General features: G+C 40.5%; 1 protein-coding gene across 1 annotated transcript; it reads left to right on the top strand.

The window, feature by feature from the left end:
- The first annotated feature begins 87,597 nt into the window (after positions 1 to 87,597).
- Positions 87,598 to 579,513, top strand: LOC136877715 (uncharacterized). The gene is made up of 7 exons (XM_068228715.1): positions 87,598 to 87,694; positions 91,260 to 91,468; positions 96,925 to 97,057; positions 454,521 to 454,654; positions 518,415 to 518,480; positions 546,034 to 546,274; positions 578,498 to 579,513. The coding sequence occupies exons 1-7, from the start codon at positions 87,598 to 87,600 to the stop codon at positions 578,560 to 578,562; spliced, it is 945 nt and encodes a 314-aa protein (XP_068084816.1). The 3' UTR covers positions 578,563 to 579,513.
- Positions 579,514 to 1,153,433: the final 573,920 nt, after the last annotated feature.

The following is a 1,153,433-nucleotide window of genomic DNA, read 5'->3' on the forward strand; positions in this document are numbered from 1 at the left end:
CGATAGATCTACAACACAGATTTCTAGTTGTCCTGCTGCGTTGGTACCTTTCAAAGAGATTTATTAAATACCCTTTGAATTGGAACTTCAGTTGAACATAGACAGAACATAACGGTACAGAAAGCTTCTCAGACGATGTGGCATAAAAGAAATTTCCACAGTCCACACGACGTAATCACCTTGTCACTAAGCAACAGAACAGCGCTATGTGGAGTAAGTCTGCTTTGATGACGGACGGCGATTTAAAAAAAAACTTTTGATAAAGAACGTTATATACCACTCACCGTACTAATTACAAGTATTAGTGATATAAATAAGTCATACTCCTTGGTCATGGAACAACTTGTTATTTAGCAAGGGAAAGGCAAATTTCTTGAACATTACACGAAAGTAAAAATAATTATAGATGTTATTGCTTTTACGCCCCAGTAACTACTTTTTCCGTTTTCAGAGGCGCTGAGGTGACAAAATTTTCTCCTGCAGATGTTATTTTATGTTACAGTAAATCTAGCAACATGCATATGTCGTATTTGAGCACCTTCAGAGACCACCAGACTGAGTCAGGATCGAACCTGCCAAGATGAGCTCAGAAAGCCAGAAGACCTTCTGAGCTACTCATCCCGGCAAAAAATGTGACCAGTATCAGGCTGGTAAGGTGAACTGTGAGGCGAAATGACTCTACGAATCTTGTTTGGCTTACCTCTCTGGCAGCTATTATATACCCATTTTATTTTATATTTTTAACATTATTTTTAAAATTGTCTTCAAGACGCACAGACACAGATAGTTCTTATGGTAACGATGGGATAGGAAAGGGCTAGGAGCAGGAAGAAAACGGCGTGACCTTCATTAAGGTACAGCCCCGGCATTTGCTTGATTTGAAAATGAGAAACCACGGGAAACCATCTTCAGCGGGGTTACCGACGGTGGGGTTCGAAACCACTATCTCCCGAATACAAGCTCACAGTTCCACGCCTCTAACCGCACGGCCAACTCACTCGGTTTACATTGAGCGAGGTGGAGGTCACTGTATGACCATGGACTGCGACCAATTAGACAATTTGTGCTTTCCCATAGGAAAATTGTGAAACTCAGTGTAGGTACATAACAGCATGAGGTCTGCTAAAGGCTGAACATTCCCATCCGTAGGACGAATTATCATTAACAACGTCATATGACCTCATTCCATGTAAGCAATGTGGAGTGGTTCGAAAATGAATCCAAGATTCTGGCAAGCAACATATTTTTTTATTGAAAAGGTGGATAATATAAGTCTTTTGTATTTATAAAGTGACAACCCTCAATACGGAATAACCTAGTAATTATCACTAGGGCCCGGAATTTTATATAATATCAAAATACGAATTATATGTACAAAAAGCAAAGGAAAGTCATCTCCGCACAGGCCATGAAGGCCCTTGGTGGGGCGGAGTGTAAAGGCTTCCACTATCCGTAATCTCGGCACTTGATGGAGTAGATTGGTTAGCTCTACTCCCGGCCGCCTTTGCTCACAGGAATTAACCTTCTACTCATTTTTGGTGTAGGCTGAATGAACCTCGGGGTCATGTGCACCTCCGGAAGTGAAAATCTCGTTTCTTAAATTTGTTACGGGGAATTGAACCCACGTCCTTCCGTGTGACCCGAGCACGCCTTTACCACCTCGGCCAGGCAGCCGTGAATTATAAATATATAAATTTAGTAAATATTAGTTTATATATTTCTTCTTCTCCTTATCCTTCTTTCCTTGCTGCGTTTTGCCACACCTGTGGGATAGCGAGTGGGAACTGCGTCATACATGTGGATTTGGCTCTGTTTTGCGGCCGAATGCCCTTCCTGACGTCAACCCTCTATGGAGGGATGTAATCACTATTCCGTGTTTGGGTGGTGATTTGTAGTGTGGTATGTTGTCTGAATATGATGAGGAGAGTGTTGGGACGGACATATACACCGAGTTCCCGAGCCAGAAGAATTTATCAGAAGAGACTAAAATCTCCAACTCGGCCCGGAATCGAACCCAGCACTCTCTGAACCGAAGGCCATTACGGTGACCTTTCAGCCCACGAGTCGGGCTAGTTAAATATATATAAGTAAATATATAATATTAATAAAATATATAATAGTAAATAATAAATTTACAAAAATGTTCATGTTCATACATTCATTTTATTATGACTTATGGATATGATATAAGACAAAATAATTATTCCGAATACCTCCATACTTCATGACAAAGCCATCATTGTTGCCTTAGAAATTTATATGGTCTACTGTTTTCTAATTATGCACTATTAAATAATCGATTTAAGGGCATAATCAAAATACTTCAAATATTTAAAAATATTGTTATGCAGTGTAAATCACTGAGATCATTACACGGCGTATTGTTGTAGTCTGCCGGGCTGAGTGGTTCAGGCGGTTAAGGCGCTGGCCTTCTAACCCCAACTTGGCAGGTTCGATCCTGGCTCAGTCCGGCGGTATTTGAAGGTGCTCAAATACGGCAGCCCCGTGTCGGTAGATTTACTGGCACGTAAAAGAACTCCTGCGGTACTAAATTCCGGTACCTCGGCATCTCCGAAGACCGTAACAAGTAGTTAGTGGGACGTAAAGCAAATAGTATTATTATTATTACATTGTTGTAGCTACGGTAACTTACTCTTGCCCTCATGCCCTGAAAATAAAACAAATATTTCTAAATAAAGTTAATATAGTACCTGTCTTTAAACCCCAATTAAGTAACATAAAAATACGGTAACTTTCTTTTATCGTGATTCGCAGTGTGTCACCAAGTACGTCTCCATGTTTTCCACAGTGATGTTTTAACGCTTATCCAAAAAAATATCTTGTAGGCTGTGGAGAACCGTTCAAAATCGCAGGAAGGCAGATGAAATTTCCCAATTAATTTAATACACTCTGAATATTAAACGAGCTGAAACAATGATTAACTTTTTGAATAATTACCTAAATATGTAAAACAATGTTACATTGTTCACATAACATACAAAAGCCGGGCGAATTGGCCATCCGGTTAGGGGCGCGCAGCTGTGAGCTCGCATCCGGGAAATAGTAGGTTCGAATCCCACTGTCGGCAGCTCTGAAGATGGTTTACCGTGGTTTCCCATTCTCACAGCAGGCAAATGCTGGGGCTGTACCATAATCAAGGCCACGGCAGCATTCTTACGATTCCTAGGCCTTTCTATCCCATCGTCGCCATAAGATCTATCTGTGTCGGTGCGACGTAAAGCAAATAGCAAATAATATCCATATAATATATATATAAGTTTATACAAAAATATGTAATATTACCACAAATAAGTAAAAACACTTGAAATGAAACACAGGTGTAACCATATCGCCGACATTTTTCATTTTCAGCTGTCTACAAGGAAAGGAACGGAATATGTAATTACGAACGTATCCGGGCCCTGATTATTACATACCTTTAGGTACAGTCCACGATCTGAAGTACACTGAGGTTCAAAAGTTAGTGGGGAATGAAGGAGAACTGTTTCCCATGCTGTTGTAGTTTGTTTTCTGTTTGAGCTAATCCCACGTGGATAAGAACAAAACAAACTCTTCTAATTGGCTGAATTGAAACGTATAATGTGCTGTATTGTTTGACACCTGACCGACTACCTCGTGTCCTTTATAAATCAACACCACGATCGATATTAACATGCGAACTCTTGACCTGTTTACAACCCGAGGAACGTCATTCAACCAACAGAGCAGATAATAATAATTTCGTCTGGCTATTACTAGCCGATTGCAGCCCTTGTAAGGCAGACCCTCCGATGAGGGTGAGCGGCATCTTCCATGTATAGGTAACTGCGTGTTAGTGTGGTGGAGGATAGTGTTATGCGTGGTGTGTGAGTTACAGGGATGTTGGGGACATCACAAACACCCAGCTCCCGGGCCATTAGAATTAACCAATGAAGGTTAAAATTCCCGACCCGGCCGCGAATCGAACCCGGGACCCTCTGAACCTCGGACAACAGAGCAGATTATAGCGGGTGAATCAGTTGCTCCTTTTTTCCTGAACATATGCAACCTGCCACGAATTAAATGTCTCTTCGTTGCATCTTGCGCGATAACTCACGGAAATTCTTGTGTACAATGCAAAAATTGTATAGGAGACAGTAAGTGAGGTCTATCTTAAAGCCACTGTACTGTTTTATGTAGAGCAGAGACCACTTCTCAAATTATATTTATGAAATGTACTGTACAATCTACACTACACAGCCTGGTCAGAAATATCCGGACACCTATCTGAAATTGTACTGAGACTTTACTTTTCCACGTTCACTATTATTAGACGTTGATATGGGGTGGATCACCTTTATGACGGCTTTAGCATTGGTGGGGACACTTTCAATGAGGCGTTTGAATGTCTGTGAAGCAATGGAAACCCATTCCTCCTCAAACGCCGGTGCCAGAGAAGGTAGTGATGTTGAACGCTGTGGTCTGGAGCGAAGTCGACGTTCCAACTCATCCCAAAAGAATTCCATTGGGTTCAGGTTGGGACTCTGTGCCGGCCAGTCCATTTCAGGAATGCTATTGTCCACAAACCACCGCCTTACAGATGCAGCTTTATGACAAAATGCATCGTTATTCTGATACAAATATTCATCGTCTCCGAAGTGATCATATACTGCACGCTGTACACAATGGTTTAAAACAGCGGTGCCGAAACGCTGCACAGTTACCGCACACTGACTTCGCACGCGTGTAAGAGCTTGGTAGGCGTGTCCGTTCTCGGGGAGAGAGACACGTAATGTGGTGGGGAACACTGACCATAGAGTTGGCCAGGTGTACTGTCTGATTTTGAGAGCTAGGGAACATAGCATACACTGTTCAGGACGGCAGTTCGTTTGAAGTGCTGTTGCAAACGCGCTATATTATGGAAAGCACATCAAAAAAATTGCAATTCTTTAAAATGGCCTAGAATTGCAGTTCTCTTTCACGCCAGACGGTAACAATTCTAAATGCTTATTATGCCATTTTACTATCGGCAGACATCGGAAATTTACCTTCGAGCGTCACTGTAACGCTGTCCACGAAGAAGAATATGACACCTTAGTAGGCGAAGAACGTCAAATATGGCTCAGGGATCTAAAAATAGGTGATCATAGTCAGCAGGCATATTCTGGCGTACGTTAAACATTTGAAAACATATTTTAAAATCCAATCTTCTGTGGCTCACAATCGCTGTGCGTTCAATAGTGTCCTTCTCTCCTACTTTCAGGAAGATGATCTCGATATGCCGGCATTAAAAGCTGGTACAACATAGCGCTGAAAATAATGAGATTGAAAAAGCCATTTGCGGATGGCGAAATGATGAAAGAGTGCTTGGTTAACACAGCAAAACTTCTCTGCCCTACAGAAGCCAGGAAGTTTGAAAATGACAGTTCTTTCCGTCAAACAGTGACTTGTCGCATCTGTGATTTCGTTTCTTTAGCCAATTTTCCAGATATTTGTCCGTTTTAGGTAATCTCAAGACTATATCAGTAGCTTTTAATTTACGTGTATGTTTGTCTGTTCCACCATCACTGGGAAACGGCCCAATAGATGTCGACCAAATTTCATTTCTCGAGTATTCTCATTCCATGGAAGGATTTAATATGAATATTATTTAAAAAATCTCTGAATATGATAACCAGAACAGTTTTCTTCCATTTTTCATATGCTATTGATTTTCTTTTTCTTTATTTGCTAGTGGCTTTACGTCGCACCGACACAGATAGGTCTTATGGCGACGATGGGATAGGAAAGGCCTAGGAGTTCCAAGGAAGCGGCTGTGGCCTTAATTAAGGTACGCCCCAGCATTTGCCTGGTGTGAAAATGGGAATCGACAGAAAACCATCTTCAGGGCTGCTGATAGTGGGGTTTGAACCCACTATCTCCCGAATACTGGATACTGGCCGGACTTAAGCGACTGCAGCTATCGAGATCGGTACTGATTCTCTATAAAATCCGTGCATTATATGTGAAATGTCCCTTTATTACATACAAATTTTGTTATGTACATAATTTCGCTTACTCTTCAATTGACGGAGAAAATTATTGTTTTCTGTGGGTCTCATGCTCTGCATGGAGCGACCGACAGATCAACAACGAACCTAGAGGTTACCATGGCAACGTCCCTGACTGCTTGCAAACAGGAAAATACTATTGCCATTTTACCATCATTCCTGTAAATTCGTGGTTGTTCTTTGGGTAGAAAGCGAGAGAGACGGCCATTCTGCGGGATATTGACAGAATACCGTTGGAGGTTACAATCGTCCTCGAATAGCACTAAGGGGTGCTGTTAATATTTGAACAGTACCGCAGAGTTTAGCCCATTATTTCACACCGGAAGGTGTTTTCTGGCATTTGCTATCATTTTTACTGTATTTATGTTCTACTTCTGTTTTCCGCATTAATTTCTTGCCTCTTTAGGCTTAAAAATAACACCATAATTCATATTGTTATCTGTTTACCTAAGAATCCTCGCTCCTAAATTTCTCCTCTGTTACCGCCTTTCTATATATCGGTAACACATACCATCACAATTTATTGAGGGACATTTTACTTTCCAATACATCCACTTGGTATTTACATATTTGTCCTATACGGTTGTCCTCATTTATAATCCTATTTTCTATTATTTTCAACTTCCTTAACTGTATTATTTTCTTCCTTGATTACTTCGTATGTATGCGAGTGCTAACTCCGAAACGTGGACACACTTTTCTTTGAGGAATAATTCCAAGCTCTTCAAATTATAACTTTTGGCCCCGAAAAATATAGAAATGTTGATGCATTTTAATGGCGGTGCAGACCTTCGTTTCGAGGTAGTTGGTGGCTAAACGGTAAGTCGTATTACAAAACAGGTAGCACAATCGCCGTTCAATTTGGAGAGATCTATAACTTTGGTCCTATGGCATATTGTCGTGCATCGATTGTTGTTACGTTGGCTAGCGCTGTTTCTCTCGATTACACTCAAATCTCTCCAGTTCGATTGTGAGTGGCATTAGGAAATGGGGCTGTCTTTATAAGGAAAACTCTCCGTCTCTACAGTGTATGGTAGTTTCCAAGTAAGCCTGCCGTTACATAAGAAAGTCCGAAACTCGATTGTGATGGGCAGTAGGATGTGTGGCCTGCCACTATATACAAAACGTCCCCAATGCCTACCTTACATCGGAAACAACATATGGTGTCCTCCCTGTTTTGTTTCTCGGTTAGCGTTAAGAGACATGCAAGTTAATATAATCTTACTCACTGCCTTTATAATAATTTACGGAGACATCCGTATACAGTGTAGAATACCGTAGCGAAGCACGGGTACATTTGCTAGTTTGAAAGTAAAGGGCCTCTCTCAAAGAAAACCTGTGAATATCTAAAGATACCGCGTAATATCTTTCATGTTTCACAGGATGCTTTATATTAGATACGGATCATTGATTCCTCGACTGAATAGTCAGCGTACCCGTTTTCGGTTTAATGGGCCGCGGATTCGATTTCCAACCATGCCGGAGATTTTAGCTGCCTACATTTATTTCCTCTGGCTCCGGGATGGGTGTTTGTGTTCGTCTGTGTTCTCCACATTCTTCTACAGTGCATACATACATACATACATACATACATACATACATACATACATACATACATACATACATACATACTGTACCAGTAAAAGAGCCCGACTTTACGATTTATTTTTAACGCAAGCATGGAATAGTTCTCAGGTCTAAACTGGATGAATAATAGCTAGGGCTTGGTACAGGAGGCAGGGTCCTATCTACAAGAAAAAATTGAATCTGATTTGATAAGAGTTCATTCATGTAACGCATGATAAATTGCACATCACCTCATGGTAGATAGGGGTTGTCTTCCACATTGTCCTTTAAATGGCCCGGGTCTCCATCTCACCAGGCCGCACCGGCTGGAACACGTCCCAGAAAATGCCCAAGTACTCCATCAAAATGTGGACGGACCATCCAGGTTGGTTGCATGGAATACGCCTCAAGTTCCCGATGCTCGTGATGACCTCCGCTGGTTCCTGACGATGTTGAGGGTGATTACATTACCCAAGTACAATGAGGTTGGTAGAATCAATGCAAACTCCGTAAATGTGCTCTTCGTCACTCGCAGAATAAATCAGAGTTCATGAAAACCTTGAGTAATGAGTTTTCTCACCACTAGTAAAATCACGAGACAAAGTTCATAAAGACTTTCAAGAATCCACTCTTTAACACTCATGGAAATGACGAGTCGGTGGTCATGAAGACTTTCAATAATGTTATAGTTCATCAATGAAAAATAATTACAAGTCTTTAAGTGATCACTGGCAAAGATCACAAGTCTATGCTCATGGAACCTTCGAATAAATTTAGAGTTCATCACTCGTGAATATTACAAGTCTTTGAATAATCACTGGCGAAAAGTTAGAATCCATCACTGGTAAAGATTACAAGTCTTTAAATAATCACTGGCGAAAAGTTAAAGTCCAACACGGGTAAATATTACAAGTCTTTGTGTAATCACATGGCGAAAAGTTAAAGTCCAACACTGGTAAATATTACAAGTCTTTGGGTAATCAATGGCGAAAAGTTAAAGTCCATCACTGGTAAAGATTACATGTCTTTGAATAATCACTGGCGAAGAGTTAAAGTCCCACACTGGTACATATTACAAGTCTTATTTATAAAAAATTCAGAGTTCCTCAACGATACCATAACCACACGAAGATAGCTTCCGACGATAATGGCAGCGAGTAGGGCCACGTTGACTACTCGACTGTCACTGAATGACTGAGATATCAGGCTATATTGAGCCCTCCTTATATTTGGTTTGGGGACATTACGTCACATATGCCGTGAAGCTGGTTATCTCCTGAATCCCTCGACGGATTTTCTTGAAATTCAAGCATTGCGACGTTTATGTAATTCCCTTTAAGATGACATGTTGATCAAGTCGCTACCCCAATTATTATGGGAGTTGTATTTTTTTTTCTCCTTCGAATGTTCCGGAAGGTGTGACGCTTGAATCTGGAACATACGAGTTCAGGCTAGCTGCAAGTGGCATGACAGGCGGGTGATCTAACTGGCCCCTACGGCTACGTCACACATACAGCTCTTCTCAGCTTGCTCGCTCGTCCCGCTGAATGTAAACAAACCAGGCTTGCACGGAGTAATACGCGTGGTGATAAAATACGATCAACTCTAAAAAAAATATGCATGTACAGGGCGTAACCGGTACAATACATACATGTATACATACATACATACATACATACATGTATACATACATACAACTGTTTCTAACGCTTAAGATAAGACACACGCCCAACCCCCGAGCCATCGGAATTAATCTATTAAGGTGAATGTCCACGAACATGCCGGGAATCGAATCCGGGACCGCTTGAACCGAATTCCATCATGCTAACCATTTAGACATGAAGCCGGGCTAGAAAAGTCAATAATAACTATACATGAATAACAATAAGTGTACTACAGAAAAACCCAGCTTGAGTACATACGACATGAACATATTATTATTATTATTATTATTATTATTATTATTATTATTATTATTATTATTATTATTATTATTATTATTATTATTATTATTATTATTATTATTATTGAAATCTAGTTGGACATTGAGAATACTTTTCTAAGAAGAAAGAAAAAATAATGTCGTAATATGACACTGCTGGGAGCCTTTACAAAAGAAGAACAAGCGAGGCCATCGTAGCTCAGTGGTAAAGCAGAGGACTGGAAGTCCTAAGATTGTGGGTTATTTGTATTCCGTATTTAGCATATCATTGAAATATGATGTATCTTGTAACAACTTAAATGTAACATAAAAGCTTCTCAGTGCGTCTAACACACAAGTTAAATATAAACATTACACTATATCAGGGATGGCAAACCTTTTCCTACCAGTGTATCAATTAAGGTCATGTCTACTATTTTCCATTGTGTAGTGTGCCATCGGTTGTCTTGATTTTAAAATAATCAAAAAACCTCCTTTGACATCTTTTAGGTAATAGACGACACTAAATAATCTATTGGAGTGAAGGTTTCATGATATTATTTTGCAAACATCGTTGACAATTTATTTTAAGAATAAAATATATTTTTGCTTTAACTTACAGAAAATGAACATCCAGATCCTGTTTGCCGAAGCTTGTCGCACACCTCTGGGTCAGTGATTAATGACTGACAGATGAAACGAACTGATATTGGAGAGTTCTGCTGGAATGAAAGATGACAGGGAAAACCAGAGTACCAGCAGGAAAACTATCTTGCCTCCGCTTTGTGCAACACCAATTTCACGTGGAGTGCTCGGGATTTGAATCAAGGCACTCAGTTGTGAGAGACCGGCGTGCAGCCGCCTGAGTCACAGAGGCTACGCTTTAACCTAACAAAAGTATTTTCGTAGAATTAATTGTAATTTTCTTCTTTATAAAAACGCAATGTTAAAATATGTTAGCATGTTATGTGGTGTGCCACACAAATCGTGTTTTTGCCGGGTTGGGTGGCTCAGACGGTTAAGGCGCTGGCTTTCTGACCCCAGCTTGGCTGGTTCGATCCTGATTCAGTCTGGTGGTATCTGAAGGTGCTGAAATACGTCAGTCTCGTAGATTTACTGGTACATAAAGGAACTACTTCTGGACAAAATCCGACACCTTGGCGTCTCCGAAATGCGTCAAAAGTCATTAGTGGGCCGTGGAAGAAACAGTAACATGATTAAATCATGTTTGCTTGTCACCTAACGGCACGCGAGTCATAGGATCGCCATCCCTGCACTATAACATACCTGTTAAAATAACACATCATTTAACAAGGAACACAAATATACACTATTAAACCAAAAATGACGTTTCGTTCTTCAAATAAATTAACAAATTAATAAATTAATTAATAAATTAAGTATTTAGAATATTTATGTTTGTTTCTGTATAACACTTAGGAAATTGAATTCTGAAAAAAAAGTGCTGTATCAACTCGACATTAACTAATAAAAAGGAAGTTAGTTTCAATTAATGGTACCTGTCGATTTTATTCATAAAATAAAAAATCCACTTCACTAATTGAATCTGATTTATTTATTTATTTATTTATTTATTTATTTATTTATTTATTTATTTATTTATTTATTTATTTATTTATTTATTTATTTTTACACGAATTTAAGATAATTTTATACAACTGGAAGATAATCTAGTTGAGTATTCTCTAGTAACCACATTTATCCAATTCTTTTGCTATGATAATCAGAGCCAGACGTTGTATGTGATTACACTTTGCATATTTATAGAAATAAGAATTACATTGATGTTGTTACAGCAGGCATTGCGGCTGAATATCGTCACGTCCACACGCTAACAACTGCCGAGCTTTTTATGCTCGGCCAATGAAAACATTTCCCCTGAGAATCTCCGATAAACATAGGCTAGTACAGCGTCGGGCATGAATAATGGGAACTGCGGCAGTGGTAGGTATTGCCTAACGCTCTGAATACTGCAGCATGTCCATGTCGTCTAAATTAATGGTACGTGAGTGTATTCCCTGCTCTTTCGTATTCTGCTTCTAGCGCGATGAGTGACCAGTAAGGTTTGATTTCGTAATACATGATGATTCTCGTCACCACATTTTTTGGAAAGCACTATATATCGTCTCTTCGTTTCTACACATCGTAAGTTATGCAGGAAAAAAGAAGTTATATTTTACATCACCATATTACACGTCAGTATAATGGCTGTACTGACAAACCCACCATATTCGTCCAGTTAAACCAACATAGGTATTTTTTGTTTGTTTTAGAACGGAGCCTCTAAGGACTGCGTGTTAACAACCAATCTCGTTTTCATTACCTGTGACCGAGCTCGATAGCTGCAGTCGCTTAAGTGCGGCCAGTATCCAGTATTCGCGAGATAGTAGGTTCGAATCCCACTGTCGGCAGCCCTGAAAATGGTTTTCCGTGGTTTCCCATTTTCACACCAGGCAAATGTTGGGGCTGTACCTTAATTAAGGCCACGGCCGCATCCTTCCTACTCCGAGCCCTTTCCTGTTCAATCGTCGTCATAAGACCTATCTGTGTCGGTGTGACGTAAAGCAACTAGCAACCTGTGTCTTGTTCGTCTGCCGGCTTTGACTTCCTGCCAGTATCTCTCGAGCCCATCGATCAGCACCTTCTTCCGCTCCTCTGATACAGGGCCCTTCTGTGTTCTGTCTCCACCACAAAAATCACCCTTCTGAAACTAACCCTGCCATTGATTTTATCGGCCGTAATGCCCACCTCTCCCAGATCTTTCTCACACTATAACAACACTGTCAATCAGGAAATACTCAGCAGGACACAGATGGCATCAAACTTTTACGATCAAGTCATAAGTTTACTCAGGGATTGTAAAATACTACCAAAAACAGAAACAACCCAGTACCGCACCTTCTTCGTACCGATTCTCACATATGGTTTGAAGGCATGTATTCTACACAAACAATAACTAGAGCAGAATTCGGCAACAGGAATGATATTCATTAAAACTATGAATCAAACTATTCGAAAGGAAAAAAGTCAGGAATAAAGTAAACAGGAAGGTAGCTGGCATTGGGTTCCCTGTTTGCATTGTGATAAAGAAGCATAGACTTCAGTGGTATGGGTACGTTATGAAAATGAAAAGCCAAAGACCTGCCAGAAAATACTTCTAACTTACTAAAAGACCAGGGTAAGGTCAAGGAAACGCTGGATGGACACAGCGAAATTAGATGTGGAGGAGAGAAGTCTCAAATGGGAAAATGTCCTGGAACAGATGTATGCAGACAGGAAGTGATGCAAGCGTGTGCACTTTATGCCCGGGAAACTGGAGTTGAAAAATGATAATGATAATGATGATGACTGCGAGTTATTTACACTGCTACTACTGCTACTACTGCTGCTACTACTACTACTACTACAAATAATAATAATAATAATAATAATAATAATAATAATAATAATAATAATAATAATAATAATAATAATAATAATAATAATAATAATAGCATCCTATGTAAATCAGTGGTAGAATTTTGGACCCCTCATCACAAGGTCATATATTCAAACCCTGAAGAGGAAGTTGAATTTTTGAACTGCAGGAGAAAGTACAAGTGTTCAATTGGCACATTGGATATATTTCTTTAAACAAATATTTATAGATGGGACACCCAGCAGAATTTTTATTTGTCTGACTTCTGGTAGGGTGAAACGTTAAACGAAATTCTGTGGGACACTGTAAACCGTAAAATATTGTGCGGGACCTAATGATAATAAGTTTAGTAATATTAAAAACACGCATCAGAACATCTACAACGCGCATACAGATAACCGTACAAACTTCACACACAAAAATAATGCGAATTATTGCTCGAAATTTTCGAAATACCTACCTAAACCAGCGAAGATAATAACAACAAAGGCCTTATTAATACACGAATGGTACCATTAACCAACTTATTTCTCTGAAAGACCAACACCCTGGATTTGACGATAATATTACTTGACTATACCTACGACTGAAGAATTACAGTAGCTACTATTTTCAACTAATGTTGTGGCTCCATTTAGTTCTATACCTCTTATCTTTAAATCTTTAAGAACTGAGTCTGACCATCGTCGCCTTGGTCTCCCTCTACTTCTCCTGCCCTCCATAACAGAGTCCATTATACTCCTAGGTAACCTATCCTCCTCCATTCGCCTCATATGATCCCATCACCGAAGCCGGTTTATGCGTACAGCTTCATCCATCATATTAATTCCTAATTTATCTCTTATCTCCTCATTTCGAGTAACCTCCTGCCATTGTTCCCACCTTTTGGTACCATTAATCATTTTCGCTACTTTCATGTCTGTTACTTCTAACTTCTGAATAAGATACCGCGAGTCCACCCAGCTTTCGGTCCCGTAAAGCAAAGTTGGTCTGGAAACAGACCGATGTAAATAGAGTTTCGTCTGGGAGCTGACTTCCTTCTTACAGAATACTGGTGATCGCAACTGCGAGCTCACTGCATTAGCATTACTGCACCTGGATTCAATCTCACTTACTACATTACCATCCTGCGAGAATACACATCCTAAATACTTGAAATTATCTACCTGTTCCAGGTTTGTATCGTCAATCTATCATTCAGGTGTGTTGAATTTCTTACCTACTGACATCAATTTAGTCTACAAAAGGCTAATTTTCATACCATACTCATTACAGCTATTTTCAAGTTCCAAGATATTAGACTGCAGGTTTTCGGCACAATATGCCATTAATAGCAAGTCGTCAGCATCGGCCAAACCACTTACTACATTTCCACCAAACTGACCCCTTCCTGCCATTTTATATCTTTCAGCAGATGATCCATATAAACTACGAACAACAAAGGTGAAAGATATACAGCCTTGTCTAACCGCTGTAAGTACCCTGAAACTATAACACATTTTTCCATCACTTCTCACTGCAGCCCATTTGTCAACATAAATACCTTTCACTGATTTTAACCCTTTCAGACCTGAAAGAAAACTGGAGGCGTGAATTTTTGTTTGTATGTCAAAAACTGACTAAAATGCTCCTCAATACACGTATTGATAGTTTATTTTACAAAATAAAAGCTAACATCCGAAAAAAAGGACCCACACAATTGTGCGTATCAAAATTCAAAACCTCGTTGTATCACATACGATGATGTATCTTCAAAATTTACATTCACTAAGCAATGTACACACTTCATTGAATATATTCCAGTATTCAGTAAAGCTTCTAGATTAATATAAACACAATAAATAAATACTTACTTTTGGCACTACTGCTTCTCGCCATCTCGCCGATCAACTGTGCTTTTTAAACTCTTCTTCCTTCACCCTGGCGGTCAAGCGCATACTAAAAACAATTGAAATAGACGCCACGTATCCCGCACAATCACTGCAGTCCGGTCTAGCGCCGAAAAAACATCAAATACGGTCAGGGATAAACAAAATACGAACCCGCACAATTGTGCGTACTCGGTCTGAAAGGGTTAATAATGAACCCTTAATTCCATAGCCCCCAGTATGGTGAACATATTTTCCCTCGGTACCCTGTCATATGCTTTCCCTAGATCTGCGAAACATAAACATAACTGTCTATTCCTCTTGTAGTATTTTAAAATTACCTGGAGCATACTGAAATCTGATCCTGACAGCCCCTCTGTGGTCTGAAACCACAATGAATTTCATCCAAATTCCTCTCAACCACTGATCGCACCCACCCTTCCAAGATGCCAGTGAATACTGTGAATGGTATACTAATCAATGAGATACCTCGATAGTTGTTGCAGTCCTTCCTGTGCCCTTGCTATTGTCAAATCTCAAGGTACCTTACCAACACACCACGCTAATCATATTACTCTATGAAGCCTTTTCATTCCTGCCTTCTCGCTATACTTCACTATTTCAGGTCTAGTTTCATCTATTCCTGCTGCTTTATTTTAATGGAGTTAATTTAACATCATTTCCACTTCCTCAGACGTAATTTCACCAACATCATTTTCCTCCTACCAATGAGCTCGGTTGTTCGCGACACCACTAGGAAGATTTCCTTTTACGTTGAGAAATTGAAAATATTCCCTCCACCCTGCTCAGTGATTCCCTGGGATCTATTATGAGTTCACTTGAATTAGCCTACCTGAAACACTGTTCATTTCCTTTTTCCCTCCCTTGCTTTCTTAATTAATGTCCTGCTACTTGACCCAGATTTTCCAGGTTATTACCAGAATCTTACCACTACTTCTTTCTAGATTCAACAACTGTTTGTTTCACTCTGTTTCTTTCATCTACGTACAATTCCCTGTCTGCATCAACCCTTGTTTTGAGCCATTTCTGACAAGCATTCTTTGTACGTTTACAAGCTGCTCTCTCTTCATAACTCCACCAAGATGTTCGGTTTTGAGACATGTGTAGAATCTATTGGAGGTGGAAAGTGTTTTATTTATAAATCTTTTAAGTAATGCTTTCTGTATGATCTGGTTTGTTGTGTTGGAATATTTGATTCGTAATCCATTTAGCTAAATAACCTGTACAATGTAAAATATTATGTAGCATAATTTATTTGTAACTACTGGATTATTGTTCTATATTTACTGGAACAGTCCAGAAAGATTGTGACGCGAACTTTTAGAACAGGGTGTGTCGGCCTTTGTGAGTTATGTTTCTAGAAATATGTCCCTTCTATTCTGGAAAATAGAAGGTTCGCGATTGGTGACTGTATATGTGTTCGGCAATGTTGGTTAAATATAGCGAACGGAGAAAGAGTTGTGATTGGTAAGTGAATCAAACCATCAATTATGCGTGTACAAAGTGAAAATTTTAGGTAAATCCAGAAAAAGAGACAAATTTAACATAAGGGATAGAGATACGACAAAAAGTCATAGGACCAAAGTTGTAGATCACTCCAAATTGAACCGAGATTGTGCCATTCGTTTTGTGATACGACTTACCGTTTAGCTAACAAATACCTCGAAGGGAAGGTCTGCACCGTCATTAAAATTGCCTACATATTTCGATATTTTTCGGGGATAAACAATACATTTTTTAAACATCTCGTATTCCATCGGTTACAGGCAAAAAGCTATAATTTTGCCAAATTTCTATTTTCTAACTCGTCTGGGAGATTGTGCTGCCATCTTGATATGGGGGAGGGGGTTAAAAATTAGGATGTTCAGGAAACATTTAAGCCCATGAAACCTATACGTTATCGTTCAGGATAAATATCACCGACTGTGTTCTTTTGCAGATTTGAAACACCCAACGTGTCCCTCTCAGAGAATTTTGAGAATTTTATATTTTTCTAGGGATCCTGAAGTCATCAGGTTGTCTGGTACTACCAAGTTTGAAGTTTCTAGGATGCCTAGAATGGTCTCATTAATTCACGCCTGTTTTCTTTTTTATGCCTTAATTTATATATGTATAGTACAGTATATATAGATCGCGCCAATCTGACTTCTATTTATTAATATGGATTATATATTTCACCCGCTTCCGAAGTGGTTCTAGGAGCGTCTTACTCCCACAGTATGTTTTCCAGATAGTAAGTCATACTTGAAAGTCATACTGGAACATACACACGGCTACTACCTTGGGCATTCTTGACAATTTATTTTTTCACCCTTTCTCACCCTCTATACCAAAGGGGGGGGGCATTTTTGACAAGTTATTTTTCACCCTTTCTCACCCTCTATGCCAAAGGGGGCTGAGGCTGGACTTTCAAAATTCATCTCAGCGACCCGGAAAACTATGGATTAGGCAGTATATTCGATTATTATTATATCTCACTCCCCCTCCCCCCTAAAGGGGGTTAAACTATGAGTTTTAAAAAATCGGGAGTGTTACTATTCATCTCAGCGACCCCGAAAACTATGGCTTCGACACTATTTTCGATTATTTTTAAATCTGAATCCCCCTCACCCCCCCACCAGAAAGGGGGATGAACTTGAACTTATAAAATATCCGGAGACTCGCTATTCACCTCAGCGACCCCGACAACTATGGATTCTACATTCTTTTCGATTATTTTCATATATCACTCTCCCATCGCCCCCTACCACGAAGGGGGCTGAATTTGGACTTAAAAATATTCCGGAGTGTGACTTCATCTCAGCGACCACGAAAAGTGTGGATTCAACACTACTTTTGATGATTTTTGTATCTGATCCCCCTTGCCCCCCTGCCCCTAAGGTTTCTTAGGGTGTATTACCCCACGTGGTTTGTCTCCTGATACTAAAAATCCGGAGTGTCACTATTCATCCCAGCGACCCCCAAAAGTATGGATTCGACACTATCTTCGTTAACTTGTATATCTGACCCCCTTTCCCCCCGTCCCTAAGGTTTCCTGGGCTGTCTTACCCCCACGTTGTTTGTCTCCTGATACTAAAAATCCGGAGTGTACAATTCACCTCGACGACCCCGAAAACTATGTATTCGACGCTATTTTCGTTTAATTTTATATATCAGCCCCCCTTGCCCCCCACCTAAATGGGAGCCTAAATTTGAGTTTTAAAAAATCGGGAGTGTCACTATTCACCTCAGCGACCCCAAAAACTATGGATTCGACACTATTTTTGATTATTCTTTTACCTAACACCCATAAGGGGGATAGAGGTGGCTTACCCCCACAGTGCTCGTCTCCAGATAACAAAGAATAAGTTTCAAAATTTGACTGAAATTGCTCCAGTTGTTTAGGAGGAGATGTGTCATTTACACACATACATCCATCATTAGTCCCCCTCTCGTCCCCCACCCAAATGGGAGCATAAAATTGACTTTTAAAAATTGGAGAGTGTGTCTATTCACCTCAGCGACCCCAAAAACTATGGATTCGACACTATTTTTGATTATGTTTTTACCTGAACCACCTAACCCCCACCCCCAAAGGGGCTAGTGGTGGCTTACCCCCCACAATGCTCGTCTTCAGATAGCAAATAACATGTGTTCAAAATTTGATTGAAATTGCTCCATTGGTTTAGGAGGAGATGTGTCATTTACACACATACATCCATCATCAGTCCCCTTCGCCCCCCACCCAAATGGAAGCAGAAATTTGACTTTTAAAAAATTGGGAGTGTCACTATTTACCTCAGCGACCCCAATAACTACGCATTCGACACTATTTTCGATTATTTTTTCACCTGAACCCCCTAACACCCCACTCCTAAGGGGGCTAGAGGTGGCTTACCACCACAGTGCTCGTCTCCGGATAGCAAATAATAAGTGTTCAAAATTTGATTGAAATTGCCCCAGTGGTTTAGGAGGAGATGTGTTATTTACATACATATATCCATTTTTATATATAGAAAGATAAGATAAGATAAGAAGTAAGATAAGATAACTCGTAAACATAGCTTTGACGTATCCTGAGTCCGTGGTCATTACTGGAAAACAGTGATCTCATCTTGTTAAACTTCGGCAATGAATTTCACGTTCATGATCCAAGTTTTCCGAAAGAAAGCATTCCAGGTACCGTGTAACTTTTTGATGACTACTGATAAATAAAAATAAATAAAATCATGAATAAAAATATATATAAATAAAATTATAATAAATAAAATTACTCAAAAACTTAATAAAATTAATAAGCATAATTAACCAAAATGTCCGTAGTATGGGCGCCAGAGTTCACCAGAATGGATCCCTCGAATTTAGATAAGAGCATGATAAACTTTATATCCCAGGGCGTGTACATAATGCTGCGTACTGGTACACCTGCTGCAGGCCTTACCTAACCTCCTGAAAACGACTAATTAGGTAGGAACTGCACCTAGGTTCATCAATAACACTGATTCTAAAATAGCTAACTATATTCTGAACAAATTCCGTGCATGAGCACCTCATCAACATACAACATTATACATATAATACACACATAAAATATTGCTGGAAGACTCCATATTTACAACAACAACAACAACAACAACAATAATAATAAAAATCGTGGGGAAAACGAAAGCGAGAACTAAGCTACCATTTGTAGATGGTCCGATGAACAATGTACATGTATGAAGATAAACACCCTTCACTGTCTCTATATTAATTCGATTTACCGATTCTCATAATCGGCAGTTATCACATCACACAGATACTGTACCTTGTACTACTGTGTTCACATATTTTAACACTTGTTGTGAAGATATATACACACGTCTGTCTATCCTCAACATATAAATTTATGGAAAGTCTGAGATAGCTTTCACCAACATATAATACTAGGCCGCCACAAGTGCTACAATACTTAATGCGCAAGCACTCTCCACAATCAGCCACTTTCTACAAACATAACTAGACTACGCTCCACGAACGTTTGCTGCCGTGTCACTCCAGTACCGTGTATCAGCACCACTTCTTTCCCGTACAGTGCCTCAGTTGTAGTTGTAGTTGTAGTTATCTTCCTTCTCGTTCCTTTACAATCACCTCTACAATCACCCTTACAATGTTCCATACAATGTCTCCTTACAATTTTCCATACAATGTCTCCTTACAATCTTCCATACAATCTCTCCTTACAATCTTCCATACAATCTCCCGGTTGCCGCCGTATCATCAACCTTTATAGACATCAACATCCCCCTCCTCTCAGATGAGACGTCTGGATTGGTGCTTGCCAGCCAATCATGAGTAAACCTCTTCTTTCTCCCAAGTGATAAACAAACACTCGGGAGTTTTACATGAATCACCAAATTTTCCCTGGTACAACAACAAGCTTATCTCATCAGGCTGGGATATATACATGAGTAATGGAATTTCCTGACACAAGTACATCACAACAGACACTGGGGCAGCCATATGACTCATTCAAATTACCAGAGTTATTAAAGCAATGTTTTCCCACTCGTGCAAAACAAATTACTCATACCTACATGTGTGGATATCTTCCAGCTTACCAATATAAATGGCAAAGTATACACATGAAATAATAATAATAATTAAATTAGAATACAGACAATAATATCTCTAACTTCTACATATAATTCTGGGGTGTGATATATGTACTATCACAACCGTACTTAAAATTATTATTTCAATATACTGATACTTACGTGTGCTAATACCTCTCAATGTGATCCACTGCTCATGACTACGAAATTTGTTTTTTCTTTGGGCCTGAGGTATAGACGGCAGTATAACAACGATACGCGACACGGTCGCTGGGATCAACGCATATATGTCTCACAATATATACAACCTACCGCTAAGTGATATTATATGCTATCGTACGTATGTACGTGATAACATGATGATGATGATATCACAGCGTAACAAAGAGAACCAAATGGTGATGACTCTAGTGGTTTAAAGTATCTGGCTATAAATTCGGGTATAGTGGAGGTATTTCTGTGATCAAGGTGCCATTTGAAATGAAATAAGGCGTTATTTACGAATTAGTGTACAATGATATTTGCAGCAAGCGAATGGTGCACTTATAAATTGAAACTCGGTGACAGAATTTAAAAATGTCTAAGTTACTTGTTCAGAAAGTCAATATGATATACGAGAGTTGGAACTTCAATAGTAACAACCAGTTAATGACAGCTGTTACCAAATAGATATAGGTTACCAAGTTCTATTGTCGTTCAGAGTAGTCATCGACATAGTGTACAACCCGTTGCGAGCGATGTGGAAGTCGTAGGTTACCTTTAGCAGCGCCTGTTGTGTTGATGGTTCCAATGGAACAGTCAATTGCCTGACGATTCTCTAGAACAGTTCTGAAGAGAATGACACCAAGTGGTTCCTTCACCTTAGGAATCAAGTCAAAGTCCGGAGTGTATGGTGGATGGTACAGCAATTCTCATCTCCATCGACCAAATAAATCAGCCACAGCTTGCTCTGTATGCAGCAAAATGACGGGTGGGTTCTGCAGAAAGGGTCGCCGCTTCTTTCTCAAAGCGGATGGCAGGCTGTGTTCCTAAAATGAACATTGACGGTTTGCTGTGGAGGAACGTAATGCGTTCAGATAACACCATCACAGTCCTACACGAGAATAATCACAACTTTCACATTGCTGAGGTTCTGGCGAATTTTCGATCCTCGTGGTGACGCGTAATAACTACATTTGTTCGGTTGACATTTCAGTTGAGTCTCATACATTTTGGACCATATCTCATCCAGCATGATGATAAGACCTAGGAAAGCCTCTCTTTCGCTCTCATAGCCCTCCAAATGGGTACGAGCAGTGTCGTATCGTAACCATCCTTGGGCAAATTCAATCTTTATCCAACTCCGTTGTTTCTGTTTCGAAAACATTGTGACAGCACTACCTTAGACCGCCAGGTAACAGGAGGTATGCGCGTGATATGGGAAGAGACAGTCCATGTGCTCTGAGGTATGTAGTTAACGTGTGATATCAGGGACATTATGCCCGACTCGTTGGCTGAATGGTCAGCGTACTGGCCTTCGGTTCACAGGGTCCCGGGTTCGATTCCCGGCCGGGTCGGGGATTTTAACCTCCATTGGTTAATTCCAACGGCCCGAGGGCTGGGTGTTTGTTCTGTCTCCAACATCCCTGCAACTCACACACCACACATAACACTATCCTCCACCACAATAACACGCAGTTCCCTACACATGGCAGATGCCGCCCACCCTCATCGGAGGGTCTGCCTTACAAGGGCTGCACTCGGCTAGAAATAGCCACACGAAATTATTAATTAGGGACATTATTAGGTTCCGTTGCATGGTGTCTCTACAGCAGTGTTGCCATTATATAGTTTCGTCCTTCGTAGATAAACGGGAATCATGTTGATAGAGGAGTTGTTGTAAATCGATTGGTGTATCTAAAGGCAAAGTTCAGCGTTATAGGGAACAGAGGGTGCGTCTTGATGCCGAGCCTCAGAACGGACAAGACGTGCATGGCTCTGCGTCGCTTTTGAAACGGATATAGACATTAACGTGTATCATAAAATAGAAGAGCAGCTAATGATTCATTCGTGTGCCTAAACTTAAGAACTTTGGTGAGAGTATAAGGCACATTTAAAAGTTAAGCGTCAGAGTGAGGGTGACACTACACTCAGAGTCAACGAGAGCGCTACAGCACTGGTGGATATCGCTGAAGTGTTTCTTGAAAATAAAATGTGCCACGCATGTTCAGTGAATGATCATTTGTGGTTCGAGCCTGATTTGGGGAGTATAACAAAGCAACAATTCCATACATTACAAAATAAGTGCGCTGTTCTTCGAACGATATCTGAGAGTGGCATGAGAAGTTCCGATGGTGTAGACCAGGGCCTCTCAAACGCCCAAAATCTCACGCGTGCAGATAGAGGCGCAAGAGCTCCGTGCACTGTGCATCGCTGCCGCTCGGCATGGCTCGGATCAACGCTTCGTCTCTGGGCTACTCGGCTAAGCTCGGCTGTACTCGCCTATGCTCGGCTCAAGTCAGCTTGGATTTGGAGCGCTACGGCGCAAGTGGGGCAGAGGGAGACAGGCGGAGCGAGCGGGACAGGCGTGAGGAAAGAGAGAGTAAGCGCTATTGCTCCAAATCGAGGAGTGGGGGGTCTGGACTCTGGTCAACCAAGCCAAGTCGTCTCTTGCACCGTGCACAGTGCATGCACCACGCGAGGCCCTGGTGTAGACTTTCCATTAGAATTCGTCGCAAACTGTTGCAAACAATGGAACGAGTCTTTTGTCCTCCCATGCCAGATTTACTGCCATCGGATGCTGTGATCGAGCGATTAATTTCGCTGTGACTGCCTTTAATATATATTCGACGATGGAGACATTTTGTGTGGTACTAATTATTAATTAATGAATTGATTGATTGATTGATTGATTGATTGATTGATTGATTGATTGATTGATTGATTGATTGATTGATTGATTGATTTATTTATTTATTTATTTATTTATTTATTTATTTATTTATTTATTTATTTATTTATTTATTTATTTATTTATTTATTTATTTATTTATTTATTTATTTATTTATTTATTTATTTATTTATTTATTTATTTATTTATTTATTTATTTATTTATTTTGACTTTAGCAGAGGCGATGTTAGCGCTGGTGGCCCTCTCTTACACTTATCCACCTCAATTACATGATAATATACATTTAGAAAAAATATACAAATCGTCGCTGCCGGGACAAAACCTCCTATGCGAAATATGTTAGCTTAGAACTTTGGCCGGTAAGGTTCAGTTATCTAAGGTGCAATATTGTGTGAATATTGTCAAAGCATTCTCGCTCTTCATGATGTATGTGCTGCGGGTCAGTATATCTCCAAAAATATTATCATATTCTGTCATAAAACGACTAAATAACAGATTCGGAGAACAAAGCTCAACATTAAATGGAAAGAAATCCGGAGTATAAAAGTAAAAAGAAAGAGGAAATGAAGAACAAACTGAAAAATATAAGCCAATGCGTAGACAGAACACAATACAGATTAAAGTAACGGTAGAGTCCGTCAACGGATTAAACTTCCTATTGAATGTCAGATTGTTTCTGACACAGGTACTCCTCCTATGTGCAGTTGAGTTGACTGACTACGAGGACAGATTCGACTCCAATATGCCTCTCATTTTCAGTCGGGATTTAAATTTGGATTTCTGAAAAACCAAAAGATTTGGTCATATTGGTGAAGAATTGTTTCATTTTACATTCGGCGGTCTTGTGCGCGAGCATTTAAGAAGTTCTTTGTCTCATTCTTCCATTTGTGTATAACATACTGTGCAAACATTGATGCATGTTCCATATTTCCCATTTCATATGCTTATCCTTTATAATCTTTGTAACTAGTGTTATGCCGTCGTAGCATTGTATTTAATCAGAACACTTAGACGTTTTCACGCCTAAAACGCTTGTGGTTGTATCCAAAACAGCCTGACCTCGATTTGTTGTGTATTAACGTCGATCCCTTATTAATACCGATGAGCTTGATCTTCTTTAGCGGGATTTGATCGTTTCATCTGCGTAGCCTGTCTGAACGAGATGATGTAAAAATGTATGTATTTGTCTAGTGGTACGCTTTAAAATTAATACCTTTAAGAGGATTATCACTTCTCACAGTTTTCATGGATGTCTCATTTTATTTGTCAAATTAAGGAAGCACTTGAATCCATCGACTGAAATCTTCTTTTCCTACCGCTTTTCTCACATCTGTGGGGTTGCGGATGCAAACTGTGCAGCACATGTAGTTTTGGCCCTGTTTTACGACCGGGTGCCCTTCCTGACGCCATCCCTATATGGAGGGATGTAATCACTATTGCGTATTTTTGTGTTGGTTGATAGTGTGTTGTCTGAATATGAGGAGTGAAGTGTTAGGACAAACACAAGCACCCAGTCACCGAGTCAGAAGAATTAATCAGCCACGATTAAAATTTACGACCCCGTCGGGAATGGAACTCGCGACCCCCTGAACCGAAGGCCTCAAAGTTGACCATTCAGCCAATGAGTCGGACCAGCCATCGACTGAAATATTCACATATTCTATCAGAATAGAACATAAACTCAGATTTCTGAGAGCATATTTGAATTCTGCCCGCAATAGTGCATTAAGCGAAAGAAAAAGGCAAAACAACGAAGCCCGTCATGGTGATTAATCTCATTTCTAAATACTGCTCCCTTGTAGTAACATTTAAGTATAAACGTACATGAATTTATTTTTCCGCAATTTATGGCATAGATACACTCCAGTAAAGAAATCGTTAACACTTATGAGGGTAATAAAGAGTTCTCCATGGAGAACAACTATTCATCTTACTCTTATCGTAAATATTACAGTTTCTTCCTATATTCTTATCTGTAATGATGATAATATATCTTATATTAACAACCAGATGTAAGCATAAAACTCAACTAGAGGAAGTAATTATATTCCTAGCGAATGGTAAGCTGTCTAATTAGAATGCATATGGAAGATGTGTTTCCATGTAAGACATCATTGTACAGTTGATAGGAATGGGGAGAAACTTTCAGATTTTATTCTACACGGGAAATAATCTGGTATACTACAGTATAGTACTGTCATTAAGGAATGATTTTACTTAAAAATGTCAGCTATGATGTTTGCCAATATTAATAATAATAATAATAATAATGATTGTTACGGAGTTTTCGTGGATCACAGAGATGAAAGAAGGTGTGGGCAGGAAGGGGTTTATCTACTACAATCAAAAGATTAATTAAAAACTTTAAAAATCAAAGTTATACTTCTTTCCTCCACTTTTTTCTTTTCTCAACCGCAAAACAATTAAGAAACAAGTCGCTCAGCGACGGAACAAGATTTCAGATACGGTAGTTTAAATACAAGATAGGATAAATCAACAAAATTTGTCGATTAATTCAGTGAGCTTGAGGCTCCCCGTTTTTCAAAATGTTACTTGAGCACCATTGCTCCATACAGTGAAGGAGACAGGTCTCCCGCTTTCATTTACAGAGTTTGCTAACCCTTCTACATAATTAAAAGAGCGTCCATGCTCTATGAACATCTAGGAGACCATGTTTCCAAAACTTTTACCTCTACTGCCTTTTCACGACAAACTGCCCTTCGGACCATCAGAGCATTTTTTCTCACTAAAATTTACGCTTTCAGGCCTCTCGAGGCACGACCTGCATTTTAATACAAGCAGAATTCACTGTCGTAAACTCTCAATTGTCTAACCACTTAACATAAAGAATTTCTACAGAAGTATCGAATACTCATTCTGCCTGGCCTTGTTAGGAGAAAGAAAAACACAGGTTAAAGTTACTGGGCCAAGAATCTAAATGCTGGGGAAGCACACATTTGCACCCCTTGAAATTAGCACACAAGATAAAGACCCTATTTGGGCTCCTGGCCCGAGGTTACAGGGGCTAATCCAATGCTACAGAGTTGACTAGATGGGGAGAATTTAAGTTACAAGACCGAAAAGAAAACGGTTACAAAAAATTCACCTCAAATACAAGCTGATGGGGAACTTGAGAGGGTGTCACACACTCTATTCCCGAATTTTGTCTAAGATTCTAGCCTTGTTCTGAGAATTACATTTGAAGAAGAAGTTTACATTTCTGGAAATAAAGGTTACTTAATTAAAGACAGGAAACCTTCCCCTCGGGTTAGCTTTCAGAGTCTATCACCTAGTTAGAACATGGCTGCCATTACCTTACTGCGCTTGGCTGCTCGATAAAGGGCGAAACGCTCCCGCCTCCACTATCAGCACACACTCAGTACACTCGACGATAAAGAAGACAAGGTAGCTTGAACAATTACCAGTTTTTATATCCGAGAGGAAGGTTCGGGAGAGATCTGGACTAATGCCCGACACACCCCTAATTCTTATTGGCTAATTAAATACGTACAAGAAAACCCTGATTGGTTGAAAATTAAATACCCAGATTTTCTGATTGGTTAATTTTGAAGTTGGCGGAAAAGGATTGAAGTGTTGACAACAGTAGTACCCCAAAAACAGAAACACATCAACTCAGTTTAGGAAACCTTAAAATAACAAATTACATCGTCACTGTAGTAGCGACATCTGTTGACCAAAGTCCAAACCTCTTGCACTAGTTTTTCAAGTTTCAAGAGTAAGACGTCAGTTCACAAGGCGCTTGATTTGAATACACGGGACGGGTGTACCCTCGTGGTACAATAATAATAATAAGGAGAAGAAGAAGAAACCCTTTATGCAGCAGGAACACTGTCTATGACTACATATGGTCCAATGGAAAAGTCAAAGAAAGGAAAATACTACGAAAAATTCTAGGCCAGAAATTCCATAATAACGAAATTGCGCACATCAGCAATGAAACACTGTATAGGAAAACAGAAAAGATTGCCGACACGACACAATAAGGAAAAGGAGAATTGACTTCTATATCCACATCCTATGAATGGACCCGAAATGGATAACTAAAAGAATCTTCGACTATTTCCGCAATAAGAAAACCCACCCGAACTGGTTTAAGGAAACTGAGAAGGACCTACGAGAGTGCAAAATTACCGAAGATATGCTTGCAGATAGATCCGTGACAAAAATAACTAAAGATGAAATAAAGAGGTTTCAGGACAGGGTGAAGCTCAAACTACTACACAGAATTGCTGAAGAAGAGAGAATGGCAAGATCTGAAAGAATGTACAATTACTGGAAGGACAGGAAAACACGAGTCACTAACCATTGATTGATCTATCGTACCCCAGAGTGGGTGAAAGGGAAATTAATAATAATAATAATAATAATAATAATAATAATAATAATAATAAACTAATTACTTTTCTTATGGTTTTTGGAGAAGCTGAGGTGTCGTAATTTGGTCCTTCAATATTCTTCTTTATATTTCATCGGTACCTGTATTTTCCTGATGCAGTTTTCCGACTAGTCTCATCCTACTTTATTTCACTCCACCCTTCCAATTAATCTGCATAGTAACCTTCCCATTACACATCATCCAGCCCTCCGGATTCAATCTGCGAGTCTCGGAGCGAACCAGATCAACTCTCCAGTAAAGAAATAGTTAACACTTATAAGTGTAACAAAGAGTTCTCAATAGAGAACAACTATTCATCTTCCTCTTGTATAGCTTTTTCCTATATTCTTATCTACCCAGGGTATAATAATAATAATTTATCTTTTATTAACAACCAGATGCCAGAATAAAACTCAGCTAGAGGAAGTAATTATGTGCTGAAGGATCACCTCGCCACGGCTATGGTAGACGGCCGTTCGAATACGTATAAAAAATAAGCGGATTAATTTTATTGCTGATCAATGCTCCCATGGTTGTATTTGATGTTGGCAAGTACTGGATAGGCGTGACCTTAAGTGACACGCCATGCGCATCACGTGCCTGAAGCTGTTCAGTTGGAGGGAAAACAGTCAATGCGGCAGAAAACTTAACTGTATTTAGCATGGACCTTATGTTGCAGCAGCACGTGTCATCATCATCATCATCATCATCAGCATCACCATCATCATCGGTTCTCTGCCTAACAGCAAGTTTTCATATGCATTTTCCAAGCCGATCTATCTCCTTCCATCTTTTTAGTCTTCCAGTATCTTCCATTAATTTTCACACTGTCCATCATTTGGTACCTCATTCTTCCTCTTAACCATGAAAAGAATCAAAACAGGACATGACCGGTGCATATCCGCTCTCCATAGGTGGAAAGAGCTACCTAATACAGACTGTGACTGCAGAGCTCCGCACCAGACTATTCATCACATCGTCAGGAAAAGCAAGATTCGAGCCTATCACGGTGACGAAACTGACTTCCTGCTGGTAAGCCCAGATGCTGCACGCTGGATTAATGAACTACATATTCAATTGTGAAGCACAAATTATTTTCTTTCTCATCTGTATATATACTAGCTGATGTACCCGTGCTTCACTACGGGATTCTCAGAAAGACTGACTTTGTGGTTTTACTAACTGAAGTCAACATAGGTCATTACAAAAACGTCAGTAGGAATGTAGCGATTAAAAGCAATGCTATCATATAAAATACTCCATCAAATGAAAAACCGCACGTTTTATCACTTTTAACGAACAGAACTGCGGTGCCAATGTAATAGTCCCAAGTTCCAGAGCTGGAATGACCAGGCCGCAGATTGCCATGAACACTCATCTGCCATTATTCCGTTAAATATGCACACTGCTCATTCCAATCAGTGCCTCAGAGTAGGATTGAATAGCTCGAATGCTATGATGATCCAGTGTGTAACGTACCAGAAGTATCAGAAAATTTATGAACCAGGGGAATGGCATGCTAAAGAAGAAAGTTATCTAACTCCCCAGCCACTTCGCATCAATATTCAGGCAGGCTGTTACACTCTGTACGACTGGGCGAGTTAGCCATGTGGTTAGCGGTGCGCAGCTGCGAGCTTTCATCCGGGAGATAGTGGATTCGAACCCCACTGTCGGCAGCGCTGAAGATGATATTCCGTGATTTCTCACTTTCACACCAGTCAAATGCTGGGGTTGATAGATAGATAGATAAGAAATGGGTGAGCCCTGTTTTCGCAGAGCTCCACACGTAGGTCTATGAAGACCCTTTGTGCCCCTTGAACGGGTTTGCCTAGTCCAGACCTAGTGCTCCTATAAAGGATACCAGTGTCCGGATTTTGGCGTTCCTGATGTCCTCCAGGCTCACAAAATGTGAGCCCAGGTATCGATGTCTAGTGCCTGCAAAAGCCTCGCACTGACATAACACATGCGCGGAGGTCTCCTCCTCCTTACCGCATCTTCTACACATCGGATCCTGGGTGATTTTCATGATGTGTAGGTGTCTCTGTAAGGTATTGTGGCCTGTTAACAGTCCAACTACCATTCTCATTCTGGTCCTATTCAAATTCATTAGGACCTTTTTATAGCTTTGACTAGGCCCTTTGATAAGTTCACGTGCCAGTCTTGCTATGGTTAACCTCTTCCAAATATCTAGGTGAGACTGGTTTATCCATTGGGATATTGCCAGTCTCACACTTCGGAGTGACACTCCCAGGAAGGGCTCTGGTCCTGTGAAGGAACCCATTGAGCCCTGTTTCGCTAGTTTGTCAGCTTCTTCATTTCCACTGATTCCTGTGTGCCCAGGAACCCATAATAAGGTAACTGAGCTAAGCTCACACAGCTGATCTAACATCCTTTGGCATTCCCAAACCAGTTTTGATGTTGTTTTAACTGCACATAGTGCTTTTAACGCTGCCTGGCTATCACTACATATAGTGATGTGTCTTCTGTGTCCAGGCATTTTCCATATATTTAAAGCACAGGCTAGTATTGCGTATACTTCAGCCTGGAAAACAGTAGCATATTTACCCATAGGAAGGGAGAGCCTTGTCTTAGGCCCCCAGACCCCGGCGCCTGTGCCCGCCTCCGTCCGCGAGCCATCTGTGTACCATGTACAGCCCCCAGACTTAAGACGGGCCCCAGCGTCCGCGGCCCACTCCTCCCTTGTGGGTATCACCACTGTGAATTTATAATTCAAATTAAAGCTAGGCTTCATCAGATCCCCGATCATCATTGTCATAGGGCAAGTCTGGTGAAGCCTTGTAAGAATAGAGGCATGACCTCTATTCGGGTTTTTGAAGGACCATCCTCCGAGTGACCAAAGGCGATAGGCACTCATTCCCGCTATTACCTTAACATATAAATGTAAGGGGGGAAAACCTAGGATGGCCTCCATTGCACATAATGGTGTAGTATCCAGTGCCCCTGTTATTCCTAGACACGCAAGTCTTTGGACACTGTTTAACTTGGTGCTCACAGTTTTACTCTCTGAGCCTGGCCACCAGACTATAGATGCATAGGTGATCGTGGGCCGTACAATGGAGATATAGAGCCACTGGACCACCCTAGGTCTTAGGCCCCAAGTCTTCCCGACGGCCCTGCGACAGGCCCACATAATCTTGCGAGCCTTATCCACCTTATGATCTATACGTTTCTTCCAACTCTGTCTTGCCTCAAGGATTACCCCTAGGTACTTAACCGAGGTTGTCTTAACTAATTTTTTTCCGAATAGGAAAGGCTCTGACAGTCCGTCTAGCCTCCTCCTCCTGGTAAATACCACGAGCTCCGTCTTATCGGGATTAACCGACAAGTCTGTCTCGTGACACCATCTTTCCACCCTACGTAGAGAGCTCTGTACGAGTTCGGAAACCGTACTGGGGAAATTTCCTACCGCCATCAGGCTTATGTCGTCTGCATAGCCTTGGGCGTATATTCCTCCAACATTTAACCTGGTAAGTAGTTCATCCACTACCAGACACCATAATGTTGGTGATAATACTCCTCCCTGTGGACACCCCCTGTCTATATTAGCTCTCAACATTACAGCGTTGAGAGTAAACAGAACTTGACGGCCCTGCAGTGAGGCCATAATCCATTTTATGAGCATACTGCTCACTCCTCTTCTCTCTAGACTACGTTCTATGGAGCCCAAAGATGTATAGTTAAAGGCCCCTTCTATATCTAGGAATACAACCATAGCAAGTTGTTGCTGATCCAAGGCACTCTCCAGCCTAGAAACCAGCTGGTGTAGTGCCGTCTCAACCGACTTCCCTGGTTGATATGCATGTTGATGAGAATGCAGGGGAAAGTCTCTTAATACTTTCTCCCTGATATGTCTATCCACCAGTCTTTCCAAGGTCTTAAGTAGAAAAGACGTTAGACTAATGGGTCTATAATCCTTAGGTCTAGTATATGAAGACCTTCCGGGTTTAGGTATAAATACCACCTTCGCCTGACGCCACAAGGAGTACACGTACCCCATAGTGAGACAGGCTCTAAAGATTCTGACCAGGTATGGTATAAGGACCCCCCCCCGCCTCCTGAAGAAGCGCCGGGAAGATCCCATCCACACCTGGGCTTTTGTAAGGGGCAAAGGATTCTAATGCCCACTTAACCCTTCTTGGGGTAACAATCTCTGCGGCTTCCCTCCAGCCACTTTTATCGGGTCTGAAGGATCCGCTCGATTCTACCTCACTATTCGTGATTACCGAACCTGGAAAGTGGGCATCAAGCAGTAAGCTCAGGGTCTCCCCCTCTGTGGATGTGTATCCACCAGAAGGAGTCTCCAATGAGCCCAGCCTTGCCCTTCTATCCAAGGTTAAAATTTTATGAAGCCTTGCCGCTTCATGTTGACTTTCAATGGAGTCACAAAATTGTCTCCAAGATTTCCTAGAAGCCTTCTTGACTTCTGACTTGTACCTTCTTTGAGATTCTTTGTAAGAATCTAGGCTTTCTTGATCCTGAAGTTCCCTGTATTTATTCCAGAGCCTTCGTGTATTTCTCCTCAGGTGTTCAAGATAACTATTCCACTTGAAGCTTCCTGTTACTCTTTTTGCCTTAACAATAGGGCAGTTTAATTCATAAGAGGTAACCAGTGTCCGTGTGAGGAAACTCACACTGAGCTCCAGCTCCTCTTTGTTTTTAATTATATTTGAGGGTCCTCCCTCCAGTCCCCTCCTCACGTCCTCCCTAAAAGATATCCAATCGGTTCGTCTAGGGTTTCTGTAAGACGGGATCTCGATGGAGCCCTCTATATAAAACACAATGTGTCTATGATCTGACAAGGAAGGCTCCAGAGAGACCTTCCAGTCTTTAAATTCCTGCATGATTCCCATGGAACCCAGGGTAAGATCTATGATCCCTTCGCTCCTATTATTAATGAAGGTAGGGGTATCACCAATATTCATGATCTCAAGATCAGTTGTACATAGAAATTCTATGAGGTGCTCTCCCCTTCGGTTTGTATTTTTACTTCCCCAAATGCTATGATGAGCATTGGCATCACATCCTACTACGAGGTTTAATCCTTGTTTCCTACAGTATATCACCAGTCTCTTGAACTCCTCCGGCGGGGGTGGAGATTCAGAGTCTCCTGGGAAATATGCAGAACAGACAACCAAGTCTCTTGGCTGTCCGCCCTCTTCATATCTCATTAGGACTGCTACTAGGTCTCTAGTAATGAAACCCGGTATAGCCCAAGCGTTATGATCCTTAACTAGTATACATGCTCTAGGCTTCTCCTCTGCTATTCCACTGAATAGAGTGAAACCTGCACAATTTAGTCCCATGATATGTCCCTGTCTAAGCCAGGATTCTTGTATCAGGGCGACCGAAAACCCGCCTTTCTGGATACTTCTATTAAGTACCCTAGAGGCCGCTATACAATGTTGTATATTTGCTTGTATGAAAGTAATCATTCTTTACTTTCATAGAATACTTTACCTTATGCGGTCTCCGGAACTTGCAGCTCCGTCTCCCGCGATGGATCCTGGGGTTTGGCTGGCCCCGGTTCCTGTCCGGGCTCCAGCTCTTCGCCCCTGCTGGTCTCGGTTTTATCTGTGGTGGGGTTGGTCCTCTGCTTGTCACGCTTGCCCTCCACTAATGTGAAGGTAGCCACATGCACCCCGCAGAAGATCTTCTTCCCCACCACTTTCTCCACATCCCTGGAGTCCATGCTGACCACAAGGCGGACGCCTCTCTTCTCCTCCTTGCGGTCGTAGACCCTCCAGCTGGCGGGATTTAAGCCATGGTTCTGGCGTGCCATTCTTCCCAAAAGGACGTTATTGTCCTTTGGTTGTCCTGGTATCCAGACCATGACTCTCTTGTAGGAAAGGAGTTTGTCCATGCCCACAATTGTGAGCCTGGCTCCTTCCCACGGTTGTATATCTGTAACAAGGCTAGAAAGCCATGCTACAGTTTCATTGTTCTCCGCTATGATGACGGCCGCACCCCTTGACAGATAGCAGTCCAGGAACTGAGGCTTAATGGGCCCCTGCTCCGGAAGCTCGTCTATCAGATTGGTGATAGCCTCTTCCACAGCTTCCACCTGTTTCTCGGATAGCTGCTGGTCAGGATATCCCACAGGTACTATGGCCATCCTGATCCCAGCTTTAGCTATCCTGGCGTACTCCACTTTGGGTCTCTTGCGGGTCTGCCGATCTTCTTCTGGGGTTGCCCCCGACAGAAGTCGTTTCCCCGCTGGCATCTTAGTGGGTGGGGTCCTCTGTGCCCTAGAAGCAGAGCCCTTTTCAGGGTCCCGCCTCTTGTGCCCATTGGATCCCTCCACTGTTGTCGCTGTTGTGGTAGTAGAAGTCCCCTCAGCCCCAGGAGTTAGGCCTTCTTTGGCCTGCTCCCGGGCCTTTAAGGCCTTCTTGTACCTCCTCTTTTCAGCGCCAGAGCGCTGTTTCTTCTTCTTCTTCACCTGCAGATTGCCCACCTCTTGAGTGAGCCCTCTAACTGTTGAAGTCGTACTGTCCGAGGGTATCTCCGAAGAGTCCCCTTCGGTTGTTGTTGTGCTGGTATTTCTCTCGGAGGCCCCAGAAGAGCTCTCCGGTTTATGGGTGGCTACGGAACTCATGTAGGTCCCACGAGTAGCTAGGGAAATATATGTCCGCCCAGGCAGAGCCCCGCATACCTGGGTAAGGCTACTTACTTCGAGAGGTCGCCAAGTATCTCGAAGGCTCCGTTCAAGACACATCTCCCATGTGCCATGCACCCCATCGGCACGGGTCGCGTTACACCTTAGGGTTGGGCGGTGCTTTAGCTTCCTCCTCCTTGTATGCCGAATGGTTACCCAATAGGGCTCCATTCGGCATCGCAAGAAAGGAGCTACTAGTCCCCCTCACCGCGAAGAGGATCTTCAATTGAAGAGGGTAACCAAGGTTAGCCCCCTACAATTGTAGAAGCACACACGAGGGGGCATGCTGGGGTTGTACCTTAATTAAGGCCTAAGGCACTCCTAGCCCTTTCCTATCCCATCGTCGCCATAAGACCTATCTGTGTCGGTGCAGCGTAAAGCAAATAAAAATACTCTGTACGCAGCAGTAATCCTATCTACCGGAGATGAAGGGTAACAGAAAACACAAAGCACATAACAACAAACAATGGTCAATGCAATGTTATTCTTGGTCAATATTATGAGCTTTCTATATTGTAGGCCTTCACATTTAATTTTCTTTCGACTTTGTGATTTGTAAAATATTTTACACCGTAAACTGTAGTTCCTTATTCTCCGACTTTACATACCGATTTTCATTAAATACTTTTTGCCCATTGTCTTGTTACTCGGCGCTGATATGGACTTAGTAACAAAAATCCAAATTCTTGAATATCTTTGTGATCACAGCCGGTACGATAACAATGTATAAGACATGAATGATAGGAAATTTAATACTATATAACCTTAATTATGTAGTATTTATCGATTACACCTCTAATAAGAAATATTTGAGAATTACATTTTAGGCCTTCCCCCAAACTACCACTTTTCTCAGCGTGAATACAATTATTGATAGCCCAAATTGTAGCAACTTATTCCCTGACTTTGCATACCGAATTTCTTTAAAATACGACCACGAATAACAAAAATACTTGAGAATTCAATTTTAGGCCTTCCCCTAAACTACCATTTTACTTAGCGTGAGTAAAATGATTTATAGCCTAGATTGTAGTGGCCCATCCCTTGAATTCACATACCGAGTTTCATTAAAATTCCCTTCAGCCGTTTTCTCGTGATGCGTGTACATACATACGTACAGACAGACAGACAGACAGACAGACGGACAGACAGACATGACGGAAAAGTAAAAGGTGCATTTTCTTGTTACTATGGACATGACCGTTACAGAAATACCATTCTTTTCAAATTCTGAGCAATGTACAGACAAAACTCTTATTTTATATATATATATATATATTACCGATATTGTCTGTATAATCCTTACGCTAAATAATCCTTTCAACATTCTTCCTGCAACTTTCCTTCCAATTCCTGCCTTAATAAACATTTCCTTCGTAAACAGTGACCTAACCAATTCTTTTTTGTCTTTTGAATGGTTTCCCGTATTGTCGTCCTTTCTTCACCTACTCTTTCCAATAATGCTTCATTCCTTAATTTGTGTTGCCAGTTGATCTTCCCCATTTTTCTCGATACAGACATTTCGAAAGATTTCAATATTCTTTCTTCCTCCCTTCTCAAATTTCGAGTCTCAGGCCCATGAAGAGCAACTCTTCACACAATGCACTTCACTAACCTCTTCTTAAAGTCCATGTTCAGTGGACCACTCATCAGTATCCCTTGCTTCATGTACGCTTCATTGGCTATTGCGATCCTGCACTTCACCTCATCCAAACAATATAGATCACTTCTGATTGTGCTTCGTCTATATCCAAGTGCAGATACTTGTTCTATTTCTTCATCTCAGAGAACCATCTTGGCTGTTACCTCCTTCTTCTTACTCATGATCATTGCTTGAGTCAATTATATTTTGCGTTCCTCTTGATAAAACTCCATCACAAACGGTGGAAGTTGTGCAGCAAGACCACGAAGAGCGATCCATTGGAAAAACTGACGTCATTGAGAGAAAAAACCAGTTTAGGGAGGGTAAAACTGACCTTGAAGATGCCGCACACCTCGGGCGTCACTCAACTTGGAAGACCGACGTCAATATCAAAACGCTTTATATCATTGTGCGAGAGGACAGTTGTGTATCGATTACAAAGGTAGAAGTACTTCTGAATATCTCTTATGCATCAACTGAAGATATCGTACGCAATGGTCTCGACTATAGCAAAGTTCCAGAGAAGTGACTGCCTCGTGTGAAGGACGACAAACGGAATACTCACCTGATGATGCCATGTCAAGAATGGAATGGTAGGCTTCAGCAAGAAGTCATCACATGCGATGAAACCATTACTATCCAGGGACAAACCAGGGGAGTGGCCATTGGTAACATCCTTCAAGTCCAAGTCCCAAGAAGGACAAGGTTGAAGCAACTGCAAGAGAGGTCATGCAGCTCGGGCTTTTGATCAGCAAGACATCGTATTCGATCACGTGGTGAAGAAGCAACGCACTGTTAGTGCTGATTGTTATTGTGCAATACTGAAGAGTCCACTCCACACTTTCTCAGACGGAATCCTTCATCACGCCAATGAACCCGCTCATCGCGCCATCAAGACTTAAGAAACAATCACCGCCTTGCACACGGAGGTGATGCCACACCCACGTTATTCGCCGGAAGTTGCCCTGTGTTATTTTTACCTATTTCCTTCAATGAGGAAGAAAATTCGTGGTCGTCATTTTCATAGTGATCAAGATTTTAAAAAGGCAGTTTCGGGAATACTCAACAGAATATCCAAAAAGGGTTTTCAAGAGTGTTCTGAACAGTGGACTGAAGGCTGGAACCGTTGTATTGTGTCCGCGGGAGAATATTCGAAGATCAATAAGGGAATGTGTATAAAGACAGCTGATTAAGAAGAAGCCACAGAAAATTCACTATAACACGTGATACAGTAAGCAGTAGTCGTCATTACCTCTTTTATAAAATGGCCATCGAACATACTGGAAAATCAGATAGTGTGCGTGTTACAAGCGAGATAATTATATCACGGCGTCGTGTTCCAGCAGAGTATCACCACCCAGAAAAATTTGAACGGGATCCTATGGACGGAATGCAGCGGAGATGAAGCAAATATCTAATCAATGGCAATAGAATAAGCACTGTGATACTTCGATACCAGTCTGAAGGGTTAATTGAATCATCAACAAGAATTATTTACGAGAATATTTCAGAACATAATCTCTTTTGATCTTCTTAATTCATTGCCTGAATATTGGAGCTAGCAATATTTTTAATGTCTTTTCTTCGTTGTCAGCGGGGACTGTAATGTCCGGGTCTACCGTTGCATTAAATCCGTATATGCAATATACAGGAGGAGATAATTTCGAAGGAAGGTACGAAAAATTGCTGCCAGGCGAGTCTGCGATATCAGTGTGACCCTTTCCCGTTCCAAGCTGTCCAGCAAACAATTATTGCAATTATAATCGGTTCCTCGGAACTGGAGACATACAGAGAAAATTCAGGAAATAATATAATATAGGTGCATGGAATACTGAGTTTATTTTCACATCGGAATTTTGTTTGGGGATGTGATAGCCGAGTGGTAAAATCACTGGATCCTCACCAAAGCTTTCACGGTAAAAATCCTTGCCAAATTATTCGACATTTCGAAATAAAAATTCACGTATATGTGTTTTGGGTTTCATTAAAACTAGATCTTACCACGAATCCATCAATCAAGTAAGAGTCCACACTTATGTCATGCTTTTAAATCTTTTTTATAAAGATAAGTAGTCATAAATCGGATCCTAATGTTTAAATATAATTGTTACCCTTCACTTTTTGCAATGGCTAGAAATTCGTAGGAATTCTCAGTCAATTCAATTTTCAATTGCTGTAAACACTCGAAGATCATCGATTATGAAGTCCGTGTAGTGACTTCATCTCAGCCCTTGACTTGTTACAAAGTTATTACGGGACATACGGGCGCCTGTTTAACGTCTCCACCCAGCGAGCTTTCTGCGTGGCAGCGTGGTGTAGTTGAAAGCTTGCACTCAGCATATGGTGGGTTCTAACACAAATATTGGCAGATCTGAAGATCATATACTGTGGTTTCACATGTTCATACATCAACACGGCCACTTCCATTTGACATTCCTTTCCTAATTCATTGTTGCCGGAAATATGTCTGAGTTTGTGCTTTTAGAAAATGTATTTCTTTACTGGACATGCTGTATGACATCACGTGCACTAACAGCAATATGCAGAAGCTTATGACTGACGGTACGTGATTAAATATTCTGGATTTAAACCGGTCTGGGGACACTACAGGAAGAAGCCAGAGCCAGGTCGCGATAAACAAGCTTGTGACGGCATGATTAAAAGATAACAAATGAATGAAAGGCAAACAATATAATCAAACAATGCAATAGAGGCCATGGATCGACTGTAACAAAAGGGTTGAATCAAGCAACAAGAACATAACATTAAACCATTAAGGCCCGATTTCACAGTATACGCTTAAGCCTCGGATTGGGCTTAAGCGGTAGCTTAAACTCTGGACGAGTTTCACAGTGGGGAGTGCAAGTGGTAAGCCGAGCTTATCTGTGACTGGCTTAAGCTGTATGCAACTGAGGTTTAAGCTAAGGATTCAGTTCAGATGGTAGAGCGCTGGCCTTCTTAGCCCAACTTGGCAGGCTCGATCCTGTCTCAGTCCTGTGGTGAAGGTGCTCAAATTCATAGTTAGTGGGACGTAAAACCAATAACATTAAATAACTTATATTTCTGAATATATTTCGAGGCTCTTGAAATAATACAGTTCCCCTGTTCCGATATACAGTAAAAGAGACAAAAATGTCGGTCGGTCACTTGCATTCTTGGCTTACGCTGCGTGAACCATCAACGATAGACCCCAAGTGTAAGCGTACGAATTGTAGAGCATAGAAACCTCTACAAAAAAGTCCGCGATGGTATATACCTATTTCCAACCGTTTGCCCTCTAGAAGCGATTTTATTCTATACTCAGCGGGAAAAATATATAACTCCTTAACATTAAATAAATATTTCGATATTATCCTCGAAATCCTCATCGAAATAAATTATTTGACCTCCTCCAGTATTTTATAAGGATTACAATAACCTTATCAGGACATTATTTGCATGAATGGTTCAGAAGTTATGGCCGTTTTAGACTGTAGTGGTAATACCTTTTTTAAACTTTATTTTTGTTACTATTATTGGAATCACATTTTCCGTTCATTTTTCTCAATTATCTTGGCTGATAAACGATGTATAACCTACAAGTCAATCAATCATAGGCTACGGATGTTCAGCTTAGTAAAGTTGCACATGGTCCCCCTACTGTGAAACTCGTAGTGTTTAAGCCAAAGCGTAAGCCTTGCTTAAGCGGCGTGCGTGGCTTACTAAAGCTTCGGCCTAAACTCAAACTGTGAAACCGGGCCTAAATATAAATGAAGTAAGGAAGACAATGTGACTCATAAAAGAAGTGTGAGAATAGAATAACCACCATAAATACACTTGTGTTACGAAGAAAATCTCTCATTAATATTAATCGGACCACCACAAGGTTCAGTTTTAGCTGTACTCCTCTTTCATCTTTATATTCACGACTTGCGGTCAACTAAAACCACCAAATTCTTCTATGTTGACAAAATCGCGTCGGTGTCGCAAAGCAATCTGAAAGGCGAATAGAAAATCATTCTAGTAGACTTGGTGAATATGTTTTCTTAAAGTCTTGTAGACTGCTCCAGAGCAGCACTATGATCTGATTCTCCTGCTTCTACCTCACTAATAGACTAGCAAAATATGAACCAACTGCTTTATTTGGAGGACTAAGGGTCCGATATAACCCGTTACCTAAATTATCGAAGTCTTCCTTGACAGAATCCTGAGCTACAAAGAACACCTCAGTAAGGTCTATCTGAGAGTTGCTGCACGTAATGACATTTTGCATAACGTAAAATCCACGAAATTTCTCGAGGATCCTCTGCTGACTCCACCGCAAAATGTTGTGATCCTATGTGGTTTGAAGAATGTACATCTGCAGATGCCAAGTTCTCCAAAGAGAAGTAAAGATGACCTGGATAACATCCTCACTTCATCTTCACCAGAGATTTTGCCACCACCGAACGAGTGGCCACGTTTTTTGGGACGCGTAGCTGTCAGCTTGCATTCAGGAGATAGTGGGTTCGAATCCCACTGTCGGCAGTCCTGAAGATGGTTTCCTTTGTTTTCACACCAGGCAAATGCTCGGAATGTATCTTAATTAAGGCTACGGCCACTTCCTTCCTGCTCTTAGCCCTTTCTCATGACATCATGGTCAAAAGACCTATTTGCGTCGGTGCGACATAAAGAAAATCCTAAGAAAAAATCGCCCATCACATCAACAGCTTAGTTCTCGGAGACCAGCCTGAATTAATGCTGTCAGAGTCGTGGTGAAGTGCGCTGACATTAACCAATCGAGGAAGGAGTGGTCAATGCAGATTTCTGGAAGATCCGACGAGAAATCTGAAGGGGAGTGACCTCTCACGAAAACAGTGGTGCAATGTTAACAGGTAGTGAACCAAGCACGGCTATTTACCTACCTTTGTCATAAGTGACGACGGAGGGACTCTGCAGCGTGCGACTATATTGGGGAAGAACGGACAATTGAACATAATATTCATTAATGCCCTACTAATTCCAATACTGGAAGCCCTAATACCATATGTGATCTTAATCCTGAAGTAGTTAACCGCAAATAAAATTTTAAAGTTGATATGTAAATTTATTTTAATTTACTTTGCACTACTATAATATTACACATGATTATATGGTGTATGAACTGGATGTGGTTTATTTGTTAACTATATCAGGAACAAATAATTCAGTCACCAAAATATACAAAAATAATCTTAGTTACTTCGTTAATTAAAATGGACCAGTTCATAATTTCATTAGTTCTCTTAGAGCACTTCTCGAACGGTGATTATTTTACGATATTATATTTTAGTTGATCTCTAATAACATCCAAGAAAATATGTAAAGATCATGTGCCATTTACAAAATTAAAACTCATCACTGGTAGTACTGCATCCTGACATACACGCATGTCGCCTACAGGTGTCAGTTCGAAAGACCTGCAGCAGGCTTCTCCGGAGGCCATTAATTAATATAAAAACCAGTAGATAGCATGGAGGGATGATATTTCAGGTACTTGGTGAACTCGTCAAACTTATTTGTCATAGGTACAGAATTACACTAATATCTATGTTTCATATATGAAAACCGCTCCACCTGAACTTACCACTGGTACGAATAAAGTTGCAGGAGTAAAGGAATGTAAGTGCTTAGGTGAAATGGTCACTGGAAATGGCAATGAAAATAAATCAGTAGCTTCAAGAAATCAGAAAATGGAAATTACTTTTCAACATACACAGAATGTGTATAACAAAAAGTGCTTGTCCTGGAACAGTAAAACTCGTTATTATTATTATTATTATTATTATTATTATTATTGCTATTTTGCTTAACGTCGCACCGACACAGATATGTCTTATGGCGACGATGGGATAGGAAAGGTCTAGGAAGTGGAAGGAAGCCGCCGTGGCCTTAATCAAGGTACAGCCCCGGCATTTGCCTGGTGTGAAAATGGGAAACCACGGAAAACCATCTTCAGGGCTGCCGACAGTGGGGCTCGAACCCACTATCTCGCGATTACTGGATACTGGCCGCACTTAAGCGTCATTATTTAACAGTGATCAAATCTGAAGCTCTTTATGCTTCAGGAACGCTCAATTTTCACCAGGAAGATATAAAGAAACAATTAGAGATAAAAGAAAGGAAAATCACGAGAAAAATCTTAGGGACAAGAACAAAAAATGGAATACATTACCAAAAATCAACTCGGAAATATATTTCAAAATATCTAACTTACTGATACAATGATACTGCGACGAATTTAATTTTTAAGCTATATGGAAAGAATAAATAACATCCGACTTATCGAATACACAAACTTTCGCAAACTGGGCGAGTTGGCCGTGCGGTAAGGAGCGCGCAGCTATGAGCTTGCATCCGGGAGATAGTGGGTTCGAACTCCACTGTTGGTAGCCCTGAAGATGGTTTTCCGTGGTTTTCCATTTTCACACCAGGCAAATTCTGGGGCTGTACCTTAATTAAGGCCACGGCCGCTTCCTTCCCGTTCCTAGGCCTTTCCTATCCCATCGTCGCCATAAAATCTATCTGTGTCGGTGCGACATAAAGCAAATAGGAAAAAAAGTTTGCAAATCAAACGTACGAGAACAGAATGGTATAAGCAAGTAGTGAAATACTTCACTGAATTGGAATAACCAAATCCGCAGCCTAGAAATATAATCAGAAAAAATGTTCACACAAGGGGATTTGAGAAAGACGAGATGAAACCAACACGATGCACTAGGAACATAAATCACAACAATCGATGAAAAGGGAGAACTATTGGGCAAGGAGGAAAGCTAAACAAATATTTATTCCGCGTGGTTCTAAGTGACCCATTCATGCAGAAGGAAGAAGAGGAGGAAGAGGAGAAGGAGGAGGAGGAGGAGGAGGAGGAGGAGGAGGAGGAGGAAAATAAGTAGGAAACGAAGAAAAAATCAATTCTTATCAATTACGATTCGTCACAATATTGCAGTTTGTTACGTTTATAAGAGTACAATCAACGATATGACAACTTTACCAAAGTCGTTGTTCAGTGGATGCGTTTTGACAAAGGTCTGACCACCGATCATACACCCGCAACCAATTGACGATAACCGGGGATGGAAAGTGTAGTGGAACTGGATAAAGCTTAGCAAGGACATCCAAATTGAGATGAGGAAAATAGTTATTCTAAAATCCTGCAGACTTACGAGGAAAATGCTGATTAGGGATTCGGAGGATCCGCAAATGAAGATATTCAGATTAATAGTGTTTTACTTGGCTTGGATAAAATCCCCCCTAAGGTAAGCGAACAGCGCGGAAACGTGAGAAAACCTATTAATGTAAAGGGGGCGTGATTAGAACAGTGGCTCCACTGCTGGCTTCCCATCCAGAAGGCTAAAGTTCAAATCCTGGACGATCCTGGGTTGAAACTGTCATCTCAAAATTCACGTGGCTTCAGGAAGGGCGTCCAGCATTAAACCCTCGACCAAAACAAAAATTTGAGCGTGGATAGCTTCAGTGGCCCCAGAGGTAACGGGAATAAGGTGAGGAAGTTTATCGAGCGGAGTGACTGCGCGTTTCAACACACTGCAGCAATGAAGCCGAGCTCTGCATTCGCAAGACGCGCGGTTCGAACCCCACCGTGGGTTGTCCTAAGAATGGCTTTCTGTGGTTTCCCATTTTCACTTCCAAGCAATTCTGTTCATACGCCACAGTCGATTCCTTCCACCCAGTTTCGTTCACCATCATTAGCTGCTCAACTGAGGTTGGAGTCAAGAAGGGCACCCGGTTGTAACGGGACAAATGGATGGGCATAAAGTACTTTTCACAGTGATATTACAGAATTCATAATTGGAATTCATATTGATTCACTTCAGTAATGGATACAATACCTGTAGGGAAACTGATTTCTTATGCTTCTCCTTATATCAGTTTTTCTCACTGGTATGGTCACGGTTTTGAACTTTTTAGGGTAGGAGGATCTGGTCTGATTTGCGGGCAGATGCCCTTACTGGCGTGAACCATATGCAGAGGAATGTATCCAATACTTCTTGTTTGTTTGGAAGTTAGCAGTGTGATGTGTTAGTCAAACACAGACACCTAGCCCATAAAGTATAGGACTTAACCATAAATATTTAACATTTCCATCCTGGCCGGGAAATGAACCAGGAATCCTCTGAACCGAAGGAAAGTTCACTGACCATTTGTCCAAGAAGCCGGACAGTAGGAAACCTGGTTAATCGACAATAAATTAGTTTTATTTTATTTTTTTAAATTCATTCACATCGCACCGCACAGATAGGTCTTATGGTGGCGATGGGATAGGAAAGGCCTAAGAGTGGGAAGGAAGCGTGGTGGTCTTCATCAAAGTACAGACTCAGTGTGTTCTTGATGCGAAAATGGGAAACCAAGGAAACCCATTTTCAGGGCTGCCGACAGTGGGGCTCGAACCCACTATCTCCCGGATGCCACCTCACAGCTACGCGGCCCTAACCGTATGGCCAACTCACCCGCTCACAATAAGTTTAATATCTCATGTCTCGGTGTTATTTAACAGGCGTATGTTAATGCATGGAGGTTGATGAGGTCTCACTGACGTGAGGTGTATCTGCACACAACAGCGTGTAACATCTCTAACGAGTGTAAATTGTTATGTTGTGTGATGATCGTTTGATATTTTTGTAGTCCAACCTGGAAATGAAAGCAGTTATCTGAAAATGCTATTAATTATGGCCAAAATATACAGGAATGTTTCTCGTAACTTGTAACAGTTGTTATTTATGACAGGGTTGGTCTTATGATACATATGAGTGATATTTCATGATCGTCATTTATCGCAACTGCTGAAGATAATCACACATTAAAACACATTTCTATTGTCGTATCCAATGCTGTTTTTTTTTTTCAGGGTGGCGTTTATTATTCCAAATAATGGATGACAAAACCCCAGATTTTAATGCAGTAATAGATCAGAATGCAAAACTTAATGAAGCGAGTAACAAGCACATTCTAATTTTCACAACGGTTATGGAATGATGTTTGCATAAAAATTAGGGTTTCGGCCCATCAGCACCCTTAGAATTTATGTTACTCTCACTGCATTACGAAAGAGCGGCCCAGACCACACATCCTAATATCCAAAGTACTTTGAACCTATTACTGCTTTAAAAATTTGGGGTCTACTACTGACCTTTTATCAACTTTTACAAACCATCTGGGGTTGGATTTAATGTGGATTAGGCCCAGTTACGCCACATGCCCTTGCTGATGTCAACACCATACGGAAGGAAGTATCCACTATTGCTTGAAAGTGGTGATGTGTTGTATGTAGAGAAAGATGCTTATTGAGACGTAACAAATATCCGGTCCCTGAAACAGAGGAATTAAAACCTGACGGAGTTAAAATACTCGACCCGGCCGGGAATATGAGGAGAGGCCCTCCGAACTGAAGACAAGTACACTGGCAAGAAGTGAGCTGTTGTTATAATTATTAACAGTTATAATTTTTCATTATAATTGTTATTATTAAAGATATATTTATCATCTTTATATTATTACTTTGTCCAACTTAAGAAATCCTGTTTAATTCCACCCAGTGAAACCTAAATTCAACACTACGCAGCGGACAGGAAATCAGTGAGATAATCAATTCACTGAAAACTATCGAATCATCCGGAGGAAGAGCAACTTATCACAGAACGATGTGAAAATTAAGGGAAGAAATATCAGTCCGCCTCTGTGGTGTAGTGGTTAGTGTGATAATCTGCCACCCCCAGAGGTCCGGGTTCGATTCCCGGCTCTGCCACGTAATTTCAAAGGTGGGACTAGGGCTGGAACGGGTTACACTCAGCCTCGACAGATCAACTGAGTGGAGGTGGTTTCGATTCCCACCTCAGCCATCCTGGAAGTGGTTTTCCGTGGTTTCCCACTTCTCTCCCAGGCAAATGCCCGCATGGTAACTAACTTAAGGCCAAGACCACTTCCTTCCCTCTTCTCTATCTATCCCTTCCAATATTCATATCCCCCAGAGAGGCCCCTGTTCAGCATAGCAGGTGAGGCCGCCTGGGCGAGGTACTGGTCATCCTACTGCACCCGCCCCCTCTCTATATGGCACCGGCATGGAATCTACAGGGTCGCACACGGGTCAAGAAGTATGAAATAAATAGGCGCTGAATTAAAGTAAGCTTAGGGGCGTACAAGAGAGGAGAAGCGGGGCATATAACTAAAATGAGAACACATTCGAATTAAAATATATAACTCACAAACCAGTTTATTGAACCTTAATGATGATGGGAAATGACGCACAAAATAACACTAATGAATTACATTAAAATTTACAAATGTTTGTTGTAGTTTGTTTAACGAATATCTGTCCGTTATACGTGATAGAAACGAGTACGTTTACCGCGAAGCAATGTATCGTGACATATAGCGAATGGTAATTTTATCATAATACTGAGGCTATATTATCGCTAACACATAAAACTAACATGCGTCCGACAACACGTCTGAGCAATCCCTATATTCTAATAAAGACCTAGATTTCCCAATGAAATGACGTAAAAATAAAATACACACATATGATACAACACCCGGGTTCGAAACCGACCCTCGCTATCTTGGACATCGCCAAGCTGATGGACAGAACCACCACTGATCTTATGTACAACCACACATGACATAACAAACACATAAATGGTACATGATATGCAAGAAAAATACATAAAAGGCACTTGATCTTTCTTCTGACGCTGTAGGCCTCCATTGCCTACGTTGAGCATCGAACTGACAACCTCTTGCGATGAAGGCAGGGTCCTGTAATCCCTATCTAATTATACTCGTACAATTAACAACGATTCATTGGCAAACATTACCATTATCGGCCGGGTCGCTTGTTAATTATCACACTGCTCTGCCGTGTTAGGTAAATCACATTATTTCTGCCGTTGAAAGAAACCAACTTCCCTTTAACAGCCATGTCCCTCCTTCCTCCGCTTACGGGACATTCAAACAAAAAAAAGAAACACACTGGGCCAAGGCCAGACGGCGGTTCACTACCCTAGGGGTCCACACCCACATACAGGCGTAACATTTCCTTTCAAAAGGAAACAGTAACATATCATTCGGAGGTACATCTCCAATAAGCTCCGGTCTTAGAAGACTCGCGCAAATCACTTTGAATTAAACACATATCTACCCAACAGTATCATGTCATTTTTACAACGCGACTCCCGTATCATAATGGTAATCTTTGCCCGATTGTTATTATTATTATTATTATTATTATTATTATTATTATTATTATTATTATTATTATTATTATTCTTGCCGTCCTACTTATACATGGTCATCGTGCGGAATCTATGCAGCAATTACAACACAATTAAGCACTCGCGCGCCAATTAACATCTGATTACTGATTGCTAATTAATCGATGGTCGGCACATGGATACTTTATCGTCACACGGCAATACATTCATTAATTAATTAATATTCACACGAATCGATATTTGACACACGTATTATGATCACTTCCTGGTAAATTTAATCACATAATCAATTTAATCTTATCAGTCCCTATCTAAGTATTTCAAAGGGTGGAGTTTTTGTTGTGGCTGTCAGTTCGGCCGCTGAGTCTCGTAGCTGCGTGCCTTACGTACTGTAGTACTTACCGTTTTACATACCATACACTTATCAAATTAATGAATACTCTAATAAGTACCCTCACTGCACTCCCATAAACTAATTATTCCTTGTCTTCTGACGCAAATAAACAAACAGAATCTCCCAAGAAAGAAATAATCGTATGAATCTCTATCCCATTCAAAGCTAGAGTATTATATCCCTAAATTATTTACACTCAATTACTCAGACCTGTTGTCGGTTTCCTAAACTAAGAATTAATAACTACGCGCCCATTCCGGCGCTCTACTTCAACAGGACTGCATCTTTAATCTCTCATAGCGTCAGTTTACAATAAATATTCCCATCCCTTCTATGCATGCCAGATATTAGAACTTTGTACTCATCTCTATCACATGATGATGACACCTTCGTCAACTCGGGCGGTCCATCCTGGGCTTACTCCTCCTGCATGGGCACCGCGGTGATCACTTCATTTTCCATTTCATCTTGGAGTTGAAGATCCATTGTTCGATGCTGGTGGAGCCCTTGGCAGCTAATCCTGTATACACACAACGTCACTGTTTAATTCACACTTCGGTTAACAGCGTTCACTGTGAACGTCCGGTCACGATCTCGTAAGCTATTCTATCTCTCGGTTTTCCTATTCAGTCTGCTGCTACGTCAAATTATTATACTATCGTAATGATAATAATATTACTTTACATATCACGGTTTTCTAAAAAGTTAACACAGCCGTCACAGAGATCAAAACTATACACTGTTTATGCGAACCATATTATTTCACTTAAAATAGGAGTTAACTTCACTTGAACAAAGAACTAACGGGGCTTAACCGAGCATAGCTTCGCCGTCGATAAGCCACTAACCCCGACTGACGCTTGTCCCTTACTGCAGTAGTTTTTACAAGGGAGCAATACCCCTTCCACTAATTTGCGTAGCGTCTATTCCCGGCGTACTCGAGGTAAAATAGTACGGGTAATCGGTGACCAGTATCTAGTTGGTGCGATTGAGACATAACCACTCAATTATCCTTCGGTGAATCTCTTTAAATTAATTAAAATCTGTTCTGCTTCCCCCACCATGCGTGGTAAACTCCCTTTCTCGAGGAGGTGTCGTGAGAATAAACAGATGGCCCAGTACTTTTCCACGCAGAAACCACACAGTATTCTTTCTTCTTCTGAAAGTTATCCCGGAAGAGGACATTAAACACTCTAAATAAATGTCCCAGTGACGTTTATCAATTTTAAATCGGGAGATGACCCCCTAATTCGAGTTTCATTAATTTTCTAGATCGTAGGTAATTAAGTTGGCCAGTCCGAGTCCAAGATGGCTCCTATATTTCGTTTCGAAAAAGTTAGTTTCCCCTCATTCTGTGAGTCTCGAGGAGGGATGTCTTCTCTCGAGTGATGTCACAGGGAATCCCCATTCATAACCCCTCCCGGGTCTAAGTTGGCTTGGCTTCATCTGCGGGGCCCCCGCTACACAAAGGATAATACTGCGCAATAAGTCGCAGGCAAAGAAATCTCGTAGAATAAATTTAAAAGACACAATTTATCTATCTCAATGGTATGAATATTAATTAGTTTCGGTACGACCTCTACTAATGATATGAATATTAATCATTTTCAGCATTCTTTCCCTTTAATAGCATTGCGTGCGTAATTACGGAGATCGATATCAACCAAAGGTCCTTGGATCATGCCCCTGTCGGGTTCATATTCCCCTCTCCCCGAGAAGAAATGGGTACAGGTACTGGACACATTTCGTCGCTAAACATTCAGTTGACAATATCGATTCACAACTGTTTCCAAACCTTCGCTTTCTGGCGAAGTTCCTGGTTCTCTCTTTCCAAATAATATGCTATCTGACGCAATGCTTCTCTGTAGTTCTCCAGGTACTGACATTCTGGACATTCTTCATCCCCGAGATCTCTCTGTGAAAACAAATTCTCCAAATAAGTGACTTCTTCGGCTTCCTCATTTGGTCCCGACACTTCATCCGACACGTCACGTCGATCTTCTTCTCCGTCTTCCTCATCGTCTTCTTCTTCCGTTGCCCCAAGTTCTTCAGCGTTGTCCACGTCTTCTAAGTTGCCTCCGGACGTATGGTACAACTTCAGATTTTCTGCGTTGTAGATGGTCTCGGTCGCGCCGTCCATGCTTTGCACCTTGTACGCGTTGTTGTCGAGGTTTTGGATGACTCGGTAAGGACCGATGTACAGTTCAGCGAACTTGTGGTAGAACTTGTTAGGTGGATCGGAAACTGTTGGTCGTTTAACGAGAACAAGTTCCCCTACGCGTAGTGGTCGATGGTACCTTTTGTTACGGAGACGACGTAATCTTCGTTCTGCTTGGGCCTTCAAATGTTTTGCTGTCTCCTGTATACATAGATCAACCGATGGCTTAGGATCCTGCGGACATTTTTAAGACCTCGTGCCATGGCCTCTTCGGAAAACTGTCGAAATGAATCACTGACGGAATTTGGCCGGTGGGTTCATGGATAGTGCCGTTCATACTTTCTGTGATAACAGGAATCACGTCCACCCAACGCCAATGTTGTCTAGGACAGTAGATACGGCAAAATTTTGCGATTTCTCGCATTATCCGTTCTGCGGGATTCGACTCTGGATGCCTAATTGAACTCAGATGATGTTTGATGTTCACGTTGTCGATGTCTCGCTTGAATTTTCCCGATTTGAACTGCGACCCATGATCAGTGAGGACACATTCGGGCTTGCCCATACGTGGTATGATCTTAGTCTTCAACTGATTTATGACGGCTCTAGTGTTTGCCTTCTGGATTGGACAGAGATTGACGAATTTTGAAAACACATCCACGCATACCAAAATGTATTGAAGCCCTATCTTTCCCTTGGGAAGTGGTCCGTAAAAATCTAAAGCGAACAGTTCCCGAGGTTTACTTGGCAACAACGGCTTCGGCCTTTGCTTAAGTAGGTATGGATTGGGTTTTACCCGTTGGAAAATGTCGCAAGTAAGGAGTACCTGCTGAACAGTTTTCCTCAAATTTTTCCAGATAAAAGTTTCCCGAAGTGTAGCAATCACTTTATCTCTCCCTGCGTGACCTGTAACGTGATGAGCGAGCCAAACTAAATCAACTTGCAACGTCGTTGGAACCACGATCCTGAATTACGTGTGGTCCTCGTCCACGAATTTATGCAACATGCCATTAAAAAATTGGAACTTCTCGGACCTTTTCTGAAGTTCACGGTATTCATCCGTCCCTGGCTGTATTCTACGTTGGAGGAAATCGATCAACTTCTTCATTTCCGGGCATTTCTGTTGTTCTTCACCAATAGTCCGCAGCCTTTCTATGATTTCGTGGTCCCCTTGTTCTATCAACTGTATTTGGTTAAGCACGATAGGTTCCGGATCTGGATTTCTATTGAGGGCGTGTGCAATTACATTTGCCTTTCCGGCGCAGTGCTCAACTGTAATGTCGAATTGCTGCACAAACAAGCACCACCGGCTGACTCTCTCGCTTGTTAATGCAGATTTCATCATGAACGTCAGAGCTTTATGATCCGTTCTCAACACAATTGGGTACCCATAAATGTATTTCTTCCAATGGTTAAGCGCGGTCACGATCGCGAGCATCTCCAGTTCGGTCACGGTGTATTTCAACTCATGCGACCTTAATTTGCGACTCATGAAAACCAAATAGGTGATCCTCTGTTCGGGTTCGGGCGTCTCTTGATATAGTACTGCCCCAACTCCTATAATCGACGCATCAGTTTGCACAATAAACCTTTGTGTATAGTACGGATATCCTAATTTTACACTATGGGCTAACAGATCCTTTGCTTTAGCAAATGCTTCGTCGCAGGCGAGGTCCCATTTCCACCTATTGTTTTTCTTGAGGAGATCTTGTAATGGTGCAGCTATACTGGTGTAGTTCGGACAATGTTCCGCGAAAAAGTTACAAATTCCTAAAAGTTGCCTGACATGTTTCACCTTCGTCGGCTTTGCAAAATTTTGAATTGCCTTTAATTTAACCGGATTGGGCACAATTCCCTCTGAGTCAATCACATGACCTAGGAACAGGATACTCCTTTGGCAGAAATTAGACTTGGGTAGGTTCACCTTGAAATTGTTCCTTTCTAAATCAGCTAATAGTTTATCAAGTTTCTCCAGGCGCTCTGGCAAAGTTTCTGATGCAATAAGGATGTCATCCACGCACCTCACCGTAAACTGTTTAACTTCGTCACTAAGGTTACGATCTAGTGCCCTAATGAGCGCTGACCCTGCTGTTTTCAACCCGAAAGGTAACCGTTTAAAAACGTAGGTTTGACCATCAAACAGAAACCAGGTCAAAATTTTGGTGGCTGGTTCGAATTCAACGTGATGAAATGATGATGTCAGATCAACTCCACTAAATAGTTTCATGCCCCGGAACTTCTTAAGGACCTCTTTTATGCACGGGGCCTGGTCATACCCGGGGATTAATCGCTGGTTTATTGCTCGCGCGTCGAGGCAAACCCGCAACGAACCGTTGCCCTTCTCCACCACGACCAACGGTTCAAAAATGGTGTTGGTGATTTTGATATAATTCCGTTATCTTACATCTCCTGTATAATTTTCTGAACTCCAGCGTGAAACTTTTCAGGTATTGGATATGGTCGTTGCCGGAATGGTTCCCAATTGTTGACGACTAAGGAATATTTGAAATTTGGAATTTTTCCTGGACGTGAACCAAATATATTTTCCTGTCTCTCTATGACTTTCTGTAATGTGCCTTTGTCTTCCTCCCCTATCTTCGCTTCGTCGATCTTTTCTCGGACTACCTCCGCCAATGATGGTCCTTCATTCTCCGCTTCTAACTTGAAAATCATCTCCTCAAACTCCTTGATCATCTCGTCCCGATAGGCATCCCAGTTTGGGAAGCAATCTCGTCCTTCTTCTTTCAATTGTTCTACCTCCATAGTCCAAATTTTCTCCTCCCCGTGTTGTCCCTCGAAGTCGTTCAACGTTACATCTTCCTGAATTGAATCGTTCCTGAATCTAATTTCATTCTTGTCCATGTCAATGACCGCTTTGAATTCCCGGAGGAAATCAGCTCCAATGATGATATTATATTCCATTCTAGTCAGAATTATAAATGGATGTGATATGAGGTTGTTCCCAATTTCCAAATCTAGATATGCCTGGCTATTGCATGTAGTTGTGCGGTCCGGAATTATCCCTCTTACTTTAATATTCGAAATCGGAATGATTGGGACACGTTGCTTCGATTCCAGTTCTTTAACTAATACTTTAGATACCACGCTGACGCTCGCGCCTGTGTCTACGAGGCAACGAACCAGCAACTGGTTGACACGGACATAAATAACGGGTAACGCTCTAATTGGTTTTGGACATGCCTGAGCGGGATCTTCAACGAGATCATTGGGCTGGACTATCCAAGATGGGATGGTCACGGACGTCCACGGTTCCCCCTTTGCGTCGGTAGTCCTCGAAAATCCGACTATCTCCTCCCTCGGTTTCCTAATTTTTTTAGCTGACCTCCGCCTCCACTTGGATATGGTGGTGCGCGGGGATCAAGATTACTGGCACGATTCGCAGCATTATGTGCCTGTAGTTCGAGGCTCTCTGCCCCTCGACATTCATCCGACTTAACAAACTGCTGCATCGAATCTTTCCACATATAGTTTCCGGCCTGGGTATCTCGCAAATCTCTGACGTAACGGCGTGACTCATTTCTCCTGTCATTTAGGTCGCCCCGATAGTATTCTCGCGGTTTGTTGTTCTGTCGACCACGGTTACCCCAGTATGAATTGGGTGTTCTCTCGTAAGGTCGTCGCCCTCGTGCGCCGATCTGTCCATGGTTGCATCTCCCTGACTGATACCATTGACTCCTACCCTGGTCATTTCGATACTTCCATTGGTGGTTTTCCCACTTCGGAGATCGCCAATCCCTATTATTCCTGTTCTGGTTGCCTGTCTGAGCGTCAGTCTGAGTACGTTTCACCTGAGTACTCCGGTTTACCGACTGATCTCCCTCTCGAACATTTAACGTGTTGATGGCTTCTACGTTTCTAGCTCTACCGTGCCCGACGTGAGATGTCTGATCCAACTGTCTTAACACATGCTCGGCTTCCACTGCCGTACGAATATTTGCCGCGATCAACATGCGCTGGACGTCAGCAGGAAATTGCTTTGTGATGGCGGTTATTAATTCATTTTCAGTCGGGGGACTGTCCAGTTCGCGCATCTTCACCAACTGGGACGTGAAATAATCGCAGAACCTTGTGGGTCCTCCCGAAGCGTACCTCCTCGAGTAAAGCTCTAACCTAAGCCCTTGCTGCGTGTCCAAACCCCAGTATTTTTCCAAAAATAGCTTCTTAATGCCTTCATAGCTATCAAAACAGTAGCGGAAAGCTCTAAACCACTAAAGAGCCTGGTCTTCCAAAAATTTTTCAACTACTCATAACTTCCTATCCGCTGATACCCGATGATCCGCCATGTAATCATCTACCTCGCGGAGGAAACTTTTGGGTGTGGTCCTGGTGCCTGGTTTGAATTTATTTGGCTTACCATCCGCCGAACGTAAGAGGCTATACATAGGTATTGAATTTTGGCCAAGCAAGGTCGACGTCCTCTCGTCCATCGCCGGTAATTTATACTCTTCATTGCCAGGTAGTTGCTCCTTGAACAGACTGTAGCCCAACTGATGTGATCCGCTGCCTAATTCCATTTTCTTCAGCCGTTTCCATTTTGAAATGTGGTTCATCCTGAATGTCTAATTTCTTCATTCCCTCTATTTCTTCGCGAAGTGCGTTAATTTGTTCTTCGTGGATCTCCAATTTCACCATCATTTTCGAGCCTTTCTCTTCGCTCCATTCGTGGGTCTGTTTAGCCGTCTCTCCTACTGTTTGTCCTGACACCTCCTTCCGTATCCTGGCAAAAGTTAGTTTCGTATCGGACTGCGCTGCTTGCAATACTGACGTAATTTTTTCGTCCAGGACCTCGATTACCGCCAATGCTTTCTCCGTCCTTTCTTCAACGATCCGGATATTTGTCTGATTGTCCTCGACCTGCTCCCTCACCTCTTCGATCTTCGTGTCGCGGTCATTCGCTTTTGACCTGAACTGTTCCATTGCACCATTCAGCTGATCGATTTCCCCTTTAACATCCACGATTTCGCCATTCACGCGAGTTATATCTCTTTCGATACTGGTCTCAACCTGATCAAGCCGCTCAACTATTCCCTCGACTTTTATTTCAACAACGGCATTGAGCTGAGAAACCGCGTCTATTTTATCGCTTAGTTCCTTAGCCCCCTTTTCGCATTGTTGTTGAACCTCCTGAATTTTGTTCATTAAACTACTGCATTTCTCCTCGATCATCTTACTGGTCTCTGTTCGGTTTTCTTCCAGTTTAACTTCAAAATGCGTTAATTTGCCTTCAAAGTTCGCTAATTGTTCTCTGACCTCTGCGCGCCCCTGCTTGTATTCATTCTCAAGCGTCATAATATCGTCCTTCACGCTGTCCCTAATCTGCGCAATGTTCTCTTCCATCCTATTTTCAAGTGTCTTAATATCGTCCTTCATTTCCTCCCGATTCGCCTTTAAATCGTCCTTCATTTCCTCCCGATTTGCCTTTAAATCGTCCTTCACGCTATCCCTAATCTGCGCACAATTCTCTTCCATCGCCTTCCTGTTCTCCCTAATCTGCGCACTGTTCTCTTCCATCCTATTTTCAAGTGCACTCCACGCCTCCTCACTACTTCTCTTTAAATCGTCCTTCACGCCGACCATAATCTCCTCCATCAAAGCCCGCATGGCTTCACTATCCATATCGCTATCCTTTGAGATGACAGGACCCCCCTCGCTAACGTCGGTGTCAACAATCCACAACAATATGTTATTATTATTTATTTTACAAGAAAAGATTCCTCTATCCAAACTTTACGTTCCTTCAGCTTCACAAATTTTTACTTTAATCATTATTGCAAATTAAGCCTCAAAACGGCTATAATTGAAGCTGCCTAACCGCCTAACATCATTAAGGTTCATGAAATTTATATAAAACGGCAACGGGAAATTTCCGAAAAATGATCATAATAGTAGCCCTAAAATTCAGTTAATAAAATTGCCGGTTGACCTGTAATTCTAAAATTGGGCTCGATTTTAAATACCAACAAATGTGGTATAGTGTCAGTAAATCAACCCATGCCTTCAGCCTTGAGGACCTTCAAACACACAAAGTCATCAGAATCTCAAACTGAACCCATGAAATCAACCTACTGCCACTCGAAGAAGAAAAGTAGGCGTGAGGTTACCTCTTCTCATCCACGGTTATACTAACGTAAAATATATTTCCTAATAGCAGGTGGTTTGGTGACGAAACACGCACCGCTGGCTACTATCCGTGAATAGATATGCACTAAGAAAGAGCCACTATTCACTTCGAACCTCACTTATGGGAAATTCATTTCATTGTTTCATTGTTTCCCGGGATTCGAACTAATCCCCTTGAATTTTGGATACGCCCCTGCTTGCGCGAATGTCATGGCTCTGCCCATATCATTGGACCATGACTGTGTTCTCATTCATCAAACGATTTCAGATTGACATCAGGGTGTCACTAATTCAGTCAGAAGTATGCACGGGTTACCAAATAATCGTGCCCACTCTTGGAAGCCGCACAAGTATGCCTTGCCTATTAAACAACACAACACGCCCCTATCTTCAAATTAATGGTATGCAATAGGTGGGATAATTATGCGCCTATTAAACACTAAAATACGCCTATTAAACCGTAAAACATGTCCCACCTGGCGCGTCACTTGTATGGCGGGTAAGGTAAATATGCGCGCCTATTTAACAGTAAAACACGTCCCACCTGGGCCGACATTTTATATAGCCACACATGGGATGTGCCATTTTATATGGCGCTAAATTTCCTAAATCTGGGTGGCCCTTATTTACGGACATATCGAGCCCCACAGTTCACTTACGCCCTTTTATCTAGCACCACGATGGACGCGCCATCTTATATGCACCCGCCCCCTCTCTATATGGCACCGGCATGGAATCTACAGGGTCGCACACTGGTCAAGAAGTATGAAATAAATAGGCGCTTACTAAAGTAAGGTTAGGGGCGTACAAGGGAGGAGAAGCGGGGCATATAACTAAAATGAGAACACATTCGAATTAAAATATATAACTCACAAACCGGTTTATTGAACCTTAATGATGATGGGAAATGACGCACAAAATAACACTAATGAATTTCATTAAAATTTACAAATGTTTGTTGTAGTTTGTTTAACGAATATCTGTCCGTTATACGTGATAGAAACGAGTACGTTTACCGCGAAGCGATGTATCGTGACATATAGCGAATGGTAATTTTATCATAATACTGAGGCTATATTATCGCTAACACATAAAACTAACATGCGTCCGACAACACGTCTGAGCAATCCCTATATTCTAATAAAGACCTAGATTTCCCAATGAAATGACGTAAAAATAAAATACACACATATGATACAACACCCGGGTTCGAAACCGACCCTCGATATCCTGGACATCGCCAAGCTGATGGACAGAACCACCACTGATCTTATGTACAACCACACATGACATAACAAACACATAAATGGTACATGATATGCAAGAAAAATACATAAAAGGCACTTGATCTTTCTTCTGACGCTGTAGGCCTCCATTGCCTACGTTGAGCATCGAACTGACAACCTCTTGCGATGAAGGCAGGGTCCCGTAATCCCTATCTAATTATACTCGTACAATTAACAACGATTCATTGGCAAACATTACCATTATCGGCCGGGTCGCTTGTTAATTATCACACTGCTCTGCCGTGTTAGGTAAATCACATTATTTCTGCCGTTGAAAGAAACCAACTTCCCTTTAACAGCCATGTCCCTTCTTCCTCCGCTTACGGGACATTCAAACAAAAAAAAGAAACACACTGGGCCAAGGCCAGACGGCGGTTCACTACCCTAGGGGTCCACACCCACATACAGGCGTAACATTTCCTTTCAAAAGGAAACAGTAACATATCATTCGGAGGTACATCTCCAATAAGCTCCGGTCTTAGAAGACTCGCGCAAATCACTTTGAATTTAACACATATCTACCCAACAGTATCATGTCATTTTTACAACGCGACTCCCGTATCATAATGGTAATCTTTGCCCGATTGTTATTATTATTATTATTATTATTATTATTATTATTATTATTATTATTATTATTCTTGCCGTCCTACTTATACATGGTCATCGTGCGGAATCTATGCAGCAATTACAACACAAATAAGCATTCGCGCGCCAATTAACATCTGATTACTGATTGCTAATTAATCGATGGTCGGCACATGGATACTTTATCGTAACACGGCAATACATTCATTAATTAATTAATATTCACACGAATCGATATTTGACACACGTATTATGATCACTTCCTGGTAAATTTAATCACATAATCAATTTAATCTTATCACTCCCTATCTAAGTATTTCAAAGGGTGGAGTTTTTGTTGTGGCTGTCATTTCGGCCGCTGAGTCTCGCAGCTGCGTGCCTTACGTACTGTAGTACTTACCGTTTTACATACCATACACTTATCAAATTAATGAATACTCTAATAAGTACCCTCACTGCACTCCCATAAACTAATTATTCCTTGTCTTCTGACGCAAATAAACAAACAGAATCTCCCAAGAAAGAAATAATCGTATGAATCTCTATCCCATGCAAAGCTAGAGTATTATATCCCTAAATTATTTACACTCAATTACTCAGACCTGTTGTCGGTTTCCTAAACTAAGAATTAATAACTACCTGCCCATTCCGGCGCTCTATTTCAACAGGACTGCATCTTTAAACTCTTATAGCGTCAGTTTATAATAAATATTCCCATCCCTTCTATGCATGCCAGATATTAGAACTTTGTACTCATCTCTATCACATGATGATGACACCTTCGTCAACTCGGGCGGTCCATCCTGGGCTTACTCCTCCTCCATGGGCACCTTGGTGATCACTTTATTTTCCATTTCATCTTGGAGTTGAAGATCCATTGTTCGATGCTGGTGGAGCCCTTGGCAGCTAATCCTGTATACACACAACGTCACTGTTTAATTCACACTTCGGTTAACAGCGTTCACTGTGAACGTCCGGTCACGATCTTGTAAGCTATTCTATCTCTCGGTTTTCCTATTCAGTCTGCTGCTACGTCAAATTATAATACTATCGTAATGATAATATTACTTTACATATCACGGTTTTCTAAAAAGTTAACACAGCCGTCACAGAGATCAAAACTATACACTGTTTATGCGAACCATATTATTTCACTTAAAATAGGAGTTAACTTCACTTGAACAAAGAACTAACGGGGCTTAACCGAGCATAGCTTCGCCGTCGATAAGCCACTAACCCCGACTGACGCTTGTCCCTTACTGCAGTAGTTTTTACAAGGGAGCAATACCCCTTCCACTAATTTGCGTAGCGCTTATTCCCGGCGTACTCGAGGTAAAATAGTACGGGTAATCGGTGACCAGTATCTAGTTGGTGCGTTTGAGACATAACCACTCAATTATCCTTCGGTGAATCTCTTTAAAAATTAAAATCTGTTCTGCTTCCCCCTCCATGCGTGGTAAACTCCCTTTCTCGAGGAGGTGTCGTGAGAATAAACAGATGGCCCAGTACTTTTCCACGCAGAAACCACACAGTATTCTTTCTTCTTCTGAAAGTTATCCCGGAAGAGGACATTAAACAATCTAAATAAATGTCCCAGTGACATTTATCCCTTTTAAATCGGGAGATGACCCCCTAATTCGAGTTTCATTAATTTTCTAGGTCGTAGGTAATTAAGTTGGCCAGTCCGAGTCCAAGATGGCTCCTATATTTCGTTTCGAAAAAGTTAGTTTCCCCTCATTCTGTGAGTCTCGAGGAGGGATGTCTTCTCTCGAGTGATGTCACAGGGAATCCCCATTCATAACCCCTCCCGGGTCTAAGTTGGCTTGGCTTCATCTGCGGGGCCCCCGCTACACAAAGGATAATACTGCGCAATAAGTCGCAGACAAAGAAATCTCGTAGAATAAATTTAAAAGACACAATTTATCTATCTCAATGGTATGAATATTAATTAGTTTCGGTATGACCTCTATTAATGATATGAATATTAATCATTTTCAGCATTCTTTCCCTTTAATAGCATTGCGTGCGTAATTACGGAGATCGATATCAACCAAAGGTCCTTGGATCATGCCCCTGTCGGGTTCACTACCCAGTTGTATTCCCTGTCCCAATGCCTCACGCTCCAAGACACTGCCTGTGTGTAGGTGGGATCCCTCGCTGAGTCCGAGGGAAAGATCAACCCTGGAGGGTAAACAGATTAAGAAGAAGGAGAAGAAGAAAAGAAGAAATATCTTGAAAATGCAAAGAAATAACAGATGATATTGAACAAACCGAAAATATCCCCGAAGTTAGGAAGAAGGCTATCATACATCCATTACGCAAACAAGGAAGCAAGATGGACCAAAAAATCCCTCGGGTAATCTCACATGTTGCAGTCATATACACTGACTGACAGAGCAAATGCAACACCAAGAAGGAGTGGTTAGAACTTTATGCCAATTGCAGGGTAGACTGAAGTCACTGCGGTATGCTCATGATGTGAAATGCGCCGCTGTGCTGCGCACGTAGCGAACGATAAATGGGACACGGCGTTGGCGAATGGCCCACTTCGTACCGTGATTTCTCAGCCGACAGTCATTGTAGAACGTGTTGTCGTGTGCCACAGGACACGTGTATAGCTAAGAATGCCAGGCCGCCGTCAACGGAGGCATTTCCAGCAGACAGACGACTTTACGAGGGGTATGGTGATCGGGCTGAGAAGGGCAGGTTGGTCGCTTCGTCAAATCGCAGCCGATACCCATAGGGATGTGTCCACGGTGCAGCGCCTGTGGCGAAGATGGTTGGCGCAGGGACATGTGGCACGTGCGAGGGGTCCAGGCGCAGCCCGAGTGACGTCAGCACGCGAGGATCGGCGCATCCGCCGCCAAGCGGTGGCAGCCCCGCACGCCACGACAACCGCCATTCTTCAGCATGTGCAAGACACCCTGGCTGTTCCAATATCGACCAGAACAATTTCCCGTCGATTGGTTGAAGGAGGCCTGCACTCCCGGCGTCCGCTCAGAAGACTACCATTGACTCCACAGCATAGACGTGCACGCCTGGCATGGTGCCGGGCTAGAGCGACTTGGATGAGGGAATGGCGGAACGTCGTGTTCTCCGATGAGTCACGCTTCTGTTCTATCAGTGATAGTCACCGCAGACGAGTGTGGCGTCGGCGTGGAGAAAGGTCCAATCCGGCAGTAACTGTCGAGCGCCCTACCGATAGACAACGCGGCATCATGGTTTGGGGAGCTATTGCGTATGATTCCACGTCACCTCTAGTGCGTATTCAAGGCACGTTAAATGCCCACCGCTACGTGCAGCATGTGCTGCGGCCGGTGGCACTCCCGTACCTTCAGGGGCTGCCCAATGTTCTGTTTCAGCAGGATAATGCCCGCCCACACACTGCTCGCATCTCCCAACAGGCTCTACGAGGTGTACAGATGCTTCCGTGGCCAGCGTACTCTCCGGATCTCTCACCAATCGAACACGTGTGGGATCTCATTGGACGCCGTTTGCAAACTCTGCCCCAGCCTCGTACGGACGACCAACTGTGGCAAATGGTTGACAGAGAATGGAGAACCATCCCTCAGGACACCATCCGCACTCTTATTGACTCTGTACCTCGACGTGTTGCTGCGTGCATCGCCGCTCGCGGTGGTCCTACATCCTACTGAGTCGATGCCGTGCGCATTGTGTAACCTGCATATCGGTTTGAAATAAACATCAATTATTCACCCGTGCCGTCTCTGTTTTTCCCCGAACTTTCATCCCTTTCGAACCCCTCCTCTTTGGTGTTGCATTTGCTTTGTCAGTCAGTGTAAATTATCTTCATCTAACTCTCATCACAACCGTGCAAAACCTCAATTGGATCCATAGCTTGAAAGAATTACACATGAAAAATCGATTTAAAATATTTCGCAACACCTAAACCAAAACGTATATAATTACTGTATATATGTTGACTTAAATATAAACCCCTTTCTATATACCAGAAAAATTTGGACGAAATCCAAAGACAACGAGCATCAACAAGGAAATACTCATGGATGAATAAGGATTTAAAATAGATACAGAGTGCTACAAGGGCACGGACTATCTCGTTTACACTTCAATGGCTCTCTTAAATAATCGCAAGAGAATGAAAAAAAAAACAGGTTCACCAACACACCAACTAACACGAAAGCTCAAATGTGTAGTCCACGTTTATAACATGGCACTAATCAACGAAACGATCCCAGGTGCACAAAAGCAACCTAAGATTTCTCTACAGTACACGCCGAAATTCAGACTACAAATTTCGTTGGAATAAACCACATCAAATCACACCGAATTAATTCAAAATCGGAAAGAACAAGGTCTTCCGCGTGAGACACGTCAAAAATACCTCTCTCACTGTATCGGGGAAAATTATAATGAAAATAAGGTGATATAATCGAGACTGGAGTTGGAAGTAGGCCTAACAGGCATGAAAGAAGAGAGAATGAATGCTGGAACATACAGTTGGAAACAATGGCAGGGGGATTGTTAGAAAATGGGAACTGCATGAAAAGACTAATTTTGAGACAGTATATCGCGGTAACATTTATACAAGGGTAATATCATTTGGACATTCTCTCTCAGTAACAAAAAAAAAAAAAAAAAATCATGCCTCCTGGAACTGCAAAATCCGGCACTGTACAATAGTAATCAAACCAGAAGCAGTCTACTCATGAGATTCGTTCAATCTCAAACAAAAACACTAAAGAACCAATCAGAAGTTAAAGAAAGAAAAAATAGGAGAAAATATATGACCAAGAACCTAAGACGGTGTATGTTTCCTTTTTCTTGTTTTTTTTTTTTTTGCTAGTTGCTTTACGTCGCACCGACACAGATAGGTCTTATGGCGACGATGGGATAGGAAAGGCCTAGGAGTTGGAAGGAAGCGGCCGTGGTCTTAATTGAGGTACAGCCCCAGCATTTGCCTGGTGTGAAAATGGGAAACCCGGGAAAACCATCTTCAGGGCTGTCGATAGTGGGATTCGAACCTACTATCTCCCGGATGCAAGCTCACAGCCGCACGCCTCTACGCGCACGGCCAACTTGCCCGGTACGGTGTATGTTACCCTACACGCAGTGGTGTTTGGAAAACGCTTTAGGTAGCCAATGGGACATGTAAAAATAAATTTTATTATTATTATTATTATTATTATTATTATTATTATTATTATTATTATTATTATCTGTCTGGCCTATGCAGTTCTTGGACGAAACTTTCTTTACATAGGGTTGTTACCAGACCAACTTATTCTGCACAGGAATGAAAGCTGGGGCGACTCAGAATATTTTATTCCTAAGTTGGAAGTAGGCCTAACAGGCATGAAAGAAGAGAGAATGAATGCTGGAACATACAGTTGGAAACAATGGCAGGGGGTTGTTAGAAATGTGGAGAAGAAGGCTAGGTTAGGGATAATCTCGATGGCTGAAGCTGTGCGCATAACCGGTTTGGTCGTGGCACCACCTGAGGCGAATGGAGGAGAGCAAATTATTTACGAGAATAATGAAATCGGCTGGAGACGAATATGACGATGCCTTGACTCATTTCATAACGATTTCATGGTGATAAGAGTTGTGGAACTATAGGAGACCTTAGAAGTAGTTGCAGATAGAGGATTATTCAGGCATTTACTTATTTGACAGTGGTTTGCAGACCAAGCACTGAAAAGACATACCTGTCTGCAATGGAAGTGGATCGATGGATGGTAAATTCAAGCATACTGTTCTTGCTATTTCGGGGATAAACAGCAAATACTAAATCAAAATTTTAAGAATTATCAGGGTCTATTGAAAGCCACGACCGCAGATCTCTACGGCGTAGGTGTTGTAAGGGCGTAAGAGGTAACTGAAATGCGCAGAGTTGAAGTTCAGAGGGATTTCAATTTTTCTAAATTTGCCCTCCTGTTACGAATGAATTGAATCTCCATCAACTCGATGGCATCTTCATGGTGTCTTCGAATTCAACACAGACTGGACGGGAACAGTAAATTAACAACTACTCGGATGTTTTTCATGTGCTCGGCGACCTCGTCTTTTTTACCTTGTTCATGAGTTTTCTTACTCCCAGCCTCGGACATATTGTGCTTATTCTATTATCTTTGACTCATTCTTTCTATTTGTTTCCCTTTGCAGTAGACTTGCGCCTTCTTCAAATTAAGATATCAAAACATCGGACATTTTCAAAAAATTCTCACCTATTCTAGTTGTCTCTCAAATATTATTACACATATCGCAAAGACAAACTGAACAGTACGTCAAGTTTGCGAGTTATACTAATTTTATAGCACGTTTGGTGCTCTGATTTCACCACAAAATGGCGGATGCGCGTACCACTCACTTTTGCGCCATCTGTCCTTGAAAGCTATTTGAGTAGACGCTTCTTTAACTTCTTTTTCCAAGACTGTTATCATATCTTTACGAAGTATTGTACTTTTTAAACTCAAAGGAAATCTGATATATTATTTCCTCTGACACGGGCATTTTTACCGAGAGGCCAACCTGAAACGAAATGAGATATATTTTATGTAAAAAAATATAAATATTATTACTGAGGAAGTCACAAAGGTATCTGAGATGAAGTGTTTGAAAATTTTTTGCATGCTGTGAAACATTTGACTTCTTTCCACAGTCTAAAGTTTACACTTCAGTAGCTACTTTCAGTACATGCTTATTTAAAGAGTGTCTCTGATTGGTTAAACGCTGGTTCACTTAGTAATTACAAATACACACTCGTTCACACACACATATGAACACTACTGTCATATAAGAACTTCTCTGAATGGTTCAAAACATTAAGTTTGCATTCCGATGATAGCGGGTTCGAACCACACTGTCGGAGAAACTTAAAAAAATTTTCGTGGTTTCCCATTTTCACACCAGGCAAATGCTGGGACTGTACATTAATTAAGGTCACAGCCACTTCCTTCCCACTCTTATCCCTTTCCTATCCCAACGACGCCATAAGACCTATCTGTGTCGGAGCGACGTAAAGCAAATTAAAATAAAACTAAAAACGATTGGTTCACATTTATAAACTTCCTATAATGTTTCTCATTTGGCCGCTTTATATTTATCATTTATTTGTTCACGCACTGTTGTATCGACTGTGTTTGTGACGGCTACATTGACCATCCATGATTTTGGTGGCGGTGTATTAAAATTATTTAAGCTAAGCTAAGTGATCTCCATACAGGTCATGATGGCCCTGGGAGGCGTAGAAGGTAAAGGATTTCACTATCGATAACCACAGCACTAAATGAAGTAGAGTGGTTAGCTCAACGCCCGACCACCTTTACCCCCAGAAATTAACCTGGTACTCATTTTTAGTGCAGGCTGAGTGAATCTCAGGGCTATGCGCGTCACCGGAAGTAGAAACCTCGTTTATTAAATTTGCCGATTTCGTGATGGGGAATGGAGCCCCCGTCTTTCCGGGTAAACCGATCACGTCTTTACTGCCCCTGCTAGGCAGCCCCTATCAAAATTATTTATAACACAATATTTGGGATTCTCCGTAGTACGGAATAAAATACTGTAGCAACAGCAACTAAAATTATAAATTAGCCTTACTAATTTCTAATCATCTCATTTGTAAGGTAAAATATCACGTACCGTGACTGTTGCATAAATATCGAAAATGAAAACCTACAACCTGCTTTCCAGTCATTGATCGGGTTAGGAGTGGAATGAATGAAGCCCCCAATCTTTCGGCGAATTGTGCCGGCTGCCGAGGCCTGTCGCACTCCTCTGGGGCAATGATTAATGACTGACATTGAAATGAAATGATAATGGAGAGTGTTGCTGGAAAGAAAGATGACAGGGAAAACCGGAGTACCCGGAGAAAAACCTGTCCCGCCTTCACTCTGCCCAGCACAAACCTCACATGGAGTGACCGGGATTTGAACCACGGATCCCAGCGGCGAGAGGCCGACGCGCTGCCGCGTGAGCCACGGAGACTCTTGTTGCATAAATATTACTCCAGTACAATGTATTTGTTGGATTCTGTTGGCTTTGCCTTGTATTCTTCACTTGTTCTCTTGTTAGTTGCTGTACGTCACACCGACATTGATAGGTCTTATGGCGACGACGGGATAGGAAAGGCCTGAGAGTGGGAAGGAAGCGGCTGTGGCCTTAATACAGGTGAAGCCCCAGCATTTGCCTGGTGTGAAAATGGGAAACCACGGAAAACCATCTTCAGGGCTGCCGACAGCGGGATTCGAACACACTATCTCCTAGATAAAAGCTCACAGCCGCGCACCCCTAACCGAACGGCCGACTCGCCCGGTTTGACATTTTTAATGTTGAAAAAGTGTCATAGCAAATGAAGTAGGGGTCCACATACTAGTGAAATCGTAAAATTAAGCAATTTCCTCAGTTGTGATGAAAGATGAAGGGCTAAAGGGCACGAAATTGTTTAAATTTTTGAGTCTTGGTTACATCTTTTAAACCAAAAACAAATTTTTAAAATCACTTCCGGCATAAATGCAGTTCCGGAGAAAAGCCTAAAATCGCTTGTTCCTTTACTCGTCTTTTTAAAATTCAAATCCAAGCTAAATTAACTTATTTGCATAATTATTTCTTTAATGTGTTCGTTGGATCAATAACCTCAGCCGTTTACTTTTCTCTTTCTTTCTTAATCTGTTTATCCTCCAGGGTTGGTTTTTCCCTCGGACTCAGCGAGAGATCCCACCTCTACCGCCTCAAGGGCAGTGTCCTGGAGCTTGAGACTTTTAGGACGTTGGATACAACTGGGAAGAGTGACCAGTACCTCACCCAGGCGGGCTCACCTACTGTGCTGAACAGGGGCCTTGTGGGGGGATGGGAAGATTGGAAGGGATAGACAAGGAAGAGGGAAGGAAGCGGCCGTGGCCTTAAGTTACGTACCATCCCGGCATTTTCCTGGAGGAAAAGTGGGAAACCACGGTAAACTACTCCAGGATGGCTGAGATGGGAATCGAACCCACCTCTACTCAGTTGACCTCCCGAAGCTGAGTTGACCCCGTTCCAGCCCTCGTGCCACTTTTAAAATTTTATACCAGAGCCGGGAATCGAATCCGGGCCTCCGGGTGTGGCAGCTAATCACGCTAACCAGGCGGACCGTTTGCTTTTTTTGTTTTTTTGAAAAAATGTCCACACCGAATTTAGTTATAAGGGCTTAAGTGAGGCTCTGCATTGACCCACATGAGCGATCGTAGTGATAGAAAAAGGCTGGAAAGGAAAGGATGGCAATTTCATGAATAAATATATAATATATTCCAATAGCTTATTTATATTATTTACCTAAAATTCGTATCTCATATCCCTGGGATGTTTTCATCATTGAGTTAGTTTCCTAAAGGGTTGGAAATTTGCCTTGACGTCTTTAGTAGTTCAAGGTTGAAATGTCGGTGAAAGCTGATAGTCGTATTACTTCATTGCTACAGAAGCTATCAATAAAGTTTAGAAAGTTTGGAAATCGTGGTTCACAAGAGAAATAAGTAAGAGAGAGACCGAGAGGGAGAATACCCCAAGGTGAGCTACTCTAGCAAATAGAATATAGAAGACTTGAAGAGAAACAGGATGTAGACAAGTTTAATTAAGTTGCGAGTCGTGGAGAGGCTAAGTTTTGGCACCTTCAGTACGTGTCGGACTGGGGATAGCCACTGGACGAGAAGTAATCTAACGAGGTGGAAGGGAGAAGTTGGGGGAGCGATATAAATGTCGGGGCTGGTCGCGCTCACAGGAAATTGAGAGAGGCTCTGTGATTCACACTAAGGAGAGGAATGGCTACATCACTCCTCCAACAGTTAATGAGGAAGTGCTTAAAGCAAGACAATATACTACCATAATATAGGAGGTATTTAATGAAACAAGTAAGTTACCAAGGTTATTCTGCTACTAATGATAGTCCGACTCACTGGCTGAATGGTCAGAATTGAGGCCTTAGGTTCAGAAGGTCCCGGTTTCTATTTCCGGCCGGTCAGGTATTTTAATCGCGTGTGATTAATTCTTCTGGTTCGGGGACTGGGTGTTTGTGTTTTTCCCTACACTTTCATCTTCATATCCAGACAACACACTACACTACCAACCACCCTAGAAACACGCAATGGTGATTACATCCCTCCATATACGATTTGCATCAGGAAGGGCATCCGGCCGTAAAAATGGCCAAATCCACATCTGCGACTAAGTTTGCACCCGCGACCCCACAGATGTGGGAAAAGGGTAGAAAAAGAAGAAAGAAGTTTCTGCTACTAATGATACTCCTTTTTATTCCGTCTTCTCGTAGAAGGTTGGAGTAAGTTTTCCAATAATAATAATAATAATAATAATAATAATAATAATAATAATAATAATAATAATAATAATAATAATAATAATAATGTTATTTTGTTTTACGTCCCACTAACTACTTTTACGGTCTTCGGTGACGCCGAGGTGCCGGAATTTAGTCTCGCAGGAGTTCTTTTAGGTGCCAGTAAATCTACCGACACGAGACTGTCGTATTTGAGCACCTTCAAATACCACCGGACTGAGCCAGGATCGAACCTGCCAAGTTGGGGTCAGAAGGCCAGCGCCTTAACCGTCTGAGCCACTCACCGCGGCATGTAAGTTTTCCAAGGGTAGCTGTACGATGGATATTGAGCTACTTTCAGAGGTTCCTCATCCAGTGTGATCTTCTCCGCGCAGGTTCCCTTCCATTTTGCCTTCTGTGACCAGGTTGCATTAGTCATTTTTGAAGATGTGAGAGAAGTAGGACGCTTTCTGTTGTTTTACGAGAGTTAAGAACTCACGTGATATTCAAGTTCGACGGCTTACTCCATCTTCATCATCATTCATATCATCATCATCTATCACTCATCTGCATTTAGGGCTGTCTCCCAGGTGACATATTACCTATCAGATGTTTACCTAGTCGTCTTTTGAATGATTTCAGAAATTTATCGAGCGTCTCTCTAGGTAACTTATTTTAGTTTCTAATTCCCCTTCCTTCCTTCCTTCCTTCCTCCCTTCCTTCCTTCCTTCCTTCCTTCCTTCGTCTTGAATGCCAGCTTTATCTTCATATTAGCTTCTTATGTGGATCAGTTGCATGGTAGAGTGTCGGCCTACGGATTCGAAGATAGCGGGTTCAAACCCGGCAGACGAAGTCGGATATTTGAAGAGCGCTCAATAAAAGTCTATTGGACACTCCATGTCGTACGTTATCAGCGTATAGAAGATCTCTGGTAACACAATTGGGGCTTATCCGACAAAATTAATTAAAAATCAGCCATATGCGTCGCCCAAGAGAGATTCAGTTTACTCTGCAATCTGGTGGTCCTACAGTAAATGGCAACGTCGTAATTGACGAGCAAGCATCCAGATAGCGTGAAATTAGAATACTGGCACACAGCATCTGAGGCCATGCGATTATTATCTTCATATTATTATATTTTGTTCATATTTATACAAACTCCACTCGAGCTTATTCTTGTACTAATGTCACTCTATGCCTTCTCTCCACTGACAGCTGGGAACGTCTTGCTTAGTCGAGCAGCCTGTATCCTTACTCCTAATCCTTCTCAGCCCAAAGCTTGCAATATTTTCGTAACATCACTCGTTTGTTGGAAATCATCCAAAACAAATCGTACTGATTTCCTTTGAATCTTCTCCAGTTGCTATCAACAAGAATGAGAAGGACCACCTATTCAATACTGCATATAATATTTTAACATTATTTATTGCACCACAGATACTTGAAATCTGACTCCATTTCAATGGGGTTAACGTTCAGGATGATGACATCGTTCAAGATGTTTTGTTTGCTGGTTACCCTTCAAGGCCGAACTCTTTGTTTCCTTCTCTGCTGCTGTTCAAAGTCTTCTAAACAGGCAGCAAAGTATCACAGAATCATCTGTATAGTGTCCGATTCGTTGGCTGAACGGTCAGCGTACTGGCCTTCGGTTCAGAAGGTCCCGGGTTCGATTCCCGGCCGGGTCGGAGATTTTAACCTTAATTGGTTAATTCCTCCGGCACGGGGGCTGGATGTATGTGTTGTCTTCATCCTCATTTCATCCTCATCACGACGCGCAGGTCGCCTACGGGAGTCAAATAGGAAGACCTGCACCTGGCGAGCCGAACCCGTCCTGGGATATCCCGGCACTAAAAGCCATACGACGTTTCATTTCATCTGTATAGTGTTTATTTGCTTTTCGGTTATCCTGATTCAATACTGCTATTGGTTTATGTCCCACTAACTAGTCTTACAGCTTTCAGACAATAAGATGCTGACACGAATTCCTTTACGCGTCAGGAAATCTACTGACACGAGGATGGCGTATTTGTGTACCTTCAAATACCACTGGAATGAGCCGAGTTAGAACGCGTCAAGCTCTTCAGCCACATATTAGAAATTTATTATAATCTAATACAATATATAATGTGTCTAGTCCAAGTGTGGTGCAATTTCTAGAAAGGTGATCCTCCGACTAGCAGCGGATTGTAGCTAAAAGAACTCAATCATCGAGCTATTATTTATTTAATCGTATGGTGATTATTACAACAAATTCTTAAGTCCAGGTCCAAGTTTTTTCAGCCACTCTGAAACAGATGAAACAGATCGCTGGGTCTCCCAGAATAGGCATGAAGAGGGCAGCGCAAGATGACATAGTGCATGGTCTGCTTTTCTCCACTGCATTCACACATTGGAGAATCCATACAACCCCTCTTATGGCGTAAGAAATTGCGGCGTCTATGCCCAGTTTTCAATCTGTTGAGGCGACACTATAGTTTTCTTGGGAGGTCGAATATCTTCATTTTCGGAGTTGGATTTAGCTCATGAGAATTAGTTCCAGATGTTGAATTTGACCATTCATCCCACCAGCTCTGGTTTAGGTTAAAATCCCTCAAGATTCGGCCGGCTAGTTATACTTACTGTTCTCCTAGACCGAAGTCGATATGGCGATGGGTAACAAAATTCCTGGAGAACCGGTAATGAGGGAGATGACCAGATAGTCTTTCCTTCTCTCAGCAGAGCTTCCTTTCTTCTCAGGTGGGGTGGAGGGATATGACTAAGTACGGGTAACCAGTGGCGGGGTGTTAACTTTACAGTACCAGTTATGCAGCGCATCGTATATTTCAGCTTAGTATCCACTTTATGCACATATGCACTTTCCAGCCATACCGGGGCACAGTATTCCGCTGCATAGTAGACAATACTGATATACGTTAATCGTGAGCAGTCAGCCGAGGCTCCACACGAACTGCCACAAACTTATGCAGGATGTTATTCCTTGTAGCGATTTTATGAAAGAGCTTGGTTAGATGTTCTTTGTAGCTCAGAGTTCTGTCCAGGGCGACTCCTATATTTTTCGGGAACGGGTTGTACTTTAGTTTTTTTTAACAATGAATAAAACAGTTGGCTCGTAGTTTACGAGTCGATTACTGAGATGAAACAGTATGAAACCTCGGTCTTAGAAGCACTTCGGATCAATCGCCAAGACATGAAGAATGTTGCCATTTTGTCCAAGTCAGCTGAAAGAAAGCCTTCTCAATCTTCAACTGCTTTGAGCTACCAGTGCAATGTCGCCTGCATGGATGAATTTAGTAGCTGTGGTTGATGGTAAGTCTTAGATCTAGAGGTTGAAAAGAACTGGCACCAATACTGATTCTTGTGGCAGACCGTTATTTCATTTTCTTTTACAACTTTTAAAATCACTTAGGAATACTAAAAAGTCTCTCTCACAGAGCATGTTGGAAATTAGTTTTGCAGTTACCTAGCAGCGAATTACTTCAAGCAATTTAAGAATTAGTCCATGTCGCCAGACAGTATCATATGCACTTGTCAGGTCACTAAAGACAACTGTTGACTTTAACTCCTTTTGGGAGCCTGCCTCGATTTAAGTGGTAAGAGCCAAAACTTGATTAGTACAGCTACGATTTATTCTGAAACCAGCTTGTTCTGCAGGGATTACAGCTTCAATGAGTGGTGCAATCCTAGTGAGGAGGACTCGTTCGAAGAGTTTATAAATGCAACTAAGAAGTGCTATTGGACGGTAGTTTTCAGGTCTCTACTCCGATTTTCCAGCTTGAAGAAGAACGATAACTTATGAGCGTTTAAACTGCTTTCGCAGATTGTTAGTCTGAAGGATGTAAGTAAAATGAGAAATGATCGACTTTATGCTATGTGGACCCATATTTCGAAGGAATTCGTTGTAGATATTATCAGGACCAGTAGCCTTACCGGTTTTCAGCATTTTAATAGCAGCTTCAACTTCCTTAATAGAGACTGGCCTGGAGAGTTCCTCATTCTTCATTGTCCCATATTTGAGCTCAGTGAGCTTACGTTTCACAGCTTTCATATGGCATTTATCTTTCTTGGGTCGGGTGACTTCAACCATTCTATTTTCAATGGCATCTGGGCTCAAGTTAGTGCACTGCTTATGAGAATCATGCTTTCCAGTAGGTCGATTTAAGACTCTCAAAGCTCTTCTGCTCGAGTTTACAAAAGTCCATGTCTTTCAATGTTGCGTCCCACTTTACTCTCATTTTCTTGTCTAATAACCGTAGAAGCTGTGAACGTAGTTCATATTCATTGATATTCATACACACCCTCTTTCTGGATTCCAAACGGGAACATAATAATTTCTGAAACTTCACGGCATGTTCGATTTGGCAACTGAAATGACTAAGCTGACGAAGTCATCATAGTTACTGGCAGTTGGTTCTAGATTTATATCAGACAGCTTCTGTTCAAAATCTGTAGAGAATTTATCCCAGTCCGAAGGATTAAAATTCCACCTGGGTAAAGGTATTGAGGTCACCAATAGTATATTCATACCTGGTTCCAATAGGACTTCTGTTTGGCAAATTCGACAATGTTGTACGTGTAATACTGAGAGGTTGATCAAAGCAATCCTTGGACACAAATGTTAGGTAGGGGTTGTAGTCTCTTCTCCAGCGAGAGGAATGGAAAATACCCTTGTCTTTTGCATCAAAACTAGGTACAGACTGGATAGTTCAGCCCACTGAATGTAATTACTCACCATCGTCAACTGTGTCATATCGCCAGTTAGTATGATGGCTGTTCAAATTTCCAGGGTAAATGCAGGGATGGCTGAAGTTTGGTAAAATGCTAGACCACCTGATGCCAGGAGGGTTATACACGTTACCAACTGTTAGGTTATAAACTTGTATTGTTATAGAGAAAATGAGATCCTTGACACTTGACTCAACAACTTGAACTCCTGTAAGACTAGATTTGGAATAGGTGGCAATCCCATACTGCTGATGGTGAATAGAGTCGAATAGTGTATAGCCCAGTATTCGTCTTCTTCTATCAAAGTCCTGTTCGTCCGTGGTGTGCGTCTCCTGAATGTTGACGTTATCAATGCCGAGGTTGTTCAGCTGTTTTTCAATATACTCACGCTTGGCACGACTTGAGGCTTCAATATTTAGTTGGAAAATACGGACTGAAGGTCCAATGTCTGTTGTTGATTGGTTCTGAAAAAAACCGTTATTTCCAAAATTTTGAGATATTATGTCGTTCAAATGTATCACCTTATGTCGCTATTGCTCGCTTAGCACCACCCGGGCGACACGTGCAGGGCAATCAATAGGTAAAATCCTGCGGACTTGGGCAACGGTCATCATCACGAAAAATATCCTACAGTCAGGTCGGGAAACGAACCAGTTACCCCGAGGTCCGAAGGGCAAGACGTTGACCAGTCAGTCTGGACAAATAATAATAATAATAATAATAATAATAATAATAATAATAATAATAATAATAATGAAATGACTAATTCAGCTGTAGGCTTGTTTCCGAAGATGCTAGGCTACGCTACGTTTCATATTCACTTATTTTGACATTCTAATGATATCAAGGAGTATATATGTGTTAAAATTAATATTTGGAAAAGTTTCTCAGAAATGTTGCATATCATCTCATGCGTTCAGAATAATTACCTTCCCTCACTGCTTCTGGTTCTCTCTCTTGTAGAACGAGAAGCGCCCACGCAAAACAAATCTGCTGCCCACGTACGCAGTTCTGATATATATATATAACAATCTACATCGTGGTGTACGAATCGGGTCCACATTATGTGAATGTGTAATATTCAGTCGCTGGAGAGTATTATTTTTACTGTGATTCATTGAAGCAGAACGTTCTTACTATATACACTAATAATGTTCATTTAATTCCTTCGTATGTTTCACGGAAAACGAAAACTTTAGCCCTTTATACAAAGCAACATGATGTGTGAGTCAAATGTGTCTTTAACTTTATATTTCCCGAGTGACATAATTGTCGGAGAATGCATTATAATACAAATTCACGAATATTCTGATCAGAAACATGTGTATTAATTACGTGTTTACATGAAAAGCATTGAAATTAAAAATTGAAGTACTAAGAGGGTGATGTGATTAAACACCTATGGAGCTGTGTGAATTTAGGCTCGGACTAATCTGTTTAAATCAGGATCAGAATATGAGTGGTATCAAATGTCTTTGTCAAGATCAACTCTATTCTAAAGGGTCAGCATTTGAACGTTTAGACTTAATTTGGATTGAGGAAATTCTATGTCTTTATATTCTTGTTATACGGTGTAAAAACATGGACAAGGCTTGCAACCACTAACAAGAATTAAGAGTCTGAAATGTGCGTTAACACGTGCATATTAATAATTTCCTATATAACTCACATAAAAATCATGAAGTATTACGCAGACTCAGAAAGGACGTAGAAATTATTTGAACAGTTAAAAATGTAATACCTGGGACACATAATGACCTCAAACTGCAGTCAACAAGAGTAATATTGCCATGTGCACCACCAGCATCCGGTGACACATCACTACACTAAGAATAATACAAACTATTGACGTTTTTATCGGGTGAAAGGTTGTAATGTCGTTATTTTCTTTTATTCCTTTGTGTTATATTTGTACCAACGAGTGAACAATCGTTTGCAAAATACGGAAGACACTAGCACGTGCTACACAAATTAAAATGGTCAAAACTGATTTGATTAATTAAGATTAATGGCAGTTTAAAAAGGTTGAATAGGTGAATGTATTGAGTATTATCATGATAAATATAACAATGCCGTTGATAAGCGATTTGTAGTTTGAATGATAAGTCTGGCTCCATGGCTAAATGTTTAGCGTGCTGGCCTTAATCACAGGGGTCCCGGGTTCGATTCCCGGTAGGGTCGGGAAATTTAACCATCATTGGTTAAATTCCCTGGTACGTGAGCTGGGTGTATGTGTTATCTTCATCATCATTTCATCCTCATCACGAGGTGCAGGTCGCCTACGCGAGTCACATCAAAAGATTGCACCTGGCGCGCAGAACCCGTCCTGGGATCTCCCGGCACTAAAAGCCATATCATTTTGATATGATATAGTATTATTTATTGTTTATTTATTTCAGCAGTTTTGAGCTTTTATTTTGCCATTTTGAGTTAAGTTTCCAGCCAGGTACAATTGTTATTGCCTCAAAAGTTAAGTTCAGTTAAAGAGTTATTAAAAGGAAGCAAAGTTGCAGTTTTACATGATTTTTGATATTGTTATCATAGCCATGGGATCTCCAATTTTATGTGGAATCTAAACCACAGAGAGGTAAATTTTAATTACAACAATCGTACATGCACTGCCAGGATTTGAACCACAGGCACCTTGGTGAGCAGCTGGTGACAACGTAAAATATTCGGTTTTTCCCTCGAACTCAGCGAGGGATCCCACCTCTGCCGCCTCAAGGAGCTTCAGACACTGGGTCGCGGAATACAACTGGGGAGGATGACCAGTACCTCGCTCATGCGGCCTCACCTGCTATGATGAACAAGGTCCTTGTGGGGGATGGCAATATTGGAAAGGATAGACACGAAAGAGGGAAGAAAGCGTCCGTGGCCTTAAGTTAGGGACTATCCCGGCATTTGTCTGGAGGAGAACTGGGAAACCACGGAAAACCACTTCCAGGATGACTGAGCTGGGAGTCGAACCCACCTCTACTCAGTTGACCTCGCGAGGTTGAGTGGACTCCGTTCCAGCCCTCGTACCAATTTTCAAATTTTGTGGCAGAGCTGGGAATCCAACCCGGGCCTCCGGGGGTGGCAGATTATCGCACTAACGACTACACCACAGAGGTGGACATTCTCCACATTGCTGTAAGGTCACCAGCGAAACAGGGTAATTACGCATCGAGAATAAAGATACACGTACGAGAAGATTTTTGCAAGGCCTGGTGAAGATGTTACAGCGTCTGCAGCCCTAAAAGTACGCCAGAAATACAAATTTAGAAAATCCTAAAAATCAGCTCCAAGAACTAGTAGAAGTCTTAAAGAAAGTTCGAAAAGATGTGGGGGCTATTTTCAGTTATCACCAAGGGGTCGAGGTCGCAGGAAGTTCTCCGAATAAATCCGGGAAGTTTGAGAATATCGTGCAAATTAATGTTTTAGAGAGAACTGCCGTAAGGAAATGATTCCAAAACGGCCTAAAAGGAAAATTACCCAGAAAAAAGATATTTCTCGATGAAAAACAACGTTACAAGGGAGTGAATATCAAAAAAATCATCAAATTACAACTTGATGAATACTGCATGCATTTTTACAGTTATAGGTTAAAGAATTGCTTTGCTTAAAATAAGATGAACTTATTTCGATGAAGAATGAATTCCTTTGAATGTCTTTGGTTCAATTTGGAACTGTTAAATCCAGCTCCATGACTGAACGGTTAGCATGCTGGCCTTTGGTCACAGGGGTTCCGGGTTCGATTCCCGGCAGGGTCGGGAATTTTAAGCATAATTCGTTAATTTCGCTGGCACGGGGGCTGGGTGTGTGTGTGCCATTAGCATCATCATTTAATCCTAATCACGACGTGCTGGTCGCCTACGGGCGTCAAATCGATTGACCTGCATTTGTCGAGTCGAACTTGTCCTCGGACACTCCCGGCACTAAAATTCATACGCTGTTTCATTTTTTTAATTGTTAAAATTAAATTCAATGCTTCAAAAATGGGAAATGACCTATATCGTACTCAGTTTCTAGAATTGTGGTTACCAGTGTAAATACGTATCTTCATCCCGACCTGTTGCAGATTATATGAGGCAAATTCTTAATGGATGTAAACTGTATGCACAATTTTACGCACATACGAGCTTTCCTGATAATTTTACATTTCTGACACTGCCGTAAATCGAGCCCCGGGCGCTGAGGACGGCAGCTAATAGCACTGATCGTTATGGTATGAAGACAAACATTATCTTAAGTAACGTGAAATAATAATAATAATAATAATAATAATAATAATAATAATAATAATAAATAGGCTTCAGTCTACGCGTGAGGTCATTATGATTACGTCATTTCGACGGTTTACTCTCGTACGTGGTGAAGAAACCACGACTCTGTTCAACTCAACTACGGTTGGGTTTTAATCCTTTAAGCTCGTATGTCTTGTATGGTTTGGTCTTATTGCGGTTGTGCAATATGCTGGAATTATTCCGACATATGTTTATGCTGAGACCAGCACACGTGAGCGACATTACATAAGCTTTCAGTAATTTGGGCATTATCACCTAGTGGTAGTGGTGGTGATGATTATTGATTAACGAGGAAATACAACTCGTCAACTATCATCTCTTAACACTTATCAGAGGAGAATAGCAGATACTTCCAACACTTCAAAGAATGATAAATCAGAAAAAAGGCTATGTAATGCAAATACTTCGAAGGCTTCGCAAACATAATACATTCGGAGTTGGAAGGGAACAATTATTGGCGTAAGATGCCAGTGGGATGACAGTGAGGAGCTTGGTACACGTACGGTAAGTGAAATCAGTGCCGTTCTCAGCTAGGGACCTGTGGTTGACCTGAAAAGCTCCCAAGATGAGAACACTTGACAATTACCCTTACCTCTTATGACAGGCAAGGGGTACAATGGGTATGTTCAGGGGGAAATATCACGTAAGTTTCGTGGTCTTTAGATTTTTCCTGTAGATAGGAACCCGAACGAAAAAATACATGATGATGATGATGATGATGATGATGATGATGCTTGTTGTTTAAAGGGTCCTAACATCTAAGTCCTCGACCCGGAAAACTACATTTCATGAAGCTACACTCTCAAAAGTTTACAACGGACTGCGCTAAGTGTGGTAACAGAACAAGGCAGAAGAGAAATTCAGTACTTCTCTATAATATTCCCAATGAAACTACATTGTTATACAAACACCTGAAGTGTCCACGGACCCCAGGTCGACAATCTATGATAGTAATTATTTGCATATGTCTTTATGTCAAAAATCAGGCCGAAGAAAATGAAAGAAAACCGTTAAGTTTCGTTCATCATTACAAATAAATACAGCTCTTGTTAAGTATCTTCTTCATTGTTATCCCAAAACATCTCCAGTTCCTCATCCGTCTGATTCTGTTTTTTAATTGTCAACTTAATTTATAGTATTGGGACATAGCCCTACGTTCCTTTTAGATTAACATGTTAGCGTTTAGATGGTTATCACATTTATTTTATATGAAATACAGTCTTCTTGTTCTTCCTGACTTATTCATAATTACCTGAGCTCGGTATTTTGTATAGAATTGGCCACCTTTCCAGCCGGTTGGCCTTCCTCACGCCAACTCTATATGGAGGGATGTATTCACGCTTATGTGTTTCTGTGATGGTTGGAGAGAACATGTACATAAGTGAACGTCACATAAAATACTGTATACACAAAATTGTCATTACGAATTGTATTATTTACAATAATGTTCGGAACTGAATAGCAATCTTTTTCCATCTAGTAGAAGAACGAATTTACTGTCAATGAGATCAGAACCAAGCATGTCAATTTATGCAGTTAAGTTAATTCTTACTGAGGCCTCGAATTGTACTCGAATAATCAATATTATAAATGACCACTACCTTGACAAAATTCTGCATACGCCACCGTATGTCGCACAACCATGTCTTCTTTTATTGTGTTCTAATTTAATTCGCGCAATTGTAACTGTGACTGGTCATTCCTGCTTCCAACAAATCGAAGCGTCCTTCTCATTGAATTACAACCTAGTTTCGTGATGCGACGGCCAGAGAAATATTGTCTGCATGTGTCCAGCGTACTCTCTGACCCGGCAGTGATCAGTCTGCCTCACTGCGCTAGAGTTAGTACATAGAACACGTTACTGTCGATTGTCCAGTGACATTCATCTTGAGTAGTGACTGGTAAAGTGCTACTGAAATAACGAACTACGCAATTCCTAATCAGATTTTACTTGTGGAGCGTGACATGGCTTCATAACTTCCACATCGACCTCAGGATTGCTGGTAAACACCCTGACCAGGCCCATGTTCGTAACAAATAGCGACCTAGATCTGAAGTAGCGGAGACTGCCTCGGAGAAGGATAAACGCTAAAAACGAAGCGGACTGCACCAAATATGCTTCCTACTTTGATCTGCAAAACACCCACCAAATGTAATATGAAGCAATGTTATTTATTTTAACTTACCTGTGAGAAGTGTGAGAGTAATACCGAGAAAGAATCTTAGTTCTTATTTCTTATATGACATTGTACTTTTACATTGTTTTTTTTGCTAGGGGCTTTACGTCGCACCGACACTGATAGGTCTTATAGCGACGATAGGATAGGAAAGGCCTAGGAGTTGGAAGGAAGCGGCCGTGGCCTTAATTAAGGTACAGCCCCAGCATTTGCCTGGTGTGAAAATGGGAAACCACGGAAAACCATCTTCAGGGCTGCCGATAGTGGGATTCGAACCTACTATCTCCCGGATGCAAGCTTACAGCCGCGCGCCTCTACACGCACGGCCAACTCGCCCGGTTTACATTGTTTTAATTGCATTGTTTAAGTTACTGTGTAGCGAATTTTCTATATTTCAACAGTTGCTCGTGAAACTAAATCTGCTTTATATTTTTCTTGTTTGAATTGCTTATTATGTTTTTATTTTTCTGTTTCTAGTTCAGTAATGAATTAAGCATACTTCCATATCTACCAAATAAGTGCCTTTTTCATTTACCTAACTTTCGCCGTAATAAAATGTTTCAACGCGGAAAAAATGCCAACTTTTCTTGTGCGGTCCAACTGCCGTAGCGCGAGTAATTTCATGACTTTTATAGCCGCGAATGCCTGGAGGTTAAAGAACTTAAATAACATTTTTATTTTAATAAATGTTAAATTAGCCTACTACTATTGTTATTATTATTGAGTGATTATAGTAAATTTAATTCCAATATTTTGTCCTGGTTTGACTATACGGAAAGTTAATTGTTCTCTTAAAAAGTACATTTACCGGGCGAGTTGGCCGTGCGCGTAGAGCCGCGCGGCTGTGAGCTTGCATCCGGGAGATAGTAGGTTCGAATCCCACTATCGGCAGCCCTGAAGATGGTTTTCCGTGGTTTCCCATTTTCATACCAGGATAATGCTGGGGCTGTACCTTAATTAAGGCCACGGCCGCTTCCTTCCAACTCCTAGGCCTTTTCTATTCCATCGTCGCCATAAGACCTATCTGTGTCGGTGCGACGTAAAGCCCCTAGAAAAACAAGTACATTGGGTTCTCCTCCATTGGATGTGTGCCCAGTAAGAACGAGACCATCCAGGAATACAAGGAAACTCATTTACGTTACATAAAATTCATACGATTTAAAAAACTCTGATCGTGTATAAAATCAACAACACACACCAATTTCATATTATGGTTACACTGTGGTAATGGAAGGATGTCATAAAAAGACAAGTATTTTGCGTCAGAAATGGCTTTAAAGGGAGCAAGGAAATATTTTAACAAGTCATCATACTGAGCGAAACAAAATCAAGCGGCTCACAGAACGTAAAATTAGACTGGAGAGTTTTGTCCAGGGTACCATTTTCCTTGTTGTTTCGCGATTCTGGAATGATGCCCTGCTATCCCGAAGAAGAGAAAAGCCTTTTTCAAATTTCTCCTTAAGCAATCGAGGCGATTCTATTTATGTGACGAACGAGGTTAAGGAAGCGGTCGTTCTCACGATACAAATAGGAATTGTCTTACCTTAGGATCACCAAAGATAGAAGGCCATCATAACTCTAAGACTTCAGATTGAGACAGGAATCAAAAGTGTAAAAGCAATGTTGTACGTTACAATATTCATAACCTAAAATGTAATGGAATAATCACATTCAATGATACTTTTTTAACATGATTCAGGGGAATACGAAAGGCAAATTTGGTGTAAAACTACACTTTGTATATTTGTATCACAATAATATTTGGAGTTTTCTCCTTAATATGGTGTACTATTCACGAAAATCGGCCGACTCTATTTTTAAAACATATTAGTTTTGTTACTATAAGAGCAATGCTTTTTTATGCTGAAAGAGTACACTAGTCCAGTGAAGAATGCAGTAACGCAGGAAATCTTTGTTCTAGAACAGGCGTGCTCAACGTGCAGACCGCGGGATGAACTACGGCTCGTGGAGGCATTTTATGTGGCCCCCCTGGATGAGGTTTTATAATGTGCTTGAGTTTCCGTTCTTTTTTCGTAGGTACCGAAAACCTAGTTTATAAGGACGTTCTCGTAATTTACGAAGAATGGAGGTAAAACCAAAAGAAAATTTTTGAAATATTCGTAGTTTTCTTCCTTTGAAGTGATGTTTCTTTTACTTGGCGGTAGGAAAGATGCGTAACTATTCCCACCTTAAAAGCAGGTAAGGGTTAGACGTTCTCCATTCGTTTCATGGAATTACAGCTGCAGACTTCCCCTGGAGAGCGAAAGACATGCTGCATTTCACGGCGAATTATACAGGTACTGTTATGTTAGGTCATCCATAGGAAATTGCTAGTTTCCACCCATGAAGTACTTTGGAGGGTAATTGTGGTTTACTACTTTACTGTAAACTAACGTTATTACGAAATAATTATATTTGAAGTCGTTTTAATATTTTTTGTGCAAGAAAATATCCCTTTCTAAAGGTAGAAAAGTGCACAGTGATTGTCATGTCATTAAAGAAACATGGACTGACGACTCTATTAATGAATGTTCTCACCATTCAAATTTTCACATAACTAATCGAGGCAAACATAGCTGTAGTCCGCACCAGTTATAGAGTAGCACATTTTTTATCCGCGCAAGGGAAACCATTTTCTAATGAGGAGATTGTGAGGAACTGTATACTTTCTGCAATAGAAGAAATGTGTACAGAAAATAAACAACTGACAAATTCAGTCAGCTTATCGTGGAACACAATTACAAGGAGAACAGAAGAAATCTGGGCTAATGTGTTCTCACAACTGGGCAAAAAAATTAAAATCATTCTAATCCTTTGCGTTGGCTTTGAATGAAATTAATGACGTCCGTGATACAGCACAATTGTCACTCGTGGCATTTACAAAGTGTGTGAAATAATTGAGGAGTTGACATCTTTAACACGTTTACTACCGCCTTAATGAAGCCTATAAATATCCTCCCCCCCCCCCAGGACCAGGCAATTTTTCTTTTCTTTCTATTAGTTAGAAGGTAGTAGACGGTACAAGTGAGTTGTTTACAAATACACATGAAAAATCATCTATGACGCACATGTGTGTCATCGGCGGTGAAGAAAAGTATAGCATCCTAGGTTCCGGAGTTATATTCCTTGCCCACAGTTTCCGAGACGCTAAGTTCTGTTCCCTCAAAACCGCTCAAGGAAACCAGATATCAGTTCTCAGATTGTAAATAGCTATTTAAAGTTATCATGTTTCCAAGTCACAAGGAGGCTGGCGCCAACTAATATGTTTATGGGGTTTCCTTGAGGCAATTTGACAATTTATCTGTTATATTATGTAAGTCATACTGGAGCCGGCGCTGCTAGGACCCTAAACTACGAGTAATATCCTGTTCATGTGAGTCAAATATGTTTTCTCATACTCATTATTCATTCCTTAATGAAAATTAAGTGTTATTTGTTAATGTAAAAGTGAGCTCCGCATATCTGTCGGCGCTCACAACCTAGATTAAGTCTTAGTTCTAAGACCAGCATGCCGTTTCTTCTTGAGAATAGTACATTGTTAAAACTTGAAGATTCTTTCTATTCTTATTAACGACGCAGCCACGATCGGACCTGAGAGGACCGTACAGTTTTTCGAAACTACAAAATGTTTTTTCCGGTAGACCTACATGTGCGTCACTGACATGTGTGTTATTCACACAGCATATTTTCATTGCATTGTAACGAATGATGATGCATTTTTGTATAATAATCGTTCACACCAATAATAACATTGAGAAACTGCTTCTTTTTTTTCTATATGCAGTAGTGAATGCTCCTGTAGTCATTCGCATCATGTATGGCAAATCCTAAAGCGAGGGTCTTCGCAATGTGCACTATTTTCAGGGAACTGAGCACAGTAATACGTGTTGTAAGTTATTTTTCCCTTTCCGTGGGGCAATATACATCGCTTTCTCATTGATTTGCCTTTTTATGTTGGAATTTGGCCAGTGGAATTGTCATTGCCACTTTCATCCATTATTACACCACGTTGGAAAGGGGTGCCGGTAGACGTACATCGATGTGTGTGTGTGTTATTAATACAACATACTCACATTGCGCCGTAACAAATGATGTTGATACCAAGAATCCGAACTCTTCACTCGAACCTCAATCTGATTGCCATTACATACGAACAAAGCCCAAGCACAGTGCCATTCAGTAAAGACAAGCAAAACCGGATCATATACAATGACGTACATGCACGTCAATATCATGTAGTGCGGGAGGGACATGACGCACATGACGGCAGCCAACGTGTTAAGAAGCATCCATGGAAAACAACAGGTGAGGATTTATTTCTCCAACTGAGTGAAACATCGGAGGATCTCTATTTAGGATTCGATGGATTGGCAACTATAACAACAGATAGAGCAAGGAATGTTTGTGGCTCAAAACCTGGATTAATTGGAAGGATAAAGAACTAATTTACGAACAGAAATACTGATATGCCTCTTGAATTACAGTCCATATTCATCAACAAGTGCTATGTTGAAAAGAATTAAATTTACAACATGTGCTGAACACTGTGACATCAACAATTAGTTATATTCTATCACAAGGACTCAACATCGGCAATTCCAGTCATTTCTCGCTGAAATTCATTGTGATTATGGCGATGTAATTTATCATAGCGAGGTACACTGGTTTAGTCGTGGCAATATTTTGAAACGCTTCTCTCACCTTCGTGAAGGAATAAGGACGTTTATGACCATAAAACAGAAAGAAATGGCAGAATTTGAGGAGAAAAACTTTATGTGGGATTTAGCAATATTCACAAATTTAACGCCACACTTTATTTTGAATGAGGGATCAAACGGGAAAGGCGTGCTTTTAAATAAAGTGTATATTTACTTGTTAGCGTTCCAAAAAAAATTGAAATTATTTGGACAACAAGAAGAGGAGGGCGTTTTCCAACACATTTCCTGTTCTTCTGAGCTTCAAAGAAGTGAACACAAACAGTTTAATGCCATACGATCGGTTAATTAGGTTGATTGATGTATCGAAGGAAGAGTTTGAAAACTAATTCAAGGAACTTTAAGTGAGTGCGAAGAAAATTCGTTTGTTCGAAAATCCACTTCCTGCTGACCTCGGTGCTGCACCTGTGCAGCTACAGGTCGAATTACTTGAACTTCAATGTTGTTCTCAAATAAGGGACTATTTCGCGGAGGGAAATCTCATTAATTTTCACAAGGCGCTTAGCAATGACATTTGTGAGAAAACACTTGTGTATCTGTGCAAGTACTTAACATACATTCTTTTTGCTATTTGCTTTACTTCGCACCGACACAGATAGGTCTTCTGACGACGATGGGATAGGAAAGGCCTAGGAATTGGAATGAAGCGCCCGTGGTATTAATTAAGGTACAGCCCCAGCATTTGCCTGGTGTGAAAATGGGAAACCACGGAAGACCATATTCAGGGCTGCCGACAGTGGGGCTCGAACCCACTATCTCCCGATTACTGGGTACTGGCCGCACTTAAGCGACTGCAGCTAACGAGCTCGGTAGTACTTACATTTGGGAACAAACATTTTCGAAAATGAAGTTTATAAAAAGCTAATTATGTTCCCGGATCAGTGATGAACACCTACATTCCATTCTCAGGGTGGGTGTGTCAAGTCTATCTCCAGACAAGTCAACACTGTTAATTCAAAGGAAGGTTCATACCTCCTATTAATTGGTAAATTTATCCAAATTTACAGAGTATTGTTTACGTTTCTCAATTTGTACTTTATTGTGTGTCAGGTTGTTTCTATAGTCGAGTAGCCATTTGAGAGGTTGGTTGGTTAATTGGTATGTGATTGAAGAAGGGGACACCTAGGTGTGTGGATGTAGTTGTGTGCTAGGGAAGGAATGGAAGGTGGTATGGAGAGAATAATGTGGCCCGCGCTTCGATTAGGAATCTGCAATTCAGTCCGCCCACAAATTAAGTTGAGCACACCTACTGTAGAAGGTGTGGTTCGTCCTGAATTTATAACAGAAATAATTTTTTATAGGTTGGCTGTATTGTTGCTACGACGTTACCTCCTCTTTGTTATTCCACGTTATAACAATGCAAGGAAGCACTTGTATACTATTGATGCGGATCCACAACAACTGCCTTTTCTTCCAAGAGATTCCCATCTTCTCAGAAACTGTTTCAGATAAATCTTTGACATTTTTTTCCACTTATTCACAATATTATTCTGATAATCTAGATCTACATTGGTAGAGATATGACAAACAATGAAGAACAACATTGTCGAGTTCATGTAACAGCCAGTGAGATAACATCTGGTGGTATGAATCCCTTGTCGTAGACCCATCGAAGGAATACGCCTCGTTGATGAGTTCGCTAGTAACACCGGTCCATAGCATAACATGAAGAGGGCGTTGCTTAATTTCTCATAATAATGAAAGTTGCCTTTCGCCAAGATATAAACATTTCGAGACCGGAATCTAAGATACACAACACATTCATCTGTCATAGTAACCTTACGGCGTGTCGCTAATGTTGGAAAAGCTGCAAGTAACTGTTCCCACGAATCACGTCACATATTCATATCGTGATCACTTAATTCACTGATGCTGCCGGGTTGAAAAGAAGGTAACATTCCATTGAACTCGATACCTTCAGTCGCTTAAGTGGGGCCAGTTTCCAGTATTCGGGAGATAGTAGGGTTCGAACACCACTCTCGGCGGTCCTGAAGATGGTTTTCCGTGGTTTCCCATTTTCACACTAGGCAAATGCTAGGGCTGTACCTTATTTAGAGCCACGGCTGATTCCTTCCCACTCCTATCCCTTTCCTGTCCCATCTTCGCCATAAGACCTATCTGTGTCGGTGCGACGTAAAGCAACTTGTAAATAAAAACCTTCATTCTTCGTCCAACGACGCATGGAGGTTCTGGGTGTGCCCATATCCCCTTATCGCTTCCTTGTCGATTTTGCTGGTGAATGAAGCAATTTTGCATTTAAGCGTTCGATGGCTTTCATTATCGTTGTCATATTTCTTGAGTCTTCCACTGCATGGTGCATCTAACACAGACCCAGTTGCAAAGGTCTTTCTTTCCATTTTACGAAGATTAGCTTCCGCTGGGGCTTCTTTATTGAAGCGGTTAAATATGTCTTCCCTAAATTCATTTTATGTCTCACCCGCTCCTTCCTTTTCATGCACCCATACCCTAAGACAAAGACGTTCCTAAATTGTGAATCATCTTGTATACGCCATTGTAACATAAATGTTTACAGCAGTATCACCTTAGTGGCAGTCGCCAGAACCACAAGCAAAACAGAACACGACCACACGCTGTATTTTCATGGAGTGACACATAGCAATTATCGCCTGCATTGTTGTAATTTGAGAGACCCCTACCAGAAGGTAGACGTACTAAGCCAGGGATGAACATTACTCTCAACCTCGAATACATTTCCAGGAGCGAGATAGAAACCCTTTCTCATGTCCCTACGGTGAAACCCTGCAACTTACTAGACACAATGGGATACGAAGCTCCATCACTCAGTGATTGCGAGACGCTGGTTACGCAGTGCACGAAGAGATCCATGGATTGTCGGAGAACGGCAGTACCCGCAGGGTTCGTACGATAGCCTTCAAAAATAACAACAATGGATATACGTATTATTGATTCTACGGTTCGGTTTGAATCGCACGCTAACCAGACCAGTGAAGTACACGAGGAAAAGAAAAGCATCTACGAATCAACTATCCCCTTCTACCGACATGAATACGGACTGGATAACATCGAGGTTATAGGCCTCATGATCGGTGCAAGAGGAAAAATTCCTAAGTTCTTCGAAGAATTTCACTCAAGATTCAAACTATCAGAGTTTTTGACGAAAAATGTGGTCCTCAAAGCCTTGAAAGGTTCATTATCCATACTGAAAAATCATGTATACAGTCATAAACGTATGTAGTATACTTCGTCATCCTGGGCAACCTGCGTAGTGGAAGTGTTTAGTTTCTCAATAAATGTAGTGTATATACTTGAAATACATTCCGATCCTGACTTATGGCCCACCGTGTGCATGCTATACAATTTTCATCATATTACCTTGACTGGTTCCAGAGAAAATAGGAAAGAATTTTAAAAATTTAATATTGGCGATATAGTGTTTTATGCTCCCCTTAATCGCACGTTAATGGTTTAATAAAGGCTTTGCAACCGATTTGAATTTCAAACAATAAACACAATATGAGTATGTCTGAAACGTTTCCGATCAGATGAGGTATCCTGACTTCGAAATGAACTGATTTATAATTTTCAATAGCAAATTAAAAATTCGGTAAGGATATTATGTTGTATGAGAAGGTGGAGTGGTTCTATCGTGCAGGAGAAGCATCAGGTGCAACGGCTGTGAAGGCTGTGTATGTATTAGTCCTGTCGTTCATCGGTAATTAATGAGCGTCCGTACAGGAGAGAGAGATTATTAAAATCCTGTTTACATCACGTCAATAACGTTAGGAGCTTTAATTAACCGCGGCCATTTAAAAAGCTGTCCATCACTCACCCGAGTCCCGCTCTTAAACACTTTATTATCACAGACAGATTGATAGCACATGCCGGTACTTCACCATTTTGACTGTCATATCTTTTATTGTACTCGACAACTTCAGTTCGCAGCAATTGAAATAGACGGGCTATGTCGTAAAAATAATTGAATTAGTCATTGTTAAAAGGGGGAGGTGTTAAGAAATCAATATTTTGAGAGACGAAAAACCTTTTTACTTGTATCTTAGTTAACTGAATACATAAAGGAAACATATTTGTAAATAACTGTAACTTCAGCGAAAGCATATATGTATATACCAATCTCAGTTAAACAAAAACACAATGGTCTCTTTTAACAATGACTTGCACATCACTTTCTCCTTTTTGGTATTAAATGTTTAATGTTAAACCCCCCCCCCCCAAAATTAAAAGAATACACAAAATATGAGAACACTTGACAAGATTTATCAGCATAATGAATATTGATTTATACAGATAATCTGAAACGAATGAATGTCACTCAGTTTGGTTCAAATTCATATTAATACAACATTGCCTCACAGTAATAAAACTACATTTTAGGAAGTATGTTTTACAAAGATCTGACGTTCTTAATGACTTTAATCTTATTCTTTACCATATCCATCGTCAATGCCTAGAATTTGTACCCGGATGTCTTTCGTATCTGATCTTGCCCAACGTTGCAATTTGGAGTAGGATTTGTAAACAACAACGTAAGTGGTAAGGGTTCCATTATTATATTTCATTCGTCCTGGTGGATACATTTTCATAGATGTCAAAGGTGGATCTACAATTATAATGTAGCAAGTCGCGCGTATGGACGTATCATCGTTGCGCCTGGAAAAACAGGTATGTTATAACGTTGTGACAGAAATACTGACCCGCAGCACACATACATCAAGTGCGAGAATTCTTTGAATATATTCGAACAATATTCAACCATAAATTACAGAATCTTACCGGCCAAAGTTCTAACATGAAATATTTCACATATCGGTTTTTAAAGGCGCAACGATGATTTCTAAAAAGAAGGGAGTTATTATATCGTAGAAGTAGGCTAGTGAATAAAGATGAAAGCGTACTCAATGAGTAAATATTATTTTGATGTATAAAAGGTCTATATCGGCCTTATGTCACTATCTTAGCGTGTGTATCTGTTTGTGCGTGCATATATTTGTTTTAGTATCTGGATGACTGCCATAAGTTCTCTACAACTTCCTTTGAAAAATATTGTACCTGACACACGGAACCTGTAGAGAAACTTTTACCTATTCCTAAAGCTATATTAGGATTAGGGTGCTGCCCTTAACAAGACCCGGGAATATCGTAAAGTTTTGGAATGTCTATAAAATATTACAACTCTAATGCTATAAATACCGCTATGATTTCCTGCTAATACCACCATTTCTTCATCACAGTTAAGCTAGCCTGCTACAATAACTTATACTAGTGCACTGTTTCAGGAACTTCGCAGTCATTTGTAACAAAGGCTGGTCTCCCTTCGAGAATAAATGCGAAAAATATATAGAAAATGTATATAAAATTTATTTACCTACATGAGGAGTACTTAAAGATAAAATGGCACTTTTATTCCCTTTATTATTCCCTCGTCGTACAATTATTTCCACATTCCGGGAAAGGATTTTAACTTGTTATTTCCATTTAGAGAAAGTAAATCTTACAATAGCTAAACCAAATGTGTTTCGGAGAAACTTTACGTTTCAGACTTAAAAAGCAATTTAGTGAACAAATGAACCAATATATACGTATATGAATATTTCTTTATGAAATAATGTTGAATAGTAATGTAACATATATGAAATGTTTTATAACAATCCATTCATTATGCAATAAAATATAATCTATCTGAACTAACTAGGGCTCGTTGCAGTCTGGATAACTAACTATTAAGATTGATTAAAATAACAGTGATACATGACATAAGGTACATTGAAACCGTGTGCCTGTTATGGAAGCTTTTTATGTTTTTGTATTGGTTTTATGTCGCGCCGACACAAACGTACCTTATGGCGACGATATGATAGGAAAGGGATAGTATTGGAAAGAAATCGACAGCCATATAATTTGCGCGATGTGAAAGTGGAAAATCATGAGAACCCATCTTCTGAGCTGCCGATGGTGGGGATCGGACCCACCATCCTCGTGAACGCAAACTTACACCTACGTAACCCAGATGGCATAGCGAACTCACTGGATAGGAAGAAAGCACGTTTATATTTATATTAATACAAATGTTATATAAAAAATAGAAAATAAATAATCTTACAGAATGTAATTTGGAGGAGGATAGAAAATAATGGTTTCGGCGATGGAGGTTGAAAGGAGGAGTTAGAGACCAACATAACAATGCTCGGGGTCAGTTTTACCGGGCTGAGTGGCTCGGACGGTAGAGGCGCTGGCCTTCTGTCCCCAACTTCGCAGGTTCGATCCTTACTCATTCCGGTGGTATTTGAAGGTGCTCATATACGACAGCGTTGTGTCGGTAGCTTTACTGGCACGTACTGCAGGATCAAATTTCAACACATTGTCGTCTCCGAAAACTGTAAAAGTAGTGGGATTTATAACCAAATACATTATTATTATTATTATTATTATTATTATTATTATTATTATTATTAATCTTATTCGTTTTACGTTCCACGAACTGCTTTTTAAGGTCTTCGGAGACGCCGAGGTGCCGGAATTTAGTCCCGCAGGAGTTCTTTTACGTGCCAGTAAATCTACCGACACGGGGCTGTCGTATTTGAGCACCTTCAAATACCACCGGACTGAACCAGGATCGAACCTGCCAAGTTGGGGTTAGAAAGCCAGCGCCTAAACCGTCTGAGCCACTCATCCCGGCAAATTATTATTATTATTATTATTATTATTATTATTATTATTATTATTATTATTATTATTATTATTATTATTATTATTAGACTCACTTTTTATTGCTATAAAAATGAGAGGAGTAGGAAAAAGTGGGATGACGGTGCCAGTGGGAAGTAGAGGATTATGGAGTTGCTTGTTTAATTCGCAGACTTGCATACTGAACGCTGTAAGGTAAAACATTCTATAATGAAGATATGACCGGCTCCGTGGCTAAATGGTTAGCGTGCTGGCCTTTGGTCACAGTGGTCCCGGGTTCAATTCCCGGCAGGGAGGGAAATTCAAACAGCATTGGTTAATTTCCCTGGCACGGGGGCTTGGTGTATGTGTCGTCTTCATCATCATTTCATCCTGATCACGAAGCGCCGGTCACTTACGGGAGTCAAATTGAAAGGCCTGCACCTGGAGAGCCGAACATGTCTTCGGACAGTCCCGGCACTAAAAGCCATATGCCATTTCAATGAAGATGTGTGTGTATTTGTATGTGTAATAATGCAGACTTATATATTATTGAGATTGATCAGTGATGTGTGTCCTCTCTGTTCCTGTTTCAGTGGCACGGAAGCTGGTAATGCGCGAGCTGGTCGTTCCGCGGCAAGTGGATATTCGAGACGACGTCATTTTGAGCTGTCGGTTCGATCTGGGCGGAGAGCGCCTCTATTCTGTAAAGTGGTACAAGGACGAGTTCGAGTTCTACAGATACATGCCAGACAACTTCCCTCCCTGTCAGTCGTTACCTGTACGTGGCGTTACTCTTCTCAATGTAAGTGTGGAATTTCCAATATTTATACGACTATGAATTACTTACCAATCCCGTATAACAGTGTGAAGAACTTCAGCCAATCACAGCACCCAGAGTTTTTTCGTTTCATTTTATTGCAGCTTCATGCACTGCTTTAATATATTGATTTCATCAGAGCAGTGCACTGAAACATCCTTCAAGCACACATCTTAACAGAAAACGCAGTGCATGAGCTGAAAAAACTAGTATAATTGTTCCACGTAGTCAATATATTCAAATTAATTCACAATTTAAGATTGAAAAAAAAGATTAAAATAATAGTACACCGGGTGAGTTGGCCGTGCGGTTAAGGGCACGCAGCTGCGACGTCGCATTCGGGAGATAGTGGGTTTGAATCACACTGTCGGCAGCCCTGAATATGATTTTTCTTGGTTTCCCATTTTCACACCAAGCAAATGCTGGGGCTGTACCTTAATTAAGTCCACGGCCGCTTCCTTCCCATTCCTAGGCCTATCCTAGCCCATCGTCGCCATAAGACCTATCTGTGTCGGTGCGACGTAAAGCAAAATAGGAACAAAAATAAATAAATAATAGTACATATTTCACCCGCATTGGTCCATACTTAGCAGTATAGAAATTACATTAGCTTAGAATTAATATATTAAAAATTGCAAAATTAGAGTAAAATTTACATTCCTACGGTATTATACTGAGTGACCAACAGTCATGGGAAGATACTGAATGTGATGTTAATATCGAGTCGCTCCTCCACGATCCGTCAAAGTAGCAGCAATACGGCGAGGCATCGACTCTACAAGGTGTTGGAATCGTTCTGGAGGAATCCGGCCCCACGTATCTTGCACTGCTACCCACAATTGGTCTTGTGTAGTTGGTGAGGGGTTCATGGAGCGTACATCAACATCGACTGCATCCCATAAATGCTCGATTGGATTAAGATCGGGGGATCTAGAAGGCCAATCCATGGACGTAACTTCACTGAAGTGCTCCTCCAAACACCTGCGTGCTACACACAGCGGAGACATGGCGCATTGTCCTGTTCAAATATGGCATCTCCATCAGGGTACTCTAGGGCTAGAAAGGTATGCAGATGGTCTGAATGAATGTCCACATAACGTTCACCTGTCAGCGCTCCCTACAGCCGGACAATGGAACCTAATTGCGACCATGAGAACGTCGCCCAGACCAGAACTTATCCACCTCCCGCCTGGGCCCAACCTTGTTGACACGAAGGATCCATAGCTGCATGGGCATACACCACACACTCACGCGCCCATCAGCTCGATACAATTAGAACCAGGATTCATCGGACGATAGCACATGCCGGCACTGTTCCATGGTCCATTGTCAATGTTCGCAGGCCCATGCACGTCGTTGAGCTCTATGTCGAGGTGTCAGCAATGTGACACGAGTTGGTCGTCAGCTGGTGAAGCCTATGCTCTGCAGTGGCCTCCTTATAGTCCTGGTAGAAATGGGTTCTTGACTCCCAGCATTCAACTGGGCGGTGCTCTGACTCGTAGTAGCCGGTCGAGTGCCCAGTATGGTTCTGCGGAGATGACGTGATGCCCGTTCGTTAAACACATGTGATCTTCCCGTGTGTCGGTTTACGCGGGTGGTAACATTCTCTATGCGACATTGAAGATCGACCCTCGACACTATTGACCTCGAAAACCCGACTTCGCCTGTAATCTCCGCAATGATATGACCCATGCGCCGTGCGCGGATGATCATCCCACGTTCAAAGTCGGTTAACTCGTGACGTGTTGCCATCTTCACGACACTGGTGTCTGTAACAGACTGCTCAGCTACGCCCCAGCCAGCTGCAACGCTCAGGGGTCATACACGGCACGTTATCTAATGGGATAACCCCTCCCGTAAATTTTGGCCACTCAGTGTACTTTAAAATAAAATAGATGCGTGATAAAACATCATTAGATGAGAGAGTCGCTTAATTTAGTGTGATGAAGTCTGAAAGGATCTGACAATGAACAGTTTAAAGTGATGTATGACAATGATATTTTACAATTTAAACGTATTTTGCACCTAAAATTTTGTTTGAGGTAAAATATTAACAGCTAGAAAGTAATTAATTAGAAATGAAAAAATCAAACATTCTAGATCTTAAAGAATACCATATGAATGTAAATTTTACTTTCATTTTGTAATTTTCAATGAATTAATTCTAAGCTGATGCTATCTCTATGCAGCTGAAGATGGTCTAACAAGGCCGAAATATATAATGTTATTTTTACTCTGATGTTTCTTTAATATTGAATTGTGAATAAATTTGAATGTCATGACTAGCTGGAGCAGTTATACTAGTTTTGTTTTAACTTAAATAACATAATCGACAATACGGAATCATAATGCAATTCATTTCATGACGGAACATACTATCACCAAGATGTACAGTAACTGTTACCGAGCGAGTTGGTCCTGTGGTTTCGGTCAGTAGTTGTGAGCTTGCATTCGGACGATGGTGGATTCGAAATCCACCGTCAGCAGCCCTGAGGATGGTTTTTCGTGGTTCCCTATTTGCACAACAGGCAAATACTGTGACTATACCTGAATTAAATTCACGGTCGCTACCTTTCCAATCCCAGTCATTTCCCATCCTCGCGTCGCCGAAATCCTTTGATGTTATTTTTGGCGTTAAATCACTAGCAAAAGAGAAGGAAAAATAAATCGTAACTGTTATTAAGATGAAGTCGACAATCGGCATATTGGGAGGCTGAGACCTAATGAGTAAAGTTATATATTTGCGTGATATTTTTTCTATTTTTTGCGATGTTTTAGATAAAGTCGTCGTAGAAACGCCGTACCCGAGAGTGGGATAGGATGGGACTACGAATTGGAAGGAAGCGACCAGGTCTAACCCAACATTTACATGGTGTGAAAATGGGAAACCATGGGAAACCATCATCAGGGCTGCCAACAATGGGGTTTGAACCCACTGTCTTCAAAATACTGCTGAGTTAATCAAACCGTGTAGCCAACTTGCTCGGTACTGAACGTTTTGTTGTTCCTATAGGTTACAGACAAACCATGGCATAACCAAATAAAATACGTATGTACTGTCTTTAAAATTTGTTTTATATTTATTCACTTTTATTTTCATAACATTTTTCATTCCTTTTAGTTATCCATTGGATACTAAAAGTCATTAGAACTCGAGCATCAGGAACTATCATGATACATGCTAGTGCTCACATTATGTTACTACAGATGAAGACTGAGGCACTTTCTTATAAAATATTAACCAAATCCATTATACGATCATTACGATCAGAACTTGCCCTCCTGTCTGCAGCTGCCTAAACACATGTTTATGCGTTCTAAAAACAATTTTATTAATAATATAGATCATCATGAGATGTTGTTTATGACGATGATAGTTGTTTCATGCAGTCATCGGCCCGAAGGTTATGATCATTTTTTTTCGAAATTGGTTGTACAGTAGTAAGAACTCTGTAGGTTAGTACATACACTTATGTGATGTTTAAATGCATATTTTATTATTTTAAATTGAACACCTACTTTCTACTTTTTCGTCCAGAACTCACTCATCCATATACAGACTTTTTAAAATATTAACCCTTTATAGGTTGCTGGTAAATATATTTACCACTTGGGTTTCCATAGAAACTGTTCAGATGGTAACACCCTAAGTGGCCGTAACTGTATGCTTTCTAGTCTAGTAACGCTCTCTGGTAAGAATAGTTACCACTTTTTCCGAAACTCGCGCTTCACGGCTATTTGAGTCGTTCCAATTCGGGAAGTGGTACATATGTTTACCAGACAGCGCCACTTGAACACTCGGATAGCATTGTGTTGACCGTAAAATACAGCTCATTTTAAGCGAGACACTGGACTTCCCTGATTTATATAAGGCAACAATATATATTTTTTAATATTTTGATTATTTTGTGAACATAGGTTGCATATTTTGTGGTTAACTTTGAAAGATTTTATCCAAATTATCATTGACCTACACATAAAGTACCAAGAAAAGCGAAATAGTGTGCTCGTTTTGCATATTGATAACGTACTTATTTTCAATGCAATTGGTAATACAAGTATCAGAAAATAAACTTCAGTGCTTCTAGTGTTTTACATATTCCCTTTCCTACAATATTCTGGCCAACATGTTATATTCACTAATATGAAAACATGCAGCAAGAATGTAACGTAAAGGATGTACGTTTTATCAGTCACAAGATGCATTAGCTTCCAAAATTATGAAAAATGTATTTATATCCAAACAACACTTCAAGTGTATTTCGGAAAAACATAAATTAAGTCCATCTGTATGGTATTCAGTTCCTATGAGTTCAGGGGCGTGTATAGATAATAATAATAATAATAATAATAATAATAATAATAATAATAATAATAAATACATTTTCACGGTAATTATGGATGTAAGAATAGACTGCCTTATGTACTGGCTGACTTCAGGGCTTCCCACAGGGGATGAATTGACAAATCAGACATATATTGGGGGGATATATCACAAAATCCCCCTCGCTCCCCTAGGCATTTGCCTGCCTGAATGCATATTTATGCTATTTTGTAATATATTCTTATACGATCTTAGAAATTAATTTTAGACGATGGCTTGTTTTGAATCGTATGGTTTGTAAGGAGAACTATTTGCCTTAGTTCTATATCTGTGTTATTGTTCCAGTAATGTCTTTTACGAACAAAGGCCTCTCAGAAGAGGCTATCCTCAATTTCATCACAGACCCCATGACCCCATGTTTCTAGTGCAATTTTCAGAGCCAGCGTGACATTTATAATTATATGTACTAATTGTTCCATGCTTTCCATCTGCATTTTGCACCTATTATTTGAAAAACACAATGGAAAGTAGTCATGTAAGCAAAGTGGTAAATACATTTACCAGTGCACACTCAGAGGGAAAAATAAATCCAAAATGCTCTCTGGTAAAAATATTTACCGCCCCATATCGCATAATCAAACAATGTATTGACTCAGAGTTTGGTCAAAACCTAAACAGTAGACCCCAGTGACATGGTATTTAATTAAGTAACTAATATATTTTGTTCCCCAGGGTTTTGCCCTATAAAGGGTTAAATATGGTCATTTCAGTTAAGCATCCTGAATAGTAAGGTGTTTGAAGTTGTTTTGCAAAATTTAAAGTGAATCTTGCTACATCTTGATGTATTATATTTTTTACAGAAAATTTAAATTTCGGTAAAAATGCTATTAAAATTTCCTTCTCGATCCAGATATACTTTCAAACACTCATCGTTAGGCCCTCGCTATAAACATGATTCTTTTCCTTCTGTGACGCCCAGATTCTCTGGTGGTATGAAAATTATTTTCCTTCCTTTCCTTCAAAGTTTCGTAGTTATTTCATTTCCTTCTTTGTTTCTTTATTTCCGTTGTCATGATTATTCGTCTTCATTTATTATTATTGTGCTCTTTTACAGGAGGCTCGCTGCAATATGGAAAATGTCACACTGACCAAGCTGACGTTCAATAGTAGTGGTATGTATCGCTGTGAAGTGTCCACCGAGGCACCTAACTTCCAGACTGTCTACATGAACAGAAATATGACTGTCATAGGTAAGTTGTACTTTTACGAGTAGTATGGCTTCCTCTGATTTATAACGGCATGTAAGTCTCTGAACAGAATTTTCAATATCTGAAGTCTCCACCTAGGAGCTTTTCAGAATCTATCGATTCGATGTATTCCATAGAGCTATATAAACAAATTATGTGTGTGTGTGTTTCTAATGAGTTCTGAAGGTTCTTTTGTAGTACATGGTATCCAGTGCTCGTTCCTAGATTGAAATAGTATGATAGATTTTTAGGCTAGCTACAGTACAGTTAACAATTTATTCAGGCAATTGTTCAATTCTAACAACGGAAAACAACAAGTTTTATATATAGTGCTTGAAATGAATTCAGTTTACCTTAAATAGGGGATAAGCAAATAAAGAAAGAATGTCAGAGATACACTCAATGACACAAAAAATAAGGACCTAGGAGAGAAAGACATTAAGTTACCGGGGAACGTTAAAAGGAAGACTTAATTATATTTTCAGTTATTTACACCATCACCTGTGTTGTACTGTGCATTCTAACAAATTTACAGCAAACGATGTAATTCATTATGCAACACTGGACGTGATTCATATACGTATTGTGCATTTGTACTAATTCCTGCTCAGCTAACCAAAACTGAAAATATTCCCCTACAAAATGAAATCGTTGAATTCTCAGGTTGCAGTTTTTCGCATTATTTTTGACAACCTTAATATTGCATAGAAAGAACCAATGTTCATAAAATCAACGACAAATATTGACCTACCAACCACAAGATCATCAAGTTATACTGGCTTCCTTATTATATAATTATTGTCTTACTTTCATTCTTCGAAAGGAATTCTAGATTATGAAAAAACTTTAATAGCATTTTCAACACAAAATTTCCTGCTGAAAATCTACATACGTTTTGTAGATTATGCAATCTATCCATGAACAAGCATAGCAGGAATTTTCCAAGAGGATCATGTCTGGAAAATAGGCTGGTCACCCCATTGAAGTGATAACATGATGAAGGAAGGTGTTAACGATAACTGTGGGATTTCGTGCGGGTTGTTTCCCATTAGGATAAAGTCTTCTAAAAACACCAACAACTGGTTGGAGAATGCGTTTAAGAACCTTTGGTGTCCTGAACAATCACGAAAGAGAAACAAGGAAGCAAGCAATCTTGTAGTTTTGCGTGCCTCTTGATATTTGACGGCTAGCTTTATACGAAACATGAAGCATAGAGACAAGAACTTCCATTTCAAAACCCCGCATTCATTGGCTTGGATTCTAGCCACGAATACCCTGGTTACAAGTCAGTGACGTTGCAAATCGACTCTCACGTCCCTGAAATGTAAATAATAGCCCCCGTGCAATGTCATCCTATAACAAAGCTCCCTCTATGTATCAGTGGAAGAGTTTCAGACTCTGGATGTGAACATCAGGGGTCGAACACTGGCGGAGGTATTTGGATTTTTGAAGGGCAGAACGAAGTCCATTTGTCATCCCAATTCGAATGTCGTCGGCATGTAAAAGATCCCTTATGACACGTTTGATTTTTACCAGACAATACTAATTAAACCTCACCCACGGATCTCCAAAAAGTGGTACAATTTCTCTGCCATCTCGTAGAGTAATATGAGTCGTCGAAATTGACACACTGGCAATCTGTTTTTCGCGGTATTTCTCTTATCACTGAGGATCTTGATCTCCCTTGATATATTTTGTTAAGGATTCTGCACACGTTGTTCTCTCCTGGGTCTTTGTGCATGCTGTGACAAATATAGAACCAAAACTACTTTTGATTTTCTGAGGCCATCGTAGTGGCTTTCTCCCACGTGGTTTTCTACAACGTAGCTGGCCGAATACCACCACCACAGACTATCCCCCTCCACATGAAACATTGCCAATGAAATGTAGTTTCTCGTTGTAGAAATAAAGATAACAACATATTCTCAGTTTTCAATTCATTTTAATCTGAGTTCTGAAGAAGCATTACTCTCCAACACCCCAGCACAAAATCATCTATTTTCTTGCTATCTGATGCGCTAGCAGTCCACTTAACCGCACCGCAAAGGAAGATAGAGGAGATGAGTGTGCGAATTAGTCGTACCTACACTGAGAAAGTGAACGGCCTTACCAAATGAGATTGAGTTGCGACACTGCCTTCTTCGCCACTGCGGTTATGCTGTTGTTTTAGAGGCAGACTATACAGAGTTAAATTAGAATGCCTAGACACGTTAATCAAAGACCATAGGATGTTTTATTATGCCGACACAGTCACATGTCGATATTGTCCTTATTGCCATCTATCACTCAAACTATTCATGATACACAATAATTTGAAGGCTTCGTTAAAAGATCGACTGAAATCATACGAACTAGGGCTACATACAATTGTGGTTATGTTTAAGAAACCACTTATCAGTCCACTGTCCACTTTCCGTTTTACAAATGAACTTCCAAGATATTAATACTTTGACAATAATTCCAGGAGTAATACAAAGCACAGTAGCTACATGTGTATGAAAGCCTATAACCTTCAATCAACGTTATATATTTTAATGTACAGCGTAATTCTACTAGTGACATGCTTCTAACATGAAGTTTCATGGATTTATACCTCTTGAAAATGGGGATAGCCTATGTTGGACACATTCATTATTCAGCGAGGAAACTGTCAATCACCACATAATATGATGTTATATTATTCTGGTGTCATTTAGAGAACGCTGGCGATCATTTATTTAGCAGCCACCACTCTGAGCAGTTCGAAGTGAATTTTTCCTTGTCAGTCCTTCAGATTATTTAGCCACGAGATAAGTCTTCATTTAAGACTTCACTTGCATTCTGTCTTGCCGTACATGTTGGGCTGCAAGACACTGCATTTGTCTGGGCGTGACATTACATAGGTACAATATTTAAAATTCTGATTCTTGTAGTTTCCACATTTTACGTTAAAATACTCAAGTACTTCCGCAGTAATTTTTTCAGTCCATTGTATGCACAATATGCGCCTATTAGCTTACATTTTAAACTATTTAAATAGTTTTTGTGTGCTTCAGTTAGGGACCAACTCTCTACTACACTAAACAGGATGGAGAAGGAATTACATCTCACAAGCCTGAGGTTTAATTTTTGACTTCAGGAAATTTTGAGAAGAACAGTCTTCAGCCTATTTGGCTAGGGCTTTCCTTAATAAAACCTTGGTGCAACAGCTCCTTGAGCGTCCTGGTCTGCCAAGGTGAGTGCTGCAGATAATGGAGTGTCACGTGACTAGCCGTATTACTTCGATTTTGTGACCGACTCTGCAGTTTATCAAATGTAGTCACAAGGCTGAGTAAATCCTGATCTAGCTACCAGTTAAGAATTAAAATCCATGTATTGGTTGGGAATTGAACTCTGAAACCGCGTAAATGGTACGCATGCTACCACTACAACATGCATCTTGCTAATATTTTTCTATCCTTAAATTTATTTCCATATTCATGACGCGGTTTCTTTGATATTACAGCCAATGTAATGTTATTTTCCTAACTTTCTATAATGAGTTCTTTTTATGTTTTCAGTGATAACGTGTATACTGAACCGATTGATTAAATGGAAAACAAATTACAGAATACTTTAGAACATAGGTTCTTCTGGTATATCATTTGTTGGTAGAAATGAATTGAAGGATGTGAAATGAAAGTAATCCTTCTTTAAACCATTGATGTCAGTGGTACCAATCTTTCAGTGAGTTTAATCAAATTACCGGGCGAGTTGGCCGTGCGCATTGAGGCGCGCGGCTGTGAGCTTGCATCCGGGAGATAGGGGGTTCGAATCCCACTGTCGGCAGCCCTGAAGATGGTTTTCCGTGGTTTCCCATTTTCACACCAGGCAAATACTGGGGCTGTACCTTAATTAAGGCCACGGCCGCTTCCTTCCAACTCCTAGGCCATTCCTATCCCATTGTCGCCATAAGACCTATCTGTGTCGGTGCGACGTAAAGCCCCTAGCAAAAAAGAAAAAAGTTTAATCAAATTGTAGTTTAGAAAGTGCACTTTCGGAATGTTAACTTGGTGATTTTTTTGTATAACATTGGTATATTTGTACGTTTCCTTCGAAATATGTACCGTGACATGCCATTCCTACTTACTGTGAATAACTCCTTAAATAATTCTTTAAAATATAAACCTGAATCGATTTACTCATAAAATGCATAATCTTCAAACACACCCTTATGTAGAAAAATATAATTTGGCATACGTTCTATTGAGCTACAGCAGTAATAATTTCAGTCTACGGAACTGCCACCGGCATGTCGACATGTGAAACATCTCTGATGACACATATGCTGAGGAAGTGGCTGTGCGGCTTGATAGTGGGTTCGAATCCTACTGTCGGCATCCATGAATATAGTTTTCCGTTGTTTCGCATTTTCACACTACGCAAATGTTGGGGCCTATCTTAATTAAGGCCTCGGCCGCCTCCTTCCCATTCTTATTCCTTTCCTCTTTCATCGTCGCCAAAATACCTGTCTGTGTCAGTGTGTCGTAAAGCAAATGGTAAAAAGTATATATGATGAGACATTCGGTGTTAATAATGTAACTAAAACCCTACAATAGATCGCCCAGTATAGTTCCGCAACGTGTACAATCTGATGAGTAAAACATGTCAAATTTCACACACAGAATTCTAATGATGTCTGCAAAATGATAGATGAGACCAAGTATTAAACCTTTGGTTTCTGGATTATATACCGTTGTTGCGTCTGCGAAAACCGCTTTGTGAATTATTTCTGCTTAGAATTTTGACCGGTAAGGTTTAGTCATTTCAAGTTCAATAATGTGCAAATAATGTCAAAGAATTTTGTCGCTCTCACGATACATGTACCGCGGGCCAGTATTTCTCAAACAATATTATCACATAGCGGTTTTCGCAGGCGTAACGACGACATGTAGGCCTACACTAAGCCAGGAAAATTATAGAAACAAGTTCACATTTAATGGATCAATGGCACTATCATACTATTATACACGTCTTTGACGGCTATTCGTAGTGTTTACAGTGCACTATATCTTCTAGTACGGGAGAGAACAAATATGCTATTTTCGGTGATCTGCCTCAGTCTAATCCTTGGCTTCGACAGCGCATAGGTTGATACTATTTCATTAAAGCCATTTGTTAAAAGGCTAGTCCCTACTATGAATATTTTAAAATGTTGCTTATCGGGTCGATTGGTGTGGGCATTTTAGTTGTCTTGCCAACCTTATTTCTAATAGGGACTTCTGGTTCGGTGAGGAAAGCATCATTTTCCCAGTACCCCTATTCAGTGATGCCTAGGCCCTCTATGGCAGCTGATGGCAGAGCTCTTGATGTTCTAACCAGTCTTTGGGTTGACTAAGTATTCAGCATTTATAACATTTATTTTTCAGTCATAGCAATATTGAAGACAGGATATCTGGAATGTTCTTACTGTATCCATAAAGCAGAATGCATCAAAAAATATAACTGTGAAAATTTACCTATTTCAAAATATTTGTCATAATACGGTAACAGGCGTATTTTAAAAATATTGAAAATAGGTTATTACAAGTGAACCGATGAATAACTTCAGCATTCTATCAAGTTCACTTCTCGAAAGGTTTCTCGGAAGATAAATAACACTCAACTAAAGCAAGCGAATAGTGTATCATTGAAAGGAAGTATCGCCACAGGTTTCGAAAGGTTTCTAGGAAAATAAATAACACTCAACTAAAGCAAGTGAATAGTGTATCGTTGAGAGGAAGTTGTGCCAGTATTCTTTCAAGTACAGTTTTCGAGAGGTTTCTCAGAAAGTAAATAACGTTCAACTAAAGCAAGGGAATAGTGTGTTCATGAGAGTAAGTAGGGAAAGATGGAGTATTGATGGCTTTGGCGCGTTTGAGAGGCATGTAATGTGATTGTCTAATTGAAATTCATTTTTATTATTTATGGCATGTCATCTGTAAGTTTTTACTACAAGATAACTACAGAAGTCTTTTCCGTCGTAGTCTCTCTCGATGTGAACACGCTGAAGTTCAGTAGGCCTAATGAGGGTAAGAGGAATTCACTAAATGGACCACAGGAACAGTGAAGGTAATTTATTACGGAGTTGGCTGTGCATCGATATTCAGTGCAAGAACAATGTTCCATTGAGTATCAGAGAAGGTTTAAAAGTTATTTCTGCTGACGCAAGAATACCAATTAGTGATTTTCAAAGTATAATTTGTTAGTAATTATAATAGAAATCTGATGGAATACAACTTGTTTATTATCTCATTCAGTGCAGAAGACATGTATTCTAATATTGAAAACATTTATTAGCAGATAAAGTAGGGGATCCCACATTACTAAAAACAGAAAATTAAGCAATTTCCCCAATTGTGCTGAAAGCTGAATGGCTAAGTAAGATGGGAGGGGGTTCAAATTGTAAGTCCTGGATAGCTCTATCAAACTAAGAACATATTTGGAAAATCACGTGTGGCCTAAATGCAGTTCCGGAGAAACAGTCTATAATCACTTGTTCCTTTACTCGTTTTCTTTCTTTATTTAAATCCTGATCAATTTCACTTATTTGCATAATTCGTTCTGTAATGTGTTCCTTGATACAATGCCCTCAGGACTTTCGTAATTTTTTTTTGAAAATCATCCACACACAATGTACTTATAATGGTTTAAGTGAAACTCTGCATTGACTCACATTATCACTAGTAGTTGTGATTAATTTAAATAATGCATTGAATCACGGGATTGCAATTTTAAGGAATAAATATTGATGATATTCTCATACCTTATTAGAATTTATTTGCCTAAAATTCCTAGGTCATATCCCTAGGTTGTCTTCAACACTGAGTTGGTTGCCTGAAGGATTTTTTATCAGAGTGACTAGAAAGTCAAAAATGAGTAAGTATACATAAGTAGTTCTAACTTACATTATCACTGTTCGTGTTGAAAAGTAAAAAACAACAGTAGTGAACCCTAAATAATTCCCCAATAAAGAACCATATGATTTACGTGATTTTGTTTCATAATAGATACACAAATTTCTCTGATAATACACTGACTTAGCAAATGTCATGGGATAGTCACCTAATAGCGTGTGGGGTCTGGCCCTGCGAACTGCATTGAGACGCCGTGGAAGTCAGTCGACAAGTCCCTGGTGGTCCTCTGGACGCAGTTGACATCAAATCGTTTTGCAGAGCGGCCGCCAATGCTGGTCTGTTCGTGGCTGCAGGATCCAAGGCACGGAGCCTGCGTTCCAGGACATCCCAGATATGCTCGATAGGGTTCATATTGGGGCTCCTGGGTAGCCATAGCAGTTGTTGGACCTCCACTGCATGTTCCTGGAACCATTCCCGGGCGACGTGGGAGCGATGTGGCGGCGCGTTATCATGTTGAAACACCGCAGAACCGTCTGGGCGCTGGAAGGCCAAAAATGGGTGGAGATGGTCTCCGAGCAGCTCAACATACCGCTTACCATTCAAAGTCTCTTCCGGGACAACTAGAGGGCCCATTCCATACCAGGAAAGTGCACCCCAGACCATAACAGAGACACCAGCGCCCTGGTCCACACCTTCGAAACAGGCGGGATCCATCGCTTCATGTGGTCTGCGCCAAACATGGTGCCTCCCATCGGCATGGTGCAGTTGAAATCGTGATTCGTCCGACCATATCACGTTACGCCATTGTTCCAGTGTCCATCCCTGGTGACTGGCGACAAATGCGCGTCGTTGTGCCCGATGACGTTGGGTTAACAGTGGCACCCGTGTGCGGCGCCGACTCCCATACCCCATAGAACCCATGTTCCTACGGATTGTCCACTGGGAGACGTGTCTAGCACGGCCTGTGTTGAACTGAGCCGTGAGTTATCGCACGGTTGCCCGTCTGTCACTACTGACAACCCGTCTCAGATGTCGCCGGTCACGGTCATCGAGGGTGGCTGGACGGCCGGTCGTTCGTCTGTTGTGCACGGCGACACCCGCATTCAACCATTCACGATACATCCTGGACACGGTTAATCGTGTGAAGCCGAATTCCCGCACCACTTCCGAAATCGTACTTCCCATCCGTCGGGCACCGACCACCCTACACCTTTCAAACGGTGTCAGCTCACGACGACGTTCCATGTTACACCTGTCACATGCACAGCCACTCCTCACAAGGTCTCCTATACAACTGCCACTGGCACACGGGGCGTATGGTGCGCAGACAACACACCTGCGCGTCAGTGCTCCGCTAACCCATGACATTTCCTCAGTCAGTGTATTTATTCATAGAAAAATTGTCTAATTGAAGTCTAGGCACTTAATTAAAGTTATTTACTAATGCGCAAACAAATTAATGAGAATGCGGAATGCGGCGAGGAACATTAATGGACATGTTATTTTACCTGAGTCAGATTCATATTTTTGTACAACTTGCACACATTTGACGTGGTGATATAACATAATCCAGCTAGGAGTTACGAAAGTTTATTTAGTGATCGAGAAAAAGGAAGAGGTATGTTGTGCCTTATTAACTTAAAAACATGGGCCAATACATTTCCATAAAAATGTCACAGATTAACTGTTCGATATCACACTGTACATTTCATTACAAAATGTGGCACATCGTGCATGTGAGGTGTTTGCACAGAACACGTTGAATGGTCGGAGCATCAAACATCGGTTTGCACAATCCTGAAGTGTCGACATATTACTCGAAGGAAGATAGGTTGGTAAAAGGCAAATGACCACCAATAATGAGAGTTTGAGTGGATAAGTAGCAAACGTGTCAACAGTTAGTGATGGTTTTCAGTGTGAATTGTAAAACCGTCTGCACGAATGTCCACGTCGCTGGTAAATCGTATCATACGAGTAAGAGATTTCTCCATGGACATGAATGTGCAACATCCTGTGTTTTTTATCTCTCACAACATAATGGTAGATGTAGTTATTCATTTTAGGGTAAGTACAACTGAGTAAGCATGCTCTGTTAACACGCAAAATGAAAGGGGCCCGACACTTCGAAGAACGAAGGCGTCAGACAAATGCTTGATGGGTAAGAAAGTGACCTGCAAGAGAAGAGGGTAATGTATATCAATGCCAAGTGCCACTGCTATTGATTAAATTTACTTGACCCTTCACTCTACCTCGTCGCCATACTAATTCACTCTCTTTCTCTCTCTAGCATTTATTCTAAATGGTGGAGGGATCGGATTTTCTGATACTTATCCACTTCGCCGTATCAACGACGTATCCCTGCTGAGATTTAATTGCCGCACGTCCTTGTTAGCTACAAAAACTACCTGGTTAGGGTGGCCTTTGTATCTCCGAGGAGGTACGACATATCTAGTGCCTTATTCCCGAATAGCAAGATACCCGTGCTTCGCCACGGTATTATAATGAAATTTATAATTGAATGCTTAACTTTTTATATATTATCCGCAGAAATTCGCGATTTAACTCGTTTTCTGAGAGAATCCGCCAAAATTCGTGATCTGACTCGTTTTCTAAGAGATTATGACAAAGTTCCTCCCAATTTTTAAATATTTCTTTCCAGCAATCTATTTCGCACTTCCCGGGCTAAGTTCAAGTTTTTCATCCGGTCAGTTGGGTTCCTAAATCTTTGCAATTTTTCCCTATAAGCGTTTTTTAATATGGATCAAATCCTTGAGGAGATTTGGCGTTGTGTACAGTAGTCTTGGGTGCCTTGGCGGTACGGAACCCGCGGCCAGACTGCAATCGTAGTCATTACCCGGCCAGAACCCGTTTCCAGAGCGGTCCGCACATTTTGACGACGGTCCAGAACATTATTATTATTATTATTATTATTATTATTATTATTATTATTATTATTATTATTATTGATGTTCTGGACCCCACAGCAAGATGCAAGACCGCAACTTGGTGGTAAATTACATCTGCTGCCATTGTGTTTGCTTACAATTTGACCAGCACCATTGTCGCGCGTAGGCATGTGCGCGGAATTTCTGGCGGTACGAATGATATACTTCAGTGAATTATTGACCTTATTATAGAGGTGAACAATTGCACGGTCATTATCATTCCTATCGTTTATTTCAAATGTGTTTAAATTTTTATTTATGTGCCAGGGGAATCTACTGTAATCTAACTGTATGTTCTCCAAAGGAAGAGATGGTTCTTGAAAACGAACCCAGGAAAGATTAAAAATGATCACTGCCTAGTACGCCTCATTTTGGTGTTGCCTTTGGTTTTTAGGTTTCCTTATAACCGCATAACCTTTGGTGGTGCTATTTGAGGATCGAACCAGCCTCTGGGCTGATGACCTAACAGACATGATCAGAATAAGTACATTATGAACAGTAAAATCGATTGGGCTCAACTCCTTTTTTCACCCCACCGCCGTTAAGTTGATTTACACCCCCCCCCCCTAAAAAGGAAGGCGTGTTTCCTTATGTTTAAAGGAGATTCTGAATACTAATGTTCACGTCTGTTACTTTCATTTCTGAGATATAAGTATCCCCATAAAAAGAATTCACTCTATTTTCACTTCCTTTCACACTCCCTCCCCTCTTGAGTGAATTTATCGTTAAAAAATACTTGTTTATTTAATAGTAAAGGATCTTCTAAATACCAATTATCACGACTCTAACATCTTCAGTTTTTGAGATATGAGTTTTCATAAAAGGATTCCTTTTCACCCCCGCCCCCAAGGTGACTTCCCCCAAAACGATTTTATCTTTGTTTTTAAAGGAGACCTAAATACCAATTTTCACGTCTGTAACATCTTTAGTTTTCATTAGATGTAAGTATCCTCATACAATTAATTCAATTAATTTTTCAATTTCCCTCCCCCCTTTAGGTGGATTTCCGAAAACAAAAAATATAAGTATTCCTTTATTTTAAAGGAGATTCCAAATACCAAATTTCACGTCTGTAACATCTTCATCTTTTGGGATATCAATTACAAGAATTCAACCCCATTTTCAGTCACTTTTGCCCCTCCACCCAAGTGATTTTTTCAAAAATTAATGTTTCTTTATTTTTAATGGAGATAAAACTATTTTTCACGTGTTTCTTATTTTGAAAGGAGATCCCAAATACTAATATTCAGGTCTGTAATATCTTCTGTTTGTGGTATATAAGTTTCCTCATTAAAAGCATTCAAACCATTTTTCACCCTTTTTCACCCTTCCCATTGGGATTTTCCGTAAACAAACAATTCCTGTTTCTGTAGTTTTAAAAGAGATTCTTAATACCAACTTTTATATCTGTAAACTTTCAAAGTCTTGAGATATAGATACACTCATTTTAAAAATTCATCCCCCTTTTCACCCTCCCATTAATTGGATTTTCCAAAAACTAAAAATACATGTTTATTTTTTTTAAGGAGATCCCAAATACCAATTTTCAGGGCTGTAATATCTTCAGTTTCTGAAATCTAAGTATCCTCATTAAAGGTATTCAACCCCTTTTTAACCCTTTTTCACCCCTCCTATTGGAATTTTCCGAAGACAAAAAATAAGTGTTTCCTTAGTTTTAAAGTTCTAAATACCAATTTTTAAATACGTAAACTTTTAAAGTTTTGAGATATAGATACACTCATTTTAAAATGTCAGCACCTTTTCACCCCCTTAGCGACGGAATATCCAAAAATCCTGTCTTAGCGAGCACCTACATGTTAATATGAATGTATCCCCAAAATTTTATTTCTTTATGTCCAGCAGTTTTGGCCCGGCAATGATGATTCTTTCAGTCAGGACAAATTATATAGATAAATAGATAGGTAGATAGATAGATAGATAGACAGATAGACAGATAGATAGATAGATAGATAGATAGACGTGATCCGAGGGTCCCCTTCGTACATAACTAAATCACTCTCTTGAAGGCTATCGCCAACGTCGTGTATACCTGGGCTGCCTCGTGCGTACTCATTACACACTGTACTCTGTCATCCCTAGTAATGCCCCATATCTTCACTTCGGTCGGCTGAATTGTTGAACTTGAACTCTGCGTCTTGGCCCAGATCTCGTTATCATAGGTGAAGGCTGGTCTCATGGCATCCACCATCTATTTTCAGTCTGACAGGCATTATTTGTACCATATGCACTGTATAACACGAGCTCCTTCCCACCATTTGAAACAGGCACCTGCAATTTAGCGTTTAAAGTTGTACTCGAGTTTCCCCGAGCTGCGAACTATGTTGTCAAAGTCTTTGTGTCGTTCGCATTTCACTGCAGGACACTCGCAGATCCTGTCATACCACCAGATCTCTTGCCTACCTGTCTCTGCCATTGGACAACCAGCTCTGCAATGGAACATTTGATGAAGACAGCCGTGGTCATATGGGATGAATAATGTCCTATCTCGTCTAAGTTCAACTAAGCTTCCTCTATGGACCAGTAGTAGAGTGTCGTCCTCCGGATCCCAAAATCATGGGTACACCCGGCAGAGGTAGTTGGATTTTTGAAGGCGAAAGTAGTTTCAATTCAACATTCCAAATCGTACGATATCGGCATGTACTATAAACGATCTCTGATGATACATTTGATGTTAACCCAACGAAATCAATTAAAACTCAGCCTTAGGTTCCCCACGTGGTGTAGGGGTAGCGTGCCTGCCTCTTACTCGGAGGCCCCGGGTTCGATTCCCGGCCAGGTCAGGGATTTTTACCTGGATCTGAGGGCTGGTTCGAGGTGCACTCAGCTTACGTGATTAGAATTGAGGAGCTATCTGACTGTGAGATAGCGGCCCCGGTCTAGAAAGCCAAGACCAACGGCCGAGAGGAATCGTCGTGCTGAACATACGACACCTCGTAATCTGTAGGCCTTCGGGCTTGGTTGGCCAAGGCCCTTCAAGGGCTGTAGTGCCATGGGGGGGGGGCGCTTAGGTTGCCCGGCAGAGATTCGGTTTACTCTGCCATCTGGTAGAGTAAAATGGAACGTCGAAATTGACACCCAGGTTACTAGATGCCGTCACATGAAATGTCTGTACTCGATAGCTGAGGACATACTTAAAGATAAAAGTACCAAATTTATGTCATTGTATAGAACCAGAATGAAATTATATTTCTGACTTGAATCTTATAGTTCATTTAATTTTAATTCAAATGGCTTTTTGAAAAGGAAAAGTAATGCTTAAGAGCGCCTAATTACGGTAATGACAAAATTATTGCTACCATTTTGATTGGGTGGTCACTTTTCGTAGTTTTAAAGCCTTGGGATAATAAAAATGTTTCAATTTTGTGTACTCATATAATGAAACACTGAATTACAAACCACGTATCTCATTGTAGACAGATATTTTTTTTTTGGTAATACTAACAACGTAGGGAATTAAGCTGTTTCTACAAATTAGTAGAAACAACAACTTTCTATTTCGTTCCTTCTTGTTTCTTCGAAATTCAGAGATTTCAAGAGAAGCACGTGAAAATGGAGTCCGTTTAACTATGACCTAGTAAGCATAAAGACCTTTTTTGATGTGTTATTGTAATCAATTATGCCCCAGTTTAAACAGAAACTTGTAAACTTTCCTGTGCGTGAAATAAAAATAAAATAAAATAAAATAAAATAAAATAAAATAAAATAAAATAAAATAAAATAAAATAAAAATTCGATTTCATTGTTGTAGCTCCCTTTAATTAAGGTAGAAGTCAAGACCCAACATTTGCCGTGTATAAGAAGGTATCTAGAAGATTGCCGTCATTGTGGCTCAAACCAACAACCTCCTGCGCGCAAGTTGACAGTTTTACAAATATTACCGCGTAGCCAATTCACTCAGTTTAACTAAAGTAGAACTGATCTATTCCATTCCTTAAAACTTAGCTATTTGGAGAGTATATTGCACTGAACTTTGCATACCATAGGAGTGATTTTTTATTTCTGTGAAAGTTTCCAGGCTAACATCATCTCGTATAAGAGAAAGTTCGGTGTTTTCACTATTTATCTTCCATTTTATGTTGAGGGATTAGAAGTAAAGAAAAATGTACGAGAATAATGGAGCTTAATACTGAACCCGTGTGCATACAATGAATAGAAAAATCACGACGTTGAAGCTTCATGCAAAATGCTAGCAATAATATCAACATTTATTTAGAAACTAATGTAGATCATCCTCTTTTGACACTGCTTCCTCTATGTGAATTGAGTTAATAACATTTATATACAGGGTGTTTCAGAAAGAATATACGTATTTCGAATGCATATATTTATTAAACTGTAAGACATACGAATATGAAACATTACACACATTTTTACGAACCTTTCAAGTTCAGATTACAGATGTTCAATATATCCTCCATCAGCGACACGAACAATATCACATCGATACTCAAATTTCTCCCATACTCGGGCAAGCATGTCCTTCGCCACTGATGTTATGGCAGTATGGATGCGCTTCTTCAACTCTTCCAGGTTCTGTGTGAGTGGTGGTACATAAATGTTGTCTTTAACGAAACCCCACAGGAAGAAGCCACAGGGTGTCAAATCCGGTGACCGTGGAGCCCAGCTGAGACATGCTAAGTCGCCATCTCCTTGACGACCAATCCAGCGGTTCGGTAGAGTTTCATTCAAGCACTTGGCGACTCCAGTGAGGGGGTGCTCCGTCTTGTTGAAAAATTAAATAGTTTTCGAGCAGTCTCGGAAACAACCAGTTTTGTAACATAGCGAGATACTGCTGACCGTTAACTGTGTTTCCATCAAAGAATGGGCCGTAAACAGATGATCGGAATATCACACAAAACATCGGGCGAATTTCGTACATGTTTAATGACTGCATGTGGGTTCTGTAGGCCCCAAATTCAAACATCATCATCATTGTCAATAGCGTCAGGAATCTCTTTAAAAATGTCAGACGTTTGAGTTTTTCATCAGGACGCAGAGCTTGTAACAGCTGCAACTTGTACGGTTTCATAACCAACCGACATCTCAAAACACGCCAAATTGTTGTTGTAGGCAATTGTAACTCCTGACTGGCACGCCGAGTTGATTTTGAAGGACTACGTTGGAAAGAAGTTTCAATTCGTACAACATTTTCTTCAGGAACACGAGGGTGGCCGGGACTCTTTCCTTTATATACACATCCTGTATCTACAAACTGTCGATACCATCTGCGAATGTTCCACCCGATCGGAGGGTCAATTTGGTACCTCAACCTGAAATGTCTTTACACTGTAATCACGGAATTGCACTTCGCAAACTCGAGAACACAAAATGAATTCTGCTGCGGAGTAGCCATTTTAAACATATGACGGTTAACAAGCAAAACAGAGGACAACTGACATCTAGCGGCTATTAATATAAACTAGACTACGTATTCGTTTCTCCAGTAGCCGAGCTGAGGCGCAGCGGTTGATAGTTTGGACAAAATAATACTTTGTAATACGTATATCTTTTTTGGAACACTCTGTATAATCTTCCGAGAAGAGAATTATGATTTCAAGTGCTGTAAGTTCTACACTCGAGGGGCTGCTACAATGATCAATTACCTTCTGCCGTCGTTATATACTGCAAGTAATGTTCATATCAAATTCTCCATTACAATTGCCTGCATTTACGATAGCATAAATGGAAGGCTAAAACTCTTGCCTGGTAGTTCTAGAATATGCTGAGTGTTAATGTTCGACTAAACTACGCCGTAAGTGCCAAGATACCGAGATATTGGAGAGCGACGCCTACTTATCTGATAATTACCTCTCGGTATGCATTTCTCATGAAATTTACTTGCTATTACAAGGATTGCTGTAGAACATTTCTCAAATATTATACAGTGTGCTGTTGTTTACAAATGCTGTAGATTCGCCTCCTACTATGGTTGAGGTTATCAAGGATTTCGTGCAGCTGCAACCATGTAGTCAATCTGCGCACTGTCTATTAATTCCTACTGCTCGTTGAAAAGGATCATATATATGCATATCGAGTTAGTTGACCGCGCGGTTACGGTCACGTAGATTTGAGATCGTATTCGGAAAATGGTGGGTTCGTATCCCACCTCCGACAGACCTGAAGATGGTATTCCATAGTTCCCTATTTTCATACAGGTAAAACTTTAGGGCTGTACCATAGCCGGTAACATTCCAATCCTAGCCCTTTCCCATCCTTGTGCCGCCGAAAACATTCGATATGTCAGTCTGTCGTTGAGGCACTGACAATATATATAGGCCTATACATACCATATCGACCAACAAAACAAAAAATGTCTCAGCACAAAAACTGGGAGGAATTAAAGTACGTACTGTATGGTGATGGTGAAAATTGTTCATCACTAGGCCCGCCAACCCTACTGCATCTCCCGGGACAGTCTCAGTATTAACTGCTATGTCCCGTGTTCCTAAGTAATGTCCCGAATTAGTGGCCTGGGTTACATGCTTGTCTTGCATCGCAGTTGGTTTTCTACATTATCACTAATATAACTCCACGACTGGTGTGGGAATTTTTCTCCCTAACTCTTACAGAGAGTAGGGTTCCACTGCCCTTTGGAATGTACCCGCTGAAGCCAGAGGATCGATGGCCTCGATCCACTATACGGTGACGTGTTAGTTTTTCACTTGTGTTGTTGACAACTTTGTGTGTACAGTTGAGGGGGTAGTGTAATCCCAACACCCTGTGGGTGGGAACACAGAAGAAGAATACACTTCACCCACGGTAACCTCACCTGTCGTAAGAGGCAAATAAAAGGGGCGACTAAGGGATGATTTTATTAGGACCATACAACTACTTTGATTAGTACCATAATGCGGGGAACACCATGGGTCGCCTTTACTTGCTAGTAGTACCACTATGTTAGGTACACAATAGGTTTGTAATTAGTAGCAGCAGAGAGCGGTTCACTGTGGATTTACAGTACCTGTGATTATTACCACTATACGCGGAACGCCACGGGCCTACGTTGCCTGTGATTAGTACCATTATGTGAGAAACACCACGGGTCTGGGGGTTGCCTGCGGTTAGTACCACTGTATGAGCGACACCGTGGGTCTGCGTTGCCTGTGATTAATACACTGTGTGAGGAACACTACGGTAAGACCGGCGGCCGTGGTTGGTACAAATAGGTGGGGAAAATCATGGGTTTGCGTTGCCTATTAGTGGCACCAGTATGTGACCATAGGTCTGCGTTACCTGTGCGACGTACATTACTTGTGAGTAGTAGGCCCACAATTATCTGTGGAACACCGTGAGTCTACGCTACTTTTGATTAGTACCGTAACATGACAAATACCATGGTTCTTCTTTACTGGCGATAAGTGCAATTCTCAGGGGTCACCGTTGACCTGGGGTTTGAGCCCCTTTAGGCAACAAACATAATCCATTCAGGATTGTACTTTATAAGCAGTCTCTTGGTCAATAATACGAGTACTATTGTTGTAAGATAGTTTCTGAGAAGGTGAAGCATTGCGCGTCGGATCCACTGATTGTTTTAAATTCATATTCATCCATTCATTCTTCATCATCACGTTTTTAAATCTGGTCAGTGGATGAATTTCGTCTCATTTCGTACCATTCGGGGCCGATGACCTAGATGTTAGGCCCCTTTAAACAACAAGCATCATCATCATCATCATCATCATCATCGTCAGTGTAATCCCATCTGGCGGCAAGATGATTAAAGAATTCTGATATTAAACCCAGAAAATATACTTATGATTTTCAGATGAGTGGCTCAAGTTTTTATGTGTATAAAACTATCAGGAAAGAATTAAGAAACGAATGAACACACAAAGCAAACATTCTTCAAGAAATATTTATGTTTAGTTTCTTGTGCTATAGTAGTAAATGTGCAAACGTATTCATATTGATTATTTGTATTTAAAAGGTAAATTTTGTCTAGAGTGATTGTCATGCCCTTAATTCTTTCGTATGAAAGTGTGTAAGCCTGTTTATCACGTAAATAACCGACAATGGAAAAAGGAGTGTTTTTCCATTAGTGTTTGTGTAATATCCACTCAAATAATTACTGCGGCTAATATTATTGTACGGGCTTCCTTTCTGGCACCCCTCTACAGTAGAGAACATGGCGAAACTAGCTGGAGTTCAAATCTGAACAGAACGGCTAATTGCTCTACACAGTCGTTTAAATACAGCCAGATCACTCCTTCCACGTCCCCCCCCCCCTCATAACAGCTCTCTGTAAACAAATAGATATTTCTTTCCCAAGAAATTCCCTCGCAGGTAATATTCACATCAACCCTTTCAACCGCTTAGCGCTGAACTACCGTTCCGCTCAAAGAGGTGTGTCCCTTTCCCCTCCACTTGCAAGAACACCATCTTATCAAAATGGATTCTTTATTCACTCTGCTCGACTGTCGAATGAACTCACATAAAAAAAGGAAAAAAGGAACTTCCTACAGAGACATTTTGTAAAGAGGTAAGAAGAATACGTATTTACCGAAACCTTCTGCACATCGTGTTTCTATATAATAATAATAAAATTATTTGCTTTACGTCCCGCTAACTACTTTTACGGTCTTCGGAGACGCCGAGGTGCCGGAATTTAGTCCCACAGGAGTTCTTTTACGTGCCAGTAAATCCACCGACACGAGGCTGTCGTATTTGAGCACCTTCAAATACCACCGGACTGAGCCAGGATCGAACCTGCCAAGTTGGGGTTAGAAGGCCAGCGCCTTAACCGTCTGAGCCACTAGGCCCGGCCATAATGTTTCTACTTGTATGAATATTCAGTATGCATGGGTGGGAGGATAAATGTTTATGTGATCCTGAGTGTGTGAGACTGTACGTGGATATCTATAAGTCGGAGTTTATGCGGGCATTCACGTGTGTGTTAACAGAATTAATTGATAATATATGACGGATCCTTGATAATTAACTTCACCGATAAAAGGATAGCCACAATACACAACCCAAAAATCCGAACCTCATGGCACTACAGCTCCTGAAGTGCCTTGGTTTACCAAGCGACCACTGCTTAGCCCAAAGACCTGAGGTGTCGTGTGTTCAGCAGAACGAATCCCCTCGGCCGTTTTCTTGGCTTTCTAGACAGGAGCCGCTATTTCACCATGAAATAGCTCCTCAATTCTAATCATTTAGGCTGACAAAAATTAAGAGCACTACACAATTCAAAATAACTTAAATTCTTAACACCAACTGACGGTATTGATATCGGCCTCTTCGTCTCAAAGCGAAGTCAGTAATTCTTCGTAAGTGCGTACAGACCTTTCGAGCATTCGTCTCAACAATTCGTCTCAACCAGACGTTCCATCCATCCTCCCCATCAACTCGCAGTAGGGGGATTGAACTTCAACTCTATTTCTTAAGCAGTTTATTTCCAGATAACGGTTCCGAAATTCATCAGCAATACTCTAAGGTAATGGCGAGACCTACTTCTGTTTGACCTTCTTAATTTCGTTTTCTACACAGCCTGCCTTCTGCAACAACAGCTAGAATGGTAGAAGTGCTGGAATGAGAAATTTAATGATTTAAAAAATCGTATGTATTAAGGAAAGTAGGTTTCTCTTCGTCCAGACTTCTGGGAGAGCTAAAAATTCTGTATTAAATTCAACACTCAGTGTGTCCGATCTTCTCTTTCAGTGTAGTCCGAGAACATTTGTGATGTATCCCTTCTCAATTCTACTGTCCTCCAACGGTGTGACTCCTTCTGTTGAATATTCCCAGTTCCTAACTTCCATTTTTCATAATTCAGCAGTTTAGCGCTCTCAGTTAGAAACGCATCACATTCTTGCTTCGAAGATATCGATGTCACACAGTTGTCGACACGCATCGACTCCATCAATTTATGTGCTGTTGACTTGTCTTCCTTACGGACGATGGTAATATAGTGTTCTGTTACAGCACCTACGATTAACGGACTGCAGGTAGCTCAAAACACCACTCGTGCGTGTCTGTAAAATTTAACTTTCTTTATGTCCTTACTCTCCCACCATAGGGAACGCAGGAAATTACGATTTTCCTTCACAACCTCAGTCATTTGGAAGGCTTTTCGGAATTCTGAAGTAACTACAATAATACATTCTCTCGAAATCTGAGGAGTATGTCTAGAATTACCTGGACATGATTGTGCCCCATCTCTAGACATTCATTCAGTGAAACACCTTCATCTGTCTTGCAGGAAGCGTCGAAGGCTGTACGAAAAGGAGTCGTCAAGCTTGATAATTGAATTACTGGCCGATGAGAAAGATAATTGCAGTGCCTTTTAAATTCTTCATTCGGTACCTCTTCTACGAATCCTTCCTTCTTCCAATCAGCGAAAATATGATAGTAACTAGTGGATAGGTTTGCCTTCATCAGCTTGTCAGTTCTAGCATCACTCTCTACTCTGCAATTTTATTGCAATTAATCTCGGGGCGATCTTTTCTCCACGGGAGGTTTCTTTTTATAGCGACCATTGTCATCTCTTTTCGAAGTTCTAAGGAGATTCTATTTGACTTCTTCAGTCGTTTTGTCTTCTACCTGATCACATAAACCAATAGTTTCCAGGATCCAAAGATCAGATATGGTTCGCATATCGCCACAAGCCATTGAGATGGTGAGGTTATTCAGACTAACATTAAGACTAGTCTTGCATCTCACCAGCCAAAGTCCATCCAAGTTTTTGTTTCCACGGCTTGGAGTCCATTCTTCAACTGAACTGCCTTTCCTGTGAGAATCTTGGCGTATACATCCATTCCTATGAGGAGCTCAACCTTGGGGAAATCATCACGGAGATCACTGATCGATATCCTATCCATTTTCAAGTCTTGGAGCTAATCTGAAGATCCTGACACTCATGGAATCGATTTACAAATTCTAGGATGATCCCGAATTGTTGTTTCCTTAAAATGTTGTATTTAATGCTAAAAGTTTGTTCTCCACTAAACAAAACACAGGTTTCTATCCTCAGCTCTTTGACTGTACTCGGAAGGAGGCAACTCTGCTGTGAACCGCAGTCCAAGAATGCTCGAATTGGTTTATGTTTACCATTCCCTTGTAACGTGACCATCAGTGTTTGTAGCACAACTTGATTGATATAAGGCTGGTTAGCTAGCTCGGATGTAACTTGTGTTTGCTGTGTTTCCTTCTCAATCTTAGATTCACTCTTCTTAGCTCGTGATAAATCAGGACACATAACTGCAATGTGCTTATTTCCGAAAAGTAAGCAGTGAGCGGAAGACATTCAGTTCTTAACAACGACCCTTTTCTTTCACTTTTGATCTACGTTCTTCTATAGTAATATTCCTGCTAAAGAACATTTATCACTTTCATGAGTTTTGCCACAGGAAATGCATGACACTGAAGGACTGTTGTTGTAAAGTTCTTTATTGTGATTCTTTTCCGTTTTGGAAGAGCCTGACCTCTTCTCATTCTTACTTTTCACATACAAATTACTAAATCTTGTTTGATCCAATAAAATCCGTTGCTCGTTTTGGACTCCAGTACGTAGAAATTCCATGAGGCACTCAAGTCGCGACCCAATTTGTACTTCTTTCTTGCTCCGAACACCGACTCCTTTGCCGGCTCGTAATGTCCCTTCTGGGAGGGTAGATTCGGCTAATGGAAGGACCAATGTATTTGGGTCTCCATATGCTAGATTCAGACTACCGAGTGATCGAAGGTGAGACTCTAGCTTCATTAACACGGTGGGTAATGGAAGCGTATCCTCTTGTGTCCCATTTGAAATCACGAACTTCAATAATTCCCTTACATACACTTTTAATAGAAGATCCGCTCTTCAAAACCGTTCTTTTAGAGTTTGAAAATGACCTTCAGATAATTTTTTGACATCTGTGGATAACTAAGCACAATTTCCTTAGGTCAATTTCCTGTTTCCACAACTTTCAAAAAGAACTGAAATTTGTATCTACGAAGCAAGCTATCACCTACGCGAATCTTACAAAATTGCGAAAAAAAACTGAACCAGTCCAGAAAATCACCTTTAGGTTTCTTTCCTTTTTTCTATTGGCTTTACGTCGCACCGACACAGATAGGTCTTATAGCGACGATGGGACAGGAAAGGGCTAGGACTGGGAAGGAAGTGGCCGTGGCCTTAATTAAGGTACAGCCCCAGCATTTGCCTGGTGTGAAAATGGGAAACCACGGAAAACCATCTTCAGGTCTGCCGACAGTGGGGTTCGAACCACCTATCTCCCGAATACTGGATACTGGCCGGACTTAAGCGACTGTAGCTATCGAGCTCGGTCTTTAGGTGTTTTAATTTCAGTATTAGCAAGTTGAGTGGCACGTCAATGTTGAACTGTATGTTGAACACGTGAACATCATGTGATCCTGTAGATAACGTTTAGAGATAACATGTGAACTGAGTATTCAGTCCTCATAAGAGACACCCAACAGGTTTAGCAGCTAAACTGATATCGAGGAAAGGTAGTGGTGGTGACGATATTATTGTTTTAAGAAGAATTGTATTTCTCAGGAATCATCGTCTCTTAACACTAATCAGAAAACTACAGGAAGACGTATGAGCCTGCAAAGAATGAAAGTATCGGTTAAAGGTATACAAGGGCCACAAAGAACGTGAAAATAAAGCACTCCTAATGCCTCTCAAGTATAACACATCAGAATCGAAAGACAACAAGAGCTGACCAAGGAAGGTCAGCTAGGGAATATAGGCCCAAATAAGTGGAAAAATTGTCAGACTCAGTTAAGTGCACCGTGACCACTAGCCTACGCTCCCAGGTTGAGAGCCCTTGCAGTACCCTTTTTAAAGGGATCATATGACAGGCAGGAGATATCCTGGACCCAGTTTGAGAGCCCTTGCAGTACCCTTTTTAAAGGGATCATATGACAGGCAGGAGATATCCTGCACCCAGTTTGAGACCCCTTGCAGTACCCTTTTTAAAGGGATCATATGACAGGCAGGAGATATCCCGGACCCAGTTTGAGAGCCCTTGCAGTACCCTTTTTGAAGGGATCATATGACAGGCAGGAGATATCTTGGACCCAGTTTGAGAGCCCTTGCAGTAACCTTTTTAAAGGGATCATATGACAGGCAGGAGATATCCTGCACCCAGTTTGAGTGCCCTTGCAGTACCCTTTTTAAAGGGATCATATGACAGGCAGGAGATATCCTGCACCCAGTTTGAGTGCCCTTGCAGTACCCTTTTTAAAGGGATCATATGACAGGCAGGAGATATCCTGGACCCAGTTTGAGAGCCCTTGCAGTGCCCTTTTTAAAGGGATCATATGACAGGCAGGAGATATCGTGGATATATTGATGGTGATTACTATTTAAATGGGCCTAACATCTAGGCAATTGGCCTCCAGTGGATATATTCTACAGGCCCCCATCAACAGGGGGATGGTCAAGGAATTTTACCACATGGAATCTACAGCTTCCGTCCTAGTCCACTCTACAGCAAAGTATTATTTCCCTGTGTGGTAAATAGCTGCCGCATGACACTGATCGGTGTCCAGCTATAACAAACTATACGCTTTGTATTAGGCTCAGTGAAAACCACTCCAACTCTAGCTGCCTGCTCCCAGCCATATCACTTCACTTCACCTGCCACTTCACCAGTGTTCTAGTCTGCAAATGTAAGAAGATAACTGCCAACACTAATCTGCTTATCGATGAGAATATTTCAGATACTGAAATAAACAGTCATCCTCCTACCAGGATATGTAAGGACCTCGTAGATGCTAATTCTGTCATCCGGTGTGGACGAAAATGGATCAACAAATCTGCACTGCAAAAAAGTTCTCTTAGATACAGTGTTAGAAATGATACTTTGAATTTGTTACATCAATATTATTATTATTATTATTATTATTATTATTATTATTATTATTATTAGGTTCATGACTTGTTCAGTACGTCTTCTTTCTTCCCAATACCTCTTCATTCTCTCACTCCTCCTCTTTCTCTCGGCTTCCGTGATCTGAATCTGGATCCTGGTGTCTGTCCACCTGTGACCTCCCACGAGCTTTTTGTATTTCGATCTATCCTGTACTGTCATCAGTGGATATTTTTCCTTTATGCCAATAGTCTCCCAATCTTCTCTGACTTCCTTCATCCACTTATTTTCAGTTAAGCAGGTTGCATTCCATATTTTCTTCGTCAGCCTACTGTAATCCATCCTCATGAGATGTCCAACAAATCCTAACCTTCTCTTTCTTATCACACTCGAGATTGGTTCTATACTCGCATATAGTTCCTGCCTTGATCTGTGTACCCAGATTTCACCTTGCTTTCTGGTGCCCCATATATGTCTCAAGATTCTTCTTTCCTCCTTCTCCAATTGTATGCATGCTCTCTTGCCCAATGTCAGCGTTTCAGTTGCATATAATGCAGCATTCCTGGTGGTTATCATGTAGTGTCGAAGTTTGGCGTTCCTCGATAGGTTATTCTTTCCATATTATTATTATTATTATTATTATTATTATTATTATTATTATTATTATTATTATTATTATTATTATTGATGTTATTATTAATTATTTATTATTACTTATAATGGGCTGCATGTTAATGTGTTAAATAATAGTCTTATCGGTGAAAATTAGAACTGCTGGTCACGGTAAAGAGAATGATATTTTCAGCAGTAAATTTCTTAATATTCTCAGGAAGAAACATTCTATTAGTCCCTTTAATTTGCGATAACATTACAGGAAAGGAAACCAATATTTCAAGTACAAGTCGCGCGTTTTCTTCTCACTTTGAAAGTGTTTCCTTCAGGAAGGGAATACAATGGAGACTCGGAGGGATCGATGAATTGGGGCGGGCGTGCAGGTCGACTGGAAGAGCAAACAGCGATAAAGAAGGAGACGCGCGCCACATCTGGGAAACCTAGAGCGGACTGAGCTGCCAAGACTCTTCTCTCACCAGATGGGACTATCTCCACACTCGATTTATTGTCTCTTCCCCATACAAGGCGCTGCGCTTTGCCTACATTAGCCGTGTCCAGCCCTTCCTTGGCGACACAAAGGAGCCTTCGCACGACAGAGAGGACATCAGTCATGAGAAATGTTTGACTGGCAGTTATTGATAATATGAGGAAAAAGAGAAGAGGGTCGTATCTGCAGCTTTTCTAAGGATGAATTGGAAACTGGTACATTTTATAGAAGAAAATTTGGGGAAAAGCACAATCTATATATACCGGGTGGTTCACCAGCTCCTTATTTTTCCGAGATAGGCAACCCAAATAATGCGTATAACCCGGGGATCCTTATAATTTACTTTTATGAACGCCAAATACTTGAAATTTCTCATTATGGTCGATAAGTCACTCCACTACCTCAGTGTCCAATCACTGTAAAAAAGTGATCCATGGATCTAGCAAAGGAGAAACTACTTTGCGCAATTCCGCGCCAAATACTAATTATAATAATAATAATGTTATTTTTTTACGTCCCACTAACTACTTTTAAGGTTTACAGAGACGCCGTGGTGCCGGTATTTTGTCCCTCAGGAGTTCTTTTACATGCCAGTAAACCTACCGATACGAGGCTGACGTATTTGAGCACCTTCAAATACCAGCGAACTGAGCCAGGATCAAACCTGCCAAGTTGGGGTCTATGGCCGATGGCCTCGATGTTAGGCCCCTTTAAACAACAAGCATCATCATCATCATCATCATCATCAAGTTGGGGTCTGAAGGCCAGCGCCTCAACCGACTGAGCCACTCAGCCCGGCGCGCCAAATACTAAGGAACATTCTGCAAACATGTGATGTATTACGCCTTGAAATAAAAATGGGTCGGGCTCTGTGGTGTAGTGGTTAGTGCGATTAGCTGCCACCCCGGAGGCCCGGGTTCGATTCCCGACGCTGCCACGAAATTTTAAAAGTGCTACGAGGGCTGGAACGGGGTCCACTCAACCTTGGGAGGTCAACTGATTAGAGGTGGGTTCGATTCCTACCTAAGTCATGCTGGAAGTGGATTTCCGTGGCTTCACACTTCTCCTCCAGGCAAATGTCGGAATGGTATCTAACTTAAGGCCTTGGCCCTTTCCTTCATTCTTCCTTGTCTATCCCTTCCAATCTTCCCATCCCCTCGCAAGGCCCCTGTTCAGCATAGCAGGTGAGGCCACCTGGGCGCGGTACTGGTCATCCTCCCCAGTTGTACCGCCGACCCAGATTATGAAGTCCCTGGACACTGCCCTTGAGGCGTTAGAGGTGGGATCCCTCGCTGGGTCCGAGGGAAAAATCGACCTTAGAGGGTAAACAGATAAAGAATAATAATAATAATAATAATAATAATAATAATAAAACTGGTACCGATGATAGATCGAATAAATAGGTTATGCCACGAGTTCTGTAATGTAAAGAAATTAAATCAACACTATAAAATGTCGACTTCGACACGCATAATACGTTTCGAGGCGGAAACCCCTAGCATGTAGGTACCATGTGTGTTGACTTCGCGGCTGAATCGGTTAAACGCTGGAGCACAAGGTCTGTCTTTGTGTATCGGCAGCGTAGTGGTTCGAATGCAGCGTAAGGAAAATTTGTTGAACGACAAGGTTTATCCGTTTTAGCGGATATACAGTAATAATGATTTTTTTCCTATTGATTTCAAGGGATCCTCTGTGGTGTAGTGGTCAGTGTGATTAGGTGCCACCCCCAGAGGCCCGGGTTCGATTTTCGGCTATGCCGCGAAATTTAAAAAGTGGTACGAGGGCTGGAACGGAGTCCACTCAGCCTCGGGAGGTCAACTGAGTAGAGGTGGGTTCGATTCCCACCTCAGCCATCCTGGAAGTGGTTTTCCGTGGTTTCTCTTTTCTCCTCCAGGCAAATGCCAGGATGGTACCTAACTTAAGGCCACGGCCCCTTCCTTCCCTCTTCCTTGTCTATCCCTTCCAATCTTCCCATCCCCCGCAAGGCCCTTGTTCAGCATAGCAGGTGAGGCCGCCTGGGCGCGGCACTGGTCATCCTCCCCAGTTTTATCCCCCGACCTGGAGTCTGAAGCTCTAGAACACTGCCCTTGAGGCGGTAAAGGTAGGATCCCACGCTGATTCCGAGGTAAAAACCGACCCTGGAAGAAGATTTTAAGGGATACACTCTAATTTGGTGTCTTTCGCTTAATGATGACTGGAAGGAAATTGGCCTTGGTCTTTTACTAAGATACCGTCCCTGAATTTGCTTGGTGGTGAAAATGGAAAACCGAGGGAAACCATTTTCAGGACCGCCAGTATGGGATTCTAATCCACAACCTCCCGAGTCCAATGCGCACACATCATAATCCACACATACGATATCAGATCACAGCACTTCTTCATTTCCTCACGATGTATTCCTATGAAGAGTACGTTGAATTGTTGCTAATTTATGGAGAAAGTACGGTCAAATTGATATGTATGCCACGTACTCCGTAATGGTAAAAAGTTAAATGAACGCAGTAAAACATTATTGAACATTTTGACACGGATATTAACTTTCGATATCCAACCACCATACTTAAGTAATAATCCTTTAGCGAGCGTTTTGTATGTTGTATTTGTGGCTGAGTTGGTTAAGGGCCGGTGACACAAGATGTCTGAGTATTGGTAATGCAGAGGTTCGATTCCAACCTTATGCATGTAACTTTTTTTAACTTTTGACTGATAGAACGTGCCCCATTTTTGACGGACTCAATGGTGATGCACAATTACCAGGTCACATCAGAGCACGTATTCATTCACTCACGATGTATTCCAATGATGAGTATGTTGATATGTTGTTCATTTAAGGGGAAACAAGGCATAACGCTGTCCAGTCGCAATGGCTCTATCACGAGCGTTTTCCTGACAGAAGACTACCGGCTACCAATATGTTCCTAAACCTCGACCGAAGAATGCTATCAACTGGGACTCTTGGAAAGGTAACTTCCGTTAGAGATACTCCTATAACATCTGATCCAAATGAATATGCTCTTTTTGGACACTACCCATAATAACCCTCATAATAGTACTCGGACACTTGCACGACAGGGCAACATCAGCCGGTCATCAGACATGTGTTTACTGCATAATAATAAATTTCACACATACTATCTGCAGTTACACCAGTAGCTCCACGGACGTAATTTTGATGCTAGAGTAACATTTTGCCATTGAGCCTTACGCAGGGTGCCCAATAATGCAGCCTTTTTGTCCAGAGTCCTGTTTTCAGACGAATCGCGATTTCACAACAATGCCGTCGTGAATCGGCACAATATGCACTACAGGGGCACGGGGAATCCCCGCTGGGTAAGAGAGGGTTCATTTTAAGTGGAGAGGGGAGTAAATATCTGGTGTGGTATATTCAGTGACTATCTTATTTTTTTTTTTTTTTTGCTAGGGGCTTTACGTCGCACCGACACAGATAGGTCTAATGGCGTCGATGGGATAGGAGAGGCCTAGGAGTTGGAAGGAAGCGGCCGTGGCCTTAATTAAGGTACAGCCCCAGCATTTTCCTGGTGTGAAAATGGGAAACCACGGAAAACCATTTTCAGGGCTGCCGATAGTGGGATTCGAACCTACTATCTCCCGGATGCAAGCTTACAGCCGCGCGCACGGCCAACTCGCCCGGTAGTGACTATCTTATCGGACCATGTTTCTTCATTGGACATTAACGGGAGCGTGTTACCTTAATTTTCTTCAAAATTAACTCCGCAGTTGCCGGAGACCGTGCCACAGCACGAGCGATTATGAATGTGGTTTCAACAGGACGGCGCTCAGCAGTCGTCCGGAACCATATTCAAGCTTCTTATCCAAATAAATGGATAGGAAACTGTGGACCCGTTCAATGCTCGGCTAGATTACAAGATCTAACGCCGCCCGACTTGTTCCTGTGGGGTCATTCAAAGCTGATAGTGTCTACACACGCCCCTGAAGATCCCGGTCACCTTTGGCAAGTGATCACAGAGGCATGCCAAGCTGTTACACCCGACACGTTACTACGTGCAAGAATGTCTTTAAAATGTCGTGCTAAAATCTGCATAAAACAAGGTGGTCAACATTTCGAACACGTGTTACACTGAATATGCAAGCCATCGTGTCGTAGTCCAACCTGGCTACGTAACATCGAATAAAAACTTTCCTTTTCAGAACCGATTAAAAATTCACTCTTCGGAACAGGATTACGTGTTGCCATATACAGTCACTGTAAACGGCGTTAGTAAAAAAGTGTACCAGCCTGTAAATCGAACCAGCTATCAGACAGCTTGGCTGATATAACAGCAGAAAAGTGTGATTAAGCCACCTTAGCTACTGCGAGCCGAGATGCATAGCTAGCACGTTGTAGTCCTTACGGACACTTCCTGTCCAAACGTAAGATAGTGTTTTTCGCAGCTGTGATCGTTTTACTCATTCACTATCATATAAATAATAGAAATAAAACTGCCGCTAATGATTTCTAACATATTCACGAACATTGTATAAAAGGTTTAGTTATCTAAGGCCATTTTTTTCGGATGACTAGGATATACGCGTTAGTTAGGTTACCTACCTCCGTAGAAATAAGGGGCTGCTGAACCACCCGGTATATATAATGTTAACGTGTAACGCAGTATTGTGAGAAAACCGCAATATCAACACCTACGCATTGTGCATCAAAAGAAACGTCTTCATCTCAGTACTACTAGAAAAGAATAATTTCCTTAAGTCCTTTATTTCCATAAAATTGTCATTTATTCGAAATACAATGCTAAGGTTATTGCAGTTAACTGTATTTGCCGGTAGATGTCTCTATGGAAGTATTCTTCACTTAACGGTAGTCCGATAGAGGGCTGTGTGAAAGATGTCTATGAAGATCTTTCTATGTTAGTTCGATACATGTCTCTGTGAATCAAATTATGACCACAACGTTAGCTGTTGGTCCATGCTGGTTCTATTAAGCGGGAAACAGAAAGATATCCATCTCAGGATACGTTATATTTCAAAACGTCCTTCATTATGATACGAATATTGAATTATTTAGTACACGGTTATTAAATTAAATCTGTATGCACTGCCAAGCACGATATATCGTTGCGGAAATGGTAAATGGATATTTTTATTTGCGTAGCCAAGATGTTTGGGAATATTTTCCACAACCTCAAATAAACGACGTTCCTAAAGGTATGATGCTACATGATAATCATTTCATAAACCATGTAATGCAGTATAATGTTCATTGCATCCTCCTCAGGTAACCATAACCATATTCCAGCATTAGGTCCTTATAATTTTAAGATACATGTGATTATTCATAGGCACATTTCAGATTTATTGCCTACTGAAAATTGACCAGCATTATACGGCCATCTTTATGTGATAGATTCAAGTCTTGCCATCAAAATTCGTTGTGAAAATACTATTAATTACTAAGGATCAAAAATTCCATACGTATGTTCACAGCGGCAGTGTACCGTTGTATGAATAAAGGCAAGTAAATGATCTACTGGAGTTCAGTATGTTTTCCGTAACTTTTCTCTTTATTCCTGTATTATCAGTTTCACTTTTAGTCTTTGTTCGCAGCTATTGTTGCGACAGGCCACTAGTTTCGTTTATTCTCAAATATCCAAGCCCAGATAAAACAAGGATCCGTATTGTCCGATACTAATCTGCAAATCACTTTGAAGCATAATACGAAATTGCAGTGATTAAGGTGGGGTTCTGCAAGGCAGTATTATTAGACTTTCACTTTTCCTTATGATTATGTTGGGAAATAACTGGAATCTCAGATACGGATTTTTCAGATTATGTTATGCTGTAAGGAGTAATAACTCAGTTATGGGATAGTGAGCAAACGCATGAAGATCTTGACAAAGATTGGATATGGACAGCAGATAATAGTATGTTGGTCCAAGGGGTGAAAAGACAAGAAGGAAGCTTCACCGTGAGTAGTGATGAGCAGTCTGAGACGAGGTCTCGGGATTTCTCATGATTTCTCGAGACTAGCGCAAAACTATTTCTCGCGAGAAATTTCGAGAGATCTCGAGAGCGTTGCTCCGCAGTGAGTGGCAAACAGCGTGTCGTAGGCCAACAGGTAGCCGGAGCTGAATGCTGTTTGTGCCGAGTATGCGAATAGCAAACCACGTACCTTCCCCATTCCGTAAATACGTGTCAACAAGCGATTAGGACGTTAATTGCTTTCATTTCTACCGAGGTCCATTTTGACGCACTATAATATAATGATAAAGGATACACATTCTGGCATGTATGCACGGTAAGTACACGAATATGTAGGCTAAGTACAGAAACTGACGGCTACTGTATGTACACTGACCTGGATACTAGAGGCGTATATTATTCGAACTCGAGACGAGGCAAAATGCGCCTTGCTGTACATTCAACCATCATTACGCGTGGGTGGAATGTGTAATCTAAAATGCTTGCGTTTGCTCCAATTCTTTCGACAGGTAGGTGTACATCGTTATCAGGCCGCACATTGAATATCACATGACTAATGTTTATGTTTACCGATATTTAGGTGACGAAGGGAATCATTTCTAACAATGTTATAGGGTATTCGCGCCATAATTAGGTACTTATGTATATGACGGTGTAATGTGTAATTGTGTCTAGTTGTTCGCGATAGCTTGAAAACAATGTCTGATATGCAACGTAAGTCGTGGATGTCGGTTATTTAGAAGAGATGCCACATAGCCCATCCCGCTGTGCTTTTTGTTCAGAAGAAGTAAAATACACCGACATAAATATTTCTGGGATAATCCGGCACTTAAAAACCCATAATATCAATGAAGAGGAATCGTCACAGAGCACCTCCGGCCCGGTGTGCATTACAAGAAGCTATCGTGTCGACAACAATTGCGAGGTATCCAGGTAGGTGTACATCCTATCTACAGTTATTAACAAAAGATGTCCACCTCAAATAAATCATGAACAGTTTAAGATACTGACATTATGTTTTCACTTTCGTTAATGGTATTAAGGAGCTCATAGTTCAACATGCAGTACTTTCCTAGTCTTTTAATAAAATTTATCGGCACACACGTTTTTATATGAGATCTGTTGATGATATACTATCAAGCTTACACAAGTAATTGCTGGGACGTCGCACATCTCGCAGCACACGAAAATCGGTCTCGAGAGCTTTGCCCATTACCTCTTTCGTAAGAAATGGAGCGAAATCGGACATTTTAGATTACACTTTCCACTCATGTGTAATTGTGGTTGCATATGCAGCAAAGCACTAATTTCCCCGCCTCAAGTTCGAATAACGCACGCCTCTAGTATCCGAGCTAGGTATACATCCCATCTACAGTTATTCCTAAATTATGGTGTGTTATTCGGCTATGATGCCAACCCCGAATAAGTCGTGAAAAGTTTATGGTACTGAAATTCTGTTTTCACTTCCGTTAATGGAATTAACAGGTTCATATTTGAGCATGCAGTACTTTTCCAGGCTTTCGACAACATTTATTGGCTCACAGATTTCCATATAATAACTTTAGTTCACGAAATAAATACTGATGATATACTATAAAGAGATTCTCGCGAGAGTCTCGAGATCGGTGACGTCAGTCTTGAGAGTCTCGAGTGAGAGCGGTGTCAATCACTAACCGTGAGGTTAAGTCTTTTCAGTTCTATTTACTGTTCATGTTTCCTTTGCATCCTTCTCTGGTAATCGTAGCCACATTCCAGGATTAGGTTCTCACTGTTTTAAGATTCATGCAATTGATTATTCATAGGTACATTCAGATTAACCGCCAACTGAAAATTTCTGAGCACTATATGGTCATTATATCTAAGTACTAGCAAATATATCCATGCTTCGCTACGGTATTCTACATTAAATACGGATTTCTCCGTAAATTACTGTAAAGACAGTGAGTAAGATTGTATTGAATTGCATGTCTCTTAGCACTATCCGAAAAACAAAACAGGGAGGACGCCATACATTGTTTCCGATGTAGAGTAGGCATTGGGGAAGTTTTGACAATAATGGAAGGCCACATTCCCTACTGCCATCATAATCGAGTTCGACAGTTTCTACTATAACGGCAGGCTCACTTCGCAACCGCCATCCAAAGTAGAGGTAGAGTTTTCATCATAAAGACAGGCCCCTTTTCCTAATGCCAGTCACAGTCGAGTTGGAGATATTTGATTATAATCGAGAAATGCAGCGTTATCTAACGTATCAACAATCGAAACACGACAGTAAATCACAGTACCATACCTGTAGATCTCTTCAAATTGATCTTCAATTGTGCCATCTGTTTTGTAATACGACTTACCATTTAGAAAAGAAAAACTACCCCGAAACGGAGGTATGAATCGTCAAATTAAAATTTTTCGGGGCCAAAAGTTATACACTTGAACAGCTTGGAATTTTCCTCAAAGAACAGTGTGTCCAGTTTTGGGATTAAAAATTGCATACATACGGATAAAGTAAGGAAGAAACTAATACAGTTAGGAAAGTTGAAATTAATAGGAAATGGGAATATAACTGAGGATAAATAACAAGCGGTGGATTCCGAGCTGTCAGTAGAGAGATGATGCGGAATTATATTAGTGGACGAAAGAGAAATCGAGTTTTCAAAAGTAGGAAAGGTCAAAATTTCAAGTTAAATTTGGAATTCAAGAGGGCAGTGAAATAATGAAGATAACTGTCGATATTAGAAGGAAAACTTGAAGAAATGATCACTGAAGAATGAAGGAAAGAGAAGTCATCGCAGTGGTGGAGGGGGATTGAATGTCCTGTGATTTCCGAGCCGAAAGGAAACAAGATGTGATGGGCCACCACGCTGACTATAGTTGTTAGATGAGATGTGTTCTGCCTCTTCTGCTGCCGTTCATCTCGGCTAGATGGCATTACCACTGCAATTACAAATACTAACTCATGTTAAAGACATGTTCATAACAGATTGTTTTCATAATTGCGTGGCCATGTGGAAAAGAGGTATAGCCACAAAACCACAAGTTTACAAATGAGAATTTGTGCAAGCCCATATTTTATAGAATTGGGATATGTCATTACTGAAAATAAGAACAATGAATCTGTGGAATGTGCCTATTACACTCTGTACTATTGTACACTATACTGTTCATTGTATCAAAAAAGAAAATATTTCGAGAATGCAATACCATTTTAAATAAGATAGTGGATACTGGAAAAGAAAATATTGCTTTATTTACGACTTTATTGATGAACTGACGCTTATATCATTACATAAAACACAAACGTATGATCAATGATCGGTCTGTCAGGAGAATAGAACATATCCAAATCCTATCTCTGTTTTCAAGTGCAAGATTTCTTACGCTGTAATCACACCTCAGTAACTAATTAATGGAAGCATATTTTAATGGTAAAAACCGCAGTAGACTCAGCAAATCCCTAAACTCATCATTCTTTGTTTCTCGATTATTAGGTCACTTCACAGATTTACAGATCTTGCACTATGATGTGAGAATTTCTGTTGTATATACAGCGTTCTCCTCCGCCTAATTCTCATTATCACTGCTCTATAGGATATCAGAAGACTCATTAACCTTCATTTTGGAAATTACGTAAACAGTTTGAGCAACTCGTTCTGACTTGCTTAATTCAATCATATTGGGCAGTGTTAAGTGCCGTCTGACTCGTTGGCTGAATGATCAGCGTACTGGCCTTCGGTTCAGAGGGTTCCGGGTTCGATTCCCGGCAGGGTCGGGAATTTTAACCATCATTGGTTAATTTCTCTGGCACAGGGGCTGGGTGTATGTGCTGTCTTCATCATCATTCCATCCTCATCACGACGCGCAGGTCGCCTACGGGAGTCAAATCAAAAGACCTGCACCTGGCGTGCCGAACATGTAAACGGACACTCCCGGCACTAAAAGCCATACGCCATTTCATTTCAGTGGTAAGTGTTAATTCATAAAGTTACCTACATAAGTGCCAGGGGTCTCTCTTTCACTATAGATAACTGAATATTGTAAAGAATACATTGAATGCGTACTCGCTACATAATTGTAGTTCGTAACTTTAACAGATGATGGTACAGACTACAATATCATTCAAACATCTCAAAAACATCAGCCATATGGCATGTGCCACACTTTCACTATGCCTCTCAATGTCGTATAATATATCTACAATGAAGTAGAATTAAATTAATTTGGAAGGGAAATACTGTTCTTAATGGTGTAGGAGGATCAGGGGCTTCACGGCATCCGTTACAACGAAAATGGATTGGGTGAGGGAGCATTTTAAAATTTCATTATCGGCTCGCTGGAGGCACCCAACCACACACTGATCGAAGCTAACATACGGGCTAAATCTCTGATAATGAGCGTACTATTCCCGACCATTGCTTCAGCAAATGCACTGTGCTGGTTAATGGCGTGTGTGGTATAAGGCCGGGATATTGGCTCTTCATGCACACATGATACCGCAGGCAGGTTAGCGCCAAGCATCAATCATAGGATTACCAGGAGAACATCCCTATAAAGTGTGATTCAATCTTAATTTATAACGGATTTAATCAAGCTCTCAATACTGGTGAACTATTAGGTAATTTGCAAAATGTGCTTACGTATGTGGTAGCTCGTACTGTTACAAGTGGTCGTGCAGAGAGGTAACCCGCTAATTTAATAAACCTAACTGGTTCTAAATGTGTTTAGGAATCTTTTATCTCGTTTGCAATACATTTATTTATTTATTTATTTTTATTTATTTATTTATTTATTTATTTATTTATTTATTTATTTATTTATTTATTTATTCTTGTTTCGTTTCGGCCTACTAAGGACCACGTCATTTCAACTGTTTCCCTTGAGCTTTAATATTGGTCCAGTATTCCTTCATTCGTATACGGTGTTGCTCCTTTCGCTTTTTCTTAAGTGGGACACGCTCCTGGATATCTTCAAATGAGATCCCAATCTCCTGCAGATCTTTCTGTACCTCACTGAACCATGCCCCCTTTGCCTTTTTCTCTTGGAGGAAAGTGAAAATGCGGTTGGTTAACCGTGTTGAATTCATTCGGGCCATGTCTCCATAAAAAGTAATCCTCCTTTTTCGCATCACATCGCTTATTTTCTCCACATGCAAGTACAACTCCTGGTTGTGCCGTCTCCTAATCTCGCTGTTGTCTTTGACTGGACATTAGATTTTTCTCAAAATATTTCTTTCCTTGGCCTCCAATTTCTCCATTATGCCTTTTTTGTTCATGGCGAGACATTCCGCTGCATATAGAGCCTCTGGTCGGATGACAGTGCAATAGTGTTTGATTTTTGCATTCAGAGATGTAGATCTTTTGTTATAGACATTTTTAGTCAGATGGTAAGCCATTTCCATTTAATTCATGCGTGAAGAAAAGGCTTATTTTTCGGACAAGTTAGATTCTATCCATTCACCATGATACTTAAATTTTTCAACTCGCTTGACTTTTTTGTGAGTCCCTTCTAGCGTACTTGGCGCCAGGTTGATGTTTGAAATGAATTTCGTTTTCTCAAAGGAGATTTGGAGGCCCGCCTGTGCAGCTTGTGTTTGAAGCTGGTTGATCTGCTTCGTGGCCACATCCAAGGAATAGGCGAAAACCACGAGATCGTCTGCAAATGCTAGACAGTCAATTGAAAGGTTCTTGTTCTTGTGGCCTAATCTGACTCCGCTTTCGACTCCTTCATAACTCATTTCTCTGCGTGATTCACGGATCACTTTCCCAAGAACGCAGTTAAACAACAGAGGTGAGAGACCATCTCCTTGCCTAACTCCTGTCCGTATTTCAAAGGCCGATGAAATCTCTCGTCTAAACTTCACTTTTGAGATGCTGTTGGTGAGAGTCTGTTGGATGATCACTCTTGATTTACCATCCAAGCCAAATTCCTTTAAGATCTGAAGTAGGGTATTTCTATCAATTGAATCATAGGCCTTCTTAAAGTCGATGAACTACAAAAGGCTTGCTCCTTAGTTTAAGATATGAAAGGACAGATTTCAGATTCATAATCTGCTCCACACATGACCGTCCTTTCCAAAAACCTCCTTTTTAATCACCCAGCTCTGGATCTAGCTGTTCTTCTGCCCTGATTTCAAGACCTTTCGAGAGAATTTTGTAGGTTATAAGTAGGAGGGAGATGTCGCGATAGTTGTTAACATCCGACTTGTAGCCTTTCTTATGAAGTGGGTGGATTAGGGCAGATGTCCAGTCTCTTGGAAGTCTTTCAGTATTCCAGATTTATTTATTTATTTATTGAATTTATTTATTTACTTATTTATTTATTTATTTACTGCGTCTGGGACAGACCTGTTAGTTACATTTGTCGCATACCTCTACGTACTCCACAAAACTGTAAAATCATGACTAAATATATTAGAAAACTATTTCGTGTAACACATTTCCAACAATAGTTTGAAGTGTGATCGCACTGTTGTGGAGTTATGTTCTGTTGACACGGGAAAAATGGAAATACCTGATTTGAAAAGACTATTGAGTAGTCGTGGGACCGAAGTAATCAAGATGCGCCGTAATGTAATCCCTGGCATAACTGTCCCTTATAGTAGACCTGTCACTTTCCGTTGCAGAAGGTGTGACGTGCGAGAAGTCCTCACTCATGTACCAGGTTCCTGTCGAAAGGGAGAATTGTTGAGATTAGATTGCCACAATGCGGTACGCTCGGTAATATCAGATGTCCTCCGTCATATCTGAGCGTAGGAAGTATATGAGAACGTCAACTTCTCTTCACAAATAGCTCTACTGCGTGCTTGTATATTCTGCTTAATCGAAAGAAAACACTGCGCAGTTAGTTTTGAGATTAATGAACAATATCAAAAAACGTTGACAGGGAGCAGGGAGGTATTTTTGAGCAATGTTACTAACATTCGAGATTTAAATGTAACAATCAGCCAGATAGGGGGTATTAAGTTTGCAGCTTGAGGAACCACACGCAAAGGAACTTTGAAATATGTGAACTAACTTTGAACAAGATCACAATCTTCACTGTAAATATTAAACCACGATTTTTATTCCCTACTTTGAACTGAAATTTTTACTCACTCGACAGCCGTATCCCACGTCAATCGGAATAACATTTATATTCTTTTCAAGAAAAAAATACTAATTTTATTATATTCTACTTTAGGAAAAATATTTTTCAAAAATAAAAATCCGATTATTTTACGGATATATTAGTGCGCCAATCTTTCGGGAACATCTGGTTGGTGTGAATCTATAATCAGCTAACCCTCAATTAGAGCATAACATAATAATATGATAACTTACGTGAAAGAACTTAGTAGATAAAGGCATAAAATACGGAGACAGTATATAAATATCAGAAATAAAGAAGATATAAACCGGTAAAATTCAAGTGAAAATGTACGTGATACAAGGCTAATTTTTATGACTAGACCGAGCTTGATAGCTGCAGTCGCTTAAGTGGGGCCAGTACCCAGTATTCCAGAGATAGTGAGTTCGAACACCGCTGTCGGCATCCCTGAAGATAGTTTTCAGTCATTTCCCATTTTCACACCAGGAAAACAGTGGGGTTGTACCTTAATCAAGGCCACGATCGCTTCCTTCCTACACCTAGCCCTTTTCTGTACCATCGTCTCCATGAGACGTGTCTGTGTTGGGATAATACTTCGCGACGTAAAGCTACTCGTAAAAAATGCTGTTTCTAGTATCTATACGCCTCTAGAGGTCCAATGCTTGTCATTGTGCTTAGTTGCAAGTTAATAGTATATGGTCAACGTTTGTTGAAGTTACGGCTATCCAGTAGGTGTTTGTGACTCTTCAATTGACCACATTCGCAGGTTTCGTCAACAGAAATGTAGTTCCAGGCCTTCTGGTGTCACGTCTACGCAGTTTATCAACCGGTTGAGAGTCTCACATACTCCGTGAGACAGGTAGTGTGATTTTGCATTTTTTCAATAAGACTCTGCCACTGTTCACAGTGCGATCAATTCCGCGAGATAAATTCACAAAGATCTATTAGTAGGAAGTTTTGATCCCCTCCGACTTATCCGCCTGTAAATATTGTCTCTGGTGTGAATTAAGAAATTCTGTGTGCAAAACTAATCTGCATACTGTACAAGAACTGAAATATAATATTCATCAGAAAATTTCCTATTGCTCAACATGAACTCCAGAGAGTGAGAAGAAATTCCTAACAATTTGACAACCGAGCTCGATAGCTGCAGTCGCTTAAGTACGGCCAGTATCCAGTATTCGGGAGATAGTAGGTTCGAATCCCACCGTCGGGAGCCCTGAAAATGGTTTTCCGTGATTTCCCATAATCACACCAGGCAAATGCTGGGGCTGTACCTTAATTAAGGTCACGGCCGCTTCCTTCCCACTCCTAGCCCTTCCCTATCCCACCGTCGCCATAAGACCTACCTGTGTCAGTGCGACGTAAAGCAACTAGCAAAAAAAAAAGCAATTTGACAAAAATATGTGAATAATGAAGGCGTGCAGTTTCAGCATCTTATTTCATAATTAAGTAGGTAATGAACTTCTTTAAGTTATTTGTGTTACTGTTGTACATTTCAGCTTCCCACAACTTACCTCGACCCACAAGCGGCAAACGAGCGCAAGCTCGTCCATAAGCAAACACACCGCGCGCCGGTGCAAAGCATATATGATCATTCTGTACATTCAGCTACAGAAACCTCCAGCATTATAAGAAAAATTCTGAATGAGAATTTTAAGGAGCCGTCTATGAAGATAATGAGAAGATCAATAGTGTTTCAATAGGCTTGGATAGTAATCCCTTAATTGTAACCCAATAACATGGAAACCCGACGGAAAACAGAGTCGTATAGTCTAAGATGCCGAAATGCAAGTCTCTTCAGCGGATGTCAGCTCCATGACTTATATGTTAATTTCGGCGTTCCGGTCTACTAAACAGGTCGCGCCACTTTAGTCAAGAAGAATAAGTCCTCCCATCTGCGAAATCGAAACTCTGCCAACGCGGATTAGAATGCTGAGAGAATTTAGCCGAATGACTGTGCTCACCTGGGTTCGTTTACATGCCGACATGTATAACATGGTGAGCTATAGATTTTCCAGCCCTCAATAATGATGTACCGAACTCGACGGGGATGAACCTGCAATTTGGAGCGCAGGAAGTGCCAATCGTTTAGTGTTAGTACCTTACTTCATTTAATGAAAACCTGTGTAACCGATGCGGTGAAGTCTTCCTCTGTTCACCTGGAAATGTGCGTGTTCGATTCCCTGTCAGAAAGTCAATAAATTTGGAAACTGATTTTGCATTTCCGGGAAAAATCTTCAGGCTTACTAGCAAAAAGGTAAAAATTAGTTCTGGGTTAATTCCTGCGGACTCAGCGCTAACCACTATATCGCACTTGTCACAAAACCGAGATCCAGTTAACTCTGCTGTCTGGTGCAATAAAAAGGGATGTCAAAATTGACGCGCAGGCAGATTACATAGCGTAAAGTTAAAATGCCTGCACAAGGTCGTTGGGGCCATACGACTATTATTATTATTATTATTATTATTATTATTATTATTATTATTATTATTATTATTACAGATCATGGAATCCTTTATATTCTTTCTTTCTTAATCTGTTTACCCTCCAGGGTTGGCTTTTCTCTGGGACTCAGAGTGGGATCCCACCTCTACCGCCTCAAGGGCAGTGTCCTGGAGCTTCAGACTCTGGGTCTGGGGATACAACTGGTGAGGATGAGCAGTACCTCACCCAGGCGGCCTCACCTGCTATGCTGAACGGGGTCCCTGCGGGGGATTGAAAGATAGGAAGGGATAGACAAGGAAGAAGGAAGGAAGCGGCCGTGTCCTCAAGTTAGGTACCATCCCGGCATTTGCCTGAAGGAGAAGTGGGAAACCAAGGAAAACCACTTCCAGGATGGCTTAATTGGGAATCGAACCCACCTCTACTCAGTTGACCTCCCGAGGCTGAGTGGACCCCGTTCCAGCCCTCGTACCACTTTTCAAATTTCGTGGCAGAGCAGGGAATCGAACCCGGGCCTCCAGGGGTGGCAGCAAAATCACACTAACCAATGCACCACAGAGGCGGACCTTCATATTCTACTCCTCCAAGAGCCTCTATGAAGAAGGATTTGCTTGTTTGTCTTTACGTCCCTTCTGCTGCGAAACATTAAGGTGCGTATTCTGCCCGAAGGCAGGTCCGAACCTCCGTTGAGGTGTGCCTGAGCCGGAGTTTACGCAAATCGAAGGAAATAAATACCGGTTAATAAATAAGTAAATAACACAAACAAACGACTATGGCTAGCCAGCTTCGTTAGTGAATTCGGCTGATTAAGTAAGTACATAAATGTAACTACGCACAGTTTCATTGAAAGTACGGCACCTTGATTGAAAGGTCAGCCTAGTGATATTTCGTTCAGAGGGATCCGGATTCAATTCCTGAACGCGTCGGAGATATTAACCTTAATTGGCTTAGGGACAGGAGTGTGTGCCATTTTTTTTCCTTTGCTTTGCGTCGCACCGACACAGATAACTGTTTTAGCGACGATGGGAGAGGAAAGGCCTAGGAATTGTAAGGAAGCGGCCGTGGCCTTAATTAAGGTACAGCCCCAGCATTTGCCTGGTGTGAAAATGGGAAACCACGCAAAACCATCTTCAGGGCTATCGACAGTGGAGCTCGAACTCACTATCTCCCGATTACTGGATACTGGCCGCACTTATGTGTGCCATCTTCAACATTAAAATTCATCATGTGTAAGACCCTACTCGCGTGGACGCGCAGGTCGCTTAGGCTATCACGCAACAGAATTGCACCAGGCTTCTCACTACGCAATTATTACATCACTGTATGACTAAAATTGCTTAATATGCACAATTTCATCCAACATGTTCATTACGTGTATTTACTCTTTATTTCCGTTTTTATAACATCCTTAGCTATTATTTCCACTTGTTTGTACCAGTCATCATTCTCACCATGTTCTTGGAAAACATATTCGAGTTTAGCCATCTATCTCACCTGTATAGCAAATATAATTTAAGGATAATTTAGCTTTTGAAATTAGGCCTTTCTTAAGAAGTTGAATAATCTATAATTATCCTGTCGTACAAATGAACTAGTAGAATTCAGACAAAAAGGATATCATGACTGCAGTAAATATCTGAAATTACAAACCTCTACAAAACTAAAATCTACTTCTCGATTTTTGAGATTATTTATAATATTTACTCATAACTTTATCGTCCAATTAGGCATAAAATTACTGCCGTCTCGTAGCACCAGGAATAAAATCTGTATGTCCCATACCGTACTACTTCTTCAATTGTTTAACTTTCATTAGTCTAATGTATAAATTCAAGTTAATGAATTATTAACTTACTAGTGCCGTACGCACTTTGGTTTTAAATAGAACACCAGAGAGTTTGGTCCGACTCATTGGCTGAATGGACACCGTTGAGGCGCTCGGTTTAGAGGGTCACGGTTTCGATTCCCGGCCGGGTCGGGGATTTTAATCGCCTTTGATTAGTTTTTCTGGCCCGGGAGTGGGTGTTTGTGTTTGTTCCAACACTTTCCCCTTAATATTCAGACAACACACTACACTACAACCACCAGAGAAATATGCAATAGTGATTAGATCCCTCCATATAGGGTTAGCGTCAGGAAGGGCATCTGGCAGTACCACAGGGCCAAATACACGTGTGCACCGCAGTTCGCACCCCCGACTCCACAGGTGTGGGAAAATAAGATATAAGAAATAAGAAAATAAGAAATAGAAAAATAAGAAAAACTCCATTGAGTTTGGTCAGGGCAAAAGGCCTCAACGTGACCCTATGAAAAGTTACTAATACCATCTTAAAAAAACGATCAATACTAGCAACATAAATGCTAATACCTGGGCATCAACTGTACAATACCGTGTTCTTTGGGGCAAAGTTACTATAGAAGGTGTCTTACTGTTTGAGCAGGTACGTCTCAGGCAAACTGAAACCCATGAAAAGCGGAAACCAAGTCCCATCCAGCCGCGTCCTCCATTCACCTTTAGATGTGACCTGTGTGGCCACATGTTTCTTGCGAAGGTCTGATTGATCAGTCACCAGCGACATCTCCACCCGAGCCATCAGACTTTAAGAAGAATTACAGGAGGAAAACGTATCCTAAGAAACGAGTAGCGGGCGACGATTAGGACGAATAAATAGAACAAGTTTGTCAACTAAAATGCCCAATTTCGGTCTGATCTTTAACTTACTTGACTTACTTAGTCCCGTTCGTTAAGTAGAGCATGAGAACTCCATAAATATTGTCCATCTACTGTAGATCGGGATTTTTGTTTACTGATCTCGCTTCTTGTCTATGTGATCGGTGGGTTAACCTTTGGCTGTGATATTATAGACGTGACTGAAATATGAGGAACAACAGTAATGAAATGGAAATGGCGTATGGCTTTTAGTGCCGGGAGTGTCCGAGGACAAGTTCGGCTCGCCAGATGCAGGTCTTTTGATATGACGCTCGCAGCCGACCTGCGCGTCGTGATGAGGATGAAATGGTGATGAAGAAAACATGTACACCCAGCCCCCGCGCCAGCGAAATTAACCAATTATGGTTAAAACTCCCGACCCTGCAGGGAATCGAACCCGGGACCCCTATGACCAAAGGCCAGCACTCTAACCATTTAACCATGGAGCCAGACACAGTAATTACATTCCTTATGCAGCCAGTCCCAGTTATGAATAATGTGAAAATATCTCTTGTTTGGTCTTTAGTAGTAAATTTCAGTGAGCTTACTTCATTTCTCTAGTGACGCGTAATATGTCTATGAAAGATGAAGGTACTATTGTTGGGGACTCAGTCTGGATTTGGGTTTGAAGACTCAATATTTAAGAAGATAAACACAAGTGTTATTAACATTTATATATGCAAATCTTATGGTTTACATTCTGAATGCACGCAGGAACATAATCTTCTGAAGTACTCTGCAGGCTCATAGATATACACGTGGAAGCACTCAACAGGTAATTACAGCGAAATATTTCATGTGTTCACTCTCAACACATACCAGTCATTCCAAACATTGTTGGGCGCACTGAGAGTGTACAGTGGTTTCCAGCTGAATGGTCCGGAAATCCGCAGCTTCAGGCAACAGTGTGGCATTTACACCTGCTTATCGAAGTGATGGTAATTTGATAATTTGGGGAAATTATGTTCAATGAGCTAGGAGATATTTCGAAATATGGATATACCTTAAACGATCACAGCTTTTATTTAGCGCATGGCTCTCAGTGCCGGCAGAGTCCAAGGACATGTTAGGCTCGCCAGTTCAGTGGCTGCTCTTCCCGGATTACATATTCCGCTGTATTTTTCTGCTGTTGGCTTTACGTCGCACCAACACACATAGGTCTTATGGCGACGATGGGACAGGAAAGGGCTAGGACAGGGAAGGAAGCGGCCGTGGCCTTAATTAGGGTATAGCCTCAGCATTTGCCTGGTGAAAACGGGAAACCATGGAAAACCATCTTCATGGCTGTCGACAGTGGGGTTCGAACCCACTATCTCCCGAATACTGGATACTGGCCGCACTTAAGCGACTGCAGCTATCGAGCTCGGTATTCCCCTGTATTGTCTGTGGATGTAAGTGTTTTTTTTACGGACTAGGAATGGGGAGTAAGCGCTCGTTGCCTTGAGACCGGTACCAAACCAGCATTCGCTTTGAGTTAAAATGAGGAACCACGGAAAACTATTTCGAAGATGGCCGATGGGGGATTTCAATCCACCTGTCTCCCCAGTACGGAGCTAGCAACCTTACCTGGCCGTCCTGCAACTCACTGAGCTGGTTAACACATTGTAACGTAGGCTATATGGCATGGACACATTAAAAAGTAGTTTGGAGAAATCCTGTCACGATCTGAGATAAACTGCAATAATTCAAAACGTTTGTGACGCTGTCAGAGTATTATAAAGTATTGTAAAGCAGTGTCAAATTTCTTTTTCGAATGGTGTGAAGATGGGAAACCACGGAAAACCATCTTAAGGGCTGCCAACAGTGGGACTCAAGTACGTCAGCTTCGTGTCGGTAGATTTACTGGCAAGTAAAACAATGTTGTTTAAGAATCTTTTCTCGTGGACAGACGAGATTTCTTCCGGGGACGCAGAGCACATTTCCCTGCGAAATGTAAAAAATTCACTTTATTTTCTTGACACGGCATCAGCCCAAAAGCCCATACACTATTATTATTATTATTATTATTATTATTATTATTATTATTATTATTATTATTATTATTATTATTATTCAGGTCTACGTGATATTGTCGGCAGGGTATGATTTTTATAGGAATCGGCATTAATGTTACAATCGTATTAACTTCGGTGATTGGCTAATAATGGCAGTACAATATTCAAAGGAGAAAGGAGGACTTTTTTTGCTAGTAGTTTTATGTCGCACCGTGACAGATAGGACTTATGGCGACGATGAGATAGGAAAAGCCTAGGAGTTGGAAGGAAGCGACCGTGGCCTTAATTTAAGGTACAGCCCCAGCATTTGTCCGGTGAAAATGGGAAACCACGGAAAACCATCTTCAGGACTGCCGAAAGTAGGATTCGCGTTCACTCTCTCCCGGATGCAAGCTGATAACCGCGCGCCTCTAACCGCACGGCCAACTTGCCCGGTGCAAGGAGGACTAACAGAAATGTTGAGTTTGTTTCTTGCTGATATAAGAAATAGCCAGATATATTTAGAAATATTGCAAACAAAATTTTCCTTAGTGTAAATTTCGACCGAGTATGCGGCGGGATTTTGGTTACTTAGCGATCAGCTTCCATTCGGGAGATAGTGGGTTCGAAGTCCACTGTCGGCAGTCATCAATATGGTTTTCGTTGGTTTCCCAGTTTCACACCAGGCAAATGCCGGAGCTGTAACGTAATTAAGGGCACGGTCACTTCCTTTCCATTTCTAGTTATTTCCTACACCATAAGACCTACCTCTGTCTGTGCGACGTAAAGCAAATTGGAAAAAGAATCGAACGCTCTATGTCAAGAAAATTGTGGGCATCCCTGACGAGTGTAATTGATGATAGGCTTGGAAATTTTGCTCCTGTTGGTTTTGAACCTCTGATCTTCGAACCCAGACACCAAAACTCTACCTCTAGTCTTCTAATTCTCTAAAGAAGCCCCTGGGGCTAATCATAAATAATAACACCTTCAATAGATGGCGATACTGCTGTAGTTGTTTAAGAACTAACCCGTTAAGATGGGTACAGCAGCTGGTTTTCATTACAGTGTGCAACATTTTCAATTGGAGTGTTACTTGCTTGTTTATTTTTTTCTAACAAGAATTTAACATAACGAACACGTATTTGTAGATTGATTTCTGATATTCAGGCGTCAGCGAGACGTCGATAAACTGTCTCTTCAACGTCTTGATGTATAGTGACAGGACGTCGGACACGTATTTGATGTCTGTTTTCCTTTCAACTCACCCTACATGCATGAACGAAGTGGAAAGAAACCATTTTGTGAATAAGATATTGTGTTATACTGTATAGTGACAATATTAATCTAATAACTTCTTTGATCTATTGAATCGAATTTTCAGAGCCATAACAAATCTCATCACTTATGCATTAAATATGACAATATCTCAGTATTCATTGGATAAAACACTCATGCTACCGGTACTTTAATGAAATATATTATTCAGGTGTAAAAAGAGTTACACCCGAGTTAAATTTCAGTTTAAGTTCTGTTTACATAATTGATTCCGATTCAACTTGCCCATCAGTGTATCATAACGGCTGCAGTAAAAATCTAGTTCAAAGTTTTCACAAGAGATGAATAATAAAAATTAATTGCAAGTCAAACGATACATGTTTATAACTTGAACATAGTGGATGCACGTGCTTCCAATCGAAGATTAGCAATGATAAATTTGAAATACTGTGGAGACATGCCATAAAGATGGGTGCAATATGAGCACGGACATTGTTTTGTTGAAACGCCCCATCTGCAACTTCCGTAATTACTCTGCGCCAAGAGTTTTGAGATGCCAAAGGGGTTACTTCAAGTATCACAACTATGCACAGCAGACTGCATAATGAGGAAATGTATTCAAGAAGACAACACAAGACTCTTCTCACTTCGAGGATATCAGAGGTTGGCTCGCTTTGGATGAGATCGAGTACACCAAATTTCGATACAAGATTAAAAATCGACCAAAATATTCACTGATGAAGTGAGAATTGGTTTACACATTGGCGGTAAATCTATGCATATATGGAGATATGGAGGGGTCCTTTACAATGAATCATTATCTTTGAAAGTTAGTAACAGCGTTCATCAGTATTCTGCTCAGGTATCATATTCGGCCACTGAACACCACTGGTTCGCATTCAGGGTAATATGGCAGCCGCACTGTACTACAGATCATTCTCCGACATCTAGTAGATAGTTTTTAAGAGACTTTACAAAATGGGTTTGGTCTGTAAGACGGTAACGCTCGTCGTCCATATCGTACAACAGCTGTGAATGGATACCTGGAGGGACGTCGGAATAGACTGGCCAGCGTCTTCCCCGGACATGAATAAATTGCACAGAGCACTTCCACGTGCGAGGCTTGACATGCAGCGCTCTGTTTCCAGCCTATACAGGACCTTATCCTGGTCTGTGTGTGAACCTCTCTTTGTAAGGTACGTGTTCTTCTAATCTGTGCCCGCTTTACGTGTTAATTGGAGGTAACCATAATGAGTTAATAATGGCGCTCACGATTCCTTCCGTCTTCTAGCCCGTAAACACACATCCCGTTATATAACAGCAGTTTTGGGAGTGGGATTGATGTATTTCAGAATTGTTATTAAACGATGGGATGCATAAAACTATACTGCAATGGGCTGGTGAACCACCCAGTATCATGACTTTCACCTGAGATACAAATTATTATTTCTCACGCTATCGAACTGTTGCAATGCGACTTGATTCAATGTGTTATGTCTTTTCGCTCGTATGTCGGATCAGTTCCTAAATCACGATTTTGCACTTACATTTTGGTACTCTTCCAGTATATATTTAAGAATAGCGTGAGTTTTCGTCATAATTTAAGCTTTTACCAATTCTTCGGCAATATGACGTATATGAAGTGGCAGTTCATGCTCATTCCAATAGACTTTTCTTATCAAGAAGAGGAATAACTGAACAGGAAACTACACTTTTATTTCAACTACGCGCACACTCAGTTGATTACGATGGACTTCTTTTTCTCTTTCTTTCTTTCTTTCTTTCTTTCCGTATCCGCTTCAAGCTTGAAGTATCCAAAATGGCGTCTCTGAAGACCTTAAAAAGTAGTTAGTGGGACGTTAAACAACATTATTATTATTATTATTATTATTATTATTATTATTATTGTACCGGGCGGTACACCTCCACACCGCTAATTTAAAATTTTGCGCCTGTTGAAACTCCTCTGCTGGAGAAAGTCTGAACTTTATTTAAGGTGTTAATTTTCAAGTTTCTCAGAAGATGTCACTTCTTAGAAATTTTGAAGTTTCTGAACTGGGTCGTTTTCGATGTATTTTTGTTTTACCTGTAGTAAGAAGTGTGAACTTTCTCTTCTAGAGGACACTACCGAAGAACTACAATGGTGCACCGTAGTGTGAAGTGAAAGAACTATGCTTTTGGAGAAATTTTGAATTCATAAGTTTGTTCTTTGTTAAATTTCTTTTAGTCATTGTTTAAGTTGGCAATATTAACCCTTTCTTCCCCCTTGTTTTGAATTTAGCCAATCCCGAATTACTTGAATTAATTTTCCACCAATTATGTGTTTCTTCTTCATATTGTGTAGGGGTTTTCTTGGTTAGCCAATAAAGTTTTGTGGGAGGGTGTTCTCATTCCCCAAACGCCTCGAACTTTCCGCGAGAGTATATAAACTGCTGATTTTAGGGTCTCCGGGCCACTTCTGTACCATCTTTCAGTGTGTAAAGTACATAGCAGGGGGCGGGTAGCGCCTCTTTCTTCGGGCAGCAGTTCAACAACAGGTAATGGCCGTATAATAACTTCTTTTCTTGCTAGCTCAAGCAGTTTAACTCTCGGGGCGGGTCCGAAGCGTTTCCACCATGTAACTTGCCCTAAAATGTAAAGACACCTTGTATTTATTCTATCTTTTAAACTACATATTCGGATAGAGAGTGCTTAACCCTCTCGAGCTCCCACTCATATTGTTTTGAGGTGAACTTATTTTTCACAACCTATTCTTCCTTAATGTAATGTAAATTGTTCTTTTCTAAAGTCACCTCTGTAGTATGGGATTAGCCCTTGCATTAGCGGCCTAGAGCCTGATTACTTTTTAAACAAGTGTATTAGGAGTGCAGATCGCCTCCTCTCAAGTGGTTATTTTAGAGGCCGTGTAATTAACCTTTTCTCACTTAATAGGCCTCAGTAGGTTGGGTATTGTACCCCTGTGTTTATGTCCTTGGAGGACAGCTTGAAAGTAGAATTTGGAGTGGCCTATGGTAGGCTTGGATTTTAAGAGCGGGTTGCTCTTTCTTAAAAATTTGTTTTTGCGTGCCTCGAGGAGGCTTTACTGTGTGAAGGGGAGCAAGTGCTCCTGGGCATGATTGGGGTTTTCTGCCCCTCTGTTGAAACTTGTTTTGGGGTAAATCTGGGCTAATTGCTCAAGAATTGTGAATTTGGGGCTCGAAGCCCAAATCCTGTAAATACTGTAATTGTACCTTATTGCCTTGCTACTCTGTACCTGCCATTCTTGTTATTTCGTGATTTTGCAAAGAAAATATAACCTTGTTAAATTTTACATTAACTTTAATTTCGTAGTTTGAGACCCGTTCACGCCCGCACCTTCTTTCTCCTCTAACTACCACGGAAATCTCCGTAACAATTATTATTATTATTATTATTATTATTATTATTATTATTATTTATTGAAGTATCCAATAGCAAGCGACTGATACCGCCTTGTCATTTTCGTGGAGAAAATCCGCCATGGAACAGGAAAAATCAAGGCGAGAGCATACTAATAAATGACTTGGATCTTGAGCTGCACCACATGCGCACAAGATATCTGCAACACGTGGCAGGAGAACCCTTCCCTCATGCTCACCTTGCACCTTGATATAGGCGATCGAAAATTCTCCATACCAGATAAGAGAGCTCTCTACTGGGGTTCAATTCGTTTCTAGCTTTCAGGAAAGTATTGAAATCTCTCTATTAAATATAAATATAAATAATAATGACTAATGGAATTTGGGAGCCATAAATATACAAATAAATAATTCTTAAACTTTGCCGGCTGTTGAAACTCATCTTCAGGGTCGTTGCCTTGTGACAAGGAGATCTGAATCACTTGATACCTAAAAAAAATTAATATTGGAAAAGGAATCCATCTGGTAATTTCCCCCACCCATAGAAATTAAACAGAATATATATTAATCTCATACAATATACTTAGTCAATTAAACCTGTATTTACCTAGAAATCCGAGCAGAGCTCGTCGTGATACACCCTTGAACATATATAACAAAATAAAGAGAATATTGATATAAATAATAAATGTCTTAATTTATGAAATAACTCTCTCTCAATAACTGGTACTCAGTTTATTCCGCAACGCAAAATATTCACACGCAGTCATGACTCATTTTTCAAGAATGGACTCCACTTTGCTGATGGCGTTGGTATAGTTTGAAAAGGCCCAACACGTTACCTTACGTAGACTCTCCGTAGAATTATATATGGCTAACATTCATAACCATAGAATGTTGTTACACTCCAGCATCTTTCTCCCTGGTTCCTTCAACAGCAGATCTCGAACTCCCAACATGGCATGGGACATCTTCCTCACAACTCGTACAAAACACCTCTCAGATTACCACCAGTATCACCTCTGCACACTGCAAGCTGCAACTTCCAACTCTCCTCGCGTGCTTGCACCACACTAGCCCAAGCCAACACAACAGCATCTTAAAATAGCCCAGTTCCTGGAATTTTCCACCTCAGCTCCGTCAACACGTAAACCCCCGCTCGGAGACTCGTCACGTACACAACCGGGAGATAAACCGAGTGATCGAAACACACTAGTCCCAAATAAAATATAGAGAGTATCCATAATAACGAGAGTTCCAAAAAGAGTTACTAAACCGCGACGGCTAAATACACACATAAATGAAATATACACATGAATAAATAATAATAATAATAATAATAATAATAATAATAATAATAATAATAATGACAATAATAATAATAATAATAATAATATCTGACCGGGGTTTGTCAGGTTACAATACTCCCCCTTTGTTTTCCAACAGATGCAAATGTTGGCAAAACAACACAAATCAGGTGGCTGATGGCCCAAGGACAGCTCCTCAAATTACCCATCAAATATACAATATACAACATTAGGGATCCCGATGGTATCTCCTCAAATTGAACACATTATAAGTTCCAATACATTTCCTATTAGCATCAATTAAGGAATATGCACAACTCCCTATCCTTCTCGCAACAATAAAAGGACCCTTAAACAATTGAAAAAACTTAGACATGGTCTTATCCTCAGCGTTAGATGGGTGAGGCACTCGCAACAATACTTCATCTCCTACCTCTAAACTATCAGAGCACCTATTCTGAACTATCCTAGCACGTTTCTGACCAGACTTAACCAGCTTCTCCCTAGCAAGCTGTACAAATAGATCCTGAGGAACCTCCTCCACGCTCTCCAACCTCAATATCTTGGCCAACTCAAAATCAGGCTTTCTCCCAAAGTGCACCTCAATGGGTGTAAGACCAGTACTCTCATGTCTTGTGACATTGAGCCAATTTTCCATCCTACTTAAATGTTCATACCAAGAGCTATGATTATGACTTACATAGGTCCTAAACATCCGTCCAAGTTCCCTCATGACTCTCTCAGACATGTTTCCACAAGGAAACCTTATAGACGAATATGTTACCTGAATACCTCTGTCCTGTAGAGTCTTCTTCCAGATGTTCGAAGTGAACTGTGAGCCGTGATCGGATAGGATCCTCCTAGAGTTACCGAATTCCTCGCAATACTTACTCACTGCATTGGCACATCCTCTAGCAGAAGCCTTCCGAAGTGGGTATAATTTAACAAATTTAGAGAACGAGTCAAGTATTACAAATATATATCGGTAGCCATACCTAGACTTAACCAACGGTCCATAGATGTCCACACACAGTAACTCACCTATATCCTCGGTTATCACAGCCTGCCTCGGCCCGTGCATATACCTATTTGGGTGTTTACACTTCTGACACACATCGCAAGTAGCCAAAGTCTGACGGACTTGTCTACCCATATTGCGCCACACAAAGTGATACTGAATTGCACATAATACCTTCTCCGCACCAAAGTGACCTAATTCCTTATGGAAATACCAAATCATGTCTTTCCGCAAGGCTTGAGGCACTACAACCCTCCATACATCCTTATGACATATGCGAGCTACTAAACCACTCAGAAGTTTATACCTCATATTCCCTTTTTCCACAATAGTGTCAGGCTCAGCAGCCTCTAACTCAAATAAAATATCACACAACTCCTCATCCTGTCCCTGTTCCAATTTCATCTTCGAGAGTTTCCTTCTCTCCTCTCTACATTCGTCATACTTATCAGCACATACCAAGATATTCTCACTAAAATCAGTGCTGACCTCATCAGCTGTCACAGAAATATTCCGACTCAAATAGTCAGCTAACACATTATCAGTACCCTTAACATGAACAATTTTAGGGTCATACTCCTGTATCGCCAGAGCATGAGCATGAGGAATCGGATATCTAGGACTATTAAAACTAGACCTATCTAAAATATCAAATGAGTGTTCGTACACAGTAGTACACCCTAATTCACCAGAGAACACCTCCTTGTTCTCCATCAAAACATTCAAAAGTTCTCTCTTCTGCTGCTCCTCCAGGCATGCCTGTCGCACCGCTTTCTCCACCTCACTGACCAAATCCTGACTTTCCGATACCATACTGTCATTAATTCTGATACTTGCATTATTAACTTTAACATCGACTTCATCCTCAACAATTTCCTCAATAACCTGAATATGACTACAATGAAGCACAAAACTACTCCTATCCACCTGATAATTAAGCTTAATCGGTTTACGTTCTTCACCAACAAGAAATTTCAAAACAGCAGTATCATAGTCAATCACACACTTGGTTTCAGATAGCCAGTCATTCCCCAGTATAACGGAATATACCAGATTAGGCACAACAAGACAACATTGCAACATGGTCTGACCACCAACCTCAATAGGAACAATAACCTGACTACGAATACGATTACTCTTAGCACCAGCTGCTGTGATAATAAATGTGTTCCTCACAGGAATCTCCTCAATAATCTCACCTCTGCGACGAGCTTCCTCACAAAATTTAAAATTTACACAAGACTTATGACTCCCCGAGTCTACAAGCAATTTCTCCTTCACACCCCATATGGTAGCCTCCATAGCTGGGTTGATCAATAATTCAGACGAACCACCTTCCTTAGCACTATCCTGGTCACACAACAAATCCTTACCAACATCAATCTCAAAAGCCTCCCTGATAACATGGATTTGCACATCAAGTGGGGATCTCCTAACGGACCTATTTAGGACATCCCGTTGGAGTTTAAATTCTGATTCTGCTGATTACCACTATTATTACCTCTCTCATCCCTTCTCCCCCTATCATTCAAATCCCTAGACTGATTACTAGAATTAAAATTCCTACTATCTTGATTCCTGAAATTAATCCTGGTTTCTTCCTGCCTATTCCCATTACCCTGATCCCTTCTGCTATAGTCATTCCCATTCCTACGATTACTTTCAAATGCTACTCCTGTCCTGTGATTATTTTCCCCCACACTCCTATGTCCTACCTGCCTACCCAAAGAATCGAAACGTTGCAACAGCCCTTCCATTCCCTTAATGGTCTTAACCTGCTGGATGCACATGGCCAACTGAATATCTTCATTAAAATGTCTAGCCATCCTCCTAACAATATCCTGCTCTGGCAAACTCTCTTCTAAGTTCTGACTAATAGCCACGTGCACAAGAAAATACTCCGTACGAGAAATACCCTCATTACCCTTATACTTCCCAGCCATAATCCTATCTCTTTCCCTACCCTGAATCTCCTCATCCCAAAACTTATCCATAAACAACTCCCTGAATCCCCTTAAACCCTTAATATGACCTCTATAAACATCATACCAACTCCTAGCTTCACCCGTAAACGCACTTGCTAACATATCATCTACCAAGTCCCACTCTAACACACCTTCTTCCAAGCTCCTAGTAAAACGTTTCTCCACTACCTTGAGAAATTCCAGAGGGTTAAACTGCTTACCATTAAACTTAGGCAGCTCAATTTCCTTAATAATATGCCTTTGTATGCTAGAACTCTGAACATCACCTGAGGACCTGACTGATTGAATCTTTTCGTCAACCCTCTGTAATACATCTGCCTTCCATACATCAATATGACTAGCGTTCTCTCTGACATGATGTTCAATTACACCTTGTTTACTTATCACATTGTGAATACTGTTAAAGTTATCTAAAATTTTATCCTGACATTTAGAATTATTTTCAACAAGTTTAGCTTCAAGATTATTAGCAACGTTACAAATTACTCGGTTAAATTCACTTTTATTTGATTCAGATATACCCCTAATTTCTTAAATTTGCCTATCATGCTCAGCCAATTTACCATTAATTTCTACACATTGATAGTTTAATTCCTTCCTCATCTCCATAATACCTGAATCGACTTTCTCACTTAACCTCTTTACTTGATTATCCATCCTATCACTAATTTCCTGAACTTGTTTTTCAATTTTAGCAACATTAATTTCCATTTTCTGATTATTATCCTCAAGTTTACTTTCAAGTTTCTGTGTTAACTCATCATTCTGCTCTCTAAGTTTACTTTCAAGTTTATTAGTAAATTCACTCAAAATATGAACTAATTGGTCTAGCTGCTGGTCACTATTATCGCTACTCTGCTCCGATAGAGATTATGAAGCAATGTCCCCGGTTACCATCGAATCTAACACAACATTTAAATTATTATCGCCCATTGTGGCTTCACTCTCTGAATTAATCATGTCAACGGTATAGTTTGCTCCCCCTGTACTACAATTAATATGCACTTTCCTTTCCACACTCCTATTTCTTAATTTTAACAGATTAATATTTTCTCTCGTCCAACTCATCACCTTGAGTTTCCCACATACGCAAAATTTCCACAAGACATATTATACACTCCACAGCGAACAAGAAATCTCCACAACAACTGTACATATCATGAAATTTGAGAGCAACTATACCATTTCTGTGTGCATACCCTATCGTGACTCAGATCAGTCTTGCCCCACGTTGCTAGCGACATTGAAATCTCTCTATTAAATATAAATATAAATAATAATGACTAATGGAATTTGGGAGCCATAAATATACAAATAAATAATTCTTAAACTTTGCCGGCTGTTGAAACTCATCTTCAGGGTCGTTGCCTTGTGACAAGGAGATCTGAATCACTTGATACCTAAAAAAAATTAATATTGGAAAAGGAATCCATCTGGTAATTTCCCCCACCCATAGAAATTAAACAGAATATACATTAATCTCATACAATATACTTAGTCAATTAAACCTGTATTTACCTAGAAATCCGAGCAGAGCTCGTCGTGATACACCCTTGAACATATATAACAAAATAAAGAGAATATTGATATAAATAATAAATGTCTTAATTTATGAAATAACTCTCTCTCAATAACTGGTACTCAGTTTATTCCGCAACGCAAAATATTCACACGCAGTCATGACTCATTTTTCAAGAATGGACTCCACTTTGCTGATGGCGTTGGTATAGTTTGAAAAGGCCCAACACGTTACCTTACGTAGACTCTCCGTAGAATTATATATGGCTAACATTCATAACCATAGAATGTTGTTACACTCCAGCATCTTTCTCCCTGGTTCCTTCAACAGCAGATCTCGAACTCCCAACATGGCATGGGACATCTTCCTCACAACTCGTACAAAACACCTCTCAGATTACCACCAGTATCACCTCTGCACACTGCAAGCTGCAACTTCCAACTCTCCTCGCGTGCTTGCACCACACTAGCCCAAGCCAACACAACAGCATCTTAAAATAGCCCAGTTCCTGGAATTTTCCACCTCAGCTCCGTCAACACGTAAACCCCCGCTCGGAGACTCGTCACGTACACAACCGGGAGATAAACCGAGTGATCGAAACACACTAGTCCCAAATAAAATATAGAGAGTATCCATAATAACGAGAGTTCCAAAAAGAGTTACTAAACCGCGACGGCTAAATACACACATAAATGAAATATACACATGAATAAATAATAATAATAATAATAATAATAATAATAATAATAATAATAATAATAATGACAATAATAATAATAATAATAATAATATCTGACCGGGGTTTGTCAGGTTACAGTATCTTCCATCTTACGAGGCGGACTTCCTCTTGCGTTCCATTCAGTATTTTGATTCTTGAGAGGAAGTTATTCCTTGATGTGAGTCGTCGTCGTTTGGGTGGCCGATTACCGAATAGGGGATGACGGAAATCGGCAAGAATTATGACAATAAGTGGATATGTCTTCAGGACAGTTGTTGATTTTAGGTAACTATTTATGATAGAGCCATATCATTTACCGAAATGTCAATTTGCTTGGCGTGTCCAGAGGCGTTCTAAAATGGTGGTGCATTTTCTGAAACAGAGATGCACAGGACAAGAGCTGAAATCTTTAAGGATCTTTTTGGATTTGCACCCCAAGTCTTGCCCATCATCTCGTGAATGTGAGGTACTCACTTTCCCCTCTGGTGTTGATATCATTGTTTAAACGTTGGGGTATGATCGAGGTCTACTTCCAAGCACTTAGGTGCTGTGCGGAAGATAGTAACGAATAAACAAGAAACGCAAAGATAAAACCTCTTCTTCTCCAAACTTTTTAGATGAAACTAGGTGTTCATGGAGACGTTGGATTTATGACGTGCTATATGGAGAATAAAAGCGAACAAGGAAAAGTTATTAAAATTCTGTATTTACAGCATGTCATGTGAAGGGCTTTATTTCGGTTTGAGATTAGTATGGAATGGAAGGAAATCACCTATACTTTTCCATAATATTAAAGAGTATAATTAGCTGTGGAACCAGCCAAACTTATTAAACTGTAAACCTTTTCAGTTCTACGTGCCGTAATTGCGGCGTTGACGGTTACCAGCAGCCAGTGTTAAGTGTTGCTATTGTGGATTCCGCTGCATGACTTCTTATGTTATTGTACTATTTCTATGCAAAGTGCAGAAGTAATATTTCCAGAGTTTGAGGAAACACTTGAAATTTTTCCAAATTCTTTTGTTTAAAGAAAGAAGGAAAGAAAGGAATATGACTTCATTAGTTATCATATTCCGCCAATAAAATCCATTACTGAAACTGCCAAGCAGAACGATCAGGAATTCGGGAAAAATAAACCAGATAAACTTCGAGATGATCTTATTTCTACAATGGAGTTTCACTGAGAGTGATTGCGACATAGTGAAGCCAATAGTCACTTTTTATAGAATAGAGTCGCTTGTGAAGAATATTTCATAAAATTACATTAAATTTTAACTAGAAATCTCAATTAGAATTGTGTCCTTTTCTTTCCTAGTTGCTTTACGTCGCACCGACGCAGATAGGTCTTATGGCGACGATGGGACAGGGAAGGGCTAGGAGTTGGAAGGAAGCGGCCGTGGACTTAATTAAGGTTCAGCCCCAGTATTTGCCTGGTGTGAAAGTGGGAAACCACGGAAAACCATCTTCAGGGTTGCGGAAAGTGGGGTTCGAACCTACTATCTCCCGAGTACTGGATACTGGCCGCACTTAAGCGACTGCAGCTATCGAGCTCGGTCTTGGATGTCATATAATTCTTATCGTTATGTTAAGAACCACAAGTAAGTGCTAGTGATTTAGCGACAGGGCCATGCAAAGCCCATTATACTTCGCCCACGAAGTGATCTGATTGACTAACTCCAGCAGGTGATAAAATAACAACGGTGCGAGACATCGAATTATATCTTTCAAAATATTTATCAGTATGACCAAACTTCCAACACTGTTATAACCGTTTAACGTTCTTTCCGACAGCTCTGTATAATCCAACCTCCCTACTATGAATAGAAATTATTTCTCCGAAAGCAATTTTCCAATATCCCTTGTTTTAATCAAACATTTTGCCCTATAATACGTCCGTTGAAGTCTTCTTTTTGAAGATGAAGACCTGTTCCAGAAATATTCTTCTCTGCCATTGCATCAAAGAGGTTGGTGAAGACGGCATGCAATACCCTGCCCTACGAGACCTATCTGTCTTCATCATTCATAATCAACATCGCTCAAACAATGTGAGTGAGGGATTTCACAAACTAATTTCAGCAGGTAGTTAGAAGTAACGCTACTTCATTTAGCAGGAGAAATGATAATAAATGGATAATCAAGATTGTTATTATTATTGCACCGGCTAGTACACCTCTACGCCGCACACTTAAATTTTCCGCCTTAACGTACTCCTCTACAGGAGAAACTCTGAACTTTAACAACTGTATCAACTCATAAGTTTTCTCAGAAAATGTCACTACCGTAAATTTTGTGATAACGAAGTTGTCAGTACTGTGTGGAGTTCAACTTGTTTTGTTTTCTATTGATCAAGAAGTGTGGACAGTCTCTGATAGATGTCTCTACAAAAATTTATGACCATGCACCCTGGTGCGAAGTGGAAGAACTTTATTTGAAGAAATTTTGAATTCATAAGTTTGTTCTTTACTAAAGTTCGTTCTTTCATTTGCGGGTTGGCAATATAAATCTTTTCTTTCCGCCAGTTTTGAACTTAGCCAATCCAGAATTTCTGTAATTAATTTTTGAACAATCGTGTCTTTCTTCTTCGATTTGGATGTGTAACTGTAAGCTACCCAATAAACGACTGTGGGGTTTCTTAATTATTCTTGAAAGGTCTCGAATCTTCCCCGAGAGTATAAACACTGCTGATTTTCCCGGCTCTCCGCCACTCGAACATCATCTAGCCTAGTGTATGGAAGTGTAGCAGGGGGCGGGTAGCGCCTCTTCCTTCGGGCAGCAGCTCTTCACAAAGGTAATGGCCGTTTAACATCTTTATTTTCTTGCTAACTCAGCAGTTTAACCCTCGGGGAAGGTCCGAAACCTTCATTGTGTAACCTATCTTCAAACATGTAAATTGCCGTCACTTTTGTAAAATTTCATATATCTTTAACTGTAAATCGAGGATAGAGAGTGCTTTACCCTCTCGAGCTCCCCTTCATTTTTGCCTTGAGGTGACTACGTTTGGGTAACTTTTTCTTCCTTAATGTATTAAATTTTCTTATACGAGTCACCTCCATAGTTTGGGAATAGCCCCTGGTTCATCGGCCTAGTGCCTCTTTTCTTTTTTTTTTGTTAGTTGCTTTACGTCGCACCGACACAGATAGGTCTTATGCCGACGATGGGACAGGGAAGGACTGGGAGTTGGAAGGAAGCGGCCGTGGCCTTAATTAAGGTACAGCCCCAGCATTTGCCTGGTGTGAAAATGGCAAACCACGGAAAACCATTTTCAGGGCTGCCGACAGTGGGGTTCGAACCTACTATCTCCCGAATACTGGATACTGGCCGCACTTAAGTGACTGCAGCTATCGAGCTCGGTAGTGCCTCTTAGGTTTTAAAAGATTTCATGTAGGAGTGCAAGTACACGCCTCCATTCTACTTGGTGTTGCGGGCCAATAACCTATTATTTTTCTACTAAGGCCCATTAGGTTGGGTACAAGATACCCCTGTCTTTTTTGTAAGTGTGCCTTGAGGGCAGTTTAATAGTAAAGTCCGTTGTGGCCTTTGATAGGCTTGAAAAATTGAGAGCGGGTCAGCTCTTTCTTGTATTTGGATATGTGCCTCTAGGAGGCCTGACAGTGCTAGGTGGGAGCAAGTACTCCAGGTTATTAGGGGTTTTCTGCCCTTTGATAAATATGTGGTTGTGAGCTGAGAGCTCAGGAATTATAAAAAGTGGGGCTTGAAGCCCAGATCGTTAAAGTGTCTCTAAATCTTGGCTTTCCTGGTCTTGTACCTGATTTGTTAACTTGTTGTTATTCGTTGAATGTTCAAATTCTATGTCAAAATTGTTAAGTTTTGCAATTTTTTTAAATATAACCTGTAATTCAATTTTAATCAATATCTCCGCTTTGTAGTTAGACCAATTCCAGCCCGCACCTTCTTTCACCTCTGCTGTTCCACGGGTATCCCCGTAGCTTATTATTATTATTATTATTATTATTATTATTATTATTATTATTAAATATCCAAACACAATACAGGGACCATATTTTAACATATGTATTAATCAATAATATAGTATTAAATATTGGAAAGAATAAAATGGCGAATTAAATGTCATATTGGATGTGTACGGTAGTTCAAAGGATGCTTAAATCGAATGTCCATCATCAAATAGAAAAAATCATCGGTTAATTTGTTTTCACAGTTGAGATCGATAGCTGCAGTCACTTAAGTGCGGCCAGTATTTGTTATTTGGGAGATAGTGGGTTTGAACGCCAATGTTGGCAGCCCTAAAGATGGTTCTCCGTGGTTTCCCATTTTCACACCACGCAAATGCTGGAGCTGCACCTTAATTAAGGCCATGGCCGCTTCCTTCCCACTCCTCGCTCTTTCCTGTCGACTCATCCCCATAAGACATATGCATCGTTGCGACGTAAAACCACGTGTAAAAAACCTTTTCACTACCAATTTCAAATTTTGGAACTCGGTACGTTCAAAAATTCCAAATTTATTTTATATTTAATTACTTCCACCTGTCTGTAAGAAGCCAACCTCCCTCCTCTTGGCATTGGAAAATCATTAACATTTTAGACCATACCGTTTTTCTATTTTTAAAAGCAACATCTCAAGGTATGAAATCGTGCTGCTTCCACAGTTCGGGGTAAACGTATTAGACAGGACAGTGCTGTTGTTGCTGACTTGCTAAGGGCTTGCTTCAGGGTGGAAGAATATTTGAACTTTTTGTTCCAATCGTCGGTTTCTTCCTATAAGACAGCAAAATTTAGTCTTCCCGTGACCAAAGAGTGCACTTGTCGTGACACACTCCCTAAAAGCATGGATGAACAAAATCATTCCGCTGTACTTCAGTTTCTATGACATTTTGGAGTAACACATCAGACACATCAGGCGTCCTCCCTTTTCCACATTTTCTGAAGTATAAATTGTCTTTCATCGGAGCTATTGCTGTTAAAAGAACCGAAAGGTAAAATTTTCTACCAGCGTCAAAAATGCTGTCATATTGAAATCCAGCAGAAATAGCAGATTAACAATAACAGTTTTCAGGAGGTCAATAAAATTTACTTTATTGCATTCATTTTAAAACATTTACTGTGGAATTTCTGGACATGTGGCTTCATCGAATAAGATCTCATGTGATGAATAAAGGTTTATCCGTCGAGTACGTTCTGTCATTTTCGTGCCCCTCCCCGTCACATCAGAATGATATTCATCAAACACCACAGCAATGTTCGAGCCATGGTTTATTATTATTATTATTATTATTATTATTATTATTATTATTATTATTATTATTATTGTTATTATAATTTGTTGTATGTTAACTTATTCGCAGGTATTATATCATTATACTTAGGACATGTTAATTTATATTGTGTTTTACAATAGATATTTTATGTACATTAGGATAGCACAGCAGAGTAGTAATTTGTTTGTCTCTTTTCCTTTCTTATTCAGTATCCAAATATTTTTATTTTATGTTACTTATGTATTTCACTGGTTAAATATCAGACAGGGACCCGTGTCCCTAAGTTTGCCAGTTAAAATAAACTTTATATATATCTATTTATAAATGAGTATGTAAGATAACTCTTAACATGTCCCCCGAAATTCAAATTCCGCTGCCAAACAACTTTATGAAGAACATGATCTCCATCAAAATAATTTTTTCCTTCGACAGCATGTGTGGTTGGTGTGAATGCTGAAAATAAAGACGATTTAGCCCATTTCGCATGCCCTAAACAGTGAGAAAATATAAGGTGACAGTTAAATTGCGAAAAGCCTTTTCATCTCTTAATCTGACTTTTTGGTCACACACATTCTCTGGAAAAGTGTTAGTGGGTCCACAGCAATTTTTTATTTCCCTGTATTAACATGGTCGGTAACTGAAGTGTGTTAACTTTATGTTTACGTTCGAATTGATGATTTTTGAAGTTATCACTAACAATTGTGGAGATTCCTTCCAAACCAAGTTCGTACGACAAGTGGCAAATAACTTCCGCTGTTCTACTATACCACTACATGTTGATATCAGCTCATCATTTACGTGATAAAGAAACCACTGCACAAAATCTTCAACGCCTTAATCGACTCGAGCAATGCGAGAAGGTACATGCTCACATGTTCTTCACTAGTCATTAATTTTGTATTACGATTCAATGGTGTCTGGTTGGCCATTTTTGTTCTGTACCTAACACCTCTTCAACACGTACTAAATGTACTAACACGACCTAATAGGTTGAAAGTCGGTTTCGATTACGAAATAAATATCATTGTAAATGTAATGTTAATAGTGTGTATGTTACTCGTGCCGTACATACAAGCTGTCTCAACTTCTCCTCAGGCGCAGATAGTGTGTGTGTATGTGTGAGTGTTCTCCCTCCACCCCATTATTATTGTTCCAAGCAGATCAGACCACCTTCTTGTTTGACGTTTGTCTACCGATTCATAAAATACCTATTGCACAACATCGAATTTGAAGAACTACAGGTTTTCAAATATTAGTTGTAGAAATGCTCTGTTGTTCTCTATGTACAGCAGATTTACTCACCTTTCAGACTAATCCATACCACGTTTACTCTAAACACCCTAGCTTAGGGGACATTCAACAAAATTCACAATAAAAAATCACTATTTTTTCAACTGTCTGGTTAAATAATAATTGTTTGAAAGCAGTATGTCAATCACTACATAATATACAGAGCTGAATTTTGACTGAAACTGTAGCAAATGTACTCTACTTTGAATTTAGAATGGATGATATTTTGTTATACCAACCGTTCAGGTGATATTTCAAAAACAACAGAGAGAAGGTAAGAAAGGTTCCTCAATGCGAAGAGCCGCGCAGTGGCGCCACAAGGTCGAAAACTTGGATTTTACATTAAAGCCTCAACACTATTAACATACCAAAAAATCGAAATTACTCAAACTTCTGTACAGCAAACCCTTTTATTCAGGGCGATTCTACTGGACTAAACGGTGTCGAAATATAGGATCACGAGATTTCTCTGAAGTTAAGCAACATCGGGTGTAGTCATCACTTGGATGGGAAGTCACGTGATGTTTGCTAGGACAAGTCCGGAAAGGAACTTGCCAACCCACAGCAAGTGAACTCTGGCTCAGGATACCTTATCATCGTCCCTTGGCCTAGATGGAAGCACTGGCTAGCCCGCTAACGATCAGGTGATGGTTATCTGGTATGAAATCATATGAATATAAAAGCACTCTAAATTATCTCCACCATTGAATTTTTGCGTCATTTTTCGTCTTTTTATTTCTTAGACTAGGTACAAATCAAAAGTGGTTTCAGTTAATTTTTTGTTTTCTATATGTTTGTTTGCTTGTTTGTGTGTTTATTATTTATTTGCTAGTGGCTTTACGTCGCACCGACACAGATAGGTCTTATGGTGACGATGTAAGAGGGAAGGCCTAGGAGTTGGAAGGAAGCTGCCGTGCCCTTAATTAAGGTACAGCCCCTCGATTTGCCTGGTGTGAAAATGGGAAAACACGGAAAACCATCTTCTGGGGTGCATGGTATTGCGTGTTACTCACATTTAATATCGTGCCAGACTTAATTTTATTTCTTGTAGAAATGTAGTTAATCGTCCATGTACTGTAGATATGAATCCTGCGGATACCAGCAACTAACATTATACACATAGGTTCAAGTGTTTCTCAGAAAAGTGTACCCGCTTGGAACTGATAGAATAACATGAGCTCATTTACTTTTTGAACGACTGTTTATAACAAAAGTTGTACAAAACAACACTTCAAGTCTTTTACTCTCCATGCGTTTTTACTGTGTGAGGAATAACAAAGATATTCGCGATTGTTAGGTATATATTTGTTACAAACCTACCAAGTATCTCCACAAATGACAAACAGTGTAGAAACTGCACTTTCGAATCTTTTACACATCAACCATTTTTATTGTACGAGTTAAGATAACAGGGACCATCGAGAATCTATATTTTAACTGTTAACCCTTAAACACACGCGTATGGGGTGGAATCCACCCCAGGTCATTTTATATCCTAGTGAAATGTACAAATAACTTTTCTGTGCTCTCCCCGCTCTTGTACCTTTCTGGCTGGATCCCTGCAGAAAGAGTCATTCGTACATAATCTATCTTAAAATCTCCAATTAATACAGTAATTCATATTTTACAATACAATGATATGTGGGGTGGAATGCACCCCACGCGTGTGTCTGCGTCCTAAGATCTGGCGCGTGTGCTTGAGGGTTAAGTCCACCAACGGCGAGCATCGCCCACGTGGAGATACTATACTTTCGTCATGGTAACGCACTAATTTGTGATGGTGGTGGTTGTTGGCATGATTGTTTTTTAAGCTACACAACTGCATGTTCATTATCTCCTATTGAACAGGTATTTTATGGGGATCACCATGAAAATGAAAAGGAAGACATGAAGAAATTGGAACTCAATAAATGAGGAGAGAAATGGATCATAAACGGATATTTGGGGAGAGGGGGAGGGGCGAGGGATGGGAAGATTTAAAAGCCTAAGCCTCGAAAGCTTTAATATTTCCGATCCAGAAGAAAATAAAATGTGACAACCCATACAGTTCTATGCCCCTAAAATATGTCAATAAGAACATCGCATTGACTGACTATTGTTCTTACTAGTTGAGATGTGCTCTGTCTCTTTTACTAGTACTCACTTACGCTAAGGGACATAACTGCTGCATTTACAAATACTAAAACTTCAACGACGCGTACACCACATCCAGTTAATAATAATAATAATAATAATAATAATAATAATAATAATAATAATAATAATAATAATAATAATAATAATAATTGTACTGGGAGGTATACTTCAACCCCGCACATTTAAAAGAAGTGCCTTAAGGAACGCTATCTATCAGATGAATGTTGAAACAGCTAATGCACAAAGTTGGGACAAATGTTCAGAAAATGTCTCTACGGAATAACAGAGTAATATGTTATTTCGAAGTTTCCTATATTGACTGGATTTATTTGTTTTTGTTTTGGTGTACATCAAGAAGTTTGAACTTTTCTCCATAGATGTCTCTACAGAAAACTGAGGTCATGAAGTCTGGTGCAAGGTGGAATAATTAATGAGTTAAAGAAGTTTTGTGTTTATAGGTTTTCTCTACTAAATTAACTTTCATTTATTTTGGCACTTGAAGTTTTGCAACACTTCCTTACCATCCCGCCAGCCTTTGAGTCTGGCCAATAGCAAATTTTCTGTAATCATTTTTCAGCCAGTCACAGGCTTCTTGTAGCTCCTGGTTTACCCAATAAAAACGACGGGGTGTGTCCCAATTTAGTCCAGAGCCTTCTCGAACCCACTCCTCGGGTACAAAAGATGCGGCTTTTTCGAGCTACCTTGTCGTATAGATCGTCGAGTTATTGAAAGTGTGTGTTAAGACAGCAGGCGAGGTGTCTCATTCTTCGGCCAGGTAATGGCCACCAGTTTTCTATCTCAGTAGCTATCTCCGCAAACTCACCCGAGGGGAAGGTTCTAATATTTAACCACCTGTTTCCTAAAATGCAAACTTCGTCTTCTAATGTAAAATTGCATAAAGTCTTAAACTGTAAATCGGAGATAGAGAGTGCGTTACCCTCTCGAGTTCCCCTTCAATTTATCTGCAGGTGACTACGATTGTGTAACTGTTTTCTCATGTAAATCATAAATTAACTTGTTCTTCGAGTATTAACTAGATGTAAATTGTAGGTGGTGCCTACAGAGGCCAGATTGTAAAGTTTTTTGTAAAGTTACCTTGAGTAGGCAATACGTTTTTGGGAGCGCAGCCTCCTTGGCTCAATTTGTAGAGCATGTAAGCCCTTATTTGATATTTGTGTAATAATGAATGATGAGGCCTTAAATTCTAATGGTTGGAGCAATGTGGTCTGGATAACTTGTACCTGGGGAGATTTCTATCCTTGTCTAGCTACATACTATATTAGCGACGTTGTAAACTTGCAAATTTAGAGCTCGAAGTTCAAACCCAGTAATTTACCTATCTGTGGGTTTTCTAGTCTTCTAATCAAAATTATTATTGTACCCGACATCTTGTTCTTTTACTAAAAGAAGAATTTGATTTCTTAATATTTGATTTCCTGAAAATAAATATAACCTTTATTTTAAAATTTTTAATTAATCTTTGACTTTCGTAGATAGACCCATTCAGCCCGAACCTTCTTTCTCCTCTCTGCGTTCCACAGATACCGCGGATAAATAATAATAATAATAATAATAATAATAATAATAATAATAATAATAATAATAATAATAATAATAATATAATAATAAAGCTAATAACGATAACGATAACGGTATTGGCTTCACAACCCGCAAAGTACTTCTATGGTCTTGCGAAACTCTATGATGTAAAAATTTAATCCTATGTTATTTTAGGAGCCAGTTAATTTTACGACACAAGGCTGGCGTATTTTATGCACATTCGAATGCCATCAGACTGTGCCAGGATCAACATTATACATTCTACGTAACTATGTGGAATAATTCGTCATCAAAGTATCCGTTTCAAAATGACAAACCCAGGATAAAAATTGAATCCCAATGTTAAGGCAATGGAAAGTTTCCATGATACTACGTTAAACAGAAGGAGAGTTTCGCTCTATCTCCAAAAGTAGGCCAAAAAAGGAGAGTTTTCTATTCAAAAAGAAGGATAAAATCAATATCCCTGGAGAGATGGGAGTCAAATGGTGGGCTTCACTTGGATGATAAAAGGATGTAAGACCCTGCACGGAAAGGTAGATGTTAAAGCAACTGGAAGTCGCGTGTTAGAACGCTGTGCATTACGTTAGCACAAGATTGATTCACCAGCAGTTGCAAAGGGCCATCACCAGCAATTTATTGCTCTCACTGTCTTCTAAATTACTTGCTATATAGTTACGTATTTGTTTCGTTGGGAAATGAACGTCTATAAGCACGCAGGGTCATAACTTACCGGGATAGAATTACTCTTAGTAATTTAACAATTGAAACTCGTGTTTCATAAAATATATTCACTTACGTTACTGTCGGCTAAAAGTGTGCTGTCGGACCTTACAGTATCCCCATCTCTAAGCAGTGTCTTTTCGCAAGAAAGTAAACCAAAAGTTATTTTAAAGGACAGGAAAAGACGAGACTTAAGTTTATCAGTTCGCAAATTGAAGTACCATCTTAAATTTAATTCTTGAACTACTTCGTGAACATTACATAAATGTAGCGGGTAAAATGAAAGGTGATGGTGATTATTGTTTTAGAAAAAAGTGCAACTGACTAATCATTGTCTCTTAACACACATCAGAAGATAAAATGGAAGATGAAGGTACCGGTGCCGGCAATATAAAGAGACGGCCACAAAAGATGTAAAAATGAAGGGCAATCTAGGCCTGGGAAATCAAATACCGTACGGGTCGGAAGATAACAAGAGCTGACGAAGACAGGTCGGATAGGAAAGATGAAAGTGAGGAGCCTGATTATAGTAAGTGGAAGCAATGTCAGACATAGCCAGGGGACTCGTCATCACCAAACCACACTCCCAAGTGGGGAGCCCCTGGGGTTCCCCTTTTGGTCACCTCTTACTACAGGCAGGGGATACAATGCATGCATTTACTATAAGGACCAACCCAAAATAAAATAGACCGATCTTTTAATAATAATAATAATAATAAATAATAATAATAATAATAATAATAATAATAATAATAATAATAATAATAATAATTTTATTTGCTTTACGTCCCACTAATTACTTTTCCGGTTTTCGGAGACGCCGCAATTTAGTCCCGCAGGAGTTATTCTACGTGCCAGAAAATCTACCGGCACAAGGCTGACGAATTTGAGGACCTTGAAATACCACTGGACTGTGCCAGGATCGAACATGCCAAGTTGGGGACAGAAGGCCAGCGCTTCAACCGTATGAGCCACTCAGCGAGGAAGACCGAACGTTTAGTGTAAAAGATCATTCCATAAGAAAACGGACTTTTCTCCAAAGAGGATTTTCCTGTGACCAAATTTTAACTATCGTATTCACCAAGAGGTCGGTTTTGGAGCTTGAGTTGCGCTTTCTTTTTCAAACTGCTTAAAAATCTCTCTTCAATACAATTCCTATGCACAGCCAGAGTTTTGTAAATTTATGGAAATGTATGAGAACTTCAGTTTATATATATGGCGCGATTGAATACTTTATAAACATTTCGAAACTAATTACGCAACCCGCACAACGTTTTTATTACGATAACGATGACGATCACGATAATTACTGTTTCGAGGAGTCACACACCTAAGTCGCCGGATTCTCATCTACCTCATGAGCTTGATTAGTACTCATCACCTTCATAAATCTTCCTTATTGGAAATTCATCTTCGTTCATAATAATAACAATAAAAATGAGGAGATGAATTATTGACGCATTCAAGTTTTAAGACACACCTAATTAAGCCTTTACGCTTCCCGTTTCATTCATTGTGACAAAAATTTCAGATAATATTAGTGTGTAAGGGCCTGCCAAGCTGAGGTAATAAAGAGGTGGATTCGATTCCTGTCAGGAAGTCGAAACAATTTGAAATTATTTACCAAAATGAGGACCAGGTTAATTCCTGGAGAAGAAGGCTGGCGGGCATAGAGTTACGAGGTAAGTGCAAGGTGAGGATGGTCACACTAAGTATTGATTTATCTGATGTCCGGTTCCATGGCTAAATGTTTAGCGTTCTGGGCTTTGGTCCAGAGGTCCCGGGTTCAATTTACGGCCGGGTCCAAGACTTTAAACTTAGTTGGTTAATTCGTCCGGCTCGGGGACTGGGTGTGTGTGTGTGCCGTCTTAATCATTAGAAATCATCGTAGGTAGGGCCACATTCTCACAGACATGCAGTTCACGAATAGGCTGTCCATTAGAAAAAGACCTCCAACAATCCTCTCCAGAGGCCATAAATAACTAATTAATCATCTAATTGTAGATGACAGGAACATTCTTCTATAATATGTTTAGGAACTGAAAATATATTATTTGCGAAATTATATTTAAAAACGTATAATAGTTTAAAGTGTGATGGTGTCTATTCGTTTTTATGTCATTCACTCCTAAACCATTGTACAAATTGAGCAGAAATTTGTCATGAATATACCTCAGATATTCAATTCAAGAATCTTCTTCTTGATCAATAATTAACCTGTTCGAAAACCAACCAAGTTTCCCGTGCGATTAGGGGCACGTAGCTGTGAGCTTGCATTCGGGAGGTAGTGGGTTCGAACTCCACTGTTGGCAGCCCTGAAGATGGTTTTCCGTAGTTTCCCATTTTTACTCCAGGCAAATACTGGGTCTGTAACTTAAATAATTAAGGCCATCATCGCTTCCTTCCCACTCCTAGGCCTTTCCTATACCATCGTTACCATAAGACTTTTCTGTGTCGCCGCGACGTAAGCAAGTTGGAAAAAAAAGGAAGGAAGAAAGAAAAACAGTTCTAAATGACATCCTTTAATATGTAGTAGCTATTTGGTGAACTTTCACTTGTTTATCTGCTAAAATCCAAAATAATGGACAAATGGTTAGTCTTGTCACCGAATAAAACCCAGTATTTGAAAATTCAGGTTTCTACAGAAGAGCGGCCATTTGAATTTTACTTGCAACTTTAATAATGATCCAGGAAATTCGGCCCTTACTTTTTAATGCATGCGTTTCGGAGCACTCGCGGGCCTAGCGCTAATTTATTTTATTTAGCGCATGAGTTACATAAAGCACAAAAACAATGAGGAATAACCCTGCAGGTGACTGGAATCCCGGGAGCCTTTTATTAGACTCTTTGACTCATTGCCATTGTGGAGGTGACTTGGTGGATCATTCTTCATTCCATTCCTGATGTAGTTTTATGTTGTTTACACTGTGAATCAATCTGCTGATATTGATGGGTTTCTTGAAGCTATTCGGCAATTTAATATCATATGATCTGAAATAACAGTAATGACTAGGCCCGGATGTTTATGCAGTAATGGGTTAGAATGCGAACTTACTGAAGCGAGTAACAAGTAGTCTACTCGCACGACGGTATTACTATGAGGTTTGCATAAACACTACGGGTTCGACTCATTAGAACCCCTATAATTTATGTTACTCACACACACATTTCGTTGGAGCGGGCTAGTCGACATTTCGTACTGACAAAATTATTTAGTAACAAAATTATTTAGTGGGAAATGTCGACTAGCCCGCTCTAATGTACTGTAGTGGGAGTAACATAAATTCTAGGGGTTGTAATGGACCAAACTCGTAATGCTTATGCAAACCTCATAACATTACCGTCGTGTGGGTAGACTCTACTTGTTACTCGCTTCAGTAAGTTCGCATTCTAATCTATTACTGCATAAACATCCGGGCCCTAGTAATATTCTCGGATTAAGCTGCCTTGTTTCCTGAGATGTGAAAGAGCGATATCACAGAGAGTTGGAAACCAGTAAACTGGGTTGGATTTAATGGTCCCAGACTCTACATCGGAATTTCGGAAGATTGCTGCAAAAAGGGTACTTATCAACGAAGGGTACAATAAAAAATCAGTGACATTCCCAACGATCGGCCAGTTGATGACGGATAGGTTCTACTCGTTCTAATTAATCACATACTTTTACATGCCTGAATGTGGCTTGTCCCAAAGATGTTCACCTTCTCTGACATATTAATTGCTCTAGTGTTCGTTGAATACTTCGTGCTCTTCAGCTGAAAGGTATTTACATGGTAATCCCTTTTCACGTTAGTTATAGAGACAAGTAGACTGAATTTATCCAACATCAAAGAGGCAGAATCTCGTTGTCAGGAAGAGTTCTCGAGACATTCTACATGGGCACGCGTGTTCATTTGTACACGCGACAGGATGTTATGCGAGTTGCCCTTTTGTACTCGTGTTACTGTGGCTAAGAGGAAGTATAAGTCAAAGCTCCATCCTTATCTGGCTGTCTCAGCACTAGAAACAAGATTAGCTGCAATCAAAGCAAGTGCTACGAGTAATGTAGCAAGAGCTCAAACTCCGAGAGTGTTCTTGGAGCTGCGCCAATTAGTGCAAAGAGAAGAGGTGCAGCAACCGTGCGAGCACCAAGACCTCTCTCTTCTCACTCCAAACACGCCTCAGAAAATAGCCCTTGTAAGTTTCGAATATAAAGGAAGGTGGAATACCGTATCTCATACTCATAAACGCAAGACACATTCTTCTATGATATGTTTCTTCGTGCATTAAGGGAAGTCGTATAGGTTCAAATAGACAAACTTTGACATTTTCACGTTTTTACATTTCATTAACGTGTTAATCATTCTATTTAATTTGTTTCATTCAAATATTCGAATATGTACAACTTTTAATAATGTATTTAATATATTGGTACACTTCTGTTTCCAAACACGTGTTGTGCAAAGTGTCACTGATTTACAAATATCTCAGAGACTAACTCTAGAAGGCTGTGGTTTGCCGTGTTTTGAAGAAAAATATCTATTTCATTAGTTGGTCACCCTCCTTTGGCTGCAATCGCAATATGCAGTGTTGTTTTGGTGGAGAATTTTAAAGATTCCATTCTGCAGTAGGTGAGCTGTACCGGAAATTTTACTTTAAAATGTAATTTACTCAAAATCACTTTTTTCCGAAACAAATGCTCCCTTTTTCTCAGAAACTATTGGGTGCATTTCCACGAAATGATGCCGTTCCATGTTTGTGATACTGTTGTGGTAGTGTGGATCTACTTTGGTTGACATTTCTTGAATGGTTTATGTTTGTAATAAACTATCTGCAGAAAAAATTAAAATTGGGGAATATTTTTAAAACGTACAAAAGTTTTCGTAGCACACATTTTAAAGACATTCTAGATCAGTTCATGCAAAAGACATGAGTTAATATCATATTGAAAATTACCATTGTACATTAAATGCCTACTGAGAAAAAAGGTTCATTTATTCAGCTATTTTAAAATTGAAGAGATACAGCATTACGACTCCCCTTAATTAATTCATTCATTCAATCTTTCAGGATACTCTCTCCGGAGAGACTGGAAGAGAGGACATTTATAATAATTTTTACACAGCTCATTCATTCATTTTAGAATGCTCTCTCTCCAATGGTGGCTATCTATGACTGGGTGAGAAGCGTTTATTCGTTCATATATGCACGAATACGGTTCAGTTATCAAATCATTTATTCAATTCATTCATTCGCCTAGTCATTAAATTAAATTCATCCATTCATTCATGAAGCTCTCTCCGCGGTTGGTGGCTATCCGTGACTGGGTAAGAAGAGTGTTTACTGTCCTCGCCGGGCTGAGTGGTTCAGACGGCAGAGCGCTGATCTTCTGACCCCAACTCGGCACGTTCGATCCTGGCTCAGTCCGGTGGTATTTGAAGGTGCTCAAATACGTCAGCCTCATCTCAGTAGATTTCCTGGCACGTAACATAACTCATGCAGGACTAAATTCCGGCACCTCAAGGTATCCGAAAACCGTAAAAGTAGTTAGTTCGACGTAAAGCAAATAATATTATTATTATTATTAATATTCAGTCATTCATGCACGAACACAATTCAATCATGAAATCATTCACTCACCAATTCATATAGTCATTAATTCTTTTTCCTCATTCAATTCAATTCATTCATAATGCATGTTGTAACTGTAGGATAACTCTATAAAGACTTGTGATACAGAAGTAAGCACTAATACAACTTAGGGAAGGTAAGATACATGTGTGTCCTAGATTGTGTAACTCTATTGACGTCTAGAACAAAAATAAATAAATACACTTTGAAGAAAAACTACAACTTAGAAATTAGATTGAAATTGTTCAGTAGTTAAATTGTAAAGTTTAATGTAGTAATAGATAAATAGTAACAAGGAAAATAATGCATGTACCGAAACACATTTTGGATAACAATAAATGATTGTTGCCGTTGATGTTTTCACGTACTTATAGACATGATACTCTATAGGTTTTTGGGCTTATGCCGTGTCAGGAAAATAAGGAGAAATTCTTTACGTTTCGCTGAGAACTGTGCTCTTTTCACCAGAAGAAAATCTCGATTGTTCACGGGAAAGGCTTCTTAAACAATGACTTTTTGAAATTTAGACGGTATAATAGAAATGGAAATGATACGTTCATTCGTCACCAGATGGCCCCCCGGACGTGGCACAGCGCTAGCGTTCGAAGCGGAAGCTGACCGAACCATCAGAATCAGTCTAAGACGGTCACAACATGTGTACGTAACATATGACATTTACACAAGCCTGGAATGAACCATCTCACTCCGCAGTTTCAGGTGATCCGAAACTGGGGGATGAGAGTATTCTGTTCTATGATATGTTTCAAGATGTGAAAATGTAATACACTGACTGACAGAGCAAATGCAACACCAAGAAGGAGTGGTTCGAAAGGGATGAAAGTTGGGGGAAAAACAGAGACGGCACGGACGAATAATTGATGTTTATTTCAAACCGATATGCAGGTTACACAATGCGCACGGCATCGACTCAGTAGGATGTAGGACCACCGCGAGCGGCGATGCACGCAGAAACACGTCGAGGTACAGAGTCAATAAGAGTGCGGATGGTGTCCTGAGGGATGGTTCTCCATTCTCTGTCAACCATTTGCCACAGTTGGTCGTCCGTACGAGGCTGGGGCAGAGTTTGCAAACGGCGTCCAATGAGATCCCACACGTGTTCGATTGGTGAGAGATCCGGAGAGTACGCTGGCCACGGAAGCATCTGTACACCTCGTAGAGCCTGTTGGGAGATGCGAGCAGTGTGTGGGCGGGCATTATCCTGCTGAAACAAAGCATTGGGCAGCCCCTGAAGGTACGGGAGTGCCACCGGCCGCAGCACATGCTGCACGTAGCGGTGGGCATTTAACGTGCCTTGAATACGCACTAGAGGTGACGTGGAATCATACGCAATAGCGCCCCAAACCATGATGCCGCGTTGTCTAGCGGTAGGGCGCTCCACAGTTACTGCCGGATTTGACCTTTCTCCACGCCGACGCCACACTTGTCTGCGGTGACTATCACTGACAGAACAGAAGCGTGACTCATCGGAGAACACGACGTTCCGCCATTCCCTCATCCAAGTCGCTCTAGCCCGGCACCATGCCAGGCGTGCACGTCTATGCTGTGGAGTCAATGGTAGTCTTCTGAGCGGGCGCCGGGAGTGCAGGCCTCCTTCAACAAATCGACGGGAAATTGTTCTGGTCGATATTGGAACAGCCAGGGTGTCTTGCACATGCTGAAGAATGGCGGTTGACGTGGCGTGCGGGGCTGCCACCGCTTGGCGGCGGATGCGCCGATCCTCGCGTGCTGACGTCACTCGGGCTGCGCCTGGACCCCTCGCACGTGCCACATGTCCCTGCGCCAACCATCTTCGCCACAGGCGCTGCACCGTGGACACGTCCCTATGGGTATCGGCTGCGATTTGACGAAGCGACCAACCTGCCCTTCTCAGCCCAATCACCATACCCCTCGTAAAGTCGTCTGCCTGCTGGAAATGCCTCCGTTGACGGCGGCCTGGCATTCTTAGCTATACACGTGTCCTGTGGCACACGACAACACGTTCTACAATGACTGTCGGCTGAGAAATCACGGTACGAAGTGGGCCATTCGCCAACGCCGTGTCCCATTTATCGTTCGCTACGTGCGCAGCACAGCGGCGCATTTCACATCATGAGCATACCTCAGTGACGTCAGTCTACCCTGCAATTGGCATAAAGTTCTGACCACTCCTTCTTGGTGTTGCATTTGCTCTGTCAGTCAGTGTATATGTAATTTTTAACGCGTTATAAATTAGTGATGGTGTCTTTTCTTTCCCGCTCAATCACTTCTAAACTACTGGACAAACTAAGCAGCAATTTGACATGAATATACCTCAGATATTCAACTCAGGCCTATACTTATTTTTCAAATTAACCTGCTCTGATTGATTTTTAATACACTTCTTACAAGTAGCTTTGCGTCACACCGACAAAGATAGATTTTATGGCGACAATGGGATAGGAAATGACTGGGAGTGCGGAAGAAACGGCCGTGACCTTAATTAAGGTACAACCCAAGCATTTGCTTGGTGTGAAAATGGTGAACCACTGGAAACCATCTTCAGGTCTGCCGATAGTGGGATTCGAACCCATTATCTCCTGAATACAAGCTCACAGTTGCACGTCTCTAACCCCACGGCAAACTCACTTGGTCACTATTATCAAGTCCAACTATATAGTGCAGTGGTAAGTGCGATTAACTGTCTTCCTCTGGGGCCTACATTTGATTCCCGGTACTGATATAAACTTAAGACTGGCGGGAGGGTTGCTATGTGGTGATATAGATACTAGCAGCTCACCTCTATTGGAGCGTATCTGGAAAATGATGCAATGTCAAGTATGCCACATTAACATCATGGAGCACATAGAAAGCACGCAGTAGTTCACTAAATTCCCTTCAGAGGTGACAACATAATTTTTAAAGTTTGTTGCATATATGCTGTACTATATATTTGAGGGTTAAAGGAGCTCAAATCAACCTTTCAAAAAGTTTGAATGTGCTTCAATTGCAAAAAGCACATTTTTACACCGATCGAGTAGGCCGTGTGGTTAGGGACGTGCAGTTGCGAGTTTGCATTCGGAAGATAGAGAGTTGGAGCCCCTCTGTCAACAGCCCTAAAGATGGTTTTCCGCGTCCTCCCATTTTCACACCAGGCAAATGCTGGGACTCCACCTGAATTAAGGCCACGGACGCTTCCTAGCCCTTTGCTATCCCATCACTGCCATAAGATCTGTCTGTGTCAGTGCAACATAAAGCAACTTGTAAAACAAAACAAAAGCCAAAACGAATCCTACATAGTTTATCATCGCCCATTAACCATGCAGGACCCCATCACCTAATGCGATTAAAAGCATCATCCATCGAGTTCAATCCTAACTTAGCATTTGTATCTTAATTGTGAGTGCCCTCCTGCCATTGTTCCCACCGATTTTTTACCAGGGATCATTCTGGGTAATTTCACGTCCGCTGCGTCCTGTTTGTAAACAAGACTTCGAACCCCACTGTCGGCAGCCCTGAATATTTTTTCCGTAGTTTCTCATTTTCACTCCAGGAAAATACTGGTGCTGTACCTTAATTAAGGCCACAGCTGCTTTCTACCTACTCCCAGTCCTTTCCTTCCCCATCGTCGCCATTAGACCTATCTGTGTCGGTACGACGTAAAGCAACTTGTGTTAATAACAAGATATCGTGGATCAACGTACTTTTCACTCTTCCACAGTAGTCTATCTGATAAACGAAGGAACAAATGTTAATTTCTTATATAAGCTCCCTCCTATATTAAAGAATATAGCTGATGGCAGCTGTGAGCTCACTGCATAAACTTCTGAAAAATTAAATGCAGAAGTTTCATTTTGGTTTCTAGAATTTCAAACGCATTCCTCAGCTCTGATATATCACCATTTACCTGAATTGACTACAGTATTCTCCAGAACCATCCTTCCTGAAAGAGGTACAGGAGATGTTTCTTATGTTACTGCTCTTCCGAGACATTCTCTTTCCAAACTTGACCGGTCACGCTAGGTGGCTTTCGTGACCTCCTTTATTCATTTATACAGCTTGAGACGTTGATGTTAGCCCATAAACTTTAACATATCTTAACCTCTGTACATCACCTCGCCGTTGTACAACTTGACTTCTTTTTGTACATAGTTAGCAATTCCTCGGATAATTACGGTTCTGTACTTTCTACTTGACAACTGTGAAATATTAAAACAATTCTAAATGACGGATAATAATAGCACAATATCTCATTCCGTTGATAAAGCTAAATATGAACGTGGGTACAGTGTCGAGGACTGAGAGTACTTTATGTTCTCACTGTAAATCAGAAAGAATTCCTTGCTTATTCTTATTTCGTTTCAGCCAATTACAGTATGTACCACGCTATTTCAACCGTTTTTCGTCTTGAGCTTGAACACTCGCCCATTATTCCCGTATCATTCTTCTGTGAGCTTCCTTCCGTTCTTCAGTCCACACCTTGCTGTCTTCGTTTTAGGTGTTGTTCGACCTTCAAGTTTCTTGTTTAAAGGGTCACATTACAAGATGTCATCACGTAAGATCCCCAATTGTTGTAAATCCTTTTCGAGTGCCCAATCTTTGGGCCTCATTCGTTTAAAATTACAATAGAATGGAAGGTTATTTTCTATATATGCAGACATAGGTCATGATTGTGCCATCTCCTATATTCTCCATTTTTTTACTGGGTCCAAGATCTTCCTTAGAATCGTCCACTATATGGCATCCAGTTGTTTTGCCAGATCCTTCTCATTCATTGAGAGGCATTCTGCTGCACATGGAGCTCCAGGTCAAATTATTGTATAGTAATGTCTGGCTTACAGTCTTTTTCACAGGGTTTGAGTTCATCCTTTCATCCCATAAATCACCACGAGACAATCCGAAATTTTGGATTAATAATCATTAGTAAACTGTTAAAGAAACAACAAACTTCAGTGCTGGTTGTCAATACTAACCAAAGAATTCAATTATGTTTTAAGGAATTAAACAACGGGAATATCGCACCATCGGAAGTACAGGGCCACAAGTGAAAAAACGATACATATGCGATAATTACAATTTAAGAACATAAAAATATATTTAAAATACACTGACTGACAGAGCAAATGCAACACCAAGAAGGAGTGGTCAGAACTTTATGCCAATTGCAGGGTAGACTGACGTCACTGAGGTATGCTCATGATGTGAAATGCGCCGCTGTGCTGCGCACGTAGCGAACGATAAATGGGACACGGCGTTGGCGAATGGCCCACTTCGTACCGTGATTTCTCAGCCAACGGTCATTGTAGAACGTGTTGTCGTGTGCCACAGGACACGTGTATAGCTAAGAATGCCAGGCCGCCGTCAACGGAGGCATTTCCAGCAGACAGACGACTTTACGAGGGGTATGGTGATCGGGCTGAGAAGGGCAGGTTGGTCGCTTCGTCAAATCGCAGCCGATACCCATAGGGATGTGTCCACGGTGCAGCGCCTGTGGCGAAGATGGTTGGCGCAGGGACATGTGGCACGTGCGAGGGGTCCAGGCGCAGCCCGAGTGACGTCAGCACGCGAGGATCGGCGCATCCGCCGCCAAGCGGTGGCAGCCCCGCACGCCACGTCAACCGCCATTCTTCAGCATGTGCAAGACACCCTGGCTGTTCCAATATCGACCAGAACAATTTCCCGTCGATTGGTTGAAGGAGGCCTGCACTCCCGGCGTCCGCTCAAAAGACTACCATTGACTCCACAGCATAGACGTGCACGCCTGGCATGGTGCCGGGCTAGAGCGACTTGGATGAGGGAATGGCGGAACGTCGTGTTCTCCGATGAGTCACGCTTCTGTTCTGTCAGTGATAGTCACCGCAGACGAGTGTGGCGTCGGCGTGGAGAAAGGTCAAATCCGGCAGTAACTGTGGAGCGCCCTACCGCTAGACAACGCGGCATCATGGTTTGGGGCGCTATTGCGTATGATTCCACGTCACCTCTAGTGCGTATTCAAGGCACGTTAAATGCCCACCGCTACGTGCAGCATGTGCTGCGGCCGGTGGCACTCCCGTACCTTCAGGGGCTGCCCAATGCTCTGTTTCAGCAGGATAATGCCCGCCCACACACTGCTCGCATCTCCCAACAGGCTCTACGAGGTGTACAGATGCTTTCGTGGCCAGCGTACTCTCCGGATCTCTCACCAATCGAACACGTGTGGGATCTCATTGGACGCCGTTTGCAAACTCTGCCCCAGCCTCGTACGGACGACCAACTGTGGCAAATGGTTGACAGAGAATGGAGAACCATCCCTCAGGACACCATCCGCACTCTTATTGACTCTGTACCTCGACGTGTTTCTGCGTGCATCGCCGCTCGCGGTGGTCCTACATCCTACTGAGTCGATGCCGTGCGCATTGTGTAACCTGCATATCGGTTTGAAATAAACATCAATTATTCTTCCGTGCCGACTCTGTTTTTTTCCCCAACTTTCATCCCTTTCGAACCACTCCTCCTTGGTGTTGCATTGTCACTGTCAGTCAGTGTATATGAAGATATAAAATATATTGAAACTTATTTTATAAGACCCTTTTAAATATTGCATTGTGATTATCTCTGAAGTATAATTTAGCACACGTGGCCCTCTTCTTCCCCAGGTGCGATATATTTCTTTCTTAAACTAATACCTCGACAAAGTTGAGAGGTGTACAGCAGACAGTGGTATGATGATAAACGGGGTTAGCAGGCAGTTTTTAAATTTTACCAAGAAGAAAAGTAATTCAGATTCAATTATTGTGTTGATAGAGTGAAATCATGTCAAGCGGATTACTGTATGTACCCAGGTTTTAATGTAAGGAAAACGGAAATCACACGAGCGAGGCTGTACATAAGGGTTACAAGTCTCTTCATATGGTTGTGAGTATTTACGGATTGTAAAGGAGACGTAAAGAAGAGGGCGTATAAGCCACTGGTAAGACCCTAAGACCCTAATTAGAGTATGATTCCAATGTACGGGACCCTCACCAGGGTCGAGAACTGGAAAACATCCACAGGAAAGCAGTACGATTTATTCTCTGTAATATCTGACGGAAGAGTATTATTACGAAAATATTTCAAACCTTGGGTTGGGAAGACTTGTGATAAAGAAGACAAGTTGCTCCACTAGCGGTAAGTTTCGAACTGTCATTGGAGAGTTGGTATGGAATGGCATTATAGGCGAATAAGCTTGAATGTAGTTTTTAAACGTAGGCAGATGAAAATATATAGAAAACTTTGGAATTCAGGAGCTGGACCCATGGAGTAGGGATATCACGCCTTCCTCTCACCCAGAAGCCCCGGGTTCGATTCCCGGCCAGGTCAGAGTTTTTTACCTGGATTTCAAGGCTGGTTCGAGGCCCTCCCAGACTACCGGATTACAATAGAGATGTTATCTGACGGTGAGACGGCGGTCCATGACTAGAAAGCCAAAAATAATGGCTGAGAGGACTCATAATGCTGACCACGTGACACCTCATAATACGCAGGCCTACAGGCTGAGAAGCGGTTGCATGTGGGGTATTTTGTTTTGGTTTGGAAGTCAAGAGGACAAATTGGAGGAAAATATGCATTAATAGAAGGAGGAATTAAGTATTGGAATAATTTACCAAGGGGATATTATATTTTTTCCAGCACCTTTTAAATCATAGAAAAATTTGATAAGCAACTGACAGGGAATCTGCCACCTGGGCAACAGTCTAAAGGCAAATTACCGGTGAATGATTGAGACGCCGAGATTTTGGCCCCATTGGAGTTCTTCTTAATATCAGGAAATCTACGGATACTAGGCTGGCCTGTTACTATACTTTCAAGTACGATCCAGTGAACTAGGGTCGATCCTGACACTAGGGCTCAGAAACCAGCGTTCTCTTTGCCACTATTATGACCGGCCCTTTTTAAAAAGGACGAGCAGTAAAAACCACGGGAAGTAATAAAATTAAATTATCAGTAGATCTCACAAACAGGTAATTACGGTTTTGAAAGAGAACTGAGAATGATCAAGGGAAGATGGGTAGTCAGAATGAAAGAGAGGATTTTAACACAACTAAGTAAAGTCAATCCCATGATCGATTGGGATTTTATGTCACTCCATAATTCATCATCATCATCATCTGTTTACCCTCCAGGGTCGGCTTTTCACTCGGACACAGCGAGGGATCCCACCTCTACTGCTTCAAGGGCAGTGTCCTGGAGCGTAAAACATTGGGTCGGGGATACAACTGGGGAGAATGACCAGTACCTCGACCAGGCAGCCTCACCTGCTATGCTGAACAGGGGCCTTGTGGAGGGATGGGAAGATTGGAAGGGATAGGCAAGGAAGAGGGAAGGAAGCGGCCGTGGCCTTATGTTAGGTACCATCCCGGCATTCGCCTGGAGGAGAAGTGGAAACCACGGAAAACCACTTCCAGGATGGCTGAGGTGGGAATCGAACCCACCTCTACTCAGTTGACCTCCCGAGGCTGAGTGGACCCCGTTCCAGCCCTCATACCACTTTTCAAAATTTCGTGGCAGAGCCGGGAATCGAACCCAGGCCCCCGGGGGTGGCAGCTAATCACGCTAACCACTACACCACAGAGGCGAACTCACTCCATAATTACAAATTATTATTATTATTATTATTATTATTATTATTATTATTATTATTATTATTATTATTATTATTATTACGGTTGGCAGAAGGATACAAGTTTACAAACAATGATTAAAAATATTTGCAACTGTATACATTTTGAGCAGTCTTAAAACATACAGAATGAGACTTACATGATGTAGTAGTGTCAGAGTTGAATGTCCAACATGCTTAACCATGTTAAAGCTTCCCACGTGGATGTCCTGCATTGTTCGGTTGAACTTCCTGAGTGGGCAGTCCATCGGGATGTGTTAGATAGCCTGGGGCACGTCTGCACAGTCACAGTACCTTGCAGTTGTGCTTCCAGTATTGACATCTGCCATGTTGGGTTCTTATTCGTTTTAAAGACGTCCAGACTTTTCTGAGTAGGTTGAAACCAAGAGGACGCTTAACTGGATCCAGGATTAAGTCAACTTTTTCTGGGTTTAAAGAGGATCTAATATTTCGGCATGGTTTATTAACTTACAAACTGCAAACCACTGGTTTATATAGCTAGTTGCTTTACGTCGCACCGACACAGATATGTCTTATGGCGACGTTGGGACAGGAAAGGGCTAGGAGTGGGAAGGAAGCGGCCGTGGCCTTAAATAAGTACAGCCCCAGCATTTGCCTGGTGTGAAAATGGGAAACCACGGAAAACCTTTTTCAGGGCTGCCGACAGTGTGATTCGAACCTACTATCTCCCGAATACTGGATACTGGCTGCACTTAAGCGACTGCAGCTATCGAGCTCGGTGTAAACCACTGGTAGAAAAGTCTCCAGGTACTCCAAAGCACAGTCAGTTAGCATTGAGCGATTAAAGCATTGAACAAAAATCCAAATTTCTTCAAGCAGTAAAGACTTGAGAAGGATAGCTTCAAGATGGATATATGTGAGTGACGTAAATATTCTCTTAATACATCAGTCATTCGTTCCTGGAGAAAGGGGAAATTCAGCTAAGAAGTGTTGCTTCTATTTATTTCACTTCCAAGTCAATTTTCCTCCACCTGAAGCTTTATATGTTTTTTATTTACTTCGCAGCCTGGAGGTATGTGTGTGTTAACTTGGCAGCTGCTGGTGTGAGGCGAGCACGGTGTCAGTTGACTGCCCCGGTGATAAATCATGAGAGGCAGCAAGTTTGTGAACGCTGCCTGCCTGGCTTTGACGTCTCCACACCCCTTCTCTTGCATCTCGTCTCCCGAACTCTCCCGCTCCTTCCTTACTCTATACAGTGCGACTTTGTCATTATGTCCATCTACAGGCAGTTCTCACATTACAAACACTTGAGAAGCCTAAATTAAATGTTACTATCCTCTTATGAAATTTAGGGAAAACATCAAGGACGTATTTAAAGGGAGGTTCAGAAACCCTCGCCCACAAAATATTCTCTGTCTTCTTATGTGTTAAATTTATTTACGAAAACTTATCGGCATTCCATATCTGCATAATCATTAGACCTGGGATTTTTAAATGACTGAAATATAACAGGTAACTAATAGACAATGAAAATATAATTATATTTTACTCTGATCGAGAAAAGTCCGGTCGCAGCTGAGGGTAATATCATGGAACCGAAAGACAGAATAAAATCAATCAGTCAGTTTATCAATCAATCAATAAACCAACCAACCAACTAATAAATAAATAAATAAATAAATAAATAAATAAATAAATAAATAAATAAATAAATAAATAAATAAATCCATTAATCAATCAATCAATCGATATTGATCAGCATTTAGGGCAGTCGCCCAGGTGGCAGATTTCCTATCAGTTGCTTACAAAAGCATTTTCTATGATTTAAAAGGTGTCGAAAATGAATTGTTTATTTCTTATCCCCTCCTTAAATGATTGCAAAAAATTTGTAAATTTAATGAGCATCTGCCTTGGTAAATTATTGCAATCCCTAACTCCCCTACCTATAAACGAATACTTGTCCAATTCGCTCTCTTCGTTTCCAGATTTATCTTAACTTTGTCTTTTAAAAACACCAATCAAATTATTCGTCTGCAAATGTCATTCCACGCCATCTCTCTACTGACAGCTCGGAACATACCACTTAGTCGAACAGCTCGTCTCCTTTCTCCCAAATCTTTTTAGCCCAAACTTTGCAACATTTTCGTAACGCTACTCTTTTGTCGGAATTCGCCCAGAACAAATCAAGCTGGCTTTTCTTTGGATTTTTTTCCAGTTCTCGAATCGAGTAATCCTGATGATGTGTCCCATACACTGGAATTATACTCTAGTTTCGGTCTTACCAGAGACTTATTTGCCCTCTCCTTTACATCCTTACTCCAACCCCTGAATACCGTCATAACCATGTGCAGATATCTGTACCCTTTATTTACATCCCCATTTATGTGATTAGGCCAATGAAGATCTTTCCTTATATTAACACCTAGGTACTTCCATTAGGAACATTCACTCCAACAACGCAATAATTAAAGCTGAGGGGACTTTTCCTATTAGTGAAACTCACAACCTGACTTTTAACCCCGTTTATCATAAAAATCACAAACTTTTCTCTCGAAAGGAGAATTCCACAAATATGTTGAAGTATCTGAAAGTAATAAAAATGAAATTTTAAGAAATTGGAAGACATCTAACAGAAAAACAGTCTGGCTCCATGGCTAACTGGTTAGCATGCTCGCCTTCGGTCCAGTAGGCATCGGGTTCGATTCTCGGTAGGGTCGGGGATTATAACGTTCATTACATAATTCCGATGGCTAGGGGGCTGGATTTGTGTGCCTTCTTCATCAATATAATTTATCACAGATCGGGCCCCATCCTCACCGATGTGCAGGTCACCTATACGGCGTCAACTCGAAAGATCTGCACCAGGCTTCTTTTGTGGCCACACGGCATTATTTCAACAGACATACAAAAATTCTCCTACCACTTTTCCCACACCTGTGGTATCGTGGATGCGAACTGCATAGCCCATTTCGATTTGTCCATATTTTAAGGCCGAATGCCCTTGCTAATGCTAACTCTATGTTGAGGGATGTAATAACTATTGCGTGTGTCTGCGGCGGTTGGCAAGGTGTGTTGTCTGAATGTGAAGAGGAGAGTGTTGTGAAAAGCGCAAACAGTCAGTCCCCGGACCAGAAGTATTAATTAGATGCGATTAAAGTTACCGACCCTGCCGTGAATCGAACAGGGGACCCTCTGAGCCAACAGTTTCAACGCTGACCATTCAGACAAGCAGTTGGACCTAACAGAAATACAAAAGAGGTTATAAATTGGGAAATAAATTCTTTAAACTCTTAAGAGATATTGTACGTAGCTGAGTGTGAATCCCAGCTTCTTGACGAAGGAGTTCATAGTTAAGTCTCATCCCTTCCCATTCGTTTAGTTGGGTCGGACAACTGACCCTTAGCCGGCAGGAAAGACAACGGCATACCCTTGATCTCCTGGCCCCTAGCTTCCCCAGGAAGGGGTCATTTATGGCGGTAGTTGACTTTGAAATGGGAATTCTCATTCCCCATCAGAAATCCCCACAGTTCTGTTGCCAATGCACCTCATTCTTCCTTCCTTCCTTCCTTCCTTCCTTCCTTCCTTCCTTCCTTCCTTCCTTCCTTCCTTCCTTCCTTCATTCATTCTAATCTCTACGAGTACCGCACGGTTTATGCACGAAACAAAATATTCTGAGGTAGAGGTTTGTGTTGTGGTCCACAATCAGGATTTTGTATTTATATTTTTCCTTAAGATTAAAGCAAATGCCAACATATTCAAATAATCGACATAAAATATGACAACCATGTTCCTGACAGCGCTTACTTGCCTTTCAAACGACACCTGCCCCTTATGCCCAGAGAAAAGTAACTGATTGACATCCCTCATTATCACTAGGGCTGGCCACGTTTTGGGATGAGAAACTGCCGTCTGGGTATACGATCGCCGTCCCAATTGTAACCTAAGGAGCTGTAGCTCTCACGTAAGTGAGGGACACATGTGCCGCTTTCTTCTCCTCGTTCACCAATGGCACCTGCTGTGGGTTCTTTTGAAAACGTATTGTCTGGATCAAACAGATTACTTTCTTCTCCTTGCGGTTGATGGGAACAATATGCGCATTCTTAGCTGAATCATCTTCCGCGATGCATTGAACTTCTTCGTACAGTTCCCATTGAGCTTCCCGTACAGCAGTCACGATGTAAGAGCGTACCTTGTGAGGTCGGATATATCTTTGTAACTCACCCTTTGAACAGCGAAATACATTTCCAAGAATCTCCGCTTCTTCACAGCATGGATTGCGACATTGGGTGGTATTTGATGAAGCCCCAGAACTGTTCTTACTGCTGACGTGTTACAGTTATAGGACATTTTAATAGCGTTAGTCCACTCGAAAGACCTGCCCTGTCACTCATCCATGCCTGAGAATCGTTTACTCCTTTCTCATTTGAAGGAAGAAGGCACCAGTTCTCAAAAGATCTCTCGAGGAAATAATTTCGTCTGTCAGTTGTTGAAAGGTGGTCATTATTCATGGGGGTAATCAAGCTGCTAAAGAGCATGTTGCTGGTTCATAGTTCTTACTTACAGAAGGAATATTAAAATGCAGGAATTCCCTTACGATCTTGGAAGATGGATCATTCTTCAGATCATAATTCCAGGACCTAAATAAAATTCAACTCTAAGTAAGTTAATTATCATATTTCAATAAATTATTTCAAAATAAACTTTGCGACAATCAATCGATAGATTTCCATGGTTAGGAACTCTGAAAAGTGGTGGCAAAAGGGGCTCTGGTTAAGACGCAGTAGGTCGTTATGCTACTTAGGTTCCAAAATGGGTAAAATATAAATATGTAAATAAATGCTATGTAAATTTTAATCTTATACCAGTTGTATAGTATTATTAGAAGTAATTTCACATACCGTACTGTATATGAGTTGACTATGTTTGTAAGATATTATAAGTAGAATTTTGTAAACAATATAAATTTATTAAGGATGATGTGTGTGTTTAATAGAAAAAATTATTAGCGTAAATTGTATAATATTGTATTCTAGGAAAATTTTATTCGCCTCCTGTTAATTTAAAATTTAGTGCTTGACAATAATGTATTTTAGTGTACCATTTGCCACCGAGGTAGACACCTCATTTGCAAATAAAGAGATTTTGATTTGATTTGATTTGAAATAAAAACCCTGGATTTCAATTCCAGTTGATTTTTTTTAATTTATCACCCGAGTTCTGTATACTGAATTAAGCCTCTCATTTTGAATTCAAAGACTGCGCAGAGGCCTTGAGACAATCGAGTTGAAGGGTGAAAATCCCGTGATCAATTGATGGTTGGCAGATTCGATGAATCAATAAAAAAGGAAATATTACACAAAAAATGTCAGCAATACCGGGTCTTTTCTAATGAAACTCTAGGGAAGGAATCCCATCATTCACGGGCACCCTCATGTGGTGTTCAGTCGGATTAAATGTTCCAAGAGATGTACATGTACTCATTAACAAAGCAAGAGTGAAAGCCGTAGATGGTCTTACGGCATCTTAAAGAAAATCATACACAAAAATCTACTGTTACAGAATGACGCAACCAACTGAGCTACTTTGCTGGCTTTACTGAGCAACAAATATTAATAAATAATTCCCTCACTTCATCAAAATATGTTTGAATATTCTTAATAAATTGTGGTAATTGCCCCAGCAAACCGCTGATTAATTATATTTATACATTTTCATCAGTGGAAATGGAATGACTCAAGATGTAACATAGTTTTCCACCAGATGCCAGTAGTGTTTACTTAAATAATGCTGATAATTAAATATTGATTGAAATGTTAAATTTACAAATTCCCTTGAATAAAGAGTTATGGAATTATTTGTTAAATATACATAAACTGTGGTTTTGTGTTATCAAATTGAATACTTCGCATATAGCAGTTTAGGTATTGTACAAATAACGGTCCCCTTTAAAAGCACCGTTGAATTTTACTCATCTATTTGTTGCACATCTCACAACATTTTACTTTTCCATACATTGTGAAATTGTTGGCGTCCTAGTACTTGAAATAAGTATGCAATCACTCTGAAATCTTTTACTAGACTTTAATACACAATTTCAGTTTCCAGTACATCCTCTAAGGAAATTCGCTTTAACGTTTCGGACTTCTTGGATTTATTTTCACAAGAGCGAGTTGACTGTGCTGTTATGGGGGCGCAGCTGTGATTTTCCATCAGGGAGATAGTTCGTTCGAACCCCACGATCGGCAGCCCTGAAGATGGTTTTCCGTGATTTCCCATTTTCACACCAGGCAAATGCTGGGGCTGTACCTTAATTAAGGCCACGGCCGCTTTCTCCCAACTCCTAATAATAATAATAATAATAATAATAATAATAATAATAATGTTCAGTATCCAGTAATCGGGAGATAGTGGGTTCGAGTCCCACTGTCGGCAGCCTTGAAGATGGTTTTCCGTGGTTTCCCATTATCACACCAGGCAAATGCCGGGGCTGTACCATAATTAAGGCCACGGCCGCTTCCTTCCAACTCCTAGGCCTTTCCTATCCCATCGTCGCCATAAGACCTATCTGTGTCAGTGCGACGTAAAGCAAATAGCAAAATAATAATAATAATAATAATAATAATAATAATAATAATAATAATAATAATAATAATAATGTTATTTGTTTTACGTCCCACTAACTACTTTTAAGGTCTTCGGAGACGCCGAGGTGCCGGAATTTAGTCCCGCAGGAGTTCTTTTACGTGCCAGTAAAGCTACCGACACGGGGCTGTCATATTTGAGCACCTTCAAATACCACCGGACTGAGCCAGGATCGAACCTGCCAAGTTGGGGTTAGAAGGCCAGCGCCTTAACCGTCTTAGCCACTCAGCCCGGCCTTCCAACTCCTAGGCCTTTCCTATCCCATCGTCGAAATAAGACCCATGTGTGTCGGCGCGACGTAAAACAACTGGCAAATAAAAAGTAGCGATTGCATGACAACATCCACATTTTCAAACACTAAGTTTACTCCAGAACAGTAATGCTTATACGATCGCACTTCCAGTAATGCATATTATTATTTGGGTTCCTCTCCAGACGTACGTGATTAAGACACTCGAAGGGGTACAGAGAATAGTTGTTGTTATTTCATTTCCAGGGCTTGGTCATCGTGGTCGTGTAGCCCCATGTGCTTGTGTGTGTGTCTGTATGTCTCTTAGAATATGTCTGATAACCTCCCAACATTTGCCTGGAGTAGCGGTGGGAAACCGCGGAAACACTTCCAGGATATCTGAGATGGGTACCGAACCCACCTCTTCCCATTTTGCCGCACGAGGCCGAGTGTACCCCGTTCCAGCCCTCCAACCAGAATTAAATTGATTATCAGAGCCGGGAATTGAACCCGGACCACCGCGGCGACAGCTACAAATGCCAGCCGCTACACGTGATTAAGAAACTCGACAGGCTGCGGAGAAGAGTGGCTTTGGAAACGTGGTCATGTAGTCCGCTTTGCTTGGGTGTGTGTGTGTGTGGTACAGAGCGCACCTCCTTTTGTGCTGGGTTATTTCAGGCGAAGGAGCAGTGTTACCAACGCTGGATTATTTGGGTCGGAGACAAACAGCTCGACTTATTATGTGGGGTGTTCAGAGCTGATCGTGGTGAGATGACAGCAACTCTATTTATTTATTTATTTATTTATTTATTTATTTATTTATTTATTTATTTATTTCACACGCATTAATCTCCGTGAAGCTCAAGCGCGACTGTAGTAGCGTGCATTCGGGAGAGCGCAGGTTCGAGTCCTGCCTCGCCCAACTTGAAATTGATTTTCATGGTGTCCCATGTTCAACACCAAGCAAATGCCGGATAGGTACCTTTGGGATAGGCCACGGCCGACGTCCTTTCCAAATCCTTCCCATTCCCATCCGTGGGTAAAGACGCTCAACTGAGCGCAACCTATTACACATGGATGTCAAATCAAACAAAACAAAGCAGAACGACTTTAATCTTCCTTCCCCATTGTGTGTTTGCCAGTCATACAATAACGTTGCACACCCAGGGTATGTTAAGGTATATCACATCATGTTTACAGTACATGCCTGGTATCCGTTCTGTGGCTGCACTCACTCCCAAGAAACTGCTTGCGCGTCAATATGTCCTTGCCCGACTTCACGCCGTCAGATGCGGCATACAAAACCGCGCATGCTGTTCTTATTTATATTTCAAAAAGTAATTGTCCGATTTTGAAAATACTTACATATTTGAACTTGTACGCAGTTGGACTTTTAGGCCAGGTGTATGAATTTGTGCCATTCCATTAAAAATATGGAGTTAGTATCAATATCTCGGTTATTAATCACCCCATGAGACTAAGTAGCACGTTATTTTACGAGATCCTGGACACCATTTACGAATATGAAAACAGAATGCCGATATCTTTAATGGTTTAGAAATTGTTTGCGTGTAACATGTTAGGTGAATAACCCTGTATAATAAGTGAAAGTGAATCAAGTTGTAAAACGTCCTGTATTATTATTATTATTATTATTATTATTATTATTATTATTATTATTATTATTATTATTATTATTATTATTATTACCAGGCGGCACGAGGGAAGGAAAGATGGCATTGCCAGGAACACTGAACAAATCCCCACCAGAAAGAATTTTAAATTTAGAATGCGTTTTGTAAATCTTTCTTTTGTTTTTTCCCTTTGCAGAACAACAACAACAAATTGTAACAGAACTTGAATAAGTAGGATATTTACAATATTTACAATATTATTGGTAGGAGAATGAGACTGCCTTTCAGAGGAGTAATTCAACCTTAAATATATTTTCAATATATAGAAGCTAGAGCTACCAAAATAAAGTCACAATAAGTGGTGAATCAAACCCTTTATTTTAAATAATTACATATTGGAGGGTCTCAAACCCATAACTATGTTTCAAATTTTCTATGGACGAACGGGCTAAGAATTCACATCAGGTACTTACAATTACACCTAAGAGCTCACTGAATTATATACCACGTGACATTCACTCACCTTATTGAGTAGGGCAGCAACACACAAAGTACAGAACGAAGGATCTAGCAACGCAGGAGCCGAAGCTTATATTAGACGGCCAAGAAAAGGGACAAAAGAGTAGAAAGGCCGAGAACAAAATCAATTGCGATGCTCAACACCTCAAGCAATCCAGCGACACTCATCATAAATCCTAATGGGGCAGAAGGCCCGGTAACATAGATGATAATCCATACTACGTGCTGACTAAAACAAGAAAGGAAGTCAAAGTCCGGAAAGCAGGATAGAAATTTAAAGATTAAAAAAGTCACCAGTGAGCAAAAGTGAATAATGGAAACGAGGGTAAACACTCGTACTCCCTTAAATTACATAGTATCCTCTGTGGGGTTTACACTCTGTCCGCAGACAGCCTAGAAATCTATTAACACACAAACTATGAACCCTACATGAAACATAGAGGCAGTCGCAGCACGCCCAAAATGTTACGTGCTAGAGAGGAATGCTGGTATCATTCCATCGCCACACTATAATAAGTTCACATTTCAGGTCGAATATCTGCCTACTTTATTGCTTCCCCAGCCTCGTCGATCGTATACTTGGGAGGAGAACCTCACTTCACGTCGCACAGTCTGAGATCTGGATAGATACATAAGGTTTTTTATTAATGGTTCGGGGGCTATTTTTTACGGGGGGCCCCTGTAGCCCGCTTCCCCGGCGTGGCAATCGACACAATCTACATTGCCTTCGACATGCTATTAGTTCTAAGTAGAAAGAGATAGCAGGGAGAGTGGGAAGTGATACAAGGAGTATCTGCCTGTTTCCATGTTGAACACGTTACCAGGCGAGTTTGTATTGGTAGGATGGTGTTAAGGTATGGTATTGAAGGGTCAGGGAAAACCACATGGGTAGAAAATAGTAAAGCCTACATGTAAGACTTGACATCTTTTGATAACACATGCAAGGATGTGGGATGGAAAAGTCCAGAGGTTGTGTTAGTTAGGAGTATGTGTCATGCAATCATAACCATTTACCTAGCTTTCGTCAATTATTATGGGGAATCAGTCCTTCTTGTCACTGCCTGGTGCGGCTCGGGTCCGCTGGCGCCTGGGCTTTGGGCCACAGGTTAGTCCCTTGGTTCAGCAGCCAACGGTCTCTGGTGCCAAGTCTCCTTTTTAGGAAAAGGGCAGTAGAGCCAAGCCTTACTTGGGGTAAGGGGCTTCTTCTTTCTTGCCTGATGACGTCCGTTCTTTGCGGTGTTGATGGCACACACTTGTCACTGCAACTATGGGGGTTATACATAAGATACATAAGGGTCAAGCTTACAGTATTTATAGGGACAAGCTGGGTGCTGATTGGTTGACTTAGAGATGAGCAGGCAATGGTGAAAACTTAGAAACAAATGACTCAAGTCAGTATGTGCCAACCCCAAAACAGGAGCAATTCTCAAGTAACGTGAACAGAATCCACGACTCTAAGTTGCATTCAGCAGCAAGAGTAGTGACGGCATTTAATAATAATGAAATTTAGGTAAACATCATTCAGTTCAGCCCGTCGCCGTGAGACGCCACAATTTACAGGCGTTAGAAGCGATGCCTACAACTAGGAAAGGCCGTAATATTGTTACAATAATAACAATAACACAATAATACAATAATAATTGTTATTTATTTATTTATTTATTTATTTATTTATTTATTTATTTATTTATTTATTTATTTATTTATTTATTTATTTATTTATTTACATGGCATGACTCAGGTTATGAAGCCAGAAATTTTCCCAAAGCATATCTTATGATGTACATGTCCGTCTCGTTGGCTGAATGATTAACTTTTTAGCCTTCGGTTCAGACGGTTACGGGTTCAGTTCCCGGCAGAGTCGGGAATTTTAATCGCGTGTGATTCATTATTCTGGCTCAGGGACTGGTTTTTTTTAATAGTGATTACATCCTTCCACATAGGTTTGGGGTCAGGAAGTAAATCCGGCCGTAAACCACGGCCAAATCCAGATGTTCGACACGGTTCGCACCCGCTATCCCATACGTGTGGGAAAAGCGGTAGAGAAGAAAGAGGAGTTTAACAATGTAATACACACACGCTATAATACTAAACTGTACACATAGCTACAAAAACGCATTTAAATAAGGAAAATATATACCTGTATCAAGTAACCAGAATAAAGTTGTCTTAATGCGTCATTAAAAACAAATTTAGCAAACCCTAATGATATATGGAATGAAATAACAAAACAATTACACAGAATTCATGTATTTACACTCACCTTGATCCGTCCAAGTACCGTTACCAACATTTCTTGTTTTAATACCGGTTCAGATAGGGTGTCCATTAGGTCATTGAGAACAAATTACGTGTTAAAACTGTACTGACAACTAAGGAATCATCGTAAAGGGTGGATCTATGATGAGTTATTTTGAGGATTAGGTCAGCTGCAAGCTTTGGTCGGGATATTATGAATGGTTGAGAGCAAGTGAAAGAATATCTTAGGGAAGCGGTTGTCTGATTGTCTATTATTTTGTGCAATAGAAACAACGAATGATAGCTACGGCGCATGTTTATTTTATGCCAATTTAGCTCAAGGAATGCAGGGGTTATATGATGATATTTTGGAATGTTCATTATAGAGCGTACGCGAGCATCTGAGCTCTCTGAAGTGTATTAGAGAGGGCGCCATATATTCTGCTGTACACGATGCCGAACAGTCAAACGGAGGCTTTATTACCTGTTTCATGACCGTGAAAGGAAACTAATCTTTCATTCTTTTAAGTGAGTGAAGGGAGAAAAATTGTCGTTGGCATGTAGATATTGAGTGTTCTGTCTAGTTAAGGATTTTGTCCACTATTCTTCTTCTTCTTCTTTGCCTATCGCTTTTCCAAAATATGAGGGGTCGCGGGTGCGATCTGCGTCGCACATGTGGCTTTGGCCCTGTTTTACAGCCGGATTCCCTTCCTGACACCACCCATATAGGAAGGGATGAATCACTTTTGCGTGTTTCTGTGATGGTTGGTTGTGTAGTGTGTTGCGTGAATATGAAGAGGAGAGTATTGGGAGGGACACAAACACCCAGCCCCCGAGCCAGAAGAATTAATATTAAGTGATTAAAATCCCCGACCCGGCCGGGAATCGAACCCGGGACCTTCTGAATCGAAGGCCAGTACGCCGACCATTCAGCCAACGAGTTTGTCCACTGTTCAACCTAAATATTTAACTTCGTTTTTAAAAGGGATACTGATTCCATTCAACGTTATTCGGGGGATATCTTCGTTCGTTAATTGTTAATGGGCCTTGGATGTACCTTTCATTATATCTTCAGATTTCACGGGATTCATTCTGAGTTCGTTTAGTTTAGTCCACAGTTCGATATGCGCAAGATCTTGATTAATTTTACTCTTGTTTTTATATAACTGTTAGGTTCTTCGATCTGCCGAAACTAAATTCGAGTAATAAATGAACTACCTGCAAAAAAACACATAGTAAAAACTTAAATGAAATTAATATATGTTGAATTTAATTCTAAAAATATCAGATACAATACTGCTACCATACGTTTTCTTGCAGGCAGTTTATAAATTTATTACTTAAAATTAATTTCGGAAAACTGAAGAATCTAACAGTTATTATATACCTGAGTCAAAATTGAAAAGAAATATATTCAGATGTTACGAAAAACTTGCATAATATAGTGAACTTCCACTTGCGATCAACGATATACATATCTCCGTCTCTCGACAGACCTACTTTGGTGTATAGAAGTGGAAATTTGGTGGACTTCGGACATTCATACGAATAAAAACACTTTTCTTTTTAAGGAGTTTATTTAAGGAAGGACCAATAAATGCAAACAAACAAATACGCACACACATTTTATTCAAACTTGAATGACTACATTCACAAATTACTGCGTATTTACAAGCTTAAGTACTCTCCACAGCAGGCGGTCCGGCTCGTCGGTATTACCTGCGACGGGCTATAATCCTTATTGAGAGGCCTTTTATTTTTGCTCCTGCAAGTTCATTCTTTTCAGACAAAATAGTTGCACGCAGAGGTTTGACATGGGGCTGCTGATCCGCACAACAACAACAACATAAAAATATTTCGTTATTTAAAGTTATTTTAATTATACAAATGAACCTGATTTTTGCGTTGATTATTATTGCTTGGTCTCTGATGCTGCTGCGATTTAGTGCGATAGTAACTGAACACATCCCCGAAGTCCTATTAGTGATTTTTATATCAACCTCCTGCAGTGAACTCTTGAATTCCGAAACATTAAAACGAATCTCCTTACAGGATGTACTGAAAACAAAAGGTTTGCGTTTAGTCTGGTAAAAGATTTCGGAGTAACATTCTAAGCTTATTTCAACTACCAATATGCGAATAATTTCACAATGGAGGGGAAACAAAAATATTGTGACCTGTGCAACAGAGAAGTGAGTAAATTTGAACATTGCGTTTAAGAGAGACCGTTATGCTGACAAGTGAATAGGGTAATATTGAGCGTGAAAGCAGCTCTGCAACACGAGTATTCTGCCCATTTTAATGCACTTTTAGGCCACACTTCGCACACACTTATTTTATAGACATCCAACAAACATTCGACCATGCCGATGTGCACATACTGCGGATGTTATTGAGAACACTCCGTAGAGCTCTCACAGCCTTATGCCATGGATATGAGATTAGTAGCGCTCCTGAATTAGCCATTCGCAACCGTGAATAAAACATACCTGTTGAAGATTGCAGTAGGTCAACGCAAAGCATACCAGATAAAATGCTATCCTCCGGTGCCCTCCTAGGTCCCTCGTTAGCTCAGTTGGAACCGACAGTGAATTCCCATGAAGTGCGAGTGGGTTCAGATCCTCGCATTGATCATTGCATATTTGGACACCTAGTTGAACTGAGACTCTGACTTCCTGAAGCATGTTAGGTGTAATGAATTACAGGCCGGCGTAATTAAATTTCGAAGTCTCTCAGGATCTTCTGGCTGTTGTGTGTAGACTACTTGTTTTAAATAGCCCCTTTGAAAGAAATCCAGTGGTGTACCTGGTAATTTCGCGGACCAGGGAACAGGTCCTTCAATTCATATCCATTGACCGGGATATAGCATTCAGCGAAAGAATGCTGGATTGGGCGGTAGAGCTCCATCGTGCTGAAACCACATGGTAGGACGCTGACCTGGAGGCAAATACTGTTGTTTCTTTGCTAGCTGCTTTACGTCGCACCGACACAGATAGGTCTTATGGCGACGACGGGAGAGGAAAGGGCTAAGAGTGGGAAGGAAGCAACCGTGGCCTTAATTAATGTACAGCCCCAGCATTTGCCTGGTGTGAAAATGGGAAAACACGGAAAACCATTTTCAGGGCTGCCGACAGTGGGGTTCGAACCTACTATCTGCCGAATACTGGATACTGGCCACACTTAAGCGACTGCAGCTATCGAGCTCGGTGCAAATACTCTAACAACATTGGTAATTGACGACGGAGGAAATGTAGGTAGCGGGCTCCTGTGAAATGGCCCTCAAAGAAATATGGGTCGATTAGGTGGTTACCCAAAATACCACACCAAACTCCGCATCGTACCTGAAATACTACCTCTTTTATCCCGTGGGCATTTTCAGCGCTCCGTTTCCAAGATAACTCGAAGCCCCAATAGGTGTACGTAAATAAAACATTGTGGAGGCACTTAGAGAAATTCGTAGAGGCTTTCAGACTTACCACTGAAAGGCATGACAGTCTATAATGTAAAATATGTGTTATTATTATTATTATTATTATTATTATTATTATTATTATTATTATTATTATTATTATTATTATTATTATTATTATTATTATTATTATTATTATTATTGGATATCTTCTTAAGGTTCCATTTCAAACAATTAGTCTACACACAACAGCCGAAAGATTCTAAGAGACTTCGAAATCTATATTATTATTAATAAAGGAATTAAGGAAAGGAGGATTATCCGGAAATATCTAGGTCCTAACCTCAAAGATGGTGGTTAAAGTCTTCGGGGATACATAGATATATACATCCACACCGGACAGATATCAAGAGTAATCCGGAAAAGAAGGATAGCTTTTTCCACACTTCTCTTCAGATTGCCATCTCAAATAATCCGTAAACTTGTGTTATCCTACTTCAGAAGTCTCAAAACGATTCTTCCTTGTTCGGTGGAGATCGATAAGTATCTTTTAAAGTACGGAATCACAGAAACAGACGTTCAACTCCGAGCACCACTTAAACACAAACTTAAACAGGTTCGTCAAGAAGAAGTCCCAATTCAACTGAAGCATGTACATTCTGATGCATGGAAGAAAGCACACTCCGAAAGGATGAAAACCTGGTGGGCCCGCAAGAAGACAAAGAGTTGAGATCTCGCGGCCCTTAGTGGTCCTAACGATGAATCATAATAATAATAATAATAATAATAATAATGGACGTATAAAAATGAATGCCTTGTCCACATTGAATAATCGAGTTAGGAGACTGGTTTAAGTATCGTCTACTTCTTGAGATTACTAATTATTTACATGTTTTAACTGAAATTAGATACATTATTTTAGTATTTTATTGATTGATTAACTTCTCTCTTGATCATAATTTAGATTTTTTACTTTATTTTAGCTTCCTGAAAATGATCAAGGCTGCCCCAGGACAAAGCATATAGACAAAAATATGGTTATACAAATGCTTATAAAAATTGGAAATTAGTAGAAGAGATTAGGGGTAATAACTCGTTATTATGTAGCGTACAGCATAATCCACTGATAATGTTACACAAGCATCTCCCAGCTGTAATGCTTAAGGAGAATGAGAGAGAAAAATGTTAGATGAACGCTCTCGTTCGTGGAAGTGAGCTTTGAAGATAATAATTACGTCAGTCTCTTTTCACCAGTGTGACTCCAACAGGCAAGAGAAACACAATTAACGTCCTCTATTTATGAAATTCAGCAGTTCAGCCTCTTCACAAAGAGCGTGCGATGTCCCATAGTGACCGTAGAAAAGTGGCAAACACTGTGGTCCGTAACCACGGTGTTCCGCGTGCTGCCTGAGATAAATTAATTCTAATGTAGGCCTACATTAGGCTCTTCAGAAATCCAAATTTTCCTGGGCATGTACACTTGTACTCAGAAAGTCTGGCCCATTCCTATTGATTGCAATATTATTTTCTTTCGTTACCGTGCTAGCCTTTTGTCTCAGGGGCCTCGGCTTCGAGTCCCGTCCGGGTCTGAAATTTTAACCATCATTGGTTAATTCCGCTGGCACGGGGGGATTGGTGTATTAATATTCTTCATCATAATTTCATCCTCATCACGACGCCTAAGTCGCCTACGGGAGTCAAATAATAACCTGCACCCGTTGAGGCGATCATGTCCTCGGACACTCCCGACACTATAAACCATTCGCCATTTCATTCCTTGACATTTACCTAACAAATACTTGACACCACCCTGCCCTTACTGCTTCTCTCTACGACTCGTTTGATGGAAATGCGGAGAAACAAAAATAAACCACAGAACGATGTTACGCCCTGGTGTGAAATGAAGAGGGGCTCAGTTATAACTTCCGTTAATGAAATTTTGCTGTTAATAGAGCAAAGAATGAGAAGTAGGCTAGCCCAATGTAATAGGACTAGAGACTCGGTTTTGTCGGTGGAGTGAGAAGCGCTCCATTTTGTGGGGGAAGGGAGGGTAGGTGGGGGTGGGTGTTAAGAAACTTGTCCATAATTTTTCTAGAAGCATACTAGAAGTAGGAAGGAACCTGACGTTAGGAATGTAGGAGCTGTTAGGATCTGATAGAATGAGCCAGATTTTCTTCATGCAATTGTATAGTGTGAGGCCTCGCTCAAATTCAAACACCGAAGGTTAGAGGAATAAAGTGGATGTATTGGTAAATCTGAATTAAAGATAACACAGTGAATCAAGAGAGGATGAAGATATTGTTGAAGGAAGTGAATTTCTTCGCTCACTGGATAAAAATCAATATAAATTTATATATGCAGAATGGAAACTGTGAATAGATGACTGAATAGATTTCAGTGAGCGACCTCTTATTTCAAAGCATATAATCGGAAGAATTTCGGAAAATATGTTTATAGAATTAATCTAATCTATCTAAATACATAAATTGTTCATTGGCTGTACATTAATTTATTTTGTAATTTTGTAAAGCTATGTATCCGTTTTAGGCCCCGTATCTGTTTCTCTACTTGTCTGATCCACCATCATAGCGAATCGGCTGAATGCAATTCTACAAAACTTCATATTTGCAGCCTACTCATCCAGGAGCAGGTTTTGATACTTTTATCATTTAAAAACTTTATAGAATGGGTTTTTATAGAAATACCCAAAGATCTACAGTATTTTATGTCATCTAATATACTAATGATTTTCTGTAAAATCTGTAGACTTTATGTGAATGGTCCCTTTGTTTAAAATCATTTTTGTCTTCGCTCACACTTCATTTGAAGGAGAAAATGACTGTTTCCTACGGGGTTTATATTCTGCCGCGAGTTACGGTCACACTCACCGCTCAACAGTGAGTCCACCGGTTGTCATAGCAACGTCTCGCTCTGCTTTCCAACACGAAAGTTAAAACTCATTTTTGTTTCTTGGGTAGTAGGCGAGAGGCATTAAGCTGCTATTCTGTTGGATACTTGAGATATCGCGTTGGAGGTTACAGTGGTATTCAAATAGTGCTAAGCGTGCTTGTTAATACTCTAACAGTGCTATGGAGTGTAATCCAGTATTTCGCACTAGAAGATGTTTTCTGGTATTTTCTATGATTTTATTGTATTTCTCTTCCACTTTTTACTTTAATTTCTTGACTCTGCCTTGCCTCTTTAAGATTATATCTTCTATTATTTTCTACTTCCAGTTACATGGTGTCTTAATTTCCCCATACGTATGGGTTGCGATAATCCTGAAATCATTACTCACCTTATTTGAGTGGCAATTATATTCTTCACAATCTATGATTTTTTTAATTAAGTTGCATGAAGCTTTAAAATGAGTTTATGCAAAGTTCCTGAGACAACTTTTCAGCGCAAGCACAGGTTCGGATTGAAGAAGGAGCACTGCCAGTCCATGATTAAGGCGTAATGCTTTTGAACATGAGGCCGGATGGGATGCGGATAGAAGGAGAATTTGAAGTGCGGCGCCGATAGTCAGGCCAGATTCACCTCGCAGAGAAAATGCCATTAAAGACCTAGGGCGTCTGAATCATGTTATTGATATACGTCTTGCTAAGAACTTTCTTTCCGAGGACGCTACGGATCCGAAAATGCTGTGCCAAAAGAGTTCATTAATGTACAGGTAGATCTACCGACACGAGATCAGCGCATAGAAGCCTATTCGAATACTACCGAACTGAGGTGGGATCAAACCCACCACGTTAGTAACTGTTATACTATCTAACCCATTCAGTATAGTAAGAATGTTTCATACCGTGAGGTCAGACTCTCTGTCAACTCACTTAAGAAGACCGCTGGTCGAGGTTCGGAGTGTGATGCTGATCGTGAGGCGAAGTTCTGCTCTCAAAGGATTTAACAGTACCGTCTAGAGAAAACATTGCTGGATGGCTCCAATAAAATCTGATACAGAGCTCCTTTCACTTTGGAACGAAAACCAAACCGTAGAGGAATATTTGCAGGCGTTAGCAGAACGACGAAATAGCTATGCCATCAAACGAAATACGGAATATTCAACAGGAATAAGAAAGATGACTAGCTGAGTAACACAGATCCGACCTCACTGATGAATCTCACAGGTGGTTCGAATCAGACAGAAAAAAACTTTTCAAGCTCAAGTAAAGTTAGATACATTATGATTGCATGATGTGAAAAGTTGTTAACGTCATTTGCATATAACCCTCTCACTGATTACAATCGGCAGCTTAGAATTGGAATCAAATGGAATCATGAATCAAAATTAATTTGTTATTCCTTCGGAAATATCGAATTTGTTTCTATAGATCGTTCGCCGTAATATCACAGGGACACAGGACGACTGTGGTAATTCCCTTCATTCTGTGAGATCCTACAACAGTGCATTCGTAATCACTAGGAATCCGCATGTGAAATAACTGAAACTGACTACGAGCCTTCCTGAACGATGATATGCACAAGATTATCCAGCCAGCAACAGATAAATAATAGTGTTTCTGGTGTGGAATGAAGTATGACAAGCGAGGCTTTCCAGAGAATTAAAAACTCCTGTAAATAAAACGTATTTCCCTTTCTATTCTTATCGTACTATGATAACACAAGGCGAGATGAACTCCTAGCACTTATATCGTCAACTGTATTTTCAAGTGTGCATAGAAATATTTATGAATGTAGGGACTAAAAGGTCAGTCTATATAATAACTCATCAAAGAGTTGATATCTACTTTTCGCCTAAAATATATCCTGTGGATAAGACACTAAATGCCAGAATTAATAAGGTCTTAAGCGCTGAATTGTCAAGGAAAGGTAATGACAGAGAGTTCGTGGGCCATGAGAGTTTCTGAAGTGGCGCTCACCACACATGAAAGACTAACTATGTTGGAAACGGAACTCTTGAGTTTTGATCAACGAAACACTCATGGAGGCGATGGTTGGTATTCTGACCGGTGAATTCAATGGCCATTGTAACATCAAAGCGAACGGAAGGTATTTGAGGAACGGTCTAACTCACCCTCGAACCTTGCAGGCCCAATTTCTGAGTGAAGTCGACGGGCTTCAGCAAATCTGGCGTTCCTACAGAATATATATCCTCCTCCACGAAGACTTCAGTGTATCACAGATTTTAATGCCCTATGCACTTGAATTAATTCCCTTCAGTGGTTTTCACGAAAATGTGTCTAAGTTTGTTGCGAAAGCTTGATGTTTTAAATTGCGTCTATAAACAGATATCTTTATTTGGAAGTGAGTGTCAAGGGTGAACTTAGCAGCAGCCTGCTACTAGAAGCCCAAGCACGCACCCTTAATAGCTTTCAGGATTTTAAGGGACATAGGCGAGTGTTCCGCTGCAATTTACAGGATCCCACGGCCAATACGATTAATTTCTGTGGCAATTATTATCATCGCTACTAGAGATATAGCGGCAGATTCGTCAGTTTCGAGTTGTAGTGTGTTAGCGTACTGTTGATATAGGAAGGCTGATTAACAATAACATTACTAATTGTTCTTAGTTGAGGTGTGATCTATCTGAACTCCTGCAATAGACAGAATTAATCCTGCAACTGAACAAGAACTAACCCGTAAAGGGTACAGGATTTAGTATGATGATAATATTCTCAGTTTTCTTCCTTGTGTTGAAATTGAAATTTACGACCTGACTGACGATCTCCTTGATTTGAACCGTAAAAGAAGAATAATTCCAACCAAGCATGAAACATGATCTCAGCTACCGTTAGCAAGGGTTTTGATCTGAAGCCAGTCGGATTTCGCACAAATCAATCCGTTTTACTCTGGCAGATAGTGAAGAATATTGAGTGATTCTTGGCTGACTTTTAATTAATTTTGTCCAATAAAGAACAAATGTGCCACCAGAGATATGCTATATTCCGACATTGTACCACATGGAGTGCTAAATCGCATAATTTATTTATTTATTTATTTATTTATTTATTTATTTATTTAATTTATTTATTTTTCTATCGTTTCAGATATTTGTGGACAACATTCGAGAATCTTTGCACTATTCTTAGTATTGTCTGCTTTTACTCTCTGCCGGTATCTTTTCATCCTTTCTCCTGCTTCCTTCTTGTGTATAGGATCTCCTTTTTCTCACTAGTGTCTCGCCTATTGCCAGTCTCCTGGAAATTTAGGAACTTTCTGACGATTATTCAAAATAGATTTCTGTCCATCGTATCATATTTCGTCAATTCCAACGTGATTTCTCGAAATCTTTCAGGTCTTCCTCATTTTGAATAATTCGAAGATACTCTTCGTCAGTCTGCTATTGTCCATCCTAAACTAGCGTCCATACAACTGTACCCTTCTCTTCCTCACCGATTCAACCTCTCCTTCTGTTATTTGATATAATCTGTTGTTGGATTTGAATCATCTCCCCCCCCACCCACTCCCCCCCCCCTCCACCCTTTTTGTGTCTAGAATTTACCTCAACAATTTTCTCTATTTTCAGATATTCTGAAGCCAACCTTTCCCTAATAATATCCAACGTTTCTGCTGCATACATGCCATTATCCTTCGAGAAGTGAAAACATCATTTCTAAATTTCTCAGCATTGAATCGAACACATGTCCTAACGGAGGAACGTAACCCGTTTTACTCCTCCAATAGGCGATCCAAAAACTCTGAAGATATTTGGCACGGAAAAATTCAAGACTAATGGCTGACAGCAAGTCATATTTCGCGTTAACGATTCTTCTGTGCTAAAGGGTTTTTTTTTTCTCGTATATCTATCTCTTAACGATTCTTAAAAACGATGCTCACATTCGCCTCAGAAACGTGGCCATTAACAAGAATACATACTGAATTGTTGGATGCCTTCAAGAGGAAGGCACTTTACGCGATAATAGGCCCACTCTGCGAAAGAGGAAGATGGAGAAGACGACGCAATAATGAGCTGAACTCCATTTACGAAGATTCGCTCTTCATGTGAATACTAAAATCAGTGAGTATGAAATGGTCTGAGCATGTGGTACGAAAGAATGCTACAAAAACACCCAAAATAAATGTTAAAAGGAAATACTGGGGCATAAAGGGGAATGAAGTTATCGCGTAAATTGAGATTTCCACTACTAAAGGAGGAAAATTGGGAGGAGGCTTTACCAATCATAATGTTTCAACGCTTCAAGACCATCTGCGTCCTGGAATTGGCTAGGTGTTCGCCCTCTTACTTCAAGTTTCGATTTCCAGTCCTGGCACAATTAATTAATGCAATTTAAGAAAGAAGTCCGCACATTTACTAACGTGTTTAAGAATTCTTTGTAATGCACATAGTCAATCTTTAACAAATTCTTAAGTTAGTAGAACGATGCATAGAAACTATCATCATCACCGCAATCATCATGTCGTTGTAAAAAGTCCATAGATTGCTACGACATACGTTCGAAGCAGAAACCAAACGAATCACTGTAGAGGCCATGACAGCCCGTAGTGTACCCGCTCAAAGCCTGAGTCCCAACCAGCATTTATCTCAGGGGGTGTTACGGTCCGAATCCATCGCAACTAATACTCAATAAAAAAAATTTTTGTGAGATATAAGATCTCAAACTAAATGTAAGGGCGCCATCCAATCAGTACTACAGGGTTGAACGGGACACTCTAATCTTTAACTTTAAGGCTCATCATAAAACACACAAATTATATATATTCAGATCAAAGGGAAATTATGAAGGCTCCGTCCTAGGGATGGGGACGGATATTTAAACGGTCACCAAGGGTTTACTATTCTACAAGAACAAGAATCTGGAACTGTTTCCTTGCAAATGCTAAAGGAGCATTTTATTTAAGTAAACAAATTAAACTTTACACACAATCAAAATCTGTTGACCCTTGATTTGCCGGTAATTTGGCAAATTATTCCTGAAAAATGATTACATAATATTTATCACTTTTGACCACCCTTCCATTTGGGTGGTGGCACCGTTGATGTCTGAAGGTATCAGATTTACCTTCGTTAACACCATGACCATATTTGATCACGGACCAATTACCTGTTGGCTAAGTAGGCGCGATCATATGGACCATGTTATCGCCCCCACTTTGATTGAGATGAGACCAACCCGGGAAACTACAAACTCTCCCCGGGTTCCTAACCAAGATATGCTAATCGTTAGTTGAAGGAATACGACAAAGGGACTCTAACCTAATGGTCCAGATGTAGGGATTTGCCTTCATTTTACACATATTAACTTAACTTATTATTTACAACCAATTGACATTATTACATTAATTCGCCAGCTGACTTCCCTAGTATCATCCATCATCATCATCCGAAATAATAAGAAAAATAAAAAAAATAAAAATATTATTATTATTCTTATTCTTCTTCTTCTTCTTCTTCTTCTTATTATTATTATTATTATTATTAATATTTGTGGAGATCATAATTATCGTAACCCGTAATCATCCTCGGAATAATATTTCAACTTTTCGCGATTTTATTTTATTTTCATCTGAAATAAATAAAAGTAGCTTCTTTGATTATTCTTCTCCTTCTTCAAATATTCTCATTATTATTATTATTATTATTAGTTAAAAATCTCAAATTTTTCATTTCAGCTCCCAACATCATAATTATGTCCAAAATAAAAAAGTAAATTCTTCCAAAAAAAAGTAGTTTTTTAAATTTATTATTATTATTAATTTAAAAAATTTAATTTCGCCTGTTACATGGTAGTCCACTCTTAATATGTTTAACGCATAATCCCTTTTACAATTCCGATTTATTTTGCTACTAATCAATCCAGATATGATTTACTCGGAATATTATTATTATTATTATTATTATTAATATTATTATTATTTCGAAAATCTTTATTTTTAGTCCCCCTCTTTATAATTTTGGTCACATACGTTCTCTCCCAAACAGAAATCGTCAAGATCCGAATTCACATCGGTCGGGACATAATAGTGTTCGAATCCGCAACCTTATTTTCGTACTGCCGTTAATTCATGGAGACCATATGCTCCTAAGACAATTTTCAAATCCCATAACACCTCGCAGTTGGGCAAATACCTCCAATCTCTGCAAGTGTTAAATTATTCCTTCCTTTTCCATTTTGAAGTCCATTTATCCATTGGAACTCTTCAAAACATTTTCACAAATTAACCCTCGGTGTGTGGACTCTATTCTGCCACTCAATACACCGGTATATAAATACAACCTCTATGTGGGCCTTAAGATCCATCTATTTCTTCATCAACATCAGTACAATTCACTTTCATTTCGGGCCGGATTTCGGTCCCACAAAACTCCAAATCTCAACTTTTGGCTCAAATCCCTCTGGCCCTCAAACATAGCGTGACCATATTATAAAAGTGCCTATCTCGTTTCTACCAAAATTATTTATGATTATTATGGAGTCCAAAAACGTTAAATCAACAATTAATGTTAAAACCGGATTCACTGCACAAATTATAATTATTCACGGCACATGTGATCTCCACATTTATATTACTTCAATTTGCAATCATACTATCCAACTAGGCCCGTGCCTTTATTCTCAAAGATTATTATTAAACACGCCTTTACACATTACCAAATTTTAATGTACTACGACACCTGTACAGATTATTATTATTTTGTCCACTGGCGAACTTTGCGATATTTACAAACAAATCAATGGACTTCATTCCGTCCCACAACAATTTAAATCACTTGGCAATCCTACCTCTGGATTATCTTAGCAACATGCCTTAATATCTATAAAAGTTCCGATAACGGAAAAACACTTTGGAAGCACTTCTAAATGAATATTAACATTATCTTTACGTGAAACATGCCCCATATCATAGCAAACAACTCAAGCACTTGAATGAACAACTCAACCCTACTATACTCTATTTAATAATCAAAATTTTGATGAGTGCTTGATGTAATCTACATATTAATTTGTCTCTTTGTCTATCTATCTTTGAACTTATACGAGCCGTAACGGCTCGTTTCACAATCAAGTTACCATGATAAAATAATATGATTTCCTCCCCCTAACGATAGCAATCTATAAATATATTAAAAGGTACTCAACTCTGCCATTGTAGTCTGCTAAAACCGGACGAGAAGCCATAGCCTCTCCGGTTTTTAGCAATGCATTCCACTGGTATTCATGCCAGCTTGAAGAATTAATCCTTGACCCTTTTCGACTTTACACATTTGGAATAAAAACAAATAAATTAGCTGATGCACTTTGGAATAATTTCCACCCTAAATTCTATTCACAAATTTTACACTCTCGGCCTTGTATCTAGCCCACTTAATGTAGATATACATTCTTCATTCCTTTCCCGGACACTAGGAACATGAGATACCTCGGGATCCCCTTTACAACGGCCCGTGCGCGCACTTGAATTTTCCGTCTCACGTTCGTGTAGCTGACCAGGTATCAGTTTAGAATCGACTGTTTACTAGGTGACATAAACACTCGTGACCGTTCTCATGTAACGCACTTCCTAACCTGTTGGTAGAATCTCACACTCCGTAAGTTATGCTTTACTGAGTCCCGTCTATTTGAAACACTTCATACTAGTATACTGCTCAAGACTGTAATATGAGCTACATCACGTCATGAATCACTGTACTATGTAACAATATAATACTTCGAACCCTACTCCACGAGTAAGTACACACTCGCACCCCTGGCGTAGTCACGGCTCGAACGCTTTGTCAAAAGTAGTTACGCACCACTGGCGTGGTGACCGCCCGAACACAATATCAGAAGTACTTTCGAGTCCTTGTCTACGACCTCATATTTATACTTGCATCCCCTCTCTTCCAAGTTCAACGGAGGTCATCTGGGGATGCACAGTCCCGATATCTTCATACGACAGTTTGCGGTTTCGCCCGTGGCTTTAATATATGATCCAATGATGTAATTATGTTCTCAAATGCTCTATACCAATTCTCAACTATTATCGTTCGCTGGTAATGGATATATTCGCGAATTTAGCTGCCGTATCCCGGCTCGGGTTTTCGCGCTCTATTGTGGCGTCCTTTGCCTTCAGCCAATCAACGAATAGCGTCCATGAATTCTCAGAATTACACCATGCAATCTCCCGCAATTATTAACTTTATATGAGTTTTATGGTATAGTAAGGCTCCTAAATTCCACTTCATTCTGAATCGATATTTCACTTCTTTCTATCAGTTTAATCCACGGAGTTAGCCTCGCTAGTGCTTCTTACAATACGAAGTTGTCGCCTTCCTTTGGTCAAGTGAATTTTTCCATTGGTCCACCTTAACCACGTGACCGGCAAGGCTCATATTTTTTTTTTCCAGTGCCAACCCCGTGTTCCACTCCCGCTAGTTACATGGAGATACCTCGCCATCATTTCTCAGAAATTTGCACCCGGCTCCCTGCGCTGTTGCTACTACCAAGACTGCCCGGGGCTAGGAAAACTTTGGCAACAAGTTATCCTCTCTCTTTCCTCGTTGTCACAAGTTCTGAGAAACCTAATTCTGCCCCTCATTGTGTTTGTTAATCTCACTGGAGACACCAGTCTGTGGTATGGTGAAACCTGCCATCTCGGCCTGGCCTGTTCTTACTGTATGCACAGTAAGATACTATTTATTCTGAAAATGAAATATATATTCCTCAATAATTAATCATAATTACAATTGCATGACGCTTATCACACCCCCACCAGGGTGCATTATTTCCCACGCTACGTTTAAAAATTTTGTGCATACATGAAATTTTTAATAACTTTGGAATCACTATAGCGTCATCAATTATTTTCTGACATACTTCTAAACTCAAGCAGTTCCTTGGCTTCAACAATCTCGTTCCGTCGCTGATGATTCTCCTTTCGAAGTGCCTCGTTCTCTTGTTCTATCTGACGAATCATTGCTATGAACTCCAGGACGTCGCTGTCTGTGTTTCCACATTCTGAACATGGTCTGGCTATTGGTGTAGGCCGGATCATATTTACATCTACTTCCATGGCTTCTTCTTCTCCTACGGCATCTTCCCCCTCTTCTTCTGCCTCGTCTTCTTCGTCTTCTCCGCCTTCTTCATACCCTCGGCTCCTACTCAAACTGTCTAGTTTTTCTTCTGGCCCCTAGTTGACGTTCGTTGATGAACCTAGGGTCATTTGGATTCAGCGAGCAACCACCTTCATTTTGAAGCATCGGTGATCTGTCCGTGCAGGACGCGTTCCTATCCCCTTTGCGAACGCCATTAGCCTCTTTACTCCAATAATCTTCAAGATATCGCTTCGATTCCTGCTCCAGCTCCTCCATGTTCTGTATGGACGCCTCTATGTAGGGTTTCTCTTTATCACGATCCCACACACTACATGGCCTGTCTTCCTTTCCGCCTTGATTCCTTATGGCATCCTTCCATTTCCTGTTGATTTCATCAATATCTCGCCTGCTCTCCTGATGTCTATCCTCCAATTCGTCATTTGCCTTCTGACGAGCTGTATACTGGGCTGGGTTCCGTCCTGGGTACGGGTAAGGTCGACTGTCATTCCTCCTTCCCTCATATCCTCGGTATCCCCTATCTCTCTGGAAGTTTCCCCGGTACTGCGGTCTTCCTTTCTCCTGAAATGTCCCTCGGTTGTTCCATGGTCTAGGTTGCCAATTTTGTTCATACGTTCTCCCCTTAGAAGTTGTTAATTCACGACTGGTGTTCGTGCTCTGGTCTCTAGTGGACTCTGTTTTCGGGCTTGTCCCCATCTCAATATTATTAACTTGCGGCTCTGACGATCTTTGGTGCCTACCATTTCCGTGATTGGTCGTCTGGTCAAGTTGCCTTAACAGACTTTCCGCCTGTACTGCAGTGCGTACATTAGAAGCAATCAGCATTCGCTGAATTTCGAACGGCAACTGCTTCGCAATAGCACTTATGAGCTCGGTCTCACAGACCGGATTGTCCAACTCGCGCATTTTATGAAATTGTGCGGTGAAGTACACGGAGTACTTTGTTGGCGCAGAAGTAGAGTATCGTCTCGAGTATAACTCTAACCTGAGATTCTGCTGCGACTCCATACTCCAATACTTCTGTAAAAAGGCTTGGCGGAACCCCATAAAGTCATCAAAGGTGTAAAGAAACGCCCTGAACCAAATCGCTGGCGCTCCGTCCAGAAATTTTTCCACTGTCCGCAGTTGTTTTTCGGCAGGTATCCTGTGCTCTTGGATGTAATTCGTGATCTCCCTGATGAACCATTTTGGTGTGATTTGCCCTCGAGAATTGAACTTGGGAGGTTTGTCATCTGACATCCTAATAAAATGAACTATAGGAGACGTCGCATGGTTCGCAGAAGCCGACGATGATCCGTCTCCCATGTGAAGTTTCGAACCTGTCGTATCAGCTGCCAAGTTTTCCTCCTTCATCCTGTTCAACCCTCTGTTCTCTGGGGTCTCGAACTCCCTATATTCTAGGTTAAAGTCTCGAGTACCGGACCTGTCCTCGTGCGTTTTTAACAGTTCAACTTCCTTCCTCAGTTCATCTATTTTATCCGCGTTGACATCCGCAATGAACTTAGTCTTAAACTGTCTCTCCACGCACTCTTCCAGTTTACTGCCTAATTTTCGTTCCAACTGTTCGGTTTCCTGCTCCCGTATTTCAAGTGCTTCGGTCGCTTTGATCAGTTTATCATTTATATCTTCACAAGTCTCCAACCTGTGATCCAGACTTTCGATCCGGACTCCTGCATCCTCTAATTTGGTTGAAACCTCACGATTATTTTTGAGGGATTCAAATTCTGACTCCAGAATCGAAACCTTCGCTTCCGTACGTTGGTGGTCAGTACTTTCTTCACTATCTCGTCAGTTTTCCGTGCGGCTTGAATGATATGGCCTTGGATCTGAGACCTAATCTCCTCTCGTCCTAGCCGACACTCCTCTCGCATTTTGTCATTCTGTACCTTTGACTCATCACGATCAGCTGACATCTGGGTCGTGATTTCATTGAGTCCTGCCACTAGCCTTTCTCTGATTTCGTTAGGATCCTCCAATGCTTCGGACCTAACTCGCTCTACCCTCTCGGTCACTCGGATCAGACTTGAATCGAAATGTTCTTTCATTTCCTCCTTCGTCTTATGACACGCCTCGCGTACCTGGTCTAGCCCTCGGGTAAACTCCCGTTCGTAATTTTGACACGCGGTCCGCACTTCACTTATTTGCTCCGCTAACTCCATCTTACTATTATCACAAGTGATCCGCATTTCTTCAAATTTCTGTTCCATAGACTTATTAGTTTGTTCGATAGACTGTTTTAAGGAATCACTATTTTGCTCCATAGACTGTTTTAAAGAATTATTACTCTGTTCTATCGACCTATTAGTTTGTTCAATAGCCCTATTACATTGTTCAATAGATTGTTTTAAAGAATCATTATTTTGCTCCATAGACTGTTTTAAAGAAGATTTGGACTGTTCTACAGATCTTTCTAACGACTTAAGTTGAAGAGCCATAGCCCTCATCATCTCCGCCAACGTAAGCGATTCTTCCTCTCCTACATGTCCATCCTGGGATATCTCTCCCTCTACGTCAGACATTATGAATTTATATAATAACAAATTAGGGCCAAACGGCTCCTCGCCCTACATCACTACGTTTAACAGTTAGTCAAGGTCCTATCATCTAACGGTTCAATACTCGAATTAAATTTCTATTTTCTTACCACAATTTATATTCAATCACTCGTATCAAACAACGAGTAGAATAAGGACAACAAATCTTGCTTGGTTCCATCCAGAATAAATACGTGTCAGACACATATAGAAAATAATTTTGAAACTGTTATGTCAAACACCACCTAGAAATTTTGACATAACACAGCCGTCTCGTAGCTTTAAATCTGAAATTAATAAATTCTCGTCGACAGTTCCAGTTCTCATTCCTGTATTAACTTGGAGTTTGGTACCAAGAATAAATTTCACCATATTCTCCTTGTTCCTACAATATACTCATACTGCCCTTTGGTGACCAAAGTGTGGAACCTCCACATTCGCAGATATAAAATCGCATCAGAAACTTTTACAAAAAAAATATTTTACTAACTGATGAGCCCAACAACCTACTTCTATCATCCTATCAAATGAGTCCCGTTCGGAAATTACTACTAGCCTATGCTATGTTAATGAATTTCTGAACACAATGACAATAAATAAATGAAAAACAAATGAAATGTAAACATCCAATTTAATAAACAAAGTGTTATAATAATGGGGTCATCTCGTATACTAGATGATGTCATCATTATTTAGATTTACCTTTCTAGATCTGAATAAATGCTTCCCAACAACGCATAACCGTGATGCGGTCTATAATTAATTCAAATACCCCGATTGGGTTTACTAATGATGTAATCAGCCTACATGTTTAAGTCCCACAATTGGGTTTAACTATTATGGAATCCGTCCTTTGTTGTGTGACATGATGTCGTCGCTAATGCATCAAAGTTTCGTTTGTTATTTTTTTTTCAAATGTTAAATTAAAGTCACACGTTGCTCAAGCATGATGCAATCAGCCCTTCACGTTGGCCGCCATGATGTACCCGCTCAAAGCCTGGGTCCCAACCAGCATTTATCTCAGGGGGTGTTACGGTCCGAATCCATCGCAACTAATACTCAATAAAAAAATATTTTGAGATATAAGATCTCAAACTAAATGTAAGGGCGCCATCCAATCAGTACTACAGGGTTGAACGGGACACTCTAATCTTTAACTTTAAGGCTCATCATAAAACACACAAATTATATATATTCAGATCAAAGGGAAATTATGAAGGCTACGTCCTAGGGATGGGGACGGATATTTAAACGGTCACCAAGGGTTTACTATTCTACAAGAACAAGAATCTGGAACTGTTTCCTTGCAAATGCTAAAGGAGCATTTTATTTAAGTAAACAAATTAAACTTTACACACAATCAAAATCTGTTGACCCTTGATTTGCCGGTAATTTGGCAAATTATTCCTGAAAAATGATTACATAATATTTATCACTTTTGACCACCCTTCCATTTGGGTGGTGGCACCGTTGATGTCTGAAGGTATCAGATTTACCTTCGTTAACACCATGACCATATTTGATCATGGACAAATTACCTGTTGGCTAAGTAGGCGCGATCACATGGACCATGTTATCGCCTCCACTTTGATTGAGATGAGACCAACCCGGGAAACTACAAAATCTCCCCGGGTTCCTAACCAAGATATGCTAATCGTTAGTTGAAGGAATACGACAAAGGGACTCTAACCTAATTGTCCAGATGTAGGGATTTGCCTTCATTTTACACATATTAACTTAACATATTATTTACAACCAATTGACATTATTACATTAATTCGCCAGCTGACTTCCCTAGTATCATCATCATCATCCGAAATAATAAGAAAAATAAAAAATAAAGAATATTATTATTATTATTATTATTATTATTATTATTATTATTATTATTATTATTATTATTATTATTATTATTTGTGGAGATCATAATTATCGTAACCCGTAATCATCCTCGGAATAATATTTCAACTTTTCGCGATTTTATTTTATTTTCATCTGAAATAAATAAAAGTAGCTTCTTTGATTATTCTTCTTCTCCTTCTTCAAATATTCTCATTATTATTATTAATATTATTATTATTATTACTATTAGTTAAAAATCTCAAATTTTTCATTTAAGCTCCCAACATCATAATTATGTCCAAAATAAAAAAAGTAAATTCTTCCAAAAAAAAGTAGTTTTTTAAATTTATTATTATTATTAATTTAAAAAAATTAATTTCGCCTGTTACACGGTAGTCCACTCTTAATATGTTTAACGCATAACCCATTTTACAATTCCGATTTATTTTGGCACTAATCAATCCAGGTATGATTTACTCGGAATATTATTATTAATATTATTATTATTTCGAGAATCTTTATTTTTAGTCCCCCTCTTTATAATTTAGTCACATACGTTCTCTCCCAAACATAAATCGTCAAGATCCGAATTCACATCGGTGGGGACATAATAGTGTTCGAATCCGCAACCTTATTTTCGTACTGCCGTTAATTCATGGAGACCATATGCTCCTAAGACAATTTTCAAATCCCATAACACCTCGCAGTTGGGCAAATACCTCCAATCTCTGCAAGTGTTAAATTATTCCTTCTTTTTCCATTTTGAAGTCCATTTATCCATTGGAACTCTTCAAAACATTTTCACAAATTAACCCTCGGTGTGTGGACTCTATTCTGCCACTCAATACACCGGTATATAAATACAACCTCTATGTGGGCCTTAAGATCCATCTATTTCTTCATCAACATCAGTACAATTCACTTTCATTTCGGGCCGGATTTCTGTCCCACAAAACTCCAAATCTCAACTTTTGGCTCAAATCCCTCTGGCCCTCAAACATAGCGTGACCATATTATAAAAGTGCCTATCTCGTTTCTACCAAAATTATTTATGATTATTATGGAGTCCAAAAACGTTAAATCAACAATTAGTGTTAAACCCGGATTCACTGCACAAATTATAATTATTCACGGCACATGTGATCTCCACATTTATATTACTTCAATTTGCAATCATACTATCCAACTAGGCCCGTGCCTTTATTCTCAAAGATTATTATTAAACACGCCTTTACACATTACCAAATTTTAATGTACTACGACACCTGTACAGATTATTATTATTTTGTCCACTGGCGAACTTTGCGATATTTACAAACAAATCAATGGACTTCATTCCGTCCCACAACAATTTAAATCACTTGGCAATCCTACCTCTGGATTATCTTAGCAACATGCCTTAATATCTATAAAAGTTCCGATAACGGAAAAACACTTTGGAAGCACTTCTAAATGAATATTAACATTATCTTTACGTGAAACGTGCTCCATATCATAGCAAACAACTCAAGCACTTGAATGAACAACTCAACCCTACTATACTCTATTTAATAATCAAAATTATGATGAGTGCTTGATCTAGTCTACATATTAATTTGTCCCTTTGTCTATCTATCTTTGAACTTATACGAGCCGTAACGGCTCGTTTCACAATCAAGTTACCATGATAAAATAACATGATTTCCTCCCTCTAACGATAGCAATCTATAAATATATTAAAAGGTACTCAACTCTGCCATTGTAGTCTGCTAAAACCGGACGAGAAGCCATAGCCCCTCCGGTTTTTAGCAATGCATTCCACTGGTATTCATGCCAGCTTGAAGAATTAATCCTTGACCCTTTTCGACTTTACACATTTTGAATAAAAACATATAAATTAGCTGATGCACTTTGGAATAATTTCCACCCTAAATTCTATTCACAAATTTTACACTCTCGGCCTTGTATCTAGCCCACTTAATGTAGATATACATTCTTCATTCCTTTCCCGGACACTAGGAACATGGGATACCTCGGGATCCCCTTTACAACGGCCCGTGCGCGCACTTGAATTTCCCGTCTCACGTTCGTGTAGCTGACCAGGTATCAGTTTAGAATCGACTGTTTACTAAGTGACATAAACACTCGTGACCGTTCTCATGTAACGCACTTCCTAATCTGTTGGTAGAATCTCACACTCCGTAAGTTATGCTTTACTGAGTCCTGTCTATTTGAAACACTTCATACTAGTATACTGCTCAAGACTGTAATATGAGCTACATCACGTCATGAATCACTGTACTATGTAACAATATAATACTTCGAACCCTACTCCACGAGTAAGTACACACTCGCACCCCTGGCGTAGTCACGGCTCGAACGCTTTGTCAAAAGTAGTTACGCACCACTGGCGTGGTGACCGCCCGAACACAATATCAGAAGTACTTTCGAGTCCTTGTCTACGACCTCATATTTATACTTTCATCCCCTCTCTTCCGAGTTCAACGGAGGTCATCTGGGGATGCACAGTCCCGATATCTTCATACGACAGTTTGCGGTTTGACCCGTGGCTTTAATACATGATCCAATGATGTAATTATGTTCTCAAATGCTCTATACCAATTCTCAACTATTATCGTTCGCTGGTAATGGATATATTCGCGAATTTAGCTGCCGTATCCCGGTTCGGGTTTTCGCGCTCTATTGTGGCGTCCTTTGCCTTCAGCCAATCAACGAATAGCGTCCATGAATTCTAAGAATTACACCATGCAATCTCCCGCAATTATTAACTTTATATGAGTTTTATGGTATAGTAAGGCTCCTAAATTCCACTTCATTCTGAATCGATATTTCACTTCTTTCTATCAGTTTAATCCACGGAGTTAGCCTCGCTAGTGCTTCTTACAATACGAAGTTGTCGCCTTCCTTTGGTCAAGTGAATTTTTCCATTGGTCCACCTTAACCACGTGACCGGCAAGGCTCATATTTTTTTCTTCCAGTGCCAACCCCGTGTTCTACTCCCGCTAGTTACATGGAGATACCTCGCCATCACTTCTCAGAAATTTGCACCCGGCTCCCTGCGCTGTTGCTACTACCAAGACTGCCCGGGGCTAGGAAAACTTTGGCAACAAGTTATCCTCTCTCTTTCGTCGTTGTCACAAGTTCTGAGAAACCTAATTCTGTCCCTCATTGTGTTTGTTAATCTCACTGGAGACACCAGTCTGTGGTATGGTGAAACCTGCCATCTCGGCCTGGCCTGTTCTTACTGTATGTACAGTAAGATACTATTTATTCTGAAAATGAAATATATATTCCCCAATAATTCATCATAATTACAATTGCATGACGCTTATCACACCCCCACCAGGGTGCAGTAGGTGGTCAGAAGGCAAAGTTTCCCTCTATCCGTAATACCTGAACCCAGGCAAGTCGCCACAATTTATTTGTCACGGTTACAGTTCGGCACAGAATTTCAATTCGTAAAAAATACGTTTCGTCATACAAATATGATTCTTCAGCATTGTTGTCGTTATTAAAGTTTTATAAGAGGATAGCAGATCTTTTAAAAACACAGTGCAAAAATCAAATTTCTGCATCAGAGTACAAGCCTATGTTACAATATGGTTGGCTAATAGGCAGGTTATGTCATTGTTATACCAACATCATTTTAAAATGTAATTAATGTGGCATTTGATATTGGACTGCTTGAATGCGAAAGTGATGTTGAATATGAAAGTGTGGCATTGTTTCCTTGCGTTACACAAGTTCCTCTCGTAGGACTTGAATAGATGTTTCTTAGGTTATAATGCACCGTTTTTCTTAGAAATTCCTAAGACCGCTGTTATTGTAGTGAAAGATCTATATTCTAGACATGTCTTAGCGGTTCATAGCATTAGAGTTCCGAGGTGTCCCATGTAGGTGCGATAAAATGATTAGCACTTTGCCATGGGTCCCCAGTAACTAACCTGATATTCATTTCTGGTACATATTGATTAACCCTCAGGGTTATGTGCCTCTCCAGAAGGGGAAATTTCGTTTTTAATTTCATGATCTATCTATCTTCTTCTATTTTAATCTGTTTACCCTCCAGGGTTGGCTTTTCCCTCGGACTCAGCGAGGGATCGCACCTCTACCGCCTCAAGGGCAGTGTCCTGGAGCTTCAGACTTTGGGTCGGGAGATACAACTGGGGAGAATGACCAGTACCTCGCCCAGGCGGCCTCACCTGCTATGCTGAACAGGGCCCTTGTGGAGGGATGCGAAGATTGGAAGGGATAGACAAGGAAGAGGGAAGGAAGCGGCCGTGGCCTTAAGTGAGGTACCATCCCGGCATTTGCCTGGAGGAGAAGTGGGAAACCACGGAAAACCACTTCCAGGGTGGCTGAGGTGGGAATCGAACCCACCTCTACTCAGTTGCCCTCCCGAGGCTGAGTGGACCCCGTTCCAGCTCTCGTACCACTTTTCAAATTTCGTGGCAGAGCCGGGAATCCAACCCGGACCTCCGGGGGTGGTAGCTAATAAGCTAACCACTACACCACAGAGGCGGACAATTTCATGATGGGGAATGTAAACTATATCTCTCCGAGTAAATCGAGACTTCCTTTAACGCCTTAGTTAGGTAGAAAATACACTTCTTCCTTTACCGTATTTCCCACACACGTGGGATCGCGGATGCCTACTATGTTGCACATGAGGATTTGGCCCTGTTTTACGGACGGATGCCCTTCCTGACGCCAACTCTAAATGGAGAGATATAATCACTATTGCTTGTTTCTGTGATGGTCGGTAGTAAAGTGAGTTGTCTGAATATGAAGAAGAAAGTGTTGGGACAAACACAAACACCCAGTCCGTGAGTCAAAAGAATTAATCAGACGTGATTAAAATCCCCGACCCGACCGGGAATCGAACCCGGGACAATCTGAGCCGAAGGCCTGAATGCTGACCATTCAGCTGGTGAGTCGGACCATATCGCATAGTTACTATCAAATTAATCTTTCGTATACCGGTATTTTATGAACATTGTAGCATGTTAAGACACAAGATCGCGGCAAGTAGGGGAAGTCCGTGTAATTTGGACCACTTAACTTCAAACGTCCATAACTATATTGACTTGAATGAAAATTTCTCAAATGTATAAACGATAATTATTACAACGTGGTCCGACTCGTTGGCTGAATGGTCAGCGTACTGGCCTTCGGTTCAGAGGGCCCCGGATTCGATTCCCTGCCGGGTCGGGGATTTTAACCTTCATTGGTAATTCCAATGGCCCGGGGGCTGGGTGTTTGTGTTGTCCCCAACATCCCTGCAACTCACACACCACACATAACACTATCCTCCACCACAATAACACGCAGTTACCTACACATGGCAGATGCCGCCCACCCTCATCGGAGGGTCTGCCTTACAAGGGCTGCACTCGGCTAGAAATAGCCATACGAAATTATTATATTACAACGTGCAAAATTCTTTGGTGGAAATAAACGTTAATATTATCTTTAGGATTTGTCTAAAAATAATATTAATTCTAAACTTTGTTACCGTGTGATTTAGACCGTTATCGTGTAACTTGGACCGGATGTTCGTTTAATTATTTAAAATATCGGGTCATCATTTAACAACTTCAATACACGTTCCAAATCCTCTCTTTATATTCCAGTGCATCGCACAAATAAAATTAAAAGATCGTTTTTAGTGACCGGCGCCAAATTATGGAATTCCCTGCCAGCTCAGGCCAGAGAATCTAGCTCTTTAATAAGATTTAAGGTCACCTGCCGAGACTTCCTGCTGAGGACAGCTGACTGAATGGTTGAAGTATGAATGTTAATAATAATGTTATTTGCTTTACGTCCCACTAACTTCTTTTTCACGGTTTTTGGAGACGCCGAGGTGCCGGAATTTAGTCCTGCGGGAGTTCGTTTACGTGCCAGTAAATCTACCGGCACGAGGCTGACGTGTTTGGGCACCTTCAAATACCACCGGACTGAGCCAGGATCGAACCTGCCAAGTTGGGGTCAGAAGGCCAAGGCCTCAACCGTCTGAGCCACTCAGCCCGGGTGAAGTATGAATGTGTGCGCGCCTGAAGATTAGTCATTGTTAAGAGTTTTTAATATTAATTAGTTTCAGTATTAAGTTCGTTCGTTCGTAATCTGTTTACCCTCCAGGGTCGGTTTTTCCCTCGGACTCAGCGAGGGATCCCAGCTGTACCGCTTCAAAGGCAGTGCCTGGAGCTCCAGACTCTGGGTCGGGGGATACAGTTGGGGAGAATGACCAGTACCTCGCCAAGGCAGCCTCACCTGCTATGCTGAACAGGGGTCTTGCGAGAGGATGGGAAGATTGGAAGGGATAGACAAGGAAGAGGGAATGAAGCGGCCGTGGCCTTCAGTTGGGTACCATCCCGGCATTTGCCTGGAGGAGAAGTAGGAAACCAATTAAGTAATGCATTTAAAGTTATTCTCAATTCTATTAATTTTTGTAGTTTTAACTATTTTAAATATCTCAGTATTTTATTTAAGATTTTGCTTAGTGTGTGGTTAAGTGGAGGAGAGGGCCTCGAGCCCTAACTTCACCACTGGAAAAAGACATAAATAAATAAATAAATAAATAAATAAATAAATAAATAAATAAATAAATAAATAAATAATACATAAATAAATAATTTGGACTGGTAAATATAAACATTTGTAAGTTATTTAATAAATTTATTATGAAATACTAAGCAATAAAATACGAGACTATGAATTGTGGTAATCACTTTTGGCATGTAGGACAATGACAAAACAATTCATCCTGTATTTTAGCAAAGTTTTCATGAACCCACATTTTGCAACCATTGCATTGAATCCAATCGTCAACATAATATTTGTCAAATAAAATGTCGTCAGATAACTCCTCAATTGTAGTCACCTAGGCTGAGTGTAGGTCTCAGAGCAGCTCTGAGGTCCACGTAAAAATCCCTGACCTGCTCAGGAATATAACCTGGTGCCTCCGCTTAAGGGATAAATATGCTACCCCTACACCGCGGGGCCGGCCTCAAATTTTAAAACAAGTTCTTTTAGAATTGCCAGTAAAACTACGAAGATACGAAATTATTAAAATTGTATCAACGGTCAAAATTACACAAACTCGAGCAGTCTAAATTACACGGCGTGCAAAGATTTAATCAAAAACTAAATAATATGCGAAGTATTTAATATTCATGAATAAAACTATGTTAAAACTTTCCCAGATACTTCGTCAGCACTTGTAAAAGCTAAAACGCCCTGTTTGCTGATATAACTACTTCACAGTACACTTACTGTCATCGTAGGCCTATAAGCTTACACGTACAAGGAATGTGAGTATTACAATTGTTTTCCTCGCCCTCTTCAACATTACGTCCACTAGCAAAACAACTTCCAGGTTGAAAGCTTCCCTCAGCTGTCTTTCTGATCTTGTATCAGACATGGGGTGACCAAATTTATAAATACCAAAACTTTTTCGGTCCAATTTACACTCAGGTCCAAAAGGCACGGACTTCTCCTATCTACATATTACATGTTTCATACACCACCAAACATGCATGTCATAAAATATTCAATATGCAATATCTCTCCAGAGAATTGGCCTGTATTTCCAATGTTCTAAGGTTATTCTTACGGTGTGAAAACTGATTTTATAAGATGTGTTTAGTTATTAATGGGTTTTTAAAATGTTCTTGCAAGATTGTGCAAAATCAGTAGCTCCAAACGTAAACCGAAAACAGGTATTTCTTTTCTTCACTCCTCTTCAGATCAGAAATTTTCTTGAAGAGGATACGTGTGTTGTTATGTTCTAAGTTAAAATGTTATTTGAACCATTGTTTCACTCAGTATCAAAGTAATTTAAATGAGTGTGTTTATGTCACCGTCCTGCATTGTGACGTATGTATTGTGACGTATGCCCGTGTGGGGTCGTTATCTGATATCCCTCATCGGCAGAACGACCGTGATATTATCAAGTAGATTTATATCGATTTCACACAAATTCTAATTGATATTTTAGAAAGTTTAAAATTTATTTCTTCTTCATCGACTGTAGCCCTTTGAGATTCCTTTTATAAAATTTGACTATTCTGCTTCATCCTCAAGAATAGCCGCACGCAATTCTGAAAGAAATAGGTGAATCACAATTTAAGTTATGAATTATGTGGGCACAATTACCTGATACCTTTCTCATTCTTTGACCAGTGGGATAAATAATGCGCCGAGAGGGTGGCTGCGCGGTTTGAGTTGACAGCTTTAATTCGGGAGATAGTGGTATCGAAACACAATGTTGGCAGCCTTGAAGAGGTTTCTTCCTTGGTTTCCCATTTTCACACCAGGCAAATTTCTAGTCTATATTTTATTCAAGGCCACGATCGATTCTTTCCCTCTCCTAGCCCTTTCCTGTCCCTTCGTCATCATTAGAACTATCTTTGTCAATGCGCCGTAAGAGAAATTGTAAAATAATATGCAACTCTTACAATAAATGTCGTGCGGGATATAGAGCAGCGTTGCTATTCTGATTGGAGCATACAACCTAAGTAAGATAGCAATCGTAATCTGTTTACCCTCCAGGGTTGGTTTTTCCCTCGGACTCAGCGAGGAATCCCACCTCTACCGCCTCAAGGGCAGTGTCCTGGAGATTCAGACAATGGGTCGGGGATACAACTGGGGAGAATGACCAATACCTCGCCCAGGCGGCCTCACCTGCTATGCTGAACAGGGGCCTTGTAGAGTGATGGGAAGATTGGATGGGACAGGCAAGGAAGAGGGAAGGAAGCGGCCGTGGCCTTCAGTTAGGTTACATCCCGGCATTTGCCTGGAGTAGAAATGGAAAACCACTTCCAGGATGGCTGAGGTGGGAATAGAACCCACCTCTACTCAGTTGACCTCCCGAGGCTGAGTGGACCCCGTTCCAGCCCTCGTACCACTTTGCAAATTTCGTGGAAGAGCCGGGAATCGACCCCGGACCTCCGAGGATGGCAGCTAATCACGCTAACCACTACACCACAGAGGCGGACCCTAAGTAAGAAAAAATTAAAATATTTAGTGTATATAGACCCTCAAAGCATGATAAACCGGAATTCGGTTACGTGGAGGTTTTAGACTTACGCGATTTGAACAAGAATGCTGCATTCTCCAATCAAACAAACATCTGGTGTATTATAAAGTTAATTAGTTTTCCGAATGTATGAATACAGTATGAGTATAGTTTTTGGGGAATAAATTTTTTATCAATTCCTATGATGGCATTTTCTCTTCTATACTGGTATAAGTCTAAATCATGCAAGAGAACTAATATCTGATTCCCTTCCATCGCAATTTCAAAGTGTTTTTCATGACTGAATTGTAAATCTCACTGTGGAGCATCGTTCTTTTAGTCTCTCTCTTCTACAGCACAATTTGCCGCAGAACAGTCCTCTATTGTAAGTTTTATCTCCGTGTCAGGTAGCAACACAATGCACCCTCTTCGCGGACGCAGTCGCAACTTAAAGATGATGGCCCAAGAATATTCTTTCTGAATGAGGTAGTGCCTCTGCAAGCGACTTCATTTGTCACTGAATCTTTTACTGTTAACAATATGCTGCGAACTATATAGAGGTTTCTGAATTGCTAATGATCATAATTTAGAATGTTATTGGCAGATGTAGGAAAAACGCATCGAAAATCAACAGCAGAGCTGTGAAATTAACACATCCCGAGTCTTAGTCTACTTGCCTGTTTTACACCGCGTCGTGTCTTCTGGGCGAGCTAACGATGCAACAGCCACCTGTTCCATATAGCCCATTCAGTAATTTCATAGTGTCAGCTAGTCTGCGATGAACTTTCGTAGAGCGTACAGCGTGATTGGTTCTTATACAACAATAATTGATCAGTTTAATGCGTTCGTTGCACTAACACATCAAAAGTTTTCGGTGAAGGAAGGATGGGAAATTGCTAGGATCGGGAAGAGAGAGACCGTGGCCTTAATTAAGGTACAGCCCCAGCATTTGCATTGTGTAGAAATGGGAAACCACAGGAAATAATCTTCAGGGTTGTCGACTGTGGGATTCGAACCCACCATCTCCCAAATTCAAGCTAACGATTTATATATTTTACAGTTTTACTGTACCGACAATAATAAAATTAATTCAGAATTTTGTAGACTAGTCTATACCAATTACTGAGCCTAGAGGAATTGGGCGAAAAAAATTAATTATGTCCGCCTCTGTGGTGTAGTGGTTAGCGTGATTAGCTGCCACCCCCGGAGGTCCGGGTTCGATTCCCCGCTCTACCACGAAATTTGAAAAGTGCTACGAGGGCTGGAACGGGGTCCACTCAGCCTCGGGAGGTCAACTGATTAGAGGTGGGTTCGATTCCGACCTCAGCCATCCCTGAAGTGGTTTTACGTGGTTTCCCACTTCTCCTCCAGGCAAATGCCGGGATGGTACCTAACTTAAGGCCACGGCAGCTTCCTTCCCTCTTCCTTGTCTATCCCTTCCCATCTTCCCCATCCCCCGCAAGGCCCCTGTTCAGCATAGCAGGTGAGGCCGCCTGGGCGAGGTACTGGTCATTCTCCCCAGTTGTATCCCCGACCAAGAGTCTGAAGCTCCAGGACACTGCCCTTGAGGTGGTAGAGGTGGGATCCCTCGCTGAGTCCGAGGGAAAAACCGAATCTGGAGGGTAAACAGATGATGATGATGATGATGATGATGATGATGATGATGATGATGATGATGATGATGATGATGATGATGAATTAATTATTATTTCATCAATGTAACTTCCCCCATGAGGAAGCTACCACAAGGACAATGTATATCTTTCTTTCTTTCTTAATCTGCTTACCCTCTAGGGTTGGTTTTTCCCTCGGACTCAGCGAGGGATTCCACCTCTACTGCCTCAAGGGCAGTGACCTGGAGCTTGAGACATTGGGTCGGGGATACAACTAGGTAGGATGACCAGTACCTCGCCCAGGCGGCCTCACCTGCTATGCAGAACAGGAGCCTTGAGGGGGGATGGGAAGATTGGAAGGGATAGACAAGGAAGAGGGAAGGAAGCGGCGTTGGCCTTAAGTTAGGTACTATGCTTTTGCCTGGAGGAGAAGTCGGAAACCAAGGAAAACCACTTCCAGGATGGCTTAATTGGGAACCGAACCCACCTCTACTCCGTTGACCTCCCGAGGCTGAGTGGACCCGGTTCCAGCCCTCGTACCTCTTTTCAAATTTCGTGGCAGAGCCGGGAATCGAACCCGGGTCTCCGGGAGTAGCAGCTAATCACACTAACTACTACACCACAGATACGGACTACAATGTGTATCTACTGCGAAATAATTATGTCTTCCAAGTCATTGGTGAATTTTCTTGAATTTGCCAGATAGAAACAGCAACCATCACGAGGCTCAGGGAAGAGCCTCCGTGGCTCAAGCGGAAGCGCACCGGCCTCTCACCGCTGTGTTCCGTGGTTCAAATCCCGGTCACTCCATGTGAGCTTTTGCTGGACAAAGCGGAGGCGGGACAGGTTTTTTTCCGGGTACTCCGGTTTTCCCTGTCATATTTCATTCCAGCAACACTCTCCAATATCATTTCATTTCATCTGTCAGTCATTAATGATTGCCCCAGGGGAGCGCGACAGGCTACGGCAGCCGGGAAAATTCCTATCCTCGCCGCTGGATGCGGGCTTCATTCATTCCATTCCTGACGCGGTCGAATGACTGAAAACAGGCTTTGGATTTTCATTTTCACAATATAGATGCTTGCGGAGAATGGTAACATTGCGGTTCAGGTTATAAATAATTTCATTCATGCTAGGTGAAATGGTAGTTTAGGGGAAAGTATAAAATTGAATCTGTGTTATTTGTGGTCCTGTCCACAAATAATACATAACTGAAGTTATAGAGAATATAATTTACGATCATTCGTGCCTTACACAGTTTTACCTTACCCACTATGATAACATAACTCATGAATTTACACTTCAGTTGCGTCCGGCTCCATGGCTAAATGGTTAGCGTGCTGGTCTTTGGTCACAGGGTTCCCGTTTCGATTCTCGGCAGGGTCGGGAATTTTAACCATCACTGGTTAATTTCTCTGGCGCGGGGACTGGGAGTATATGTAGCCTTCATTATCATTTCATCCTCATCTTTACGCGCATGTCGCCTAAGGGAGTCAGATCGAAAGACCTGCACCTGGCGAGCCGAGCATATCCTCGGACACTTCCGGCACTAAAAGCCCTACGCCCTTTCATTCAATTCATTGCGAAGTCCATGTCTACGAAGAGCATCTCTAACTTGGAAGTATTGTGCAATCGTGTTAACTGGCCGTGGTGTTGGTATTTGTCGTGATTGTCCTAAGGGCCATATCGACAAGGAAAATTGTGAAGATGATTATCAAAACGAAACTAAAATCGTAAAGGAACGATCTCTTGAAGAATAAGATAAGAGGTAGTCATGAAAGGAGGAAAAAAGTCTTACATTAAATTTAAAATCTACAGGTACATCTCTGTAGAGCGACGACCTACCATCCGTTAGGGATAGCTCAGCTGAACTCACTGGGTGAGTTAGTTTGTTTCCACTATTGTGGTGAAAAAACTAGGTAAATGAATAATTGAATAATAACTGAAAATCACTTATAGGGAAAGAAGAGAAGGCGGAGAGATGACAAGAACATATCCAACAGCTGTATCAAGGTAAAGAAGTAGATGATATTGTTCTGGAATAAGAAGAGGCTGTTTATGCTAATTAAATGGGAGAGGCAATTTTGAGGTCGGAATTCGGCAGATCATTGAGAGACGTAATTAGAAATAAGGCACCTGAAATTGATGGCATACGCTCAGCATTAATGACTGCCTCAGGAGAAGCTAACATGGCGAGGTTATTACATTTACTGTGTAAGATGTATGTTATATGACAAATGCCATCTGATTTTGCGCAGAATGTTGTTAAACCTATTCCCAAGAAAGCACGTGCTGACAAGTGTGAAAACTACCGCACCATTAGTTTAGCACTTCACGCCTGCAAAATTTTAACCGGTATTATTTAGAGAAGAATGGAAGGAAAAGTTGAACCTGAGTTGAAAGAAGATTAATTTGGCTTCAGAAGAAATGTACGAACACGTGAAGCATCCTGACTTTACCTCTCATCTTAGATGACCGAATTAAGGAGGACAACCCCACGTATATGGCTTTTGTAGATTTTAAAAAGGCATCCGATAATATTGATTGGACCAAGTTATTTGAGACTCTGAAAGTGATCGAGATCAGATACCGAGAACGAAGAATTATAAGCAATCTGTACAATAATCATTCCGCAGTGATAAGAATCGAGAGCTTCGAAAAAAGGAGCAGCGATCCAGAAAGGAGTGAGGCAAGGCTGCAGTTTGTTCACCCCTCCTCTTCAATGTTTATATAGAACAGACGGTAAATTCTTTCAAAGATAAATTTCGAAAGGGAATCACAACCCTGAGATTTGCCGATTATGTTATTATTTTATCTGAGTCTGCATAAGATCTAGAGACGTTATTGAACGGTATGTACAGAGTCTTGAGGAAAGAATACAGGACGAAAATAAGTCCAAATCAAAAGTAATGGAGTACAGTCGAACGAAGGCATGTGATTCAGGAAATACTGGATTAGGAAATGAAAGGAAGGAGATGGATATTGTTACTCGGGTAGTAAAATAAGTAACAATGGAAGAAGTAAGGAGGACATCAAATACAGACTAGCAGAAGCAAGGAAGGTCTTTCTTAAGAAAATAGGAATTAGAAAGATGTTTTCGAAGACTTTCGTTTGGAGCGTGGCATTGTATGGAAGTGAAATATGGACGATAACTAGCTCAGAAAGAAAGACAAGCTTTTTAAAAGTCGTGTTACAGAAGAATGCTGCAGGTGAGAATGGCAGATCGAATCACAAATTCAGAGATACTGAATCGAATTGGTGAGAGGAGATTAATTGGGCTAAATTTGACGAAAGGATGAGATAGAATCATAGGACTAGTTCAGTTGGATTTTGAGGGAAATGTAGGCGGTAAGAACGGTAGGGGTACATCAAGGTATGAATATGGCAAGCAATTTTGAATAGATCTTGGATGTAGTAGTTAAGTAGTTAAGTAATTAAAAGATCAGCACAGGGTAAGTTGTCATGGAGAGATGCATCAAAATAGTCTATGGACTGATAACTCAAACAACAACAACAACAAGTAGAACAGTAGCATGTATCAATATTGCTTTCATTATCATGAACTAGTTGTTTAATTTGACCGCCTCTTTGGTTGAATGATCAGCATTGGAGCTTTAGATTCAGAGGGTCTTGTGTTCAGGTCAGGGATTCCATATACGCCTAATAATAATAATAATAATAATAATAATAATAATAGTAATAATAATAATAATAATAATAATAGTAATGGAATGGAACCCACCAACTCGAGCTCAGAAGACCAGCACTCTACGCCTGAGCTACTAGACTTATCGAGAACATGAAACATGTGAGTGTCTAGGCTTCTGTAAGTCCTGTGATCGTAATTCTATCGGGGTCGGAAGAGTACAAGATTTGATCCTAGGAGGCTGGATAGAAAAACTGGGAATAAAGAACTTGTTTCAAGTACCGGTTGGTTGAAGCATTGACTGAAGTTGGTAATCCATGGGCGAATTTCAGTTCAGTGATTGCGACTAGTATTCTTCTGAATCCAGGCTAATTAATTTTACATTAAATTCTTGTGAACTAATTTTGCGAATACGGTGCGAGTATTTCATTTGAGGCTGGGTATAAAGTTTGTAATAATCACGGACATAGGGAGAGAAAGCTTTTATACAATTAATACTTGGAGATTAGTGGCCACTCGACATGCTAGACCTTTGTTGGAACCTGATCGCAGCCTCCCTTTGTTCACCCGAGTCCAGACGGCTAGCGTGCCGTGTGGTAATGAACTGGAGAGAGCACGCGAACCGCACAACTCGCAAAGTAACAATTCGCCAGCTCCATCACCGCATGCACGGCGAGGATGCTGCACGAAGTCCTACTCTGGAGTATATTCTAACGCTCTACCAAGGCTGTTTATCCTAAATAGCTCAATCAGATTGGATTGAAAATAGAGAAGACCAGATGTTTCTTCGATAAACTTTGATTGGGCTTTCTCCTCTTCTATGAATCCTTTCTTTATCTCTTTTCGCCGGCCTGAGTTGCTCAAACGGTTGAGGCGCTGGCCTTCTGACGCCAACTTGGCAGGTTCGATCATGGCTCAGTCCGGTTGTATTTGAAGGTGCTCAAGTACGTCAGCCTAGTGTCGGTAGAGTTACTGGCACGTAAAAGAACTCCTGCGGGACAAAATTCCGGCACCCCGGTGTCTCCGGAAACCGTAAAAGTGTAGTTAGTGGGACGTAAAGCAAATAACATTAAAATGTTATCTCTTTTCCCGTAATAAAGAAATATGCACACTTTTCAGGCGTTCAATAGAAGTGGGTCCGCCTCTGTGATGTAGTGGTTAGTGTGATTAGCTGCCACCCCCGAAGGCACGGGTTCGATTCCCGGCTCTGGCACGAAATTTGAAAAAGTGCTACGGGGGCTGGAACGGTGTCTACTCAGCCTCTGGAGGTCAACTGAGTAGAGGTGGTTTCGATTTCCACCTCAGCCATCCTTGAAGTGGTTTTCCGTTGTTTCCCATTTCTCCTCCAGGCAAATGCCGAGATGGTACCTAACTTAAGGCCACGGCCGCTTCCTTCCCTCTTCCTTGTCTATCCCTCCCAAACTACCCATCCCCATCACAAGGCCCCTGTTCAGCATAGCAGGTGAGACCGCCTGTGCGAGGTACTGGTCATCCTCCCCAGTTGTATCCCCCGACCCAGAGTCTAAAGCTCCAGGACACTGCCATTGAGGCGGTAGAGATGGGATCCCTCGCTGAGTCTGAGGAAGAAACCGATCCTGGAGGGTAAACAGATAAAGAAGAAGAGGAAGAAAAAAAAGTGGATTCAATTTATTGATGGATACATAAAATTGAGTCTAAAACTCCCCTTCATAAATTAAGATATAGTTCTACAAATATACTGATTTCATATATTATTAAATCAATTAAAACAGATATGTTAGTATTGTGTTTCGACATACAACGTCTCAGTTTAGGTTGAAGTAAGTGTTTACTCTCTAAGTTTGAAACTAAAGGATTATCAAATTTACTTTTCAATTGAGCAAACCAAATCTCATGGCTTTACAGCGCTGATGGGACTTGAATAAGTGACCACTGCTCAGCTCAAAGGCCTGTAGTTTACGGGATAACGCCAGTGCGAAGAAACCCCTCGGCCATTATTCTCAGTTTCCTTGACCGGTGTTACCACTGTGAGATAGTTCCTCAGTTATTGTAATCACATATCCTGAGTGGACCTCGAACCAACCCTCAGGGTCAGGTAAATAACCAAGTGCCTCCGGATGAGAGGCAAACACACTACCCTTCAACTTCTGGGCCGGCAAATTTATTTTTAAGCTGCAAGAATTTAAAAATAGTGACAATTGTTTTAAGAGATGTTTGTTTCCTTATCTGACGCGGTGTCAAACCCTTCTGTATCGCTCCAGGAAGAAGGACGATAAGGACCGTTATAGGTATTTGTGAAACTTTGAAGGTCAAAGGCACTAAAATGCGTGATGCCATGCAAACAAAGATCTATTAAATGCAACGTTACGGCGGATAATAATTTAAAGAGTAGACTTCGTAAAATAATTTTCATTTCAATCCTTACCCCTGGTAGACCAATTGCCAACAATTCTATTATTTAGGATGGCAAATCTTTCATTAGTCGTTGGTCATTATTGTTCAAGTGGAAATACAAAGCACTAAACCATTCCCTCTCAACTCTATAACAGCAGAAAGTCGAAGAGGTTCGATCCTCCGGAGAATAAAGCCATCAGCCTAAGAAAAGAAAGGAACATCAATGATATGAACATTAGAGACGTCCTAAGCTTCACAAAACGAATATTTATGGGAAAATATCAAAAGTTTCGCCTCTGTGGTGTAATGGTTGGTATGATTAGCTGCCACCTAACCCATCCTCGAAGTGGTTTTAAGTGGTTTCCCACGTATCCTCCAGGCAAATGCCGAGATGGTACCTAACTAACCGCCACGGTCGCTTCCTTCCTTCTTCCTGATCCATCCCTTCCAATCTTCCCGTCGAGTCACAAGGGCCCTGTTCAGCATAGTAGGTCAGGCCCCCTGGGTGAGATACTGGTCGTCCTCCCCTGTTTATTCCCCCACCCAAAGTCTCACGTTCCAGAACACTGCTTGAGGCGGTAGAGGTGGGATCCCTCGCTGAATCCGAGGAAAAAACCAACCCTGAAGGGTTGATGAAGGAGAAGGAGCTTGAAGATACTTGTTTTAAGGGCCGTAACATCGAAGGTCATCGGCCTCGAAGTAGAAGAAGAGAATATCAAAAGTTGCACAAAGGAGATTGAAAAGGAAATACGAAACTGAGATTTCTAGTAAAAGTAAATGGAATACTGTCAGATTCAGCTGAGTAATTATGGTCAATACTACAAACGTGAGAGGAATTTCGATGAATTCTTTGAAGATATAGACATGACATGAGGACTAATTAATGAAGTAGGGTGGCTGGTTGTTTCATCGGACGGAAGTTGGTTTGGTGGCTGGGTCGGTCGGTCGGTCGGTCGGTCGGTCGGTCGGTCGGTCGGTCTTGAAGTAGTGTGTTTGTGAGGTAGATAGTACATTCGTTTTTCCTTCTGCTTAAACCGAACGCCGCACTATGCTTCAGGCAATGTGTATGTGTAACGTGTAAGAAGCAAGTCTAAGTAAATCACTGCACTGCAGCTGTACACATTACTTCACTGCATCTTCAGTAGTATGCGTGCGTAAGTTGTATGGAAACGTTTCGCATACAAGAAGGGAACGTTTTCACAGTGGAAAGTGTTGCAATATAAGCTCATAGGACAAAAAATTAGTCGCCCTAGTGCGCACGCAAAGATGGTTCGTTAATCCTGCACTGATGGCGCAGCGAACGAGTTCCGTGATCAACCGCACGCACGATAGCATATGGCAGTAGCGATCAGTGAGACATCGACGTTTTAAGCGGACAGTTTACGTCAACATGTGGCAAAGTGGTAAAAAAGGGGACAATCGTGTTTTGGGTTGCCAATGGTCGTACGGTGCGTGAATTTGCTAGATTTGTTGGTATTCAAAGTATCCACAAGCAGTGGTGTACTACACGTGGTCACAAAACACGTCAGAATTGTGGTCGGAAAGAGATGCTGATTGAGAGGGACCAGAAACGCTTTTCACGGCTTGTGAATCAAAATCGCTTCCAAACCCAATAGGAATTGCTGCAGTCAGTGAATGAAGGTCCTTTCCAACCTGTTAGCGAGAGGACATTGCGATCGGAACTGAATGTAATGAACATTTGGAGTCGGTCACCTCACAAGAGGCCATTGCTCATACAGGTACATGAAGCTGGGAGTCTTCAAGGGACTAGAAATCATCGAACGTGGTGACTGGCGGAATGTAACGTGGTCTGACGAATCTCGTTTTTGCCTGTATCCCAATGAGTGCACCAAAGGCCAAATGAAGCATTTTTTCCTAGATGTGTTCTAGGTCACGTTCAAGCTGGAGTTGGATCTGTGACGTTTCGTGGTGTTTTTTGTCTCACTGATAGGGTCTGTTCACTGAGGTGACCACTAACATCATCCATCATTTAAATGTTACCGGGCCAGTTGGCCGTGCGTTTAGAGGCGCGAGGCTGTGTGCTTGCATCCGGGAGGTAGTGGGTTCGAATCCCACTGTCGGCAGCCCTGAAGGTGGTTTTCCATTTTTCCCATTTCCACACCAATCAAATGCTGGGGCTGTACCTTAATTAACGCGACGGCCGCTTCTTTCCAACTCGTAGGCCTTTCCTACCCATCGTCGCCATAAAGTCTATGTGTGTCGGTGCGACGTAAAGCCACTAGCAAAAATATTGAAATATTCTAAATGATCAGGCGTTGCCTTTCAGTCAACTGCTGTTGATACCTCGACTTTTCAAGATGACAACAGCAAAATTCATCGGGTTGGGGGCATATACGACTAGTTTTATGAACTTTCCCCCCACCCTATTACATCTCCACTGGCCTGCAATAGCACCTGACATGAATCCCATTGAAAATCCGTGGGACATGTTGAAACAGCATGTAAAACGCCGACATCAGCATCACCGAAGCTTCGTTAAAGTACTCAATCAAATCCTAAGGGAATGGTTTAATCTGGATGCGACGTACCTGCAGAACCTTGTGGACTCACTTTCTAACCGAATCCAGGCGCTTATCAAGTCCAGAGTCGAAATAAATTGTATTAATGATGCTTGTAAAAATTTATGCGGGGGTTACTAATTTCTGGTCCGATGAGTTTATTTTATCAAAGCTCTGAGTCGTTCGGCATTAAACATTACCTGAACTACAAACATCAAATTTTCAATTTCTTTATTTTTGAAATAGAACATTATTTTGACGTTATACATCCCTGCCAATAACCAGAAAAACACATTTATGCTTCTCTCTGATACCGTATATGTTAATAAAAACTTCTTATGACCAACAGCTGAAATAAACATGAACTAGGAATTGGAAGGTGAGTTTGAAGGTATATCAATATAATTTCCATTTATTTTGGAAAGACCTCCTGTATTTACAGGCTGCCGCTAAGAACAAGGTAAAACATATCAATTTTCTGTAAATATCTATTAATTAAAGAAAATTCGAAATTAGATGTAGAGGTGGTGCCTCAGAATCTTGATGGAGCCTCGGAGGACGAGGGTCGCGATTTCGGGGATGAGCTTCTTTGGGAGTCTCAGTTCGTGTTCTGCATTCCAGACTAAGCATTTATTCTACAGTAATAGACGCTTCAAACTGATTAAGGAACACGGAAACGATTAAATAAAGATAATGTTATATAAGTGTGTATGTGAGCTGATGATAAATTTATGTGTAATATGCAAGGTATTTAAAAGATGGATGAATTTAATTGACCAAAAGCCCTTTCGAAGCACACTGTCTTAAACATAGCACGCCATAGAATGGTCAGTTAACCTAGAAATACATAGCTCGATAGCTGCAGTCGCTTATGTACGGTCAGTATTCAGTATTCGGGAGATAGTGGGTTCGAACCCCACTGTCGGCAGCCCTGAAGATCGTTTCACGTGGTTTCCTATTTTCACACCTGGCAAATGCTGGGTCTGTACTTTAATTAAGGCCACGGCTGATTCCTTCCCATTCCTAGCCCTTTCCTTTAGCAACGTTGCCGTAAGACCTATCTGCGTCGGTGCGACGTAAAGCAACTTTCAGAAAGTTAATATCTCCAACTAAAATTTTACTCCCCCCCCCCCCTTTAAGGGGTGGATGTGCAACCGACAAGGTATCACCTTTTCTCTGACCAGGAAATGGGGGTGGGTTGAGGGGAAGTGAAGTATAAATAGGATGGGTAAAGAGTGGATTGAGGAAGTGATGGAGGTTTTTGGTTCATCGGTCTCTTGGCTAGGGGAGTTTTATCTGTATTAAGTTACATGCAGAACCCGACAGACGTTGTCCTGCCTGTGTACATTTATTTACCTCAACATATACGACACTAATATCGGTCGTTTTCGATTACTTTTACATTTCATCCTCTCCCCTTGGGCTGGGAGGTGTGTCCTGCCCCCACACTATTTGATAAAAGCAGAAATAAGTTTTAAGGAACACATCATAGTGTTCACATGCTGTTCACATCCTGACATGGATAATTTTTACAGTCACCTTTTTCTTCTTTGCTTTACGTCGCACCAGCACAGATAGTTCTTATAGCGACGATAGGATAGGATAGGCCTAAAAATGGGAATTAAGTGGCCGTAGCCTTAAATAAGATACAGCTTGGTGTGAAGGTGGGAAACCATAGAAAACAATCTTGAAGGTTGTCGGACTTGTCTTGCGGTTTGCTTATCTTCCCTTATTTTATTTATCACCCCTTAGTGCCGAACTACCAATCAGATTTCGTTCAAAACACTTCACAATCCCTCTCAGATGTAATAAGAACAAACTGTGAAAATTTCAGCGAAATCGGTCGAGTAGTTTTTGAGTCTTTTAGCTTCAAACATACCAACCTGCAATTTTATATATATAGATTATTACGAGGACAAAAGACAAATGTAAAATATTAAGCATTTACGTCTCGGGTTAAGTTACAAAGAATGACATGGACAAGATACTTGTGATATGGACTAGAAGAAGACCGGCACAGTTTCTGAAGTAACACACACATATTATGAAGACGTTTACAATACATTAGTTCATGGAGTTTTACGTAGTTCTTCTTTGGACGTACGTTGACGATACATTGGTTTCTCCTCGGTTAGTTTAACGAGTATGACTGCACCTTCTTCCAATCCTCATTCCAGACTTAAAACCTCAAGACTGGCCGGCAATAGAACCCGGTGCCCCCAGGAAAGAGGAAGTTTGATGGTGTTCTCATATTCAAGAACAGCAGTGTATAACCGAAAGATGTAGCAAGGTGATCAAATGAAAGGAGGTCGGATAACTGAAAGTTTGAGATCCTCCATGTTAGAGGATTCGCTCCCGGCACAATGTGAGGAGAACGCAGTAGGGTTATCATTTTCATTTCCTCTTAGAGAATGACAGAAAGGTCATTAGTTAACGTTGTTTGCTTGTCCTTTCTCACTCAAAGAACACCTTCGATCTCTGTTCTCTGTAGCGCCGTGCACGGCTAATGGAAGCAGATCGTCTGCCAGGCTAATGGATTCTCTTCATCTCCCTACCATATTATTGCTTGCCAGATTAATGTTAGTTAGAAAATATTAATGAAAGAGCTTTTGTTTTGCATTGCGAGTACTTTTAGAAGTAGAGTAATCCCTTCATCTCTTGTCCTCAGGGCAGACCTCTGACAATGACGTTAGAGTCTTGTTGCTCTTTTATCTAACGCACAGAAGAAAAAGATATATAAAATTTACAAGTTTGAAGAGTGTGAGTCACTTCTCTACCTCCGTAGTGTAAAAGCTACAGATTTGAGCGCGGAATAATACTGAAAATTAGTTTTTGAAAACAAAATTGTAAACTAATATTACGAAGGCTGTTGCAGAGTGATTACTAGATTAAAGGATTTCAAATAACTGAAGATTTTTAAGAACTTCCGTGTTAGAAAATTTACTCTGAATTCAGTTCTTAACACCGAACCAGGGTATAGTAAATAGTATTTTTCTGGATGAATTGAAACCATTTGGCCCGCAAACATGTCTACAATTTACGTCATACACCTCACTATTATCGTCAGGTGAACTTTCCTCGTCTCAATATCACTTTTCTTGGGAACTTTATCCTCTCCTGACATGGATCATTTTTACATTCACGTATTCCTTTAACTTTGCTATACGTCGCACGGATACAGATAGTTCTTATAGCGACGATGGAATAGCATAGGACTAAGAGTGGGAAGGAAGTGGCCGTGGCCTTAATTAAGATACAACCTCGTGTAAAAATGGGAAACCACGGAAAACCATCGTGAGGGCTGCCGACAGTGGGGCTCGAACTCACTATCTGTTGGATGCAAGATCACAGCTGTGCCTCCCTAACCGCACGGCCAACTCTCCAGATATAGTCACCTACAAGCCACTTCGAAATAACATTCTGACTGGCTGTCATATTTCTTCATGAATGCAATGTCCATCATTGACATTTTTGAAGCTTCCACTGAACTGTAAAAAGTGTGTTTTATTAGAATGCTTTTAATGTTGGTATACAGTACTAAAATTCTGTAATATTTAAAATATCATTCCTCTATAATGTTCAAATTTATAAACATGCATATATGTATAATACTGACTTCCCTCTTTATTAAAAATAGCGCAGTAATATAAAACATGTTTAAGGGCATTCTTCTTCAGTACAAACTCGCAGCTGTCCACTGTGTGGGCATATACCGTTTACCTGATGACTCGGCTATTTGTTAATTATTTTTGGCACTCTTCTTGAATTTCTTGATAGATCTCGTGGTTACCAAATAATGCTCTTTGGGATACATTGGTTAATAAATTACGTTTTAGTGCAATAATGCATAGATTTGTAAGAAATTTTAGAATGTCGTATACTATTTTATTTGAAGAATGTTTCAACACATGGAAGTCATTTCGCATCATATAGTTGATAAAATGTTCACACACAAACACACACACACACTCTCTCTCGAACAATTTTATGGGTGTACATGGTTATTCAGCTAAGTTGTCCATCTCAAAAAAAATCGTGAACGGTTAAAGATATCGACGTCCTTTGTTTCACTTTCATTAATGGTACCAACGAACCCAAATTCGACTCACAATATGACGTCAAAATCTTCTTAGATAATGGTAATAACTTTGTTGTTTTAAATGGAAATACACTATTTTCCACACATATCCTTATACTTACAAATAATACAAATTAAGCACCGTGATTATTTCGGAAAACAGACAAGTACTTCTCAATAAAAGTGTGGTGTGTTCAAACGTACTTCATTGGCAAGCTGGGGACTGCCCAGTTCAATTTCTTTTTTTTTTTTTTTTTTTTTTGCTAGGGGCTTTACGTCGCACCGACACAGATAGGTCTTACGGCGACGATGGGATAGGAAAGGCCTAGGAGTTGGAAGGAAGCGACTGTGGCCTTAATTAAGGTACAGCCCTAGCATTTGCCTGGTGTGAAAATGGGAAACCACGGAAAACCATCTTCGGGGCTGCCGATAGTCGGATTCGAACCTACTATCTCCCGGATGCAAGCTAGCTGTTAACATACTGAGATGTTTCACCTGATTCTGACATATAGGTATTCCCTCTCTGTGCTCATAAATACACTATGGTAAAATGTATTATTTAACACCTTTAATATCACCGTACGTAACAATTAAAAGCGGATATGCGACGGGTTACCTTTCATATCCGACTTCCCTTAGCCAACCCTTGTTCTTTTCTGATCCCCACGGTGTTAGGTGTGTGAAGCCTAAGGTGTCTTACAGTACACGTTCACGGCCATCGTGACCGTTCTCTTTCCTTTGTTCTTTCTTCGAAGAATAGAACCACTTCTTTCTTTTTTCCTTAGGATTAGCATTGAAAAGGGGTGACTGCCAAGTTGTACTGGTTGTACGTCATCAAAAAATAATCACTTCCACTACCTCCATTTCCCTAAAACATTCGAAGTATGCCCTTCTTTCTTTCTTTTTGTTTGTTAATGGTTCTTCCTCTACCACATTTTTCACCCCGTGGTGAGGATGTGTTGCGATCCGTGCCGCACATGTCGATTTGGCCCAGTGTGATGGGAAGATGTTCTTCCTGATGTCAACAATGTATGGTTTTATTTGTTCCTGGTGTTAGAAAGAATTAGTGGGTTTTTGGTGACGATGGTTTAGGAAAGGACTAGGACCGGGAATGCAGCAGCCATGGCCTTAATTAAAGTGTATATGGTGTCAAAACAGCAAACCACGGAGAACCACCTTCACGACGGCCGAGAGCGGGGTTTGAACCTACCATCTCCACAATGCAAGTTAACAGCTAAGCAGCTGTCCGACTCGTTGGCTGAATGGTCAGCGTACTGTCCTTCGGTACAGAGGGTCCCGATTTCGATTCCCGGCCGGGTCGGGGATTTCAACCTTGATTGGTTAATTCCAGTGGCCCGGGGGCTGGGTGTTTGTGCTGTCTCCAACATCCATGCAACCACACACCACACATAACACTATCCTCCACCACAATAACACGCAGATACCTACACATGGCAGATGCCGCCCACCCTCATCGGAGGGTCTGCCTGGCAAGGGCTGCAATCAACTAGAAATACCCACACGAAATTGCTTAAGCTAAGCAGCTAACACCACGCAGCTAGCTCGTTCGGTCCTGTGCAATTTAATGTAACGTCAGGATAATAATTTAGTCTCATAGAACACATCGAATGGCCGGTCTTCATTTACCTTCTACCGACGGAGATATTAAATCATACATTTTATCCCAGTGTATGTATGAGTACAGTAGAGAGAATACCTACTGTATCTGTCAGAAGAAACCCTGTACGTCAACATCTAGCTCGTGTATCATTCGTTGGGCGAATCGAACAGGGCAGCGCCCAGCTGGCAGATGAAACACGTTTGAATACATTACATTTTCTCGAGAGTTACTCGTCCGATTTTCAAAATAATTACTGTACTGAATTTGTAATGTTTGTAGGTTTAATGCTATGTGTAGGAAACAGTATAGTTATATTTAGTAGCATTATCTCAGAAGGTACTGATGCCATGAGAAAGTACTGTAAATTCGATTATGGGTGCCTTGATACCGTCATTGAAAGTGAAAACAGAATGTCCGTATCATTAACCGTTCAGGAGTTAGGCCTGTTTGAGTGGACAACTTAGATGAATAACCCTGCACACCTTCTTTCCATCTTTATCTTTCTTTCTTTCTTTCTTTCTTAATCCATTTACTCTGCAGAATTGGTTTTCCCTCGGACTCAGCGAGGGATCCAACCTCTACCGCCTCAAGGAAAGTGTCCTGGAGCGTGAGACTTTGGATCGTGGGACTACAACTAGGAAGGAGGAAAACTACCTCGCCCAGGCGGCCTCACATGTTATGCTCAACAGGGGCCTTGTGGGGGTTGGAAAAATGGGAAGGGGTAGACAAGGAAGAGGGAAGGAAGCGGCCATGGACTTAAGTTATCTAGGTAGCATCCCCGCATTTGCCTGAAGGAGAAGTGGGAAACAACGGAAAACCACTTCTAGGATGGCTGAGGTGGGAATTGGAACCCCCTCTACTCAGTTGATCTCCCGGGGCTGAGTGGACTCCGTTCCAGCCCTAGTAGCACCTTTCAAATTCCGTAGCAGAGGCGAGAATCGAACGCGGACTTCCGGGGGTGGCAGGTAATCACACTAATCACCACCCTGTGTACCTATAAAAGTGTATTCGATAGTTTCTGAGTTATCTGTGCGTCGGCATCTCACAGCTGGGTTCCTGATCTCTAAGTGCTCCAAATATTTTCCTCAATATCTTCCTTTCCCACCGTAACAGCCACTGTTCTTCTCTAGTAGTCCCACAATTTGAGAATGACTTATAGAGACTACAAAGGTTTTTTTAAAAAATAATTTGCTTTACGTCGCATCGACACGGATAAATGTTACAACGATGATGGGATAGGAATAAACTAAGTGTGGGAAGGAAGCGATCGTGGCCTTAATACAAATAATACACAAACATTTGCATCGTGCGAAAATGGGAAACCACGAAAAACCATCAAGAATGCTGCTGATAGCTGGATTCGAACCCACCATCTTCCGAATGTAAGCTGGCCAAAACCACAAGCTACTTTCTCGCCCCATACGCTTCTCGACACTGTGAACAATGGTTGATGACATATCCTCTGTACCTCACTGGCGTCTATTTACGGAGCCTTACCCAATGTTTCCATCGTAGACCGTATCCAAACATTTAGAACTGTTTCGTATGAGTTTCTATACGCACGAAGTAGACGTGCTTACCAAGGGATACGCCACATGAGTATTCTAATTTAGTTGAAAACAATTTAAGGGGATTGCTGCAGATTAAGACAACCAAAATTCCAGTTTAATTCTTTTTGTTTAATGATCGAATTAGGGCCTCCGTGGCTGAGACGGCAGCGCGTCTTCCTCTCATCGCTGGATACCGTGGTTCAAATCCCGGTCACTCCATGTGTGATTTGTGCTGGACAAAGCGGAGGCGGAACAGGTTTTCCTCCGGGTACTCCGGTTTTCCCTGTCATCTTTCATTCCAGCAACACTCTCCATATTCATTTCATAGCATCTATCACACATTAATATAAATCACTTTGGGAGTGACGACCCTATCGTAATAACAGCCTATATCTGATTCATTCATTACATCCCTGACCCGGTCAAAGACTGGAAAACAGGTTGTAGGTTTTCATTTTCAATGCTCAAATTATTCTGGAATATATTTCAAGAGTAATTATTTTATTATCTGCAATAGTTTTAGGTGGAAAGTGCTCGAAAGATGGCAGGTGTACTTTTACAAGGTACTCAATGCAAATACTGAGGATGATAGATAAGAGGAAAACATCAGTGATGATGGGGAAGAAGGAGAATTTAGTGAAGAGTTAATTTATGTTAAATTATGTTACATTAAGTTAAATTTAAAGGAAATTAAATATTACACCTGAATTAAACGGATACAATCAAAGATATTAATTATTATAAAATTCTGTTTCTTGTTTACTCACAGGGGTTAGACAAGGATGTAACCTTTCACCTTTGCTGTTCGTAGTTTACATGGATCATCTACTGAAAGGTATAAAATGGCAGGGAGGGATTCAGTTAGGTGGAAATGTAGTAAGCAGTCTGGCCTATGCTGACGACTTGGTCTTAATGGCAGACTGTGCCGAAAGCCTGCAGTCTAATATATTGGAACTTGAAAATAGGTGCAATGAGTATGGTATGAAAATAAGCCTCTCGAAGACCAAACTGATTTCAGTAGGTAAGAAATTCAACAAAACTGAATGTCAGATTGGTGATACAAAGCTAGAACAGGTCGATAATTCCAAGTATTTAGGTTGTGTGTTTTCCCAGGATGGTAATATAGTAAGTGAGATTGAATCAAGGTGTCGTAAAGATAATGCAGTGAGCTCGCAGTAGCGATCAACAGTATTCTGTAAGAAGAAAGTCAGCACCCAGACGAAACTATCTTTACATCGGTCTGTTTTCAGACCAACTTTGCTTTACGGGAGCGAAAGCTGGGTGGACTCAGGATATCTTATTCATAAGTTAGAAGTAACAGACATGAAAGTAGCAAGAATGATTGCTGGTACAAACAGGTGGGAACAATGGCAGGAGGGTACTCGGAATGAGGAGATAAAGGCTAATTTAGGAATGAACTCGATGGATGAAGCTGTACGCATAAACCGGCTTCGGTGGTGGGGTCATGTGAGGCGAATGGAGGAGGATAGGTTACCTAGGAGAATAATGGACTCTGCTATGGAGGGCAAGAGAAGTAGAGGTAGACCAAGACGACGATGGTTAGACTCGGTTTCTAAAGATTTAAAGATAAGAGGTATAGAAGTAAATGAGGCCACAACACTGGTTGCAAATCGAGGATTGTGGCGACGTTTAGTAAATTCACAGAGGCTTGCAGACTGAACGCTGAAAGGCATAACAGTCTATAATGATAATGTATGTATGTATATTGTTTACTCAATTATGAATTTTGTTCTGTAGCTTGGCGGGTCCTTGGGCCTGAATGAGATACTTCGAGGGGGCCTCAGGCACGAAACATTTGTTAAACCCTGGTCCATATCATAAATACCCGTAAGACGGTGAGTGTAATTTGGTAATTTTAACTTCGGTTCTACACCAATCATAGAAAATACGGTACTCATTTCAAAGTATTAAGGATCGAGCATGGCTGTGGTCTGTTCTATTCCAAGATTTCGAGAAAATGAACCGCGATAAACAGGCAAATGCGTTCTACCTTTGTTTTAGTTAAATTCGTTCAAAGACGTCATTTTTATGGTATTAAATACATATTTCAATTATTATAATTAAACTTGTCCGTCTCTGTGGTGTACTGGTCAGTGTGATTAGCTGCCACCCCCGGAGGCTCGGGTTCAATTCCAGGCTCTGCCACGGAATTTGAAAAGTGGCACGGGGGCTGGAACAGGACCCACTCTGCCTCGAGAGGTCAACTGAGTAGATAGGGGTTCGATTCCCTCGAAGTGGTTTTCCGTGGTTTCTCAATTCTCCTCAAGGCAAATACCGCAATGGCACCTAACATAAGGCCACGGCGCCTTCCTTCCCTCTTCCTTGTCTATCTCTTTCGATATTCACACCTTCCGCAGAAGACCCCTGTTCAGCATAGCAGGTAATGGGCGGCGTAATGGTCCTCCTTCCCAGTTGTATCCCCAATCCAATGTCCTTGAGGCGGTTGGGGTGGGATCACTCGTTGAGTCCGAGGGGTAAAGCAACCCTGGAGGGTAAACGGATTAAGAAGGAAGAAAGAAGATAATGTAAATTACCTAATAACACTTTGTCTCCTTATGGTTCCATTAACCGTCCTGGGTAATGGCTGTCATCTCGGTGATCTTCGCCTTGATAGTTTATCTCCGGGACAGTTGATTACACTACATCCCAAGCCTTTCCCCGAGATTCTGCAGCGAAGAAATCCATTGTCTCCCCGGGCTTCGTCTGCCGATGATCTTTCCTTCCCTAAAAATCCTGGGTCTTATTGAGGCGTTGACGTGGGAATGGATCGTAATCGTAATGCTACTTTTCGACTGTTTTTGGAGGCGCCGAGATGCCGATATTTTGTCCCGCAGGAGCTATTTTATGTGCCAGTAAGTCTACCTACACGAGGCTGACGTATTAGAGCACCTCCAAATTCCACCGGACTGAGCCAGGATTGGGGTTAGAGAGCCAACGCCTCAACCCTCAAATGAACGAAATGAACAAATGAACATTGGAGAGGCAGTAAGACAAAAAATCTAAATTTCCTTTTCTCTTTCAAGGGAAAGTAGTAAACGCCAATGACATGGAAAAGGTAGCAAGTCGACTGGTAGGGTAGATTAGTGTAAGATGAGTGAACTGTACGCCAATATTCCCCTCCAGGAGTTGAAGTCTCTGTTCTAAATTTATCGAATTCTCGTCAAACTGACGCGAAGTTCTTTCGTCTGAACTGCCTCAGGTGGACAGTTAACAGAGTGAAGATTTTTGTGTGGAAAACCTGGCATTTCCCCTTTTAAATGATATAATTATACAATGTTTCTCTGAAGTAGCCCGTTTTATGACTTGTGTACAGCTTGATATGAGCACTGAGAATGAACTGTTTCTTTCCTTTCAAACCGGGCGAGTTGGTCGTGCAGTTGGGGGCGCGCAATTGTGAGCTTGTGTCCGGGAGATAGTGAGTTCGAACCCTACTGTCGGCAGCACTGAAGATGGTTTCTCGTGGTTTCCCATTTTCATACCAGGAAAATGCTGGGGCTGTACCTTAATTAACCCTTTGACCGCCAGCCTCATACGTGGTGTCCATGTCCTATACCGCCAAAGCCTAATAAGCACTTTTTACCTTGCAGTAAATTATTCGTAATAACTTCTGTTCAATTAATGTAAATTGGACTTGCAATTTTTTGTTTCGAAGTTAATGCTTTGGACATTTTATTGATGTAAATTAATGCACCTTTATTTTTAAAACTTTTATTTTAAGAAGTGATAATTCAAATAAGTATTTCCTTTCTTTGAAAAATAAATATTTCATGACCAAAAACTGCATTATTTTAGAGAGGTGGTGTTTCCTATGCTATATATAAAACTATAGAGCCTTATGTACAATATTACAGTTACAATATTATTATTATTATTATTATTATTATTATTATTATTATTATTATTATTATTATTATTATTATTATTATAACATTAACGTGAAATTTTCTAATCTTACATTATATGCAAATGCTGCAGTTCCTGGTTCGTTTTAAGTAAAAAAATACTACTAATGTATATTTCACACATACGTAACGCTCAAAAATTCACTTTTTGCCTTAAAAATATTATATAAGAAATTATTTACTAATATTTAGACATGTTTATGACGTGCTCCACCAAATGTGCTTAGGGAGGCTCAAACGGTGTGCACTCTTCTTACACTGTCTACAAATGTATCTGGTCTATATTGCATTTACCACCTTGACTAGTACTACACTTTCTGAACACGGAACAGTTACGTTCCTATTTTTTCGGTAAAATAGTGAGGGGGTCGTTACCCGCCATTGGGAGCTGAATTGCCGCTTGGCCACCAAGCCACTCGGCAGCAAGTTCCTCAACTAAACTTGTTGTATATAGTCTTTAGTATTTAATCCAATACTAGTCCAAAACATGTATTATACATTATTAAAACGAATAAATAACTTGGAAAGTACTTTTTTCCGGAACGTCCGATCAATCGGACGTTGGCGTTTTTAGACTGAACCTCGAACGTCCGATCAATTGGCGGTCAAAGGGTTAAGGACACGGCCAATTCCTTCCCACTCCTAACACTTTACTATCCCTTAGTCGCCACAAGACCTATCTGTGTCAGTGAGACGTAAAGTAAATTGTGAAATAAAAGACATTTCCTTTCAATAACATTCCAGCACAATTCATATTCTCTTTGAGAAGCATAACTTACGAAGTGCTAAGTTCAACCATTTGGGTACTGACCTTTAACTTTATTCGAGAATGAAAGAAATTCAATCAGTGCATATGATTGATAATTTACAATCCGCCTGATGGCTGGCAATTTTAATCTTGAGTTATAAATCAAACGCTGCTTAATCTAAATATCGTACAAAATAAATATTTTTCATGTGAACTGATTAGAAGGCCGTTAGGGCGTTCATCAGGCGGTTTATCTCTCTCTCTCCCTCTCTAATTGAACCAAAAATTATGATACTAAACACAGAATGACACGCTTTTTCCGATAATGAGAATGTGTTCAGATTGCTTGAAATACATAAAATAAATATAAAACCATCTTCAATACATATATTTATTTATGTTTTGAATTTCTTTTTATTCGAATGTAGAGAAAATTTTCAAGGCTTGAAGACAACGATCGAATTTTCAATCGGTAACATTTTTCCTAAGTTCAGATTAAATGTTTGGAGTTAGATGCTCTATTCGCACTTGGTCTACAAGCTCTGAAAATTTATGTTACATTAATTGAGATGACAGATATTAATGCCTAACTTGCTGTTTTTATTTATATATTGCTATAGATATAGTGTCTGTCTTAGGTAGGAACTACACTTCTATGCACATACATTTTAATTGTGGATGTAGCCTATAATTTCTGGGTTCGCGGGTACAAAGTCACTGGCACTGCCATTACACTTTCTTGTCTTACTATCGGTGATGATGCACTGGTTCATCTGTTTTGTAGCACCGCAGTCATACTCAGGCGTTGTTTGCATGAAGGATCTATACCAAATGAATGGAGAGTTGCTATAGTAGCCCCTGTGTACAAACGAAAGGGTGAGAGACGTAAAGCTGAAAATTACAGGCCGGTCAGTTTGACATGCATTGTATGTAAGCTTTGGGAAATCGTTCTTTCTGATTATATTAGACATGTTTGCGAAATTCATGACTGGTTTGATAGAAGGTAGTTTGGGTTTAGGAAAGTTTTTCCACTGAAGCTCAACTTGTAGGATTCCAGAAAGATATAGCAGATAACGTGGGTTCAGGAGGTCAAATGGACGGTATCGCGTTTGACCTATCTAAGGCATTTAATGGGGTAGATCATAGGATCTAGTGCAACTGGACTAGACAAAAGAGTAACTGAATATGTGGCTATATTTCTAGAAAATCGAACTCAGAGTATTAGAGTAGGCGAAGCTTTATCTGTCCCTGTAATAATTAAGAGGGGAATTCCTCAAGGCAGTATTAGTGGACCTTTATGTTTTTATATCAATGATATGTGTAAAGAAGTGGAACCAGAGATAAGGCTGTTTTCATATGATGTTAGTTTGTACAGAGTTAGATGGTTATGAGCAACTGCAAAATGATCTCGATAATGTTGTAAGATGAAGAGTAGGCAATCGTATGATGATGAACAGGGTTAAAAGTCAGGCTGTGAGTTTCACAAATAGGAAAAGTCCTCTCAGTTTTAATTACTGCGTTGATGGGGTGAAAGTTCCTATTAGGGAACCTTGTAACTACCTAGGTATTAATATAAAGAAAGATCTTCATTGGGGGTAATCACATAAATATGATTGTAAATAAAGGGTACATATTTCTGCACATGGTCATGACGGTATTTATGGGTTGTAGTAAGGATATAAATGAGAGCGCACATAAGTCTCTGGTAAGACCCCAACTAGAGTATGGTTCCAGCGTATGGGACCCTCACCAGGATTACTTGATTCAAGAACTGGAAAAATCCAAAGAAACTCAGCTCGATTTGTTCTGTGTGATTTCCGACAAAAGAGTAGCGTTACAAAAATGTTGCAAAGTTTGGGCTGGGAAGACTTGGGCGAAAGGAGATGAGCTGCTCGACTGAGTGGTATGTTCCGAGCTGTTAGCGGAGAGATGGCGTAGAATGACATCAGTAGACCAATAAATTTGAGTGGTGTCTTTAAAAGTAAGAAAAATCGCAATAGGAAGATAAAGTTGGAATTCAAGAGGACAAATTGGGGAAGTTAGGGATTGGAATAACTTACGAAGGGAGATGTTCAATAAATTTCCAATTGATTTGCAATCATTTAAGAAAACGTTAGGAAAACAACAGTTATGGAATCTGCCAGCTGGGCGCCTGCCGTAAATGCAGATCAATAGTGATTGAAATTCTGTTCCATTTGTAGAGGAAGGCTTCACAGTCCAATGTTGCTCACGTCCGTAGGTTTAACCTATTGGTACCCTACACGTGACACCTGGATGGTGCTAAGGGAGCAACGACCATAAGACTATCAGACGAAAAACTTTTACCTCCTGATCAAGATACAGTATAGAAATGTGACGATTACGAATTTTTTTTAAAAGGGCCCTTCCACTAGGAACCTGAGACCTGTCCTACGTGTATGTCAACTAAGCTTTGAAGGTATTAGTCGTGCTAAAAGTGAAGCCTTGTCTAAACTGCTGATAAGTAGTTCTTATTTGATGTTATTAAACTTTAAGATCTAACTTGATGTGGACGAATCATGTCATTGTGTATTGTAACAAGGTTTGTTCTTAATTTTCTTTTACCTTATAAACTATGTTTGACCAACTAGACGATCTACCACACTCACTCAGTGCTAAAAAGCATAGCGTCTTCATCAGATTTTAATTTTGAACTTTTGTGGAATTAGTGCTCCCGAGAAACGTTTCATGATTGTTTTCCTATGGAATTACATTTCTTGCTAGACTGTTGGCATTAGACTCCTTTTAAAATAGCTCATTTCTATTATCCGAGGACACTATAAAATAAGAATGGATGGACATCACAGCCGTCGATGAAGAAGGTCGATGGTGTTAGATCCTACCATCCGCTTCAAGAGGGACTTGCAACAAGCTCAGGATGATAATCTTGAGACAGAAGCGATTTATACACCATGTCTGCCATATCTATCAGTCAAATATCATATTCCTCATGGTCAATGAGTTGTCAGAGGCCTCCTGTTTGGATCCAGAGGTACCCTGTCGAAGAACACAATACCTCACAATTTAAAAATTCCATTTTACGACATGTAGGAAATCTTATTACAGATCTTAAGGGATTATCTGCAAATTATACAGTTGCATTTATACTTATAATCGTAATCTCTTTACGGGGAATTTTTCAGAAAAGATATTATTTAATTATTATAATATCGTACTGTAATTTATGTATTTCAGACCATTATGTTCACCTTGTCTGGAGGACGGATGATTTATTTCATAATAAATCTTTATTTATTTATTTCCTTCTTTCTTTCTTAATCTGCCTACCCTCCAGGGTTGGTTTTTCCCTCGGACTGAGCGAGGGATCCCACCTCTACCACCTCAAGGGCAGTGTCCTGGAGCTTCAGACTTTGGGTCGGGGGATACAACTGGGAATGGGGGCCAGTACCTCCCCCAGGCGGCCTCACCTGCTATGCTGAACAGGGGCCTTGGTGTGTGATGGGATGATTGGAAGGAATAGACAAGGAAGAGGAAAGGAAGCGGCCGTGGCATTAAGTTAGGTACCATCCCGGCATTTGCCTGGAGGAGAAGTGGGAAACCACGGAAAACCACTTCCAGGATGGCTGAGGTGGGAATCGAACCCACCTCTACTCAGTTGACCTCCCGAGGCTGAGTGGACCCCGTTCCAGCCCTCGTATCACTTTTTAAAATTTCGTGGCAGAGCCGGGAATCGAACCTGGGCCTCTGGGGGGTGGCAGCTAATCACACTAACCACTACACCACAGAGGCGGACCTTAATAAGTCTTACTACTTGTAAACTTAGTTGTGTGTCCTTGAATATTAGTTAATTCGTCTTGATGTTGCAGTTCAGTTTGACCGCAGGGAGCGAGTTCGTAGTTGGCCAAATTAAAGGGAGGCTGTGTGTCGACTTGTGTTGAGACCGCGTGACTCCCGTCCCTCTACTGTCCGTCACGCCCGTGATGACGGTAATAGAGCGGAACACTGCGGCTACCCTTAATTGAATCAACGTCCCGACGCGTCCCGGCGCGGTCTGCTAGTCTCGTGGGTAGCCACATATAGCGTTCCCTTTCCCCACACTCTACTGCCCGTGGAGTGACAGCATATTAACTGACACTTCACCCTGCAGAAATGAGGACTTCTCCGAGAGCGTCAATTCGAGAAGTCGGAGAAACCAGTTAAGAATGTAAGCAAGAATGTTGTAGAAGAAGAACTTATGGGAAAGCTATATTTCCAGCAACTTCCCCCATTTAACATAGGTATTTTCTCACAGTGGTGGGTATAATCGGCATCATGTATTTAAATAAAAAATGCAGAACTCTGCTGGTTTCTTTAATATAAGTTGCAATATTGTTCATTAATTTTATGTTCGTAGGTTGCGCTCGTGTATTTTATAACCTTATTATTATCTGGAGGGGTCACTCCGTGTGAAATTTGTACTGGACAAACAGGAGGTATAAAAGGTTTTTTTCCGGGTACTCCGATTTTTCCCGTCATCTTTCATTCCAGCAACACTCTCTAATAGCATTTTCTTTCATCTGTCAGTGATTATTCATTGGTCAAGAGGAGTGCGACAGGCTTCGGCAGCCGGCATAACTCCTATCCTCACCGCTAGATGGGGGCTCCTCTGTTCCATTCCTGACACGGTCAAATGACTCTGTACCTTTTCAAAAGTGTTAGACTTGTTCAAAATTTCTCGTTTCCCCAAAATATATTCGAAACCACATCATTCCACATGAACATACTATGCCTTTTACCACCTTGGTTGCGTTGCCTCAGAATAATCGTAATAAACGAGGTAATAATAATAATTGAGTGTGGCTATTTCTATCCGAGTGCAGCCCTTGTAAGGCAGACCCTCCGATGAGGGTGGGCGGCATCTGCCATGTAGGTAACTGCGTGTTATTGTGGTGTAGGATAGTGTTATGTGTGGTGTGTGAGTTGTAGGGATGTTGGGGACAGAACAAACAACCGGCCCCCGGGCTATTGGAATCAACCAATGAAGGTTAAGATCCCTGACCCAGCCGGGAATCGAACACGGGGCCCTCTGAAGAGAAGGTCAGTACGCTGACCATTCAGCCAACGAATCAGACAATAGACGAGGTAAATTTAGGTACTAAGATTCACAAAACTCATAAATTTTCAGAATTGTTATATTACGACCTCTATTTAATTTCTCTTGGTTTATTTTTCAGTTAAATATTTTTTTTATTATTAGACAGGTGGCCTTATTATTTTATACATCGCGTTCAATTCTATATACAGTGTTGGATGCTTTAGGTGATAGAATGCTAGCATTCTGAGACCAAATTTTCAAATTCAATCTCGGCTTAGTCTCGCGTGGTATTTGAAGATGCTTAAATACACCAGTCTCATATAAGTAGATTTACTGGAACGTAAAAGTTGGGCATAAAACTAATAAAATAATATAATAATGCCTGTATGCCAGTGAATGTCTGTCCATGAATTACAAGCTGGAGAAGCTAGAGGTCCTTGAAAGAAGAATCCTCAGAAAAATTATGGGAGCTGTCCAAACTGAAAGCGGATGGAAACTTCGGAGTAACAAAAAAGTTTACCGGAAGGTGGAAATAATCTCAGAGACCATGAAGAAAAGGCGGCTGGCGTTTCTTGGGCATCTATACAGAATGAACGCAAACAGACTTACCAAACAGATATTTGATTACTTCTGGAGAAAAAAGACCACTACAACATTGGATTAAGGAAACGAAGAAGGATATGGAAAGTTTATGCATCTTGGAAGACCAGCTGTTAGAAAGTAATACATTTAGGAACACACTGAAGAATTTGGAAAGTGTTCAACCCCAGGAAGAACTAGGAAGACCGGAAGGGCCTGGACATATGAACAAAGGAAGCAGGCCAGCGAACGCATGAAGGAGTATTGGACACAGAGAAAACTCCGCACGAAGAGAAAGAAATGAAGTTGTAGCGTGATCCTTAGTGGCCCATTCGCTTGTAAATAATAATAATAATAATAATAATAATAATAATAATAATAATAATAATAATAATAATAATAATAATAATAATATCTAACTTGAACTTGTTTGTTGGCCTGATGGTTTCCGCCTTCTTATCCTCCCAAAATCCCTTCATGAATGCACTGTATTGCATCTTGCGTTCTGTGGACCACTTCCTAGCAGTTTTCCTTTTAGGTTTCTCCATGAATTTGTGCTTGACTACTGTTGTACTAAAGCCTCCACGAACTTCTATGAAGTCTTCCGTGATATTAATTTCTGGGAGGCCTGCCTTAGTTTCTTCTAGCCAGTTTATTGTGACCTTCCTTGAGTGGATTACTTTAAGTAATATTTTGGTGAGTCTGTCTCTGTCCTCTACAGGCGTCCATAGGTGGCCATAGAATTTCAGGCGTCTCTTGTGTACGGCATCAGTGAACCGGTCAGTTAATGAGTAGAGGTCCCCTGTTCTCCTCTTAATCCACGTTCCTTTTTCTCTCATGAGACCGTAAATTTTCCGAAGAATTTTCCTTTCTTGCTCTTCAATCTGTATAATGTTGAAGTGACCTCCAGGGTATATGGTTTCGGAGGCGTATTGTGCTTCCGGTGAAACAACTGTCTTGTAATGATGTAATTTTCCTTACACGATATGACTCTGTTGTTGTAGTAAATCCATGTTTGTTTGTACGCCTTATGGAGTTTAGTGGCTCTTTCTATGTTGGCCCTGCTGTCTAGTCCCGATGGTCGGATGATTTCTCCAAAGTATTGCTTGCTGCTTGATGTTTTAAGGGTCCTAACATCGAAGGTCATCCAAGGTATTTGAAGGAGGTAACCTGTAGTATAGTGCCGTTTTCCAAATCTAGTGGAGTTTTTTGCTATAATGATGTAGATTTTCCATGTACTGGGATTTTTCGTACGATATCTGGAGGCCTACCTTTTAAGCTATATTGGGTAATCTCTGTACTGCGTATCGTGCTTCATCTCTGGTCGTAGTAATTACTGCTAGATCATCAGCAAAGGCTAAACGTTTCATCTTGACGTCCCTTTCCAATTCTCTAATAGCTTTGTCTAGAACTAAGTTAAACAGAATAGGGGAGATTATTATTATTATTATTATTATTATTATTATTATTATTATTATTATTATTATTATTATTATTATTATTATTATTATTATTATTATTGAAAACCTACAACCTGTTTTCCAGTCATTTACCGGGTCAAGGATGTAATGAATGAAGCAGATATAGACTGTTAGTACGATGGGGTCGCCACTCCCAAAGTGATTTATTAATGAATGATAGATGCTTTGAAATGAGAATGGATAGTGTTGCTGGAATGAAAACCGGAGTACCCGGAGAAAAACCTGTCCCGCCTCCGCTTTGTCCAGCACAAATCTCACATGGAGTGACCGGGATTTGAACCATGGTATCCAGCGGTGAGAGGCCGACGCGCTGCCGTCTGAGCCACGGAGGCTCCCTATTATTATTATTATTATTATTATTATTATTATTATTATTATTATTATTATTATCATTATTATTATTATTATTATTATTATTAAATTTTGTACAGTAGACTAATTCGTTGACGGGGAAGCATCAGATGCAAATTTGTTAACATGAGCTAATTCTCCGTATATATTTGTGCATAGCGAGATATCTGGGGGGAAATTAAGGGTTCCATTTCATCAACTGGGGAACGCAGAAATTTAATTAAACCCCTTTTGGCATTATTAAAACAGTCGTGGAGTGAAGAGGGTAAAGAGGAGCAGCGTGTTCATGAAGTGTGAAAGTTTCCATCAGTATTTCCCGTTTCAGATGATTTAAAAGCAAATTCCTGTCTTTTTAAGGAAATGGGATCGTGAAAACCATACATGAAAATAATAATAATAATAATAATAATAATAATAATAATAATAATAATAATAATAATAATAATAATATCACAAGCGTTCAGATTAACCTTTTTACGCTACTTGGGCGATTTGCACGTTAGTGTACATGTTCCTGCCAGGCAGGAATACCATAATCAAAGTTTCAGTCAACCGTCCAAGCATCGAAATTTAGAATTTTCTATAGATACTTTAAAACTGTCCTCACTGGTGAACTTCTACATTTTGACATAAATAGGTTCTTAGAAACCTGTCAGATATTTCCTGGGCACATGAAGTTGTTCTCTCCTAAAGCGGTCACCATTGTCTGTTTCCATATGTTATGAGATATTTATTTGTCCACAGGATATATTAATACGCGTATCGCTACTAAGACCAACGCTACAATTTGGACTTCAAGTAAATGATAACAGTCGTCAAATCAACTTCGCTAGTGAACAATAAATAAATAAATAAATAAATAAATAAATAAATAAATAAATAATATTCTTAGGCCCTGTGGAACCAACAGAAGTATGGAAATTAAGATCTAATGATGAAATATACAGGAACATAGAAAACATAACAGAAACCATATGAAAAAGTAGATTGCAATTTTTCGGACATATTTACAGAATGAATGATTCCAGATTAACAAAAAGGATTTTAAAGTGCCTTTGGGACAAAAAGGCAACAACTAGCTGGATTCAAGAAGTAAAGAAAGATTTAGAAAGAAATAACATAAGAGAAGAAGAAACTTTGGACAGAGAAATTTTTAGAAAGAGGGTAGTAAGTATGGAAGGATTCCAAGGAAGATTGAACAAGAAGCCTGGTGCGAAGTAGTCCGAGGACGGAAGGAAAGAGCATAGTGAAAGGATGAAAGAATATTTGGCCAGGCAGGAATACCATAATCAAAGTTTCAGTCAACCGTCCAAGCATCGAAATTTAGAATTTTCTATAGATACTTTAAAACTGTCCTCACTGGTGAACTTCTACATTTTGACATAAATAGGTTCTTAGAAACCTGTCAGATATTTCCTGGGCACATGAAGTTGTTCTCTCCTAAAGCGGTCACCATTGTCTGTTTCCATATGTTATGAGATATTTATTTGTCCACAGGATATATTAATACGCGTATCGCTACTAAGACCAACGCTACAATTTGGACTTCAAGTAAATGATGACTCCTAATTCAAGGCGATGATAACAGTCGTCAAATCAACTTCGCTAGTGAACAATAAATAAATAAATAAATAAATAAATAAATAAATAAATAAATAAATAAATAAATAAATAAATAAATAATATTCTTAGGCCCTGTGGAACCAACAGAAGTATGGAAATTAAGATCTAATGATGAAATATACAGGAACATAGAAAACATAACAGAAACCATATGAAAAAGTAGATTGCAATTTTTCGGACATATTTACAGAATGAATGATTCCAGATTAACAAAAAGGATTTTAAAGTGCCTTTGGGACAAAAAGGCAACAACTAGCTGGATTCAAGAAGTAAAGAAAGATTTAGAAAGAAATAACATAAGAGAAGAAGAAACTTTGGACAGAGAAATTTTTAGAAAGAGGGTAGTAAGTATGGAAGGATTCCAAGGAAGATTGAACAAGAAGCCTGGTGCGAAGTAGTCCGAGGACGGAAGGAAAGAGCATAGTGAAAGGATGAAAGAATATTTGAAGGAGCGGAAGAGAAAAAAACAAAGTATGAAGAACTGAATTGAAATTGGCACGTGGTTCTTAGCAGGCCTAATCGGAAAGAAGAAGAATATTCTATATGTACACTGTCATTATAGAGTAACAATAACCGATATAACGTCTAACGTCATTCGCCTCACATGACCACACCACTGAAACCGCCGTTTTACCACAGCGTCACCCACCGATTCTGTTACTAACATAGCCTTTATTTATTCTTTGTAAAAGTCTTCTTGTCGTTCTGTCTTCGTAGTGTAACACTTAGCACTATTAGCTGCTGTCCTCTAGGGATACGTTTCGATTCCTTGAATTGTTAGATATTTAAGATTGGTAGGAGGGTTAGTATGTGGTTAAAGAGGCCCATGCAGGTCATCATTGGAGCGGGGCGAGGCGGGGGTCTGAAAAGAGCTGCTCGTTATACGCATACCGAAATCACTTTCTGAGTGCTTCCAACTGACTTGTATTATGAGTGAAGTGTCAGTGAGTCCGTGAATATTTTCCTTATAATTACAGGTTTACATTTCAGTTAATTATTTTATAATTACTACTGTTGTTTCTATAATTGAATCGGTAATTTGAGAATCCGAACTCGTCTGAAGAGAAAACATGTGTGAAAAATAATAATAACTTTTTGCTTACTTTCCGGTAAAATTAAACGTTAAACCACGAAATTGTATCATTACTATATATTGTTGCACACTTTTCACAAGAAAATTATGAAATGCTACAGCTAGATATTCCTTTTTTTGCACTTTATTGTGATAGTCTTACGGTATTTTTTAAATAACTGACATAGTTAAATGAAAATGAGGTCCCACTTGTAAGTAGGTTGTAATAATTGGAATTGAAAGGGGATAATTTATTTTAAACTGACCTTGTTATAACTATGAGAGCTTATTTGAATACTTGGAAGCAACGTTTGTAATGCACGCAGTTCACAGTGCGGCACTCATCCAATGATTTCAAATTCGTGACTATTGTTAGTCGGCAATTCACAAAGTGCCAAATAGATGTCCCGTACTGACATTTCTGGAATATACCTCTCCAGTTTCCTTAGATCCTCTTTATTTCATTTTTATGGAATGGAATACATCCATCTCCATATGCTACTTCGCATGGAAGCAACAGCTTCTCAGCACTTTGTGATCGTAGTCGGAAGTTATAGGTGAGTGGACCAGTGATATATGGTTTCGGCCTAAATGTACCGATGTGATCTGAAGACTGCCTGAATTCTATGAAGTTGGAGACATTGAGATGCTGCTTTTGAATAAGACTCTGTAGCCAGTACATTTCTTTTATAAAATTTAGACTGATAGCTTTTGAAATATTTGATAACGAGACAATTTCACATTTCGATTGTAACAGACGGAACAATTCTGTCGACTTTTTGGGGGTTTTCCATTATTAGAATTCTGTTAGGTAACAGGTTCTGTGGTAAAACATTCTGAGTTTCTATGGTATTTGGAAATGCCTCATTGATTCAATATTTTCATTCTAATGACTGGGCCGAGTGGCTCAAACTGTTGAGTCGCTGGCATTCTGACCCCAACTTGGCAGGTAAAATCCTGGCCCAGTCCGTTGGAATTCGGAGGTTGTAATGTACACGAGCCTCCTGACATTACATCCACTAGCACGTAAAAGAACTCCTGGGGGACTAAATTCCAGCACCTCAGCACCTCTGAAAACAGTAAAAGTAGTTGGAGGGACGTAAACACAATGGCATTATTATTATTATTATTATTATTATTATTATTATTATTATTATTATTATTATTATATTTTCATTTTTATGCTTACCTTTATACATCAGGACTCTTCAGCTTCTATTTATGAGAAACTATTTCCATTTCCAATTACAAAATTTCTCTCTACACTTCTTCGGAACTTGATTTTAAAATGTATTTGGAGTTTCAGAAATATTTTAATTCTCAAAATCTTTAGGTCGTCAATTTGGAAGACAAGTGTGTAGCTGTACAAATGTACGATCCCCAAATTTTAAGGTTTGGAAATTTTCGTAAAATAATTCGTAATATTGAAGTCATGAAAATCATGTAATTTTGTTCATTTATAATGAAAAAACATAATAATTATTATAAGAAGAATTCGTAGTAGGGAATTTTGTATCTGTGTAACATTAATTTGTGTAAGAGTCTGCACATGGCATGGCAGTGCAGGTTGCTCAAGAAATGTGCAACATGGCAAATAGTGGCTCTATCGGGAAAGACGGTTGAAGTCAGTTGAAAGTGTTGCAATAAAGTGGCTTGGAAACCCGGGGTACGGCAGGTAGTATAGGCTGAAGATTGGAGTTGATCAATGTGAATGTACACGAGTGGACGTTCTATGTCACATCAGACGCTCGATAGCCAATACGAGGGCTTTGTTTTAAGCAAGGTGGGTTGACTGAGTGACGCATAAAGAAGTGCCTGTGAGAGCGTTGCTACCAGTAAACTTTTCGGGACGCTATAACCACATGTAGCAAGCCTATATAAGTATGTACGCGTGTGCGGTAAGTCATTCTGTTTCTGTTTCTCGTTCGGACCGGTGCGTGGGAACTACTTTGCGCAGTTTTCTATGCGTTATTCTATTGTTCTTCAGTATCCATTACGAAGTGAGCACTCTAAATGTCACTAATGATAACGAGTTTCAGGTGGCCATTCTGTAAAAGACACTACTGAGTGTTTATTTGTCGCTCAAACTCTGTATAATAATTATTCTCTAATTCTTCTATGAGATAATCCACAGTGGATGTGGTGCTGTATACTGAATCTACATTTTGGATTGGATGCCTGGTTGTCCACAGAGCTAGTTCTTAGTAAAGGAAATCGTCAGCCCAGTGTGCAGTTTTTCAGTTGGAGAAACGTGAGCCGTCACACTAACCTGTGCGGCAATCGGGAATGACTCAAGACATCGATGAAGAAGTGTGTAAATAAGGTTAGGGATGCTCTTCGTGAAGAAGTGTGTATCAGTAGGTAGAGAAAGTCGTCGTACTTTTCTTTACTATGTTAGGATTTTCTTCTGCAGCAGTGGGTAGTGCAGTGGGACTGTTATCTGGAGGTATGTTGTGAAATGTATACAGTGAAAATCATTTGTTTTTTGTGGTTTTTAGCTGTTTGCATATTTGCCTTTTGTAAACGCCAAAGACGATTGGGTCTCATCAAGTGATGATTATTGTTGGTGTTTGTCATATTTTTTATTATTCTTGAGGTAAAGTCATGGAATGAAGCTTGCGGTAAATCTTTTATCAGTGGAGTAAGGATGAACCTGGCATGCTACCCAAATTTAATTTCAGGGATAAACTGCAACAGGTAAGGTTATAAAGTAAGTCTGGGGCTTCGTCAGCCTGATGACCGTCGCCTTGGGAGAGGGAGCTGCTCGATGCTCTGCAGAGTTAATTATTCCTGTCATTGTTTTGCAGGTGGCGCCCAATCTTGTTATTTACACTTATCTTAGTCACCATTTATCCATTTGGTATTTTTAATAGCTTGTAGATGTTACAAGTGTCATCACGCTAATTCATGCCTGTTTTAATGTTTATACCGGACTTTACACTCTCCTGAACTTCGACTTATATTCAATAGTACTGTATATAGTTATAGTCAACGTATCACAGCCTGAAACTAAGTGGTCATTCTCGTTAGGTTTCTTCCCAAGCAACATCAATTTATTCTTGGAGATGGTAGTTTTTGTTTCATACTCACTACATTTGTTTTCAAGTTCCAAATTATAATATTGCGGCTCTGTAACATATTAATACATTAAGACCAAGTCATCAGCAAGAGCCAAATTCTTCAGTGTATTGTTACGTGCTAGTCCTGTCGTGTCTCCCTTCGGTGTTTCCTGGAAGGCGTGAGTTAGCCAGTTCGGGGACCTCTCAGGCCGATGACATGTTGACTCCTTTCGCTGTATTGTTCTCTTCGTCTGGTTTCCCCGTGCACCTTCTAGAACATGAAGCGAGAATGTTCCGTCTCTGGACGAGCTCGAAAAGTACTAGAACTCCATAATCAGGATATATAAAGAAAGCTAGCCGCGAACCGTCAGTTAGTAATGGGAGTGGGACAGATGACCGTTCCACTGTTGTCAGAGTATCGTCGTGTACTGAGCGGAATACTTTGTGTGTACTGCCTTGGAGTACTGATTGAAGTATTGTAACTGTATCTGTACCGATATAGCGTGAGTTATGGGAGCTGGACATCAGTAGTGCTGGTTGTCGCCAGTATCCCACCGGAATCAGAGTATCATCGTGTAGTGAGCGGAGTACTGCGTTGGAGTACTAATTAGAAAGTGTATGTATACTGGCTTGATCTACTAATTGGAATATTGTAGATGTATGTGTACCGACGTGGAGTGAGTGTTTGGAGCCGGACGGCAGTAGTGCTAGTTGTCGTCAGTGTCCCACCGGAGTTACAGGTTCGGAGTCAGAGTACCGTCGTGTATTGGGCAGAGTGCCCTCTGTGTACTATTACTGTAGACCATCGTGGAATCAGTGCATGGAACAGCTGGCGTGAGTAGAATTCGAGCAGTGTTAATTGTCGTTGTTGTGAGGAATATTGTAGTGCTGGCTAGGACTGTTGAGTTGTTTCTGTTGTGTGAGCACTGTTTTTAAGTGTCAGTGCTGAGTAGTTCACTGTGTGAGTAGTGGAATTTTCCTGGAGTAGAGCCAAATAACAGTCACCGTCTGCTGTGGTGGTCAAAAGCCATGTGTTCATAACTGTCTGCATATAGCTGCTGTGCGAGATGACTGGACTTGCGAGACGAAGTGAAAGTAAGGCCAGCTGTCAATCAAGATTTGTGGAAAGTCACCCGTCCATGTAATGACTGTCCGGCTGGAATCCTACAGTGGGACACTTGTAAATAGACAGCAATTATTGCAGTGTGGTCGTTCATTATTGACTATAAGTGTGTGTGTGTATTTGTGTGTGTGTGTGTGTGTGTGTGTGTGTGTTAAGTGGCTCCCCCTGATTGAACAGACTGTTTTATTCCTACAAATATTGTCAACCGAGAGCCTCCGTGGCTCAGGTGGCAGCATGCCGGTCTCCCACTGGTGGGTTCAGTGGTTCAAATTCCGATAACTCCATGTGAGATTTTTCTGGACAAAGTGGACATGCGACACCTTTTTCTCCGCGTACTCCGGTTTTCGGTGCCATCTTTCATTTTACTAATACTCTCCAAATGATTTCGTTTCATCTGTCAGTCATTAATCATACCTCCAGAGGAGTGCGACAGGCTTCGGAAGCCGGCACAATTCCTACCCTCCCTTCTAGATGGAGACTACATTCATTCCATTCCTGAAACAGGCTGTGGACTTTAATTGTAAACCAACAGAATCCTTTTTCCTATTTTTTTTATATCTCTCAGTAAATGATCCATGTAAACAATGGACATTAAGGGTAAATGATTACAGCCTGGCTTAACCTCGGTGATTATTTTCAACCAGTAAAGAACTATTTAATAATTGCTGTATGATTGCCAGAATAAATGGTTTGCCCATACTAACCTATCCTTAACCCTATAATTGTTCGTTTTCGTACCTTCCCTAGTTCAACGAACTAAAGCATAACAAATTATACTTCATGTAGTATTTAAATTACTATTATTTCCTCAGTGGGTCAGGGATAGAATATACGACTTATGATCCCAAATAATCAGGTTTGGATCCCGGCAGATGTAGGTGATATTTGAGAGGTCATGTGAAATCTTGGCACTTCATAAAATATTTGTAGGCATGTTGAAGTTTTCTATTGACGCACACAGTGACGTCTGAATAAACTAATTTAATTCACCGATAGAAACCATAGAAACCATTCACAAGAATACGCTTTCGTTGCTACACAGAAGTACAATAGAAATGTTGTATTTGGTACGCAGGATGCCTGTATGGCAACACTTCAGCATTTCTGCAATTTAGTAGCTGAGGTCATACGATTGAAATTGTTATTATTATTATTTGTATTATTATTATTTGTATTATTATTATTATTATTATTATTATTATTATTATTATTATTATTATTATTATTATTACTATTATTATTATCATCATTATATTTATTCGTATATTGGAATAATTTTGAGAAATTTTGTACATTACTGTTTCGCTGAACAGTTCTATTGATGCCAAATAGCTGCTAACACCGGGAAAGCGAGTGATTTTGTTGCTACATGATATTTCACAAGATATACAGTCCTCCTTCAGTATTAAAAATGAATTACGTTGATATAATCGTTGGGTTGATAAATTGTTAGAAGTAATACTAATTTATATGGTATGCGGCAAAACTAACTACATTGAAGTTATTGCTCTTCTGCTGTCCACGTTTACCTAACAATGAAGTATTTATTTGTTGTATATAGTCGTGGCGCTGAAAAAAACGCTGTGTGATTGAATAGGTGAGATTAAAAAGGAATAGATTCCACTCGCAGTAGTTTTCGGTAAACTAAAAAAGATTTTTTTACTACAAAACTGTTACTCAGATTGAAAAACGTAGAATTACATATCGTCACCTAAGAAACAATACCTCGTATCCCACAATGTGTTTCCTGACCATTATTGTCCTTAAGACAGGTCACGCCTCCCAGCCCCATATGTATATGCAACCCATCAGAACAATTTCCGTTATGTTCATTTTGGTGTTCCTATGTATAAAAGAACCCGAATCTTATATACAGTATAACGTAGGAGTGCGTGAATACGTCATACTCACACACATATCCCTACAGAACTGTGCGGTAAGATTCATTCTCCTTTACACGTTACCATAGGTAAATGAGCACAACGAAAGTTGCTCTGATGGACTGCATATCCACAAGTGGCCGAGGGGGGGGGGGGGGGGCGTGACCTATCTTGGGGAACATAGTGGACATGAAGATCATCGTGTGGTACGAGGTATTGCATCTTAGGCAACGATATTCGTGTGTATATTAATCACCATACTGCAACATATATTACCAAATAGTATTAATATTCTGGCTCCTGGCTCAATTTAACGTCAATGGAATAGTTTCCTTCTTTATACAATTTTGTTTATAAATTCAAATAGTCCACTAAAACGTTATCTAATTTAGATATTTACTTTTTCAGATCAATATTACCATTACTTTCTAAACGCATAAACAATTTATTAACAATATGTTTTTAGTAGAATATACTGTTTATTTCATTCAAAGGGTGTCTAGTATGTCTTTTGCAGCACTAGTCACTGTCATCATCACTTGTTGTTGGACAAGTTAAATTGTTCTCATAAAACTGTTTTTGATAATCGGGTATATAGTGCATGACTTTCGCGACATCATCTAGTTTCCTACTTTATGGAAACTTTTCCGCCATATGTTCAGACTTCTTCCTCTACACAGTCTAAATCTTTGAGTAATCAGGCCATCAAAGTGCTCCATAGCTGTATTATACCCTGGTCCTTCCATTGTGAAAGTCAGATGTTGTACTTACCTATTTTGAAAGATTCTTTCGAGCCTTTAGTAAACTCTTAGACGTATTCTTACAATGAGTAGGTCATCAATTTCTGTAATCCTTAATTTCTTCATGTAGTTGTGTGTGAACATAAAATAAAGGGGATTTGTTTCCTTTCACCTCCACGATAATTTTATCATATACTCCGAGCGTTACCAACAAATTAATTACAAACGGTGTTTAAGAAAGGAAATATTCCAGGAATGTTTTCCTTTTAAAATTCACTCTCAACTTCAACCTTAAATAGCGCCATAGAAATTCGTTGATCTTTTCCTCTTTTCCACTACGTAATGGCTATCTCAATTTAGTTTGACCAAAAAGTGGAATCTTTTCCTTACTAATCTCACCCATTCGATTACATCTCAGCTTAGAACTCTGACCAGAAAGGTTCTGTCATCTATGGTTCAGTATTGTATGAACTGTCTCAACGAATTTTCGTTCTAAGTTTTACTTGTGCTGCGGGTCAAGTGTTTCTCCGACAACTTTGCAACATAGCGGTATTTTTAGGCGTGACGATGATACAATAGTTTGGAAAATTTTTAATTCAGTGTTGCGTTGATTTCTGCTATTAATATTCTCACAAAATAGTAGAATGTGTTTATCGTAGAAAATTATTTCCCGGCTTACGGAGTGTGGTGTCAGAATGGGGTGAGAACTGTGCGAGGAGTGATTTCATAAGGAGGTACGAAATAACAGAATTACGTAGTCTGTCAACGACAAGTTCCGTCATACGTTATCAGTCTTATTTCAACAAAATCCCTCCCAAGAAACAATTACACAGTGCGCAGGTTATGATTTGGTGCACCATGTCCAGTCGTGGAATACTGAGTCGTTATTTTGTCGAGGATATTCCACAACATCAAAGTAGTCTAAGGGCACCTCATTACAACTGAAAACGTGCAGTATTTGCACCGTTTATATCGCGCCAGAAACTTATCCCTCCAAATAACAATGGGCGCAGCAAGATGGAGCTACCTTGGGGGAATCACTTTCCCTCCGGCAATTACAATTCGCAGGTCGCCTAATTTCTTGCGGAAATCCATTCCCGTACCGTCATGCTCTCTGGAACTCACGGTCCAAGAAGCCTCGCATAGGGGGCTTGTTGAAAGAATCAGTTTTCAAAAGAGATAGTTTTTACAACATGCTTTACGTCGCACCGACACAGATAGGTCGTATGGCAACGAAGGGACAGGAAAGGGCTATGAGTGGGAAGGAAGCGGCCGTGGCTTTAATTAAGGTACAGACGCAGCATTTGCCTGGTGTGAAAACGGAAAACCACGGAAAACCATTTTAGGGCTTCCGACATGTGGGTTCGAACCCACTATCTCCCAAATACTGGATACTGGCCGCATTTAAGCGACTGCAGCTATCCAACTCCGTTAGAAGGGATAACCTATCCCGAATTACGCGATGTAACGTCATCTTTTGTGTCTTTACAACCACCTTTGTTCATCAACCAGACCAATAACCTTAAGTACCGTTATACACAATGTTTGGCACGCGATGGTATATACAGGTACTCGAACACGTACTGCACCAGCGTAATTGAATAACATTTCAGTGTCATTCATTCTGCCCCAGGGCCTATGATCTAGCTGTTTGGCTACATTAAACAACAATCATCATCCAAAATCATCATTCTGCCTCATACAGCATTTCACGAAAATGTTAAATTTCGTTCTTTACTAATCGATGTCTCAGATTCTCTCGACGTAACACACATTGTAAAATATAGTTTATAGGTAGATTCACGTTACTAGCAGAAGGATTTCTAGGCAATAGTGCAAATGTATTTAACAAAGGCGCAATTGCCTACTAGCCCGCAAAACGATTCTGCAGTGAGAATTGTATAACTATTAGTGATCTGAAATGTCAGTCCCCTAAAATTTATGCAACTCGCCTACATGCCAGTAGAGAGGCTAGATGATAGTTGCGCCTTGTTCAAATACGATTATATTCTAACATATTAGTGCTTAGAAATTCCGTTCATTACCCGTTACATAATGAAGGCTACATCCATCTTCTTAATGACCACTAGAGTAGGTCAGTAAAGCCTCAGTATGTATTAAACCAGGGGTGCCTAACATAGGACCCGCGGGACGAAATCGGCCGAGTTTTATATTGTGCTTAAGTTTCAGTTTATATTATTAGTAGATACAGAAAAATATGGCAATAACTTTTTCTCTAATTTACGGAGAAAGGAGTTAAACAATACGAATAATCTCTGATGTTTATTTCACTGGGCTGTAGGAAAGGTCTAAGATGCATAATTATTCCAACCTTTAAATTAGGTAGGAAACAAAATTTATCCACTCGTTTCTCGGAATTACAGCTGCAGACTTACCGGACTGTGAAGGATCTGCTGCATTTCATGGGGGATTATATTGGTACAGTTATATTGGGACATCCGCAAGAAATGGACAGTTTAGACCCAGAAAGTGCTCTGGGACGTTCATTGTGGTTTACACCTCTAGTGAGAACTGACGTTCTTACGAACTACTGATATTTAAAGTCGCTTTAATAATTTATATGCGAACGAATATGTCCTTTTCCAAACGTAGAAAAGTGGACAGTGTGCCGTGCCATGAGGCGCAGACCACTCATTTATTCCTGAGTTTATCCAAAGTAACAGACACTTGTTTACTTTTCTCAATTTATTTTGTATTGCATGTCTTGTTATTGTTTGTGTTGTCGAATAGCCACGTGATCTGTTAAAGAAGGGGGCACCTGGTTGCGTGGATGTATTTCTGTGTTAGGAAAGGGCAGGAGAAGGTGGGGTGTATTAGAGAATAAAGTGGCCCGTGGTTCGTTTAGGGATGTTCCATTCGGCCAGCCCAAAAATTAAATTGAGCACCCCTGTACTAAACCAAACCCCATGGCGCAGATCTAAGGCCTGAAGATTACGAGGTGTCATGTGGTCGGAATGACGATTCCTCACGGCCTTTATTCATGGTTTTCTAGGCCAGGCACAGTATCTATTACTCTCCATCAAATCGTCAGAGCAAGATGAGAAATTCAACCACTGTGAAATCCCAAATGGATCCGAAATAAAAAACAACAAGTAAATCCTTGAACAAACATATTTCATTTTGTGAAACTTCAGCTCTTACGGCATGATACATTCATTAGTACATTAATTATCATCTCTGAAAATAATGCAGTTCATTAACGAACCAGTTAGCATTTCTATACAAAAGGGAAAGTATGTTTCATATGAAAGCTTTATATTCATGACAGTCCAAAGCTTACATCATTGCGTATCAGCATATAACCACCAATTTATTCAACATATCTACTCCATCTAGTTGCAATGGTTCTTTCTCCTAAATGAAAAAATAGAAATGTGTATACTGTAAGTTTGTGTTAGAAATTTGTGCTGGGAATATCATTGGGCAGTGTGAACGTTCCTAACTCATTTCCTGACTTTAAAAATATAGAACACCGAGCTCGATAGCTGCAGTCGCTTAAGTGCGGCCAGTTTCCAGTATTCGGGCGATAGTAGGTTCGAACCCCACTGTCGGCAGCCCTCAAAATGGTTTTCCGTGATTTCCCATTTTCACACCAGGCAAATGCTGGGGGCTGTACCTTAATTAAGGCCACGGCCGCTTCCTTCCCACTCCTAGCCCTTTCCTGTCCCGTCGTCGCCGCAAGACCTATCTGTGTCGGTGCGACGTAAAACAACTAGCAAAAAAATATAGAACTGCACTTAAAATGAAAAATATGAAAATTAATATTCATTAAATAAAATACTCAATCGTCGGACCTTGAAATCAAACTTAGTTCTTACCTGACTACTTACACATACCTTATTTGATGGGCGCCAGCTACAACTCAGTGCAGCAATAATAGATTGAGAATCTTGAATATCTCTAGGGTGTGGGGTAATAAGCTTACTTTTGACAACATACCAAATAAGTTCTGGGAAAAGGAGATTGGCGTTCGGTTTCCCCATTAACTTTGAGGTTATGTAATTCTACTCTTGAAATAAAACGATAAATTAATTTGATAGAACAAAATTTATTCTTGAAATAATTTCAATAAAAATAGTAAGAACTGCTGAGATAAAACAGATGAGAATATAAAATTACGACATTGCAACTGAAAGGAACTCGGCATTAAATTTGAATTCTTCTTGACCGGACATTTAACAATTATACACGAAATTTATCCCTCGCTGGTTCACTTAACTGTACCTTCAACACTTTGAGTGTAATTACGACGTACCTCTTTCAATTGGTGTTTGCTGTAGATGTATCAAGCCTAATTTGGTGAAGTATCCTTTCTGTTTTACTGACGACTAAGCATCCATGTGACTGCTTCTTCTCCATCCAGATGACTTTTTGATAAGTCTGTCCTATATGACTTCATGGGAAGTCTATCCTTCTATGACTTCGTAGCAAGCCTTTCCTTCCAACTGCACTGACCGACCAACTGTAGCCACACTCTCTCAATGACCAATGACTAATGACTCACTGAGGCCTCTCCATCCTTTCGACTTCTTCACTGTTCACCTTCCGTTTGACTAATGACTATTGACTGACGCTACAAGATACAGCCACCTCATATAGACATTAGTTGACACATCTACGCAATCTCCACAAATAACTATGATCTACTCCCACCCAGCGAAAAATATTACATACAATGGTGAAATTACCCGGGGCTTTCAGTAGGTATCTCCAAGAACGTGAGCTTACCGCTAAATGCACACAATGACGTAGTAATGACTCGGCAGTTACTCCAGCAGTATTGCAACATATGCGTCGCAATGTCAAAACTTATTACAAAGCAGATCCATATATGATATTACGCAGCAAGTCTTACTTTACATGGTTAAATGCTAATATTCACACACACATATACCCATACATAACAATTTGACTACAATCACGCAAACGACAATCATTGCAGAATTGAATTGAACAATAATAACAATAATACAATAATAGTAATCTCACAGATAAAATAATAATACGGACATAATAATAATAATAATAATAATAATAATAATAATAATAATAATAATAATAATAATAATAATAATAATAATAATACACATATCACCTCGTAACGAGATTTGAACCGTTAGAACAGGAATAAAAACTCCACATTAACAAGAAGATTTTTAAACTGGTAATCCTGTGTCACATTGTGACTAGTAAAATTGTGATAGGGCATCTTAACGTAGACTTAAGTTCCTCGATAACGGGTACATGGATATAAAAAATTTAAAACGCTCTTACTGTTTTGAGGAGAACATGTATAACACTGATATTATTTAATATCTCGATTGACGGATAAAAGAGGATACATGTTGCAAAAAACAATTGAAAATCTGAGACGTAGTTGCTATGAAACAGCGCTTCAAAGTATGGCAAAATTTGTGCTAAGTATGTGACGACACACGCGTACTCTGCTATAAGAAGGTGACGCTGTGTTGACTCGCGCGCTCAGCTGGAGGTTAGCCGACATTGTGCATACATCGTGGTCAGTTGTATAAAAATAATCTCAAACATCACTTCCATTTGAATATTGTGCTGAGCAACTATCCCAGCACAATGGGCAATTCTTTTATTGGTCTTATTTTTACTCAAAATATTACTCCCGAACACTTAAATTTTTTCTCTTATTTCTCATATCGCAGACCGAGTTATTACAACAAGTTAATTTATAATTTAAAACTGAAAAACAGTTACAAAATCGTAGTCACCTCAAGAGTAATTGAAAGGGAATTCGAGAGGGTAATGCACGCTCTATGCCCGGTTTTCAGTTAAGTACTTTCGACTTACTTGAACTTTTACATGAGAAGGAAGAATGTTTACTTATTAGGAAATTGACTGTTACATAGTTGAAGATAGGTACCTTCTCCTCGAATCAGCTTGCGGAGATAACTACAGGGATAGAAAAGTAGTGGCCATTGCCTTAGCTGATGTTCTGCTCGCCAACGGATGAGGCTCCCGTCTCCTGTCTTAGCACACACACTCAATTGTACGACGATCAATAAGACAAGTGAACTCGAAAAGGCGTCAGCTTTTATACCCGAGAGGAATGTTTCAGAAGGTTCTGGACTAAAACCGGGCACATCCTCTCATTTTATTGAAAAAAAATTAAAAGTTACAAGAAGTATTTCAATGGCTGAAAATTAAATACACAAAATTTGAGATTGGCCAGAATCCAAAGTTGGCGGGATCAATAAGAAGTGTTGCAAACCTTGAAGAATCAGTAACAAAGAAAGCCAGTTCAGTTCAGAAACCATATAAACACAAAATTTCTTTAAATTTCTAGTTATTTCACTTTGCACCAGTTCCTTAATCGAGACATCTATGAAGAAAAGTCCAAACTTCCTGAAATAGTTATTGAAAACTGTTGTACACACACAAAAAAGAATCCAGTCAGTTTAGGAGACCAAAAAATAATACATTACTCTATCACTTTAGTAGTAACATCTGTTGATCAACGTCCCAACTTCTTGCACTAGTTGTTTCCATTCTTATCTGAAAGGGTTGAGGTGTATCTCCCATTACAATAATAATAATAATAATAATAATAATAATAATAATAATAATAATGATGATTACAGAAAGCATATCGAATCACTTGGAACACATAGAACAAAAAATAATTATCTCGGAAAACGAAGCTAAGATATTATAATACACTAATAAAACATGAGGCATTATTCGTATCGGAAATCTTAATCACTGGCGGTAGATCACTCATAAAAGATACAGAAAAGCACGAAAGAAAATGTTTACAGACAAATTTCGGCCCTGTCTGCACAGAGGAACTAGGTATGAAAAGGAAATCTCATGACATTTATTGCTATACTGAAAAAATCACAGACCATATCAGGAAAAGGTGGTTGAAATTCTATGGTCACATTCGGAGAATGAACAATGATAGACTGAGCAAAATAATTCTAAATGTTGCGCTCATACTGAAAGTAAAAATAACCGGCTAAATGAAATATAATCAGATCTTCAGGATATTAAAATCAACCAGCTGTGAAAAACCGATCTGCTTTCAGAACACTGATTAATAACTATTGTTTAGCGGAGCCTGAAGGTAGAACTAATAAAACCTGGAGAGAAGAACGTAAGAAGAATTTCAGTGAGAGAATGAAGAGATTTCGGGAAGAGAGAAAGGCAAGATCATCACCTAAATAAGTTCAAGCATGCTCCTCAGTTGGACATAACAAAGTGAAGAATAAGAATAAGAATAAGAATAAGAATAAGAATAAGAATAAGAATAAGAATAAGAATAAGAATAAGAATAAGAAGACGGTTGACTGGGTTTCATCACCCTCTACCCCTCTCTCAGGGGTTCTCCAGCGTCTTGAGGGGACAAATCCTTCCTTTTCCCATCCCCTCAACCACTTCGTGAAACTTAGAATACTTCCGCGAAACGAGACTCCATCTGGACATACGGAAAGCCACAATGAACCTGATGGTACGTCCTCCCCCTCCATATATCAGGATGCAACACCCACGCACGCGTACCACCTAACGTTCCCCTGCATGGAAAACCTCGAGGGGGTTCATCTAGTGTGAATAATTTGTACAAAACCAAGTACCTCTAGCTGCGATAATACAGAAGTGAAATTATGAAAAAGATGTTAGCATGGCGATATTGGAGTCATTGGAGCATGAGCTAAATAATCGTAACGTGGAAGGGAAGATGTAACTGCGATGATTAATGTCCGTCAACTTATTGTAGAATATACCATTGTAAGCAAATTACCTTAAGAATAGTTTTAATAATTTCATATAACATAATAAACAATAATAATTGCCTGAAGTTTTCGGGCAGTATGTGTGTCAATTCTCAGGCTCCATTTCGCTCTAGCAGACCACAGAGAAATCGGAAAGGTGCAGAGTGACATATTGTTAATTATGTTTTTTCGAGAAGTAGCCTACCGAATCACCAGAGATCTTAAATACACACCGACATCTTATGGCATGGAGTTCCTAATGGGAATTTGTCTATCCTTCAAAATCCGACAAACTCTTCCACGTTTGAACCCGCGATCTTGGTATACGAAGTTCGGCACTCTACAACTAACAGATAAAATGTTGATCGTCATGGGCTTTGAACTGATGTAAATGGATACCTTTTGCTGGCAAGTTTGATCTGGTGAGGACAACAGAGAACTACAGCTGCCATGTTCTTGTGAATGCCAGTGGAAGAGGTAGCTTCGTGTTGCAGGTTTCATCTGCTTGGCGTCAGTTATTTCAGACACAAACAAATACAGTATTGTACATCGCAGTGTGAGTCTTGTTTTGTGTTGGTGATTTTACAAGTAAGGAATAATAATAGTCATAATAACCTGGAAGAGAAGATGTAACTGAGATAACTTATATCCAAATGCGAATATTCTGTCATGACCAAAAAGTGACTGGATGGACTTTAGAATAGAAGTGGTAAAGAAAAAGTAAATCTGATGTGGAAAGTAAGTGAAATGTGTAACATTTAGCGAAGATAAGTCAGTAATTTAGTCAATAAAGGTTATAATGTATTGTTAAATTACTTTTTACTGTTATCGAATTAATCTATAAGGATATTAGGCTTGTAATTTATATGCTTCTGACTACTCCTGGGTTTGCTGAGAGGGCATCGTTACTGGGAAGTAATGTTTTGACAGAACAACTGAAGGGGCGATGAGACTTATACCAACGTAGCCATGTTTACCTCCTGCAGGTGAGGGGAGAACCCTTGTCTCGAGGACTATCCTGGGAAAAGCCATAGTCGTGTTGACATTCTGTTAAGGAGGGGAGGCACGTTCATATGCAAATCCTGAAGGTGGCTGCGGACTTTCCTTAAACGACAAAAGTAACTTGTTTTATTTATTTTATTTTTACAACGATATGTAGGAAGAGGGGGACATTTTAACATCACCAACAACCAGTGCCATATACAGCCCAGTAAGCGTCTTATCTCTCGCCAAGGAGACGACTGTTAGCCAAACCCTTCATGCAAACATGTGGACGACAAATATGATGTTTCACTTAAATTTAATGAGGTCTGAAGAGCGCACAAAATACATGTTTATATTTTTACGTCGCATCGACACAGGTAGGTTTTGTGGCGACGACGGTATTGAAAAGGGCCAGGAGTGCGAAGGAAGTAACTGTATCCTTAATTAAAGTAAAGCCCCAGTAGTTGTCCGGTGTGTAAATGGAAACTACGGAAAAACATTTTCAGGGCTGCCGACAGTGGAGTTCAAATACATTGTCTCACGAATGTAAGCTGATAGCTATGTGGCCCAGATCGCACATGCACTTGTTCGGTACACGCACTCATGCTAGAGGGAAGACAATCTGCGATATCTTGTTTGTCATATCACGCTCAGTATTGAATCAGTTCTAGTGCATTAGTGGTGGTGGTGGTGATTATTGTTTTAATAGGAAGTACAACTAGGCAACCATCCTCATTCTAGTGCATTAGTAGTTCCTCTTATAAACTTCTATTATTTGCCAACGAATTTCTAGATCTATACCGTATTTTCCCTTACGTATGGAAAGTACAGTAAACTCGGTACTGAGGAAATTAGTCAGACATACGCCTTGCTAGTTAGCAAGTTTAAGGAAGTCGATCGGGATGCAAACTGGCACTCTGTTGAAAGTGAAGAAGTCAATGCGTTCTAGGGCCTTTGCGGAAAATGTTTGTAGCCTACGCTGTGTTATTTTTATTTGCATTATTTTCTGAACGATCAAGAACTGTATAGAGTATCAATACTCACGATGATCCTCGAACAGACTGCGGAGAAGTTTGAGCAGTGTGGACGCGTGTTTTGCATCAGTTTTTACTTGATCATAAAAGACTGACGATAAAATGTTACGTGTAGATGTACCCTTAGGCATCACAATCGTATAGATTGGCTTTCTTGACCGTATACACATTTTCCTACATCAGGCAAATCCTCGGTTGATCTCATAAGGTACAATAAATATATACGTGATATGGGCTTTTGGGCCACGCGGGCAAAGTTCTCTGCGATAAGTGAAGAGTTTCACTTTGTTTCCTTGACAAGCCATAAGTCCAAAAGATCATATCATGTGTCCGACTCGTTGTCTGAATGGTCAGCGTACTGGCCTTCGGTTCAGAGGGTCCCGGGTTCGATTCCCGGTCTGTTCGGGGATTTAAACCTTCATTGGTTAATTCCAATGGCCCGGGGGCTGGCTGTTTGTGCTGTCCCCAACATCCCTGCAACTCACACACCACACATAGCAGTATCCTCCACCACAATAACACGCAGTTACCTACACACGGCAGATGCCGCCCACCCTCATCGGAGGGTCTGCCTTACAAGGGCTGCACTCGGCTAGAAATAGCCACACGAAATTATAACATATCATGTCTACAAGTACGGGCCGTGAAAGCAACAGTGTTAACATTAGAATTAATATCCAGGTGTCAGTTCCTAATGACAATTCTTGACTGGCTGGATTTTGAATCTTAGGTCTCCGTGAAAGAGGGAGACAGTAGTGAAATTAGGTCGGAACTGATTGAGCAATGACCTTAATATTTTACCTTGACATTTTGACTGTTGACTCTGGCCGTGGCATTTGACTCCTAAGCCATGACCTTTCACCTATTATTATTATATTTTAGAATAAGGGTATAGTGAGCAATCAGAACATTCTTCTACTCCGAATAGCTAATCAGCGCGCATTGGCTAATGAACAGCCAATCATCGAAGTCGAACTTTTTAACTTTCGAATCAGCCCTGATTGGCCATGCGCCCTGTTAAAAACATTTTCTTGCTAACGGTTTTAACTTCGCACGAACACATCGAAAGTTTTCGGGGACGCAGGGATGGGAATGAGCTAGGATAGGGAAGGTAGCATCTGTAGCCTTAATTAAGATACCGACCCAGAATTTCCCTGATGCGAAAATTGGAGACCACGGAAAACCATCTTCAAGGCTGTCGAAGGTAGGATTCGAACCCACCATCTCAATGCAAGCATACAGCTACGCAAGCTTAACCGCATGGCCAACCCTCGGTGAAAAGCTATCCATAACCGTAATGTTGGTATCAGTGGTCTCTGTGGTGTAATGTAATTAACTGCCACCCCCGGAGGCCCGAGTTCGATTGCCGGCTCTGTCACGAAATTTGAAAGTGGTACGAGAGATGGAAAGTGATCCACTCAGCCTCGTGAGGTCCAGTGAGTAGAGGGGGTTCGATTCCCACCTCAGTAACCCTCGAAGTGGTTTTTCCATGGTTTCCCACATCTCCTTCAGACAAATGCCGGGATGGTCTCTAACTTAAGGCCACGGCCGCTTCCTCCCTGTCCCTTATCTATCCCTTCCAATCTTATCATCCTCGAAAACTGCCGCTATTCAGAATAGCAGGTGTGGCCGCCTGGGAGAGACACTGGTCCTCCTGCCTAGTTGTATTCCCAGCCCAAAGTTTCATTCTCCAGGACCCTTACCTTGAGGCGGTAGAGATGGGACCCTCGTTAAGTCCGAGGGAAAAAGTAACGCTGGAGGGTAAATAGATTAAAAACTGAAAAATAATATTGGTAACAGGTACATGTCTTCTAGTATAGCTTTTCTGGGAGCCAATTGCTGAACATGGTTGAATCTAATCGATTGAACTTATTTACTACTAGAACTTTAGTCAAGCTTTTACTACATTGTAAAATGTTTTACATTGCATGTTACGCGTTAGTGGAGCATCAAATAACCTTTGTAGACTGACTAGACTCTTTTCTCTGCACTGTACTGTTGGCAAGTGCCCGAAAGGTAATTCTCAAGTTTTGCATCAATGCCGGTAAAAATGTAAAACATAAAATGAAAACTTGAAATTATGATCAAGTAATTTTAAACCCCCACTCTCATCTACGCCGCAATGAATTCTTCAATAAGAAGTTCCCAATGAACGAGTCTACCAACTTCCAACATGAATTAACGGTTAATTATTCTTCAGAAGTTTCCCTTGCTCAAGGATACTTCAGAACCGTACATGAGATTATAAACAGCAATAATGTTTTATATAAACCATTTAGTACAAAATTATCTCTGAACCACCTGTACTCATACAATCCTTTTTTTCCATTATTGATATTTTAAAATTAAAACTTGTATTATTTCTATCACGAATTCAGTGAATACACCAGCTGAATAGGATATGAAGACTGTTGGTGTCCGACTCAATGGCTAACTGCTTAGCGTGCTGGCCCTTGGTTCATTGGGTTTCGATTCCTGACTGGGTCAGAGTTTTAAACCTTAATTCTTATCTTTGGGGGAATCGGTGTTTGCGCCATCTTCATTATTAGAATTTTCATCTTAGGTAAAGCCCCATACTTCTATACGGCGCCAACTCGAAGGAACGGTATCCAGCCTCTCCGGAGGCCACACGAAAGAGGAAAATATATATTGGTTTGCAAAAACGAAATAAATTTTCTCCACAATTTTACCAAACAATCCATTCTATTGGAGATAATTTAGAAATATTTTGAGGTGAACTTGTATACATTTCTTAGCATACAATGCAATCATCACATACCATCTGTAATAAATACAGATGTAAAAGACTTTAAGAGCCGATGACCTAGATGTTAGGGCCCTTTAAAACAAGCAAAAGGTTTTAGGGGAATTAACCGTTCCTTTGTAACGTATCACATCTTATTACAAAGTTTATAAATATTCCGTACCGATGAAAGGACATCACCATTACCACTTTGAAGTACGTAAACCGTCAGGCTTCATATTTATTTCCGAAATAAAATGGGAATCCGGCTGGGTTTTCACGGATATTCAGGAAATTTGTAAACAAAATGCTAACATGGGATGGTAAATTAAGCATACTTGTATTACATTACTAGCTTCGTCATTACTACTGCGTTACATAATTGTGGTCTCGTTCCATTGTTTTGTAATTCCGCAACTGTAGAATCCTAACGGCTTGTTGGATCAACAGCACTAATCCTGATTAATAGCACCTCTGTGTGAACGGTATGTACATTTTCTTGCTCGACCTTCAGTTGAATCTCCGTATAGGAATACCTTTTGTTCCAAATAGATCGTATTGTTATACTGTATGTACGACTATTATGTTGGGGAAATTTCAAGCACAGTAATGTTTGGCCTCACGTTAATTCAAAGCAAAGTGAAAAGTCGTTAAAACCAACAAAATACAAATATATACTTCCATACCGTATTATTAATATTGTTTAACTCCATAATCAAAGTGTATTGCATTATACAACGGCAATGAAATCAATTGTTGCTGCACTAGTCAATTCTGGAAGGACATCAGGATTTTCTCTTAAGTTTATGCTTTTGATAGCATACGTTCTGATATGGAAATATTAAAAACACGTAACTCTTCATTTGGAACAACTATAATATTATTATAAGAGTCCAAGTAACACTAAACACGAGATCGTTTTGGTTTCCAAATCACAGTCATCATCTGCGGAATCTTAATCTTCACTATCTAACTCCTTTCCGTTCTGAACTTCTACGATTATCGATTTCTCACTGCTCTGCACTCTGAAAACTTTGGTACACAGTCATCCACTGACACATAGGCATGAACAGGCGCATTAAAGGTCTTTCCACTAGCTTTTCCATACAGTCTCACACTTTCCTCAGTGTTGACTTGAGGTTCTTCTTCATAGATGATATAATCACTGCTTACAAGTCGAACTTTTCTCCAACCATTCTGGGTATTATCTAGTTGACCTTCCAACAGTTGTCTAAGATAGTTTTCGATGATAGATCTATATCGACTTTAAATGGGTTTTCCAGTTTTGATCATAGATTCCTTGTCACCTGCTCAGTTTCATACAGTACTTCACCTGCAAGTTCTTGATGATAAGACAACAACATAATGCCCAACATACATTCACTTACGTGTTTCTTACTTGACAGGCTCTTTACATTCTCGAAAAACTTAGGTGTGGCTGATCTGTCGATAACCAGTAGAGTTAACTTCTCTTATGCAGAGTAGAATTGTGAGACGGTGCGTTGACTGTTTTCCTCCTTTCTCTGACATCCTTTAGTAGAACATTCCCTTCCGTAGGTAGTAAAGGTCTTTGGTAGGCCCTACTGAATTTCTCAAGGATAAGTTCATTTGAACTTCCCGCAAGGAACACTTTGTTACGATGAGCGTTGACACATTTAAACAAATATGTACTTCCAAGTGCTTGCAGCAATCACTAAGCACAAACCGACCAAGTTCGACGTAAAGTAAGCAAAGGGACTCAAGAAATACTTGCCGGTGCGGGGGGGAAGAGGACTCAGCAGAGCAATGCGCAGGGAAGGGCGTAAAGTGAGGTAACACCAATATTTAAATAGCAGTGATCACATCCCAAATCAAGTGGTGATTTCAATTATGGGGCCTTTCCCCAGAGGAACTATCGCGGTAGGGACACGTGGAAAAGGGGGGGGGGGAGAACACCCAAGAAAACTCCCACAAGCACAGGTTTCAAAAAATGAACACATATATTAAAACAACTCCAAGAAATAACAATTGTTTACACTATAAGAATGAGAACTTCGACCATTTGATACACCATTAAAGTGGGAAATTGTACAAATTATCAACAGGTTTCCTCTCCTCTTTTTTTTTGTGTACGTATCTTAAAGGGGTAATCACCCAACCACAATAGAGCTTGGGGAGGGGCGCCAAGCACGAAACCAGAATAAATTTTTGTACCAATGTTCACGCGAATGCCACAAAAGTAGCAAGGAATTATGGAAACAGGAACAAGAAAATTAACATTAGTTAAAAGGAATTTTTCCAGTGCTCACAAAGGCACGTGATAAAAGAACAGGCTATCCCCCTAAAACTAAGGCACACCTTTTTTCTTTTAAAAGCAAGTAGACACCAGAATAATCCAAAGGCACACGCCAGATGAAGTGTAAAAATTTAGCAGAGCACCAAGCTACAAATTTATTAATAAGTTACTAGAGGTACGAAAGGTAGACCAAAAGAAGGAAAAATTGGGAAAGAGATTCAACCAGGGAAAGGGGATTGACCAGGGTACGATGTCCGCTCCAAACGAGAGAAAAGGTTCCAGTACAACTGTTCAAAACTTGAAGCCCAGCACGCTTCCTCCTTCATATTTCCATCATAAAGTCAAAGTCAATAATTTGGCACCGTGAATTTTCGCTGTGTCCTGAAGGGACGATAGTTCAATATCGAAGCGTTATTCAAGCCCATATGATGAATGAGAGGGCGAAATTAAAATGAATGGTAAATAATTACAGTAAGAGTCTGCTCACCCAACACGTAACGGAGAACCAAGTAAAGTCCAAATGCACTCGGACCAGCCGGTGCAGGGCTTGAGCTCCCACTGCCGATTACAACACCAAGTCACACCTGATCGCCGGACACGAGAAAGCGGTGAGTATATATACACGGAGCGAAGCGAGCTCGAGAACACACTAGAACTAGGTGACGTCACGGAGATTGCGCGTGGCGGTGTAGCAGATGAAGCAGTGGTGAGACAGCATAGCAAGCAGAAGGTTCATAGAGCAGCGCAATATAGTGTGCACTAAATCAAGACGGAGAAGCAGCCATAAGGTAGGCGAAGTTGAGCTCGTAACATACTCCCACCACCAGGAGAAATCCGAAGGATTGGTGTCCAAAGTTGACGAGACGGCAAATGAGAGCAGAAGATGGTGAAAGCAGTACCGGTGGTCCAAAGCGATACGGACGAAGATGAAGAGTGGCGGAGATCCAACTGCGGCGAAAACGATGACAGGCAAAAAGGCAGAACCGACGAAAACATGAAGACAGTAGAAGCACCAGGTCCCACGAAGTCTGAAGGAAGCGCGGTCTCAGGGCCAGACAGGAAGACGCAGCATCATAGGAAAGAAAAAATAAAGAGAATAAGTCACCAAAGAAAATAAGAGGAGAATAAGGGGGAAAAGGACGGGGGGAAAGGAGAGAGCAAGAAAACAAACAGGATGATTTAAATGATCAAACCAAATTATCCAGTGCTCTGCATAACAATATGACTGTAAAAAAAAAATTTTCAATATTTATCAATAATATACCCCAAAGGGATAACAAGACAAAACTTAGTTAAAAGAGGGGGAGGATCAGGCATGAAATTTTCGGCAGTGGGAGAAGAGCTGGGTGAGCAGAGACAAGGGAAAAAAATTTTTATTAAGAAATATGAAGGAAGGAGAGTAATGGACAGCAAATTAATATCGTAAAACCAAGAAAATACAAAAGGAATAAAAGAACCGATCAATACCCCTCTCCCGCCCCACAGAAAAAAAAGGGGAACGTAGGGATTAGGTATGGAAGGGCTTTAGTCGAGAAAAATGAGCCTTTCGGAGATCAGTAGGGGATTCCACAGACTGAAGCTGAACAGAAAGAATACGAAAGGGACCCAGCCAACGAGGGGAGAGTTTAGCCGAAATATTCTGAGGTGCAGAGCTAAATGGATGATTTTTAAGAAGAACTAAATCAAACAATTTAAATTTAGAAGGTAAGGCACGAGAATTACACAGATTTTTATGAACTTTACTGGCCTGAAGGAGCTTTTGATAAGCGGAATACAATTGGGAGTGATTAAGACGATCGGAGGGTGTATCCAAAAGCGAGGGGAGATCCCACGTAAGGGCAAGGGGGGTATTCAACTCACGGCCAAGAAAGAGTTTAGCCGGTGTACAACCAGTAGAAGAATTGATGGTGGAGTTGAGGGCGAGCACAAAAGAAGGGAGTTCGGTATCCCATGATTTCTGGTTATGGGAGTGAAAAATAGATAGAAATGTTTTAAGGTTACGGTGGTAGCGTTCGACGGTATTTGCCTGAGGATGATAGGGGGAAGTACAAACCTTTTTTATGCCAAGAGAAAAACAAAAATTATAGAACTGTCTAGAGGTGAAAATCGAAGCATTATCAGAAATGAGAACTTTAGGGAGGCCAGTGATAGGAAAAATGTAATTGAACAAAAGATTAATAACAATTTGTGAAGAGATATTTCTCAAAGGACGAACAATAAGAAATTTAGAAAACCCATGTAACAGAGTAAAGATGTATGAATTGGACTTAGAGGATTTAACAATTGGCCCAACAATGTCAATGTAATACTTTTCAGACGAGTAAGTGGCGGGAGAAGCGGCATAGGAGCCGTAAGGAAGGTGATTTAACGGTTTATGTTTCTGACAGGAAGGGCAAGATCGAACCCACGAAAAAATGTCTTTACGCATCTGCGGCCAAAAAAATTGGGAGGCAAGGCGAGCGTAGGTCTTAGCTCTCCCAAAGTGGCCGCCGATAGGCGAATCATGAAAATATTGAAATACCATAGACCGGAGAGTGGAAGGAAGAACCAGACGAGGAGTAGCCTTAGGAGTAGGTTTAAAAAGAAGGAGTTGGTGGTGGACCCGAAAAGGGCCAGAATAATCAGAAGTAATTTCTTGGGAAATTTGTTGACAGTAAGGGTCATGCTGTTGATGGTGCAAGCAAGATTGAAAAGAGAGGGGAAAGTTAGTTAAGGAAGAGACGGAAATAACAGAGTTAATAGGAAGGGAATCAAGTTCGGAAGGTTGAAGCTGGTGGTCATCAAAGAGACGAGAAAGAGCATCGGCGACAGAGTTATTATAACCGGAAACGAATTTTAAAGAGAACTTGAAACGAGACAGGCGGAGTAACCAACGACCAGTACGACCAATTTTGGGGGCATTATGTAAGAGTCAAGAAAGGGCCTGGTTATCAGTGCTGACAATAAACTCGCGATGGTCGAGATATTCAGAAAAGTGTTCTATTGAGAGAATAAGAGCCTGGGCTTCCTTTTCGTAAGTAGAATACTTTTGTTCAGCAGGGGATAACAGGCGACTAAAGTAGGCCACGGGGAGCGTACGGTCATTAATAGTTTGTTGAAGGACAGCACCAATGGCAATGTCTGAGGCATCGGTAGATAATTCAAAGGTAAAGTTAAAATCAGGAATTTGTAAGAGGGGAGCATGAGATAGTTTCGATTTAAGAAGATCAAAGGCCATTTGTTGCTGAGGGGACCAGTGAAATTTGACCCCTTTTCTTTTGAGTTTATTCAATGGATCAGCAATAGATGAAAAATTAGGGATGTATTTGGCATAGAAGCCAACCATTCCCAAAAAGGAACGTAAATGTTTCAAGTTCGTAGGAGGGGGTATCTTATTAATGGCAGAGACACGATCAGGATCAACAGCAATGCCATCAGAACTCAATATGTGGCCAAGAAATTTAATCGAAGTTTGGGCGATCAAAACTTTAGAAGGATTAACGGTGAGGCCGACATTGCGAAGACGAGTAAGGACTTCGCGTACATGAGACAAATGTGAGTCAAAATCCGGAGAAAAACTAAGATATTATCAACAAAAGGAAAAAGATACTTATACTTAATGTCAGCAAAAAGGGAGTCAACAAAGCGCTGCATTATTTGGGAGCCAAGATTAAGGCCAAAGGGAACTTTTTTAAATTGATAGAGCCCAGTAGGAGTAATGAATGCCGTATACCGAGAACTGAGGTCATCTAAGGGAAGTTGATTATAAGCAGAATTGAGGTCGAAAATTGAAAAAAATTTGGAACCGGAAAAATGTTGGAATGCCGAATTTAATTTAGGCATCGGATAGGCGTCATAGACGATTTTCTCATTAAGCTTCCTATAATCCACAATAAATCTCGCAGAACCATCAGCCTTGGCGACCACAAAGGCAGGTGAAGCATAATCGGAAGATGATGGAATAATAGTATTATCTTTAAGCATTGTTTGAATCAATTGATTTAAAGTGTTCATCCGAGGAGGGCTAAGAAAATAGGGAGAAGAACGGACAGGGGTAGAATCCACTAGATCAATATGTGCAAAAAAATTCTTAACCGTGCCCAAATTAGGGGTAATAACGTCAGAGAACTCAGTGAGCAAAGCTTGAACCTGGTTAGAATGAATAGAGTTAATAGCAGGAAGTAGAGAATGTGAACGAGCGGGAAAATCAGAGATATTAATCAACGGAACAGACTTGTGTGAAAAGGAAAAAGAAACTTTGGACTGGGCAGAGTCAAGAAGAAGACCAGTATGTGAAAAGAAATCATAACCTAAATAACCGGGAAGGACAAGTCCTCCACAATCTGAAAAGTGAAAGGCCAAGAAAGGTGCTGGAGTTTAATATGTAACAAGATACTACCCAAAATTTTTAAGGGTTGATTAGAGACTGAAAGACATCGAAGGGGAGATGGAAGATATTGCAGATGAGGATTATTGTGAAGTAAATCGCTATAAAATCGGGAACTAATGAGTGACACTGTCGCCCCAGAATCTAGGAGCGCAACAGAAGGAAGGTTATTAACTGTGAGCATAACATGACAACTCGGGGGTGAGAGAGAAATAGAATTATGAAGGGATTGGGAAGATGGGGATACGGAGGTAAGCTGGGAGGAATGAGGCAGATTTTCCCTATGTGAACGCCTACTGCCGAAGGACGCGGGGGGAAGGCGTTTCCCGAAGGCAAATTAGTACATTGACGGGCAATATGGCCCGGTAATTTACAACGATAACAGGTTATAGGAGGACGGACACTAAGGGTAGGTACGGCGGACAAAGAAGAACGTAAAGGAGGAGCAGGGATCGGTGGGGGAGAGACGGAAGCATAGTAGGAACGATCCCCTAGAGAATGTATCATATGTTGTTGAGCAAGATTGTAGAGTTGAAAAAGGGAGACGGGGGGTGTAAGAACATTAAAAAGCATGCGGAATGATGGAGCGGCATAAAACTGAATAATAGATATCAGTTCGGAAGTATTATATGAAACATTCAAAACGTCACTGTAAGTGATGATAGAGTCCAAATAGTCGTGCGCAGGTTCATTGGGTAGCTGGTGGCGTCTGATGAACTCTGTACTTAGGTTGTAACGGACTTCTAGGGGCAAGAAATAATTGTGTATCGCATGTCTCAATTCATACCAATTTGAAAAATTCGACATATTATCCAACCAAAACGTGGAGAAAAAACCCGTAGTTTTGGTGGATAAGAGACCAATTAATTGGGGAAAGGAGGCAACTTTTATATTTAAGAACTTACGAACTGAAAACAGCCAAATGGTAAGATTTCGGGGATCTGTTGCGGATAATTGGGGAACTTGTAATAACGACTGCGTAATGATTTGTACATTAAGTGCATTATCAACAGAGGGGGTAGTAGGTACTGGGGGTTGAGAATAAGGAGGGGGCGACGGGGCCATGTGATGTAGTAAAACGGAAGGTTTAGTATCATCGGATTGCAAATGAGGTGTATGGGTTGAGGAAGACGGATATAGGGAAGGAGAAGATGGGGTAGACGAAAATGAAATTAGATTCGGTACAGGAGGGTTAGGTAATGATAAATTTGGTGTTAGCGGAGAAGATAGTACGGAAGAGTCATCCCCTAAAGGGAAATTATCGGAAAAACAAGCCATGAATGAAAGCACACAAAGGAATGAAGCAGTCAAAATAGGAAGTACTCTGCTACCATTTTGTTACGATGAGCGTTGACACATTTAAACAAATATGTACTTCCAAGTGCTTGCAGCAATCACTAAGCACAAACCGACCAAGTTCGACGTAAAGTAAGCAAAGGGACTCAAGAAATACTTGCCGGTGCGGGGGGGAAGAGGACTCAGCAGAGCAATGCGCAGGGAAGGGCGTAAAGTGAGGTAACACACCAATATTTAAATAGCAGTGATCACATCCCAAATCAAGTGGTGATTTCAATTATGGGGCCTTTCCCCAGAGGAACTATCGCGGTAGGGACACGTGGAAAAGTGGGGGGGGGGAGAACACCCAAGAAAACTCCCACAAGCACAGGTTTCAAAAAATGAACACATATATTAAAACAACTCCAAGAGATAACAATTGTTTACACTATAAGAATGAGAACTTCGACCATTTGATACACCATTAAAGTGGGAAATTGTACAAATTATCAACAGGTTTTCTCTCCTCTTTTTTTTTGTGTGTACGTATCTTAAAGGGGTAATCACCCAACCACAATAGAGCTTGGGGAGGGGCGCCAAGCACGAAACCAGAATAAATTTTTGTACCAATGTTCACGCGAATGCCACAAAAGTAGCAAGGAATTATGGAAACAGGAACAAGAAAATTAACATTAGTTAAAAGGAATTTTTCCAGTGCTCACAAAGGCACGTGATAAAAGAACAGGCTATCCCCCTAAAACTAAGGCACACCTTTTTTCTTTTAAAAGCAAGTAGACACCAGAATAATCCAAAGGCACACGCCAGATGAAGTGTAAAAATTTAGCAGAGCACCAAGCTACAAATTTATTAATAAGTTACTAGAGGTACGAAAGGTAGACCAAAAGAAGGAAAAATTGGGAAAGAGATTCAACCAGGGAAAGGGGATTGACCAGGGTACGATGTCCGCTCCAAACGAGAGAAAAGGTTCCAGTACAACTGTTCAAAACTTGAAGCCCAGCACGCTTCCTCCTTCATATTTCCATCATAAAGTCAAAGTCAATAATTTGGCACCGTGAATTTTCGCTGTGTCCTGAAGGGACGATAGTTCAATATCGAAGCGTTATTCAAGCCCATATGATGAATGAGAGGGCGAAATTAAAATGAATGGTAAATAATTACAGTAAGAGTCTGCTCACCCAACACGTAACGGAGAACCAAGTAAAGTCCAAATGCACTCGGACCAGCCGGTGCAGGGCTTGAGCTCCCACTGCCGATTACAACACCAAGTCACACCTGATCGCCGGACACGAGAAAGCGGTGAGTATATATACACGGAGCGAAGCGAGCTCGAGAACACACTAGAACTAGGTGACGTCACGGAGATTGCGCGTGGCGGTGTAGCAGATGAAGCAGTGGTGAGACAGCATAGCAAGCAGAAGGTTCATAGAGCAGCGCAATATAGTGTGCACTAAATCAAGACGGAGAAGCAGCCATAAGGTAGGCGAAGTTGAGCTCGTAACAACTTAGAAAATTAAAGGTAAGGACGAAGGAAAGGTAAGGGCCAAGAAGAGCGTGAAAAGAAAATACTCCCTATGCCTCACAAATTGAATACCTCCCGGGTCGGAAAACAACAAGAGTTGGCCAAGAGAGGCCGGGCAGTCACTGTCCAAGAACTACGCCTTTGCTAATGGCTTTACGTCGCACCGACACAGATAAGTCTTATGGCGACGATTGGATAGGCCTAGGAGTTGGATGGAAGCGGGCGTGGCCTTAATGAAGGTACAGCCCCAGCATTTGCCTGGTGTGAAAATGGGAAACCGCGGATAACCATCTACAGGGCTGCTGACAGTGGGATTCGAACCCACTATCTCCAGGATACAAACTCACAGCCGCGCGCCTCTAACCGCATGGCCAACTCGCCCGGTAAAGAAGAACTACGTAAGCTCAATGTACATATGATGATGAAATGATTCTGAAATTGCTCCTATTTTATAATGAATAACAAGTAATGTTTAAAGTCAGTATTTAAGAGAGGAAATGTGCTGGAAGTAAAAAAAAAATGTGGGTTTATCGTTTTATCGATCTTCGTTAAGCGAAGATTTGCCTGTTATTTTCTTTAGGTCGTAGTTAATGAGATTATTATGGGACCAGCGGTCACTAAACTCCCCTTGAGCAAAATGTAAATCTTTGATTTGCCCGTATTATGCTCATTAAAGCTGAGCTTTCTCTGGTACAATGCTTTCATCCAACAAATGCCGTCAGGTATGCAGTAGTAACGTTCGATACGTCCAGTGAGCACGTGCATATTTATAATTCAGGCGCTGCTGTGCATTTCAAAACTCATGCCCTCGTTTGGACAAACGCTCGTGCCCTCAGCTACTTATGATTTCAAAGCCCATGTGAATATGCAGGAATGTCAAAGGAAACAGAAATGACCGGTCAGGTTGGTCCCACCAAGGGCCAAGTGATACTTTCTCTCCCCCAACTACCTCAAAAGCCAACTTTCGTCCCTACTTTCTTCCAGATGGCCAGGCTCGCCAAGTGCCAGAATTTCTTCCCACCCTCTCAACCGTCTCAGGACCTCTTCTAGCCAATCACTTTAAAATAAATTGCTTAAAGTCAGGATTTAAAGCTTTACGAACATTTTTCCACCCACGTGGGACACAATGCAAAAATTTGTATTTCCAAATAAATACTCGACATTTTAAAATACATGTGATTTTTGTGCTCATGCTGGAAATCATGGCTTTCTTTTTTTACAATTTGCTTTACATCGCACCGAAACAAATAAGTCTTATGGCAACGATGGGGTAGGAAGGAAGCGACCGCAGTCTTAATTATTAAGTTACAGTCCCAGTATTTGACAGATGTGAAAATAGGAAACCACGGAAAACCACCTTCAGGGCTACCGACAGTGATGTTCGAAACCACTATCTCCCCAATGCAAGCTGATAGCTACGTGGCTCAAACCGCGCAGCCATATACTCGGTAAGACTTTCTTTTATAAACACTGAGCCATGGAAATTCGTTCAGTGGTTTTCCATCAGTTTTACGTAATTTACACAACTATATATTTATCAGGATTCCATTAGGTGTTATGCAAAGTATGTTTCACATTTGTGAATTTAAAATAAATTTGGCATTCTCTGCAACATTTAGCATGGTGTCATTTGACTCATTCAACTGTATTCGGCTGTCACAAGTACATTTGGGGGGAACAAATTGTAAGAAGTGAGACTTATTCTTCTCGATTCAGGTTCATACAGCTAACACCAGAAATGATTGTGAGATTAATTTATGTAAACAAACTCTCTGGTGAGTATAGAACTGATCACTCTATCTCATAAATTGCAGAGATAACAGATAGTGGAAGCTTTTACGTTCCAGTCCTCCAAGGTTCTGTACCGATATTGTCTTGATTTGCCTTTCTAGAGTGTAAGAATATCATTGTTCGTTTTAGTAATAAAATAAAAAATAATAACAAAGTACTACAACAGAGTACAATTACGCTATTGGCGAGATTTAATTACTTTGGCGAATGGATTGAACCCGACATTTCCGAGAAAGCAGCCCCCTCTATGTCAGAGCTAACAAGCTGGAAGTGGTCTGTCAACCGACTCAAAATACGTAAAACATACGATTTCTGTCATTGAATATGAAGTCGAAATACTACCCAATAGTCATCCGCCTGGAAGCCTTGAAGTGTCTATCACAAAACAGAATGGATTTGACTGAAAAACTGGAAGTTAGAGTGAAGAATTTTCGGAAAGATCCTAGAACTGGTATTGGAAAATGGGGAATACCGGACACTTCAAAATACAGAGCTGTACTATGAGATAGAGAGGCTGTCTGACTGTGGCTGAAAAAGTACAGTAGCTTTGTGTTGTCATGCGGTAAGATCGTCTCCCGATAAATTTACCAACTGTCTGTTCGCTTTCTGACGAACAACAAAATTCGTACCATCCAGCTGACTGGGACTGAAAACGAAGTACAAGAACTAACGCTGACACTTAGAAAACATATGGGCTGTGAGACAGATCCTGGAAAACATCCGTGTTTTTCAGAAAAATTCTCGTGAAGAAGAAAGGTACCCTTGGTCAGACGAAATGAGCTACCCGCAAGAAAATGCGACAGTATTAGGCAAAGATCGAAGCCCAGCGGTTGAACAAGCGTAATCCCAACTAGGGTCATTTGGAAAAAGAAAAAAATAAGAATATCCAAGTACCTTATCCAAACCTGGACATTGGTTTATCTTAGGACGGAGTGCTACAGCAACTGGACATGAATTCTCATCGTGTGGAACTTAGAATACCATGAGTGCGAACTGGAAATGGTACTTAGAATCTCGTGAGTGTGAGCGGGAACTCTAAATATTCCATTACTACTGGGAAATGTGATTTGGTATTTTTGCCTACGCAAATAACTTAAACTTTTCACAAGAAATAACTATTATTTCTTTAATCCAGTGCAAACTTTAAGGATATAACTTTCCAATTCTACGTGTGAATACTTGTGATTATACGACAAGTAACATTATAGATCGTAGACTTCCGAAGAGTTTTCATTACTTCTAGAACTATGTCGTAGAACATTTCCTACAACTTTATAAAAATTCTTCAGTGTTTAAAAGCTGTACATGTTTTCACGGATAAACTCCTATATAAAAAGTAATAGTGTTCGTGTAAAAAAATAAACTCTTCACAATTTTATTCCTTTTGTGTGGCAAGTCACCACTTTTAAGGTTATAAATTTCGTTATTGGTTCCGTATCGAATTAAGATTACATATAATTTACAAAGTTTATTCCACCTACTCAATACTGTACAATAATTGCAACGTCTATAAATACATTACAATATGTTATTAAGGGACTAGTTTCGACCCTATACGGGTCATCATCAGCCTAACTAAGATACACTTATGGATTTGCCGAACTCCTAAGACAGAATTACTTGTGGAAATAAAATTTAAAATAATGAATTGTGTATGTGATGCGATAATGTACATATACAGTGGTGGATTGATGAACTGTTATAGATAAAATAATGTTGTACTCATCAGTGACAAATACATTTTCTTTAGGATTTACGTCAATTACAATTAGACTGTAAGAATAGCTATCATACAATTATTACAATGATGATTAAATATGCCCTTGTTAGTGAATATTCTAAAATTGCACTTTAAAACGTAATATGCCGGTTGAATGCAAAGTCCAGATGCTTCTATTGAGTTCTAAAATTCCGAGTGCATCTTCAGGTAGAGAATTGAAAGTTGAACATTGGCGCAGAGGGTGTTTGTCTTGCTTGAGGTCCAATATTTCTGATACAGAAACGAAATGTTGATAAAACCATGCGACATAATATAATGGGTTCTTGCTGTAGTGTGAGGAAAATTCCCAATCCAAGTTGGAACAAATAGAACCTGATGATGAAAAAGTTAGAATTAACGCGAGATATTTTAAAGGACAGAAATGGCGAAAAACAAAGGGAGAAAACAACGAGTACTCACCTTGCGCGCAATGTGAACAAAAAAATTAAAAAATATTTGTCAATGATAAGTACAACATTATTTTAGCTTTAACAGTTCATCAATCAGCCATTGTATATCGCATCACATACACAGTTCGTTCTTTCAAATTTTATTTCCACAATGTAATTCTGTCTTAGGACTTCGGCAAATCCATAAGTGTATCTTAGTTAGGCTGATGATGACCCATATAGGGTCGAAACTAGTCCATTGAGAACATATTGTAATATATTTATAGACATTGCAATTATTGTTCAGTATTGAGTAGCTGGAATAAACTTTGTAAATTATATGTAAGTCACCACCTGTTCGACGATATTCTTACCCTGTATTATTTTACTTAAGTGGCAAGAAACCAGGAGTTCACTCCTAATTTCAGTTACACATTTTTCTTCAAATAAGTGTTCGATTTCAGGTGACAGTTGAGCTAAACTCAGTGTTAAACAGCTAATACAAGTGCTAACCGTGTTCGGAATATAGTGAACGCGTCGATTCTGGTTCGGGGGACTCTATAAAAGTGGAAACTCGTGCAAAGCCAATAGCGAGTGAGGTGATCCCGCATCAAGATCGTCCAGAACTTCAAGATCTACCGATGCTGGATCGTAGTTCCATGTTGTAGAGATGCCTACGAGAGAGCAGGCGGTGTCCTGAAGCGTGAGGCTTTGGGTCGGGGGATAAAACTGAGAAGGAGTACCAGTACCCCGCCCAAGCGGCCTCACCTGCTATGCTGAACAGGGGCCTTGTGGTGGGATGGGAAGTTTGGAAGTGATAGACAAGGAAGAGGGAGGGAAGTGGCCGTAGTCTTAATTTAGGTACCATCCCGTCATTTGCCTGGAAGAGAAGTGAGAAACCACGGAAAAAATACTTCCAGGATGGCTGAGTTCGGAATCGAGCCCACCTCTACTCAGTTGTCCTTCCAAGGCTGAATGGATCACGTTCCAGCCTTCGTACCACTTTTCAAATTTCGTGGCAGAGCCGAGAATCGAACTCGAGCCTCCGGGGGTAGCAACTAATCTCGCTAACCACTACATCACAGAGGCGGACTATTTTGTTTTTACGTAATTTAATATTTAAATTTTACTCCTCATTATTGCTCCTTACAAATTCCGTGTCTAGCAACGATGAATTGCGTGAAGAAGGAGTAACTAAAACATTCTGAAATTAGGTTCTGACATACATCGTGGCAATTAACTTTCAACTATCAACTGTTTAGAAAGAATATTATACTTTAAACTCTTTCTTTCTAATTGTTTTACGTTTTTCGTACGATGGAATGGTAAAGGGCCAGGAATAAGAAGGAAGTGCCCGAGCCCTTCATTAAGGTACTTTCTTGGATTTTTCCTTGTTAAAAATTGGAAAAAAATAGTCTATCATATCCATGGTTTACAACGGCGGCTTTCGAATTCACCACCTTCGAATGCTAGTAGGCCTATACAGCTACATGACGCGTGCTGAGTAACCAACTCCCACTGTCAACTTTCTTTTCTTATTTCTCTAAAGATAGCAACTTGCTTTACGTCGCACCGACACAGATAGGTTTTATGGTGACGATGGGATAAGAAAGGCCTAGGATTGGGAAGGAATCGGCCGTGGCCTTAAATAAGGCACAGCCTCAGCATTCGCCTGGTGTAAAAGTGGTAAACCACCGAAAACCACCTTCGGGGCTGCCCACAGTGGGGTTCGAACCCATTATCTCCCGGATGCAAGCTCACAGCTGCGCGCTGTTAACCACACGGCCAACTCGCCCGATCTCTGAAGGTATGTGTCCAAATTGATGTGAAAGTGCAGGTAGGTTAATCGTATACTAGCTATTGTAAAGCAATGCTAATGTCGAGGACAGATCGCAGACGATCAAACGTATATTCTCTCTTATCTCGGTAACTGAGAGCAGTTCTAAGAGAATACTGATCAAGGGAATCTGCAAAACCAGGATTTGGTAACGAGGTCTGCCAGTATTCACTAACCTATATTGTCTCTGTAGCGTATAGGATGCACACTGAGCAGTGATTTCGCGTTCAACAGAGGATCTGAATAGTATTAATCCTGTAATTCGTGTCATTCAGTTTTAATGCGCCGATAAAATATATTTCGATTAGTGTAATAAAGTTATATTAAAACACAGAATACGACATATTATATACAGCAGTGTAATTTTATGATAAGCATTCACCGAGTGAGTTGGTCGTGCGGTTAGAGTCAAATATCTGTGAGCTTGGGTTCGGGAGATAGTGGGTTCGAATCCTACCGCCGACAGCCATGAACATTATTTCCTGTCCTTTCCCATTGGCACACAAGGAAAACATTGGAGCTGTACCTTAATTAAGTCCACGGTCGCTTCTTTTCCAACCCTAACCCTGTCCTATCTTTGCGTCGGCAAAAATCTTCGATGTGTGCGACGTTAAATCACAAGCAAGATATTATTATAATTCGATAATAATAATAATAATTGTACCGGGAGGTACACCTCCACTCCGCTAATTTAAAATGTGCGCCAGTTGAAACTCCTCTGCTGGAGGAAGTCTGAACTTTATCTACGCTATTAATTCTTTACCTTCTCAGAAGATGTCACCACGTGGAAAATTTTGAGTTTTTGAACTGTGTCATTTTTGATGTGTTTTTGTTTCGCTTGAAGTAAGAAGTGTGATCTTTCTCTTCTAGAGGACACTACTGAAGATCAACAATAGTGCACCCTAGTGCGGAGTCAAAGAACTATTTTGTTGGAGAAATTTTTATTTCAAATGTTTGTTTCTTGCTAAATTTCTTTCTGTTATTGTTTAAGTTGGCTGTATACCCCTCTTTTCCCCCTTGTTTTAGATGTATCCAATCCCGAATTTCTTTTAGTAATTTCCGACCAATCCGATGTATCTTCCCCCATCTTGGATATGTTTCTGTACCCTAGCCAATAAAGTAATTGTGGGCGGGTGTTTTCATTCCCCTAACGCCTAGAAACTTCCGCGAGAGGATTTAAACTGCTGATTTTAGGGTCTCCGGGCCACTTCTGTTCCATCTTTCAGTGTATAAAGTACATAGCAGGAGGCGGGAAGCGCCTCTTTCCTCGGCAGCGGTCATCAATAAGGTAATGGCCGATTAATAAATTCTTTCTTTGCTAGCTCAGCAGTTTAACTCTCGGGGCGGGTGCGAAGCGTTCCACCATGTAACCTTTTCCTAAAATGTAACAATCTTTCTTCTATTCTCTTTTAAGCTACCTTCTGGGATAGAGAGTGCTAACCCTCTCGAGCTCCCACTCTTATTGTTTTGAGGTGAACTTATTTTCTCAACCTATTCTTCGTTAATGTAAAACAAATTGCTCTTTTCTAAAGTCACCTCGGTAGTATGGGATTAGCCCTTGCATTAGTGGCCTAGAGCCAGATTAGGTTTTTTTAAAAACAAGTGTATTAGGAGTGCAGATTGCCTCCTCTCAAATTGTTATTTTAGAGGTCATGTAATTGCCCCTTTTCATTTAATAGACCTCAGTAGGTTGGGTATTGTACCCCTGTGTCTATGTCCAGTGAGGACAACTTGAAGGTGGAGTTTGGTGTGGCCTGGGAGAGGCTTAAATTTTGAGAGCGAGTGGCTCTTTTGAAAATTAAGGGTTGTATGCCTCGTGGAGGATTTTCTGTGTAATTTGGAGCAAGGGCTCCTAGGTATGAATGGGGTTTTCTGCCCCTCTGTTAAAACTCGTGTTTGGGGTAAAACTGAGCCGATTGCCCAAGCTGTGTAAAATCAGGGCGCGAAGCCCAATTCCTGTAAATATTGTAACTACCCTTTTTGACTTGCTACTTTGTACCTGCCATGCTTGTTATTTCTTGTTTTTGAAAAGAAAATATAACCTTGTTAAATTTTAAATTAATTTTGCTTTCGTAGCTGGAGACCTATTCACACCCGCACCTTCTTTCACCTCTACCTACCACGGAAAATTCCGTAACAAGTGGTAGCAGAGCGTGGTTGAAGGGGTCTCAATTTAGCCACTTTTGACGGCTAAACATTGTTTGTTCCGAACTCTATCTATTTTCCCAGTTGCTGGAATTTTTTGAGTTTTTCAAAATTGTTCTGTCATCATGCCCGGCCCTCGCGATGTTCTCCATCTTAACTATTTGCGCAAGGAGGAGTTGATCTATGAATTGACTATTAGAAATGTACAATCTGGAGGCACGGTTGCAGTAGACACAAACAAGCTTAGAGAGTCCCTAGATATGCCCATTTCCATCCCCAATTTGGGAGAGAAAGAAATTGACGACTCTCTTTCCACGATCACGGAGAATATTACTGGGCTAGCTTCTGTAGTTAGTTTTTTTGATGAAAATGATCCTTCTCCTAATCAAATTAAGCGTGTGCAAGCTAGGCTATATCATTTTTCGAATAGGGTTAACGATCTGTTGTCTCTAAAGTTGAATGACGTTCAGAAGAAGGAAGCTAGTACGCTGCTTGAAAATATGTCTGAATTATCTAGCAAGGTCACTCAATTGTTAACAGGGGAGGTTCCTCCCAAAAGCGATCTACCCACCACAGTGAATGCAGGTAGTGAGGAAGCGCCTCCCAAGGGAGAAGTTAATAGGATAACCGTTGCTGCTCAAACTATCCCTGCCCCATTGGACAACGAATCTGAACGTCGTGCATCATTGAGTAACATCCGTTCTGAATTAACTTCCTTGCCATTGAAACCTTTACCTACTATGTCACCAGGGTTTAGCAGCTTGCCTCATCCATTGGCAATGTTGCTCAGAGGTATCTCTAAGTTTTCCGTTAATACCACCAGTGATGTAATTTCTTTTTTAAGATTTCTAGTTGAATTTCAGGATCATGCCCTTGTGTTTTCTCTTTCTCCATGTCAAATTTTGCAAATTATCTATCCGTATGCTATTGGTATTCTCTCAGATAAAATCGTAAGAGCCATTGCTGAGCAATCATCTATTGAGGATTTCCATGCCCATTTGCTAGCTAACTTCATCCCGGCTAGGGCCAGGTCCTCCCTTATTCAGAAGTACTATTACCGTGTACAACGCTTGGATGAAAACTTGGCTGATTTCATACAGGACATTAAGTTTTATACTAGGGTGTTTGCTCTTCATTTCCCTGAGGATCAGATTGTACAAGCTATTGTGGAAGGGATTTCACCATCCTACAGGTCATATTTGTGTTTCGCGGCGTGCCCGCAAACTTTCTCTGAACTTGAAGCATTGGCCGTCTCAGCGGAAGGAGTTAGATACGCCGATTCTTTGCGTGTCGCGAAAGAACCCCCGCCTTCCTTTAGTAATACTCGGCCTCCACCTCGCCGACCAGTCAATCCCCGTAAATGTTATGCTTGCGGGTCGCCTGACCATCTGCGCAACAAGTGTCCACTGATCAAGTCAAGTGGGACAAGGAATGGAGCCGGGTCATCACAAGGCTGTTTTAAATGTGGGGCTTTCTCACATATCGCCAAGAATTGTCACAATTCGAATAGCACCCCCTCCTGCTCAACTTCTGGTGCAAATTCCACCTATGCCAATAATAAAAAGTGACTAGTGGCTTCGGCTGAGTCGACTAATCCATCTTCCCGAGACTCAGCCCCTGGTAAACAGGTTGTAAATTCAGGGAACGAGCAATTTTCAAATTCATCTTTTGAAGGTCCCAAAGAGTGTCTTAGGATTGCGGCGGATACCCCCGCACCGGTCCCCTTTCTCAAAATTGAGTTAAATAACGAGCATATAACAGCTCTCTTAGATTCAGGTAGTGTTTGTTCTATTATTTCGGCTGATTGGTATTCAAAATTGAAATCTGTTTGTAAACTTCCTAACTATTGTTTGTCGGCGATCCAATACGTTTCGGCTAATTCCTATCCATTAGAAATTCTCGGTTCCTTATATGTCAAAATTCGTATTTTTAAATTCACATGGAAAGTTAAATTGTTTGTGGCCAAGCACTTGTCTTGCCCCATTATATTGGGAGCTGACTTTATTTCTCACACTGGTCTTGTGCTCGATCTTCAGAGTAGGTCTTGCACTTTCAAATTTGCCTCTAATTGTAATATCCCTCTATTAAAGTGTAATTCTGCATCATGTTCTTCTATTTCGCCTACCCAGGATGAGATGTTGTTAGACCTTAGGCATCTACCTGAGGAGCAGGCTGATAGTATTCGCAAATTGTGTCAGTCATTTCCCGAGGTGTTCTCTGATACTCTTGGTGTTACTGACCTTATTGAATACAAAATTGAGGTCACGGATTCGATTCCTGTCCGTTTTCCACCTTATAGGCTATCTCCACCTAAAATGAAGGCTCTAAAAGAAATCATCGATCAGATGTTGAAGGACGGTATTATTAGGCCCTCTAAGTCAGCGTATTCTTCGCCTATTTTTTTAGTCCCGAAACCCCAAGGGGGCTTCAGGCCTGTCATTGATTACAGGGCTCTCAATCGGAAGGTGGTGTTACAATCTGTGCCCCTTCCCGACCTTCATTCTTGTTTTTCATGGTTTCGTAAGGCCAAGTTCTTTACTATCTTGGACTTGAATCAGGCCTATAATCAAATTCCCCTTGCCGAAGAGTCTAAACATCTTACAGCGTTTGCCACGGACTGGAATTTATACGAATACAACCGCGTGCCTTTCGGGCTCCCCACGGGAGCAGCTGTACTCACTAGGCTACTAGATAGGGTCTTCTCCGACATCAAATTTGAGTACTTATATCACTACTTGGACGATGTCGTCGTATTTTCAGAGACTTTTGAAGAACATCTAGATCATCTGCGAGAAGTTCTCGATCGCCTTCGTAAGGCTGGGTTAACTGTTAAGTTGTCCAAGGTTGCCTTTGCTAAGCCCTCTATGTCTTTCCTAGGGCATATTGTGTCACCGGATGGTGTAGCAGTCGATCATTCTAGAACACAGGCCATCCGTGATTTTAAACCTCCCAAGGACATTAAAGGCATCGCCAGGTTTATTGGTATGGTGAATTTCTTCAGGAAGTTTATTCCTAACTTCGCTAATAGAGCGGCGCCCTTAAACCTTCTTCGTAGGAAAGGCATCAAATTCGAGTGGGGACCTTCTCAACAAGCCGCTTTTGAAGACCTTAAATTAGCTCTTTGTAATGCCCCTGTACTTGCTATGCCTGATTTCTCGAAGAAATTCATTGTCCAAACCGACGCATCGTCGTCAGCGGTAGCTGCAGTCCTTCTTCAAGAGACTGAACTAGGGAGGCGCCCCATCGCCTATGCGTCTAGGACATTGTCGGCTCAAGAAGCCAAGTATTCCATTTATGAGCTCGAAGGTTTGGCAGTCTTATTCGCCTTAGAGAAGTTCCGTCTCTATCTGGAACATGTCAAATTCGACCTGGAGACAGATAATCAAGCCTTAAGCTGGGTCTTAGGTAGGCCGCGTCGTACTGGTCGTATAGCCCGCTGGGCCATTCGTATTTCCGCCTTCCAGTTTGATGTTAGACATATCAGAGGTACCGAAAATGTTGTTGCTGATGGACTCAGCCGTATGTTTTCTAACGACGTCGAGACCCACGAACCGGTCGACAGTTCATCACCTTCCGAGTCCATACTATCTAAGGTTAATGCCATCCTAACAGATGCTCCCATGCTCTTTAGGGATATCGAGAAATACCAACGTGAAGATCCGACGCTGGCTCCGATAATGGAAACCCTTTCTTCTGGGGAACATGTTGTCCCTTATGTTCTGAGGAATGGTGTTCTATGTTGCCCTTCGAGGCATGATAAGGTGATGAAAGTTGTTGTTCCAGCGGTTCTTGTACCTATGATCTTCAAGTATTATCATGAGACCCCATTAGGAGGGCATCTTGGTATCTTTAAAACTCGTGAAAAGATTCGTGAAATGTTCATCTGGAAAGGTATGGACGGTGAAATCCGTGAACTAGTAAAGGCTTGTAAATCCTGTTTGCTTAGTAAACCGACCATGTCCACCAAGGTAGGCCTCTTGTCTTCTCAGCAAGCGTCGCGCCCCATGGAACGCCTGTATATTGATTATGTAGGACCATTCCCCCAGTCAAAGGGTAATGCCAACAAGTTCATTCTTGTGTGTGTATATGGTTTTACCAGATTTTCTTGGTTATTTCCGACTAAGCTGGCTACCGCTCAGTCTACCATTACTTGCTTAAATTCTATTTTTGCTTCTTTTGGTCCGTGCCAATATATTGTATCTGATAATGCGAAGGCTTTTACATCTAACTTATTTCGTAAATTCTGTTTTGACTTATCCATCTCTCATGTAACTACTTCTGCTTATTACCCTCAACCATCTCTGGCTGAACGGGTTAATCGTAATCTCAGGTCCGCACTTATTGCCTATCATCATGAAGATCATTCCAGGTGGGACACGTCCCTGCATTGGTTAGCTTTTGCTTTGAATTCGGCGGTTCATGAATCTCATAAGTTCACTCCAGCTTCCTTGATGTTCAAGTTTGTTCCCAACACGCCGCTCTCTAACCTTTGGTCTCTGAGTGACATTCTACCCGAGACAATAGATCCGGATAATATTAAAGATCTTTGGAAGAAGGCTAAAGCCAATCTTAAGGTATCTCATGAAAAGGTTAGAGAAAAGTATGATCGTGGACGGAGACCCACCACTTTGCAGGTAGGTGACCAGGTGATGGTCAAGAATTTTGTTCCCGCGGGCAAGCTTGCCCCCAGATTTCATGGGCCATGCATCATTCTCGATTTTCTTACACCGGTTACATTGTTAGTAAGCAATCCAGCCACCGAGAGGATATTTAGGGTTCACCTGTCCCAGGTGAAACCGGTGTAAATTTTGTGTCAACTTGCTTCATATAATTTGATAGGAATATGAAGGTTTTTTTTTTTTTTTTTTGAGTTCCACTCTTAAGGCATTCTGCTCCTTCTATTTTATTTTATATGTAAGCATTTCTGTAAAACCTCCCCCGATTTGTTAAACTGCCATCCTGTCCTTGCCACGGCCATTACCACGCTCCAGTCTCCTGCTCCACTACACACAGTGGCTGGCTTAGATGAAATGCCATGGATATCTGCACGCCGCTGGCCCCTCAATCTCTCAACATGCCTGTGCCCTCAAAAGAAACATGATGGTCCAACACAATTCTGCCGCCTAGCTTAAATGTTTCAGTGCCCCCGCAGCCGCGCGGCGCTGTGCCGCGGCTGGGTTCGAGGACGGGCCCCCTCGGCCCCAGCGAGGACGACATGTGCACGGCGAGCCGGAGCTCTCCTCCCGTCCTAGGCTGATGTGCGGCGCACGTCCTGCTACTTGCCCGCAGCCTGTATTCCTTCACCGCGGGCGCGGCGTGTTTCAACACCACTGCTCCCCTCATAGTGCGGGCGAGCGGTATCTCAGGGTACTTGAGGGGTCCGAGCGGCCTCCTTTGGACGCAAGCTGCAACGGCCGGTCTGGCCATCCAACTTCATCAACATCAACTACATGGACAGTTACGATAAGCAATGACTACACTCGGGAATTCAACAGCAATATTTGGTGGACATTGCAAAATGTTTCATCACTTTTAAGTATTAAAAGTCTATCTTCGGAATTCTACTTCTACAAACTTAAAAACTTTACTTCATCTGCAACAACAAAATTTTGAAACTAAATCAAACCAAATTAAGAAAATCTTATAATTTTTTTTTGGCAATTAATCTCCATATCTACATCAAAACTTGGACCTTGTTTTCAAACAATTTCATGTGTCACCCCGGGAGGAACTTTTGGGGGGGGAGGTCTGTACCGGGAGGTACACCTCCACTCCGCTAATTTAAAATGTGCGCCAGTTGAAACTCCTCTGCTGGAGGAAGTCTGAACTTTATCTACGCTATTAATTCTTTACCTTCTCAGAAGATGTCACCACGTGGAAAATTTTGAGTTTTTGAACTGTGTCATTTTTGATGTGTTTTTGTTTCGCTTGAAGTAAGAAGTGTGATCTTTCTCTTCTAGAGGACACTACTGAAGATCAACAATAGTGCACCCTAGTGCGGAGTCAAAGAACTATTTTGTTGGAGAAATTTTTATTTCAAATGTTTGTTTCTTGCTAAATTTCTTTCTGTTATTGTTTAAGTTGGCTGTATACCCCTCTTTTCCCCCTTGTTTTAGATTTATCCAATCCCGAATTTCTTTTAGTAATTTCCGACCAATCCGATGTATCTTCCCCCATCTTGGATATGTTTCTGTACCCTAGCCAATAAAGTAATTGTGGGCGGGTGTTTTCATTCCCCTAACGCCTAGAAACTTCCGCGAGAGGATTTAAACTGCTGATTTTAGGGTCTCCGGGCCACTTCTGTTCCATCTTTCAGTGTATAAAGTACATAGCAGGAGGCGGGAAGCGCCTCTTTCCTCGGCAGCGGTCAGCAATAAGGTAATGGCCGATTAATAAATTCTTTCTTGGCTAGCTCAGCAGTTTAACTCTCGGGGCGGGTGCGAAGCGTTCCTTCATGTAACCTTTTCCTAAAATGTAACGATCTTTTCTTCTATTCTCTTTTAGGCTGCATATTGGGATAGAGAGTGCTAACCCTCTCGAGCTCCCACTCTTATTGTTTTGAGGTGAACTTATTTTCTCAACCTATTCTTCGTTAATGTAAAACAAATTGCTCTTTTCTAAAGTCACCTCGGTAGTATGGGATTAGCCCTTGCATTAGTGGCCTAGAGCCAGATTAGGTTTTTTTAAAAACAAGTGTATTAGGAGTGCAGATTGCCTCCTCTCAAATTGTTATTTTAGAGGTCATGTAATTGCCCCTTTTCATTTAATAGACCTCAGTAGGTTGGGTATTGTACCCCTGTGTCTATGTCCAGTGAGGACAACTTGAAGGTGGAGTTTGGTGTGGCCTGGGAGAGGCTTAAATTTTGAGAGCGAGTGGCTCTTTTGAAAATTAAGGGTTGTATGCCTCGTGGAGGATTTTCTGTGTAATTTGGAGCAAGGGCTCCTAGGTATGAATGGGGTTTTCTGCCCCTCTGTTAAAACTCGTGTTTGGGGTAAAACTGAGCCGATTGCCCAAGCTGTGTAAAATCAGGGCGCGAAGCCCAATTCCTGTAAATATTGTAAGTACCCTTTTTGACTTGCTACTTTGTACCTGCCATGCTTGTTATTTCTTGTTTTTGAAAAGAAAATATAACCTTGTTAAATTTTAAATTAATTTTGCTTTCGTAGCTGGAGACCTATTCACACCCGCACCTTCTTTCACCTCTACCTACCACGGAAAAACTCCGTAACAATAATAATAATAATAATAATAATAATAATAATAATAATAATAATAATAATAATAATAATAATAATAATAATAATAATAATTTCGTGTGGCTATTTCTAGCTGAGTGCTGCCCTTGTAAGGCAGACCCTCCGATGAGGGTGGGCGGCATCTGCCATATCTAGGTAACTGCGTGTTATTGTGGTGGAGGATAGTGTTATGTGTGGTGTGTGAGTTGCAGGGATGTTGGGGACAGTACAAACACCCAGCCCCCGGGCCATTGGAATTAACCAATGAAGGTTAAAATCCTCGACCCGGCCGGGAATCGAACCCAGGACCCTCTGAACCGAAGGTCAGTACGCTGACCATTCATCCAGCGAATCGGACAACAACAACAACAATAATAATAATAATAATAATAATAATAATAATAATAATAATAATAATAATAATAATGGTGTGTGGCCTGCACAGAGGGCTGGTGTAGGTCTTTCGAGTTGACGCCATATAGGGAACCCGCGCGTCTGCGAGGACGGGGCCGAATTGACGATTAAATCTAATGCTGAATACGGGACAAACACCCAGCCTCCAAGCCATAGGAATTAACTTATGACCAGACTTGGAATCGAACCTGGTGTTCCTTGAACCAGCATGCTAACCATTTAGCCATGAAATCGAACATTACTACTCGATGAAAAGTATTGATTATCCGTGCTGGGAAAAAACCGCAGGTTATTGGTCACCATAGCGACGCGAAAATTATCTGTAGGCGCCTAAAATTTTCTAATTTTGACCACTAAATTCTAGTCTGAGGGCAACGCAACACGTTTGGGAGTTGGTGATGGTGGTGCTGATTATTAGTTTAAGGAGAACGGTGTGGCAACCGTCCTCTATTGACACTAATTAGGGAAAAAATGGAAAAGGGCTCTTGAAGGATGAAGGTTTTAGCAATAAAAAAGGAACGACCATGGGGGACGTGAAAATGAAAGACAACCTTGGCCTCGCAAGCCTAATACCGTCGGGGTCGGAGGAGAACAAGCGTTGACCAAGGGAGTTCAGACAGGAAAGATTAGCCAAGTTATGTGCGATAAACTACAGACTTACAGACCACCGGGCGAGTTGGACTTGCAATCAGGGGAACGCGGCTGTGAGCTTGCATCCCGTAGATAGTGGGTTCGAATCCCACTGTCGGCAGCCCTGAAGTTGGTTTTCCGTGGTTTCTCACTTTCACACCAGGCAAGTGCTGGGGCTGTACCTTAATTAAGGCCACGGCCGCTTCCTTCCCATTCCTAGGCTTTCCCTGTCCTATCGTCGCCATAAGACCTATCTGTGTCGGTGCGACGTAAAGCAACTAATAAATTTATAAGGCAGCGAATAAATACTGAAATGACGAATACGATGCGTATGAAGAGTTGAAATTTATCCGACCGAATTACCTTAATTGAATTTCATAACTCGGTAGCCTTATTTACAATAATGGCAAATATCAGTAGCAGAAAGGGAAAGCTTCTGCAGTCTTTCAGCGAATGCTATTCATATGGCTGTCAGTGTGCATTAATATATTATATCCACAACGCTCCGGGTGTAACCTTTTACTATCTCACCCACGGCAATATATGCATGTGAGAATTCAAAATGTCAGTAATATCCGTACAAATACGCAATGTTTTTCATCAACAGTGCTTAAGGCGAATTTATCGCGCCCTTATTACGAATGGTAAAGTGTTGAAAAGGAGTGTTCTGCAAAGTTTGCACAAAATCGTTGCTTGCCGCTAGAAGATTAAATCTTGTGGGTATGTTCTATGTATGAGCAATGAAAAACTTTCCAAAACAGCACTTTTTTTGGGTACCACTGAGTGGACACAGGCGAAGAGGAAGATCACGAAACACCTAGAAACGATCGTTTGCAAATGACCTTGAATGTATGTACGTAAACTGGAATGAAGCCGATAACCTTGCGGCTGATCGAATTCGCTGGAAGAAACTTGTTGTCCGATATTCTACAAATTGATATTAAATGAATCAGTAGGGGCCTATATCAAATGCATACTAAATCAAAGTCGAAATCCTAGTGTAAATTGAGTGTTAATAATGTATGTACATTTTTCGACACAGAAAGTGACCACCCTCTGGAAGGTATGTTTGCCCGCAACACGTACAGGTGAGCGAATAGAATGTGCAACATTGTCTTTCCGAGTTATGTTCTATTCCGTTAACCGTATACGGCCGCAGAACATGGCTTGTTACGACTCTTCGACTGGGAAATGATGTCTCCGTCCAGTGACCATATCACTCGTGATGTGATGTCACTCGTGCGTGCTAAATCGTGAGTTCTGTGGCTCACCTCTGGTATCAAGAGTTCAAGCCTCAGTAGCATAAACTATTTTTATTCCTACACTGACTTATCTGGCAAATCACGCAACTTACTTATTTGTGGCCCTGGAAAGGACCGTTGGGTGGTCCTCTCATTAAGAGGCGTGTGGCCATGTAATCGATTAGGCCAGATGCATACGTATTGTCGTCACCTTCCACCAATTCTCTCTTCACCTCGGCCCACTCGTTCTCGATGGGATTCATGTCTACCCCACAAAGAGGCCAGTCGTTAAGCTCGACCTGACCTCGCGATGCGAACCATTCCTAAAGTAATCGGGACGTGTGGATCGGAGACAGGTCCTATTGAAATTGTAAAACACTGGCGGTATGAAAAACCCACACGGAATGGACCATTAATTTTCCCTAAATAAAATGCTCATATTGCCCGGTGATGAGACAATGCTCGATTCTGTGGAACATTCCTATAGTACCCGGCCACGTATGCTGGAATGTGTCAGGAGCCGAAAGGGTGAAACACGCATACCACCTCATTGTACACCGAGGAAGACATGCTCGCATCGGAGACTACAACATTCTACAAATCGCATAGCACCGTGACCTCGTTAAATGCAAGACGGTACACCCCCCTCCTCATCAGTGAGGTTTTATTTCTCAGCCACCTGCCGGGATTAGTAACCCTACCTCATTTAGGCGTCTCAAGACCCTAACTCGAGCTGCCGGGAAAGCGCGCGGCCTGGTGTAGTTGCATGGCGTTCATGAATGGGATCGAATGGGTCTCAGTGATCAAGCAATCGTCCTGTTCCCGGTTCGACACACGCCATGAACTTGAGCCAGTATATCGCTTCCGTCTACCAATTCTCGAAAACTTCTTATCCAACGCGTCGCTGTGCTCTGTGGGATGTCGTATTTCCATCCAGCTTCTGTTGCCGTTAGATTCCTTGGTCAACGACAAAAACTAGCCAATCGCTGATGTGAGGTCCTTGGTATGGCGTAAATGCCGGTAGAATTACCTAATGTGTGTAATAAGCGTTGTGGAGTTCATCCTAAAATCTGTTTGGTTTGCCCGCTGTTGCTGCCGGCGCAGTTAAAATAAACGTATCCCAAGCGGACTGGAACCAGACATGTTCCGTCCGGCTCCATGGCTAAATGGTTAGCGTGTTGGCCTTTGGTCACAGGGGTCCCGGGTTCAATTCCAGGCAGGGTCAGGAATTCTAACCATCATTGATAAATTTCATTGGCACGGCGGTTGGGTGTATGTGTTATCTTCATCATCATTTCATCCTCATCACGACGCGCAGGTCGCTTACGGGTGTCAAATCAAAAGACCTGCACCTGGCGAGCCGAACATGTTCTCAGACACTCCCGGCACAAAAAGCCATACGCCATTTTAATTTTTGCCTACATTCTCACTGTGAACCTCAATCTGTGCTCACTGGGCCACGGCACTTCACGAACATCACGCATAACACAACTGTTAGTCTGATTGCTGCCTTCCACCTCTCTCGTATTTAAGGCCGTTGACTGGAAATGGTGCTATCTGCTTAAATAGCTTTTCATGCTCGTAGATATTCCAGTTATGATTGAAACTTCCTTGTGACAGTTTCATTGCCACTGAGTATCGAACTAGTATCCACAACATCAATATTGCATGTGCCAATGCTCCACACTGAACAGCTGGTCTTAGGATTGTTCAGCGCGCTCACTTCGTGCGTCGGCAAATTTACATGCCTTAAAACACTTGAACAATTCACTGCATATGGAAAATTACGAATGAGAAATTATTTTTAAAATCATTTTATAAATCCAGAAACCTCTCAACTGCTCTTCTATAATTCGTCTGAAATTCCTGTGAAATAGGTAATTTCTGGAAAAAAATATTTGGGATTAAGAAAACAAGGGAGAATTTCATTAAGTATTAATTTAATTTTTTTCTTTTTTTTTCCTAAGCGGTTTACCATCCAGGGTTGGTTTGTCCCTCGGACTCAGCGAGGGGTCCCACCTCTACCACCTGAAGCGCAGAGTCCTGGGTTTTGAGACTTTGGGTTGGGCATAAAACGGAGATGAAGGACCGGTACCTCGCGCAGCCGGCCTCACGTGCTATGTTGAACACGAGCTTTGAGAGGGGGATAAGAAGGGCGTAAGGGATTGACAAGGAAGTGGAAAGGAAGCGGCCGTGGCCGTAAGTTAGGTAGAATACCATCCCAGCATATACATGTAGAAGAAGTGGGAAACCACGGAAAAACACTTAGAGGATGTCTGAGATTGAAATCGAACTCCCCCTCTATTCAGTTGACCTCCCGAGGCTGAGTGGACCCTGTCCCAGCCCTCGTACCACTTTTCAAATTGCGTGGCAGAGCAGGGAATTGAACCCGGGCTTCCGAAGGTGGCACCAAATCACACTAACCACTACACCGCAGAGGCGGTGTGTTAATTTTATGATCATTTTTTAAGAAAATGTGGAATTCCTCTGGAAACATTTTCCTTAATCTTTATTGTTTTTCTTTTCACTCATAAACTAGAGTATCGGGTCGGTAGAAGATGGAAAGGGTAAATTCATTTGATGCTTAATGACTGCAATTCCCCAACCCTGTACATTGTTATGTGCTTACGTTGCTTCGCACCCTGCCTCACGTCTGTAATGTCTTACTTTGTACAATCTTCTTATAATAAATAGTACAGTTTCAATGATTTTAGAAATAGAACTGTATTATATTTAACTTTCGTTGTTTTAATATATATTATTCATTATTGTATATTTTCTCAAGAAGATATTCGAGTTTCCTTCACGACGATAATGCATGCATCTAGGTACAATGACTTAAAACAAGCACTTCATACGAAAGTTTTGAATGTTGCCGTCTTTTCTGAGTGTCATTCGGAGTGAATGAAATAGGAAAAAAGGGGAAGTCATTATTTCATTTTATAATTTTTACTGTTTTTACATTCATTCCTTCAAGATTTTATCTGATCACGTGGTGTAGGGATGGCGTGCCTGCATCTTACCTGGAGACCCCAGGTTCTATTCCCGGCCAGATCAGGAATTTTTACCTTAATCTGTAGGCTGGTTCGACGTCCACCTAGCCTACTTGACTACAATTGAGAGTTAGCCGTGCGGTTATGGGCTCGCAGCTGCGAGCTTGCATCCGAAAGATAGTGGGTTCGAGCCCTAATGTCGGCAGCTCTGAATATGGTTTTCCGTTGTTTCCATTTTCACACCAGGCAAATAATAACTGGGGCTATACTTTAATTAAGGCCGCAGCCGATTCCTTCCCACTCCTAGGCCTTTCCAATCCCAACGTCGTCATAAGACCTATCTGTGTCTGTGCGACGTAGGGGAAGTTGTAAAAAAAATTGAGAAGCTATTTGACAGTGAGATTGAGGGCCCGGTCTAGAAAGCCAAGAATAACGACCGAGAGGATCCATCATGCTGACCACACGACACCTTGTAATCTGTGAGCAGCAGTCATCTGGTAGGGCATCGCTCTTTGGAGCTCTTGCGCCATGGGGTTGTTGGTTTTTATAAGATTTTATGACTTCTCTTAGCCTCATCCTTGACTTTGACAATATGAAGGTGACCGAGGTATGCTAGTAATACCATTCCTGATGCAGCGAGCCCATGTTATGAATGGTGTGAAAATATCGCTCATAGAGCCGGTTGGTGAATGCACTTCAGGGGGCTTGGCAGACTGGTAAGTAATGGTAACTTCTGGCTCGGTGAGGAAAGCAACGGGAAACTACCTTACTCCTCATTTCCCTAGTATGCCACTTCAGTGACGCCTAGGCTATCTATGGCAGCTATTGGCAGAGCTGTGGAGGACCAAACCAAACTTCAGGCTGAATACCCAATATATATACATGTACGAATATTGCGTCAAGGAAGGTTCATAAGAAGTTACAAATAATTATGATATCTGTCATTGTAGAAATATATCCCACCGAGCTAGTGACCATGGGGCTTGGGTATTTTAGCTATCAGTTTGCATTCGGGAGAGAGTGGGTTCGTACCCCACTGTCGGCAGCCTTGATTATGGTTTTCGTGGTTTCCTATTTTCACATCAGCCAAATGCCACGGTCGCGTCCTTCGCACTTCTAGACCTGACCTATCCCATTGTCGCCATAAGACCTATACAGTGTCGGTGCGACGTAAAACAAATTGTCGACAAAGAACAGAAGTATATTTCGCATTTCGCGATCCGTAAAATAATAATAATATAAACAACGCTTACAGGAACAAGAAGTGGCGTTACTTCATTTAGTGCCCTACGTAATTGTTTGGTCTTGGAAATGATAATTTAAAAGATAACATAACATGTAGAAGTACTGCATATCTGAATGAAATGTGTACAAGTGGCGCACTTTGTAATTAAAAAAACGGTTCTCCTGAAATTGCAAACATTATTTCTGAAGAATTCTGTACATATTCGCGGAGATGAGGTAAACCACACATCGTTTCTGGAGAGGGGATTATTTCCTTTGAAAATGTACGTGAATATCAGAATAGAGTAGCGAGGATTGGAAGGAATACATTTTAGTCTCAGGAACGTTGAGTTAAATCCAGGAATTTATGCATCCAGTTTTCTAGAAGATTTAGTTGAGCAAACTCTTGAAAACCCGCAGAGCATTTATAGCTCCGTATTGATCAAAATATTATTTTTTCTCTTTCTATTATTGAAGCTGTCAGAAGAGATTTGAGGTTGTGTCTCTAAACCGAATCCACTTGAGTCTTTCTTGTCAATCGCATTTATTACACCGTCCTCTTGCCTCCAACCTCTCTTTCCAATCCTACCCCACCCACTTGCCCCTCCACTTCCACGTTCCATCTCCATTCCAATAAATCGTTCCGCTCTCTCAAAGAGCATACGTAGTTCTAGAGATCACCGACAGAGCGAGCTGGGGACAGTTGGAGTAATTGATGGGTGCGTTCAATAGATACAGTGCACCCTGGTGCAGATGTGAGACGACAGAATAATTGGAAGAGTGATGTGAAAAGGAGCAAGAAGGGGGGAAAAAGAAGAAAAGAGAAATCATATAGCATGAAGAGAGGGAGGAAGAAGAAATATAACACGGGAGGAAATAAAAGGCTTAAAAAGAGAATAAGCAGAGATATAATCGGAAGGGAAGTAACTTGGCATAAATAATCAAGAAATATGAATATTGTCTTATATAAAGGGGATAAGAAGAACTATAAACTGCGGCGCTATGATATATGGAGGAATAAAACGAGAAAATGTAAATAAAGGAAGAAAAATAGGGAAATAAACAGAGATGGAAGAGAAGTGAGGTCAGCGGAAAATTGTAGGAAAGATGGAGATGTTTATCAGAACAATGGCCTGCGCCAATTATGAAAACAAGTATTGTGTTAGTGCAGATAGCAAGTGCATATCTGAAAGATAGCAGATAATTTCAAAATATTTCGATACTGCATTCACTCGCTTTTATTGCCCTTTTCGTCAGAGCATTATTTTGACATGTCAGCTGTAGATAACTCACTGATAGGAGATGACAGATGACTGAATGCGCTGCAAACACGTATATTACACGATAAATTTCAGATTGTAAAAGCACAGTTAGAAACAGAAATTCAACAAATTAACACAAACGATTATAACAAACGATATTACTCTCAGTTATATATCTAAATAGAAGTATGACTATATTTTAATTACCGGGTTTGTCTAGGTTTAAGTTCTTTATTAGTTTCGGCTAATGATATATTTATGGTTCTTCTACAAATTTCGTAGGTTCCGATACCAGGGATTCAAGTTCTAAACGGCGACGAAGACGGACCAAAATACAGTACAGAAAGTAGAGATGAATTTGATGAGTATGCTAAAAACTACGAAGGGAAATTTGATGGTAATAAGATACACGTAAAGATTTAAAAGTGGAGAGTTGACTGACAAAATAAAAACAGGCTGAGATTGTGTATTATTCATTTAATTGTGCTTCGGACCGGAACAGGTCTAATGATGTGAAACGCACGCACTAGTACATTCAATGAAAAGAACAACTTAAAATTATATGAACTCCAGATAATGTTCTTGTAAACCGCCTCTGCGGTGTAGTGGTTAGCGTAATAAGCTGCCACTGCTGGAGGCCCTCGTTCGATTTCCGACTCTGCCACGAAATTTGAAAAATGGTACGCGGGTTGTAACGGGGTCCACTCAGCCTCGGGAGGTCAACTGAGTAGAGGGGTGATTCGATTCCTACCTCACCCATCCCTAAAGTGGTTTCCATAGTTTCCTACTTCTCCTCCAGGCAAATGCCGGAATGGCACCTAACTGAAAGCCACAGCCGCGTCCTTCCCCTCTCGTTGTCTATCCTTTCCTATCTTCCCATCCCCTCTCAAGACTCCTGTTCAGCATAACAGTTGAGGCCGCCTGGGCGAGGCACTGGTCCTCTTCCCCAGCTTCATCACCCGGCCCAAAGTCTCACGCTCCAGGATACTGCCCTTTAGGCGGTGGAATCGGGATCCCTCGCTGAGTCCGATGGAAAATCCAACCCTGGAGGGTTGTCTCAAGAAGTGACCAAAAAGAAATACAATGTTCTATAAGATGTGGTCACCTTAATATGCCGTAAAACAGGCCCCTTCTTATGCGAAAATAAATTAAATATATATTCTGTTAATATTTTGTTTATTTGAAGTCAGGTATCGTTACGACCATCTGTAAGTCAAGTTTACATAATCTAATTTTTAAATTTGTTTCACGTCGCATAGACACAGAGAGGGCTTAACTGTCTCGGTGGATCATCGGTAGTAGAAAGAAGCATGCAGATAATATAATAAGGTATTTACTATGAATTGTAAATCTGAATCATTACTATGTTTATAAATGATTTTGGTAGTGATATTATTGATAATGATGATGATGATGGTGATGATGATGAGGTAGATGTGGTCAGTAAAAGAAAGGAATGAACTAAAACTCTGATCTTTTCAATATATTTATATGTTTACATAAACATACATACATACATACTTACATACATACATACATACATACATACATACATACATACATACATCGTTGTAGACCGTTATGCCTTCCAGCGTTCAGTCTGCAAGCATCTGTGAATTTAATAAACGTCACCACAATCTCTATTTGCAACTAGTGCTCATTTAGTTCTATACCTCTTATCTTTAAATCATTAGAAACTGATTATAACCATCGTGTCGTCTTCGTCTCCCTCTACTTCTCTTATCCTCCATAACAGAGTCCATTATTCTCCTAGGTAACCTATCCTCCTCCATTCGCCTCACATGACCCCACCACCGGTTTATGCGTACTGCTTCATCCATCGAGTTCATTCAAAACTTAGCCTCTTAGCTTTTATCTCCTTTCGCTTCCGTAAAGCAAAGTTGGTCTGTAAACAGACCGATATAAAGATAGTTTTGTCCGGGAACTGACTTCCTTCTTAGAGTATACTGTTGATCGCAACTGCAAGCTCACTGCATTAGCTGTTCTGCACCTTGATTCAATCTCACTTACTATATTGCCATCCTGGGAGAACACACAACCTAAATACTTGAAATTATCGACCTGTTCTAGCTTTGTATCACCAATCTGACATTCAATTCTGTTGAATTTCTTACCTACTGTCATCAATTTAGTCTTCGAGAGGCTGATTTTCATACCACACTCATTGCACCTATTTTCAAGTTCTAAGATATTGTGGACTGCAGGCTTTCGGCACAATCTGCCATTAAGACCAAGTCGTCAGCATAGGCCAGACTGCTTACTACATTTCCATCTACCTGAATCCCTCCCTGCCACTTTATACCTTTCAGCAGATGATCCGTGTAAACTACGAACAGCAAGGGTGAAAGATTACAGCCTTCTCTACCCCCTGTAAGTACCCTGATGCATGAACTCATTCTACCATCAATTCTCAATGCAGCCCAGTTGTCAACATAAATGCCTTTGAGTGATTTTAATAATCTATCCTTAATCCCATAGTCCCCCAGTATGGTGAACAACTTTCCCTCGGTACCCTGTTTCAAATAGATAAATGAAAAGAGAAGGAAACGCGATACAAATTATGATGGGGGAAGAAAATCAAGAAAGACCCAAAATACAACAGACGAACCTTATCAAGAATAGTAAACAATGAAATAGACTAGGGAATATAATGTTAGGTTAGGGGAGTTCGAAGGACTGAGTAAAAAGCAGAGCGACACTCGTATTCCTGTTCTTCTAAAGACTGTGCCTTGTCGCTTTAACCATTCTTCTCTACTTTATACTGTACTCTTTATTTTTATAATGATAATGTTATTGGATTTACGTCCCACTAACTACTTTTTATGATTTTCGGAGACGGCTACGTGCCGGAATTTAGTCCTGCAGGAGTTCATTTACGTGCCAGTAAATTTACTGATAAGAAGCTGACGTATTAATGTATTATCCTGGGAGAACACACATCCTAAATACCTGAAATTATCTATGTGTTCCAAATTTGTAGCACCAATCTGACATTCAGTTCTGTTGAATGTTTTATCTACTGACTGAGCGAGGATAGAACCTACCAAGTTGGGGTCAGGAGGCCAGCACCTCAACCCCTGAGCCTCTCAGTCCTGCCTTCTATATTTCTTGGTACTTCTGACGTCCGATGATCATATTTTTACGTCGTCTGTCGTTTCCTGTCTTACCCAAAATTTTTCCTTGAAACATGTTCAATTTTAAAGCTATCATTGTCTCAAGAAGTGACCAAAAAGAAATGCAGTGTTCTGTAAGATGTGGTCACCTTAATACGCCGTAAAACAGGCCCCTTCTTATGCAAAAATAAATTAAATATATATTCTGTTAATATTTTGTTTATTTGAAGTAAGGTATCGTTACGACCATCTGTAAGTCAAGTTTACATAATCTAATTGTTAACATTATTTTACGTCGCATCGACTCAGAGAGGTCTTAACTGTCTCAGTGGACCATATGTAGTAGAATGTGTGACTCGTGATCTTAAGTTCGTGAGTTCGATCCCGGCTGATGAAACCGAATCTTGAAAAACGGTCAAAACTCTTGGCACTGCATGTCATCGCTGCAGTCACCAGAAAATAGTTACATTAACTCAGTTGTGGTAACCATTCCAGTAGAATTCCTCATTCGGTGCTAGTGTTGGTATCACAGTCGAAATGTCAATACTGTTATTATTATTATTATTATTATTATTATTATTATTATTATTATTATTATTATTATTATTATTATTATTATTAAACGCGTGTTAACGAACCTCAGCTATAGAACCAAGATCTGCATTCGGGCGACGATTGGTTCGAAACTCACCATCCGCTGTCCTGATAATGATTGTCTCTGGTTTCCCAGTTTCAAGTCTTATGGTGACGACGGGATAATACCGGGAAGGAAGCGACCATGGCTTTTATTAAGGTACAACAATTGCTTGATGTGAAATGGGAAATCACGGCAAACCATTTTCAGGTCTGTGACTGTGGGGTTCGAAGCCATCATCTTCTGAATTCAAGTTAATAGCTACACGCCTCGAACCGCTTAGCCAACTCCCTCGTTTATATTATATTATATTATATTATATTATATTATATTATATTATATTATATTATATTATATTATATTATATTATATTATATTATATTATATTCTAACGTTTACTAAAAGAATCTTGGTCAATCTAACCGTCCTTTCTATTGGAACGATTTATTATTTTTTTATTCTCACCGGAATTATCTGCCGGTGAATCGTGAGACACTGATAGGTCTCTAAGTTCAGCCAAATTTGGGGAATCATGAAACCAAAACATTAAACGATCACTCCAATAACTGCATGTGAAGGCTTACCCTAATCTGCAATACATCCTGTACTTAACAGGTTGCTAAGCGACTAGCACTTCATTAATATTCTGATGTGCGTGATTTTCATTCTTAGTAATGGCATTGTATGCAGCCATATTGATTACTGCCTGTCAGGCCAGAGAGTATTCAATTCCTCTGATCACAAGAAAGTACCATTCCCTGATAGATACTCTTTGATTCTCTAACCTTTAGCGGCTTCCAAATATATTTAACATATGGCAGAGCATTCCTAATAACTTACATTGCTGTTAAGATAAAAAAGTCTACATACAAACAGCCCCCATTATTAGATTCGCCTTAGACATTGTCTGGGATAACCTAGCTACATTAAAAAGAGTGAAGGCCATGTATCTTAAAAAAAGTTCTCTGCTTGTTAGAACGCTCCTTCGAGACTAACCTATGAGCTCGTAAGACAATCGTTCTATATAGAAGAACTGCGATTAAAAATTCAATTGTCTTCTACTACACAATACCAATCTTTACATCAAGAACTTCAGGATAAAAAAGAGTCTACATGGATAGATTTTACCAAACAGTCAGCACGATGATGTCAGAATGGATACAGCATACCATAACGCTCTACTTAATAAATGTTCACAAAACAATTGAAGGAGCATGAAAAACAATATGACTCCGACAGGCATACCAAGACGAGTTGGCTGATATATTTTTAAGAATGCTTCGAACCAGTACGAGTCCTCTAGTATTATGTCCATGTGAGAAAACCATTAATTCCTTAGACTAATTTGTTCTTAAGATGAGTCTTCCAAATGAGTCTATGTTGAAATGTTCTTTTTGCAGTTTCTTCATAAGCATGTCCTTGAGCTTCCACGATAGTAGCCACTTCGACATTACTCTGTAGTCCCTTATGCCACTGTCTATACCCCTGCCACAACGGCCGTCTCCTGTCGTTCCTCTCCAGCTCGATCTAGCACATGTCTATTGCTCATTTTCTTTACCCAACATAATTTCTCCAAGTGTCAGTACCACGTCCAAAATTCTTATAATTCTTAACGCCACTTTTGTTCGGAGCCTAGATCTCGCTACAGTAAATCGCAACTGGCCGCACGTAGGTCAACACAAGTTTATTTCACAATGAGGGACATGGTGTGCTACTTCTCGCAAATATTGTAATGTTACATTGCATTCCTCCGAATTTTCTAAGCAATAAATCATATAGTTGTGTTGGAAATGATGATTGAGTCAATAAAAGGTACATTCATATGTCATCATTATAGAGCGTTATGCCTTTCAGCTTTTAGGCTGCAAGCATCTGTGAATTTACTAAACGTCGCCAAAATCCTCTATTCGTAACTAGTGCTGTGGCCTCATTTTGTCCTCCTCCATTCGCCTCACATGTTCCTACTACTGAAGTCGGTTTATGCGTACAGCTTCACCCATCGAGTTCATTTCCTCATTTCGAGTATTCTCCTGCCATTGTTTCCATCAATATTCACCAGCAATCATGCTCGCTACTTTCATATCTGTTACTTCTAACTTGTGAATAAGATATGGATATCAAGCCAAGAGCCTTCACATACCGCATCCTCAGAGCTATTTATCAAGAAAGTGTTGCTGAAGCTGAATTCTGGCTGGAATGAAAATAAAAAGGCAATAAAATTGGGCAAAAAGAGGAGAGCAGAAGATGAGGAAGACAAAGACTACAGTCCTGTAGCGTTTTATCCCAATAACTAGAGTTATGTGAGTGATAAACTTTCACTGATGATTTCCCGTACTTCCACTTCTTTTAGCAAAATAATGTCCCTTTTTATTTGACTCTATGAAAGATAGCTAAATTATTTTTTACACTTAATAACCTTATAAGAACACATATTTTGCCTCAACATAAATGGTATACTTCAAAACATATCGTTTTTAAAAGTCATTTGATGAACACAATTATTTTAATGGAGAATCTTAAAGTTATGAAATCGTTGATTTTATACCAAGAAATATATCATTGCGGCTCTTTGTTTCAGCATTATTTGTGAGATTAAATTCCAATTTTCAGATCATTTTATTCGGAGGTTTCTTGAATAAAGGTACATAAACTGGTAACCAAAACTGAAAAAATGGAATTCCAATCTATACTGAAAGTTTTGAGATAGAAATTATAAAATTGCTCAAGTTGTAGCAAATTTATTGTAATATGCCTGTCGATTTTCGTGTCAATGTGAATAAATGTATGAGAGATATGTTTTTCCGTGCACGTGCATATTGGCTGACGTCCCCACTTAAAGAAAAGTTGGTCTGAAAACAGACCGATGTAAAGATAGCCCGCGAGCTGACTTCCTTCTTACAGAATGCTGTTGATCGCAAATGCGAGCTCATTGCATTAGCTTTACTGCACCTTGATTCAATCTCGCTTACTACTCTACCACCCTGGGAGAACACACATCGTAAATACTTGACACTATATAACTATTTCAGCTTCGTATCTCCAACCTGACTTTCTATTCTCTTAGCTTTCATACCTACTGACATCAAATGATTCTTTGAAAGACATCAGCATAGGCAAGACTGCTTGCTACAAGACTACATCTCCACGCTGCTGAATCCCTCCTTGCCACTTTATACCTTTCAGTAGATGATCCATGTAAAGGTGACAGATTACAGCCTCGTCTAATCCCTGTAAGTAAGAACTCACTCTACCATCAAAATTCTCACTGCAGCCCAAGTTTCTACCTAAATTCCTTGCATTCATTTTAATAATCTGCCCTTAATCCCATAATCTCTCAGTATGACGAACATATTTTACCTCGGTACTTCATTTTCTTTCTCTAGATATACGAAATATAAACACAACTGTCTATTCCTCTCGTAGCTTTTCGATTACCTGGCGCATACTAAAAATGTGATCCTGACAGCACCTCTGTGATCTGAAACCACACTGGTTTTCATCCAACTTCCACTCAACCACTGATCGCTCCCTCCCTTCCAAAATGTCTCCGAATACTTTGTCTGGTGTACTAATCAATGAGGTACTTCGATAATTGTTCCAATCCTTCCTGTTCCCTTGCTTATAGATAGGTGCAATTACTGCTTTTGTCCAATCTGAAGGTACCTTACCAACACTCCATGCTAATATTATTACTTTATCAAGCCATTTCTTCCCTACCTTCCAAATATACTTCACCATTTCAGGTCTAGTGTAATGTATTCCTGCTGCTTTGTGACCGTGGAGTTTATTTACTATCCACTTCTTCAAGCGCAATTTCACCACCATCATGTTTTTCCTCCCATTGAGCTCGGTTGTTCGCGCCACCACCAGCGAGATTTCCTTTGACGGTGAGAAGATTTACGAAATATTCTTTCCACCTGTCGAGTGATTCCCTGGGATTTATTATGAGTTCACCTGAATTACCCAAAACACTATTAATTTCCCTTTTGTTCCTCCCTTCCTAAGATTCCTTATTATTTTCCAGAAAGGCTTTTCCGAAGCTTGGCATAGCCTTTCCATTTTATTACCATAACCTTCCCAAAACTTTTTTCTTGATTCAGCATCTATTTGTTTCAGTCTGTTTCTTTCATCTACGTACAATTCCCTGTCTGCTTCAGCCCTCCTTTGGAACTATTTCTGATACGCCTTTCTTCTTTTGACCCTTATAATCTGTTCTCACTTCACTAATCCACCAAGATGTTTGATTTTTTCCATCTTTACACACAGTTGTTTCTAGGTATTGCCTTGCTGTTTCTACTACAGCATCCCTGTATGCCACCCAATCTATTTCTATATCCTGAATCTGCTTACTGTCCACTGTTCGGAACTTCCCACTAATCATATTCATGTACTTCAGTATAATTTCCTCGTTCTGGAGATTATCTAGCCTTATTCGTTTGCAGACAGATTTCACTTTCTCTATCCTAGGCCTAGAGATACTGAGTTTACTAGAGTTCAAATAGTAGCCTGTATCTTCGAAATATACCCGGAAAAACCTACATTCCTAACAGATTTCCTGAATTTGAAGTCGGTTAAGTTATAGTCTATTGCGGATCTGGTATCCCTACCATCCCATGTGTAGCGGTGAATAGCCTTATGCTTGAAGAATGTATTTGTAATTGCTAAAACCATACTAGAATAGAAGTACAGAAAACACTTCCTATACCTATTAGCTTCCATATTATTCCCACATTTACCAATCGCCATTTGTATCCTTCAGTTATACTTCCAACTCTCGCATTGAAATCGCCCATTAGCATTATCCTATCTTTGCTGTTGACCCTAACTACGATATAACTCAATGCTTCATAAAACTTGTCAACTTCACCCTTATCTGGACCCTCATGTGGTGAATACTCTGAGACAATTTTCGTCCTAATTCCTCCAGCTGCCAAATCCACCCCACCATTCACTCAGTTACGTACCTAACATAAACTATGTTGTGCACAATAGTATTCATGATGAACAGCTCCTATCTCTTCCTCATTATCTCCCCTTACCCGAATATCACTTACTCCTAGACATCCAGATGCATCATCTTTGCTGACTAAATGAGTTCTACTTTGTTTCTTCCATAAGTCTCATTAATATCGATAGCTCCCCAACAAATTCCATTTCGTTCGCCAAGTTACTTCCAAGGATTCCCTCGCCTGTCAAATGGGAGAGGGACTCCGTTACTCTCATAGGTCGGACGAGACTTGCTTAAAATGTTCTGAGCTCGGTAAATTCTGTGAAGCGGATGCTACCCTTACTTACGCATGGTCCAAGGGAGAGTACCTCCTCTAACGGCTTAGGTACTACCGATGGATTGTATAGTCCTAGCCGCCTCAGCGCAATGTAGGTCATGACTCAGAATATGTCCGAGATGCCCACTCCCATTCCGTAGCAACTGGTATCCCGACTTTCAGGACCACTTACTAGGCCACTCAGCCGTTGCCGATGGTTCACGAACTTGGACGTGACTACAGTAACCCACACCATGAAACAGATTAAAACCGAGCTCGATACCTGCAGTCGCTTACGTGCGACCAGTATCCAATATTCGGCAGATACTAGGTTCGAACCCCACTGTCGGCAGTCCTGAAGATGGTTTTCCGTGGTTTCCCATTTTCACACCAGGTAAATGCTGGGGCTGTACCTTAATTAAGGCCACGGCCGCTTCCTTCCCACTCCTAGCCCTTTCCTGTCCCATCGTCGCCATAAGACCTATCTGTGTCAGTGCGACGTAAAGCAACTAGCAAAAAAAAAAAATTCGTTTGATTATTTTATTTTTATTTTGACAGTTTTGTTTATAAACCGATATTTTTGCCATGGAAAACTTCAAGGTAAAGTTGTGGTAGCCCGATCCAAGGGTTTATCCATACTGCTTCTCTGAAACGTCCCGAGAGTTGGCGAATATCTTGGTGTGTCACATTACTGTCATGAGGTTACCCTTCTTCATTGGGCTCTTGTTACCGACTTGTTTATTACAAGTCGCAGCTGTGTTTTCATGGCTATTCCAGTGTATTGCATCATGTGGGGCTCAAAAAGTTGTGGCCTGAGTCCAACAGATTGTTTCAAGTGCTAGTTAATTGTCCTCCGCTGTAGCTACCACTGTGTAGATTTAGCAGGAGACAACTTAATAATACGTGTCACGTGCTGGCTATTTGCCAGCCACTGCTACTCTTCCTTGGGTGCCAAACACGTCTCTCATTCCTGTGTCACTCTAGATGTGTACTGAAATTACTAGTTTTGAATGATAGGATAAAATTGTCCTCAATATCAACCTTTGGTGAACTTAATTGGTTCTTAAGTTTGGTATTATTCTTCCTGTCTTTCTTCTTTAGTCTTCTTCGGCTTCTTTGGCATTAGGATCCTTATAGCTCGGTCTAAGATACGGAAATGCATATCACCCAATAATGTGGTCTTGCAGCTGTCCATTGTCCGACTCGTTGGCGGAGTGGTCAGCGTACTGGCCTTCGGTTCAGAGAGTCCCGGGAGATAGTAGGTTCGAATCGCAATATCGGCAGCCCTGAAGATGGTTTTCCGTTGTTTCCCATTTTCACACCAGGAAAATGCTGGGGCTGTACCTTAATTAAGTCCACGGCCACTTCCTTCCTATTCCTAGGCCTTCCTGTCCCATCGTCCCTATAAGGCCTATATGTGTCGGTGCAACGTAAAGCAACTAGAAAATAATAATTATTATTATAATCGAACCAGATCTTTACCTATTTTAAAGGTAAGAAGACCCAGCCAACTTGGTTCAAGGAGGTGGAAATGGATCTACAGGAGATGGGGATGACTTATGAAGACATAAAAGAACGCAACCCACTCAGGTGGATAATAAAAGACCACCACGGTTTCCAAGAAAATCCAGAGCTGAAAGAAAGAAAAGAACATCACTGGCAAGGAATGAAAGAGCATTGGGCAAAGATCAAAGTCCAGAAAAAGAAGCTGAAATAACGTTGTCCTTAATAGGCCGATACGTACAAAGAATAAAAATAATTTGTGTTTTTTTTTTACAAGTTGTTTTACGTCCATCGACACAGATAAATCTTGTGGTGACGATGGGATAGGAAAGGGCTGGGAGTGGGAAGGAAGTGGCCGTGGCCTCAATTAAGGTACAACCCCAGCATTCTTCTGGTGTCAAAATAGAAAGCCGGAAAACCATCTTCAGGGCAACCGACAGTGAGGTTGGAACCCTCTATTTCCCGAATTTAAGCTCACAGCTGCGTGCCCCTAACCGCATGGCCAACCCTCTCGATAATAATAATAATAATAATAATAATAATAATAATAATAATAATAATAATAATGAAATTCTAGGCCCAAAACTCGACGACGGACAATACCGACACAGAGGCATACAGGAAATCAAGCAATACACAAATATTCACAGCGACATTAGAAAACTCATTAAGAGAATGCATCCGGCAAATCTTACCAAACAAATACTCGAATTATAAGAAAACAGGAGTAAAGTTAAAACAGACACAATAAAATAGATCGGCGAAATCAAAACAGATTTGAAACAGGTAGGAAATACACCAGCAGATGTCCAAAATAGTGTAATCTTCAGATCCAGAATTCACAATGGCAGGTTAACCAAGAGGAAAGACCGAAGAAGAAGACTGGAACAACCTGGTCTGAAGACAGAAAGGAAGCCCACAGTAAAAGAATGAAAGAAATATGAGCACAACGGATGGCAAATGCACGTCTCTGAGTACTTTGCGAAGTCCTAATGGCTTATTCACATATGTTTAATAATAATCATTTGGTCTCAGGTCCGACTCCTTGGATGAATGGTCAGCGGTGAGGCTATCAGTTCAGAGAGTCCCGGATTCAATTCCCAACCGGGCCGGGGACGGCGTGTTTGTGTTTGTTCCAACAAATTTCTCTTCGTATTCAGATTAGACACTACACAATCAACCGCCACACAAACAAGCAATAGTAATTACATCCTTCAACATAGGGGCATTTGGCCATAATACAGGGCCAAATCCACATGTGCGACAGAGTACGCACCCGCGAACTCACAAATGTGGGAAAAGCGGTAAAAGAAGAATCACATGGCCTAGCTACCCAGTATAGGTATTTGTGCTCGATGTCATATAGGCTACCTACATGTCAGATTCGATGTTCAGTTTGACTCAGATAGATGGTAGGCAAAGTCGGAAATCTATTGGACGATATGTTGATGAATTCACACTAGTTTCATTCTATAAGCACAACGTGTCACAAGAGACATTTTACGCGCTGATATCGTTTAAAATGTAAAGCCGAGATTGGATTTTTTTTACCTTTAAAAACTCCGATGACTTTTGTCGAGATTCAATCAATCAATCAATCAATCAATCAATCAATCAATCAATCAATCAATCAATCAATCAATCAATCAATCAATCAATCCTGATCTGAATTTAGACCAGTCGCCAAGGTGACAGATTCTCTGTCTCTTCCCTACTTTTAAAAACACGACTCAAACTCATTCGCCTACTAATGTTATACCACGCCATCTCTCCATAAACAGCTCAGAACATACCACTTACGAGGAAAGTGTTTGTGTTCGAACAAACGCTTTTACACCACAATTCCGCGAGGGATCATTTCAAGGTCCCTTCGTGCACTGGTGATATCCGTTTATTTTGCAAACCGCTGCAGTCGTCCACTAGAAGCCTGTGTATGCCATGTCGCATTGAACCTTTGCTTACCGCTACGCCAGTCGAGGCCCTCCAAATATCTCCGTAGATGCACGTGTGAGCGGAAAAAAGACGAAAGAACACATGAAGACGTGTTTTGGTCAGTTTTGAATCCACAGTTGCCGACTCCTGGTCTGGATAGAAGGATGAACAAGTGCTACTGGAAGCCTCTGAAGTAAAGGATATACTACAACATATGCACAACCTCTGTACGTGTATTTCTTCTGGCAATATAAAATATATGCCAAGAGATTAACAGACTTTCTTAAACTATGTTCCTGTAACGTGCATCCCAACTTGCATGATAGGTTCTTTATCATGAAATTACATTCTGTCATTTACAATCAATTATCTGCGTTGTGGACGTATATAGACCATTAAGCGCGGCAGAACGCTGGCTACAATATTGGTGAACCTATGGGCAACTTCAAAAGTCTTAGTGACATGGCGTTCTGAAATGACATTATACAATGTGCATTTCTGACCTGTGATAAACTTGCTTTTCATCACTGAGCGTTTTGTAGTTATTTATATTGCTTTGAGTAATTTATTGAATGACCTCACGTGCATTTACAGTTAAGCTATCGACATTGCATTTGGCTTCTACAGTGACATCTGCAGCACGTTTGCAAAGTCTTGTAGACAACAGATACGCACCAGCACCTTAAACGGTACGTAATGGTCCTGTAATAAAAATTTCATACAGGTATGTTTGTTCGAGCCCAAATACTTTCCAAGTTTGTCGAGCAGCTCGTCTCCTTTCTCCCAAGTCTTCCCCGTCCAAACTTTGCAACATTTTTATAACGCTACGCTTTTATCGGAAATCACTCAGAACAAATCGAGCTGATTTTCTTCGGATTTTTTGCAGTTCTTGAATCAAGTAACCATACTCAAGTAGGGGTCTTACTAAAGTCTTTTATGCCCTCTTCTAACATTCTTACTGCAAATCTAAATACCCAGAATATAAGTCAACACGCTGACCCACGGATTGAACTATTTTAGGTAGCGTATTGTTTTATAGAACATAAGACTGGTACCAGGATTCCATTCAATGTAGCTGTGACCCGGAAAAAGCGCTGAAAACAGGCCTGGCAGTTGAGTCTCAGTCGAAATGACGAACGTTATCTGTTGTTACACTCGTAGGTATTGATTAGTATCCGCAGGGAGAGTAATTACACTCTCAGCGTGAGCATATAACATTTTGAGAGAATCCCACATTATCCCATTGAAATGAAATACAGCGGGAGCAGTAGATAGTGATGATATAACCTGTTCATGCTGTTGGTCGATGTTCAAGCAAGCGTCACAGCGTTGTGTTTGAGCGGCCATGTGGAAAGGTTTACAACCCACAACTAAATAGGAAAAAAAAAAGAGTGGCAGTTAAATGGGAAAGTGAAATGAAATGAAAACCACACATATGCAATTGCAAATTAATTCCATGTTTCATATATATAAAATTATATAAGCAGGGTTTCAATAAGAAGGAATTGTATACGCATCAAATGAAATTGGAAACAGTATAAGAAAATTAGTTCGTTGAAACGAAGGGTAACGGCAATGAAAACTTAAAGGAAAAGATACGTTAATCTGTTATTAGGACTTAGAATGCTAACTACACTGACTGACAGTGACAACGAAACACCAAGGAGGAGTGGTTCGAAAGGGATGAAAGTTGGGGAAGAAACAGAGACGGCACGGATGAATAATTGATGTTTATTTCAAACCGATATGCAGGTTACACAATGCGCACGGCATCGACTCAGTAGGATGAAGGACCACCGCGAGCGGCGATGCACGCAGAAACACGTCGAGGTACAGAGTCAATAAGAGTGCGGATGGTGTCCTGAGGGATGGTTCTCCATTCTCTGTCAACCATTTGCCACAGTTGGTCGTCCGTACGAGGTAGAGTTTGCAAACGGCGTCCAATGAGATCCCACACGTGTTCGATTGGTGAGAGATCCGGAGAGTACGCTGGCCACGGAAGCATCTGTACACCTCGTAGAGCCTGTTGGGAGATGCGAGCAGTGTGTGGGCGGGCATTATCCTGCTGAAACAGAGCATTGGGCAGCCCCTGAAGGTACGGGAGTGCCACCGGCCGCAGCACATGCTGCACGTAGCGGTGGGCATTTAACGTGCCTTGAATACGCACTAGAGGTGACGTGGAATCATACCCAATAGCGCCCCAAACCATGATGCCGCGTTGTCTAGCGGTAGGGCGCTCCACAGTTACTGCCGGATTTGACCTTTCTCCACGCCGACGCCACACTCGTCTGCGGTGACTATCACTGACAGAACAGAAGCGTGACTCATCGGAGAACACGACGTTCCGCCATTCCCTCATCCAAGTCGCTCTAGCCCGGCACCATGCCAGGCGTGCACGTCTATGCTGTGGAGTCAATGGTAGTCTTCTGAGCGAACGCCGGGAGTGCAGGCCTCCTTCAACCAATCGACGGGAAATTGTTCTGGTCGATATTGGAACAGCCAGGGTGTCTTGCACATGCTGAAGAATGGCGGTTGACGTGGCGTGCGGGGCTGCCACCGCTTGGCGGCGGATGCGCCGATCCTCGCGTGCTGACGTCACTCGGGCTGCGCCTGGACCCCTCGCACGTGCCACATGTCCCTGCGCCAACCATCTTCGCCACAGGCACTGCACCGTGGACATATCCCTATGGGTATCGGCTGCGATTTGACGAAGCGACCAACCTGCCCTTCTCAGCCCGATCACCATACCCCTCGTAAAGTCGTCTGTCTGCTGGAAATGCCTCCGTTGACGGCGGCCTGGCATTCTTAGCTATACACGTGTCCTGTGGCACACGACAACACGTTCTACAATGACTGTCGGCTGAGAAATCACGGTACGAAGTGGGCCATTCGCCAACGCCGTGTCCCATTTATCGTTCGTGTTGTATGTCCGGCGCTCCCTTTCTCGCTCCGCCAGCCAGCAGCACGCGCGCCTGTGTATCATTCTGCTAGCTTCGACGCGCAGCCCTCAGTGCGCGTGCCTGACCATCGAGTGCACTATAAATAGGAGCTCCCGGCCTGCTCACTTGCCCACTTGCCCCGGTGTCCAGCTCCAGAATACACCCTACGTCGAGCACGGAGGCTACTCCTCTTGAAAATGTGCTTCGACCAGGTGGACTGAATTTCTGGCAGTACGAGGTTTCACCTCTGGTCACCGCTCCCTTACCTGTTTCCGCTGCCTATGTTCCGTAATTCTTTTACAAGCCATTTTCATTCCCTAATTTATGCAAGCTCCCTTAGTTTCGCTAGGTGGAATTTCTTCAATCAATTGAACTTGCTTTTTAGGAATTCAGGCACTTCAACAAACAAGGACTCTCATGAACATTTGTGTTAGTGTGCCAGATAGTTCTCGACTATCAACGTGTCAATTCACAAAGACTATCTTTTCAAGATAGGAGTGTATATAAAGACTGCAAACCTGTACATATTGTATAAAGACAGACTTTTCTCAAGATTCAATATTCCTTTTTGCTTCAAAATAAATTTCAGTTATTTGTGTAAATATCATAAAGTGAAGCAAATAAAGTTGTGTATTGTAAACTTCAACCTTGGTTACAACACAACTCTATGGCGACGAGGTAAAAAAGCGACACTCCAATTCATCGGCCCCAGTCGCCAACTCTATGGCGACGAGGTAAAACGCAACCACCTACCATTCTTCAACCCCAATCGCCAACTCTATAGCAACGAGGTAAACACGGCACTACAATTCACCAGGCCCAGTTGTCAACTCTACAGCGACGTGCTAAACAACAACGACACTCCATCCAGTTCTGACACACAGCTTACCTTACTCTTTCTTGCACGCATCTCGCAATGGCTACTGCGGAACAACTAGCTACGATTTTCCAAGCCTTACAGCAGCAACAACAACAGTTTATGCAACAACAACAGGCAGCATTAATTCAGGCTATTCAAGCTATTTCTGTCTCTACACCGCCATCAGCTATTCCTCCGTTCTCTGCTTTTGATCCAGCTAAGGAAGAATGGTCAGTTTATTTAGCCCGCTTGCAACAGCATTTCATCTGCCATTCTGTCACAGATGATCAACGCCGCCGCGCACTATTTCTTAGTTCGGTTGGCAATGCTACGTGTGAATTACTACGTAAATTAAGTCCAGAAGAACACTTATCTGAGGTACCCTTCACACAGCTCTTAGCCCGTCTCACGGAACACTATGCCAAAGCTCCTCACATAGTGGCTGCTCGCTATAAATTTTTTCAGTGCAGAAAGCAACCCCATCAGACACATACTGAATGGATAACTGAATTGCGTGGTCTAGCTAAACCCTGCCAGTTCATCTGCTCCAAGGACGGTTGTGGTTCATCCTACACTGATTCTCTCATTCGGGACATGATAATTTTACATACTCCTGAAGACAAAATACGTTTTGACGCTGTCAAGCAGAGTAACCCTTCTTTAGAAGACGTCCAGCGTATTGCTACAGTTTATGAGCTTACTACCAAGACTGCCGCAGCCATAGCTTCTCCACACGAAGTTGCACAAGTCTCGCCTCAGGCCTGCAAGTCCTCTGCTACAGTGAACCGTACGGATAAGGCGCTCTCCACCAAGCATTCTCGCCAGGTTCCCTCTCGTAATGCTACACGGAAGCCCAATTCTAAAAACACCTCGAAACTCCTGCCTTCCTGCCGAGGTTGTTTCAAGCATCATGAACGTCGTGACTGTCGTTTTTTTCAAAGCTACTTGTCAACGATGTAATAAACTTGGACACATTCAGACTGTCTGTCAAAGTTCGCTCCGCCCTGCTAAGACTACTGCAGCGCCCCGGAAGCATATACAGCCCCGCCAAGACATGGAAGTTGATCAGATCAATCTTATTCTTCCCACAAAGGATTCTCACAAAATCATCATTCCTCTCTCATTCTCTGATCGATCTGTCGATTTTCAATTAGACACGGGATCACCTGTCTCTATTATTAACCTGACTACCTACCACGACTTAGGTTCACCTTCATGCTCTCCAGCTGACATCCAGCTCGTGACATTTAACACGAAGAAAATTGACATCAAAGGTCAAATTAAGCTTCAGGCTAGTTATAAAGGAATTCAGAAGGCCATTCCTCTTCTCGTAGTTAACAACTACACTGCATCAAACATTATGGGCATGGATCTATTTAACTTATTTAGTTTCCAGATACATGACAACATTAACGTCGTATCTACATTGCATCCTACTTCTGACGTTACCGCTCTCCTAGCGCAGTTTCCTGAAGTCTTCGACTCTCAGCTCGGAACAGCAAAAGACTACACAGCTCACATACAGTTGAAATCCGGAGCTAAGCCTCGCTTCCTCAAGGCACGTCCAGTACCCCTAGCACTTCAAGACCAAGTCACGAAAGAATTAGAAAGATGGATACAAACTGGAATTGTAGTACCAGTTACTTCTAGTCAATGGGCTACTCCACTCGTGGTAATCAAGAAACCTGATGGTAATGTTCGACTTTGTGGCGATTTTCGATCTACAGTCAACGCACAACTCGAAACCGATATCTTTCCTATTCCACGTCCAGAAGACTTATTCCGTCGTCTCTCTGGTGGACAATTCTTCTCTCGAGTTGATCTTAAAGAAGCATATCTCCAGCTCCTTTTAGACGAAGAATCTAAGACATTTCTCACACTCAACACTCCTCTCGGACTGCTCCAGCTCCAGCGGCTCCCATTCGGTGTTTCATCCTCAGCGGCTATTTTTCAGCGCTATTTGGCTCACCTCACCGCCTCAATTCCCGGTTGTGCTAACTACCTGGATGATATTATTGTTACTGGAAAAGATCATCAGGAACATCTAACCAATCTCCGCCTTCTTCTCCAGAAATTGAAAGACAATGGACTACGAGCGAATCTCGCTAAATGTACCTTCTTTCAGCCTCAAGTTCACTACCTCGGACATATACTTGATAAGAATGGAATTCGTCCTAGTATACAGAATGTCTCCGCGATAGTAAACATGCCAGCACCTCAGAACCTCAAGCAGCTTCAGTCCTTCATAGGCAAAGCGAACTATTATAATAAGTTCATTCCACGCTTCGCTACAGTGGCAGCTCCATTAAACGCTCTACGTAAAAAAGGTGTTAAGTTTCAGTGGACTCCGCAATGCCAACAGGCATGGAAAACAATCAACAACGCCTTAATTCAAGCTATACAACTCACTCATTTTCAGCCCGACAAGATCATCACGCTAGCTACTGACGCTTCAGACTACGGTGTCGGTGCCGTTCTCTCCCAGAAGGATCGTCATGGACAAGAACGCCCCATCGCCTTCGCTTCGAAAACACTTAATGACCATCAACGTCGATACTCCCAGATAGAGAAAGAAGCTTTAGCCATCATCTTTGGTATTCGTCGTTTCAATGAATATCTTTATGGCAACCATTTCCTGATCATTACCGATCATAAGCCTCTCGTACACTTATTCCATCCTGGTAATAAGATCCCAGAGAATTCCCTCAGAAAGCTTCAAAGATGGTCCATGTTCCTTTCTGATTATTCCTATCAGATTGTATATCGAGCCACATCCCAGCATTGTAATGCTGATGCCCTTTCCCGCTTACCCGTTGGTCCTGATACTGCCTTCGATTCTCAAGAATCTGAATGTCTTCAGTTGGACATAGAACTTGAAGATACTGTATCCAGTTTTCCTATTGATGCTACCTGCATAGCTAAAGCTACGGATAAGGACAGTACACTTGCTACTGTACGTACTTACATCCGCAACGGTTGGCCTCTTCAGAGCACACTTCCTGCCCCCCTGGCACCTTATCATCGTATGCAGCATCGTCTCACGACTCGTGCCGGAGTTGTACTACTAGAAGCAGGCACCATCTTCCGAGTGGTTATCCCACTTAGCCTACAGAAACAAGTTCTCGAATTATTACACCAAAGCCATTGGGGTATCTCCAGAACAAAGCAACTCGCCCGTCAACACTGCTACTGGCCCGGTATTGATGCCGCCATCGAAAAGTTAATACGTCATTGTGAGCAATGTCAAACGAATCAGAACGCCCCGTCTTCTGATCTTGCTTCATGGCCTCCTGCTACTACTCCATGGGAACGAGTTCACATCGATTTCGCAGGTCCTTTCCTCAATTCCATGTGGTTAATAGTCATCGATTCACTGTCAAACTTTCCATATGTCGTGGATATGCATTCGACTACTACAACCGAAGCTACCATTCGTGCTCTCCAGAAAATCTTTACTACAGAAGGTTTACCGCAAGTACTCATTTCGGACAACGGACCTCAATTTACAGCTACTGCTTTTCAGAACTTTTGTACACATAATGGCATTCGTCATATCCTAGCACCACCTTTTCACCCTCAATCTAATGGTGAAGCTGAACGCTTCGTACAAACATTTAAAAGAAGTATGAAGAAAGCTGTCTCTTCAGGCTTAACTAAAGACCAAGCCTTGCTCCAACTCTTAAACAACTACAGAACTCTACCCGGCGCTGATAATATCACTCCTGCACAGAAGCTCCATGGACGACCTCACAGAACTTTACTTTCTCTGTTACAGCCTCTTCCGGCCCAGCATAAGACCTCACCAACGAAGTTCTCCCTCAACGACAAGGTCTACACCAGGACATTCAAATCCAACCCACTCTGGATACCTGGAGTCATCTGCAGATCTTTGGGTCATCGTCTCTACGAGATACAGACTACGGAGAAACGTATCTGCCGCCATCAAGATCAGATACGTCTGCGCTACCGCCCCTGTCCAGCTATTGATGCTATTGCTAAACCAGATAAATCTATTGCCGAACGAGCTTTAGATCATTTAATAACAATGGGTTCCTTTCAGGACGAGACAGCGCCACTCCGCCCAGTTCCAGCTCCGGACAATACAACAGAGATATCAGCAGCTCTGCCCCAGCATCGCAGTCGCCGCCAGCGCCGCCGCCGTTTCACGCCGTACCGGCGTATTTAGGAGGGGAGGGTGTTGTATGTCCGGCGCTCCCTTTCTCGCTCCGCCAGCCAGCAGCACGCGCGCCTGTGTATCATTCTGCTAGCTTCGACGCGCAGCCCTCAGTGCGCGTGCCTGACCATCGAGTGCACTATAAATAGGAGCTCCCGGCCTGCTCACTTGCCCACTTGCCCCGGTGTCCAGCTCCAGAATACACCCTACGTCGAGCACGGAGGCTACTCCTCTTGAAAATGTGCTTCGACCAGGTGGACTGAATTTCTGGCAGTACGAGGTTTCACCTCTGGTCACCGCTCCCTTACCTGTTTCCGCTGCCTATGTTCCGTAATTCTTTTACAAGCCATTTTCATTCCCTAATTTATGCAAGCTCCCTTAGTTTCGCTAGGTGGAATTTCTTCAATCAATTGAACTTGCTTTTTAGGAATTCAGGCACTTCAACAAACAAGGACTCTCATGAACATTTGTGTTAGTGTGCCAGATAGTTCTCGACTATCAACGTGTCAATTCACAAAGACTATCTTTTCAAGATAGGAGTGTATATAAAGACTGCAAACCTGTACATATTGTATAAAGACAGACTTTTCTCAAGATTCAATATTCCTTTTTGCTTCAAAATAAATTTCAGTTATTTGTGTAAATATCATAAAGTGAAGCAAATAAAGTTGTGTATTGTAAACTTCAACCTTGGTTACAACAGTTCGCTACGTGCGCAGCACAGCGGCGCATTTCACATCATGAGCATACCTCAGTGACGTCAGTCTACCCTGCAATTGGCATAAAGTTCTGACCACTCCTTCTTGGTGTTGCATTTGCTCTGTCAGTCAGTGTATTTTGTTTAATCTAGTTTGATATCTTTATTTCAACTTTTCTTATTAAATTAACATTAACAATGTCATAAAGGTGGGATTTGGTAATTATGGGGAGAGAGACATGGTAAGGGGAGAGGCAAAATTATGGACGAGAAACGTACGAAGGGTCAAGGATATCAAATACACTTGTTGGAGTCTGAGTGCAAGAGCAAGGCGACCCTCTCGGTATTTAATATGATAAACCAGGAAACAAATATAAGGATAGGTAGTGTAAAGAGAAGAGAAAGAATAGGTCTGATATGGTGGTTGAGGGAAATTTACAAACAAAAAAGAAAAAAAAAACAAGGGATGGACTAAGGTAAAGTACAGTGTAATAATTATCTGTTTTGTGTGAGTAAATGATAGAATTATTTCATCTCCTTTAAGTGTGTAAATAAAATTTAATAACTAGAAGAAACTTTTTGAATAGTAGTGAATTATTAGTAATAACCCAGAAAGTAAACGATCATCAAGTTATAAGATGGATGAAGAATGAATGGAATAACCCTAGTAATGAAAGCACCGAGCTCGATAGCTGCAGTCACTTAAGTGCGACCAGTATCCAGTATTCGGGAGATAGTAGGTTCGAACCCCACTATCGGCAGCCCTGAATATGGTATTCCGTGGTTTCCCATTTTCGCACCAGGCGAATGCTGAGGATGTACCTTCATTAAGGCCACGGCCCCTTCCTTCGCACTCCTAGCCCTTTCCTGTCCCATCGTCGCCATAAGACATATCTGTGTCGGTGCGACGTAAAGCAACTAGAAAAAAAAAAGTAATGTAAGCAAGTACTTAGCTGTAGTTAGAAATATGTATATACAAATGTTACAGGAAAGGAGTAGTTGCAGTAATGTATGGAATGAGGGTGATTTTAGTGGTAAGTGATAAAAGCTATATGCACAATTACTTAGGCACAGAGAGAGACAGGATTGTACCTACAGGTAATCCGTACCTGGGGGTGTAGTCTATTGTGCGTGCATGGACGCTCTTTGCTAATCAAATAGTTATATAAGTTGGGGAAACTGCTGAGATATCGGCATAAGTTGACAGCGTCATCTCCTCAGCTGCTGGCAATCCGTGTCTGGGAGGGATAGGAGGCTCGCCCCCTGGTTAGTGGTTATCCGTGACGTACAACTGAGTGCGCGAGTCAACACAGCGCCATCTTATAACAGAGTATGAGTGTGATGTCCCATATTCTTGCCTTAATTTGAAGCGCTTTTTCATGAAAACCGCGTTTCAGATTTTCAGTTTGTCTTTAGAACAGGTAGCCTCATCTTTTATCTGACAATGGAGACATTAAGCATCATCGTGTGAAACACCCTCAGTGATATACCTGTTCTATCCAAACACTAAAAGCGTCTTCAAATTTTTCTTTCTATGTCCCCGAGGGCCGAATTATTAAGTATGGAGTAAGTTGGCCCTGCTGTTAGGGTCGCACAGCTGTGAGCTTGCACTCGTGAGATAGCGTGTTCGAACCGCACTGTCGGCAGCCCTGAAGATGGTTCAGGTCTATCGTGGTTCCCACTTTCACACCGGGCAAATGCTGGGTCTGGCGCCTTAAGTGAGAACCTGGACTCTTCCTTCCAACTCCTAGCCCTTTCCTATTCCACCGTCGCCATAAAACCTATGTTGGTGCGACGTTATGCAAATTGTAATAAAATAAAGAAGAATTATTAAGTCTGACATATTTCACACCCGCGGCCCATTTCCATTCAGGGTGTGAGAAAAGTGGTCAAGGAGAGGACGTGAGAATACGAATTAAGTAAATAACGGGTCCCTTAAGCACCACCCCGTTACCCTTTACTTCCGAACACTGTGATAATAAGATGTCTGCGCTATCTACTCAATTACCAACATTCATGTTAACCACTCTAGTACACTATGTGTTATAATTACACGAACAGACTGACAAAAATGATCAGACAACAATGAAACCGAAGGCGGAATTGATCGTGATACACCTTGTCCAAGAATCATCATCATCATCATCATCATCATCATCATCATCATCATCATCATCATAATCTGTTTACCCTCCAGGGTCGGTTTTTCCCTCGGACACAGCGAGGGATCCCACCTCTACCGCCTCAAGGGCAGTGTCCCGGAGCTTCAGACTGTTGGTCGGGGATACAACTGGGGAGAATGACCAGTACCTCGCCCAGGCGGCCTCACCTGCTATGTTGAACAGGGGCCTTGTGGAGGGATGGGAAGATTGGAAGGGATAGGCAAGGAAGAGGGAAGGAAGTGGCCGTGGCCTTATGTTAGGTACCATTCCGGCATTCGCCTAGAGGGGAAGTGGGAAACTACGGAAAACCACTTCCAGGATGGCTGAGGTGGGAATCGAACCCACCTCTACTCAGTTGACCTCCCGAGGCTGAGTGGACCCCGTTCCAGCCCTCATACCACTTTTCAAATTTCGTGGCAGAGCCGGGAATCGAACCCGGGCCTCCGGGGGTGGCAGCTAATCACGCAAACCACTACACCAAAGAGGCGGACCTTGTCCAAGAATACCAACCAAAATTCAAAATGTACCAAAAATATTATTTTATTTGTACTAATCTTCGGTTTAGGAGGTCCTGGGTTCGATTTCCGACAGCACCGAGGGCTTTAACTGTGTGTGGTTTAATCTGTCTCGGGGACGAATGTTTGTGTTCCTCTTAATACCCTTATTTGTATCTCCACACTACTAACCGCCATACAAATACATAAATAGTTGATACATCCCTCCACATAGTGTTGGTGTCATGAAGGGCATTTTGTCGTAAAACTGGGAGTAATTTTGGGGAAAATACCAAGAAATGGTAGAAGATGTCCTATCTGTTCAACCTAAAACCACCGAGACCTTTTCCATCTTTTTCTCAAGGTTCATTAATCTTGGCTACATGAAAAAAGTCATCTTTGCTGTTGTGTGGAGCTGCGGTGACCAAGTTTACAATAAAGTTTGTTAGTACGCTGCTAATTGGCTCCAGTGGACAGCAGACGGACTTCTGTACAGTTCTGTACTCGGCACCGCACTGTAATTTGTCGCATGTACACAAGAAACATTTCAAAGCTGACTTCTCTCTGTGTGGTGAGTGTCCAAATCAAATTCTGTGTATGCTTAGGACGCTTGATTCTCCCTTTGCCCGCAGCTTTAGTGCGCATTCTTGATGAGTTTACCTTATACTTATTTGTCAGAGATCATTACATTTAAATTAATTCCCATGCTAAGACATTTTTCAGTGATCTCTGAAGGGAACATCCCAGATGAACATATTAAATAAAAGGTGTTCTGGAACGGTAAAATAAACATAACTTTTGAACATGCAGTAGAACCTCCGTTTTTCCGTGGTTTCCCATTTTCACACCAGGCAAATGCTGGGGCTGTACCTTAATTAAGGCCACGGCCGCTTCCTTCCAACTCCTAGGCCTTTTCTATCCCATCGTCGCCATAAGACCTATCTGTGTCGGTGCGACGTAAAGCCCCTAGCAAAAAAAAGAACCTCCGTTATCCGAAACACTTTTAACCGAAGTACCCTTTAACCGAAACGATCGGAAAAAAATGGTTAAATCACAAAAACGAATTGAAGAAACATAATTTCTTATGTTATTCTGACGTTCTACTAATGAAACGATGGCATGACATAGCAGCTAGCAAACGAATGGAAAATAAAAAGTAGAAAATAGAAGAATTTTTCCGAAAGTCAATAATAGGGCCTACTGTATATTTACAATACATACACTATCGAACATCGTTTAGTTTTGTAAATATAGTTGAGTAGCTCAGGATTCCAGTATTAATATACTTCGTCGACAATGTACTATATATGTAGTCTATTTTCCATTTACTTTCATCTAAATACTGGGGGACTATGGAATTAAAGGTAGATTATTAAAATCAATCAAAGGCATTTATGTTGACAATTGGGCTTCAGTGAGAATTGATGGTAGAATGAGTTCTTGGTTCAGGGTACTTACAGGAGTTAGACAAGGCTGTAATCTTTCACCTTTGCTGTTCGTAGTTTACATGGATCATCTGCTGAAAGGTATAAAATGGCAGGGAGGGATTCAGTTAGGTGGAAATGTAGTAAGCAGTTTGGCCTATGCTGACGACTTGGTCTTAATGGCAGACTGTGCCGAAAGCCTGCAATCTAATATCTTGGAACTTAAAAATAGGTGCAATGAGTATGGTATGAAAATTAGCCTCTCGAAGACTAAATTGATGTCAGTAGGTAAGAAATTCAACAGAATTGAATGTCAGATTGGTGATACAAAGCTAGAACAGGTCGATAATTTCAAGTATTTAGGTTGTGTGTTCTCCCAGGATGGTAATATAATAAGTGAGATTGAATCAAGGTGTAGTAAAGCTAATGCAGTGAGCTCGCAGTTGCGATCAGCAGTATTCTGTAAGAAGGAAGTCAGCTCCCAGACGAAACTATCCTTACATCGGTGTGTTTTCAGACCAACTTTGCTTTACGGGAGCGAAAGCTGGGTGGACTCAGGATATCTTATTCATAAGTTAGAAGTAACAGACATGAAAGTAGCAAGAATGATTGTTGGTACAAACAGGTGGGAACAATGGCAGGAGGGTACTCGGAATGAGGAGATAAAGGCTAATTTAGGAATGAACTCGATGGATGAAGTTGTACGCATAAACCGGCTTCGGTGGTGGGGTCATGTGAGGCGAATTGAGGAGGATAGGTTACCTAGGAGAATAATGGACTCTGTTATGGAGGGTAAGAGAAGTAGAGGGAGACCAAGACGACGATGGTTAGACTCGGTTTCTAACGATTTGAAGATGAGAGGTACAGAACTAAATGAAGCCACAACACTAGTTGCAAATCGAGGATTGTGGCGACGTTTAGTAAATTCTCAGAGGCTTGCAGACTGAACGCTGAAAGGCATAACAGTCTATAATGATAATGAATGTATGTATGTATGTATGTATGTATGTTTCATCTAAATCTTCAAAAACCGACTCTTAACTCCTATAACCACCTTCTCCGCCCCCACTTCCCCTTTTGTTTCGGTTAATAGAGGTTCTACTGTATTTCCATAAATAAATCGTTCGATTTGCCAGTGCGTTACGTACATGTTCAGCTTGTTTGACTCAACGATATTAGCGAATACTGGTACAATTTCTGTCTGTCCATCATGTTCAAGTATCACGCGAAGTTTTTAGAGTATAAATTTATGAAACTAGGCATATATTTCACAACTATTATGTAAGCCTGTCCGGGGCAGTCGAAATGAATACACAAAAAGGAAATGATATTTTGAAATGAAGATCCCACCGTGATAAATGATCACCGGATACTAATTCACGTATCTAATGTGTTATTCTTGTGTTAGTAAATAGAGATATCTGCTATGATAAACCCTGTTAAAGCCTCCGTGGCTCAGGCGGCAGCGCACCGGCCTCGCACCGCTGGGTTCCGTGGTTGAAATCCCGGTCACTCCATGTGAGATTTGTGCTGGTCAAAGCGGAGGCGAGTACTCCGGTTTTCCCTGTCATATTTCATTCCAGAATAACTCTCCAATATCATTTCATTTCATCTGCTATTCATTGATCATTGCTCCAGAGGAGTGCGACAGGCTTCGGCAGCCGGCACAATTCCTATCCTCGCCGCTAGACAGGAGCTTCATTCATTCCATTCTCGGCCCGGTCGAATGACTGGAAACAGGCTGTGGATTTCCATAACCCCTGTGAGATAGGGTGGTACAATACATCCAATTTATCCCTTCCCCGTCGTCTTTCAAATTGGGAGCGGGGGTTGAGTCAGCATGGCTCACCTAGATGAATCTGGCATTCCATTCATGTACTTGTGCCGGGCTCCTCTCGTTCGTTTTTCAATCCAATCTCCCTTGGCCAACACTTGTTCTTTTCTGAGAAGTTTACTTGATTTACGAGGCCTAGAGAACATTTTCACACCCTTCGCGGCCTTTCCCATTCTTTTGCGGTACCTCTATTTTTCGAAGTGTCGGATCTCTTCCATTTTCTTTTTGATTACGAGTTAAAGAGGATGGTTGCCCAAGTTTACTTATTTTTTGAAACAAGTATCACCATTTATAATACTCTACTATGGCAACCACGAGGTTTCTACGATAGCTGTCAGTAAGACACAATTCATCCGTGTATCAGTAGATGATATTAATGTTGCCTCGTGCAACCAATAAATCTACCTGGCCTGAAACATATCTCTGTCATGGAAATAACTACAACCAAGCAGTTACCATCAAAATTTGGTAAATGTTAGTCCCCAGCTGAACGGTAAGACATCCCTCTCGTGACTGTAGATGTAGGTAATATCGTAACATGACCCAGAATCGTGAATATGACTCATTCACTTTACTGTAAGGAACTATATTTCACAAAACAGGTCAAATACATTGGTTACCATTGCATCGTTTTGCTAACCTGATGCGAATTTCCACTGTTGAGACTTTCTAGTTTTGTAACTATCACTGTGGAAGGTGAGAGATCATGGGGATGGATGAAGTTCCAACTTCTGCCGAAAGATGGGGCTGGTGCGCGTCATGATAGCTAAAGTGACACTATCAGTTCGCTGAGATGGTTGAGTGTTTCTTTAATAAATACGTAAATCGTGGTCGTGGGATTCATTGTACGTTTCTTACCTGTTTCTGATGCCAGCTTCAGCTGTTAAAACGTTTTCGTTCTCTCCGTATAGTCGTGAAAGTCAGTCCGACGTAAGAATTTCATACATCGCATAGTTCGCGTTACCTCAGATGCTTGACTAATTGTCTTTACGAGATTAAAAGGAAGAAGGAGAACTAAGAGTGGGATTGTAAATTCCCTTACTGATTATTTGAAAGCGGCCAGCTTTATTTGGAATGCATTTCTTTGATTTTATTTAAGAACATTTCTTGTCATAATAGCATTTTTTTAGAGTCAACCTTAACGGGAATAGTATAATTTCGTGTGGCTATTTCTAGCCTAGTGCAGCCCTTGTAAGGGAGACCCTCCGATGAGGGTGGGCGGCATCTGCCATGCGTAGGTAACTGCGTGTTATTGTGGTGGAGGATAGTGTTATGTGTGGTGTGTGAGTTGCAGGGATGTTGGGGACAGCACAAACACCTAACCCCCGGGCCATTGGAATTAACCAATGAAGGTTAAAATCCCCGACCCGACCGGGAATCGAACGCGGGACCCACTGCACAGAAGGCCAGTACGCTGACCATTCAGTCAACGAGTCGGACAACGGGAATAGTCACTGGTATATATATATTTTAATTCAAAGTCCATCAACGGAGTGTTTTCAATATAGTCAAGTGTTTATTATTCATTGTCTCTTGCCCAGCGTCCACTGTCAATAGTGTATTATCCATTTCCATTGTCTATTTTCGACTACAAATGAGCAATATTATTACTAGTGATTACTATTACCTGTTGCAGTTGTCTGATAAACTGAGTGTTGTTGAACTGATATACTTGTTGAAAGTATACGGTCTGCATTTACAGTCTCAATGGATTCTGTGGAGAAGAAAAAAACAGTGTTAAAGTGTGTATGTGACGGAAAGCTATAGCATTGCAGAGACTGCATCCATCAGAATACTATGAATCGACCGTATACACTCTGAGACTTGTGTGTGGTTACACAGATTCATCAAAGAGTGTCGCTTTTGAACTTCTTTGACGTTGTTTGTCGATTACTAAAAATGGTAGTAATTCACCATCATCTTAAGTCGCTAAAGCCATGTTTTCCCATGCAATTTCATTACACATATGACTTTGTTAGATGTGTTCAAATGTTGGGGGAGAAAACTTTAACGTCTTTCGGTTTTTTGTGTTGGATTAATTGGTATTTTATATATATGTGTGTGTTAGTAAAACCCATGTGTGTGGACAATATAGTCATATAATTTAGTTAATTGATTTCAAGTTATGTGGAGGAGTTATCTCATATATAGGTAGATAGGTAGATAAATTTATTTATTGGCGTAGTTAATGCTGTCAGGCCTTCTCTTACACTAAATCAGTTATTGTACGTATGCAAGTCACTTTCTTCAATCCTACTCTAACTGCCCCCACGCTTGCTCCACGTTATGACCTACGCGTAGTTCCCGCCCTTCAAGTCATTCTGAGGGGGTTAAGTAAGGTCCGAATCAAATGCTCGATAGCATAACTTGCGTAAGCACTCTGAGAGAAGAGAAATTTATCATGCTTTATTAAAATTAAATTCGAGGCTACATTTTGCTGAATATTAATGCCCACATTTATGTGCACCTTTCATGATGCCAATAATAATATTAATAATACCGAGCTCGATAGCTGCAGTCCCTTAAGTGCGACCAGTATCCAGTATTCGGGAGATAGTAGGTTCTAACCCCACTGTCGGCAGCCCTGAAGATGGTTTTCCGTGGTTTCCCATTTTCACACCAGGCAAATGCTGGGGCTGTACCTTAATTAAGGCCACGGCCGCTTCCTTCCCACTCCTAGCCATTTCCTGTCCCATCGTCGCCATAAGACCTGTCTGTGTCGGTGCGACGTAAAGCAACTAGCAAAATATAATATAATATAATATAATATAATATAATATAATATAATATAATATAATATAATATAATATAATATAATAGTATTATTATTATTATTATTATTATTATTATTATTATTATTATTATTATTATTATTATTATTATTATTGTACTGGGCGGTACACCTCCGCGCCGCTAATTCAAACTTTGCGCCAGTTGAAACTCCTCTACTGGAGGAAGTCTGAACTTTATCTACTGTGTTAATTTTCTAGTTACCGAGCTCGATAGCTGCAGTCGCTTAATTGCGGCCACTGTCCAGTATTCGGGAGATAGTAGGTTCGAACCCCACTATCGGCAGCCCTGAAAATGGTTTTCCGTGGTTTCCCATTTTCACACCAGGCAAATGCTGGGGCTGTACCTTAATTAAGGCCACGGCCGATTCCTCCCCAGTCCTAGCCATTTCCTGTCCCATCGTCGCCATAAGACCTATCTGAGTCGGTGCGACGTAAAAGCAACTAGCAAAAAAAAAAAAAAAAAAAAAAAATTTCTAGTTGTAAATTTTGAAGTTTCTAAACTGGGTCGTTTTCGATGTATTTTTGTTTTGCCTGTAGTAAGGAGTGTGGACATTCTCTTCCAGATGGCACTACTGAAGAAATACAATTATGCACCCTAGTGCGAAGTGAAAGAACTATGTTTTTGAAGAAATTTTGTGTTCATAAGTTTGTTCTTTGTTAAATTTCTTTCAGTTATTGTTTATGTTGGCAATATTAACCCCTTCCTTCCGCCAGGTTTGAATTTAGCCAATCCCGAATTTCTTTAATTAATTTATGACCAATCAGGTGTATATTCTTCAACTTGGATATGTTGCTTAACCCTAGCCAATAAAATTCTTGTGGGAGGGTGTTCTCATTCCTGAAACGCCTCGAACTTTCCGCGAGGGTTTATAAACTGCTGATTTTCGGGTCTCCGGGCCACTTCAGTAACATCTATCAGTGCGTAAAGTACATAGCAGGGGGCGGGAAGCGCCTCTTTCTTCGGGCAGCAGTTCAGCCACCAGGTAATGGCCGTTTAATAACTTCTTTTCTTGTCAGCTCAGCAGTTTAACTCTCGGGGCAGGTCCGAAGCCTTTCCACCATGTAACTTTTCCCCTAAAATGTAAAGACACTTAGTATCTATTCTATCTTTTAAACTACATATTGGGATAGAGAGTGCTTAACCCTCTCGAGCTCCCACTCATATTGCATTGAGGTGAACTTATGTTCACAACCGTTTCTTCCTTAACGTAATGTAAATTGTTTCCTTCTATAAGTCACCTCTTTAGTATGGGATTAGCCCTTGCAGTAACGGCCTAGTGCCAAGTAGGTTTTATATAAAGTGTATTAGGAGTGCAAGAACGCGTCCTCTCAAGTTGGTATTTTAGAGGCCATTTTAGAGGCCTCAGTAGGTTGGGTATTTTTACCCCTGTGTATGTGTCCTTGGAGGACAGCTTGAAGGTGGAATTTGGTGTGGCCTTTGATAGGCTTGAACTTAAGAGCGGGTCGCTCTTTCTTAAAATTTGTTTCTGTATGCCTCGAGGAGGCTTTACTGTGTAATTGGGAGCAAGAGCTCCTGGGCATGATTGGGGTCTTCTGCCCCTTTGTTGAAACTTGTATAGCGTAAGGTTGGGCTCATTGCTCAAGAATTAGGTGTCTGGCTCTCGGAGCCCAAATCCTGTAATCATTGTAATTGTACATTTTCGAATTGTGTTTCGGCTACTTAGTACCTGTTCTATTTGTTATTTCTTAATCTTTAAAAGAAAATATAACCTTGTTAAATTTTATCTTAACTTTAATTTCGTATTTTGGGACCTGTTCACCCCCGCACCTTCTTTCACCTCTGCTGTTCCACAGATACCTCGGAACAATTATTATTATTATTATTATTATTATTATTATTATTATTATTATTATTATTATTTTCTCGTTTAGAACCATTAGAGACCACGTCAAGTAACTATAAGGCATTTCCGGAAGCCATTATTACAGCCCAAAAACGTTGTTTTCTTTCTCTGGCCGCCTGTCTTCTTTCTTCTGTTCAGCCGCAGTTCTGCTTTTGCTCATCGTGGAATCCCTTAAAGTTGTTGAACAATGAGCTGTATTTTGATCACACAGAGATTACTCCTGATTCGTTCTCATGCTCTTGAGGTCCTTCCTTACTTCTTTGAACCATATATTCGAGACGTTAGGTCTGTTGTCCAACACATTAACAATCTGCTTCGGTAGTCGGGTTACATCCATCCTGAACAGGTGTCCGTAGAACTTCAGTCGTCATTTCCTTACCGACTCTTTCAGCCGTTCATTATCTCTGTATAGCTCCTCTCTTTCTCGGAGTCTATTATGTCAAGAGGAGTTCCATATAAGGATAAACTTGAGCGTGCACTACTGAAACCGATTCAATCATATCAGGCTGAGTTTTATTTGGTATTTACGTTGGCCTCGACCCCGCAGCCTCTTATGATATTTTGTTTCTGATGAATGCAAGCCATTAAAAATCTTCACGCACACAAATATGTCCTTGGAGATGGCACCAAGAACTTGATTGCCCCCTCTGCGAGCTCGGAGTGGACAAATTGTGTTATTTTTTTTTTTGCTAGTGGCTTTACGTCGCACCGACACAGATAGGTCTTATGACGACGATGGGACAGGGAAAGGCTAGGAGTGGGAAGGAAGCGGCCGTGGCCTTAATTAAGGTACAGCCCCAGCATTTGCCTGGTGTGAAAATGGGAAACCACGGAAAACCATTTTCAGGGCTGCCGACAGTGGGGTTCGAACCTACTCTCTCCCGAATACTGGATACTGGCCGCACTTAAGCGACTGTAGCTATCGAGCTCGGTGTGTTTTAATTTAGAAGTTAGAAGGAGGATATTTAGGAAATACATTTTCAGTGCAGTATCACATGAAATTTCAATAATCTGTTCTTCTCGATCGGTTGGCAAAGCATCTCAGTCTGAAAATGGATCACTGGCCAAACTTGAAAATAAATAAGAGAAGAAAGCAATGTTGTCTTCGAGATGGCAGGGGCATAAATGTTCCGAGGAAGATAAGCCAGAAAGCAGAGCAGAGTTTGCAATAAAGAATTTCTTATTTGATATTACAGGTCACACAAATGTTATTTGTTCTGGAACGAACCATTTTTAGTACCATGTTGAGGTTTTATTAATATTTTGAGTTTTAATCATCCAACGTACTGCCGGACAACGTCTCAAATACTGATGGTGGTACACGTAGCACTAATTAAATAACACTGCTCTAGAATGTTCGAAAGACCTAAAATCAATAAGAGTGAATGGCTTTTGTTCTGCGAGAAATTCCCTTTCAGCTGCTGCCATTCATCTTGCTGTAATATCAAAATCTAACCCGTCAACGAGAAACACAGAAGTATATAAAGGGAGATATCTAAGAGTCGTATTCTGAAGTTGAAATTTGTATTCAGACAAGATATTTTATTACAGAGTGCATATTGGATATAAAATGTCCAAATACTGGGTTGAAGTTATAGACGTTGTTATTTGAGGAAGTGCAGTATCCATAACAATGTATTTTTATGACTTCCAGTAAAAATAAGAGAAGAATCTTAAATATTTAGGTTCTTCTGCTTGACATGTCTACTCCTGTCGAAGGATGGCGATCATTTTGGCATTATGAATTTTCTAATTACTAGCTTCAAGGAATTAATTCATATTTCTGCCTCACCAATCCCGAATATTTCCAAGTCATGACATGTGGCATGCCTTTGCTGGCAGGACCTAGTGTTTACAGTGCACTGTGTCTTCTGGTATAGGCTACAGCAATGTTGTTACTTTCATAAATCTGTCTCTGACAGATTGGCTATGACAATATGAAAGTATGAGCGATGCTACTAATGCCATTCCTTCTGCAGCCAGTCCCTGCTATGAATGGTGTGAAAATGTTGCTCATAGGGTCGGTTGGTGTATGCATTTCAGTGGGCTTGGCAGACTGATATGTAACAGCAACTCTGGCTCGGTGAGGAAAGCAACGGGAAACTACCGTACCTCACTCCTCATTTCCCTAGTACGCCCCTTCAGTACGCCTAGGTCATCTATGACAGCTAATGGCAGAGCTGTTGAGGATCCCACCAGCGGAATCGCTGACGGACTGAACATACATACATACATACATACATACATACATACATACATGATATGTGACATCTCGCAAGTCCACGTTTAGGCTACCTGCAACCTTACTCTGCAAAAGCAAAGCAAATTCACCTCCGTACAGGCCATGAAGGCCCTTGGAGGAATGGAAGGTAAAGGCTTCCACCATTGTTAACCTCGGCACGTGATGGGGTAGACTGGTTGGTTCTACGCCCGGCCGCCTTTGCCCCAGAAATTAACCTGGTACTCATTTCTGGTGTAGGCTGAGTGAACCTCAGGGCCATATGCACCTCCGGAAGTGGAAATCTCGTTTCTTAAATTTTACGACTTCCTGACGGGGATTCGAACCCACGTCCTTCCGGGCGAACCGAGCACGCCTTTACCGCCTCGGCCAGGCATCCCCTAACCTTACTCTCCAAGAGTATATATTTTATTTGATTGAGATATGCAAGTTTACAAGCCTTGACGGAAATGAGAACTATCAGTTGTTTTATTCATTAATTTCATAACTACCGTATTCCTGAACTTTATAGTTCACGAGATGCGAAGCACATGCCTATAACACCACATTTCGAAAGACTTTTAGCTTTTTGCAGTCATTCTCCGTTATAGCCCATTCATACATTGTATACAGCAATTTTGGAAAGACATAACATTTGCTTGCTGATCTCTGACGTAGATTTCTTGTCTCCATTCCCAGTACTCATTCAGATTAAGTGACTTAGTCCCGTTTCCTGTTACGGGGTCGGGAATGAGGTGAATTGAATTTATATGGCATGTTTTACGACCGGTTGCCGTTCCTGACGCCAACCTTAGTTGAAAAGCTAATGAGGATGAAATGGTGCTGGATGAAATTATAGGCTACTGTTTGGAGTAATAAATAATTTACAGGATTGTGAGTGACTGCAAAATGATCTTGACAATGTGAGATGGACAGCGGTCAATGGTATGATGATTAATGGAGTCAAACGCCAGGTTTTATGTATAACAAAGAGAGAAGTGCCCTGAGTTTGAATTACTGGGTTGATCGGAATACACTAACTGATGCGGATCTGTAAGTGCATAAGTGTTAATATAAATAAGTTCTTCATTGAGGTAATCACATAAACGGAATTGTAAATAAGGCTTACAGATCTCTTCATTTGACTCCGAGGGTATTTAGGGTTTGTAGTAAGGATGTAAAAGAGAGGGAGTGTAGGTCACTGGTAAGACCCCAGTTAGAGTATGATTGTAGTGTACGGGACCCACACCAGGATTACTTGATACGAGGACTGGAAAAGATCCAAAGGAAAGCGGCACGATTTGTTCTGGGTGATTTACAGCAAAAGAGTAATATTACTAAAATTTTGCAAACCGTGCTGGGAGGACTTGAAAGTAAGAAAATGAGCTTTGTGACTAAGGAAATTGTTTCGAGCTCTCAGTAGCGAAATAGCACGGTATGACCGTAGTAGACGAGTATGTTTGAGTGGGATTTTAAGAGTATGAAAATAAAGATGGAATTCAAAAGGACAAATTGGAGCAATAATTTGTTCATAGGAAAAGGAATTAGGGATTGGAATAATTTATCAAATGAGATGTTTGACAAATTTTCCACTTCTCTGAAATAATTTTAGAACAGAATATGTAAGCCCTAAATGCAGATCGATAGTGACTGATTGGGTAAGCAGGTGGAAGAAATCGACAGACGATGTTTGGGTTCCAAACCACCCTCCTCCCGAGTGCAGATCTTGCCTCTATAACCGTAGCGCATTAAAGCGACCAGCCACTCGCTCAATAATTGAATGAGTAAATTAGAGAAAATTAAGAAATAATCGATTGGCAAAGTCAGTCTGTAATCAGTCAAATGTAAAGATAGTTCCGTAGGAGAACTACCTGCGAACTTACTGCATCGGCTTTGGTACACCTTGATTCGGTTATTAATTGTAATATTAGAACGATTTTTGGTAAGTATAATAGTAGCATATTCAAATAATGTACGAATGCGGGATCTACTAGGTAAATGGAAATATACAGAAGGTATTGGAGAGTGTAAGTTGCTGTGAAATACCAGGTGTAGAATATTAAACGACGAAACTATCAGCCATTAAATCATTGTGCTACAGAAAGTACAGTAAACTTTACGGTAAACCCTCAAAGTAGTCCTCTAGTCTGTCCAAAACACGTTGTCTACGATGTGGGAGAAGGCGGGTAGGGTACCAGTCGCCTAACCACATGCAAATTTTGCAAATGTTTCACAGCGTTGGTAATATCTTATAGTGTCCCAAACTGTATACTACGGAATGGTTCTTTCACTTTGGGTATCAGGTATCAGTTCTTCAAAATCGCATTGAGAGATGTCCGGTGAGTATGGAAGATGGTCCAGTTCTTCCCACCTCGTGACATCTATTTTGCACGGAGTCTTACACTACTGCAGTCTCATCGCCGAGTGCGTAGTGCCTGTAAAGTACACCGTATCCATGCATTGTGTGTACCATACTTTCCAGGACATATGACCATTGTGCACATCTGAGTTGCCATGACTCATGTCTCAATACTCGTATTTAATAACCTGGTTGATGTTGGACTACATCTTCGATGAATACTGTAATCAGGTAAGTAACTTTCCATTATTGCTACGTACATTAAACTACTGTTTGGTCTGGCTGCTTGGCTACATGTTTAGCGCCGAGTTATTCGTATTAGAGGGCCCGAGTTCGATTCTTGGTCGTATCGGCAAATTTAATCGCGTATAGTTACTTCTTCTGGCCTGGGGAGTAAGTGCTTATGTTGTCCCAATAATCTCCTCTTTATAAATACACAGCACATATCACTACCGATCACAACAGAAACACGTAATAGCGAATACATTCCTCCATACAGGGTTGGCATCAGGAAGGACATCAGGAAGTGAAACACGGCCAATATCACATGTGCGATACGGTTCGCCCTCACAACCCAACTAGAGTGTGGGATAAAGGGCAGAAGAAGAAGACGATGGAGGAGAAGAAGAAGACAATAAAATATTGGTTGGCTTGGTTATGTTTCGTAACATTCAATGATAAGTTGGCAGCAGTGTAGGACCTTACGTGAGGCTGCTAAATTTGATATTTAGGGGCCAATTTTACTTGATAATTAATTTAATGGCGTGCGTTGTGGGGGGACTGGTGCAGGTCTGTCGCGCTGACACTCTATTGGTGACCTGCGTGTCTATGAGAATGAGATGATGATGATGAAGACAGCACAAACACTTAGCCCAACCCCCAAACCAGAGGAATTAACCATCATCATCATCATCATCATCTTCATCATTGTCCGGCTCCATGGCTAAATGGTTAGCGTGCTGGCCTTTGGCCACAGGGGCCCCGGTTTCGATTCGCGGCAGGGTCGGGAATTTTAACCATAATTGGTTAATTTCGCTGGCAGCGAGACTGGGTGTGTGTCGTCTGTCTTCATCATCATTTCATCCTCATCACGACGCACAGGTCGCCTACGGGAGTCAAATCAAAAGACGTGCATCTGGCGATCCGAACTTGTCCTCGGACACTCCCGGCACTAAAAGTCATACGCCATTGCATTTCTTCTTCTTCATCATCACCATCATCATCATCATCAATATATAGGCAACCACTGTTCTCTTTCCTCAGCTTCTCGTTTAATTTTATAGTAGAAACCATAATGGAGATGCTGTGCCACGTCATGAAGGAATTTTTTAATCGGTCGCCCTCGGCCTATTTCCGCCGAGGATTTCCCTTTCAGCAGATTGGTAAGAAAGGTTTTATGAAATAAGATGTGGAATTAACCAATGAAAGTTAAAATATCGACCTGGCCGGGAATCGAATCGAGCCCGGGTTTCCTTGGATCAAAGGCCAGCATGATAATGATGTCAACTATAGAGGAAGCAATGCCAGACTCAACTCGAGACCAGTTTTTCAAAACGAAATTATTTCAATCTGTATCAATATCTTATTTCGTGTTTGGAGACATTCATCGGTCTGAACTGATTTTTCTTATCATTAATCTAATGCAGTGAAGGCGTAAACATAAGTTTCAACGGATGAGAAAGTAATTCGGAAAGCGTCTGGCTCATTTATTCATTAAAGTTCATCCATTCTTTTCCTCGCGTGTCTTTTGCAATCTTGGGTTTTATCAGCGGTTAATTGAATTAAGGGGGGACTCCTATTTAATTAATTGTCTGGTGGGTGATGACACGCGATCGTATTTACCCCCACATCTGCTAAGGAACATTAAATCCAGCTATTTATCCAGCTGCGGAGCCTTTTATAAAGGCCACTAGAGGCAGAGGAAGAATTGTTGCGCCTCTGCTTTCAATGCCTTCTATCTATCCTTCGATCGCTTCTTGATACTTCTCAGCAGGGCTTGGATGTTGATGACATATCATATTTTACCAGCTTCGTCAGATACATTGCTAACATATCGTGATCATGGCCAAGTTATTATAGAATATTATTGTAGTAATTTTTATTTTCTTTAATAGTGCGTCATTGTTTGGACATTTTCAGCAATTATCTTGCATTGAGTAATCTGCAAATCGCCTCTGCGCCTGGGAAAACCACCATGTGAAATATTTCCGCTTAGAACTTTGGCGGGTAAGATTCTGTCATTAAATATTTCCGCTTAGAACTTTGGCGGGTAAGATTCTGTCATTTCAGGTTCTGTAGAGTATTATGCTATGCTCTTCGTGACATACGTGCTGTGGCTCAGTATTTCTCCCACAATATTATCTCGGAGTGATTTTCGCAGGCGAAACGATGCTATCTGAGTATCACCGGAGTTCTGAATAAGCGTGAATACTCAAACATTAGCAGTTTCAGTACTCGGTTCCAAAACTGTGGCAGAAAGTAACTTTTTATAAGCAGGCAAATTTTCGAGTTGTACCTTAATTAAGACCAGGGCCACTTTCTTCCCACTCCTAGCCTTTTCCTATCCCATCGTCCACATAAACCCTAAATGGTTTGTCGAGATCTGAGTGAATTAAAACCCTCTAGCTACAGTATAATTTTGTTTCTGTGCATTCCCTCTCCAAACTACGCCAAGACAGAACCCACTATAGATATTGCAATGAGACGCAAACCCTTGCACATGTACTACGTTCTTCTCCTCAGAAACACCAAACATCACAGAATCCGTACAAGATCACAACTGCCCTTTCACAGCAGAGAGGGAACAGGAAATGAATCTACGTAATGTCATCGACTCTAGAAAGAATAGCGCTCTGATTTAGGATCCAACTGAAATTCGAAGTGAGCTTCAGCCAGCCTGAGGAGATAGATAATAAAAAGGTATTTAAGCCAAAAAATAGAATATTTGGAAGGAACCTACAGAAATTTTAAATTCGAGATATTAATTTACTCCAGAGGAACTATGACAAAATCTTGCGAGAACAGTCTGAGAGATCTGGAGGTTCTTAATGTCACCACCATAGGAATATCAATATTACTGCTCAACCGCTCAATTCAAATTATATGGAATCACGTATACAGTCTATTTTAATAGATAATATTCATTGTGTCCCCTGTTATTATTTAAATGTCTTGTTTGGGTGTATTTTATCATGTTCGGGAACCATCAATTGGGAAATGAAATTGAATAGGCAGTTATTTTCTGTTCGGAAACAGTTAAAATTTGCTTTCACTTTGCTGTTAGAGCCACCAAGTATGGAATATCAGTTCCTGCATCAGTACTGTCACGTAGATTACGATACTCTTGGTGTCAGAAATTATCTGCAATGCTGAAATTGTTAGAAATAAGAAATTCTCAACAGTTTATCAGATGTATGCATAAGCTTTTGCCGGTTTTTGTGTTAAATAAAACACGTAATTTTCAAGGGACATTTATTGTTTATTCAAAATCCTTTCCATCGGCTTCTACATCCTTCGCCCATCTTTCAGGTACGTTATGAATACCATGCCAGAAAAACTGCTTGTCTTTTGCTCAAACCAATCGTCGAGCCATTTTCAAATTTCCTCGAAATTGCTGAAGTACTGTTCTGTGAGCGCGTGCCCCATTGATGCGAAGAGGTGATAGTCAGATGGTGCCAAGTCGGGGTAGTACGGCGGGTGCGGAAGGATGTCCCATCCGAGCGATTTCAAGGTGTCTTTCACTGGTTGTGCTGTGTGAGACGGCGCATTGAAGTGTAAAAAAATCATTTTCCCATCCCTTCTGACCCATTCCGATCGTCTTTCGATCAGTACGTGATTTAAATTAATCATTTGATGGCTATAGCGTTGTGCATTAACGGTTTATTCGGGCAATTGCTCGTCTTCGCACTTTTGTGGTCTACCAGATCGCGAAATGCCTTTCAAATTGAAATCACCATATTTAAATTCTCGAAACCAGGTCTCACATGCTCTAATCGATGGAGTGTGTCTCTACCAGCAAGCGATGACTTTCCACAGATTTTTTCTTTCGATTACATAAGAAAAGGAATGTTCTTTTTCAGGCACAAACGTTGATAGGATCACTGGACGATACAACACAGACACTAGTATTTGGCGGACTCAACTTTTGTGTGTTGGTTGGTTAATGTCCGACGAACAAACTGACGTATGTGTAAAATTCATAGTCTGCGTACTGTTCGCTGGCGACATCTCTTAGTGAAATCGGAAGATATTTATACATACATCTGATGAGGTATCTGAACCTAGAAATGTATGAAGAGCTCAAAGTAAAGAATATTAGAAAGGAACTGCGCGATCAAGAATTTGACATTTGGAAGCGCTTACTCCATCGTGGCAGAGGTGTATACCTTTTCTGGGAATGGATGAAATCTAACAGTTGTATATCGACGAAGAATGACGTACCTTCTTCTTGATGGACGAACGCCATGAAAATTAACTGCAATGTTGTTGCAGTTCAGTGTTCCCGGAAGAAGCCTTCTGGTCCGTCGTCGTGAGTGCAACGAGAACGAATCCTTTCCTTATGTTCTTTATTTCTGCCGCAATGAGGAGCTCTCAAGAAGCTGCGGGCACCATAGGCGCAGAAGAAGGGTAGGCGACTGCTTTAGAAATACAAAAATGTTCGAAGTATCAGGGCCATTCAAAAAAGAAACGAGCCGGGGGTAATAAAATGAAAACTTGTACCGTTCTTTCAAAAGTATTTCCCATCACTGTGAGGCACTTGTTCCACTGTGACACAAGGCGGTGAATGTTCGTCCCGTAACGTTCCTGGGGCTGCAATGTGAACCAGTTCCGAACTTACTGCTTGACGTCGTCGGCCGAGGTAAATCGTTTGCCTCTCAGAGCCTTATTTAGCTCACCTTCACTTTCTGGGGTGGCGAAGACCCTGTATGCTTCGACTGGAGACTTAGTCCTTTTGACTCGGTTTCGAAGTAATGACACCATGTCTCGTCTCCAGCGACCACTTGTAACAGGAACTCATTCCCGTCCTTGGCATTACGCATTAGATATTCAAGAGAGATTTCCATTCGAAATGCTTCCTGTGCTGGTTGAATACTGCGAAGCACCTCCTGGGCGCACTTTTAGCGAAATTTCAATCTGTCCTTAATGATGGCTTGAACCCTTCCGACGATCACTCCGACTTCTGCGGCACTGGCTGCTGCCGTAACTCGCCGGTCTCGTATACAGATGGCATCCACCTGCTGTACAACGGCATCAGTAATGCGGTGTAGCGTTTCAGACCGTGTATAGTCGGCCAACGACCCATCCTTCCTTGAATCGCTTGTGCCATGACTTGACCCTTGCAACGACCATCCTGTTTTCTCCGTACATTTATGCCATTCTTCGATGAATTTTCATTCCCCTCACTCCTGCTGTAAGGAAACGCTCTACACCCATTTGATTTTCTTTTGAAGCCTCCATTTCACTGTTTTCGCCACGACTGTGTGCAGTGGACGATGAAAGCGTGCGCGTGTCGTCACGTGGTGTGCACCCATGGCCCTCATATATGAAGTAGTTCGTCAACTGAAGTCATTATCGATTCAACAGTCAGATTTCAACGAGGTGAGAAACAGTCCAAAGAGGTTGATACAGAAACGAAAAAGCCCTGCCTTGCCTTGAGCCATGCTTTTTTGACTTGGGACACAAGCATAAAATTAAAAACTGGGAAGTTACTGGTATGATGTTTGGTGCGCCAGGAACAATCACAAATTTTTCTGCGAATATTTTCAAAATGTTTCGACTCCCCACCAATGTTATGAAATAAATTTCAGCTGCCATTTTGAGAGATTCACTCCAAATTATACAAAATAAGCTGTATAACTTAAAAATTAATTTGAGTAAATAAAATCCATCTGGAAGTAGCTGACGGAAAGTAATGAATAATGCAATATTTTAAAAATTCCAATGAAATTAATTAAACGTATTTTAATTTCTTATTATCCTTGTGGATTAATCAGCAGGCTGAAGCTTTGTTTTTTCCCTACTATTATGGCAGCTATCCTTAGTGAACTTTCCCTCTCTAGTAGTTCCATCGCTTTTATTATGCAAATAATTGCAATGTATATAACATAATATAAGAACAGTATACAACAAATATATCGTGGATGGAACTTGCTTGGACACTGTTGCAGCTACACATTTACCTGCCACTTCTAAAGTAGCTAGTTCAGCAGCAGATGTAGTCGGTCTTTTAAAGCTGGTTAAATATCGATGCATAGTCGATAATTACATTTTCGTCGCGATTGCTGCTGAAACATTAGGTCATTGTATTTCGAAGCAAAGGACCTCATCTCTGAAACTGGGAAACTGGTACAGGAGTCACAGGATGATTCTTGTGCTACCGAGCGTCACCGTCAGAGAGGTTAATTCTGCAAGTATCTTGAGGATGTTTTTTTAATCTCCTCCCGTAGAAGAATTTTTTTAAATTCCCCTATTAATTAGTACATTAGAATCACTGTATTCTACTTTTAATTCAATTTGTTTATCGCGGTCAAATGTTCAAACAGATATACAAACCATTCCTTTCCGAGCACAGTCTTATGCTCGTAAATCTTCTCTCTGAACTACCTTAAATGTAATTTACTGCAGTTACATGAAGTTTATCCCAGAACAAATAAACACCAGACGTATAAAATAATTGAGCGCTAACTTATAATTTCTAATCTCCTAATCTGTAATATGTACAGAATAGAAATACCAAATATTATGTTCGTTTCTTTCGGTGGTTCCGTCATAAGTGATTTTAGAAGTCATGTGTCTGAATAAAGGAAACCACACCAAAAGTCGAAAATACCTGTAGTATTTAACGTAGTTGGATTAAGATAAATTTACTGATCAGTTTAAAAATAAGTGTTTTAGCCGAAAATATTAGTTTTTAATGAATGTGTGAAAGTCTGACTCATAGAAACTCTATTTGGAGAAAAATCCCCATTTCAATGTGCCGAGCGTTTGCATAGAACTTCTGTCCGTTAACACAGTTATCGATTCATTTCAGGACGTGGTCTGATGATCAAGCTAACAGATGGTAACACAATTTAAAGAATGGTCATTTTGTCCCATTACACGTTTCTTCTCTGTACTATTAAGTCGTATCTGGTGATTTCTGGCATGGTTTCCTATGAACTTATACATGTCATACATTCGGGTGATATGAATGGGCATTTTGTTTCAGGATCCTTGAAAACTGTAATCAAGTAAGAATGCACTTGAGTCATGCAACCTGACAAGAATACCATTTGATGGCAAATACCACACTGCATATTGTCTTTCTAATCTCGATATCATAGCTTCAAATTGTAATGGTCCCTACCAGAATTTGGAGAGGTCCCAGAGGATGGATTCTCTGGTCATGATATGCTGTATGCTTTATTCGCGATATCAACACCAAAATACGAAAGGAAATGGATCACATTTAGAGATTACCAAATTTTTATTTCTGAAGCTTTTTGGAGAGACGTAATTACACTCCCTGGTATGAAGTACCCTCTCAGTGTAATATCGATGATAAAGTCGCGTAATTTTTTAATTTACTTTTTACGATACGCATGAGCCATTCAAAGTAATTTGAGCAAAACACGCAACAGGCCCGTGGGTAACATCCGCAATTAAGAACAATCTCTGCACGGGACAAGGCAAATGGAATTCATATCAAAACCGGGAAACCTGAAGACTTTGAAACCTATCGCATCTTGCGTAATAAAGCCAAACTTGCGATACGAGATGCCAAAGTTAAACACATGCACTATTTATTCAGTGGGGTAACTCCATCTTCTTTGTGGGGAACAATAAAGTCTCAGGGTATTTCCAAACAAAGTTCACGACTTACATCCTGATATATATCTCCAGAATTACAAAATGAATATTTCTTAAAAATTTCACCAGTGAACAATTCTCACAGAATATCCGGAAATGTTCATAGTTACATGAAAACAAATGACCTTCTACATAATCTCTTTCAATTTTCACATATTTACTCTGAGGATATAATAAATGCATTTAAGGACATGAATACCAAGGCTGTTGGCGCAGATGGTATCCCACTTTCCCTCCGAATGAACTGTTTGGAAATAATCATTCCGGTCATAGCTCTTCTTCTTCTTCTTTCTTTTTCTACCGCTTTTCCCACATCCATGGGGTCGCGGGTGCTAACTGTGTCGCACATGTGGATTTGACCACGTTTTACGGTCGGATGCCCTTCGTGGTGCCAACCCTGTATGGAGGGATTTAATCACTATTGCGCGTTTCTGTGGTGGTTGGTTGTGTAGTATAATGTCTGAATATGAAGGGAAAAGTGTTGGGACGAACACAAACATCTAGTCCGCGGGTCAGAAGGATTAATCAGACGTGATTGAAATTCCCGGCCTGGTCAGGAATCGAGCCCCGAACCTTCTAAACCGAAGGCCTCAACGCTGACCATTCAGCCTATGAGTCGGACTACTCCGATCATAGCTCAGCTGTATAATTTCTTTTTACAGTCAAGACGTTTTCCACCTGTCTCAAAAATGACCAATATCCGACCTGTTCCTAGAGTTATTTCTCCTAAAAATTTGATGATTTCAGACCAGTCAGTATTTTGTCTATCTTAGGTAAAGGATTAGAAAATATTGTTTATCAACAATTCAATTGGTATGAAAATAATCATTCTACACTGAACACGTTTCAGTCTTGTTTTTAAAAGGCCATAGCACTATGACGACACATCTCAAAGTCACCGATGATATAAAGTTTTCAGTGTATAGAAAGGAACTAACACTCCTGGTACTGTTTGATTTATGTAAGGTGTTTAACAGAGTTCATCACGACCTTCTCCTGGCTAAATTACACACAAGAGGCACATCTCTTAGATCTTTCTTGCTTTGAAGCATTATTGAAAAGGTCTCTGCTTGCAGTATTTGTCAAACAAAATTTATTTAAATGGTCTAGTTTACATTATGACCTCCCTCAGGGTTCCGTGTTGGGTCCTCTTTTGTTTTCACTGTATAGAAAACGATCTTCCTGGAGTTTTACACCACGCGAGACATAATATGCACGCCGATGATTTACATAGCTATTACCATTTTCCTGTGACTCGTATTAACGAATGTATTACTAAAATAAGTCTTGATGTGAAAAGTCTACGTTACTATTAAAAGAAAACAAAACCTTAGCAATGTTTCTATGATGTCGAAGAAATGTATCAATTATTTTCAATAGGAACATTCATGCTGTAATTTTAAACGGTTTTGTATCTAGTCAAGTATCAAAAATGTGTTAAGAATTTAGGTATTATTATGGACAATACTCTCCCCAGGTTCCTCAGTGTCGAACACTCAGTCAAGAAAGTATCTGGTCTATTGCATCAGTTTCATCGAAACTAACCGTATTTTACTTTTTCGGTGAGAAATATGTTAATCCACACCATGGTATTTCGTATTTTAGATTACAGCTCTGTAGTTTAAAGCGATAGTGCAAGTTATAAATTTCATATTGGTATCCATATTGAACTGCGTATAAGCTTATGAAAGTTATCTCCTAGAAGTCCACCTATTCAATACATTTTTTTATTTATTAGAAATCAAAATCGATGTGTCATAATGGAATAACGGGTCTAATTGTATTGAAAAGGTGGACTTCCACGAGATAATTCTTTCATTAGCTTAAAGCGATATATATCAGAGAAATATTATACCAAACTCCAGCGGGTCCAGAATGCCTGTATGCGTTTCGTCTTCAATATTCGTAAATATTACAATGTACCATCTTACCACAAGGCCACGGACTGGTTGAAATTCAGGAACAGACGATCGTAGTATTCAGCTGTTGGCTTACTGCTGAGAATTTAAAAATCTGATACTCCCTCATATTTGGCCAAGTCATTTGTTCATATGAGTCTCGTGCATGAAAAAGACAATAGGTTTACAGCTATCACCCATCAGGTTCCACAGCATCATACCGTTAAGTAAGTTTAGATGTTCAGATTTTAATCTTTGTATATTTTCGGTATGGAAATGTATCTTACTTTCCTTTACGTATTATTATTATTATTAGACTTTGTATATTAATAAATAAGTTTAAGTTACAGTGGCAGTTAGTTACAGCCAAAGCGACTTCTGGTCCTACTTGTAATGAACTTTAAATAAATATATCTCTACATTTCTACGAGTATTCATGGGATCAAATACTTGCGCGTACCATGCGTTTCCTGTAGATGTCGAATTTGTGAACGTCTTGGACATAGAGATCAGGTCTTGCGAACTTGTGATCTCAGTATTCAAACATCATTTTTCTTATCTTTTTTAGTTCTTGGCTTTCTATTTCATGATTAAGACAAATAATTAATTATTTTTCTTAAATAAATATTATTATTCCTGTTCACAATACGTAACAATCGATCGATCCGTTGTATATCGTTTTACTTCCTGGAGAATTAACGTTATTTAAAAATTCTACAGGAGTCAATGCATAGCTTATGATTAATAATAATAATAATAATCGTATGGCCTCAGCTACCGTGTGCAGACATTTCAATTTGACGCCATCTGGCTGTCTGCTCGTCAATTTCGACGTTCCGTTTTTCTCTAGGCCCCCACTAGGTGGCAGACCGAGTAAACCGAAACTCTCTTGGGCGTCTATGGCTGAGATTTAATTAATTTTGTCGGGTAAACACCAAATGTGTCACCAGAGATCTTTTACATGCCGACATCGTACGACATGGAGTGTCGAATGGACTTTTTTCCGCCCTTCAAAAATCCGACTACCTCTGCCGGGTTTGAACCCGCTATCTTGGGATCCGGAGGCCGACACTCTACCGCTGATCCACAGAGGCAGCTATAGCTTATGATTAATGCACCTTGATGACCAAATTGAAGTCCTGAAGGCTTATGACGAGATTCCAACCAGAACGCAGCTTACAATTCGTACTGGAAGCGAGCAGAATTCTAAGCAGATTTTTTTCCAAACTCTAAATGACATTCCGAGTTATTGCTGCCGTACTGTAAAAGTAAGTTTGAAATTCACAAAAGGTTTCTGATACATGACCGTATTTTGCAAGAGGCAATCAAATATATTCTCTGGAATTCATCTCTCTACCTTTCCTTCATTTTGTTTTGTTTCGCTTAATATTTGTGACTTGTCCTCTGCTATTCTGCATTTCTAATTCATAGGTTGAAGCTTTTGATCAATGTGCTGATGAAACAAAATATACGAACACACATTTCAAGCTTTGTGCAATACTTGTAGAAAAATTCTATCTGCCACTCGTCACTCCCCTGTTTCGTTTGACAGGGATATGTGGCAGCTGATAGTACTCAAGCTTTGATTTGTTGGACTCTACAATTTGAGAGACAGAGAGAGAGAATGAATTACTGAAAGAGTAGGAGAGAAAGACCAATCAAATATTCCTTCATGAAACGGCATATCCTGTCGCATGCGTCGTTTTCTAGCTTCGAATAACAACAGCGAGGAGATGAGACTCTGTTCATTTAAAGTGCAATTTTATTCCTTTCCCGGTAATTAGAATGAAAGCATTGCAAGTAATACAGTACATTGTTCGTTCAAATTGTAACAGAAAACAATCCTTTTTTTGCACTTAAAATGTGAACCTGAATTTACGTTCAGATTTTATCTTTCTGAATCTCTACTTCCTATATTTAACGACGGACTGTAATTCAAGTGTGATACTTGTGAGAAGGAATTTGATGGATTCGACGGAAGTAAATAAAATGGCCGGTCGTGTAGTTCCTATTGGTTCTCAGGGGACGTCGTAATAGGAATGTTTGATCCGTAGTTCGTATTCCGACTGTTAGACCTCAGATAAAGAATAGCTAAGATAACCAAGTCTAGAATTCTCCTAGCTCAGTCAATCGACCCGGGCATTTCTATTCTTAAACAGATCATGAGAATCAAGAAGGCAAATACGCGATATAAACAACGCGCCCCTTGGATCACTTTTGACCTTAAGACCTCTTTCGACCTTTTGAAAACCACAAACAATGTACATATCACTCTTAAACATCTAAATTAACCGTTTCTTAGGAAGAAAGATTCTCCCTACCACACACTAAATTACCAGCAAAATAGTTTTGTTTTCCAAATTTACCCAGCGAATAGGACGGTTTGTTTGTTTGTACAATGTGATATACCTTGTGGTGACGATGGGATAGGAAAGGTCTAAGAGTGGAAAGGAGGTGACCGTTGCCATAATTAAGTTATAGACCCAGCATATGTTTGCTGTAAAAATGGGTGCTGCCGGCAGTGGGTTTCGAATCCACTATGTTGCGATAACAGGGCCAGATTGATCTTCCCCCGTGAGTGTAGTATAATAGGGATTTTCAGTCTCATAGGGTACCCTAGGAAATAGATAGGTAAGAGGGGATGGTTTGTGTACTGGGACTCTCTGTTTACTCCCCCCAACAAAAATAAGTTGTAATGTCTTATTATTATTATTATTATTATTATTATTATTATTCTGGTATAGTCTACTCACAGATGGCTAGTGGCTATGGTTTAGGAACGTTTCCCGTTTGTTTTTTTCCCCACTTCAGAGTTGCCGTCTCGTGGCTATCGAACCATTGTTGGGGGTCTCGCGTCAAGTTCTGATTACTTTTTCCAAGACAATGTTGAACAAAATCGGTGATAATCCGTCACCTTGCCTGATTCCTGTCTTAATCTAAAAGCGACCTGAGATTTAATCCAAATTTAACTTTGGCGATGGTTTTCGTCAGTGTTTGAGTTATAATTTCCCTTGTTTTACCATCAATTCCGATTTCTTCCAAAACATTGAAGGATATCTGCCGGTCGATGGAGTCATAATTTTTTTTCAAATCTACAAACACAACCACCGTATTCTTCTCTCGTATAGCTCTAACTCTCAGAATACTTTTCAGACTAAATATTATTGTTTTTCTTATTATCAGTTATTCTTTGTTATATTGGTAGATTGTATTAATTTGTGAACAACTAATGCGATTGTAAGTTATATTTAAGCTTAAATCTTCTCTTCCCTAGTCATGTGTGTTAACTGTAACACACGACAGAGGCCTGCTCAGTTCTTTGATGCTGAATTGACTGCACTTGGAGACAACTGTCTGGCAGGGTGAGATGCGTTATAACTCACTCTTTGCCTGACAGATGAGTTCATTATATCTATCCTCAAAAGCATGTCTATGTTACAATTTCAATTGTCTACCATAGAATGGCAATCGAATTACCCATCCTAGTCTGGAATTCATATGTATTTGTTGGCAAATCATCAAAGCGGGTTCACACACATAATTTACGTATAAACAATTTGAGCACTGTGATCTCTAACAGAAGCTCGAATGATCCTCAGCTATGCAACAGTCTGAAATGAGTGGAATATGGTCTGTGAAATAGAACACCAGTAAAAGAGAACTATCAAATTTAGATTTAATTGATGTGAGTTAGATAACTAAAAGTAGCGTGACTTCTGCGAGGTAAAATGCACCACCACACACTGCAGCTCCTAGACCACTGGAACAGATGAAAAACGTCTTGCAGAAGAGATTTGATCGGTCGTTTTCCATCGATGTGCACGTAGACGGGTTAGATTTTTGTAATTGGAGCAGTTATGCCATCCTTCGGATATCAGTGACAGCTGAAGAGAAAACACACCTTATTTAACAACAATTATCAGTAAGGATAGTGTTATTGTCAAAAGATTGGGGGTCTTGGGACATTTTAGTCCATCGTATTATGTCTCCTTCTGGATCAGATCGTCAGCTGAGCACAATATTAAATACGGACGGAAGCAGACGAGTGCGCCATACTTTCGGCATAGACATCTTTCTCGTGAAGGGCGGTACCACCAAGGTTCAGTATTACCACCACGGCACTTCATCATCATCGTCATGGACGTGCAGTCGAGTGTTCAAAGGACACTGAAATACGCGGACGATGTCGCACTCCCAGTCAAAACCCAAGCACAATTGCAATTCCAAGTTGAAAAATTGAACAATCGCCTCTCCTTATATGGTCTTCGCCTGAACATCAGAAAAACGTAATACCTGAAACTAATCCAAGTTTTGGCACCATCCAACTCAGGGGTGAGAGCTTCGCGAAGACAAATTCGTAGCTTCAGGTACCTTGGCTCTCACCTACGGAGTGACTGCGGAATTAGCAATGAAGTTCGAGGTAGGATAAATGCGACTTAGATGCGGTAGCGGGAAGTTATTGGCGTTCTCTGTGACAAAATATCCTTATTTGCCTAAAGTAATGCATCCAGTTGCTCTATATTGAGCTGAATAACCACCGTCCAGCAAAAGCACTGAACGTCAATATCACGCCATGGAGATACGAATATTCCATTCGTCGATGGGTATCTCCTTAAATCACCACAGTAGAAATGACTCAGTTCGGTAACAAATGGACATTGAGCCAATTACGGAAAAAATGCTGTAAAAATTGCCTCGAGTGCTATGGCCATGTTCTACGAGAGGTATCACGCACAGTCACCAACCTCACCTCTCAATTTGACGTCAAAGGTGACCGTCCACCTAGAAGATCAAAGAAAGCGCTGGCAAGACACCGTAAAACCGGATATGAGGGACAATGGATTGAGGCCAAACGATGTCCACGACCGTGCGTTTAAGGACTCTGCACCTGCGGTAAAAGCTAGGCAGAATAGGAAATAGTATTACTATCGATATCGTGAGCATAGCCCTACGCGAAATTTGAACAATAGGGACTGAATTTCCATTTCAAAATACACATACAGTATATGCCTTGGCAAAGATTCGAATTTCTTCCTATTTTGTAAGGCATTCAGCCTAGCTATCACATACTCTAAAAACTACTGTATATAGTATCCAAAATTATACCGAACCGGGGAGTTGGCCGTGCGGTTAGAGGTGAGCGGCTGTGAGCTTACATCCGGGAGATAGTTGGTTCGAATGCCACTGTCGGCAGCCCTGAAGATGGTTTCCCGTGGTTTCCCATTTTCATACCAGGCAAATGCTGGGACTGTACCTTAATTAAAGCCACGGCCGCTTCCTTCCAACTCCTAGGCCTTTCCAATCCCATCGTCGCCATAAGACCTATCTGTGTCGGTGCGACGTAAAACCCCTAGCAAAAAATTATACCGATAAAATATCGGGGATGGTCTTAGTTTTGTATAAAGAACGATGGCGCGATCGAATTGGTGGAGAAAAATATATTTTCGAGAAAATGTGGTTGCCTTGTTACTTCCGGACGTGCGATTCAAATTGACGAACTCACCGCGTAACTCTGCTCGCTGCTGTGCTTCAGGGAAGGGAGGGGAAGTGGGGTGATAACGCTCAGCGTGAATGTACAAGTTTCGCCCAGAATTGTCCTTCTCACTATCCATAGTCTGTTTATTACGCAGCCGTAATTGAACACCCAGCACAAAAACACATAGTATTTTTGTTTGCTAGTTGCTTTACGTCGCACCGAGACAGATAGGTCTTATGGCGACGATGGGATAGGAAAGGCCTGGGAGTGGGAAGGAAGCGGCCGTGGCCTCAATTAAGGTACAGCCCCAGCATTTTCCCGGTGTGAAAATGGGAAAACAGGGAAAACCATCTTCAGGGCTGCAGACAGTGGGATTCGAACCCACTATCTCCCGGATGCAAGCTCACAGCCGCGCGCCCCTAACCACACGGCGAACTCGTCTGGTCACATAGTAATTAAGACACACGATGCACCCCATCATTTCTCCTCTGTTCTGTTGGTCTCAGTAACGTTCTTTATTATATAACATGCGCGAAGATGAATTGCTGCCGCCACATGATCGTAGATTCATTTATTCACAACATTGTGAAAGGAATGAAATACTGAACGAAAGAAATTAATACGCGCAATGGTTTGATTTGGGTAAATGTTTAAATGCTCCTCCCCCTCCTACTTCGATCTTCACGTAACAAGAAAATTCTATGGGTGTTGAATCGGCCGAGCGCGGCTTAAGGGGCCCATAGACGTGCAATATTATTGCGCAATATCGGAGTTTGTGCAATATAATTGATAGTGTGTATTCAATATTGAAGGCTTGTGCAATATATTGTACGAAATCAAAAACGTTTGAAATATATTGCGCAAATCGCAAAATACTGTGTGCCGTGTGTTAGTAATATTGTGTAATATCCCGTCCTTCCGCCAGTTGGTATCAACAAGTGGGGGAGAATGTAACGTGATGGCAGACAAACAGGCGGTGAAAAAGTTTATTTTGGAGTGTATCGAAGTGTAGCATCGCCTTCCGGCTCTATGGGACGTTAAGAGCAAAGATTACAGTAATCGCGTTAAAAAAATGTGAGCCGAACGAGGTGCTTATTGAGAAATATCGCGAAAAATATCCGAACGCCGACAAGCAAGAAATGTTTTTGAAAGATCAGTTCCCTGCGTACAAACTTCCGGAAGGAAGTGAAGTGGTTTCGTGATACACAAACGAGTGTTCACCAAACAAAATACCGCATGGACTGACTATATATTGCCATGCATATTGTACGTCTATGACCGCTTTGCACAATATATTGCACAACCATTAATATTATCTCCATGCCATTTTATTTCTTGCACAAACCCGATTGTTGTGCAATAATATTGTACATGTGTGGGCAGCTAACAATATATTGTACAATCCTTTTTGCGCAATAATATTGCGCGTCTATGGGCCTCTTTACCCATCTCTCTGGATATTGATCATTTAAGTGTTGTGTGAGATGGGGAGTGAAATGCTGTGGAGTGTCGTTTTGACACAGCCAAACTTGCTGTCGAATACCCCGAGGAAAACCTTCGAATAATCCAGGCAGTGATTCTACCAAGAATCAGCAGCATTCCTCACCGTTCAGGTAAGGTTGAAGGACATCCGGTCCTAGTAAAAGGTCACCAACAATGCCGGCCCAAATATTGACACTAAACTGATGCTAAACTGTGCTCACTACTGTCACATGAGCGTTTCCTTCCACCCTCCTTCACACGGTCACCTGACAATGGACAAGATGATTGAATGATGAGTTTGGCGGCGATTAGGGGTTTCGGACGCCTCCGGTTGACATTTGCTGCTCCATAGGCTAGGTGCATATCAGCCTTTATTTTATTGTTGTACCGAAATGGAGTCATTGTCACTAATTTATACTACAAACTTAGGAGCCAATATGAATATAACTGTCTATTGGGACTGGAAAGGGACTGCGCTAAACGAACGAGAAACTTGTGCTTTAGTGTGGAGCATTACCACCCCCACTTCCCCTCCCGTCTCTGAAGCACAGCTGTGGGCAGCGGAATGCGCTGTGAGATAGCAAATACGGCGAGTTGGTCGAATTGAATTGCGCGCCCGTAAGTGGCAAAGTAACCTAATTTTTTCGAAAGAAATATTTTCTCCGCCAATCTGATTACGTCATCATTCTTTACGCGAAGAACATTCTTGATTTTAATCGGTATAATTTAGACACAACCTGTATATAAATATAAAATTGGGTGTACCTTTCCTCACGGGGTCGTACCACGTGGCTCCCTCGGTACAAAGCCCCACATGTGGAATAGGGTGATTGAATACAGTCACAGCATTTGTACCGAAATGGAGCCGTTGCCACTAATTTATACTGCAAACAGTTGAATCCCAAGGAGTCATGCACATTGCAGCCTAAGTTGGTGACTATGAGGCCCGGTGCTCAGCCACTTACTTGTGCCAGGCTCCTTGCTTTTATTTTTCCTATTTGAACTCCCATGGTCAACTTGTCCTCACTTCCAACCTTGACGATATTAAGTTTACGAATCCTAGAAAGTCAATTAAATTTCGCACCTTTCATGGGACAGATATCTTTATTCCTCGAAGGATCGAATCACTTCCTTCTTCACATCTGGCGAGTGTCAAGAGGCTTCCCCTTAATAAAATAATCACCACCAGAATCACGTAGGTAGAGCGCAGGCCACGAGAGCTTAAGTTGTTGGATTCAATCCTAGCTCAGCCCGATGGTATCTGAAGGTGCTCAAATACCCTAACCTCATGTCTGTAGATTTATTGGCACGTAAAGGAACTCGTGCGGGACAAAATTTATCCACCTCGGCGTCTGAGAAAACCGTAAAAGGTACTCAATTGAACGTAAGCGTAATAATACTGTTTTGCTTTTATTTCTATTTTTTGCTAGTGGTTTTAAACTCGCATTAACACATCAAAGGTTTTCTTTGATGGAAGGAAGGGAGAGAGTGAGGGCTGGGAAGGTAGTGGCCTGGGCGTTAATAATTAAGGTACAGCATTTTCTGGTGTGAAAATGGGAAACCAGGGAAAACCATCTTCATGGCTGCCGACGCTGAGATTCGAACCCACCTTCTCTCGAATGCAAGATCACCTGAACTATACGGCCTTCTTGTGTGTGTGTGGCATTTATGATCATTATTATTATTATTATTATTATTATTATTATTATTATTATTATTATTATTATTATACGCATAACAATGAGTTTTACAAACAATTACCACAAATTTCTAAGAATCTACTTTCCGTGGACTAAATAGAATAGATTCCAGGCAACGTTTTGATTACAGCTATTGGAAAAAGAGCTTGAAATATAAAAAGGGGAAGTTTAAAAGTAGTTTATCTTACTCTTTTTTAATTCTGAGGCTTCCTAGCGCATGTAGATAGGGAGCAGAGAGTAACGTAGTGGTGGAGGGCAGAGTTGGTCGGTAACTTAGTGTTCTCGATAAGGGTTATCATGTGAGCTATTGCGGCGAGTTCCGCGCTATCGGGCCTTGTTTACTGGCGCCCTAGCCTGAACTCCAAATTGGAGCTACTACCATTCTCCCCAACTGAAAACATTCCATTAGGCTAACAGCGTTAAGATGCTTTCACATATCACAGGGAATATTGAATACCAGGTAAATCAAAGACCACGACTCTACAAGTATAAATATCTCAGGTTTACCAACAGATAATTTACCATACACATCGAAGAATAAGACAGTAGAAGTACATTTGGAGATAAATACATTCTTGTAATATAGGAAAGGGGAAATGTTTAGATTTATGATTTCATGGCTCTGATAAATAAAGATGAAATCTTTTGGTTTTCGACGTCATAAAGTTTCACTCCGCAGGCATGCAAGTACAGAAGCTTGATGTTACGAAAAACAGTCTCTATATTATAATGCATATATTCAATATTCCGACTTCTATAGATAACTCGCGGTCTGCGTCTAAATTTCACAACGATAAATTTAGAGCTATGGTGGAACATCTTACCATGGGGGATTCGTGCTGTGAGTGCACGATTAAGCTCCCTCGCTACACTTAACAGCGAGTGAATGTATCGAGCAATTGTTCGCAAGTAGACAGACTAGCAAAAAGCAATAACGTTATAACAATTACAAGTACAATCTATCTATCTATATATCCATGAATGTCATTGTATGTATGTATATATGTATGTATGTATTACATCTCCTCCTAAACCACTGCAGCGATTTCAACCAAACTTGGCACACATACGACTTAGCGTTAGGAGACAAACCGCGTGGGGGTAAGACACCCAAAGTACCCTCAGGGGCGGGGGGCTAGAGGGTCACATTTAATAATATTCGAAAGTGGTGTCGAATCCATATTTTTCGGGGTCGCTGAGATGACTAGTGACACGCCGGAATTTTTTAAAGTCCAAATTCAGCCCCATTTTGGGTGGGGAGCGAGGGGGGTGATATTCTAATATAATCGAAACTGTCGAATCCATCCTTTTCGGGTCGCTGAGATGAATAGTGGCACTCCGGATTTCTTTTGACAAACCGCGTGGGGTAAGACACCCCACGTACCCAGAGGGGCGGTGGGGGGGCGAGGGAGGTGACATAGAAAATATTCGACAATAGTGTCGAATCCATGCTTTCCGTGGTCGTTGAAATGAATAGTGACACTCCGGAATTTTTTAAAGTTCAATTTCAGCCCCCTTTGGGGTGGGGGTCGAGGGGATTGATGTATCAAAATAATCGAAAATAGTGTCGAATCCATCCTTTTCGGGGTCGCTGAGATGATTAGTGACACTCCGGATTTCGTTTGACAAACCGCGTGGAGTAAGACACCCCATATACACATAGGTTCGAAAATGGTGTCGAATCCAAACGTCCTTTTCGTGGTCGCAGAGATGGATAGTGCACTCCAGAATTTTTAAAGTGCAAGTTTAGCCCCCTTTGATGTAGAGTGGGGTAGTGATACATAAAATTAATCGGAAATAGTGTCCAGTGCTTAGTTTTCGGGATCGCCAATGTGAATAGTGGCACTTGTATCAGGAGAAACACCACGTGTGCGTAATGCGCCCAAGGAACCCTTAGGGGCAGGGGGTGAGGAGGTAAGATATAAATATAATCGAAGAAAGTGTCGAATCCATACTTTTCGGGGTCTCTGAGATGAAAGGCGACACTCCAGAATTTTTTAAATTCCATGTTTTCCCCATTCGTGGTGGGGGTCGGTGGGTGAGATATATATAAAAATAATCGAACATAGCGTCGAATCCATAGTTTTCGTGGTGGCTGAGATGAATAGTGAGACTACGGATTCATTATAAGTCCATGTTCAGCTCCCTTTGGTGTGGGGGGCGAGGGAGGAGCGATATATCAAAATAGTCGAAAATGTGTGAAATGCGCAGTTCTGCCTCCTTTCGCATAGCTGTGAGAAGAAGTGAAAAACAAAATTTCCAAAATGACCGAGATAATGGACGTACATTTGTATATTCCAGCATAACTCTCAACGAAAATTTGACCTACTGTCTGTAAAAAATACCTTTGGGGTTAGAGACCCCCAGCCTCTAAAAGAGAATAAATGTAAACATTAACCGAAAACGACCGACATCTGTGTCTAAACCTTTTTTTTTTTTGGTTTGGGATCGCTGAGATGAATTGTGACACTCTGGATGCCGTTTAAGGTAAACTTCAGTCCTAATCGGCAGTGGGGGCTGAGAACTGGTAAAGAAAAGAAAATGTCCAAAGGGACACATTTTAAAGACGACGTGTGTATGTTCTAGCATACCTCTCAACCAAACTTGGTATACACATGACTTACAATATCGAAAACATTACTGTGTATTACATAAAATAAACTTCATTATAAAGCCCGTATTGTCGTGAGTATACGTTGAAGGTTAGGTCAAATGTTCCACCTTTACAATACTAAGATTCTTTATTAACTAAATATTTACATGATTTTTAATTATATCGGGACATGTTTCGTCTACCTTGTAGACATCATCAGCCATAAAAACTTTTGAGAAAAAGCTACAAGGACAAGGACAAAGTAACACATTAAAATAATTCGGATAACCGAATATGTCATTTAAAATGGTGAAGAATTCAGAACTGTTTCGAGCACAGCACTTAAGAATACCGTTGACATTAAAATTAAAATTGTTCACATGGGATGATTCAGTAAAACCTTTGCGTAAAAATTCTTCCTTTTTGTGTGATGTGTTAATATATAATATTCTGTTATGTCGTGAAGGCTTGATAATGAATTGCACAATGTTCATTCCAATAGGATAATAACGATGTATAAGAAATCCAGCGAGCATATGTTAAAGCCGTCTTATTGGTGTAGTATTGGCATTTCCTGTTGAGAAGTTAGGTGGAAAATTTGAACGTGATGACGTAATGTGGAATGTGCAGTAGAGGGCTCTAGAATAAGAAAGATGGCTGTTGTTAGTGTTAAAATAGGCAAGTTTTTGTGTCATGAGATGTAAAATAATGAAAAAATTCCCAAAAAAAATCCCAAAAAAGCCATAGACTCGTTAAAAAAGAAGATTAACGAAAATGATCTAATAGTTACGAAAGCGGACAAAGGCAATGCCACAGTTATTATGAACAAAGAAACTTACGTGCAAAAAACTGAAACCTTCGTTTCTGATAACTCTTTTAAACTGATAAAAAAGATCCTACCAAGAATATCCAAAAAAACTTAAAACAATTATTGAAACAAACGTCCTTTATTCTTACTGAACATGATTCTCAAAAACTCATTAATATGAATCCCAGTATCCCCACAGCTAAAGCATTGCCTAAAGTCCACAAAATAGATATTCCCATAAGACCCATAGTTAACTACAGGAACAGCCCGACTTACAAAACTTCCAAATTTATTCATAATTTCTTGAAGAAATACTACAAATTTGAAAATCCCAACTCCATCAAGAATTCTATAGAATTTTGTAATTTGACAAAAAACCTAGAATTACAGCCGCAACAAAAAATGTACTCATTTGACATTAAAAACATGTATTCCAATATACCAGTCAAGAAAACTTTAAAGATCATCAAGGATAATTTTCTAAAACACAGAAAATTAAGCATACAAGAAATAGAAGAATTTTTAAATATTTTAGAATTTGTAACTTCCAACAACTATTTCACTTTTAATGGGAAAATTTATAAGCAGGATAGTCTTCCTATGGGCTCCCCGGCTTCAGGAATAATGGCAGAAATTTATTTAGACCACTTGGAAAATTCCAAAATTCTTAACAAAATTAAAGGTATCGTATTCTGGACACGCTTTGTTGATGATACATTTACTTTAATAGATCACAACGTCTCCAACGGCGATATCGTTCTTGAACAGTTGAATGCAGTTGATCCATGGATCAAGTTTACTTCCGAAGCGGAAGTCAATAATTCATTAAACTTCTTAGATGTCACTATTAACAATAGCTCCAACAAATTCTCTTATACCATATTTAGGAAGCCCACCCAAACTATTAATACTATTCGACAAGACTCAACGCATCCGGAATCTCAAAAAAGAGCAACATTTTATAGTTTAATCCACAGAGCTTTTCACGTCCCTTTATCAAATGCTAATCGTAAAAAAGAACTTGAATTTATCCGCTTAATAGCGAGTAAAAATGGTTTTAGCAGGCATTTCATTGACAGGATAATCAATAAAGTTACTAACAAATCCAGTTCAACTTTACTTAGAGAAACAAAAAGAAAAACAGACAAATATGCCGCTTTCACTTATACAAATAGTAAGATTTATGATATCACCAACACCCTCAAGAAACATAAGATCAACATTGCTTTTAAAACAGTCAACAATAATACTAATCTTTTTTACAACCAACATAAAATTATCAACACTACGAATAAATATAATAGGTCAGGCGTTTATAAGTTAAAGTGTAACCAATGTTCCGCGAGCTACATTGGGCAAAACCGGAAGAGGCTTTTCAGTTAGATATAAGGAACATATCAACGCCGCTAAACATAGTACTCACATGACAGAATCCAATCATTCCTTCACTTCCATAGAACAGGACTTAAAAATTCTTTATTTTCATAATAAAAGCACTTTACTCAATGTTTTAGAAAACATCTATATTAATATAGATCATAAATGCAATCCCTTTCACAATTTGAATGAAATTTCCGAAACTGCGAACGTAATTTTTGAGGCATTGCTCAATAGTTCTTACTTTGACAAATCCAATAACAAGCTTTCATGTGACGGCTTCCCGCCTACTGATCCTAACCTTCCCCTAATTTCCCCTCATGGCGGCTCCCTTCACACACAACCTCCATAGTTCGCTCTCAGTCAACCACAGGCTTCCACACTGAACTAGTCGCTGTCAGACAGGCGAGAACGTAAGTAATCAGATGTGCCGCACTTCTCATTTTTCATTTTTTCATTACTTTACATCTCAAGACACAAAATCTTGCCTATTTTAACACTAACAACAGCCATCTTTCTTATTCTAGAGCCCTCTACTGCACATTCCACATTACGTCATCACGTTCAAATTTTCCACCTAACTTCTCAACAGGAAATGCCAATACTACACCAATAAGACGGCTTTAACATATGCTCGCTGGATTTCTTATACATCGTTATTATCCTATTGGAATGAACATTGTGCAATTCATTATCAAGCCTTCACGAATAACAGAATATTATATACTAGCAAGATACCCGTGCTTCGCTACGGTATTATACTGACATTTATAATTGAATGCTTATTGTTTTAGTATATAATCCGCCGAAATTCGCGATCTGACTCATTTTCTGCGAAAATCCACCAAAATCCCCGATTTGACTCGTTTTCTATTAAATTACGGCACGTTTCCTCCCATTTTTCAATCTTCCTTTCCAGCGATCGATTTCGTACTTCCCGGGCTAGGCTCAGGTATTCCTCCCGGTCAGTTGGGTCCGTAAATCTTTGCCATCTATTCCTATAATTATTTTTAATATGGATAAAATCCTTCAGGAGATACGGCGTGGTGTCATATTGGGTGCCTTGGCGGCACTGAACCCGCAGCCGGACTGCATTCTTAGTCATTACCCGTCTAGGAGCCGTTTCCAGCGCGGTCCGCACATTTGACGACGGTCCGGAACATTATTATTATTATTATGTGTTGCTGGAATGTCTGATGACAGGGAAAACCGGAGTATCAGGAGAAAAAACCTGTCCCGCCTCCGTTTTGTCCAGCACGAATGTCACATGGAGTGACCGGGATTTGAACCACGGAACCCAGCTGTGAGAGGCCGGCGCGCTGCCGCCTGAGCAACGGAGGATCCTTATAAGTATATTAAGAACAGTAAAATCAATTGGTCTCACCTCCTTCTACACCCCACCACCGTTAAGTTAATTTACCGCCCCCCACCCCCCAAAAGTAAAAGAAGGCTTGTTTATTTATGTTTAAAGGATATTCCAAACACCAATGTTCACGTCTATAACCTTCAGTTTTGAAATATAAGTATCCCCATAAAAATAATTTACTTTATTCACTTCATTTCACACTACTTCCCCCCCCCCAAGTGAATTTTCCCGCAAAAAATACTTGTTTCTTTAATAGTAAAGGATCTTCTAAATACCAATTATCACGACTCTAACTACTTCAGTTTTTGATTTATGTGTCCTCATGAAAGGAATTCAACTCCTTTACACTCCCGCCCTCCAAGATGGTTTCCCCGCCAAAACGCGTTTTTCTTTGTTTTTAAAGGGGATCCAAATACGAATTTTCACGTCTGTAACAACTGTAGTTTTTATTAGATGTATGTATTCTCATACAATTAAGCCAATTAATTTTCAATTCTTTCACACCCCTCCCCACACTTCATTGGATTTTCCGAGAATACATGTTTCCTTACTTTTAAAGCAGATAGCAAATATCAAATTTCACGTCTGTAACATCTTCATTTTTGAGATATCAGTAGCCTAATTAAAAGAATTCAACACCATTTTCAGTCACTTCCCCGCCCTCCCGCCCAAGTGGTATTTCCGAAAACTAAAAATACACGTTTCTTTATGTTTAATAGAGATAAAAATACCATTTTTCACTTCTGTAACGTGTTAAGTTTTTTTAGATATACTGTAGAAATTCTCATTTTAAAATTTCACCCCTTTTGAGTTCTCCTTAAGTGGAGTTTCCAAAAACAAATCACCTATGTTTCTTTACATTTACAGAAGATTCCAAACACCCACTTTTTACGTCTGTAACATTTTACGTTTCCAAGATATTCTGTAGATATAGTCTTTAAAAAATTCAACCCAATTTGTCACTCCTGTTTAAACCGCCATTAATTGGATTTTCCAAAAAAAAAAAAATACCTGTTTCTTCATTTTTAAAGGAGATCCCATATACAAATTTTCGGTTCTGTAATATCTTTCGTTTCTGAGATATATGTATCCTCATTAAAGGCATTCAACCCATTATTCACCCTTTTACACCCTTCCTATTGGGATTTTCCGAAAACAAAATAATACGTGTTGCTTTATTTTTAAAGGAGACTCTAAATACCAATTTTTACATATATAAACTTTAAAAGTTTTGAGATATAGATACACACATTTTAAAAAATCACCCCCTTTTCACCCCCCATTAATTGGATTTTCCAAAAACACAAAAATACGCGTTTCTTTATTTTTAAAGGAAATCCCAAACACCAATTTTCAGGTCTGTAATATCTTCAGGTTCTGAAATATAAGTAGACTCATGAAAGGCATTGGACCCCTTTTTCAACCTTTTCCACCCTTCCTATTAAGATTTTCCGAAAACAAAAATATACGTGTTTCTTTATTTTTAAAAGAGATTCTAAATACTATTTTTTTACATCTATAAACTTTAAAAGTTTTGTGATATAGATACACTCATTTTAAATATTCACTTCCTCTCACCCCCTCCCCATTAATTGGATTTTCCAAAAACAAAAAAATACGTGTTTCTTTACTATTAAAGGAGATCCAAAACACCAATTTTCAGGTCTGTAATATATTCAGTATTTGAGATATAAGTATCCTCATTAAATGCATTCAACCCACTTTACCCCTTTCCACCTTTCCTATTGGGATTTTCCGAAAACAAAAAAATACGTGTTTCTTTATTTTTAATGAAGATTCTAAATACCAATTTTTACATCTGTAAACTTTCAAAGTTTTGAGATATAGATACACTGATTTTAAAAATTCACCCCCCTTTTCACACTCCCATTAATTGGATTTTCCAAAAATAAAAAATACGTTTTTTTTAATTTTTAAAAGAGATCAAAAGTGCCAATTTTCAGGTCTGTAATACCTTCAGTTTCTGAGATATAAGTACCGGTATCCTGATTAAAGGCATTCAACCTTTTTTCCCCCATTTTCACCCTTTTTCACCCCTCCTATTGGGATTTTCTGAAAACAAAAAAATACGTATTTCCTTATTTTTTAAAGAAGATTATAAATACCAATTTTTACATTTGTAAACTTTTAAAGTTTTGAGATATAGATCGACTCATTTTCAAATTTCACCCCCCTTTTCACCCCTTTAGCGAAGGAATATCCAAAAATCCTCTCTTAGCGAGCACCTACATCTTAATATGAATGTATCCCCAAAATGTCATTTCATTATGTCCAGTAGTTTTGGCACGGCGATGATGAATCAGTCAGTCAGTCAGTCAGGACAAGCTATTTTATATATATAGATTAACACATCACACAAAAAGGAAGAATTTTAACGCAAAGTTTTTACTGAATCATCCCATGTGGACAATTTTAATTTTAATGTCAACGGTATTCTTAAGTGCTGTGGTCAAAACAGTTCTGAATTCTTTACCATTTTAAATGACATATTCGGTTATCCGAATTATTTTAATGTGTTACTTTGTCCTTGTCCTTGTAGCTTTTTCTCAAAAGTTTTTATGGCTGATGATGTCTACAAGGTAGACGAAAAATGTCCCGATATAATTAAAAATCATGTAAATATTTAGTTAATAAAGAATCTTAGTATTGTAAAGGTGGAACATTTGACCTAACCTTCAACGTATTACTGTGTATGTCAGATACACCCAGCACCCCTAGGAGCGAGGGTGAATTATAAAAAAACACAGAAAGACGAGTGAAATATAATAATAGATAACAACAAATATTCATGTACAGTCCATAGTTTTCGAGGTCGCTGAGGTGAATAATGACACTCCGAATGTCGTTGTTCAGTCCCTATCCGCATGGATATTAGAAGGGATGGAAAGGAAAATGTTTAAAAGTTCCTAAATTACGGATGTGTGTGTTTTCATCCAGCATAGCCCTCATATAAAATTGCTACGCGTATTACTTTCTATCTGAAAAAAATACCGGTGTGGTTAAAACCCCTAGCACTCCTAGGGGAGATGGTGAAATATAAAAATAAACGAATTTGACTGAGATTAATGTCGAACACATTCTTTATGAGGTCACAGAGTTGAACTAGGCTGATTGTGACAGTCTCAATGACAGCTGATTTATAATAAGTGTCTCTAAATTTAGAAAACTGGCAACAAATTGTTGCGATTTCTTGATCGGTAACCATCAAAACTAGTCAATCATATTACAAATTATGAAGAAACCCTGACGAGGAAAACATAACGATGAAAAATTCCTCAAGATATCTCCATCCGATCAAATATTATGCAGTGCCGAATTAATAGCGGTGCACCAGTTATTCAGTCCCACGGTTCCATTGTGTCATGTACAAATGTGTTATGTACAAATTCTTCTTTGACGGCGTACTATTTTTACAGAGTGGGAAAAATAAAATAGGTCTGGAAATTATTTACAAGGCTGACCCAGAATTGACCATTGTTAATCAACATGAGAACTGTCCATCAGAGGAATTACTAGGAACCGAGATTTCGATGCACCTATCGATTGCTGTCACATGTCCACATGTGCGTATCTCCCACATGCTCTGTTCCGATTACGTCACTGTATCATTACGTACGAGTGACTGAGAGGAGCAGACGTGTTTAGTGACCAGTTGAACGCAATGACTATCTACTGTATGGTGTGGTTAAGTGTAAGAGAGGGCCGTGAGCCCTAACTTCGCCACATACAAAAACATAAAATAAATAAATAAATAAATAAATAAATAATTAAATAAATAAATAAATAAATAAATAAATGAAGGAATGAAGGAATAAATAAAATAAAATAAATAAATAAAAAAATAAATAAATAAAACACGTTTTTCACAAGCTGCTTTACACTGCACCGACACAGATAGATCAAATGGCAACGATGGGATATTAAAGGGCTAGGTGTGGGAAGGAAACGGCCGTGGCCTTAATTAAGGTATTGCCCCAGCATTTGCCTGGTGTGAAAATGGGAAATCACGGGAAACCATCTTGGGGCTACTGGTAGTGGAGTTCAATCCCACTATCTCCCGAATTCAAACTCTAACCGACAGCTACTTGCTCGGTAATAAAATTGTAGACCTTCCCCTACACTACAATATCACCCCGGATGGATAACATTATCTATAGCCTAAACTGTAGCGCCTTATCCTCCGACTTCACATACCGGTTTTCATCCAATTCTGTTCAAGTATTCCCTCGCGGCTCGGCGTTGATATGGGCTAAGCAGAAAAAAATCGAAATTCAAGAATAGCTCTGTGATCATAGCCGGTACGGTAAAACTGTTTAAGACATAAATGATCGGAAATTGTTTTGTCTATAACTTTTGTTAGACTGTACTTATCGATAGGAACCTTAATAATATAGATATTTGATAATTACATTTTATGCCTTTTCTTAAACTACCATTTCACTCAACGTGAATAAAATTATTTATAGCCTAAAGTGTAGTACCCTACTCTTCGACTTTTCATAGCGACTTTCATTGAACTCTGTTAAGCAGTCTTCTCGTGATGAGCGTACATACATACAGAAGGGCAGATAGGTATGTCGGAAAACTGTATTTCCTTCGTACAATGGACACTACTGATATAGAAATTCCATTCGTTTTAAATTCTGGTCAAAGTAAAGAAAAAAACTCTTCTTTTGTATATATACATATTTGCAATTTTCACCGTCCCATATTCAATAGTGCGCTTTGGTTACACAGATAAATGCTATTAACAGTAATAGTACATGATTTTGTAAAATAGAATTAAGTTCTCTGTAAGAAACAAATGAACGCATTTCACAGTAAATCAGGTTTTATTTGTTTCGTCACAGGCAGACGTGGTCACGCATAAAACACCTGCGGCTCTGTAGATGACACAGCTAAGTACAATATTTGCCGTATGCAAGAGGGATATTGCTGGAAAACTTTGTGTTTCGCTAACAAAATAATAATTACATTACAGTGTATGAACTGCAAGCCCTGCAGCACGGCTGGCCTATTGTCGTGTACTGGAGGAGTTGTGTCGCTGAGACCTATGGCCGAGACGTCCCAGTTCTTGGAATCATTGACACTTCCTCCCCAAACTCGATTGTAAATCACACCCTCTCCTCTCTGGACTATCACCCTCTTTGGGACGACATTGTCTTGCTGGATGTGAAACGAAAGACCTGGCTTGACGATTTGTATTGAAATTGTATTTTTCGATAAGCGGAAGAAAGGCTTTTTTTTGTAAATGTTTAACGGTTACTTTTTGTACAAGTCATATTTATATCGTCGATGTTCCTCGAAATGGACGTCTTACAAGTTAAGATTTATGTTAACCTGTATTTTTTCTGAACATTTTCGGGAACTTAAAAGCTGACAGACCATGGAGTGAGGTGTTTCTGTGGGGTTGAAGGACGGATTCACACGAGCTCAGTTGGCACATGCCCTATGCGATACGAATTTATATTTGCCTATTACACTTACTGCAATGGAATGGGCATCACAGAGCAGAACCACCAACATAATTCAGCACGAGCCGCCACTGGTGCACAGTTCATTTATTATTAATCATATGAAATATTTCAGCTATTTGAAATGTGATGAATAATTTACAGTTACAGTATTTAGGAAATGTACTGGTAGTACATATATTTAACTCTTAGCAGGCTTAAGTTTGATGCCAAACGACGTAATCTACTCAACTGCCCTTAGTGTGGCATCTATCAGTTCATCACGACTACCTTCAAAAGTTTCTTGGGGCATTCTTCTTAATGTGGGTCAGCTGTGAGAATCCACAGTCACACATTGCGAAACCGGTTATTAACCTTTAGTGCACCGCTGGATTAGTACGGGTATGTCCAGTCCTCAAGTGGTTCAATCGGGACCAAGTTCCTGTTGGTAACGCACCACAGATCGTCGATCGTACATATCTGATGTTGGTTAGTGATCCAGAACGGTTTTCTTGACTTGAGGCGAAGGGCTGATGCATTGAACATTGTTTCTAGGATGGTTGCTCCATTTCTCCCATTCAAGAATCGCTACATGATGGTGCCTTTGTTGTGGAAGGGTATATTCTTTTCGGCTTGAAGTCAAAGTACTGGGGTAAATCTTATCACGCCCAGTATCATTCTCCTTGTTCATTGGGGGTAATATATTGTAGGTAGGAATAACATTGCAGAATTATGAAAAACCGTTACTTACGCTGATTGCAGTCATGCAAGTAGTTCAGAAAGGACTGTTCGATACTGTGCAAATAAGTCATATGAATAAAATTTCAAAAATTCTGGCACACACAGTATGCATCTTTAACCATGTAATTTCCTTTCACTTGTAGAAAGTGCTTAGAAATTACAGTAATACTGACTGACTGACTGACTGACTGACTGACTGACTGACTGACTGACTGACTGACTGACTGACTGACTCATTCATTCATTCATTCATTCATTCATTCATTCATTCATTCATTCATTCATTCATTCATTCATTCATTCATTCATTCATTCCTAACATAAAGAAATTTCTTTCTGCGAATTATTGAGAATTTTCCCTTTATTCTTAGTATGGGCGTTACAGAATTTTTTAAATACAAAGGTTTGAGAGTATCATTTCGTTTACGTACTTCTGAAAATAATCCAGATTTTTTGTTTTCCTGTATATAAAAAGTTTCTTTCTTCAACAGCCAGCCAGTGTTTATCTAACATGATTGTGATTTCTGGTAGAAAATGCATATTACTATTTGAATACTACGAATATGATAGCTTTCGTTTTCATGCTTGAAATGAGCAACCTGTAAGCAATATTACAGTCATAACATGGACTGAGGTAATTTCGGCAAATACGAAAAGAAAAAGAAAGAAGAGCATTCGATTTACCTTACTCATCTCCTTAACGAGACATTGCGATGATCACTCTCTCCCTCGCCTCACTGGTTGATTCATGTCTAAACTCGAATTGATGTAGTGTTCAATTCCAACATTAATTGTTACATCGTTACCTTAGTGTAATACTACTAAAATGGTTTAGCAATTGCGTTTTACACATATTTACTACGCAGAGACTAGGGCATGGTTGTTTTCAGTGTTCCAGACCACAATTTTCGTTGTTTCACGTCATTCCCCTGGTCATCCGTATTTGCACCTATCTCCGAAGAGTTAGATGGCATGTGTGATACCGATACCGGTGTGCCCATTGGCGCTCCTCTGTCGGTCTTTTTGTGTGTGTTGTCCGGCTCCGTGGCTAAAGTGTTAGCGTGCTGGCCTTAGGCCATAGGGGTCCCGGGTTCGATTCCCGGCAAGGTCGGGAATTTTAACAATAATTGGTTAATTTCGCTGACACGGGGCTGGGTGTATGTGTCGTCTTCATCATCATAATTTCATGCTCATCACGACGCGCAGGTCGCCTACGGCAGTCAAATCAAAAGATCTGCATATGGCGAGCCGAACTTGTCCTCGGACACTCCCGGCACAAAAAGCCATACGCCATTTCATTTCATTTGTGTGTGTTTTCAATTTATGATTGTGTGTTAGTTTAATAGTGGTTATTTGTTGGTTTTACTGGTTTATGTAATTGTGGTGTGTTTTCAGTATATGTGTAATGTCAGGGAACTCGCTATTCTGTTATGATGGGGCTGGCATAGTAAAACTGGTCTTACGGTGTGGCAGTACCGGGCAGTGACATATCCAGGTACTGAACATGCCTGATGTTGCTTTTGGAGATGTAACGACTGCACTGTAGTATGGGACACAGCCTGTTAATTGTGTATTTAACAATTTATTGCGGATGGAATTTTGAAAAGTAGTACTTTAATTTCGAAATTTGTGGCCTTTCTCCTTGGTTATGCCTGAGGTTCCAGTGCGTCGGTGGATTTAAGTAGTTGAGGAAGTGAGAACATATTCAGGAGTGATGTCTTGGTGTGGATAGTCTTATTTCCCTTGGCGAGGGAAGGGAGGGGTCTAGTTAGGCCTGTTGGTTTGGGTATTGGTATGATAGGGGTGGTGGTGGTGGTGGTGGTGGTGGCATGTATTGTGTCAAAGGGAGTTTTAATGGCAGTGTATGGAGGAGTGAGGCTGAATCTTGTTTGAGTGGGAGGGAGAGTGTCGTGATGATTCCTGGGTTTGAAGGTGGTCCCGACTCAGATTTTATGTGTGTTTTGGGTAGGTTCTTGAGTGCTTTGAAGCACTGGAACGGTCAAATTCCTTGGAGGACCGGTTTCGCGTGGCGCGACTCAGTGGGTACCGTCGAATCAGGAATGGTTTAACGGCTTAAGCTGTGAAAGGAAACGAACTGGAAATCACACTGAGCGCTTGACAAATTGCTGGGGGCTGCTCGGTATAGGGCGGGCAGGAATCTTGCGATTGCTGGCTGGTATGCGCAGCGGGTTGCGTTGCTTAGGTCCGCAGGTAGCTCGCGTGAGCAGACTGGTTTGTTCAGCGGGTTGCGTTGCCAGGGCGATCAGGGAGCTTGCGGCTGTTTTAGGTGTGTTATGCGAGTTGCGTCTCTGGGGTGACCAGGGAGCTTGCGGCTGCAGACTGATGTGTGCAGCGGGTTACGTTTCTGGGGCGAGCAGGGAGCTCGCAACTGTATACTGATCGTAGGGGCGCTCTAAGTGGCAGGGAGCGATACTAGTCAGTGCCGTGGAACAGCAGGATGTCGGCAAGTGATCTAGTGTTAAGGGTCTAGCCGTCTAGCTAGGTGGTCTTGGTTCTCCTTGGTGTGCTGAGTTCGAGGACATGGTTGAGAATATCGCTGAACGTCATTCAATACATGGCAGATACTTATAATCTCTTTTTCAGTTGTTGACCATAATTTCATTTGTAGGAAAGAGACCACTATATATTTTATTTAAGATATAATAATGAATCGTCTCCAGTTACGTCTCTTTCTTTGTATTCCTATCATTAATCTAAATATTTTCTTATTACAAATTCAGTTCCAGTCAGCAAAAATTAATTATTCAAATACACTTCACCCCATTTTCGATTTCAGCGCACATCTTAGTAACACTATACTTTTACTCAGTATAACGATCAGGATGGACATCAACACCAGTGTCAATACTAGTCCCATATTATATCTCGTACGACTTAAACCTCTAAAATGAAACACTTAACAGTTTAGATAAAGACTGAAATTTCTGAATTTGTCAATTCTTACACGATGATTAAACAGAAGGAAAGAAACTTAAACCATAAAAGACCAGAAATTGATTTGGAGAGGATTTTGTTATGCAGAATGTTTCGATATAACTAATATTTATGTATATACCTGAGATTTCACTTTCACAATTTCCCCTGAAATACCACTCCATCTTGTGCTTATTAAACGTTGTAGTGTTAATGTTTCAAGTCACCTTTCCTACAACTAAAGTATTGTGCAGAGTTTCGTAAAAATCTATCGTGATACAGTAACAGAGAGACGAACAAACAAACAAAAACAGAAATAAACGAACAGAAGAGTGGAACTGAGCCTACCTCCTTTCATTATGGGTACCTCAAATGAACCCGTAAAACGAGTACATATATGAAGAACACGTACGGTACCTTACGAAGCACAGAGAAAATTAATGTTTACAGATAAATAATTATAATTTCGTGTGGCTATTTCTTTTTTACTTTTTTCTTTTTTGCTATTTGCTCTACGTCGCACCGACCCAGATAGGTCTTATGGCGACGATGGGATAGAAAAGCCCTAGGAATGGGAAGGAAGCGGCCGTGGTCTTAATTAAGGTACAGCCCCAGCGTTTGCCTGGTGTGAAAGTGGGAAACCACGGAAAACCATCTTTAGGCTGCCGACAGTGGAATTCGAACCCACTATCTCCCGATTACTGGATACCGGCCGCAGTTAAGCGACTGCATTTATCGAGCTCGGTGTGGCTATATTTAGCCGGGTGTAGCCCTTGTAAGGCAGACCCTCCGATGAGGGTGGGCAGCATCTGTCATGTGTAGTTAACTGCGTGTTATTGTGGTGGAGGATAGTGTTATGTGTGGTGTGTGATTTGCAGGGATATTGGGGACAACACAAACCCCCAGTCCCCGAGCTATTGGAATTAACCAATGCAGGTTAAAATCCCCGACCCGACCGAGAATCGAAACCGGGACTCTCTGAACCGAAGGCCAGCGCGCTGACCATTGAGCCAACGAGTCGGGCATGTTTACAGATTAAAGGAAAATATATTTTATACCGGTGTAATGACTATATTGTCCTGTGAGCCCATTGCAACGGGAAACTTTTTTTGACATCTGTTATGTCGTTGTTGTTGTAGTTTTATCTTGACTCCTAAGCCGGAAGGCTAGTTGGAACCTCACCATCTTCGCCATCATCCGTCATAGGTGTTCTGTAGTTTACCGTTGCTTTACCTCACAGAGTCGGAAGGAGCTATTTCATATCAGTCTGCCAATTCCACTAAAATGCATGCACCAACCGATCCTATGAGAGGCATATTTACACCATTCATAATAGGGATTGGTCGACCAAGAAAGATGTTACTAGTATAGCTCATACCTCAATCACTTTCACATTGTCAATGTCAAGCATGAGACTGAAGCAAGTCAATGAAAGTAACAACTTTTTTCTAATCCATACTAGAAGACAAAGCGCTCTGTGAACACCTCGCCTCGCTAGCAAAGACATGACCATTTTATACCGGGTCGTTAACCAGATCCTTGCGATTTACTTTTATGCATCCCGTCGCTTTTACTACAATTTTTAAAGACATCGGTCCCTCCTCCTGAACTAAGGTAATATAACGAGAAGAATGATTAAGGGCTACAAGACAGTAGAATTCGCGAGCGATATTATTGATTCATCATGGGTACCTGGAATAAACCCGTTAAACGAGCGCAGATAGAAAAAACACGTATCTTAAAAGAGGAGGTGCACGCACAAACCAGGAGTAGGTATTGTATAGGATGGAAACTGCGCACTGCATGTCATGCCTCGCAATAGCTCACTTGGCTTGGGCGCGGTGGAAGTTATGATAGCCGATGGTGCTCACAGATTCGAATCCCACGCAATAATTTTACTTTTATTCCATAGCTTCCACAGACTGATTTGTTTATTTGGCCCTGTAATGGGCAGTATATATCTTGGCATAGGGTACTGAGCTGAGTTGGACGAGAATTAGGAGGTGATGCTCTGTGGTTAGGACACAGGAAAACCAATTACTGTAATTACATCTTAAATGTTCCAACATTCGCAGACCACAGGTCGGGCCAAATGTGACCCATTTGAACCATAACACTCTGAGATGGCATGTAGGTATGTAAGAGCGCGAGCTCCCCTCCTTCGAAGTAAGTCACAACACAACACAAAGCTTACCGCCTAATGATGTATTCCAGCGACGAGTATGTCGATATGTTACTCATCTATGGAGAAACTAGGCAGAATGCGTACCAGGCACAACGTCTGAGTCAGAAAGGCTATCCGAATATACGACAGCAGATAGGCATGATATATCGGAGTGTGGAAAGACGTCTGAAAGCTACTGCGATCCTGGGAAGGACACAGCCTCTTCGAGATCATCCCGTGACGTCTGCTCACAACGAAATGGTTATGTTGGACGCTGTCCGACATAAACCTCACTCTAGCACACAGGACATTGCACGGGAGACGAACATCAGCCGGGGGTCCGTTATTCGGATATTGCATACCCAGCGGTTTCACCCGTACCAACTGCACTTACGCCAGGAGTTCCATAGTCATGATTTCGAAGCACTGGTGTTCATGGACCCCACAGAACGTGAACCCTGATTACGCCTTTTTAGCGACCATCTTATTTACGGACGAAATGCTGTTCCACAACAGTGTAACCGTTCATCCACATAATATGCATTACTTGACTGTGAATAATCGCCGTTGTGTATAACAGGCAGCTTTTCAAGTACAGTAGGGAGTGAACGTACTGTATGGTGTGGCATCGTGGGTGATCACTTCTTTGGTCCCCATTTCTTTGAGGGACCTCTGTCGGGAGAACGCTATCTGCGATATTTCCAAGTTGACGCAACAACCGTTGTTGGAACATGTTGGAACCAGTGCGAGATGTGGTTTGAACATCACGGAGCTCCACCGCTGGCAGTATGGTCCACTCCATTATCGTAGCAGGGTAAATCTGGCCAGGAAGCTCGAAATATCTTCAGTATTTGAAAGTTGTTCCAGGGCTTCAACCTGAAGAGCATATTAAGGAAAGCAGAGAAACCCGTATTGTATGCACTTTTGTAGGCTCGGTATTCTCTCTCAAGGTGGAGATCTTTTCCGTCACACTTCTAATCTCATTAATGGTAACTCACGAAGAAATAAACAGACAATACGGTATTTTAAATGTTTTTCAATTGCTTTCTAATTATTATACATTGCACCATTGTAGGCTTAGGTTGATACAATAAAGAATAGAACTCTTTGCTTGTAAATAAAATGAAGTGTACACTTTTACGATGAGATATGTCTTACTTACTAGAAATGAAGTCGTTAGCTATATAAGCGTTATCGAAAGAATTGGATTCTTTACTTTAAGGGTTCAGGATTACAGAACAGTTTAGGCGCTTCGAAATCATCGTTAACGTCAGGTAGTTTTTTCAGTACCGAGAGAAGAGGCCGTGCGGTTAGGGCAGCACAGCTGTGAGCTTGAATTCTTGAGATAGTGGGTTTGAACCCCAATGTGGGCATCCCTAAATATCGCTTTCCACGGTTTTCCATTTTTGCACCAGACAAATTCTGGGGCTGTACCTTGCAACTTCTAGCCGTGTTCTGTCCCATAAGTCCATATCTGTGACTGTGTGACGTAAAATCAATTGTAAAAAAATATAAGTTTTCAGTATTCTCACAATTGAAAATATTTACAAACATTTTTGCTGTAGAAAGATCTAGAACCATCATCTTCATCTACTTAATTGTATCCTGTTTTGATGAGAAGGCTGTCGCAAATATTTTTTCAATTTTTGGTGGTGGTTGTGGGTGAGGCAAAGGGAACGGAGCCCCAAAAATTTAAGGTCCCTGCACTGTACTGAGACAAAATATATTCTAATATCTAAAGTTCCAAGCCAGGAAGAAAAACTGCCATATAACTTAATGGATCGTAGAACACTTGAAGGGTAGAGATCCAATTTGAAAGCTTTGAGATTTCTCAGTATCACGTAACCAGGCTTGATATGTTGTATTACCCTCGTTTTATATTGCCAAACTTACAGAAATACGTAGTTTTAGGAGACAGGGAAGGATATCACAGTTACAACCCATGTCTTAGAAAGCCTCTAAGACGACACGTTCTAAAGGAGACAGCATATTACTCAATTCCAAGGAGAAGTGCGCTATCTTCTTATACCAAATTGCTCCAGACAGCTGTCAGAGCCAATGTTCCAGGAACGTGAATATCACAATACATGTTCCCCATACTGAAAGGAGTAGCATTCTAGTGAATACCTTTTCATAAGAAATTGAACTGAAGTAAGTTCTGAAACTGCACTGCTCATCACCTCTGGAAGTCGAAATATTATCATTACCATGCAAAAAATATTTATTTCGTTTTATATACTTTCTTTAAAATACAATATGTAAAAATTGGGTCCTCCATATTGTAGAGTTGTTACAAGAGACTGAAAAGAACGTTTCCGGTAAATAAGCATGGATGTGGAACGGAATATTGACAGACAAAATCAGAAAGTATTCTTTAAGTACACAGTTTAAAAAATTAGCGGAATTGAACTATGCCATGCTACGCAAAACAATACCTCATACCCAGGTATAATACCAACTAAACCTTTATTCTTTACCGTTGAAGTATACAACAGAACATCGATGGATTCGCGTTCATATTCAGAACACAAACGGAAATGTCCTAATAGGTCGAAAATAAAGTGATAACAGTCCTCCAGGGTGGATTTTTATCACGGTTGGAGAGGTTCAGCATGTTCTATGTCCTTCATTAGCATATATCACAGCTTGGCACCTACGTGGCATGCTCCGTATTAGTCTACGGAGGTCACGTTTTGGTATCAGGTCCCATTCTTCAATGAGAGCCTGTTCGAGGTCTTGGAGAGTCTGTGGTGGAACAGGACGCCCACGAATACTTTTGTTAACCCTATCCCACACATGCTCGATGGGATTAAGGTCGGGACTCACAACTGGCCATTCCATCTCTTCAGTGTCCAGTTCTCGCAAGACAGCTCTGGTGACGCGCTCTACATGAGCCCTGGCATTGTCGTGCATGAGTACGAATTCAGGGCCAACACTGTATGCAGCAAACAACACATGCTGCAGCGGTATCTTCTCGACGTATCCAGCCGTGGTAAGATTACCACGGACGACGAAAAGATACGTACGACAATCAATACTAATGTCACCCCACATCATCACAGAGCCTTGTCCGAATCGGTCGCCTCCTGGACAATATTTGACATGTACTGCTCACCACAGCGTCTCCATACACGTTGACGTCCATCGCGCTGTGTCAAGAGAAATCTGGACTCGTCTGTGAACAACACAGGTCTCCATTGGCGAAGTTGCCAGTTGACGTGGGTACGGGCAAACAGAAGGTGAGCGGCGCGATATTGCTGCGTTAAACGGGGCACTCGAACAGGCGTCTGGGTCGTAAGGACACTTCTCACCTGTTCCTTAGTGTCTGGTCTGACACCGTGACTCCAGTGACCCTCCTGAGGTCTTGTTTCAGTTGCTGAACGACGCCGCAACGCACAGATGGTCCGATATCGGTGATACTGTGGGGTTGTCATGCGTCCAGGACCTTGTCCAACCACCCTTGTGAACTGGCCTGTCTCATTGTAGTAATTCCAAAGCGTTGAATAACTGATGGAGAGACATTGAGATCCACAGAAACACGCTGAAAAGAAAAGTCCAACCATCCTGTATCAAAGTGACGGCCCTTGCGACTTGAACCTCGTTAAGATGTCTCATGGGATGTACTGGTTGACGTACCGTCGCGATCACAAGAATTCCAAGTGAAAAGGAAACAGGTAAAGTTTGGGTGAATATTTTGGCCAACCCGGAGGATGATCGAGAAGTAACCAAGGCAACGTCACATGTGTTCATCTTCCAGGAGCTGTAGCTTGCGAAGGTGCGCACTCAGAGGTCACTCCTTACTCCATTTTTTCGGGAACTGATTAAGATGTTTCTATGGTTAAGCATTCTGGCTATCCTAGCTTTTCCTAATCAAGGAAAGCAATTAATTAACTGCAATGTAATTGCGATCAAGTGTGCATGATGTAAACCCACCCCAGTATATGGCGTTTAATTGTTTGATCAGCGCTGACAATTACTTCATAGGAACGGTTCTCCAAACGCCCTTGCGTCTTTGATAATCATAATTACTTAATATCAGGTTATTTTTATTTTGGAATTTGAGGATAAATATTATTATTATTATTATTATTATTATTATTATTATTATTATTATTATTATTATTATTATTAATAGTCGTAGTAGTAGTAGTAATAGTAGTATTTACGGTAAAAGATCAGGCTAATTGGCCGTGCGGTTAGGGGTGCACAGATTTGAGCTTGCATCCGGGAGATAGTGGATTCGATTCCCACTGTCGGCAGCCTGAAGATGGTTTTCCGGGGTTTCCTTTTTCAAACCAGGCAAATTGTGGGGCTGGACCTTAATTAGGGCCATGTCCGCTTCCTTCCGACCCCTAGCCGTTTCCTATCCCATCCTCGCCATAACACCTCTCTGTGTCGGTGGGATGTAAAGCAAATTGTAAGAAAATTATATTATTAACAGGGCCTATATTCACGAAAATAAGGGTCATTCTTTCTTACAGAGCTTAAGCACGATGCTGTTTGATAATGAAGTCATACTCGATACCACAAAAATTTCAGCCAGACTTCGCACACAAGAATTAAGAAACTGGAGAATTTGACCTTCAGTGATTTGGCATACACATTACGTGTGTTGCCTTGAAGGAGGCGTGTGGTTCCTGTCTTCGTTCCTCTCGCCCTTCATTGTCAACCCAGTGGGATGTGTAGGCAGGCGGGGGAGAAAGTACCTTCCCCTCCGCGTACTTCATTTTCTCCACCTCCCCTCACTCTTCAGATGTGTGCACGTGTTAACGCGCGTAACAGATGTGACCAGTGAGAGAGAGTGTGTAAGTCGGTACTGGGTGGTTCTGAGGGTTGTACTGATTTCTTGCCTGAAATGAATATTTCTGGCTACGAGATACTAAATATTTCGAGTCTATAACGTGCTCAAATGACCACAGTATTCTGTACCTCACAACGACACACGGAAGCACAGCTATTAACTTTGATTTGAGGGGTCACCTGACATATTAATGCATGGCTACGCGTACAGATGGAGTATAAATCCGAGTTCACATACCCTGAGTAGCTAAGGTCTCAAGGTATGCTGTACTACCATTGGAACCCCATCTACCATCCCCTAATTCTTTTGAAATGTGTATATAAATGAGTTATCATTCTTCAGACCCATAAACATATTCTGTTAGACATGCCAGGACTTCAGAATGCAATGTTTTTGCTGTGACAACACCAGTTTGTTTTTCATTCCTTTAGAGCAGAGCGGAAAACTGTGCATGAAATTCCAACTAAATTCGAGGAAGTGTTCGTCACTCGGATGCTTGTAGCTTTGTACTCCCTAGAGCACATACATGAGGTATTTGAACGAGTAGAACAGACAATGGAATGTCGTTGTAGAGCGTGTACTGAATTACAAGGATTCACTTTTGAATAGTTACTGCCTTCTTCCTCTTCTTCTTTCCTTTGTCCGATTCGACGGGATCTGTTTTTCTGCTGCTTCTCGTCCACTGGGTTCCATTGTGGACGTATTCGAGTTTGTGATCCATATCACGCGCACGTCTTCCCTGATCGTATCCATCCATCTCTTCGAGGTTCTATTATGACGTCGACGTCCACCAGAAACAAGTTGGAGTGCTGTCTTGGCCATAAAGTCGTCGTTTCGCATGATATGTCTGTGCTACCGGAGTCGAGCTTCTCTTGCGTTCTCCGAAGCGTTCATGTTAAAGATTACAATTAAACTGTTATTTATGTTAAGCTCGCTATGCACTTCAAATATTCTGGCCAATGGTTCTTTAATAAAAGTATATATTTTTGTGTCATCTGTCATCCCTTCAAATTTGACCATTGAATTTTTATACACTCTGTATGCGTATGCCGAGATCTACCTCTGGCGAAATATAATGTCAACAGTGCACCGTATTCTTGTGAGGAGTAGAAGATATGCGTTACTTTCATTGGTCTTCTTCAGTCTCATTTTTGGCTTTGACATTATGAAAGTGAGTGATGCTAGTAACGCCATTTCTTGTGCAGCGTGTCCCAGCTGTGATTGATGTCAAGGTGTCAGACATTCGATTAAGCATGACAGACTGATATGTAATTGAAATGTAATGTAGTCGAAGAAATCAACGGGAAACTACTTCACTCCTTATCTTCCTAGTAAGGATACATCCTCACTTACGCCTGGGGGTCTATGAATGTTGATGATGGAGGTATTGAAGATAAAATCATCCTTTGTTCTGAAGACTCAACATCTATAAGATGTCTTTGATAATGTTAATCTTTTACGTCCCGCTATCCACTTTGACGGGTTTCGGAGACGCCTCGGTGCTGAAATTTTGTCTCGCAGGGGTTCCTTCGCGTGCCAGCAAAAATTTAAGCTATTTTCGACGTTTAATAATAATAATAATAATAATAATAATAATAATGTTATTTGTTTTATGCCCAATTAACTAACTTTACGGTTTTCAGAGACGCCGAGGTGCTGGAATTTAGTCCCACGGGAGTTATTTTACGTACCACTAAACCTACTGGACACGATGCTGACGTATTTGAGCACCTTCAAATAACACTGGACGGGATCGAACCTGCCTAGTTGGGATCAGAAGGCCAGCGCCTCAACGGTCTGAGCCACTCAGGCCAACATAATGTCTTCGACATTCTCCTGGACCCGAAATGCACTGTTAGATATCCTCTATGAGAGTTGCAAAATTGATAGGTCCACATATTATGCTAAATATTTGAAAGAATAAAAATAATCATCAATAAAGAGATTACCGGGCGAGTTGGCCGTGCGCGTAGAGGCGCGTGGCTGTGAGCTTGCATCCGGGAGATAGTAGGTTCGAATCCCACTATCGGCAGCCCTGAAGATGGTTTTCCGTGGTTTCCCATTTTCACACCAGGCAAATGCTGGGGCTGTACCTTAATTAAGGCCACGGCCGCTTCCTTCCAACTCCTAGGCCTTTCCTATCCCATCGTCGCCATAAGACCTATCTGTGTCGGTGCGACGTAAAGCCCCTAGCAAAAAAAAAAAAAATAAAGAGATTGAGGAGGCAGTGTATGGACACGAACGCTAGATATTTTTAACGTCATTGTTTCGTGTGAAAGGAAAACGTTTAAATAAGGATAGTAACTTCAATCAACTGCGTATATTTTCGGTATCACATGTCCACGGACTCTTCTCTGTAACTCGTATCGATGTTTACATCGAATGGTGAAAATGCCCGCACTGGTACTAAGGCTGGCTGCGCATCTAAGTACTAACGTTTCTTACTTTCCCAATAAACTATGTTGCACAGTTTGGAATCGCTATGTACTCTTCTTTCTTCTAATGTGTAATTTATTGGATTTTCACTTCTACGAGTATCATTTCATTTTCAAATATGTGCAAATTTTGCTAATAACAGTGATAAGCACGAACTGACTTTTACTTCATTTAAATTGTTTTACGATTGTGTGCGCTAAGCACTTTCAAAGTAGACGGGTTGCCCGAAACGACTGAGGAGTGTATCGATTCATTGTAGTGACTTTGAAGACTTTTTAGAACAGCTCCTATTGGAGGACGGGTAAGCTCCTGCCCTACGCATGTGTACACGCAACTCGACTGTACTGTGCGCGATTTATACTATAACATGTTTTAAAATTCTCCATATTTTGGTCTCGCTCGATTCAAAATGGCAACCCAATTTATAGGTCGTATTCACGCTACAATAATAATATTCAATTAAATTTTATTATTTTTCTTCGTTATACCATACCTTCCCAATTTGCATCATTACCGAGCTCGATAGCTGCAGTCGCTTAAGTGCGGCCAGTATCCAGTATTCGGGAGATAGTAGGTTCGAATCCCACTGTCGGCAGTCCTGAAAATGGTTTTCCGTGGTTTCCCATTTTCACACCAGGCAAATGCTGGGGATGTACCTTAATTAAGGCCACGGTCGCTTCCTTCCCACTCCTAGCCCTGCCCTGTCCCGTCGTCGCCATAAGACCTATCTGTGTCGGTGCGACGTAAAGCAACTAGCAAAAAAAAAAAAAAAAATTTGCATCATTCATTCTTCTCTCCCTTGTAGTTGCCCTAACTTCTCTGATCCAGATTAGGATCATTCTTTCCTTACTTCGCATTCTTATATGACTTCAGAACAACACTTCTTTAGGAAATCTCTTAAGATCCATTCTTTGGACATAACCGTACTATTCCAACGGTTTATATTCTATAAAGTTGAGGACATTGCTTGATACCTAATAACATATATTTTAATTTTGTCCAATTGTGAAATTAAAACAGATAATTTTAAAAAGTTAAATTGTGTCCGAAATAATTTTGGATTTCAAGTGGAGATGGTTTTCAGCTTGTTACGTCGTACAGAGTACAATACCAGTACAAGCGAAAGAGACGAAGTGCAGAACAAAGATAATCAATCGGGCATCGGTGGGATCCAAACTCAGAGTCATCGAATAGTGGGTTGAGGCTCTACATATTCATCTATAGTAACGTTATTAAGATATAATAGCCGAAAATTCAAAATGTACGCTTCGATGCATAAAAAATTCCCACATTCTTAGATTACTGTACAACAGTGCTTTTCCTTCCCTACAGTTGATATTTTTCGTTCTTTTAGCAATTTGCTTTAAGTCACACCGAGGGAGGTAGGTTTTAATGACGACGACTAAAAATTTAACTCTCCCCAGCCTTTACTGCTTCTCTCCATGACTGGCATGAAGTCAATCAGGAGTAACAATAGTATGAACCAATCAACGATGTTAAATACCGTGTTGAATGAAGAGTGGGTCAGCAATCTACTCCCATAATGAAAAATGCTATGTTTGACGTAAGAAAGTGGATGTGAGATAACAAAACACAGTACAGAGATTCGACATTGTGGAGTAAAGGGTGAAAAATACGTATCCTATACTATACAATTCAGTCACGTTGCTAGAATCATCCAAAAGGGGAAATGAGTGTGCCACTGGAGATGTTGGGTCTGTTTAGTCATGTCTGTACGGGCCATGTTCTTTACTCGCAAGTGTATCTATCAAAAGATATGCAGGGTGAACTTAAACTATCAGGACAAACTTCAGGAGGTGGTTCTCCAAGGCGTTGGTTCTGTTTCCAACGTCTCGGTAGCTTCAGTCCCAGGAATCACTCATGCGACCATACGCTCTCACTTCCTTTGCCTCATGTTTGCTAAACCTGGTCAAGGCGTTGTTTCAGTTTGCAACGCTTTGTGTTGAATTTTTTGTTTTAGGATTCCATGCGAGTGTGTTATTGCTTACACAATCAAGTCAAAGGTTTAATATTTTAATATGGGTAGTGAAAGCATAGTAAAAATATTATTAAACTCCAGTTTCTTATCACTTTCTTATGGTGAAAAATTAAACAAGTGATTGACAGTAGCGGACCATGCCAAGCCATTTTCATAGCTTCCGACGGTGGTTTGTAAATGTTCTGTACTTTAATTTTGCAATATTATATTATTACGGTATATAAAATTTTACAGTGGTGAAGCGACAGAAATGACCAATGCGCGTATTTCACCATTTTAAGAAAATTGTAATTTCTCCAAACTTTTTATTTTTTTCTCCATGTCTTTCTATTACCGGTATAGTAATTCGTTTAGTTATCTGAATAATAGAGTAAAAATAGGGAAGGGAGAGAAAAGTGCGGGATTATATTTAATTCGTTAACTTCATCTATACCCGGCGAGTTGGCCGTGCGGTTAAGAGCGCGCAGCTGTGAGCTTGCATCCGGGATATAGTGGGTTCGAACCCCACTGTCGGCAGCCCTGAAGATGGTTTCCCGTGGTTTCCCATTTTCACACCAGGTAAATGCTGGGACTGTACCTTAACTAAGGCCACAGCCACTTCTTTCCCATTTCTAGGCCTTTCCTGTCCCATCGTCGCCATAAGAACTATCTGTGTCGGTGAGACGTAAAACAAATAATAAAAAATTATCATCTATAAGTTTACAACGCTTGAACTTCTGGCCCAGGAAACGACACTGGTTGGTATGAGCTTTCTTTTGTTTCTTTTCTAGTCAGGAATCATCTCCTGAAGTTTGCCTCCATAGATTTGATTCAGCCTGATGCAGATGTTAATTCAAATAATTGATGACTTGGTTACTGTAACGGTGTTAGAAGTTATTTTGCGACACTGGAGGACGAAGTTTTAACTCTGAGTAACTAAACAATAAACACAAATGTAAGGTTATTAGTACGCGAATCTTGTTATTAACGATCAGACAAGTGACTCTAAAAGTTTATGCTCGAATATATTACATGAAAATAAGGATAAAATAAGTGAAATCTTCTTAATAAAATGGAATGCAGAAATGCCCTAACTAGGGGTTTTAAGAAATGTTATTACTTGAATGCGGATGGATCATGAATGGCAAATAGGTCTTAGTGAGTTTTTAAAATTATCATTAAGTTTAATTATTTCACTCATTTATTGTTACACTGAAATTCGTTTGCTGAAATTTCTGACTGAAGGCACACACATAAGACTCTTTTACACCACTCTACACTTTCATATTTTAAATACCTTACTGAGAATTGTACACCAGCCTTCTTTTCTGCAGTTACACCTGACTTACTTAAATTAACTTTAAATCATTGTAACAGAGAACACCATGAATAATTTTTCTCTTGATCGATCTTGTTTATTTGCTAGTTGCTTTACGTCGCACCGACACAGATAGGTCTTGTGGCGACGGTGGGGCAGGGAAGGGCTAGGAGTGGGAAGGAAGCGCCCGTAGCCTTAATTAAGGTACAGCCCCAGCATTTGCCTGGTGTGAAAATAGGAAACCACGGAAAAATATTTTCAGGGCTGCCGACAGTGGGGTTCGAACCTACTATCTCGCGAATACTGGATACTGGCCGCATTTAAGCGACTGCAGCTATCGAGCTCGGTGATCAATCTTGTTTCTGGAAGACTATTCCCTCTTTTTCTTGAATGTAACTTAGTTGTTCATCACTTCCTTGAAAGTTGTGAGAAAAACGTAACCTCTGCCTACGTACTGCATGCATTTTACAATGTTTCTATTCTAATTAAGGGAGTTCCTCATCCGTTTTTCTCTCTTGATATAGGTGTAACGTTTTCATTTCTCTCTTGTTAATCACTAAACCCGTAAACGGTGGTATATAACACTTTCTCCTATTCACCCTACTCACGGAATGAACATATGTTCCTTGCAACAACAGCGTAGTTCGTGCCATCCATATCTGTTCCCTGACCCCAGGGGCTGCGAATGGAATATTAGAACGTAGTTTGTCAGATAGCAGAGAGTTTCACAATTTCAGATATGATACTTTTGCAATAAAGGCTTGAACAGACTAAATCCGTTATTGAATCCAAGTTTTCAATTATTATACTCTTGTTATATAAACATTTTACTAAATTCGTTCTTTGAAAGCTTCCTTCCGTTAGAGTTCTCACTGTCGATCAGTCCTTTTGTTTCTGAGAGTGCTACATTTCATCTCACCATCGGAGGATCCTTTCTCACAAAGCCAAGCACTAAAGTCCTATTTGCGGGAGGAAGAAAGTGGACAATGGTCCGTCCGCATCGCAACTCCAACACAAAGACTACTTTCTCTCGTTAGCTACATTGTCTCGCTGTCACACAATCGATACCTCGCCCACTGATCGTGAACATCACACGCTTTCTCTCCTTTTACCAAATTCTTTCTATCTTGAAAGACCAACAACGATGAAGTATTCTTTTTTTCTAATTTTCAACTGTGTAAAATGCTCATGTGTTCCATTTGTGATCCCGGAGATTCATTTTAGATTGTTTTACACGAAATAATTACTGGGTTACGAGTTCAAATTGACTCTTTCATATAATTTTTCCTGTGCACTTGAAATGTTTCCCACATAATTCATTTCTAAACCTGATTAAATATACAAAATTCGTTTATTTTTTGTCTGTCTGTCTGTCTGTCTGTCTGTCTGTCTGTCTGTCTGTCTGTCTGTCTGTCTGTCTGTCTGTCTGTCTGTCTGTCTGTCTGTCTGTCTGTCTGTCTGTCTGTCTGTCTGTCTGTCTGTCTGTTTACTTGTTATGGCTGAACAAAATTACTCCTAACTCTGTATTTACGTTGAAAGATAGTCGGGTTGTCAATATAAGCTGTAGGGCTATATTATTTGATTACTATAGAGTGATGTAGCTGGTCACACGGTCTAAGGGTAACGTGCATGCCTCTCATTCGGAGCCCCGGCCAGGTGAGAGATTTTTACTTGGACTTGAGGGTTGGTTCGAGGGCCACACATTTTCCGTGATTACAATTGAGGAGTTATCTGATGGTAGTTTGCGAGCCCGGTCCAGAATACCAAAAATAATGGTATAGAGGATTCGTCGCACTGGCAATGCTTACCCCGTAATCTTCAGGCATTTGGACTGAGCAGCTGTCACTTGGTAGGCCAACGCCCGTCTTGGCTGTAGTGCCATAGGCTTTTATGTTTATATCGATATTAAGGGTAGAAAATAGGAAAATCCAAATCCCTCTGTTAATATTTTCTGCATCGAAGAACTGGACATACTCTAAGGTAACTGCCTACTTTCCGCACTCAAACGAGCAGGAAAAATAGCACTTTACCGTGATGTAATTACATTCCACACTGTTTAATCAGAAATCGTCTCTGGTTTGTTGAGCTCGGCTTCACACTAATGTAAACACGGTTAGCCAGAGAGATTATGAATCAGCGAACACCGAACTTAACACTATTGAATTCCTTCCGCTCCCAATTGTAGATACTGTGGTTCTGTTCTCCTACGTTCTGGTTGTCATTCCTTCAGTTGGAGGGTCATAAAATTCCGCGTCTGTATTTTCATCTCAAGTAATCTTCCGCCATCACCATGTTGAATAATGCATAGGTTAATACATTTCCGACAGATAAATATCACATATATCATAAAGTTCGTATTACTTCATTAATCCAGGACCGAAGGACCACTTTTATGACTCTGGTGACTGCAATCTTCTGAAACGTACTGTTCTTGCGAAGAGGAGTTGCACAGCCTAGTGAGATGAAGGAGTAATATTTATTCTCTTTCCTAACGTTTATCCCAAATTATGGGGTCCGCTGCTTTGCTACATCTCCTCCATTTCGTCCTATTGCTGACATCTTCAGGTTTTAAAACAACGTCGTGCATGTCGGCCTTGATATTGTCAGTCCACCACTCTAAAGGCTTTCCACGTGGTCGTGTTCCTCCCGGATCAACTTGGAGAGCTGTTTTAGCAACTGAGCCATCCGGCCTTCTCATAACGTGACCGTACCAGCGGAAGTCATATTATCCAGTGTCGACTTTGTTAATGTAATTAATGTAATGAAGTTAATGTAAAGCATTCCAGTATGTCGGAATCTCTAGTTAAAACATATGTAATACTACAACGTACCTGTAAAATCTCGCAAACTATTAAACGAAGAATGTCATGTTTCGTTCTATGAGAACATCCTCGGAGTCTATCAACTCACTTTAAATTATGAGTATATATGTATAATACCGTTTACGTTGTGTAAACTTATCAGTAGACTTCGAATTTTTAGGTGGCAGTAGGTTAGAATGCAACGTAATTTGGTTTGTATGAAGTGTCATGCAACCCGTTGTAGCATTATGATGTAGCAAGAGTAACATAAATTCAAGGAGTTATATAGAATGAATGAATACTGATCTGCATTTAGGGCAGTCGCCCAGGTGGCAGATTCCCTATCTGTTGCTTTCCTAGCCTCTTCCTAAATGATTTCAAAGAAATTGGAAATTTATTGAACGTCTCCCTTGGTAAGTTATTATAATCCCTAACTCCCCTTTCTATAAATGAATATTTGCCCCAGTTTGTCCTCTTGAATTCTAACTTTATCTTCATATTGTGATCTTTCCTACCTTTATAAACGCCACTCAAACTTATTCGTCTACTAATGTCATTCCACGCCATCTCTCCGCTGACAGCTCGGAACATACCACTTAGTCGAGCAGCTCTTCTTCTTTCGCTCAGTTCTTCCCAACCCAAACATTGCAACATTTTTGTAACGCTACTCTTTTGTCGGAAATTACCCAGAACAAATCGAGCTGCTTTTCTTTGTATGTTTTCCAGTTCTTGAATCAGGTAATCCTGGTGAAGGTCCCGTACACTGGAACCATACTCTAGTTGGGGTCTTACCAGAGACTCATATGTCCTCTCCTTTACACCCTTACTACAACCCCTAAACACCCTCATAAGCATGTGCAGAGATCTGTACCCTTTATTTACAATCCCATTTATGTGATTACCCCAATGAAGATCTTTCCGTATATTAACACCCAGATACCTACAATGATCCCCAAAAGGAACTTTCACCCCATCAACGAAGTAATTAAAACTGAGAGGACTTTTCCTGTTTGTGAAACTCACAACCTGACTTTTAACCCCGTTTATCAATATACCATTACCTGCTGTCCATCTCACAACATTTTCGAGGTCACGTTGCAGTTGCTCACAATCTTGTAACTTAATTATCACTCTATAGTGAATAACATCATCCGCAAAAAGCCTTACCTCCGATTCCACTCCTTTACATATATCATTTATATATATAAGGAAACATAAAGGTCCGGTAATACTGCCTTGAGGAATTTCCCTCTTAATTATTACAGGGTCAGATACAGCTTCACCTACTCTAATTTTCTGAGATCTATTTTCTAGAAATATAGCAACCCATTCGGTCACTCTTTTGTCTAGTCCAATTGCACTCATTTTTGCCAGTAGTCTCCCATGATCCACCCTATCAAATGCTTTAGACAGGTCAATCGCGATACAGTCCATTTGACCTCCAGAATCCAAGATATCTGCTATATCTTGCTGGAATCCTACAAGTTGAGCTTCAGTGGAATAACCTTTCCTAAAACCGAACTGCCTTCTATCGAACCAGTTATTAATTTCACAAACATGTCTAATATAATCAGAAAGAATGCCTTCCCAAAGCTTACATAGGCCGTACCCCTAATATCTATGCAAATCCCATAGCATAACTGCTTTACGGGTTAATATGTACGTGTTGTTCGCTTAAGTAAATTTACATTTTAACGTATCAGTATCTAAAAGTCCGGACTCTACTTATCAGTGATTGAGAGTTGGTGATACCGAGTTAGAAATACTTCTCCATGCCCTGGGATAATGTCCCTACTACAAAATCCTGCGGCTTACTAGACACCGCGCGATACGAAGCTCTATTGCTCAGTCATTGCGAGACGCTGGTTACACAGTGCACGAAAAGGTCCATGGATTGTCTGAACACGGCAGTACCCGTAGACTTGATATGATTGCCTTCAAAAATAACAACGGTGGATATATTATTGATCCTACGATTCGGTTTGAAACGCGCGTTAACCAGCCCAGTGAAGTACACGAGGAAAAAGGAAGCATAAGGGAAGGATAAGGACTGGACAACATCGAGGTGATGGGAATCAAGTTCGGTTCAAGAGGAACAACTCCTAAGTTCTTCGAAGTATTCTGCTCAAGATAAAAAATATCAGAGACGTTCACGATGAATGTAGTCCCTTGAAAGGTTCATTATCAGTACTGAGAAATCATTTATATAGTCAGAAATGTACTTATCTACTAATCTAAATCCGGAAGCACTGATTGAAGGCAAAGGACTACTCAATAACAGCTTAGATAAGTATAGAGACAATTCTATAAGTTAACATTGATTCTTTCACTGTCCGTACTTGGACTTATGTTGGGTCAACAAAACAAGGTGAAACACTTTATGTTTCGCAGAGAACATTGCTTCGTGACTTAAGAAAAAAATCTCTACTGTTCACGAGGAAGACTTCTACAATAATGAGGGTTTGAATTTAAGAATGCTTTACCGTTGGAGCTGTAGTGGTACGCTCGTTCGTCACCAGGTGGCTCGCTGAACACGGCTCAGCGCTCCTAGCGGGAGCTGACGACAACAGTGAGCTCCATTTAAGATGTTCTATCACATTGTGTGTGCATGAGAAGTAACTGAGATGATATCAGGCGAATGAGGGACGAATGCGGTAGAATAAATAAACAGAAACTAATAAAATAAAATCGAAAGAAAGACACTAGGATAGAACAGAACAGAACTTAATAATGGAAATAAAGTATGTGGAGAAAACCATAGGATGATAATGATGTGAAATGGTGTGGAAGGGGGGGGGGGGGGAGGGGGCCAATACCGGTGTACACACGTTATGAGAGTATGATATACACATAACACTAGGATGGAATGAACCAACAGGTGATGACAAATGTACAAATTTGGAAAAAACTGAAACGAGATAACGAAATGACGATTAAATGCGGTGCATCTGGCGAGCCGAACATGTCCTCGGACACTCCCGGCACTAAAAGCCATACGCCATTATTTATTAGTATTTTCGACAGATTTAACCTCCTGAGGCTTGGCGTCCTTTTAAAAGGACAATGTTTAAAATCGGAATATCCCGTAAAGGAAGTATTTTAAAAATAAAATAAATAAAAATTGACCTTTTGTTTGTGCTCAATTTTTTTGGGAATTCATTTACCTCGATGTGATATGCTTCTAACTTCACTGTCTCCCACCAGAGCACCGTTGAAGTAGTATACACTTTTATGATATTTGACCAAAAGAGAAATGTTCTGGGCCTCAGGAGGTAAACCTTTAATATTGAGATGCCGACCCCGCGGTGTAGGGGTAGCGTACCTGCCTCTTACCCGCAGGCCCTTGGTTCGATTTCCGGCCAGGTCAGAAATTTTTAATTGGCTCTGAGGGCTGGTTCCAGGTGCACTTAGCCTACCTGATTGCAATATGACGGTGAGACAGTAGTCCCGGTCTAGAAAGCCAAGAATAATGTCCGAGAGGATTCGTTGTGCTGACCACACGGCACCTCGCAACCTGCTGGCAGTCGGGCTGATTTGTGGGTCGCTTGGTATGCCATGGTCCCTCGGGGCTGTTGCGCCATGGAGTTTAGTTTGGTTTGGGTTGGGTTGGGTTGGGTTGGGTTGGGTTGGGTTGGGTTGGGTTGGGTTGGTTTGGGTTGGGTTGGTATTGAGATAACTATTATAAACAAAAACACAATGCAAACTGAATAAAACTGGAAACTGTGATCTCTATTTTGATGAAAAGTTTAGACTCGGACGGGAGCATAACAGCATTTACTCTTACCATGGGAGGGCTTGAAAGCCCTATTTGCGGCAGGAAGTAGACAATGGGAGTTACTGACTTGAAGTATTAGCTATATTTTGCCTGCTCCGCATGCCAACCCTTCAACTGTTTTCTTGTTTCCTATCTCTTCTTCCTAAACATATTCGTTATTTCTTCCGCCCATTCCCCTGTTCAACTTTTGTGAGATTTTCTATATACTCATTCAATGCAGGAAGAGATCTGTGGTACATGTGGCAAAGCATTTTATTTGAAGGGTTATGACGTTTTTACTCTTTGTAAGAAAATTGTTTTCCTGTATCATGACATAATGAACTTCTGCTCAAAAGTAACGAAAAAGGTCCTAATTTCCTTCAACTTTTTTAAGAATGTCACCCCAACATCAAATTTCTAAAATCGTATTTCAGTCATATATACAAGATACATCCCTGTTACTCTCTTGAGTCTTGTCAAACTTTCTTCAATCCTTCGAACTTTTTGGAACTTTATAGAGTATTCTGGATGTTTGTATAACTCTCTAGAGCATTCTAGGACAGTATTAAACTTTCCATAATTTAATGGAAGTGTCAAGAAATTTCTAGAGTAATCACTACTTTTAAAAGTATATAACTATATACGTTTGTTTTTTTCTGGATAATTGTCTATTGAATAGCTGAAGAAGTCATTTTGTTAGCTAACTTACGTAATGCCAGATGGAATTCCCGAGGAATACTAGCTCTTTTGTATTTATATTTGTATTTGTATTATTATTTTACTAGAATAAAGAACCGCACTACTCAAAATTCGTAGATTTATCTCTTACAGTTCGGCAGAACATTGCTTCACTGACCAAAAGTACAATGCTGATGATTATCAGAATATATGCAGCGCCTTGTAGGGCTATGAAAAAGCACTAAATAGAGTTTAAACGTTTTGGAATAAAGAACCTTCAATACTGGAAGTTCCCACATCAAATCAATGTGCACAACGGGCAGGCCAGGTGTCTTCAAGTAAAATAAAAAGTAAAGATAAGCTCAGTTTAGATTAATTTAGTCTAACAAAAATATTGACTTAACATTAATGCTATTATTATGCTATATACTCATTATACGCTATTATAGCTAATACTTATAGAATCGATACGTAAGTTCGTGATTTTGTGATTCTTTCTAATGTTGTGTTTATACTAGGCCTACATCAATAAGTTGTTAATTGCTTCAAAACTACGTGTTATACAATTGTGTCATTATACAGTAATTGAAAGGGTTTAACACTTCTAAAGTAATTATTTTGATTTTGTTACCTTATACGTGTATCTGTATGTGGTAAAACAAATTTTTGGTTTGGGAGTGACCTTTTGAAAAACTTAATTAGAAATGATCTCTTTCTCTTTACTTTTGAGCAAAAGTTCATCCATCTATGACACAGTAACATGGGGTCAAAAAATTGTCATAACCGCGGTATAAATCTAGGATGACAGAAATCCTTAAACCGAGCTTATCAAATGGAATTGAATAGAAAAAACACATCATTGTTTTCAACAACAGAAAGGTATGGCTGTATCGCGTGAAACACAGTCAGAGAAAGGAGAGTGATAATTTCAACCCCAGCGAAGTACGTGAATGGCGACAGGAGGGCAATTACGCTTTAAGTATCCATAAACTATCTGACGGAATGTGGTTTATACTGGGGTGGGATAAAATTGATTCACCACTCTACCTCGTTTCCATACACACACAGACGCACACGTGCGTACACAGACAATTTATATCGAAGACACGTAAAGTATCGTATTTTATTGCATCAATTCTTCAAATCTGCTATACACCTTCACCTAAAATGAAAGAAATGACTTCCGATATGCGGGTATAAAAGCAGTTAAAGAACTGATGTGTAACACACTTTGTTTTGTGGAGAGTTAAAGTCTTTCTCTTTTCAGTATATTAGCTCAATACGTACGCTGCTAACCAGCCAAAGACTATAATAATATTAGTCCGTAAACATCTGTTGTAACTGGTAACAATCTTAACCGTCATCTAGCATGGTGGACTTGGGTAACATAAATGGTGGACTGTGGGCCAAAATGACCATTTACTGTTTTATTTCTAGGGCAGGGGTTAAATGACATCGTAGGTGATTTGAATGTATATTTTATTCATTATTATTATTAATACAATTATAAAATGCCCTACAGAAACGTCCTCAATGAATATACCTGAGAAACGCGCAAAATATGTTTGCTTCTTTTGGGATTATATAAAAATACTTAATAGCGTATATACAGTGAGCTTCTCTCTTCGGTTGGCCGGTAGGCGTGCCCAGGTTATCTGCTGCCCGTTGACTCATCACTTCCCACTCCGCGGCCTAGTAACAAGGACAACACTTCGCTTACTTTATCCCCGTATGACGTGAAATACCAATTAAAAGTTACAAAATAAGAATTATGAAAATTAGTAATTAAGAAAATAAGTTCGTGTACCTCATGACAGGAGATGTTGGAAATGATCTCCTCCTGCATCCACACATTTCTGGCATCGTCTTATGAAACTCCGATTTAATTTTAACATTTTCGTAGCCAGCCACGCTGAGCTCATAGAAACCCCGGCTTCTTGTCCAAGTCGTCTCAGCGATTCTCTAGGCGTATATTCTAATATTTCTGCGATTTCATTTACTTTTTCCTCGTTAAGTACACGTTTTTTAACACTTCGATTCTTATCAAGTAAAGAACAAGTTCTTCTCAATTTGTTTACAATTTCCCGCACGGTCTCTGTATGTGCAGGGCGTATACCTGGAAATTATTTTCCTCCCCTCAAGACTCTGTTTTCACATAATTATCGTACATAAATACCCTTTCCTCTACCGTTTACACATGTAGAGGCATTATGAGAAAATACCCCGAAGAAACACTTTATATCTCGAAACAGTTGGATTGACAGATCAACACTTAATACACGTTCTAAGTAGTGGCGTGCATTGTTCGAACTCGAGATATGCAACCACGACAGAGAAACATGTGCCTCGCTGCATATGCAACCACTAACACGCAGTATTGAGCGTGTAAACTAAAATGCCCGAGTTTGTTCCAAATCGTTCCACAAGGCATGTTCGAAGCGAAGGAAGAATGACCTTGCTTGCTTTTCTGACGTTGCAATCAATGTGGTTCATTCAAATATGTGTCTGGCTGCATGGCTAAATGGTTAGCGTGCTGGCCTTTGATGCAGTGGGTCGCGGGTTCGACTCCCGGCCTGATCGCGGATCTTAACCTTCATTGGTTAATTCTGATGGTTCGGGGTCTGGATGTGTGTGCCGTCTTCATCATTAGAATGAGTCATAGGTAGAGGCCTCATGTTTACTTATGCGCAGGTCGCCTATACGTGGTCAACTCGAAGGACCTGAACCAAGTCTCTTCGGAGGCCACACGACATTATTATCGAGATATGAGTAAGCCGCTGTTTACAAAGAGCAAAGGCCGGGAATTCAGAGGTATAAAAGGGCGATGGAATGTTTGGTTAAGGGTTGGTGGATGCAGAGTGGTTCTCGGCTCACAAGTGGCCATGGTTGGTCCGTGGTCCAACAACTCTGCACTCAGACCCTCCAAACGAGCAGAGGAGGGTCGGCCACGGCTCTGCCGTATTGTACCGGTCACTGTATTCGGGAGACGGAGGGAGCCGGTCCACACCGTCAGCTGTCCTGAGAATGGTTTTCCGTGGGTATCCATTCTCCCGGTGGAAGGAGCATGAAATTAATCTACCTTCTCCAAGTAATTGCCAAACGTACGTTGTGAATTCCAGCAAGCAGCGAAAGAAAAACGGGGATGCCTTTAAGGAGTCGTAGGAATTAGCTAGACCCAGACCAAGTCAATGGCTTGTTATTAATGCATAACAATCATAATAATAAATAATTAGTTTGCAGTTCATTCCAAAATTGCAGCTATTGTTTTGCACTAGCCATATCTCCTTGGATAGAAACCTTGAGCAAAGAGAATTTTTAAAATTAATTTCGAGGTTTATACTTCCCTTTGTGATATAAAATCTTATTAACTTGCGCAGTTTGTATAAAATGTATTTGGTATGGCTCGTCGTAAAATATATGGCTTATGTATTAATAAAGTGTATCTAATTAACGTGTACAGAGCAGTGAAGTACGAGGTTTGTCCGGAAAATACGTATAAATCCGTCGGGGTGACGTATCACGTATCGTGGAGGCGCTGCCAGGTAGCACTGCTGTTGTCGCCAATCTTCTCAACGCTCAGTTCGAGTCGGAGAGCTCTGCGTGTCAGTAGCAGTGTGCGGCTGCTTGTTGAAAGTTACCCGTTTTCACCTGCCGTCGGTATGGAGCTCTCTCTGATTGAGGAACAGCGCATCAACATCAAGTCTCAGAGCTCGTGTGGCCCGAGTTCGACCGGATTTGGCACAAGGGGGCAGGTGGATCCTTCATCACGACAATGCGCCCGCTCACACGTCGCTCGTTGTGCGTGAGTTTTTGGCCCGAAGCTCAATCACCGTGACAGACCACCCGCCTTATTCACCCGATTTAGCCCCTTGTGACTTCTTCCTGTTCCCGAAATGCAAAATGGTGCTTCGGGGGCGGCACTTGGGTGATGTGGAAGCCATCAAGGGAGAAACGACACGGCAACTGAACAGCATCACAACTGAAGACTTTCAACAATGTTATCAACAGTGGAAACGGCCTTGGCAGAAGTGCATCTTGTCTCAGGGAGAGTACTTTGAAGGAGACCATATTGTAATACCTGAATAATTGTCAAATAAAGTTATTATTCAACTTTTATACGTATTTTCCGGACAAACCTCGTACGATAGCCAAGAGGAATACACGTGGCAGTACGTGAACTTCGTTGACCATTTCTCCGACAGAAGTGATATTTATTATATTATTTCCAGTTTTCTTACATAAAAAGGAGGAACACAGTCTAAAACTATGAGTAACTATTCGTATTTTCATGTCCAGTCATGAGTCCACCATGGAGACAAAAGCGTAATGTTTTGCGAGATAAAGTTATGCGAGGCAAACTTGAGTACGGCTAAACAAGAACGGAGGGAGGCGAGCACTTCTATCTGTGACTCTGACAGCGCGTGAAGGAGTGAGTATCTGAGAAGCAAAGTTCGGTCATGGCCATACTCGACAAATATGAACCGAGCATAGAGCGTGTTTTGCATAACACTAGTTCTAAGCACGGACCTGAGATTCGAAATACGGGCATTCCCGTGCTGTCGCTGTGCTGTGTAACGGAAAGTGACGAGTCAACGGGAGGCAGATAACCTGGACGCGCCTGCCGGCCAACCAATGAGAGGAACTCACTGTACTGAGATATGACAGCTTGCTTGAACGGATATTATAAGGAATGATTGAAGGGAAGAGGTACCGAGAAAGACCCCGTGCACAATATATTCAGTGGATAATGGGAGACGTGAAATGTGGAAGCTCTGCCGAACTGAAGAGAAAGACTCATATACACGGTTCACGTTGATTCCGAACACTCCAAATATGCAATAGTGTACGGATTCGCACTCGTGAAAATTTTTATGGTGCCAATTTTTATAATAGATAATTTATAATCATTCTTTGTAATATTGAAACTTCATTTCGTAAGATTGTTTTTACGGCAGGTAGAGAAACTCATAGAAAATCGCGGACAGTGGGCATATAACTCCGCGATCGGCAAGTTGTACACCACTGAACGGAGGTTTTAGAACAACTTGCGTGGTGCTAATGCTACTGTACTGTAGGTACGAAAGAAAAATATCAGTGAAGCAGAAAACAGCCAATGCAGTGTACGCATAATTCATGGACCAATGTTGTGAAAACCTCCAAGTAATTCTGAAAATTTACTACACAGTAAGGAAAAGAATTTAACAATGATCAATAATATATGCTACCGCATACTATATATTTTCGATCAGTAATATAGTTTTAGGAGAGAGCCTCCGTGGCTCAGACGGCAGCGCGTCGGCCTTTCACCGCTGGATACCGTGGTTCAAATCCCGGTCACTCCATGTGAGATTTGTGCTGGACAAAGTGGAGGCGGGACAGGTTTTTCTCCGGGTATTCCGGTTTTCCCTGTCATCTTTCCTTCCAGCAACACTCTCCATTCTCATTTCGTAGCATCTATCATTCATTAATATATCACTTTGGGAGTGGCGACCCCATCGTAATAATAGCCTATATATGATCCATTCATTACATCCCTGACCCGGTCACTGACTGGAAAACAGGTTGTAGGATTTCGATTTCATTTCAATATAGTTTTAGGAAATATTTAAGCAATCACAAGCGCATCTTCTACGCTCGCTTGCGTGCGTCTATAAAGGGGAGGAGATACAGCAGGTTTCCCCCTCCTACTTCCGCAGTGACGACGGCAATGAGAGAGGAAATATAACATGCTTCCATATTGTCCAGAATTCCTCGGATAACCTTGAGCCTTGTGGAGGGTCTGCCCTACGTGTCGCTTCCACCAGCTACGCTCATACGGACAGGCTTGACATTTTATTAGCATATAGCGCTGCAGTACCACCCGGCTTCTTAGTTAACTGATTGCGTCCCTACCAGGTCACTGATTTTAACCTTAATTAGAAGTGAATATAATTCTAAATACCTGCACAAGGCCTTTCCAGAGGCAATACGCCATAAAAAGAAACCTGGAGCACCACCGTTATTTCACGGGAAAGCAGGTGTTAGCTATTGTTTGATGAAATTCATATCAAACTGGTGAGAATTTCTCACAGGTGGAACACACTATAAGAATGTGACTATATAAAACTCATAGTTCTGTTATTGATTCATAGATTACGGTAGAGTAGTTGGTCGAGAAAAATACCATATGAAGATTTGTCATCTCGGAGCTGGAGAAAAAAGAATGTCACATGATACACGCGCCAAATTTGTGAAGTGTTACTCGATATTCAACTATCAGGATGTTCAACATGTTCGGTTTGAACTTGTATAAGAGTATTATTTTAAGTACGAAATGCAAAGAGATATCAGAGGTAACGCAGGACTAGGAAGAGAATTCACAGTAATCTCGTTAAATTCACTTATTGTACTCATACGGCACGTAAAATGATGACCGCTGCGGAACCTAAAATCATATAGCTGCTCTACTGATGGCGAAATATACCAGATCGTAACCTAGTTTTACGAGGGATTTAGCAGCATAATTTACTAGTTCAATATCGTAGCCCGATCAGTTGTATTTTAAATGGGTTTAATTCCGACTATAACCGCAAATTGCTTTCGTGATAGCTTGAATTCAACTGCGACAATATTTCCTGAAATAGCTATCATTCTGCAACATTGATGGGAATTCCCAACTAATTCTCCATGTCGTTTTAATATTCGGCATTATTAAAATTGTGTCGAATAGTCAATAATAACAGGCAATCTATTCAGAATATATATTGTTCAGAGCCGGGATATTTCATTTCAGGCAGAGTTGAAAATCGTGAAACCTCTCAATTGCGGACAAAGTCTGTTATATACAATGAGAAAAGATACATAGCAAGGAACTTTCAACAAGATATGTGGAATTTAGTAAGATTTTTTATCTTTAGACGTCTAAGAATTTCATTGAAACTTCAACATGATCAACTTTTGAAAATATTGTGTTTTGTCATTCGACATGTTCGCCTTCGTTCCTGTACCAAAATAAATAATTCGAACGGGATCACGGTTGCAAGTTTCAAAGTAAAATACGTACTCCTGATAGGAAGGCCTATTGTAAAAATAAAAGTACCTCCTAATCAGTATGGATTTCACTTTTTTTCAAAATTTTATTTGTTAATTCCAAACAAGGGCAAACATTTTCAAGGCCGTGACTTCAAAATCATTTTCTACCATGGAGGCAGTAGATGTGCTCTGCTGGACCTCGAACACCGCGGAACTCACCACACGACGCTCGGCCGCCTTAACTTTGAGACATTCCCGATACGACTTTTGAAACACGGCGTTGGTGCAATTTTGACAACCGCTCTATGTAGTCGAGTTATATTTCGATGACTTTCAAACCATTTATTGTCCGTATATCACAACAATTTAAGAAATAACGAATGTCTTCGCAATTCTTCACATAACAATGTTTCAAATATTGAACCCGCTGATATGAATAAAATAACACGACGCTTCATATGAGATGCTGCCTTGCAGGAATCTAAAGCTACACTAATATTTTGATGGCCACGTAGCATGGCTTTTTAAGTACCTCAAGATGGCAGCACTATTCCATCACTGGAGGACGTCATACCGAGGTTAGATTATTGTCGCTTAATATATAGTTCCCTTGTATTTAAAATCAGGTATTGATCACTGTCGTCACATGCGTTTTATAGAAAATATTTCGATTTTCAAATATTTCCCACCTGGTGATCATGATCGTTAAGGCGTTAGGTCTAAATTGTCTGCCACTGTGATTCGCCATTTCGAGTCCTATAAGTCAAAAATATTTCACCATTGCCAAGTGGCCGGCAGGGTCGGAAAGGTGGGGGTATACAATATATTGCAACTCATAATAGTAATGGAAAAGGTGCAATATTTAAATCACTCTGATTTGTTCATGGCGGTTTCAGACGAACTAATAGTATCAGAAATATGTTACATTATTTCGGCTTTGAATATTTTGGAGTAAGGAGACAAGCTTCTCGATGAAGTGATATGTTTCAGACTGTTAGATGGCATGGAATGACATTAGCAGACGAATAAGCTTGAATAGAGTTTTTATAAGTATTGAAAATCATAGTATGAAGATAGATTTGGAATTCAAGAGGACACTTTGGAGTAAGTATTCGTTTATAGGAAGAGGAATCAGGGATTGGAATAATTTACCAAGGGAGATATTCGATACTTTTCCAATTCAATAAGAATTATTTAAGAAAAACCTTTGTAAATAATTGATACGGAATCTGCCACGTGAGCGAAAGCCCTAAATGGATATCAGTTGTAAATGTAAAACTTATCACTCCTCACTCTACAAGGTCAAATCATCAAAAATATTACAATAGGCTAGCTCATCTCTCCTTACTTACTCCAATCATAGCAAAATTCACTCATCATCATCATAGGTTGTTATGCCTTTCCGCAGGTCCAATCATGGCTGTGACCCTATAATGATTTCCTGGGGAATAATTCATTGAAGTGGTTTCCCATTACCTTCCTTAATGCCATTTTAGGCTATTATTCAACCGCTCTTAATGTAGGGAACATACGCTGTTATAGCCACCTCTCTGAGATACAGACCTTACCAGATGCTACTTACCGGATCAATGTGCTCTCATACTAGGGTTGTCATGTCTCCCGTATTTAATGTACGGAATTTCCCGCATTTGAAATTTTGAAGTACTATCCATTTTAACACGCGGGAGGTCGCACCCGCGGTAATTTGCCGCACTTTTAAATATTTGTTAATAACTTTGTTGCTAGCCGCTGTACGGCTTAGGGCTCTCGTTTCATCCCTCCCCTCCCTCTCTCTCGCCTAATCTTGATTATCGTCAGTGTATTGCCTGCTGCGTTCCGGAGTAGTTCAAGTTTTCTTTCACTCTCGCATCTGCCGCGGCATATTGCCTTCGTGCGACCCCTCGCGTAGTGTATTCTTACACGACTGCATTTCCAAGAAAGTTTCTTAAGTAAAGTTCATGAGGTTTATGGTGGCTTTCACTGAAGTGTGGTGCTGTAGTTTTATCTTGAATTGTGACCAAATCATTAATTGAAATGTACAAATGGAAAAGTTGCGGCAATTTGCTCACGCGCGACCCCTCACGCTCTTTAAAAACTCTCGTAACTTTACCAGATTTTGCGACAAAATTCATTAATTTTTTACATTGAGAAAATATTGTTACTGGCTAATTATGTTAGTACTAGTCGAAAGGCAGTTACACAGGGTACATATTAATATTTTTATCACAGCATTCACCGCCGAAGTAAAATAGCAGCTCATTAAAATATGAAGCGTGAGCAATTTGCCTTCGCGCGACCTCTCGCGTTCTAAAACGGATGCGACCTATCGCGTGTTAACAGCATACGAGACGCCCTTTTTTGTCGCCATATTTAAACAACTCACTTTTGCCATAGTTATATATTTTTGGTAGCATTTACCAATCCCACATTTCACTTCATTATTCTTCATCTGGCGATTCTGCAATATGTTCGGAACGTGTAGCAGGCGAGCGAACCGCCGGCGCCGATCCCAAGCGTGGGACTCGCGGGAGCGAAAAGCAGGGGCATCTGGTTCGAAACCCTGCATTCTTTCACTTTCAAATGCTTTTAGCAGAACTGTTAAAGCTGGCAATTTATGTTGTGCTGTGATGTGGTAAGTGTAAGAGAGTTCATACTAGTGTTGTTATAATGTGCGATTAACGAAGATTCAACATTATTGGAAAAGTGAAGAAATATACGGATTTTAAACTTTTTATTTATAATTATAGTAAATTACCAGTGTTTTCTATAGCAAATGTCCTTATATCGACATCACCTGTTCCTTACTGGCATTTCGCAAAACCTAGTAAACATATCTCAGACTCACATGGACAGAGTTGCCAATTTGAGCTGCCTCAAAAGAGGATCTCTACCCTTACACCCGGAATTTCATTAAAGGAGACTATTTCTGACACCCTCTTCATTTCGCACCGAACCTAACATCTTTCATTGGTTCGTTTTGGTTTCTCCTCATATGCTTCAAGCCATTCACTCGTAGAGAAACTCGTTGGCTGAGCGGTCAGCGTACTGGCCTTCGGTTCAGGGGGTCTCGGGTTTGATTCCCGGCCGGGTAGGGGATTTTAACCTTAATTGGTTAATTCCTACGGCACGGGGGCTGGGTGTATGTGTTGTCTTCATCATCGTTTCATCCTCATCACGACGCGCAGGTCGCCTACGGGAGTCAGATAGAAAGACCTGCACCATGGCGAGCCGAACCCGTCCTGGGATATCCCGGCACTAAAAGCCATACGACATTTAATTTTATTTCATTACTCGTAGAGAAAAGTAGTAAGTAGTAAATCAAATGTTAGTCGTTGTGGAAACCTTACAGATGAAAATAACTTGTGTGATCTAGAGGAATGGGTCAGATTATCTGCACGCATAAGAACATAAGTCTGATAGGTAAGTATGCAGCCAAGGTAGCGCTTATGAAAATACTACGAGACAACTGTAAGAGGTACTCCACTTCATTAAAATACATATTAAGCCACGTGAACTCACGCGAGTTAATATTTCAATTTCCTAGGATTTAGCGTTTACATCCTTTCGCTAGAAAAACAACAGAATAATCCTCTTAAATTCAAAATTGAAATGGATATTAACTAGAGTGCATGTTTCTAATTCCCTATGGGTAGTCATCAGTCCCATTTGGTTGCTATTTACGTTTTTAAAACGAATCTTGTTATTTAATTTCACCAGCATATTATATTTCATATAAATTCCCGTCCAAGTTATCTGAAATAAAATTCGAGTTCTTTGTAATTGCTCGTAATAAAACTGTAGGAATTATTCGTAAGCTAATGAATACTGGAACTTCAATATCTCACTTAATCTTTAAGATTGAAACTTTTGATCAGTCGTGTACACTGTGAGATACAGAGAGCTATACTGATAAGACACGACCTACAAATGAACTATGCATTTATTTATTTGCCTGGAACTTTAATTTTCACTATGGAACGAACTATGGTCACGAAAACATCGCTCGAAGGTGGACACCGATTTAAGGAACACTGGCTATTGGATGACAACAGCTGGTTACTTTATTGATGTACCTGGAGGCAGGTAAGCAAAATGAAATATCAGTGGCACCGTGTGGTGTCGGAAAAGCTTGAATGCCAATTGAAGTCGAACAATTTATTTATTTATAGATTTATTTATTTATTTATTTATTTATTATATGCGTTAGGCCCTCTAAGGAGCACGTAGAACCATTAGTTAGCATTCTTCTTCTTGTTTCTCTTATCCTCCCAAAACTTCTTCATCCTCGCACTGTGAGTCTGTCGTCTTTCTTGAGTCCATGCCTCCTGGAGTTTCAAGTTTCTTGTACATTGTCTGGCTTCAAAGCTGTGCAAGTTAATTTTGTGTCTAAATGTAGTCCGTGTAGTTGTCAGTGGGTCAACGCCGACTTCTGCGAGATTTTTTTGGGTGTCAGCAAGCCACCGTACTTTATTTTGTCGGGTTCCGCTGATAATGAGGAAGATTTTTTTGGTCAGTCGCGAGTCGTCCATTCGTGCTAGATGTCCGTAGAATTGCATACGTCTTTTCCGGGCGATTGAAGTGAATCTTTCGGTCAGCGAGTAGAGTTCTTCCGAGCTTTTTCGCATCCATATTCCATCTTGGAACTTTGGTCCAAATATTTTCCTAAGCATTTGCCGTTCCATTTTCTCGATGCCGTTGATATTGATGGTCAGTGTTGATGTTTCAATCACATAGAGTGCTTCAGAAAGAACTACTGTATGGTAGTGACGCAGCTTGGCTTGGATGGAAAGGGATTTCTTATTGTAGATATTCCAGGTGACTGTGTAGGCTTTACGTAATTTTTCGGCACGGGTTTTGTTGGCTATCCTGTCGTTACCAGTGCTTCCGATAATTTCACCTAAGTACTTGAAATGTTTAACTCGTGTGATATTGCCATATTTGGTCCCAAGTGATTCCACACTGGTGTTCTTGGAGTCCATATATTGTGTTTTCTCATATGATATTTGGAGGCCAGTCTTAATAGCAATCTCATGCAGATTCTCAAGAGCGGTTCTGGCTTCCTCGGGAGTGCGGGTGATTATTGCAAGGTCGTCAGCAAAGGCAAGACACTTAATATTGATTCGCTTATCTCTCGTTCCCATATTTATCCCGTGTACTTCTTTCTCCCATGTTCTAACGATCTTATCTAGTACAAGATTGAACAGCGGTGGAGATAATCCATCACCCTGCCTCACGCCCGTTCTTATCTCAAATGATTCGGAGATTTCGCCCATGAATTTCACTTTGGAAGTTGTGTTAGTTAAAGTCTGTTGGATTAACTTCGTTGTTTTGTAGTCAACACCATATTCATGAAGTACATCTAATAGGGTGGCACGGTCAATCGAGACGTAGGCTTTTTTAAGTCAACAAAAGTGACCACTGTTCGAATTGATTGGCGATGTTGGAGAATCATCTTGAGGTTCCAGATCTGTTCTGCACACGATCGGTGAGGTCTAAAGCCCGCCTGGTATTCTTCAATCTTCCATTCTATCTGTTGTTCTAATCTTGTACGGAGAGCACGAGAGAATACTTTGTAAGCAATTGAGAGGAGAAAGATACCTCGGTAATTGTTCGGATCTGTCTTGTCACCCTTTTTGTGTAGAGGATGAATCAAAGCAGCTGTCCACTCTGCAGGTATGATTTCGCTCTCCCATATATCCGCAATGATGGCTTGTAATCGGTCAATAATGACCTCACCTCCGATCCTGAGCATCTCGCCAGTTACACCATCTTCCCCTGGTGCTTTGTTGTTTTTCATATTTAATACAATATTCTGTATCTCGTCATGTGTTGGTGGAAGTGAGTCATGGTTTGGGGTGGATATGCTGAATTGCAGTTTTTCGGCAGGAGGTTCACAGTTATATAACGCCTCAAAGTACTGCTTTAAGATGTCACAGTTGGCTTTTGTATTCGGTTCAAGTGTTCCATCGATGCGACGAAAACAAATACTAGGGGGTTTGTAGTATGTCAGTTCTTATCTAAAAGTTCTATAGAAATTTCGAGTGTTGTTCCTTTTGAAATCATAATCGATTTCCGACAATCTATTGAGGTGGTAGGTACATTTAACTCGTCTAATAGTTTTGGCTGTTCGCTTCTGTATTTCTATGAAGTTACCCCAATTTTCTGGTCTTTGGTGACTATGCCAGTTCTTCCAGGCTTGCATGCGGGATTCCAGAGCTCTATCGCAATCGGCAGTCCACCACCTGTGTTTACGTTTTCGTGGAGGTTGGCCAAGTTTCTTCGCTGAGTCTTGAATGGTTGCAAGAAGGGTGTCCCATTTTTCTGTGTTAGTCTGCATTGATTCCATGAATTCCTGTGCGTGATCTTTTAAGTATTCTGGATCAATGCGTGGTATTTTAGGTTTCTGATAACTTTATTTATTTATTTATTTATTTATTTATTTATTTATTTATTTATTTATTTATTTATTTATTTATTTATTTATTTATTTATTTATTTATTCTCAATGTTTGACTTTTTATCCCGGTCTCAGCGAGAGATCTCACCATTACTGCTTCAAGAGCAGTGTCCTGAAGCGTGAGAGTTTTGGTCGGCGATGAAACTGGGGAGGATGGTCCATAACTCGCCCAGCCGGCCCCACCTGCTATACTGAATGGAGGCCTTGAAGGGGTTAGGAGTATGGAAGGGTTAACAAGGAAGAGGGAAGGAAGCGGTCGTGGCCTTAAGTTACGTTCCATACCGGCATTTACCTGGAGAAGAATTGGGAACTACGGAAAACCACTTCGAGGATGGTTGAGGTGGGAATCGAACCGCCTCTGGTCAGTTGTTCTCCCGAGACGGAGTGGACCCCGTTCCAGCTCTCGTACCACGTTTCAAATTTTATTGCCGAGCCGGAAATCGAACCCGGGCCCTCGTGGGTCTCAGCTAATCACACTAACCACTGCACCACAGAGGCGGACGAATTCGAATTATATTTGACATTATACGATTGTACGCAATTGTAATTTGCAACGAAGTGAAACTAAAATAAACCATTCATTTTCATTTTAAAATAGCTGTGACTGTGGGTTCACCACCACTAAAGTCAGCCTGAAAATAGCTCGTGCCTGTAGGTATCCTCAGGTGAAATTAAAAATTTGTTTTAATTAACTATACGCCATTTTTTTATTATTTGGATATTTGACTCCCCGATTTACTCACTGTGATGATGAAAGAAAATTTTACAAGAAACTGAATTATTTGGCCTTCCTCTTAAAGCAATAATAACCAGCATCACTAAATGAAAGGTCGGGCTGAGTGGCTCAGACTCTTGAGGCGCTGGCATTCTGACCCCAACTTGGCAGGGTCGATCCTGGCTTAGTCCGGTGGTATTTGAAGGTGGTCAAATAAGCCAGCCTCATGTCAGTAGATTTACTGACATATAAAAGAACTCCTGCGTGAAAAAATTCCGGCACCTCGGCTTCTCCGAATATCGTAAAAGTAGTTAGTGGGATGTATAGCTAATAGCATTATTATTAAAAGAAGGAGCTTAAATCGAAACGGCAAATCTTTAGGGATCATTGGGATGCGAGGTACAAAGGCGGGCTCTCCTGTTGCCGGTCTAGTAATATTGGTGTCTTCAATTACGTTATTGTCCAGTTCTTTCACGTGGACTCCTTGCTTTTAGTACTTCACAAGGCTTGGCCTGTTCTGCGCTCTTTGGCGTGAAAGCGCAGTAGAGGTCTTCTTCTTCTTCTTCTTCTTCTTCTTCTTCTTCTTCTTCTTAAGACGTCGTCTCCAAACGGAGGTAGACGATCCACACGGCCAGCTCCGATCTTGACGTTGCAGCCATGCCATGTGGATTTATTGCAATATCTCTCAGGATATTTAATGCAGAGGTTTCCCGTTGCCTTCTGCATCCTAATGCCGTTGACAAAAACTGGTTCCTCCGCCTTTGGGAAAAATTTCTTCTCCCCAGGACAAGAGTGCCCTTACCCATTCTCGCTCATCCACTCTCAAAGGGACTGTTGGCACATGGTATAGGAGATCTCCTTATACCGGGAGATGGGCTGCTCAATATTTTGGTGTCAGTGGGAAGCGCTCTTTGCTACTGCATATATCAAGGGTGTTCTGCTCATCTCCCTTCTCTCTTAGCGAAATAACCACATCCCCCCATGGCACTACAGCCCTTGAAGGGCCTTGGCCTACCAAGCGACCGCTGCTCATCCCGAAGACCTGCAGATTACGAAGTGTCGTGTGGTCTGCACGACGAATCCCCTCGGCCGTTATTCTTGGTTTTCTAGACAGGAGCCGCTATCTCACCGTCAGATAGCTCCTCAATTCTAATCACGTAAGCTGAGTGGACCTCTAACCAGCCCTCAGGTCCAGGTAAAAATCCCTGGCCTGGCCGAAAATCGAACCCCGGGTCTCCGGGCAAGAGGCAAGTACGCTACCCCTACACCATGGGGCCGGCTAGCAAAAAATAAAAACCTAGCCTGTTTTACTCCAACAATATTAAGAAAGACGTCGGTTAAAGTTTCATCAAAATCCGTCCAGTAGGTTCAGATTATCCCGAATAACGGTACTATCTCTCGTTTTTACGGCAGTATACAAGGAAAACTCGTTAGGAAAAAATATTACTTCTGAGAAGAAAGGTTTGGAAGTTCTCGCAGTCTGCCATTGCGAATACCTGCTCTAACATTACTAAGAAGCTGGCGTTTCAATCTGGAAATTACCTGTGTCGTGCTCGAGTGTAGTAGCTGGTTCATTAGTTGGATTGCCATGCATGTACAAGACACTGTTGGCTAACGACTGTTGCGACACCACTGCAAGCCTCCTTTGTAGGACAATACAGTGAGGGTGCACGAGGGGAGAATTGAACACGCAAAGGAGGCTTGCAGTGTTTGTGGAAGTACATAAGTAGGAGAAATACCATACTCACCTAGGGACACCCTGGGCACCAATTCACGCTCATAATTTGAAGGTCCCTGGCTAATATCTCATTTTACTGGACAAGATTGAGTTGAGCTTGCATTCGGGAGGTGGCGGGATCGAATCACATCATTGGCAGCCCTGCAGATCCAGTGTTTTGGACACTAATGCACAGACGTTTCTGCTGGTCAGGTGATGGTGAAGTACAGATAGAGGCATTTCCTGTTATGATTGATCGAAGTATGCGAGAAGACGGGGAAGGGTAGCAGCAAAAAAAGAAAGTAATTCGAAATAGGGCACAAAGGTAAAAGACTCACTACTTTTTCCCCTAGACCTGGGGCATCGTGGGTGCGAACTGTCTTTTTCATGTGGATTTGGTCCTGTATTACGGCCGGATGCCCTTCCTGTCACCAACCCTACGTGGAGGGATTTAATCCCTCTTGCGTGTTTCTGTGGTGAATAGTAGTGTGGTGTATTGTGTGAATATGAAGGTGAGAATGTTGGCCAAACACAAACAGTCGAACACGTTCATACCTTTACGATAAGCATAAAAGTATATTAAAATGGGAGCATACACATAATGAAAAACCTTTATTCTTTGAAGAAAATACATATTGAAATTAAAAGTAGTTCTGACGTTCATGAAAAAAAAAATAATGTCTGCATGAGTGCAGGAATTTTGATTTGATCCCATCTGGGCTGATTTCGTGTCAGTATCGAAATTTGATGTTCCCTTTTACTCTGCCAGACTGCAAAGAAACGAATCACTGTTGGGTGATCTGTGGCTGACTCATAACTCATTTTGTAAGGTAAATACCAGACGTACCACCGGATATTTTCTACATGCTAATATCTTACCTAGTGGGCTGTTTACGCCCTTCAAAAATCTGACTATCTCTGCCGGGTTTGAAACCGGGAATTTGAGGTCCAGAGGCCGTCACTCTACCATTTATTCACAGAAGTATCTACTTAATCAGTGAATGGAGTGAATGGAAGAGGTAAAGGAATGAGACTATCGGTAAAGGGAAAGGATGCGAAGGGCCTGGAAACGAAGGACTCCCTGCGTCACGCAAATCGAATACATTGAGTTTAGGAAGAGAATATGAGTTGACGAAAGGAGGTCAGATAAGAAATATAGAAATGAGAGAACTAGCAATGTAAGTGAAGACAAATCTGGACTCAGCTCGACACATCCGTTTAGTCTCCTCGTATGACATCCAGCAATGATCACGCAAAAAATACATATTTTGCATTTGAATGATATCCATCCACTGCGTAAAGTCACGCTTGAGGGTATGGATGCAAATTATTACCCATTAAAGAGGTTCATGTCCTATTTTCGAGACTATGACTCTGGCACCCAGCTAAATTCACGTAAATAATATTCCTCGACGATTTAATTTGTCGTTGTGGCATGCCACTCTTAAGTTCATACTTGAGTAGGTAATGTCCAGGTGTTAACCTCATCGAACCGCACAATCGAATCAAGTACGAAAGCGGTTGAAATGTGTGATTGGGGCCGATGACCTTCGATGATAGTCCCCTTAAAACAACAAGCATCATCAGAAATGTGTGACTGTAGAGTATGTTACTCTCGATATAAGTTACGGCGTATTATTCAATAGAATTATGCTATACTCAATTCTTCTCTACGACTGTATAGGTTCATTTCTCTTTCACTGCCTCTCTTCTCCAATTGACGGATTTAATACTGCTATTAATAAATAACTATCAATATTTTGTCTGTACACTTCATATTTTCGCCTCATATGTCTTTTAATGTTAAAAACATGTCCCAGCAGACGAGGTAGTGGTCCCCGTTATACTAAAAACTTAAAATCATGCAATTTCCCTCAATTATTCTGAAAATTGAAGGGCCAAAGGGTCCATAAATAGGTACTTCAAATTGTGAGTCTTGGATAGCTCTATCAAAATAAGAAAACAAATTTCGGAAATCACTCCTGGCCTGAATGCAGTTTTGGAAATACAACCTGTAATCGCTTGTTTATTTATTCGTTTTCTTTTTTATTCAAATCCTATCCAAATTAAATTATTTACATAATTCCTCCTGTAATGCGATTATTGATTCAATAACCACAGTTAATTCTTGATTTTTTTTAAATCTGTCCACATTGAATGTAGTTATAAGGACTTAAGAAGTGAAACTCTGCATTAACTCACATTAGCGCTTGTCGTGGTAGAAAAAGGCAAATCGACCGGTTAACGATGATTAAGGAAAGGATTGTAATATTTAAATATAAATGAAGACATGCCGCAAAAAACGGGTAAACCTACACTTTTTTAAATGGAGAAAATATGAGGTTTGTGAATGAGACTCAAAAAATATAAGGCATTATATTCATTCAGATTCTGAAACAGATTTAAGGTTTTGGTAGTATTCGTATTCCATCAGTTCCTGTAAATCAGTTTCGGAGGAAATATCTAACAACTAACCAGGTAATTTTGTTTTTTTCTAATGTCCACAAGAATTATCATTCTCAATTTCACCATAGCTGTACAAAGGTACTCATCGACCCTCCATTCAGCCATTTTCAACAAAATTTTGGAAATTTCTTTTATTGGCCCATACGAATGTATGTTTTATCTAGTTTCCAGAAATGTATAATTTATATATGTTCTGTTGTTGCTTAGATTATTTATATACATTTAAATGATCGGTGCGCATGTGTTTCAGCAGCTGTCACTTTGACACCTTGACGTTTCCGGCTTGATATTTCAATATCATTTCATTCAAAGCGCGGGATGTGTTTGAACGCTTTATTTCTCATACTCAGAAGTTAGTTTTCCTGGTAGGCAGCAGATAGAAGCACTAACTATGTTGTATTCTTTGAATTAAGGAAGAACGTCTTTCTTCCTTGCCACGTGGTCATGTGAGTGATAGTTATTTTGTACATGTGGCCTTCATGTTATATTTTGAAAGATGGGCTCCAAGTCTCGTACGCAAAATAGAAAGAAATCACGTGTGTTTCAAGGGAATTAACACGCTAAGACACCTACGGAATTTCAACATAACAAGTGTTACTGATAGTGTGAATAATCATGTGCCAAAAAGTGATTCACATAGATTAGGTTCAGACATTGTAAATACTGACGTATTTAGTGATGTTAATTTTTGTTCTGGGAGCGTTCTGTTTGATTTAGAATGTCTACATACTATTATTTTATTTGTGGCATGTCCTGAATATTTGACATGTGGTAGTTTAGTTATAAACGAAATAGATAATAAGAGATTGGCTGGGCCATTTCTATATTATTGTCATGTAATATGTGTGGCTATCAAGCACAAGACAAGACGAAAAACCCTATAACATGGAGTAATGGACAGTATTTGCCACTTTAACAACGGCTGTACGTCAGAACTGGACAATCTCAGGAAGGCTGGCATCAATCCAGGCAAGTATACAGTGTCCAGCGTAGGTGCCGCAGATAAGGAGCACCTTACTGTGGCTCTGAATCAGTGTACTCCGGAGCAAAAACAACGTCGGTGATACTTACGGGCGAGGAGGAAGCACACGATTGACCTAAAATCCCGAGAAGAAGGCACCACCTATGCATCAGGAGGCTTTTAGGAGCATAGGAGTAAGCTACTTTACTCTAAATGTGTATCTCAACTTTAAGTGACTTTTTCTCACGTTTCATTTCTTTTTTCAGCATTTGTCATTACTTTGGCAAATGAAATCTACACTTAGAATAGAGATATTAACTTCATTCTAAAACTAAATTGTAGCTAAATAATTCTGCTATGTTGTATAGCAGAATAATACAATTGCATTGAAATTAAGGGTCCGGACCCCTGCAATTAAATTATTTTTCTCTATGAGAATAATTCAATTTATGGAAAAATATGAATAAATTTGGCCCTATGAAATCTACGAAAACTATTCTGTTATGTAACACTCAGAATGTATTGCAAAGCAATCTGAAGCAATATTGAGCCTTTTACGTTGAATAGGAGCAGAGATATTACGTCCCAAAAATGCTTGTTATTTTTTCAAAATTTATTTGGAAAAACCCCCCTGAAATTCATCTTGGATTATTTTATGCCAGAAATCCACTAGTTTATACCCTTAGAATCCGTGATATAAGTTTCAATAAAATAGAATAATTTTGCTGAAATTTCATCACTAGCCCTCAACTGGTGACGTATTCCGGAAGGAACATAACTGGTGACATGGTGTCTGAGGGACGTCTATAATTTGAGCATTTTTAATGGAATCACATTTCATTAAGGCGAGGTTTATTCATTTTATATTGAAAAGGCATATCTTGACGAATGGTTTAACACATTTTATTACCAACTCCATTGCACCAAAAATTTAAAAAAATTCTGAATCCAAGTGTATGTCACTTTATGAAGAAGAAATCTAGGTTTCAACTTAGATTGCATCATAGTCCCTCATATGCATCCGAATGGCTCAAAAACTACTTTCCTACACAGACTGAAACATAATCATTTCAGAAAACTTAAGTTTATCATACATTCACTGAAACTACAAAAACCTGCAATGCACTAATTTTTGCACTTTCAAAATATTCAAAAATATTACAAATATTTGTAATTTGTCTTATTTGATTTCTTTTTCGTCCAATACACACCCGAATCACATATTATATTTGTTTGCATGTTTTCACTAATCTCAAGAAAATACATATAGGGTCTTTTTCTGAACCCTTTGGAGCAAAAGTGGCCTAAGTGTTCAAATTACGAAGTGATCAATATACATGCCACACATATCTTGTGAAACTTCGTAAACGAACAGAAATATTACTTTTGATAACTTGTTTACATTGCAGAAATATCTTCATTGTTTGATTTGAAACAAGCAGGTAGAGAAGTAATACTAAAAGAGCTTCAAATTCCATGTCATCAGTGTCGTCAATTTCGGAACGATCCATGCGTTTGTATTTCTGTCTCATATTCCGCATTTTGACATTAGTCTATTGAACTATAAGTTGCACCATCTCCCTGGAAAATGTAAAATTCCAGGCAGTTTTAGGTTCTATTTGATTGCCAATTCTTGTTTGAGCACGTAACGCAGGTAACCGAATTATGTTGTGACTTGGTATGTGTACATTTCTAGTAGGTTCTTTAGCGGACCATTTATAACGGGTTTTTTTACCATAGTAATAATGCTGTTCTGCGCATTCTTGATCTTCACCTTCACTACCTGTGCCTTCTTCCGAGTCAGTACAATGATCACTTTCAATAGCAAAGTCACTGTCCACACCATTTTCAACATCACTAAATTCTGTATCTAACCACTGTGCTACCTGATCTTCGAACCCAGGACCTTCAGGCCTTATAGGTCGAGATGGACCAGCACGGTCTGCCATTGTTGAATTACGAACAAAAATTAAAAAGCTATGAGTTCACTTCGTACAACTTAAGAATCCACACATTAAAATGTTACACAACTGGTGACGTGGTGTCTACGAAGCCACTTGGAAACTTGTCTACACTCTGAGGAGAGAACGATAATACGGAGGGCGAATTTCTAATGATGAAACGTTTGTTGACAGAGAGATAAAAAGGTACTGCAAACCAAAAGTCTCACTTCCGATTGTGTGCTTAGGGGTGTACATGTATCTCCTACAAGGAGTCTGCCAGACACCACGTCACCAGTTGAGGGCTAGTGTCGATGAGTACCTAAAAAGACCTCAAAAGGTTGATTTTTAGTTACTTTCAAACAAGTAATCTTGCTCAGCAGTACCTTTTGACTATATTCTGACACTATTTTTCTCTGGACTTTACCGAGAAGAGATTTTTCTTGCTAAACATACCAGTTGTCACTTTGACAACACTGAAAGGATTTTTAACTCTAGTTTTCTTAACTAGCTCCATCCGTTAATCAGGAACATAAATATAAGATACTTGCCTTTTTCTTGTCAATAAGACCATAGTCGCGGTCACATAGGAGAAATTGTGTGTCCGAGTATCAAATATTTATATACTGTACTACATCATCAAACCCGTCAGACTGTGTCAGATCCATCCAGAAACTAACCAAAGTAAGGTCTACATAAATTCAAGTTCCATCTTTTTTTAAATGTTCTTTTCTGATGAAATTGGCACTTTTAGCCTATCAGAAATTTTACATGTATCACTATGTGGTGTTACGAAGCCAATACTAAAATACTAGTAGAATATTTTACGATACATGCCAAGGCTGAGAGGTTCCTTGTTATTACATTTGCACGTATCTTCATAGAGAGAGTGCATTTTACATACATTTAATTCTCCACTTAAGTATCTCATATTCGGGTTTCTTTTCCTACAATAATGGCTGGATTGAGCAGAAAAACTGATGATGTGATTTCGAGCAAATGTCAGGTCTTCATCGCTGCATTAACTTGGGCGATTATTGTGACGTCCTCCTTTGTCCACCTTTAATAAGTAAATAATAAATGTGCTATTTAATAAAAATACTTGGCTTGTATTGTAAAACACTGAAAAATTTCCTTTAATGTGATTTTACTGTTTTACGGTAGTGGTACGTGATAACAGTAAAACATGCAATCTGACCTGAGGAGAACCGTATGTTTCTTTATGTTGAATAACTCGAGAGAGTCGCCCTATGCTTATACCGAAGATTGCCAGAAAGACCTTCTTGCTAATTTGAGTGTCCACATTTCCACCAACAGTTACTTTGTAAAGGTTAGTTGATTGCCTCCTACTGCTTTCGGGATCATCGGTGTACCTTCTCTTAACAGGATTAAATTTACGCAACCGAAAATGTTTGTATTTTGTAGATCATGGTTAGCTAGACCCCTAAAATCGACCAAAAAAGTTTCTCACGTTCAGCCGCGGTTACATTATCGAAACACTTTTTTGCAAAACCACAATTTGTACCTTGTGATTTCGGCATTTTCGCGATACCTTTATAGTTCTTACACTCTTTCCCACTGTTTCGTTTCTTCTTTTCAACTTCTTTCCACCAGTTTTCTGGATTACCCTTCCTTTTGCGATAACTTCCAATAATTTTCACACTTTCGTCCATGCTTCCCTCTTCTACCGCCGCCATTCTGTTTATATTATCAATACCCAGTACCAACGTAAATACAGTTTAGGCACTATAATATTGATATGGCTAAATATTTATTAGATTCTTCAAATTGGTGGATTATAAGACCTTTATCTTGCTAAAATAATTGTGTGTTGTGCAACTAAAATATATTACTTCTATTTAATTAGAAGAGCGATTCTCGAATATACTTAATCTTTTAGAACGTATTGCACAGTGTTGGCTACCATGCCTGCGCACTAGTTCCACTATTTGCCACCAGATGGCATGCCAGTTGCTGCAGTGGGTTAGCTCATTCTTGACATTACAGATAGAGCAAATTCAGAAACGCAAGAACTTTCGTCTCTTGTATTTAAGATAATATGGTCCCTGGAGGATAGCCCGATATCAAAAAAGGTAAATCTCGTATCCGACAACAGATGGCAGCACATAACTCAAATATTTTAATTTTGAGGGTTAACCCGTTTTTACGGGCATGTCTTCAAATAAAGAACATATTGTCATACATTACCTTTTTTTTAAAACTACAATTTAAAGCTCATATATCTACGATGTATTCAACATTGAGTTCCTTGCCTGAAGGGCTAGAACTGTTGAGATGTTTATCTTGGATTAGATGTGCAAAGTGCAAACGAGTTTCTGCTAAACTTTTGGCTGCCTGCTTGTTATGACTGGGCCCGCCTTTTTAGCCAGTAATAGGTTATAATGTAAAAACGTATTTGGCTAACAGAAAGTGTCGTCTAGTCCGTTCTTCCGTTATGTAGCGACAGTAACATAAATTCTAGGGGTTCTGATTTGCCGTACCTCTAATGTTTATGCAAAACTCATAACACAGTCGCTGTACAGGATAGACCGTGCTTGTAACTTGATTCAGTAAGTTTGCATTCTAGCCTATAACTGCTGGAAGTCCGGCTCCATGGCTAAATGGTTAGCGTGCTGGCCTTTGGTCACAGGGGTCCCGGGTTCGATTCCCGGCAGGGTCGGGAATTTTAACCATCATTGGTTTATTTCGCTGGCACGGGGGCTGGGTGTATGTGTCGTCTTCATCATCATTTCAACCCCATCATGACGCGCAGGTCACCTACGGGTGTCAACTCAAAAGACCTGCACCTGGCGAGCCGAACATGTCCTCAGACACTCCCGGCACTAAAAGCCATACGCCATTTCATTTTTTACTGCTGGAAAATCCGGGCTCTAGTTACGACATAATGGGAAAACAGCCGAACAATGAGTATTTTAATTGTGCACTGCGCTATACAGGGTGTATCAAAGTTCAAGGACAATACTACAGGAATATATTTCTCATAGAGGAACAATAATAATAATAATCATAATAATAATTGTTACGGAGTTTTTCCGTGGTAGGTAGAGGTGAAAGAAGGTGCGGGTGTGAATAGGTCTCCAGCTACGAAAGCAAAATTAATTTAAAATTTAACAAGGTTATATTTTCTTTTCAAAAACAAGAAATAACAAGCATGGCAGGTACAAAGTAGCAAGTCAAAAAGGGTAGTTACAATATTTACAGGAATTGGGCTTCGCGCCCTGATTTTACACAGCTTGGGCAATCAGCTCAGTTTTACCCCAAACACGAGTTTTAACAGAGGGGCAGAAAACCCCATTCATACCTGGGAGCCCTTGCTCCAAATTACACAGAAAAGCCTCCACGAGGCATACAACACTTAATTTTCAAAAGAGCCACTCGCTCTAAAAATTTAAGCCTCTCCCAGGCCACACCAAACTCCACCTTCAAGTTGTCCTCACTGGACATAGACACAGGGGTACAATACCCAACCTACTGAGGTCTATTAAATGAAAAGGGGCAATTACATGACCTCTAAAATAACAATTTGAGAGGAGGCAATCTGCACTCCTAATACACTTGTTTTTAAAAAAACCTAATCTGGCTCTAGGCCACTAATGCAAGGGCTAATCCCATACTACCGAGGTGACTTTAGAAAAGAGCAATTTGTTTTACATTAACGAAGAATAGGTTGAGAAAATAAGTTCACCTCAAAACAATAAGAGTGGGAGCTCGAGAGGGTTAGCACTCTCTATCCCAGAAGGTAGCTTAAAAGAGAATAGAAGAAAGATTGTTACATTTTAGGAAAAGGTTACATGGTGGAACGCTTCGCACCCGCCCCGAGAGTTAAACTGCTGAGCTAGCAAAGAAAGAATTTATTAATCGGCCATTACCTTATTGATGACCGCTGCCGAGGAAAGAGGCGCTTCCCGCCTCCTGCTATGTACTTTATACACTGAAAGATGGAACAGAAGTGGCCCGGAGACCCTAAAATCAGCACTTTAAATCCTCTCGCGGAAGTTTCTAGGCGTTAGGGGAATGAAAACACCCGCCCACAATTACTTTATTGGCTAGGGTACAGAAACATATCCAAGATGGGGGAAGATACATCGGATTGGTCGGAAATTACTAAAAGAAATTCGGGATTGGATAAATCTAAAACAAGGGGGAAAAGAGGGGTATACAGCCAACTTAAACAATAACAGAAAGAAATTTAGCAAGAAACAAACAGTTGAAATAAAAATTTCTCCAACAAAATAGTTCTTTGACTCCGCACTAGGGTGCACTATTGTTGATCTTCAGTAGTGTCCTCTAGAAGAGAAAGTTCACACTTCTTACTTCAAGCGAAACAAAAACACATCAAAAATGACACAGTTCAAAAACTCAAAATTTTCCACGTGGTGACATCTTCTGAGAAGGTAAAGAATTAATAGCGTAGATAAAGTTCAGACTTCCTCCAGCAGAGGAGTTTCAACTGGCGCACATTTTAAATTAGCGGAGTGGAGGTGTACCTCCCGGTACAGACCTCCCCCCCCAAAAGTTCCTCCCGGGGTGACACATGAAATTGTTTGAAAACAAGGTCCAAGTTTTGATGTAGATATGGAGATTAATTGCCAAAAAAAAAAAAATGTATAAGATTTTCTTAATTTGGTTTGATTTAGTTTCAAAATTTTGTTGTTGCAGATGAAGTAAAGTTTTTAAGTTTGTAGAAGTAGAATTCCGAAGATAGACTTTTAATACTTAAAAGTGATGAAAAATTTTGCAATGTCCACCAAATATTGCTGTTGAATTCCCGAGTGTAGTCATTGCTTATCGTAACTGTCCATGTAGTTGAGGTTGATGAAGTTGGATGGCCAGACCGGCCGTTGCAGCTTGCGTCCAAAGGAGGCCGCTCGGACCCCTCAAGTACCCTGATATACCGCTCGCCCGCACTATGAGGGGAGCAGTGGTATTGAAACACGCCGCGCCCGCGGTGAAGGAATACAGGCTGCGGGCAAGTAGCAGGACGTGCGCCGCACATCAGCCTAGGCCGGGAGGAGAGCTCCGGCTCGCCGTGCACATGTCGTCCTCGCTGGGGCTGAGGGGGCCCGTCCTCGAACCCAGCCGCGCCACAGCGCCGCGCGGCTGCGGGGGCACTGAAACATTTAAGCTAGGCGGCAGAATTGTGTTGGACCATCATGTTCCTTTTGAGGGCACAGGCATGTAGAGAGATTGAGGGGCCAGCGGCGTGCAGATATCCATGGCATTTCATCTAAGCCAGCCACTGTGTGTAGTGGAGCAGGAGACGGGAGCGTGGTAATGGCCGTGGCAAGGACAGGATGGCAGTTTAACAAATCGGGGGAGGTTTTACAGAAATGCTTACATATAAAATAAAATAGAAGGAGCAGAATGCCTTAAGAGTGGAACTCAAAAAAAAATACAACCTTCATATTCCTATCAAATTATATGAAGCAAGTTGACACAAAATTTACACCGGTTTCACCTGGGACAGGTGAACCCTAAATATCCTCTCGGTGGCTGGATTGCTTACTAACAATGTAACCGGCGTAAGAAAATCGAGAATGATGCATGGCCCATGAAATCTGGGGGCAAGCTTGCCCGCGGGAACAAAATTCTTGACCATCACCTGGTCACCTACCTTCAAAGTGGTGGGTCTCCGTCCACGATCATACTTTTCTCTAACCTTTTCATGAGATACCTTAAGATTGGCTTTAGCCTTCTTCCAAAGATCTTTAATATTATCCGGATCTATTCTCTCGGGTAGAATGTCAGTCAGAGACCAAAGGTTAGAGAGCGGCGTGTTGGGAACAAACTTGAACATCAAGGAAGCTGGAGTGAACTTATGAGATTCATGAACCGCCGAATTCAAAGCAAAAGCTAACCAATGCAGGGACGTGTCCCACCTGGAATGATCTTCATGATGATAGGCAATAAGTGCGGACCTGAGATTACGATTAACCCGTTCAGCCAGAGATGGTTGAGGGTAATAAGCAGAAGTAGTTACATGAGAGATGGATAAGTCAAAACAGAATTTACGAAATAAGTTAGATGTAAAAGCCTTCGCATTATCAGATACAATATATTGGCACGGACTAAAAGAAGCAAAAATAGAATTTAAGCCAGTAATGGTAGACTGAGCGGTAGCCAGCTTAGTCGGAAATAACCAAGAAAATCTGGTAAAACCATCTACACACACAAGGATGAACTTGTTGGCATTACCCTTTGACTGGGGGAATGGTCCTACATAATCAATATACAGGCGTTCCATGGGGCGCGACGCTTGCTGAGAAGACAAGAGGCCTACCTGGGTGGACATGGTCGGTTTACTAAGCAAACAGGATTTACAAGCCTTTACTAGTTCACGGATTTCACCGTCCATACCTTTCCAGATGAACATTTCACGAATCTTTTCACGAGTTTTAAAGATTCCAAGATGCCCTCCTAATGGGGTCTCATGATAATACTTGAAGATCATAGGTACAAGAACAGCTGGAACGACAACTTTCATCATCTTATCATGCCTCGAAGGGCAACATAGAACACCATTCCTCAGAACATAAGGGACAACATGTTCCCCAGAAGAAAGGGTTTCCATTATCGGAGCCAGCGTCGGATCTTCACGTTGGTATTTCTCGATATCCCTAAAGAGCATGGGAGCATCAGTTAGGATGGCATTAACCTTAGATAGTATGGACTCGGAAGGTGATGAATTGTCGACCGGTTCGTGGGACTCGACGTCGTTAGAAAACATACGGCTGAGTCCATCAGCAACAACATTTTCGGTACCTCTGATATGCCTAACATCAAACTGGAAGGCAGAAATACGGATGGCCCAGCGGGCTATACGACCAGTACGACGCGGCCTACCTAAGACCCAGCTTAAGGCTTAATTATCTGTCTCCAGGTCGAATTTGACATGTTCCAGATAGAGACGGAACTTCTCTAAGGCGAATAAGACTGCCAAACCTTCGAGCTCATAGATGGAATACTTGGCTTCTTGAGCCGACAATGTCCTAGACGCATAGGCGATGGGGCGCCTCCCTAGTTCAGTCTCTTGAAGAAGGACTGCAGCTACCGCTGACGACGATGCGTCGGTTTGGACAATGAATTTCTTCGAGAAATCAGGCATAGCAAGTACAGGGGCATTACAAAGAGCTAATTTAAGGTCTTCAAAAGCGGCTTGTTGAGAAGGTCCCCACTCGAATTTGATGCCTTTCCTACGAAGAAGGTTTAAGGGCGCCGCTCTATTAGCGAAGTTAGGAATAAACTTCCTGAAGAAATTCACCATACCAATGAACCTGGCGATACCTTTAATGTCTTTGGGAGGTTTAAAATCACGGATGGCCTGTGTTCTAGAATGATCGACTGCTACACCATCCGGTGACACAATATGCCCTAGGAAAGACATAGAGGGCTTAGCAAAGGCAACCTTGGACAACTTAACAGTTAACCCAGCCTTACGAAGGCGATCGAGAACTTCTCGCAGATGATCTAGATGTTCTTCAAAAGTCTCTGAAAATACGACGACATCGTCCAAGTAGTGATATAAGTACTCAAATTTGATGTCGGAGAAGACCCTATCTAGTAGCCTAGTGAGTACAGCTGCTCCCGTGGGGAGCCCGAAAGGCACGCGGTTGTATTCGTATAAATTCCAGTCCGTGGCAAACGCTGTAAGATGTTTAGACTCTTCGGCAAGGGGAATTTGATTATAGGCCTGATTCAAGTCCAAGATAGTAAAGAACTTGGCCTTACGAAACCATGAAAAACAAGAATGAAGGTCGGGAAGGGGCACAGATTGTAACACCACCTTCCGATTGAGAGCCCTGTAATCAATGACAGGCCTGAAGCCCCCTTGGGGTTTCGGGACTAAAAAAATAGGCGAAGAATACGCTGACTTAGAGGGCCTAATAATACCGTCCTTCAACATCTGATCGATGATTTCTTTTAGAGCCTTCATTTTAGGTGGAGATAGCCTATAAGGTGGAAAACGGACAGGAATCGAATCCGTGACCTCAATTTTGTATTCAATAAGGTCAGTAACACCAAGAGTATCAGAGAACACCTCGGGAAACGACTGACACAATTTGCGAATACTATCAGCCTGCTCCTCAGGTAGATGCCTAAGGTCTAACAACATCTCATCCTGGGTAGGCGAAATAGAAGAACATGATGCAGAATTACACTTTAATAGAGGGATATTACAATTAGAGGCAAATTTGAAAGTGCAAGACCTACTCTGAAGATCGAGCACAAGACCAGTGTGAGAAATAAAGTCCGCTCCCAATATAATGGGGCAAGACAAGTGCTTGGCCACAAACAATTTAACTTTCCATGTGAATTTAAAAATACGAATTTTGACATATAAGGAACCGAGAATTTCTAATGGAGAGGAATTAGCCGAAACGTATTGGATCGCCGACAAACAATAGTTAGGACGTTTACAAACAGATTTCAATTTTGAATACCAATCAGCCGAAATAATAGAACAAACACTACCTGAATCTAAGAGAGCTGTTATAGGCTCGTTATTTAACTCAATTTTGAGAAAGGGGACCGGTGCGGGGGTATCCGCCGCAATCCTAAGACACTCTTTGGGACCTTCAAAAGATGAATTTGAAAATTGCTCGTTCCCTGAATTTACAACCTGTTTACCAGGGGCTGAGTCTCGGGAAGATGGATTAGTCGACTCAGCCGAAGCCACTAGTCACTTTTTATTATTGGCATAGGTGGAATTTGCACCAGAAGTTGAGCAGGAGGGGGTGCTATTCGAATTGGGACAATTCTTGGCGATATGTGAGAAAGCCCCACATTTAAAACAGCCTTGTGATGACCCGGCTCCATTCCTTGTCCCACTTGACTTGATCAGTGGACACTTGTTGCGCAGATGGTCAGGCGACCCGCAAGCATAACATTTACGGGGATTGACTGGTCGGCGAGGTGGAGGCCGAGTATTACTAAAGGAAGGCGGGGGTTCTTTCGCGACACGCAAAGAATCGGCGTATCTAACTCCTTCCGCTGAGACGGCCAATGCTTCAAGTTCAGAGAAAGTTTGCGGGCACGCCGCAAAACACAAATATGACCTGTAGGGTGGTGAAATCCCTTCCACAATAGCTTGTACAATCTGATCCTCAGGGAAATGAAGAGCAAACACCCTAGTATAAAACTTAATGTCCTGTATGAAATCAGCCAAGTTTTCATCCAGGCGTTGTACACGGTAATAGTACTTCTGAATAAGGGAGGACCTGGCCCTAGCCGGGATGAAGTTAGCTAGCAAATGGGCATGGAAATCCTCAATAGATGATTGCTCGGCAATGGCTCTTACGATTTTATCTGAGAGAATACCAATAGCATACGGATAGATAATTTGCAAAATTTGACATGGAGAAAGAGAAAACACAAGTGCATGATCCTGAAATTCAACCAGAAATCTTAAAAAAGAAATTACATCACTGGTGGTATTAACGGAAAACTTAGAGATACCTCTGAGCAACATTGCCAATGGATGAGGCAAGCTGCTAAACCCGGGTGACATAGTAGGTAAAGGTTTCAATGGCAAGGAAGTTAATTCAGAACGGATGTTACTCAATGATGCACGACGTTCAGATTCGTTGTCCAATGGGGCAGGGATAGTTTGAGCAGCAACGGTTATCCTATTAACTTCTCCCTTGGGAGGCGCTTCCTCACTACCTGCATTCACTGTGGTGGGTAGATCGCTTTTGGGAGGAACCTCCCCTGTTAACAATTGAGTGACCTTGCTAGATAATTCAGACATATTTTCAAGCAGCGTACTAGCTTCCTTCTTCTGAACGTCATTCAACTTTAGAGACAACAGATCGTTAACCCTATTCGAAAAATGATATAGCCTAGCTTGCACACGCTTAATTTGATTAGGAGAAGGATCATTTTCATCAAAAAAACTAACTACAGAAGCTAGCCCAGTAATATTCTCCGTGATCGTGGAAAGAGAGTCGTCAATTTCTTTCTCTCCCAAATTGGGGATGGAAATGGGCAAATCTAGGGACTCTCTAAGCTTGTTTGTGTCTACTGCAACCGTGCCTCCAGATTGTACATTTCTAATAGTCAATTCATAGATCAACTCCTCCTTGCGCAAATAGTTAAGATGGAGAACATCGCGAGGGCCGGGCATGGTGACAGAACAATTTTGAAAAACTCAAAAAATTCCAGCAACTGGGAAAATAGTTAGAGTTCGGAACAAACAATGTTTAGCCGTCAAAAGGGGCTAAATTGAGACCCATTCAACCACGCTCTGCTACCACTTGTTACGGAGTTTTTCCGTGGTAGGTAGAGGTGAAAGAAGGTGCGGGTGTGAATAGGTCTCCAGCTACGAAAGCAAAATTAATTTAAAATTTAACAAGGTTATATTTTCTTTTCAAAAACAAGAAATAACAAGCATGGCAGGTACAAAGTAGCAAGTCAAAAAGGGTAGTTACAATATTTACAGGAATTGGGCTTCGCGCCCTGATTTTACACAGCTTGGGCAATCAGCTCAGTTTTACCCCAAACACGAGTTTTAACAGAGGGGCAGAAAACCCCATTCATACCTGGGAGCCCTTGCTCCAAATTACACAGAAAAGCCTCCACGAGGCATACAACACTTAATTTTCAAAAGAGCCACTCGCTCTAAAAATTTAAGCCTCTCCCAGGCCACACCAAACTCCACCTTCAAGTTGTCCTCACTGGACATAGACACAGGGGTACAATACCCAACCTACTGAGGTCTATTAAATGAAAAGGGGCAATTACATGACCTCTAAAATAACAATTTGAGAGGAGGCAATCTGCACTCCTAATACACTTGTTTTTAAAAAAACCTAATCTGGCTCTAGGCCACTAATGCAAGGGCTAATCCCATACTACCGAGGTGACTTTAGAAAAGAGCAATTTGTTTTACATTAACGAAGAATAGGTTGAGAAAATAAGTTCACCTCAAAACAATAAGAGTGGGAGCTCGAGAGGGTTAGCACTCTCTATCCCAGAAGGTAGCTTAAAAGAGAATAGAAGAAAGATTGTTACATTTTAGGAAAAGGTTACATGGTGGAACGCTTCGCCCCCGCCCCGAGAGTTAAACTGCTGAGCTAGCAAAGAAAGAATTTATTAATCGGCCATTACCTTATTGATGACCGCTGCCGAGGAAAGAGGCGCTTCCCGCCTCCTGCTATGTACTTTATACACTGAAAGATGGAACAGAAGTGGCCCGGAGACCCTAAAATCAGCACTTTAAATCCTCTCGCGGAAGTTTCTAGGCGTTAGGGGAATGAAAACACCCGCCCACAATTACTTTATTGGCTAGGGTACAGAAACATATCCAAGATGGGGGAAGATACATCGGATTGGTCGGAAATTACTAAAAGAAATTCGGGATTGGATAAATCTAAAACAAGGGGGAAAAGAGGGGTATACAGCCAACTTAAACAATAACAGAAAGAAATTTAGCAAGAAACAAACAGTTGAAATAAAAATTTCTCCAACAAAATAGTTCTTTGACTCCGCACTAGGGTGCACTATTGTTGATCTTCAGTAGTGTCCTCTAGAAGAGAAAGTTCACACTTCTTACTTCAAGCGAAACAAAAACACATCAAAAATGACACAGTTCAAAAACTCAAAATTTTCCACGTGGTGACATCTTCTGAGAAGGTAAAGAATTAATAGCGTAGATAAAGTTCAGACTTCCTCCAGCAGAGGAGTTTCAACTGGCGCACATTTTAAATTAGCGGAGTGGAGGTGTACCTCCCGGTACAATAATAATAATAATAATAATAATAATAATAATAATAATAATAATAATAATAATAATAATAATAATAATAATAATAATAACGTTATTGATTTTATATTCCACTAACTACATTTGTGGTTTTCGGAGATGTCACAGAGAGAAGAAACAAACAATGTGCCAAAATGTGTCCGCTAATGCACAGCTAACTGGAGAGTTGTCTGAAATTTGTTTGGCCACTATGTTCTCCAAACCTAAATCCACTGGATTTTTACCTTTGGGAACATGTAAAATCTGTCGTGTAGTCGACTACTGTTGATGATGAATCAACTCTTTGTGCCCGCATTGTGTCAGCCCGTCATGCAGTACGCACTTTCAGGTAATTTTGATCTGTTCAACACTCAATGTGAAGACGAGAAGGGGCCTGCATTCAGGCAAAAATAAATCACCTTAATTAAGCATTTCTTCTGATGGGTAAACAGAGTGTTCATTCTGGCGTAACAGACGTATTAGGTGTACTAGTGCAACAATGTTCGGAGTATCGGATTGCAGTGACGTTGCTGAAGGTCGGATACCTCCATAATTATGAATTTCCGAACCCATCTGGTCATACCGTTCCATTCCCTTGTTTATATGTGAAGAATATATTCTTGAAGTTTTGTCATTGACTTTTGTTATACAGTACCTTGTATTTTGATATGTATGTATTCAAGCTCATTAAGCATTTGCAATAGTAAATTTTCCACCGTTTCGCACCAGTGTCCTCGTCAGGTGAATTGCCACTCCCTTTTATACCGTCGCACAAAGGATAGGTATTATAGGAGCGATGGTATAGGAAATGGTTATGAATGGGAAGGAACACACCATACTCTTGATTAAGGCACAACTCCAGCATTTACCTGGTGTGAAAATGGAAAATCATGGGAATCCATCTTCAGGGCTGCCGACAGACGGGTCCGAACCCCCCATTTCCCAAATGTAAGCTGACAGCTATGTTTTACAAACCATTCGCTCGGTGCCACATTTCTCAAAGATGCTGGCGTCTAGTGTGCGACTGAGACACCACTGCAATCCTGCTTCACAGCACAATCCAGTGACAATCCACTGGGGGAGATATGTATCTCCACTTCCTGTAGCACCTGCCCTTCGTGTACGATATTGTAGGTTAACTTTTCAGAAGGGAGTCATAATTTAATTTCACCGATTGCGAATAACTCGTCAACGGCGGGTACACAGCAGGTAATAAAGTATAGTCTGTTACCCTTGATGATACGCACACATTCCCTATTATATCGCCGTTCGATAAAAGCAAATGTCAGTGGCTGAAGTGAGAGCTCACCCATGGGAAAGTATGTTGCTGCAAGCAATACATATATTGATTTCACTGATGCACGTTTCTAAACCGTATTACTCTGTGGATTCAAAGGGCAAACAGTCAATTCCCCTCTACCATATTACAGCAGGTTGTACAGAATTATGCTTGCTTGTTGTTTAAACGGGCGTAACATCTAAGGTCATCGGCCCGGTGTACAGAATTAGAGATTATTATGTTTAGAAATACGTTGTGAATGGAGACTAACAAGTTAATGTCATGACTAAACAATAGCTATAGGCTTCAGGTTCCTGTTTAGAAACAGGAAAGAGCTACATGTCGGGGTAGTATTCGTAGACCATATGACCTTGACCATCCAGTGGACTGCTAAGTATTCTAAACTGCCCCGGATTCTGGAGAAAAAGGAGAAGGTATGACTTTACTGAGTTCAAATGAAAACCTACAATCTGTTTTCCAGTCAGTGACCGGGTGAGGGACGGAATGAATGAAGCCCCATCTTGCGGCGAGGATGGGAATGGTCCCCGCTGCCGAGACCTGCCGCACTCCTCTGGGGCAATGATAAATGACTAACAGATGAAATGATAGTGGAGAGTGTTGCTGGATTGAAAGATGACAGGGAAAACCGGAGTGTCCGGAGAAAATCCTGTCCCGCCTCCACTTTGTCGAGCACAAATCTCACGTGGAGTGACCGGGATTTGAACCACGGAACCCAGCGACGCGCTGCCGCCTGAGCCACGGAGGCTTTATTGTGTTCAAATATAGAGTGATTAATGTTTTACGAGAAAGTACAATTGGCCAACCATCCTGTGTTAGCACTATTGAGAAGAAAAGGCAAAGAACCGTGCTAGACGGTCATGCTGACAGCGTCGCGCAGCTGTAAGCTTTCATTTGGGAGAGAGTGGGTTCGAATCCCACAGTCGGCAGCCCTGAAGATGGTTTCCTGTGGTCTCCCATTTTATCACCAGGCAAATAATGGGGTTATACCTCAGTTAAAACCATGGCCGCTACCTTCCTAATCCTAAACCTTTCCGATCCGTCGATCGCCGAAAACATACGGTGTGTTAGTGCGATGTTAAACAAGTAGAAAAAACAAAGTCAACGATGGGGTCCAGTCCTTCGAAGAGTGAAGGTATCGATGGAAGAAGAAGGGCCATGAAGGACATTAAACTTAAAGAATCCCTTGTCGCAAAGCCAATGTCGTCGGGGTAGGAAGAAAACAAGACTTGGCCTAGAGAGGGAAGATACGAATGATGACCGTGAGGAGACTAGCACAAGTACGAGGAAGCAATGCCAAACTCAGCTAAGGGAACAGTGGTGCCAACTCATCTCCTTCTAATTGGGAACATCTTGTCCCGCTCCCATTGTGAGTGGCGGTGGCAGAATACATCCAAGGTATCTCCAGCCCGTCGTAAGAGGTGACTAAAAGAGGACCTGAGGGCATTCAACTTGGGAGCGTGCTTGGCAACCATGGGGCTCTAGCCGAACCTGACATTGTTTCCACTTACTTACATCAGTCTCCTCACTTTAATTTTGGTTATCTTACCTCTCTTGATCAATTCTTATTTCTCTTCCTACCTCGACAGCATTAAGTTTACGAAGCCTGAGGAGTCTTTCATTTTCACGCCCTTTGTGACACTTCTTTTCATTTACCGACTCTTTTAATGTTTCCAAGGATCGTACCTCTTCCTCTTTAATTAGTGCTAATAGAGGATGGTTGCCGTTAAAACAATGATCACCACCTCATATTCCTCCTTAAAGTCACCTCTTACCGGCAGGAGATACCACGGATGTATTCCACCATCCACGAAATACAGTGGGGGTGTGGTATATAAGGGGTTAATAACAAAATATTAAGGTACTTTGTTCTGTTCATGTTGTGCAGTTCATACACATTATATACTGTCTGTTCCGAAAGGTGTCAGAAGAAATCGAAGGGTGGTTAGTAAACCCGACAAGAACACAAAAAGTCCCAATGGATTTATGCCCTACGATGCTTTACTTGGCACTTGCCATGTCGAGTAGCTGTCGCCATGTTGGTGTACCAGCAGGTATACTCCATATCTAATACAGGAAGTCCTCAAGATGCCCACCATGCGCCTGAATGCACGTCACTTGAACACACCACCTCATTGATTGTAGGATACGTTCGAACACAGCAGACATGGATGGCAGCCTTGTTCTATACGCTGACGAAGTAGTACAACGTCCGTAACGACATTCATGACTCCAAACGTAATTCTAAGCACTATCATCACACCACATTCTACGAGGGCGAATCAAGAAGTTAGATACACTTCCAAGTTATGGCCATTTATGAAACCACCTACACATAGGCAACACGGCTATGACAACATACATTGTAAGTTCACTTTACCACATAGTCTCCAAAAGATCGAAAACATTTCTGGGAACGATCAACCAACTTTTCGATTCCTGATGCATATAAATCACCTCCAACATTGTGTAACCACCTGGAGACTACTGCTCTCACCTCCTTACCCTTCCCGAATCGTCATCCACCTATATCCTTGTTCAGCTTACCGAACGCATGATAATCGCATGGCGCTAAGTCTGGACTGCATGGAGGACGTTGCCATACCCTCCACTTGAATCGATGCAGCAGTTCGAAAGTTTGGCGAGCCGTGTGAGGTGCTGTGTTATCGAGCAACAAAATCACACGGCGCTCAATTTTTCGAAACGTTACGGAGGTGAATGCAGCTTCTCCAGGTGGGTATATCCCACTGGAGGGGATTTCTACGCATCCGGAACCGAAAAGTTGGTTTATATTTCCGAGAAATGTTTACAGTATCTCAGAGACTCTGGTGGAAAAATGAACTTACATTGTATGTTTTCATAGCCGTGTTGCCTATATGTAGGTGGTTTGCTGAATGGCCATAATTTGGAAGAGTAACTTACTTTTTGGTTCACCCTCGCAGCTAATAACTAAAAGAGGCATAGCTCATAAACGACAGACCCTAGCACATACGTTCATATCGACTTTTTAATTATTGTACTTCCCAAATGTTTGGAAATACCGCAGAGGCCTAATATACAGTGGACTCCTCTTACACTGTTTGATCGGGTTTGGACATTTCGTCGGATAATAAAATGGCCAGTTAAACTAACTAACGATGTCAAGGGCCAATTCTGTAATTTATAGTATTATTCTGTATAGAGTAATAACAAAGTTACAATATTACGAGCAACTGCAAAATGACCTCGATAATGTGAGATAGACAGTAGGCAATGGTATGGTGGTAAACGGGGTTAAAAGTCAGGATGTGAGTTCCACAAATAGGAAAAGTCCTCTCACTTTTAATTACAGCGTTGATAGGGTGCAAGTTCTTTTTGAGGATCATTGTCAGTACTTAGAGGCACCATATCTGCTTTGTCCATATAAGCTATTGTTACGAAGGGCTCACTACACTCAAAGGCATTTTATGGTTTGGGCACATAAAGCGAATGAGTGCCGAATGCCAAAAAAGGTGATGGAAATGCAAATGCAAGGAAGGAGAGGCCGTGGGCGACCACGATTGAGATGGAAGGACACAATCCAATGCAGTATTATAGGAAGAAACCCAGACTGGGACACAGTGTTGGAAGAGGAGTGGTGGAAAGACCGAAGAAAGTGGTGAGGAACCATATTTTCCCCTACACGGCTACAGCTGGATAAAGGGAAATGATGATGATGATGATGATGATGATGATGATGATTGATGATTGATGATGATGATGATGATGATGATGATGATGATGATGATGATGATGATGATGATGATGATGATGATGATGATGTCAGTACCTAGGTGTTAATATAAGGAAAGATCTTCATTGGGGTAATCACATGAATGAGATTGTAAATAAAGGGTACATATCTCTGCACATGGTTATGAGGGTATTTAGGGGTTCTAGTATATATGTAAAGGAGAGGGCAAATACGTCTCTGGTAAGACCCCAAATAGAGTATGGTTCCTGTGTATGGGACCCTCCCCAGGATTACTTGATTCAAGAACTGGACAAATCCAAACAAAAGCAACTCGATTTGTCCTGGGTGATTTCCGACAAAAGAGTAGCATTACAAAAATGTTGCAAAGTTTGGGCTGGGAAGATTTGAGAGAAAGGAGACGAGCAGTTCGACTAAGTGGTATGTTCCGAGCTGCCAGTGGAGAGATGGCGTGAAATGACATTAGTAGACGAAAAAGTGTGAGCGGTGTCTTTAAAAGTGTGAAAGTTCACAATATGAAGATGAAGTTGGAGTTCAAGTGGAGAAATTGGGTCAAATATTCATTTGTAGGAATGGGATATGTTCAATGAATTTCCGATTGCTTTGCAATCCCTACCACCTGGGCGACTGCCCTAAACGCAGATCAGTAGTGACTGATTGATTATATTATTTTAATGTAAGTTATTTTTAAACAATATTTCTAAACATATCTACATTATAAACTGACTAAACATATACGGGTGGGAACAGATGAGGGGCTGTCCTTCTGAATTTTGTGAGTTTCCGACACAAGTCTGACTTGGGGTGAAATGTAAGACGAGTTAAAATATCGATTGACTTTGGCTGATATAGAAGACATGTTGGATACTTAATTATACTAACATTTCGTGTGAAAGTGTTGATACAATATGAACAGTACAAATTAATGTACATAAACCATAAATTACACAAAATACATGGTACACCAAGGTAGAAATATAATTGTTTCTGTCACACTGAGTCCGATAAATAATCAACGACAGCAATTCCCTCTTCGGTCGCTTGGGTAATCTCTTTCAACTGTACAATGGACGGGCATAGTTGACAATTATAGATGTGTGTGGTAGTTCGTATTTCTCCGACACTCGCAGAGCCCTGTTTCATTTACTTCAGTTTGATAGAAACGAAAGACACGATATATAGTCAATTTCAATACAGTTTTATTTACAAGTGGCCGATAATAATAAGTACAGTAAGAGACAAATGGCACCGTAGTGCCCCTATTTGTCATCTTGAATTCCAATTTTATTTTCATATCGTGATCTTTCCTACTGTTTTAACCTAGTATTTTCTTAAATAGTTGCAAAGAATTTGGAAATGTTTTGAACATCTCCTTCGGTAAATTATTTCAGTCCCTAGCTCCTCCTAGCTGGTCGGACAGAACAGCAGGCTTCATAGCCTGAGTCCCGCCATATAAAACAAGACAATAAGTAGTCCGTATCAGTGGATTTTAGCTTTCGTGTCTGTTTGTCTGTTTGTAGGTCTGTTCCACCATCATAGCGAAAGAACTGGATAGATATCGACCAAACTTCGTATATAGGGTACACTCGTCCAGGAGAATGTTTAAGTATGCACATTATTTAACAATCACTCAACAGAATGGGGATTTATGGTGAAACACTATATGTTTGTTCCGTTTTCTCTTATACTATTGATTTTCTGAAAAATCCGTGCACTGTGTGAGAAACGTCGCTTTATATTAAACAACGTTTGTAATGTATATAACTTCGCCTGATCACTAACACTCTTTCGCTTGAGAGAAAGTTCCGGGCTAATAAATGTATTTCTTTTAAGGCCCAGAAAATGTCGAAATATGGAGGCAATTTCAATTATTTGCCGTCCTTCGTTTCGTGGTAACTACTTTCTAAACGATCGCTCCTCAATTTGGAGGAATCTTCAACTTTGTTCCTATGCCTTATAGTTGTATCTCGATTCTTTATACTTTAGATAGCGCAGCATTTCTCGATTATAATATCTCTACAGCTCGATTGTGATTGCCATTAGGAAATGACACCTGTCATTATTATAGAAAGTATACATCTCCGTTGTGAATGGCACGTAGCAAGTGAGCCTGCGTTTATTATAGAAACTCCCAAACTCCATTGTGAATGGCTGTAGGAAATGTGACCTTCCATTACCATCAAACTTTTCCCAACGTGCACCTTACATCGGAAACAACTTATGGGATCCTCCCAGGTTTGTTTCTCTGATAGCGCTAAGAGACATGCAATTTAATATAATCTTACTCACTGCGCATACAGAAACATACATAGAACTCCATATACAAGATATAATACCGTAGCGAAGCACGGGTATATTTGCTAGTAGAGAAATAAAATTCGATTAACTGGATTTATCATTAATGCTATTACGGTTTTTTTTGCTAGGGGCTTTACGTGGCACCGACACACATAGGTCTTATGGCGACGATGGGATAGGAAAGGCCTAGGAGTTGGAAGGAAGCGGCCGTGGCCTTAATTAAGGTACAGCCCTAGCATTTGCCTGGTGTGAAAATGGGAAACCACGGAAAACCATCTTCAGGGCTGCCGATAGTGGGATTCGAACCTACTATATCCCGGATGCAAGCTCACAGCCGCGCGCCTCTACGCGCACGGCCAACTCGCCCGGTACTATTACGTTTTTGATAATAATTTTTGCGAATTAACTTGTCTGGCTGGTCTTATAATGACAAGGATAATTAATTATATTTCAATACGTTTGGTTATTTTGAAAACTTTCCAGACATGTAACTTCTGCCCTAATTGTCCTAAGTCTACCGTAATGGTGCCATTACGTTGAGTACAAGATACTTTATTCAAATATTTACGTTTTGTGTGTCGGAATTCACGTTCAGAAGTCGATATGAAGAAACTTAAGAAATTTTCACATTTTTTGACCCCGATTAACGTTGTCCTTAAAGGTCGGAAGCCAACCGTTGTGGTACTATTATCTCAAGCTTAGTAAGCGCTGTCAAATATAATTTTCTAAATATTTTCCTTATTATTTCTGGATTAAGGATGATGTGAAAACACCGAGCTCGCCGAGAGGGCAATCAAGCTTGTGGCGGTCTTTTCGAAGACATATTTATGCGAAGAAGGATTTTCAAATATTGTGTTGTTTAAAGTCAAATACAGCAACAGACTGCGTGTAGGGATATTCCCAAGTCTTATACTGAGCAAAATTCAGTTTGTTATAAATTAATTAGTGTCAGCAATTCAAGCTCAAATATCTCATTATCGATATTATCATTGTTATTTTCTGTTATATTTATTCTACCCACATTTGATATAAAAAATATTACTTACCTTAGCCACCAACAAATCATACATTTTTTTCATAGTACCATTCAATCGTTAAACATTTATTTTTCTCATTGTATTTACAATTTATGTCTTGGTAGTATTGCATTTAAAAGAAAATGGAACACAGAACATGGTACTTCAGACAAAGAGTTCGGGAAACACTGGTCTAATCTGCAGTATGTGACAACGACACTGAAATCTTGCTGCATCCATTATCGTAGGAGGAGTGAGTTTCTGGCGCGACAGAAACGGTGCAAATTCAACACGAATGGGGTCGTTATAAGCTCTCTGGATACTTTCTGTTCCACTGTTTTCGAATTCCTTGCAGGAGCCTCCGTAAAATACGGGCCCGCACCTAATGTGGCCGGGCACAGCATGGCCGGGCACAGCACACCAAATCGTAACCCATTCACTATGTAGTAGTTTCTATATAACGACACCAAACCCAAAAAATGCGAATTGTTTGTCGGTAGATGTAGCCATGTGTGAGTATGACTTTCATCAAAAGTCATATACAGAAAAATAAATCTGTATCAACATACGCCATGGATAACACGGCTGCAAAAGTGTAATCGGGCTCATTGGAGATGAGCAACTTGAATGGATTTTGCAAATCCACCCAGTTCTTTAAACATCCACCGAACAGATCTGTCGCTCAAACCGAGTTTTAGTGACGTTCGTCATAGACTACGCTTTGGAAAATGTAACGCCCGCTGGAGAAATCATCTATGATTCTCGTTTGCGGTGACGGTCATTGGGTGCCCTGTTGTCCCCTTTCGTTTAAATACGACTGATCCCGTATGACGAAACTTGTCATTCATTTTGTGCCTCCTTATTAAATTGCTCTTCTTACTGTTCTTTATCGTGAAGTAAACTCGGCCCATTTTGATGCTACACTCAGTATGACCGGAAATACGAGTAATATTCCAGGGTAAACACCTTCTCCTCTGTTGCGAACTCCAGAAAACAGCATAACGCCGAATTCAAAATATTTCAACCTATCGTATACAGGTGGGTAAACTAAAACTGGCCCAGAAAATATTTACAATAGGACTGATGCGGGATGGGCCCTTGTTAATGACTACCACAGGAGATGCTGGGAATGGCCACCATGCAGCGCTGTGGTCGATGTATCAAACTATGAGACACGAGTATCAGTTCCGCCCTATGGGTAGCAGCAATAGCGTTTTCAATGTTCTGCTGTAGCTATTCCAGTGTGTGAGCATTATTTGAGTACACCTTATCCTTCAATTTCCCCACAGGTCAAAATCAGAGGGAGAGAGATCGGGCGACCGAGGTGGCCAGTTGTTTACACTTCCTTTGCTGTTTGTCCTCGACTCACCGAACACTCATGCACTCGTGACAAACTTGTCAAGGTGGTGTGTGGTGATGCCCGTCTTCATGAAGAAATCCATACAGTCATTCATCTACCGTGAGTTGATCCACATATGGATTAAACAGTGTCTGGACATACCGGTTAGAATTAATATTGTGAAATAATCGTGTTACGGTGCGGACACCAGACATTACGCACCCCACACAATGTTGATATTACGCAACGGCTTTTCGACGTACTGACGGGAATTTTTTGATGCATAATGGTGACAGAGGATGCGGTAGATGTGCACTCGCAGACATGTGACAGCAAACGATTGGTGCATCGAAATGACGATTTCCAGCATTTCCTGTGATGGGCAGTTATCCTGTTCTTCAACAAGGGCCAATTCCGCGTCAGTCGTTTCCGTCACAGTGTTATTTTGCACACCCGGTACAATAATTGAATACTTCATTGTTAGAGGAACGTGGACTGTAGGCGAGCAATAATTTCAGTGTTGTTTGATTTGTCGTATATCGTACAAGGTCTCATAAAATAATAATAATTAGTTATTGATAATTGAATTATTGTTCTACATAATGATAAGCGAATAAGTTTCTGCTTTGTTCTTCCTGAGACATTAACCGTGATATAAGCTCTTTTCTACTGGCGTAAACTAATGTAATATGCGCAAGTTTCTTGAAGTTCTGCCATTAAGGAAGTGCGAAGTTGCCGGGCTTAGAGTTCTGAAATACAAAAGCGGATCGATTGCCCTGTAGGATATACTCGTATTTAATCTTCCATTTAGTCGAGGGATCACTTCCTCACATACATAATATTGAACATAAAAGGAGGCTGGGAAGACAGGGAAGTGTATCGCCAGGTTGGATCGTACAAAGTCAGGCCTTGCTCATTAGATTTCTTAAAAAGGAATAGTTAGGCATGTCTACGATTTTCTCGTTTTTCCACCTGTGTGAAAAGACGGATATTCATGCTACATTCCCTAGAATGGTCACACAGTCACATATTCAACTTGTATAATTTCGTAATTTGCGTGTGTGTGTGTGTGTGTGTGTGTGTGTGTGTGTTTCTTAATATGTTCTAATGAGGGAATATGAAAGAAGAAATTTGATTTTAAATGAGTTAGGTACGATTCGTATATTAGGCTACTGATCTCCTTAATATAGCATCCACACTGAATAAAACAACCAGTGATCTAAAAGCATCACAAGAGGACATGGAATATGAACCATATAAAATCATCAAAATAACTGGATCAAGTTTGTCTCCACCTTCACCGCCTTCTTTTATGTTTCATGGTGAGACTCAAGTGATGAAGCTCCCTGTTCTGCCCAACCATTCATTCACCAACAGTTAAAATATGATAAATTAATTTTGTTTACAATTAAATCTTGCAATTACGTTTTCTGTTTTTTCACAAGTTGCTTTACGTCCCGCCGACACAGATAGGTCTTATGGCGACATTGGAATAGGAAAGGGCTAGGAATGGGAAGGAAGCGGCGCAGCGGTGGCCTTAATTAATGTACAGCCCCAGCATTTGCCTGGTGTGATAATGGGAAACCACTGAAAACCATCTTCAGAGCTGCCGACAGTAGGGTTCGAACCCACTGTCTCCCGAATACTGTATACTGGCCGCACTTGAGCGACTGCAGCTATCGAGCTCGGTCAATTACGTATTTATAGCTTACAGTGATCTTATAACTAATCGATTATGATGAAATTAGTATCACTGAGTATTCTTTGAAAATGATGAACAATAAATCTTGAATTGTCGGCAAAGATCAATACTCAGGTGAACAATGTCACTCGTATTTTCTCATTGTTAAAAACGCTTATTTGAGTACAAATATTCAGTTTCCGAATGTTACTCATATTCGAATGTACTTTAATTGATTATTACCATACGGTTTATTGGATATCACAACGCTAATCTTCTTAAGAAACCCTTTTGTTCCTGATTTGTTACTATTTACAGGTGTAACTGACATTTGTATTGTGATGCAGATTGCAAAGATTAATAAAATGTCCATCCTCTATCAGACGAAAATTATAACTATGGAAATGGTTAAAACAAATCCATAATGATGCTCGTTGATTTACTTTGAAAATATTCTAGCCATGACCTAATGGATGACCTGGATGAAAATCTTCATCAACGAATGAACATTATCAAACTGCAGTCCCTCGTACACCTTCACCTATATTTATAGACATATTAAGGTATACCTAATAAAATGAGGCTTCACTGAAGAAGGATCTTCAACTTTCAAAAATCCAGTTCAATTAATTTTCTCGAATAGAGAAACCAAATGCCATGATTGTGAGGACTTTCACTTCTTAATCTGTTGTTGGTGATAAGAAAAATATTTTTGCTTCTCTCACTTTTTCTTTCAATTATCATTATTGCCAAAATTATGTAGCTTTACCAGTTACTTAAACCACTTTTTCATGTTCCTTGTTATTTACTAGCTTACAACGATATTCATACATTTTTACTGTTGAGCACTGATGATTGCCGACGAATTGGGTATCGTTGTTCATCATTTTGAAAGTACTTTTGGTGACACTGGTTATTTTTTTTTTTGTTTCTAGTGGCTTCACCTCGCACCGACACAAGTAGGTCTTATGGCGACGGTGACACTGGCTTAAACAGAATCGGAATGTGCACTTTCGGTATTGTTCCTTGTCAGTGTATTATAATATAAATTTTAAATTTCTATTTACTAAATTATTATTGCGTAATCCACTACTGGCCATTGTATTTTTTAAGCATCAAATTTTGGAATTGCTCCTTGAAGTTTAATACGAATGTGGATCATAATATAAAGCACAATATTTTTACGAAATGAACAAGAAATTAGAAAAAAAAAGTACACAAATATTACAAGACGAACTCACAGAGGAAGCTCAATGAGGGTCTTGCTCAAGGTTCTGTACTAACTCCCATTATATTTATTATCTATTTATAGCAGCTATTCCAGCAACCATATCCATAAAGTTTGGATACGCTGATGATTGGACCCATGCTGTCAGTCATAGAATCTTACAAGTTACAGAGGACACACTAACCAAGGACCTATCAAGTATGAGCAAATATTTTCGTAATTGGAGGTTACAGCCTAGTGCCGCCAAGACAGAAGAATCGTATTTCCATCTTAACAACAAACTGGCCAATAGAAAACTGCATACCTACTTTGAAAATAGATTATTTTCACATAATAAATGTCGCAAGTATCTGGAAGTTACTTTAGGACACTAAGCTTCAAAAAACATCTTAGTGAAACAGTCGCCAAGCTTGGAACCAGAAAAAATATTCCGCAGAAACTGTGTGGTTCATCAGTCTCCCTCATCTCATAGCAATAGTGAATACATACCTCCATATAGACAACAATCAATCACAATCAGTCCCTACTGATCTCCATTTAGGGCAGTCGCCCAGGTGGCAGATTCCCTATCTATTGTTTTTCTAAGCTTTTCTTAAATGATCGCAAATAAATTGGAAAATTATTGAACATTTTCCTTGGTAAGTTACTTCAATCCCTAACTCCCCTTCCTACAAACGAATATTTGCCCCAATTTGTCCTCTTGAATTCCAACTTTACCTTCATATTGTGATCTTTCCTACTTTTAAAGACACCACTCAAACTTATTCGTCGACTGATGTCCTCCCACTCCATCTCTCCGCTGACAGCTCGGAACATACCACTCAGTCGAGCAGCTCGTCTCCTTTCTCCCAAGTCTTCCCGAGCCCAAATTTTGCAACACTTTCGTAACGCTATTTTTTGTCGGAATTCACCCAGAACAAATCGAGCTGCTTTTCTTTGGATTTTTTCCAATTCTTGAATCAAGTAAGCCTAGTGAGGGTCCCATACACTGGAACCATACACTAGTTAGGGTCTTACCAGAGACTTATATGCCCTCTCCTTTACATCCATACTACAACCCCTAAATACCCTCATAACCATGTGCAGAGATCTGTACCCTTTATTTACAATCCCTTTTATGTGATTACCCCAATGAAGGTCTTTTCTTATATTAACACCTAGGTACTTACAATGATCAGCAAAAGGAACTTTCACTCCATCAACGCAGTAATTAAAACTGAGAGGACTTTTCCTATTTGTGAAACTCACAACCTGACTTTTAACCCAGTTTATCATCATACCATTGCCCACCGTCCATCTCACAACACTATCGAGGTCACCCTGCAGTCGCTCACAATCTTGTAAGTTATTTATTACTTTGTACACAATAACATCATCTGCAAACTGCCTTATCTGTGATTTCACTTCTTTGCACATATCATTGATATATATAAGAAACCATAAAGGACCAATAAACTGCCTTGAGGAATTCCCCTCTTAATTATTACGGGGTCAGATAAAGCTTCGCCTACTCTAATTCTCTGAGTTCTATTTTCTAGAAATATAGCCACCCATTCAGTCACTCTTTCTTCCAGTCCAATAGCACTCATTTTTGCCAGTAGTCTTCCATAATCTACCCTATCAAATGCCTTAGATAGGTCAATGGCAATACAGTCCATTTGGCCTCCTGAATCCAGGATATCTGCTATAACTTGCTGAAATCCTACAAGCTGAGCTTCAGTGGAATAACATTTCCTAAACCCAAACTGCCTTCTGTAAAACCAGTTATTAATTTCGCAAACATGTCTAATAAAATCAGAAAGAATGCTTTCCCAAAGCCTACATGCAATGCATGTCAAACTGACTGGCCTGTAATTTTCAGCTTTATGTCTATCACCCTTTTCTTTGTACACAGGGGCTACTATAGCAACTCTGCATTCATTTGGTACAGCTCCTTCAACCAAACAATAATCAAATAAGTATTCCAGATATGGTACTGTAGCCCAACCCATTGCCTTTAGTATATCCCCAGAAATCTTACCAATTCCAGCTGCTTTTCTAGTTTTCAACTTTTGTATCTTACTGTAAATGTCATTGTTATCATAGGTAAATTTTAATACTTCTTTAGTATTACTCACATCCCCTATCTGGACATTATCCTTTCAACCAACAATCTTTACATACTGCTGACTGAATACTTCTGCCTTTTGAAGATCCTTGCATACACACTCCCCTCGTTCATTAATGATTCCTGGAATGCCCTTCTTTGAACCTGTTTCTTCCTTAAAGTACCTATATACACCCTTCCATTTTTCACTAAAATTTGTATGACCACCAATTATGATTGCCGTCATGTTATCCTTAGCTGACTTCTTTGCTAGATTCAATTTCCTAGTAAGTTCCTTCAATTTCTCCTTACTTCCATAACCATTTCTAACTCTATTTCGTTCCAACCTTCACTTCCTTCTTAGTCTCTTTTCTTCTCTGTTATAATATAGTGGATCTTTACCATTCCCTACCACCTTTAAAGGTACAAACCTATTTTCACATTCTTCAACAATTGCTTTACAATTTTATATTTTTATTTACCATTTTCCAGCAATCATAGTTGCTTTTTAAAAACTCTCTCATGCCTGTTTTATCAGCCATATGGTACTGCCTAACAGTCCTAATTTTAATACCTTTCTTTCACATTTCACATTAATTTTTAACTACGACAGAAATAGCTTCGTGATCACTAATACCATATATTACTTCGGTTTCTCTATAGAGATCATCTGGTTTTATCAACACCACATCGAAAATATTCTTCCCTCTAGTTGGTTCCATCACTTTCTGAATCAGGTGCCCTTCGCATATTAACTTATTTGCCATTTGCTGGTCATGCTTCCGGTCGTTCGCATTACCTTCCCAATTGACATTTGGTAAATTGAGATCACCCGCTACAATCACGTTCCTTTCCTTATCGTTCCCCACATAGCTGATTATCTTATCAAATAATTCTGAATCAGCGTCCGCGCTACCCTTTTCCGATCTGTACACTCCAAAGACATCAAGTTGCCAATTATGTTTATAGATGAGCCTGACACCCAGAATTTCATGTTTGTCATCCTTAACTTTTTCGTAGCTTACAAATTCTTCTTTCACCAGAATGAATACTACCCTTCCTACCATTCCTATCCTATCTGTACGATACACACTCCAGTTCCGTGAGAATATTTCTGCATCCATTATATCATTTCTCAGCCATGATTCAACTGAATTCGAGAAGGGCATCCTGTCGTAAATCAATGCTCAGTCCACATTAGTGACAGCCCCAGATAAGTAGAAAAGAACGCCCGAAAGGAAAATTATTATTATTATTATTATTATTATTATTATTATTATTATTATTATTATTATTATTATTAACATTATTATTATTACACTATGCCAGGTTTAAGATTATGTCACTCTTTTAAATAAAACCAGGTGATTTCGGAGAAAGCTGGGGAGATATTATCGTACAGTATTACATCAAAGGGAAAATCTAACACAAGAATAGTTTATGTACTCGAATTTTCGTGGAATGCGTTTAGGTTGTTTTGACCTACCTCAAAGATTTTGTGCTGCCAGTTTTAGGACTGTAATTCTCTGAGCTTTTCACTGAATGCAAGAAATAAACCATACATTGAAACTTTTACAATGGGAAAGGATTGAGTGCAGTTAGTTGAATAGGCGTACCGTTGTGCTGTTCGTGAGCTTCTCTGTACATTGCACGCAGTAGGGTACTTCTTTTATTCTAGCCTCCAACCAATTCCATCGTAATTTCTCTATCAGTTTATAACTTATTTTTGTTCTAACTGCTAACGGACTTAACCGATGCCAGGGCTTTGAAATATAGTCACTGGCAAAATAGGTGAAGCACCTAGAAGGTATGGTCCAGTTTAGAAGGGAGTTAGTGCACGAACATTGCGGAGATGGGTGTGTAAATGATATAGGTTACAATGATCTGTAACGTCCAGAATGACTATCAGAGTGCGGTGATTGTGTTGGTGGTCATTATTGTTTTAAAGTAAAGTACAACCCGTTAAACATACCTTCTTATTATCAAACGAACGAGCAAGTGAAGGAACAAGCAAATAACCCAACAACCCAACCCCCTGCGTCCTTAACGGGCCTTGGCCTACCAAGTGACCAACCACTGCTCAGTCCGAAGTGTCTGCAAAAAGCGAGGTGACGCGTGGTAAACGCGGAGGATCTTCTGGGCCATCAGTCATGAATTTCTAGACTGGGGCCAGTTTCTGACCTTCAGATTTCACCTCAGTCGTTCTCGCACAGCCTGAGTGGACTTTGAAACAGCCTAAAGATTCAGAAAAAAAATCCCTACCCTGGCCCGGAATTGAACCCAGAGGTTCCTTGTAGGAGGTGGGCTCATTAAACCTACACCACTGGAAAAAGTAGAAGAGTTCCAACCCTGCATAGTACGAGTTGAGTGAAAAAAGAAGAAGAGTACTGTGAAGCGTGAAAAATGAAATACTCCCTTGGTCTCTCATATTCAACTCCAATAGGGTGATAAAAGTATTATTGACCGAGGGAGGTTATATAAAGTAATATGAGAAGCGTTTCACAAGTAAGTGGAAGCGGTGCCGGGCTCTGGTAGGGACCCCGTCGTCAACAGCCCATGTTCTCCAGTTGAGAGCCCCTGGAGATTGGCAGAGTGAGTGAATTCTATCTGTTAATATTGTGTTTTCAGCAATTTCAGTGTAGTTATTCCGAATTTGTATAGAAAACGTAAGTTATTTCTCAGGTTTGAACGTATCTAAATGTTCATGTTCAATTTTAGAAGATATTATCTGAGCCGTGTATGTTTAATGGAATCGTTACGAGAAACTGTTGCGACATCCCTCTCACTGAATTCATGTTCCACTTAATTGACGCGCTGAATTGAAATTCAATTGACTTACCATAATCTGGTCGAGATGAACCCTTAGCAATTACATCCTCATTAGATCTAATCAAGGTCGTTAGAAATCGGCACTAAAAGCGATTCTGAAGGGCTTACATAGTTGATTTCCTGATTTAAATGATCGGAATATCTGTCATGAAGCTATCCGTACAAAGGTTTAAATGTATCAACATGTTGCTCATCTCTTTCAAAAGTACCACATAACCCATCTCCAGTTTGAGCACTAAATAGTTAATCATTATCATCATAATGGTGTTTATTATTATTATTATTATTATTATTATTATTATTATTATTATTATTATTATTAAATAGGTTAAAGGACAAGAACTATGCCTTCTCAGAAATTCGACTGGATCTGAATTTGGAGGAACGTTAAGTGTTCGCAACCCACACACAAATTTTTACGGGTGAAATTATCGGGAAGGGAGTGATATCTATTAAAGTGTTGAACAGGTATTCAGTAATTGGTGCTGCGGCCGCACTGATTTACACGGCGAGTTAAATAGCAGTCGGTACTTGCCCACGATCGATTTCAAGTGGAGGTTGTGGCAGGAATTGAGTGTGCGGTATGCAGGCCATATCAGCCGTCTCCAATACTGGTGGTCCGATCATCGATCTTACTTCACCACCCATTATTAAAAATTAGTGATCCCATTTGGTATTCGGTCCTCAGTATCTTTTCACATGTAGTCTATCGTTTAGAGGATAATAAAGTGCTTTTTATTTCTATTAAGTGTCAACATAACTTACTTCGACAGATAAAATTGACAATTAGACAAACCAGTATAATCGCAAAAATGGGTCTGACTGGCGTAGACGGTATAAACGCTGGGCTATTCAACTATAGCTTGTGGGTTCGATCCTGGCTCAGTGTAGTGGTACCGGGCAAGTTGGCCGTGCGCGTAGAGGCGCGCGGCTGTGAGCTTGCATCCGGGAGATAGTAGGTTCGAATCCCACTATCGGCAGCCCTGAAAATGGTTTTCCGTGGTTTCCCATTTCACACCAGGCAAATGCTGGGGCTGTACCTTAATTAAGGCCACGGCCGCTTCCTTCCAAGTCCTAAGCCTTTCCTATCCCATCGTCGCCATAAGACCTATCTGTGTCGGTGCGACGTAAAGCCTCTAGCAAGTGTAGTGGTTTCTGAAGACGATCAAATACACCTCCCTCATGTGGCTAGCTTTTCCAACACGAAAAAGAATAGTACGGGGCGAAATTCCGGCATCTCAGCGCTTATGAAAGCTGTAAAAATAGATCGTGGAAAATAAAACGAAGACATTAAAATACCTAAACCGCAAGGACCTTCTACCAATGAGCTGCGCTCCCTTAGAGGGACTCACAGAGGGAGCTAGGTCTGTGGGTTTTATTTCCTGTACCAATAAATAAAAAAATACGTTTTTGTACCAATTAAGTTACACCTAAAATATTTATTTCGACATCACACTGGGCAAAATATCCATCTCCGCCACTAATACCCCAGTAAACACCTCTAAATAATGCGTTAACTCCGCCACAGTATCTCAATAACCAAGATCTAAGAATTACTACCGAATTCTCAATATAAAATGTTTAATTTTAATACCTAATCATACGGGGTTATTGCTGAATGTATAAGTAGATGCACGTGTATTTACTGATCATTTCTGAAGGAAACAGTGGACGCACACGTTTGTATTTCTTGTTTTTGCTTAATGGATCAGCGAACTCATATGAATGCATTACAGTAGCTTGAGTCTCTGCCAATCTTCAGGGGCTCTCAACTGGAGAACATGGGCTGTTGACCACAGGGTCCCTAATTGAGCTCGGCACTGCTTCCACTTACTTGTGAAACACTATTCATATTACTTTGTCTATCTAACCTCCCCGGGTCAATAATATTTGCATGACCCTATTGAAGTTAAATACTAGAGACCAAGGGAGTATTTCGGTCTAGAAAGCCAAGAATAATCGCCGAGAGGATTCGTCGTGCTGACCACACGACACCTCGTAATCTGAAGGACTTCAGGGCTGAGTAGCGGTCGCTTAGTAGACCAAGGCCCTTCAAGGGCTGTATTGCCATGGGGTTTGGTTTGGTTTGGTTTTAAGGGAGTATTTCATTTCTCACGCTTCACAATCCTCTTCTTCTTCTTTCACTCAACTCTTACTATGCAGGGCTGGAACTCTCCTACATTTCCCAGTAGCTGGCCTCATGGTGTAGGTTTAATGAGCCCACCTCTTAGAAGGAGCCTCTGGGTTCAATTCCGGGCCAGGGTAGGGTTTTTTCCTGGATCTGTAGGCTGTTTCAAAGTCCACTCAGGCTAAGCGAGAACGACTGTGGAGAAATCTGAAGGTCAGAGACTGGCCCCAGTCTAGAAATTCATGACTGATGCCCCAGAAGCGTCACCTCGCTTCTTGCACACACTTCGGATTGAGCAGTGGTTGGTCACTTGGTAGGTCAAGGCCTGTTTGGGGTTGGGTTGCTGGTTTATTTGCTTGTTACTTCATTCGTTCGTTTATTTGATAATAAGAAGGTATTTTTGACGGCTTCTCCTTTACTTTAAAACAATAATGAGTACCACCACCATCACCGCACTCTGCTAGTCATTATGGACGTAACAGATCATTGTAACTTAGATCATTTACACACTCATCTCCGCAATGTTCGTGCACTAACTCCCTTCTAAACTGGACCATACTTTCTAGGTGCTTCACTCATTTTGCCAGTGACTATATTTCAAAGCCCTGGCATCCGTTAAGTTCGTTAGCAGTTAGAACGGTAATAAGTTATAAACTGATAAGGAAATTACGGTGGGATTGGCTGGAGACTAGAATAGAAAAAGTACCCTACTGCGTGCAATGTGCAGAGGAGCTCACGAACAGCACAACGGTACGCCTATTCAACTAACAACACTCAATGCTTTCCCATTGCAGAAGTGTCAATGTATGGTTTATTTCATGCATTCAGTGAAAAACTCAGAGAATTACAGCCCTAAAAGGTAAGAAAACTAGCAGCACAAAACCTAAAAATACTGACATTTTTAAGGCTTTGAGGTTGTTTAAAACAATCTAAACACATCATATTCCACGAAAATACGAGTACATAAATTATTATTCATGTGTTAGATTTTCCCTTTGATGTACCACTCTTAGATAACATCTCCCCATCTTGTTGTTGCTGACAGAATGCACGAGCAGAAGTCAAGATGAGACTTTTGAGTGCTACGATATGCTCATCCAAAACGGTTAATATATATATATATATATATATAGTTGCTGATTGTTGACGGTACAAGGTTGATTCAAAACACGAAGCAGAAAATATATCTGTACGTTCAAATTTTGCACATTCCATTTTACTCTAAGTAATCTGTAAATTAAAATTTCGTAGTCAACCTTAAATATGGAAAGTAAGAAGAGATATGGTCATTTGATTGTTGGGGGAGGGGGTTATGGAGAAGTTAACACTGTCCCGTTAAGCAGCTAAATACATGTCTTGTAAGGCATTAAGGTAACCGTGGTGTAGTAGGTATACCGCCCACTCTGTCTTTTTCTATCCCGTCTACCGTACATAACTACGTCCTTGAATTCTGGGCACCGTTTTTATCATGGGCACCCCCTGCTCCATTTTATCTCCTCGGATAACTTATCGTCGTGACGTAGGCCCACTTTTCTTGTTACATCCTGATCACGTATCCTTCCAGCTCTATAGGAGTACCCTTACTTTGGCACCTACATCCCCCATTCCGCTCCTTCTTCTCAGCTCCCCGTTAGTGACATTTCGTCGTAGAGACTGATACCCTGTCTTATTCTTCTCTCTGGTTTATGTTGGTACACTTAGATTGTGTATTGTAACAGGAAGGCCTAGGTCCTGGCACATGTCAATTGAAAAAACTTTATTTCAGCATACAATTTCCGTCCGACATGCGAACAGCTGAGCGAAGGAGCATTCCAGTACGTACCAGACTCCACGAGCGACCAGGCGAGCTCAAGTGACGTCACCTACAGCTTGAAACCAGCCTCCCCTACAGATATTTCTCGAAATAATTTTTCTTCCGTGAACTTTTTAACGCCCTAACCTATTTGAACAGGACTAACGCTAAATTGTAGCAGACATCGTGAAAGTAAAATCCTGTAAATTTCAAAGCAATCTGTCCAGTAGTTTCTGAGTTATAACAATATATTTAAGAAGATTGAGCACTCTCGGTCATACGATCCAGAGCGCCACCCCTCCCGGCGCGGATATATAGGCCACTATGTCAAGGCTGACAAGCAGTGTGTAGTGCAGCAGTGCAGAGCAGTGCAGTATGTGTGTGTGAGTGAGACAGAGGGGAGACTGACCCTCGTACAGTACGTCAGTGCAGTCTCGAAGATAGTACTTTCCGTCGCGTTTCGCGGAGACGAAATTATGGGATAATCAATCGTCGTCGCACTTGTAAAAGACGTCGCACCGTACTTAGTTTATCGTGCCGCGGCTACAATATAATTCACAGACATTTCGAAATATAACTCGTGTGAAATCATTGAAGTACGAAGTCAAATATTTGATATTCACAGATTAGAACATGACGTGTGGACTTAGTTAATTTCACATAATATTGAACTACTACAATAAACAGAAACTGTCGTGTACAATAACTTTAACTATTCTAGGACTCATTTCTCCTAATACAGTACATCTTTGAACTGTGTCTCTTTATTTACGTAGTGTTCGTGCCATATTAGGACACGACTTTCTCCAGTGATAAACTTGGTGAATATTAAGAACTTTTTCTAAGGTAATATAATATTATCACTACCAGAAAATCAGTGTTATCTGCTAGGATAGTGATTCAGAGACTGTGATCAGAGTCTGTGATGAGAATTATTACACGTTGCTTTTTCAAGTGTTTGAACTGTGTATTTATGGACGTTCTTAGCGACGATTTTAAATAGTGCAAGACTGTAATTATTCATTTAACGTCATAAAATTAAAATACGAACTGAACTGTGTTTGACAGTGAATGATAGCATCTGTAATTACTACTCGCGCCAATTGAACTTTCCGTGTGCTAAAATCACCTCCACGAGCAGCCGAAATCTTGGTGAAATTCTACAAGATCCAGCTACCTCAAACATCATCTCATCTATGGTACCCATCGAGGGACGTCAACGTAGTTTCTTCGTGGAACATCGAGTTCGAGTCTCCGTCCGCACTCCGCGGAATGTTCCAGACTCCCATTCTCCACATCAACATTTGTAAGCCAAATTTTCTTTACTAAGTGAGTAGTCACAAACTGACTGACTTTTTCTTATCAATCTTGAACAGTGATTTTCTCAGTGCTGCGTGTGAACGATATTTCGTAGTTTTTCATCATTTCTCAAAAATTCATCCTTAATGATAAATTTATTTTTCAAAATTTAATATTCATATTGCATAGAAGAACTCTAGGATTTTCAAGTGTTCTACATTTCAAGGCTAACAAACTAAGAAACTTTCAACAGAAATGTAATTCTTATTTCAATTTTCAAGTATAAGTGTGCGTTCATTTCATGAATTAATACTTAGAAAGACTCTAGGTGAAGAACTGACACTTCGTGTTTTCACAAAAGTTAGAAAGACTATAGGATCAGTGATATTTATTTATTTTCTCGAACTGAATTCAAGAAGATTCACGTTTGAACTTTTGATTTCAATGAAAAATCTGAGTCCTATGTTAATATTGCAGGGTGATGAATCATTCAACATTATTAATAAATTATTTGGAAAAAGTATAACCATCTATTATTCGCCATGCGATTCTATCCTGCTCTGTATCGGCTCCAAAATCAACTTCCACTCCCTGAGATCCTTCTCATGCCCTAAACCCACGAACTTTTCCTGGTACAGTATATTTATCCTTTTGTGAAATTTCCAAGAATGGTTGCCATTGAAAGAGACTGAGATGACGCAGGTTTAATGAGTTTCTATTCTTACATTCAGGCTAATATATCGGTACAAAGTTATGAATAGGGAGCGGATTTTTATGTGCTAAAAATGTGAAAAATATTTATTTTTTATGTGCTGAAAAACTTTAAAATATGTGATAAAAAATTGAAATTATTTTCCTTTAAATATCACATAACTACTCACGCTCAAGAAGTAAATAAGTATAATGTTTTGTATTAGAATATGGTGCTACTAAACGTGCTCCTTAAGGCAAAATGATGTCTGTGTATGGAAACGTGCTGTATGGTATATTAATTTTTGATATTCCAGAGTAGATAATATGAATGGTTATTTTTTAAAGGTAATGATTTGCTTAAATATGGCAAAAGCAACCTATCATCTTTGAAAAAATAGTACCAGTTCGTACTCACCCATCACACGCTGGAATATTAGTTGCTAGAAGTAGTCTCAGAATTGCAGTGAACAACAAAGGTCATCTCCAAATTGTCCATCACAAATGCATGCGATTATCTCTAAAGAACGCCTTATACTGCGAAAACGATCGCTCCACATCACAGGATGTCAGACGAGCATAGTTAAAGAGAGGAATGTCACCAACAATAACGCCATCAATTTTGCCAACATGAGCACCCTCTAATACATTAGAAATTTGGCACATTGTTTGAAATCCTCTGTTTTTCCTGAACAAATTTTGATATTTGACCTTTAACAGTCCCTGTACCTGCGAAGCCGGGAGTGAATCTAATTTATTTTCAACAGCGCGCACTTCCTTCACGGTTTCGGACAACAGGTTAGTGGATTTTTCAAGTATGTCTATAGTTTTACACAAGAAGCTTAGATTGGCAGATATAAACGCCAAATCATTTTTCAAAGAGCTGTCTTTTAGTATCTCTTGAAGAATCTCAATTGACGACGCGTCGTTTTTATCTAGCACATTCACAACGGATGCAAAACTTTCAAAATTGTCTGCGTAGTATACCACAGCGCTAAGCCAGGTACCCCACCGCGTAACAATAGGCAGAGGAGGAAGCACAAGATCCGGGTTTTTCTCTTTAAAGAGATCAATTCTTGAGGGCGCTTTTACGAAGACTTTTTTTCCATTAGACACTAATTTATCCACTTGAGGATACTGAGCCCGCATAGTTTCACATAACCTGTGTAGAGCATGAACAACGCAAGTTACGTGTATCATTTTCGGAAAGCTCACAGAAAGGCCTTCGGCTGCCTTTTTCATGTAAGCTGCACTGTCAGTAAGGAAAAGCAATACATGGTCATATTTTATACCTTTTGGCCAAAGTAAGTGCATGGCTTCATTGAATAACCTAGCTACAGTGACGTGGTTTGCAGCAAGCATTTCTTTACATGCTAGCAAATAAGAATGTTCGCAAGCAATTTTGTCATTCTTCAACACACCAACTACAAAATTTCTTACTTTTCTGCCACTTGATCAGTGGTTTCGTCAATGCTCACCCACAGTTTTTCGCTATCACATACTGCCCGAATTCTCTGTAAAGTTTCTTCGTAACATTTTGGGAGATAGTTTTTCCTTAATATGGATTCGTCTGGAGGCTCAAAATTAATGTACTTTGTTAGGAAATTTCTCAGTCTCGGATTATTTATTTTACCAAGAGGAATGTCGGCGCAAACAAATGCTCTGCACACATCTAAATAATACTGGGAATATTTTAGATGGGCCTGCATTTGAAGTAGCTGGTTCAGCTATTAGTAATTGTCGCGAACGCACACGCGAAGCAGCCGCAGTATGCTTATTTCCGGACAAATGCTGGATTACTTGAGAACGTTGATCTGCACGTACTGTTTTACCACACGGTTGGCAAAATAATACTTTTCCATCGGTAGTGAAAATGCTTTTAAATTCCACTACATATTGTTGAAGACGCAACCTTGTTCTCGACTTCTCTTTTGGCATTATTTTGCAGGTTACGATACACGCATTTACGGTGAATCACTGTTTCAATAAAAAGAATAGCAGCGGACACTGAAGGAAATATTTCTTATAAATCCATACAAAATTATATATGGACCCGAACAGCTAACCTTTCTCTTAGGAGTGATGAAATTCCACTAGCTAATGGTGGGGCAATATTCTTCCGAGTCTCCCATGTCGTAACGGAATTACGTCACCTTATCTCTCCGTGATTGCCTTTTGCTGATATTCTATAAACAAAACCCGAGAGGGCTGACTTATAAAGAGTTGGAATGGCACCATGCAAGGAAACATCTTGTGCAGCAAATCAAATCACTGTCTAAATGTAACGACATAGCCGGTGACCAGCAAGTTTTAGAACTTATGGAGGGAAGTCCACAAATAGCCGAAACATTCAGATATATTATGTTAAATACACTGTTAAAAACAATACCGTAATCGTAAAATAAAAATATGAGCATTGTTTTATAACACAGAAGCATTTTAAATTTTATTGATCAACAAATATTGGCAATTTATGTGCTTATTATAGATTTTCTTAAAATATGTATTTACATAAAAAGTGTGAAAATATGTGTTTTTATGTGAAATAAGATTCAGTTTTTACACTTGGGGATGCACAATAGGAATAATGAACTTCGTAACTTGCGTTAAAACTTACGCAAAAAAAATATGTAATTACATAAAAATCCGCTCCCTAGTTATGAATTTCAGACTCCAAAATTTAGTATAGGCTAATCTTAAATCCTTTCTTCTTCCATATATACTGTGTGACAAACATTTACAATAACATACATGAGAATCTTTACTTATTGCAAGACACAAAATTAAATGTTAACAGACTAAATTGCACATTTCAGATTTGCTGGATGATCAGTCGCTTGAGAACGACTTGTTGCACGCCATTCACGGTCTCCAAATTTAAATCCTCTCAACTTTTCCTTCTGGTGGTGTATTAATAGTGCAATATATACTTAGATGGTTCTGGACGTACATTATTTGGAGCCACATCTGCAGGATGCAAGGGCCATGGTCTACCAACGGACCGCTGCCCAGCCCTGAGACCTGCAGATTACGAGGTATCGTGTGGTTGGCACGATGAATCCTCTCTGCCGTTGTTCTTGGCTTTCTAGTCTGGGGCTGCTATCGTACCATCAGATAAGGTAGTACCTCAAATGTGATCACGTAGGCTAAGTAGTCCTCAAACCAGACCTCAGATCTGTAGGTAACAATTCTGACATGGCTGGGAATCGAACCTGTTGCCTCCAGGTAAGAGGCAGGCACGATGCCCCTATACCGCGGGGATTAAACACAAATAATACTGTAAGAAATAGACCTGGAATCTTATACAGCGTTATTTGGCCCATGCTTCTGCATTGCGACAGCCACTCCGCGCCAACAACAAGGTTATCGATGCCCTGACACTTACTTACAAGACATTTCTGTTGCCAAGAATTACTGCCGATAGTGTATACCTGTAACTTCTGAATAACCAGTAAATTTGTCATTATTAACAATCATAAAAAATCGATATTGAACCAAAGAAATTATTTTAATTTGTAAACTCTACTTAGTACGTCTCTGTGGTGTAGTGGTTAGTGTGATTAGCTGCCACCCCCGCAGGCCCGAGTTCCATTCCCGCCTCTGCCACAAAATTTGAAAAGTGGTACGAGGGCTGGAACGGGCTCCACTCAGCCTCGGGAGCTCAAATGAGTAGAGGTGGGTTCGATTCCCACCTCAGCCATCCTGGAAGTGGTTTTCCATGGTTTCCCACTTCTCCTCCAGGCAAATACCGAGTGGTACCTAACTTAAGGCCAAGGCCGCTTCCTTCCCTCTTCCTTGTCTACCCCTTCCAATCATCCCATCCCCCACAAGGCCCCTGTTCAGCATAGCAGGTGAGGCCGCCTTGGCGAGTTACTGGCCATTCTCCCCAGTTGTATCCCCGACTCAGAGTCTGAAGCCCCAGGACACTACCCTTGAGGCGGTAGAGTTGGGAAAAACCAACCCAGGAGGGTAAACAGATTAAGAAGAAGTAGTAGTAGAAGAAGAAGGAACTGTACTTATTCACTGAACGTTGAAAAGCGTACTTCAGTGTTTCATTCCTTGATATCTTAGCTTGCTATTTAGTGGTAATTGCAATATAAGATTTTTTTTCTTTTTTCTGTTGTTGCAAGCTGCTTTACGTCGCTCTGACACAGATAGGTCTTATGGCGACGATGGGGGAGGAAAGGGCTAGAAGTGGGAAGGAAGCGACCGCGGCCTTACTTAAGGTACATCCTCAGCATTTGCCTGGTGTGAAAATGGGAAACCATGGAAAATAATTTTCATGTTTGCCGACGGTGGGGCTCGAACCCACTGTCTCCCGAATACTGGATACTGGCCGCACTTAAGCGACTGCAACTATCGAGCTCTGTGAATATAAGTATCACGATATAAATTGTGAACTTAGGTTATTGAAAATTTAACAAATTTCAGCATTTCTTTCTTGTACCCTGTATTCATTTGAGTGTGACATTGAAACTGAATATGATGAAAAATAATTCTGTACCCATATACTCAGTAAGTGATTGGATGAACTTAATGACTGAGCAAGTAAGTGCACGCTTAGGATCACGTAGACATCACCTTGCATTCGGGAGATAGTGGGTTCGAAACACACTGTCGGCAGCCCTGAAAATGGTTTTCTGTGTTTCCCATTTTCATACCTTTAAGGCTACGGTCGCTTCCTTCCCACTCCTAGCCCTTTGTTATCTTATCGTCGCCATAAGACTTATCTGATCGGTGCGACGTAAAGCAAATTGAAAAATGAACTTAATGACCGTTTACGAAAATGTATATCTTAATCGAATCGTTATTTCTGGAACTCCATATCGAACAAAATTTGCAAAATGGAGTCGTAATAAGATTCGTATCATCTGTCGATATGCACAACCCTTACTGTAAGAAGTCAATAAGCAAGTATATGTGTAACTCTAACTCCATAGTCATGGAATATATGTTGAGTGTAGAAACCCCTGATGTGTTGTAATGACTCTAGAGTCACATTCCTCATTAGTTGTATATGGTAAGGTAAGGGTTATTCTGCCCGAAGGCAGGTCCGAACCTTCGCAGAGGTGTTCCTGAGCCGGAGTTTACATGCGGTAGGGTAGCCAGTTCCTTTCCGCTCCTCCATTCCCTTACCCCCACCAACAGCGCGTGGCAACCCATCCAACACCTGACCACGCCCAATGTTGCTTAACTTCGGAGATCTGACGGGATCCGGTGTTAAAACACGGCTACGGCCGTTGGCAGTTGTATATGTAGCGTGTTAAAAATCTGCTTTCTTTTATTGTTTTGTGAACTTTGACTATGGTATATTTTTGTAATGTAGCTCCTGTTTCTCCTAATCAGGTGCTAACTGTACAACGCAAATGTAAAATTTCCACGGAACTTCTTCACACAACGTCTTCTAGTAACAACTAATATTGCAGCTGCGAACTAGAAGCTGAGTGATGCTTTTGATGTTATCAAGAATAGTTTACTTTTCACGAATTTGAAGCGTTTGTCTCCGTACATCTTACATTCTAAACTTGTGAGATTATGAGAACAATTTTCGCTTCATATATGCAAGTAGATTTTGCTCGTGATTTGGGTTACTTCGTGCAGTTTGAAAACCGTATTTTTGTCACTTTTGCCACTTCATATGTTCCCTTCACATAATATGAACTAATAATAATAATAAAAACTGCACCAGCACAGACATTTTCATCTGAATTTTTATTCCTAAATAGGCTCTTAATTTTAATGAATGCACTTACTGTTAATGGTTCCTATTTGCTTGTAAAAATATTCATGTCAGCTCATTATAGTATTTGCTTATATCACACAGCCTTCACTCCGGGAAAGAATTGTTTCGAGTAACTTAATCCATATTTTATTTACAGCTCTTCCACGGAGGGAGCCTATGATTGAAGGAGTGCTCTCCACGTACACCATTGGAGACAGTGTGAGAGCACTTTGTACCTCAGACAAATCGAACCCACCGTCCCAGCTTTCATGGTTTATAAATGGAGTCAAGGTAAGTAATTGTCTTCTATTCAAACAAATAAATAAATTAAATAAATAAATAAATAATCCTCTAAATGTTTAGTGAAAAAACGTGACTGGCAGAATAAGGATATTAGATTTATTGTTGTTATTTATAAACTTTTTATTCATAAAGAACCCCTTCTTTAGTGCTTCGAACTAGAAATCCTATTGAAATAAATAGTAATGTAAGTTGAAAGCTTTCACGACAGGACACGTGGAGTAAATCAAGTACATACCAAATATATGGTAAGTACAGAATAGAAGTAGTCAAGTGGACACCGGTGGGAACCGAACTCACAACCTTCAGAATTTTTGCCTGATGTTCAACTATTAAGCTACTCATTCCTGGTCTGATGGAAAGTTAACCGGTTTCCAAATCTGTCCGGATAGCCGTCTATTGTTCTGTACCTAATATCTCTTTTGCTTTCGCATGTACCATAATATGTAGTCGACACCAGGGGCGTAGCGATGAGTGGGAGGAGGTGTTACTGGGGGTTAGAACTAGAATTTATACAAAAGAAAATAAAGAAAAACTGACAATAAACCTGTGAAAGTCGATTTAATGTGTTGGCTCTTTCAAACATTGACAGACATAATTGTAAAACCAATAGATCTCTTAAATATATTTTCTAAGCAGCCACGAAAGTTGGATTTTAGATTCTAATCTGAATATAAATTTGGCCGTACAACTATTTACCTTGATCATATTGTTCTCATTCTGTATTTTATGTATTTTGTATTGTACCGGTACTGCAATCTGAATATCAACATAATTTACTTGTATCAGTGTCTTTATAATGATACTCATGAATGATCGCACAACGCACGCACAATCACATTCATTAAGGTCAGTGATCTTTTTATAACTATAAACACCTCCCTACCGGTCATTTCTGACCGCGGTGTTGGTCAACACGAACCAATAATTCGAAATTTTATTAATTTTAAATTATTTTGCTACTTTAACGAGAGAATGTGACTCGCACACAAGCGTAGTTGCTAGCTTTCCACTCGGATCGCCTAGGTTTGAATCCTGGTGGATCCTTGGGTGGGATATTTTAACTGAAAAATCATATGGCATAAAGGGCATGTGATTGTCAACTTCCTGGAGTGGCACAAGGATTCCAGAATACCTGTGATATGCTGACGAATATCCATTCAATTCAATTAAGAAACGCAAGAGTATCAGCATTTTATACAGCAGGTGTTATTTGACGTACTGGAATCTGGCAACTCACTGTTTTGTATTTAAATGCCTTTCAATTGCATTGATTTCGACTGAGTTCAACCCCGTCATTATACAGCCAGCAGGACAACGAGCACTAGACCGCATCACTGAGATCGACCGATCAATCAATCAGTCAATCAATCAATCAATCAATCAATCAATCAATCAATCAATCAATCAATCAATCAATCAATCAATCAATCAATCAATCAATCAATCAATCAATCAATCAATCACCACTGATCTATATTTAGAAGTTGTCGCCCAGGTGGCAGTGTCTCTACTAGTTCCTTACCTAGCCTTTTCTTAAAAGATTTCAGAGAAGCAGGACATTTCACTTGGTAAATTATTCCAGTGCCTAATTCCTCTTCCTCAGTCATCTATTCTTGAGAGTGCATGGCTTTTGCTGTCCTGATTTGCTTTCTCTGGCAGTCTGTCACTAAACTGGTAGCCTCGAGGAAAGATTTGCCCACCAGGGGCTGCAACTGGTCATACCTACGATTGGATGCCTTCCTCGTGGTCTCTTGACTTCAAACATTCCCTTCACTGCAAGATTCTCCAAAGACTATTTTTCTGGCGATGTGTCCTGAGTTCCGGACGTAAACCTGACTGACCCGCTCAAAAAGCCTAGTCTGAATGTCTAGTTCTTCCTGCACGGATACATTATTTTGGCGCCCAGTCCAAGAAATTCAGTGAATTCGTCGATAAACCCCCACTTCGAAGCTTTATATTCTCCTCTTATCTACATGCTTGATTGCCCACGTTTCAGCTGCATAGGTGGCAATGGGAAACATGAGGGAGGGAGATACCACAGTTCTGTGTTCTCTTTTATTGTATGATTCTTCCATATCCTACTCAACTTTGTGGTGGCTGCCCTGGCCAAGTCCGTTCTTCTTTTGATTTCCTCGGTACATTCTCCTGTATAAGAAATCATGGAGCTCAAGTAGAAACATTTCTGGATGACCTTGAAACGAGTTATGTACCATAGACTGGGTTGATTGACTTTCTGTATATCGACAATCATCACCGTTGTCTTTCTTCTATTGATTTCCAGACTATATTCTTCACAAAGAAACATCATTTTCTCCATGAGTACCTGTAGTTCCTGTGCAATATCTGACAGAATCAGCGTATCTCCAATGTACCTAAGGTTGCTGATCTTCCTACCCCCTTTAAGGAAATATTTCCCCCAATGTCTTACCTTGAAGGCCACATCTATCTTTATATTGTAATCGTTATCAGCAGTCTTACTGAAGAAAGCAGTAACAATTTACCGTTATTTAACTTGAAACTTGATGAAAATGTGACCATTTTCAGGGCATCCATTTCGGATCCCTATGAAGACCTGTGGAATTTTCCAAATGAATAAGTTACGTTCCTGTGGTTCAGCATTCACTAACGTAAAACTACGAGCTTACATATTCTAAGATTGTTGACATATATTCCATCAAGGAAGAAATAAACTCAGAGTCTACAAGTGTGAAAAATGCTGTCGGTTTGAACAGAATATTAAAGCCGTAACTTTCTGTGGTGAACGTTTTCTCGATAGATGGAGTATTATGAATTATAGGGACAAGCTTAAAATGTTTGCGAATAAGGTAGTAATGTACGCTATACCAGGCAGGATATCAGACTACCATCATTGATGATGGTCCCAACATACACAAGGTCATTTCATCCATACATTGGGAAGATGAACAGTATACTGAATGATTCTAAGAATACTGAGAATGTTTACCTTACTATTGATGCCATATGATGGTTGTTTAATTCTTCATCAGTGAAATTAGTGGTATAAATGAAACCCTTGTTCCCTTTTCTTTCGTCATAATATAAAAGTAAATAGTGTCGTTATCAAGAGAGAGGGGAATCAATTTGGAAAGCTTTGTCAATAACTGTCAACGTCTCAGATAACATTTGTACTCAATACAGGCTGAAATGTTGACAAGTCTGCAAGTATCCTTATTTCTAATGATTTACGTTCCATTTCTTAGCTGATTATATCTACGTAATCCTAGAAGTGTGCAGTCTTTGTCCAGGTTCAATAACCTTTCAGCTACCACTTAATGGTACTTCCTATTTTCATTCAACAACTTTTAAATGAACTAATTTGCTGCTTATAGCTACAATTTCTGAAAGGTGACACCACATTGATTGACTTTGAGGCGCAGTTGCTTCCCAAATGATCGTTTCGACGTTTGTTCTAATATTTTTGTTCAGTGTTCTAGTCCATTCCAACATGCTCGTCTTGTGAAAGAACTTCAAATGTCTACAGTATATAAATATCGATGAAGCTTGAAAATAGAGGGTGATGAAGAGGCATGCACATCCATAAGTTATTGAAATATACGGAATATTATAATTCATCGGATGGAGATGACAGCAGATTTGGAGTTGTTCTCAGCCAGTTTTTTGAAAGAGTAAAGGAAGAAACAGGTGGTAGCGACAGAGTAAAACTTCCTGACGAGAAAGGAAGAAAATACCTGGCAGAAATTTCAGTTTATATCACATACAAATGAATATCAATTTCCTAATTACTGTCAAGAATATCTTGCTTATAAACATAATTAAGGAGACCCTACGATTTCCCTAGTGACGCATTGTGATATGCAAAGCTACTACTAGTGTCACTAATACCTCATGGACCATCCGATAGCAACTGAATCAAAAATGGACTACAATCACGGTTTCCTCTGTGCAGATGACCTCTGACATTCTTCTAATATCACTTTGCCTTCATCTTTTTGAAAACCAAGATAATTTATTTGCTGCAGTCATAGCATCAGAATATGCATATACTTCAATCGATTCAGTTCGAAATCACTTACTATATTAACCCTGGAATGGAAATAAGGCCATACAGTGCCCCAGAAAAATTTCCTTTCGCTATCATTTTATGTTGATACTATCTGTCAACGACATCTGACGTGACGTTTCTTCTGAGGGAGTCAGCATTCGAATATAACAATTTGGGTTAGTGTGCAGAGCTTTCATTCCTTGCTCTATGGTAGCTTTGGTATATGCTGTATCCCACGTTTCAATTTGCGGGGAATTGTTTCTCTACCAAGTATGTTATTGTTTGTACAACACTCATTGTTTCTCTGGAATTAAACATAATGGATTTGTTTTCTATGACTCGTCAACACTTTTATTGCTGGGAAATATGAAGACTGGATTCGACACGAACTGATGAAGTCAGACCAGCGAAGGGTGTAGATTGAACATCACGCATTTCTGGTGACGAAGAAAAGGAGACTGTGATTGGGGACTACGGGGAAGAGGAATGCACTGATGACCATTAAAACCTCATAACATGAATGCTGGAAGAACACCAAGGAGTTATATTGGTGACATTGTGTTCATTAGACCTGGTCTTAAAGCCTTGCAAAGGTCGTTAAAATAACATTCTATGCTTTGGGATTGTTTATCGATGCTGGTATGTTGGACAATATAGCTCATTGCAGTAAAGAAGAAAGCATTGCACAGTAGATGAAACATGAAGCTGGAGGGTGATATAATGGAGCTACCTATACAGATTTTATTTTATTAATGTTATTTGTCCGACTCGTTATTTGAATGGTCAGCGTACTGGCCTTCGGTTCAGAGGGTCCTGGGTTCGATTCCCGGCCGGATAGGGGATTTTAATCGCTTCTGATTAATTCTACTGGCTCGGGGACTGGGTGTTTGTGTCCGTCCCAACACTCTCCTCTTCATATTCAGACAACACACTACACTACCAACCATCACAGAAACACGCAATAATAGTGATCACATCCCTCCATATAGGGTTGGCGTCAGGAAGGGCACCCGGCCGTAAAACAGGGCCAAATCCACCCGCGACCCCACAGGTGTGGGAAAAGCGGTAGGAAAAGAAAGAAAGAATGTTATTTGTTATTTGTTTTGTTATTGTTGAATGTATGCTTTTTGAAAATAATACTTCGTGTGTGTTCATTAAGTAGCACTTTAATAAGTGTTTCAGTAATGTGTTTCAGTTGTAATACAGCAGGATACTTTACGCAAAATGTCATTTAAAATATGGGGTGTTCGGTGTCCCGTGTATCAGTTTTTGTCGTAAAAAGCTTACGTTTTCAATCCAGGGTTAATAGCAAGTACATATCCTCAAAATAAACGCACATAAAAATGTAGATATGCTCCATCATGATCCCGTGAGTTGTACACAGACATATTAAGTTTCCATCCCTAGCGGCACAAATAGCATCTTATTCCATTCTCACGCGTCACATTTCACTCTAGGTTGTAAAGATGGATGCATAGTACTTGAATACGTCAGCGGCGGCCATTATTCAGATTCTTAATCTATGTAATTTGTACAGAGAAAGTGATGAAAATTAGTCCATCTGTATGAATAAACCGGATTTGAGATGCAGTAATCTATGTAATTTGTACAGAGAAATCCGTAAAAATTAGTCCCTCTGTATGACTAATCCTGATATGAGATGCAATAATCTATTTAATTTATCCGAAGAAAGTGAAAAAATTAGTCCGTCTGTAATAATCCTATCTTGAGAAGCAATAACATATTAAATTTGTACGAAGAAAGTGATAAAAATTAGTCCCTCTGTATGAATAATCCTGGTATGAGATGCAATAATCTACGTAACTTGTACGGATAAACTGAAAATATTAGTCCCTCTGTAATAGTCCTGATTTGAGATTCAATCAGTACCCTACCAATCTATTTACTGAAATTGAAGCCACGTTAATGCTTAAAGATTCATTTACTTTGGAATACATCACGTCAGGTTGCATCTCGCGGCGAGGAATACCCGTACACTTTCAGACAATCTGTGTCCTGCCTTTCTGAGATGAGACGTGTCTATCTGATGCGTAAGAAGCTCGAACTCTCTCCCTTGCGAGTAGAGTGTGGCGTGGCATTATTATCTGGCTAACGATTTTCTTTTCGGCTAGAAGTTAAGCTACTTTCTTGTAGAACACGTTGCACTGAATAATCTACGCTGTGCGCTTGTGTGGTGAAGTCCCGGGGGATGATATTGACGCTCAAGTTGGAGGGTTGGCTATCGCTGTAAGCGGAAGTACTCAGATATCGGAACGAGTTTGGAGAACAGGGCATTATGTATTCCGGTCGCTAGAGGCGCTCCATCCGCCCCGACGCTTCCGACACGCCACCCCCATCCTCTTTCCACTCCTTGGGGCAGTGTCTTTCATAGAGCAAAGCTAACCAGAACATCGAAAGTCATAGAGCAGAAGAATAACTTAAGACCAGAACAAGAAGACACATTCACTATCATCTCGCATCCTTCAGTGATTTATGAACCATGAAACACCTTAATATTCATCTACCGTGATATTATGTTAGTCAAAGCGTAGTTTTATCCCCTGACACTCGATACGCTGGTTGATTTATACATTGAATAATTTATTTATTTGTTTATTAGCTTATTTATTCATTCAAAAATGTTTTGATGTCGCAACGTTGCACTCCGTAACATGTGTGTACGGAAAACGGTGTTTATCACAGGCTATTTCTGAAAAACTATACGTGATTTTCAATATTCTAAAGGTAACTGAAGACCTCATCTAACGTACACAAATATAAATTTATCTGGATGGTTACTCATGGTGACGTTTCTGTTTACATCCTGACCTCAGTGATAATTAGTTTGTTCAGTGGAAACATAGGGGTTACACAAGGGTGTAATCTTTGACCTTTGTTGTTTGTAGTTTACAATGCTAATTTACTGAAATGAATAAAATGGGAAGGCAGGATTCAGTTAGGTAGAAATGTAGTTAGCAATATGGCTGATATGACGACTTCGTCTTGATCGCAGACTGTGCTGAAAGCCTCCAATCTAACATCCGAGAGTCTGAAAAGAGGTGCGGTGAGAACGATATGAAAATTATCATTTCCAAAACTAAAATATTGTCAGTACGAAAGAAGCAAAATCTAATATGTAATACAAAACTGGAATTATTGTAGTGAACTCTACAGTAATATAGTATTAAAAATTAGTGTGCATATTTTATTATTGTAAAATATTTGTGTAGCGTAGTAGAGGTATCCGTAGAAAATTTCTTACTAGAATTCTGTTGTTGTAATTAGGATAAGCTTAACTGCAGCTTAGACTTGTTTAATTCTTGTGTATTGCTTTCTGTATATAGTAATTAACAGCAGTTTCTATCCTGTTCGGGTATTGTAGGATAAAAATAGAGTACGACTAAGTAGTAGTGCACAGTAGTGTAGTAATATATTAATTACATTATTGTCGTGTGATCTTTGAGTACTATACTATTAAGTATTTCTTTCCGTTCATTTTAGCACATAAGTTATTTTATTTTTCATTTTATTTTCATTTTTTCAGTAAAGAATGGCTAAGGGGTGCAAGTGTAGGAACTGTGGGTCTGGTGAGGCATTGAGGGGTATGAGGGAGGAGTTGGAGAGTTTGAGGGAGTTAATTATGATTTTCATAAAAGACAGAAAGGAAGATAGGCCTCCCTCAAAAAATGTACAGGTTACAGTAGGTGTAAAAGAGGAATGGGAAGGAAAGGGGGGAATTGTAGAAGACAGGTGGTCTAATGCCCAAAGGTGAAGGAGTTTGCAGGCTAAGGACTCTATTCGGGATCATAATGCAGGACAGATGTCTGTGAGAAATCGATACGAGTCACTCCAGGCAGAACAACAGAGGGAAGAAGAGAAACAGGCAACTGTTGCTGAGATGTGTGGAAGTAGAAGGAAGGGAAAAGGTAGGAATGGGTAATGTAGAGTAGACGATTGGAAAAGACAGATGAAACAGAGTCAGGGAAGGGTGAAAAGAGAGCACGAAGTAGTTTCAGCAGCTATCAGAAAAGATAGGGCTCGCCGGAAGGGGAGGAAATCAAATGAGGTGGGTGGGATTTAGGCTCTAGACATGGGGGATTCCATTGTTAGATATGTGGGGAAAGGGAGCCAGGGTAGAGTGTTAGCTAGGAATTAGGTTAAGTCAGATGTTGAGGAAAGTAGAAGAGAAGGAGGAAGTGGTAGTGTTTCATATTGGTACCAACAAAGAAAGGCAAGCTGGTATAAGTACCAACAAATTTGGGGATGTGTGGGATCTGCTAAATGCAGCACGGGGAGAAGTTTAAGGAAGCGGATATTGTTATCAGTGGAATACTGTGTAGGAGGGATACTGAATGGAGGGTATCTGGGATTTCAATGAGGCTAAGGAGTGAGTATGTGGGAAACAGGGAGTGAAATTTCTAGATACTAATGGGTGGGTAGGAGATAGGGATCTGCGCTTAGATGGCCTTCACTTAAACCGCAGTGGTACGTACAAGTTAGGAAATTTGTTTGGAAGCGTAATAGGGAGGTATGTTAAGGGAAACGGGGTGGTCCAAGGAGCAGTGATAAGGGTGCAGGGATCTGGAAGTCAAATAGGGTTGACATAAAAATGTTAGTGTTGAACTGTAGAAGTATTGTAAAGAAAGGACTACAATCAAGGAATTTAATAGATATATACTTACCAGATATTGTAATAGGAGTTGAATCATGGCTGAGAAATGATACAATGGATGCAGAAATTTTCTCACGGAACTGGAGTGTTTATCGTAGAGGTAGGATAGGAGTGGTGGGAGGGGGAGTATTCATTCTAGTGAAAGAAGTATTTGTAAGCTAAGGGAAGTTAAAGATGACAAACATGAAATTCTAGGTGTAATGCTCATTTCTAAACATAATAGGTAACTTGATATCTTTGGAGTGTACACACCGGGAAAGGGCAGCGCTGACGCTGATTCAGAATTATTTCATAAGAAAATCAACTATGTCGGAAACGACATGGAAAGGAATGTGATTGTAGCGGGAGATCTGAATTTACCGAACGTCAGTTGGGAGGGAAATGCGAACGATAGGAAGCATGATTAACAAATGGAAAATAAGCTAATATGGGAAGGACAGCTGATTCAGAAAGTGATGTAACCAACTAGTGGCAAAAAATATCCTGGACGTGGTGATGGTAAAGCCAGATGAGCTGTATGGATAAACCGAAGTAATAGACGGTATTAGTGATCATGAAGCTTTATTGTTGTAGTTAAAAATAAATTTGATAGAAAGGAAGGTCTTAAGAGTAGAACTATTAAGCAGTACCATATGGCTGATAAAGCAGGCATTAGGCAGTTTTAAAAGTAACTATGATCGGTGGAAAACTGTAAATAAAAATGTAAACAGTCCCTGGGATGGGTTTAAAGCAGTTGAAGACATGCTCGCCTTAACAGTCTAACCCTCACTTTGTTTGAAAGGAGGAAATTTAAGTTTTGTAAATGGAACTAAACAAATATACTGTATTAATTTTACCTGGCGTATTGCACAACAAATCAAAGTATGCATTCAGGAAAACCTTTTATAGCAAGTTTACGTTGTTTTATATCAGACTAGCGATGCAGTAGCTAAACGAACTTAAGGGACGTTGTATACTCAATGTACATGTGTTAGTTTTATAACATGCCTACCTGACTTTGTGATAAATGGAAAGGAAATGCAAATAATTCTGGCAATACATTATATGTAATATAGATAAGGAAAGTGTTGTTACAAACAAATAATACATACTTCATCAACAAATTCAATAATGAGGTTGACCTACAGGTACTTAAACTTGTACCTTGTAGTGAAATTATATTTGAGATGGTGAGCACGTCGTAAATTAAATATTAATTTGGGTGTTTGAGAAATGCCGTGCTCACACATTTATGTTACTACTACGACTGAACCAAATGAACACAAGTATGTATCCTTTTTATTTTTTTCTATTGGTGGCTTCATTTTCTTCTTTTGAAATTTTATTATTTTAATAAACCCTCATTTAAAATGTTTTTCAATTTTATTGCTACTAGTTAGTTTCATCCCTGTTGTGCATTGTTAATGAGGGACGTCTCCAGTTCAGGGCTGTGTCTTGGCCTATCCTAGTTGCGGTCCATGCCTCGAATCTCTCGATGTGCGTATTGTATTATGTCGTATATTGTCAGTAAAGGAGGGGTGCGGTTTAACCTTAACCTAATCATAATCAGAAATGTCAAAAAGTGGATCCTCTTCTTCTTCTTGCACGGGACTACATGCATTGGAAGCAATATTTCTGTAGTATTCATGGTACACAGGGGGTATGTAATATAGTAAGTCTAAAATATCCTTGATTTTGGCTGGAAGTAAAGGCCTAGGTCCCTCGTACTTGCATGGTAGGTGTTCAATACCGAAGGGTGATCTACCAGGTACTTTCTTTCTGAGATCTACAGAATCATACTCTTCAATAGTAGAGTATGATTGCTTGAAAAGTAACCTAAATGGATCCTCTTTACTGATTTTATAACATGTAATCTTGCTTAATAATACCTTTTGATTCGAATGAGAGACTGTTCTTTTCGTTATCTTATCCAGTAAAGGCGAATTTCTGATAAACATGTCACGTGTCATCTTTACCGCTGCAAACGGCTTCTTAACCCTAGTCTTCCTAATAAGTTACATCCATTGATCTGGAATGTAAATTGATGACACGTGCCTCTTTTTCTTCTCTAAGGCCAAAGTCTCTGTCAGATGGCAAATACGTGTGACCTGGCACTAAATATTTATATTCTATTATATTAAATCTTCCAGTCTGGACTAAAACATCCAAGAGCTAACCAGAGAAAAGTTCTTGTTTTGACCAGGAACGGAAGTCATTATATAATGTCGAAGGCATGATATTTTATCACCGGCCTCCCCGCTACATCCTCAGATAGGGGTTAGCCCATTTTTGCATTCTGACAAAAGCTCTCAGGTTAAACACTCAAATTTTCACCCACTTTATTTCCTCTAAATGATCCTTGCTGATATTAGCGCATGTAGGAAGTTACTATTCATGTTGCTCAACAGATAGCAGCACCTAACTCACTTCTTTTTTAATTTTGAAGGTTAGACCGTTTTTGCGAGCATGTCTTCAGTTGTTGAGGAATGTTAAAACAGATTTGTACCTTTCAAGCTTGTAAGGAATGGTAAGGACCCACCTTATTATAATAGTGAAATAAAGAGAATAAGAAAGAGGTGCAGACTGAAAAGAAATAGAATTAGTATTGGCTGTGGAAGTAAGGAGGAATTGAAGGAACTTACAAGGAAATTGAATCTAGCAAAGAAGGCAGGTAAGGATTACATGATGGCAAGCATAATTGGCAGTCATACAAATTTTAGTGAAAAATGGAAGGGTATGTATAAGTATTTTAAGGCAGAAACAGGTTCCAAGAAGGACATTCCAGGAATAATTAATGAACAAGGCGAGTGTGTATGTGATTATCTTCAAAAGAGAAGTATTTAGTCAGCAGTATGTAAAGATTGTTGGTTACATGGATAATGTCCAGATAGAGGAGGTGATTATTGCTAAAAAGTATTAAAATTTATATATGATAACAATGACATTTATTGTAAAATAAAAAAGTTGGAAACTAGAAAAGTGGCTGAATTGATAAGATTTCTGGCGATATACTAAAGACAATGCGTTGGGATATAGTACCTTATCTCCAGTACTTATCTGATTATTGTTTTGGTTGAAGGAGCTATACCAAATGAATGGAGAGTTGCTATAGTAGCCCCTGTGTATAAAGGAAAGGGTGATAGACATAAAGCTAAAAATTAAAGGCCAGTTAGTTTGACATGCGTTGCATGTAAGCTTTGGGTATGCATTATTTCTGATTATGTTAGTCATGTTTGCGAAATGAATAACTGGTTCGATAGAAGGCAGTTCGGTTTTAGGAAAGTTTATTCCACTGAAGCTCAACTTTAGGATTCCAGCAAGATATAGCAGATACATTACATAAAAACATAAACTCTAGACTTCCTCGGGGCTTAAATCTTGGTTCATCCGGCTCTATGATGTAGCATTAGCGTGCCTGCCACTTATCTGGTGGCTCCAGGTTCGATTCCCGACCAGTCTAAGGATTTCATTTCTAGACAGAGAACTTATACTCGTGAAACGAATTATGAAGCTGTCTGATATTCTGGAACTGTAATTTCATTGTTTCCCATTTTCATACCAGGCAAGTGCTGGATCTGTACTTTAATTAAGGCTACAAGCCGCATCCTTGCCACTCCTAGCCCTTTCCTATCCCAGCGTTGGCAAAGATCTATCTATGTCGGTGTGACGTAAAGTAAATCGTAAAAAAAGCTAACTCGTGGGAGGATATGGCTCATGGGTGGCCGATTCGATCCACATTTGGTACACACGTAACAATTATATAACAGCTGCAAGTAATAAGGCGAAATTATCAGCCGTTTCAGAGAAATTAATTAATAAATAATATCAATGCGTTTATGTGTAACCTATGTTTGCGAACAAGACAACAAGCTCGTAGCGCAGCGGCAAGCGCTCCGCATCGCAAGCGCGGGATCGCTGGATCAAATCGCACCGATGGACGATATTTTCAAATAATTCTCATCTCTCAAAAATTAAGGGGTCTTCAATAATGTCCATTCTCGAATCAATTCCAATAAATTACTTTTCTAACGGAAAAGATTTTCTGAAAAATCGTACAAAAATGCAAAAAATATACGGCATTTATCACTTGCGCAAGATGCCGCAATAATTAGGCTATTGTTTCCCCTGATTCTATGAGCAGTTATATCCTAGTTAGTGGAGTAATTCGTCGCGCGAACATCACGATGTCCGCCTCTGTGGTGCAGTGGTTAGTGTGATTAGTTGCCACCCCCGGAGGCCCGGGCTCGATTCCCGGCTCTCGCACGAAATTTAAACAGTGATACGAGGGCTGGAACGGGGTCCACTCAGCCTCTGGAGGTCAACTGAGTAGAGGTGGGTTCGATTCCCACCTCAACCATCCTTGATGTGGTTTTCCGTGGTTTCCCAATTCTCCTCCAGGTAAATACCGGGATGGTACCTGACTTAAGGCTTCGGCCGCTTCCTTCCCTCTCCCTTGTCTACCCCTTCCAAACTTTCCACCCCCCAGCAAGGCCCCTGTTCAGCATAGCAAGTGAGGCCGCCTGGGCGAGGTACTGGTCATCCTGCTCAGTTGTATCCCAGACCCAGAGTCTGAAGCTCCAGGACACTGCCCTTTGGCGGTAGAAGTGGGATCCCTCGCCGAGTCCGAGGGAAAAACCGACCCTGGAGGTTAAACAGATAAAGAAGGAGATTAATAATATTTTTTTTTAATTTGCTTACAGTTGGCTTTACGTCACACGTACACAGATTGATCTTATAGCGACGGTGACATAGGAAAGGGCTATGAGTGGGAAGGAAGCCCGTGTACTAAATTAAGGTACAGTCACAGGATTTGCCTGGTGTGAAAATGGGAAACTACGTAAAACCTTCGTCAAGGCTGGCGACAATGGACTTCGAACCAACTATCTACCGAATGCAATCTCATAGCTACGTGGCCCTAACCGCACGGCTAACTTGTTTGGTTCCGTACTTAGCCTGTGCATCTGAATTATGTGAGCCCTTCGTCCATTCTTTACTTCTATTTGTACACTCATTCTTATCATATTTCGTTACTGTTACACCAAGCGTATGAACAATATATTCTGAGTCTACCAATAAGAATATGAATAAATGACTGGCTGGCTGTTTTATCAACCTAATTTAACTCTGGGATGGCTTAAATGAATACAATCATATCTATACATGCACACAATTATATGCAACCATGAATGACCAAACACCACTAATTGCTATCTATTTATAAGTCTCTAGTGCCCACTCTCCTGGCAGTCAGATTCCTTGGTATTACCTGAAACGGACGACAATCCTGATTGAGAGCCGTCCTTATTTCCGCTATGTATCGCACATCATGTCGACTCGCACTGCAGCTGCATGTGGAGAGATGCGAAGATAGGGCTATTAGCCAGCGCAATGTACGACTATTCCTTGGATCGACTTCAGAGAAAGTCCACCACTCTCAAATTCGATACAGTGAACTATTTAACACTCGCAATTAAACGGCGGTCACACAACAGCAACAATTCAACATTGCTAGCTAGCACTGTCGGTAGATGTAGAGTGGGTTGTTGTCCCATATGCTCTGCACTTTGACCGGTCAACCGAGCAGAGTAAAGTTAGCCACGGCTCTACCGTGGCTCTACGCCTCTGCATTCGGGAGACGGATCTGGGGCACAGTGCCGGACTACACGCCTCGTCCCACCTGTAGGCTGTCTTGAGAATGATTTTCCGTGGTTTTCCATTCTCCTGCACTAAGGCGAATGCCGGGACAGTTCGTAGTATAGACCACGGCCGCCCACCCCCTCACCTTGTCCGCACATCTTCTCAGCGACAAATCTCCCGGCCTGAGAGAAGGCTTCACCGTCTAAGAGGCCCGCCTCCCCCTTCAGGGGAGGAATGAAAATGTTTCGTAGTAGTAGTAGTAGTAGTAGTAGCTAGCACTACAGTATTCCTGACAACAAAGGTAACACTGCTCCAATTCCGCTCACGCCAGATTTTCTACACACTGACAGTCTGCAGTCCTTGGCAGTACACATAAAGCACTCCAAGGCAGTACACGACGATACTCAGAAACCGGTAGGACACTGACGAGAACTAGTACTGCCGCCGTCCAGCATCAATCACTCACTCCACGTCGGTGCACATACAGTTACAAGACTCCAATTAGTACTCCTAAACAGTACACACACAGTAAGTACTCCGCTCAGTACGTGGCGATACTCTGACAATGGTCGGAAACTGACAGAAACCCGCACTACTGCCGCCGCGGTCCAGATACTCAACTCCAATACCGACTGATTGTTCGTGGCTAGCCTCCATTCTATAATCTGGTAGTGGAGTACTAGAATATTCTGGGCTCGGCTAGAGAGGGAAGTTTCTCCTTTCCCGTTCCAGGAGGCCAACAAGGAAACTAGACGAAAGCACAATACACGGAAAGGCCGGCCATGCCCTTCACGTTGGCTGGAAGCTTCCCGGTCTGACTGACAAATCCCGTCCAGAAAGTACCGAATGGGGCTATGACAGAGCTTAGATGCAATAATGATAAGAAGAAGAAGAATATCGGGCGGGTTGGCCGTGTGGTTAGGGGCGCGCAGCTTTGAGCTTGTGTCCTAGACATATTGGGTTCGAGCCCCACTGCCGGCAACCCTGGTTTCACACATTCACCTCATGCAAATGCTGAGGCTGTACCTTAATTAAGTCCATGGCCGTTTCCTTACCATTCCTAGGCCTTCCCTATCCCATCGTCACCATGAGACATATCTGCGTCGGTGCGACGTAAAGCCAATTCTAAATAATAATAATAATAATAATAATAATAATAATAATAATAATAATAATAATAATAATAGTGGAGTATGGCTTCCGCAAACAGCAAAGGTTAAAATCTCCCGACCCGGCTCGGAATCGAAGCCGCGACCCCCTGGATTACAGGCCTGCATACCAAAAATTCAGCCGGACAAGAGTAAACTTGTGTCCTCATCCCGAGGCGGCGAAGCTCTTTTTCAGGCACACCTCCACTTGAGATGAACAGCATGTTCCATTTTAAACACTTACAAGCCCTTCTGTCATTCTTAAATTTCTGATAGTACCGGGAATCGAACCCGGGCCCCTGAGGACGGCAGCTAATAGTGCTAACCGTTACGCTACGGATGCGGACAACTTATGAATAAGATATCCTTACTCCACCGACATTTTTGCACTCTCGCAGAGCGAAGTCGGTCTGAAAACAGACTGATGTAAATATAATCTCGTTTGGGAACTCACTTCTTTACTACGTGGTTTCCCATTTTCACACCAGGCAAATGTTGTGGTTGTACCTTAATTAAGGCCACGGCCGCTTCTTTCCAACTCCTAGGCCTTTCCTCTCCCATCGTCGCCATAAGACGTCGGTGCGACGTAAAGCCACTAGCAAAAAGAAAAAAATACCACTAACAACTGCGAACTATCAGCTTTAGCCTTGTTACTTCTTCATTTGATTTCGCTAATACTGCCATCTGGAAGAAAATACATCCTAAGTATTTGAAACGATAAGGAATGAGAGCTTGATTTTTGAAGGCATTCGTTAACTTATTCAGTTCGAATGAAAACCTACAACCTTTTTTTTTTTCGGTCAATGACCGGGTCAGAGATGGGATGAATGAAGTCCCCAACTTGCGGCGAGGATATGAATTGTGCCGGCTGCCGAGACCTGTCGCCCTCCTCTGGGGCAATGATTAATGACTAACACAGGAAATGAAATGATATTGGAGAGTTTTGCTGGAATGAACGATGACAGGGAAAACCGGAGTACCCACCTCCGCTTTGTCTAGTACAAATCTCACATGGAGTGGCCGGGATTTGAACCACGGTATCCAGCGGTGAGAGGCCTGCGCGTTGCCGCCTGAGCCGCGGTGGATCTTAACTTATTCGGTTTATTTTCCATAAATATCATCCTGGCCGTGCTAGGGCTATAGACTCAAGCACTGCAATTCGGGAGACAGGTGGATTCGAACCCCACCGTCGATTGACTTGAAAATTGTTTCCTGTGGTTTCTCATTCTGACTTCCAGGGAAGTTTCTATTCATATTCTGTTCAACATCATTCGTTTCCTCTCCTTCAGCTCCTCAACACATGTTGACGAGAAGAAGGGGATCCAGTTGTAAAACACATTCCATATAATTTCATCTCACCTCAAATCCAACTTTGTATCAGGAAACGGCTCTAATACTTAGAGATATGTACGTATATTTATCGAAATCAAACTGATGTCACTAAATATGTTATGGGACTATAACGTATGTGTGCTAGCCAGATCCTTGGAATGTACTGTTCATGTCATAAACAAACCCTGTCAATTGTTGAATTGGTCGAGGCTTCTGGAACACACACCCACAACAAGCATACGCACGGGGCAATACAGAATCGTGTTACGAATGTAGCGATTTCAATACACAATAGCCTACCTTCAATCTCCTCAATTTTTCAGCTTCAGAAAGTAGGCTAATAATTCATGTACTGAATGTGGTAGAAACCGATCACTACTGATTATTTCGTGTACTAGGTAATACAACATTCCTTGTTACAGGCTCATGCTATCCACACACGTGACAGCTTTCACATGTCACTGCTCCATGAATGACAGAGGCATTGTTAACTGTAGAGGACTCCCTACTGGGCATGTAATGATTGTTATTATTCGAGTCTATCAGAGCGAACAATCCACGAATTCATTCCGAACGTAAGCTCCAGGTTATAGCGACATATTGAACATGTGGTTGATAGGGCTCCCATAGCAATGCGTTGAGCATATGGAATTACCAGAGCCACAACCGCTAAACGATTCTGTGCTTGTGTTCTCAACCACAAGCACCAGAGGCATAGTTAGAGTAATTGAATATCTGCTAGTAAACGACAGGCAATCTAATACCTGAGAACGGATTGTAAATTATCACTTTTATGCCTAACGAAATTTCCAACAGGAAAATGTCGCGGTATAAATACAATTAAAGTTTCGTTTGGCCTCTTACTTCGTGTTCATCTCCGGTTGAGTATACAGTAAACGAAAATATGTTTGTTTGTTATATCACGGTAAAATAGTTTAGAAGATTGACTCAGAACTCAAACTTGAGCAGCAATCGGATACTAGGTAAGTTAAACCTTCGCCCGTTATTTACTTCTTCATTTGTTTACCCTCCAGTGTCTGTTTTTCCCTCGGACTCAGAGAGGGATCCCACCTCTACCGCCTCAAGGGCAGTGTCCTGGAGCTTCAGACTCTGGGTCGGAGGATACAACTGGAGAGAATGACCAGTACCTCGCCCAGGTGGCCTCACCTGCTATGCTGAACAGGGACCTTGTAGAGAGATGGGAAGACTGGAAGGGACAGACAAGAAAGAGGGAAGGAAGCGGCCTTGGCCTTAAGTTAGGTATCATTCCGACATTTGCCTGGAGAAGAAGTGGGAATCCACGGAAAACCACTTCGAGGATGGCTGAGGTGGGAATCGAACACGCCTCTACTCAGTTGACCACCCGAGGCTGAGCGGACCCCGTTCCAGCCCTCGTATCACTTTTCAAATTTCGTGGCAGAGCCGGAAATCGAACCCGAACCTCCGGGGGTGGCAGCTAATCACGCTAACCACTACACCACAGAGGCGGACTCGCCCGTTATCTATTCGCAGGAAAGTAGCCGACCTTAGATTCCTATATAACGCTGCTAACGGTTTATTTCGTTCTCCTAAACCTATATTCTTATTTTGCCTACAGAATAAATCCACCCTTTCATATTCCGTACTCCCGCCTCCTTCTCATTCAAAGAACTTTATTTATCCGCATTCCATCCCTCCTTAACTCTGTATCTTCCAACAGGAATTAGAAAGTTTTCTCTTCGTATTCCTCCTTTAATCGATTCTTTCTTAACATAACCTAGCTCCTTTCCTACATATTCTTTTTTTCTCTTCTCTTTGGTGTCTCCTCTATTGTACAATTTTTTTTACTGTACTATACCATCACGTATGCTATTGGCTTTACGTCGCACCGACACAGAAGTCTTATATCGACAATGGGATAGGAAAGGCCTAGGAGTTGGAAGGAAGCGGCCGTGGCCTTAATTAAGGTACAGCCTGGTGTGAAAATGGGAAACCACAGAAAACCATCTTCAGGGCTGCCGACAGTGGGATTCGAACCCACTAACTCCCGAATGCAAGCTCACAGCCGCGTGCCTCCAATCGCACGGCCAACTCGCCCGGTCCATCACGTATGTCATGTCTGTATTTATATTACTGTGCCTAGCTATAAGTCCTCTTCGTTTTGCTTTCATTCTTTAATATTTCTCGTTATTTTCATATGACTGTATGTTTCATTGTTAATTGTTGTTTCCCTATAGTTACCTTAGTTTTTAATTTTCTTCCGCTATTTTTTTGGCATTAGATGACATTTCCTTGTTGCTCCTTCATTCATTTTCTTCCGCTATTTTTTGGCATTAGATTACTTTTCTTCGTTGCTCCTTCATTCATTTTCTTCCGCTATTTTTTGGCATTAAATGACTTTTCTTCGTTGCTATTTCATTCATTTTCTTCCGCTATTTTTTTGGCATTAGATGACTTTTCTTCGTTGCTCCTTCATTCATTTTCTTCCGCTATTTTTTTGGCATTAGATGACTATTCTTCCTTGCTCCTTCATTCATTTTTTATTTGCATTGTTCTACTCTATTGTAAACATATTTTTCCTTTCAGAAGTTAGTAATTCGGCATCTCACTTTTTTGGTTTCCAAATAAATAAATAAATAAATAAATAAATATAGTGACGCATTATTATTAAGTGGACAAAACTGAAACTGACTTTAAAATATACAAATTTCTCCGTTAATATTAACTATACAGAAAAATTGTTCAATATATAGTCCCTAAAACGTTATGTTTCATCGTATTAGATAATCATGACTGCTACGTGTTTCAGAAACGTCCAATTATGTCCGTTATTATCAGTTGTAACTGAAAGGATGTACAGATACAGGCAGCTTGAGGTGCACTTCCTCATCCCTATTCTCCTGCATACTACTTCAGAGTAAAACATTTGCCACACTAAGCGGCACTGGCGTAGAAACGTCCAATTGAACACACTAGTTAGAGTGCGAGGCAGTATGATCAATACCGAGCACCTGATGTTGTCAGCAACACTGTTACAAAACAAATTATACTATTAGCTTCAAGAAAGCGTGCTGATTTCAGTGATATGATTATAATTTCGTAAATAACATTAAATAATTTTTAAATATAAAAACAAGAACAATAAGGACTACATTTAAATCAGAAAATCTTGTATAGAAAATTTCAGTAAGCAAGTATCCTTTTGGTTTTTGACCAGAAAAATTTTATCTAGTGGGAAAATGTGTAAAATCGCATGAATTATTTTTGTCTAAATTTTTAATAATAATGTTGTTTGTTTTCGACCCACTAGCTACTTATTTTACGGTTTTCCGAGACGTCGAGGTGCCGGAATTTAGTTTCGCAGGAGATCTTTCACGCGCCAGTAAACCTACCAACGCGAGGCTGACGTATTCGAGCACCTACAAATACCATCGGATTGAGCCAGGATCAAATCTGCCAAGTTGGGTTCAGAAGACCAGCGCCTCAATCGTCTGGGCCACTCAGCCCGGCAATTTTTATTTTTTATTTATATTTCCTTGGAGGCTAGTTTACCCGGAATTGACCATCTAAAATTTATTAACTGAGGTCGTACATGCCTGCGAGGAACACAATATTTTCTTAATAATGTTATTTGCTTTACGTCCCACTAACTACTCCTTTACAGTTTTTAGAGACGCCGAGGTGCCGGAATTTAGTCCCGCAGGAGTTCTTTGACGTTCCAGTAAATCTACCGACACGAGGCTGACGTATTTGAGAACATTCAAATACCACCGGACTGAGCCAGGATCGAATCTGCCAAGTTGGGGTCAGAAGGCCAGCGCCTCAACCGTCTGAGCCACTCAGCCCGGCACAATCTACGCATCGCTCATCATACCTCTCCTATTGCTGTCCTCATATGGCCAAGTACACAGCTAGCTACCAGCATCTATTCACTGTAGCGCACAAAAATGTGCCATCCCATAAGATGACTTTCTTTCAAAATTCTCTTCTTGGTAATAGGATGGATATATTGTGAAGGGGGTAGGATTTCAAGTATTATCTCTTCGGTCACCGGCTATTCACAGTTTTCAAATATCCTCACGTTCTGAGAATGTAAGAAAATAAATATTTCTTTAGTGGCCAATTTGTATGCGGTTCAGTGTACATTACAAAAGTTAAATCTCTCATTCTGCTAATAGGGAGACTCTCACTATCTGTGCTGCCAAACGTCGGGGCATTCTTTCTTCTTTGATAGTAGTAGGGACATACGGACGGATTTACACAATTGTAGGATATGTAGGAATTCTTTATCGAGTCAATGCATAGCAAATCAATTAATGCAATACACTACCAGTACTGGTAAAATTCATCAATAAAATATGTATTAGTTGCAAAGTAGCCTACAACAAATATTTAGTAAACAATGAGTATACTTCAAATGTACGTCAATTTCTGTTACTCCTGCACCTTACTCGTGCACTTCACTCCATTTCATTTCATAGGGAGCGCTTCCCCCTGCACATTTCAAAACCGTACTTACTAAAATCCACATGCGTCACTAGATTTCGCTGTTTTTTTTTCTTGACCTACACAACAATGCTGTCAGCAAAAAAAATTAATTGATGCCCATCAGTTATTTCCTTGGGTGTGACAGAAATTAAATTCTTAAATAAACTGCATTCATATTTTCCAAGGATGTTTGATTTACATAAAAAAAATTTCAAAATTGCATACTTAACAATGAATATTCATGCGATTTAATGAATGACGTCCGATGTTGCAAATTTTTAACAGCTGTCGGCTTAGTTCATTTGTGTTTCGCACTTGCAAAACTATTTATTCACACTCCTCATTCAAAAACAGGAACAGAGCGAATTCTTTCCTGTGCTGAGTGACAAAAAACTACCAGAATGTCTTAATTCACTTTCAGTTTCAGTTTTCAATTCCTCGCTGAAGGCGCGATACAAAACCTGTATAACTCGTGACAGCACAGATCCCCAATTATGTCTCCACAACTAAAATATGTAAGACTTCAGGAAGGCAAGGAAAAATAATAATCCGTTGAGTTCAAAAGTACTGTACCGGTTACGACCTGTACATAAGTATTTTTTGAGCATAAGTTACGTTTATTTACCACGCGTAATGTTCCGAGAGCGCCTGGTTTGTTTACCAGCAGCGAGGACCAGCTAGCGAGTGTATGACGACTGTGAGCTGTGACGTAGCCACAGGGGCTAGCTAGACCGCCCGCTCGTCTCAGCACATGTTACCAGCCTTGACTGGTATTTTCTGGATTCCACGTTACTTGTTCTAGAGAGTTCGATGGAGAAAATTTTGAAATGTCTATAATAATGATGCTAGCGAGTCGAGCGATATGTCATCTTGTTTGGGATCACCTAAACGTCCCAATGCTCGAATTTCAAGCAAATCCATATCGGGAAATATTCAATCAAACCGTATTATGACGTAGACGTCCCGAATCGAATAAAAGGAGGACCTAGGCTACTGTAGCCTATTCACACAGTCTCAGCTGAGTAGTCAGCGGGGACACTCTTGCTGCTACTATCATCGTGGAACTCTGTCATTCTACAAGTGTGGTAAGACGATTCTTCCAAGAACTATAAAGTGGACTCATAAGACTACGAGTGTTGTAGAAAATTTTCTAAGCCTTCGTAATTGAACTTAGAATATTTACAAGTGTTAATTGAATGGACTTGTATTATTTACGTGCCTTCGAGACTGAAACTTTTCTAAGTGTTTGGACTTGTATTATTTACGTGTCTTCGAAGCTGGAATTTTCCTAAGTGTTTGTGAAATGGACTTATATTATTTACATGGGTTCGAGACCCGAATTCTTCTAAGTGGTCACTAAATGGACTTGTATTATTTTCATGTGTTCGAGACCAGAACTTTTCTACGTGATCATTGAATGGACTTGTATTATTTACGAGTATTCGAGATTGGAATTTTTCTAAGTGTTCGTGAAATGGACTTGTATTATTTACGCGCCTTCGAGTCTGAAACTTTTCTAAGTGTTTGGACTTGTATTATTTACGTGTCTTCGAAGCTGGAATTTTCCTAAGTATTTGTGAAATGACTTGTATTATTTACATGGGTTCGAGACCCGAATTCTTCTAAGTGTTCACTAAATGGACTTGTATTATTTTCATGTGTTCGAGACCAGAACTTTTCTACGTGATCATTGAATGGTCTTGTATTATTTACGAGTATTCGAGATTGGAATTTTTCTAAGTGTTCGTGAAATGGACTTGTATTATTTACGTGGAATATTTGCGACTGTTGAGGAACTCATCCTTCTAATAGACAGTGATTGATTGACATTGCTAGTGATGAACTTTAACTTTGCAACGGCTTTAAACGAAGTTAGGATTTCACTTACATTTACTCAAAGACTTGTACATTTGTCAGTGTTGGTTTAAAAGACTTATAAATTTCGTCAGTGAATTTACTTATGTGGAAGGACTTGTGTTTCCGTCAGTGGTCACTCAAAGACTTTATGAATTTCACCAGTGATTAACTTTAAATATATATTCAAACTTCCAAGTGAATGGACTTGTGTTTTTCATTCGAGTTTAGGCAAAGACTTGCACCTTCGCCAGTAATGAACTTTGAGTTTAACTATAATTTCACAAGAAGGGACTTGTATTTTTCGTTGCCAAAAGTTATTCAGGGCCGAGGATTTTCGTAGTGATGAACTCTAAATTATTAATACCACTCATATCGTTTTAGGAGTGTTGGAAGTCTTGATGTACAATTATCAAGAACTCTGCTTATAAGTTGATCATCTAAGGTTTTCATGGACTCAGTGCTACTAGTGACCTTGGGAACATCAATCCTCTCAGTCTCATTAGGCTGAGGTTGTACATGACTATCTACAATATCGCCTGGATCACCGGGGTTCAACCCGGGCCTCAGAGTTCAAGACATCTCTACTTGCCGTCAATCCAGACAGTCCAGCTGCCCCTGTCTGGAGTATCTGGAGTCCCTGGAATCCCTGGAGTCTTCTGGAACGTGCTTCAACCAGCTTGGCTTGGTGAGATGGAGAACCCGAGCCATACTATTGGAATACGAGGAAGACAATCCATTTCTACTTAGAGGTGATGTGCAAATTCATGACTTATTTGAATAAACTCTTGTGCAATCAGAGTCAAAGTTTTTCTGTAGATAGGACCCTACCTCCTGTACCGAGCCCTAGCTACAATTAATCCGGTTTTTCGCCCTGAGAACTATATTAATGCTACTTTAAAATTTAATCTGAGAGTCGGGCTCTTTTACTGGTACTGTACCTACATATAAAATAATAATAAAAGTTGTGAATAATATAATTTTGATTAAAGAAAATACATTCATTCTTAATATCTAGAGAAAAATCATTTTTAGGGAATTAGGTAAAATTTAGAGACATTCTTGCTTGCTTGCCAACGGCTGTAGCCGCGTTGAAACACCGGATCCCGTGAGATCTCCGAAATTAAGCAACATTGGGCGTGGTCAGGAGTTGGATGGGTTGCCACGCGCTGTTGGTGGGGGTAAGGGAATGGAGGAGCGGAAAGGAACTGGCCACCCTACCGCACGTAAACTCCGGCTCAGGTACACCTCTGCGGAGGTTCGGACCTGCCTTCGGGCAGAATAATCCTTACCTACCTTGCTTGCTTATAGTGACAGAACCCAAAAGGTCTTGGCAACGCTGGTTGACCCGAATTAAATATCCCTTTGATTGGTGTATGTTTATATCGTGAGTCCCTCTCCGCTCAAGGAGAGGTTTGACCTCAGACCCTCTGTGGAATTATTGGAGAGGGGAGACTTTGCTCGTCATCGGCCGAGAAAGAGTTTCTTGGCGTGTCAGGGTAAATCTCAAAGGCTCCTGATAATTCGTAACCCTACTATTATGGATCAGATTATCACTTGTTCGATCCTCAGGCTGGTTTTCTAATTACTATTTATATGTTCTGCTTAATTTTTACACTGTTATTATAATTTTAGTAGAATCTGATTAGTCCTAGTATTAATTAGGTATCACTCGATACTCGCGCAGGTTTTCAAATTATTGCCGATGTGGTTGCTTACATTATTTATTAAAACATATAACTTTAGTTTAAGAAAATCATATTTAATGTTAAATTATTTTTTAAACCTAACTTGGCTACATCACACTACCGAATTTGTTGATTTTTCTCTCGAAGAAATTATTATTATTATTATTATTATTATTATTATTATTATTATTATTATTTATCGAGCAAATGGCTGCGTGGTTTTGGTTCCTTGGCTGTCAGCTTTCATACGAGATATAGTGGGATCGAACCGAACTGTCGGCAGCCCTGAAGGTGGTTTTCCGTCGATTCCCATTTTCAGACCATGTAAATGTTAGGGCTGTACCTTAATTAAGGCCACGGTCGCTTCCTCTCCACTCCTAGCCCTTGCATATCCTATCATCGCCATGAGACCTGTGTCGGTGTGACGTAAAGTAAATTATGAATGACAAACAAATGTAAAAAAATCAAATTTTATCCAGCATGGTCACTCTACGAGCCCATCTTAGCTTCCTCATTGCACCTACATAAGTTTCTGTTCTTCCATCTCCTTTGTATCCGAGTAGTCAGAGCCATACAGAACAGCTGGACGGACAAACGTGCTATAAATGTTTCCCTTCAAGCGTAGTAGCACCTAATTAACACATAGAAATCCTATAGCTACCCACCACTTCACCCAGCAGTTGTGAATATCCATTTCGATGTTTGCATTATCCTATATTATTGACTCATGGTATTTAAAGGTATTTGTTGTCGATACCTATAACTTCCGATTCTGCATTATTGTCCAGCTCCAGGGCTAAATGGTTAGCGTGCTGGTCTTTAGTCACAGGGGTCCCGGGTTCGATTCCCGGCAGGGTCGTGAATTTTAACCTTAATTGGTTAATTTCGCTGGCAGAGGGGCTGGGTGTATGTGTCATCTTCATCATCATTTCATCCTCATCACGACGCGCAGTTTACCTACGGGTGTCACATCAAAAGACCTGCATCTGACGAGCCGAACTTGTCCTCGGACACTTCCGGCACAAAAAGCCATACGCCATTTCCTTTTTTTCTGAATTATTATTATTATTATTATTGTAGAAGTTTACGGGTATTAGAGACCACAATAAGCAGCATTTATACAGTTTAGAACCTTTCCTTGCAGCCCAGTGTCATTGCATTCTCTCACTATCAAAGGGTAGGAAGGGTCCACCTATTCAATACCATCAGTATGTATATTGTCTTATAAAACTGGAACTAGTTTCGACCCCATATATGTTGGGTCATCTTCAGCCACGCTCCAATATATATGGGGTCGAAACTAGTCCCAGTTTTATAAGACAATATACAAACTGATAGTATTGAATAGTTGGACCATTCCCACCCTTTGATAGTGATCAACTGTCAATACGGTCCATTAAAAAATTCATAACATAGTGATTCTTTCACTGACAGTCTGTCTCCTTTCTGCTGTCCGCCCGCTGCTCTGCTGTTCCTCTTCACGAAAGCCGTTGAAGTTTTCACTGACAGTCTGTCTCCTTTCTGCTGTCCGCCCGCTGCTCTGCTGTTCCTCTTTACGAAAGCCGTTGAAGTTATTGATATGGTGTTGGTACTTGGTTCTGTTAGCAATGTCTTCACGATTTATTCCAATTGTTTTAGATACTTTCTGACCTCCCTGAACCAATTATCTCATGTGTTAGGTTTACTATCAAGTATAATAAAAAGTTCTTAGTCAACCAATTGTCTTACATTCTAGATAGGTGACGATATAACTTGAGTCGCCGCTTCTTGATGGATTATTATTATTATTATTATTATTATTATTATTATTATTATTATTATTATTATTATTATTATTATTTTCTTGCAAACCGGCCAAAGTTAGGACCACGCCAAAACCACTTCACTTCCTTCTTATCATCCCTTCTTCCTTCCTCTTTCTCCACAGTGCCTTCATTCTTTCAGAATGTTGTGCTCTGCTCTCTTCAGTCCATCTTCCCCCTCTGCGCTCTTTCTTTTCTTCCACAAGAACTTTTATGTTGGAAAGTCTTTTCCTGAATTAGTCTCTATCACGATACTCTTCATCTGCAATTCCTAACCTTTTGAGTTCTTCCTTCATCTGCTTGGCATATCCCCCTTGGCTCTTCAAGTAGTATATTTTATTAAAAATGTGTTTATTTAACCTTGCTGGATCCATTCTGACCATGTGCCCGTAGAATTGCAGCCGTCTTTTTCTTGTTGTTGTTTCTAGGTCTTCTGTTCTTTTGTATATTTCCTTATTTGATTGTAATCTGTAGTTTCCCTCTACCACCCTTGGGCCGTAAATCCTCCTTTAATATTCTCCTTTCAATCTTAAGTAATTTTTCCAGGTTCGTTACTATTGCTGTTTCCACCTCATACAGAATCACTGGATTTACCACAGCATCATAATGTCTTACTTTGGCATTAATGGAAAGATTATTTTTGTTGTAAATGGCTCCTATTTTCTATGACCTGTTTATCCATCCCGTTGCTGCTCATAATCTCTCCCAGGTATTTAAACTGCTTTGTGACCTTCACTTCGCCATATTTTGTCTTCATTGTTCTCTTCACATAATTCCTGTCCGTGCTCATCGTCTCTGTTTTTGTGAAGGAGATTTTAAACCTGTCTTCTCGGCTATCTCCTGTAGTTCATTTATCTGATTTATTGCTTCCTCTTCTGCCTCAGAGAAGAGTGCCAAATCATCAGCAACGGCCAAACACTTGGGTTAACATGTTTATTTTTACTACCTATTATAGCAACTGAGTCATTATGTTTGCACAGTGTTTTCATGACCTTATATAGAACCACGTTGAACAGTGTTGGTGATAAGCTGTCAGCCTGTCTCAGACCTATTTTTATCTGGAAGGGTTTGCTAATCTCTCCTCAAAATTCCACTTTGGGTATAGTGTTTATTAGTGTTAACGTAAATCAGTTGAGTGTTGTTGATTTTTTTTATCGATGGCATATTCTCTCAAAATGTCCATCAATGTGTCTCTATCTATTGAATCGTGTGCTGTTTGAAAGTCAACGAAGGAGATGAAGATGTTATTTGGTCGCGCCAGAAATCATCATGAGGACCTCTAAGGCTAACAACCTTAGTTGTACAATATTGGACTAGGCCCAACCCCTAAAATGAACATTAATATCACGGAACAAACTTCTTACGAATTAAATTTCCCTGAAGACAAAATCAGGCTTTCGGATTCCAGGGTGTCTGACAATTTGAAGCTCGTGAGTGAATCGGAGCACCACAAGAACATTATTATTATTATTATTATTATTATTATTATTATTATTATTATTATTATTTACAATTTTCGGTGATGTCTCACGCGGAGACAGTACACAAATTTATAGGACACAAATACAATAATAGAGCATTTAATTTTAGACAGGCACTAATCAACACCAACCGAGTTCACAGAACTAGAGACAGAATTTGTTATTCGCCCACACATGCTGCATGAGGAACTACTGAACATGCTCATAGCGGCAGGTTGTAACAGTTGATTAGTGCAATGTCGAAGCTGTCGTATATGCAATACAACGATGTGCGGCTTCAGAATTATAGGCTTCGAGACTATGGGTTTGTGTTATTTATTCAGAAATAGAAGTGTGCCTGTTATGTTTCACTGTATGCTGACGATATTAACATTTTTTTATATCAGCGATACTTTTTATCATTTAATGTTGGCCATGAATGCAGACATTAAACTTCTAATTAGCTGGTTGGTGTTAAATATGTAAGCTATACTCCACGAAGAAAGTATTTATGATACTTCATAAACCTGGAGCGACCATGTCGATTTCTAACCAGGTAATAATTAGAAACAATATTATTCAGCAATTAAAGAAAGTAAATTTCTTGGGCTTGACGGTAGCTAACAACGTAAGTTGGAAACAGCATATTTGTAGTTTATGTGATAGGATTGTTCCAATTATTGGTGTGTTCAGGCAACTCAAAAGAGTCCTGTCGGTTTCTGTACAAAGATACTTGTATTATCGTTTCATACATTCTCACATAACTTCGGGGTCACAGGTGTAGAACAGATATGAAACCGCTGAATGTTCTACAGAATAGGTCAATTAGAAAATTGTTAGGAAAATGGTATTTAACACCAACTAAAGTTCTTTATGATCAGACTAGGATACTACCTTTGGAATTTGAGAATACTATAAATTCAGTGCCACTGTTTATATTTTCAAAAATGTTAAAAATAAAGTTCATAACAATCTTGTCAACGGCCATAGCCGTATTGAAACACCGGATCCCGTGAGATCTCCGAAGTTAGGCAACATTGGACGTGGTCAGGAGTTGGATGGGTTGCCACGCGCTCTTGGTGGGGGGGTAAGGGAATGGAGGAGCGGAAAGGAACTGGCCACCCTACCGCACGTAAACTCCGGCTCAGGAATACCTCTGCGGAGGTTCGGACCTGCCTTCGGGCAGAATAACCCTTACCTTACCTTTAACAATCTTACCATACAATATAGTATAATAGAGATATACATCAACACGACACACACAAAAATGGGAATATTTATACGTGTCAATTAGGTACAGTAACGTATGGAACAAAACGTTTGAAGAATTACTTGTTTAAAACATACAACGGACTACCTAATGAAATAAAATTTGTTTCTACAATTAATACATTTAATTTCAATTTTATTCTAGTTTTTGTTTACATTATTATTTGCGTTATTGTAGTAGTTTCAATTTTAAATTTTATTGTAATTAACAGATATTATCCGCTGTCGGCACCCCTGAAAATGGTTTTCCGTGGTTTCCCATTTTCACACCAGGCAAATGCTGGGGCCGTAACTTAAGGCCACGGCCGCTTCCTTCCTACTCCTAGCCCTTCCTTGTCCCATCGTCGCCATAAGACCTATCTGTGTCGATGCGACATAAAGCAACTAGCTAACAGATATTATATCTTGAATATGCTTGATGTTCCTGGTCCCATGTTTTATTAGTAGTGAGCACACACTTATTCAACATGATCATTGGAGAATAAAATATAATTTGTGTCCGGTTTCACGGCTATTTCTTAGCCAATTAATGTATGACTTTGAGCTCAATAATACGACCATTCTCTCTAAACAGCTGTCAAACCTACGTGCAGCTGAATTCTGTTGAAGAATTAATGCATTTAGTGTCTTGGGCCAAACTATTTTACATCCAACATTATCAGATCGCAAAACCACAGATACCTCCCATTCACTCTTCACACTTTCTAATAATATGCTGACATGTTTACGTCAGAACATTTCCATTTTTATACCTGCTAACCCTGCTGTATAATTGCACGGAAAGAATACCTCCCAGGAAGAGTTATTTTTAATGACCTAATTTAATGAACTCTGCTGATAGGTTCTGTACGTAATAATGGAATATACCTTACGTAATGAATACGTAAAATTATAAACAACATAATTTATTTCATCCTCATGCCTTAGAGCTATCTCTAACTGACCGAGCGAGTTGGCCTTGTGCTTATGGTCACGTAGCTGTAAGCTTGTATTCGGGAGATAGTGGGAGATAGCTGTGCTTACTATCCAGAAGCAAGCCCTGAGATGGCATGGACACATCACAAGAATGAATTAGGAAAGGAGGCTGAAGGAAGTGCTCGAGGCCAAGCCTGAGGTAAGTCGAACAATAGGCCGCCCCAGTACATTGGAGAGGTGGTGAAGTCTAAGAGCAAATACAGTAGAGACAATACGCGATACTCAGCGTGACATCGAGGGACAGCTATTAGAACTCACTCTAGCGGGTAGACCTGAGAACTACTGATTCTGTCATAACCGGGCGAGTTGGCCGTGCGCGTAGAGGCGCGCGGCTGTGAGCTTGCATCCGGGAGATAGTAGGTTCGAATCCCACTATCGGCAGCCCTGAAAATGGTTTTCCGTGGTTTCCCATTTTCAGACCAGGCAAATGCTGGGGCTGTACCTTAATTAAGGCCACGGCCGCTTCCTTCCACCTCATAGGCCTTTCCTATCCCATCGTCGCCATAAGACCTATCTGTGTCGGCGCGACGTAAAGCCCCTAGCAAAAAAAAAAGATTCTGTCATAAGAGCACGTGTATTTGTGTGTGAAGCTTTTGGTGTTATTTATGCGTTTTCAGTGAGTTGACATAATTAAATAGCAGCGTGTGTCATTCCTTGATATCTCCTCTGAACATGAGGGGAAAGGTATGTGCTGTATTTGGCTGCAGTAACTATGAAGTAGAGAAGAATGCGCGGTCTTTCTTTCGCTACCCTCGTGACAAGAAAATGTGAGTAATATTGTGTTTGCATATATATTCTTCCAGTGACAAAGAGATTTTTATAGTACTTCATAATCTTCAGTGACGCCTAGGCTATTTATGACAGCTGTTGGCGAAGCTGCAGAGGATCAAACCAGCCTTCGGGCTGAATACCCAACATACATACATAATCTTCTGACCTACTCGACCCATATTTCTTAAAGTATAATACGCATATTTTATTGTATAGTGCAGCAGTTAACCTTCAGTACCGATGTGTTGGTGTAGGTGTGATCTGTGGGTTTTGAAATGTCACAAAAGTGATTTGCATAAGGTGTACAAGAAAGAAGGGACGTTACGCTTATATAAGAATTATAAGATCTGTTCAGATCATTTCCAGACCAGCGAATTTAAAAATCCTCGACTATACAGCCAAGGGTATGTTACATTTTTACTCTAATTGTACGTATATATTCTTCAAAGCATCACTATCGACAACATTTCCATACTTTTCTTTCTTTTATCCCTCTTCTCAGATTAAAGCCGGGATTTTTTTAGATTTTCTTTCTGTTAGTAGGCTTCATGTTAAGAGGAAAATTGTCCAGCTTTTAAATGTTAATTGATTGCATCATGTGTGTAAGGAGCGTGCCTAATTTTTTATTGACAAGTGTCTTGATGTGATGATACAATGTTTTTTAAACGAGGAAAAAGACAAATCCAACCGTAAAAGTTCAGGCAGGAATGCTAAAGCAAAAAAGAAATGCATAAATGAAAGATGAACCCATTTCACAGCAGTCCATTTTACATCTTTTTTATATGTCGAATTTCAGTCCTTAAATAATAACCTTTTAAATAATTATTCATTCATTTATCCAGAATTGCTTTAGCAACTTCGAAGTTAATATCTCAATAATACTTTCTTTCTAGACATAATTTATTTATCCATTTTCGTATATGCATTTCCATTGATATTTGAATTTAGCGCGACTTTTCAGGTCAAGTCACTAGGAGCGCCACCGTCGAGTTGTCTCCCATTTTAACAAGGCTAAATCCGTAAGTGTCGCGTATTGTCTCTACTGTATTTTCTAAGAGGAAGATTGCACCGAGCCAAGGATTTTGCTGGTGAGATAACAGAGAAAACGGCCGGGAATCCAGACGCAAAAAAGACTGTCGACAGCACTGAAGATGGTTTTCCGTCCTTACCATTTTCACACCAGGCAAATGCTCGGGATCCACCTTAATAAAGGTCAGCCTCGGCCACTTCCTACACACTTCTAGTATTTTCCTATTCAATCGTAATCGTAAGACGTACCTGTGTGGGTGCAACGTAAGTTAAACCTAATTTGTGGATTTGTTGCTTACGTATGGAATCGAAACCGTGGTTACCGTTCGTCGAGTCTATCGTGCGCAGTTGACTGGTCGAATGGGTGTGCCTGATGTTGGCAATAAGTGCAGTACGCTTCATTCGTTTTAAATGTTTGCCATATAAAAGTTGTATTCTATTATTCCTTTCGTATGTATGTTTTCTTAGTAAAGGTGAAAAATGACTTATTTAAACAAGAAATTTGAAAGTTCGCCTCTTTGGTGTAGTGTTTAGTGTGATTAGCTGCCACTCACGAAGGACCGAGTTCGATTCCTGGATCTGTAACGAAATTTGAAACGTGGTACGAGGCTGAAACTGGGTCCACTCAGCGTCACATGTCATCCATTCCATCTCATTAACCCCTCAGATGAGGCTGACGTCAGGAAAAACATCAGCTATTAAAAACTCGCCACTACGATTCATCTCATTTTATACCCGACCCCGTACAGAAAAGAGACAAGGGTTGGACTCACACCAGCAGAACATAACAATCATTCTAGTAACCGATGTCACCTAGTTTCATCTGTACACAACGTTGACACGAAAACTGTCACTAATAAGTAGTAAGTCAAACAACACGTAAGTTCAGAAAATTCCTACATTTTAATGACTGCAATCTATAGAACGCATTCTGTAACACGTAAAAACGTAATTTTATGGAGAACCACTATAGTTACAAAGAAAATGTATACGGTATGAGCTTTTCCTTCAGAGAAAAACTTCCTTCTTTTCTGTCCGACGCATGGCGCCACTCACTAAATGTGACGGTATATTGCAACGCTGATATCTCCGCATCTATTAATGATATCGCAATTGTGTCCGTCTCTACAGCTAAATGGTCAGCGTGCTGGCCATTGGTCACAGGCGTCCCGGTTTCGATTCCCGACAGGGTGGAGAATTTTAAGCATCATGGATTAATTTTGCTGGCACGGGGACTGGAAGCATGTGTCGTCATCATCATCATTTCATCCTCATCACGACGCGCAGGTCACCTACGGGAGCTAAATGAAAAGACCTGCACTTGGCAAGCCGAACGTGTCCTCAGACAATCCCGACACTAAAAGCCACACGCCATTTCATTTCATCGCGATTTTAATTATGCCTATATCGTTTCATAGAAGAACTCTTACACTACGATTTGGCACCAAAATAATTTATGTGAGGTCGCCCGTCAGAAGAAAAATTGGTGGTAGGCTGTCGCTATTGTAACGGACGTAGGGTTTGGATGGTTTCGTAGACTTACTTATTACAAACTGACCACGATATATTCACAACGACAGCTTACCTCCAACTGAGCGCGCGTATCTTTTTTTTTCTCGAGTAGGCCCCCGAAGCCCCCCCCCCCCGCGTGACCATCGACTCAATCTACATGGCCTCCGACATGGTATTAGTTCTAAGAAGAGAAAGATAGCAGGGAGGAGTGGAAGTGTGATACTACAGGAGTATCTGCCTGTCCCCATGCTCAGCATGCTACCAAGCCAGATGTGGTGGTGGGTATCAATAGTGGTGTAATCAGGTAGTAAATGTCAGGACAAAACCACATAGGCAGAAATAGAAAGATGCCTACATGTAAAACCTGACATTTTGTAGATAGCACATGCAAGGATGTGGTTCTGGAGAGGTCCAGGTAATTGTGTTAGTTGGGAATAGGTATCATGCACAGTCATAAGCCTATTCCTCGCCATTCCAGTTATTCAGGGGATCAGTCCTTCTGGGCACTGCTGTGACTAGCGCGGGCCGTGCCGGTTGCTGAGCCATGCGGCAATAGCCACTAGTGCCCGCCGCACCGCCCGACGCCCTTGAGGTCCCTCGTACCAAGTCTCCAATCCCAGAGAATGAGGCCAAGCCCGTCGAGGCGGGAACCTGCTGGATGGTTGTGGGACATGGCGCTGGGCCTCCTTCCTCTCTGCCCAGAGCGCTATATTATAACAGAGTATGCTTGTGACGTCACATGTTTAGCACAAATTTTACTTTATTTGAAGCGCTATTTTATAAAAACTACATTTCAGATTTTCATTTATTGCAAATGGTAGTGTCCTCTTTTATCTGTCAATTGAGATATTAAATATAATCACAAGTCAAATGCTCTCGGCGATATACACGGTTCAACCCAAACATTAAAAGCGTCATAAATATATTTCATTCTACGTACCCGTTGCCGAAGAGCGTAAATCTACGTTAACATGGCCGCCAAATAAGACCCTATCTGGCAGAACCACGCTCAAGGACAATCCTTATGACCGTCAAACAGTTTTCCAAAACCAAAGTGTCCTGTAGAAGCCAATATAATATAGTACAAGCCTACTTTAAAATTATATCAGATCATGCAGCCGTTATCGATGGATGTCTCTCTTTGTGAAATCTTCGACAAATTTGAAAATTTCCGAATGTAAACCACAAAAAGAGCAAACAGAACTTGCGATTACTCAACCATTAATAATATAACCAAATTCCGATTAAAAAATGAGACCAAAACATTTCTTCATGACAAAAAATGAAGCGCACAGCGATCCAAAGAATATCGTCAGTGCAAGAAAAATCTAAGTTCCACAACTAAATTAATGAATTCTTTCTCGTATCATTACCCAGTATTTAATAAATGTTTAAAACCATTTGAGTTCTTTAGGCCTTTTTAATCGTCAAATTACCAGCGTTTAGCACCAGTGTGGCAGTGGGCTCATCGGTTGGATTGCTACACCTTTCAAAGACGCTGGCGAATAGCGTTCCATTGAGACACCACTGCAAGCTTGCACTGTAGGACGATACAGTGACGGTGAAGCATGTGCCCTCACTTGTATAAATGCCTGCCTTTGGTATTTATATCAAAATAATATGACAGTAATAAAATTTGATAATAACTTTTTGTTGAAATTTTCTGTTAAAATAAAGAAATACTATGTACACGGAAATAAAAATATAAATTTACCACGAAATCAAGAATAAAAGAAAACACGAAATTAAAACATGTAATTCAGACATTTTCTCGCCGTTATAGTAAATGACAGTGTCTGCCTCCGCCTATTATTATTTAGTATAAAACTGAATTATAAGTACAAAATATGTTTTTACATTTTTTTCTTCTTCTTAATCTGTTTACCCGCTGGGGTTGGCTTTTCCCTCGGACTCAGCGAGGGATCCCACCTCTTCCACCTCAAGGATAGTGTCCTGGGGCGTGATATATGGGGTTGCGGGATACAAATGGGCAGGATGACCAGTACCTCTCCCAGGCGGCCTCACCTGCTATACTAAACAGGGGCCTTGGTGGGGGGTGGGAAGATTGGAAGGGATAGACAAAGAAGAGGGAAGGAAGCGGCCGTGGCCTTAAGTTAGGTACCATCCCGGCATTTGCCTGGGGGAGAAGTGGGAAACTACAGAAAACCACTTCCAGGATACCTCTACCCAGTTGACCTCCATAGGCTGAGTGGACCTCGTTGCAACCCTCGTATCACATTTCAAATTTCGTGGCAGAGCCGGGAATCGAACCCGGGGTGGCAATTAATCACACTAACCACTACACAACAGAGGCGGACCAGTTTTTTTTACTATTTTGTTTTACGTCACACAGACACAGACACACTATGTGATCAAAAGTATCCGGACACCTGGCTGAACATGACGAACAAGTTCGTGGCGCCCTCCATCGGTAATGCTCGAATACAATATGGTGTTGGCCCTCCCTTAGCCTTGATGACAGCTTCCACTCTCGCAAGCATAAGATCAATCAGGTGCTGGAAGGTTGCTTGGGGAATGTCAGCCCATTCTTCACGGAGCGCTGCACTGAGGAGAGGTAGCGATGTCGGTCGGTGAGGCCTGGCACGATGTCGGGGTTCCAAAACATCCCAAAGGTGTTCTATAGCATTCAGGTCGGGACTCTGTGCAGGCCAGTACATGGCACGGATGTTATTGTCGTGTAACCACTCCGCCACAGGCCGTGCATTATGGACAGGTGCTCGATCGTGTTGAAAGATGCAATCACCATCCCCGAAGTGCTCTTCAACAGTGGGAACCAAGAAGGTGCTTAAAACATCAATGCAGGCCTGTGCTGTCATAGTGCCACGCAAAACAACAAGGGATGCAAGCCTCCCTCCATGAAAAGCACGACCACACCATAACACCACCGCCTCCGAATTTTTACTTTTTGCACTACACACGCTGGCAGATGATGTTCACCGGGCATTCGCCATACCCACACGCTGCCATCGGATCGCCACATTGTGTACCGTGATTCGTCACTCCACACAACTTTTTTCCACTGTTCAATCGTCCAATGTTTACGCTCCTTACACCAAGCGAGGCGTCGTTTGGCATTGAACTGCGTGATGTGTGGCTTATGAGCAGCCACCCGACCATGAAATCCAAGTTTTCTCACCTCCCGCCGAACTGTCATAGTGTTTGGAGTGGATACTGAGGCAGTTTGGAATTCCTGTGTGATGGTCTGGAGAGATGCCTGCCTATTACACTTAACGACCCTCTTCATCTGTCGGCGGTCTCTGTCAGTCAACAGACGTTTTCGTGCTGTTCGTGTCCCTTCACGTATCCACTTCACTATCACATCAGAAACAGTGGACTTAGGGATGTTTAGGAGTGTGGAAATCTCGCGTACAGACTTGTGATACAAGTGACACCCAATCACCTGACCACGTTCGAAGTCGGTGAGTTCCGCAGAGCACCCCATTCTGCTCTCTCACGATGTCTAATGACTACTGAGATCGCTGATATGGAGTACCTAGCAGTAGGTGGCAGCACAATGCACCTAAGATGAAAAACGTATGTTTTGGGGGAGGGGGGTGTCCGAATACTGTTGATCACATAGTGAAAGTCTTTGGATACGACCGTGGCATTTATTAAGGTACAGCCCCAGCATTTTTCCGGTGTGAAAGTGAGAAAATACGGAAAACCATCTTCAGAACTGCCAACAGTGGGGTTCGAACCCAATATCTCCCGGATGCAAGCTTTACAGCACGGCCAACTCACCCGGTAGTACGAAATCTGTAATTTATTTTATGATAAGACCCACTTGCCCATTAATTCCGGTTATCGAGGATAAAACGTGAGCAACTTCAGTAAACACCTGTATACTAAAGGTGCCATTTTAAAACATAATTATTCAAAAACTAGAACAGGATTGCATCGGAACTGAAGATCTGACATATATACATGCCAAATTTTAGTTCAATTGATTCATTATTTCAGGCGTGATTGAACGAGAACAAACAGACACCATCTCGTATTAAACTACAGCGTTATTGTTTTGCAAATAACTTCAAATCCGGATAATTATTTTCAAGTAAATATTTGAAAATGTAGTATAGTCATATTACAGTTCCCTCTGTAAATGTTTGTGTAAAATTTCATAAACTATCGGTAAAAAATGAAATGAAATAGCGTATGGCTGTTAGTGCCGGGAGTGTCCGAAGACATGTTCGGCTCGCCAGGTGCAGGTCTTTGGAGTTGACTCCCGTAGGCGACCTGCGCGTCGTGATGAGGATGAAATGATGATGAAGACAACACATACAACCAGCCCCCGTGCCATTGGAATTAACCAATTAAGGTTAAAATCCACGACCCGGGCGGGAATCGAACCCGGGACCCTCTGAACCGAAGGCCAGTACGCTGACCGTTCAGCCAACGAGTCGGACATAAACTACCGGTCAACTATTTAGACGTGATATAATTTGAGAAGGTAGTCAGACAGTCATCACTTCATTTTTAAACATAGAGTACTTCTTGGAAATAGGTTTGTAATTAGACAACTGAGACTTTTTATATATTTCCAAGATTTTGGATAGGTTATACGTATCTCGTTACTACTAACTACATGCTTGTAATCATGTAAGGCTGGTCCTTGGAAAGCAAATATGGCTGCCATACGTAAGAATCCATAGACAATAACTAGCTCAGAAAGAAAGAGAATATAAGTTTTTGAAATGTGGTGTTACAGAAGAATGCTGAAGGTAAGATGGGTGGATCGAATCACGAACGAAGAGATACTGAATAGAATTAGTGAGAGGAGTTTCTTTTGGCTAAATTTGAGAAGAAGAAGATAGAGAATGATAGAATACATCTTAAGACATCCAGGACTTGTTCAGTTGGTTTTTGGTGCTAAGAATGGAAGCTTAATATCACAAGCAGATTAGAGCAGATGTAGAATGTAGTAGTCACGTAGAAATGAAATGATTAGCACATGCTAGGGTAGCATGGAGAGTTGCATCAAACCAGTCTCTGGACTTATGACTCACATGATAATTAAGACACATCACTGCTGCGAAATTGACTGGTTACATATTAAAAGCACGAACCATTACCAAAGCAAACTAACCTCAAATGTAGCAGCAGTAATAGAAATTAATTTACCTGAGTAGCCTATATTGCTCATGAAAGTGGAGTTGTAGTTGCCTCTTTTGTACAACTATACAAAATGAATTATGATATTACTAACCAAGTCAGTTTTCAAGCTTAGTTTTCAAACTTTACAACAGAAAAGTTCACATACGTACTCTCTCTCTAATTCATTCATATATACATCTCCCGCCTTTGTATTATTATAGCTGTATTCTTAAAATGAGATATATAGGCTACTTTAATTGTAGGATTTATTGCAAATTTTGAAAACTTCAATATATCTGTCTATCCTTTCTTTTGCTTGAATGTTACTTTTCTCGCGGAAGGAAGGAAGATTTTCAAAAATATTATTATCAAAGTCAAAGATACCTGTCTCTCCTAATCTCGAAAACCATACATTAGGGAGGGGGTATTGTTTATTGTAATCGTTTCAAAGCTTGTGATACATGCATTATACAAAATTAGAAGGAGTAACCTGAAATAACTACTGAAATTGTGTTAATAAATGGTACATTCAATGAATATTAATATAAACACAGATGATTAGAAACTGAACAGAGAAAGAATAACCTTAATTGAATGTTGGGGTTCCGTTGAAAGATGGCACTTTGAAATAAAAACCGAAACATCTATGAATATAAATATAGTACGCAAACCAAACCTCAAAGAATCTCAATATTGTCTTTTCAGACTATTGAGAAAAAAGAAAACATGAAAATTAATATTGTCTTTTCAGATTTAAACAAAACCTCGAAGAATCTCAATATTGCCTTCTCGGACTATTCAGAAAAAAGAGAAAATGAAAGTTACTATTGTCTTTTCAGACTATCGGCAATACGGCAGACTATAGAACTACTACGACAAAGTAGTTCCATACTATACTTTAAGTATACGTAGCTAATGGCTCTAGACTTCTTCGGAGTTATATTGTCTAGGCTACCTTAGGCACAATTCAGTTCCTGGCTGACATGTATCACATCCTTTCCTTCCCACAGGTTCCTACTCCCCATTCCCCTAATAATGTTAAATAATTTTTCGATTCTCCCCCGGTGCATCCATTCTCTGTTCAATAAATTTATATTGCATATAGCTGATTTTCGTTCTCAATTTTCCTTACATCCTCCTCATCTATAAATTTGTCTCGTATTTGCTTTATCATTGAACAATCTTTTATAAGGTGTTCCCATCCCATTTATTCAGAACATAGTAAACATTTATTTTCATCTCTGTTTTGTCTGTATGCTTTATTTTTATGTATCCCCATCAACCACCATATTATACCCCTCATTCCCTTTTTTGTTATAATCTCTACATTTATCTTCATTCTCCCACTTTCATCACAAAATTCTTTTAAAGACCTCTTACTTCTACATTGTGCAGCAAAACCTTTAACTATTAGGACGATTTTTTTTACATATTCTCATCTTCTCTATACAGTCTCTTATCTAGTAATATCCCATTCCTATCGTTTCCAAAATGTTCCGTACCCCATCCACCCAGTATCCGATGTTTCATTTGGTGTTGATATGATATCTGTAATACTTCGCCACCTTCTCGCAACTTCATTCTCAACCAATACTTAATTATCTCTTTAACAATATCCGTTTACAGACTTATATCTTTGCACTTCATTCTCACTCCACAGTTATCTGTACAACTGGGTAGACCCATAATTATTTTAACAAATCTACTCGTGATTATATCAAGTGAATCAACCCTCTCTTCAACTCCTCAAATTTCCACTCCGTACAACACTCTATATTTAACTAATGCATTAAAAACATTTTTATACACTCTGTAGTATGTGTTGGGCATCTTTTTCTCCAGTATGTTAATGGCTGACAGTGCACTCAAACCCTTTTGTTTAGCTCTTTTTATCTGCTCTGCCCATTTTCCATTTCCACTTAATATCAAACCCAAATATTCCACTTTCTTGACAACTTCTAATCTCGTCTCGCCCATCCACCATTTTCCATTCTTTGACAATTTATATCCTTTTTTTTACACACCATTACCTTGGTTTTCTGTGCATTAATTTTTAGATTCCACTCTTTACAGTAATATACCACTACATTTATACTATTGGGTGTCAATGTGAGCAGAAGGATGTCTTCAGCAAAAATGAGACCCGGAATATCCTGGTTCTCAAGGCTTGGGTAAACCCCTACCTCGAAACCTTTCGATTGAAATATATCGTTTATAAACAGTAAGAACAGTACAGGTTACAACTTACAACCTTGTTTCAGCCCTACTTTAGAGAATATTTCCCCAAATACTACTCCTCCTTAGTTTTAATTCAGCACTTCTGTTCATACGTTTTCAACCGCTCTTATCATCTTCTGAGACACACCTATCCTTCTCATCCTGGCTACGACCGCCCCTCTGCTCACAGAATCAAATGCTTTAACAAGTCAATTGCAGTAATGTACAATTTCCCACCTTTCTTATTACGTGCTTATCCATTATTGTTTTCACTACAGAAATATTATCAGTTGACCTCATCCTTTCTCTAAAACCTGACTGAAGTCCCTCCTGAATCGATCCCCCCTCTGCACACTTCATTATCGTTTTTGCTAACATACGTGTGTATATTTTAATTAATGTATCTAGCAACGTTATGCCCCTGTAATTATTTGGGTTAGATTTATCTCCTTTCTTCTTATATATTGGGCAGATCACCCCCTCTTGCCAAGATTTGGGAAATTACCCCCCTTCAAATATTCTTTTAAATAATTTCACCATACTTTCTAGGATATCCTTATTCTGCGCCACCTCTTCCAAAATTCGTTAGTGATGCCCAAACTCCCTCCTGATTTGCCTTTTTTGGCTTTCCTAAGACCTCTCTTACTTATTCTATCGATATTTCCTTATCTAATGCAGGCGCAGTACACCCCAGCCCTACCGATATTCCATTTTCATCTATTCTCGGTCTCCACCATCTTCAACCTCTAATATTTTCTTACAGTGCTCCAGCCAAATAGTCTGACTCATTTCAGCCTGCCGAGGAAGCTTCTGCATTCCACAAATCCTCCTAATTGTACTCCATACTTTTCTACTATCATTCTGTTTTGCATTGCTATTCAATTCAACAACTCTCTTCTCCTGCCATTAGGACTTAGATGTATACAGTATTTCCCTATATTCTCTTCTCAAGTTACAAAATTCAATCCTATGTTTTTCTCCCCGTGCTTTCTATACGCCTTCAATGCCTTCAGTACTTCATACTTTTTATGCCTGCATTCGTCATTGTACCAACCCTTTCTCATTATGATCTTCCCCTCCTTCATCCTCATCTTCACCCCTGCCATTTTTACAGTGTTTTCTATTATTTTTACTGCTGCACTCGTTAGGTTATTCTCACATATTATTATCATGACCAAATGTCTTCATTTGCATGAGAGTAATTCCTTCGCTATGTAACGTCTAATCAACAATAAATTTGGTTTCAAAAACTAATATTACCTAAACTTAAGAGTAAACAAATAAACAAAATTAACTATTCTATACCATACCTCTTTATGTGACTTGGATTCCTACGATACAGCGTTTGAAGCTGATATTTCGTTGCATTTTCTAGTGGTGACGCTCCGGTCTTCCTCTACTATTGGTGAAAAATTTTAAAATGAAATACTGTAACTTCAATAACTACAGTTCAGTAGATAAAAATATTCTACCTAGTATAATTTCACTAATTTATTGATCATTCTTTCATTCGGTTGGCGGTTGCTGCTCCAAAAGCATACAGTAATATCCTGTCTTATCCATCACAATCAAACAGTATGCTATTCCTCTTATTACAACAATAAGTTGAGGTCCCGCCCACTTCCAGAATGTGTGGCTTCATAGCATTATCGTAGTCTAGAGTTCCCTTAAAATACGGCGCAAATATTAAGTCAGCACTTACAAGAATTTCGAGATTAAAATTGCTATTATTTCTCCTAAAATATGAGATTATCTTCTTCAGGAATGCAAGCTAATTTTGAAATGTGTCGAATGGTTGAAAAAAGTACAAGCAACTTAATTTCAACGAAGCCACGTAAAGTTGAAGTTATCAAATCACAAACCTCCCCCCTGAATTTGTTACAAATTTACTTCAATTACTATATTTAGATTAGAAGTCCGTGATCATCTGCGTTAAGAATGACATTTTAGGCTCTTATTTTAGTATCGTACAACATAATGTCATTGCCACGAACAACCTTTCAAATAATTCTTTACTAAAATATTACACCACTTTGAAAACATAACATGTATGGATACTTAAAACAAGACGCCTGAAAAGTAAATGTCTGACAAATTACAGTGACAGTGACAAATTACTTCAGATTTTGTCATGTTTATGTTGTCGAATACAAAACAAATCAAACAAATATAAGATTTCTTTTATAGATAGTAATACGGTATTATACGAGAATACACCGGAGAGTTTTGAGAGAAATACCTCTCTAAAATTCATCTTTGGACTAAATAGAAGACGTACGAACTTTCTGACAGCGAAGAAAGTAAAACCAGCACTAATCAAGAACTAATGATAGAACCCTACGAAATAGTTAGTTACAGTTTTCGTTTCCTTATATCATGCCAGTCTGTTTTAGGTAACAACAAGCGAAATAGAGTAAAAATGTACCAGCTAGAAAGCCCTCCTTTATTCCAACAGTCCTCCACCTTTAGTAATTTGTTGACGAATCACTCGGTAACCGCAAAGTGTTCAAGAAAAGCTGAAAACTCTGCAACTGACAGTCGTGAATGCACGGGTGTCATTGTGTTACAAGATATCCATCTCGGTTGGAAAACAACAATACATTCGATACATTCACCCGATATTGCACTTACGATTACCATCTGTTCCATTTGTTGGATAATCATCTTAGAGGATGACAGTTTTGACCAGTGACCGAGTCACAGTTCTGCATAGTTCTAGCAAAATGGAAGGAATTGTTAAACAAAACGTGTTAAAGATTCCATTAATGCTAATAGTGACTATTCTCGATCTGCTAGGTGTATTTTATTTCATGTTACGGTGTTCCTCTTCATAGCGTCAAACTCCGGCAAAATTCTATTGACAACCATACAATAGGACTTAAGTAAAAAGGGAACTTGAATGGAAGAATCCTTCCTGCCCATCCTGCGAGCCATTAGTCAAAGAAGAAAGAGCTATCTACGACTGCTCGAAGTGCGAGGATATCGAGAGATGACCGCGAATATATATGACAGGCGGGAAAATGGAAAGCCTCATAAACCTAGTACCTTCCGGGTTGGAAGCGGGCAAGACATGAGCAAAGGAGGGAAATAGAAGGGATTAAAATCAATGCCTACACAGTCGAAACACTATGACTGCAATACAAATCTCAAAGTTCGTGATATTCAGAGGGAAGAGAAAATTACACACTGAGTAGAGAAAAAATCTCATTAGATATAGATAATTCACTAGTCATAAAGATGTTACAAACAGACGAAAACAAACAATCCCGTGGCTCTACAGCCCTGATGTACATTGGCCTAACACGTGATCGCTGCTTCGCGTGTAAGCCTGCAGATTACGAGGTAATACGTGGTCAGCGTGACGAATCCTTCTGATTTATTCTTGGCTTTTCAGACAAGGGCGATATCTCCTCAGTTCTCTCCCATAAAATGAGCAAACTCGAAGCAACTATTAGACCTCAGTAAAAATCCGTGACCAGGCCATGAATCAAATCCGTAACCTCTGGGTGATAGGCAAGATCACGGGGTCAGTACAAAGGTTACAAAAACTAAAATTACGATTTTCAAAATTCGTATGTCTATTGATCATAAGAACTGAAAATCAGCTTCTTAATACAAAAGTCGACTGGACAGTAGACTCTTACAGCTAATGACCATGAATCAAATTACACAAGATCAGCCGAGTATTATGAAGTCAATAGTGATGGTAAATGTGATAATACTACTTCAGTCCAGGTACCTCCGACTACATTGCCTCAGACCATCGGAGCTTCACGTATCATTCATTCAAACACATGCGCTTCCGATAACTCTCACACAAATCGAAAACAAAAAGCAGTGCTAGTTCTGCGCAAAATATTAAACAGCGCTGAATATATACATACGAGGAATGTCGCAAATATGTTGCCGAATGGTACTCACTACAAGGTAGCTGTGAATGTAACTCTAGTGAACATCCGGCCGCGAGAACAATAAACCACCTTCTAGCACCAGCTCGTCAATGAAAATATGGGAACATAAATTCCAAGGAGTCATCGCCAACACAACTCCTCAAGAACTCGTTCTACTCATGTTAGACGTTCTGGAATTATTTCAAGACCCATTTGTAACACCTCACTATAACCTAACATCCTGCACTTAAATACTATAATATGTGAAGGAAATAGAAAGTCTTCTCCGCTCAAACCTTTCCCAATTCCTCGAATCCCAGAAAAAAAAATCAAAGAGTAAGAGATAGAAAATAATGGCAAGTTATGTCCACGGCCTCGCGCAGTTCAATGTCTACATTCAAAGGAATAAAGTAGATTATTTATCATTTACTTATTAAATATCCTGACAGTTTGAACCCTATTGTACATGAGTATATTTAGGGGTTATAGTTTTTCCTTGACACAAAATTAGGAAACTACATTATTTAAGATGTAGTAAATGAACTTAAGGAACTGTTTGTAGCAGCAGGATTTCCTAAACAGTTGGCAGATTGGCTTGAAAATTCCACATTACAATTGTCTAGGTGACACTCAAGTTCTAATCATGTCCTTCCATATATGGCACAGTCGAAAAGTAAATGATCCACCGTATGTGAACATCCACAAAAATAAAATTAATTGCCTGCAATGTTAATTTTGTCACGTTCAAAGTAGCACATAAACGTTTCATGGCCAGAGAGGAACTCAGTGAGAATAAATTCGGACACTAATGGTTTGCACTGGAGTCGGCTTTATATGTCGGGAAAATATAATTCTCTTGTGAGAAACCCTTTTTGTACTTAATGTCCAGAGGTTGTTGCACTGTCTTATTAGATGCGTTTCAAATTGGACTATTGCATAGCTTGGGGGTGATTGCTATGTTGAATGAGGAGGTTGCATTTGCAAGGATGTTTGCTTCTTCATTTCCAGGAAAATCGGTGTGTGCTCGGATCCAGGAAAAACAGATGCGGGGGCACTGCTGTGCTCTAGATCTTATATTAGCAGCTATTGGACTGACATTGTGCTTGTCATTTATTGTGTTCAAGAAGCCTACGAGTCACATAGTACCCGAACACTACTACTGTTATGCTCACACCATTCCACAGTAGACTAGATGGCCCATAGCTGGGCTCGAAATACTGAGCAGCTGGATGACAATTTGTATTGGGCTGAAAAATCTTCCCTGTTGTTCTCGTAGATAGCGAAAGTGCTTCTCACTTTCTCAGATTCAGTGTTAATAGGTGTGCGAGAGCCATCTGTGTAAATAATATAGCAGTCATGGTTGAGCGAGCAGCAATTGCGAATATAAGTCTTGAAGTTACTAGGGTGACCGGATTCCAGGAAGTGTAGTTATTCTCCACTGTGGTTTCAAGAATTGGTGCAGGTGATGTTATATTTTTCTCCACTAACCTGAGTCTGGCCGTTCCGATGGCAGTAAGGAAGAGGCGTTCTATTCCAGCGATGACAAGGGTTACTCGTAAAGATATTGTGTGACAGGAATGAGATATTCGAAGGATGATTCCTCTCTGAATCTTCAGAACTTTTTCCTTAGCCCACTGCTTTTCGAGTATGGAATGAAACGATGAAGCAAAATACAGTATTAGTGGAACAAAGGTTGTGTAGTATATAGCGCGAAGTACTTCTGGGTTTATTTCCCATGACGGCCTGCAAGAAGTAGCGATAGCATGAGAAGATGTATCTGATTTAAGCATTAGTTTATTGAAATGTTGTCTAAGAGTTAAATGTTCGTCCAGTATGACCTTCAGGTATAAAATTTGATAATCTAGTGCAGTTTCCTGTCCGTTCATCTTGGGTTGTGGCTTTGTCAGGTTTCTTCTTCTTGTGACAACCGTAGCGTTATTTTCAGTGGATTAAATTTCATCTTTTGTTTTGGAACTCTAGTCGAACAGAATATGCAATGTTGTGTTCGTTCGAGTGCTTAAGTCAGCGTCATTGTCAGCTTCAATTAACAAAGTGCGTCGTCAGCCTAAGCAACAATTTTGCAGCCCGTGGGAAGAGGTACTTTGAGGACGTCATCATACAAAAAATTCTTAAAACTCTGGGCTGCAGGTAGATCCCTGGGGGCATCCTTTGTTGATGGATTTAGTGGGAATTTCTGTTCCGACTTGAAGTTTCACTCGTCTGTTGCTGAAATATGCATGAGTGATTTTTACAGATTACGTGGGCATTGCTATATATTAATAAGCCTATTTTTGCCTTGAGAAGATTTTCCGATTCCATTAATTTTCATAGAGAACAGCAGTATAGTAGTTACAGCAAAAAATTGGTTACACAGGTCATGAAGAACGGGTTGGAAGCTTCGTGTCTTACTCGTATTGACAAGATAGAATAGCACTATAGAAGTTTAGTCAGTCATGGGGACATCGCAGAAGGTAAAGGGCATCTCTCCACCCCATACGGTTACGAGTTTCAACGACCGTATAGTTCCCTTGTCTGAACATTTTCTTAACCATCACCAAACACAGGGTAGTGAATTCAACCGAGATACATCCGAAAAAGAAGTTAATATGGTCGTATAAAATATGAAACCAGACACACCTCCCGCCTCAAATAGACAATACTGTTGTCGTATATACACCATCCTACACATAACCTAACTCTTGTAAAACCTTCAATTGCTATGTTTAATATACTTTAATTATATTGTATTAAATTTTAAATACAACTATACCCTGTGAATATGTATTATACATTTGTATTACCTCAAATACGTATTGTGAATACTTTGAGGACGTCATCATACAATAAATTCCAAAATCCTGGGGGCATCCTTTGTTGGTGTATTTGGTTGAAATTGCTGTTCCGACTGGAAGTTTCACTGCTCTGTTTCTGAAATACGCGTGAGTGAGTTTGTACAGATTACATGGGCATTGCTTTTCCTTTAGTTGGTACAAAATTTCAAAATCTGTATAGTCGAAAAGTGTAGGAAAAAGCTGTAACATTCATATGTTGGGTATAATCCACTATCATTCTGATACATATGGAGGTTTCTGGAAACTTGCCGTAATGATTTATTGTCCAGAAACATGGAGAAATATTAGAAATGTTGTAGAGATATTCATGTGTGTTTATAAACGCTAATAGAACATTCGAGTTTGATCTACTCCAATACAGAGGCCAGTCGATCGATTGGTGTTAAAGAGCGTTCCATTTAGAGTGTTGCAAGAACATTTCCAGTAGTCGATATTTCTAGACTGTTTTTCGAACAGTATATATTGCACCCGCTCACTTCCTGAGTCTCAGACTAGCATTAATCTCAGAGGTGATCAGTTCGAAAAAGATAAAAAAACAAATTTAATAAAGAAAATCGGCACATCAAATGAACACAGGGATGAACGGGGCATGCAAATTAAGGTAACGGGGGACGACTCATTCATGGATACAAATTTTTGACTCCACAATAGGACTGGGAAGTGACAACTTAAATTCCGTGGGTATAATTGACTAACTACAATAAAAAGATATGGAAATTGTTTCCTATTGAAATTGCAATGAGGAGCAATTTATTCACTTATTTTGCAAACTACACATGATTACAATTATTACATTGGGACACTTCCATCCTGAAAAATAAATGACATACTACTTGGATTTACCTCACTACTCTGGTAGTGTAAAACATTTGGTGAATTCGCCCCAATTGGTTACTGGGGGTCGAATTCACATCCGTATGAGTGGACGTTTCATCGCTGGAGATCTTCTATCGGAGACGAAGGCATGACAGTAACTATTTACGGTCATCTCCTCGTTCCGTTTGGACAAGAGACACTTCCGGTATGTACATTCTGGTGAGACCCACCGTCGAAATGTTATCGTCTCGAAAAAACGGGAATTTATAGTACGGTCAAACTCTAGCCTATTATTTCCAGATTCACAAACACGCCAGGTAGAGTTCATTAACTCAAAGCCTATTTCAATATTTACACTTGTCAATACGACAAGACGTACGGAAAGGTTCATTACTATGCTCTGACAATGAAGACATGTGCCGTCCGTGGGTTATCTTCGCATCTACCGCTAACAATCTCCCCCGTGAAAACCCAACATCTGGTTCTGAGCAGTTCGACGCATGACGACTGTCCCTATCATATCCTCCTATGATTATTAAATAATATCATTATCATTCTTTATCTGATCATTATCATATTCTGTGATTACCATCAATTATTTTATTATCATAATTTCAATTATAGTCCTATATTTGATTATTATCATTTGTCATCCGGGATGATTATATGCCAACCTTTGCCGACGTTTCAAACGAAGGGTCGTTCTTCCTCGTAATTTATCCGCACAATTTAATGATCAGTTTCCTAATAAATATTATTATTATTATTATTATTATTATTATTATTATTATTATTATTATTATTATTATTATTATTATTATTTTCGTTACAATGAATCAACGTCCAAAAATCTTTAATTTTTCGTCATCATAATTATTATTCTCAAAATACTATTGCAAGTTCTTCATCTTCTGCTTCTTCAACATTTTATTATTATTATTATTATTATTATTATTATTATTATTATTATTATTATTATTATTATTATTATTATTTCCATTAGTGGAGATTATCATTATCGCATCACTTATTCATCATGGGATTAATATTTTACATTGATCTCACCATAATTATTCTCAAATTAATCGAATAAATTCTTCCTATTATTATTCCTCTTCATATTATTATTATTATTAAAAATGGAAAGATGATATTTTAATTTCCACTCTTTAGAATTTAGTCACATATGTTAAATCCCGTTATGAACCACCAAGATCTGCTTTATGTCGGTCGGGACAACACGGTAGTCGGGACCGTACGTTCAGTTTCGTACTGCCGTTAATTTATATGGGGACACACGTCCTCCCAAGACACATCTCACAACCTATGGCACATCGCGGCTGCGCAAATACCTCCAATGCCGGCGTTTGCTAAACTATTCCTTCCAATTTGAAGTCAATTTCCTTTTATTGGAACTCTTCAAACATTTAATTCGTAAATTAATCCTCGGTGCGTGGATTCTGCCACTAATAACACCGGAATATGCATTTTATATCATCTTAGGCCTTGAGATTCACCTATTTCATCCTTACAAACAGTACGGCTCAATTTATTTCAAGCCGGATATTCGTCCCTCATGACTTCCAACTCTAAATATGGGCTCAAACCACTCTGGGCTTTTAACATATCGTGACCATTTTAATTCACGTACCTCTATCGCTTTTAAACAAATTTTAATGGTTAAAATAAAGTCCAAACGTGAAATCAACAATTTACGTAAAATCAAACTGATTACGCGAATTAAAGTCTTTAACGCTACATGTCATCTCCACATTGATTATTATTTTGCACTAGCTAACTCACGAAGCGCTGTCATTATTATTATTATACACTGACTGACAGAGCAAATGCAACACCAAGAAGGAGTGGTCAGAACTTTATGCCAATTGCAGGGTAGACTCACGTCACTGAGGTATGCTCATGATGTGAAATGCGCCGCTGTGCTGCGCACGTAGCGAACGATAAATGGGAGGCGGCGTTGGCGAATGGCCCACTTCGTACCGTGATTTCTCAGCCGACAGTCATTGTAGAACGTATTGTCGTGTGCCACAGGACACGTGTATAGCTAAGAATGCCAGGCCGCCGTCAACGGAGGCATTTCCAGCAGACAGACGACTTTACGAGGGGTATGGTGATCGGGCTGAGAAGGGCAGGTTGGTCGCTTCGTCAAATCGCAGCCGATACCCATAGGGATGTGTCCACGGTGCAGCGCCTGTGGCGAAGATGATTGGCGCAGGGACATGTGGCACGTGCGAGGGGTCCAGGCGCAGCCCGAGTGACGTCAGCACGCGAGGATCGGCGCATCCGCCGCTAAGCGGTGGCAGCCCCGCACGCCACGTCAACCGCCATTCTTCAGCATGTGCAAGACACCCTGGCTGTTCCAATATCGACCAGAACAATTTCCCGTCGATTGGTTGAAGGAGGCCTGCACTCCCGGCGTCCGCTCAGAAGACTACCATTGACTCCACAGCATACGAGCATAGACGTGCACGCCTGGCATGGTGCCGGGCTAGAGCGACTTGGATAAGGGTATGGCGGAACGTCGTGTTCTCCGATGAGCCACGCTTCTGTTCTGTCAGTGATAGTCACCGCAGACGAGTGTGGCGTCGGCGTGGAGAAAGGTCAAATCCGGCAGTAACTGTGGAGCGCCCTACCGCTAGACAACGCAGCATCATGGTTTGGGGCGCTATTGCGTATGATTCCACGTCACCTCTAGTGCGTATTCAAGGCACGTTAAATGCCCACCGCTACGTGCAGCATGTGCTGCGGCCGGTGGTACTCCCGTACCTTCAGGGGCTGCCCAATGCTCTGTTTCAGCAGGATAATGCCCGCCCACACACTGCTCGCATCTCCCAACATGCTCTACGAGGTGTACAGATGCTTCCGTGGCCAGCGTAATCTCCGGATCTCTCACCAATCGAACACGTGTGGGATCTTATTGGACGCCGTATGCAAACTCTGCCCCAGCCTCGTACGGACGACCAACTGTGCCAAATGGTTGACAGAGAATGGAGAACCATCCCTCAGGACACCATCCGCACTCTTATTGACTCTGTACCTCGACGTGTTTCTGCGTGCATCGCCGCTCGCGGTGGTCCTACATCCTAACGAGTCGATGCCGTGCGCATTGTGTAACCTGCATATCGGTTTGAAATAAACATCAATTATTCGTCCGTGCCGTCTCTGTTTTTTCCCCAACTTTCATCCCTTTCGAACCACTCCTTCTTGGTGTTGCATTTTCTCTGTCAGTCAGTGTACTTTAACTTGCAAACGCACAAAATATTATTATTATTATTATTATTATTATTATTATTATTATTATTATTATTATTATTATTATTATTATTATTATTATTATTATTATTATTATTATTATTAATTTACTTTCCTTTGCCAACTCACAAACGTTATTATTATTATTTCTTTCTCGCAAACACACCGAGCATTATTATTATTATATAGAACTTACGAACGCCCAAAGCAAATAGAACATTATTATAATTTCTATTATTTTAATGACCTTCCGTACGCAACACAAATTTTACATACTCTGGCGCTTTCATAATCTGGTTGTCTGGTAGAAAATATTCCTAACTAAAACACAAATAATCACCGCAGTGATTGAAATCAAATAAATGGGTTAGCACAAAAAGGAATTTAACACTTGCAATGAACTTAAATCAAAGTATTACAAACAGCATGCATTAATTGAAAGAAATATATCCCATATTTACATTATATACAACAAGCAAATACTCAAATTAATTAATCTAACCCATTATTACGTTAATATAAATTAGTTCATCCGTCTAACAAAAAATTAAAATCATGGATTCGGGAGGCGGACCATGTTAAGTAACAATAATTAATTTACATTGAACCCCGTTTAGTCGCGATAACATCCCCAAATATTAAATTTGGGTACTCATTCCTATGTAGAATTCCATTGTCTCGTAGCGGATGATAAGCCTCCTGGCCCCATGGTAATTTACCCGTCCATCATATCGCACTTTATAAATTTAACACAATAAAATATTTCTGGGTGACTACCCATGATTAATACCTTCCTTACACAATTTACATTAATTTATACAAGAAGGAAAACACTTATAGGTGCCTCTAGACCCATTACATTTGCACAATTATTAGTGACACATTACGACGAAGTGTCGTTTCATTCGAACCGGCGCGTATCGCGTTCTTCAATCCTCACTTCCTGAAGTATACGATGCCGTACTGCGATCGCCTCGCTCCTACAGTTCCCTTCTACAATAATAGTTACACCGTCTATCATGAAATTTTTATTTCAGGCTCTGAACACTGCCTTCAAAAAGTATTATCGGCGTTCCTTTCGATCCTTTAAATTCCAACACATGAAATTTTGAGAAATGTATTAATTTCACATACAGTGATACTGATAATTTACACTCGATATACTGAATAATTATCACTGTTCGTCTTCACCTTCATGACTACTAACGTACTTTCACTCTAACAGAATCTATAATGAGTTTTCTGGTACTGAATTACGGATTCGCCGTGTCAGCATAACAAATTATTTCAAACGACTGGTTGATGTGAAGCTCGACTGGTCGCAACTGGTGACTGGTAACGACTGGGTGATGTGAGGTCCCACTACTGGTTATTTATGGACGATATGGTTTCCCGCCGAGGTCATCCGCGGTCATCTCATGGGGAGGGGGGTTGGTTATCCTAAATCGGCATATGCAGGTGGATTTGGATCTCTTGATTTATCCCACTTAATAAACTTGCGATACACACTCATGTGTTGTATTCTAAACTTATATCGTTCGGTGATCATGGAAATATCACTTAATTCCTGTCCTCCTACTTTTCGCGCGCGAAGTCGGCGTCCCTAATGGCGTGCTCATCTTGACCAATGGCGAGATAGCGTGCATCATTTCCAAGAATGCATTACTTTAATTTATTATAATTACTATTAATCAACATGGGAATGATATCAAAAAAATCCCCTCTATTCAATTATGTGGTTGGAATAATTTAATTATTGTTATCGGAGAAGCTAACTGGAGTTCACTCTGAGTTTCTCTTATGTTGGTTTATCTGCGGGCCTATGATAAATTTTCCCATTGGTCAACACCGTATCGGTTTGTTCAAAATCTCTTCCTTGCAACTTGACAACACAAAATGCCTCGAGGCGTTGGAAAATACTGGTACGTCATATTCTCGGTATCAGTGAGACACCTGGCTCGCCCTTGTTCAGAAATAAATATTTTTTCACTTCCGTGTAGTCATTACTTCTGTTGTTGTGAACTCTAGATTTAATCCTCTTAGCTTCTGACCAAGAAACATTCTACCCATAATGACAAGCTTAACTGTGGCGACGGACTGTCGCGATATGTCTGGCTATGTTGAAATCCTTCCGTCCACACAAAACTGACACTGTATTCAATTTAATATTCCTATATATTTGTATTCATCTTATAAAAATCTATCTCATCCGGGTACAATATATCGAGCTGACAGGCAGAGAGTCAGTCAGTTGAACACCGTGGTGGGTCAGTCAGCGAGACGGCGACAGAGACGGACAGAGCAGTAAGAGAATGTAGAGTGTGGGTTAGAGTGAGTTGATATCTGTATTTGTCAAAATCGACTTGAGTGAGAGGGTAGTTAGTCTTGCCTTGTGATGGCAAAGTGAACAACCAGTGTGAGAACTTGTTGATATCTGTACTTGACAGAATCGATAGTAAATTGCTTCACTGTGTTTCCCTTAACAGTGCAGTGTTGTGTATACCTGTGTATAACTGTGTGCTGTTAAGGAATAGACGTAGTGGCAATAAAGTAGTTTTATTCAAGGAAGTGAACTATCTCGTGTGATATATATTTATTTATACCGAAATAATATCACATTGAGAACGATACTGGAAGAGTTCTGAAAGATCATAAAGCTGCTAAAATCATTGTTCTATTAGTCACTACATTTCCCCGTACAAAAAACAGTTCGAACTGAAATACCTTGAGGAGGGAAGTGTTTGAGACCTGGACACCCTACAGTCAAAGACATAAAAGAGTTGAGATCGTTACCGACCTTCCTAAACTCAATAGCTCTGTGAGTAACAGGAATGGCCAAACACCCTAAATATGTCCTGCAATGTCGTAGCTGTCCGAGCAGTTCTGCATTAATACAAACCGCTGTCACCACGAAGGCTATAGCGAGATAGAAGCTATTGCTCGTTTATTAGGCTTCTGAGTCAAATGTGAACTGGTCACGACATCACAGAATGCGAACCGTATTGTCCTCCCTCCTGCGTTGGAAGGAATGGCAAGTGTTTGAGGAAGTGTATTGCGTTTCAGAAACTGGCACAAACAGGAGATTTAATATCATTGCAGTCAGCCAGTATCACTCTACAGCCTACATGTTAATCGAAACGGTCCGGTTTGAGACGAGATAGATCAGGCAAAGTTTGTTGGCCAGGAAAAAGGGATATATCGTCGTTTTCCACATATTTGCAATGATGGCTTGTAGTTTATCAACCACGAGTCACCCTCCAATCTTGATCATTTCGGCGATTACGCAATCTTACCCTGGTGCTTTGTTGTTTTAGATATGTAATATGATGTTTCGTATCTCTTCGTGTGTAGGTGGTACCGTGTCTTGATTTGGAGTACAGTAAAATGAAAATATTAAAGGTCCACCTTTTCAATACCATGAATTTTTATTGATGTGAATATATATCACATAACGTCTAGAGAAGGTTGGTACTAGTTTTGACGCTCATTGCGCATCATCATCAGCCAACAAATCAATTGAGCAAAATGCAACTTATCGAGTAGCAATATATAACACATGATAGCACCTACAAGACAAATGTTAAACTATGACTAGTTGAAATATAAAACACATGACAGCAAATACAAGGATTAATGTTGAAAGATAAATTGTCAAAAGTTAAAACAATGAAATCAAAACAGAGAAGGTAACAATAGTTAGTTGTAGAACATAAGGCGTATCTATATACAACATTTAAATGCTCAACTATGACAAATTTTAAATCTAACATTAAAGTGATGAGGGTATGGTGCGTATAGCCATCTAAACCATATGACATTTATTTAAAACTCAAGCTGGACTACTTTCTCGTGTATCATACCCTAACTATTGTTACCTTCTCTGTTTTGATTTCATTGTTTTAACTTTTGACAATTTAGCTTTCAACATTAATCCTTGTATTTGCTGTCATATGTTTTATATTTCAACTAGTCATAGTTTAACATTTGTCTTGTAGGTGCTATCATGTGTTATATATTGCTACTCGATAAGTTGCATTTTGCTCACTCAATTGATTTGTTGGTTGATGATGATGCGCAATGAGCGTCGAAACTAGTACCAACCTTCTCTAGACGTTATGTGATATATATTCACATCAATAAACATTCATGGTATTGAAAAGGTGGACTTTTAACATTTTCATTTTACTGTAATCCCAGTTCAATACTGAACAAAATGAAGTTTCTAACTTTCAAATTGATTTGGAGTAGTTGCATGAAATTGCAGTCTTCTGTAAGTGCTTCACTGTTGGGTAGCTTCTCGAAGAACTGCTTCAGGATTTCACAGTTGGCCTTTGTATTCGTCTCAAGTGTTCCAACAGGCCGACGGAAGCAAAGACTGGCTGTCTAGAATTTCGTTAGTTCTTTCCTGAATATCTTGCAAAAATTTCGCGTATTGTTCATTTTTTAAGTCACTATCGATGTCCTTCAATCTTCTGTGATGATATGAGCGTTTTTTGATGTTTTCTTCTGTGTTTCTAAAACGTTCCTCCAAATATGCAGTGTTTGGTGGCTATGCCAAGTCTCCCTGGCTTGGATACGGGATTCCAGGGCTCTGTCTCAGTATGAAGTCCACCATCTGTGCTTCCATTTCCGTGGTGGTTGTCCGAGTTTCTTCGATGATTGTTGGGTGGTCTCACAACGTTCTTCCCATGTTTGTGTGTTGGTCTCCTGTGATTGTTCGAATTCCTGAGCATGTTCTTTTAAGTATTCCAGAACAATGCGTAGGAATTTAGAATTTCAACATTTCTTTCGATTTGGTATGAAACGGACTTTGATCTGTGAGAGATGGTGGTCGGACTCTACGTAACCCTTGCGCACCCTCACATTCATAATTTCTGGAGAGAATTTCATGGTTATTGCCACATGATCGATTTGATATTCCCCTCTGTGGTTGTTTGGTGATTTCCATGTGGTCATTTTTCCGCGGTGGTTTCCTGAAATGCGTGGACATTAGTTTGAGATTGCCCATCCCACATACATTGATCAAGCGATGTCCATTGGCATTTCTTTTTCTTAATGTGCCGAAAAATGTCCAATGACATGTCTGTATTTCCGTTCTCTGCCGATTCGACCATTGAAGTTACCGAGGTCGATCTTGACGTGGTGTTGAGGGATCTTAATGAGTGTCCGATCACGTTGTGACCACAACTTCCCGACTTTGTTCTTGGCAGGATCATTGTTAATTGGGGGATGTGTATTTACCAGAGTATTATTATTATTATTATTATTATTATTATTATTATTATTATTATTATTATTATTATTATTATTATTATTATTATTATTATTATTATTATTATTATACTGGCATATATTCCGATCTTGAAGATACATCAGTCGGTCATGTAGAAGGTTACTTACCGGGCGAGTTTGCCGTGCTATTAGGAGCGCGCAGCTGTGAGCTCGCATACGGGAAATAGTGGGTTCGAACCCCACTGTCGGCAGCCCTAAAGATGGTTTTGTGCTTTCCCATTTTCACACCAGGCAAATCCTGGGGCTGCACCTTCATTAAGGCCACAGCCGCTTCCTTCCCATTCTTAGACCTTTCCTGTCCCATCGTCGCCATAAGACCTATCTATGCCGGTGCGACGTAAAACAAATAGCAAAAATGGAAGACCTTTGGTCTTCTGAAAAGTCTTCTGTAATTTATCATTGTTGTGACTCAAAAATAATTATAATAGTAAATTTAAAATTATAATCAACTATAATCAATTTTTATTTAAGGTTGTAAAATCCTTTTTATCCAGTTCCAATACTGAGCATGTCCACAAATACCCATACCAAAAATTAATATGTCCAACATAATGTACGTCTGTAATTATCATTACCAGTGTTTGATTTCCAGTACAAACAGCATGTATAGTAATTCAGAATAATTTATTCTGGATGCCATTATCTTCCACATTCATTGTTTTATGATAACCCACTCTTACAGTTCTTCATTAATTTCTCACTTCTCATTCCAGTGGAGAATTTTATTTCTCGAAATGATCTACTTAGTTCGAATACATTGATGATTATTGTATTACAGACCACTTGTTTCATTGTTATCTAGAACATGAGAAGACGACTTTTCTAAAATTTAGTTTTCATCGATAAACTAATGCACGCTCGGAAAAGTGGGAGGTAATACAATCATGCGGAAGTTAAAAGTAAAATATTGATGAAATTATTATCAGGTCAGCCAAGGTTATAAATTACATAAAACTATTTAGGTTACTCAAAAATACGTGTTAAGTATAGTTACGGATTGACTTTCAGAAATCACCTTGATGAGTGGAATTCGAAATTTTGCTTAGTTTAAATATTACAAGCAAGTTGTTATGACAGTGTTACTGGTATAATTGCGCAACACTATTCTAAACGGCAATCCGTATAAAAGAACTGCACTACGTATATGCTTATAGTTCAGTTATCTGGTCATATTTACCATATCAAATCGTTACTAACATTATCTAACACTTTCATTACAAATCATGCAATATACAGTTGCTGTATCAACCCACAGCACACACAAGATTACCAAATCATAAGCTGAATTGAAATTGAGTTTTATCTGAAATGTTTAGCGTATCCGTGATCAAAACAGCATTAATTATACACATTGGCCTCTGCTAACACAATGCATATTATATAAACTCGGTCAGAGTACAAAATACAATATTTATTAGTTACAGAGTAACCTACACTGCTGTATTATTCTCATAGCATTTAAATGTTCCCTGCATGAGGATCGATTGCACCAATAATTTACAAACTTTTACGCATAGTTAATGAAACAGTGGTAATGTAAAAGAATGCTATTTAAATCGCATGGCTTAGTTTAAAATACAACATTTCATTCAAACGAATCTAAATTTACTACATGTGGCTGTAACATTGCGTAATTTTTGAAACGCCACTTGATAACTACTCGGGAAGGACCTTGAATAGCACTAAGCCTGCCCCTCTCTCATCAATACTACACGGTTTGATTTAAACATTGTTAAGAAATTTGCTTCGTCTGCCTGATCACTCTGTAGTGCAACCATCTAAATATGAAAAATAAATGTTGGAAAGCCAAGGAGACATCATACGAAACATAGAATCAAACTGATAGATAGATAGATAGATAGATAGATAGATAGATAGATAGATAGATAGATAGATAGATTATTTATTTTACCTGATAAAGATAAGAACACTTCTTCATGTCTTAAATTTAACCAGTATGGATTTAGAAAATTTGGTCGCTTTGGGTTGATCAATTATGAAGAAACCCTTCCAGCATCTCTCAATTAAAAATGAATTATCCAAATGTAAAGATTCTCATATTATCCATTTGTTATCAGAGTGAAATCAGGGAATGCCTGATTCGAATTAAATCATTAGGTATCACGGCCATAGCTTCCTAGACCTCCAGACAGATACGGAGATTATTATGTCTACATTCATCTGAAAGCTGGACGTTATTGCCATGGCAAGGTATAGGCTTTTCTCATTTCAAGTCATTTACAGAAACTAATAACTTTATAACTAGGAAGATTATCTTGATTTCATCAGAAATAACAGCTCTCATTAAAACTAAACGAGAAAAACGCCAATCTAAGAGGAGTTCCTCGTAATGATGATGAAAAATATTAATCATTCCTTTGTCATAACTGTGCAAAGACCAAGCGAGTTGGCTGTGCGGTTATGGGCAGACAGCTGTGAGCTTGCATTCGGGAGAGAGTGGGTTCGAACCGTACTGTCGACAGCCATGAATAGGTCTTGAGTAGTTTCCCATTTTGACACCAGACGAATCTAAATTTACTACATGTGGCTTTTACATTGCGTAATTTTTGAAACGCCACTAGATAAGTACTCAGGAAGGACCTTGAATAACAATAAGCCTTTCCCTCTTTCACCAATACTACACGGTTTGAATTAAAAATTGTTAAGAAATTAGCTCCGTCTCCCTGATGGCCTTAATTAAAGCCACGGCCGCTTCCTTCCAATTCCTAGTCCTTTACTATACCATCGTCGCCATTAGACCTATCTGTGTTTGTGCGAGTTAAAGCCAATTGTAAAACATTTTTAAAAAATATAGTACATGGAAGAAGAAAACTCCGAGCCATGTGCTCGCGAACTGTCCTTTCAGTTCTTTGATCAATAATCAGAGGCATAGTAAAGTTTAAAAGTCAACTTACCAGATTCTTTATGAATGAGGGTTATGATTATTTCCAAGAGGTTCTCACGCTGGATGAACATGGCTCCAATAGATTTTTTTTCATTGTTGATTTCAAGAAAGATTCTCGCGTGGTATGTATCGTTGTTGCGCCTGCAAAAAAGCACTATGTGAAATATTTCATCTTAGAACTTTGGTCGGTAAAGATCTGTCATGTAAGTTTCAGTATTATACGAATATCATCAAGGAGTTATCGCTCTTCATAACATGTGTCCTGAAAGTCAGTATTTCTCCAAAAGGGTGGTTTCTGGATGATATTATTGCTCCGACTATTCTTCACGAAACACATCAGTCTGCGGTAATCGATCAAGAGGAAGAGGACACCTAAAGTAACAGCATCTTTAGTAATTACTTTTGAGGCAAGGAGTATTATCGTTATCAATTCTATGTTTGCCGTACCACTACTCAGGCATATATACTCTGTATATAAAATATATAAAGGTATGCAAATATCTCCCATCTTTCATCTTCAGAATAAAGTCGTAATCGCTTTAGTATATTTATAGCACCTGAAGCAGCGTTGTTTTAAAGTATGGGTATTATCTTTCGATGAGCCATTATATTTAAAAATTTTCTTCAAAACGTTCTCATAATTTGGTAGTAAATATTTATTTGCACTTTGGGTAACTTTAAAACCCAAGATCCAAGTCACCGGTTTGGAAAACGAGAATTTCTCTCTGGACCAGCAAATGCCTGAATTTATTGTTTCATTTTTTTTTTTGCTAGGGGCTTTACGTCGCATCGACACAGATAGGTCTTATGGCGACGATGGGATAGGAAAGGCCTAGGAGTTGGAAGGAAGCGGTCGTGGCCTTAATTAAGGTACAGCCCCAGCATTTGCCTGGTGTGAAAATGGGAAACCACGGAAAACCATTTTCAGAGCTGCCGATAGTGGGGTTCGAACCTACTATCTCCCGGATGCAAGCTCACAGCCGCGCGCCTCTACGCGCACGGCCAACTCGCCCGGTGTTTGAATTATTTAGCCTCATTGGAGAGGTGTGAGAATTTCAATTGTGCCACGAAACTTGGGAGTATAAGGTTCTCTCTTATATGTCAATTGACATTTCGCAAATATGTATTTATATAAAAGATACGAGTAATATTAATTAAGCTACTCTGATATACTTGTTCAATAAAAACATAGTTTTGATGTCTTCTACCTCTAGTTATATAAATATTATTTTTCAACTACCTGTGTTCTTGGAGAGTAACGTCATTAAATGTGTTCGCAAAAAATTCGTACCACTGGGTTATTCATGCATAGTTTTCGCGGAGCGTTCTCAGCACAAAACTATTTCTGATAAAATATATTCGACAAAACAATGGTTGACATTGTTTCGTTTGATTGGTCCTGAACTATTTCGATTTAATAAATTATTGAAGGAAATTGGGAATCGAATGCTTTTTCTTTTACTAAGGAATTGGTTTACATCGCCACAGAGAATAATTTAGATAATATTTGCATTGTAAATTCTCTAGTTCATAGTTTTGGACAATAATTTGTATTCTAGTAGCTTCGAAACTGTAAAATAACACTAATTTGTATTTTAGAGTTTAAACATGAATTATTTTAATCAGTAAAGTCTGATATACGTATAAACTGCACTAGTATTTTTTTAATCATTAAAATATATTAGAACATGCATATAATGTGGCCTAATACTCTGCTTGCGATGGAATGAATAACGAACGACGAAACTCTAAGTTCACGTAACGTAACGAGTTCTGAATTATTCAGCGATATACTATGCTCTGGTACACGAGGTAGCTTAGGTTTTTAGACCCCACTCTCTCCAGTTCCTCTTCGTGCTCCGCCCGCACTGCTCATGATAAATCACTGTTGAACTTACTTGCAGATAATCCGCCGATCAGGAGAGGATTAATCATTCCCCCTCTCCGGCAGAAAATGAAGCGTAATGTTCCATGAGAACGGCAGTAGGCAGCAAGAAATGTCACTGCGGCAGCAAATGTAGGTCAGTGATTCCGATTCTTTCACCCAGTAGTTTACAAACTATTACGATTATCAGCCAACGTCTCAGCACTGAAAATCTAAGTTTACTGTAGGTTTAACTTCCGTAACTATCTCCCTGGCACTCCTAAGGTTTCAAATGCCTGTCCCAATGTTGGATATGATATATGTAGTAGAGTCATTAATTTCGTGGACTGGCCGTCTAGTGTCGCGGTGGTGCACTACAGCGGAGAGTTTGCACCACAGGATGTTGCCGTGACAGTTCTTCGCTAATCCCAGCAAGAGACAGAGGCGTGCTTACAGTATAAGCAGAACTACGGTCTCTATTATGAAGGGTAGTTGAATGTCAGCGGTGGAACTTGAGAATGGCGTTGTTTGAACAACGGGAAAATTTCAAGGTCTGCCAGAAATTAGGCAAATCCGCTAGCGAAACTTTTCGAGAGTATCAAATCGAAATCGCTCGGATCACCACGACGGGAAAAGGACGCGAAAAGATGTTCAAAAGACTACGTGATCCTTGAACTGATAGCGCCAGTTCATGAACATAGTGACAGAAGTACGTACATAGGTGTACACAGTGTTGCCTACACTATACGAGCTAGTCCAAGTAGATATCGACTGTAGTACATGAGTGCACGTCGCGTTGCCTACACTGCAGGCGAGGGTCCACGAACTTATTGACTGTAGTTGTATTCAAACTCGGAAGAATCCTTTAAGAAAGTCACGTAACGACACAGCGGGTGCCATGGACATTGAAAGCGAACGTCGAAACAACTGTATTAGAAAAATAATAATATTCAGTTATAATATTCTTGTCGTTAGTTATGAATTAAAATTTGATTTACTTCAATTCTCTTACTTCTGTAGCTGTATTCATTATGGATACACCTACGATCCTACTATCAAGTTTGAAACTCATGAAAGCAGCGTGAGGAAGTAGACGCCACCAAAAAGCGCCTTCATGAGACATCTGCCGTTGCTTTCGAGAGAATTACCATCTTTTATTAGTCTGTGACTAGTTTAACAATACGATCTAGAGGGGCCGTATATGAAACAAACACGGTGTGTTGCAAGGTTTAGAAAATATGCTTCCTCTTCTCCTTATACTACTTCATCCTACATCATCGTGGGCTCACGGAGAATTCTTTTCAGCAATTCACAGCAATTTCTGTGGTCGCCGGAGTCACCCCCGCTGGTTCTGGTTTTAGCAGAGATATAAGCCCCCCCCCCCTGTCCTTCCTGACAACACATGATTTTGGAGATGAAAATCTCAACCCATGGTAGATCGTGATTCGAACTTTCAGCCTTACGGATAGGAAACAAGCAGCTAAGCCACCGAGATATGATGATGATGGTTGTTTTTTAAAGGGACCCAACATCGAAAGTCATCGGCCCACCACCGAGATAAGCACCCTCACCTGCCATAAGGTTTGGAAAATCTTTTAGCACCAAACTCTCATGTTAGGTTTTAGGACCCTTTCTGGGCTCTTAATTAAGGTTTCCCCTTAATCGAAAGAAAGTCGTTCTCTTTGTCAGAGGACAATATAAAGTACCTAGTATATTTGAATAAGTTTACCGAAAACATCTGTGGAATAAAATGAAAGCCACCAGCCACCATATATAAATTTAAATCACAGCTCTCATGAGAAATTCATGTTACTTTAGTATACGCTGAATATTTTACTGGTAACAATGAATGAAAATACTGTTCAGAAAAAGTCAACTAACACACTATGTATCATTTCTGTGCAGGCCGAGTATTGGATACTGGAACAAATGCCGACCGCAGACGGCAAGAATGCAATGACGTCACTGCGGGTAAGTACCCGAGCACGTTAGCTGCCCATCTCCGTTTGAGGTCAAGAACATATTATATTGTTTTAGGTAACACTAGAAGCACCACACAACATTTAGTATTCAAATGCAATATCAAATGTAAATAGAAACCCCTGTCGACAGGGGAACAATGGAGAATATACCATTGTGTCTTGCAAAGAACACCAACCTCTGAGTAGGAAGATGATCTATGAGAGAAGAAGAGGTGTTTAATGCTAACAAAATGGTTCTGAATGACTCACAACACGGAAAAGTTAGCCACTGATTTAGATGACGAGGACGTGTGAACAGTACAGTGACTTTTTCTTCATTCGCTGCTTATAGTACAAGTTAAAATTACGCTCTGTATATTTCGTGAGATTTTGCGATGATCACTTTTTAAAATTTAACTCCTTTCTCCTATGAATCAACTTTCATTTCATTTATCACTGAACTGCATTTGAGGGCTGTGGCCCATATTGCAGATTCCTGACAATTATTTACGTAGACCTTCCTTAAATGATTTCAAACGAGTTGGAAATTTATTGAACACCTCCCTTGCTAAATTATACCGGTCACTAATACAAACATCTCCCATGATAAATTGCACCAATCACTAACTCCCCATCGCATGAACTAATATTTGCCCCTTGAATTCCAAATTTATCTTCATGTATGATCTTTCCTACTTTTAAAACCTTTTGTCCTACTAACGCCGAACTACGCCATCTCTCCACTGAGAGCCCAAAACATACCGTATAGCCAAGCTTTCCGTTTGTTTACTCTCAGGTCTTCACAGACCACAGGTTGTTATATTTTTCGTAACACTACTCCTTTGTCTGAAATCCCTCAGAGCAAATCATGCTGCTTTCCTCTGTATCATTTCTAGTTCTTGAATCAACATCCTATTCAGAGACTGATGATTTTTATGCAACTAAATATAAGTTCTAACCTCTCTTCAGTGTCCAAGATATCCAGTTACCAGCTGGTATTATTCATGCGAGTTGGAAGTTACTTGGTACTTTCAACACAAAAAACAAAACACAATGTTTTCTTGATCTCGAAATCAAATTTGTTCTTCGTAATAAGATGATATTAAAATACAATCTGTTATTTTATGGTAATAGGACGGTGGCCAAATCTAACAGAAAATTTCTACTGTGTATAATATATTTCTCCCCTGCGAACCATATGACCTTGCTGCGGTGGAGAGGATCGCGCGTCCCAATGAAGCAGACAGCCGAGCCACAGGTGCAACCATATCGAATGGGTATCTGTGGAGAGACCAGGCTAACGAATGGTTCATCGAATGTGGGCGTAGCAGCCTTTCGGAAGTTACAAGGGAGGCAGTCTAAATGATTGATTGATATGGCCTTGTAATAATACTCAACATGGCTTATCTGTGTTGATACTGATGCACGGCCGAAAGCAACGGGAAAATACAGCCGTAACTAACTCCCGAGGACATGCAGCTCTTTCTCTAGATGAATGATGTACTGATGATGGCATCCTCCCGAGTAAAATATTCCGGAGGTAAAATAGTCCCCTACCGAGCTCGATAGCTGCAGTCGCTTAAGTGCGTCCAGCATCCGGTGTTCGGGAGATAGTAGGTTAGAACCCCACTGTCGGCAGCCATTAAAATAGTTTTCCGTGGTTTCCCATTTTCACACCAGGAAAATGCTGGGGCTGTACCTTAATTAAGGCCACGGTCGCTTCCTTCCCACTCCTAGCCCTTTCCTGTCTCATCGTCGCCATAACAGTATCTATGTTGGTGCGACGTAAAGCAACTAGCAAAAAGAAAATATAGTCCCTCTTTCGGATCACCGAGTGGAGACTACACGAGAGGGGGTGATCATCAGGAAGATGGATACTAACATTTTGCGAGTCGAAGCGTCGAATGTTAGACGTTTGAATCGTTTTAGTAGGTTAAGGAATCTGAAAAGGATGATGGATAGACTAAAGTTAGATGTAGTCGGCATTAGTGAAGTACGTTGGCAGAAAAAGCAGGATTTTTGGTCAGGCGACTACAGAATTATCAACACAAATTCAAACAGGGGAAATGCAGGAGTAGGTTTAATAATGAATAAGACAAAAAGCAGTGGATAAGCTACTACGACCAGCATAGTGAAAGAATGTTTGTAGTCAAGATAGTCACCAAACCAATGAACTCTACAATAGTGAAGGTCTATATGCCTACCAGTTCAGCGGATGGTGAGTAAATCGAAAGAATATACGAAGATATATAAGATGTAATTCAGTATATAAAAGGTGGCGAGAATATAATTGTGATGGGAGACTGGAATGCAGTGTTAGGAAAAGGGATAGAAGGTAATACAGTAGGAGAATTCGGATTGTGACAGAGGAACGAAAGAGGAAGTCGGCTGGTTGAATTCTGCACCAATCACAATTTTGTCCTTGCTAATACTTGGTTCAAACATCACAAACGACGACTGTACACATGGAGAGACCTGGAAACACTGGAAGGTATCAAATAGACTTCATTATGATCAGGCAGAGATTCGGAAACCAAGTGTTGGATTCCAAAACTTCCCCAGGAGCAGACGTGTACTCTGATCATAACTTGTTTTTCAAGAAATACCATCTGAAGTTGAAGAAATTGAAGAAGGGAAGGAATCCAGTGATATAGGATCTAGAAGTTGAAAGAAAAGAGTGTGAAGAATTGTTTCAAGGAACATGATGCACAAGGACTTAATGGAAAGGCTGAAGGAAACACAGTAGAAGAAGAATGGACAGTCATGAAGAATGAGCTAAGTAGGGCTGCTGAAGAGACGTTATTAAGAAAGGAAAGATCAAATAAGAATCAATGGATAACTCAAGATATACCAGAACTGATCGTTGAAGGACGAAAATACAACAATTAAAGATTAAAGAGGGCAGAAAAGAATGTATGTGATTAAAGAATGAATTGGATAGAAAGTGTGCAGGGCAGCTAAGGAAGAATGGCTAAAGGAGAAGTGCAAGGATGTTGAAAGTTATATGTTCCTAGGGAAAGCATATGCTACATACAGGAAAATCAAAGAAATCTTTGGAGAAAGGAAAACTAGGTGTATGAATATTAAGAGTTCAGAAGGGAAACCACTTCCAGGAAAAGAAGGCAAGGCAGAAAGATGGCGGGAAAATATCCAACAGTTGTATCAAGGTAAGGACATAGATGATATGGTTCTGGAACAAGAAGGGGCTGTTGATGCTGATGAAATGTGTGACCCAATATTGAGGTCAGAATTCGACAGAACTTTGAGAGACCTAAATAGGACCAAAGCACCTGGAATTGATGGCATTCCGTCTGAATTACTGACTGATTTAGAAGAAACCACCATGACGAGGTTATTCCATTTGGTGTGCAAGATGTATGAGACAGGAAAAGTGCCATCCGATTTTCGGCAGAATGTTGTTATACCTATTCCCAAGAAAGCCTGTGTTGACAAGTGCGAAAACTACCGCACCATTAGTTTAGTATCGTACGCCTGCAAAATTCTAACACGTTTTATTTACAGAAGACAAGTTGAAACTGAGTTGGGAGAAGATCAATTTGGCCTCAGAAGAAATATAGGAATATGTGAAGCAATCGTTACTTTTCTCTGATCTTAGAGGATTTAATTAAGAAGTGAGAGCCTACATACATGGCGTTCATAGATCTAGAAAAGGCACTTGATAATTTTGATTGGACCAAGCTATTTGATATTCTGTAGGTGATCTGGTTCAGGTACAGAGCAAGAAGAATTATCTACAATCTATATAAAAATCAGTCTGCAGTGATAAGTATCGAGGGCTATGGAAAAAAAGCAACAATCCAGAAAGGGGTGAGGCAAGGCTGCAGTTTGTCCTCCTCCTTTTCAACGTTTAGGTACAATAGGCAGTAAAGTAAATCAAAGAAAAATTTAGAAAGGGAATCAATGTCCAAGGAGAGGAGATCAAAACCCCGAGATTTGCCAATGGTATTGTTATTTCATCTGAGACTACAGGAGATCTGGAGAAGTTGCTGAATGGTATGGACCGAGTCTTGGGTGAGGAGTACAAGTCCAAAACAAAAGTAATGGAGTGCTGTCGTACGAAGTCAGATGATGCAGGAAACATTAAATTAGGAAACCAAGTCTTAAAGGAAGTGGATGAATATTGTTACTTGGGTAGTAAAGTAACTAACGATGGCAGAAGTAAGGAGGAAATAAAATACAGGCTAGCACTAGCAAGGGAGGCCTTTCTTTAGAAAAGAAATATGCTCATTTCGAATATTGATATAGGAGTTAGAAAAACGTTTTTGAAGACTTTCGTTTGGAGCGTGACATTGTATGGAAGTGAAACATGGATAATAAGTCGCTCAGAAGGAAATAGAATAGAAGCCTTTGAAATGTAGTGTTACAGAAGAATGCTGAAGGTCAGATGAATAGATCGAATCACGAGTGAAGTGATACTGAATTGAATTGGTGAGGGGAGATCGTTGTGGCTAAATTTGACGATAAGAAGTTATAGAATGATAGGACACATCTTAAGACACCCAGAACTTGCGCAGTTGGTTTTGAGGGAAGTGTAGGGTGTAAGAACGGTAGGGGTAGACCAAGTTATGAATATGACAAGCAGATTATAGCGGATGTAGGATGCATCAGTTATGTAGAAATGAAAAGTTTAGCACAGGATAGTTCGGCATTGAGAGCTGCATTAAACCAGTCTATGGACTGATGACTCAAACAATTGTGTTTTCACTGTGCTGTTATGAACTGAGGACAGTATTATGTATACCTAACGGCGCGGAATAGCTCGTGGCAATAGAGTAGGCTCTATCTCCTATGTGTTTTATCGAATAATATTCAATAAAATTACAGCCTATACACATTTTTTCACACTTCTATTCTAACTTATTCGTTTATTTTTAGCTAAAAACCATACCATACGTTATTAATTTTTCTTAATACCCGTGGCAAAAGTCTAGTTTACGATTACTAAACCCATGTATCTAGGGATATTCATCTAAGTCTTGAAAAAAGTGATCCTCCACTGAGCATGCGATTACTTTTCTTCTACGCAGGAAATACTTTTCACTAAGAAGTACATTTATCGTCGTTACGCCTGCGAAATCCCCTATGTGAAATACATTGTTTAAAACTTTGTTCGGTAAGGTTCTGTCATCTAAGGTTCAATATTCTGGGAATACCGACAAGGAATTCTCGCTCTTCATAACATATGTGCTGCGGGTCCGTATGTCTCGAAAATTATTATCACATAGCGGTTTTCACAGGCGTAATGAAGATATTCCATGTAGTTTATCTTTCCAATTTGATAATAACCAGTATAGAATAGAACATAATAGAATACTTCCCTCCCCCCAGTCTTGGATCAGCCGAAACAGGAAAAAGAGAAGGCCTACTCATTTATTGTATTCCAAAATATGTTTTGATACATGCATATTAAAAAATAAAACATTTTCAATTAAACTTGTTAACTATTTAAAATTTATTTCCATATTTTATTTTGCTTATTTCTTTACAGATTATTTATTTTGTCTTAGACGTTAACGGCGTTATATAGTCTAGGACATATATGTATCTTATCCACCCTAACTTGTGTTAGTGTTTAACTGCCTTATAAGTCTTTATAGTGTTTATTCTACAATCAAAATGCCGTATGGCTTATAGTGCCGGGATATCCCAGGACGGGTTCGGCTCGCCAGGTGCAGGTCTTTCTATTTGACGCCTGTAGGTGACCTGCGCGTCGTGATGAGGATGAAATGATGATGAAGCCAACACATACACTCAGCCCCTGTGCCATTGGAATTAACCAATTAAGGTTAAAATCCCCGACCCGGTCGGGAATCGAACCGGGGTCCCTCTGAACCGAAGGCCAGTACGCTGACCGTTCAGCCAACGAGTCGGACTACTCTACAATTATTACGACATACCTTCTGAAAGAATTGAGTAACTGAAAGAATGATTCAGTGCCTACATTTAATTCCCATGCAGTTTAATAGTTAACTTGGGACAAAAAGGAATAGCGGCACAACAGTGCAACAATCTATCTATGACTACTTTTAATGATATATTTGCATACAAGTAATTATATCTCTTCTCCTTCCTTACTTTCGTTAATCTTTTATTTTTCTTATTTCTTTCTGCAACATACTTTTCAGGATACGAAAGAATTTTGCACTTCTTCCGGGTGCAATCCATTCCTTATTCAATTATTTAATAATTATATAGAATTCTTTCTCTCTTTCTAGTTTTTCTTTATATTCATTTCCTAAATATCTTAGTCTAATTTCCTCCGTCTCCGTACAAACTCTAAATAGATGCAACTCTTCCATTATTTCCCCACAAAATAAACAACGACTATTGTCATCTTTCTCTCTCTGACCGCACCATATTTCTTACTTCCCTGTTTATAAGCCTTTATTTTTTATTAATTTCAAACAATTCGACTAAAGGCCTTTTACACTTAAATTTTGCCATAATCATTTGCTTCTCAATATCTTTCGCTCTAATCGTTACATTCTTGCACCATTTCTTGTCTTCTTTCAGCATATCTCTATCCCAATATTCTCCCATTCCTATTCTAACAAACATTCTTCTAACTTTCCTTAACCAATAGTCATCAGTTAAATGTTTCACTAAATTAAATATCCCCTCCCCCCATTTCTCCTTCGTAATCTCAGCCAATATTTGATTTCCTTTCCAGCTATATCTGCTTGTATGCTTATATCTCTACATAGTACTCTTACTCCGCTGTTCGCTGTACATTCTGGTAAACCCATTATTATCTTGCAGAATTTCTTACTAATTACGTCTAGTTCTTTATTATCTACTTCATTACCCCATACTTCTGCCCCATAAAACGCTGTTGATATCACAAGAGTGTTGAAAACATTCTTCTATCGCGTATAGTCAGTGTATGGCGTTTTCTTTCCCAAACACGCCGTGCTAGATAGAGCGGCCAACCTTTTAATTTTAGCTCGTCATATTTATTAATTCCACAGTCCATTTGAAGTTATTATAATAACTAAGTTTTATTTTCTTGGCCACTTCAAGTTCTGATCCTTCTAACCGCCACCTTCCGTTTTTCTTCAGTTTGTTTCCTTTTTCACAAGCCATTACTTTTGTTTTTTAATGTTGATTTTCAAATTCCAAATCCTGCAATATTCAGCTTTCTTGATACTGTTTTGCATACTGGCTGGAGTTAAAGACAGCAGAAGTATGTCTTCTACGAAAACCAGGCTAGAAATTTCTCTATTGTTCAGGCATGGGCATGTCCCATCCCCCTTCCCGTCATAATCCAAAATATCGTTCATAAGAAGTATGAATAATTTTGGTGATTATTTACATTCCGGCTTTAGGCCAATATTTGAATGCATATCTCCTATCGCTAGATCTCCTTTACTATAATTGTGCATAACACTTCCGCATATAGATATTCTATAGCCATAATCATTTTATTCGACATGCCTATTCCAGCCACCCTCGCAGCGACAGCCCGTCTGCTGACCGAATTAAAAGCTGTTTGCAGATATTAGCTGTAATATAATTAAATATATATATGTCTGTGGTTCTCATTCCATTTCTGAATCCCGATAACTATACGGGGAATACAGAGTAATCCTATGCCCATTTTAATATTCTTTTTTCTAATATTCCGGTATATATCTTACTCATTGTATCCAACAAAGAAATTCCTCTCCAATTATTTGTATCAAATCTGTTTCCATTCCTTTTGTAAATAGGGAATATTATTGCTTCTTGCCAACATTTGGGGATGTTCCTGCCATCAAAAATTCTGTTAAATATTTTAGTTATTATTTCCAGCGTCTATCTGTTCTTACCTAGCTCTTTCCAAAATTCGTATTTAATTCCGCTATTAGAACCTGATTTACCACCCTTCTCTTTTTTAATGTCTCTAATACTTCATCCATGGTTACTAAATCGTCTAGTACGGGCATGGTGTTCCCCAAACTTCCCAATACCAGTCTCCTTTTATTAATTTTCCATTCATCCTTATCCCCTAGTAGTCCCTTAAAGTATCTTATCCACACTCCTTCACATCTATTTGCTTCGTTTCTACCTTTATTTTCATTACAGATATTTTATTCTATTCCAAACTTTCTTAGTTTCGTTTTCTTTACAACGAAACATGTCCCATTATTTAAGATACTTCATGATTATACTATAATCCAATGAGTATATTGTAATGTATTGAATAGGTGGTTATAAGAAAAATGTTATACTTTTAATAATGTAGCAGTTGCCTTTTAATTTTTATACATTTTCAGCACAATAATTATATATTATGTATATTTTCATGTGATTCAGTTTTTGCTCCTGACATTTTTCATCAGTCAATCCTTTCCTAAACAGTCAGCATACTAGCCTTTGGTTTAGAGGGCCGCGGCTAAGACTCCCTGTATTAATTTAATTAATTGATAAAATGAAATGTCGTATAGCTCTTAGTGCCGGGAGTTTCGAGGGACAATTTCGGCTCGCCATATTTAGATCTTTTGATTTGATGGCCGTAGGCGACCTGCGCGTCGTGATGAGGATGAAATTATGATGAATACGACACATACACCCAGCCCCCGTGCCAGCGAAATTAACCAATTATGGTTAAAATTCCAGACCCTGCCGGGAATCGAACCCGGGACCCCTGTGATCAAAGGTCAGCACGCTAACCATTTAGCCATGGAGCCGAACATGATTTTAATTAATTAATAAAACGATTAAAACTATAGGCCTAATATAAATAAGTAATGGAAGAAGGTCTTATCTGTATAAAGAATAATCTGTGAATACACCTATGTCAAAACTTTCAGATCTCTGCTTGCCGCAGATTTGACTGGGTATGGCGTACATACACGCAGACAAGCACTTCCGGATATCACAGATTGAATATGGCTCCCCATGTCAGGACCGAAAATGGCTTCCTATGCCATGGACTTCTCTGAGGGCACTCGCCGTTATTATTCATCTAGTAGTCGCTGTAGCCACATCTGACGATCTTGTACTAGCTAGCCTCTTCATGTTGCTATATGAATCACATACCAGTAGTTCACCGACGGAATTCTTGACGTATGACATCCTTGGTCGTCCCCTGGCTCTCATTCCCAGTATTATCCGCACACTTTATGTTGGTGCATTTACACCCTAGTGCTGAATCGGTCGACCTCGGCGATCTTCGAGATTCGTACTGGCAACCTTTGAAACACAAACTATGAATCGCTTAAGCATCGTTGTGCGACATCTGGCGTACACTTTACGTACTAGTACTGTTGTTGTTTACACAACAAAGCCAAAGTATAGAATTCATGCTAGGAACAAGATTCGCATCGAGAAATGTTTTATAATGTTATATAATGTGTATGTGACATAGTTGTTGTCTTAAGATGATAACGGTTTAGAAACTTCGTATCGATCGATCCTATTCTCGATTCAATTCAGATTTCATTTTCCTTCGGTTGGTAGCACTATCGATACCGGGACACCTCCCTCCTTACTCCCCACCCCCGTACACAAATGCACCAACATAAAGTGTGCGGACTATACGTTACATTCAATGATGGATTGGAGAAAACAGTCATGTATCAGTACGTGTCCAAGGAACTTCGCTTTCCTCCACTTTATCGATCCTCCTTTACGATCGTTAAAACAAGATCATGTGTTTGTTTTATTATCCAGCCAAATTTTTTTGTAATTCTTCTCCAAAACCACATTTCTGCAGCGTTAAGTTTTGTTTCTTCCTGTTCCCTAATGAACATGTTTCGCTTTCACACAGTAGCCCACTCCAAACAAAGGTCTTGAGAAATGATTTTCTGGTCACCAACCTGAGATGGTTGTTCAGCAATAAGTTTTTCTTACTTCGGAAGGCTCGTTTTGTTACCACTATTCATTTGTGATATTGGCTTCAGAATCCACAACTTTCAAGGGAATGTAGAAGGTTCCGGGAAGCCTGTGTGCGTAATGAATTGGTTTGTTGCAGGGCAGGATATTCCCTCTACAAAATCCCAAGATATGTCCTCTAGTGCTGTTGTAATTTATGTCTGTACTTGGTTGTATGTTGCCTGCTGACAGGGAATCTGTACATTTTATCCTGGTGACAGGACGTTGGATTTTCATATCCCAACTCATGTTCTTCGCTGGTATTACGTTCATAACTCCCCGATTATCGTGAAGTGAAAAGTCTTGCTACGAGTTTCGTTTGGACCCCCTTCCCTTCACCCATGTTAATAAATTTTGATCTCTGCGTGCTACAGATTTGGCTGGGCATCGAACACACACACACACACACACACACACACACACACACACACACACACACACACACACACACACACACACACACACACACACTCAAACACTTCCTTTTTATTATTATATATAGATGGATAAATAGAAAGCGCCTACTTAAACTCATTTATGCGAACTGTGTTATAAAATCACTACTACTAACATAGTGACGAATGCTAGAATATTCAGCCTGTTCGAGATCTTAATGTCCACAGTACTCCGTAAATAAGCATAACATGCAAACATGTTATTTCATTCCACGCCCCGGTGAGAGATTTATCGTAATAGCACGGATAATTACAGGGATAGTTTCCAATTCAATTGCCAATAGTTAGGTGACTAATTATTTGAGTGATTCCATTACCAAATATTAACAGTTTAAGTCAGTTTATATTAGCGTTTAATGACTTAATTATGCACTACCCCCCTTCAAAATGTAACATGGATACAATTAGTAGAACAGATATTTCTAACGATTATATAGAGGAATATGACGCGAATAACATTACTTACCGTATGAGTTAAGTGGGGTATCATATAATAACTCTAATGCTAACTGTGAGTTGGCACAAATAGAGGTTTACATAATGTACTAAATATAACATAAAGAAGTGTACATGAAACTGACGCACAACATTATCACATAATTACAAGTAATCTGAAGAAACAAATGAGATGAGCGACGACGATCGGATAATTCCTTGGAGTAATCTGAATAGCATTATGTATTATATTTCAGGAAAGATCGTGATTAAAAACTTTCATAGGATAATTATTCCTATAATGCCAAAAATGGCATTCACGGTCGCAGATCTTACAATCTCGCGAATAGAACCATCTTTTGGGTAGTTAGGCCGTATGCGTTTGCAGAGTTTCGCCCAGATATGCCATTTGCGCTGATCAGTTGGATTGGCACGCCCCTCCAAGACTCTGCTTAGCAGTGGCAGACCAACTACGTGGTCCCGCCGTGTTAGCAACTGGAATTTTATCTCCATGGGGAGTACATATTTTTGAGAACGAGGAATTCACTTCTCCTTTAGCAGGTTAGCAATACCTACTTGCTAACACGGCGGGACCACGCAGTTCGTCTGCCACTGCTAAGCAGGGTCTTCGAGGGGCGTACCAATCCAACTAATGAGTCCAAACGGCACGTCTGGGCGAAATTATGCAAACACGCACGGCCTAACCACCTAAGGACTGGCTCTCTTCCCGTGATTCCTATAATGGTCACAAACTTTCATAACGTGATTGGACGTTGGTCACTATTTATTGTGACTTTATCTATTTACTTTTGATGTATTGATCTACCTGAATTGTATTTATTGGTGTAGTTAAGGCTATTAAATCTTCTCTTTCACTAAACCAGGATTAATTAAAACATAATACAGAACTGTCTACATTACTAGTAAATTTTAAGAATTTCATGTTTAAATCCCTTATTACAACTTTTGGTAATTGGATAACAGAACCGACCATTCATGTGAAGTATAAGATGGGATACAGAAAGCTTGCCATGTTAAATATTCCTTCATAAAAAGGGTAACTGGCTATTCGAATGCATTGTATGCGCCAATCTTACAGCTCTTCCCCAGATATATAACACCCTTCAAGGAAGGCTCCAATAACTTACAAATATTGAGTACAATTATATGTGACGATGTTGTATTGAAAATGTTAAGCTGGTATTCAATCATTATACCGCTCGATCACATGTAAATTATAATGTTCAGGTACTCGGAATATTTATCACTGTTCTGTAAAACTCAGTTATAAATACTTCGAAGAGTCCGCCAATTAAAAGTCGTTATAGGCGATAGTCGCACATTTTTTTTTTTTTTTTTTTTGCCGAAATATCAGATCTGTAAGTTTAAGGCTGCACACTTAGATGGTTAACCAACAGAAGAAAGTTAAAATTTTAAAAAATATATATGTGAAATATATGCTGTATTTGCAATACAGTATTCGTGGAGTGAGATTGAGGAGAATTTTTCTTCTAATGTTTACAGAGTACGTACAGTAATAATATGTCAGCAAACTATAAAAAAAATAAGTGAGGAAAGAAGTAGCAGCAATATAAATTGATCAATAATGTCCTGCGTGGTCTTGGCTAATAAATGACATTTTCACTCTGTCCTAAATTGTAAGAGTAGTTCATTGTGATATACGCAATTTATTGGCGACGCTGACGCTTGCTTCCCCAGTTTGTAATCACCATATTATGTGTGATTTTTCTTCAACATTAAACACATTCCCTTTCTTTTGCCAGATCTTCACAGTGGAGATTTCGTTGACTATTTAACAGACATACTGATTTCCAATCTATCAATTTACTTAAAACAAAAGTTTGAAAATAAGCTTCACCTTGTTTTCAGCATTCGCCAAACGCGCAACAAACTAAAATCATAATTGAACGTTATAGCCGATACATTTCTCCAAAAATGTCTTTAAAATACGCCGTTTTATACGACATGTTACAATGATTTTTAAATGCAGTGTTTATATAGGATTTAGACGGGACTGTTAGATTTCAACGTTATATCCAGAACGTCGTTAAAAGCGACGTCGCTATAAACGGTTTCGACTGTATTTCTATGGGATTGCCGTGTTATTATTATTATTATTATTATTATTAATATCATTATTATTACTTCCTGTGCCTCGAAACCAGTTTTTCATTATTATTACTATTGTTATTGTGGTTTGTTTTATTGGCTGCAAAATCCACAACTTTCAAGAGAATTTCGAAGGTTCCGAGAAGCCTGCGTGCACAGTGAAGTGGTTTGTTGCAGTACAGGATATTTTCTTCACAACATTCCAAGATATGTCCTTCAATGCTGTTGTAATTATGTCTTTAGTTGATTGTTTACTTAATTTTCTTGATTTATTTGATTTGGTTGATTATGGGCAGCAAACCGCGGCCATCATGCTCGTGAGTGTGAGCGTGCCCTTGATTCCCTGGGCAGCCGTATCTGTACCGGTAACTATCAAATGAACGATTAAGAATTATATTTAAACACTTACGAAATAGATAACCCCTGCCTTGTTGGTTATTCAGTCACCGACTTCGATGACCTAGTTGTACGTGGGGCAATCAAATGAAAACCGAACACCCACCATAACTTACATTCCACGTGAAAGGTGACAACACTGTTGTTACGTAATGATAATGTCATCGCTGTGCTAGGAGAACTGTATAGTGGCAACACTACAGGTGCACGCAGTTATTGGCTTATATCTTTGTTGGTGCGCGGACTGGTCTAGTGTGTTCGTCCAGCTGTAGAAACGGAGGCAAGCAAAGAAGAACACAGAAGTGTGGTTCGTTTTTTGGTAGCTGAGGGTGATGGAGTACTCGAAACTCACCGTCGCATATCTGCTGTGTATGGCGAACACAGTTACGAGTGCCATAGGAGACTCCGGGAAGGGCACACGTCACTGCAAAACGATGCGCGCCCAGGACAGGCTCATAGAGCCATTACTCCTGATGTAATAGGGCGGATTGATGGACAACGAATCACGGAGGAAGACATACATTCGTTGACATCAGTTTCATTCGGACGAGGAAGGCAAGAGTCGGTTCGGTTGTGAATCTGTCAGTGACCTACCTCTTTCTACAAAACTGGAATTGATCGTCTCGTCTCCCAGTAGGATAAATGTATTAGCGGTTTTGGTAATTAATTTTGAATAAAACCATCCTATGGTCACGTTATAGCAGATGTTTGCTTTTCATTTGACTGCCCCTTATAGAATAATAAATAAGTTTACCCTTTGTAGACAAAGCATTCGTGCTTTTCAATGATGAAGAACGAAGTGATACCAGGTCGATATCACGTCGTTTCTTACAGTATGTAGTGAGAAGTGTTAGATTGAGTTCTTTCCCACTCGTTGTTCATAACACACGTGGATCATTTACTGAAAGGTATAAAGGGATTCAGCTGGGTGGAAATGTAGTCAGCAATCTGGCATATACAGAAGATGTGGTCTTGATGACAGGCTGTACTGAAAGGTTGTGAAGAGGTGTAAATTAACATCTTCGAAACTAGCTATTTGTTTTTTTTACGTCGCACCGACACAGATATGTCTTATGGCGACGATGGGATGGGAAAGGCCTAGGAAGTGGAAGGAAGCGGCCGTGGCCTTAATTAAGGTACAGCCCCGGCATTTGCCTGGTGTGAAAATGGGAAACCACGGAAAACCATCTTCAGGGCTGCCGACAGTGGGGCTCGAACCCACGATCTCCCGATTACTGGATACTGGCCGCACTTAAGCGACTGCAGCTATCGAGCTCGGTATCTTCGAAACTAAGGTGATGTCATTGTCAGTAGGGCAGAAAGATATTGATGGCTTTCCTTTAACACCTCGTATTCCCCCATGCTCTTCCTACCCATTATATTCCTATATTATACTGCATGAGTGTGTAAATTCGCAACGAAAACAACAACCTTACAATACGGCACGTTAAGGTCCAGTTTCCTTTTACACATTAGCATAGAACGGGAGAGTTAGCCGTGCGGTTAGAGGCGCGCAGCTGTGAGCTTGCATCCGGGAGATAGGGGGTTCGAATCTCACCGTCGGCACCCCTGAAGATAGTTTCCCGCTGTTTCCCATTTTCACACCTTAATTAAGACCACGGCTGCTTCCTTCCATCTCCTAGGTCTTTCCTATCCCATCATCCCATAAGACCTATCCGTGTCGGTGCGACGTAAAGCCACTAGCAAAGAAAACACATTAGCATAGAAAAATAAACACAGGAAAATTATTCTGATCGACTGCATATAAATATATGGCTGGGATGCATGACCAGTCTTAAGGAACGGGTAGAAAAAGCAATGGGACATACGAAGTTTTAAAAGAAAGCCATCGATAGGCATATTTACTGTCAGCTCGAGAATTCAAGTCAAAGTAGTTTCTGTTTCAATATTTCTTTTTGCATCCTTCTTCGCACATCGATAAAAATCTAAATATCGTCTGTAACAAGTGGAATAACCTCCGAGTGATTCTGAACTCATTCACCTCGTAAAATTAAAGTGCAAAAAAGAGCGGAGGGTGCACTCATCCTCATAAGGGCAGCTACGAAATAAAGCGGGCTGCAACCTCACTTACGGCCATTTTACAGGGGTATTTTCTTAATTACTACTTAAATGTATGGGATGATGTCTACAAAGAAAACCATCGACAATCTTCTCCCAATACTAGCTCCAATACTTTAGAGGAACAAAGAAACAAACACAATTATTACACGGGCTATAAGACACATTTTAAACGCACTAGATACACAGGATTTGTATCCTTTATGGTGTGGGGTTCGAGATCGTTAGGACCTCGGAGTCTTGGTGGACGATCCCGAGTCTGTAAAACACTAATTAATTGAAATCTCGCCCATGTAATAGTAGACTTGTGTATAAGAAACGAACGCGAGAAACCTGTGACCAAATGCCAGCACGCCAACCATTTAGCCATGGAGCCGGAAAGTCCATTGACTACGTGACTGGGTGACCAACGAACGTTGTGCAGTCTCACCTTTACGGTCGCGTTTAAACTGATCTACTTGCAGATAACACTCTCTCCATCAAGGTTGTACCATCACACACGAAGCAACATACTCTTTAGAAGCATCAGCTGAGCCCTTGCTGCGTGCTCACTGGCGTGACACCAGCGTGCCTTACTGACATCATCCATACAGCAGATTTATCACATCACTCTCCACAGTACAGTAATTGTAGGCAAAAATATGTCTACCAGAATATTGCTGTTATTTTTGTTTTTTTATTATATGTTTTTAATTTTTTGTCGTGAGCATTTTGGTAGAATGATTTCTCGGTTAAAATAAGCTTCAGTAGTTAGAAAAGGTCGTAATCTTTAAACCTTCTTGTTCATAGTGGTGGTGATTATTGGATTAAAAGGAAGTACAACTAGGCTACCATCCTCTATATAACACTAATCAGAGGGAAAATTTGAACGGGTCCGACACTTCAAAAAACGAAGGTATCGGCCAAAGGAAGACAAGGGCCACGAAGGGCATGAAAATGAAAGACTCCCTAGCCCTCGCAAACCTAATAGCGTCGGGGTCGGAAAAGAACAACAGTTGACCAAGAGAGGTCGGATAGGATAGATGAAAGTGAGGAGCCTGGCACAAGTAAGTGGAAACAATTCCAGGACTTAGCTAAGGGCCCCGTGGTCGCCAACCCACGCTCCAAAGTTCAGAGCCCATAGGACCCCTTTTAGTCGCCTCTTACGACAGGCAGGGGATACCGTGTGTGTTATTCTACCGCCCCCACCCACAGGGGGTCTCCTTGTTCGTAGTACACGGATCATTTACTGACGGTATGAGTAGGAAGCAGTTTGGCATGTGCAGTCGATGTGGTCTTAATTTATTGCAGTCTGTGCTGAAACCGTACCCTTTAATATGTTGGAATGAAAATTAACACTTCACAAGAGCGGGTTGGCCGTGCGATTAGGGTTCGAAACTCACTGTTGGCAATACTGAAGATGGTTTTACTTCGTTTCCCATTTTCACACCAGGAAAGTGCTGGATGTTTACATTAATCAAGGCCATGCCACTTCCTTCCTATTCCTAGCCCTTTCCTATCCCATCGTCGTCATAAGACCTATCTGTGTCGGTGTGACGTAAAGCAGAATTGTAAAACGAAAATAACGTGTTCAATACTATCGCGTACTTTCAAGGAGGTATATCACGATAGTATTTGCACGACCATGGGTAGCATAAACACGGAAATACCCAATAGAAGGTCGTAGCAACACGTGGAAGATACTAGGGCTCACCAAGGTCAGGTGGATAAAGAATAAATAATTTACTACTAAGTAAAAGAAGTTAATACTGACTAAAATAAAACAACAGACTTCAGTTAAACAGGAACTTTAATAATAGGAAAGAAAAGGTTGATACAAATCAAATAATAAGTCCTGCATATAAGACACAGGGAAGATTAAATTAAATTAGGAAGCCTTGGACATCAAGTTATATTCAAATTAAAATCAAAAGAAACTGCTTTCACTATTCAAATCGTAGGACAAATCTGGAATATATTTCAGGGTAAATTAGGAAACGTAGTACTTAAAGAAAGTTCCAACCCTAAGATCTTGGTTTCATTACACTATGGTAGTAGAGTAGAAAAATGCTTTTCTATGACTACTTCAGAAGTTCATCAACATAAATCAGAAAAGCCAAGTTACAGATCCCCCAAAAGCACCAAGAGCAGATCAGGCGCACGTAATTAAAATAAAACATAGAGGAGAAATTAGAAATAAAAGCCACCAAGTAAACTAATTATTTAGTTTAAAATGTTAATACTTTAGAACACCAAGAACCGCAGAAATACGAAGCACGAACTCCAATTCACATACCCAACCAGAACAAAAAACACTCAACTCACGTCATATGTCCACCAGCAACAGTCGTATCAGACGTCAAATGTCAAAATTATATAATAATTACATTCACCAACCAAGGATTGTGAATGTAACCAAGGTAACCGGTCACATGACCAAGAAAATGGCTACCCTTACAAGATAATCAACCAAAGCTAGAACCAGTCATTTGAAAACAATTTTTCTACTCGTACATTCTCCCATTTTCACACAGTGCTTCGTATAGTAAGATATTAAAGATTTTCCAGACAGGATTAATGGATAATACCTCCTTTTAAAATTAAGACGTACTCTCGAAGGTATAGTAGAATTATGGAGACGAACTTGTCACAAAATCTTTGAATACATTAATTTTTGTATTAAAAGAACATCTCTAGAGTGGTTAACAACCCAAAATCATTCTATGAATAATTACATAAAAGCCCCACGAAAGTTTATAACCTGTTCACAATAAAGATAACCAGAAATTCAGTCTCTTTGGTTAATCGAATTTTTCACTAACAGTGATAATTGCATTTTACTTAGTACAATTTAGGTGTAGATATCATCATCATCATCTGTTTACCCTCCAGGTTCGGCTTTTCCCTCGGACTCAGCGAGGGACCCCACCTCTACCGCCTCAAGGGCAGTGTCCTGGAGCTTCAGACTCTTGGTCTGGGGATACAACTGGGGAGAATGACCAGTACCTCGCCCTGGCGGCCTCACCTGCTATGCTGAACAGGGGCCTTGTGGAGGGATGGGAAGATTGGAAGGGATAGACAAGGAAGAGGGAAGGAAGCGGCCGTGGCCTTAAGTTAGGTACCATCCCGGCATTCGCCTGGAGGAGAAGTGGGAAACCACGGAAAACCACTTCCAGTATGGCTGAGGTGGGAATCGAACCCACCTCTACTCAGTTGACCTCCCGAGGCTGAGTGGACCCCGTTCCAGCCCTCGTGCCACTTTTCAAATTTTCGTGGCAGAGCCGGGAATCGAACCCGGACCTCCGGGGGTGGCAGCTAATCACGCTAACCACTACACCACAGAGGCGGCTAGGGGTAGATATACCCGACGATACGGAACAGTTCGCTGATAATTATTGTTATCACATCCATATACTTCCAGGATCAAAACGAAGATTGTAGTTACTTACAGTTTCCCAAGTTGACAAATAAAATACATCAAAACCGACTGGTGACTATCACCACACGGCGATAGAATTACCCCGGATCAAAAGGGTACATTTTCCTCCTTTTTCCCGCTGCTAATACGTAATTTAAAGATCCAACAGCAAGAGCAAGATTTTTCTTCTTCTATCCTCCATTCAGGAAAAAAAACAGATGAAGACCGAAAATATTTTCGTTGTATACAGGAACAATGCAGTACAAGTTAAGTTGGGTACATGCTACAAGAGGGCAGCACAATACATGTCTTGAAGTTCACTGGAGGCTACTGCCTGCGGGAGGCACCAGTACTACTAGCACTTTGCAGAATGATAATGTGGCTTATTTTAAATGCCCTTAAACTGTCCAATTTCCGTCAGAATACTGACGAGATGTTACTATGAATTAAACATAATAGGATTGAATTTCAGGTCGAGAAAATACAAACCTAGAGCAGGACAATCATTTCGATTATTACTAGGGCGTGTATCCTCCCAGGATGGTATAATATTAAGATTGAAGTTAGCGTAAGTGGAGATCGCGATTGTAGGAGGATTTTGGTTCATGTAAGTTATTATCAATTACACTGCACTTCACAGCCATGTACGTCTTTACGTACGCAGTTCAGAAAATGGGTTGTTGGTGCCGCTTGTGTCTATCAGAGGAAGAGAGACCCACGCTCAGTGTGGGAAGAAGACATCTTGAAAGAACTGCATCATGATTTATTTCATATTTGGGCTGAACCAGATTTTGCTCTTTCAGTTTGTACTGTGCTTCTCGCACTCCAAATTGACCTTTAAGTTCTTGATAAACCACCCGCATTTTTGGAAACATGCATCCACTGTCTAAAGTAGCGGGTTGTATGGTGTAGAAATGAGTTATCGCAGGCTAACTCCATACCGAACTTATTTCGCTCCCTTGAAATATATAGCTCGTGATGAATTAAGTTTATTTCTTATACCAGTTTTATCGATACGTTGCGAGGTGTTCATTAGGTTCATCATATCATTACGAAACGCATCGCACCTTTTAGTCACGTCGCCTTCTTTGTCCCTGGTGTTAGTAGTTAGTCATTCTGTTACCGCTCGTGAGCCAAGAATGTGTCGTTCTTGGAACCTTACCGCCAGTCAACGGATAGAAACAGTGAACCTAATAATAACGATATCTTTAGCTTTGTCCAGATCCCAAGTAGATATCGCGATCCTGAATTTTTCATCCACATAATCGTCAATTAGGTGAAGTTACGAGCCCCGGTCTTCCCCTCCCTTTTCTTCTACGAGGTGTCGTAGAAATCGTAGATGATGTATGTCTCGCACGATACGATAGCCTTTTACAAACTGTATTGAAGCACAATTATTATTCCTTTTTTCTACGAATCCTAGAACGCAATAATAACTTTTGGTCTTTCAAGTGAAATTTCATCCCACTCCATCCTCTTCTGTGGACTTGGCAGAAAATCGGATGATGGCTTCCACCTCTTAACAACATCTCTTCGACAGGTTCTGGATCAACACTTGGACTGTAATCAGTTGCTTCTGACAGATCTTCTTCCTTATATTTTTCCGTTCGACAAGAATGATATATATATATATCTGTTACCTGTGTCTTGAATCGCGTTGACTATAAATTCAGCTTCCTTTCACCCCTGTACTGTAACTTCTACATATTTTATTTTGTATTTCTAATGATTAACTTTCTAGATACGATGTTTTAAGAAATCATAGCACGCGAGTCCGTTGGTGGGAGTAAATTGGCTGGCTACGTAATCGGTCATGAAGCTAAGGGAATGATTTTGTAACTGTCCTAGTTGATTCTTCACGATCGTAGAACGCACTGGTTGTTAAGCTCATGAATAATATTCGCAGTATACATTACTAGCACAGGTAAACCCAGATGTCACTCCGGTAGCTTTATCACGTGACATTCGATGCCTATTTCGACTGCAAAAGTCATGTGATAATCATACTAGTATTAATACATAAACTCCTGCACAGCAACTCGCTTCAGTACATTTCCTCTAAATTTCACTTCATCTCCTCATTTCATAACTGTAATACTCTTGCTGGATCAATCCTTCCAATATACCTCTTCACCATTCATCTACGTATAATCATTCTTTTACAGTGGCCAGTTCTAGACTTTGGAATTCCTTACCAGTCAGTGTCAGAGAATGCCTCATTAACTGAATTCAATAGACAATGCCGAGATTACCTGTTGAAAGCGACCGACTGTCGTGTGTACTGCACATATGAGTGTGTGAATGGCGATAGACTGTGTTTCCTTTGTATATGTAGACCTAGTTAATAGTTGTGTACTTTGTGAATTTTTATCATTTTGTGAGTGTGTGTTTTAGCAATATTATTTCATACTAGCAAATGTACCCGTGCTTCGTTACAGTATTCTACATTGCATACGGATATCGAAGTAAATTTCTGTACATGCAGTGAATAAGATTTTTTTAAATTGCATGTTATTATTATTATTTATTTTTATTTATTTTCCACCAATTGTAGGTACAATTTATGGATGGTGAATGCAGAAAGCGCATAGCCCCACATACACGAAAGTACCCCCATCACCACTTAAAATTACAATATTCAAATATACAATTACATTCTACATAGTGTGCTTATATACAGTTACCGTATTTACAGGCATATTTACATACTACTCACAAGACATGGTCAACATTCAAGTAATTCGACACACACACACACACACTCCCTCTCTCTCTAATCCCCACATATACTTTAGCTAGGCCGGCTCACTCATACCCACATACAAGAGTCTCACTCACTCGGGATCACATAAACTTTCATCCGTCCTCTCACTCATACTGAAAATTCTCACAGTAGAAAAATTATATTATGTACGGAAGGTTTCATTATATATACCTCCTTTTTACCTCTTTACAAAATTTCTCTGGAGGTAGTTCTTTCATCTGTGGTGGGAGTTCATTCCATAGCCGAGCAGAACGATTAGCGTTATCCGAGAAACAGCATGGCGAGGTCCCTATACGTTGTTTCCAATGTAAAGTTTGAATTGCGGAGTTGTGATGAAAACGTAAGGCTCACTTGCCTACTGCCATTCACAATGGAGTTGGGAAGTTTACATTATAATGGCAGGCCCCATTTCTTACTTCCAGACAGATTACAGTGAGGAATTTTTATTATATTTGCAGGCATCTTCCCTACAGCCAGTAAAAATTTAATTTTGCTGTTATCATTTTAATAACAGGCCCCTTTTCTTCATGCCAGTCAGATTACTGACAGTCACATCAAGTTGGTGAGTTTCCATTATAATAGCAGGCCGCTATTCCAAACGTCAGTCACATTTTAGATCGGTAATTATTTTATAATGGCGGGCACCCTTGCCTACTGACAAACACAATCGGGTAAAAGAAGTTTTGAAAAAATGTCATTCTTCCTTGCCTTCTTCTAGTCAAATCGAGAATGGAATTATTCATAACAATGATACACAGGAGTTGGAGAAGGACCCAATTCCTACTGCCAATCAAAGTCGATGCGGGGAGTACTGCTTACAATAACAGACGCCCTCCTGCTGACAGTCACTATCGATTCGTATAGCATTAATTACAATGGCACACACACCCTTTCTATATCGCTACAAATCGACTTCAGTGAATATAGATCGACATACGAAAGTATATGCATGTTTACAATATTGCAGAATTTCATTTACACATTAACTGCTGCTAAACGGTGGGCTGATGTAACTAGTAGTGATATGCGAAAATGTTTTGCTTTGTTGATATTCATTGGAAAGGAAGAAAAAAGTCATTTTGGAAAGACTATTGGTTAATTGATCCGCTCAGAAGGACGTTTCTGTGTGTCCCTTCACAGAGGTCATTGCTACACAGCCTTCCACACCAGGAAACATTATTACGACTCTTACCAAAGGTCTCCGGTAAATTTAACCATAATCAGTACAAGGTAGTGAAGATAGACTCGTGTGTTTATGTGCATGCGCTGAAGCAATAAGTTACACATAAAATGGCCGTACACATGGGTTGAGCAGTGTGATGAGCACCGGGTCCGCAATGTGTTATCATGTGTCATGTAATGTACAGTATCTCTTCTTCTGGTCAAATTTTGCCAAATCGTCCTCCTCCCACCACACGAAAACTTCCAAAAATAATTAATTTTAACGCATGCGTCTAAAAAAGTAGATATAGCGGCAAAAACCTAAGAGGTGAAGCCAAATATATATACAATACAATTGTCAAATGTATAGTGCTCTCAGTATTTGAAGTAAGAGTTCGTCATTATAACTGATCTTCCTACTATTTCCCACCACATCGTCAAATAAAAATGCAGTCTACGTTGACGCCTCTCTGCAATGCATGTAGTGCAATATCAGCCAGACTGTCTAGTCTTTCTTGAGGTAGGGAACTGAAATACGTCATTGATGCTCTCCAAGTCTATCGAAGAGCCCTAGGAGACACCTGACGTCCTCTAACACCCTGTCATGTTGGTGGTTCTCGCACGGACACAATAGTTTTAAAATGTCTGATTATTCGAAGCGGCTGATCTGTGAAAGGGGACTAACAACATTTTTCAATGATAGTGGTTTTACGTCGCACCGACATATATAGGTCTTATGGCGAAAATACCAACAACATTAATAAGAGGCATGAGCTTGGAGTATCATCATATTTAGGTACGCATATTCCAGTATAGGGGAAGTAATCTCTTAAAATACGATTTAATATGAAGTGGCTTGCTGCCATGTTAGTCTACGAAAAGAATTGTACCGTACAATCTAAGTATGTCCCTGTATTCATCTGTTTATATCAATGGTGAATGCAACACTGTAGCTATAGAGTCCTGAAGGGTGATATTTCACGAACTGTGATTTTTTTAAACTGATATAGAAAAATCCCTAGTGACAACTGTTACTCCTACGTCGTCGCCGTGATCAGTCATGATTTCAAGGTTTCTCTCCAATGTGATTATCGCGCGCCCTCATATACGGTACCGAACTAGTAAATGTTACTGCATAAACTGTGATTGTCATTGTAATCGGTCGTGATAGCTCATTCCTTCCGAATATAAAAATAAGTTTAAACCTTGCTAGTACTTGTCGTCGCTAGTATAAAAATTTTAAGAAATTGTCATTTTGACTCCTTAGTGTAGTATTATTTTTAAGCGCGTTCAAATTGCATCATGGTTCACGGGACCCACCTAGAATACTAAAAAGCATGCGTCAATAATAATGTTTCATTGGCATATTTAGTGGTGATTTGTCTGTTTTAATTGCTCTTCTTTGCGTTAATTCAGTTTCTTTTAACAAGTAACTTCTTACTTTTGGATCATATGATGCTTCGATACTTGCTGAAGTGATTAATGATTTTGTATTTAAGGAAAGGTACAGTAGCAAGCCTAACCTTACCTTTAGGTGGCCGAGAACAGAGTTATCCATCATTATATTTTTCACTTGTGTCAGAAAAATGTGTATTTTTTTCATTTTCTAACACGTACCAAATAATCGGTTACGCTACAGAACACGACCCTTGCCTATGTTGGTCTTAACTTTTTTTGTTGTTGTCGACATATTGGTTATATTTTATCATATCCAAAAACATAGATTCATTAATTTCGTGTGGCTATTTCTAGCCGGGTGCAGCCCTTGTAAGGCAGACCCTTCTATGAGGGTGGGTGGCATCTGCCATGTGTAGGTAACTGTATGTTATTGTGGTGGAGGATAGTGTTATGCGTGGTGTGTGAGTTGCAGGGATGTTGGGGACAGCACAAACACCCAGCCCACGGGTCATTGGAATTAACCAATGAAGGCTAAAATCCCCGACCCGGCCGGGAATCGAACCCGGGACCCTCTGAACCGAAAGCCAGTACGCTGGCCATTCAGCCAACGAGTCGGACAAAAACATAGATGAATGAATTATTATGTTTGTGCGCCTAGAAGTAAATTGGCAACGGTCGTATTCTGTACTGCAACAAAATGCAGGCTGTTTGTATATAAGACCTTAGATGTTTGATTTTCTTGTAAATATTTACGTATAGAGATAATCACAATAACAAGAACCTCTCGTGATCACAAGCTTCAGTACAAATAACAAGCAGCACGGGTTGTCCAGTGATTGTGATTACGTCACGTATAAAAATCACCGATATCAGAAAATCACGGTATCAAATCACACTGCGACTCACAAATCACGCTATTAGTAGATGGAGAGATCTAAAATACTTGTGTGTCCCGTGGCGTCAGACTACGCTTCACCTTGTTCCCTTAAGTCTACAACGTCTACAGTGGTTCTATAATAAGGAAAGCACTTCATGATTGGGTTGGAAGTACTTCAATCGGTGGGAGCAAAATTAACAACTTGTGGTTTGCTGATGACACCAGCCTGCTTTTCAGCAGCGAGGAAGAGCTTTCAGGTATGCTAACAAGAGTGAAAGATGTGAGTCAGTAGTATGGACTGGATCTCAACCACAGTAATTCCAAACTCATGGTGATTGATAGAGCTGCACAATTCGAGCTCACAGGCCGTTTGAAAGGGCTGAAGTTAGATCACGACTTCGTACACCTTAGGTCAGCGGTCAGTAATACGGGACGTTCAGAGAAAGAGATGTGGAGCAGGATTTAGCTAGGACGAGTCCTTATGGTAAAATTAACTAATATTTGTAAGAAGAGAGAAATTACAAATAATAGAAAGTTCCGCCACGTTGATACCCTTGTGTTCTATGTTTTATGGCTGTGAACCTGGACCGTAAAGGCTTCAGACAAAAAAACAATTGATATCCGGCGTAAAAATGCAACGTGTGCCTTGGACTGCAAGAAGCAATTCACCCTTTCTTCAGGACGGAAAATTTTATAACGCCTGTCTTCCCGTATTAATGAAAGAATACTTCAGTTTCTTGGACACACTTCAAGACGACCTGGAGAAAATCTGGAGATGATGATCATGGAAGGGAAGGTTGAGGGCAGTAGATCACCGGGAAGGACCCTAACCAGATGGATGGGACAAGTGAAGACTATCGCCGATTTATCTTTCCAATGTGTCCTGAGGAAGACCGAAGATTCGTTCGCAAGGGAGACGCTACAGCAAAGATGCGACCAGCAAGGACAAAACCAGTGGAATCACGATTCACAGAAATGAGTAAATCGACTAGTGATGATGATTTAATTTAGAACCCAACAACAGTTTAAAACCACCAGTTAAAATGAGTTTATGAACTCCTGGTCATACATTAATGGCACAAACTGGTCTTCAAATATGTTTACCTTATTCCTGTTGATATACAACTTATGGAAAAAGATCCATTGAAATGTCGAATGAAGTTTATGAGTTATAATTTTTTAAACATTGTGAGAACCTATAAAAGGACCCCACTTTTGAGTGTAAAGAGCATCCTGTTCATTAAACTTCAAGAGGAATTATGGTTACTTGTCCAATACAATCTGCCTCTTACCCGGAAGCCCCGGGTTCGATTCCCGGCCGTTTCACGTATTTTTACCTGAATGTGAGGGCTGGTTCGAGGTTCGCGAAGCCTACGTGATTACAATTGAAGAGCTATCTAACGGTTTGGTAGTAACCCCTGTATATAAAGCCAAGAATAATGGCCGAGGGGATTCGACGTGCTGACCACACGTCACCTCGTAATCTGCAGGCCTTCCGGCTGAACATCGGTCACTTGGTAATCTTCGGTCCTTCAGGAAACTTGCGCCATTGGGGGGGAGGAAGGGGGTATCCAATACAGTGTATAATTCCGTAAAGGCCGAAAGATGAAAACATGACAAGGGTTTTTCTGCATTTTTCACGACACTCAATTCCCAGTTCGGACTGTGACTGTAAACTCAAAGATAAGACGCCAGTCAGTGATAATTCTCAATCTGTAACATGTATCGAACCTTGCCTGCGATCTGTTGAGAGTAGCCTGTATTACGTTAGGAGTGTAAGTTCGGTGACTGTAGCTCATTGCAAATATTTTCAAACATTTTTTATACGGTGTTAATTTGTATTATTTAAGTGCACAATTTCTGTAGTTTAATGAACAGGATCGTCCTTACAGCCAAAAGTGGACTACTTTCATGTTCTCAAAATGTTTGAAAAATTACAACGCCTAAAGTTCATTCCATCTTTTAATGTATTTCATAATGTGTATGTTAACACTAATAAGCCACAAAATATTTTGCTGACCAATTCGTACAATGAATGTAGGATAAGGAATTTATTAGCTGATATTCGCTGGTGGTCTTGAACTGTCGTTAGGTACTGTAAGTGGCTGGCAACACCTGAAAAAATGTTGTCACCATTTCTACCTTTGTTGGTGCATGTTTTCAATGCAATGGATTTTTAGCAGTTTTCATGTGAATTTTATTCACTTGTGATCAAGGCACGTTTAATTAAACTAAAAAATACATTGTAGTTCTTAGAAGAAAACTATAAATGGGCCATTAGAATGTAAGTCATAAGGTTCAAGTTAACGCTATGAGTGTTGTGATAGGTTGATGAATTCGAATGGAGACTGAGTGATTAATTGGTAGTTACTGAAGTCACTAACCTAGTAGTCAAATGTGCTCTAGAGACAATTAGATAAAGAGGAAGGAAAGCAACTCCAGTTTAAAAGAAGCATAGAACTCAAAACTCCACATCAAGTTCACAGCTTACTATCATTTGAGAATCATAATTATAGACCTTTTACTTACTGTCCTGTAACTTATTTTGTATAGATGTTTTCTAAATGGTACCCTAAGCCCGTTATTTTTGTGCAGGCGGATCCATGGCTACAGGAGCACGACTACGAGGCTCTCCCGCCAGACGTGCAAGGACTCTACACTCGCACTCTAGGTCTCAACTTCGTAACCGAGAAACGTTTCTTCATTGGCGAGCCACCCAAGATGGAGCTCCGCTGCACCGCCACTGTGGGTAACCGAACTTGGAGCGCCACAGTTACACCGACATTGAACGCGCTCACCAACTTGGGACTGGCGCAGGAGCGACTCGGCAACCACGGTATGTTATTCAGTAAGTTGTTTCACTACTTTTAGACTGTTCAGCTCAACAAGCAATCTTACTCTCTCATTGCACTCTTGACAGGGAGTTGTGGACAATCAAAACTTGAAAGTCGAATGCTAGGCTGGAAACTAGTTAGAGCCACGTCAGCTACCTTCCAAATCCTAGCCCTGTCCTATATTTACGTCGCCGAAAACTTTCGATGTGCTAGTGCGATGTTAAAACACTAGAAAAAAATTAAAGTTGCACTATTGGTCGAACCCAAAATGTTGTTGAATTTAAAAAAAGCAAAGCAAAGTCATCTCCGTACAGGCCATGAAGGCCCTTGGAGTGGTGGAAGGTAAAGGCTTCCATTATCCGTAACCTCGGCACTTGATGAGGTTGAATGGTTAGGTCTACGCCCGGCCGCCTTTTCCCCCAGGAATTAACCTGGTACTCATTTTTGGTGTAGGCTGAGTGAACCTCAGGGCCATATGCACCTCCGGAAGTGGAAATCCCGTTTCTTAAATTTTACGACTTCCTTACGGGGATTCCAACCCACGTCGTGCCTCGGCCAGGCAGCCCCTTATTGAACTGCAACGATTATTTTTAAAAGTTAAGATACCTGGAGAATATATTTCATTCTGCCATTCACAGCAATAATGAGGAACAAAAACGTTTCAGGAGCTGAAATTGACATCAGATATAGGTTGTTTTCTCTATTTTACAAGAAAAAGGAATTAAGTTTACCCTATTTCTTTTCTTGTAAGGTAAACGTATTTGGCCGGGAAATATGAATATGCGCGACAGATCTATGACGTACCAATCACATACCGGCCGAACAAGTCCCCGTGTCAGTAGCGCAGCAGCAGTGACAGGAAATTGCGGCTCGTATTATTTCTTTCTTTCCTTCTTTCTTTGATCGTGCGGTTAGGGGTGCACAACTGTGAGTTTGCATTCGGGAGATAGTAAGTTCAAACACCTGAAGATGGTTTTCGTGGTTTCCCATTTTCACACCAGGAAAATGCTGGGCTGTACCTTAATTTTGGCCACGGCCACTTCCTTCCCAGTTCTAGCCCTTTCCTACCCCATCGTCGCCATAAGACCTATCTGTGTCGATGCGACAAAAAGCAACATTTAAAAAAAAAACGTTTCTCCGGAAATTGTGATCTGCCATTCAAAAGAAGAGGCGTGGAATGCTCAATGCAGGTGTTGTGCTGATCCATGGCAATGCTCACTCATATACAGGGCAATTCAAAATGATGGACTAGATTTCATAAATTTATTCCCTAAAATCTAATGAACGTATCATACTGTGGGATATGCGCAAAGAAAAGCAAACTCTCAAAATTTAGCTGAGTTTAGATTTCATCCCAGGTGCTTTCATTTTCAGCCGTTACGAGCGGGCAGGAAGCGAATAAAGAAAATGGCTGCGGCTGGAGAGCAGAACTCGTTCTATGAGCTTCATTACCATGTAAACAAGTCTGTGATTAGTGTCCAACGGCATTTCCGTACCAGGTATGGAAGAGACCCACCTACTGCGTGGTATGCAAAATTCTGAGACACGGGCTGCATCTGTTAGCGAAAGTCGACTGGCTGTCCTTCGACTGGGGTAGAGACAGTGGAACGTGTTCGCGCCAGTTTTGTGCGGAGTCCGCAGAAGTCCACCTACCGGGCACCGAGGCAACTTGAACTTCCACAGACAACTGTTTGGCGCATTCTGCGGAAACGTTTACGAATGAGACTCTACCGCTTGCAACAAGTGCAGGCCTTAAAAGACACTGATTATGCTGCTCGAGCGTCCTTCTGAGCTGATATTCTCGCATTAAGTCCTTCTGAGCTGATATTATCGCATTAATGGAAGAGGATGGGTTCTCCGAAAGGGTAATTTTAAGTGATGAAGCGGCTTTTCACCTTTCCGGGACTGTGAATAGACACAACGTAGGGATCTGGGGAACTTCTAATCCCCATCAACTTGTGGAACACCAACGCGATTCTCCCAAGATGAATGTGTTTTGTGCCATTTCCAGTGAGAAGGTTTGTGGACCCTTTTTCTTCATTGAACCTACTGTGACAGGAAATATTTTTCTTGATATGCTTTAACAATGGCTCTTACCACAGCTCGAAGAGGATAGTGCAGATTCCATCCTTCAACTGGATGGTGCCCCTCCGCATTACCATGACAACGTTCGGAGCCATCTCAACGAGACATTGCCACAACGCTGGATATGTTGTGCATCTCAGGCGGATGGAACTCTCATTTGTTGGCCACCGCGTTCCCCCGACTTAACCCCATGTGATTTCTTCTTGTGGCGTTTCGTAAAAGATCATGTTTACGTACCACCTCTTCCACTAACATTGGCCGACCTTCGTGCCCGCATCACAGCAGCCATCGCAGAGAGTGACGGCGACACACTAACACAAAGTTTGGCAGGAGATAGACTATTGGCTTGATGTATGTCGTGTTATGCGAGGTGCTCACACAGAACACTTATGATATGACTGAAAAAAGCTTTGGGAGTTTATCGTTCTTAGCACATGTCTCACATTACGATATGTTTATTAGATTTCACAGAATAAATTTATGAAATCGGGTCTATCATTTTGAATTGCCCTGTAGGGCTCGGCGCTCAGCACCTGTTCTGCTGGAGTTCGGCTGGGATCTGCTTGATCACCTACCGTACAGTCCTGATCATGCTCCCAATGATTTTTTATATTTTCTTCTACCTCAACAAATTCCTGTCCTCCTGTCAGCATTTTAGTATAGACGAGGAATTGAAGACGAATGTCACACAGTGGTTCTATTCCCCCAAAAGCAGACTTCTATGACACCGGTATGTACACATTGCTCCGACGATATGACAAGTGTCTCAATTCTGGTCGTTTACTATTGCGAATAATAGATCCAACATTGCCGTATCTGATGCTTTTGTCTTTTTAATAAGGAAACTTTATTTCTGGATGGTTCTTGTACAATAAAACTCCCAGAACCACAACTTGTGTACGTTTTAAAGAAAATTACGTTTATTAGCGTGAAGTGATTGTGTGATATTCTCAACGTTGGCGTGCACATCCTCACATATTGGGATGAGGTGGAACAATGTCCACCTAAAGTTTATTTTACATGAGAGGAACGTAGCCTTCTCATTGGTGCTCGTGGTACTTCAAAATTACAAGTCGACTGCAATGATTTCGCTCGCTCAAGACGAGTTTTGTGCCCATCACTATATAAACAATGCAATCAGCGCTATCCAACGAGAAGAGAATAAGATACAACACATCACCAATGTGCTGGCGGAGTTGAAACGGACACGCATGGCCGCCATATTGCTTGAGTCAATGAATTCCTTATTGTGATTTGAGTTTATTGGGATGTTGAAGAGAGTTGCAACAAAAAAGAGGGCATGAAGGAATATACATATAAACGATACTCAAGTAAGCTACAGATATTTTGAACCACTTTAAATATCATTGTCAGAAGGATTTTGTATTCCCCGCTATTTCCGAACCCTCTTCCGTCAATTTTAAAATCTTCAACCCTCTTGTCCAAAATTATCTTTAAACTAAAACGAGTGTAAATTGCTGGAGATCCAATCTATAGTAGATGGGATGTACAGCTGGGAGAACTAGGGAAAAATGGTATTAATGAGATTCCACAAAAACAAATTTTAAAAAAATGTTCTGTTGATTGCAGCTGTGAGCTCACTGCATTACCTTTGTTGCACCTTGATACATTCTCACTTACTATGCTACCATCCTGGGAGAATACATATCCTAAATACTTCCAATGACCTACCAGTTATAGCTTTGTATTCCCAACCTGGCATTCAATTCAAGTTTCTAACTTGCTGACATCACTTCAGTCTTGGAAAAGTTAATTTTCCTTATCATACTCATTGCACTTATTTTCAAGTTCCAAGATAAGAGACTGCAGTCTTTCGGCACACTCTACCGTTAAGACCAAGACGGTACCATGGGCCAAACATTTCCACCTTAGTGAATCCCTTCCTGCCACTTTATACCTTTTAGTAGATGATCCAAGTAAACTATGAACATCAACGGTGAAAATTACAGCCTTGTCTAACCTCTGTTAATACCTTGAACCAAGAACTCATTCTACCATCAATCCTCACCGCAGCCCAGTTATCAGCAATAATTCCTTTGATTGCTTTTAACAATCTGCCCTTGATCCTATAGTCCTCCAATATGGCGAACATCATTTCTCTCAGTACTGAAAATGAAAATCCACAGCCTGTTTCCAGTCATTCGAACGGGTCAGAAATAGAATGAATAAATGAAGCCCCTATCTAGCGGCGAGGATAGGAGGTGTGCCGGCTGCCGAAGCCTGTCGTACTCCTCTGGGGCAATGATAAATGACTGACAGATGAAACGAAGTGTTAATGGAGAGTGTTGCTGGAATGAAAGATGACAGGGAAAACCGGAGTACCCGGAGGAAAACCTGCCTCCGCTTTGTCCAGCACAGATCTCACGTGGAATGACCGGGATTTGAACCACAGCATTCAGCGGTGAGAGGCCGGCGTGCTGCCGCCTGAGCCACGGAGGCTTCACTCTCTCAGTACTGTCATGTTATTTCTCGAGATCTGCGAAACGTAAGCATAACTGCCTCTTCCTCTCGTGGCACTTTTCAGTTACCCAGTGCATACTGAAAGTAATGTTCCTGACAACCCCTCTGTGGTCTGAAACCACAATAGTTTGCATCCAACTTACTCTCAACCACTGATCACATCCTCCCATCCAAACTGCCAGCGAAATACTTGCCTGGTATACTGACCAATGAAATATCTCGTTAGTTTCTGCAATCCTTCTTGTTTCCTTGCTTATAGATAGATGCAATTACTGTTTTAGTCCAATCAGAAGGTACCTTACTATCATTCCATACTAATCTTATTATTCTGTGAAGCCACTTCATCCCTGCCTTCCCAATTTCACCTTTACGGATCTAATTTCATCTATTCCTGTTGCCTTATGACAACAGAGTTTATTTACCATCCTTTTTCAGTTTCTCAGGCGGAATTTCACCAAAAACATTGCCTTACACTGCCCTACCCAGAAGCTGCCTGGAGAGTCGCGCAGTGTCTTATATTGAATAAGATAGGGAAGCTGGTATAGATAGAGTTGATGCACAGCCAAAAATAGTTTAAGAGTCGAGTCAACAACTTCAAAAAATTCCAAAATATAAGACTAAAAAGTAAGCCCAGTCGGATAATATCCGAAAAGCTGAGGAAAATCAAAGGTCGAAATTTGAAGACATTCAGGGGGAGAAAAGAAAACGTTTGCTACTAAGTTAAATGCAACGCATACGAAAGCTTGCCAGAATGAGCAGAGAATATTTATTTATTTATTTATTTATTTATTTATTTATTTATTTATTTATTTATTTATTTATTTATTTATTTATTTATTTATTTATTTATTTATTTATTTATTTATTTCATCATCATCATCATTTGTTTACCCTCCAGGTTCGGCCTTTCACTCGGACTCAGCGAGGGATCCCACCTCTACCGCCTCAAGGGCAGTGTCCTGGAGCTTCAGACTCTTGGTCGGGGGATACAACTGAAGAGTATGACCAGTACCTCGCCCAGGCGGCCTCACCTGCTATGGTGAACAGGGGCCTTGTAGGGGGATGGGAAGATTGGAAGGGATAGACAAGGAAGAGGGAAGGAAGCGGCCGTGGCCTTAAGTTAGGTACCATCCCGGCATTTGCCTGGAGGAGAAGTGGGGAAACCACGGAAAACCACTTCCAGGATGGCTGAGGTGGGAATCGAACCCACCTCTACTCAGTTGACCTCCCGAGGCTGAGTGGACCCCGTTCCAGCTCTCGTACCACTTTTCAAATTTCGTGGCAGAGCCGGGAATCGAACTCGGACCTCCGGGGGTGGCAGCTAATGACGCTAACCACTACACCACAGAGGCGGACTATTTATTTATTTTATTCATTCATTCATTCATTCATTCATTCATTCATTCATTCATTCATTCATTCATTTATGTATGTATGTATGTATGTATGTATGTATGTATGTATGTATGTATGTATGTATGTATGTATGTATGTATGTATGTATGTATGTATGTATGTATGTATGTATGTATGTATGTATGTATGTATGTATGTATGTATGTATGTATGTATGTATGTATGTATGTATGTATGTATGTATGTATGTATGTATGTATGTATGTATGTATGTATGCATGTATTTATTTATTTATTTATTTATTTATTTATTTATTTATTTTATTCATTCACTCATTCATTCATTTATGTATGTATGTATGTATGTACGTATGTATGTATGTATTTATTTATTTATTTATTTATTTATTTATTTATTTATTTAATTTTATTTTATTTTATTTTATTTTATTTTATTTTATTTTATTTTATTTTCTTTTCTTTTCTTTTCTTTTCTTTTCTTTTCTTTTCTTTTCTTTTCTTTTATTTTATTTTATTTTAATTTATTTTAATTTAATTTAATTTAATTTAATTTTATTTAATTTTATTTTATTTTATTTTATTTTATTTTATTTTATTTTATTTTATTTTATTTTATTTTATTTTACTTTACTTTACTTTACTTTACTTTACTTTACTTTACTTTACTTTACTTTACTTTACTTTACTTTACTTTACTTTACTTTACTTTACTTTACTTTACTTTATTTTATTTTATTTTATTTTATTTTATTGTATTGTATTGTATTGTATTTATTACAATGCCGAATTATAAGTATTATATGATAGAAAACTGAATCTCAGTGAGGCTCATTATAGTTCAAGTTTCATTATGATACAGGTTCTCCACCAATAAGAGTTCATATTTTCATTATTACAACTGTTTGACCAATTAGGTAAGGATAGCATCGCACCTGCGCTCAACGCACTAGCTTCGCACTTGTTTCCAAAATCTAACATGTCGATCACATAATATATTAACATCAATGCACCTTCTACTTCCAATATTCCACAACCACACGGCACATTCCCGCCAATTCACTTCACCGACTGTAAAATAAACCATTTGTACTTGAAATAAATTTAGGTTATGATAACCTTCTATCAAAGCTTTGAAAACATATGACATTGTCAAGGTCTTTGATCCACTCACGATAAAACAATAACCCAGCGCATACACTCTGCGCTCTGTTCAGTAAACTCAACTGTCAAGCGACATCTCGACAGAAATTTATAAATATTTAAAAAATAGAGTTGCAATCATCGTCGAGCATAAGCAGTCGTATGCAACTCGTATATAATGGTAATCAGGACACTCGAATGGAAATTATAAAACTCGCATCGCTCGTTCTATAAACATACTCGTGTCTTAATTATTGCCATTATAGGCTTGTTGCAAAATATACTATCATTCTTATTTCCTTTTTTTACAACTTGCATTACGTCGCACCGGCTCAGATAGGTCTTAAGGCAAGATTGGATATAAAAGGGCTAGGAGTATACCTAACAAGGAAACGACCCTGGTCTTAATTAAGGTATATCCCCAGGGTTTTCCTGGTTTGAAAATGGAAAACAATATAAATAACATCTTGAGGACTGCCGTCAGTGGAGTTTCAACCCACTCTCTCCAGAAAGGAACCTGATAGTTACATGAGCCAAACTGCCCAACTGTTTGTTTGGTAGAACAAGGTTATACAGTAGGCTATGTGCAATATTCATAATATTTTGAAACTCTGTGATCGGCATAAAAGCAGGATTCATAGCTGAGCCCCGCCATAAGCAATACATACATATAATAATAATAATAATAATAATAATAATAATAATAATAATAATAATAATAATAATAATAATAATAATACCGGGCGAGTTGGCCGTGCGCGTAGAGGCGCGCGGCTGTGAGCTTGCATCCGGGAGATAGTAGGTTCGAATCCCACTATCGTCAGCCCTGAAAATGGTTTTCCGTGGTTTCCCATTTTCACACCAGGCAAATGCTGGGGATGTACCTTAATTAAGGCCACGGCCGCTTCCTTCCAACTCCTAGGCCTTTCCTATCCCATCGTCGCCATAAGACCTATCTGTGTCGGTGCGACGTAAAGCCCCTAGCAAATAATAATAATGATAATAATAATAATAATAATAATAATAATAATAATAATAATAATAATAATATACAAAAGTAGTATCATTTACTTATGGAGATTTGTAACTGAGTGTATGGTGATTTAGGATGTTTCAGAACTCAAAGCAACTTCCACTTTCTAGAGAGACATGTCAAACGTGTGGAAGCAAGTTATGCAGAAGATCATTTGTAACGCAGGCCCGGAGCTTGTGACAAGGCTACCATAGTCGTCTGCGTTATGCTGATTCCACTACAATTACATTCCGCATATAACTGAGCATATTCTAAGAACTGAATCCACATGTCTGAAGGTTGGTTAAACACTCGATGCGTGTAATATCGTACCGAACAATAATTTAGCGTTCTAGTCCTCTGTCTTGGGAGAGCTACACGTCTCCTTTGTGTTGCCTGCTGTAAAGTTTAATTTCACGCCTGCGTGCGTCTCATGTTCGTCAAACAACATTCATCATAATTCAAGCTCCACGCGCTGTATATATAAGTAGGCCTGGGCTGATGCTTAAGAGCCGACAGGCAAGGTTTACATTCACAAAATAATTACGTATACTCGAGAAAACTAAACAAGCGAAAAGAAAATCTGTGTAGCAAAGTAGAAAGTCTTCCATACAACCATCAGAATAATATTATTGCTTAATTTTCCTGCTGAAAAGGGAAATGTGTTGCAGGCTTGTGTGATTTCGACTCTCCGTCTTATTAAATCTGTAGACAAGAATCTGAGAAGTAAACTAAATATAAAGCAAACAATGTATTTACTTCGTAAGTCGTAACTTTGTGTTTCCCAGTTTGAGTAAAAATAATAACTTGGGAATTCCTGCAGGTCAGCTTGCTATAAATGATCAAATTCACTGGGTGCGTAATGCATAACAACAAGAATAATTCGAAGGGCAAACGCGGCTATGGATATTTTTTTTGCTTTTGGCTTTACGTCGCACCGACACAGATAGGTCTTATGGCGACGATGTAGAAGGAAAGGGCTAGGAGTGGGGAGGAATCGGCCGTGGTCTTAATTAAGGTACAGCCCCAGCATTAGCCTGGTGTGAAAATGGGAAATCATGGAAAACCACCTTCAGAGCTGCCAACAGTGGTGTTCGAACCTACTATCTCCCGAATACTGGATACTGGCCGCACTTAAGCGACTGCAGCTATCGAGCTATGGAATGAATAACTCCACTAATTGAAGACTTTTCCAGAATAAGGATGTAACCCCCAAAAATGTTTTGAAAAATGAAATGTCAGTGCATATAATATGTATCATCATGCCTCTATGCCATGGTGTCATCTTACATTTGAACTTCAACCTTCAGCCAGCAGAACTTTGTCCTTCGCGGTTCATCATCAGGTGTAATAGATCATCTAAATAAACCCCATAGACGAAATTTTTAAATATTTTCTATACTTTTTTGTCATTTTTGCCATCTTTATTACTACAATAATATTATTTACCGGTCTAGAATGCCAAGAATAACGGCCGAGAGGAATCGTCGTGCTGACCAAACGGCACCTCGTAATCTGCATGCCTTCGGGCTGAGCAGCGGCCCTTGGTAAGCCAAGGCCTTTCCGGGCTGTATTGCAATGGGGTTAGTTTTTAATATTATTTGCTATTGTGTTTGTTCCAAGTGCATCTGCAGGATTTCTCTTGTGTTATATACAAACGCAAGACATACATGCAGATTATTGTCTACTGTATCACTTCCAGTTCGTAATAAGATATTTCTACACTTGCATATGCAAGTGATTCGAGTAGTGTACACCATGAAATAAACCCCAAAAGTAATCTTCCTCTCTCCTGAAAAATGACTGACTTGTTGGTTACATCCTTATTCCGGGGAGGTCTTCAATTCGGGCTCTGAATAGACATAAAAGCTTTAAAATATATGGAGTGTGGATGTGGCCTCCAAATCGAATAATCAACCACAGTGGTTGAGACAAGCTAAAGATGGTAGATTCAAATATCTTCGTTCTCTCACGTGCACGGATGTCGATAGTCTTGGCAGCGGTGGTGAATATTGGTTTAAGAGGAAGTAAAACTCATCTACCATTCTATTAACTCTAATCAGAAGAAAGATGGAAGATGTCTGACATTTCGAAGAATCAATATATCGACAGAAGAAAGGAAAGGGCGAAAAATGGCGTGAAATTGTTTTTAAAAAGTCTCCGAAGCCTTACAAACGTAATACCGTCCGGGTCGGAAAAGAACAAGAGTTGATCAAGGGAGGTCACATAAAAAACACGAAGGCGAGGAGCCTGACATATGTAGGTAGAAGCAATGCCAGACACAGCTAGTGAAACTGTGGTCGCCAACACATGCTCCCAATTTCACATTCCCAGGTTCCGCTTTTAGTGGCCTTTCACTGCAGGCAGGGGATACCGTTGATGTATTCTACCGCTTTCTTCCAAGGAGCTACGGAGGGAGGCATTAATTATCCAGATGTTCGTGCTCCTGTCAGTGCCACCTGGATGAAGAGTGGTGTAAGGTGACTGTGGTACTGTGGATGCATCAATACCTGAAACCAAGAATGTCTGAAATGGTAGTACACCCAGTGCTAGCCAGAGACGGCAAAACACAAGCCGGTTGTGGACGTGATGGAGATGAGAATGCTACGATGGTGTCTTTGTCTTACGCAATTCTACCAGGGTATTATTAACAACGTTGGACGACAACTGGGAGTCGCACCAATTGTTGCGAAAATTCGTGAAGGGAGAGTTAGGGGGCTGTGTACATGTCACACGCAGCAAAGTAGATTCGGTGCTGTGGGCAGCCGTACGTCAAGATCCTAATGGTCAACGACCGCATGGTGGACCAAACAAAGAGTAAACGGGTCATATCAAGGAGGAACCTGAAATTTGTGAAAGCTACCCCCGAAGATGCCTCTGATCCAGCGATGTAGAGTTCGACGTGCTGAAGAGTAGAGATACATACATCAAATCAAATCAAATCAAATCGAATCAAATCGAATCAAATCGAATCAAATCAAATCCAAATCAAATCAAATCCAATCCAAATCAAATCCAAATCAAATCCAAATCAAATCCAAATCAAATCCAAATCAAATCCAAATCAAATCAAATCAAATCAAATCAAATCAAATCAAATCAAATCAAATCAAATCAAATCAAATCAAATCAAATCAAATCAAATCAAATCAAATCAAATCAAATCAAATCAAATCAAATCAAATCAAATCAAATCAAATCAAATCAAATCAAATCAAATCAAATCAAATCAAATCAAATCAAATCAAATCAAATCAAATCAAATCAAATCAAATCAAATCAAATCAAATCAAATCAAATCAAATCAAATCAAATCAAATCAAATCAAATCAAATCAAATCAAATCAAATCAAATCAAATCAAATCAAATCAAATCAAATCAAATCAAATCAAATCAAATCAAATCAAATCAAATCAAATCAAATCAAATCAAATCAAATCAAATCAAATCAAATCAAATCAAATCAAATCAAATCAAATCAAATCAAATCAAATCAAATCAAATCAGGTGGCTTAACCAATCCTGGATATTGGCCATCTAGTCAGGACGCCCAGCTTGACCAAGAGCCACTTTTCACGTATTGATAGTCGGAGTTCGCTTGCGGTAGAATGGCCAGTTCCTTCCCACTCCTGCTCTAGCCAACAGACCGTAGCTACCCATCCAAGTGTTGACCACGCCCAACTTCGGTGATCTCATATGATCTGGTGTTTCAAACATAAACATAACCCTTGACTCACTCCGCGCCATACGATGTGAAATTCCAGATGGTCGTAATTAAAAAGAATATGTTCAAGACACGCACGTCTGACAAAGGCCCTCGACACCAGACCGCTATCAAAGCAGGACTCTTGGCTACTTGCATACATACCTGTATATACACCTTCATTAAAGAATTCTATGCCTTTTAGCCTTCAGTGCAGAAAGCGCAGCTAATTAACTAAACACCTCCACAATCGTCTATCTGCAGAAAGCTTATAAGCTTCAATTACTTCTACTGAATGTAACCACCGTCGCCTTGCTTACCCTCTGGTAAGTACTTGGCAGCAAGTACGGCTTCTGGACATGTTACTGTGGTGTAGTGGCAGTATTTAGTCCGCCATCAGCTTGCCCTCGGCGGATAAGGCTAAATTTACACTTCGTCGGCATATCGTCTAACCGACATCTAGACGGCTCCGATAAGAATTTGAATCCTTTTCATATATGCCCAACAAGCACACGACAGCAGCTGTGTACACGTCGCAAGTTGGATTGGATCGCAATAAATCACTATCGTTCAGGGTCTCGTATGGGTGTTTGAAGAAAAGGAGAGAAGCCAGTATTATAAGAGAGGAGGTTGGGACATTATTTGTACTTTTTGAATAAATATGAAATTACGGGGACAACTTTTCCAACTATTTTAGGATGAGCGTGCAAACTTTTGACGAACTGTATGTAAGAATCAAATATTTCATACAGCGCCACAATACATTGACAATGTATCAAGGCTACTTAGATGTTGGCAAAATACAATTAAGTCAGTGGAACAAAATTATGCGTTTTTATTACTAATTTCAAAAGTTTAAATTAGTCCACTGACGAAGCTGTCTCTATAAAGGTTTGTGCTTCGTGACATGCACTAACATAATCATTACTTCGATATCAATTTTCACCATGGGAACAAATATTACACAAGAGCGTGGATTGATCTACACGAGAACACAAACAAAACAAACACAACACTCCGAGACTGTGGTGCAGTGGCGGTATATCCCTGCTCGCTAGATGTGTACTCCTCCACTGACCCATGCAACCCAGCACCCTCGCGATCTGTTTCTTCCGACACCGACAGATGGTCCTCACAGTGGGGCTGCCGGCCTCCAACTACACTTCAGCAGGGTATTGTTTATACGACAACGACTCTTATGGGCGTTCGTGTACCAGGTATCGCTTTCCCCGACAGCCGAGTAAGTGTGAAATAAGCCTAAATGGGTACACAGTGGTTAATATCTGTTTCCCTACTGTTGCGTCTTAAGGTGACCGTCAGCCTTGACGCAGACCCTTCGGCATTTCCTGAAAGGTATGACTAATCCAGCTCAGGATAATTCCCAGCCTGCCCGAGGACATGTCACGGCCCCTCCCCTATTGTTTCCCTTGTCTGGTTTCTCCACGAGATTTCTGGAAGGTACAACGGGAATGTTCCAACTCTATGCGAGCCCCGAATATTCTAGGAACCCATCACCGAGGTATAAATTAAACGAGGGGTTGTTGATTCGGAGTGTCGAGAGAGTAGCTCCTCTGTAGTAGAGTAATTGGAACAGTGTCAATGGTCGTTGTTGTGAGGGGTATTGCCCTGCTGGGTAGTACGGTCGAGCTGTTGCTCTACAGTTGTCAGTGTTTAGTTGTTCACCGTGTCTGACTGTTTGAATTACTGGAGTATCTCTGGAGTGTAACCAAGGAACAGTCGTCGTGTGTTGTGTGGCCAGTAACCCTGTGTTCAAACCTATCCGTCTGTACGCAGCTGCTGTATGGGGTGACTAGACTTTGACTATGAGTGGAGAGAACTCTCACCCTCAGTACGTGCAATTAGAGCTTCACCCTTCGAGCTAGCGCAGCGCCGTTCGTATCCCGGACCGGGCATGAAAGGCTTCTTACGACCAAACATATCGTAGAATCAGTCGTCTTTGAGACAGCAAGGAGTGCGGGTGTGATGAGTAGTGCGCGGAGCCGCGGAGCAATGGGTAATACGTTGACACAGTACAGGATAGCGATTGGAAGATGGAACGGCATAAAGAGAAGCAAAATGGAGACAAGAATGGAGCTGAAAGGTGAAAAAGAAGGATGGTGGCTACTCTACTAGTGGCGGCAGTGGTGATGGTGCTATTGATTATAGGAGGAGTGGAAGTTAATCCTGGCACAGGTACAGTGGGAAGAGTTCGAAGCGATAAAAGAGATGATAAGAGAGGCTTGTCAGACGGACCAACTAAAGGAAATGTTTCGAGAGCTATCCAATGACTTTATGGACCTAAAGTTGAGTATTAAGGAAGACGTAAAGAAGATATTAGAAGAGGAAGGATATAACAAAGATGAGTTGGACGTGTTGAAACAGAAAGTAAGAAGTTTGGAGCGGGACCTGAGATAAACTAATGACTAGTAGAGAGGGGTGTGCAAGATAGTGTGAGAAAGAATATATTTATATATGGTGTCCAAGAAGAAGAAAAAGAAACAAAAGTGGAACTAGTATACAAAGTGGTGGAAGTGGTACAGAATAGGATGAAGATCAATTTTAGTGAAGTCGATATAGACGATGTGCATCGTGTGGGGAAAGTTAAGGGAAAAAGGCCCATCAGGGTGAAACTATTATCCACGCTGATGGCTGACATTTTGATAAGAAACTCGAGCAATTTAAAAGGAGAGAAAGTGTGGATAAGAAGGGAGATGAACAGGGAAGCCATCGAGAAGAACAGGATCCCGAACGGACGCAAAAGCAAGGCCTTAAAGCATATATTAGAGGACAGCAATTGGTGGTTGGAGACGGAGGATGGAATCGTATATGGGGGGTAAGCCAGTTAAAAAAACTTGATGAGGAACACCAACAACAGCAGAAGGAGTCCTTGACGGCAGAGGAAGTAGCAAGGAAGGGAACAAGGAGAAGTGTCAGTGACGTAGTGGAGAGTGAAATTACGGAAGTGAGCGAAGTCCACATCATATAAGGTGCAGAAAGTAGAGAACTGCTGAACAGCAGAGCCAGCAAACAGATGGTCGGGACTGCAGAGACCTTGAAGAGTCAGCGCAGCGTAGAGATGGAGGAAGCAAGTAATGTGTCACAAGTGGTGCAGAGTGAAGTGAAAAGTGCAATTGAAGACAATAGGAAGCAGGGTAAGGATCCATCTTCCCCGAATAAAAGGAATACAGAAAATAAAATGGAGAGAAGACAGGTACTAAATAAGGAAAGATCATTAAGTTTGAAGGATTTATGGGGAAATAAAAAAAGCGTAGGCACGAATAAAAGGAAGGAGGACGAAAGGAAGGAAGAAGAGAAGAGAGATGGAGAAGACTTGCAAGAAAGAGTGACAAGGAGTAGGGGTGGAAGTGGAGAAGTACAGAAGCAGATAGGGGGAGGGAAAAAATAACTAGATATGACGATAGGGTTGTGGAATATTGAGGGGTTGACGGGGAAGCTAGGAAATAAAGAAATAGAGAAATTAGTCAAAGAGTTTGAGATGATTGCCCTAGTAGAGACTTGGTTAGGGAAAGGGATAGAAATTGAATGGGATGGGTATAGAATAGTCAACGTCACAAAGAAAAAATAGGGAGGATGGGAAGGAACCCTGGAGGGATAACAGTCTTAATAAAAAAATGAGATAGTAGGGAGAGTAGAGAGAATACAGAATGAGGTAGAAGGGGTGGTGTGGTATAGAGTTAAAATGGGAAGTGAAGAGAAGGAGGCGATTTGTCTAGCTCTTTTGTACAATCATCCTAAGGATTCAGTTTATGCGAATAAAATGTTTTTGAAGAACGGATTGAAGAAATAAATAATATTAAAGGTACATATGTGGAAGATAGAATGATATTAATAGGAGATTGGAATGCAAGAGTGAGCAATAGGGTACCAAATTATGGGAGGGAAGATACCGAAGGGAGAGGGTACAGAAGAAACAGTAAAGACAAAGATATAAATAGTAATGGTGTAAAGTTGCTAGAGCTATGTGCTATAGAAAAAATATATTTTAAATGGATGGATGAAGGGAGACAGTACGGGAGAATTGACATTCATCACATCGATGGGAGGGAGTGTGGTAGATATAGGAGTAAGCTCGGAAACAGCTTTAAGGAAAATAATAAGTTTTGAGGTGGTAGAATGTGGGTCAACAGATCACATGCCCATTAGGATAAAATTAAGGGAGGATAATGATGAAGTAAAGAGAGGGTTAGGAAAAAGGGTGAGGCATAAAGAGGGATGGAAGTATATTTGGAATGAAACTACGATTGATAAATTGAGATTGGAGCTAAGTGAGAGGGGAGATAGTGTAAGGGTAGAAGCTGAAAGGGTGCTGGAAGAAGAGGACATAGATAAAGCTTTAAAAATAATAGAACGCCTTGTATGGGAGGTGGGAAAGAAAGTGAAGAGAAGAGGGAGTGGTTTGATGAAGATTGTAAGAGGGAGCGTGAGGTAGTTATGTCAGCACTAGCAGAGTTTAAGAAAGGAGGGAAACAAGAAAAAAGAGAGGAATATTGTAAATTAAGAAGAGAATACAAGAAGTTACTGAACGAGAAAAAGAAATGCTGGAAAGAGACGGAAGCGGAAAGAGTGAACAGACATTGCAAATAGAAAAGATTTGAGATGATATGGGAAACCATAAACAAATTGAAGAGAACTAGGCCTACGGGGAAAGGAACAAGCATGGAGGAAAATGAGTGGGTAGGATATTTTACAGATCGTTTGATTGGGAGAAGAGACTGGCATGGGGAAATAAGTAGGACATATATTCTAAGAGATTTACAAGTACGAGTACAGTTACTAGATGGGGAAATAACAATACAGGAAGTAATTAGTGCGTTAAGTAAAATAAAAACGAAAGCAGCGGGTGGGGCGAATGGTTTTACTAACAGGGTATGGAAGGAAGTTGGGACAAATGAATCGATGTTGAAGGTGATGGTTAAATTTTTTAACAAGATATGGGAATCGGCGAAATTTTTCTAGCGAATGGAGAAAAGGAGTATTATGTCCTATATGCAAGAATAAAGGGAGTCGAAGTGATCCTAATTACTACAAAGGAATAACACTCCTTGACTCGCTGTCGAAGGTGTATACAGGAATTTTAGCCAATAGGATTATAAATTGGGCAGAGAAGTATGGAAGGATGTCAGAGTATCAAAATGGGTTTAGAAAAGAGAGAAATACTGTGGATAATATATGGATTTTGGATACATTAATTACGAAATATGTCAAGATAGCAGGGATGAGATTATATGTAGCAGCAATTGATTTGGAGAAAGCCTTCGATGCAGTGAATAGGGAGGCGTTGTTTACTAGATTAAGGGATATTGGGTTATCGAAGAAAATGAGAATGGCAATAGAAGGAATATATGAGGAAGTAATGGTGATGATTAAATTACAAGGGGGTGAATTGAGTAAGTGTATTGAATCCAAGAGGGGTGTAAGAAAATGCTGTAAGCTGTCACCGATATTATTTGTATTGTTTATAAACAATATATTAGACAGACATGGAGGCGAGGGCTGGCAATGCCCTTGGATAAGGAAACGGGAGATACCGGGACTGCTATTTGCAGATGACTTATTGATTTTGGCACTAACATCAAGGGGGTTGAAAAGGGCTAGAAGAGGTGGTGGAATATACTAGAAGATGGGCACTTAGAATAAATGTACAGAAGACACAGGTAATGGTATGCAGGAAAAGGAAAGACAAGAAAGAATAGAAATTTTGGATAGTAGAACAAGAAAAAATCAGACCAGAAAAAAATAAATTGAGTATTTAGGAGTAATAATTAGTAGCAACGGAACATGGAAGGAACAGACCAAAAGAGCAAAACCAAAAGAGAGAGGAGCACCTGCAGTAGTGGGGGTATTAGAGAATAAATTCCCGGATATTAAATACAAAATTCAGAGAATGGTGTTCCAATGAATGGTTAAAGGAAAAATGTTATATGGGGTAGAAGTGTGGGAATTGGAGGAGAATAGAAATGAATAAAACCGGATGGTGGCAAAATTTAGTAAGATTATGATGGGGGTTCCTAACTGTACTGCTAATGTGGGGACTAGATTAGTATGTAAAGAATCGATAGATATTACTATAGCAAAGAGGGTAATGAAGTATTGGATGAGATTGGAAGAAGGAAAGGGAGGGGATTTATTACAAGAGGTGTATAGGTTCCAGAAAAGTATGGAGAACGAAGAGTACTGGGTGAATAAGTGCAAAAATAAACTACGAAGAATAGGGTTAGGAGAATTGTGTGAAAGATGGGGAGATAGTCAAAGAATGGGTATTGAGAAAGGTGGAAAAGAGAGTGGCGGATATAGAAAGACAGAGTTTAATAATAGAATGTAGGAAAAGAGGCTCATTATCAGTATTAAACAAATTAGTTGAAACTACTAACCCCAGAACCGAATTTGAGGGTAGGAGGGGTAAAAGAGGATTATACTGGTGGGTTATGGGAATTCCAAAAAATTTAGGATGGATAGCTCGAGGAAAGGATAGATGTATTTTATGTGGAGAGGGATGGTCGGACATGCATATATTTTCTAAATGTAGTGAATTAGAAGAGATGAAAAATAAAGTGTTGAATAAGAAAGAGATAGGAAAAGTAGAAAAGGGTCATAAGATGACGGCATGGCTATGCAGAGAATGGGAAAGAGGACCAAATATATCAAAATATTTAAATTTGGTTAGAGCTAGGTTTTTAAAGAAATTAAGTGAACAATAGGAAGGTGTTATGTTCCAGATAATGAGTGACAGAATGAAAGGATTGCAGAATAGAGTTGGAAATGTACAGAATGTACAATTATTGAGTGATATTCGGACTAAGAGACGCAGATAAGAAAGGAAGAATTGTAACTAATAATTCTAGGACATAGGGTTGAAAACAAGTAAGAAGTGTGTTAACTATACTGGATAAGTTACTATAAGGTAGATTAACAAGTGTAATTGAGAAGAGAGATGAGTAGATTTAAAAAAGAGAGGGGAGGGGATATAAGAGATAGAAGGAGTGGCTGAGACAGACCCATCTCTAGGTGAAGATAATAAGGGAATTGCTAATGTAAAGAAATGTGTAATAATGAGCGGTTTTTTAGTCTAAGAGATGTAAATAAGAGAAAGAACTGTAATGAGTAAGAGAACTGTTGAATTGTTGGCAAGTTCGGTGTTAAAAAATGTGAAACAGATTAACAATAGGACATAGTAGATGGAATAAACAAGCAGGGTGTAAACGACAGTGGATAAATTACAAAAAGAAATGTGCAATTAATTAGTGGGGTTTTTAAGACTATGAGATGTAAATAAGATGAAGGATCGGTGAGGAATAAGGAAACTGCAGAACTGTTGACAGTTCATTGTTGTTAAATGGTGTATAAAATATTAACTCTAAGACATAGGGTTGACAATATAGTGGATAAGTTACTATAAGGTAGATGAATAGGTGTAAGCGAAGAAGAGAGATGGAAAGATTTGGAAAAGGGAGGGAGGGGGATATAAGGTGGAAGGATGGGGTCCGAAAGACCCATCCCAAGGTGAGAAAAACAAGCATGACCGCACATAGAGATAATGGAGAGTCAAGATGGGATCAGGCAATGTGTATCAAGACGACTCAGATTAGTAGGCGGGAAAATAGATAAGAGCGTGACGAATCGCAGGACGGTCTGGTATCCACCTCTGCGAATGGGAGGGAAGCACATTGCCATCGAGGTTTAGGTGCGAATGACATCTGACCCACGGGTGTGGCTGATAGCGTTATCATGGGTGGAAGGGGTTCCCTCATTACCAGGGGATACCGCGAACAGCCAGTTGTCTCTTTTTTTTCCTTTTGTTAGTTAGTTGTAGTAGTAGAACATTAATTTTAGAGAAGGGTGGTGCAGCTTATGGTCTGGTAATCCGCCTCTGCTGCGCCACCAAAATATTTAGAGTATGGAGTAAGTAGTTTTATAGAGTTAAGTAGTTTTAAGTGATATATAGTAGATATTGTTTGTTTAGTGTAGGGTGGCGCAGCCCACGGTCTGGTGATCCGCCTGGGGGACGCCACCAAATTAGTTAGGGTATGTAGTTAGTAGTTTTAGAGACATAGATTAGATATTGTTTGTTTAAAGTTTTGTTTTTGTTTCTGTGTGTTTTGTTGTCTTTATTGTATGTAAGCGGATGGTATATACTAGTGTAGGCAATAAAGAGATGTAATATAAAAAATAAATATATCGTAGAATGACGCGGAAAACGACATATATGACTTGTTGGGCCTCATGGCATACCTGTTAGCATGGTATTGAACGGTTACAATATGAAGAGTAGTTTGACTTGGAAGTGTAGAGAGGCCTTCTAGAAATTTTGAGATGTTTCATTTGTTCGACCCTCTGTGGGTGGGCGACGCAGATGAGGAATACACCCACGGCTTCCCTGCCTATCGTAAGAGGCGACTAAAAGGGGCTACCTAGGGATGATAGATTTAGAACCATGAGACTACTTGTGATTAGTACAAGAACGTGAGGAACTCCGTGGATAGACGTTACTTGCGATAAGTACCACCATGTGAGGAACACCATGGGTCTACGTTACCTAGGAGCAGTACCACGGGTCTGGGCGTTGCATTTGATTAGTACCATCGTGTGCATTCCATCTAGGCGGGAAGCGGGCACCCGGCTGCAGAGACTAGCGTCTAGCGGAAATAAGTGCCGAGCACTGCGCTCGAATGGGTTGGTTCCACTGTGTTCAAAATTTGTCTGCGTTACCTGTGAGTGGTATCACTATCTGAGGAACACCATGGCTCTATGTTGCTCATGGGCAGAACCTCAATGTGAGAAAACTAAAGGGTCTGCGTTGCTTGTGAGTAGTGCCCTAAAGTAAGGAACACCGTGGGTCTGTGTTGCCTGTGAGTAGTGCCGTTACGTGTGACACACTCTGGATCTACATTACCAGTGATTAGTACCACCATGCGAGGAAATCCATGATTCTTCATTATCTGTGATTAGCTTCAATTGTGATTAACTTCAATTGGAGAAACATCATGGTTCTCTTTTACCACTAATAATAATAATAAACGTATGGCCTCAGCTACCGTGTGCAGACATTTCAATTTGACGCCATCTGGCTGTCTGCTCGTCAATTTAGACGTTCCGTTTTACTCTAGGCCCCCACTAGATGGCAGACCGAGTAAACCGAAACTCTCTTGGGCGTCTATGGCTGAGATTTAATTAATTTTGTCGGGTAAACACCAAATGTGTCACCAGAGATCTTTTACATGCCGACATCGTACGACATGGAGTGTCGAATGGACTTTTTTCCACCCTTCAAAAATCCGACTACCTCTGTCGGGTTTGAACCCGCTATCTTGGGATCCGGAGGCCGACACTCTACCACTGATCCACAGAGGCAGCTTCTTTTACCACTGATTCTTCAAGAAAATTCATTTATGCTGATGACATTTGTTTGGTGACTCAGTGCTCCAACGTTTATGACGCTGAAACTACTTTAACCACTGATCTGGAAGCCTTGCATGTATACTTCAGTAAATGGTGCCTGTACCTAAATCCTCATGAAACAGTTATATCTACATTCCACTTACGCAAAAGGCAGCATAATTACAAACCAACAATCAGATTCCAAGGTCAAGTGTTGCCGTTCTGCAGTACACCAACATACTTGGGAATACCACTTGACAGAACTTTGCCTTTCAAGCAGCATTTCTAAAATAAAAACTAGAAATATATTCTTCAGAAACTTACGGGTACATCATGGGGAGCCAATGCTCATGATCTAATATCAACTACATTAGCCTTATCATATTCTGTTGCTGAATAGTGCTACCCCTCCTGTATCAATAGTGTTCACACTAAGAAGATTGATGTACAACTCAATCAGGCAATGCGCATAATCACGGGATGCATTCGGAGCACGAACACGCTATGGCTTCCTGTTCTCAACAACATTCCACCTCCAGCCCTAAGACGATCAGTAGCTTTCCTAAAGGTATGGAAAAAACATTCAGTGGAACCCCCAATTACCCATCCAATTACAAGTACTGAACAACAACGACTGAAATGAAGGAAACCACCCTGGCGTACAGCAACACAACTTGAAAGAAACTCTCTTCATGTCAACAGTTTATGGAAAGCCCAGTGGTATGAGTCTTCAGTAGTCAACAAACGTCTAGTTGAGAACCCTTCTAAATGTGTGAAGGATTTTATCTTCCAAGGTGACAGTGGAGAATCATAAATCGGATAAAAACTGGACAAGGCAGATGTGGTTATGTATTGTGCAAATTGGTTTGGACTAGCTCTACATATTGTAATTGTGGGGCCCCTTCTCAGTCAATTCACCACATTGTTGCTGACTACCCAATTCGAGCTTTCAAAGGAAAGCTAATGGACACTCACCCCACATCGGATGAATCAGTTGATTGGGTCAAATGTAGTCCTGGGGTTGTAGTATTGTACGGACTTGTGACTACGCACATTTATCCTGAAACTAAATATGTTCATCATACGGTAAATAAATAAATAAATAAATAAATAAATAAATAAATAAATAAATAAATAAATAAATAAATAAATAAATAAATAAATAAATAAATAAATAAATAAATAAATAAATAAACCACTGATTCGTACTATTATGAGGGGCCGGTGATCTGAATTTTGGACCGCTTTGGACAACAAGCATCATTCCAGAAAATAGGGCATTGTGAATGAGATCCACTGATTGTTTTGCACTTATGATCATTTACTTAACATACGTTTTAGACTTTGTTCAGTGGATATATTTCGAAGTTTTAATTATCGTTTCATTTTCTTGCACCTCGTATCATTAGGGGCCGATGACCTAGCTTTAGGCCTCTTTAAACAACAAACATCATCATCACCATTTTTTTTTCGAGAGAGAGAGTCCCACCTGGTCTTATCCCATTCATTTTCGTCCAAATCTTACGAAGCAGTTGAAATCCGCTAGCAATTTGCTCTCCAAAAAACAACCTGTGCAGGGAAAATGTATCCACAGTTTTCCATTTCACCCTTCCATGTCCTGAGAATTTCGGATTTCCTGGACGTCATGTGGCAGCATCACATGAAGGTGAATGAGGTGATTTCAGCCTTCGGAGCTTGAGTGTTGGCTAGTCCGGGTTAGCAGGTAGCTGGGTGTAACTGCCGACGTCACAAATATTATAAGGGCATTAGATCTGTGAAAATCCGATGGTATTAATCCTGACAGTAGGAGTCAATGAATTGTACTGAGCCTGTTTGCACCTGATATGAGACACGTGTTAGTATCCGGCTGTGAGTCAACCGTAGACGACATGCGTATTCAAGGCACTCACTTGACCGCCAAACATTTCTGGGAAAATCTATGCTGCCTTACTGGGATTGCACCTCCTGACATTCGACGAGATTTAGAGACAAAAAGCAAGCTGAAGAAGATGTTTACATCTGACGCTTATCCTCTGTATGCTATCGGCTGGTACAGCCACGACGGAAATTCAGGGAAAGCTTCCTCAAGAGAACAGATGCACCAGCAGGAACACTCCAGTGTGTTCGAATTGATAAATAGTGTGTATAATACAAGAATACTACGGATTGGCTTACACCAAATGAGGCTTTTCCTCCTGGCCAAATAGGGATATCGTCAACATGGAAGATTCCCAACAGTTCCCGCTTGTGTGTCACGAGGTGCAAAGGAAACATTCAGAAACAGGGTTTCCACATCAAATCCGTTATAAGTGCATGTGGAGCCAAACCTTGCTCTAGGGTTGAGCATGCGCATAAATATACTCCCAAAAATACCTGTTATCTGTAAAACAAGATGCAATAAATGTTCCAAACTTAAGGTCAGCGACAGTCCTGTCAATATGTATAAAATTGTCAACGTATTCATTCGTACATATGTTTCATACGTCAATAATTTATCCGGTAAGCCAATGCATTTGACACGTGCGGTATGATTATATGTATGTATGCATGTAAGGAGCGGACCACCGTCGTCATCCGATGGGAATACACCCATTATGTTTGCCTTGACAGGAGTGTGATTGATTCATGAGAACTAAACTATATTTACCCTTTAACTCTTCTAATTTCGTCATGCGATGAAACATTGCAACGTGACGGTCTTGTGAAAATTTTCTGTATGAGTTTCCGAAGAGAACGATGAGAAGTTCAGCCGTACTGCAGTACAAGGCGAAACTTTTACGGAGAATATATGATACCACATTACCGTCTGCCAATGTTGTACTAACTCTACATGAGGCAATGGTTCATCAATACCATTCTAACTCCCCCCCCTCCCACACACACCCGTTGATCACAATTTTTCCTATCATCTCCACATACACTCTCTACAATGGAAGCAGTGTATAAGTCCTCTAAATTAAATTTTACACTCTCATATACCAAAAATGTGACCTGTTTCAAATATGCTACGTTGACTATACAACTTTTTTTTATAAGCACTTCCATAAATTTAGGCAGGCAGCTTGATCTAAAGCTGCAACGTGCGTAACCGATGATAAGCAATTTTACGTCGACAGACGCTATAGCTGGCCCGAAACCACTATACCTGACCAATAAGAATGCAATACTCACATAGCAGAAAAGGGATTTCTTCAAAACTCAGACACCTGTCATTTCTCATTCTGTGTGTTCGGACGTTTATAAAGCCATTTATATCATACTGTCCCGGCTAAAGAAATATACATATCACAATAATAAAACTTAATTACGTGTGGTTCATATTAATTATGGTATGGATGTGCTGTTTATGGTTGAGCCACTAGCTTGTATGTTAATGCTGTCAGATACGGAATGGATTTTCAATTTATTCACTTACGACATAAATTGAATTATATATTTTTTGACATCCATATTTGGTTACCATGTCCATAGAGATACAGTGTTAACAGCCGCTAATTAATTTGCTATTACATTAAAACGAGAAATATGTACCATAAATGGCTGTGCATTATCAGTTGGTATGTTAATGTAGCACTGTTCTATTAGTTATTTGAATTATATAACAACTGACGATTATTTATATACGTGAAGTATATTTTGTGTTTCTATTTATTATCAACATACTATTAATTGTGTTCATTGGCTTCAAAGGTAAATGCATGTATTTTTATATGGACAATTTATTTCAGAATAATTCCATATCATTAAAGTTTTGATTGTATATATCTGTTCATTAGATGACAGCCTTGCGTATTTCGCTCATTCTGGTAAGATGGGAGTGGAAGAGGTTTTCATTTTCAGGAAAATGTTTCTTCCTTTATTTTGATACCAGGCTGTGCCCCTTCAGCCAAGACTATATGTTACAAAATGAAAATACAAGAGCATGAAATACTTACAGTATTATAAGAGTAATTGAGCCCTTTCTTTTAAGGTAAACCTGAAAAAACACAATGCATATAAAACATAGGCTATACAAACTAAGAGGAGTCAAACATCTGTAGCTCTTGTAGAAGCACATATATTCATTCGATTGCTTGTTTGAGGGAAATAAATACAGAGTAATGAGTAATCCAGTGAAACGAGTTTCTCGAGTAGAGTAGTAGACTGGTCAAAATGGTGGATGCAGTTGAAAATAATATGATTGTCTCCTTGAACGGTCTGACAGAATTAACAAAGAGGCAACTGTGGAACTCTTATACGGTGAAGATGATGTGGGAATAGTTTCAGGAATATTTTGAATATTTCTCATCTATTTCCATTTTCCTGTGAATCGCATTAACGAATGTATACAGATATGACATCAATATACACTAAGTTACAATTTGCTATTAAATGAAAACAAAACCTTACATACTTTCCTAGGATATCGAAGAAGTTTAAAAATCTTTGTAACAAGGACATTACTTCTGTAATTTTAAACGTTTCTGTAGTAAAATATCAGGAATGAGTCAAGAATCAACACTAGGTATACTTCCCTGTCCTTTCGTGCCAAACACTTGGTCAAGAAAGTGTCTGATATACTGGATCAGTTTCGTCGAAACTTTCCGTATCTTTCTTTTTTGCGTGAGAAAGTTGTTGATCCAAATTATTTCCTATTTTAGATTACGGCGCTGTAATTTACAGCGATATCTCAGAGAAATATAATACCAAACTGCAGCGAGTTAGGAATGCCTGTGTGCGTTTCGTCTTCAACATTCGTAAAGATTATCATGTAATATCTTACTAAAACGTCGCAGACTTCTTGAAACACGGAGATAGACGATCACATTCCATTCTCTGTTTACTGCTAATGCTCCCTCATACTTGGCCAAATCCATTGTTCATATGAATCAAGTGCATGAGCGGAAGAACAGTTTTACAGCCAACACCCTTCTGTTTCCGCACCATCGTACGGTGAAGTGCAGTAAGTCGTTTATTGGCACTGCCTCCTAACGATACAATGAACTCTAAACTGTATGAAATACGGCAAAGTACTATCAAAACTCAGAAAAAATGTCTTAAATAACGCTACCTTTTCACTTATTAAGCCATGTAAGAGAATTTTTTACCGAATTAAGTTAAACATTAGGGAATATCATAATATATATATATATATATATATATATATATCTTAGGTTTCTTTTACGTGTTCTATTCCTTGTTAAAACAGTCCACGTTTCTGGAATGTTAAAAGTAATATTATAATTACCCAGATGTTTATTTTTAATCTTTATTTATACTCGGAATGAAAATGTATCTTACGCTCTTTTATGCATTGTATTCTTGTTATTAGATTTGGTATATTGATTGATACACTTAAGTTACAGTGGCATTTAGTTACAGGCAGAGGAATCTCTGGTCCTGCTTATAATTAACTTTAAATAAATACATTTCTACACCTGTCATTTAATGGAAAGAAATGATCTCATTGCAGAGCTTTCAACTGTTTTGGATGACCGTTTTCAGCATTCCTTTCCTTCCTGCCCCTTCTATTAGACCTGAATGACTTTCCCTGGTGCTTAGCGAATCTGACCTTACTTATAGCGTACAGATTGATAGGTTATAAGGGAAGATCACCGGAAAAATACCGACGCAGAATACAAGGAATACCGAGTGCTCAAAATTGAGGCTCAGCTCCTTTATTGACAATTTAATAATTATTTTTAAATGCTATTTGTTTTACGTCCCACTAACTACTTTAACGGTTTTGGGAGACGCTGAGGTGCCAGAATTCTTCACTCAGGAGTTATTTTAAATCTACCGATACGAGGCTGACGTATCTGAGCACCTTCAAATACCACCGGACTTAGCCAGGATCGAACCTGTCAAGTAGGGGTCAGAAGGCCAGCGCCTCAACCGTTTGAGTCACTCATCCCGCTTATTGACATTTTAAGCATAGCGATATCGGAATATATAAAAAATGATAAGCAAAACATAGAAATATACTAACTTCCACGACGGAATTAGTACATACGAAGGTGTGAATAAAATAGTAACAACGCCTTCGGGACATATTACAACACCGCACATGCACTAGCAGGTAGTGAAAGGCATCAGCTGAACATTGTATCATTGTAGAAAATACCTAAAGTAGTCGGTGTAGCAAGTATAGTCGCCTGTGTGAAATATTTATGTGGACAAGGTGATCTGTAGCACTGCGGTAAGGGATCAAAATACAGATGAGCCGGGGCAAACAACACGAGAACGTCATTGAAACTTACTTGTAGAAACGCATCATGATCATACGGGACTGTTACACGATGGGTTTGTTCTGTGGAAATCTGGAATGTCCGTGGATTTAACTTGCACAGTTTGGCTGTCCATTTCCGATGACCATATAGAGTAGACGTAGGGACTCATTTGCATAGACTACCTATGGACTATCCGAGAATTATCCTCAGAAGTACTGTAGGATTAGTCATCAGTCAGTGTGACAGATGCTGAGACACATTCTCAACCTGAGGAACACTGCGTCTCGCTGGGTTCCCTACCACCTCGCAGACATACAGAAATGAGTAGTGGAGCATAGACAGTTCAGCTCCCGGAAATGAATCAGCACTTTTTTCTGAGTCAGCACCCGAGGTCAAGTAGTGCAGCAATGCAGGTTCCAATGCAAGGTCATTGACCCGTAGTATAGTATCATTCCAACGATCATATTTGAATTTAGCGTGTATTGCCACAATCTTGCGCAGTAGGCCCCTGGGCCATCTCATAAGAGCAGCCGCCACCTTGCGCAAGCACCCATAGGCCGTCTCATAAGAGCAGCCGCCACCTTGCGCAAGCGCCCCTAGGCCGTCTCATAAGAGCAGCCGCCATCTTGTGCAATTGGCGTCAGGAAGGGCATAAGGATAGTCCCTTCAAAATGGCGAATGTGAGGTTAGGTTCGCTCTCTTAGGCGTCAGGAAGGACAACTAGCCGTTAAAGTAAGGTTAGTCCCCTCAATATAGCGACTGTGCGGTTAGGCTCGCTCTCTTATGCAAAATCCGCAAATCGACATTGCTCACCTACTATACTAGGGGTCAATGACCTTGCATTTGAATCTGCATTGCTACACTACTAGACCTCGGGTGTTGACTCAGCAAAAAAGTGCTGACTCATTTCCGGGAGTTGAACTGTCTTTGCTCCTTTACTGAAATGGCACCGATACACTATAGCTGGTGTCCATCTCAACCGATTGTGGCCATCGGCGAAACTTGTGTGCAGGCGTTTGAACTGTAACTGGTGCGGCAATCGAATGAATGGCGCCACCCAGGATCGTAACGTCCAAAGAAAATTCAACACGAACCCACTAGTGTGAGGTAGATATTGATATTGGCATACGGCCCCAAATGTGCAGTCCGTCGATCAATCACCACTTGTCTCAATTGAAGACTTTCGCACAGGTGGCACATTCCCTATGGCCGGGCTGAGTGGCTCAGACGGTTGAGGCGCTGGCCTTCTGACCCCAACATGGCAGGTTCGACCCTGGCTCAGTCCGGTGGTATTTGAAGGTGCTCAAATATGTCAGCCTCGTGTCGGTAGATTTACGGGCACGTAAAATAACTCTTGCGGGACAAAATTCCAGCACCTCGGCGTCTCCGAAACCGAAAAAGTAGTTAGTGGGACGTAAAGCCAATAGCATTATTATTGTCATTCCCTATGAATTGTTTACCTAGTATTTTCTTAAAAGATTTCAAAGAGTTGGAAACCTATAGAACTTCCCACTTAGCAAAATTATTTCAGTACCCAATTCCTCTGCCTATAAACGAATATTTGCCACAATTGTCCTCTTGAATCCGAACGTTATCTTTATGATGCCCCTACTTTCAAAAACTCCATTGAAGCTAATTCGTGTATCATTTCACACCTCTCTCCGCCGGCAGCTTGAAACATACCGCTTAGTCGAGTAGCTTATGTCCTCACCCCCAAGTCCTTGCAGCTCAAAGTCTGCAATATTTTCGTATTGCTACTCTTTTGTCGGAAATCATCCGGAGCAAGATGTGCTGGTTTCTTTTCTATCTTGGCTGTTAACTCTTCAACCACATCTATGCAATATCTTCCAGTAACAGAAAGGAAAGACAGGGAGAACCAACTGATACTTGTCGAGCTCCTCGTTTGCTTTTAGCTAACATCAGAGCAAGAAGAATTTAATGCTAATCCGTTAGAAAAGGGGCATGAAAGCTGTTCCAGTTCAGTGCCCATATCCCTACAAAAAGGTACATTTCCTGGATTTACCGCCTTAAACGTTTCAAGTCAGACAATAGCGATGACAAATGTACCTACGCTGGCTCTCTGTACACTGTCGAGCATTTCTGTCTCAGACACTTTGTCGCGTTTTGATAAGCGCTTAACGGTTAATTTCATTCTGTAACTACGTCCGAATTTGGAGCGTGATTAAACCATTGATCTCCTTGTCTATTTCCCTTCCTAGGACTAACTGAATTATTTGCACAACTCATCATTATTAACGTTTTTTCAGTGAAGAAAGTTAGGGACCTACCATGTGATATGTTTGACAAGTTTTATCCATTCTACCCGATTTTCTGCTTTGTCGACTGATTGACTCAGTCTTCTGTTAGTTCTTTTCTACACCTGATCTATCCAACACATTTGCCATCCCCCTCCTTTAATTCTTCCTTGAACAATTATATTCTTCAGGCGGTCATCTTGCTGTCGAACTGTGTGTTCCCCAATAATTGTAGAATTCGCTAGTAACAAATGGAAATTGATTTGTTAGCTCGTTTCTACCTCTACGATATCCTTACCACATTTTATCAATTACTGTACATAAGAATAAATAATTTAAACTGCAGAAGAACTGGAAGCAAATTTATGGATCTATTTTAAGTGGAAAAAGAAAAATAATGTATTTATTGAACTTTCTTATATAGTATAAGTAGGGACAAGTTAAATAATAGTTCCTTGGTCACAAAAAATGAAAAGCAATTTCCCCTTCAGCACCGTAATTCCGCTTCAAAGTCGCGACAAGTAAAAGATCCCTTTCATTTTGTAACTTAACGGGAAAAGGAGACATGAAAGTAGCGAGAATGACGGCTCGTTCAAACATGTGGGGAACATTGAGAGGAAGTTAAGAATGAACTCAATGGGTGAAGCTGTGCACATACACTAGCTTCGGCGGTGGATCATGTAAGGTGAGTGGGGAAGGATGGATTACCTAGGAGAATAATGGACTTGATCATGGAGGATAAGAGAAGCAGAGATAGACTAACGCGGCTATATTTGGACTCACTGTTTGAAATTCAACTAGGCTCGAGAGCTTGTTGCAAATACATTATTAAGGAGGCACTTTGTTACTCCACAGAGGTATGCAGACTGAACGCTGAAAGAGCATAAGAGTCTAAAGTGAAAATGTATGTCAAATTTTCCTATCATGAAAATGATTATACGGAGAATTTGAATTGTTAATGAAGGAATTTTTGATGAAGTTCTTTGTAATGCCAAAAGTGTTCTATGAAATATGGAGAAAACTCAGCTTTATGAATATTTTAGGACTTTATTTTATTTACAAAACTTGGCTCAGTTGACGGATACAACAGTGGACGAAGCATAACCAAACGAAAAAAATTATAATTTTGGTCTACAATAATTTCGGTGATTACATTATTCCCATAATGTTTTTAATCTATAAGAGTTATAACGTGTAGAAATTATTTCTAAGTAATGAAATGTAACCTCATAAACTTCTAAAATAAACTGCTTCCAAAAATTCACAATGAATCTTAAGAATAGTCCCTCGAGCTCCTATCATTAATCCTATCACTTTAATCTCCATGAGTCCAAATTTATCTTTATAATACGTTATGGTAAGTGTCCCTCGAGCTCCTATCATTAATCCTATCACTTTAATCTCCATGAGTCCAAATTTATCTTTATAATATGTTATGGTAAGTTCATGGCATTGTATGGAAGTGAAACATGGACGATAACTGGCTCAGAAAGAAAGAGAATAGAAGCTTTTGAAACGTGGTGTTACAGAAGAATGCTGAAGGTGAGATGGATAGATCGAATCACGAATGAAGAGATACTGAATCGAATTGGTGAGAGGAGATCAATTTGGCTAAATTTGACGAGAAGAAGAGATAGAATGATAGGACACATCTTAAGACACCCAGGACTTGTTCAGTTGATTTTTGAAGGAAGTGTAGGGGGTAAGAACGGTAGGGGTAGACCAAGGTATGAATATGACAAGCAGATTAGAGCAGATGTAGGATGCAATAGTTACGTAGAAATGAAAAGGTTAGCACAGAATAGGGTGGCATGGAGAGCTGCATCAAACCAGTCTATGGACTGATGACTCAAACAACAACAAGTTCGTAGATAAGCTTCTTTTCCCTATTAACGTCTTATGGCTGGTCTGTGGAGATTTCAAAACGAACTGTGGGAAATATTATATATCCCACTCCCTCTTCCTTGTAGGTTATGATGTAAATTATCCTACTTCTACCGTTATCGACTAGTCCGGATACTTTTTCGACAAGCCTATAATTTTTCTTCATAGGAGAATTTGCTATAACGTACCGAATTTAATTATGCCTGGCGTTCCGCAGCATCTCTCAATGAGGGCAAGATCCAGAAACATGAGAAAGTGTGTCTATCTCTCTTCGGCAGTGGCGGCAGAGGTTTCCGTTCTGGGACCTGCGAGGAATAGATCGAACGGCATACACATTATTAATCATATTCATTCCCTCACGCCATTCACTGACTGATAAACCAGTGTGATTTTTAACCCAGTTATTTGTGGGTTTATATTGTTCACATACAGTATCAACACATTTCTCTACAGTCAACTAGAACTATGAGATATCCGTACTGGTAACAAGTCTCTCACGATTCAATCAATCATTTCATTTCGTTCTAGAAATCTATTGTACAAATCGGCATGTACCTCTATACTTCCTAAATTGAATAATGTATTTAACTTGCTTAAAATTCAACTAGTACATAACTTGTAAGTGAGATTATTATATGATGTTATGATTCTAATGTACTCTTTGTTTACTCTTTGTTTACAGGCTATCCCGTGGCGTCATCGTGGGGAACACTGCTTGTCCTGCTGTTTAGTGTTTACACGTCCTGACACTAGGTGCAAACCATGTGCTGATGCTAAACAATACGTTATACAAGCCATTCCAAAAAGATGAGAGCACAAGTTTCTTTATTACACGACCCGTTTCAATTCATTCAAAAAAAGAAGTGACTAGATTAATGTGAGAAGACGGGGAAGAATAAAATGAAGTGTTGCCAAATCTTCTGTGTGTTGAATCGACTGCGGAGTGTTTTACAAGGAAAATGGTGCCACATTTACAATTTATTTCAATATATTAACGTTCTCATTTTGGAATGAATGTCCTTGCCAAAGAAGTACTTGTTGTTGTACACGGTAATTATTATTGTTTGTGTGTTTTGTCAAGAAATTTACTGATTATGTGTACTACGATAATCATAAATATTATTATAAAAATAGCTCATATTTGTTCTCCTGGAGAGAATGCTGAGGAACTGTCATTAAAAATGTGAGCGAAAACTGTATTTTTGACTGTGGAAAGAGAGGAATGAACGCATGTATATATTACTAAAATGTTTTACAAAAGGGGAAAATAATTGTTTAAGACAAATGAATACAATATCAGAAAGGTTTGTTTTGGGAAGCCATAGAATTGAATTTTAATGTCGTATATCTCTTGCTGTAAAATAAAGTTATACTGCACCCCGCCATGAGGCGTTGTCCGCTAGTGTTATTAAAAACTATCACCAAATCAACGCATTTAGTCGGACATTCTGAGACATTGATTATAGGTTTGCTAAGTACGATAGAAACTATTAATTCCACCACTTTACCTAAGGAAAGTTGATTTTAGAAATTGATAGTCTGCATTAATAATCTGGTATTTAAATCAAATGCATAACTGGAAAAATTAGGTAGTTATCCAACTGGTATTGATCCAGTTGCTTTTAACAATGTATTATTGATGCTTTGATACACTGGAGGTACATATAATTCAGGGTGACTATTGTCAGCACCGAATTTTAATTTTCGATCTCTTAAGAGACTGCAATGTTGCAATTTTTTTACGTTAAGTCGATTTTTCCATTTTAACCATAGAAATCCTCCAGTTCTTTCTCTTTCAAATAGCATTTTCAGTGTTTTCATTACCAGCATTTTTTAAGCTCTAAATACCGGATTTAAAAGGGTATATAGGGCAAACCAAAGCCCCCTTTCTTTGCCGCTGTCAGACAAAATTAGTTTCAAAGTTCTTTCGGACTACTATTTCAATAATACCGCTGGAATACCATTGTATTGGGCCTACGCTGTGCGTTAGAGGATAAAATCATCTGACGGAGTAATTTACAATCCAGGAAAGTTTTAAAGCAAGTACGTTTCTTAAAACTTTCAATCCAGCTCTTTGCCATGCATTAAATGCTCTATGCGATAGTGTTCTAACCAGATTCACCTGAAATTTCCAGAAAATGTACAGGAATTAAAAGTAGTTCTGCATTTATTATCAGCTGCATATTACCTTCATATTTCTGCTCCTAAAATAGTAGGAAACGAGATTTTTGCCTTTTGAATGAATAATGAGAAATTGAAAAAAATATGTCTCCAATACTTTACACCTGACTGTCCGACTCGTTAGCTGAATGGTCAGCGTACTGGCCTTCGGTTCAGAGGGTCCCGGGTTCGATTCCCGGCCGGGTTGGGGATTTTAATCCCTACTGATTAATACTTCTGGCTCGGTAACTGGGTGTTTGTGTCCATCCCAACACTCTCCTCTTCATATTCAGACAGCATACCACACTACCAATCACAACAGAAACACGTAACAGTGATTACATCCCTCCATATATGGTTGGCGTCAGGAAGGGCATCCGGCAGTAAAACAAGGTCAAATCCACATAAGCGACTCATTTTGCATCCGGGACCCCATAGGTGTGGAAAAAGCGGCAGGAAAAGAAGAAGAATGAGAAGTTTGCACCTGACGGCGAAACGCGAATTTTTTCTTAAATATATGAGTATTTTCGATAAATCGTCTAAATTATAGCCCAAATAATGACAACTGTACCACTAGAAGCATTCTCATTTCAAAATATAAAAATAGAAAGAATTTGTCAAGAACTTTGCAACCACTTAACTTATCAATTTCAAAATTTGTGTGGAACTATATATTAATATGTGCTTGTGTTTTAAATTTGATTTTTATAGTTGGTAAATTGTAGAGGTACAACGTTTCAGTCATAACTCTCCTTAAGAAACCACCGCATAATAGCCGGGTAAAACGGCTAAAGACAAATTTTGCTCTTTTTGTTAATATGACCAGTAACATCATTTTTCAGCACCACTGAAAAATCTTTCTAAAGTACAATTATTATGTAAGGTATCGCAAGATTAAAAGTGAGCTGTTGAATAAAATATATCTTTGTTACATATTATGGCCAGTGTTCACATTAATTTGTTCGTGTACAGGAAAGCCTATACAAGTTCATTTTTGCTTCTTTCCTACTTCAATAAAAGACTCGTTGGCTGAATGCTCAGCGTGCTGGCCTTCGGTTCAGAGGGCCCCGGGTTCGATTCTCGGCCGGGTCGGGGATTTTAACCTTCATTGGTTAATTCCAATGGCTCGGGGGCTGGGTGTGTGTGGCGTATTAAACATCAGAAATCATCCTAGGTAGGGCCCTCATCTTCCCAGACATGCAGGTCGCCTAATAGGCTGTCTACTAGAAAGAGACCTACACCAGGCCTCTCCGAAGGCCATACGCCAGTATTATTATTTTTCCGGGGTATCCGTGGAACGCAGAGGTGAAAGAAGGTGCCGGAGTTGAAAGGGTCTAACTACAATGTCAAGAACCGAATTTAAAATTTTAACAAAGGTTATATTTCTTTTCCGAAAACAAACTTAACAGTATTTTTCATGACCATGTCACAGGTGCAAGTAGCATTTATTAAACAAGATTGGGAAAAATCCGAGATACAGAACCTTAACTCTTTGGGCCTTAAGCCCCTAGTTTTACAATTTTACAAAGGAAGAGGAATTATTTACTGAGGGGCAGAAATCCCCTAATTCAAGAGCGCATGTTCCCTAAATAATAACATCTAGCCTCCCAGAGCCACACTTTACAATTACAAAACATTAAAAAGAGCTAACAGGCTCTCCGTTTTTCTTTTATCCTCCTTGAGGCAACATCAAAAATCTTACACTCTCTGGCCTTCCATGGCCCAACTTACAATTTGAAACAGAGGTACCTCGTACCCAACCTATAGGGCCTATGCGGAAAAGAACTGGTTAAATAAATGGCCTGAAGCACAAACTGAAAGGAGGCGTACTGCGTTGGAAGATAATGAAAAACCTAAGGGTCTCTTGGCCAATGAAACAGGGATTATTCCCAAACTACTGAGGTGACTCGTATAGAAATTACTTTAACACATTACAGTAGGAAAAACAGTTAGAGACAAACGTAGTCACCCCAAATCAAGATGAAGGGGAGCTCAAGAGAGTACATCACTCCCTATCCCCGGTTTACAGTTAAAGATTTTATGAAGTTTTTGCATTAGCCGAAAGAGAGTTGCATTTTAGAAAAGCTTGTTACATAACTAAAGAGTCGGACCTTTCCCTCTGGTTAAACTGCGGGGGTAGCAAGAAAGAAGAAGTTATGTGGTCATTCCCTTGTAGATATTCTGTTGACCGATGAAAGAGTCCGCCCGCCTCCTGCTTAACAAACACACACTGAAAGGTGACGATGAATTGGCCAAGAAACGTGAAAATTCGCAGTTTATAAACCCTCAGGGAAGATTCGAGATCATTCAAGACTAAACTAGCCACACCCTCTCAATTTTGTTGGTAGATTTCAAAAGTAACACTCAGAATCAAACAAGAAGCCTGTGATAGGTGGAAAATTAATTACAGAAATTAGGGATTGGCTAGATTCAAAACTGGCGGAAAGAAAAAGGAAACATTGCCAACCCAAAAATAAATGAACATCAATCAGTTACAAAAACCTAGAAATACAAAACTTCTTTAAATTATGACTTCTTACACATTGTACCAGGGTGCGTGATCATAGTTTTTTGGTAATGTAACCTGTGGAGAAATGTCCAAACTTCTTGATGTATAGCAAACAAAACTAGGAAAAATTCATTCAGTTTAGGAAACATTACAATAACGAATATTACATCATATTTCTGTGGTGCCATCTTCTGAGTAAAGTTCTAAGTGGGTGTAGTTTCAGTTTCACAGTTTTACCAATAGAGGAGTTCATTTAGGCGCTGAATTTGAATGCGCGGCATTGGGGTGTACCTTCCGGTACAATTATTACTTCAATAAAAGAAGTAATGGACTAAAGACTATTCACGTATTTGATTATTCTTACCTTTTTCAAAAGTTTTGACCAAAAGCACGTAAGTGTATCTCGCTGATGATGATAATAATAAGTAGTAGTAGTAGTATTTGAGTATTTGTTCCAAATCCATTCTTATTCATATGTATACATGCATCAAGTGTTTTTATATTGCAAATCCTTGATTGATTGGAATGATTTGATTATCTAATAATTTTCTATGAACAATTATGTCTCAATATTTGTAAAGTTTTACCCTACATCCACAGATGTATCTTCACGAATGTCGTCAGCATTGCACGTGATTTAACTAATTCAACATTTTTGTAACCCGAATAATGATAACTACAAGCTCGATTCTGAAGATCCTAATTTTGAAACCTGAGGCTGACAATATCATTACTCAGTCGAGAATCTGGAATAGTACATTATAGGTGGAAAAGGGATCGGTAAAAGATGAAATAATTTTATTCCCGAATGTCCCGATCTCACGGTCCTATTTTCAGGTCTTTAAGAAATTTTGCATAGATATTAAGGATTTCACATCTCGAATATTAACGCAAGTCTTCATTATAGTTAGTACAAACCAGATGTTACTCATAAAATAAGAATACAATCTGACATATAAATGCAAACATATCCACTTTCGGATTGGACAACCAATTCTAGTTTTAACACCAAGCATGGTACTTAATTAAATATATTATTTTCTAAAATCTACAATATACTGTAAATCCTAATAGCAATTAAAATACAAAAATAATTTGAATTGGGCGTAAATATTTAAATGTCCCTAAGAATGTAAAATCACAGGCAACTCGTTTAGTATCGAAGGACATAAAAACAAACTAACATAAGAAAAAACTCCAGTATCTTTCAAAGCATTTATGAATATATGCTACGATCTACGGTAACTCGAGTTTCTCTCACTTAAGACGAATTCAAGAATTAATTTCATGTATTAAAATATTGCTGTTATTGTTGTTGGATCTTATAACCGACTTGGGATATATTTGAGCATCAAAAATATGTATTTTATCCTCATAATGTATGCTATTGTTGAGTTTATCGTTGTGCGTGTGAAACTATACTTACTAGTGTTTGGGATTGTGATACTAATACAGATAATAAGGAATGGTTCATACCAATTAAAAATAAATCGTTCACCTTGTGTTGAATCATTTTTGCCTGGTGACACCGTGGAGATTTAACATGGTAGATGTTTACGCCTTTTTTTAAATAATGGACTTTAAGAACATTCGTACATACGACTATTTTGACCAAAGGTGCCAAGTAAACCATTGTTGAAGTAGGGTAGTTCATATTCAGCAAAAACTACCGCACATGGATCGTCCAATTGAGGGGTGGATTAGAAAACCTCTAAGTCAGTTTTGGGTATTTTTTATTTATTCTGCTGAGTGTGTTCGCCTATACATGGAACGTAACAAGATAACAGATAAGATAATGTACATCAAATGCGTCTCAATGATGTCGATTTTAAACGTTAAAACGGGGAGTTTTCCAAATACAACTACAGTAAGTCAATTGCCGCCTTATTCGAAACCCAAGGAAGTCGATACACATGCACAGTAGTTGTAAACAAATGGCACATTTTACTTCAGTCCTATACTGATGCCGAAACGTTTTACTGACTAGCATTCCTGGAACCTGAAGAGGCGAATAATAAAATTGTTCGTACATAGAAATGTAAAATCTCGTTTCAGAAGTGGCATGTAATTTTCAGCTGATGCGCCATATTTTAATCAACCGGTATGCGAAAATGTTTTTCTACTACAATTAAGTCATTTGACTTTGTAATAGTATACCAGTGTTATGGTGAATGTAGGTAAACAAATAGCATTCTTAAAATCAGCTGCAAATGTATTATTTAAGTCTTGTTTTGCTCTACACAAAAACTACAAATTTGACTTAGTTGAGTTTGAAAACTACCTCTTTAGTTTCATCATAATATGGCACCATGTCAAGCTTCCTTATGAAGCCAATTTCTACTCCAATTATTCCAGTGTTGACAAAGTTGGATGTAATAAAATCCACGATATATATGTGCCAATGAAGAATTTGTTTACTACAAAATTCAAGACTGTGGCAACGAGATATAATATGGTGCCTCCTAATTCCACAGCAACATTTATTCCTACTTCATTAATGCTAATATATGAATATAACATATTTCCCTTTATATACTAACACATAGGTTTTATTATATTTCTATCTATGTTGTATACATGTTGAATGTAACTTTAGACGGCATTACTATTGTAATCTGATTGGGAAATGGTATTAATTCGGTACCTTTTATCTGAATATCAATACAACACTTAATGTTATCTTTGTATTCAGGGTCAATTATTTAATATCATATACAAGAAAATAGGAAAAGTATGGGAAAATCAATCTGAGAAGTCCAATGTACCTTGATCATTAATTGTGAGCCTTACTTAGTACCACCCAATTCGTGTGTAACATGGGAAGAGTAATAATATCCCTTCACACAAAGGATACGTAATGGATGATGTCAAAAACAGAGTCCGACTAAATGCGTAAGACTGAAAGATTTTCTGAATTGTTACATTTATTTTGTGGTATGTAATAATTTGTGTATAAATGCACTATTTCTGATTTTGTTCTGTATCTGTAATCTAAAATTATTAATGTAAATACAATGCTACATTAAATCATAATGACCAATATTTTGGATGAAATTCAGTAGACGCTAATATCCATTGCGTGGTGAACATATATGCAATAAAAGGATGTACTCAGCTAACTAAGAAGTACTTCATAATACTTTAAAACTAAGATTGTGACTGAGAAGTGGAGAATATGATTTGCCTGCCCTATTATTTTGTGCCAAAAATCACTACCTTCAGCAATTATCATGTACTGATGAAGAGGATCGCCTACTGTTTGGGTTCTTTAATAAACTCCACATCTTGTGTTGGAGCTCTCATATGGCCTCTAGAGCTCTGAACATGCCGTGCATTATCACACTCTCTAGGCCATCTCTTCTGATGGATGTAAGTCTTGCTTCAGCTGATTAGTTCTAGCTACATCTAAAATTACCTTCGTATATTCTTCTGATTCGAATCTTTACCAGACTGTTTCACGGTGAGTTTTTCTCTTCGTTTCAACAGTCTAATTTTTCTTGTTATTAAACCTAAAACCGATAATGAATTTTTTACATCCTGATAGTGTATACAGTATGTGTAGTACGTTTTATATGATGCCATATTTTTAGTAGCGTAGTTGTCACTTAGCGCCACAATCATTGGGAATTCCCTTGCCATTAGTTAAATCCAGTTTACACTGCATTTTAGAAATTTCTATTCCCTTTTTTAACCGCATTAGAACACATTTTCTAACCTGATTGTAATATACTCTCTCTTCCTGCCCATCTATATATAAGGTATTCAGTACTTCCCAGTAACTTAAGTCGCACGCAAAATGTTTAATAGAAAAAGTTGAAAGCTATTAGGTCAACGATATATACTTTTAGTCGTAAATTAATGTCAATTTTTTTTTTGGCAATGCGATTGTACCTACGTCATATTTACTATGCTTGTAAGTATAGTCTTAAAATACACAATAAACATGATATATGCTCTTCTAATATACGAAAAGCAATTCTCATGAATAAGAAGATAATTTACTAAAGTTACATTCGTACAGATGTATCTCTCTTACTTCAGTTCCTCTAGTTCTTTTGAAGAAAGTGCTCCACTATTGTTTGTACCTAATTGATATAATAGTCAGTCTTGTTTCACAATATGTTAAATGCAAATGATAATTTCACAATGAATAATATTGTCCCATGGTTTACGTTGTGGGTTCCATCAACAATCCTCAGATTTTTATAATGAATCTATCAAATGTAAGCCTATAATCTCTTGAGAATATTAAATGAGAGTAAAAGAGAAATAGTACAAATCCTCCATACTTACAAGGCGAACTTCTAAATATTTACTGTTTATTTACTCCTAAATTTATTTCCCATGATTAAATATTGAATGTCAATTGAATGTATAATATGTCGACGGTGTCAGTGCAATACCTCGTATCCGACAATGCTTTTCCTATCCGTTATTCCTCCTAAGACTGGTCACGCCTCCCAGTCCCATATGGATATGCAGTCCATCAGAACAATATTTCTTTGGTTCGTTTACTTATGGTTACTCATAAAAGAAATTAAACCTAACAGTATCACATTGTAGGAATGTATGAATGCATGACGTATTTACGCACTCCTACAGTATAAAGTGTTCATTTTCCTTTACACATCACTAAAGGAAAGCGAACCCAACTAAAATTGCACTGAGGGACTGTGTTTCCAAATGTGGCTGGGAGGCGTGACCAGTTTTTAGGAGAATAATGGATAGAAAGCTCATTGTCAGATACACCGTCGATACATAAAATGCAGTGTGGATATCTCAACGAATAAAATAATTATATATTTATTTTACATAAAATTACTAAAAATGTATTAATTCCTTTTCGAATTAAAAGAAAGTTTCAAACTCCTAGAAGAAACTGAAGTACGCCAAATTCAAATACGTTCCTTGTAATGATACATCGAAACTGTTTGTACAATATTTTAGTTGATGGTTGATTTCATATTGATATAGAGATTACGCCTTCTCATGGCACCAAAAATATTACATAGGTTATTGTATTAACAATTGTATTCCCAAGTTTCTGCCTTTTTAGGCTAAGTAGTTTGCAATCTCTATCCATCCCTTAAATATTAACATGTCAGTCACTTCACTCTTCTTAACTATTCTGGAGATAGTATGTTCAAATCCCACTGTCGGCAGCCTTGAAGATGGTTTTTGTGGTTTCACATTTTCACACCAGGAAAATGCTGGGGATGTACCTTAATTAAGGCCACGGTCGCCATAAGACGTATCTGTGTCAGTGTGACGTAAAGCAGTTGTCAAATACTAAATAACTGTGCAAAGAAATAGCTTGTTCATATTATTCCTTCATAGGTTCAGTTACCTAATCCCTGCAACTGGGTTTCAAACTTTCATACATTGTCAATCGCTTAATGTGTACTAATATATCCCACATATCTTCAGAGCAGATAATCTGCTTTTCATGATTGAAAAATAAGTGCCAAGATTATTGAAATATATTTTGGGAGAGAATTTTATGCAGCAAGAGAAATATGGTATTCCTATTTTACTTCAATATAGTTTTCCTAGAATAGCCATTGAATGATGCTTCCTACCTCAGACGTTTGTCTTGGATTCACCAGTGGGAAAGGAGGCGTCGGAAAACTTCGAAAATAAGACGTGTATTTACTAACAGAGATTCGCTGATATACGTAAAATATTTTCTTTACTCTCTCACCTAAAATTTTCTACCTCAATATATAGGATAACGATGAGAGACTTCTACCCACTATTTATAAAGGAAGGGTGGATCCCTTGTTCTGAAATTATAATTCGCATTTGCTGGTGAAACATCCGTAAATATCACAATTTCATTACAACCTAAGAACCCTCACTCTAACATATACTTTGTGTCGTGGCGTGTGTTGTTGAATTTTCGTTTGAAAATAACCGTGACTTTCTGGTTGGGCATTCTAGTTAACTGAGACTAGGTCATAAATGTTAACGGCCATGATCTTCAGAAAAGTGTTATCTCATGGAGTTGAAACATGAGTGAGTGAAGATACAAAAAGCAATTTAAAGGCTCTAGAAGGATTGCCTACGCATTATTTAGCCTTTATTGTACCTAGGTATACTTTACACATTACATACAGTTCATATGAATAGAAAATGAGTATCGAGATTTACCATTTCATCAAATTTCTGTCATCGTGAACTGAGGATTTTAGGAAATACTTGTGTCATTTTAAATTCTCAGATATTAAACTCGCTGAACGTTATGGTTTTGATGAGAACTAGAAGCAAATTTTATGGAGTAAATATGAGGCTCTAAGTGGCCTAACCCACAAAAGTTATTTTTAATCTTAAGGCATTTTGAGGTGCAGAGAAATCTTGTCTACAACATCAAAAACTGTTCATCCCACCTGTTATGTGTTTGAACAGATATCGCTAGTTGTACTGTTTTTTGCTTTTATATATCACAGGACTTACGTACTTGCTGAGTACTTCATGGACCTCATGATATTATATCACAGGAATACGGAATGTCTACTGAGATTTCATCCACAAGGTCACCATCTCGTATCTCTGTAGAACCGTTGTGCAATAAATTGTTCTCTAAAAATGTAATAAATTATGCATAATTTATAATGCAGTATTTTTCCATTTTAATTCTCATTCCTCCATCATCCGTTTTTTTCCTGACAGGATTAGAATGTTGAGAATGATTTTCTTCTTTTCAAGGGATCCCGGGTTCGATTCCCGGCCGTGGGTGTGTGTGTCACCCTTAAACAGAAAATAAAAGAAAAACAAATAGAGAATACGAAACATACATACATACATTATCATTATAGACTGTTATGCCTTTCAGCGTTCAGTCTGCAAGCCTCTGTGAATTTACTAAACGTCGCCACAATCCTCGATTTGCAACTAGTGTTGTGGCCTCATTTAGTTCTATGCCTCTTATCTTTAAATCGTTACAAACCGAGTCTAACCATCGTCGTCTTGGTCTACCTCTACTTCTCTTACCCTCCATAGCAGAGTCCATTATTCTCCTAGGTAACCTATCCTCCTCCATTCGCCTCACATGACCCCACCACCGAAGCCGGTTTATGCGCACAGCTTCATCCATCGAGTTCATTCCTAAATTAGCCTTTATCTCCTCATTCCGAGTACCCTCCTGCCATTGTTCCCACCTGTTTGTACCAGCAATCATTCTTGCTACTTTCATGTCTGTTACTTCTAACTTATGAATAAGATATCCTGAGTCCACCCAGCTTTCGCTCCCGTAAAGCAAAGTTGGTCTGAAAACAGACCGATGTAAAGATAGTTTCGTCTGGGAGCTGACTTCCTTCTTACAGAATACAGTCGATCGCAGCTGCGAGCTCACTGCATTAGCTTTACGGCACCTTGATTCAATCTCACTTACTATATTACCATCCTGGGAGAACACACAACCTAAGTACTTGAAATTATGGACCTGTTCTAGCTTTGTATCACCAATCTGAGATTCAATTCTGTTGAATTCCTTACCTACTGACATCAATTTAGTCTTCGAGAGGCTAATTTTCATACCATACTCCTTGCACCTATTTTCAAGTTCCACGATATTAGACTGTAGGCTTTCGGCACAATCTGCCATTAAGTCCAAGTCGTCAGCATAGGCCAGACTGCTTACTACATTTCCACCTAATTGAATCCCTCCCTGCCATTTTATACCTTTCAGCAGATGATCCATGTAAACTACAAACAGCAAAGGTGAAAGATTACAGCCTTGTCTAACCCCTGTAAGTACCCTGAATCAAGAACTCATTCTGCCATCAATTCTCACTGAAGCCCAATTGTCAACATAAATGCCTTTGATTGCTTTTAATAATCTGCCTTTAATTCCATAGTCCCCCAGTATGGCGAACATCTTTTCCCTCGGTACCATGTCATATGCTTTCTCTAGATCTACGAAATATAAACACAACTGCCTATTCCTCTCGTAGCATTTTTCAATTACCTGGCGCATACTGAAAATCTGATCCTGACAGCCTCTCTGTGGTCTGAAACCACACTGGTTTTCATCCAACTTGCTTTCAACGACTGATCGCACCCTCCCTTCCAAGATGCCAGTGAATACTTTGCCTGGTATACTAATCAGTGAGATACCTCGATAGTTGTTGCAATCCTTCCTGTTCCCTTGCTTATATATAGGGGCAATTACTGCTTTTGCCCAATCTGAAGGTACCTTACCAACACTCCACGCTAATTTTACTACTCTATGAAGCCATTTCATCCCTGCCTTCCCACTATACTTCACCATTTCAGGTTTAATTTCATCTATTCCTGCTGCCTTATGACAATGGAGTTTCTTTACCATCCTTTCCACTTCCTCAAGCATAATTTCATCAACATCATTTTCCTCCTCCCCTTGAGCTTCGCTGTTCACAACACCACCACGATGATTTCCTTTTACATTGAGAAGATGTTCAAAATATTCCCTCCACCTCTCCAGTGATTCCCTGGGATATATTATGAGTTCACCTGAATTATTTAAAGATAAAAACTTCATTGTTCCGTACTGAAATTATTGATGTTAAAAATTAAATAATTGAAAAGGAGGTTCAACCTATTCAATACTTAAAAGAAGGAAATGCAGTAATCACATTCCTATTTAAATGGGACCGGTTTCGACCTTAGTCCAGGTCATCATCAGCCGTAAAAAGATGTACAATGTTTATGAATATTGGAGGTCAGTTTCACACTTTGATAGGCACAAAGACACGACACCACATTCTGTATGCACAAAGTCACAACACTATCAACTAATATACGAAGATCAAAAATAACTAGAAGTCGCAAAACACTGTTCATTTCCTTTTTCCCTCCCTTCCTAAGATTCTTTATTATTGTACGAAATATAAGAAAAACATATCAGTAAAGTCTATATATATAATTCTAACATCTGGGGGTTTGAAAACCCCAGCGAATTTTTACAAAAAAAATGAACATAAACTGACAATAAAATAGTGAAAAACAACGCAAAGTGTTGGATCTCTTGAACATTCATGGAGGCATAATTGTAAAACCAACAGATCTCTTGAAATTATTTTCAAAGAAGGTTCAAAAGTTGGATGTTAGACTGTAATCTGAACATCCCATTCGCTGTAAAACTATTTACTTCGATCATATTGATCTTGTTCTGTATTTTAATGTAAGTTTTGTATTGTATCGTTCTGAAATCTGAATAGCAACATAATTTACTTGTGTCAGTGTCCTTATGACACTCATGCATGCGCACCGCACACGCACATGCACCTTAATTATGTTCTATTATCATTTTGTAACTGTAAGCCTTCCATTGGTCGATCCTGGCTACACTACTCGGAGATGGGTTATTAGAATTGAGTTTGTATTCCTATATTTGTTACGCAGAGAGCAGCATATCAGATTAGTTGTCTTTAAAATCCCGGATTGCTGTCTGAGTTGGAGTCTCCAGCAATACCAGCGAGCCATGTACCAGGCATCCCGTGACGGAGTTCAGTTCCAGTAAGAAGACGAGCACTTTTCACTTCTTCAGCATCCAACAGCACGCAGACCACCTTCCAGGTACTGATAAGTCTTATTTTTAAATTATTTCGGAAATTTCACAGGGTCAATGATTTTATAATGGCTGTGCCATTCACTTAAACTCATCCTTCAGACCAATGTTCATCCCTTTCTAACGGCAAAATCCTTCAGCAATCTTTTCTTTTTTGCTAGTGGCTTTACGTCGCACCGACACAGGTAGGTCTAATAGGGGCGGTGGGATAGGAAAGGCCTAGGTGTTGGAAGGAAGCGGCCGTGGCCTTAATCAAAGTACAGTCCCAGCATTTGCCTGGTGTGTAACTGGGAAACCAAGGGAAACCATCTTCAGGGGTGCCGACAATGGGATTCGAACCCACTATCTCCCGGATGCAAGCTCACAGCCGCGCCACCTAACAGCACGGCCAACTCGCCCAGTCAGCAATATTTAGAATAAATTTTTATTCACAAACGCAAACATTTAAATAGAGTACTATGTGTTAAGTGAATACTAACAATCTAAAAGAGAAATGAAACATCGGTGTAGAACCATTTATTTTATCAATTTATCAACGGGACACTAATGTACATAATGCTTAAATTAAAATTATTATTATTATAAATACCAGGTAAACCGCACTGCCGGCAGCCCTAAATAAGGTTTTTATCGAGCTCGATAGCTGCAGTCGCTTAAGTGCGGCCAGTATCCAGTATTCGGGAGATAGTAGGTTCGAACCCCACTATCGGCAGCCCTGAAGATGGTTTTCCGTGGTTTCCCATTTTTACACCAGGCAAATGCTGGGGCTGTACCTTAATTAAGGCCACGACCGCTTCCTTCCCACTCCTAGCCCTTTCCTGTCCCATCGTCGCCATAAGACCTATCTGTGTCGGTGCGACGTAAAGCAACTAGCAAAAAAATATAAGGTTTTCCATGGTTTCCCATTTTCTTACCAGGAAAATGCTGGAGCTGTGCCTTAGTTGAGACCACGACCGCTTCCTTCCCATTCCTTTGCCTTTCCTATCCATCGTCGCCATAAGACCTATCTTTGTCGGTCTTTATTTCTTTATTCGAATCGGAAGTACAATAGAATAATTACTACAGTATTTTAAATGAAGCAAAATATATACAGAGATGTATACAAGTAAAAGGTCTTCAACAATATATGCCATAGAGATGTCACACCGATTCGGCCCAAAATTTGGCCACTTCAAGGGCATTTGGATTGGCCAGCACCAAGTCTTCCATTGTGGAGTTTGATGGACACAGGGGGCAGCATAGCAGGTGTTTGGTTGTCTGAAATTCACCACAGTCATAAAAGGCCATATCGATGGGGAAGTTCCATTTTTTGTAGATTCGCTCTGGTTCTACCCACTACAGTCTGTTTAAGCACCTCCAAGTCAACCAGTCCTCAGTATGACCGGGAGGCAACACTTCCCGTGGTTCCATCCGTTTCAACAGGCCAGGGGTCTTTTGTTTCCATTTGGTAATCCTGACTTTGTCCGATGATCCTTCCAGGTGTTCTAAAGATGTTAAAAAGGCTTTCCTCGACTTCAGTCTTCGTTGGGCATCTTGGTATCCAAGGTGTGGATGTGAAGGCATTAGATTTGTTTTAAGCCTATCGTTATCAGCAGCAACCTCTCTCCTGGCATCACAAGGAGCAATACCGGCAAGGTAATTGATTTTCTCGAGAGGAGTTGGCTTCAGAACACCAGTAATTATTCTACAACTTTCATTGAGTGCCACATCAATCTGTTTTGCGTGGGCAGATTTGTACCACGCTGGACAGGCATATTCACCGGTGGAGTAACATAAGGCTAGTGCAGTATTTCTAACAGTTTGTGGGCGTGTGCCCCAAATAGATTCAGTAAGTTTTCTAAGTAATGTGTGCCTGGAAAATACCTTTTGTTTTACATTCATACAGTGCACCTTGAAGGTGAAACTGCGATCGAGAGTGACGCCCAAGTATTTGGGAATGAAGCAGTGGTCCAGCGTAGCTCCATTCCATGTCACAATGAGTTTCCTGTTGGTTTGTCGATGTCGTAAATGGAATGCACAAACTTCGGTTTTGCTCGGGTTTGGCACAAGTTGGTTTTGATCATAGTAGTTGCCGAGTTCTTCTAGGGAAGCTTTCAGGGTGCATTCTATCGCTTCAAAACTATCTGACTGGACAGCGAGAGCAAGGTTATCAGCATAGGTGAAACTCTTGGTGTCTTGAGGCTGTGGCAGATCATTTGTGTATATATTAAATAAAAAAGCACCAGTACACTTCCTTACTGCAAGCCGTTCTTTTGAGTTCGTCAACCCTGAAATTCAACAAAGAATCGGCGGTTATGAGGAAGTGTAGCCACCAGTCGTGTTAACTCAAGATCTTTAGTAAGACTGTGAATTTTTTTTAACAGGAGTCTATGGTTTACCATGTCATACGCCGCTGTGAGATCAACAAATTCTACGCCTGTGGCTTTTTTAAAACTCAAACCCATCTTCAATGTGCTGAATTAGATGCAAAATCTTGGAGGTGAAATTTCTTCCAGGTCTAAATCCTGACTGATGTGGGATAAGAAGTGGGTCAATAACTTCAGTAAGGCGATTCAAAATCATTCGTTCCATTATTTTATACAAGTGGCATAGAAGTTATATTGGTCTATAACTTTTTGGATCTTAAGGGTTCTTGCCTGGTTTTAGGATTGCAATCACGCGTGCCGTCCGCCAAATCCTTGGGATGTTGTATGATGCTAGGCATTTGTTGAATAATTTCACAAGCCACAACTTTGTTCCAGAACCGAAGTGCTTTATTTGCTCAGTGCAGATATCGTCCAAACCTGCAGCTTTACCACTTTTCCACATTATAATACCAGTTTCTAATTGTGAGATTAAATGGTCCAGCTAAATTACTGATAGCCTCAGATTCCCCGGTCACAATTTTTGACTCTGATTTCCTAATAGTTGATCGTGATTTGCCATTATTAAGCAACTGTAAAGTAATATCATTGGCTGTGACATTAGCATGGACTGAGCATTTAGTAGGGTCACTGTTCAGTTTTTCAGAAGCCTTGAAGCCTTTTGACTATTCACTGAGAAATATGTTTCCTCCATCAGTTTCAACCAAGTTTTCCTTTTGTTTTCTGAGATTGAAGAGAGTAAGTCATGTTCGGCTGAAATTGTCTCTTTGCTGAAAGGGTTCACTTCGAAGAGAGCAAGGTACGTCTCTAGGCAGACTTTTGCATCAGCAGTTAAACTTTGGTAGTAATGTATTCTGCAACCTCTGGGTATTGATAAACGTGAGGCTCTCGATACTGCATCAACAAAAGTGTCGTAAGATTCTGGTTCTGGAGGAATCTCCCTTATGAAGCTGTCAAGTGCTATTGCTAAATTTTTCCCAATTAGCCTTTTTGAAGTTAAACTTTCTCCGAAAAGGTAATGTAATCGGTCGTGTTACAGTGGTTAATTGGCACATAATAGGGCGATGTTGAGAGTTGGGTAGAGGAGAAAAGACTGATTTCACACACTGCTGAGATACATGTTCACTGGCGAAAATAAGGTTGTCGGTGTGACGTAAGGCAAATAGCAAAAAAATAAAATAAAATAATAATAATAATAATAATAATAATAATAATAATAATAATAATAATAGCAATGGTTTGTGGCCTCCAAAACCGCCTGGCGCTAGTCTTTCGAATCGACTTCCATGGGCTACCTGCGCGGCTGTGAGGATGAAATCTGATGTTGAAAACGGCCCAAACATCCAATGCACGAGCCAGAGAAGATAACCAATGAATGTTAAAATTACTTACACGGCTGGGAATCGGACCCAGTACCGCTTGGACCAATGATCAGAGTATTAACATGTTAACCACAGAGCCAGACAACCTTCAAGTAACACTGTAGTATACAATATATTCTACGGAATGTTGGCTATACCGATTTGTTGTTTCAGTTGTCCCTAGAAGTTGTTGAAGCCTGAATATGAAGTGATTATTTAAACATAGTACTTGCGGAGTTTGCCTTTGCTGGCGGGACCTAGTGTTTACAGTGTACTGTGTCTTCTGGTATAGGCTACAGCAATTTTCTTACTTTCATCGACCCGTCTCAGTCTCATCCTTGACCTTGACAATATGAAAGTGACTGAGGTATGAGGGATGCTAGTAATACCATTCTTCACGCAGCCAGTCCCTATTATGAATGGTGTGAAAATATCACTCACAGTGTCGGTTAGTGCATGTATTTCAGTGGGCTTGGCAGACTGATACGTAATAGCAACTTCTGGCTCGGTAAAGAAAGCAACGGGAAACTACCTCACTCCTCATTTCCCTCGTACGCCTCTTCAGTGATGCCTAGGCCATCTACGACAGCTGATTGTGGAGCTGTTGAGGATCCAACCAGCCTTAGGGCTGATGATTGAACATACACACATACTTGCAGAGTGTTTTTTTATTTGTGGGAAGAAAGTTTTTCAAGGTTTCTTCACTTTTGCGTTTTCAAACTATCTCTCAGTATTATTATTATATATACACTATATAATTCAAGGAATTTATTTTGTTTCTTATAGTTTCAACATTACATCTAATAATACCTTAACCGGGCGAGTTGGCCGTGCGCGTAGAGGCGCGCAGCTGTGAGCTTGCATCCGGGAGATAGTAGGTTCGAATCCCACTATCGGCAGCCCTGAGGATGGTTTTCCGTGGTTTCCCATTTTCACACCAGGAAAATGCTGGGGCTGTACCTTAATTAAGGCCACGGCCGCTTCCTTCCAACTCCTAGGCCTTTCCTATCCCATCGTCGCCATAAGACCTATCTGTGTCGGTGCGATGTAAAGCCCCTAGCAAAAAAAAATAATACCTTACATATATAAAAACGGAAAAATATTCAATTTAAATCGGTGGTCCCCATATTAAATTTTTACCTTGAAACTTCCTTAAAACACCATTATACCATTAGCCATTTTGCGTTTAGCGGGAAAAAATACCTGTGAATATCAAGTTTCACCAATATTGTCCGATAACTACAAAATTGATTTCTAGGTGCCACTTTAATTTTACAATGCTTAGCTCTTTAATTATGTCAAAAAATTAATAGCAAACTTGAACTATGCGTCCCAAGATTAGTGATAGTGAGTTTCATTAAAATCAGTGAATCAATAAGAAAGATGTCTTCTTAGCCGTGATAGGAATTTAAAATTTTAACTTGTATTAATTGTGGATAACAATTTGAGATAGCCTCAAACTTATCTGGAATATCCGATCACATCTCGGGAATAACGATGATCACTCACTGTCTAAAGCACGTCACAGCTCTACGAAACATCAATCAATATCACTACAGCCACCTCACAATTTAATCTTTGTCATTGTAAAAGTAAATCTTGAATCATTTTCGAGCATCACTAATAGAAACGTGGGGTAGTATGAACACTACGGCATTCAATACTCAGATTAGCGAACCTTTCATACAACGCATTTGAACCAGTCTTTGAAGGAGATGTGTCTAAAGTGGATACCACGGCCAGAGAAAGACCTCGCGCATGGAAGGCGAATTCTAGGCACCCCGCTACGAATAGCCATCGTTAGAATAACAATCTAATTACGCTCATACACAACAAGACCAATAATAAAGACACTCATGACGGAGAACAGAAAGGATTACCTTCTGCACATACAGTAATTACATACTTATTTTCTACTTAAAATTACCGGCAAGTGTATACCATCATGAGGCAGTGTGTCTGTTCTCAAAGCAATTTATTTTGACGAATTTTACTGAAAATTTATTTTTTCCTGAATTAATATTCATGATTTTTCATCAGTTGTGGTGCATAAAGAATATTGAAACGTAAATTTATCGACATTTAAGGAAATAAAATGGCGTATGGCTTTTAGTGCCGGGAGTGCCCGAGGACATGTTCGGCTCGCCAGGTGCAAGTCTTTTGATTTGACACCCGTAGGTGACCTGCGAGTCGTGATGAGGATGAAATGATGATGAAGACGACACATACACCCAGCCCCCGTGCCAGAGAAATTAACCAATGATGGTTAAAATTCCCGACCCTGCCGGGAATCGAACCCGGGACCCTGTGACCAAAGGCCAGCACGCTAACCATTTAGCCATGGAGCCGGACGACATAAGGAAATAAAAGGAAAAGCGCGCCTGGTGGCCATGATCGTTAAGGCGTTGAAGTCTAAAGGGTCTGACACCGAGGTTCATCGGTTTGACTCCCGTAGGTCGAAAATATTTTCACCATCAGAATGTTGTCCGGCAGGTAGAGGAGGTGGTGGTATACAATTTCTAATCACTAGATTGTGTGCCAAAAGCCTGAATTAAATTCAAAAACTCTCCGCATTGCTTATATAGAGTGAGGAGATGGCGCTGTTGATAGTGATTCGTTCGTCGGATGGAGACGTTTAACCTTGAAACGACCACTTGGTGCTATTCGACAGGAGTAGGCTATCCCCTCCCATCCTTCTATCATATATCACGTCATTCGTTTCATCTCACTAAAATTCTCTGAAGAGGTCAGGAAGGGTATCCGGTCGTAAAAACTTGCTAAAAAGACTCATCTCACTTCATACCCGACCCCATACAGAAACGGGACAATGTTGATCATACATACATACATACATACACACATACATACATGCATACATACAAACATTAATACATACATACATATAAAAAATCAAACACGACACAATGAATTTAATGCTGAATGGAAGCACAAGCATTTCGTCATCGTCTTCTTCTTCTTCTTCTTCTTCTTCTTCTTCTTCTTCTTCTTCTTCTTCTTCTTCTTCTTCTTCTTCTTCTCCTCCCAATTATCTGGGGTAGACTTAGCTCAGTATTACGGCCATATGCTTTCCCTGTGCCAACCCCATGTGAAGGTATGTATTCATTATTGCGAGTTTCTGAGGTGGTTTGTAGTGTGATGTGTTGTGCGTAGATGAAGGTGTGTACTAAGACGATCACAAATATCCATTCCCGGATCTAGAGGAAACAAACACAAGACACTCTGAGCCGAAGACCACTACAATAAACCATCAGCCACAGAGCTGGACTTCGACCACATGCTCACTGTACGTACAGTCTTCAGCTCTAAGGCTGGTTGGATCCTCAACAGCTCCGCCATCAGCTGTCATAGATGGCCTAGGCATCACTGAAGAGGCGTACTAGGGAAACGAGGAGTGAGGTAGTTTCCCGTTGCTTTCCTCACCGAGCCAGAAGTTGCTATTACATACCAGTCTGCCAAGCCCACTGAAATGCATGCACCAACCGACCTTATGAGCAACATTTTCACACCATTCAAAACAGGGACTGACATGCTCACTATGCTACATCAATAGCGGAAATTGTCTCCTCAAGGTCGGGTGATAGCCTACATTCACTGTGGCATACTTTGAATTAACCGCTGGATGACGTAAGATCATTTGTGTGTCAGTAACAAACAGCACAATGCCCTTTTCATAAATATTCTCTTTACACTTGAAGTTATATTGCTGAAAATCGCGTGAATAGGGGTCTTATTTTTTACAAGTTACTATTTACGTCGCACCTGCACAGATATGTCTTGTGGCGATGATGAGATAGGAAAGGCCTAGGAGCTTGAAGGAAGCGACCGTACAGCCCTAGCGGCTCGTAACTTGGGAGCGTGGGTTGGTGACCACGGGGCCTTAGCTGAGTCCTAACATTGCTTCCACTTACTTGTGCCAGGCGCTTCAATCTCTCCTATCCGCCCTCCCTTGATCAACTCTCGTTCTTTTCCGACCCCGACGGTATTACTGCATTCGAGGCGTGGGAACTCTTTCGTTTGCACGCCCTTCATGGTACTTGCCTTCTTTGGCCGATATCTTCAATTTTCGAAGTGCCGGATCTCTTTCATTATTTTCCCTCTGATTAGCCTACTTACCATGAACAGAGGATGGTTCCTTAGTTGTACTTCCTCTAAAACAATAATCGTCACCACCAGCAACATTTGCTTGGTGTGAAAATAATCTAAATGAGATACGATGTGATCAGAGATATTATCGAACAAATTAACTTGCAATGAAGCAGAACACCTCGTGACTAGGTGATCAAATAAATTTTCCTACGAATATTCTGCGACTCGAGGAGAGAATACTCGTGTTGTTCCATCAGCCTCCACTACAAACCACTCAGTAGTGAATACTTTGTGCATCGCTCCATTTATAAGCTTGGCGTCAAGAAGGCATCTGATGCCTGAAAATGGTCAAGGTATGGGAGAAAAGGCACAAAAAGAAGAATTAAATGTGGAAAATCTATACAATCGTTTAAACTTTATCGGGTAATGTACTGTCCTTCGAATACTCCGGCTGTAGGTCAGTGGCAGATCGCCATTTCGAACCCGGGCGGAAGACTCCATGCAGTACAATGTCGGCATGTGAAAGACCTCTGGACACACATTTGGTTTTTGCTCGAAAAAATCAATTAGGTCTCAGTCAAAAGTCGCCCAACAGAGTTCCGTTTCTTTGCGATCACGTGGGTTAAGACGGAACGTCGAAACTGACACACAGCTACCCTAGATTACATAAATCAAAATGCCTGCGCACGTACTGCGGCCGTAGAAAGCGATGCCAATTATGATTATTATGATTACTATTATTATTATTATTATTATTATTATTATTATTATTATTATTATTATTATTATTATTATTATTATTATTATGTGCGTATGGACCCAATGGATCACGCAAAGCTCTAACGATTCTGTTTTCTGAGTTGCCAAACAGCTCTCATCCTTTCTCCGTGGATCCTTTTTCGTTCTTCTGTCCACTTTGCTCCAGTCTTCTTTTTCACTTCGTTCTCTGGTTGCACTTTCCATCCATTAAATTTTATCTTTAGAGGTTTCTGTCCGCGGTGTCAGTTGAGTCCATATGGGCTTTTTCCAGATCCTTCTTCACTTCCAGTACCCATGGAATATTTTTTAGATGTTCTATGTAGGTGAGAATCTTGTGTGTCAGTCTACTCTCCGGCAGTCTGCGAACGTGCCGTTAAAATTTCAGACGTCTTTTGCGGATGTCTGTTGCAATGTTGGAAAGCTCTTCTGTCACTTTGCGTGACCTCAGTCTATATCTATCTTCTGTTTTTCGGGGGCCGAGAATTTTCCTCAGGATTCTTCTTTCTTCTTTTAAAATGTTTTTTAAATCACCTTTACCATTTAGTGTAAGGGTCTCACTGGCATATAGGAGTTCGGGCTTGATTACTGTATTATAGTGTCTGATCTTTGCATGGCGGGACAAGCACTTTTTATTGCATATGTTGTAAACCCTACCGTAGGCTTTCCGAAATTTTTGTAGGCGAATTTTCTGGGCAGCCTTCTCGCCTCCCGTTGGTTCAAGTATTTCTCCCAAGTACTTGAAGTGTGGTACTCGGTTGATTTGCCCATATGTCGTGTTCAAATTTTGGATGTCAAATTTTGAACAGAAGAACTTGGTCTTTTCGAAGGAAATTTGTAGACCAACCTTTCCAGCACATTCACTAAGGGTTTCAATTTGTTTAACGGCTGTGACTACATCACCTGTCAGTATGGCAAGGTCATCTGCAAAAGCGAGGCATGATATCTCAATACCGTCTTTGGGTCGTCCTAGTCGTATGGGGCGCCAGTATCCCATGTGTTTAAATACCTTCTCCCACTCGCGGATGACTTTGTTTAGGACGAGGTTGAAAAGAAGCAGAGATAAACCGTCACCTTGTCTGACGCCAGTTTTAATCGGGATTATTATTATTATTATTATTATTATTATTATTATTATTATTATTATTATTATTATTATTATTATTATTATTATTATTATTATTTACAATTTAAATATATTTTCTGAGGTAATCCTCCTGACTTGTATAATATATGAAGCGTGAATGAGTGAATCACCGTATTTCTTAAAAATTACAAATATATTTGCTACTTATTGGTTTATCGGGCCTACTACAACACCTGGGTTTTTCTTCGTTGTCTGTTAGCCCAGAGGCTGGCTGGATCCTCAAATAGCACCACCAAAGGCTATGCAGTTATAGGGAAACCGCAAAAACCAATGGCAGCACCAAATTGAGGCGTACTAGGCAAGATTAGGAGTGAGGTAGTTTGCCATTGCTTTCCTCACTGGGCCAGAAGGTGCTACTGCAGCACGACTGATCTATGAGCAACACCTTTCATAACACTCAGACACTAGTTGCGCTCCAAATGTCATTACTCAGCACCACCCATACCGCAGCAGCTTCCATACTGTCACTACCATGAATGAGACAGGGACTTTGGTGGAAGCTACACTTTGCTCCGGCCTGTGCCAAGAGATGGATAGAAAAATACTGCATCCATCAAGAAATGGCAACAGGGGGCTTTTCTTCCTTACTACTGTCGTTATTTTTACAATTATTGTAATGTTCTAGATACTTGATGTAGATATTTATTATTATTATTATTATTATTATTATTATTATTATTATTATTATTATTATTATTATTATTATTATTATTATTATTATTATTATTTCTGTTACGACTATCTCTAAAATTTGCTATTAGTACGACTATATTTTTATTTTTCATTGTCTGTTCTTATTTTAATGAATTCTGATCTATAAAGTCGTAATTTTAATGTTATACGTTGTAATACAGTGGTTAAAACCCCTAACTTCGTCTCAAATAATGACGTTATCTATCTCTCTATTGATAGTTCTAGGTCGGGATTTTATTTTAATTTTTATTTTATAAAAAAAGTCATCCTCATCACTGTAGATAAATTGTTCTGACAAGAGTTAAAATATTTGTAAAGGAAATCCGATGTTTTGGGGAGATATTCATGAATTCATTGACAGCATGGAGAGCAATTGGGCCGAAATGGCATCAAAAACTCCTGAAATTTTAATTTCCACACTTTTATTATTAAACCAGCTGCACTGGCCGTAATATACAGTAACGGTGGAAGTGTGAAATATGCTTTCATAGCCATTAAACAAGTAGTATGCGTGCTCTGGGAAATATGAGTGAGAACAAAGCGCGAGTCGTGGTAATAACGATGTTATAAAATGCATTGCTACATAAAACATGGAATACAGGGTTGTGAAGTGTCACGGAATTTCACCAGATCTCGTTGTAATCCGCCAGTACATCTCTGATTCGTGGATAGGATATCTAGTTTCTGGAAACACTATGTAGTCTTAAATTAATAATTGCCAAAATGATATTGACGAAACTTGAGTAGCATTCTAGCAGGCATTTTTCGTAATTCATTGAGTTTCAAACTTCTTATCAATTTGGCCCTGTTTTACAGCGAATTCTCTTCCTGGCGCCAACCCTGTGAGGGAGATGTATTCACTATTGCCTGTTTTTGTGGTGGTTGGTAGCATGTAGATTTGTATGTAAATTTGATGAAATAAAGTACCTTGAGACACAAACAATCGCCCAATCCCCGAGGCAGAGAAATTTACCATAGACCTATGCAATTAAAATCACCAACCCCGCCTGGAATCAACCCCGGGGCCGCCTGAAGAAAGATCAGTATGGTGACCATTCAGCCAAGGATCCATACATATTGACATCCATTCAGTAGTTAATATACTAGCTGTTATTAACCCGTAGTTGATTTTGAAATCGCTGCACATTGTCCAACGGAGATGACCGAAAGCAGAAGGGGACGAGCACATTCCAACAATAGTTTTTTCAAAAACCAAAGTCTTCTACGTATAGGCCATGAATGCCCTTGGAGGAGTGAAAGTAAAGACTTCCACTATCCGTAACCTCGGCACTTGATGGGGTAGAGTGGTTAGCTCTACGCCTCGTCGCCTTTGCCCCCAGGAATTAACCTTGTACTCATTTTTTGTCTTGGCTGAGTGAACCTTGGGGCCATGTCACCCCGGAAGTAGAAATCTAGTTTTTTTTTTATTTTACGACTTCCTGGCGGGGATTCGAACCCACGTCCTTCCGGGCGAACCAAGCACGCATTTACCTCCTCGGCCAGGCAGCCCCTACTTCAAAAATAGTCAATGTAATATTGACCGAGCGAGTTGGCCGTGTGGTTAGGGTCACGCATCTGTGAGCATGCATTCGGGAGATGGTGGATTTGAATCCCACCGGTGGCAGCCCTGAAGATGGTTTTCCGTCGTTTTCCATTTCTACACCAGGAAAATTCTGGGGCCGTACCTTAATGAAGGTCCGCCTCTGTGGTGTAGTGGTTAGTGTGATTCGCTCCCACCGCCAGAGGGCCGGGTTCGATTCCCGGCTCTGCCACGAAATTTGAAAAGTGGTACGAGAGCTGGAACGGGGTCCACTCAGCCTCGGGACGTCAACTGAGTAGAGATGCGTACGATTCCCACCTCAGCCATCCTGGACGTGGTTTTCCGTGGTTTCCCACTTCTCCTCCAGGCAAATGCAGGGATGGTACCTTAATTAAGGCCACGGACGCTTCCTCTTCCTTGTCTATCCCTTCCAATCTTCCCATACCTCCGCAAGGCCCCTGGGCAGCATAGCAGGTGAGGCCGGCTGGGCGAGGTACTGGTCATCCTCCCCAGTTGTATCCCCCGACCCAGAGTCTGAAGCTCCAGGATACTGCCCCTGAGGCGGTAGAGGTGGGATCCCTCCCTGAGTCGAGTGAAAAACCGACCCTGGAGGGTAAACAGATAAAGGAGAAGTAGAAGACCTTAATGAAGACCACTGCCATTACCTTCCCAATCGTTTCCCTTCTCCAACATTCCTTCGCCGAAAACCTTCGATGTGTTAGTGCGACGTTAAAACACCAGCAAAAAAAAAAAAAAAAATGTAATGTTGTTGTTGATAAGTTCTATCAGCATAGTGCATTGAAGAGTAGGTATGGCAACCGAAGCCACTTATGTCGCTAGCGGCACGCAAAAACTTTCGACGTCGTCGTACAAAATTATAACATAACGTATATCAATCTATTCTGCGGAGGCCCGGGTTCGATTCCCACCTCTGCCACGAAATTTGAAAAGTGGTACGAGGGCTAGAACGTGGTCCACTCAGCTTCGGGAGGTGAACTGAGTAGAATGGGGGGAGGGGTCGGTTCCCTCCTCAGCTATCCTCGAAGTGTTTTCCGTGGTTTCCCACTTCTCCTCCAGGCAAATGCCAGGATGGTACTTAAGGCCACGGCCAGTTCGTTCCCTCTCCCTTGTCTATCCCTTCCAATCTTCCCATACCCCTACAAGGCCCCGGTTCAGCATAACAGGTGAGGCAGCCTGGGGCGAGGTACTGGTCCTCCTCCACAGTTGTACCCCAACCTAATGTATCACGCTCCAGGATACTGCGCTTGAGGCGGTAGAGGTGAGATCCCTCGCTGATCCGAGAGAAAACCCAACCCCAGAGAGTAAACGGATCAAGAAAAGAGAATATTTATCTAATCTCCTAAAATACAATTTTGAATTTGCGTGTACACTTCAAATACTGGGTTCAAGCTTCGTTACTTCTTCCAAAAGTTTCAGTTAAATTTTCAATCAGTCAATTACCAGTGATCAGCTTTTAGCTTAGGTGGCAGATTCCTTATCAATTGTTTACCTAGACTTTTCTTGAAACATTTCAAAGCATGTAAATGTAACGAACACGTCCCTTTGTAAGTTATTCCAATTCCTAACTCCCCTTCCTTTAAACGAATATTTGCCTTCAATTTGTTCCCTTCAATTCCAAATGTGATATTTCCTACTTTTAAAAACACAACTCAAATGTATTCGTCTATTAATGTAATGTCATGCCATTCTTCCACTGACAGCTCGGAACATAGCACTTAGCCGAGCAGCACATCTCTTTACTCCCAAGTCTTCCCAACCAAACTTTGTCTGTCTCGATGTTTGTCTGAACATCACAGGAAAATGGCAAGTCATAATTTCGTGAAACTCGATATTTAAGTTGAGGGATGTTTGGTGAGCGTACCCCCAAAATCCAATTGTTTTCCCTTCGTACCCCCGAGTTACGTGCGTATTGAGATTATACCAGAAATAACAAATGGTTGTTGCTGGATGCCAAATAATAAGATGCTTGATGATGCTTGTTGTTTTAAGGGGCCTAATATCGAAGATCATCGGCCCCCAAATAATATTAACTAGAGTCATCATCATCATCATCATCATCATCATCATCATCGTCGTCGTCGTCGTCGTCGCAGTCGTCTTCATCTTCCGCAGCTTATCCCACCTGTTCAGGGTTCCTGTATGCACTCAGGCACGAGAGAGTTGTGGCCGGAAATTTAAGGCCACATTCCATTCCTGACACCACCCCAGCAACACCATGAATCAAACCAGGCTCGCCGGGATGACAGTCAGTCAGCTAAGCCGTTTCACCAGCCTGTTCTCCAATAACATAATAATAATAATAATAATAATAATAATAATAATAATAATAATAATAATAATAATAATAATAATAATAATAATAATATATTGTATATATATTGTTGTTTGGCAAAGGAAACGGTCATGGTGGTGATTATTGTTTCAATAGGAAGTACAACTAGGTAACCATAACACAAATCAGAAGGAAAACATGGAAGGGATCCGAGACTTCGAAAATGAAGATATCGGCCAAAGAAAGACAAGGGCCACGAAGGGCGTGACAATGAAAGACTCCATAGCCCTCGTAAACCTAATAGCGTCGGGGTCGGAAAAGAACAAGAGTTGACCAAGAAAGGTCGGATAGGATAGATGAAAGTCAGGAGCCCGGCACAAGTAAGTGGAAGCAATGCCAAGACTCAGCTAAGGGCCCAGTGGTCGCCAACTCATGCTCCAAAGTTCAGAGCCCCTGGGGCCCCTTTTAGTCGCCTCCTACAACAGGCAGGGGATACCGTGGGCGTTATTCTACCGCCCCCACCCACAGAGGAAGGCAAAGGAAACCTTGCAACTCTTTCGGAGCAAAGTTTACAGAAGAAGCCCAAAACTGATCAATGGCTGTAGAACTGTTCCTAGCTTTTTCAGTGCATAATGATAGCCCTATTATTCGACATTGGAGACTTCTTTTCCCTTCTCAGCCAACGCGTCCAACCTTCACAAGATCCGACTCCATGGCTAAATGATTAACGGGCTGGCCTTTGGTCACTGAGGTCCCGGGTCCTATTCCCGGCCGGGTCGGGGATTTTAACTTCGTCTGGTTAATTTCTCCGTCTCGGGGGCTGGGTATTTGTGCTCGTCCTAAATCGATTCATAATTAATAAACAGAAACATACAAAATAGTCAATTCATAATTAATAATCAGAAATATACAACATTGTGGATGGCTAAATGGTCGTTATGACCAAAAGCCAAAATTTAAATAAATAAATAAATAAATAAATAAATAAATAAATAAATAAATAAATAAATAAATAAATAAATAAATAAATAAATAAATAAATAAATACATAAATAAATAAATAAATAAATAAATAAATAAATAAAAAAATAAGCAAACAAATAAATAATTAAATAAATAAATAAGGCTGGTTTGATGCTCCACAGCTATGCCAATAGCTGTCATCGATGGCCTAGGCATCACTGAAGAGGTGTACTAGAGAAATGAGGAGTGTGGTACTTTCCCGTTGTTTTCCTCTCCGAGCCAGAAGTTGCTCACAAATCAGTCTGCCAAGCCCACTGAAATGCACGCACAAACTGACCCTATGAGTGATATTTTCATACCAGTCATAGAAAGAAGAATAATAAAACATGCATTAATAAGAAGTACCAAAAAGAAGGAGAATGGTGCATTATCCCAAATTCAGCTGTATATCAGGAAATAGAACCTATAACGGATTTCATAAGAAAGAAGAGAATATCATTCTTTGGCCATCTGCTGAGAACACCTCAAGACAGATTAATACGCAAAATTTTGGGGAAGCTTTGGAAACAAAAACAACAACCTCTCTGAATAAAAGAAATAAGAGATGACATGACAGAATTAGACCTAACACTGGAGGAATTAAATAATAAACTAAACAAAGTAAAAAAAATTGAAGAATAGTAAAATTAGATTCCTACCAAAAATTGATATAATAGAAACAAATAAGAGGATATTTTCAGAAGAAGAACAAAACCGAACATCAAATAGAATGAAGAAATACTGGATGAACAGGAAGGAAAAAAACATAAAACGACAGAGAATACCGGACAGAAATTAACTACAGTGGTCCAATACGGCCGTAAAGCGCAATAATAATAAAAAATAATAAAAAATAAAGGATGTGGAAGGCGCGAAGGGATAATGTGGTCTTGAAACTAGTATTTAGGTTCAAAATAAATGATAAATAATTTAAATTAGAAAGGGAGAAGTTTAAATTAGAAAAATTAGTTATTAACTACAGTTTTATACTAAGCAATGCTAGTGGTTTAACGTCGCACTAACACATCGAAGGTTTTCGTCGACTCAAGGATGGGAAAAGGCTAGGATTGGGAAGGTAGCGAAGGTAGCGACCATGGCCTTAATTAAAGGTACAGCCCCAACATTTGCCTGGTGTGAAAATGTGAGACCAAAGAAGCCATATTCCGGGCTGCCGGCAAAGGGATTCTAACCCACCATCTCCTGAATGCAAGCTCAAAGCTATGTGCCCCTAACCACGCGGCCAAATACCCCATCAACACTAAAAATTATTCAGAAAAATGTTCACAATTACCCGTTTAATCTGCTAGGTCCATACAAGCATTCCCACAGTGGTCATGCCTTTAAAAGATTTTATAACCTCACTTCAATGACAGAGAGAAAGAAAATGCAAGAAGGGCGAGCAATAATAAAAAATCTAAAAGGAGGACGTAGAAAGTGAGGTAACCCCAAAAGGAAACAAGAGGTTAGCAAAGAACTACTGCCTTGTCCACTAGGCAATGACAATCCCAAAAGTGATATCACCTTCGTAACGTCGCGGACTCGGGGCCGCTTTCTAAACAGGCGAACAGAAAGAAGCCAAAAAGCGGTCAAAGGGAAATAGGACCCTGGGTCCGGCACCTATGTTGAATTTAAGATCCCCATTCTACCTGGTGAGTTGGCCGTGCGGTTAGGGGCACGTAGCTGTGAGCTTGCATCCGGAAGATAGTTGGTTCGAACCCCACTGTCGGCGGCCCTGAAGACGGTTTTCCGTAGTTTCCCATTTTCAAACCCGGCTATACCTTAATTAAGGTCATGGCCGCTTTCTTCCCATTCCTAAGCCTTTCCTATTGCATAGTCGCCATAAGATGTGTGATGAGTGAGAGTTCCGGTTAGGAAGTTCCAGGATAACCACGAAAAGGTTCAGTGCAAAACCAAGGTTGGTAAGCTGCTACCTTAGTAACGCGGCGTCAGAGAATTGTGATACAAGTTTTGTTCTCTTCGTCTAACATAGAAGAAAAAATGAGGCGTCGTGTAGTAATGCACAATATACGGTTCAATTTATAACTGCGACACATTATTCCTAAGGATTACAGAGAACGACGTGGGGTCTTCCGGCTTACGTCAATGTTTACTCAAGCGAACAGAAAAAAGTGCTTGGTTAATTGGTTTATAGGACCTCTAGCGTATGTGCTAACTTTGGCTGTTAGGCCACGGCTGCCTCCTTCCAACTCCCAGACCTTTCCTCTCTCATCGTCGCCGCAAGACCTATCTGTGTCGGTGCTACGTAAAGCCAATTGTAAAAAAAAAAAAAAAAATTGTCAGAAAGGATGCCATGAATATATTCTCTCTGTCTCTCAATAATAGACATACTGCATAACGTGGAAAAATGGCCCCGAATTCTGCAAACCAACATTCCTAAAAGGCACCATCATGCAAGTTAACATTATATATGCGCCAAAATCAGAAGAAAATTCATATTATGCATTATAAACAACCAAAAATTCGCTATTAAGTCCAAAATCTTCAAAATATACATTATGCATGAATTTTCTCCTAAAAATTCCAAAACATGCAAACATGTGGAGAGAAATAATGGTTATTTGGAATCTCTTAAAACATAAAACGAATATATGCAAAGTGTGTGAAGTGCAACTATCTTACTTAAAAACGTTTATTTACATGAAAATCGAGGATTTATTTATTTATTTATTTATTTATTTATTTATTTATTTATTTATTTATTTATTTATTTATTTATTTATTTATTTATTTATTTATTTATTTTATAAATTCATCACTAGACTTCCCATCATAGTTACAGGCAGTACTTTGTACTACCACACTATGAAGTACTGTATCACTCTGTGGCTTCAGTTTCACCCCAGCGGTAACCAGCTGGCTACCAAAGAGGACATTACATTCCAGTTTGCTTTGTTTAGAGAAAACCCTCACCGCAGCAGCACGCTAAGTGCACCTCTAATTGGCTTATTTTAAAATGAATTATTCTCTAAAGCTATTTCCAGTACAATTTTCATCTGCTTGTTTCCCACGACGTAAATACTTTTAACATCAAAAAATAACGGACGACATTATTTACGAAAACATTTAACGGGCTGTTGACCGTGTCACGGCCGGAAGTTTTGACGTTGAGTACGCACCGTGAGTCACGTACTTTCGAAATAAAATGTCCAGGTCTAAAGGTCTCATTTTTTTTTACCTCTAAGGCAGCAGTAAATTATCGGGTGGGAATCCAGTTGTACATATCTCGCCTCACGACTTTAGGTCATCTTGAATTTAAAACACTCGTTAAGGTTTTCGACACTCGGCATTGGTTATGTTGTCCTTTTTGGAATCTATTCTAACTACTCACGCTATTTTCTCGAATGCATTTTCGATATTTTTGGAAGCAATTTATTGTGTATATATCGTAACATTTTGCGATTAAGAGAAATGCTTTTCGCACTACTTCGCCCCAGCATTATCTAAATGTTTACTACAGTATTTAATTCTCTATTCCTGACACTTCTACAACCGACTGAGACAAATTGGAAGACATCTCAAAAGACATGTTGCCCCGATGGAGTCCAGATTTTCACTAATACGTATCCATGCTAGCGACTTAATACCTCAACATGGTGGTCATAACGATGACGTTATAACGAGATAAAAGGCTTGTTACTGAATTCAATGGTCCTGCTTTCTTAGAATGAGATTTTGACAACTGTCGTCGCACTTGTTGTCCAGAAATTATTTTGAATTTAAGACAATGTTTCTCTAACACTCGCCAGGCCAAGCAAGGTTCCAAAACTCTAATATTCTGCGTCAAAATTATTCGAGTATGATTGCCCTACAGTAAGAGATAGTAATGTTGAATTTTGTACAACGTAGAGTGAGGGCTCGATAAGGTGCTGCCTTGGTGGAGTGAGCGGTAACTAGTTGAAAACTATGGCGCGTGCGGTAGAATCGTCCACATGTGAAGAGTAGTAAAGTTAAATACGCCGTGTACGGGCAAAACGGAAAACACCGTGTGAAATTCACAGCGATATGTTGTAACTGTATATCGTCCATTGTCTGCATCGCAGCAATGGCGCAGATTCTTTCTTTTCCCTACTTGTTTAACGTTGCACTAACACATCGAAGGTTTCCGGCGACGTAAGGATAGGAAAGCCAGGGAGAGGGTGGGTGGCACACATCATCGTCATCGCTTCTCGGGAGACACAATGATCTCTCTAAAGCGGACACTGTTCTCCGTCTACGCATCTTTCGCGTCTTTTTGCTCGGCCGGGTGGCTATCATCTTTAGTCAGCTACCTCGCCACCCCAAAAAAGCATATAGGCTGACGCCTAGTTGGCAGTCGACCTTTCCATCACCATGTTCACCTGTGTCATCCCAGAGATTGTTCCAGCCATATCAGAAGACGGCATCTGCATCGCAATCCGTTCCGCTGGCTTCGGACTCCATGATGCCTACCGGCTATTGGATGACACCAGCTGATTATCATCTACTTACCCACGTTGGACGACCAGAAGCCTCTCATCGACACCGGCGTGTCCATTCATTATTGTTACTACATCGTGAAACACACTCCTCAACCCATACTTGCTGAACTCTACGCCGACCCCACTCGCCTCCCTGTAGTAAACACGCCACCGACCCCGACCCTGCAACAACCTACATCGCCCACCTCCTCTCTTTCCCCCCACGACAACTATCACCACCACGACCTCTACCACGACAGCTTATTCCTCCTCTCATGTACCTGTCACTTTTGTCAAGACTTGCCATCCATCGCCAATTACGACCTCCTCCCTTCCCATTCCTACACTTCTCGCAACAGTTAATCCCTTTCCATTCAATGACAACCCCTCGGCATCCAACGCCACAACGCCGTCGTCGTCTCCATCATCGCTTCAAGAAAACGCCGCAACAGTAGCAACGCCATCACCGCCCACGCAGCTCCCCACGTCTTCCCACGTCTTCCCACGGTCTGTCCAGCTGTGTGATCCGTGGCATCGACCCTTCGATCTCCAACCAGGACATCTTCAGCGAACTTCACGCCGCCGCAGTCACTGCCCGTCATGCATTTAGAATTCAGACAAGTTCAGGCCCAACGTATATGGTACGCGTACTTCTACCGACTGCAGACGACGTTCACAGCCTTCTTGTTACCGGTGTCAACATCTACAGCCATCGATACAGAGTGGAGCCTTCTCGTTCCCCACCTCAGCCATCTCACTATCCATCCAACACCACCTACCATCGCCCCCGGCCAGCCCCTCCTCCTGTTCCACCCGTCAACCCGTTAGTCCACCCCCTCCACCAACTATTTTTTTTTCCTTTCGCCACCACCGTCCCCCCGCCCTGACATTTTCCGACTCTTACTCACTTCTCTTGTTACCTTCTCATCTGTGTTTCATATCCTTGCTCTTCAACTTCCTCCTCACCCCCTTGCTTAAAACTTCTCTTCCTTTAGTTCCGTCTTGTCTCTCTTAAGTCATATATTACAAACTTCCACACGCACCTCCCTTTTCCTCACTTCGACTTCCCATCTACCTACTGCCCTTGCTCCTTCCAAACCAGTCGAAACTCTTGGCCAGAGTGAAGGCGTAAGCTTCAAGGTGTCCCGCCCCTCCCCTTCAGGGAGGGGAATGAAAACTTAGGGGGGGGGGAAGAGGGTGGGTCGGTAGATGCAGAGTGAGTTTCGTCCCTTAAGTGGCCACGGTTGGTCCGTGGTCCAACAGCTCTGCACTATGACCGACCAACCGAGCAGAGGAGAGGTGGCCACGGCTCTACCGTGGCTCTACGTCTTTGCATTCGGGAAACGGGACAGGACTGGACCTCACGGTTAGCCCCAACCATCGGCAGTCCTGAGAATGGTTTTCCGTGGTTTTCCATCTTCCTGCACTAAGGCCAATGCCGGGACAGTTCATAGTATAGGCCACGGCTGCCCACCCCCTCACCTTCTCCGCACATCCCCTTCACCGTAACAAATCTCCCGGCCTGAGAGACGGCGTAACCGTCTAAGAGGCCCGCCTCCCCCTTCAGGGGAGGAATGAAAACGTTAATTAAAAAAAGGACCAAGCAACAGACTTCTCTGAGCAAGAAATATTAAACTTGCTGCTACGAGGGAGAACTTGCCTCATATACCGCAATATAAGCAAAGCCTTCAGTTTATGTGCATACTGTTCGTTTTTCCTCTTTTTTTGAACATTTCGTAAATAAAATGCTGTGCATTTGATTTCGATCATACCTCGTAGTAAACATGGTAATACTAAACAGGGAAGCAAACTTAGGGTGGTGATTGTTATCAGGATAAGGAACGAAACTATTTCTACGGTCATATGTTCAAAAATGCACAATAAATATCGTATCCTGGACCGACATAACCTTTCGAATGTTCCAGTATGTATCTTAACAACTTTATACGTGGTATTTCAATGATGTTCTTGATGGCCTTGTACCAGGACCTCTTTGACCGAGAAAGGGATCCTCCAGTACAGGCAAATAGTAACATGGCACATGTCCATAGATCTCTTCTTTGGTCACTCAATACTCAGTTGAGATTCATCTTGATTGGTAAGAAAGACTGACTGCTGCCTTCTATCCCGAAAAATAATGATTGGGCTCATCCATAAGAACATTGCTTTTCCTTATTCTGGCTGGGTTGTCCAATTGTACTTTGTTCTTACAGTATTGGAGTAGACCTTTATACAGTAATATATCCAAAGAAACTCCGTTAATATTGATTAGAACTACACGGAAAGAAACCAAAAGTTCGTTCGTTCGTAATCTGTTTACCCTCCAGGTTCGGTTTTTCCCTCGGACTCAGCGAGGGATCCCACCTCTACCGCCTCATGGGCAGTGTCCTGGAGATTCAGACTTTGAGTAGGGGATACAACTGGGGAGAATGACCAGTACCTCGCCCAGGTGGACTCACCTGCTATGCTGAACAGGGGCCTTGTGGAGGGATGGGGAAATTGGATGGGACAGGCAAGGAAGGGGGAAGTAAGCGGCCGTGGCCTTAAGTTAGGCACCATTCCGGCATTTGCCTGGAGAAGAAGTGGGAAACCACGGAAAACCACTTCTAGGATGGCTGAGGTGGTAATCGAACCCACCTCTACTCAGTTGACCCCCCCGAGGCTGAGTGGACCCCGTTCCAGCCCTCGTACCACTTTTCAAAGTTCGTGGCAGAGCCGGGAATCGAACCCGGACCTCCGGGGGTGGCAGCTAATCACGCTAACCATTACACCACAGAGGCGGACAAAAAAAGTAATGAATATTTATCCATTCAGTTTAAATTTAGCCAAAATATTCTTAAAGAGAACGTAATATTTTCTGAGGGATGCCATATCTTGCACATACACCCTCGTCACCCTCATGAAGAATTTTCAAGATAAATCTGTGCTAGTTCACGTACTACCAAACGAGTTGACCATGTGGTTAGAGTCACGTGGCTGTTAGCCTGCATTCGGGAGGTAGTAGATTGGAATTCCACCATCGTCAGCCCTGAATATGGTTATGCGTTGTTTTCCATTCCCATACCAGGCAAATTGTCGGGCTGTACCTTAATTAAGGTCATGGTCACTTCCTTCCCAATCTTAGCCCTTTCACATCCTTGCCGAAAACTTGCAGTGTGTTAGTGCTACGTTAAACCACTAGCAAAACCAGAAAAGTTCATTTAAATTCTCCGCGTATGGTTTTAAAATCAACACTTGCAAGACTGAAGTGATGCTGGTTGGGAAGAAACCACAGAAGATAGAATTTCAGGTAGGGAATATAAAACTGAAGCACGTGGATCATTTCAAGTACTTGCGATGCAAATATAAGTCAATGGTTCTTTGTTGGTTATGTGTGTTCAATTTGTATTTGGATGTTTGGTATGCATTTCTTTTTAAAATTCCGTCATAATTATCAATTCAATACGAATATATTGTAAATTATGTAATTCAGAATGGCATGGCTTAGTAGAGTGTTAAAAGGAACTATAGGGTGCATAAATAATAAATTATTAGTGAGAAAATAGGTCAGCATGACAGATGTGGAGGAAGTTTGAATGTCCCCTGGAGGGATTTTGGAAAAGGTTGGGTCCAAACTCCCTAGGGTAAGGAATGTAAATCCACCGTAACAAAAGTAAAGGGCTGTAGAATGGAAGGGTTTGATGTGATGTTGGAACAACAGATTTAACAATTCTTTGACATTTATTAAACTTATTAACAAGACAACTGCAACCATTAAATTAAACGGGTTCATTTTGTCTTGACCCGAAAGCCACCGATTAACGAACAAAAATTAGGTAATTATGCCCGAGGACTGACATTGAAAACAGCATGGCTGATGATAAACTTTAAATACGCCACGGTTAGGCTCATGAAAATTACAATAGAAGCCAGGAGCTTGATTACAGAACCTGGATTGGAAATTACAGTCACATTTAGGTTATAAGACAGAAGCTTGGCACCGAGCTCGATAGCTGCAGTCGCCTAAGTGCGGCCAGTATCCAGTAATTGGGAGATAGTGGGTTCGAGTCCCACTGTCGGCAGCCCTGAAGATGGTTTTCCGTGGTTTCCCATTTTCACACCAGGCAAATGCTGGGGCTGTACCATAATTAAGGCCATGGCCGCTTCCTTCCAATTCCTAGGCCTTTCCTATCCCATCGTCGCCGTAAGACCTATCTGTGTCGGTGCGACGTAAAACAAATAGCAAAAAAAAAAAAGAAGCTTGGCATTGAAAGACGTAAGCAGCAATGCTGTGAGGCTAAAGATAATAGGGAGTTTCCATATAAATATACGTAATTTTGAGTCAAAAATTATACATCAGCACATTTTAATATATAATACAATGGAAGCCAGGAGCATACAAAATCTGGATTTGAAATTACAGCTACATTTAGAAACCTTCGCTATAGGATATAATAATTAAAAATGGCAACATTAGTTGAAATTTGAAAGAAAATGAATACTCTAATGTAATAGGCACGACCTCTTAAACCTTAAATAAATATGAAAACAAACGGCAAAAGTGCCAAAACAAAGATTCCAGAGCAATCAATTAAAAAGTTCCTTTAACTATCGAGGTTAGTATAATTCTACGTGATTTTCTTTGTTTGATGTATCTTAGCATCATGGTTTCCTTGAATTCTTTCATTTCATGAATTTACTCATAATTCCAGTAATTAGTTGATAACAATATTCATTTTATTTACTTGATGCCTTTGTATGTGGCGAAGTTAGGACTCATGGCCCTCTCTTACTCTTAACCACAACATATAGAACATAGTCACATGATTGGGAAATGTAACATTGTTAACAGTCTGTAGAAATTACCTAAATTAATGGAGTAATAGTATAAATTATTATAATTGTTATTTTAATGATTAATATTATATATCTGCATCACCTAGCTCTAAATCATACTTGCACTCATACACACAAGCATTCATACAAGCTGATCAAGTCTTTAAGAGAAAATCTCGACAAGACCGTTTAAATGAGACTATTGAAGAGCATTTCAACTTGTGAAAGATTGAATTTTACTGCAAATTCAGGGACTGATTTGTTATTCAACGATTAGTAGTAGTCATTAGTACATTTAACATCAAAGTATGTTTAATTTGTAGATATACAATTCATCAATTAATGATCCTATGCATTACTCAAGCATGTCATGAGCTCGGTAGAATTGTTCACTAGCTACAGTGGTCAAAATGAAAGTAAGACAAGGGCTCAGTGAGTCTAAAGGTAATAGGGAGTTTCCATATAATCATACATAATTTTGAGTCGAAAATTATACATCCGCACATTTTTCATAATATAATACATATATTGTATTCTATCCACTAATTCCATGAGTTCCCCTCCCAACCTTCTGCCCATAAACGTTGTTTTTGAAAATGCCTTGTTGTTTAAGAATATTGTCCCTGTTAATGCTATGACATAGAGTTATTCACAAAGCAAATATCAAATAACACAAGTTCTCAGAGGCGATACACTGAGTTGGAAACTGCAGCCTGGCAATTAAATCACTCTAGGATTCTCCATCAGAGATGTCATCATGTTTGCATATTCCAGCTACGGCTTAATTTCCGCGATATAGTGTTCTGAATTCTAGTCTAAATGATCATCACCGTTCTTCTCAGCACTAAGAGATATATATTAATTTCAATGGTTGAGTTTAGCTGATCAATCTGCACATAATTTGTAAAGTTTGGGTTTTATACCTGCCGCACATTTGTTTTACCCATTTACATCAAGACACTGCAATAGAAAGCTAGGATTCAATGAAATTAATGGTCACAAATTGGATGGCATAGAACTATTTCATGGATTAGAAACCATGCCTTGAACTTGTTTGATTATGATGATAATATCAAGTAATATATATATACTGTGGAAGTTGTCGAAATGAAAACCAGCTGCTTGGTTTCGCTCCACATCTCTTAACCTTTATAATCAAGTCCATTATTCTCCTAGGTTTGATCGGCAAGGTCAAATCCAAGTTACGGGATATCTAAAGGACCTGGATATAGTTAAGGAATTTGTATACTTGGAGTCTGTCATCAATGATACGGGAAGCTGTGATAAAGAGGTAAAAAGGCGTATTGTCTTAGGTCGTGCTGCAATGGTTAAACTTACTAAGATCTGGCAGAACCGGGCAATATCAAAAGCCACGAAGATGCGCTTGGTAGAATCACTAGTGTTCTCTGTATTTTTGTACGGCTGTGAGACCTGGACCGTGAATGCTAAAGAGAAACAGCGCATTGATGCCTTTGAGATGTGGTGTTGGCGGAGAATGCTACGTGTACCCTGGACAGAAAGAAGAACTAATGTTTCCATTCTGGACGAACTCTGCATCAAGAAACGCCTATCTACCCGTGTGAGTGAGCGTTACCTCCAGTTTGTTGGCCATATTTTAAGACGAGATGGAGAGAACTTGGAAAAGGTAATTTTACAAGGCAAAATTAAAGGCAGTAGACCACGAGGAAGAACAGCAAACAGATGGCGAAGAAGATCACTGGGCTACCACTTCAGGTCATATTAACGAAATGTGAAAACCGCTCGGGATGGAGACATCTTGTCAAGGCTGCAACACGGAAATGCTGGAGTTATGAGGTCACGACGCTCAGCAATGAGCACAACGACTAATGATGATGATGATTCTCCTAGGTAACCTTACATGACCTTCGCCTCACATACTCCACCACCGGAAGCCGATTTATACCCCTAGCTTCATCCATTGACTTAATTCCTAACTCAGCCTTTATCTCGTCATTTCGAGTACGCTTCTTGAATTATTCCCACCTGGTTGTACCAGATATCGTTCTTGTTTTTTGTGTCAATTACTTCTAACTTATGAATATGTTATCCTAAGTCCACCCAGCTTTCACTCCCGTGAAGTTGGTCCGAAAACAGACTGGTATAACGATAGTTTAGTCTGGCAGCTGACTTATTCCTTACTGAATGCTGCTAATCGCAAATGCGATCTCGCTGCATTATCTCTTCTGCACCTTACTATTCTACCATCCTGTGAGAATGCATATCCTAAATACTTTAAATTATCTATCTTTTCTAGTTTTGTATTGCTAACTTGACATTCAGTTATTTTAGAGTTTTTTCCTAGTGTAGTCTTGGAAGGCACCTCAATTAATTTCCCTCAGGATACCATCAGTATGGCTGAACAAAAGAATACTTCGTCCCCCAAAGCAAAATGCGATGGCTAGGATCATATAGTTGCAGAATCAAAGACCATTTTGTCTATTACTCAGGAAACAACGAAACAAGTCATTTAAATGGTCAAGAAAGAAAATAATGCAATCAAGGCCGTCATTCTACAGTACTATCAGACAGAATTTTATTGATCAAGATTAACTCAAAATATTTTAATATAAATATCATATATGTATATGCTCACACATATGATGGGACTGATGCTGATACTGAAATGTTTTATGGAGACATTGAAGAAGCCTTAAAAATAACCCTAAATTCGGAAATAACCATACTAATGGGAGATTTCAATGTAAAAGTGGGAAAATGTGTGTGTGAGGATATAATTGGCAATTAAGGCTTGGCGAGAGAAATGATCGTGGGGACAGGTTTGTTCAATTTTGTTAACAGCAGAGCTTTGTTGTAACAAATACCTTCTATAAGTTACAATCACGGAGATTTCACGCCTGAAAATCAAATACTGAAGCTGAGTCGATGATTGTGAGGAATCAAATTGATTACATATTGATTAAAACGAGATTCAGAAACTGCATTAAGTCAGTGAGGACTTCTCCTTGTGCTGATGTTTCATCGGATTATAATCCTTCTGTATGTGATACAGATGAAGGACCATTAATAACTCGCCAGGAAATAGAATACGTCCACAAGAACTGCAAAAATAGAAAAGCATCTGGACCCGATGATATACCTGTAAAAATATTAAAAATTCTTCAAGGAGACCAATCCCTAGATATTCTGATAGAGTTATTCAATCTGGCATACACAATGGATCAATCCCTTCTGGCTGAATGACATCAATTTATCCCTATTCCAAAGAAAACGATGGCTAAATCTCATGGAGATATAGAATCATGAGCCTAATGAGCCTTGTTCTCAAAATTTTCTTAAAAGTAATACATGCAAGAATACACAGTCAATGCAAATCCTACATAGTTAACATCCAGCTTCGTTTCCGTAATGGTTTTGGCACCAGAGAGGCATTGCTGGGGATGCAAGTTTTGGTACAAAGATGCAAAGAAATGACGGGGGATGTATATGCTTGTTTTATTGATTATGCAAAAAAACTTTCGACAGTGTGAAACATGAAACATTGCTGCATATCCTACATAATATCGGCATGGATGATAGGGATATCCGAATTATTGCCAACCTGTATTGGAATCAGACCGCGTCAGTTAAGGTTGACAGTACAAACACCGGTTTTGAGTGAGACAAAGGCTGCGTTCTATCTCCTCTCTTATTCAATATTTACTCTGAAAGGATTTCTGGAGCACTAGAAGGAAAACAGGAGAGCATCGTTCTTAATGGTATCACAATAAACAATCTGCGATTTGCAGGTGATACTGTTCTGCTTTCAACAAGTGATGAAGATATGCAGACATTACTAAACTGCGTGGTTGAACACAGTTCTGCAGCAGGTCTGCGTTTAAACACGAAAAAGACAAAAGTAATGGTCGTAAGGAAACATGTCATTCAACTTGTTAACTTTATAGTAGCTAGCACATCATTGGAGCAAGTTCAAAGCTTTAAAGTATCTCGGCAGCGTACTTATCACAGCAGGAACAGTACTGTTGAGATTAGGTTCCATATTGAACAGGCAAAGACTGCATTCAAAAGAATGAGCAAACTTCTTTGTAAGAGGGACTTTAAGATCAATCTCCGTCTCCGATTACTTCGGTGTTATGTATATTCCGTCTTATTTTATGGTGCCGAGACTTGGACCCTAACAGAGAACATCACCAAAAAACTTCGATCTTTTGAGATGTGGTGTTACCGGCGCCAGCTCAGAATATAATGGGTTGACAGAATACGTAACAATGAAGTACTTCAATGCCTGAACAAAGAGCCAGAGGTCATGAACGACATCAAAAAGTAGAAACTTCAGTTCAGAACTTTGGCCATATAATTTGAAATGTTATATATAGACTCCTTCAGCTCATCTTTCAATGTAAGTAAGTAAAGTAAATTCGTGTCCCCATTCCGAGGTGGCGCAGCTCTTATCAGGCACACCCCCATTGGAGGTGCGCTGCATGTATTATTTCAACAACATACCAGCCCTCCTGCTATTCTTAAATTTCTGGCAGTACCGGGAATCGAACCCGGCCCCCGAGGACGGCAGCTAATTACACTAACCGTTACGCTACGAAGGCGGACATCTTACAAGGTAAAATTGAAGGAAGGAGAAGTATGGGAAGAAGGAGAATATCTTGGGTATAGATTCTACGAGAATGGTACGGGCTCATTACCCCCACATTTTTCCGAGTTGCTAAGAACAAATACCAGATCGCCCGGATGACAGCTGACATCCAATGAGGATATGGTACAACAACAACAACAACAAGAAGAAGTATTGGAAAGGCTAATTGAGAACCTTATTTCCAAAAGGTACCAAATCCAAAAAGTAATATTTTACAGGAGAGAGGAAAAACCTTCAGAGTGTAAAATTTCATCTGAAAATTCATTTGAGCACTTTTATTATGTTCAGATGGAATAAATGCATTGTTGTACAAATTATTTCTGTTGAATCTTTTGCGGTTTAGGAAATATTCAAAGAAAATGATGGATTTGGTACTTTTTGGCACTGAAACTCTAAATATCTTCACCTGAAAGACATAAATTTCACTACAGTCATCAGAATTTTTGATAAAACTGAATGTATTTAGTTATAAAATAGTCAGATTTAAGGTATTTACAGTGAAGGTATAGATTATTTAAATAACATTAAATAAAATTGAACAAAACAATGAAAATAATGCTAAGTACAAGTACTGAACTAAAGAAATTCTCTTTCTTTTCCTTAGCAGCATTCTCAATTTTCCTTCGACTGACATTCAGGAGGCTTAAAAATGTATCCCTACACACACTGACAACACCACTATCACTTCTAGCTTTATATTTAATAGTCATTTTCTTCGAAGCACGCGTACATTGTGTCTTTTGATTAGGCCTGTGCCTTTCTGGTGATACAACATCAATATACGAAGCAATATTTTTTTTTTTTTTTGAGAAACAGCATCTTTATTCTCCCAGAAGGCACCACGAAACGCTACTATTTCTTGTTCTGTTAAATCGCGGGCTCTACAAAACTCACCGACATTGTGGAAATAAGCAATTTTTGGTTTAACACTCGCTTTACCCTCGTATTTTTGCACTTTAGCACGCGTCTTCTTCCATTTTTCTGGAGCTAATACCCTCTTCCTTGCTTTATTTACTTCTTCAGGAGTATCACAGTACTCATCTGAGATATCTGATTCCATACTTTTGAAAAACAAATAGCACACAGTAACAAAACCAACTTCGTAAGAAAATTGTCACTTCACGTCATGTAAAAATAGCGCGGCCATTTTGCTGCTGTTCACGTGATCCAGCAATGGCTTATCATTGGCTGCATGGATACGGTACGTATTGGCACATTCGGGCCACAGGATTTGGTACTTATTGGCATCAAATGAGATTTTTTATGCCCTATTTGATATGGATTTAGGTCGTTTTGGCTATTTCTTTTTCTTTCATACGATGGAGCTACCTACCAACGTACGTTTTCCATCATAATCTCAATTTCGATTTTTTTTGGAATTGGTACCTTTTGGAAATAAGCTTCACAATTTTGCATCACCAAGCTCGATAGCTGCAGTCGCTCAAGTGCGGCCAGTATCCAGTATTCGGGAGATAGTAAGTTCGAACCCCACTGTCGGCAGCCCTGAAAATGGTTTTCCGTGGTTTCCCATTTTCACACCAGGCAAATGCTGGGGCTGTACCTTAATTAAGGCCACGGCCGCTTCCTTCCCACTCCTAGCCCTTCCCTGTCCCATCGTCGCCATAAGACCTATCTGTGTCGGTGCGACGTAAAGCAAGTAGCAAAAAAAAAAACAGTTATTATTACAAAAGCAAAAATATTCTAAATGGCTCTTAACTCTTTGTGAGAATATCAACATTTAAAAAAAGAGTCACACTGCCAACACTTTTTAACATAACTGAAACAATTTGTATGAAACGTATTCCGAGAGATGTTCTTTTTAATTTGTCTCTATCAGGTCATTTCTCAACATTACACACGTGTAAAGCATTCTAAGATAATTGCATTCCTTGTAGGGACACGTGTACATATCACACTTTATGCTTCAAGTTCTGGTTCTTCTTTGCATCGAAACATTTTAAGCTTAGCACCTGCTGGCTAACAACAGCAACAGAAATAATAGAAACACACTCTACAAGACACGCACAATCATTGCAGTGTGGGTTGAAGCGGCAAGAGCGACTTGTTAGTGCACCAGATTCTTTCAAATCTTATTCGTACGACCGTGTGGGACCAGAGAGAAAGGGTTGAATGAATATTATTTGCAAGAACAGATTTCATTTTATGAGTAAGTTTTATGAATATGGAACTCCGCAGGGAGAATGCATCAAATAGCTCCACCGAATAGACTTAAGTGAATGGTTCACACACTAAACTCTTTATAGGACAAACAATCGTAACGTTGGAGACTTTTGAGCCAGGAATCCTGAAAACTTAGCAATGTTGCTAGAAGGTGATAACCTGGACTGTAATGCCAAACAGCCATTTTTTGACTCTTCTATGAAATGCCAGCTTCATTGTGATTATAGATTTCGTCAACTCGCGAATAATATAACTAAACAAGTTTTTTTTTTACTTTTTCAAGCAAGATCCAGTGGCATAAGAAGATAAGAACAACTCATCACATTTACAGAATATCTGAGACTCACGCTATCATAAGGACTACTCAATTTTTAAACTACATTGTATATGAAATCAAAAGTATTTTTATCTATCAGTCATTTTAACTGTTCAAACAATTTAAAACCATAATTTTATAGTTTCACCTATCCCTGCCCACACCCCCCCCCCCCTTTCCATAACACATTCCTTTAGTTTGAGCTAAGGTAATTATTTTTAAGGATTTCAAATATATTTTATGATGATCAAATCAAAATCTCTTTATTTGAAAATGAAGTGTCTACCTCGGTGGCAAATGGTACACTAAAATACATTATTGTCAAGCACTAAATTTTAAATTAACAACAGAAGAAGAAAATTTTCTTAGAATACAATATTATACAATTTACACTAACAATTTTTCCTATTAAACACACAGCTCATCCTTAATAAATGTATATTGTTTACAACATTCTACTAATAATATCTCCTGTACTTACAAAGACGGTCCGCCTCTGTGGTGTAGTGGTTAGCGTGATTAGCTGCCACCCCCGGAGGCCCGGGTTCGATTCCCGGCTCTGCCACGAAATTTGAAAAGTGGTACGAGGGCTGGAACGGGGTCCACTCAGCCTCGGGAGGTCAACTGAGTAGAGGTGGGTTCGATTCCCACCTCAGCCATCCTGGAAGTGGTTTTCCGTGGTTTCCCACTTCTCCTCCAGGCGAATGCCGGGATGGTACCTAACTTAAGGCCACGGCCGCTTCCTTCCCTCTTCCTTGCCTATCCCTTCCCATCTTCCCATCCTTCCATAAGGCCCCTGTTCAGCATAGCAGGTGAGGCCGCCTGGGCGAGGTACTGGTCATACTCCCCAGTTGTATCCCCGACCAAGAGTCTGAAGCTCCAGGACACTGCCCTTGAGGCGGTAGAGGTGGGATCCCTCGCTCAGTCCGAGGGAAAAACCGAACCTGGAGGGTAAACAGATGATGATGATGATGATGATGATGACTTACAAAGACTCACATACAGTATGTGGAATTACTTCAAATAATACTATACAACTGGTATAAGATTAAAATTGACATTGCATTTATTTACTTATTTTTTACCCATTTTGGAACCTAAGTAGCATAACGACCTGCTGCGTCTTAACCAGAGCCCCTTTTGTCACCAGTTTTCAGACTTCCTGATGTCTAGTCACTAGGCGAAACATGTACTACAGTCTTTAGTTCGACAAAGGCAAATAAATAGTATCGATTAGGTGGAATGATTGATTTGTTTCTCTCAATTTTAACCTGCAGTTCAGCATGTCCATATTAGGCGCTTGGCGATCCTTAGGAGCACTTGTGCAGTTCCATGATGGGATGCGATTAACCGATTTCTAGGGAAGGTGGTGGTATACAATTTCTGACCACTAGATTGCGAGCCAAATGCCTGGATTCAATTCCAAATCCCTTTCCGGTGTTCATAAGGAAACAGAACTTAAGCGTTGAGCAAACCCTTTAATGTCATTCGACAGGAGTAGGCTATCCGCCAGCACAGAGTATCGCCCTCTCTCAACCACATTATCATCCCACATCTAGACGCTCAGGTCGTCCATGGGCGTCAAATAGAAAGACTGCATCAGACTTGTCAACATGACCTCCGACACTCTCGCACTGCAAGCCATATGATAAATAGATAAGGAGAGAGATAATCCACCTGATAACCGCTCCAATTAGGGAATCAAACGATCGCCTTCCTAATCAGTTCATATGACCGATTTCTTATTTGTTATTTTCATTCCCAATCCTGCTCTCCACTTCGAGACCCACACATAACAACCTCACGAAGGTGATATACAGACGAAGAGTGAAATACGTGCCTCTCATTTCTCATCACATGGACAAATTAGAATACATCAAGGTCATAGGGTTAATGCTAGGAACGAGTGGTCTATTCCCAGACTGCTGAGTACAACTGTGAATCGCTTCGGTGTGTGGAATGAAACGGCCCTTAAGTGGAGGATCTACATGTTAAAAGCTTCAATATCGATATCTATTTCATTTTCATTTTATCTCTAAGAATTAGCCAGGGTATTTTGGGACTAATCTACGTCAACGAGAAAGCAAAACCCTTATTTCTAGCAAGAAACTTGAAGCTATTACACAGAGCAAAAAGCAAATCCCATGGCACTACAGCCCTTGAAGGACCTTGGCCTACCAAGCGACCGCTGCTCAGCCCGGAGACCTGCAGATTGCGAGGTGTCGTGTGGTCAGCACGACGAATTTTCTCGGCCGTTAATCTTGACTTTCTAGACCGGGGCTGCTATCTCACCTTCAGATAGCTCCTCAATTATAATCACGTAGGCTGAGTGGACACCGAACCAGCCCTCAGGTCCAGGTAAAAATCTATGACCTGGCCGGGAATCGAACCCGGGGCCTCCGGATGATGGCTGAGGTGGGAATCGAACCCACCTCTACTGCAGGGGATCATAAATCGAAGAATTTCCTCACATGATAGTGCAGTCTTCAACAACTCATTAACCCACCAGATTATTATGACATCCATCATCATGCACCTCACGCAAGATATCTGAGTTTCGAGTTAAGTTATATGCGAAAGGACGTCGTCACATCTCCAGATGTTTCATCATCATCATCATCATCATCTGTTTACCCTCCAGGTTCGGCTTTTCCCTCGGACTCAGCGAGGGATCCCACCTCTACCGCCTCAAGGGCAGTGTCCTGGAGCTTCAGACTCTTGGTCGGGGATACAACTGGGGAGTATGACCAGTACCTCGCCCAGGCGGCCTCACCTGCTATGGTGAACAGGGGCCTTGTAGGGGAATGGGAAGATTGGAAGGGATAGGCAAGGATGAGGGAAGGAAGCGGCCGTGGCCTTAAGTTAGGTACCATCCGGGCATTCGCCTGTAGGTGAAGTGGGAAACCACGGAAAACCACTTCGATGATGGCTGAGGTGGGAATCGAACCCACCTCTACTCAGTTGACCTCCCGAGGCTGAGTAGACCCCGTGCCAGCCCTCGTACCACTTTTCAAATTTCGTGGCAGAGCCGGGAATCGAACCCGGACCTCCAGGGGTGGCAGCTAATCACGCTAACCACTACACCACAGAGGCGGCCTCCAGATGTTTCAACGGAACAGTATCCAGCCACTAACATAACGAAAGCAGCTATGATAATATACTGGAATCGAGTATGGAGGAATATCTCCAATCGGCTACTTCCAGACGCAATAAAAGAAAGTTGGTATAAAGTAATCCATGATATTATACCGACAAACAGCAAACTGTTATGTTGTTATGTTGACTGTGTGCTGAAATCTTCTGAGCCCTACAGTGAACTCGACAGAATGTACGAGATAAGTGACTATGTTTTAATGTGCATTCAGTGTCCGAAAATGAAGAGATGGTTGGGAGAATATGTAGAGATGCTAAGTAGTGTTCTGTAAGTGTGAATGCTGGAAGTGCCAAGGGAAAAAAGAAAATCAAGGCAAACTGTACAAAAATGTGATATACGTTTGCGGTATTCATTCTTGTCATCTACAGATGTGCATTACTGTGATATTCTTAGACTTCAAATAATTCATGAACATTAGGAAACAAGAAGTTTTAAACACGCTTTTTTGTTTGTGTTCTAAACAGTTGACATAATTTTATCCATTAACTATTATATGTAAATAAATCAGATGTTAAAAACAGCTGTATATTAATGGCTTTACCATTTTTGTTCTGTACCTAACATCTCTTTGATGTTTAACTCCTTGTGAAGTTGTGTGGATAGAAATAACCCCCTTGAATATAAAATATCGCTTTGCATGTTTCTACATGGTAAAGTTTTTCCAGTATCTGTGCTGAAAGCTGTCTGTTCCACTCCTATAAATAATCTTGCTGGATAATAATTGTAACATTGCAATGGGAGCTCCATTAATTGATTATCTTCAAAAAGTAAACTGTGTATGTATGTATGTACAGTCCTCAGCCCGAAGGATGGTTGGATCCTCAACAGCTCCACCATTAGCAGTCATAGATGGCCTAGGCATCACTGAAAAGGCTTACTAGGGAAATGAGGAGTGAGGTAGTTTCCCGTTTTTTTCCTCACTGTGCCATAAGTTGCTATTACATATCAGCCTGCCAAGACCACTGAAATGCATGCATCAACTGATTTTATGAGCAACATTTTCACACCATTCATAGCAGGGACTGGTCACATAAGGAATGGCACTACGAGCTTCGCTCATACCTCAGTCACTTTGATATTGCCAAAGCCAAGGATAAGATCAATGAAAGTAACCAATTTATTACTCTAGCCAATACCAGAAGACATAGTGCACTGTAAACACTAGATCTCGCAGATAATAATAATAATAATAATAATAATAATAATAATAATAATAATAATAATCGTATAGCCTCAGCTACCGTGTGCAGACATTTAAATTTGACGCCATCTGGCTGTCTGCTCGTCAATTTCGACGCTCCGTTTTAGTCGAGGTCCCCACTAGATGGCAGACCGAGTAAACCGTTTAAGAAAAACCAATCTCAAAAACGGGTACTGTATATTGATGTAATGTCTTACCTTTGTGTACATTTTATTGTGTACTTTTGGGTGGTGTAAATTTCATATTTGTGCAGCTTTTAGTTATTGCATTCCCGCATGGTAACCACTAGAATTCTGTTTGACTACGGTGCGTTATGTAATTTTCTCTCAACCCCCTCCTCCCTCCCGGCCGCGCTCCGTGTGAGAGCTTCCAGTGACCCATCTTCCTCGGTGTATGATTCTAAATGAGGCTAGCACAGAGGTAAGATTAGTGGAAACCAACATTATGTGTTTTATTAATTCGTTTTGAGCTTAGTCTACTCTTGATTCTAATTTTATAGCAGCCTGCGCGGCCTATGTGTGTTTTAATTCCTTAAGATTTTGCCCATGTATTTCTGTTTAAGTGATTTTGGCGTGTATAGAACCTCCCTCTTGTTAATTAATGTTTTCTTCTCATATTAATTACGTAGGTTCTTGTTCCTTTGAAGCCGGATACATCCGGTTTATTCTTGTTCATACAAATATTTTTCCAGTAAATCTTGATCTACCACCAACATGGCGCTTGGGCTTTGATATCCATTCTCAGCATTTTAATTAGCAATTAATTAGTTTGTCTTGCTGATTCTGAGATTTATTCACTTTACTTTGAGTTCTAAAATCTTCGTGTCCATTTATATACTATCCATTGTAATTCCTCCGTCGCGGCAGTTTTTAACTCATTATTATTTTCAATTATATTATGTTTTCTTTTGGATAAGTTAGATTTTCCTCGTTGTAACGATAATAGAGTGTTTCACTTGTTTAATATACATTCCCGTAGCTTGATCTTATTTCGATATGGTAATTTGCAATTTTGTTAGAGTAATCTTTCTTTTCTTGTTTTGGTTACGAATCTGCATTGCCAGTTGCTGTGGATTTATTTTGTTTCTGGACCGGCCACAGAGCAGTTGTGCGTCTCTTTGTGCTCTTAATAATGTTATGCCTAAAATTAAATTTTATCTCCTTGGGTGTTGTGCCAATTAATATATTTTTCTTCTTTTCCTTCTTCTTCTTCTTCTGAATCGATTTACCGTCCACGGTTGGTTTATCCCTCGGACTCACCGAGGGAATCTCACCTCTGCCGCCTCAAGGGCAGTGTCATGGAGCATGAGACTTTGGGTCGGAAGGATACAACTGGGACCTCGCCCAGGCGGCCTCACATGCTGTGCTGAACAGAGGTCTTCTGGGAGGATGGGAAGATTGGAAGGGATAGACAAGGAAGAGGGAAGGAAGTGGCCGTGGTCTTAAGTTAGGTAACATCACGGCACTTGCCTGGAGGAGAAGTGGGAAACCACAGAAAACTACTTCAGGGATAGCTGAGGTGGGAATCGAAACTCTCTCTACTCAGGTGATCTTCCGAGGCTGTATGGACCCGTTCCTCCGGGGATGGCAGCTAATCAGAATGAAAACTCATCGACATGAAGAATAAATTACAGGTATTTCTTTGTATATATATATACACACACACAATTTGAAAATAGGATGAGTATCCTTTCAAGATTTCAACATTCTTAAATTTTCCCCAAAGACAGCTAATAATTTACACATTGGGAAAACAACCATAAATTCGAGAAGTATAAAGAAATTAGGTCGCCTCTGCGGTGTAGTGGTTAGTGTGATTAGATTCGATCCTGGCTCAGTCCAGTGGTATTTTAAATTTAATTTGTTTTCCCTTTACATTTTCATCACATTCCTTCTTTCAACTTTATTTAGAATCGTTCATTTCCTTAACTGATTAAAAGTTCCATGTAACCCTTTCCTACCTAATTTGTTGAGTAGAGCCACCCTCCTTCACCTTTCTGTGTTTTATGTTTATGGGCTGTTTCCAGTAACAGGTGAACGATTCCTTATGTGACTTATCCTTTAATGCTGTAGCGTCGGTACTGTGCGTTATATGGTGTGTTGCATAATAATAATAATAATAATAATAATAATAATAATAATAATAATAATAATAATAATAATAATAATAATGTTATTGCTTTTATGCCCCATTAACTACAATTTTTATTGTTTTCGGAAATGCCGAGGTTTCGGAATGTTGTACCACAGGAGTTCTTTTACGTGCCAGTTAATCTACTTTCATGAGGCTGACGTATTTGAGCACCTTAAAATACCACTGGACTGAGCCAGGATCGAATCTGCCAAGTTAGGCTCAGAAGTGCACTGCTTTACCGTCTGAGCTACTCATTCCCACTCTTTATGCTAATAAGTGAGGTGAATACAATAATAATAATAATAATAATAATAATAATAATAATAATAATAATAATAGAAATCATAATAACCGAGCTTGATAGCTGCAGTCGCTTAAGTGCGGCCTGTATCCAGTAATCGGGAGATAGTGGGTTCGAGCCCCACTGTCGGCAGCCCTGAAGATGGTTTTCCGTGGTTTCCCATTTTCACACCAGGAAAATGCTGGGGCTGTATCTTAATTAAGGCTACGGCCCTTCCTTCCCACTCCTAGGCCTTTCCTATTCCATCGTCGCCATAAGACCTGTCTGTGTCGGTGCGACGTAAAGCAAATAGCAAAGAAAAAATGAAATCATAATAATCATAATCGTATGGCCACAGAATACATTTTGATCGTATGCCGTCTAGGTTGCCTGAGCGTCAATTTTGACATTCTGTTATGCTCTACCAGATACAAAATAAGCCACATGTCTCTTGGGTGATCTATGGATGAGTTTTCATTAATTTTGTCGGGCGAACACCAAATGAGTCACCAGATATCTTTTTCAAGGCAATATCGTTCAACATTAACCTCCTCAATCCCGAGGGAAAAAATGTTTTCAAATATTTGAAGATTTTTGGATATTTTCACCACAATTATCACTAGATTCAGGGTATATAGTCCATTTTATGTATCCTCAAGGAGAAGTTGCCGAAAAATAATGCACCCTATAGGCTACATCAGGATTCAATGATATACAGTTCATTATTTATAATTTTTCAAAGCTGTGTTGTATTCCGTTTATTTTACATTGTTACATGTTATGCCTTTTTTCACGGTAAAATGTTTCGTAAAATTAGTTGTACAATTAATTTTATAAAATTTTGGTAAAAACAAGTTGTGTTGCCCACGGTAAAAATACTTTTTAAAATCCGTCGAAGCATCAGGACGGCTATCTATGAACTCACTTCTGAACTAAGATTTGTATGTGCTGCCTTCTATCGATCTTTTAAACCAAGAATCGCTGTTCAACTTACAGCGTGTTTGAGAGTATGGCTCCAACAAACAAAGCAAAACTTGCTACTTTAGCTGCACTTATATGTTGTACAGTGGTAAAAAGGAAGAAAAGAAATGCCAGGAAATGCTGGACTCGGGATTGGATCAAAAGAAGAGAAGAAGCTAGAGGATTGCTGTATTTGGTTGAAAATTAGTTGAGGTTAGAAGACCAGCATTCATATAGGGATTCGGCGATTGTGTTTTCTGCCTCTCCTCTTGCATTTCTGTTGTGGTAAAGTGGCGTTTTAACTTCGTACAAACAAGGATATTTCTGGTATTCGTCAGTAAAACACCAACAGATTCCTTAGTCCACCCGGATCCTGCCATTTTAGAAGGAAGTATTTGTTTACAATCGAGCTTCACAATCTTCTCACGACGTAGCGCCAACATCACCGTGATGTCAGCTTCGCTGATTGGTTCGTTTCGTAAAATTAATTTTACTAAATAGAACATGTCCTATTTTATGAAAAGTTTTATCAATTGTTTTATAAAACTTGAATTTGACCGTGAGCAACAGAAATTTTGTAAAATTAAATTATTGTACAATAAATTTGACAGATAATTCTACTGTGAACAACAGGCATTACATACAAATTAACATTCAAAACACTTTCCGAAAATCCACATCTGATGTTTAAATGCATCAAATTACTATTTCTTACGAAGAAATCGGAGTTGTAGAATGCATACAAAGTAATGAAACTGTACAATGGTCGTCTATGCTAATTGTGCAAAAAGTACTTTTATTGAATTACGCACGTTACATTAAACCAGAATGTTCAACAGAAAATCAAGCAAGATATGTTTTCATTTCAGTTAAATCTTTTGGCATCCGTTGTATCAATTTCTGATGCAACTTTACAGTTTATGATAGAAGTTGAAACATTCTCTTGCTTCTAAACAACCGATTCAGATTGAACTTAGAACATATAATTTTAGTTGAATTTGCATTGTAACCAGGTGGGTGGAAGCGATTTTTCTGGCAGGCAGGGAATTTCTGGCAAGTGGAGAGCTCCTTTTCTCCTCTGGTGATCAGATGCATGTGGAACGTTCCCTCGAAACTTCTTGGTTGGTGGTGCATCCTCAGCTTCAAATTCCGATGAACTTCGTTTGGTTCTCCTTTCAAGTACTGCTAGCCCCTAAAAATGATGATTTGTTCATCTACGGAGACATGTTCGCTGCAGGTGTGTAACAAGCAAGCTGTGAGGACACTCTTGAGTGTAGGTCTGACCTTTCAAAATTTGTTGTTCTCTTTCTCCTCCTTAGTTACTTTCTTATCAACTAATTTCAAATTAGGTATGTCTTATTCAGAAGTAACGATCTCTCGTCATGTGGTCTGCTATACTTGGAACTCTAGTTTTGGATGCTCATTACATACGAATTCTGGGATATCTCGAATAGGACAAGTGACTGTAATTCCCCAAAACTGTCTCATCTCTGTTACAGTTAGAAGGTTTCCTCCAACTTGTGAATTTTGTGAGGTTTTTTATGATATCTGCAGGTATGCATTTGCTGAAATAATCATGGGGTGATAGTTCAGTTGCTTGTACCTGGTTTGCTGAGGTAGGAGCTAGTCGCAATATATGGAATCCATCAGGAGGTAATCGTTTGTAAAATACTCTCTGCGTAGAGCTGGGGGAATTTATACGGATGGGAGCTTCCGGGACAGTTCGTAGTATAGGCCACGACCACCAAACCCATCTAGTTCTCCGTGTATCTCCTTCAACGTAACAACTCTTCCGGCCTGAGGGACAGCGTTACCGTCTAAGAGGCCTGCCTCCCCCTTCAGGAGACGAATAAGAACGTTTTAGAAAAAGTGAGAGCTTCATGCGGTAAATCTCCTTCAGCCTCAGTTTCTGAAGAATATTGCTGATTACTTTTATGCAGGTCGCAGTTTTTATCCTCCTCGTTATTACATCGGAAGCTGAATCTGATAAGAGCTCACAGTGTGAATCTTCACCATCAAGACAATCTTCAACAAACTCTGAAAAGTCATGTGAACCTGTAAAAACACCCTTGAATTTAGTTCTAGGAACATGAGTTTTAACTTAAAATACTGTAACAAATACTAGAGTAAATGTAAAGCAGGTTAAGTGTCAAGTTGACTTTTTTACTGCCCTTCAGAAACCCGTTTACCTCTGCTGGATTTAAGCCTTCGATCTTCGATTTCGGATGCTGACACTCGGCCACTAATCCGTGGCGGGAGCCATATTTATGGATGATTTGAACCTTTCTGTAACGTGTATTACACCTTCCCCTCATCATATCCATAATAATCTTGGCGAGCTCTGCCTGAACCAGTGCATAAATGAACTTAGCTTTAAATACCATATTTCCGAAAACACCTATGATTTTAGTATATTTGACTATTTAACATTCTACGTTAATACCTCGTAAATTATTGGATGGCAAATGCTTTTCTCCAACAATGCTACCGTTGAGGCAACATTCGCTAACTAAACTCAAAGCCCCTTGAGACTTAATCTCGTCCGGAGGAGCTTTGTTCTCATATGGTGCAATATTGAATAGCATCCTGTTGATCATACGCAGGGGCAGGTTTTATAATCCGATGGAGTTTATCCTGTTTTTTTCTAACCATACTCTTATGCATAACCGAGTGAGTTACCGCGTAGCTGTGACCACCATCAGCAGCCATGAATATAGTTTCTCGTGCTTTCCCGTTTTCACACTAGGCGAGTGCTGCAGCTGTAACTTAATTTAAGGTCACGGTCAACTATTTCCCTGTACAAGCCCTTCCTTATACACCATTGCCGAAGACCTCCCTGAGCTGGTACGACGTTAAGATACTTACAAAAAAAGAGCTTATATCCATCGTCAGCTACCCTCCTTGTGTGGGCCGATGACCTTCGATGTTAAGCCCCTTAAAACAGCAAGCATCAGCATCTACCCTCCTGGGGAAAAAAATGACATCAAGTTTCCAGACAGCAAGATTGAATTGAGAGGGAGTGAGAAATTGAAAGATTAGAGGAAATTTAAGGAATCACAAGTGAATTTACACAAAATCATTTACTGGTGCAATGACACTCCTCAAGAAAGTAATTTTGTCACTTTTTATATATTCATACCTCCATGATACGCATATATTTTGGAATGAAAACAAACCTTCTTTGCAAAAATTAAGAATTGAAATGAAAGGTGCCTCAGTACACGATGTCGCTGTTCAACATGATATAAACAAATTAGTCATTGGTCATTACCCAAAATGACTGCACGGTAATGAAACGTTCAGTTGAAGCAGCCGAATTCATGGGCTTACAGATTATTTTTGTTTGGGGCATTGTATTTCCTGCTCGAATGCGTTTGCTCAGTTGCACGATTTTTATTGCATAATCGAGTCTTCTGGATGGCCATCAAATTCGCTGCACTTAGTTCTCCTGCAGGAATCTCCAAACGACGTTACTTAACGCCCCCTAGCATTTTCATGCATAAATAATGCGTTTTCGTCAAGTTTCCAAACGTGGTCAATCACGTTCGACACTGTGATGCCTTTAATTTACCGTCTATTAGTTACGCATTCGTTGCTACTTACCACGAAATCTGTTTTTCATGTCAATATATTTAGCTCCCACACTTTAACATACCCATCTCCATAACCAATGGTAGATGGTACAGCTGTCAGATGAAATCATTCCCTGCGTCTTCTCCAAACTCGCTGGCGACCATCTGAACGAAATAACGGGATTCAGAGGGCGCCAGTATCTTACCTGTCAGTGCTGATAATTTCTAGCAAATTGTAATGTCCTACCACGATGTCGCCTGTCCAGTGCAGGTACTTGAGCAGATCGTCAGTATCTTAAATTGGCCTCTGGAATTATTTCTGATTGTTTGTTCATTTTCTTGTATTCCACAGGCCTGCTGTAGGTTCACCTGCAGTGCTCGTGCTGTAACTTGACGGTTCCGAAGAGCTTGTAGACGCAAGAAACGATCTTCCCCTGGGATTTTATTTCCTTGTCGGCCCGAACGAGGGCGCCTGTCGGAACTTCCGGTCTTCTGGAAACGTTTCCATAGATACCAAACAGTATTCTGGGTAACTCCTAGCATTTTGGCAACACACCTCTGCGGGTAGACATCTGGAAGCAATGCCACTCTACAAGTGGTTTCATTCGGTGACAACTGACTGCCTCGTTCGCACGATTAGCCATGACTTTCAAACACTCCACCCGACCACACGCACATCAACCTTCGCGCATACTTTGAATTGAGGCACTCGTAACTTTTAACTGACTCTGAGACAGACACCTCTCAAAACATCCGTATGACGCTGAGCCTTCTATTATGTTAACAGGATATGTTATTGCCATATTAGTCCAATCCTAATCCCATGTTTCATTCGTACAATAACGTTAGGAACATCTTAAATCGTGAAAAAATTTACTTTTTTAACATGGTATAATGGGCATATTCTGATGGAAATGGCGTCCTACTCTGAGGTCGGGAAAGCGTAACGTTGCTGGTATCGATGAAGGCTCACCACAAGGTCTATTTCATATATCACACTTCACGAATTGGTTAAAGGATAATTATACCCTGCACAATAGGAACTTTAAGAAAACGAGTCAGTCCACTGATCACAAAGGTTCAGCATCCAAATGTGCGATAATCCACACACTGACAGATAGCAAAAGGCTAGGATTGGGAAGGCAGGGACATTAATGGCAGTGTCGATATATAATGGATATTTCGGTCATATTACTGAACATATAGGGTATAATTAAAATAAAATATATTAGTTTAACAGATGATAAAAGAGACGGTTTCAAGCATCCTGTGCGATGATTTTTTTTTTGCTAGGGGCTTTACGTCGCACCGACACAGATAGGTCTTATGGCGACGATGGGATGGGAAAGGCCTAGGAGTTGGAAGGAAGCGGCCGTGGCCTTAATTAAGGTACAGCCCCAGCATTTGCCTGGTGTGAAAATGGGAAACCACGGAAAACCATCTTCAGGGCTGCCGATAGTGGGATTCGAACCTACTATCTCCCGGATGCAAGCTCACAGCCGCGCGCCTCTACGCTCACGGCCAACTCGCCCGATTGCGATGAAATTATCTGCAATCTTCATAAATTTAAAATTAAATATTAGGAAGTCAATGTTTCTAGGTTCTCAGCAACTTCAAGCAGCAGTGGCAAACTAAATCTGCTGTAGCTGGTGGCGGGGGGAGGGGGGGTTGTTTCATGGCCGGTGAAGGGAAGTTTTTGCGTAATCAAAGCATGACTATACTTGTTGGCAAGGGAGGAGGGCAGAAACTCATCTGAAAAGAGAATAGCGGTACTCGTCTTGTAAAATTCCTACGTGAACATATTGCTGTTTTAGTTGTTGTTTTTGATGCAACCTCACATTAAGGATTTGGATATTTGGGCCGGTAGTATCCTGTAGCCTACGTTGTAACTATGGAATTGATTGATTGATTGATTGATTGATTGATTGATTGATTGATTGATTGATTGATTGATTGATTGATTGATTGATTGATTGATTGATTGATTGATTGATTGATTGATTGATTGATTGATTGATTGATTGATTGATTGATTGATTGATTGATTGATTGATTGATTGATTTAAAGGGCAAAATAATCTCACTAATCAGCGCCCGTGTGGAAGTACGTTTGAACACGTATGTTAATACGTTGTCTACCAAGCACTGATCTACATGCATGTCACATGATCCTACGGAGATTTGAAGTCAGGGTTCAGCAGAGAATGGCTAGTAAGTAAAAAACGTTTTTGAGTCTGTGGATGGTTGTGGGACGAAATAAAATAAAGCTCCTCACTATGTTGAATACAAAATACAACGAAGGAAACTTCGTCGATGTGGACCGATGACGCACTCTTCAACAAGTTCTTGATTTACAGGAAGTTTATATACTAACTGTCCTCAGATCGAACGCATGCTATGATAGCAGTCGCTTAAGTGGGGCCAGTATCCAGTAATCGGGAAATATTGGGTTCGAACCCCACTGTCGGCAGCCCTGAAGATGGTTTTCCGTGGTTTCTCACTTTCAAACCAAACAAATGCTGGGGCTGTACCTTAATTAAGGCCACGGCCGCTACCTTTACATTCCTAAGCCTTTCCTATGCCATCGTCGCCATAAGACATTACTGTGTCGGTGCGAAGTAAAGCAAATAGCATGCATGATACAAAGAACCTAACATCCTCGTATACGTTTACAAGCCCCAGCGTCATTTGTTATTGCAGCCGTAGCATCAAAAGCACGGCTTTGGGGTCGTCACGGTCCTATACCTCGCATCTAGTCCGCCTCCGTAGTACAACAGTTAGTGCTATTATCTGCCTACTTGGGGACCCGGATTCGATTCCCGAGATTGAAAGAGATTGGCAGGTGGCTGGTACGGGGTTAAAATGGTGCACACAATTCACCTCCATTAGGAATGTGCGTAAATAGAGCTGCACCATCTCGGGACGAGGACACGGGTATACTTTATCTCACTTCATTCAACTATTTCCCTCATATATCCCCAGAGGTAAAACTCCATGGGAGTTAATTCTGGGCTTCGAACTAGCCGCTGCACAGGACCATATCGACCAATCTAGTTTCCGGATATTTGTTGTCTAAAACCTCCCACACAGATCTAAAAGTATTAAGGTGGAAGGTGGGTTCGCATCAGAATGTAAAGACCTCATATGTCTACGTATGTTGTTCAAAAGATTACTGTATTATCCTAAACTACTGGTAATATACAATCTGCAAGAAACTGCAAGTAGCTTCCTTCTGTCAAAAACTATGATTATCATAATGATTCTTATTGAAATATAATTACAATTCAAAAATTCCACCTATTCAATACCGGGCGTGAGTACTAAAGAACCGATAATTATGTCCCTTACAATACCTATGCTCCAGATATGAGCGATACGAAAATTCAGTACTCCATCTCGTGTGAAATGACAAGAATTTTGGTAAGAGAATTCGTCTGTTGCCGTTTCTTACTGAAAATCGACTTACAGAATCGCTCCGTGAGGGGAATCTGTTATTGAAGGTTCTAAGGTTATGAGTTCGTTGTACATGGTATAGATACAAGACCTTTTCTCTAAGTGTTCGATGTAAAACATAGTGAGACACACCATCCTCATGTCCTATCACACCTCGCCGGATCATTTTAGATCAAGTCTAAAATGTCTTCCTCTACCCCATTCCTCAAATGTAGGCGGTGTTTGTCCAGATCTCCAAGGCTCTAAAGAAGAGCAACAAAAACACGATCACCTGGCTGTCTTCAATTGGGTAAACGTTCCCGTATATTCGTGCTGCCCTTGACTCACCATAAATTAAAACCGTATAACTCATCTGTGTATATGAAATTGGATGTTGGTATGTTTGAAGCTAATAGACTCAAAAACTACTGGGCCGATTTCGCTGAAATTTTCACAGTTTGTTCTTATTACATCTTAGAGGGATTATGAAGTGGTCTAAACGAAATCTGATTGGTAGTTCGGCACTAAAGGGTGAAAAATAAAGTAGGGGAAGATAAGCAAACCGCAAGACAAGTCCGATTAGCGGGTTGCCTATCCAACAGTATGTGAAGATTATGACGTGTTTCTTAAAACTTATTTCTGCTTTTATCTGGAAAAAATACTGTAGGGGCAAGAAACCCCTGGCACCCCTAAAGGAAGGGAGTGAAACTTATAATTCCGAAAATGACGATATTAGTGACGAATTCATAGTCTGTGGGGTAGCTGAGATGAACTGTGACACTCTGAATGCCGTTTAAGTCAAAGTTCGTTCCCAATCGGTGTGGTAAACATATTAAAACTTACTGTTTGGGAAACAAAACTGTAGGGTAAGACACACATACGGGCGGGATCGTACAACTGAAGATGTTACAGACGTTAACATTGGTATTTGGAATCTTCCTTAAAAATAAACACTTTTTTTTTTTTTTTGGAAAATCCATAAACAATATTATCGGTATTAAATGTTCATAAAATTATTGAAATGGGCAGGAAAAAACAACATGACTACGACAGGCTGGAGATGAGTTATATGACTTATTTATAAGGAATGCTGTGGAGCACCGCACGGGTCCACTACTTTTATATATGATAAATCCATTTTGCCTGTACTCAGAACAGGGGTCTTCAAATGGCGGACTCCGGTCTGGAAACGGGCCTCTATGCATTTCTTCCCGGACCTGCACTGTTTATACGATCTCAAGTATAAAAAAGACTAGAAATTATGCAAAAAACAGTAACAGTTAACAGTTAGCGTTATTTCTGAATTCGTGTGTGGAGCAAACAACAGATAACTTAGATCACTTTACTGAAGGCTTGAAGGAAGAAATACTTAATAAATGATTAATTAATTAATCTTCCTACGGTATCTTGTAATGAAGGTGTCTTGCGTAAATTTTCAAATATTTTGTACCTACCTAAGAGGGGATTTGATAAACCATCCGCGCAGTACATTAAATTGGAAGATTTTTCAGGCTGTAGGAACAGCATTTTCCTTCGAGAAGAATGATGTACCAAAGAAATCGAACTGAGGAACTTATACACGTCAATTTACAGATAGAAGTGCTTCAGCTGCAGATGACAGAAGAAAAAGCAGGGAAAGGTGATGTGTCATTTTGGCTCTCTCGTGGTAGAGATTCTCATTCTAACTTGCACATATTTTCTAAATATGTGCTGAGTAGGTTTGGGTTAACATATGCATTTGAAAGTATATTTACCAATATGCATTTTGTGAAAAATAATTTCAGATCCAAATTTACTAATGAACATTGACGAATGCTTAACCAATGCTGGAAGTTCCAGCATTCCAAACTTTGAATGATTGCACAAAATAAGACACAACACTTCTCTCGTAATGAGGTTGACTGTGTGACTTATGTATTTCCGTCGCCATGACACCTTGTAACGATTCAAATCCCGTTACAAGATAATATGTATATTATTATTATTATTATTATTATTATTATTATTATTATTATTATTATTATTATTATTATTATTATTATTATTATTATTATTATTATTATTATTATTATTATTATTATTATTATTATTATTATTATGTCCGTATTATTATTATTATTTTATCTATGAGATTACTATTATGTTGTTATAATTATTATTTATAATTGAGTGTATTCATATATACGTATATGAAGATTAACATTAAATATCTGTACAGTGAGAGTTTCGATGTATCAGATGTTGGATGTGACGTTGTTATATTGTGCTATACTGGCGATTCTGCCAAGTCATCGCCATGTCATGGCTTCGTCATCGTATTTAGTTAGCACTGAGCTCACTTTCTTTGAGAAACCCAGCGAGCCGGCGGCGGTTTCACAACTATATGTAATATTTGCCGCGTTGTGGGAGTATGTCATTGTTATTTCTGGAGATTACGTAGCTGTGTCAACCAACGTCTATAAAAGGTGGGTGCATATTGTAGCGTCAGTCATTATTTAAACGGAAGCAGTACAGTGAACAAGTCTACTAGATGAAGAGGCCTCAGTCGGTCAGTCAACGAGTGTGAACGAGAGATGGAGAAGACTCAGTGAGCCATTAATTATTGGTCATTGAGTGAGTGAAGACAAAGCTGGTCGCTGACTTAGTTGAAGACACGGACGCAAGGGCTTACCATGGAGTCAGAGAGGGATACCATATTGACTTACAAAGAAGTCAGATGATATGGAGAAGAAGCAGTCACAAGGATGTATCACCAAGTTAGGCGTGACACATCTACAGTAAACACCAGATCAAAGGAATACGTCGTAATTGCACTCAAAGTGTTGAAGGTACAGTCAAGTGAATCAGTGAGGGAAATACTTCGTATAAATTGTTAAATGTCCGGTCAAGAAGAATTCAAATTCATGCCTAGTTTCTTTCAGTTGCAATGTCATAATTTCATATTCTCATCTGTTTTATCGCAACAAGACTCACTATTTTTGATATATTATTTAAAGAATATATATATTGTTCTATCAAACGAATTCATAGTTTTATTTCATTGACAGTAAAATATCTTAACCTCAAAATTAATGGGGAAACCGAACGCCAATCTCCTTTTCCCAGAACTTATATGGTATGTTGTCAAAAGTAAGCTTATTACCCCACACCCTAGAGATAGTCAAGAGTCTCATTCTATTATTGCTGCACTGAGTGGCAGCTGGCGCCCTTCAAATAACGTATGTGTAAGTAAGCAGGTAACAAGTAAGTGTGAGTACAAGGTCCGACGAGTATGTATTTTATTTAATGAATGTTAATTTTCAGATTTTCCATTTTAAATGTAGATATTTCATATTTTTCAAGTTAAATGCAGTTTTATATATGTTTGTAAAATTAGTAAGAGAGTTAGGAAGTCTCAACATATCTGTGTCGGTGCGACGTAAAGCAACTAGCAAAAAATTTGTTATTTCAAACGCACCTTTGAACACTGAAGTTCAAATATAATTTATCTAAAATTGTGTTTATATATGAATGTACTCCACTGGTTAGAATTTTAAAAATTCAGGGATATACGGTGATAAAAGTCACTTACCTGTTTCTGCAATTATTACACGGAGAAACCAATCACCGTCTGCAAGACCAGCACCTGTCTTATTCAACCAAATTTTTGGACCCCAGTGCTCACTATATTGCAATATTACCATCAATCTGGAGCCTAGGGAGGAATAATTGAAGACCCCTGTCATAAAAAATTCTACAGCCTTGAAGGGGAAGACTAATTTAAGAATTAACAGCTGAGTTGATGTTCTGGTTAGTAGAGGGGAATACTCAGTGCCTATTGACTTCTCACAAACATTGATCGAAGTTTATTGGTTTATTTTCTGCTACACTAATTAAGACAGGAGTAAAATATTTGAAGATGTTTGCTTAGAATACCATATTACACTACCAGTTCGAATGACGTGCTTTATTTCAATTATATCATATACTTTTTCCGGAAACTTAGATAATGATTCAGGGCAGAAAACTACTTTAATATTGTTCTTCTCTTTTCCAAGTTTTCATCTTTAAATATTGAATGTAATTTTTCTCCTGTAATATTTCGTTTTGCATTACAAAACCTTTATGATACATGTATCAGAGTTATAGTATAAAACCTCTACACGGATATCTTGATCTCAGGATTATTGCAGGTAAGAACGAAGTATATCTTACTTTTCCTCTTTTTTTTTTTTTTTGCTATTTGCTTTGCGTTGCACCGACACAGATAGGTCTTACGGCGACGATGGGATAGGAAAGGCCTAGGAATTGGAAGGAAGCGGCCGTGGCCTTAAGTAAGGTACAGCCCCGGCATTTGCTTGGTGTGAAAATGGGAAACCACGGAAAACCATCTTCAGGGCTGCCGACAGTGGGGCTCGAACCCACAATCTCCCGTTTACTGGATACTGGCCGCACTTAAGAGACTGCAGCTATCGAGCTCGGTCTTACTTTTTCGTACAAACATGTATCATTCCTTGAAATGTAATATATCTATGAATATGTATTATATACGGTACAGAAAATTGAATACAGAGTTTTCTTTGAGCACGTGTTTTCTAACAACTTCCAAAATTTCAATGAAATTTCAGTGAAACTTTACGAAGAAGAAGGATTTGAAGTGTTCAAAAGAGCACGTCCTTTTCTGTGGGATGTTTTAAATAGCATCCCCAAGAGATGTTAGGAATATCCTTTCTATTATTAGAAGATATTCCCCTAAAATTTTATGAAAATACATGAGTTACATGTGGTAAAAAGAAATGTTTGTTTCCAGACTGTTCCCTTAATTAAGATAGAGACTAGACATTTGGTTAGAGCGAAAATGGTAAACCACGTAAAAACATCTTCATGGCTGCCGACGGGGAGATTCCAATCCATCATTTCCCGAATAAAAAGTCACGGCTGCATGAGCGGCGCTGCGCACAGTGATCCGTGTCAATGGGAAGCGTGTTGGCTTTGAGAAGCTGCTCACAAGTATACAACCAAACGGCTTCTATGTTGTCACTTTATCGCACACGCTCAATGCGTTGCACTCCGTGCGAAAATTCACAGCATTAAATATTACTTGTGCCAGGTCAAATGATCGCTAGGGAAACAGCCTCCCTTTTAAATAATAATAATAATAATAATAATAATAATAATAATAATAATAATAATAATAATAATAATAGTAATAATAATAATAATTTCGTATGGCTATTTCTGGCCGAGTGCAGCTCTTCTAAGGTAGACCCTCCGATAAGGGTGCGTGGTATCTGCCATGTTTAGGTAACTGCGTGTTATTGTGGTGGAGGATAGTGTTATGTGTGGTGTGTGAGTTGCAGGGATGTTGGAGACAGCACGAACACCCAGCCCCAGAACCATTAGAATTAACCAATGAAGGTTAAAATCCTCGACCCTGCCGGGAATCGAACCCGGGACCCTCTGAACCTAAGGCCAGTACGCTGACCATTCAGCCAACGAGTCGAACATAATAATAATAATGATGATAATAATAATAATAATAATAATAATAATAATAATAATAATAATAATAATAATAATAATAATTAATGTCCACCAACTATGATTGACTGTTTTCGGAAATGCCGAGGTGCCTGAATTTCGACCTCCAGGCGTTATTTTCGTGCCAGTAAATCTACCGGCTGATGAATTTGAGAACCAGATAACACCGGACTGAACCAGGATCGAACCCGCCAAGTTCGGGATAGAAGACCAGCGCGCCTCAACCGTCTGAGCCATTCAGCCCGGCTACATTTTTTGCGTAGACTTACATTCCTTGACAACGGGTAAATGTAAAGAAAAATTTTGGGTAGAACGCGTGTATCGCCGAGAGCATTTGACTTATGGTTATTTATTTATTTATTTATTTATTTATTTATTTATTTATTTATTTATTTATTTATTTATTTATTTATTTATTTATTTATTTGTGGCGAAGTTAGGGCTCTTGGCGCTCTCTTACACTTAACCACATTATGAGGCTTGATAATGAACACAAACTTAATATTCAAACTTAATACACTGTACATAATATAGGCTAATAATATAACTTAATATAGATTAAAACTAAGAGATCTACATCCTTAGTCTAAAATGAACAAAATTAATTCAATATTAGCTACTCTACGTGGAATTCATATAATATGAAAACCTACAACCTGTTTTCCAGTTATTGACCGGGTCAGGGATGAATGAATGAATGAATCTTATATAGGCTATTAGTACGATGGGGTCGCCACTCCCAAAGTGATTTATTAAAGACTGATAGATGCTATGAAATGAGAATGGAGAGTGTTGCTGGAATGAAAGATGACAGGGAAAACCGGAGTACCCGGAGAAAAACCTGTGCCGCCTCCGCTTTGTCCAGCACAAATCTCACATGGAGTGACCGGGATTTGAACCACGGTATCCAGCGGTGAGAGGCCGACGCGCTGCCGTCTGAGCCACGGAGGCTCCTCATATAATATAACAATAATTTATGTAAACTTTTGAGAACATATCAGGGGCTGCCTGGCCGAGGCGGTAAAGGCGTGCTCTGTTCGCCCGGAAGAACGTGGGTTCGAATCCCCGTCAGGAAGTCGTAACATTTAAGAAACGAGATTTCCAGTTCCGGAGCTGCATATGGTCCTGAGGTTCACTCAGCCTACACCAAAAATGAGTACCAGGTTAATTCCTGAGGGCAAAGGCGGCCGGGCGTAGGGTAACCACTCTACCCCATCACATGCCGAGGTTAACACTGGTGAAAGCCTTTACCTTCCACTTCTCCAAGGGCCTTCATGGCCTGTACAGAGGTGACTTTGCTTTACTTTGAGAACATATCTTATGTTATCTTACATGTCTTCATTGACATATGAAAGAGGGGGATACCTGTTGCAAAAAACATATCTTAATTGACATATGAAAGAGGGGGATACCTGTTGCAAAAAACATGTCTTAATTGACATATGAAAGAGGGGGATACCTGTTGCAAAAAACATGTCTTAATTGACATATGAAAGAGGGGGATACCTGTTGCAAAAAAAATGTCTTAATTGACATATGAAAGAGGGGGGTAAATGTTGCAAAAAACATGTCTTAATTGACATATGAAAGAGGAGGATACCTGTTGCAAAAAACAAATTTAAAATCTGAAACGTATTTTTTCTGAAACAGCGCCTCAAATTAAGGCAAACTTTGTGCTAAATGTGTGACGTCACACGCATATTCTGTTATAATATGGCGCTACGTTAACTAGCACACTCAGATGAAGGTTAGCTTAAACAGCGAAACTATTTAATAAGTGAATCTACGAAACCACCAAAAAAACCTCGGCCGTTAAAATAGTGACAGCATGCCGCCATTCCTTTCCTTTTTTGGGACGGAGTAAGGTTAATGGCATCTCTTCTTGGGATATAGCATGAATTTCCATTGAGAGCAAAATGTATACTCGTTCCAAACTCCTGTTCAGTATTCGCAAGACGCTAAGCAGCTAGTACTTCAAATGGAAGTATCATAAACATTTTTAGCGTATGCCTTTTAGTAGCTCCTTTGCTTCTTATGAGCCTAATACCTTTCATGTTATGTGCGGTCCTCCTAGTACAAGTCACTAATTTTATTTTAAACCGTTAGCAGGAGGAAACAACACTAAAAGTATCAAAATACATTTTTTCTTAAATATGCTGATGTAGGTCTATTCATTTCAAAATTAATAATAGTCTCTGCTTTTAAGCGGAGACCAACACCTTTCTTTCTTTCTTAATCTGTTTGTCCTCCAGGATTGGTTTTTTCCTCGAACTCAGCGAGGGACCCCAACCTCTACCGCCTCAAGGACAGTGTCCTGGAGCGTGAGACATTGGGTCGGGGATACAACTGGAGAGAATGACCAGTACCTCGCCCAGGCGGCCTCACCTGCTATGCTAAACAGGGGCCTTAGTGGGGGATGGGGAGATTGTAAAGGATAGACAAGGAAGAGGGAAGGAAGCGGCCGTGGCTTTAAGTTAGGTGCCATCCCGGCATTTGCCTGGAGGAGAAGTGGAAAACCGCGGAAAACCACTTCCAGGATGGTTGAGGTGGGAATCGAACCCCCCTCTATTCAGTTGACCTCCCGAGGCTGAGTGGACCCCGTTCCAGCCCTCGAACCACTTTTCAAATTTCGTGGCAGAACCGGGAATCGAACCCGGGCCTCTGGTGGTGGCAGCTAATCACACTAACAACTACACCACAGAGGCGGACCGACCAACACATTTAACGACTAAAAAGCACACTTAATGTCACATTTTCTTTCTCATCAGATGAGAGAGTGATTCAGATGAATTTTGATGAGGAAAATACACAATTCGTTTCCAACATGATCATATATGTAAATGTCGCAAAGCGCATGTCATTACAGAAAATCAGGTATTCAAAATGGCGGCTGTATAATGTACATACATTTGCCATTTTCCTTATAACATTCATGAATATCAATATTTCTCAACGATTATTTTTGAAATCTACTTATCATTGTAGTATCGACAGGATGTCCTTGAAAAATATTTCAGTATTTACAGAGGACGCAGCACACAACAAACGAAGGATAAAAGGTCTTCTGAACAATGGTCGCAAACCAAATAACTTCGAGGTTATGGTCCGTTACCACTACTATTAATGATCACCATGTCTTTGATCTTCTCTTCACGTGTGTTACACATGACAGCCTTCCACCCTACGTCGCATGTAATTCCGAATTCGTTGGAATACTTTAAGTATTAATATTTTTATCGATTTGTATTTTTAAGCATAAAAATGTTGTTCAAATTTCCACGAAAATTATAATTATCAGGAAAACAGATTTGAAAAATACGTTTTACCGAAAACGAGTGACAAAATCCCTAAAATATTGGAAATCTTATAGCATTTAAAAGTCTAACATGAGTGACAGCCCTGCATTCTTTAGGTCATAGCGTGGAAAGTATTATAGACAGCAACGAAATTGTAAAATTCATTCAAAAATGATATTTCATAGTACATGAAACAAAATATTGAAAGATAACATTTTTCGCCCCCCTAAGGTGCTGGTCCCACCTTAAGACTTCGAAATTAATGTCCTGAAAAGCAGCTATTCTTGACTTCTTCCCTTTAGCCATAGTACGAAAGATTTAATGTGAGGGTGTTTTCTGTGGGTTTAGATGTAATTGTACGGGCTAGGAATGGGAAGAACGTAGGTTTGGCCTTGAAAAAGGCACCATACTGGCATTTTCCTGGAGCTGAAATGGGGAAACCAAAGCGAACCATTTAGAGGATGGCCGACGCGGGATTCGAACGCACCTGTCTCCCGAATACAAAGTTAGCAACTATAACTGGTCGTGCTACAAAGCACTGAGAAAACCAGTTTGATGATCATAAATTGATGCCTTAGAACGAAAGGGTTACAACTTTAAAAAACCGAGCTCGATAGCTGGAGTCGCTGAAGTGCGGCCAGTATCCAGTAATCGGGAGATAGTAGGTTCGAACCCCACTGTCGACAGCCCTGAAAATGGTTTTCCGTGGTTTCCCATTTTCACATCAGGCAAATGCTGGGGCTGTGCCTTAATTAAGGCCACGGCCGCTTTCTTCCCACTCCTAGCCCTTCCCTGTCCCATCGTCGCCATAAGACCTATCTGTGTCGGTGCGACGTAAAGCAAATAGCAAAAAAAACCTTAAAACATTCATTTCTCTCCGTTAACATTCGATGAGGCAATAAACTTACTTCTTGGAATATTGGAGGTAGAGAGATAATAATTGACGCATAACGTGGGGTTTTATTGACACCGAAATAAAGTACACAAATTGACCAACAGATAACGTAAGACAGCAATGCGTCAGGTACAAATTACCACATATGTTTCACATGACATGGGGTTTTATCGACCCCAACAAGGAGTGCCAAATCAGGCCAACAAATGGTGCTGGACAGCAACACGTTAGTGATGCCGCATGAAACCCGTGTACGGTATAACAGGAGCTGTAATTGTGAGAGAGAGCGTCAGATAAGCCTGCAATCACGGAATGTCACGCTTGGCCTCCCAGGTCCCCGGATCTCAATCCGTGTGATTATTGGATGTGGGATTACCTGAAGTCGCAAGGCTATCGCGATCGTCCGACCTCATTAGGGATGCTAAAAGACAACATCTCACCATACTTAGGAACATGGTGTACAGTGCTGTTCACAACAGTATCCCTCGACTACAGGTATTGTTGACGAATGACGGCCGACATGTTTAATATGTGATATAAAAACATCGTCTTTACTAAACCTCGATTGTTACGCTAATTATTGCTTGCGTATCATATGAAACGCCATCTGTTGGTCATTTTTTGTACTTATTTTGATGCCAATAAAACACCATTTCAAGCCAATCATGTGTTTCAATGAATACCTCTCTACCTCCAATATTCCGTGAAGTATTACCTCGTCAAATGCTAACGGAATTTTGGGCCACCCCGTATAATTTAGCTTATTTCAACCTCTAAAACGACCGAAAGTGTTAAAAATCAAAATATAATGTATTCATACCAGCAAGCACTTAACAACTATTTTCAATGTTATGACATTAGTCACTTTGCTTAATTCGAAAGGGTCATTTTGAGTTGCAGCTATTTTACAGATTGGACTGTAGTAAATTATGTAATAACTATGCACACACCAATTTTCAGTACAAATGTGTAGCAAGTGTAATTTTTAGAGGTATCACGTAAACCGCTTAAATCTTCTGAAAAATCATGTATTTTGAATTTTAACACTTTCTTTCTCGGCATGGTCTCCCCTTTCAGCTCAAGGCGAATGACAAGATGGTATTTTATAGTTGTAATGAACGATGTCTTGCCACTAATAGTCGCCATTGCATAATACAAGCACACACACACACACACAGTAGTACAGATATCAAATTAATCTAAGGGATGAGACTCATTTGATATGCAGTAAGTATACGAGGTTGACGAACGATTTATCACACTGCTTTCCATCCCCAGGCGTTAATAACAATAACAAATGAACATAAAAATAAGAAATAAAAGCACGAGAATAATGACAACAAAAATTAATAATTATAAATTATCATTGTCGTGTAGTGTGAACTGCCGTGTGCAGATATTTCATTTGGCACCATCTAGGTTGTCTTACGATTTTTACTCTCCCATATGGCAGGGAAACTCCTACTCAAATGGGTTATCTAACAGATTAGGATTTCATGACCGGCTTCTTGAAGAACCTTTCCTTTCTCTGACCGTATATGTGCCTGTAGTGTGGGCACTCTCAATGATCACTCAAGGTTGTCTCTTCTGATCAGTAGAGTGTATAATTTTACTTTTATAATCAGACTTGTTTGTCAGGAGTTTAGCGGCCGGTTGCTGCCTGACGCTAAGCCAGATTGATCTCGCTGTGACCCTGCAGCTGCCAGTGGCTGATACTAGCAGTCAGCAGCGTCCCATTTACCTCCGCTTTTTTAACAACCCGCACGAGCGCCATGAAACATCCAAACTTATAAATCCCATTCAGAGGGATGTGAGGGGTGATTGCCTCAGCATTGTGAATCCCCCAGAAATTGGGCTCCGCCTTCAGGCCATTGGAACGAGAGTGATTTACCGTTGTCTTGTCCTACGCAATGGTCTTGTCGTTGTCATTCAAGTGATCATCGACCTGTACTATTTCTACCCAGTATGGGAGTTGTAGACACTCCTAAGTTAAAGACAGACGCTGCTTTATGGATTCGAAGGGCATTTCCCCCCCACCCTGGAGCAGAGTTATTTACTGCCACTCGACACTCGGCGTTGAGACTCTGTCTGCACGTTCTACTCCATTTCCGTCATGAGATAAGAGTATTTCAGATCAGCATATAAACCAATACAATGAGGCAGAATTTTCCTCTAGATATTAATACATTTTGAATGAGGGAGCAGTACTTGCAACTCAAATGTATTGGTGTTTTGAGACTCCAGATTTGACAATGTGACCCAGGAAATTCTCGAAGAATAAAGAATATAATATCTTCTGGCCCTATAGGCCTGGTGAAATTGGATTATTAGCTCCCAAAATTTCACTGCAAATTATGTACTACATGCACAGTGTCGAAGGACCGAGTACTTTTTAGACCATGGCCAACAAGCACGGAATATATTTCATTTTTATTCATCCACTGAGTGACTAATTTCTCAGTTCTTAGAACTAATTGTGTTGGTAAATCTGAGATCTTACGACATTAAGTGCCGAACGGACGTTCATTGTGTCCTTCAAAATTCACACCTCTTCCATGTTCGAACTGGCAAACATAGGAACCGGAGGCCGACAATTCTACCAGTGATCCACAGTAAGAGCTTCATTTAAGTGTAGAAGGATCAGAAATGAATTTATCGGGAATGTCATCATTAGAGATGCAATATCACTTACCGAAATGTGTAGTGAAAAACAGGAAAATATTTTTTTTTACAATTGACTCTCCTTCTCGACGAGACAGACAGGTCTTATGCCAATCATGGGATAGAGAAAGGCTAGGAGTGAAAATAAAGCAACCGTGGCCTTAATTAAGGTACAGCCTGGTGTGCAAATTGGAAACCATGGAAAAACCATCTTCAGGACTCCCTACAGTGGGGTTCGAACCCGCTATATCCCGAATGCAAGCTCACAGATGCGATTCCCTAACCCTACTGCCAATACATGGAAAAGGTGTCGTAAAATATATAAAATAAGAAAAATATTACAATATCAAGTATTTAGACCTAATACCAATTTATTATTTTACTAGTTACACATTCAAAACACATTCATTTTGCAACACAGTGAACAATCGTGTATTTTTCTATGTTCTCTGGAGGCATTGAAATATGTTCACACTCACAGTGCTCTTATTTGCAGTGAATGATTTCTCCACGTCAGATGTTGTAGCTAGGGCAAATTTTGGGGGAAGAATATTTTTATCCTGTAGAAATGTCTTCAGGTGAATTGGACATCATCTCAATTTAGAATTCGGTACGCACTGTGAAATGTTGAATAACCAGGATTTCTCTTCAACACTGCTGAATTTACTTACTACATCTGTCCCAGTTCCTCCACGCACAGTACTTAGCTTTTCAATAGCATCCATTATGTCAGCATGAGAATCTTGTGCAGGAAGTCCTGAAGTTTCTAGAAGTTTAATGCTTTCGGTAAGCCAGCTCAAGTTGCTCCTGATGTGGATAATTGAGCAGAACACTTTGGAATAATAAGGTGGTTAAACCGTGGTCAAACGTTAGCAAGACCGCTTGCTCTGCGATAGAAAGTCCGTACATTTCTTGAGGACAAAGCGGACGCGTATGAATTGTTAGGATAACCCGACTGGTGGTTCTTCCTGACAGATGTACTGGACATAAGCATTTGAATGACTTGAAACAGGTATTACATGACAAAGATAAACTTACTGATCATTAGTAATAGTACAGGTAAATTATTTACGTTGAAACTGTAGTTGCTCATTATAACCACTAAAAACAAAATGAAGAATGCACGATAAAGAAAGAAATGGCGTATGGCTTTTAGTGCCGGGAGTGTCCGAGGACAAGTTCGGCTCGCCAGATGCAGATCTTCCGATTTGACTCCCGTAGGTGACCTGCGAGTCGTGATGAGGATGAAATGATGATGAAGACGACACCTACACCCAGCCCCGGTGCCAGCGAAATTAACCAATTAAGGTTAAAATCCCGACCCTGCCGGGAATCGAACCCGGGACCCCTGTGACCAAAGGCCAGCACGCTAACCATTTAGCCATGGAGTCGGACAATGCAAGATAGTAAAAGAGCTTCAGTTCATGTGGGCCACAGAAGAAGCCTTGGAGGTCCAGATGTTGCCCCTAGACCGTAATTTTGGTGGCCCTATGCCAGTGTTAGGTCAGTGCCATTGCGAAAAATACTTCCTTTAAAATTCCCTTTTCTAGGTTCCCAGTTAAATTTTCATTCACTTATATAGATTAAGGGGTACCTGAATGGATGCAAACTTAGTTTCCTAGGTCATATGGTGTTTGAAAACTTTCTTTCAATTTTGAATTTGGAACTGCTCAGGAAAGTTTCCTTAAGATGGAGTCCTGAACACAATATATGAATTCTTCATGGTGATGATGATGATGATGCTTGTTGTTTAAAGGGGCCTAACATCGAGGTTATCGGCCCCTAATGGTATGAAATGAAATAACAAAAATTTCAATTTCATCCAATGACCAAAAAAAAATAAAAAATGTCATGTAGAATGAAGGGATGGACATGAACCCAACAAAAAACAAACAAAAACAGTGGATCAGACTCAAAAAAGGATCGCAAATAGTAGTATTACGGACCAAGGGACCACTCATAAAGCACAATGATGCTTGATGTCTACAGGGGTGCAAAATCCACGTCTAAGGCCCCACAGAATGGCACATGTCGCGAGTAAAGAGTAAAGTAGAACCATGGTATTTGTCTTGTTGGGGTACTAATCAAAAGTAGCGAAGACTCACGGTGTTCCACACAAGATGGTACTACTCACAAGCATTGTACTTCGTACAGGTAACGCAGACCTATGGTGTTTCTCACACAATGGCGCCATTCACAGCCAACGCAAACCGATGAGTTTCCTCACCTAGCTGTACTAGTCATAGGTGCCGGTCCCACGGGGCCCGTGGTGTTCCTCACATAGTGTATACTAATCACAGGCAACGCAGACCCACGGTGTCGCTCATATAGTGGTACAACTCACAGGCAACGCCCAGACCCGCGGTGTTGCTCACATGGGTACGACGCACGGGTACTGGAAAACCCCCAGGCCAGGCTCTATACTGCTACAAATCACAAACCTATTTCGTACCTAATATAGTGGTACTACTCGCAAGTACAGGCAACCGATGGTGTTCCCCGCGTGATGATACGAATCAAAAGTAGTTTCATGGTTCTAATTCAATCATCCCTTGGTCGCCCCTTTGTGTCGCCTCTCACGACAGGCAGGGGATACCGCGGGTGTATTCTACATGTGCGTCCCCCACCCGTAGGGGGTAGTGTGTTTGGTCCGCGAGAGGTATTTTATGTCCCTCAAGTCCGCCGGCAAGCCGGTTAGGACACCCCTATCTGCCAACTGGGACGCGTCACGTGGGAGTATCACCTCTCTCCCTGCTACGCCAGCGTAGTAGGTTCGTGGTCATGATAATGGAAAAGACAACGTGATGGGTCAGAGACCTTAAAATACATAGATATCTTTTTGCTAGAGTCTTTGCGTCGCATCGACACAGATAGGTCTTATGACGACGATGGGATAGGAAAAGCCTAGGAAATGGAAGGAAGCGGCCTTGGCCTTAATTAATGTTCAGCCCCAGCATTTGCTTGGTGTGATAATGAGAAACCATGGAAAACCATCTTCAGGTGTGCCGACAGTGGGATTCTAACCCACTATCTCCCGGATGCAAGCTCACAGCTGCGCGCCCCTAACCTCACGGCCAACTCGCCCGGTCCTTAAAATAAAATCACTACCTACTCAGAGAGGTAGCGTGCTTTTCTAGCGACTAAGTTCGTTAAACTACTACTATATACAGTTGTGGTTTGAGTTTTGCACTCAACAGACATTATACTTACGAAAGTAATCGAACACACAGCCCTCTGGAACGTCAAACTTCTGCTTTCCAACACGGCCTCTCACAGGCAAAATCTTCACTACTCGGTCCGCCACACTTCCCATAATCAAGACCTTCATATTCACTACTATCGCACTCCCTAATAACATGCCACTAACTCATGACCTTCTCGAAACCATGGCAGATCGGGGACTACCTGCATGCCAATTTTCAGGTTTGCAAATGTTTACTTGCAGTACAGGGAACCCGACTATTGTACTTTCCCCTACATCTTTACATAGGCCAGCGAGAGATTTTCGCAGTTTCCACTTCCAGATCATTTTCGGTGCCTTTTGCATCTTTAAGGGGGCCATGACTGAAATGTTGCAGTTTTTTTTACCAAAACATCACATTTTCAATGTTACCCTTAAACATCCCCCAATTCTTGCTCTTTCAAATCCCGAACGCCATTCTTAAAGCTCTAAATGCCGGATTCAAAAAATAGCGACAAGTGAATATTCAGTAGAATATATTGGCTTCAAGGTTTTTGCGGAATACCATTTCAATAACCCACCTGGAATATATTTACCTTGTAGTCGTCCTACGCCGTGCATAAAAGGAGAAATACTTCCGAGAAAGTAACTTACAGTCCAGAGCAGTTTTGAAACAAGTATGTTTCTTAAAACGTTAAATTGCATTTGTCTACCTTAAAATACTTTCAGGTCTTTCCTTTCTGAAAAATGCTCCCTGCGACAGAGTTCTAAACAGCTTCCCCTAAAATTTTCAGATAGTATTACAATATGTACAGGAATTAAAAAGACAGTTCAGCATTTTGATCATCAGTTGAATATTATCTTCATATATTTTCTCCTAAAACAGCACCAAACTAGATTTATGCCTATTGTTTAAATAACAAAAAACTGAATTACCTATATATCCAATAGTTTATACCTGACTAAAAAACGCAGAGTTATTATTAAGTGTATGATTTTTGACAATTCTGCCAAATTTTAGCCCAAAAATAATTAAAATTATTCTGCAAGAAGGATTTTCTATGCAACATATAAAAAACTTAATTGGTTAATAACTTCGCAACAAGTTAACAAATCAAGTGAAAATTTTGTGTGATGCTATATCATATTAATATATGGTTGTGTTTTCGATTTGGTTGTAGTAAGCGGTATATTGTAGAAGTTCAAAATTTCAGCCATGACTCCCCTTAAATAGCTACTGGCCTCCTTAACGCTAGCCTCAACAATTCGCCGGTATTATTGTTACGCTCACTCCTAGTCTCACACTTGCTGTCGCCACTCGCCGGCATTGTAGCCTTGTGGCGCTCCTCGTGCATTCTTGGTCTTCCTTGTCCCAGTAATATCAAATGTTTTGCTTCTTTTTACAATTTGTTTTACGTCGCACCAACACAGATAGGTCTTAATGGCGACGATGGGATAGGAAAGGTTTAGGAGTGGGAAGGAAGTGGCCGTGGTCTTAATTAAGGTACAGCACCAGCATTTTCCTGGTGTGAAAATGGGAAACCACGGAGAACCATCTTCAGGGCTGCCGACAGTTGGGCTCGAATCCACTATCTCCCGGATGTAAGTTCACAGCTGCGCTCCCCTAAGGGCACGGCCCACTTGCCTGGTTGAGATTTTTTGCTAAGCCCCCATATGAGAATGTGTGGAAAGTTTCGTTTACAGAGTATGTTTGTACCCTGGTTGGTTAGGGACTACCTCAATTCTGATCTGCAGGTTCGATTACTTTTGCGAGGACAGAGGACAGAATAACCTATTATTAAATCCCCTCCCCCATACATCGTTTATCCCAGCTATAAAAAATGATGTTTCAGCTCTCTCGGACCCGACATACTTTCATTCTTGCTGTATGTAGTTCTTCCCATTCTTGAGTCCGTTCGCTTTCCGAACGTGACCACTACTACTAAAATGTTTTCATTCCTCCCCTGAAGGGGGAGGCGGGTCTCCTAGACGGTGACGCCGTATCTCAGGCCGGGAAATTTGTTACGGTGAAGGAGACGTGCGGAGAAGGTGAGGGGGTTGGCGGCCGTGGCCTATACTAGAAACTGTCCCGGCATTCGCAATAGTGCGGGAGAATGGAAAATAACGGAAAACCATTCTCAGGACAGGCAACGGTGGGGACCAGCCGCTCTCCGTTTCCCGAATTCAGAGACATAGATCGACGGCAGACCGCAGCCACCCCTCTTATGCTCGGTTGGGCGGTCGGAGCACAGAGCCGTCGGACCAGCCGAAGCCCACTCTGCAACTCCGAACCTGAAGTAGTTAGTATTAAATATTCCAGGGAATTTGTAGATCTTGGTCTTCGCTGTGTATTTTAGCAGGGTTCGGTTTGACCTATATCTTCTTTTTTTTTACCGTTTAATCCACTTGTGACCCATGGCGCGGGGAGGGTATTTATTGACTGTTCGTATTAAGAACGCAATTAGAGCTTTCACTAATTTTTTTTACCAATTGTACAAAGTTTTCATAACATCCAGCGGCGAAGACTCGAACTGCTGCGTAACTTAGTTTGTTAAGAAGACCATAGGTAGCGCAAGAAGTCAAAACATAGAAACACAATTTTTACACCACAACACTTTTGTTCAGCTCCGCTATACAATTTTTATTCCCGACTTTGGGTCCCTTCCCGCCCAACGGGTCGGATTGGGCGTACAATTGCCGTTGAAATTATGTTGTTGGTTTAATATTTTAGTCCTTGGTGATCTATTCTTTCTAGTCGATCATTGCTGAAAAATATTCCCTGCCCCGTTGATGTGGTTATATTTTCTATATGTTAGTAAAGTTCTTCATTGTGTCTTGAACTTTCCTCCTCATGATTTTACTGTCTCTGATCATTACATTTCTTGGAGGCCCTTTGCTAATCATGCTTTTTGATGCGTATGAAACCGAAGGTTCTACTACTGTGTTCTAATGGTCGATTGTAAATGTTAAGGTTTAGTGATAAACTCTTGTGTTTGTAAATATCCATGCGCATGTGTGCCATTTCACCGTTCTATATTTGCATCAGTAGGAACAAAAATGGCGTTCAAGCCATTAAGAGGTCAATGTGAAAGCAACTAACATCGGTACGAACCGAAATGATAATCCTTTCAACCGGTAGTCACCGAAAGAACCATACTTAGAAGGCTGTGAGAAAAGAATGACAGAAGCGGATTATTTAAACCAATTATTAAGAAAAAAGAGACTTCCATTAGAACATTCTTCACAATTCAGCACTACTGCAAGTAAGACGGGGTCGAACAAAGAAAGAAGCCAGCTTATCTGATTTTAAGATCAAATATTGACGGAGAATAAAATCCGCGGCAGCCCGCTCAACGTCAACTTCATAGATTGAATAACTGCGCGAAATTTAAAGACCAGCAAAAAGGAGTTAGCAAGTCTGGTACAACAAATACGTCACGGCTGGACTTAGAAGTTTTATATTTGTCTGATACTGCACATCGTAAACAGCAGAGTCCAACCAGCTGTCAAGTGCATTTCTAATAAGCACGGAGAAATCGCATTCGCTCGGCAAGCGAGAGAATTTTTACAAATAATAGCCCAATTAGAACTACTATATCAAAACTAATCGTCCCAGAGTACATTTTATTCTGATATCATAGGCATTACGAAACGTAGATAAATTGCAAGATGACAACATTAACTAATACATTGTATTATTCTGTTCCTAACGTACCAGAGACCACTATGATGTTGTAAGGGACCAAGGCAGAGACTACTCCGACTATGGTGGCGCTTTACGAGGTTGATGACCCAGGAGGATTGAGAGTCAGCTGAGAAGACGAGATGGACCCGATTACCTAAAGCAGAACCATGGAGCGAGGCCTACCATTCCCGAAGACCAACAGCGAGATGGCAAACAGGGTCCAATAAGCAAAGTTAAGTCCCCTATGAGTCGTTTTTCGTAAGTAGAAACCTTTATTTTTGGCTATGTGTTGATATGTTTTGTGACATTGTGCGTGCGTATAATATATTGAAGTGTAATTACATGGGTGTAGGTATTCATCTTATGTTACTGTCAATCCCATATATAGGCGTAATATACCAGTGAAAGCCGTTCGCAAATTTATCAATGTGGTGTGAGAGAAAGTAATAGATGTTTTTAATCGTTATCAGTGAAGTGTTAAAGTGTAATATGAAGGTCAATATACATGTGTGATGGCTTTATCGGAATAGCAAGCTAAGAGATCGTATTTAGGGAATGTTTACGACGAAATATAGTAGTACAGCTTAGTATTATGATGCACTTTCCTTTGACACTATGACGGTAAGGATAATGTTTTTATATGTGAAGGTTATGGCACATATGCAACGTATTTAATGAGATGGGTGCTTGAAATGTATTGATATGGATATTACGTGATATTTAGAATGGTAAATGGTGAATGAAGTGATAATATAAGCGGATGTTAAGTTGTGATGGTGATATTTATTTTTATTTGAAAGGTTGGTCATAGTAGTCTTCTGTGAGATGATGGTACGTGCAAATTATGCATGCTAAGATATATATTGAGACGTACTGCTTTCAATTGCTGTTTTTATTCCCAGATACACAGAGTAGGTTAGGATACGATCTCAGTGCCATCAACCCAGTGTTGTTTGAGTATGTAGGATCATCAGATGAGCCAAGAGGCTAATAACGATAATATTTAGGCCTTCACTGAGTTATTTATGACCATTTTCAAGTACTCTCACACATGGTAACCTACTTCCTGATTTTTATGTGAGTATGTTGACACATCACTGGTGACTTAGTCATTCATGTACGGATGTTTAGATGAAGGTGGAGTCTTCTAACATGCCAGTTTTTCCACTTGTGGTATAATTTGTTAGAAAGTTAATTAAATACACTTGGCAATGCTACATTCAGCCAGACACGCACTTAAATTGAATTTTAACCATGGATTAAGATAATAATTAAGTGAATTAACCACATAAGGCATATGATAGTATTAATTTGAAATCAATCACGACTTAGAGCGGACCTGAATTTGCTTATATGGAGATCAGATCTTATGAAACATGAAAAACAAAGTAAACTTTCAAACATATGAGTTAACTGAAGTCCTCAGAAAATAGATATTGCTTTCCCATATGATTTTCTACTGTGTATGGACGCAGATATTAGGTTTAGCACAAAGTGAGATTCGTTTCATCAGTCATATTTGAGTTAAAGGTTAAATGACAGAACGTTAAGTGACTTTGAGGAGCAATTCAGCTCAGAGAGAAGAGATTCCAGATCTTAATGAATTATTTATTTGGCTATTTTCACTGCGTTCTACATTCTGTTTTAAAACTATAATCTGAAATGATGTATACAGTAAGGAGTGTAATTTTCTTTCCATTTTTAACCAATTGGATGCATCTAATTCTTAGAACTCTATTTAGTATGTTTTATTTGATTAATATGTTTTAATTTTTCAATTGATTTTTCCAACATTATTTATATATGACTTAGATTTTCAACAGGCCAGGATTAATGAATCGATAATTAGGGCCTAGATTTCAGCTACTTATTACGGATTTTTTAAAACTTATTTTTCTTTATCTCAACTTAACTGTAACTGATTGAGATATTTATAACATTGCGAAGCTACCTACGTTATGTGAGGCATTTTTAACGATATCATAGGTAACATTTCCTTAATATTTGGACTGAATAGTCAATAAAGTTGAGTAGTAAAACTCCATAATTCTTTTAATGCCTACTTAGTATAAGAACTAGATGTAAGACTGTAATAACTCATTCTTTTGATTGCGATTTCGTTGGCGACACATGCGAATCAGTTGAAATATCGTAGTAACCTGAAATTTGCGATTAATTTTGGCGACATGCGAGTATGGTATCCGACTGATAGCGTGTTGGAGACGTCCTTCTGCGTAGGTTGAGATTTATCATAGGCCATCGGCGTATTTTCTCAGGCGGAACCCACAACCCAGCAACATAAATCAGATAGAATCATTTATCAATAGCTAGTCTGGATCTCATGTATCCTCACCTGGACGCGGGAACGGTGCACATGTTCCTTGCACCGGTTACCCATGGTAGGTTTTAATTTAGATTGTGCGTGATCCATTTCCCCTGGATATTTAAACTTCTTGGTCTTTTGGAATTTTTGCAAACCTATCAAAATGTGGTTTGAAGTATCATTGGTGTTTCTTATGAATTCAAATTTGTTAAAGGCTAAATTGTTCACGAGGCTGTTATATAGTTATGTGTGTACAAGGAATTTGGACCTCCTTTATCCTCACGCCACTTTCTTGGGGCTTAATATGTGATGATGGTTGTCCTTCCAGGGTTTGATTGGACGATTCTCCTTTGAAGGAAGATTTACCAATAATAGTTAGCAATGCGGTTTATCCCTGTAAGCTGCAGACATCTATTTTAACTGCAATCCGAGAGCAGCAAGTGGTGGAGAGATTTTATCTGCGACAAGATGGTGCCCCAGCTCACTAACATTGAGGCGTCAGAGAGCACCTTGATGAAACATTCCCTGAACGATGGATATTATCTCTTTTATTATTAACAAATACATTGCAAATGGGAAATATTCCGGTGGCAATAGTCACTTACAGTAATAATAAAGTAAAGTTAACATAATTACCCCCCAAAAAAATCAAACAAACAAACAAGCAACAAACAAACAAACAAACAAGCCAACAACAAGAGTACAACAAGCAAATTCATGGAAAGAAAATATTACAAGAATTACTACTAGTTTAACATTTTAAATCCAGCATAATTATATACAAATTCACACACAACTTAAGTATTTCCAGTACTCAACACTACGAATTGCAATATTAAATTTTGAGCTTACTACTATCTTACGTGTAACACTACAAGTGATAATAAAGTCAAGTTGAAAACATAACTACCCAACAACTACAACCACCCGTGTACAAAAAGCAATTTCATTGAAAAAATATTTAAAAAATATTGTATAGGTTGAAGGGGCGCTGTCGATATTCTAGCATGATCTCCATACCTAGCACCTCAAGACTTCCAGCTCTAAGGGATGTTATATATCGGTCAATGGCACCCACACCTGCTGCACTACGCAGAAACATAGAATTATCATATGCAGCAATTCCACTGAACGCGTTACAGAATGTTATTCACGATATTGTTTGCCGTGATCGACTGTGTTTCACTGCTCATGTGGCACTTCGAACATCTGCAGGGATTATAACAATTTGAACATTAAGCTAGGGTACATCTTCACCAAATTTCAGATTTAACATTTCAAGATGGGGGCTTCATTCATTTCGTTCCTGACTCGGTTGAATGACTGAGAACAGGCTGCAGATTTTAAATTCATCTCAGTTTATTAGAAAGTTAACCGTCGTATACACTTTATTGGACCCACCCTCCCTGTGTAATGGCAAGACAGGCATCCGTTTTGTAAATGTAGACCTTCAAGTGGATTGCGAACTTCTTGTAGGTTCTCGTCACCTCACTCAGCAATTCCTTATCTGATAACCAAAAAATAAAATACAAAAGAAATAAATAGCAATGACAATAATAAGAATAATAATTATTATAATAATAATAACAATAATAATAATAATAATAATAATAATAATAATAATAATAATAATAATAATAATAATAACAATAATCGATCCTGCAACAGCTCCGCATCAGAACAAAACTGTCGACCCTTATCAGCCAAAAACAACTCAGATATTTTGTTCATATTGCCAGAATACAGGAGGCAATGGAAATATATATTATAGAGAGAAAAGTTGAAGGCCAAAGACCTCGAGGACGTGCACCGTTACGATGGATGGACCAGATCAGGAGTTTGACCAGGATGAGCTTATAGCAAGCAAGTCACCATGCCCAAAGCAGAGACTCCTGGAGGAAGAATACCAAACTGCTTGTCGCGTGATGCCACTACACCCTTAAAAAAGGTTGACTTCAAAGAGAAAATAATAATAATAATAATAATAATATTAATAATAATAATTGTTACGGAGTTCTTCGTGGTAGTTAGAGGTGAAAGAAGGTGCTGGGATGAGCAGGTCTCAACTTACAAAATTAAAGTTAATTTCAAATTTAACAAGGTTATATTTTCTTTTCAAGATCAAGAACTAACAAATATAACAGGTACTCAGTAGCCTAGCAACAAAACGAAAATGTACAATTACAGCGTTACAGGATTTGGGCTCCGAGAGCCAGACACATAATTCTTGAGCAATTAGCCCAACTTTAGCCAGGTACCAGGTTTGACAAAGGGGCAGAAAACCCCAATCATGCCCAGGAGCTCTTGCTCCCTATTACTCAGTAAAGCCTGCTCGAGGCACACAGAAATCAAAAATTTTTTGAAAGAGCAACCCGCTCTCAAAGTTTCAGCCTATCAAAAGCCACACCAAATTCCACCTTCAAGCTGTCCTCTAAGGACATAAACACAGGGGTAAAAATACCCAACCTACTGAGGCCGATTTAGTAAATAAACAGGAAAATTACAAGGCCCCAAAATACAAACTTGAGCGGAGGCGTAACTAGCACTCCTAATACACTTCTTTAAAACCTACTTGGCACTAGGCCACTAATGCAAGGGCTAATCCCATACTAAAGAGGTGACATATATAAGAAAACGATTTACATTACATTAGAAGGCAAGAAACGGTTGTGAAAATAAGTTCACCTCAAAGCAATATGAGTGGGAGCTCGAGAGGGTTAAGCACTCTCTATCCCAATATGTAGTTACAGAGGCAGAATTTAAACCAAAAGTCTTTTACATTTTAGGGGAAAGTTACATGGTAAAAGATTTCGAACCCGCCCCGAGGGTTAAACTGCTGAGCTGGCAAGAAAATAAGTTATAAAACGGCCATTACCTGGAGGTTGAACTGCTGCCCGAAGAAAGAGGCGCTTCCCGCCCCCTGCTACATAATTTACACAATGATAGATGTTACTGAAGTGGCCCGGAGACCCGAAAATCAGTAGTTTATATACCCTCGCGGAACATTCGAGACCTTTCATGAATGAGAACACCCGCCCACAAGCCTTTTATTGGACGACCAAAAGATTACATGTCAGAACTGAAGAAGAAACCCAGGATTGGTGGAAAATTAATTATAGAAAATTTTGATTGGCCAGTTTCAAAACTGCCAACTTAAACAAAAGCTGAAAGAAATTTAATAAGGAACAAACTTATAAATACTAAATTTCTTCAAAAAAGGGTTCCCTCACTTCGCACCAGGGTGCACAATTGTAGTTCGTAAGTAGTGTCATCTAGAAGAGAATGTTCACACTTCTTGCTACAGAGGAAACAACATTGAATCGAAATTGACACAGTTCAGAACACTTCAAAATTTACAAGTAGTGACATCTTCTGATAAACTTGAGAATTAACCAGGTAGTTAAAGTTCAGGTTTCCTCCAGTGGAGGAGTTTCAACTGGCGCAAGGTTTGAATTAGCGGCGTGGAGGTGTACCACCCGGTACAATAATAATAATAATAATAATAATAATAATAATAATAATAATAATAATAATAATAATAATAATAATAATAATAATAATAATAATAATAATAACCGGGCAAGTTGGCCGTGCGGTTTGAGTCACGCAGCTATGAGCTTGCATCTGGGAGATATTGGGTTCGAATCCCATTCTCGGCAGCGCTGAAGATGGTCTTCCGTGTTTTCTCATTTTCACAAAAGGCAAATACTGGGGCTGTACCTTAATTAAGGCCACGGCTGCTTCCCTCCCACTCCTAGGCCTTCCCAATCCCATCGCCGCCATAAGAAGTATCTGTGTCGGTGAGACGTAAAGCAAATAATAATAATAATAATAATAATAATAATAATAATAATAATAATAATAATAATAATAATAATAATAATGCACTACCTATGCAAATAATACAAAAAGTTTTAAGAATTTTTCCTTTATGAAAATCAAATGATCATAAATATGTCTTTCAGTAAAATGTGTGACGTGATGTTACCTAGCAACCGTGCAGGCGGTGATGTGAAGTATTTATGGATGGCCATGACATACAGATCCACGGCCTGTGGAACACTCTTTATACAGATCCATGGCCTGCGCATCTCACAAGGTACTGTTGCTAGGTAACATGTTGTCACTCATTTCGTTACATGATACTATTTTGTTACACAAATTTTCGGATGACCTCCAACTCTAAAGCGTATTTATGTCAAAAATGGCAGACGGTCAAGAGGTGAATATTATAAGTTTAGGAATTCATCGTGTATTTTGAAATACGTCTTCTCATTGATGAAAATTAATAAATTGACTTGTGTAACCAGTAATCATCACTAATCAGCAACCAAACAATGATGATATAGAAAATATATTGTTAGTAGTTACGGCGAGTAAATGAGACGAACTGTGGGGAAATTTTATACTTCGTGAAAACTTTGCTCGGCTTCATTAGAGGTGAGCTACGACCAACAAAGTTACTCTAACAGAGAAATAAACAGAACAGTTGTAGTCGGTAATGTATGTCATGCGGGATGTATTCTTCGCCAAAACTTGCGGATATGACCCCGATACAACTCTGTGCAAATTATTTTATTTACTTGTCTCTTTGAAAGTATACAAGCAGTATGCCCGATACAGACTACTCTTAACAAGCCAATAGTTATATATAAAATTAAAATAATATGAAGCCATAAGAAAGCAGAACTTGACCGAAATGAAAAGAATATAGGGTTCAAAAATAGGAACAGGATTTTTCCACAAATTATATCAAAATATGTAAAATAAGAGTCTTGTATGAACATTTCTCAGAATTTAAAAAGAACGACAATTCTATATCGGTCGTGGCCACAGTAACAGAAAGAAATGCACGCTTTAATTTTCCTTCATCTCCGTCTGTCTGTGTATCCGTCTGTATATACGCGCATCACGAGAATATGGCTGAAGAAAATAAAATAAAATTGGTATATAAAATCAGGGAACGAGAGGCTATAATCTAAGCTTTAAATAATATTATGCTCGACGATGCCGAAATATAAATGCTCAGTTCAAAATAATTAGGGGAACATGCTCTTGGACGTATGCCATGCTCCACAGAACAATACCTCACACCCAGGTATATTACCAACTAAACCTTTATTCTTTACCGTTGAAGTATACAAAAGAACGTCGAGGGATTCGCGTTCATTTTCAGAACACAAACGGAAATGTCCAAATAGTGGTGAAAACAAAGTGATAACAGTCCTCTAGGGTGGATTTTTATGACAGTTGGAGGGCTTCAGTATTGTGTACGTCCTCCACGATAATTTATCACAGCTTGGCACCTACGTGATATGCTCCGTATAAGTCAACGGAGGTCACGTTCCGGTATCAAGTCTTATTCTTCATTGAGAGCCTGTTCGAGGTCTTGGAGAGTGTATGGTGGAACAGAACGCCCACAAACACTTCTTTCAAGCCTATCCCAAACATGCTTGATGGGATTAAGGTCGGGACTCACTGCTGACCATTCCGTCTCTTGAATGCCCCGTTCTCCCAAGACAGCTCTGGTGATGAGCGCTACACGAGCCCTGGCACTGTCGAGCATGAGTACGGATTCAGGGACAACACCGCGTGTAGCAACCAACACATGCTGTAGCAGTATCTGATCGATGTACCCCACAACGGTAAGATCACCACGGACGATAACAAGATCCGTACGGTCATCAATACTGATGCCACCCCAAACCATCACAGAACCTTGTCCGAATCGGTCGCCTTCCTAGATAACATTTGGCATGTACTGCTCACCACAGCATCTCCATACACGTTGACGTCCATCACGCTGTGTCAGGGGAAATCTGGACTCGTCTGTGAACAACACAGGTCGCCACTGGTGAAGTTGCTAGTTGACGTTGGTACGGGCAAACAGAAGCCGAGCTGGGCGATGTTGCTGCGTTAAACGGGGCACTCGAACAGGACGTCTGGGTCATAAGGACACTTAACCTGTTCCATACTGTCTGGATAGACACCGTGACTCCAGAGATCCTCCTGAGGTCTTGTTGCAGTTCTCTGGCAGTTGCTGAATGACGCCGCAATGCAGGTCAGATATCGGTCATTTTGTGGGGTTGTCATGCGTACACGACATTGTCCAACCCTCCTTGTGAACTGGCCTGTCTCATTGTAGCGATTCCACAAGCGTTGAATGACTGACGGAGAGATATTGAGATCCACAGCAACACGACGAAAAGTGGTGGATCAAAGTGACGGCCCTTGCGACTTGAACCTCGGTAAGCTGTCTCGTGGTAAGTGCTGGTTGACGTATAACGTGCTCAGATGACCGCAGTAGTCTGTGTACCTCACATCGACACACGGACGCACCGCTATTCACCGCCTGACATTTCAATGCATGGCTACGCCTACAGATGGAGTATAACTTCGATTTGACATACCCTGAGTAGGTAAGGTCTCAAGGTATGCTGTACGACCATTGGAACCCCATCTACCGAATTAACGTTCAGATACCAGACGTTACAATGCATGTTTCCCTAATTTTTTTGAACTGTGTATTAAATGCCAGTAAACTGAATCTTAATGAGACTCATTGTAGTTCAAGTTCCATTATGATACAAATTCTCCACCAGTCAGAGTTCAGATTTTTATGATGATACCTGTCCTCCACCGAAAAGAGTGTAGATTTTCATTATGATAGAACTGTTTGACCACTTAGATATGGATTTCAAAATAAAACATGTTGGGCACACACATTAACATCAATGCACGTTCTATTTCCAATATTCCACAACCACACGGCACATTCCCGCAAATTCACTTCACCAACTGTATAATAAACTATTTGTATTTGAAATAAAGCTAGGTAACCTTCTATCAGAGCTTTGAAAACATATGACATTGTCAAGGTCTATGATCCTCTCACGGAAAATCAATAATCCAGCGCATGCGTTCTGCGCTCTGTTCAGTAAACTCAACTGTCAAGTGACATCTTGACAGAAATTTATGAATATTTAAAAAATAGAGTTATAATTATCGTCGAGCATAAACATGCAACTCGCCAATAATGGTATTTAGGACACTCGTACGGAAATTATACAACTCGCTTCAGTCGTTTTATAAACATACTCGTGTCTTAATTATTGCCAGTATAGGCTTGTTGCATAATGTACTATTATTCGCGCTGAGGAGTGAAATGGTACTTTAGGGGATGGCCATACATTTATTTCTCAAATATTTTTGTTATTATTGGTCCTATCGATACGTACTTATAAATAAAGTTATAATTACATTCCTGATCATTTGTGTCGTATACATTTTTACCGTACCGGTTATGATAAGAGAGATATTCATGAATTCCTGTTTTTGTTGCTAAGTCCGTATCAACACCGAACCATGAGAAAATGGGTGAACAGAATTTAGTGATAATGGGTATGTAAAGTTTGGGAATAAGGTACTACAGTCTAGGATATAAATCATTTTAATCACGCTGGATGAATAGGTAGTTTACGATGAGATGCCGAAAATTATTTTTTGATTTTACAACTATTTATGACCATTTGATCAGTCAAAATGGGTGGTACATTTTTGTACCAGTGCCCTATGACGGTCATGTAAAATCTAAAGTGGGCATGGTACATTAATATACCACCTCATTGTTCAGAAAGTATTACAGAGATTATGAGTCCTTTATCACAAATGTGACACAAGAACTCAAAAATACATCATGACTCATTATTATATCATTTTATTGAAAAATATAAAACACAACTTTCAAGTAGAATTTTCATTTATGCAATGATGTTTTACTTTACAAAACATACTACACTAAACTGTGAACACTTTCCGTTTCGTCTTATGTAAGAGAAGAAAACATGACTTACATAGTGCTACAATGCAGGTTTTACACCACAGTGAACATCTTTTTTTGTACTTCTTTTGTGTTAAAATAAGCACACCCCCTACGAGTGCCAACCTGAGGAATAGCCTATTGGCCTAAAAATTTCGATTACTCGACCAGTACAGTCTCATGCTTTGTAAGCTTTGAAAACCCATTATTATGAGAAGACCCATGACAGATTTCACTTCTTCAACATGGTGATAAGATTCACCCCGTATCATATGCATACCTGTTACTTTGTTCCACCGTATGTTTCCATACAAGAGATGTATTATATCATTTATATCCACCTTTGGCCCAACAAGTTTATGGGCCCATGAATGGGATGGTGTTACTGGCATAACATCTTCAGCATCATCATGCCCTCCATTAACCGACTCAAAGGCTTGGTTTTCAGTGATCAATATCAAGATATCTTCTATTTCATCTATAGACAGACACTTCATAACCTACCAAAGCAAAAGTACCATGACATAACTTGACTGCATTCATTGTATTATCTTTTGGCTATCAATTGCAAAAGGTAAGTATGCGTAGATCTATCTGTAAAGGTTTGATTTCACTATTATACTCTAAATAATGTTACTATCTCTCCCAATTTTATTGTGAGAATACGTAATGTTATGGAGTTAAAATCTGAGGTTAAGTACTTCTGCGTATACATATTGCAATAATTAAGTATTCGTAAGTAATATAATACTATTTTATAGATCTATGCATGCGTATAGTTATCTATCTTATAAAAAAGATACATACCTTGGAATTGCGAGAAATCTTTTACTTTCTTCGAAATTCATTTGTAAAGTGAAGACGAACACAAGCGCACGCTCACAGGTAGACCTCAAATGGGTGTGGTACAAATATGTACCATTTCACAATCATATGTCACTGGAGAGAGAACAGTGAGTTCCTAGACCTCAAACTAGCTGGCAGTACAATCCACAAGTGCTGGTACATCATCCCGGGCATTTGGTACAAATTTGTACTACGGCACATAAATAATATCGTTAATATCAAATGCTGGTACATTATTGTACCAGGCCCTATAAAGGGTTAAATACCTGTTATCGGTCCATTCAAAAGCATTATACAAAGAAAAAGGTATAGAGAACACAAGTTCCTGCATTTATGTCTTACAAAGTTGTAACACATCGACTATGATAAGAGAATTCACGAATTTAGACTTCTGTTGTTTAGTCCATACCAGCGCCGAGCATTGCAAACATGGAAATACAGTAGAACTCGGTTATAAGTACGTTCAAGGGACCTGACAAATTGTGTCGTTATAAAACAGTGTCGTAGAAACCGAAATTCGTATTATCAGTCTAGTGAGGTGGAAAATGAAAAATACAGTAACAAACTTAATTAGGCTTCATCCTTTTCGCTCCGTTCAGATTTTCGTAGCCGCTTAATTTTCGAACTATTCTTTTCAAATGCAGCAACAATATTATTCTTGCTCTTCCAAATAGTTTGGACTATAGAATTAACAAGGCTATACTCACGACACACGTCAGAGTTTTTAATTCCATCCTCAATTTGGTGAATAACTTTAACTTCTTCTTCCAACGTTAAAACATTTCCCTTGGTAGGCATAGTGCGTTAAAATGCGTGCACGTACGGGAAACTTCAAGTCGAAACTGATCGCCCGCAGGTACCGTTAATACCGCACGAAATCAGGTGGGTTACAATGCGGTACAGTGGGGTGCGATATCTGCTTGCAATTCCGAGGTCTATATCAAAAGGGAACAGGAAAGAACTTGCCAGGTTGCCTGGTTTCAACAAAATATTTCTTAGAAAATATTATTCCAAACTGAATTAAAAATGACGCTAATGCGAGGTAGACGCATATACAGTTTCGTATTAAGCAAGACTGTAAAACATATTTCTTATGAAGAATATGTCCTTACCACATAAAGCATGACATTATAGATGAGTTGTCGCTGTAGCCAATGTCGTTATAACAAAGTTCAACTGTATTGTTTAATGGTGTTATCTGGCGATGGATTTTGTCATGATTGTCTTAAGGGGTAAAACCGCGTGGTTGTTGGTCCATATGAACAAAGAAAATTGTAAAAATGATCATAAAAATGAGAAGAAAATAGTAATCGAACGATCGCTTAAAGAATAAGAAAAGAATGAGTCATGAAAGTTAGAGGGACTCTCTTTAATTAAGATGCCCTAATATCACAGAGTCGGAAGGAAACTAAATTTGAAGGCCTACCATATTGAAAGCTCATAAAAATGATCAAAAATAACATTACATTGACCATTGTTGTGATGTGATTTTTCTCTTCTGCTGCCACTCATCTCCGATAGATGGGATTACTGCTGCGTTCCAAGTAAAACAACGTGCCTAAGTATTAGTGGAAAGTAGCTGGGGAGTTAGATAACTTTGTGCATTCTATATGACTGTCCCGTCAAAGACTGGTATTACAGCTTGTAATAAATAAATACAATTTATTAAACAATATGAGAATAAAAGTTACATTAATAAATACTTGACTAAACATAAATAATGAAAACACAAGAAAGTAACATTAAATTTCATAAATTGGAAATACAAGCCTTTAATGATTTATTTTTATTAATTACAATGTCTGATCTTGAATATAAATCTACTTCTACCGTGAATATATCGTAAAAATATAACATTTTAACAAAATGCATTTTGGTCCCTTCAGACTTTACTCTAAGCGAAACAAGTCGTAAATTGTATTGAAACCATTGGAGTCAATTAATTATTGTACAGTTAAGTTGCAGTACAAGAGATGCCAAATTTTGAAACTTGTCGTTACAAGGGTTCTAGCGGTACAGAGATATTATTTGCCAATTTTAACGTTAAGAGAGTAGGATATTCCAACTCTCCTTCAGGTGGATCTAACTGAACTGTATGTCAGATTGATCCTGTTCTAAAATTATGATCCTACCATCAGTATCTCTAACTGATTCAAGTGTAATGAAAGTGTGTACACATAGGCAATTAATTTATCTTTAGAAGATACATCATGAGTAAAAATGAAATAAAGGTCTCTCACTGCTACCGGTATTACAAAAGTACAAATTTTCAAGCCATAATTTCAAAAAAAAGGTTCATTTGTGATCAAACTCTTCAAGTAAAATAACTCAGTGGAGAATGCACGCATAAAAACCCAGCGAAACATTCCTGGTCTTGTGTTTCAAGTTTAATTTAATTTACAGGGATGGTATTATATAAAAGGTTAGTCAAGCTCTAATACTGTTGATCAGATTAATGCACAACAATCTATAAACACAATCTAATAATTCCTAGGTGATTGATTCAGTCTGTTGTTTGTGATAATGTAACTTATTATCTGAGAATGAAAGTTATGGGTAATGCCCATCGAAGAATGTCTGCAAAATTTTAACAAAAATTAAATCCATCAGTGGATAAAGGAAATAAGCCACTTTGTCCCACTTTTCAGGGGAAAGGAAAATTCATTTTCTGCTAAAGGATATCCGTTCCATGTTTCATCCACGTCAAATACCTTCCTCAAGATGACCAACAGTTTCAAATTAAATATTGTGGAAAAAGTTTGAAAATATCATTTGGAAAGCATGAAATTAATTCGTTTTTCCACTCATTAGCTGTTTTAAACAATGCTTAAGTACCCTTCTTTATTATATAAAATAATCATATACAAGTATGTGGAGAGTTTGCATTAAAAGAGGAATTGACTAATCAATTGCTTAATTAAATAGTACATAAATAAAAATATGTTCTGTTTATAGGTCGATATCACTAAACTGACGAAATATTTTGAGCAAAGCTAACAGACCAACTATTAATATATATCTTGGACATATCGCAGTTTATTACTTCCGTCGTTTTCAAAATTAAACTTCAACCTTTCTTACTCGTCTCTGGAACCAACGTATGTATGTTTGTTATCGGTGAGCTTTCACATTAATACTTTTTGCTTAAATATGTAAAGTTATTCTAAATGAAGATTAAATTTATATTGATTCTGGACTTATTAATGTGATCTTCAAGTCAGTCTCGATTATTCATTTTGTATTAGATATATATCATGAAATACTTTTAATGAAAATAGAATTATAATTTCTAATTGCAATGATGTTTGGCTGAGAGAATACCCGATCTGAAGTACATGGCTTTAGCATGCTGTCCACACTTTCACCTTAGTATTACTTATGCGTATTGGAAAAATAATTTTTACTTTTAACAGATATCAAGTGAATTTTGAAGATATGATGGTGGTTAGCTGATATGTGGAAAAGGAACTCAATATACTGTATAAGTTATTTACAATAGTAAACTAACATTTATTTTAATTGAAAGAAAATAGTTGATTATACCTTCAAGCATTCACACATTATTAACCATCTTTTATGTTTCCTTGGGATTATTGTTTAATTGCTAGTTAACTCAACTACCCTTTTATTTCGGGGTTAATTGTCACTATCTTCATACTTCGTTCTTTTCATATACTGTATTTGGAATTATTATTTGGGACTTGAAGTAATAAGATGCTTTTGGATGTGATGTCCTAAAACTGGACCTGTTCTTCTTGGGTTATGTAATGATATTGTGTTAGAATTTTAAGTAAGTTTTATTGATTTATTGCGCACAATGTAATATATCTTGAATATCCATAAAATACAAAGCCTTGCATTAAAAAAGAGAAACTTCATCCAGCTCTTTACCAGATGGTAGTGCCAGAGAATGGATGTGACATTGCCACGCAGTAGAGCTATGATGATGCACTGAATAGGACAAGCAGTTGATCGTTTATCGCCGGAAATCAGAGCAATCCGTTGGCCACCTCTGTGATAAAATTGAGGCCCTCATTATCCCAGGCACTACTCGATTCACTGGCTACTTGCACGAAGAGGAATTTGTCCAACAAATCGCGGTATTTTCTTTTATCATTTCCTATATTCGCGGAAAAATGATTAATTTTTAATTAATTTTTAAATTTTAGATTAATTTTAATTTATTTGTTCCCACCTTTAGTACCTTTGGACTTGTGGTTTCCCAGAATTAAAATATTAGTTGGAATAATTTATCTTAGATTTTCAAGGCATTTATCCATGTAATAATTTTCTTGAGTAATTTAATATTCGGTTTATTAAGGTTGAATTATATGTTTATCATTAAATTATTTTAATGAAAATAAAATTAACATTTGTAATTACAATGATGTTTAGCCGTGAGAATTGGGATATTTTTCACTCAAACTTAAGTTAGTGTAACCTTAATGAGGAAAGACCTTCGAAATTTGCTGACATCTTCTTGTCACATGTTACAATACTTAGGGAGTGTTGTTACAAATGAGAAAATATATCAGTACGGTCTGATGCTGTGTAGGGTAGGCTTTGGTGGGCTAATGACTCTTTTGCTCAGAGAACATTTTAATTACTTGTCGGTTTGAGTTTGTTCGGAGTACTATCAGTCGTACCGCTCTCGCTGAAAGATAGCGGGTGTCATGAAACTTTAATTGAGACCATTTCTCATTGCGTATGCCTACGGTTATGTATGGCATGTCGAGATTTATTGAAAGTCACGTCATGTCACGTCAGAAGCTGACAAATCGAGTTTTCAGATAAGTAAAAAACTCGTCAATAAAACACAATCAACTGGACTGCATACACACAACCGGCTTATTAATGACCATGTTTCACGGGAATGAGAGACTGTGCTTCAGGAGATCACAACAATTCTTCTTTCCGGAAGTTAATCACCGACACGTGATTTCCATTAGAGGGCAGCGCCGCCTGTCCAGTGTCATTCCTTGCGGAGGACAAACGTGCAGAGAACTCTTGCATTTACTCACAGTAGAACACAACAGTAACGTTCGACAACTTGCCTGCCTTTTTACTGCTGAACTTTGCCTTGTAAACTTGACATAAATATTACTATTGTCATTAATATAGAGTGTCGGCCTTTCGGTCCCAGGATCGCGGTTTTAAATCAGCGCGGAGGTAATGGGATTTTGCACTTGATGTTTTGCGATCTAAGATATCCATTGATTTATTTGGCGTTTACCCGATATAAATTCGCATTCCGTTTTTTGACAAAAAATAAAACTACTATCTCTCAATTCTTCAACTGGCAAAAGCAATTCTGGACCAAAATCAACAACGCTGGAGAAATACGCATCAATTTCACAATGAAACTAACACATGGATTTAACAATACTGACAATAATCATCACTGATGGACGATAACAGGATAACACTAAAATATCACACTCCTGTAAGGATACAAAGCACAAAACAACACAGAATGAACTAACTACACCCTAGAAAGTACACGTGCAAAAACACAACTCACTAAGGACATTCGAGGGGATACACGATTTTATTTATGTCACCTAAAATAATTGTTACAGTTCACACTTCGAAAATAGGGCCAAAAGTGTCAGGGACTATGTTACTCAGGAGATAAATGGTATGTCAACACACTAGCATATCAAATACGGGTAGATTGTGACTGTACTGAAAGGAAAACGTGATCACTTTGTCGAACTGACATAAGAAAATTCACATAGTCTTCGTATTACAATGAGAAATAAATTCTCCGAAACATAGGGGAGTATTATAAATACTGTACATGCTGTTGATATAATTACGAAACTCACTGAAACACTAAAAAAAATGCATTATCCTCGAAATTTATAAATTTATTATGAGAAGGCAATAATATCCTTTATGTCGCATCATGACTTTGCATCATCATAAGAGTGCATAGTAACATCTACAACATTTCACAAAGTACTCAAATATATACCGTAAAGGAGCATAAAAAACACGAGGGAATTCAACATATCCCCTACAATGTCGGAAAAGTATGTCTGACTCGCACAGTCAGCATGTATGAATGCTGAGTGATGAGTCTGAAGGCTGATTTGGACTCAACAGCTCCGCCGTCAGCCGTCATAGGTGACCTAGGAGTCAATGAAGAGGTGAACTAGGGAAATGAGGAGTGAGGTAGATTCCCGTTGCTTTCCTCACTGAGCCAAAAGTTGCCATTACAAATCAGTCTTCCAAGCACACTGAAATGCTCGCACCAAAAAACCCCATGAGCAACACTTTTTTACCATTAATAACTGGGACTGGCTGCATAAGGAATTGTATTACTAGCATCGCTCATACCTGTCACCTTCCTGTTGTCAAAGCCAAGGATAATACTGAGACAGATCAATGAAAGTAACAAACTTGCTCTAGAACACGCTAGAAGATGTAGTGCAGTGTAAACCCTAGGTCTTGCCAGCAAAACTGCATCAAAACAGCAAAAATATGCAAATATTCCACTCCATGTAGTAGCAACACACAAAATCATCGTCTAACATATTTAGGCACAGGAAAAGCCCAAAATCACCAACATGGCCCTCAATTAATAATATTTGTCATAAATGGTGGATGTTATTTAGATACTATAATAATTATTATTATTATTAACCATTGCCTTCCCTCATCAACTATAAGGGAGGTTTTATTTAAGATGAGATCCTAACATCTCATAGCAGGAGGTATAACGATTTCTGGAATATTTTACACAATTTAAGCACTACAAAGGAAATTAATCGTCGTAATGAATAAGGCAGTCCGATTTATCTACAAATTATAGCACGGATGGACTTGATATTATTAGATCTACCATCACAACTATACAGAAATGTTCGAAAGACTGTAATAGATAACCAAACTAATAGAAATGTAAGCTTAGAAGAAAAGCTACGATAGATTATCTAGAGCAGAGAGATAGAGATAGTGAGAAATGTGATGTTTCATTTCATAGCGTATGGAAACCTTATTTACGTTACTAAAAGTTACTGGGAAAAGATGACAAATACTAATGTTCGTCAGGTACTTTTTTCTGGTTTACAGAGCTATAATGGCAATCACTCAATCTCCTGATATCAATGAAAAGCTGTCTGATACGAAAGAAAGCGTACCCGGTCAAAACAGCCAAGTTTAACGGCTAAGTAATAGACATACTCACCTAACAACACAGCTTGCTAACAGCTATATTACTTCTGTCAACAGCTTCTAATCCGGTAAATTTGGGGAACCAGATTCAATGTTGCCAACACACCATGCTGATAAGCCATTAAAAAATCAGTTCACATATCGGTAGAAAACCTCTTAAGTATAAATAGTAAACTAATGTATTGTACTAGGAAAAGTCATAGGAAAACGAGCATGAGAATAGTCTTAGGGAGTTTTCAGTTCTTAGGGGCCAGTACAGAGAAATGAGTTCTCAGTGCGAAATAATAGATGTTAAGTTCAAAAGATTAAGTTTGTTTAACTCGTATGAGGCATAAATAACTCCTTTAATATTTCGCATTTGAAATCAGAAATTAACTTAAACTTCCTTCTGTTGGATTTACTGTTGCATATTTTAAGCGATCTCATGAATCCTGGTAAGTGTTTGCAACGAATGAAAATTTAAAATAAATTTATCTTCTTCATTAACTTCATAAAATTCGTGAAATAAATATCTCTTCATAATTTCCTAAAGTCTTTCTAAAATAATCACTTGGAATTCTTAAAGTCTTTCTAGAATAAGTCTTTCTAGATTTATCACTTCAAATTCCTAAAGTCTCTCTAGAATAAGCACTTCACATTCCTAAAGTCTTTCTAACATTAGCACTGGAAATTTCTTAAGTCTTTTTAGAATTAGCACTTGAGAAACTATAAAGTTACTTTATTCATGAAGTCTAGTTCACTTTGTAATTTGCTAGTACTATTTAACGCTTTGAAAGTATGTAAATGACTTCAAACTGATAATGAAGATTTGTTGAAAATGAAGTAATCACTGTCCTTACAGTTCAATTTTCAGATAAAAATTTGATGTTAAATGCACTCATATCACCTGAATAACCTCGATGCAGGAAGTGGAGAATCCGGTTCAGCGAACAGCATTTGGAACTCCATTGATGTCGTGATGTCCACCATAGCACCACGTACCATCTCCCGCGACGTGTCACGTTTAATCCCAGGCTGTACCACGTCAATTCCCACGCTGTATCACGTCAATTCCCACATCGTATCAGGTGTTATGTTGATATGAGGGGTAAACACTCGGTCAAGGTTTCTGGTGTCACTTAGAAAATTGTGCTGACACGAGAAAGTTCAATTGACTGTTTAAATTATGAGTGTAGGAATAGCACGATTTGATTACGTGAAAATTGTTAAATCACTAGTAAGCAGTACTCAGAATCACAGTTCGAATCACACCTTACCGTGTATAGTTCAAAATAAGAAGCACAGTTCAGAATAAATGTAGCTTGATTAGCTAGAAATACACTTCGAAATAATTATGGCTTTGGTTAAAATAAAAGCACAGTTCGAAGCAGTTATGGTTTCGAAGCACAGTTCAAAATAAACACAGTTCGGAAAATTCTACACAGTTAAAGACACACGTAAGTAATGTCACTGTCATTCAAAACCTCACTATATTTGGTTTCAAATACAACACGAAGGCTAATGATTATCGTGTTATAAAGTGCAAATTCAGTTCACTCACCACACACGTATGATGTAAGTTGAATGTTCTTAATCATTCGTTACACAAAAATTAAGGAGATAATATGCGTTATTTCCTTAGAGTTAATATTTCAATAATCTGATATAAAATAACCTTAATATTCACTTGGTTATCTACTATCTCTGTTTAAAATAAGACAAGTTTGAGTTTTAATACAAGACAACGTTAGATAAAGCTGTTCACTCTCTGTTACGAAAATTCTAAGTTCAGAAATCTCAAAAATATTATAAGTTCCGAGCTATTACCGTGAAATTTTAAAGTTCATCTTGTCACACGCTCGAACTTTGTAATTTCCGAAGCACTGTAGAAATTTTTACGAGAATGACGATTAGTTCAACATGACGCGCGACAAAGTTACAAGGTTCGAGGCCCGTACACGGAGACAGTATGACGATCCGTAATCGTTGAGTTGCAATTTGTAACTCGCTAGTGTCCGTCCTTTTACACTGAATGTCTAGGTCGGCTGCTTGTACCACGTGGAAAAATGTGATTTCTTCTAAACTCAATATCTCGATAATCCATGAGCCATGAAATTTTAACACGGTGACTTTTAAATAACGAGCTTCACGATGATGTACTTCCTTTCTCTGTATCTTAATGGGTTTAGGAGATATAAAAGAGCTTCTAGTACATTCTAGGCGATTAGGTCAGGTTCACGTGATGATCACGCATGCTTCCAGCCGGTGACGTAGCTATCTCACCCTTCTCTTGCAGCTCCGTGCCGTCCCGTTATCTTCTCATGCATTCTAGCCGCCCTGTTGAAAACTAAAAAACTATGTTCCAGGCCTTGGTAATTTCTGGTACAGTATATAAAACACAAAAAATTCAACTCTGTAAAGAAAGAACATCTTCACATATAAATCAAGATTTTGTAGCAGAGAAATTACTTACTGGTACCTCAAGCAGTTCTTGGAAGAAAGTTTATACCCAATACGGTAGGCTACTTTTAATGTGCCTCGAACGATGAAGTATTGCTTCAACTCTTACACACCCCAATTTATTTCTTATTATTGACTTTTACATCTCTGAGGCGACTAAACTCCCTCAGTTTCAATATATGTGTGTTGAAGGTATAGAATGTGGTCAGTAAAATTAGCTAGTTATTTGAGAAGGTTGCATCCCGGATAATATTTATATTCACAACATTTTATTCGAAATCGATCTGTTTGAACGATTATTCCATTTCATAACTGTATGTTCAGGTTGCGCCACTTAAACTAGTTTAAGGAGTGTAACCACATACTCATATAAATCGGAAATGGGGCTTTTCGGCAGAATTTAGGGAGTTATTTATAATAAAATAATAGTAATAATAATAATAATAATAATAATAATAATAATAATAATAATAATAATAATAATAATAATAATGTTATTGGCATTACGGCCTTGTAACTACTGTTACGATTTTCGGAGACGCCGAGGTCCCGGAATTTATTGTAGTCTCGCTGGAGTTCATTTACGAGCCAGTAAATCTACCGACACGAGGCTGACGTATTTGAGCACCTTCAAATACCATTGGACTGAGCCAGGATCGAACCTGCCAAGTTTCGGTCAGAAGGCCAGCGCCTCAACCGTCTGAACCACTCAGCCCGGGGCAGTTATTTATTGGAAGAAGTTACATTTTATATAAATTTCAAAATACTTGTTAGTCTTCGTTTTAATTCATCGAAGGTTTCGTTGTGAATTACACACAGTTTTTACGTACGTTTTCAATTGAAACACCTAATGTAGAATCCAGAAGAACCTGTTAATGAGACAAAGTTTACCAGAGCTGTCGCTATATAGATATTAGAACCACTACGAATGTCACCCGTCGCTATTACGAAAATGTTTCATCAAACAACGACCAGAATCCTCTAGATTTAGTGATTTTTCTCTAGAGTTGACAACACTGGCCAGATTGCTAGCGCTGGCTCGCGGGGAATCCCGTCGTAGCACACTGTGAGAGAAGTCTTAAATTAATTGCTCTACATCTGTAGACTATCTGACTGAATGGAGAGCATTCATCGTGACAGACTCAAATCCCATAATGAAAGGTATTGATTTAAGTATTATTTTCTCAAATATAGGTCTCTGATGAAGTATTAATAGTAGCTCTCTCTACGGTTTACTGCATGATACTGGCATGATGGACAAGAGTTACATTATTGAAATTGAGTTCATATTTACAGTGTGTTGAAAGCTAGTTCTGGTATGCAAACAATCCTAGGAATCGTTTATGTACCAAAGCGGGTGACACGTACAGAAGGCAGCCACCTCACCCTGAAAAACTGTGCATCGCTAGAGCTGGAAACATTGCCAATATTATAGTGTCAGCTGCCGAACTACAAACTTGTGAATTAGCTCGTTTGATCTCAAGCTCAACCCAGTGTAAATTGAGAGTACCCTTCAACCTTCACAGAGTGTCGTCCTCTGGTTCCCGAAGACATGCTTTCAAACGCACTACGAGTGATGGAATTTGTGAAGGGTGGTCCAAGTCGTACGCTGTCGGCGTGTAAATAATTTCTAGTGACACATTTGCTGGTTACTCGACAAAATTAAATATACAGCCATAATTTACACACAATGGTCGCGTCCTCTGCCATATGGTAGGGTAAAATGAAACAACGAAATTGACCCTACGCTGACAAAATGGCATCAGATGAAAATTATCTGCAACACGGCAGCTGACGCTATACGATTATTATTATTATTATTATTATTATTATTATTATTATTATTATTATTATTATTATTATGAAATATCCAAAGACATTACAGGGACCATATTTTAACAGACCGTTCATGAAATCTTCATTATTAATCCTCCCACCGAAAAAAATGTATATGAGGAAAAAAAAATTAGAAATGGATTTCCATGAAGGTTGGTCGATTTCCAGTCAGATTGGTCTTGTATATATTGTGGGAGAGTAAAATCACTGTTTCAGAAGCCGGGAACCCTTGGACCGAAGGACAGCCCACTAACCACTTAGCCATGGAGGCGGACACTCTATGGATGATCATAATGAAGAGGTTTTGTACGAGAAAATAGTATAACGAAACGATTTCATAATTTTTAACAAATAGACTAAATATGTCCTTCTCTGTTGTGTAGTGGTTAGTGTGATTAGCTGCCACCCCCAGAGGCCCGGGTTCGATTCCCGGCTCTGCCATGAAATTTGAAAATTGGTAAGGGGGCAGAACGGGGTCCACTCAGCCTCGGGAGGTCAACCGAGTAGAGGTGAGTTCCATTCCCACCTCAGCCATCCTGGAAGTGGTTTTTCGTGGTTTCCGACTTCTCCTCAAGGCAAATGCCGGGATGGTACCTAACTTAAGGCCACAGCCGTTTCCTTCCCTCTTCCTTGTCTATCTCTTCCAATCTTCCCATCCCCTTGCAAGACCCCTGTTCAGCATAGCAGGTGAGGCCGCCTGGGCGAGGTATTGGTCATCATCTCCAGTTGTATCTTCCGACCCAGAGTCTGAAGCTGCAGGACACTGCCCTTGAAGCGATAGAGGTTTGATCCCCCACTGAGTCTGAGGGAAAAACCGACCCTGGAGGGTAACCAGATAAGGAAGAAGACTAAATATGAATCATCTGTTAAGTACACTTCGTCCATCGTCAGTCTTTAGTAGTAACGGCATTCACTGTATCATACAGTATAATACCAGCGAACATATTGCGTGTGGATGTGGGAAAAAATGTCTAAAGAAGGAGAAATCAAATCAGATGCATGTACCCAACAGTGAAGATAAGCATGATGAGGTATCCTAGACTCATGACATAGTTAATGGTCACGAAATGCCTCAAAGTCTAACTTTGTCTTTTGCATAATATTTCCAAAGCGGCACCAGTCCACAATATGTTAGTGATCGCAGCGATCCTGAATTCTATATGGAATCCTAATTATGAGAACGGTACATACTTTTTAAGCATAAATCACTTCATTTGCATGTAAAAATAATCAGATTCTGCAAAAACACGGTGACTAACGAGTGGCAGAAGTGGTGTTTTAGGATACGAACTGAGTCTTTTATAAGATTTACTATGATATTCTCTAACGTAGGACGATGAATACCCATCCTTTTCATGAGAATCCACGTATACTTGGTCACACTGCCTCTGCAACCGAACAACATGTCTATTAAAGGACATCTGTCAGAACGGACGTTGTAAAAAGAAAGGTATAAAGGGAAAGAGACGGCATTCACACGAAAGATTTACCTTTCGGCTACAAATTCGTACCTCCATTGATATCCAGGCAGTTGGAAGAATGTATACCAGTAGCTCACAAGTCCTTCGAAACAATTTTAGCGCATTATATCTATCAAGGAGTAAATTCATGGAGTTCACATTTGTGGGGTAGTAGTTCGAAAGCACGGGTTTGATTCCCGACTCTGCCACAAAATTTTAAATGTGGTACGAGGGCTGAAACGGGGTCCGTTCAGCCTCGAAGAGTCAACTCAGTAGAGGGGGTTCGGTTCGCACCTCTGCCATCCTCGAAGTGGTTTTTCATTGTTTACCACTTCTCCTTCCTCCAAATGGCGGGATAATGCCCAAATTAGGTCCATGGCCACTTCCTCCCCTCCTCCTTGTCTATCCCTTCCAATTTTCCCATCCCTCCACAAGGTGAGGGCGCTTGGATGACACAATGGTCCTCCTCACCAGTTATGTCTCCAACCCAAAGTTTGACGCAGGAAACTGCCCTTGAGGCGGTAGAGGCCCAAGAGAGAAGCCAACCCTGAGCGATAAACGGATTAAGGAAGAAAATACATTATGGACTGTAATGCTATGGAAAATACGTAGTGGCACAATGACTTCCCGCTATGGACATTATGATTCCAATTACAAAGGAAGGAAATATAAAGAACTACAATACACGTGGATGAATGTGAATCACTTCTTTCCAGAATACATCCCAGAAATTTTATATCGTATATTTCTTCCTTCACCCGTTCTGTTTCAAATTATTGCGTTGACTTGGAATGAATGAAAGAGAAAGCTTGAAATGATCACTAGTGCGTACTCTTACATGGCAAATTAACCCAGGAAGGCACGCAGCCGAGCAGAGTACAGCGGCAGAATCGAACTGTATAAACTTTAGCCTGATGAAGAACTTGTCACCACTTTTGAAACGTGTGTAATTTTCCCTCAGTCCAGCGGAGAGCAGTCCAATACCAACACGTGTTCAGAAACTTGCCAGGCTTGACACATGGGAATTAGCTTCCTATTATAACAACCCATTAAATTTTCCATCTGGTACATACTGCAAAATCACATGAACACGGAATTTTAATTACAACATTGAAAGCTTCAGGGAATTATACTCGGTGCTGGCACCACAATGTGGGAGGCTTGGGATTGGTTGTTAGCTTTTATTATTTGAGCAATTAATTGGTGAAATGTGTAGCTTGTCAATTTATGAGGGTGTATTAGCGGTCTACGCACACCCATTGCTGGTGGCTGCTCTCTTGCCGAGGTAAATACGGATCTCTCAGATTGATCCTGACGTATTACATTATTTTACGTATTCTTGAGCTTCATCTCTAGTTGCGTTGACATAAAAACCAAATGTAAGGGATCACTCTGGATTTTCTTCTTTCTTCTTCTTTTGATACAGCTTTCTCCCACACTTAAGGCGTCGCGGATGCGAACTGCATAGCACATGTGGATTTGGCCCTGTTTTACGGCCGGATGCCCTTCCTGACGCCAACCCTATATGGAGGGATGTAATCACTATTGCCTGTTTTTGTGATGGTTGGTAGTGTAGTGTGTTGTCTGAATATGATGAGGAGAGTGTTGGGACGGACACATACACCCAGTCCCCGAGCCAGAAGAATTAATCAGAAGCGATTAAAATCCCCGACCCGGCCTGAAATCGAAGCCGGGACCCTCTGAACCGAGGGCTAGTACGCTGACCATTCAGATAACGAGTGGCACATCACTCAGGATTTTATAGGTATTGTATTCTTTAATCATAATTTATTAAAACTGTTCGTTCTGAAAGAAAAGTTTGCGTTACGGAAATATTATTATATTATACTGTATACTTCTTCCCTCACCCATTCCGTTTCAAATTATTGTGTGGCTTGCAATGAAAGAGGGAAGGAAAGCAAGAAAGAAAGAAAGAAAGAAAGAAAGAAAGAAAGAGAAAGCATGTAATGATCACTAGAGCCAACTAATAATGATGAAATGTATTGAATATCCTAAGAAGGTTATCTTTATACAAACGTGTGTGTTCCAGTTTGGTTGTAGAACGGAGCGGAAGGGAATCTGTCATTGTACATTTCGTTATCGGTCAAGTTTGCTATCTATATTTCACCCATGGAACTAAAGTTTGTTTGTTTGTTTGTATGTAATGGTTAATCTCAGGAACTCCTTGACCGATTCCAAAAATTCTTTCACTTATAGAAATATACGCTATCCCTGAGTGCAATAGGCTATATTTTATTTTCAAAACAATTTGGGAGATATAAAACTACTAGGCTAACATAGGTGAAATATCGAATTTAAGCCCCTTGACGTGAAGAACAAAACTCGGTAAGCCCTATGGACCCAAAAACTGTGTTTTAAGGCCCTGAAACCAACCGTTATGGAGATATTGGCAGTACACTACCCCTGCTCTAGGAATCGGATAAAGAAATGAACTGCCGTAACCATGACAACGTCAGCTCCAGTATTCTTACAGCAGCGAGATTATCTACAACATATCACAAAAACCTAACATGTTACAGACATGAAAATTGGTATTTGGAATCTTCTTTAAAAATAAAAGAACGCAATTTTTGTTTTCAGAAAATCCGCTTAAGAGGCGAGGGGAGGGTGAGTGAAAAGAACGGAGGGAGGAGTTGATTTTTTTATATGAGGATACACATATCTCATAAACTGAAGACCGAGCTCGATAGCTGCAGTCGCTTAAGTGCGGCCAGTATCCAGTATTCGGGAGATAGTGGGTTCGAACCAAACTGTCGGCAGCCCTGAAAATGGCTTTCCGTGATTTCCCATTTTCACACCAGGCAAATGCTGGGGCTGCACCTTAAGTAAGGCCACGGCTGCTTCCTTCCCAGTCCTAGCCCTTTCCTGACCCATCGTCGCCATAAGACCTATCTGTGTCGGTGCGACGTAAAGCCAATCGCAAGAAAAAAGCAGAAAATGAAGATGTTACAGAAGTTAAAACTGGTACTTGGAATCTCTTTTAAAAATAAATGAACAAAGTTTTTTGAAAATTCACTTAAAGGGGTGAAATAATAAAAAAACGATTGAATTTTTAGAATGAGTTATCTTCTTCTTCTTCTTCGTCTTCCTCTTCTACTTCTTGTACCGTTTTCTCACGCCTGTGGGGTTGCGGGTGCGAACTGCGTCGCAGATGTGGATTTCACGCTGTTCTATGGTTGGATGCCCTTCCTGACGCCAACTCTATGTGTAGGGATGTAATTACTATTGCGTATTCCTGTTGTGGTTGGTAATGTGGTTTGTTGAGTGAACAGAAGAAGAGAGTGTTGGGACAAACACATACAACCTGTCCTTGAGCCAGAAGAGTTAATCACACGCGATTAAAATCCCCGACCCGTCCTGGAATCGAAACTGGAACCCTTTGAATCGAAGACCTCAACGCTGAACACTCAGCCAAGGAGTGGGGCAGTTTTTAAAATGAGTATATCTACAGTATATCTCATAAACTTAACATGTTACAGGCGTGAAAATGGGTATTTGTAATGTCCTTTAAAATTAAAGGAACACGTACTTTTTGTTTTCGGAAAATCAACTTAAGCTGGAGATCGAAAATAAGTGAAGAAGGAGTTGAATTCTCTTTATAAGGATACTTATATCTCAAAAACTAAAATATTACAGGCGTGAAAATTGGTATTTGGAATCTCCTTTAGAAATAAAGAAACCCTTTTTCTTCGACTTGAAAAAAGACTGTTTCTCACATGTAGAGTTACATGTCGCATGTTAAAGATTTAGCTCCGCCAGTAGCCTGGTCATCTTAGCCGCAAAAGGTAATGCCACAAACGACGTTTACAAAGAGGTTCTGGGGTAAATGAAAAGTTTTCGGTGAGTTTTTACACTTGAGGGATTTTCAGATAATGTCTTAGTCCAGTACCGAGGAACAATTAATTTTTATTAAATTACGCATTCTTTGCGAGCGAAGCCGTGGGTAACAGCTACTGTTACGTAAGTCTTAAGTTACGATGGTCACCTGTACTGTAGCGTTATTGTCACTGTTTAAATTGGTCACATGCAGTATTATTATCACTGTTCAAGTTCAAGATTACCAAGCGATTTGGGCGTGTGGTCAGGGGCGCACAGCGGTGAGCTTGAATTCGGGAGGTAGTCGGTTCGAACCCCACTGTTGGCATCCCTGAACATGGTTTTTCGCAGTTTCCGATTTTCACACAAAGGAGATGCTGGGGATATATCTTAATTAAAGCTACGGCCTATCCTTTTCCATGCGTAGTTCTTTCTTATCCCATCGTAGTCATAAGATATTTCTATGTCGATGCGCCGTAAAAAATTTGTAAAAGAATTATTGATTAAGAATTCATGATTAATGTAACAATATTACCTTACCTTTCTATAATCTTTAGTATCGAAGAAATTCACAATACTAATGTTCAATAGTTTATTTCAAGATGACATTTCTTAGATTGAATATTATGTTTTTCTCTATAAGACCTCCTACGTTATGGTTTATAGCCCGCAGGTAGCGGACAATATTGTCGTCAAATTGATAATTTTCATATAATTATACATAATAAGAGAGTTTTTCTTTCTACTTGAATATATTTTATTTTATTTTCTTTTTAACCGCTGAGTGCTCAGTTTCTTCCTACATTTCTCCTTTATTTCAGTCTCTTCAGCCTGAAGCTATTCTATGATGTGGCAGAGGGAGGGATAAAGAGTTTACTTTTCGAAGCCAAGCCTCGCACAGTTTCATCGTTCTGGGACGGTTTAATAAGAAACATTGATAGAAATGTCCGGCTCCATGGCTAAATGGTTAGCGCGTCGGCCTTTGGCCACAGGGGTCCCGGATTCGATTCCCGGCAGGGTCGGGAACTTTAAACATCATTGGTTAATTTCGCTGGCACGGGGCTGGGTGTATGTGTTGTCTTCATCATCATTTCATCCTCATCACAACACGCAGGTCGCCTACGGACGTCAAATCAAAAGACCTGCATCTGGCGAGCCGAACTTGTCCTCGGACACTCCCGGCACTGAAAGTCATACGCCATTTCATTTCATTTTTACTTTTATTACTAGTGCAAGTGCGCAAAGATTCACTGTTAGCACCAACCGGGACTGTGTGCCCCTTTTTTTAGAGCACCTCGCTTATTTTTGAGGTAGGCCCACTGTGTTGCTCCGCGGGAGGTATTCGGAAGACTCACGGACGCCATGAACCCGCACGGTTAATCGTATTTGGCCTTTAAAATAATGAAGATTTAATCCCGTAATTAGCACTTTTTGCTTTGTCAGAATGACTGTTTGCCCTTTTTAAGAAGTTTGTCATTTTTACTACTAATTATTTACGTATTAATTTAAGGTTATAATTATTTATCATCAATAAGATTTGTCAAAATTTTGAATACATACCGTACTGCTCATAATACACTCGTACTTACAACATACGTTTTTTGAACGAAGAAGGGTGGAAAACGGGTGGAAAGGAAAACCCTGAATCGAGCTGGTACTCTCCTCTAATATTTTGTGTCCGCATTCAACACACATAACCCAATCTTTCCTGTCAGCTTAACGAATTGTCCAGGTTGCAGCTACGTATGTGGCGATGGGGAAAACCAGAGCATTTACCAGCCTGAGTATGGTGTTATTAGTGATGATGTACGGACATTCGCGGACACTGAGATATATTTGTGGCCACTCACAGATGTTCCCCAGCAGTCACAAGAGATTTGCTATCAATCCAGCACGACGTGAGATTCATTAGCTTAATCTTGGGGCATTCCCGCTAACCTGCCTGGGCTCAGATCACGGGTTTTTGAGTAATAATGTCTTTAAATTGACGCATGGTTGAAACATGTTTGAAAACGGATACTTTTTGCGTTCCACCTGAGATAAAACCTAACATACAATTTAATTGAAAAGAAGGGAGGAAAATGGCATCATTGGATTTTCTGTAGGCTTAATTATTATTCAATGAATAACCTCTAAACTTGAGTACAAATCATAACTGGTCGACAGTAAATTATATGTTTTAAAATGCTGATTCCCATCATAATTTATCCATATTGTTAATCTAGAACGAATGAGCAGGATCCCAGGCAGGTTAGCGGGAATATCCCGAGATTAAGCTAATGAGGCCCACCTCCTGCTGCAATGACCGCAAGTCTCCTGTGACTGTTGAGGAATTTCTGTGATTGGAAAAAGTTTATCTCAGTGACCGCAAATGTTCCTGCCTGCAAGTAACCGGCAACTTTAGTGATGACTCTGTCTTTCCAGATCTTCGTTATCTTCGCCGTCACATTGCGTGCCATTGCACGGCGTCTAATCATTTTATCCGTACAACCCCAGTTGTTCAGTCCAATACGTGTGTGGAAAGTGTATGTGTGTATGGGGTGCGGATTGCGGGGAGAAGGCTTTAGAAAAAGACGATTAAAGATGCAAGATTTTATCAGCGATTAATAACTCTGAAACCAAATGACAAATCAAAGTATTTAGAGAGCCTAAGGAAAGAGACTTTGTTGCCTCGCATTTGCAAAACAAAAGGTTCGGAATCTAGAAAAAAAATAAGGGAAAGGGAGGAGACCAAAATTTTCAACTGAAATTGTTCTTGGGACATTGGTAATTTGACCATCTAATTATCTATTCCGACTCCGCAAGTGGGGTACCGCTAGAAACCTCTTTCAGAGTCCGACATTAGGGTATCATAATGGTTAGAGTACGGTCCTTAAGGACACAGCTACGTGGGGTTAAAAAATGTGGACATTTCTTAATTTACTTCTTTTCGACTTCTGAAAACAATTCTGACTTATGATGTTTTCATGATTTAATTAAGAACCTTACACCCGATATAATGGTACATTGTAGTGAACTTAGAACAATTAGGGCAGAAATTTCATGTTGAATAAAATGTCGAAGTTTACCAAATAATTTTGATTCATTGACGTTTTTGGTATCATTGTAAAGAGCTATTCGAATAGGATCAAATATAATCAAATTAATAAATTTTATTGAATTGACTTCCTAACGTGCTTTTAATTTAACCGGAAGTCAGACTCTTGTCATGGAAGCACAGGGGAACCATCCCTTAACTGTCATTCAACCTGTTAACTTTACAGTAGCTGGCACATCATTGGAGCAAAGCTTTAAGTATCTCGGCAGCGTACTTGATCACAGCTGGAACAATGCTGTTGAAATTAGGTCAGGGATTGAACATACAAGGACTGCATTCAAGAAAATGAGCAAATTTCTCTGTAACAGGGACTTCAAGATCAATTCCCGTCTACGCTTACTTCGGTGTTACGTATTTTTTGTCGAGCCTTGGACCCTAACAGAGAACACAACCAAAAAACCTTCGATCCTTTGAGATGTGGTGCTTTCGATGCCTGCTCAGAATATCATGGGTTGACGGAATGCGTAACACTGAAGTACTCCAACGCCTGAAACAAAGATCTACAGGTCTTGCACAATATATAAAAGAAGAAACTTGACTACATTAGTTTGGCCATATCATTCGAAGTGATAAATATAGACTCATGCAGCTTATCTTACAAGGTAAAATTGAAGGAAGGTGAAGTAGAGGAAGAAGGAGAATATCATGGCTACGGAAGAATGGTATGAATTCAATACCCCCACTCTTTTCCAAGTTGCTGAGAATAAGAAACGGTCCGCCCTGATCACGGCCGACATCCACTGAGGATATGATACAAGAAGGAGAAGAAGAATAAGAAGAAGAAAATAAGAATAATAATTATAAGAAGAAGAAGTTGTGTTATATTAGGGGAACGGTTTACCTGTGTAATGAACGTACAACTTAAGTTTTAAAAACACCTGTAGTTTTTCGTGGCTGTAGATATATCTATCATAGCTACGGGACTTGGAGCCTTATGCGGAATCCGAATCATGGGGAAGTGAAAATTCATTTCAACTTAAGTAATATATATATATATATATATATATATATGCAGTGATTTGAACCACGGCAACATTAGCGAGAAACTGGTGACTGTGACACTCGGCTATGACGACCCTGCGGAACTTCAATAGCATGCGGGCATGTCCAGTATTTGTAAGCTGAGAACAATAATTACTGCTGGCCGACCGACTTATGAACGACTGTCTAGCCTTGCAGTACACCTGGAGGGAAGTGAGATAGATTTCCCATCGGGAAGTGGAAACTTGAAAAAACGAGACATCCCATTCTGGCCCTCGGGGGTCAGTCAGCCTGCAACAGAGATGTCTATCAGGTTAATTTATGGGGATAACGGTGGCTGGATATAGATTTGATAACTCTGACCCACTTCATACGGACACTCCAAATAGCCTTCACTTCGCTTCCTCCAGGGATCTTCATGACCTACAGTATGCGGAGGTGATTTTGCTGGTTTCTTTCACTGATTTGTGAACACCCCTCTACATATTCATTTCACAGATAATAGGATTAAACTTAAGTAATTTTGTTGCAATTTCCTCTCAGCTTTCTTAGCTGAAATTTTTCCGGTTACGCCCTTGACAATAGGGGCCGGAAATACTACAATGGAATAAAACTCATTACTGTGGAAATTTTCAAAATTTGAAATATTCTTTCAGCCACCAGCACAACATAGTTTGGTTGGGCACTCAACTCTGACGCGTAAGATTTCAAAACCGAATCCTAGTGCAGTCAGTTGGCATTTAAGTGTGTTCGAGTGTCAGGAAAGTGTGGAAATATATTCACTATTATATTAAATAATTAATTTTCGGAATAAATTGTAGTTATAGGGCGTCTATTAAGGCTTAGAGTATTTTAATAATAATAATAATAATAATAATAATAATAATAATAATAATAATAATAATAATAATAGATTTTTCGACCCACTAACTGTTTTTACGGTTTTCTGAGATGCTTGGTGCCGAAATTTAGTCCCGCTGACGTATTTGGGCACCTTCAAATAGCACTGGACTGAGCCAGGATCGAACCTGCCAAGTTAGGGTCAGAAGGCCAGAAGGTTAGATATATTATTGTCATTGTTATTATCATCATTACGCGGATATGAAACTCTTTGGCTGAATGGCCAGTGTCGAGATCTTCAGTTAGATGTCCCGGCTTATATTTGCGACCGGGTTGGGGATTTCAGTCGAGTCTGGTTGATTCCATTGATTCTGGGACTGGTTGTGGTGGAAGTACAATGATCCTCTATTGTTAGTAATCAGAGGAGGAGGAGGTGGTTTGACACTCCCTAAGAGTAAGGAGACGGGCTGCTAGACTAAGCAGTATGTTCCGTGCTGTCAGTGGAGAGATGGTGAGGACTGACATTAGTAAAGGAATAAACTTAATCGGAGCTTTTAAATGTGGGAAAGACCGTCATATGAAAATAAAGTTGGAATTCAAGGGGAAAAATTGGGGCAAATATTCGTTTATAGGAGGATTAGTTAGAGATTGCAATAATTTACCAAAGAAAATGTTCAATAAATCTCAAAGTTGTTTTAAGTTATTTAAGAAAAGGCTAAGCAAACAATCGATAGGGAATCCGCCACATGGGTAACAGCAGTATATGCAAATCATTGATGATTTATTGATGACTGATTTTTATGAAAATTGAAGGCATCGTCAGAAGAAAGAGAAGGGCCAAGAAGGGCGTGATAATGAAAGGATGGCTTAACCTCACGAACCTAATACCGCCGGGGTCAGAAGAGAGTTGAAGAACCGAGGTCAGTTAGAAAAAAATAAGTCACGACATAAGTAACTGGAAGAAATAAACGGACTCAGCTAGGATATCGTGGTCGCCAACCCACACTTCTAAGTTTAGAGACCACAGAGTCTCCTCTTATGACACCCAGATGATACTATGGGTGTGTACTAACGCCACCAGTCACAGGGTTGCAACTGAGTGTTCGTTTCTTCCAAAATACTTTCATGATCCAACACTCAACTCAACACACACTACACATCCAACCACCACAGAATCACGCAATGAAGAATGCATAGATTCGCACCCACGACACCTGCAAAGTTGTTATAGAAGAGAGGAAGGCGATAACTCAAGACATAAGTTAGGCTGTTTTTATTAACACAAGCTGTTCATGTTGACCGATTTTCTGAAGCATGAAAGTAACTGAGTTAAACGCAATATTTTCCAGTACAAATAAAGTAGCAGCCATGAACATGTTACGATGTATTACTGTTCCCCAACCTCGCCGTTGCGCTAGACCACTAAGAAGCATAGATATCATGAGTAACGAAGAGCTTATGGTCATATCCTTTTACTAATATCGCATGCCGTACGTGAACTGCACTTTACCGCCTGGATAATTCTATCCGTTTATATTTACTGTCGTGTCCAAGTATTTCAGGTCACGTTCCTGCATCATAAACCCGGAGTTTGTAATGCTTTGGTCACCGTGATTTGTGCACAGCGGGTAAACTACATGCAGGCGCTAGAATATTACTGAAGTATCAACTTAGACAAGTTTGTGCCAGTACGACTCTCTCTACTAGTCTTCTCTCTGTTATATGTATTCTATAATCCCTTCATATCTTATTTTCAGCACGGTATACATCCCGTAAGTACTGTTTGGGATAGCATTTTATATTCAAAACGTGTTGAACGAGACAAGTTGCATGCAAATCAGGTGGTCCGTCAAGATCTAAGGTCAGTAACTCCTAGGACATAAACCCTACTTTTTTTTTAAATAAGTTGCTTTGCGTCGCAATGACACAGGTATTGTGGAGCCTATGGGGTAGGAAAGGGATGAGAGTGGGAAGGAAGCAACCGTGGGCTTAATTAAGGTACAGGCCCAGCATTTGCCTGGTGTGAAAGAGGGAAACCTTGGAAAACCACCCTCAGGTCAGCCCCTACTGGGGTTCAAACCCACTATCTCCAGAATGCAAGCTCATAGCTGCGCGCCCCTAACCGCGTGGCCAAGTCCCTCGGTCCCACTCTTCTTCACCCACAGCAAAAGCGACATGGGGTCATACAGAAAGCGGAGTAAATGTATGTCATACCAATATTTTAAACCAGGACATGACTGTGAACTAAGTAAGCATTAAATATCAAGTTAGCCGGTTCCCTTCCATACTTTCGTAGTCTCGATTTACGATTTAATAAAATGTATGCTCTGTAAACTCCAATTGTTTCAGTTGCATAGAGCAGCTATGGCTTGAAACAGAGCTCTGCATTCGGGAGGCGTTGGAACAGTCCAGGATTTCCCGTGGTTTTCCATTCTCCTCACTAAGGCGAATGCCGTGACAGTATAGGCCACGGCCGCTCAGCTCGCACCTCTCCCCGCAACTCAAGTCATCATAACGCATCTCCTGGCCTTAAAGAGAGCTTCACTCTCTGGGAGGCCCGTCCTACCCCATCGTGGTGATAATTTTTATAAGCTGAAAAACCGCGTGGCCATTAGGCCCTGTTGACCAGGGGGATAATTATGAGAAGAACATCGTGAAAGATTGATCACTCCAAAAATGGGGGAGAAAAGAATTACAAGGGGGAGGGGGCGTTGGAAGCCGCCAGGTGGACGAAAGCAAAGTTACCGGGCGAGTTGGTCGTGCGATTAGAGGCGTGCGGCTGTGAGCTTGCATCCGGGAGATAGTGGGTTCGAATCCCACTGTCGGCAGCCCTGAAGATGGTTTTCCGTGGTTTCCCATTTTCACACCAGCCTGTACCTTAATTAAGGCCACGGCCGCTTTCTTCCAACTCCTAGGCCTTTCCTATTCCATCGTCGTCATAAGACCTATCTGTGTCGGTGTGACTAAAAAAAGCCAAATTTTAAACCTTCAATATGCTAATCTTCACAACATATCAACAATAACTGTCTGTTGTTGTTGATTGAGACGCTCTTTGCCTGTTCTGCAGCCACTCATTTTTTCTGCTCCATTTACAAACACTGAATCGTAAACGACGGTTTCACAACAGTTATTGTGAATAAAAGCAACATTGGTAGGAGATTCAGTTAAAAAGGAAACAAAATACACTGATTGACAGAGCAAATGCAACACCAAGAAGGAGTGGTCAGAACTTTATGCCAATTGCAGGGTAGACTGACGTCACTGAGGTATGCTCATGATGCGAAATGCGCCGCTGTGCTGCGCACGTAGCGAACGATAAATGGGACACGGCGTTGGCGAATGGCCCACTTCGTACCGTGATTTCTCAGCCGACAGTCATTGTAGAACGTGTTGTCGTGTGCCACAGGACACGTGTATAGCTAAGAATGCCAGGCCGCCGTCAACGGAGGCATTTCCAGCAGACAGACGACTTTACGAGGGGTATGGTGATCGGGCTGAGAAGGGCAGGTTGGTCGCTTCGTCAAATCGCAGCCGATACCCATAGGGATGTGTCCACGGTGCAGCGCCTGTGGCGAAGATGGTTGGCGCAGGGACATGTGGCACGTGCGAGGGGTCCAGGCGCAGCCCGAGTGACGTCAGCACGCGAGGATCGGCGCATCCGCCGCCAAGCGGTGGCAGCCCCGCACGCCACGTTAACCGCCATTCTTCAGCATGTGCAAGACACCCTGGCTGTTCCAATATCGACCAGAACAATTTCCCGTCGATTGGTTGAAGGAGGCCTGCACTCCCGGCGTCCGCTCAGAAGACTACCATTGACTCCACAGCATAGACGTGCACGCCTGGCATGGTGCCGGGCTAGAGCGACTTGGATGAGGGAATGGCGGAACGTCGTGTTCTCCGATGAGTCACGCTTCTGTTCTGTCAGTGATAGTCACCGCAGACGAGTGTGTCGTCGGCGTGGAGAAAGGTCAAATCCGACAGTAACTGTGGAGCGCCCTACCGCTAGACAACGCGGCATCATGGTTTGGGGCGCTATTGCGTATGATTCCACGTCACCTCTAGTGCGTATTCAAGACACGTTAAATGTCCACCGCTACGTGCAGCATGTGCTGCGGCCGGTGGCACTCCCGTACCTTCAGGGGCTGCCCAATGCTCTGTTTCAGCCCACACACTGCTCGCATCTCCCAACAGGCTCTACGAGGTGTACAGATGCTTCCGTGGCCAGCGTACTCTCCGAATCTCTCACCAATCGAACACGTGTGGGATCTCATTGGACGCCGTTTGCAAACTCTGCCCCAGCCTCGTACGGACGACCAACTGTGGCAAATGGTTGACAGAGAATGGAGAACCATCCCTCAGGACACCATCCGCACTCTTATTGACTCTGTACCTCGACGTGTTTCTGCGTGCATCGCCGCTCGCGGTGGTCCTACATCCTACTGAGCCGATGCCGTGCGCATTGTGTAACCTGCATATCGGTTTGAAATAAACATCAATTATTCGTCCGTGCCGTCTCTGTTTTTTCCCCAACTTTCATCCCTTTCGAACCACTCCTCCTTGGTGTTGCATTGTCACTGTCAGTCAGTGTATTTATGAAAACTCGTATTCTTCACTTATACTTATCGATAGGGATATAGCCTACTGTACTCAGCCTACAATTGAAAAGATTGCCAGGTAATTTCCGAGGGAAGAAGTGACCGTGTAGAAAGCTAAGTACCTAGCCAGATGGTTTTCCTCTTTAGATGTCTCGCCTCACCTTCTTACGATGAGGAGTGAAGACTTTGTATTGGATTGGACCTAAAGATCATCATCACCAATAAAAACAATAAGACATCGTCGTATAGATGAAAAAAGATCCTTTTTAGCAACAATAAGAAAGAGAAGAGACCAATTAATTGGCCATCTCTATAGGCACAATGATTTCATAGTTAAAGTCATGGAAGGAATGATTCAAGGTAAAAGAGGAAGAGGAAGACCTAGACTGCAATATGGAAGACAGATCAGAGATGACGTAGGAGCAGGCTCATATGTGGAAATGAAGAGATTAGCGGACTACAGAGAAGAGTGGAGAAGACGAATTACTGCCAACCAATCTTAGGATTGAGAATTAAGAAGATATATGGCATGACGGTACTCGAAAGTGTGGAGGGTCAATTATCCACAATACCCAGCGTTAAGTAGAAGTTACAGGGATGTTTGTGAGCTGGGTCCAATTTCTTTACCACAACGTCACAAGTCTAGTGCGATGTCCAGCCGGGATTTCACCACCTACCTAGGCATAATCGGTATCATCGTCACATGACATCCTGTCGTGCCAACGTATGGCTTCTTTAATGTGCACAGTCTACTATCACTGCCTTGGCCTATAGAATAATGTCGTATCCTCACCTTGGGGTGAGTCTTCTCAGTGGATGATCAGGTCACCTGTCAGGTGACTCAAAGTTGCATTTAAGAGGGTTTACTTCAAGAGGGTAATTTGTGGACATAGAAAGTGAGTTGTTCAGATTAATACTCCTCTACTAGCTTCCTCTAAATATATACAAGTATATACAATTTGTGTACTGTAGAAATATCTCTCTCCTGACCATGACAGTTCTCCTATTGAAGGAGTCTTTAAATTCTCTACTGGAACGATCTAGTATTGTTTACAATTTACAAGTTTAAACATTAACTTACAGATGTGAAGGGAGAAGGTTCCTTCAGCAAGAACACCACTTTTAATAACGTCATAGAACCTGCACGAGTTTCCAAATTCCGAAGTCCTAGAATCCTCGGTTGCATTCAGTCTGCATACTATGACGCTAGTAACGCTTCTCTAAAATAGCTAACCGTCTTCAGAATCGTCCATTTGCAACTAGCTCTGCTGCTTCGCTTAGTTCCACACACTTTATATATGATCCATTACAAACTGAATCTAACCATCGTCACCTTGATATTCCTCTGCTTCTCTTAACCTCCATGGTTGTGTCCATCATTCCCGAAGGAAACCTAGCCTCCTCTATTCGCCTCACAAGTCTACATCACCGAAGTAACTTCAAACACACAGATTCATCTATCAAGTTCATTCTTAATTCAGCCTTTATCCTCCCCACTTCCAATCATCCCCAACCATTGTTCACACGTGTTTATACCAGTGATTTAATAATAATAATAATAATAATAATAATAATAATAATAATAATAATAATAATAATAATAATAATAATAATAATAATAATAATCGAATTATGAAAATCAGAGGCAGAGTCTGGAGGAACCTGAAAGCACAGTACAACAAGAAACCCTCAAAACAATGAAGCATAATTTCGCCGCATTATCCAAACACCTCCAAAGATACCAAAAAACTACGGATAGAAAATCACAGAACACAATATTCGAAACAAATGAGAAACAGTTCTACAACAATCTGAACGAGAGAACACAAGATGCAGCACAAGATGGAAATACACCCAGCGAGGAAGAAATTCGCAGCTATTGGTCGGGAGTATGGTCCTACTCAATAGAGCACAATGCTGAAGCCCATTGGATCAGGGAACTGAAAGATAGAACTAATGAAGTGAAGCATATGGCAACCAAGGCTGTTGAGATCGAAGAAATACAACAGAGCATCAAGAAACTGCAGAACTGGAAGGCCCCAGGCTTTGATCGTACACACAATTATTACTACAATAAATTTACGTGTACTCATTTCCTCCTGACTCAATATTTACATAAATTTTTAGACAACCCGGCATCATTCCCAGCTTTCTTGTGCACTGGCATCACATATCTGAAACCAAAAGGTAATGATCTGCGAAATCCAGTGAAGTATCGGTCTATAACATGTCTATCTACTCTATATAAGATATTTACATCTATGATAGGCAAGAGAATTCTGAAACACTGCTAGGAAAACCACGTCATTGCCGAGGAGAAAAAGGGTTGCAAGAAAAATACCAAGAGTTGCAAGGAGCAACTGATTATCGATACTGTGGTCCCGGAGCAAGCACACCATAAATCCAGGAAACTATACACGTGCCTCACTGACTATCAAAATGCCTTTGGTCGGGCCGATGACCTTCGATGTTAGGCCCCTTAAAACAAGCAGCAGCAGCAGGAAAATGCCTTTGATTCAGTTCCACACACTTGGCTCATACATGTTCTGAAACTACATAAAGTTGACCCCTCATTCTCTTCCTGAAGACGGTAAGGACTGTCAGGAACACCTCACTTCACGTTTCTCTGAGAAACTGCAGTGTTGCAACAAGACCCATACCAATACGACGACGAATCATCCAAGGGGATTCACTGAGTCCATTGTGGTGCTACATGGCATTAAATCCACTATCCTACCTGTTGAACACAAGTGGGTATTGATTTAGCATTGAGAATAAGCGAGAAGAGCTATTAAAATTCAGCCACCTACTCTATATGGATGACATTAAGCTGTATGCCTCTACAAACCCCATCTCCAACATCTCTTCTCAATTACCAAGATGTTTTCTTCAGATATAGGCTTGCGGGTTGAATTGGATAAATGCAGAACCCAAACTGTCATCAGAGGATCCTACTCAGCACGAGGGACGCCTTCTAGTTTAAGCGACGAATCCATACAACAGCTGGAGGAAGATGAAATGTACAATTACCTCGGTTTTCATCAGAGCACTCGTATGAAACATGCCGACATCAAGAGAAATTTCACGCAGCAATACATAACACGTCTCAACAAAGCACTATCATCAAAACTGGCAGCTAAACACCTTACCAAAGCAGTCAATACGTACGCCGTACCACTGTTCACATACTCCTTTGGTGTCATAAAATGGACCTAAACTGAACTTCAGCAGTTACAAATGAAAACAGCAGTTTCACTCACCCGGTACCATATGCATCATCGTGAATCAGCAAGTGAACGTCTTACACTCCCGAGATCAGAAGGTGGCAGGGGCTTCTTATCCATTGTCAATTTACACAACAATATGATATCAAATAAGAGAATATTTCCACTCGAGAGCTGAAACATCGTGTCTTCATCAAGCTGTCTGCAGAGCTGATATAAACCTTTTAGGCTGGCGTCGCCGGAAATGCCTGTTTCTACCCCACCAAGAAAGGAGATGAATATGGCCACGTGGAAGCAAAGACCTCTTCATGGGAAATACACCCACGAAATGGATCAGCCTCACATCGACAAACCTGCGTCACACGCTTGGTTGACCTACTCTGGTCTTTTCTCAGAAATAGAAGGATTTGTTCTGGCCATCCAGGATCAAGTAATTGCTACACGGAACTACCGTAGATTCATAATGAATGATCCAACAGTTATGACTTGTTGTCATAACCGATGTCACGCTCAGCAACTATAGACCATATATTATTGTAATCGATAAATCTAAAAGATCCTCATCCCTTATATAAATTACTTGTCCAAACTCCTCCAAACTGAAAAGAACAATAGCCAAAAAGATGTCAAATTACACAGAATTGGCAATAGAAATACAACGCCTGTGGAAACTAGAATCAGTCACCACACTTCCAATAGCAATATCATGTAGCGGTGTTATTCCAAAAAGCTTGCACAGTTCTCTGGCCGCATTAAACCTGGATCATCACACATACGTTGAACTACAGAAAGCCACCCTCCTGAGCACCTGCCACATTGTCAGAAAGTTCTAGGAACGACTTTTTCTCTGACTTACGCCAAACAGCATGAAGTTCCAGGCCGCAGTTCCAGTAATAGAGTACTGAAGAACAGATTCGCAAATTGGGGAGATAAGAAGTTGTTTAGCGACATCATCTGTGCATGTTTATTGTATAAATTTATATGTTGTAATTATTTCTGTTGTAAATACTAGTAGATATATGCACCTATAGTTGTTTCATAATCAAGAGGGTGACTCCTTGCTTAGGCTGAGTCAGCCCATTATCTTACCGGCAAAAGCCGAGCCTTCCTAAATTGATGTAACAATAATAATAACAATAATTTAAAATCTCTGATATCATGCTGAGAGGGGGAATTGCATTTTATGGCCAATTGCTATGAATGGAACACACACGATTATCGAACCTGATCTTTACCTATTTTAAAGGTAAGAAGACCCAGCCAACTTGGTTCAGGGAGATGGAAAGGGACCTGCATGAGATGAGGGATCACTTATTACGATATATAAGAACGCAACCTACCGAGGAGGATACTAAAAGACCAGCAGAGTTTTCAAGAAAGGCCAAAGTTGACGACGGGAAAGACGTGGGCAACACCGGCAACGAATGAAGGAGCACTGAGCAAAGATCAAAGCCCAGAGAAGACAGAACGTGCTCCTTATTAGGCTTATACGAACAAATAATAATAATAGCAATAATTAATAATAATAATAATAATAATAATAATAATAATAATAATAATAATAATAATAATAATAATACCGGACGAGTTGGCCGTGCGCGTAGAGGCGCGCGGCTGTGAGCTTGCATCCGGGAGATAGTAGGTTCGAATCCCACTATCGGCAGCCCTGAAGATGGTTTTCCGTGATTTCCCATTTTCACACCAGGCAAATGCTGGGGCTGTACCTTAATTAAGGCCACGGCCGCTTCCTTCCAACTCCTAGGCCTTTCCTATCCTATTGTCGCCATAAGACCTATCCGTGTCGGTGCGACGTAAAGCCCCTAGAAAAATAATAATAATAATAATAATAATAATAATAATAATAATAATAATAATAATAATAATAATAATAATAATTTAAACCGAAGTAATAATCAGTCCGCCTCTGTGGTGTAGTGGTTAGCGTGATTAGCTGCCACCCCGGAGGTCCGGGTTCGATTCCCGGCTCTGCCACGAAATTTGAAAAGTGGTACGAGGGCTGGAACGGGGTCCACTCAGCCTCGGGAGGTCAACTGAGTAGAGGTGGGTTCGAAACCCACCTCAGCCATCCTGGAAGTGGTTTTCCGTGGTTTCCCACTTCTCTTCCAGGCAAATGCCGGGATGGTACCTGACTGAGGCCACGGCCGCTTCCTTCTCTCTTCCTTGCCTGCCCCATCCTATCTTCCCATCCCTCCACAAGGCCCCTGTTCAGCATAGCAGGTGAGGCCGCCTGGGCGAGGTACTGGTCATCCTCCCTAGTTGTATCCCCCGACCCAGAGTCTGAAGCTCCAGGACACTGCCCTTGAGGCGGTAGAGGTGGGATTCCTCGCTGAGTCCGAGGGAAAAACCGACCCTGGACGGAAAGCAGATTAAGAAGAAGTAATAATCAGAAGAATGTAGTTCCCTAATATGAAAGTAAATATTTCTTGCGCTGATATTGATTTTTGACGAGGTGAGCGTCAGGCTCCGTAACTCGTCAGGTATCGAGTTCCAGATGTATTTTGTACCTATCGTGAAGGAGTGGGTGTACCATTTGGTGGTGTGTGGAGTTAATATCATACAAAAAATTTCCTTATATTTATGATTCCTACCTACGAACCTAAGAAGTAAACTAATTGAAATGTTTTTCCTTCTTTCTTCAGATTTAGTAAAGCCATATAGGCTTATACGTATCGTTACAGTCCAGCTCAATGGCTAAATGGTTATCATGCTGGCCTCTTGTCCAACGGGGTCTCGGGTTAATTCCCTGCTGGGTAGGCAGATTTTAAAATTTAATTTGTTAATTCCTCTAGATCAAGTGCAGAGTGGTTGTGCCTTATTGAACATCAGAATTTCATCTTAGGTTGTGCCCTATCCTCACAGATGCGCAGATACGCATAGGGCATATAATGGAAAGACGTGCACCGCGCCCCTTCGGAGGTCACACACCATTATTACTACTATCGTTACTCACTGAATATGTGATCTGAGTATTAGAAATGCTGGCACCGCGGTGCAGGGATAGCGTGCCTGACTCTTATCCTGAGGCCACGGGTTCGATTGCCGGCCAGGTCAGGGACTTTTACCTGCATCTGAGGGCTGATTCGAGGTTCACTCAGCCTACGTGATTACAATTGAGGAGCTGTCTGACAATGTCTCTAAAGCCAAGAATAACGGCTGAGAGGATCCGTCGTGCTGACCACACGACACCTCGTAATCTGCAGGCCTTCGAGCTGAGCAGCGGTCGCTTGGTAGGCCATGGCCCTTAGGGGCTGTTGCACCATGGGGTTTGGTTTGGCTTTTGGATTATTATAAATAGCTCGGGTTTGCAGAAATACCGTCGTGACACATAATAAGCAATAATAATAATAATAATAATAATAATAATAATAATAATAATAATAATAATAATAATAAAATACATGAAGGGTAACACTGTTCTACAAAAAAAGTCCAATTTCTCGAGGAAAAAGTGTGATTCTTATAGACATTTTAAGTAAAAGGGTACGAATTTTAATTTCTTTTAATATTTTAATACCATTATATATAGCTTTAATTTAGGGTCACCGTGAGTTGGCCATGCGGTTAGGACCGCGCAGCTGTGAGCTCGTATCCGGAAGATAGTGGGTTCGAACCCCACTGTCGGCAGCCCTGAAGATGGTTTTCCGTGGTTTCCCATTTTCACACCAGGCAAATGCTGGAGCTGTACCTTAATTAAGGTCACGGCCAATTCCTTCCCATTGCTCTGCCTTTCCTGTCCCATCGTCGGTGCGACGTAACTAGATAGCAAAAAAAAGAATTAGGGCCATAGACATACTGACAGAAATTAAATTAAGGTGACTATAAACATTAGGATAGTAATAGAAGGTGATAGCTGAAGTGCTCACACAATGTTCTCATTTTTTAACAGTCGTTCACCGGAATGTTTATAAATGTTTATAAAAATTGAAAATATGGACATAAATTTGCCACCACAGAGTTTAATGTCTTATGTCCTCCTTTTGTACTGAGCACCCTTTGTGTCTCGAATTATACTCGGGCAATAATCGGTTAACATTGTGGGTATCCATTTCCTTTCATGCCTTTTCTCCATGGTACCTATGTCTTTATGAAAACCTTTTCCATGCTCATCTGATACATCACAACAACTCTCTGGAAAGAATTCTGGATGCGAGTCCATGAAACACACTTTGAAGGACATATTGCATCCTAAATCTTTATAAGCTTCGACCATTTCTTTCACAATCTCTTTATATTTAGGGTCTCTTCTACTTCCAAAGAAATTTTGTGTTACTTTCTTGAAACATACTCAAGCTCGCTTTTCTTTTTCAGACATACAGACATATCGAATAGAAATAAAATAGGAAGATAATATTGACAGAAGCACTCACTTGGTATATCTGAAGAAGCCAAATACCTTTTAAATTGGTAGAAATAGTTGCGTCCTCACTGTGATTTTGAGCTTAACATGCTACACTACCTGAACAGTAACATCAATGTCAGAAGAAGAATCAGAAATAGTAAAGTTAATGTTGCCAACTATTTCATTTTTCAAATAAATGTACCATATTTGCCGCAAACAGTGATACCACACATATGATATAATGTTCAGATTAATGGAAAACAATCCCTGATAGCGCAATTCTTATTTCAGATTTGAATTTAGCAATGAAAATTACTTTAGAATTTCGTATTTTCATTAAAGAAATAGAACCTTTATAAAACAGTGTAATCAAACCTTGTCGTAATCGAGTTATCAGTGATATAGGCCTACTGGGCATCGAACAAAGCTTAATTCAGTTTACTATATTTCGATCTTCACTTATACAAGCATATGATTTTGTAACTTTCTATTTGTTTTCTAGTAGACTAACGGTTTGACAGTAAAATTTAATTTTTCTGAATTCTGAAATAAGACGACTTACTTATTTTCTTCCCCTGGCTCTTCATATTTTAGTGGTTTAACGTCCCTTTAACTATTTTATGGATTTTGGAGACGCGAAGATGCCGGATTTTATCCTACAGGATTTCCTTAACGTGCCGATAAATTTATCGACACGAGGTTGGTGTATTTGAGCACCATTAGCTACCACCGGAGTAAGCCGGCAACGATTTCACCGCCTTGGACTTTGACAGGTAGATTTTTCGTGTGGCTATTTCTAACCGGGTGCAGCCCTTGTAAGGCAGACCCTCCGATAAGGGTGGGCGGCATCTGCCATGTGGAAGTAACTGCGTGTTATTGTGGTGGAGAATAGTGTTGTGTGTGGTGTGACTTGCAGGGATGTTGGGGACAGCACAAGCACCCAGCCCCCGAGCCACTGGAATTAACCAATGCAGGTTAAAATCTCCGACCCGGCCGGGAATCGAACCCGGGACCCTTTGAACCGAAGGTCAGTATGCTGCCCATTCAGCCAATGAATCGGACTTGACAGGTAGTAATTTTTACCGTCTCAGCCACTCATACCGGCCACATAAGATCAGATGTTGTGTTTTAATACCATTATTCTACAGTTTATTTGTAGCAAGCATTGATCCGAAATTAAGCTTTTTTTCAACTCTGAGAGAAGAATGTGGTCTAGAATTTTACATCTCATCTGTTTATGGAAATGAGGATGAACTTTTTTTGTTTGGTTTGTCTACTTGGTTTCTTAGTCCTGCACTTCGCATAGCAAACATTTCAGCGGACATTTTGATGTGATAACTCCCCAGTTAAAAACGGGATTCGAGTCCACGATTACTGCAACAGCAGAAAATGGTACGAGAGAAGGAAGGAAAAGGAGAAATGGAAGAAGTAGCAATATAGAGCAAGGCACGCCGTAATACTGGAGTCTTAGCTCTTTTTTTACTTTCTCTCTCTCTCCCGTTTCTTCCTTCTTGTAGCCTTTTACGCTCGCAAAAATGGACAGTAGATTTATATCCCCGCGGGGCACATATACAGCAGTGTGTATGTGTTCCTTCCTTCCTTCCTTCCTCCCTTCCTTCGCTTCCTACTCACTGAGTACACATGATAAATCTTCGCCTCACCCTGTTATTTCACCATAAGGCATGTTAAACAACATATTTAAAAATCGAGTTAATATGCAGGAGGCAGTAACGGAATGACAGGGTTTGGAGAAAAAACCGAAATAATATCATATCATCCTTCCTCTTCTTATACTTTCCTCTTTCTCGGCTAGTCTTCTCCACAGTGGCCAGTGAACCAACAAGATTTATTGCAGAATGCACTCACAAGCGCTGATTTTCGAATAACTAGGAGAAATGGTTCCCCAGCTTCTAGCCAGTCACACAGCACCTCTGGTGACTCAAGTGCTAGAACTCAGGTCACTGTTTTGTAAGGACGGTTTACCACCGAGAACTCAACAATTACAGTTAACACCGGTCTTTATGTTCTCGCATCTGCTCTTGAAATGTCAACAATACAATTCTTTATTTAACAAGACTGCTCAGAATTGAGGATTTGTCCGACTCACATTTACCCGTTTCTTTACAATGCGAGTTGTTTCTGTAAATGCTGTTAGATGTTTTACTAAAATGCATTATATAAAGACTGCATCTATAGCCTATGCTACCGAGAAAACGAATGCTAAGGTTGCAGTGCCATGATTTGATGTTTCAATAGAGACCTTGCTAGTCTCTCCTGATGTTTATATACCCACAACTGTACCGTCACAACAACACACATATCACACACATATCACACACATATCACACACATGTACCAGTGTTAATGATCGTAATTCCTAGACGTTGAATGAACTATTATTAATGAGGGTAATAACGGCAATTTCTAAATGGCATTCATACATACTAGTGTTTGGGAATATACATTTATTGTCATTGGATTTATTAAAACACCAATTAAGAGTTTGAAATTCAATACTTAACCAGCAGGTTTCATCCGTTTATCACGTTTACCTTCAATATCAGTGAAACGTGGCTTGAGATCACCAACATAATTAAGACTTGATCTCAAATTATTCATAACGCTAGAATAAAGGAGGCATGTATTTTGACACAAGAAAGTGTTTATGAGAAATATGTTGCCATGCTTATGATACGTCTGTACATCAAACATTTACACCTTTGTTTGACTACTTTCTACGTGTGCTACAGATGGACCCATATAACCGTGAGAGACATTCAGTCTAAATAAAAGTGAACACGCGGCTGAGTACTGGAGTCAAGGGTGGATGGCTATATGGTATATTTAACCACGCTGCCTTTTATACCGAGCTCGATAGCTGCAGTCGCTTAAGTGCGGCCAGTATCCAGTATTCGGAAGATAGTAGGTTCGAATCCCACTATCGGCAGCCCTGAAGATGGTTTTCCGTGGTTTCCCATTTTCACACCAGGCAAATGCTGGGGCTGTACCTTAATTAAGGCCACGGCCGCTTCCTTCCCACTCCTAGCCCGTTCCTGACCCATCGTCGCCATAAGACCTATCTGTGTCGGTACGACGTAAAGGAAGTTGCAAAAAAAATGCTGTCTTTTATAGAACGGTGATTTATGGCAGAAACGTTTAATTTAAGCCTTTGCTTTCCATTACTGGAATGGCTTTCGCAGCCTGTATGGATATCACTGTACTTTTGGTTTTCAAGCCCATATATATTCTAGCTTCATCAGATACTGTGTATACTCAGTGCTTCTGTACTGTACTGAAACATGGACTCTGAAATCTAACACCAGTAAGAAAAGAAATGCCTTCGAGATGTGGGTGTTCCGATCTCGTGGACTGACCAAGTCTCCAATGCTGCCGCAGGTGACGTGAATGATTGTGATCCACGAAATATCACTGTAATATTTCACAAATGGAAGATAATAATTGATTTTACTCAAATAAAGTCTCAAATTGGAAGTTGATCAAGAAATAATACTAAATACTTTATTTTTGAGCATACCTACTTTACTGCCTTACAACTACTATTTCTGCTACGTCGCAGCGCTTCCGTAAGTGTTTTGTTTATGTAACACTGTTGTGTGTGATGTCTTTGCTCACTGAAGTTCTTTGGTGTCGTTTTATTGATTTTTCTCAGTCGATGTAATTTGAAGGGCTGTCACTTCATGTGCCTGATTCATTAAACGATTTATTGGACCAAGGATCATGCTACCTTTCTTTCAACAAAATACCCGCGCTAGACATATGGACAAAGATAATGAGAATTCACAGATATAGCACTCCCATTCATCGGTGCCAGCCCTGGACCTCAAGAAAGAAACAAAAGACGGCGCGAGCAGCGGAATGCAACATAATGGAGTCCTGTTTACAGCCCGTAAGTACGTATACATATTTCTCGCTAGTAACGACGGCATTTCTTAATTAACCTCCAATTGTGTAAAATCAATAATTATCTTCCATTTCTGACAAATGTTACAGTGATATTTCGTGGATCACAATCATTCACATAACCGCTGCCGCGCTCAAACGCATGAGGAGGGAACGAATGTTAATGTGTACAATCAAGAAAAGAAAGACTACCTATCTTGAGTATATTATGAGGAATGTAAATCACATCCTACTAAAACTGATCATGCAGGATAAAATTGATTAAGGCAGGAAACATTCTTGGCTGAGGAACTTACGAGACTGGACAGGACTACATTCTAGTAGACTGATGAGGGCAGGCGAACATCGTGCAGACTTCGCTGTGATTGTGGGCAACGTTCAGTAGTGGAGAAGGCACTACAAGAAGATATATTATCTACATATGCTCCTCATATCTCACTGTAAATATAACATCTATCGTTACTATCTCCTTCAGTGATAGAATAATATCCAATGATAGTTATCAATGCATTGTGGAGGAGTTACCCAACACTACGTCACGCCTCATCATTTTGCGGCTGGGTGGCCCCTACTCATCGCTGACTCAGCCGGCCCAAGAACAAACAAATCGGCAGACGCCTAGTTGGCTGTCGCCTTCCTACTCCACCATGTTTACCTGCATGATTGAGGACGTGGACCCAGCATATACCGACCACTAACTTGCATCGGCTCTCTCCTACTATGGAATCTTCAAGTTCATTCGCCTTCAGGCTGGGCCTAAAATCCACGATCCACCCGCCAAGCAGGTCCTGCTCTTTCTACAAGATGCTGATACGACGGCAGCTTTCATCACCAACGGTCTATCCATTGCGGTAAAACTACGTGAAGTGTTCCCTTCTCCTCCACATCTTCTCGAACCCACGTCCTTTGAGCCTAACCCCGTCACCGTTCATCCACCTCGCATATCCCAGCAGTCCCCACCAACCCCCACCACCACTACGTCTACCACCAGCCCTACTACTACTACTTCTACCTTCAGTTCTTCTCCACAGAGTTCTACGTCTACTACTGCTCTCTCCACCACGTTAGCCACTCCTCCCCCATTATGTCCATATCTACCACTCCATCTGGTCCCTCGCAATATCTTGACAACTCTACGGATACCACCAACACGGCCCAGTCAACCTCCGCAGGACAAACAACTGAAATGACGACAACCCAACAACAACTCCCATCACCGAGTTGCGTGGTCCGCGGCGTTGACCCTGCCATCTCAGAGCAATACATCATGAACGAACTCCAATCGGCAGGCGTTCCAGCCCAACGTGTGTACCGTATCAACAACACCCATGGTCCAACGTTCATGGTCCGTCTACAGCTCCCCTGTGATGATGATGTCCATCAGCTGGTCACCTCCGGGATTCGTCTCCGTCGTCGGCACCATCGCGTGGAATACTCGCGATCCTTGCCTCATTCTGGCCGCCCTCCTCCCACTGTCTCGCCTCCTCCTCTACAATCAGTCCGGCCACCCACCTCTCCTCCGCAAGCAGTCCATACTTTCGCTTCCCCACAACCAACTTCCATACCGCCCTTCCCGATACTGGAACTTCTCCGTCTCCTTGCCACCTCCGTCACTAATATCACCACCACTCTCTACTACCTCCTGTCCCAATACTACCAACCTTCTCCTTACATACCCTCCACCCTGAACCCACATACTGTTCCATCTCACTACTTGTAAATACTTTTGTAACTCGCTGGAACTCATTCCTCTTCGATATTGCGCGCCCGAGATAAACCAATCAATCCCTCAGTAAAGTGAATCCCAGTAGGGGTTTGCTCCGGTGGGTGCGGTGTGGGTTTGCCCTGTGGGTCCCCTTGTGGGGTCGCGGTTCCCCTGCGCCAGACTCTCTAATTGATTCCTTTACGTATGTACCACACATACTCTTCTGCTTCATGCTTTTCAGTGTCTTTATTCCTTTTCTCTTGGCCAAGGAGCTGCTTACTTCAGCTGGTGGCCCGCTCGGGGAGGAATGAACCAACTTCGTGATGATGATGATGAGGAGTTACCATAAGTAAGAAACTGGTATGTTCTCGTTTACAATGGGAAGAACAACGTAATATCATGTACAGTTCTTTGTATTTGTTTTCTATATTTACGGCACTTTGCAAAGACTTATCGAAGTCTGAATAATGAAACTTCTCTTAAATCGTATCACCTGTATGTAGACTAACCAGAAACACTTCACGTTAATTCTCAAGCTTTTGTGGTCTAATTCTTCTTAGCATTGATAACATTAGCATTTTCAATGTCAAACATTTCTCCCATGTTCCTAATTGTCAGTGTGGGATCAAATTTTCACATACCTCTTCGGGTGCGGATTATAATTTTGAAGCCAGAATTTTAGATGATTGATTTCCCTGATGTTATTTCTAGATTAGCTTTGAATATTTGTTTATCTTCACATGCTTCTTTTACTAAGTCACACTAATTGATGCGTAAGTTTTCGGTGACGATCGGGTGTAAAATGGCTAATAGGGCTGACAAGGCAGAGGCCGTAGCCTTAACTGTCTGACAACCTATGTGGGTCTTGAGCCTATACTGGTACCGTATAGTTAATCAGTTCTGGAAATTTCGGTGAAAGGACAGCTGGGTAATCTGTATATTCAGTATCATCCCGGATTTCACTTTGAGTTGAAATAGAAAACCATTTCTATAATGATCAAGATTAGATATTAACCTTAACTTTTACTCAGTCGTTTTTTCAAATCTGAGAGCGTCTCCCCTCATCTGTTCAAAATTAACCTGGATTAACCCGACACTTTTAGGGGAAAATACAATTCGGAATGGGTTGACTGAATCATTGCCATAATTATCAAAAACGACATGATAATTAAGTCGATTAACTCGAATCACGAACCCACTTAAATAGTAAACGAATGTCGATCCGTAAAATAGTGTACTGAACTACATTTACCGAGGAGACAAAGAAATGCACTGCATTAACCTAATGTACCAATCCAACGTTTCTTGTCGAAAATGTATTAGAGGCAAGTATCAAATCCTTTTCAGAAAATGAAGACGAAAATTTGATTCACATATATACATCACTCTCCATTCTTCACCATAGATACATTTCATACCTTCTGACGTGAAATCTCAGTCTAAAAACAGAATTGTGATCTGGCCAACACGAGTACACAAACGGTTAAGAAACTTCAATAATAATAATAATAATAATAATAATAATAATAATAATAATAATAATAATAATAATAATAATAATAATAATAATAATAATGATAATAATAATAATAATAGTCCGCCTCTGTGGTGTAGTGGTTAGCGTGATTAGCTGCCACCCCCGGAGGCCCGGGTTCGATTCCCGGCTCTGCCACGAAATTTGAAAAGTGGTATGAGGGCTGGAACGGGGTCCACTCAGCCTCGGGAGGTCAACTGAGTAGAGGTGGGTTCGATTCCCACCTCAGCCATCCTGGAAGTGGTTTTCCGTGGTTTCCCACTTCTCCTCCAGGCGAATGCCGGGATGGTACCTAACTTAAGGCCACGGCCGCTTCCTTCCCTCTTCGTTGCCTATCCCTTCCAGTCATCCCATCCCTCCACAAGGCCCCTGTTCAGCATAGCAGGTGAGGCCGCCTGGGCGAGGTACTGGTCATTCTCCCCAGTTGTATCCCCGACCAAGTGTCTGAAACTCCAGGACACTGCCCTTGAGGCGGTAGAGGTGGGATCCCTCGCTGAGTCCGAGGGAGAAGCCGAACCTGGAGGGTAAACAGATGATGATGATGATAATAATAATAATAATAATAATAATAATAATAATAATAATTTTACCGGCGGTCCACCTTCTCCGGCCAGTCAAACTGCGCGCCTTCCATAACGCCATCTATATAATGAACTTGAACTGATGTTATGCAAGATTCTTGGGTTTTCACCAACCGTTAGATGTCTCTAACATCGGTTTAATTGCTCCCGCTAGTGGGGCGATCTCTAATTAATTTTTTTTTAAACGTGTATTTTCACAGTTGCTAACCTTAGTTTTTGAAGATTGTTTTGTACATGTATCACAGTTGTCAACACTTCTGCGGGTTCCTTCTCCAATATCAATCAACCTATCAAAATTTTGTAAATATTTTCTCTAGACAATTAAAATCGGGGGTGTGTACATGAATCCAGCCTATCAGTAAATAGTTCTGGAATCTTCCTCTCAATTATACTCTAAAAGCTGGGCGCATTAGGGCCGTATTGTATTCTTCATTGTTCCAGTTATTTGAGTGTGGCGTGTGCTAAGGGGGCAAAGGTCGCGGGCCGAGCAACTCCAGGTAATGCCAGAATTTTCATGAGCACGTGATAGCTCATGTAGGTACCTATTTTATTTCATGAAAATTTCTAAATCTGGTGGTTTAAATGTCGAATTTTCGGCCAGTCTGAGGACTCTGTTCTATTCCCTACTGGGAAAACTGTAAAGCAGGGGAACAAAGAATGATTACCCTTTGTTGATTCCCATTCAGCTTCGTATGGGGTGACTTAAGTTTCTAAAACTATAACATTCTTAACACTCTTTTGGAATTTAATGTTTCTCATTTAGCCACCCCGCTGTAGAATAGGCCTAGCCTCTGTATCATTGGGCCATAATCCCACTTAGAGTCTTAAGATTTTTTCTGGAAAGAGTGCAAGAGTTACACCTCATTTGCCTTTGAACGGTTACAACCTCCTTTTGTCACTAAGGCCATTTAGTATGGGCAAAAATGCCCGTGTAAATCTATTGTGGTGTGTAGAATTGAGTCTGGTGTGAAGTCCCTTGAGGGATAGAAAGTCATTGTTGTTGGAGCTGAAGAGCTCATTATAATATTGTTATTATTTATTCAGATCTTCTATTTATCAAATTAAAAATTATAAAAAGGAAAGAAATAAAATTTCGAAATTTGTTGCGTTAAGTTATGCTCTAGTTAATTCCTCGTCCAGCCATTCACCCCAGCCGCTTCTTACACCTATGTAAACTACGGAAATTCCGTAGTGGTAATAATAATAATAATAATAATAATATTATCAATTTTTTGATGGACTGAGCAATCCAGATGGTAGAGCACAAGTGGGTAGTCTCAATTCCGTCCCAGTCCGATGGTATATGAAAATGCTCAGTTACGTCAGCCTTGTGATGATAGATTTACTGGCACGAAGAACACCTTCGGACAAAGTATTCGATAACATATCAGGTGTAAGGCTTTTCAGGCGTTTGCTCTATTAACCAGCGTTTCGTCTTAGGTCTGACACTAGACTCATCAGAGTGGGATGTGTCAGACCCTACCCACTGACGCTGGGGTGTATGCAGGTGAACTTATCAGAAGCACAGTCTGATAACTGCATACGGGAGATAAATTTCCACAATGGAATTATTGCCCGCCTAGCAATTCCGAATGGAAAATTCTAAATTCCCATGGAGGGAATTAGACATTTTTCACCAATAGAGCATGTCAAAAACATATCAGATGTAAGGTTACATCAAATTTTGACATGCTTTATTGGTGAAAAATGTCTAATTCCCTCCATGGGAATTTAGAATTTTCCTAAAATATTCGATAGAATATAAAATCAATAAGATTGTTATTATACTTTCTCGTCTCTCCTACAACATCATAATCGCGTGGTGGATGCGATCTGTGGCACACATGTCCTGTGTTAAGATAAAACTAAATACACAGTCCTCCAGAGGATTTAACCAAATGCCGTTAGAATACTCGGCCACGACAGGAATCGAACCCAACACCATATGAACCGAAGGGTAATAATAATAATAGTAATAATAATCAACCAACACCCCGTGGCACTACAACCCCGAAGGGCCTTGGTCTACCATGTGAACGCTGCTTAGCCCGAAGGTCTGCAGATTGCGAGGTGTCGTGTGGTCGGGCGACGATTCCTCTCGGCCTTTATTCTTGGCTTTCTAGACCGTGACCACTATCCCTGGCCTGGCCGCAAATCGAACCCGGGGCCTGCGGGTAAGAGCCAAGCAGGCTACCCCTACACCACGGGACCGGCAAAATAATAATAATAATAATAATAATAATAATAATAATAATAATAATAATAATAATAATAATAATAATAATAATAATAATAATAATAGCAACATCAACCGCAGTTACAAGTATGTACGTGTGTGTGTCAACAAACCTGCGCCAAGCCTTGTCCCTGTGGTGAGTAACGCGACCGAGGCTAAATGGCAAGGTCCATTACAATTACTCTCTGCCCAAAGTCCCCAATTCGCTACCCGACACGGACGTCTTCTCTATTAAAGCTTATCACGCCACAGGGGATTTATCTAGTCAGGGTAGTGAATTACAACCCATGTGGTGCTACAGATAGTAATGCTCCACGAGGAGTACTTCTGAGTAAAGTTTTCCAAATGTGTCCCTCATCGGCAATAACATCTATTCTTTAGTGAGTACAGTATCTCTGTTGAACTCTATCAACACGAAACATCAACACACATTTTGGCATAACAGAGAAGATAAAAGTGAAGTTTTTAATTATTTTTTTGCAATCTTCTTTACGTCTCACTAACACACCGATAGGTCTTACTGCGACGATGTGATAGGAAAGGGATAAGAGCGCGAGGGGAGCGACCATAGCCTTAATTAAGGTACAAACCCAGCATTTGCCTGGTGTGAAAATGGGGAAACTACGGAAATCCATCTTCAGGACTGCCAACCGTTGGGTTCGAACTCACTATCTCCCAAATGTAAGCTGATAGCCACTTGACCCAAACCGCGCGGTCACTTGCTCGGTAAAAATGAAGGAAGTTATGTTGGGGGAATTTAACTTCATTGTGTGCGTGGTGTAGGAGTAGCGTGTATGCCTCTTACATGGAGGCCCCACGTTCGATTGCATGCCAGTCCGGGGAGTTCAGTTCTGAATTAAGGTCTGGAACGGGTTTAACTCAATCTAGTGAGACCAAAGAGAGGACCTAGCTGGTATGAGAGGCAGCGTGTTTTCACGGAAACAAATAATACGGCTGAGGATCGTCACGATGACCGGGCCGCCTGATTGGGGGTGATTACTGTTTTAAGAGGATATACAACTCGGCAACCATCCTGTCTTTAACAGTGATTAAATGACAAAAAGAAGAGGTTTCCTTTCGAAAAATGAAGGCTTCGGCAAGAGAAATGGAAGACCAACGAAGGGCGTAGAAATGTAAGGCACCCTAGGCCTCAAAAACTTAATACCGCCAGGGTCGGAAGAGAACAAATGTTGACCAAGGGAGGCTGGAGAGGAAAGACGAAAGATGGGAGCCTGGTACAAGTTAATGGAAGAAATTATAGACTCAGCTAAGGGCCACGTGTTTGCCAATCCACGCTCCCAAATTGAGCACCCCTCGGGTCCGGATCCCCCTTTAGTCACATCTTACGCCATCAAGAGGATACCATGGAATAATATGTCGCCGCCACCAACAGGGGGAGACTTGTAGGCTGACTGTATGCCAGGTCTATGAACATATCCAGAATTGGTACAGTATGTAGCCATTCAGATTATTGCCATTTACTAGTTATTTCACTTTTTTAGCTCCCTCGGTGATGAACGTACTTGACTTTTTCTGTTTCATTTATTTGCATTGACTGCAAAAGCTTGCTTGTACTTGTGATCATTATCGATACTTTCATATCAGATACTTCAAAATTATTCATAAGACATCTTGAGCCCACTCAGTTTACACTCCCGTACAGCAAAGTCAGTCTAAAACAGACCGGTGTAAAGATCATTTCCTCCAGGAGCTGACTTATTTCTTACAGAATACCACTGATCGCAACTGAGAACTCACTGTATTAGTTTTTTTGCACCCAGATTCAGTTTCGCTTATTACACTAGCATCCTGAGATAATCCACATACTTAAAATGATGTACCTGCTCCAGTTTTGTACTGCCGACCTGACATTCAACCCTGTTAGGTATCTTCCCTGGTCTTGGAAATGCTAATTTTCATACCATACATACTGCACCGATTACCAAGTTCCAAAATATTACATTTCAGGTTTTCTGTACAATCTACTATTTAAGACCAAATCCTAGGCATAGGCCAAACTGATTACTATAATTTTACACAAGAGAATTCTCCCCCATCCCCATCCCCCAACCCCCATCCCCCATCCCCCATCCCCCATCCCCCGTCACTTTATGCAGTTCAGCTATGAACAAAGGTGAAAGGTTATTGTTTTTTCTAACCTCTTTAAGTACGTCGAGCCAAGAACTCATTTTGACATCATTGCCTTCTATTGCTTGTAATAAGTCTCATAATACTTCGGTATGGCTACATATTTTCTTTAATACTCTGTCATAAGCCTTCTCTAAATCTAAGAGACATACAGATAATTATCTCTTTCTCTCGTAACATTGTTCACTTACTTGGCACTTACTGAAAATCTTGTCCTTACTGTCCTTTTATTGTCTGAAATCACACTTCATTCATGTGATTTATCGCCAACCATGCTCTTATTCTTGATGCTGACGCCATTCTGTGCCTTCGTTAAGTCTGTCAACTTCATTCTCATGTGCACTCTCACACTAGGACAATTATTGTAGTAATTCCTCCAGCCACTAAATATACCCTCATCATTCGCTAATTTACGGACCTAACAGGAGCTGTGTTGCGAGCTGTGGTGTTCCTGATTCACATTTTAACATTTGTTAAGAACAGTTCGTAATCTATGCCTCTTCCTTGTTTTCACTTCATACCCCAATATAATTAAATCCCACCACATCGAAAGACATACTCTTTGCTGACTCAACCTGTTAACCAGTTCTACGCTCATGAAGCAAATAAGGAGAGAATTACTAAATTACAGAAGGCATATCAAATCACTTGGAACACATATAACAAAAAATCATTATCTTGGAAAACAAATCTAAGACATTATAATACAGTAATACAAAATAAAGCATTATACGCACCGGAAACCTTAATCATTGGCGGTAGATCACTCATAAAAGATATAGAAAAGCAAGAAAGAAAAATGTCACGGAAAAAGTTTCAGCGCAGTCTGCACAGAGGGAGTATGGATGAAAAGGAAATCTCATGAAATTTAATGCCGTACTGAAGAAATCTCAGACACTATCAGAAAAAGGAGGTTGAAATTCTATGGTCACATTATCAGAATGAACTATGATAGACTGACCAAAAGAATTCTTAATCTTGCCCCCACACTGAAAATCAAAAACAACTGGCTAAATGAAATAGAAACAGATCTTCAGGAAATCAACATCAACCAGGAAACTGGAAAAAACCGATCTGCTTTCAGAACACTGATTAATAACCATTGTTTTACCGAGCCAAAAGCTAGAACTAATAAAATCTGGACAGAAGTACGTAAAAAGAATTTCAGCGAAAGGATGAAGAGATTTTGGGAAGAGAAGAAGGCAATATCATCTGCTAAATAAGTTCAAGCGTGCTCCTCAGTTGGGCATAATAATAATAATAATAATAATAATAATAATAATAATAATAATAATAATAATAATAATAATAATAATAATAATAATAATAATAATATTAATAATAATTGTTACCGTGTTTTTGTGGTAGTTATGCGTGAAAGAAGGTGCGGGGTGGTGAATAGGTCTCAGGCTACGAAATTAAAGTGAATTTAAAATTTAACAAGGTTATATTTTCTTTTCAAAATCAAGAAATAACAAACATGGCAGGTACAGAGTAGCAAGGCAACAAAAGTATAATTACAGTATTTACAGGATTTGGGCTTCGAGCCCCGCGATCACAATCCTTGAGCAATTAGCTCAGTTTTACCCCAAACACAAGTGTCAACAGAGGGGCAGAGATTCCCATTCATGCCTAAGAGCACTTGCTCCAAAATACACAGTAAGGCCTCCTTGAGGCGCGCAGAAAACAAAATTTTCAGAAAAAGAGCAACTTGCTCTCAAAATTCAGGCCTGTCAAAGGCCCCACCTAATTCCACTTTCAAGCTGTCCTTTCAGGACATATACACAGGGGTAAAATACCCAACCTACTGAGGTCTGTTAAATGACAAGAAGGTTAATTACATGACCTCTAAAATAACAATTTGAGAGGAGGCGATCTGCACTCCTAATACACTTGTTTTTAAAACCTAATCTGGCTCTAGGCCACTAATGCAAGGGCTAATCCCATACTACAGAGGTGACATTAGAAAAGAACAATTTGCTTTACGTTAACGAAGAATAGGTTGAGAAAAATAAGTTCACCTCAAAACAATATGATTGGGAGCTCGAGAGGGTTAAGCACTCTCTATCCCGATATGCAGTTTAAAAGATGGAATAGATACAAGTTTCTTTACATTTTAAGGAAGGTTACATAATGGAAAAACTTCGGACCCGCCCCGAGAGTTAAACTGCTGAGCAAGCAAGAAAAGAAGTAATTAATCGGCCATTACCTGGTTGTTGACTGCCGCCGAAGAAAGAGGCGCTTCCCGCCCCCTGCTATGTACTTTACACACCAAAAGATGGAACAGAAGTGGCCCGGAGACCCTAAAATCAGCAGTTTATATACTCTCGCGGAAAGTTCGAGGCGTTAGGGGAATGAGAACACCCTCCCACAAACTCTTTATTGGGTAGGATACAGCAACATATTCAAGTTGGGGGTAGATACATCCGATTGGTCAGAAATTAATGAAAGAAATTCGGGATTGGCTAAATTTAAAACAAGGGGAAAGAAAGGGTTAATATTGCCAACTTAAACAATGACAGAAGGAAATTTAACAAAGAACAAACTTTTGAAATTAAATTTTCTCCAAAAGAACAGTTCTTTTTCTTCGCACTAGGGTGCACTATTGTAGTTCTTCAGTAGTGTCCTCTAGAAGAGAAAGTTCACACTTCTTACTACCGGTAAAACAAAAATACATCAAAAGTGGCACAGTTCAAAAACTCCAAACTTTCCAAGTAGTGACATCTTCCGAGAAACTTGAAAATTAATACCGTCGATAAAGTTCAGACTTCCTCCAGCAGAGGAGTTTCAATTGGCGCAAATTTTAAATTAGCGGCGTGGAGGTGTACCGCCCGGTACAATAATAATAATAATAATAATAATAATAATAATAATAATAATAATAATAATAATAATAATAATAATAATAATCAGTGTACTGAAGTACTACGTACATCAACATGAAAAGCCGAGCGTCATGCGTAGGCAGATACAGGTAAGCTCTACATAACATTTAAAATTACTTAATTAAGGCAAAATCTCCGACGTTTTGTGTACTATGGAAACTTGTCTAGTTCGGAAACATTTTCTGGTCTCTTGCGATTCCACTTCCAGCAAGTTTTACTGCGAAAAGAAATTATTATATAAACACACCCGTGCAACTGGAGCCTGCCTGGCTGAGGCGGTAAAAGCGTGCTCGTTTCACTCAGAAGGACGTGGGTTCGAATCCGCATCAGGAAGTCGTAAAGGTTAAGATGATTTCCGCTTCAGAAGGTACATATAGGCCTGAGGTCCACTCAGCCTACACCAAAAATGAGTACAAGGTTAATTCCTGCGGGAAAATACGGCCGGGCGTAGAGCTAATCACTCTACCCCATCAAGAACTGAGATTACGGATAGTGGAAGCCTTTACCTTCCACCCCTCCAAGGGCCTTCATTGCCTGTACAGAGATGATTATTTTTTTCTTTTTTTTTCTTTCTTTTACCCCTGCAACCGAACAACTCCTCAACACGCCGGATGAAGACCACGAATGAAAATAACAATTAATTTAAATGCCCGGCTCCATGGCTAAATGGTTAGCGTGCTGGCCTTCGGCCACAGGGGTCCCGGGTTCGATTCCCGACTTGCTTCTACCACAGTCATGTTGTTTTCTTGCAGGATCTGACTCTATGGATGACGTTGGTCAGTCTTGTCTCGTTCATTCTCTCAAGGTGTCCATAGAATTGGAGGCGTCTCTTGATGATGGTGTCCATTAGAGGTTCTTGCTTTAGGTATAGATCATCGTTGGGCCTGAGGTACCTTTCTCCATTTATAATCCCTTGGCCTAAGATCTTTCTCAAATTAGTTATTTCCCTGACCTCTAGTTTCTGTTTGAGTTTTGCTCCTTGCAGCTGCATAGAGGACCTATTATTATTATTATTATTATTATTATTATTATTATTATTATTATTATTATTATTATTATTATTATTATTATTATTATTATTATTATTATCTGACCATCTTTTTATGAAATTAAGCTCTCTTCGGTAGCTACTCAACACGACCTAGTAATCTGAAAGTCTATTTCAGTTCCTCAGTGAGTCTCATGAGGCAGAGTGAGCCGATTCCCACTCTCAGTTTTGAATTTAAATAGACAAACTGGGAATTGAACCCATGTCCTCCAGATAAGAAGCAGACAAGCTACTCTGCAGGTTATGAAATAAATTAAATAAGGGACACTACACAAAGTGTAAAGTCTGATATTGATGATGGTGTTCATATATGGAGTGATCTTCATATTCATAATCATATTAACGAGGTGTTAAGAAAGATTACGCAGATCCTTTCACATGGTTATGATAGTATTTAGGAGTTGTAGTAAGGATGTAAAGGAGGAGTAGTATATCTCTGGTAAGTCTGCAGTTAAAGTATGGCTTCAGTGTATGGGAAGCTCACCAGGACGACTTGATACGAGAAATGGAAAATAAAAATAAAATAAAAGGAAAGCAGCACGGTTTGTTCTAGCTGATTTCTGAAAAAAGAGTAGTGTTACAAAAATGTTGCAAACTTTGGCCTGGGAAGACTTGAGAGTAAGGAGAAGAGGTGCTTGGCAATGTGGTATGTTTTCGGCTGTCAGTGGAGAATTGACGTGGAATGCCATAAGTGGGCGAATACACTTGAGTGGAGCTTTTAAAAGTAATAATAATAATAATAATAATAATAATAATAATAATAATAATAATAATAATAATAATAATAATAATAATAATAATAATAATAATAATAATAATAATAATAATAATAATAATAATAATAATAATAATGTTATTGGCTTTACGTCCCACTAACTACTTTTACGGTCTTCGTAGATGCCGAGGTGCCGGAATTTAGTACCGAAGGAGTTCTTTTACGTGCCAGTAAATCTACCGACACGAGGGTGTCGTATTTGAGCACCTTCAAATACCACCGGACTGAGCCAGGATCGAACCTGCCAAGTTGGGGTTAGAAGGCCAGTGCCTCGACCGTCTGAGCCACACAGCCTGGCGCTTTTAAAAGTAGGAAAGGTCATACAATGAAGGTAATGCTGGAATTCAAGAGGACAAATTGAGGGAAATATTCCTTTATAGGACGAGGAGTAAGGGTCTGGAGTATATTATCAAGGGAAATGCTCCATAAATTTCCAAGTTATTTGAAAAGAAAGCTAGGTAAAGAACTGATAGGGAATCTGCTACCTGGGCGCCAGCTCTAATTGCAGATCATCGATGACTGATTATTTCAAGCGTTGTCGCTCAGAATACTTTCAAAATGGTGAACGATTACGGTTATATTGTCGGCAATCGTCAATGCTTTAGTGAAAAATGGCGTATTCCAAAGTGCTCACGTGATTGCCAGACTTAAGGAAGCCCCTTCTGGTGTTTCCTGCAAGGGATGAATGAGTCAGGCTGGGAAGCTCCCAGATGGCCCAAGAGAATGTGAGATCTCTCCTTATAGTATGCGTTTCGTCTGGTGTCTCCATTGATTTTTGGAAGGAATAAAGAACATCCCTATTCTGGATACATTCAGCAGATATTAGAACTTCATCAGCGAGGGATATAAAATCAGGCCCGCTGCGAAAACAGTTGTGCAGAGAGAGTGCCGTCGTCGTGGAGTATCGAGAGAGTGTTGAAGCTATTATCGTTATCTAGTGTTGCAGTGTTTAGCGGTAGTGATGTGTTGGCAAAATATTTAGTAATAATAATAATGTTATTTGCTGTTCTTGTCTCGCTTACTAGTTTTACGGTTTTTGGAGAAGCCGAGGTGTCGGAATTTAGTCCCAGGAGTTCTTTTACGTGCCAGTAAATCTACCGACACGAGGCTGACGTATTTGAGCACCTTCAAATACCACCGGACTGAGCCAGAATCGAACCTGCCACGCTGAGGTCAGAAGGCCAGCGCTTCACCCCTTTGAGTCACTCAGCACGGTAAAATCTTTGGTCGAGTTGGTGTTGTTGTCTTGTTAACTTCAGTGTGTGGACCAGTCACGTTAATATTGATTGTGCATATTATATCGGTCATGTCTGGAGTCGCGCCAAGTGAGCGGCAGTCGTGTGTTGTGATAATCAACGGACATAATTTCCAGTCTGAATGGATGAAGCTGCAGTGTGAAGAGACTCCTGACTGCGAAACGAAATGAAAGGTGGGACCTGTCAATCAAGATTACGAAAGAATCGGCTTTTCCAGGTAAACGCCAGCAAGCCGGAGACTTGCTGTGAGGACAAGATATTTCTGTAAATAGCGACTGATTAAGGATATTCTGGATTAAATTAGTACCCTACAAGTAAGCAGTCTGAGTTTTATTTGAAATAATAAGTTATCCGCCCTCATCGATGCTCAGGTGAACAATGACATATATTATCTCGTAATCGTCGAGACTTAAATGAGTAATGTTTTTTGGTTTTTTGGTTTCCTAATGTTTCTCAACACTGAACGTACAACCCACATCACTTGTTCAACCAGTCTAAATATCCGGCTCCATGGCTAAACGGTTACCGTGCAGGCTTGTGGTCACAGGGGTTCTGGGTTCGATTACCGGCAGGGTCGGGAATTTTAACTATAATTGGTTAATTCCGCTGGCACGGGGGCTGGTTGTATGTGTAGTCTTCATCATAATTTCATCCTCATCACGACGCGCAGGTCGCCTACAGGAGTCAAATCAAAAGTCCTGCAATTGGAAAGCCGAAAATGTTCTCGGACACTCACGGCACTAAAAGCCATACGCCATTTCATTTACCACTCCATATGTATAGATCCCGAATTCGGAAAGAAATATTTTTTATCGTGTCCTAATGGACACGTTGTTTCAACCGAAACAACATGATCACTTCAGTCTCTCGTACATAACCAGCTTCTCCCTCGTCGATTTGAAGACATTTTAAATATGCCTGCTTTAATTTTGGCTCGTGTACATTGAAGAATGGCCGCCAAGTTTCAAAAATCTTGTTATACATTTTAGCTGTTGAGCATTTATGATCGCAGACAAAATGGATATCGTAGGCCTATTTTGAAAGTATTTTCTGTTACACTAATTTAATCACAGTCTGAGTGTACACTTCGGCTATTGTTCTGTATAAGTGGGGATGTATTGAGCCTGACTCCTGAGAAAGGTCAGCGTAGCGAACTTCATTTTTAAATGGTCTCCAGTATGATTCGCAATCAGGTGGAGGAAGTTTAACTCCCGTCTGATTAACTCATATATACATAAGACACAACTGCCAAATACCAGAGAAACACGCAATACTTGAATACATCCCTTTATATATGGTTCAAGTCAGGAAGGGTATCCTTCCGTAAAAGTGAGGCAAGTCTTTGTGTGAAACACAGATCATTCCCACGACTCCTCCTGAGTATGAGAATAGTGACAAAAATATTACTGTGCTGAGTCAATTTATATCAAATACCAAGAGAGGAAATTCATGGACAAAAGGAAAGTAACACCTAGAGGAAATTTGTATTTTGAAAGACCTATTTTGCAGGTTGTATCATTTCAGAGCTTTTGAAAGCGCTATGTTCTCTCATTTCGAAAAGCTCTTTAACATTTTGTAATTGATTTAGAGATTCGTTTGGATTAATCATGGCTGTTTTACTTGCCGGGGGTCACATAAACTTCGTTCCGCTTGGTGTGTACAAATCATAGAGCATAAAATTGGTGCAGATTAATCTGTGAGCACGATCTAATTCCAGCAGCAGGAGATTACATAACGCACTGATGACGTGTTGGCCTCACACCAGGCCCCCTGGGGAAACAGCTGTGATATCCACTGTGCTTCAGGGTGCAGGTGTCTTTGTTGTTAACTCTCCGCCAGAGAGTTTACAAACTCACTAACATTTTGATAATAATCTTTCAGTTGATTTCATTATTTTGTTCCTTCATTGACTTAAAAAATAGACGTAGTCACTGCCTTATTGCATTCTGAATTTCAAGGAAATGAATAAATCGAAACCGACTTTCAATCTATTAGGTCGTGTTACGTTCATTTAGTACGTGTTGAAGGGATGTTGAATGAATGATGAATGTATTAGTGACTGACTGAATTAATCAGGGAATTGTTATTTTTTATATAACTTATTTTACGTCGCACCGACACCGATAGGCAGCTTTGCAAACATCTGAAAATTGAAAAACCGTACAGAAATTATAAACAAACCTTATTCTTTAACGTAAAACCGTAGCCTACAGTGCTTAATTTTCACCAAAATATACTTCTTTTCTTTATCTACCGCTTTTCCCACATCTGTGGGGTCGCGGGTGCGAACTGTGTCACACATGTGGATTTGGGCCTGTTTTATGGCCGGATGCCTTTCCTTATGCCAACCTTCTATGGAGGGATGTATTCACTATTGCGTGTTTCTGTGGAGGTCGGTAGTATCGAGTGTTGTCTGATTGTGGAGAGGAAAGAGTTGAGACAAACACAAACACCCAGTCTCCGGTCCAGAAGCATTAATCAGGCGCGATTAAAATCCCAGACCCAGCCAGGAATCAAACCCGGGACTCTCTGAACTGAAGGCCTCAACGCTAGCCATTTAGACAAGGAGTTGAACTTCACCAAAATACACTAAAATTCATAAAATGCGTGCAGTAATAGAAATCAACAATTTTATTATATCAAATAGGAAAAGGAAATGCCTATTTTAGAAAGCACTTAAAATGGACCATGGTTCTAAACGGTATATTATGTTCCGCGAAAACCCCCGAGATTTTTTCTACACTGTGTGCTAATTTATGAACACTTGCTACATTATTCATCATCATCATCATCATCTGTTTACCCTCGAGGTTCGGTTTTTCCCTCGGACTTAGCGAGGGATCCCACCTCTACCGCTTCAAAGGCAGTGTCCTCGAGCTTCACACTCATGGTCGGGGATACAACTGGGGAGTATGACCAGTACCTCGCCCAGGCGGCCTCACCTCCTATGCTGAACAGGGGCCTTGTGGAGGGATGGGAAGATTGGAAGGGATAGACAAGGAAGAGGGAAGGAAGCGGCCGTGGCCTTAAGTTAGGTACCATCCCGGCATTTGCCTGAAGGAGAAGTGGGGAAACCACGGAAAACCACTTCCAGGATGGCTGAGGTGGGAATCGAACCCACCTCTACTCAGTTGACCTCCCGAGGCTGAGTGGACCCCGTTCCATCCCTCGTACCACTTTTCAAATTTCGTGGCAGAGCCGGGAATCGAACCCGGGCCTCCGGGGGTGGCAGCTAATCACACTAACCACTACACCACAGAGGCGGACGCTACATTATTCTCTGTGTTAAAAACAGCCTTGAAATTGCTTTGACGTGTAACGGATACAGGTTTCATGCTTTTAAGGTGCTTTTGGTTTTTTTTTTTTTTAATGCTTTAAAATTACTTAATTCCGAGACAAATATCACATTACGAATCTTACACTTTGCTCTATCGTCACATGTCGGATCAGGCAGCAACGGTCGTTTCTATACTCTCCCACGACTGCCTCTACTTTTCTTTCCTTCTGAGTGTTTTACAAGAAAGTCTTTTTTGGTGGTGGGGGGTTGTTCACTTGCGGAATCAGAAGTGATCACGATCTTTATTTATTAACATAATTAATACACGGTAAGCTCACCCACACGAAACTGAAGCACTGCGCTGTCACACAAAATAATTTGTAAGTAAATCACAATATAACTCATAGGAATGATAAAATAGCATTATCCATAAAACTTACAACTAGACGCTGCACTGTTACCCGTTTGTTGTTACACCACACTTCATATTTTCAATGCCTAATTAAGAAGCGATTGACGTAGCTCGGTGTGAGCTAATTCAGGAGTGTGACTGTGAACATAATATATAGGACCAAGGGATCCACAGTTGATAAAGTCTGAATCCCGAGAGTAGAATGAGACAGAATGTCCCACATATCAGATTATACGGACGCACCATTGTATAATCTGAAACCAGCTCAGAGGTTAACCACAACATTGATAGCTTGGGAGTCCAGGAAATGAGATATGTTCAAAGGGGGGGGGGGGTAAGTAACATTTTACCTAAAAAACTTAAAATTTTCAGTTATAAAAAATGTTCACTTAAAAGTTTTGCAGAACCGTATATAACGCGTATACCGTACATCGAGGACTGTACGGTTCAAACCGTGGTGCAGGTCTTTTTCCAGTAAATGGCCTATTAAGCGACCTGCATGTCTGTGAAGATGAAGATGAGGGCCCTACTAGGATGATTTCTAATGTTGAATACGTCACACACACCCAGCCCCCGAACCATTGGAATTAACCAATTAAGGTTAAAATCCGCGACCCAGTCGGGAACCGAACCCGGTACCCTCTGAACCGAAGGCCAGTACGCTGATCATACAGCCAACGAGTCGGTCTATGTTGGTAGTGACTAATATTTTGAGCAAAAATGCAGCAAGACATACAGCCTCTTTTAACTACTCATATAGAAGGAGAAAGCGGACCCTTGAAAATGCCAAACACTGTCTACGCTGAAACATTGGGACCTCGGAACCCATTGGTATCACGACCAACAAGTCCGGAAAATATCCTCTATATTCATCACTTGCAACCTCTCCCGGCTTTGCAGGGAAGCAATAATTTTTAATTTATGGTAACAGGCCTTATAAGATTACCCCGAGGGAGACATTACCGTCGTCGATTTCCGCCTTATATATGCACGTAGCTCATCCGACTCCTTGGCTGAAGGGTCAGCGTTGAAACATTCGTTTCAGAGAGTCCCGCGTTCGATTCCTGGCCTGTTTGGCTGAATGGTCAGCGTTGAAACATTCGTTTCAGAGAGTCCCGGGTTCAATTCCCGGTCGTGTCTGGGATTTTTATCGCGACTGAATAATTCTTCTGGCTTGGGGACTGGTTGTTTGAGTTTCTACCAACACTCTTCTCTTCATATTCAGACAACATACCACACTACCGATCACCACAGAAACACGTAATGGTGATTACATCCCTCTACATAGGGTCAGCGTCTGGAGTGGTATTCGTCCGTAAAAATAGGGCCAAATTATCGTTCTACAGAGTTCGCACCCGCGACCCTACTGGTTGAAGGAGCAGAGAAGAAGAAGAATAAATTTAGGTAACTCAATGCGATGTTTATTCAAGACCCTTCTGGCTGCCTGCTTGTTAGCTCGCTCCTCCCCTTTTCCCATGCATCATTCGATCCATTCCTGTGCTTTCACCAAAACGACGAAAACTCCTAAATCATTAATGTAAATGGTATTCTGTAAAGGTCGTTTTTACCTTAATGATATTATCGAGTTTATTTCTATAATGATTACTTAGTTAATTGCAAATTATGATATATAATTGTAGCAGGGGTACAACTCAACTGGCTACTTTAACTGCACGCCCTCTCCATGGCCATCTATGTTGTTGAAGAAATTTTGTTTTGGTAGTTGGTAAACTTTTATTTTCCCCTGAGGATTGTACTGATGTCAACACTTCAGCGGGTTCCTCCTCTATTGTAATCTTCCTATCACATGCTTGGGGGGGGGGTGCATGGAAATTCAGCCTATCCCCATGTCATATTTGAATTTATTCTGAAACGTCCTCTTCGGAACTATTTAGGGAGGGCACTTTAGGGCCGTCTGGTCTGAACTGCTCCAGTTCGTGAGAGTGCGACTTGAAGGAGGCAAGAGAGGGCTAGGGGACAGGGCTCGGCCGGATTGAAAAAGATTCAGCGCTACAAGTTAAACAAAGTAATGGCAGAATTTACCCAAACGTATATTATGCCTGTGGCTAGTTCGAGGGGGGCGGTTTCAGTAGTTTTCTTAATATGTTATCTTTTCCCTTTTTGGATTGAAATGTAGGACCTTTTGTGCAGACTTCGGACTCTATTTCTTTTCCATTGAATGTAAGGGAGTGGTCACGAGTGGTGACCCTCAGTTGTCTCTCCGTCAACTTTTGAGCTGGCTGACTAAAGTTTTCAACCTCTAAATTTTGGAAATGTTGTCTTGGATTTTAAATTGCCCTCATTTAGTCACTTCTTTTAGTATGGTATTAGCCTCTGTGTCATTGGGCCTTAAGCTCACTTAAGCTCTCGTCTTTTTCAGAATGTTCTTTAAGGAGTGCTGGTGTTTCGCCTCCTTGCCTTTTGTTAACGGCCTGTTGTGTGTAACCTTTAGTTTTTTATTCTTAAGACCTTGTAGTATGGGTAATTATGCCCCTGTTTAATTTTTATAGTTCTTAGGGTAACTGCGTGTACGTTTTGGTTCCCTTTGGGAACAGTACTTAAACTAATTGTGGAACCTTGTAGTGGATCTCAACCATGTATGAACACTTTGAAATGGGGGTCACCCTAGGGATCTCCGTGTATTACTAAGAGTGTCAAAAGCAACTAATTACCTGCTTGAGGCTAGTATCTTGTATCTTGGAGCTCAGACTCCTATAATTTTTACCTGTTCGGAGCAACTTTCGTAATATTTTTCATGTCAAGAGTAATTATGTTCCTCCGTATGTAATTTAACGATTGGGAGTTTCTCCCCGTTTATTTTGTACCTGATTTAGGACTTCTAAGTCCAAGGCATTGTTGGAGCTGAAGAGCTCGTTGTTTATATTTTCAACGGTCTTTGTTGTACTATTAAATTTCTCTCTCTGAATTTAAAAAAGGAAAGAAATAAAATGTCCACATTTGTTAAAGTAAAAGTTCTTGTAAGTGAACCCCTGTCCGGCCATTCAACTCAGGCGCTTCCTGTTCCTCTGTGAGCCACGGGATAGCCATAACAATAATAATCACAATTTAAATGTTTTCATTAGTAATTGGTAGATAGGATAATATAAAACGACACTTTAGTTCAAGTTTCCGGTTAAATAATATCATGGGTTATCAGCAACAACAACTAATCAGTAGCTGTATTTCGAATTATTGTATTACGTGCCGCTGCTTTTTTAATATAAATTCATCCGACTAGTGCACAAGATTGTCATTGCATATACTCTCTTTGCCGTAACATCGTGCTTCTGTTGCCTTCAAAAATACATTTATGTAACTGTGTTATTCCGATGAAGCCGATGTATTTATAGACTGCCGCTGAGTGATACTATAGAGTATGTTTCTGTGCTGAAGTTTTGTTCCCTGCATAGGTTATGAACAGCTATGTATTTCGTTTCTTTTATATTTATGCGCGCTTTCATTCTTTCTCGCTTTCTTTCTTTCTTGCTATCTTAATCCGTTTCCCTCTATGGTTTGCTTTCCCCTCGGACTCAGCGAAAGATCAGACCTCTGCAGTGTCCTGGAGCGTGAGACTTTGCCTCAGGGATACAGCGGGGGAGGAGGACCAGTAGTCGCCCAGGCAGCTTCACCTGCTATCCTGAACAGGGGCTTTGTGAGAGGATGGGAAGATTGGAAGGGTTAACAAGGAAGCGGCCTTGTCTTAAGTTAGGTACCATCAGGGCATTTTCTTGGAGGAGAAGTAGGAAACCACGGAAAACCACTTCGAGGATGCCTGAGGTGGGAGTCGAAACCCTTGTACTCAGTTGACCTAAAGAAGCCGAGTGGACCCCGTTCCAATCCTCGTACCACTTTTCAAATTTCGTAACAGTGCCACTACACCACTACACCACAGAGGCGGACTCTCGTTGTATTTACCTATGTTAATTGAAATGAAAAATACGATGGTGATTCATTTCACTGACCACGACGCTCCCAGACCAGCCCCACATGAAATTCAAAACTGAATTTATGAAACATTAATATTTGACGGCCGTGCTGAGTGGCTCAGATTATTAAGGTGCTGGTTTTCTGAGCCCAAGTTGGCAGGCTTGATCCTGGTTCAGTCCGGCAGTATTGAACGTGCTCAAATACGTCAGATCCGAGTCGGCACATTTATCAACACTTAAAAGAATTCCCGTGGGACAAAATTCCAGCACTTCGGTGTTTCGAAAACCGTAAAAATAGTGAGTGAAACGTAAAACCATTATTATTATTATTATTATTATTATTATTATTATTATTATTATTATTATTATTATTATCAAAAATTAATGAAAGTGATGTCGAAATGACGTAGATAAACGGAATATCAAGAAACAAGAAACAGTGAACAAAATACTTTTTGATTTTTCAGATGTGAAAGTCTTCTTTCGAATTAATGGTTGTCGTAGTATGATCACAATAGACTCTGTAGGACTCGGAACTTAATTAGTACGGACTTTTAACATTCCAATAGAAAAACCATATAAAAGTTTCGAAGAAATTTTGAATAAGTATGAGCCAGTATCATCAGTGTTTAATGAAACTTAGAGCGCTAACTTTAAACTTCAAGTTAGTAGACAGAAAACAATGAAAATAAACTTGAAGACAAATACTCCTTTCTATCTACATATCAGTGGTTAGAACGTGTTAAATATATACAATAATCAGCCTACAACATGTTAATTTTGCAAAGGAATAGGACACATCAAAACTGAATTCCCCCAAGAGTAAACAGACGCCAGCGAACTTTGACACACCGCCTTGGGCAAGTTTGTCAGCAGGTAGACTATCTACACAGTACACACTACTACGTACCACTCAGCTAATGATAACACAAAACCAAATTTCAACGCCATCAACTTATAAGACTTTCCTGTGTTACAAATAGAGGCATGCATCACACTCTTACAGCTCATGCGAGCTCGCTTCCGACGAGTTGAATCGCATCAGGCGATCTGGCAGATTGTCAGATTGTCAGAATTAATTCAACACCCCACGCAGAGCGTAGATCGCCAAGCTGGAAAAGCGTGTTGGACTTGACTAGCCTAAACTCCGTATATTTACATGACTGGGATGTTAATAATTTGTTTTTCACATTTCAATTTAATGACACAAATAATACAGCGGAACTCCGTATTAGATGTCAATATGGAGAAAGCACAACTTCTTGAATATTTGATAAATGCGCACATTTTCTGATTAGTAAACATATTTCACATAAAAATCTAATTTTTTTTACATAATACAATACAAATGGGGTGAGCTGGAAGTTTTCGGTCATTTGTTGTATCCGTATTTACTATAAATATAATCCATCTATAAAGTTTTTTAATATTAGGACACACAGATATGCACTAATTTGTCACATTCTGAGGAATAATTGTAGTATTCTTTTCGGGGAGAATTGGTCTTGCATTGCTGAACTTTCTTTCAGTAGAAGAACTCGTTACATGGGCTGCTAAAATTTGGCAGTTTTGGCATGTTCGTTGTCTTTATACTGCCAAACGGGATTGACATTGGCAGTCCGGCTTCTGCACGATCCAAAATAATCCGCAACCCGCTGGTACCATACATTCAAGCTAGTCCAGGTCGGCATGCTGGAACTCAGCTCGCCGCGTTGTGTTACGCGTGGCGCTATGAGTGTCATGACGACGAGCTAGCTAGCCAGAACCGGGCTGGCACGGGTTGCGAGAGAGTGGTGCATGCCTATGGTTACAAAAGGCTGAAGAACTCAAATTGCATGAGGCGGATCAACAACCCCCTGCCACTTCCGACTCTATAAGCACAGCTGATCAACAGCAACCAGGCGCGATTTCACAATCACAACAGCTACACCTAGTTTACATGCCAGACATCTAGGCAAGTACACAACAGCAAAGTCTTACACAGATGATAATCAACACAGGCGAAAGATGTAACAATAATGATACAACACTGAACACAGAAATATGGGAAGTAAAATTAAATGCGCAAAAAAGCAACAACTAGCAGACACTATTAGGGAAATCTCGTTAAATTCCTGAATGAACCGTACAGTAAGTAATCAGAAATAATTATCCTACCTCGCAATCAAAATTCATTACCAGAAATGTCTAACACTTTTACTGCAAAATGACAGTCCCATGGATGCCACCTCACTTTAGTCCGAGAGGTAAACGTTTGAAATGAGAAGGAGTAAATAACCCGATAAAACATTGGTGCTAATTCGTTAATTTGGCACGTTCAATGTTAACTGTAAACAAGTACTTATAAGATAATACGTTCGGGATTATAACCTAGACGTCCTATTCTTTCGGGAAGTAAATATAGAGTTTCTTTCTTTTCTGGGCCCGCAATAGTTACATTATTAAAGTCGGTTAAGCCACGAGGGGTACAGCCATCCCCTATGGCAACGGAATGAGAAGAGAAAACCTACAACCTTTTTTCCAGTCAGTGAACAGATCAGGGATGGAATGAATGAAGCCCCCATCTTGCGGCGAGGATAGGAATTGTGCCGGTTGCCGAAGCCTGTCGCACTCATCTGGAGCAATGATAAATGACTGACGTATTAAATGATATTGGATAGTGTTGCTGGAATGAAAGGGAAAACCGGAGTACCCGGAGAAAACCTGTCCCTCTTCCGCTTTTCCCAGCACAAATCTCACATGGAGTGACCGGAATTTGAACCACGGAACCCAGCGGTGAGAGGCCGACGCGCTGTCGTCTGAGCCACGGAGGATTCTATAGCAATGGAATATCAAACCAAATGAAACCCATCCAACTGGCAGGGACACAATAGTATTGTGATAGTCTATGGTAATATATTAGTTTTGAATGTTACCTTCACTCAGGGAAATCTCGTAGACGCGAACGAGGAGATTTTGTTGTAGTTATCATATTCCATCAAACATAATTTCACTAAAACTAACTTAGGTGTTGATATTGAGTATGTTCTGAATATCATAGGTCACACTGGCGAATGCGATCCGCCGCCAGCGCTTATTCTAATAACGATTGGGAAGTTAAACATAGCTCTACAGCAACGTTTACCTCCCACCGGGTAACAGCGGCCTGACTTACCGACAGATGTTACATTAAGCAAGAAGTTGGTTCCTAAGCATATGAAGCAGCACCTTGGTGATGAATTATCATTTATTGATTGAAGGATTGATTGAATGCAATTATTTAATGATTATCATAGCGCAATAATGAAAATAGTAGCTGATAATCTTATATCACAGCATTAGGTAGTTTTATGGAAATAAAATCATTCACTATTACTAGACGGGGACATCGGAATCTTAAATCTATTACCTGACAGGGAGTGCAATGGGAAGGTCTTTCTTAACTTTTACCCTGGGCTACACATATTTAAAATTGCGATTCAGTCGAACTTTGAGAAGGTAGGAATAGAAAAGGTGCATATCTGGAGGGCGACTTTACATTACGTGATATTAAATGACCTCCAGCAAACGGTTGAGACGTTTAAAATCATATTGTTGCAGTCAAGAAGATAATAAAATCCATTTAGGAAGAAATTCTTCGCGGACCCATTATATTTCCACTACCTCTCTGTGTAGTGGAGGACTAAAATATTTCAACTTTACCATGTGGCTGATAAGAAGAGCATCGCAAAGGAAAGAATTATTAACGTTCTTCGTAAAGGTGACGAAATTATTTTAATAACAACGTGAGACTGCTTGTTGGCAACAGAAAAATACTTCACCGAGTGTTTTGATAAACAAGAGAATTATATTACTGACCAGCAAACTCTCTTGTCAGTCATCGTATACTGCTTATCTCAGAAGGAGCAAGAGAGAGACTTGTCGGTGAGATCATCAAAACTGAGCCACATGATGCTCCCCAGCCAGAGAGTGATGTCTTCACACGGTCCTGATGGAATTACATATATTTCCTGTTAAAATGACTGGAAAAATATCAAGTCATCGTGAACTAATGAATATTATCCTGTAAATCCTTTATGACTGAGCTGGCACAGTAAAAAATGGAAACGAACCTCACAGGACCCTGTTAGACTACAGACTCATAACACTACTCAGTACGGACTATTTTTATTTCAAAACAAAAGAAAATAGGATACCACAATGGGTAAATACATTTATATAAAGAGTTGCACTTGTAGTATCCCTAGTGGAAAGATTAAACAAAACCTACAAGCAGCAAGAAATATAATTGTCCCATTCGAAAAGGATTATATCAGTCAGGGAGCAACAGTGAACTTGGGTATTGAAAGAGCATCTAATGTAAAGATAAACTAACAGAAACCCAAAGCCAGTCCCAATCTGAAGCTTAGTTCGTCAGAGTTTTCCACTATCAATTATCCTTTTTCTTCCTCAAGTGTAGAACCTTTAGTCCATGCCGTTCATACACTGCTGAGTAACACTGATATACGTGCTTACGCTGATAATATCACCATCCTTCTATAAAGTCACGAAGAAGAGAACGATTTAGTCAAATGAATACATACGCAAGAAAAGGCATCTAATGTAAAGGTGAACTAACATCAATCCAATCTCTTACCATTCGGAAGCTGGCCCCTACCAATTTCTGTAGCCAATATCCCGCTGCAAGATGGCATTTCAGCAATAAATCTGATTTTTGCGAAGAATACATTACTCAACAGATGATGGATCGAAACTGTGCGATAGTCTACAAAATAAGATATATTTTGTCATCTAATTCAAGAAATATTTTGAATCACTTTGAGAAAATCTGAAACATTAACCTGTTTGCACTCAAACAGGTGTGCTACACCACATAAATCTTAACATTACCCGGAATATTTCGCCAAAATATTTAGCTAGCATCAGCTGTTGCTCATAGCTGTGAGCAACTTTGAAAACCACTGGAACAAATAGATCTAGGTTTAATAGCAGTTCCCAAAAAGTGTCAAGCCCTTCTAATGACGTCAGTCATGTTAGTCAATAATGTGCAGACCTGAAAGAAAACTGGCGGTGTGAATTTTTGCTTGTACGTCAAAAACTGACTAAAATGCTCTTAAATACATATAACTTTAGTTTATTCTACAAAATAAAAATTAACATCTGAAAAAAAAAACACCCGCACAATTGTGCGTGCCAGGACTTAATTCACTACTTACGAAAAAGAAAAATTACCTCCATGCATGTGAATATACATTTGTACATGATCAAATGTTCTATTTTACAGTGAGGAATAATTTAAAACAATTAAATCTTCGTTCAAACACAAGTAAACGTTACATTTTCTACATTGAGGAAGAGTTTTGCTTTTACTGCCCGTTTGGCAGCAGCAACTTGTAGTCAGACCTGAAAGAAATCTGGAGGTGTCAAAACGTCAAACACTTACTAAAATGCTCTCAAATACATGTTTTTACAGTTTATTTTACAAAATAAGAACTATCGGCTGAAAAACAGAACCCATACAATTGTGCGTGTCAGGACTTCATTCACTACTTGCAAAGAATTAAAAAAATTCCAAAAATTCAACTCAGTGCATGTGAATATACACATGTACATGATCAAATGTTCTATTTTACAGTGTGGAACGATTTTAAACAGTTAAAATCTTATACATTACATTTCTCATGTAGAGTTCGAGTTTTGCTTTCACAGTCCTTTTTGTGACAGCACCCAGCACTCCTGCATGCATTGCCTGTAAGGAAACCTAGCCCGCACATATGTGCGTATCGATATTCAAAACCTCATGGTATTACGTACGATGTTGAAAGTTCACAATTTACGTTTGATACACAATTTACACACTTCATTGATTATATTCTGATATTCAGTAAAGCTTCTAGATTAATACGAATGCAATAAATACTTACTTTAGGCATTACTGCTTCCCGCCATCTTGCTAACGAACTGTATTTTTAAACTCTTCTTCCTGCCACCTGGTGATCAAGTACTAAATAAAAACAGCTGAAGTACATGCTACGTGTCCCGCACAAGCACTGCAGTCCGGTCTAGCGAGGAGAAACGTCAAATAAGCTCAGACATAAATAAAATACGAACCAGCACAATTGTGCGTACACGGTCTGAAGGGGGTGAGGAAGACGATACCTTCTTCCTCAGCAGTCTTCATTATAGAAGAGATTATCCTGTCATACAATTTGGATTTAAAGAGATATTGTAATTAGCAGGTAATCAGGTTCAAAATCAAACCCACGCTTTCAACGTGCTACCAAACCATTTACAGGAGACTACGGGAAAGAAGGCCAAGCATATAAAATATAATGGTAGAGTTTCCAAGCAGAATCAATTTAGGACATCGCACCTAGCCACGGTATGGAAAGTAAATGCCTACAAAGCAGTCACCTGAATAATTGTGACAATAAGTTAAATACCTTCATGTTATCATACTATCACACTTTTGAAAGTCATGTGGATGAGTGCACTGCAGCACCGCCTTCACGAAAGTAAGTGAAATATGGATATGAATGTGTTACACTATGCAGCGTGTAAACTACTACAACAACTTTTTCGACATCTACAGCTTCACACTCTTACTGGACATACATAACAAGCAGTAGTGTTTTGTATAGGCATGGCTGTCAATTTCCTCCGCTACATGAAGACGAAGGAGAAGGAAGAAACCCTCCCCAGCGAGTTTTCTAACAATGTCGAAGGATTAATGCGCCACAAGTTCTATTGATCGTTAAACAACTGAAGTTCACTGTAGAAGGACTGTTTAGTTACACAACTGTCAACAATGTCCACGTCTGTTTTCCTTTTTTCTAACATATTTAAATATTAAATCAGCATCATCGTGCATGCTGTATCAAATTCTCTTTAATTATATTGTGTGACTCTTGGATGTAATATTTATAGGTGATTTCTTATAAAACAAGGAATTTGACTTTTGGCATTAAATAATAATAATAATAATAATAATAATAATAATAATAATAATAATAATAATAATAATAATAATAATAATAATAATAATAATAATAATAATAGATTATAATATAATAAATAATAATATTATTATTATTATTATTGCCAATTATTGAAAGTGTTCTTAGACTCAAGAAAACCACGAATTTTGACGTAGACTGATATAAATGTGCAGTACATCAAGAGGTGCAAATTGTTTCAATGCAGATTATCAACTCCATAATTACAAGAAAATTATACCGAGTTGGCCATGAGGTTAGGGTCGCACAGCTGTGAGATTGCATTCGGGAGATAGTGGGTTCGAATCCCATCGCCGGCAGTCCTGAAGATGGTTTTCCGTGGTTTTCAATTTCCACACTAGGAAAATGCTGGTGCTGTACCTTAATTAATGCCATGCTGCTACCTTCCCAATTCTAACCCTTTCCCATCCTTTCGTCACCGAAAACCTTCGATGTGTTAGTGAGACTTTAAACAAGTAGCAGGGAAAGAGAAATATCTTTTTATAACGTGTACTGAAACGGACTTAGACACGACAAACATTTGTGTGCAAAGTTTTTGTTGTTGTATAATTTACTATATGTTAACATAAGGTTTTCTAAGTAACGGAATATGTTGCCATACGGTGTAAAATTAACATTTGTCATTTTATGCAAGTAAAATTCCTTTTAAAAACGAGTTGTGTCGTAAATTTAGGAAGAAAATGAGGGTATTTAGAAATAGAAAAGAATTTTTCAATGTATAAAACACCCCGCATGCTTAATCCATTCATTCATTTAAAAAGGGAAGCGAACCCGGGACAGCTGAGCCCAGGTAAGCCGGCTTATGTGACACACACAGCCTTCGCGGCGGTGGCTTTCAGACTGGCTTCTCGTCGTGAAGCACAGCATTACTGGCAGTAAAGGTGGATGTAATCTCCTGATAGAAACCCTTCAAAAGGTGGCGAGAAGATGAGAGCGGTATCGCGTTCAACAGCGAACGTTCCACCTCCTCATCAGCTGTTCGTTCATCCACGAGACCTGCCTCCTTTATTTCGTTATTGCTCTTACGACGCATACAAAAGACGCCGAGTTAAAGAAAGGAAAATCCATTAGATGTAGAACGTAGTAATTAAAGACCAACTCGGTAGTTCTAATTGTCTACAACTTCATTATTGTTTTCCAGTGCTGGAAAAAAGAGGTGACGATATGGTTTGTTTTAAGAAATACAACAATTTTTTTGCTTTATTTGATACGCTGCGGCATCCTAAACACGTTTTTATAGCCAATATCAGATATTTTATTATTATTATTATTATTATTATTATTATTATTATTATTATTATTATTATTATTATTATTATTATTAATACGCATAAATCCCTTGTTGGGTGATGAGTGTTAGTAGTTTATGTTTCATTCATCGATTTATTATTATTATTATTATTATTATTATTATTATTATTATTATTATTATTATTATTATTATTATTATTATTATTATTATTATTATTATTATTATTATTATTATTATTATTATTATTATTATTATTCACATATCACTCGCCGTAGAGGTTCACCGATCAGGTGATATGCACTGGCTTCCACAGCATGCACTAGCCATGCGTCTTGGTGGGAGTCCTATTTATCAACTGATGAGCCCAAAAGAACGCACTGGGGCGAAACGCTGGCAACCAAGAATGAGTTAGCTGGAAAATTTATAAAGTCCAATAACGGACCAACTTTATTGGTATGATTGACAGCATTCCTTGTTAAATATTGATTGTTATAGATTTCGTACTTTCCAATCAGTAATGATTTATTATGAATCATGGAATTTGACTTTTGCCAATACAATAATAATAATTATTATTATTATTATTATTATTATTATTATTATTATTATTATTATTATTATTATTATTATTATTATTATTATTATTATTATACCGGGAGGTACACCTCTATGCCGCACATTTAAATCTTGCGCCTAAAAGAACTCCTCTACTATCGGCAGCCCGGAAGATGCTTTGGAAAGGTTTCTCATTTTCACACAACGCAAATGTTGGGCATGTACCTTAATTAAGTCCATGGCTGCTCCCTTCTGACTCCTGGGCCTTTCTTATCCCATCGTCGCCATAAAACCTGTATGTGTCGGTGCGTCGTAAAGAAAATTGTAAAATATTTCTTTTTAAAAGATCATGAAAATCTCAACTTTTCCAAATGTTGATATACAACGTTCTTTGAGGTCATGCTTCAAGATTTACCGACAATATTCTCTAATTCCGTGCAGGAGGCTACCACGATAATAACATGCATAAACTTATTTTCTGTTTTCTGGTTTTCGGAAATGTTACGGACATTGGTACGGAGCGAATCCATTAGTATACTTCCACGAGTTTAGAACTGTGCACTATCAGCTGAATTGAAAGTTTTATCGAAGTATTTGGCCCGCATCGTGTGTTAGTGGGTACAGGATCAGCTGATCGATCATTGTGCTCTGCATGCGGGCCATCAAACAACTTCCACCATATTAAGCGCTCTTGGAAGAGAAGGACAGAGTTTGATTGCTGCATTCGGATGTTTTCCTAACCCAGTTAGGAATAATGATACCTAGAACTTTTAAAAACAGTCTTTGTGACGAAAATGATTCGCTGAGTCGTCAGCATAGAAATGAAAACTTCTTTGTACTATTATTTTAAAGGAAATTTCAAATATACCTTATTCTCTCAAAAGAGCAAATAGTCCCACTTATAGCACTCCTCTAGCGTAGCTCATATGCGTTAAGTCAAATGACACTGAAATACTCGTATGATTTAGTTGCTTTGGTACAGAATGTGTACCATCGCGTTCCACATATTGTTCATAACGCTTCTGGAGATTGAACACGTTGATGATCAAACGTTGCTGCAAGGACAAAAGTAAATGCCATTATCTTCTCATGTGGTTGTTTGGGAATACTTGTAGATGGCCCATTTGCTTTTAGAACTGATTCTTTCAAACATGCCCCAAATACCAGGTGGACCACCAGCGTCGTAATTTATACTTATAAGCGTCCCGCATGCACTAATGATGAATGGGATGCCTAACAACGGATTGTCAAGGGGATATTACTGCCTGGAGGTTATTGAGGTTGGAGAATGAAGAGATAACAACCGGACGGCCACTCGGTACATGTTCCTCAGCGCTACCCATCAAATGCGCCGCCATGCGTTAGTAAGCCATGTTTTGGAACGGTTAGTATTAGGCTGTTATCTGGTACAGCAGCACTAATGTTCCAGTCAACATGTTGACAATGGCTGGTGTGTTCCGTAACATACATCATTTTAATCTATGGAGAATTTGATCGGAATGAAACCGAAGCTCGCAGAAGGTATGTGCATTAGTTTCCAAACAGCCGAATAGTCGTACAAGGCACATACCACATACAAGCAAATTTTTGGTAGAGTGGAATGCCTGTACGTGTATAACTTACTGAGTTATTAAGCTTTATTTTCTGCATCTTTGGCGTGTTTTTAAATGTACCTTGTTGCAGAAGGTGTGTAGAAAAATGACTGCTATTTGTTTCACATATGATATACAATGCATTACTCTCGTATTGTTCTTTTGTAAAGCAGCGATTAGGCATCCTGCTCATCATTATTGCGTGCGGGATACTTAGGAGTAGAAAGCTCGGGGCTTAAGAGCCACCTGCTATAAGCATATGAGGGCGTGAGATACGGGGAGCAAAAAGGGGTGGGGGAATGGAGCTCCTCGAAAAATGATACGATCTCCAAAGTGTTGTTGCAGAAGGGTAAGTGATAACCTCGTTTTTTGATATGTACTGTTTTACGCTCATGTTACATAGGCTGAAGAAAGGTTTTTGAGCATTGTGCCAAATTTGAAAATTAGGAGGAGGTACTTTCCGCCTCAGACAACTGAGTAAGGAAGAGTGGGTCTAAACCAATTTCACACTTATCGTAAAAGGGGACTCGCACTAATTTTGGCTTTTGGAGGAATTGTGTCTAAGGCATACGATATAATGGCATTTCCCTCTTGCGAATACACATAACTGTTCAGGTAATACAACCCCACAGGATACACTGATCTACAAGAAGGAAAGGGAGCGAGGAGGGGAAACATAATGAGAAATTTAAGGAGAATACAAAGGGAATAAGAAAGAGCAAAGGAGATGGAGAATGATAACGGAAGGGGGAAAGATCGAAAAGGGGAAAGAGAAACAGAGAAAGGGAAATATAGTCTTTCTGAGAATTACTGACTTTGTCATAAGATATGAAAGTTTTTCAAATATTTTTACTGTCTCAAATCATAACTATAAGTGTCCGGCTCCATGGCTAAATGGTTAGCGTGCTGGCCTTTGGTCACAGAGTTCCCGGGTTCGATTCCCGGCAGGGTCGGGAATTTTAACCATCGTTGGTTATTTTCCCTGGCACGGGGGCTGGGTGCATGTGTTGTCTTCATCGTCATTTCTTCTTCATCACTACGCGCAGGTCGCCTTCGGGTGTCAAATCAAAAGACCTTCACCTGGCGAGCCGAACCCGTCCTGGGATCTCCCGGCACTAAAAACCATACGCCTTTTCATTTCATTTTCATAACCAAAAGTCATAGCGGAAGGAGTGCACGAATACATTTGTAAATTAATACTATTATATAATTTACTAAAATTTCATATTTAATTACACATCTTCAATAATATTCACTATATTTTTATGTACATATTGCGCACTTCGATAATACATAAGAATCCTGACCCTAGTCATATGTCTTTCAACTCTGCTTTGTGCTGTCTGATGCCAGTCCATTTGTAAAACATGATACGACCTCCGAAAAATAATTATTACTATTCTGCGCCATTATTATGATCTTCAGTTTCTTCCCTATCAAGGCTGCGCACGCCGTTGTTGAACGTGCTCTATCTGTGGTAGAAACTATTGAAAATATCATGTACAGATGCAAGGAGTGCTATGTCCTATGTATCTTTAGGATGCATGATGCAGTGTTTGGAGGTGCGGTTATTTGTGCTGTGTTATTTCTCAGTGGATGACGAATGCCAGTAAACCTTAGCTCATTGAAAGCAATGCTGCGCTTATATTTGTATGAGTTGAAATAAACGAACCATTCCGGTATAATTTAATAACGTAATGAATTGTAAAGAAAATAAGGTATTCAATATATTTTTCTTGTCTACTTCGTTTATTATTTTACTGTCCTGTTACAGGTTTACAGAAACATGTCTGAAAAGTCATTGTTTTCAGTGTCCATTACGTTCCTCGTGCAACAGAAAAATGTGTTATATCCAATAAATTTACAGTGTTCTGCTATTTTTCCTAGTAAGCTAGACTTGTATATACTCAAAAACAGTTTAAAGACATTGTACATCATGAATCACATATCCCTCTGGAATATTAGACTTCGGATGTGTATTTAATCTTTCCCAATACAAGGTTTTTACCTAGATTTTCATAATTTCCGTCTTCTCTCTGCGGAGCGGAGATTTGGTGTAGGGATCTGACCGCTCCGTTTATCTGGACGTATATCTTGAATTGAAACATGCTTACAAATGGTACAGTGCAACCTTATGTGGAGGAACATATTACCTACTGTGGTGTATGAGGAGGTGTGTATTGATGCAAACACCCAGTCCTTGAGCCACAGGAATCAACCAGAAAATGGCTAAAATCAATCGAGCTGGGATGCCAGTGAATACAAGCGGTCCATCTTCAAAACGTGTTAAATTCACTGCAAAATACATTCTACTTTTCTGCCCCATGTTTGTTATTAGTACGCTCTCTAGTTCAGAGCATGGAAATCAAACCTAGTACCTTCCGATACTAAGGCCATGACGTTAACTATTCAACTATTTAGTAATTGTGAATATTACAGCACTTCATTCCATTATAAAGTTCATGTTGCACTTAGCGGCTTTATCTTGTGTGCAACGGAAGTATGTTAATGTCGCACCGGTTCAGTTAGGCCCTTCTGTGGCTATGAGATAGGCAAGGGTTACTGCGAAGGAAGCAACCACTGTAGTAATTGAGGATTATCTGTTCAAAAGGTGGTAGTAGTATAATAGGACAGTTCTGCCGCCACCTCCCCCTCCGGCTCTCGGGAGAGGCCACCGCCTCCCGCGGGAAATTTGAATTTTGGCGGGAAATTTGAATTTTGGCGCGAGATTTGAATTTGTAAACAAAGCCACGTGCTTTTTGACAGCTGTCATCCGCCATCTTTAAATTACAGAGCACCGTCCTGCCCTCTTTATCGCAGTAGCTGCAAATTCGTCACCTGTCATCCGCAGTGCTGCCATCTTAACGGGCCTAAACCTCAGTGCTACCAACTTAACCTCCCTAGCGCGAGATTTGAATCGGTAAACAAATCCACGTGCTTTTTTGACAGCTGTCATCCGCCATCTTCAATCTATAGAGCACAGTGCTGCCCTCTTTAGCTACTTACCTTTGAAATGTGGTGGCGGATAATTTGAAAAATGCTTTTTGACAGCAGCCATCTTTAGTCTAGAGAGCACCGTGCTGCCCTCTTTAGCTAGATACCTTTGAAATGTTGTGGCAGACAATTCCACGTGACAGCAGCCATCTTTGAGCACAGTGCTGCCCTCTTTTTGGTGGCGGCAAATTCCAAGTGCTCTTGTTTGGAAACAAACTCACGTGCATTTTTCTGACAGCTGTCATCCGCCATCTTGCATCACAAACCTCAGTGCTGCACACTTCAGCTAGATACCTCTGAAATGTGGTGGCGGCAATTTGAAAAATTCTACATTCTCTTGTTTAGAAACAAACCTATGCGCTTTTTTCACAGCTATCATCCGCCATCTTTAATCCAGAGAGCACCGTGCTGCCCTCTATAGCTACATACCTTTGAAATGTGGTGGCGGCCAATTCTACGCGCTCTTGTTTGGAAACAAACCCATGTGCTTTTCTGACAGCTGTCAACCGGCATGTCTAATCCAGAGAGAAACAGTGCTGCACTCCTAGTTGAAATGTGGTGGCAGCAAATTCCACGTGGTCTTGTTTGGAAACAAATCAACGTGCTTTTTTTACAGCTGTCATCCGCCATCTTTTATCAACAGAGCACCGTGCTGCACTCTTTAGTTGAAATTTGGTGGCGGCAAATTCCACGTGCTCTTGTTTGGAAACAAATTCTACGTGCTCTTCAGCTGTCATCCACAATCTTTAATCAAGAGAGCACCGTGCAGCCCTCTTTGTGGTGGCGGAAAATTTGAAAAATTATTTTTGACAAGCAGCCATCTTTAATCCAGAGAGAACAACGCTGCCCTCTTTAGCTACTTACCGTTGAGGCGGTTAATTTGAAAAATTCTATTTGACAAGCTGCCATCTTTAATGAAAAGAGCATCGTGCTGCTATCTTGCGGGTAATTTTTACGTCACAGCTGTCATCCACCATCTTGCATTGCTGACCTTAGTGCTGCCCTCTTTAGCTACTTACCTTTGAGGCGGACTATTTGAAAAAAAATCTATTTGACAAGCTGTCACCCGCCATCTTGCATCGCAAACCTCAGTGCTGCACTCTTTAGTTGAAATGTGGTAGCGGATAATTTGAAAAAAATCTTTTTTGACAAGCAGCCATCTTTAAACTACAGAACACCGTGCTGCTATCTTTATCGTAGTAGCGAGCAATTTAAAATCTAGATGCATTTTTCTAACAGCTGTCATCCGCCATATTTAATCTAGAGAGCACCGTGCTGCCCTCTTTGTGGTGGTGGTAAATTCCACGTGCTTTACAAACCCACGTGCTTTTTTGACAGCTGTCATCCGCCATCTTTAATCAAGAGAGCGCAGTGCCGCACTCTATGTAGTAGCGGATAATTTGAAAAATTCTTTTTGACAAACAGCCATCTTTATTCAACACAGTTACCGCTATCTTACATCGCTTACCTCGGTGCTGCACTCTTTAGTTGAAATGTGGTGGCGGTAAATTCGAACAAGTTTAATCATACATCGGGGGAGCTAGAGTAAGCACGTGCTGCAGTGATGACGTCATCATGCATGTTTAGACTTGTCCGTTTTCTTAAGAGTAAGTCGGTGTAAAGGAATGTGGTGGCGGTAAATTCGAACAAGTTTAAACATGCATCGGGAAAGCTAGAGTAAGCACGTGCTGCAGTGATGACGTCATTGTGCATGTTTAGACCTGATCGTTTTTCTTAAGTGTAAGTCGGTGTAAAGCAATGCAATAAGTACAACATTTTTGAATGCGATCAAATATTTATTTACAAATGTACTACAACAGTGTTCGTTTTTGCTGCTGACAAGGTTGGTATGCTTCTTAACAACGTATGCTTCTGAAATGCCTCCTGCAACATTCAAATTAAACAAAACATTTAGAAATATATTATACTAAGTATGTTATGCTTTACAGAGAAGATCCTACACTTCTTACCTTGTTGTTATTCCTTTTCGGAATCATCATCATCATCATCATCATGAGGTACTAGAGAAAGTTCATTCATACACTGTGTACAGTGATCAATCCTCGGATTTGGTCCATCTCAATCATCATCACCATTTTCTCCTCGATGCTTGTAATGCCGTTGACAAGTTCTGCATAAAGCTACTTCGATCAACATCTTACTGTGTAGACGAAGGATGCCCCAAAAATTATGTACGTAAGAGGCAGCGTACGTATATAAAAATCCTGGTGGTAAGTATTGAATAAGATGTTTCGGCATCGACGATCTATGTTTATAGAAAATCTTAATAGCCTCACTCACTCGTGTAAGATAAATAAGATATTGCGTATGAGCATGCAAATAGCATGCACATTTGCAGTTTTGTTCCATAGCGTACGATGTCGAAGCACACACTAATGAAAATGATAAAGAGCTATTCTTATTTATAGTCTCGTAACAATATTCGTTAGCGGATGGTAAGTAACATCACTCATATGAATAATAAGACAATAGGCTGGTGTGTTAGCAGGAATGTTTTCAGATGTTTCAAATTCTAAACGAACATCAACTGGAGATTCTTTTATAGATTCTTCATGATAAGAGCAGTCTATAACTACAATCCGTGCTTTATTTTTAAATTCTTGAGGTGTAAATAGCGGACGATCTTCTTTCTAATAATACGATGATTGAAATTTACAAAACATGTCATAGAGCATCCCAAACTTATTTTTCTCAAAGTTAATGTCTATGTTTTCGTAGGGATACGTAATTCCGTTGAGATATAGTCTAACGTGTCTTAATTTACAGTGATCAAACAGTGAGCTATCTTTTTCGTGATTGAATTTACGATTAGTTTGAAATCCAAAAATAATGTACAAGTGCTTCTCAGTAAAAAGTGATGTTTCAACAGTCCAGCTATGCTTGTTTGTAGGTGGTAACACAGGATATAATTTTCTACAATCTTGAGCAATCGAAGTTTTTCACGATCAGATAAGGTTACATGTGGAATCCTCCACAGTATACGATGCAGTGTTATTTTCGATTCTACTGGTGTTTCTACTGCTTTAAGAGAATTGTAATCACTTCGATCACGGATTAGAATAAGCTCTTGTTTTGCGTTGATTATAACAGGTGTAAAGTCTTCTGCGAATCCAAAAATATGTTTCAGTGATAACATACCCGTAAAAGTTCCATCCTTATTAATCATCGAGTTGTTAGTAGCTTTTGGACACCATCCAGCCATCCGCGAAAGATTACTTTCTTCATCACAGAAAGAAGAGTAGAGTTTCATTGCACTTGTAATACCAACATTCTTCGTTCGATCTATTTCAACATTATTTACTTCATATCGCGCTTCAGAAAAGGGAAAAGCTAGAGCATGGTTGTTTAGTTGTGAAGTGCTTGGTCCACTTCCATCCGACTTTTCTAGTCGTCCTTCAATATAGAGGTAGTTTTTGTGTGGTAAGGTGTATACACCTTGCTGATGAACAATAAAATGAATTTCATCATTGTTATTTAATCCAAACGTAAAAGGTTGATAGGAATGAAGCTCACTTCGTACTACACCTTCACGACTTTCTACTGTATTCGTAATGTCTAGCATTTCTTCCATTCTGTTGTAGTAGTGTATATCCTAAATCTTGGAGTATCTGCTTATGGGTATCTGTTAACTCGATGAGTCTCTGCACACATGTAGTATGTCTTCGGAATGTACACCGTGTTTTATAGATGGTTTTCATACTGGTTTAAGATGTAGTTTGTAAGCTACGTACGCGTGCTGATCTAAATGAATAAGCTGATTATGTTTATTTACAAGTCTAAGAGTAATGTTGCTAATGTATTTTACACACACAGGATGATAAGGAACTACTGCTGGTTTCTCACAAATAGTATATCCACGTTCCTCTGTAACAATAAGGTCGTGCAGGACGTGCGAAGGTTGTAGATTACTATTCAAGTCTGTAATAATATTACAAGTAATGTTCACATTATAATCATCGAAGAGTTTTATAGGTTGATCAGACTCGTAACGTACGTTCGGTAGGAGCTCCCTTGATGAAAATCCAAGCAGTGGTCCAATCGAATCAGGTTGTGATTTGAAGTCAATCTTAAATGATGATTCAATAACACATTTATGTGTAATGTTGCTTATAGTGATTGAGAACTTGTAATTATGATTACTAAAACTATCTTCCCCAAACTGATCAATTAACGTACTTTCAATATAGTCGTGAATATCGTCTACTGTATAACTACCTGAGTGTAGTGTTAGCACATACTCATCGTAATATAACTTGTTTACACCATCACGCACATTATAGATTTTATTGTAGCTTTCAAACGATACTAGTCCAAGACTATGCGGCTGTAGGCCAAGTTCAATTGGTGGATTAAAATAGACGGTTGTTTCAGGTCCTTCTCCACGTACAGCAAACGTTCTTTCACTGTTCGTCATCACGTAGACACTAATGCACTTTCTCTACTGTCTGGGTTTGATATAAGAACATAAGACATAATCGTCCGCACATGCGTGTATTAAAGTTTTGCACACGGTTTTTTATTGTAAACAATGCCTCCACTGCTTCCGAAATAACGTATGAGCTCAAAAGGAGGAGGTAAGTCTCCATAGCTATCAAAATACCATACTTTAGATTTACGTTTTACATAAGCAACGTAATGAGTTCCAGGTCCACGACTGTCGTCCAAGTTAATTACGGCACTTACACGTTCACGTGGGCGCGCTGGTAGTTGATCGCGCATATACACTCCTCGAAAATAATGAATTCCTAGTTGTTTAGCAAACGTAAAAACTTCATCATGCGTTAGAGCTCGATGTGGCAGTGCATTCAGTAGACGTTTTTGGAGAAATGTAGATACCAAGCCCTTTCTTGTATGGCGCTAGCTTCAGGTTCACACCTTTGCCTCCTAACGCAATTGCCTCCATCGTCTTGTTATGACGTTCACTCTCTTTCAACTGTTGTTTCGCTTCTTCTACAGCTTTGACAGTTCTCGCTACAGCACTAGCACCACCTAGCAATGACCCTAAAGCTGCTAAGCCAGCAAACAGCGCAGGAAGAAATCCTCCTCGTTTTGGTACAGGAATAATTTGTGCACGTTTACTAAATATTGCTCTGCTCTTTGGAGAAATTCTCGCTCTTGCTGCGCGTAACGCCTTAGTAATAGCTACACGAGGATTGTATTCCCCTCGAATAGCTTTTTGCGCAGCCTTTATAACATCTTTCCATCCAACAGTTTTTACTTTCTTTTTATTCTTCATGTCGTTTTGGATATCGTTGTTTCACCATGCTGTACACGGCTTTACTAGTCAAGAGCAAATCATAAACTAACCGTTGCCTCTTGTTTCGTTTAATATATATATATATATATATATATTACTATTACGTACTTTATGATTCAGTTATCATGAAGATTATAAAGCAGCAAGACACACTACCTGTTACCGACATTGTACCACATCTCTTACCTACTTCTAGTACAACTACAAGAAAACGTCATGGAACGTTGTTTCCTTTTACTGTTCGATGTATTATGTCAGGTCCGTCGGGATGCGGCGAAAACAAATATTTTACTCACACTTATTACTTCTGTAAATGGTGTACGCTTCGAGAATATTTACGTTTTCGCAAAGTCACTCTATCAGCCGCTATATACTATTCTACAAACTGTAATGCACGATCTAGTTAAAGATGGAATAAGATATTTTAAATTTAATTCGCATGAGCAAGTACCATCACCAGACGATGTGCTTCCTAATTCTCTTATGATCTTTGATGATGTCGCAACAGAACAGCAAAACGTTATTCGTGCATTCTTTAGTATGGGTCGGCATAAATATGTTGATTGCATCTATTTGTACCAAACCTATTCTCGTGTGCCTAAGCAGTTGATACGCGACAACGCAAATGTTATTGTGCTTTTTCGGCAAGATGAGCGCAACATGCGACATGTGTATAACGATCATGTTAACACTGATATGACATTCGATGACTTTAAACGTATGTGTGCTAAATGTTGGTCATTACACCGTTACAGCTATCTAGTTATTGATAAAGAAAGTGATGTACAGCATGGACGATATCACATGTGTTTCGATCATTTTATATCCACTAACACAGAATTACGGTAACTACTTGATTAAAAAGCATCATCACGTTAACACCTAGCAAGGAGATCACAAAACATATCATCCAAGCTCGAAACAATATTCGACGGAAATTTAAAGAGCTTAAACGTATTCAAGTAGACACGAATTTATTTCTAAAAACACAACTAAGTAAACCACTCAAAGAAATTTTTAATTCTACTTCGTTACCGCAGTCTACTTCAAGTTTTGCTTCTATGCAAACATCATATCATAAAGAGAAGCATGAAGAAGTAGAAGAAAAGCATGAACAAGATAAGGAAGAGAAGAAGCAGGATGTAGATCAAGAAGAGGAAGAGGAAGGTAAGGAAGAAGAAGAAGAACTTATTCATACATCACCATCTAAGCGTGTTGAGTTTTTAACTACAGATGTTATTGCTGAAACACCTACTACATCGACGCAAAATCTACAATCTTTGTCTGAGGTTATGATTACACCAGAGTATCGCAATCAGTTTAGAACTTTTATTCAAGATACCTATGGATCTCTCTTTGCACCTTATATAGAAAAACTTTTTACAGGACAAACTGACACTACCTACGGTATTCGCTACGAAGATGACTGTTTCTGGATAGGAAATTCAAATGTTAAGATTAATAACAACAAACTCATTGTAAAAAGGTGTTACCTATAAACCTACGAAAGGACTCTTAGAACTTCTTTTCTCACGAATACCTGACAAGGATATAATTTTACAAGATGATCTTAAAAAATATACAGCAATACTTTTTGCTACTGACGCAACACGACGTAATTACAAGAGAACAGAAGCTGTAAATGCGAATAAGATTTACAAGTAGCGTGAGTTTATTTCTAAGCTGTTTCCGACTGCACGTAGTCTTGATGTTATCTACAAGCCTTTGTTGCCGTATGTGGATGTAAGATACTGGAATGACCCAAACTTACTCGTTGAACGATTACAACTCTTAAGAGCATCGCAAGAGGCTGGTCACACTGGTCACGGATCAGAAAGTCTAGAAATAGAAAGAGAACTACGTTATGCCGGTATTATTTTGTAATGGGTCGTCAAGAGAAGATCTCACCTGTAAAGGTAAACATCGCACATGAGTTACATAAACCAGCACGTCGCACCTACTGTCGCAGACGCGTTATTACACGAGGAAAAGATTATCTCTGGCAAGCAGACTTAGTAGAAATGATTCCATATGCCTCTAGTAATAAGGGGTATAAGTATCTACTTACTTGGCATTCAACACTACTCTACGTTCAGCAATCTCAAGGCAAGTGTTGTAGAACGCTTTAATCGTACACTCAAAACAACGATGTGGCGAGAATTTACAGCAAAAGGTTCATATCGTTGGATTGATCTGCTACCTAGACTTGTATCTACCTACAACGATACACCTCATCGCACTATCGGAACAAAGCCACGTCTTGTTACAAAGAATACACCTCGTATAAATGCTATTCATCTTGTAATTAAAACAGCTGATCTACGTCGCCGTCGCTTTAAAGATGGTGATTTTGTTCGCATCAGCAAACACAAGTCTATCTTTGCAAAAGGATACACACCTAACTGGAGCACTGAATTTTTTCTAATCAGAAGTGTTAAGCTTACTAATCCAGTTACGTATTTACTTCGCGATCTCAGAGGACAGCCTATTGAAGGAGGATTCTACATCGAAGAACTGCAGAAAACAAAATATCCTGATCACTATTTAGTTGAAAGTGTTATTCGACGTCGTGGCAATACACTGTATGTTAAATGGCTTGGTTTTAATAACAGTTTTAATTCATGGATTTATAAAGAGGATCTATTTTAAATCTTATGTGTGTTTTCTTTTCATCCTCTACGTTTCCTTTCTTCTAAGTCACTAGGACATGCTGTAGGATTAAATAACACCTGTAATATGTTTTGACAATTCATATTTATTTTAGAATATATATACAGTTTTATCCTTTGTTTATTTTACGGTCTTTGTCACTCAGTTTTCGTTTTATTGCACCAACAACGACAAGTGCTGCTATCTTCTGAGCAGCTAAAGCACTAGGTAATAACACACACACACACACACACACATGCAGCATAACTTTACGAAGCAGATTTTAACAGCTACACGACATACTCTATGCAGGCAGCATGTAACTACGTGTCAGGCGAACGTGTTCAAGGGCCGCAGGGGAGATGAAGCACGAAGAAAAGAAGATCAATCACTTTATTGATGAGTCCACGCCCAACATGCTTCCTCATCTTTTTCCCAGCACGTTTCTTCACCTTTTCCTTGTTTACTTTCTCCACAGCCATGATAAGTGTTTATAAGCGAAGACAACTCGTTAGTTTTAGGTCCGTGATACAGTTTAATTAGTTGACATGTACGGCACTGTCTCACAGAAGGTTTTCTACCTAATCTCACGTGTTCATGATGTAAACTACACGTTTGAAGCTCTGACAAAACAGGATCTTGAGTCCACTCACGAGGCACCTTATCCCAAATCTTCTTTACTGCATTCGCAGCTACATTAACCAAAAATGCCTTTGGTAATGCATTTAACTCTTCTTCAGTAAAAGTGTTTAGTTTCTTTTTGCATGCATAAAATTTTACGATCGCCTTTTCAACTGCGTTACACTTAGTATCTGTTAGAAATGACATGATGTCTTTACTCTACAAATGTTTCTTTTACACTAAGGTTATTTCGACACTGCAGTTTACATATGTTGTTCACTTCCCGGCATGCACTGCAACACAACCAATCAAAGAGCATGCATACATGTTGTAAAGACTGTTTACTTGTTTCTCTACTATGTTCTTTCGGAAGGGTTTTAAATGATGGGCACCCCAATTCATGCATGTCGATAATTTCACATGATGATGGTAGAAAATCACGCAACCATTCTTTCTTTTCACAACCCTTTAAAAGAACAAGATCTGCTCTTGACAAATGTGCATTCATCATTAAAGGTAGAAAACGATAAGGTATTCCTTTTTCTTCCCACATCAAACCTAAATGGTTTTCAATCCACTGAGTCTGCTTTTTATCTTCATCTGTTTGCAACCAGTAAGGGAACGGTGGGCTAAATACTAAACTAACAAGTTTTGGTGCCCACAACACACTGCAATCTAACACAGCCACCTCTTTAAACACAAATTTGTTTCCGTTTACTTTAAAGCCTTGCACATCTACTATTAATGTTTTCGTCATGTTTGCACTCCACTCTCTATCACTGTTTCTCGAAGACTAAAGCTTTTAGTCAACGAACGGGCTTAAACATGCGCACCTACAATAACGTCATCCCTGCAGCACATGCAAACTCTTGTTTTTATGATGCATACTTATTGCATTCCTTTACACCGACTTACTCTTAAGTAAACGGACAAGTCTAAACATGCATGATGACGTCATCACTGCAGCACGTGCTTACTCTAGCTCCCCCGATGTATGATTAAACTTGTTCGAATTTACCGCCACCACATTTCAACTAAAGAGTGCAGCACCGAGGTAAGCGATGTAAGATAGCGGTAACTGTGTTGAATAAAGATGGCTGTTTGTCAAAAAGAATTTTTTAAATTATCCGCTACTACATAGAGTGCGGCACTGCGCTCTCTTGATTAAAGATGGCGGATGACAGCTGTCAAAAAAGCACGTGGGTTTGTAAAGCACTTGGAATTTACCACCACCACAAAGAGGGCAGCACGGTGCTCTCTAGATTAAAGATGGCGGATGACAGCTGTTAGAAAAAAGCATCTAGATTTTAAATTGCTCGCTACTACGATAAAGATAGTAGCACGGTGTTCTGTAGTTTAAAGATGGCTGCTTGTCAAAAAAGATTTTTTTCAAATTATCCGCTACCACATTTCAACTAAAGAGTGCAGCACTGAGGTTTGCGATGCAAGATGGCGGGTGACAGCTTGTCAAATAGATTTTTTTTCAAATAGTCCGCCTCAAAGGTAAGTAGCTAAAGAGGGCAGCACTAAGGTTAGCAATGCAAGATGGTGGATGACAGCTGTGACGTAAAAATTACCCGCAAGATAGCAGCACGATGCTCTTTTCATTAAAGATGGCAGCTTGTCAAATAGAATTTTTCAAATTAACCGCCTCAAAGGTAAGTAGCTAAAACGGGCAACACTGTTCTCTCTGGATGAAAGATGGCTGCTTGTCAAAAAGATTTTGCAAATTATCCGCCACCACAAAGAGGGCAGCACGGTGCTCTCTTGATTAAAGATGGTGGATGACAGCTGAAGAGCACGTAGAATTTGTTTCCAAACAAGAGCACGTGGAATTTGCCGCCACCACATTTCAACTAAAGAGTGCAGCACAGGGCTCTGTTGATTAAATATGGCGGTTGGTGGCTGTCAGAAGAGCACATGGCTTTGTTTCCAAACAAGAGTACGTGGAATTTGCCGCCACCACATTTCAAAGGTATCTAGCTAAAGAGGGCAGCACGGTGCTCACTAGATTAAAGATGGCGGATGATAGCTGTCAAAAAAGCCCATGGGTTTGTTTCCAAACAAGAGAATGTAGAATTTGCCGCCACCACATTTCAACTAAAGAGGGCAGCACGGTGCTCTGTAGATTAAATATGGCGGATGACAGCTGACGAAAGAGGGCAGCACGGTGCTCTCTTGATTAAAGATGGCGGATGACAGCTGCACGTGGCTTTGTTTACTGATTCAAATCTCGCGCTAGTTAGGTTAAGTTGGCAGCACTAAGGTTTAGGCCCGTCAAGATAGCAGCACAGATGTTAGCGATGCGTTGTTGTCTGTCAAAAAGCACGTGGCTGTCAAAAAACACGTGGCTTTGTTTACCGATTCAAATCTCGCGCTAGTTAGGTTAAGTTGGTACCACTGAGGTTTAGGTCCTTTAAGATGGCAGCAGTGAGGTTAGCGATGCGTTTTTGTCTGTCAAAAAGCACGTGGCTGTCAAAAAACACGTGGCTTTGTTTACCGATTCAAATTTCACGCTAGTTAGGTTAAGTTGGTACCACTGAGGTTCAGGCCCGTTAAGATGGCGGCAGTGAGGTTAGCGATACGTTGTTGTCGATGACAGCTGTCAAAAAGCACGTGGCTTTGTTTAAAAATTCAAATCCCGCGCCAAAATTCAAATTTCCCGCCAAAATTCAAATTTCCCGCGGGAGGCGGTGGCCTCTCCCGAGAGCCGGAGGAGGAGGTGGCGGCAGAACTGTCCTATTATACTACTGGTGGTGTTTACACTTAAGTTTTTGTTTAGTATTTCGTCCACATGCATTGCAGTGGTTGAATACTATCAAATACCATGAGCAATCCAGACCAGAAGGATGTAATTTCTTAAAAGTAGTACAATATTCGATCATGGGTACGTTCCATGTGCCTTTCATTACACGTTTCCTTGCGGTTTTCCACAGCTTGCTCAGGGCGGAACTAGTGCCTTTTGAACAGACACATCTCAATTAAGCCTCAACGTTCGCCTAATGTGAAAATAGGAAACCGCAGAAAACCATCCTCAGGTCTGTTGACTGTGGGGGTTCGAATCCACTAATTCCAGAACGCAAGCTGACAGTTACAAGACTTAAATCACCCATCGAACTCATACGGTTTATTCTGTGCTTTTCAACTACATATGTTTTCCGTGTAACCTTTCTTTTGCTCTGTCACTGATGCGACAGCAGATAAACAAAGAAATCAAAGGATGTTTGTTAAATAAGGATTACAACCCTGTTGTCAATTTAAATATCCTTAACTGATGATGGTGATGATTTTGACGTTGACGATTAAGAGGATTTTAAAACCTGCCGTGTGAACCTTGTTATGGTTATGGGAATGGTAATCCCACATTGTTTGCGTAGTTCACCGCGGCTATTGAGTACAGGAGTTAACTGGGTGCGACGGGGATAAAATCAACATTTTGAATATCACTTCATTTATTGGCTGTTTGGAGTCGGTGTTTAGCCATCATAATATGAAACACGTACAATTAGATTAGCCTAAATGGTTTATCCGTTCTGGCCATAATAGCAATTGAGAATAGCTCGTGTAACAATTCATCATGTTACGGTGCGATGCTGGGGCCACAGTCACGTGGTCAGCACAGGAAATTAACCAATACACCAAACTGCTATGGAACTACTTCTTCATTATTGTTCGTGTAAGTTGGTTTCGCCAGTCGCAGGTGAGATTCAAGCTATGTAGAAACCATTCCAGAACTGTCAGTGGCTATACATTGTGGGTGTGAATTTTACATGGCCATTATTTCACTCACACAATGTACGGAATAAAATGAACTACTGGATTTTACACATTTATATATTCCCTTATAATAATAATAATAATAATAATAATAATAATAATAATAATAATAAAGTAGTGGTTAGCTGCCAGCCCCGGAGCAAGCTGTACGAGTGCTGGAACGGGGTCAACTCAGACTAGGGAGGTCAACTCAGTAGAGGGTGTTCGATTCACACCTCAGCCATCCTCGAAATGGTTTTCCGTGGTGCCCGCTTCTCCTCCAGCCAAATGCCGTCATGGTACCTTACTTAGGACCACGGATGCTTCATTCCCTCTTTCTTCTATATCCTTTCCAATCTCTCCTTCACCCCACAAGGCCACTGTTCAGCATAGCAGGTTAGGACGCCTGGGCGAGGTACTGCTCCTCTTCCCCAGTTGTATCCCCATATCCAAAATCTCACGCTCCAGGACACTACCCTTGAGGCGATAGAGGTGGTATGCCGCGCTGAATCCGAGGGAAAAGCCAACTCTGGAGGTTAAACGGATTTAGAAAGAAGAAATAAATTATAATGTGCAAGCATGTTGATTTAACGGAATTTAGTCCGTTTTACTCTGCCATACGCCAGAGAAACGGCCAGGTTTCCGGTTAGTCTGCAGCGCCTGTTGTATTCGACAACTCACTTAACTTCTAGTTGTTGCGGGTAGCCGTTTCGTATATCACCATGGAAAGTTTCTTACAGTGGAGCAGTATGCGGAGTATGTATCTAAAGCAACGGTACGTCTGGGACCCTTGAGAGGCAATACACTGCCTAATATGTTAAAAACAATGGTTGTGGATCAAGTAATGTTTACTGGCTGTGGTCTAGGATAGTGATGAAATTTGACAGAGAGGATGGTCAGAGGTAAGTTATTATTGGACTGTTCTTTACTATCACCAAAAATGCTAACATCTAATCTTGTCTGATGTAATCGTGGGCGGGAAATTCAACTATATTTTAAAATAAAAGGGTACATTAAATTATAGCTAATAGGAATATAGATTTTTCGCTGTTTTTGCGCAGTGTACAATTTATATTTATATTTATATTTATATTTATATTTATATTTATATTTATATTTATATTTATATTTATATTTATATTTATATTTATATTTATATTTATATTTATATTTATATTTATATTTATATTTATATTTATATTTACACAGACGAATATATACTTACGGAAAATATGCAAGAAATAGTAATTCCAAGTAAAATAAATGTTCAAATACGATAACACAAATTTAGTATTCCAATAAATAATACTATATATATACATCATTATCTTACCGTCTGTATCTTTTTAAATATCAACCTGATGATCGATTTTTATACCGCAAAGCATAAGTATTGGGTCCTATGACGGGCTAAGTTTAAATTTTTTCTGTCAGTTACAGCATCACGGGAAAAATGGTATGTGGTCTTTCATGACACATTGTATTTAACGTTAGGATAAGAGCTAATGAGATCTTAACAATAACTTGTTCCAAACAATTGTCCGGCTCCATGGATAAAGGGTTAGCGTGCTGGTCTTTGGTCACAGGCGTTCCGGGTTCGATTCTCGGCGGGGTTGGGAATTTGAACTATCATGGATTAATTATTCTGGCGCGGGGGCTGGGTTTATATGTCGTCTTCATCAACATTTCGTCCTCATCACAACGCGTAGGTTGCCTACGGGCGTCAAATAAAAAGACCTGCACCTAGCGAGCCGAACTTGTACTCGGACACTCCCGGCACTAAAAGCCATACGCCATTTCATTTTTACAAACATTTAGCCAGAAGGAGAAATTCAAACGTGGCCTGGAACGTAAAACTCAGCGTACCTCTCTTAAGGTTGTATTTAGAGAAAAACATTTGTTTAGAACATTATTTATAAAGATTTTTAGTTTGATTGATAGAGTGGAAAGTAAGGAAAATATCGGTGTCTGTGGTATGGAAGTTCAAATCCAAGAGCCGATAACTATCTCTATGGAGAATGACCATGAATAACATAACGGCCACGTTTTAAACGCTTTGTACGTAAATCTGATTGTACTTTTAAAAATGTAAAGCGGAAATTTGCGATTCAATTGGAAGGAAAGACAGGCGGAGGGGAAGGCTTGAACACAAAGACAAATATTTTACTCTAATGTACCTGTTTATAAATTACCCTTTTGTGCAAAATAATCTCACACCGGTGACCTACCTCAAAGTTTCTCAACCTTTCTATAATATTTTCCCATGTAATCAAGAGTAGTGTTATAATTAATTGCTGAAATATACCTGGTGCTTTCGAACAGTTAGCTGATAATGACCTTGCGTATGTACTTTAGAAATGTAGAGATAGTTCTAATGTTACATAACGTCGTTGCTCCTGCGAAAACCGCTATCTGATATTGTTGTGTGAAATACTGACCCGCAGTACATATGCCATCACGGACGAGAATTCCTTGAAATTACTCACACCGTATTGAACTTTATATGTCAGAATGCTACCGGCCAAATTTCTAAGCTGAAATATTTCACATAGCGGTTTTTGCACACGCAACGACAATATAGTAATTTATTCCAAACTAAATCTTGAAAACACCAACAGAATTGCTTGATCTACAAACCTATGTTTTTGTCTTCACAATTTGCTTCTCGTCTCACCGACACAGATAGGTCTTGCGGTGACGATGGGACAGGAAAGGGTTAGGAGTGGGAAGGAAGCGACCGTGGCCTTAATTAAGGTACACCCCTAGCATTTGCCTGGTGTGAAAACGGTAATTCACGGAAAACATCTTCAGTGCTGCCAACATTGGAGTTAGAATCCACTGCCTTCCGAATGCAAGCTGATAACTACGTGACCAAAATCTGCCGCCACCAAACCTTTTTTGTTAACACGTCCAGTATTATATCAAAATACTAGTGTCTCAAGACTCTTGCAACGTTAATGACGGAAGCTAAATGATCGTAAACAGTAACCCTGATGTACTGCTGTCACAATACGGTTTAAACTATTCAGATATGAAATAAATAAATAAATAAATAAATAAATAAATAAATAAATAAATAAATAAATAAATAAATAAATAAATAAATAAATAATAAAAAATAATAAATAAATAAATAAATAAATAACTAATGGAAACTAAAGAATTATGAAGTACAAGATCTCAGTCACCCATAGATGAATGTCCATAACTTTTGATTTGAACAAAGCAGAATAGGCTAGCATTCAATAGTCAGATAGTTCAGATTTCAACCAACATAATAGAAGTGGCAATGCAACCATAGCTCAGTAGGTAAATCTTAGAGTCCTACATGACCAATTATGCGTATCATAAATTAAACGCATTTTTGTTTCGAAAAACCACAAAATAGGCAAACCATCAAACTTTTCTGTGAAGCAGTAGGCCTATTGTGTACTACAACCGAGTATAAAAGTAATATTCAGCCGAGTATGTTTCACTTGTTTATTGTTGGTTTCTGTTGATTTTATTTTGTAAACATTTCATGGCGGTGGGGGGCGGGGGGGCAGGGGGGCGGGTGGGGGCGGTGGGTGGAGGGTGTTTCCAAACCCCAGCAACCGGTTTGGCTACGCCCCTGTCGATAACTATCCCTGCAATTGTGATTGAGTGGTTAGTTCTGTGCCTATATGTCCTTACGCACGGAAAGCACCCTTGTACCTGTTTTTTCGTGAGCTGTGTGAACCTCGGGGTTATGAGAATCTCCAAGGAATAACTACGTTTCGAATTTCTCACATCTACGTCGTGCACTTTCTTCTTCTTCAAAAACTAGATTCTTATTCATTAAATACCACTTTTTACTAATCAGTGAGAAAATTTTCAAACTTTACGTTGTGCGGAGAAATAAATGACTATTTCATTGTTATGAAAATGTCCGCAGTATTTATGGATGTACTAAGTTGATAATTATTATGTTCTAGAGGTTGTAACTGCAGTAAACAGCTTAGTGGAGCTCTCAGCTTGCAGAAAGTGCGGGTAAAAACAGGCCCAGTGTTCGATATGCACTAATGGAGCTGTCACATGATCGCTAGATAAATGGGAAATCGTTAAGGAGGAGGAGAAGAAGCGGCAAGGGCAGACCTCTGAGGTCTGGCGTCACTTCTCATCCTCGTGACAACATTATTTAGTGCTGTGGTGACTCACGGTACATCAAATCGTCGATAAAAAGGTAGTGTCGAAAGTGAATAGGGAATGTCGAAACATAGGCATGTATCGCATTAATACAGAAGTTAGTTACATTGTGTTGATGTTAATATTATTATTGTAACTGGGCAGAGGAAGGTTGAACAAGTCACAAAATTCCTCTGTTTTGAAAGTAATATCACACAAGACAACAGGCATAGCATGGAAATAAATAGGAGGATCGTGTTAGCCAAAGAAAGCAGTGGAGTGAGGGGGCGATAGGGCAGTCGCCACCACCACTTTGTGGAAAAATCACTACATTTTGATTCCATTTTAGCCTGCCTGAAACTGGGAATTACAAGAAAAAAGCAATTTGTACAAACTCTGTTGTCTTATCAACTATTTGTTTCCTTTAATTTCTTTAAATATAAATAAAATTACTTAGCGTAAAAACATACACAATATCGTTCACAGCGCCCCATCAAGTAATGAATGGAGACGCGCACGGCAGCGTATAGCATGTTCTGTGAGGAAGGGTACCAGGGGTATATTTTTTCCAAGGTCATAGACACTGAGGTATAATTCACCCGTTTGCCGATCTCATTCTTCAGACTGTCAGTCACACTCATTCCCATTGTTGCCAACTCAGCCAAATTTGGCGGATTTTTAAATGGAACAGCGGATAAATTTTCCATTTAGTGGACAGCGGATTTTTTTGACGGATTTTCAAAAATCTTTTACCGATTTTCAGCGGTAACAAAATCACCTTTCATCACCTGCAGTAAAAATAATACAAAACGTACTACGGTATAATAGTCTACCCTACTTATTCCCGTTGTATTGCACTTACGCTGCATACTACCACTCGTTTTGTAAATCAGCTCTGGCCCACAGCCTCAGTCAGAATTCGTTACAATCGTTATTGTACACTTGATGGTCCGGGTAGTGTCGTGCTTGATAACGTGTTTCTTTGACATCAGGTTTCTTTGGTCTGTCAATATGCCGAAAGAAAATGTTAAAAAGTAGTCAGATATTTCGTGAAGAGTGGTTAAATAATTAAATTTTAAAAGACTACTTGGTTAAGCTTCCCAAAAAGTAGTCTGATATTTCGTGCAGAGTGGTTAAACAATTAAACTTTAAAAGACTAATTGGTTGAGCTTCCCAATGATCCCAAACACGGAAGGTGCATCAACTGGCAGTGCGAAATTTATTGTTTGACATTATTTCTTTCCGCACTTACCAAATACAATGAAAACAGTCTTGAAAGTGAAAATAACTCTCAAAGTACATTTGCAAATTTCCGTATGCGCTTTTCTGTTGTGAACTGCCAGCATATATTACGAAAAAGAACAGTACCATGCGGCTTCCTATTAAACCACAGGACCTCAATCCAACTCATCTGCTTCAGAGCATATAGTGCGGGGAGGACAAGATGATGAACTCCTGTTTTGAAACCGGTGAGTGTTGACTTAATCTATTTTATTAAAACAGCTGGTAAATTATATTTTGCTTCAGTTCGAAATTTAGCGGATTTTCAACAAAACTTTAGCGGAGAAAAGATTTATAGGTTGGCAACACTGCTCATTCTATGCACCTGTTCTACAATTTACTTTACGTCGCACCGACACAGATAGGTCTTATGGCGACGATGGGAGAGGAAAGGGTTAAGAGTGTGAAGGAAGTGACCGCGGCGTTAATTAACGTACATCCACAGCATTTGCCTGGTGTGAAAATGGGAAACCACAGAAAACAATCTTCAGAGCTGCCGACAGTAGGGTACGAACCACTATCCCCCGAATGCAAACTCACAGATGCGCACCCCTGACCGTACGACCAACTTGCTCGGTCAATGTATCTGTGTAGTTCTATCTAGTGCCTGTTTCTTTGTTAGTTTGTAATCAAATATTAAATGATTTTTAATTATTGTAAAATCAAGTGGACGTTTTATTGTATAGTATTGAATCAAAATCTCAAAAATCCATTATTATCGCACTTAAAGTGGTAGACTCTGAGCCTTTACCTCTCTGTCAAAATTCCCTCAGAGTGCATAAAGTAACATTTTGTAGCTATTGTTTTCAGTTTTGATGTGCCACTTCTAAGTCCTAATCACCACTACTGAAGGAACGTTCATCAAGAACATAATTTTTTGTCAAATAAGCACAAGGAAATTCAAATCATAAAGTACTTTGCAGAATCCCTTGTCTGGAGTGTACTACATGAAATTTGCATTAATACATTTTTATAGATATTCCAGGAATGTTTGACTACAGAAATCACTTTAGGTGCTCAAAATGCCCCCCATTAACACTCAAACACTTCTGATTTTGACGAAGCACTGCAGGAGCTGAACTCGATTGTTCTACAAGCCATGTCAGTTTCTTCCCATAGTACCGGTAGTGCAGCTAATTTTCGATGCCACAACGCACCCTTTACCCACGCAGGTAGAAATCAAAGGGTGTTAAGCCAGGGCAACGTGGCGGGAATTCAACAGCACCTGTTCGTCCTATCAGATGTCTTGGTAGCATGTCATCACGGCGCGATGGTAGTGTGGTGATGCGTCATCGTGTCGGAAGCAATATTTTTATTTTTAGAATTCGCTTTAGGTCGCATAATGGCGTCTATGGGATGGGAAAACACTAGGAGTGCTACACCCCTGCATTTGCCTGTGTGTAAATGGGAAACCTCGGTAAACCATCTTCAGAGCTGCGGACAGTGGGGCTCGAACCCACTATCTCCCGAATGCAAGTTCACAGCTGCGCGACCCTACCCGCACGGCCAACCCGCTCGGTGAAGTAAAATTGTAATTCACACAAAGTACATAGATTACCGGTAAAATGGTACGGGTAGGATGTTGAGGTGCATGAGGCCAGTGACCTACCGTCAAAAAAGAATGGTCCATTTACCCCTCTGTAAGCTGACTACTCTGTCCACATGAAAGCACGAATTTTCGAGAGACCGTTCGACAAAAATACCAAGGTTGAGTAACATTCAGTTTAAAGTGAACTTCCTCAGAACATCACTTAATGAACATTCTCTATTTCCCTTTCTTCATCATTGATTGTACATTTCTCCACTTGGAAATACCAAAAAAAAATTATAAAATGCGCATACGCCATTTCGTTGACGTTTATCACGGTCAAATGATTATATAGCGACCATAATCCAATTCAGATTTTGAAAACTTGACTAAAAACCTGCAACAGAAATATTTATAGGGTGTCCCAGGAAGAAAAGTAAATATTCAAGGATATGATAGGGCTGATAATTTCAAGCATAAAGCTTCATATGGGCATATGCTCTGCTCTGAATTCTTTCCGAGAGAGAACACATTTATTGTACATTTGTTTTCGGGCTAGTGGTTCGCAAGTATATGTCTTACCCACCCAACGTCTTTGACGTTTTCTTCTAGCCCAACGTACCTCGTTTCTTTCAACCTCTTTGCTCGGGACGTATGTCTGCCATTAACCTACCCCGTCGAACGCGCAGTTTTCCATGGTGGGTTCTGAGCAATGCAGTGCGACGGATTGGGAGTGTATTAGAGAGAAGCATCGGTTAACTGTGTTTGTACACGCGCTGGCTAAAATGCCACACATCCACACTAACGAAGAATATGCAGATATGGTGTTGTTTATGGCTTCTGCTGTGGCAGTGCTCCTGCTGCTGTCGAGGAATATCGTCGGCGCTTTCCGACACGTTGAATTTTTGATTGTAGAGTGTTTACCACAGTTTTCAGCAAATTGTATGTAACAGATATTCTTCCGAGTGCCAATTTTCTTCTGATCGTGTAGTTCAATAACCTGTGCAGGAAAAGCAACACGATATTGAAATGGTTCAGCTTAGTCCTACAAGTACACGGCAAATTTCCGCACGTATCAATGTCCCACGAACACGTGTATGGCGAACATTACATGATGAAAATGTGTACATTTTTCGAAACCTCAAAGAGGTTGGTTGGGTAAGACTCATACGTGCGCACCACTAGCTCAGTAATAAGTATACATAAAATTTCTATCTTGGAAACAATTCGGACTAAGGCATATGTCTATTTGAAGACCTTTGCTTCATATGACCGTTCCTGTCATATCCCTGAATATTGAATATTCTTCTTGGGACACCCTGTATATTTTTGGACCCCTTGTGTACTTGTGAATTGCGGACATTAAGTACACAGTATAGAAAACGGCTCGAAACTTTTGAGATGTGGGTTTGATGACGAAAGGTGATTAGCAAAACGGAAAGGAGATCCCATGAAGGTGTCCAGAACAAAATCGAGGACAAGATAGAGTCTCGATAGTGAGGAGAAAAGGACGTCCAATTTCTTTGGACACACCTAACGATATACCAGCTTCGTGACCAAATCTCTTGAGGAAAAGGTTCTTGGGAAGAGAGAATGAGGAAGATCAAGGAAGAAGTACCTCCAATGATCTGTTGCTAAATATTCGGTATACCACTTACCAAGAGATGAAACACGAACCTGAACACAGGCAAAAATGGTTGCTGCAACAAGATATCACCTTTAGAAACAAAAATTACTACTACATCTTCTACCGTTAGTGAACTTGACTTAGATAGTAAAACTACTAACCTAAACAAAACTATGGAACTAACACAACTTATAAAGTCAAACTCAAAAGTGAAATCTCATAATCATTCGAGTTTAAAAAGAAGAGTAAGACAAGAGGATGGACTGTCATCCATGGAGAAAATTATCGGGAAGTGGACCACATCCGCACCAGACCCGTGCGACATTAGGTCAGACCTGAAATAATATAACATTAATATAATAAAATGTTTAGATTAGGAGATAATTACATCCTTTACATAAAAACGTCGCTGAAGCTTAATTTAAAGTGATCTTCATCGGAAAATCGCTTCGTAAACACTCCCCTTTCTTCAGAATTCATCGTACATGTACATCGTCCTCCACTTGCAGTTAGCAAGACGGATAGGCGATCCCATCAAAGTGACCTGAACGAATCCATTATCACTGTACCACAAAATTGTTTACAAACTTGAAGTGAAAATGAATATTCACATCCTGTTTCCAGTCATTCGACCAATTCAGGAATGGGATGAATGAATCTCCCATCTTGCGGAGAGGATAGGAAATGTGCCGGCCACCGAAGCCTGTCGAACTCATCTGGGACAATGACTAATACCTGGCAGATGAGATTAAAGGCTTTTGGAGAAGGTTACTGCAGTGAAAGATGACAGGGAAAACTGGAGTAACCGAAGAAAAACTTGTACCGTCTCCGCTTTGTCCAGCAAAAGTCTCACATGGAGTGACCGGGAACTACACAACCCAGTGGTGAGAGGCCGCCGCGCTGCAGCTTGAAACACGCAGGCTACATAAACTTGAAATACCTCTTCAAGATCATCTATTCTGCCATTTTGTGTCTTTGTTCATATCGCCAATAACAAACTAAACAAAGATTACCAATCCAAAATCCCCTAAAACCAACACAATTCAGACTTGTATCTCGATGTATTTCAAAATTATTGCTGAACAAACAGTGTATACATTTTATTGGAACCTTCTGGCCTATAAAACTGACGGAAAAATCTCTTTGTTGGTGAGATGAGGATGTTAAGATGATCCCGTGGAGTGACCGTCTCGATGTCCGCCTCTGTAGCGTAATGTTTAGTTTGATTAGCTGGCGTCCTCGGGGGCCCGAGTTCGATTCACGGTACTGCCAGAAATTTAAGAATGGCAGGTGGGCTGGTATGTGGTCGAAATGGTACATGCAGCTCACCTCCAATGGGGGTGTGCCTGAAAAGAGCTGCACCACCTCGGGTTGAGACACGAGTTTACTTTACCGTCTCGATCAAATTCGCTACGCACCATTCGAAAGTCTTTGAAAGCAACACCAGTCTCACAGAAATGGAGAGAATACCATTTGTGATTGTTTGGTCACCTTTAGGAATGATCATGAGAACATGTGTATCGTAGAGTGGTGAGGATTTTTGTAGATGGCCAACCAGCGGGGTTCGAACCCACTGTCTCCCGGATGCAAGTTCACAGCTGCGCGCCCTTAACCGCACGGCCAACTCGCCAGGTATTCTTCCCATTATTATTATTATTGTTGCCGGCCCCGTGGTGTAGGGGTAGAGTGCCTGCCTCTAACCCGGAGGCCCCGGGTTTGACTCCCAGTCAGGTCAGGGATTTTTACCTGGATCTTAGGGCAGGTTTGAGGTCCACTCAGCCTACGTGATTAGAATTGATGAGCTCTCTGACGGCCCCGGTCTATAAAGCCACTAATAGCGGCCGAGAGCATTCGTCGTACTGACCACACGACACCTCGTAATCTGCAGGCTTTCGGGCTGAGCAGCGGTCGCTTGGTAGGTCAAGGCCCTTCAGGGCTATAGTGTCATGGAGTTATTATTATTATTATTATTATTATTATTATTATTATTATTATTATTATTATTATTATTATTTCAATAGTAATCATGCGAATGTAGAAATTATGACTTCCATTCACGTCAAGCCCTCGTGTATCTCAATTTAACCTTCACATAATATGAAACGTGTTAAAATGCAGGCATGCACCCTAAAGCACGAGGCATTATTTTTGTATGAACCATTAGATGTAGAAAGTGTCAGTACCTACGTGACATGTGTGATGTGAAACCATTTAATTTTGTTCCTATCAACAGCACAGAATCAGCGTTTCTCTTCACCAAAGCAATCTTGAGGCAATAGGGGTTGCCCGCCGACAGGGGTAATACCGACCTGTTTTGCTCTTTGCCTGTAATCAACCGTATGCAATATCTGCCTGGTGCTGCTTTAATGATACTGTTTCCAGTCTCATTATTGTCTACTCCAGCTAAATGAGGTTACATTTGTTAAACAACATGGAGCACTGCACGACCCCAATACACTAACAATAAACAGAATTGGAAAATCATGAATAACTGAAGTGTGCCTTCTACAATGAGAAAATTATATTTAGCACTGCATTTGAAGACTAGTTGTTAAGAAGAAACTTACAGCAGGGATATAGTAAATGTAGGGCGATAATTGTAATTACACACCATTCTAAACCAAACACATCATCTGAAATGCTAAAGAAGCTAAAGCAATCTGTTACTGTAGTCTGGGCTTCATTAAACTAACGTTCATTTTTTTCTTTTATGTCGTGCCGACACAGATAGGTCTTATGGCGACGATGGGACAGGAAAGGCCTAGGAATTGGAAGTTAGCGGCCGTGGTCTTAATTAAGGTACAGCCCCGGCATTTGCCTGGTGTGAAAATGGGAAACCATGGAAAACCATCTTCAGGGCTACCGACAGTGGGGCTCGAACCCACTATCTCCCGATTACGGGATACTGGCAGCACTTAAGCGACTGCATCTATCGAGCTCGGTTTCAATTTTGTTGGCTACCGTTCCGTCGGTATATACAATATCATCATACTGATAGCTGCCACAATTAGGGGTTTCTCTTTTATGTGGAATTCGAACCTCAGGAAGTGACGTTTTAATTTCAAATCACCGTTGTATTCACCCGAATTCGTAAAGTAGCACCTTATTGAGAAGCCAGTGAGTATGTCACTCGGCTGTCACGCACTCATTTCAAAGTTATTACAACACATAATGTGCATATATTTTCCTCATTAAGAGCTCCTTCAGGATTGCTGTTTCTTGGCTGTTTGCATCTGTCTGTTCCATCGTAAGTCTTAAATCGCTCACCCGATTTGGATGATACTCAGTACATGTATACATAAGTTCAACGTCCGCAGAATAGGTCACAGTATCTGGTTTTGATCACACAGAGACCAATATAGAAACTACCGGAGGAGGACGACGAAAAATGTCCACCACGCATGAGAGAAGAAAGGTGAAGAAGAATAAGGAAATATTATTTGTATTATTATTTCTTGGTTCGTTTTGGCTCGTCGTAACTCTTAGCTATGGTCGTTTGCCTTTTCTTGGCCGAGTACTCTTTCATTTTCTAGCTGTGTGCCTGCTTCCTTCCATCCGTCCTCTTAGGTCTGGTGGTCCCTATACACGTTTTGCTTGTGACGGACAGCGGAAAGACTCCCTGTAGGATGGCATGTCGGTACTGAGATCGGTTCTCTGTGGTCTCTAATGCGATCTGTAGTTCCTCTAGGTCTGATTTTACTGAGGTGATCCACTTGGTCTTGGAAGCCTTTCCCATACTTGTCACTGTGAGGATACTGTTGGTGAACCTGTAGGGTTTCAGGCGAGTCATGTTCCCGTAGAAGGTCAATCGACTTTTCCTCATACATGTGACTATGTCTTCCTGATACTTGTAGAGCTGATTGTTGTTCCAGATCATGTAGGTACCATCTTACACTCTTATGGGTCCTATGATTATGATGATGATGATGATTATTATTATTATTATTATTATTATTATTATTATTATTATTATTATTATTATTATTATTATTATTATTATTATTATTATTATTATTATTATTATTATTTCCGATGAGGCCTGCTAAGGACCACGTGCCAATTTCAATTCAGTTCTTCATACTTTGTATTTTTCTCTCCCCTTCCTTCCAATATTCATTCATCCTTTCACTATGCTGTTTCTTTCTGTCCTCGAACCACTTCGCACCAGCCTTCTCGTTCAATCTTCTTTGAAATCCTTCCATACATACTACCCTCTTTCTAAAAATCTCTCTGTCCATAGTTTCTTCTTCTCTTACATTATTTCTTTCCAAATCTTTCTTTACTTTTTGAATCCAGCTAGTTGTTGCCTTTTTGTCCCAAAGGTACTTGAAAATCCTTTTTGTTAATCTGGAATCGTCCATTCTGTAAATATGTCCGAAATATTGCAATCTCATTTTTCTTTTGGTTTCTGTTATGTTTTCTATGTACCTGTACATTTAATCGTTAGATCTTAATTTCCATACGTCTTTTGTTTGCACAGGGCCTAAGAATTTTCTCATTATTCTCCCTTCTAGTACCTCAAGTGTATCTAATCTATAGTTTAGTACCAGGCATTCACTTGCATATAGGCATTCCGGTTTCACCACTGTAGTGTAGTGCCTTATTTAAAGATTTTTAGATAGACACTTAATGTTATAAAAATTCTTTGTGATACCATATGCTCTCTCCAGCCTATGTACCCTTTCTTCTACTGCAGATTTGTCTAAACCATTTTATTGAATTATTTCTCCCAGATATTTGAATTTTGTTACCCTTTCCATTGAACCAACATCTGTTGCCTAAAATTTTGGAGCATTCTTGATGTATGTAATTAATTTTGTTTTTTCTACGGAGATTTTCAAACCTGTCTTGTTGGCTATTTCTTTCAAGAGATTGATTTTTGTTGTTGCACTTGTTTGGTTTTCTGACAATATAGAAAAATCGTCTGCAGATGCTAGGCAATTTATTTCAATGCCTTTGTTTTTTCTCCCCAAAGTTACTTGCAAAATGTTCTTTAAGCTTCACAATCCAAATTCTTACAATTTTCCCTAGAACACGGTTGAATAGAAGAGATGACAAACCGTCACTTTACCTTACCCCTGTATTTACCTTAATAGGTTTTGATATCTCACACATAAATTTCACCTTTGAAATTGTCAATAAGGGTTTCACGTATTTGGTTTGCCAATATAGTTTTCACTCCAAATTCACGAATAGTTTTATCTATGATTTCTCTATCAACCGAGCCAAAGGCCTTTCTAAAATCTACAGAAGTCAAAACAATGTATTTCGAATTCAATATCCTATGGCTAATTATGGATTTTAAGTTAAATATTTGTTCTGAACAAGATCTACCTTTTCGAAATCCAGCTGATACTCACCCAGTTGCTTGTCAAGTGATTTTTCTACTCTGTTCAGCAAGATGTTTGAGAATACCTTGTATGCAATTTTAAGAAGAGAGATGCCTCTATAGTTATTAACCTTTTGTTTGTCCCCTTTTTTATGCATTGGGTGTATTAGAGCCCCTTTCCATTCTTCTGGAATCCTCTCTGTTCTCCAAACGTCTTCAAAGATTAACCTCAGCTCTAAGATGATTTTTGATTGAGACCATTTCAAAAGTTCAGCTGAGTGTCTTCTCCACTAGCTTCAATATTTTTCAGATTGTTAATCACTTCTGTAGTTTCTTCAGCAGTGACTGGTATATCTTCTTCCAGATTTTAAGTTGTTTGAGAGAATTCCAATTCATTGGTCGGGTTCAGGGCAGTTTAAAAGTTGATCAAAGTGATACGCAAGTATTTCACAATTCTCAGAATTGCTTAGGCCAAGTCTACCATTTTCATATTTGAAGCATATTCTAGGCGCTTGATACCCCTTTAATTCACTCTTAAGAGTCTGGTAGAAGTTTCGAGAGTTAATTTTAACAAAGCTGTCTTGCAGGTCAATAAGTTGTGATTTTCCGAAAGTTCTTTTAACTCCTTTTATTATTCTAGCAGTGTCTTTCCTTTACTGTTTGAATTGGTCATAGTGCTTAGTCTTTCCAGTGGATTTCCACTTTTCCCATTGTTTTATTCTCTCTTGTAACGCATCATCACACATTTTATTCCACCAAGGTTTCTTTTTAGGTTTGACTAGCCTAAATGTTTTCTGGGCTGAATTGGTTATTTCTTTAGATAAATCTTCCCATTTCCTGTGATGAGATACTTTTATTTCTTCCTGAAATATTTCCAATGTTTCTTGTGTAATTTGAAGTCTATTTTTGTGTTATATTTGCTTACGCTTTCCCCTCTTCTGTGATTTCTGTTGGGTAAGAATTTTAGTTTGATTTAGACAAATAGTGATCGGAATCAAATTCTCTGCTTCCTGCTACCTTGACATTCATGATTTCCTCCATGCTTCTTATGGATATAGCTACATCATCCAGTTGAAATTCACCTAGTAATGGATTTACCTTATTATTATTTATTTATTTATTTATTTATTTATTTATTTATTTATTTATTTATTTATTTATTTATTTATTTATTTATTTATTTATTTAGGGTCGTTTCAACCTCCTATGGGTTACGATTACACTACTTCCTTGACTGTTGATGTTCTCTCTTTTTACGCCAATACTCCTTCATTCTCTGGCTCACTTTTGTTCGTTCCTCATCCGAGAACACTCTTCTTGTTCTCCTTGGTTTCTCTGCGAAGAGAACTTTCACTTCCGCAATTTTCCTTCTGAACGCTGTTTTGTTTGTAATATATCTCCCTCCTCATTGTCACATTATTTCAAGATCCTGATGCACTTCTTTTGAGCCATGGTACTCGGATCTTTCTTCTTTCCTGGAAGATGAGGATCTTATTTGCTAGGCGTTCCGATCGCATTCTTCTCAGGTGTCCATATACAGGCAGTCGCCTTTTCCTTATCGAAGTTGAAGTGTTCTTGCATTTTTATACAGCCCTTGATTTGATCTCAAACGGAAGGTAAAATCATTTCCTGTTGCTTTCTTGGGTTTTAGAATTTTCCTCAGAAATTTACGCTCTTTCTTTCCTATTTCGGTAATCCCCTTTCTGATAATTGTGTCTGCTGCATAGAGGCATTCAGGTTTTCCTACGGTATTATAGTGTCTGAGTTTGGCTTGATAGGAGAGGGATTTGGACTTAGAAGTTTCTTGGCATAGTCTGAATGCAAATCTCCATATTCATTGCTCTTTCTTCGATAGCTGGCTTTTCGTTGTTGTTAGGAGTCAGAATCTCCCCCAGATATTTGAATTTGTGGACTCTCTGTATGTCACCATACTTGGTTTTCACCGTCCATGTTGGTTCTTTGGAATCTATGTTCATGAACTTAATTTTCTCGAAGGATATTTGCAGTCCAATCTTTTCTGCTGTTTCTTGCAAAACCTCTATCTGTCTAGTGGCAATCTCTATATTTTCAGTGAGGAACACTGAGTCGTCCGCAAATGCAAGACATTCAAATTTTAGTACAGCTCTTTTGTGTTTTATCTTAATTCCATTCGGGATATTTTGTTGATTCTTTTCTTTTCGCTATTCCCTTATCACCTTCTCCAAGACGCAGTTGAAAGGGACTGCGGAGAGTCCATCTCCTTGCCTCACATCTGTCTTGATTTCAAACGGTTCCGATAGCTCTCCAAGGAATTTTACTTGTGACCGGGTGTGACTCGAAAGGCCTTTGAAAAAACCTTTGTATGGTTGCGAAATCTGGACATTAGAAATGCAAGAAAAGAAAACACTAGAGGCAATGGAAATGTGGATCTGTAGAAGAATGCACAGGTTAAGTTGGACTAAAATGAAAAGCAATACCGAAGTCCTTAGAGAAATAGGAGAAGAACGGAATCTCATAATTGAGATTGAAAAACGGAAAATAAACTTTATTGGTCACATTCTGCGGCATGAGGAGATCCTTTGTAACATCACTGAATGAAGAATTGCTGGAAAAGAGGGAGAGGACGACCCAAAGTATCTTATTTCCAAAACCTGCTTCTGAGGATTAAGTGTAACCTACGCTGAGTTGAAAAGGTTGGCTCAAGATAGACATCTGTGGCTGCAGCGATAAGGCTCAGCCTTTAGAATATGATTATGATCGGGTGTTTGTTAGTATCTGTTGTACTATGTTAGTTGTTTTCTTATCAGTTCCAAATTCTTTCAGCACATTCCCTGTCGATAGTCATATGTCTTTTTGAAATCTACAAATTTCATAATTGCCTTCTTGTTTTTGCTAAAGTTATAGTAGTGATTGAAGTGTTGATGGTAAATATCTGCTCCGCACAGGACCGTGCTCTCCTGAATCCTGCTTGGTATTCCCCCAACTCTTGATCTATGTGATTCTCTATTCTATTCTGGAGCACTTTGGTCAATACATTGTATGCGACTGACAGGAGTGATACGCCTCTGTAGTTATTAACATTAGTTTCTTCTTCTTTTTCATGCAACGGGTGAATGATAGCATCCTTCCATTCATCTCGTATATTTTCCGTTTATTAGTATTATTATCATTATTATTATTTTACGAACGACGTAAGAGCCATACCAGGAATATCCGATCACGAAACCCACTGCAGAAAATGGGGTAAGACAGAAACATCAGCTCACGTCTTGGTTTTCTTCTTTTAGTGAAACTCATAGAAACATCTGCCATCACACCATCAGGTCATTTACTTCGCATTCCCTCCGAGGAAAAGTCTTTCTTGAACACGAGGAATTTCCTGGTCTTGCAGAAAACGACAGCACAAGGAGAATGGGTATAATCGCCAATAAGGGAAAAGTAGGCTATTCTAAACCTCGCGATGACATACGAGTAGCATCTAACTCAAACAGTCCAAATAGACGACGAAAAGAAACTTATATATTTGCCTACAGTGCTATATAGGCCTAGCACAGAAACATATCAGCTGGAGGATATTCAAGTGATGGAACTTATGATTGGTGCCAGGGAGACGATCCCCAAGAAAGGTGGTGGCAATCATGAGATTCCGAACACTGAGTAACACGTGGACTGGTGGTTAAATGCTTAAAAGAGGTCTATACTTATTTTCAGACATCACATGTCCGAGTTAAGATCAACTGACCTCAAGTCTGAATAATATTTATGCTTTAATTTTGTTAGGAATCATTTATGAAGTTGTTCTTAAAACATTTCACTGTTTTAAATATTCTTATAATTTTTAAATTCCTTGTTCAATTAATTTTCAATAAATTGTTTTTCACTATTCTTGAAATATGTAGATCTAACTTCACGATCACTTATAATTTCCAGACTTCACCAAAAACTATTTAATTTAAAGGAATATTCACCCTATTGTTTTTTAATTTTCTTCGGGCAGCCTCTAGGTGGAGGAAGAATTTATAATAAAAATACCATTAAAACAAAGAACGTACCAAATATATCTGGAAACCGATTTGGTAGAGAAAAAGGTTATCTATATTTTCTCCTTAACTCTAATAGTTTTCTAGGAAAATATACATTTCTGTGTATTGCCGCATACTTTGTCCGCGAAAACCAAACTAATGGGTAATTTGTTAATCATGCATATAAAAGGAGCATAAGATAAGGGGCCCATATTCCTTCCCCTTAGCAGATTTGGACTTGTATAATTCGGTAATATTATGGATAAGGCTAAAAATTGGTGTATACATATTGAAACAGGAACGCCCGTACTTTAGCTTAGTGGAGAGCATGGATTGACGCCAGGGCGTGTACGGTCCATGCTCAGAGAGTATAAGAATGAAGGGTAGTGCAATAAGTCCATTTTAAAGTGGAACTTGCAGTTTATTCAAGAAAACATAGAAATTATAACACCTTTACAGATGCATGGCTTGAGTGTCCTGAGAGATGTCGAGAAGGCGACGTCCCTCGGCGTCGGCATCGTCCCACATCGCTGAACTCCTCACTTCCGACCAAGGTACCACGTCATCCCACGGCGGTTGCCGACCCTCGATGTTAAAGGGGACTCGAACCTGGGGTCGGTCGTCGGGCGATAGTGCAGCGTGGAATAGTTGATTAGCTTTGTATTCCATCAAAGTCCCATGAAGGGAGTAGAGAAATGTAAGAGGTTCGCACAGAATGTCAATAGAATCTGATACGACACTTCTCTACCGCACTGCACTGCAAGTTGTGGCGAGACACCGTTTGTTAACTGAATAAGTTCCACTGTAAATGGTGTTGGACGCACATTACTTAGAAAAAATGGATTCAAAATCACAGTTCTGTGAAAATAATAGAAATTAACACTGTTCATGAAATAGTCACTGGGGAACTCGAAGTGAAAGGCAACGGAAAAAATAACCTGACACTTTCTGAGATTCAACTGTATACAACTTCACTTAATCTCAGTGTGAAGGAAAGAAATAAAGTGATTTTTACCGACACAGTCTTTCGTACTGTTCATAATGAGTACGGAGAAGCAAATGCAATGATCTAGCACTCACACGCGCGCGTGGAAATATATTTAAGTTTCTATGAAGACAGTAAATAAACAGTTTATGACTCTTAACACGCAGTCTCACGAAAAATAATCAAGTTCCATTAAGACACAGTCTTAATCAAAAAATCGTACAGTTTCTCAGAAATAAATTCTCCACTGAGGCAAAGTTTTACAGGTAGCTTAACACGATCTCTCGACAATAAATGTAGACACAGTCTTACACGAAGTGAGTTAACATAGTCCTTGAAAAGAAATTCCAGCACAGTCTTATGAAAAGGAATGCTAGCACAGTTTTCACGAAGTGAATTAACAAAGTCCTTTGAAATGAAATGTACTTTCACTAGGGCACAGTTTTCACGAAATAACCTAACACAGTCTCTCGAAGAGGAAACAATGTTTCGCTAAGGCACAGTCCTTACGCACTAAGTCCTTCACACACAACAGCACAAGTTCAAAAATATCTACGAGACAGCGATTACTGTATAGAATCTGCAATACGAAGTTCACAAGAATAATGTTAATCAGCTCGACAGATCTGCATTACAAATAAATAAGTTTCCTGCTTGCACGCGAAGGTAAGAGTCCGATGAGGATATGTTCGACACTTGTGTCGCGTAATTTCTATCTCCGGTCCTCAGCCGGACAGAGTAACAGACTGTACTACCGCAGCTGGCCCGCACGCCGTGGCAGCTGGTACACGACGAAATCACACACTGTCTACCACGGGGCTGGCGAGCTCCTTATATTTCCCTCGGTCGGACGGCTAGACTGAAGATATGAGCTTCTTTAAAAATTTATAACTCGACCATCCTTCAGCCGATTTTCATGACATTTTGGGCAATAGTATTTGATATTCAGGCCTACAAGGTGACGTTCTTCAAATCAAGATCGCACATCCCGTCCGTGACATAATGATATCGAAGCGAGTGGAACATTCGATCGTGACGTCATTTGGCCTTGGCTGGTACTCTGCATTGAGCGATCACTTGCACGCTGTCACCCAAGATGCCTGCGCGCTCGGCGCTCGTTTTAAATCCACACAGACGGATGGTAGAGCGTTCTCATCAAGAAATAGATAAACGGCGAATGCTGACGGGGCATTCACGTTTAAATATATAGGCCTGGTACTGAACATATTATCCACTTACGAGAGTCAACAACGTAAGGTAGTCAATATTTTATATAAACACACATAAACATAGTTCAGGTTACTGTAGTCACGTCCTAGTTAGTGAACTAAGGGCAACGGCTGAGTGGCCTAGTAAGTGGTCCTGCGAGTCGGGATACCAGTTGCTATGGAATGGGAGTGGACATCTCGGACATATTCTAATTCATGGCCCTTCATGTGCTCAGACGGCTAGGACTATATCATCCACCGGTGGTCCATAACCCGTTAAAGGAGAGATCCTTACTTGCACCATGTGTTAGTAGGGTAGGATCATGCTTCGTGAATTTACCGAGTTCAGAACATTTTAAGCAAGCAACCTATGGGAGTAACGAAGTCCCATTCCCATTTGACAGGCGAGGGACTCCTTGGAAACAACTTGGCGAACGAAATGGAATTCGATCGGGAGCTATCAGTATTAATGGGGCTTATGGAAGAAAGAAATAAGGTAGAACTGGCTGAGTCAGTAAAGAGGATGCATCTGGATGTGCTAGGAGTAAGTGATATTCGGGTAAGGAAGGAGATTTTAAAGAATACTTGACGGGTGTTAGAAAGGGAAGGGAAGAGTATGGGGTAGAACTGTTTATCAAGAATACCATTGCACGCAACATAGTTTCTGTTAGGCACGTAAATGAGCGAAGGTTGTGGGTAGATTTGGCAATTGGAGGAATTAGGACGAGAATTGTCTCAGTGTATTCACCATGTGAGGGTGCAGATGATAATGTTGACAAGTTTTAAGAAGCATTGAGTGACATCGTGGTCAGGGTCAACAGCAAGGATAGAATAGTGCTAATGAGCAATTTCAATGCGAGAGTTGGAAATAGAACTGAACGATACGAAAGGGTGATTGGTAAATGTGGGGAAGATATGGAAGCTAATGGAAATGGGAAGAGTTTCCTGGACTTCTATGCTAGTATGGGTTTACCTGTTACGAATACATTCTTCAAGCATAAGGCTATTCACCGCTACACATGAGTGGCTAGGGGTACCTGATCCATAATAGACTATATCTTAACCGACTTCGATATCTGATCTGTTGTGAACTTAGTATCTCTAGGCCTAGGGTAAAGAAAGTGAAATCTGTCTGCAAACGAATAAGGGTAAAAAATATCCAGGACGAGGAAATTAGACGGAAGTACATGGATGTGATTAGTGTGAAGTTTCGAACAGTAGGCAGTAGGCAGGTTCAGGATAGAGAAAGAGAATGGGTGGCATACAGGGAAGCTGTAGTAGAAACAGCAAGGGAAAGCCTAGGAATAACTGTTTGTAAAGATGGGAAAAAGGCGAACGTCTTAGTGGAATGATGAAGTGAGGGCAGCTTGTTAACGTGAAAAGAAGGCTTATCAGAAATGACTCCAAACAAGGGCCGAGACAGACAGGGATTTGACGTAGATGAAAGAAACAGAGCGAAACAAATAGTTGTTGAATCCAAAAAGAAGTCGTGGGAAGATTTTAGTAATAACCTGGAAAGGCTAGGTCAAGAAGCAGGGAAAACTTTCTGGACAGTAATAAAGAATATTACGAAGGGAGTGAAAAAAGGAAACGAACCTTTTTTTGAGGAATTGAGTTGAACTCATAATAGATCCCAGGGAATCACTGGAGAGGTGGAGAGAATATTTTTAATATCTTCTCAACGTACAAGAAAATCTTCCTGGTGGTGTTGCGAATAGCCAAGCTCATGGGGAGGAGAAAAATAATGTTGGTGAAATTACGCTTGAGGAAGTGGAAAGAATGGTAAGTAAAATCCATTGTCATAAATCAGCAGGAATAGATGAAATTAGACCTGGTGAAGTATAGTGGGAAGTCAGGGATGAAAATGGCTTCATAGAGTATTAAAATTAGCATCGAGTATTGGTAAGGTACCTTCGGATTGGACAAAAGCAGTAATTGCACCTATCTATAAACAAGGGAACAGGGAGGATTTCAGCAACTATCGAGGTATCTCATTGATTAGTATACTAGGCAAAGTATTCACTGGCATCTTGGAAGGCAGGGTGCGATCAGTCGTTGAGAGGAATTTTGATGAAAACCAGTGTGGTTTCAGACCACAGAGGGGCTATCATGATCAGATTTTCAGTATGGGCCAGGCAATTGAAAAATGCTAGGAGAGGAACACGCAGTTGTGTTTATGTTTCGTAGATCTAGGGAAAGTATATGACAGGGTACTATAGAATTAAGGGTAGATTATTAAAATCAATCAAAAGCATTTCTCTTGACAATTGGGCTCCAGTGATAAATGATGGTGGAATGAGTTCTTGGTTCAGGGTACTTACAGGGGTTATACAAGGCTGTAATCTTTCAACTTTGCTGTTCGTAGTTTACATGGATCATCTGCTGAAAGGTATAAAATGGCAGGGAGGGTTTCAGTTAGGCGGAATTTTGTAATCAGTCTGGCCTATGCTGACGACTTGGTCGTAATAGTAGATTGTGCCGAAAGCCTGCAGTTGAATATCTTGGAACTTGAAAAAAGGTGCAATGAGTATGGTATGAAAATTGGCCTTTCGAAGACTAAATTGATGTCAGTAGGTGATAAATTCAACAGTACTGAATGTCAGATTGGTTCTACAAAGCTAGAACAGGTCGATAATTTCAAGTATTTAGGTTATATGTTATCCCAGGATGGTAATATATTAAGTGAGATTGAATCAAGGTGTAGTAAAGCTAATGCAGTGAGCTGGCAGTTGCAATCAGCATTATTCTGTAAGAAGGAAGTCAGCTCCCAGACGAAACTATCTCTACATCGGTCTGTTTTGAGACCAACTTTGCTTTGCGGGAGCGAAAGCTTTGTGGACTCAGAATATATTATTCATAAGTTAGAAGAAACATACATGAAAGTAGCGAGTATGACTGCTGGTACAAACAGGTGGGAACAATGGCAGGAGGATACTCGGAATGAGGAGATAAAGGCCACTTTAGGAATGAACTTGATGGATGAAGATGTACCCATAAACCGGCTTCTGTGGTGGGATCATGTGAGGCGAATGGAGGAGGATAGGTTACCTAGGAGAATAATGGACTCTGTTATGGAGGGTAAGAGAAGTAGAGGGAGACCAAGACGATGAAGGTTAGACTCAGTTTCTAACGATTTAAAGATAAAAGGTATAGAACTAAATGAGACCACAGCACTAGTTGCAAATAGAGGATTGTGGCGATGTTTAGTAAATTCACACAGGCTTGCAGACTGAACGCTGAAAGGCATGATCGTCTATAATGATAATGTATGTATGTATATACTACAAAAATTAAACTACCAAGAATGTGTTCGTAAATTCGTCCCCCGACAAATTTATGAAAAGTACAATTAATTTTAATATTTTTTCCCTTCTAACCTTATCAAACACTTACCCTATAAAGAATTACCTGAAGTCCATTTATGAAATATGTTTTCTTGGTTTCTTTTTAACATAGTCTTTCAGTGTTGCTTGTGAGATGTTAAACACTTAACTTGCACGTTTGTAACCAATTATCTTGTCCCTCACTGCCTTAACAGCCTTTTTCATTGCCTCCTTATCCCACTGCTTGCATTTCCCATCTGAAAATAACAATAAACTTCATAAATAACAAATACAATGAAGGAGACGACATTACGAACATTCCCTGATTTGTTATAATGGCCGCTGCATCAACTCACGCCAACCACCTCACCGTAGCGATTACACGCCAGGAACTACACCGCACGACTGAAATGCAGTCCAGTATTTTATACACATATCAGTGCTCACACTAGGAATAACAGGCTCTTAATTTGAATACTGCACTAACTCAGCTTATCATGAAAAGCGAATCCGCCTTGTACACGGAAACTGAACGTGATGCACACAACCAACTCTCACAACAAGACAATGGGATTAGGCTACGCGTGTGCGCGAGGCTAAACATTAATTACTTACCAACCGTGCAAACTTGAAACTACTAGGGGGGACGAAACTAGGTGCGTGGAAGGAATATTACTCCTACCTTTGATAGAGGAGTCAGATTTAAATATCCTATATACATATCTGGCTGTTCTTCGATGAAAATCTGTACACATACAGTATACACAGGTTCAGTGCGCACATGGTAGACTAGACAATAGCATGTTTCAATCGCATACAAATTATTAATTACACGTCTATTTAATTTTAAATATACAGTAAATACGGCTTTTAGTTTCTTCATAGGTTCAGCAATGCATACACGTTGTTATTACCGCTATACTCAGTCGTAGTCTCGAACTCGGTAGCGATTTGGCCCATAGAGTGGGACGAGCTGTGCATGGTTGGTCGATTGTATACACAGTGGAGCCAGCGGCCACGCTCTCTGCATAGAATTCCAACAACCGTAGTGTGTGAAGTGCTTACAGGATCATTTCGAAATTTGCGAGCGATAACTTCAGGTTGTGTGGTTCAGGCAGTAGTTTGTGCTTTACTTTCCTGATTCAGCTATTTTTTCGTTCATACATTACTAAGTTATAAAATTCATTATACATAATTTAATGTTATTGTTCTTTACGTCCAACTAACTACTTTTACGGTTTTCGGGAACGCCGAGGTGCCGGAATTTTGTCCCGCAGAAGTTATTTTACGTGATACTAAATCTACTGTCACGAGGTTGAGTATTTGAGCACCTTCAAAAATACCACTGGACTGAACCAGAATCGAACCTGTCAAGTTGAGCTCCGAAGGCCAGAACTCTACCGTCCGAGCTACTCAGCCCGACAATGTCCTACTCGTTGGATGAATGGGCAGCGTTATTGGCCTTCGGTTCAGAGGATCCCAGGTTCGATTCCCGGCCGGGTCGGGGATTTTAACCTTAATTGGTTAATTCCAATGGCTCGGGGCTAGGTGTTTGTGCTGCACCCAACATTCCTGCAACTCACACACCATACATAACACTACCCCACCACAATAACACTCAGTTACCTACACATGGTAGATGCCACCCACATTCATCGGAGGGTCTGCCTTACAAGGGCTGCATCCGGCTAGAAATAGCCACACGAAATTAAACTAAACCCGACAATGTATTAAACAACTGTATTTTTATGTACGCCTTGTTCGAGACTGTGAATTATTTCATAAATTGTAAAACTTATTTTCGCTTAATTAATTTGTTTATATATAAGGTACGTTGGGTTAATTGTACGTAATGGTTTTCTGCCATTGATTCATTACTTCCTTGATTCCACCATTTGTTTTCATTCACACATTACTTAGCTAGTTATTTATGTTGATTTAATTAACTAATGAATTTATATACCGTAAGGGTACATCAGGTGAATTTTATAAATTAGTTATCCACCGTTGTGCCAAGAAGAAAAGAAAAGAACAATCTTCTGTTGGGTAAAGCAAAAAGTGCTAGACTTGTTCTACAATCACGAAGTCAGTCCATGAGAGAGGAACGTCTAGAGTTAGACCGTGAGTGGTATGCTCTGACTAACAACTTAGAGTCCTCACAAGAGCGACAAGAACGTTTGCCACTATACCGTGAATGAAATTCACGCCCACGTGTAAGGGAATTCGATGCAGAATTCGAACAGCGTTTGTCAGTGAACTGAACACTTAATTCATGGGCACGTGGAGATATAATCTGACCCTGAGCTTGAACAAGCTTAACCGTGCGCGTACTTCACACGCGCGTGAGATAGACGGCTATTGGACGGCTATTGGAGAACCGTGTGCCCCAACACGTGTTCATACCATTCTGAGTCAGCGCTGCCGATAGAGAGCACCCATTTGCTGTCACTAGTAGTAATGAAACTGAAACACAGCATGCAAAGCGCCTGGCGGTCAGTCATGAGATGAATGTTATAGTACGTCAAGAGCAGGAACAAGACTTAGATGATAACTGTCAACAATTTGGAGCTCTCACAGCTTCTCTGTACGTATATTCACGTCACGATCAATTGGCGTCTCGGCGGCAAATATTCAAGGAAGGAGAACATGATGCCGACGTGATAGATGCTTTGAACCGGGCAGATTTTCACACAACGCAGCGATAAACTACGACAACGAATTTCTGACTGGTGCTGTGAATGTTGTTTGTGCTTACTGAAAGGCTTTACATTGGAAGAATGAATCAAATGAAATGTGCTAATCTTCGGGAAATATCCACTTAGAACTCACACAACCGCTTCCGGAACCGCTCAAAATAATCTTGAATGGGGATCATACGCTCCCCACGCGCGCGATTGCTTATTATATTTGCTCCGAAAACAGTCCCTTGGGCCAACGAAGTATCGGAAGGCCACTTCATGAAGACTTACAAATTAAAAGGGCATACGTTCAGTGTTTCCGGTTGGAAACGCAGAGTCTATGTTCTTACTGTTCTATTTCCTATCGGACTGCAAAGCTGAAACCAACGTAAGGATATCGAATGTTTTTAAAAAAATATTAAACAATTGAAGACCTATCCTCCCCCTACCCCCGGAAGAAGGATGTAACCAACATATTTTGTAAAAGTGAGATTTCGGTGGAAATAGGTTGTATCATCACGCCTCTACGCTGTGGTGCCATCCCATGTCTTACATTTGAACATCAAGATGGTTTACAGCCAGCAGAAGTTTGTGCTCCGTGGTGTGAGGATGGAACATCAGCCAGCGTAGTAGGCTGTGTTTGTGGTAATACATCACCACGTGAAATAAATCATTAAAATAAAGGCCATAGACCAAACATCTATATTTTTAAATATTTTCTTGACATATTTATTGTTCTTATTTTTGTTATTACACTAATATTATTTGCTATCATTTGTGTCCCAAGTGCATGCACAGGATTTCTCTTCTGTTATATACAGACGTAAGATATACTTTTAGTCTATTTCCCATTCCATTACTTTCAATTCATACATTATTTTAAAACTTCAAGTCATAACAATAAAATATTGTTTTTAATATTTTCAAATTTTTATTTTTACACTTGCATAATATGCAATTAGTTCAAGTAGTGTATATCGTGAAACAGATCCCGAAAATAATTTTCCTCTCACCTGACTTGTTGGTTACCTCCTTATTCCGGGGAGGTCTTCAGATATAACCTTTACGTCAAACCGAGAAGATTACAAGTTGGTCACAAGCGCCGATCGCAGACTGGAGACAGCTCACAGGGGACTGAACAACAAGCTGAGCACGAAAGAAGTCGCCGTGCTGCTGGTGAATCAAAAATGTGGCCGAAAGGAGACACCGTTCTTCACAAGCGAGGTAACCAATTGCTGAGGATATGTGAGACTCACTGATATTATGATGAGCTGCAATATCTTATATTGCTCTTGCGCAGCGACGGGAGCTGTAACTTTCAGATTGTGAATGTCGATCCTACCACACGCTAGGAAATCATCCAGAAGAAATACTTCAGCTCACCAGGTCTATTGCTTCCAGATAATGATCCAGCAACATTATAATCCGCTATAACAACTGAGAGTTTAAAACATTGAATTGCATGCACACAGAGTCACAAGCACGGCTAGTTGTGAAATATAACTATTGTTCTAAAATCGAATAATGTCTTTTCAATAAACATATTTCTATTTGTTTTACGTCACACCGGCTCAGGCAAGTCTTATGGTGACAACGAAGTAGGACTGGGAAAAAGCGACCATGGCCTTAATTAATGTACAGCTCCAGCATTTTCCTAGTCTAAAAATGGGAGACGATGGAAAACCACCTTCAGAGAAGCCAAATATAATATATCCCAAATGCAAGCATACAGTTACGTTACAGTGCCAATGTAGAAATAACCACGAAAATACTTGAATCTGATAGAATAAAAAATGATTTGAGAGAATATTGAATACAGATAAAGTAGTCTCGTGTAACACTTTGATTTTCATACTTCATGTTATTTTATCATTCTAACCTAAAAGAAACTGCATAAAATTTTCATGATAGCCTTTATGCTATTTAAGCTTTTGACGAAAGCTAGATTTCGTACTTGAGAATTATATCAATTAGATTTAAACATAACCTTCAAAACTCAGAGGAAAATGTGCGGCCTTGAAAACGCCATCCGCCTTACGTACACTAGGTGATATTTGTGGCACAGTGAATGCCATCCACCTTACGTACACTAGGTGATATTTGTGGCACAGTGAATGCTATCCACTTTACCTACACTGGGTGGTATTTGTGGCACAGTGAACGCCATCCACTTTACGTACACTGAGTGGTATTTGTGTCACAGTGAATGCCATCCACCTTACGTACACTGGATGATATTTCTGGCACAGTGAATGCCATCCACTTTACGTACAATAGGTGATATTTATGGCACAGTGAATGCCATCCACTTTACGTACAATAGGTGATATTTATGGCACAGTGAATGCCATCCACTTTACGTACACTGGATGATATTTGTGGCAATATGAATGCCATCCACCTTACGTACACTGGATGATATTTCTGGCACAGTGAATGCCATCCACTTTACGTACAATAGGTGATATTTATGGCACAGTGAATGCCATCCACTTTACGTACAATAGGTGATATTTGTGGCACAGTGAATGCCATCCACTTTACGTACAATAGGTGATATTTGTGTCACAGTGAATGCCATCCACCTCACGTACACTGGATGATATTTCTGGCACAGTGAATGCCATCCACTTTACGTACACCGAGTGATATTTGTGGTACAGTGAATGCTATCCACCTTACGCACACTGGGTGATATTTGTGGTACAGTGAATGCCATCCACCTTACGTACACTGGGTGATATTTGTGGTACAGTGAATTCCATCCACCTTATGTACACTGGGTGATATTTGTGGCACAGTGAATTCCATCCACCTTACGTACACTGGGTGATATTTGTGGTACAGTGAATGCCATCCACTTTACCTACACTGGGTGATATTTTTGGCACAGTGAATGCCATCCACCTTACGTACACTGAGTGATATTTTTGGCACAGTGAATGCCATCCACTTTACATACACTCGGTGATATTTTTGGCACAGTGAATGCCATCCACCTTACGTACACTGAGTGATATTTTTGGCACAGTGAATGCCATCCACTTTACATACACTCGGTGATATTTCTGGCACAGTGAATGCCATCCACCTTACGTACACTGAGTGATATTTTTGGCACAGTAAATGCCATCCACTTTACATACACTCGGTGATATTTTTGGCACAGTGAATGCCATCCACCTTACGTACACTGAGTGATATTTCTGGCACAGTGAATGCCATCCACCTCACGTACACTGGATGATATTTCTGGCACAGTGAATGCCATCCACTTTACGTACACTGGGTGGTATTTCTGGCACAGTGAATGCCATCCACCTTACGTACACTACGTGATATTTGTGGCACAGTGAATGCCATCCACCTTACGTACACTACGTGATATTTCTGGCACAGTGAATGCCATCCACCTTACGTACACTACGTGATATTTGTGGCACAGTGAATGCCATCCACCTTACGTACACCGGTTGACATTTGTGGCCCTTAGAATGGCATCCACCTTATGCTGGTTGATATTCGTGGTACTGCAACTGTCATACACCGTATGCTGGTTGATATTTGTGGAATTTCAACTGCCACCCATCTCACACTGGTTGACATGTGCGGCACTGCGAATGCCATCCACCTTATTTTGGTTGACACGTGTGGCACTACAGGTATTATCCAGGTAATGTTGGTTGGCACGTGTGGCACTACAGGTATTATCCAAGTAATGTTGGTTAACACGTGTGGCACTAGAGGTATTATCCAGGTAATGTTGGTTGACACGTGTGGCACTACAGGTATTATCCAGGTAATGTTGGTTGACACGTGTGGCACTAGGGGTATTATCCAGGTAATGTTGGTTGACACGTGTGCCACTATGGGTATTATCCAGGTAATGTTGGTTGACACGTGTGGCACTACAGGTATTATCCAGGTAATGTTGGTTGACACGTGTGGCACTACAGGTATTATCCAGGTAATGTTGGTTGACACGTGTGGCACTAGGGGTATTATCCAGGTAATGTTGGTTGACACGTGTGCCACTATGGGTATTATCCAGGTAATGTTGGTTGACACATGTGGCACTACGGGTATTATCCAGGTAATGTTGGTTGACACGTGTGCCACTATGGGTATTATCCAGGTAATGTTGGTTTACACGTGTGGCACTACAGGTATTATCCAGGTAATGTTGGTTGACACATGTGGCACTATGGGTATTATCCAGGTAATGTTGGTTGACACGTGTGCCACTAGGGGTATTATCCAGGTAATGTTGGTTGACACATGTGGCACTATGGGTATTATCCAGGTAATGTTGGTTGACACGTGTGGCACTATGGGTATTATCCAGGTAATGTTGGTTTACACGTGTGGCACTATGGGTATTATCCAGGTAATGTTGGTTGACACATGTGCCACTATGGGTATTATCCAGGTAATGTTGGTTGACACGTGTGCCACTATGGGTATTATCCAGGTAATGTTGGTTTACACGTGTGGCACTATGGGTATTGTCCAGGTAATGTTGGTTGACACATGTGGCACTACAGGTATTATCCAGGTAATGTTGGTTGACACGTGTGGCACTACAGGTATTATCCAGGTAATGTTGGTTTACACGTGTGGCACTACAGGTATTATCCAGGTAATGTTGGTTGACACGTGTGGCACTATGGGTATTATCCAGGTAATGTTGGTTGACACGTGTGCCACTACAGGTATTATCCAGGTAATGTTGGTTGACACGTGTGCCACTACAGGTATTATCCAGGTAATGTTGGTTGACACGTGTGGCACTATGGGTATTATCCAGGTAATGTTGGTTGACACGTGTGCCACTACAGGTATTATCCAGGTAATGTTGGTTGACACGTGTGCCACTACAGGTATTATCCAGGTAATGTTGGTTGACACGTGTGCCACTATGGGTATTATCCAGGTAATGTTGGTTGACACGTGTGGCACTACAGGTATTATCCAGGTAATGTTGGTTGACACGTGTGCCACTATGGGTATTATCCAGGTAATGTTGGTTGACACGTGTGGCACTACAGGTATTATCCAGGTAATGTTGGTTGACACGTGTGCCACTATGGGTATTATCCAGGTAATGTTGGTTGACACGTGTGGCACTACAGGTATTATCCAGGTAATGTTGGTTGACACGTGTGGCACTATGGGTATTATCCAGGTAATGTTGGTTGACACGTGTGCCACTATGGGTATTATCCAGGTAATGTTGGTTGACACGTGTGGCACTACAGGTATTATCCAGGTAATGTTGGTTGACACGTGTGGCACTATGGGTATTATCCAGGTAATGTTGGTTGACACGTGTGGCACTACAGGTATTATCCAGGTAATGTTGGTTGACACGTGTGGCACTACAGGTATTATCCAGGTAATGTTGGTTGACACGTGTGGCACTACAGGTATTATCCAGGTAATGTTGGTTTACACGTGTGGCACTACAGGTATTATCCAGGTAATGTTGGTTTACACGTGTGGCACTATGGGTATTATCCAGGTAATGTTGGTTGACACGTGTGGCACTACAGGTATTATCCAGGTAATGTTGGTTTACACGTGTGGCACTACAGGTATTATCCAGGTAATGTTGGTTGACACGTGTGGCACTACAGGTATTATCCAGGTAATGTTGGTTTACACGTGTGGCACTACAGGTATTATCCAGGTAATGTTGGTTTACACGTGTGGCACTATGGGTATTATCCAGGTAATGTTGGTTGACACGTGTGGCACTACAGGTATTATCCAGGTAATGTTGGTTGACACGTGTGGCACTACAGGTATTATCCAGGTAATGTTGGTTGACACGTGTGGCACTACAGGTATTATCCAGGTAATGTTGGTTGACACGTGTGGCACTACAGGTATTATCCAGGTAATGTTGGTTTACACGTGTGGCACTACAGGTATTATCCAGGTAATGTTGGTTTACACGTGTGGCACTACAGGTATTATCCAGGTAATGTTGGTTTACACGTGTGGCACTATGGGTATTATCCAGGTAATGTTGGTTTACACGTGTGGCACTACAGGTATTATCCAGGTAATGTTGGTTGACACGTGTGGCACTACAGGTATTATCCAGGTAATGTTGGTTGACACGTGTGGCACTACAGGTATTATCCAGGTAATGTTGGTTTACACGTGTGGCACTAGGGGTATTATCCAGGTAATGTTGGTTGACACGTGTGGCACTACAGGTATTATCCAGGTAATGTTGGTTTACACGTGTGGCACTACAGGTATTATCCAGCTAATGTTGGTTTACACGTGTGGCACTATGGGTATTATCCAGGTAATGTTGGTTGACACGTGTGGCACTATGGGTATTATCCAGGTAATGTTGGTTGACACGTGTGCCACTATGGGTATTATCCAGGTAATGTTGGTTGACACGTGTGGCACTACAAGTATTATCCAGGTAATGTTGGTTGACACGTGTGCCACTATGGGTATTATCCAGGTAATGTTGGTTGACACGTGTGGCACTACAGGTATTATCCAGGTAATGTTGGTTTACACGTGTGGCACTACAGGTATTATCCAGGTAATGTTGGTTTACACGTGTGGCACTACAGGTATTATCCAGGTAATGTTGGTTTACACGTGTGGCACTACAGGTATTATCCAGGTAATGTTGGTTTACACGTGTGGCACTACAGGTATTATCCAGGTAATGTTGGTTTACACGTGTGGCACTATGGGTATTATCCAGGTAATGTTGGTTGACACGTGTGGCACTACAGGTATTATCCAGGTAATGTTGGTTGACACGTGTGGCACTACAGGTATTATCCAGGTAATGTTGGTTGACACGTGTGGCACTACAGGTATTATCCAGGTAATGTTGGTTGACACGTGTGGCACTACAGGTATTATCCAGGTAATGTTGGTTTACACGTGTGGCACTACAGGTATTATCCAGGTAATGTTGGTTTACACGTGTGGCACTACAGGTATTATCCAGGTAATGTTGGTTTACACGTGTGGCACTATGGGTATTATCCAGGTAATGTTGGTTGACACGTGTGGCACTACAGGTATTATCCAGGTAATGTTGGTTTACACGTGTGGCACTAGGGGTATTATCCAGGTAATGTTGGTTGACACGTGTGGCACTACAGGTATTATCCAGGTAATGTTGGTTTACACGTGTGGCACTACAGGTATTATCCAGGTAATGTTGGTTTACACGTGTGGCACTACAGGTATTATCCAGGTAATGTTGGTTTACACGTGTGGCACTACAGGTATTATCCAGGTAATGTTGGTTGACACGTGTGGCACTATGGGTATTATCCAGGTAATGTTGGTTGACACGTGTGGCACTATGGGTATTATCCAGGTAATGTTGGTTGACACGTGTGGCACTACAGGTATTATCCAGGTAATGTTGGTTGACACGTGTGGCACTATGGGTATTATCCAGGTAATGTTGGTTGACACGTGTGGCACTATGGGTATTATCCAGGTAATGTTGGTTGACACGTGTGGCACTACAGGTATTATCCAGGTAATGTTGGTTTACACGTGTGGCACTAGGGGTATTATCCAGGTAATGTTGGTTGACACGTGTGGCACTACAGGTATTATCCAGGTAATGTTGGTTTATACGTGTGGCACTACAGGTATTATCCAGGTAATGTTGGTTTACACGTGTGGCACTATGGGTATTATCCAGGTAATGTTGGTTGACACGTGTGGCACTATGGGTATTATCCAGGTAATGTTGGTTGACACGTGTGCCACTATGGGTATTATCCAGGTAATGTTGGTTGACACGTGTGCCACTATGGGTATTATCCAGGTAATGTTGGTTGACACGTGTGGCACTACAGGTATTATCCAGGTAATGTTGGTTGACACGTGTGGCACTACAGGTATTATCCAGGTAATGTTGGTTGACACGTGTGCCACTATGGGTATTATCCAGGTAATGTTGGTTGACACGTGTGCCACTAGGGGTATTATCCAGGTAATGTTGGTTGACACGTGTGGCACTACAGGTATTATCCAGGTAATGTTGGTTGACACGTGTGCCACTATGGGTATTATCCAGGTAATGTTGGTTGACACGTGTGGCACTACAGGTATTATCCAGGTAATGTTGGTTTACACGTGTGGCACTATGGGTATTATCCAGGTAATGTTGGTTGACACGTGTGGCACTACAGGTATTATCCAGGTAATGTTGGTTGACACGTGTGGCACTACAGGTATTATCCAGGTAATGTTGGTTGACACGTGTGCCACTATGGGTATTATCCAGGTAATGTTGGTTGACACGTGTGCCACTATGGGTATTATCCAGGTAATGTTGGTTGACACGTGTGGCACTACAGGTATTATCCAGGTAATGTTGGTTGACACGTGTGCCACTATGGGTATTATCCAGGTAATGTTGGTTGACACATGTGCCACTATGGGTATTATCCAGGTAATGTTGGTTGACACATGTGGCACTATGGGTATTATCCAGGTAATGTTGGTTGACACGTGTGCCACTATGGGTATTATCCAGGTAATGTTGGTTGACAAATGCGGCACAACGGGTGCTATCCAGGTAATGTTGGTTGACACATGTGCCACTATGGGTATTATCCAGGTAATGTTGGTTGACAAATGCGGCACAACGGGTGCTATCCAGGTAATGTTGGTTGACACGTGTGGCACTACGAGTATAATACATGTAACGTTGGTTAACACGTCTGGCACTGTGAGTGGCATCCACTTCACGCTCGTTGATATTTATGTCGTTGCTAATTGGTTGATATTTGTGGCACGTCTGCGTGCTGCCCTAAATTTCTATATTTTGAATAATCTTTAGTAAATTCGTCCTAATTTTCATATATTAAATTCTATTTGCATTATTACAAGTTTTAATTACATTGTGCACCATTTTAATATTAGGATATTGAAGTGGTATCATACATAACTAAACACAGTAGTTCAATGTCATATTAAAACTGTATATATCCTTCTTTTAGCCAGAAATCATTTTTACCGGACTAAGCGACTCAGACGGTTGAGGCGCTGGTCTTCTGATCCCAACTTTTCAGGTCCGATCCTGACTTAGTCCGGTGTTGTTTGAAGGTGCTCAAATACGTCATTTTTTTTGTCGATAGATTTTTTGACACGTAAACGAAATCCTGTGGGAAAAACATCCGGCACATCGGTGAGTGATACGTAAAGACAATAACAATGTTAATATTACATTTTTTTATTCTGGTAATTTAAATATTGTAATGGTTGTTGATATATTGAAAATTAATAACTCAAATTTGAATTTAGTATTTCATTAGGCAATTATGCTGTTGGTTGAATGTATCTAACGCTAAAGAAGATTTTACGATATAGAAACAGTTATGTGATTAGATGAATTTGAAGTATGTTTCCACAAGTTATTGACTGGAAAATTAGTTTTCTTTATCAAGTGTTTGGTCTAGAAAGCCTAGAATAACGACCGAGAGGATTCGTCGTGCTGACCACACGACACTCCATAATCTGCAGGCCTTCGGGATGAGCAGCGGTTGCTTGGTAGGACAAGGCCCTTCAAGGACTGTAGTGCCATGGGGTGTGGTTTGGTTTATCAAGTGTTCAATAGTTATAATTATGACGTTTGCCCCTTTTTTTAGATTGTTCATTATGCTAGATGTGATTTTCAGTGTTTTCCTACTTCAATTCAACGCGAATAACGGGGAGGTGCATACCATAATTTAATATCTATAGAATTAATATATCTTATTTTATTTTTATTTATGGTCTCATGCAGAGGAAGATTAACAGCTAAATTTTCACAGTTCTGCCAGCTGTTCAGATTGCGCAATATATTAATGAACAAGGTGGTGTTGATAGCTGCTAATATGTTTATGGCTATCCCGTCCCCGAGATAAGGGAATTGACCACTTGCGATTGAACCCTTGATCGAGAGCGCTGAGAACATAAGGCAAAAACACTGACCACTTAACCAGCGAGTCGGACCGAAGAGTTGATGATTCGAGTGCTATGCTCTGAAAGTATATCATCATTCTACATACAAGTACATTACACTTGTATGCCTGTTAGAAACCACCCGATAAAAATGCCATCGTAATGCATCGTTGGAAAAAAGATCTCCTCAGTTGAATTGTCGAACTTGTGAGAGGTAAGGAAGAGCTCTATAACGGAAATTGCTAGAAAGGAGCAAGTAAAGGGCCATTTGGAAGAAGTGCCATCATCCAGCGTCTATTTATGGCCATTTCTATGTATTTCTTCCCTCCTCTTTTCTATAATCGAGAAGTGCACTTACTCAGTAAGAGGAAATTTGATTCTGTGCCGCAGACAGCATTGAGTTCCCGTTCCACTGCGGAGAGAAAGCACACAATACCTAGCTTCTCGCCTCCAACCTGCAAGTGGAACCGCAGGCGGCTCGTTAAACTTACATAGTTTCAGCAAGATATTTCCTCCTCGGAGAATGAATCACAGAATGAATCAGCTCTTAAATATTCTATGTAAACGATATAGTGGTGAATTTTAGCTTGTATAATAATAATAATAATAATAATAATAATAATAATAATAATAATAATAATAATAATAAGTGAACTTACAATCCATTTACTACTATTACAATTTTCGGAGACGCCCATGTGATAGAAATTTGTCCCACAGGAATTGATTTTTCAAATAAATCTATCGATTAAATATTGGCAAAATTGAGAAACTTTAAATACTACCGGACTGAGCTAGGATCGACTCACGGAGCAAGTTCGCCTTGCGGTTAGGGCCGCGTAGCTGTGAGCTTGCATTGCAGAGATGGTGGGTTCGAATCCCGCTGTCGTCAGCCCTGAAGATGCTTTTCCGTCGTTATTCACTTTCATACCATAAACATACTGGAGCTGAACCTTAATTAAAGCCACTACTTTCCTAATCCTACTAGTGCTAGCTGTTTCCCATCCTTGAATCGCCGAAAACTTTAGTTTAATGTGTTAGTCCGACGTTAAACCACTCGCAAAAGAACAAAAGATCAACCCTGTCTCAGAAGGCCAGTTCTATTATCTGAACCACATGAGAAGAGTAAGTTATTGCCTATTTGTGCATTTGTTTTGAACCGGTGCATCCTAAAAGCCCTGGGGTATAATGAGTTTAAACAATTGATACAATAAACAATAAGACAAGTAGATTACAAAAAAGGCTGGATGCTTTTTCTCACTTTTAAATTGTATTAGGATAGTCGTATATTTCAACAAATGGAATTAAAACATTTCTTCGGGTCAAACTAGATACGTTTCAGTCCTGTAGGTAGGAGTATAGAATATGTCTACATCATCCCATTCCTGTTGTAAAAGGTGGCTAAACGGGGTCCTCATGGATCACAATTTGTGAGCAAGAGTTAGCAACCACGGGACCCTTGGCTAAGTCTGTCACAGTTTCCTACTACTCGTGCCAATTTCTTCACTTACACTAGACAAATGACAACTCCAGTAATAAGATTTTGCCGGGCTGAGTGGCTCAGTCGGTTGAGGCGCTGGCCTTCTGACCCAGCTTGGCAGGTTCAAGATCCTTCGTTCTAGTAGATTGGTTAGAAAGATATTATGAAGCAATGTGTGTCCAATGAATTTAGCTGTTCTTCTATGTATTGTTATCATCAGCTGTTTCTTCTCCTGTATTTCTCGAAGAATACTTTCGTTGGTTCTTTTTTCAGTCTAACTGACTTTTAGCATTTGCCTCCAGACCCACATCTCATATGCTTCAAGCCATTTCCTATCCTGTTCTTGGATTGTCCAAGATTCACATCCATATATTAGTACGCTCCACACTAATGACATCACAACTTTCCTAATCTCAATATCTAGATGTATATTGGTCAGAAGATTTCTTTTGTTGCTGAATGCGTGTTTGGCAAGCACTATTCTTCTCCTTACCTCTTTGTTGCAACGGTTATCATTTGTGATAAGACTTCCGAGGTAAGGGAAACTGGCGACTTGTTCCACTACTTCGTTAGCAAGCCTGATTTTGGTGTGATTTCACTCAGGATGTTTACTTACAACTAATATTTTTGTCTTCATCACGTTAATGTTTAAGTATAAATCTACTAAATTTGATGACAGTATATTCGGCATTTTGGATAATTCCTTTTCTGAGTCCACTGCTGTATTTTCCCCGTCAAATTTGGTCATCATTGGATTATTTACGACAGATCGACATTGAAAGTTTTATTGTTCGCCAAGAGTTGGATTTATAATTTGGAAAGCTATGTGAGCGCACCAAACTGGTTTCTTTTTCAATTCAGTGGGAGCAAGTATTACCAATTACAAGAGTCCCTGTGAACCAATGATCGTCTCTAGAAAAGGCATACCCCCCCCCCCGAGCGAAAACTATAAAACCTCATGTTTACATTATATCTCTTTCTACTCTGCTGCTGACGATATTCATCGGGACCACGTGCAGGTGGACATCTACTCTGCCAATTTATTGCAGTTACTTACGATAAAGTCTTATGGAGTGTACTTCGAAATTTGTGATCCAAGTTCATTTCTCCAAGAGAACATTAACTATTTCGACGTGTGTGTGCAAATTCTAATATTTGTTGCATAAATTACAGCTTACATTACCGGCACGTGGCGAAACTCATCCCAACGAATCGACGTGAACTTCAAGATGGATTCTTCCTCTACAAGATTCAGCAGAATTTCATCGTGGGACGTCTACTGCTGTGTCTCCATGACCTGCTAAGCATGTAAGGCATTTCTGGCCGGAGAAGTTGACTGACGGAAAATTGCCGGAATGACGAACCTCAACCTGGAATCGAACTTCAGCTAAACTTGAGTACCATTTTAATTGTCTGACATCTTTCTCATCTATGTAAAACTACATGATCTTTCTACCCTAGACCGTAGTTCTAATAGTTTTTGCAGTAGATTGAGTTACCTTCATTTTCGTTATCAAGGTGTCACGGTAGTTGAGTAACATGTGTGTGACTGAAATTTGAAAACTATTAGGCTAGTTGTTGTAGTCTGTGTTTGAATGAATTCTCAAATATAGGATTTAGGCATATTAAAAATCACTGACCACGCGATAAACTCCATTTGCTTACGTGTGATATTGGAAATATCGTGACATGGAGTTGTACTTAATTTTTGCGAAATAGTGTCGAATTGAGTGTCACCTAAGTTCACTTGCAATTCTTTAGGATCGTGTCATCTAATTTCACGACATTCCAGGAGGACTGATAAAACTAATAATCACTAAAAATAATAATAAAATTTTAGTAGAAGAATGCAATTAAACGGTCGTGGGATATAAATTGACTTAGGATTTTCTCATATATGATATTTGATGTGCTGAGTTCATGATTGCGTCTGGAATATTGGTGATCCTGCGGGATATTAATTGAATAATTTGTTATTGAATAATTTGTTGTTTGTGTCTTTGGGAGCACAGTGTGAATTATAATAAATTGGAGCGCGCGTTGAATACATTCCATGAGTAGGGAATAATAATATTAATGTGATTAAGGCTCACGAACGCTACACTTGCGACTCGTAACGCATGTGATGGTGATGATTATTGAATTCTATTACAATCTTCAAGTTAGTCTCTGAAATTTAGATGGAACTTCGTTGTTATTTAAAGAATATTTCATTTCATGTGATAACACTAGTTCGATCACTAGCCACTAATTGAATTGAGAACGTTACCAGATATGAGTTCATCTACCGAATCTTATTGACGTGACCATGTTAAAATAATTAATTAATTCATAATGGCAGCATTAGTTGTAAATATTGTGTACATAAAATAAGTGTTACCCTGTCTGAATGTGATGTGTGTGTGTGATGTAGTTAGGGATATTTTCATGTTTTCAATTATTCAGTGTGCTTAATCTGGTCGTGCGTTCATCGCGACGGCACGGATTGTTTCAACGTTGATTTGCCACCATGATAAATATTTTAGTGTACTTTAAGGAATAATTTGCTGAGAATAACGCCAAGTAAGACTAGGCTAGGATTTAATTTTCATTTATCACAGGTTTATACGAAAGATCGTATAGTTCATTTTCAGCAAAGGCAAGCGATTTATAAATTAATCCTTAACTAATTCACACGTGGTTATGAGAAAACACAAAGCAAAGAAAGGATCGTTGCTCAGAATACCGCTTCATCAGATCAGATGTCTTGAAAATAAAATTTCCTGAACTACGTGAAGTTTTCATCGGCCTTACTGCTAACGGCTCGACGCGTCGTGCACTCCAAAACTTCTTGATTTTACCATTTACAATTTACCATCCGGTAGGGGTAGCTCAGCTGAGCTCATTGTGTGAGCTAGTCCCTGTGAGTTTGTTTCTCCTGTTGTGGTAGGTTCCAAGCTATTAATACATATTAATAATCACTAATTATCCTTTGTCGTTTTTCCATTAATCTCAAACATAAGAAAGTTCCGACTACTTATTTTATGTTCTCAAATTATCTCTCGTCCCTATTCCAGTTACTTCAAAACTAATAATGATTACTTCCGCTTCTCTCTCTCTCTCTCTCTCTCTCTCTCTCTCTCTCTCTGTCCTTTACCACTGATCACCAGCCACTTCCGTGAATACTTGAAACCATCTCTGTAGTGGACGTCCTCTGTATCATTTTCTTATCCTAGGATCCATATCGTTGCGGTATAAACCCACCTATGTTGATGTATCCTGATCACGTGTCCGCTCCAAGTCCATTTAAGAGACTTCTCTTTGATATATGCATCCTCGACACCATTTCTTCTCCCTAGTTCTTCATTCCAAAATTTGTCCCAAAACTTCAAAATGTGAGTTGTCCGAAAGAAGTTAGAAGGTTGGTTTACAATTGAACCCGTCGAAGACCAAAGTTATGACCAACATCACTGAGTCACTTGATGTAGTGTATTGCACTCCAGTAGAGTACTGCACAGAATTTACTTGTCTGGACCAAACGATTATCCTGATAGGAAAAATGGACAAGGAAATTCAAAGAAGAATACGACTTGCCTGGGTAAAATTCTAGGGGTAAAATTATTTCTCCTTAAAAAGTATATTAACATTCAGAAAAGGTTTGAAAACTTCTGGACGTGAGCTGTTAATTGACACTACAGTCCGGCTTTAAAAGGCGGTGAATATCAATGACTAAAAGAAAACAAACTATGACACAACAACCCCTGTTTCAGGGAGAAGTTCACAGGAAGTATATCGTACGTGTAATCGATTTTGTTATTGGTACACGTGTCGCCATTCCGCAGTAATTTGAGAAGATTCGCCATAACAACGGACTATCTACGATCCTCAGTGAGTCCTTAGTGCTATGTCTTTTAAGAGGCAGCAGTATAATATTTGCTATTTGCTTTACGTCGCACCGACACAGATAGGTCTTATGGCGACGATGGGATACGAAAGGCCTAGGAATGGGAAGGAAGCTGCCGCTCCCCACCACTACCCGGCCGAGTAGAAACCCGTTACCACCCTGTCGCCGGAATGCTCCGTGCTGGGGGACGAACCCATCTGGCCAAAGCAGGGGAAGAGGTGTCAACTTGGGCACAGAAGATCAGCGCTCTACCGACTGATCTGCTCAGCCCTGTTACAAGCAGACCTAAATTCAATTATAGTTGAGGACATTTTAAGAGAGATGGCGACATATATCTGACAATTCTAACGTATATTTTTAGTTTAAGAGAGTTATTTTATGGTGGTCGATAGACACTAAAAATAGGAAATTATAATATATTGAGTTCCTGTAAATACTTTTTGACTTAATTGAAAAAATTAGGAGCTCAAATTCAGACCCCGACATTTCCACATTTTTAACCCTGGACGTTGGTGCAACGTGAGAGGTGTCGTGGGGTAATATCTGATCACTATGATTGAACTTGCTCTAACAAGAAAATGCCGATATTTATGCATCATCTCTTGATGTATTAAGTTTATTAGCTCAATAGCATGATATTGTATAGAAAATATATGTATATATACAATAATAATTAGCTTCAGAGCACATGAAAATAAAAACTTGCCATGCATAGGAACAATCTTTATTAAACACCTTAACTTGCATAATTCAGCCGGCAGCCTCATTGTGCTGACTACGCAATGCTATTCCTGCAGTATATCCCTCGGCGGTGGGGAGGGGTTCTTCCAAAATAATTACGCTACTGGAAATAATTACCCTCTTCATGACAATCTTCAACGTGATACGTTACTCGTTTGCGAGTATAATTCCCTCTGACGCTTTCAATTCCCGGGTTCGTACAGTTTACAATGAGTTGCAACATATTATCATTCGTGAAAAAACTGCTCGAAACTTCTTCAGGCGATGATGCACTTTATTCTACGAGTTTCTCTCACGGTAAATTAATTACAATATCGTGGGTTCGAGTACGTGAGATTTAGGAGGAGGAGTTTTTGTCCAGTTTGTTACACCGTCCTTTTCTGTTGTGATCCAAAACCGTTGAGAAAGAGGTAAATCATCATCACTAATATTTAATAATTCTTCATTAGTGCTCTGTCAAGTATCACTGTTAGAGTCTACTACTTATATACCCATAATACTGAAAGAAGCATCCTGACAGTCAAGGCTGGAGGGAGGAGCTATTGCACGGTGTTGCCACATTCCTGCATTCCGTTCTCCTTCCCCTCGTTTCCGGCTCATTTGTTCGCTCGTTCATACCGCTCAGAAGGGAGAGGTTTGGCAACTTTAGGCAACTCGACACGGCCAGCAGGGTGATCTCCATGGCAACCGCAATGTGCACGCCCACGTTTCCATGGCAACCAAACGCCTCTACTCCCTTCTTCCCACCCAGATAGGCAGTGAACGGACCTCCCTCTAAAAACTGTCAGAATACATCTTTCAGTATTACGGCGATAATTCATCCTCACTCTCACTAAAATGTTTTCCTCTTTCACAGACTGTACAAGAGATAACACTTTTGCTTCATACTCTTCATAACTAGTTTCTATGATAAGGGATTCACTGAATGAATTCCTAACATGATTACACAAGTAAGTCAGTGGGCACATTCAACACCCACTGTTGTTGTACCTCAGACGAACAGGACTCGTGGCGCAGGATTTAACGAGACACTTTATTGCACCGCTTGACAATAATCCCTATTTCTAAGGGATTCACTACAATCCCACTGACCTCAGACAAAAGGCAAAGAATGTGAGGGGAAGTATGTGGCAACTAAGGTATCTTCGTTTAAAAACAAGCGCTATTGAACAAAATATATTTGCGGGACGTCACAAGAAATCCCGCGCCACCATTCTCGAGTTAAAATCAATTATACACATTACTGGAATATCTATTTTACATTGAAATTTTCCTTCAGATATTCCAGTAAAGAGCATATGCCAAAAATTCCTAAGGTTTAAATATATGGAAATCAGAAGTTTAAATTCCAACCGCGGCAGTTCTTCGTGGTGGTGAAATACAAAATTCGAAATTTATATCAGCCTATAACCTTCGGCAAATTACACCACGTCACGTTGTTATTCACCCAGTAATCATCCAGTAATCAGTATTTGTGTATCAATGTTCAAGTTCAGCGGCCGCTAGGATCAGTCAAGCTACACCAGGGAGAACTAGAAAGAAATTTACAGGCGACATTGCCATTAAGAAAGCTAATTTTACTTCTTCCGGTTTAATCAGGTGAATCATATAATTACAATTCCCTATATAATTTGGTTAAAAATACGTTGCCATAAATTCAGGAATCCCATGTGTTCGTAAGGATTTTGCAGCAAAATAATTACGAACGGTTCTGAGCCTGATCTCGTTGGAAAGCAAATCACGACACTTCCGATGTTTAAATACAATGATTTAGTATGGTGTCAATGTATTGTATTCTTACTGTTTACCAAGTGTGGAATCTCAAGTTTGTTTTATTACACTGAGTCAGCTTGATAATTTCCTTAACTAAGAACGCGAATTTAACAAAGAAATGTCCTTTCTGTCGCCGGAAAAATCTGTGGAAGTGAAAATGTCGCGGGTTGAATTCAAACGCCCCACTTAAGGGCAACGATATTATTTATTTAGTGAACATACTGCACAAAGTTCGCTTTAAGGTGATAATTCCATAGTATTTAATCATTCGCCGGTCTGAGTAGCTTAGGCGGTTTCGAAAGGTAACTTGCCTTTCTTCATCAGGAGAAAACAGAAACACGCTGAGTGTGTTTATTCAGTATATTACACGGCATAACCCCAAAAATATTATTTCACGAATATTAACATTAATAATTCATCACTATGTATGCTGAAGAAAGTTAGTTAATTATCCGCAGTACGAGTAAAGAAGTTGGTGGAATTTTACAGAACAGAACTAACCGACGAGCTATTTTGAAGCCACATTGTTTATACTGAAAGTCATTAATAACGAGAAAGCACTAATTGTTTTCAGGCGGTACAAGAAATCAATTGGAAAGCTGGGCCAAATCGAGATTGTGCTGCTATCTGGGATACAAAAGCTTAATCATGGGCGAGAATTTTCTTGCCTCACTTCTTGTGACATCACAAAAGGGATTAAATTTCTGAACGGGTCTCTAATGTAGCACGGCAACCTACAAACAAACAGAAATCTCTCTCTTCCATAGGACTGCTAGCTAGAGTTCATCACCCTTGGGCTGGAAGCTCTCATTAAACGGGATCTAATTTTATATCATGATATCATCAAGAAGATCTGAAATATTAAGGTGAATGTATCACCTATAGTGATTACAAAATGTCATCCTCAATAATCCTTCTCGTTACCAATGCAAGATACTTGCTGATATCCTGATATGGAAAATTCGTCGATCAAATTTGGGAAGTTAGCATTCTCGTTATGATATTCTATCGATAATTAACGCTAGACCCAATACCAATGTATTTCCATTTACTCATTGGGAAATACTTTTTAAAAATGACCAATTGATGCCAAAAAGTATTCACATTTCTCTTTATTTCATATCATGGAATCTCGCAAATACGAAATAATTCAGCTGCTTCTGAAAATAATGTGTTTTCAGAAATGTTCAGCGATTGAATCTGGAACAAATTGATTTATATTTTCTGGATTAAACATGGGATATGAAGTAAAAACTGGAAACAGAGACTATTTAACCGCTGACACTAGAACATTTGGTAATGTGCCACAATTTCATTCGACCTATATATAATATGAGAAAAGGGCTCAGCTTGTAGCCATAAAAAGGAACACAGTATATCATCAGAGCCAGTGAGACCAACTTCTAATTTTTGTAAAAAGTTTACAATTTCAGTAAATAATCTTCGAAAATATGGGGGTCGAGTTCCGATTATACACCTCTGTAAAGTGCGTTTGACGCTTTATCAGATAATCAACGAAGATAGAGAAGGCATTAAAGAAATACACTATTCAGCTTAAAAGTTTTGAGTGACCGTAAGCTTTCATTAAAAATTTACCGAACGGGCTGGCCCTGCGGTAAGGGGTGCATAGCTGTGAGCTTGCATTCGGGGGATAGTGGGTTCAAACTCCACTGTCGGCAGCCCTGAAGATGGTTTTCCGCACTTTCCCATTTTCAAACGAGGCAAATGCTGCGACTGTACTTCAATTAAGGCCACGGCCGCTTCCTTCCTACTCCTAGTTCTTTCCTATCCCATCGTCACCGTAAGACCTATCTGTGTTGATGTGAAGTAAAGCAAATTGTAAAAGAAACATTTAAAATTACCATAATTTGCGTCTTGAACATGATTTTAATAATTTATTATATTCTGACTTCTTACGTTGAAATATTAGTGACGTTATTTAGCATCTTTGAGCAGACCAGTCCTAATACTTCATGAACGTTCTATAATTCTGTGGAATAGGTATATTTTTATGTCTATTAACGGAAGTCTGCGGTGGATAAAGGATATTTTTATTGAAGTAATGTAGAATCTGAAAGAACTGCCGAGATGTTATAACGAAATACAAGATAGCAAAACGCACAAGAAAAATACCAAATCTAAATCACGAAGAAAGGAAACGTTCCCCTTAACTACTTTATATTACTGCATTAAAATGCCTTAGTTATGCTAAGAAAAAATAAACATAATAATACTATATCACACATGGTTCTTTACCTTCTGTTTTGAAGAAATATGATGAGAAAAATCACTCATAGATATATATATTTACTACAGATATGCCTTCAACCGTTCAGTCTGCAAGCCTGTGTAAATTTTCTAAACGCCGCCACAATCATTCATTTGTAACCAGCTCAGTGACCTCCTTTATTTCAATCGCTCTTACATTCAAATTATTAGAAAATGAATATAACCATAGTCGTCTTAGCCCCTCTCTACTTCTCCTACTCTCCACGATCGAGGCCATTATTCTACAAGGTAATCTACCGTCTTCCATTCACCGAGCGAGCTGTCCGTGCGGTTACGGGCGCGTAACTGTGACCTTGCAGTTGGGACAGAATAGGTTCGAACTCCACGTTCAGCAGCCCTGAAGATGTTTGAACGTGGCTTCACATTTTCACACCAGGCTAATGCTGTACTTTGATTAAGACCACGGCCGCTTCCTTCCCATTCCTAGGCATTTCCTATACCATCGTCGCCATAAGACCTATCTCTATCGGTGCGACGTAAAAGTCAATTATATATATTTTTTTTTTTTTTTTTTGCTAGTTGCTTTACGTCGCACCGACACAGATAGGTCTTATGGCGACGATGGGATAGGAAAGGCCTAGGAGTTGGAAGGAAGTGGCCGTGACCTTAATTAAGGTACAGCCCCAGCATTTGCCTGGTGTGAAAATGGGAAACCACGGAAAACCATCTTCAGGGCTGCCGACAGTGGGGCTCTAACCCACGATCTCCCGGATGCAAGCTCACAGCCGCGCGTCTCTACGCGCACGGCCAACGCGCCCGGTTATAAAATTAGAAAAACATCCTCAATTCACCTCACTTGACTCCAAAACCGAACCCGGCTTATGCGTTCAGCTTCAACAACCGAGTTAATTCCTAGCTTAGCCTTTATCTCTTCATGCCGAGTACCATCCTGCCATTGTTCCTACCTGTTGTACCATTCTTGCTACTTTCATGTATGTTTTAACTTGTGAATAAGATATTCTGAGTCCACCCAGCTTTCACTCCCGTAATGCAATGTTGGACAGAAAAGAGACCAGTGTAAAAATTATTTCGCCTTTTTTCTTACAGAATACTGTTGATCGCAACTGCGAACCTACTGCATTGATTCAATCTCACATATAATACTACCATCCTGGGTGAATACACAGCCTAATTACTCGAAATTATCAACATATCAATGCCATTTAAACAAAACAAACACCATAGCACTACAGCCCTGAAGGGCCATGGCCTACCAAGCGACCGCTGCTCAGCCGAAGGCCCTCAGATTACGAGGTGTCGTGTGGTCAACACGACGTATCGTCTCGGCCGTTATTGTTGGCTCTCTAGACCGGGGCCTCTATCTCACCATCAGATAGCTCCTCAATTCAAATCACGTAGGCTGAGTGGACCTCGAACCAGCATTCAAATCCGGGTAAAAATCCCTGGCCTGGCCGGGAATCGAACCCAGGGCCTCCAGGTAAGAGGCAGGCACGCTATGGGACCGGCCTGTGTAATTTGATATAATGTTGAATAGTAACCATGAATTTTTAAGGGTAGCGTCCCTTGTACACAAAAAATATTTTGGACTCATCACTTGCTGAGATACTGCAGTGCTACCAGTCATCGTCTAATATCCCAAGGTAAATTCCCATGGTTCTTCATGGCTTCATAGTAAATTATAAATGGATGAAAATATCCAGAACTAGCATTATGCCATGTGGCATCAATAGCATGGATCAGCAGCCATCTTGCGCAAGCACCCTTAAGGCGTCTCATAAGGAGTCGTGTATAGCCGCCATCTTGCGTCCGCCATCTTGCGCAAGCATCCTTAGGGCGTCTCTAGCCATCTTGTGCAAGGACCCTTAAGCTGCCTCATAAGAGCAACCGCCATCTTGCGCAAGCATCCCTAGGACGTCTCATAAGGAGCCTTGTATAACCGCAATCTTGCGCAAGCATCCCAAGGGCGTCTCCTAAGAACCTATGTATAGCGGCCATCTTGCATAAGCACCTTTAACGAGTCATATATAGCCGCCATCTTGTGCAATTAGCGTCGAGAGATGGCTGCTGTAGAATATTTCTTTTTAAATTATCCGCCACCATATTTGAAAGGTATGTACCTAAAGAGTGTAGCACTGAGGTTTGCGATGTAAGAGGGCGGATGACAGCTGACAAAAAGCGCGTGAGTTTGTTTACTAAACAAGAGCACGTGGAATTTTTCAATTTGCCGCTACCACATTTCAAAGGTATCTAGCTAAAGATGGCAGCACGGTGCTCTCTTGATTAAAGATGGCGGATGACAGCTAACAGAACTTTTCAAATTGCCCGCTACTACATGTCATAAAGAGGGCAGCACGGTGCTCTGTAGATTAAAGATGGCGGATGACAGCTGACAAAATTGCCCGCATGATAGTAGCACAGTGCTCCGTTGATTAAAGATGGCGGATGACAGCTGTCAAAAAATCACATGGCTTTGTTTCCAAACAAGAGCACGTGGAATTTTCCGCCACCACATTTCAAAGGTATCTAGCTAAAACGGGCAGCACTGAGGTTTGTGATGCAAGATGGCGGATGAAAGCTGTCAGAAAAAAGCACGTGAGTTTGTTTCCAAACAAGAGCACGTGGAATTTGCCACCGCCACAAAGAGGGCAGCACGGTGCTCAAAGGTGCCTGCTGTCACGTGGAATTGCCTGCCACCACATTTCAAAGGTATCTAGCTAAAGAGGGCAGCACGGTGCTCAAAGATGGCTGCTGTCAAAAAGCATTTTTCAAATTATCCGCCACCACATTTCAGCTAAAGAGGGTAGCACTGTGCTCTACAGATTAAAGACGGCGGATGGCAGCTGTCAAATAAGCATGTAGCATTGTTTCCAAACAAGAGCACGTGGAATTTTTCAAATTGCCGCCACCACATTCCAACTAGACAGTGCAGCACGGTGCTCTCTTGATTAAACATGGCGGATGGTAGCGGTCAAATAAGCATGTAGCATTGTTTCCAAACAAGAGCACGTGGAATTTTTCAAATTGCCGCCACCACATTTCAACTAGAGAGTGCAGCACGATGCTCTCTTGATTAAAGATGGCGGATGGTAGCTGTCAAAAAAGCACGTGGCTTTGTTTCCAAACAAGAGCATGTGAAATTTTTCAAATTGCCGCCATCACATACAGTGCAGCCCTATGCTCTCTTGATTCAAGATGGCTGCTGTCACGTGGAATTACCTGTCACCAGAGTGCAGCACGGTGCTCTGTCGATTAAAGATGGCTGCTATCAAAAAGCATTTTTCAAATTATCTGCCACCACATTTCAAAGGTAAGTAGCTAAAGAGGGCAGCATTGTGCTCTATAGATTGAAGATGGCGGATGACAGCTGTCAGAAAAGCACGTGGATTTGTTTACCGATTCAAATCTCGCGCTAGTTAGGTTAAGTTGGTACCACTAAGGTTTAGACCCGCCAAGATGGCAGCACTGCCGATGACAGGTGACGAATTTTCAGCTACTGCGATAATGAGGGCAGCACGGTGCTCTGTAGTTTAAAGATGGCGGATGACAGCTGTCAAAAAAGCACGTGGATTTGTTTACCGATTCAAATCTCGCGCTAGTGAGGTTAAGTTGGTACCACTAAGGTTTAGACCCGCCAAGATGGCAGCACTGCCGATGACAGGTGACGAATTTGCAGCTACTGCGATAATGAGGGCAGCACGGTGCTCTGTAGTTTAAAGATGGCGGGTGACAGCTGTCAAAAAGCACGTGGATTTGTTTACCGATTCAAATCTCGCGCTAGTGAGGTTAAGTTGGCAGCACTAAGGTTTCGGCCCGTCAAGATGGCAGCACTGAGGTTAGCGATACATTGTTGTCTGTCAAAAAGCACGTGGCTTTGTTTACCGATTCAAATCTCGCGCTAGTGAGGTTAAGTTGGTAGCACTGAGGTTTAGGCCCGCCAAGATGGCAGTACTGAGGTTAGCGATGCGTTGTTGTCGATGATAGCTGTCAAAAAAGCACGTGGCTTTGTTTACCAATTCAAATTTCGCGCTAGTTAGGTTAAGTTGGCAGCACTGGAAGAGGCCTCTGGCTGTGGTGGTGGTGGTGGAGGAGGCCTCTGGGAGCCGGTGGTGGTGGTGGCCGCCGAACCATCCAATTATACTACTCCCAGGGATTATATGTTCTAGGTACTTTTTAGAGTAGCTTAGAGAATACCTTCATTGTCCATGGCACACTTTGGGCTCCTGACTCTACATTACACATAACCATAATCATTTTATTGCACAGTAATATTATAAAATTGACAAACACTAAGAATTACACAATAATAGTTGGGTTTAAGACGAAAAAGAGAAGAATAAAGAGGAGAAAATGTTCTAAGAGAAAACTATCCACATTGTTCTGATTTGAAAATATTAACTACATTGGAATAACTCAATGAAATGCAAAAACAGTAATAATAATAATAATAATAATAATAATAATAATAATAATAATAATAATAATAATAATTAATAAATGAACGGAAGTAGTTTGACCAAACAGATCTTTCACTTGTTTTATTCAAAGCCTAAAACCCCGATACCTTTGGTTTAGAAAAACCAAAAAACGACCTTCAAGTGCTATAAATCAAACCGGAAGACGCCTTTGGTAGAGGTATTTTCCGAAAAAAGATAGTGACAAACGGGTTAAGGAGACGAACAACTAAAAAGAGGATACGGTGCCCTTGGACAGAGGAACTCATGCATGCCCACTCAGAAAGAATTAGGGAATCCTGGGATCAAAAGAAAGAAAAGTTCACTGCCAAATGTAGCAAGACTTAACGTGTACACCGACTGACCTAGCGATGTTTTTCTGTTTTTTAGATTTACGTCATTACAGACCACAATAAGAAATATTTGTACATTTTTGGAAGAAGCCTTCTTTGCAGCCCAGTATCGTCGCATTCTCCTTCTGGCCGGCAGCCTATCTCCATTCCGCTCTTCTGCTTTTCTTCTTCACGAAAGCCCATGAAGTTATTGATATGGTGTCGGTACTTGGTTCTGTTAACAATGTCTTCACGTTTTAGTCCAATTTCTTTTCAGATCATTCCTGACCTCCCTGAACCACTTACCACATGTGTTAGCCATATTATCGAGTAAAAAAAATTCTTGGCCAACCACTTGTCATCCATTCTAAATAGGTGGCCATAGAACTTGAGTCGTCGCTTCTTGATAGATTCCATCTGTGGTTCGGTTTTCTGATATATTCCCTCGTCCTTGCAACATGTATTCTCCAGGCAAAATCTTTCGGCGCGTTATATTTCGAAGGATTTCCCTTTCAAACTTCTCAGCTTCCCTCAGACCAGCCTTTCCAGTAACTCGGAGGCATTCCCTTCCAAGGAGACATTCGGGTTTAATCACCGTGTTGTAATGTCTGCGTTTAGCGAATAAATAAATAAATAAATAAATAAATAAATAAATAAATAAATAAATAAATAAATAAATAATAATAACAATAATAATAATTAGTACCGCATACTGGGTCATTACAAGCACCCTTTCAAAATATGAGATGGCCTATTCAATATTGGGGAAGTTTTAATGTTTCTTTTTAACATCGCAGTGGATATACTGTACACAATTAAGCACAATAAACCCTTCGTCTTTGTACCTTCAACACGTTCTCAGTAACCATTTCACCACAGGAAATACGATTGGTGTTTACATTGTGAATTCCTACATCGCTGTATGGATGCTTACAGGGAATTCAATGTTTGATGAAAGAATGCTTATGAATTCTGCGCTAATTTTAAAGTAGCTAAACAAACCATAGCCCAAATTCAAACAATTTACACGTATGAATACTGGCTACAATGCGTTAATGCAATTCACAAAAGCCGCGCTGTTATGACGTTTACACAAAGGCAAACTAATTTACTGCCAACATTTATTACCTATTTACAGTAGTAATTCCCCCTTAAAAAGGCCGCGAAGCACCGGCTAGTTGATGGATATGCATTGCGGCATGTCGACATATTATTTTACCGGTGACACAGTATGTGTATGGGAGTGGGAGCATGGGAATGGAAGGGGGGAGGTGAGGGCATAGTGTGATACCCAGTTGACCCACTGACCCACACAGGCATACCACAGCAATGCAGGAATCTCAATGAGATGGGGATTACGCTGCAATTGTGTGATGGCAAATGTATGTATGTTTAGTCCTCAGCCCGGAGGCTGGTTGGATCCTTAACAGTTCCGCCATCAGCTGTCATAGATGGCCTAGGCATCACTGAAGAGGCGTACTAGGGAAATGAGGAGTGAGGTAGTTTCCCGTTGCTTTCCTCACCGAGCCAGAAGTTGGTATTACATATCAGTCTGCCAACCCCACTGAAATGCATGCACCGACCGACCCTGTGAGCAATATTTTCACACCATCCATAGCAGGGACTGGCTGCAGAAGGAATGGCAATACTAGCATCACTCATACCTCAGTCACTTTCATTTTGTCAAAGCCAAGGATAAAGCTGATACAGATCAATGAAAGTAACAATATTGCTCTAGCCCATACCAGAAGACATTGCGCACTGTAAACACTACGTCCTGCCAGCAAAGGCATGTGATGGCAAAACCTCCTGTAATTCCTTCCCCTACTTCAAATACGTTCTCACCTCTACACACACTACATCAGAAGGTGTATGACGTAACTAATGACTTGCTACAGCTCCGCATGTGATCACTATTAAATTGATGGTGGTGGGCTGCGTAAGATTTTCTTGTAGGCAACATTACCTTGTGAAGGTTGGGCCCAAATTCCATACTTATTCAACTCCTAATAGATGTGCTGACCGAAGGTATAAAAGATCTAACACCCTAATCTATGCACTTTCTTGATGAATTTTTTCTGGTAGATGGGACCAGAAAGAAAGTAGTGAAAAAGCTGGAGCAATTAAGATTGAAGAAGTAGGACTTAATGTTAGTACAGGGAAGACTGAATACATGTCGTTTGGAGGAGATTATAGAGATGTAAATTTAAGGATACTAGGGTACAGTTTGTCACGAACTAGAGAGTTTAAATATCTTGGCTTGTACATCGTGGATAATGGAGGATTGGACAGAGAAATCAGTCACGGGATTCAGGATGGATGGAGAAGTTGGAAGACAGGTATGCTAGGTGACCGGAGGGTTGGTAAAAGAACGAAGGGAATGGTTTTTAAAATAGGTTTTGAGGCCGGTAATGAAACATGGCCAGTGAAGGAAGTCGACGAAGAAAAGATAAATGAGGATGTTGAGGTGGATGGTGAGAAAGACACGCATAGATGAGATACGGAATGAGACGATACGAGAGATGTACGGTGTTGTGGAAGTATCAAGGAAGATACAAGAAAAAAAAGTATTGCTATGGTTTGGACACGTTATGAGATATGAGAAGGACTATGTGGGTAAAAGGGTAGACAGCCTGCAGGTGGTGGGAAGACGTGCAAGCGGGAGGACGAATAAGATATGGAAGGACTGTGTGGCAGAGAACGTGAGGGTGAAAAGAATTCGCGAGGAGGATGCGCTCGACAGGAAGAAATGGAAGTGGAAAGTGATCCCTAATTAAGAACAAGGGAAGGCCGAGGAAGAAGAAAAAGAAGAAGAACATTAGTTATATTTCTCCTGATGTGTGTAGATGGCTCAACGCAACGTTCTTCTAAGGACCTTCTAGTCGTCTGCCTGCTAGCTAATTTATTTATCTTCATGTGATATTTCAACCCTTCCTGCGCTTTAACTTAAACGAACATAACTCCCAAACCAGGTATGAAAATTACATACTGTAAAGGGTATTTATATCTCAATACGCTTATTGACGTAAATAAAAAATTTATTTTGGTAAGTATTACATAATAAATCTCAGACTAAGATTCCTAACTTTACGAATGAATTTTTACTGCAAAACAAAATATATAGAGAGGCTACCTTTTACAGATAGGACAACGTGGGTGCAGAAAGTGTAGCCCACGCCAATTTAGGTTGGTAATGAAGTGTATGTCAAATCTGTCCTCTCCTGCGTCAACCTCCTTCATCCCTTGTATGCTTCTAGCAACATGGTTGAAAAGTTCTTACCTTTCCCAGGTGTACGTCAACCCATCTCTCTACAAGATAGTGTCTCTAATTAAACTGCATTCGGTTAGCGTGTCCCTCCAACATACACAATTTCATAAAAAGAGGTTATTTCTGATCACTTCTGCATTTCACAGCAGGGCATCATATCGTTCGTTGGTTTACTTTTGTTTTTCCGGATGGATTTCAAGCCAGTCATAGTAAGTGCTAGGTGGACTTAAGTATTAAGTAGGTTTTGGAAACATTCACGGTATAAAATACACTATTGTGATCTAAACACATAGTTAGTGTCTATTGTTCAACGTTTAGGCAGCGTAGGCCAAAATGCTTGGATGAGCATTCTTTCTTTACTTTCTTCACTAAATTTGAAACTTCTCGCATCCCTTTCGCCATGGATTAACACTTCATATACTTAAATCTTCTTTGATAAACGTTCTATGCTACGGAGTAAAGCACATCAAAATTCGTTCGGTGGGTAGTTCATAAGAAGAGAAATTCTGGAGTAGAATGCCAAGGGAGACATCCTACAAGAAATTTCCAACTTCTTTGAAATCGCTTTAAAACCGACTAAAATAACTGATAGGGAATCTGCCACCTGGGCGAGAATCATAAATGCAGGTCAGTCGTGACATTGATTTTTAAGGATATCAGTTGTTATTCCGAGCTTACTCTACTACGTCACCTCTTTAACTCCTAGTGTCATATTTATTTTTTTACAATTTGGTTTACGTTGCACCAACACAGATATGTCTTATAGCATAGTAAAGGGAAAGGAGAGAGGACATGGCTAGGAGCTGGAAGGAAGTGGCCGCAGCTTTAATTAAGGTAAATCCCCAGCATTTGTCTGGTGTGAAAATTGGAAACCAGGGGAAAATATACCCATGGCTGCCGACAGTGGGGTTCGAACTGCGCCCGTATCCTTTGCGATCCTGTACTTTCCTACAATGAATACTATATGTTAATTTTTTAGACCAGCTCCATGTTATTCTTCTCGCATGCCCACAGCAGACCTGGACACGATGAGCACCGAGGAATAAATAGCCAGATAAACACATACACAGGCAGAAAAATAACCAAAAAATGAAAACAATAAAACATTAGTGGAAGCCCAAATCAACCAGAGGTAACGGGCCGATACATAAATACTTACCTATGACGTTCACGTGGATCGAGTAGAAAATCACTAGACGCGAAGTCATGAACTGAACTCGAGCCTATTAAATTAAGAGGGTAAAATTTAAAAGGCTATCCCTCCTATTCCAACACTAATAACGCTGATTAAAAACAAAATGGCTCTATTAAATAATAATAAAATCAAAATAATAGATGGCCACACGAAAATCAAAAGAGATAAATAATAAAAAATGGAAAACAGACCAGATGGAAACAATACATGGGCTCGATACACAATTCACTATCCCCATAGCATCACGCCTCCTCATGAGTTGAACCAGCCAATAGGATCAATCACACATAGAACACAATTAATTAGAAAATTATAAAAGAAATTGTTACCTGTGAACAAAATAGAATGAATGAGTTACGCATAGCTCATCCCAAATTAATAAATTATTACTTACCGCCGTATCAACAGGATGAGTCCTTAACGGTCGCGATACACGGCCATTCAATGGGATGCGACTCAACAATGGTTTCCAACGAACACAAAAAAGCATGATCAAATATGGACGAACCAAACATCAAGGGGAAAATAAGGCGTGCGTCGGCATAGCGCCCGGGATCAGAGATAACCAAAGCGTAACAAAGAGAGCATATATACACCCACAAAATGTCAGGGGCCCAAAAGAAAAATTAAGAATAAACGACACAACTAATCAATGTGATATGCGTCCTACATACCTCACATTCGAACACTCGCACAATAGGTTTAAGGAGTCCAAGAAACACGGAAGGCATAAAAGATAACAATGGTCAGTAGGACCCAAATGTAGAAGTACGGTTCACAAATAACGTCTCGTGCGGATATTCAAGGTCAAACCCACACAAGATCGGAGGCCCAATTCACATCACGAATACGTCTCTCACATAAAATTCAAATGCCAAAACAACACAAACTATCCATGTACAGGACCTTCCGATACATGACACCATAGTGGGAACATCGGAGAGCATTTTTGTTCACGAATAATACAGAGACTTCCACACATGAACCGTAGAATAAAATTGACGTAAAATATATCCAAGGCACAACAGAGCTCATTTACGCAATACAGGCACTCAATTACAGTAAGATGCAAATCAATGTACGGAACTGTGACACAAAGAAAAAAATAGCTGATAAGAATAACGTTATATGGGCAACAACAGGAAGAGCAAAACGGGCCACCCAAATAAATAAATACCACACCCTCTACTGAATGAGAAATTAAAATACAAGTTACATTACCTTATTCATATATGTGCAAAGGCTCGTTGGAAACCTCTGAGAAAAAATGCATATTGTTAAAACGTTTTAAAAAAACGCTTGTAAATATAAGCGTTTGCGAACATTGTGTCGCTCGCCATAACCCTTCGCAAGAATGAAGACTTTGAAGGAAACTTTGGAGAAAACTAGATATACAAAATCGAGAACAAACGTCGTAAAGTCACAGGACGACAAAGGCGACATTTGTGATCTCCTTGGGCTAAGCTTGCATGTACAATAAATTTCAAAGAGACGGCCATGATACCAAAATCAATTAGTATAAAAGTAGTTCGTCCTAAACAGAACCAGACAAGGGCAGAAGTGGCCAGGATATGGCATAGAACCCACTATTTCCCGAATGCAAGCTGACAGCTATGTGACACAAACCACATAGCCACTAGCTCGGTACTAAATGATTTTTTGAATATCAGTTACTATTCTGAATCTCTTCAAAACCTACAAGTTTGAAGGGTAATTTGGACTCACTCACAACATTATAAAACCTTCTTTATTACCAATTTACAGTATATAAATCCATTAATTTACATCATGATGTTGCCCGTACCTTTCTGCAAGTGCCTTCTGACCTTCTGATTTTTAGAAAATAGTAAATAAGGTGAGACTCCGTGGCTCAGGCGGCAGTGCGCCGACCTCTCCCCGCTGGGTTCCGTGGTTCAAATCCCGAGCACTCAATGTGAGAATTGTGTTGGACAAAGCGGAGGGGGGGACAGGTTTTTCTCAGGTTACTCCGGTTTTCCCTGTCATATTTCATTCTAGCAACACTCTCCAGTATCATTTAATTTCATCTGTCGTTCATTAGTTATTGCCCCAGAGGAGTGCGACAGGCTTCGGCAGCCGGCACGTTTCCTATCCTCGCCGCAAAATGGGGGCTTCATTCATTCCATTCCTCACCCGGTCGAATGACTTGAAACAGGCTGTGGATTTTCATTTTCAGTAAATAAGGTGGAGTTCAAGCATCATACAAGGTTGTGCATCAGTGTAATATATGCGTTTAACTTCCCATAAAATGCTATCAGATTTAAGAGAAACTGGATTGCCGATAGACTGTTCTGAAGACACTGTGCGTTTCCGAATTGCTAGTAGCACAGGTCTGAAGCACGCAATCACTTTTAAATGCGCTAGGACATCCATGCTGCACCTATAACATCGTTACCATATGGTCTCCGCAAGAAATAAAAGATCTGCATCCTGATAGGGTATAAAATCTACATCTGAAGACGAGGAGGCAGGTTCGATTAATGAGAGAGTGGATGATTTTTTTACTAAGTTGTAACTAATTTTCATAGCAAATTCGTTGCCGGAGATCTCTTATATGCAGATATCTTTGGGCATAGGTTTCCTTCCTCCCTTCAAAAATCTCTTTGTGTGTTTGAACTCGCAATCATTATGTTCTAAGTTGGGAAGCTTCGAAAGAGTACAGCTAACAACTACATCCTTATCTTCTAACACTCCAAATAATTCCGCTGCTAGTTTTCTCAACACAGTGAAGCATGTAACTAATTATATACATCCCTAACAAACCGAAATTACATTGTCACAGATGATCAAGTGATACCTCCCACAGGTCTTAAATACATTTCTCACTACAGACGTATTGATTAAGTTAGATGCCAAATTGAGAATCATGTTGAACGTTAATATTAATTTTGACAGTTCAGTTATTAATAGTTTTAGTATACTAGAGCTTCCAATGAAACTCTGTCCGAGCAGATATTATTGGCTCTGTTTGTTCTAGCAACTCAAATAAATAGCGTTATTGGCATCCTGATAGCGACGGCCGTTTATAGGAATGATGTTGACATGCCCTCCAGCGAGTCGTGTGTCCTAGTGCGATCGTATTCCATGATACCGCACTATTTCACTGTAAATGACGAATCTAAAGAGTTACCATCATACTCTCTGTACCCAGTGAGAATTTTTATTTGTCATACTTCTGGGCACCTGTGCGACATACTTTACATCATGAGATTCGTCGCTCTGCATTCTCCTGCTAGTCGCTCGTGTCACATCAGTGTGCTTGTTAAGACAACTACGAGTTTGTTTCGAGTTCTACTTGTGTGATTCGTTTAATTGTGTTTTCAGTGAAACAGTGAAAAGATAAGTAATATCATGGCAACAAAATTTGTAAGGAGAAATACTCTGAAATGCATATTTGAACGTGAGAATAAGCCTTCGGCGTGGGATGTACATAATTGGATCCAGTCACTGCTGAAACTCTCATCAGATCAAATCGACATGATCCAGCTGGACAATCTGGAAACCGCAGCATATATTAAGGTAATTTAACAGTGATTTACGAACGTTTGATATGTCACTATTCAGGGATTCAGAAAATAATGTTAAGTGATGGTCGTATAGGAAAAGTTACTGTGATGCCAGCCGACAGGGTACAAAAGAAAGTTCGAATACTAAATATTCCCCCGGAAGTGCCTATAGAGTCCATTTCATTAGTATTAAGTAAATACGGGAAAGTGGTAGAACACAGGGACGAGGAGTGGTCACAGCAATACCCCTTCAAAGTACGCAACGGTATACGTGCTATTAGAATGGAGTTAAAAGACCCATTACCTTCCTTCTTATATATTGAAGGCTTTCGTGCACAGGTTATTTATGACGGCCAAACTAGAACATGCCTTGCTTGTAATTCGCCCAGTCACTTGAAACCAGACTGTCCGCTTCGCCAGAATCGCTTGAGAGAGCGAAGAAATGTAAACAATGACACACTCACACCTGTTAACTCCTCCGTCAGTGAACTAGACCCCACTATACCAGTTTCCCCCTCGCTAAGCGAGCCACACCACAACGCCAGTAAACAAGCACCGTGGGCAGATATACACAATGAGGAAAACACAGCACACAACCCAGCTATTGATAGGAATGAATTTCCTTCGGTCACCGAGAGTCAGAATAAACGTATGAAGACTGAGCTGGAACATAGCATTTCCAAATCCCTACCTCCTGACATCCATGAACAAATTAATGCAACTAAAGACGTGCCTTCCATATCCTTGGCCACAGTGAACTCCACGCCTGCCCAGGAGTCTGTGAATTACCTGATAGATACTCCAAGTGCCCCTTTAATTCTGGATCTTAGCCAGACCACGAACAACGCATCTCTCCCCTCTAGGATGGAAACCGAAATTATGGGCAGTGCAGATACACCCGATCGGGACTTACTAGATACAGAAATGGCAGAGGAAGGTGTGGAAACTGAAGCGTGTATTGGCGAAGAGAAGCAAAGTAAGATGTCTTCACCTCGAATGAGAAACATAAATAAAACACACAGTACGTCATCCACGGCGGACAAAAGCTTGAAGGACAGTCAATCATCACATACTTCCGTAAGCTATAGGGACCCACGTCTACATACAAGAAAGAGAAGAGTGCCGAGCGGAAAGGGTCTAATTCTAAAGCGTCTGTACCTAACTGACTCTGCACCAACCACTACCTGTCGTATCTATAAATAACCGTCTACTTAAACATGAATACAGCTTCTTGGCATTTTGCTTTCCCTCTCTGTCTTGTTATGGTGAATCTTCTTACAACTTATGCCACCCTTAATATTAATGGAGCAAGGAGTGTTACAACTCAAGCGCTGCTTAGTCGGTTCGTGAAGGAATATGATATTGACATCTTATTCCTCCAGGAAGTTAATGAGACAAACTTCCATTTCTTATATAACTATGACTATATAACGAACGTAGGTGATAACTTCCGAGGAACTGCAATAGTATACAGGAAAGGAATTCAGCTCACTGATGTCATTATGGACCCTACGGGAAGGTTTCTGTCTGCCACCTATAATAACACACGATTGATAAACGTATATAGCCCATCCGGATCACAGTACAAACAGGACCGAAACCTATTATTTACTAATGAAATAGTGCCCCATTTAGTGACACCTGGTCCAATTATTCTAGTAGGTGATTTCAACTGCACTCTTCACCCACGAGACCAAACAGGTACTTTTAACTTTTGTCCAGGCCTTCAGACACTAATACAGTCTATGCAGCTCAAGGATGTGTGGCAGCAGCTACACGGCTCACATGTCGAATTTACATTTTGCCGTGGGGAGTCGAAATCCAGGATAGATAGGATGTACGTATCTAAGGCGCAAGTACAGGTCCTCGATAGCTGTAAGGTGATTCCCGTCGCCTTTAGCGATCACCACAGCGTTCTAGTTATGATGAAGACAACAAGGAGTGACAGATGCATCGTGGGGAAAGGAATATGGAAGATGAATAGGTCTGTTTTCAACAATACTGAGGATGTCCAACGTTTCACGGAGTGTTATCACCAATGCAAATTAGCGCAAAATCGCTATAGTAGCGTGATGGACTGGTGGACATATAAACTTAAACCTGCCATTAGAGCTCTCGGACGGACAATAGCGTATGAGCACAACCAGGATACAAGTAGGAAAATTGAATTCTATGACAGAGTTATGTTTGATCTGCATCACAAGGAACAGCAAGGCCAAAATGTCTCTTCTGCATTAAATTCTATTAAGAGAATTATTTTAGGTATTAAAGAAGGCAGCCTAGAACAACTCCATCAGCACGTAAAAGGCACTTCCCTCATCGAAAGAGAGAAAATCTCTCTCTACCACATTGCAAAAATTAGACGGTCAGCCAATAAGCAATTTATTAATCGATGGGATAATGGTAAAGGGACAATATTCACTACAAAGGAACAACTCCTTGCAGAAAGTGAGAGATATTTCCGTGAAATGTTTGCAGAAGACAGCATCTCAGAGTTCGATATTGACAGATATCTTCATCAACTCTAGAGTCATCTAGAAGGAGATGATATCGCACATCTTACTAATAATATTTCCGAAGAAGAAGTGAAGCGCGCGTTAGACCATACTGCATCAAATAAGACGCCAGGCTATGATGGGATCCCGTATGAATGTATAAGAAATTTTGGAACATTATCGGTAAAGACCTGACACAAGTTATTAATTATGCCTTCAGTCACAACATAAGTGATTCATTTGCAGAGGGAATTATCATCCTAATTCCCAAACTCTCCAGTTGCACGTATATCAGTGACTATAGACCTATTACAATATTAAACACCGACTATAAACTACTGGCCAAGATTTTAGCGAACAGAATCAGAACCATCCTCCCTTCATTAATTACTAATGGACAGGTTTGCACTATACCTGGAAAAACATCTTCCATAATCTCCTGGAAATACGTGATGTCATCATATATCATTCAGTGTGTGACACTGCTTCAGGAGCTCTGGCTAGCATTGACCTCAGCAAAGCCTTCGATAGGATAGCACATTCTTATCTTTGGAAAGTTTTACGAAAGTTTCGATTTCCAAACCGTATCATAGAAACAATACAGCGCATATACCACAAGGCATCCTCCCGAGTTATGATAAATGGATTTCTCTCAGCAAAATTTTCGATACACAAATCAATTAGACAAGGATGCCCGTTATCAATGGCACTTTTTGTTTTAGCAATAGAACCCCTGATTCAAAGTTTGAAAAATTCTTTAACCGGATTAAGTATTAACAACGAATGCTTCACAGTACGCGCATATGCGGATGACATTACCCTACTGTTGACCAGTGACGAAGATGCTAATCATGCGCAAGAGACTCTCGAGGCCTTCTGTACGGTGTCTGGGGCACAAGTGAATTATAGCAAATCCTCATTATTGCTGTTAGGTTCAAATGACAATCGACAAGTATTTGCCAGCTCCCGGATTCCAATTGTTAACCACTGCAAGATATTGGGCATTACCTTCAGTAACGATATTTCGTAGACGATAGAGTCTAATTGGACTTCTGCTCTAAACACCCTACGCTTTCAGCTAAAGGAGGAACTTTCAAGACGACTCAACATTTTCCAAAAAGTTTGGCATATAAATATCTTTGCGCTGTCGAAGCTCTGGTACCTTGCCCAAATTCTTCCCGCCTCACATGTCATTTGTCAGCGTGTTGAAATGGCAATTGGATTTTATCTATGGAAAGGATACAGATACAGAATAAGAAGAGATCAACTTCATCTTACTGAAAAGGATGGTGGCTTGCGCCTAATTGCAGTCGAAAAGAAATGCGCGGCACTCTTTCTGTCTCATATCATTAGAGCATTGTACTCACGAGGAGATGTATTTGACAGTGCAGTGCTCAATTTGTGTGTAACAACAAACCTGCAACAACAAGATCCCTTTAGAAGCTGCTTCCGGAGCGCTCTCTCCATTCTACAGCAACTTCCAGAAACAGAAATTACAGCTGGAAAGTTGGATAAAGCTAAGAATATATACAACTTCCGATTGAAGCAATCTAAATGTATTCCACTCGTACAACAGAAATACCCACATCGTGACTGGAAGCAGATCTGGGAAAATATTTGGAACAAATGGATCCCGATTGAATGGAGGGTATCGCTCTACATATACACAAATGAAATCATCCCGACGGGTGAGAAATTGAAACGGCATGGACAAGTATCTGATGACAAATGCCTGGTATGTCATCAGACGGACAGTCTTGTGCATCGAATTACCACATGCGGCAATGCGGCACTAGTGTGGAGATGGACACTGAACGCTATCTGCAGGATATCAGGGACAACAACAACCAGTGACAGAGTGAGAGAGATGCTGAATCTGGAACTACATCACGCACAGAACGAGAGTAGAAACGCTTGCATATGGATAATAGCCGGAGCCATTCACTACAACATCAAGGCGTACGCTCAGCATACAAGTGTGACTTTACCTGGATTTCTGGATCATCTCAGGAAAGAACGATGGAAGATGGTCAGACAGAAGTGTCTTCAAGAAGCTTTTGGAACACATCTTTTTAAATTCTGAGTGCCTTCCTGTTATGTCCTTTGTGTAATATCTGCCAATTTTATGTTAACTGCAGAGTGTTTTGTGGTGGTAAAACTGTGTACTGTTCAAGGATTTGGATAATGAATGACAGGCATAATTAAGTTTGCTCCTAGTGTGCAAAAGGAAAAAAGTTTTTTGTGTGGTTTTTTTTCTGCTGTGAACGACTTGATGTTCTCCTGTCTTAAATTTTAATTTGTTTATTTGTTTAGATGCAACTTATCAACGTTCTGTTTGCGGAATTAACCTAAATTTGTTCTAATATTTTTGTTTTAAAAAACAATAAGAAGTTTGTGTATCTCGTTTAGTATGTAAGTAGTGTTTGATATTGTCAATAAAAAGGCAGATATATCTAAAAAAAAAAATTCGTAGCATTAAAGTCAACTACTGTATATTGCTGAATACACCTTTATTGATCATTATTGTGAACTGAGCACAATGTGTACATACACAGAGAAACATACACAAGTTTGTTTTTTCCTACAATTTGCTTAAGGTAGCACCGAATCGTATCCATAAAATTTCATTGTAATTTTAGTCCTAAATGGAAGATAATTATCTTTTACGCAAGTCAGGCATAACATTAGTGGTAAATTAATAAATACCATTATTACTAGAGAAATACATTGATACATACATACACACACACTTTGCAACCTGGTGGGGCGAGTTGTTGAATTAGCTGGGTTTTTTTTACTGTTGGCTTGACGTCGCACCGACACAGGTCTTATGGCGACAATGGGATAGGAAACAGCTAGGACTGGGAAGGAAGCGGTCGTGGCCTTAATTAAGGTACCAGCATTTTCCTGGTGTGAAAATGAGAAACCACGGAAAACCATCTTCAAGGCTGCCGACAGTGGGGTTTGAACTCACTATCTCCCGAATACTGGATACTGGCCGCACTTACGCGACTGCAGATATCGAGCTCGGTACTTGTTGACTTGTGCCCATAACTAATTAATTATTATAATTATTGGTCCAGGGATCATGCTATTTTTCTTTCAACAACAATCATTTTTGTGTTACTTACGATATACTTTTCACCTCCATTTTCCCTTTTGAACGGCCCGTGTTGTATTGACGGACAAAGATATTGATATAATTCACAGACATTGCACACCGATTTGCGGAGCTAGCCCTGGACCTCGAGAAGGAAGCAAAAGACGGCACGATGAAGCAGACCTCACAATGCTTGGTGACATTAAGGGTCTTGGTAGTCCCTGAGGCGCAATATTTAGAGTCCCATAACCACATTAACATGACTATTTTCCGCAGACCTAATTTTTAAAAAAGACTCCCATTTGTCGTCCTACCCTTGAACCTCAGGAAGGAAATAAAAGACGGCACATGAAGCGGAATACCACAGAAGAAAGTCGTGTTTACAGCGAAAGAGTCGCCGTAGGTACGTGTGTATATTTCTCCAGCAATAATGGTACTTATTAGTTTACCGCTAATTTTCCAGTTGATTTGCGTGATAGTAATACTTATCCCCTATTTAGGACAAAAATTATAATGAATTAGCATAGATACAATTCGTTTACGTAACCCCGATACAGATAGGTCTCATGGCGACGATGGGACAGATAATTGCAAGAAAAGGGAAGGAAGCGGCCGTGGCCTTAATTAAGGTACAGCTCTAGCATTTTCCTGGTGTGAAAATGGAAACCACTGGAAACCATCTACAGGGCTGCCGACAGTTAAATTTTAATCCACGTTATCCCGAATGCAAGTTCACAGCAGCGCGATCCCAACCGCGCCGTTACATTTTTTTTTTTTTTTTGCTAAGGGCTTTACGTCGCACCGACACAGATAGGTCTTACGGCGACGATGGGATAGGAAAGGCCTAGGAGTTGGAAGGAAGCGGCCGTGGCCTTAATTAAGGTACAGCCCCAGCATTTGCCTGGTGTGAAAATGGGAAACCACGGAAAACCATCTTCAGGGCTGCCGATAGTGGGATTCGAACCTACTATCTCCCGGATGCAAGCTCACAGCCGCGCGCCTCTACGCGCACGGCCAACTCGCCCGGTCCGTTACATTTAGTTTGTTGCCAGATCTATATACATATTTTGAACGTGTACCTCAACATTGTGAGAAAACTGCAATACTAACGCTTTTGTATTACATATCAAAAGAAAGGCCTACATCTCAGGATTATTTATTTTATTAAGGGCCGATTGTATAAACTGTTTGATCTTAGAACAGAGGCGAAATTCATCTCGGTTCAGGGAAAACTCTTACATTTGTATTGAATAAACGTTAATCTGAGATCAATTCGCACTGAACTAAGATCAACTTTGACTGGAGAAATTTCTCCGATCAAACTCTTTGATCTTAGTTCAAGGAGTTGTTCTCTACTTGAGATACAATAACATCTGATTGCTAATAAAATATTACCTGCGTTTTTACGATAAATGGTTAAAAAATACACTGAAGTCTAACCTCATACATTGCTAGCTATAGTTGTTGTCCGTATATAGGTAATATCACGCTTCTTTTACTGCAGTGTAATGTAATAATTTTATAACCTCGATAAATTGCTTAAGTTATTATCTTATCCCGTTCGTATTTTACAGATGTCTGATTACTCTGATTTCTCGGATATATCTTCTGATGATGAAAATGATTAATTTCGTCGGGCTCCCCGCGTGTTCTGTGAAAAAGGAAATCCAATGAGAGAATTGAGTGATAAGAAGTTTCAACAGGTTGCGTGATTTTCTAGTTAAACCTACCAACTCCAATGCACTTGTTAGTAATAACTTTGAGATTCTTTGCCACGGTAGTTTTCAGTTAGTCCTTGGTGATTTACTCCATGTAGGTAGACGCAGCGACAGTCTGCAGACAAACTTCTTATCACTCAATTCTCTCATTGGATTTCCTTCTTCACAGAACACGCGGGGAGCCCGACGAAATTAATCATTTTCATCATCAGAAGATATATCCTAGAAATCAGAGTAACTGCACGGCCAAATCGCCCGGAACGATTTCAACTAGGGCATCCTTGTCGCTCCTTGGAAAAATTCAGTTATTTTTTCTTTCTTTCTTTTTTCTTTCACTCGGCACACAGAATAAGAAGGAAAATAGATTCACACCGCTCAACGCGACTCGCGATATTCAGCTGTTTCTGCGCTGTTGCCAAGCGCTCACATATGAACTGGGATCAAAATTGAACTTCGATTAGTTGATCTTAGATCAGTGTTATACAACACGACACCCGTCTGATCTTAGATCATTTTCTGAACTTAGATTAAAACTGATCTCCAGTCAATGATGTTTATACAATCGGCTCTATGTCCTATATTTGCGTTAAATAGTCATTTTCATTCCACAGCGTCATTTTGGCACGTTGTATCCACAGCGCTTACATCGTTGCAGATGGCTCATGACATTTGTCTCAGCTGATCTTTCTATGTCAGCCCGATAGAGGGTTCTGTTGAAGTTATCTATGTAGATCTTTCTATGTTAGTCCGACAGATGGCTCTGTGAAATAATGTTATCACCAGAATGTAAGTTGTTGCTCAATGGTGGTTGTAGGCTAATAAGCGAGAAACAAAAATGAATCCATCTCAGGGTATTCAGTATTTCAAAAAGTACTTTATTTGGCTCAAATAGCAATTTATTCGCAAAATACAATGCTCTGGGTGTTTCATTTAACTGTATTTGCCGGTAGATGGCTGTGTGAGTCTGTGAATATTTGTCCGCGTAATCCGCTAATTTTTCAGTGCCATGTTTCATCGACTGCCACGGGAGTGTGATGTCCATGCACAATGGTGTCTATTTCATTACACGCACACATACCGCCATTGTACCAGTAAATGGGAATTCTCTCAGGCGGTGTTTGGATTTTTTTATGGTTCCTTCAGTGCATACAGCTAAGTTCGCTTGCTTTTCGCATAGTCTGCACCTGAGAGAAACCTAATTATTGATTCTGTTCCTCGTTTTTAGCAGTCAGGAGCACACTTATATGGTTGTATATCGTCGTTGCCGGGACAAAACCTCCTGTGATAATATTTTTGGAGATATACTGACCCGCAGCACATACATTATGAAAAGCGAGAATGCCCTGACAACATTCACACAATATTACACCTTAGATGACAGAACCTTACCGGCCAAACTTCTAAGCTAAAATATTTCACATAAGAGGTTTTGTCCCGGCAACGACGATATTTTCTTCTTCGTACCAAATGAACTGCCATTATTGGGTAAAGCAAAGCACGTATTATCCACAGCGCCATTTGATTCCTTCTTCGTAGCAAAAGCGCCATCGCGTTAAATTTGGAATGCAGTGACGGAAGGACGTATTACCAATAACTGGTTACCGAGCTCGATAGCTGCAGTCGCTTAAGTGCGGCTAGTATCCAGTATTCGGGAGATAGTGGGTTCGAATCCCACTGTCGGTAGTCATGAAGATGGTTTTCTGTGGTTTTCCATTTTCACACCATGCAAATGCAGTGGCTGTACCTTAATTAAGGCCATGGCCGCTTCCTTCCCACGCATAGCCCTTTCCTATCCCATCATCACCATAAGACCTATCTGTGTCAGTGCGACGTAAAGCAACCTGTTTGAAGAAAAAGAAACAAGTTTATAACTGGTTATTCTGTGTTTCTGTTCTATATGATCTCCATTTTCTTTTCATGGTTATTATTCCTCGACTGAATATCCTTCTACTTTGCAGAAAGCCAATTAGTATTCTATTCTGACGCTGAAGAGGGCGCGCACATATACACACACACACAGATTTTTCGATTTTCTTTCTTGAAATGCGTTCTATTCCTAAAAGAGGACGCCTAGAAATGTGTGATGTTTTACGAAGTACTTCAGACGACACAGTTCGCACTATGGATCGAATTCATAATTTCCGCAAAAGTGAAAGAATTCCGTTGGCTCGGAACGTTATTCAGGGTGAAACGTCCATTTAATTATGCAGTGAAGGGTTATTAAATGAAATTTGTATGCACTGCCAAGCACATTTCGCTGTGAAAATGGTAAATGGACATTTTGATTCGTGTCGCCACATTGGTTTGGTTTATTTTCCACAATCTCAAGTAAACGATGTATGTGAAGGAATGATGCAACATGATAATGATTTCATGGCCCATATAAGGCAGTATGTGTATGTTTAGTCCTCAGCCCGAAGGCTGGTTGGATCCTCCACAGCTCCACAATCAGCTGTCACAATCAGGCGTCACTGAAGAGGCGTACTAGGGAAATGAGGAGTGAGGTAATTCCCCGTTGCTTTCCTCACTGAGGCAGAAGTTGCTATTACATATCAGTCAGCCAAGCCCACTGAAATGCATGCACCAACCGACCCTATAAGCAATATTTTCACACCATTCATAGCAGGGACTGGCTGCAGATGGAATGGCATTACTAGCATCATTCATACCTTAGTCACTTTCATTTTGTCAAAGCCAAGGATAAAGCTGAGACAGGTCAATGAAAGTAACAAAATTGCTCTAGCCCATACCAGAAGACATAGTGCACTGTAAACATCAGGTCCCGCCAGCAAAGGCAAATAAGGCAGTATAATACTACAATGTAATTTACATCCTTTCTTGATAACCGTGGTAACCCATACGCTACATCATATCATAATGCTGGCAAAGCAATGAAACTAAAAAATAAGTTCGTAGCTGTTGCTGCGATAGGCTACTAGTATAAGTACATTATAAGAGCGGAAGCAGCACTTCTATAACACGCAGAGTCCTCTATTCTTATTTAATATTTGGTTGTTTTTTTTTTTGTTTTTTACACGTAGCCTATATTTTGCAAGTCTTTAGCCAGTTGCCTTGAATTGGAACAATACCCTGTTTCGTTCTTCTGGCACTTGTACACGCACTTAAAGGGTCGCATGAACATTTCAAACATTTGCAATTCTGTCCATTTCACTGTTTCAATATCATCATCATCATCTGTTTACCCTCCAGGTTCGGTTTTTCCCTCGGACTCAGCGAGGGATCCCACCTCTACCGCCTCAAGGGCAGTGTCCTGGAGCTTCAGACTCTTGGTCGGGGGATATAACTGGGGAGAATGACCAGTACCTCGCCCAGGCGGCCTCACCTGCTATGCTGAACAGGGGCCTTGCGGGGGATGGGGGAAGAATGGAAGGGATAGACAAGGAAGAGGGAAGGAAGAGGCCGTGGCCTTAAGTTAGGTACCATCCCGGCATTCGCCTGGAGGAGAAGTGGGGAAACCACGGAAAACCACTTCCAGGATGGCTGAGGTGGGAATCGAACCCACCTCTACTCAGTTGACCTCCCGAGGCTGAGTGGACCCCGTTCCAGCCCTCATACCACTTTTCAAATTTCGTGGCAGAGCCGGGAATCGAACCCGGGCCTCCGGGGGTGGTAGCTAATCACGCTAACCACTACACCACAGAGGCGGACCTACTGTTTCAATATACCGACACAAATTGTTTGTTTTAATAGCAGAAAAATCCTTTTATCGCCGGTAGTGGATAAACTTACGATGTACGTTGTGAAAATCGAAACTGAAAATCAACGTTTGGTATTGGACATGGTGTCCGGTGTCATAACGTGAATCACATTACGACGGAAAACGATAACATTTTTGTCCAGTTTTATTATACAAACGTCTCCAGTTATTGCCTTTCTCACAAAAACAAAATGGACATTCTACACTAAGAGGATGTAATCTTTGAGTGCAGTCAGTGAGATGTATCGTGGGCATTGTTCTACATACATTCATCTACAGTCGTCCCCTGGGTAGGAATGGCCAGAGATTCAGCATATCATCGAGTGGAAACCGTGTGCCACTAAATGTGTATATAGTCCAGCCCTGCGGTGTAGGGAGTAACGCGTCCGCCTGTCACCCGGCGGCCCCGGGTTCGATTCCCGGCTGGGTCAGGTGTTTATAATTGTAATGATAAATATCCCTGGCGTGGGGACTGGGTGTTCGTGACATTCTTAATCCTCCATTACACACAAACAACATTCCACACTATCGCCACTCCAATTACACGCAGGTTCATACAATATGGTGCAAGCAGGGGTAAAAGATCCACATTAGTCGACGCCACGAACAAATAGCATTTTTTAAATGTGTTTATAGGGTGACTAATAAACAATCGGAGGTTCAGGGATACCTCTTGAGTATATTGATATAAGAGAATCCGTAGTCTTCAGTGGTTCAGATAATATAATGTGTCCATTATTAAAAACTTTCACTATACGACCACACAAGACTGTTTAATTCCCCACATGTTCGGAACAGATGTACTAAATCAACAGATCCTTCTTGAAATTCAGCTGCTGAGGACGACTGCTCAAAAGCAGTAGAAGCCTTTTAATGAGACTATTCATTCAACATTATGACACGGTACGGAAACTGGTGTAATTTCCTGTAGCCTCTAATGAAATGAAATGTCGTATGGCTTTTAGTGCCGGGATATCCCAGAACGGGTTCGGCTCGCCAGGTGCAGGTCTTTCTATTTGACTCCCGTAGGCGACCTGCGCGTCGTGATGAGGGTGAAATGATGATGAAGACAACACATACACCCAGCCCCCGTGCTCTTGGAATTAACCAATTAAGGTTAAAATCCCCCAGCCGGCCGGGAATCGAACCCGGGACCCTCTGAACAGAAGACCAGTACGCTGACCGTTCAGCCAACGAGTCGGACCCTGTAGCCTGTAATAATCGTAGAATGTGTTAAAACAATTATACCCTTCAAGAGTAAGTAAAATTATCTAGTTGATAGCAACACGCGATACATTCTATACAACAATTCCGACACATCCTCTACGAATCGTAGACGTGTTACTGGGCGAGAAGGATCGATATTACTTTCGAATTGATTCCTTTTATTAGTATTCGGAATTTTTTCCTACTTCCCTGTCCGACGTCTCATGATGTACTTTTGTGTTCTTCAAACCCTGAGAGTATCTGTGTACGTGAAGTCCAGCATGAATTCCATTTTCTAATTCTTCCTTTCAAAATGCCTCATATTTAATAGTTTACAGTATATCATCACCCTTTGATATTTCGAATTTTCCATTTCTTTCTCTGGAAACTAATTATGAATCTTTTTTTACTTAAATTTTTCAAATACTAAGGAGTCTCCTGAAGGCGTGTAATCAATACCACGGCATTAGGTGGAATAGAGTGGTTATCTCTAGCGCTGCCCACCATGGTCCCCAGGAATTTAGCTTGTGTGAATTTCTGATGCAGGCCGTGTGACCCATCGGGGGCATGCAACTCTCCGAAAATGGGAGTAGCACTTCAGCATTATTCGTCTTCGTCATGGGCAGTCAAATTAATTTTTCTTTCCGGTTGAACATAGCACATTTTCGTCGCCCTCGATCTGGGTGTTAACCTAGAATTTTAATACTTTTTTAGCCTTCAGCTTTTATCCTAATATTGAGAGGAAATTAGTAGTAGTATTTATTTCCTTATACACAAAAAACCAAACCCCATGGCACTACAGCCCTTGAAGGGCCTTGGCCTACCAAGTGACCGCTGCTCAGCCCGAAGGCCTGCAGATTGCGAGGTGTCGTGTGGTCAGCACGACGAATTCTCTCGGCCGTTATTCTTGGTTTTCGAGACTGGGGCCGCTATCTCACCGTCAGATAGCTCCTCAATTCCAATCACGTAGGCTTAGTGGACCTCGAACCAACCCTCAGGTCCAGGTAAAAATCCCTGACCTGGCCGGGAATCGAACCCGGGGCCTCCGAGTATGACACGTGTCCAACAAAACTGCTCTCTGCATTCTTGCAATTATAATTCACTTCTTACGAGTTTCGACTTGACATTTGAGCGCTGCCTTTTGGCGGAGGCTAAGTGAATTAATAAACAGCCAATCAGAGGCAGCCGATCGCTCCGATAGAGCGTGTAAAACTCTAGTTCCTGTTACCAGTGTTGTCGATCTGTTGTTTACTGAAACCACGTGCTGTGTGTTGTATTGTGCTCAGTTCTTTTCGCGGTCTTTGTCAGTTCACTCGGTCATTCTGGACAAAGCACCACCAATGACGTCTAGAAATAACGACTTGATTGAGTGGTTGAAGGAGCGCAATATTTTGATTCGCGATGACAATGAGGAAGGGCGAATCGCATGCTTCTTGTGAAAGAAAACAATCCCTAGTAATCCTGAAATAGTCAGGAAACACGGGCATCAAGATGTTCGCCCTCCACATTACCATTGCCATTTTAACGCCATAGAATTGATTTGAGCAAAAGTGAAGTGTTATGCACCTGCGAATAACCGACTCGTCACAGTTTCGGAAGTTGAAAGACTTCTTTAGGAAGCCGCAGGCCGTGTAAGTAAGAAAGGCTAGGGCAAGGTTGTGAGACACAATTCGTGATAAGTGAAGCTTGGGAGAGGGCAAGTACAGTATCACAGACGATAATATTGAAGACGTCATTATCTCGTTACGCTCAAGCGAGACTGAAATCTCAACAGACGATGACAATGCCGATAGTGACTCAGAAATGAGTGTGGTGTATTCCCTTTGTAGAATTTTTTCCTTTCTTAGGAGAAACTGAATCAGTCAGCAATGCGAGCTCAACTAGGTGGTGAGTAGAAATTTAATTTCATTTTCTCGCGTTTTATCTGCTCGAGAATGTATCTATTTTTAACTTATAGCCTTATCCTAAATATTGCCACCCACAACATATATATAGGTTGAGTCATAAGTCATGGCAACTATTTTCTTTTCTCGCGAACAGGAGACAACACGGAAAATCTAAGATATGCATTTGGAAACGTACGGTATGTACTTTTGTATGATGCCACTAGATGCTGTATGTAAACAACAGTGTGGGTATAAGCGTGTCCCCAATTTCAATGTGTGAGTGAGAGCGTCACAAAATGGAAGTCAACAAGCAGGAGCAACGATCGTATATTAAAATAGCAGCCAGATCTGAGCCCATGTGACTATGATCTAATCCCCAAAGTCAAGAAACCATTATGTGGACAACGGTTTGCTAACAAAGAGGACATCGTAACATAATTTCGGAGAGAGGTGTCACACGTTAGCGATTCATATGCAGCGACTGGTATTCAGCGCCTGCCCCACCTCTGGCAACGCACAGTGGAAATCTTGGGTGATTATTTCGAAGGTCTGTAACCAGTGGAGACCTGTCGTTTGAAAGTAGTCTTGTGTATTTGCTGTCTATCCAATAATAAAACAATGTTTACCAATGGCCTGTGTTCTGTCACTTTCCTACGAGAATCTCCTGAAGTCAGAATTTGTCCTCAGGCACTATGCATACTGTAAGTACATGCCCGATATTACCAAATGCATATCTTACATTTTCCGTGTTGTCTCCTGTTCGCGAGAAAAAAAAGTAGGTGCCATGACTTATGACCCGACCCTTATATGTTATGTGAGTTATGCATGTTGCTACAAAGAATAATTAATTCTGGACTTATATTCGAGTATACATGTTTCCGTTCGTGTTGTGTGTTGTGATCAGCTGTTTATACTCGTAACATTTTAGCACCTATGTCAGTCTTCCGGTTAACTGTAAAGTCGAAACTCACAGAAACAGAACTATAGATGCGTCATACCTAGTTCTTCCTGACCTGTTACTAGCGCTTTTAGGACGTTTACAACACCACGGGTGTTACTCTAGTGTAGTTTAGTCTTCTCATAATTTTCGTCCTCTCACCCAGTGCTGTGTACATACTAACTTTCCCCGCCTGAATGGTTTGAATATTGGGGTTCAATGGGACAGCACTGTTTGTCATATTGGTCACTTAGGCACCGTTATTGAGAAAGACAATATCTGGACGATTTGCCAAGATTGTCCGGTCAGTAAAAACAGACCTGTCCCAGTACATTTCATGCTCCTCGTTTTCAAGCACGTTATAAGCACTGTGGTGCGCCACACTTGATTCTAGGAGCCCACATGCCACTGCAAGTTAATTAATGTAGGATTTTGGCCGCTGCATCATTATGTCTCTAAGTCCATTCCACACCTTCCAGTACGGAACAGCCCCTAATATTATATAATTGATGGTTTCTAGTGCCGAGGTGCTTCTGCGTCATCGTTTACCTGACACATTATTTTTAGAAATATATCTTCTCTAGTTCCTTATAGCTATGATACGGTTTTTGGATTGCAATGACAAACCACAACGTTTCACTGAAGAGTCAACATGCTTTAGTCAAAAGTTCAACAATAATCGGTCGACGTAATGGTACCTTTAGCAGATGGTGGTTCCTTCCACAACGTACTGCGTTTATAGATTGAAATAAAATTATCCCTGGTTATTATTATTGTATGAAAATAGTATTACATAACCCGGGGGACACTGTTCCGAACCCCGTCCATGATACCACCAGTATTTGCCGAGGGAGTTGGTCGTGCGAATAAAGGCTTGCAGCTGTGAGCTTCCATCCGAGAGATAGCGGGTTCGAACCCCACTGTTGGCAGCCCTGAAAGAGGTTTTCCGTGGTTTCCCAATTTCACACCAGGCAAATTCTGGATTTGTACCTTAATTAAGACACCGGGCGCTTCTTCCCCACTCCTGGCCATTTCTTATCCCACCGTCACCATAAAACCTATCAGTGTCGGTGTGACGTAAAACCACTTATGAGCACGGGGTGCTTAGTTGGCTTCCGACATTGTTTCCACTTAATACACGATATCCCCTGTCTGTTGGAAGAGGCGACAAAAAGAGACCCAGAAGCTCTTAACTTGTGAGCGAAGGTTGGCAACCACGTAGGCCTTAGCTGAGTCTTGCCAATGCTTCCACTTACTTGTGCCAGGCATCTCACTTTCATCTATTCTCTCCGACCTCCCTTGGTCAACTTGCTCTCTTTTCCACCCCGACGGTATTAGGTTTGCGAGGCCTATGGAGTCTTTGATTTTCAGGCCCTTCGTGGCTATTTTAAGGGCGATATATTATTTTTTTCAAAGTATCGGACACCTTCCATTTTCCCTACTGATTACTGTTAATAGAGAATAGTTTCCTAGTAGTACTTCCACTTAAAAGGGGCTGCCTGGCCGAGGCGGTAAAGGCGTGCTCGATTCACCCGGAAGGACGTGGGTTCGAATCCCCGTCAGGAAGTCGTAAAATTTAAGAAATGAGATTTCCACTTCCGGAGGTGCATATGGCCCTGAGGTTCACTCAGCCTACACCAAAATGAGTACCAGGCTAATTCCGGGGGGCAAAGGCGGCCGGGCGTAGAGCTAACCACACCACCCCATCACGTGCCGAGGTTAACAATGGTGAAAGCCTTTACCTTCCACTCCTCCAAGGACCTTCATGGCCTGTACGGAGGTGACTTTGCTTTGCTTTCACTTCTACTTAAAACAATATTCATCACCACTATCACGTCCAGGTGAAAGGCGAGTGACCAAAGCTTTGTGCTTATCATGAACGCCACCACAATAATAAGCCAACGTTAAAACATTTTTCTTCATTAATGACACTTCTTCTTCTTCTTAATCTGTTTATCCTCCAGGGTCGGTTTTTCCCTCGGACTAAGCGAGGGATCCCACCTCTACCGCCTCAAGGGCAGTGTCCTAGAGCTTCAGAATTTGCGTCGGGGGATACAACTGGGAAGAATGACCAGTACCTCGCCCAGGCGGTCGCACCTGCTATGCTGAACAGGGGCCTTGTGGAGGGATGGGACGATTGGATAGGACAGGCAAGGAAGCGGGAAGGAAGCGGCCGTGGCCTTTAGTTAGGTACCATCCCGGCATTTGCCTGGAGGAGAAGTGGGAAACCACGGAAAACCACTTCCAGGATGGCTGAGGTGGGAGTCGAACCCACCTCTACTCAGTTGACCTCCCGAGGCTGAGTGGACCCCGTTCCAGCCCTCGTACCACTTTTCAAATTTCGTGGCAGAGCCGGGAATCGAACCCGGACCTCCGGGGGTGGCAGCTAATCACGCTAACCACTACACCACAGAGGCGGACCATTAATGACACACCAATTAAAATAGAAAATTCTGAATTTACTTTTTGGGTTCAAATCTAAAACTGTCCATTTTTTACCCTTTTAGGGGAGGGGTTTCCAGTTGCCACTAATATGCTGAACCACGCCCGCACATAGTGATTGCACTACACTTACAGCCAAGCTGGTTCCTATGTTATTCAACACCTTCACTTCTCATCAAAAAGGGAAATCTTTTGATCTCGAAGCTCACTCCAACCAATTTATTTTACGAAGTATTATCTCAACAGCGTGTGGGCTTTACTCTTTGGTGGCCTTCTATTAACAAGAATCCAGAATCCCTTCCTAAACTAATTCAGCTAAGAACAACTTTCCAAAGAAATTTATTTAAATATACTCCACTGCTCTACTTCGTCTCTGTTCTCATTATTCACAGGCGGAGACATCGCCCGTTCAATGAGACAAGAATTAAAATTCTAGTTCTTTCACAAGTCAAACTTCTGAAGCACAACTTTCTTCTTTAATTACTTATAACTGTTCCGAGGAAATCCTTGGCAAGGAAACGATTTTACGCATAAAGTTAAGCAAACTTGGGAGTAGTTGGTATAAACTCTATTCATGTCGCGGTTTCTGTGTTGTAGCCACAGTACTTGGCCAGAGTCTGCTCTTGCCTTATCCCTAAGGCATTTACTGAATCTTCAGTTGCCTTGTATAATACGTTCTTCCTTGTTTTAATTATCTGAAAGACATGTACTCACTGCATCAAAAGCTTAAGCACTAGCATTTCTAACGTTCTTTCAAAAACAGATTATCAGGAAGTAGCTAGATTACATGACAGTTCCGCACAAAGCTTAAATTTTAATCCTTAAATTACGCGTGACATTGGTAACAAAAGAGATTTGAAATGGCACTCCTGATGGTGGAGTTAATGTATATTTTAAAACTAATGTAAAGTTGTAATGTTGCATATGATGATGGCATAAATTGAAATAATTATAGTTAGTATTATTATTAGAGAGAACAAAAATAAAACTAATCATTCATCCTTAGAACGAGATTCGCCCACAAAGAACTGATTTTTCCTTTTCTTTTCTATTTGCTTTACGTCGCACCGACACAGTTAGGTCTTATGGCGACGATGGGATAGCAAATGCCTAGGAATGGAAAGGAGGGGACAGTGGCCTTAATTAAGGTACAGCCCCGGCATTTGCCTGGTTTGAAAATGGGAAACCACGGAAACTATCTTCGGGGTTGCATACAGCGGGGTTCGAACCCAGTATCTCCCGGATGCGAGCTCACAGCCGCACGCTCCTAACCGCACGGCCAACTCGCCCGATCACAAGGAACTGGAACCAATACAGAAAAATCATGCTTTTAAGGCATTGCATTCGAAGTCGAGAAAAAAGGAGAACTAACAAAGATATATTATGATAATTGCAGTCATACATGAGAGGCCTCTTGGATGATACAAATGTAACTCTGTTATCAATATCGTTATTATTATTATTATTATTATTATTATTATTATTATTATTATTATTATTATTATTATTGTACCGGGCGGTACACCTCTACTCCGGTCATTTAAAAGTTGCGCCAGTTGAAATTCCTCTTCTGGTGGAAATCTGAACTTTATCTACTCTATTGATTTTCTCGTTTCTCAGAAGATGTCACCACTTGGAAATTTTTGAGTTTGTGAACTGTGTCATTTTTGATGTGTCTTTGTTTCGCTTGAAGTAAGAAGTGTGAACTTTCTCTTCTAGAGGACACTACTGAAGAATTACGATAGTGCAACCTAGTGCGAAATCAAAGAACTATTTTGTTGGAGAAATTTTTATTTCAAGAGTTTGTTCTTTGTTAAATTTCTTTCTGTCATGGTTTAAGTTGGCTGTATACCCCTCTTTTTCCCCTTATTTTGGATCTAGCCAATCCCGAATTTCTTTAATTAATTTTCCACCAATAATGTGTTTCTTCTTCCTCTATGTAGGGGTTTCTTTTCCCTAGCCAATAAAAACTTTGAGGGAGGGTGTTTTATTTCCCCTAACGCCTAGAATCTTCCGCGAGAGGATATAAACTGCTGATTTTAGGGTCTCCAGGCCACTTCTGTTCCATCGTTCAGTGTATTAAGTACATAGCAGGAGGCGGGAAGCGCCTCTTTCTTCTTCAGCCGTTCAACACCAGGTAATGGCCTATTAATAACTTCTTTTCTTGCTAGGTCGGCAGTTTAACACTCGCGGCGGGTTCGAAGCATTTTCATCATGTAACCTTTTTCTAAAATGTAATTACTCTTTTCATCTTTTTCTTGTAAAGCTACATATTGGGATAGAGAGTGCTAACCCTCTCGAGCTCCCACTCACATTTGTTTTGAGGTGAACGTATTTTCTCAAACTATTCTTCGTTTATGTAATGTAAAGTGTTCTTCTCTAAGTCACCTCTGTAGTATGGGATTAGCCCTTGCGTTAGCGGCCCAGAGCCAGATTAGGTTTTAAAAACAAAGTGTATTAGGAGTGCAAGATCGCCTCCTCTCAAATTGTTATTTTAGAGGTCATGTAATCAACCTTCTTTTCATGTAATAGACCTCAGTAGGTTGGGTATTTTACCCCTGTGAATACGTCCTTAGAGGACAGCTTGAAGGTAGAGTTTGGTGTGGCCTTGTGATAGGCTTACAATTTTGAGAGCGGATCGCTCTTTGAAATTTGTTTCTGTATGCCTCGTGCAGGCTTTATGTGTAATGTTTGGAGCCAGTGCTCCTGGGCATGAATGGGGTTTTCTGCCCCTTGGCTAAAATTTTTTTGGAGTAAGGCGGGGCTGATTGCCCGAGAGTTATGAAGTAAGGGCACTGAGCCCGAATCCAGTAATATTGTACCTACATTTTTGCTACTCTGTACCTGTTATGATTGTTATCTCTTGTTTTTGAAAAGAAAATATAACCTAGTTAAATTTTAAATTAATTTTACATTGCACGTTAATTTCGTAGCTTGAAACCCATTCACACCCGCACCTTCTTTCACCTCTACCTACCACGGATATCTCCGTAACAAGTGGTAGCAGAGCGTGGTTGAATGGGTCTCAATTTAGCCCCTTTTGACGGCTAAACATTGCTTTGATTCGAACTCTAATAATTTTCTCAGTTGCTGGAATTTTTTGAGTTTTTCAAAATTGTTCTGTCATCATGACCGGCCCTCGCGATGTTCTCCTCCTTAACTACTTGCGCAAAGAGGAGTTGATATACGAGTTAACTATCAGAAATGTGCAATCTGGAGGCACGGTTGCAATCGACACCAACAAGCTTAGAGAGTCCCTTGATTTGCCCATTTCCATCCCCAATTTGGGAGAGAAAGAAATTGATGACTCTCTTTCCACGATCGTCGAGAATATTACCGGGCTAGCATCTGTAGTCAGCTTTTTTGATGAAAACGATCCGTCTCCTAATCAAATTAAGCGTGTGCAAGGCAGGCTGTATCACTTTGCAAATAGAGTTAATGATCTGTTGTCTCTAAAGGTGAATGACGTTCAGAGGAAGGACGCTAATACGCTCCTTGAAACTATTTCTGAATTGTCTAATAAGGTCACTCAATTGCTAACCGGCGAAGTTCCTCCCAAAACTGATCAACCCGCCACGGTGAATGTAGGTAACGAGGAAGAGCCTCCTCAGGGAGAAGTCAATAGGATAACCGTTGCTGCTCAAACTATCTCTGCCCCATCGAACAACGAATCTGAACGCCGTGCGTCATTGGGTAACATCCGCTCTGAATTAACTTCTTTGCCATTGAAACCTTTAACGACTATGTCACCTGGGTTCAGTAGCTTGCCTCATCCATTGGCAATGTTGCTTAGAGGTATCTCTAAGTTTTCCGTCAACACCACCAGTGATGTAATTTCATTTTTAAGATTTCTAGTGGAATTTCAGGATCATGCTCTTGTTTTTTCTCTTTCGCCATGTCAAATTTTGCAAATTATCTATCCGTATGCTATTGGTATTCTCTCTGATAAAATCGTAAGAGCCATTGCCGAGCAATCATCTATTGAGGATTTCCATGCCCATTTGCTAGCTAACTTCATCCCGGCTAGGGCCAGGTCCTCCCTGATTCAGAAGTACTATTACCGTGTACAGCGCTTGGATGAAAACTTGGCCGATTTCATTCAAGATATCAAATTCTACACTAGGGTGATTGCTCTGCACTTTCCTGAAGATCAGATTGTGCAGGCTATTGTAGAAGGTATTTCGCCATCCTACAGGTCATATTTGTGTTTCGCGGCGTGTCCGCAAACCTTCTCTGAACTTGAAGCATTGGCCGTCTCAGCGGAAGGAGTTAGATACGCCGATTCTTTGCGTGTCGCGAAAGAACCCCCGCCTTCCTTTAGTAACACTCGGCCTCCACCTCGCCGACCAGTCAATCCCCGTAAATGTTATGCTTGCGGGTCGCCTGACCATCTGCGGAATAAGTGTCCTCTGATCAAGTCAAGTGGGACAAGGAATGGAGCAGGGTCATCACAAGGCTGTTTTAAGTGTGGGGCCTTCTCACATATCGCCAAGAATTGCCCAAACTCAAATAGCACCCCCTCCTGCTCAACTTCTGGTGCAAATTCCAGCTATGCCAATAATAAAAAGTGACTAGTGGCGTCGGCTGAGCCGACTAATCCATCTTCCCGAGACTTAGCCCCTAGTAAACAGGTTGTAAATGCAGAGAACGACCAGCCTTCAAATTCATCTTTTGAATGCCCTAAAGAGTGTCTTAGGATTGCGGCGGATACCCCCGCACCTGTTCCTTTTCTTAAGATTGAGTTAAATAACGAGCCTATAACAGCTCTCTTAGATTCAGGCAGTGTTTGTTCCATTATTTCGGCTGATTGGTATTCTAAATTGAAATCTGTTTGTAAACTCCCTGACTATGACTCATATCCTGTTAAATATGTTTCGGCTAATTCATCTCCATTAGAAATTCTAGGTTCCTTACATGTCAAAATTCGGGTTTTAAATTTTACAGACGTGTGCAAATTATTAGAATAATGCATGAATTTTGTGTTTCTTCCCTCGTTTAGTACAAAAACCTCTATACATATGAATATAAAAGTATGTTTCAACCTGTTTATGTATTCTTTGGTTCATGCAGTCCACTGATGTCCCTTTGGGATATCTGAGGGACACTTATTTCCTTCTCTGTAGAGGCTTCTAACACTGTTTATCGAATCAGCTGATGTTGTGGCAATTGTTGAATGTGGTTTCCATAGCTTTTTTCTAGTTGAGAGTTGAGTTCTTATGCCAGAATTGAAGCCTAGAAGTGTTTTATATTGTTTATATATGTCTGTATAATCCAAGTTTGGGATAAAGTTAGGTTTTGGATTTGTTTCCTAGTGAGTTTTTGAAGTGGTGAACTGAAGTTGTATCTTCTTGCAAAAGTGAGGTTTTGGTTAAGAAAACAGATCTTTCTCCCCATAAATTGGCATTGACTGAGTGTTAATTAAAGGAAGGTAGATATTCCCAACAAGATATTGCTAGGAAATTGAATCTTTCGCAAGTATCGGTTAGTAGAATCAGCTCTGCATTGAAATCAGGGGAAAACCGTGCAGACAAACGTAAGGGGAAATGTGGTCGAAAACCGATAATGAGCCCCCATATGGAACGAAAATTGATTCAAATGGCTAGGATGAATCTAAGAAGCACCAGTAAGGACTTGAGCAATCAAATAAAGAACTATGGAGTTGAAATATCTCCATCAATTGTCAGAAGCAGTCTTTGTGCTGCAGGACTTCCTGCAAGAAAGCCGAGAAATAAAGCCAAAATAACACCTACCATGGCTAAGAAACGGCTGGAATGGGCAAAAACAATGCATAATGAGCTTAAGGACAATTGGGAAAAGGTAAGCAACATGATATATCCCATAATTTACTGTTTGCTAAGAAGTAACTTCATCCTCATGGGTTAAGTGGATTTTTTCAAAAATTCAGTCAGAGGTGTACTGATTTACTTTCTTCTATTTTCAAAACATTCTGTTGAAAAAGCCATTCCAATAAGTGCTTAATATCTTGCAGGTAATCTTTTCTGATGAGTCCATATTTTCTGTGTCCGAGGAAAGCAGCCAATATGTGAGAAGGACCCCTGATGAGGCGTTTTCTTCAAACTGTACCACACAGAAAGTTAAACATCCAACTTCAGTGATGGTATGGAGTTGCATGTCAGTTCATGGATGTGGCAGATTATACATTGTTGAGGGCATGATTGAGCAGAATCAGTACAAGAAGGTGCTTCGAACCCGCCTGCTGCCTCAGATCAGGGATTAGTTTCCTGATGGAGATTGCATTTTTATGCATGATGGAGCACCATGCCATAAGACCAAGTCTGTTTAGAAATTCTTGGAAGGAAAACAGTATAATGACATTGCCTTGGCCTGGTAATAGCCCAGACTGCAACCCAATTGAAAATTTGTGGAGAACTGTGAAGTCAAGACTGAGGAAAAGAACAATAACCAGAATTGGCCTCATTGAAAACATCATTGATATATGGCATCGAGATGAAGAAATTCAGAAAATGTGCAAGGACCTTGTGTTAATAATGTCAAAGAGGATCCAAATGGTTATAAAAAACAAGGGAATGCACTCAAATTACTAAAAAGGTCATTGTATATTGATAGATTATTATAATTATACTTTAAAAGTGAATTACTGTTAGTTTTATCATTTATTCTAATAATTTGCACACGTCTGTACATGGAAGATCAAATTGTTTGTGGCCAAGCGTTTGTCTTGCCCCATCATATTGGGAGCGGACTTCATTTCTCACACTGGTCTTGTGCTCGATCTCCAGAGCAGGTCGTGCACATTCAAATTTGCGTCCAATTGTAGAATTCCCTTGTTAAAGTGTAATTCTGTATCATGTTCATCTATTTCGCCTACCCAGGATGAGATGTTGTTAGACCTTAGACATCTACCTGAGGAGCAGGCTGATAGTATTCGGAAACTGTGTCAGTCGTTTCCCGAGGTGTTCTCTGATACTCTTGGTGTTACTGACCTTATTGAATACAAAATTGAGGTCACGGATTCGATTCCTGTCCGTTTTCCACCGTATAGGCTATCTCCACCTAAAATGAAGGCTCTGAAAGAAATCATCGATCAGATGTTGAAGGATGGTATTATTAGGCCCTCTAAGTCAGCGTATTCTTCGCCTATTTTTCTAGTCCCGAAACCCCAAGGAGGCTTCAGGCCTGTCATTGATTACAGGGCTCTCAATCGGAAGGTGGTGTTGCAATCCGTGCCCCTTCCCGACCTTCATTCTTGTTTTTCATGGTTTCGTAAGGCCAAGTTCTTCACGATCTTGGATTTGAATCAGGCCTACAACCAAATTCCCCTTGCCGAAGAGTCTAAACATCTTACAGCGTTTGCCACGGACTGGAATTTATATGAATACAACCGCGTGCCTTTCGGGCTCCCCACGGGGGCAGCTGTGCTCACTAGGCTACTAGATAGGGTCTTTTCCGACATCAAATTTGAGTACTTATATCACTACTTGGATGATGTCGTCGTATTTTCCGAAACCTTTGAAGAACATCTATATCATTTGCGAGAAGTTCTCAATCGCCTTCGTAAGGCTGGGTTAACTGTTAAGTTGTCCAAGGTTGCCTTTGCTAAGCCCTCTATGTCATTCCTAGGGCATATTGTGTCACCTGATGGTGTAGCAGTCGATCATTCTAGAACACAGGCCATCCGTGATTTTAAACCTCCCAAGGACATTAAAGGTATCGCCAGGTTCATTGGCATGGTGAATTTCTTCAGGAAGTTCATTCCTAATTTTGCTAATAGAGCGGCGCCCTTAAACCTTCTCCGTAGGAAAGGCATCAAATTCGAGTGGGGACCGTCTCAACAAGCCGCTTTTGAAGACCTTAAATTAGCTCTCTGTAATGCCCCTGTACTTGCTATGCCTGATTTCTCGAAGAAATTCATCGTCCAAACCGACGCGTCGTCGTCGGCGGTAGCTGCAGTCCTTCTTCAAGAGACTGAACTAGGGAGGCGCCCCATCGCCTATGCATCTAGGACTCTCTCGGCTCAAGAAGCAAAGTACTCCATATATGAGCTTGAAGGTTTGGCAGTTTTATTTGCCTTAGAAAAGTTCCGTCTCTATCTGGAACATGTCAAATTCGACTTGGAGACAGATAATCAAGCCTTAAGCTGGGTCTTAGGTAGGCCGCGTCGTACTGGTCGTATAGCCCGTTGGGCCATCCGTATTTCTGCCTTCCAATTCGATGTACGACATATCAGAGGTACTGAAAATTTTGTTGCTGATGGACTCAGCCGTATGTTTTCTAACGACGTCGAGACCCATGAACCTGTCGACAGTTCATCACCTTCCGAGTCCATACTATCTGAGGTTAATGCCATCCTAACAGATGCTCCCATGCTCTTTAGGGATATCGAGAAATACCAACGTGAAGATCCGACGCTGGGTCCAATAATGGAAACCCTTTCTTCTGGGGAACATGTCGTCCCTTATGTTCTGAGGAATGGTGTTTTATGTTGCCCATCGAGGCATGATAAGATGATGAAGGTTGTCGTGCCAGCGGTTCTTGTGCCTATGATCTTCAAGTATTATCATGAGACCCCATTAGGAGGGCATCTTGGAATCTTTAAAACCCGTGAAAAAATTAGTGAAATGTTCATTTGGAAAGGTATGGACGGTGAAATCCGTGAACTTGTAAAAGCTTGTAAATCTTGTTTGCTTAGTAAACCCACCATGTCCACCAAGGTAGGCCTTTTGTCTTCGCATCAAGCGTCGCGCCCCATGGAACGCCTGTATATCGATTATGTTGGACCCTTCCCCCAGTCAAAGGGTAATGCTAACAAGTTCATCTTTGTGTGCGTAGATGGCTTTACTAGATTTTCTTGGTTATTTCCGACTAAGCTGGCTACCGCTCAGTCCACCATTACTTGCCTAAATTCTATTTTTGCTTCTTTTGGTCCGTGCCAATACATTGTATCTGATAATGCTAAAGCTTTTACATCAAATCTGTTTCGTAAATTCTGTTTTGACTTGTCCATCTCTCATGTAACTACATCTGCTTATTACCCTCAACCATCTCTGGCTGAACGGGTTAACCGTAATCTCAGGTCTGCACTTATTGCCTATCATCATGAAGATCATTCTAGGTGGGACACGTCCCTGCATTGGTTAGCTTTTGCTTTGAATTCGGCGGTTCATGAATCACACAAATTTACTCCAGCTTCTTTGATGTTTAAGTTCGTTCCCAACACGCCGCTCTCTAACCTCTGGTCTCTGAATGACATTCTGCCCGAGACAATAGATCCGGACAACATTAAAGATCTTTGGAAGAAGGCTAAAGCCAATCTTAAAGTATCTCATGAAAAGGTTAGGGAAAGGTATGATCGTGGACGGAGACCCACCACTTTGAAGGTAGGTGACCAGGTTATGGTCAAAAATTTTGTTCCCGCGGGCAAGCTTGCCCCCAGATTTCATGGGCCTTGTATCATTCTCGATTTTCTTACGCCGGTTACCTTATTGCTAAGTAACCCAGCCACCGAGAGGATATTTAGAGTTCACCTGTCCCAGGTGAAACCGGTGTAATTTCTGTGTTAACTTGCTTCATACTATTTTGAAAGGATATGAAGGTTATATTTTTTTTTGAGTTTCACTTTTAAGGCATTCTGCCCCTTCTGTAATATTTTGGTTTTAGATGTAAGCCTTGTGTAAAACCTGCCCCGACCCGTTAAACTGCCATACTGTTCTTGCCACGGCCATTACCACGCTCCCGTCTCCTGCTCCACCTTACACTGTGGCTTCATAATAGTAAATGCCATGGATATCTACACGCCGCTGGCCCCACAACCTCTCCACAAGCCTGTACCCTCAAAGAAGATGATTGTCCAACACAATTCTGCCGCCTAGCTTTAATGTTTCAGCGCCCCCGCAGCCGCGCAGCGCCGTGCAGCGACTGGGGAGGGGGATGGGCCCCCTCCTCTCCAGCGAGGACGACATGTGCACGGCGAGCCGGAGCTCTCCTCCCGGCCAAGGCTGATGTGCGGCGCACGACCTGCTACATGCCCGCAGCCTGTATCTGTTCACCGCGGGCGCGGCGTACTTCAACACCTCTGCTCCCCTCATAGTGCGGGCGAGCGGTATCTCAGGGTACTTGAGGGGTCCGAGCGGCCTCCGTTGGACGCAAGCTGCAACGGCCGGTCTGGCCATCCGACTCAATCTACATCAACTACATGGACAGTCACCATAAGCAATAACTACACTTGGGAATTCAACAACAATATTTGGTGGACATTGCAAAATTTTTCTTCACCTTTAAGTATTAAAAGTTTATCTTCAGAAATTCAAATTCTACAAACATAAAGACTTTCATTCTCCTGCAACAACAACATTTTGAAACTGAATTAAGAAATCTTGTAAATGCTACTGCAAACTATCTTCACATTCACATTAAAACTTGGACCTTACTTTCAATCAAAAGTTATGCTCTTCTGTGTTACCCCTTGGAGGAACTTTTGGGGGGGGAGGTCTGTACCGGGCGGTACACCTCTACTCCGGTCATTTAAAAGTTGCGCCAGTTGAAATTCCTCTTCTGGTGGAAATCTGAACTTTATCTACTCTATTGATTTTCTCGTTTCTCAGAAGATGTCACCACTTGGAAATTTTTGAGTTTGTGAACTGTGTCATTTTTGATGTGTCTTTGTTTCGCTTGAAGTAAGAAGTGTGAACTTTCTCTTCTAGAGGACACTACTGAAGAATTACGATAGTGCAACCTAGTGCGAAATCAAAGAACTATTTTGTTGGAGAAATTTTTATTTCAAGAGTTTGTTCTTTGTTAAATTTCTTTCTGTCATGGTTTAAGTTGGCTGTATACCCCTCTTTTTCCCCTTATTTTGGATCTAGCCAATCCCGAATTTCTTTAATTAATTTTCCACCAATAATGTGTTTCTTCTTCCTCTATGTAGGGGTTTCTTTTCCCTAGCCAATAAAAACTTTGAGGGAGGGTGTTTTATTTCCCCTAACGCCTAGAATCTTCCGCGAGAGGATATAAACTGCTGATTTTAGGGTCTCCAGGCCACTTCTGTTCCATCGTTCAGTGTATTAAGTACATAGCAGGAGGCGGGAAGCGCCTCTTTCTTCTTCAGCCGTTCAACACCAGGTAATGGCCTATTAATAACTTCTTTTCTTGCTAGGTCGGCAGTTTAACACTCGCGGCGGGTTCGAAGCATTTTCATCATGTAACCTTTTTCTAAAATGTAATTACTCTTTTCATCTTTTTCTTGTAAAGCTACATATTGGGATAGAGAGTGCTAACCCTCTCGAGCTCCCACTCACATTTGTTTTGAGGTGAACGTATTTTCTCAAACTATTCTTCGTTTATGTAATGTAAAGTGTTCTTCTCTAAGTCACCTCTGTAGTATGGGATTAGCCCTTGCGTTAGCGGCCCAGAGCCAGATTAGGTTTTAAAAACAAAGTGTATTAGGAGTGCAAGATCGCCTCCTCTCAAATTGTTATTTTAGAGGTCATGTAATCAACCTTCTTTTCATGTAATAGACCTCAGTAGGTTGGGTATTTTACCCCTGTGAATACGTCCTTAGAGGACAGCTTGAAGGTAGAGTTTGGTGTGGCCTTGTGATAGGCTTACAATTTTGAGAGCGGATCGCTCTTTGAAATTTGTTTCTGTATGCCTCGTGCAGGCTTTATGTGTAATGTTTGGAGCCAGTGCTCCTGGGCATGAATGGGGTTTTCTGCCCCTTGGCTAAAATTTTTTTGGAGTAAGGCGGGGCTGATTGCCCGAGAGTTATGAAGTAAGGGCACTGAGCCCGAATCCAGTAATATTGTACCTACATTTTTGCTACTCTGTACCTGTTATGATTGTTATCTCTTGTTTTTGAAAAGAAAATATAACCTAGTTAAATTTTAAATTAATTTTACATTGCACGTTAATTTCGTAGCTTGAAACCCATTCACACCCGCACCTTCTTTCACCTCTACCTACCACGGATATCTCCGTAACAATTATTATTATTATTATTATTATTATTAACAACTTCTCACTGGGAAGCTATGATTTAAGTTCAAAGATTGAGAATCCCCAAACAACAAAAATTGAAATTATTCAGGACTTTTTAATCGTAAAACAAACAACATTCCCCCCCCAGTGTGCCAGTGGACTCACCAGTTAGCAGTTCCCGGGACGCTAGCTAATGCACTATTGAAACACCGCTGCAAAATCTTCTTTGTAGCACAATGCAGTAACAGAGAACTAGGGGAGATATGTATATCTACTAACATCTATATGCCTACGTTGGCTTTCGTAATCAAAACGCAGGTTAAGAAAGTGTGTGCACTCTTTTTTTTTTCAAGAATAATCATAGAAAACATAGGAAAAAATATCAACGTAGTGCCGGAAAAAAGAATACTGAGTGTTATTATGTATCGACAAATTCACTGCAAAACGCATAGGAGTTAAGTTTCTAAATAAACTGCCAAATAATTTTAGAAATATAAATAATTGGTTTGAAAGAAATTTCTCAAATCATTTATTATAGGAAGTACATAGGAACATAGTTATAATGAATACCCTAATTTGAAATCTCAAATATGTTAAAAATTGTAATTACATTGGAAAATGTTATGCACACCTCTTAGCATAAAAGCTGCATCCACATGTTTCTAATACGAAGAAAAATACATAATTCGCTTGTAATAAACTTGTTCCCTGCAAACATTGATGTGTATATCAGAAAGATGTTGCGGAATACGTTTACATGTAGCACAAGTGTAACATGTACATAAAATAACCGGCGCAGAATAGAAACCAAAGACTTTCAACTTTTGGTGTTACTGATCTATGTTTAAGGTGATATGGATAGATAGTATTATAAATTAAGAGATACTGAATCAATTTTTGATAGAGGAAAACAATTAGGTAAACTATGATTGTAAGAGAAAACAGATTTATAGGACCCAGTAATTGTTCAGGACCCAGTAATTGTTCAAATCGTTCTGTTACACAGTTACGAACGTGAAGTGCTGTTTATTGTAGGTGTACAAAGCAGTACTTACATGGTTTTTCTGTGACTTTGAACCAGCGACCTAACCGTTAGGGGAATACCAGGAATTTCAATCAAATATAGCTGGCTATCACCACAATTTTAAGGTTTTCGTTTAATCACTTTAATTCTATGGCAACTGCGAGCTCTTGTTTTCATGCAAATTCATCAGAACAGAGCAATAAAACATCACAGCTTCTTTATCCTAATCATCAGTTGTCTTCAGTAATACATTCAATCACAGAGGTCACAATCAACAGGACAGAAGTCTTGTTATTCTGATAAATCCGACAGCCGACATATTGGCAGGCTGTGGATGAAAGACTTTAAACAGAAAGGTAAAACAGTACATTTCCGTGCCGAAAGCTTTGTTCTATGAATAAGTTAAGACCAGTCTATTACATAACCCAATTAAATACCTATATATTCGAATTACATTTATTCTATTTCATTATCATTACCGTACTAATTTAGTGCTATAATTATTCGCTAAATAGTCAAAATAAATGCAGTTCGAACTTCAGATACTCAAAAGATAATTTCTGAAGTTCTCGTTATTTTATTACAGGTAACATTATCACTAATCGGTTCCTTGACCCATTTTAAATGATCCGCACTGCCAAGCCAATAATGCGTATATCAATAACTTCAAACATTTGTCAAGTGAGCAATTTCGTAAATTACATACCCATCCCTTATCAAATCGTTGCTTCGTGATTTTTACATAATGTACTGATACTAATCGCATTTCTTTAACTATACACGGATACTGTAATAGGAAAAATAAAAACATACCTGAAAAACGCGGTACGCGTATTTTGCTTAGCATATTTACTTATAAATTAGTAAAATGTAGTTTACCTGTCTGGAGTTGCTCTAGACATTGTACATACCCCATATTAATTTCACTGCTAATTAACGTTTGGTACAATTTGACTTAACACTCAACTAACGCTTTTCAATGAAACTCTCACTGTTTTATGCATTAATAAGACACGGATGAGTGACAGAAAACTAATATGTTTGTACTTGGGATTGTTACAAGGGTACATTTGTGAAACATCAGGCTTTTAGTTCACTTTAAAAGTCACATGAAATAAAAAGTTAACCACTGCATAAATTGGTAATGCTCTCGTGAATAAAACGCGTAAGCGAATTTACCTTTTAATATGAAAAATTGGAATAGTAGCAGTTTAAACTTGTTAAATATCCGGGTTTTGTTTTAGTTTCTATACAGAAATTTTTTTCACAAAACTAGAGTCTTTCTTTTGCAATCAGTCCACAGAGATTTTTAAGAATATTTTTTTTCATTTTAGTCGAAATATTTTCAACTTCACTTGCCTTTAGGCCCTTAAGATAAGGAATTTTACTTCTCTATACTCCACTAGTTAGAAAACACTTTAAATTTGGGAATGCGACTTCCTTTGTTGAACTCTATCTCAACCATGACGTGTACGTGAAGCGACTCAGTTTATATACCGACTAGCTGACATGCCCTGCTTCGCTAGGGAATTCCACATTATATTCAGAACTGTATATGAAGTGGTCTACACGTTGTAACAGCACGGCAAGATCCCCATACACTTTTCTTCATGTGAAGTCCGGGCTGGGGATATTTATTATATTGGCAGACCCCTTGCGTACTGCCGGTCACAATCTAGTTGGGGAGTTTTCATTATAATTTCAGGCTCCCTCACCTCCTGCCAGTCAGATTCAAGTTGGGTTGTATTCATTGGCATTATAATAGCCGACCTACTGCCGTTTATGACCAACTTGGGGATGTTCTTTTTATAATGGCGGGCACCTTTTTTCCTACTGCCAGTCAAGTCGAGTTGGGACTTCTCATTATAACTGTAGATCTTCCTTGCTACTGCGAGTCACAGTGGCGTTGTAATTCACGTATATTTTTTCGAAATTCCAACCGAAACATCTCTCACCTCACACAGTACGTAAAACCTCGCTTATGACCCTTATAAATTAAATAAGTTCACCAGACAAAACGTTAGTTCCCCGTCCCGGAGACATAGTTCTAATACCGCTTAACATCGCCTGCAGCTTTGATAACCTCCTTGATTCGGCGAGAAAAGGACACCAAAATTTCTGTAGGTATTCCATATTCAGTTGTAGCCTCTCGCTAATAACCCGTAGAGCCATTAAATTGTGGGGATGGTGGTCTCTGAATTCAACACCACTTCGAATAATCCCACATATTTTGTATGGAATTTAGTGGGTCAATTGAAATGTGACAGAATGTCGGTGTGTTCGTCAACCCACTCACGAATGCGTGCAGCTTGGCGAAAGCGGCTGTTGTGATATTTTTTTTTTTTTTTTTTTTTTTTTTTTTTTTTTTTTTTTTTTTTGCTAGTTGCTTTACGTCGCACCGACTCAGATAGGTCTTATGGCGACGATGGGACAGGGAAGGGCTAGGAGTGGGAAGGAAGCGGCCGTGGCCTTAATTAAGGTACAGCCCCAGCATTTGCCTGGTGTGAAAATGGGAAACCACGGAAAACCATTTTCAGGGCTGCCGACAGTGGGGTTCGAACCTACTATCTCCCGAATACTGGATACTGGCCGCACTTAAGCGACTGCAGCTATCGAGCTCGGTAATTTGTGATCTTAGAAAATAGGAGTGTCCACAGCACAGTCATCATTATGATGTTAAATTAACGGCAATGTTGAATACTGAAATAAATTCTGGTTCATGTTTATGGTGAGCTGAATGAGTGGGCCCGAGTTATAGTACGATAAACACTCAAAAAAAACAACAGAGAACCACCTCCGTTCTGAAGTACATCCTCCACACACACTGCTGGGTAAACGCCTTATCGGGCCGTAGATGCACTCGACGCCTTGCATCCATTAAAAGCAGGCAAAATTATGACTCGTCGGACCACACTACACGCCTCCAGTCACCTGTTCAACTTTACGCATGTGCCGCTTCGAGCAATGGCCTCTTACGAGATACACTACACAAATGTTCCCTTTATGCAGTTCCCTTCACAATGTTTGCACGGAAACTGGTTTAAATGGAACTTCATTCACTGGCAGGAGCATTTTATGTCGGATTTGAAACCGATGTTCATTGACTACACATGGCACTCATCTCCGTCGGTTAGGATATTTTTATGACCACAGTTCCTAAGCCTCGTTTCATAGCCGCGAGTGGTACACCATTCCTGGTAGACACGTTGGACAATCCACGTTTATACACCAACAAATGGGGAAACTTCATTCTCTGTGTGGTCATTTACACGTCCAAACAAGACAGCCCTCTTTTGGAAGTTGTCTCGTCTTTGCTTCGACCAATCTTAATTCGTTGTTTCCATACAACCGACTTTCACACACTCATACACACACATATACACATACACACCACTTCACTGCCATGATCATATGTCAGCTTTAAAGACTCACATGGCCGTCTGGCACCAGTTCAATACGATCTACATCTCTCCAAAGCAACCAGTGTGCTCCTTCAAGGGGGTGAGTAATATTTTGTCCGGTAACCTCAGAACAACTATTAACGATTTAAATAAAATAACTACGAATAAAACAAAATCGACATAGGATTTGAGTTCATTCATTATTTTCCTCATAAAATAATCATTTTAACATTCGATCTTGCATTAGTTTCGTTAATAACATATTTTTCCATTATTTTGACTTGCAGTGAACTGTCTCCCATATAGTATAAAATGTGTTAGACCGCCTTCAAACAATGTTAACAAATATGCACCAAAGAGTGTAACTTGTAATCAACTGTATAGGGTCCGGCTCTATGAATAAATGCTTAGCGTGCTGGCCTTTGGTCACAGGGGTCCAAGGTTCGATTAATTTCTCTGGCACGGGGGCTGGGTTTATGTGCTGACTTCATCATCATTTCATCCTCATCACGACGCGCAGGTCGCCTGCGGCCGTCAAATGAAAAGACCTGCACCTGGCGAGCCGAACCCGTCCTGGGATCTCCCGGCACTAAAAGCCATACGCCATTTCAACCGTATAGTCATGTCTTATTACAGTACACCGCTAATATGTATTTCCATTTATTAAGGAGCCAACCTCCTGTATTTATAGGCTGCCATTAAAACAAGACAATACATATCAATTTGTATCTATTAACTTCTATTAATAAACGAAATCTCTAAATTATAAGGAAGATATGGTATTTATGTAACGTATAGCTAGTGCGATACTTCATTGCTGTAGAAGTGATGTTTCACGGTCCTGATGGAGCCGCGGTGGACGAGAGTCACAATTTCGCGGTTGAAGTTTCGTTAGACTTTGGAAGTGCTCCACGAGGTGACAAAGTGACGAGGTACGATACCACGATCTCCGACCATTATTCCCTATTACTTCTATTTCCTAAAGATGGTATTTAGATTTTGTGGTAAGGGATAGTGGGTTCGTATTTTCTTTTTTCACCTTTTCTAGACTGATCTCCTGTGGCTGATCGGTATGGTGCACAAAGTGACAGTCAGATCTAAAATGAATCCCTGAGAACTGTTGTTTTATAAATTCTATTATATCAATTCTCTGTCAACAGCCAATTATACCCAGTCCATGTTCCTCTTCATGAAGATTGAATCCCTTCTTTCTCAATTCTTTAGCGATGAAGGATCTGATCTGGTGGTGCCGCATACTCCTCAGCAGCTCTCCGCGTCTGCATAATCCCAGGACATGACTAAGAATTCTTTTTCTCTCCGTGGCAATGCCGACAAAGGTTGCTGTCCAGGGATCTGCCTGGCACAGAACGCTTCTTTATAGCCTCTATCCACTCGTTACAAGACAGTCTAGGATGATCTCAAAAAATGTGTTTGCTGGTGTACATAATTTTGAAAGTTGTATTCCGAGTCCTTTTTACGATAGTGAACACCAGGAGGTAAATTCTCGTCCTAGTAGCTATTGACGAATCTTCTTAGTATCGTATGGGCCGTCCTTGGCTGTAATTTTCCGAGTATTGCGATCTTCTGTATGAAAGCTCACAGCTGCACGCCCCTAATCGCATGGCCAACTCGCTGTAGATTGAACGTTAAAGCCTCCTTTTTACCACCACCACCACCACCACTGCCATCATCATCATCATCATCACCATCATCATAATCATCATCATCATCGTTCTGATCATCGTCATCCTTACCATAATCATCACCTTATTAATTTCTAACAATAAAACAATCCAGTCTGTAATAAACTATTAGGCTAAATGTGTGTGCCAAGAGTCTGAACTCCGCTATTTATCAAGGCAATAGTAATAATAACATGAAGGAAAATATTTGTTTTGTGGAACAAAGTAATACCATTGTGGCTTTTTGAGTAAGAGGGAACTTGGTGTACATATAGAATAAAAGTTCCAGGAGTACGTAAAATCATTGCACCAAACACTACCTGTGCCTCTTTTGAAAAATTATAGCATTTTATTCCTGTTTCATTTTGTTTATAAAAGTAGACTATTGTTGTTGTTAACTTTTGACCAAGCAGAAGATTGAATGTTTTATAAAACTGCATAGTTTCTCCTTCGGATAAAGTTGACAATAACTTTCCTGCTTTTCATAGCATCGCCTTCATTTTTCTCCTTGTAGGGATACCAAGTACCCACTTTCGAAGCAAAATCAGATATCCCCTTACATAGGCTATTCATCAGTTATGAGGAAACCAACACCAGTTCTATGGGGCGTAACGTTATCACAAATTAGTGGAATGAAACATTAGCCAGTTCGCTAGATTACCAAACGGTCATCATTACCGAATATCGGTCTCGCTCATTGTTGTTTTGCAGTTACATGTAAAGAATTCAATCAGTCACATATATTTTGATTCCATTCTATTCCGCTCACACACAGAAAATGTTATATTGATTTTACCAATGCCCAGTTTCACTCAACGAGGTTCGTTCGTTTAATTATGTATTATATACGAAATTTGTTGTTTAACTTTGTATAGAATACGCTGCAATGAAACCATGAACTTTTTTTATTATTATTTTGAATTGCAAATATTACTATAGTGATTACACAAAGAATCATTCATAGTACTGAATGGGAAACTATTATCTCCGAATAAACTGCCAGCAACAACTGTTCATTGTAAATGTCATTAGATTTGGACATCATGTGTTATTTTTTGCAACAAAAAAATATCATTGTGTAAATTGTATGTTTTACATACAAGTTGAGCCCAATACTATCACATAAGCTTGAAAATAATAATAATAATAATAATAATAATAATAATAATAATAATAATAATAATAATAATAATAATAATAATAATAATAATAATAATAGGCTAATAATAATAATAATAATAATAATAATAATAATAATAATAACTGATTTGTTTGTTCCTGAAATTATTTCCTAAGACCTTTGTAATTTGTAGATGCAGTGAAGTACACGAGTACCGATAGTCTCGTATCTATTTCAGTTCAACTGTAACCAACATTCCGGCTCCTTGAAAGAGTTGAATGATGACTTATTGTAATAAAAAATTCCCTCTCCATCTGGATTTAACTTTCAAAGTATTCGACGGTTTTTGGATACAGCTTCAGAGTTAACGTGGTGGAAGGACGATGGGTATAAATGTTTTCTACCATTGGCCAAAGCTCCATAGGAAAAGTGAGTTTTGGTGTGTTCTGATTTTAAAAGAGGAGCATAATGTAATAGTCCATCCCACCGTAAAGCATTGCTGGCTGACAAGCAGAAAGTCCCTTTAGTCACCCATTAGCTCCGGTGTGACGGTGCATCTAATTAGGTTGTCAACAATGAAGAAGGGGAATTGGCATGGAGCTTGCAATATTTAATGAATACTACTTAGTGACAAGAAATACACTGACTGACAGAGCAAATGCAACACCAAGAAGGAGTGGTCAGAACTTTATGCCAATTGCAGGGTAGACTGACGACACTGAGGTATGCTCATGATGTGAAATGCGCCGCTGTGCTGCGCACGTAGCGAACGATAAATGGGACACGGCGTTGGCGAATGGCCCACTTCGTACCGTGATTTCTCAGCCGACAGTCATTGTAGAACGTGTTGTCGTGTGCCACAGGACACGTGTACAGCTAAGAATGCCAGGCCGCCGTCAACGAGGGCATTTCCAGCAGACATACGACTTTACGAGGGGTATGGTGATCGGGCTGAGAAGGGCAGGTTGGTCGCTTCGTCAAATCGCAGCCGATACCCATAGGGATGTGTCCACGGTGCAGCGCCTGTGGCGAAGATGGTTGGCGCAGGGACATGTGGCACGTGCGAGGGGTCCAGGCGCAGCCCGAGTGACGTCAGCACGCGAGGATCGGCGCATCCGCCGCCAAGCGGTGGCAGCCCCGCACGCCACGTCAACCGCCATTCTTCAGCATGTGCAAGACACCTTGGCTGTTCCAATATCGACCAGAACAATTTCCCGTCGATTGGTTGAAGGAGGCCTGCACTCCCGGCGTCCGCTCAGAAGACTACCATTGACTCCACAGCATAGACGTGCACGCCTGGCATGGTGCCGGGCTAGAGCGACTTGGATGAGGGAATGGCGGAACGTCGTGTTCTCCGATGAGTCACGCTTCTGTTCTGTCAGTGATAGTCACCGCAGACGAGTGCGGCGTCGGCGTGGAGAAAGGTCAAATCCGGCAGTAACTGTGGAGCGCCCTACCGCTAGACAACGCGTTATCATGGTTTGGGGCGCTATTGCGTATGATTCCACGTCACCTCTAGTGCGTATTCAAGGCACGTTAAATGCCCACCGTTACGTGCAGCATGTGCTGCGGCCGGTGGCACTCCCGTACCTTCAGGGGCTGCCCAATGCTCTGTTTCAGCAGGATAATGCCCGCCCACACACTGCTCGCATCTCCCAACAGGCTCTACGAGGTGTACAGATGCTTCCGTGGCCAGCGTACTCTCCGGATCTCTCACCAATCGAACACGTGTGGGATCTCATTGGACGCCGTTTGCAAACTCTGCCCCAGCCTCGTACGGACGACCAACTGTGGCAAATGGTTGACAGAGAATGGAGAACCATCCCTCAGGATACCATCCGCACTCTTATTGACTCTGTACCTCGACGTGTTTCTGCGTGCATCGCCGCTCGCGGTGGTCCTACATCCTACTGAGTCGATGCCATGCGCATTGTGTAACCTGCATATCGGTTTGAAATAAACATCAATTATTCTTCCGTGCCGACTCTGTTTTTTCCCCAACTTTCATCCCTTTCGAACCACTCCTCCTTGGTGTTGCATTGTCACTGTCAGTCAGTGTATTATACATGATAGTATTTCAGGTCAATATCGTGTGAAACTAAACATACTATAGGAAAACTTGACGTTCGCAAAGACCTTATTCTGCTTTCTCAAGAGGACAATACGGTCCTTCTTCTTCTACCGCTATTCTGACACCTGTAAGGTCGCGGGTGCGAACTGCGTCGCACATGTGAATTTGGCCCTGTTTTACGGCCGGATGCCCTTCCTGATGCCAACCTTATATGGAAGGATGTAATCGCTATTACGTGTTTCTATGATGGTTGGTAGTGTAGTATGTTGTCTGAATATGAAGAGGAAAGTGTTGGAACAACCGCAAATACCCATTCTCCGAGCCAGAAGAATTAATCAAACACGATTAAAATCCCCGACCCGGCCGGTAAACGAACACAGGACTCTCTGAACCGAAAGCCTCAACGCTGACCACTCAGCCAATGAGTCGGACAAGAACACAATTATTTTACTGTAATTACAACGAGAAGTGTGCAAATAACCGACTATATGACACGGCCCTGTTGATGGCGGAGGAGGTGGAGTGCAAGACAAGTGAGATTGTTGCCGGTATCTGAATTAGAATCCCGGCTAACGTATGCGACAATGTTGAAATCGTATAGTCACTTCCCTGTAGTTTGGATTCTACCACCAACTGCTTATTCATTCTAACAATTGCGATACCTCACACCGACACAGGTAAGTCTTACGGGGATAGTGGGATAGGAAAGGGCTAGGAGTGGGAAGGAAGCGACCGTGGCCTTGATTAAGGTACATCCCCTGCATTTCCAGGAATGAAATGGGCAGCTACGGAAAGGCATTTTCAGGGCTGCCGACAGTGGGGTTCAAACCCGCGAATCAGAAGGCGCAGCTACTTGCTCGGTGGCTTATTCATTCAAGGCCTTGTCAATATAACCAATCTCCTATATCTTCAGCTGCTACTCGTTTCATTTTAGTGTAACTTCCACATCCTATTCTTCTCTTGATTTTCACCAGATCCTTTTTCCTAGATCCACTTACCCGTTTCTTCCTTCGAAGAGATTCTTTACGAAGATATTGCGAAAATGACATGTTTACTACATGTAATTTATCTACTTCCACAACCAAAACTAGGCGTTTTGTAAACGGTTCTCCATTTTCTGTACAGAGTGAAATAAAGTTATATTATTACTTTACCCCACACTTCATGGCATCACTTCCTTAACAATGTACATACACAGCAATATTAGTGATTATTTCCTGTACAAACATAAAGAGATTAAAAAAATCGAATGGCGTTTGGCGTTTAGTGTCGGGATTGTCCGAAAACAAGTTCGGCTCGCCGGTGCAGATCTTTTGATTTGACGCCCGAATGCGACCCAGACGTCGTGACGAGGATGAAATTATGATGAAGCCCTCGCGCCAGAAGAATTAGCCAATTATTGTTAAAATTTCCAACCCTGCCGGAAATCGAACCCAGCAACCCTGAGATCAAAGGCTAGCACGCTAACCGTTTAGCCATGGACCCGGACAAGCAGAAGATAACACATTAGAATGTGCAAAAATTATTTATTGCGATCACAACGAAACGAAGGCACTTCAACAAATTGATCATATTTTGCACATAATCGTATACAAGATATTCAAAGAGTTGTGTATAATGAATATACATTCAACAAAACTCGATTTACTAAATCAAAATACTGGTATATCTATTCCCTGGACAACTCGTGGCCTTCTATACAGCATAGCTTTTTCCATGTGTCTTCAAAAGACACTAAATTATGATACCGAAACATTTGATGGGTTTGGGTTCAATACATACTTGCTATAACAACTTAATCGAAGAAATGATAACAATTATTACATGTCATACATACGATACTTATTCATAATGTGTTGCTTTCCATATATTTAATATTCTTTTTCGATGTTAATAGATGAAAATATATGCCTAACACATGTGCGGCGTGAAATGTTTAGCACTCGTGTAATTTAAATTGCTTAAATATTTTCACTCAGACAAAGAAGCTTCACAGTTGGTTAAATTACTACTTCCACCTTCAAATTTATTTTAACAACCTCCTGTCCTCCTCCGATTATTTTATACACTACCATAAGTCACCTACAAGGTCATTTGATTAGCCTGTTGATGAAACGGTATCCTTATCCGTCAGTAGATGGTTCACTACACGCCATTACATACGAAGAAACTGTTCCTGTTACAATACTTCCCCGCAAACCTAATATTGTTATTGAAATTGAACTATACAAGTAAATCAACGACCCTATTTAGCGTTTATTTTAACTATTAAGGAACGATATTAAGAGAAGTTGTCTGAATTTTGTACTCCACGGAATTTCTCTCAAATACCAATGACCTAAACAGTGAGTCATGTGAGCAGAAGGCCTACGACAATAACTGACTGTTCCACAGGATGGCCAAGTAGAGAAGACTGCGTTAAATACGTACTGTAAATAACAGGGTAATCAAGGAGAAGAATTCATCAAAAAGGAAATGAACATTTAAAAAAATCAAGGAATGAATTAAATAAATAGACACAAAATATATTTGTCGTCCATCTTGTCCCGCTCCTCCCGTGCCATGGTGGTTTCGTAGGTGTGATTTACACCACACATGCGGTCTTGCTTTATGGCTAAATGCCCTTCCTGAAACCAACCTTATGTGGAGGAATGCATTCTCCATTGAATGTTTCTCTAGCGATTGGTTAACGCACTGTGGTGTATGAAGAGGTGTATATCCTAGCCGGCCGAGAATCGAGGCCGGGTGCCTCTAAACAGTATTCTATGACGCTTACTGTACAATACTATTCAGACGAGGGTCCGAATAAAAGACGAAAATCCAGTTCTGCTAATATTTCGCGTAAATATGGATTAATCGTCTAAGCTTCTCATTAAAACAGGGATGAAATTAGTCTTCCTTAAACATCAGGCCTTTTATGCTCCCAAAAACGTGCAAAGAGAAAAGTTCTTATTTAATAGAAAATTACCATATCGTGAGATATGCTCCCTTTTCAAGCACAAAAACCTCATTTAAGAACTTTTTTTATTTCACGTACATCAAAGAGAAAAATGGAAGCCGACACGGTAGATTATATCAAAAATGGAAGGCTGCATGTGTGTTTGAAAAGAGCTTGTGTGAGAGCTGGTATAGCATAACAAACCCTAGTTGCTATGCAGGCCTGGTTTACACGGGCCCAGCGGGACTGCATGCTGGCCGAGGAAGTTGATTGCGCGCGATGATACGGAGAACTCCGCCCGGAGGCTGATTTAACCCAACATCGAACACATACGGCTCAAAGGAAAGAGAAGCCATACAGGTTAACATCAGTCCACACGTACAAATACCAAGTAGCACCTTATAATACCTCGGAGAAAAGGGATTCATCTAAAAAATAAATAATATTCCGAAAGACTGTTATGAATACTACGTTTCTCCACGACAAGAAGGTCGTACCTTGGCAGTGACTGCTGTTTAAGAGATTAGAGGTTCCAAAGGCATGCTAGTAATGGATATACTAAAAGCTAAACTACATCCAAGAAGATTCTGAGATATTAAGGTACTTCGGCAGATTTTAAATCTGAATCATAAACACTGCCTTCCCTCCAAACCGTCTGTGATTCAAATTCTGCCGAATAAAGGTGAGATTTTAAGAGAGTGGCAAATTTTATAGCTGACTGACAAACCTCACTGCCTTCTCTCTAAATCGCCTGTTATTCAAATCCTATCGAATAAACATCATATTTTAAAAATTAAAACTCACTTCTATATACACTAAATGCTCGCTTTACGAGAGAAATGCTTCGATGAATGAAATTAAATGAAATCGACAGCCTGTTTTCAGTCAGTTGACCGGGTCAGGAATGGAATGAATGAAGCCCCATCTAGCGGCGAGGATAGGAATTGTGCCGGCTGCCGAAGTATGTCACACTCCTTTGGGGAAATGATTAATGACTGACAGATAAAATTAAATGATAGTGGAGAATGCTACGTGAATGAAAGAAGCCGGAGTACTCGGAGAAAAACCTGTCCCGCCTCCGCTTTGTCCAACACAAATCTCACATGGAGTGACCGAGATTTGAACCACGGAAACCAGCGCCAGCGGTGAGAGGCTGGCACGGTGTCACGGAGGCTCTAAATGCTTGGGTAATATTTTTAAATCCATAAGATTTACGTTTTACCCCACTTACGTATGATTTTACTTAAATTTACAATTACAAGCACGTCTACAGCACCAGTAAAGAGACACGCCCATAACCTCATAGTATATATCAACACATCTCATAAAACCAACATAGACAAAACAAAACTATAGAGAGATATTTATAATAATATTAAGAAGAGAAAAATTATTATTTTCCCCATCACATTCACTTGTTTTATGTTGAGTTGGTGGAACATCAACTTTCAGTTTGGATCTGGGATAAGGATTTCCGGTCTGATGTCTTCCCTGTCGTTATAAAATGATCCTATTGAACATCATAAAGGCTCAAATTCGAAACACTACACTTGATTTAGTAGCTGATATAAATGGGAATAGTCATATGGCCTCAGCTGCTACCCAATCTGTCTGCGCGCCAATTTCTGCATTTTATTTTACTCTTCCGATGGCAGAGTAATCTTGATATTTGTTTGGTTATCTCTGGCTGAATTTTAATTATTTTTCGAGTTTTTTCGTGGAAACATCAAACGTGTCACCAGATATATTTTAGATGCTAACATCGAACGGCATGGAGTATATAATGGAATTTCTTGCGCCCTTCAAAAATCTGACTACTTCTGCCAGGTCTTAACCTCCGATTTTAGAATCCAGAGATCTATACTCTATCACTAATCCACAAAGAGAGCCGGTGGCCAAGATACCAAACCTATGTAATTCAGTCTTAAAGAATGATCATATTTATCAGGTTCTTCCTGAATAGTTTAGTGGAACAATACCGTGTCCCTTTATCCGTATATCTTCATCACTTGAGGTTCACTGTCTCATAGAAAAATAAATTATCTGTAAAGACTAACAATAATTTCCTGAGATCTGACTGTAGCTTAAGGAAAATTATTGTCTTCATTTTGATCTTTATACCACACTGATCAAGGAGCAAGTATATTTCCCCCACACCTGACAGTCTAACTTAATAAAGATTGCTTTCTTCACTTTCACCTGTATATCTTAAGGAAGAGTATGTTCCTTGGCTTTCTCTACATACTGTATGTAAGGATCAAGGATATTTTTCTGACTTCCTGACTGTGTAGTTTAAGTGATAATATCACTTTCTTCACCTCTATCTGTAGATTGTAAGGAACAGGACTATGTTCTTGAGTTTCGGTTACAAATATTAAACTTGGCTTGTTCGATCTTGACTCAGTTCGGTGGTATTTGAAGGTGATCAAAGACGTCAGCCTCGTATCGGTAGATTTACTGGCATGTAAAAGAACTCCTGCAGGATAGAATTCCGGCAACTCGGCGCCTCCGTAAACCTTCAGAAGTAGTTAGTGAGACGTAAAAACAATAACATTATTACCATTGTAAATATATGAAGGAGAAATACTATTTTATCACGCATTTTTGTATATCCCATGCAATCAAAATATGTTCTTAACATGTAGTCAAATATCATAGGAGATGTAATATTCCTTTAACATCTACTTATCTATTTAAAGGTCACAGATATTTTCCTAACTTCTGGTTTTATATTCTAAGCAACATGACTATTCCCTTTATTAAGATTAGTACTGTGTTAACAATAATCTGCACAACCAGCACAACTTATTTCTCTCAGTGTGAGAATGTCTTCTTCACTTCAATTGCATACCACACCTTGTATGTTTGCCTGCTGCCATTTCTTGATGGATACAGTACTTTTGTATCCATCCCTTGGCACAGGCCAGAGTAAAGTGTAGCTTTCACCGAAGTCCCAGTCTCATCCATGGCTGTGACAATATGGAAGCTGCTGGGGTATGGGTGGTGCTGAGTACTGACATTCAGAGCACGACTAGTGCATCTAAGGTGTTGCTCATAGGGTCAGTCGTGCTGCAATAGCACTTCTGACCCAGTGAGGAAAGCAATGGCAAACTACCTCACTCCTCGTCTTGCCTAGTACGCCTCATTTTGGTGCTGCCATTGGTTTTTGCGGTTTCCTTATAACCGCATAACCTTTGGTGGTGCTATTTGAGGATCCAACCAGCCTCTGGGCTGATGACCTAACAGACAGACAGACAAACCTTGTATGTGAAAGATTTTTCATGTTCCATGCTAATATGATTTTTAGATAGTATTTTTATAACCTGTTAAACAGTGATGGTACTTTATGTACTGAAATAATGAAGTAAATTTTGTCCTAGTGGCAACCTTATAATTAGGGAAGTTATAATCAATTATATGTTTGTACTTCGGTAAATACTGTATTTTCCCTTGTTTTGTATTCTACATTTTGAAGGTATACTCTGTAAACCACCTTTAATAGGAGCCTGGCCTCTGTTGGTGGTGTAAAATAAATAAATAAATAAATAAATAAATAAATAAATAAATAAATAAATTAATTAATTAATTAATTAATTAATTAAATAAATAAATAAATAAATAAAATAAACAAGAAATATGTAAATCATGTAAGCGGTACTGTAGAAAAATACAGCCAGAATACATCCCTTAATGTTGTGGTCAGTGTTACCCGAAAGGAGTTATGATTTAGATATGGAAATGAAAGAAATCATAAACGCATGTCTGTAGAATGTACGTTGTTGAGTCCACTCTGGGCTGTCTTTCACAGACTAACATAAAAGGTAACGTAAATGTTGATCCTGACGTGCTATTCAATGTAATAACTAGAGCTTGTCATGAGCAGATGCAGAATGTACCACAAAACGCTTTTTACGGTGCCCAGGAGGTTTATTACTGTCAAGATTATAGAATTTGTAGTTTGAGATTGGTAAAAAGAGTAAATTTCTGTCTACTGGGGAGATAATTACTTCATTTTTATCATGGTGAAAACCTACAGTAGTTAAAGTAGATAACGAGCGCATAGAATTGTATATAACTCTTTTTGTTTTGTTCTTTTTTGCTTTACGCCTCACCGACACAGATATGTCTTACGGCGACGATGGGATAGCAAAGGCCTAGGAATTGGAAGGAAGCGGCCGTGGCCTTAATCAAGGTACAGCCCCGGCATTTGCCTGGTGTGAAAATGGGAAACCACGGAAAACCATCTTCAGGGCTGCCGACAGTGGGACTCGAACCCACTATCTCCCGATTACTGGATACTGGCCGCACTTAAGCGACTGCAGCTATCGAGCTCGGTTGTATATAACTTCCTCGCGGGTATACATTTGTCACAAACAAGTGAACCTATAAATATTTTTGTGTTGGCCGGTACGGTAGGAGAGGTGGTGGTATACAATTTATAATCATTAGTGTGGTGTACCGTCAATCGAAGACAAGGGCAGTGAAACAAATAAAGGCACAACACCGCAAACACACACAGTGTCGGTTGCCAGCACTACCACAAGAAAACCTAGAGGCCATCCCAACGCGAAATCACGCCAACATCTTAGGGTAGGCCCCGACCAAAACACAAGGAACTGGACTGGGAAGAGATGGAATCTGGACAACGAAGGTCTAAAGAACCTCAACAGAGGGTGGATCTTGGACAAAAGGACAGAACAATTCATGGAAATACCATGAAACACCATAAATAATTTGAACCATATAAAATCAATAATGAAGCAAGAATTAAAATTTTAGATAGTAACACAATAAAATTGAATAATGTCATTAAATGAAGAAAACAAACTGAAATTAAAGTTAAATAAATAAATAAGATTAATAAGAAATTAATTCATACACTGAATCAACTAAATGTAAGGGATTCTAAAAATATTTTATCACAATCTGGATAGTTTAAAAATAATATGAATTTCCAGACTGAAAATTATTTTACAAATTAACAGTTAATACCTTCAGAAATTAAAAAAGGGTAGCAGTGCAATGAAATTATTAATGTTTAAGAAAATGAATAACGTGTACATAAAGAAAACCATTAGAGTAAAAACGTGTATCTTGAGCATGAATCACAAGAACATTTCAATTATGGTACTTAATGAACTTAATCGCAACTACGTTTTACATTAATAAACCAATATAAATGGTCCGTTATTGGACATTATAAATTTTCCAGCTAACTCATTCCTGGTTGCCAGCGTTTCGCCCCCGTGTGCTAGGTTGGGCTCATCAGTTGGTACCCTAGCACACCTACCAAGACGCATGGCTAGTGCATACCGTGGAGGCCACTGCGCAGGCTACTTGAAGCCACCGGTAGTGCCAATGCACTATGAGAAACTTTGTCTCCCTACCAAAAATTGATGCCTGCTTGGCCATCAGATGATATAGATGTTGATTCCAATGGAAAATCTGAAATATTTGTCCCGAATTAGTAAATTTATAATACCAATATAAATATTTCATATTTTCTATTGGAATCAACATCTATATCATACGTTTTACATTATTAAAACTTTTACACACGAACTGCAGTTATTTAAAACCAACCTTTTTTTATCGAACCTTAATATATTAACATACTTGTTGAGATCTCTCAATAACTACGGTGAAATGGAATGGGGAACCCCTTTTAGTGTACCAATTTTTCGAATAGAAGACTGAAGTACATAATAATTTACGAGTCCCATTTAAAAGTAGGTCACACCAAATGAACTCAAGAAAATTAAAAACAGAAAGAGAAACATCGCAGCCAACGAATTTAAAACACCGTAAATGGCAGAAGGCTAAAGAGGTAACTTGAAAATTTACAAGTCCGCAACATGCCTAAACACGGCATATTCACTGAAGAAAAATAATAAATGTTTGCAAAATCATCGCCATCACAAATAAAAGTTGAAAAATATTGCAGAGATCGCATTTCTTAAATTTCACCGTAAAGGTTATTTAATATGAGGTACTAGTAACCGCAGTCGCCATTAATCAAAGACTTGACAGTTAACACAACTCAAGCGTCCAATCAACAACGCTATTCGGAAGACAATGAAAAACTCGTAAGGGTGACCCAACGCATATCTTATCTTATGAATACTCATCATCCTGTCACAAAATGGTATTACCATTATAAAATGAACAAATCCATTACGTTAAAGAGAATGAGACCCCAAAATGATAAACAGCACCTTCAATATTGTGTAGAAAATGAATGAGTTTGGCTACTAAAGGAACCAAAGTGTAATAATATTACACAGAAACTAGATTAAGTTATCACAATTATGTCCTTCAAATTTAAATATTAGTAACAACAATAAAAATTGTGATATCAGACATTAGCTGCACTCTGAAAAGTCTCTAAGTTATAATACCAGACAATATCAGCAAATTATGGTGACCATCAGTTATGTTTGTTCTTTTTTAGGTTTAAACACGCATACATAGTTACCAAACTTCGTAGTATATCACTTGAGAATTTCGAAGGAAACACTTTTAAATTTCTTCAAATATTATTTCAACAAATGAAGCTCCAATTTCAGGTAATTCCATTCAGTATCAAAGGTACTGACGACATGTTACGTTTTTGCGTGGCATAGTTAATAATGCCGCCCGACATGTCTGAATTGTGTGTACACCGTGCGCCAAAACGGTTATAGTAGACGAGATACTTTCTCCAAACTATAAGTTTTTCAAAACTTATCCACGAAGTTGTTCGTAAATAATCCTTTTATGCACACTTTTTAAATATTAGCACAACTCACAGTAGGTTGAAACCAATAGAATTCAAATTACAAGGTTATAATCACCTAGTTGAAGAATAAAATAAAAATAAAATAACTTTTAGCACGAATAAAATTAAAAGAAAAACACAGTTTTACATAACAGGCTCCAAATTCTGCTCATCCCCATAACTAGCGCGGTAAGTAGTCAATTCGTCTGGTCAAAATGGCTAGACAGAGCGTCACCCCATGCACAACCATTCTTGATGGTGGCCGGATCGCAACTCCCAGTCCACAGAGTACTGCACCACCAATCGTCGTAAACTGATGATCAGAAGGCGGAATCAAGGAATAAAAAGTAGTATAAATTACACTTCGTCATCCAAACAAGATATTAGAAGTATATTCATTAACCAATTACAGCCAATAGCTGTCTTGCAGTTCATGGCACATTGTTAAATGATACATTTTAAACTGTGAGAATAATTCCTCACGTATAAAATGTTATAGTTGGTAATAATTATAATAATGTCCCTTAAATTACGTAGTACTGTCATTAAGTTCTGAGACTGACCGCATGATGGCGCTGTGGTGCACTATAGAGCATAGGTAGCGCCGTGGTGTGGTACCATGCCAGTTAGTCTCTCGTCCCTGAAAGAGACAGCTGAGTGCATGCACTGGAAGCAGATGTTCGGTCGTTGTTTTGACGGTGATATAAATGCGCCTGTCGGACCTTGACATGTCACCGTTTGAGCAACGGGAAAATATCAAGGTCTGTCAGAAATTAGGCAAAACCGCTGCCGAAACGTTTGAAATGATGCAGCAGGTTTACGGTGAGGACGTATTTAGTCGCAGTGTTGTGTTTAGGTGCCACCGAAGTTTTGTCCAAAGACGGGATAGTTTGGAAGATGATGCGCGTACTGGTCGGCCACAAACAGTTCGAAAGGGACGCAAGATCCAAGAAGTTACAACGTTGGTGCGTGCTAATAGCTTTCAATCAGTAGACGATCTTGCAGCAGCAATAGGGGTCAGCCATGGTACTTACCACAAAATTCTGACGGATGACCTCAACATGCCTCGTGTTACCCAGCACAGTATGCCACGAATCCTGTCGCAAGACCAACGTGATGATCGCATAACGATTTGTGGTGACCTCATCAGTAGTGCTGACGGTGATCCGACGTTTCTCAACCGGACAATAACTGGAGACGAAACATTGTGTCGGCAACTGAAACGCCACCTGGAAACGCCATCGTCACCACGACAGTAAAAACCATGACAAGACAGGTCAAAAGGCAAGGTGATACTGGAACTGTTTTTCTTGATTCAAATGGAATCGTTCACATGGAATTCCTCCCAGACGGTGCAACGTTAAACAAAATCCGCTAAAAGGAGATGCTTGGCCGTTTACGCGATGCGATTCGTCGTAAGCGACCTGAGCTTTGGCATACAAAGAATTGGCTGTTGCTACACGGCAACGCCCCTGCACATCGCTCTGTCCTTGTCCAAGAGGAACTTGCAAGGCAACAGGTGACACTTTTGCCACTCACCTCATCTCGCACCATGCGATTTTTTCTCTTTCCTAGCCTGAAAGCACTCCTACGTGGGCGCAGATTTCACTCGTCAGAAGAGGTCATGACGGCCACGAGAGAAGCCATACGGGACCTTCCTGCGAACTGTCTTCAGCGGTGCCTCCAGCAGCTATACCAACGTTGGCAAACGTGCATAACGGCCAACAGCGACTATTTTAAGGGTGCATGTGGTTCTGTTTATGTGGTTGACGGCCAACGGCGACTATTTTGAGGGTGAATGTGGTTCTGTTTGTTGACGGCCAACGGCGACTATTTTAAGGGTGGATGTGGTTCTGTTTAAGTGGTTGGCGGCCAACGGCGACTATTTTGAGGGTGGATGTGGTTCTGTGTAGGTGTACAACGAGTAATGTGGCATCGTGTGCAACCTACAGAGTCGTGTGGGTGACTATCCTCCAGGCGTCAAGTCTCAGAACTTAATGACTGTACTACGTGTAATGCCACACTACATTGCGTGAAAAAGGCCAAGCCTGTCCGCAGTATTCATACGAAGTGAGGGCATATGACAATGTTGATGGTGATTCGTCCGACGGATGGAGACGTTAAGCCTTGTGCAGACCCCTTGATCAGACCCCTTGACGCTATGCAACAGGAGTAGTCTGTGGGCCGACACTGCGTTTCACCCTCTCTCCTCCAATCGTCATATATCATGCCAATCGTTTCATCTCATTAACTGATGAATTTGACGTCAAAAGGGCATCCGGCCGTAAAATTTTGGTATGAATATTCATCTGACTTCATACCCAACCTCATAGCGAAACGGGATAAATGGTGAACACATACAAACACACACACACAATAAAATATGAAATGAAAGGAATATAGTGTATCATACGCTTATGCTCTTTTGAAGATTATACAACAGCAGGTAGGAAATTAATAATAATAATAATAAGAAGAAGAAGACTGTCACGCTCATTTCAATTGAGCACCAATATTCGTCAGTTGTAATAATAAAGAAATCGACCATGAGCGATATTTAGCAACAGTTCAATAGAGTTCGCTATTCAGAGGCGTAGCGAGGTTGATTGAGGGATGGACAACCTCGCCACAACCATTGAATTAAAAAATACTAGTAATAAACATAAAATGCTGGTAATGAATAAATGAAAGTCGACTCAGTGAGCTGGTTGTATAGGACATTCACAGAGATGTAATTGTAAAACCAACAGATCTCTTGAAATTATTTCCTAAGAAGCCTCGAAAGTTGGATTTTAGATTACAATCTGAATATACCATTCGCTGTAAAACTGTTGACCTTGATCATATTGTTCTTGTACTGTATTTTAATGTAAGATTTTGTAGTGTATCGGTGCTGCAATGTGAGTATCAAAATAATTCACTTGTATCAGTGTCCTTGTAACGACACCCATGCATGTGCGCACCAGACGCACGAGCGCCTTCGTTATGTTCTATCATCATTTTGTAACTATGCCGCCTACCTCAATCCTGGCTATGCTACTGTCATTGTTGATATACTTGCGGAACTATTATTATTATTATTATTATTATTATTATTATTATTATTATTATTAATATTATTATCATTATTATTCGTATTATAAGAATGTTATTAAAAATTGATTTCACTTGACCATTTGGTGCAGGTATTTAAGTAATATCATATGTGAAGTGTTAAGCATTTAATTGTAATTGTAATTGTATTGTATCAACAAAGTTGTGTATATTTCCCTAGTATTAAGATTTTTGTAGAATTATTATGTCTTGTTTTTATTTGTACGTTTAAATGTTTAAATGTTATTTTTATTGAAAGTGGTTAAATGTAAGAGAGAGCTGTGAGCCTTAACTTCACCACAAATGTAAGTAATAAATAAATAAATAAGTAAATAAATAAATAAATAAATAAATATAAATAAATAATATTTCTATCCTTCCTGCAGCACCTTCTGAATTCAGTTTAGAAGCTGAAAAATGCCATTATAACATCGTGCACATGCGGTACCGAACCATCTGCGGACCCCAGGAAGACACTTTACGGTCTTCAAACTCGAGTTCGGTTTAGTCATGTGCTGAGTACTGTGCACCAGCTTGCGTAACCAGTCATCATAAAAGGTATTTTGACACCCAACCAAATAACACCATGCACATAATATCTGGTAGAGTAAGGCTCATGTCAGTGCATTGGATTCCGCAGTTCACAGCAATAATGCCTTCTAATTTTTACAGATCTACCACACTTATATGCGAATTTTACAAAATCTATGAGAGTCCTGAACTACCTGTGCATGGGAATCTGCCCACTCTTGATCCTAAAAGGCTACAGTAACGTCGACCACTTCTATGAGATGCCGCTGACATGGTTACGCCTGGTTGTTTTTAATCCCCTCAAATAATTGAAGGATAGGTGTCCATCAGGAACAGAGGTGCATTTACATAATGTTTCCTCAGGCGCCGAACTTGTAAGTGGATTTTAACTATGATGAGAGACCTGGAGAGCCCTGAATGGTGTTAGAAAAAGCCATGGAAGGTGTAGGAACATTCTGCATTAGTGAAGCAATTTACCGTTCCCCAAATGTTAACATTGAGTTCTACGTAATATCATTCAGCACATTGTGAACGGATGTGTTGTCCGGGCATATCAAAGTAGTCAAGAGTAGTTTCTCACGACTTCTCTAGAAGCTGCACATTGTATATTATTGTGCATTTCAGAAAACATTAATTGCTATACGCTAAACAAATAAATCCTCTGCATATGAAATGTAAACATTGCATACTATGCGGATCTGGGTTAGGAATTCTTAGGAATTTTCACCTCTCTGAAGGTCCAGAGAAACTGAGAAAAGCCATTATGGTCTCAGTTTCAATGACGGTGAAATCCTGACATTCACCTCCCAGCGGTAGAGAGGGGGGAATGACTGTTTATGACAACTTTGTTATATGCAGGCGGCTAACGAATGAAGGGACCGAGTATCTTCCGGTATAAGAAGATCCCCTCTACCAAGTGCTAACAGTCTCCTTGAGGGTGGATGAGCGGGTAGGGGTTAGGGCACTCTATTATCCTTGGGACAGGAAATGGTCCCAAAAGGCGGAAGAACCTACAACTGGTCAACGGCATTAGGATGCGGAAGGCAACGGGAAACCACTGCATTAAAGATCCTGAAGGATATCCCTTTAAGTTCACATGGCATGGCTCTGTTTAACGTAAAATTATAATCCGGAGTTTCTATTCCCCCATTCGGATCTTTGGGGGGAATTCTTTCAACGTTGCTATGACTAGAAAGCCCGACAGTTTTGGAAAGATCAAAGTGTACGACAACAAAGTTCGAATTGAAGGACATCCGAAGATGGCACAACTGCACTTCAGAAGAAGCTTTCCATGCTGCAACATCACGTTCGGAGCTAGCTATGTGGACCGCCAACCTCCACTAGGAGAAGACGCCTCAAGAAGAAGGAATTTTCATCTAAAACGGTGCAATGGAATAATCCATTAGATGTTGAGCATCTAACGAATGTCAGAGGTAAGTCTCCTTGAAATCTCCCTCTAAGCGCTCCTTTAGAGATAGCTTGTAATGTCCTTAAGCGCTGCATGAAAGATCACTGGCATTATATCAGTGATGAGAGAAAAACCGAAATATCGCTATCCTAATTATATGATAACCTCGACCTACGGAGGGTAAGAGTATTTGTGACCTGTCAGTTAATTTTGAAACACGTTTTAATGGAAACTCCCAGCTATGTCCACACAATAGCAACGACGACGAGGTTTGATTATCTCCATAAGTAAATTACATGCAAACAAACACAGTGACGGTAAACATACAGTGGATGCCGCCCATTACAAACTCTACTGTCGGTTCCTAATATCAGTGCTACACTGGCAAGTTCACGATTGATAAAGCCTACAGACCTAATGAGCTTAAATGTTTTTAACATTACACAATCGATGAAATTAAAGTATGGTTTCCTTTAGGGCCAAAAGCAGGCATTTATATAAGTGGAAGCACGTGCTTCCCCTAGTACACAGTCACTGTATTGTCCTACATAGGAGGCTTGCATTGGTGTCTCAACGCCAGCGTCTTGGAAAGGTGTAGCATTCCATCTAATGAGCCTACTGCTACGCTGGGGCGAAACGCTGGTAATTTCACGAATGAAGAAGCCTAAAGACTTAATGAGCTTAATATAAATATACTTGGAGTAATGATTAAACTGCTTGATGGCCGCGTGCTTTATGTCACGTAGTTGTTAGCTTGCTTTCCGGAGATAGTGGGTTCGAACCCACTGTCACCAGCCCTGAGGATGGATTTCCGTGGTTTCCCATTTACGCACCAGGCAAATTCTGCGGCTGTATCTTAATTAAGGCCACAGCCGCTTCCTTCCTACTCCTATCCCTTTCCTATCCCATCTTCGCCATAAGATCTATTTGTGTAGGTGCGACGTAAAGCAAATTGGAAGAAAAATCTTCCTTTCTTAATTAGTTTACCATATAGGGTTGGTTATTCCCGGACTCAGCGAGGGATCCCACCTCTACCACCTCAATGGCATTGTTCTGGAACGTGAGACTTTGGATCGGGGATACAGCTAGGGAGTAGGACCAGTACAGCGCCCAAGTGGCCTTTCCTGTAATGCTGAACAGAGGCCTTGAGGGGGGATGGAAATATTGGAAGGGATAGAAAAGGAAGAGCGGAGGAAGCGGTCGTGGCCTTAAGCTAGGTATCATCCCGGCATTTACCTGGAGCAGAAGTGGGAAAGCATGGGAAACCACGTCGATGATGGCTGAGGAGGTAATCGAAGCCTCCTCTACTTACTTGGCCTCCCGAGGCTGGGTGGACCCCGTTCCAACTCTCGTACCACTTTTCAAATTTCCTGGCAGAGCCGGGAATCTAACTCGGACCTTCCGGGGTGGCAAATAATCACACTAACCATTGCACAACAGAGGTGGACGGAAAGAAAAAGGTATTTGGCAAAAGGTAGAACCTGTGCCCGTCTCCTGATTTAAAGTCAATTGAAAGAATAAACCACGAGCCAAATGCCACATTTTAACACGGATTGAAAATCCATCATGATACACATAATGGCATTTCAAACGTCAAATACCCTTGCTCTTACAGCTTGTGCCAACATTGTACATTTATCGAGATTATGACAATCTACCCTCTCTAGTCACTATTATCAATAATTCTACGTCCGGCTCCGTGTCTGATTTTTCCAAGTAGTTGCCTTCGATTCGGAGAGCCCTGGTTTCGATTCCTAGTCGAGTCAGAGATTTTAAACGTAAATGGTGATTCCCTTGGCTCGGAGGCTGGGTTCTTTTGCTTTCCCCAACATCCCTGCAACTCATATACCATAAACAAAACTACCCTCCACTATAACGACATGCAGTTTGCGATACATGGCAGCTGCTGCCCTCCGTCGTCGGAGGGTCTACCTTCCAAGGGCTAGCCACAAAAATTATTAATAATTCTATGTAAGTTTGCCTTTATAGAGGATTTCGATTGATTTCACTTTCAACTTACCTCTCACATATATTGGGTAGCCCACCAAACGTGGGAAAAAAAGATTTCACGCCCCTCCAGGGAAATTTACGGGGCAATACACGTTTTGCATAAGCTACGAAAAGCGTATCTGGTTACCAATTTGTTTAGTGTTCTGTGGACTTACAGTAATATATGGTGATGAGTAGGTAGGAGCCTCAGCATTTTGCATCGGGAATGACATTTGCAACTTCATTTGAATTGTAAACGGCTGATTTGTGAAGGAGATAAAGAGCATATGTAAGGTATGTAAATGTACAAACGTTTGTGTATGGAATGGAGCGATTTACGACGATAATAAGTCCAATACATAAGCAGTCAGAAAGATATCTGAAGTCTGATAACTGAGGAATGTCTAATCAAAAGGTGTTATTACCACCTTACGAAAGTTGCGGGAAAACGCAAGAGACGTAAAACAAAAGCAACATGGAGCGTACCCATGAGCGAGCGTGGCACAAATTTTAATGAATTACATCTTCTGGTCTGGATTGCTCATGACAATCGTTAATATTCAACTACTATAATGCATTTGGACGAAATAATGATTTATATTTTGGAAGTGGAAACAGCACCTTTTGAACTGACACTCCTCCACTGAATTTGGAAAAATACATCTCTAAGATACAAACAACATGCTTTTCAAAAACTTACTCGTGTGCAAGTATAAACATTTTCATAGAAAAATCATAGAAACGAAAAGACAAGTCAAGAAGTCATGTCTGATTTTATTTCATCTCATTTGCCTCCGACTTGCCACTGACTTTCACACACTTGCTTTCTTCTTACTTTGAGCCACCGCACTTCACTATAATAATAATAATAATAATAATAATAATAATAATAATAATAATAATAATAATAATAGTGATTTAAGCCTACTAGGAAACGATTATGACCAGCTTCTTTTTTGAGTTTCGGTTTCGTTCTCATTATCTCTTGAGCCCGGCTAATAATTTTTCCTTTACTTCCTGCAGCGAGAGTAGTTTCCAGGACATGGGTAGTGGGCACAATATCACAGAATTTGGAGCCGTCTAGGCCATAAATTTCAGAAATCCCAGCGGAATCCAGATCTTTCTGGACATCGCTGTGCTAAAGTCCTCCAGTCTGTGGCTAGCAGTCAGTGAGAAGATATTCTTGGTAAGCCTATAGTTGTCCATTCGTAAAATGTGTCTGTAAAACATCAACCACCTACGTTACATGCCACTGTTGGCCATTTCTAATTGTCGGTATACTTCTAAAGTCGCTTTTAATGAGTAGTTTCTGTCTGAGTGTAACCTGGGGCAATGAATTTTCCTGAGGATGCATTTTTAAAATGTTCCTACGTCGTTCATGGTAATGCTCCCGTTCATTATCAGTCTCCACTGCGTATAAGAACTGGGGTCAGACTATAGTTCTGTAGTGACGGATCTTAGCATTCCTCGAAATACACTTCTTTCGAGACAGTTGGTAGACTGCGTTAATTCTTGTACATCTTTCTAGGAGGGAAATGCCTCCTCTGCCAAAGGGGTGAACCAACGAACCAAGATACTATAAACGATCAACTCTCCCAATCGTTCCACGGATGATCACAGGGGATTCTCCAGAGTTCAAATTCTCTAAGTACTTGATCTTACCGTATAATTATCTGCATTTCTGTCTTCGCTGCTATATTGACAATAATGGCAGCTTCCTCGCGATACCATCTGCAAAGACCAAAACACCTTATTTCTATCTTTCTATTCCCGACCACGATTGTGACCGGTTTGATTCCTAGATTTCTCATTCCATTTTCTCAGATTTTTATGATTTTGCCGAGCACCAGGATGAACAAAATGGGTGAGAGGCAATCACCTTATAGTACACCGGATTTAGTCTTGAAATTCTGTGACGATTCTCCTCTGAACTTCACCATCTATGTGGTATTCGTAATGGCCTGTTCAATGAGGATAAGCGCGTCCACGCTTCGTTCTCGAAGCACTGACAAGAGTATATTGTGGTCGTTCGAATTATAAGCCTTCTTAATGTCGACGAATAAACCAAACCAAACCCAATGGCATTACAGCCCTTGAAGGGCCTTGGCCTACCAAGCGACCACTGCTCATCCCGAAGGCCTGCAGATTACGAGGTGTCGTGTGGTCAGCACGACGAATCCACTCGGCCGTTATTCTTGGCTTCCTAGACCGGGGCTGCTATATCACCGTCAGATAGCTCCTCAATTCTAATCACGTAGGCTGAGTGGACCTCTTACCAGCCCTCAGGTCCAGATAAAAATCCCTGATCTGGCCGGGAATCGAACACGGGGCCTCCGGGTAAGAGGAAGGCACGCTACCCCTACACCAGGGGCCGGCAATGTCGACGAATACCACAGCAAATTTAGTGTTCCTTATCACTTTTAGCTGTAAAATAGATTTCAGGTTCAAAATCTGCTCGACGCAAGAACGTTATCGCTGAAATCCTCCCTGGTTTTCAACAATAGTCTCGTCATAATGACTCTTTACATTGTCTTTTAGAGAATACTGTGTAGGCTATCGGCGCCAGCGGTATCCCCTGGCAGTTGTTAGCATCACTTCGGTCACCTCTCTTGTATAATGGGTATATTAGTGCTGTTTTCCATTCATCATGTATCCTACTCGTCTCCAAATGCAAATCTTGAATCTATGAATTGACGCCTAGGAGACGCACTTCTTTTTATAATTGATTACAATTAACGACCTGGTCTTGGGTTAAAAAAAAATGAAGAGTTCTTGTGCTTAATCCTTCGGCACAGTTGGTACCGCTGGTACACATACAGAATACAACACCAATAATTGCATAGATGACATTACAGAATTAGCAAATGTCTTAGTAAAATATATAGATTGAAAAATTAAAAGGTCTCTTTACATACATACATTATCATTATAGACTGTTATGCCTTTCAGCGTTCAGTCTGCAAGCCTCTGAGAATTTACTAAACGTCGCCACAATCCTCGATTTGCAACTAGTGTTGTGGCCTCATTTAGTTCTATGCCTCTTATCTTTAAATCGTTAGAAACCGAGTCTAACCATCGTCGTCTTGGTCTCCCTCTACTTCTCTTACCCTCCATAACAGAATCCATTATTCTCCTAGGTAACCTATCCTCCTCCATTCGCCTCACATGACCCCACCACCGAAGCCGGTTTATGCGTACAGCTTCATCCATCGAGTTCATTCCTAAATTAGCCTTTATCTCCTCATTCCGAGTACCCTCCTGCCATTGTTCCCACCTGTTTGTACCAACAATCATTCTTGCTACTTTCATGTCTGTTACTTCTAACTTATGAATAAGATATCCTGAGTCCACCCAGCTTTCGCTCCCGTAAAGCAAAGTTGGTCTGAAAACAGACCGATGTAAAGATAGTTTCGTCTGGGAGCTGACTTCCTTCTTACAGAATACTGCTGATCGCAACTGCGAGCTCACTGCATTAGCTTTATTACACCTTGATTCAATCTCACTTACTATATTACCATCCTGGGAGAACACACAACCTAAATACTTGAAATTATCGACCTGTTCTAGCTTTGTATCACCAATCTGACATTCAATTCTGTTGAATTTCTTACCTACTGACATCAATTTAGTCTTCGAGAGGCTAATTTTCATACCATACTCATTGCACCTATTTTCAAGTTCCAAGATATTAGACTGCAGGCTTTCGGCACAGTCTGCCATTAAGACCAAGTCGTCAGCATAGGCCAAACTGCTTACTACATTTCCACCTAACTGAATCCCTCCCTGCCATTTTATACCTTTCAGCAGATGATCCATGTAAACTACGAACAGCAAAGGTGAAAGATTACAGCCTTGTCTAACTCCTGTAAGTACCCTGAACCAAGAACTCATTCTACCATCAATTCTCACTGAAGCCCAATTGTCAACATAAATGCCTTTGATTGATTTTAATAATCTACCTTTAATTCCATAGTCCCCCAGTATGGCGAACATCTTTTCCCTCGGTACCCTGTCATATGCTTTCTCTAGATCCACGAAACATAAACACAACTTCCTATTCCTCTCGTAGCATTTTTCAATTACCTGACGCATACTGAAAATCTGATCCTGACAACCTCTCTGTGGTCTGAAACCACACTGGTTTTCATCCAACTTCCTCTCAACCACTGATCGCACCCTCCCTTCGAAGATGCCAGTGAATACTTTGCCTGGTATACTAATCAGTGAGATACTACGATAGTTGTTGCAATCCTTCCTGTTCCCTTGCTTATAGATAGGTGCAATTACTTTTGTCCAATCTGAAGGTACCTTACCAACACTCCACGCTAATTTTACTACTCTATGAAGCCATTGCATACCTGCCTTCCCACTATACTTCACCATTTCAGGTCTAATTTCATCTATTCCTGCTGCCTTATGACAATGGAGTTTATTTACTATCCTTTCCACTTCCTCAAGCATAATTTCACCAACATCATTTTCCTCCTCCTCATGAGCTTTGCCGTTTGCAACACCACCATCATGATTTCCTTTTACATTGAGAAGATGTTCAAAATATTCCCTCCGCCTCTCCAGTGATTTCCTGGGATCTATTATGAGTTCACCTGAATTACTCAAAACACTGTTCATTTCCTTTTTCCCTCCCTTCCTAAGATTCTTTATTACTGTCCAGAAAGGTTTCCCTGCTGCTGGACCTAGCCTTTCCAGGTTATTACCAAAATCTTCCCATGACTTATTTTTGGATTCAACAACTATTTGTTTCGCTCTGTTTCTTTCATCTACGTACAAATCCCTGTCTGCCTCGGCCCTTGTTTGGAGCCATTTCTGATAAGCCTTCTTTTTACGTTTACAGGCTGCTCTCACTTCATCATTCCACCAAGATGTTCGCCTTTTCCCATCTTTACACACAGTTGTTCCTAGGCATCCCCTTGCTGTTTCTACTACAGCATCCCTGTATGCCACCCATTCACTTTCTATATCCTGAACCTGCTTACTGTCTACTGTTCGAAACTTCTCACTAATCATATCCATGTACTTCTGTCTAATTTCCTCGTCCTGGAGATTTTCTACCCTTATTCGTTTGCAGACAGATGTCACTTTCTCTACCCTAGGCCTAGAGATACTTAGTTCACTACAGATCAGATAGTGGTCTGTATCATCGAAAAATCCGCGAAAAATTCGTACATTCCTAACAGATTTCCTGAATTCGAAGTCTGTTAAGATATAGTCTATTATGGGTCTGGTGCCCCTAGCCTCCCATGTGTAGCGGTGAATAGCCTTATGCTTGAAGAATGTATTCGTAACAGCTAAACCCATACTAGCACAGAAGTCCAGCAAACGCTTCCCATTCCCATTAGCTTCCATATCTTCCCCACATTTACCAATCACCCTTTCGTATCCTTCAGTTCTATTCCCAACTCTCGCATTGAAATCGCCCATGAGCACTATTCTATCCTTTTGTTGACCCTGACCACGATGTCACTCAATGCTTCATAAAACTTGTCAACTTCATCCTCATCTGCACCCTCACATGGTGAATACACGGACACAATTCTTGTCCTAAATCCTCCCACTGACAAATCTACCCACATCATTCGCTCATTTATGTGCCTAACAGAAACTATGTTGCGTGCAATGGTATTCCTGATAAAGAGCCCTACCCCAGACTCTGCCCTTCCCTTTCTAACACCCGTCAAGTACACTTTATAATCTCCTATCTCTTCCTCGTTATCTCCCCTTACCCGAATATCACTTACTCCTAGCACATCCAGATGCATCCTCTTTGCTGACTCAGCCAGTTCTACCTTCTTTCTTCCATAAGCCCCATTAATATTGATAGCTCCCCATCGAATTCCATTTCGTTCGCCAAGTTGTTTCCAAGGAGTCCCTCGCCTGTCAAATGGGAGTGGGACTCCATTACTCCCATAGGTCCGAGGCTTGCTTAAAGTGTTCTGAGCTCGGTAAATTCATGAAGCAGGATGCTGCCCTACTTGCACATAGTCCAAGTGAGGATCTCTCCTCTAACGGGTTATGGACCACCGGTGAATTGTATAGTCCTAGCCGCCTGAGCACAAGGAGGGCCAGGACTCAGAATACGTCCGAGATGCCCACTCCCATTCCATAGCAACTGGTATCCCGACCCTCAGGACCACTTACTAGGCCACTCAGCCGTTGCCCATGGTTCACGAACTAGGACGTGACTACAGTAACCCACAAACATGAACCACAACCACATGAACCACAAAGATCTCTTTTCGCCTTTATAATTTGGCTCTATTCAAATTTGTTAGGAAGCATTACTATGTAAGCGTTAGGATGAAAATAATGAAAATAACTACAAATAGTAAAAGTAAAAATAAATAAAAATAGCAACACATTATTTTTGGCTTTACCGAGCTGGAACAGTAGTGTATAAGTTTCGGAGAGTTACAAAAGACATTAAAAACAAATATGTTTTTTAATTAGTCATGTTGTTTTCAGTATAGAAGTCTTCTATTACTGAGTACAATAACGGACTATATCCCCCAACATGTTTAGCTTTTGGTGACGATAAAACTTGAGAAAGACCATCTTGAATATCCAAGTTCCATGAGTTTTTAACACTGTATTCACGTACACTGCAATCACTAACACGAGCACAGATGTAAAATGAGATGAAGTTGTCCCAAAGGTGGGGCGGACAATCCATTACGGTGGTACTTCAAAATGTCGGGATCGAGCAGCCCGTTTGATGATGTACGTCATATATCGCCAATCTTGCGCAACACGGGCACAATCATGCAGACGGTGGAGAACAGTGTCTTCTCCTCTGCGACACACGGTACATAGTGAACTTTCTGCCATACGAATATTATACAGTTTACTATTTGTCGGCACAATGTCATGAACAACTATATACCACTTTTCTAGAAGTTCAAGAGGAAGAACCCGATGCGTAATATTCCTCCAGATGCGATTCCAGTTGCATAACAGAATAGACTGCTGAATCCTGGGAGCTACATATTGGCTACGCTGCAGAAACGTATAGATGCTTTTCGAGGTCACGTTATTGTTCATAAAAGTTTGTAGTAGATAGCTCATTTTATATTTCAAATATCGTGCATGAGGGGCGAATTTATCCACATCATGGAAAGGGGGAGGATTAGGCATCTGCTGTAAACTACACCACTGTTGGAGAAAATTTTGAGAATACGGATGACCTTCACCAATAAGGAATTGTATGTGCCGATTGAGGAATAAGGCTGTCACATGATTCTGGATATTCTTGAGTCCTAATCCACCAGTAGATCTTGACAGAGTTAAAGTATCACGATTCACCCTTAGAATTGAACCTTGCCATATGTACCATCCTACAGCAGACATTATCTTAATACCGGATACCCGAGGCAGCGGTAGGATTTGACCCATGTATCCCAGTTTACTGATTATGTAGGTATTGATATACTGAATTCTTTGCATTCTCGCTGTAACAGTCCGCGTATCACATTCACTGTTTTGCCCCAGTTATGCTGGATCATTTGGTGAATACTGTTAAAACAACTAAGTCCTAAGATTTTTACCTCTTTCTGAACCGTTGCCCACTTTAACAAAGGTTTATCACGTATATGGCTTACTCCTAGTTTTAACAAACACGATTCATTAACGTTTAGCTGTGCACCAGATATATTGCAGTAGTCACTGATAGTTTTTGAAGATCTTGTGCGTTTGTTCTTCGGTCCGCAATGATGGTGACATCATCAGCAAAGGCAAGAATTTCCATTATATCTCTGTCGCGTAAACATGCTAAATTACTCAATAGCGGTTCAAGAGATAACAAAAATAACATCGATAACGGACATCCCTGTTGTACTCCTGTTTTCATATTAATTGCCTTAGTAGAAGAACCTTTAAATTGGACTTTCGTAGATCCTTCCTGAAGAACATGTTGTAGGATATTAATGAAGCGGTTATCTAGTCCCATTGCACGTAGAATAGCAATTGAATAGGTATGATTCACTCTGTCAAACAGGTGATCGAAATCTAAAGATATTAGTTGTTTACACTGCCTTCTGACCCTACAATCACTGATAATGTCTCTTATTGCACATACTGAGTGTATAATGCTCCCACCGAGAGCTCCACACGATTGGTGTGCCCCTAAAGCATCGGACATAAGGAAGGTCATGCGCTGTTTAAGACATCGGGTGAGTAACTTGTAATCGAAATTCAGCAGAGTAATTGGACTGTAATCATCTGTACTTTCAGGATTAGGCTTTTTTTGGTACCAGTACAACCAATCCCTCTTTTAGGCGACTTATGTTCGGTCTTGAATGTAACACATCAATTAAGGCTATCATAATGTCTTCCTTGATAACTGGCCAAAATGTCAAGTAGAATTCTCGTCCAAGGCCATCTAAGCCAGAGGATTTGTTAGGCAGACTGCGCTGTATGGCTTCATTAATGTCTTCCTCCCGCAATTCTTCAATAATATGGCCTTGTTGCACATGTGTCAGTCTTCCTCGAACAGAGTCAAAAAAGGCGCTGTTGCTGTCAAGAACATCATTCGTTTATTCATACAATTGTGTAAAGAAATGCTCAATTGTGTTCTTAATGATATTTACATCCCCGGAAGACTCCCCACTTGACGATGCCAGTTTCGAAATATATTTTTGTTTGCCTCGTTTACTCTCACGAATGAGATGGTACAATGATGACATTTCATCAGTATTATTCCGATGATCCCGTGCTCGTATTTTAAGTCCTTCATTCATTTCCCTGTATAATCTGAGGAGAAGTGCTCCTGTTTTTTTTTGAGACGGAGATATGTTGATGGGTTCCTGGGATCTTCCTTATACAGCTCACGTAATACTTGTAAAAGAATTCGGATCTTTGATTGATCTTTGCTAGTTGCTTTACGTCGCACCGACACAGATAGGTCTTATCGCGACGATGGGACAGGGAAGGGCTAGGAGTGGGAAGGAAGCGGCAGTGGCCTTAATTAAGGTACAGCCCCAGCATTTGCCTGGTGTGAAAATGGAAAACCACGGAAAACCATTTTCAGGGCTGCCGACAATGGGGTTCGAACCTACTATCTCCCGAATACTGAATACTGGCCGCACTTAAGCGACTGCAGCTATCGAGCTCGGTTTTGATTGATCTGTCGAGTATAATAAAGCACTAAACCGTTTCATGAATTTGATTACATTGGGCTTTGCATAAGATAACCACCACTCAAGTCTCGTTGAATAACGTGAAGTATGTTTCCTCCATAGTTGCCACTGCACAGAAAACTGTTCCTTCAGTTCTTCACTGTTGAGAATATTCGTATTGAGTTTCTATACACCCCTTCCCCGAGCTACTCCCAGCTCTGATTGCTTTATTTTACGTATATATGCTGCATGGCCCGAACATTCAACGGGGCTCACATCAGCATTTCCATCATGCTCTTGCAGACTTGGACTGACATATATTCGGTCTAATCTCGATGCTCCTGTAGCGCAAAAATATGTATAGCCTGGATCGGATGATGCTTGTAATTCCCAGGTGTCTATCAGTTTGAGCCCTTTTACTAGAGTTGATAAGGCTATACAGTTCTGAAAACTCTCACTCTGATCTCTGGCATTGATAACTGCATTAAAATCCCCGCCAATAACCATGCGATTTCTATGATTTTTAATTAGATGTATGATATCATTGGTATAGAAGTCATTTCGTTCGACTCTCGCCTGAGAACCAGAAGGTGCATAAATATTTACAATTAGAAGTCATTTTATGTTGAAACACCACGGGAACTGAGAAGAAATACGGGAGCTGTATGGGGAATTGTATCTTTTATATACAGGCTGTTAGGGGTATACGTGCAGATATTAAGCTAGTCGGCAATGAAAAATACATCTCACAATATATGCTATGTACTTTTTACCTTGTCCTATTAGTTTGCCCATAACTGAGCCAAATATTTCAGGAGCTAATGTGTTTTGAACGGCCGTAGTAGGATACGCCGGTTACGTCATTCTGTCCACGCGTAGTGGAAGTACAGTAGCAGAGTATAGGGCTTGTTGAACCTGTTTCTTATCGCAGGCCAACACATGTTGTTGTGCACTTCCCCTAAAGGCTTGGCAAGTAGGAGAGGTTGACTCACGTGCCTGGCCACTTGCTGTACTCGAAAACAGGTCTAGGGTAGTCTGTGTGAAAAGTGCACAGAATTCTTACAGTGACGTCGAAGATCCGTACCACCACATGCATGCGAATCAAGTGTTGTGTAGTTGTGTGTGATTTATAAGACGTCATTGGCATTACTCAGTGATCCAAGCTGACAAAATTAAAGGAAATAGTTAATAAGTAATGAAAAATGGGCGCAAAATTTCTGTGCTGTTATTGCGACACTCTACGATGAACTTCTGACAATAGACAATGCGAGTTGTCTATGCTTATTCATAAACTTTTCAGGTCAATGAAAGGACGGTGGGCACTGAAAGAAAAGACTATAAGTATTCAGTGAAATTGTTATTAATGAGACAAATTTCAAAAACCGTAGTTTCATCCATCGTGAACATTGCTCGAAGGAAAAAGAGCTGCTGTGGAATTGCCGCCGGGCATTTGTAATAGAAGGCTTATTCTGCCTTTTCCTAATATGTTTACCCTCCAGGGTTGGTTTTCGCTGGGACTCAGCAAGGGATCCCACCTCTACCGCCTCAAGGGCAGTGTCCTGGAGCGTGAGACATTGGGTCGGAGATAAAACTGGGGAGAATGACCAGTACCTCTCCCAAGCGGCCCCACCTGCTAGGATGAACAGGGGACTTGCGGGGGATGGGAAGGGATAGAAAAGGAAGAGGGAAGGAAGCGGCCGTGGCCTTAAGCTAGGTACTATCACGGCATTTGCCTGGAGAAGTGGAAAACTACGGGAAACCACTTTCAGGATGGCTGAGGTGCGAATCAAACCACCTCTACTCATTTGACCTCCCGAGGCATAATGGGCCCCGTTCCAACTTTCGTACCACTTTTCAAATTTCGTGTCAGAGCTCGAAATCGAACCCGGGCCTTCGGGGGGTGGCAGCTAATCACACTAACCACTATACCACACAGGCGTACAGAAGGCTTATTACTGGACAGTAAGTGCCGATAGGTAAAGTGATGACTGTAATGGACCCGCTTAATTAGAACTTCCGTAATCATAATAATATTACTACTATTACTACTACTTTTTTTGCTAGGGGCTTTACGTCGCACCGACACAGATAGGTTTTATGGCGACGATGGGATAGGAAAGGCCTAGGAGTTGGAAGGAAGCGGCCGTGGCCTTAATTAGGGTACAGCCCCAGCATTTGCCTGGTGTGAAAATGGGAAACCACGGAAAACCATCTTCAGGGCTGCCGATAGTGGGATTCGAACCTACTATCTCCCGGATGTGAGCTCACAGCTGCGCGCCTCTACGCGCACGGCCAACCCGCCCGGTACTACTACTACTACTACTACTACTACTACTACTACTAATAATAATAATAATAATAATAATAATAATAATAATAATAATAATGTCTTTACGTTCCACTAACTAATTTTCACGGTTTTCGGAGACGCTGAAATGCCAGAATTTTTTACCGCAGTGTTTTTTAGTGCAAGTAAATCTACAGACACGAGACTGGCTTATTTCAGCACCTTCAAATACCACCGAACTGAGCCGCCATCGAACCTGCCAAGGTGGGATCAGAAGACCAGCGCTCTATCGTCCGAGCTACTCAGTCCGGCATTACAGGTTAGAATAAGTTGGTCGTGTGGTTAGGGGCGCGCAGCTGTGAGTTTGCATTTTGGTGATAGTGGATTCGAACTCCGCTGTCGGCAGCCGGGAAGATGGTTTTCCGTAATGTCCCATTTTCACATCAGGGAAATACTGGGACTGTACCTTTATTAAGGCCTCGAACGCTTCCTTCCCACTTGTATCCCTTTTCTCCCCCATCGTCGCCGTAAGACCTACTTGCGTCGGTGCGACGTAAAACAATTTGTAAGTACATGTTTCGGTAATTCCGGAGACATGTCCGCAATTATAAGATTAATAATAATTCGGACTTGTTAAAAGTACAGTGTTTTCTGTAGTGTTTTCTGACAGATTACCAGCTACGGAGTTTGAGTGGGGCGTTTAACTTTTATTTTGGTAATAGTTAGTAATAATGGACTAACAAAGTTTTTATTATAATGTTGGTAGGTGGCTTTACGACGAATGCAAGCTGACAGCCGCGCGCTCCTAATCACACGGCCAACTCGCTCAGTAATAATAATAATAATAATAATAATAATAATAATAATAATAATAATAATAATAATAATAATAAATGTTTACGTGCCAATGGAGACGCGCGGTTTCGGAATTTTGCCCACGGGTATTCTTTAACGTGCCTGTAATTCTACCGATCAGAAGCGGACGTATTTGAGCACCTTCAAATAACAGCGGACTGAGCCAGGATCGAGCCTGCTAAGTTCATGAAACCAGAGCTTGAACCGTCTGAGCCACTCAGCCTGGCAACGTTTATTTTGATACGTTTAATAGGCACTGCAAAAGCAGAATGCTTTAATTTACCATTAAACAAGTTCTTTTCATTTGGAAGCACGAAGAGGAGGTACGTTTAATTAATTTATTTTTATAACATGTCCCTTATTGATATGAAGCAAAACGTTCGATGTGCTTTGACAATTCAATTCTGATACTACTCACTTGGAAATCCTATCCCACGCATTCTTTCGTTTACGTAAGAAACTTTATTTACGTACACGTCAACACGGGGTGTTTCTGCATACGGCGAGTTAGTCTCCCAAGAATCCATGGTATTGAAATCACACTGTGGGAGAATATTTCACGTAAGCAGTTTGACAAATTCACTAGATCTGTCACGTGCCGGTTTGGTCGTGTGCTGTTCCTAGCGACGGGGGTGTGGTGGGACGGGTTCCCGTCCCTACATGAAACCACCGGACTAGAGGTATGAGCTGTCTGTCTGACCTTGACCTGAATAACAGCTGTCAGAGAGGCGAATTATCGTCCGTACTAGTACGCGAGTTACTTCGTAGTAGTACGAGGGGTATTTTTTTTTTCAAGGTCCGATCGGTCGCGACAGTCAAACGCCCGCGAATATATGATGAACCGCTGCGCAGATGTGTTGCGCAACGTCGTTGTATTTGAATAATTCCAGTGCATGAATACCACGAATACCATGATATGCTGCTAGTGTATCGTGTGGCAGAACAGAACACGGGTCGCCCTCCATGAATCTATCGGAAAAGGCTTCCCAACAGACGGGTGCCGAATCCAGCAACGATACTAGCTGTACTGCAGCGTATTCGCGATGCAAGTTGTGTTACATCACGCTTTCAGAAGCGATGGCCAAAACGGCCACGTGTAATTCTAGACGCGGAAGAAGACATCCTGACAATGGAAATGAAATGGCGTATGGATATTAGTGCCGGGAGATCCCAGGACGGGTTCGGCTCGCTAGGTGCATGTCTTTTGGTTTGACTCCCGTAGGTGACCTGCGCACCTTGATGATAATCAAATGAGGATGAAGACAACACATACACCCAGCCCCATGCCAGGGAAAATAACCATGATGGTTCAAATACCGACCCTGCCGGGAATCGAACCCGGGACCCCTGTAACCAAAGGCCAGCACGCTAACCGTTTTGCCATGGAGCCGGGCATCCTAACAATAGTAAACGATGATCCCGGGAGCCGTACGCGTAGTATAACACGTGCCATTGGTGTACCAACTTGGACTATACGTAGGACACTGCATGAAGAACTAGTGCATCCTGACCATATTCAACGGGTGCAGTGTCTTTGACAGCTGATTACCATTTTCTTACGAGTTGATGTACGTCGCCACGACACAGATAGATCTTACGGCGACGACGGGGCAGGAAAGGGCTAGGATGATGAAGAAGCAACCGTGGCCTTAATTAAGGAACAGCACCAGCATTTGCCTGGTGTGAACATGGCAAACCACCGAAAACCGTCTTTAGGGCTGCCGACAGAGGAGTTCGAACCCACTATATGCCACTCATGGGCTGTGGAACATCCCCATTCAGTAGGAGAAGGCAATTTCCAGCACCGGTTATGAATTAATTCCTGGATGGGTGTAGTAGGAAGTCGGTTACGTGGACTAATCATCTTTTTATTAATGTTACCTTGCTCCTGTAGATACAGTACGTTACTTGAGCTTTCAGAGGACGTGTCGCTTCGACTACGCAGAACCACGTGGACTTTACACGATGGTGCAGACATTTCCTCAACGGTGGACAGGACGATGTGGAACTATCAATTGGCCAGCCAGATCTCCAGACCTTATTCCAATTGACTTTAATGTCTGGGGGAACATGAAACACAAACTATATCGAACTGAAGTACCCACTTCGGACGACTTCCGTGAACGTATTGTTTAAGCAGCAGAGGATATTCTGAACAACCCTGGTGAAATGAAATGAAATGAAATGTCGTATGGCTTTTAGTGCCGCGATATCCCAGGACGAGTTCGGCTCGCCAGGTGCAGGTCTTTCCATTTGACTCTCGTAGGCGACCTGCGCGTCGTGATGAGGATGAAATGATGAAGACAACACATACACTCAGCCCCCGTGCCATTGGAATTAACCAGTTAAGGTTAAAATCCCCGACCCGGCCGGGAATCGAACCCGGGTCCCTCTGAACGGAAGGCCAGTACGCTGACCGTTCAGCCAACGAGTCGGACACAACCCTGGTGTCTTGGCTCGAATGCGTCGCAACTGGATTCGGAGAAGTGAAGCCTGCAGGGAAGCCCAGGGTGATCACTTTGAACAATTGCTACGAGTTTTACTTTGGTATGTCAGATGTTACGCCATTTGTGCAACGTAATGGCTTGGGAGTACAGTACAGTATCGTTATAGTATGAGTCTCGATAGGTCGATATTCTCATAAATCCGAGCAGGGAAACTTATGTACCGGTAACTAAAATTATAATCGAGAGTTTAGGTGCGCGAGTGCGGAAGACGTGCTTGTTAAAACGCTAGACATTGACCTTGAACGCATTTCGGCAGTTGCTCAATCCTACACTGCATGTTGTTTTCTTTTTTTTGCTACTTGCTTTACGTCGCACCGACACAGATACGTCTTATGGCGACGATGGGACAGGAAAGGGCTAGGAGTGGGAAGGAAGCGGCCGTGGCCTTAATTAAGGTACAGCCCCACCATTTGCCTGGTGTGAAAATGGGAAACCACGGAAAACCATTTTCAGGGCTGCCGACAGTGGGGTTCGAACCTACTATCTCCCGAATACTGGATACTGGCCGCATTTAAGTGACTGCGGCTATCGAGCTCGAGTTAAAACAGAAGACACTTTGCGTTTTTAAGGACCGATGACCTTAAAACAGCAATCATCATCATCATTAACACGTATAAAAATTCAAAAAAGGCTTGTCTTATATTCATCACTACTGAAATATGAAAAATATTCAATCAAATTAGTTATTTCATTCCCACACTCGTAGAGGGGTGGGTGGGCCGTCAGCTATACGTGTAGCTCTTGGGCCATGGAGTAAGGAAGTAGAGTTGTGAGGATGAAATAATTCAAGTTGGACGTATGTCTTGTACATACAATAAATTGAATTGAACATGTTAGTAAATACCTGAACGCACAGAGAGATAACCGCAGCAACGACACGGACCCCAGAGTAGGCCCGCAGAACACACCACCCAGGACAGAGACCCCCCAAACACCCCGTTTATTGAGTAAATGTTCGTGGTACGATGTTGACATAGTACAATGTTGACATACATACCTGAGTAAATAAATAAACAAACAAACAGATAGAAGTAGTTGGCCTTGAACTTGCTGTGCCGAGTGAGACGAGTTCTTAGTCCAGATATGTGAACAAAACAAGCACTGAGGTCATTGACCATGCTACACTTTTAATGGCTACAGAGCAGATTAAAGGCGATCTATCACAAGGCCAAACTTAAACATGTAACAGAACGTAAGATGTAACTCTGTCACATGAGAAACGAAACACACCCAGGCTGGGGAAACAAACACAGATCTTGCAGCACTGTCTTGAAGCACAGACAGAAACATAGAAGTATACCGGCACACGACACAAAAGTTGAATTAAAGACGGAAAAAGTATTGTGTCACATGAAGCTAAACTAAATAATAAAAATAATAATATAAAAATAACAATAATATTAATAACAAAACATCAAATATGAATAACAAGTATACGACTTAAAAGGAGAGTAAAAAGAGGAATAAGACGAAAGTATGAACAGGTGAATAATAATAATAATAATAATAATAATAATAATAATAATAATAATAATAATAATAATAATAATAATAATAATCAAACGAGAAAAAAGAGTAATAAGAAGAAGTTCAATATGAGTAGTAGCAATAATAATAAGACTAAATAATAATAATAATAATAATAATAATAATAATACCGGTAATATTATTTGCTTTACGTCCCACTAACTACTCATACTGTTTCTGGAGGAGCTGTAATTTAGTCCCGCAGGAGTTATTTTTACGTGGCAGTAAATCTACCGACACGAGGCTGACGAGCTCCTTCGAATGCCACCGGACGGACCCAAGATCGAGTCTGCTAAGTCGGAAACAAGAAACCAGTGCTTTAAACGTCTGAGCAAGTCAGACTGGCCACTTTTATTTTGCTTTATTTTACCATTACACATATGCTTTTCGTTTGCAAGCACGAAATAATAACGTAATTTTTTACGTCCCAGTAACTACTTTGGCGGGTTTTGGAGATGCCGAGGTGCTGGAATGTTGTACCGCAGGACTTTTTTTAATGCAAGTAAATCTACAGACACGAAACTGGCGTATTTCAGCACCTTCAAAAACCCCCGAATTGAGCCTCCATCGAACCTGCCAAGATGGGATCAGAATACCAGCGGTCTATCGTCCGAGGTACTCAGCCCGGCATTAGAGCTTGGAATACGTTGGTCGTGCGGTTAGGGGCGCGAAATTGTGAACTTTCATTGGGAAGATACTGGGTTCGAACTCCACTGTCGACAGCCCTGAAGATGGTTCTCCGTGGTTTCCCATTTTCACATCAGAAAAATGCTGGAGCTGAACCTCATATAGGTCACGAACGCTTCCTTCTCACTTCTACCCCTTTTCTGTCCCATCGTCGCCATAAGACCTATCTGTGTCGGTGCGACTTAAAGCCAATTTTGAAAATCATCATAATTAGGACATTATACAACTATCGAGATCCATATTTATAAACGATGAGAAGTATTTTCTAGGCAGACATTATTGGCGAGTAGTCAATAATATTAATAATAATAATAATAATAATAATAATAATAATAATAATAATAATAATAATAATGGTATTTGCGTTACGTTTACGATTTTCGGAGACGATGGGGTGCCGGAATTTAGTCCCGCAGGGGTTCTATTTACGTGCCACTAAATCTACCGGCACGAGTGTGACGTATTTGAGCACATTCAAAAACTACCGGACTGGGCCAAGTTCGAACCTGCGAGGTTGGAGTCAAAAGGCCAACACCTCAACCTTCTGAGCCACACAGCCCGACAGGAGGCACGAAATGTAGGTACGTTTAATTTATTTATTTGTATAACATGTCCATTATTTGTTTGAAGTAAAACGTTGGCTGTGCTTGCCTAATTCAATTCAATCCCATGCTTGCTTTCGTTGGCGTAAAGACATAGGTTTTCAGGTCATTTCCATACTCACTAGACCACGGGGCTGACGACCACAGATATCCCAATCCCCTAAGTGACGTAACAGCAAATGAACCAGTATTAACGCTGACAATTCGATACAGCTCCAGGTTCCGAAACCGATAACTAGGGTTGTCTGACGGAAACTAAATACTAACAACAAAACCAGTCTGGCGAGAATGTAACGTAACATGGTGAACACCGGTAGCAGCCTTCAGCTGTAATCGTAGTTCAGTTGCTCGTAAACATAAAACCAGTTTGGCAAGTATATTACGTAACATCTCGTGGCATTACAAAGGTAGCGTTCAGCTGTTACAGTAGAACCAGTTTGGTAGGGATGGCGCGTGACTTGCCTGTTGTCAACGGAAAGCTATTCATTCGCAGAACGAGGTATACTACCTATTCTAAAAACATCATATCACTTTGCTCTCGAAAATAACTTCCGCGGATTACTAAAAGTTTGATATATAGTGGTTCGTCACATCGTTCTCTATTGCTACAAGAAATATCTGCACGTATACACCTAACACCCTGTATATATAGCTGTACCTCGTCTGGTCTCGTGGATATTTACTATTCTTTCATACCCAAAGATATGAATTAAATCATCTGTAGCAACCTCCTGTAACAATGCTATATCAACATCTTTGGTCACGAATTAATTTCTTAAGAAGCTGCTGCTTGCTGGCTATCTGGATACAGTTAATGTTTAAGGTCATTATAGTGTACGTCACTAGCATGAGGAATGTAACATTCATCTTGATACCAAACTGAACTGTCGAGCCCTTGGATCTGACAGACATTGCCAAACTACCGTCTCTCACCTATCCTCCCTCCTTGTCTTCGAGGATCCTTCGGGTTGATATAAGGTTGTACTGACTTATGGACGCCATCTTTGGTGGACTGGGTAGTTTTTAGCTTTTTGACGTTTTTCTTCTGGCGGAACAATCTGACTTGAGGGAATTTCGCTAATGTCGTTAAGCAGTGTATGAGGCGAGGGTTCAAAGTCATCTCTCCACAGCTGTTTAGGAGTCTCACTATGACCTGTCAAATTTTCGGTGGTGTTACTATCATCAGTATCTAGTTCCATATTTTCCTTCGGAGGACTTCTAGTGTTGGGGTAACAAGAACTATTTAACTTGTCTGCCAACAAACTGGTTACCTCCAAGTCTGTATTTGCGAGGTCAGAATTAATAAGTTCGTTTCCTGTCGTAAGTTCAGTGACATTTGAGTTATGGTGAGGTGAGTGTTTTTCAACTTGAATGTGATCCGTAAATTGTTCCAGTCCTACAGTTCCGACATGAGCTGGTTGTGGATCTATTTCTGGTCCGTTCACATCGACTGAGTTGCCTTTGCCATGTGTTACAAGGTTATTTGGAAGGGGATGTATCTTTGCTTGCGTTGTGATAACCTGAACTTCGTGTAGTATATCTTGTTTATGACCCCGGCTGGTCTGTTCTTGTTGTGACTCAAGACCGATAACCTGTTGTGATTCCAGCTTGTCGCTTCTGCCTGTGTTTACAACTGTGTCGCTCGCGTGAGATGGGGCAGTGGAGTTCCCTGCAACTACTTGACTCATAAGCCTAGGTCCTGTTTCACCTGTCGAAGTTGTTCCTCGTCTTACCGGGAAATCTTGGCGGATATGGTCACTACCACTACAATAATAGCCTGTTTTTGGTTGTCCTTCATAAAGTACCTGAGCTCTATATCCGTCAATTGTTACTATTGTCGGGATAGCACTTTGCAATTCGATACGCATAGCTCTAATTCCACTAAATACATTAAATGTGTATGTAGAAGACCATTTTTCATTACGTATTTCCCTAACTTTCCCATATTTACTGAAATAAGTTGCCACGCGTTCATTGGCCATTTCAATAGGAAGATTCATTCTCCGTACTAGTTTCGTGTCCACATCCGCACATGTTATAATTACTTCCGAAAGTGAACCATTGAATTTCTTTACCTGAGATTTTCCTGCTGTTGTAAACAGAATGCGCTCCATCAGAAGTTTGCTGGTTAATTTTATGTACACTGCTGTTTTCAAATTGTCCAGTTGTATTGCTTCCACTTGATCAACATTTAATTTTAAAACTTTTTCAATCCACTCATGAATTTCTGCCGATTCGGGTTTGTTTGGTTTATCAGGAAATGCATATTTTACTGTATTTTTCCTAATATTTAAGCTTGCTATTTTCTTGCACTTTGTACTAATACCACTCGAAACACTCTACCTCACAGCGCGTTCGATGTTTACGGTTGCACGTCTCACAGCGAACTCAATTGTATAATGGGTATATTAGTGCTGTTTTCCATTCATCATGTATCCTACTCGTCTCCCAGCAATCGACGAGGATGCGGTGTATGCCCTCGATGATTGCACTGCCACCCGCACTCTGTTATTCTTAAAATTACTGTGAAGTATTCTGATTTCTTAGGGATACCACTGTTGCGGCAGTATTATAAGAAATGTATATTATAAACATACAAATGCAAATCTTGAATGTATGAATTGACGCCTAGGAGAATCACTGGGCGCTTCAGATGCAAACTCCCTAGTCTACCTGGTCCACTGTAGGAGCTTTCATTGCAATACGCGACTATAAGCAACAACATCAAGTCAGAGAAGTAACTGAATGTTGCATGGGCTTGAGACTCAAAGCGAATTCAATTTGCTGTAACGTCGGGTGAGGTTTCTGTTCATTTCTCAGGGTACAAACAGCTCTCGTGCGTAACACGTCGACTCAAATAAATGCAAAGAAATTGAACGGTGTCGCTTCATGAATGGCGAACTTGTGGATATGTAGCTTATATTTGTACAGTATCATCGCAATGAACGATAAGCAGCTACGCTTTGTGAATAACAATAATCAGAAAAATGATGTACAGATCACAGTAAGTCTTCTAGGCCGGTTTTAGGCCAGTGCTGGTTCTAGGCCAGCGGGATTGCATTACAACCCACACTGCATTAGTGCCCCAACCTGCTGATAGGCACCAGCTCCGTCGTCGCCTTGGCATGGAAATTTTATTCTACTGGGAGAGAATTTTTGTCCCGTCATTTTGGCAGCGAGGAATTTTTTTGCCGTCAGGTTGGTAGCGCTGCGCCGCCACATTGTGACCTGGAACCCCCGCTGGCCTAGAACCGGCACAGGCCTAGACCGGCTTAGAATAACTACTGCAACATATTCCGGAATGTTGGGAAGAGCCTACACGTGCACTCGGCAAGGGGATCTACAGAAATTGAATGTGGTGAGTAAAGCTGTTAGTGCAGAGTTCCACCTGAGTATTCCTGTAAAAAATAAACCAGAAGAATGATTTATTTTGGAGGTTTTTCAATTTTATTTCGTTCAAGCATGATTTTAACATAGCATCCATGATATTCCATTAACCTCATAACAGTGCCGCAATGAGCACATGTACTTTTAATATTTCGTTCCGGATAACAAATACTAACTGCTTCCTAATTTCTATGTGAAAAGGTTCCTTACGACGTAAGACAAGGAATAATTCAAGCATTTTTTCAGAACATAGAGACAAAATTACGGAAAAAGTGGAGTGGAGAGTGCTTACCTCGATTAACAAATTCAGTCTGAAAGCGGAAATATTTACTGTCGGTGATTACGCATTCTTCTACATAGTGCTTTAAGATATTTTGTAGTGAACCTTAACTTATACTTACTTACTTTGTGTATTAACGATATGAGGGGCTGTCTGGCCGAGGCGGTAAAGGCGTGCTCGGTTCACCCGGAAGGACGTGGGTTCGAATCCCCGTCAGGAAGTCCTAAAATTTAAGAAACGAGATTTCCACTTCCGAAGGTGCATATGGCCCCGAGGTTCACTCAGCCTACACCAAAAATGAGTACCAGGTTAATTCCTGGGGGCAAAGGCGGCCGGGCGTAGAGCTAACCACTCTACCCCCATCAAGTGCCGCGGTTAACAATGGTGGAAGCCTTTACCTTCCACTCCTCCAAGGACCTTCATGGCGTGTACGGAAGTGTCTTTGTCCTTTATTAACGATATGAATCCATATAGTGATTCGGCTTATTTTAAATAACTCTGTATAGGGGCCGATGACCTTCGATGTCAGGCCCCTTAAAACAACAAGCATCATCATCATTAAATAACTCTGTCAAGTCTGTCACTAGAATTTCCCCTTCCTTTACCTTCGCTGTGCTCTGCTTGAAAGGGTTCCGCTGGCATTTGATATCGGTCAATCAACTTCAGACAGGCCCGCTAGCTAGCTTTGTTTTCTTTCCCAAGTGTCAAATAGATTTGAAGGAATATTACGACATTCAGCAAATCAATATACTTCAGAGCAATATGCTTCTGAGTGTACTGTATATCTGACTCACCTGGAGCACTATGTCATCTTCTCCTTATGCGTCGGGTTTCAAATCTCTTTTACTGATTTTACCTCCTAGTGTATGCAATACATCACGTACCGGTAACAGGAGAGCTCACAACATCAATATTCTACCTAAACTGGTAAGAAATAGCAATGTAGTAGCCTATCTCTGACCATCAATTATCCTATGGTGGCTTCTCATTTCTACTCCAGTTCAGTTTTATGGTATGGTTCATAGAACTGATTTAATCATGCCCAGTAGACTCGGAATGCGTTACCATAGGTCTACAGAAGCCCTACAATTGCGACAAGTTTTAAATAATAATCGTATATTTCTCGCCTTTCAAATACTGGCTCTTCGGCCAGGATTGGCCCGTAAGCTTGGGGTCATAAATTGGACGCACTGCGAGGCGTCTATAATAATAATAATAATAATAATAATAATAATAATAATAATAATAATAATAATAATAATAATAATAATATAACTGTGAGTGCTAGTGGGGAGTGAACAGTGAAGTTGTCCACTATTAATAAACTTGGTGACGCCAAGAGTAATAGAGTGGTTATAACCACTCACAGTCAGCTTTTGTAATCAAGATTTAACTTGGTATTCAATAATGTTGAATATTATTATTGTTACGGAGATTTCCGTGGTAGGTAGAGGTGAAAGAAGGTGCGGGTGTGAATAGGTCTCCAACTACGGAATTAAAGTTAATGTAAAATTTTAACAAGGTTATATTTTCTTTCCAAAATTCAGAAATAACAAGAATGGCAGGTACGGAGTAGCAAGGCAACAAAGTACAATTACAGTATTTACAGGATTTGGGCTTCGAGCCCTGAAAACACAATTCTTGAGCAACTAGCCCAACTTTACGATATACAAATTTCACCAACGGGGCAGAAGACCCCAATCAAACCCTGGAGCACTTGCTCCAAATTACACAGTAAAGCCTCCTCGAGGCATACAACACTCAGTTTTCAAAAAAAAAGAGCCACTCGCTCTCAACTTTAAGCCTCTCCCAGGCCACACCAAACTCGACCTTCAAGCTGTCCTCAACGGACATAAACACAGGGGTAAAATACCCAATCTACTGAGGCCTATTAAGTGAGAAAAGGTTAATTATATGGCCTCTAAAATACCAACTTGAAAGGAGGCTCTCCGCACTCCTAATACACTTTATTTAAAACCTACTTGGCACTAGGCCATTAATGCAAGGGCTAATCCCATACTACAGAGGTGACTTCAGAAAAGAACAATTTACATTATATTAACGAAGAATAGGTTGAGAAAGATAAGTTCACCTCAAAACAATATGATTGGGAGCTCGAGAGGGTGAAGCACTCTCTATTCCGATATGCGGTTTAAAAGATGAAATAGATACAAGTTTATTTTACATTTTAAAGAAGGTTACATAATGGAAAAAGCTTCGGACCCTCCCCGAGAGTTAAACTGCTGAGCAAGCAAGAAAATAAGTAATTAATCGGCCATTACCTGGTTGTTGACCGCCGCTGAAGAAAGAGGCGCTTCCCGCCCCCTGCTATGTACTTTACACACTGAAAGATGGAACAGAAGTGGCCCAGAGACCCTAAAATCAGCAGTTTATATACTCTCGCGGAAGGTTCTAGGCGTTAGGGGAATGAGAACACCCGCCCACAATCACTTTATTGGAGAATAAAGAGAAACCCCTACACAAGATGAAGAAGAAACACATTATTGGTGGAAAATTAAGTTAAGAAATTCGGGATTGGCTAGATTTAAAACAAGGGGAAAGAAAGGGTTAATATTGCCAACTTAAACAATGACTGAAAGAAATTTAGCAAGGAACAAACTTTTGAAATTAAATTTTCTCCAAAGAACAGTTCTTTTTCTTCGCACTAGGGTGCACTATTGTAGTTCTTCAGTAGTGTCCTCTAGAAGAGAAAGTTCACACTTCTTACTTCAAGCAAAACAAAAACACATCAAAAATGACACAGTTCTCAAACTCCAAAATTTACAGGTAGTGACATCTTCTGAGAAGGTAGAAAATTAATACCGTCAATAAAGTTCAGACTTCCTCCAGCAGAGGAGTTTCAACTGGCGCACATTTTAAATTAGCGGCGTGGAGGTGTACCGCCCGGTACAGACCTCCCCCGCCAAAAGTTCCTCCAGGGGTGACACATGAAAACTGTTTGAAAACAAGGTCCAAGTTTTGATGTAGATATGGAGATTAATTGCCGAAATATTTTTAAGATTTTCTTAATATGGTTTGATTTAGTTTCAAAATTTTGTTGTTGCAGGTGAAGTAAAGTCTTTATGCTTGCAGAAGTTGAATTCAGAAGATAAACTTTAGTTTTTAAAGTTGAGAAAAAAAATTTTCTAAGTCCACCAGGTATTGCAGAAAAATCCAAGAGAAGGTAGTAATGTCGAACTGGAATGACCATGAAGTTGATGTAGACTAAGTTGAATGGCCAGATCGCCCGTTGCCGCTTGCGTCCAGGAGAGGCCGCTCGGACCCCTCAAGTACCCTGAGATACCGCTCGCCCGCACCATGAGGGGAGCAGTGGTGTTGAAGCACGCCGCGCCCGCGGTGAACATATACAGGCTGCGGGCAAGTAGCAGGTCGTGCGCCGCACATCAGCCTTGGCCGGGAGGAGAGCTCCGGCTCGCCGTGCACATGTCGTCCTCGCTGGGGTCGAGGGGGTCCATCCTCAAGCCCAGTCGCGGCACGGCGCCACGCGGCTGCGGGGGCACTGAAACATTAAAACTAGGCGGCAGAATAGTTGGACCATCATCTTTTTTTGAGGGCACAGGCTTGGTGGAGAGGTTGAGGGGCCAGCAGCGTGCAGATATGCATGGCATTTAATATACGCAAGCCACAGTGTGTATAGCAGGAGACGGGAGCGTGGTAATGGCCGTGGTAAGGACAGAATGGCAGTTTAACGGTGCGGGGATGGTTTACAAAAATACTTACAAATGAAACTAAATTTTATAGAAGGGGCAGAAAGCCTTAAAGGTGAAACTCAAAAAAATATATAACCTTCATATTCCTTTCAAATTATATGAAGCAAGTTGACACAAAATTTACACTGGTTTCACCTGTGACAGGTGAACCCTAAATATCCTCTCGGTGGCTGGATTACTTAATAACAACGTAACCGGCGTAAGAAAATCGAGAATGATACAAGGCCCATGAAATCTGGGGGCAAGCTTGCCCGCGGGAACAAAGTTCTTGACCATAACTTGGTCACCTACCTTCAAAGGGGTGGGTCTCCGTCCACAATCATACCTTTCCCTAACCTTTTCATGAGACACTTTAAGATTGGCTTTAGCCTTCTTCCAAAGATCTTTAATGTGGTCCGGATCTATTGTCTCGGGTAGAATGTCACTCAGAGACCAGAGGTTAGAGAGCGGCGTGTTGGGAACAAACTTGAACATCAAAGAGGCTGGAGTAAATTTATGTGATTCATGAACCGCCGAATTCAAAGCAAAAGCTAACCAATGCAGGGACGTATCCCACCTGGAATGATCTTCATGATGATAGGCAATAAGCGCGGACCTGAGATTACGGTTAACCCGTTCAGCCAGAGATGGTTGAGGGTAATAAACAGACGTAGTTACATGAGAGATGGACAAGTCGAAACAGAATTTACGAAAAAGATTAGATGTGAACGCCTTAGCATTATCAGACACAATATATTGGCACGGACCAAAAGAGGCAAAAATAGAATTTAAGCAAGTAATGGTAGACTGAGCGGTAGCCAGCTTAGTCGGAAATAACCAGGAAAATCTAGTAAAGCCATCTACGCATACAAAGATAAACTTGTTGGCATTTCCCTTTGACTGGGGGAAGGGTCCTACATAATCAATATACAAGCGTTCCATGGGACGCGACGCTTGATGCGAAGACAAAAGGCCTACCTTGGTGGTCATGGTGGGTTTACTGAGCAAACAAGATTTACAAGCTTTTACTAGTTCACGGATTTCACCGTCCATACCTTTCCAGATGAACATTTCACGAATCTTTTCACGAGTTTTAAAGATACCAAGATGCCCTCCTAATGGGGTCTCATGATAATACTTGAAGATCATAGGTACAAGAACAGCTGGAACGACAACTTTCATCATCTTATCATGCCTCGAGGGGCAACATAGAACACCATTCCTCAGAACATAAGGGACCACATGTTCCCCAGAAGAAAGGGTTTCCATTATCGGAGCCAGCGTCGGATCTTCACGTTGGTATTTCTCGATATCCCTGAAGAGCATGGGAGCATCTGTTAAGATGGCATTAACATCAGATAGTATGGACTCGGACGGTGATGAACTACCGACCGGTTCATGGGTCTCGACGTCGTTAGAAAACATACGGCTGAGTCCATCAGCAACAACATTTTCGGTACCTCTGATATGCCTGACATCGAATTGGAAGGCAGAAATACGGATGGCCCAACGGGCTAGACGACCAGTACGACGCGGCCTACCTAAGACCCAGCTTAAGGCTTGATTATCTGTCTCCAGGTCGAATTTGACATGTTCCAGATAGAGACGGAACTTCTCTAAGGCAAATAAGACTGCCAACCCTTCGAGCTCATAGATAGAATACTTGGCTTCTTGAGCCGATAGAGTCCTAGATGCATAGGCGATGGGTCGCCTCCCTAGTTCAGTCTCTTGAAGAAGGACTGCAGCTACTGCTGACGACGACGCGTCGGTTTGGACGATGAATTTCTTCGAGAAATCAGGCATAGCAAGTACAGGGGCATTACAGAGAGCTAATTTAAGATCTTCAAAAGCGGCTTGTTGAGAAGGTCCCCACTCGAATTTGATGCCTTTCCTACGAAGAAGGTTTAAGGGCGCCGCTCTATTAGCGAAGTTAGGAATAAACTTCCTGAAGAAATTCACCATACCAATGAACCTGGCGATACCTTTAATGTCCTTGGGAGGTTTAAAATCACGGATGGCCTGTGTTCTAGAATGATCGACGGCAACACCATCAGGTGACACAATATGCCCTAGGAATGACATAGAGGGCTTAGCAAAGGCAACCTTGGACAACTTGACAGTTAACCCAGCCTTACGAAGGCGATCGAGGACTTCTCGCAGATGATCTAGATGTTCTTCAAAAGTCTCTGAAAATACGACGACATCATCCAAGTAGTGATATAAGTACTCAAATTTGATGTCGGAGAAGACCCTATCTAGTAGCCTAGTGAGTACAGCTGCTCCCGTGGGGAGCCCGAAAGGCACGCGGTTGTATTCGTATAAGTCCCAGTCCGTGGCAAACGCTGTAAGGTGTTTAGACTCTTCGGCAAGGGGAATTTGATTATAGGCCTGATTCAGGTCCAAGATAGTAAAGAACTTGGCCTTACGGAACCATGAAAAACAAGAATGAAGGTCGGGAAGGGGCACAGATTGTAACACCACCTTCCGATTGAGAGCCCTATAATCAATGACAGACCTGAAGCCTCCTTGGGGTTTCGGGACTAGACAAATAGGCGAAGAATACGCTGACTTAGAGGGCCTAATAATACTATCCTTCAACATCTGATCGATAATTTCTTTCAGAGCCTTCATTTTAGGTGGAGATAGCCTATAAGGTGGAAAACGGACAGGAATCGAATCCGTGACCTCAATTTTGTATTCAATAAGGTCAGTAACACCAAGAGTATCAGAGAACACCTCTGGAAATGACTGACATAATTTACGAATACTATCAGCCTGCTCCTCAGGTAGATGTCTAAGGTCTAACAACATCTCATCCTGGGTAGGCGAAATAGATGAGCATGATACAGAATTACACTTTAACAAGGGAATTTTACAATTGAACGCAAATTTGAATGTGCACGACTTACTCTGAAGATCGAGCACAAGACCAGTGTGAGAAATAAAGTCCGCTCCCAGTATGATGGGGCAAGACAAATGCTTAGCCACAAACAGTTTGGTTTTCCATGTAAATTTAAAAATACGAATTTTGACCTGTACGGAACCTAGAATTTCTAATGGAGATGAATTAGCCGAAACATATTGAACAGGAGATGAGACATAGTCAGGTAGTTACAAACAGATTTCAATTTAGAATACCATTCAGCCGAAATAATCGAACAAACACTGCCTGAATCTAAGAGAGCGGTTATAGGCTCGTTATTTAACTCAATCTTAAGAAAAGGAATAGGTGTGGGGGTATCCGCCGCAATCCTAAGACACTCTTTGGGGCATTCCAAAGATGAATTTGAAAATTGCTCGTTCCCTGAATTTACAACCTGTTTACCAGGGGCTGAGTCTCGGGAAGATGGATTAGTCGACTCAGCCGAAGCCACTAGTCACTTTATATTATTGGCATAGGTGGAATTTGCACCAGAAGTTGAGCAGGAGGGGGTGCTATTCGAATTTGGGCAATTCTTAGCGATATGTGAGAAAGCCCCACATTTAAAACAGCCTTGTGATGAACCAGCCCCATTCCTTGTCCCACTAGATTTGAGCAATGGGCACTTGTTCCGAAGGTGGTCGGGCGACCCGCAAGCATAGCATTTACGGGGTGTGACTGGTCGGCGAGGTGGAGGCCGAGTATTACTAAAAGAAGGCGGGGGTTCTTTCGCTACACGCAATGAATCGGCGTATCTAACTCCTTCCGCTGAGACGGCCAATGCTTCAAGTTCAGAGAAGGTTTGCGGGCACGCCGCGAAACACAAATATGATCTATAAGATGGTGAAATACCTTCCACAATGGCTTGTACAATCTGATCCTCAGGGAAGTGAAGAGCAAACACCCTAGTATAAAACTTAATGTCCTGTATGAAATCAGCCAAGTTTTCATCCAAGCGTTGTACACGGTAATAGTACTTCTGAATCAGAGATGACCTCGCGCGGGCGGGAATAAAATTTGCAAGCAGGTGTGCATGAAAATCTTCAATAGATGACTGTCGGCTATGGCTCTTACTATTTTGTCAGAGAGAATACCAATTGCATAAGGATAGATAATTTGCAAAATTTGACATGGAGAAAGAGAAAACACAAGGGCATGATCCTGAAATTCAACTAGAAATCTTAAAAATGAAATTACTTCACTGGTGGTATTAACGGAAAACTTAGAGATACCTCTGAGCAACATTGCCAATGGATGAGGCAAGCTGCTAAACCCGGGTGACATAGTCGGTAAAGGTTTAAGTGGCAAAGAAGTTAATTCAGAACGTACATTAGTCAATGAGTTACGACGTTCAGACTCGTTGTCTAATGGGGCAGAGATAGTTTGAGCAGCAACGGTTATCCTATTGACTTCTCCCTTAGGAGGCTCTTCCTCGCTCCCAACATTCATCGTGGCGGGTTGATCATTTTTGGGAGGAACTTCCCCAGTTAACAATTGAGTGACCTTGCTAGATAATTCAGACATATTTTCAAGTAGCGTACTAGCTTCCTTCTTCTGAACGTCATTCAACTTTAGAGACAACAGATCGTTAACTCTATTTGAAAAATGAAACAGCCTAGCTTGCACACGCTTAATTTGATTAGGAGAAGGATCATTTTCATCAAAAAAACTAACTACAGAAGCTAGCCCAGTAATATTCTCCGTGATCGTGGAAAGAGAATCGTCAATTTCTTTCTCTCCCAAATTGGGGATGGAAATGGGCAAATCTAGGGATTCTCTAAGCTTGTTTGTGTCTACTGCAACCGTGCCTCCAGATTGTACATTTCTGATAGTTAAGTCATAGATCAACTCCTCCTTGCGCAAATAGTTAAGATGAAGAACATCGCGAGGGCCAGGCATGGTGACAGAACAATTTTGAAAACCTCAAAAATTCCAGCAACTGAGAAAATGGTTAGAGTTCGGAACAGAACAATATTTAGCCGTCAAAAGGGGCTAAAATGAGACCCATTCAACCACGCTCTGCTACCACTTGTTACGGAGATTTCCGTGGTAGGTAGAGGTGAAAGAAGGTGCGGGTGTGAATAGGTCTCCAACTACGGAATTAAAGTTAATGTAAAATTTTAACAAGGTTATATTTTCTTTCCAAAATTCAGGAATAACAAGAATGGCAGGTACGGAGTAGCAAGGCAACAAAGTACAATTACAGTATTTACAGGATTTGGGCTTCGAGCCCTGAAAACACAATTCTTGAGCAACTAGCCCAACTTTACGATATACAAATTTCACCAACGGGGCAGAAGACCCCAATCAAACCCTGGAGCACTTGCTCCAAATTACACAGTAAAGCCTCCTCGAGGCATACAACACTCAGTTTTCAAAAAAAAGAGCCACTCGCTCTCAACTTTAAGCCTCTCCCAGGCCACACCAAACTCGACCTTCAAGCTGTCCTCAACGGACATAAAAACAGGGGTAAAATACCCAATCTACTGAGGCCTATTAAGTGAGAAAAGGTTAATTATATGGCCTCTAAAATACCAACTTGAAAGGAGGCTCTCCGCACTCCTAATACACTTTATTTAAAACCTACTTGGCACTAGGCCATTAATGCAAGGGCTAATCCCATACTACAGAGGTGACTTCAGAAAAGAACAATTTACATTATATTAACGAAGAATAGGTTGAGAAAGATAAGTTCACCTCAAAACAATATGATTGGGAGCTCGAGAGGGTAAAGCACTCTCTATCCCGATATGCGGTTTAAAAGATGAAATAGATACAAGTTTCTTTTACATTTTAAAGAAGGTTACATAATGGAAAAAGCTTCGGACCCTCCCCGAGAGTTAAACTGCTGAGCAAGCAAGAAAATAAGTAATTAATCGGCCATTACCTGGTTGTTGACCGCCGCTGAAGAAAGAGGCGCTTCCCGCCCCCTGCTATGTACTTTACACACTGAAAGATGGAACAGAAGTGGCCCAGAGACCCTAAAATCAGCAGTTTATATACTCTCGCGGAAGGTTCTAGGCGTTAGGGGAATGAGAACACCCGCCCACAATCACTTTATTGGAGAATAAAGAGAAACCCCTACACAAGATGAAGAAGAAACACATTATTGGTGGAAAATTAAGTTAAGAAATTCGGGATTGGCTAGATTTAAAACAAGGGGAAAGAAAGGGTTAATATTGCCAACTTAAACAATGACTGAAAGAAATTTAGCAAGGAACAAACTTTTGAAATTAAATTTTCTCCAAAGAACAGTTCTTTTTCTTCGCACTAGGGTGCACTATTGTAGTTCTTCAGTAGTGTCCTCTAGAAGAGAAAGTTCACACTTCTTACTTCAAGCAAAACAAAAACACATCAAAAATGACACAGTTCTCAAACTCCAAAATTTACAGGTAGTGACATCTTCTGAGAAGGTAGAAAATTAATACCGTCAATAAAGTTCAGACTTCCTCCAGCAGATGAGTTTCAACTGGCGCACATTTTAAATTAGCGGCGTGGAGGTGTACCGCCCGGTACAATTATTATTATTATTATTATTATTATTATTATTATTATTATTATTATTATTATTATTATTATTATTATTATTATTGCGTTCAGGCCATCTGTGAACCACGGTGCTTGTGTTCTAGCAGTGTTTTTGTCGACGTCTGCCCCTTTTAGCGTACTGGATTGTATTCTTAGTGGCCTGTTGAGCCTTCCTGTTGGCCCAGTATTTCTTCATTTTATCGCTGAATTCTTTCCTGCGCTCCTCTGATCAATTCCCAGCTCCTTTGTGGCTAGCTGATGTAAGGGATGTTAGGAAAGGTTTAGTTTTGACCATTAAACGGTATGCATTCCTGTCAGTAATTGCGGTTTGATTAATAGTAAGCTCTGCAAGATCTTTGTCCACTTGTTTGGTCCAGGGGAATCCAGTAGCTTTGCCTTTGTTAGTAATCTTTAAGATCTTATGGGACAATCTGTTAGGATCCATTCTGTATAGGTGTCCATAGAAATTAAGACGTTTTCTTCTGATGGCATCTATGAGGTTTTCTTGATGCTGGTAGAGCTCATTGTTGGGTTTGTACCATCGCCTTCCATCTGGTAGGTCCTTGGCCCTATTATTCTTCTCAGGAATTTCCGTTCTTGCACTTCCAGGGCTCTCAGTGAGGTCGTTTTAGTAAGGGATATGCATTCTGATGCGTAGAGGACTGATGGTCTGACTACTGCATTATAGTGTCTCATTTTTACATTCTTTGATAAATGTTTTGAGGCATACAGTTTTCTGCAGGCATGGTAGGCCTTGTCTAATTTGATTTTCCTTTGTTCAAGAGCCATCGTTTCACTTAGGTCCTCCGATATCTACTCTCCGAGGTACTTCACATTTTTAGCTCTCTTGAGGTGTTTTGTACCACTGACTCCCATTGTTGTAGGGGCATCGTTGCTGTTAGTGATAAACTCGGTCTTTCCAATGTTGATCATGAGGCCCGCTTTAGCTGCTATAGAGTGCAGTGTTTGAAGCTGCATAGTGGCCTCATGCATGTCGTTTGCTAATAAAGTAAGGTGATCAGCAAAGGCCAGGCATGGAATCCTCAGGTTGTCTGATTTAAACCCCATCCTTAATCCAGTGTTCTCAGGTAATGACCTGGTCCATTCTCTTATGATCTTTTCCAGGACACAGTTAAATAGTGTGCATGAGATACCATCTCCTTGCCTCACCCCTGGTTTGATTGTGAAGCACTCTGATAAATTGACCTCTAAACTTAACTTTGGAAGTGGTGCTGTGCAGGGTGGCTTGCACCAACCTATTACTTTTTTCGTTTAGTCCCAGTTCTCTTTAGGTGTTGAAGAGTGTGATCCTATCCACGGAGTCATATTCCTTCTGAAAGTCGACAAAGATAGCTATTATTATTATTATTATTATTATTCTTATTATTATTATTATTATTATTATTATTATTATTATTATATTGTTTGAGTCATCAGTCCATAGACTGGTTTGATGCAGCCCTCCATGCCACCCTATCCTGTGCTAACATTTTCATTTCTACGTAACTATTGCATCCTACATCTGCTCTAATCTGCTTGTCATATTCATACCTTGGTCTACCCCTACCGTTCTTACCACCTACACTTCCTTCAAAAACCAACTGAACAAGTCCTGGGTGTCTTAAGATGTGTCCTATCATTCTATCTCTTCTTCTCGTCAGATTTAGCCAAATCGATCTCCTCTCGCAATTATTATTATTATTATTATTATTATTATTATTATTATTATTATTATTATTATTATTATTATTATTATATGACTTATAAATTAGGGACACGGTAAATATAATTTAGATTATTACGTGACACAGTATATATCCCAAAACCTGAATATAATGAAATCATACCCGTTAAGCAGATAATGATTTAATGCCGGGCGCTCAACTTTAATTCACGACATGACCGTAATTTATGGTACGTGACATACTATTTATACTTAAGGCGATTTTAGTGTCTTTTCTAAACAATAATATTAAAAATTGGCATAATTATATCTATCGGATGACAGCGTGGTCACGGATGTAGTTAATTATTTACAGATTAAATAAAACAGCATTTTAATGATCTGATACTCACATCATCCATGTAGTTTGAACAAACTGGCTACTTTTGTCTCGGCTTTGTATTTTTCAACTTGCCATAAAGATTATACATTGTTCTAGGCGATGGCGCATTATTAAGCTAAAAGTTCATCTGCTTAGAGCATATCCTCCCCACTGAAAGTGAATAAATATCGTTTATGAGTATTCACTTACATTTCCAAATTATATTGATGTAAGTCCTGAATAGTCGGCCACCTAGTGTTCACTCGAAGTCGGTTCGACACAAAGAAATACTCTGCACGCTCACGAAGAGCACGACTGCTCGTACTGAGACTCAGCTAGACTGACTGACTGACTGACTGACTGACTGACTGACTGACTGACTAACTGACTGACTGACTGAGGGTTCACAAACTCTCGACACTCAGCTGGAAATTTCGGCGCTTAAAATAGAGCAATTGGATAGGCTGCGCCATTTTTCGACGGGGTCTACCCTTCTAGTTCAACGGATTTCGGCTATCCTCTTTTCCTTATCGTATATCTCAGGTTGCTCTATCTAACAAAGATGAGTAGAAAATGTGAACAGTTTCGGTTCCCAGGGTGTGACGGCTAGTGCAGTTAATATCGCATGCATGCAGCTTCTTGTTAAATGTATTTATGAAATAATTGCTTAACAACCCCACAGCCAAGCATGCTCTAAGTCTGTTATGGTGGATTAAATTTTCTACGCAGGTGGGCTGTGATAATTTCTGCAATCTTTGTTAGAATTGTCGATTGCTGCTTCGTTTCTATTCAAAAAATTAATAAATAACATCTTCTATCATATCGCCTAAGTCAATTCGGGTGCAATATATTGTCCAAAATGTTAATAGGTCCTAGATACAATTATAATGAACATATATCTAAATCGCTGCAATATCGACGAAAGAGAAGTCTAGTGGGTTTTTTAACTGCACCGACCTCGATAGCTGCAGTCGCTTAAGTGCGGCCAGTATGCAGTATTCGGTAGATAGTGGGTTCGAACCCCAGTGTCGGCAGCCCTGAAGATGGTTTTCCGTGGTTTCCCATTTTCACACCAGGCAAATGCTGGGGCTGTACCTTAACTAAGGCCACGGTCGCTTCCTTCCCACTCCTAGCCATTTCCTGTCCCATCGTTGCCATAAGACCTATCTGTGTCGGTGCGACATAAAGCCAATAGCAAAAAAAAATTTACTGCCAAGGGCGAATTTATACTTTTGACAGAATTCCCAATGAGCACGGTTTTGACTTTCAGAAACAGTTAGTAATCTTCTGCGAAATACGGAAGATGAAGAAGGACAAGCATGTTACGCTCTGCGACGAATTTGCAACTGGGGTACTGGGAAGTTGGTGTGATTCTGTCCTTGATAAAACATGAGCCCTTTTTCATCGCAATGCATCAGGAAGACGCCGAAGAATAACAGCATATGTCTCCTCAGTGACAGTTCGAGCTTCTGGAATGAATTCAAATATAATTGTTTCTGGATATCGAAGAACACTTCAAGTGTAACTTTCCTCTTATGCCTGGGATCATAGTCTATATTCCACGCAGGCAAGGCAGAGAAGTTACCTGCACAGAAAGGTCCAGCCAGCTGGTATTTACAGTTATTTCTGTACCATGTACGAAAAGAGGAAATTTAGCGGATAAATCCAGGATATATGAATACAGGATGGATCCACAAAATGTAACTGCTTACGAAGTACAATACAGTACATACAGCATCCTTTAGTAAAATCTCTCTAAATTATAATACGATCAATGCGTACGGGACCTCACCAGAAATACTTTATTCGAAAACTGGAAAAGATCCAATGAAAAGTAGCACTATCTTTTATGGATGATTTCCGACAAAAGAGTAGTGTTACGAAAATGTTGCAAACCTTGGACTGGGAAGACCTGAGAGTAAGGAGAAAAGCTGCTCGGCTGTATTTTGAGCTCTCAACCGCAAGAAGGCATGGAATGGCATTACCAACGAATAACCTTGAATGACGATTTTAAAAATTAAGGGAAGATCAAAATATGAAGATGGAATTCAAGAGGACAAATTCGGGCAAAAATTCGTTTACAGGAGGGAGAACTACAGCTTTGAATAATTTACAAAGGGAGATGTTCAGTAAATTTCCAACTTCTTTGAAATCATTGAAGAAAAGTCTAGGTAAGCAACTGATAGGGGAATTGCTGCCTATGTAACAACCCTAACTACAGATCAGTTGAGATTGATTGATTGATTGATTGATTGATTGATTGATTGATTGATTGATTGATTGATTGATTGATTGATTGATTGATTGATTGATTGATTGATTGATTGATTGATTGATTGATTGATTGATTGATTGATTGATTGATTGATTGATTGATTGATTGATTGATTGATTGATTGATTGATTGATTGATTGATTGATTGATTGATTGATTGATTGATTGATTGATTGATTGATTGATTGATTGATTGATTGATTGATTGATTGATTGATTGATTGATTGATTGATTGATTGATTGATTGATTGATTGATTGATTGATTGATTGATTGATTGATTGATTGATTGATTGATTGATTGATTGATTGATTGATTGATTGATTGATTGATTGATTGATTGATTGATTGATTGATTGATTGATTGATTGATTGATTGATTGATTGATTGATTGATTGATTGATTGATTGATTGAAACATTTTTCTCATAACTGTTGTGCATTTATAATGAAGCACGATATAAGGCCACCAACGTGTTCATCAGGAACGTAGGATAAATTTGGTTTAAGGGTCCGTTAATGTGCTGCTATGTCGACTTAAAGAACCTAGAGTCAATTTTTTACTTTTAAAAGCAAGTATGTTAGGGAGCATGTACTAAAAGTTGTTTCAGGCTTAGATATACAGTGTGTCCCAGACATTCCTTTATACCGAGTGAGCTGCCCGTGCGGTTAGGGGTGCGCAGTTGTGAGCTTGCATTCGGGAGATAGTAGGTTGTGCCCTACTGTCGGCAGCGCTGAAGATGGTTTATCATTGTTTCCCATTTTTACACCAGGTGAATGCTGGGGATGTACTTTACTTAAGGCCACGGCCGCTTCCGCTTCCTTCCCACTCTTAGCCCTTTCCTATCCCATCGTCGCCATAAGACCTATCTGTGTCGGTGCGACGCAAAGCCAATTATAAATGAACAACCCTTTACCGAGGGAAATAACATTGCTTTATTACAATAACTACAACTTTTCATTTTTATTACTTTTCAACTTCTATTACTAACATTGACTGATATATTTAAATAAAAGCTGCTCACAATATTTGCAATACAATTCAATACGCCTTTCCCAACGCTGTTTTACATTGTTTACATCAGCAGCTTTCATCCGTTGGAAAGTATTATATTTAATGAGTTTCCAAAGCCGAAAGTTAGATGACGCGAGATCACGTAACATTTAGATAGCCTGTATGGCTTGCATTGGAATGTCTGTAAATGTCTCTTCAAATAACTGGAACACATTTCAAAAAATCCTATTTGCTTTCCGATAAGATTCTTTTTAATTTTGTAGTGCATTTGGTTCATGGCGTGGCTCAGACTATGACGCCTGCTATTATGCCAAACCATATTATGGAACACCGTCATGTAATTTGTAGAATAAATTATTAGTATGCCGTCTCCCTACGAAAGTTGGCGATCCAGTTGATTATGATAACCCTTGGAACAGCGGCTCGAAAGATTTCAATGGAAGTTCGTCCATACCAGCGCTGCAGGTCTTTAAGCCAGGAATTCTCCGTCTCCCCGCAGATCGTCTCCCTTCAATTTTCCCCTCGATGATGAGCTGAAGAAGTTCATATCGTTAACCTCTCATGATGTGCCCGATGTACCTGAGTTTTCATTCCTTAATGGTTGTTAGAAGGTCCTTCTTCTTATTTAACAAGTTGAGAACTTCCTCATTCGTCTTCTTTGTACCAGGATATTCGAAGCATTTTTCTGTACAAGTACATTTCGAATTCTTCAATCCGCCTCTCCAGCAAAGAGCCGACGTCCAGCCTTCAAATTTTTATTATTACAACTTCCCCCATGCGGAGGCTGCCACAAGGACAAAGTATGTCGACTACACAGTATTTTGTCTTCTAAGTTACTGTTGACTTTGCTAGTGTGCCAGGTAGAAGATTCCCCAAAAGGCTCAGGAATAGATTTGCAATACGGTTCGTCAGATGTTATATAGATGATTGCGGAGTATGGTCACTGAACCTCGTATTGCGGCGATAGCGATGTCGTGGAGTCGTGTCCGGCTGAGACCGAGAGAATCCCATAGCTGTACAAGAAATTTTGGGATTGTGCCTCGAGCTCCGATCATGAGTCCATGGACGGAAATATTGTCTAGGTGATATTTATCTTTATAGTAGTTTACAGTTGGCTGGTAAATTGACTTCTTTTCGGCGTCCACCTCTTCGGCCTGGCCAACGTGCGACTCGAAGCGTATTGTGGGATCTAAGATTAGTCCTTGCTTGCTAGCATTGCAACATGCGTACTCGGAGCTGAAGGTTGAGATCTCTACTGGTCAATATGGCCCGCATACTGTAGTACAAACTTTTGGCTTGCCCAGTCCTGGATAAATTACATTATTAGGATCGCAAATATCAGTCACTACAGACCAAGATATTTGAAGGATGACACTTGGTGAACACTTGTGTTGTTGATGTGCAGGGAGGCCTGCTTGGGAGTTTTAGAAAATACAATCAGCTTGGTCTTCCCAATATTCATGAACAGACCAAATGCCGTACTGATCTTTACAATGTTATTAATAGTAATTTAAAGATCAGAAAGTACTGGCTAACACAACGGTATCATAATATAAATATAACACATATAATCATTAGCTAAACATTATATTTCTAAACATCACTAATAATTTTCTTAGCATGTACAATTTAATATCCTTATAGATAGTTTAGAGCTTACTATTAGTTTTGTCGCATTTGTGAGATCTACTTTCGGTAATAAGATCAAATTGATCATTTCCTTACAAAATAGCCTCGGACTGCCTATTTCTCTCATTTAGCTTCGATTATGTCCAATAACTTATACTCAGAGGTATAAGTGATTTGTTGTATGTGTTACTGTGATAAACATTGTGAGATGAACACACTTTGTGCCATTGTGAGTTTGCGATTCATACTTGCAACTCACAAAATATTAAACAATTAAACAATTAGCTATTTATATAATCTAATTAACCATTGATTCTTAAGATTGTTCCGAGCTACGTAAACCTAAAACATAAAGGTACTAGTAAATATTTCAGGCTGGCGAAGTGACTCGCGGGACACCATGTATTTACACAGAACTAGCTGACATTAAGATGAATTGATATAGACGTAGATGTTTGCTCCTAAATAGTAATTAGATAGTTACTCACACAAATAAAAATAACGCCACAAAAACTAAGAATACTTATATATACCACGACGGAAAGTAATAAACTCACCAGTGCTCTCAGGAATGCGATCACTTAATAATCAATCCTGTTTCGAGCATGATCACGGTGCCTGTAAGATACATACAATGCCTGGATGTAAATTACTAACAATTAAGCAGAGAAATTATAACCCAATTGTAATTTACATGATGGCTCACAAATTGAAATGGTATGTTGAGCTGTTACGGCGTAGAATACGTGGTTGATTACGCTAATTCGTACACTACATGACATGAATTTCGTTTCTCGTGCTAACAGAACTACAATGTTGCAATAATTAATGTGTGTGATTCACTTCATATGTAAAACACGAAACATTATTTAAAAAATCCATCAAGTACTCGAGAACACAAAAATAATACTCTAATACATCTATTATCATTGGAATACGCCTGAAAATACAAAAAGGAAAGGACAAGAAAAATTAATAATATTATTTTGTGGACTCCATCCATTCAATGACATGCAACTTCAAACAATTACAATTCCACTAACATGTTTCTTCGTCAACAAAACATACACGTCTTACAAATGTTTTCTTTATCATTTTTTCGTTTCTTGATACTAAGGAGACTATATATTTGCATCCTATAGTAGTCAGAGAGCCTAATTGCACACTCAGTATTTTTCAAAGCTGTGTATCAAGGCCCCTATAAATTGTCTCAAGCCATATTAACACATTCTAGAATGATGATAATAACCATATCAATCCACTTCCATTTTCAAATGCGTGTTAGATGCGACAGTTCAATGAATGTGACAAACTTCAAAAAACTACATATACACAATTTAAAGAGAGAACGACTGCCCACATAAACTAGGAAACCGGTTGCTAAGGAAATAAAGGAACAAAACTGAAGACATTCTTCTGGAAATAATTATACAGTTTTCAACTCAATATACAAATCACGTAGAAAATAACAAACGTACTCTAAATCCACTAACAAATGTACGCTTCAAAACAAGTAAAATTAAAAGAAACGCCTAAACAAATGTATTTTAAATACAACTCAGGAGCACCTGAACTAAAGTACTGTATGAGAGGCTCAATTTTCTGTCACAAATAAAGCGCAATTTTTGCAGTACTTACACAGAACATAGGTATACAATAGAATACTATGTTACTCATCATTCTACGAGCACTTATATAATAACCGGCACACATTCATAACCATTGAAACAAATCATTCAATAAGATATTATGAGAATTATGAACTCCAAAATGGCTATAAAATCGCATTCTCAGGAAAATAACCCCGCCTACTATGATGAACATCCACATTTTCTCACCTCTATATTTAAAAATAAACTCTTAATGATGCTTTTAACCTTTACTATAAAAAATATTTATAAAATCTTCCTTGTCAATACACATCAAATCATCTGTTAAATGGAACAGAGTCTATAAATGTTTCAGCCTATTCTCAAGGCCATCTTCAGTAGCAGAACAATTATTACTGTGGCTACTCCAACCACTACTCTTATACCTTCATATCTTCCACACAATATAAATAACATTTGTTTGAGCGCCAGTTGCTTTTTTAAGAAAAACAACAAAATTCGGTAGAGCATACCTCTTATATCAATTATCTCAAGGCGTGAGGTGATAAACTCACATATCTGGCAATATACAGGGATATGGATCAGGAAAATATTAAATTACTGTTGCATTTCCACAATTGAGGATTGTACATGGAACTGGAATCACTTATTATAATTAAAATAAAACTGAGTTTATGACTATAATTTACGTCACAATGAACAAGCATTGACGTCTTTTAATTTAACAAAAAAATATATCGTGAGATTTGCGGTACTAATAAAAGGAAAAATTAATTTAAACAAAAAAAGCTATTGGCATGAACTTGAAGTGAGATGTGATATCGCCGCTGATTACATTCTTCTTCATGTTATGAATGCATAACATGTCTGATGCTTTAATTACCTGATGTCTGCATACACCGCTGTTGAACTTGAAATTCTTGGGAAAACCTCTGAGCTGAAGTCGGGAGCCGTCTGCTGTTATCTTCTTATATAACAAGGAGTTGGCCTACATACCATGTACGCGTGTAGGGAGCTCCAATGTAATTACGTCCACTCAATATATTATAAGTAATTGGAAAATATTATTGAAACATCTTTTGAAGTCCATCCTCACAAGAAGATGATGTTTCTTTATCAGCATAGTACCCGTCTCTGCTCGGATACAACCACCACTTGTAGACCTCCTCGATTATTACTTCTTCAAACACAACTCTTAGCTCTGACCATCACACGAAGACCACTTCTTCCATTTGATACATCTGACTGTTTCATATGATCTGCACAATATGATCTGAATACTATGAACTGAGTAGATATGACCTGAGTACTATGAACTGAATAAGAACAGAATACCTCTCCCCACCGTCGTCTTGACTTATATAACCTCGCGATGACGACTCCTCTCCCTACTCACTGTCCATCCCTTCCACTTCAACATACAGTAGCTGGCGAATACTGACACTTGGTCGCAATCACGTGCCCACGCACTGATGTCATCAGTCAAGTGTTGTCTAAGCGTACCCAAGCGGCTTGAGAATGACTAAGCTGAATGCGTCACCGGAAAATCTACTTGCACAGTTAAACATAGCCTCGATTGCAAAATACTATGCCAGCTCATCCAGCCAGAGTTACAAGCCACAGCATGACAATATGAAACCAACAAATCTCACTTACTACAATACAGAATAATTACAAATAAATTTCACTTAACCTATGATTAAATACAATAATATACGTGATACCGAATTATTACAGTCTAAATGATGAGAAACAGAATATATAAAATCTAATGAATCGGGTTAATAATAATAATAATAATAATAATAATAATAATAATAATAATAATAATAAATACTGAATGGAATCTGTTGTACCCTGTTGTACGGTTACAGAACGCCTCCCTCATGAAATAATCGATTAAATGAATCGATTGATTCATGAAATATATACATAATCACCTGAAATCGAGTACACCATAGATACATGTATAAAAATGCCCTTTACAAATTGGGTACATAGTATCATCCATCTGGATGTTCGTTGTTACATATCTAAAACATTGATCAATTATCATTTTCACTTTGATTATACAGTATTATTTACATATAGATTACATTTCTTTCTCACATCTGTCATTTCAAACGTTCATTTAGTGTTCAAAAGTAATTCTCGAAGACATTTCATTATATACACTGTCTCCAAGCACTGGAGTTTATTGCACTGCCGTGCTTCACTTATTATCACAACACACGCTAATTTCACTGAAGTCCTGTTCGCAATGCCAGCTTCATAAAACATGGTGAATTTACATAATAATGAAAATTAATCAACAAACTCACATGATATATTTCTTAAGATTTCTTATATTGTATGTGCCTACGATATTTCCTTCCTTGTCTTCTAATGAATAAGCACATTTCCCAATCCGTTTCACTACGGTGAAGTATCCCTGATATAACAAGAAAAACTTAGAAAATTGACCAGCTTCTGCTGATGACGGGAGTGGCACTCTGAGTAAAACCTTGTCACCAAGCTCAAATTCATCCAATATAGTCTTACAAAAATTATCATGCACGATCTTACCGTGTTATCCTTCTTAGGTGGATTTAAATTAGGACTACATGATGGTTCAATTATATTATAATCTAGCATAATGTCAATCTGCTCTTCAACAGCGCTAGCGTATTTTAACGGAATGGGATATTTCGGTCCTACAAAAGTTGAGTTATCAATAACATTAAATTTGTGTTCGTAAAGATGTGTTCTACCAGGCCGATCGCTAAAAACATCACTATGTGATATCAATACTTCACACAAATCGTCCTTCTGACTTTCCGCTAAATTACATTTCTCCACTGTCTCATACAATTCATCTCTAGAATCTCTCTGTATAGACACATGGCAGACATCAATATTCTTCCTAATATTAGGAATTTCACAAGGCCCTTCCGTACTAGAACACACTTTATTCGCACTAATTTCTGACAAAACATCATATGGTAAACTGACTTCCCTGCTACTCTTTCCCCAAATAAGATTGACATTACACAGATCAAAATTTAATTTAGCCTTGTGACACGTTAACCAGTCGGTACCTAAAATAACGGCATAAACTAAATTACGCACAACTAAGCATGGTTGGAAAATACATTCTCCACTTATATTAATGGGGACAGCTATTTGTTTATTCACTCTTTGAGACTTGTTTCCAACAGCTGTTACAATGAAAGTATTCCTCACTGGAATTTCCGCTACCTCATACTTCTCTCTCAAAACTTCCTCATACAGCTTGGAATTTACACATGACTTCTCACTACCCGAGTCCAACAAAATCTTAACTTTTCTGCCCCATATCAGCAGTTCAATCGTCGGTGTAACAGTAACACTACTTAAATTATCCTCATTACATAATATAAGATCACTTAACAAATCTTGCCTTATATCTAAATTTAAATTACACTTATAAAATTTATTGTCTACGATTAAGTCGTCACTTAAAACATTTGAATTATTGCTACTTAGGTCACAATCATGTTCACTTACAACTATAGGCTGGTCGACATTAACATACTTATCTACCTTATACGTGAACTCACCATTTACGGACTGTCTCAGTGACCTGTTTATACAGTCCGTTGCGCGTTTAAAGTACTTGGTTCGGTTACGACTTGTTGGTTACACACCTCAGTCGGCCTCCCCTGTTGCCTATTTCCTCTAGCGTCATTATTATTATTATTATGGCCTGTATTCTCCCGCCTCGCAGCTTCTGGTTGATTACCATAATCACGCCTCCCAGTCCTGAAATTTTCCGAACTATTTTGATAATTTCTCTCCCTGTGGAAATTATTATTAGGTCTCTCCTGATATTCTCTTCGGTAGTTACGATTATTCATAGGCCTGTCCTGATTATTAGATTGGTTACCCCTTCCTTCTACATTCCTATTTAGTGTCCTACTATTATTCAAGCTACTACCTAAAGCATCAAAACTTTCCAACAAAATCTCCATTTCCTTAATAGTCTCCACTCTTTGCACACAAACAGCTTCTCTTATTCTATCGGGATAGTGCTTAGCCATAAGTCTAACTATATCAGCCTCAGGTCCAATACATTCTAAATTTCTCCAAACCAAAACATGAGCCAAAAAGTATTCAGTCATTCTAACACCCTCGTTAGAATTATACCTGCCAAACATTACTCTCTCTCTCTCTCTACTCTGAACACCTTCACTCCAAAATTTAGCCATGAATTTCTCCTTAAATTCAGTTAGACTAGACATCGAGCTTTTATATACTTGAAACCAAGACTTAGTCTCTCCTACGAAAGCATTAGATAAGATCTCCAATACAGTTTCCCAGCTAATAATATTGTCTCTTAATTGAATAGCAAATTTCTTCTCTACTACTCTCATAAATTCCATCGGATTAAATTCTTTCCCAGAAAACTTAGGTACATCATGATCTCTAGTGATTAAACCATTATTTACAATTATTTCACGTACATTTCTACTATCACGCACTTCTTTCTGGAGTACTCTCTGGCAACTCAGAAATTTTTCTTCCAATGTTTCCTCAGCCTTTTCTTCAATTTTTCTTAACTTCTCCTGTAATTTTTCTTCCGATTCTCTCACCTTCTGTGATAATGATTTTTGTTCACTCTCTAGATCACCTACTTCTCCAAGTTTTCTTTCCACATGTTCTACCCTACTAATACATTTCCTAGTTTCTTGCCCCACTGTATTGGTTATCTTTTCAAACCTTTCTTCTACTAACTCATTGATTTCTCCTTTATTAGACTCGATCTTGGCGCCTAATTCATCAATCTTATACCCTTGTTTGATGCATGTCTCACTAACTTGCTCGATTTCAGTATGGAGATTGCTCCGACCCAATACCATCTCAGCTCTGATGTCACTACACTCCCTATTTACCTTACTTTCTAAATTATTAATTTGCTTACTTATTTCTAACACCTTATGATCTATCTTATTACTAACATCATCAATCTTCTTATTAATACTATTTATGACATTACACTGAGCTTCAATTTTCCCACTCATAATATTATTCTGAGATTCAATTTTCTCACTCATAATATTATTCTGAGATTCAATTTTCTCACTAATAACCGTTTCAATTTTCTCACTCATAATATTATTCTGAGATTCAATTTTCTCACTAATAATATTATTCTGAGATTCAATTTTCTCACTAATGATATTATTCTGCTCAGTCATTTTGGACATCAGCAAATTAAATAAACCAAGGTCAATCACCCCTTTACTTTGATCTTGCGTGACAGCGTTTTCCTCAGTTTCTACTATTTTCTGACTTTCAGCAGGTCCCACCTTAGTCACCAACTTCCTATTTATGTTACCACCTTGGATTTCCTTGGACACAATAACCTCAGCCTCATCACCTGACTGCATATTGCTATCCTTGTCCATCTTCGGTTTCCTACTAATTTTTCGCGATCTCAAAGCTATTTCCCCTTGCACTTCCTCTGACATTACCCCTTAAATACAAACTTCAACAAAATGACCTTCCTAACATTACTCGGTGAATTTAACATGTGCGTACTCATTAAAAGAACTGATCCATGTATATTGCCATTCAGAAACACTTTTTCTGAACCTTTCGAGTCCCACGTTGCTGGCGACACGTTGTGGCTACTCCAACCACTACTCTTATACCTTCATATCTTCCACACAATATAAATAACATTTGTTTGAGCGCCAGTTGCTTTTTTAAGAAAAACAACAAAATTCGGTAGAGCATACCTCTTATATCAATTATCTCAAGGCGTGAGGTGATAAACTCACATATCTGGCAATATACAGGGATATGGATCAGGAAAATATTAAATAACTGTTGCATTTCCACAATTGAGGATTGTACATGGAACTGGAATCACTTATTATAATTAAAATAAAACTGAGTTTATGACTATAATTTACGTCACAATGAACAAGCATTGACGTCTTTTAATTTAACAAAAAAATATATCGTGAGATTTGCGGTACTAATAAAAGGAAAAATTAATTTAAACAAAAAAAGCTATTGGCATGAACTTGAAGTGAGATGTGATATCGCCGCTGATTACATTCTTCTTCATGTTATGAATGCATAACATGTCTGATGCTTTAATTACCTGATGTCTGCATACACCGCTGTTGAACTTGAAATTCTTGGGAAAACCTCTGAGCTGAAGTCGGGAGCCGTCTGCTGTTATCTTCTTATATAACAAGGAGTTGGCCTACATACCATGTACGCGTGTAGGGAGCTCCAATGTAATTACGTCCACTCAATATATTATAAGTAATTGGAAAATATTATTGAAACATCTTGTGAAGTCCATCCTCACAAGAAGATGATGTTTCTTTATCAGCATAGTACCCGTCTCTGCTCGGATACAACCACCACTTGTAGACCTCCTCGATTATTACTTCTTCAAACACAACTCTTAGCTCTGACCATCACACGAAGACCACTTCTTCCATTTGATACATCTGACTGTTTCATATGATCTGCACAATATGATCTGAATACTATGAACTGAGTAGATATGACCTGAGTACTATGAACTGAATAAGAACAGAATACCTCTCCCCACCGTCGTCTTGACTTATATAACCTCGCGATGACGACTCCTCTCCCTACTCACTGTCCATCCCTTCCACTTCAACATACAGTAGCTGGCGAATACTGACACTTGGTCGCAATCACGTGCCCACGCACTGATGTCATCAGTCAAGTGTTGTCTAAGCGTACCCAAGCGGCTTGAGAATGACTAAGCTGAATGCGTCACCGGAAAATCTACTTGCACAGTTAAACATAGCCTCGATTGCAAAATACTATGCCAGCTCATCCAGCCAGAGTTACAAGCCACAGCATGACAATATGAAACCAACAAATCTCACTTACTACAATACAGAATAATTACAAATAAATTTCACTTAACCTATGATTAAATGCAATAATATACGTGATACCTAATTATTACAGTCTAAATGATGAGAAACAGAATATATAAAATCTAATGAATCGGGTTAATAATAATAATAATAATAATAATAATAATAATAATAATAATAATAATAATAAATACTGAATGGAATCTGTAACCCTGTTATACGGTTACATTACATAACACAAAACAAATTAGAAACCTTGTTGAAGTGAAATGACAATGATCATGATTAATGAATTAAAAAACATATTGAGGTACAAAGTCCTCTCGTCTGATAGGTCGGTCCTGATTGATAATTAAAACTTGCTGACTGTTAAAATTAAATACTGTGCTGAGCAGTGTAGTGAGGCCGTCAATAACGTGGATTAACAAGTGTGTAACATTTGTAGTAAAATGTTGTCGTCTCGAGTGGAACGACCTTGTCAGACTCAAGTCACATTGACAACTTAGAACCTGCAATACATTTAACCTATTCTCGGGCACAAACTAGTGAAATCCGCGGAAGGAATTTCCAAACTAGGAAACAGTTACCAGAGTCTAATACTCGCAAAAAAAAAACTGAAAGCTTTGAGGCAAGTGAATAACTTGGTCATAAAGATCGAACACAACGACACAAACTCATTGCGAGTCGAACTGAGGATAGAGAACCAGTTCAATGACCACGGCGTCATGATGACAAAAATGCGACTGGTATCACTGCAATTGTGTTATAATTCCTATGTATGGAACCACTAGATGGATATCATGCATGGCAGATTTTCAGGCTTGATTTGGTTTGTGCTAAATGAACAAATCCGCTAAGCGGAATAACCAACATGTAGTTGCAAATTAAAGGTCTGGTGGTGGAAAGCCACGATAAAATGTGGTTACATTTTATGAATGGCTCAATGGTAATGCAAATGGCTCCCTCAAAGGAGATTATTTTTCCACATTCCACTGATTGCAAACTGGCAAGAACTACGTTTATTTTATGCAAAGTCTGCGATTTAGATGGCGTTTATTTTTTTTCATACAACGAACGTACAGTACATGTGTGTCAGAATATTATTATTTAATTACTGTACAATATCGTCCCCACTCTGGCAAACTAGCGAAAGTGACAAACTAGGGAATCTGTACTTCTGAAGTTTTGGTGTAGATTTTATTCGTTAAATATTGTCTACCCTCTGGCAAAGTCTTACATCTGCATCTCGTTATTTATGCCTAACACATGAAACCAATCATTAAATATAAAAATTGATTTGACATGAGTAATCACAACTTCTTTCAGCTCCTCTAACCTTTTGACAATTTGCAGGTTCACTAGTTTGCCGATAGGTGACCTCTAGAAGCAAAGTAATTCCCAAAAGCGGTAACTTTGAATAAATTTATATCACTTACCATTCTGACGTTAGTTTTCATTCACAAGCCCTATCGGCGTTGGCATTTACACACTTGTACAGAATCAGTGCTTCTAAGGCCATCAACATTTGTGGACTTTTAAAGGCAAATTTCTTGACATATATTTGAACAACACAGAACTGCAAGGCTAACGTAATTAATCTGCGCTACCCACTCAGTCTTCTTTACGTTTCTAGGCGGTTCAATTTCTCAACGAATATGTCAGTCGCCCCCAGTAACAATCGCTCCCAGCATAAACGTGTGACAATCGACCCCAGTCCATTAGCTGTTTACAACTGAGCGTGACTCACTCACTGTCCGTCTCCCTCCCCGGGAAATTCCACACCACTATCCCTTTCACTCTAAAAATTTCACTTGCCTGCTAGCCTTACTTTCTCTCATTTTCGCTCCGAGTGTCATAGTGTTCTGCTCATATTTATTTAGTGCATTCTAGCTGTGCTTGATATGGAAGTTTCAACGAACAGTCACGGGAAGCCACGTGCCCATTACCAACGTTACTCATGCAATGTTAAAAGGACAAAAGAAGATGAAACTGTAATTTTATGCTGTACAAAGAAGAGATCGGCACGTTGCCGAGGATTCATCAGGTGCCTACGTGGTGAAGTGCTGTGTTCAAGCTAGTATCAATGTGGACCTCCTGATGAAGCTCGCTTAGAAGTATTAAAAGCTCTCAATCAGGCGAAGAAGTGAGCACGCGAGAAGGACACGCCAGTTTCTAAAATATACTGTGAACAAATGGGTAATCTCCAGAACAAGGGGTATGATTTCGTACCAGCACAGCAAGTTACGAAGAGGACATTATTTGGTCACAGAGCCAAATCGCAAGATAATCAACGAGAACCGGAATCGTCTGAAGAATTCGCCCTGGAAATAGAATTGCTTACCATGACAGATGGCTTGTGTGTATATGAAGAACGAAGAAGTGAGAATAATCATCCGCATGTGGAGAAATGTAAATACAGTAAATGTTCATGCTTAAAATTGACGGAGCATAATTTTAGCACAAAGTAACTGACGAGGCAAATAGCTGTTTTTAAACACGCCTATATACAAAAGGTACTGTGTTTAGCCAGTCCAAAGCCTGGATAAAGTGTGATGGGAGTCAGTTATTCATCCTAAATACAACTGATGGCCACGCACGGTCAGTGTAACATTTTGTCGGTACGTAGCTGGCCTCTCCCTGTAGGTGGTGGCAGTAGAATAAAACCCACGTTATCCCCTCTCTGTCGTAAGAGGCGACTAAAGGGAACCCTAGGCGGTATGAACTTTGGAGCGTGGGATGGCGGCCACGGGGCCCTTAACTGACTCCTGGCTTTGCTTCCATTTACTCACTGCTCTTCACTTTCATCTATCCTATCCGACCTCCCTTGGTCAACTCTTGCTCTTTTCTGATTCGGAAGCTATTAGGTTGCGAGGGGTAGGGAGTCTTTCATTTTCACGCCCTACGTGGCCCTTGTCTTTCTTTTTTCTCTCTGATTAGTGCCTAGTTGTACTTCCTCTTAAAACAATAATCACCATCACCATCACCGTAGCTGGCCTGCAGAACACTGCTGGATTTAAATAGTAAAGAGAGGTGGAGGGGAAAACCCTCTTTAATAAAAACGGCCCCTTCTGGGGGCGATTTCCAAAGTACCGGGCGAGTTGGCCGTGCGCGTAGAGGCACGCGGCTGTGAGCTTGCATCCGGGAGATAGTAGGTTCGAATCCCACTATCGGCAGCCCTGAAAATGATTTTCCGTGATTTCCCATTTTCACACCAAGCAAATGCTGGGGCTGTACCTTAATTAAGGCCACGGCCGCTTCCTTCCAACTCCTAGGCCTTTCCTATCCAATCGTCGCCATAAGACCTATCTGTGTCGGCGCGACGTAAAGCCCCTAGCAAAAAAAAAAAAAAGATTTCCAAAGTGAACAGCTGCGCCGAACTAGGAGCGATTGTCACACATTTTAGGCTGGGAGCGATTGACACTGGAGGCGATTGACACTGGGGGTGATTGACATAAGCGGTGAAGTCAAAATTTTGTTACCGAGCATTGGAACCTTGCGAACAAACTACTTCTTTCCCGACTTCCTATGACCAAGGGTTTTTACTACTCCAAACAACGGTTTTTCCAAATAGCACGTCACCGAGCTCGATAGCTGCAGTCGCTTGAGTGCGGCCAGTATCTAGTAATCGGGAAATAGTAGGTTCGAACCCTACTGTCGGTAGCCCTGAAGATGGTTTTCCGTGGTTTCCCATTCTCACACCACGTAAATGCTGGGGCTGTACCTTAATTAAGGCCACGGCCACTTCCTTCCCATTCCTAGGCCATTCCTGCCCCATCGTCGCCATATCTTTGTCGGTGCGACGTAAAGCAAATAGCAAAAAAAAGCACGTCAGTGACCCCTTTCTGAAGTCTTAAGTAAGGAATTATTCGAATTCTACAGAATTAGCCAGGATAAGTCTGCCTTTCTTGTGTAGTGGTTAGTGTGATTAGCTGCCAGCCCTGGAGGTGCGGGTAAGATTCCCGGCTCTGCCACGAAATTTGAAAAGTGCTACGAGGACTTGAAAGGAGTCATTCAGCTTCGGGAGGTCAGCTGAGTATAGGGGGTTTCTATTCGCACCGCAGCCATCCTCGACGTGGTTACATGGTTTCCCCCACTACTCCTCCAAGCAAATGCCAGGATGGTACATAAGCCATGGCCGCTTCCTTCCCTCTTCCTTGACTTTCCTTTCAAATCTTCCCACCCCCCGCAGGGCCCCTGCTTAGCATAACAGGTGAGGACGCGTGGGTGATATACCGGTCCTCCACCCCAGTTGTATCCCCGACCAAATGCCTCACACTCAAGGACACTGCCCTTGAGCCAGTAGAGGTGGGATACCTCGCTGAGTCCGAGGGTTATTCTCCTGCTAGTCGCTCGTGTCACAACAGTGTGCTTGTTAAGACAACTACGAGTTTGTTTCGAGTTCTACTTGTGTGATTCGTTTAATTGTGTTTTCAGTGAAACAGTGAAAAGATAAGTAATATCATGGCAACAAAATTTGTAAGGAGGAATACTCTGAAATGCATATTTGAACGTGAGAATAAGCCTTCGGCGTGGGATGTACATAATTGGATCCAGTCACTGCTGAAACTCTCATCAGATCAAATCGACATGATCCAGCTGGACAATCTGGAAACCGCAGCATATATTAAGGTAATTTCAACAGTGATTTACGAACGTTTGATATGTCACTATTCAGGGATTCAGAAAATAATGTTAAGTGATGGTCGTATAGGAAAAGTTACTGTAATGCCAGCCGACAGGGTACAAAAGAATGTTCGAATACTAAATGTTCCCCCGGAGGTGCCTATAGAGTCCATTTCATTAGTATTAAGTAAATACGGGAAAGTGGTAGAACACAGGGACGAGGAGTGGTCACAGCAATACCCCTTCAAAGTACGCAACGGTATACGTGCTATTAGAATGGAGTTAAAAGACCCAATACCTTCCTTCTTATACAGGATGTTAGGTGTATACGTGCAGATATTTATTGTAGCAATAGAGAACGATGTGACGAACCACTATATATCAAACTTTTAGTAATCCTCGGAAGTTATTTTCGAGAGCAATGGGGTACGATGTTTTTAGAATAGGTAGTATGCCTTGTTCTTGTGAATGAATAGCTTTCCTTTGATAACAGGCAAGTCACGCAAGCCCTGCCAAACTGGTTTCTGTTCTGTTTATGTTTAAGAGCAAATGTACTACTGTGACAGCTGAGCGCTCCCTATTCAATGCCACGAGATGTTACGTAATATACTTGCCAAACTGGTTTTATGTTTACGAGCAACTGACCTACGGTAACAGCTGAAGGCTACCAGTCTACAACATGTTACGTTACATTATCGCCAGACTGGTTTGTTGTTGTTAGTATTTAGTTTCCGTCTTAGGGGTTTCAGACAACACTAGTTATCGGTTTCGGACCCTGGAGATGTATTGAATTCTCAGCGTTAATACTGGTTCATTTGCTGTTACGTCCTTTAGGGGATAGGGATATCTGTGGTCGTCAGCCCTGTGGTCTAGTGAGTATGGAAATGACCTGAAAACCTGTGTCGGTGGGCGACCTGTACGAGCGTGTGATATAATGATTGGTTGGGATACGCACGCCGGGACGTGAAATGCGGTACGATCCCCGTTGTGCATTGCGTAAAGGTAGAAGAAGGAAGACAGTTCCTTGCGCCAACGAACAAATGCATGGCATAGGATATCCATATGAGTAGAATCAGAATTGAATTATCGAAGCACATCGAACGTTTTGTTTCAAACGAAAAATGGACATATTATACAACTAAGTAAATTAAACGTACCTACATTTCGTGCTTCCTGCCTGGTTGAGTGGCTTAAACGGTTGAGGTGCCAGCCTTTTGACTCCAACTTCGCATGTTCAAACCTGGCCCCGTGCAGTGGTATTTGAAGGTGCTCAAATACGTCAGCCTCGTGTCGGTATATTTACTGGTACACCGAGCTCGATAGCTGCAGTCGCTTAAGTGCTACCAGTATCCAGTATTCGGGAGATAGTGGGTTCGTACCCCACTGTCGGTAGCCCTGAAGATGGTTTTCCGTGGTTTCCCATTTTCACACGAGGCAAATGCTGGGGCTGTACCTTAATTAAGGCCTTGGTTGCTTCCTTCCCACTCCTAACCCTTACCTGCCCCGTCATCGCTATAATACCTATCTGTGTCGGTGCGACGTAAAGCAACTTGTCATTCGAGCAAAGACACCACTGTGGTTCAGAATATCCTCTGGTGCTTAAACATACGTTCACGGAGGTCATCCGAAGTGGTTACCTCAGTTCGGTATACTTTGTTTCTCATGTCCCCCCAGGCATAACAATCCACTGGAATAAGGGCTGGCCAATTGATAGTTCCACATCGTCCTGTCTACCGTTGAGGAAATGTCTGCACCATCGTGTAAAATCCACGTGGTTCGGCGTAGTCGAAGCGACACGTCCTCTGAAAGCTCCAGTAACGTACTGTATCTACTGTACAGGAGCAAGATAACATTAATAAAAAGATGTAACCGACCTCCAACTACACCCATCCTGATATTAATTAGAACCGGTGCTGGAAACTGCCTTGTCCTATTGAATGGGGATATTCCACAGCTCATGAGTGGGATATAGTGGGTTCCAACCCCTCTGTCGGCAGCCCTAAAGGTGGTTTACCGTGGTTTTCCATGTTCACACCAGGCAAATGCTGGGGCTGTAACGTCATGAATGCCACGATCGCTTCCTTTCCAATACTAGCCCTTTCCCGTCCCATCGTCACCATAAGGAAAGCTACACCGATCAAATTTATGGAAGTAAGGTGATTGGTACCGGTCTGAGTGTCTGAGACCGTTGAGGTCCTTATCTTCCGACCTCCAACTTGGCAGGTTCAATCTTGGCTCAGTCTGATGATATTTGATGGGGCACACATACGTCAGTCTCGTGTCGTAGAAATACTGGCACGTAAATGAACTCCTGCGATATGAAATTTCGTCACCTCAACGTCTCAGAAAACGGTATAAATAGTATGTGGGACGTAAAGCAAAATAACGCCAATAAAAAGACGATTGGTCAAAGAGACAGACTTCCCACTGCATCCATCCAGATATTAATTGAGAGCCGGTGCTAGAGGTTGCCTTGGTATACTAAATATTAAACACTCCTTCTATAAAAATTGCCTCATGTGTCACTAATACACTTGACAGAAATTCTGGATTGAGTGCTTGATCAATTAACCAGCGGCAGAACTCCATTCTTAAATCATCACCGAGCTTGATAGTAGCAGTCGCTAAAGTTCGAACAGTATCCAATATTCGGGATGTACGGGCTTCGAATCCCTCTGTCGGCAGCTTTAAAGATGATTTTCCGTGGTTTTTCATGTTCACACCATGCAAATGCTAGGGCTGTACCTTAATTAAGACCACGGTTGCTTCCTTCCCGATCCTAGTCCTTAGTTATATCTGTCGCCATAAAACCTATCTGTGTCGGTGCGACGCACCGATACAGATAGGTCTTATAGGACGATGGGATAGCAAAGGCCTAGGAGTTGGAAGGAGGCGGCCGTGGCCTTAATTAAGGTACAGCCCTAGCATTTGCCTGGTGTGAAAATGGGAAACCACGGAAAACTATCTTCTGGGCTGCCGACAGTGGGATTCGAACCCATTATCTCCGGGATGCAAGCTCTCAGCCATGCGTCTCTAACCGCACGGCCAACTCGCCCGGTAATAATAATAATAATAATAATAATAATAATAATAATAATAATGATAATAATAATAATATTTTTTGCTGCCGGGCAGAGTGGCTCAGACGGTTGAGGCGCTGGCCTTCTGACCCCAACTTGGCAGGCTCGATCTTGGCTCAGTCCGATGATATTCGAAGATGCTCAAACAAGTCAGCCTCGTGTCGGTAGATTTACTGGCGCGTAAAAAGAACTCCTGCGGGACTAAATTACAGCACCTCAGCGCCTCCAGAAACAGTAAGAGTAGTTAGTGGGACGTAAAGCAAATAACATTACCGGTATTATTATTAACAAGTCATTAGGAGCTGAAAGGCAGGGAAGAAAATAGTAAAATATGCGTGGTGTAGGAGGAAACAAGATGAAATGTACTTCACCCGTGCCTACATCGCTCGCAGTAGTTTACTACAGGATAGTATGCGTAAGACCAGAACCAGGTCTCTTTGCGATGAGTCAGGTGTATCTTCGTATTGTGGTTAGCACTAGAGGACAAAGTGTGACAAACAGGTTTTGTGTATAAACATCAAACATGCACAACAGACACACACACGCAATGTACCCAAACCAGTACAGTGCCATGCTGTGTTCAAGGTCAATATCTAGCGTTTTAACAAGCACGTCTTCCGTGTGTTGTGTTCAGCTTGCGCCACGTACAAGGCAATCGCGAACTGAAACTCTAGATTTATAATTTTTGTTACCGGTACTTCAATTTTTCTGCTCGGATTTATGAGAATATCGAACTTTCGAGACTCAAAATACTACATCGATTGAGAACTGAACTCCCAACTCAATACGCTGCAGAAATGGTGTAACATCTGACATACCAATGTGAAACACGTAGCAATTGTTCAAGTGACCTCCCTGGACTACTCTGCAGGCTTCACTTCTCCGTACCCGGCGAGTTGGCCATGCGGTTAGGAGCGCACAGCTGTGAGCTCGCATCCGGGAGATTGGGGCTTCGAACCCCAATGTCGGCAGCCCTGAAGATGGTTTTCCGTGGTTTCCCAAGTTCACACCAGGCATTGCGGGGGTTGAACCTTAATTAAGGCCACGACCACTTTCTTACCATTCCTAGGCCTTTCTTGTCCGATTGTCGCCATAAGACCTCTCTGTGTTGGTGCGACGTAAAGCAACTAACAAAAGAAAATCACTTCTCCGAATCCAGTCTTCCGTAATATCCATTGGAGATCTGGCGGGCCAATTGATGGGTCCATGTCGTCCTATTCGCCATAGACCAAAGGACTGATCCAAATGATCACGCAGTAAGCGGCTTATATCAGGTGGTGGACCATCGTGTAAAAACCACATGTTTCGGCGTAGTCGAAACGGAGCGTCCTCTGAAAGCTCTAATAACGTACCTATGAGGAACTCCAGGTAAGATACCCCTATGAACTGTGCAGGTAAGATGATGATAATAATGTCATTGGCTTTACGTCCCACTAACTACTTTTCACGGTTTTCGGAGACGCGGATTTGCAGGAATTTAGTACCATAGGAGTTCCTCACGTACCAGTAAATCTACTGACACAAGGCTGACGTATTTGAGCACCTTGTCAAGACTGGACTCAGAAGGCCAGTGCCTCAACCGTCTGAGCCACTCAGCCCGGCAAGATGATTGGTGCAGAACTGCGTAAAGTGCTGGCCTTCTGAACCCAACTTGGGAGGCTTGGTCTTGGCTCAGTGGTATTTGAAGGTGCTCAAATACGTCAGTCTCGTGTCTGTAGATTTATTTGCATTAAAAAATACTGCGATAAAAAAATTCTGGCATTTCAGCGTCTCCGAAAACCGTGAAAATTAGTTAGTGGAACGTAAAGATATTATTATTATGATTATTATTAGTAGTAGTAGTAGTAGTAGTAGTAGTAGTAGTAGTAGTAGTAATATTATTTTTACGGAAGTTCTAATTAAACGGGTCCATTACAGTCATCATTTTACCTATCGGTACTTACTGTTCAGTAATAAGCCTTCCGTCCGCCTCTGTGGTGCAGTGGTTAGTGTGATTAGCTGCCACCCCCGAAGCTCGGGTTCGATTTCCAGCTCTGACAAGAAATTTGAAAAGTGGTACGAGGGCTGGAACGGGGTCCACTCAGCCTCGGGAGGTCAAATGAGTAGAGGTGGTCCGATTCCCACCTCAGCCATCCTGAAAGTTGTTTCCCGTAGTTCCCCCCTTCTCCAGGCAAATGCCGGGATGGTACCTAACTTAATGCCACGGCCGCTTCCTTCCCTCTTCCTTGTCTATCCTTTCCAATCTTCCCATACCCCCGCAAAGCCTCTGTTCAGCATAGCAGGTGAGGCCGCCTGGGTGAGGTACTGGTCATTCTCCCCAGTTGTATCCCCGATCCAATGTCTCACGCTCCAGGACACTACCCTTCAGGCGGTAGAGGTGGGATCCCTTGCTGAGTCCCATGAAAAACCAACCCTGGAGGGTAAACAGATTAGGAAAAAGAAGAATAAGCCTTCTATTAGAAATGCCCGGCGGCAATTCCACAGTAGGTCTTTTTCCTTTGAGCAATGTTCACGATGGATGCAACTACGGTTTTTGAAATTTGTCTCATTAATAACAATTTCACTGAATACGTATAGCCTTTTCTTTCAGTGTCCACCGTCCTTTCAATGACCTAAAAAGTTTATGAATAAGCATAGACAACCCGCATTGTCTATTGTCAGAAATTCATCATAGACTGTCGCAATAACAGCACAGAAATGTTGCGCCCATATTTCATTTACTTATTAACCATTTTCTTTCATTTTGTCAGCTTGGATCACTGAGTAATGCCATTGACGTCTTAAAAATCGCACACAAATACACAACACTTGATTCGCACGTATGTGCTTGTACGGATCTTCGACGTCACTGTAAGGATTCTGTGTACTTTTCACACAGAGTACCCTACACCGGTTTTCGAGTACAGCAAGTGACCTGGCACGTGAGTCATCCTCTTCTACTTGCCAAGCCTTTAGGGGAAGTGCACAAGAACATGTGTTGGCCTGCGATAAGAAACAGGTTCAACAAGCCCTATACTCGGCTACTGTAATTCCGCTACGCGTGGACAGAATGACATCACCGGCGTATCCTGCTACGGCCGTTCAAAACACATTAGGTCCTGAAATATTTGGCTCAGTTATGGGCAAACTAATAGGACAAGGTAAAAAGTACATAGCATATATTATTAGATGTATTTTTCTTAGCCGATTAGCTTAATATCTGCACGTATACACCTAACACCCTGTATATTGAAGGCTTTCGTGCACAGGTTATTTATGACGGCCAAACTAGAACATGCCTTGCTTGTAATTCGCCCAGTCACTTGAAACCAGACTGTCCGCTTCGCCAGAATCGCTTGACGGAGCGAAGAAATGTAAACAATGACACACTCACACCTGTTAACTCCTCCGTCAGTGAACTAGACCCCACTATACCAGTTTCCTCCTCGCTAAGCGAGCCACACCACAACGCCAGTAAACAAGCACCGTGGGCAGATATACACAATGAGGAAAACACAGCACACAACCCGGCTATTGATAGGAATGAATTTCCTTCGGTCACCGAGAGTCAGAATAAACGTATGAAGACTGAGCTGGAACGTAGCATTTCCAAATCCCTACCTCCTGACATCCATGAACAAATTAATGCAACTAAAGACGTGCCTTCCATATCATTGGCCACAGTGAACTCCACGCCTGCCCAGGAGTCTGTGAATTACCTGATAGATACTCCAAGTACCCCTTTAATTCTGTATCTTAGCCAGACCACGAACAACGCATCTCTCTCCTCTAGGATGGAAACCGAAATTATGGGCAGTGCAGATACACCCGATCGGGACTTACTAGATACAGAAATGGCAGAGGAAGGTGTGGAAACTGAAGCGTGTATTGGCGAAGAGAAGCAAAGTAAGATGTCTTCATCTCGAATGAGAAACATAAATAAAACACACAGTACGTCATCCACGGCGGACAAAAGCTTGAAGGACAGTCAACCATCACATACTTCCTTAAGCTATAGGGACCCACGTCTACATACAAGAAAGAACAGTGCCGAGCAGAAAGGGTCTAATTCTAAAGCGTCTGTACCTAATTGACTCTGCACCAACCACTACCTGTCGTATCTATAAATAACCGTCTACTTAAACATGAATACAGCTTCTTGGCATTTTGCTTTCCTTCTCTGTCTTGTTATGGTGAATCTTCTTACAACTTACGCCACCCTTAATATTAATGGAGCAAGGAGTGTTACAACTCAAGCGCTGCTTAGTCGGTTCGTGAAGAAATATGATATTGACATCTTATTCCTCCAGGAAGTTAATGAGACAAACTTCCATTTCTTATATAACTATGACTATATAACGAACGTAGGTGATAACTTCCGAGGAACTGCAATAGTATACAGGAAAGGAATTCAGCTCACTGATGTCATTATGGACCCTACGGGAAGGTTTCTGTCTGCCACCTATAATAACACACGATTGATAAACGTATATAGTCCATCTGGATCACAGTACAAACAGGACCGAAACCTATTATTTACTAATGAAATAGTGCCCCATTTAGTGACACCTGGTCCAATTATTCTAGTAGGTGATTTCAACTGCACTCTTCACCCACGAGACCAAACAGGTACTTTTAACTTTTGTCCAGGCCTTCAGACACTAATACAGTCTATGCAGCTCAAAGATGTGTGGCAGCAGCTACACGGCTCACATGTCGAATTTACATTTTGCCGTGGGGAGTCGAAATCCAGGATAGATAGGATGTACGTATCTAAGGCGCAAGTACAGGTCCTCGATAGCTGTAAGGTGATTCCCGTCGCCTTTAGCGATCACCACAGCGTTCTAGTTATGATGAAGACAACAAGGATTGACAGATGCATCGTGGGGAAAGGAATATGGAAGATGAATAGGTCTGTTTTCAACAATACTGAGGATGTCCAACGTTTCACGGAGTGTTATCACCAATACAAATTAGCGCAAAATCTCTCTAGTAGCGTGATGGACTGGTGGACATATAAACTTAAACCTGCCATTAGAGCTCTCGGACGGACAATAGCGTATGAGCACAACCAGGATACAAGTAGGAAAATTGAATTCTATGACAGAGTTATGTTTGATCTGCACCATAAGGAACAGCAAGGCCAAAATGTCTCTTCTGCATTAAATTCTATTAAGAGAATTATTTTAGGTATTAAAGAAAGCAGCCTAGAACAACTCCATCAGCACGTAAAAGGCACTTCCCTCATCGAAAGAGAGAAAATCTCTCTCTACCACATTGCCAAAATTAGACGGTCAGCCAATAAGCAATTTATTAATCGATGGGATAATGGTAAAGGGACAATATTCACTACTCCTTGCAGAAAGTGAGAGATATTTCCGAGAAATGTTTGCAGAAGACAGCATCTCAGAGTTCGATATTGACAGATATCTTCATCAACTCCAGAGTCATCTAGACGGAGATGATATCGCACATCTTACTAATAATATTTCCGAAGAAGAAGTGAAGCGCGCGTTAGACCATACTGCATCAAATAAGACGCCAGGCTATGATTGGATCCCGTATGAATGGTATAAGAAATTTTGGAACATTATCGGTAAAGACCTGACACAAGTTATTAATTATGCCTTCAGTCACAACATAAGTGATTCATTTGCAGATGGAATTATCATCCTAATTCCCAAACTCTCCAGTTGCACGTATATCAGTGACTATAGACCTATTACAATATTAAACACCGACTATAAACTACTTGCCAAGATGTTAGCGAACAGAATCAGAACTATCCTCCCTTCATTAATTACTAATGGACAGGTTTGCACTATACCTGGAAAAAACATCTTCCATAATCTCCTGGCAATACGTGATGTCATCATATATCGTTCAGTGTGTGACACTGCTTCAGGAGCTCTGGCTAGCATTGACCTCAGCAAAGCCTTCGATAGGATAGCACATTCTTATCTTTGGAAAGTTTTACGAAAGTTTCGATTTCCAAACCGTATCATAGAAACAATACAGCGCATATACCACAAGGCATCCTCCCGAGTTATGATAAATGGATTTCTCTCAGCAAAATTTTCGATACACAAATCAATTAGACAAGGATGCCCATTAGCAATGGCACTTTTTGTTTTAGCAATAGAACCCCTGATTCAAAGTTTGAAAAATTCTTTAACCGGATTAAGTATTAACAACGAATGCTTCACAGTACGCGCATATGCGGATGACATTACCCTACTGTTGACCAGTGACGAAGATGCTAATCACGCGCAAGAGACTCTCGAGGCCTTCTGTACGGTGTCTGGGGCACAAGTGAATTATAGCAAATCCTCATTATTGCTGTTAGGTTCAAATGACAATCGACAAGTATTTGCCAGCTCCCGGATTCTAATTGTTAACCACTGCAAGATATTGGGCATTACCTTCAGTAACGATATTTCGGAGACGATAGAGTCTAATTGGACTTCTGCTCTAAACACCCTACGCTTTCAGCTAAAGGAGGAACTTTCAAGACGACTCAACATTTTCCAAAAAGTTTGGCATATAAATATCTTTGCGCTGTCGAAGCTCTGGTACCTTGCCCAAATTCTTCCCGCCTCACATGTCATTTGCCAACGTGTTGAAATGCCAATTGGATTTTATCTATGGAAAGGATACAGATACAGAATAAGATGAGATCAACTTCATCTTACTGAAAAGGATGGTGGCTTGCGCCTAATTGCAGTCGAAATGAAATGCGCGGCACTCTTTCTGTCTCATATCATTAGAGCATTGTATTCACGAGGAGATGTATTTGACAGTGCAGTGCTCAATTTGTGTGTAACAACAAACCTGCAACAACAAGATCCCTTTAGAAGCTGCTTCCGGAGCGCTCTCTCCATTCTACAGCAACTTCCAGAAACAGAAATTACAGCTGGAAAGTTGGATAAAGCTAAGAATATATACAACTTCCGATTGAAGCAATCTAAATGTATTCCACTCGTACAACAGGAATACCCACATCGTGACTGGAAGCAGATCTGGGAAAATATTTGGAACAAATGGATCCCGATTGAATGGAGGGTATCGCTCTACATATACACAAATGAAATCATCCCGACGGGTGAGAAATTGAAACGGCATGGACAAGTATCTGATGACAAATGCCTGGTATGTCATCAGACGGACAGTCTTGTGCATCGAATTACCACATGCGGCAATGCGGCACTAGTTTGGAGGTGGACACTGAACGCTATCTACAGGATATCAGGGACAACAACAACCAGTGACAGAGTGAGAGAGATGCTGAATCTGGAACTAAATCACGCACAGAACGAGAGTAGAAACGCTTGCATATGGATAATAGCCGGAGCCATTCACTACAACATCAAGGCGTACGCTCAGCATACAAGTGTGACTTTACCTGGATTTCTGGATCATCTCAGGAAAGAACGATGGAAGATGGTCAGACAGAAGTGTCTTCAAGAAGCTTTTGGAACACATCTTTTTAAATTCTGAGTGCCTTCCTGTTATGTCCTTTGTGTAATATCTGCCAATTGTATGTTAACTGCAGAGTGTTTTGTGGTGGTAAAACTGTGTACTGTTCAAGGATTTGGATAATGAATGACAGGCATAATTAAGTTTGCTCCTAGTGTGCAAAAGGAAAAAAGTTTTTGTGTGGTTTTTTTTCTGCTGTGAACGACTTGATGTTCTCCTGTCTTAAATTTTAATTTGTTTATTTGTTTAGAAGCAACTTATCAACGTTCTGTTTGCGGAATTAACCTAAATTTGTTCTAATATTTTTGTTTTAAAAAACAATAAGAAGTTTGTGTATCTCGTTTAGTATGTAAGTAGTGTTTGATATTGTCAATAAAAAAGCAGATATCTCTAATAATAAAAAAAAAGGCTGCATCGAGCTAGTGAAAACTAGAGCACGGATTTTTAGGCGCTTAAAGAGTTATTTTAGGTGCATACAATAGGCTGTCAAGTATGAACACATAGGTTCTAAAAGTGTAGTTTAGGCAACTTCTGTTGTACGTATTTTAATAAAAACTAAGCCAAAGCCCATGAAGGAATAGTCCGAAGGGTCATGGCCTATCAAGCGACAGCTTATCTTGACTCTTTAACATTTTAAGGACATGTCATTGTTTTTCGTGTTAATAATATCATGTGTTTATCATAATAATTTAGGCTGTAGATGTTTCAAAAGGAAGAGACGAAACATGTCCCTTTTTATAAAGTAAAAGAAAGGAATAATTTTCTACTGTATTGTAAATGTGGAGTCACTCAATAATAAAAACCTATCTTGTTGAGGCTGACAATACGAAAAAAAAAAAGGAAAAGCCAACCCTGGAGGGAAACGGAGTAAATAAATAGATAGATAAATAACAATATAATGTTATTTCTTTTACGTCCCACTAACTACGTGTATGGTTTCCGAGAAGCCGAAATGCCGGAGTCGTGTCCTGCAGGAGTTCCTTAAGGTGAAAATAAATCTATCGACACGCGCCCGAGGTATTTCGTCACCTTCAGATACCACCGGACTGAGCCGGGGTCGAACCTATAACAGATAAGTACCTCAGACGGCAGAGCGCTGACCTTCTGAGCTCAACTCTGCAGTTTCGGATTCGAGCTCAGTCCGGCGCTCAAAGTCTTCAGCCTTGAGTGAGTAGATTTAGCGTCACTTAAAATAACTAATGTGGGACGACATTCCGGTACCTCAGCGTCTCCGAAAACAATAATAGTAGTTGATGAGACTTACCAACTTTTTTCCTCAGCTTCGCTCACAGGGATTACTTTACATTTTAATATGAATTTCGCCTGAGATGTAATGGTTAGTGTGATTAGCTACCTCCCCTAGAGGCCCTGGTTCGATACCCGGCTCACCGGGCGAGTTGGCCGTGCGCGTAGAGGCGCGCGGCTGTGAGCTTGCATCCGGGAGATAGTAGGTTCGAATCCCACTATCGGCAGCCCTGAAAATGGTTTTCCGTGGTTTCCCATTTTCACACCAGGCAAATGCTGGGGCTGTACCTTAATTAAGGCCACGGCCGCTTCCTTCCAACTCCTAAGCCTTTCCTATCCCATCGTCGCCATAAGACCTATCTGTGTCGGTGCGACGTAAAGTCCCTAGAAAAAAAGAAAATATAGATACCCGGCTCTGCTCTGCCACGAAATTTGAAAAGTGGTATGAGGACTGGAACAGTGTCTACTCAGCCTCGGGAGGCTCAGCCATCCTTGAAGTGGTCTCGGCTTTTCCACTTCTCCAGGTAAATGCCGGAATGGTACCTAACTTAAGGCCACGGCAAGTTCCTTCCCTATTTCTTGCAAATCCCTTCCAATACTTCCAATCCCCACAAGGCCTGTGTTGAGCATAGCAGGTAAGGCCGCCTGGACGAAGTCCTGGTCTTCTTCCCTAGTTGTACCCCCGACCAATGTCCTTTACGGGGTAGAGGTGGAATTTCCCGCTGAGTCAGTGGGAGAACCAACGCTGGAGGGTAAACGAAATATATTTTTTAATTCACATCAATTTCAACCAGCAGCAGATCACGCCTTTTCTCCTGTGAGACATCAGCAGTGCTTCAGCGCTCCAAGCGGATAGCATGTATAGCTTGCCACTATGAGCGTAGCAGGTCGAAGCGACATGTATGGTAGTCTCTCAACCAGATCAAAAGGAATTCGAGGAAATCCGAACCTTTCAGTAGCAGCTTACTTTTTCTCATTCATTGTCTTCGTGAGGCGGGGACTCTACCAGTGATTGGTGCAGTGGCGTAGCCGCTGGCTTCCCACCCGGAAGCCTGAGGTTCGGATACTGGTGTGATACTTTTCTCTTAAATATCACTTGTATTCCGGAAGGGAATGTGGCCTTAAACAGCCGGCCAAAACCAAACTGAGCCTGAATGGTTCCAGTGCCCTCAGAAATAGCTAGAATATGCCGGAAAAAATCTAAGTAATCTTGGTAGGCTCCAATAAAGAACTAATAGTAATGTGATTGGTTTTACGCCCCACTAACTACTTTAATGGTTTTCGGAGACGCCAAGGTGCCAGAATTTAGAACCGCGGGAGATCTTTTACGTGCCAGTATATCTTCCGACACGAGGCTGACGTATTTGATCACCTTCTCTCTGCACATGGTTATGAGGGTGCTTAGGGGTTGTAGTAAGGATGTAAAGGAGAGTGCATATAAGTCTCTGGTAAGACCCCAACTAGAGTATGGTTCCAGTGTATGGGACCCTCACCAGGATTACCTGATTCAAGAACTGGAAAAAATCCAAAGAAAAGCAGCTCGATTTGTTCTGGGTGATTTCCGACAAAAGAGTAGCGTTACAAAAATGTTGCAATGTTTGGGTTGGGAAAAATTGAGAGAAAGAAGAAGAGCTGCTCGACTAAGTGGTATGTTCCGAGCTGTCAGCGAAGAGATGGCGTGGAATGACATTAGTAGACGAATAGGTTTGAATGGCGTTTATAAAAGTAGGAAAGATCACAATATGAAGATAAAGTTGGAATTCAAGGGGACAAACTGGGGCAAATATTCATTTATAGGAAGGGGAGTTAGGGATTGGAATAATTTACCAAGGGAGATGTTCAATAAATTTCCAATTTCTTTGAAATCATTTTGGAAAAGGCTAGGAAAGCAACAGATAGGGAATCTGCCACCTGGGCTACTGCCCTAAATGCAGATCACTATTGATTGATTGATTGAACCTCATTAAAGGACTGACAGTTCAGGGAGCTTATTCAGTTTTAAGGGTCCTCTGACTTACTTTACATTCTTTTCGCTGCATGATATCATTAAGAGACAGCGTGATAGTAAATAGCATATACAGGGTGGTCAGATAGAACGTGAACTGTGTATATGGGCGTTAGGGGTTTGGTCAAACTGATAAATAATTTGGAAAGAGAAACTCGATATATCACGCTCATGTCACTTTATCGGCTTTTGAGATTAGACAGTCTGCTCGCTTCACGGGCCCAATTCAAATAGGCATGAAACATACTTGTGAGTCGGTGTTGCTAAATATTCACGTGGATTAAGACCGGGTTTCGAGCACCAATGGAATAAAATTTTCACCAGGAGCGAGATTTGAAAAGTTAGGCCAAGTCCTCTGTTCGCATGCCACTTGTTCGCTTAACGAGCATTGCCGTGAATGACCGATCGCCATGCAGCAATCGATGCCGAGAAATCAGCATAAAACACACCATGGGTTTTAGTTGGTGACTTTCATTCTTTCTTAATCCGTTTACCGTGCAGGGTTGGTTTATCCTCGGACTCAGCGAGGGATCCCAGCTCTACCGCCTCAAGAGCAGTGTCCTGGAGCGTGAGACTTTGGGTCGGGGGACACAGCTGAGAAGGAGGAATAGTACGGCGCCCAGGCGGTCTCACCTGCTATGCTGAAGAGGGGCCTCATGTGGGATGGGAGGACTGAAGGATAGATTACGAAGAGGGAAGGAAACAGCAGTGCCGTTAACTTAGGTACCATTCCTGCATTTGCTTGGAGGAGAACTGGAAAACCACGGAAAACCACTTCTAGGATGGCTGAGGTTGGAATCGAAGCCCCTTCTACTCAGCTGAGCTTTCGAGGCTGAATGAAACCCATTCCAGCCCTCATATCATTTTTCAAATTTCGTGACAGAGGCGGGAATCGAACCCGGGAGTCCGGGGTGGCAGCTAATCACAACAGCCACTACACAACAGAAGCGGACTTGGCCGGTGTCACGGTAACTTAAGTTACTTGCTATGACACAATCCTCTGAATTCAGAGGTCCGCTTTCAAATCCCTCCCCTGGTGAGGTTTTTCTTCGATTGGTGCTCTCAAGCCGGCCCACGCCACGAACAGATTTAGCAACAACGCCTCGCAAATTCCATTTGAATTCACCCGCGAAGCGATCTGATTGGCCAATTTCAGCAGCTGATAAAATAACAAAGGCGCGAGATATCGAATTTCTTCCAAATTACTTTTCAATATGAACAACATTTTTGACACTCATACACACTATTAACGTTGGTGGGTTTTTTTTTGTTGTTGTTTTTTTTGTTTTTGTTTTTTTGCTATTTGTTTTACGTCGCACCGACACAGATATGTCTTATGGCGACGATGGAATAGGAAAGACCTGGGAAGTGGAAGGAAGCTGCCGTGGCCTTAATTAAGGTACAGCCCCGGCATTTGCCTGGTGTGAAAATGGGAAACTACGGAAAACCATTTTCAGGGCTGCCGACAGTGGGGCTCGAACCCACTATCTCCCGATTACGGGATACTGGCCGCACTTAAGGGACTGCAGCTATCGAGCTCGGTCACCTTGCTTTCGACCACACTATATGTTAAGTAACGGCACCAGCTATATGCTTGCTAAATTTGTACTTCGTCGGTCAAGAATCTTTCAAAAAAAGGAAGGCAAAATATCAAAGAAATCCAGGTTCATATTTTCGATTATTGCACGAAATTAAACCGTTCTCACTTCTGTCGGATTAGATCAGACAGATTCTATAGCACGGATATATTAATATGGTGGCTAATGATCCGTTATAAAGTGAACGAGTGGACTATGTTATATGTCATAATTCAATATAATGGAGCACGTTCAAGCATTTTCTGAGCGACCATCCTCAGCAACCACCTATTGAGAAAACTTTATTTTGTATTTAGAAAGGTAGTCTTGTATGATGTGGAGGTATAATGCATGTAAAATGAATGTTAATTCGTTCATCACTGTGAGACTATAGAGAAGTTCATTGAATCCCATTTCATACTCTACTTCATACAGCACAATATTTAACATAAACTATCAGATAAATTCTACAACACAGATTTACGAATATGATAACCAATGGTGTGTTAGCCCGCAAAATGAACAAATGAATATTGTTACATATCACAGTTCAATCCAAAACAAATCAGCGTCGATTTGATCCGTATGCACAGTACCCTCTGTGGTGTACTGGTTATTGTGATTAGCTGCCACCCCCGAAAACCCGGCTTCGATTCCCGCCTCTGCCACGGAATTTAAAACTTGGTACGAGGACTCAAACGGGGTTCAGTCAGCCTCGGGAGGTCAACTGAGTAGAGGTGATTCGAGTCGTACTTCAGCCATCCTCGAAGTATTTTTCCGTAGTTTCCCACTTCTCCTCTGGGCAAATGCTGGGATGGAACCTAACTTAAGCCCACGGCCGCTTCCGTACCTCTTCCTTGTCCATCCCTTCCAATCTTCCTATCCCCCCACAAGGTAGGCCTACTGGTCCTCCTTCTCAGTTTTATCCCCGAACCGAAAGTCTCACGCTCCAGAACACTGCCATTGGGGCAGTAAAGATGGGATCCCTCGCTGAGTCCGAGGGAAAAACCTACCTTGGACGGTAAACGGATTAAAAAATAAAAAGAAAAAATACAGTACCCTGCGTTCAAAAATGGTGGATATTTTAGGGGTTAGTTTCAGTTCACTCGTACTAAACTATATGTCCATTATTAGTGTCTATTGTACTTCCTAATCACTAGGGTGACATGCAATAAGTATGTTACCATTAGTCTGGAACGCCAGTTCTCTTGAATACTTTCCAGATTTTGAAAATACCAGAGTGATTCAGTAAGTAAAGTAACAAGGCTTACCATTAGAAAAATTAATTTTGCTTCTATACACCCCAACATGTATAAAACGTGGAGCGCACTTCGTGCCCGATATTTTCACACATAGTCAGTGTATCTCTCACTTTTGTTTTAACGGTATGCGAAGGTTTCCATCACCCTATAGAAGAAATACGATTCCAAATTTTCATGTTAGAAGATGGTAGCTCACTAAAATTCACTGCCAGTTCCTATCCTTTTCCAAGTGGATATCGAGTCAATGGTCCAGAAGGAGAAGTTCTCAGTTAGAACAGGATGCTCCAGATTATATCAATTGCAGCGTCGTAGCAACTCACGTGTGTACTTGCTTAAGTGTGGCCTTTCGTTATCGTGCAACAATACTAGGTCAGTTCATAGCAACTCAGGTCTTTTCTATAACATTTATAGCTAGAAATCGTTTACGCATCTGGAGTTTAACCATTCATTTTATCTAAACTAGCCATCGTGCAATGAATGTAAGGATATTACGACTTATACGAATTACGGTATAATGCCCGTGAGAGAACACTGTACCCTTTCTGCTCTCTGTGGCAGGAAATAGAGAATAATACACTTCTTACCTAACTGTTTGAATCTCCTACGTGTATTTGTATTTTGAACGAATTGTGATCTGTACCTGAATAACGAGGGGTGCCTGGCCGATGCGGTAAAGGCGTGCTTGGTTCACCCGAAAAGATGTGGGTTCGATTCCCCGTCAGGAAGTCGAAAAATTTACTCAGCGAAATGTCTACTTTCGGATGTTCACAAGGACGTGAGGTTCACTCATCCTGCACCAAAAATGAGTAACAGATTAATTCCTGGGGGCAAAGGCGGCCGGGCGTAGACTAACCACTCTACCCCCATCAAATGCCGAGGTTACGGATGGTGGAAGCCTTTACCCTCAAAGCACCTTTATGGCCTGTATGGAGATGATTTTTCTTTGGTTTACTTTTACCTGAATTACTGAGCACTATTTTATTCTTCTTGCATTCTATAAATTATGGTCAAGCCTTCGTGGAAAGCATATTTCCGAAAGGTATCAAATACCCCTCGCCCCCACGGCACTTACGCCCTTGAAAGGGTTTGGGCCTGCCCAGTGACCGCTGCTCAGTCCGAAGGCCTGCATATTACGAGGGGCCGTGTGGTCAGCACGACGCAACCTCTCGATCGTTATTCTGGGCTTTCGAGACCGGGACCGCCATCTCACCGTCAGATAGCTCCTCAATTCTAATCACGTAGGCTGAGTGAACCTAGAACCAGCCCTCAGGTCGAGAGAAAAATCCCTGACCTGGCCGGGAATCGAACCCGGGGCCTCCGGGCGAGAAGGTATGAAATACAAGAATAAAATTTTACAGGTGAGAGAAAAAACGCTCAGAATGTAAAATTTTAACTGAAATGTCATTTTAGCACTGTTATTGTGTCCACATAGAATGAATGCATTGTTATACAAGGTATTTCTGTTAACAATTCTGTACTTTATGGAATACTAGCAAGATACCCGTGCTTCGCTACGGTATTATACTGAAATTTATAATTGAATGCTTATTGTTTTAGATATATAATCCGCCGAAATTCGCGATCTGACTCGTTTTCTGCGAGAATCCATCAAAATTCCCGATCTGACTGGTTTTCTATGATTTTACGGCACGTTTCCTCCCATTTTTAAATCTTCCTTTCCAGCAATCGATTTCGTACTTCCCGGGCTAGGCTCAGGTATTCCTCCCGGTCAGTTGGGTTCGTAAATCTTTGCCATCTTTTCCTATAATATTTTTAATATGGATAAAATCCTTCAGGAGGTCCGGCGTGGTGTCATATTGGGTGCCTTGGTGGCACTGAACCCGCGGCCGGACTGCATTCTTAGTCATTACCCGTCCAGGAGCCGTTTCCAGCGCGGTCCGCGCATTTGACGACGGTCCGGAATATTATTATTATTATTATTATTATTATTACTATTATTATGTGTTGCTGGAATGGCTGATGACAGGGAAAACCGGAGTATCCGGAGAAAAACCTGTCCCGCCTCCGTTTTGTCCAGCACGAATGCCACATGGAGTGACCGGGATTTGAACCACGGAACCCAGCTGTGAGAGGCCGGCGCGCTGCCGCCTGAGCAACGGAGGATACTTATAAGTACATTAATAACAGTAAAATCAATTGGTCTCACCTCCTTCTACACCCCACCGCCGTTAAGTTTATTTACCGCCACCCCCCCACCAAAAAATTTAAAACAATGCTTGTTTCTTTATGTTTAAGGGAGATTCCAAACACCAATGTTCACCTCTATTACCTTCGGTTTTGAGATGTAAATATCCCCATAAAAATAATTCACTTTCTTTCACTTCCTTTCACACTCCTTCCCCCCCTCCCCTAAGTGAATTTTCCCGCAAAAAATACTTGTTTCTTTAATAGTAAAGGATCTTCTAAATACCAATTATCACGACTCTAACTTCTTTAGTTTTTGATTTATGTGTCCTAATGAAAGGAATTCAACTCCTTTACACTCCCGCCCTCCAAGATTTAAGATAAAAAGATGGATTTGGTTTCCCTTTTTGCACTTAAACTATAAATAACTTCCATAAACTTCCATCTGAAAGGCGTAAATTTGAGTGTAGCCATCAGAAAACTGACTGTATTTAAGATACAGATATATTAAATGAAATCATCGAAGAAAACAATGTGAATTAAACAATGTGTTCTGTTGCTGCTGGCCATGTGCTCTGGAAATGGCTCCTCATGGACTGCATAAATACATTATATTTTGGACAAATCTCCCCGTGGTATTTGGAACGTATTGGCATCAAACGTGATTTTTAACGGCCTGTTTGACAAAGATTTGGACCATTTTGACTTGTTCTTTCTCTTTAATATTATGGATCTTCCTAATAACGTATGTTTTTCATCATCGTCTCAATTTTGAATTGTTTGGATTTGGTACCTTTACGAAATAAGCCTCTCACATATAGTCTGATATTTTCCAAGTTTTCCCAGCAAATATCTAATGTCAATCAATACTGATCTGCATTTAGGGCAGTCGCCCAGGTGGCAGATTCCCTATCTGTTGCTTTCCTAGCCTTTTCCGAAATGATTTCAAAGAAATTGGAAATTTATTGAACATCTCCCTTGGTAAGTTATTCCAATCCCTAACTCCCCTTCCTATAAATGAATATTTGCCCCAGTTTGTCCTCTTGAATTCCAACTTTATCTTCATATTGTGATCTTTACTACTTTTATAAACGCCATTCAAACTTATTCGTCTACTAATGTCATTCCACGCCATCTCTCCGCTGACAGCTCGGAACATACCACTTAGTCAAGCAGCTCTTCTTCTTTCTCTCAATTCTTCCCAACCCAAACATTGCAACATTTTTGTAACGCTACTCTTTTGTCGGAAATCACTCAGAACAAATCGAGCTGCTTTTCTTTGGATTTTTTCCAGTACTTGAATCAGGTAATCCTGGTGAGGGTCCCATACACTGGAACCATACTCTAGTTGGGGTCTTACCAGAAACTTATATGCCCTCTCCTTTACATCCTTACTACAACCCCTAAACACCCTCATAACCATGTGCAGAGATCGGTACCCTTTATTTACAATCCCATTTATGTGATTACCCCAATGAAGATCTTTCCTTATATTAACACCTAGATACTTACAATGATCCCCAAAAGCAACTTTCACCCCATCAACGCAGTAATTAAAACTGAGAGGACTTTCCCTATTTGTGAAACTCACAACCTGACTTTTAATCCCGTTTATCAACATACCATTGCCTGCTGTCCATCTCACAATATTTTCGAGGTCACGTTGCAGTTGCTCACAATCTTGTAACTTATTTATCACTCTATAGAGAATAACAATGAGGTATCCATAAACTAAATTATTCTTCTGTAAATGTATTGACCTACTATTGAGAAGATCTATGCATAGTTATTGCAGCACAACTGGCCTAAGAGTAGTACTTTCCATAGCACTCAGATTCACTATGTGTAATCTGAATGACATTAGTCAGCACCAGCCATACCTCAAAAGCCTCCCTTCTGCTACAGCCATAAATAAAACACAATCTATATGTCGTTTAACAGCCATTAGTCTAAAATTATAATTTCACACCAAACGGAAAGGCACACATGAAACTGTAAAAATAGTCCAGAAGTCGTAGGAATGTGTCTCTTATAATGAAATAGCTCAACTAAGAAATATTTTGTGAGGGGCCTCAACTTAAAGTTACTTCTCATACAAATTCTAAAGCAGCATAATATTAAAAATATCAGTGTATTCACTCATCACAATATTTAAGGGAATGATTTGAAAGGTTTTAAACAATGCAATATCTATTTGTTTTGAAAATCTAAAACATAATATGATTGATGTATTATGATAGAATTTGGTTCACATATGAAGTGGAAGGTAGTTTTTTCCTTTCCCAATTGATATCACTGCTAGGTTACCAAGGCGTTCTTCAGTCGCATTAGCTCTTAGGTACGTTCTGGTAAGTTTTAATGTCGATAAACTTATATCTACCGTGGTAATAGTCATAAGAACTAATACATTTATTAATAAATCTTTCATCTCTTGAAACACGCTTCCATTAATGCTAGGATGGTTGCCTTGGTGGTAAATTTGTCAATTCTTTGTGGTCTGATACCGTGGTTAGCCGGTTCGAGTCCCGTTATTGGAAAAGATTCACCATGAAAACGTTGGCTGACAGGGTATGCAATCTCTAATAACTAATCACGTGCCAATTATCTGGATTCAATTCCAAACCTCTCCGCAGTGGTCATATAGTGAAAACCTACAAACTGTTTTCAAGTCAATGACCGGGTCAGGGATGGGAAGAATGAAGCTCCCCAACTTGCGGCGAGGATATGAATTGTATCGGCAGCCGAGGTCTGTCGCCCTCCTCTGGGGCAATGATTAATGACTGACAGATGAAATGAAATGATAGTGGAAAGTGTTGCTGAAATGAAAGATGACAGATAAAACCGGAGTACACGGATAAAAACCTATCCCGCCTCCGCGTTGTTCAGCACAAATCTCACATGGAGTGACCGGGATTTGAACCACTCTATCCAGCGGTCAGGGGCCGCCGCGCTGCCACCTGAGCTGCGGAGGCTAGTGGTCATATAGTATGAGGGCATAACGACATTGTTGGTGGTAATTCGTCCGTCGAATGAGAACGTTAAACCTTGAAGAGGCCCTGGTTATTTGATAACAATAGGCTATGCGTTGACGCCGGGTTTCACTCTCTCCCTACATTAACATCATCTCACACCCAGACGTGAAGTCACCCTTAAGCGTCACAAAGAACGGCCTGCACCAGAGGAGCCGGGCGTGCCCTAAAGAAAAGAAGAAAAAAAATAATCTTTCAAATTTGTTCATTTTTGAGCAATTTTGAAATGTAATGTCACAGTCTTCCTGCATAATTCTGACCCAAAAAAAAACACTGAATTTTTATATGAGTAATGAATTCCTCTAGGTTCCTTATATGTATTGTATAATATATCAACGTTGCAGAGGAGACCTGAATTCATGAATAGGACTTGGAAGGAAGAGACCGTGGCATTAATGAAGATATAGCCCCGGAAATTGTTTAGTACGAAAATCGGGAAACCATAGAAAATCATCTTCTGCACTGCTAAGAGAAGGGTTCAAACCCACTATCTCGTGAAATTAAGCTAAGAGTTATTATTTCGAAACCTAAATTCCCTCGACTTCACCTCGTCAGTGGAGATTGCCACATTGCACTGAACCACAAATTCCCGCACGATCTAAGAGGACTTTGACACCATTATGACTGCAAAATGCTGTGGACTAATGGAACAGATATCACTCAGTACTAAAACAGATGGGTACTCTTAAGTATGCTGAGCACCCCGAGATTCTAACAATGTAATATATCTGGCAGGTGCGCAGTTCCAGGCGGGATTTAATCCCTCGCGGAAGACAAATGTTGCATTAACAGTAATAATACGAATCCTTTACATGTTCATTCAATCTAGTAAATGGCTTGCAGTAGAGATATATTTTAATATGTTCTTTTTCCTTTGTGACAGTAAACGAGTCTTCATTATCATTTAATTGCAGTTTTTCGGTTGAAAGCTCACAGTTTTCCGCCGAAATGAATGACTTCCGTTTAAAATAAATTACCCGAGGGGATGTTTCTCAAATTGTAGAGAAATGAATAAAGTTGAGATATGATGTTTTCAGATACCTTGTTACATCATTCCTTCGTGCCTGTTACAAGTTTTGATGGATACAGTACTTTTGCATCCATTTCTTCTTTTCTTTTTTAATTTGCTATTTGCTTTACGTCGCACCGACAGATATGTCTTATGGCGACGATGGGATGGCAGAGGCCTAGGAATGGCAAGGAAGCGGCCGTGGCCTTAATTAAGGTACAGCCCCAGCATTTGCCTGGTGTGAAAATGGGAAACCACGGAAAACCATCTACAGGGCTGCCGACAGTGGGTTTCGAACCCACTATTTCCCGATTACTGGATACTGGCCGCACTTAAGCGACTGCAGCTATCGAGCTGGGTGCAACCATTTCTTGGCACAGGCCAGGGCAAAGTGTAGCTTCCGCCGAAGTCTCAGACTCATCCATGGCTGAGACAATATGGAAGATGCTGGGGTATGGGTGGCCCTGAGTAATGGCATTCAGAGCACAACTACTGCATCTGAGTGTTAAGAAATGTGTTTCTCATGGCGTTAGTCGTGCTATAATAGTACTTTCTTGCCCAGTGAGGAAAGCAATGGCAAACTACCTCACTCCTCATTAAGCCTACTAAGCCTACTTATTTGAAGGTGCTCAAATACGTCCGCCTCGTGTCGGTAGATTTACGTGCTAAAAGAACTCTTGCGGGACTGAACTCCGACACCCCAGAGTCTCCGAAAACCATTAAAAAGGAGTTAGTGGCACGAAAAGCCATTTATTATGATTATTATTATTATTATTATTATTATTATTATTATTATTATTATTATTATTATTATTATTATTGCCGGCCCCGCGGTGTAGGAATAGCGTGCCTGCCTCTTATCTGGAGGCCCCGGGTTCGATTCCCGGCCAGATCAGGGAATTTTACCTGGATCTGAGGGCTGCTTCGGGGTCCACTCAACCTACGTGATTATAATTGAAGAGCTATCTGAAGGCGAGATGGCGGTCCCGGTCTATAAAGCAAAGAATAACGGCCGGGAGGATTCGTCATGCTGACTACACGGCACCTCATAATCTGCTGGCTGAGCAGCGGTCGCTTGGCAGGCCAAGGCTCTTCGGGGCTGTTGAGCTATAAGATTTAGTTTATTATTATTATTATTATTATTATTATTATTATTATTATTATTATTATTATTATTATTATTATTATTATTATTATTATTATTATTATTTAGCTCTGCCATTGATTTTTTTGGAGTTTCCTTATAACCTCATAGCCTTTGGTGTTGCTATTTGAGGATCCAACCAGCCTCTGGGCTGATGACCTAACATACAACAAGCATCTTGCCTTCATGCTTGTTATAGTATAAGTGAGTTTGCTTGAAACAAAACAGTAGAAGTAGTAGGCTGTTCAAAGTACAGCCCTTGGAACTAATTGCGTGAAATATCTACCGCGTACTTTCGTCTGATTTGCCATTTCTTTTTCAAAGAAACCAGCACTGGAGACTCACGGGTACAACGTTCCCAGATGCGTGTCATTCGTTCATAATACATTATTTTAGGCTTATTCCATCTGTTATCGTGTCTACTTTCCTCCTGCATATCTTTTCTTGTTAATCATATATTGGGACATTTTCGTAAAGTATGCCAAAATCCGTCAATTTCTGAGTAACAAAAATGTCAACTGTTTTTGTGTACAGTTAAATTTAATTTTTTGTGGTATCTTCGGGTAGATCTTGTAGGTACAAATCAAATTACACTTTACTCGTCCCTGGGCTGCATCTTCCCGCCAAGCAGTAACCGACTACCAGCAACCAAATAGGTACTATAAACAGGCGGCCATCGTGTGATGATGTCATGCGTATTATGTTCAGCTACCGTAGTCACCTTCTGCGTATTCATGCCATTAATTTAGAGTAATACATGAATCATTCTCCTATGTGTAGTATCTTTTGACCAAGTGAGTGGCTGCACGATTTGGCTCACATAGCTATTAGTTTGCATTTGGGAGATAGTGAGTTTCAACCCCACTGTCGGCAGCCCTCAAGAGAATTTTCCGTGGCTGCCCATTTACACACCAGGCAGAGGTCATGACCTCTTCCTACCCACCCCTTCCCCTCCATCGTCACCATAAGACCAAACGATCTGTGTCGGTGCGACGTAAAAAATATTGTAATATACTGAATGTATTGAGCTTTGTGTTACACGGGAAGCTGCAAACAGATTTTTTGAACTAAACTCACCCCCACCCCCACCCCACTCTCAGTTTGATTTACTTTTCATTTCGAAAACCCCTCATGGAAGCAATTCGCACTTTTCTTGTTATGATAACAGTCTGTTGGTGAATAAACTTCTATAGAATGTAGAACTCAATCTCACAATATGATACAACAAACAAACACTGAACCATCAATAATATATTCTGTGGCAAATGTTCGAAGCGCATGTCGTCTACGGGAGTCAGATCAAAAAACCTGTACCTGGCGAGCCGAACATGTCCTCGGACACTCCCGGCAGAAAAAGCCATACGCCGTCAAATGTTAAGGGATCTTGGCTTTGAGAGTGGAGTAGGATTGTGGTTAACTCTTGCAGAGTCCCTAAAATTGTTTCGTCAAGACTGAAAATATACGCCAGAGCAGTTGATCTGCCAACAGGTATCTAGGTGCTTCATGTTTACAGAGGAATCATTGATTAGAGAAACGTTCGTATTCAGTAGCACTACGATGTCACTTGTATGAGAGTTAATGGCATCTTCAAGATCAATTTCTCTACTTAGTAATAATAATTTCGTGTGGCTATTTCTAGCCGAGTGCAGCCCTTGTTAGGCAGACCCTCCGATGAGGGTGGGCGGCATCTGCCGTGTGTAGGTAACTGCGTGTTATTGCGGTGGAGGATAGTGTTATGTGTGGTGTGTGAGTTGCAGGGATGTTGGGGACAGCACAAACACCCAGCCCCCGGGCCATTGGAATTAACCAATGAAGGTTAAAATCCCCGACCCGGCCGGGAATCGAACCCGGAACCCTCTGAACCGAAGGCCAGTACGCTGACCATTCAGCCAACGAGTCGGACCTCTACTTAGTGATTTGAGAACATATTATATCAATAATCTATCAGAATAGTACATTATGTAACAAGCCTAAAATGGAAAAAATTTAGACACGAATATGTTTAATAAAACGAGCGAAGTGAGTTTTATAATTTAAATATGAGTGTCTTAATTACCATTACAGGCGAGTCGCACACGACTGCTTATGCTCGACGATAATTACAACTCTAGTTTTTAAATATTCATACATTTCTGTTGAGATTTCGCTTGACAGTTGAGTTTCCTGAACAGAGTGCAGAGGGCATGAGCTGGGTTATTGATTTTCCGTGAGTGTATCAGAGACTTTGACAATGTCATTGGTTTTAAAAGCTTTGATAGAAGGTTATCATAAGCTAGATTTTGTTTCAAATAAAAATCGTTTATTGTACAGTTGGTGAAGTGAATTTGCGGGAATGTGCCGCGTGGATGTGGAATATTGGAAGTAGAAGGTGCCTTGATGTTAATATGTGTGTCCGACATTTTGGAAACAAGTGCGAAGCTAGTGCGTTGAGCGCAGGTGCTATGCTATCCTCACCTAATTGGTCAAACAGTAGTATCATAATGAAAATTTAAACTCTGATTGGTGGAGAACCTGTATCATAATGAAAATCTAAGCTCTGATTGGTGGAGAACCTGTATCATGCTGAAACTTGAACTATAATGAGCCTCATGAAGATTCAGTTTTCTGGAATATAATATTTATATTTCGGCATCGTCGAGCATAAGAGTCATTTATACGATTCAAAACTCTCCCCTTAAAGAGCTTAGTATTCATCTGTATCCCTCAGAATTTCCACCTAAACGTGGCACTACGCAAATCTCATTAATTACCTACTTTTGTAAAATGAAACAAGGCAATTTATTGGAGTTTATTCCATTTGAGATACAAACCTACGACCCTGCCAGCCGGGCAGCTACAATTGTAATATTTACGAGCGCTTGTATACCGCTCAGAGTCGCTGTATGATGACCTGACCCACATTATTATTTCATTTGTCACCAGACAGCGCTACATTTCCCCTCTTTCTCTTACATCTTTCTTTTTTTTCCCTGTGACTCGTGTCCAATATATCACTGAACGAATAAAACAACCAAGCCGACCCCGTCTTCAAAACGTTATTAACGGACACTGGACTGTCTATTCTCAGAAGTATGGAAACTGTGACTGTTTCAAGTGTGGTTCTCAATTAGCCCGTTTCATTAACATTAATTGAAAAGTACTCCTAACTTCACGAATTCATAAACTCATAACATTAACATTAATCTTAACATTTTTTGTTTCTTTATTAATTTTACTGAAATTACAAGTGATCAAAATGATCTAGAAAACGACAGCAAGTTTATAAATTAATGCCATACAGCAGTTATATAAAAATTAAATGAAAAATATTAAAGTGTTTTTTTGGGACATTGACTGCATTAATACGAGGATGCAGGTAGATGATGTCCTAATATACTGACGGGGTCCCTTCAGTGCTGTGAAGGCAATGGTTCGGATGACATTTTGTTCATTGTTAGACTGTTGCCGAAGCCTACAAAGAAAGACTTCATAACATCCCTGCCTCCAACCTTAAATCCCACAGCTTCAAGGATCCTGAGGTGATATTGATTAAGATAATAAAGGATACGGGGACTGCATCTATTCTTTCTCGAATTCGATGGTTGTGTGCAGGTCGGTAAAGCAAAAGATATTAGTGAATTGGAAGTCCGTCTCTGTGATGTAGTGGTTAGTGTGATTAGCTGCCATCCCCGGAGGCGCGAGTTCGATTCCCGGCTCTGCCACGAATTTTGAAAAGTGGTAATAGGGCTGTAAGGGGGTCCACTCATCCTCGGGAGGTCAACTGAGTATACAGGGATTCGATTCCCACTTCTTTCATCTTAGAAATGGTTTCCTCTTCTCCTCCAGGCAAATGCCGGGATGGTACCTAAGGCCACGGCCACTTTCTCTCGTTCCTATCTATCCCTTCCAATCTTCCCATCCCCCACAAGGCTCCTGTACAGCATAGGAGGTGAGGCCACCTGGGTGAGTTACTGGTCCTCCTACACGTTGTATCCTCCAGACCCAAAGCCTCACGCTCAGAACACTGTCCTTGAGGCTGTGAAAGTGAGATCCCTCGCTGAGTCCGAAGGAAAACCCAGCCCTGGCGGGTAAACGGACTAAGAAAGAAAGATTAGTGAATCGGATAAAGTCAGATGATTTGGTGCCATTTGTGCCAAGAAACGTATTTTACTATCGAGAGTGCATAATGTTTGTCTTAGTTACAGTTTGGGTGTTAGACGTGATGAACACACTACATCTTATTATATACAACTTAAGTACTTAAAACTTCGAGAAGGTAGGCAGCTCTCCATAGCACTACTTACACACAAGATACTGTATACTAAGATCTCATGTTATCTCTATAACCTATTCCGATTAATGAACACCATCCATGAAAGAAATAACCGATAGGCCTACACAACATCTACAAACCAATATTATTCGCTTTACGTCCCGCCAACTACTTTCACGGTTCTCGGAGACGCCGACGTCCCAGAATTATGTACCGAAGGAGTTCTTTACGTGCCAATAAATCTATCGACACGAGGCTGACGTATTTGAGCACCTTCAAATACCACCGGAATGAGCTAGGATCGAACCTGCCAAGTTGGGGTCAGAAGGCCAGTGCCTCAACCGCTGATCTAATCAGCCCGACTACTTTAGACTCCCATACATCGATCGTACTGTAAAATACTCTATATCTTTCCTCTCAACATCATAACGGCTTTTTAATACGTTTAAACTTCACCGATTATAGAATTCTTTCAATATCACGTATGTCATAAAAAATACTTTATGACCTGCTTCCTAGATGAATACAAGAAAAGGAATTAATAAATTAATGAAGACTTCATTTGCATACCTAGTACATTCGCTAAATCATTTCATTTCCCATAAGCCATTCCTTCTTCTTTCTTCGTTAAGCCATTTAAACAGCGCGTTTCAATTTATTAGCATGATTTGACGGCTTTCCATTATCCTACTTCTTCTTCTTCTCCTTCTTCTTCATCATCTCCTCTCGAAATGTCTTCATGAATTCGCTGTGCCATTGTTCTGCCCGCTATTTTCCGGTGGTCTTTCTTATTTTTCCACGAATCTGTGTTTAGTAACCAGAGTTCAAAACATTAAAAACTATTTTTGGAATCGTCTGTAGCGTTTATTTCTTGTAAATCGTGCTTAATTCTTCCAACTAGTTGATCTTGACTTCTTTGAATTCATTACAGTTGTTTTAGCTAATCTATTATTGCCCATTCTACAGAAGTTGTTATTATTAATATTTTAAATCTTAGTAATTTCATTCTCCTGTAAATTGATTTCTTACCTTTGGCAGCATTTCGGATAATTACACTAACTCCATATTAATCATCACCATAGCTTCTTATTGCAATCAAGTCAACCAATATCATTCTTTGCAATGAGCTCACTGGACGAAAAATTAGTCACCTTAGTGCGCACGCACAGATGGATCGTTAAGCCTGTACAGATAGGGCAGCGAACAAGTCCCGTGCTCAACCGAAAGTGCACTGCCTCTGAGTGAACATAAAGGCAGTAGCGATCAGTGAGATTTTGAGATTTCAAGCGGACAATGTACGTCAATATGGATAGGTTTAAGGATGTGACAGAATGGCAAAAAGGGGCAATTGTGTTAGTCTATGCCCATGGCGTGAAGTTGCTAAATGTGTTGGTGTTTGGCAGCGGACTGTTCAACGTGTCTACAAGCAGTGGTGTACTACACGTGGCCACGGAACACGTCAAAATTTTGGCCAGAAATAGGTCCTGACTGAGAGGGACCGGAGTCGCGTTTCACGGCTTGTGAACCGAAATCGCATCCAAATCCAACAGGAATGGCTCCTGTCAGTGAATGAAGGTCCATCCCAAATTGTTAGCGGGAGAACACTGCGACGGGAACTGCATGCAATGACCATTTGAAGTCGGTCAGCTAGCAAGAGGCCACTGCTCACACAGGCACATGAAGCGGCGCGTCTTCAATGGGCTATAAATCATCCAACGTGGACAGTAGCTGACTGGCGTAACGTATGTGGTCTGACGAATCACTTTCTTTCCTGTATTCCAATGACGCACGTCGTCGTGTCCACCGAAGGCAAAATGAAGTATTTCCTCCTGGATGTGTGAAAGGTTAGGTTCAAGCCGGAGGTGGGTCTGTGAAGTTTTGGGGGTGTTTTTCGTAGCATGGATTGGGACCGCTCACTGAGGTGACTGCTAACATAAACCAGCATATTTATTTAAACATTCTGGATGATCAGGTGTTGCCGTTCAGTCATAGTCTGCATGATGAGTATGCTATTGATACCCCGAATTTTAAGGTGACAACAGCAAAGTTCGTCGGGGTGGACGCATGTGTGACTGGTTTTATGAACACTCCCCCACCTATTACATCTCGATTGGCCTCCAAAATCACCTGACTTGAATCACATTGAAAATCTGTGGGACATGTTCGGACATGTTGGAACAGCGGGTAAAATGCCGACATCAGCATCCCCGCAATTTGGTGGAATTGAGTGATCAAATCCTCAGCGAGTGGCTTAACCTGGATGCGACGTGCCTGAACAACCTTGTGGACTCACTTCCTAACCGAATCCAGGCGGTTATCAAATCCAGAGGTGGAGTTACACGGTATTATATGGTGCTTGTAATGATTTCTCCAGGGATTTGTCCGGTGAGCTTACATAAGGATGTAACTTTTATGTAGTAATTGTGTATAGTTTTTAAATGTATGTTATTCAGTTTACAAACTCCAGATATTAGTTTAATTTTCTTCCTCTCTCTCTCTCTCCTTTTTCTGCAATAATAATTGTTCTGTTTAACGTTTTCAATTTATATGCCACATAAACGGACTCACCAGCCTCAGTGGCAAATTCTAACCAACGTAAATGTTGGGTACTCAGCCCGAAGGCTGGTTTGATCCTCCACAGCTATGCCAACAGCTGTCATAGATGGCCTAGGCATCACTCAAGAGGCGTACTAGAGAAATGAGGAGTGAGGTAGTTTCCCGTTGCTTTCCTGTTCTAAACAACAAATTCAATAAATTCAAATTCAAATAACAGACACGTATTCTTAAATAATTCATCATCAACAAATTTATCCTGTAGTATTCTGCTACTATAATAATGACATAGCCACAGTTACCCAGTTGCAGACCTTGTGAAGTACTGCTATTCAGGCAGCATGCCTACCAATTTCGAAAATCGGATTTACTGCAGTCTGGCTATGAAAGTGGAATCTTAAGATTTTCATCGCCCTTCAAATATCGACTACCTCCGCTGGTATCGAACCCGCGATATTGGGTTTATGAGTCGGATATCTGACTCTTAATCTACATAGGTAGCTAATATTCTGCTGTATTTTCCATACTTTTGACAGCACAAATTCAGCCGTCACATTCACAAATAATTTATAACTTTCCCTTTAAACCCAGGAATATAATATAGCAAAGCAAGGGTTTAGAAACGTGGAGTCCATTTTACATTAATTTATCAAATGCCCTCAAGTTGGCCATCGGATGATATTTACATTGAAGAAGCAACAGTCAGTTGGTGGAAAAGTAGTAGTACACTCGTTATTTACAAAACAGAGGAACACACAAGAAGAAAGATCTAACGATTCATAGTTAACAGGAGCATAAGGCCCACTCTATATGGCCGCAAACTTTAACTAGAAGAATTAAATATTACAAAAGGGCAGAAAACCAAAATCAATGGAGGTATAAACCAAGCACTCTCGGTAAAAATCACAAATTACCTTGTTGGCCATAAGGCCCCACGAAGCAGAGGTTAAATCATACTACCAGGTGAATAAGTTATGGAAATTTTAAAATCCGAAAGGGAAGATATTACATTTAATAGTAGAGAAAAAACTTAGTCATCAAATTTAAATTGAGAAGAATTCTAACGAATGTACATCACTCGTGCTTCCTTATATTTTACAACATCCCGTCAGGCAAAATTCACATTCCAAGACGAAAAACGGAGGCCTACATGTATTTAAAGTTTACCAGAGAAAACCCTATATTTAAAATGTAAAAGTGAACATAAATAGAAACATTCTAAAAGGGATCGTAGCAATCTTCCTAAGTACCACATGCAGATAAGTCACATTGTTGGTGTCCTACCTATCTTACAACTGCATTTCTCACGCCAGCCGGATGCCCACCTCAATCACCCCTATTTCAGAGAAACCCTCCTCTCAATCGCACTATACAAATTTCACTGCCCCCAGTCAAGACGAAGAATACAGCAAAATCCGTCCTTAAATAGCTAATGAGCCGAACATAGCAGAAGGAAAAGAAAGAGAAGATGTGATTGTATGATGGGATTCAGGAGAGAAGCAATATGATTGGAGGACCACTTTACTAGTAGATATGGCAACAGAGAAAAAAAGAACACACTTTACATGTTCAAACTTTAAAACAAAACAAAATCTTCCAGTTACTCGAAGTCTTTGAATAATAGACTGCGCTAGGAAAACCTCCGTATCGACATCTCACAATATAAACTTCATCCATCAAAGATTTCAAGTGTTTTTGCAGTAGTCTCACTACAGCACAACTGACGGGCGATCTGAATAGCCGGAGCGGTCTAACTCATGGTTCAATGATGATTATTATTGTGCACATTTTATTATTTGTCTACTTCTTTGCTTGTACTGCATTTTTTGTTCACTTCCTTGCTGTTTTTTATTTGATATACTGTGTGCTTGTTTTCTGGTTTCTACTTGGCTGTTTTCTTGCTATTTGTTTTACGTCGCACCGACACAGATAGGTCTTATGGCGACGATAGGATAGGAAAGGCTTAGGAGTAGGAAGGAAGCGGCCGTGGCATTAATTAAGGTACAGCCCCAGCATTTGCCTGGTGTGAAAAAGGGAAACAACGGAAAACCATCTTCAGGGCAGCCGACAGTGGGGTTTGAACCCACTATCTCCCGGATGCAAGCTCACAGCTGCGCCGCCATAAACGCACGGCCAACTCGCCCGGTACTTGGCTGTTTAGCTAGTTTGTCTATTTCTTTGTTCCTCTGTTTTGTTGTTTTCTTCCTTGCTTGTTTGTTGGTGTGTTTGCTTGTTCATTGTTTACCGGGCGAGTGGCTGTGTGGTTTGGGTTACGTAGCTGTCAGTTTGCATTTGTGAGACAGGGGGCTCAAACTCCTCTGTTGGTAGACATGAATATGTTTTCCGTGCTTTTCCATTTTCACACCAGAAAAATAATGGGGTTGTGCCTTAATTAAGACTACGCATTGTCATAGGCTTATTTTTATAGGTGCGATGTAAAGCAAACTAAAAAAGTTAATTGTTTATTTATTTATTTATAATTTACTTACTTGATTGGTTGCCGGTCATTCTTTTGGGATCTTTCACTTTATTAGGGTAGAATGACATAGCATAAATGTGTCTTTATTTTAAAAGCATTTTTGAGTTGATAGTTCCATGACACTTGTGATATTCTTTTTTTCTTTGTTGTTGTTGTTGTTGAAGGGAGTATATTACTGTGCTTCCTGTCGTTATTTGGAACTGTTGTTAGGATAATGATCCAGTAATTAACTGAAGAACCTACTATTAAACTATATTCCTGGAACTAAACCCTGTAAGAAGCAGGTATCCTCTCTTCAGCCTCAAATTGCCCAATGATACAGCTTCCCCTTTCCATCAACGATTGTATTCCGTCCTTGTGGGTATCACTTATTCAATATAGGATTTCAATTGGGGAGGAATGTTAGTATTTTTTTTATCGCAGTGGGTAGATGACAGAACGACGAGCAGTGGCATGTCAGCGGACTGAGTACAGTCACTACATGAGTCTCGTATGAACGATTGGACGAGATGAATTCTAAGGATGAATTTGAGAGTGCCATAAAGCCAAAACAGCATAGCGAATTTAGAATGAAATATGTCTACCAAAGTTTAGGGGCTAGAGACGCGAGTGCGAAAGGAACCACTGTAGCACTAAGGACTGAACAACTGACTAACCAAGCACTCATATATTTAGCCCGCTAATGTACCTAATGACAGAGCACCGGACGTGAACAAGCAGTAGTTTCCTGCATGGTTGAGTGCAATCCCATTTTGTACTCGTAATGCCGATCTAGGTTGTCTTCGACAATTTGTTAATTTATCATTCAGGTCATCAAATATTTTGTGGGCAGCCAGTGACGGAAAATTGACCTGCCCGACAACTCACGTAATGCCAATGCTAAAAAATTTATAATATATAGAATGGTATATGTGATTATTGGAGATAAGGAGCAGTTCCACTTTAACGGTGCACTTTCCTTGCAACAGCATGTTGAAGATTTACTAGAAACAGAATGGGGCTGGGTGGTAATACACTTCATCTCAAGGAGAGTTCTAGTATATAAGTCGTGTAGGAACCACAAACACATGCGGAAGTTTCTAGACATCGTTGACCGCGACCTCGCTGGGATATGATGGCTATTCATCTGCCTGCAAATACAGCGGTGGGAGGAATCCAGAAGATGCGCGAGTACTGCAGGCTAGTATCTCATTCCGTGTAGGGGTTATGGAATGACTACACATTCCTGGCTTGCAGGGAGTGAGCTGCAACCCGCTACACAGAGGATTTACTAGCAGGAGCTTTCCAGCGGTGCGGTGCACGCTGGAGATCTCAGATTTGTTTGTACTCAATTATAAACCAGCGGCAGATTTTGCCTATGCATCTATGCTCTCTCTTAGTTCGAAATTAGTACAGAAGACGGGTAAATCATAGCCTCCATATTCTCTCGGAAACACTATCTGATGTCTACGAACACTTTCGATGAATAGGCATTTGAATGTATGACTATTTAATCCACTTTACACACTCCTCTATACAGACTTACACACTAGGACACGCATAAAGAGAGAGAGGCACCTAACATGTTCATCTGAAATAACCCGTAAACCATCAAAGACAGTGAAAAACCTCTTTTCACTTCAAGAATTGTGATCAAGGGACTCGTAATTGAATTTGCATTACATTATCGCTACTGATATAAAGATACTTTGCTTTTGTATAAAGGGAATAAATTTGTTTGCACTCTTTTCTTTTCTACAATCTGTTTTACGTCGTACCGACACACATAGGTCTTACGGTGACGATGGCGGCGGATGTGGTGGTGATTAATGTTTTAAGAGAAAGTATAACTGGACAACTATACTCTTTTCTCTATCTCTCTCTCTCTCGCTTCCTCGTTTCCTGTTATTTTCATCGCAAGAACAAAACGTACCTTATCTTTCTGCCGGTTATGATACCAAGCGGTTGTTTCGTCAAATAATAGAAGGAAATAACTTCTTGGAAAAATTCGACAATACAGCTCTGAAGAATCCCAAGATCTACTGAATACACACCCTGTTCATTATAAAATCAGGATCACGATGTGGAAGAAGATCCACTACAACTGCCTAAAAACGCAGGCGACGGTGGATGCAGAGTAAAATTAAATGGCGCATGCCTTTTAGTGCCGGGAGTGTCTGAGGTCATGTTCGGCTAGCCAGGTGCAGGTCTTTTGATTTGACGCCACTAGGAGACCTGCGCGTCGTGATGAGGATGAAATGATGATGAAGACGACACATAAACCCAGTCCCCGTGCGAGCGAAATTAACCAATGATGGTTAAAATATCCGACTCTGCCGGGAATCGAACCCGGGACCCCTGTGACCAAAGGCTAGCACGCTAACCATTTAGCCATGGAGCCGGACGGATGCTGAGTAGCCTTCGGCCTACAACATTGGCCATGGCTGGTCCGTGGCCCGACAGCTCTGCACTCCGACAGAACGACCGAGCAGAGGAACGATGGTCATGGCTCTAAAAAAGGCTCTGCACTCTGCATTCTGTGGACGTACAGGGGCTGGTCTCCACCGTCGGCAGTCCTGAGAATGTTTTTCCATTCTCCTGCACTAAGGCGAACGCCGGGACAGTTCTTAGTATAGGCGACGGTCGCCAATCTTCTCATCTTCACCGTGCATCTCCTTTAAAAATACAAATCCCCTTGGCCTGAGAGATAGCGTCACCTTCTAAGAGGCCCGCCGTACTCCTTCAGGGTGTGAAATGAAAACAATTAGTACTACAGTAGTATTAGTAGTAATACGCAGGAGACAATTCACAAAAATGGTTTCAAATCGCATTTATGTTGAAAGATCGGTACAACTTTCATACTCATGACTTTCTTTTTCAGACAATAGTAAATAATTTACATGCTTACTGTACGTAGAAAATATATGAAAATATCATTAAAATGTACACATTAATTGATCTGTTTTCATCAGTTTTATTAATTATATTTAAGAGACATTAGCTTAGAACAAATCTAATTTCAGGCGTAGCTTTTATTCAGCAGAACATTTCATATGGGACAGTACACTAAAAGTACAAGAAGTAAATCTTATCTGAATACCAAACTTCAACAGTTGTTAAAATTTAAACCTGCTTTTTTTCTTAAAATGAAGGTTTCTGAAACTTAAAATTTGAAACTCTATATTTTCCACTTTATTTTAAAATTTGAATCAAAATTTAAAAAAAAAAACTTGTTTATAATTTTCTCCCCTGTTAGATGTTACTGAAGGCTCACTTTGGTCCATGTGGCACCTAGTTCCCTATTCCCATGGCTTGTTACATGTACAAAGAGACTGCAAGTGGAAGTTGACATCAAATTTAAACTAAGCAAATCTCAGTCTGACATCATACAGTAAATCTAGATCAAATTAAGTTTCTTTCTTACACTGCTTGAGCATGATTGCTTTTTTTTTAATTATTCACTAGACATACATCTTTTCTTTCCTATGATATCCTTCACAATTTTAGATATTAGTATTATCGGGAATTATCAGAACCTGAAAGTGGCTGAGGTATGAGCGATGCTAGTAATGCCATTCCTTATGCAGCCAGTCCTTGCTATGAATGGTGTGAAAATGTCGCTCATAGGGTCGTTTGGTGCATGCATATCAGTGGGCATGGCAGACTGATGTGCGATAGCAACTTCTGGCTCGGTGAGGAAAGCAACGGGAAACTACCTCACTCCTCATTTCCCTAGTACGGCTCTTCAGTGACACCTAGACCATCTATGACAGCTAATGGTGAACCTGTTGAGGATCCAACCAGCCTTCGGGCTGAATACCCAACATACATGCATACATACATACATACATACATACATACATACATACATACATACATACATACATACAGGAAGTTTCACTAAAAATGTTGTGTAACAATATCATATGGCTTACGGTTGACCGAAAGAAACAAATGCTGACAGTTTCGTGTATTTTATTTATTTTTGAACGAAATTATACCTCAAAAAATGAGTTCCCAGAAGGAAACCATAATTTAATTTCATCGATTGCAAATGTTAAATACATTCAAGTCTTTAAGACTTTCAAATCATGAAATTACCAGTGTTTCGCCCCAGTGTGGCAGTGGGCTGATCGGTTGGATTGCTACACCTTTCCAATATGTATGATTTCATCGCAAGAACAAAACGGACCTTATCTTTCTGTCGGTTATGATACCAAGTGGTTGCTTTGTCAAATAATAGAAGAAAATAGCTCCTTGCGAGAATCTGACGTCATAAATCTAGATCAAATTAATGTTCATTCTTATGTATAGGAAAGGTCAGTACTGTTGTTGTTGAGACACTACTACCACTAAATGTTTTCATTGCTCCCCTGAAGGGGGAAGCGGGCGTCCTAGAGGGTGACGCCGTCTCTCAGGCTAGGAGATTTTTTTCGGAGGAGATGCGTTAAGAATGTGAGAAGATTGGTGGCCGTGGCCTATACTAGGAACTGTTCCGGCATTCGCCTTGGTACAAGAGAATGGAAAACCACGGAAAACCAATCCTAGGACAGCCGACGGTGGGGGCCAGCCCCTCTCCGTCTCCCTAACACAGAGGCGTAGAGCCACGGTAGAGCTGTGCCAACCCCTCCTCTGCTCGGTTGACCGGACGGAGTACAGAGCTGTCGGGCCACGGACCAGACGTAGTCACTCGTGGGCCGAGACTAACTCCCGTCGAGATACACTGACTGACAGAGCAAATGCAACACCAAGAAGGAGTGGTCAGAACTTTATGCCAATTGCAGGGTAGACTGACGTCACTGAGGTATGCTCATGATGTGAAATGCGCCGCTATGCTGCGCACGTAGCGAACGATAAATGGGACACGGCGTTGGCGAATGGCCCACTTCGTACCGTGATTTCTCAGCCGACAGTCATTGTAGAACGTGTTGTCGTGTGCCACAGGACACGTGTATAGCTAAGAATGCCAGGCCGCCGTCAACGGAGGCATTTCCAGCAGACAGACGACTTTACGAGGGGTATGGTGATCGGGCTGAGAAGGGCAGGTTGGCCGCTTCGTCAAATCGCAGCCGATACCCACAGGGATGTGTCCACGGTGCAGCGCCTGTGGCGAAGATGGTTGGCGCAGGGACATGTGGCACGTGCGAGGGGTCCAGGCGCAGCCCGAGTGACGTCAGCACGCGAGGATCGGCGCATCCGCCGCCAAGCGGTGGCAGCCCCGCACGCCACGTCAACCGCCATTCTTCAGCATGTGTAAGACACCCTGGCTGTTCCAATATCGACCAGAACAATTTCCCGTCGATTGGTTGAAGGAGGCCTGCACTCCCGGCGTCCGCTCAGAAGACTACCATTGACTCCACAGCATAGACGTGCACGCCTGGCATGGTGCCGGGCTAGAGCGACTTGGATGAGGGAATGGCGGAACGTCGTGTTCTCCGATGAGTCACGCTTCTGTTCTGTCAGTGATAGTCACCGCAGACGAGTGTGGCGTCGGCGTGGAGAAAGGTCAAATCCGGCAGTAACTGTGGAGCGCCCTACCGCTAGACAACGCGGCATCATGGTTTGGGGCGCTATTGCGTATGATTCCATGTCACCTCTAGTGCGTATTCAAGGCACGTTAAATGCCCACCGCTACGTGCAGCATGTGCTGCGGCCGGTGGCACTCCCGTACCTTCAAGGGCTGTCCAATGCTCCGTTTCAGCAGGATAATGCCCGCCCACACACTGCTCGCATCTCCCAACAGGCTCTACGAGGTGTACAGATTCTTCCGTGGCCAGCGTACTATCCGGATCTCTCACCAATCGAACACGTGTGGGATTTCATTGGACGCCGTTTGCAAACCTTTCCCCAGCCTCGTACGGACGACCAACTGTGGCAAATGGTTGACAGAGAATGGAGAACCATCCCTCAGGACACCATCCGCACTCTTATTGACTCTGTACCTCGACGTGTTTCTGCGTGCATCGCCGCTCGCGGTGGTTCTACATCCTACTGAGTCGATGCCGTGCGCATTGTGTAACCTGCATATCGGTTTGAAATAAACATCAATTATTCGTCCGTGCCGTCTCTGTTTTTTTCCCCAACTTTCATCCCTTTCGACCCACTCCTTCTTGGTGTTGCATTTGCTCTGTCAGTCGGTGTATTACTGAAAGCTTCTAATGTAGGGCAGTGCAGTGGCGGTGCACTAGGGAAAGTATGCATCTCCACTTGTATAAATGCCTGCCTTCGGCGTCTATATCAATAACTTGTGCTTAAAGAAATATAAAAGATCAGGACACGTTGTAAGCAACGTAATAGGTTAGTATAATACCCAGTTATTTTTATGCTGGTAATTTCAGTCCACTTCGTGATTTTACTGCCATTGTTCACCTTACCACAAAATATAAATATAATGTTTCCGTGTTGACAGCTAAATATAAATTTTAAATCACTATAACAATGATTTATTATTAAACAGTATCCTCCTTATTCAATATATTATGGTATAAAGTGAATTTAAAGAACTTAAATTTCACATATGTCACATATATACACGTTTTGATCCTAACTGGAACATCTTGAATAGATTCCTAAACATTGAAATATACATATCATAGTTAAAAACATCTAAAGCAAGAATTATGTTATGAATGTTAAATGTTCTTATTAAGAAAATGTTCATATTCTTAAAAGTTCGTGTTAAAATCTTCAGTGTTCACTGATATTCACTTGTCATAATATCCTCTTGCTGTTTCATTAGTTAAAAGTCTGCTAATTGGACGAGGTGGTAACTGATTATTTTTTGATGTTTCATGATATGGTTTAACATTCATAACACTATTCTTGCTTTCATTTTAAATGTTTTCGGATGCAAAGACAAGGATATTCTTATATATATTGGTCATTGTTAACCTCAATTATCATTATGATACTCGTAGTTACCATCGCTAACACCACATTTGTAACAACAATGCAAATGTGTAGTACATAGTGAAGACTTACTCAAATTATTAACACAGTTGACAGTAAGTACACATCATATTACTTTCAATTTTTGTTATTATGCCCCTGAGAAATAATACTGTACCATTAGTATATATATGTTTATAGTTTTTACCTAAAATCACTAATATTTGAATATGTTTGTATTCGTGTAATAATTAATTTTCAAGTTATTACGATTTCATTAATGCTAAACTTTTGTATTTCTATTTACTGTATCATCTTAGATATACTGTATACCTATTTAAAGTACTATATATTCTTCTTTCTTTCTTAATCCATTTAGCCTCCGGAGTTCGTTTTCCCCTCGGAGTCAGAGAGGGATCCCTCCCCTATCACACTAAAGCACTATCTTTAGTGAATAAAATCACGTATGCATTCATTCAAATACGCTTATCAGGAAAATATATTAACCTGAACAGGATAAAACTACAGAACTACAGGAATAGAACTCTAGATGCTCATGTAAAAGAGAATACTGTTTACCAAAAGAAGTTTCGGAAAAATCCGTCCGTCCGTTCTACTGGACCGATTTGGTTCATTTCTGTTTTGTTCTATCCAGAATTACCTGCCGGTGAATCGTGAGACATTGATAGACCTCTAAGTTCAGCCAAATCAATTCATTAAATGATCACTCCAATAATTGCAGGCGAAGGCTTACCCTAACCCGCAATACATTCTTTACGTACTTGTTAGCAGGTTGCTAAGCGACTAACACTTTCATTAATATTCTGATATATTTGATTTACATATTCCATGCTGATATGATTTATTACATAATATTGTATAAGCTGTTAAGCAGCGATGGTAAGTTATGTATTGAAAAATGAAGTATACTTTGACCTAGTGGCAACCCTATAATCAGGGAAGTTATAAAATAAATAAATAAATAAATAAATAAATAAATAAATAAATAAATAAATAAATAAATAAATAAATAAATAAATAAATAAATAAATAGTCCGCCTCTGTGGTGAAGTGGTTAGCGTGATTAGCTGCCACCCCCGGAGGTCCGGGTTCGATTCCCGGCTCTGTCACGAAATTTGAAAAGTGGTACGAGGGCTGGAACGGGGTCCACTCAGCCTCGGGAGGTCAACTGAGTAGAGGTGGGTTCGATTCCCACCTCAGCCATCCTCGAAGTGGTTTTCCGTGGTTTCCCACTTCTCCTCCAGGCAAATGCCGGGATGGTACCTAACTTAAGGCCACGGCCGCTTCCTTCCCTCTTCCTTGCCTATCCCTTCCAATCTTCCCATTCCTCCACAAGGCCCCTGTTCAGCATAGCAGGTGAGGCCGCCTGGGCGAGGTACTGGTCATACTCCCCAGATGTATCCCCCGACCAAGAGTCTGAAGCTCCAGGACACTGCCCTTGAGGCGGTAGAGGTGGGATCCCTCGCTAAGTCCGAGGGAAAAACCGAACCTGGAGGATAAACAGATTAAGAAGAAGAAGAAATATGTAAATAAATAAATAAATAAATAAATAAATAAATAAATAAATAAATAAATAAATAAATAAATAAATAAATAAATAAATAAATAAATAAATAAATAAATAAATAATGCGATTGCATGCAGCCATGTTTGATTACTAACTGTGAAGCCAGAGAGTGTACACTTCTTCTGATTATTGAAGAATACTATTCTCTGCTAGATGCTCTTTGATTCTCTGACCTTCCCCAGCTTCTGAATACACCCAACAGATGGCAGAACGTTTCTAATAACTTACATGCTGCAAACAGAAAACTACGTATGAACAGACGGGAAGGTATCAAGTGGACTAGCCTTCTGTATGACGATTAATAATTGCGCAGGGACAAACTCTTGAAAAGTGAGTAGTCTACTTACCCGAACGAGTACTCAGCAAAGGCCAATTGTATGTTGCACTATCTCGGGCAAGGCCGTTAGAAAATGTTAAGATCCAGATACGACCGAATGGCCGAAGCACAGAAAATTTTGTATGGAAAGAAAGGTTATAAACTATACAGGGTGAAGCGAAATTCGCGCACTCGGGCGTCGCAGCGCAACTTCTCACATGCCAGCAATAAAAAAAAAAGGTATCTCACAAAAGTTCGTCCTGCAAGTATATCCGGCAGAAAAAGAACGTTGAAGAGTGGCAATCTGGCAACATTGTAACCACATGTAGGATAACTACCTCTGCAAGCATACGTGCTAGTCATGCTGTACAGTTGGTGCAGTGGATAGAGTTTTGGGTTAGCATGCAGGAGGTCGAGGGTTCGATTCTGGGTTGAGGCGCACCCCCCTTTTTTTTAATCGGACATTACATACTGTAATACAGTAAGACACCGTTTCCTAGGTCACATGTATCCTAGTCCGCCTCTGTGGTGTAGTGGTTAGCGTGATTAGCTGCCACCCCCGGAGGTCCGGGTTCGATTCCCGGCTCTGCCACGAAAATTTGAAAAGTGGTACGAGGGCTGGAACGGAGTCCACTCAGCCTCGGGAGGTCAACTGAGTAGAGGTGGGTTCGATTCCCACCTCAACCATCCTCGAAGTGGTTTTCCGTGGTTTCCCACTTCTCCTCCAGGCAAATGCCGGGATGGTACCTAACTTAAGGCCACGGCCGCTTCCTTCCCTCTTCCTTGTCTATCCCTTCCAATCTTCCCATCCCTCCACAAGGCCCCTGTTCAGCATAGCAGGTGAGGCCGCCTGGGCGAGGTACTGGTCATTCTCCCCAGTTGTATCCCCCGACCAAGAGTCTGAAGCTCCAGGACATTACCCTTGAGGCGGTAGAGGTGGGATCCCTCGCTGAGTCCGAGGGAAAAGCCGAACCTGAAAGGTAAACAGATGATGATGATGATGATGATGACATGTATCCTACATTTACAAAATGTAGTAATACTGAACACGTTGTAACGCATCTAGTAGATGAGGTGGTGCGAATAAATTCACGCCCACGACGTGGAAAGAGCGTCTTTCAAAGCTGACCAATTAAAACGAATGTTCGTTCATTTCTAGGATCGTAGTATATAAGTGCAAATTGTTTCTAGAGGACCCGCTGCAATCGCTGTTGACGATTAAGATACCGGACACCATACCACCTGGACTACATTTACGAAATAAAAAATACATACGCCTTAAACCAGGATCGAGCCCCTCGACCTCCTGCATGCTAACCCAAAACTCTAACCACTGCACCAACTATACAGCACGGCAAATATGTGTTGACAGAGGTAGTTACCCTACATGTGGTTACAGTGTTGCCAAATTGCCACTCTTCAACGTCCTTTTTCTCCCGGATATACCCGTAGGACGAACTTTTGTGACAGACATTTTTTTATTGCTGGCATGTGAGGAGTTTGTCCGCCTCTGTGGTGTAGTGGTTAGCGTGATTAGCTGCCACCCCCGGAGGTCCGGGTTCGATTCCCGGCTCTGCCACGAAATTTGAAAAGTGGTACGAGGGCTGGAACGGGGTCCACTCAGCCTCGTGAGGTCAACTGAGTAGAGGAGGGTTCGAATCCCACCTCAGCCATCCTGGAAGTGGTTTTTCGTGGTTTCCCACTTCTCCTCCAGGCGAATGCCGGGATGGTACCTAACTTAAGGCCACGGCCGCTTCCTTCCCTCCTCCTTGCCTATCCCTTCCAATCTTCCCATCCCTCCACAAGGCCCCTGTTCAGCTTAGCAGGTGAGGCCGCCTGAGCGAGGTACTGGTCATTCTCCCCAGTTGTATCCCCCGACCAAGAGTCTGAAGCTCCAGGACACTGCCATTGAGGCGGTAGAGGTGGGATCCCTCGCTGAGTCCGAGGGAAAAGCCGAACCTGGAGGGTAAACAGATGATGATGATGATGATGATGATGATGATGATGATGATGATGATGAACACCTCTTGAAATTGATATGTTATATTTCTTCTTCATACAAATTTCTCTGGGAGGTCAAGTTTTCTATTGTCTGTAACCCCGACTATAAGTGGGTTGCAGTCGTTAGCCTCTTATACGATAATCCTTCTCCTTCAAGAATTAACCTGATAAATATTTCGTTAACAGGGTGAGTGAACCTCAGAGGCATGTCATCATCATCGTCATCATCTGTTTTCCCTCCAAGGTAGGTTATTCCCTCGGACTTAGCCAGGGATCCCACCTCTACCACCTCAAGGGCAGTGTCCTGGAGCTTCAGACTCGTGGTCGGGGGATACAACTGGGGAATATGACCAGTACCTCGCCCAGGCGGCCTCACCTGCTATGCTGAACAGGGGCCTTGTGGAGGGATGGGAAGGTTGGAAGGGATAGACAAGGAAGAGGGAAGGAAGCGGCCGTGGCCTTAAATTAGGTACCATCCCGGCATTCGCCTGGAGGAGAAGTGGGAAACCACGGAAAACCACTTCCAGGATGGCTGAGGTGGGAATCGAACCCACCTCTATCAGTTGACCTCCCGAGGCTGAGTGGACCCCGTTCCAGACCTCGTACCACTTTTCAAATTTCGTGGCAGAGCCGGGAATCGAACCCGGGCCTCCGGCGGTGGCAGCTAATCACGCTAACCACTACACCACAGAGGCGGACACCTCTAAAAATGTACAGCTTAAAATTACCTTGTAATTTTGTCTATATGAATACATTTTCACGAATCATAAAAGTACGTGCTGGATTTTTACTATTGGAAGTATTTCATAATTATCATAAGCAGCATCATTTTTCCTCTTGTCCAATTCATTTTAGTTGGAGTTACTATGGATTCGTTCTACTTTTCTCGATATTTCTTCCTCTCCTCATTCGACGTCGTGGTCCAGTGTATTCTGCGTTTTCTAAAGCTATTCTTCACTAAATTCCATCCGTCCTGTTCCTGTTCCTGTTCCTGTTCCTGTTCTTGGTCTTCCTCGACCTAACTTTCTCTCGAATTCCAATTTGTCATCATTTCACTCCTTAAAAATTCTTGGTAGTGAGACAAAGTCTCTCATAGTGCATTGGCACTGCCGGTGGCTTCAAGTAGCCTACGCAGTGGCCTCCACGGTATGCACTAGCCATGCGCCTTGGTAGGTGTGCTAGGTACCAACTGACGAGCCCAACCTAGCACACGGGGGCGAAACGCTGGCAACCAGGAATGAGTTAGGTAGAAAATTGTTAATGTCCAATAACGGACCATTTATATTGGTATCCTTAATAAATGAAAACGTCTCTGATAACTTTATGTCACAGTTAAATTAATAAATTAATTTATTTAAGTGCCTGAAATTATTAACTTGCTTAATCGGTGTTAAATTATGTGATCACATGACGTTAGGATACTGTTATATCTTAAGACAGCACTCCTTATTTGAAATTACTAAATGCCTTAATTCGAAATGTATCGCTGTCGTTACTTGATTTTGTGTTATAGAATTAGCTCAACATGGAATAATCCTTCCAAAATTTTACACTTCTTGTCGTTAAAATTTTACAATCCTAGTCTAAATCTACAATCTTTGTCAAAATTCTCAGTTTTTGCTTTTGCCTTCGATACTAGATGATCTTATTTATCTTTAACTTTAAAGCATAGAAATTTTAACTCTTATCATTAAATTGACGTAACTTCAATAAACACTTCCAAACAAATAGATCAACAAATGAAACGCTGAAATAATCTAGACCATAGTGGTGAACACATGGTCAGATTAAAGCACAATATTCAAAATCACATCAAAAATATCTCTAACTACGACGTTCACACAACCCACACACACAATGGATACATGAAATTTATTTACACTATTTACACTCGAATCTTGGTGAATGATTATTAGTTTATGATTTTTATCATAATTAGAGTTGATTGGATCATACAGAGGGCCGACGACCTTCGATGTAGGCCCCTTAAAACAAGAAGCAAGCAGGATCATATAGATGAGCTTTTCTTCATAAAACATGCTCGACATAGCACGTGATGGAATTTGAGTTATCACTTTAAAGAATGTAATAATTACATGGCAACGACTATAGAGCAGAAATGAAGGTTATTATCCGAAGATCTAATAGAAAACAATCATCATGCACATCATACGAGTTATCATTTTAAAATCGTCAAACACATGGTCGATAAGCACCAATTAATATATTATTATTCTCAAAAAATAGGAATGTGACTCCGACGTGCTCCACAATGTCATTAGAATGCTGTGTTCCCAAGACACATGTTTCCAAATTACTATAATTATCCCGCAGGATCACCAATATTCCAGGCAAATATGCAAAAATAGATTACACCATAAATCACTTATAAGAATAATCTACTCTTATTTATTGCTCACGACCTTAAATTCATGTTTAAACGGATCTCATAATTTATGATTATTATTATTATCAGTGATTATTAAGTCTATCGACAGTATCCGGATTAATCTGAAAACCTGATGACACAATCCTAAATAATCATAGGATAAATGCATAAGATGAAACTCAACTCAATCTAGTAAAATGAAACATTACTCAATTCTATCCCACAATATTTCCAGAAGTGTAAATTATTATTTAAATACATTATTAAACGAGAGGTTAATTATTATTAGGTCTTATTTTAAATATTGGCATAAGATTGGTAAAACACTCTGATGACGAACTACAGTTAGCTACACTAATAGAATTCCAACTCTCGTTCGAACATGTAACAATTCACCACCAAGATTGGAAGTGTGAAATATGGCTAAATAGCAAAACTAATAAATATTGGCTAAGAGAAGGAGATCATTAAGTTTTCTACACAGATGGACAGGTAGATTACATAAAATGGTACTCAAATGTTATGATGGAGTTCGATCCTCGGTAGGTGTTTTCATTCTCCCAGCTCGTCCACGCTCTTGAAGCTAGAAGTGCCTCACATGTCTAGCAACTCATGATGGCCGGAAAGTTGAAGTCCCACGTCGAATATGTTGATCCTCTTGAAGTTGGAAGACACATCCTGAAGTAGGTGACGATTTCCAGTGGATTTGTGGTCCTATTCTCGTTCAAAGTTGGAATTAGCTTCAACTGACATAACAAAAATTTTAGAAAGTGCATGAGCTTTCACTGGTCCGACTCGTTGGCTGAATGGTCAGCGTACTGACCTTCGGTTCAGAGGGTCCCGGGTTCGATTCCCGGCCGGGTCGGGGATTTTAATCGCTTCTGATTAATTCTTCTGGCTCGGGGACTGGGTGTTTGTGTCCGTCCCAACACTCTCCTCTACATATTCACACAACACACTACACTACCAACCACCACAGAAAACACGCAATAGTGATTACATCCCTCCATATAGGGTTGGCGTCAGGAAGGGCATCCGGCCGTAAAACAGGGCCAAAACCACATGTGCGACCCAGATCGCACCCGCGACCCCACGGGTGTGGGGAAAAGTGGTAGGAAAAAGAAAGAAATGAGCCTTCACTGATTTGTTGAAAACATCACTTAAATTCTGGGCTCGATGCTTGTAGATGCGATAGCAAAGTAATAATATTCCGTCAGAATAAGAAGAAAGTAAGATGCAATAAGAGAACGATTTACGGTATTCTGAAGGTTTTATAACCTCTGGCTCGGAGGTGTGTCATTCATGTTAAGGGGATATGGAACCGCCTATCTTCACAATGTTAATTTATAGGAACATTTTCTTGGGAACCATGTTAGGTACATAACCCAATTTTTTTACTCTGTATGGGAACATCTATCCTATGTATACTGAAAAGGTAATATGTTTTTAACAGAAATATTGGGGAAAACATTTTATTTTACCTAAGAATTTTTCATCACCGTTTTTCAATATATTATGACCAATAATTTTTTGAAGAAACTACAGATCTACATAAAATTGTTTCCATGTATGTAAAACATTTAAGTAAATATATCCTAAAGGTTTCATTGTTTTAGGTTGAGCAGAATCTGAGAAAATGTTCCCTGAATGCAAAAAAAGTAAATCTTCGGGAAATTGAGTTTAAAGTTAAAACATTCCTGCTCCATAGTTTGCATCATCTTCGCCACATCAGAAGGCATCCAGCAGTCTTCTTTTGGCGCGCCGAATGGTCTGTCTTGTTTTTAGCTACGTAGTTGTCAACATTATCACATGTGGATTTGGCCTTGTTTTATGACCGGATGCCCTTCCTGACGCCAACCCTATATGGACGAACTAATCACTACTGCGTGTTTCTGTAGGGGTTGGTAGTGTAGTATGTATGTTTTAAAACAATTCCCTTTAAAATGTGACATGTACGCAGTGTGAGACATATTGGTAGTGGTGAGAGAGATATTGTAAGTTTCCTTGTTGGCCAGCATGCATTCGATGTTCGCTTGTCTCGAACTTACTTGAACTTACTGTTTGTTTGTGTACATGCACCACATGTAAGTTGTGTTTTGAAAAATATCATTGTTCAGTTTGTAGTTAAAATGCCAAGGGTTAGTGGAAGATTATTCGACGAGCCATACGTATTGTCAACATACATAAAATTTTGAAAGACAGCCACCCATGACAGATGGCGAACAAAATTATGCCACGCCACTTCTGAGAAATATCTAAATTTAGCATAGTTAGATTTGTGATAGAACAATGTTCAATATACCGTTTTAAAGAGGAGGCTTCGGGGAATAAATATTGTTAATTTTTTTTTTTTTTGCAAATTTTAACAAAAATCCGATTCTATATTATCCCCTTAACAGATTATTGGTTCATGGCTGGCCACATTCGTTGGTTGAAACTATTCCAAAACTCTTAGCTAGCAAGCAGATATGCACACGCGCAGTATTAAGCCTTGAGAAATCCAATCTGCCACGTGACTATCATCTGATTTCGATCGAAAGGATGACAAACCGATCAATAATTTGCCTCGCTAAGAACTCGTCAAGCCACTTGTTGCAAGCTAGCACGGCACGCTGATAATAAAATCTAGCCCTTCCACTCAATAAAATAACTTATGCTGGCTGTTGTGGGCATAATAATAATAATAATTTCGTGTGGCTATTTCTAGCCGAGTGCAGCCCTTGTAAGGCAGACCCTCCGATGAGGGTGGGCGGCATCTGCCATCTGTAGGTAACTGCGTGTAATTGTGGTGGAGGGTAGTGTGATGTGTGGTGTGTGAGTTGCAGGGATGTTGGGGACAGCACAAACACCCAGCCCCCGGGCCATTGGAATTAACCAATTAAGGTTAAAATCCCCGACCTGGCCGGGAATCGAACCCGGGACCCTCTGAACCGAAGGCCAGAACGCTGAACATTCAGCCAACGAGTCGGACGTTGTGGGCATGTAAATACCGTATTTGTGCGAATAATTCCCGCATATTTTAAAAAAGAATTGAGACCCGAAATTGGTGTGTGGGTTTTATTTGCGTCAAGGTTGGCAACACACTCCTGGTTAACGTAGTTTTTTGTTGGGTGTACAGTTGTTTTGTGTAACCGTAGATGGAAGAAAACTGCCCCTATATGCCATATATAGACGAAAAACTCAGAATTTTAATTCAAAACTGCCTTTACATTATTTAAAAAATAGTATTTTACACAGTAATTTAAATTCGAATTTTCTTGGCGTTACAATAGAACGCGTCATCCAGAACGTGCAGGGGTAGTTTTCCGCACTTTCACTCGCTTCGGTGTGTCTACAATGTGTTTCATTGTTGCGAAGCTTGAGTGAAATCGTAATTCGTTTGTATTCAGCGTTTTAAGGAACGCCACAACATCACGTAGCAGGCAGTATGCAGAATCCACGAACACTGGCAATCCACTTGAAAACTAAAATTGTCTCACCACTGTATACAAACACGTCCTTTCACCTGGATTGAAAATAATAATAATAATAATAATAATAATAATAATAATAATAATAATAATAATAATAATAATAATAATAATAATAATAATAATAATAATAATAATTCGTCGCCATAAGACTTATAACGTCGGTGCGACGTAAAGCAACTTGTAAATAATATTATTAATAATAATAATAATTCACTAAAGAAAATGGAAATTGCATCACCCTGAATGAGTGGTGCTACATTGCTGCAATTGAACATGCAGGACGAGAGTTCGGTTGTGAGTCGATGATTACACTTTCAGGTCCTTCTGACCGCAAGTTTGGACAACAATCAGTACAGGATGTGCCCACCACGAGCTGCAATACGCTGATGAATTCGTCGAGGCATGGGGTCAATAAGGCCCTGGATCGCCTCCTGAGGAATTGTGGCCCATGCTTGCTGCACTGCACGGGTCAGTTGTTCCAGAGTTGTTGGTGGCTGAGGACGGTTGGCCAGTTGTCGACCCATCATGTCTCACACATGCTCAATAGGACTGAGGTCCGGGGATCTGGCGGGCCATTCTAAGGTTGTGATGTGGAGAGCTTCTCTGGAGATGCGTGCAGTATGAACCCGGGAATTGTCCTGCTGAAACATCCCATTAGCAACGTTCGCCATCATAGGGACAACCACTGGATTGAGTACCCTATCAGCGTACCGTCGAGCAGTCATAATGCCTTCAACAAGCACTAATTGTGATTTCATATTAAAACCAATAGCTCCCCAGACCATAATGCTTGGTGTTGGCCATGTATGCCTCTCGACAATAAGATCTGGGCGGCCCCTCTCCCCGGTACGTCGGCGCACACGATTCCGGCGATCACTGCGGGCAAGACAGAAGCGCGATTCATCACTAAAGACGACCCTATGCCATTCGTCGACCCACGTCGATCTTTCTCGACACCAGGCCAGCCTTTACACGTCGCTGTTGTGGAGTCAATGAAACACCTTCTGCAGGGACACGGGCTCGTAAGCCAGCTGCACGCAGGCGATTACCAACTGTTTGCTGTGTAACGTGGGGTGCCACAGCTGCTCGAATTTGCGCTGCTGTTGCATGGGGTTCCATCCGGGCCATCCGAATGAAGCGGCGATCCTCTCTCACAGTTGTCTGTCGCGCTGGGCCTGTGCCAGGTCTACGAGTGTGGGTACCTTCATTTGACCACTGCTGCCATACTCGTTGTACCGTAGATGCCTGTCGGCCAACCCGTGCAGTGACAGTCCTTAGCGATAATACAGTCTCACACAGCCCAATTATCCGAGCCCTCTCAAACGGCGACAGTTGTTGATAGAGTGCTCTTCTCTGTCGTCGAGGCATGTTTGACGGGAAACACCTCGCTGCACAGACTGCAAGTCAACTACGCTACACCAGAGTCCGTATACTGGAGTTGATTCCTCCGCGACCAATCACGTGGGGAGACCTGTAGCAGCAATCCAATGGGTCTGAAACTTTGATAGTTTATATATCTACATGGTATTGTTCCATATCTTGAAAATCAAGACAAACGACGAATGCCTTCATGGCGTTGCAATTTCCATTTTCTTAAGTATAATAATATGTGTGTGAGAGTGTGTCCAACACTTGTTCCGTTTCTCTACAGGGTTAGGTATAAAATGATATGAATCTTCGTAGCGAGTTTTTACGATCGGATGCACTTCTTAACGTGAACTTAATCAGAAGAGTTAATGAGATGAAATGAATAACGTGATGCTTGACAGTAGAAAGGAAGAGGGTGAAGCCCGGTGCTCGAACATAGCCCACAACTGTCGAACAGCACCAAGGGGGCTGCTCAAGGCTTTGCGTACTCATCCGACGGACGAATTACCATCAACAGCATAATACGTCCTCACTCAATATGAACACTGCGGAGAGGTTTTGGAATTGAATGCAGGCTTATGACAAGCACTCTAGAGATTAAAATTTGGTACCCCACCACTTCTCTTATTCTGCCGGCCACCAATGTGACGGTGAAAATGTTTCCTTCCAATGGGACTCGAACCGGCCAACCACGATGTCAGAGAATGTAGTCTTGATGCCTTAACGAACATAGCCATCAACGGACTAAATAATAATAATAATAATAATAATAATAATAATAATAATAATAATAATGATAATAACGATGATAAGAAGAGCCTGACACCAGCTATCGTTTGCAGGCATTTTGACTTGACGCCATCCAACCTGCCTGCATGTCAATTTTGACGTTCGTTTTTACTCTATCAGATGACAGGCAAACAGATATTTTTTGGGTGACCTATATCTGAGTTTTAATTACTTTTTCAGGATAAACCGCAGATGTATCACCGGGGGTCTTCTACATGCCGAAATCGTACGAAATGGAGTGTCGCATGGACTTTTTCAACAATTTAAAAATTGTACTGCTTTTTCTAGGTCTGAATGAACGGTCGCAGGATTCAGAGGCCAATACTCTACCGTCGACCAACAAAAGAAACTATTAACTTCTTTGAAACAGAGCCTAATGTTGACGTTTCGTTTGTGGTACGACACTCGGCTTTGAAAAGTTTTTTAAAAAAAAATGTAAATGCACACACCGGAGAAAACAGGCAGACCAAAGGATGCACTCACTGTCCCCTTCACATCTAATGCATGTATTGATTTTATAATCAAAGACTTAAAAAGACGTCCTCCACCCGCATATTTCTCAAGATAAAACCTATGTTGGAATACAGCCAATCCTGTGTTAATAAGGATGCCTTAACGAGCCCCAAGGCCCTGGCCAACAAACTTATTTCTGGGTATATAATAAATTATACCAACTTCTCCATGCACTGTTCAGATCACCAACAACAATTAAACTGAAGAAAATTATAGACTTAAGATTACGTTTTATTATCTTTACACACTGCCATCTTAAATTCACGTGCATCATTTTGAAGACATATCTCATACTCCACCTGTCTACAAATTCAGTAGTTAACGATATGAGTCGTCCAGTTGCAAAACCCATTATGTCCACTTTTTCCTCAAAATGAGTTATCACCGCCATTGTATGCAGCTCATCAAAATACACAATTCAGTGATGTAATACGTGAGCAAAGTCCATTTAATCCTTACGTTTAAAGGTGACAATAAACTGGAACTGCTGCAGAAGTCGTTATATCCAGCGTGTGTTATGCAGCAAAGCTCGTTATCTACCAGAACCCTGTAAGAGGATCATACTTACACAAACAAAATCAGGCAACTGTGTGATAAGAGGTGAAGTAAACTATAATAGCGATTGTGGTGAAGCGAAAAGTATACTGAAGCGTGGGAAACCCTTTTCTGTTATTGTGCCAGTACCAGTGGAGGAAGGGGTTCCTCTTAAGAAAGAAAAACTCAACTACCTGAACACATTTCTGACGAAACATTACGGGAAAGAGTCGGTAAGTTGGGATGTCCTCACATTCTACTGTGTGGAGATGAGAAGAATGCAAGAATGAGGAATGTGGTCTGCAAGCACGAACGTCCTGTTCTGCCCAGACAGATCGGCTCTTATCTGCTCTTATCTGCTCTTATCTGCTACACGAAAACATTGACTCACACTTTGCAGTTTGCTGGATTACAACTGACAAGAGCGAAGAGCTACTAGTAGAAGATAATATAAAGTCGCCTGGGTAGTAGGGGAGTTGCTATGGTAACCATTGCGTCACGGGCTCTGTTGGTGAAAACCCCTTCGCCCCGTACCTCACCGGGCAGGTGCATTCTTCTGATCTCCCAACAATACAAGACACTGTTTGACCAGCGGCAAACTTTAAACTGTGAAATGCCAGACTATGACACTGATGTGGGAGATTTTGTTGAGGACAATAACGGATTGTTAATATAACTGTATGAAATGTTAAAAAAACTTATGAAACGTTTTGAATGAATGATGATTTCTTGCTGTAATCATAAAATCAGAGAACGGGGATTAGATATCAAAACATTATATCAAACGTAGCTAGTAAAATATGTTCACCATAAATCTGCGCACTCTATTCCATATACTGCTCCACATACCTTTTATCTCCACAAAACTGCTGCAAAACTCGTTATGTCCAAACGTTTTTTTGCAGATAACATGGGTTTTATAAGTTATATTTTGTGGAGATTTTGCGGTATGACGAGGATGAACGCTAACTGTTTAATTACAGAATTTCAACCTTCTATCGTTGTTGCATAATAAATGACAGTTTTTGCACTTCCTGACAAATTTGTTTGACTGCTCATAACGGGCTTCCCAACTGGACGACTCATATCGAGATGCCTGGTCCGCCTCTGTGGTGTAGTGGTTAGTGTAATTAGCTGACACACCCGGCTCTGCCACCCGATTTTAAAAGTGGTACGTCGACTTGAACGGCATCCACTCAGCCTCGGGAGGTCAATTGAGTAAAGGCTCGAAGTAGTTTTCCGTGGTTTTCAACTTATCCTCCAAGCGAATGCCGGGATGATACCTAACTTAAGGCCACGGCCAGTTCCTTCCCTCTTCCTTGTCTGTCGCTTCCAATCTCCAATCCCCCCTCCGCTATACCCCACAAGGCCACTGTTCAGCATAGCAGGTGAGCCCACCTGAGCGGGGTACTAGTCCTCCTTCCCAGTTTTATCCCCCGACCCAAATTATCACGCTCCAGTACACTACCCTTGAGGTGGTCGAGGTGGAGTCTTAGGGGAAAACTAACCCTAAACGGTAAATGGATTAAGAAAGGAAGAAAGAAAAGATGAGAAACCTGAAGTTGGAAAATGTTATAATAGGGCAATAATAATCGGACGACATGTATGTCAGAGTACCGTTAAACTACCGGTATCCAGACATAATATAAGCTTTTAGGGCATTACCTGTATCAAGAAAACGAGGTAAATTTCTTTAAGTTTCGCAGAGAACTTTGCTCCTCATGAACAGTCGAGATTTTCTTCTGAAGATACAGAGCAAAGTTCTCTGCGAAATGTAAAGAAATTAACCTCGTTTTCTCAACACGGCAAAATCTCAAAAGCTTATATCATGTCTACAAATTTCACAGGGTGAGATGGCCATGCGGTTAGTGGCGTGCAACTGTGAGCTTGCATCCGGGAAATAGTGGGTATCTACCCCACTGTCGGCAGCCCTGAAGATGGATTTCCGTGGTTTCCCATTTCCACACGAGGCAAATGCTGGGCCTGGGCCTTAATTAAGGCCACGGCCGCCTCCATCCCACTCCTAGCCCTTCCCTATCCCATCGCCGCCAAAAGAACTAAAGCAACGTAAAGCACCTTACAAAAACAAAGATTGTTATGGACATCAGCAAAGGCCCTCAGTTTGTCCGGAACTGATGTCGAAGAGTTATGTGGTAGTTTAGAAGGAGTTTTATAATTCTTAAATTCAATCGCGATCGGTTATAAGGACACCGAAGGGACCGTCAATCAACGGTCGTTATAGCCGATAGTCACACAAAAAGGTTTTTTTGTTGTGTTGCTAAAAATGCCATATCTGTAAGTTTTCTGCAGAAAAACTTGCATGGTTAATTAACAAAATGAACTTAAATCTTCAGAAAACGTAGCTGAAAGAGGTACTGTACTAATAGAACAGAATTTGTGGAGTACGACTGCGAGGAATTTAATTGTTTTTTTCTTGAAGAATATGTCCACTGATCGGCACATTATTTGTTTTTTCCTACTTAAACCATCTAAGTTAAGATTCTTCAATATCTTTGTGCTCAGATATTCTGGCACGCTTTATATTATAAATAAAATTGATTATGATGATGATGATGATTTTTGTTTAAAGAAACCTAAAATCTAAGGTCATCGGCCCCCAAAATAAAATTGTAGGGGACTGTAATTTCATTTATGTTGTCTTACTTTGATATATTTATCCGTTTCAGGTCAACTCAAGACCGTATTAATGATTTTTAGCTTTCGTGTTTGTTTGTTTGTTTGTTTGTTTGTTTGTTTGTTTGTACCACCATCACGGGGAAATGGCTGGATAGAAATCGGCCAACTTTGTATTTATTGTTAACTCATTCAGGAGCAGGTTTCGATATGCATATGATTAAAAAATCACCTATCAGACTGGGGGTTTACTGGAAGACCAGAAGAGATTTATTCGGTCTTCTTTTAATCTATTGACTATACCTCGACCAAACCTCATATTTAGAGTCTATTCATCCAGAGACAGGTTTTTATTTACATATCATTTAAAAATCACCCAAGAGACTGGGAGTTTATCGGAAGACCAAAATAGTTCTTTTTAAATTTCTTTTACACTAGTGATTATATCTCGACCAGACTTCATGTTTAGTGTCTACTCATCCAGGAACAGGTTTCGATATGCATATCATTTAAATATCACTGAATAGACCATGGTTTTTTTTAGGAATAAAGAAGAGTTTTTCCCATCTTTCTTGCAATGTTGATTATATCTCGATCAAACTTCATATTTACTGTCTAAATGTCCGGGAGCAGGTTTTGATGTGTATATCATTTAAAGTCAGTGAATAGACTGAAGGGTTTATAGGAAGACCAGACGAGTTTTTGAATCATTTCTTACACTATTGATTATAATGAGCCTATAACAGCTCTATTAGATTCAGGCAGTGTTTGTTCAATTATTTCGGCTCAATGGTATTCAAAATTGAAATCTATTTGCAAACTACCTGACTATTGCTCATCTCCTGTTCAATATGTTTCGGCTAATTCTTCTCCATTCGAAATTTTAGGCTCCTTAAATGTCAAAATTCGTATTTTTAAATTTACGTGGAAAGTTAAATTCTTTGTGACCAAGCATATGTCTTGCCCCATTATATTGGGAGCTGACTTCATTTCTCACACCGGTCTAGTGCTCGACCTTCAGAGTAGGTCGTGCACTTTCAAATTTGCGTCTAATTGTAAAATCCCATTATTGAAATGTAATTCTGCATCATGTTCATCTATTTCGCCTACCCAGGATGAGATGTTGTTAGACCTTAGACATCTACCTGAGGAGCAGTCTGATAGTATTCGTAAGTTGTGTCAGTCGTTTCCAGAGGTGTTCTCTGATACTCTTGGTGTTACTGACCTTATTGAATACAAAATTGAGGTCACGGATTCGATTCCGGTCCGTTTTCCATCATATAGGCTGTCTCCACCTAAAATGAAGGCTCTGAAAGAAATTATTGATCAAATGTTGAAGGATGGTATTATCAGGCCCTCTAAGTCGGCGTATTCTTCACCTATTTTTCTAGTCCCGAAACCCCAAGGGGGCTTCAGGCCTGTCATTGATTATAGGGCTCTCAATCGGAAGGTGGTGTTACAATCTGTGCCCCTTCCCGACCTTCATTCTTGTTTTTCATGGTTTCGTAAGGCCAAGTTCTTCACCATCTTGGATTTTAATCAGGCTTATAATCAAATTCCCCTAGCTGAAGAGTATAAACACCTTACAGCGTTTGCCACGGACTGGAATTTGTATGAATACAACCGCGTGCCTTTCGTGCTCCCCACGGGAGCAGCTGTACTCACTAGATTGCTAGATAGGGTCTTCTCCGATATCAAATTCGAGTACTTGTATCACTATCTTGATGATGTCGTCGTATTTTCGGAGACTTTTGAAGAACATCTAGATCATCTGCGAGAAGTTCTCAACCGCCTTCGTAAGGCCGGGTTAACTGTGAAGTTGTCCAAGGTTGCCTTTGCTAAGCCCTCCATGTCATTCCTAGGGCATATTGTGTCACCTCATGATGTTGCAGTCGATCATTCTAGAACATAGGCCATCCGTGATTTTAAACCTCCTAAGGACATCAAAGGTATCGCCAGGTTCATTGGTATGGTGAATTTCTTCAGGAAATGTATTCCAAACTTCGCTAATAGAGCGGCGCCCTTGAACCTTCTCCGTAGGAAAGGCATCAAATTTGAGTGGGGACCTTCTCAACAAGCCGCTTTTGAAGATCTTAAATTAGCTCTCTGTAATGCCCCTGTCCTTGCTATGCCTGATTTCTCGAAGAAATTCATCGTCCAAACCGACGCGTCGTCGTCGGCGGTAGCTGCAGTCCTTCTTCAAGAGACTGAGCTAGGGAGGCGACCCATCGCCTATGCATCTAGGACTCTATCGGCTCAAGAAGCCAAGTATTCTATCTATGAGCTCGAAGGTTTGGCAGTCTTATTTGCCTTAGAAAAGTTCCTTCTCTATCTGGAACATGTCAAATTCGACCTGGAGACTGATAATCAAGCCTTAAGCTGGGTCTTAGGTAGGCCACGTCGTACTGGTCGTATAGCCCGTTGGGCCATCCGAATTTCTGCCTTCCAATTTGATGTTAGGCATATCAGAGGTACTGAAAATGTTGTCGCAGACGGACTCAGTCGTATGTTTTCCAACGACGTCGAGACCCATGAACCAGTCGATAGTTCATCACCTCCCGACTCCATACTATCTGAGGTTAATGCCATCTTAACAGATGCTCCCATGCTCTTTAGGGACATTGAGAAATACCAACGTGAAGATCCGACGCTGGCCCCGATAATGGAAACCCTTTCTTCTGGGGAACATGTTGTCCCTTATGTACTGAGGAATGGTGTTTTATGTTGCCCTTCGAGGCATGCTAAGATGATGAAAGTTGTCGTCCCAGCTGTACTTGTACCTATGATCTTTAAGTACTAACATGAGACCCCATTAGGGGGGCATCTAGGCATCTTTAAAACTCGTGAAAAAATTCGCGAAAGGTTCATCTGGAAGGGTATGGACGGTGAAATCCGTGAACTAGTAAAGGCTTGTAAATCCTGCTTGCTTAGTAAACCAACCATGTCCACCAAGGTAGGCCTGTTGTCTTCTCATCAAGCGTCGCGCCCTATGGAACGCCTGTATATTGATTATGTAGGACCCTTCCCCCAGTCGAAGGGAAATGCCAACAAGTTCATCTTTGTATGTGTAGATGGTTTTACAAGATTTTCCTGGTTATTTCCGACTAAGCTGGCTACCGCTCAGTCCACCATTACTTGTCTAAATTCAATCTTTGCTTCTTTTGGTCCGTGTCAATATATTGTGTCTGATAATGCTAAGGCTTTTACATCTAATCTATTTCGTAAATTCTGCTTTGACCTGTCCATCTCTCATGTGACAACTTCTGCTTATTACCCTCAACCATCTCTGGCTGAACGGGTTAATCGTAATCTTAGGTCCGCGCTTATTGCCTATCATCATGAAGATCATTCTAGGTGGGACACGTCCCTGCATTGGTTAGCTTTTGCTTTGAACTCGGCTGTTCATGAATCTCATAAGTTTACGCCAGCTTCGCTGATGTTCAAGTTTGTTCCCAACACGCCGCTCTCTAACCTCTGGTCTCTGAGTGACATTCTACCTGAGACAATAGATCCAGATAACATTAAAGATCTTTGGAAGAAGGCTAAAGCCAATCTTAAGGTGTCTCATGAAAAAGTTAGGGAAAGATATGATCGTGGACGGAGACCCACCCATTTGAAGGTAGGTGACCAGGTGATGGTCAAGAATTTTGTTCCCGCGGGCAAGCTTCCCCCAGATTTCATGGGCCGTGTATAATTCTCGATTTCCTTACTCCCGTTACCTTACTGTTAAGTAATCCAGCCAACGAGAGGATATTTAGGGTTCACCTGTCGCAGGTGAAACCTGTATAATTTCTGTGCTAACTTGCTTCATATAATCTTGAAAGAAATAGGAAGGTTATATTTTTTAAGGGGTTTCACTTTTAAGGCCTTCTGCCCTTTCTATAATGTTCCTTATATTTAAGCATTTATTGTACACCTTCCCCGACCAGTTAAACTGACATCCTGTCCTTACCACGGCCATTACCACGCTCCCGTCTCCTGCTAACATAACACACAGTGGCTTGTATATGAAATGAATATCTTCACGCCGCTGGCCCCTCAACCTCTCCACAAAGCCTGTGCCCTCAAAAAAAATCATTCTGGTCAAACAAAATTCTGCCGCCGAGCTTTAATGTTTCAGTGCCCCCGCAGCAGCGCGGCGCCGTACCGCTACTGAGGCAGGGTACGGGCCCGCCCTTCTCCAGTGAGGCCAACCTGTGTACGGCGAGCCGGAGTCCTCCTCCCGGCCAAGGCTGATGTGCGGCGCACAACCTGTAACTGGCCCGCGACCTGCATGTTCGCCGCGGGCGCGGCGTGCTTCAACTCCACTACTCCTCTCATAGTGCGGGCGAGCGGTATCTCAGGGTACTTGAGGGGTCCGAGCGGCCTCCTCTGAACTCAAGCAGCAGCGGCTGGTCTGGCCGTCAAACTTATCAACGTTTAAAGTACTTATTCAGCTATATGGACATTCCAGTTCAACATTACTACATGTTTTTGGATTTTACTGCAATATCTGGTGGACTTAGAAAATGTTTCCTCAACTTTAAAAACTAAAAGTTTCCTTCTGAATTTAACTTCTACAAACATAAAGATATTACTTCAAAAATTACTACAAAAATTTTGAAACTGGATCCAATCACTTGAAGAAAACTTGTTTGTAAATACTTCTGCAATTAACTTCTATATCAACATCATAACTTGGACCTTATTTTGAAACAAAAGTTTATGTTCTTCTGTGTTACCCCTTGGAGGGACTTTTGGGGGGGGAGGTCTGTACCGGGTGGTACACCTCCACGCCGCTAATTCAAACTTTGCGCCAGTTGAAACTCCTCTACTGGAGGAAACCTGAACTTTATCTACTGTGTTAATTCTCAAGTTTCTCAGAAGATGTCCCTACTTGTAAATTTTGAAGTTTCTGAACTGTGTCGTTTTCGATGTATTTTTGTTTTGCCTGTGGTAAGAAGTGTGAACATTCTCTTCTAGAGGACACTACTGAAGAACTACAATTGTGCACCCTAGTGCGAAGTGAAAGAACTATGTTTTTGGAGAAATTTTGTATTCATAAGTTTGTTCTTTGTTAAATTTCTTTCAGTCATTGTTTAAGTTGGCAATAGTAACCCTTTCCTTCCCCTTGTTTTGAATTTACCAATCCCGAATTTCTCGAATTAATTTTCCACCAATAATGTGTTTCTTCTTCGTCTTGTGTAGGGGTTTTCTTGGTTAGCCAATAAAATTCTTGTGGGAGGGTGTTCTCATTCTTGAAACACCTCGAACTTTCCGCGAGAGTATATAAACTGCTGATTTTCGGGTCTCCGCGCCACTTCAGTAACAGCTATCAGTGTGTAAATTACGTAGCAGGGGGCGGGAAGCGCCTCTTTCTTCGGGCAGCAGTTCAACCACAAGGTAATGGCCTTTTAATAACTTCTTTTCTTGCTAGCTCAGCAGTTTAACTCTCGGGGCAGGTCCGAAGCCTTTTCCATGTAACTTTCCCTTAAAATGTAAAGACACTCGGTATCAATTCTATCTGTTTAAACTATAAATTGGGATAGAGAGTGCTTAACCCTCTCGAGCTCCCACTCATATTGCTTCCAGGTGAACTTATTTTCTCAACCGTTTCTTCTAGCGTAATGTAAATTGTCTTCTCATATAAGTCACCTCTTTAGTATGGGATTAGCCCTTGCATTAACGGCCTAGTGCCAAGTAGGTTTTAAACAAAATGTATTAGGAGTGCAGCTTCGCCTCCTTTCAAATTGGTATTGTCGAGGCAATGTAATATTTCTGTTTCTTTACTTGATAGGCCTCAGTAGGTTGGGTATTTTTACCCCTGTTTTCATGTCCTTGGAGGACAACTTGAATGTGGAGTTTGGTGTGGCCTTTGATAGGCTTAAATTTTGAGAGCGAGTTGCTCTTTCTTGAAAATTGAGTTGTTGTATGCCTCGAGGAGGCTTTACCGTGTAAAGAGGAGCAAGTGTTCCTAGGCATGATTGGGGTCTTCTGCCCCTTTGTTGAATTCTGTATATCGTAAGGTTGGGCTTATAGCTCAAGAATTGTGTGTCTGGCTCTCGGAGCCCAAATCCTGTAATCATTGTAACTGTACATTTTCGAATTGTGTTTCGGCTACTGAGTACCTGTTCTATTTGTTATTTCTTAATCTTTAAAAGAAAATATAACCTTGTTAAATTTTATCTTAACTTTAATTTCGTATTTTGGGACCTGTTCACCCCCGCACCTTCTTTCACCTCTGCCGTTCCACAGATACCTCGGAACAGATTATATGTAAAATATGTGGACTATTATGCGAAACGTCCCTTCGTTTTAATTATTCTTTTCATGATCATAATTTCGCTTACTCTTCAAATGAAGGAGAAAAATACTATTTTCTACGGGCTTCATGCTCTGCAGCCAATGACGGACACCCTCGTACACCTACAGCAATAATTTCGTGTGGCTATTTCTAGCCGGGTGCAGCCCTTTTAAGGCAGACCCTCCGATGAGAGTGGACGGCATCTGCCATGTACAGGTAGCTGCGTGTTATGTGTGGTGTGTGTGTTGCAGAGATGTTGGGCACAGCACAAACACCCAGCCCCAGGGCCACTGGAATTAACCAATGAACGTTAAAATCCCCAACCCAGCCAGGAATCGAAACCGGGACCCTCTGAACCGAAGGCCAGTACGCTGACCATTCAGCCAACGAGCCGGACACCTACAGTTAACTGAAGGATCCATAACAGGAGAAAATTAGGGGATGCATAATATTTATCTCGGCTTGAAAATTAACCCTACCTAATGTACTGAGCACCCAGGAAATATGAGGCAGAATTTTTCCTTTCGGTGTCTGTCTGTCTGTCTGTCTGTCTGTCTGTCTGTCTGTCTGTCTGTCTGTCTGTCTGTCTGTCTGTCTGTCTGTCTGTCTGTCTGTCTGTCTGTCTGTCTGTCTGTCTGTCTGTCTGTCTGTCTGTCTGTCTGTCTGTCTGGAAAACTGCTGAACTTGTTCAACCAAACAAAGTTACGTATTTGGATTCTGCTCACTCAGGATTGTGTTATCAGATGCATATGATCCCATGGTGGTATTTATAGGAAGATTATTCTCAAATATTTTCGTTAATATTAGGTCTATCAAAAGACTGTATACAACAAACGTTTAAGAATGCACTAGGAAAGTTTTGCAATGTGAGTGAACGCTTTAGATTTTTTCAAAACAATTTCCGCCACACTCAACACACTTCTCCATACGTCGAAACCAGCCACTGAACCAACTCTGCCACTTTTCTTCGGTTACATTTTCACACTCTTGATCCCATGCTGCCAGAAGCTCCTCGTCGGATGCAAAACGCCGCCCTTTCAGCTTCACTTCTGGGAAGAGTGCGAAGTCGCATGGGGCAAGATCAGGACTGTATGGAGCGTGATCAAGCACAGTCAACCCTGATCTGGCAATAAAATCCATTGTTACATTAGCACGATGTGCTGGAGCATTGTCGTGATGCAAGAGCCAAGTGGCTGAGCCGCGACCTTGGACGGAGCTGCTTGAAAGCCTGGATGGCCTGAGGCAGACAAGTCTCACTGTACCACTTCGCAGTAACTGTCCTTTGTGTTTCCAGCACAACCCGAGTCTGGATGCTCCATTTAGTGAAGAATACTGCAATCATTATATTCTTCATTGAACTTCACTTTCGCACAGTCACAGGAGTACGCTCATCTTCAAACAGCCACACCTTCTTCTGGGATTTTGTTGGGACATCATAATAATAAAGCCAAGTTTCGTCACCTGTAACAATGCTACTGACGTCACCCGAAGTCCCATTTTCAAATTGTTTTAGCATTTATTGGCACCATTTCACTCGATGTGCCCTTTGTTCCTCTGAAAGTGAATGGGGCACCCAAAGGGAACAAACCTTTCTAACATAGAGATGGTCGTGTAAAATAGAATGAATAGCTGGTGCAGGAATGTGGAGGGTCTCTTCTACCTGCCGATATGTCAACCGCCTCTCTTGCTGTAACATTTTCCTCACAGCTTCAATGTTTTCCTCAGTCACTGATTCAGACGGTCGCCCAGATCGAGGATCGTCTTCAACCCCGAAATTTCCCCTCTGGAACTCTTTGTACCAGCGGAAAATTATTGTCCGATGTGGACAGTCTTTCCCCAGCACAGGAGTCATTTCGTCCAGGCACTGGTCAACAGTTAATCTACGAGAAAAATTGTATCGGATAATTGCGCGATATTCGCCTATAGACCGCACTGACATCTTAACTTGCTTTCAATCCCACTGCTTGGTAAAAACTGGTGAGAAGGTCACGCCTTGCTGTCTATTAGACCGGTTTTCATCCCTCACCAAAACAGGGGTGTACAGTCAAGCGATTTTGCGTATTGCAAAACTTTCCTAGTGCCCTTTGTATTATTTCCGTTCCTTCATGAATAATAACGCAGATGATGACGAAAAATTCCCGTGAGACATGTCGTGCATGTCACTTCAAGGTGGGCAACAGGAAAAACTAGAGAGCCATTTTACTCTTTTGCATAAGACAGATATCAATCTCAGAGCGCCAAGCCATTGGTCAGAGATACAATATGCAACCTGAGAACCACGGAGAATTTCGCACAACTTCAGACCAGGGAGTGTACCGTGCATTAAATTCGGAAATCTTCATCATTCTCACTGGGCTTTGTTCATCTTCATCATATTTCACGTTACTGCCACGCGCTTTCGTACGAAAATATCATTTTAACATGCCGCATGAAACGTGTGAAGAGATCCATGTTACTTCACAGATCTTCTTGAAGGAAACATGTAATCCACAGCAAATTTCCGTGAGAAGAACGGGTACAAATGCTAATATGAAAATAATCGAACATTGTGTCGGATACATATGTTTCGGGGTCACTGAGATGAACAGTGACACTCCGCATGTTGTTTGTGTCCAATTTCAGTCCCCATCGGCGTGAGGGATGAGAAGGGGTGATAAAAGTTAAAAAGGGTCGAGATTATGCATGTATGTGTGTGCAGCACTCTTGGCGGGGGATTGGGCGGGGGGTGGAAAGTTGCTGAAGTTTAAAAGTAATATAAAACGACCGATTTTATTTTATTTATTTATCGTATGGCTTATACATGAACAGTGCAATAAATTAAAGTTTTTTTATCTACATTACTTACATAGGTAGTCGCCTTTGGCGTCGCCAGGAAAAATTCACTCGTTTCTCCATTGAAAGGTCTCAGTGGGCAGTGGGCAGGATGATGACATTTTCCTCCATTAATACAGCAGATCTGCACACACACCATGGTTAGTCGGATCCGGTTTAACTTGGACCATACTTTCCGAGGTTGTTCAAAGCCAGGTACGGCATATCTAAGGATTCTGCTGAAGCAAATTGTCTCCATTCATTAGACCATCTCTCAATCAGATTGGAATGACTGGCTATAAGTTTCTCCACCGTACAGATGGGTGGACGTCTTGACTTAAGTCTGTATATGTGTAGGTGGGGGATACCATCATGAATGGGCAATCTTTGATTATTCTGGATCTTATTGTATTCATTCATCAGAGCAGTGCATCTACGGAGGTGAGATGGAGGAATATGGCTTACTACGGGCAACCATTGAATTGGAGTTGATCTGATCGTACCCGTGATCATTCTCATTTAACATCTATTCTCTTCACATGAGGACTGTTCATCCAGACGGGGGCACAATACTCCGCAGTAGAGTGAACTAGAGTTAGAGCTGAGCAGCGTAGTGTAGTTGCACTTGCACCCCAAGAAGATATTAAAGCAGAATCCATAGTTTTGGGGGTCGCTGATATGAATAGTGACACCCTAGATGTCGTTTAAGTTTAGCCGTATCGCCACGGGGCTGAGAAGGATGAAAAATAAAATAACCATAGTAACCGAGATTACGGATAAATGTGAGTAGGTTCCAGCATGGCTCTCAATGAAACATAGTACACATATGGCTTACTATCTGAAAAAAATACTCTGGGAGCAAGACTCCCCTAACAGCGAGACACTCCGGATGACGTTTAAGTTACAGTTCAGGCGCAGTCGGAATGGAGGTTGAGAAGAGATATAAAAGAAAGTAGAAAATGGCCGAGATTACGGATGTATGTGTGATATTCCAGCATAGCTGTCAACTAAACTTGGTGAACCCATGACTTTCTATACTATCTGAAAAGAAAAGTATGTAGTGTAAGAAGCCCTTAGCAGCCCTAGTGGAGGGAATGACATTAAAAATAACGAATATTACTGTCGAATCCACAGTTTTCGACACAGTTACTGACACTCCGAATACCTTTGAGTTAAAGGTAATTCCCATCGACAGGGGGGTGGCTGAGAAGGTGTGATAGAGAAGATGTCCAAAATGTCCAAAATGTCCCAGATTAGTTCTGGCTGTGCTATATAAGCTGGGCGTTTTAGGGCCATTTTGTCTTCTTCCTCGCTCCAGTCTAGAGTGCATACGGTGTTAGCGAAGGCAGGAGAAAGCCTAGCCCGTCGTCAGAAGGCCCACCAGCTCAAGGTAATGGCAGACATCTTTTAAATTGCTCCAGAAAGTGAACTTATGGGGAAGGTTTCAAAATTCTTCCTTAATGTAAATTTCTAAAGTTTAGTATCTTTTAAATGTACATTTTCAGGCAAGTCTAAGGACTCTGTTCAAATCCCTGATGGGAAATATTATGAAACTTAAGGAACAAAGAGTGTTCGCCCTCTTTTAATTCCCATTCAATCTAAAATTCTAAATTTCTTCGATACATTTGTGGAACTTAATATATTTCGCCATCTAGTCACCCTCTTCGATTCCCGGCCAGATCAGGGACTTTTACCTACTCAGCCTACGTGATTAGAATTGAGGAGCTATCTGACGGTGAGATGGCAGCCCCGGTCTAGAAAGCCAAGAATAACGGCCGAGAAGATTCGTCGTCCTGACCACACTACACCTCGTAATCTTCAGGCCTTCGGGCTGAGCAGCGGTCGTTTGGTAGGCCAAGGCCCTTCAAGGGCTGTAATGCGATGGGGTTTGGTTTGGTTTTAGTCACCCTCTGTAGTATAGGCTTAGCCGCTGTAACTTCGGACCATAAGGCCATATAAGATTTTAGACGTTTTTCAAAGTGAATTCTGTTCATGGCCGATTTTCTTAAACCTTTTTCTTTCTGTACATATAGGCCATTTATTATGGGCACTTATTACCCCTGTTTACTTTCTAATTATTTATAGACAATTGTGGATTAAACTGTCGAGCAAGAATGAGAGGAAACACTGTTTTCAAAGTGATCTAATGTAAAATTTGGATAGGAAACTTGTGCCTTAGAGAGGCCGGACTGTAGTAGATTTGGAGCTCAGCATCCAAAGGTGTAATTGAGAGGAGCAATTATGCTCTTTGAAATAATATACAGTTAGAGTTACCATGCTCATTCATTTGTAAACCACTATATCGAAAACCTTCTCAGTTGTAACTAAATTTTGAATTTAAGTGATTGTTGTGATCAGCGCTGACGTTTTTCCATTTAACTGTGAATTATTGTTGTTCATTCGGATTATTTATCAAACTTCAAACTCAGAAAAAAAGAAAGGAAAGAAAAATTTATGTCAATTTTTAGTCTTTTAAATTACGCTTTCAACTTTTCTCTGTCCACCCATTCACGCCCGCACCTTCTTACACCTCTTCAATCCACGATAATCTCGTAAAAATTATTATTATTATTATTATTATTATTATTATTATTATTATTATTATTATTATTATTATTATTATTATTATTATTATTATTATTATTATTATTATTGTACCGGTTGGTACACCTCTACGCCGCACATTTGAATTTTCCGCCTTAAAATACCTCTCTACTGGAGAAACCCGGAACTTTAACAACTGAACTGTTTATCTGAAGATGTAATTGTGTGTTTATGATTTGCCTTTGTTTTTCATTGATCAAGAAGTGTGGACATTCGCTAACAGAGGTCTCTACCAAAAAAAACTATGATTATGCACTCTAGTGTGAAGGAATGAACTTTCTTGAAGAAATTTTGTATTCATAAGTTTTGTCTTTACTAAATTTTGTTCTGTGGTTTGTGGGTTGGCAATATTAATCCTTTCCTTCCGCCTGTTTTGAATTTAGCCAATCAGTAATTTCTGTAATTAATTTTCCTCCAATCATAGCTTTCTTCTTCGAATTTCCATCTGTAACACTTAGTCAACCAGTAAAAATTGAGTGGGTGTGTCTACTCATTCCTGAAAGGTTTCGAGTTTTCCACGAGGGTATAAAACTGCTGATTTTCTTGTCTCTGGGCCACTCGTATAACAGCTTTCTCAGTGTGTGAATATGTAGCAGGGGGCGGGAAGCGCCTCGTTCTTCACGCAGCCGTTCTTCAGCAAGGTAATGGCCTTTTAACATCTGTATTTCTTGCTAGCTCAGCAGTTTAACTCTCGGGGAAGGTTCGAAACCTTTAATATGTAACCCATCTCTTTAAAATGCAAATCCCTTTTCACTCTATGTAAAAACTACAATTTCTATAACTGTAATTCGGGGATAGAGAGTGCCTTACCCTCTCGAGCTCCCCTTCATTTTGGAATTCGAGGTGACTACGTTTTCGTAACCGTTTTTCTCTTCCTTCTTAAAGTGTTAAATTTATTTTGCAGACTAGTCACCTCCATAGATTGGGATTAGCCCTGTATTATCGGCCTAGTGCCACATGCCACATAGGTTTTAACAAACTTTAGTGTAGGAGTCCAAGTAATCGCCTCCATTCATCCTTGTGTTTGGGCCATTTAATTAACCTATAATTTGCTATTCAGGCCTCGTAAGTTGGGTACTAGATACCCCTGTGTCCTTAGAACTGTGCCTTGAGAGGCAGTTTAGAGGATGTTTGTTGTTGCCTTTAACAGGCGTGAGAAACTGAGAGCAGGTTAGCTCTTTCTGATAGATGTGCCTCTAGGAGGCCCAATATGTGTCTTTGTAGCTAACGCTCCCGGTAATGAAGGGGTTTTCTGCCCTTTGGTAATTTGTGGTTGTGAGCTGAGAGCTCAGACCTTGGGGCTCGTAGCCCAGCATTTGTAAAATTACATTGTACCTGATATTTTGGTTATTTCACCTTGTAAAAATTGTTAAACTTTGTTGTCTGTTGAAAATATAACCTTTATTTACATTTTAAATTCATCTTTCGGATTTGTAGTTAGATCCATTCCAGCCCACACCTTCTTTCACCTCTGCTGTCCCACAGATACCTCGGAACAATTATTATTATTATTATTATTATTATTATTATTATTATTATTATTATTATTATTATTATTATTACCGTGTTTTGGTGGATGAATAAAGGTTATATTTTCAATAGATAACAAGGTTTAACAATTTTCACTAGGTGAAATAACAAAGAAAAATCAGGTACAATGTAACTTTACAAACGAAAGCACAAGTTAAGGGGTCTTTACAAATTCTGGCCTACGAGTCCCAAAGTTTAACAATTTCTGAGCTCTCAGCTCACAACCAGAAATTACCAAAGAGCAGAAAACCCCTCATAACATGGAGCACTTGCTCCCACCTTCACATCTCAAGCCTCTCTGAGGCACTTTTACCACAACACCATAAAGAGCTGACCCGCTCTCAATCTTTCAAGCCTATTAAAGGCAATACAAAGCTTTACAATCACTTGTCATCGAGGCGCAACTTACACGAGTTAAACAGGGGTATCTCGTACCCAGCTTACCGGGCCTTAAAAGAAAAATAATAGGTTAATGAAATGGACCAAAATACCAATATGAATGGAGGTGTTGCTTGCACTCCTACATGCAACTTGTTAAAACCTAAGAGGCACTAGGCCGACTACACAGGGGCCATTCCCACACTAGGGAGGTGACCCGTATAAGAAAAATAATTTAACACATTAATGAAGAGAAGAAAATCGGTTATGAAAACATAGTCACCTCAAATCCAAATTGAAGGGGAGCTCAAGAGGGTAAAGTACTCTCTATCCCCGATTTACAGTTAAAGTAATAAGAAAATGTTTACATAAGCCGGCACTAAGTTACATTTTTAAACAGGTCAGATACTTTGAAAAGGTTTCGAACCTTCCCCGTAGTGTTGGCTACTGAATGCATGATTCGAAGCAGTGTATCGATTCATTCAAGTGTCCGAGTGAATCGATTCACAGGAACGGCGAGCTCACGGCACACGATTCAGCTTACTCCCAGCGGACAGTGCTGAGTGGCGCACTCACTGGACGTTGACGGGGAGCCGAGCTTCCGCTGCAGCGAGACAGTGAATCATGGCACATCGAAAGAATCGTGAACGAGCGCGGTTCAGTGAGACACATGATACACACGGCTCCTTATCGGCTCACTGGACACGCGGAGAGCCGAGCTTCCGCTGCAGCGAGACATACAGTGAGCCATGCTACACTGAAAGAATCGTATGCTATAATGGACTCTCGAGCTCAGCTCATTTCAAAATAATACGCATTTGCATTCACTGTCCTCTTCTTACAGGGAGGTTTAAATAATAGATGGATTTATTTGCAGTGTTAAAAAGGTAGTCACAACATAATTCTGAAGTAGCTAGTAAGTAGGTAGGCTATTTGGTTAAACTATTTATTAGTTTAATGAATCTTAGTATTATAACTTAGTTGACATTTGACAATTAAACTCGACTCTAGCCTACCCTATGACTATGAGTCATGCTCATGACCACTCAAAAGTACCTGTTTTATATTGGGAAGAACGGCTCAGTATTCTCTCAGTTCATATGTCACATCGTTGCACAAGACTTCAATCATATGTGGACAGACGCAATAACAGTATGTTGAATCAGAAAACCAGCGGGCTACTGTACATCTCGGGTAGCCTATACAAAATATGACGATTTAAAAAAAATCCTCAGCTGATAGAAATTTTTTTAAAATGACTGAGCGAGTTGTGTGGTTAATATCGCGTGGCTGTGCGCTTGCATTCGGGGGATGGTGGGTTCGAATCCCACCGTCGGCAGCCGTTAAGATGGTTTTTCCGTAGTTTCCCCATTTTCACACCAAGAAATGCTGGGACTGTACCTTAATTCAGGCCATGGCTGCTACCTTCCTAACCTTTCCCACCCTGCGTCGCCGGAAACCTTCGATGTATTAGAGTAACTAGCATTTTTTCTAAGAAAGGAGTTCATAGTATGAAGACCAGATGGCAGCTGCGAGCACTGAATGCTGTTGCTGCTGTCTTACCAGCACATACTACACAGATGCAGTAGGAGCGGTGACCAATGAGCCGTGAATCGCATCACTGTATCGATTCAGTAACGTGAACGGAATCAAATGAATCGATTCAGTAAAATGAATCGAATGTCCCATCACTACTTCCCCGGGGGTTAAACTGCTGAGCAAGAAATAAATAAAGCTGTTAAAAGGCCATTACCTTTGCTGAAGAGCTGCTGCTCGAAAGAAGAGGCGCAACCCGCCCCCTGCTATACTTCCATACACTAAGCTAGATGTTGTTGAAGTGGCCGAGAGACCAGAAAATCAGCAGCTTTTATACCCTCGTGGAATATTCGAGACCTTTCATGAATAATTAAGACACACCCACATGCGTTTATTGGTCGGCTAAAAGTTACAAGTCAAAAATGAAGAAGAAACCTGTGATTGGAGGGAAATTAATTACAGAAATTCCTGATTGGGTAAATTCAAAACAGGCGGAAAGAAAGGATTAATATTGCCAACCCACCAACGAAAGAACGAAATTTAGTAAAGACAACAACTTATGAATACAAAATATCTTCAAGAAAAGTTCCTTCACTTCGCACCAGGGTGCATGATCATAGTTTTTGGTAGAGACATCTGTGAGAGAATGTCCACACTTCTTGATAATTAGTAAACAAAAACAATTCGAAATTAACACAGTGACATCTTCAGATAAACGTTTGAATTAATTCAGTTTTAAAGTTCAGAGTTTCAGCTGTAGAGGAGTAATTTAAGGCGGAAAATTCAAATGTGCGGCGTATAGGTGTACCAACCGGTACAATTATTATTATTATTATTATTATTATTATTATTATTATTATTATTATTATTATTATTATTATTATTATTATTATTATTATTATTATTATTATTATAACTAGTAGTAATATTAATGTACACGTCTTAGATCATACAGAGTGACAAAACCCCAAAACAATGTCAAACTCAGCAGATGGCACATGATTGCCACACCGCTTTATTAATTGTGGTTACTTAATTGCCACACTCGCCTTTATAAAAGCTGTGAAAGTCTGAAAGCATTCCTTGAAGATTTATTCCAACGAAGAGAAAGCTTTATTCTGCTCAAAGACTTGATTAACTTCTTTCACTGTCCTTTAGGTAGTCAGCTGCATCTTGTATCGTTCTTTGAGCAGACTTCTTACAGCAATACAACCGTGCACTCTAGTGGAAAAGTACAGAATAATTCATTTTATTAAAGCAGGAAAGACTCGTTTATTCTCGTTCGCAATGGAGCAGTAAATGTAATAAAAGAGACGCTCTGTCTGTGTAATAAAAGCTATATCGAATGAGGAGGTTCAGGTGCATTCATATTATTGTGAAAGACAATAGACTTGCCACGACTTAAGTTAAATTATTTCAGAAATATTCTAACGCTATTAAACAGATTTAGAAGAGCCTCCGGCAGGAATAGAATAGAATTCCATTAATATGAATCAACCAGCTATGGTCTACAGTTGTATTGTCATTTAGTGGAGATGAGTAGCATTAGACAAGACAGAGTAAAAGTTACGGGGTTATACACAAAGGATGGTGCAAACGAAAAGTTGACTTACTCATTATTGACCTCATGCACACGATTTACAATGACATACAGTGATAAACAACCCTAATAAGTTTGTTGTTCATAACCCAGTTCAGCACTTCATGTCGTACGATGACGGTAGGACATAAGATCTTTGGTTATATATTCGATATTTTCTTTTCCTTCTTTCTTAGTCCGTTCACCGTCCAGGGTTGGTTTTTCTCTCGGACTGAGAGAGAGATCGCACCTCTACCGCCTCAAGGACAGTGTCCTAGAGCGTGAAACTTCGGGTCAGGGAAATACAACTGGCGAGGAGACCAGTACCTCGCTCAGGCGGCCTCACCTGCTATACTGAACAGCGACCTTGTGGGGAGATTGGAAGATCGGAAGGAATAGACAAAGAAAGAAGCGGCCGTGACCTTAAGTTAGGTACCATCCCAGCATTTGCCTGGAGGAGAAGTGAGAAACCACAGAAAACCATTTCGAGGATAGCTGAGGTGAGAATGGACCCTCCACCCCCTACTCAATTGACCTGCGGAGTCTGAGTGGACCCCGTTCCAGCCTTCGTACCACTTTTCGAATTTCGTGGCATAGCCGGGAGTCGAACCCGGGCCTCCGAGGATGACAGCTAATCACACTAACTACTACACCATAGAGGCGGACATATATTCGATATTTACCAGACAAAATTAAATGAAACTCGGCAATACATCGCCCAGAACAGTTCTGGTATCTCTGCAATCTGGTATAATAAAACCGAACGTCCACATTTTTTTTGCTATTTTGCTTTACGTCGTACCGACGATGGGACAGGAAAGGCCATGGCCTTAATTAAGGTACAGCCCCAGCATTTGCCGATATGAAAATGGGAAACCACGAAAAACAATCTTCAGGGTTGCCGACAGTGGGATTCGAACCCACTATCTCCCGGATGCGAACATCCAAATTAATATAATGTAAGTGGCCTCATATAAAAATTCCAGCACACATTTTTATGGTAAGACCGCAGGAAATATACATTTTGAAAGTTACATTTTCACCAGAAGATCATAGCAATTATCAGCAATAAAATCTACAATACTAAAGATTGGAAGTTCTACAATAGTTCGTTATAAATGACAAGACGAACCTACGAACTTAAAACACTAGAAGTCCACTTTTAATGTTAATGCTTTTATGATAATCATCTTTCTTTCTTCTTTCTTGATCCGTTTACCGCCCAGGGTTGGTTTTCCCTCGGACTCCGCGAGAGATCCCACTTCTAGCACCTCAAAGGCAGTGTCCTGGAGCGTGATACTTTGAGTCGAGGATACAGCTGTGCAGGAGGACCAGTAAATCGCCCAGGTGGCCTCACCTTCTATGCTGAACAGGGGCCTTGTCCGGGGACGGTAAGAATTTTTTTTTTTTTTTTTTTTTGCTAGTTGCTTTACGTTGCACCGACACAGATAGGTCTTATGGCGACGATGGGACAGTAAAGGGCTAGGAGTCGTAAGGAAGCGGCCGTGGCCTTAATTAAGGTACAGCCCCAGCATTTGCCTGGTGTGAAAATGAGAAACCACGGAAAACCATCTTCAGGGCTGTCGATAGTGGGGTACGGGAAGATTAGAAGGGAGAGACAAGGAAGAAGGTAGGAAACGGCCGTAGCCTTAAGTTACGTACCATTCCGGCATTTGCCTGGAGGAGAAGTGGGAAAATTCGGAAAACCACTTCGAGGATGGTTGTGGAGGGAATCGAACTTCCCTCCACTCAGTTGACCTCCCAAGGCTGAGCGGACCCCGTATGATAATCACAATATTAATTATAATTTCTCGGCGTGAAGTCGTAGTGAACCAAGCTCCAGTTTGGAAGACAATTACTTAGGGACACGATTCTACCTTTGTAGATGTACTGCGCAAAATGACCAGCAAAGTGAGAGTTACTTCGAGAGATACAAGTTTCCAGAGGCAATTTTCTTGAGCGTAGTTTGGCGTCAGTGCTTTTCAAGTACCTGGAACTAATTCACTAAAGAATATGGATAAAAGTGAAGTGCCCTCCAGTTGTTTTACTCACTAAGAAGCTTTAGAACATAGCAGCTCGTCAGGTTCATCATTTTCACAGATGAGTACCTACCTTCAAATTCCGAAAGTGCAAGTGCTTCTCCACTTCGTCATAAATTTTACGAGTCCCTGGTGGTGCATGAATGAAACACCTACATTGATGGTACTAAGCCCCTAGGTTACGTAGATGGTGAGAACAATGTATTCGTTTAAAAAAGTAGCTGAGTATAGTAACTCCGTCTGTGTTTCTTCTCATTGTTTAGAGATAAGTATAAATATATACTGATATTCTAAAGCCAGTTTAATTCAAACCGGAATTACATTATGTCATAAAATCTTTTATCCCATCCTACAATGACTATATATTTTTTTCACAGAAAGGATTTAGCCACAAGCAACCAAACCACTCAGACTTCAGCAGTATTAAAGAACTAAGTTCATGCAGCATCTTAGTAAATATTATCTCACTGGGCCTTTGCTTGTTATAAAAACATCGTTTCTAACACCTACATACGTATAAGTATATCCTGGAAAATGTATTTTTATGTAATAAAATCGCCTTTATAAACTATTCAAGGTAAATTTTAACTTTTTGTCTTCAAGCCCATGAGAGGTTGCAAACAGAGTTTTCGTCCGGGCTCTAAATAATTACGAATGTACACGTATAATGCCATAGGACTGTGCTTATCGGCTGTCCCTCGAAATATACCAGTGTCCAAAAATTAAGCATAAGTTATGAGTAAGCAGGGCAACAGGAAATAGACAGCAAATCGCACGGCATATGCACCTACCAACCTTACGTGTTCGCACTGTGTAAGAAATGCGTGTTCCCTGCGTTGACTAGCTGCGTAACCGCAAGGTAAACACAGCCAGTGCCTGCGCCCCATATTCCCTCAATCGTGTTTGCCCTGTTATAGTGTGCGGAGTGTAGCCTCGTGGTGAACATGACAACATAATGGCACAACGACGCCATTTGGACCCCGTTTTGCAGTGTAGAATATTCGGCCGCCTGGAAGCAGGCCAGACACAGACCGAAGTCGCCGTATCCTTGAATATGCAACAAAGTGTCATTCCCAGGCTTTGGAGACGATTTCGAGACACAGGAGATGTTAGTCGTAGGCCAGTACCAGGTCGACCAAGGGTGACCACAGCACAGCAGGACCAATATCTGGCCTTAACCGCCCGACGAAATCGAAGTGCACCTGCAAGACAATTTTCGGTGGAGCTTGCTGCCGTCTGAGGGGTTGCCGTTTCCCGGAAAACTGTGTACCGGAGGCTCAGAACAGCAGGGCTGTTTGCCCGACGTCCTGCGGTGTGCGTCCCGCTCACTCCAGCACAGAGACGGGCCCGTTTACTGTGGAGCCGTCAACATCGAAAGTGGGCCATGAATGAATGGAGGCATGTACTCTTCACAGATGAATCCCGCTTATTTGCAGAACGATTCCCGTCGCACATTAAATCTGGAGAGAACCGGGCAGCCGATACAACCACAGGAACATCGTGTAACGGGACCAGTATGGTGGTGGTGGCGTCAGGGTGTGGAGCGGCATCATGTTGAATGGCCGTACGGACCTGCACAACTTCATGGGTGGTCCGAGGAACACTGTTAAAGTTCGGAGATACAGGGATGAGGCACTGAGACCACATGTTCGACTCTTCAGAGGTGCGGTTGGTCCAGACCTCCTCTAAATGGACGATAATGCCCGACCGCAACGCGCTGCTCTAGTAGATGAATTTCTGGCTGGGAAGACGTTCATCGTATGGACTGGCCAGCGAATTTCGCGGATCTGAATCCTATAAAACATGTCTGGGATGCATTGGGGAGGCGAATTGCATCCCGTCAGCCTCCACCAAGGACCCTCCAAGACCTTCGCATTGCCCTTTCGGAGGAATGGGATCGACTGTCACAAGAGCTCTTGGACCATCTGACAGAGAGCATGACACGTCGCTGCGAAGCATGTGTGGCCGTTAGGGGTAACCATACACCCTATTAACAGCATATTTTGTTGTGGAAGACATTGCTAAGTTTTGTTAGTTGTTGTCAAAGGTTGACCTCAGCTATCAGAACCTTTCTGACACTGTTTTTTTGGGACAAGTTGTGTGACATATGGTGTGTGAGTCAGCTTCCACTTGTTCAGCAATCCGTCTGACATTTCTATCAGTCGGTATGGCCTCGTTTAGTGATTATGCTTAACTTTTGGACACTAGTGTACCTTTTTCTCAAACTGTTGGCTAGTGGTAAGGGAAGTTTTAGCCTGCAACAATCACGTCGTCAGTGTGAATGTGCTTTTCGTAAACGCCTGGAGTATTCGTCCGTGTACGAGCCCACGCGTTTCTCAGCGAGCCCAAGATTTCATCCGGGTGTGAACTCTTATGTTACAAAAATTACGCACACATGTATGCTGAGTGTGTAAATATTTCAGTAGCGTGGTGCTTTTTGACATTCTGCGTTGACGTGAAAGGATAAATTGAAAGAATTTGGAGACTGTTGGACAGTATAGAACGTGTGAGGAGCGGCAAGAACTGCTAACTGCAAATAGGATAGGTTCATTTCGAAGACAGTTATTCGCCGAAGAGACAGAAGCGACGCCAATTGATGGAGTAAATGATGTTGACGGTGATGATGCCGATGTGTTGAAAGACGACTCCCATTCCGAAATGTCTATTTATAAATTACAGGAACTAAATTAGACGAGGAAGTATATGAAGTTAATTTTTTTAAATTTTTTTTGCTATTTGTTTTACGTCGCACCGACACAGATATGTCTTATGGCGACGGTGGGACAGGCAAGGCCTAGGAATGGGAAGGAAGCGTCCGTGGCCTTAGTTAGGTACAGCCCCAGCATTTGCCTCGTGTGAAAATGGGAAAGCACGGAAAACCATCCTCAGGGCTGCCGACAGTGGGGTTCAAACCCACTATCTCCCGAATACTGGATACTGGCCGCACTTAAGCGATTGAAGCTATCGAGCTCGGTATGAAGTAAATCAACCTGTGTACTGGAAAATATGGGAAAACGCGCTGGAACGTTCACGCACCGCCAAAAAATGTTAGGACTCTTGTTTACAATAAAATACGAACCCATTTACCTCAAGTGCGAAGACAAGCCATTGAAGCATGCACTCAGAGGCGGTTTTCACTTACGATATGGTGAGTGACATAACCAAATTTAAAAGCATGTGGGTAGAGAAAATTCGAATTAAATAGTCGTGGGAAAGAGACACTGTGAACACACGACTGCAGAAATCCAATCCGTCTTTGGTCTTTTGTATACGTCAGGAATTCTAAAAGCTTCCCACTTGAATTTGGAAGATCTTCGAGCATTAGATGGCACTAGTGTGGAATTCTTTCGAAATTATATGGCTCTCAAATGCTTCAAGTTCCTACTGCCAGCTCCTACATTTGACGATATAAATAGCAGAGAGGAACGAAAATTGCTTGATAAACTTACGCCAATCCGAGAAGTGTTCAAGTAGTGTGTGGAAAACTGCCAGTGTAATTACGTAATTAGTTATGTCACACATTGCTACAGTAGGCAATTATTGTATTTTCTTGGTGTTTTAATTATGTCTTACTATTTCTCTAGAATATCAATAGCTTTGAATAAATTATGTTGCCGTTAGAATACATTTTATCAATTCTAGGTTTAATTTTCGAAAATGGTAAGAGAACATTGGTTTAACGCAGACATACGACGCCTATGAGTATTATTTATGTTGTTGTAATATTCCAGCTACAAATAAATATCAATTGTGACATAAATATATCATAAGTGAAGCTCTATTTGTCTTTATCATGATTACGGAAGAAAACTCCGTGAGCGACCTCTGACGTTCGAACATTCTACGCGCCCTCTTACGGGTTTAAAACAAAGTTCAAGCAACATCTTAGTAAATATTATTTCACTAGCTTCTTTCTTGTTTCAAAACAAACTCGTTTCTAATACCTGCATACGTATGAGTATATACTGGAATGTGCAGTACTGTTATATAATAAAATCTTCCTTATAAAATATTTAAGGTAAATTTTAACTTTTTTAGAATAACTTTGTGGGATTTACTTCAATATGATTTACACCGGTCAATTTACTTCGCGAAGTAGTTCACTAAGTAGATATTGAAATAGAGTGACAGGACGATGAGGTTTCATTATGTCGAAACACAAACCCTTCAGTTATTGCTGTTTGGAGAATGTAATGAAAAGCTCAATGTGCGTGTAATGTGAAGTAATGTGGCGAGTGGTTCTAAATATTCGTGTGGCTCTGGTCATATCGTGAACCTACCACTTTAATTAATGATGAGTAAATTCAATTGAAAGACTGGAGGTTATGATATATTTTACAAAGCTGTAACATGTTCGTCAAATATATGAATAATTTTTCAATGTTAAAGGCACATGGACGTGAACATTATTTCATGGCCTTCTTTACAGATTCATATCGAAAAAACTATTTGTTCAAACACTACAAAATTTCGTTCACCGTTTAATATTTACTAAGGCAAAATATATGCATAATACTGTGGTGAGTTATCCGAGTGTTCTATTATATATTTAATGTTTGAAGTACTATTTATAGTTAATTCAAAATTCACTCGCTTTTGAGTTTTCCACTCGATTCATTCTTTTACGTACTAACAAATGCTCACTGGGGTGGTCACGTTGCACACCGCTACGTCAAACTCCTGATCCCCAACGCAGATTTTCGCTGCGTAATGTTGTTATAGACCTTTTCACAATAGCAAGTCTCGCTGAACTTCGTGTAGCCGACTGATGGACTCACTGCCAATGAACGCCTCGTCACGAACTCGCGAACGTCTTGTCTCATTGTTCTTATTTTCACTTGCGACTGAACGCACTTAAGGTTGGCTAACTCAAGAATGACTACAGACTGACTGACTCTGTGCTCCCACAGTTACGCTCTTGAGCCGATGACCTTATATGTTAGGCCCCTTTAAACAACAAACATCATCATCAGTTACGCACTGATATAGGCCCACGGGAGTTTCTAATTGTTTCTACCTTCAGATCAATCTGGGTGCCTGGTCCATTGTTAGCCATCTTCCATTCTAGAAGCATCCTCATCGTAAGCTTCAACAATTCGCCAGCGCTCTTGTTTTGCTCACTGCTGTCCCGCCCAGATTGCCGCTATCTCGCTTTGATGATCGTCCTCTCGCTGGCATTCTTAGCGGTCGCCCTGGGGCGGCTTTCATTATCACAATATAACTATCTCCCTCCCATATTTCACGAACAGAGAATCAAACGAAAACACATCACATTTAAGGATTCAAATTTCAGTCACAGATATCGTCGTTGCGTCTGCGAAAACCGCTATGCGAAAATATTGTGGGAGAAATACCGGCCCGCAGCACATATGTTATTACGAGATTTATTTGAATGTATTCACACAATACTGAACCTTAGATCACAGAAAATTACCGGCAAAGTTCTCAATTGAAACATTTCACGTGCTAGTTTTCGCAGGCGCAACGCCCATGTATTTTTCATATGAGTCATAACTCTTTCTATGCAAGATAATAACTCTAATATCTAGAATAAAGATTTACAGCTGTTCCCAAAGAGCATTGTAACCCTTTTGAAACGGGCTCCGTCAAAATTTATGAGTAGCTAGGGCTATTATACTTAAATTTAGGGGTAAATAAACATTTTGCAAGCCTTTGTTTCAGATCATAGGCAATTGTGTGCTGGATTTGGTTGCTCCAGCTTTTATGGTTCTCGAGAAAATTGTACCTAAAAATAACTTTTAAAATATCACTTTCAGAAATATATACGCTCTTAGCTGAGGGAGAGTGCCATTGGTGCCAACATATTGAAATAGCCATTTCAAATACACCTTTGTTGCAGGAACATACAGCACATCTAAATAGGCCGATATACGAGAGCTTTGTTGTATGGTATTCCTGTATCGGTCGTGTCCACAGAAAGAAGGAAATGCATTTTAATTGTCTATCTGTCTAGCTGGCTGGCTGGCTGGCTGGCTGGCTGGCTGGCTGGCTGGCTGGCTGGCTGGCTGGCTGGCTGTCTATAAATACGTACGTATGTACGTGTATCACGAGCAAATTGCTGAGCAGAATTTAATGAAAATCGATATGTAAAGTTGGGGAATAGGGCACAACAATCTAGGTCATAAATCATTATTCACGCTGGGTGAAATGGTAGTTTAGGGGAAGGCCTAAAATGTTACTCTCAAATATCTGTTATAAATGCCCCTATCGATAAATACTGCATAATAAAATTATATAAAATACAATTTTCGATGATTTATGTCATAAACTATTTTATCGTACCGGCTAAGGTAACAGAGATAGGGCCTATTCATGAATTTAGACTTCTGTTGCTTAGTCCACATTAACGCTGAGTCACGAGGAAATGGCTGAACAGAATTTAATGAAAATCGGTATATAAATTCGAGGAATAAGCTAGTATTGTCTAGACTATATTTAATTGTATTCACGAAAAGTGGCGTGGTAGTTTAGGGTAGGTCTAAAATGTAATTCTCAAATATCTGTCTACAAATACTACTTAATAACAGTTATATAGAATACAATTTCCGATAATTGATGTTGTGTACAGTTTTACCGCACTGATGATAACAGAGATATTCATAATTTAGACTTTTGTTGCTTAATTCATGTCAGCGTTGTTGATCGCTTACCTGGAAATACTATTCAGTCATGTTAACCGGCGATGGTGTTGTTTTTGATGTGATTGTCTTGAGATGAAAAACCGCGTGGTCATCAGCCCATATTGGCAAGGAAAATTGTAAAAATTACTATCAAAATGAGAAAAATTCGTGAAGAAATGTCATGAACGAAGGTGGTCAAGCATCCTCTATCAGACGAAAACATGGAAGGGGTTCGGCACGTCGAAAAATGAAGGTATAGGACAATGACACGCAAGGGCCAAGAAGTGCGTGGAAATGAGGCTCCCTAGACCTGGAAATTCTAATACCGTAGGAAATAATAGGTGATATACGAGTATCTCCAGTCAGTCAAAATCACAAAGGTTACAGAGCTCGATAGCTGCAGTCGCTTAAGTGCGGCCAGTATCCAGTATTCGGGAGATAGTGGGTTCGAACCCCACTGTGTGCAGCCTTGAAGATGTTGTCCGTGGTTTCCCATTTTCACACCAGGCAAATGCTGGGGCTGTACCTTAATTAAAGCCACGGCCGCTTCCTTCCCGGTCCTAGCCCTTCCCTGTCCCATCATCACCAAAAGACCTATCTGTGTCGGTGCGACGTAAAGCCAATAGCAAACAAAATCACAAAGATTTGTAATAAATAGGGCTAGGAGTTTATATAATATCCAGGTGTGAAATATGTTCATATTTATGTAACAAAAATGGGCATAATGTGTATTGAAATACGTATATAATATCAGAACAATAATATGTACTGTTGAAAAGTAGATTTAGGTTAGTTTGTAGCAAAGCTCTATTACTTGCCGGACATTAACTTTTCGGTTACCCTACTTTGTTTAAAAATATCATTAAATCGAGATATAGCAAGACTAAATAACGAGAAATTATTGTTCTTACAGTATATTGATGTACAGTGGAATACCGAGTATGTTTCCAGATGTTCGGAGATTTATTATTTATTTATGAGCTTAATATTATATTATTACGTCGCAGGATATTGTTGAAGCAAATTTCAAGAGATGGAACATTCCTGCGAAGATATACTATCGAGGATCTTGTTCTTCTCCATACAGGATCTTTCAGACTGGTATGAAAGTGGAATATCCTGGATTTCTTCCCATAACTGATGGAATTTATGCTGCTGCTTCTGTCCGATATCTCCCAGTACTGCACTAAGTCGCTTCTTGACATCCTTGACATTACCCGCTAACTCTAGTAAAGAAAGTCCAACAGCATTTCTTTATACTCGCAGGAAATAAAACCGAAATGTATCTTAATGTGTTCAATGGAGCACTCAAACAATTGTTGCGTACAGAAATGGCCCTTTCTTTCGGAAATGAACTCACTACAGATTTTACTTCATGGAAGTTGTCATTAAATTCGCAGCCAAGTACCCCACCTTGTTAGAACACCTTTAGGAATTCCTCCCTTGTTAGAAAGATTAAGAAACAGTACCGACAGGTTTCATTGCTTTCTAGGCAGAGAAGCATGCAGTTCCTTACTGTAACGGTTCAAATCCCGTTACAAGATGATATCTGTATTTTATTATTTTATCTGTATTATTATTATTATTATTATTATTATTATTATTATTATTATTATTATTATTATTATTATGTCCGTATTATTATTATTTTATCTGTGAGATGACTATTATTTTGTTATAATTATTATTCAATTCCAGTACGCAAAGCTTGTCGCATGCGTATTTGTAATTCAGTGTATGCATATATACGTATATGTAGATTATCATTGAATGCCTGTACAGTGAGAGTTACGATGTATCAGATGTGGATGTGACGTCGTTATATTGTTATACTACTGGCGATTCTGCCAAGTCATTGCTACGCTATGGCTACGTCATCGTATTTAGTTAGCACTGAGCTCACTTTCTTCGAGAATCCCAACGAGCCGGCGGCGGTTTCACAACTGTATGTAATATTTGCCGCGTTGTGGGAGTATGTCATTGTTATTTCTGGAGACTACGTAGCTGTGTCAACCAACGTCTATAAAATGTGGATGCATATTGTAGCGTCAGTCATTATTTAAACGGAAGCAGTACAGTGAACAAGTCTACTAGATGAAGAGGCCTCAGTCGGTCAGTCAACGAGTGTGAACGAGAGATGGAGAAGACTCAGTGAGCCATTAATTATTGGTCATTGAGAGAGTGAGGCCAAAGTTGGTCCGTCACTTAGTGGAAGACACGGACGCAAGGGCTTACCATGGAGTCAGAGAGGGCAACCCTGGACCTGCCAAGAGGTAATACCATATTGACTTACAAAGAAGTCAGATGATATGGAGAAGAAGCAGTCACAAGGATGTATCACCAAGTTAGGCGTGACACATCTACAGTAAACACCAGATCAAAAGAATACGTCATAATTACACTCAAAGTGTTGAAGGTACAGTCAAGTGAATCAGTGAGGGAAATATTTCGTATAAATTGTTAAATGTCCGGTCAAGAAGAATTCAAATTCATGCCTAGTTTCTTTCAGTTGCAATGTCATAATTTCATATTCTCATCTGTTTTATCGCAACAAGACTCACTATTTTTTTATATATTATTTAAAGAATATATATTGTTCTATCAAACGAATTCATAGTTTTATTTCAATGAAAGTAAAATATCTTAACCTCAAAATCAATGGGGAAACCGAACGCCAATCTCCTTTTCCCAGAACTTATATGGTATGTTGTCAAAAGTAAGCTTATTACCCCACACCCTAGAGATGGTCAAGAGTCTCATTCTATTATTGCTGCACTGAGTGGCAGCTGGCGCCCTTCAAAAAACGTATGTGTAAGCAAGCAGGTAACAAGTAAGTGTGAGTACAAGGTCCGACGAGTGTGTATTTTATTTAATGAATGTTAATTTTCAGATTTTCCATTTTAAATGCAGATATTTCATATTTTTCAAGTTAAATGCATTTATATAGATATGTTTTAAAAGTTAGTCAAAGAGTAAGGAAAGTTACAATTTGGCGCCCAGCGTGGGGATCGAAGAAATTCAGAACTTGTTCTGAATGACAGCATATCAAAGCTTCATTTTGGGAAGAGTATGCACATTTAAGCCAACGGAATTATTACCGGTAAATGTCACGAGTGTAATTTTGTGATATATATTTGTATTTTGGGGATATGTCAAGGGATGTAAAGAGGGAAATTAATTTGAGATCGCGTACTATCACTAGTGAACCAAAGATGGACAAGGAAGACAATAACAAGTCATGTGACGACGAGGTCATTGCTTCTGCGGACATCCAAGCTGAAATTCAGAGTAGGGAGCAGGTGAATACGATGGAAGCTTCTGAGGTAATTCAGAAAAGTGCAGTAATTGAGAAGCACGTTGAAACTCAAAACGAAGTCCCAGGGGGTAGGGAACAACAATTTCTTATTTTGTTGTTGGCCAAAATAAACGAGCTGTTTGAAAAGGTGGATATTAGTAACGAAAATAGTAAGAAAGAGATAAGTAATAAAACTGAACAAATGATTGGTAGTAGTAGTGAAAAAGAGATGAAAGAATTAATTAGTAGTAGTGAAAATAATAAGAAACAAATGGAAGAAGTGATTGGTAGCTGTAGTAAGAGAGAGAAAGAGATTGATACTAGTAATTAAAATAATAAACAGATGGAAGAAATGATTGGTAGTTGTAACGAGCATTTTAATGTAATCGATGATAAATTAGATAGGTTAAGTGAATCACTAAATTCTAAAATAGATACTAAGATAGTAGAGGTAACTGGTCAAATATACAAGTTAGAAAATAAGTTTAATAAAGTGTGTGTTGACCTTAGAGGAGAAAGGGAGTTGAGTCGGAGAGGTTTTCATACTCAAATTGAGCATGTCAAAGGAACATGTGCAAACAAGATCGTACTGTTAAGTAATAAAATTTCGAGTAATCGGGAAGAAATTCATGAGGTAGTCGAGGACGGATTGGACAGGATTTGCAATGCAGTTGGGGAAGATACGAGGGAACAGATTAGTAGAAATGAACAAATTGAAAGCAAACTTGTGGAGGTCACTGAACTACGGAACGAACAGGAAACGCTATCACAGCAGGTGAGAGAGAGATGGGAAGAATTGCAGGAAGACGTGAGAATAGTGGAAGAGAATGCTGAAAGAGCAGCGGAAGAAGAAGAAGAAGAAGTTGTGAACTGCCAGGGAGTGATACGGCAGGAATTTGAATTTGCAAGTGAGTCGGCGGGTGAGGTGATAGCGAGTGGTTTGTTCAGTAGGGATCGTGATTTAACTGGGTTTTCTGGAGAACAGTTGAATTCTATAGAACTTGTAAAAGTAGTTGAGAAAAGATTTGCTAGTAAGTTGAGGAATAATAATACTGAATGGGAATATGTGTTGGAGATTTTGTATAATGTTTTTTGTCGGTGAAAGTAAAATATGGTTTCGAGTGTACTAGGATAATATGTCTAATTTAGGAGAGATTAAAGAGTTCATTGACAGGCTTTGGAAGGAATGTGTGGAAGGGCGTGCGCGAGAGAGAGAGAGCACATGATGTCTGGGGAAAGTAGTATAGTAGAGAGAGGGGGGAAAATGTTAGCCGTGTATCAGAGGAGAGGGGTTAATCATGATCCGCAGAGGATTAATAGTTGTGTTGATGGTGATAGTGGTCGGAAGAGTAATCAGAGAGAATCGGAGGATGGGAGGCGTATGGATTTGAGTTATGAAAGAGAAGGTCAGAAGAGTAATAAGAGAGAATCGGAAGATGGGAGGCGTACGGATTTGAGTTATCAGAGAGACTATAATGGTCTGAATATGAATGTTATCAAGGTGTCTTTATCGAGCCAGAGTATCTCAGATTCACAGGGAATCGGGTAAGTTAAGTGGACAGGCTGAAGGTAGTAGATGAACAGGTACGTAGTATAAGTAGTTATGTAGTGAAAGTAGATTTAAGAAGTATAGAGTGATTGTGACCTAAGTAGTGTTAAGTGAGACATTTAAGTAATGACGTAGTCGTAGATAATGAAGTAACTAATGGTAGTAGTTAGACGTAAGAGGTGATCTGTTAAAGTGATGTAAGTACTTGTGATACTGAGAGTATACTGTGAGTAGTGAGGCAGTCGATGATGGAAATTGTGATATGAAGAAGGTAAGTGAAGGTACTATTAGATATTATAACAGCCGTTGGGTAAGTCATAGTACGTAAATAAGATAGCGGTACCAGTCAATTGAAGATAATTGTAAGTTTCAGCATGCCTTGTTGTACCAAAACTTGTGTATTCAGTTGTTTTCGGAGCTGACTTGGTTGCAAATCATGGAAGTAGAGTAGACTTTAATTTAGGTAGTGTGTGTTTGTTCTATGAGAAAAACTAGCAAAGAAGTACGTGTTAATTATGATGGTCTGAGGTAAGTGTGTTGGTGACGTGTGTTCTTTGAAATATATGAGAGGTAAGTGAAGTTGTTCCTAGTGAGAGGAAATGTTTTGTTGGGTGTGTTACGTGCCTGTACGACCAGTATCCGAGGGATAGTCGGCATGAGGCAGTGACGTGAGGTAATTTGAGTGAATTACAGGAGGAGTAATTGTGTGCGATGTTAGGTAAGCATCGAGAGGTATTTAGTGGTAAGTGAGGAAGAACACGTATATGAACATAAATTTGTAGTACATGACCATTCATCATTTATGGGAGGTAAGTACCCCCATTCAACTTAAATATGCTAGTGAAGTCTTAGAACAAATAAACATTATGCTGGATTACGGAATAATTGAACCATCTTGTAGTCATAGTATTGATTCTTTAATTATTGTTGCCAAGAAGGATGTGATTTATTGATATATGTAAGTCAATGAGGGCAAAATTGATTCAGTTTGAGTGACAGAGTGCTACTCAGAGTTCCATTTCATCATCTGCAGAGGCGGGAAATATGTTGAAGTTATTTTTCTTATCAGGGGTATTTCACTATTGTGAACCGTATCGGGGAGTGTGCATATTCTTATAAAGATCAGGAAGGGGATATTGTCGGTATTTATAGTATAATGAATGTAAAGAAGTACTTCACGTGAGATTTGTTGAGATAATAATAAGATGATTAATTTTTGTAAGAAACTGGCAAAAAAAACTAACATCTGCGATTTGCGTGTGAACCAAGTGTCGTATTGGTACATTGGAAGAATAAGTGCTACATTGTCATGTTCTGTGTGACAAAACTGAGAACAGGACATTGGACAGTTATCTGCGATAACAATATGCGAGAAAAGTTCTCATATAAGTGATATTTCACAAAAAGTTTTGATATGTTAAAAAAAAGAAGAATGTAGTGTAATCATTTAAAATTATTTGTATGTGTTAAATTGAGTGCTGTACTCTTGTGATTTGTATAAGAGAAAAAGAGAAAGGGACACTGAACAGTTATCTACGATGGCAATGTGCGAGAAAAATTCTCATATTTGTGATATTTTATAAAATGTATGGATGTTGAAAAAGAAAATTATTGTTGTATACTCATTTAAAGTGTTTATCTGTGTCAGTGTTATATATATAATTTTGTTCATAAATCAATCGATTCTTTGTTCGATTTATTTATGAGGCAGGCGAATTGTAACGGTTCAAATCCCGTTACAAGATGATATCTGTATTTTATTATTTTTATCTGTATTATTATTATTATTATTATTATTATTATTATTATTATTATTATTATTATTATTATTATTATTATTATTATTTTATCTGTGAGATTACTATTATTTTGTTATAATTATTATTCAATTCCAGTACGAAAAGCTTGTCGCATGCGTATTTGTAATTCAGTGTATGCATATATACGTATATGTAGATTATCATTAAATGCCTGTACAGTGAGAGTTTCGATGTATCAGATGTGGATGTGACGTCGTTATATTGTTATACTACTGGCGATTCTGCCAAGTCATTGCTACGCCATGGCTACGTCATCGTATTTAGTTAGCACTGAGCTCACTTTCTTTGAGAATCCCAACGAGCCGGCGGCGGTTTCACAACTGTATGTAATATTTGCCGCGTTGTGGGAGTATGTCATTGTTATTTCTGGAGATTACGTAGCTGTGTCAACCAACGTCTATAAAATGTGGATGCATATTGTAGCGTCAGTCATTATTTAAACGGAAGCAGTACAGTGAACAAGTCTACTAGATGAAGAGGCCTCAGTCGGTCAGTCAACGAGTGTGAACGAGAGATGGAGAAGACTCAGTGAGCCATTAATTATTGGTCATTGAGAGAGTGAGGCCAAAGTTGGTCCGTCACTTAGTGGAAGACACGGACGCAAGAGCTTACCATGGAGTCAGAGAGGGCAACCCTGGACCTGCCAAGAGGTAATACCATATTGACTTACAAAGAAGTCAGATGATATGGAGAAGAAGCAGTCACAAGGATGTATCACCAAGTTAGGCGTGACACATCTACAGTAAACACCAGATCAAAGGAATACGTCGTAATTACACTCAAAGTGTTGAAGGTACAGTCAAGTGAATCAGTGAGGGAAATATTTCGTATAAATTGTTAAATGTCCGGTCAAGAAGAATTCAAATTCATGCCTAGTTTCTTTCAGTTGCAATGTCATAATTTCATATTCTCATCTGTTTTATCGCAACAAGACTCACTATTTTTTTATATATTATTTAAAGAATATATATTGTTCTATCAAACGAATTCATAGTTTTATTTCAATGAAAGTAAAATATCTTAACCTCAAAATTAATGGGGAAACCGAACGCCAATCTCCTTTTCCCAGAACTTATATGGTATGTTGTCAAAAGTAAGCTTATTACCCCACACCCTAGAGATAGTCGAGAGTCTCATTCTATTATTGCTGCACTGAGTGGCAGCTGGCGCCCTTCAAAAAACGTATGTGTAAGTAAGCAGGTAACAAGTAAATGTGAGTACAAGGCCCGACGAGTGTGTATTTTATTTAATGAATGTTAATTTTCAGATTTTCCGTTTTAAATGCAGATATTTCATATTTTTCAAGTTAAATGCAGTTATATAGATATGTTTTAAAAGTTAGTCAAAGAGTAAGGAAAGTTACATTACCTCTCACTCATTGGATCGCCAGATCTGCTCAGCGGAATGGAAGAGAGAAGGAAGTAATGTAGTTTTACCAGCGTACTTTGAACTGACTATTAGTCCTTCCCGACCACCGTCCCTTTCCAAGAAACGGAAAATCAAACAGCTCTGTCGAGTTAATTGTTAGGGTAGGGCAAGTAAAATGATCAAAACTCCCAAATAAATACTTTTAAGTAATATCAAGCAGTAATACGTAGCATGGGAGCAAATATGTAATAATACAGGTACCAGCAAATCATCGACCGCAATCTACTTGCAGATCATAGATCAAATTTAATGTGGTAAATCGCGAGTTTTCCGGAAAAGTTCAACGCACTAAATTCTGTTTTACTGCATTTTGATTTTCAGTTTGACGTGAAACACCAGATTCTGCAACGGATGAAAATATTATGTCCCTCGCAAGCGTAAAATATAGTGAGGCTGTACATCGCTGCAATTGTCATAACCTATTTTCCATTCTGTGTGTGAAAAGTTTTGCAGAACCTATGAGTTGCTTGTCTTTTGATTCCGCCAGAGAAGTTTCTGGACTGATTTCTTATTTCGTTCGAAGTTCTAATTTGTTTCAACATACTTCGGTAAATTATTATTTTCAAGCATGAACTTCATTAAAAGCAAGTACAACTTGGTTTACTGATGAAAATTTGGATTCGTGAATTCAACTTTGTGTCACCAGTACTTTATACAACACAAAGGGTATCGCTGTGAAAAGTTCCTGTCAAGTTCCAAACTATGTAAAGAGGTGATTATAAATTCCTATATTTTGTAGATATTTTCTTATAAAGAAAATTCTCTTCCATACGTAGATATATATTAATTTTATCGTCTGCAGCATTGTTACTGTTACATCAATAGACTTTTCAAAATGTATGAATAGCAATTTTTAACGAGGATTTCCATGTATACCACTGAAGCATCAAGGTTTCCAGCTCCTGTAACAATATATAAAAATGATATTTTAATACATCGATGGTAATAACATAATTCGTATAGGTTCCTAATTTACAGACGGGCAGATTGAAAAGAAAAGAGTATGTAATTAAATACGTATCCTAGTCCTTGTAGTGACAGTATAATCCAAAGAAGACATGTTAAGTTCAAACAATATCTTTTCAAACAAAATTCCAGCACGTTTGAGTCTCCTAAGACCAACAGTAGTTAAGAGGAAACTCATCACATATTAACAATTACAAGAATGATAATAATAATAAGAAGAAGAATCATAATCATAATGTGTGTGCACATCCTAACGGAGAACCCTCACACCTAATATCCCGAGGAGGAAAGCAAACCTTTTAGCCACTGGCTGAGACAAAAAAATCTTCACAATAAACATGTACGAAGATGATGGTGTGGTGGTGCTGGTGGTAGTTATTATTTTAAGAATAAGTACAAATGGGCTTCGAAAAATGAAGCTATCGGGCCAAAGAGGAGGGCCACGAAGGCCGTTTAAATGAAAATATACCTAGGCCGCGATACCTAATGCCTTAGGGGTCGGAATAGAACAAGTGTTGACTAAGGCGAGTCGTATAGGCTATATAAAAGTGAGGAGCCTAGTAAAGTAAGCGGAAGCAAAGTCAGGACTCATCAAAGGGCCCCGTGGTCGCCAACCCGCGCTCCCATGTGCAGAGCGTCCGGAGTCCCTTCCAGCTGCCTCTTATGACAGACAGGAGGTAGCGTGGGTATAATTCTACCACCCCCACCCACAGGGGGACATGTACGAAGAAGTTCTGTGTAAGAGAGGAAAAGAAGAATAGCACATAAAAGGATGATAGCAGATGTACTGAAAGATACGACGTTAGAACTATCAAGAAATGAAGGGTACAGCCGAAACAGGACAAGAATGTTTGTGGTAAGAAGGCACAGCATTTATATGATATGATGATGATGATGATGATGATGATGATGATGATGATGATGATGATGATGATAAGTACTAGTTGACTATTATGTGCGTGTGTGAATAAAACATAGGAAGTTATTTCCTGGATTTCTCGTAGAGGGATCGAGAGAAAAATATCTCAATTTAGACGATCAGAATTTCTAAAGCCACATAATGCCATCACTCATCTTGTTAATCGAATGGTTAAAACCCCTGGAAATTTCATCGTTCGGAGATCTCATATTCAATAATAACTAGTGCTGACGGAATCGGTAGAGAGTGGTTTTTACCTCACTTGTTTCAGCACTTAGTTCTTTAATATTGAATTGTTGCATTTTCTAGGAAGCACTCACATTTAGATAATTCGATAATTACAATTACTCTCACTTCAATAGGACACAGTAACGTAGGTTGTCAGGCAATATCTAATCAGACAAGTACTGATGACGAACTACGCCACAAACCTCTAATGAATCCAGCAAAAAAAAAAGCAACAAAATTTAATACACCCGTATTTCCACTCTTGCGGCTGAACTATGCGAGTGAGTAACTTCATACTGCTGTATTTGGAGGAATTATATTCACATTAAGCTCTTCTCGCTTCTCTGACATTTATGAATACTTCATGAACGGTTTACCTTTGTTGTCAGTATAACACGGTCTCCTATGAAGAATAACAAGTGTCATGTTATCGTTAGTCTACCGTGCAGTTTATATGCAGAGAAAGCATTCTATTAAACTGGTCCAACTCTTGATGTTTAAATGCTGTTAAGTTTCTGTTAAGTTAACACAAGCAGGGTTTTAAAACTTAATAAACTTTTTCAAGGTTGGAGGAAATCGTCCAGTAGAGTTCTTTCTAATTGGCCTCTGAACATATGTTCAAGTGCAGCACTTTAGTTTAGCAGAACAAGGAGGCCACTGAAATTTGTTTATCTTCTAACTACATCACTTAGTGGTCAGCTTCGAATTATCAACCTGAAAATTGTTCTGAGAACACGAGGATAATGATTTCCATCACTTTCCGTAGATGTGGCTCGGAGAATTTCTGCCTTTTTGGTTTCTTATTCTCAGGACTTATCTAGTTCGTCAATCCGTACAGCAGTGGTACCTGTACGGCTGTTGATACTTACGAGCTGATTTACCCGTGCTTCGCTACGGAACTCTACATTGTACACAAAATTCTAGTGTGTACGTTATGAGTAAGAGTGTATTAAATTGCATAGCTCTTGGCGTTACTCCAGAAACACGACGCGGAGGTCGCCATACGTCGTTTCTCATGTGAATACCTGGTTAGAGAGTTTTAATTGTAGTATTTTATTTCCTTTATTTTAATGTATTTTTTGTCATACCCGGTTAAACCCTCAAGCTGGCTACTAATCATTTGTGTTCATTTTATTACACAAACGACACACCAAACGATTAATCACCAGAGAAATACGTAATAATCAACACTTCCCTTCACATACAGAAGAACTGGCGTCAGGAAATATCTATTATAACAGTCTATAGCCATAATTTAGTGGTCTACAGAGGAAATATAGCAAAAAAAAAAAAAGAAAAGGGAGGAAGCTTCCGGGCTTGGCTAAAATTGGGCTTATCACAAAAAGGAGAAAAATACAACAAACAAATCAATCAATCAATCAATCAATCAATCAATCAATCACTGATGATCAGCATTTAGGGCAGTCGCCCAGGTGGCAGATTCCCTATCTGTTATTTTCCTAGCCTTTTCTTAAACGATTGCAAAGAAATTGGGAATTTACTGAGCATCTCCCTTGGTAAATTATTCCAATCCCTAACTCCCCTTCCTGTAAAACAAATATTTACCCCAATTTGTCCTCTTGAATTCCAGATTATCAACATTGTGATCTTTCCTACTTTTAAAGACACTACGCAAACGTATTCGTCTACTGATGCTATTCCACGCCATCTCTCCACTGACAGCTCGGAACATACCACTTTGTCGAGCAGCTCGTCCCCTTGCTCCCAAGTCTTCCCAGCCAAAACTTTGCAACGTTTTTGTAACGCTACTATTTTGTTGGAAATCACCCAGAACAAATCGAGCTGCTTTTCTTTGAATTTTTTCCAGTTCCACTGGAACCATACTCCAGTTGGGGTCTTACCAGAGACTTATATGCCCTCTCCTTTACATCCTTACTACAACCCCTAAATACCCTCATAACCATGTGCAGAGATTTGTACCCTTTATTTACAATCACATTTATGTGATTTCCCCAATTAAGATCTTTCCTTACATCATGTGATTTCCCCAATGAAGATCTTTCCATATATTAACGACCATTTAAGGGGAGAATATGAATGATCAATATGCCGGTGTAATAGCCGTAGCACGCACACACGGGTTCTATTTATTTATACGAGGGCTAATCTCAACCTATTCTTTAAAGGAGAGCACTTAACAAATTACAAGAAAAAGAACGTATATAGAAATGTACATTATTTATTTATTTATTTATTTATTTATTTATTTATTTATTTATTTATTTATTTATTTATTTATTTATTTATTTATTTATTTATTTATTTAGCTTGTGGAAACATATGCGACCCAGGTTCTCGTGGTAGATAAACACCTTGGGAGGGTGTTGGGCATTAAAAGGAGATTGCCGTTGTTTTCATTACTGCAGCACCATTGAGTTGCCACATGCTTGTCTCTGGAGACCTGTTCTTGTGCTGTCTGAACTGCTGAAGTTCTCATTATGAGTCAGTGCAATCGTATAGTTATATCGCTATGAATCAGAAGAGCGCGATTCAAGGATATATTTTTATACACCTCCAACAGACTTTTCAACATGAGGGGAAGAGGGGATACCATGTGACACACCACAGGCAGCTGATATAGAATAAGCGTCAGTTTAACATTGCTACTGATGATTTGGATAGTCTGGTTTAAGGCTACATCAATTTCGTTCAAATGAGGGCTGTTCAGGCAGACTGAAGAAGTTTATGTAGTATAATTCCCGATGTTATACAGACACTTGTTGAAAGACAACGTCCTATGAAGAGATTTTTCACGGTAACTGGAACTGATGTTGTTGGATAAGGGAAAACCATTGACTATAACATCAAGTTTAGCATAGCATAATGTCACATTGAAAAAGTTGGTTTCTGTTTTACTGGTGCTTCATATCAAGCACAACTTCCTGAAGTATTCCAATAGAATATTGCAAAATTTATATTCAATTTTGCTTCTGACTCAGTCTTAGAGGTGTGTCCAGTAACTAATGCTAGATCGGCGGAATAAGCTTACTTTCGGGAGCTGGTTTTAGGCATACCTTCAATGTAGAGGACCATGCTCGCAGGTTGTCCATGGGAGTTAAATAGAAAGACCTGCATCAGGCGAGCCGAATATGTCCTCAGACACTCCCGGCACTATAAACCATACGATAAATAAGTGTAGTGGTTAAACAGAGAGGAGGTAGCAATGATCTTTGAGGGAGACCACTGTTTAGAATTTTAACTTTGTTGTACTTATTATGTAGTAGTGATCTGTTTGTGAACATATTGTTTATTACCTGAAACAACAACTTAACCCCGTCAGCTTGAAGAATTTTCCCTACAGACCATACCGTATGGAGCAGTCAGATGTACAAACACAAGACCAATCTTCAATTATTTCTCAAAATTAGCTTCATTGTTTGTCGTCAGGGCGAGAAAGTGCTCTTCACAACACCAGTGATGTATAAAACCTGCGTGTTCAAAAGGAAGGATGAAAAAATTCTCAGAGATAATCCTAATATAGGTGAGTCAATCCGAAACTTCATATCATACAATCAGTGATGACCTTCAAATTTGCCTGGATTCAGGATAGCCAGGATGCAAGTCTGTTTAAAATCTAGAGGAAGCTTCCCTGAGAAAAAGATATCAGAGAAGAATTGAGAGAACTGCTTCCGTATACTGTATTTTTCCCAACATATGTCAGAAACTCCTTTTCCATTCTTCTCACCTTTTAAAGCTTCCGACAGTTCATCATCAGCAAACGACTTAAGCAGCACTGCAGTGTTCTTGCATGTAGAATAATGTACATGTATATTTACTACACATACATAGTCTGTTAGACTATTTACATCTCTTGTTTCAGAAATAAACTTTCCTATACCTAAAATGTTAAATATAAGGAACATTTCCTTCTAAGTTATTAACACCAGATTGATGGAACTCTTAGAGTAGTTTATTACTCAACACCGTGTACCAGATGGATTTCACTTTATTGGTATTTTCTGGGAATATATTAATTATTTTGTTCTTCTCCTTTATCTGTTTACTCTCCATGGTCGGTTTTTTCCTCGGACTCAGCGAGGGATCACACCTCTACCACCTCAAGTGCAGTGTCCTAGAGCTTCAGACTCTGGGTGGGGGTATACAAGTGGGGAGGAAGACCAGTACCTCGCCCAGGCGGCCTCACCTTCTATACCGAACACCGCCCTTGCGGAGGGATGGGAAGATTGGAAGGGATAGACATGGAAGAGGGAAGGAGGCGGCCGTAGCCTTAAGTTAGGTACCATCCCGGTATTTGCCTGGAGGAGAAGTGGGAAACCACGGAAAACCACTTCCAGGATGGCTGAGGTGGGAATCGAACCCACCTCTACTCAGTTGACCTCCCGAGGCTGAGTGGACCCCGTTCCAGCCCTCGTACCACTTTTCAAATTTCGTGGCAGAGCCGGGAATCGAACCCGGTCCTCCGGGGGTGGCAGCTAATCACACTAACCTCTACACCACAGAGGCGGCAATTATTTTGGTATTAAAAATAATTGGCACATTTTTGACATAGTATCTTTGACATAAAATATGTCATGAATTAAGTAGGACAAAATGGTTATGGCAGAAGGTGTGTATATTTACACTGTTTACAATCCATGAACATTTGAAGTTTGTAACTCTAAAAGTTTACGATGAAATGTTCTTTACATGTCAAGAAAGTAAGAATTCAAAGTAATAAATAATAATAATTTCGTGTGGCTATTTCTAGCCGAGTGCAGCCCTTGTGTGGACGGCATCTGCCATGTGTAGGTAACTGCGTGTTATTGTGGTAGATGGGTAGTGTTATGTGTGGTGTGTGAGTTGCAGGGATGTTCGGGACAGCACAAACACCCAGCCCCCGGGCCATTGGAATTAACCAATGAATGTTAAAATCCCCAACCCGGCCGGTAATCGAACCCCGAACCCTCTGAACCGAAGGCCAGTACGCTGACCATTCAGACGAGTCGGGCAATATTCAAAGTGTAACTAACATTTTAGTTGAGTCCAGAGGGCTTTACACTGTCACTGGACATCTCCTCATCTAGTCTTCCTTTTACATCTTTTATTCCTTATCTGGCTTGCCGCTCACATTCCTTCACTTTACTTTCAGCATTCCGTTTCGTCTCATTGTCTGTCGACATCACAGCACTGACAGGAGTAGATATCACTTCATGTGTAACCTCATAATTTTCAGAATCAATTCCTACGGTATGAGAAATTGTCACATTTCCACTAGTGTACCTCCCACGATGAATTTTCCTCTTATAAACTCTCTTGCTAAATCGAAGCATGGTTGATAAGTTCTAATTTCACAATAGAAATGAAATACAAACCTTGAACTAACCAGAAAATGACTAAATGAAAAAATAGTCATGTAATGTAGAAATAACAATTTCCTATCAGAAATCATATAGCCAACACAATAAATATGCCATAAATATATAATATAATCTTTCCGCAGAGATCTGAAAATTTGAATAAGTATGTTTTCACTCAGCACGTCATCATCATCATCATCATCATCTGTTTACCCTCCAGGTACGGCTTTTTCCCTCGGACTCAGCGAGGGATCCCACCTCTACCGCCTCAAGGGCAGTGTCCTGGAGCTTCAGACTCTTGGTCGGGGGATACAACTGGGGAGAATGACCAGTACCTCGCCCAGGCGGCCTCACCTGCTATGCTGAACAGGGGCCTTATGGAGGGATGGGAAGATTGGAAGGGATAGACAAGGAAGAGGGAAGGAAGCGGCCGTGGCCTTAAGTTAGGTACCATCCCGGCATTCGCCTGGAGGAGAAGTGGGAAACCACGGAAAACCACTTCGAGGATGGCTGAGGTGGGAATCGAACCCACCTCTACTCAGTTGACCTCCCGAGGCTGAGTGGACCCCGTTCCAGCCCTCGTACCACTTTTCAAATTTTCGTGGCAGAGCCGGGAATCGAACCCGGACCTCCGGGGGTGGCAGCTAATCACGCTAACCACTACACCACAGAGGCGGACTTCACTCAGCACGTATCCATGGAAATGTTATGTGGCGACACGACCAGTACAGCACATTATTTTCAAAATAATATGACAATTGGATTTAAGCTACGGAGAATATTAATATATCATGATAATGAGGAAAAAGCTGTTAAAAAAAACAGAATAATCTGAAAATTCAACATTTATAAACAAGAATGTGATGGAGAATGGTACCGGGCCTTTAACTGACGGCACAGCACTGTTCTAGAAAATCGATACTTCAATCATCAATGATCTGCATTTAGGGATGCTTCCCAGGTGGTCGATTCCCTATCAATTGCTTGCCTAGCTTTATCTCAAAAATGAAATATTTTCAAAGAACGTGCAAATTTATGGAGCATTTCCATTTATAATTTATTTCAATCCTTTACTTCTCGTCCTACAAGTCAACAATATGATAGTTCCTACTTTCAAAACTCAGCTAAAGCTTATTCGTCTGCTTATGTGATTCCACCTCACATACTCGAGCATCTCGTCTCCTTACTCCCAAGTCTTCCCAGCCCAAAGTTTGCAACATTTTCGTAACACTATTTTTTTGTCGGAAGTCACCCAGAATATATCGTGCTGCTTTCCTTTGATTTTTTTCCAGTTCTCGTATCAAGTATGGGGCTCTGTACACTGGAACCATACTCTAACTGCGGTCTTACCAAAGAGCCCTTACTAAACCAAAGCCCATGTCACTACAGCCCTTGAAGGGCCTTCGCGTACCAAGCGACCGCTGCTCAGCCCGAAGGACTGCAGATTACGAGGTGTCGTGTGGTCAGCACGACGAATCCTCTCGGCCTTTATTCTTGGCTTTCTAGACCGGGGCCGCTATCTCCCCGTCAAATAGCTCCTCAATTCTAATCACGTAGGCTGAGTGGACCTCGAACCAGCCCTCAGGTCCAGGTAAAAATCCCTGACCTGGCCGGGAATCGAACCCGGGACCTCCGGGTAAGAGGCAGGCACGCTACCCCTACACCACGGGGCCGGCCTTTACATCCTTACTACAACTCATAAATACTCTCATAACCACGTGAAGAGACGTGTAACCTTTCTTAACAATCTCGTTCATATGATTACCCCAATGAAGCTCATTCCATTATTAACACCTAGGTACTTACAGTGTTCGCCATAAGGTACTATCACCCCATCAACACAATAATTAAAACTGAAAGGTTAAACTAACAACTTGACTTTTCATCCCATTTACATTCATGCCATTGTCTGCTGTCCATCTCACAACATAGCTCAATGGGTCGACCAATGCTTCACAGGACAAGCAAACATGTATTTTTGTGTATCTGTCGATATCACTATCATATCATGCGACATTTTTGTATGTGACTTTATATTGTGATTATAGTCATGAGACCTTTTATTGTAAGCGACTTAATCATAACCACGGGAGCTTCTTCTTTATGTGGCTGTTGATAAAGTAATCATAATCATGGAACATATTTTACGTGACTGTGTATATATTGATCGTGACCATGGGACATTCTATTGTATATGTCTGTTGATACCGTAATCAGTTTATGTGTTTGTTGATATAAAGATATTAGCCATATGAGGGATGGTGTCATTAAAACCACGGGACTACATGTTTACGTGAATGTTGATATCGTGGTCATAGGCATGTGACCTGTTTAACGTGTGATACGAACCACGGCGCTGTAAACCGAGAATCCTATATCGACTGCCCAGGATTCGAACAGTAGCTGACTTAGTGAGAGACCCAAAAAGATGCCAGTCGGTCATTATACCCCACTGCACAGCCATTGAGTGATGGTGGTGGTAATTATTGCTATAAGAAAAGTACAACTAGGCAACCATCCTCTATTAACAATAATCAGAGGAGAAATTGGAAGGGGCCAGGCACATCGAAAAATTAGGGTATCGGGCAAAGAAAGACAAGGACAAGATTTGAGTGAAAATGAAAGATTCCATAGGATTCACAAACTTAATACCGTCGGGGCCGGAAAAGAACAAGAGTGACCAAGGGAGGTCAGATAGGGTAGATGCAAGTGAGGGGCCTTGCACAAGTACTGTAAGTGGAAGCAATGCCAGGCTAAGGGCCCCGTTGTTGCCAACGCACGCTCCCAAGTTTAGAGCCTCTGAGGCCCCTTTTAGTCACCACTTACAACAGGTGGGGGATACCGTGGATGTATTCTACCGCCCCCACTCCCCAGGGGTTACGCAACCATTAAACTGTACTACCTAGCCGTCCTCATAAATAAGCATTTATCATTGCAGGTACAAATCAGACCACATTTAATTTTTGTGATTGTAACTTCCTGTAACATTGTATTTTATTACTACCTTCCTCTTGTTTGAATGAACGTGCTGGTGCACTATAATGGTTTCCTTTATCCAGCAGCGGTAAACAAGCGACATTGTCACCTCTAATATCTGCCGTCTCCACGTCTTGTTGGGTTAATAGATTTGCGCATGCGCGTGCAGAGTCTTTATCATGTTATTCTAGTCCATGTAATTACCTCGGCCTAAGTGGGTCTGGCATTGCGAGCTTGACCAATTTCAAAATCTCATTCCACATGCCTGCCTCAATTAAGTGGCCGTCAGATCCGCTAACAATGAGATGATTAACACAGTCGGGCTAGTAAGTGCAGGGTGGGGCAATGTCTTTAATTCTGCAGTTACCGAGACCCACGCAAGGTGTAATGAACTAGGGCACAAAGGAAGTTAACGGGATAATCCTCTTTGCATTCCTGGCTCCGGAGACATTCATTTCACTGCTTCTAGTAGTTTACTCTTGGAACTGAAAGCAATTTCAAATTAATTGTTGATTTAAATATTCACCATTCTCAAAATATCCACATCTTTTACATCGATTGCAAACCAATTTCTACGATTTTTTAATTCCACGTAATTCATACCAATATTTCCAATACAAGTTATCAACTTTCCATAGCATGATTCAGAGACTTCTTTCTGTACTCGAAAATAAGTCATATTTCTACAAAGAGCTCAAAATCATTAAACACGGTCTCGCTTATAAACCCAGACCGAGCGCACGATGTTTGTACTCTGCGCTACAGCAGTTGCCTCAGCCCAACTTACGTCGCGCGCTGCCGCCCTGCTTTAAACGTGTATAAAATTTTGTATGAAATCTTACCTTATAAAAGATGCTGGAAGTGCAATACTTTATAATGAGGGACTTCATAAACATCATTATGATTTTCTGCACACCAATAGCAAGAGTTATGACGGTTCATACGACCATTAAGATGAAACCAGGCCTCATCTGTAAAAAACACAAGCAGTGGGTCGAATAAACGAGCATTCAATGATGCAAGATACAACTTAAAATATCTCACTCTTGTGGCTGGATCAGCAGGTTTTAAACAATGGGCCTGTGTAAACCTGTAACCTGTGTAACAGCTTTGTACCTCTGTGTGCAGAAGAAACCGAAACCTCTACTTGTTGTGCTAATTTCGAGACCGTTCTAGATTCGCACTAATGTCATCTAGCTTTTCCTCAGTTAAAACTGTTCATGTGCGCGTATGTTTTTTATTGAGCACTGAGCCAGTAGTTTTAAATTTCCTGAAAATGGTTTTCCGTGGTTTCCCATTTTCACACCAGGCAAATGCTGGGGCTGTACCTTAATTAAGGCCACGGCCGCTTCCTTCCAACTCCTAGGCCTTTCCTATCCCATCGTCGCCATAAGACCTATCTGTGTCGGTGCGACGTAAAGCCCCTAGCAAAAAAAAAAGTTTTAAATTTATTTACTATTGCGTGTATCAGTGCCCATGAAGGTGGCACTTCGGCAGGAAATTGCTGAACAGATGCATCGCGTATCCGTCGAGCCGACTGGTACTTAAAATGTCAGAACTATGCGCACGCCCCACGTACAGGTCTCCAACAGTAGAAACTCTGCTGGACGGTCTGGGTTTATAACAGAGACCCTGTAAATTGCAGTGAATAATGGCTACAAGACAAAACTCACTGAAACATTATATACCAGAGGAAATGAAATATTATTTCAGTGTACTTATCATGAGACGAAACTCTGGACATTTCAGTCAGATTTCGGTCCAGTTTCTGAAACACGATCACTCTTCTACAAAGGCAGAGTTACTCAGAAGATTTTAAATGCAATTATTATTTTTCAAAATTGTCGGAAACAAAAAGAGAGAAACAATTAATAAAATAAAATTTGTAAACATAAATGACAGTGCGTTGACTGCAACTCCGTTTACACCGGTCATATAAGGAGAAAATTTAAAACCAGGACGAAAGAACATATTAGATCATGGAAATTACAAAAGCCCACAGAGCAGCACTTCGCCAAACAACCTATAAAAAAAATACCACTTCTTCAATCGGGATCAGGATCTCAAATACTTCATAATTAAACCAAGGGATTCGTATTAAATTATTCAAAAATAATAGAGAACGCCTCTGTGGTGTAGTGGTTAGTGTGATTAACTACCACCCCCGGTGGCCCGGGTTCGATTTCCGGCTCTGCCACGAATTTGAAACGTGGTACGAGGTCTGCAACGAACACCACTCAGACTCGGGAGTTCAACTGGGTATAAGGGGGTTCGATTCCCACTTCAGTCATCTTAGAAGTAGTTCTCCATAGTTTCCCTCTTCTCCAGGCAAATGCCGGGATGGTACCTAACATAAGGCCACGGCTGCCTCCTTCCCCCTTCCTTTTCTTCCCCTTCCAAACTTCCCATCCCTTCACAAGGCCCCTGTAGGCATAGCAGGTGAGGCCGCGTAAGCAAGTTACTGGTCCTCCTCCCCATTTGTATCCAAGACACAAAGATTCACGCTTCAGTAGGTGGTAGAGGTGGGATCCCTCGCTGAGTCCGAGGGAAAAACCAATCCTGGACGGTAATGCGATTAAGAAAGAAAGAAGGAAAGAAAGAATAGTATAGAATATGTTAAAAGTAATCATTAAACGTGTATTAACGAGCAAACTTCCATTGCTGATTGCTCAATAAATATTGTTCAGTTCCTCCCTTTAGTTTGTTTCAACTGCTCGATTTTCCTTCGTCAGTATCTTGCGTTGACGTGAAGCTATTACACTGTAGAAAATATGTTCTTTTTTTTATTTTCATGTACTGGAGTCTGCACTTTTGTACATAATGAAATCAGTGTTTTTCTGTTGTTTTTATAGTGGTGCTGATGATTATTGTTTTAAGAGGAAATACAACTGGGCAACCATACATTACTCACATGAACCAGAGGTAAAAAATTGAAGAGGTTCGACACTTCGATAAATGAAGGTATCGTCCAAAGAAAGATAAGGGCCATGAAGGACGAGAAAGTGAAAGACTCCCTGGCCCTCTAGAACCTAATACCGTTGGGGTCGTAAAGGTATAAGAGTTGACCAAGGGAGGTCGGATAGGATAGATGAAAGTAAGGAGCCTGGCAGAATTCAGCTGAACGCCCCGTGATCATCAAACCACGCTCACGATTAATAATGCCTGAGACCCCTTTTAGTCGCTTCTTACGACAGGCAGAGGATACCGTGGTTATTATTCTAGCGCCCTCAATCACAGGAGGGTTGTATTTGTAGGCTGAGGGTGATTTTTAATAAAGTCAAAATTACCTGAACTGGAGTAATTTGTGATAAAAATTACATCTCAGACTTATCATAATGAACACATTCTCTTCAGAAAGCACGATTGCGGAACTCGGCTTTATTTATGTTTATTCATGTCTGAATATAATAATTTAGTGCGGTGTTCACTATCGTATTCAATTGTTTTGGTTAATCCAATTCGATTTAGGAAGAACAAATGTAAACATTTACGTTAAAGAAGACTCAGGTCTGAAAGTTTATTATTTGACTTTAATATGACGCTCAGCATTTAAAGTCGTATTCTGCGCACATTTAAGCCTCAGAAAATGCATCCGACTATCATCGAATGAACAGGTTTTTATGTTGCTGTTTTTTAAGCACTTGCTTACCTGTCTGGTGTAGTCACATCTGCTGAATGTCAGGAAGTGTAGTAGATTAGAACGTATGATCCGCAAAGTTTGGCTATAGGCTTCGCTACTACACGCCTTAGCAGCACTTGTCCCGTTCATTTCAACTGTGGCAGTGGCTGATCGATACAGCTATACCTCTAATATCTGAAGTTGAACTCTGACAGTTCTTAGAGGGAGGTCCGTTTACTGCCTGCCGGGGCGTGATAAAAGGAGTGGGAGGTACGGTTGCCATGGAAAAGAGGGTGAGGCGACTTCGGTTGCCATGGAGATAAATCTTCTGGTCAGCTCGTCTTGCTTGGAGTTGCCAAACCTTTCACTTCTGAGTTAGATCTTGTCGTAAGCAGTACAGATAACGGAACATGAGACCAAGTCAGTCACAGTCTGGCCAGGTAGTCTACAACAGATCACAGTGGTCTAAATGAACGAGGGAACAAGTGAGCCACAAGCGAGAGGTAAAAGAATAGAATGCTGGAATGTGGAGACATCGTGAAATGGCACGTGCAATGCTCCTCCCTCCAGCCATAACTGTCATAATTCTTCTTTAGTTATTAAAGGTATAGAACAGTGAACCTGTCTCTAATTTCGCTAATGAAATATAATTATTCTTCCCTGTTTCGTGTACTCTTCACTGTGTTAGATCTTAAACAGAGGTACAGACTGTCCTGAAGTTGTCAGGAAACACGTTTAGTGTTTTAGCACAGCCGGAAATGAATGCATTACATGTGCCATTTCATGGCCCTCCAATTTAATCAGCAACAGCCGTAACCCTATTTTTTTATCTACATTGTAGATGCTAGTCTCCAGAAGTAATTTCCAAACCCGCAGTTAACTGCTTATACTAGGCTCGAGCGCTTCTGTCCTTCTATACAGTGAAGCGAATAAAAAATAAATACACATAAGGAGTTCAAAGTTCTTACAAGTCGTATAATTACTAGAGTCATGTATGACAGAGAATAAAGACAACAGTTAAAATAATTAATCTAACTCCCGGCTAGACCGGCAAACCGCCAAACGTTTCTGTAAAGCGGTACCATACACTAGAACCAAGAAAAAACATTTTTCCAAAAGACCACCCCCAGAAGCGATCGAGTCGTGAAAGGAACGATTTATAACTCCGTAAAAGCAACATAGTTTACCCCTATTTAAATACCACCCTTCCTCCCAACCAGAGACCACCCTCTAACCGCCACTTTCTTACGATTTACTTCTCTTAAAAACCGGATTTTATTTGGCTGAATTAAAATTTACTGTATACGGTTTTCATTAACGCGCAAATTAAATCTGGCAATGCTTTTAACTATTCACATTGTACGCACTCTCCACTAATTCTGTAGGAATGCGTAATTAAAAAGGACAAGCATTTCTTTCTTTCTTTCTTTCTTTCTTTCTTTCTTTCTTTCTTTCTTTCTTTCTTTGATTCATTCATTCATTCTTTCTTAATTCGTTTACCATCCAGGATTGGCTTTTCAAGTGCACTGCCCTGTAGCGTGAGACTTCGGGTCGGTTATACCACTGGGAAGGAGGACCAGTAACTCACACAGGAGGCCTCAACTGCTATGGTGAACAGGATCCTTGTAGGGGGATGGGAAGATTAGAAGGAATAGACAAGGAAGAGGGAGGGTACTGTCCGTGGCCTTAATTTGGGTACCATCCCAGCATTTGCCTGGAGGAAAAATTGAAAAACCACGGAAATCATTTCTGGGATGGCTGAGGTGTGAATCGAACCCCCTCTACTCTGTTGACCTCCCGAGGCTGAGTGGATCCCCATTCCAGTCTTTGCACCACGTTTCAAATTTCGTGGCAGAGCCTAGAATCGAACCCGGGCCTCCGGGAGTGGCAGCTAATCACACTAACCACTGCACCACAGAGGCGGACACAAGGACAAATATGTACATGAGTTATGTGTTTTCTTTTTCTTACAAATTAGCTAGCTAATTCATTATAAGGGACCACTTCGCAACATTTATGGAATAATTTTACAGCTTCATATGTTCATATTGAAACCGTTCACGACATCGTCAGGAGCATGTCGTAATATCCTGTTATAATCCGCGCCATTCTGTGGTAAATAATGTCAAAATCAGCATGTTTTGCCTAGTACGGGACACGAATGGCTCTCTGCTGGCTGGCAGGACTAGGGTATCAATACGCGCATTACTTGGAAAACACTCTCGCTCTGCGGGAGAGAGAAGAGAGAAGGCACGCTGCACAAGATCAGAGATTCAGGTCAAAGGGAGGTGCTTACCACGGCGTGTCAACGCATTAAACAGTAAATCTCTGTGATTTTCTCTGCAAATCCATCGATACCAACCTACAACCTTCAGTTGTTAATAATAATAATAGAAATTCTGAAATACGTGACGGATATTTATGAATAAGGATTCATGTGAATCAGGGAATTTTACACTGATTTATGATATCAAGATGTGTACTACATAATTAATGGATCACTAATTACGCATTACATAAGGGTGCAGCAAATTGCAAACAGATGTCTGGGGTCTGACCGTAAGACAGAAATCAAGGATTCCCCACGGCATAGCGTCCCCAACAGAAATTCATCTGATGATGCTTTAGAGATTATGAATAAGCCTACGATGCTATCAGAATGTAATTTGATCAGTGGAAAGAAGAATATTTCAGATTTCATTTGATACCTCAACCGACATTGAGAAGCAAGTGATGTACCGGTAACGGCGGTACAGACTAAGTCCCCGTTATGAAAATCTTAAACTTACGTGTTATGCTCCGGTCCGCTTACGAAGAACTGACCAGGCAGCAAGCAACTGCTGCGCGCGTGTGACGTAGTGAGCGGGTGACGTCACAGCCTGCCTCGCTGCACTCCACAGCCTGGATTGATGCAGAATGTTCTACAAGTTTCGGATCAAATATAAATACGTGCTGCTTCGCTCAGCAGATCAGAGTGTGTCAGTGTGTCAGTGTGTGTTACAGCTTGTTATAGTGAGCAGCAGTGCGCTGCAGAATGTGATACCAGTTTGCGGCCGGGATTTCTATAAGCACACTAGACTGTCGTATTCGCGCAGTCAGTTCGCGGGTGCGGTAACCGAACGTGAAGCCGCTGCTAAGTTTCAAGTTCGTGGACTTTAATATAGTCATGCTGAATGTGGACTTATTCAGATTTCCTTATATTGTGACAACCTTTTACTCCGATAGGACGTGAGGTGAATTGTGTATCGTCTGGACATTATTTATTGACTGTTACTCTATACGAGTGTCCAAGGCCCGCAAACATCTTCGAGTGTTCGAAATTGAAATTTGATGGACTTAAAACTGATTGCTCCTTGCCGAGGACTCGATACTTTAAGTTATAAACTGTATTTAATCCAAATTTAAATTACCAATCCGTAAATTGTGTCGACATTTTTGAACTGTGCAGGTGTGAACAGCGCATCTCTATTTTAATGAACAGTGCATTTCTACTCTAATGAACAGTGTATTTCAATTCTGGGCACATTTAGTTTATGAACAGTCAAACCAAGGACTGTCAGTACACAGTTAATTTCGTCTTTTGGTTTCAACACGTGAACGAGTTTGATTCACGAGCGGAACGTCTTTATTTCATTTAAATTGAACAGTGCTTCAATGAACTAAGTAATGTGACATTACTTCACGTTGTAATAGGTGCAACGAACTTTAAATAACTTTAAACTGGACAATCAGTTCCGAGTGGACTTTACTTTGTGAATGTTTCTTTCACTTGACATGTGATAAAGTTAAGTGATATTTCACCGAGACATTTTGTGTTTGGACTTTGTCAAAAGCATTTATAAACACTCTATCATCTGTGCAGAAGCAGCCGTTGCACTAACTCGCCCCAGAGCTGAACGATGTTCATTTATGTTCACCATTTACAAGGACTACCTCGACGCCATGGATCTTCAAAGCACCGAATAGATCTTCTAGAACTTCCATCGGGGGACGAATGGTGGTTCGTTGCTATGGAAAATGGAGCTGCCGGAATCCAAGGACATCGCCAGCCATAGGACGAAGAAAATTTTCGACTGTATACGCTGTACAGAGGTGATATTAATTTCAATCTTTTAATAAACTCTGAAAACAAAGTTTTTAGGATTTCTTTTAAACAAAACCCTCTCCCTCTGTATGCACTTCAGCGACTGGTACACGCCCTGCGTCTCATCTCTACCAAAGTACCAAATTTACTGTTACAGAGGAGAGGGGTAGAAATTGGCGCCCCAGTCGTATCGGGGCCGATTTGGAGTGCAGTAAAATTAGAAATTAGCGCTTCAGCAATATCAGAACTTAATTATGAGTGCAGGCTCAATGTTGAAGTACTAGTAATAATTAAGAAGTGCAGTGATAGACAAAATCGCACTAAATCGTGTGACTTAGTAATTTAATTCAGATACATTTCCAGTGCTTTATGTGGAATAACTATTAATATTACAGTGAACTTTCTAACAAGATTTAACTTCTCCATAATAAGAAGTGTTATCAATGATATGGGATCATTTTTGTGTGTTAAATGTCTTGGAAATTTTTCTCTTTGAATGACTTTGAACATGAACTTTTAACCATTAGACAATAATGGTGATATCTGAATTTTTTTCAAGTGATTTATGATTTTCTTGTTACTTGATTTAAATGCATTACCATCAAAATGGAAAATATTTTAGCTGCTATTGAAGCTCTTAAGATTAGCTTAAATGAACGTATCGCCAAATCGCATGCTCAAGTAGGTGCTGATTTACAAGCTCGTATTACCGAGGCTAATGCCGCAACTGCTCAAGTAGGTGCTGATTTACAAGCTCGTATTACCGAGGCTAATGCCGCAACTGCTCAAGTAGGTGCTGATTTACAAGCTCGTATTAACGAGGCTAATGCCGTAACTGCTCAACTAGGTACTACTTTAGAATCTCGTATTACTGAGATTAACACTCGTATTAATGAGATTAACACTCGTATTAATGAAACCAGTACCGCAACTACAGCCAACTTAGAAAATCGTATCACACAAGTAACGAAAATAATTAATACCAAGTTTACCGAAGTTAATGCTAATTTGGAAAATAGGCTTACTAAAGCTGGTTCTGAGATTGAAAAAAGATTCTCAGAAACTAATACGAAGATTAATTCTAAGTTTACGGAAATAAACGAACGCCTCACCCGTGACTTAGAAACAGTAAAACAGGACCTTAAACTACAAATAGTTGAAGACTTAAAAGCTTCTTTTCCTACCTCACATCAATTGATTAAGGAAGTTGAAAGCTTAAAGGCAGAATTCAAAGAATCTCATGGTCAGTTATCACAGGCACAAGCAAGAATAGCCTCTATTCAGGATAACATCCATGAATCTTTTAAGACTAACTTTCAGAAAATAAGTAATGAGGTTAATTTACTTAAGACAAGGCAGGAGGAAACAGATAAGCATGTAAAAAATCAATTAGATAGCGCACATACTCAAATCATTCGCATAGGCCGCGATGTAAATGAAGTGAAGCAGGACCTCGAAAAGGAAGTCCAGAGCGTGGAAAACTCCATCCGTGGGCAAGTTAAGACTATCAAGGTCGAATTGCAAGGAAAAATAGAGACGATTGATAATAGAATCTCTCAGGTGGAGAAGGAGGTGTCTACACACCAGTGTCAAGGGTCTAGTGGAGATACTTCTAGCATTTCCACAGTCTTAAAATTTTCAGACGATAAACCTGCAAAATTTTCCGGAAAGGAAGAGTACACAGCGAAAGAATTCCTTCTCAATATCGAAGAATATTTTCAAGAGAATAAAGTACGATCCGATCATCAATTGAGGATAGCTTCTAGATTATTGGAGGGGAAAGCGCTAAATTGGTACACAGCATTTAAATTTAACATTAAAACCTATGATGAGTTCAAGGAAGCCTTGTTGAAGAGGTTTTGGAATTCGGAAATTCAGCATTTGATTAAGTTACAATTATACTCTAGGAGATACAACACAGCTATTAATTCTTCACGATATTCTGATTTTCTCATTTCCCAATTAAAGAAGATGCAGTTCTTTGATCCTCCTTTGCCAGAACAGGAGTTAATACAAGTAGTAACTTTACAATTTCCGGCGCATGTACAAGAAATTCTTGTGGCAGCCAATGTTCAAGACCTAGAACAACTTGATGATTTATTAAGGAAACTTGACACTGCCCATACACAAAATCTACCTAGGGTTACTAAGACGAAAGAGGTTGCAACTAACCATGTCGAAGTTAATAACCCGCCGAGATCGAATCCCGAACCCCGTGAGGAAGTAGAACCACGGAGAGATCCGTTATCTCATTTCCAACGATTCAGGAGACGTCCATACAGGCAAAGTGCGCCTTATAGACGTAATCAAACGTGGAAGAAACCTACCGAATCACTTACTCGAGATAGAGATTCACCGAGAGCCGAGATCGAAAGAAGATGGAGAGAAACTCGCGAATATATCCAGAATCGAAACCGGGATGAAGGATTACCTGGCGCTACCTCTTTAGAATATCAAGAGCATGCCAGAAGACAGAACACGACGCCTGCGACCAACCCTGAGTCGACAGGCGCAATAAAAAAAAAAACTTCGACAACACAACAATAAGATTGCCTGAAAACCGTAGTAGAGGGGAAATAATTTGTGTCACTAATATTAATTACTGGTACTTGGATGACTCAGATCTCTTGTATGAAGATCCCACTCCTACAACACCGAAGGTCCAACGAAGCCTTCCAGTTATTAATATTACTTTGGATACCCTTTATGTAACTGCCTTAATCGATTCTGGAGCTCAAGCTTCATTGATGTCTGAGAGGTTAATTGAAATGTTGAAGGGAGGAAAAGACATGTTATTGATACCAGTCACACAGATTAAAATTAAAGGGATAGTACCGGACAAGCATATCAAATGTAAATTTCAAGCTTTTGTTACATTTGACATTGGAGGTGTCCAGTTCGAGCATATATTCCTAGTTATTTCGCCGATGAAATTCAACGTCATCCTAGGGTCAGATTTCCTAGCCAAGTATGGGGGAATCATTGATTATCCTGCCAACGTCATACGATTTTTTAATATCGACTCTGTAGAGTTGCAGCTGGTAGACTGTAATAATTTGAAGTACCAAGGTCTGGGTACCCCATTCATAGAAACCGGAGGCAAGATGAGCGATGCTTTGCCTGCCGATGAAATAGATTGCGAAGAGGGTAGACCCGGTCAAGAGGGACCCGTCGAGGGCCAGGAAGTGCCCATTGTTGAGGATGTGTTCGACGAAGGTCGTGATCACTTCATATTTCTCACCAGTGCGGCTGAAAGCCCAGAGTTCGATTCCCGCGTGGTAGAAGCAACTCGACAAATATTTGAGAAATTCCCTGAAGTTTTTGATGACAAACCAGGCGTTATTAGAGATTTTGAATACCAATTGAACGTCAAGGACACCTCTCCTTATAAAAAACGGCCCTATCCAGTTCCTGAAAAGTACCGAGAGGAAGCCAGGACGGTGATAAAGGAAATGGAAAATAATGGTATCATTTCTAAATGTGTCACTCCGTATCTAAACCCTTTGGCTATTGATAAGAAAACCAGCTGTTTCACATCCCGAACTTCGCATTTATGCAAAGTTTTGCCCGCTTTATGCAGGACCATATAGGATTGCAGAGGTTCTTGAGAACGGGGCATACAAAATTAATAAACTGGATGGAAGCATCGAGGGCGTTTACAATGCAGCCAACCTAAAGAAATATTTCAGGAGAGAATATCATTAAAAGAAAATCCTATCGAATTTTCTTTTCCCCAGGAGGAGGGGGAGATGTACCGGTAACGGCGGTACAGACTAAGTCCCCGTTATGAAAATCTTAAACTTACGTGTTATGCTCCGGTCCGCTTACGAAGAACTGACCAGGCAGCAAGCAACTGCTGCGCGCGTGTGACGTAGTGAGCGGGTGACGTCACAGCCTGCCTCGCTGCACTCCACAGCCTGGATTGATGCAGAATGTTCTACAAGTTTCGGATCAAATATAAATACGTGCTGCTTCGCTCAGCAGATCAGAGTGTGTCAGTGTGTCAGTGTGTGTTACAGCTTGTTATAGTGAGCAGCAGTGCGCTGCAGAATGTGATACCAGTTTGCGGCCGGGATTTCTATAAGCACACTAGACTGTCGTATTCGCGCAGTCAGTTCGCGGGTGCGGTAACCGAACGTGAAGCCGCTGCTAAGTTTCAAGTTCGTGGACTTTAATATAGTCATGCTGAATGTGGACTTATTCAGATTTCCTTATATTGTGACAACCTTTTACTCCGATAGGACGTGAGGTGAATTGTGTATCGTCTGGACATTATTTATTGACTGTTACTCTATACGAGTGTCCAAGGCCCGCAAACATCTTCGAGTGTTCGAAATTGAAATTTGATGGACTTAAAACTGATTGCTCCTTGCCGAGGACTCGATACTTTAAGTTATAAACTGTATTTAATCCAAATTTAAATTACCAATCCGTAAATTGTGTCGACATTTTTGAACTGTGCAGGTGTGAACAGCGCATCTCTATTTTAATGAACAGTGCATTTCTACTCTAATGAACAGTGTATTTCAATTCTGGGCACATTTAGTTTATGAACAGTCAAACCAAGGACTGTCAGTACACAGTTAATTTCGTCTTTTGGTTTCAACACGTGAACGAGTTTGATTCACGAGCGGAACGTCTTTATTTCATTTAAATTGAACAGTGCTTCAATGAACTAAGTAATGTGACATTACTTCACGTTGTAATAGGTGCAACGAACTTTAAATAACTTTAAACTGGACAATCAGTTCCGAGTGGACTTTACTTTGTGAATGTTTCTTTCACTTGACATGTGATAAAGTTAAGTGATATTTCACCGAGACATTTTGTGTTTGGACTTTGTCAAAAGCATTTATAAACACTCTATCATCTGTGCAGAAGCAGCCGTTGCACTAACTCGCCCCAGAGCTGAACGATGTTCATTTATGTTCACCATTTACAAGGACTACCTCGACGCCATGGATCTTCAAAGCACCGAATAGATCTTCTAGAACTTCCATCGGGGGACGAATGGTGGTTCGTTGCTATGGAAAATGGAGCTGCCGGAATCCAAGGACATCGCCAGCCATAGGACGAAGAAAATTTTCGACTGTATACGCTGTACAGAGGTGATATTAATTTCAATCTTTTAATAAACTCTGAAAACAAAGTTTTTAGGATTTCTTTTAAACAAAACCCTCTCCCTCTGTATGCACTTCAGCGACTGGTACACGCCCTGCGTCTCATCTCTACCAAAGTACCAAATTTACTGTTACAGTATTAGTGGACCGATGGTTGGGAGGTAGGCGTGCTTTGTCCCTTCTACCAGCGCCAGCCCTCTTCTTCTATAAAAGAAAGGAGCTTGTGGAGCCATTTACTCAGTCTTGATTCAGTTGTTATTCAGTTTTGTTCAGTCTTTACTCAGTCTTGTACGCAGTCTTTATTCAGTGCAGTCTTAATGCAGTGTATTCATCATAATGTGCGGTGTGCAAATATTTTGTACACAATGATCTATAAAGCACGGAGTTAATTATTGACCTGTGTAAATTAATTATTCAAGTGTTACGGAGCTACGAATTATTCACTCATTGTGAGGTTTTAATGGCATGTGTGACACCACATAGGCCTAGTGAAGCAAGTGCTATTCGACTAAACTGAACCGCGTGGCAGTCAGCGAAGTTTCATTATGTACGGATTGATATGTACATAACGTAATTAAGTTCATGGCCCAAACAAGGAAAGTAAAGTGCGATAGCAGATTCATGAAGTAAACTTGGTGAGAAGGAATCGCGCCTTATATACGATAGTAATAGAACGGGCAGCGTCAGCTGAATACCATAAAAACATACCGAGTAACATGTCCTACGAGTAGCAAGTGCCGTGAATTAGGCGAATATAATTTCATTAACACGCACAGTGTTAAATTAAATAGAAAATGTATGTATCCAGAGACAGTGTCCAGGTGAACGTGTGATGCTTCAGTACCTAGCTGATTGTAATAATTGTGGTATGCAAATGAGAGGAAGTAGGTAACGAGCTACAGAACAATATCGTTACTAGGCTAGTACACTCGAAGTTATGTGTGATTCTAGTCGCAACGAGTTATAGTATGTGGCATAAAATTAACATAGCTGTAAAAGAATAATTTCCTCATATGCATATATGAACGAGTAGAAGTCTACGAACTGTTTGCCTGTGTCCCATCGCAGCGCGTCAGAGAACTCCTAGACCATACGACGCAAGGTGAAGATCCAGACAATATAAACATGACCCAGAAGCAGACGAACCCAGGATTCCACACTACTGAAGACATCGTGATGGCAGCTTGAGCTACTATGGATGTACCTGCCTGATTATAACTGATCACAATGCTGAAGCGATAAGTACATTTCCAATTTTTGGCCCAAAACTTATATCACCCCTTAACTGTAAATAGATAATTGTATGCATACAAATAATATATAGTATAGGTAACTGTCTCAAGCTGTTTCAAAGGGATTGTAGTTTCTCAGTTTATAATTTTTATAGGGAATTTCAGGAAATGCACCCCGGATGTCTGAGAAGCGCGAGTTCAATCCCATACGGCAGTGATGACCATACCTCCCATACGCCTTTTGTATATATAACATGTAGCAATCCTTGTATTTCTTTTCAGACAATTGTTATTGTTCATGTTGTATATTGTATTCTGGTATTGTTTGTCGAATGTGTTGTTCCACAGGAAACAATGTTGTTTGTAATTTGTCTTGTCAAAGAGTGTTTATTAATATCCCGGTGAAACAAGCGTTATGCGACAGTATAATAATTCATAAATATAATCAGATAGGGTTTGATAGGCCAATGTTGTAATATGGTGTTCACGTGTCTCGGAACACAATGATATTATGACATCATGAACTATAAATTTGTGAAATATGAAACCATGATACAAGAATAATGAACAGTTGCGAGATGTGCCTTTTTATTATGTGTACCTTTTCATTAATCAGTGAGTAATTATATAATGAGCATTAGAGAATATTAATTAAGTAGGAGGGGGACGCCCCTTCGATATCGTAAGGTTATGAAGTGCAAAATGCAACTCGGACAGAGACTGAAAGACATTTAAGTCACCAACCATAAATATAATATATATTCTCCAGTATAAATTTTATGGCACATCCCCTAGTATAGAATTTATTATTATGTGTTTTTCTCAGTTCATTAAAAATTGGGGTTTTTTGCTAGTTGCTTTACGTCGCACCGACACAGATAGGTCTTATGGCGACGATGGGACAGGAAAGGGCTAGGAGTGGGAAGGAAGCGGCCGTGGCCTCAATTAAGGTACATCCCCAGCATTTGAATGGTGTGAAAATGGGAAACCACAGAAAACCATTTTCAGGGCTGCCGACAGTGGAGTTCGAACCTACTATCTCCCGAATACTGGATATTGGCCGCACTTAAGCGACTACAGCTATCGAGCTCGGTAAATAGTGTTTTAAAAGTATGGTCACCATTCTTCTCATTTAGTAGCGAAGTGGTATCCCTCTCATATTTGGATTCCCCTACTCTATAGACACTTAATTTAGTGCCCATTTATGCGAATAGACCATCGACCAGTTTGCTCTCGAGCTTAGTCGTGGAAACTACGAAGTTGGGGTGATGGGACTTCGGTGCCGGGATTTGTTTCTGAAGGTCTCATCTAACATATTCCATTCAGCCATCGTATTTGAGACTTGAAGTAATTAACTATGCAGTGGAGCCCTGGACAGGTGCAATATAACCTCCGTGATAAGATTTCCATTTTATTCTTACGTGGTACTGGTTCTTTTCGCGACGATATAGGTTCTGTCCGTAGGGATGCCGACAAGCTACCGAATTGAACCTTCGTTTACCCACTATCAAGAAAAATCATCGACAAAATATGGTGCTCATTCTGGAAATCACCAAGGGTCAAATTTTGGACCTTTAATTCTTTTCACACATATAAATTATCTCCCTGAGAAAGAAGTATATTCCACATAATTTCCACAACAGGAAAAACGCCCACACAAAACATCTCGCAGGAAGGATCGGTATCCATTGCTTTTAGCATTTCGCCGTTCCGCTGCTACTATCACCTCGTTAGACGAGGATCTTCGGAGGGCTACCGGAATGAAAGTGTTAGATCAGACAGTGCGACGGAGACTGATATCAAGGAGGCCAGTGCCTAAGGCTCCTCTTAAACCACAGAATAGGAAAGCTCATGTGAGGTCGGAAACAAATCATGGATCACAGCATCAGGAACAGTGGAGTGTATGCTTTTTTCTTGTGACGTCTCCGTTAGATTACACCTATACAACAGGAGTGTTAGGCTCTAGAAACAATGCGGTGAGAGGTGTAACGAGCTCTTCATCTTGAAGCTCCATCAGCAGCAAGGGGTTTCCATCGTGTTTTTAGGGTGGGATTATGCTGGGTCGACGACGCCTCTAATTCCTAACTCTTGGTCTGGAATACTGAGACGAAATCTTCTAACGTGCCCCCACCCAACCTCTTATGATATGAGCCTCCTTGCTTTTCATGTAGAATTTAAAATTAGGAAACAATCGAAAATAAAGCATTTACGTCATTCTGGCATACATACAGCCAATAACATGTAACCCCTCTGTGACTGAAGGAGCAATTTCCGCTGATTTGTCGCTGTACATGTGGACGAGAGAGAACACTGCAAATATTACAGGAGCCTTGGCCACAGGCTGGATGTGTCCGGAGTTCACTGCTGGCATTGTGGGAGGCGGCAGATTGAGGGATCTAACGATATTATCTTTGCACTCTTGAGTGCTGTTCGAAGGCTGCAAACTTCCTCTTGTAGTCTGTGTGTTAGTAATTGCAAAAGCAAGTGCAAGTGCGGTGTGTAAAACATTTATAAATCCAAAAATGTTATCGTTATATTTAGTAGCTTCTTCGTCAGGATGAAAACACTCTGAATGATGTTGCTCCCTTTAATTTGGTGTTCATTATTTACTATACTATTACTTAGGGTATTCAGTTGATATTTTAATGTAAGTAAACTCGTGTCCTCATTCCGAGGTGGTGCAGCTCTTGTCATTGACCATTTCAAACATATACCAGCCCTCCTGCCATTCTTAAATTTCTGACAGTACCGGGGATCGAACCCGGGCCTCCGAGAACGGCAGCTAATAAGCACTAACCGTTACGTTACGGAGGCGGATACTTTTTACTATACAACGTACTCTATACTACTGCATAGCAATTCAGTTTCCTGCGTATTCATAACACTGTTGTAAAGTTAAACGATCCAGAGAATAATAATAATAATAATAATAATAATAATAATAATAATAATAATAATAATAATAATAATAATAATGATGTCAGGCTGAGTATTTCAGATGGTAGACCACTGGCCTTCTGAGCTTAAGTTGGCAGGTTCTAACACGTCTCTGACCGATAATATTCGAAGGTGCTCACATACGTCAGCCTCGTATCTACAAATTACTAGCGCGTAAAAGAAGTCCCACAGGACAAAATTCTGGCACTTTGACGTCTCCGAAAACCGTAAATGTTCAGTGGCACCTCGTAAGTACGAATTTATTTATTTATTTATTTATTTATTTATTTATTTATTTATTTATTTATTTATTTCTGCTCTTGTCTGTGGAAGCATCAGTCTACACAATGAGCTAATCCTTCAATTGTAAGATAAACACGTCACTGTTAGGCAAGTCCGGATGAAGAGATTGCCGGCATCCTGGAATACAAATTATCATAGTCTTGCATTACTCCCTGCGCAACCCACTGGTCGAAAGGACATACAGGGTCCAGCAGAAACTATCTATAATTTTCAAAGGCTGGTAATGCGTACCGCGCCACAATGAGAAATAAGACAGAGTAGAGTGGACTTCGGTTGAACTGCATGCAGTTTTACTATACCCGTAATATTAAAAGAAACGTTTTGACAGGTAGGGCTGGTGAGAGAAGCATCACACGTGCCATTGCACGGTGTTGCCACATTCCTGCATTCCTTTCTCCTTCCCCTCGCTTCCGAGTCACTTGTTCGTTCGTTCAGCCTGCTATGTTCTATTGTGCATAACTAACAAGTGAGAGGTTTGGCAACTCCAAGGAACATGAGCCGGCCAGTAGGCTTATCTCCATGGCAACCGCAATGGGCCCGCCCACGTTTCCATGGCAACCGTACCCACCTAATCCCTTCTCCCAACCCAGGCAAGCAGTAAACGGGCCTCCCTCAATCGCCAGAACGTATCGTCCAGTATTACGTCTATAGCCTTGCAGCTCTGCATTCGGGAGGCGGAGGCTGACCCCCACCGTCGGCTGTCCTGTGAATGGTTTTCGGTGGTTTTCAATCTCTTCCACCAAGGCAAATTCCGGGACAGATCATTTTACATGTTACGGCCGCCATCTCCTCATCTACGCAGCAAATCAAATTACTGTTCAAATTTCCTCGGCCTGAGAGAGACCGTAACCCTCTAGGGAGCCCGCCGCACCCCATCAGGGTACGAAGTGAAAATATTTTTATTTGTAGTAGTGGAATATAACCGAGCAGGATAGGTTGTAAAAGGAAGGACGATATTTAGCAACAATGGTGCGTACGACATTTGTGCATTACTCTTTTGTGCTTGACCCATATTTTAAAAGTAATGAGAGTGAGGTAGCATCGCAGCGGAAATTGTTTGGGATGCCTTTAAGAGCCGAGTGTCTGTAACACCTGTCTTAAAGACGCATCAGGGAAGAGGCTTGGCCAGAGGGAAGGCGTAACCCACTCGATGGCCCACCGCACCCCTTCGGGTGGGCAATGAAACAATTGATTGATATAGATAGATAGATAGGTAGATAGATAGATAGATAGATAGATAGATAGATAGATAGATAGATAGATAGATAGATAGATAGATAGATAGATAGGGAAGAGGCTTGGCCAGAGAGAAGGTGTAACTCACTCGATGGCCCACCCCACCCCGTCGGGTGGGCAATGAAACAATTGATTGATTTAGATAGATAGATAGATAGATAGATAGATAGATAGATAGATAGATAGATAGATAGATAGATAGATAGATAGATAGATAGATAGATAGATAGATAGATAGATAGATAGATAGATAGATAGGGATGAGGTCAAGGCAATTTAACCTATAAAGCTGGTGTCGGTAGGGGACAGTTCGCCGACGCCATGAGCGCATCACACGAGACGGTAGCTGTCGAGCTAGTGTCATTTTTTAAACATAAGATAACTTGCATAGTGCTGTGATACTGTGTAACAAAACGGCATTAGTTGTCTATCAATAAGCTAAACGAGAAGACGTACAAGTCTCTTGTAAGGCCCTAACTAGAGTATGATTCCAGTGTTCGGTACTCACACCAGGACTACTTCATACGAGGACTGGAAAAGATCCAAAGGAAAGCAGCGCGATTTGTTCTGGGTAATTTCTGAGAAAAGAGTAGTCTTCCGAAAACGTTGCAAAATTTGGGACCGAGCTCGATAGCTGCAGTCGCTTAAGTGCGGCCAGTATCCAGTATTCGGGAGATAGTGGGTTCGAACCCCACTGTCGGCAGCCCTGAAGATGGTCTTCCGTGGTTTCCCATTTTCACACCAGGCTAATGCTGGGGCTGTACGTTAATTAAGGCCACGGCCGCTTCCTTCCCACTCCTAGGCCTTTCCCAACCCATCGTCGCCATAAGACTTATCTGTGTCGGTGTGACGTAAAACAAATTGTAAAAAAAAAAAAACCAAAAAATGGTCTAGGAAGACTTGGGAGTAGGGAGACGAGACGCTGGACTAGATGTATGTTCCGAGCTTGTCAGTGGAGAGATGGTGTGGAATAACATTAGTGGAAGAATAAGCTCTAGCAGAGCTTTCAACCCTTGTCCCATTGCCCTATGGGATCGGGTATGAGCTGTGATGAGTCTTCGTATCGATGTTTTACGACAGGATGCCCTTCCTGACGTCAACCTCATCAGAGGAGTTAATGAGATAAAATGAATGGCGTAAAATACTGTATGATAGAAGGAAGGGAGATGAAGCCGAAACAGAGACTGCTCTTGTCGAAGCATCAGTGAACACTTGGATTTCATCAAGTCAGCAATAGTGGGGTTATTTAACCCTTTCAAATCAATTATTTCTTAAATAAAATGTGTCCCTTTAAAATTATACATCTAAGAGTATAATTTTGAACAGAATACATTTAGTTTCAATAAAAACTGATTATTCCACGGTGAGTTTAAGGAGCAATAAAAATTGTAATTTCCAATTTTGAACCATGCTATAAAAATACAAATATAAAATATAATTTTATGTTCTACTGCATAATATGATATAACATGTATTTACTCATAAATTCCAAGAGACTGGAATTTCCTTACTCAATTGCAAGCCATAGTTCTTTTATCACGGCCGACTTGATGCGTCGCTGTAGCGCTCCTTACCGGCCTTGACAATCGGGTCCACACACTGTAATCGGAGTAGTTACACAGCTCGACACGTGGCGCTGGCGGCCGACCTATTTGCGGTAGAAATGGAAAATATATTGACTTTGATTGCCGATTTATCGTAATTTAGAGTTATGGAGAATGTTGCATAGGTTAATACTGTTAAAATGATTAATCCTAAAGGTTACTTTCGTTGATATTTGCCAAAATGATGTCGTGAAATGAAACTGCGGGGAGATGACTTAGTCCAGCTGACGTTCTAATATTGACTCTGATTACCGATGTATCTTAATTTAGGGAATAAAATAGTATGTTACATTGATTAAAATTGTTAAAATGATTAACCCTAAAGGCTAATTTCATTGATATGTGTCAAAATAACGTCGTAAAATCAAACTGCGGAGGATGGAGTAGTCCAACTGAATTTCCTTAATTGTGAGGAATAATAGTAAAAATTTTTATTATCATGGCATTCAGATACATAGCAGAACTTACCACAATACTTTTGTCTTATGATGTTAATATTGAGATTAAGAGTCATTGTTCAATTAGAGTTTTAAAATTCTTCAAGCACTGCTCTCAGGAAGGGGGATGGACAAAACATAAAAGTCTAACTTTTTCCATATTCGTTGTATGCATAACATAAATATTTTGACTGAAACATGTTTAAATTTTAATTTCAATATATATATATATATAGTTTCAGATTACATTTCATTCATACCTTTCACTAGAATATTAAATACCGGGCAAGTTGGCCGTGCTAAATTCAGACAATCATTTTTATTTGAAATGCAGTAGGGTGGAACAAGTTGGCGGCACGGCGTGCAGCTGTGAGCTTGCATCCGGGAGATACTGGGTTCGAACCCCACTGTCGGTAGCCCTGGAGATGGTTTTCCGTGGTTTCCCATTTTCACATCAGGCTGTAGCTTAATTAAGGCCAAGGCCGGTTCCTTCCCACTGCTAGCCCTTTCCTATTCCACCGGCGTCATAAGACCTATCTGTGTCGGTGCGACGTAAAACAAATAGGGAAAAAGAAGGTGAAGAATTTTAAATAAAAATTCAGTGAGAGAAAATTATTTTGAGTAAATAAATTGTAAACTGTTCTCTGCTCGATGATGATGATGATGATGATGATGATGATGATGATGATGATGATACTTGTTGTCTAAAGGGGCCTAACATCTAGGTCATCGGCCCCATTGCTCAGGTAACAACACTTCATACATTGGCCTTACCGTCATAGCAGTAGTGATTCTTACTTGTCAATGTTTAAATGTTAAATTGCAGATTATCTTGGATATAAATGTGATGTGTTGCTGTCATTAGGAAAATGCGACACCGCCTAAAGGATTATTCTATGAAAGAAAATGCATGGGTAAAAATACCTCATTAACGTGATTAGCTGCCACTCCCGGAGGCCCGGGTTCGATTCCTGGTCCTGCCACGAAATTTCAAAAGTGGTACGAAGGCTGGAACGGGGTCCACTCAACCTTGAGAGGTCAACTGTGTACAGGGGGGTATCGATCTCAGACATCCTCGAAGTGGTTTTCCATAGTTTCCCACTTATCCTCCAAGCAAATGCCACGGCTGCTTCCTTCCCTCTTCCTTGTCTACTTCTTCCAATCCTCCCATCCCCAACACAAGACCCCTATTCAGCATAGAAGTTGCGGCCGCCTGGGCGAGGTACTAGTCATCGTTCCCAGTTGTATCCCCCGACCCGCAGTCTCACGCTCCAGGACCTACCCTTGAGATAGTAGAGGTGGGATCCCTCACTGAGTCCGAGAGAAAAGCCAACCCTGGGGGGGGGGGGGGGTAAACAGAGTAAGGAAGGAAGAAAGAAAGAAAGAAAGAAAGAAAGAAAGAAAGAAAGAACGAAGGTAAATACCCGAAATAGAAACGGAAAACTAAGATGAGAGTGCTATCTGCTTTTAGCCACTCTGTAGTTTTGTCCTGGTCTACAGAGAATTCGTGAAATGATAGTGTCCCTTTGCTCTTTTTTTCCTGTTCGGAATACCAAAAAGGCACACAGCAATATATATTCTAATATTTCCTAATACAGTTAAAGAAAAGCAAATCACCACACCATTAAAAAACGAATTAGCGCATAAATTAAAATCCTTGTTCAGGAGGAAGTTAGAGGGAGAATACACTGTGTTCGTGTTTCTATAAAATTTCTGCTCGAAGTACGAAAAGGTGCACAAGAATGACACCAATTCCAAGATTTGTAAACACAATTTAAAAAATATAATCACCACACTACACAATAAAATATAAACTCACTAGCGCTTAAATATCAAATCAAGCCAACAATCACCTCATTGCGAACACATTGCCAACATTTACGACACCAGAACAATATAAATAAAACTGGAAATGCGGCAATTTGCTGTATACAGCTTCCTGTCAGTGGGTAGTAGGCCAGCGCTCCAGCGGCATTACGGTGAAACTTTCAAACTAAAGCTTTATGCTGGGCTCAACGACTGTGAAGCCCAGCGAACGACATTAAAGATATAGACTGCTAAACATACTCGTTACAGCGCCCCTGGTTGAAGCACAACGAACTAACTTTTGCCTGCAACTGTCATGGCGGCTGCCACTTCTTGGTCTTGACAGTTAGCCCTTATCAGTTCAATGAATTGATGAGATTATACGTTATTGCAAATTAAAGATATATTTAAGAATAAACACGACATTTTCAAACATGCTTAATGTTGCATTGATGTTATAATGAAATAAGCGCAGTGAGGGGGTAAATATACAAATAAATAAATAAATAAATAAATAAATAAATAAATAAATAAATAAATAAATACATAAATAATGTAGGCTATGAATTCAGTTGAATGAAGTCAGGCGAGGTTTGACCAAGAGAGGTCCGGTAGAAATATTAATGTGGTAAAGCTGATAGGATACCGTATTTGGAAAGAATGCTACACTCAACCAGGGGTCAGGTGTTCTCATCTTTAGAATCTGGGGTTACCCCATTTAGTGGCCCCTTACGGCAGGCAGGGGATGCCGTAGAGATATTGTACACCGCAACCGACGGACGTCTGTGCTACATGTCGCACAGCAGTTCTTAGAAAGTAGCCATAAGTAGCAAAAAGCATAAAACGTAACAAACCAGATAAAGAAGCAAAATTAAAAAATTATACCAGAATGACACTGAAGGTATGTCATGAAAAGGCAGGGTATCTTTCTCTACGCGTGTGAATTCCTCATTGAACTGCTGTACGTATAACATGTCTTTCTGTAGTGAATGACTTTATTGTTAGTGCATAACGCCGAATTATCCATTCTTCTACATACGTAATTCTCGTTTTAACCAAGCAAAAGCTCAGCCCCTCACTGCGCTTATTTCATTATAACATCAATGCAACATTAAGCATGTTTGAAAATGTCGTGTTTAATCTTAAATATATCTTTAATTTGCAATAACATATAATCTCATCAATTCATTGAACTGTTAAGAGCTAACTGTCAAGACTAAGAAGTGGCAGCCGCCATGACGTTACAGGCAAAAGTTAGTTCGCTGTGCTTCAACCAGGGGCGCTGTAACGAGTATGTTTAGCCGTTGCCTACGAGATAACGTAGGCAACGGTTTAGCAGTCTATATCTTTAATGTCGTTGGCTGGGCTTCACAAGCGATTGTCAAGGCCGATATAAGGAGCGCAGCGAGGGATCCAGTCGGCCGTGCTTTTATAATTTTAATTTCACCAAGTCCTGATAGATGACATTATGTTGTCAATGGCTAAAGCAAGTGCGTGCATGGGAAATATGCCAGCCGTATGAAAAGTTGTAAAGGATATGAAGCTTTAGAAACGAATATAAGATGTTATACATACCACAATGGACACAGGGTCCTTATGGGACAAAACGGTGTCTTGCTATAATAACAGGAAAGCGATTGAACCAATAAAGAAGAGTAATTTAAGATATATAAACATCATTCGACATCACAGTATTTTGAAATTATCTTCCTACTCCAATTGAGTACTCGCTTCCCGAGAAACGTCTCTTGAAATTCTTACCATGATTGTGTATTGAAAATCGTTATAACAACGTCAGTTCGAATAAACTAATTATATTAATGTGTCCTCACACTGTTAGTATACTCGGTTATGGAAGAGGAACGAATTGTTCACATTCTACCATTGTACTACAGAGGGATTAATGGACAGGACAGGAACATACAAATGAATAGCAAAAGAAGAAAACGACTCCTTAAAGAAACTTAACGAGAAGCACTTAGCGAGTCTAACAAGAAGCTTCTTTCATTCCTCCTAAAGAGATAATCCGTTTCTGAGAGCTAAGCAACTAATTGGCATCGATATTAATTTATTTTAATCCCATTGTCCCCGACGGGAAGTAATCCCCAGTTAAGATTTTCTGCGCATGCAAAGTCTTTGACGACTTAAATCAAGAAAATTTAGAAAAGCAACAAAATACAGCCTTCCAGTGCTGTCTCTCAAGTTGCATAGAAATGACCTTCCACTACATTTCTCTAGGAGATTTCAATATAATGTGGACACAACATACATGCTTGTAGTTGTTGATGATGTTGTTGTTGTTTTCCTCTCGCAGGCTCAAGCGGTTAGAATCCACTTCATTTTTTTTTTTTTTTTTTTAAAGATTTGCTTTACGTTGCACCGACAGAGATAGGTCTTATGGTGACAATGGGATTGGAAAGACCTAGGAATGGGAAGAAAGTGGCCGGGGCCTTAATGAACGTGCATCCCCAGTATTTGCCTGGTGTGAAACCACAAAAAACCATCTTCAGGGCCACCGACAGTGGGGTTCGAACCCACTATCTTCCGGAGGCAAGCTCACATCTGCGCGCCCCTAACCGCACGACCACCTCATCACTGTGACCCGCATTGAAATCTCAGTGGCTCCATGTGAAGTCTATAATGGACTAAGTGAATTGTATCAATTGTATCAATTTCACTTTACTAACACTCCCTAATCATTCATCTCAAATCACCTCGGAAGTATCCCATCCGGTGGACATGATGGTTAAGGTGTCAAGTCTGAATGGTCTGACATCATGGTTAGTCATTTTCGTTCAAAACAATTCTCACCATCACAATGCCGGCCCGCAGGTTAAGAGAGATGGTGGATTCAATTTAAAACCTCATGTGGAGTGGGGGCAAATGGCGCTGTTGGTGGTGATTCGTCCGTCGAAAGGGGACGTTAAGTTTTCAGCAGACACCTTTGTGGTATTCGACGGGAGAAAGCTATGTGCCGACACTGGGTGTCACCCTCTCCTTACCTCATTATTGCCAGGATGAGTGGCTCAGACGGTTCAGGCGCTGCCCTTCTGACCCCAACTTGGCAGGTTCAAACCTGATGGTGACAATGGGGTAATAAATAATTATATTGTAATTGGCTTTACGTCCCACTAACTACGGTTTTCGCAGACGTGAAGGTGCTGAAATTTAGTCTCGCAGGAGTTCTTTTACGTGCCAGTAGGCTAAATCTATCTACACAAGGCTGACGTGAGTGAACACCTTCAAATTCCACCGATATGAGCCAGGATCGAACCTGCCATGCTGGGGTCAGAAGGCCAGTGCTTCAACCGTCTGTGCCACTCAGCCCGGTAGGCTAACATACTGTATACAATTTTAATACAAGAAAATTTGTGAACAAGTAATTGATAACATCGAAAATTTGCAACAAACTTTTAAAAAATGGGCGATTTTCCAGTACAAACATCAATTCCGATCCCCTCTATGGGTACCATAAGAAAGTCTCTCTCCGAGTGTGAGATGATGGTACCACATCGACCCTTACTGACCAAGTTATGCCCGGCCAAAAATGTGAGAATTCCGTAATTTTCTTCATGTCGAATTCTGGATATAAATCCCAACCAATTATGAATATACCGTTCAGTAGGAAAATCTTACGCTCAACAAAACAGTCTAATTACCGCAGATATAGGACAATAGGGGAAGAAATTATATGGTGTACACATTTTTTCAATTTAAAAAAATATTGAGAATTATGCTCGGCTTATATAATTAGCCATTTGTGTCTCCAGGTGACAAGCCAGAGAAGTTAGTTCTCAATAAATAACAACAACATAAGAGCGATGAAGACAAAATCACTTCTTATTTCCTTCATTTCATTCCACTTATTTATTGACGTGACAATTATGATTATTATTATTATTATTATTATTATTATTATTATTATTTTCTATATGTTAAAAGAATTTACTAAAAACAGCTTTGGATAATCCGTGCGTTCGTTGTACTAGACTATTCTGCTTCATTTTTGTTTCAATCTCTCCAGAATTACCTGCCGGTGAATCATGAGACATTGATAGATCTCTAAGTTCGTCCAACTTCGAGTAATGATAAAATCAAATCATTAAATGATCACTATAATAATTGCAGGCGAAGGATTACCCTAACCTGCAATACATTCTGTACTTGGCAGGTTGCTAAGTGACTAATACTTTCATTAATATTCTGATATGTGATTTTCTTCCTTAGTAATGTCATTGCATGCAGCCATGTTTGATTACTACCTGTCAAACCAGAGAGTAAACACTTCCTCTGATCACGGAAGAATAATGTTCCCTCCTAGATACTCTTTGATTCCCTAACCTTTCATCCCTTCCAAATAATATGTTCAACACATGGCAGAGCATTCTTAATAATTTACATGCTGCTAAGAAAAAACCTTCTACGTACAAACAGACCCCATTATGACATACGCCTTAGATATTATCTGGGAACACCTATCGAAGGATAACCTAGCTACACTAGAAAGAGTGAAGGCCACGTATCTTAAAAAAGTTCTCTGTCTGGCAAAAAGAACGCTCCTTCGATAATAATTTATGAGCTCATAAGACAGCCGTTCTATATAGAACTGCGATTATAAATACTATTGCCTTGTACGACACAATTACAGCTTTACATCAAGAACTAAAAATGCGAATATATGGATAGATTTTTACCAAACAGACGGCATGACGGAATTCTGACAATGAACTGCGGCATACCATAACGTGCTTCTTATTCAATGTTCATAAAACCATTAAAAAAGGGCAGGCAAAACAATTTGATTACGACAGGAATATCAAGACGAGTATCTGACCTATTTATAACGAATGCTGCGGAGCAGCACAGATTCTGAAATTATTATTATTATTATTATTATTATTATTATTATTATTATTTTAGCTATTTGTTTTACGTCGCACCGACACACATAGGTCTTTGGTGACGATGGGATAGGAAAGGCCTAGGAAGTGGAAGGAAGTGGCCGTGGCCTTATTCAAGATACAGCCCCGGCATTTGCCTGGTGTGAAAATGGGAAACCACAGAAAACCATCTTCAGGGCTGCCGACAGTGGGGCTCGAACCCACTATCTCCCGATTTCTGCATACTGGCCGCACTTAAACGACTGCAGCTCTCGAGCTCGGTGTTGTTATTATTATTATTATTATTATTATTATTATTATTATTATTATTATTATTATTATTATTATTTAATCAGTTTACCGTCCAGGGTTGGTTTCTCTCTCGGACTCAGGGATATCACCGCTACTGCCTCACGGGCAGTGTCCTGGAGCGTGAGACATAAGGCCGGGAATACAGCTGGCGAGTCCTGTAACTCGCCCATGCATCTTCACCTGATATGTTGAACAGGAGGCTTGTGGGAGATAGGAAGACTGGAAGGGATAGGCAAGGAAGAGGAGAGGAAGCGGATGTGGCCGAAAGTTAGATAAATCGCATCGACGATGCCTGAGGCAGGAATCGAATCTCTTCTCCTCAGAAGACCTCCCGAGGCTGAGTGGACCCCGTTCCAATCCTCGTATTACTTTTCAAATTTCGTGGATGCGCAGGGAATCAAATCCGGGCCTCCGGGAGTGGCAGCCAATTCCATTAACTACTACACCACAGAGGCGAGACAGTATTTCCCATTACAAATCCATTCATCTTAATTTTTGGTACAGCCCCCAGCATTTGCCTGGTATGAAAAAAGTTCTATTGAATTGACTAACTTATCTTTCATGTTATCCTAGATTTGTGCCGGGTAATGTTATCACTAAAACCCACTGGAACAGTCCCTTCGATAATAACTCCTTCGCCTCACACCAACCCCCACCATATTTCTGACGTGAAACATCTTATAAATCGGTACCTACGACTGGTGGCGATGCAACGAAATTGTATTTACCAAACCTTTCTTTGTATCTCGAAAAGTAGGCCTATAAGACATATCCCGAAGAGCCAAATGATATTTTGAACGAAGACATTAGATTTTGAAAGAGTAAAATTAATGGCATTAATGGAATTTATGGCATCATTATAAAAAGGAAAAGGGCCACCAAATATGAATATAAAATCTCGTGTCGCGGCAGCGAAAAATACTGTAAAAACGTGCAAGGATTCTGTGAGTGAATATATTTTATTTTAAAGTGTTTATGTTACGGAACAAACTGAATTCTTGAAGGTGAAATATCAGAGATTTAAATGGTGAAATAAAAATCCACAGCCTATTTCTAGTCATTCAACCGGGTCGGGAATAGAATGAGAGAAGTCCCCATCTAGCGGCGAGGATGGGAATTGTGCCGGCTGACGAAGCCTGTCGCACTCCTCTGGGGCAATTATTAATGAACTAGCATGCACCTGCGGCTTCACCCGCGTTTATTAATTCAATAGCTAGATATTTTCAAAACCATTTATTAAAAAGCAAATTAAAAATATCTATTAACACACATCGCATTTACATAAATTGTATTCATTACATTCCAATGCTTAAGAGATACCGGGTTGGTGTATGATACAAATAGTATTAAAATAATATAATAGAGCTTGCGCATAAATTATAATAATTGTCCTTCCATTTGGTGCTAAGATGTATAGTGTGTTTGCCTTTCAAACTCTTGAACAACCCACATTATTTGGACCATAAGAGAAGCACCGTTTCCAATGATGGAATCCTACAACTTTAAGCATTTGCCCTTATGCCCTTTTGATGCATATATCGAATCTCGAACAAATGGGGGAACTGCAGATGTCTAAATTGAATCAGTATATCCGAAGAGATCGTTTAAATCCAAGGAGTGTAACAAATGGGGGGACTGCAGATGTCTAAATTGAAACGGTATATCCGAAGAGATCGTATGAATCCAAGGAGTGAAACAAATGGGGGGACTGCCGATGTCTAAATTGAAACGGTATTACCGAAGAGATCGTTTGAATCCGAGGAATGATTACGACACCCGCGGCATAACCAGTTATGATAGTGGTCAAACATATTCGGCTTCAGACTCTTGACAGAGAGTCATATTCCGTTGCAGAGGGAAGGAGGATTCATATTCCTGAGAAGGATAATCGGTGCCACAATCGTCCACTCCAAGAAGTTTATGAGTTCTCCAAGTTACTCCAAGTTGTTCAGAAACTCTGTCGTGTAGCTGACAGCCTCATCTGTATTACATGTTGTGTCGATAGACTTGGAAATTTGCAGAACACCGGCTAAAGTTCATGAATTCATTATGCCATAAAATTATCTTTATTTACTATGACATTTTGGTTTCAAATAGGAAGAATGAAAAATTATATTCTCTTAAAAATATATTTAGTGGCATAAACAAAAATCCTTAGTGGCGCCTGTCTTAGGAAATTCGAACAATATACTCCCGACCAAAAATTTAGTCCTTGCTAGTTCTTGCTAGTTCTTGTAAAAGTCGCTTGTTGATGACGTTGATAACTCCATTTCTTGGAGCAAGAATTTCTCTTTTGCACAGCCATGCGTGATCGGCGAAATGCTGTATCCACCTATGACAAAAATCTCAGATTTCTCCGCACTCTTTTTTTTTTTTTTGCTAGTTGCTTTACGTCGCACCGACACAGATAGGTCTTATGGCGATGATGGGATAGGGAAGGGCTAGGAGTGGGGAGGAAGCGCCCGTGGCCTTAATTAAGGTACAACCCCAGCATTTGCCTGGTGTGAAAATGGACAACCACGGAAAACCATTTTTAAGGGCTGCCGACAGTGGGGTACCGTAGATTTGGCTGGACATCACACACATACACACAAACACTCACTGATAACTGAATTTGGCTCCTCGTTTCGAGGATAGCCTTCAGATATACTATATATAGAGCAGTTGTTTTACGTGCCAGTAAATCTACCACCATGAGGCAGATTGAAATATCGCTTTTACTGTTTGGGATAGTCAGCTCGACACACAGCTGAGAGCCGTTACGCTGGCTACTCAGTCATAAACTTAACTTAACGGTATTATTGAATCCTAGATGTATCATTATTATTATTGTTATTATCATTATTTTATCTGTTTTGCACTTCTGAAGGCTTGATCTTTCCCTTCTATTGTAATCCCTTAACACGTCCTTTAATGCGACGCATCACGAATTGCCTTATTTATTTATTTATTTATTTATTTATTTATTTATTTATTTAACACAACTTATCACTTTTTATGCATCATTTTCACCTTTTACGCTTTTCAAAGACCATATTCCAGAACACAGCAACTTATCCAGATCTTGTTTACGGCAGATTCAGAGAAAATAGCGTTTGTTTACCTATATTTTTCAAGTCGTTGTGAAAACACATCTTAAGATCTCTCCGTTCCGTGGATTTGACCTCAGATCGCACACATGCAGACAAACACTTACTCGTATCTGGGACTTATAATGGCTTCTTAACTTGCATTACCTATCTTTTGCATGTTGCTTAGCGACAGTGAATTTATGCATTCAGTCTTGGTGACAGTCGTTGGATTATCATCTCCCAAAACACATTTCCCGATGGGTTTTCATTCATAACTCACCAACGCAAGCGAAAATGAAAAATCCGGCTTCGAGGTGTATTCGGACGCCTTTCTAACTACCTATGTTCAAAATTTCAGGTCTCCATGTGCCGTAGATTTGGCTGGGCATCCCGCACACATACATACACATATACATTATCATTATAGACTGTTATGCCTTTCAGTGTTCAGTCTGCAAGCCTTTGTGAATTTAATAAACGTCGCCAGAGTCCTCTATTTGCAACTAGTGTTGTGGCCTCATTTAGTACTATACCTCTTATCTTCAAATCGTTAGAAACTGAGTCTAACCATCGTCGTCTTCGTCTACCTCTACTTCTCTTACCCTCTATAACAGGGTCCATTATTCACCTAGGTAACCTATCCTCCTCCATTCGCCTCACATGACCCCACGACAGAAGCCGATTTATGCGTACAGCTTCAACCATCGAGTTCATTCCTAAATTAGCATTTATCACCTCATTCCGAGTACCCTCCTGCCATTGTTCCCACCGATTTGCACCAGAAATCATTCTCGCTACTTTCATGTGTGTTACTTCTAACTTATGAATAAGATATCCTGAGTCCACCCAGGTTTCGCTCCCGTAAAGCAAAATTGGTCTGAAAGCAGACCGATGTAAAGATTGTTTCGTCTGGGAGCTGACTTCCTTCTTACAGAATACTGTTGATCGCAACTGTGAGCTCACTGCACTAGCTTCACTACACATTGATTCAATCTCACTTACTACATTACCATCCTGGAAGAACACACAACCTAAATACTTGAAACTATCGACCTGTTCGAGCTTTGTATCACCAATATGACATTCAATTCTGTTGAATCTCTTACCTACTGACATCAATTTAGTCTTCGAAAGGATAATATTCATACCATACTCATTGCACCTATTTTCAAGTTGCAGGCTTTAGGCACAATCTGTCATTAAGACCAAGTCGTCAGCATAGGCCAGACTGCTTACTACATTTCCACCTAACAACCCCTCACTGCCACTTTATACCTTTCAGCAGATGATCCATGAAAACTACGAACAGCAAAGGTGAAATATTACAGACTTGTCTAACTCCTGTAAGTACCCTGAACCAAGAACTCAATCTACCATCAATTCTCTCTGCAGCCCAATTGTCAACATAAATGCCTTCGATTGATTTTAATAATCTACCTTTAATCCCATAGTCCCCCAGTATGGTGAACATCTTTTCCCCAGGTACCCTGTCATATGCTTTCTCTAGATCTACGAAACATAAACACAACTGCCTATTCCTCTCGTAGCATTTTTCAATCACCTGGCGCATACTGAATATCTTATCCTGACAGCCTCTCTGTTGTCTGAAACCACACTGGTTTTCATCCAACTTCCTCTCAACGACTGATCGCAACCTCCCGTCCAAGTTGCCTGGTATACTAATCAATGAGATACCTCGATAGTTGTTGCAATCCTTCCTGTTCCCTTGCTTACAGATAGGAGCAATTACTGCTTTTGTCCAATCTGAAGGTACCTTACCAACACTCCATGCTAATCTTACTACTCTATGAAGCAATTTCATCCCTGCCTTCCCACTATACTTCACCATTTCAAGACTAATTTCATCTATTCCTGTTGCTTTATGACAATGGAGTTTACTTACCATCCTTTCCGCTTCCTCAAGCGTAAATTCACCAACATCATCTTCCTCCTCCCCATGAGCTTGGCTGTTCGCAACACCACCAGGAACATTTCCTTTTACGTTGAGAAGATGTTCAAAATATTCCCTCAAACCTTCCAGTGATTCCCTGGGATATATTATGACTTCACCTGAATTACTTAAAACACTGTTCATTTCCTTTTTCCCTCCCATCCTAAGATTCTTCATTACTGTCCAGAAAGGTTTCCCTGCTGCTTGACCTAGCCTTTCCAGGTTATTACCAAAATCTTCCCACGACTTCTTTTTGGATTCAACAACTATTTGTTTCGCTCTGTTTCTTTCATCTACGTACGAATTCCTGTCTGCCTCGGCCCTTGTTTGGAGCCATTTCTGATAAGCCTTCTTTTTACGTTTACAAGCTGCTCTTACTTCATCATTCCACCAAGATGTTCGCCTTTACCCATCTTTACACACAGTTGTTCCTAAGCATTCCCTTGCTGTTTCTACTACAGCATCCCTGCATGCCACCCATTCTCTTTCTATATCCTGAACCTCCTTACTGTCTACTATTCGAAACTTCTCACTAATCATTTCCATGTACTTCTGTCTAATTTCCTCGTCCTGGAGATTGTCTAACCTTATTCGTTTGCAGACAGATTTCACTTTCTCTTCCCTAAGCCTAGAGATACTTAGTTCACTACAGATCAGATAGTGGTCTGTATCATCCTAAAATCCCAGGAAAACTCGTACATTGCTAACAGATGTCCTGAATTCGAAGTCGGTTAAGATAGGGTCTATTATGGATCTGGTACCCCCAGCCTCCTATGTGTAGCAGTGAATAGCCTTATTCTTGAAGAATGTACTCGTAACTGCTAAACCCATACTAGCACAGAAGTCCAGCAAACGCTTCCCATTCGCATTAGCTTCCATATCTTCCCCACATTTACCAATCACCCTTTCGTACCCTTCAGTTCTATTTCCAACTCTCGCATTGAAATCGCCCATTAGCACTATTCTATCCTTACCGTTGACCCTGACCACGATGTCACTCAATGTTTCATAAAACTTGTCCTCATCTGCACCCTCACGTGGTGAATACACTGAGACAATCCTCGTCCTAATTCCTCCAACTGCCAAATCTACCCACATCATTCGCTCATTTACGAGCCTCACAGAAACTATGTTGCGTGCAATGGTATTCCTGATAAAGAGCCCTACCCCATACTCTGCCCTTCCCTTTCCAACACCCGTCAAGTACACTTTATAATCTCCTATCTCTTCCTTGTTATCTCCCCTTACCCGAATATCACTTAATCCTAGCACATCCAAATACATCCTCTTAGCTGACTCTGCCAGTTTTACTTTCTTTCTTCCATAAGCCCCATTAATATTGCTAGCTCCCCACCGAATTCCATTTCGTTCGCAGAGTCGTTTCCAAGGTGTCCCTGGCCTGTCAAATGGGAGTGGGACTCCGTTACTGCCATAGGTCCGAGGCTTGCTTAAAGTGTTCTGAGCTCGGTAAATTCATGAAGCAGGATGCTGCCCTACTTGCACATACTCCAAGTGAGGATCTCTCCTCTAACGGGTTATGGACCACCGGTGGATTGTATAGTCCTAGCCGCCTGCGCACAAGGAGGGCCGTGACTCAGAATATGTCCGAGATGAACACTCCCATTCTATAGCAACTGGTATCCCGACACTCATGACCACTTACTAGGCTACTCAGCCGTTGCCCATGGTTCACGAACTACGACGTGACTACATTAACACACACCATGATCCATTATAGATTACAGATGGAATGAAATGATATTGGGGAGTGTTGCTGGAATGAAATATGACAGGGAAAACCGGAGTAGATTTAAATGGTGAAATATTGAAACAAAAATGCATTTCAAGTAAAATGACTAAATATCTCCAAAATAAGAAAGTAAACGCGTATAGAAATGATAAAAGGGCATCGAATTCTGAATCTAAGAAGCCCAAAATGTCATCCACAGAACGTTCCAGAAAATGTCAAGAGCGACAACTGAGTCAGCGGTGTGCAAGCGATGGACGTTGACAGCGACGGCAAAACGAGTATAATGGATTACGACGATACTGAAGTATCAGAACTTGATACACGAGTATAGAATTTCTTTAATTATTTCTTCATTCAAAACCAAGCGTTTTCCTTGCTCGCAATAAGACGTTTCACGCAATAAACATTTACGGCAGTGTCGCAGACATTACCTGTTTATTATTATTACGTCCGGCTCCATGGCTAAATGGTTAGCGCACTGGCCTTTGGTCCAGAGGGTCCCGGGTTCGATTCTCGGCAGGGTCGGATATTTTAACCTTAAATGGTTAATTCCCTTGGCTCGAGAACTGGGTTTTTGCTGTCCCCAAAATCCCTACAACTCACACACCACACATAACACGCAGTTACCTACACATGGTAGATGCCACCCACCCTCATCGGAGGGTCTACCTTACAAGGGCTGCACCCGGCTATAAATAGCCACACGATATTATTATTATTATTATTATTATTATTATTATTATTATTATTATTATTATTATTATTATTCCGGGAATATCGTGGAACGCAGAGGTGTAAGAAGGTGCCGGAGTGAATGGGCGGACAAGGAAATGACCAAAGCATAAGTTAAAGCACTAAATTTTGAAATTGGGGCCGATGACCTTCGATGTTAGGCCCCTTAAAACAACAAGCATCATCATCAAATTTTGATATTTTATTTCTTTCCTTCCTGTTTTTATTATTACAAAAAATAATAGATAGAAGATTTGTAACAAATAACAGTTAAATATAATAACAATGAGCTCGTCAGCTCTGATAACAACAGCGGACTATAAGTTCCAAAATTAGGTACAAGAACTGTAGAGAATTATCAACACGATAATATACCAAGGATGAACATTATAACTAATCAGGTACACTATTTTATGAGAGCATGTTTGCTCCACGCACATACATTGTCTAGTTTGAGCTCCAAAGGTTGATATAATTTAGCCACTCAGAGGCAAAAGGTTCTTACAAAGTAATGGCTGGCAAAAATTTTACTGTCACTTCCAGTCAACAGTTTCTTACACATTGGTCTATAAATAATTGCAATTTAAACAGGGGCAATGAGTACCTATTCTAAATGGTTTTAATGTAAAGAGAAATGTTTTAACATGATCGGCCATGAACAAAAGGCTAGGAAGCGAAGCTCTTGCACTCCTTTGAGAAAAAGTCTTAAATCCCTAAGAGGGCTTATGGCCCAAAGTTGCAGAGGCTAAGCCTATTCTACAGAGGGGTGACTAAACGAGAAATGTTAAATGCCAAAAATGTTTTAAGAATTTAGATTTTTACAAAATTGTAGTCACCACATACCAAGTTGAATGGGAATCAACGGAGGATAATCACACTTTCGCCTTAGTTAACATCCTTCCGAGCCGGAATTTGAACAGAGTCCTCAGACTTGCCTAAAACATACATTTAAACCGTTAAATTAGAAATTTACATAAAATGAAAGAGGTTTGAAACATTCGCCTCAAATTATCAGCCGGATCTATCACATACTGAAGAAAATACTGCCAATACCTTGTTTAGCTCGGCGTTTTTCGAACAACGACCTGCGCCCCCTGCCTCCGAATAACACGCCGCACTCACAGGCTGGGGCGATAAAGATGACAATACGGTCTTAAATCGCCCAGCTTTTACAGCACTTCAAAGGGAAGTTTCCAGAAATCTTTACAGATAGGCTGGATGTCTGTACACACCCCCAATTCTAATTGGCTACAGAAAATATTCACAACATTCCTGGTTGGTAACTAAGGAAGGAGGAAGCAGTAGGAGTGTTGACAACTTTGACATAAGCACAAAACAACAATCTTTACAAACTTACGGTTTGCCACCTGTCACAACACAAATTTCTTAATAATTTAGTTAGAGTTCGACCCGCTAGGAGAAGCAGCAAAAACGATGGTAGAGACATCTAGCGGTTGAAAATCCGAGTATCTTTTATCCATAACACAGATGGCATTATAGAAGGCGCGCATTTTAACAGGACGGAGAAATGTACCCCCGATTATTATTATGATTATTATTATTCAAGAGTTTATGAATGTCTCTTTGTACCACGTTAAAGAAAACCTTTAATAGAAATTTCGAAAAATATCCTTCATCTCTTCTTTCTTTCTAATCAGACAACACTGTACACTACCAACCGCCACAGAAACACGCAATTGTGATTACATCCTTCGATATGGGGTTGGCGTCAGGAAGGGCATCCAGCCGTAAATCAGAGCAAATCCACTTTCGCGACACAGTTCGCACCCGCGACCCCACAGATGTGGGAAAAGTGGTAGGAGAAGAAGAAGAAGAAGTTTGTCACAAATATCTCTTGCAGGTAAGGACAAAAGCAACAGAAATGCATAATTAATACAACTATAATCCGCCTCTGTGATTTTTAGCGTGGTTAGCTGCCACCCCCGGAGGCCAGGGTTCGATTCCTGGTTCTGACACGAAATTTGAAAAGTGGTAGGAGGTCTGGAAAGGTGTCCACTCAGCCTCGGGAGGTCAACTGAGTAGAGCGTGGTTCGATTCCCACTTAGCCACCTTCGAAGTGGTTTTCCGTGGTTGCCCACTTGTCCTCCAGGCAAATGCCGGGATGGTATTTCCGTCCCAGTTGTATCCCCCGACCTAAGGTCTCACGCTCCAGGACACTACCCCTGAGGCTGTAGAGGTGGGATTCTTCGCTGAGTCCGGCTGAAAGACCAACCCTGGAGGGTAAACAGATTAAGAAAGAAAGTAATATCGTATTAATCCACTGATTTTTTCGTCACCATATTCTCCAGGAGCTCAGCCATATAACGAACAAATATTCATAGCTGATGTTCAGTACGTGAGCAAGGTAATGAACAACTGGTTCTACAGCACCGCATTCATAGCTTGATTAGCATATTATACGCCATTTATGCAGCGAGTCACCACAGCTGCTATAGTTTGTTCTTATTCCGTTGACAGCAGAGCAGACTGTATGGCTTAGTTTGAAGCCCGGCAGTATAGTTGATAAGTAGGGTAGTTTAAGCTGGTCAGATATACGAGTCTCGTGGGTAGTGCTTTACGGATAAGTCTGCTTGCCACAGCTAGTCCTCCTGTTCCCCTATGACACATTACATGACGAATTAAGGATGTGTTGATAATACAAACATAGAGAGAGAGGACCAAAATTATTCGGACACCGCAAGCTTCTCAGGCCGTTTATTCGTAGAGTGACATTATACATATGTAATCTTGAATACAAAATCATACAAAATATCAAACATACCTTCATGAAGCACTGGAGTAGATAAAAAAAAAACATAAATAACAACATTAGAAACAACAGGTACATAAATAAGGGTTCCATTCTCACACGTCAAATGCATTTGCACACTGAGTGTTTCAGTCAAAAACGCACACACTTTATACTACAACACTGTTATTTGAGTATTTTGTTGGACATCATTTAGCTGTTATTATTGTTTTTAGTCTACATTTCATTGAGTTACTGTCGGAGGTATTAGTTCCCATTCAGCCAGCAAAGCATGCTTTAGATCTTATTTGTTTTTATTATCTCCCTTTCCTATGTTCTTTTTCACAAGGGTCCATACATTCTCAATGAGATTAATATCAGGGGATTAGAGCTGAGTGTGTAGGTGTTAGGGAGTGTTATACAACAGTCACAGTACGACATTATGAGCGGTATGCTTGGGGTCATTATCTAGCATAAAGTTCCGGTCGTCAGTCATCCCCATTTTTCCGCACTGGCTGGTTGTTCTCGTTTAAGGATGTTAGGTATATTCTGGACGGCCTCTGTAGCGTAGTGGTTAGTGTGATTAGCTGCCACTCCTGGAGTCCCGGGTTCGATTCCCGGCTCTGCCACGAAATTTGAAAAGTGGTATGAGGGCTGGAACGGGATCCACTCAGCCTAGGGAGATCAACTGAGTAGAGGGGTCTTCGATCCCCTCCTCAGACATCCTCGAAGTGGTTTTCCGTGGTTTCCCACTTCTCCTCCAGTATCCAGTATTCGGGAGATAGTAGGTTCGAACCCCACTGTCGGCAGCCCTGAAAATGGTTTTCCGTGGTTTCCCATTTTCACACCAGGCAAATGCTAGGGCTGTACCTAAATTAAGGCCACGGCCGCTTCCTTCCCACTCCTAGCCCTTTCCCGTCCCATCGTCGCCATAAGACCAATCTGTGTCGGTGCGACGTAAAGCAACTAGCTAGCCACTTCTTCTCCAGGCTAATGCCGGGATGGTACCTAACTTAAGACCAAGGCCACTTCCATTCCTCTTCCTTGTCTACCCCTTCCAACCTTCCCATCCCCCTACAAGGCTCCTGTTCAGCATAGCAAGTGAGACCGCCTAGGCAAGGTACTGGACCTGCTTCCCAGTTGTTTCCCCACGACCCAAAGTCTCACGCTCCAGGACACAGCCCTTGAGGCGGTGGAGGTGGGATCCCTCGCTGAGCCCGAGGAAAAAAACAATCTTGGAGGGTAAGCAGATTCCCCGCTGGGCTCCGTAGTTCAAATCCCAGTCACTCCATGTGAGTCTTGTGCTGGACAAAGCGGAGGCGGGACAGGATTTTCTCCGGCTACCTCGGTTTTCCCTGTCATCATTCATTCCAGAAACACTGCCCAATATCATTTCATTTCATCCGCCAGTCATTAATCATTGCCCCAGGGAAATGCGACAGGCTTCGGCAGCCGGCACAATTCCAATCCTCACCGCTAGATTGAGGCTTCATTCATCCCATTTCCTGACCCGGTCGTATGACTGGAAACAGGCTGTGGATTTTCATTACACCATCAATAATGAGCAGCTTCCCCTCACCGAGTACACTCGTGCAGCCCCACATACACATACAGAGTCACCTCCATGTTTAACAATATTCGAACACGTTGAATCTACTCTCATCAGTCCATATCACCCTTTCTTTTTAAAATCCTCAGTCTTATCCTAATATCTCAAAGCAAATTCCAGTCACTTTTTCCTGTTCGTTTCGTTCACCCAGAACCTCTTCCGACCGACTCGACCATGGTACCTCTCACGATTACAAACACGGCAGAAACTGTGACACCGGTGTTCTAGAGTTCGGCTGCAATCTTCGAGCAATGAGACGGGATTTTTCTTTATAGATCGGTAGATAACACGGTTATCGTCTGGTGCGAGGATTTGCAGTCGCCCCATTCTTGGCGTGTTTTTTCTCTGTTTTTATTCTTGCTAGTGGTTTCACGGCGGACCAAGGATGGCGATGCAAGGATGGGAAAAGAAGATAGCGACCTAGGCCTCAATACACACCTTAACCGATGTGTGACATCATAGCCGTGTTTCAGACAGTGTGGTTTCTTTGTTATTTGTTTTACGTCGCACCGACACAGATTGGTCTTATGGCGACGAAGGGATAGGAAAGGCCTAGGAGTGGAAAGGAAGTGGCCTTGGCGTTAATTAAGGTACAGCCCCAGCATTTGCCTGGTGTGAAAATGGGAAAACACGAAAAACCATTTTCAGGGCGGACGACAGTGGGGTTCGAACCCACTATCTCCCGGATGCAAGCTCACAGCCACGCGGCCCTAAACGCACGGCCAACTCGCCCGGTGTGTCTCTTCTTAGGCTGCAAAATAGGCGTACTACGTCTCATGTAAACTGCGACTTTACCGTGTGGGGCAAAGCAGGCGGGATTTTTCTCGCCTAATAATCTATGCATTTCAAAAGATACCGTCCGAAGGAACACAGAACAGCTTTTAATTTGCATACACATACGCATATCCATTCGAATTTATTTATTTATTTATTTATTTATTTATTTATTTATTTATTTATTTATTTATTTATTTATTTATTTATTTATTTATTTATTTATTTATTTATTCTTCTTCGTTTAGGCCTACGATGGACCACATGGTTCTTAACTCTGGTGAGCTCTTTTCTTCCTCTTAGCCCAGTATTCTTTCATTCTAGCGCTATGGATGTCTTTTCTTTCTTGAGTCCATTTCACTCCTACTCCTGGACGCAGTGATTTAGTTGTTAGTAACTGGAGAGAGTCAGATGTCTTGACTAACTTTCTGAATTTATCTCGGTTGTGAATGTCAATGTGATCAATGTTTAGGTAGTGTAGATCTTTCCGTACTAAATTCGTCCATTTGGCATTTGTTGCTTTCCCTCTAGTACAGTGTTGAAGATTCTTGAAGTGAGTCTCTGGCTGTCCATCCTAACTACATGACCATAGAAGATTAGTCTTCACTTCCTCATAGCTGTTGTAATGCTCTCTATTTTACTGTACAGTTCCTTGTTGTGCCTGATTCTGTAGCCATCTCCTTCTTTAATGGGACCCATAACCCTTCTGAGGATCTTTCGCTTTTTCAGTTCTAGTTTTCTGAGTTGTCCTTTCCGGGTCATGTTTAGGCATTCTGAGGCGTACAGTACAGATGGTATTACTACGGTGTTGTAGTGTCTAAGTTTAAGATTCAAGGGGAGGGATTTAGACTTGTATATGTTCTTACAAAGATGATAAGCTCTTTCTAATTTAGTGCATCTACTCTTCATTGCAAGATCCTCATTAACATTTGGGGTTATCCACTCTCCAAGATATTTGAATGAGTTGGCCTTGTGTATTATTTTGTCCCCCAAAGAAATGAAGTTGGGTGCTTCTCTGATGTTTGTCAGAAATTCTGTTTTATTGACAGCGATCTTTAGCCCTGCTTTAGCTGCTAAGCGTTCTAGGGAGGATAGCTGGAACGTAGCTTCTTCCATACTTGAAGCTAAGAGTGTGAGGTCATCTGCGAAGGCTAAGCAAGTAACTGTTAACTTGTCTTTTTTGTAGCCGATTTTTAATCCAGAGTTGTCAGCTAGTGTTTTCGTCCATTCCCGAATGACCTTCTCCAGCAGACAGTTAAACAGGATAGGGGACAAACCATCTCCCTGTCTAACACCTGTTTTGATCTCGAAGGTTTTTGATAATACCCCACTGAATTTGACTTTGGACATGGTGTTTGTCAGAGTAGCCTTCACAAGATTCAAAGTCTTCTTATCCAGTCCCATTTCAGTCAACGTCTCAAAGAGGGACTGTCTGTCTACCGGGTCGTAAGCCTTCTGGAAGTCAACGAAAATTGCTACATAGGGTGAGGTGCTGAGGTTTTTGTAGGTAAAGATAGTTTTGAGGTTCATAATCTGCTCTGTGCATGATCTTGACTTCCTAAATCCAGCTTGGTACTCTCCTATGCAGGAATCTAATTGTGCCTCCACTCTTTTAAGCAATGCTTTGGAGAAGATTTTGTACGTCACTGATAGGAGAGAGACCCCTCTATAGTTGTTAGGGTCTAACTTGTCTCCTTTCTTGTGTAGCGGGTGGATGATAGCTGAAGTCCAATCCCTTGGTAGTGTTTCTGTTGTCCAGATGTCAGTTATGATTCTATGGATACTGCCAATTGACTCTTCATCTGCATGTTTCCATAATTCTGCAATGATGCCATCTTCGCCTGCTGCTCTGTCAGATTTCAGTTCAGAGATGATCTGTTTGATTTCTTCTTTGGTAGGAGGAAGGGAGTCAGGGTTAATAACATAAGTTGAAACTGTAGTTTTTCCTGTGGTTCTTCTGCATTGAGGAGGCCATCAATATATTTTTCAAGGGCTGTAGTACAATTTTCATTGTTCATTTTCAGTTCTCCGTCTGGTCCTCGAAGGTGGAGTGTAGGGGCTGAGTAAGCGTTTGTCTGAGGTTTTAGAGTTTTGTACAAGTTACTGGTGTTGTTCCTTTGAAAGTCTTTCTCTGCCTGATCTATGATGTCGTTGTTATATTGCCTCTTAGCATTTCTAATGGTCTTGGCCGTGTTCTTTCTGACTGTTAGGAAGGCTGTATGATTTTCCGTGTTTTTGTTGCAGTTCCATTTCACCCATGCCTGTCTTCTCTCCTCTATTGCCTTATCACATGTTGGTGTCCACCATGGGTCTTTACTCCTTCTGGTTGCAAGGATGGTTTCTGTTGCTGCATCTATCAGTGCCTTCTGTAGGTTAGGCCAATCTGTTTTATTCTGATTATTGCTTAGTACCTTAGTAAAGTTGTTGTTCTCTTTCAGCTGGGCTGGATTAAATTTTGGGATTCTGGACCTGGTGTAATTGTTACCTCTGTACTTCGTGAGTGGAATGAAATTTACTTTGACCAAAGATGGGTAGTGGTCTGAATCAATACTGGCACCTCTCAATACCTTGACGTTCATTATTTCCTTGCTATTCCTTCTATTGATGGCAACGTGATCTAACTGGTACTCTCCTTGCAAGGGATTGGGACATCTCCAGGTCTTGGCTTTTCGGGGGAGGTGTCTGAATGCTGTAGATTTAAGAACAAGGTTGTGATTTTTACATAGATTGATCAGCCTCTCACCATTACAATTGGTTCTCTTGTGGGCCAGGTATTCTCCGACTATGTTCTCAAACCTGCGCTCCTTACCAATCTGGGCATTAAAGTCCCCCATTAAGATGATCACGTGATGTTCTGGAATTTTATCGATTGTCTCTTCCAGTTCTTCCCAAAAGTATTCAACACTTTCAATATTACTCTTATTAGTATCATTGGTAGGTGCATGGAAGTTAACAATCGTGTAGGCTTTGTTGAGACTTCTGAAGGCTATTTATTTATTTATTTATTTATTTATTTATTTATTTATTTATTTATTTATTTATTTATTTATGGCGAAGTTGGGGCTCTTGGCCCTCTCTTACACTTAACCACATTATGCGCCTTACTACTGAATACAAACTTAATATTCAAACTTAACACAGTGTATATAATATAATAGCAATATAACTTAATATAGTCTAAAACTAAAAGATTACATCCTAAGTCTAAAATTAGAAAGATAAATTCAATATTAACTACTCTAGGTGGAAATCATAAAATATAACAGTAATTTATGTAAACTTTTGGGAACTATTTACTCCAGACATTCACTCACACATTCACACATAACTACATGATATAGCCTACGTATTCAAGAGGAAATCTTTAGACTGTCTTTTGAAGGTAATTAATGAGGAACAATTTCTAATTTCAGGGGGTAAAGCATTCCATATTCTAGCGCCCGACACAAGGAAGGAATTACTGAAGGCAGATGTATGATGTGGAGGTATTGCAATTGTTGACCCAGATCGCGTGTCACGGTCATGAAAGGCGGATAGAAAACGAAAATTACTTAAGGGTTGATACATGGTGATTCCTCTGCTGCTCTACTTTTAACCAGCTGAGAATTCTCTCTCCATCAACCCAACGAAAACACAAGCTATCATACTAAGGCAGAGAAAACTGCTTGCCCATATACACAGTCTACAAATTCCAGTCATTCAACTAAATGGAGTTGCTATCCTATTCTGTAAATCAGTAAAAAGCCTTGGAGTCACTATAAATGAAACTTTAAACTGGGATGAGAATGTCACTAACGTATGCAGGAAAGTTCACTCATCACTTCATCCCCTTAAGATTTACCAGACCGTATTACCTCTCAACTTAAAAATAAAACTGGTTCAAACATTGATACTTCCAATTTTTAACTATTATGATGTTGTGTTGCTGGATGATACCAGTGAACAAAATAGGAAATTGCAGAGAGCTTTAAACTCCTGCATTAGATTTCTTTTTTCATTGAATTTTGCCTCGCATGTATCCCCTTTTTATGCATAACAGCTGCATACTTGCTACAGGATTTTCATCAAAATTACTGCAGTATTCTTCGTGATACAAAGTGAAATTACAATGATTACTTAATAATACCCAGGCTAGAGCCTCCGTGGCTCAGGATGTAAAGCGCCGGCCTTTCACCACTGCGTTCGTGGTTCAAATCCCGGTCACTCCATACAAAATTTGTACTGGACAAAGCGGAGGCGGGACAGGTTTTTCTCGGGTACTCCGGTTTTCTCTGTCATCTTCCATTCCAGCAACACTCTTCAATCATTATTTCATTTCATTTCATCTGTCAGTCATCAATTATTGCCCCAGAGGAGAGCGATAGGCTTCTGTAGGCGGGACAATTCCTTCCCTCGCCGCTAGATGGGGGCTTCATTCATTCCATTTCTGACCCGGTCGAATGATCAGAAATAGGCTGTAGATTTTCATTTTCATTACCTAGCCTTACATAATTAAATCTAATCTAAACGAATCTAATATAATTAATATAATTCGATCTATCCGGTATTATGGGCTTGGGCTTGAAAATCTTGTTCCAGTATAGTTGAATATTTGATCATAACTGTTATCTGTCAATAATTATTTTTTAAATACTGTCATGTTTATGCTAAAATCAAGTGCATAATTTTTCCGAGATTCTCTGTAGATGCTGCATATTGGTGCATTTTGATGGGCAGATATTCTAACATCGGGAATTATATACCTCTTTCCCTTGTTTCGTATACGACTCAATACAACAATTATGACATCTACCTACATTTGAATATTTTTTTGCGAATAGTTCAATAATAGCTTTATTTATTATTATTTGAATCCGTTTACCCTCAAAGGTCTGTTCCCCCCTTAAGCGCCCCCCCCCCCCCCAACTCCGCGGACTCAGCGAGAGATCCCACCTCTCAAGGGCAGTGTCCTGGAGAGTGAGACATTTGGTCGGGGACACAACTGAGGTGGACGAGTGGTAATTCTCCCAGGTGGCCTCACCTGCTACGCTGATGAGATGAGAAGGTTGGATGTAATAGATAAGGAACAGGGAAAGAAGCGACCGTAGCTTTAAGTTACTAATCATCTCGGTTACTAATCACCCCATGAGAATAAGTAGCACGTTATTTTACAAGCCCCTGGTTATCATTTACGAATATGAAAACAGAATACCGGTATCATTAATGGTTTAGACCAGGGCCTCTCAAACGCCCAAACTCTCACGCGTGCAGAGCGAGGTGCATAGGCTCTGTGCACTGTGCATCGGTACGCTTCGCCTCAACTCGGCTTGACTCAGATGGTGTAGTGTGCTGAGAGCGACGAAGCGTTTGGTGGTAGACGACGTGTTTATCAGTGAAATAGATAAGCGCACGACAACAACATAATAATGGAGCAACCTGTTTCGAAGAAAGCAAAGACTTCCGAAAGTCCATTTCAATCGAACTGGGAACTTTCGTAATTTTTTTTTTTTTGGGACGATAATTACGTGCGTAAGAAAATCGTCTATTGAAAGACACTACAACAGACTACATTCGGAAAATGATTGTGAAATCATAGGAGACGTCAGAGAGAAAGAATTAAGGAAGTTGAAAAATCTTGAAGAAGAGCATTCTATATCCACAAATGAGGTTTGTTCCAGTACTGTAGCATTTTCATTTTGGTTACGGGTTCTGCATTTTTTTTAAATTATATTTACATTTCTCTCAAACATGTATGTGTATTTCTAATTCACTTTTTAAATCTTTTTAATAACACTGGTAACCTTGTCCCATGCAACTGTGCGTCTCCGCTCACCACACATAAACATTTCGCAGTGGGGGTGAAACAGCAGTGAAGGTGAGGAACGTGGAGTCAGGCCGAACGGGGAGACAGGTGTAGGGAGAGAGGAGTGGGGGGTCTGCACTCTGGTCAACCAAGCGAAGTCGTCTTTTGCACCATGCACAGTGCATGCACCACGCGCATGCACCCTGAGAGGCCCTGGTTTAGACGTTCTTTCCGTGCAACATCTTAGGTGAATAACCCTGTATATGTGTAGGGTAATTTTTATTTCCCCGCAGGCACCTCTTGAGGTTGTCCCTACTACGTCTTCCAACACCACTCCCCAAACGATTAAGCGACCTCGAAGTAGCCCAGCAGAGCTGATGTCTAGGAGATGGAGATTCATGAGGTACCGTCCACTCTGAAAGGTCCTCTGTAGCGTAACAGTTAACATTATTAGCTGCCATCCTCGAAGGCGCGGGTTCGATTCCCGGTACTGCTAGAAATTTAAGAATGGTACATGCAGTTCACCTCCATTGGGGGTGTCCTTAAAAGGAGCTGCACCACGTCGGAACGAGGACACGAGTCTACTTAAGAGACGAAGAAGGCAGTATCAGTAGCTTACTGACATTAAGGAGAAATTGGTAGCCTCAAAGTATTATGTGACAGATGTGCTACTCCTGCCTGAATTCCAGAAATCATGCCGATGCATGCATTACATGAGTCTCTGAATTCCCTACCCCGTAATAATAATAATCATAATAATAATAGTAAAATGTATTGCCCAAGTTATGATCAAATGTGTTATTTTGAACGCCATCAAACATCATATCACACATGATTGTAAATTTTACGAGCTCTCAATATCGGGTTGCCATTCGTCATCCGAGAACAATAAAGCTACACGCATATCTGCCAGACTGGCCATAATACATTAGTTAAATACCTACATTCCAATTGGCCTGAATTTGTCCCCGAGCCAAGACTTCTGGTCATGTATGTGTGTTTTGTGCTTATAATTAACATGGACGTTACGTGTAGGCAATTTGATGCGGCGCCAACCCCGCTTCGAGCACTCTGTTATATATATCTATACGGTACACACACATACACAAAACGGGGTTGAATTAGCTGGTGCTTCTTTGCTACCCTCATTTATGAATCTATGAATTTCGATAGAACCGCACGAATGCAAAAAGTAATACAGGAATTTTAATGGCATTTAGGGCCTTATCGTGAATTGCCATTTATATATTTTCCAGACAAATATCTCCGTCAAAAATCCACTGCATTACACAATGTTTCGCACTTTTATAGCTGAGGTAATTCTGCATAAATTAAGATACATTGATCTTTATAACTGTAATAACCTTAAAATAGAGTGAAATTCGAGTTGTCCTCGCTTTGTTAAAACACAGCAGTAGGCCTACTGAGGCAATATATGTCATATCCAAGAAATGTGTTATCTTCTTTTTTATCTGTTTACCCTCCAGGGTCGGTTTTTACCTCGGACTCGGCGATGGATCACACGTTTACCGCCACAAGGGCAGTGTCCTGGAGCTTCAGATTTAGGGTCGGGGATACAACTGCGGAGGATGACCAGTACCACGCCCAAGCGGCGTCACCTGCTATGCTGAAGAGGGACCTTGCGGGGGGATGGGAATATTGAAAGGAATATATAAGGAAGAGGGAAGGAAGCGGTCGTGGCCTTAAGTTAGATACCATCCCGGCATTTGCTTGGAGGAGAATTGGGAAACCACGGAAAACCACTTCCAGGTTGGCTGAGGTGGTAATCGAACCCACCTCTACTCAGTTGACCTCCCGAGGCTGAGTGGACCCCGTTCCAGCCGTCGTACCACTTTTCAAATTTCGTAGTGGAGCCGGGAATCAAACCCGGGCCTCCAGGGGTGGCAGCTAATCACACTAGCCACTACACCACAGAGGCGGACGATATGGGATATCAATACATTTTATAATTAAAAAAATACAAGCTGTAAAATCTCTCTGTAGGTTAAGAGAAAATTCACGACCTATGAATACAGTCTGATCAATAACTATATGTATTATTGATATTTTTATATACAGTCTACGGCAGTGGTATTCAAACTTTGTGGTTGGCGTACCTCCAAAATCCATTTCTTTTTAAATTTCGATTATAGCAGGAAAAACAAATGATTGTTGCTGGATGCTAAATAATATTAACTATATTGTAATAATCGGGTCGGCCCCGCGGTGTAGGGGTAGCGTTTCTGCCTCTTACCCGGAGGCCCCGGTTTTGATTCCCGGCCAAGTCAGGGATTTTACCTGGATCTGAAGGGTGGTTCGAGGTCCACTCAGCCTACTTGATTACAATTGAGGAGCTATCTGGCGGTGAGACGGCGGCCCCGGTCAAGAAAGCCAAGAATAACGGCCGAGAGGTTCGTCGTGCTGACCACACGACACCTCATAATCTTGAGGCCTTCGGGCTGAAAAGCGGTCGCTTGGTAGGCCAAGGCCCTTCAGGGCTGTTACGCCATTGGTTTTGGATTATATTATATTCATCATCATCATCATCTTCCGCAGCTTATTCCACTTGCTCAGAGTCCCTGCACGCACTGAAACATGAAATAGTTGTATTCGCGGATTTAAGGTCGCATGCTCTTCCTGGCACCACGGGATTTTCAACTGAAATTCAACTGAAAATCCCACCCTAGCAACACCAGGAATCAAACTACGTTCGCCGGGATAACAGGCAAAATAGCTAAGCCACTATACCACCCTCCCCCCTAATAATATCAATAACGTATTATATCGTATCTGTGCAAAGGAAACTTCGTAACTCCTTCGGAGTAAAGTTCCCAGGTGCAGCCCAAAACTGAGCGATCAGCAATAGTCGGAGAAATGTTGATGGCATTTTCATTGCTTAGTTATTATTCGAACTTTTTTCCTTCTTTGCTAGTGGCTTTACGTCGCACCGACACAGATAGGTCTTACGGCCACGATGGGAGAGGAAAGGACTAGAAGTTGGAAGGAAGCGGCCGTGGCCTAAATTAAGGTACAGCCCCAGCATTTGCCTGGTGTGAAAATAGGAAACCACGAAACTCCATCTTCAGGGCTGCGGACAGTGGGATTCGAACCCACTATCTCCCGGATGCAAGCTCACAGCCGCACGGCCAACTCTCCCGGTATATTATTTGACCACCGGAGTCTTCTGTTCACTTCTCGGGCAAGGCGGCAAGCCTTCACAAGACACATGGAGAAACTTGGTTTTGTCGTGAGTGGAATTACGAGGTTTTCATTGCCTAGTAGCAGATGTATTTGAGTATAATTATCAATGCAACAATTACTATTATACTATACACAGTGACACTGAAAAAATTAGAGTCAATGAGTGGATTTCGAAACAAAAAAACTGAAAAAGAGCAATGCAGCATAAGTAAGCAATTTTACATACCGGTACCTACTCAATGGGAGGTACAAATTGACACTTATTTTAGAACGAGTAGGTCGGAAAGGGGACTCTCTGCAGTGGTAGACAAAATCACTAGATCAAAACAAGATTATATTGAAATTAAGCAGGCACAATTCTTTTCTGTACTACTCACTGAAAACACAAACTACTATGAATTTGCGTACCCCTTGAGACGACCCCGCGTACTAGGGTTGGGCATTATGTTCCTGTTTCGCCACACTGTGCCGGTGCACAGTTGTGTTCCGCTGTTCCGGAACACCGAGTGTCAATTGTTCCGAAACATTCTCAATCGAGAGCGAGATAGTGAAGCCTAGTAATATAACCGTACGAAAGACGGTAAACTTTGCATAGCATCGCACCTGTTTAGGACTTTTTTACTAGAATAAAACCGGACAGAGTGAAATGCAATTTACTTTCTTCTATTTTGTCTGCAAAGGGATCTCAACCGCCACAATCACAAGACATTTCAAACGTAAACATTCCACAATTTTTAGTTTTGTGTTCTGTTTGTATAGTTTTACTTTTAATCTCTTGTTCCGCTTGTATATAGTGTTTAATTTTTATCTTGTTTTGCTTGCATGGGTTAATTTTCATATTAGTATTCCGCTTGTAGTTTATGTACCTCAATAGAGTACTGACTAATGTTTCATCAATGCTTGTATGTTTTTAATTGGTGAAAATAACTTTGCACATTTGTAAATACATATACTGCCAGTGTAATTGTAACAGGTGTATTTCAGAATGAATGAAAACATTCTTGTCCTAAAAATAACATTTAGACTCTTCTTTTGGGTGCGTATTTCTGAGTTCCGACTGCTTTTTCACGTGCCGTGAAGTTTTATCCTGGCCCTAATTACTCACAATACAGGCCAATACATTCGACTGGTGAAAATATCCTTGGATTAGTTAGTTTTAAACATCTTTACTTCCATTGTAACCGTGTTATGTGTATTTTATATTGACCGAAAAATCTTAGCCTAAAAGCAGCCTTTAAACGTTATTATTGGGCGCGAATTTCAGTGTTCCGGCTGTTCCTTCACGTTCTGTGCAGCTTTGTGCTGGCGGTAACTACATACAGCACATCCGGTACAGCAGCGCTTTCCCGCTGACGCGGAGCATGTCATGTTGCCTCGCGAAGTTCTCTCTACTGCGCAGTTACAGTCCCGTGTGCCGTGTGCCGGCACATTGTACCGAAACATTCCACCTCAAACTCCTAATGTTCCGGAACAACTGACTGTTCCGGTCTGCCCAACCGTACCGCGTACTCCTATTGGTACGCGTGCCACACTGGTTTAAAGCAAACCAAACAATACTGAGATTTCAAGTATGCTTTGAACATCAATATGCGTTATTATAACGTGCAAGATGACGACAGCAACGCTATTCGAACTATATCGATACAGTATGTGTTCAAAATATGCACCTTTACATCTCATACATTGTTCATAACAGTCCTGTAGATTGTGGAATATGTTGATTAGCACAGCTTACCACAACGCCGCACAAATGACTGTATCTGCACTTGTACTTCCGGAACACTCCCGGGTGGGTTATTATGACGTATCTAGGTACGTTATCCTACGTATAACAACTAACACTGCAACGATTGATAATATTAGTAAAAAATAATTTGACCCAATTTCCCCTGCATTAGCCTTAATTAATAATTAGTTATTACAAAACTACACATTCATATCTATTCGGTAAATATGGTCCCCTCAGTAGCGCCGACGTTTGGGGAGGCAAGGCTTTGCCTGCCCCCCTCCCAAAATATATGAATTTAGGGGGCAGAGTGGCATTTATCCCCCCTTCCCAAACATTCTCCTCCTAGATGTTAAGTTCCATTAAAACGAGGAGTTTGGTAGTCTTCGGAGGCTGCTAAGGCATTACATCTGGAGAAGGTTGTAGATGGCTTTGTATCAAAAAATGAGATTAGAAAGGGGACATTCTTTTAGAGAACTACATTTCGCAATGCAGAGTGTTCAGGCGGTACATCTTGAGGTAGAAATTTAGACATTTCGTATCATGAATGTACAGTAACAGATATTTACTAAGAAAATTTATATATAAATCAAGTTCTAATTTTTTACTTGTGATTATTTTTTAAAGTTATGTACACAAAACTCCTTCCAAATATTTATTTATGTATCCGGTTCTATTTTTCTGTTTACTTGTGAATATTATTGAAAACTCCGTATATAAGATGTGTTAAAAAATTAAAAAGCTCTATTTTTGTTTTATTTTTTCTGTTTGTTTGCTAATATTGTTATTATGCAGGAGTGATTGTATTAATTGTCGTTCCTCATTTCACTTGCCTGTGTACATATTAATCATACCTCAATAATTATCCTAAACCTAAAAGTAATTATACACCTATCAACTTACTGTCAATAGTATCTAAAGGCTTCGAACACATAGTACACAGTCAGATCTCAAGCTGCCTCACTGACAGTAATATCCTTGACCTAATTCAGTCGGGTTTGAGACACACCAGTTCACAAGTACGGACCTACTCAATAAAATAGACGACATAAGATACGCTATAGACGACCTAAAAGGACAGTACTTGTTCTACTAGACCTCAGTAAGACATTTGACCCAGTGGACCTCGAATTACGTCTGTGGAAATTCTGATGCATTTTAAAAACAGTGCCTTAAACTGGTTAAATTCGTACTTAAATGGACGACAACAAAGTGTTACAAATACGTCGGTGGCCTCAACGTCGCGATACGTTATTGAAGACATCCCACAAGGTACCATATTATCGCCTTTGCTATTTTCGACTTTTGCCAATGGCATTTCAAAACAACTAACCAACTGTAGAAATCACATATACGCCGATGTATATTCACACGAAGCCAGAATGCATCTCGACTGCAATCGAATAGTTAAATATAGATCTTCAGTCAATAAGCAGTTGGTCTTCCTGACATGGACCACAACTCCAGCCAAACAAATCACAAGCAATTTTATTAACCAATCCTAGACTCAAGTCAAACAATGATCGCGTTGATCTCCCTATGAATAGGACTCTGTTTTTATTCCAAACCGTTCAAAACTTAGCACTGGCCTTTGACCAGAATCTATCATGGTTAGACTAAGTAATATCAATTTGCAAGCTTCACTAAGTAGGTACATTCAATCATTTCAAATTAATATTTCCATTCAAATTAAAGAAAATACCAGCTGCGGTATTGATTTCACCAACATTTGGTAATAGTGACGTCGTTACCAAAATATCAGTATGAAAATTAGTCTTAAGCTACAACGCGAACAAAATGCCAGTGTTAGGTTTATATGTAACTTATATCTAAGTCGTACGACAAACATAACAGGGAGCGCGTTGAGGACGGACGTAAACTTCACGCTATTAAAGCCTACTACAACGCACGATTAAACAACACTCTCCATCGTACCTGAACCAACGATTCCATAATCTTTCTGAATACTATGAAAAGAACGCCGGAATGCCACATATATTTTTCTTCCTCAGGAGATAAGAGGGATATAAAAGTTGCACAGTTTCAGACGGTCTTATGCTAAATACACCTACGAGAAAAGTTCTCAGGAAGGTAATAGGTATCTTCTTATTATTATTCTTTATATTCTCCTTCACCCACTGTGAATACTCCTCGACTCCAAGAATACATCCGTAACTCCCTGCTTCACGTCGTTCATACAAATTTATTAATCTACTAGCGAGATACCCGTGCTTCGCTATGGTATTACACTGAAATTTATAATTGAATGCTTAACGTTTTATATATCACTCGCCGAAATTCACGATCTGACTCGTTTTCTGAGAGAATCCGCCAAAATTCGCGACCTGACTCGTTTTCTGAGAGATTACGGCATAGTTCCACCCATTTTTCAATCTTTCCTTCCAGCAATCGATTTCGTAACTTCCCGCGCTAGGTCCAGGTATTCCGCCCCGTCAGTTCGGTCCCCAAAGCTTTGCCATCTTTTCCTATAAGCAATTTAATTTTGGATCAAATCCTTGAGCAGATCCGGCGTGATGTCGTCTTGGGTGCCTTGCCGGTACTGAACCCGCTGCCGGACTGCATTCGTAGTCATTACCCGGCCAGGACCCGTTTCTGGACCTCGCAGGAAGATGCAAGACCGATACTTGGCGGTAAATTACATCTGTTGCCATTGTCATTGCAGACAATGTGACCAGCACCATTGTCGCGCGTAGGCAAGTGCGCGAGATTTCTGGAGATACGAATGATATACTTCCGTGCATTATTGACCTTATTATAGAGGTGAACAATTGCACGGTCAATATCATTCCTATCGTTTATTTCAAATGTATTTAAATATTTATTTATATGCGAGGAGAATCTACTGCAATCTAACTTTAAGTTCTCCAAAGAAAACTATGGCTCTTTAAAACAAACCCAGGAAAGATGTAAAATGATCGGTTTATGATCAGAATCAAGTACATTATGAACAGTAAAATCAATTGGTCTCAACACCTTTTTCACCCCACCGCGGTTAAGTTGATTTACTCCTGTCCGCAAAAAAGAAGGCGTGTTTATTTATGTTTAAAGGAGATTCCAAATACCAATGTTCACGTCTGTTACCTTCAGTTTTGAGATATAAGTATCCCCATAAAAAAGAATTACATTTTTCACTTCCTTTCACACTCCCCCATTTAAGTGAACTTTCCGGGGGGGAAATACTTGTTTAGAAGGATCTTCTAAATACCAATTATCACGGCTGTAACATCTTCAGTTTTTGAGATATGTGTCCTCATAAAAGGAATTCAGCTCCTTTTCACCCCCGCCCCCAAGGCGATTTTCCCCCCAAAAAAATTTTAAAGGAGATCCAAATACAAATGTTCACGTCTGTAACAATTTTAGTTTTTATTACATGTATTCAGTGTATTGATTCAATTAATTTTCAATTTTTCACCCCCACCCCCTTCATTGGATTGTCCGAAATCAAAGGAATACTCGTGTTTCTTTGCTTTTAAAGCAGATAATAAATACCAATTTTCACGTCTGCAACATATTTCGTTTTTGAGATAATAGTATCTTCATACAAATAAAACAAATAATTTTTCAACTCCACCTCCCCCATTTAAGTGGATTTCCGAAAACAAAACTACGTATTTCTTTATTCTTAAAGGAGATTCCAAATACCAAATTTCACGTCTGTAACATCTTCAGTTTTTAGACATCAGTATCGTAATAAAAATAATTCAATCTCATTTTCAGTCATTTTTACCACCCACCTAAGTGGTTTTTCCGAAAACAAAAAACATGTTTCTTTATTTTTAATAAAAATAAAACTACCATTCTCACTTCTGTAACATGTTAAGTTTTTGAGATATACTTTAGATATGCACATTTTAAAATTTCAACCCTTTTTAGTTCCCCTTAACAAGAGTTTCCGAAAACAAATCACCTATGTTTCTTTACTTTTACAGGAGATTCCAAATACCAGTTTTAAAGTCCGTAACATTTTACGTTTCTGAGATATACTGTAGATATAGTCTTTCTAAAAATTCACCCCATTTGTCACTCCTGTTTAAACCCCATTAATTGGATTTTCCAAAAACAAAAAAATACGCATTTCTTTATTTGTAAAGGAGATTCCAAATACCAACTTTTTAAAAGGAGATTCTAAGTACCAAATTTTACATCTGTAAACTTTTAAAGTTTTGAGATATAGATACACTCATTTTAAAATTTCACCCCCCCCCTTTTTCAACCCATTAGCGACGGAATATCCAAAAATACTCCTTTAGCGAGCACCTAGGGGAAAGGGGGGCAAGAAGGGGTGGGGGTTTCCTTGTCTCCATGGTGCTGCCACTGGCCTGAAAATGGAAATATCTTGAAGGGCAGATGAAGGTTACACAGTTTGTACGACTTCCAGTCAGTGTGAGCTGTCTGGATGCTTGGAGTGGCCTTTTTACTGTTTCTTACCCCTGTGATCTTATACATATGTACCTTTGGACTTTGATGAGGTAAGCTGGAATTGAAATACATTTGTTCTTGAAGACTATCCATTAGACTGTACCTTAATGTATATATATTGAGCTTGTGGAGGAAATTCATAAATAAATGAAGATAGTTTTATTCCGTTAGTCTCAGTATAACATTTGGGGCAAGATGGGGACGTCCCCGTCTTGCCCCAGTCCCCATCTTGTCCTAATCCCCATCTTGCCCCCGTCCTAATCTTGCCCTTTAGGATAAATAGTATTTCCCCTATAGGTACTTATATAATTTCTATTCATATTTCATTTTTATAAATTATGCCCCCTGGTATAGGCCAAGGGACCAAATACTGAGTGCAAAGGGTAGTGGGGTTCTAAATCAGTCATTACCGACAGCAGTGGCTATGCTGGCTAAAGCGCAGCGATAGGTCATGGGGCCAAGCTCTCTGCTAACTCGGTAGACGCGTGGGTTCGAGCCTCACCGTCGGGCGTCCTTGAAATGGTTTTCCGTGGTTTCCCATTTTCAACACCAGTCAAATGCTGGGACGGTACCTTCTGACAGTCCACGGCAACTTCCTTCGACACCCTTGCCCAGTTTCATTCATCTTCATCCATTCCATCTCTCATCCCGACGCGCAGGTCGCCCACGGGAGTCGACTTTAAAGACCTGCACACGGCCTCTCAGGAGGTCACACGAAAAAATCGGTCATTTAAAAATCCATATATTTTTACCATAAAAATTAATTTAAATTCTATTCTTGCTCATTATGCCAACTACGAGCCTTATGATGGTTTGTTATGGTGTAATACTTTACGTTGATATTAGTAATTCAAGGTTATAGGAATAGATTCAAATTTTAGTATAATTTTTACTGAAGAATGCAAGTTTCCAGGCCAGTGGCAGCACCATGGAGACAAAGAAACCTCCACCCCGTCTTGCCCCATATGTGGGGCAAGACGGGGCATTGGTAGTATGCACGATTTTTTGTGTGTGGAGTTTTTGTGTTTAACTTTTCAAAAACTATTTTAGTGCACAATGAGAAACAGATAGTGACGCAACAAAATGGAACTATTTATGAACATATTATCAACATGTATAACGCACCTGAACTACTTTTTCCTTAGCGTCCCCATCTTGCCCCCCCTTCCCCTACATTGTAATATAAATGTATCCTCAAAATTTCATTTTTTTTATGTCCAGTAGTTTTGGGTCGGCGATGATGAATGTGTTAGTCAGTCAGTCAGGACATGTTCTCTTACATATAGACCAGCAAATGTACCTGTGCTTCACTACGGTATTCTACATTGTATGCGGATATCAAAGTAAATACTGTACGTGCAGTAAATAAGATTGTTTTAATTGCATGTCTCATAGCATTAATCCGAGAAATAGCATGGGGAGGTCCCCATACGTTGTTTCTAATGTAAAGTGTGAGTTGCGGAGTTGTGATGATAACGGCAGGTTCACTTGCCTACTGTCATTCACAATCGAGTTGGGAATTTTACATTATAATTGCAGGCCCCATTGCTTACTGCGCGGTCACAATCGATTTGGGGAGTTTTCGTTACAATGGCAGGCCTCCTTTCCCACTTCCAAACAGATAACAGTTGAGGAATTTTTATTATAATGGAAGGCAACTTCCCTAATACCAGTCATTGTGCAGTTATCATTATAATGACAGGCCGTTTTTCCAAATGCTAGCCAGCTTACTGCCAGTCACGCATAATTAGTGACTTTCCATTAAAATAGCAGGCCACTATGCCTAATGCTAGTCATATTTTAGATGGGTGCATTTCTTTATAGTGGCGGACACCCTTACCTACAGCCAAATAATCGGGTAAGGGAGTTTTAAACAAAATTACATGCTCCCTTGCTTTCTGCAAGTCAAATCAAGAAGTGAAATATTCATTACAACGTTAGGCCCTCCTTACTAATGCTAGTTACACAGGAGTTGGAGAAGGACCCCATTCCTACTGCCAGTCAAGGTCGGTGTTAGGAGTACTGATTACAATAGCAGACACACCCTTTCCCGATCGCTACAAATCGACATCAATGAATATATATAGATCGACATACGAAAGTATATGCTTGTTTACAATATTGCGGACCTTCATTTACAGACTAACTGACGCTAAACGGTACGTCATATCTACAAAGGATTGTACCATAAAACGTATTTAGCGGCCTAAATGGCTGGTCCTATGATATTTTCTCGCATCTCATCTATTCGTGGGTCAGATTGAGATAGAAACATTGAATAGGGTGAAATTTGTGTAAGATTACCTTACATTGCATTACTTTTCGGATAATTATGTAATATATCATTTGGCTCACATATGGGTACTGGGTGGGCTAATGTTCGTGTAGAGTTTGATAATTCTATCTTTCCTGTAAGTGATTGAAAGTAGGATATGCATGTAATAAGTCCAAATTTACTTAAAATCGAGAAATAGAGACGAATATAACGTATAAGGGATACAGATAAGACAAAATGTCGAAAGACCAAGTTGGAAGATCACTCCAAATTGAACGGAGATTGTGCCATTCGTTATGTGATAGATCTTCCCATTTATCCCACGAAATACCTCGAAAGGAAGGTCTGAACCATCATTAAATATGCCTCCATATTTCGATATTCTTCGGGGATAAAAAGTGAAAATTTTAAAAGTATTGGTATTTTTCCTCCCGTTACAGGCTAAAACGTATAATTTTGCCAAATTTCAATTTTCTTGCTCGTCTGGCAGATTATGCCACAATCTGGATTTTGGGTGAGGGGTTAAAAATCAGGACTTTCAGGAAACTACACCAAAAATATGCAGATGGTCATTATTACCCCTCAAACGGGTAGCTGTACGAAAATTTCACCAAAATATCTACAGGCACACACAGTCGTTACGATTTTATTTACATAGATAGATAAGGAATCAGCTCCCCGTACAACACATTTTGGCTACGTCCGCTGGACTTTACTTGCAAAACCGACCGTTCATAATATCACGCTTATTAATCCTCCTGTCGAAAAATGCACATGAGTAAAAAGTTTTAGAAATGGATTTCCATTAAGGATTGTAGATTTTCATGAATTTCGGATGTGTATATTTTGAAGGAGTGCAAAATTATGGTTTCGGTTTCGGATCCACCCCCAGGTAAATTTAGGTATTGAGAAATAATATTGGCCCTAAAACCTACTCAAGGACAGGTGGATTCTAAATACCAAGTTTGGTAGAAATATATTCAGTAGTTTTCAAGTTATAAGATCTCATACAATCAAACAGACAAACAATCAGACACCAAAGCTAAAAAATATGCAGATGGTCATTATTACACCTGAAACAGATAACTGTACGGAAATTCCGCCAACATAGTCAATGTACACACACGGTCGTTACGATTATATTTATATAGATGACAGATAGCATGGGCACGTTTATAAGTGCAAACCTTGATTTCGAGATATGCTGTTCCTAAACGGTAGATCATATCAACAAATGGTTTGCACCCCCAGACGTCACTTTTATCGTTCTACATATTTGCTCTTAAGACATTTTCTCGTGTCTCCCATATTTATGGGTTCGATTGAGTTACGATATTTGAATAGGGTGAAATTTGGGTACATTTTTAACATCTTACATTACTTCTCACATATTTGTGTGGAAGCTAGTATCATGAAATTTAGTTCGCATATTGCCATTGATCGTGTCAATGTGCGTGCCAAATTCGATGACTCTATATTTCCTATAAGTGTGTCAATCTAAGTAACATACGTGTAAAAACCACTAAATTTACAAACAATCCAAATATACAGCCAAATCTACCTTATAACGGAAAGAAAGAGACGCCAAAATGTCACAGGACCAAAGTTGTAGATCATTCCAAATTGAACGGAGATTGTGCCATCCGTTTTGTGATAGGACTTACCATTTACCCGCGAAATACGTCGAAACGAAGGTCTGCACCGTCATTAAATTGCCTCTATACTTCTATATTCTTCGGCATAAAAAGTGAAAAGTGTAAAGATCTTGGTAGTTTTCCGTACGTTACCGGCTAAAACGTATTCTGCATAATTTATATTTTCCAGCTCGTGTTGCAGATTGTATGGCTATCTTGATTTTAGGCAAGGAGGACTTTCAGCAAACTATAGCTAAAAATATGCAGATGGTCATTATTACCCCTTAAACGGAAAGCTGTACGAAAATTTCGCCAAAGTAGTCAATGCATAGACACACAGCCGTTACGCTATTATTTATATACTGTAGATAGATAAAGAAACTGCTCCACGTATAACACCTTTTGTGCTATGTCCGCTGGACTTAGCCTGAGAAACCTACCTTTCAAAATATCTCCCTTATTAATCCTCCTGCTCAAAAAATGAACGTGAGAAAAAAGAATTGGGTTTCGATCAAGTTTGGTCGATTTCCAGCCAGGTTGGTCTTCTACTTTATATATCATGAGAGAGTAAAATCACCATTCCGTTTCCCTATAAGACCCCAGTCCAATCCGGGAATTTGAAATGGTATTGACCTTAAAACTAACCTTTGGACAGGTGGATGCTAAATGTAAAGTTTGGTTTCAAATATCTTCAGTAGTTTTCAAGTTGTAAGAAATACGCTTTAAACGCACCCGTGGTGGGACTTGTACCGAAAAACGGTCCGTTAATAATATCTCCCTTATTAATCCTGTTATCGAAATGATGCATATGATAAAAAGGTTTAGAAATTAATTTTGATAAAGGAAGGTAGATTTCCATGAAGTTTCGTTGTGTATATTTTTAGGGAGTTCAAATTCACGGTTTCGGTTTCGTATAAACCCCCAGTCAGTTCAGGGATTTAGAAAGAATTTTTCCTCTAAAGCCTACCCAAGGACAGGTAGATTCTAAATATGAAGTTTGGTGGAAATATATCCAGTATTTTTCAAGTTACAGAAGGACAGACAAACAGACAAACAGACACCAAAGCTAAAGTTATGCAGATGGTCATTATTACACCTGAAACGGATATCTGTACGGAAATTCCGCAAAAGTAGTCAATATACAGACACACGGTCGTTACGATTGTATTTATATAGAATATAAGCAGCAAGAAAACAAGACGGGCAAAATAGTATGTTTTTTTTTTTTAAATAAAAGACTGTCATCCGTGTGTGACAGTAAAGTTATACAGGTAATTGCAAGTGACAATAGCGTTTTAAGTGAAATAATCTACCAGTGTGCACCTGATGTCCGTGGTTTTCTCAACCTCCTGTTCCGTATACTTTGTGCGAGGCAACACGACAGGCCCAGCTCTTGACGAGAAAGGAGCACACAGTTCCGGTTGGCGCTAACAATGGAACTTTTCGCACAATTACATTACGATTACATTTTCAAATATCTACACTTGTCATGTGGGTGAGATGGGGATTTATCCACTAGGCCGGCTCGTGAGTTTTGAGACTGGTCCAGGTAAAGAAACATACTTTTACTAATCCCCTCCTTGGAATAAATTCAGTTCGATACTCGTGAGTTAAGACTCATGAGTTCTAAGACGACATGGAGGGATCCCATCTCAAGGAGCGTGAGACTTTGGGTCGAGGATTCAACCGAGATGGACCAGCACCTCGCCCAGGCGATGTCACCCGCTATGCTGAACAGGGGTGTTGTTGGTGGATGGGAAGACTGGAAGGAGATAGAGAAGGAAGAGGGAAAGAAGCGGCTGTGGCCTTAAGTTAGGTACCATCCCGGCATTTGCCTAGAGGAGAAGTGGGAAACTACGGAAAACCACCTCGAGTATGGCTGAGGAGGTAATCGACACCCCCCTCTACTCTGTTGACCTCCAGAGGCTCAGTGGACCCCGTTCCATCCCTCGTACCACTTTTCTAAATTTCGCAGCACAGCCGAGAATCGAATCCGGGCCTCCGGAGGTGGCGGTTAATTACACTAACCACTACACCACAGATGAGGACATTATTATTATCATCATCTCATTTCATCATCACCGCCTATTTTAATATCAGCGATAGTTGATTTAATTTATTTTACTGTGTATTTTACTATACATTACTACATATGCGTGTACGCTGTTTAAGTGTAAGACAAGACAAATGTCTCTAACTTTTCACTGTTGTCTATAAATAAATAAATAAATAATTTTCTATATATCTCGATTTTCAGAGCATGTCTGCAATTTCAGTACTCATTGTTTCACCGCATGCTTTATATAGGAGGCATTTAAATAACGTAAACATAATAATAATAATAATAATAATAATAATAATAATAATAATAATAATAATAATAATAATAGGAGCTTCCGTGGCTCAGGCGGCAGCGTGTCCGGCCTCTCACCGGTGAATTCCGTGGCTCAAATCCCGGTCACACCATCTGAGATTTGTGCTGGACAAAGTGGTGGTGGCACAGGTTTTTCTTCGGGTACTCCGGTTTTCCCTGTCATTTTTCATTCCATCAGTACGCTCCAGTATCATTTCATTTCATCTGTCATTCATTAATCATTGTCCCAGAAGAGTGCGATAGGCCTCGGCAGCCGGCACAATTCCTATCCTCACCGCTAGATGGGGCTTCATTCATTCCATTTCTGACCCGGTCCAATGACTGGAAACAGGCTGTGGATTTTCATTTTGAATAATAATAATAATAATGGAATGGCGTATGGCTTTTAGTGCCGGGAGTGTCCGAGGACAAGTTCGGCTCGCCAGATGCAGGTCTTTCGATTTGACTTCCGTAGGCGACCTGCGCGTCGTGATGAGGATGAAATGATGATGAAGACGACACACCCAGCCCCCGTGCCAGCGAAATTAACCAATTAAGGTTAAAATTCCCGACCCTGCCGGGAATCGAACCCAGGACCTCTGTGACCAAAGGCCAGCACGCTAACCATTTAGCCTTGGAGCCGGACAATAATAATAATGCCTTAAGAAAAGCTATCCTATGCAGCTATTTTGTGAACCTCATGAATACAAGATGTATTAGAGGAACTCCTTTAGGGCCTTATCGCGAATTGACATTTACATATTCACCTCCGTCAAAGATCCGCTGTATTGCACAATGCGTTACACTGTAATAGCTGAGGTAATTCTGCATTAATCCTGTTAACTATCTTAACCTTATTAGAGAGTGAAACGCCTGAGGTCTTGAATTTACTTACACACTGCAGTAGTTGCAAATGTGCTCGAGCAAATATTTAACACGGTATATCCGTCAGCAACAGGACCGTGTTATAACATACTTTTTACACAGAAAATTACGAACAGTGGAGTACGTAAGTTCTTTCTCTAGGGCACGAGGATATATTCAATAAAAAGAAAAAATTCTAAGACGAAAAGTCTGAACATACGACCGATGTTGGGATACGACCTGCATCAAGGAAGAAGCCACCGTCTATAGCTATTTCGAGAACCGTACGAAAGTAAAACGATCTGCAGAACCTTATCGCGAATTGTCATATATATTCCATAAAACCAAGTGTCTTCGCAGCTTGGGGCACGTCGTTGTCGGATTTTCCATTCGGGAGGTACAGTACCTTTCTTTCTTTCTTTTTTTTTTTTTTTCAACTTGCTTTACGTCGCATCGACACAGGTATGTCTTATGGCGACGATGGGACAGGAAAGGGCTAGGACTGGTGAAGGAAGTGGCCATGGCCTTAATTAAGGTGCAACCCCAGCATTTACCTGGTGTGAAAATGGGAAACCACGGGAAACCATCTTCAGGGCTGCCGACAGTGGAGTTCGAACGCATTATCTCCCGAATACTGGATACTGGCCGCACTTAAGCGACTGCAGCTATGAAGCTCGGTGAGATACAGTACCGGCCATAAGTATTTTGATATTCATATTTTCGACTCCAGATAGCGTAGATGTTGCAAAACAAACACCAGACCGGTTCATTACTTTACCTGCTTGTGTCTGAGTGGAGTTCAGTGTTGTTTATGGTTCGAACCAGCAGTAAAGTGGAACCAACTGCTTACATGAAGACGTAAGCATTTTGACATTTTTACTTACAACATTGATTTACTTACGTCTGATTGTCAGTTCTTTCTTTCACACGAACAGATATTACAATGGGGAAAAGTAAAGAGTATGCATTAGATATTAGGCAAGCAGTGATTGCAGTTTTGAAGAGAGGCAATAGCCAAGCACACGTTAAAGAATACTTTGGCCTTTCTATACAAATTGTAAATGCTTGGAACAGAGACTATAACAACCGCGGAACACTTTTAAATAAGCCAAAATCCGGTCGCCCTAGAATTGTTAACTCTGATGTTGAGAGACTCATTCGAAGGTAGTGTGTTGCTTGCTGATCCTCGTACTACGGTACCAAAAACCGACAGTATAACATGGTGGTTATAATGGCTTGGGGCTGCTGTTCTAGAAGTGGATATTGTCCACTGGTAAAAATTGAAGGCATCATGGATCAATTTGTATATGGTAGGATCATTGAACAACATATGGTACCGTATGCTAAACAAAACCTGCGTCGTGGGTGGTTGTATCAGCATGAAAATGGTCCTAAACATACCTCCAAGTCTGTCAAAATATGTCTCAGCTAGAAAAGAGTCAGGGTTATCGATTGGCCAAGTCAAAGCCCTGACCTAAACCCAATTGAACATCTATGGGACAAACTCACAGGGCGTGTTAAATGAAAAGTATACACAAACAACGAGGCATATTTCGAAGCTTTAAATGAAGAAGAGTGGAAAATGTCTGTCTCATGCGTTCAGAAATTTGTGGACTCAACGCCAACTCGATGCGCAGCAGCTGTACAAGCAAATGGCTACCCGATTAAATACTAGATGATACAAAGAACATATGAACTTCTGGAATTGCTTTTCTGCTTAATCATGTGTGTCAAAATATTTATGGTGTCTATGTATTACTATAGTGCATTTATTTGTGGTAGATATTTACGTTTGTATGAATGTGATGGTTTGATTGGGTGTAGAAATGGTTAAATTATGTATGTTGTACACGTGCACGCATTATGTTAATAAACAACGAGACCAGAGCAAATTATTAAATCGTTTGTCAAAATACTTATGGCCGGTGCTGTAGTGGGTTCGAACCCCGCTGTCCTTCCCATACCTAGCCCTTTCCTATGCCGTCGTCACTATAAGACCTATGTGTGTCGGTGCGACGTGAAGAAAATTGTAAATAGTAAAACTATTCCACAGAAGAATTTATCTCCGTCAAACATTTGCAGTATTACACTATGCTCCGCACTTTTATAGCTGAGGTAAAGTAAACTCGTATCCTCTCCCCGAGGTAGTGTAGTTCTTTTCAAATACACCCCCAATGGAAGTGAGCTGTATGTAGGCTACCATTTCAATCATATACCAGCCCTCCTGCCATTCGTAAATTTCTGGTAGTACCGGGAACCGAACTCGAGCCCCCGAGGACGGCAGCTAACAACACTGACCGTTACGCTACGGAGTTGGACAGCTGAGGTGTTTCTATTGGACACTAGAGACGTTGCTTTAAGAAAAGTGCAGAAACTTCTCAAACTTACTAAACTGCCAACAAAAGACTTCTACATCTATAATTCGTCTCATTTCTTCATAACACACCAAGTCACAACCAGTGACAAGTTTACGGAAAGTAAATAATATTGCATAAAAAAATGCATGGTTAAAATTATTTTTAAATCTGAGGATGTTATTGTAGGACGAAACATGGCATTCTACTCCAACTATAAGTTGCATTAACTGAGTCATTCAAAAGAATGGCTTCCTTCTTAATAAATCTCTTGTTTTAACCTCCTTAATATTGCTACACCACTGTGTATTAATCAAATAATATATAGCGCAGTTCTTGGCCCAGGTATCCCTGAATTTAATGTCGATAAATTATCTTTATAATCCCTGCCACCTCCCCCCACCCCCACCCCACCGAATTCGTAATAAGAAAACAAAGAAGAACAAACAGAAAGATAGGATTGAACACATTTTCGACTTTTGTATACTTAATCTAAGTCCGAGGCAAAACCTTCAGAAACAAGTAAGCAACTTAATATTGAAAATATCCTAGGGATATGATCTACGAATTTTAGGTAAATAAAATAAAGTATGAGAATATGTTCTGTATTTATTCTTAAAAATTACAATCCTCTTCTTAATCTTTGTTATCCGGTCGATTAGATTAGCAGTTTGCCTTTTTCTACCACTACGAGCGCTAATGTGAGTCAATGTCCTTATAACTACATTTGGTGTCAAAATATTTGATAAACAAAAAAATGTCTCAGTGTGTTGAATGAAGGAATATATTACAGAAATAAATTTGGAGTACGATTTGAATTTTTAAAAAACAAGCGATTTTAGGCTTTTTCCGGAACTGCATCTAGGCGAGAAGTGATTTTCTAAATTTGTTTTTTTACTCTGTTAGAGCCATCCAAGACGTACAATTTGAAACCTTTTCGGGCCCTGTAGCCCTTTAATTTTCGACACAATTGAGTAAATTGCTTAATTTTACGTGTTCACTGGTAGATAAGTGGTCCATTTCCTGATGATACTTTCCAGGAGACAGTTAAATAATGAGATCCCGTCTCCTTGCCTCACCTCTGTTTTAATTGGACCGAGCTCGACAGCTGCAGTCGCTTAAGTGCGGCCAGTATCCAGTATTCGGGAGATATTAGGTTCGAACCCCACTGTCGGCAGCCCTGAAAATGGTTTTCCGTGGTTTCCCATTTTCACACCAGGCAAATGCTGGGGCTGTACCTTAATTAAGGCCACGGCCGCTTCCTTCCCACTCCTAGCCCTTTCCCGTCCCATCGTCGCCATAAGACCTATCTGTGTCGGTGCGACGTAAAACAACTAGCAAGAATGTTTTGATTGGGAAGCCCCCCGAGAGCTGTCTTCTAAACCGTCGCCTACGAAATACTTTAGTATTAGAAAGTAAAGACTACTACAATGTAACGATTACAACTTTATTTTAAGAAGTAAATTACAAGTAGTCCGCCTCCGTGGTGTAGTAGTTAGCGTGATTAGCTGCCACCCCCAGAGGCCCGGGTTCGATTCCCGGCTCTACCACGAAATTTGAAAAGTGGTACGAAGACTGGAACGGGGTCCACTCAGCCTCGGGAGGTCAACTGAGTAGAGTAGAGTAGAGCCATCCTCGAAGTTGTTTTCCGTGATTTTCCACTTCTAATCTAGGCAAATGTCGGAGTGGTACCTAACTTAAGGCCACGGCCGCCTCCTTCCCTCTTCCTCGCCTATCCTTTCCAATCTTCCCATCCCCCACAAGACCCCTGTTCAGAATAATAGGTGAGGCAGCCTGGTCCTCCTCCCCAGTTTCATCCCCGACCCAGAGATTAATTTTGTAGAAAGTAACGATTACAAGTAAAAGTTACTAAGAATGTAATCCTTACAAGTAATTCGATTATCTTTACGCAATTACTTCCCAGCGCTGCATGTTTCCTTATACCTGCCAGTAAATAAAGTTCCCCGTGCGAGCTCTTTTGTTACCTTGTCCTTCGAAGTGCCTTCAATGTGCCTATTTACAGCCAATAATATTAATAAATTTATAGGAGCAGCAATATTGCCCGCCTAGTGATCATGATATTTAAGGCGTCACCGTGGTTAGCCGGTTCGAGCCCCATAATTGGAAGATATAATCACCAACAAAATGTTGGCCTGCGTGATAGGAGAGGTGATGGTTGGTATACGATTAATAATCATTATATTGCGTGCCAAAATCCTGGATTCAATTCCAAATATTTCCACATTTTTCGAGCAAATGACGCTGTTGATGGTCCGTCGGAAAGAGATGTTAGAGGCCGATTCACACATCTTCGGGACTTGACGGTGCTTTCCTTTCCCATCTCCTTCTGTTCTCACACTTCAGTTCCGTGCAGAAAACTCGTTAGTTAAGTGTTCTATGACAAACTATCAAGGACAGAAACAATCTTGGAAACGCATAAGGTTAAAAGGATAATTTTGTAATGACTTGATAGATGACGAAATGAAATGAACAAAAATGTATTCAGTGTGCTGTTGAAGAAAATGGAAGGTTTAGTTGCAAAGGAGGACACTTTCTGGAGACCTGGAATTGTACCGAAGGAAAGAAAGACTGGCAGTATACCTATACTAGTTCTATTTAAATTACATTAAAATAAAGTAGGTACGTCACTGTCCGACACATTGGCTGAATGGTCAGCGTTGAGGCCTTCGGTTCAGAGGGTTCCGGGTTCGATTCTCGGCCGGTTCGGGAATTTTAACCCCCTCTGATTAATTCGTCTGGCCTGGGGACTGCGTGTTTGTGTTTGTCCACACACTCTCCTCGTCATATTCACACTACACACTACACTACCAACCACCACAGAAACATGCAATAGTGATTACATACCTCCATATAGGGTTGCCGTCAGGAAGGGCATCCGGCCGTATAACAGGGCCAAATCCACATGTTCGACGTCACTGAAATTTATAATATCCATGTTCATGGTAAGTTTTTATTAACATGAATATACACAAGTCCAACATTTTTGTAAAAGAATGCAAACGTAAAATTTACGAGAAAAATTGTTTTAAAAAAAAATTATTTGAAACAGTGAAATGTGAAACTGAAATCATGAATGTTATTGGATATTGAACTAGTTGTCATGTTAGTGAACTGAATTCTATTTAAATTCTGCTAAACGCACACAGATACCAGAGAGATAATAGAGAGGGAAGCGGGAAGTTAGGAAGTGAGAAATCACGTCCGTGGAAACGAAAAAATATCGTTGGAGAACGAATACTTTCACCGATACGGACCACGAAGAAGCACTGATCGTCGCGGCGAATGCCGTCAGCGGAAGTGTTGGAACTCGTCATTTCGTTTACAAGGCGACAATATTTTGTTTTGTCGGAAGAAGCCGTCACGTCACGGATGTCACCATCACGTCCCGGAGATGTGTGAATCGGCCTCGAGTCCTGAGCAGACAGAAGTTGGCTATGTGCCGGCACAGGGTTTCACCTTCTCTGTACCTCATTATCATCATTCCACGTCCAGAGGCGCAGGTCGCCCATCGTCAGATAGAGACACTTGCACTAGGCGAGGCGAACATATCCTCGGACAATTCCAGCACTGGCAACCATATGGTAAAAATAAAATATGAGCAGCATTGTTACACAATACTAACTTTGTAATGTGAATACAACACACCTCCCCCGTTTTATATTAGTGTACTGTACGTCAGTTTTGAGTGTTCCACAGCCTGTCGCCATGCTGTCCCAATAATGAACTGTGGTCAATAGTTGCGTCCCGACACCTCCCTGTAAACAAGTTTAAATACGAATGGGTATTACCACTTTGTAAAGTTAAACATCCAGGCAATAAACATATATATGCCATATAGGATTCCGTAGAGAATAGTAAATACTACTTGTACAGAACAACTGATACCGTGGCAAGTTACCAACACCATTACATTTGTTCGTCCCGCAGCACAGAAACATGGAAAATAACTTTTAGGAGAAGTAATGTAAGCCTAATGGGCTGCATGTCTCTCAACATAATGTAATTATACCATATAAAGCACACTGTATTCCACATAATATAGCCAAACTTCGCTTTAAAACTCGTGTTGAATTTAGCGACTTCTCTTCCAGCGCACTTGTTCGATGTGAGCGATTTGACGTTTGCTGGTTCGAAACTTTTTTTTTAATAACAGGATCCTTTTTCTGTATTTATGTATCAGGAAGAAAGAACAGAAAGCAATACAATCTACATGAAAACGAGTTTAAAAGAGGGTCATCCTGTGAACCCGATTTCGAAAAAACCCATTATCTGGATATACAGTACCGATCATAAGTTCAACAGCACCATATAAAATGTCCGGCTCCATGGCTAAATGGTTAGCGTGCTGGCCTTTGGTCACAGGGGTCCCGGATTCGATTCCCGGCAGGGTCAGAAATTTTAACCTTAATTGGTTAATTTCGCTGGCACAGGGGCAGGGTGTACGTGTCGTCTTCATCATCATTCCATCCTCATCACGACGCGCAGGTCGCCTACGGGAGTCACATCGAAAGACCTGCATCTGGCGAGCCGAACTTGTCCTCGGACACTCCCGGCACTAAAAGCCATACGCCATTTCATTTTTTTTACCATATAAAATTATAGAAGTCTAAAGCGTATTGCTCACGGTAAAATGTTTCGTAAAATTTGTTGTACAATTAATTTTATTAAAATTTGGTGAAAACAAGTTGTGTTGCTCACGGTAAAATTATTTTTATAAAATCCGAGAAGCATCAGGATGGCCATCTATGAACTAACTTATGAACTAAGATGTGTATGTGCTGCCATCTATCGATAAACTTTTAAACCAAGAATCAGCTGTTCACTTACAGTGTGTTTGAGAGTATGGCTCCAACAAACAAAGCAAAACTTGCGGATTTAGCTGCAATTATATATTGTACAGTGGTAAAAAGGAAGAAAAGAAATGTCAGGAAATGCTGGATTTGGGATTGGATCGAAAGTAGAGAAGAAGGTAGAGGATTGCTGCCCTTGGTCGAAAATGAGTTGAGGTTAGTCCACCCGGAACCTGCCATTTTAGAAAGAAGTGTTTGTTTACAATCGAGCTTCACAATTTTCTCACGACGTAGCGCCAGCATCATCGTGATGTCAGCTTCGCTGATTGGTTCTTTTCATAAAATTAATTTTATGGAATAGAACATGTCCTATTTTATGAAAAGTTTTATCAAAGATTTTATAAAACTTGAATTTGACCATGAGCAACAGAAATTTTATAAAATTTAATTATTGTACAATAAATTTGACAGAAAATTTTACCGTGAGCAACTGGTATAACTCATTTTCTTAATGATCAGCGTGCTGACCTTCGATTCAGAGGGCTCAGAGTTGGATTCCCTGTCAGACTGGGGATTTAAACTGCGTTAGGTAAATTCCTCCGACTCGCAGATTGAGCTCGTGCTCACTTGAATACAATCCATCTACATACGGTATACCGTAAAACAAATTACACTGTGGGTGGGGATGGTAGAATAACACCCACGGGACACGCTTCTTATCGTAAGAGGTGACTAAAAGGAGACCCAGGGGTCTTAACTTGGGAGTGTTGATTGGCGACCATGGGTCCTTTAGCTGAGTCCTGGTCATTGCTTCCACTTACTTGTGCCAAGCTCCTCAATTTCATCTAAACTACTCGACCTCCCTTGGTCAACTCTTGTTCTTTTCTGACCCCTACGGTATTAGGTTTGCGAATCCTGGGGTCTTTCATTTTCGCGCCCTTCGTGCCCCTTGTCTTTCTTTGTCCGATACCTTCATTTTAACGTAGACTTACGTTCGTCGACAACGGATGCATGGAGAGAAAAATTTTAGTGTTTGGGTACAATGCGTATATCTTCGAGAGTATTTATGATTATGTTTGATATCTCAATTGACAGATAAGATAGGAGCTCACCAGTTGCAAAAAAACGTAGTTCTCATAAAATAGCGCTTCAAATTAAGGCAACATTTGTGCTAAATATGTGACGTCACACGCATACTTTGTTATAAGATGGCGCTGTGTTTGATCCATGAGCTCAGTTGGAGATTACCTGTCGTTGTGAATACATCATGGTCAGTTGTATAGAATAACAAATTTAATACACATAATATTTGTCGTGTATATATAATGACTAGGGCTGGGATGTTTAGGAAAAGTCATATTTTTTCTTTGTCTCTATTTTCTTGCCTGATTGGATTTTGGTGCAAAGAAGGTGAGTATAGTCACAATTAAGTGATTTTTGTTTGTCATATAAATGCATATTTTGGTTATTTTTGTCATAAGGTCACATTTTGAGCTATTTTCGTGGAAATGTCATATTTCATTGGTGACCTGCGCGTCGTGATGAGGATGAAATGATGATGAAGACAACACATACACCCAGCCCCCGTGCCAATGGAATTAACCAATTAAGGTTAAAATCCCGACCCGGCCGGGAATCGAACCCGGGACCCTCTGAACCGAAGGCCAGTACGCTGACCGTTCAACCAACGAGTCGGAGAAGGGTGCAAACATGTTTTGACTATTAAAATATTGTGTGATCTGATAATCTTAGCGAAGTTAGTACTTTACAGGTATAAATTTACAAATGTTTGATAAGTGAATCAAGGAGAATAGACTGTGAATAACTGCTAAACATTGTATTCGGGAAGTGGTGGTGATGGTGGTGATTATTGTTTTAAGAGGAAGTACAACTAGGCAACCATCCTCTATATAACACTAATCAGAGAGAAAAATAGAAGGGATCCGACACTTCGAAAAATGAAGATATCGGTCAAAGAAAGACAAGGGCCACGAAGGGCGTGAAAATGAAAGACTCCCTAGCCCTCGCAAACCTAATAGCGTCGGGGTCGGAAAAGAACAAGAGTTGACCAAGGGAGGTCGGATAGGATAGATAAAAGTGAGGAGCCTGGCACAAGTAAGTGTAAGAAATGCCAGGACTCAGCTAGGGACCCCGTGGTCGCCAACCCACGCTCCAAAGTTCAGAGCCCCTGGGGCCCATTTAGTCGCCTCTTACGACAGGCAGGGGATACCGTGGGTGTTATTCTACCGCCCCGACCTACAGGGGGATGTATTCGGGAACCTAATTAGAAAGTAAGAATTAAGAATTTAGTTAACAAATTTGTATTAAAGGGATTGCCGTGTCTATTTATAACTTATTTTTAAATGGCCATACTTAGATTAATCATTTTCGGGTATTATTTTATAATTTTTACGTCATATTTCGTTACTTTTGAGGTCATATTTGCTTGCTTATTTGGGTTATTTTAAGGTCTTAAACATCCGAGCCCTAATAATAAGTAACTCTATGACACCCTCAAAACCCTGCCGTCGTTACAATAGTGACAGCGTACCGCCATTTTTTGCAAGTATCGAATACCTTCAATTATTTCTCTCTAATTAGTATTAATAGAGGATGGTTGGCTAGTTGTACTCCCTCTTAACAATAATCACTATCAATATCACCCCTGAAACAATTGCTCATCTGCTGTACACGTTTCCCCAGCAACGAAAAATTTATTTATTTATTTATTTATTTATTTATTTATTTATTTATTTATTTATTTATTTATTTATTTATTTATTTATTTATTTATTTATTTATTTATTTATTTACTTATTTATTTATTTTAATAATGTTGTTTGCTTTACATACCCACTAACTACTTTTACGGTTTTCGAAGACGCCGAGCTGCTGGAATTTAGTCTCGCAGGAGTTCTTTTACGTGCCAGTAAATCTACCGACACGAATCAGACGTATTTGAGCATCTTCAAATACCACCGGACTGAGCCAGGATCGAACGTGCCTAGTTGGGGTCATAAGGCCAGCGCCTCAACCGTCTGAGCCACTCAGCCTGGCTATTTATTTATTGTATATAATAGATTGACATTTGTGAATTGAGTGTTGTGTTGATTTCTCCAATTGTAGTTCTCACAACAGAGGAGAAGGGGTTTATCGTGGAAAATAAATTTCCCTTCGTACGGAGTGGGGCGTCAGAAAGGGCCGAGTTTGCTTCGTGTTAAAGAACAGTGCGAGGAGCGATTTAATAAGGAGGCACCAAATAACAGAACAATGTTAATGAGAGTCTTCAGTTATTTTCTCCATAACTGGCTCCCTTATTCGTGTTACCTTGGATGACGTCATTCTGGTCGCACTTTTGCAGCTTCTTATGGTTCTGAGGGTTGATTCTGAGATTCATGTAGCTCTGACAGTGTCTACAGTGCGCTCATTGCGTTCATATCGCTTTATAACTTCCAGCTTTTCTTCAAGTGTTATTGGTTTCCTTTGCTTTTGGAAGTATTTTAATCAATTTTCACGCTTCTAGAAACAATAAAACACAGCTTGCTAACCCAATGTTCTCTTTAATTCTGACCACATGTTGCCATTCAACATTGTGACAACGCAACACGGCTACTCAGCGCTCTCTTGGAGACTGACTACACGCCGCCCTTCAGCGCCGCACATTCGGTCATGAAATCGTCCACAGGATGATTGTGAATCCCCAACCTAAATCGTATATTTTTTATATATTTTGTATAATGACGTATATTTTTAAAACGCGTTATAGCGAAAACGCGTAAAGTGAGAACGCGTGTAACGAGGGATAACTGTTAACACATAATTATTGTTTTTGTGGTCTTTTTTTTTTCAATTTTGAAGTCTAACCCCTCCCCAACGCTATAACCCTCAGACCCGAATACTTTTTGTTGTCTATAAACTTTTGTGCCCCACCCCACTTCTAATTCCCAATCGCCGCAATTGTACGATATCAGTCTTACGTCAACGAATGGGGACAGCAGAACACCCAAGAACCGTCACCACTAACGAGAATCATGGACTTCCCCAACAGCCCCCTAACCGTAGTCTAGGACGAACATCGCTGAAATTCGGTTTGAGCGATAGGTTTGTTCGGCTGATGTTTTAAGAAGAGGGCGGATCTGGCTTCCACATTTGTGGGAGATTTGCACCGTTGAAGTCCGGCCAGAAAATTGCCCCCCCCCCCCCCCCCCCCCCGAATGGATGCAGAAAGTTGCAGCCACAGACCACATCTCAGGGGGAGTCACCCTTCCGCAACAACACTTCGGAGATCACCCAATTTCTCGCGAATTCCATTCCCGTACCATTCCTGCTCCCCGCCGGATCTTAAGGTCCGGGATGTCTACGTATGGGTCATGTTGAAAGAATCAGTCTTCAAGACAGATGACTTAACCAAAATACTCCCCAATTACGTGAGAATATAACGTCATTTTAGTGTTCTTACAGCAACATTTGTTCATCAACATGTTCAATTATAATGTTCAGGAACATGATGAACAATGTGTGACACATGATGCTACACATTTTTAACACATACTGTACCAACGGAAATAACATTTCACTGTCGTTTGTTTTGCCGCATATGATAAATAAAACATTCTGAGCGTGCTCAGTGTCATGCGAGGTGAATGGGGAGGATTACCTAGAAGAATAATGGACTCGGCCGAGGGGGATAAGATGAGTCAATGGAGACCAAAGAGACAAATGGTTAGACTCAGATTTAATGATTTTCAGTGGTGTGGAACTTATCGAAACCACAGATTTGGTCACAAATAGAGGATTGTTGAGGCACTTAATTCATGCACAGAAGTTTGCAGACTAAATGTCCATGGAAAATATGGTCCCAGAGAAGTACATCCGGTTGACACAATAAAAGTTAAAAGAAGAGTCAAGTTGGTGATAAAATTTATTGGGACAGCCACTAGATCAACTATGCTGTATGCCATTTAAACGGTGCCTCTGAGGAAGAACGATATCAGCAGGGAGATAGCAGAGATGAGGATGCTACGATGAATGTGCGATGTCACCTCCGCAACGACCACGTACGGGGCACTCTGAAAACTACCATCAACAGGGCAAAGATTAAGATGGTTTGGCCATCTAAAGGCGGATACTCACTAGGAGGCTGCAACATGCAACGCAATGGTTGCTGCAACCATATTTTTCTAATGAGTACGCCTTGATCTTCGTTGCTGCAACCGTTCGCAGTGAGGCAGGCGCGCTGTGATCCATCTGGTTGTCGGTATTCCGGCGAACACAAAGCGGCGCGCAGTGTGTTCGTTGACGTGCTCCAGGCACATTTCGTAGTCAGGACGCGCAGAGGTCATGGAGTGGACTGAGGAATTCTGTCTGAATTTAATAGAATTATATCGCAATTCTACATTATTATTATTATTATTATTATTATTATTATTATTATTATTATTATTATTATTATTATTATTATTATTATTATTATTATTATTATTATTATTATGACCCTTCAGTGAAGTGCCAAATAGTTTCAGTATCAATGAAGTCTCATACAAAAAAATGTTTAATGAAATTAAATAAAATTAAAAATGAACCTTACCTCTACGTGATCTTCTAATTCGCTGATGAGTGCTTGACACACTTGCGGTACAAATTTACTTATGACTACCGTGCGAGTTGACCGTGCTGTTAGGGGCGCGCAGCTGTGTACTTGCATCCGGGAGATAGTGGGTTTGAACCCCACTTTCTGCAGCCCAGATGATGGTTTTCCGTGGTTTCCCATTTTAACACCAGCCGAATGCTGGGGTTGTACCTCAATTAAGGCCCCGGCCGCTTCCTTCCCAGTCCTAGCCCTTTCTTATCCCATCGTCGCCATAAGACCTATCTGTGTCGGTGCGACGTAAAGTAAATAGAAAAAAAAAGAAAAGAAATACTTATGACTTGCTTGGATATTCTGAAGAGATACTGCAAGCTGGTGAAGCTGTCACCGGTGGCTAAAAATTTCAAGTTAGTGCCAATTTACCTTGAAGAGATATAGCTTTTCTAAATTGCGTGTCCCTTGTTTTTATTTTCGGTTCAACCAAATTCAATAAATACTCGAAATCGGTTGGTGATATACGAGTGGAATTCTTAAAATATCCACTTATATCTTCCGATTTCAAACCCAGAAGCAAATTGGAATTAACTTTATCTTTGTAAAAATCACGTTGCCACTAAGTCGGGGATGTTTATAGTTCTCGAGTAGGTAATGTAGCAGAATATACACAGCACTTATGACGGGTATACTGGACGACATTGTTGCATGTGTCACAACGAACGCTGAGGTACTACTGGTGTTCGCATTGAGGTTTGACGAACGTACACATTATACAAGGTTGCAACAACCGTTGTGTTGCATGTTGCAGCCTCCTAGTGAGTACCCGCCTTAATGTGGAGAGACAAATGACTATGACGCCAAAAAGATTACATACATGCAAGTTAAGTGTTGTCGCCAGAAGAAGAGGTGGATGGAACTCGTAATACAAGACCTGACGGAAAAGACCCTAAATATTAAAGTAGACCAGGGCAGAGAACGATGGAAGATACCCATTAAATACAGCGATATCACATAACGCGGGATAAACTGCGGAAGAAGAAGTATAAAATTTCGACCTGGCAGGAAACTGAACCTGGGCCCCCCAGAACCGAAGGTTAGTACGCTGACCATTCAGCCAAGGAGTCGAAGTTCTTCAGATTATACTACTGACCTGTGGATATTAATAAAATTGATGTAATTTTACCAAGTTTCCAATAACGGAACAGATCCAATACGAGCTCGTCTAACGTTCACAGCATAAGAAATAAAGACAAAGCATATCTACTTCCATAAAAGTGTCATCATAACAACTAATCACTTATTATGTAATATAATTTCGTGAATCCATTAATGTAATTTAATAATATGAAAACAGAATGTCAATAACTTGCGATATTCTTTCGCCCAACATATAAAAGTTGTGAGATCCTGGAAGGTTGATTTACTTCTAAAGCTCCAGTAAGTCCGTCAAAGTCTATATCTGGACATTGTAAATTATTGTGACAAATAAAACACCACTGTGTAAGCAAATGATATACATTTTCTGAAAGCTCCTCGTGATAATTAGTCTAATGAGTGAATACAGTTCTCTCTGACAATCCTGCAGAGGGTTATAATACTGGGTGTACGACCTCAAACCACCATTCGCCTGTTTCATTGAAATCTAATGATCCCTTTCACGAGGTTCTCTTTATGTCATGAATCCTGCTATTATATGTATTTTGAACTTCCGTGACAACAAAGGCTTCTCTTTGCTGTTCTCTAGTTAATGGGTCCTTTGTTTTCTGATAGTTGTGCCCTAATTTATTCACTATTCATTCTATTTGAATGGGATTTAAAGTTTACTCCTCACGAACACACGTCGCTAATAATACATGCAAGGTTCAAATCTGTCTTTTGCTAGGTGCTCAAAAATTAGGTAACATTTTAGCTATTCTATATTCAACATTTAAGGTTTTTCATTTAGATTCTTAATTAACTTCGAGCAGGGATGTGTTGCAGTCGCTGCTACAAGAATTGATGTAGAATACGTACTGCGTGTTTGGTATTAACAAAATAAAATAGAGTAAACCCTGTTCTCAGCGGAAACCCAAGGGACTGGAATATTTTTTCCGCTGTATACAGGATTTCGGTTCATAAAGGTGATTAAAAAATAACTCAAAATCATAAGTGGATACATCCGTTAGATAATCCAGCAGTATAGTTATAAGTTTTTGTGCGGTAGTAGATACAATAATGTCTCTAATCACACACTTAAAAACAAAAGTTCATCAGAACTAACACAAATCTGTTCTTGCTTAGAACAGTCCACAGTAGGACAGTACATACACTTATATAATACACATTGCATGTTTTATAGAAATAACACCAATAGTAATACTGTGCAGTGCTGTCACTTACTTCTTTCATAATCCAGAATTATACGCTAGATACAACTATCCCTGGTAGCACGATTCTCAATTAAAATATGAGCATGGAAAATAATCTCGAAAAATTTCGCTATATATTTCGTTAGCGAAATAGACTGAATGTTATTTACGGCTGATAGAGCATTTCTTTACGACTTCATGTTACACAAATCACCTTCTTCATCGTCTTCGTTCTTGTCTTCCTCGCCATCAATTTCTGTTTCCTTTCCTTGGAGGTGAAGGGTGACGAAACTCTTCGATGTTTTCCTAACACCGCTTCTGTCTCAAATTCTAGCAATTGATTTGTAATCTTCTGCACTAACATTATCATAATTAGACTGTTTGAGAGTTCGTTGTAGCGCTCAGTATGTCGGCCATCTTAGATCCGTTTGGAATACACACGTACTGAAAAGTGTTAGGAAGGAAATTTACATATTTTTTTTTTCGTTATAGTCACAAAATTTCCTTCCGTTTCAGCATCAGACAGGTTCCGCTAAATACAAGTAAACTTACATGAATATTATAAGTTACGGGACCGGAAAATTTTTCCGATATGGACAGTTTTTCGGTTCATAAAGGCTCCTAAGCCAGGTTTTACTGTATCTACTCAATATGGGCTTGAAATTGACATTTTATATCTTAACTAGAGGACCCGCGCTACTCCGCAGCACTCGATATTAATAGGTCAGATAACTCGTCTTGATATGCCTTCCCATAAATATCAAAAACATATCAAATGTAAGGCTTTTCGTCTTAGGTCTGACACTAGCCTCATCAGAGTGGGATGTGTCAGACGCTACCCACTGACGCTGGGTGTATGCAGGTGAACTTATCAGAAACCCTTATAAGATGCACAGTCTGATAACTGCATACGGGAGATAAATCTCCACAATGGAATTATTGCCCGCCTATCAATTCCGAATCGAAAATTCTAAATTCCCATGGAGAGAATTAGATATTTTTTACCAATAGAGCATGTCAAAAATGTCAAAAACATATCAGATGTAAGGCTTTTCAGGCGTTTTGCTCTATTAACCAATTCCCTCCATGGAAATTTAGAATTTTCCATATGCCTTGTCATAGTCATGTTGTTTTGCCTGCATTTTTTAATGATTTTATGAACATTTAATAAAAAGCGCGTTATGGTATGCCGCAGTTCGTAGTCATCATGCCGTGTGTTTGGTTCCTGAATTTCTTGAAGTAAAGCTTGGTATTGTGTCGAAGAAAGCGATTGTATCTTTAATCGCAGCTCTTCTATATAAATAGGTAGCTTTTTGAGCTCATAGGTTAGTCTCGAAGGAGCGGTTTTCTACCAGGCAGAAAACTGTTTTAGATACATAGCCTTCACTGTTTCTATTGTAGCCAGGTTATCCTTTGATAGGTCTTCACAGATAATGTCCAAGGCGTATGTCATGATGGGTTTCCTTTGTACCTATTTTTTTCTCTTATGTAGGGAGCTCTGTTACCATATTGTGGTGTAGCGTGCGATATTACAGAGCTGGAGGCGTGCGATAAACAATAGTATCAACTGAAGTGCACGGCAGTAATGGTAAATGCATATGATAGTGATATAATATAGTATAGAGCTTAAGCAAAAAGGTCGTAGAAAAAGGAGGCTCGGATAATAATAATAATAATAATAATAATAATAATAATAATAATAATAATAATAATAATAATAATAATAATAATAATAATTAAATCATGGAAACGCGCCGTAAGAGGGATTAGGCCAAGAAATGAAAGAATATGAGAACAAGAGAAAAAACCAAAGATTAACAATACGGTATGGATAAGATATATTTAACATTGAAACATTTTGCAACAAGATAAATAAATGAAGAAAAATTTTAATAAGTAGTAAAAGATATATATGTATAACCTGAGAAAGTAAGAAAAATGTGCCACATTTACAAATAGTGACATCAGAAATATATCAAAGAAAATTTTTATGACCAAATGCAAGCGTACAATGAAGAATATAGATGCTGAATAAGAAAAGGAGGAGCAAAACCTGAAATAAAAGAGGTACGAAAGGAAGGGAAAAGGGAAGTGGGAAAAGGATCAAAAACGGGGAAAGGATTTTATTCACCGGGTATTACTATGTTGCGGGAACATAATTTATGATATTAATAATAATACAAAATAGGATACGTCTTAGGAGGCAACTGAAGTGATTACACATTTTTGCATTGTGCGTAGCGCAGTTCGTGATTAAAAAGGTGTTATAGAAGTGAAGTCTTGCATATGAGATTTGAAAATACAAAATTTAAGTCGACGGAAGAAAAATTCAACAGTGGCAGATGGCCTAAATGAAAAATTAATGTCCAAATAATGATAAATCTTGCTCACCAAATTGCTTGAAGATTAACAGTCCAGATGGAAGTGACATAATACAAAGTAGCACGGTTATTTGGGTGCTCCACCACTCCGAGACGAAGGCAGACTCAAACTGTGGAGGAGCGAAGTGGGAATATATAGCGGTATAGAAAGATCTAGAAATGTAAGGAGGCTAAAGGCCAGCAAGTTCCAGAAGCGGAGCAGGCGAAGCGTAGAGGGGATGACGTCAGAGTCACGTGATGAATGGAGCAGCCAAAGCACAGGTGAGCGGAGTAGTTGAATGCGTGGAGCAGCGGCGACGTGTTTAGCGAAAAAGCAGCATGTAAGGTAGGAAATATACGTAATGTAAGCGGAGATCGTAACACTTAGCAGCAAGTAAGTTTTTAGGAACGCTCTGCAAATCTTTTGAACATATTTGGAATATAAGAAAGGTTAGAGCATCAAAGAGTTTCTAGCAGGGAATAGTATTATTCCGTGATCAGGGGTAGTGTACACTCTCTGGCTTGACAGGTAGTAATTAAAGATGTGGCTGCATGCAATGACATTACTAAGAATGGAAATCACGTATATAAGAATATTAATGAATGTCTCAGTCGCTTAGCAACCTGATAAGTCCAGAATGTATTGCGGGTTAGAGTAAACCTTCGCCTGCAATAATTCGAGTGATCATTTAATGACTAGATTTTACGATTATTTCAAGTTCGCAGAACTTAGAGATCTATCAATGTCTCTTGATTCACCTGAGGTAATTCCGGAGAGAAAAAACAAAAATGAAGCAAAACGGTCCATTAGAACGGACGGACGGATTTGCCAAAGCTGTTTTCAGTAAACTCTTTTAATGTATAGATTCTAAACAAATGTACACATCTTCAAGAAGAAGTCGATGTGGATATGTGAAGTAACCATTGCCTACGTTATTGTACAAGGCAGGGAGATGCCGCGCAGTGACTGGGTAAACTGCAGCTTTGCGCTCTGCCACTAGGATTGCTTTGTAACACCCTACATACTGTAACGATCACTCACCTATTTTCGGCTACCGTCATCTGCAACTTCATCTATGTTCATATACTCGCCGATACTTCATCCATCTAACCGGCCTTGGACCTTCTCTGCTGACGCGCCGTGCATCTGTCCTGGTGAACTGCTGACTACACACTGAGTCTCCTCTGTGTTACGTCATCTGTTACGTCAGTGTCCGATATTTCTCGACGTTTTGTGTACTTTTTTCCGGAACTTTCTGCAGCGGTATAAAGGCTTCCCCCACATACTCGGTCTTCAGTCCAGCACTGATTCCGAGTGTGGTTGGAGGGTCGTCTGAGGACTTCCCAGTATTTGCTGGGAAGCTCCACTTCTTTTATTTGCTGCATTGGGTGAGCAACAGAGTATTTATTTTATAATTACCACTATTATTCTCCTCCTATGGATTTTGGAGTTATCTTCATTGCTGTGGCCGGTTTTCTTTTAAGTCTAATATGAGTGACACTTTTTTCTTAACAAATGAACATTGAGTAATATCCAATTTCAAGAGTTGGTGAGTGATTGAACTTGTGGCCTGGACGGTACAACTTATCACATAAAACTGTTCCTGCATTTGGCAATGTTTATACTCAGGCGACTCCCATTATTGTGATCCCCGTCCTTGGTCCTTCCCGTGCCTTTCTTCTCTCTTTGTTTACCCTTTTGGAAATTTGTGTCCATATTCTCCGAGGCTTATAGGTTACCACGTTCATTTGATTAGTCAAATATTATAACTTGTAAATGGTCTAGGGATTCTATCCTATGTACGTCATTCACGATGAGTGTTTTCTTTTGTGTGTGTCCGGTTACAAAAGTTTGAGTTGTAAAATTTAAAATTGATTTCCTTTTTAGAAACAATATACTGTTTTGATTAACTTTTTTCTCTTCTTCTTATTACATCCACTAACCTCCAATTGGTCCCAGCTCTTTTCTCCTTGAACGTCTTGTCAAAGAATCTTAATCAACCTATACGTTGTTGCAATAAATCGTCACAATACGTGCGCACTATATGAATTTATTCTAGAGATGAGAGTATGTACCGACTCCTTTTTAGTGATATTTACAATTTTCAGGTTTCTCGTTCATATCTACAGTCCGCCCTAACGGACTCATGAACCTTCTTCGAGAATTAGGGCTTGATTGGCGGGACATCCGTATTATTGGTCATTTCTACTGGCACCAGTGTGTTGGCATAAGAGATGATCGTCGTGTCTTGGAAGAAGTGTCAATTATGAAAGGAGTTAGCCAAGGCTGCATTCTTTCACCAGTGTTTTTCAACTTATGTTCAGAAGAGCTTTTTCCAGATGCTCTTTGCGGAAAGACACAAGGACTTGTGGTAAATGGAGTCATCATAAATAACATCAGGTAAGCCGATGATACTGTCTTACTTGCAACCAATCTCCAGGATCTTCAGGAACTACTTAATGTTGCCAGTGAAGCCAGAAACGCTTGAGACTGAATGTAAAGAAGACATAGTGGATGGTTATAAGTAGGAAATAAGGTGGTATTCGGGGTAGTCTCGAAGCAGGAAAAAACCGAATCACGAGAGTGGCAAGGTTTAAGTACCTGGATATCACATTAATGATGACTGGGACCTTGCTCCTGAGATCCGTTGCAGAATTGAGCAGGCCAGAACTTATTTTCAGAAACTTAGAAAACTGTTCTTAAGACGTGACATTTCCATTACATTACGGACACGGCGGCGTTGAGGCATGGACACTAACTGTGCAAGTGATTGAAAGCGTTTGAAATGTGGACGTACCTAAGGTTACTGAAGATACCTTAAACAGCTAAAATGACCAGTATAGAAGTTTTGCACCGTATGAACAAAGAACCAGAAATTCTCACTACCATCAAGAGAAGGAAGCAAGAATGATTTGGTCATATGATGCGAAACAGTAAATACCACCTTCTACAAGTAATCCTCCAAGGGAAATGAATGGAAAACGTGGTCTGGGACGAAGTAGAGCATCGTGACTCAGAAAGTTGAGCCATTGGTTTGGGGTGACGAAGCTTACTCTATTCAGAATAGCTATGAACAAACAGCAGATCATATTACTGACCGCCAACGATCTGCGGGGACATGGCGCATGAAGAAGAAGATTCATATCTACAACTCCCCAGAAAATCACTCATTAAAACAGTATTTTTCTGTTGAGATGCGTATTGTGAAGCTGAAAATCTCTTTATTTTCTGCTCGTCCGATTACAATCTAGATTATCCAGGAACGGTTTCGTGAATTTTCGCAGAAGAATAATCGTAAGAGTTTGAAAGAACTTGTCTTTTAATAAAATTGTATAGTTTGTGAGCAAGTTCTTCCGAGGCAGATATTGGACGGTACGGGACATGAATTGCATAGCTTGCTCTCCACGACCTTGAAAACACATGATGCTGAGGAGCGGGCTTTCAATCGCAGAAAGGGAAATAGATTGCAAACAAACTTCACAACTAGTATTTCCTACTATTATGCGAACCAGATAGTCTGCTACCGTTGATACCGCTATGTTGGATGTAGTACCTAGAGATTCTGAAGCAAATCCAACTTGCTAAAAATACTTGTCTTTATATAAAAACACATTTCAATGAAGACAAATTTTTAAGTTAATAATTTACCTTCAACGACGTTTTCAATTACAGCATGGACCTGTTTGAGGCTCTTGTCAGTTTCGGAGGTTTCCAAGCTGTAGCTGTCACCTTTTTTGTGCTCAGTAAAGTCTATGAACACTGAAATAATAGAAATATCCAGAAAAAAATTCTAGCTGGGCTCTCACTAGAGTTGTCTTCCTTAAAATTCCCACTACAAACCATGGGCAGGCGATTTGACCGAGTATGAGGACGGGATAGACTCAAGTACCATTCTGTGTGAAGTTTTCAAATTTGATTCCTTCAAAATGAAAGAGTTGTTAACATTAATGAAGAATCGCTTCAATTTATATTCAGTGGTCGACTGCGCGTTCATTCTCGGCCTTACTTGTCCCGATGTTATATTTACGCGAATATTACTCTAGTAACTTCGCCGTATGCGACATATTTGTCTAATGATAAACCTACCCTTTATAAGCTTATAACTAGTGTTAAGCCAGTACTTCAATGAACCTAGCTCGAAATAAATCGTAGTTATTTCGCCAGATCTCAGAGACGTATTCACACCTAAAATTCTTGCGGCTGTATCCGCTATAGTTTTCTTCACCACTTTCAATAGAATAAACTTTTCTTCCTTTCTTTATTTCCCTCTTTATTTCTTTATTTCTTTCTTTCTTTCTTTCTTTCTTTCTTTCTTTCTTTCCTTTCTTTCTTTCTTTCTTTATCTCTTTCTTAATCCATTTACTCTCCAGAGCTGGTATTTCTCTCGGACTCAGCGAGAAATCCCACCTCTGCCACCTCAAGGGCAGTGTTCTCGAGCGTGAAACTTTGCGTCAGGGGGATACTACGGGGAAGGAGTACCAATACCTGGCCCAGGCGGCCTCACGTACTATGCTGAACAGGGGCCTTGTAGAGGCATTGCAAAATCGGAAGGGATAGACAAAGAGGAGGAAAGGAAACGACCGAGTCCTAAAGTTAGGTATCATCCCGACATTTGCCTGGAGAAGAAGTGGGAAACCACAGAAAACCAATTCGAGGAAGGATGAGGTTATAATCGAACCTGCCCCATCTACTCAGTTAATCTCCCAAGGTTAAGTGGACCCCGTTCCAGTCCTCGCACCACTTTTCAAATTTCGTGGCAGAGTCGGGATTCGAACCCGGGTCTCCGGGGGTGGCATCTAATCACACTAATCACTACACCACAGAGGCGGACTCTCAGAGACGTATTCACGCCTAAAATTCTTACGGATGTATCCGATACAATTTTCTTCAGCTCTTTCAATAGAATAAACTTTTCTGAATCCAAAAATTGATTTCAAGCATGCATATTCTTGCAATAAAACGTATATTTTAAAGTACGATTTAAATATAGCAATAACCTTGTCACTCTTCCTCATCTTTGGCTAACATTACCTTACTGAAAGCGACATATATTTCTTCTAATTTAGGTATATTTTTCTCAGGAACCGTATGAACTAGAGCAATCAAACTTAATACAATGTTTTAATTACCGAATTGTAGTAAATTTATGCCGGCCCTGCAGTCTAGAGTTAGCGTGCTTACCTCTCACCCGGAGTCCCCAGGTTCGATTCCCTGCCAGATCAGGATTTTTTACTCAGACCTGAGGGTTGGTTCGAAGTCCACACAGCCTACGCGATTACAATCCAGGAGCTTTCAGAGGTTATTCATTCGTATACGTATACTGAAAGCTTATAACGTAAGCAGTCTTTTAGTAAGAATTCAAATTATTATTCTCACAGATGTAAATTACTAATCAGCAGAGCCCGAATTTGTAGGCAGTAATAGGTTAGAATGCAAAGTTAATGAAGCGAGTAACAAGTATAGCCTACCCTGCTCAACGGTTATGGTATGAGGTTTGCATAAACATAGGGGTACGCCCCTTCGGAACCCCTAGAATTTATGTTACTCCCGCTACATAACCAAAGAACGGGCTGGTCGACAGTTACTACTTACCAAATTAGTTTGCATTCTAACCTGTTATTGCTTAAAAATGGTTGAAAAGGTAATCAGTCTCGCTAGCTTTCCATATCGAATTATTCTACTGTATGTTACATGTTCGTGCACAACATGCCTAATCTGCAGCTCCAGGAATCACAAACGACCTAGCTAAAGATATGAACATAGGAGATCAATATAACGTGTCAAGCGATTGAATTGTGATCTTACAGATACAGCTGTCATTCAATTAGCGATGGTGTGGATGGAGTCTTCAATTGTTCCGATGGCGCTATTAAATGGAGAGCCTTTGTTTTAAATGTGTTCGTGTTAGTCGAACACGGGGATGGAGAAGCACTGGTCCATTAATTAATCCTCCTGGGTATCCGTGAAGTGTGCGGTAATCAATCAATGGCACGCTATCATCCGTGGAGTCACACATGAACCTCCCTACCGTTTCCATTCGTGAAGATGGAACGCTGTAACTGGAGCAGAACAACCTAAATCTAGATGTCTGTCTCTCTCTCGCTTCTCTGAACATCAGGGATTTGAAATATTATTATTATTATTATTATTATTATTATTATTATTATTATTATTATTATTATTATTATTATTATTATTATTATTATTATTATTATTATTATTTCATTTTGCGAGCTTGGTAACCACGATGGATCCATAATTCTTGCTTTATGGGAAAAAAGGAATTTCCATCCCATTTTCACATAGAATACATCACTTCTGTCTGACAACCTTATCTCACTCTATGTCTACCCCCTCAGTCTCGTTTCTTTGTACAGCGCTGCGGATGAGATGATATAAAAATCCCATGGCATTTTTACAGCTGGATGCCCTTCCTGGCGCCAATCTCAATTGAGGAGCTATTGAGGATGAAATAATGAGATGAATGAAATTTGGTAAGAAGGTAGAAGGAATGGGATGTAGCCTATGAATAGGAACTGTTTCGGCATTTGCCTGTAAATGACAATGGCAAACCACAGAAAACAATTCTCAGGACAGCCGACAGTGGGAGTCGAACCCACGTGTCTCCCCAATGCAGAGCTTGGTTCCATAGCAGCAGCGCGTTAACACGCTCGGCCATTCCTCTCCGTACAACCTTGTCTCACTATCTTGTCTACATTTGTAATTTGTTGGAAATTGGAGAGCGAAGTATGTTATTGTGAAGAGGGAAACTTGACCATAAAAGCATTTACTGAGACTTTTTGTAATTTAAGTATCTAAATACGTTTACTTCAAAAATGTATATTTTCGGAATCGTTAATTCATTGGTCTCCAGAATCTATCGCTTCTCACCTAGCTACCCAGCGGTTTAACGCTTTGTTTTATCCTATTACTATTATTTTCTTAACCTACAGATTTCTCATCTGATACATCAGCATAACTGCATTGATAACTTTTTTAAGGAACTTCCACATGATTCTGCAAGCACTCAGAAGTACATACTTACGGATGTCTCCAATCAGACAGATGGACAGATAAAGCATCTTCAAGGTTTCAGGTTAATATACACCTCTCTCGCTGCGCCTATCACAGTTTAACATACATGATATTTCAATATTTGTATTTCAAAATTAGGGTGAGTATTTGAACTACAATGCAATGAAAATGGATTATTCACACATGTTTAACACTGTGGTTCCACAGAGTGATGTCTGGTCTGTTAAACGCCACACTTCTGTCGGTCTTGATGCTCCTGTTATTTTTCAATGTATTAACCGACTCGTGCGAGTAGTAGGTACCGTTTCGCCCGATATTTTCCTCGTTGTTTCGTTGAGGTGAACATAGACTTTCCTAACGTGAGCACATTGGTGCCACTCTTACGCACAGCAATCTCCAGCACACAATACCAGCGCCATAATTGACAGAGTTTCATGAATTTCAACCAATATCAAACAGCCACCATTGATCTGCATTTAGAGCTGATGCCTAGATAGCAGATTCCCTATCAGCTATTCATCTAGTCTTTTAAATCATATAAAAAACTTCATCAATATCCTCCTTGATATATTATTCACAATTCCTAATTCCTATAAATTAACATTTGACCTCCTCAGTTCCGAATTTTTCTTCATATCGTAATCTTTCCTACTTTTAAAAACTCCACTCAATCGTATTTCATGCCATCTCTCCACTCAGTCGGTCAGTTCACCTCCTTAATACCAAGTCTTCCCAGTCCAAGGGTTGGAAAATTATCGTAAAACAATTCTTTTGACGAAAATCCGGCACAATAAATCATGCTGATTTACTTTAGATCTCCTAGAGTTCTCGAATGAAGAAATCCTAGGAATGGTTCCATACACTAGGATTATAATCTAATTGAGGTTTTATCGTAAATATACGTCCTCTTATTTACATACTAATTACAACCCGTAAATACCCTCATAACCAAATGAAGAGATGTGAACCCATGGTGAAATACGAGCTGTCTATACCTGATTCTATCCAGCGACGTAGACGCAGGAGACGAGACCCTTCCCAAATGTGTCGCGAAGAACGCAAGACCGTCTTTTAATAATATGATGCGCATTACATAGACGCTATATTCATGTGCCAACAGTTCACTGCTCTAGCAGCACGCAGCCATGAGGTGGAGACATCATAAACGTCAGAAATGTAATAATAATTTATATGTCGTCTTAATATTAATGAGCATCCTTTTTAGAGTAAGTACTACCGGGCGAGTTGGCCATGAGGCGCGCGGCTTTGAACTTGGATCCGGGAGATAGTGGGTTCGAATCCCACTGTCGACAGCCCTGAAGATGATTTACCGTGGTTTCCCATTTTCACACCAGGCAAATGCTAAGGCTGCACCTTAATTAAGGCCACGGCCGATCCTTCCAACTTCTAGGTCTTTCCTATCCCATCGTCGCCATAAGACCTATCAGTGTCGGTGCGACGTAAATCCCGTAGCAAAAAAAGAAAGGATAACTAATCATAAAACTGTCTTAAAGTAAGAAGACATATTTAATATAAACAATTTTAATATCTAGGCGTGGATTTCATTATCAGTTTAAAACAAGAAAGACAGAAAAGTCTTGAAACAATGGTAAGTAAGATGGTCTCATACAGAAACTTCGGTTTTCACGGAGTACTACCCAGTTCACGACGTTTCAGAAGGAATAATAAATATGCCAGGTGGAAGATTTTTGAGGTTTTAAAAAGTCGTATAAATATGTATGCAGTTTTCGATGTGAGCAGAATTAAAGCTGTTTATTTGATATGCATCATCGAAACCTTACAAACATTATTAAAAACACCCAGATGACTTATTGATACATTTATATATGCACAAACCTTTGTCCCTTGGAACAATTTTCAATTTTTGTCTTTGGGGATGGATAAAATGCGAAGTCTACAGAGGAGAAGTAAACACCGAATTGGTCGCTGGTATTATACATACTACTGTCCTCATAAAAGAACACCAATATGACATCCGATGGGCTAAAAGTGCTATTGGCCAGAGCGCTGAAAAGTGCATTGAAATCGGTGGTGGGATTTATGTACTGTGAACTGCTCCAAAGGGCGCAGAATTATGTATCAATAAATCCAGTGATAAGTCATTTGTTGTGAACTGCTACACATCACGTAAAATTGTTGCATCAATAAATCATATGGGTTGAACAGTTAAACATTATATAGGGTTTATGCATCAATAAATACATCAAAAAAGTCATTTGTGTTTCCGTAATCATCTTTAAAGGATTGTCCTTACGCACGTCATACAAACAGCTGTAATTCTACACACATTGTATATTGGACACATGTTTATAAGACCTATTGTACTTAACATATCCTATACTACTGTAATCCGAAATAATTAAGCTACTATTCCACCTGAAACACCCATGAATAACAATAATAATAATAATATTAATAATAATAATAATAATAATAATAATAATACAGCAGAGTCTCGTTAATCCGAGCTAATTGGGACAGGAGTCTGTTCGGATAACGAAATTTTCGGATTATCCGGAAAATATTTTCTAATAATAATGTAATTGCTTTTACATCCCGCTGACTACTTTTAAGGTTTCCGGAGACGCCGAGGTGGCGGGATTTTACGTGCAAGTAAATCTACTTACACAAGGCTGACGTATTTGAGCGCCTTCAAATACCACCGGACTGAGCGGGTATCGAATCTGCCAAGTTGGGGTCAGAAGGCCAGTTCCTCAACTAGTGTCACATTCAGATGCCGCGGCCGCCTTAGATATTGCCGTACGCTACGTCGAGCAACACTCCGCTGCTACGCCCACTGATGTGATGTTTATGAGACGCTGGTTTAACACTGCATCTTCGAGCAGGTTCCAATCACTACGGCAAAAGAAACTAATAGACTTGGTAAAGATAAACGGCTAATGATTGATGGTTTATGACGTGTACTGTATAATGTTTACATTAAGTTATTCTAAAAAAATATGACTAATAAAATGATAGTTAATCTTCATTCTATAATATGTTCTTTCATTTCAATAAGGAGGCTTTAAAAAATTGAATAGTTCATTTCGGATTAACCGGACTTTCGGATTAACGGGGTTCGGATTAACGGGATTCTAGTTTAATAATAATAATAATAATAATAATAATAATAATAATAATAATAATAATAATATAAATCGTTTGAACATTTAACGGTTTTATCAGGGATTTTGTGGTATTTGTTCATTATGACAACTTTTACTGTCATGATAGCATGGCTGGCCGAACAGGAGCTTCGGAAATACAATCAAAGAAGGAAATGATCAAATCTACGTGTACGAGAAAGCTTTATCACTTATTAAAAACCCCAAGAACAATGCAAGATCACGATTAACTTATCCCCTTCCGTAGGACTATTAACGTACAGCTGCAAAGCGACTTCTACTCGGACAAGATTGAAATTCTGAGTAACACAAGATCAAAGATATCATTGACCGGATGAGTATTTTATTGTTTTATTTATTTAGCGAGGATGAGTGAGTAACTCAGACGATTGAGGCGCTGGCCTTCTGATCCCAACTTAGCAGGTTCGATCCTGGCTCAGTCCTGAGATATATGAAGGTGCTCAAATACGACAGCCTCTTGTCGGTAGATTTACTGGCCCGTAAAAGGACTCCCGCGAGACCAAATTTATTTATTTATTTATTTATTTATTTATTTATTTATTTATTTATTTATTTATTTATTTATTTATTTATTTATTTATTTATTTATTTATTTATTTATTTATTTATTTATTTATTTATTTATTTATTTATTTATTTATTTATTTATTTATTTATTTATTTATTTATTAAATCTGTTCGATTTCAATGAGTATTTAAAATTTCTAGCGTTCACGATGTTCAAAACGTTGAGAAGCCCTAGTTTACATGGACATCTAGTGACCTCACTAGGAACCAGTGCTCTACTGCATGATTTAGACGACAGCTGAACTGTAGAACTAGTGATGAAACCGAATTGCGTCATCTATGAATTCAACGTTATCTGAGGTAACCCTTTTTAATTTTATCGTTACCGGGGGTTTGTCATATATCGTACCAGGAAAGATCTATCTCGCAGTATAGAAATTACATGCAGTCACAGGCACCACTGTGGATTACCAAATCAATCCGCTGGCCGTAATTAAAAGCCGATGGCTGTCCATACGTTCGATTAAATCATTTCCAACCTAACGATAACCAACATAGAATGCCGTTATTCATCCTTATGAAGGGTACGACACTCCCCCTCTAGGTCAATATCAGCCCCTATAGAATTTCATATCACCTCACACCTCCATTTTTCTCATCAAATAAATGAGCTGGCTGACCTGAATGTTGATTGAAACTCCTTGGTGAGTATGTCATTCCTCTACATGGCGCCGAGCTACCAATTAATATTTTTGACTACGTCATTAAAATGTGTCATTTTGGAATAGCTCTGTCCCTTGTCACTGCCGAATAATATAACTACATGAAACCTTCACGCAAGCACTCAGAAAGTCGTAACATGGCAGACGTTGTAGACTGGCACGAATAAACTATAAACTAAAGAGACCCTGACCACACATAGGAGAAACTCGGCTAAATACGTAACATTGAGGCAAAATTGTAAATGTCATATTTTGATAATGATTCTCAAAATAAGTTTTTACGTTGGAATACCTAGTGGTTATGCTATATTTATTCACTATTTACCTAGCGATTTGGCCAAGTGGTTCGGGTCACAAGCAGTAAGCTACCTTTCGGGAGATAGACGTTTCGAACGCCATCACCTGTTTTCAGGGTTTTCCAGTTTTCATACCAGGAAAATGCTGGAACCTAACATTAATTAATGCCGCAGCTGCTTCCTCCCCTTCCCAGTCCAAGCCCTTTCACATCATCGCCAAAAGACTTAACTGATCGGTGCAACTTTTAACACTTGCAATAAAATAAGTATTTCTTACTTCAAAATAAATTTGAACTTACTTTTTAACTAATTCATGTAATTTTAATTGTAATACTTTGTCTAAATCCTCAGCAATATGGGTAATTCCGATGCACGGTATGGCTAATTCTACCAATTCATTGCCAATGACACTGCAAATTATATATTTATTTGATTTATTTATTTACTAGCAAATATACACAGGCACAGGCCAGAGCAAAGTGTAGCTTCCACCGAAGCCCCAGTCTCATCCATGGCTGTAACAATATGGAAGCTGCTGGGGTATGGGTTGTGCTGGGTAATGACATTCAGAGCACAACCAGTGTGTTTCAGTGTCATAAAAGGTGTTGCTTATAGGGTTAGTTGTGCTACAATAGCACTGTCTGGCCCATTGAGGAAAGCAATGGCAAACAACCCCACTCCTCGTCTTGCCAAGTGTGCCTCATTTTGGTACTACCATTGGTTTTTGTGGTTTCCCTATAACTGCATAGCCTTTGGTGGTGCTATTTGAGGATCCAACCAGCCTTTTGGCTGATGACCTAACAGACAAACATACCCGTGCTTCGCAACGGTATTCTACACTGTGTACGGATTTTTCCGCAAATTACTGCAAAGGCTTTGAGTAAGAATATATTAAATTGCATTTCTCTTAGCGCCATCCCAGAAACAAAGCAGGGAGGACGCCATACGTTGTTTCGGATGTAAGGTAGGCATTGGGGAAAATTTGTTGAAAATAGAGGCCGCATATCCTATTGCCAATCACAATCGAGTTTTGGAGTTTCAACTACAACGGCAGGCTCACTTTGCAACTAACATTCACAGTAGAGATAGAGAGTTTCCAGTGAAAAGTCAGGCTCCTTTTCCTAATGCCAATCACAATCGAGCTGGAGAGATTTGACTATAATTCGAAATGCAGCACTATCTAACGTGTCAACAATCGATACACGACAATGTCACAGAACCAAAGTTGTGGATCTCTCCAAAAATTGAACGGCGATTGTGTTGTTTTGTGATACGACTTACTGTTTAGCCACCAATATTCCCGAAAGTAAGGTCTGCACAGTCATTAAAATTACATCCATATTTCTATACTTTACGCGACCAAAAATTATACATTTGAACAACTTGGAATTTTTTCTCAAAGAAAAGAGTGTCCAGGTTTCGGGATTATAACTCGCGTACATACGGAGTAATTAAGGAAAAAGGTAATGCAGTTAAAAACGTTGAAATTAATAGAAAATAGGATTGAACTGAGGACAGCCGTATAGGACAAATATGTAAGTACTAAGTGGATGTATTTGAAAATAAAATGCTCCTCAATAAATTTTGATTGTATGAGTTATGGATATAAGAAAGCGATAACAGAGTAGAAATTAAGGTGCAGGGATTCTTAGGTAAACATATAAGAATATGGCTTATGGTGTTATTACTTAAGTGTGAAGAGGCAAAGAGGAAAAAAGAAATAAATTGAAATAGAGAAAATATTATAGCAAACGTATAAGAGTAGTATAAATTACGGGTTCGGCCACCACCTCATTGACTGCGCTGGCTAAGACTGCATGCTTAACCTCACATCCGCCATCTTGGATGGGCTTAACCTTACTTTTTACGCGCAAGACAGCAAGCCTAACCTCATGGAGGGGACTAACCTCAGTTTTACGGCCAGATGCCTTTCCCGACGCCAATTGCACAAGATGCTCTCTCAATTTCAAATGGTTAATATTACAATACCCGCCAAGCAGCTGTAGAACATGGTTATGAAATGTTGATGGGTATTTGTTCCTACGAAGGGATGCACGAATTGCCGGGCTGAGTGGCTCAGACGGTAGAACACTGGCCTTCTGAGCCCAAATTTGCAGGTTCAGTCCTGGCTCAGTCCGGTGGTATTTGAAGGTGCTCAAATACGTCAATCTCGTGTCGGTAGATTTATTGGCACGTTAATGAACTTCTGCGGGACAACATGCCAGCACATTGGGATCTCCAAAATCCGTAAAAGTAGTTAGTGAAACGTAAAATCAATAACATGATTATTGTTTCACTATGTAGTGAAAGTAAATGTCATTGAACGATCCTACAGAGACTCATCTGAGATAAATTGAGCCAAGGGAGTTCCATCAAAGACCGACTGCAGTTTCAGCCAGGTACATTGAAACCATTTTCTACCTTTTTTTTTTTACGTAAAATGCATTTCTCCATACGGCCTTCTTGGTTAAAAGCGTTATCAGCATCCGTATAGTGCACGCGTGTATATTGCCGTGTTCACCGTTACCATAAACCGTTGTTAAATATAGATTTAGCGTAAAATGTAAGCCTATTCTTATTTTATATGCGCCGTTTAATTATGTATGCATTCGCACAAAAATTGACTGTCTACTGTAATAAAATACGCACAATCAGAAATAGTTTCGCACCACCCCTGTGTGTCATTTAATTGTGTTGCTGTCCTATAAAAGAGAAGTCATCTCCGTACAGGCCCTGAAGGTCCTTGGAGGAGTGGAAGGTAAAAGGCATCCACTATCCGTAACCTCGGCACTTCATGGGGTAGAGTGGTTAGCTCTACGCCCGGCCGCCTTTGCCCCCAGGAATTAACCTGGTACTCATTTTTGGTGTAGGCTGAGTGAATCTCAGGGCCATATGCACCTCCGGAAGTGGAAATCTCATTTCTTAAATTTTACGACTTCCTGACGGGGATTCGAACCCACGTCCTTCCGGGTCAACCGAGCACGCCTTTTCCGCCTCGGGCAGGCAGCTCCTTTGGCCTGTTCCATGCAGACCGGAAAGACGACCCTTAGGATGTATGTATACATATTCACTGCACGTACACTACTGCATAGAGATTGTGTTCCGATATAAACAACGCATGGCGCCCCTGCCTCCTCGCTTAACGCATTGGTGCAGGTAGACAGCCCGCAATAAAACTGTTGTGATTGAAATGGGAGCAATGGCGGATGTATAACAATACACACACTGTGCCTTCAGTACTATTATACCATTTCATTCCATTTTCCTCTTTTTAGGTACTGGGGTGACCTTCAAATCTACCCCTTCACTCCCTCCCCTCCTTTTCAGTACTGGAGTGGGGCAGTATTGATTGTTTATGTTGGGACACCTTTTCTGTACGTGAGTGTATCCCAGCCCACAGGCAGAACGCCACGCTCCAATAGGAGCGTTTCAGTTGAAGTTGTAGCACTAGTGTGGAAGCGTTAGAGGTGTGTTTTAAGCAGTGAAGTGAGCGTGTAGTACGGCACGACGTGCGATGTGTGTGATCGTGTACACATAATTACATTATGTCAAGAAGGATAGTCAACAAGAGCAGTTGCATGGCGTATGGACCATAATCAAATTGATGTTGTTCGAATATGGAAGCGGTACTGGGAGGCAGGAATTGTTCATAACTTGACTCGCACCTTCCTCAAGGGGCTGCAACTGAAGTCGATGAACGCTAACGTCAAATTCATCTTGGAGGAACCCCGAATGCTATGCCGCCATGCTGAACAATGATCTTCGGACAGCCACAGGTCGCCGGTTTCAACTCAAACTGTGAGAAACAGGTTGCACAAGGCACAATTTCACTCTCGATGCACATTTTTGAGGAAATCTGTCTTAATGGACGATAATGTGCGTATCCATCGTGCGATTCTCGATAATGACTTCCTTCTTGATCACGATATCGTTCGACTGTAGTGGCCACCATATTATCCAGGCATGAACCCTATCGAACATGCCCGTGGTAAATTAACGAAGGCTCTTTATGGACATCACGACTCACCAACCATTCTATGAAATCTAGGACTAGTCATCATTGAGGAGTAGGGCAATTTGGACCAGCTTTGCTTTGATGAACTAGTGGACGGTATTCCAAGACGAATTCAGGCATGCATCAGTGCAAGGGATTTGTGGTCGGGTATTAAAAATACTGGTGTACACTGCATTCAGTAACTCGAATTGAGATAGGAAAAGTGTATTGTTGTAGAGGCACTCATTTGTTGTTTTGCTGGGCAATAAATAACGCTGATATGGTACCTCTGTATACCTCTCATTCTTCTTCTCCAAACCAGTCGTCTGTGAGACAGTGAGCTGAGAGGATGTGCTGAGTGGAGCGCGGAGCAATGGGTATCACGTTGACACAATATAGGATAGCGATCGGCAGATGGAACTGTAAAAAGGGAAGCAGAATGGAAACAAGAATGGAGTTAAAGGGTGAAAAAAGGAAGATGGTGGCTACGTTACTGGTGGCGGCGGTGGTGATGGTGTTGCTGATAATAGGAGGAGTAGAGATTAATACCGGCCCAGGTCCAGTAGGTTCCATTGGATGGGAAGAGTACGAGGCGATTAGAGAGATGATAAGAGAGGCTTGTCAGACGGAGCAAATAAAAGAAATGTTCCGAGAGTTATCCAGGGAATTTATGGACCTAAAATTGAGTGTCAAAGAAGATGTAAAGAAGATTTTGGAAGAGGAAGGGTGTAATAAAGATGAATTAGACCTATTGAAGCAGAAGGTAAGAAGCCTGGAGTGGGACCTGAGAGAAACGAAGAGAGCAGTCGAGAAGAGTTTACAAGACAACGTAAGAAAAAATATCTTCATATACGGTGTCCAAGAAGAAGAAAGAGAGTCTAAAGTGTACAAAGTGGTAGAAGTTATCCAGAACAGGATGAAGATCAACTTCAGTGAAGTTGATATTGACGATGTACAGCGTGTGGGGAGAGTGAAAGGTAAGAGACCAATTAGAGTGAAATTACTATCGACACTGATGGCGGACATTGTAATAAGAAATTCGAGTAATCTGGAAGGAGAGAAAGTGTGGATAAAACGGGAGATGGACAGGGAAGCCATAGAGAAGAACAGAATTCTGAATAAACATTTAAGAGAGGCAAGAAAACAAGGTCTTAAGGCATATATTAGAGGGCAGCAGCTGGTGGTTGGAAACGGAAGGTGGAATCGAGTGTGGGGGGCGGGAAGGCTGAAAAAACTTGATGAAGAACACCAACAGCAGCAGAACGTGTCCTTGGCAACAGTGGAAGTAGCAAGGAAGGTCAGTGACGTAGAAAGGAGTGATATTACGGAAGTGAGCGAAGTCCACATCACATCAGGTGCGGGAAGTAGGGATGTGCTGAACAGCAGTGCCAGCAACCAGGTGGGCGGAAATGGAGAGTCCTTGAAGAGTTATCACAACACAGAGAGGGAGGAAGCGAGTAATGTGCCACAACTGGTGAGGAGTACAGTGAAAATTGTGAATGAAGGTAACAGTAGGCAGGGTAAGAATGCATCCTCTCCGAGTAAAAGGAACACAGAAAATAAAATGGAAAAAAGACAGGCGCTAAATAAGGAAAGATCATTAAGTTTGAAAGATCTGTGGGGAAAGAAAAAAGGCGTAGGTATGGAGAAAGGGAAGGATGACGGGAGAAATGAGAACGAGGAGAGATCTGGAGAGGACTCACAGGGAAGAGTGACAAGGAGTAGAGGTGGAAATGGAGAAGCACAGGTGCAAAGAGTGGGAGGGAATAAATAACTAGAGATGGCGATAGGGTTGTGGAATATTGAGGGGTTGATGGGGAAGATAGGGAATAAAGAATTGGAGAAAACAGTAAAGGAGTATGAGATTATTGCCCTAGTAGAGACGTGGTTAGGAAAAGGGATAGAAATTGAATGGGATTGGTATAGACTAGTCAACGTGATAAAAGAAAAAAGGGGGAGAATGGGAAGAAATCCGGGTGGGATAACAGTTTTAATAAAAAATTAGTTAATAGAGAGAGTAGAGAGAATACAGAATGAGGTAGAAGGGGTGGTATGGCTGAGAATTAAAATGGGAAATGATGCGAAGGAGGCAATTTGCCTGGCTCTATTATACAACCATCCTAAAGACTCAACTTATGCTAATAAAACATATTTTGAAGAACTGATTGAAGAAATAAACAAAATGAAAGGATTATATGTGGAATATGGAATGATATTGTTAGGGGATTGGAATGCAAGAGTGAGTAATAGGGTACCCGATTATGGGAGAGAGGATAAGGAAGTGAGTGAGTACAGAAGAAATAGTAAAGACAAAGATATAAATAGCTATGGGGTAAGATTATTAGAGTTATGTGCTATACAAAAATTATATATTTTAAATGGATGGATGAAGGGAGATAGTAATGGTGAACTGACATTCATCTCATCGAAGGGCGGGAGTGTAGTAGATATAGGAGTTAGCACGGAAATAGCTCTAAAGAAGATAATAAGTTTTGAGGTGACAGAATGTGTGATAACAGAACATATGCCCATCAAGATAAAATTAAGGGGGGAGTATGATGGAGTGAAGAGAAGGGTAGGAAAAAGAGATAGGTACAAGGAGGGATGGAAGTACATTTGGAATGATACCACGATCGAGAGATTGAGAACAGAGTTAAAAGAGAGTGAAGAAAGTATAAGGGTTGAAAGTGAAAGGATGTTGGAAGGAGGGGATGTGGATGAAGTTTTAAAATTAATAGAACGCCCAGTATGGAAGGTGGGTAAGAAAGTGAGAATAAGGGAAGAGATAGACAGAAACATAGGCGCGGGGTGGTTTGATGAAGAGTGTAAGAGGAAACGAATGGTTGTAATGACAGCTCTAGCGGACTTCAAGAAAGGAGGGGAACAAGGGAAAAGAGAGGATTATTGTAAATTAAGAAGAGATTACAAGAAGTTACTAAATGAGAAAAAAAAGTGCTGGAAAGAGGCGGAAGCTGAGAGAGTGAACAGGCATTGCAAAGAGAAAAGATTTGATAGGGTTTGGGAAACTATAAATAAGATAAAGAGAACTAGATCGACAGGGGGAGGAACAATGATAACAGAAAATGAGTGGATAGGATATTTTGCAGAGCTTTTGGGTGGGAGGGGAGAAGGTCAGGGGGGTATGGAAAGGTCGTATATTGTAAAGGAAGTACAAACAGGAGTACAGTTACTAGATGAGGAGATAACAAGTCAGGAAATAGTTAGGGTGTTAAGTAAAGTAAAAACTAAAACAGCGGGTGGGGCAAATGGTATTACTAACAGGATATGGAAGGAAGTAGGAGCAAATGAAGTAATGTTGAAAGTGATGGTAAATTTTTTTAACAAGATATGGGAAACGAATAAATTCCCTAGCGAGTGGAGAAAAGAAGTACTTTGTCCTATATATAAGAACAAAGGAAGTCGAAGTGATCCAAACAACTATAGAGGAATAACAATCCTGGACTCGCTGTCGAAGGTATATACAGGAATTTTAGCTAATAGGATTATAAATTGGGCAGAGAAATATGGAAGGATTTCGGACTATCAAAATGGATTTCGTAAAGAGAAAAATACTGTGGATAATATATGGATTTTGGATACTTTAATTACGAAATATGTGAAAATAGCAGGGAAGAGATTATATGTAGCAGCAGTAGATTTAGAGAAAGCCTTCGATGCAGTGAATAGAGAGGCGTTATTTACTAGATTAAGAGAGGTTGGGTTATCGGAAAAAATGAGGATGGCAATAGAAGGAATATATGAGAAAGTATTGGTGATGATTAAACTAAAAGGGGGTGGGTTGAGTAAGTGTATGGAATCGAAAAGGGGTGTGAGGCAGGGTTGTAAGCTATCACCCATATTATTTCTACTGTTTATAAATAATATATTGGATAGACATGGAGGTGAGAGATGGCAATGCCCTTGGATTGGGAAGAGGGAGATACCAGGGCTGCTATTTGCAGACGATTTATTGATCTTGGCATTAACAGCAAAGGGGTTGCAGGAAGGACTAAGTGAGGTAGTGGAATATACTAGAAGATGGGCACTCAAGATAAATGTACGGAAGACGCAGATAATGATATGTAGGAAGAGGAAAGTCAAAAAAGAAAAGAAATTCTGGACAGTCGAGCAGCAAGAAATCAGGCCAGAAAAAATGGAGTATTTAGGAGTTATAATTAGTAGTAACGGCACGTGGGAAAATCAGATTAGAAGAGCCAGATATAAAGGGAGGGGAGCACTGGCAGTAGTGGGGATATTAGAAAATAAATTTCCGGATATAAAGTACAAAATACAGAGATTGGTGTTCCAATCAATGGTCAAAGGAAAAATGTTATATGGGGTAGAAATATGGGGATTAGAGGAAAATAGAAAAAACTAAACCAGGTGGTGGCGAAATTTAGTAAGATTATTATGGGAGTCCCAAACTGTACTGCAAATGTGGGGGCTAGATTAGTATGTAAAGAATCGATAGACACTACTATAGCCAAGAGGGTGATGAAGTATTGGATGAGATTGGAAGAAGGGAAGGGAGGGGATTTAGTACAAGACACATATAGGTTCCAGAAAAATATGGAGAACGAGAGGTATTGGGTAAATAAGTGCAAAAATAAATTACGAAAACTGGGGTTAGGAGATATAGGATATGAGAGGTGGAGAGAGAAGAAAGAATGGGTATGGAGAAGGGTTATAAGGAGAGTTGCCGATATAGAGAGACAGAGTTTAATAATGGAATGTATAGAAAGAGCCTCACTATCAGTATTTAATAAATTGTTAGAAATCATGAACCCGAAAATCGAAGTGGAGGACCGGAAGGGCAAGAGAGGTCTATACTGGTGGATTTTTGGAACTCCTACAAACAGAGGGTGGATAGGTACAGAAAATGCAGGTAGATGTATTCTGTGTGGAGAAAAATGGTCGGACCTACATATATTCATCGAATGTAGGGAGTTAGAAGAGTTGAAAAAGAAAGCGTTGAGTAAAAAAGAGATAGAAAAAGTAGAAAAAATTGAAAAGATGACGGTTTGGCTGGCCAGAGAATGGGGAAGAGGAACAAATATTTCGAAATATTTAAATATGGTTAGAACGAGATTTATAAAGAAATTAAGAGAATAAGGGGTAAAAGAGGGTTACAGAGGAAGGAGAGGAAGGAGGTAGACGAAACTGCTAGGTTATATAAGAATTGAAGACAATAAGAGGAGTTTGAAGTACAATCTGATTGTATGATGAAAAGAAGATTTGTATATATTTGGAGAGGATTGCATGTGTGAGAGAACGGAGGTGGTAGTTAATGTTAGAAAAAAAAAGAATAATAAAGCAACGAGGGATGTGAGTAAGAGGAACTGTTGGACTGTTTAGAAACGGAAATAAGCGGAAGAAAGAGAAGGAATAAGGGAAAGCCAGGTTTGATTGTTGGCAATTCGATGGTTTAAGATGTAAGTTCAAAAAAAATTAGAGAGTAGTTTTTAGTTTTAGTCTAAGACTCGTAGGAGCTATAGAATTGTCAACAAATACATTTGTAAACAGTGTTAGAATATGAATGATAGGGTTAGTGCACAAGAAAAGGTGTTTGGATAACATAATAGTAGATAATTTTAAACTCTGGCATAAAAAAAATAATAAGTAATGAGTGGTCGTGAGGAAGAGGAACTGTTGGACTGTTTAGAGATGGAAAGGATTGATAAGTGATGTGAGGAAACAAGGAAAAGACAGATTTGTTTTGTGGCAATTCCGTGGTTTAATATGTAAGTTAAACTATTTTAAAAAATGCAATTAGGAAGTAGCTTTAGTCTAAGAGACGCAAGAATAAGAAAGAAAAGCGATGAGCAAGGAACTGGAAATTGTCAACAAGTGCGTTTGTATATAGTGTATAAATATTAACTATACGGTATAGTGGAAAGTAGACAGTAGTTAGCGAATAAGTATTATAAGAGAGATGGACAGAGGCAAGGAAGAGTAAGAGGGGAAGATTGGGGATGGAAGGGGGGAGGGGTATAAGAGACAGACGGGTAGGATGGTACAGTCCCATCCCTAGGTGAAAGAGGAAACATGTCCGCTCACAGAATAACAAGTGAATCAAGATGGTGGCAGTAAGACGACACGATTATAGGCGGAGCAGTAGATAAATGCGTGACGGATCGTATGATGGACCGGAAACCGCCTCTACGATTCGCCAAGTAAGATGAGGAGAGAAGTACGAGTTATAGGTGGGGGTAATATCTAACCCGGGAGGAGTGGCTGATAGCGGCCAGGGTGGGATGGTTCTCTCCTCACAGGGAATGCCGCATGCAGCCGAGGTTTTTATTTTTTATTTTTTATGTTTAGTTAGCTGTAGAGAGTAGATAGGGGATGCCCTTACATGCGCAGGAGTTCCTCGCATACCAGAGGCATCTCAATAGTTTTAGACAAGTTGGTGCAGTGTTAGGCTGGATTCCGCCGACATTGACACCACTAAATAAGTAGAGTAGATAGTAATTGTATTGTTTGGTTTATATTATTTTGTGCGGTTTTTTTTTTTGGGTTCTTAGTTAATAGTTTTAGTGTAGATAGTTAGAGCTTTATATTATATATAATAGTATGTTAGTTTATATTGTTTTGTTTGGTTTGGTTTATATTGTTTTGTTTGGTTTTTTGGGTTCATGTGTATTTTATGCTCTTTATTGTCTGTAACCGATGGTGCAAACTAGGGTGGCAATAAAGAGTTATCTATTCTATTCTATTCTATTCTATTCTTCTCCAAATCTTTCAACTGGGTACACTCACCGTCAACGTTATTGTGACAGTGTAATCCTTCCCCATGTGTACCTTTTCAGGGATGCATTTGGCCCTGACTTCACTTTTATGGTTCGCAATGCACGACCGCATCGAACAGCGCAGGTGGAGGGCTCTTGGATCGAGAGGATATTCGGCGAATGAACTGGCCTGCCCTTTCTCCCGACTTAAATCCCATCGAGCAAGTGTGGGACATTTTTTGCAGACGTATTGTGGCACGTACATATGCACCAACGACCATCCAGAAGTTGTCAAACGCGCTGGTGGAGGAATGGAAAGCCCTACCACAAGAACTCCTTACCAATCTTGTGGCCAGCATGGAACACGTTTTAGAACATGTATCGCTGTCCGTAGTGATCACACACCCTTTTAAGAACCATGTCCCTTCTTTTGTGATGTCTAGCGGACCATCATGAGTCGCAGTGACCTACGTGTAATTTATTTTCTTTGTATAAAAGTGTCATTTCTGTTCGTCTCATCGCTTGTTCCTTTCAATTGCCTACTGTACCATACTGTACCAGCTCTCCCTATGTATGGTTAAAACTCCAGTGGTCGCACGAAGAGAAGTCACGTCAGTGGTCGCGCGGATCGCAACTGTGATCCGTACTTTCTTGGTAATATAAGACTATTCTATGCTACTTATTCAACGAATATGATTATGCATTGTGAAAAGAACTTTATTCTTTGTACAATATAATATAATTTTGCATGCATTTATAAGAAATACCTGAAAAATTACCGGACATTGTAATTTGTCTTATTTATTCCCTCCATAATGTTTTTGAGGTACCTCACTGTTTGGTTCATTCAGCCATCTATTTATATTCTCCTAGTCAACTATTTTGTACTTATATACCAATAATTAATATAAAGTCACAAAACGGAGTAGATATATGTACATGGACTGAGATTAAACACCGTAATAACAAAACAAACAATGTCAAAAATGTCACGCTAGTGGTCGCACGGATCACAGTGGTGATCCACAAGAATAAATTGCTTTATAACGCGACAACCATCTGTCAAGGTTAGCAGACTACTGCATTATCAGAGGCGGGATGGGGCACGAGGAAGGTACACAGATGTTCAAGGTCAACAGTCATACCAAAAAACAGGAGCGAAAAAAGCTAAACGGCTGGATCACTATTGTGATCCACGCGATCACTGGAGTGTTAAAGTTTCATCGCGCTATGTTACTTGGCAGTGACACAACATGCGAAAGTTACTTTCGTCTTTAAGTTTTACAGAGCAGTGTAAATAAAAATGGATTTTACGCAAAATATATTCATGAAAACTCCGCTTTACTGTACAGGCCACTAGTTGTCGTATTCTTGTTGGGAGTGCAAGTTATTTCCAGTGCTTTTTGCTGTCATCCCTAGTTGAGTTATATGACTTTATATAGAAAGCACAGCAGCATAATTCAGTCAAACATAGTTTAAATCAAAATAAACCAATTCGAATGGCAATGCAATGGTGGGAATATTATTTAGGTGCGTTGATTGAACGTGAATTAATACGGACGAATAAGCCTTCTACTTCCGGGATGATGATATTTCAGCATTATATATTTGAGCTTTTGTTTATGGATTATCAGGATGTTTATCATGGATGCAGCGACGTTTATGGCAGTTTAATTCGTGGGAGCGCAGGGAGACAGAGAGAACGGATTATGATGCGATGATCGAAAATATTTATAGCTTCATTAACATTACACGTGCGGACCCGTTTGATCATGCATTACGCACTAACATATCACCAAAGAGTAGAATTTAAAATGCACTCCAGTTCAGTGACAGATTACTAGCCGCAGATTTACCTCTGTAGCCGGTCTTGAATATTCAGAGACTTGGTTTTGTGAAAGTGAAACATAACTCCATCGGTTATACATGAAATAGGATTATGTCAATTGGCAAAACTTAACAGAGTATAGCAAAAAAGGCATAGCCTTGAGAATATTTCGAGAGGAATTATTATTAAGGAAATATTGTGAATCACAGAGGTGTAAGAAGCATGAGGGTTGAATGGGTGGACAAGGAATTGATTAGAGCATAACTTAACAAATTTTGAGATTAGATTTATTTCCTTTTTTATCCAATTTAATACTGATAAATAAATAATCTGAATGAATAACAATATTAATGACCTCGTCAGCTCTAGCAATAACAAGGACTTAAAAGCCCGAATATCAGGTGCAAAATTTGAGAGAATTACAAATGCTAATATACACAGCAAAGAGCTGGATTGCTCTTTGTAGGTGCAACATTTACAAGAGCAGGATTTGCTTCTATCCTTTACACTACAGGTGAGTCTGTGCTCCAGTTATATCATATTCCAGCCTCATAGACGCATCATTTTTATGGTGCACTTACAATATATCGGTTGTCCTTAATTAAGGTATTTACACACCGTCGCCCTTATGTGGGCTTATCCATTGCTCAACAGTTTGTAATCCACTGTTCCTAAAGGGAACGAACACCAGAAACAATTACCGAATAAACAGAGGCATGAGTGCCCATACTAAATGGTCTTAATATAAAAATAAATGTCTGAACATGACCGGCCATAAAGAAAAAGCTCTCCTTATAGGAATAGTTAAAAACCCAAAGTGGGCTCATGACCCAGTGATACAGAGGCTAAGCCTATTCTACACCAGAGTGACTAACTGAGAAACATTACATACCAAGTAAGTGTTAAGGATTTAGGTTTAGAAACTTTAGTCACCCCATGCCAAGTTGAATAGGAACCAAGAGAGGGTCATCACTCTTAGTTCCCTTGCATTTCATATTTCCCATTAGGGAATAGGATATTGTCTTGACGAAAATTCTACATTTAAGCTATCAACTTTAAAAATGTATATGAAATAAAAGGTTGAAACCTTCCTCTGAAGCTATACGCAGGAGCTGTCACATGTTTGTGAAAATTCTGCCACTATCTTGAGTTGATGGGCCTTTCGAACGCCGCCCGCGACCCCTACCTCCCTTAGGACACGCCGCACTCAAATCACTGGAGCAATCAAGAAAATACGGCCCTAAAGCGCCAAGATTTTATAGTATTTTTGAGGAAAAGTTTCTAGAACTCTTTACTGATAGGCTGGATTACTGTACACACCCACAATTTTAATTGGTTAGAGCAAATATTTACAAATTTCTTATAGGCTGACGACTATTGAACAAGGGACCAGCTGAAGTGTTGTCAGCTTTGATACATAAAAAACAACCATAATAACCAGGTTAACAAATATAAATTATACACATTACTTTATGAAATAATTATAGTTTACCCCACTAGATGGAACAGTTAAATCTATAGTACAGACATCTAACAGTTGAAAACCAAAATATCTCGTATTACATCAGTTCCAGATAGATTACATAGATGACCTTATAAAAGGCGCGCAGTTTAACTGACCGGCGAATGTGCACCCCCGGTACAATTATTATTATTATTATTATTATTATTATTATTATTATTATTATTATTATTATTATTATTATTATTATTATTATTATTATTATTATTATTAAACTAACCCAATGACACTATAGCCCTGAAGGGACTCGGCCTACCAGGCGACCGCTTCTCAGCCCGAAGAACTGCACATTACGAGGTGTGGTGTGGTCAGCACGACGAATCCTCTCGGCCGTTCTTCTTGGCTTTCTAGACCGGGGTCAGTATCTCACCGTCAGTCAGCTGACTGGGCCTCGAACCAGCTGTCAGGTCCAGTTAAAATTCCCTGACCTGGCCGGGAATCGAACCCAGGGGCCTCGGGGCAAGAGGCAGGCACACTACCCCTACACCACGGGGCCGGCTTATTATTATTATTATTATTATTATTATTATTTTCTTTCTTCCTTCCTTTCTTAATCTCTTTACCCTCCAGTGTTGCTTTTCCGTAGGACTCAGCCAGGGGCCCCACCTCTACCGCCTCAAGGGCAGTGTCCTGGAACGTGAGACTTCGGGTCGGGGCATTCAATTGGGAAGAAGGACGGCTTCACCTGCTATGCTGAACAGGGGCCTCGTGGCGGTATGGGAAGATTGGAAGGGATAGACAAGTAAGAAGGAAGGAAGGGGCCGTGGCCTTAAGTTAGGTACCAACCCGGTATTTTCCTGGAGGAGAAGTGGGAAACCACCGGAAACGACTTCGAGGATGGCTGAGGTGGGAATCGAACTCACCTCTACTCAGTTGACCTCCCGAGGCTGAGTTGACCCCGTTCCAGCCCTCATACCACTTTTCAAATTTCGTGGCAGAGCCGGGAATCGAGCCCGGGCTTCAGGGAATAGTAGCTAATCACGTTAACCACTAGACAACAGAGGCCGATATTATTATTATTATTATTATTATTATTATTATTATTATTATTATTATTATTATTATTATTATTATTATTATTATTATTCAAGTACAGTTTGATGGATTTTATGTAAAAATGTACCAAGCGCCATTCAGTCACAGCGGAGAAAAAGCTGTTAAAAGTGGTCTTTAATTTAAACATTTTCAAAGTACAAATTTCATTAAAACATTCCAAGATAACTTTAGGTACATAACAAAGCAGTGTTACCATTATATATTACATGAAAGATTTCTCTCTCTCTCTCTTCATAAATTCATATGTGAAAAATTCTGTTCGTTCTCTTTAAATAAATTCAAGTTTTATTTCTTTAAAAAACAAGCTCAATTTAACAAGTTTGTTGGATGGTAGCATATGAATTAGTAAATATAACATGCATAGATTTAAAAATGTAATCATTTAAAAGTTGATTTTAAAACATTAATTAATACAACTTTTGAAATAATACAGTTGGATTCATTAATCGTCCACTGAAAAGTCTGCATAATTTCCAGACCCATCTACTTCATCTTAAACCTCTGTACTGGAATGAAATGTTATGATAAAAATGATTTTAAGAAATGGTCGTACATTGTGATGTATAAGATGATGAACAGATTCAATATACATAAGTTTTTTCTTTCTTATAGACTTCCCTTTAGGTCATAGGAAAATCGGCATAGCCAATCTGACGACCTTCTTCGCTGTTTGTTCTTAAGATAACTTGAATTACATCAGCATCCAAATGGCTATTTCTCATCTGACGGACAAAATCATCTGTTCCAGTTTAATGTCATAAACTGTAAACCAGTTGATTCTGTTTACCTCAGCGTCGTCGTCCCGCCTCTTGGTGATAAGATTTTTCAGTTTCAATAATAATGTTATTTGCTTTACGTCCCACTAACTACTTTTATTACGGTTTCCGGATACGCAGAGGTGCCGGGATTTAGTCCCGCAGGAGTTGTTTTACGTGCCAGTAAATCTACCGACATGAGACTGAGGTATTTAACCACCTTCAAATACCACCGGACTGAGCGAGGATCGAACCTGCCAAGTTGGGGTCAGAAGGCCAGAGCCTCAGCCCGGCTTTTTAGTTTCAATTGTCCCTGTAGAGTCACCTTTCTTCATTTGTAACACAAGAAATGTTTCTCTTTTTGCAACATATTTCTATTAGCTTGAGATAAACCTCCAAGATGGACAGTTTCTGTTGGTTATTTACGGTATATCACCAACACCATAATCATTTTGGAGGCAACTTCAGTGTTTCTAGATTATTATTATTATTATTATTATTATTATTATTATTATTATTATTATTATTATTATTATTATTATTATTATTATTATCAAACACCGTATTCAATGTAAGTACTACTTTGATGTTTTCGTTCCGGCCTCACATGAATAGTGGTGATTTTTTAAACATACTTCAACTGGGCAACCATCCTCTTCCCATTGAGTCTCATAAAATGAGATCTGTCAGCGAGGGCCAAATGCCGAAGTGAGAATTTTACATGGACATTTTGGATATTCTAGACTCATATTAAATGTAACTTTTAATCATTCTCACTGTCCGGCTCCATGGCTAAATGGTTAGTATGCTGGCCTTTGATCCAAAAGGGCCCGGGTTCGATTACCGGCCGGGTCAGGGATTTTAACTATCATTGGTTAATTTCAATGGCTCGGGAGTTCGGTGTGTGTGTGTGTGTGTGTGTGTGTGTGTCGTATTCAGCATTAGAATTCATCATAGGCAGGGCTCCATCCTCACAGACGCCCAGGTTGCCTATACGGCGTCACCTCGGAAGACCTGCAACAGGCTTCTCCGGAGGACACGCGCCATTATTATTTTTTTTTTTTTTTTGTAATTGGCTTTACATCGCCCCGACACAGATAGTTCTTATGGTAACGATGGGATAAAAAAGAGCCTAGGAATGGGAAAGAAGCGACCGTGGCTTTAATTAAGGTACAGCCCCAGCATTTGCCTGGTGGGAAAACCGGAAACCACGGAAAACCATCTTCAGGACTGCCAAAAATGGGACTCGAACCCACTATCTCCCGGATGCAAGCTCACAGCTGCGCGCCCCTAACCGCACGGCCAACTCGCCCAGTGCCATTATTAACTTTCTTATTGATAACTGAATTTACATTCATAAGAACCGATTATAATTTTTTATTTGTGCTTATTCGGAATGCATTTGTTTACTCTTGCATAATCACCAAAGTCAACGAAACGTGTATCGTAGCGTAAAATGAGTGCCGCCTTTCCTTGACGAAAGAAAGTGGCGTGGTGTTTTTTAAGAGGAATGATGACAGGTTCCATGTTTTATGCCTGCAGAAAACTGACCACAGTTTAGGACCTCCTTTCATGATCACTTGTTCAGTAACCTCTCCATTTCATTTTGACACACTCTGACAGTCAAGCGGCTTTTATGACTACAGAGTCCTCCAAAATTCAATCAAACTGGTACTTAAATGCCTAGATACACTTATGAAACTGGCGAAACACAATTCAGTTAAGCTGTTGTGGGATCTAAGAAATGGGGGAATACATGAAATTGGAAAGGCTGATAAATTGACGAAGGATGCTCTTATAGCTTATTCACAAGTCCTAGACCATTATTTGGACTGCCCTATGGACCAGTCAAGGCAACGTTCAAAGAACGGACGATTAACACTCATTTAAATTACAGAAGATTACTGAAGGATGCAAGTATGCGAAAGGTGGTATAATAAAAGCCAATTGAAAGTAGGGAAAATAAACTAATGTATATGAGCAGGAGAATTCTGAAATGGACAATTACTCATTGGTCGTTGCAAACTAGAAAGAATCTCTTTGCGAAAAATGAATCTCCAACACCGTTTGTAATAATGTGAAGCCTTAGCTATGCTATCAAATGTCACTCTTGGGAGTCACTTGATTGATTTAGGTGAACTATCAGACGTCCCTCTTAACAGTCTGACAGCATTTACAAAGTATCACTAAATCTGCAGTTACACAGGGATACTAAGGTGGGAGAAGTGCAACAGATTGAATTGGTTGCAGAGGAAGGTGATAAAGTGACCTCCCTCTTGTAACCTAACTGCACCACGTTGCAACTGTCGCTGTACCAAGTTTCCGGTTAAAAAAGTTGTGCACGTGTGTGAATTACATTGGTGTCGGCAGAACAAAAGTAAATTTGCGGAAGTGGAGCTTCTCAAGTGATTCATCACTTTGTGACTGCGGAGAGCAGCAGACGATCCAACATCTATGTCAGTGTGTTTTATGTCCTTCAATGTGCACTATGAAAGACTTGATTGCAGCCTCCCCCAACGCTATTAACGTCGCCCAATACTGGGCAAGCATCATCTAGCTCTCGAATATTGTTGCTTTATCTGTAATTGTGTAATAGACTTGTATATTTGTATAACAGGAATGTAGATATCTTGTTGCTTTTTGTTAAATATCTGTAAGTAAAGTTGATACTTCTGACACGAATAAAGAAAGAAACATTGGTGTGATAAAAAACCAACAGATGCATAAATTGAACCGAGTTCCTTTCCTTAGTTCCTGAAAGACAAAAGGGGAGAGCAAACTTTGTGACATAACCTTGTATGTTTTGGATTTTTTTATTATATAACATTCAAAATCTTAGGGCCAAGAATTAAGAATGGAATACAATACCCGAAACCCGACTCGGAGATATAGTTAAAAATATCTAAACTTACTGCTACAACGTGATGGCGACGAATTCAATTTTTAAGCCATTTGGAAAATATGAATAACGTTAGGGGCGCGCAGCTGTGAGCTCGCACCCGGGAGATAGTGGGTTCGAAAACCACTGTCGGCAGTCCTGAAGATGGTTTTCCGTGGTTTCCCATTTCCACACCAGGCAAATGCTGGGGCTGTACCTTACTTAAGGCCACGGCTTCTTCCTTCCTATGCCTAGGCCTTTCCTCTCCCATCGCCGCCATAAGACCTATCTGTGTCAGTGCGACGTAAAACAAATAGCAAAAAATAGAATGAATAACACCAGACTTACTTATCGAATACATGAATTTCTGCTAATCAAACGTACGAGATCAAAACGGTATAAGCAAGTAGAGAAAGTCCTCACTGAATTAGGATCTCCAAACCTCCAGGATATGAAATGTGATCAGGAAAATTGCTCACACAAGGCGATGTGAAGAAGATGAGAAGAAACCAACACGACGTACTTTTTTGGAGGATCATAAATTACAACAATCGATGAAAATGAAGAAATATTAGGCAAGGAGGAAAGCTCTACAAACATTGATTCCGTGCGGTCCTAAGTGACCCATTAGCGCAGAAAAAGAAGAAGAAAAAGAAGAGGAAATACGACGTGTTTGTTTAGTCATCAGCCCATCGGCTGGTTGGATTCTCAAATAGCAACACCAAAGGTTATGCCATCCTATGGAACCCGCAAAAACCTATTGCGGTCCCAAAATGAGGCGATCTATGCAAGATGAGGAGTGAGGTAGTTTGTCATTGTTTTCCTCACACGTCAAGATAATGCTATTGCAGCACAAACAGCACCTTTCATAATATCCGGACGCACTAGTTGAGCCCCAGATGTCAGTACTCAGCGCCAACCATACCTCCTCAGCCATAAATGAGACCGTGGCTTCAGTGGAAGCTATATTTTTCTTTGACTTGTGCTAAGAGACAGGTGCAAAAATACTGCATCAATAAAGAAATAGCAACAAAAGCAAATATTACCTATTTTCTTGAAAAAAATGGAGTTCAACTATTGGAAGACGTATGTTTAATGTTAGATCCCATAATACACTGGTTATTAACAATCTGTGTGTGAGTTTCGACTGTATACACAGGTGGATTGTGGAAATTATCCTACTTAATCGTCTGACACAACCGTTAGTCTGGGTATTATGAACATATCCTTTGGTGATTGCATGCCTTGTAATAATATATTGTTCATAGCTATAGACTGGTGTATTTAAATAATATATCATAGTTGCAACTACTAAAACCGCTCTGTGACAATGTTGTGGGAGAAATATTGATCCACAGCACATATCTCAACAAGAGCGAGAATTCTTTGTAATTACTTGCACAATATTGAATTTTAGACGACAGTTCTAAGCTGAAATAAGTTCATTTACATGGTGATTATCTGTAACCGGGCGAGTTGGCCGTGCATATAGGGCCGCGCAGCTGTGAACTTGCATCCAAAAGATAGTGGGTCCGAAACTGGGACTAGGAAGAGAAAATTAAAGTAGAAATAAGTTGTGAAGGATACATTTAGGGAAACGTAGTCGCAGACAAAAGTAAGTGACATTTGGATACAGGCTTCTACTTACGCCCCGTTACCGGATAAATAAATCAAGGAGACCTAAATAATTTAGATAAATTTATATAGATTTACAGGAAACTAACTATCTTTACAAAAGAGCTTTGTCCACCATTCTTATTCAGAGAAGGAATTGCATAGTTAAAATCCTACACACTCACCTTGCCCCCTTAGCGACAAGCACTCGACCAGGTAGATCTGTACTCCTGCAGGAGAGATCCAGAAAGACTTCGAACAACCATGGCCGGGGAAATTTTATTGATGACGAGCAAGTCGCTGTTATGAAATTAATATGAAGATGTTCCAACTACTAAAGTTATTAATTACCAAGCTCGATAGCTGCAATCACTTAAGTGCGGCCAGTATCCAGTATTCTGGAGATAGTGGCTTCGAACCCCACTGTCGGTAGCCCTGAAAATGGTTTTCCGTGGTTTCTCTTTTTCACACCAGGCAAATGCTGGGGCTGTATCTTGATTAAGGCCACGGCCACTTCCTGTCCGCTGCTGGCCCTTTCCTGTCCTACCGTCGCCATAAGAATTATCTGTGTCGCTGCGACGTAAGGTATCTTGTAAAAAAATTATTAATTTGGTAAGGACAAAATTCTGTTCATATCACCATAAGAACGCCTGGAAGGTATGCATGCCCACGTAACAGAGTGGACGGATAAGTTGCCGACGTAACTCCTAGCATTCCAGTGTAAGAACACGTGTGTTTATACATGTTTACATTTCCTCTATGTTAATAGCATAGAAGGAAGTAGGTTAGTAGAGCTGCACTATCGGTGCAATGGGAGACATGGATGATCTAGAAAAGAAACAAGCAAAAGAAAGCAACAAATAACTTTGCAGTTTTACTTGAACGTTGAAATCGTGATCATAGCCAAGGGGTATACATTTTACATGTAAACTTAACAACAAGGATGTGAATATTCAAATCAATAATTATACAAAAATCTGTGTGGATAATAATTTCCCGAAAATATTTGAGGCGGAGGGCACAAGAAGGTGAAGAAATAATGTAACAAACTGGTTCTATTATCTATTAAAGAAGCTCTCTCTGTGGATCAGTGGCAAAATATCAGCCTCCAGATCCTAATATCTTAGGTTCAAACCCGGTAGAGACTGTCAGGGTGAAAAACAGTTTGATACCTCATTCCATGTCGTATGTTCTCTACATGTAAAAGGTCTCTGATGACACATTCCACGACTCCGAGGAAATTAATTAAAACTCAGCAATAGGCCACCCGGAAGATTTATCGTTTCTCTATTATATGTTAGTAGAAACTGGAATGGGGAAATAGATACGCAGGCAGCCTAAATGGCAAAAAATCAAACTTGCTGAAGAAAAGCTATTATTATTCATATAATTGGTTTTTTTATCTCACTAACTACTTCAAAGATTTCAAGGAGGCCGAGGTAACGGAATTTTGTGCAGCAGGAGTCCCTTAACGACACAAGGCTGGTGTATTTGAGCAGCTTCTTACACCGCTGCGTTCCACAGAATCCTCGGAATAATAGTAATAATAATAATAATAATAATAATAATAATAATAATAATCGCCGGGCTGAGTAACTGAGATGGTAGAGCGTTGGTCTTTTGATCTCAAGTTGGTGGGTTCTATCCCTACTCAGTCCGAAGGTGCCGGGGTGAATGAATGAATAGAGAAAAGATCATAGTATAATTTAAAACTCTAAAATTTAAAATTTTACTTCTTTCCTTTCTTCTGAATTAAAACCTTGTTGAACAACACCAAATAACAGTTGATTAGACAAGGTGAGCTCGTCATCTCTTGTATCAATAATGATTAGACTTCAGGTACACAATAATTTCCAGAATGAGTTTGAAGCTCCAATGTTTACAGTATTCAAAAGAGCATCTTTGCTCTACACAATTACACTCTAGGAGACTGAGCTCCAACATTTACAACATTCAAGCCTCTCAATGACACAATTCTCTAATCCAAATACTAGATAAATCTAGAAAACAGATTTTACTGTCTTCCCCACTCGACAGTCTGATTACACTTGAATAGGAATAGTTGAAATTTAACCCAGGTAATAATGGCCCTAGTGATCAAAAGAAAAGTGTCAATATTTCGGCCTAAACCAAAATGCTAGGAGGCGAATACTTGCTCTCTTTTGGAAATACACTTTGAAACACTTAAAACCTATTTGGGCTTATGGCCCGAAGTTACAAAGGCTAAGCCTATACTACAGAGGTGACATGATGAATAAAATATTAAGTTCCAAAAGAAGAGATAAATTTTAAATTTTACAAACTCATAGTCACCCCAATACCAAGTTGAATGGGAATTAAAAGAGGGCAAACACTCTCTATTTCCTAGGTGAGAGAAAGTCCTTACACTTGCTTGAAAATTTGCATTGAAAAGACGATGTTGAGATTTACATTAAGAAAGAGTTTCCAAACCTTCCCCTCAAGCCAGCTTTCTGAAATTATCACATAATTTAAAGATGTCTGCCATTACCTTGAGCTGGTGCGCCTTCGGACGACGGACAAGGTTTGGCCCCGCCTTCACTACGTACGCACTCTAAACCTCTTGGCTGGAGCAATGGATAAGACAACATGGCCCAAAAGGTCCCAGCTTTTATAGCGGATGGGAAGTTTCCAGAACTGTCCAGGCCAAAGCCCTGTACACACCCTCAATTCTGATTGGTTAATTTAATAAATATTCAAAATTTCTGATTGGTTGATAATTTCATGAAGAAGGAAGAATTAACAGGGCTAGTAACATTAGAACACAAAATGAATCTACAAACATTTCAGTTATGTAAACCTAGAAACTACAAATTTCTTTGAAAATTAATTGTCCATCCTCCCACCAGAGGGGGCACATAAGTCGACAGTAGATACACCTGAAGATAAAGTTCAAAACTTCTCCTGATACACATTTCAATATTCATATTACAGATTGTCTTCTAAAAGGCGCTCAGTTTAAATGTACGGAGTAGGTGTACCTCTGGTACAATTATTATTATTATTATTATTATTATTATTATTATTATTATTATTATTATTATTATTATTATTATTATTACCTTGTATTATCTTTTCTTTACTACTTGCCTTGCGCCACGCCGACACAGATAATTCTTACAGCGACAATAGAATAAGAAAGGGCTAGGAGTGGTAAGAAACCCGTGGCCTGATTTAAGGTACAGCTCAAACATTTGCATGGTGTGAAAATGAGAAATCACAGAAACCCACCTTTAGGGCTGTCGACAATGGGGCTCGAACTCACTTTCTACCAAACGCAAGCTGACAGCTACGTGACCAATACCAGTAGATTATTATTATTGTTCCCGGGTTTCCGTGGACACAGAGGGATAAGAAGCGCGTGGGGTGAATGGGTGGACATGGAATTAACTAGAGCAGAACTTAACACAACAAATTTTGAAATTTTATTTCTTTCCACTTTTTTAGCTTAAATTTGGAAAAATAGAAAATATGAATGAATAACAACCCGTCAGCTCTAACAATACAGTCGACTTAGAAGCCCGAATATCAGGTACAAAATTTGAGAGAATTACAAATGTTAATTTACACAGAAAAGAGCTGAATTGCTCTTGGCAGGTACAATATTTACAAGAGCACGATTTGCTCGTATCACTTACACTACAGGGAAGTCTGCGCTCCAAATATAGTCCAGCCTCGCAGAGACATCAATTTCGTATGGCGCACGTAAGTTCCACCTGACAACCTATCGGTTATCCTCCATTACAGTATTTACCTACAGTTGCCTCGATGTGGGGTTATCTATTGCTCAACAGTTATATAATTTACTGTTCCCAAAGTGAACTAACACCAGAAACACTTACTGAATAAACAGGGGCATGGCTGCCCATACTAAATGGCCTTAATGACATAAGAAAAAGGTTGGTTGTAACCAACCATAAACAAAGTGCAAAGAGGTGAAACACCTGCACTCCTTCTAGAAATAGTCATTACCCTAAGTGGGCTCATGACCCAAAGATACGGAGACTAGTCCTATTCTACACCGGGGTGACTACGTTAGAAACGTTAATGTCAAATATGTATTAAGGAATTTAGAGGTTTAGAAACATTAGTCACCCCATGCCGAATTGAATGGGAAACAACAGAGGGTAATCACTCTTTATTCTCTTACATTACATATTTCCCAGTACGGAATAGACCAGTGTCCTCAGACTTGACGAATATTCTACACTTAAACCACCAAATTTAGAAATGTACATTAAATAAAAGAGGTTGAAAACTTTCCCTCAAACTATCCGCAAGAACTATCACATGTTTATCAAAATTCTACCATTACCTTGAGTCGCTAGGCCGTCCTCACGTAGGTCGCGCCCCTGCCTCCTGGTCCACGTCAATTCAGCGTCCTCGCACTGGACCAGTTCAGATCATACGGCTCTAAAGCGCCCACCTTTTATAGTATTTTAAGGGGAAGTTTCCAGAACTCTTCAGTAACAGGCTGGATTCCAGTACACACCCCCAATTTTAATTGGCTATAGAGAATATTTACAAGTTTCTGATAGGTTGATTACTATTGAAGAAGGGACCAGCTGAAGTATTGACAACTTTTCCGCACACACAAAACAATCCACAAAACATATCGTTTGCCAACTGCAAGAATAAACATTCCTTTGTGCCATAATTCGAGTTCATCCCGCTAGAGGGAACAATTTAACCGATGATAGAGATATCTAACAGTTGAAGACCTCAGTATCTTGTAATACACCAGTTCAAGTTTGTTTACATAGATGGTCTTTTAGAAGACGCGCAGTTCAACTAGCCGGGGAAGGTGTACTCCCGGTAAAGTTATTATTACTATTGTACCGAGAGGTGCACTTCAACCCCGTGCATTTAAATGAAGTGCCTTGGAGAGCGCTATCTATCATATAAAAATTGAAATATCTAGTACAAGAAGGTGTCACTACTAAAATGATAAAGTAACATGTTATTTTAAAGTTTCCTGAACTGACTGGATTACTTTGTTTTGTTTTGGTGTATCACTGGTTGCAACAACTATTTCAAGAAATTTGGCCTTTTCTCCATAGATGCCTCTATTAAAGAACTGATGTCATGCACTCTGGAGCAAACTGGGATAACTAGAAATTTAAAGAAATTTTGTGTTTATAGGTTTTCTGAACTGAATTGACTTTCCTTACTCATCCCGCCAGCGTTGGTTTCTGACCAATCAGAAATTTTGTGGATTTATTTTTCAGCCAATCGTAAGCTTCTCGTAACTTCTTGTCTATCCTATAAAATGAGAGGGTGTGTCCGGATTTAGTCCAGAGCCTTCTCAAACCTTCCTCTCGGGTATCAAAGCGGTCGCTTTTTCGAGCTAACTTGTCTTACTGATAGTCGCGTTATTGAGTGTGTGTGCTAAGAGAGGAGGAGGGGGTCCTCATTCTACGGCAGGCAGAACATCTGCCCCCCAGGTAATGGCCGCCTGTTTTCTATCTCAGTAGTTATCTCCGCAAGCTGAACTCGAGGGGAAAGTTCCAATCCTTAACTATGTAACAGTCAATTTCTCAAATCTAAACTTTCTTCCTTCTCATGTAAGTCCTAAGGACCTAAACTGTAAACCGAGGATAGAGAGTGCATTACCTTCTCGAATTCCCCTTCAATTAATATTGAGGTGACTACGATTTTGTAACTGCTTTTCTCTTGTAAAATGTAAATTAACTTGTCCATCTAGTCAGCTCAGTAGCTTGGGGTTAGCCTCTGTATCATCGGGCCACAAGCCCAAGTAGGGTTTTAATTTCTGATTTCGAGGAGCGCAAGTGTACTCCTCCACACATGTTTTGTTTGGGCGAGTAATTTAACCTGTTCTTTTTCACGAAGGCCCGGTAGTATGGGTAATTGATACCCCTGTGTAAACTTTAAAGGTAATTGATATGGTATTGTAAATTGTAGGTTGTGCCTAGAGAGGCCTGAAAATTGTGAATTTTAGTGAGAAAAGACGCTCTAGTCACCAATGTAAAACTTAAAGTCGCCTTGAGTAGGCTGTAAGGGTTTGGGAGCGCAGTCTCCTTGGTTGATTTGTAGAGCATTGAGGCTCTTTTCTTCAAATGTAAAATCCATTTGTGTAAAGATTGAATGGCGTCTGTGGAAGGCCGTGACTTGTAACCGTTCTTGATAATATTGCATTTTAAATATCATGTAAAAGAAATTGGGAGATTCGTCTCCTGGATTATCTGTCTGAACGCTACATTAGTAATGTAGGGACTTCTGTAAATAGGGAGCTCAATTGCAATTAACCTTTCTGGGTTTTTCTATTTTCTATTTTGTACAAAACTACCTCTGTACCTGATATCTAGTTTTTCTGCCTAGCAAACTGTTTGTTAAAATTTAAAATCTGAAATGAAATATAACCTTTATTTTAAAGTTTTCAATTAATCTTTGACTATCGCAGACAGACCCATTCCCACCAGCATCTTCTTTCACCTCCGCATTCCACAGAATACCCCGGAACAATTATTATTATTATTATTATTATTATTATTAAAAGGGTCTTCTGTAAGAATGGTGGATGTCAATGAGATGTAGCTTTCAGGAAATGAAGTTAAAAAAGCACAGACTCATTACTGCTACAATAAGCATTTTAACGAAAAGCTAGTCAACCCATTGCTTTTGAACATTGAGTACTTATAGAAACAAAAACTCAAACAAGTCCAGTAACAAATGTAATTACTACAGAAATATTAATACTCTATGTAGAAAATTTAAGCGTGAAAATGCTGTAGGTCACGTATCATTTTTGCAAGAATGTCGGTCTGTCTCACTAATTCATGACTAACCTCGCATTGTACTTTTGAATTAATTTTCATAAGCCAAATCTACATTAAGTACTGGCCCCCGTAAATTTATAAAAATGTAATTTCCCAAATTTTTCATGAAATGGGAAACAAATATGAAGATATGAAAGTGAGAATTAGCTTCCTTCTCTTAAAACAGCTGTTACTAACACTCCATTCGAATGCGCCAAAGCCAAGCTTCGGACCTTCTCGGCTCTTGTAGCACCTGTCAACGAAGATCTGTTAACGAACACGACAATTATCTCATGATTCCACTTGACATGGCGCATGCCCGTTATCTAGTAGGCATGCCATGAATCTCGTAAGCGCCTTTAAAAGATAACCCTCCGCAAAACCGTCATTGCTGAAGCTTTTCCATCTTTAGCAAATATGAAAACGATGAACACATTGCCATGAGCATCAATTACCATGCTCAAATAACTCCCTTATAGACTTCATTTGTCATTCGTCCGTTAGCAGGATGAACAAAATTCCAAGCGAGCTCACTCTGAAACATATTACTGACGGTGGGAGAAACAGTCCTTCCACAAATCCACGCCAGCCACCCTTAGGCTCTATCCTTGCGCTCTGTTCACGGTCATGGCAAAGGAGATCTTGACAGAGAACTGTAGGTGTTTTAATTGGAACTGGTAGTTTGAATGAAACTGAGGGATGCGAGAAATGGAAACCGGTTCTTGAATCCTGAAAAAGATCATCGCTTTTATGACATCTTGACGGACAGACTTAACCGGAAACTTGGTTCGGTTCCACAGTTTTGCAGGGTTGAGTTTACACAGCAATGTTATGAGAGCTCCTGCCTTTAGGCAGGGACAATGTGGAGGGATTACTGGAGGCATGAGGATTTGGTAGAACTCAGAGTAACCCACAATCTCCTCAATCTCCACCACACATTTGTATCGCATAACGTCGGTAGGTGACAATTCCAACGAAGCATTCCTTTCAGTTTGTGCTATGGTATTAGTAAGTGTTAGAGTTGCCATCTCCTTCATCCAAAATGCGTCTTTGCCTTCAGTATTTTCAGTCCCAGGTAAATCCTTTCAGTATAGCCCACTTGAATTCGCCCGTGAAGCGATCTCATTGCCTAACATAAGCACCTAAGTAACTAAATTACCTAAAATCTTTGACAAGCTCGCAGAGAGTTTTCGGAATACTGATCTTTCCCTCCATCTCCATGAAGTATATTTCCAACAGGTAGTCTGAGAAATTCATTTTATTTATCACTTAAAAATAATCCCCAAGCTTTGTCATGAGGATGCCGTTACATTAAACCTGAAACTCACAGGGAACACTCTAGATGATGCCAAATGTTTCAGGTTTGGAGATATCTGCAACGTATTCAGTCTTGCCTCATTTTGCTTTCCATTAGACCTTAATTTAGTGCGACAAAGGCCGTAGCCGTGTTGAAACACTGGATCTCGTGAGATCTCCGAAGTTAAGCAGCATTGGGCGTGGTCAAGATTTGAATGAGTTGCCAAGCGCTGTTGGTGAGGGGTAAGGGAATGGAGGAGCGGAAAGTAACTGGCCACCCACCGTACATTAACTCCCGCTCAGGCACACCTCTGCGGAGGTTTGGATCTGCCTTCGGGCGGAATACACCCTCACCTTACCTTAATGTACTGGCGTAGAAAATGAGTTATAACATGGAAATAAAGCGTTTTTGGAAGCATTCCCATACAACATACCGTCGAAACCGGTTATAACGACTGCAAATCGACTGCCAAATAACTGTCGTTATAGGCGATAGCCGCACAAACTGGTTTTATGCTAAAAATGACATATCTGTAGACTTTAGGCTGCACACTTGCGGGGTCAATTACCAGAATAAAGTTAAAACATCAAAATATGTAAATGAAATAAGTACTGTATTTGCAGTATAGTAGTTGTGAGTGAGACGGAGAGAATTTTTTCTTCTAATGCTTACACATTACATCATCCTCTTTGCATTTTCCATTTATCTGGGATCTACCTTCTAACAATTGTTCCTCCACTTCAATCGATCCATAGCCTCCCGAGAGCTGAGTCTGGTGAGCCGCATATCATTGCTCACCCTGTCCAGCCAGCGTGTTTGCGGTCGCCCTCGAGGTCGGCGACCGTCCATGTTCAGTCGAAGTGCAGTCTTTACAACTGAGGTTTCACTACTAGGAGTACATGCCCGTACCATCGCAGACGTGATTCGCGTGTTTTCTCTGTGATTGGGGCAACCTTGAACTTCTTCCGCACAGCATCGTTCCTGATATTGTCTAATCGAGTCAAGCCGTGGACCACCATGGCATCTTCATTTCAATTGCATGAAGGCCAGCATTCAGGTCCATAAAGGGCCATTGGTCTAGTCACTGTGCGGTAGACTTTAGATTTTAAATGCAATGAAATTTTCTTGGCGCCATTTAATCCATATGGCGCTGACTCTTGTACGTACAGCACGTACAGCAACAATACGTCACCAACATATCAAATACACTCTTGTTCATAAAAAACAGAGCACCTTGAAAGACTAGACATAGAAAGTTCATCCTCATAGGACATGTTCATTAGTATGTTCTGCACAAACGATTAGCATTTCAGTCACCTAGGTTCAGCATGTGTCCTGTTGCCTAGTAGGCACTGGGTCCTTCATGGGCACTGATAACTTGTTCCATGCGTGATGGCATCGACGTGTATAAGGCGCGAATGGCGTCCTGGAGTATAGCCAACCATGCTCCATTCACCTGGTTCCACAGTTCATCTTTTGCGGTTGGCATTGGGTCACAGCGCCACACCCATCGTTTCACCATATCCTACACATTTTCGATTGGCGACAAGTCCGGTAATCGAGAGGGCCAGGGCAACAGTCTGACATCCTGTGAAAACAAGAAGGCACGTGTTCGTGCAGCAACATGAGGTCGGGTATTGTCCTGCTAAAATATGGCGTCTGGGGGTGTCATGCAGAAAGCGTATGGCTAAGGGTCGCAGAATGTCATTCACGTAGGTCAAACTGGCCACAGTGCCCTGGACACGCACCAACTGTGATTAGTGTTCCTACCCAATAACACCCACACCATAAGGCCTTGAGTTGGCGCTGTATGTCTTGTGCGAATGCAGTCAGTATGATGCCTCTCCCCCTGTCTGCGGCGAACCAAAATGCGGCCATCATTTTTAAACAAACAGAACCTGGATAGTCTTGAAACACTATCTGTTACCATTCCTGTTCGCAGTGACGTCATTCCGTACACCATTACAGGCTAGCATGTTTATGCACATCAGTCAAAGGGAGGCGGAGAGGTGGACGACGCGACGTTAACCCAGACCGTAATAAACGGCGACGGACTGTCACTCCTGATAGTGTACGATGTGTTACATTGTTCCACTATTGCGCCAGAGCCGAGGAAGACGCAGATCTGTCCTGCGTTGCCATTCGGATGAGGTGTCGATCTTCTCGGGGGATGGTCTAGGTGGTGCGACCAGACCCATCTCGTCATGTTCTGCGGCCTTGTGTGAACCATTCTGTACACACCCGTGTCACTGCCGACACACTTCGTCCCTCACGAGCAGCAATTTCCCGGATAGATGCATCACGTTCTCTCATGCCAATTAATGCGCCCTTTTTCAAACTCACTCATTTGACGGTACGATTATCGCATACGACTGCGAGGCATCCTGCACGTCTGCTCAAGTCACACTGATCCATTACGTTAGTTTTATAGCGACAACGAGAGCCGCAGGGATATTTTACCTGTCGGTGGTGGTGCACCGAGATCGACGTGGACCTTGAACCTGAGGGCCGACATGATCCAAACGTTAATCATTACTTCAGAACATACCAATGCACGTGTCCTGTGAATATGAACTAGTCATTCAAGGTGTTCTGGTTTATATGAAAAAGAGTGTAATAAGTGAGGAAAGAATCTCACACAAGGTCTTGGATAATAAATGAGATGTTCTCCCTGTCCCAGTTTTTTCGAGACCCGGAAGTTTGTTTCCCCATTTTGTAATCGCTTATTTTCCTTCAATATTAAACACTTTCTCTTTCTTTTGCGACATCTTCACAGCGATGCTTGCCTAGACTATTTATTTAACAGATAGACTTATTTGAAATCTACTGAAAACAAGAGTTTAAAAAGCTTTACATTGTTGTCAGCAATCCCCAAACAAAAATCTGGATTTAGACGGGACCGTTAGGTGTCGCCGTTATATCCAACTAGCAAATGTACCCGTGCTTCGCTACGGTATTCTACATTGTATACGGATATCGACGTAAATACTGTGCGTGCAGCAAATGAGATTGTTTTAAAATTGCATGTCTCTTAGCCTTATCCGAGAAATAGCATGGGGAGGTCCACATACGTTGTTTCCAATATAAAGTGAGGGTTGCGGAGTTGTGATGATAACGCCAGGCTCACTTGCCTACTGCCATTCACAATCGAGTTGGCAAGTTTACATTATAATTGCAGGCCCCAATGCTTACTGCGCGGTCACAATCGATTTGGGGAGTTTTAGTTACAATGGCAGACCCATTTCCTACTTTCAGACAGGTTACAGTTGAGGAGTTTTTATTATAATACCAGGCAACTTCCCTACCACCAGTCAAAATTGAGTTGTGCAGTTATCATTATAATGACAGTCCCTTTTTACTGCTGCTAGCCAGCTTACTGCCAGTCACACAGAATTAGTGAGTTTCCATGAAAATAGCAGGCCACTATGCCTAATGCTAGTCAAATTTTAGATTGGAACATTTGTTTATAATGGCGGGCACCCTGGCCTAGAGCCAAACACAACATAGTAGGGGACTTTCGAACAAAACTGCATGATCCCTTGCCTTCTGCAAGACAAATCGAAAAGTGAATTATTCATTAAAATGGTAGGCCCTCCTTACTAATGCCAGTTACACAGGAGTTGGAGAAGGACCCCATTCCTACTGCCAGCAGTCAAAGTCGGTGTAGGGAGTACTGATTACAATAGCAGACACATCCTTTCTCGATCGCTACAAATCGACATCAATGAATATATACAGATGGACATACGAAAGTATATGAATGTTTACAATATTGCAGACCTTCATTTACAGATTAACTGCTGCTAAACGGTACGTCATATCGACAAAGGATTGTACCGTAAGGCGCAGTATTTAGCGATCTAAATGGCTGGTCCTATGATATTTTCTCGCATCTAATCTATTCATGGGTCAGATTGAATCAGAAACGTTGAATAGGTGAAATTTGTGTAAGATTATCTTACATTGCATTACTTTTCGGATAATTATGTGACATAGCATTTGGCTCACATATGGGTACTGGGTGGGCCAATGTTCGTGTAGAGTTTGATCATACTATCTTTCCTGTAAGTGATTGAAATGATGCACATGAGAAGAAAAGGTTTAGAAATTAATTTCCATTAAGGCAGGTAGATTTCCATTAAGTTTGGTTGTGTGTATTTTGAGGGAGTGCAAAATCACGGTTTCGGTTTCGTACAAACCCCCAATTAGTTCAGGGATTTAGAAACAATATTTGCCCTAAAACCTCCCCAAAGGATATGTGGATTCTTAATATGAAGTTTGGTGGAAATATATCCAGTAGTTTTCAAGTTAGAGAAAGACAAACAAAGAAACAAACAAACAAACAAACAAACAAACAAACAAAGAAACAAACTAACTAACTAACTAACAGACACCAAGGAAACCTACCCTTGGACAGATGGATGCTATATATAAAATTTGGTTCAAATATCTTGTTAGTTTTCAAGTTGTAAGAAGTACGCTTTACACGCACCCGCTGTTGCGTTAAGTCCGCTGGGATTTGTACCGAAAAACGGTCCGTTAATGATATCTCCCTTACTAAATCCTGTTATCGAAATGATGCACATGAGAAAAAAAAGGTTTAGAAATTAATTTTCATTAAGGCAGGTTGATTTCCATTAAGTTCGGTTGTGTATACTTTGAGGGACTGCAAAATAACGGTTTCGGTTTCGTAAAAATCCCCACTCAGTTCAGGGATTTAGAAACGATATTTGCGCTAAAACCTACCCAAGGAGAGGTGGATTCTAAATATGAAGTTTGGTGGAAATATATATTTAGTAGTTTTCAAGTTATAGAAGGACAGACAAACAGACAAACAAACAGACACCTAAGCTAAAAATGATGCAGATGGTCATTATTACACCTGAAACGGATAACTGCACGGAAATTTCGCCAAAATAATCAATGTACAGACACACGGTCGTTACGATTTTATTTTTTGCGCTAAAACCTACCCAAGGACAGGTGGATTCTAAATATGAAGTTTGGTGGAAATATATCCAGTAGTTTTCAAGTTATAGAAGGACAGCCAAACAGACAAACAGACAAACAAACAGACAAACAGACACTAAAGCTAAAAATGATGCAGATGGTCATTATTACACCTGAAACGGAAAACTGTACGGAAATTTCGACAAAATAATCAATGTACAGACACACGGTCGTTACGATTTTATTTATATAGATGAAATTTGGTACACTTATGTCCCTTACTCGTGCCAATGTGCCCACCTAACGCGATGATCCTATCATTCTTATAAGTGTGTCAAACAATGAAATATACTTGTAAAAATCACCAAATTTACGAACAATCCAGAAATACGGCCAAATTTAACGTATAAGGGAGAGAGATACGACAAAATGTCACAGGACCAAAGTTGTAGATCACTCCGAATTGAAGCGACATTGTGCCATCCATTTTGTGATACGACTTACCGTTTAGCCAAAAAATAGCTCAAAAGGAATGTCTGCACAGTCATTAAAATTGCCTCCATATTTCGATATCTTTGGGGGGTAAAAAGTGAAAAATTTGAACATCTTGGGATTTTCCCGTCGGTTAGGGACCAAAAGCTATAATTTCACCAAATTTCAATTGTCTACCTCGTCTGGCAGGTTGTGCCGCCATTTTGATTTGGGGGGATAGGGGATAAAAATGAGGAAATTCTCGAAAATTTTTAAGCCCACGAAACCTATAGGTTATCGTTTTGGATATACTATACGACTGTGTTCTTATGCTGAGCCCAAAATTTGAGCGTACCCCCCTCAGGGAATTTTGAGAATTTCCGATTTTTCTAGGGATCCTGGGGTCATCAGTTTCCTCCGTACCAAGTTTCAAATTTCTGAGATTTCTGGAAGTGCCTCATTAATTCACGTCTTTTTTCATTTTTAAATATTTATATATACATCGCTCCAGCCCGACTTGCTTTTATATATATATATAGATGACGGATAAGCATGAGCACGTTGCAAAGTGCAGACTTCCACTTCGAGATTCATACCTCCTAAACGGTTTATGATATTAAGAGGCGGTTTGCGCCATCAGACGCCTCATTTATTGCTCTACATGTTTGTTTCGAAACCATTTCCTCGTATCTCCCATATTAAGGGGGTAAATTGAGATCAAATTTTGAATAGGGTGAAATTTGGGTGCATTTTTAACATTTTACATTACTTTTTGCCTACTTATGTATAAGCTAGAATCATGAAATTTGGTACACATTTGTCCCTTAATCGTGCCAATGTGCGCACACAACGTGATGATCCTATCATTCTTATAAGTGTGTCAAACAATGAAATATACTTGTAAAAATCACCAAATTTACGAACAATCCAGATATACGGCTAAATTTAACGTATAAGGAAGAGAGATACGACAAAATGTCACAGGACCAAAGTTGTAGATCACTCCGAATTGAAGCGACATTGTGCCATCCATTTTGTGATACGACTTACCGTTTAGCCAAAAAATAGCTCAAAAGGAATGTCTGCACAGTCATTAAAATTGCCTCCATATTTCGATATCATTGGGGGGTAAAAAGTGAAAAATTTGACATCTTGGAATTTTCCCGTCGGTTAGGGACCAAAAGCTATAATTTCACCAAATTTCAATTGTCTACCTCGTCTGGCAGGTTGTGCCGCCATTTTGATTTGGGGGGATAGGGGATAAAAATGAGGAAATTCTCGAAAATTTTTAAGCCCACGAAACCTATAGGTTATCGTTTTTGATATACTATACGACTGTGTTCTTATGCTGAGCCCAAAATTTGAGCCCCCCCAGCGTACCCCCTTCAGGGAATTTTGAGAATTTCCGATTTTTCTAGGGATCCTGGGGTCATCAGTTTCCTCCGTACCAAGTTTCAAATTTCTGAGATTTGTGGAAGTGCCTCATTAATTCACGTCTTTTTTCGTTTATAAATATTTATTATATATACATCGCTCCAGCCCGACTTGCTTTTATATATATAGATACGTCATTAAAAGTAATGACGCAATAAACGATTTCGACTCAACGTGTGAGGCATGTGTCCTGGAAGTTTGGCCTACCTTATTGTTACACCCTGTATATACAAAGTGGTCGGAAACAACGTGAACTGAGTATATGAATATTAGAGTGTTGGTCAGACTGATACGCAATTTGGAAAAATTACATCGATATCCCGCGCCGTTGTCATTTCATCAGCTGCTGAAGTTAGCCAATCAGATCGCTTCACGGTTGAATTCAAACGGGCTTTACGAGGCGGTATTCCCAAATCTGCACGTGGCTTGGTTGGGCTTGAGAGCCATGTCGAGAAATGAGCATCAAACACTAACACACCGTGGATTTCATTCAATGCCACCGTAGCGTGCTTTCTATGGGGCGAGCCTATCAACAGGGAGGTCCTTGTTCAAGTTCCTCCCGTGGAGAAGTTTATTTCTTATATTGGAGCTCACAAGCCCGGCCATAAGCTACGTGCAGATTTATCAACACTGCCTCACAAAGCCCATCTGAAGTCGCCCGCGAAACAATCTGATTGGCTAACCTTAGCAGCTGATAATATGACAACGCCATGAGATATGTAATTATTTTTTCATTTATGTATCACTATGACCAACACTCTAAATCTCATATATCCGTTTCACATTGTTTCAGACCACCCTGTATAAAATATTACGTTCCATGAAACGTTCCTGAGTGTATATCGTGAGTTATCGTGAGTTGGCTGTTTCCTTAATCAGCAGTCATCCTGGTAAGCCAAATACCTCTTACAAACCGTGCGAGTAAGGGTTTTATTTAAGAAAGTTTCTCCGTAGATGCGATAATTTTGTTAATGCATCACCTGAAAATGTGAGAGCGGAAAGTCATATAAACTGAGGTGCTCCTTGAAGTCAACCCCGCTGTTTGGAGTTAAACAGCTGTGCGGTAAGTGAGAGGTTCTGTCGCTGTTTGCTCATGCGTACTCTCATAGTTATGTTCCATGTAGCGTCTCCTGCACAGCTCCATTAGTTAATCATATATCATGGCGCGTCTTGTCATTTATACTTTCTGCAAGCCTAGAGGAGAGCTTTGTGACGTGAAGTAATGAAACTTGGAGTAGGGGTATACATTCCATCCCAGACAAAGACTTTAAGGCTCTCTCACAAATGCGAGAGAAAACTTAAAAGAAAAGAAAAAATCCACTCTGATGAACGCGTGCTAGCTAGCTCTTCACTTCCTGTACAGATGTGATCTTAAATTATACAAGCTGACCAACTGCACTGACCCCGCGGTGTAGGGGGCAACGCGTCCGCCTGTAATCCGGCGACCCAGGTTCGATTCCCGGTTGGGTCAGGGATCCGACACTTCGAAAAATGAAAGTATCGGTCAAAGAAAGACAAGAGCCACGAAGGGCATGAAAATGGAAGAACCCCTAGGCCTCCCCACTAAATACAGTCGGCGTCAAAAAAGAACAATGGATGTCGGATATGATAAGTGAAAGTGAAAGCCTGGCACAAGGAAGTGGAATCAGTTGACTCAGCTAAGGGGCCCGTGGCTGCTTACTCACGCTCGCAAGTTAAGAGCCCCTGAAACCGTGTTGACATGCGTTAACGTGGAGCACAAACACACCTCGAGACAATTTCCCCGGTCAAAGCACCTTGTTAGTACAAGAAGTGAATCATGCAATGTTGTATTCGTTGCTTCAAGTCTTCCCTCTACTTCGCGGATGCTTGACTCAGACTGACCACATTCTGAGCTGTTACATCAAAAGTCATGCAGTGTGTCATCTCTTGGCTGTATAGTCAGTTCTTCCCAGTGCTGGCCGGCTCCATGGCTAAGTTGTTAGCGTGCTGGCCTTTGGTTACAGGGGTGCCTGGTTCGATTCCCGGCAGAGTCGGAAATTTTAACCAGCATTGGTTAATTCCGCTGGCACGTGGGCTGGGTGTGTGTGTCATCTTCATCATCATTTCAAACTTATCACGACGCGCAGGTCATCTAAGGGTATCAAATTAAAAGACCTGCACCTGGCGAGCCGAACATGTCCTCGGACAGTCCCGGCACTGAAAGCCATACGCCATTTGATTTCCAGTGTTTAAAAGTGTTGTCTATGTTTCAACCGAATAATCCTTATAGAAAAGAAGCATGAGAGGTTGGCAAGTGAAAAGCCGTGTGAACGTAACACCAACAGACTCCGAAGAGAACTAGTTGTGCAATTTAAGTTGGACAAAAGGAATAGTTTGCTGGCTTAGAGAATAAACGAAGGAAACTTAGCAGGACCTCCATACTGCCACCTACGACTTGTAAGAGGTGGTGGTGGTGGTGGTGTTGGTGATTACTGCTTTAAGAAGAAGTACAAACGAGTAACCATCCTCTATTAACACTAATCAGAGGAAGGGATCCCACACTTCGAAAAATGACAGTATCGGTCAAAGAAAGACAAGGGCCACGAAGGACTTGAAAATAAAAGACTCCCTAGGCTTCGAATGCTCTATTACCGTCGGAGCTGGAAAAGAACAAAAGTTGACCAAGAGAGATCGGATAGGATAGATGAATGTGAGGAGCCAGGCACAAGTAAGTGGAAACAATGCCAGGATTCAGTTAAGGACCTCGTGATCGCCAACCCACATTCCCAAGTTCAGATCCCGTGGGGCCTCTTTTAGTCGCCTTTTATGACAGTAGGAGATATCGTAGGTATTTTTCTAACGCTTCCACGCACAGGGGGGATTAGGGCTTATAAGTTGTGAGCCCTTGAGGGGAAAGCAGTAAATACAAGGTATCATTGTATTGTATTTCTGGGACGTCGTGTCCTTGCCTATGTTTAACTTGTATCTCAATTATTATTATTATTATTATTATTATTATTATTATTATTATTATTATTTTAACATTTGCAATCGTTCGTTCGTAATCTGTTTACCCTCCAGGGTCGGTTTTTCCCTCGGACTCAGCGAGGGATCCCACCTCTACCGCCTCAAGGGCAGTGTCCTGGAGATTCAGACTTTGGGTCGGGGATACAACTGGGTAGAATGACCAGTACCTCGCCCAGGCGGCCTCACCTGATATGCTGAACAGGGGCCTTGTGCAGGGATGGGAAGATTGGATGGGACAGGCAAGGAAGAGGGAAGGAAGCGGCCGTGGCCTTAAGTTAGGTATCATCCCGGCATTTGCCTGGAGGAGAAATGGGAAACCACGGAAAACCTCTTCTAGGATGGCTGAGGTGGGAATCGAACCCACCTCTACTCGGTTGACCACCCGAGGCTGAGTGGACCCTGTTCTACCCCTCGTACCACTTTTCAAATTTCGTGGCAGAGCCGGGAATCGAACCCGGACCTCCGGGGGTGGCAGCTAATCACGCTAACCACTACACTACAGAGGCGAACCATTTGCAATCGATGAAATTAAATTATGGTTTCCTTCTAGGAACCTTATTTTTTGAAACAGTCAAATTATTTCGAAAAAAGTACCATCTTGAATCAATGATTATGACGGGCCTAGTGACAGGAGCCAGGGGGACCATCCCTGAATATTTTGCTGACTTCTGTAAATATTTTGGGCTCAATGAAGTCTTTGTAAACATACTTGCCATAACAGAGCTGTCTTAATGAACCATATTTATTGGTCTTAACTTAACTGGGTACTAAATCAGTTAACCTGCCTTGGGTACTGTGGACTTATTTTTGTGATATTTAATATTTCTTCAGAAATCTGTACAAAATAATTACAGTCATGTTTAATAAATTTCAGTAAAAGGTTAAAAATATCATTTACGTTGTAATACATCCAGAAGACTATAGCTTTTGTATATTATTCTCTCTGTGTTATTACCGGGGGAAAAAGTATTACACATAAGGCTATTTCACAGTCAGGTCAACAGCATGATCTTTCTTTTACTTTCTTTCTTTCTTTCTTTCTTTCTTTCTTTCTTTCTTTCTTTCTTTATTTATTTATTTATTTATTTATTTATTTATTTATTTATTTCTTACTCCGTTTTCCCTCCAGGGTTGTTTATTTTTCCCGGACTTAGCGAAGGATCCCACCTCTACCGCCTCAAGGTCAGGGTCCTCGATTGTGAGACATTTGGTCGGTGAAACAACTGAGGAGGAGGACCAGTACCTCGCCCAGGTGGCCTCACCTGCTGTGCTAAACAGGGGCCTTCTGAGGGGATGGGAAGTTCGGAAAGTATACACAAAGAAGAGGGAAGCGACGATGGCCGTAAGGTAGGTAGTATCCCGGCATTTACCTGGAGGACAAGTGGGAAGCCACAGAAAAACACTTCGAGGATATTTGCGGTGGGAATCGAACCTTCCTCTATTCAGTTGACCTCGCGAAGCGTTCCATCCCTCGTACCACTTTTCAAATTACGTGGCAGAGCTGTAAAATGAACTCCTGTGTATTCTTTACAGTTTCTTTCCTCTTTACCTTGAGAATCAGTACACAAGACATCTCCGGAGAGCTTTTCTCCTTGAAACTGTGCAGGGAATATCTTCAAGGAAGCAGTGACTACGGAGACGAGAAGGTCTTGTAGAATTAGAAGATCGACCCATTAAAGGCTCCACCACTTCGTCTCATAATAAGTTCCCACCGAGTGCCACTTGAAATCCAGTCTTTAAATTTTCTACCTTTTCTTCTTGTAGAGGATAATGGCTTTCGGGCAAACCATTTCAGTCTTGTGGTAATACCTCTTGACACACTCTCAAGCACTTTTGTAGCTGAGGAGTTGTGTGTCATTTTTATCCACCCCTCCCATTTTCTTACTATAGTCCAGAGCTAACAATAGTTTTTCGATTACTCTTGACTGAGTTTATCTGCTCCATGGGGTCATTGTGAAGCATTTATTTCATCAATATTTTTAATGATTTCTGAATACCAATACTCAATTTTATACAACCGAGCTCGATAGCTGCAGTCGCTTAAGTGCGGCCAGTATCCAGTATTCGGGAGATACTAGGTTCGAACCCCACTATCGGCAGCCCTGAAAATGGTTTTCCGTGGTTTCCCATTTTCACACCAGGCAAATGCTGGGGCTGTACCTTAATTAAGGCCACGGCCGCTTCCTTCCCACTCCTAGCCCTTTCCTGTCCCATCGTCGTCGTAAGACCTATCTGTGTCGGTGCGACGTAAAACAACTAGCAAAAAAAAAAAAAAAAAGCAATTTTATATAGAATGAACAGGTTTGAAATATGAAAAGTGTTACATTCCAAACAATAATGATTAGAACATATGAAACCAATATATACTTTAGATCATTATATTCTTACTAACTGCTTCGTCATACGGTTTCATACTGCTTTGTGGTTTCAGTATAATATTATAATTAACTTTTTTGCAGATAAATTTAATCTAACATATTTTGTACGGAGGAATAAGTCCGCCTCTGTGGTGTGGTGGTTAGCGTGATTAGCTGCCACCCCCGGAGATCCGGGTTCGATTCCCGGCTCTGCCACGAAATTTAAAAAGTGGTACGAGGGCTGGAACGGGGTCCACTCAACCTCGGGAGGTCAACTGAGTAGAGGTGGGTTCGATTCCCACCTCAGTCACCCTGCAAGTGGTTTTCCGTGGTTTCCCACTTCTCCAGGCAAATGCCGGGATGGTACCTAACTTAAAGCCACGGCCGCTTCCTTCCCTCTTCCTTGCCTGTCCCATCCAATATCCCCATCTCTCCACAAGGCCCCTGTTCAGCACAGCAGGTGAGGGCGCCTGGGCGAGGTACTGGTCCTCCTCCCCAGTTTTATCTCCCTACCCAGAGTCTGTAGCTCCAGTATACTGCCCTTGAGGGGGTAGAGGTGGGATACCTCGCTGAGTCCGAGGGAAAAACCGACCCTGGAGGGAAAACAGATTAGGAAGAAGAACGGAGTAATAAGCTCACTGGACAAAAGATAAGTCACCCCTGAAGAAATCATTACAAGCATAATTTGATACCGTGTAACTCTGCCTTTGGACTCGATAACCGCCTGGATTCGGTTAGGAAGTGAGTCCGCAAGATTGTACAGGTACGTTGCATCCAGGTTAAGCCACTCGCTGAGGATTTGAACGCGCATTTCTACCAAATTGCGGGAATGTGTTGTCGACGTTCTACCCACTGTTCCAACATGTCCCACAGATTATCAATGGGGTTCAAGCCAGGTAATTTTGCAGGCCGATCGATATGTAATTGGGTGGGGGAGTGTTCCTGAAACCAGTCACATACACGTCCAGTCCGATGAACTTTGCTCTTGTCATCTTGAAAAGTTGGGGTGTGAATAGCATACTCATCTTGCAGATGTTGACTGAAATGCAACACCTGATCATTCAAAAACATGCTGGCTCATTTTAATGGCCACCTCAGTGATCAGACCCAATTCATGATACGAAAAACAGGTCCAAAACTTCACAGACCCACCTCTGCCTTGAACATGATCTTGCACACATCCAGGATGAACTGCTTCATTTGGCCTGCGGTGCACTCGACGACGTGCGTCATTGGAATACAGGTAAAAACGTGATTCGCCAGACCACATCACGTTCCGCCAGTCAGCTACTGTCCACATTCGATGATTTTTAGCCCATTGAAGACGCGCCGCTTTATGTGTTTGTGTGAGCAATGGCCTCTTACAAGGTGCTCGACTCCAAATGTTCATTGCATGCAGTTTCCGTCGCAATGTTCTCTCGCTAACAGGTTGGGATGGACCTTCATTTACTGAATGTAAACATTCCTGTTAAGTCTGGAAGTGATTTTGATTCACAAACCGTGAAACGCGTCTCCGGACCCTCTCAGTCAGGATCCTCTTCAGCCCACGATTCTGGCGTCGTGTTTCGTGGCCAGGTGTAGGACACCACTGCTTGCACACACTTCACGCACCGTATGGCCATGGGCACGACCGAACACGATTGCCACTTTGTCACATCCTTACATCTTT

Source organism: Anabrus simplex, chromosome 7 (assembly GCF_040414725.1).
Source record: "Anabrus simplex isolate iqAnaSimp1 chromosome 7, ASM4041472v1, whole genome shotgun sequence".
NCBI lineage: Eukaryota > Metazoa > Arthropoda > Insecta > Orthoptera > Tettigoniidae > Anabrus > Anabrus simplex.

Bases quoted from the DNA above. Each gene is read 5' to 3' on its own strand.
- LOC136877715 (XM_068228715.1), top strand. From the start codon at position 87,598: ATGTTGTATGAGAAGGTGGAGTGGTTCTATCGTGCAGGAGAAGCATCA. The intron at 97,058-454,520 runs GTAAGTTGTACT...TTTTATTTACAG, and splicing joins CAGAAATATGACTGTCATAG to CTCTTCCACGGAGGGAGCCT. The intron at 518,481-546,033 runs GTAAGTACCCGA...ATTTTTGTGCAG, and splicing joins ATGCAATGACGTCACTGCGG to GCGGATCCATGGCTACAGGA.